Source organism: Rattus norvegicus, chromosome 2 (assembly GCF_036323735.1).
Source record: "Rattus norvegicus strain BN/NHsdMcwi chromosome 2, GRCr8, whole genome shotgun sequence".
NCBI lineage: Eukaryota > Metazoa > Chordata > Mammalia > Rodentia > Muridae > Rattus > Rattus norvegicus.
This window is the reverse complement of record NC_086020.1, coordinates 132,796,586-133,950,018: the sequence shown is the minus strand read 5'-3', so window position 1 is coordinate 133,950,018 and position 1,153,433 is coordinate 132,796,586. Positions and strand designations below refer to the sequence as shown.

At 36.1% G+C, this 1,153,433-nt stretch overlaps 8 protein-coding genes and 3 pseudogenes across 30 annotated transcripts; 5 read left to right on the top strand and 6 right to left on the bottom strand.

Annotated features, from left to right (window-relative positions):
- Positions 1-65,787: 65,787 nt before the first annotated feature.
- On the bottom strand, positions 65,788-76,136 carry Phb1-ps17 (prohibitin 1, pseudogene 17; annotated as a pseudogene).
- Positions 76,137-88,689: 12,553 nt separating this feature from the next.
- Positions 88,690-138,385, bottom strand: LOC134485905 (uncharacterized). Of its 3 annotated transcripts, none has more exons than XM_063282879.1 (24): positions 138,277-138,385; positions 136,280-136,460; positions 133,285-133,434; positions 127,482-127,523; positions 126,838-126,919; positions 121,455-121,532; positions 119,791-119,854; positions 117,921-118,103; positions 115,576-115,754; positions 115,006-115,167; positions 113,934-114,043; positions 113,367-113,556; positions 111,695-111,953; positions 110,619-110,758; positions 109,228-109,386; positions 108,281-108,390; positions 106,805-106,991; positions 102,438-102,675; positions 99,265-99,404; positions 97,932-98,090; positions 96,142-96,251; positions 94,459-94,645; positions 91,016-91,252; positions 88,690-88,940 (listed from the first exon to the last, which is right to left on the bottom strand). In XM_063282879.1, exons 2-23 carry the CDS (start codon positions 136,420-136,422, stop codon positions 91,055-91,057), a joined length of 3,270 nt encoding a protein of 1,089 aa, XP_063138949.1. In that variant the 5' UTR covers positions 136,423-136,460; positions 138,277-138,385; the 3' UTR covers positions 88,690-88,940; positions 91,016-91,054. The 3 variants fall into 3 exon arrangements, with proteins under 3 accessions (XP_063138949.1, XP_063138950.1, XP_063138951.1); XM_063282880.1 differs by having other exon boundaries at positions 88,690-88,937; XM_063282881.1 differs by lacking the exon at positions 117,921-118,103.
- Positions 138,386-151,455: 13,070 nt separating this feature from the next.
- Tgap1l6 (GTPase activating protein testicular GAP1 like 6) lies at positions 151,456-201,034 on the bottom strand. 2 transcript variants are annotated; one of them, XM_063282877.1, is made up of 24 exons: positions 200,917-201,034; positions 198,919-199,099; positions 195,925-196,074; positions 190,115-190,156; positions 189,471-189,552; positions 184,108-184,185; positions 182,444-182,507; positions 180,578-180,760; positions 178,234-178,412; positions 177,664-177,825; positions 176,592-176,701; positions 176,025-176,214; positions 174,353-174,611; positions 173,277-173,416; positions 171,868-172,026; positions 170,923-171,032; positions 169,456-169,642; positions 165,105-165,342; positions 161,933-162,072; positions 160,600-160,758; positions 158,815-158,924; positions 157,146-157,332; positions 153,786-154,019; positions 151,456-151,704 (listed from the first exon to the last, which is right to left on the bottom strand). In XM_063282877.1, the coding sequence occupies exons 2-23, from the start codon at positions 199,059-199,061 to the stop codon at positions 153,822-153,824; spliced, it is 3,270 nt and encodes a 1,089-aa protein (XP_063138947.1). In that variant the 5' UTR covers positions 199,062-199,099; positions 200,917-201,034; the 3' UTR covers positions 151,456-151,704; positions 153,786-153,821. The 2 variants fall into 2 exon arrangements, with proteins under 2 accessions (XP_063138947.1, XP_063138948.1); XM_063282878.1 differs by lacking the exon at positions 180,578-180,760 and having other exon boundaries at positions 151,475-151,704.
- A 13,075-nt stretch (positions 201,035-214,109) lies between these two features.
- Positions 214,110-263,770, bottom strand: LOC134478921 (uncharacterized). 2 transcript variants are annotated; one of them, XM_063282875.1, is made up of 24 exons: positions 263,645-263,764; positions 261,647-261,827; positions 258,653-258,802; positions 252,855-252,896; positions 252,211-252,292; positions 246,811-246,888; positions 245,147-245,210; positions 243,281-243,463; positions 240,935-241,113; positions 240,365-240,526; positions 239,293-239,402; positions 238,726-238,915; positions 237,054-237,312; positions 235,978-236,117; positions 234,570-234,728; positions 233,625-233,734; positions 232,156-232,342; positions 227,805-228,042; positions 224,633-224,772; positions 223,300-223,458; positions 221,514-221,623; positions 219,844-220,030; positions 216,472-216,705; positions 214,116-214,364 (listed from the first exon to the last, which is right to left on the bottom strand). In XM_063282875.1, exons 2-23 carry the CDS (start codon positions 261,787-261,789, stop codon positions 216,508-216,510), a joined length of 3,270 nt encoding a protein of 1,089 aa, XP_063138945.1. In that variant the 5' UTR covers positions 261,790-261,827; positions 263,645-263,764; the 3' UTR covers positions 214,116-214,364; positions 216,472-216,507. The 2 variants fall into 2 exon arrangements, with proteins under 2 accessions (XP_063138946.1, XP_063138945.1); XM_063282876.1 differs by lacking the exon at positions 243,281-243,463 and having other exon boundaries at positions 214,110-214,364; positions 263,645-263,770.
- Positions 263,771-277,520: 13,750 nt separating this feature from the next.
- Positions 277,521-277,651, top strand: LOC120101107 (U2 spliceosomal RNA; annotated as a pseudogene).
- Positions 277,652-277,787: 136 nt separating this feature from the next.
- Tgap1l9 (GTPase activating protein testicular GAP1 like 9) lies at positions 277,788-338,879 on the bottom strand. Of its 2 annotated transcripts, XM_039103654.2 has the most exons (24): positions 322,541-322,965; positions 320,505-320,685; positions 317,427-317,576; positions 316,287-316,328; positions 315,645-315,726; positions 309,433-309,510; positions 307,770-307,833; positions 305,871-306,053; positions 304,531-304,709; positions 303,958-304,119; positions 302,896-303,005; positions 302,329-302,518; positions 300,657-300,915; positions 299,581-299,720; positions 298,191-298,349; positions 297,246-297,355; positions 295,767-295,953; positions 291,426-291,663; positions 288,254-288,393; positions 286,921-287,079; positions 285,131-285,240; positions 283,461-283,647; positions 280,114-280,347; positions 277,788-278,041 (listed from the first exon to the last, which is right to left on the bottom strand). In XM_039103654.2, exons 2-23 carry the CDS (start codon positions 320,645-320,647, stop codon positions 280,150-280,152), a joined length of 3,270 nt encoding a protein of 1,089 aa, XP_038959582.1. In that variant the 5' UTR covers positions 320,648-320,685; positions 322,541-322,965; the 3' UTR covers positions 277,788-278,041; positions 280,114-280,149. The 2 variants fall into 2 exon arrangements, with proteins under 2 accessions (XP_038959582.1, XP_063138944.1); XM_063282874.1 differs by lacking the exons at positions 315,645-315,726; positions 316,287-316,328; positions 317,427-317,576; positions 320,505-320,685; positions 322,541-322,965 and adding an exon at positions 338,802-338,879 and having other exon boundaries at positions 277,790-278,041.
- Positions 338,880-368,214: 29,335 nt separating this feature from the next.
- Positions 368,215-1,065,429, bottom strand: Tgap1l12 (GTPase activating protein testicular GAP1 like 12). 4 transcript variants are annotated; one of them, XM_039103653.2, is made up of 58 exons: positions 1,065,063-1,065,428; positions 1,034,311-1,034,451; positions 941,704-941,809; positions 940,005-940,081; positions 931,100-931,223; positions 929,247-929,386; positions 874,920-875,037; positions 843,816-843,920; positions 842,136-842,212; positions 833,004-833,127; positions 831,146-831,285; positions 785,138-785,255; positions 752,226-752,327; positions 750,482-750,558; positions 741,557-741,680; positions 739,696-739,835; positions 727,647-727,940; positions 719,640-719,794; positions 717,495-717,770; positions 712,400-712,472; positions 702,506-702,592; positions 643,557-643,738; positions 588,032-588,108; positions 586,026-586,089; positions 585,269-585,449; positions 582,945-583,134; positions 580,738-582,552; positions 579,056-579,195; positions 577,975-578,280; positions 528,067-528,121; positions 527,122-527,227; positions 473,668-473,810; positions 447,614-447,737; positions 446,489-446,586; positions 412,715-412,933; positions 410,929-411,109; positions 407,921-408,070; positions 406,776-406,817; positions 406,132-406,213; positions 400,673-400,750; positions 399,010-399,073; positions 397,133-397,315; positions 394,811-394,989; positions 394,239-394,400; positions 393,177-393,286; positions 392,599-392,788; positions 390,849-391,107; positions 389,774-389,913; positions 388,354-388,512; positions 387,388-387,497; positions 385,373-385,559; positions 381,880-382,117; positions 378,715-378,854; positions 377,391-377,549; positions 375,608-375,717; positions 373,952-374,138; positions 370,588-370,824; positions 368,215-368,473 (listed from the first exon to the last, which is right to left on the bottom strand). In XM_039103653.2, the coding sequence occupies exons 36-57, from the start codon at positions 411,069-411,071 to the stop codon at positions 370,627-370,629; spliced, it is 3,270 nt and encodes a 1,089-aa protein (XP_038959581.1). In that variant the 5' UTR covers positions 411,072-411,109; positions 412,715-412,933; positions 446,489-446,586; positions 447,614-447,737; positions 473,668-473,810; positions 527,122-527,227; positions 528,067-528,121; positions 577,975-578,280; positions 579,056-579,195; positions 580,738-582,552; positions 582,945-583,134; positions 585,269-585,449; positions 586,026-586,089; positions 588,032-588,108; positions 643,557-643,738; positions 702,506-702,592; positions 712,400-712,472; positions 717,495-717,770; positions 719,640-719,794; positions 727,647-727,940; positions 739,696-739,835; positions 741,557-741,680; positions 750,482-750,558; positions 752,226-752,327; positions 785,138-785,255; positions 831,146-831,285; positions 833,004-833,127; positions 842,136-842,212; positions 843,816-843,920; positions 874,920-875,037; positions 929,247-929,386; positions 931,100-931,223; positions 940,005-940,081; positions 941,704-941,809; positions 1,034,311-1,034,451; positions 1,065,063-1,065,428; the 3' UTR covers positions 368,215-368,473; positions 370,588-370,626. The 4 variants fall into 4 exon arrangements, 3 of the variants coding, with proteins under 3 accessions (XP_038959581.1, XP_038959580.1, XP_063138943.1); XM_039103652.2 differs by having other exon boundaries at positions 368,215-368,476; positions 1,065,063-1,065,427; XM_063282873.1 differs by lacking the exon at positions 397,133-397,315 and having other exon boundaries at positions 368,215-368,476; positions 1,065,063-1,065,429.
- Positions 569,008-570,368, top strand: LOC134485786 (Golgi apparatus membrane protein TVP23 homolog B-like; annotated as a pseudogene).
- Tgap1l8 (GTPase activating protein testicular GAP1 like 8) lies at positions 734,059-796,869 on the top strand. 9 transcript variants are annotated; one of them, XM_039103646.2, is made up of 31 exons: positions 734,059-734,145; positions 734,263-734,368; positions 738,576-738,632; positions 739,719-739,898; positions 741,511-741,660; positions 742,914-742,955; positions 743,551-743,632; positions 748,094-748,171; positions 749,776-749,839; positions 750,389-750,571; positions 752,737-752,915; positions 753,326-753,487; positions 754,454-754,563; positions 754,952-755,141; positions 756,569-756,827; positions 757,748-757,890; positions 759,078-759,236; positions 761,699-761,808; positions 763,417-763,603; positions 766,906-767,140; positions 772,561-772,703; positions 773,965-774,123; positions 776,495-776,604; positions 777,732-777,918; positions 781,263-781,500; positions 786,971-787,113; positions 788,353-788,511; positions 790,983-791,092; positions 792,168-792,354; positions 795,673-795,889; positions 796,616-796,869. In XM_039103646.2, exons 4-30 carry the CDS (start codon positions 739,756-739,758, stop codon positions 795,871-795,873), a joined length of 4,113 nt encoding a protein of 1,370 aa, XP_038959574.1. In that variant the 5' UTR covers positions 734,059-734,145; positions 734,263-734,368; positions 738,576-738,632; positions 739,719-739,755; the 3' UTR covers positions 795,874-795,889; positions 796,616-796,869. The 9 variants fall into 9 exon arrangements, with proteins under 9 accessions (XP_038959574.1, XP_038959572.1, XP_038959575.1 ...); XM_039103644.2 differs by lacking the exon at positions 734,263-734,368 and having other exon boundaries at positions 734,060-734,195; XM_039103647.2 differs by lacking the exon at positions 734,059-734,145 and having other exon boundaries at positions 734,217-734,368.
- On the top strand, positions 824,985-886,607 carry Tgap1l3 (GTPase activating protein testicular GAP1 like 3). Of its 4 annotated transcripts, none has more exons than XM_039103640.2 (30): positions 824,985-825,137; positions 829,817-829,873; positions 831,169-831,348; positions 832,958-833,107; positions 834,362-834,403; positions 834,977-835,058; positions 839,764-839,841; positions 841,430-841,493; positions 842,043-842,225; positions 844,330-844,508; positions 844,916-845,077; positions 846,043-846,152; positions 846,540-846,729; positions 848,167-848,425; positions 849,352-849,494; positions 850,678-850,836; positions 853,233-853,342; positions 854,962-855,148; positions 856,797-857,031; positions 862,348-862,490; positions 863,752-863,910; positions 866,276-866,385; positions 867,512-867,698; positions 871,043-871,280; positions 876,747-876,889; positions 878,129-878,287; positions 880,741-880,850; positions 881,926-882,112; positions 885,421-885,637; positions 886,357-886,607. In XM_039103640.2, the coding sequence occupies exons 3-29, from the start codon at positions 831,206-831,208 to the stop codon at positions 885,619-885,621; spliced, it is 4,113 nt and encodes a 1,370-aa protein (XP_038959568.1). In that variant the 5' UTR covers positions 824,985-825,137; positions 829,817-829,873; positions 831,169-831,205; the 3' UTR covers positions 885,622-885,637; positions 886,357-886,607. The 4 variants fall into 4 exon arrangements, with proteins under 4 accessions (XP_038959568.1, XP_038959567.1, XP_038959569.2 ...); XM_039103639.2 differs by lacking the exon at positions 824,985-825,137 and adding an exon at positions 828,319-829,183; XM_039103641.2 differs by lacking the exons at positions 824,985-825,137; positions 829,817-829,873 and having other exon boundaries at positions 830,428-831,348; positions 886,360-886,607.
- Tgap1l11 (GTPase activating protein testicular GAP1 like 11) lies at positions 923,051-984,061 on the top strand. Of its 4 annotated transcripts, none has more exons than XM_039103637.2 (30): positions 923,051-923,203; positions 927,917-927,973; positions 929,270-929,449; positions 931,054-931,203; positions 932,454-932,495; positions 933,061-933,142; positions 937,615-937,692; positions 939,280-939,343; positions 939,912-940,094; positions 942,218-942,396; positions 942,804-942,965; positions 943,931-944,040; positions 944,429-944,618; positions 946,057-946,315; positions 947,244-947,386; positions 948,573-948,731; positions 951,126-951,235; positions 952,855-953,041; positions 956,306-956,540; positions 961,943-962,085; positions 963,334-963,492; positions 965,888-965,997; positions 967,124-967,310; positions 970,147-970,384; positions 975,576-975,718; positions 976,960-977,118; positions 979,578-979,687; positions 980,743-980,929; positions 982,287-982,524; positions 983,229-983,480. In XM_039103637.2, exons 3-29 carry the CDS (start codon positions 929,307-929,309, stop codon positions 982,506-982,508), a joined length of 4,134 nt encoding a protein of 1,377 aa, XP_038959565.1. In that variant the 5' UTR covers positions 923,051-923,203; positions 927,917-927,973; positions 929,270-929,306; the 3' UTR covers positions 982,509-982,524; positions 983,229-983,480. The 4 variants fall into 4 exon arrangements, with proteins under 4 accessions (XP_038959565.1, NP_001388896.1, XP_038959566.2 ...); NM_001401967.1 differs by lacking the exon at positions 923,051-923,203 and adding an exon at positions 927,135-927,283 and having other exon boundaries at positions 983,229-984,061; XM_039103638.2 differs by lacking the exons at positions 923,051-923,203; positions 927,917-927,973 and having other exon boundaries at positions 928,549-929,449; positions 983,232-983,480.
- Positions 1,065,430-1,153,433: the final 88,004 nt, after the last annotated feature.

Below are 1,153,433 nucleotides of genomic sequence, written 5' to 3'. Positions count from 1 at the left end.
TATGGTTCTTACTGAAGCCAGAATTAAGGCTATTAGATAATGGCTTTGTGAGAAATGATGGCAGGTTATGTTGTGTTGTAGATTTACTTTATATTTCTGAAGAGTTGAGTATAGCAATCATGCTGAAATTAACTGTGCTCCAGGAATACCCTGTCCTTTCAGATGAACATCCTACTTTTGTAGGTGAGTTTGAGAAGACAGATAATTTAACAGCACAAACTGAGAGTCTTTGAACTGCTGTTATTAATCTCTAGTGATAGGAACCTTCCACCAGTTTTGTAATCTCTAAATGATCATCTACTACTACACATGACATAAATAAGAAAAGTTAAGTAATTGGAAACTGGTTAAATGAAGGCTGAAAGGTGTCAGATTGTATGGAACAGGTAGAAACCTGCTCTGATATTATTCACAGGATAAACTACAGTTAGTCTTGTTCCAGGGTTCTTTGTGTTAAATGTAATCCTTTAACACTACAGATAGTGCTTCCAAGTCGCGAGTGTGTATTTATTAGCTAAGTACCACTTGAATTTTATCAACTTAGCTTACACCATATTTATTCAAAATGAGGTAATAACAAATTCATAAACAATGTAACAACATGATATGATTGCCATTCATTAAGATAGAAAAACAATGTAACAACATGATATGATTGCTATTCATTAAGATAGAATCAGACTAGGTTCCAAAAATGAAGATAGAATCTTTGTTATAGATATTAGTCTACTTGACACTCAATTATCTACTGTGATGTAAAATTAAATATGCATAAAATAACATGATAGTTTCAATTTATTACATGTTTCATCATCACAGGTTAAGAGAGAGAAAATATTTTATGTAAGAAGCATGTAAACTTCAAATGGGGTTATATTAAAATAAACCCCTTTGCTAATTGAAATATAAGTAAAAATGCATTCAGTGCATCTACCAAAGATTACAGAATAGAAACACAATATACTATAATAATTCCCTCCATTTGTAATTATTTGGCCAATTCAGAGTATGTATCCCTGCCACTGAGTAGTATTATAAAAGATTTTATTATCTCAGATTATTAGACTAGAACAAGATTAAATATCAAAATTCAAATTATGTTTCTATTATATATATATATACTTTATCAAATAAAAAGATTGTAGTATAAACCAGAGATCATCTGTATATACAATGAGTGTATAAACTATGTATATATTAATTGGTAAATATATGATCTTTATATACTTATATATTATACAAATATTATAATAATACTCTTAATATATTCAAATACAATGTTGTAATGCAATTTTTTTTATTAACTTGAGTATTTCTTATATACATTTCGAGTGTTATTCCCGGTTTCCGGGCAAACATCCCCCTCCCCCCTCCCCTTTCTTATCAGTGTTCCCCTCCCCATCCCCCCCTTGCCGCCCTCCCCCCAACAATCTAGTTCACTGGGGGTTCAGTCTTAGCAGGACCCAGGGCTTCCCCTTCCACTGCTGCTCTTACTAGGATATTCATTGCTACCTATGAGATCAGAGTCCAGGGTCAGTCCATGTATAGTCTTTAGGTAGTGGCTTAGTCCCTGGAAGCTCTGGTTGCTTGGCATTGTTGTACATATGGGGTCTCGAGCCCCTTCAAGCTCTTCCAGTTCTTTCTCTGATTCCTTCAACAGGGGTCCTATTCTCAATTCAGTGGTTTGCTGCTGGCATATGCCTCTGTGTTTGCTGTATTCTGGCTGTGTCTCTCGGGAGCGATCTACATCCGGCTCCTGTCGGCCCGCACTTCTTTGCTTCATCCATCTTGTCTAATTGGGTGGCTGTATATGTATGGGCCACCTGTGGGGCAGGCTCTGAATGGGTGTTCCTTCTGTGTCTGTTTTAATCTTTACCTCTCTATTCCCTGCCAAGGGTGTTCTTGTTCCCCTTTTAAAGAAGGAGTGAAGCATTCACATTTTGATCATCTGTCTTGAGTTTCATTTGTTCTAGGCATCTAGGGTAATTCAAGCATTTGGGTTAATAGCCACTTATCAATGAGTGCATACCATGTGTGTTTTTCTGTGATTGGGTTACCTCACTCAGGATGATATTTTCCAGTTCCGACCATTTGCTGTTGAAATGCAACTTTAAGAAAACACTTATGACTATTACAATATATATTTTCACAAGCAATCACATGGTTAGAGCAACTTCATATGTCAATTTTCTTTTCTGAATTGTTCATATTTTAGAAAGATTCTTAAAAAGCTCTGGATATTTTCTTTATAGGCCAAGACATACCATTATCTCTGATCTCTTAAGCATGACTTAACTGTGTTTGAATTACATTACTTTAATTTTGCAAGAATTTTAACAAAATTTATGATAGTTATATGTAGTGATATCAAGAGATCTACCAACAGAAATTCTAAACTCCAGACATATTATATATTATCCCCATGTTTGTCAAATGATGCTTCAATTAACTCTGAAGGAAAGGTTAATCACTCTAGCAAATTTAACTTCTTCCACTGTATATGGAGACAGACAGAAGAAGAGTTCCTTAGTTACACTATAACTTAAAATTCAGGGGAATGTTTGCTCTGTTCCACACAGGAAGCATCATGTCCTCTAATGATATGTTTTCTAAGGAATATAGCATATGATTAAGGAAATAGAATGGTATATTTTGGCAACAGAATCTTTAGGGCCAATATCAAATCATGTTTTATTAAATCCCAGGCTTTGTCTACTGATACATGAATTTGCCTGTTTGAAAAAGAGTCCAATAAACTAAAAATGCTTAATCATAGCATGAAATTGCTATTATTGCCTAATATAAAAATTTTTTATGAATGAGCTTGATTGGAATAAAGGATTCTTAGATATAAATCCCAATGCTCCAGTATGTCTGTTATATTATTTCATAGATATAATTACATTAATTAATAGACAGATATCATCAAATTAACTGACAGTCAGAGAAGAAATAAGAACCAAGGAAAGGTTATTTATTACCTGTTACCACCCCCTACTATTCAATAATAGATCCTAAATAATCTTACAATTTTATTAACATATAATATATATTATTCATATAATATATTAAGATTATAATCCTATATAATCTTAGATACCAATGCTCCTTACTGTGTGAGTCTAGTATTCTCCATACCACCTGTGTATGGAGATCAATGGCATTTACATATTTGTCTATTCTGGCTAAGTTCTGTGAGTTTAAATTGATGTATATTGTCAGCAACCTTGAATTGTAAATAGTATATCAAGATATTTATTTGTCTATTTTAAAGCTTTATCAAATTTCCATGTTATTGCTTTTACTCAATTTAATTTTATATGTATCTATATGTATCATCCATTTTGACATCTATATCATCTTGAATTTGTTTCTGTGAAGACCTCTTGTCCAAATCTTCCTGGAGAATTTTATTCTGAGAAGGAAATGAGTCAGAAGTGAAGACAATAGGCATTTAGGAACAAACATAAATATCACTCATGCCCACTTCGAGATGAAGGTTCTTGTGATACTTTGTTCATTATATTTAAGATATGTCTCATGCTATCTTGACCCAAGGGCCAGCATTCCATCTTTAGTAACCGAGTTGTAGATTGATAACTGATAAAATGTTTACTAAATTCAGTAAAATAAAGAAATTACATCTGTCACAATGCTACAATAAAATCACCTGATAATATCTATGATAATCCACTAATATGTCTTAGCAGTCATCTGCCTACTAGGCATAGCAAATATTGCGGATAAAAAAAAAAATAATTCTGTGAATCACATAAAACCCCTGAAATCATTCATATTCTTGAGGATAATTATGATTGTTATTCATAAAACTGATTGGTTGAAGCATGCTAGACGATACATTTTTAGTGTTGTCTGTGAGGATATTTCTGTAGATTCTTAGCTGAACAAAGAACACTGACACTTAGAATGGTCTCATCAGCCCATGGGTTGGGGTCCTTGCCTGAACAGAAAGAACAAAGTCATTAGAGTACAACATTCTGCCTCTTGCTGTAGCCACAAGTTGTGTGCTGGCTCCCTGCTGCTCCACAGTGGGAACACCCAACAGGCCCATGCTTCCTAAGCTTCACCACGACCCATGGAGTGTTTGATTCTCAAGGAACCAGGACCAATTTTGAGCCAAACCCAAGGTTCCTGGAAATTATAAAAATTATTTCAATTCCCCAACACATAGTTACTATGGCAAAATAGGACAGATGATTTGAAAAACCCACTCCCTCATAGAACAGTGAGTCCCAGAGGTCTCTCAAGGGAATCAAGCTTTCAGGAAACTTTGTGTACCCTGAGGTCAGTCAGAGAATGGTTGGCTGCTTCCTATGAGTGTGCTGATAATTCACTTAGACATGTATTAACTGGTCTGGAACTTCACCGATAAGCCACTTCAACAAACAATTTTATTTCATTTCTGTTTCTATGCCTCTACATGTGCTAGGATGCTACTTTGATTCTACTGTAATTATAAGTGCTATTCATGATTGTAGGTGGGAAAGGGCAAAATTGCTGTGCTACAGTCATGCAGGGATTCAGATTCTCTCACACAATTAGGCTTTTCAGATCTCGACACATATATATGTCTCTAAATGATAGTATCCATGTGTTGTTTCTAGATAGATTAAAAGTAACTAACCAATCCCAAATCAATAAATAATTTTAGAATTCTGATTCTTAATAAAATATCCAACTTGTGGAAATGGCACATTATTTATAGTGCTTGTCTTGAGAGGATGCTGGTTTGAATTTGAATGACTTGAAACCACGTTAAAGCATTCTTGGTTCCGTAATCCACAGGGTTCTTAGGTCAAGATGCAAGGTGGAGCATGAGAATTTCCTAAAGCTATTGAAACAGAAGTCTGGACATAAACAGTGGCAAAGAGCAAAGCAAAAACAAAAGCTAAAAGCAAAACAAAACCAAAAGGTACTATCTCAAGCAACATGGCATGTGAGTTCGTACAACTGAGATTGATTTCCATTTGCAGTGTGATATAGAGGTCTGTACTTCCCCATTTGAATATACACATGCACATACACTCACATATACACAAAAAAATTGGCCTTCTTTTCTATTAAAAGTAACTTCCATAATCCTATCTTATTTGGAATTAATCCTGAAATTCAGACACCATAAAGTTAAAAAAAATCACTAAAGCTCTTACATTTTCTTCTGAAAATTACCTTAGATTTTCAGTGTAGAAGGTAAAAAAAGAAAAAACAAAACAAACAAACAAACAAACAAAATACCCCACAAATCCCATAAATTCCTTTTTGCTAAAGACAACAACCACAAGTAAAGATTTTAGCAAAGACCTTAGGGTTGAGAAATCTAGTCTGAACAATAATTGAAATATCAGCATATTTTCTCAAAAAATTCAGGGCTCAGGAGCAAGTTTGAACCTTAGTCTCTTCCTTTGAATATCATACTCACAGAAAATTTTACATACAGAGAATTTAAGTGCATCAGCACAAAACTTACATGCAGCAGCAAATTACTGTTGATAATTACATGCTTTTTTTTTGAAAGGCAGTGTCATGGTGAAATATGCCAATCCCAATAAATAGAATAAAATCCAGAATAATGATATTTATCCATTGTTATCCATTCCACATATTTCCTGCTTAAATTCATGACATTTAATATAAACCATAACAATTAGTTTAATATAAGCTGTGTGTCCGTCAGTTTTATGTAAATTTTAAATTATACCTCCTATTCCGCTGGAGTTTTAAAAGAGCAAAAGAAAAGAGGTGAAAAGAGGACTATTAAAAAAGAGAGAAAGCTCTCTGGTATTTTGTCAGGTTGGCATTCAGAAATCCTTAGGGGAAACCTGCCTTTTGAATTCAACTTAATAGAAAAGCCCCTATGAACTCTGTCATGTGAATAACTATTACAGAATTTGACACTAGAGTAGACAAGCAGGATCATTGCAGCAGAAAATCCTACAGCAATAAACCAAAATTTTTCCTGACATGGAAATGTAAGCTGGGTAATTAGTTAAGCAGCTAGAGTTTAGCTGACGGTATGGTAAGCTCAAAGCACAATTTTCCCTGAGATGGAGAAAATGCAAAACTCTCTTCATTCAAGCTGAACAATTTTAATCACAAACAACAAAATAATAACTAAAGTGTTAAAGTCATTTTAGCCAACTGGAAGTATGTTATACAGGATAAAATAATGAACCAATAGACATATGTCTACTTAAATATAGTTATGGCATTATAAGTGGATAATGCATTACAAATAATTATGAAAGAGTTGCTTTTTAGAGTTTCAGAAACAAATGTAACAGAAACAAATAACCCTTGCGGTTGATATAATTTTGTTCAATTAGTTTCTGTAAGTTCAAAATATTGATTCAAAAAATATTGAGAGACCAAACAGCAATATTCTATTCTATTTAAAACAGAGGGAAATGTGTTGAGGTCTACATTACATTAGACAAATTTCTCTTCTAGCAAGTAAAATTAACTAAAATTGTTCTACTACATGGTTAGAAAACAAATCTGTATACACACAGTTTTACAGTGATTAAGAATTAAAGGGCCTGAGCTTTTATTCTCCAGATACACTGAGTCATTGTGCTGCAGGTGCATGACTGCTGAGGAGGACTCCCTAGTCACAGAAGAACCTTAATGCTCAGAGCAGTGACAGGAGCCATGAGATCAGTAATTTCCTAAATGGCCCCCATTTCCTCAGCCTCTGTATCGAGAGTACCGTTAAAATTTCCAGGTGTCACCTGCAGGAACAGTAGGTTGAAAGAAAAGACAGGGACGCTAAGTTTAGCCAAACTAGAGATTTTATTCCGAATAGGGCGAATCTTCAAAAGAAGACACTTTACGTATTGAGATGATATTCATTTTTATAAACACATGTGAGAAAAAGGAGTGTCCATCTCTGCCTACAAAATACAAAGTGATGGGAAGCCCTATAAAGAAGTGGTACGTTTCTGCCCCCGGTATGTAAGAGCAGGGAGACCTACAGAGAACTTGTCAGCTGATGATTGCGTGGTGGGTACCTTAGATGCTTTAATACAGACACAGGCTTTGATGCATAGTGTAGAACACCGTGTTTTCCATGGATCTTCATGTTATACTAATAGCTCTTGCCCACTTAATAAGTTCTTTCCAAAGTTATTTTTGAAATACTCATTACTACATCTGACTTCATAAAATGTTAACAACAAAGCTGTAATACATATGTGTTAAAATAACATATATACCTATGTATTGGAACACTTTTTATAAAAGTCAGTTTTTCCCATCCGAATTGCATATATCCCTATGTGTAGTGTGATCAATATGGCAAAAGTGTATTGCAGTAAAAAAAAGTTATTTGTGTTGTTTCTACCAAGCATAAGTTAATGAGGATAGTATCATGAGATTCTATGCAATCCCCAGTTAATTATGATATTTCAGTAAATCATTTTATAACTACTTCAGAAGAGCACAATGTTAATAAGTTAAGTGTATAATTTCACTGATGGCTTACAATTAATCCATAAGTGAATATTTTCTCATTATTTAGTGGTTTGAGGAACTGAAGTAAAGAAACTTCCTTATTTTCTAGTTCCTCAACATTAATAAATAGGGGTGGGGCTGGAGAGAAGCTAAGATCTAAACCAGGAAGTCACATTCAATTTCTGCTGTCCCTAAACTAAGCAAGCTGAGTGAATGCTTTCATTTTGACTCTACATCACAAATAGACACCCAAATCTAATCTCAAAATTACAAACCCTTTCTCATTTATATGTGTGTGTGTGTGCTCATGTATGTACATGTGTGGGGTGTGAATATGAGTTGGTGCATGCCTGTAGGTGCATATACCTGTGTGTTTTCATATGAATGCATGTGTGTGTGTGTGTGTGTGTGTGTGTGTGTGTGTGTCTGTGTCTGTGTCTGTGTCTGTGTCTGTGTGGGTGGGTGTGTGTGCGCGTGCATGAAAATGCAGGGACATTTCAGCAAGAATTGAAATTTAGATATCTTTTGCAGGTACTGTCTTCTGTGCTTTCAGAAACAATGCCAATCGCTCTCATGGGACTCATAGATTAGACTGGCTTTCTATGTTGATTATGGGCATCAGCCTCTTGTTGAATACAAGGCAAACTCTTTATTGACTGTTATCTCCCCATGACTGTATAGACCCACCTAATTATCTGTCTGCCTGTCTTTCTCTGTTTCTTGACAATTGAGCCCAGAGCCTTAATACTGGTAAGAATATAGTCTATCACTGAATTTTATCCTTGGTCTTAAAATGATAAATATTCATTTCTTGCCTATTTTGGGTTTTAAATAATTTTTTGAACGTACATAGAAAGAAAAATGTCTATAAAAAGCAAAGCTATTTGTATGAAGTGAGAAACCGGAATTGGAAGTCTTTTACTTCTTCATATTATTTTAAGTAGTTAACATCTATTTCTTATGTCTTAAAAAACATCATCTCTAAGTAAATCTTTTTAATAAAGAAAATCCTTTTGTTTTAAACATTGTTTTGAATATAAACCTCTTTTTGCAAATAGTGGCATAGTTCCTGGAGTAATATCCAATCTGTGTATTTTATTCTGGGAAAAAACATTATCAAATTAGCTTTGTACTATATTCTATGCCAGGAACATCAGCTGGAAAGATTTCAATTTATTAACAAAAATCAATATTTTATCATTTTTGTACAGAGTTCAAAGCCGTCCAGCATCATCATTAGGAAAGATTAATAATAACAACAAAATAACACAGTGTGAACACTGAGAGGGCCATGGAGGTAACTTCTTACCTATAATTATCTGCACACTACAGTGAGTAGGAATCTTCTTGGCATTTTGCAGGTTCATGCTCCTGCTCTCAGCCTCGAGGGGCACAACAGATTTTTGTGTGTGGCTGTTCATTCTGACTTGTATGATTGTAGATTTGATTGTGTTAAGAAATGAAAGAAGTAGAATAAAAGAAACAATTTAAACAAAGTATCAACATAAGAAAAGATGAAAAACAATCTGACAGGACGTCCTGTTAAGGAGTGTTGGAGCTGTCAGAGATGACAGCATGGAGAATCCCCACAGAGCTATGCATCCTCCGGAATGTCTAATGAAGAAGATGCTATTGGTCATATCCAGACTGCAGGGCTTTTCCCTATAGCACAATGCCTAATTATTGTCCCTTCTTAAAATGAGAGCTGATTTCATTTCTCTCAAAATGTAACTGATACCATGTACAAAAAACTCTAATCATTTATATTAAGAAAGAAAGCAAACAGATACAATATATACACCCACCCCACAACTGTAGAAATAAAACATTGCTAATTTCTTAGAAGCCCTGTTAGGTGTTTGACCCCAACCAACACCTAGCAGGAAGTTTACTGTAGGAAAATTATCATGCCATTTACCAATCTAATTCTATCCGATTCTATTAATTGCTTAAAAGCTTCAAATTCACAGGTTTGGAATTTAATTAAATGTTATAAGTAAAATTTTTAAAATGTTGAATACAGCTTCTGAAATACGGAAGGAAATTGTACAAGCTATGAAATGGAGGCTAGCAGATACTGTGGAGCTACTGTTTTATTGAGTAAATATTTCATATCAAATATATATCCTGGCTGTGCAAAGGGACACTGGCTGACATGTTCCTTTTCTATTGCTCTTATAAAACACCATGACCATGGCAACGTAAATGTAAGAAAGCCTCGTTTGGATAGCAGGTCCAGAAGACCACTTTCATGGTAGTGAAGTGAGCCTAGCAGGTAAGGGGGTGGCCAGAGTCACAGGTTATAGGTCACATCCTATCTGTGAATAGAAAACAGAGACAGTGCATCCAGAATGGCATGTGACATTAGAAATCTCAAAAGTGGACCATTGTGATATACATCTTCCAGCAAAACAAAACCCACGAAACCTACCCAAACAATGCCACTAACCGGCCACCAAGTATTCAGGGGCCAAGAATATGAGAAAAATATTTAAACCACATGCCAGGATTGCATCCCAGGAGAGCACCTCTTATGACAATTAATTTGGTAAAGAGGGAAAAGAAAAATGTTTGAGGCCTGTGATGACACATCAGTTTCAAGTGGAGGAAAACAGATACCAGTTTAATTCATAGGGCACTGTAAAGCAGAAAACTTACTTCATAGAGAGAGACTTGCAACCAAAAATAAACTATGGTAATCCATTCCTATTCTGTGAGCAAAGAAATAGTGGATGCTATAAAAGTGAAGGCTGGATTATTTGGCACCTTAGGTATAACATAGAGTTTAGTATTCTAGGTTTAGACAGAATAGACACAAACCAACGAGGAAGAGGTGATGTAGAGCAGCCAGAGATTAAAGAGTATGGCCTACAAGGTAAGTAATGCTGCGAGCTATGATAACTACCCATGCCTCCAGGGGAGTGGACCCTTGCCTGCCCCTTGATTACAGCACATTAATGCTAATATTGAACATTTACCTACAAGAAAAGAGGGGATATTATTCCCTTTGTAAGCCAATGCACTTGGGATTTATTATAACAGCCGCAAAAAGTTCATGCAGATTTTTGACTTACATGCAGAATAGCATATTTCTTCTACTTGGTACATTCACAGCTCAGCAACCTACTAATGGAAAAGGCCCATGGGAGATATTTCTTGTTTCTTTTCCTGATAAAATAGATTTTAATCTACCCTGCAGAAATATATCACCAAAGATGGTGGGTAAACCTTGCTTCGTTTTGCTTTGTTTTTTATTATATAACTCATACATCAAGAGATCCAATGTAGACAGCTGATTTGTATGTAAAATTTCAGTGTATAAATGTAATTTATGAAAAAATTTGACAATGGATGAATTATAACTTACTTGCTTTCAGAAGTGTTTCACAGAAAATGCTGAAAGCTATGTGCCCCTACTTCAGTAAGTAAACTCGTCTAACTCTAATTGATGCCAGCTCCAACTCTAAAGCAATGTGTATTATCAGCTGAGAAGAGTGTTTGCATTAGTGTAGGTGTAAGCTCAATGATGCATCATAAAACAGAATAGCATTACATGTACTTCACAGAGGGAAAGAGAACATATTGGGTAGATATCAGCAGTATTCAACTTCTACAACTTAGAAACTGTTAGAATATTACTGTACCCTATAAAAAGCTTTGAAAAACATTTACAAATGTGTAATACATGACAAGATTGTTCTGTCTTTCTGGTCCAAAGGAGATTCTTCTGGTATAAAAAAATGTTCTTTAGTAAGTATGGACACTTTAAATAGCTTTCAAAGACCAGGAAATTAACATCAGCTAAGTTCCCCAAATTCTGGAGCCAGAAAAGCCTCAGGTCAACCTTCCCTTTAACTATCACGTAGTCCCGTTTTGCTAGCAAACAGATGCCAGCTCTTGTATTCACAATGCTCAGGAACAGAGGGGACTCTGAAAGCTGGTGTTACCCTGTCTGCTAAGGAGGGTTCTAAGTCATGATCTTATGCCTCTACCTTAATGACCTGACTCCAGGACTGTCTACTCTAAATGCTTTTGCATTTGAAATTGGCATATGCTCTGGGTTAGGTCATTTAATATTCAGTCTTTAGTCAGTGTAGTTTACTTTTAGAAGGCTTTTTTTTCTCTGCCTTCCTTTTCATGAATTTGTTGGTTCACGAAAACTTACACCTATTATATCCTGGTCCATATTTAAAAATATATTTTAAAAACACTTGGCTTATGTATGTTTCACTGTAATATTTTGTTTTATTCTGTAGCTAACACTGAAGTTTTGTATTTTTTGATGGAATGGATATAAAGAAATATTTATTTGATCAGTGGGCGACTTCTGCTTAATCAGAGCATTATGTTCTAGCCATTCTATTACAATGTCATTGGGCATGGATTAAACATAAATTACAACTAAATTGTCTACATAAATGGCAAGTGAGAATGAACAGCATGTAATAAAGGAGGCAGGTAAACAGAATTCTTGGGAGAAACCACAGTCTATGAATACTTTGCAGGTTTTAGTTAATTCCAGTAAGATCAGCTATTTGATGGCTTGAGCAGTGGAGTGACTTGCCTTAAACCTAGAGGAGACCACTATGTTTCATTTTTCTTAGAACAGATCTATATAAAAAAAACAACCCTAATACCCACAATTCTAAAAAATAAATATATATGCCAAATAAAGCAGCAATGTATTATTTCTATCACTATCATTCATTCATTCATTCATTCATTCATTCATTCATTCATTCACTCATTTGTTATGAGTTTAAGTATTAAGAAGTATTGAGAAATACTTCTTCTTGTCCTGGCAGTCCTTACTCAAACTAGTCAGCTTGCTATCAAACATCAAGGGTTTCCTTGTGTTTATTTTCCTAGCACTAGAATTCCATGTGTGTGTGTGTGTGTGTGTGTGTGTGTGTGTGTGTGTGTGTGTGTGTGTATGAGTCTTAAATTTTCTTTCATTGGTTCTGGTGATCAAATTGAGATAGTAATGTCCTCAATGCAAACACATCATGGACTGGATTGAGATACTCATTTGGGCTCAACCATAGTTTTGGAGTTCTAGGGAAGCAGTTTATTGGTAGAGCTCTTCAATTCATTTATCATCACCAAATAAACAAAGCAGCAAAAGCACACATTTTTTTGTATTCTACCTTTTTATGTTTTATCAGTTACTGTTACCTTAACACATGGACTGTGGAGTCCTTATTTCATACATTGATAGTTCATATAATGTAAATAGAGTGTAATATAGGTAAGATTTACCTTATATCACTTCAGTATACAAATAAGGACAGCCTCCACAATTTTATGACAAATCACCTTTACGCATACACACATGCACAGACACACATGGAAATATTGTAACTTATAAGTGCATACTATAATACTTTATTACTAATACTACAATATTTAATATTTTTATCATAGTCTCATTTTAAAGGATTTACTACCTATATAGTAAAATAAAAGGGCAAAGGGCCAAGTTCTTTATCAATAACCACAGCACACACACTTCTGTCTTGGTATTACATCTTTTTTTGAGTAGATATTATGTAGAATCAAGGAAATATGGACATGATACACATGAATCACATTCATTTCATGATGAAAACTTCTGAATTCATTCAGAGAAAACAATCATAAAAACAATCAAGCATTGGCTGCATTTTGCATAGAAATCAAGGTTGTTTGAGGTGTTCTGTGATTTTTCTATATTGTAGAATTTATTTCTTATAAATAAACTTTTCTCTGAAAACAAATCCCCAGGCAAAAATAAAACCCAGTGTTCGTTCACTTGTCTGAAAGAATTCCTTTCCTGAGGGGAAAAACTGCTGAATTTTCAATGTGTTTGATTGTAATATTTTCAGATCACACATTGACAAGGATTTTGCCAGGAAGATGGGATGGTCAAGCCTTTTTAAAATTCATAGGTATTTTTCTCCTTAGCTAGATGAAAAGCTCAGTGCTGAACATTCTGTGTAGGCTCAACTATCACTCCTCGAATTTTAAATGTTCCAGGTTCCCTTCTTATCATGCAACTTGAAGAACTTTGACAACGATTTCTCCACTTCCCAGAATCTCATTACAATGGAGCATGCGTGTCACTTCATTTCAGTTTTGCAGAGAGGGCTGTTTCCTTGCATGCAGACCCTCACTTTCCCTGTGAATTTGTGCAGTGGGATGAATCAATTTGAAGTTAATCTTTTGTACTTCCTATAAATGTACACAGAACCTAATGTATGGATGTGGAATGCTGATGTTTCGGTATCCGTTTGTATTGCTATAAAACCCATTCTTCATCATGTGAATAACAGTGCCTTCCAAAATGTATTATGTTAATTTTTAACTTAAAAGCTTAGTATTAAAAATGTGTAAGGAGGTATTCAGTGAGGTAAAATGGTTTTGGGGAGGGGGACAGAATATCTTTGAAGGGGTCACTATTTAAGAATTCTCTCTACCATTTTTCTCTGAAACATTCTGAAGAACAAACACTGCATTTATATTTTAGAAAACACGTTTCGGAGATTAAGTCCTCTGAGTCTTGGACCTGCCCTAACTGCATCTATTTTAAGCCCTCATGACAGCACTGTCTGACGTGTTCCTATTCTTCATTTCTCTCAGCAATATCGCATTGTGTTTACATGGTACCATTTGCTTTTCAGAACAACACCTCTTCTTCATCATATCTACATCTCACTTTAGAGTTTACAATGTTTCTCCTGGAAGCCAACTTAAGCATATATTTACAAGAGTAAAAGGGTAGTCTTATGTACTAGTATATAAGTTTATAAAATTTTTATCCATTTGAAAACAGATATCCATGTGTCACTTTTAATTTTTTCTATATAAATTTGGATATGTTTGGATGTACATTTTCTACATGCGTAACTATAAGCATGAGTCTATTATAAAGTAAGGAGTTGAGTAGAATGATATAAAGGAGGTGAATATAAAAAGCACAGACTAGAAACTATAAAACACTACTACTTGTTCCCTATGAATTCTTGCAATGTTCTGTAATGTCTTACCACTATGTTTTCATTCTACATATCAGGATGAAGAAAAAAGAAAGCATTAAAGGTATTTTTCCCTACTGGAAAGCTCTGCCGAAATCTAATCTTTGTTTCCCTTTTAATTTACAGTATGTCCCATTGAAAGGAAATTCAGGGCACCTAATGTTAATTCATTACAAACGGTCCACCAATCCTCAGAATATTACTGTTAGAAATGGAAGGAGAATGACTGCACATTAGGGAATATCTACAAAGCTTTGCGCTGGTGATTCAAAAAGCTTTATTTGACTATATGTCACATGTTGAGACATATGGAGAAATTATTTCTGTTCTGGCAATTCTAATAACAATCTCTGATCTCATGAGCAAAATCACTGAGTTCGATTTGATGCATATTAGTTCTGTGTGTGCTGAGTGCTTAGTAGGCTGGACAAAACCCAATCTGAGGACAATACTTGAGTGGTGTTGGGCATGCATAATGTAAACACCCACAACATCGGTGGACTCCCAAGTCAGAGGTCCAACATTTTAAATCCTGTTCTTCAGACTGTAGGAAGCGATCCTTTGTACCCTTTCTGCCCACACTTCTAGTATTTTATTCTGGGGTAAAGTCTAAAAACTGTAGTGGCGTGATCATTTTCCCCCCACAGAATTCCTTGAGATAAAGGAGTGTCATGGATAAAAACAAGACATACTGTGTATGTCCTGGTCTTCGGGTTCTAGGTAAAAACATCACAAGCCATTACTACCAAACCTGTATCTATGTTTCTGTTAATTAAATCGCTCTATCTCACTATTCCCCTCCCCTTTCCCATACTTTCCTTGGTTCTCCTAAACGATTTCCCTTCTCTTAATATATGCATATTATATTATCTTTTAATATATGAGACACAATGTTCTGAGTTTAGCTTGATAGATGATGATCTCAAGTGCCATTTGGCACAAAAGATACAACATTATTTTTTTATGGATGAATAAATTCCATCGTGAATACCTGTAAGATTTTCTTTGTTACACCAAGGTTGGCTCCATAACCTTGCTATTGTGAATAAATGCGGGTTTTAAAATATCTATGGTGTTTGTTGATGCAAGATCCTTTAGATAATTGCAAAGGAGTGATGCGGACCATTTGGGACTTCTGGTTCTGGGTTTTGAAAATCCTTCATAAAATTTCAATAAAATTTGAATCTAATTACATCCTAGCCAGCAATGCATATTGATTTCATTTTATCAATACCTTTTCAGAATTTGTGTTGTTTAACTTTTTACTGATTTCTTTCATATTTTTGAGAAATTCATACAAAACACCAAGTTTATATTGTTTCCATTCTTCACCTTTCCCCTCTAACTCTTCCTACAAGTAATATTGTCACAGAAACACCACACACACACACACACACACACACACACACACACACACACACACATACACACACACACCAGATGGCCCACTTTAGTGTTTCTTTCACACATGCATGTGTTTAAGATTGACCACTTGGAATTAAAAAAACAAGCAGGGGCTCATCTCTGGTGAAGACCAATTCTCTTCTCAGTAGCCATTTTTTGCCTATAGCTTTATATAATTTTCATTGTGTTTTAATGGCTATTGTGGCTGAACTTATTTTTTTGATATGCTTTATAACAATTTATACTTGTCTTTTGCAAAATGTATGCTCATTTCATTCCTCTACTTAATGATGGATTATGTACACATTCGAGGAAATATCTTTAAAAGTATTTTAAGTATATTTATTATTTTATTATTTTAAGCATTTTTTTACTTTATTTATTTACATTCCAGTTATTCTCCCCACTCGAGGTCCACCCTCCCACAATTCCTCACCCTTTTCCTCTTCCCCCTGGCTCCTAGAGAATGATTCTACCCTCCCTGCAGCCTAAATTCTCTCGAGGATTAGGCACACCTTCTCTCACTGAGGAAAGATGAGGCAGTCCTCTGCTGTATATGTGTTACAGGCCTTATGCCAGCCCCTGAAAACCATCTGGTTAGTGGCTTAGTCTCTGTGAGCTCCCTGTGGTCCAGATTAGTTGAGACTGCTGGTTTTTCTAGAGGGTGACTCTACTGTTCAATTTCTTCACTCCTTCCCCTAATTTAACTGTAGGGGACCCCCACTTCAGTCCAATGATTTGGTGTGTCAGACTGGTGTTGTTTTGCCCTCTTAGAGAACAGCCATGGCAGGGTCCTGTCTGTGATCATACCAAAGCATCAGTAATAGAGTCAGACTTTGTCCCCCCAACCCCCAGTGAGATGGATCCCAAGTCGGTCACTAGTTGGCCTTTCCCTTAGTCTCTTCTCCATTTTTGTCCCTGCAGTTCTTTTAGACAGGAACAATTCTGGGTCAGAAATTCTGACTGTGGGTTGGTAACCCTCCACTTGATGCCCTGTCTATCTAATGGAGATAGACTCTTCTAGTTCCCCCACCCCACTGTTTGGCACTTCATCTAAGATCACTCACATTGAGTAATAAGAGTTTCTCACCTCCAAGGTCTCTAGTACATTCTAGAGGGCCACACACCCTCCCAGCTCCCAACCCCAGAGGCTACATAATTCCATTAATTTTGCTGGTCCTCTGGGATTCTCTCTGGTACTCCCTCATATCTGATTCTGTTCCCCTTTCCCCTCTCCTCTCCTATGCAGGTCCCTTCCCTCTTCTGCCTCCCATGACTATTTTTGACCCTTTTCTAAGTAGAATTGAGGGATCCTCACTTTGCCTTTCTGATTACTAAATTTCTTGTAGTATGTGGGATGGTTGTATCATAGTCGTTCTGCATTTTTTGGCTAATATCCACTTATTTGTAAGTACATACCATGCTTGTCCTCTTGGTTCTGTGTTACCTCCTTCAGGATGATATAGTTCAGGTTCATCCATTTGCCTGCAAAACTCATGTCTTCCTTTTCAATAGCTGAATATTATTCCATTGTGTAAATGAACCACATTGTCCGTATCCGTTCTTTGTTTGAGGAACATCTGAGTATATTCCCAAAAGTGCTAAAACGGGCTCTTCAGGTAGATCTGTTTCCAGTTTTCTGAGGAACAACCAGATTGATTTCTAGAATGTTTGTACCAATTCGCAATCCCACCATCAGTGGAAGAATGGCACTGTCTCTTCATCTTGTCAGCATGTGCTATCACCTGAATTTTGATGTTAGGCATTCTGATTGTTGTAAGGTGGAACCTCAGAGTCATTTTGATTTGCATTTCCCTGCTGACTAAGGACTTGGAACATTTCTTTAAGTGCTTCTCTGCCAGTCATATAACCCAAAGACTCTGAATCAACATATCAATGAATACCTGCATACCCATGCTTATCTGGTTATGGAAGCAGCCTCAGTGCCTTCCAATAGATAAATGAATAAATTGGTATATGCACAAGGAAGATTTAGTCAGTCATTTAGAGGAGTGAATTCATATCCTTTGTTGGGAAATGGATAAGCTGGAGTTCATCGTATGAAATTAATTAGGTAAGGTGCAAAAGGACAAACCACATATTTACTTTCAAGTTTGCTCTTCAAATTATTTTTGAACATTTATTTTCTACACATGGACTGAAGGTACTGAACGAGGTTTGCAACTCCATAGGAAGAACAACAATATCAACCAACCAGATCTTCCAGAGTTCTCGGGGACTAAACCACCAAACAAAGAGCCAAGGGGCCCATGACTCCAGCCACATATGTAGCAGAGGATGGGCTAGTCAGACATCAGTGGGAGCAGAGGCCCTTGGTCCTGTGAAGGCTCAGTGCCCTAGTATAGGGAACGCCATGGCAGGGAGGTGAGAGTGGCTATGGGGTGGGAAAGCACCCTCATAGAAGCAGGAGAAGGGAAAGTGGGATAGGGGGTTTCCTGAGGGGAACTCAGAAATGGAGATCGCATTTGAAATATAAGTAAATAAAATGTCCATTTAAAAAAAAGAAATTAGAGAGTGGAGCAGAGACGGAAGGAAAGGCTACCTGGGGATCCACCACATTTGCAGAAAAATAAATAAATAAAATAAAATTTATTTTTCTCACATACAAAACATCATGACCATAGTTTCCCCTTCCACCTCTCCTCCCAGTAGTCTCTCATCCACTTCTCTTCTCCCTCAACACCACACCTCCCCATTTCCCTTTAGAAAGCAGCAGGCTTCCCAGGGAAATGACTGAAATATGATATAATAAGAGATAAGACTCAACACAAGCCCTCATATCAAGACTGGGCAAAGCAACTCAGGAGGAGGAAAAGCAAGAGTCAGAGACACCCAACTTCCACTGTTAAGAGTCCCACAAAAACCCCAAACTACACAACCACAACATATAAAAAGACCTGGTGCAGACCCATGCAGGCTCCAAGATTACCACTTCAGTCTCAGTGGCCCCCTAGCAGTCCTGCCTAGTTGACTAAGTGGTCTGTGTTCTCCTGGTATGCTTAACCTCTCTGGCTCCTACCCATCAATAAAAAATATTTTTAATATGTCATCCAAAAAAAGACATAGACACAAGAGAGGAGTTTTGTTTTTCATTGTTTATTTTATTTATTTACATTTCAAATGTTGTCTCCCTTCCCAGTCTCCCCTCCAAAATCCCTCATCCCATCCCCCACCCATTTGCCTGTAAGATGTTGTTCCCTTACACATTCACTCCTGCCTCACAACTCTAGCATCCCCCTATGCTGGGACATCAAGCCTCCACAAGACCAAGTGCCTTTCCCCTCATTCAGAAGATATTATAAACAGTCAAAAATGAAATTTTAATAAATTTAAAGCTTCTGTAGGACAAAGGAATCAGTTAATTGGCTAAATCACAGCCTAAAGTATTGGAGAAAATCTTAGCTCTCTATGTATCTGAAAACAGACTAATATCTATAATACATAAGAATAGCTGAGCAGCACTAAAACAACCAACCACAATAACATTAATGTTCTTCTAATGTCTGAGGAGCTTGAACCTGCCCAGTAGGAAATCATATTACTAAATTCCACCATGTGGAATAAGTGTGACCTGAAATAGGTTTTAAAGTTACCTAGGGCTTGCTGTCCAAGCCTCAGGTATAAGGTGTACCCAGGAGTCTCATGTCACTTCTTTTCTTTCTTTTTTTTTTTTATTAACTTGAGTATTTCTTATATACATTTCGAGTGTTATTCCCTTTCCCGGTTTCCGGGCAAAAATCCCCCTCCCCTTCCTTATGGGTATTCCCCTCCCAACCCTCCCCCCATTGCCGCCCTCCCCACAACAGTCTAGTTCACTGGGGGTTCAGTCTTAGCAGGACCCAATGCTTCCCCTTCCACTGGTGCTCTTACTAGGATATTCATTGCTACCTATGAGGTCAGAGTCCAGGGTCAGTCCATGTATAGTCTTTAGGTAGTGGCTTAGTCCCTGGAAGCTCTGGTTGCTTGGCATTGTTGTACATATGGGGTCTCGAGCCCCTTCAAGCTCTTCCAGTTCTTTCTCTGATTCCTTCAACGGGGGTCCTATTCTCAGTTCAGTGGTTTGCTGCTGGCATTCGCCTCTGTATTTGCTGTATTCTGGCTGTGTCTCTCAGGAGCGATCTACATCCGGCTCCTGTCGGTCTGCACTTCATTGCTTCATCCATCTTGTCTAATTGGGTGGCTGTATATGTATGGGTCACATGTGGGACAGGCTCTGAATGGGTGTTCCTTCTGTGTCTGTTTTAATCTTTGCCTCTCTCTTCCCTGCCAAGGGTATTCTTGTTCCCCTTTTAAAGAAGGCGTGAAACATTCACATTTTGATCATCCGTCTTGAGTTACATTTGTTCTAGGCATCTAGGGTAATTCAAGCATTTGGGCTAATAGCCACTTATCAATGAGTGCATACCATGTATGTCTTTCTGTGATTGGGTTAGCTCACTCAGAATGATAATTTCCAGTTCCAACCATTTGCCTACGAATTTCATAAAGCCGTTGTTTTTGATAGCTGAGTAATATTCCATTGTGTAGATGTACCACATTTTCTGTATCCATTCCTCTGTTGAAGGGCATCTGGGTTCTTTCCAGCTTCTGGTTATTATACATAAGGCTGCGATGAACATAGTGGAGCCGTGTCTTTTTTATATGTTGGGGCATCTTTTGGGAATATGCCCAAGAGAGGTATAGCTGGATCCACAGGCAGTTCAATGTCCAATTTTCTCAGGAACCTCCAGACTGATTTCCAGAATGGTTGTACCAGTCTGCAATCCCACCAACAATGGAGGAGTGTTCCTCTTTCTCCGCATCCTCTCCAGCATCTGCTGTCACCTGAGTTTTTGAACTTAGCCATTCTCACTGGTGAGAGGTGAAATCTCAGGGTTGTTTTGATTTGCATTTCCCTTATGACTAAAGATGTTGAATATTTCTTTAGGTGTTTCTCAGCCATTCGGCATTCCTCAGCTGTGAATTCTTTGTTTAGCTCTGAACCCCATTTTTAATAGGGTTATTTGTCTCCCTGCGGTCTAACTTCTTGAGTTCTTTGTATGTTTTGGATATAAGGCCTCTATCTGTTGTAGGATTGGTAAAGATCTTTTGCCAATCTGTTGGTTGCCGTTTTGTCCTAACAACAGTGTCCTTTGCCTTACAGAAGCTTTGCAGTTTTATGAGATCCCATTTGTTGATTCTTGATCTTAGAGCATAAGCCATTGGTGTTTTGTTCAGGAAATTTTTTCCAGTGCCATGAGTTCCAGATGCTTCCCTAGTTTTTCTTCTATTAGTTTGAGTGTGTCTGGTTTGATGTGGAGGTCCTTGATCCACTTGGACTTAAGCTTTGTACAGGGTGATAAGCATGGATCGATCTGCATTCTTCTGCATATTGACCACCGGTTGAACCAGCACCATTTGCTGAAAATGCTATCTTTTTTCCATTGGACGGTTTTGGCTCCTTTGTCAAAAATCAAGTGACTATAGGTGTGTGGGTTCATTTCTGGGTCTTCAATTCTATTCCATTGGTCTATATGTCTGTCTCTGTACCAATACCATGCAGTTTTTATCACTATTGCTCTGTAATACTGGTTGAGTTCAGGGATAGTGATTCCCCCTGAAGTCCTTTTATTGTTGAGGATAGTTTTAGCTATCCTGGGTTGTTTGTTATTCCAGATGAATTTGCAAATTGTTCTGTCTAACTCTTTGAAGAATTGGATTGGTATTTTGATGGGGATTGCATTGAATATGTAGATCGCTTTTGGTAAAATGGCCATTTTTACTATATTGATCCTGCCAATCCATGAGCATGGGAGATCTTTCCATCTTCTAAGGTCTTCTTCAATTTCTTTCTTCAGTGTCTTGAAGTTCTTATTCTACAGATCTTTTACTTGCTTGGTTAAAGTCACACCGAGATACTTTATATTATTTGGATCTATTATGAAGGGTGTCATTTCCCTAATTTCTTTCTCGGCTTGTTTCTCTTTTGTGTAGAGGAAGGCTACTGATTTATTTGAGTTAATTTTATACCCAGCCACTTTGCTGAAGTTGTTTATCAGCTTTAGTAGTTCTCTGGTGGAACTTTTGGGATCACTTAAATATACTATCATATCATCTGCAAATAGTGATATTTTGACTTCTTCTTTTCCGATCTGTATGCCCTTGACCTCCTTTTGTTGTCTGATTGCTCTGGCTAGAACTTCAAGAACTATATTGAATAAGTAGGGAGAGAGTGGGCAGCCTTGTCTAGTCCCTGATTTTAGTGGGATTGCTTCAAGTTTCTCTCCATTTAGTTTAATGTTAGCAACTGGTTTGCTGTATATGGCTTTTACTATGTTTAGGTATGGGCCTTGAATTCCAATTCTTTCCAGGACTTTTATCATGAAGGGGTGTTGAATTTTGTCAAATGCTTTCTCAGTATCTAATGAAATGATCATGTGAATCTGTTCTTTCAGTTTGTTTATATAATGGATCACGTTGATGGTTTTCCGTATATTAAACCACCCTGCATGCCTGGGATGACACCTACTTGATCATGGTGGATGATTGTTTTGATGTGCTCTTGAATTCGGTTTGCCAGAATTTTATTGAGTATTTTTGCGTCGATATTCATAAGGGAAATTGGTCTGAAGTTCTCTTTCTTTGTTGTGTCTTTGTGTGGTTTAGGTATAAGAGTAATTGTGGCTTCATAGAAGGAATTCGGTAGTGCTCCATCTGTTTCAATTTTGTGGAACAGTTTGGATAATATTGGTATGAGGTCTTCTATGAAGGTCTGATAGAATTCTGCACTAAACCCGTCTGGACCTGGGCTCTTTTTGATTGGGAGACCTTTAATGACTGCTTCTATTTCCTTAGGAGTTATCGGTTGTTTAACTGGTTTATCTGTTCCTGATTTAACTTCGGTACCTGGTATCTGTCTAGGAAATTGTCCATTTCCTGCAGATTTTCAATTTTTTTTGAATATAGGCTTTTATAGTAAGATCTGCTGATTTTTTTGAATTTCCTCTGAATCTGTAGTTATGTCTCCCTTTTCATTTCTGATTTTGTTAATTTGGACACACTCTCTGTGTCCTCTTGTTAGTCTGGCTAAGGGTATATCTATCTTGTTGATTTTCTCAAAGAACCAACTTTTGGTTCTGTTGATTCTTTCTATGGTCCTTTTTGTTTCTACTTGGTTAATTTCAGCTCTGAATTTGATTATTTCCTGCCTTCTACTACTCCTGGGTGTATTTGCTTCTTTTTGTTCTAGAGCTTTTAGGTGTGCTGTCAAGCTGCTGACATATGCTCTCTCCTGTTTCTTTCTGCAGGCACTCAGCGCTATGAATTTTCCTCTTAGAAGAGCTTTCATTGTATCCCATAAGTTTGGGTATGTTGTACCTTCATTTTCATTAAATTCTAAAAAGTCTTTAATTTCTTTCTTTATTTCTCCCTTGACCAGGTTATCATTGAGTAGAGCATTGTTCAATTTCCACGTATATGTGGGCATTCTTCCCTTATTGTTATTGAAGACCAGTTTTAGGCCGTGGTGGTCTGATAGCACGCATGGGATTATTTCTATCTTTCTGTACCGGTTTGAGGCCTGTTTTTTGACCAATTATATGGTCAAATTTGGAGAAAGTACCATGAGGAGCTGAGAAGAAGGTATATCCTTTTGCTTTAGGATAGAATGTTCTATAAATATCTGTTAAGTCCATTTGGCTCATGACTTCTCTTAATCTGTCTACGTCTCTGTTTAATTTCTGTTTCCATGATCTGTCCATTGATGAGAGTGGGGTATTGAAATCTCCCACTATTATTGTGTGAGGTGCAATGTGTATTTTGAGCTTTAGTAAGGTTTCTTTTATGTATGTAGGTGCCCTTGTATTTGGGGCATAGATATTTAGGATTGAGAGTTCATCTTGGTGGATTTTTCCTTTGATGAATATGAAGTGTCCTTCCTTATCTTTTTTGATGACTTTTAGTTGAAAATTGATTTTATCTGATATTAGAATGGCAACTCCAGCTTGCTTCTTCCGAACATTTGCTTGGAAATTTGTTTTCCAGCCTTTCACTCTGAGGTAGTGTCTGTCTTTGTCTCTGACGTGTGTTTCCTGTAGGCAGCAGAATGCAGGGTCCTCATTGTGTATCCAGTTTGTTAATCTATGTCTCTTTATTGGGGAGTTGAGGACATTGATGTTGAGAGATATTAAGGAATAGTGATTATTGCTTCCTGTCGTATTCATATTTGGATGTGAGGTTATGTTTGTGTGCTTTTCTTCTCTTTGTTTTGTTGCCAAGACGATTAGTTTCTTGCTTCTTCTAGGGTATAGCTTGCCTCCTTATGTTGGGCTTTACCATTTATTATCCTTTGTAGTGCTGGATTTGTAGAAAGATATTGTGTAAATTTGGTTTTGTCATGGAATATCTTGGTTTCTCCATCTATGTTAATTGAGAGTTTTGCAGGATACAGTAACCTGGGCTGGCATTTGTGTTCTCTTAGGGTCTGTATGATATCTGTCCAGGATCTTCTGGCCTTCATAGTTTCTGGCGAGAAGTCTGGTGTGATTCTGATAGGTCTGCCTTTATATGTTACTTGACTTTTTCCCTTACTGCTTTTAATATTCTTTCTTAATTTTGTGCGTTTGGTGTTTTGACTATTATGTGACGGGAGGTGTTTCTTTTCTGGTCCAATCTATTTGGAGTTCTGCAGACTTCTTGTATGCCTATGGGTATCTCTTTCTTTAGGTTAGGGAAGTTTTCTTATATGATTTTGTTGAAGATATTTACTGGTCCTTTGGGCTGAGAGTCTTCACTCTCTTCTATACCTATTATCCTTAGGTTTGATCTTCTCATTGAGTCCTGGATTTCCTGTATGTTTTGGACCAGTAGCTTTTTCCGATTTACATTATCTTTGACAGTTGAGTCAATGATTTCTATGGAATCTTCTGCTCCTGAGATTCTCTCTTCCATCTCTTGTATTCTGTTGGTGAAGCTTGTATCTACAGCTCCTTGTCTCTTCTTTTGGTTTTCTATATCCAGGGTTGTTTCCATGTGTTCTTTCTTGATTGCTTCTATTTCCATTTTTAATTCCTTCAACTGTTTGATTGTGTTTTCCTGGAATTCTTTCAGGGATTTTTGTGACTCCTCTCTATGGGCTTCTACTTGTTTATTTTGATTTCCTGGAATTCTTTCAGGGATTTTTGTGACTCCTCTTTATGGGCTTCTACTTGTTTAATTATGTTTTCCTGGAATTCTTTCAGGCATTTTTGTGATTCCTCTCTGTCGGCTTCTACTTGTTCTCTAAGGGAGTTCTTCACGTCTTTCTTGAAGTCCTCCAGCATCATGATCAAATATGATTTTGAAACTAGAATTTGCTTTTCTGGTGGATTTGCATATTCCATGTTTGTTTTGGTGGGAGAATTGGGCTCCGATGTTGCCATATAGTCTTGGTTTCTGTTGCTTGGGTTCCTATGCTTGCCTCTCGCCATCAGATTATCTCTAGTGTTACTTTGTTCTGCTATTTCTGACAGTGGCTAGACTGTTGTATAAGCCTGTGTGTCTGGAGTGCTGTAGACCTGTTTTCCTGTTTTCTTTCAGCCTGTTATGGCGACAGAGTGTTCTGCTTTCGGGCGTGTAGTTTTCCCTCTCTACAGGTCTTCAGCTGTTCCTGTGGGCCTGTGTCTTGAGTTCACCAGACAGGTCACTTGCAGCAGAAAAGTTGGTCTTACCTGTGGTCCCGAGGCTCAAGTTTGCTTGCAGGGTGCTGCCCCAGAGCTCTCCGTGGCAGCAGCTACCAGGAAGTTCTGTGCCGCCGTTTCCGGGAGCTTCAGTGCACCAGGGTTCCAGATGGCGTCTGGTGTTTTCCTCTGGTGTCCGAGATGTGTGTGCAGAGTGCAGTCTCTTCTGGTTTCCCAGGCGAGTCTGCCTCTCTGAGGGTTTAGCTCTCCCTCCCACAGGATTTGGGTGCAGAGAACTGTTTATCTGGTCTGTTTCCTTCAGGTTCCGGTGGTGTCTCAGGCAGTGGTCCTGCCGCTCCTGGGCCCTCCCCCACGGGAACCCAGAGGCCTTATACAGTTTCCTCTTGGTCCAGGGATGTGGGCAGGGGTGGGCAGTGTTGGTGGTCTCTTCCGCTCTGCAGCCTCAGGAGTGCCCACCTGACCAGGCGGTCGGGTCTTTCTCCCATGGTGTCTGGGAGCAGAGAGCTGCTACAGGCCGGGATCCGCGGGTGTGGGACTCCATGTAAACACAGGAGGTGCCTGGTCCTAGAGGAATTCTGCCTCTGTGTGTCCCGAGATCACCAGACAGGTCTCTTGTAGCAGAAAAGTTGGTCTTACCTGTGGTCCCGAGGCTCAAGTTTGCTCTCGGGGTGCTGCCCAAGAGCTCTCTGTGGCAGCAGCAACCAGGAAGATCTGTGCTGCCGTTTCTGGGAGCTTCAGTGCACCAGGGTTCCAGATGGCGTTTGGTGTTTTCCTCTGGAGTCCGAGATGTTTATGCAGAGTGCAGTCTCTTCTGGTTTCCCAGGTGTGTCTGCCTCTCTGAGGGTTTAGCTCTCCCTCCCATGGGATTTGGGTGCAGAGAACCACTTCTTTTCTAATCTGCAGACACTTCACTTAGTACACATGCTAGTAAGTAGTAGGTGTGTAACTTTCAGTAGTGTGTCTGCAACACATATACGTCTCCTTAAAATGACATGCTCATGCTTGTTTAGAAGCAACTTGCCCAGATCAGAGTGCTTCAAGCTGCATGATACACGATTCACTGACTGTGCATTATTCGATTATGTGTATGGAATTAATATTATCTATCTTAAATAAAATTTATAATTATGGCTTTATAAATGATAACTAATATATGGTCTTGTTTCAAAATAATGATAGCATTCAAGAGTTGAATAATTATTTGTTATCAATATAAAATGCTTCAAGAATAGCTCTTTAGTTCCTTTTGTGGTACATTAAATCAAACAAATGTTATTTTCTTTTTCTTTTAAAAGATTAATTTACTTATTACATATTAGTACACTGTAGCTGTCTTCAGACACACCAGAGGGCATCAGACCTTATTACAGATGGTTGTGAGTCACCATGTGGTTGCTGGGATTTGAACTCAGGACCTTTGGAAGAGCAGTCAGTGCTCTTAACCACTGAGCCATCTCTCCAGCCCATCATTTTCTTTAGATTGTTATATTTATACTTAACAAAAGGGACTAAATATTATAAATGCCTACAAATATTTAAACTTTAAAAAACAATGATTTTTAAAAGAAGTCTTTGACATAACAGTTTAAGAAGTTTATTAAATATAACACAATGAACTAAGAAAATTGATTTTAATAAATTAATGTTTTAGCATGTCAGTGATAATTTTGAAGAAATTGCCCAGCATATAGAGATTTAAGTGTGCATCCCCTATGTCCTATATTTTTAGTAGTACTCAATATAGAATGGAACTCAGTTTTTGAAAACAAGATGAATGAATCATAAGAATATATGATTAGAATTCAAAAAAGGATTAATTCGACCACAGAGTTTTGACAGTCTCAGGAAAAAATATCAGTTTACATTTTGAAAAACCATAAATCATAAGGGATTTTCCTGGAGTACAAACATGTCTGATATCAGAAATAATTTTTGATAAAGCTATTGCTATGTGAAAATACAGTTCATATCCACATACAGTATTTCTATGTGAATGGGGAGTAAAAATGGGAAAAGAAAAGCAAAGACAAGGAAATTATAATTGGTTTCTAGGGGACACTGAATTTAGTTTGCAAGGTGGTTGAACATTTTCACCTAAGTAATACTGAGTTAGAGAAAGTTATTAGGAAAGGAATTGTGAAATACGAATCACCTTGGTTTACATTATCATATTCACTGTAGAAGGTGTATTGATTGTGAAAAATGGAGGCTAAGAAGCGGCAACTGACCAAGGCAAAGTGAGTGACCTGAGACCTCATTGAGAGTATGTTACAGCATACGAGAGTTTTCTGGTAAATAAATAGACAATAATTTGCAGTTTTGTATAGCTCCAAGGCTTCTAGGTTCTTGCCCTGTGGGGTGGGTTTTTTTGTTTGTTTGTTTGTTTTTTGTTTTTGTTTTTGTTTTTGGGGATGAACTTACATCCAATGAGAAGCAGCTGTTGCTTCTCTTTGGATACAGAGAACGCTGAGCAGCAGCAACTGGAGAGCCTGAATGGTTTGCTGTCTAGAGATTTCCTCAGCCAAACAAGGTAGCCCCTTTTGAATTCAGTCTCATTCAGGTTTGTAGATTATGAGCAGACTGCACCCGTGATGCTGCTTTTCTATCTAGCAGTAGGATACTCTTGCTCCATTCTCGATAAATTCTACAGTGCTCTGATTCCTCAAGTGCCAGTCTCCACTCTCTTTTTTATTTTATTTTATTTTATTTTTCTTGGTTATTTTTAGGTATTTACATTTCAAATGTTATCTCCTTTTCTCCCTCTCCCATACCCTCTCTCCCTCCCCCTCCCCCTGCTTCTACAAGGATGTTCTTGCTCTTTAATACTTCCTCTGTCATTCCGTTCAGCCTAACTCTTGGCATTCTTTTCTTCCTCACCGCTGACTACCATTTAGTTCTTTTAAACTCTGGGCTGGCATTCTGTTCTTCCAAAATCCCATAGTTAGCAAGTTAAGCTTTCCTTACAGTAGTCTAGACTTTTAATCACCAAGTTAAAATTCTTCAACACTCTTGCTTCAAAACAACTCCAAAGACCTGATAACCAACCACATGATTCAGTTTATGTAATAAAGAGCACACACATGGTGCCAAGTTATTCCATTAGATACCTTCTCACTTATGTAATAAAATACTTCACCAAAGCACATGAAGAAAGGAAGGCTTGTTTTGGGTACATTGTTTGATGGACGAGATAGAGGACAAAGGGATATGAGAGCTGGTGTTATGGTTTGTATATGCATGGCTCAGAGAGTGGCACTATTAGAAGGTGTCTCCCTGTTGGAGTAGGTGTGTCATTGTAGGTGTAGTCTATAAGATGCTCAAGCTTACTAACTGGAATCCAGTATTCTGCTAGCAGCCTTCAGAAGAGATGTAGCCCTCTCAACTCTGCCTGCACCATGCCTGCCTAGATGCTGCCCTATTCCCACCTTAATGATATACCTGTAAGCCAGCCCAATTAATTGTCCTTACTAAGACTTGCTTTGGTCATGGTGTCTGTTCACAGCAGTACAACCCTAATTAATATAGAAATTGGTACCAATATAGTGGGGTATTTCTGTGACTATCTGACCATGGTTTGGAGAGGACGGTGGAAGGACTTTGGAACTTTGGGCTAGAAGAGCCACTGGGGGTCAATAGCTCTGTGGGACGTTCTGTAGGAGCTTGGAAGATAATGTTTTGAACACTGCAAAGGATGGAGGCCTGGCTTGTGAAATTTCAGAGGGAAGATTTAAGGGCAATTGCTGTTTTGATTGTGATGATTCTGTGCTTTTAGTTAGCTGGGACTGAAGAATCAGCTGTGACAAATAGAATTACAGAGCTACTAAAGGGAAACATTCGCATTCCTGGGACTATTGATGCTCATCAGCTGGAACTACGAAATTAGTGGTCATTAAGAAGAGACTAGCATTATTGAGGTGAAATCTTTTGGGAAGTGTTTTCTGAGAGCACAAAGAAGCTGTGTTCCAGAAACAGCCAAGGTAGTAGTACTTCCTGCTGCCGCTGGACTTGGTAATGAGTAACAGCCACCCCAGGTGGTACTGGTTTTGAAGGCACAAAGTGGTCATGCTGAACAGCAAGGGCTTGGCACTCTGAGAGGCCATGGAAGGCCTGTGGTGAAGGTGCAGCCTCAGTTGCAATTGATAGCTGGGGACTGAAGGGGCCATGCAAATGGGTTGAGCTTGGCACCATGAAGAGCACCTATGAGAGGCTATTGGTGAGGCCCAGTTGCAGCACAAGACAGCAATGCTTTGGCGATGCCAGTATCATGATATGACCAACAAGAACAGCAGCAGCAGAGTGGTACAAGCATCTGGAGCCTTGAGGACAAGATGGAGAGACAGAAGTTCCCAGACATTGGACAATTAAGAGTTTGATTTTGATTGTAACTATGCCCTGATATTTTTCCCTTGTGAAGTAAAAAAGTATTTTAGTGGAGCCCACGGTTAAAAGACTTTGAATTGTAAAGAGAATTTGTATTTAAAAAAGAGATTTAATATTTTAAAGGGATTGAAATTTTAATATGCAAGAATTTATGAAGACTATGGGACTTTTAAAGTTATTTAGATCTTGAGGATGAATAAGAATGTAAGGGTCCATGTTTAGCAGTGATGTGTGTGTATGTCAAGTTGACAAGGGGTCAGTTGTACTGGCTGGTTTTCCATGTCAACTTGATACATTCTGGAGTTATCACAGAGAAAGGAGTCTCCCTTGAGGAAATGCCTCCATGACACCCAGCTGTAAGGCATTTTTTCAGTTAGTGATCAAGGGGGGAGGACCAAGCCCATTGTGGGTGGTACCATCCCAGGCTGGTGGTCTTGGGTTCTATAAGAAAGCAAGCTGAGCAAGCCACAGGAAGCAGGCCAGTAAGCAGCATTCCTCTATGGCTTCTGCTTCCACTCCTGCCTTCAAATTCCTACCCTGTGTGAGTTCCTGTCCTTATGTTCTCTGGTGATGAACAACCTGGAAATGTAATCTGAATAAACCCTTTCCTCCCTGACCTGCTTCTTGGCCAGGATGTTTGTCAGGAATAGGAACCCTGATTAAGACAGCTAGCTATTGCACCTACATTTAGGAAGCAGCATGTAGTGAATGCTGTGCCTAATATTAGCCTGCATTGTTGATTCATCTCAGTCCCAGACAGTTTTCTGTAGAATGCACTGCCTATATGTAGTATAACTCTTCAAATCTTTATTAAACCTATCTATATATTACCTACTATAGAGATGCTCAGTTGTTTGAGTCCTGACTAATTCTTGACTTTTTTTTTAAAGCTAACAATCAATGTTGGCTATCACAACATATATGGACAAGTTGGAAAGATTAACATTATTTTTTTCATAAATTTTATAAGTTTTAACATGCTGATGTATTTTCTTAACTTTAAGTATAGAATACATGTCTCCACAAGAATATATGCAGTCTCTCCTTTTAGATTGTTAAGTTTTAAGACTACTTTTCTGAATCAGAATTAACTCCACAGTGAAATATGTAATGTGTAAAGTCTCTCTAAACTTCTATATCAAAAATTATGTCAGTCTTTCAAAGTTACATTTAAAAAACCTACTACAGTTTATAGGGATTGATATCTGTCAAAACAGAAAATTTACAAGTCCCAATCATTTTAAGTTTGATTTTTCTATCATCAAAACATTGAAATTATTTTAGATAATATATATGGATATAATTTTTTAGCTTCTTGGTATAATCTTAATGATATATTTTAATAACTAAACTCCTTGTGCAAATGTATCTTCAGATCTTTGTCAACATTTTGTTAAAACACTTTACTGAGAGATAGTTATTAATGGTGTTTGCAGGACTCATTGGCTCTTCTTCTAATGCATTTATAGGGCAGAGAACAACTAGAAATTCATGAAAATAAAACTTGATTGTGTTGTTTTAAATATGTTTTCCACAGGCCTCTTTCCAAATATAAGATTTTCTCAGAGTAATAATTTACATTTTAACACAGGTTACTATTTTAAATTGTACTAAAGAAAAAATCTATTAATTAGATTATTGAAGACACTAGCTTTTTATTTTTTCATATGAAACTTCGTTCAAAATTTTTAGATGTTATTGCTTATTATATTCATTATCTAAAATATTACTGAGTTAACGATCATTATATGTAACTATGTTAAAGTCTGTGAATCTTCTGAAATCTATGCAAAATACTTTTGTTGGAATTAGGTTTAATTATTAGCAATGAGAAACCAGAAATTTAATAGAAATGTTCATTACTGATAATATTTCTGTCTGTCTGGGAGTGTTAAACTAAGGCAAGAAGATTCCCACATACACACACACACACACACACACACACACACACACACACACAGAGAGAGAGAGAGAGAGAGAGAGAGAGAGAGAGAGAGAGAGAGATATTCTATTTGTTTACATTTGTTTATTGTGTGTGTGTGTGTGTGTGTGTGTGTGTATGTGAGTGTGTTCTTACACATTAGTGGAGGTCAGAGAACAACCCATGGAGGTGACCTCTCTCCTTCTGTTATTTGGCTTCTTGGAGTCAATCTCAGGTTTCTAGGCTTGTTGGCCACAGACTTCATCTACTCAGCCATCTCTTTAAACATTCTTATTTAAGAAAAAAAATCAAAGAATCGAGTGTTAAGTCTTGATTTTGGTGCTCTTGTAAAGAATGGACCAAAGTTCTGAAGTAGAAAATATTCCACAGGAATGTTGAATACACATTAAGCCACATCAATTGCACACAGGTTAGAGTAAATTTTACATTTTTTTCCTATTGATATTTGGAAAAGAGTTACATATATGCTATTGCCTAAAAATCTTTGGTTTTAAATGTGGGGACATTGCCAAGAGTCTTCCAAGTACAAGTTCTTGTCCTCTCTCTCTTTCTCTCTCTTTCTCTCTCTCACGCTCTCTGGAAGGTAGTGGATTGGGAGAAGCATTCATGATTGAGAAATCATGTTGCTAGCAGATAAGGACTATGATAGTGACTTACAGGGTCACAATACTCTTGACTGAACAAAACTTAATTATTTGGGGCTCGCAAGTATGACCAGTGAGAAACTCTAAACTGTTTTAACTCTTAAGTATACGTATGTATGGACAGACACGCAGATATACTCTTTGGTAATTAATTCCTTCTGGGAGCATCAAGGAATTAAATAAACAATTGTTAGAGTTCCTTTCTCTCCTCTTGCTCAGGAGCATCTCTTATAACTGGCCAGGAAAGAGGGAGGTTTGGCACTTTATTTCTTTGTGAACCGGGAAAACAAAAGTTACAGTCGCAGAAAGAACATTTACACAAGCAGATATGCACAGACATACATATATTCATATACATGCACATTCTAATCAGCTGGACAAACTGTCTCATCAACTCTACAAGCATTTATTCATACTTACATAACACACCTATACTTATACCTATGTCTACATCTAATTTATGTATACATCATATAAAACATATTACACAATATATAAGACATAAAAATATATAATATAAAATATATAATATATTTGTGTGTATATATGTATGTGTGTATATGTATTTTTCAAATACTACAGTAAAGTATATTTTAGATTTCTGAAAGAATTGTGGATCCTGGCCCGCAGCAGCTCTCTGCTCCCAGACCCCTTGGGAGAGAGACCTCACCGCCTGGTCAGGTGGGCACTCCTGAGGCTGCAGAACGGAAGAGACCACCAACACTGCCCACTCCTGGCCACATCCCTGGCCCAAGAGGAAACTGTATACGGTCTCTGGGTTCCCGTGGGGGAGGGCGGCAGGACCCCTGCGCCTGAGACACCGCCAGAACCTGAAAGGACAGACCAGATAAACAGTTCTCTGAACCCAAATCCCATGGGAGGGAGAGCTAAACCTACAGAGAGGCAGACACACCTGGGAAACCAGAAGAGACGGCACTCTGCACACATCTCTGACACCAGAGGAAAACACCCCACGAGCAAACTTGAGCCTCGGGACCACAGGTAAGACCAACTTTTCTGCTGCAAGTGAGCTGCCTGGTGTGCTCCAGACACAGGCCCAAAGGAACAGCTGAAGACCTGTAGATAGGAAAAACTACACGCCCGAAAGCAGAACACTCTGTTCCCATAATTGGCTGAAAGAAAACAGGAAAACAGGTTTACAGCACTCCAGACACACAGGCTTATACAACAGTCTAGCCACTGTCAGAAATAGCAGAACAAAGTAACACTAGAGATAATCTGATGGCGAGAGGCAAGCATAGGAACCCAAGCAACAGAAACCAAGACTATATGGCAACATCGGAGCCCAATTCTCCCACCAAAACAAACACGGAATATGCAAATCCACCAGAAAAGCAAATTCTAGTTTCAAAATCATATTTGATCATGATGCTGGAGGACTTCAAGAAAGACATGAAGAACTCCCTTAGAGAACAAGTAGAAGCCTACAGAGAGGTATCACAAAAATCCCTAAAAGAATTCAAGGAAAACACAATCAAACAGTTGAAGGAATTAAAAATAGAAATAGAAGCAATCAAGAAAGAACACATGGAAACAACCCTGGATATAGAAAACCAAAAGAAGAGACAAGGAGCTATAGATACAAGCTTCACCAACAGAATACAAGAGATGGAAGAGAGAATCTCAGGAGCAGAAGATTCCATAGAAATCATTGACTCAACTGTCAAAGATAATGTAAAGCAGAAAAAGCTACTGGTCCAAAACATACAGGAAATCCAGGACTCAATGAGAAGATCAAACCTAAGGATAATAGGTATAGAAGAGAGTGAAGACTCCCAGCTCAAAGGACCAGTAAATATCTTCAACAAAATCATAGAAGAAAACTTCCCTAACCTAAAGAAAGAGATACCCATAGGCATACAAGAAGCCTACAGAACTCCAAATAGATTGGACCAGAAAAGAAACACCTCCCGTCACATAATAGTCAAAACACCAAACGCACAAAATAAAGAAAGAATATTAAAAGCAGTAAGGGAAAAAGGTCAAGTAACATATAAAGGCAGGCCTATGAGAATTACACCAGACTTTTTGCCAGAAACTATGAAAGCCAGATGATCCTGGACTGATGTCATACAGACCCTAAGAGAACACAAATGCCAGCGCAGGTTACTGTATCCTGCAATACTCTCAATTAACATAGATGGAGGAACCACGATATTCCATGACAAAACCGAATTTACACAATATCTTTCTACAAATCCAGCACTACAAAGGATAATAAATGCTAAAGCCCAACATAAGGAGGCAAGCTATACCCTAGAAGAAGCAAGAAACTAATCGTCTTGGCAAAAAAACAAAGAGAATGAAAGCACACAAACATAACCTCACATCCAAATATGAATATAACCGGAAGCAATAATCACTATTCCTTAATATCTCTCAACATCAATGGCCTCAACTCCCCAATAAAAAGACATAGATTAACAAACTGGATACCCAAGGAGGACCCTGCATTCTGCTGCCTACAGGAAACACACCTCAGAGACAAAGACAGACACTACCTCAGAGTGAAAGGCTGGAAAACAACTTTCCAAGAAAATGATGAGAAGAAGCAAGCTGGAGTCGCCATTCTAATATCAAATAAAATCAATTTCCAACTAAAATTCATCAAAAAAGATAAGGAAGGACACTTCATATTCATCAAAGGAAAAATCCACCAAGATGAACTCTCAATCCTAAATATCTATGCCCCAAATACAAGGGCACCTACATACATAAAAGCAACCTTATAGAAGCTCAAAACACACATTGCACCTCACACAATAATAGTAGGAGACTTCAACCCCCCCCTCTCATCAATGGACAGATCATGGAAACAGAAATTAAACAGAGACGTAGACTGACTAAAAGAAGTCATGAGCCAAATGGACTTAACAGATATTTATAGAACATTCTACCCTAAAGCAAAAGGATATACCTTCTTCTCAGGTCCTCATGGTACTTTCTCCAAAATTGACCATATAATTGGTCAAAAAATGGGCCACAACAGGTACAGAAAGATAGAAATAATCCCATGCATGCTATCAGACCACAACGGCCTAAAACTGGTCTTCAATAACAATAAGGGAAGAATGCCCACATATACGTGGAAATTGAACAATGCTCTGCTCAATGATAACCTGGTCAAGGGAGAAATAAAGAAAGAAATTAAAGACTTTTTAGAATTTAATGAAAATGAAGGTACAACATACCCAAACTTATGGGCCAAATGAAAGCTCTGCTAAGAGGAAAATTCATAGTGCTGAGTGCCTGCAGAAAGAAACAGGAGAGAGCATATGTCAGCACCTTGACAGCACACCTAAAAGCACTAGAACAAAAAGAAGCAAATACACCCATGAGGAGTAGAAGGCAGGAAATAATCAAACTCAGAGCTGACATCAACCAAGTAGAAACAAAAAGGACCACAGAAAGAATCAACAGAACCAAAAGTTGGTTCTTTGAGAAAATCAACAAGATAGATAAACCCTTAGCCAGACTAACAAGAGGACACAAAGAATGTGTCCAAATCAACAAAATCAGAAATGAAAAGGTAGACCTAACTACAGATTCAGAGGAAATTCAAAAAAATCATCAGATCTTAGTATAAAAGCCTATATTCAACAAAACTTGAAAATCTGCAGGATATGGACAATTTCCTAGACAGATACCAGGTACCGAAGTTAAATCAGGAACAGATAAACCAGTTAAACAACCCCATAACTCCTAAGGAAATACAATCAGTCATTAATGGTCTTCCAACCAAAAAGAGCCCAGGTCCAGACGGGTTTAGTGCAGAATTCTATCAGACCTTCATAGAAGACCTTGTACCAATATTATCCAAACTATTCCACAAAATTGAAACATATGGAGCACTAACGAATTCCTTCTATGAAGCCACAATTACTCTTATACCTAAACCACACAAAGACACAACAAAGAAAGAGAACTTCAGGCCAATTTTCCTTATGAATATCGACGCAAAAATACTCAATAAAATTCTGGCAAACCGATCCAAGAGCACATCAATACAATCATCCACCATGATCAAGTAGGCTTCATCCCAGGCATGCAAGGATGGTTTAATATACGGAAAACCATCAACGTGATCCATTATATAAACAAACTGAAAGAACAAAACCACATGATCATTTCATTAGATGCTGAGAAAGCATTTGACAAAATTCAACACCCCTTCATGATAAAAGTCCTGGAAAGAATAGGAATTCAAGGCCCATACCTAAACATAGTAAAAGCCATATACAGCAAACCAGTTGCTAACATTAAACTAAATGGAGAGAAACTTGAAGCAATCCCACTAAAATCAGGGACTAGACAAGGCTGCCCACTCTCTCCCTACTTATTCAATATAGTTCTTGAAGTTCTAGCCAGAGCAATCAGACAACAAAAGGAGGTCAAGGGATACAGATCGGAAAAGAAGAAGTCAAAATATCACTATTTGCAGATGATATGATAGTATATTTAAGTGATCCCAAAAGTTCCACCAGAGAACTACTAAAGCTGATAAACAACTTCATCAAAGTGGCTGGGTATAAAATTAACTCAAATAAATCAGTAGCCTTCCTCTACACAAAATAGAAACAAGCCGAGAAAGAAATTAGGGAAACGACACCCTTCATAATAGACCCAAATAATATAAAGTTCCTCGGTGTGACTTTAACCAAGTAAGTAAAAGATTTGTACAATAAGAACTTCAAGACACTGAAGAAAGAAATTGAAGAAGACCTCAGAAGATGGAAAGATCTCCCATGCTCATGGATTGGCAGGATTAATATAGTAAAAATGGCCATTTTACCAAAAGCGATCTACAGATTCAATGCAATCCCCATCAAAATACCAATCCAATTCTTCAAAGAGTTAGACAGAACAATTTGCAAATTCATCTGGAATAACAAAAAACCCAGGATAGCTAAAAGTATCCTCAACAATAAAAGGACTTCAGGGGGAATCACTATCCCTGAACTCATCAGTATTACAGAGCAATAGTGATAAAAACTGCATGGTATTGGTACAGAGACAGACAGAAAGACCAGTGGAACAGAATTGAAGACCCAGAAATGAACCCACACACCTATGGTTACTTGATTTTTGACAAAGGATCCAAAACCATCCAATGGAAAAAAGACAGTATTTTCAGCAAATGGTGCTGGTTCAACTGGAGGTCAACATGCAGAAGAATGCAGATAGATCCATGCTTATCACCCTGTACAAAGCTTAAGTCCAAGTGAATCAAGGACCTCCACATCAAACCAGATACACTCAAACTAATAGAAGAAAAACTAGGGAAGCATGTGGAACACATGGGCACTGGAAAAATTTTCCTGAACAAAACACTAATCGCTTATGCTCTAAGATCAAGAATCGACAAATGGGATCTCATGAAACTTCAAAGCTTCTGTAAGGCAAAGGACACTGTGGTTAGGACAAAACGGCAACCAATATATTGGGAAAAGATCTTTACCAATCCTACAACAGATAGAGGCCTTATATCCAAAATATACAAAGAACTCAAGAAGTTAGACCGCAGGGAGAGAAATAACCCTATTAAAAATGGGGTTCAGAGCTAAACAAAGAATTCACAACTGAGGAATGCCGAATGGCTGAGAAACACCTAAAGAAATGTTCAACATCTTTAGTCATAAGGGAAATGCAAATCAAAACAACCCTGAGATTTCACCTCTCACCAGTGAGAATGGCTAAGATCAAAAACTCAGGTGACAGCAGATGCTGGAGAGGATGCGGAGAAAGAGGAACACTCCTCCATTGTTGGTGGGATTGCAGACTGGTACAACCATTCTGGAAATCAGTCTGGAGGTTCCTCAGAAAATTGGACATTGAACTGCCTGAGGATCCAGCTATACCTCTCTTAGTCATATACCCAAAAGATGCCCCAACATATAAAAAAGTCACGTGCTCCACTATGTTCATCGCAGCCTTATTTATAATAGCCAGAAGCTGGAAAGAACCCAGATGCCCTTCAACAGAGGAATGGATACAGAAAATGTGGTACATCTACACAATGGAGTATTACTCAGCTATCAAAAACAATGACTTTATGAAATTCGTAGGCAAATGGTCAGAACTGGAAAATATCATCCTGAGTGAGGTAACCCATTCACAGAAAAAAACACATGGTATGCACTCATTGATAAGTGGCTATTAGCCCAAATGCTTGAATTACCCTAGATGCCTAGAACAAATGAAACTCAAGACAGATGATCAAAATGTGAATGCTTCACTCCTTCTTTAAAAGGGGAACAGGAATACCCTTGGCAGGGAATAGAGAGGCAAAGAGTAAAACAGACACAGAAGGAACACCCATTCAGAGCCTGCCCCACATATATATGTGGCCCATACATATACAGCCACCCAATTAGACAAGATGGATGAAGCAAAGAAGTGCAGGCCAACAGGAGCCGGATGTAGATCTCTCCTGAGAGACACAGCCAGAATACAGCAAACACAGAGGCGTATGCCAGCAGCAAACCACTGAATTGAGAATAGGACCCCCGTTGAAGGAATCAGAGAAAGAACTGGAAGATCTTGAAGGGGCTCGAGACCCCATATGTACAACAATGCCAAGCAACCAGAGCTTCCAGGGACTAAGCCACTACCTAAAGACTATACATGGACTGACCCTGGACTCTGACCTCATAGGTAGCAATGAATATCCTAGTAAGAGCACCAGTGGAAGGGGAAGCCCTGGGTCCTGCTAAGATTGAACCCCCAGTGAACTAGATTGTTGGGGTGAGGGAAACAAGGGGGGGATGATGGGGAGGGTAACACCCATAAAGAAGGGGAGGTGGGAGGGGGATGATTGCCTGGAAACCGGGAAAGGGAATAACACTGGAAATGTATATAAGAAATACTCAAGTTAATAAAAAAAAAAGAATTACGTGTTAAGTCATATGTATATATAGTGGATGGAGCAAAAGCCCCCACAAACAAGTCCCACTGAGCAAGTACCATTGCAAGAAATACTCACTTATTTTAGATGAAAATTACGTTCCAACCTTTTTTGCTCAAAGAAAGAAAAAGCTTCTTTTTAATTGCTGAATGAAAGATGCCCTGTTTGCTTATTTTCCTCATTCTTACTTTTTATACTTTCTTGGGGGAATAGATCACATGATTTTCCAAATGCCTTTACATTCCAAAATCTCATCATAAATCTGAGGAGAAGTTTCACCAGGAATCTTTACATGAGTTTTTGTTTTGAATATACCAATTATCTAATTAAATATTCAGTATCTGTTACTTGCCCTACAAATTCATAAAGCAATTTTTATGTCATAAAAATTGTCAGTAGGTAAATCCACCTAGTGTCTCATTTGTTTTGACGTTTTGTGTAGATTACATCCAGTATATATTTTATCTTCTGTCCTTGCACCTATAATACATTTCCATTTCCAGTTTCTGACCTTAGTTATCAGATAATGGTTTCACAGTTAGCCTAGAATAAATTTGTTCCCTGATCTTAAATTTGTCCCAAGGCTGCTTTCTATCCTAGTGCAATTAGCCTATGACACAAGAAAGTTTACAGATTCCTAATTGCAGCTTTTTCTATAGAGGGCTCAAAATTACTTCTATAACTTTAGGTATTCTGTAAAATTTTTATTAGGAATTATAAAATCATTAATTCTTCTACAAAGCAGTGCTACAACAGAGTTTATCTTCAGTGATCTGCAGAAAACCTGCCCACTAAGGTGGAAAAATACCCTGGAATTATTAGACTAATTTAATAGTGACAGGAAAGGCAATATTAGTAATAAGAGTCAATCATGACATAAAATTTCTGAAGGTGTGTCATTTCAGAATTTTACCCATTGCAGACCATGCAATATGGTGGGTCCTTTCCAGGAGAGTCGTCTGCTACCCGTAGCCTCTTCTAGATGACTCCTAACAGGTCATATCTATGTAAAAAGAAATGAAAATAACTCCCAGTCTCAGTTGTCTCCCCTCTATGTATATATGTATATATATATATGTATATATGTATATATATGTATATGTATGTATATATGAATATCTCATATTTCATTTATAACAATTCCAAGGTAATCTTGCTCCATTTTATAGTTGCTTCTGCCCTTTGTGGACATCCCAGCATGCAGTAATCCTCAAAATACTGGGGTATCCTCTGCAAATGGACTCTGTACTTTCCAATAACCTCTCCTGGACACTTTTCATGGATTCTGACACATTCCCTAGGCTGCCAAGATTTAACTTCTCTCAATACCACTTCAGTTCTGGGGCTTGACTACAGCTGAAGCTGAAACTTAACCAAAGTCCTCTTCTGACCTCTCAATCTGCCAGTCCTCAGTTTTTCTCTCTGACTCCTTCGTGTTGTCAAAACCAGGATCATGCAGTAAATATTTCCATATTTTACTAAGTTTCTGTGCCAGCATGGGTACAGCCTTGGACCACAATGACCACAACTTGCAGGATCTTGGAGGTAGAAACTAAATCAGAATCCATGAAGTAATGTTGCTTATTGGCTTGATCCCCATGTGTCTCTTTAATTTATGCCTTCCTTCCTTCCTTCCTCCCTTCCTTCCTTCCTCCCTTCCTTCCTTCTTTCCTTCCTTCCTTCCTTCCTTCCTTCCTTCCTTCCTTCCTTCCTTCTTTCCTTCCTTCCTTCCTTCCTTCCTCCCTTCCTTCCTTCCCTTTTTTTCTCTTTCTCTCCTGCTTTCTTTCTTTCTTTTATCCTATTATATTAATTATCATTATTAATTATTTACACCACCAATGTTCTCCCCAGCTCCCTGTCCCCCCTCGATAACTTTTTCTTCAATTCTTCCATGTAGTATTAATATTTTAGTAAACCCTGGGCACAGGGTTGCTTCTTGCCTCAATGGTTTATGTTACCACATGAACGACACACACAGCCTTTATATTAAAATGCCTTTAGCAATACAGTACCTGGGTGATTGCCTAGCCTCCACGCTGTCAGAATCTATTTCCTGCCAAAAATTCCTGCTTTCTAGGTTTATGTTCTATCCTGGCTGCTCTAGACACAGTTAAGCACCCGTCAGGACCTCCAGTACTCCCTGTACTTGACAGTGCTCTCCCAGTTCCTTTACATGACACCTCTGTCACTCTGCCTTGCACTCTCCCAGGCATGGTGTCTCTCCTCCTAATGCATAGCAGATTCTATCTTCCTGCTTCCTCACAGTCTCAAGTCCAGGAAAGGTAACTCCCACTACTCTCTCCTTCCCAGCAATTGACTGCTGGTATCTTTAAATACCAATCAGGATTATCTAGGAGTAGGTGCTCAGAAGCTATGTGTATACTCTCATGCAAACTAATTTTTGGGATACAAATTAACATTAGAATACAAGCAGCTCCACCTTTCCCTATATTCCTTCCTGTTCTTATTCACATGGCCTCTATTTTAATCAATTTTTACTGCGTGCATACATATATTTTAATATAAATATATATTTCTCAGTATAGCCCATTGAGTCCATGTAATGTGGCTTGCATGTGTGACCATTTTGTATTGCAAAACTAATTGTATTCTTCCCTCCAGAGGATTATCCTCCTGCTCCCAGCTTTACTCGGTTGCTTATAGTTCTTTTTATAGAGTTGAATTTGCTTTCTTATACATTGCCAGGGCATATACACAGGTTGGCATTGCCCACAATAGGCTAGTCCTTCCCAACTGGACGTTCCTCTCACATGAATTGTGAATCAAGAAAGTAGTCCAAGTATTTGCCTGTAGGCTAATATTTGTAGGAATTTTCTTAATTGAGGATTCTTTTTCTCAGATATGTCTATGGTTGTATAAAGTTGATAAAAACAAAAGTCAGGACTTTTGCAAACAGGAAGCTGCCACTGTAGAACATGAAAAGGCTATAGAAACAATGAAGTACTCCATGTACTTGGTATGGACTGAACAAAGGCAAAAACAATGGCAGTAGTAAATGTGGGCATTGACATAGCCCAGGATACTGCCCTTGTAGAAGAATTTTAATCCAGCAACATGGCTTCTCTCATCTTATCCATAAAGTTTCTAGTCTGTGTGATCTGACTGCAGTGCAGACAAACCCTCATTATATATTGTTAATTTCTCTAACTGGAATCTTTTAGAACATGCACTTAATCCCAAACAATAATGTGTAATTGGGGAGCAGGCAAAGTGAAGAATTACAAAAGATTTAACAGATGATTCAGGAGAAAAGTTATTTAAGAGCCGCATAAGAAGAAAGATATTTCCTTGAGTCCCTTTGGTCAGTGAACTGGGAGTCAGTGTTTTGAGTGAAGGGCAGTAGAGTTGAGTTCCTTTGTGAGTTCATGCAATTCAGTACAGACACACACAGGTAACTGATGTCAGAGAATAAGAAGGAGGCAGAAGATTACAACAAATTGTCAGAGTTTGTCTGAGGTTCAGCAGAGCAATTCAATGAGAAGACTAGAGAATCCAGATTGAAACAGCTCAGAGAGGAGTTTGAGCCAAACAGCCAGCAAGAGTTCAGAAAGAGCTACAAAGGGTGGGTTAATTCAGCAGTAAGCTTCCACTAAAACAACAGTTCCATCTGGTCAATAGAAGTTACTTTCACATGACCTGATGTTGAGGGCAATTCAAGATGGAACAACAAACAGCTTTAGAACTTATGAAATATCATCCAATGGTTATCACAGCCATGATGTACATATGTATATATGTATATGTATAACTATGTGTCTATATATATGTATGTATGTGTATATATGTATATGTGTATATTTGTAAACATGTTTACATGCATACATGTACCCATTATATATGTGTATATGTATATGAACATATATGTGTATACATGTGTGTGTATATATGTGTGTGTGTGTGTGTGTGTGTGTGTTTGTGTGTGTGTGTGTGTGAAATGCTAGGAAGCTGGTTTTTGGACCTTTACTCAACCCATTAAATAAGTGAATGTATATATGTCTGTATGTATGTAAGTATGAATGTATTTGTTTGTGGGAAGTTTTTGGAAAGTGCTTTGTTTCATCTACTATGGGGCTCTCTCTCTCTCTCTCTCTCTCTCTCTCTCTCTCTCTCTGTGTATGTGTGTGTGTGTGAGTTGTCTCCTTATTTTTCTTCCTCACTAGCTCCTAAAATGTTACAAGAGTTCAGAGTTTCTCACTGCTTGCAGGGAGTGCCTGCCCCAGGGAATAGAGATTTCTTCTCTTAGAGAGAAATCTCCTAAATGTTTACTCTAATAGTTGTCTATCAGTAGCATAGCCCTTCTCAACTTCTATCAGCACCAGATTGATGATACCACATCTCACTGTCTGCCTCAATTTACCTGGTGGTATCAAAGTTGGTCTTTTACATTATTGACAACCTGACGCTCATTGTTCCTCTGCATACATAAAATCATCTAAAAAAGTGTAAGAAGAAATCCATACAATGGATTTAAAAAGGCAATGAAGAAACTTTGAAGGTAGATTAGACATAGAACGGAAGATCACATTTGAGTAGCAGAGCCAGGTTACCCCACTGTAGATCAAAAAATTTCCCCCCACACTGTGCTTCAAGTAGAAGCTATTTCCAGTATCTCTGAAAACATGCTTATTGATAACTTACAAAAGATAAAAATTGCAGAGCCAAGTTCAAACTAAAAAATGCTAAGAGTATGACAGACTGCTTCAGTGAATCTGCTTGAAAGCTCATGGCATGGATGTGCTAGAAACAAAAGACAAAATCCAATTGTGCTCCCTTCATAATTTTAAACACATGGATTAGCAAACAGAACAGATTACTGACTCATCATTGTGAGATGGATAAGATTCTAGATTCCTCAGAAGAAAAACAGGGCAAAGGTAGGGAACATCTTAATGACATCACACAGCATTACTCCTTCTTATCCGCCATGCACCTACACAGTTACTTTCCGCAGAGTGATGGTTGACAATTCTAAACAGCAGAATCAAAATTAAGAGATGAGATAAGCAAAGATTGCAGATCAGAAACCAGTGGAAAAACTGAATCTTAAAATCAGAGCAACAAATTTAGAATTGAACAGGGAAATCAAGGAAATACAAATGGTGATGGTTTAAGATAATGACCCATCCTCAAATAAATTCTGAAGATGGACACTGGGAGATCTCTGAGTCTAACTGTTAACATGTTATTATCTTACACACACACACACACCCACCCACACATACACACACACACACACACACACACACGCAATGCTTTAACAACTATCAACCTCAGTGTTAGACCTAAACGAAGGAGAAAAGGTTACACAGAGATATCTGTAAAAGGAAACATAAACAGAGAAAAAGTAAAATTCAGTAGTGTTTCAATAAATGATCTTATATTCTTAAAATGCTTAATATTTGGATATTGTATTTTATTTTATTGTGCTAGAGTTCAAAGTATGTTGTATATCACTCTGGCTTTTCATGTAGAAGTATTTTTATGTAGTTTTAAGATAAATGTCTTTTCTTTATTTTTACCTTTATCAAATAATATTGATTAAATCTTTTTGATGAAATATCTATCTGTGACAGGCATTGAAGTAGTATTAGTAAAAATCATTTCTGTCTTTTCAGTAAGGAAGAGAAGAGTCCAGAGATTGGTACATATTATTTCATGGAGGTATTGAGATGTAGGATATGAAATATCTTGGAAGACAACAAACATTTTAAGGAACAGTTGTTTGCTGCTCATATTCCATTGGGAAGCCTGCTAGTTTCCTTTGAATGGGAACCAGGAGTGGTTTGAGGAGGTGCTGAGGGATTGAGAGTCTTTCTGAAGAATGGATCAATAGGCAGTTTGTTTTGTTTGATTTGGAATGGTCTTAGGATCTCTGCATTGAAAATTTGGGTGCATGTAACTAAGAGGCATGAGTGATATTTCTTAATATCTATAAACACAATAATGATTAATAGAAAACACAACTATTATTCCATGATACATAATAGTGGAGTACAGATAGAATAACAAGCAGTATATCTGACAGGGTAGTCTATGGTAGAGTGGGAGTCTCAAGATGACTGCCTTCTACTCACGCTAGTAATCACGAAACCTGATTCTCCCAATCCAAAAGCTATGTCACCATGTTTCCATCATACTTTGGTGGAAGATAACTGTGGAAAGTTTTGTCTCCGATAATAGTATGATTTTTCTGACACATGTACAGAAAGAGTTCACGTTTGAGGGATGGTCTATCAGATGGTGGGAGAGACTTATCCAGTAAGTAAGTGAGCAGTAGGTGTTAAACTGAAATGTCATGATCTTAGAAAGCTGTGACAACCGTTGTTCCAGAATCCGATTGTAATAACTGAGCATGAGAAATCTCCCCCAGTGCAAATACTGTACAGCATACTTAGAGGAAGCAAATCACAGCTACATTTCAAACAAACCATCTTCTTTTCAAGACACCTAAATGCTTTCCAAGCATTTAGAGGTATGTGACTTAATGGAATGTGAGTCATTGGTAATCTAGAAATTCTGGAAGTCGAAGTCAAGGCATACCACTTAACTTTATTTTAAAAATGACATTGTTAAGAAGAAACTGTAAAAAATAAATTTCTATTATAGATAACACTCCAAAATAGCCTAAAACTTCAAACCCACATTCAACATGATATGGATAAAATGATCCCTTGTTCTATAAGAAATGTCAGGAAAGTAACAATTGAGAGAGATAGGGCAGGACTCACACACAGAGCATGGTATGAGAAGAGGTGGAGTAGCAGGAAAAGGAGGCAGGCTCGATGATGTAAGTTACTGCTGCCAGAGGAGGCTAATAATGGCACTTGTGTCAATGCAGAAGAGTGCTGCTCAAGTAATGAGTCGAGAGAAAATAAATTTAACATAAATCACGATTATCTCATAAAATAACACAGTGACTTGAAAATGTGCTGCAGCTGGTAGTGAGGAAGTCCTTTAGACACATAGCAAATGCATTTCCTGTGTGAATGAAGAGAAGATTAACTGCAGAAACCAGAACATAAGAAGTCTTGGCCATATCCACAGGATCCAATAATGATGTAATATAAATTCCAAATAGAATGTACACTGTAGATCAAGAAAGCAATGGTCAAAGTAAAGTTTAAAACAAGATAATATTCTGAGAGAAAATAAAGCTCTCACAGAAAAGTGATGGATGAATGCCTATGCTAAGATAATGAGAGCAAATAAAGTTCTTTCTCGTGTCCTAGCATAGATACACATATACAGCACACCAAGACATACTCTTACACACTCACCTTTGCACTCGTACAACCACATGTATGCCCAAGATCCAGAAGCACATACTCTCACAAATGCCACACATACACTCTTCCCAGACACATATTTTTGTACTTACACATACTTATATAAACATCTAGAGGCACAATTGCACAAAGATAAACAGAAAAGCACAACAGGCACGTAAGCATGCACAAATAAACTTAGTGGTTTCCCTCCTATATTTTAGAAAATTCCAATCTTGTATACCATAATTCATGTGATGAAAAGGTCAACTTCTATCTGAACATAAATGGGAAATTTATTGTGACATGCATCTCCATAAAACAAAGAGGAAAGAAAGAGTGCTTTTATGCAATTTTGCTTTTGTTTCTGTGAATTTGGTTTTGTTTTAATTATTGTATATTTGAGGAACTTCAGAAATCTTTAAAATATTGGGACAAAATAATAAAAACAAAAGATTAGGGAGATTCAATATTTCTCTTAAAATCTGACCATATGAAACAGATAGAAACATTGGTTATTCATTTTTATTGCACATATTATTAATTTACATTTCAAATGTTATTCACTTTTTCTGTTTCTCCTCCTGAAACCTATCATGTTCCCCCTCCCCTGGTTCTATGAAGGTGCTACCCAACCCACCTGCTCCCACCTCTCCACCCTGGCATTCTCCTACATTGGGGCATCAAGCTTCCAAGGGCCAAGGGCCTCTTCTCCCACTGATGCCAGATAAAGCCACCCTATTCTACATAGAACTGGAGCCACAGGTCTCTCCATGTGTACTCCTTGGTTTGTGGTTTAGTCCCTGGAAGCTCTGGGGAGTGTGGCTGGTCAATATTGTTGTTCTTCCTTCAGCTTCTTCCGTGCTTGCTCTAACTCCTCCATTGGGGACCCTGTCTCAGTCCAGTGGCTAGCTGTGAACATCTGTCCCTGTATTTATCAGGCTCTGGCAGAGCCTCTCAGGAGACAGCTATGTCTGGCTCCTGTCAGCAAGCACTTCTTGGCATCAGCAAAAGGGTCTGGATTTGGTGACTATATGAGATGGATCCCCAGATGGAACATTCTCTGGAGGGCTTTTCCTTCATTCTCTACTCCACATTTTGTCACTATATTACTTTTATACTCTTCGTTTCTTTTTTTTTATTGGATATTTTTTAATTTACATTTCAAATTTTATTCCCTTTCCTGGTTTCCCAGACATAAGTTCCCTATCACAACCCTCTCCCATTTTTCTATAAAAGTGTTCCCCTCCCCAACCATGCCCCCTTCCCATCCCACCCCACCCTGCCATTCCCCTACACTGGAGGTCTAACCATAGCAGGAACAAGGGCTTCTCCTTCTGTGGGTGCTCAACAAGGCCTTCCTCTGTTACATCTGCAGTTGGAGTCATGGGTCAGTCCATGTATAGTCTTTTGGTAGTGGTTTAGTCCCTGGGAGCTCTAGTTGGTTGGCACTCTTATTCTTAGGGGGTTGCAAGCCCCATCTGCTCTTTCAATCCCTTCTCTAATTCCGCCAACAGGGGTTCCATTCTCGGTTCAGTGGTTTGCTGCTATCATTCACCTCTGTATTTGACATCCTCTGGCTGTGTTTCTCAGGAGACATATATATCCGGTTCCTGTCAGCATGTACTTCTTAGCTTCATCAATCTTACCTAGTTTTGGTGGCTGTATATATAGGAGCCACATGTGGGGCAGGCTCTGAATGGCCATTCCTTCAGTCTCTGCTCTAAACTTTGCCACCGTATCCCCTCCTATGAATATTTTTGTTCCCCCTTTTAAGAAGGAGTGAAGCATCTGCACATTCTTCTTCTTGAGCTTCATGTTGTCTGTGGATTGTATCTTGGGTGATTTGAGCTTTTGGGCTAATATCCACTTATTAATGAGTGCATACCATGTGTGTTTTTCTGTGATTTGGTTACCTCACTCAGGATGATATTTTCTAGTTCCATCCATTTGCCTATGAATTTCATGAAGTCATTGTTTTTGATAGCTGAGTAGTACTCCATTGTGTAGCAAATGAACCATATTTTCTGTATCCATTCCTCTGTTGAAGGGCATCTGGGTTCTTTCCAGCTTCTGGCTATTATAAATAAGGCTGTTATGAACATAGTGGAGCATGTGTCTTTGTTATATGTTGGAGCATCTTTTGGGTATATGCGCAGGAGAGATATAGCTGGGTCCTCAGGTAGTGGAATGTAAAATTTTCTGAGGAACCTCCAGACTGATTTCCAGAGAGGTTGTCCCAGTTTGCAATCCCACCAAAAATGGAGGGGTGTTCCTCTTTCTCCACATCCTTGCTAGCATCTGTTGTCTCCTGAGTTTTTGATCTTACCCCTACTGATTCGTGTGAGGTGTAATCTCAGAGTTGTTTTGATTTGGATTTCCCTGGTGACTAAGGATGTTGAACATTTCTTTTTTTTTTCTATTCTTTTTTTCGGAGCTGGGGATTGAACCCAGGGCCTTGTGCTTGATGTTGAACATTTCTTTAGGTGCTTCTCTGTCATTCGATATTCCTTAGCTAAGAATTCTTTGTTTAGCTCTGTACCCTATTTTTTAATAGGGTTATTTGTCTCCCTGCCGTCTAACTTCTTGAGTTCTTTGTATATTTTGGATATAAGCCCTCTATCAGTTGTAGGATTGGTAAAGATCTTTTCCCAATCTGTGGGTTACCATTTTGTTTTAATGACAGTTTCCTTTGCCTTCCAGAAACTTTGTAGTTTCATGAGATCCCATTTGTTGGTTTTAATCTTACAGCTTAAGCCATTGGTGCTTTGTTCAGGAAATCTTACCCATGTATTCAAGACTCTTCCCTACTTTTTCTTCTATAAGTTTGAGTGTATCTGGTTTGATGTGGAGGTCCTTGATCCACTTGGACTTAAGCTTTGTACAGGGTGATAAGAATGGTTCGATTTGCATTCTTCTACATGATGACCTCCTGTTGAACCAGCACCATTTGTTGAAAATGGTACCATTTTTCCATTGGATGGTTTTAGCTCCTTTGTCAAAGATCAATTGATCATAGGTGTGTGAGTTCATTTCTCGGTCTTCAACTCTATTCCACTGATCTACCTGCCTGTCTCTGTACCAATACCATACAGTTTTTATGACTATTGCTCTGTAAAACTGCAAGGTCAGGGATGGTGAATCTTCCAGAATTTCTTTATTGTTGTGTATAATTTTTGCTATCCTTGGTTTTTTGTTATTTAAAGTGAATTTACACATTGCTTTTACTAAGTCTATGAAGAATTGTGTTGGAATTTTGATGTGATTGCATGGAATCTGTAGATTGCTTTTGGCAAAATGACCATTTTTACTCTATTAACCCTGTTTCCCTTTTCCGCTCCCCTTTCTCTGCTCCTCACAAGTCCCTCTGACCCTCTATCTATTTGTTTCCCCTTCTAAGAAGGAATGAAGCATCCATACTTTTGTCTTTCTTATTCTTGAGCTTCTCATGGTCTGTGAATTATATTTTGGGTATTCAGAGCTTTTGGACTAATATCCACTTATCAATGAGTGCATAAAATGTGTGTTCATTTGGGACTGAGTTACCTCAGTCAGCATGATATTTTCTATTTCCATCCATTTGCCTAAGGATTTCATGACTTCATTGTTTTATTTGAAAACACACTACAAAGTTTAGGTTGTGCTTTCACACTGGTACTGGTCTTAACGCACAACCCTCCTAGAAATTAAATTCTCTTAGCAGGAGAATTTATATTTTAAAAACATACAATTCCTTTTTGTTATATTGTGAAACAAGTACCACTAATGTTAGTCCATTTATATCCTTCAGATAAGACATGTTCTAACTTCAGTAATTACTGCACTCACTACAATAGCTCTAGATAGCAACTCATCTACATTCCACTGCAGGCCTTGTGTGCATTTCAGACAATTATACTTGACTGTTTTGCACTGAGTGTAGGTTTTGTAGTATCTATTCATATCATTCTCTTTTCTTTTGTAAGTACTGTGTTAGCCAGTGTTCATTACAGTGGTGAAATGTCTGAGAAAAAAAAATGTCTGTAAACCAAAAAGTCTGTATTGTTACTTTCAGGTACTGAATTTCATTTCATGCTCAACTGAGTCATAGGAGAGGGAGACCATTGAGGGCTTCGGAGTATTTACGAAAAGAGACTCTTCACTAACTTGAGCCCTGGGAGTGAAGACAGTGGGAGGAAAGGTCTGCAGAATGTTTATCCTCAAGACCACACCAGTAGGAACTCATCCAACTCAGTAGTGCCTGTCTATTTGACCCTAACATGACTGCAACTCAGGATGCAGAGCAGAGCAGTATTGAGGAACATGCAATAATCCTCCTGCCTTTGTTTCTCAAGTGACGGGACTACCAATGTCTACTAAAGGCCCAGTTCAGTTATACACCTCAATGACCTCATCTGTTTTAAATTCATTGATTGATTAAGCTATAATGAAGCACTATCGTGATCCTATTCCTTCTCCATGGTAACATCATAAAGGAGGACCATGCCTTCTTCGACCTATATCTGGTAAGGGCCCCTTCCTATCAAACCTGGAAGAGCAACGAAACAATATCACATTGCATAGCAATTTTTAGTATGCTTATCTGAAAACCTTATTTTTTTCATGGACATACAAATATATTCTATGGACACATGGATAAATTCGGATTTTGGTCTATGATGAACAATGCTCATGTACAGGTGGGATTAAGTCATTGTATGTATTTTCATTCTTCTTGGTATATAACTGGAAGTAGATTACTAGGTGATGTAGTAATTATGTATTTTACTCTTCGAAGAGCTGTGTTTCAGTGTTGAGGTGTCTTACATAATTGCTAGTGCCTGCAGACACTAGGAGAGAACTTTAGTTAAATGTAGTTAACTTTAGTTTAGTTAAGGAAGTTGTGAGCCACTAAACTTTGGTGGAAGTAACTAATTGCTTCTTGTTTGGGATGGTTTCCCCAAAAGTCTTTCCCCATAGTAGCAAAGACATATTTTTATATTCCATTCTAAGTACTTCATAGCCTTAGCTTTTATATTTTATTACAGGATTCATTTTATTAAATTTTTATGTAGTGTAATTTAGTGGCCCCAAATTACTCTTTTGCACATAGATATCCATTTGTTCCAAAACCATCTACTAAAAAGGATATTTTTCCTTACTGAAGTCTTTTGGAACATGGCCAATTATTAATTGACCATAAATGTAAGGATTTATGTTTTAACTCTCCATTCTATGCAGTCTGTCCATATATCTGTTCTTGTGTCATTTATACACTATCCTGGATACTTCTGGCCTATTCAAATTGAAACTGAGAGTGGTCTGCACATTTTTCATGATTTCTTTCTTTGATGCATGAATTAGAGTGTGAATTTTTTGGATATTTTTGGATATTTTAATATTTTTATAATATTTTTCTAGTGGTAGAATTGATGCTAGGAAATTTGAAGAAGTGCTGCTTCCTAACAATATTAACCTTTTGAGCATTTACTCCTTAAAATCATGCCTTATTACATCTAATGTGTATATGTTTTGACTTTTATTAATCAATATTTTTGAGTTCTTTGAGTTTTTATGTAGCCTTGCAAACATTTTACTAGATATGTAGACAAGGCTTGCTTTAACACCCTAATCAATCCCCTCCTCCAGCCACTGAGTACTGGGATTATACCTTTCTTGGTTAAGTATATGTCATTATAAATATTGCACTTTAATAACTTTGGAAAGATTTTAATTCCCTGGTTGACATATCCATTAGATTGTCACATTGTGTTAGTTAATTAATGATGTTCCACACAATACCCTTTATTTTCACTTCAAAAATTAAGTGTTCTAGATAGCCATATCTGGAAAATATATCAATATTTTTATTAATTACTTGCATTTAGTATTAGAAAACTTGTCATTTGTGTTTAGAGGCAGTAATATTATTTTCATAATTTATCTATTAAAAAGGATAGAGTTATCTGTATACGGGAGAGCTGAAAAGACTAAATTGAAGGACTACTTATGACACCCCATGTAGAAATTATTATTTGGTTCCATAATAATAGCTGTATGCCTCTCTTCCTTCATAGAAGTGTTCACCTACTTAAGATGGTTATTAGTATTTTTGACTTAAGTACAACTAATTAATTCTTTTTTCTATGAGCACTAAAGCGTTCTCTTTTGAACGCAGCATAATCAAAGCACAAGACTATTTAAATATATAACATTTTATTGGAACTTTAAGGATTTTCTAAATTATGTGAGAAAAATCACAGCTATATTTTTAAAATATATACACACATATTTTCCAATAAAATCAAGGTACTTATTCCTAATTTCTAATTGCCTAACATCACAAAAGTTATTACCGTTTTCTGAGAGATTGCTTTTTAGAGCTATACCAGTAGTTAACCTGATATTTATCCATTTTGTAAATACTAACTACACTCAAAATCTGTATACTTAAATTTTCTTTGATTTTTGTCTTTGTCTCTTTCCCTCCCTTCGTCCCTCCCTCCTTCCCTCCCTCCCTCCCTCCCTCCCTCCCTCCCTCCTTTTCTCTACCTCCCCCTCCCTCTCCCTCTCTCTCTCTCTCTCTCTCTCTCTCTCAATGACCAGCTCAGATAACTCTCAGGCCCAGATCCAGGGGTTTGAATAGACCCATGGCAATAACTACCCTGTTGATGAACTGCTAGAGAAGAAGAAGGGGCCAGGACTACTGACCCAAAATTACAGGATCTTCATAACACAGGGAAATAACAGGATATCTGTATGAAGTCTTGGGGGAGGTTACAAGGGTGAAATTCGTAACTAATAGAAAGTAACAAAAAAGAAATCATGTTAGTACAGTGGTGGAGAAATGAGGTGTATATGCATTCTCTTGTTGGTCAGTAATGTTTCAATATTAAAGACTGCAGATCATTCATATGCTAATAGCAGTGCTTTCTACAATGCTTTCTGCAATGGTTGCTGACATACACTGCTCTTGCCTAAATATGTAAAAAGTAATCTAAATTGCCATTTACTAATTTGTTTACTAACAAACCTGCAAGTTGTGTTATGAATTTGGATTATGCAGAATGTTGGTTCTCAGAAAGGATCAGATTAAATAAGAACAAAGCTTTTCAAACTCACAGTAGTTATCTTTGATTCCAGATTGTCTATGAATATAACTGAAAAAGTAAACTTGTTTGTTTATCCTGATGTAAATATTTCATTAGAAAAAGGACAGCGATTTCATAATCTGCATCAAATTTCTTGGACTTACAGATTAAGGGCACGATCAGAGCCCTCTTTCACAACTCAACGAACATGCATGTTTCAAAAGTGAGGCAGATGTCTATTCAGATGCACTCTCACTAAAATTAACAGTAATGAGTGAAACATTGTAGTGTAAAGAGAAAAAACAGATTCTCTGCAAAGGAAGAGCCTTAAATGAAGGCTTATAATTCTTTGAGTTCCTGGCAAACCTTCGCATCCAATATATAGTCAATAGTACTGATTACAATTGTAGCAATAGGAAGTACAGCACTAAACACAAATCGATTGTGCTCATAAAGGCTAATCCCAACCTTTATCAACAGATCTGTAAGCCTCTTCTTTTACCAGGACACTCCAACGATAATTTGCTACTAAACAGAATGAGCGTTTTGTCCTTTGTACTTGCATGGTGGATATAATGCCAATTAAGTATAAATGAGACCCTGGTTTATTGCTCTCTTAACTAGTAAAATTAAAACCTAAAATATTCATTAATTATAAAAATTTAAAATTGCAAAAAATCTCCAATTTATATATGAACTAGGGTCCCTTTTACACTTAGAATTTTTTCTTTTTTAAACATAAATGAATATTTAAAGCAGAATAATTAAAATAAGTTCAAAATATAAATTGTATCATAAGAGGTTTAACATTCAGATGCTATCAAGGGAGAAAAATTCTTTCCTAAGTAGACATATTCATGGCAAAATAATTTTGTTAATCTAGTAGTGAATTCTGCATACATAGTGGGATGAATAACATGAGTACCTAGACAAGGGGCACATCTCTGTCTACTTTTCTAATTGCCTCTTTGTTTGCTCTCTCTCTCTCTCTCTCTTTCTCTCTCTCTCTCTCTCTCAGTGTGTGTGTGTGTGTGTGTGTGTGTGTGTGTGTGTGTGTGTGTAAACTGAAACTTTCTGTAACCATGTAGAACGAATGTATGCCAGGTACAGGAAAATCAAAGTTTCTATCCTTGAGGTGTGTTGAGGAGGAAACCTGTCATCCATTTGTACCTAACTTCCTGACAACTTCTTTGAACAAATTGCCATAGAGGTTTTAAAAAGCATCCGAAGAAGAACAAATTCTATTTACATAGGTCATTCCTCACACATACACTAAGATATGTGACATATAGTTATAGAATCTACAGTCATATAGCTATTTTGAAATAAACTAACATATTAAAATCCTTACCCAATTGTGCCATGTTAACAAGGTATGGGCTGTGATGGAGGCAGTTGAATGGCATTTCAGATCATTTTCCTTGAGTCAATTATTTACTAATACGTAGTTGATAGGAAGTGTTAACTTCTTCCATCTCTAAGAAAAAAAAATTTATCATCCAGTCAGGGTATGTTCTCACTTCAGTTGGTTATCACCTGAATAAGTTGTTTCTGTGGATTTGTTTTCTGGGTAAGCCATAATTGAATCAGGTACAGATTTGGAGCGTTTTTATCAGAATATATGTTTTAAAAAAGATAAATATAACTTTCTTGAAAGTTTACTGGAATATTCTGTTTATAATAGTTTTAACTCTAAAGACTGACATAGATATGAACTGGGATTTCAAATGATTATTGATACATTGCAGTGAATCTATGAAACATGTAGTAATATTTTGCTAATCAAGTACTTGAAAGAAGAAGCCAGGACTCACTTCTGACAGATTGAAGCCCCAGAAAAAGAACGTCTGATAGAAATTGTGTAAGTTACAGACTGTCAGTTTGTTCCTGGCTGGTATCCATGTGAAAGGAAGCTTTATTTGCATCTGAGACCTATGTTTTCAAGCCAAACGTTTCAGTTATAAAATGCACCAACATCCAAAAAGCTCCCATGGTTTTATATGATTAAATAGATTGATCTGACACTTGGTATAGACAAAGCATCATTAGTATAATCAATCTAACTGAGCATTACTATAAATTAATTACCAAGACAGTTAGCTGCTGCTTTCAACTTAGGTTCGAAGAACTTGTAAACATTGACAGCCTGTCTTACAGCACCTAGCAGTATCATGATTTCAACCTTCATAAGACTGATGACTGGGTTAAAAGTTTCATTTTTCTTATTAGTGTTAATACAGAATTACTGCAAGTTTGCAGACTAAATAGCATTTTTGTGTTTTGTAGAGATATAGAGTGATTTTATAAACATAAAAATCCCATCTTCATATTTACATTTCTGTTTACCTATAAACCTAGTTAATTTAACACTATATAACATGAATATTAAATCTCTTATAATTTCACTGTAGTCTGCATTTCCCTAATGGATCAACGAACAAGGAGAGAAAATAGCCATATTTTAATGTGGGGATTAAAACTCTTTAACTACACTCTGTTGCTGTTGTGGACAGTTTTATGTTCTGTGCATCATCATATACATCCCTGACCTGCTGATCATTTAAGCTCCCAATTTTGCTCTCTTCCAAATATTATCTGTCCATGTGTTATCTATCCCAACTCCCATTTTTTCATAGATTATTTTACAACCCATTGTAATTAGAGAAGTCTCAATGACATATTATCTTAAGAAAGTAATGTTCCAACTTTATTATCAAGTTATACTTTCAAGCAATAGAGCTTATTTGATTTAGGTGATCTAATTATCTTTAAAGCAAAATAGGCAAATCATCGGAACATATTGATCACAAATTATGAAGTTCTATGTACATCCTTTCTTCACTGGGTGAAGAACATTTGTCATTTGTTTATGCTCAACTGAAAAATACTGAAATGTATTTAATCATCTCGGAAAATAATGGAGTATCCAATAAAAATAAAAATATTCAACAGTGGAAATAAAAAACTATTATTGAAGAAAAAAGAATTGATGGAATGGCAGAAGGACTCATAATTTTTATACTGGTAAGTAAATTAAATTTATCTATAGAAATATCCTTGCCTGGTGATGTGATATACTACAATACTGGCAGTGTAAAACAAGAAGTTTTCTGAAAGAATACAGTTTAAAACATTATACAGTATCCATACTAGTGAAAATGAAAGTGATGATACAATTCAAAGCACTTTTAACAATGTGTCTACATTAGTCAACCTTATGCATTAAGCTCATGGGAATATTTAATATTTGGCGAAGGACTGTAAATTTTTTCCATAGAGATAACCTTTTCACCTAAGACATCTTCCTTGTCCTGCAGTATAGCCCCAGCATCACATGAGAGCACCACAGTTATTCTTTATAAGGCGCAAAGATAGCAATCCCTTAGAATCTAGGACATTTACCCTTCCCAGTCACTGAAAAATCCAACCTCTGAATGGCTACTGCAGTGAAGCAAAGCCTAGGTTGCTTCCCCGCCCACAACTGGCCACAGTAGTCTTATTTCAGAAGCATTGCCACATTGGAAAAATATTGGGGAGAATCTGAGTGTTCTGAAATGTTGCTTGGTGCTGAACGGTGACAACTTTAATCTTTGAGATATATTGAAGATTTTTTGACAGTACAATTTTAAAATTTTATATTATGATAACTCAAATTATGATGATTTATATATTCAAAGCTTCACTATTAAGGAACTACTGATATTTGCTCTGAGGTTTCAGGCTGTCATGACATCAAAGATGGTGGAGCAGAGGAGAACATGTATCCAGAAGGCAGAGAGCTGGCTTACTGCTGCATTTCCCTACTTTATTCCCTCTGGCTGAGCATAATTAAAAAAGTCTTCTCTCCTTACTATGTCCTTTCTGTAAAATCCAGACTTGAGCTTTACCAGTGTCATATGACCTTTTCAAGCCAATAGGTTGACAACCAACAGAACTACTGCAATATTAATTATTAATTCAACTATGATTTCTGACAAAACCAAAATACTAGAATATTAGGCCTTGTTATTCTACAGCTACAGTTCATTTAAAAGAGATATTGACATTGCCTTTCCAATAGTTGAATAACATTTTTTAGTATCTAGAATAAAATTGAAATATATATCTATATCATCCTCATTATTCCTCCCTGTTTCTATTTGATATTTCCATGAATCTATTCATAGATGCAAATATAGATCATTAACTATATATTAATAAATAAATAAAAAGTTTTTTGAAAATACACAATTTAGTACATTATTAAATATGCCTATTAGTGACAATGAATGTGATAAGACAATTTAAGTCACTTTTAATCATGTGTTTACATTGCTCCAGGGATTATGTGGTATTTGGTTAAAAACTGTAAAGTTTTGCCTAGAGATAATTGTTGATATGTAAAATGTCTTGTTTTGTCCTGAAGAATACCCTGACAACAGTTAAGCATCATAGTTATGCTTCATAAAATACAAAAATAGCTATCATGTGTTATTGCATATATTACTTTTATATAGAATTATCTGATCTATATCTTTAGATAGTTATCATTGATAGATAAGCATACCAAACAGGGACATTGAGGAATAGTGAAGAATAAATGGAGAAAATATATTTAGATTAACACATAAATCAACATGTATATATACCTGAATCTGGCCTTACACACATACACACACACACACACACACACACACATGTATTACACATATATATTACATACATATATAATCTTAAAACAAGGCCATTGGGTTGACAGTTGAAGGTACCCTTCACAAGAAGAATAGACTTACAAAAATACCAATACCAGACATGAGACTCTTACTTTTGATGGTCAGGGTCACTGAATAATTTTCAAAACAATATATATTATTAATGCAGCCATTGGTTGCCTCTCATAGTAGGAATCTGCATCTCTAATGGTAAGATACTGTAGTGACATAGGACTTGAAAGATATTATTAAATGGGTTTCAGAGCAAAACAAGATTTCACAGCATAAGAATGTTGAGTGGCTGAGAAGCACTTAAAGAAATGTTCAACATCTTTAGTCATAAGGGAAATGCAAATCAAAACAACCCTGAGATTCCACCTCACACCAGTCAGAATGGCTAAGATCAAAAACTCAGGTGACAACAAATGCTGGCGAGGATGTGGAGAAAGAGGAACACTCCTCCATTGTTGGTGGGATTGCAGACTGGTACAACCATTCTGGAAATCAGTCTGGAGGTTCCTCAGAAAATTGGACATTGAACTGTCTGAGGATCCAGCTATACCTCTCTTGGGCATATACCCAAAAGATGCTCCAACATATAACAAAGACACATGTTCCACTATGTTCATAGCAGCCTTATTTATAATAACCAGAAGCTGGAAAAACCCAGATGCCCTTCAACAGAGGAATGGATACAGAAAATGTGGTACATCTACACAATGGAATATTACTCAGCTATCAAAAATTGATTTTATGAAATTCATAGGCAAATGGATGGAACGGGAAAATATCATCCTGAGTGAGGTAACCCAATCACAGAAAAACACACATAGTATGCACTCATTGATAAATGGATATTAGCCCAAATGCTCGAATTACCCTAGATGCACAGAACACATGAAACTCAAGGAGGATGACCAAAATGCAGATGCTTCACTCCTTCTTTAAAGGGGAACAAGAATACCCTTAGGAGAGGATAGGGAAGCAAAGTTTAGAACAGGGGCTGAAGCAACGCCCCTTCAGTGCCTGCCCCACATGTGGCCCATACATATACAACACCAAACTAGATAAGATGGATGAAGCAAAGAAGTGCAGGCTGATAGGAACTGGATGTAGATCTCTCCTGAGAGACACAGCCAGAATATGGCAAATACATAGGCAAATGCCAGCAGCAAACCACTGAACCTAAAAAGGGACCCCTGTTGAAGGAATCAGGAAAAGGACTGAAAGAGCTGAAGGTGCTTGAGACCCCATATGAACAATAATGCCAACCAACCAGAGCTTCCAGGGACTGAACCACTACCCAAAGACTATACATGGACTGACCCTGGGCTCCAACTGCATAGGTAGCAATGAATCGCCTAGTAGGGGCACCAGTGGAAGGGGAAGTCCTTGGTCCTACCAAGGTGGACCCCCGTTAACAGGATTCTTGGGCAGAGGGCAGTAATGGTGGGAGGATGTGAAGGGGAACACCCACATAGAAGGGGAAGGGAAGGGGTTAGGAGGATGTTGGCCTGGAAATCGGGAAAGGGAATAACAATTGAAAACAAAACAAAACAAAAAACCTTTGCAAGAGGTGATTTAGGGAAGGTATTAAACAGTTCAACCGACCTCAACAATTCTGAGCCACAACAACGGCCAGCATAGCAAGATATGCATTATTTTCTCAAAAGAGGCAGCCACATCTTGATGACAAGGGACAGCTGTCTAACATATGTCTTATAGGTAAAAAAAATCATACCTTGTGCTAGAAACCTAGCCAGTTTCCTACATTTAGTGAGGTCATGGATGTTAGAAATGAATATAACTTCAATAATTTGCTAGTCTATACTAATTCCTTACTACATTCTCAATCTTATCCTTATAACCACTGATTAAAGTTGCCCTCATTACTCATCAAAGAATCCTCTAGTTAGAGCAAATGAAAAGCATCACAGAAAACACATTCGGGTGCATTGGTGAGATTATCAACAGATTTGGGGAACAGTACACTAAGGGATACAACTGCTGGACCTAAAGCACAGAAAAAGATGAGGCAAGAAACTGTAATAATAATAATAATGATGATGATGAAAGTACTATAGAGTCTGCTAAGAAGCAATCTCTCTGAAAAAGGGCTGTGTAAACAAGGCTGGAATAATGACAACATCAATAAGCATGTTAATAAGAAAGGGAAAAAATCATTGATTTTACTCTAGATAAAACATCAAATGTATTTAGTGATTGCCAGAAGTATTAACATTTCCAAAGGATTAGACTCTTACTGCTCATCAATGCTGAGGGGTCAATCTTAAAACCGCATACACACAAACAACAATGGACTCCTTTATATTTCTGTTTGTCTGCACATACAGACTCATACACACATTTGCAGGGAGAGAGAGAGAGAGAGAGAGAGAGAGAGACAGAGAGAGAGACAGAGAGAGAGAGACAGAGACACAGAGACAGAGACACAGAGAGACAGAGACAGACAGACAGACACATAGAGAAATAAAAATAAAAAGAAACAATCATCTTGAAAATGGGGGCTGTAAGAAGTGTATAAGGGAGTGTAGCTGGGAAGCCTGGAAGAAAAGGGGAGAGGACAATGATTTAATTCTTTCTCAATTTGAAACGTAATAAAGAAACAAAGCAAACAAGTCAGTTTCATTCTAGGTGATAAGGGGAAACTAGTCTCTAAAATTTTGGGTTTATTGTCCAGGAATATATATCAGAAGAGAAACAACAGGTTTTATTTCTGTAATTTATTCCAATTATATATGGCTACAACAAAACACCTGTCCAATAGCTATTTGGAAAAGAAAGGGTTTATTTAGCTATATTTCCAAGTTGCTGTTCATCATTAAAAGAAGTCAGGACAAGAACTCAAACAGAATAGGAACCTGGAAACAAGGACTGATGTAGCATCATGGAGAGCTGCTTCTTAGTGATTTGCTTTACTTGATTACCAGCCTAGGAATGGGACCACAAACAATGGAGGAAATTTTTTAACTAAGGGTCTTCATTTGTTAGATGATTTTACCTTGTATCAAGTTGAAATAAAAGTGTACCGTTTCTGAATATTTTGAGTGAGATCAAAGCCTGATTGAATGATAAAAGCATTTGTTTTTAATTACAGTTATTTGGACAGAATTCATGTCATAAATGTTTGCATATAGTGTGTCTTCAGCAAACAATAATGACTTTAGAGGAATCAATACTGTGTGAGACTTGAGTCTGGTATGGTGGTATACACAAAATCCCCTTGAAGAGTGTCTGGGTCTGTGGATCCTAGAAGCAGCGCACCTCAAATAACTTGTAAAATGGTGTTCTTGAAGCCTATTAATTTTGTCACACTTAAAGTTCCACCATGTAATCAGATTAAGTATTTTCCCAGGAGAACAAGCATTTTTTTTTTACTTTTTGCAATACTGGCGAAAAGGTTAAAACTTTCACCAAATATTACAAACCTCATTGTTTTATACCATCAATTCCAATATGAAATGTCTGTGTTTCTATTTTGTTTGTAGCCTTTTTTCTGAATATATTAATAGTAAAGTGTAAAGTGAGTCTTAGTTAAATTATTAGCACTTTATGCTTATGCTAATAATGGAAGCTCATTGGTGATGAAAGCCTTGATAGACTTTATCAGGACTCGTTTACAGGGAAGAAATTATAGTAATGTGTTATTTCTGTAGGCTGGTGACTGCCAGGAGAATAAGTTCCATTAAGTGGCCTGCAGCATAATTTGGAAGTGTAGATGACCCTGGGGTCTTTATAAATTAGCATACAGGAAACACTCTTATCAAGTAGAAAATATCATTAAAAGCTTTATGTTTTACTTTTACTTCAAAACGTATAGTTGTCCAACCCATTTCCTAGCAAGTTTACTTAACTCTCTATAATGGTAGCTTGAAGTCATGCTGAGAGAATTACTCAGTGTGCATAGTTCAGTATTTATATTGTAAAATTTTTAAGGTGCAAGAGAACAGAACCAGCAAAGAATGATGGAGAGCTGTATGTGTTGTTTAATGAAGTAAATTTTACATTGAGTTGTAAATTGCCTCATAATTTTCAGAATAAAAATAAAATAAAATTTCAAATATATTCTTAAGCAAAAGAGACAATAATTCAAGAATTTCAATGCCTTAGTTGAAATGTCAATAGCCTTAAAAATGAAAAGGCACTCTTGCCCTAAAGACATCAGATATGTTCAAAACTAAAAAAGAGCTAGAATAGCTTTTGTATTGTGTCAGAGGCTTAACATAGCATGATACTATGGAAAGATAGGCCTTTGAGAGCACCTGGAGAAAGGGACATTGCACCTACCACCCTGCTCAAACCTCTTACCATTGAGCACAAGGGATTCTAGCATGATTAACATTGTTCCATGTCTTCTTCCCTTGGCATCTATAAACTTGCATTTTTCTTGAACTCTCATGGCAAAGCTCTGTCAAGGGGAAAACATAAAATAACTCCATGTAGAAGAGTAGTAGGTTCTGGTTTCACTGAATTATAAATACACCCACGGCATACACAGCACCTACCTACATTCTCTCTTATTAAATGAAAAATGAAAAGACCACCACAACCTTTTAAATACTAATAATGTGTTGTCTATAACCAATAGCAAATAGTTAATTATTAATCATTGATTAATAATATTTAATTAGTTCTTTTTAGAAGTCCACATGCGGTCATTTGAATATATTCTTACTTCCCTCAACTTTTCTCATATCTACCTTCTTTACTCTGACCCCACTACCTGCCTGACTTTGAATTTTCTTCTTCATTTTGAAAACTACTGAGATAATTTTGTTTCTCCCAACTACTCTAAGAGAGAAGAACCTACCATAATGTGACTTTGCCCTAACAGGGGATAAATCATTAAAGAAAACCAGACCCACCATCTGAAGTGGTAATCAAATACCAATATCTTTGCACTTAGTGGTGGTATTTTATGCCAGCCTTGCCTATCTATGTTGGAATTTTGAAGTGTGTAATAATCTGGAAGCTTCATCCCTATTGACTAACTTCATGGTCTTAGAAGGTGCTGTACACACACACTACTGGAGGAGAAAAATAGCATTACTATCACCCATTTGTGAATCCTGTGAACTAACAAAAAGCTTGGCTTGATAAGATACCACCACTGGTGCAGTAATGGGATTACTGTCATCGAGTAACCAACCACTTCCTGATTCTATCTAAGGCCCATTGCATTAGATGAAATCCATCCCTGAGCATTGTTAATAGGAAGAGAACTTCATATGATTATCCTGCTAAGTTAACACAGTATTAAAATGACTTCTCATTTTGTGCACAGATGGCTTATCTCCACTCTAATTAGGGAAGATTCTTCTTGTAGTAGATAGATTCAACTGGTCAATATACAGAGAATAACTGCCTGGTATGTTCAGACCATAGTAAATGTCGTACCACACATGTCTACATGGTGTTTGAGTGTCTTCACAAAAGAAAGAATGTTTGGGGATGCTGTGAAAGTCAAAGGTATTAGACAACTTTAGGGTTTCTCCTGTACCACTCAGAAATTTTTACAAATAAACACACAGTAGCTGTAATAACAAGTATAAATCTAATGTTTTTTTGAAGTTTAATTTACAGTCGCCCGAATTCTATACCTGGTTAATGATAAGACAATTAATTTCATGACTTCCTTTGAAGAATCATATTTTACACTGGATATATCTTATTTTCCCTGTTCCCATGTGGAAAGCAAATATCTTACTTGTATTAAGCAAACCTTTGGCTTTCATGCTCAAGTCTTAAGTGTCTTTAATAATAGTCTCCATGTCTGCTTCATAAACATGCTAGTCTTGAGTGTGTTTTCATGGTAAAAGTACCAATATTTGTTTATACCCAGCTGACATTCCTAAATGATTCAAGGAATTTCTCAGGAATTCTTTAGTGTTGCACTGCTAAACTAAGTCTCTAGTTCCTCAATGTTTATATAACAACAACAAGAAAAAAACAAAAACAAAACAATAACTAACAGCAAAATTCTGAAAAGAATTATATCTGATAAAAAAGTAAATTAACTTTTTTTAAAACAACAAATAAAAGACCACAAATGATGTAAGTGAAGTCAAGGAACGATAGTCTTTTGGCAAGAAGTATCACCAAGCTTTAAAAGAGAAGGAAGCCATTCCATTTCCACCATGTAGCTGAGCTTGAATAACATGATAAGTGGATTGAATAGACCCAAAAGGGCAAAACTATATAATAACACATACTTAAATATTTAACTCAAGATGAAAAGTGAAGTAGTAATTTTCAGGGCAAGGAGAGGGACAATGGCTGGGTTCCCATCAAAGCACTTGGACTTTTAGTTAGAGCGGAGGAAAAACACCTAAAAGTTCACTATAGAACTTCTTCCCTGTAATGAGTGATCTTTTTTTGTGTGCACTGAAATATAGCCATGATGGCAGAACTCGTACTGATATCGTAAACAATTGTTATTATAACAATGAAAGAAGAAAGTGTGCAAGGAAAATCACGGGTTTTGCCGGATCAGTACATGGAATTGTATGGAGGTTTCTGTGGTATGTACTTGCCTCCAAACTCATGATAAATATTGGTATGTCAGTTATATTTCAATATAGTGGTTCTCAAAACATACAGAGAAACCCATCTAGCTAGCTAGCAAGCTGCACATGTGTTTGTGTGTATGACTATGTGTGTGTGTGTGTGTGTGTGTGTGTGTGTGTATAAATTACTACTGAAAGGAACAATTGATATTTAAAATCAAGGATTATCCACTTTATTTCTGCTTATCAGCCAATGTACCTATTTAGAATAAGAAGTCAGAGAGTACATAGTATATTAAATGTCTTAGAACAAGAAGGGTTCATCCGAAAACATTGTTTCAACTGGAGAGGATTAGAGATTTCCAGCATTGCCAATGTTGAGGTTTATTGGGATATTAAAGAATAGCTGTCATTAGAGGGTAAATATAATTACAGGGAAAAAGCTGAAGAAATGGGTGAAGAATGATATAACATTGAGATGGATATAGTCAACAACTGTAAGGGAGGAAAGGTGCTCTTTTTCTTTTGCAATGTGAAGGTTTATTGTTGCAAATCTTAAATTAATACATTACATATGTAGGTAAATATGGACATACATAAAATATAATAATATATAATCACTCTATTTTACCTTTACTTAAAGTGAAAGAGATATTTTATGTTACAATTGTATACAAATATATATATATATTGGCGTGATGGGGTGGGGCAGAAGGAAGGCGTCATTCAGAGCGATGGAGACCGTGGCCAGGTTGGGCTCACTCGGGGAGCTAGAGGAGCACGGACTGCCCCGCTGGCAGGTGGGTGATGTTCCCAGAGCATGAGAACTGGTAAGCAATGTCCTCTGCAGCTTCCAGCTTTAGCAGCTCGATCAGGCCATCACTGGAGGTGGCCAGCGAGTTGGCGATCAGTTCAGCCACCTTGGAGTCCCCCTCAACAGAGATGATGGCTGCTTTCTTCTGCTGCTCAGCCTTTTCCACTATAAATCTGGCTCTCTCTGCTTCCTGCTGAGTCACCTGTTTGGCTTCTGCCATCTCTGTGAACTCCTTCCCGAAGGTCAGATGTGTCAGGGACCTGTCATCCAGGATGAGCCCAAATCTTGCTGCTCGCTATGTGAGGTCATTGCTCACCTGCCTGGAGACCAGCTCTCGCTGGGTAAACAATTATCCAGCATCGAATCGAGCCACCAACGATTTGAGGATGTCTGTGGTGATAGACGGCAGCACCAGCTCATCATAGTCCTCGCCAATGGTGGTGTAGATACGAGGAAGCTTGCTGGCCACCGGCCAGAAGAGGATGCGTAGTGTGATGTTGTCTTTCTGCAAGTCTTTGCTGCCAGTGATGACCAGCACATTACGTTGTCGAGAGCGGCAGTCAAAGATGATTGGCTTCTGTACCCAAGGGATGAGAAAGTGAATCCCTTCCCCTACCACAATGCCCTATATGCCATGGAATCGGTCAAAGATGACAACTCTGTGTCCGCTATCCACGTTATATAAAGAAGAGTTCACCACGCCTCCTGCAACTGCTAACGCCAGGCCGAACTTTCCAATGGACTCACTTTGGCAGCCATGGCTCCTTCTGTTGTTTCCACTCACACCTGTTTCCACTCTGACCTCCACATGAATTCCCCCTATTTTTATAATTTTAACTAAATATATTGTGTGCCTGTGTGTTTTTGTGTAGAAAGGAAAAGGGTGACGTTAGAAGTTTTTGAATATTTATCTAAAGATGCAGAAAATTCTTCATCCTTATATAGTTAATAAAAATGAAGATTGCTTGGTCAGAAGAAAAGAATTTCTGGACACATGAAATAATAATTACATAGGATAAGAATGCTCAGTTAAAGGGATGGCTTAAACCATCTAATTCTCTCCATCCCTGTCTCTTGAGGGGTAAGAATATATTTTTTAGGTACAGGAAAAGCAAGTCTTTTTGGAAGTAAGGTCAATCTTGAGTCATACATGGGAGCAGATGTGAGAGGCAAGTGGAAATTAATTTGGCTATTTTTATTTTTGAGAGCTAACTTGTCACAATTTAAGATTGAATGCTCTGAATGTTAGCAATCTAGAAAAAAATTAATGAAATGTTATTTCCATTCATATGAACAGTATGGAGTAGTCATTTTTGTAATTTGCAACAGATACATTAGAGGAATGTCTTTGGAAAATATACATCACCGAAAAGGAGAGCTTGTGATTTTTAATACAGTGAGATTAATTTAGGCATATTTGCATAAATAACTTTTTCAAGAGAAAAAATCTTGTAAGCACAAACAGTGGGAGCTATCTGATTTCATAGAAGGTAAATGAATTCCATATTAATATATAGAAAAATTGACTGAGCAGTTAGGGTAAAGAATTTTCACTTCTATAGTCACAAATCAAATTCAAACATACTGTCTTTGAAAGGCTTTCTTTGCATATGAACAAGGCATCATAGATTATTTTCTAGAGCTATCATTATAATTCTGACATATTTGTTGAGGTTTGCTCTGTTGCTATGTGTTGTAATACCAAATATAGGCAACCAGACCTGGTTATCCCAGAGAAAGTGCATGTAGACCCCAGTGATACTATGTGACCTTGTCTTCAAGTTATTTCTGATTTCTTAATAAAGATGCCAACATCTTATAGAGATGACATAGGAAGGGTTTAGGTTTCCTAGGCTTTGCTCAGAGGAGAACCAGGAGGGGAAGAAGATCAATGGAACAGAAAGCAGCCATGGGCTAAGAATCTTAAAATAATAAACATGTGAGTTGGATAAAACATGGGAAATTATATAAGGGGATTATTGGTTGGGAAATAGGCATAGTAGCCTTAGTGCTCAAGATAAATATCTGCCCAGCTCTTAAGCTGATTAAGGCTTCTTATAAACATAAAGGTTGTGGATATCTTTTATCCAGGAACCAAATGGTCAGAGGTAGGGTAGAAGCCCCAAATAGGGATTAAAAATTTCTACAACACATATGTTATTTCCAAGGTGAATGCAAAAAATGTTTTGTTAAATATTATCTGTTCTGTGTATGTACAGATATAACTTATTAATTCAACAAATGAGTACCTGCACATAGATTCAATCAAGAATCAAAGGATCTATCAATATTAATAGTGGATAACAAACATTCGTTCAACCTACCTGATTCTTAATATTAAAACTTTTCCTATTCTAGGATTCAAACATAGCTGAATATACTTTTCCTGCTGATTAATAATTGATTGAAAAATTGTAAGTAGTTTTAGGGTATCCATCAGAGAAGACCACACATACACACACACACACACACACACACACACATACACACACACTTGATTACACTTGATGTTCAAGATGTCACTGTAGGTCAGAGCCTTACTCAGGGTGGGCTGGACATACTTCAGTTAACAAGAAATGGTAGCCAAAGGTATAACTTCCGAAGTAAAGCAACAAGAACAGTTAGACAAAAGCAGGACCACAGATACCAAAATGCAAGAACTATGGGCTTTGATGAACTGGATTTTGTCCTCGGTCTGGTATAGTCTAAGGCCAGAATGACACTTCCTTCATAGCACTAGCTATGCTAAGGTCTGGGAGCCTACTAAGGCCTGTGAGCAGTTACAAGGGAAAATAAGTGGCTTAAAAGATTTGAATCACTGTCTTCAATTAAAAGGCTAGATGAGCATTCTTTTAACCCAGTGTACTACAACTTTATGCTTAATTTTTAACTTGTTCATCCTTGTTTGTTTGTTTGGGATATTAAAGCATGTGGTGACCACACAACTATGTCTCTAGCCCTAGTCTAAACTTGTCTATAAGAACAGGTGGCTATAGTGACCAAATTGTATACCAGACATGCACACCAACTAGTTAGAGAACTTCTGCTACCTGCTAGAGAAAGAGCTGAAGAATTGTAATTTCATTGGTATCCAGTTTCCTCATTGAATAATACAAGTTACTAAGACCTAAATCACAACATTTAACCAGGGGGGAAACTGCACTATCATAGTTACTAGAAGAGTTTCCTATTTTAATACAACACATGCCTATTGCTTACCCCTGACCTCTGTGATTTCCCCAAGTTTGGAAGCAACTCACATGGGTGCCCATATGCCTAGAGCTACAAGAGAGTTTGATCTTATTGTGCTTTTCAATTCTTTTGATTAATTGACCAAAATGTGCTATTAGCCCCCATCTCTGGTTTTATATTGAACTTTGTACAGAAAATGAAAGCTCTGAACTTTGGGACATCACCTCTCCGTGGATGGTGTACACCAAGTCTGGGAAACATAAGTATAATGTGTTTAACATATTTGCAAAGCCTTTTGACTTCCCGATTAAAAGAAAAGCTTTTAAAGTCCCTTTACAATTTCCGTTAAGGACACATTTCACTTTCTTTCCTTGAGGAAAATCTGTGGAGACTTCTGCAATTAAGTTCACTCCACATTAAGGATAAATAACTTGGAAGGACTGGAGCTGCCATCTTATTGAGAAAGCGTTTGCCTATTGTTTGATCCTGAATTCTTTTCTCCTGTCCCACCATGAAAGGTATTTTGTATGGCAACACAAACCTTAAAAATGATTTTATTTCACATACCACTGCTCTCAAATTTAATGGCTCACACTCTTCTCCTTCCCTTTTTGGCAGTATAAGGAAATTAGCTCTGCTTCCTGGCAATTAGTTAGGAGTCCTTCATTTTCACTCTGTTGAAGACTGAAGGACAAATCAGTGATAATAGAATCGAGCACTTGGATAGTCAGCTAAGATTCTTGTCTAGGAGTCATTTATCATGGAAATGGTGCCTGCTCTTTAAAAATAATGCAAATTTGAAAACAGCTTTCCGCATGATTGAAGCCTTTGTCAATAGAATACCACAGCATAAGACAAATGTTAACTTTATTCTGAAATGATAGATAACTTTGGGAATGGTATAATTAGCTGAATGTATGCATTCATATACATTCCAAATATTCTGTTCCCAGTTTACATCATGCATGTGTCTTACAATCATACTCTTGTATGGCTAAGTAGACTGAAAAATTCATTGAAATAGAAAACCTCTGCAAATTGTATGTATTTTGGGGGAGGTTTTAAGAAATTAAGATTCTAAGACAATGTCTATATTAAACATAGTTATTAAGCAAATTACTGTAAAATGCCAGATAAATGGATGCTCTAAAACAGAAAGCAAACATATTATTGTTATTTATTATCATTACTCTGTATAATTTTAAAGTCTTAAAGTCTTTAAAATCTAAGTATATAGTGCATAGTGCATGGGTTTTGATATATACAATATTAAAAATGGGCATACTGCTTGTTGATACTTATTGCTAAGCAATATATATATATTTGTGTATATGAATATATATATACATACATACATACATACAAATATATCAAAGATCTATCAAAAGTACACGGAATTGGTTTACATAGAGGTAATACTCTAAAACTTACTGATTAATTTCAATTAGCCAATATTATTACATTAGCCAACAAAATAAAGTCTATATTATTTAGAACACTGTGATAAAAAATACTTTATTATTTTACTTTGTAGTTACCTTTCTCTTATCAACCAATTTGAGCACTCTACTTTTATAAATCTAAATATAGTCCTGATCCTGTAACCAATATTTTAATTCTCCCAGAAATTCTTATACTTCTAAACCTAAAATATGTTAAAATATTTATGAAACAGTGTCATTGTTTTAACCAAATGACTCCAAATACCCGAATGCAAATGCTTGAGATGTCCTCCCTGGCACTGCACGGCAGCCCGTGCCCCTCTGCACGGCAGCCCGTGCCCCTTTCTGGATGTGTTACTCATTGCTCACATGCCTTTCTCTGCTTCTATCTCTCGCCAGAATAATTGTTACTCTCCTGCTGCGCCATTTGTCAGCTTCGTGCTTTGAGGTGATCCCTGTTCAGGACAACACATCTAATGTGATACTATTCTTTCCATGTCACTGCAGAGACAACCTTTGGAGTTGATTTACTGGTCAGGAACCTCCTTGGCTGTCACAATATTTCATTCAAGGGAATGAAATGCAGAAAACGTCACCGAGTTCCCTTGTGGGTCTAACAACCCCTACTTATAATGATATGAGCCCATAGGTCACTGTGGAGTAATAGGTACACACCACTTCTGAGTATTTATCCAAATAGCTAAAGTGGTCACAGATTTTAAAACAAGTTTGCTCTTTTCCATAAACTGATAATTGGAGAAAATTATTGTCCTTTGCTTACTGGTTGGAAATGGGTGTTCAGCCAATGTAGTGGATGGCCCAGTTTCTTTCTCATTTATTTGGCACCTTTAAATTTAAAGTATCCAAGTATTTGGATACTTTAATATCCAAGTATTGCTGACATGGATATTAGTGATGTGCTATAGGTGTAGGATCCACACATTTTATCTAATCTCACAATGGAATATTCTAGAATACAGAAATGGAACAAAAAAGTACTCATGGCATCGTGAGTTTACTTTCCATGGATGTTATACAAACCGTAAGGGGTTTATGAAGTAGCAATATGAGCTAAGTATGTTGGTCTGTCTTCTGTGAGGCACAGAGAAAACCAAACGAGGTAAAAAATAACTTTGGTCTATAGTGGATCGTTGCGAAGATGCTTTGATGCTGCAGCATTTGGAATGTAACTGACTTCAGGCTGCGCTGAGGAGGTAGGTTGCAGAACTGGAAAGCCTTAGGGCAGGAAAGCCATGCAGCAGTTTTCAGACATTCATTAATTAGCTTACCTACCCACATCCCGCATATAATTTACTCCACAGAAAACAGGGCTGATCCCTCAGTTTAACAGCTGAAGCTCAACAGCTACAGCTCACCATCAGCTCCGCAGGACAGAGTGACAAGCAGCAAAGCTGAGTAGTGTGGACATTTTAATATTCAGTTCACCTCTTTCACCCTTTGCCTCAGGGCAGCTCACGTACTTTGCACAACCTGAACTTTAGCAGAATTTCCAAGACTTCACCTTCGGGAAATTAAAACTGCAGATCTAGTCAAGGGACCTATGATTACAAATAATTCACACTCTTCGGCTATTTGGCAAGAGTTCGCTACAGTGGTGCAAAAGCACGGATTTAATCTACAAGTTTTTCAGAAAGCCACGTGCAGCACTGCAGTCACTTAAAAGTATGTCAACTCCTCAACCGAAATCAAGTTGAATATAGCACAAATAGGTTTGCAACTTGAATATAGCACATTTTAAAATATCCTTTCCTCGAACTCCCTCTTTCCTTCCTTCCTTCTTTCCTTCCTTCCTTCCTCCCTTCCTCCATTTCTTCCTTCCTTTTCTTTCTACTTGCCGGCTTCTTTCCCTTCTTCCCTTCCTTTTTTCTTCCAAGACTAAGTCTCACTATTTTTGCCATGCTGTATTTGACCTTTGATTCCATACTTCAGTCTTTCAAATAGCTATGATTTAGGGTATGCTGTACATACCCATTTGAGAGCATAGTTCTAAGAGAGCATTTGATGTTCACATGGCTCTCTCCACAAACATACGTGTACACACACACACACACACACACACACACACACACCACACACACACACCACACACACACACACACACACACACACACACACACACACACACACACACCCCACATTGGTTGATCTGTCTTCTACAGTTTGAGTGCAAGGTAGATGGATCATGCTCAGAATATATTTCTGCAGGTGCAGGATTCTTCCATGCTGAAGACTCATGGTCCCCTGTCAGGGGACAACAGAACCAACAGGTTTGCTCAACAACCTTGATCTAAACTTTTTGTTCTACTGTCTGCATGCACAAATTGTCCATAAGAATTGATATCTTCTAGGGATCCTGAGCTCAGTTCTGCTGTGTAGGTCTTGAAGAGAAACACACTTATATCCCATTTTCCATCTGTACCCCAGTCCATCCTAGTTCTTACAGGGTTTGGTCCCCAAATTCTTTCCTACAAAAGAGATTAAAAACTTATTTCTAGAAATTGATTTAGAATATAGTTTCCAGAAAGCCTATTTTATGTTAGGTAATCTGAATTCTAATATGAGAACCTCATGGAGGAAGGGGAAAGGCAAATCTATGTCCAGCTCTTGTGTGCAGCTTGTGTGCAGCACTGTGTTCACAATACATTTTGAGAAAAAAGAGCACAGATCTGGAATGAGATACTTGAAGGTTTCCTGAAGACTGGTGCTAACCAAGATTGGTAGCCCACAGCTTCCTATCTGTTCTTTGGCTTCAGTTACCAAATGATACTGGGCTTTATCTCAATTAAAAAATAAAATACAAATCATACATGCAATTGTCTTTTACAACATTTCTTTGCATCCATTGCAGTGCAACTAATTTGCAGATCGTAATGTCTGGCAGAGTTGTAGCCGCTTGAAGTGAGCATGGCTTTATTCACCTAAAGGCCATTACAGGCTGCTCAGCTTTCTGATCCTCAGGACCTTCCAAATCCATACGTCCATGGTGTCACATAGGACTCCACACACTTGCATTCTAAAACTCATTTACCCTTTGTGAGATTTGGATCAAGTGAGGATGACATATTGGTGGCACTTCTTTTCAGGGGAATTTCTAATGCCCTGCTTTTCCTCTCTTCTCTATTCAGTGAAGGTTTAGGTCACAGCTTTTCATCACTCCATGTGCCAACTTTTATCCAAACTTCTCTTCTTAATTTCCTGTCAGAACTACTCTTAAAAAGAGCACATTCGTATAATAGCTAAGAGTATGAACTTTGAAATCAGTCATCCTGCATTTGCATTCCTCTTATGCCATTTGCAAAATTATAATTAACATAAATTTTCTGTGAATTCTAAAAGCCCATATGTTCATCTATATAGTGAAAATAGTGATTTGACCTAGTAGCCAGGACTACTAGGTCAAAGGATTCATAAGTATTTAACTATAAAACCTGTCCAAACCACAAGTTTAATATTTAAGACAGAAACAGAAACAGAAGTATTTAAAAAGCCAACTGCTATAAAATAAAATGATTACCAGGTTTATCAGTTTCCTGACATATTTTAAGTCATTATATTATTTCCTTAGATTTTAGTTATATGTAATATTTCCTTTTCCAGTAGAACCTGTAAAACTTCATAAAATAAGTTTTGTTAATTTAAATTCTTCAAAATTCTAGGTTTGTTTCCCTGCATGTCCTTCATTGTTTCCTTTATTCACTTAGGCCTATTGTTAATTTTCTCGTGTCTCTTCTGTACGTTGCCTCTGCCAAGCCATTCCATATCCCATTTGTACGCACACATTCATTTCAATATGTAATCTGTTACAAACAAATAATAACTTTAGAGGTTGAAAGTCATTTCCCATTGTTTAAACTTGTAATTGGTCACACCTTTGTTAAGGATTAATTATAATTACATAACTGTATTGCACATTTATTTTACACAGTCAAATCATAACAGGGCATCCTATCAGCCTATGTTCTTGTTACTAGTATAACAGCACGTACTTGGTTAAGAATGTGCATGTACCCTTTGAGCAATCCTGTTGATTTCTGTACTTCTGTTGTTATCAGAACATACTAGTACTTTGCTGACCTCCACAATGCTCTCTTCTGCTTACTTGTAAACAGAATCATCTGATCATGGCACATGATTCAGACTTTTACAACATTTCTGAGACACAAATCAGTTTCATTTGCACACTCCCTCAAGTTTGAATATTCTTATTTGGTGTCTTTATCTACAATATGTTGGTGTTATATAAAGATTCTTTTTACTTGGGTAATATGGAGACCTTTTTAAATATGTTTATATATGGTATCCTTCATATTCATGCATCAAATTGCAGTAAACTGAAGAAGCCTAACTTGTTATGAAGGCTGCATGTGGTTTGTGATTCTGTGATCCCATTATCCCTAGAATTATCTAGTGGTAATCTTGTAATGTATGTAGTATTTCAGCAACCTTTACAGATATTTCATGCAATGTCAAAATCCATTCCTCTCCCCTAAATTTGTATTTTTCCACATCAACAACATTGAAAGAAAATTCTAGCAACATTGAGGTAGATCAGTCTCCAAATGCAGTTGCTGAAAATCCTTGAAGTCTGAGTTTGTTCAAGGACCTGTGAGGCAGAGGAACTGGTGAGTGCTGTAAATTTCAACTGAAGCAAATTTTACACATACTCACAAACACACACACACACATGAAAGGAAGAGATAATAAATACATAAATGTAATTTAAAAGTTTTTAGTTAGCTATTTACACATTGATGCTGATAATCAATAAGGTTTAAACCGTAACATCTTTGGAAGAAGAAAAGAACAAAAAAAAAAAAAAAAAAGGAAAAGGCATGATAAGAAATAACTAATGTAATCAGTTACTTTCCATCTCTTATAATAGCACAATAAAATAGATGAAATTAGTATTTTTGGTGAACTCTTTCAACTTGCAGAATTAAAGTGAAGTTTTATGCTTTCAGTGTTATCAGGTCATTTATCAAACACCACACACAAATGAATACACACACACACACACACACATGCACATACACTCACTCACACACACACACACACACACACACTCACATAGCCTTTCTCTTTTATATACTCACACAAAGATATACATACACACATGCAAATAGACACAGACTTACACACACTCAGTCTCTCAAATACACAGATACATAACACAATCTTTCTCTCTCTCTTTCTCTTTCTGTCACATACACACACATACACACACACACACAATTTGTCTAGATAAGTAAGTTACAGTAAATGAAAGAAAAAGTAATAAAGGAAGAAAATGAATTGAAAGAGCAGAACATTTTAATAGACATAAGATGCTCAGGGTTTATTGCTGCTATTAATTTTTAAGATGCTACCCAGGAGTTTTCCCCGTCTTTCTCACAATCATCATGCCATGTATATGCCACAACTGTCATTCTATAGTGGAACACTGTATTTTTGAGATGCATTTTCTGGACAAAGTTAAGCAACTCTCTACTCACCTTAGACGCCAACCTGAAACAATACAAAAGTGACACTATCAACTAAGGCCAACTTGAAGAATCATAGTTTATAGTGCTCACTTGAAAAAGTTTGGATGAAGTCTTACTTACCTATCATAAGTAAGTACATGACTCATGTCAGCCATGTTCCTAAAGCTCCCAAGTTAGGTGATGCCTCATGAGAGCATCCTACACTGGAGTGTCCTGCATAATTTCAGACAGAGAGACAGCTTGAAGAACCTTCTCTCCTTACTGCTTACATAACTTTAGAGAGAAAGGGACCTTGTACATCTGGTACATTTCAAGAACTTTTTGAGAAATGTGAGTTTTATACTTCATGAATCTTATCCAAAATCTTCTTAGAACTTCTGGAGGCTTAGGGAAGACTGTTCAAAGATAGAATGTTTCAGTTTGGAGGAAGATATGGCTATACAACATAGAAATTTAAAAGAAGTCTAAACAATAGACTTTCCATTGATTTTTCTCTGGAAGTTGTTGTTAATAGAAGGAAATTAGACAATAATAAAGGTCTTAATACTTCGAAGTAACTAAATATAAATCAAACTAAATAGGAATTAGCAGCCTAGAGGAAACAACGGCAACAAAGCATAGAAATCTGTAATTGATAAAAAATACATTATACCCTACAAATGACATTTGTTAGGAGAAAATTTGGAAAATAAAGCACATTCAAGGACTGCAGCAGCACTAAATTTGAGATATAGTTTTAAAATGTAAAACCTAATTAAATTTCATTTAATCAAGTTTTTGGAGAGGGTCATTATATAGATGTATATCAGGCCATTCACTTTAATTTTTTTTCACTTTAGTTTTTAAGACTGGATCTCTCATCAAATATCAAGCCTGGCGACTCAGTAAAACCCAAGACTGGCTAATTCTCAGCATTCATCCTGTGTTCGCCAGTATTTAGGTGGTAAGTATTGCCATGGCCTTGCTTTTTACATGTGAATATGCTGTGTCCAAACTCAGGTATTCAAGGTTAGAAGTCAGTCACTGTGATGGCTTATATATGCTTGGTCCAGGGAGTGGCATTATTAGAAGGTGTGGTCTTGTTGAAGGAAGTGTGTTACTGTGGGGGTAAGCTTGGAGGCCTTCCTCCTAGTTGCCTTGGAATGCTCAGTCTGTTCCTGGCTTCCTTATCCTGAAGATGTAGGACTCAGCTCCTCCTGTACTATGGCTGCCTGGAGATGCTGCCATGCTCCCACCTTGATGATAATGAACTGAACCTCTGAACCTGTAAGCCAGCCCCAATTAAATGTTGTCCTTTATAAAACGTACATTGGTCACAGTGTCTGTTCACAGCAATCAAACCCTAACTAAGACAGTCACTTTCCTGACAGAGCCTTCTTTGCAGTCCATCAGAAATAGTTGGATATGAATTTCTGTTTTTTAAAATACAGTTTAAAAGAATTAAAAAAAAATCAAAAATTTTATTTACCCCTGAGGTCTCTGGTAACAAAATGAAATTTAGTTATGATTCAGATTTGATAGGATTTCTTTTAACTTAAAAATAATGATGCAAAAATATGCTCAGATAATTTAATGTTTGTGCCTCAAGCATCATCTCATAGTCCTTTGATTTCATGGTGTCTCCAGAGAAGCTTTTTAGGCAACCGTTTTTATAGTTTAATTAATTAACCTTGCTCATCTTGATAAAAACCCTAGTTGTGAAATACTCAATATATTTTGGAACATTTAATGTTACTGTGAACTTTAACAGGTGCATTAAATACTAAAATTTGTTAGATGAAAACTTTTATCTAGAACTACATGAGAAAACATTCTAGAATCGATTTCTATGTTATAATTCCATTTGAAAGCTAAATAAACTTCTTTTTGTATGATATAGAAAGATGAAAAACATAAACAAAATTCATTTATTGTTTTTAGTCTTTAAATTTATTTTATGTATATTCATTAGACACATACCCTCAATAAAAGAGAGGTATATATGATAGAAATCCTTCCAAAAAAACATAGTGGCAACAGTTGTAATCTCAAAGGCACTTTAGAGAGTAAGCAGATAAGCCAACAGGAAAGGCCTGGAGGAAAATGTAAAAGTCACATTAAAGTATGTCAAATTTTATTAGAAAATAAAGTGCCTGAAGCTTGATTTATTGATATGTCACCATAGCATTTCAACAATATTATCAGTCAGGACATTCTTAGCTATGTTTAAAGGCATTCTTATCCATTATTTTATAATTATTTTGTAGGTACCTCTATAAAATGCATAAGACTACTTATGATTTACTTACAATGACTCATTTAATGATTATAAGTAATTTTAAATAAAAGAATGCATGAAGGAGGGGAATATTTTGGTTTAGAAGAGTAAAATGAGTACCCAAATCCTGTGGAGGAGAGAAGTGCAGACAATCCTGAGAGCTCAAAAGAGACCACCACTTGGAGTCCTGTGGACACAGGAACCTAGGAGCAGTCAGGGACAGGAACCTTCCTGTCTCTGCTGCACCCAGAACTGGAAGTCAGTCACCAAGAGTGCTGATATATCTGAGAGTAGAGGTAAGACCACCACTTCTGCTCCAAGGGACCCGCCTATAGCCATCAGGACACAGAAACCCAGGAGCAGTCTGGGACAGGATCCTTCTCCTTACTGCCTGTGCCAGGAGCTGACCTAGCCCCACAGCTCTTTATACCCAGATCCCCTGGGGGAGAGAGCTAGACTCTCAGAAATGTAGAAAATCCTGAGAACACAGGGCGGGAACAACCACTTCTGCTCAGATTCCTGGCCCAAGAGGAACCTGGGACAAGAACTTAGCAGCATTCTGGGACAGGATCCTACTGGTTTCCTTTGGGCTCATTGCTAACCCTGTGACACAGCTCTTTGTATCCAGACCCCACCTGGAAAAAGCCCTTAGCCAGGAGTGCTGACTCACAGATTTACAGGAGGGTGACGCCACTGTTAGAGCCAGCAAAACCAGCTAATACCAGAGAAAACCAGATGGCCAAAGGCAAGCACAGGAATCTAAGCAAGATAAACCAAGATTACTTGGGATCATCAGAACACAGTTCTCATACTAGAGCAAATACTGGAAAACAAGATTTAGATTTCAAATCACATCACACAATAGTGATAGAGGACTTTAAGAAGGACATAAATAACTCTCTTAAAAAAATACAAGACAACACATATAAACAAGTAGAAGCCCTTAAAGGATTACAGGAAAACAAAACAAAACAGGTAAAGGAATTGAACAAAACCATCCAGAATCAAAAATGGAAGTAGGAAAAAATACAGAAAGAATAAAGGGAGACAATTCTGGAGGTAGAAAACGTAGGAAAGAGATCAGGAATCAAAGATTCCAGCATCACCAAGAAAATAAAAGAGATAAAGAGAGAATCTCAGGGGTAGAAGATACCATTGAAAACATTGACACAATCTTCAAAGATAATATAAAACAGAAAAACCAACCCAAAACATCCCAAAACTAACCCAAAACATCCAGGAAATCCAGGACAAAATGAGAAGATCAAACCTAAGGTTAATGGGTATAGAAGAGAGAAAAGATTCTAACTTAAAAGGCAAGTAAATATCTCTAACAAAATTACAGAAAGAAACTTCCCTAACCTAAAGAAAGAGATGCCCATAAACGTACAAGAAGCCTACAAAACTCCAAGTAGATTGGCCCAGAAAAGAAACTCCTCCCATCACATAATAGTCAAAACACCAAACACACAAAATGGAGAAAAATATATTAAAAGCAGTAAAAAAAAATGTCAAGTAACATATAAAGGAAGACCAATCAGAATTACACCAGATATCTCACTAGAGACTATGGAAGCCAGAATATCCTAGGAAGATGTCATACAGACCCTAAGAGAACACATATGCCAGCCCAGGCTACTATATCCAGCAAATCTCTAAATCAACATAGATGGAGAAACCAAGATATTACATAAAGAAACCAAATTTATAAAATATCTTGCCACAAATCCATCCCTACAAAGGATAATACATGGAAAACTCCAACATATGAGGGAAATTCCACCCTAGAAAAAGCAAGAAAGTAATCTTTTAACAAACCCAAAAGAAAAGAGAAACACAAATATAATTCAACCTCTAACAATAAAAATAACATAAAACAACAATTATTATTCTGTAATATCTCTTAACATAGATGGACTCATATCCCAATAAAAAGACAGAGACTAACAGAATGGATATGTAAGGAGGACCCAGAATTTTGCTGCATATAGGAAACACACCTTAGTGACAAAGACAGACAATACCTCAGAGTAAAAGGCTGGAAACAATTTTCCAAGCAAATGATCCCAAGAAATACATTGGAGTAGCCATTCTAATATTGAATAAAATCGACTTTCAATCAAAAGTTATCAAAAATGATAAGGAAGGACACTACATATTCATCAAAGGGAAAATCCACCAATATGAACTCTTAATCCTGAATAACTATGCTCCAAATGCAAGGGCAACTTCATTCATAAAAGAAACCTTACTAAAGCTCAAAGAACACATTGTATCTCACATAATAATAGTGGGAAATTTCAACACCCCACTCTCATCAATGTAGCATTCTATCAGATCATGGAAGTAGAAACTAAACAAAGACACAGAGAAACTAACAGAAGTTAAGAACCAAATGAATTTAACATATATTTATAGAACATTTCATTGTAAAGCAAAAGAATATAACTTCTTCTCAGCACCACATATTGCCTTCTCTAAAATTAACCATATAATTGTTCACAAAACAGCACTCAACAGATACAAGATTGAAATAATCCCATGCATCCTAACAGATCACCAAGAACCAAGGCTTGTCTTCAATAGCAACATAAGCAACAAAAAGCCCACATATACATGGAAATTAAACAATGCTCTACTCAATGATAACTTGGTCAGGAAAGAAATAGGAAATTAACCACTTTTTAGAATTTAATGAATATGAGGAAACAACTTACCTAAACTCTTTGGACACAAAGGAAACAGTGCTAAGAGGAAAACTCATATCTCTGAGCGACTCCAAAAAGAAACTCGATAGAGCATACACTAGCAGCTTGAGGGCACACCTAAAAGCTGTAGTACATGTAGAAGCAAATAAACCCAAGAGGAGTAGACAGCAGGAAATAATCAAACTCTGGGATGAAATCAAACAAGTAGAAACAAAAAGCACTATACAAAGAATCAACAAAACCAAGAATTCGTTCTTGAGAAAATCAACAAGATAGATAAACCCTTAGCCAGACTAACCAGAGGTCACAGAGAGTATATCCAAATTAACAAAATCAGAAATGAGAAGGGGGACATAACAACAGAATCTGAGGAAATTCAAAGAATCATCAGTTTTTACTACAAAAGCCTATACTCAACAAAACTGGAAAATCTGAATGAAATGGCCAATTTTCGAGACAGATACCAGGTACCAAAATTACATCAGGATCAGATAAACCATCTGATAGCCCAAAACTCCTAAAGAAATAGACACAGTCATTAAAATCTCCCAAACAGAAAAACTCCAGGACCAGATGGGATTAATGTGGCATTCTATCAGATCTCCATAGAAGACCTCATACTAATACTGTACAGTTATTTCAGAGAATAGAAAGAGAAGGAGTACTATCCAATTTCTTCTATGAAGCCACAATTACACTTATACATAAACCACTCAAAAACTCAGCAAAGAGAACTTCAGACTAAGCTCTCTTTGAATATCAATGCAAATATACTGAATTAAATTTGTGCAAACTGAATTCAAGAACACATCAAAATGATCATCCATCATGATTAAGTAGGATTAATCCAAGGGATGCAGGCATGGTTCAATATAAGAAAATGCATCTATGTAATCTATTATATAAACAAACTCAAAGGAAAAAAAAAACACATGACCACCTCATTAGATCTTGAGAAAACATTTGACAAAATTCAAAATCCTTTCATGGTAAAAGTCTTGGAAAGATGAGGAATTCAAGGTCCAACCTAAACATAGTAAAAACAATATATAAGAAACCAGTAACTAACATCAAACTAAATGGAGAGAAACTTGAACAATCTCACTAAAATCAAGGACTAGACAAGACTGCTCACTCTTTGCTACTTACTCATTATAGTACCATAGTCCTAGCAAGAGCAATCAGACATGAAAAGGACTTCAAAGGAATATAAACTGGAAAGGAGGGAGGCAAAACATCACAATTGGCAGATGATATGTAGTATACTTAAGTGACCCCAAAAATTCCACCAGAGAACTACTAAGACTGATAAATGAAAGATCCTAGCTCAAGTCTCAGGATGGCATGCCCCAGGAAACACCGATCCCAGACGAGCCCCCAAATGAAAGATCCCCGAAGAGAGACCCTTACTCAAGTCTTGGGAAATCGCGGACCCCAGACACAGAGAGACCATTTTGGATGTAATAAGCAAAGGCGAGGTTTATTACGGAGATCTATTACGGGGATCTCCGGGCCGACACGTATCCCGCACAGGAGACAGAGGTGTCGACCCGGACTTTTAGAAGCAAGGGGTTTTTATAGGGTGAGGAACAGGGGGTTGGAGAGAGTCGGCACGGCTATAAGTGATTGGCTCATTCAAACATAGCAGTGAGATTACAGCACAGCAGAAGAGTACGTGCTGACTGGGGCGTTCAGGATTTTAGGAGCTAGGGGCTTATCAGGGTTTGAAGGACATCTGGTTAAAGTGTGACTCTGAGTAAGCTGGGGGAGGTGCCCTCCTGCCAAATGGTTTACGAGTCAATCCCGATAACTCAGGCTGGTTCCTGCATTCCTTTTCTTTATCTTTATGGTCTCTTAGTCTGGGCGGGGCTGCCTGGACTTGCTTTTCACTGTGTTTAGCTCTGAGTCTGTGAATTTTGAAACTTATTCTTTTAACTTCATATTTTTAAACCTTAAATCTGAATAATTTTCCTTTCAATAAATATCTTGAGCAAAGTGGTTGGGTATAAAATTAACTCAAACAAATCAGTACCTTTCCTCTACTTAAAGGATCAACAGACTGAGAAAGAAATTAGGAAAATGACACCCATTACAATAGTCATAAGTAACATAAAAGAACTAGGTGTGACTTTAACCAAGCAAGTGAAAGACATGTATAACAAGAACTTCAAGTCTCTGAAGAAAGAGATTGAGGAAGATCTCAGAAGAGGGACCAACATCCCATGCTCATGGATTGAATATAGTAAAAATAGCCATTTCACCAAGAGCAATCTACATATTCAGTGAATTCCCATCAAAATTCCTATTCAATTCTTCATAGAGTTATTAGAAATAGCAATTGGCAAATTCATTTGGAATAACAAGAACCCAGAATGGCTAAAATTTATATTCAACTGTTGTTGTAAAAATATAAAAATAAAAAAGTATAGTCTTTTATCCTGCTAGGTCCGCACCTCGGGGCCCCAAGATATCTGTTAGATATCTTGGCAGAAACACAGCCCAGCCACACACTTTCCTACACTCAAGCCCTCACATAAAAGAACACACAACACAATAATCTTAGATCCAATTAGTAAGATATAATTGCCCACTTAAACATACAAAGCCCGGTACTATCCATCCCTTGAGAACATTAATAACAACCTGTAAATACACAGAGCCGAATCTTAACATCACCTGCCATGGCTTCTCCCCTCTCTCCGTCTCTCTTCTCTCTCCCCTAGTCTCCTCCTCTTCCTTCAAACTTCTCTCCCACCCATCCTTCCTTATCCTCCAATGACAGGCCTCCTTCTATCCTGTACCTGCCCCTCACCAGTACTTTACAAATTCAATGGAGAGGTGGCTCTGGTGAAGTCACCTGAGTTCTGAGTCCTTTACTAGGCAGCTGTCCTTGGGGCAGTGGAATTAGCATCAAAATACAGTAACTTTGGGGCAAACTACAACATTCAACAACAGAAGAATTTCTGGTTGGAATCACCATCCCTGACCTCAAGCAGTATTACAGAGCAATGGTGTTAAAAACTGTATGGTACTCATACAGAGACAGGTAGGTAAATCAATGGAACAGAATTAAAGACCCAGAAATGAACCCACACATCTATGGTCATTTGATCTCTGTCAAAGGAGCTACAAATCACCCAGTGGAAAAAATACAGCACTTTTAACTAACGGTCTTTGTTCAACTGGAGGGGTCAGCATGTAGAAGATTGCAAATCAAATAATTCTTAGTGCCCTGTACAGAGCTTAAGTCCAAGTGGATCAAGGACCTCCACATCAAACCAGATACACTCAAACTAATAGAAGAAAAAGTGGGTAAAAGTCTTGAATATAGGCACTGGGGAAATTTTCCTGAACACAAAACCAATGACTTATGCTCTAAGATCAAGAATCTACAAATTGGACCTCATGAAACTGCAAAGCTTCTGGAAGGCAAAGGACACTGTCATTTGGGCAAAACAGCAATCATAAGATTGAGAAAAGGTCTCTCTTAATCCTACATGTGATAGAGGGCTAATATCCAGTATATACAAGGAACTCAAGAAGTTACACTATAAAGAGCCAAATAATCCTATTAAAATGGGGTACAGAGCTAAAAAAACTTGTCAGTTGAGAAATTCAAGTGGCTGCGAGGTGCCTAAAGAAATGTTCAACATCTTTAGTCATCAGGGAAATGCAAATCAAAACAACCTTGAGATTCTAACCCTTGCCAGTCAGAATGGCTAAGTTCAAAATCATACATGGAGAAAAAGCAACACTCCTCCACTGTTGGTGGGATTGCAAGCTGGTACAACCACTCAGGAAATCCGTTTGTAGGTTTCTCAGAAAATTGTGCGTAGTACTACCTGAGGACCCAGCTATGCTACTTCTCGGCATATACCCAAAAGAGGCTCCAATATATAACAAGGACACATGTTTCACTATGTTCATAGTAGCCTTATAATAGCCAGAAGCTGGAAAGAACCGAAATGTCCTTCAACAAAGGAATACATACAGAAAATGTGGTACATTTACATAATGGAGTACTATTCAACTATTAAAAACAATGATTTCATGAACTTCTTAAGCAAATGGATAAAACTAGAAAATGTTATCCTGAGTGAGGTAACCCTGTCACAAAAACCATGGTGTTTATTCACTGATAAGTGGATATTAGCTCAAAAGCTTGAATTACCCAAGATACAATCCACAGACCACATGAAGCTGAAGAAGAAATACAACCAATGTGCAAATATTTTAGTCCTTCTTAAAAGGTGGAACAAAAATATTCATAGGAGGAGATATGGAGTCAAAGGATGGATCAGAGACTGAAGGATTGGCAATTCACAGCCTGCTCACCTGGATTTCCAGCCCATATATAGGCTAAGTGTGGTGAGACAGGTGTGTGGAGTGTGTGGATGGGTTGGGGAGCTCCCTCATAAATGAATGGTGAAGTGGGAGGGATAGGGACTTTTGGACAGATGAAAATTGGAAGAGAGATAGCATTTGAAATACAAGTACATTATATATATATATATATATATATATATATATATATATATATATATATTATAAAATCCAGTATTTGTATGCAAAATTCAGGACTTGAATAAAGTTCTGACTAGATCTGACTGAAAGCCTGGCTGAACCAAGTTCATCAGGAACCAGCAGCTATTCCTGAAGCTGTTCTGAAAGCAAGTCTCTAGAAACAGCATTAGGAGGCAGAGTCAGTCTGGAAGCTGCAATAGGTCTTTTCAGCGTCCCCAAGAAAGAATCTTGCCAGAGCAGCAATTTGGTGCTTCTTTCTGCAATATAAGAATCTTACAACCAAATTTTTAGTTGCATAAAGATATTCATATGTATTGTTTAAAGTGCACAGATCAGTTAAGTACGAATTTTGAACCCTGTTTGAGCAAATGAAAGACAATTGTCTTTTTATGACTTAATTTGATTGATAATCAAATATAATAGGACGTCATTCATGCCATGTGAAGATGGCATGATGAATCTTAAGGATTCTGTAACCAATAAGATTTACTGGGTAGTTTGATCTGAAATTTTGGCTAGAACTTGTTTTTTTTATATTTCTAGTCAGTATTATAGCTTCTCCCATGTGATATAATCAGCTAATTATTTTACCTGTCCAGTTTGGCTTTCTTGAAATTTTCATTCCTGTTCGTAGCCAAAATCTTTAGGGGTCTCCCCATGACTTATCTAATCAATCTCTGTTTGGGAGAAATTCAAAGCCTTTTCTTTTAACACAAATACAGAGCATCTTTCTAAAATTAGCACCCTCTGTAAGGAAACTCTAGGTGACAGAATGATTATCGTACTTGCAGAAATAAGACTGTCACTGCTAAATGTTCTTCACTTAACTCAGTATGGAAAGCATTCTTTTATTACTTGAAATTTCAATTTTTAACATTTCAGACTACAATCAATTATGGCTAATTTCAGATGTGGAAAGGAGAAAAATAAGTAGCCAAAAATGAAGGAATTGTATATTTATATTTCATTCATAATTTCCTAGGAAAATGAATTTATCTTGTAAAAGAGGAATGAAAATATGTAACTTGGACAAGGCAAAGGACCTAAATGGATGATCCTAAAGAGAAATAACAAGGCATAAAGTGTTGAGCTATAAAGCGGTACTTAGCAATAACATTTTTTTTCTGAGAAAACAAATGAAAGACCCAGAACTTTGGTTAATGCTGTGGTAAAGAAATTACATTTCAGTCTAATCACAGAGAAGTTGTTTATAACTGAGCTGTTAGTGCCCCTTATTGCACCTATCCTGATATCTGATACTGGTTATTGGCATATTTCATAGGTGTTCAATGTGGGTACAATATTCAGTTACTTCCCTAACATTTCAACCTGCATACTGCTTTAGCTACCTTAGAACCTTGACTTAAAGAAAGAGGTTTCTAAGACATATCCAGATAGAATCAGTTGACTGCTGAGACATCCCTGTAAGATTTATTTGTCAACAGGCACTCAAGCCACCATATCTGACAGGAATCCAAGTGCTACCTAAAGCATCCATATTTTGGGAAATGTTCCATGAAATGCTTTAGCAATTGAAAGAATTTCTCTCAAAAGTATTGAAATCATGGCTGGTGCAAGAAATCTAGTCAGATTTATGGAGCTAGTGATGTAATAAACCTTAATATATATCACATAAATTTACTAAGTCACCAGGTTCTTTACAGCATTCAAAATATTAGTCTTATATCCACCAATAGGTGGGGACATCATCCATCATCAAAGAAGTTTCTTAGTACAGAAAATGCAGACCATTACAGAAAACAAAAAATGGACACAATGAAGAGATGAGTGCATACTGGAGTACCTAGCACTTGTGAATGTATGTACATTATAGCTAAACTCTCCATAGCTCAGGGAACATTGTAGAAGAGGGTTTACAAAGACTGTATAAAGGATTCAAAACCACAATGACAGCAGTACCAATGCAACATTGAGGCAATGGCCAAAATTGATGTGTCAGAAATTATTGGCAGCTAAAGATGACTGCCAGAATATTAATTTTTCCAGAAATTATCTGTATGTGGAATGTCTAATGCACACTGAACATTATGGAAACCATGTTCACACACACAAGAAAATGGACTCAAGTTGTATTCATATTTTTAAAGATACATATATATGTGTGTAAATACATATATAAAACAATTTTGAAATGTTTGAGATTTTAGTGACTGAAGGGAAAAAGTCAGCCTACAGTGCTATAATTCAATTTTCAATAAAAATTTAAAAATATTAATAGTAATAAATGAAAACATTTTGAACTTATAATGTGAGTTCAGGATAGATCTATGAAGAGTAATTCTGGAAATAACTACTTTATTCAAGGTTTTTTCTAAGACTTCCATATTTCAAATTTGTATTGCAGACCCTTTTATAATAGACAAATTATGAAAAAATATTTCATGTTGAGGTCACAGATATAACAAATGTAATGTATGCGTCTATGCATTTCTGAGTGTATGTATTGCATGTAGATATGTGTGTGTGTGTCTATAAAACATATACAGAGCAATCACTATTGATATATTTACAGCTTTGTGCTTATTGAAAGTTAAGATCCTCTAGTAATTGCCTATCTCTCTCCTCTCTCTCTCCTCTCTCTCTCTCTCTCTCTATCTCTCTCTCTCTCTCTCTCTCTCTCTCTCTCTCTCTCTCTCTCCCTCTCTCTCTCTCTCTCTCTCTCTCTCTCTCCCTCTCTCCTGCCCCCGTCTCTCCTTCTTACTCTTTTTTCACCACATGTCTTTTTGATCATTACCAAAAATCTGTCAGGAATATCTGGCCAAAAAGATCCTGTTAATTATTATCTCCAAATCAGATTTGCATTGAGGTAGAAGCTTCTGGTCTAGAGATGCTTGTGTTAGAATACCCAGTTTTGTTTGTCTTTACAGTAAGTTTTGCTGACCCAAATTCATGTCACAAAGGCTGTATCTCAATTGCTAAGGCACATATGTTTTCAGGTCATTTTGTATATTCTAAAAACAACGATCCACCTCTAATTTCATCAAGTATGATGATTAATTTTTATTGTAACTGGAATTTTATTTAGAACTTTGTATGGCACTGGATTCTAGGCATAACTCTGAGGGATTTTTAATGACATTAGCTTCTGGCCATATTTTGGTAACTGAGGTGAAAAAACCGTACTAGAAATGGGCTATAAACTGAAAAATGCTATTTTCCAAAGATTATGGAGAATTATGAACAAGGCACATTGCAGTGTAAGCAATAAAACAATTTAATAACATTTATTATAATAGCAAAAAATGTATAATATACAGAATAAAATAAGATTAATGAGGGAATTATTTGTAACTAATATGGTGAAATGTAAAGAAGAAGTTAGATCTTGTAATAATATCTTCTGCTACAATTTAGTGGGTGGTAGACAGGAACATGAAAATAGAGTGATCTTAGAACGTCTCCCATCATCCTCTACCACTTATATATGGGAGCTCTTCTGTTTTCTCCTGCTAAATGAAAGAAAAAATGTCATTGTTAGAAAAATATTCTCAGATGATAGATTCATGTCATTTCAGATAAATGCTAATCAAAACAATACTGAGATTCCACCCCATACCAGTTACAATGGCTAAGATAAGTCTCAGGTGGCAGCATGTGCTGGCAAAGATGTGGAGAAAGAGGAACACTCCTCCATTGTTGGTGGGATTGCAAACTGGTACAACCACTCTGGAAAACAGTCTGGAGGTTTCTCAAAAATTGGACATTCCACTACCTGAGGATCCAGCTATATACCTCTCTGGGCATACACCAAAAAGATGCTCCAACATACAACAAAGACACATGCTGACTATGTTCATAACAGCCATATTTATAATAGCCGGGAGCTGAAAAAACCCAGATGCCATTTATACAGAGGAATGGTTTCAAAAAATGTGGTACATCTACACAATGGAGTACTACTACTCAAGTATCAAAAACAATGACTTCATGAAATTCATAAGCAAATGGAATGAACTAGAAAATATCATCCTGAGTGAGGTAAATGAGTCACAGAAAAACACACTAGGTATTTTCTCACGGATAAGTGGATATTAGTCAAAAAGCTTGAATTACCCAAGATGCAGTCCACAGGAATCTTAAGTAGAAGGATGACTAAAATGTGGATGCTTCTACTCCTTCTTAAAAGGGGTAAAAAAATACCCTTAGGAGGGGATATGAAAGCAAAATTTAGAGCAGCAACTCAAGGAATGGTCATTTAGAGCCTGCCCCACATGTGGCCCATTTATATACAGCCACCAAAACTATATAATACTGGTGAAGCTAAAAAAAATTGCATGCAGAAACGGACTGTATATAGATCTCTCCTGAGAGAAACATCCAGAACACGTCCAATAAAGAGGTCAATGATAGCAGCAAGTCACTGAACTGAGAACAGGACCCCCTTGGGGGGAATTAGAGTAAGTACTGAAAGAGCTGAAGGAGCTTGCAACACCATAAAAACAACAATGTCAACCAAGCAGAGCTTACAAGGACTAAACCACTACCGAAAGACTATACATGAACTGACCCAGGGCTCCAACTGCATATGTAGCAGAGAAGAGCCTTGTTAGTGCACCAGTGGAAGGGAAGCACTTTGTCCTGCCAAGGTTGGACCCCCAGTGCAGGGAGATATGGGTTTGACAGAAAGGGGGATGAGTAGGGGGAATACCTGTATGGTGGAGGGGGAGTGGAGGGGATGGGGAATTATGGACAGGAAATCGGGAAGGGGAATAACATTTGAAATGTCAGTAAAAAAATATATCTAATAAAAAATTAAAAAAAACTTGCAAGACATCCCTTTGTTTGTATATTTAAATAATGAATATTTTGAATTGTGTTTTGGTTTGTAGAATTAAAAAATAGTATAAATAAAAAAAAGAAATTGAAGCACGATTAAAATAAAGGAGTAATATTTCAATATATTTTCTTAAATCTAAACAAAGAATTACTTGAATTATCAATGGATGTGAATTTGTGTATCAATACCTAATGATCAGGTGTGTTTTAGCATCTATCATTCTTCACATATCTCTTTTAGTGGATCCTATGCAATTTAATATTTATAGCAATGCTAAAAATTTGGCAAGATTGTCTCTCATAAGAAATTTAAAAAAATTAATATTTTTCCACTAGGATAACTAAGCTGTTGACAGTGGTACAGGGATTAAACATGGAGAAGGTTTTAATGGATACATGAATCAGTAACTGTTTCTACATGATCTTATCCAAAATAATATTTTCATATGAATGATATTTCCTAAGAGTTAAGGACCATGGGAAGAAGGAAAATACTGTGGGATTCTTACAGGGGCTAAATAGTCTATCATATATAACTGTATGCATATAGATGTATATAAGTATATGAGTATATAAATATATAAAGCATATATTTAAGCACAATTTTATGACATTGTTGTTAAAAACATTTCCCATACTCTAATAGAAGTTTGTGACATCATTGCTGCTTTGAGATTTACAAATATATGAAATCAGAGAATGATATTGTCCTTCCATTCATTTGATGACTAAATAAATTTTTTCATACCTGTAGGACCGTCCTTCTGCAGAACAGCATATGAAATATTTAAATTTCATTATTGTACCAGGTTTTCCTACTGAGTCCATCTATGATTTTTTTCATAATAGTTGATTTGACACCACAATTTATGAAATCTGCAGATGTCTTTAATCCAGCAGACCTTTTTTCAATATGGATACAGTATCTATTATCATTTTCAAATATTTGGATATAGTTGTCAATCATAATTTCCATAAGAGATATCTGTAATATACAAGGCAAATTCAAGAGTGTCATTTGACAGAGTTTACAAAACAAAAATTTGAAAATGAAATCCAAAATTATGAGAAAAATTACAGTTGCCACAAACAGATAGGAACCCATGAAATGAAGTCTCTGAAATGGAGACTCTAAGTTCTTTGCATTTTACTAAAACTTGTTAAAGTTTCATATAGATTGCCAGGAATAGAAGGACTACTCAACCAAAGCAACATTTCAGAACTGACATGGTGCTAAATACTGTGAGTGAATCAAATTGATGACAGTGGTTTGTTGAGTTTTTTGGGGGAGCGGTGTGTGTGGTTTTGTTGTGATGATTTGAAAGGGATGCCACTCTAATTTCAGGCATGGCAATACATAATTTGTGACAAATTTCTGCTGGTTTAAATCCTTTGGCACTACTTATGGAATATGCCACTGCTTAGAATTTGGAGTCACAAAATACAGATGGCCATTCTCAATGTACTTTCCCTGCTACAGGTTTTCTGCCCAAGATAAGAGCCAACAGGTCTCAGCTACCAGTTTGGTTGTTGTTCTTGTCTGCAGCCCTGCTCCTCTGTCATGCCATTGCAGGTCTATACTCCCTCTGCATTCTAAGTCCCATGGAAACACTTACTTCAATAAGTCTCTAAGGTCATGGTGTTTTATTTTTATTGTTTTATTTTTATTTAATTGCATTTCATATATCGTCCCCTTTCCGATTTTCCCCGCCACAAACCTTGTATCTCCTCCCCATGCTTCTATGACTGTACTCCCTCACTCGTCTACCCTCTCCTTCCTCAACACCCAAGCATTTCCATACCCTGGGTTATCAAGACTACACAGGACTAAGGGGCTCCCCTCCCCATGATGCCCAATAAGTCAGTCTTCTAATACTTATCCAGCTGGAGCCATCAGTTCCCCCTTGTGCACTCTTTGGTTGTTGCTTTAGCTCCTGGTGTTTTAAAAGGCAATAGAGAGGTGACTGAGAGAAGAAGTTGTTGAGAAGAGGGAGTCTTAAGAAATTTCTCCATCAGATTGACCTATTGTATGGGGAAGACTAAAGTTTATTGTCCTGATTAACCTTGGAATTCATAGGGCCTAGATCTCCAGGATGGTGCAACCCTTGAGCTATTAATCAGAAAAAGAAAGATAGGAGATACAATGTGCGAGGGAGAACTAGTACTAAGCTTCTACTTCAGTTCTTGCCTCCAGGTTCCTACCCTGCTTCATTTTGGGCCCTGACATTTCTCAGTAGTTAACTGGTAACTGCCAGTCCATCCCAGAGTGTAACCTGTCTTGCATAAGTTGCTTTTCATCAGTGTTTTGTCACAGCATTAGTAGAAAATGATGACACTTCCTAAATTGAACAACACTGATGAGTTACTTTTCTTCTGAGATGATGACTTAGGGTAAGTCAACTCTACTAATCACAAATGTTTCTTTCTAGGATGCACCTACATTTATGATTGAGCGGTCCTGCACAGGATAGCAAAGAAATGATTCTTAGGAAAATCAGAGTCAGTGGATTGTCTTATTTTATATGCACATAGTACAGAAGAGATTTACTTCCTTGTTTTCATATTTGACCATGCAAAAGAACATATTTGAAAAGAATTGTCCATAAAGGAACAATAATTAATAGCTATTAAATGTGACAAAATGTATTTATTGCTTCATTTGGACAGAACATGCAGTTAGATAAAGGCTTGCATTTTAGGTTTCCAGTAGCTTGGTAATTAGAATTTAACTAAAAAGGTATATGTCTCTCTATCCAAGCCAAGTAGTCTCCTGGGTAGAATCTTTTTCAAGCTGTCACTTAGTCTATCCTTCTCCATCGTTTGTAACATTACTGTATTCCTTCCTGTGTACCTAATCCCTGGAAACTACTAGTTAAAATTTACCATTCTTTCTTTCATTTAACTTTTTATTGCCTTTCTTCCTTTTCAAGTTTATTTGTCCTTTATTGAATCTCTGTAAATTATTCATAATGCTATTAAGTAATTCTCATTTCATTTTTCAAGCCTTTTATATCTCCATTGGTATGAACCCCCCTCCATAAACTTCAAAAATTACAAATAAATAAAGTCTTAAATTCAAAACAAATTAAAAAAATCAAACTAAAATTTGGGAACATCTATAAAAATGCACTGTGTGAGATGTGTTTTGACATTAGGTGTTACACATTACACCCTTTTGGTCAAACAGGTTTACTTGCAAATGTACATTGAAATAAGTCACTGGTCTGGTTCAAACCCTCTGGATTTTGCTACACCATCAATACTGGAACTCCCCAGAAATGCCTGTCTTTCTATAATCTGGTGTATTGTTGTTGCCTTTAATTGTTCTGATCCTTCAGCTTTGAATCTGTAGGACCTCCCTGTTTAATATGCTCCAGCAGCAAGATGTAGGCACCCCTACATTTATGTAGCAGATGTGCACTTTGATCTCAGGTAGTTCCCCTAATTATTGTTGCGGGGGCTGGCTGTGACTCTGTTGACTACCACTGGATTGGTTTATTTTAGCTGGGCTGCTTTGTCTGGCATCAGTTGGAGTAGATGCACTTATTCCTGTTGTGAATTGATGTATGAGAGTGAGTTGGTGTCCGTGGAAGTTCTACACTACTGAGATAAAGGAGAATGGAGGGAGGAAAGGGTTGCGAAGATGGCCCTTGGATGAAAGGACTGCAATCAGGATATAGAGTAAATAAATTAGTGAAAAATATTAATGTGTATGGTTTTAAAATAACTTTAACAGCTACAGTAGACCTGGGGAACTTAAAACTGTACCTGAAATATGGTCATGGTAAAATAATGGAAAGCATACATAATAACGTACACCAATTCTTGGACTACCATTGTAAGCGCAGCATATGGTTTGCTAAAACATTAATATCTAAAATCAATATCTAGGAAGAAAGAAGGAAAAAACAAAGAAAGAAAGAAAGAAAGAAAGAAAGAAAGAAAGAAAGAAAGAAAGAAATGATTCAGTTACTTTAATCTGTATCAACAATGTCCCTTCCCAAACTTCCTGACGTAGATCAATATATATATATATATATATATATATATATATATATATATATATATATCCTCTCTAGAAGAATGCAATCCTAGGGTTTCATTTTGCAGTTATGATATTTATAAAGGGTTCTAAATTCCTGTATCACAATTAGAATTCTGTTTCCATAGGTAAAAATCAGATCCCCTTACCTTTCTTGAGACAACTTTCCCAAATAATGAGTCACTAGAAGTCCAACCCCATAAGACATGTGGAGCAAGGCGGATCGATAACCTTTTAGTATCTAGCTTATTCATGGGTGAGTCTTTTATTATTGCTAATAGACAAATGAGATATTTCAGTAGTATAAAGTTTGGATCTGGTATCTGTTGTAGAAGGCTAAACAATGAAAAGGAGAATTTTATGTTACATCATCTTAAGAGTAATGTTAGGTACAAAAGTAGCTACAAAGAAAACACAGAGTAAACATTTTTGCAGAATAAATCAAGTTTAATCAGAAATTAAAGATGTAAGAATATATAACTAGAGTATTACATAAAATATTTTCTCCAAATGATTTTTCTGTATATAATCATGGGAAACTTTTCTAAAAATATGTATGAATTTCTATGTACTAGATGTAAGACTGCTAACTACCTAGAAAAGCCAGAGGAATGTGTCAGGATCCCTGGTATTAAAATGAATGAAGATTTTTGCAAACCTTGTTTGTTCTGTGAATGAAAATATCTAGTGTAATTAAACATTGTATCATCTTTCCAACCACGATGGGGACACATTTAATACTAATGAATTATTAATCCATGTACCACAATTGTGACAATGTAGAACATAATATCACACTAGTAACACTACACAATGCCCCATTATTAGAAGGAATGAAGATTTTGGCAGACCATGTATGTTCTGTGTGTGAAAACATCCAGTGTTATCAAACACTGATTTATCTTTCCAGCCAACATGTGGAACACTCAATATCTAATATAATATGAATCCATGTAACACTCTGTGACACTCTACATCATAAGGAGGAGATATCACACTATTGACCCTATACAATGCACTGGTATTAGAATGAATGAAGTTTGTTGCAGACCATATGAGTGTTTTGTGTGAAAACATCTAGTATTATTGAATAGCAAAACATCTTTCCAGCCACCATGAAGAGAAATTTAATATCTAATGCAGTATGAATCCATGTAACACCCTTCTGACACTCTAGAATATAAGGAGCAGAAAACACTAGGGACCCTACACAATGCAGTTATAAAAGGTTCTACAGAAAAGGCAGAGATGAAGGGGTCCTCGGTAGCAATGGGAGCTCAATGCTCCTATTAAATATGAAAACTTTCTGTGGATTATTGCCCAGGAAAATAATTCAAAGAAGTCAATGATATACCTAACTTAAACTTCTCTAGGTAGTTGTAGTTGAGAAAGAAGAACTCAGTAATAGCTTCATGTTCTAATCAATGACATATATTTAACAAGTGAAATATTCACAATACCATGGCAATAATACTGTGAAGGAAGAAGCCCACAGGTATTATAGGCACATACTTCTTTTAATATGTCTCACACAGGAACTAAACCAATATTCTAGACTGACATGCACACAATGTGCTACATAGGCTGTCTTCTAAACCATAAGAATATTAAAGGAGAGGACTCCTACGTGGGATTACAGACATGATTCAACCCTCTTTCTAGCTTGAGAAATGCACATGTTTAAAAAGTGATAATACATGCCTGACCTAAGGAAACCTCTTGGCATGGGACATCATTCCTGCTTGGAATCCTGTAAACACAAGCCTGTCTACCTTACAAAAGCACTGCTTCTGTATTGGTGTAGTTCCCCACGTGCTTAACTGTATCATTACCTTTGAATGGCAATAATTTGTCCAGCCAGAGTTTCTTCTTCTGGGACGGTAAGCCAATTTTCATATAAATTGTAAGTAAGTAGGCTTCCATCTATATTTGTAATAAAGTCCTTTGTTAATGGAAATAAAAAAAAAGTAATGGTCAATGTACATGTTAGAAAGTACTTGAAAAACTTTTTTGTTTAAATTATCAGTTTAGACCAGTGATTCTCAACTTGTGTGTCATAATCCTTTTGGGGGTCACCTATCATATATCTCCCATATCAGATATTCTATCCATTTTTCTTTATAATTGATATCAGTATCAAAATTTTAATTAGGAACAGCAACAAAATCATGTACTGGTTAGGCATAAACAAATCAAGAGGAAATATATAAGTGTTATGGGAGTAGGATGGCTGAGAATCACTCGTTGAGACCCTACTTCCACAAAAGTTTCCCATACTTTATTCTCCCCAGAATCTTGGCTCAAAAGTGGATCCTGTATGCAGGATCTTGTGTTTTCTTACCTACGACTAGAATCAAAGAATCAGAGTCCTAGTTGCTATAGCAATGAAATAAACCTACTGTCCTTTCAAATTGCCTCTCCTGGCTTCTAGTCCACACATCTACTTGCAATCATAGATCTACACTCCCCTTCCCAGTCCACTGCTCTCACTGCCTTGAAGGAAGTCAGCTCCCATGTGGAACATCCAGTCAGCAGCCTATCATAACTGCCATCTGATGGGCTCCATCCAGCATCTGACTGAAATAGGGTATGAGGAGCCGCAACTAATCATTGGATCTTATGGATCAATCAGGGATTTGTATGGAAGAAATGGGGGAAGGATTCCATGCCATGCCATGAATGAGATAGGAACTCCATAAGAATAGATAAAGATTGAAAAATCCCAGGTGTTCTTGTACCTGTAAATTACTTTGAATGCACATGGCTACATTCAGTCACTGATCTTAATTTTCTACCCATGATGTGATCCCAAGTTTCTGACAATGAGAACCAGAGACACTTGTCAATCTGAAGGGCCAAGGAGCAATCATTCTGTACCTTTGCCTAATGTTATTAAGCATGGTTAATCCCAGATCATTACCTTTTCCTTTGATGTCTGGGCCATAGCTAAATAATCTTCTGAAATGTAAACTCAGATCATGGCCCAAACAAAAATAAAACAATGATATTTGCTCTAGATTCACTGCAGCTCACTGGCAAGTTAAGAGTGTAGACAAGTTAAATGTCGGTTAGGCTAATTCTTGACTATTTGACATGGAAGTAGAATGTCAACATCTGGCAAAAGTGAAAGTGCTTGTGTTTTTTTATTTTGATTGAGAAGGAAAACAACTTCATGTATCTACTGGACATGGGGCAATATCCAAATTCTTTATCCTTTTGTATGTCAGTGGTGGACTAGCCATTTTGAACTGTTAATTGGGAGTGATATGTCTTGGTATCACTTAAAATATGTATATTGTAAAACACCCTTTAATCACTATTATTACTTGTTCAGCTATTACATCACATGGTATGGTTAGAGGTGAAATCAGTTTGAACATTTATAACGCCAAACTAAACCCCCTTTGATATACGAGGAAGTTCACTCTCAACAGAAGCTGTTCACCGGGGTCTTTGTGATGAATCTATGGGTTTCTCAGACTTTTAACTGCCATGCCTCTTACCAGGAGATCATGTGTCCACAGTTCCAGGAAAAGTCATTTTCATGTAAACTCTAGGACAGAAAGCATGTATGCATCTCTAGTGGGATGTGTAATGTTGGAGATGTAAAACCCTTCCCTACCTTTAAGACTGAAGCTACAACCAGCACACATTCGTCATTCCAGTTGATAGGTTGTTCTGTGTCAATCTTGTCCCTCAGGGAACACTGGGAATTTTCAGATATAGTTCTGAATAATTGATCAGAACTTTGTCCTTTTGCTGCAATTATAGATATCATGTCCTGTGTGGGATAATGATAAGTTTGTATTATTAGATATCCACACTTCTGAATCCAAATAAGTCATTTATTGTGAACCTGAGTTATGGTAGTTTTGGATAAAGAGTTATAACTGAGACATTGAACCTATTCTTTTCTACCAAATTGAAACACCATGGTTTAGACTTTGTTCCCCAAAGCATTTGGTGAGTGGTCCTCTATTACATTTTGCTTCCTTCTATTAATATATTTGTCAAGCATTCCATCCTAAGTAACTATTTGGGTATTTCCTTTTCAGAGTTCAAATTACTATTTTACTTCTGTCTGTCATTGCCTCTATTATGAATCCTATGTTTGCATTTTTAAGAAAGATTTTTTCACCATATTTCTGAGATTTTATTTCCTTTTTCTGTGACTTCTTATTTTTCAACATGTCTCCAGTGATGCCACATTGAAGAACCCAAGTATGTGTCAACCATTCTTCCATAATTTTACTCTGTACACATGACTACCTTATAGAGATTTGTTCCATGTAGTGTCTATTTTCAATTGACTACATGATCAAAAACATGGTTACCAGAAAATTCTGTTATTTAATACTTCAGAAATGGGCAGTGATCCTCATGTGTCAGACAAGATAAATTTATTAACATGAAGCATAAATTCCTAGCACAATTATACTGCTAAAGTACATGCTGGAGTATAAATATTTATTTCCTAAGAAGTTTACTAACTCATTTTAAATGGGTTAAGCCATATTAGTGTACATTTATACATAGTCCACTAGGATAAAAGAAGTTAATAGATAGCAAAACCAAAGTGTATATCTAATTCCTTCATAACGTAAAGGTCTATAGATATTTTTCTTATATAAGATTGAGTAATCTCAGAGGCAATGATATTAAGGAGATTACAGAGTAATATGGAGTCATAAAGAAACTGAATGACTTTACAGTTGGGTAATCTGCAGGACACTTCCATAGTCCCATTTCCTTCAACGGGCTTTTAGGTTTGTTTCTTTGATACAGCCAGTGTGAAATGGGAATACTTTTTCTTTCAATTATGTGATTTGAACCTCAGTGCAACTTATTTCCATTTTAAAATGATCTTACCCTCATGGATAAGGTGTCTAAACATTCATTTTGATTGAATAACTTACTTAGAAGAAAGGTGCAGGAGAAACCAAAATGATACTCACTAGTATTGAAGTAGGCAGCTTATTGTCTTCAAAAATACTTGTAAGAGGTTGGCCAAACAAACTTTTCTTCCTAGGTCGTAGTCGATTTGGAGACAGTACTGAGGGAATGGTAGATACAGTGTGTTCATGTTTCTCTGAACCTAAGAAAGAAGGGAAATCATCGTTGTAACTGAACTCACTTACCCTTGCAAATCCTTTTCATTTTATAGCCCCCAATTCAGAAAGAGATGCCTGTTAAAGTACTAGAAGCAGAGAAGCCATCAAGTAGACACAGAATAATCAAAGACTAACGAATAAAGAAATAAAAATACAAAAAGCTATGATGGAACAGACCAAGTCACACATAAAGCTGACCACATTTGACTAACACCTGAATTTTCAATGGATATTCTAAAATATATGTGGGCCTGCACCAACATTCAACATGTTGTCAAAGAATGCAGATAATAGCTTAGAGTTTATTACTGAGCAAAAGTATCATTCATATCAACAAAAGAGGAGAAACTTTCCATAGTATAGTCACCATGAAGACATTTCTCATCAGCAGTCTTGGTCTACAAAAGGGAAACAGCATTCTGAATTTAAGGTCTCTATACTCAAGAAGAGAGAAATGATAAATAACCCTGTAGTCATTCAACAACAGAGGGGGAAAAACTATATGGCAACAACAAAATAACAAAAACCCCTAAATAAATGAAAGCATTAACTGTCTCACAGCAGTAATATACAGACTATGATATCAGTTTGTGTAAGAAAACAGGTTCCATCTTTTGCCTTTAAGCAAAAAAATTCACTTCTTTCAGATACAATTGCATATGCTTGCTTAGGATGCAATTCCCTATATTTCTCTCTGTAGTTTCCGGGTCCCATTCAGTTTTTCATGTTCATTGGTGTCGTCTTTGTTCAGGTAATGTTTTGGAAGTCATGTTGGGGAGACTTTATGGGTGAGGTCAAGGGAACATGGCAGAGGACTGGGAGGAAAGTAGGTAAAACAATCAGTTCTGTAATATTGTTTCTCCTACTAACATCAAAACCTTATAAATTTTATCAAGCTTTAAAAGGATAGAATCAAAATGGTCTTCGAATCAAAAGTCTTTTATATCTTGCTTAAAATTTCCTCAAGTAACTTAATACTTTTGAAATTTACTGTGAATGATGGTGATTCATTGATTTACCTCTCAGTTAGTTTGTGATTTTTACAAGGAGTATTCACCTTGCGTGTTAGTTTTGTGTGTCACTATTTGTTGAGTTTACAAGTTAAATGAGTATTCTTATGGAATATTACTCACTTATGTTTACTACCATATAATGTTCAATAAGAGATACTTTGACTCCTTCATTTCTTATGTGTATCTGTTGGCCTCCCTCAATTGTTATAGTTTCCTACTTATTTACAAATGTATGAAACAGAGGACATTGAGCATGATCAAAGATGAGCACAACAAACCACTGGTTGCATAATAGTTGATAAGTTACTAGATGGGGGGCAGCATACACTAAGGAAATTCTGGGTGATAGAATCATTGTCCTTGTAGAAAGAAGGCCATCACTGCTAAATGTTCTTCATTTAACTAAGTATGAAAAGCATTCTTATTACCTGAAATTTCAACTTTTAACATTTCAGAATATAATCATTTAAGGCTAATTGCAGATGTGGAAAAAAGAAAACAAAAGCAGCCAAAAATGAAGGAATTTTATATTTACATTTCATTTATTTTATTATACTAGGAAAATGAATTAATCTTGTCATAGAGGACTGAAATTGTCTAACTTGGACAAGTCAAAGACCTGTTAGAATGATCCTAAAGAGAAATATCAAGACATACAATGTTGAACTACAAAGAGGTACTTAGGAACAACACTTTTTTTGAGAAACAAAAGACACAGAATTATGTTCAATTCTGTAGTAAAGAAAATACATTAAAGTCTAATTCAAGAACAGTTATTTTGAACTGAGCTTTTAGTGACGCTTAATGCACCTATTCTGATATCTTGCCACATGTTTACTTCATCCTTTATCTGGGTTAGAGTTGGTTACAACTATCAGTTGCTTCCCTAACATGCCAATCTGCATACTGTTTCTTTTAACTTCCATCCTTGACTTAAAGCTAGAGGTTTCTAAGATTTATGGAGATAGAATGACTTTTGAGACATCCCTGAACGATTCATTTGCCACTGGGACTCAAGACCGGAACCTTGACAGAAATATACGGGCTACCTAAAGCATCCATATTTTAGAGAAAGTCACATTAAATACTTTAACAATTGGAAGAATTTTTCTCAAAAATATTGAAATCATGGCCGGGGTTAGAAATCCAGTCAGATTTGTGTAGCTAGTCTCTTAATACACTTTAAATTTTATCACATTAATTTACTAATTCTGCCATGTTCTTTATAGTGCTCTAAATATTAATCTTATCTCCTCAAATAAGTGGGGCCATCATCCCTCATCAAAGAAGCCTTTTTATCCCGAAGATGGAGAGCATTCCAGAAAACAAAAACTGGACACAATGAAGAGATAAGTGCATTGTGGAAAACCCAGTACCAGTAAACGCTTTATAGCTCAGGGAACATTGTAGAAGGGAGGTTACAAATACTGTAAGAGACAGCCTTCTTGAACATCTGTTTTGACATAGCCTCTTATAAAAATAGGTGCAAAACCACAATAATAACAATATCAAGGGTGTATTAAGGCAATGGTCAAAATTTCATATATCAAAAGTTATAGGCAGCTAATGATGACTGAAAGAATATTAATTTGCCAGAAATGGTCTTCATGTGTATTGACTACTACACACTGTACACCATGGAAACCATATTCACAAAACAGAACAAAGTGGACTCAATAATAATTTCATATACAAGAAATCTATTACTTAAGGTCCATGGGAAGAAAGGGAGGAATATAGGAGACAATATTGTAGGATTTTCTAAATAAACCGTGTGTCATTCATACTTGTATGTATCCAGATATATGTAAATAAATGTGTATGTACATATATATATACATATTTAGGTATAGATGAATATATTTAATTAAAGTGTGTTCAAAAAAGTTTTCTCATACTCTATAATCATTATGCAACCCAAAGCTGCTCTGATATTTACAAATTTATGAAATTATGGAATGATATAATTCCCTTCATTTGATGACTGAATAAATCTTGTCTTACCTGTAGGAAATTCTTCCTGCAGAGCAGCATTTGAAATATTTACTTTTTCATCATTACTGCAGGTTGTCCCATTGGGGCCAACTATGACTTTTTTCATAATAGGAGATTTGCCCTTAGAGAAGATTAAATCTATATACATCTTTAGATCATCAGACCTTTCGTCAATATGTTTAGAAAATAGATTATCATTTCCAAATATTTCAAGGTAGTGGTCAATCATCATTTTTATAACAGATATCTGTAAACCAAAAGGCAAAAACAAGATTGTCATTTTACATAGATTACAAAATTGAAATTTAAAAATGAAATCCAAATCTATGAGGAAAACACTTGCCACAAACTGAGAGGAACCCATGAAATGAAGTCTCTGAAATGAAGACACTTATTTCTTTGCCTTTTACTAAAATTTTTATAATGTCATACATATTTCAAATTATAGAAGAACTACTAAACCAAAGCAACTTTTAAGACCTGAAATGCTGCCAAAACCTGTGAGTGAATCAAATTAAGGACTGTTAGTTATTTTTCTGTGTGTGAGTGGGGGGATTAGGTAGTTTTATTGAGATGTTTTGAATGGGATGCCCCTCTAGTTCTATGCATTACAATACCCTATTTTTGACAGCTTCCTGGTGCCTTGGACTTCCTGGTGGAAGGATGCCATTGTTTAGAATTTGTAGTTACAAAAGCTGGTGCCCATTTTCAATGTACATTCTCTGCTTCATGTTTATTTCCCAAGATAAGAGCCATCAGGTCTCAACTTCCTGTTTCCTTGTCTTTCATTTCTGCAGCCATGACACTGAGGGACTGCCCTCCCTCTACATCTTTAAGTGCCAAGTAAACAATTACTTCAATAATTTGCCTTGGTCACGTTGTTTAATTTTTATTGGTTATTTTATTAATTTACATTTCAAATGTTATCTCCCCTCCTAGTTTCCCCTCTGCAATCTCTATCTCCAGCACCTGCTCCTTTGAGTGCTACCTCAAGTGCCTCAACCCCCTAACCTTCCCCTACTCTGGGTCATCAAGACACCACAGGACTATGAGGCCCCCCTCCTAGTGATGACCAATAAGGCACTCCTCTGCTACATATCGAGCTGGAGACATATTTCCCTATTGTGCATTCCTTGGTTGGTGTTTTAGCTCCTGGTGTTTTATTAAGGACAAAGAAAGGTGACTGAGAGAAGAAGTGGATGAGAAGAGGGAGTCTTAACTAGAAAATTCCTCCATCAGATTGACCTATTGTACAAGGAAGTCTAAGGTATATTGTCCTGACTAATGTTGGAACTTTTAGGGCCGAGATCTCCGGGATGGTGTCATGCTTGAGTTATTAGCCAGTAAAACAAAAATATGAGACACAAGGCAGGCAACAGAACTCCTACTAGGCTTCTGCTTCAGTTTTTGCCTCCAGGCTTCATTTTGATCCCTGATATTTCCCAGTATTTAACTGGTAACTGTAAGTATATCATGGAGTGTAATCTGTCTTGCATAAGTTCCTTTTCATCAGTGTTTTGTCACAGCAATAGTAGTAAATTATGACACTTCCTAAATTGAACAACATGGATAAGTTTCTTTTCTTCTCAGATGATGGCTGAGATTAAGTCAACTCTACTGATGCCATGTGTTTCTTCCCAGGATGCACCTAAGTTTGTGTTTGAGCAGTCCTGCACACGATAGGAAAGAAATGTTTCTTAGGAAAATCACAGTCAGAAGATTGTCTAATTTTATGTGCAGATGGTACAAATAGTTTTGTTTCTTTGTTTTACATACTTAACCATGTAAGGAACATACTTGAAAGGAATTTCCATAAAGGAGGAATAATTAATAGATATTAAGAGTGAAAAAATGTATTTATTGCTTCATTTGGACTGAACATGCAGTTTGATATAGGCTTGGATTTTAGGTTTCCAGTAGCTTGGTAATTAGAATTTAACTAAAAATGCTATGTTTCTAGTCCAAGCCCAGTTGAGTCCTGGGCCAGAATCTATTTCAAGCTGTCCCTTGGGCTATCCTCCTCCATCGTGAGTTATATCACTATATCTTCTTTCTTGTGGACCTAATACCTGGAAAATACTAGTTAAAAATATAGGGACTGAACCACTACCCAATCACTATAGATGGACTGACCCAGGGCTCTAAGTGCCTCTATGGCAGAGAATAGCCTTTTTGGGGCACCAGTGGAAGGGGAAGCCTTTGGTCCTGCCCTTAATGTTGGGGTGGGGTGCTATAATGTAAGTGGATAGAGGGGGAACACCTGGATGGGGGATCTGTAAGGATGGGAGTTTATGGACATGAAACCAGGAAGGAAGTAACATTTGAAATGTAAATAAAGAAATATTTCTAATTAAAAAATGAAGAAAATTTCAAAAATAAAAAGACAGAAAGCATCTTCAATAAATGGTGCTGGTTTAACTGGCTATGTGTACACAGAAAAGTTAAAATAAACCCATGAAATAAAATAAAATAAAATAAAATAAAACGTACTTGCTTATTGTCATTTTTTACATTTTCTTTCCTTTTTATCCTTTTCAAAATATATGTCCTTTATTGATTCTTTAAAAATTTACAATCATGCTACCAAGTAACTCATTTCATTTATCAATCCTTCCATGTATACCTTGGAAATAATCCCCTCTCCCAAAATTTCAAAAAATAAATTAAATAAAATTTAAAATTTAAAATTAAAAAAGTCAAACTAAAATTAAACATTTGTAAAAATGGACTGTGTGAGATGTACAGTGCCATACTGTGTCACACATTATACACTTTTGTCCAAACAGATTGCTTGTAAATGTACATCAAAATAGGTCACTGGTCTGATGTTGCTGCACCATCAATACTAGAACCTCCCGAAGATTCATCTCCTTCTCTATCCTAGTACCTTGCTATAGCCTTTGATCATTGTGATCCTTCAGCTTTGCATCTGCTGTGTCTCCCCCTTCATATGCTCCAGCCCAGGATCTAGGCCTCCTACATATATGCAGCAGACGTGCAGCTTGATCTTCAGGCAGGTCTCCTAACAATAGGTGTATGGGCTGGATCTGACTCTAAAATCTACTACTCCATATTTGTTTTCTTTTGTTATTTTTCCATCCTTCTTGATTAGGTTATTTCTTATTTGCATTTCGATTATTATTCCCTTTCCCTGTTTCCTGGCCAACATCAACCTAACCCCTGCCCCTCCCCTTCTTTATAGGTGTTCCCCTCCCCATCTTCCTGCCATTACTGCCCTCCCCCAAACATTCACATTCACTGGGGGTTCAGTCTTGGCAGGACCAAGGGCTTCCCCTTCCAGTGGTGCCCTTACTAGGCTATTTATTGCTAACTATTAGGTTGGAGCCCAGGGTCAGTCCATGTATAGTGTTTGGGGGGTGGCTTAGTCCCTGGAAGCTCTGGTTTGTTTTGTATTGTTGTTCATATGGGTTATCGAGCCCCTTCAAGCTCTTTTAGTCCTTTCTCTGATTCCTGGGCTGCTTTGTATGACTTCAGTGGGAGGAGGTGCACTTATTCCTGTTGTGAATTGATGTATGAGAGTGAGTTGGTGTCCATGGAAGGTCTATACTACTGAGGTAAAAAAGAATGGAGGGAAAAAAACAGGTTGTGAAGATGGGACTTGGAGGAAGAGACGACATTCAGGATATAGAGTAAATAAATTAGTGAAAATTATTAAAGTATGTGTTTATAAGAAAATTAATAGCTATGGTAAACCTGAGGAACATAAAATTGGTCCTGTAATAGGTTAGTGTGAAAATAATGGAAAGTATACAAAATAACATACACCAATGATCCATCATTACATATGTATATACTATACATGTACATACACATACACATACACTTATACATAAACATACACATACACATATACAAATAATGTACACGTGCAAGTACAATTACATGGATATGTACACACAGACACACACACATATTTAATGATATAAAGATGTGAATATTTAGTAATATAATGGTCTCCCTACAATGAAACACAAGTATAAACTTAGGGCTACAGTGGATAAAAAGCAATCAGGTTTCTATATGATCAGGATTTTTGGTGAACTTCAATTTAAACTTCCTGGACTACTATTATACGTGCAGATTGCTGTTGGCTACAACATCAATATCTAAAATCAGTATCTAAAAGGAAAGAGGGAGAAGACAAAAGAAAGACAGAAATTACTCATTTTCTTTAATCTACATTAACTATCTCCCTTCCCAAATCTTCCTAAAAGAGATCAATACTTATTTCCTTCCACTCCAGAACAATGCACTCCTAGTGTTTCCTTTTGCAGAAATGAACTTTCCAAAGTATTCCCAATTACAGGATAATTATTCTAACTTTGTTCCCAAAGGCAAAAGTCAGACCCCCTTACCTTTCTTGAGGCAGAAACCCCATATAGTGCGTCACTTGCAGGCTGACCACATAGCACAGACGGAGCTATGCGGAGAGATAATGTGTGAGAGTCTAAATTATTCATCGAAGAGTCACTTATCATTACTAATACACAAATGACATATTGTAGAAGAAGGAAGTTTTGTTCGGGCATCTGACGTGTAAGTCTAAACAAAGAAAAGGAGAAGTTTATGCTAGATCATCTTAAAAGTAGTGTAGGTTACAAATCTAACCACAAAAAAAAAAAAAAACAAGATAAATGCTTTGTAGACCAACTCATAGCATGATCAGAATTCAAAACAAGTAAGAATATATAGATAGAGTATTACATAAAATATTTTCTGCAACTCACTTTTCTTCAGAGAATCATGGGAAATATTTTTAAAATGCTTTATGAATTTCTGTGTACTAGATGTATGAGTACTACCCTACAGAACCCAGAGGAAGGTGTCTGGATCACTAGTATCAGAATGAATGACGATTGTTGGAAACCATATATGTTTTGTGTATGAAAACATCCAGTGTAATTATCAGCGATCCATCTTTCCAGGCACCACGGGGACATATTTAATATCTAATGTATTATGAATCCATGTAACACTGTTGTGACACTGTAGAACTTAAGGAACAGAAATCACAGTAGTGAATCCACAAAATGCCCTGGTATGAGAATGAATGAAGGTTGTTGCAGACCATGTGTGTTCTGTTCATGAAAACATCCATTGTTATTAAACAGCAACCTATTTATCCAACCACAATGGAGTGGAGACACATTTTATTTCTAATGTAGTATGAATCCACGTAACACTCTTTAGACACACTCGAACATAAGTAGGAGGAAGTACCCTAGTGACCCTACATGATGCAGTTACAAAAGCTTCTGCTACAGGCAAGGCAAAGATGCAGGGCTCCTGGTTAGGAACGGGAGCACAAAGCTCCTGTTAAATACGAAAACATTCTATGAACTTTCACACAGAAAAATGATTCAAAGTCAAAGTGAGAACTGACTCAGACGTCTCTAGATAGCTATAATTGAGGAAGAAGAATCCAGTAATAGCTTCATATTCTAATCAATGACCTATTTAAAACCATGGTAGTAATATTGGGATGCAAATAACCCACAGGTATTATACACACAAACTTCTTTTAATTTGTCTCACACAGGAACTAAACCAATACTCTAGGCTGACCTGCACAAAATTTCTTACATAGGCTGACTTCTTGGCCATGACAGAAATAAAGGAGAAGACTCCCAGGTGAGTTTACAGACATGATTCAACACACTAGCGTGAGAAATGAACATGTTTAAAAAGTGACAATACCTGTCTGAGCTAAGGAAACCACTTGGCATGAGATATCATGCCACCTAATAATCCTGTATTCACAAGCCTCTGTACCTTACAAAAGCACTGCTTCTATATTGGTGTAGTTCCCCACGTGCTTACTCTATCATTACCTTTGGATGGCAGTAATTCTTCCAACCAGAGTTCCTTCATCCATGATGGTAAGCCAATCTTCATATAAATCAGAAGTAAGTAAGCTTCCTTTAATGTTACTAATGAAGTCCTTTTTAATGAAAATAAAGCAAAAAAGTAATGTTCAATGTAATTTTGTTTAAAACTGGCAGTTTAGACCAGTGATTTTCAACTTGAGTGTCATATCATTTATCTTGTATATAAGAAAATCTATCCATTTTCTTTATTATTCATATCAGTAGCAAAATTTTAATTATGAAGAGAAGTCAAATGAAGTAATGGTTAAGAGTCACAAAACCATCAGGAAATAGATGAGTGTTTCTGGATTAGGAAGGTTGAGAATCACTGGTTGAGGGCTTACTTCCACAAAGATTCCCAAAGTGTCATCTCCCCAAAATCTAAGCTCAAAAGTGGAACCTATGTGCACGATCCTGTGTTTTCTTACCTACAAGTAGAATCAAAGAAGCAGAGTCCTAGTTGCTATAGCAATGAAACAAAATTACCGTCCTTTCAAATTGTCTCTCCTGGATTCTAGTCCACACCTGTATCTGCAACTGCAGTTCTATAATGTACTCCCAAACCCAAAGACCTCTGCCTTGAAAAAGGCCATCTCCTATGTGGAACATCCAGACAGGGACCTATCTTAACTGCCCTCTCAAAGGCTCCAGCCAGCATCTGACTGAAATAGGATATGAGGAGCCACAGCCAATCATTGGATCTTATGGATGAATCGAGTACTTGTTTGGAAGAAATGGGGGAAGGATTCCATGCCCTGAAGGAGACAGGAACTCCTTAGGGAAAGCTACAGAGGTCATGTGTCAAGGGTCCATAGTTCCAGGAATCAGTCATCACATAATCTCAAGGACAGAAAGCACATATGCATCTGCAGAGGGATGCTTAATGTTGGTGATATGAAAACCTTCCTTACCATTAATACGGATGCTATAACTAGAACGTCTTCTTCCTGCCAGTTTATGTGTTCGTCATTTTCAATCCTGTCCCTCAGGGACCAGTGTGAAATTTCAGATACCGTATTAAATATATGATCAGAATCTTGTCCCTTCTCTGCAATTATGGAAAACATATCCTGTGTGGGATAAGGATAAGCTTGTTATTATTAGAGGTCCACACATCTGAAGAATATTTATGTCATTTATTGTTAACCTGAGCAATGGCAGTTTTGGATATAGAGCTATAAATGAGAAGAATGAAAAAGTCATTGACCTTTTATTGTTTCTGCTAACATACACATTTGCTTCCCTAATCCATTTTTTCCACAATTTGTAACATTACGGTTTTGTTTGGACCTCTGTTTCACCAACCATTTTGGTGAATGGTCCTCCATTACTTTTTGTTTCCTTCTATGCATATCCTTCTCAAGCATGCCATCTTAAGTAATTGTTGGAATAGTTCCTTTTCTGAGATCAAATCACTTTTTATTTCCTCTCTGTCCTGGCCTCTATTACGAATCTTAACTTTTGTGTTTTTAAGAATTTTTTTTCACTATACATCTACAACTTTTATTTTCTTTTTTTGTGTTCTCTTATTTTTACCTATGTCTAATGATGCTGTCACATCTAAGAACCCAAGCAATGTCATTCATTCTTCCATAATTTTACTCTGTAAAAATGACTACCATACACAGATTTACCCCATATTTTCTGCATTTTCAATAGATTACATGATTAAAAACATGGTTATCAGAAAATTCTGCTCTAAAATACCTAAGAACTGGGCAGTAATGCTTATGTGTCTGACACGTTCAATTTGTTCACACACAGCTTAAATTTCCAGCATAGCTATAGTGCTAAAATAGATGTTGGACAGTAAATATATATATTTCGAAAGAAGTTTAGTAACGAGTTTAAAATAGATTATGGCATATTAGGTGACATTTAAATATACTCTAATAGGATAAAAGATGTTAATACATAGCAAAACTAATCATTTTATAATGTAAAGTAAAAGTCTAGAGATATTTCTAATTATAAAAGAGTGATTGATCTCATAGCAATGAGTGACATGGAGTCATAAAGAAACTGGAAAACAGTTGGGTAATCATTGGGGCATTTCTATAGACCCATTTCTTCCAACAAGCTGGTGGGTTTGTATCTTGGATGCAAAAACTGTAAAACATGGGAAATCTATTTCTTTTTCTTCTTTTAAAATTCTTTTTCATTACATGATTCAAACTTTTGGGGAACTTATTTTACTCGAAACTGATCTTGCTCTCATGGATAAGTTATATAAACATTCATCAGTTTGGTTCAACAACTTAGTGAAAACAAAGGTGCTGTAGAAACCCCAAATGATACTCACAAATATTGGAGTAGGCAGGCTTTTGCCTTCAAAAATTCTCACAAGAGATTTGCCAAACAAACATTTCTTTGGTGCTTGTGGTAGACTAAGCAAAGGTATTGCTTGGTTGGTATATACATTTCCTTTACTTTTCTCTGAATCTAAGAAAGAAGGGAAATCATTGTTTTAACTGAACAGATTTAGCCCTCATTTAGCCTTAGTAGACCCTTTTCAGTGTAAGGCCTGCATGCCTTATGTGATACCACAAACACACAGAAAATAACTAATTAATATTATAACATTTATTATGATCTTGCTTTGTAAATCACTGGATATATAGTTGTATATGTCCCATACTTATGGGATAAACATCAATTTCTTGTGTTTGCATTGAAAGCTATGCATACAAATATTAGAATCAAACAGTCATATAGTACCAGTCTTTTCATCCCCCTGTGTAACACTCTGACTGCCATTGACAACAGTAAATTAATAGCAGTATCTGGATTTCCCAACACAGTTTGACTAAGTACAGTTCTGTTACAGCCCTTGGCTTTCTCCACTGATCTATGAGCTCAAATCTCAGATCATAGTGTCTATGTCAAACATATGGGTATATTATGCTATATATTCAGATTTTCATAAGAGACTAGCATAGTGCCACATGGCTATATTCCCAGACCTCAGGAAGAAGAGCAAGGGGGAGCATAGTGAATTTGAGGTCATTCTGGTACATAAAGCAAGTTTCATGACAACCAGACCTGTTACATAGAGAAAACCCAATTTGCTATTGAGTTGATATTTTCTTTAAGAATCTATGTTAAGACTCAATTTTTCACTGTAAGTATCATTTACTTACATATCCTTAATTATTTAATCTCATTGCTGGGAGTAACCTCTAACATAAAGTAAGGAACAGTGGAAAGAGGTACTTAAATTAGGAGGCAAATAATAACAATGGGATAATACCTATAATGCATAGGCAAAATTTTTCTTCACATGCTTCAGGAAATCCTTCATTGATGTTTGTTACAAATATATTTTCAGTGCTCAATGATTCTACCTTTAAGTTATGGTAGTAGAACAAGTTTACACACCTAGAATGTCTTCACAGGGAAGAGGGGCAGCTGGACTTCCTGGCAGTGCATTATAGTCAGGAGTGCATGTCCTCTCAGTGGGGCAGCTGCTGAGTCCACGATTGGTTTGCTTCACGTTTCTGGTATTTGCTGAAGTGTCAGGGGAACATGAGGACTTTGCTCCGGGAGGATGAGTTAGGGATGTTTCATATGACACTGCAACCACGTCCTCTCCAAAAATTTTTGGAGTGTTTTCGATCATAAATGTTACCAGAGAAATCTGTGGTAAAGGAGGGCAAACACAGAATGTCTCTTTTAGTTTGCCTGGTTGCAAATCACATTTTACTTATTAGTCTTGGAGGCTAAAAATGTGCAGATTAAAATTCTGAGAAAAAGTTAGCTGTTAGAATACAGGGGCTGGCTATGCCAGACATTTCAAAGATTCTTAGATCTAATGTTCAAGTGTGATCATCACAGTGCAATGTTATATAAGAGGATGATTTCCAGTTTTTACATTGTGATGGCCAGTACGTGATGTGTACTGTACACTGAAATAGCTTTGGTTACATTTGATACACCCATGAGTGAGCATGATTGTAAGGATGCTTATAGAAAGGCAGAACTAAGGAGAAAAATGGCTTCTCAATGCAGGCACCATCTGATGAAAAGTTCCCAAGGGTTGTCTAAAAAGCAAGAGACAGGCAAACCCATCTGAGCTCATCATGTCTCAGTACAGTGCAATGGTAACAGCTGCATCAGTATATCACTGTAAGTCATTTCTTCACATATCCTTAATTAATTACTTAATCTTAAAACAGTGATTACTCAGTTCAGAAGCAATGGTAACATCTTGATCTTATGGTTCATTGTATTGGGAGGTATTTGAAATAAGATTTTCTCGGAGGAAATGGGATAATTATTGATCTTCAATGGCAGCTACTTTGGTACCCTGTCTTTTCCTCCTGACCTTTGATTCTACACAATGTGAGGAATATTATTGTTTCTCAATTGGGCTGTTTTATAATATGAGCCTTAGAGGTCCAATGACAATTGGTCAATTAATAATGAATCAGAAACTCAGATACTTATTAATGAAATGAACCATTTGATCAATATACTATGTAAATTTTGGTGTTTCATTATAGTATTTAAAAGGTGGCTAACATAGAAGAGTATACTCAATCACTTTTCTAAATCAATCATAACCAGCACCCAGAGCGCAAGGGTGTACTTACTAACATTAATCAGGAGTTCTAATGACCTTATCTGATTAAAGCAATCCAAATTGCATTGCCTTTGTTTTGTTGGGGAAACCACCCTGAAAACAAGTAGAATTTCCCACATTCTACACTGATTATATCCGTATTAAGTCTGGTTTGCTGACCCAATCAATACCCAGGATTATTACTTTTTGTATCATTTCACAGCATTTGTTTTCACTGCGTGAGTCTAGGACATTCTAAATGACGACTAAAGACTGAGTCACTGAGCTCAAATACACATTTATGTTTTAGTTAAAATTCACCAATGATTCCTTCCCTGCAGAAGAACACCTTTCAAAGCTGTACTTCCTTTACAAAATGAAACAAAACCAAAACCAAAACAATCACCCACAACAACAGAATAACCTGGATTCTCAGGATAATCCTTTTTTCCTGTCTCATTGTAAAGGCGTATCAAAGTTAGGCGTTACCTTTATGGGAATGTCATTTGTCCCTCCGTTATTGCAGTAACTGGGCATGAATAAGAGACATGGAGCTATCCCAACAGATAGATTGTAAGAAGACATCTCATTAACAGAAGAATTACTTTTTATTTCATATAATATTTGAAAAATTTGCCTCAGAAGCACAGCATTTGCAGATGGCAGTTTATCTAAAAGGCTGAATGTAGAGAAAGTTATTTTTAAACAAGTATACTCGATCTGTAAATATGAATGAAGGGAACAGAGTGATTGTATCATTTGCTGGATGCTCTCAAAATAAAATGGAAGAATTTTTCTTCAAATTATTGCTTGAAATATTTATCCAATTCAGAAAAAAAGACAAATCTAATTGGAATGTGAAGGTAAGATAAAAGCTTGGGCCACTGTAACTCACACTTCTCTTTTCAAAGTGTCTTTTGTGTGTGTGAACAAGTGAAACCTTTTGCTGTCTGTCAATGTTTTTAGTAAATATTGCTGTGATATATTATCTCTAATGTGTAAGCAAATACTACTTCTATTTTGTTGATGTTGTTCACAGAGTTTGCCAACAATTACCTCTGCACTGCAGCTAATTTCTCTTCGTCATCGACTTTTTTGGTTACAGCAATCCACTCATCATACAGTTTTGAAGTCATCAGACTTCCTTCAATGTTTTGTAGAAAGTCCTTAAAAAAAAGCAAAAATATTTTATGGAAGAAATTAATCATGGAAATTATTCAAAATGCATTCAACTGTAAATTTCAAGTTAATTCTAACTTTCTTCACAGCTCCCGAAATTTCCCCTACTTAGAATGTTCCACAGTATATTGGTCCAGTAAGTTTCATCTATTCAAAACAGAAACCAAAGAGTAGATTTTCAGATTTACATGGACTATAGAAAAATCTGTCCTCAGCTCAACATTCCTCTAGTGGACAGCTGAGCCAGCTAGCACATATAAGCAAAAAATATTTCAGTTCAAATACTATTTTACATGATAGAAACATAAATTATGGTAGTAACCACAACAAAGACAACCATAGGAAATACTATCTGATTTCTCAGGAGCAGAAAGCTATGTCTGGTACTTCAAGCAGGGAGGAACGTGTCGTCAGGGTTCTTAGTGAATGCCCTGCCCCCATTTCACTAAACAAGTGTGACTCCTAACTCTATTATTAATATTTTACTAATATTCACAGATAACATAGCCCTTACCCGTCAGAAAATTTCTCTTTGCAATGGTTGGAGACTGTTACTTAAAACTACAGCTATTTAAGGCACAAAGAACAAAATATCCTGTGGCTCTGAGCCCCAATTTATGCATATACATACTAACTCCTCAACTGTGGGCTCCATGCATTGGAAAAGAGTGTCACAAAGACTGTATACCAGAGGACAAGGACATTTGCTTTGACATTGGATCTCCTAGAAATGAAGGGAGGGCTCAGTTTTGATAATCCAACAATAGCATTGCTCAAATAATTTCTGAACAAAACATCATCCATATTATTATGACTAACTGAGGAGACTTAGAGCTTACCATATTTCTCTCATGTGTATCTATTGTCAGTCAATGGAATGCAAAAGGAAGGACACTATTCCCATTCACTCAGGAAGCCTGAGGGTGGATGATGGAAGGACTTTCCCTACCTTAAAGATCCACGACACGACATGCACTGATAGCTTGTTCATGTCCACCTCTTCTTCTGAATCCAATTTGTCTTTTATTGTTTGGCACATTGTTATACTCGGATGTATTATAAAGACACCCTCGGTTGTGGGCCCTTCCCTTTTTAGTAGGGACAGCATGTCCTAGAGGAAGAAGGGAAATATCTGTCAGGCTTTCTGCACCACAGAGCACTATTGGCTCCTTGAGAACCAGAACAATGGTGTGCACAGGTGCAGTGCAAGTACTTGCATGGTCACAGAGTCCCTCAGGCTAGTTTTGTGCCTCAATTTTTGTTGTATATAGCCAACGTTAACATTAATCCTTAAAGTTCGTGCAACATTTCTTTTTATCAAATTTTCCAAAATAGTTAAGGGATTAAATCAAACTTTTCCAATAGATCATCCCTGATAACCCTCTCTCATCTTCTTATTTGAAAGCCAATGATTTGAGACACAAATTTTACCCCACACTGTGATAGAAGTGAAGGAATAGGGATTTAAGAAGCAGGATTTTGACTTAGGAGAGCCAGAGAAGAACCATATGAGACATACCAGAATTGCCAAGGGCAGGTTGCCATCCTTACAAATGGAACTGAGTTCTCTTCCAAACAGTTTTCCTCTATTATTAACTTTTGGGGTGGTGCATACTTGGTCTGGGTGGGGCTCACAGCTCCTGTGCCACCACGATGATGTAGAAGTTCTTTGTTTCTTAAGAGTCTTTTCCTTCATATCTGAACAGGAGTTGAGATCATTACATGGGATAGTATAATTTATAAAGATCTTTTACAAAACTAAATTTAAGTAGAATATGTCCCTATTTTAATAGGTTAATAATTCTGTTGTGTTTATACCTCCTTCTTCTCATATAACCTACACTGTTATTAATCTTACTGATGTCTCTAAGACAGGGTCTAAAGTTCTCTAGGTGCCATTCCCACAAGATGATGCTGTCTAACTCCACAGTTCCTCATGAAATACTAGGTACCTTGGTTGAACAAGCTCCCTGAAATATGTACAGGCTGTTGCTTCAGTAGTCACATCCATTTTAATTGACGCCCTTCCTTTATTCACATTTAAAATTTTTCTGTTTACTTCAAATGTTATGATGAAGGTCTTTCTATCCTTAGTTTTTTGTTCAGTATTTTCAAGAACCATTCTCAAGTTTATATTAGCAGCAGCATGTCCCCCTCATGAGAAAATACATGACTATACATTGTAGTGTAAGAACACAGCTGAAATCCTAGTTTCTTTTTCCCTTCTGAGTTTTCCTTTAGAATATTGGACCATAAAAAAATTTAAAAACGATTTTTAAAACAAATAAATTAAAAGTAAACAAATGAGTCATATAACACAGTATAAAATATTCTTCCTCACTGTAGAACACATTATCTGCCTGGCTATCTAATGTAAAATCAGGAGGGCAGAAATCACAAGTAATATTACATAGACTGACAAAGGTCTCTCAGTGAGTGTGTGTGTGTGTTTGTGTGCGTGTGTGTGTGTGTATGTGTGAGTGTGTGTATATGTATGTGTGTGTAGTTATAGATATATATTATACCAAAACCCATTTCAAAATATTGGACTCAGAACTGTTTCTGTCTAAAAGAACTGCAGGGACAAAAATGGGAGCAGAGACTGAAGGAAAGGCCATACAGAACTTGCCTCAACTTCTGGTCCATCCTATCCATAGACACCAAAACATGATAAGATTGTTGTTACAAAGATATACTTGGAGGCAGGAACCTGACATGGCTGTCCTCTGAGAAGATCTACCAGCCTCTGACTGAGACAGATGCAGATACTTACAGGCAACCATCCAACTTAACCCTGGGTCCCCAACAAAAGAATTAGGGGAAGGAATGAAGGAGGAGAAATGAATAGCAGCCCCATAGGAGGGACAATAGTATTAATTTACTTGACCTCAGCGCTCCCTGATCTTAGATAACAACACGAGAGTACACATTGTCAGTCTGTGGCCCCTGCTACATATGTAGCACATGTATGTCTTGTCTGGCCTCAGTGGGAGGGGATGTCCTTGCTCCTGTGAAAGCTTGAGTACCCAGAGAAGGGAAGGATAGATGGATGAGGTGTGAGTAGGAAGATTGGTGGGGTAGCACCGTTTTAGAGACAAAGGAGCAGAGGGATGAGGTTGGTTATTCTTAGGGGGGCAGTAAGGGAACAACATTTCAAATGTAAATATAATAACTATGAAAAAAAGACAAATTTTAAAAGAAATCAAGTTAGTAAATGGGAGGGTTCCAAGAAAACAGAGTAAGGAGAAAGTATAAAAGTATTCTATCCTTTGCAGAATATTTTTTAAAAAATAAAAATGCCCAGTCTATCAATTTTAGGAATATTGTGACTCTAGATTTAGGTCTAAAGTATATGTTTATATAATTTGAAATGAGATGAAAGACTTGGCTATAAGCCTAAGTTAATTTGTATTTGAAGCCTGCAACAGATTATTTTCAATCCCAAAAATCTACTTTTTCTATGTAGTTTTCATTGCAATAGTTTGTCAAAATGTAGTTCTTAAGTCACTTTGTGCTCTAATCATAGAAACACTCGAGGGGCAACATATCAGGATCCATGACTTAGGGCCGCAATTCTAATGGGACAAAAATGTGTTCACACAGTGCTTGGTATACCAATTTATGGTGAATATCTGTCTGGAATAAGCGACATGTTCTCCCTATAACCAAGCCTAGTCTTCACATCAGAATTTAGAGTTCTCTTCTTGTGGACCTGGAACATATTTTTTAGTTTTTTTTTGTTGTTGTTGTTATTTATTACAGTACCTCTCTCCCAAGCAAGGAAATGATAGTATGGTGTGATATTTATTGACAAATTAAAATGGGAACTAAGAAAAGCCACCCTAAAGAAAACAGCGGACTCACTTTTTTGCTGTTGGCTTCTGGCTGAGTTTCTGGGCCTTAAGATGAATTGCCCCTGTGCATCAGAGTTTAGATATTTCATGATCAGCCCAGGTAGGGAAGGGAAAGATGTAAAATGCCTTAAGTCCCGTGAACTGAAGTTCTTTTGAATATTTATCATTATAATGTCATGTGGATACTCATTTCCTATGAGAAAAAAAGAACATGAATTGTAACTGAATATGGGCAAATCTTCTGATACAATTTGTATGCTTTCTATATTTCTCCTCTTCATATTTCTCCTCCTCCTCCTCCTCTTCCCTCTTCTTCTTTGGGATAATGAAGACTGTACACATGAAAACATTAGAACCCTATTCAGATAGTAGAATTAAGTTAGCTGACAACTCTAAAAACAATGAGGAGAAAAATTTCTGTGTGAGACTTTGTTTAGAGAATATAGATCTAACAGTGCAATGTATTAGAGTGACTTTGTTATATTCTGTTCCAACCGTTTGAAGACATGCCTGTTGGAGTATTAATATCAATAATATTTTACATCATAAGAATCCTTATGCACTTGTATAACTTTACATTAAGCAATTTAAATATTTCACACCGCATACATAAAAAAATATGAGCGCTAAATGTCTTCACAAAGATAATAGTCAGAACCTATACTAGCAACTTAAAAGCACAATGAAAAGCCTAGATCAAAAAGGAGAAAGCAAACCAAAGAGAAGCAAACAGCAGGAAAGAATATCAGGTCTGAAATCAATTAGAAATAGAATCCATAAAAGCAAGATCTGTTCTTTGAGAAAATCAACAAGACACATAAACTGAAACTGAATAAAAGTCTCAGAAATAGTATGCAGATTAACAAAATCAGAAATGAAAGGGGAGACAAAACAGAAATTGAGGAAATTAAAAACATCATCAGGTTTTACTACAAAAGACTATACTTGACAAAACTGGAAAATCTGGCCTTAATGGGAGAGCATCTTCAGAGATTTAAGTCACTTGTAGGAAGATCAACTCTATGTGTTAGAGCTTCACAAATTTACCTTTGAAAAGTCCAGCTTTGCAAGCACACTTGGAGATCTCAGATTTTTAATTCTTATTCAAACTTTTCTGATAATTCTATTACCATTATTTATTTGGCAATAATCTAGTGTGGAACTAAAAGAAGGCAAAAAACCAAGTATCTGTGAGTAAGGCAGGCTGTTTCCAGAAATCAGAATATTATCTCACATTCAGTTACAGAGTTACTTGTCATGTGAGATGTGAACTGAATATTTTACATGGATTCAGAGAAATGGCTACATTTATAATATTCATTACGAAACAATCTATATAATTTGGAATAAAGAGAAAAAAACTGAAGATATTGCATTTTAGATTTAAACTTGTTTCTGTGTGTAAGACTTTTGCTCACATAAATGCCTGTTTACTATGTTGCACTTGGTGATTGTGCAGGTCAGATGTGGGAATTAGATGCCCTGAAACTGGAGTTATAGACGGGTGTGAGCTACCATGTGAGTGATGGAAATCCTTGAGATATCTCTCTAGCTAGGAGGATATTCTGTAATCATCACCAAATTTTTTTTTAATTATTTTCTCCAGAAACAAGATGCTTAAAATTTTGTTTTGTTTGCCTTTTCAGGAAAATTCTGTTTTTCAAATAGAAAATCCCAGAAAAATTCCTGTTATTCTCAGACTGTAACTTACGAGATGTTATCTTGAGTCTGAAGGTCATATTAGATATTAATTATGATTTAAATGCATGACATTATGTTTAAATCATTTTGCTTTAGTGTGTAAGTATAAGACAAAGTAATGAAAACATTGGGAATTCACCAAACTCAGCTAGTCTCTCTTTAGATTTCCCTGTTATTACCTTGGAGTGCTCTTGGAGCTTCCCCAGGGCGAGGACAGAACCACAGTTGATAATCTTCAATGTTCTGGAAGGCAAAAAGAACCAACCATCACAAATAAGGTGACATCAGAGTCTTGAAGAGTCTAGAATTTCCTTTACTTATCATATCTAGCTGTATAGCAGGGAAATTATTTAGACCAGTATTAATGATACGTTTTCTGAACACAGATTTGAGCAAACAGGACTGCTTTCAGGAGAAAACCTTTGGGTACTTGCCTTTCCTCTTTGATGGAGCCTTGATCTACTGATCCACAATAAAGTAAGAAGTTGCATTCAGCCATTATCACTAACCAAGACAAATATTATTATAATTTCTTACATCTGTGCATACTGGGTGAGGAATACTGAACTTCAACTTAACATGAGCACACAAACTAGTGCTCACAGATGCACATACACACTGTGACTATGATAAGTTTAGCAAAGTGTCATTTCAAAGATAGGAGAACTTCGACAACAGTGAACAAAATAGTAAAAACAGAGAGTCTACGAGTGTGCCTACAAGTGAAAACAGCTTTTGGCTTTCAATGAGAGATGTCCTGTCTGTGGAGATGAAGCACAAGTGTCTATCCTGGAAAATAGACCCAATGCTGAAAAGAAGTTCTGGAATATATTTACTGCACACAGTGTGATGGATCCATTTGATTCAACCTTCTAAATAGAACATTATGTGGAAATATTGAGCACCCTCCAGGAGTGGCTCTAACTAGAATTATTAATTGTATTTTCTTGTAGACTCTTATTTAAAACCAATGACATTGTCCCATAAAGTTTTTAATTATTAAACTAGACACTAAAAACACACAAGCAGACACACCACCAACTACCCATCCACACCCCAACATACACAGAGAGGTGATAATGATTCAGAAAGAGAAAAAGTGTGAGAGAGAGCGGGAGGAAGGGAGAGGTAGAGGGGCATAGAGACAGAGAGACAGAGTAACATGTAGATTCTCATTTTACAAACTCACAGAAAGTCATAGACATGTACACGCAAACCCATCACAACACTCACACATGCACAGTTAAACAGAGATACACGTGCACATTTCAAAATAGAAAAGCAAAGATATATACAGATATGTATGCAGAAAGGACATAAAAAACAGACACATTCATTCCAGACTTATTAAAAGTAAAAAAATAAATACCAGAATATGTACACTTACACCTCCAAACCGAGAAATTAAAACAAGCAGAAATGGGAAATACGACAGAATTATATCCCAAATAGGGTTTATAGACTCATTTTCATAAAAAAAAAGAAAAGAAGAAAGAAAACTCTTCCCTCCAACATTGGTTTCCTTTAAGTTAGGTGTGAGCATGTGACAAATTAATCACAATTTATTACAATGTATGTTTATTATCCAGTGAAACTAAGCATATAGCTCAAACCACTGTGCTATGAATTCATTTCACATAAAAGTAGACACGAATTCAAGAAAAATATCACTCGCAGGACTATTATTATGTTTTCGATACCTTCACATAAAAACGGAGGCATTTGTAAAGTCTATATGTCAATGTATCATGATCAGATTTCTTCTGTATTTACACATTTCCACGTATGTGAATCTCAAAAGCAAAATTCCATTTTAACTCAAAGTAAACTGAAAGTAACTTACATGTTTTCTCATCATTGGTAGTAACTTGCTCATTATGTCATTCACTGTATCGAAGTTTGTAGCTTTTACATATAGAGGCTATAGAATGTAGAGAGAGAAAAAATGATATAAAATAACCTTAAAGCTCATGATGAAAAAGTTACTATGATGTAATCATTATTTACAAATTATAATCTGTGAGAACTCCTCTAATATATAACATTTTCTTCCCATTAGATAAGTCTGGAAGACACTCTCTCTAACATATTTATCTTAAAATTAATACTTGGGTAATGAGATATCAAACATAACTGTCACAGGTTGTGTATGATAAAGGGTGACTGAGATGCCATATGTGCTAGAGCTAAGCATCCCGATTTTTCGTTAATTATGGCAGAAGGTAGTCATGGAGGGCTCTTAAAAGGAGAGAAGAGACATTTGCTACCTCCCAGTTGGACTTCCAGCATTAGACCCTACTTCCATGTGCTGCATGTGCACAGCTCTAGGGAAATGAGGATGAGAAGCAGCACAATTATTTTTATAACAATTAAAATTAGTGAGCACTCTTCTCATATCAGGGTTTGTAAATATTAAAATGGTATATAGATATAGAGTGTTGAAATCTTTTATGGTGATAGATCTAGGAATCCAAAATGTATATTTACAAACACGACTTCATGTCTTAACACTCCCAGGAAGAAAAAAGTTATTTGTACTATTAGCTCTCTACTGCCTCTCATATTTAGATTCTGCTCCAAAGACCTAAGAAGACAGCAAGAATAAAATAGCATGAAATCAAAGCATAGTAATCAGGGAAGAAACCACTGATGTACTAGAAATCTAATCATAAACAGACAGTGAGTAGATACGTATATTTTTATGAAGTTAGTTTCTATAGTATCATATATCTTTGATAAGGATTTTAAGTTTCTAGGAAACAGTCCCTACAATAAGAAACACAGCACAAGTGCTCTCTCCCTATCCATAACAACACCCTTGAAAAAAGCCATCTCTTTCACTGGTTTTATTCATTGCTTTTTAATTTTTACTTTCTATTAATCAACTGCTAGGCATAACCAATTACTTTGAAAATTATGAGTGTGTGTGTATGTGTATATGTGTGTGTTTGTGTGTATGTGTGTGTGTGTGTGTGTTTGTGTGTGTGTGTGTGTTTGTGAATGTTTGTTAGAGTGGTTCTGAAGATTCATCCAAGACCCTAATGTTATCTGTCAGCTTAGTAGAATTTTATGAAAAGGATAACGTACACTAACTGATTTTGCATCTTGCTATGCAGAGGCTAGCCATAATGCTAAAGCATCTTAGAATATGAAAAAACAACTCTGATCTTGTAGTTGTAATGTAAAAAGAAAGGAAACAATTTACGGTTTTGTTCAGAATATAAAATTAATCATCTGTGGATGAAAATATAGATCAGCCCTCAGAAATCATATGTAATAAAAGGAAGTAAACACCTGTAAGTTTCCTTCTTACATCAACATGGCATATTGAAATATGTACAACCATTCAAATACCACATACACACAGGAACACAGATAAACATACACACTTGCACACAGACACACACACAAACACACACACACACACACAAACAGTGTGAGCTTAGCACATTTAAAGTAAAGCTTCTGATATTTTGTTGAATATCTGAAAACGTCTGTATAACTTCAAGATAACAAACTTTTATTATAAAGAATTCCACAAAAGAAATAGAGTAACTATACACATAGAACTTTAATTCACATTATTGTAAAATATTTTGTTTTCCGGCCATTAGAAACATATTAATGTCTAATTAATGATTGCAAAGATGTGTACGTCTCTTCCTAATGGTGATTTTGTTTATCAATCAGATTTCATGACAAAGAGATTTTAAATATAATATATTTACAAGTAAGGTTTTAAAGCATGGAAACGAAAATATAACGGGTAGTTATATATGTTTAAATACTTCTTGATTCATGATGAACAACAGAAATGTAAGGAATTTTGTGTTTTTTTTCATCTTTATTAAATTGGATATTTCTTATTTACATCTGGATTGTTATTCCCTTTCCCTGTTTCCAGGCCAATATCCCCCTAACCCCATCCCCTTCCCTTCTCTATGAGTGTTCCCCTCCCCATCCTTCCTGTATTACCGCCCTCCCCAAAACAATCACATTCACTGGGGGTTCAGTCTTTGCAGGACAAAGGGCTTCCCCTTCCACTGGTGCTTTTACTAGGCTATTCATTGCTACCTATGCGGTTGGAGCTCAGGATCAGTCCATGTATAGTCTTTGGGTAGTGGCTTAGTCCCTGGAAGCTCTGGTTGGTTGGCATTGTTGTTCATATGGGGTCTCGAGCCCCTTCAAGCTCTTCCAGTTCTTTCTCTGATTCCTTCAACTGGAGTCCCATTCTCAGTTCAGTGGTTTGCTGCTGGCATTCGCCTATGTATTTGCTGTATTCTGGCTGTGTCTCTCAGGAGAGATCTACATCCGGTTCATGTCAGCCTGCACTTCTTTGCTTCATTCATTTTATCTAGTTTGGTGGCTGTATATGTATGGGCCACATGTGGGGCAGGCTCTGAATTGGTGTTCCTTTGCCTCTGTTCCAAACTTTGCCTACCTATTCCCTGCTAAGGGTATTCTTGTTCCCCATTTAAAGAAGGAGTGAAGCATTCGCATTTTGGTCATCCTCCTTGAGTTTCATGTGTTCTGTGCATCTAGGGTAATTCAAGCATTTTGGCTAATATCCACTTATCAAGCAGTGCATACCATGTGTGTTTTTCTGTGGTTTGAACCCCATTTTTAATAGGTCTAACTTCTTGAGTTCTTTGTATATTTTGGACATAAGCCCTCTATCAGTTGTAGGATTGGTAAAGACCTTTTCCCAATCGGTTGGTTGCCGTTTTGTCCAAACAACAGGACCTTTGACTTACAGAAGCTTTGCAGGTTTAAGAGAGAATATCAACCTTGTAATAGCTCACATGTTCCTTCCATGAGGAATAAAATGTTTTAATTGTTCAAAGATAAATAAAAATATACTTAATATAAATATATTTAACTATCTCTAGATAGAAATAATAACTGTAAATATTGAAATTGCATATTAATAGACTAGATCTGAAGCAGTTTGGTGATACTATTATTAACAATGTATGAATTTCAAAACACATTACTTAAAGTCATGTAGGCATGTATTAAAACGTTTTCCCCAGTCCTGGCATGACCATTGACTCATGATGACCATGCAGTTCTTTTCAATTCAATACTAAGACCAAAAGTCAATATTTTATACATTGTTAATTGTTGAAGTCAAGAGAAGAACATTAATTGAGGGAAAGGATTGACGATATCTTGGAATTGTGCATGTGATTTGGCATTTCTGTACTTCTATGAAATTAACAAATAAAGATAATTCTAAAATTGTCTGCACCAATGTACTTTAAAATATAAGCAATGTGGGGATCTACATTCAATATTAAGAGTAAGAAAAAAATTAGGTGGAAAAATTCTAAAATAAAAATCCTGAAAACATTTTCCTAATATATCTATAGAAAACCTTTATAGGTTTATCTTAAGAGTAATCAAATTCATTGATGATTTAAAGAATTTTCAAACTATAAAAGGAAAAGACTGAAGTATAAAGAGAAAATCAAAGAAAACCAATAAGAAATTGACTTATATATTAATATTTAATATATATATATACATATACCTATATACATAAAGATTCATATATTTTGAATACTCACTAGGGAACATGGAGAAAGAAAATAATGGATGATATTTAAGAAAGGTAGAAGAATGTTTTGATGATCTGATAATAACTCTTAAAGGACAAAAAGGAAATAAAAATTATCATAACATGAAAAAAACTAAAAATTATGTATTCCAATCTTCTGAATCACACAAAACGTATTCAGTAATTATAGGAGGATAAAATATTAAAGCACTAGAGTCATGGGAGAAAATTAGTAAAAATGTTCATTTTAAAGGAATTGGATTTAAGTCACAATAGTGTTGAACATCATTAGAAATATTGTTCATCTACAATGCTAAGCGTTTGCCACAGCTGAAGTTAAACAGCAGAGGCAAGAGAACATTTCCCTATGGGATGTTCTGCTCTTTTACTCCTCTCTGTCCTGAGGACACAAATGGTCAAGCAAGTTAGTGATCGTTTCCTGATTCATGTCACTGACTCGAAATTTATTTTATACCATATTTAATTACTGTTTTGTATAACGTAGTCTTGGTAAGAAGAAGAAATTTCTTGGTGATCTAAAATGTCTTCATTATTTTCACAGTATCCACAGTGACATGTAAGAACACTGACTCTAGGTCCATTTCATACACATTATCAATTATGAAAGACAGAGATGCTGATCCCTGAGCCACAGTCTATTCTGCTTTACAGTAGGAAATATCTTCAATGCTTTACATGCTACAAAATAGTTAAATTTTTGATCAGCACTAAACCCAATACTGGAAAGTAGACAATAATATAAGCATTAAAAAATAGACAATTATTCAATAGATAGTTAAGTTTAACTCAATGATAGAATTACTGTATAGTATGTGTGAAGTTGTGAGTTTTATCCTAAACACTGTAACAAAGATGAACACACACACACACGCACACAAACACAAACACACACACACACACACACACACACACACACACACACACCACTGTTAAATTTATAAGGTTGATTTTTGAACAGTAGTTATGTGCAACGATACCCTTATGACTAATTATTCAAATGAATATGAGGATAAAAAGCCATGATTTTGTAGCTGGTGTTCACATGCAGCTGTGAGGCTGCACAGAAAGGGCCATAGAGAAAGAGCACAGGATGGAGATAAAGAGCTAAAACATCACCGAACAGTTAGTATCGAAAGAAACTGTAAATCTTTATGATAACCTCATATAACAAGAATGGTTTACTAGTCATAAATATTTTAAGATTAATAAGGAATAATGCAAACACCACACAAGTCTACATATAAGCAATAAGGCTGCATGACGGGGCAGTTTAATTGTAGTAATAATACTTCATTTGGAATTATAAGCTGTTGGAACTATCTGAATCAATTTTCAGTGATTTAACAAAAATTATTTCCTCTTTTCGGGACTCTAGTACATGAATCAGTCTGTTTCATGTTGTTTTCCCCATATTACATATGAATGTCCTATGTCTGCCTGGAATACAGACAGAATATCCACAAAATACTGCTTAAATTCTCTCCCTCTTTCCCTCACTCAGGCCCTCCCTCTCTCTCTCCCTCTCTCCTTCTCTTCCTCTTTCCCCATCCATGCTCTTCTTAAGTCTCCATCTTCCATTACTTTACAAACTGTCTTTTTCCTAATCATGAACTTTGAGTAGTAGTTTTCGTTTGTATTCACATACAGTGTCACAGCGTGCAATGTCCTCAGTGGATATCTGCAGGGATAAATCTATTTTGTTCTGCTTCTTCGCATCTCGAATGGATCTGTCAAATGAAACATACCATACAATACAGCAAAATGAATTAGTATCTTTTTTCAAGCTAATCCCTTAATGTTTTTTCAGAAACATCTTAGCTTTCTATACAAGAAAATAAGTTCATCAATATTTTTCATTCAACTGGTGAACATTCAGAAATGTTTTAGAAACTAAGACAGAGTCAGGTAATAGCACATTGACCTAAGTAGGATATCCAGTCCTGAAAATGATGTGTCTGAAACAAACAGAATTGCAGAAATCTGCTTGACCTCAAAGGAGGAAGCAGCAGATAGTTTGAATGAGCATGCTAGAGTGACATCTACTTAGTGAAATTTAAAGTTAAGACTTGAGAATATTGTTTACTCCAATACAAAGAGGAAATAATACATGCAAAACTTCCTCAAAATTAACAAAATAAACAATGGACAGGAGAATATAAAGCATTATCCATTAACCATCTAATTAACAGCTGATTTTGAGACAGACTATCAAATAAACATACAGAAACTGAAACACATACTGCCATGCCTACATCACCAAGAATTAAAATATGAATATAAGTAAAATACCTTTGTAGAAAGAAGTTCCACCAAATGGTCTCTTCCATGGAACTGTAAAATTGAAAAAATTAGAGTTGTGATAAATGGTAAGATTTTTAAGGTTATTATGCATAAAAATATCTTAAGTTTGTGGCAATTAATTATGGTATAGTTGTATTTGGTAGTCTACACATGACTCCACTTCTTAAGGGCCTAATATTTTCGACTGGAAAAGCTGTCATATGACACTCTACCATTTATAAATATAATAATTCTCATATTCTATAAGGGAGAAACACTAAGCATTAAATAACCATCTATACAGATTTTACCAGAGGAGTAGATAATATTCAGAGAAAAAGAAAAGGTGTGATCTTCCTGGTTGCTGCCACCGCGGAGAGCTCGTAGGCAGAACCCCAGGAGCAAACTTGAGCTTCAGGACAACTGTAAGACCAACTTTTCTGCTGCAAGAAACCAATGGCCTCAACTACCCAATAAAAAGAAATAGATTAACAAACTGGATAAGCAACGAGGACCCTGCATTCTGCTGCCTACAGGAAACACACCTCAGAGACAAAGACAGACACTACCTCAGAGAGAAAGACTGGAAAACAACTTTCCAAGCAAGTGGTCAGAAGAAGCAAGCTGGAGTAGCCATTCTAATATCAAATAAAATCAATTTTCAACTAAAATACATCAAAAAAAGATAAGGAAGGACACTTCATATTCATCAAAGAAAAAATCCACCAAGATGAACTCTCCATCCTAAATATCTATGCCCCAAATACAAGGGCACCTACATACGTAAAAGAAACCTTACTAAAGCTCAAAACACAAATTGCACCTCACACAATAATAGTAGGAGACTTCAACACGCCACTCTCATCAATGGACAGATCATGGAAACAGAAATTAAACAGAGACGTAGACAGACTAAGAGAAGTCATGAGCCAAATGGACTTAACAGATATTTATAGAACATTCTACCCTAAAGCAAAAGGATATACCTTCTTCTCAGCTCTTCATCATACTTTCTCCAAAATTGACCATATAATTGGTCAAAAAATGGGCCTCAACAGTTACAGAAAGATAGAAATAATCCCATGCGTGCTATAAGACCACCACGGCCTGAAACTGGTCTTCAATAACAATAAGGGAAGAATGCCCACATATGTGTGGAAATTGAACAATGCTCTACTCAATGATAACCTGGTCATGGAAGAAATAAAGAAAGAAATTAAAGACTTTTTATAATTTAATGAAAATGAAGGTACAACATACCCAAATTTATGGGACAAAATGAAAGCTGTGCTAAGAGGAAAACTCATAGCGCTGAGTGCCTGCAGAAAGAAACAGGAAAGAGCTTATGTCAGCAGCTTGACAGCACACCTAAAATCTCTAGAACAAAAAGAAGCATATACACCCAGGAGGTGTAGAAGGCAGTAAATAATCAAACTCAGAGCTGAAATCAACCAAGTAGAAACAAAAAGGACCATAGAAAGAATCAACAGAACCAAAAGTTGATTCTTTGAGAAAATCAACAAGATAGATAAACCCTTAGCCAGACTAACGAGAGGACACAGAGAGTGTATCCAAATTAACAAAATCAGAAATGAAAAGGGAGACATAACTACAGATTCAGAGGAAATTTAAAAAATCATCAGATCTTAGTATAAAAGCCTATATTCAACAAAACATGAAAATCTACAGGAAATGGAAAATTTCCTAGACAGATACCAGGTACCGAAGTTAAATCAGGAACAGATAAACCAGTTAAACAACCCCATAACTCCTAAGGAAATACAAGCAGTCATTAAAGGTCTCCCAACCAAAAAGAGCCCAGGTCCAAACGGGTTTAGTGCAGAATTCTATCAGACCTTCATAGAAGACCTCGTACCAATATTATCCAAACTATTCCACAAAATTGAAACAGATGGAGCACTCCCGAATTCCTTCTATGAAGCCACAATTACTCTTATACCTAAACCACACAACAACACGAAGACCCAACAAAGAAAGAGAACTTCAGACCAATTTCCCTTATGAATATTAACGCAAAAATACTCAATAAAATTCTGGCAAACCGAATCCAAAAGCACATCAAAACAATCATCCACCATGATCAAGTAGGCTTCATCCCAGGCATGCAGGGATGATTTAATATACGGAAAACCATCAACGTGATCCATTATATAAACAAACTGAAAGAACAAAACCACATGATCATTTCATTAGATGCTGACAAAGCATTTGACAAAATTCAACACCCCTTCATGATAAAAGTCCTGGAAAGAATTGGAATTCAAGGCCCATACCTAAACATAGTAAAAGACATACACAGCAAACCAGTTGCTAACATTAAACTAAATGGAGAGAAACTTGAAGCAATCCCACTAAAATCAGGGACTAGACAAGGCTGCCCACTCTCTCCCTACTTATTCAATATAGTTCTTGAAGTTCTAGCCAGAGCAATCAGACAACAAAAGGAGGTCAAGTGGATACAGATCGGAAAAGAAGAAGTCAAAATATCACTATTTGCAGATGATATGGTAGTATATTTAAGTGATCCCAAAAGTTCCACCAGAGACCTACTAAAGCTGATAAACAACTTCAGAAAAGTGGCTGGGTATAAAATTAACTCAAATAAATCAGTAGCCTTCCTCTACACAAAAGAGAAACAAGCCAAGAAAGAAATTAGGGAAACAACACCCTTCATAATAGACACAAATAATATAAAGTACCTCGGTGTGACTTTAATCAAGCAAGTAAAAGATTTGTACAACAAGAAATTCAAGACTCTGAAGAAAGAAACTGAAGAAGTCCTCAGAAGATGGAAACATCTCCCATGGTCATGGATTGGCAGGATTAATATAGTAAAAATGGCCATTTTACCAAAAGCGATCTACAGAATCAATGCAATCCCCATCAAAATACCAATCCAATTCTTCAAAGAGTTAGACAGAACAATTTGCAAATTCATCTGGAATAAAAAAAACACACAGGATAGCTAAAGCTATCCTCAACAATAAAAGGACTTCAGGGGGAATCACTATCCCTGAACTCAAGCAGTATTACAGAGCAATAGCGATAAAAAACTGCATGGTATTGGTACAGAGACAGAAAGATAGACCAATGGAACAGAATTGAAGACCCAGAAATGAACACACACACCTATGGGCACTTGATTTTTGACATAGGAGCCAAAACCATCAAATGGAAAAAAGATAGCATTTTCAGCAAATGGTGCTGGTTCAACTGGAGGTCAACATGTAGTAGAATGCAGATCGATCCATGCTTATCACCCTGTACAAAGCTTAAGTCCAAGTGGATCAAGGACCTCCACATCAAACCAGATACACTCAAACTAATAGAAGAAAACTAGGGAAGCATCTGGAACACATGGGCACTGGAAAAAATTTCCTGAAAAAACACCAATGGCTTATGCTCTAAGATCAAGAATCGACAAATGGGATCTCATAAAACTGCAAAGCTTCTTTCTGTAAGGCAAAGGACACTGTGGTTAGGAAAAAACGGCAACCAACAGATTGGGAAACAATCTTCACCAATCCTACTACAGATAGAGGCCTTTTATCCAAAATATACAAAGAACTCAAGAAGTTAGACCGCAGGGAGACAAATAACCCTATTAAAAATGGGGTTCAGAGCTAAACAAAGAATTCACAGCTGAGGAATGCTGAATGGTTGAGAAACACCTAAAGAAATGTTCAACATCTTTAGTCATAAGGGAAATGCAAATCAAAACAACCCTGAGATTTCACCTCACACCAGTGAGAATGGCTAAGATCAAAAACTCAGGTGACAGCAGATGCTGGCGAGGATGTGGAGAAAAATGAACACTCCTCCACTGTTGGTGGGATTGCAGACTGGTACAACCATTCTGGAAATCAGTCTGTAGGTTCCTCAGAAAATTGGACATTGAACTGCCTGAGGACCCCGCTATGCCTCTCTTGGGCATATACCCAAAAGATGCCGCAACATATAAAAAAGACACGTGCTCCACTATGTTCATTGCAGCCTTATTTATAATAGCCAGAAGCTGGAAAGAACCCAGATGCCCTTCAACAGAGGAATGGATACAGAAAATGTGGTACATCTACACAATGGAATATTACTCAGCTATCAAAAACAATGACTTTATGAAATTCGTAGGCAAATGGTTGGAACCGGAAAATATCATCCTGAGTGAGCTAACCCAATCACAGAAAAACACACATGGTATGCACTCATTGATAAATGGCTATTAGCCCAAATGCTTGAATTACCCTAGATGCCTAGAACAAATGAAACTCAAGACGGATGATCAAAACGTGAATGCTTCACTCCTTCTTTAAAAAGGGAACAAGAATACCTTTGGCAGGGAATAGAGAGGCAAAGATTAAAACAGAGACAGAAGGAACACCCATTCAGAGCCTACCGAACATATATATGTGGCCCATGCATATACAGCCATCCAATTAGACAAGATGGATGAAGCAAAGAAGTGCAGGCCGACAGGAGCCGGATGTAGATCTCTCCCGAGAGACACAACCAGAATACAGCAAACACAGAGGCGTATGCCAGCAGCAAACCACTGAATTGAGAATAGACCCCCGTTGAAGGAATTAGAGAAAAAACTGGAAGAGCTTGAAGGGGCTCGAGACCCTATATGTACAACAATGCCAAACAACCAGAGCTTCTAGGGACTAAGCCACTACCTTAAGACTATACATGGACTGACCCTGGACTCTGACCTCATAGGTAGCAATGAATATCCTAGTAAGAGCACCAGTGGAAGGGGAAGCCCTGGGTCCTGCTAAGACTGAACCCCCAGTGAACTAGATTGTTGGGGGGATGGCGGCAAGGGGGGGAGGAAGGGGAGGGGAACACCCATAAATAAGGGGAGGGGTAAGTGGGATGTTTGCCCGGAACCCAGGAAAGGCAGTAACACTCGAAATGTATATAAGAAATACTCAAGTTAATAATAATAATAATAATAATAATAATAATAATAATAATAATAATAATGATAATAATGATAATGGTAGGGTTGGGGATTTAGCTCAGTGGTAAAGCACCCTGGGTTCGGTCCTCAGCTCCGAAAAAAAAAAGAAAAACAAAAGGTGCTATCTTTTGTCAGTGTCTATGACAAATGCTTTTCCATGTAAAGAGCAAACTTGCAGAGCTTAGAATTCTCATAAAACTTTTGTTTATTTTATTTGAATCAACTATGTGATGACATTAAGAGTTTGGACAGAAGAATGAAAATAGCTCAAATCACAACTGCACTCAAGATAATATCAATATGCCATAAGCACATTTTCTCAGGAAAGATAAGAATGTAAATTTGAAATTTCCCTGATCATTTTGGGGAGAAGAATGTCTAGGATATAATTACACCTTGTCCTGTCAACATTCTTATTAGAAAACAATGCACTTCTGTCCCGCCCCACAGATCTGGTGTAGTCTTGATGAACATAGAAATCAAAACATAAAGAACCTACCTACATGTAGAAATGTATATGGTGAAGAGTAGAGAAAATCTAGGGTCATCATAGAAGGGGGAAAATTGAGTTGTCTTCCTATATACAGACAGAATAAAATTGATTCTAGTTTTGCAAGCATTTTGGGATGATGAAAGTCTTCGGTGAAAGAATTTACTAGAAACACATTCTTCAACGGTCACCAATAGCCAGAGCCTGATTATTGTTTTTTAGTTGGAGAATTTTAGAATGAGTATACTCATTCACTGGGAAGTGAATTATGCACAATTAATTTGACCAACAATTTCTGAAGCTATCCTCTTGTGATTACAGATCAGAAATCTATGTCTTACCGGAAGGTGACAACAGCATTTCCCATTGGCCAATATAGGTAAATGGTCTTGGAAGCAGGGCTGTTGTCTGTCCTGAATATGTCTGTTTCATCTCCAATCCACAGGTAAGTCAATGGAATGACATGCTTTACCTTAAACTTCTTCTTATTTCTAGAAAGAGAATCGAATATCTACATTAGTTTAATTTGCATGGTAGTTGGAGTTGTGGTAAAACCCAGTTCTTCCTGCCCCAGAGCAAAGGAGTACACATTCATTTCTATATCCAAGCAGAGCTTCATTTTTAGAAAATGACCTATTTCAATATTTCTTACCTGGATTTAGTTAATTAATAACCATTTAGCTTTGTTTTTTCCCATAATACACAAAGGAAATTATTTAAATAAATTTATTTTAATTACTTGTAAAAATCTTTCTAGAATAGAAACAAAAATATTGTTTGACTTAAAAAATCTATTTTCTGTTGTCCATCTCCCTGAACTAAATAAATCAATTACCTCATTACAGTAGCTCCTTTAGGAATCCTACAAAATACATATCACACAAATAACCAAAAAGATGATACTTTTTTACAATAATTTAGCCAAATAATTAGAATTATTTCTTCCTATCAATCATGTGATATTATTAGAAGTATTTTTCAGAAACAAAAAAATTAGAAGTATAAATTTTCTTCATTTTCATTCTTTTTATGAGTAATTTGCTCTCCCAGAATTCTACATACAAATACAATTTGTTTAACGATTTTGTAACTTTCTCCTTTCCATTCTACCCCCTGACAGGTCTCCTCCCCACATTCATAGGGTTTTTTTTATTTTTTTAGTGATGCACCTAGTATAATCTAGTGTGTTTGCTGTGTAAACCCAGGTATTAAACTTTCCTTCGAATATTTGTGAGCTAATATGTGGCTACATAACTGAAGATATAAATGACTCCCTTTCTAATTCAGGGGACAGAATATCACAAGAATAAGCCATGATCCAAAAAATCCTGTATATAATCCTTTAATATTGGAAACATGTGAATGACTAATTGCACTACAGAGAAATATTCCTCATGTAATCTAATGTAACATGCTATATTCAAATTATTAGTCATCATGTAAGATTTACTTCAAGATATAACAACACATGTCTCAATAATATGAGACAGTTATATTCACATTTACATTCACCATTGAAAACATCTCAATGTATGTATATGTGCATACAAAAAAATTAAAAATTCCAAAGAATTGCTTGAACCTAAAATCTTTCATTCCAAAGTCTGATAAAAGATAATCTTCCTTGAAAATGGAAATAGATATTTTTTTCTTATAAGCTTGATAACCTTTTTTTATAATATGAATGTGATTCTAAAAATAGTTTTAATTACTATTGCAACATGACAGAAGGGACCATATTAATTGGCTTTAAGAAACCAATCATTTCCATTTCCTTTATTCTCACAACACAAAGTGAAGTTCATTTCCTTCCACCAACTACACTTATATGGCAAATGATCAGTTTGTTTCATTTTACATTTCAGATAAGTTGATTAATACCTTTTAAAGTAAAATGTGAAGATTTCCCAGTGTGGAAAGAAAGGGAGCTGAGTAGAAAAACAAGAAAAATGTACAGATTGATAGTCAGCCAGTTCATTCTCTTACTCGAAGCCTGCTTCCCTTAGACACTAACTACCATTTTCTGTGAATGAGCTTACATGACTGATCAGGGTTGAAAGAAAAATATACCCAGTTGGTGTATTTATAAGGTATAGAAGAACTCTCAACTGAATTTATTATTTTTCTAACAATCTGAAAATGGATTTTTTGGGAAAATAATTCACTGATGATCAGAAAATTTAACCCCCTGCCCCCAAAATGGAATAGACTATTTTATTGATGTCTGTCTGATAATTTTATGTACTTATTAGAACAGCACTTAAAATATCTACTTGATGATGTCAGCAGCAGCATCACACCTTCTAGAATAATAAGAAGGCTATGATCATGACCAGAGGAGATTATATATGATATGATCCTAGAAAACCACTCTATACCATGAATTGTAATATAACCATGTACACAGCTTCATTCAATCAGCTCACTTTTCTCTAGTGTCTGCAGAGTCACCAAGCAAGACTTAGTACTGCAGTTTCCTTGATTAGTGCAGGGATAGGAGTTGCTTCCTGTCTCCTCATGCTAATCTGGAAGCTATGAGGTCAGGAGACTTAAATGGGTAGCCCCTTATGACAAACCATCTTGCTTCTATAATCTGTAAACACCAAGCAAGAAGGCTCCTGCTTATCATGGATTTAATATTTTATTTAGAGAAATGTGTCCCTGTATAGTTCACAAGTCTCTCATTATGAGTTGTAATACTCATAAGTTAGTTTTAACAAAGCTAGAAATGTGGACACATGCTAGCATAACTGTCTGCTTGGTAGCTTGTTGCTAGCATTTTGCCAGATTCAAGAGCAGAGTAGTACCTTAATTCACTTTTTAAATGTGCCCAAGGAATGCGTAAAAACAAATTCGAAATATGTAGGTTTAGTCTACTAAGCATCAACTCTATTCAAAGAAGGAAATGCCACTAAGCAAAATTGAAAGTAAGAGAACCCACCCCCCCGTAGGAATTTCACACGGCTGCTTATCTAATGCCATATATACATTCCTGAAAACACAAATACACCCAGTATTATACTGAGTGAGCAGATTTTATTTAAATACTTAGAAACTATACATACACATGTATACCTGCATATCTATTATATATGTGTATCTTAAGTTAGCTTCCATATAAAATAATATGTAAGAACAAGTAATAAAAAACACAAAGCCATGATTTTAAAAGAGAACAAGGAGGGATATATGAAAGGACATGGAAAAGGAAAACGAAGGAGAGTAGTGAAGTAATTATAATCTCAAAAATAAAAGATAGTTTAAATAGTTTTGTTCATTAAATCCTTTCCAATGTGTGGTCTCTTATAGTAAGGAAGTCATGATGCATATACTTACAGTTTACTGGAGACAACCAAAACATCACTGAGCAGTGTGAGATATCGTTTATTTCTTTTCCATCCTCTTCGGAAAACCACGGCACCTTGGCAAACCATGGCTTGATTTTCTTTTCCCACATCTTCCTCCTCAATCATTTCCATGTTGAAAAAAAAAGAATTCTCTTCATACAGGGCTCCACCTAGCAGAAAAATATTCAGTGGATAAGTTCTAAGACCGATATTCATACTATATTTCAAAGGGTGAATGGTGTTAAAATACAGACTCAATTTTCCAAGCTTGATTCTGTTGAGCTATAGACAGCTTTCAAATGTAACAGAAAATATGTCATGTATAAAGGCAACTATTTGGAACCTATTGAAGAACTGGGATCTTTTCAGAAGTGGGAACACTTTCTGAGGAGTCATGGGAATAGTTTGAAGAAGTGTAATTGGAAGGATCTAGAAAATCGTTCTCAAACTGTATTTACTGAAAGACTTTAATGTGGACCCTAAAGTTTGTTGATACAGTCCAACTAAGCTATTGTACTGCTAATTTATAACCAATAATGTGAAACTGTTTTGAATCTTAATGAAGATATACGTTATGACGATATCAGATGTTACTCTGAGAAAATGCCATAACTAAACCTTTGTAAGCTAACATAGTAGGTGTGAAGAAAATACTCAGATTATCTTGTTGATTTAGTTAGACCTCTGGGAGGGACTCAGAAATGCCAGACTTGGTCCAGCTCAAGGTACAGTAAAGAAAGATTCCTGATGGAAACAAACAAACAAACAAACATACAACAACAACAATAACAAAAATGAAAAAGAAAACAAGCATTCATCAAAAATTTGTGAAATTGGTCATTTTTAACAAAGGTACATATTTCCCTTGTGGCAAAAGGGACATATGACTCTCCATTGACTTGTTCTTATAGGATATCAATTCCCATTCTGATCTTCTTTATACCGGAAGTGGGTAAACATACTAATTATAAATTTCAAATCCCCATCTAGGTTTCTGATCTTTTCCAACATCCCGTCTGCTTCCTCATCATATTAACTCCTAATATGTGCTAGAAACCTCCCACCTCTCTGTGAGTCCATTTTCCTGACCAAGCTATCTCCATTTTTGTCCTCTGATAGTATTCCTTCTCTTTTCCCAGACTTGGTCATATCAAACCTGTTTCTTTTCTCTATATACTGAAATATTCCAGATGTCTCTGAACATTTTTTCTCTCTTCCCCATAATAAAATTGCTACTCTAATAAAGGAGTGGCTTCTGTTTTTGTGGTTCCTTTACTTTCTCTGCTCATTCAGTTTGGATATTTAAAATATATAGTGACTCAAGTGCCTGTAATTCATCCCACAATTCTATTACATCTTTCAAAGAATTTGTGTAGAAATGCCCTAGCTTTCATTTAGAAAGGACTTAAGACTCACATGAATCAAAGCCTCGAAGAGAGAACAGCCATGGTTGCCATCACACACATCAAATAATAATGAAAAGATATCTTTAAACATAGTATTACCACAGTTTCATGTTGAACAATATTGAAAGTAAATTTCCACATCATGAAAGCTGAGCATTTGTAATCTGAGTCAATGTTGAATAAGGAGAATTAGACTCCAATGAACACAAAGCATGTTGGAAAAAAATAACAATTTCTTGAAAACCAGAGAATTCTTAGATTGTGGGTTAGATTAAGCAGTTTCTTAAAAAACATTATCTGCTGTCATGGTGAGTAATGCATATGGAGTGAATATAAAATAATCCTCATTTCTAACTCGTGCAGTTTTTAAAATTTTACAGAAATTAATCTCCTCTGTAGCTCAAATATACCCCTCTACTTTGATTCTGTAGAAGATCGGTACTGAATATTGCTACAATGATTACCTTTTCAAGAAACAACTCTGAGTGGAGAGTTATTTCACATGATCTGGCAGGATCAAGACAGAACACTTCCTGATACCATAAGTCTATCATGAGAATCAAATTATATAAATATATACCTTTCTGGACGAGCCTGCAATGAAGAATTTATCAAACAATGTGAAATTTTCGTTCGCCTTCCTGCCTCTAAACACCAAACTGGTTACTGCAGTGGCTAGAAAGCAACTGAGCTCTGAGGATTCTGTAGTTGTCAGGCTGAAGAACCATTGTGATGTCAATATTCTGAGGCTCATGCCAGCTGGCAGAGTGACATGTGCATTCCATTTCTCTCCCTGTAGCTTTAAAACATGGAATACAAAAGAGGAGCCACAAGTGTTTGTAATGAATAACACTGTCACAACTATAGGTATACATATAGATGTAGACATAGCTGTATGTTATAGATGAGATAGAAGATAAATACATGGATGGATAGGTAAATAGACATGTGTATGGTAAGAGTAATATTGTGAAATGCATATGAATCCTAGATGATTGTCAATTCTTATTTTTTTCAACATAAGGTTCCTTATGAAATAGGTAGCATGGAAACTTCATTAACACTGTGAACTTTAGAGCTGAATAGACATAAAATCACAAGGAACTTTAAATTGGAATGTGCTTTACTGACAGAGAATCAGAACCCTTCACATACTTCTGTGAAGGCAGACGGCTTTGAAGGATACAGAGTAGGACACAATTATTAATATATAGTACATTTTATAGAATATATGCTAGAGACAAAGAATTGTAATTGAAACAATCTGAGAGATACTCTACAAATCTCAGAATTATTCACGAAGTTTAACAGGGAAATGTCACCATTCTAGAAAGATCATATAAAATTAGAATGTCTATATCTTTTAAAAATATAGAATTTTGACAACAGTTTAATTATTCATTCTGCAAACTATATGTAATAATTCAGTACTTATTAAGAGTAAAATTGTATCAAATTAAAGTTCTCTGTAAAAATTTGCTGTTGCTTAATTCTGGTTTCACATGACTGATATATTGAAGTACTGTAAATAAGAGAATATCATAAAGAAATTTATGTATTCAAATGCCATAAATAACCATTTATAAGCTTCCATGAATAGATGTGAAGAAAATTAGTTTTAATTAATTATTTAACTAGTTATGTCTTAATTTTAGATATCCAGATGCCAGACTCAATCTCCTATCTAGATATCCATTCCCTTCCTAACTTTCCTGTCTCCTTCTACAGGATGGAAACTCTCTAAACGTTCTAGAATATTATTCCTTATGAAGGCAAACTTATTTTGGCCCAACTACTTTTAATTTTTCTCATAATGTTCTCCCTTTTTTACTGGACAGGTTCAGTTACATGAAGTTGTTTTTCTCTCTGCCATGAGCTCTGTATATATGCACTCTCTCACCTATAATAAAAGCCTTCCCTCTATTAATATAGTGACTACTCATTTGATGGTTTATCTACTGTGTCCTCCAACACATTTTGAATATTTAAAATATACATTTACTTAAGAGAATGAAATTTTGATTAAATCGTATGTTACCTCCTTTCAAGAAATGTCGAGAGACACCATTACTTTTATTTAAAAAACCTTTGGGGGTTGGGGATTTAGCTCAGTGGTAGAGCGCTTGCCTAGCAAGCGCAAGGCCCTGGGTTCGGTACCCAGCTCCGGAAAAAGAGAGAGAGAGAGAGAGAGAAAGAGAGAGAGAGAGAGAGAGAGAGAATAAAGCCTTTAAGATCCCTGAGAATTAGAGTCAAATACAGATAGCAGCCAATGGCAGTCCTTATGAATACTCAAAATAATGTAAAGATATGGTAAAAAAAATTAGGAAAAATTCATTTCCTCATTAAACAAAATTGAAACCAAATGATTCATGGAGTGTCGTTCCTGTCTATTCAGAATTTTGTTAAATTTTGTTGAAAACAATTTGCAGAAAACCAGAATTCTTCTATTGTGGGTTGAGGTTACAAAAATAATTCTTTGCTATCATGGTGTGTTAACAATTGGATTGAGCATAAAATAATTCTCACTCTTAAACTGGACAGATATTTTTGAAGGTTTACAGAAACCTTCTTCTCCTCACATGATAACTGTCTTTCATTAGGAATTGGTAGAGAACATTCCTAACATAAATAGCTTCTCAAGACACTGGTGAATTGAATTACTTCACATAGTCTGAACAAATCAAGACAGACCACTTCCAAATAATATAGGTCAATCATGAATATCACATTTGTTATTGAAATTACCTTTATGGTGAGAAAATATGGAATGGAGAACTCTCAAACAATGTGAAATTTTCTTCTCGTTTCTGGCACAGAATACCAAACTACATACAGCAGTTAGTTGACCAACTCCTGAAGTCTGAGGACTCTGTGCAGTCAGGCTGACAGAGTGTGATGATATATTAGTAGAGATGGAATATTCTGACAATGTGACACATGTATTCCATTTCCTTTTCCTTCTACACTTTGGTTTTAAAGCACATATATTCATATTTCATATATAGAAAAACAGAGATAGAGAAATATACAGACAGATTGATAGATGGATGGGTAGATGTTAGATATCTGCATTTTTAAGGAATACATTGAAAAACATTTTGCAATATATATTCACCCACAAAGATTCTTACTATTTAGTTTATTGAACCAATCAATGATCGACAAGAAAAATTCAGTATTCAGATACCATAAACTCTGTGGCCCTTAGTATCTAACAGAGACAAAACTTACAAGAGAGTTTAAAGATAAATGTGCTTAAGTGAGATAAATTCAGAATGCTGAAAGTCAGACAACACTGAGGACTACAATAAAAAATACATATGTATGAGTGAATAGTAACGTTTTTGTAGTAAACCCTAGAGACCCAAAGCATGGAGAATGAACCAAACTGGGAGACAATCTGTAAATCTCATAATTAACATAGTATATGCTATGTACATAATCCTCATAAAACAATCATGTAATCTTAGAACGTTTACGACTTTAAAAAAAGGAAATTGGGTGATAGTAACAAATTATGCCTTTTGCAAACTGTATTTCCACTGATACATGTAATTGCACAGAAGTAATAAAGATAGCAAAAGTCTATCAAATTACAACTGATTCATGGAGATTGTCTGCTATCTAATTGGAATTGTAAGTAAATTTGTTGTAGCACAAGTAATAAAAGAAATACAGAATAAAATCTACTTCTAGAATGTCCTCCTCTTTCTGGAGGCAGTGTTTTTCTTCTTGCCACAGGCATCTCTAATTTTCTACTCAGATATTCTCCATTCTGTACCAGACAGACTCATTCATAAAAAGACTTTTTCTTTTTTTTTCTCTGCTCTGAACACTTCTATATGCTGCTGAACATTTTTCCCCAAATAACATACTTTCCAGTAATAATGGAGTGATTAATATTTTTGTAGTTTTTTACTGTGCCCTACTCATGATTCAAAACTTCATGTATATATTTTCTATGTGAATATCACTATCCCCAAATCTTGTTTTTGCTTTCTATGTACAATGACACCCAATTTTACTTAGAAGTACTTTAAGATCCCTAAAATACAAAGTGTCAACGAGAAACAGCAGTCAATGGAGGTCATCACAAACATCAAAAATAACATAAAGATACTTTACAAAATGTACCAACCTAGTTTCATGATACGGAAAATTAGAAGTACATGAACATGTTTTTAGCTTCATTCCTTCCTAATAAAAATCGATGTTAAAACATTGAGAGAACTTTTAAGTAACATAATGTATATAGTGTAAATAATAACACTGTTGAAAATCAGAGCATTCATAGATTTTAGGTTGAAATCTGACAAGTTTCCAACAACATTTTGTGGTCATGGTTTGTAAAACAATTAGATAGGAATATAATCCTTTCTTATTTCTTGGATATTGAAAATTTGCAGAAACCATTGTCCTGGATGCTCAAATCATACCTCTCCTAACGTGACAAATTTGAATTTTTAGGGGTTTGGTATTGAACATTGCTACCATAAGTAACTTTTCATGAACTCACTTTTGAGTTAAAAGTTAGTTCACATGATCTGGAGGAATGAAGACAAAAAAAATGTCTTAATTTCTTTAGACTACTGTGAGAAACATATTACTTATTATAAAAATGCCTTTATACTGGAGCCTGGATTGGAGAATGTATTAATAATTGTAAAATTATCACTTTATTTCCTAGGAAAAAAACAAACTTCTTTTGCAGTTGGTAGACCAAACACTAATGTACTTTTTTTGTCTGAGTGCTCTGCTAAGACTTCGAATACTATATTTGAATAAGTAGGGAGAGAGTGGGCAGCCTTGTCTAGTCCCTGGTTTTAGTGTGATTGCTTCAAGTTTCTGTCCATTTATTTTGAAGGTGGCTACTGGTTTGCTCGATATTGCCATTGATATGCTTAGGACTGTCTCTAGTGGGAGAACTGTGTTCTGATGATTCCAAGTAGCCTTGATTTCTGTTGTTTTTATTCTTGTGCTTGCCTCTTGCCATCTGGTTCTCTCTAGTGCTGCTACCTGTCCCTTGCTGTCTGTGACTGGAACCTGTCTCTAATAGCATCCTGATTGTGTCAGAACTCCCCAGAGTTCAGCTATTTCTGTGATTCTGTGATTCTCGCATCCTGTGGTCCTAAGGTCCTGAGATCCTGGGTGTGTCAGAGCTCCTAGGAATCAAATATTCTCACAGTGTTGGAAGAGAAGGTGAGGAACCAGATCCCTGGGTTTACTCCAGTCAGTGGAGCAACTTGGAAGTAACCCGTTTCTCTGGCTGTGCAGGTTTCTGTGTTTCCTTGATTTCTGTGTAGTCATAGTTATGATGTGTATTGGGAAAATGTGGCCTCAAATGTAATCTTGAGTTTATCAGAGCTCCAGTGGTCCTGGTTGTGTGAGATCTCCTGAGAGTCAAGCTTCTTTGTGATCCTGGGATCGTGAGATTTTGTGAATTTCAGGAGTGGGTTCCCTCTGGGTGTTGTAATAGTGGATGCAGAGCCAGCGTGCCATGAGTGCTTTGTGTCCGGATTCAGGCCATGTTCACCTGTTCCACTGGCTGGGCTGGGGTACCTATGTCTCTAGATCCTGGGGGATCCAATTCCTCTAGGTGCTGGATTACATGTTTTGTCCTCTCCTGTCATCCTGTTCATTTCACAGCACCTGGGAGTCAGGCGTCCTATCGGTTTTGGAGGAGTTGGGGCAGAGTCAGTGTCCCCAGTTCTGCTCTTGTGGCAGGTTCAAACTCTGATCCTGGGCATGTAAGATCACCTTGGCTTCGAGATTAATCTGGTTGGTGTGGGACAGGGTGCGGATCCAGTACCCAAGTTCTGTTCATTGCCAGTTTATTCACAATATTTAGGATATGGAACAGTGTAAATGTTTTTATACTGCTGCATAGACAAAATTGTGATACACACACACACACACACACATACACACACACACACACACACACATATATATATATATATATATATATATATATATATATATATCACAAGCCTATTCAATTGTAAAAAACCTGAAATGACTCTTTAAAGTAAATTGATAGACAGAAAAAAAGCCATTGTTTTAATCTGATATCCCAAACTGATAAAGCAAATACAGAATACTCCCTCTCATCTATGATAGTTAGCTTCAAATTTTATATGCTAAAGAAGGAAAACAGAAGAAGTCAAAAAATAAAAGGGACTATTTCATATTGCGTAGAGATTCTAGATAGGGAAACAGCAAGAGAAGTGATAAGGAGCATAAAAATTATGTTCCTCTTTTATTTACAAAATTACAAATATTACACCTATGTATATATAATTACACACACACACACACACACACACAGACACTCATATGTGTGCTATGACATTTTCACTAAAATGTCCCCCCCAAAACCTCCTAGAATGTCTGCAATAGCACCAGAATTTGTCATAAAAAAATAAACATTCAGTTTTAATTTTTGTGTTGTTTTTGATACTGCTCAAGAGACTCTCAAACAATGTAGGCTCTTGCCCTCAGATTTATTCTAGAGTGTTACAGAGTTTTCCGATTGCTAAAGACAACATGCACCGCAGATATAGGACTCAGAGTGTCCAATATGGATTTGCCCTGAACAACTACTTCATGATTATGATATTTTGTAATCCTGGAAGGTTTTATTCAGGCTTATAATGAAAGCAACCTACAGGATTACAAAGTTGTATCTGAGCTTTGGTCTGAAATATTTTATGGTAAATTATGCATATGTCTACCAGATTCTCTGACTCTATCTATGAGCCAGTGCTGAGGAACCTCGTCAGCATAGGGAGGGCCCTTAGTGGGAACAGGAACAGTGCTGATCAAGAATGACTTGGAGCCAGGAGTAGATGCAAGCTACTATTTCAGGGACTCTGTTTCTTGAAGATTCTCATCATTCTTTATTTTCTTCTCTTTTCTCACCATTCTTTAGACTTTTCCTCAATAATCATTCTTCCTTCTCCCTTCTCATGCTTTTAACTTTCTCCCAACTAGAGAGCCTTAACCCTGTCTTTTATTGAGCAAATATACAACATCAAGGTTTTACTCACTGTTAATAATCACCAAAAATTCGTAAATTTACGTAAAATCTGTGAATCTCAGATCAATAGTCCCAAAACCTGTGTCCTTAGAGCAGAAACTAATCACAAAACAGGAGTATATTTCCTTAAAAGTTTGCACAGCTTGTTCTTCATAGGTAGCTCTTACAATTTCCTGGTACAGCAGACAGCATTTGTATTAAATATTTTTACAGTAAAAACAGAAAAGTGACAGACTACTAAAATTAAAATGATTGCTTACAAAGTTTATTAAGACTGCAAAGACTACTATGTTGATACCTTAGTCTTATGGCACAGGTCATGTTTTACATTTGTGAATTTCCAATTAATTTATAAGAGTGAGTTATCACTTACACATTGAACAACATCTGTTTCTGTACCTAGTAAATACTACTCAAGTGATCCCAAAGCTGAGGGGCTAAGGCATGTTCCTCCTAACCACCCCAATGCTTTACATTCTCAAGTGAAAACACATACAGTCTTTGTTTTTTTTTTTGTTTATTTCTATATTTTTTTTATTAACTTGAGTATTTCTTATATACATTTCAAGTGTTATTCCCTTTCCCGGTATCCGGGCAAACATCCCCCTCCCCCCTCCCCTTCCTTATGGGTGTTCCCCTCCCAACCCTCCCCCCATTGCCGCCCTCCCCCCACCAGTCTAGTTCACTGGGGGTTCAGTCTTAGCAGGACCCAGGGCTTCCCCTTCCACTGTTGTTCTTACTAGGATATGCATTGCTACCTATGGGGTCAGAGTCCAGGGTCAGTCCATGTATAGTCTTTGGGTAGGGGCTTAGTCCCTGGAAGCTCTGGTTGCTTGGCATTGTTGTACATATGGAGTCGCGGGCCCCTTCAAGCTCTTCCAGTTCTTTCTCTGATTCCTTCAACGGGGGTCCTATTCTCAGTTCAGTGGTTTGCTGCTGGCATTCGCCTCTGTATTTGCTGTATTCTGGCTGTGTCTCTTAGGAGCGATCTACCTCCGGCTCCTGTCGGTCTGCACTTCTTTGCTTCATCCATCTTGTCTAATTGGGTGGCTATATATGTATGGGCCACATGTGGGGCAGACTCTGAATGGGTGTTCCTTCAGTCTCTGTTTTAATCATTGCCTCTCTCTTCCCTGCCAAGGGTATTCTTGTTCCCCTTTTAAAGAAGGAGTGAAGCATTCACATTTTGATCATCCGTCTTGAGTTTCATTTGCTCTAGGCATCTAGGGTAATTCAAGCATTTGGGCTAATAGCCACTTATCAATGAGTGCATACCATGTATGTCTTTCTGTGATTGGGTTAGCTCACTCAGGATGATGTTTTCCAGTTCCAACCATTTGCCTACGAATTTCATAAACTCGTTGTTTTTGATAGCTGAGTAATATTCCACTGTGTAGATGTACCACATTTTCTGTATCCATTCCTCTGTTGAAGGGCATCTGGGTTCTTTCCAGGTTCTGGCTATTATAAATAAGGCTGCAATGAACATAGTGGAGCACGTGTCTTTTTTATATGTTGGGGCATCTTTTGGGTATATGCCCAAGAGAGATATAGCTGGATCCTCAGGCAGTTCAATGTCCAATTTTCTGAGGATTCTCCAGACTGATTTCCAGAATGGTTGTACCAGTTTGCAATCCCACCAACAATGGAGGAGTGTTCCTCTTCCTCCACATCCTCGCCAGCATCTGTTGTCCCCTGAGTTTTGATCTTAGCCATTCTTACTGGTGTGAGGTGAAATCTCAGGGTTGTTTTGATTTGCATTTCCCTTATGACTAAAGATGTTGAACATTTCTTTAGGTGTTTCTCAGCCATTTAGCATTCCTCAGCTGTGAATTCTTTGTTTAGCTCTGAACCCCATTTTTAATAGGGTTATTTGTTTCCCTGCGGTCTAACTTCTTGAGTTCTTTGTATATTTTGGATATAAGGCCTCTATCTGTTGTACGATTGGTAAAGATCTTTTCCCAATCTGTTGTCTGCCGTTTTGTCCTAACCACCGTGTCCTTTGCCTTACAGAAGCTTTGTAGTTTTATGAAATCCCATTTGTCGATTCTTGATCTTAGAGCGTAAGCCATTGGTGTTTTGTTTAGGAAATTTTTTCCAGTGCCCATGTGTTCCAGATGCTTCCCTAGTTTTTCTTCTATTAGTTTGAGTGTGTCTGGTTTGATGTGGAGGTCCTTGATCCACTTGGACTTAAGCTTTGTACAGGGTTTGTTTTATATGCCTTTAACATCTCAATGGCGAGACCACTTCCTAACCTCCAAGTGCCTAAACTGGCCCCTCTGATATCCCCACGCTATTACTTGCTAAAGTTTATATTCGTCTTTGTTGCCCTGGACCCCATTGGGCAGCCCCCCCCCCAGGCCAGCATTTTCTCTGCCTCTTACATGTCAGCTGCTCCTCTGTCCTGAACCTCTCTCCACTGCCTCTGTCCTGGTGAATCTCCATGCCTCCTTCCTCCCTGGTCCTTTTTCCAAGCATCCTAAACCTGCTGCCTCTGTGTGCCCTGCCTAGGCACTGTCTATCAACATCTTTATTTACCAATCAGAACCAACTGATACAGGGTTCCTCATGCTTCAGGACACTACAATAAGCATGAGAATAAATCTTCTCCAATAACAATTTGTATAGGGTTTGTCTGAGAACAATTTCCCCAAAATCAGAAAGATAAACGTGTTAAAGAACTAGGAGCATAGAAAACATCAATTAGACACATAATAATCAAAGACTAACTGAAATGAGAATTTAAAATACAATACTTTATGAAGGAAAATGACCAAGTCAAATAAACAGCTGACTGCATTAGAGCAACACCTGACTTTTCAATTGATATTCTAAAATATAGTTTGGACTGGATCAACATCCTCCATGTTGTAAAAGAATACAGATGCTAGTCTAGACTATATTACTCAGCCAAAGTATCATTCCTATCAACCAAAGAGGAGAATCATTACATAGTTTAATCACCAGTAAGTCATTTCTCATCAACAATTTTGTTCTACATAAGGAAAAGACCAATCTGAAGATAAGGTATATACTGAAGAGGACAAAAATGATAAATAACCCTGTAGTCATTCATCAAAATGGGGAAAATTATATGGCAACAAAATAACAAAGACCCATATACTGCTCATTAATAACTCTAGGCATTAACAGTCTGAAAACGCTAATATACACACTATCAGTTTGGATAAAAAAAAAGTTTCCATCTTTCTCTTGCATTCAAAAATACACTTTGTTTAGATCCAATTGCATACACTTGTTATGATGCAATTGTCTACTTTTCTTTGTATAGGTTTCAGGTCCCATTTAGTTTTACATGTTCCTTGGTGTTGTCCTTGTTCAGTTAAAGTTTTGGGAGTCATGTTGGGGAGGCTTTATGGGTGAGATCAAGGGTTCATGTTTGAAGACATCAAGGAAAGTAGGAAAAAAATTCTATAATATATTTTCTCCTAACAACATGAAAAGTATTACAAATTTTATTAAGCTTTAAATGATAGAATCAAAGGGTATTATACATCAGTGTAGGTTTTTCACTTTATAAATCTTATTGATTCATGAGCAGGAGAAAATCTTTCCATCATCTGTTATGTCTTCAATTTTTAAGATATTTTTTGTTCCTTTCAGTTGTATTCTTCGTTTTTTTTCTGTACTTTTTTTGGTTTTGTTTTTTTAATCAAAAAAGTAATTTATTTCTTTGTTAGAATTTCCATAGGACACTTAATAATTTTGAAGTTAACTGTGAATGAGGGGTTTCATTGATTTACATTTTGTCAAGTTAGTGGTTTTTTAAGAAGAAGTGCTCACTCTGTTGGTTAATTATTTATGTAGTTATATGTCGAGTTTATAAGATATATGAATGTTTTTTTGGAATATTTAGGCTCACTTATGTTTACTATCATCTGATCATCAAAAAGAGAACTTTGACTACTTCAATACTAATGTGTGTCCCCCTGGACTCATTCAAGTGTAAGATTGAAACAAGAGTCAATTTTGTATGATCTAAGATGTTTAGGGCAAGACTTTGGTTCCATAATAGTTGATAAATACCTAGAAGATGGGCAGCACACTCTGTAAGGAAACTGTAGGTATTAGAATGATTATCATCCTTGAAGAAATTAGACTGTCACTGCTAAATGTTCTTCACTTAACTCAGTATGGAAAGCATTCTCTTATTACTTGAAATTTCAATTTTTAACATTTCAGACTACAATCAATTATGGCTAATCTCAGATGTGGAAAGAAGAAAAATAAGCCAAAAATGAAGGAATTGCATATTTATATTTCATTCATAATTACCTAGGAAAATGAATTTATCTTGTAAAAGAGGGATGAAAATTTGTAACTTGGACAAGGCAAAGGACCTTTAGGATGGTCCTAAAGAGAAATAACAAGGCATAAAGTGTTGAGCTATAAAGCGGTACTTAGCAATAACATTTTTTTCTGAGATAACAAGTGAAAGACCCAGAACTATGTTCAATGCTGTGGTAAAGAAATTACATCTAAGTCTAATCACAGAGCAGTTGTTTACAACTGAGCTGTTAGTGCCCCTTATTGCGCCTACCCTGATATCTGATACTGGTTATTGGCATATTTCATAGGTGTTCAATGTGGGTACAACTATCAGTTACTTCCCTAACATTTCAACCTGCATACTGCTTTAGCTACCTTAGAACCTTGACTTAAAGAAAGAGGTTTCTAAGACATATCCAGATAGAATCAGTTGACTGCTGAGACATCCCTGTAAGATGTATTTGGTAACAGGCACTCAAGCCCACATATCTGACAGGAATCCAAGTGCTACCTAAAGCATCCATATTTTGGGAAAAGTTCCATGAAATGCTTTAGCAATTGAAAGAATTTCTCTCAAAAGTATTGAAATCATGGCTGGTGCACGAAATCTAGTCAGATTTATGGAGCTACTGATGTAATAAACCTTAATATATATCACATAAATTTACTAAGTCACCAGGTTCTTTACAGCATTCTAAATATTAGTCTTTTATCCACCAATAGGTGGGGCCACCATCTATCATCAAAGAAGCCTCTTAGAACAGAAAATGCAGACCATTAAAGGAAACAAAAAATGTACACAATGTAGAGATAAGTGCATTGTGGAATACCTACCACTAGTGAATGTATGTACATTATAGCTAAACTCTCCATAGCTCAGGGAACATTGTAGAAGAGGGTTTACAAAGACTGTATCAGACACCATACTTGAAAGTCTCTTTTGAAATTGCCTTTCAACACCCATATAGAACGGGAGTGGGACGGGTTAGGGGGATGTTGGCCCGGAAACCGCGAAAGGGAATAACAACCGAAATGTAAATAAGAAATACTCAACTTAATAAAGAAAATAAGAAAAAAAAAGAAAATAAAAAAAAAGGGTGCAAAACCACAATGACTGCGGTACCAATGCAGTATTGAGGCAATGGTCAAAATTGGATGTGTCAAAAATGATCGGAAGCTAAAGATAACTGCCAGAATATTAATTTTTCCAGAAATTATCTGGATGTGGATTGTCTAATACACACTGAACATCATGGAAACCATATTCACACACACAAGAAAATGGAGTCAAATTGTATTCATATTTTTAAAGATACATATATATGTAAATACATATATAAAACAAATTTGAAATGTTTGAGATTGCAGGGACTGAAGGCAGAAAAGTCAGCCTACAGTGCTATAATTCAATTTTCAATAAACATTTAAAAATAATAATAATAAACGAAAACATTATGATCTTATAATAATATGAGTTCAGGAGAGACCTATGTAGAGTAATTATGGAAATAGTCAATTACTTTATTGGAGGTTTTTTTCTAAAACTTCGATATTTCAAATTTGTATTGCAGACCCTTTTATGATAGACACGTTATGAATAAAAAATATTTCATGTTGAGGTCACAGATATAACAAATATACTGTATGCTTCTGTGCATTTCTGAGTGTATGTAATGCATGTAGATATATGTGTGTGTTAGTGCATGTGTGGGTGTGCGTGTATACCTGTGTGTCTGTGTGTGTCTGTGTGTATAAAACATATACAGAACACATCATTAGTGATATATTTACAGCTTTGAGCTTATTGAAAGTTAAGAGCCTCTAGTATTTGCCTTTCTCTCCCCTCTCTCCTCTCTCCCCTCTCCCCTCTCCCCTCTCTCCTTCCCCTCTCCCCTCTCCTCACCTCCCCCCCCGTCTCTCCTTCTTACTCTCTTTTCATCACAGGTCTTTTTGATCATTACTGAAAATCTGTCAGGAATATCTGGCCAAAAAGATCCTGTTAATTATTTTCTCCAATTCCGATTTGCATCGAGGTAGAAGCTTCTGGTCTAGAGATGCTGGTGTTAGAATACCCAGTGTTGTTTGTTTTTTACAGTAAGTTTTGATGACCCAAATTCATGTCACAAAGGCTGTATCTCAATGGCTAAGGCACCTATGTTTTCAGATCATTTTGTATATTCTAAAAACCATGATCCACCTCTAATTTCATCAAGTATGATGATTAATTTTTATTGTTACTGGAATTTTATTTAGAACTTTGTATGGCACTGGATTCTAGGCATAACACTGAGGGATTTTTAATGACATTAGCTTCTGGCCATACTTTGGTAACTGAGGTCGGAAAACTAGTACTAGAAATGGGCTATAAACTGAAAAAATGCTATTTTCCAAAGATTATGAAGAATTATGAACAAGGCACATTGCCGTGTAAGCAATAAAACAATTTAATAACATTTATTATAATAGCAAACAATATATAATAGGGAGAATAAAATAAGTTTAATGAGGGAAAATTATTTGTAGCTAATATAGGGAAATATAAAGCAGAAGTAGGATCTTGTAACAATATCTTCTGCTACAATTTAGTGGGCTGTAGACAGGAACATGAAAATAGAATGACCTTAGAACATCTTCCCGTCATCCTCTACCACTTATATGTGGTAGGAGTTCTGTTTTCTCCTGTTAAAAGAAACAAAAAATGTCATTGTTAGAAAGATATTCTCAGATGATAGATTTATGTCACTTCAGATAAATGCAAATAAAACAACACTGAGATTCCACCCCATACCAGTCAGAATGGCTAAGATAAAAGTCTCAGGTCACAACATGTGCTGACGAAGATGTGGAGAAAGAGGAACAATCCTCCACTTTTGGTGGGATTGCAAACTGGTAAAACCACTCTGGAAAACAGTCTGGAGGTTTCTCAAAAATCGGACATTCCACTACCTGAGGACCCAGCTATACTTCGGTGGGCATATACCCAAAAGATGCTCCAACATACAACAAAGACACATGCTCCACTATGTTCATGACAGCCTTATCTATAATAGCCAGGAGCTGAAAAAAGAAACCCAGATGCCATTTAAACAGGGGAATGGATTCAAAAAATGTGGTACATCAATACAATGGAGTACTACTACTCAGGTATCAAAAACAATGACTTCATGAAATTCATCAGCAAATGGAATGAACTAGAAAATATCATCCTGAGTGAGGTAAATGAATCACAGAAAAACACACTAGGCATATTCTCATGGATGAGTGGATATTAGTCAAAAAGCTTGAATTACCCAAGATGCAATCCACAGACCACGGGAATCTTAAGTAGAAGGATGACTAAAATATGCATGCTTCTACTCCTTCTTAAAATGGGTAAAAATATCCTTAGGAGGGGATATCAAAGCAAAATTTTGAGCAGCGACTCAAGGAATGGTCATTCAGAGCCTGCCCCACATGGTGCCCATATATATATATATATATATATATATATATATCCACCAAAACTAGATAATATTGGTGAAGCTAAAAAAAATTGCATGCAGAAAAGGACCGGATATAGATCTCTCCTGAGAGAAACATCCAGAGCATGTCCAATACAGAGGTCAATGATAGCAGCACACCACTGAACTGAGAATAGGAACCCCTTGGGGGGAATTAGAGTAAGTACTGAAAGAGCTGAAGGAGTTTGCAACACCATAAAAACAACAATGCCAACCAAGCAGAGCTTCCAGGGAGTAAACCACTACCAAAAGACTAGACATGGACTGACCCAGGGCTCCAACTGCATATGTAGCAGAGAAGAGCCTTGTTGGGGCACCAATAGAAGGGAAACGCTTTGTCCTGCCAAGGTTGGAACCCCAGTGCAGGGGAATATGGGGTGGACAGAAAGGGGGATGTGTAGAGGGAATACCTGTATGAGGGAGGGGGAGTGGAGGGGATGGGGAATTATGGACAGGAAATCGGGAAGGCGAATAACATTTGAAATGTCAGTAAATAAATATATCTAATGAAAAATTTAAAAAAAAACTTGCAAGACATACTTTGTTAGTATACTTTAAGTAATGAATATTTTGAATTGTGTTTTGGTTTGTAGAATTAAAAAATAGTATAATAAATAAAAAAGAAAATGAAACACGATTAAAATAAAAGAGTAATATTCAATATATTTTCTTAATTCTATATGGATATGAATTTGAGTGTCACTACCTGATGATTAGGTGTGTTTTAGACTTTATCATTCTTCACATATATTTTAGTGGATCCTATGCAATTTAATATTTATACCAATGCTAAAAATTTGGCAAATTGCCTCTCATAGGAAATTTTTAAAAAATTAGTATTTTTGCCATAGGATAACTAAGCTGTGGTACAGGGATTAAACATTCCAAATGTTTTATTGGATACATGAATCAAATAACTGTTTCTACATTATCTTACCCAAAATAATATTTTCATATGAATGATATTTCCTATCAGTTAAGGATCATGGGAAGAAGGAAAATATTGTAGGATTCTTACAGGGGCTAAATAGTCTATCATACATAACTGTATGTCTATAGATGTACATAAGTATATGACTATATATATATGTGTATATGTATAGCATGTATTTAAGCACAATTTAATGAAATTGTTGTTTAAAATACTTCTCATGCTCTAAGTTTGTGACCTCATTGCTGCTTTGATTATAACAAATATATGGAATCAGAGAATGATATTGTCCTTCCATTCATTTGATGACTAAATAAATCCTTTCATACCTGTAGGACTTTCCTGCAGAGCTGCATATGAAATATTTAAATTTCATTATTGTAACAGGTTTTTCTATTGAGTCCACCTATGATTTTGTTCATAATAGTTGATTTGACATCAGAATTTATGATATCTGCAGATTTATTTATTACAGCAGACCTTTTCTCATTATGGATACAATATCTATTATCATTTTCAAATATTTGAATGTAGTTGTCAATCATGATTTCCATAAGAGATATCTGTAATATACAAGGCAAATTCAAGAGTGTCATATCACAGAGTTAACAAAATGAAAATTTAAAAATGAAATACAAAATTATGAGAAAAAAAAGTTGCCACAAACAGATAGGAACCCATGAAATGAAGTCTCTGAAATGGAGCCTCTAAGATCTTGGCATTTTACTGAAACTTGTTAAAGTTTCATATAGATTGCAAGGAACAGAAGGACTACTCAACCAAAGCAACATTTCAGAACTGAAAAGGCTCTACATACTGTGAGTGATTCAAATTGATGACAGTGCTTTGTTGAGTTTTTGGGGGGAACTGTGTGTGTGGCTTTGTAGTGATGATTTGAAAGGAATGCCTCTCTAATTCCAGGCAAATTTCTGCTGGTTTAAGTCCTTTGGCAATGCTGGTGGAATGTGCCACTGCTTAGAATTTGGAGTCACAAAATACAAGTGACCATTCTCAATGTACTTTCCCTGCTACAGGTTTGCTGCCCAAGATAAGAGCCATCAGGTCTCAGCTTCCTGTTTGGTTGTTGTTCCTGTCTGCAGCCCTGCTCCTCTGTCATGCCATTGCAGGTCTATACTCCCTCTGCATTCTAAGTCCCATGGAAACACTTACTTCAATAAGTTTCTAAGGTCATGTTTTTATTTTTTTGTTTTATTTTTATTTAATTGCATTTCATACATCCTCCCCTTTCCTATTTTCCCTTCCACAAAACTTGTATCTCCTCCCCATGCTTCTATGACTGTAGTCCCTCATTCGTCTATCCTCTCCTGCCTCAACACCCAAGCATTTCCATACCCTGGGTCATCAAGACTACCCAGGACTAAGGAGCTCCCCTCCCCGTGATGCTCAATAAGGCAATCTTCTACTACATATCCAGCTGGAGACATCAGTTCCCCCATGTACACTCTTTGGTTTTTGTTTTAGCTCTTAGTGTTTTAAAAGTCAACAGTGAGGTGACTGAGAGAAGAAGTTGGTGAGAAGAGGGAGTCTTAATTAAGGAATTTCTCCACCAGATTGACCTATTGTATGGGGAAGACTAAAGTATATTATCCTGATTAACCTTGGAATTCATAGATCTCCAGGTGGGTGCAACCTTTGACCTATTAGTCAGAAAACAAAAGATATGAGATACAATGTGGGAGGGAGAACTAGTACTAAGTTTCTACTTCAGTTCTTGCCTCCAGGTTCCTACCCTGCTTCATTTTGGGCCCTGACATTTCTCAGTAGTTAACTGGTAACTGCAAGTCTATCCCAGAGTGTAACCTGTCTTGCATAAGTTGCTTTTCATCAGTGTTTTGTCACAGCATTAGTAGGCAATGATGACACTTCTTAAATTAAGCAACACTGATGAGTTACTTTTCTTCTGAGATGATGACTTAGGTTAAGTCAACTCTACTCATCCCATAGGTTTCTCCCCAGGATGCACCTATGTCTATGATTGAGCAGTCATGCACAGGATAACAAAGAAATGATTCTTAGGGAAATCAGAATCAGTGAATTGTCTTATTTTATATGAACATAGTACAGAAGAGATTTACTTCCTTGTTTTCATATTTGACCATGCAAAAGAACATATTTGAAAAGATTTGTCCATGAACAAACAATAATTAATAGCTATTAAGAGTGACAAAATGTATCTATTGCTTCATTTGGACAGAACATGTAGGTTGATATAGGCTTGCATTTTAGGATTCCAGTATCTTGGTAATTAAAATTTCACTAAAAAGATATGTGTCTGTCTATCCAAGCCAAGTAGTATCCTGGGTAGATTCCTATTCAAGCTGTCACTTAGGCTATCCTCCTCCATCGTGTGTAACATCACTATATTCCTTCCTGTGGACCTAATCCCTGGGAACTACTAGTTAAAATATACTGTGCTTTCTTTCCTTTTTTACTTTTTATTGCCTTTCTTCCTTTTCAAATTTATGTGTCCTTTATTGAATCTCTGTAAATTATTCATAATGTTATTAAGCAATTCTCATTTCATTTTTCAATCCTTTTATATCTCCATTGGTATCAACCCCCCTCCATAATTTCAAAAATTACAATTAAATAAAGTCTTAAATTTAAGTTAAAAATTTAAAAAATCAAACTAATATTTGAGAACATCTCTAAAAATGCACTGTGTGAGATGTGTTTTGCCATTAGGTGTTACACATTACACCCTTTTGGTCAAACAGGTTTACTTGCAGATGTACATTGAAATAAGTCACTGGTCTGGTTCAAACCCTCTGAATTTTGCTACGCCATCAATACTGGAAGTCCCCAGAAATGCCCGTCCTTCTATAATCTGGTATATTGTAGTTGACTTTAATCATTGTGATCCTTCAGCTTTGAGTCTATAGGACCTCTCTGCTTCATATGCTCCAGCAGCAGGATCTAGGTCCCCTACATAGATGTAGTAGATGTGCACTTTGATCTCAGGTAGTTCCCCTAATTATTGTTGGGTGCTGGCTGTGACTCTGTTGTCTAACACTGGATTGGTTTATTTTAGCTGGGCTGCTTTGTCTGGCTTTAGTTGGAGTAGATACACTTATTCCTGTTGTGAATTGATGTATGAGACTGAGTTGGTGTCCATGGAAGTTCTACACTACTGAGATAAAAGAGAATGGAGGGAGGAAAGGGTTGCGAAGATGGGCCTTGGATGAAAGAACTGCAATCAGGATGTAGAGTAAATAAATTAGTGAAAAATATTAATGTGTATGGTTTTAACATAAAATTAACAGCTACAGTAGACCTGGGAAACTTAAAACTGTACCTGAAATATGGTAGTGGTAAAATAATGGAAAGCATACATAATAATGTACACCAATTCTTGGACTACCATTCTAAATGCAGCATATGGTTTGCTAAAACATTAATATCTAAAATCAATATCTAAGAAGAAAAAGGAAAAAGAAAAGAAAGGAAGAAATGATTCACTTACTCTAATCTATATCAACAATGTCCCTTCCCAAACTTCCTGAAATATATATATATATATATATATATATATATATATATATATCCACTCTAGAAGAATGCAATCCTAGGGTTTCCTTTTGCAGTTATGATGATATTTATAAAGGGTTCTAAATTCCTGTATCACAATTAGAATTTTGTTTCCATAGGTATAAATCAGATCCCCTTACCTTTCTTGAGACAACTTTCCCAAATAATGAGTCGCTAGAAGTCCAACCCCATAAGACATGTGGAGCAAGGCGGATCGATAGCCTTTTAGTATCCAGCTTATTCATGGGTGAGTCTTTTATTATTACTAATAGACAAATGAGATATTTCAGTAGTATAAAGTTTGGATCTGGTATCTGTTGTAGAAGGCTAAACAATGAAAAGGAGAATTTTATGTTAAATCATCTTAATAGTAATGTTAGTTACCAAAGTAACTACAAAGAAAACACAGAATAAACATTTTGCAGAATAACTCAAGTTTAATCAGAAATCAAAGATGGAAGAATATATAACTAGAGTATTATATAAAATATTTTCTCCAAATGATTTTTCTGTATATAATCATGGGAAACTTTTCTAAAATTATGTATTTCTGTGTACTAGATACCTCGACTGCTAGCTACCTAGAGAAGCCAGAGAAATGTGTCAGGATCCCTGGTATTAAAGTGAATGAAGATTTTTGCAAACCATGTGTGTTCTCTGTATGAAAATATCTAGTGTTATTAAACAGTGTATCATCTTTCCAACCACGATGGGGACACATTTAATACTAATGTATTATTAATCCATGTAACACAATTGTCACAATGTAGAACATAATATCACACTAGTAACACTACACAATGACCCAGTATTAGAAGGAATGAAGATTTTGGCAGACCATGTATGTTCTGTGTATGAAAACATCCAGTGTTATCAAACACTGGTCATCTTTCCAGCCAACATGTTGAACATATCTAATATAGTATGAATATATCTAATATAGTATGAATCCATATAACACTCTGAGACACTCTACATCATAAGGAGGAGTTATCCCACTAGTGACAATATACAATGCCCTGGTATTAGAATGAATGAAGTTTGTTGCAGACCATATGAGTTCTTTGTGTGAAAACATCTAGTATTATTGAATACTAAAACATCTTTCCAGCAACCATAAAGAGAAATTTAATATCTAATGCAGTATGAATCCATGTAACACCCTTCTGACACTCTAGAATATAAGGAGCAGAAAACACTAGGGACCCTACACAATGCAGTTATAAAAGCTTTTTCTACAGACAAGGCAGAGATGCAGGGGTCCTCAATGCTCCTATTAAATATGAAAACTTTCTATGGATTATTGCCCAGGAAAATAATTCAAAGAAGTCAATGATATACCTGACTTAAACTTCTCTAGGTAGTTGTAGTTGAGAAAGAAGAACTCAGTAATAGCTTCATGTTCTAATCAATGACATATATTTAACAAGTGAAATATTCACAATACCATGGCAATAACACTATGAAGCAAGTATTATAGGCACATACTTCTTTTAATATGTCTCACACAGGAACTAAACCAATACTCTAGACTGACAGGCACACAATGTGTAACATAAGCCATCTTCTAAACCATAAGAATATTAAAGGAGAGGACTCCTACGTGGGATTACAGACATGATTCAACCCTCTTTCTAGCTTGAGAAATGCACATGTTTAAAAAGTGATAATACATGCCTGACCTAAGGAAACCTCTTGGCATGGGACATCATTCCTGCTTGGAATCCTGTAAACACAAGCCTGTCTACCTTTACAAAAGCACTGCTTCTGTATTGGTGTAGTTCCCCACGTGCTTAACTGTATCATTACCTTTGAATGGCAATAATTTGTCCAGCCAGAGTTTCTTCTTCTGGGACGGTAAGCCAATTTTCATATAAATTGTAAGTAAGTAGGCTTCCATCTATATTTGTAATAAAGTCCTTTTTTAATGGAAATAAAAAAAAAAGTAATGGTCAATGTACATGTTAGAAAGTACTTGAAAAACTTTTTTGTTTAAATTAGCAGTTTAGACCAGTGATTCTCAACTTGTGTGTCATAATCTTTTGGGGGTCACCTCTCATAGATCTCCCATATCAGATATTCTATCCATTTTTTTTTATAATTGATATCAGTATCAAATTTTAATTAGAAACAGCAACAAAATCATGTACTGGTTAGGCATAAACAAATCAAGAGGAAATATATAAGTGTTATGGGAGTAGGATGGCTGAGAATCACTCGTTGAGACCCTACTTCCACAAAAGTTTCCCATACTTTATTCTCCCCAGAATCTTGGCTCAAAAGTGGATCCTGTATGCAGGATCTTGTGTTTTCTTACCTACGACTAGAATCAAAGAATCAGAGTCCTAGTTGCTATAGCAATGAAATAAACCTACTGTCCTTTCAAATTGCCTCTCCTGGCTTCTAGTCCACACATCTACTTGCAATCATAGATCTACACTCCCCTTCCCAGTCCACTGCTCTCACTGCCTTGAAGGAAGTCAGCTCCCATGTGGAACATCCAGTCAGCAGCCTATCATAACTGCCATCTGATGGGCTCCATCCAGCATCTGACTGAAATAGGGTATGAGGAGCCGCAACCAATCATTGGATCTTATGGATCAATCAGGGACTTGTATGGAAGAAATGGGGAAAGGATTCCATGCCATGCCATGAATGAGATAGGAACTCCATAAGAATAGATAAAGATTGAAAAATCCCAGGTGTTCTTGTACCTGTAAATTACTTTGAATGCACCTGGCTACATTCAGTCACTGATCTTAATTTTCTACCCATGATTTGATCCCAAGTTTCTGACAATGAGAACCAGAGACACTTGTCAATCTGAAGGGCCAAGGAGCAATCATTCTGTACCTTTGCCTAATGTTATTAAGCATGGTTAATCCCAGAGCATTATCTTTTCCTTTGATGTCTGGGCCATAGCTAAACAATCTTCTGAAATGTAAACTCAGATCATGGCCCAAACAAAAATAAAACAATGATATTTGCTCTAGATTCACTGCAGCTCACTGGCAAGTTAAGAGTGTAGACAAGTTAAATGTCGGTTAGGCTAATTCTTGACTATTTGACATGGAAGTAGAATGTCAACATCTGGCAAAAGTGAAAGTGCTTGTGTTTTTTTTGATTGAGAAGGAAAACAACTTCATGTATCTACTGGACATGGGGCAATATCCAAATTCTTTATCCTTTTGTATGTCAGTGGTGGACTAGCTATTTTGAACTGTTAATTGGGAGTGATATGTCTTGGTATCACTTAAAATATGTATATTGTAAAACACCCTTTAATCACTATTATTACTTGTTCAGCTATTACATCACATGGTATGGTTAGAGGTGAAATCAGTTTGAACATTTATAACGCCAAACTAAACCCCCTTTGATATACGAGGAAGTTCACTCTCAACAGAAGCTGTTCACCGGGGTCTTTGTGATGAATCTATGGGTTTCTCAGACTTTTAACTGCCATGCCTCTTACCAGGAGATCATGTGTCCACAGTTCCAGGAAAAGTCATTTTCATGTAAACTCTAGGACAGAAAGCATGTATGCATCTCTAGTGGGATGTGTAATGTTGGAGATGTAAAACCCTTCCCTACCTTTAAGACTGAAGCTACAACCAGCACACATTCGTCATTCCAGTTGATAGGTTGTTCTGTGTCAATCTTGTCCCTCAGGGAACACTGGGAATTTTCAGATATAGTTCTGAATAATTGATCAGAACTTTGTCCTTTTGCTGCAATTATAGATATCATGTCCTGTGTGGGATAATGATAAGTTTGTATTATTAGATATCCACACTTCTGAATCCAAATAAGTCATTTATTGTGAACCTGAGTTATGGTAGTTTTGGATAAAGAGTTATAACTGAGACATTGAACCTATTCTTTTCTACCAAATTGAAACACCATGGTTTAGACTTTGTTCCCCAAAGCATTTGGTGAGTGGTCCTCTATTACATTTTGCTTCCTTCTATTAATATATTTGTCAAGCATTCCATCCTAAGTAACTATATGGGTATTTCCTTTTCAGAGTTCAAATTACTATTTTACTTCTGTCTGTCATTGCCTCTATTATGAATCCTATGTTTGCATTTTTAAGAAAGATTTTTTCACCATATTTCTGAGATTTTATTTCCTTTTTCTGTGACTTCTTATTTTTCAACATGTCTCCAGTGATGCCACATTGAAGAACCCAAGTATGTGTCAACCATTCTTCCATAATTTTACTCTGTACACATGACTACCTTATAGAGATTTGTTCCATGTAGTGTCTATTTTCAATTGACTACATGATCAAAAACATGGTTACCAGAAAATTCTGTTATTTAATACTTCAGAAATGGGCAGTGATCCTCATGTGTCAGACAAGATAAATTTATTAACATGAAGCATAAATTCCTAGCACAATTATACTGCTAAAGTACATGCTGGAGTATAAATATTTATTTCCTAAGAAGTTTACTAACTCATTTTAAATGGGTTAAGCCATATTAGTGTACATTTATACATAGTCCACTAGGATAAAAGAAGTTAATAGATAGCAAAACCAAAGTGTATATCTAATTCCTTCATAACGTAAAGGTCTATAGATATTTTTCTTATATAAGATTGAGTAATCTCAGAGGCAATGATATTAAGGAGATTACAGAGTAATATGGAGTCATAAAGAAACTGAATGACTTTACAGTTGGGTAATCTGCAGGACACTTCCATAGTCCCATTTCCTTCAACGGGCTTTTAGGTTTGTTTCTTTGATACAGCCAGTGTGAAATGGGAATACTTTTTCTTTCAATTATGTGATTTGAACCTCAGTGCAACTTATTTCCATTTTAAAATGATCTTACCCTCATGGATAAGGTGTCTAAACATTCATTTTGATTGAATAACTTACTTAGAAGAAAGGTGCAGGAGAAACCAAAATGATACTCACTAGTATTGAAGTAGGCAGCTTATTGTCTTCAAAAATACTTGTAAGAGGTTGGCCAAACAAACTTTTCTTCCTAGGTCGTAGTCGATTTGGAGACAGTACTGAGGGAATGGTAGATACATCGTGTTCATGTTTCTCTGAACCTAAGAAAGAAGGGAAATCATTGTTGTAACTGAACTCACTTACCCTTGCAAATCCTTTTCATTTTATAGCCCCCAATTCAGAAAGAGATACCTGTTAAAGTACTAGAAGCAGAGAAGCCATCAAGTAGACACAGAATAATCAAAGACTAACTGAATAAAGAAATAAAAATACAAAAAGCTATGATGGAACAGACCAAGTCACACATAAAGCTGACCACATTTGACTAACAACTGAATTTTCAATGGATATTCTAAAATATGTGTGGGCCTGCACCAACATTCAACATGTTGTCAAAGAATGCAGATAATAGCTTAGAGTTTATTACTGAGCAAAAGTATCATTCATATCAACAAAAGAGGAGAAACTTTCCATAGTATAGTCACCATGAAGACATTTCTCATCAGCAGTCTTGGTCTACAAAAGGGAAACAGCATTCTGAATTTAAGGTCTCTATACTCAAGAAGAGAGAAATGATAAATAACCCTGTAGTCATTCAACAACAGAGGGGGAAAAACTATATGGCAACAACAAAATAACAAAGACCCCTAAATAAATGAAAGCATTAACTGTCTCACAGCAGTAATATACAGACTATGATATCAGTTTGTGTAAGAAAACAGGTTCCATCTTTTGCCTTTAAGCAAAAAAATTCACTTCTTTCAGATACAATTGCATATGCTTGCTTAGGATGCAATTCCCTATATTTCTCTCTGTAGTTTCCGGGTCCCATTCAGTTTTTCATGTTCATTGGTGTCGTCTTTGTTCAGGTAATGTTTTGGAAGTCATGTTGGGGAGACTTTATGGGTGAGGTCAAGGGAACATGGCAGAGGACTGGGAGGAAAGTAGGTAAAACAATCAGTTCTGTAATATTGTTTCTCCTACTAACATCAAAACCTTATAAATTTTATCAAGCTTTAAAAGGATAGAATCAAAATGGTCTTCGAATCAAAAGTCTTTTATATCTTGCTTAAAATTTCCTCAAGTAACTTAATACTTTTGAAATTTACTGTGAATGATGGTGATTCATTGATTTACCTCTCAGTTAGTTTGTGATTTTTACAAGGAGTATTCACCTTGCGTGTTAGTTTTGTGTGTCACTATTTGTTGAGTTTACAAGTTAAATGAGTATTCTTATGGAATATTACTCACTTATGTTTACTACCATATAATGTTCAATAAGAGATACTTTGACTCCTTCATTTCTTATGTGTATCTGTTGGCCTCCCTCGATTGTTATAGTTTCCTACTTATTTACAAATGTATGAAACAGAGGACATTGAGCATGATCAAAGATGAGCACAACAAACCACTGGTTGCATAATAGTTGATAAGTTACTAGATGGGGGGCAGCATACACTAAGGAAATTCTGGGTGATAGAATCATTGTCCTTGTAGAAAGAAGGCCATCACTGCTAAATGTTCTTCATTTAACTAAGTATGAAAAGCATTCTTATTACCTGAAATTTCAACTTTTAACATTTCAGAATATAATCATTTAAGGCTAATTGCAGATGTGGAAAAAAGAAAACAAAAGCAGTCAAAAATGAAGGAATTTTATATTTACATTTCATTTATTTTATTATACTAGGAAAATGAATTAATCTTGTCATAGAGGACTGAAATTGTCTAACTTGGACAAGTCAAAGACCTGTATGAATGATCCTAAAGAGAAATATCAAGACATACAATGTTGAACTACAAAGAGGTACTTAGGAACAACACTTTTTTTGAGAAACAAACGACACAGAATTATGTTCAATTCTGTAGTAAAGAAAATACATTAAAGTCTAATTCAAGAACAGTTATTTTGAACTGAGCTTTTAGTGACGCTTAATGCACCTATTCTGATATCTTGCCACATGTTTACTTCATCCTTTATCTGGGTTAGAGTTGGTTACAACTATCAGTTGCTTCCCTAACATGCCAATCTGCATACTGTTTCTTTTAACTTCCATCCTTGACTTAAAGCTAGAAGTTTCTAAGATTTATGGAGATAGAATGACTTTTGAGACATCCCTGAACGATTCATTTGCCACTGGGACTCAAGACCGGAACCTTGACAGAAATATAAGGGCTACCTAAAGCATCCATATTTTGGAGAAAGTCACATTAAATACTTTAACAATTGGAAGAATTTTTCTCAAAAATATTGAAATCATGGCCGGGGTTAGAAATCCAGTCAGATTTGTGTAGCTAGTCTCTTAATACACTTTAAATTTTATCACATTAATTTACTAATTCTGCCATGTTCTTTATAGTGCTCTAAATATTAATCTTATCTCCTCAAATAAGTGGGGCCATCATCCCTCATCAAAGAAGCCTTTTTATCCCGAAGATGGAGAGCATTCCAGAAAACAAAAACTGGACACAATGAAGAGATAAGTGCATTGTGGAAAACCCAGTACCAGTAAACGCTTTATAGCTCAGGGAACATTGTAGAAGGGAGGTTACAAATACTGTAAGAGACAGCCTTCTTGAACGTCTGTTTTGACATAGCCTCTTATAAAAATAGGTGCAAAACCACAATAATAACAATATCAATGGTGTATTAGGGCAATGGTCAAAATTTCATATATCAAAAGTTATAGGCAGCTAATGATGACTGAAAGAATATTAATTTGCCAGAAATGGTCTTCATGTGTATTGACTACTACACACTGTACACCATGGAAACCATATTCACAAAACAGAACAAAGTGGACTCAATAATAATTTCATATACAAGAAATCTATTACTTAAGGTCCATGGGAAGAAAGGGAGGAATATAGGAGACAATATTGTAGGATTTTCTAAATAAACCGTGTGTCATTCATACTTGTATGTATCCAGATATATGTAAATAAATGTGTATGTACATATATATACATATTTAGGTATAGATGAATATATTTAATTAAAGTGTGTTCAAAAAAGTTTTCTCATACTCTATAATCATTATGCAACCCAAAGCTGCTCTGATATTTACAAATTTATGAAATTATGGAATGATATAATTCCCTTCATTTGATGACTGAATAAATCTTGTCTTACCTGTAGGAAATTCTTCCTGCAGAGCAGCATTTGAAATATTTACTTTTTCATCATTACTGCAGGTTGTCCCATTGGGGCCAACTATGACTTTTTTCATAATAGGAGATTTGCCCTTAGAGAAGATTAAATCTATATACATCTTTAGATCATCAGACCTTTCGTCAATATGTTTAGAAAATAGATTATCATTTCCAAATATTTCAAGGTAGTGGTCAATCATCATTTTTATAACAGATATCTGTAAACCAAAAGGCAAAAACAAGATTGTCATTTTACATAGATTACAAAATTGAAATTTAAAAATGAAATCCAAATCTATGAGGAAAACACTTGCCACAAACAGAGAGGAACCCATATAATGAAGTCTCTGAAATGAAGACACTTATTTCTTTGCCTTTTACTAAAATTTTTATAATGTCATACATATTTCAAATTATAGAAGAACTACTAAACCAAAGCAACTTTTAAGACCTGAAATGCTGCCAAAACCTGTGAGTGAATCAAATTAAGGACTGTTAGTTATTTTTCTGTGTGTGAGTGGGGGGATTAGGTAGTTTTATTGAGATGTTTTGAATGGGATGCCCCTCTAGTTCTATGCATTACAATACCCTATTTTTGACAGCTTCCTGGTGCCTTGGACTTCCTGGTGGAAGGATGCCATTGTTTAGAATTTGTAGTTACAAAAGCTGGTGCCCATTTTCAATGTACATTCTCTGCTTCATGTTTATTTCCCAAGATAAGAGCCATCAGGTCTCAACTTCCTGTTTCCTTGTCTTTCATTTCTGCAGCCATGACACTGAGGGACTGCCCTCCCTCTACATCTTTAAGTGCCAAGTAAACAATTACTTCAATAATTTGCCTTGGTCACGTTGTTTAATTTTTATTGGTTATTTTATTAATTTACATTTCAAATGTTATCTCCCCTCCTAGTTTCCCCTCTGCAATCTCTATCTCCAGCACCTGCTCCTTTGAGTGCTACCTCAAGTGCCTCAACCCCCTAACCTTCCCCTACTCTGGGTCATCAAGACACCACAGGACTATGAGGCTCCCCTCCTAGTGATGACCAATAAGGCACTCCTCTGCTACATATCGAGCTGGAGACATATTTCCCTATTGTGCATTCCTTGGTTGGTGTTTTAGCTCCTGGTGTTTTATTAAGGACAAAGAAAGGTGACTGAGAGAAGAAGTGGATGAGAAGAGGGAGTCTTAACTAGAAAATTCCTCCATCAGATTGACCTATTGTATAAGGAAGTCTAAGGTATATTGTCCTGACTAATGTTGGAACTTTTAGGGCCGAGATCTCCGGGATGGTGTCATGCTTGAGTTATTAGCCAGTAAAACAAAAATATGAGACACAAGGCAGGCAACAGAACTCCTACTAGGCTTCTGCTTCAGTTTTTGCCTCCAGGCTTCATTTTGATCCCTGATATTTCCCAGTATTTAACTGGTAACTGTAAGTATATCATGGAGTGTAATCTGTCTTGCATAAGTTCCTTTTCATCAGTGTTTTGTCACAGCAATAGTAGTAAATTATGACACTTCCTAAATTGAACAACATGGATAAGTTTCTTTTCTTCTCAGATGATGGCTGAGATTAAGTCAACTCTACTGATGCCATGTGTTTCTTCCCAGGATGCACCTAAGTTTGTGTTTGAGCAGTCCTGCACACGATAGGAAAGAAATGTTTCTTAGGAAAATCACAGTCAGAAGATTGTCTAATTTTATGTGCAGATGGTACAAATAGTTTTGTTTCTTTGTTTTACATACTTAACCATGTAAGGAACATACTTGAAAGGAATTTCCATAAAGGAGGAATAATTAATAGATATTAAGAGTGAAAAAATGTATTTATTGCTTCATTTGGACTGAACATGCAGTTTGATATAGGCTTGGATTTTAGGTTTCCAGTAGCTTGGTAATTAGAATTTAACTAAAAATGCTATGTTTCTAGTCCAAGCCCAGTTGAGTCCTGGGCCAGAATCTATTTCAAGCTGTCCCTTGGGCTATCCTCCTCCATCGTGAGTTATATCACTATATCTTCTTTCTTGTGGACCTAATACCTGGAAAATACTAGTTAAAAATATAGGGACTGAACCACTACCCAATCACTATAGATGGACTGACCCAGGGCTCTAAGTGCCTCTATAGCAGAGAATATCCTTTTTGGGGCACCAGTGGAAGGGGAAGCCTTTGGTCCTGCCCTTAATGTTGGGGTGGGGTGCTATAATGTAAGTGGATAGAGGGGGAACACCTGGATGGGGGATCTGTAAGGATGGGAGATTATGGACATGAAACCAGGAAGGAAGTAACATTTGAAATGTAAATAAAGAAATATTTCTAATTAAAAAATGAAGAAAATTTCAAAAATAAAAAGACAGAAAGCATCTTCAATAAATGGTGCTGGTTTAACTGGCTATGTGTACATAGAAAAGTTAAAATAAACCCATGAAATAAAATAAAATAAAATAAAACATACTTGCTTTTTGTCATTTTTTACATTTTCTTTCCCTTTTATCCTTTTCAAAATATATGTCCTTTATTGATTCTTTAAAAATTTACAATCATGCTACCAAGTAACTCATTTCATTTATCAATCCTTCCATGTATATCTTGGAAATAATCCCCTCTCCCAAAATTTCAAAAAATAAATTAAATAAAATTTAAATTAAAATTTAAAAAGTCAAACTAAAATTAAACATTTGTAAAAATGGACTGTGTGAGATGTACAGTGCCATACTGTGTCACACATTATACACTTTTGTCCAAACAGATTGCTTGTAAATGTACATCAAAATAGGTCACTGGTCTGATGTTGCTGCACCATCAATACTAGAACCTCCCGAAGATGCATCTCCTTCTCTATCCTAGTACCTTGCTATAGCCTTTAATCATTGTGATCCTTCAGCTTTGCATCTGCCGGGTCTCCCCCTTCATATGCTCCAGCCCAGGATCTAGGCCTCCTACATATATGCAGCAGACGTGCAGCTTGATCTTCAGGTAGGTCTCCTAACAATAGGTGTATGGGCTGGATCTGACTCTAAAATCTACTACTCCATATTTGTTTTTTTTCCATCCTTCTTGATTAGGTTATTTCTTATTTACATTTCGATTATTATTCCCTTTCCCTGTTTCCTGGCCAACATCAACCTAACCCCTGCCCCTCCCCTTCTTTATAGGTGTTCCCCTCCCCATCTTCCTGCCATTACTGCCCTCCCCCAAACATTCACATTCACTGGGGGTTCAGTCTTGGCAGGACCAAGGGCTTCCCCTTCCAGTGGTGCTCTTACTAGGCTATTTATTGCTAACTATTAGGTTGGAGCCCAGGGTCAGTCCATGTATAGTGTTTGGAGGGTGGCTTAGTCCCTGGAAGCTCTGGTTTGTTTTGTATTGTTGTTCATATGGGTTCTCGAGCCCCTTCAAGCTCTTTTAGTCCTTTCTCTGATTCCTGGGCTGCGCTGTATGACTTCAGTGGGAGGAGGTGGACTTATTCCTGTTGTGAATTGATGTATGAGAGTGAATTGGTGTCCATGGAAGGTCTATACTACTGAGGTAAAAAAGAATGGAGGGAAAAAAACAGGTTGTGAAGATGGGACTTGGAGGAAGAGACCCCATTTAGGATATAGAGTAAATAAATTAGGGAAAACTGTTAATGTATATGTGTTTATAAGATAATTAATAGCTATGGTAAACCTGAGGAACATAAAATTTGTCCTGTAATAGGTTAGTGTGAAAATAATGGAAAGTATACAAAATAACATACACCAATGATTCATCATTACATATGTATGTACTATATATGTACATACACATACACATACACTTATACATAAACATACACATACACATATACAAATAATGTACACGTGCAAGTACAATTACATGGATATGTACACACAGACACACACACATATTTAATGATATAAAGATGTGAATATTTAGTAATATAATGGTCTCCCTACAATGAAACACAAGTATAAACTTAGGGCTACAGTGGATAAAAAGCAATCAGGTTTCTATATGATCAGGAATTTTGTAAACTTCAATTTAAACTTCCTGGACTACTATTATACGTGCAGATTGCTGTTGGCTACAACATCAATATCTAAAATCAGTATCTAAAAGGAAAGAAGGAGAAGACAAAAGAAAGACAGAAATGACTCAACTTCTTTAATCTACATTAACTATCTCCCTTCCCAAATCTTCCTAAAAGAGATCAATACTTATTTCCTTCCACTCCAGAACAATGCAGTCCTAGTGTTTCCTTTTGCAGAAATGAACTTTCCAAAGTATTCCCAATTACAGGATAATTATTCTAACTTTGTTCCCAAAGGCGAAAGTCAGACCCCCTTACCTTTCTTGAGGCAGAATCCCCATATAGTGCGTCACTTGCAGGCTGACCACATAGCACAGACAGAGCTATGCGGAGAGATAATGTGTGAGAGTCTAAATTATTCATCGAAGAGTCACTTATCATTACTAATACACAAATGACATATTGTAGAAGAAGGAAGTTTTGTTCGGGCATCTGACGTGTAAGTCTAAACAAAGAAAAGGAGAAGTTTATGCTAGATCATCTTAAAAGTAATGTAAGTTACAAATCTAACCACAAAGAAAAAACAAGATAAATGCTTTGTAGACCAACTCATAGCATGATCAGAATTCAAAACAAGTAAGAATATATAGATAGAGTATTACATAAAATATTTTCTGCAACTCACTTTTCTTCAGAGAATCATGGGAAATATTTTTAAAATTCTTTATGAATTTCTGTGTACGATGTATGAGTGGTACCCTACAGAAGCCAGAGAAAGGTTCCTGGATCACTAGTATCAGAATGAATGAAGATTGTTGGAAACCATATATGTTTTGTGTATGAAAACATCCAGTGTAATTATCAGCGATCCACCTTTCCAGGCACCACGGGGACATATTTAATATCTAATGTATTATGAATCCATGTAACACTCTTGTGACACTGTAGAACTTAAGGAACAGAAATCACTAGTGAATCCACAAAATGCCCTGGTATGAGAATGAATGAAGGTTGTTGCAGACCATGTGTGTTCTGTTCATGAAAACATCCATTGTTATTAAACAGCAACCTATTTATCCAACCACAATGGAGTGGAGACACATTTTATTTCTAATGTAGTATGAATCCACGTAACACTCTTTAGACACTCTCAAACATAAGTAGGAGGAAGGACCCTAGTGACTCTACATGATGCAGTTACAAAAGCTTCTGCTACAGGCAAGGCAAAGATGCAGGGCTCCTGGGTAGGAACGGGAGCACAAAGCTCCTGTTAAATACGAAAACATTCTATGAACTTTCACACAGAAAAATGATTCAAAGTCAAAGTGAGAACTGACTCAGACGTCTCTAGATAGCTATAATTGAGGAAGAAGAATCCAGTAATAGCTTCATATTCTAATCAATGACCTATTTAAAACCATGGTAGTAATATTGGGATGCAAATAACCCACAGGTATTATACACACAAACTTCTTTTAATTTGTCTCACACAGGAACTAAACCAATACTCTAGGCTGACCTGCACAAAATTTCTTACATAGGCTGACTTCTTGGCCATGACAGAAATAAAGGAGAAGACTCCCAGGTGAGTTTACAGACATGATTCAACACACTAGCGTGAGAAATGAACATGTTTAAAAAGTGACAATACCTGTCTGAGCTAAGGAAACCACTTGGCATGAGATATCATGCCAGCTAATAATCCTGTATTCACAAGCCTCTGTACCTTACAAAAGCACTGCTTCTATATTGGTGTAGTTCCTCACGTGCTTACTCTATCATTACCTTTGGATGGCAGTAATTCTTCCAAACAGAGTTCCTTCATCCATGACGGTAAGCCAATCTTCATATAAATCAGAAGTAAGTAAGCTTCCTTTAATGTTACTAATGAAGTCCTTTTTAATGAAATAAAGCAAAAAAGTAATGTTCAATGTAATTTTGTTTAAAACTGGCAGTTTAGACCAGTGATTTTCAACTTGAGTGTCATATCATTTATCTTGTATATAAGAAAATCTATCCATTTTCTTTATTATTCATATCAGTAGCAAAATTTTAATTATGAAGAGAAGTCAAATGAAGTAATGGTTAAGAGTCACAAAACCATCAGGAAATAGATGAGTGTTTCTGGATTAGGAAGGTTGAGAATCACTGGTTGAGGGCTTACTTCCACAAAGATTCCCAAAGTGTCATCTCCCCAAAATCTAAGCTCAAAAGTGGAACCTATGTGCACGATCCTGTGTTTTCTTACCTACAAGTAGAATCAAAGAAGCAGAGTCCTAGTTGCTATAGCAATGAAACAAAATTACCGTCCTTTCAAATTGTCTCTCCTGGATTCTAGTCCACATCTGTATCTGCAACTGCAGTTCTATAATGTACTCCCAAACCCAAAGACCTCTGCCTTGAAAAAGGCAGCTCCTTTGTGGAACATCCAGACAGGGACCTATCTTAACTGCCCTCTCAAAGGCTCCAGCCAGCATCTGACTGAAATAGGATATGAGGAGCCACAGCCAATCATTGGACCTTATGGATGAATCGAGTACTTGTTTGGAAGAAATGGGGGAAGGATTCGATGCCCTGAAGGAGACAGGAACTCCTTAGGGAAAGCTACAGAGGTCATGTGTCAAGGGTCCATAGTTCCAGGAATCAGTCATCACATAATCTCAAGGACAGAAAGCACATATGCATCTGCAGAGGGATGCTTAATGTTGGTGATATGAAAACCTTCCTTACCATTAATACGGATGCTATAACTAGAACGTCTTCTTCCTGCCAGTTTATGTGTTCGTCATTTTCAATCCTGTCCCTCAGGGACCAGTGTGAAATTTCAGATACCGTATTAAATATATGATCAGAATCTTGTCCCTTCTCTGCAATTATGGAAAACATATCCTGTGTGGGATAAGGATAAGCTTGTTATTATTAGAGGTCCACACATCTGAAGAATATTTATGTCATTTATTGTTAACCTGAGCAATGGCAGTTTTGGATATAGAGCTATAAATGAGAAGAATGAAAAAGTCATTGACCTTTTATTGTTTCTGCTAACATACACATTTGCTTCCCTAATCCATTTTTTCCACAATTTGTAACATTACGGTTTTGTTTGGACCTCTGTTTCACCAACCATTTTGGTGAATGGTCCTCCATTACTTTTTGTTTCCTTCTATGCATATCCTTCTCAAGCATGCCATCTTAAGTAATTGTTGGAATAGTTCCCTTTCTGAGATCAAATCACTTTTATTTCCTCTCTGTCCTGGCCTCTATTACGAATCTTAACTTTTGTGTTTTTAAGAAATTTTTTTCACTATACATCTACAACTTTTATTTTCTTTTTTTGTGTTCTCTTATTTTTACCTATGTCTAATGATGCTGTCACATCTAAGAACCCAAGCAATGTCATTCATTCTTCCATAATTTTACTCTGTAAAAATGACTACCATACACAGATTGACCCCATATTTTCTGCATTTTCAATAGATTACATGATTAAAAACATGGTTATCAGAAAATTCTGCTCTAAAATACCTAAGAACTGGGCAGTAATGCTTATGTGTCTGACACGTTCAATTTGTTCACACACAGCTTAAATTTCCAGCATAGCTATAGTGCTAAAATAGATGTTGGACAGTAAATATATATTTCGAAAGAAGTTTAGTAACGAGTTTAAAATAGATTATGGCATATTAGGTGACATTTAAATATACTCTAATAGGATAAAAGATGTTAATACATAGCAAAACTAATCATTTTATAATGTAAAGTAAAAGTCTAGAGATATTTCTAATTATAAAAGAGTGATTAATCTCATAGCAATGATATTAAGGGATTGACTCCAGAGTGACATGGAGTCATAAAGAAACTGGAAAACAGTTGGGTAATCATTGGGGCATTTCTATAGACCCATTTCTTCCAACAAGATGGTGGGTTTGTATCTTGGATGCAAAAACTGTAAAACATGGGAAATCTATTTCTTTTTCTTCTTTTACAATTCTTTTTCATTACATGATTCAAACTTTTGGGGAACTTATTTTACTCGAAACTGATCTTGCTCTCATGGATAAGTTATATAAACATTCATCAGTTTGGTTCAACAACTTAGTGAAAACAAAGGTGCTGTAGAAACCCCAAATGATACTCACAAATATTGGAGTAGGCAGGCTTTTGCCTTCAAAAATTCTCACAAGAGATTTGCCAAACAAACATTTCTTTGGTGCTTGTGGTAGACTAAGCAAAGGTATTGCTTGGTTGGTATATACATTTCCTTCACTTTTCTCTGAATCTAAGAAAGAAGGGAAATCATTGTTTTAACTGAACAGATTTAGCCCTCATTTAGCCTTAGTAGACCCTTTTCAGTGTAAGGCCTGCATGCCTTATGTGATACCACAAACACACAGAAAATAACTAATTAATATTATAACATTTATTATGATCTTGCTTTGTAAATCACTGGATATATAGTTGTATATGTCCCATACTTATGGGATAAACATCAATTTCTTGTGTTTGCATTGAAAGCTATGCATACAAATATTAGAATCAAACAGTCATATAGTACCAGTCTTTTCATCCCCCTGTGTAACACTCTGACTGCCATTGACAACAGTAAATTAATAGCAGTATCTGGATTTCCCAACACAGTTTGACTAAGTACAGTTCTGTTACAGCCCTTGGCTTTCTCCACTGATCTATGAGCTCAAATCTCAGATCGTAGTGTCTATGTCAAACATATGGGTATATTATGCTATATATTCAGATTTTCATAAGAGACTAGCATAGTGCCACATGGCTATATTCCCAGACCTCAGGAAGAAGAGCAAGGAGGAGCATAGTGAATTTGAGGTCATTCTGGTACATAAAGCAAGTTTCATGACAACCAGACCTGTTACATAGAGAAAACCCAATTTGCTATTGAGTTGATATTTTCTTTAAGAATCTATGTTAAGACTCAATTTTTCACTGTAAGTATCATTTACTTACATATCCTTAATTATTTAATCTCATTGCTGGGAGTAACCTCTAACATAAAGTAAGGAACAGTGGAAAGAGGTACTTAAATTAGGAGGCAAATTCTAACAATGGGATAATACCTATAATGCATAGGCAAAATTTTTCTTCACATGCTTCAGGAAATCCTTCATTGCTGTTTGTTACAAATATATTTTCAGTGCTCAATGATTCTACCTTTAAGTTATGGTAGTAGAACAAGTTTACACACCTAGAATGTCTTCACAGGGAAGAGGGGCAGCTGGACTTCCTGGCAGTGCATTATAGTCAGGAGGGCATGTCCTCTCAGTGGGGCAGCTGCTGAGTCCACGATTGGTTTGCTTCACGTTTCTGGTATTTGCTGAAGTGTCAGGGGAACATGAGGACTTTGCTCCGGGAGGATGAGTTAGGGATGTTTCATATGACACTGCAACCACGTCCTCTCCAAAAATTTTTGGAGTGTTTTCGATCATAAATGTTACCAGAGAAATCTGTGGTAAAGGAGGGCAAACACAGAATGTCTCTTTTAGTTTGCCTGGTTGCAAATCACATTTTACTTATTAGTCTTGGAGGCTAAAAATGTGCAGATTAAAATTCGGAGAAAAAGTTAGCTGTTAGAATACAGGGGCTGGCTATGCCAGAAATTTCAAAGATTCTTAGATCTAATGTTCAAGTGTGATCATCACAGTGCAATGTTATATAAGAGGATGATTTCCAGTTTTTACATTGTGATGGCCAGTACGTGATGTGTACTGTACACTGAAATAGTTTTGGTTACATTTGATACACCCATGAGTGAGCATGATTGTAAGGATGCTTATAGAAAGGCAGAACTAAGGAGAAAAATGGCTTCTCAATGCAGGCACCATCTGATGAAAAGTTCCCAAGGGTTGTCTAAAAAGCAAGAGACAGGCAAACCCATCTGAGCCCATCATGTCTCAGTACAGTGCAATGGTAACAGCTGCATCAGTATATCACTGTAAGTCATTTCTTCACATATCCTTAATTAATTACTTAATCTTAAAACAGTGATTACTCAGTTCAGAAGCAATGGTAACATCTTGATCTTATGGTTCATTGTATTGGGAGGTATTTGAAATAAGATTTTCTTGGAGGAAATGGGATAATTATTGATCTTCAATGGCAGCTACTTTGGTACCCTGTCTTTTCCTCCTGACCTTTGATTCTACACAATGTGAGGAATATTATTGTTTCTCAATAGGGCTGTTTTATAATATGAGCCTTAGAGGTCCAATGACAATTGGTCAATTAATAATGAATCAGAAACTCAGATACTTATTAATGAAATGAACCATTTGATCAATATACTATGTAAATTTTGGTGTTTCATTATAGTATTTAAAAGGTGGCTAACATAGAAGAGTATACTCAATCACTTTTCTAAATCAATCATAACCAGCACCCAGAGCGCAAGGGTGTACTTACTAACATTAATCAGGAGTTCTAATGACCTTATCTGATTAAAGCAATCCAAATTGCATTGCCTTTGTTTTGTTGGGGAAACCACCCTGAAAACAAGTAGAATTTCCCACATTCTACACTGATTATATCCGTATTAAGTCTGGTTTGCTGACCCAATCAATACCCAGGATTATTACTTTTTGTATCATTTCACAGCATTTGTTTTCACTGCGTGAGTCTAGGACATTCTAAATGACGACTAAAGACTGAGTCACTGAGCTCAAATACACATTTATGTTTTAGTTAAAATTCACCAATGATTCCTTCCCTGCAGAAGAACACCTTTCAAAGCTGTACTTCCTTTACAAAATGAAACAAAACCAAAACCAAAACAATCACTCACAACAACAGAATAACCTGGATTCTCAGGATAATCCTTTTTTCCTGTCTCATTGTAAAGGCGTATCAAAGTTAGGCGTTACCTTTATGGGAATGTCATTTGTCCCTCCGTTATTGCAGTAACTGGGCATGAATAAGAGACATGGAGCTATCCCAACAGATAGATTGTAAGAAGACATCTCATTAACAGAAGAATTACTTTTTATTTCATATAATATTTGAAAAATTTGCCTCAGAAGCACAGCATTTGCAGATGGCAGTTTATCTAAAAGGCTGAATGTAGAGAAAGTTATTTTTAAACAAGTATACTCGATCTGTAAATATGAATGAAGGGAACAGAGTGATTGTATCATTTGCTGGATGCTCTCAAAATAAAATGGAAGAATTTTTCTTCAAATTATTGCTTGAAATATTTATCCAATTCAGAAAAAAAGACAAATCTAATTGGAATGTGAATGTAAGATAAAAGCTTGGGCCACTGTAACTCACACTTCTCTTTTCAAAGTGTCTTTTGTGTGTGTAAACAAGTGAAACCTTTTGCTGTCTGTCAATGTTTTTAGTAAATATTGCTGTGATATATTATCTCTAATGTGTAAGCAAATACTGCTTCTATTTTGTTGATGTTGTTCACAGAGTTTGCCAACAATTACCTCTGCACTGCAGCTAATTTCTCTTCGTCATCGACTTTTTTGGTTACAGCAATCCACTCATCATACAGTTTTGAAGTCATCAGACTTCCTTCAATGTTTTGTAGAAAGTCCTTAAAAAAGAGCAAAAATATTTTATGGAAGAAATTAATCATGGAAATTATTCAAAATGCATTCAACTGTAAATTTCAAGTTAATTCTAACTTTCTTCACAGCTCCCCAAATTTCCCCTACTTAGAATGTTCCACAGTATATTGGTCCAGTAAGTTTCATCTATTCAAAACAGAAACCAAAGAGTAGATTTTCAGATTTACATGGACTATAGAAAAATCTGTCCTCAGCTCAACATTCCTCTAGTGGACAGCTGAGCCAGCTAGCACATATAAGCAAAAAATATTTCAGTTCAAATACTATTTTACATGATAGAAACATAAATTATGGTAGTAACCACAACAAAGACAACCATAGGAAATACTATCTGATTTCTCAGGAGCAGAAAGCTATGTCTGGTACTTCAAGCAGGGAGGAACGTGTCGTCAGGGTTCTTAGTGAATGCCCTGCCCCCATTTCACTAAACAAGTGTGACTCCTAACTCTATTATTAATATTTTACTAATATTCACAGATAACATAGCCCTTACCCGTCAGAAAATTTCTCTTTGCAATGGTTGGAGACTGTTACTTAAAACTACAGCTATTTAAGGCACAAAGAACAAAATATCCTGTGGCTCTGAGCCCCAATTTATGCATATACATACTAACTCCTCAACTGTGGGCTCCATGCATTGGAAAAGAGTGTCACAAAGACTGTATACCAGAGGACAAGGACATTTGCTTTGACATTGGATCTCCTAGAAATGAAGGGAGGGCTCAGTTTTGATAATCCAACAATAGCATTGCTCAAATAATTTCTGAACAAAACATCATCCATATTATTATGACTAACTGAGGAGACTTAGAGCTTACCATATTTCTCTCATGTGTATCTATTGTCAGTCAATGGAATGCAAAAGGAAGGACACTATTCCCATTCACTCAGGAAGCCTGAGGGTGGATGATGGAAGGACTTTCCCTACCTTAAAGATCCACGACACGACATGCACTGATAGCTTGTTCATGTCCACCTCTTCTTCTGAATCCAATTTGTCTTTTATTGTTTGGCACATTGTTATACTCGGATGTATTATAAAGACACCCTCGGTTGTGGGCCCTTCCCTTTTTAGTAGGGACAGCATGTCCTAGAGGAAGAATGGAAATATCTGTCAGGCTTTCTGCACAACAGAGCACTATTGGCTCCTTGAGAACCAGAACAATGGTGTGCACAGATGCAGTGCAAGTACCTGCATGGACACAGAGTCCCTCAGGCTAGTTTTGTGCCTCAATTTTTTTTGTATATAGCCAACGTTAACATTAATCCTTAAAGTTCGTGCAACATTTCTTTTTATCAAATTTTCCAAAATAGTTAAGGGATTAAATCAAACTTTTCCAATAGATCATCCCTGATAACCCTCTCTCATCTTCTTATTTGAAAGCCAATGATTTGAGACACAAATTTTACTCCACACTGTGATAGAAGTGAAGGAATAGGGATTTAAGAAGCAGGATTTTGACTTAGGAGAGCCAGAGAAGAACCATATGAGACATACCAGAATTGCCAAGGGCAGGTTGCCATCCTTACAAATGGAACTGAGTTCTCTTCCAAACAGTTTTCCTCTATTATTAACTTTTGGGGTGGTGCATACTTGGTCTGGGTGGGGCTCACAGCTCCTGTGCCACCACGATGATGTAGAAGTTCTTTGTTTCTTAAGAGTCTTTTCCTTCATATCTGAACAGGAGTTGAGATCATTACATGGGATAGTATAATTTATAAAGATCTTTTACAAAACTAAATTTAAGTAGAATATGTCCCTATTTTAATAGGTTAATAATTCTGTTGTGTTTATACCTCCTTCTTCTCATATAACCTACACTGTTATTAATCTTACTGATGTCTCTAAGACAGGGTCTAAAGTTCTCTAGGTGCCATTCCCACAAGATGATGCTGTCTAACTCCACAGTTCCTCATGAAATACTAGGTACCTTGGTTGAACAAGCTCCCTGAAATATGTACAGGCTGTTGCTTCAGTAGTCACATCCATTTTAATTGACGCCCTTCCTTTATTCACATTTAAAATTTTTCTGTTTACTTCAAATGTTATGATGAAGTTCTTTCTATCCTTAGTTTTTTGTTCAGTATTTTCAAGAACCATTCTCAAGTTTATATTAGCAGCAGCATGTCCCCCTCATGAGAAAATACATGACTATACATTGTAGTGTAAGAACACAGCTGAAATCCTAGTTTCTTTTTCCCTTCTGAGTTTTCCTTTAGAATATTGGACCATAAAAAAATTTAAAAACGATTTTTAAAACAAATAAATTAAAAGTAAACAAATGAGTCATATAACACAGTATAAAATATTCTTCCTCACTGTAGAACACATTATCTGCCTGGCTATCTAATGTAAAATCAGGAGGGCAGAAATCACAAGTAATATTACATAGACTGACAAAGGTCTCTCAGTGAGTGTGTGTGTGTGTTTGTGTGCGTGTGTGTGTGTGTATGTGTGAGTGTGTGTATATGTATGTGTGTGTAGTTATAGATATATATTATACCAAAACCCATTTCAAAATATTGGACTCAGAACTGTTTCTGTCTAAAAGAACTGCAGGGACAAAAATGGGCGCAGAGACTGAAGGAAAGGCCATACAGAACTTGCCTCAACTTCTGGTCCATCCTATCCATAGACACCAAAACATGATAAGATTGTTGTTACAAAGATATACTTGGAGGCAGGAACCTGACATGGCTGTCCTCTGAGAAGATCTACCAGCCTCTGACTGAGACAGATGCAGATACTTACAGGCAACCATCCAACTTAACCCTGGGTCCCCAACAAAAGAATTAGGGGAAGGAATGAAGGAGGAGAAATGAATAGCAGCCCCATAGGAGGGACAATAGTATTAATTTACTTGACCTCAGCGCTCCCTGATCTTAGATAACAACACGAGAGTACACATTGTCAGTCTGTGGCCCCTGCTACATATGTAGCACATGTATGTCTTGTCTGGCCTCAGTGGGAGGGGATGTCCTTGCTCCTGTGAAAGCTTGAGTACCCAGAGAAGGGAAGGATAGATGGATGAGGTGGGAGTAGGAAGATTGGTGGGGTAGCACCGTTTTAGAGACAAAGGAGCAGAGGGATGAGGTTGGTTATTCTTAGGGGGGCAGTAAGGGAACAACATTTCAAATGTAAATATAATAACTATGAAAAAAAGACAAATTTTAAAAGAAATCAAGTTAGTAAATGGGAGGGTTCCAAGAAAACAGAGTAAGAAGAAAGTATAAAAGTATTCTATCCTTTGCAGAATATTTTTTAAAAAATAAAAATGCCCAGTCTATCAATTTTAGGAATATTGTGACTCTAGATTTAGGTCTAAAGTATATGTTTATATAATTTGAAATGAGATGAGAGACTTGGCTATAAGCCTAAGTTAATTTGTATTTGAAGCCTGCAACAGATTATTTTCAATCCCAAAAATCTACTTTTTCTATGTAGTTTTCATTGCAATAGTTTGTCAAAATGTAGTTCTTAATCACTTTGTGCTCTAATCATAGAAACACTTGAGGGGCAACATATCAGGATCCATGACTTAGGGCCGCAATTCTAATGGGACAAAAATGTGTTCACACAGTGCTTGGTATACCAATTTATGGTGAATATCTGTCTGGAATAAGCGACATGTTCTCCCTATAACCAAGCCTAGTCTTCACATCAGAATTTAGAGTTCTCTTCTTATGGACCTGGAACATATTTTTTAGTTTTTTTTTTTTGTTGTTGTTATTTATTACAGTACCTCTCTCCCAAGCAATGAAATGATAGTATGCTGCGATATTTATTGACAAATTAAAATGGGAACTAAGAAAAGCCACCCTAAAGAAAACAGCGGACTCACTTTTTTGCTGTTGGCTTCTGGCTGAGTTTCTGGGCCTTAAGATGAATTGCCCCTGTGCATCAGAGTTTAGATATTTCATGATCAGCCCAGGTAGGGAAGGGAAAGATGTAAAATGCCTTAAGTCCCGTGAACTGAAGTTCTTTTGAATATTTATCATTATAATGTCATGTGGATACTCATTTCCTATGAGAAAAAAAGAACATGAATTGTAACTGAATATGGGCAAATCTTCTGATACAATTTGTATGCTTTCTATATTTCTCCTCTTCATATTTCTCCTCCTCCTCCTCCTCTTCCCTCTTCTTCTTTGGGATAATGAAGACTGTACACATGAAAACATTAGAACCCTATTCAGATAGTAGAATTAAGTTAGCTGACAACTCTAAAAACAATGAGGAGAAAAATTTCTGTGTGAGACTTTGTTTAGAGAATATAGATCTAACAGTGCAATGTATTAGAGTGACTTTGTTATATTCTGTTCCAACCGTTTGAAGACATGCCTGTTGGAGTATTAATATCAATAATATTTTACATCATAAGAATCCTTATGCACTTGTATAACTTTACATTAAGCAATTTAAATATTTCACACCGCATACATAAAAAAATATGAGCGCTAAATGTCTTCACAAAGATAATAGTCAGAACCTATACTAGCAACTTAAAAGCACAATGAAAAGCCTAGATCAAAAAGGAGAAAGCAAACCAAAGAGAAGCAAACAGCAGGAAAGAATATCAGGTCTGAAATCAATTAGAAATAGAATCCATAAAAGCAAGATCTGTTCTTTGAGAAAATCAACAAGACACATAAACTGAAACTGAATAAAAGTCTCAGAAATAGTATGCAGATTAACAAAATCAGAAATGAAAGGGGAGACAAAACAGAAATTGAGGAAATTAAAAACATCATCAGGTTTTACTACAAAAGACTATACTTGACAAAACTGGAAAATCTGGCCTTAATGGGAGAGCATCTTCAGAGATTTAAGTCACTTGTAGGAAGATCAACTCTATGTGTTAGAGCTTCACAAATTTACCTTTGAAAAGTCCAGCTTTGCAAGCACACTTGGAGATCTCAGATTTTTAATTCTTATTCAAACTTTTCTGATAATTCTATTACCATTATTTATTTGGCAATAATCTAGTGTGGAACTAAAAGAAGGCAACAAACCAAGTCTCTGTGAGTAAGGCAGGCTGTTTCCAGAAATCAGAATATGATCTCACATTCAGTTACAGAGTTACTTGTCATGAGAGATGTGAACTGAATATTTTACATGGATTCAGAGAAATGGCTACATTTATAATATTCATTACGAAACAATCTATATAATTTGGAATAAAGAGAAAAAACTGAAGATATTGCATTTTAGATTTAAACTTGTTTCTGTGTGTAAGACTTTTGCTCATAAATGCCTGTTTACTATGTTGCACTTGGTGATTGTGCAGGTCAGATGTGGGAATTAGATGCCCTGAAACTGGAGTTATAGACGGGTGTGAGCTACCATGTGAGTGATGGAAATCCTTGAGATATCTCTCTAGCTAGGAGGATATTCTGTAATCATCACCAAATTTTTTTTAATTATTTTCTCCAGAAACAAGATGCTTAAAATTTTGTTTTGTTTGCCTTTTCAGGAAAATTCTGTTTTTCAAATAGAAAATCCCAGAAAAATTCCTGTTATTCTCAGACTGTAACTTACGAGATGTTATCTTGAGTCTGAAGGTCATATTAGATATTAATTATGATTTAAATGCATGACATTATGTTTAAATCATTTTGCTTTAGTGTGTAAGTATAAGACAAAGTAATGAAAACATTGGGAATTCACCAAACTCAGCTAGTCTCTCTTTAGATTTCCCTGTTATTACCTTGGAGTGCTCTTGGAGCTTCCCCAGGGCGAGGACAGAACCACAGTTGATAATCTTCAATGTTCTGGAAGGCAAAAAGAACCAACCATCACAAATAAGGTGACATCAGAGTCTTGAAGAGTCTAGAATTTCCTTTACTTATCATATCTAGCTGTATAGCAGGGAAATTATTTAGACCAGTATTAATGATACGTTTTCTGAACACAGGTTTGAGCAAACAGGACTGATTTCAGGAGAAAACCTTTGGGTACTTGCCTTTCCTCTTTGATGGAGCCTTGATCTACTGATCCACAATAAAGTAAGAAGTTGCATTCAGCCATTATCACTAACCAAGACAAAAATTATTATAATTTCTTACATCTGTGCATACTGGGTGAGGAATACTGAACTTCAACTTAACATGAGCACACAAACTAGTGCTCACAGATGCACATACACACTGTGACTATGATAAGTTTAGCAAAGTGTCATTTCAAAGATAGGAGAACTTCGACAACAGTGAACAAAATAGTAAAAACAGAGAGTCTACGAGTGTGCCTACAAGTGAAAACAGCTTTTGGCTTTCAATGAGAGATGTCCTGTCTGTGGAGATGAAGCACAAGTGTCTATCCTGGAAAATAGACCCAATGTTGAAAAGAAGTTCTGGAATATATTTACTGCACACAGTGTGATGGATCCATTTGATTCAACCTTCTAAATAGAACATTATGTGGAAATATTGAGCACCCTCCAGGAGTGGCTCTAACTAGAATTATTAATTGTATTTTCTTGTAGACTCTTATTTAAAACCAATGACATTGTCCCATAAAGTTTTTAATTATTAAACTAGACACTAAAAACACACAAGCAGACACACCACCAACTACCCATCCACACCCCAACATACACAGAGAGGTGATAATGATTCAGAAAGAGAAAAAGTGTGAGAGAGAGCGGGAGGAAGGGAGAGGTAGAGGGGCATAGAGACAGAGAGACAGAGTAACATGTAGATTCTCATTTTACAAACTCACAGAAAGTCATAGACATGTACACGCAAACCCATCACAACACTCACACATGCACAGTTAAACAGAGATACACGTGCACATTTCAAAATAGAAAAGCAAAGATATATACAGATATGTATGCAGAAAGGACATAAAAAACAGACACATTCATTCGAGACTTATTAAAAGTAAAAAAATAAATACCAGAATATGTACACTTACACCTCCAATCTGAGAAATTAAAACAAGCAGAAATGGGAAAGACGACAGAATTATATCCCAAATAGGGTTTATAGACTCATTTTCATAAAAAAAAAGAAAAGAAGAAAGAAAACTCTTCCCTCCAACATTGGTTTCCTTTAAGTTAGGTGTGAGCATGTGACAAATTAATCACAATTTATTTCAATGTATGTTTATTATCCAGTGAAACTAAGCATATAGCTCAAACCACTGTGCTATGAATTCATTTCACATAAAAGTAGACACGAATTCAAGAAAAATATCACTCGCAGGACTATTATTATGTTTTCGATACCTTCACATAAAAACGGAGGCATTTGTAAAGTCTATATGTCAATGTATCATGATCAGATTTCTTCTGTATTTACACATTTCCACGTATGTGAATCTCAAAAGCAAAATTCCATTTTAACTCAAAGTAAACTGAAAGTAACTTACATGTTTTCTCATCATTGGTAGTAACTTGCTCATTATGTCATTCACTGTATCGAAGTTTGTAGCTTTTACATATAGAGGCTATAGAATGTAGAGAGAGAAAAAATGATATAAAATAACCTTAAAGCTCATGATGAAAAAGATACTATGATGTAATCATTATTTACAAATTATAATCTGTGACAACTCCTCTAATATATAACATTTTCTTCCCATTAGATAAGTCTGGAAGACACTCTCTCTAACATATTTATCTTAAAATTAATACTTGGGTAATGAGATATCAAACATAACTGTCACAGGTTGTGTATGATAAAGGGTAACTGAGATGCCATATGTGCTAGAGCTAAGCATCCTGATTTTTCGTTAATTATGGCAGAAGGTAGTCATGGAGGGCTCTTAAAAGGAGAGAAGAGACATTTGCTACCTCCCAGTTGGACTTCCAGCATTAGACCCTACTTCCATGTGCTGCATGTGCACAGCTCTAGGGAAATGAGGATGAGAAGCAGCACAATTATTTTTATAACAATTAAAATTAGTGAGCACTCTTCTCATATCAGGGTTTGTAAATATTAAAATGGTATATAGATATAGAGTGTTGAAATCTTTTATGGTGATAGATCTAGGAATCCAAAATGTATATTTACAAACACGACTTCATGTCTTAACACTCCCAGGAAGAAAAAAGTTATTTGTACTATTAGCTCTCTACTGCCTCTCATATTTAGATTCTGCTCCAAAGACCTAAGAAGACAGCAAGAATAAAATAGCATGAAATCAAAGCATAGTAATCAGGGAAGAAACCACTGATGTACTAGAAATCTAATCATAAACAGACAGTGAGTAGATACGTATATTTTTATGAAGTTAGTTTCTATAGTATCATATATCTTTGATAAGGATTTTAAGTTTCTAGGAAACAGTCCCTACAATAAGAAACACAGCACAAGTGCTCTCTCCCTATCCATAACAACACCCTTGAAAAAAGCCATCTCTTTCACTGGTTTTATTCATTGCTTTTTAATTTTTACTTTCTATTAATCAACTGCTAGGCATAACCAATTACTTTGAAAATTATGAGTGTGTGTGTATGTGTATATGTGTGTGTTTGTGTGTATGTGTGTGTGTGTGTGTGTGTGTTTGTGAATGTTTGTTAGAGTGGTTCTGAAGATTCATCCAAGACCCTAATGTTATCTGTCAGCTTAGTAGAATTTTATGAAAAGGATAACGTACACTAACTGATTTTGCATCTTGCTATGCAGAGGCTAGCCATAATGCTAAAGCATCTTAGAATATGAAAAAACAACTCTGATCTTGTAGTTGTAATGTAAAAAGAAAGGAAACAATTTACGGTTTTGTTCAGAATATAAAATTAATCATCTGTGGATGAAAATATAGATCAGCCCTCAGAAATCATATGTAATAAAAGGAAGTAAACACCTGTAAGTTTCCTTCTTACATCAACATGGCATATTGAAATATGTACAACCATTCAAATACCACATACACACAGGAACACAGATAAACATACACACTTGCACACAGACACACACACAAACACACACACACACACACAAACAGTGTGAGCTTAGCACATTTAAAGTAAAGCTTCTGATATTTTGTTGAATATCTGAAAACGTCTGTATAACTTCAAGATAACAAACTTTTATTATAAAGAATTCCACAAAAGAAATAGAGTAACTATACACATAGAACTTTAATTCACATTATTGTAAAATATTTTGTTTTCCGGCCATTAGAAACATATTAATGTCTAATTAATGATTGCAAAGATGTGTACGTCTCTTCCTAATGGTGATTTTGTTTATCAATCAGATTTCATGACAAAGAGATTTTAAATATAATATATTTACAAGTAAGGTTTTAAAGCATGGAAACGAAAATATAACGGGTAGTTATATATGTTTAAATACTTCTTGATTCATGATGAACAACAGAAATGTAAGGAATTTTGTGTTTTTTTTCATCTTTATTAAATTGGATATTTCTTATTTACATCTGGATTGTTATTCCCTTTCCCTGTTTCCAGGCCAATATCCCCCTAACCCCATCCCCTTCCCTTCTCTATGAGTGTTCCCCTCCCCATCCTTCCTGTATTACCGCCCTCCCCAAAACAATCACATTCACTGGGGGTTCAGTCTTTGCAGGACAAAGGGCTTCCCCTTCCACTGGTGCTTTTACTAGGCTATTCATTGCTACCTATGCGGTTGGAGCTCAGGATCAGTCCATGTATAGTCTTTGGGTAGTGGCTTAGTCCCTGGAAGCTCTGGTTGGTTGGCATTGTTGTTCATATGGGGTCTCGAGCCCCTTCAAGCTCTTCCAGTTCTTTCTCTGATTCCTTCAACTGGAGTCCCATTCTCAGTTCAGTGGTTTGCTGCTGGCATTCGCCTATGTATTTGCTGTATTCTGGCTGTGTCTCTCAGGAGAGATCTACATCCGGTTCATGTCAGCCTGCACTTCTTTGCTTCATTCATTTTATCTAGTTTGGTGGCTGTATATGTATGGGCCACATGTGGGGCAGGCTCTGAATTGGTGTTCCTTTGCCTCTGTTCCAAACTTTGCCTACCTATTCCCTGCTAAGGGTATTCTTGTTCCCCATTTAAAGAAGGAGTGAAGCATTCGCATTTTGGTCATCCTCCTTGAGTTTCATGTGTTCTGTGCATCTAGGGTAATTCAAGCATTTTGGCTAATATCCACTTATCAAGCAGTGCATACCATGTGTGTTTTTCTGTGGTTTGAACCCCATTTTTAATAGGTCTAACTTCTTGAGTTCTTTGTATATTTTGGACATAAGCCCTCTATCAGTTGTAGGATTGGTAAAGACCTTTTCCCAATCGGTTGGTTGCCGTTTTGTCCAAACAACAGGACCTTTGACTTACAGAAGCTTTGCAGGTTTAAGAGAGAATATCAACCTTGTAATAGCTCACATGTTCCTTCCATGAGGAATAAAATGTTTTAATTGTTCAAAGATAAATAAAAATATACTTAATATAAATATATTTAACTATCTCTAGATAGAAATAATAACTGTAAATATTGAAATTGCATATTAATAGACTAGATCTGAAGCAGTTTGGTGATACTATTATTAACAATGTATGAATTTCAAAACACATTACTTAAAGTCATGTAGGCATGTATTAAAACGTTTTCCCCAGTCCTGGCATGACCATTGACTCATGATGACCATGCAGTTCTTTTCAATTCAATACTAAGACCAAAAGTCAATATTTTATACATTGTTAATTGTTGAAGTCAAGAGAAGAACATTAATTGAGGGAAAGGATTGACGATATCTTGGAATTGTGCATGTGATTTGGCATTTCTGTACTTCTATGAAATTAACAAATAAAGATAATTCTAAAATTGTCTGCACCAATGTACTTTAAAATATAAGCAATGTGGGGATCTACATTCAATATTAAGAGTAAGAAAAAAATTAGGTGGAAAAATTCTAAAATAAAAATCCTGAAAACATTTTCCTAATATATCTATAGAAAACCTTTATAGGTTTATCTTAAGAGTAATCAAATTCATTGATGATTTAAAGAATTTTCAAACTATAAAAGGAAAAGACTGAAGTATAAAGAGAAAATCAAAGAAAACCAATAAGAAATTGACTTATATATTAATATTTAATATATATATATATATACATATACCTATATACATAAAGATTCATATATTTTGAATACTCACTAGGGAACATGGAGAAAGAAAATAATGGATGATATTTAAGAAAGGTAGAAGAATGTTTTGATGATCTGATAATAACTCTTAAAGGACAAAAAGGAAATAAAAATTATCATAACATGAAAAAAACTAAAAATTATGTATTCCAATCTTCTGAATCACACAAAACGTATTCAGTAATTATAGGAGGATAAAATATTAAAGCACTAGAGTCATGGGAGAAAATTAGTAAAAATGTTCATTTTAAAGGAATTGGATTTAAGTCACAATAGTGTTGAACATCATTAGAAATATTGTTCATCTACAATGCTAAGCGTTTGCCACAGCTGAAGTTAAACAGCAGAGGCAAGAGAACATTTCCCTATGGGATGTTCTGCTCTTTTACTCCTCTCTGTCCTGAGGACACAAATGGTCAAGCAAGTTAGTGATTGTTTCCTGATTCATGTCACTGACTCGAAATTTATTTTATACCATATTTAATTACTGTTTTGTATAACGTAGTCTTGGTAAGAAGAAGAAATTTCTTGGTGATCTAAAATGTCTTCATTATTTTCACAGTATCCACAGTGACATGTAAGAACACTGACTCTAGGTCCATTTCATACACATTATCAATTATGAAAGACAGAGATGCTGATCCCTGAGCCACAGTCTATTCTGCTTTACAGTAGGAAATATCTTCAATGCTTTACATGCTACAAAATAGTTAAATTTTTGATCAGCACTAAACCCAATACTGGAAAGTAGACAATAATATAAGCATTAAAAAATAGACAATTATTCAATAGATAGTTAAGTTTAACTCAATGATAGAATTACTGTATAGTATGTGTGAAGTTGTGAGTTTTATCCTAAACACTGTAACAAAGATGAACACACACACACACGCACACAAACACAAACACACACACACACACACACACACACACACCACTGTTAAATTTATAAGGTTGATTTTTGAACAGTAGTTATGTGCAACGATACCCTTATGACTAATTATTCAAATGAATATGAGGATAAAAAGCCATGATTTTGTAGCTGGTGTTCACATGCAGCTGTGAGGCTGCACAGAAAGGGCCATAGAGAAAGAGCACAGGATGGAGATAAAGAGCTAAAACATCACCGAACAGTTAGTATCGAAAGAAACTGTAAATCTTTATGATAACCTCATATAACAAGAATGGTTTACTAGTCATAAATATTTTAAGATTAATAAGGAATAATGCAAACACCACACAAGTCTACATATAAGCAATAAGGCTGCATGACGGGGCAGTTTAATTGTAGTAATAATACTTCATTTGGAATTATAAGCTGTTGGAACTATCTGAGTCAATTTTCAGTGATTTAACAAAAATTATTTCCTCTTTTCGGGACTCTAGTACATGAATCAGTCTGTTTCATGTTGTTTTCCCCATATTACATATGAATGTCCTATGTCTGCCTGGAATACAGACAGAATATCCACAAAATACTGCTTAAATTCTCTCCCTCTTTCCCTCACTCAGGCCCTCCCTCTCTCTCTCCCTCTCTCCTTCTCTTCCTCTTTCCCCATCCATGCTCTTCTTAAGTCTCCATCTTCCATTACTTTACAAACTGTCTTTTTCCTAATCATGAACTTTGAGTAGTAGTTTTCGTTTGTATTCACATACAGTGTCACAGCGTGCAATGTCCTCAGTGGATATCTGCAGGGATAAATCTATTTTGTTCTGCTTCTTCGCATCTCGAATGGATCTGTCAAATGAAACATACCATACAATACAGCAAAATGAATTAGTATCTTTTTTCAAGCTAATCCCTTAATGTTTTTTCAGAAACATCTTAGCTTTCTATACAAGAAAATAAGTTCATCAATATTTTTCATTCAACTGGTGAACATTCAGAAATGTTTTAGAAACTAAGACAGAGTCAGGTAATAGCACATTGACCTAAGTAGGATATCCAGTCCTGAAAATGATGTGTCTGAAACAAACAGAATTGCAGAAATCTGCTTGACCTCAAAGGAGGAAGCAGCAGATAGTTTGAATGAGCATGCTAGAGTGACATCTACTTAGTGAAATTTAAAGTTAAGACTTGAGAATATTGTTTACTCCAATACAAAGAGGAAATAATACATGCAAAACTTCCTCAAAATTAACAAAATAAACAATGGACAGGAGAATATAAAGCATTATCCATTAACCATCTAATTAACAGCTGATTTTGAGACAGACTATCAAATAAACATACAGAAACTGAAACACATACTGCCATGCCTACATCACCAAGAATTAAAATATGAATATAAGTAAAATACCTTTGTAGAAAGAAGTTCCACCAAATGGTCTCTTCCATGGAACTGTAAAATTGAAAAAATTAGAGTTGTGATAAATGGTAAGATTTTTAAGGTTATTATGCATAAAAATATCTTAAGTTTGTGGCAATTAATTATGGTATAGTTGTATTTGGTAGTCTACACATGACTCCACTTCTTAAGGGCCTAATATTTTCGACTGGAAAAGCTGTCATATGACACTCTACCATTTATAAATATAATAATTCTCATATTCTATAAGGGAGAAACACTAAGCATTAAATAACCATCTATACAGATTTTACCAGAGGAGTAGATAATATTCAGAGAAAAAGAAAAGGTGTGATCTTCCTGGTTGCTGCCACCGCGGAGAGCTCGTAGGCAGAACCCCAGGAGCAAACTTGAGCTTCAGGACAACTGTAAGACCAACTTTTCTGCTGCAAGAAACCAATGGCCTCAACTACCCAATAAAAAGAAATAGATTAACAAACTGGATAAGCAACGAGGACCCTGCATTCTGCTGCCTACAGGAAACACACCTCAGAGACAAAGACAGACACTACCTCAGAGAGAAAGACTGGAAAACAACTTTCCAAGCAAGTGGTCAGAAGAAGCAAGCTGGAGTAGCCATTCTAATATCAAATAAAATCAATTTTCAACTAAAATACATCAAAAAAAGATAAGGAAGGACACTTCATATTCATCAAAGAAAAAATCCACCAAGATGAACTCTCCATCCTAAATATCTATGCCCCAAATACAAGGGCACCTACATACGTAAAAGAAACCTTACTAAAGCTCAAAACACAAATTGCACCTCACACAATAATAGTAGGAGACTTCAACACGCCACTCTCATCAATGGACAGATCATGGAAACAGAAATTAAACAGAGACGTAGACAGACTAAGAGAAGTCATGAGCCAAATGGACTTAACAGATATTTATAGAACATTCTACCCTAAAGCAAAAGGATATACCTTCTTCTCAGCTCTTCATCGTACTTTCTCCAAAATTGACCATATAATTGGTCAAAAAATGGGCCTCAACAGTTACAGAAAGATAGAAATAATCCCATGCGTGCTATAAGACCACCACGGCCTGAAACTGGTCTTCAATAACAATAAGGGAAGAATGCCCACATATGTGTGGAAATTGAACAATGCTCTACTCAATGATAACCTGGTCATGGAAGAAATAAAGAAAGAAATTAAAGACTTTTTATAATTTAATGAAAATGAAGGTACAACATACCCAAATTTATGGGACAAAATGAAAGCTGTGCTAAGAGGAAAACTCATAGCGCTGAGTGCCTGCAGAAAGAAACAGGAAAGAGCTTATGTCAGCAGCTTGACAGCACACCTAAAATCTCTAGAACAAAAAGAAGCATATACACCCAGGAGGTGTAGAAGGCAGTAAATAATCAAACTCAGAGCTGAAATCAACCAAGTAGAAACAAAAAGGACCATAGAAAGAATCAACAGAACCAAAAGTTGATTCTTTGAGAAAATCAACAAGATAGATAAACCCTTAGCCAGACTAACGAGAGGACACAGAGAGTGTATCCAAATTAACAAAATCAGAAATGAAAAGGGAGACATAACTACAGATTCAGAGGAAATTTAAAAAATCATCAGATCTTAGTATAAAAGCCTATATTCAACAAAACATGAAAATCTACAGGAAATGGAAAATTTCCTAGACAGATACCAGGTACCGAAGTTAAATCAGGAACAGATAAACCAGTTAAACAACCCCATAACTCCTAAGGAAATACAAGCAGTCATTAAAGGTCTCCCAACCAAAAAGAGCCCAGGTCCAAACGGGTTTAGTGCAGAATTCTATCAGACCTTCATAGAAGACCTCGTACCAATATTATCCAAACTATTCCACAAAATTGAAACAGATGGAGCACTCCCGAATTCCTTCTATGAAGCCACAATTACTCTTATACCTAAACCACACAACAACACGAAGACCCAACAAAGAAAGAGAACTTCAGACCAATTTCCCTTATGAATATTAACGCAAAAATACTCAATAAAATTCTGGCAAACCGAATCCAAAAGCACATCAAAACAATCATCCACCATGATCAAGTAGGCTTCATCCCAGGCATGCAGGGATGGTTTAATATACGGAAAACCATCAACGTGATCCATTATATAAACAAACTGAAAGAACAAAACCACATGATCATTTCATTAGATGCTGACAAAGCATTTGACAAAATTCAACACCCCTTCATGATAAAAGTCCTGGAAAGAATTGGAATTCAAGGCCCATACCTAAACATAGTAAAAGACATACACAGCAAACCAGTTGCTAACATTAAACTAAATGGAGAGAAACTTGAAGCAATCCCCCTAAAATCAGGGACTAGACAAGGCTGCCCACTCTCTCCCTACTTATTCAATATAGTTCTTGAAGTTCTAGCCAGAGCAATCAGACAACAAAAGGAGGTCAAGTGGATACAGATCGGAAAAGAAGAAGTCAAAATATCACTATTTGCAGATGATATGGTAGTATATTTAAGTGATCCCAAAAGTTCCACCAGAGAACTACTAAAGCTGATAAACAACTTCAGAAAAGTGGCTGGGTATAAAATTAACTCAAATAAATCAGTAGCCTTCCTCTACACAAAAGAGAAACAAGCCAAGAAAGAAATTAGGGAAACAACACCCTTCATAATAGACACAAATAATATAAAGTACCTCGGTGTGACTTTAACCAAGCAAGTAAAAGATTTGTACAACAAGAAATTCAAGACTCTGAAGAAAGAAACTGAAGAAGTCCTCAGAAGATGGAAACATCTCCCATGGTCATGGATTGGCAGGATTAATATAGTAAAAATGGCCATTTTACCAAAAGCGATCTACAGAATCAATGCAATCCCCATCAAAATACCAATCCAATTCTTCATAGAGTTAGACAGAACAATTTGCAAATTCATCTGGAATAAAAAAAACACACAGGATAGCTAAAGCTATCCTCAACAATAAAAGGACTTCAGGGGGAATCACTATCCCTGAACTCAAGCAGTATTACAGAGCAATAGCGATAAAAAACTGCATGGTATTGGTACAGAGACAGAAAGATAGACCAATGGAACAGAATTGAAGACCCAGAAATGAACACACACACCTATGGGCACTTGATTTTTGACATAGGAGCCAAAACCATCAAATGGAAAAAAGATAGCATTTTCAGCAAATGGTGCTGGTTCAACTGGAGGTCAACATGTAGAAGAATGCAGATCGATCCATGCTTATCACCCTGTACAAAGCTTAAGTCCAAGTGGATCAAGGACCTCCACATCAAACCAGATACACTCAAACTAATAGAAGAAAACTAGGGAAGCATCTGGAACACATGGGCACTGGAAAAAATTTCCTGAACAAAACACCAATGGCTTATGCTCTAAGATCAAGAATCGACAAATGGGATCTCATAAAACTGCAAAGCTTCTTTCTGTAAGGCAAAGGACACTGTGGTTAGGAAAAAACGGCAACCAACAGATTGGGAAACAATCTTCACCAATCCTACTACAGATAGAGGCCTTTTATCCAAAATATACAAAGAACTCAAGAAGTTAGACCGCAGGGAGACAAATAACCCTATTAAAAATGGGGTTCAGAGCTAAACAAAGAATTCACAGCTGAGGAATGCTGAATGGTTGAGAAACACCTAAAGAAATGTTCAACATCTTTAGTCATAAGGGAAATGCAAATCAAAACAACCCTGAGATTTCACCTCACACCAGTGAGAATGGCTAAGATCAAAAACTCAGGTGACAGCAGATGCTGGCGAGGATGTGGAGAAAAATGAACACTCCTCCACTGTTGGTGGGATTGCAGACTGGTACAACCATTCTGGAAATCAGTCTGTAGGTTCCTCAGAAAATTGGACATTGAACTGCCTGAGGACCCCGCTATGCCTCTCTTGGGCATATACCCAAAAGATGCCCCAACATATAAAAAAGACACGTGCTCCACTATGTTCATTGCAGCCTTATTTATAATAGCCAGAAGCTGGAAAGAACCCAGATGCCCTTCAACAGAGGAATGGATACAGAAAATGTGGTACATCTACACAATGGAATATTACTCAGCTATCAAAAACAATGACTTTATGAAATTCGTAGGCAAATGGTTGGAACCGGAAAATATCATCCTGAGTGAGCTAACCGAATCACAGAAAAACACACATGGTATGCACTCATTGATAAATGGCTATTAGCCCAAATGCTTGAATTACCCTAGATGCCTAGAACAAATGAAACTCAAGACGGATGATCAAAACGTGAATGCTTCACTCCTTCTTTAAAAAGGGAACAAGAATACCCTTGGCAGGGAATAGAGAGGCAAAGATTAAAACAGAGACAGAAGGAACACCCATTCAGAGCCTACCGAACATATATATGTGGCCCATGCATATACAGCCATCCAATTAGACAAGATGGATGAAGCAAAGAAGTGCAGGCCGACAGGAGCCGGATGTAGATCTCTCCCGAGAGACACAACCAGAATACAGCAAACACAGAGGCGTATGCCAGCAGCAAACCACTGAATTGAGAATAGACCCCCGTTGAAGGAATTAGAGAAAAAACTGGAAGAGCTTGAAGGGGCTCGAGACCCTATATGTACAACAATGCCAAACAACCAGAGCTTCTAGGGACTAAGCCACTACCTTAAGACTATACATGGACTGACCCTGGACTCTGACCTCATAGGTAGCAATGAATATCCTAGTAAGAGCACCAGTGGAAGGGGAAGCCCTGGGTCCTGCTAAGACTGAACCCCCAGTGAACTAGATTGTTGGGGGGATGGCGGCAAGGGGGGGAGGAAGGGGAGGGGAACACCCATAAATAAGGGGAGGGGTAAGTGGGATGTTTGCCCGGAACCCAGGAAAGGCAGTAACACTCGAAATGTATATAAGAAATACTCAAGTTAATAATAATAATAATAATAATAATAATAATAATAATAATAATGATAATAATAATGATAATAATGATAATGGTAGGGTTGGGGATTTAGCTCAGTGGTAAAGCACCCTGGGTTCGGTCCTCAGCTCCGAAAAAAAAAAGAAAAACAAAAGGTGCTATCTTTTGTCAGTGTCTATGACAAATGCTTTTCCATGTAAAGAGCAAACTTGCAGAGCTTAGAATTCTCATAAAACTTTTGTTTATTTTATTTGAATCAACTATGTGATGCCATTAAGAGTTTGGACAGAAGAATGAAAATAGCTCAAATCACAACTGCACTCAAGATAATATCAATATGCCATAAGCACATTTTCTCAGGAAAGATAAGAATGTAAATTTGAAATTTCCCTGATCATTTTGGGGAGAAGAATGTCTAGGATATAATTACACCTTGTCCTGTCAACATTCTTATTAGAAAACAATGCACTTCTGTCCCGCCCCACAGATCTGGTGTAGTCTTGATGAACATAGAAATCAAAACATAAAGAACCTACCTACATGTAGAAATGTATATGGTGAAGAGTAGAGAAAATCTAGGGTCATCATAGAAGGGGGAAAATTGAGTTGTCTTCCTATATACAGACAGAATAAAATTGATTCTAGTTTTGCAAGCATTTTGGGATGATGAAAGTCTTCGGTGAAAGAATTTACTAGAAACACATTCTTCAACGGTCACCAATAGCCAGAGCCTGATTATTGTTTTTTAGTTGGAGAATTTTAGAATGAGTATACTCATTCACTGGGAAGTGAATTATGCACAATTAATTTGACCAACAATTTCTGAAGCTATCCTCTTGTGATTACAGATCAGAAATCTATGTCTTACCGGAAGGTGACAACAGCATTTCCCATTGGCCAATATAGGTAAATGGTCTTGGAAGCAGGGCTGTTGTCTGTCCTGAATATGTCTGTTTCATCTCCAATCCACAGGTAAGTCAATGGAATGACATGCTTTACCTTAAACTTCTTCTTATTTCTAGAAAGAGAATCGAATATCTACATTAGTTTAATTTGCATGGTAGTTGGAGTTGTGGTAAAACCCAGTTCTTCCTGCCCCAGAGCAAAGGAGTACACATTCATTTCTATATCCAAGCAGAGCTTCATTTTTAGAAAATGACCTATTTCAATATTTCTTACCTTATTTAGTTAATTAATAACCATTTAGCTTTGTTTTTTCCCATAATACACAAAGGAAATTATTTAAATAAATTTATTTTAATTACTTGTAAAAATCTTTCTAGAATAGAAACAAAAATATTGTTTGACTTAAAAAATCTATTTTCTGTTGTCCATCTCCCTGAACTAAATAAATCAATTACCTCATTACAGTAGCTCCTTTAGGAATCCTACAAAATACATATCACACAAATAACCAAAAAGATGATACTTTTTTACAATAATTTAGCCAAATAATTAGAATTATTTCTTCCTATCAATCATGTGATATTATTAGAAGTATTTTTCAGAAACAAAAAAATTAGAAGTATAAATTTTCTTCATTTTCATTCTTTTTATGAGTAATTTGCTCTCCCAGAATTCTACATACAAATACAATTTGTTTAACGATTTTGTAACTTTCTCCTTTCCATTCTACCCCCTGACAGGTCTCCTCCCCACATTCATAGGTTTTTTTTTATTTTTTTAGTGATGCACCTAGTATAATCTAGTGTGTTTGCTGTGTAAACCCAGGTATTAAACTTTCCTTCGAATATTTGTGAGCTAATATGTGGCTACATAACTGAAGATATAAATGACTCCCTTTCTAATTCAGGGGACAGAATATCACAAGAATAAGCCATGATCCAAAAAATCCTGTATATAATCCTTTAATATTGGAAACATGTGAATGACTAATTGCACTACAGAGAAATATTCCTCATGTAATCTAATGTAACATGCTATATTGAAATTATTAGTCATCATGTAAGATTTACTTCAAGATATAACAACACATGTCTCAATAATATGAGACAGTTATATTCACATTTACATTCACCATTGAAAACATCTCAATGTATGTATATGTGCATACAAAAAAATTAAAAATTCCAAAGAATTGCTTGAACCTAAAATCTTTCATTCCAAAGTCTGATAAAAGATAATCTTCCTTGAAAATGGAAATAGATATTTTTTTCTTATAAGCTTGATAACCTTTTTTTATAATATGAATGTGATTCTAAAAATAGTTTTAATTACTATTGCAACATGACAGAAGGGACCATATTAATTGGCTTTAAGAAACCAATCATTTCCATTTCCTTTATTCTCACAACACAAAGTGAAGTTCATTTCCTTCCACCAACTACACTTATATGGCAAATGATCAGTTTGTTTCATTTTACATTTCAGATAAGTTGATTAATACCTTTTAAAGTAAAATGTGAAGATTTCCCAGTGTGGAAAGAAAGGGAGCTGAGTAGAAAAACAAGAAAAATGTACAGATTGATAGTCAGCCAGTTCATTCTCTTACTCGAAGCCTGCTTCCCTTAGACACTAACTACCATTTTCTGTGAATGAGCTTACATGACTGATCAGGGTTGAAAGAAAAATATACCCAGTTGGTGTATTTATAAGGTATAGAAGAACTCTCAACTGAATTTATTATTTTTCTAACAATCTGAAAATGGATTTTTTGGGAAAATAATTCACTGATGATCAGAAAATTTAACCCCCTGCCCCCAAAATGGAATAGACTATTTTATTGATGTCTGTCTGATAATTTTATGTACTTATTAGAACAGCACTTAAAATATCTACTTGATGATGTCAGCAGCAGCATCACACCTTCTAGAATAATAAGAAGGCTATGATCATGACCAGAGGAGATTATATATGATATGATCCTAGAAAACCACTCTATACCATGAATTGTAATATAACCATGTACACAGCTTCATTCAATCAGCTCACTTTTCTCTAGTGTCTGCAGAGTCACCAAGCAAGACTTAGTACTGCAGTTTCCTTGATTAGTGCAGGGATAGGAGTTGCTTCCTGTCTCCTCATGCTAATCTGGAAGCTATGAGGTCAGGAGACTTAAATGGGTAGCCCCTTATGACAAACCATCTTGCTTCTATAATCTGTAAACACCAAGCAAGAAGGCTCCTGCTTATCATGGATTTAATATTTTATTTAGAGAAATGTGTCCCTGTATAGTTCACAAGTCTCTCATTATGAGTTGTAATACTCATAAGTTAGTTTTAACAAAGCTAGAAATGTGGACACATGCTAGCATAACTGTCTGCTTGGTAGCTTGTTGCTAGCATTTTGCCAGATTCAAGAGCAGAGTAGTACCTTAATTCACTTTTTAAATGTGCCCAAGGAATGCGTAAAAACAAATTCGAAATATGTAGGTTTAGTCTACTAAGCATCAACTCTATTCAAAGAAGGAAATGCCACTAAGCAAAATTGAAAGTAAGAGAACCCACCCCCCTGTAGGAATTTCACACGGCTGCTTATCTAATGCCATATATACATTCCTGAAAACACAAATACACCCAGTATTATACTGAGTGAGCAGATTTTATTTAAATACTTAGAAACTATACATATATATGTATACCTGCATATCTATTATATATGTGTATCTTAAGTTAGCTTCCATATAAAATAATATGTAAGAACAAGTAATAAAAAACACAAAGCCATGATTTTAAAAGAGAACAAGGAGGGATATATGAAAGGACATGGAAAAGGAAAACGAAGGAGAGTAGTGAAGTAATTATAATCTCAAAAATAAAAGATAGTTTAAATAGTTTTGTTCATTAAATCCTTTCCAATGTGTGGTCTCTTATAGTAAGGAAGTCATGATGCATATACTTACAGTTTACTGGAGACAACCAAAACATCACTGAGCAGTGTGAGATATCGTTTATTTCTTTTCCATCCTCTTCGGAAAACCACGGCACCTTGGCAAACCATGGCTTGATTTTCTTTTCCCACATCTTCCTCCTCAATCATTTCCATGTTGAAAAAAAAAGAATTCTCTTCATACAGGGCTCCACCTAGCAGAAAAATATTCAGTGGATAAGTTCTAAGACCGATATTCATACTATATTTCAAAGGGTGAATGGTGTTAAAATACAGACTCAATTTTCCAAGCTTGATTCTGTTGAGCTATAGACAGCTTTCAAATGTAACTGAAAATATGTCATGTATAAAGGCAACTATTTGGAACCTATTGAAGAACTGGGATCTTTTCAGAAGTGGGAACACTTTCTGAGGAGTCATGGGAATAGTTTGAAGAAGTGTAATTGGAAGGATCTAGAAAATCGTTCTCAAACTGTATTTACTGAAAGACTTTAATGTGGACCCTAAAGTTTGTTGATACAGTCCAACTAAGCTATTGTACTGCTAATTTATAACCAATAATGCGAAACTGTTTTGAATCTTAATGAAGATATACGTTATGACAGATATCAGATGTTACTCTGAGAAAATGCCATAACTAAACCTTTGTAAGCTAACATAGTAGGTGTGAAGAAAATACTCAGATTATCTTGTTGATTTAGTTAGACCTCTGGGAGGGACTCAGAAATGCCAGACTTGGTCCAGCTCAAGGTACAGTAAAGAAAGATTCCTGATGGAAGCAAACAAACAAACAAACATACAACAACAACAATAACAAAAATGAAAAAGAAAACAAGCATTCATCAAAAATTTGTGAAATTGGTCATTTTTAACAAAGGTACATATTTCCCTTTTGGCAAAAGGGACATATGACTCTCCATTGACTTGTTCTTATAGGATATCAATTCCCATTCTGATCTTCTTTATACCGGAAGTGGGTAAACATACTAATTATAAATTTCAAATCCCCATCTAGGTTTCTGATCTTTTCCAACATCCCTTCTGCTTCCTCATCATATTAACTCCTAATATGTGCTAGAAACCTCCCACCTCTCTGTGAGTCCATTTTCCTGACCAAGCTATCTCCATTTTTGTCCTCTGATAGTATTCCTTCTCTTTTCCCAGACTTGGTCATATCAAACCTGTTTCTTTTCTCTATATACTGAAATATTCCAGATGTCTCTGAACATTTTTTCTCTCTTCCCCATAATAAAATTGCTACTCTAATAAAGGAGTGGCTTCTGTTTTTGTGGTTCCTTTACTTTCTCTGCTCATTCAGTTTGGATATTTAAAATGTATAGTTACTCAAGTGCCTGTAATTCATCCCACAATTCTATTACATCTTTCAAAGAATTTGTGTAGAAATGCCCTAGCTTTCATTTAGAAAGGACTTAAGACTCACATGAATCAAAGCCTCGAAGAGAGAACAGCCATGGTTGCCATCACACACATCAAATAATAATGAAAAGATATCTTTAAACATAGTATTACCACAGTTTCATGTTGAACAATATTGAAAGTAAATTTCCACATCATGAAAGCTGAGCATTTGTAATCTGAGTCAATGTTGAATAAGGAGAATTAGACTCCAATGAACACAAAGCATGTTGGAAAAAAATAACAATTTCTTGAAAACCAGAGAATTCTTAGATTGTGGGTTAGATTAAGCAGTTTCTTAAAAAACATTATCTGCTGTCATGGTGAGTAATGCATATGGAGTGAATATAAAATAATCCTCATTTCTAACTCGTGCAGTTTTTAAAAATTTACAGAAATTAATCTCCTCTGTAGCTCAAATATACCCCTCTACTTTGATTCTGTTGAAGATCGGTACTGAATATTGCTACAATGATTACCTTTTCAAGAAACAACTCTGAGTGGAGAGTTATTTCACATGATCTGGCAGGATCAAGACAGAACACTTCCTGATACCATAAGTCTATCATGAGAATCAAATTATATAAATATATACCTTTCTGGACGAGCCTGCAATGAAGAATTTATCAAACAATGTGAAATTTTCGTTCGCCTTCCTGCCTCTAAACACCGAACTGGTTACTGCAGTGGCTAGAAAGCAACTGAGCTCTGAGGATTCTGTAGTTGTCAGGCTGAAGAACCATTGTGATGTCAATATTCTGAGGCTCATGCCAGCTGGCAGAGTGACATGTGCATTCCATTTCTCTCTCTGTAGCTTTAAAACATGGAATACAAAAGAGGAGCCACAAGTGTTTGTAATGAATAACACTGTCACAACTATAGGTATACATATAGATGTAGACATAGCTGTATGTTATAGATGAGATAGAAGATAAATACATGGATGGATAGGTAAATAGACATGTGTATGGTAAGAGTAATATTGTGAAATGCATATGAATCCTAGATGATTGTCAATTCTTATTTTTTTCAACATAAGGTTCCTTATGAAATAGGTAGCATGGAAACTTCATTAACACTGTGAACTTTAGAGCTGAATAGACATAAAATCACAAGGAACTTTAAATTGGAATGTGCTTTACTGACAGAGAATCAGAACCCTTCACATACTTCTGTGAAGGCAGACGGCTTTGAAGGATACAGAGTAGGACACAATTATTAATATATAGTACATTTTATAGAATATATGCTAGAGACAAAGAATTGTAATTGAAACAATCTGAGAGATACTCTACAAATCTCAGAATTATTCACGAAGTTTAACAGGGAAATGTCACCATTCTAGAAAGATCATATAAAATTAGAATGTCTATATCTTTTAAAAATATAGAATTTTGACAACAGTTTAATTATTCATTCTGCAAACTATATGTAATAATTCAGTACTTATTAAGAGTAAAATTGTATCAAATTAAAGTTCTCTTTAAAAATTTGCTGTTGCTTAATTCTGGTTTCACATGACTGATATATTGAAGTACTGTAAATAAGAGAATATCATAAAGAAATTTATGTATTCAAATGCCATAAATAACCATTTATAAGCTTCCATGAATAGATGTGAAGAAAATTAGTTTTAATTAATTATTTAACTAGTTATGTCTTAATTTTAGATATCCAGATGCCAGACTCAATCTCCTATCTAGATATCCATTCCCTTCCTAACTTTCCTGTCTCCTTCTACAGGATGGAAACTCTCTAAACGTTCTAGAATATTATTCCTTATGAAGGCAAACTTATTTTGGCCCAACTACTTTTAATTTTTCTCATAATGTTCTCCCTTTTTTACTGGACAGGTTCAGTTACATGAAGTTGTTTTTCTCTCTGCCATGAGCTCTGTATATATGCACTCTCTCACCTATAATAAAAGCCTTCCCTCTATTAATATAGTGACTACTCATTTGATGGTTTATCTACTGTGTCCTCCAACACATTTTGAATATTTAAAATATACATTTACTTAAGAGAATGAAATTTTGATTAAATCGTATGTTACCTCCTTTCAAGAAATGTCGAGAGACACCATTACTTTTATTTAAAAAACCTTTGGGGGTTGGGGATTTAGCTCAGTGGTAGAGCGCTTGCCTAGCAAGCGCAAGGCCCTGGGTTCGGTACCCAGCTCCGGAAAAAGAGAGAGAGAGAGAGAGAGAAAGAGAGAGAGAGAGAGAGAGAGAGAGAGAGAGAGAGAGAGAGAGAGAATAAAGCCTTTAAGATCCCTGAGAATTAGAGTCAAATACAGATAGCAGCCAATGGCAGTCCTTATGAATACTCAAAATAATGTAAAGATATGGTAAAAAAAATTAGGAAAAATTCATTTCCTCATTAAACAAAATTGAAACCAAATGATTCATGGAGTGTCGTTCCTGTCTATTCAGAATTTTGTTAAATTTTGTTGAAAACAATTTGCAGAAAACCAGAATTCTTCTATTGTGGGTTGAGGTTACAAAAATAATTCTTTGCTATCATGGTGTGTTAACAATTGGATTGAGCATAAAATAATTCTCACTCTTAAACTGGACAGATATTTTTGAAGGTTTACAGAAACCTTCTTCTCCTCACATGATAACTGTCTTTCATTAGGAATTGGTAGAGAACATTCCTAACATAAATAGCTTCTCAAGACACTGGTGAATTGAATTACTTCACATAGTCTGAACAAATCAAGACAGACCACTTCCAAATAATATAGGTCAATCATGAATATCACATTTGTTATTGAAATTACCTTTATGGTGAGAAAATATGGAATGGAGAACTCTCAAACAATGTGAAATTTTCTTCTCGTTTCTGGCACAGAATACCAAACTACATACAGCAGTTAGTTGACCAACTCCTGAAGTCTGAGGACTCTGTGCAGTCAGGCTGACAGAGTGTGATGATATATTAGTAGAGATGGAATATTCTGACAATGTGACACATGTATTCCATTTCCTTTTCCTTCTACACTTTGGTTTTAAAGCACATATATTCATATTTCATATATAGAAAAACAGAGATAGAGAAATATACAGACAGATTGATAGATGGATGGGTAGATGTTAGATATCTGCATTTTTAAGGAATACATTGAAAAACATTTTGCAATATATATTCACCCACAAAGATTCTTACTATTTAGTTTATTGAACCAATCAATGATCGACAAGAAAAATTCAGTATTCAGATACCATAAACTCTGTGGCCCTTAGTATCTAACAGAGACAAAACTTACAAGAGAGTTTAAAGATAAATGTGCTTAAGTGAGATAAATTCAGAATGCTGAAAGTCAGACAACACTGAGGACTACAATAAAAAATACATATGTATGAGTGAATAGTAACGTTTTTGTAGTAAACCCTAGAGACCCAAAGCATGGAGAATGAACCAAACTGGGAGACAATCTGTAAATCTCATAATTAACATAGTATATGCTATGTACATAATCCTCATAAAACAATCATGTAATCTTAGAACGTTTACGACTTTAAAAAAAGGAAATTGGGTGATAGTAACAAATTATGCCTTTTGCAAACTGTATTTCCACTGATACATGTAATTGCACAGAAGTAATAAAGATAGCAAAAGTCTATCAAATTACAACTGATTCATGGAGATTGTCTGCTATCTAATTGGAATTGTAAGTAAATTTGTTGTAGCACAAGTAATAAAAGAAATACAGAATAAAATCTACTTCTAGAATGTCCTCCTCTTTCTGGAGGCAGTGTTTTTCTTCTTGCCACAGGCATCTCTAATTTTCTACTCAGATATTCTCCATTCTGTACCAGACAGACTCATTCATAAAAAGACTTTTTCTTTTTTTTTCTCTGCTCTGAACACTTCTATATGCTGCTGAACATTTTTCCCCAAATAACATACTTTCCAGTAATAATGGAGTGATTAATATTTTTGTAGTTTTTTACTGTGCCCTACTCATGATTCAAAACTTCATGTATATATTTTCTATGTGAATATCACTATCCCCAAATCTTGTTTTTGCTTTCTATGTACAATGACACCCAATTTTACTTAGAAGTACTTTAAGATCCCTAAAATACAAAGTGTCAACGAGAAACAGCAGTCAATGGAGGTCATCACAAACATCAAAAATAACATAAAGATACTTTACAAAATGTACCAACCTAGTTTCATGATACGGAAAATTAGAAGTACATGAACATGTTTTTAGCTTCATTCCTTCCTAATAAAAATCGATGTTAAAACATTGAGAGAACTTTTAAGTAACATAATGTATATAGTGTAAATAATAACACTGTTGAAAATCAGAGCATTCATAGATTTTAGGTTGAAATCTGACAAGTTTCCAACAACATTTTGTGGTCATGGTTTGTAAAACAATTAGATAGGAATATAATCCTTTCTTATTTCTTGGATATTGAAAATTTGCAGAAACCATTGTCCTGGATGCTCAAATCATACCTCTCCTAACGTGACAAATTTGAATTTTTAGGGGTTTGGTATTGAACATTGCTACCATAAGTAACTTTTCATGAACTCACTTTTGAGTTAAAAGTTAGTTCACATGATCTGGAGGAATGAAGACAAAAAAAATGTCTTAATTTCTTTAGACTACTGTGAGAAACATATTACTTATTATAAAAATGCCTTTATACTGGAGCCTGGATTGGAGAATGTATTAATAATTGTAAAATTATCACTTTATTTCCTAGGAAAAAAACAAACTTCTTTTGCAGTTGGTAGACCAAACACTAATGTACTTTTTTTGTCTGAGTGCTCTGCTAAGACTTCGAATACTATATTTGAATAAGTAGGGAGAGAGTGGGCAGCCTTGTCTAGTCCCTGGTTTTAGTGTGATTGCTTCAAGTTTCTGTCCATTTATTTTGAAGGTGGTTACTGGTTTGCTCGATATTGCCATTGATATGCTTAGGACTGTCTCTAGTGGGAGAACTGTGTTCTGATGATTCCAAGTAGCCTTGATTTCTGTTGTTTTTATTCTTGTGCTTGCCTCTTGCCATCTGGTTCTCTCTAGTGCTGCTACCTGTCCCTTGCTGTCTGTGACTGGAACCTGTCTCTAATAGCATCCTGATTGTGTCAGAACTCCCCAGAGTTCAGCTATTTCTGTGATTCTGTGATTCTCGCATCCTGTGGTCCTAAGGTCCTGAGATCCTGGGTGTGTCAGAGCTCCTAGGAATCAAATATTCTCACAGTGTTGGAAGAGAAGGTGAGGAACCAGATCCCTGGGTTTACTCCAGTCAGTGGAGCAACTTGGAAGTAACCCGTTTCTCTGGCTGTGCAGGTTTCTGTGTTTCCTTGATTTCTGTGTAGTCATAGTTATGATGTGTATTGGGAAAATGTGGCCTCAAATGTAATCTTGAGTTTATCAGAGCTCCAGTGGTCCTGGTTGTGTGAGATCTCCTGAGAGTCAAGCTTCTTTGTGATCCTGGGATCGTGAGATTTTGTGAATTTCAGGAGTGGGTTCCCTCTGGGTGTTGTAATAGTGGATGCAGAGCCAGCGTGCCATGAGTGCTTTGTGTCCGGATTCAGGCCATGTTCACCTGTTCCACTGGCTGGGCTGGGGTACCTATGTCTCTAGATCCTGGGGGATCCAATTCCTCTAGGTGCTGGATTACATGTTTTGTCCTCTCCTGTCATCCTGTTCATTTCACAGCACCTGGGAGTCAGGCGTCCTATCGGTTTTGGAGGAGTTGGGGCAGAGTCAGTGTCCCCAGTTCTGCTCTTGTGGCAGGTTCAAACTCTGATCCTGGGCATGTAAGATCACCTTGGCTTCGAGATTAATCTGGTTGGTGTGGGACAGGGTGCGGATCCAGTACCCAAGTTCTGTTCATTGCCAGTTTATTCACAATATTTAGGATATGGAACAGTGTAAATGTTTTTATACTGCTGCATAGACAAAATTGTGATACACACACACACACACACACATACACACACACACACACACATATATATATATATATATATATATATATATATATATATCACAAGCCTATTCAATTGTAAAAAACCTGAAATGACTCTTTAAAGTAAATTGATAGACAGAAAAAAAGCCATTGTTTTAATCTGATATCCCAAACTGATAAAGCAAATACAGAATACTCCCTCTCATCTATGATAGTTAGCTTCAAATTTTATATGCTAAAGAAGGAAAACAGAAGAAGTCAAAAAATAAAAGGGACTATTTCATATTGCGTAGAGATTCTAGATAGGGAAACAGCAAGAGAAGTGATAAGGAGCATAAAAATTATGTTCCTCTTTTATTTACAAAATTACAAATATTACACCTATGTATATATAATTACACACACACACACACACACAGACACTCATATGTGTGCTATGACATTTTCACTAAAATGTCCCCCCCAAAACCTCCTAGAATGTCTGCAATAGCACCAGAATTTGTCATAAAAAAATAAACATTCAGTTTTAATTTTTGTGTTGTTTTTGATACTGCTCAAGAGACTCTCAAACAATGTAGGCTCTTGCCCTCAGATTTATTCTAGAGTGTTACAGAGTTTTCCGATTGCTAAAGACAACATGCACCGCAGATATAGGACTCAGAGCGTCCAATATGGATTTGCCCTGAACAACTACTTCATGATTATGATATTTTGTAATCCTGGAAGTTTTTATTCAGGCTTATAATGAAAGCAACCTACAGGATTACAAAGTTGTATCTGAGCTTTGGTCTGAAATATTTTATGGTAAATTATGCATATGTCTACCAGATTCTCTGACTCTATCTATGAGCCAGTGCTGAGGAACCTCGTCAGCATAGGGAGGGCCCTTAGTGGGAACAGGAACAGTGCTGATCACGAATGACTTGGAGCCAGGAGTAGATGCAAGCTACTATTTCAGGGACTCTGTTTCTTGAAGATTCTCATCATTCTTTATTTTCTTCTCTTTTCTCACCATTCTTTAGACTTCTCCTCAATAATCATTCTTCCTTCTCCCTTCTCATGCTTTTAACTTTCTCCCAACTAGAGAGCCTTAACCCTGTCTTTTATTGAGCAAATATACAACATCAAGGTTTTACTCACTGTTAATAATCACCAAAAATTCGTAAATTTACGTAAAATCTGTGAATCTCAGATCAATAGTCCCAAAACCTGTGTCCTTAGAGCAGAAACTAATCACAAAACAGGAGTATATTTCCTTAAAAGTTTGCACAGCTTGTTCTTCATAGGTAGCTCTTACAATTTCCTGGTACAGCAGACAGCATTTGTATTAAATATTTTTACAGTAAAAACAGAAAAAGTGACAGACTACTAAAATTAAAATGATTGCTTACAAAGTTTATTAAGACTGCAAAGACTACTATGTTGATACCTTAGTCTTATGGCACAGGTCATGTTTTACATTTGTGAATTTCCAATTAATTTATAAGAGTGAGTTATCACTTACACATTGAACAACATCTGTTTCTGTACCTAGTAAATACTACTCAAGTGATCCCAAAGCTGAGGGGCTAAGGCATGTTCCTCCTAACCACCCCAATGCTTTACATTCTCAAGTGAAAACACATACAGTCTTTGTTGTTTTTTTTTTGTTTATTTCTATATTTTTTTTATTAACTTGAGTATTTCTTATATACATTTCAAGTGTTATTCCCTTTCTCGGTATCCGGGCAAACATCCCCCTCCCCCCTCCCCTTCCTTATGGGTGTTCCCCTCCCAACCCTCCCCCCATTGCCGCCCTCCCCCCACCAGTCTAGTTCACTGGGGGTTCAGTCTTAGCAGGACCCAGGGCTTCCCCTTCCACTGGTGTTCTTACTAGGATATGCATTGCTACCTATGGGGTCAGAGTCCAGGGTCAGTCCATGTATAGTCTTTGGGTAGGGGCTTAGTCCCTGGAAGCTCTGGTTGCTTGGCATTGTTGTACATATGGAGTCCTGGGCCCCTTCAAGCTCTTCCAGTTCTTTCTCTGATTCCTTCAACGGGGGTCCTATTCTCAGTTCAGTGGTTTGCTGCTGGCATTCGCCTCTGTATTTGCTGTATTCTGGCTGTGTCTCTTAGGAGCGATCTACATCCGGCTCCTGTCGGTCTGCACTTCTTTGCTTCATCCATCTTGTCTAATTGGGTGGCTATATATGTATGGGCCACATGTGGGGCAGACTCTGAATGGGTGTTCCTTCAGTCTCTGTTTTAATCTTTGCCTCTCTCTTCCCTGCCAAGGGTATTCTTGTTCCCCTTTTAAAGAAGGAGTGAAGCATTCACATTTTGATCATCCGTCTTGAGTTTCATTTGCTCTAGGCATCTAGGGTAATTCAAGCATTTGGGCTAATAGCCACTTATCAATGAGTGCATACCATGTATGTCTTTCTGTGATTGGGTTAGCTCACTCAGGATGATGTTTTCCAGTTCCAACCATTTGCCTACGAATTTCATAAAGTCGTTGTTTTTGATAGCTGAGTAATATTCCATTGTGTAGATGTACCACATTTTCTGTATCCATTCCTCTGTTGAAGGGCATCTGGGTTCTTTCCAGGTTCTGGCTATTATAAATAAGGCTGCAATGAACATAGTGGAGCACGTGTCTTTTTTATATGTTGGGGCATCTTTTGGGTATATGCCCAAGAGAGATATAGCTGGATCCTCAGGCAGTTCAATGTCCAATTTTCTAGAGGATTCTCCAGACTGATTTCCAGAATGGTTGTACCAGTTTGCAATCCCACCAACAATGGAGGAGTGTTCCTCTTCCTCCACATCCTCGCCAGCATCTGTTGTCCCCTGAGTTTTGATCTTAGCCATTCTCACTGGTGTGAGGTGAAATCTCAGGGTTGTTTTGATTTGCATTTCCCTTATGACTAAAGATGTTGAACATTTCTTTAGGTGTTTCTCAGCCATTTGGCATTCCTCAGCTGTGAATTCTTTGTTTAGCTCTGAACCCCATTTTTAATAGGGTTATTTGTTTCCCTGCGGTCTAACTTCTTGAGTTCTTTGTATATTTTGGATATAAGGCCTCTATCTGTTGTACGATTGGTAAAGATCTTTTCCCAATCTGTTGGCTGCCGTTTTGTCCTAACCACCGTGTCCTTTGCCTTACAGAAGCTTTGTAGTTTTATGAAATCCCATTTGTCGATTCTTGATCTTAGAGCGTAAGCCATTGGTGTTTTGTTTAGGAAATTTTTTCCAGTGCCCATGTGTTCCAGATGCTTCCCTAGTTTTTCTTCTATTAGTTTGAGTGTGTCTGGTTTGATGTGGAGGTCCTTGATCCACTTGGACTTAAGCTTTGTACAGGGTTTGTTTTATATGCCTTTAACATCTCAATGGCGAGACCACTTCCTAACCTCCAAGTGCCTAAACTGGCCCCTCTGATATCCCCACGCTATTACTTGCTAAAGTTTATATTCGTCTTTGTTGCCCTGGACCCCATTGGGCAGCCCCCCCCCAGGCCAGCTTTTTCTCTGCCTCTTACATGTCAGCTGCTCCTCTGTCCTGAACCTCTCTCCACTGCCTCTGTCCTGGTGAATCTCCATGCCTCCTTCCTCCCTGGTCCTTTTTCCAAGCATCCTAAACCTGCTGCCTCTGTGTGCCCTGCCTAGGCACTGTCTATCAACATCTTTATTTACCAATCAGAACCAACTGATACAGGGTTCCTCATGCTTCAGGACACTACAATAAGCATGAGAATAAATCTTCTCCAATAACAATTTGTATAGGGTTTGTCTGAGAACAATTTCCCCAAAATCAGAAAGATAAACGTGTTAAAGAACTAGGAGCATAGAAAACATCAATTAGACACATAATAATCAAAGACTAACTGAAATGAGAATTTAAAATACAATACTTTATGAAGGAAAATGACCAAGTCAAATAAACAGCTGACTGCATTAGAGCAACACCTGACTTTTCAATTGATATTCTAAAATATAGTTTGGACTGGATCAACATCCTCCATGTTGTAAAAGAATACAGATGCTAGTCTAGACTATATTACTCAGCCAAAGTATCATTCCTATCAACCAAAGAGGAGAATCATTACATAGTTTAATCACCAGTAAGTCATTTCTCATCAACAATTTTGTTCTACATAAGGAAAAGACCAATCTGAAGATAAGGTATATACTGAAGAGGACAAAAATGATAAATAACCCTGTAGTCATTCATCAAAATGGGGAAAATTATATGGCAACAAAATAACAAAGACCCATATACTGCTCATTAATAACTCTAGGCATTAACAGTCTGAAAACGCTAATATACACACTATCAGTTTGGATAAAAAAAAGTTTCCATCTTTCTCTTGCATTCAAAAATACACTTTGTTTAGATCCAATTGCATACACTTGTTATGATGCAATTGTCTACTTTTCTTTGTGTAGGTTTCAGGTCCCATTTAGTTTTACATGTTCCTTGGTGTTGTCCTTGTTCAGTTAAAGTTTTGGGAGTCATGTTGGGGAGGCTTTATGGGTGAGATCAAGGGCTCATGTTTGAAGACATCAAGGAAAGTAGGAAAAAAATTCTATAATATATTTTCTCCTAACAACATGAAAAGTATTACAAATTTTATTAAGCTTTAAATGATAGAATCAAAGGGTATTATACATCAGTGTAGGTTTTTCACTTTATAAATCTTATTGATTCATGAGCAGGAGAAAATCTTTCCATCATCTGTTATGTCTTCAATTTTTAAGATATTTTTTGTTCCTTTCAGTTGTATTCTTCGTTTTTTTTCTGTACTTTTTTTGGTTTTGTTTTTTTAATCAAAAAAGTAATTTATTTCTTTGTTAGAATTTCCATAGAACACTTAATAATTTTGAAGTTAGCTGTGAATGAGGGGTTTCATTGATTTACATTTTGTCAAGTTAGTGGTTTTTTAAGAAGAAGTGCTCACTCTGTTGGTTAATTATTTATGTAGTTATATGTCGAGTTTATAAGATATATGAATGTTTTTTTTGGAATATTTAGGCTCACTTATGTTTACTATCATCTGATCATCAAAAAGAGAACTTTGACTACTTCAATACTAATGTGTGTCCCCCTGGTCTCATTCAAGTGTAAGATTGAAACAAGAGTCAATTTTGTATGATCTAAGATGTTCAGGGCAAGACTTTGGTTCCATAATAGTTGATAAGTACCTAGAAGATGGGCAGCACACTCTGTAAGGAAACTGTAGGTGATAGAATGATTATCATCCTTGAAGAAATTAGACTGTCACTGCTAAATGTTCTTCACTTAACTCAGTATGGAAAGCATTCTCTTATTACTTGAAATTTCAATTTTTAACATTTCAGACTACAATCAATTATGGCTAATCTCAGATGTGGAAAGAAGAAAAATAAGCCAAAAATGAAGGAATTGCATATTTATATTTCATTCATAATTACCTAGGAAAATGAATTTATCTTGTAAAAGAGGGATGAAAATTTGTAACTTGGACAAGGCAAAGGACCTTTAGGATGGTCCTAAAGAGAAATAACAAGGCATAAAGTGTTGAGCTATAAAGCGGTACTTAGCAATAACATTTTTTTCTGAGAAAACAAGTGAAAGACCCAGAACTATGTTCAATGCTGTGGTAAAGAAATTACATCTAAGTCTAATCACAGAGCAGTTGTTTACAACTGAGCTGTTAGTGCCCCTTATTGCGCCTACCCTGATATCTGATACTGGTTATTGGCATATTTCATAGGTGTTCAATGTGGGTACAACTATCAGTTACTTCCCTAACATTTCAACCTGCATACTGCTTTAGCTACCTTAGAACCTTGACTTAAAGAAAGAGGTTTCTAAGACATATCCAGATAGAATCAGTTGACTGCTGAGACATCCCTGTAAGATGTATTTGGTAACAGGCACTCAAGCCCACATATCTGACAGGAATCCAAGTGCTACCTAAAGCATCCATATTTTGGGAAAAGTTCCCTGAAATGCTTTAGCAATTGAAAGAATTTCTCTCAAAAGTATTGAAATCATGGCTGGTGCACGAAATCTAGTCAGATTTATGGAGCTACTGATGTAATAAACCTTAATATATATCACATAAATTTACTAAGTCACCAGGTTCTTTACAGCATTCTAAATATTAGTCTTTTATCCACCAATAGGTGGGGCCACCATCTATCATCAAAGAAGCCTCTTAGAACAGAAAATGCAGACCATTAAAGGAAACAAAAAATGTACACAATGTAGAGATAAGTGCATTGTGGAATACCTACCACTAGTGAATGTATGTACATTATAGCTAAACTCTCCATAGCTCAGGGAACATTGTAGAAGAGGGTTTACAAAGACTGTATCAGACACCATACTTGAAAGTCTCTTTTGAAATTGCCTTTCAACACCCATATAGAACGAGAGTGGGACGGGTTAGGGGGATGTTGGCCCGGAAACCGCGAAAGGGAATAACAACCGAAATGTAAATAAGAAATACTCAACTTAATAAAGAAAATAAGAAAAAAAAAGAAAATAAAAAAAAAGGGTGCAAAACCACAATGACTGCGGTACCAATGCAGTATTGAGGCAATGGTCAAAATTGGATGTGTCAAAAATGATCGGCAGCTAAAGATAACTGCCAGAATATTAATTTTTCCAGAAATTATCTGGATGTGGATTGTCTAATACACACTGAACATCATGGAAACCATATTCACACACACAAGAAAATGGAGTCAAATTGTATTCATATTTTTAAAGATACATATATATGTAAATACATATATAAAACAAATTTGAAATGTTTGAGATTGCAGGGACTGAAGGGAGAAAAGTCAGCCTACAGTGCTATAATTCAATTTTCAATAAACATTTAAAAATAATAATAATAAACGAAAACATTATGATCTTATAATAATATGAGTTCAGGAGAGACCTATGTAGAGTAATTATGGAAATAGTCAATTACTTTATTGGAGGTTTTTTTCTAAAACTTCGATATTTCAAATTTGTATTGCAGACCCTTTTATGATAGACACGTTATGAATAAAAAATATTTCATGTTGAGGTCACAGATATAACAAATATACTGTATGCTTCTGTGCATTTCTGAGTGTATGTAATGCATGTAGATATATGTGTGTGTTAGTGCATGTGTGGGTGTGTGTGTATACCTATGTGTGTCTGTGTGTGTCTGTGTGTATAAAACATATACAGAACACATCATTAGTGATATATTTACAGCTTTGAGCTTATTGAAAGTTAAGAGCCTCTAGTATTTGCCTTTCTCTCCCCTCTCTCCTCTCTCCCCTCTCCCCTCTCCCCTCTCTCCTTCCCCTCTCCCCTCTCCTCACCTCCCCCCCCCCCGTCTCTCCTTCTTACTCTCTTTTCATCACAGGTCTTTTTGATCATTACTGAAAATCTGTCAGGAATATCTGGCCAAAAAGATCCTGTTAATTATTTTCTCCAATTCCGATTTGCATCGAGGTAGAAGCTTCTGGTCTAGAGATGCTGGTGTTAGAATACCCAGTGTTGTTTGTTTTTTACAGTAAGTTTTGATGACCCAAATTCATGTCACAAAGGCTGTATCTCAATGGCTAAGGCACCTATGTTTTCAGATCATTTTGTATATTCTAAAAACCATGATCCACCTCTAATTTCATCAAGTATGATGATTAATTTTTATTGTTACTGGAATTTTATTTAGAACTTTGTATGGCACTGGATTCTAGGCATAACACTGAGGGATTTTTAATGACATTAGCTTCTGGCCATACTTTGGTAACTGAGGTCGGAAAACTAGTACTAGAAATGGGCTATAAACTGAAAAAATGCTATTTTCCAAAGATTATGAAGAATTATGAACAAGGCACATTGCCGTGTAAGCAATAAAACAATTTAATAACATTTATTATAATAGCAAACAATATATAATAGGGAGAATAAAATAAGTTTAATGAGGGAAAATTATTTGTAGCTAATATAGGGAAATATAAAGCAGAAGTAGGATCTTGTAACAATATCTTCTGCTACAATTTAGTGGGCTGTAGACAGGAACATGAAAATAGAATGACCTTAGAACATCTTCCCGTCATCCTCTACCACTTATATGTGGTAGGAGTTCTGTTTTCTCCTGTTAAAAGAAACAAAAAATGTCATTGTTAGAAAGATATTCTCAGATGATAGATTTATGTCACTTCAGATAAATGCAAATAAAACAACACTGAGATTCCACCCCATACCAGTCAGAATGGCTAAGATAAAAGTCTCAGGTCACAACATGTGCTGACGAAGATGTGGAGAAAGAGGAACAATCCTCCACTTTTGGTGGGATTGCAAACTGGTAAAACCACTCTGGAAAACAGTCTGGAGGTTTCTCAAAAATCGGACATTCCACTACCTGAGGACCCAGCTATACTTCGGTGGGCATATACCCAAAAGATGCTCCAACATACAACAAAGACACATGCTCCACTATGTTCATGACAGCCTTATCTATAATAGCCAGGAGCTGAAAAAAGAAACCCAGATGCCATTTAAACAGGGGAATGGATTCAAAAAATGTGGTACATCAATACAATGGAGTACTACTACTCAGGTATCAAAAACAATGACTTCATGAAATTCATCAGCAAATGGAATGAACTAGAAAATATCATCCTGAGTGAGGTAAATGAATCACAGAAAAACACACTAGGCATATTCTCATGGATGAGTGGATATTAGTCAAAAAGCTTGAATTACCCAAGATGCAATCCACAGACCACGGGAATCTTAAGTAGAAGGATGACTAAAATATGCATGCTTCTACTCCTTCTTAAAATGGGTAAAAATATCCTTAGGAGGGGATATCAAAGCAAAATTTTGAGCAGCGACTCAAGGAATGGTCATTCAGAGCCTGCCCCACATGGTGCCCATATATATATATATATATATATATATATATATATATATATATATATATATATATATATCCACCAAAACTAGATAATATTGGTGAAGCTAAAAAAAATTGCATGCAGAAAAGGACCGGATATAGATCTCTCCTGAGAGAAACATCCAGAGCATGTCCAATACAGAGGTCAATGATAGCAGCACACCACTGAACTGAGAATAGGAACCCCTTGGGGGGAATTAGAGTAAGTACTGAAAGAGCTGAAGGAGTTTGCAACACCATAAAAACAACAATGCCAACCAAGCAGAGCTTCCAGGGAGTAAACCACTACCAAAAGACTAGACATGGACTGACCCAGGGCTCCAACTGCATATGTAGCAGAGAAGAGCCTTGTTGGGGCACCAATAGAAGGGAAACGCTTTGTCCTGCCAAGGTTGGAACCCCAGTGCAGGGGAATATGGGGTGGACAGAAAGGGGGATGTGTAGAGGGAATACCTGTATGAGGGAGGGGGAGTGGAGGGGATGGGGAATTATGGACAGGAAATCGGGAAGGCGAATAACATTTGAAATGTCAGTAAATAAATATATCTAATGAAAAATTAAAAAAAAAACTTGCAAGACATACTTTGTTAGTATACTTTAAGTAATGAATATTTTGAATTGTGTTTTGGTTTGTAGAATTAAAAAATAGTATAATAAATAAAAAAGAAAATGAAACACGATTAAAATAAAAGAGTAATATTCAATATATTTTCTTAATTCTATATGGATATGAATTTGAGTGTCACTACCTGATGATTAGGTGTGTTTTAGACTTTATCATTCTTCACATATATTTTAGTGGATCCTATGCAATTTAATATTTATACCAATGCTAAAAATTTGGCAAATTGCCTCTCATAGGAAATTTTAAAAAAATTAGTATTTTTGCCATAGGATAACTAAGCTGTGGTACAGGGATTAAACATTCCAAATGTTTTATTGGATACATGAATCAAATAACTGTTTCTACATTATCTTACCCAAAATAATATTTTCATATGAATGATATTTCCTATCAGTTAAGGATCATGGGAAGAAGGAAAATATTGTAGGATTCTTACAGGGGCTAAATAGTCTATCATACATAACTGTATGTCTATAGATGTACATAAGTATATGACTATATATATATGTGTATATGTATAGCATGTATTTAAGCACAATTTAATGAAATTGTTGTTTAAAATACTTCTCATGCTCTAAGTTTGTGACCTCATTGCTGCTTTGATTATAACAAATATATGGAATCAGAGAATGATATTGTCCTTCCATTCATTTGATGACTAAATAAATCCTTTCATACCTGTAGGACTTTCCTGCAGAGCTGCATATGAAATATTTAAATTTCATTATTGTAACAGGTTTTTCTATTGAGTCCACCTATGATTTTGTTCATAATAGTTGATTTGACATCAGAATTTATGATATCTGCAGATTTATTTATTACAGCAGACATTTTCTCATTATGGATACAATATCTATTATCATTTTCAAATATTTGAATGTAGTTGTCAATCATAATTTCCATAAGAGATATCTGTAATATACAAGGCAAATTCAAGAGTGTCATATCACAGAGTTAACAAAATGAAAATTTAAAAATGAAATACAAAATTATGAGAAAAAAAAAGTTGCCACAAACAGATAGGAACCCATGAAATGAAGTCTCTGAAATGGAGCCTCTAAGATCTTGGCATTTTACTGAAACTTGTTAAAGTTTCATATAGATTGCAAGGAACAGAAGGACTACTCAACCAAAGCAACATTTCAGAACTGAAAAGGCTCTACATACTGTGAGTGATTCAAATTGATGACAGTGCTTTGTTGAGTTTTTGGGGGGAACTGTGTGTGTGGCTTTGTAGTGATGATTTGAAAGGAATGCCTCTCTAATTCCAGGCAAATTTCTGCTGGTTTAAGTCCTTTGGCAATGCTGGTGGAATGTGCCACTGCTTAGAATTTGGAGTCACAAAATACAAGTGACCATTCTCAATGTACTTTCCCTGCTACAGGTTTGCTGCCCAAGATAAGAGTCATCAGGTCTCAGCTTCCTGTTTGGTTGTTGTTCCTGTCTGCAGCCCTGCTCCTCTGTCATGCCATTGCAGGTCTATACTCCCTCTGCATTCTAAGTCCCATGGAAACACTTACTTCAATAAGTTTCTAAGGTCATGTTTTTATTTTTTTGTTTTATTTTTATTTAATTGCATTTCATACATCCTCCCCTTTCCTATTTTCCCTTCCACAAAACTTGTATCTCCTCCCCATGCTTCTATGACTGTAGTCCCTCATTCGTCTATCCTCTCCTGCCTCAACACCCAAGCATTTCCATACCCTGGGTCATCAAGACTACCCAGGACTAAGGAGCTCCCCTCCCCGTGATGCTCAATAAGGCAATCTTCTACTACATATCCAGCTGGAGACATCAGTTCCCCCATGTACACTCTTTGGTTTTTGTTTTAGCTCTTTGTGTTTTAAAAGTCAACAGTGAGGTGACTGAGAGAAGAATTTGGTGAGAAGAGGGAGTCTTAATTAAGGAATTTCTCCACCAGATTGACCTATTGTATGGGGAAGACTAAAGTATATTATCCTGATTAACCTTGGAATTCATAGATCTCCAGGTGGGTGCAACCTTTGACCTATTAGTCAGAAAACAAAAGATATGAGATACAATGTGGGAGGGAGAACTAGTACTAAGTTTCTACTTCAGTTCTTGCCTCCAGGTTCCTACCCTGCTTCATTTTGGGCCCTGACATTTCTCAGTAGTTAACTGGTAACTGCAAGTCTATCCCAGAGTGTAACCTGTCTTGCATAAGTTGCTTTTCATCAGTGTTTTGTCACAGCATTAGTAGACAATGATGACACTTCTTAAATTGAGCAACACTGATGAGTTACTTTTCTTCTGAGATGATGACTTAGGTTAAGTCAACTCTACTCATCCCATAGGTTTCTCCCCAGGATGCACCTATGTCTATGATTGAGCAGTCATGCACAGGATAACAAAGAAATGATTCTTAGGGAAATCAGAATCAGTGAATTGTCTTATTTTATATGAACATAGTACAGAAGAGATTTACTTCCTTGTTTTCATATTTGACCATGCAAAAGAACATATTTGAAAAGATTTGTCCATGAACAAACAATAATTAATAGCTATTAAGAGTGACAAAATATATCTATTGCTTCATTTGGACAGAACATGTAGGTTGATACAGGCTTGCATTTTAGGATTCCAGTATCTTGGTAATTAAAATTTCACTAAAAAGATATGTGTCTGTCTATCCAAGCCAAGTAGTATCCTGGGTAGATTCCTATTCAAGCTGTCACTTAGGCTATCCTCCTCCATCGTGTGTAACATCACTATATTCCTTCCTGTGGACCTAATCCCTGGGAACTACTAGTTAAAATATACTGTGCTTTCTTTCCATTTTTTACTTTTTATTGCCTTTCTTCCTTTTCAAATTTATGTGTCCTTTATTGAATCTCTGTAAATTATTCATAATGTTATTAAGCAATTCTCATTTCATTTTTCAATCCTTTTATATCTCCATTGGTATCAACCCCCCTCCATAATTTCAAAAATTACAATTAAATAAAGTCTTAAATTTAAGTTAAAAATTTAAAAAATCAAACTAATATTTGAGAACATCTCTAAAAATGCACTGTGTGAGATGTGTTTTGCCATTAGGTGTTATACATTACACCCTTTTGGTCAAACAGGTTTACTTGCAGATGTACATTGAAATAAGTCACTGGTCTGGTTCAAACCCTCTGAATTTTGCTACGCCATCAATACTGGAAGTCCCCAGAAATGCCCGTCCTTCTATAATCTGGTATATTGTAGTTGACTTTAATCATTGTGATCCTTCAGCTTTGAGTCTATAGGACCTCTCTGCTTCATATGCTCCAGCAGCAGGATCTAGGTCCCCTACATATATGTAGTAGATGTGCACTTTGATCTCAGGTAGTTCCCCTAATTATTGTTGGGTGCTGGCTGTGACTCTGTTGTCTAACACTGGATTGGTTTATTTTAGCTGGGCTGCTTTGTCTGGCTTTAGTTGGAGTAGATACACTTATTCCTGTTGTGAATTGATGTATGAGACTGAGTTGGTGTCCATGGAAGTTCTACACTACTGAGATAAAAGAGAATGGAGGGAGGAAAGTGTTGCGAAGATGGGCCTTGGAAGAAAGAACTGCAATCAGGATGTAGAGTAAATAAATTAGTGAAAAATATTAATGTGTATGGTTTTAACATAAAATTAACAGCTACAGTAGACCTGGGAAACTTAAAACTGTACCTGAAATATGGTAGTGGTAAAATAATGGAAAGCATACATAATAATGTACACCAATTCTTGGACTACCATTCTAAATGCAGCATATGGTTTGCTAAAACATTAATATCTAAAATCAATATCTAAGAAGAAAGAAGGAAAAAGAAAAGAAAGGAAGAAATGATTCACTTACTCTAATCTATATCAACAATGTCCCTTCCCAAACTTCCTGAAATAGATCAATATATATATATATATATATATATATATATATATATATATATATCCACTCTAGAAGAATGCAATCCTAGGGTTTCCTTTTGCAGTTATGATATTTATAAAGGGTTCTAAATTCCTGTATCACAATTAGAATTTTGTTTCCATAGGTATAAATCAGATCCCCTTACCTTTCTTGAGACAACTTTCCCAAATAATGAGTCACTAGAAGTCCAACCCCATAAGACATGTGGAGCAAGGCGGATCGATAGCCTTTTAGTATCCAGCTTATTCATGGGTGAGTCTTTTATTATTACTAATAGACAAATGAGATATTTCAGTAGTATAAAGTTTGGATCTGGTATCTGTTGTAGAAGGCTAAACAATGAAAAGGAGAATTTTATGTTAAATCATCTTAATAGTAATGTTAGTTACCAAAGTAACTACAAAGAAAACACAGAATAAACATTTTGCAGAATAACTCAAGTTTAATCAGAAATCAAAGATGTAAGAATATATAACTAGAGTATTATATAAAATATTTTCTCCAAATGATTTTTCTGTATATAATCATGGGAAACTTTTCTAAAAATATGTATTTCTGTGTACTAGATACCTCGACTGCTAGCTACCTAGAGAAGCCAGAGAAATGTGTCAGGATCCCTGGTATTAAAATGAATGAAGATTTTTGCAAACCATGTGTGTTCTCTGTATGAAAATATCTAGTGTTATTAAACAGTGTATCATCTTTCCAACCACGATGGGGACACATTTAATACTAATGTATTATTAATCCATGTAACACAATTGTGACAATGTAGAACATAATATCACACTAGTAACACTACACAATGCCCCAGTATTAGAAGGAATGAAGATTTTGGCAGACCATGTATGTTCTGTGTATGAAAACATCCAGTGTTATCAAACACTGGTCATCTTTCCAGCCAACATGTTGAACATATCTAATATAGTATGAATATATCTAATATAGTATGAATCCATATAACACTCTGAGACACTCTACATCATAAGGAGGAGTTATCCCACTAGTGACACTATACAATGCCCTGGTATTAGAATGAATGAAGTTTGTTGCAGACCATATGAGTTCTTTGTGTGAAAACATCTAGTATTATTGAATACTAAAACATCTTTCCAGCAACCATAAAGAGAAATTTAATATCTAATGCAGTATGAATCCATGTAACACCCTTCTGACACTCTAGAATATAAGGAGCAGAAAACACTAGGGACCCTACACAATGCAGTTATAAAAGCTTTTTCTACAGACAAGGCAGAGATGCAGGGGTCCTCAATGCTCCTATTAAATATGAAAACTTTCTATGGATTATTGCCCAGGAAAATAATTCAAAGAAGTCAATGATATACCTGACTTAAACTTCTCTAGGTAGTTGTAGTTGAGAAAGAAGAACTCAGTAATTAGCTTCATGTTCTAATCAATGACATATATTTAACAAGTGAAATATTCACAATACCATGGCAATAACACTATGAAGCAAGTATTATAGGCACATACTTCTTTTAATATGTCTCACACAGGAACTAAACCAATACTCTAGACTGACAGGCACACAATGTGTAACATAAGCCATCTTCTAAACCATAAGAATATTAAAGGAGAGGACTCCTACGTGGGATTACAGACATGATTCAACCCTCTTTCTAGCTTGAGAAATGCACATGTTTAAAAAGTGATAATACATGCCTGACCTAAGGAAACCTCTTGGCATGGGACATCATTCCTGCTTGGAATCCTGTAAACACAAGCCTGGCTACCTTTACAAAAGCACTGCTTCTGTATTGGTGTAGTTCCCCACGTGCTTAACTGTATCATTACCTTTGAATGGCAATAATTTGTCCAGCCAGAGTTTCTTCTTCTGGGACGGTAAGCCAATTTTCATATAAATTGTAAGTAAGTAGGCTTCCATCTATATTTGTAATAAAGTCCTTTGTTAATGGAAATAAAAAAAAAAGTAATGGTCAATGTACATGTTAGAAAGTACTTGAAAAACTTTTTTGTTTAAATTAGCAGTTTAGACCAGTGATTCTCAACTTGTGTGTCATAATCCTTTTGGGGGTCACCTATCATATATCTCCCATATCAGATATTCTATCCATTTTTCTTTATAATTGATATCAGTATCAAAATTTTAATTAGGAACAGCAACAAAATCATGTACTGGTTAGGCATAACAAATCAAGAGGAAATATATAAGTGTTATGGGAGTAGGATGGCTGAGAATCACTCGTTGAGACCCTACTTCCACAAAAGTTTCCCATACTTTATTCTCCCCAGAATCTTGGCTCAAAAGTGGAACCTGTATGCAGGATCTTGTGTTTTCTTACCTACGACTAGAATCAAAGAATCAGAGTCCTAGTTGCTATAGCAATGAAATAAACCTACTGTCCTTTCAAATTGCCTCTCCTGGCTTCTAGTCCACACATCTACTTGCAATCATAGATCTACACTCCCCTTCCCAGTCCACTGCTCTCACTGCCTTGAAGGAAGTCAGCTCCCATGTGGAACATCCAGTCAGCAGCCTATCATAACTGCCATCTGATGGGCTCCATCCAGCATCTGACTGAAATAGGGTATGAGGAGCCGCAACCAATCATTGGATCTTATGGATCAATCAGGGACTTGTATGGAAGAAATGGGGAAAGGATTCCATGCCATGCCATGAATGAGATAGGAACTCCATAAGAATAGATAAAGATTGAAAAATCCCAGGTGTTCTTGTACCTGTAAATTACTTTGAATGCACCTGGCTACATTCAGTCACTGATCTTAATTTTCTACCCATGATTTGATCCCAAGTTTCTGACAATGAGAACCAGAGACACTTGTCAATCTGAAGGGCCAAGGAGCAATCATTCTGTACCTTTGCCTAATGTTATTAAGCATGGTTAATCCCAGAGCATTATCTTTTCCTTTGATGTCTGGGCCATAGCTAAACAATCTTCTGAAATGTAAACTCAGATCATGGCCCAAACAAAAATAAAACAATGATATTTGCTCTAGATTCACTGCAGCTCACTGGCAAGTTAAGAGTGTAGACAAGTTAAATGTCGGTTAGGCTAATTCTTGACTATTTGACATGGAAGTAGAATGTCAACATCTGGCAAAAGTGAAAGTGCTTGTGTTTTTTTTGATTGAGAAGGAAAACAACTTCATGTATCTACTGGACATGGGGCAATATCCAAATTCTTTATCCTTTTGTATGTCAGTGGTGGACTAGCTATTTTGAACTGTTAATTGGGAGTGATATGTCTTGGTATCACTTAAAATATGTATATTGTAAAACACCCTTTAATCACTATTATTACTTGTTCAGCTATTACATCACATGGTATGGTTAGAGGTGAAATCAGTTTGAACATTTATAACGCCAAACTAAACCCCCTTTGATATACGAGGAAGTTCACTCTCAACAGAAGCTGTTCACCGGGGTCTTTGTGATGAATCTATGGGTTTCTCAGACTTTTAACTGCCATGCCTCTTACCAGGAGATCATGTGTCCACAGTTCCAGGAAAAGTCATTTTCATGTAAACTCTAGGACAGAAAGCATGTATGCATCTCTAGTGGGATGTGTAATGTTGGAGATGTAAAACCCTTCCCTACCTTTAAGACTGAAGCTACAACCAGCACACATTCGTCATTCCAGTTGATAGGTTGTTCTGTGTCAATCTTGTCCCTCAGGGAACACTGGGAATTTTCAGATATAGTTCTGAATAATTGATCAGAACTTTGTCCTTTTGCTGCAATTATAGATATCATGTCCTGTGTGGGATAATGATAAGTTTGTATTATTAGATATCCACACTTCTGAATCCAAATAAGTCATTTATTGTGAACCTGAGTTATGGTAGTTTTGGATAAAGAGTTATAACTGAGACATTGAACCTATTCTTTTCTACCAATTTGAAACACCATGGTTTAGACTTTGTTCCCCAAAGCATTTGGTGAGTGGTCCTCTATTACATTTTGCTTCCTTCTATTAATATATTTGTCAAGCATTCCATCCTAAGTAACTATATGGGTATTTCCTTTTCAGAGTTCAAATTACTATTTTACTTCTGTCTGTCATTGCCTCTATTATGAATCCTATGTTTGCATTTTTAAGAAAGATTTTTTCACCATATTTCTGAGATTTTATTTCCTTTTTCTGTGACTTCTTATTTTTCAACATGTCTCCAGTGATGCCACATTGAAGAACCCAAGTATGTGTCAACCATTCTTCCATAATTTTACTCTGTACACATGACTACCTTATAGAGATTTGTTCCATGTAGTGTCTATTTTCAATTGACTACATGATCAAAAACATGGTTACCAGAAAATTCTGTTATTTAATACTTCAGAAATGGGCAGTGATCCTCATGTGTCAGACAAGATAAATTTATTAACATGAAGCATAAATTCCTAGCACAATTATACTGCTAAAGTACATGCTGGAGTATAAATATTTATTTCCTAAGAAGTTTACTAACTCATTTTAAATGGGTTAAGCCATATTAGTGTACATTTATACATAGTCCCCTAGGATAAAACAAGTTAATAGATAGCAAAACCAAAGTGTATATCTAATTCCTTCATAACGTAAAGGTCTATAGATATTTTTCTTATATAAGATTGAGTAATCTCAGAGGCAATGATATTAAGGAGATTACAGAGTAATATGGAGTCATAAAGAAACTGAATGACTTTACAGTTGGGTAATCTGCAGGACACTTCCATAGTCCCATTTCCTTCAACGGGCTTTTAGGTTTGTTTCTTTGATACAGCCAGTGTGAAATGGGAATACTTTTTCTTTCAATTATGTGATTTGAACCTCAGTGCAACTTATTTCCATTTTAAAATGATCTTACCCTCATGGATAAGGTGTCTAAACATTCATTTTGATTGAATAACTTACTTAGAAGAAAGGTGCAGGAGAAACCAAAATGATACTCACTAGTATTGAAGTAGGCAGCTTATTGTCTTCAAAAATACTTGTAAGAGGTTGGCCAAACAAACTTTTCTTCCTAGGTCGTAGTCGATTTGGAGACAGTACTGAGGGAATGGTAGATACATCGTGTTCATGTTTCTCTGAACCTAAGAAAGAAGGGAAATCATTGTTGTAACTGAACTCACTTACCCTTGCAAATCCTTTTCATTTTATAGCCCCCAATTCAGAAAGAGATACCTGTTAAAGTACTAGAAGCAGAGAAGCCATCAAGTAGACACAGAATAATCAAAGACTAACTGAATAAAGAAATAAAAATACAAAAAGCTATGATGGAACAGACCAAGTCACACATAAAGCTGACCACATTTGACTAACAACTGAATTTTCAATGGATATTCTAAAATATGTGTGGGCCTGCACCAACATTCAACATGTTGTCAAAGAATGCAGATAATAGCTTAGAGTTTATTACTGAGCAAAAGTATCATTCATATCAACAAAAGAGGAGAAACTTTCCATAGTATAGTCACCATGAAGACATTTCTCATCAGCAGTCTTGGTCTACAAAAGGGAAACAGCATTCTGAATTTAAGGTCTCTATACTCAAGAAGAGAGAAATGATAAATAACCCTGTAGTCATTCAACAACAGAGGGGGAAAAACTATATGGCAACAACAAAATAACAAAGACCCCTAAATAAATGAAAGCATTAACTGTCTCACAGCAGTAATATACAGACTATGATATCAGTTTGTGTAAGAAAACAGGTTCCATCTTTTGCCTTTAAGCAAAAAAATTCACTTCTTTCAGATACAATTGCATATGCTTGCTTAGGATGCAATTCCCTATATTTCTCTCTGTAGTTTCCGGGTCCCATTCAGTTTTTCATGTTCATTGGTGTCGTCTTTGTTCAGGTAATGTTTTGGAAGTCATGTTGGGGAGACTTTATGGGTGAGGTCAAGGGAACATGGCAGAGGACTGGGAGGAAAGTAGGTAAAACAATCAGTTCTGTAATATTGTTTCTCCTACTAACATCAAAACCTTATAAATTTTATCAAGCTTTAAAAGGATAGAATCAAAATGGTCTTCGAATCAAAAGTCTTTTATATCTTGCTTAAAATTTCCTCAAGTAACTTAATACTTTTGAAATTTACTGTGAATGATGGTGATTCATTGATTTACCTCTCAGTTAGTTTGTGATTTTTACAAGGAGTATTCACCTTGCGTGTTAGTTTTGTGTGTCACTATTTGTTGAGTTTACAAGTTAAATGAGTATTCTTATGGAATATTACTCACTTATGTTTACTACCATATAATGTTCAATAAGAGATACTTTGACTCCTTCATTTCTTATGTGTATCTGTTGGCCTCCCTCGATTGTTATAGTTTCCTACTTATTTACAAATGTATGAAACAGAGGACATTGAGCATGATCAAAGATGAGCACAACAAACCACTGGTTGCATAATAGTTGATAAGTTACTAGATGGGGGGCAGCATACACTAAGGAAATTCTGGGTGATAGAATCATTGTCCTTGTAGAAAGAAGGCCATCACTGCTAAATGTTCTTCATTTAACTAAGTATGAAAAGCATTCTTATTACCTGAAATTTCAACTTTTAACATTTCAGAATATAATCATTTAAGGCTAATTGCAGATGTGGAAAAAAGAAAACAAAAGCAGTCAAAAATGAAGGAATTTTATATTTACATTTCATTTATTTTATTATACTAGGAAAATGAATTAATCTTGTCATAGAGGACTGAAATTGTCTAACTTGGACAAGTCAAAGACCTGTATGAATGATCCTAAAGAGAAATATCAAGACATACAATGTTGAACTACAAAGAGGTACTTAGGAACAACACTTTTTTTGAGAAACAAACGACACAGAATTATGTTCAATTCTGTAGTAAAGAAAATACATTAAAGTCTAATTCAAGAACAGTTATTTTGAACTGAGCTTTTAGTGACGCTTAATGCACCTATTCTGATATCTTGCCACATGTTTACTTCATCCTTTATCTGGGTTAGAGTTGGTTACAACTATCAGTTGCTTCCCTAACATGCCAATCTGCATACTGTTTCTTTTAACTTCCATCCTTGACTTAAAGCTAGAAGTTTCTAAGATTTATGGAGATAGAATGACTTTTGAGACATCCCTGAACGATTCATTTGCCACTGGGACTCAAGACCGGAACCTTGACAGAAATATAAGGGCTACCTAAAGCATCCATATTTTGGAGAAAGTCACATTAAATACTTTAACAATTGGAAGAATTTTTCTCAAAAATATTGAAATCATGGCCGGGGTTAGAAATCCAGTCAGATTTGTGTAGCTAGTCTCTTAATACACTTTAAATTTTATCACATTAATTTACTAATTCTGCCATGTTCTTTATAGTGCTCTAAATATTAATCTTATCTCCTCAAATAAGTGGGGCCATCATCCCTCATCAAAGAAGCCTTTTTATCCCGAAGATGGAGAGCATTCCAGAAAACAAAAACTGGACACAATGAAGAGATAAGTGCATTGTGGAAAACCCAGTACCAGTAAACGCTTTATAGCTCAGGGAACATTGTAGAAGGGAGGTTACAAATACTGTAAGAGACAGCCTTCTTGAACGTCTGTTTTGACATAGCCTCTTATAAAAATAGGTGCAAAACCACAATAATAACAATATCAATGGTGTATTAGGGCAATGGTCAAAATTTCATATATCAAAAGTTATAGGCAGCTAATGATGACTGAAAGAATATTAATTTGCCAGAAATGGTCTTCATGTGTATTGACTACTACACACTGTACACCATGGAAACCATATTCACAAAACAGAACAAAGTGGACTCAATAATAATTTCATATACAAGAAATCTATTACTTAAGGTCCATGGGAAGAAAGGGAGGAATATAGGAGACAATATTGTAGGATTTTCTAAATAAACCGTGTGTCATTCATACTTGTATGTATCCAGATATATGTAAATAAATGTGTATGTACATATATATACATATTTAGGTATAGATGAATATATTTAATTAAAGTGTGTTCAAAAAAGTTTTCTCATACTCTATAATCATTATGCAACCCAAAGCTGCTCTGATATTTACAAATTTATGAAATTATGGAATGATATAATTCCCTTCATTTGATGACTGAATAAATCTTGTCTTACCTGTAGGAAATTCTTCCTGCAGAGCAGCATTTGAAATATTTACTTTTTCATCATTACTGCAGGTTGTCCCATTGGGGCCAACTATGACTTTTTTCATAATAGGAGATTTGCCCTTAGAGAAGATTAAATCTATATACATCTTTAGATCATCAGACCTTTCGTCAATATGTTTAGAAAATAGATTATCATTTCCAAATATTTCAAGGTAGTGGTCAATCATCATTTTTATAACAGATATCTGTAAACCAAAAGGCAAAAACAAGATTGTCATTTTACATAGATTACAAAATTGAAATTTAAAAATGAAATCCAAATCTATGAGGAAAACACTTGCCACAAACAGAGAGGAACCCATATAATGAAGTCTCTGAAATGAAGACACTTATTTCTTTGCCTTTTACTAAAATTTTTATAATGTCATACATATTTCAAATTATAGAAGAACTACTAAACCAAAGCAACTTTTAAGACCTGAAATGCTGCCAAAACCTGTGAGTGAATCAAATTAAGGACTGTTAGTTATTTTTCTGTGTGTGAGTGGGGGGATTAGGTAGTTTTATTGAGATGTTTTGAATGGGATGCCCCTCTAGTTCTATGCATTACAATACCCTATTTTTGACAGCTTCCTGGTGCCTTGGACTTCCTGGTGGAAGGATGCCATTGTTTAGAATTTGTAGTTACAAAAGCTGGTGCCCATTTTCAATGTACATTCTCTGCTTCATGTTTATTTCCCAAGATAAGAGCCATCAGGTCTCAACTTCCTGTTTCCTTGTCTTTCATTTCTGCAGCCATGACACTGAGGGACTGCCCTCCCTCTACATCTTTAAGTGCCAAGTAAACAATTACTTCAATAATTTGCCTTGGTCACGTTGTTTAATTTTTATTGGTTATTTTATTAATTTACATTTCAAATGTTATCTCCCCTCCTAGTTTCCCCTCTGCAATCTCTATCTCCAGCACCTGCTCCTTTGAGTGCTACCTCAAGTGCCTCAACCCCCTAACCTTCCCCTACTCTGGGTCATCAAGACACCACAGGACTATGAGGCCCCCCTCCTAGTGATGACCAATAAGGCACTCCTCTGCTACATATCGAGCTGGAGACATATTTCCCTATTGTGCATTCCTTGGTTGGTGTTTTAGCTCCTGGTGTTTTATTAAGGACAAAGAAAGGTGACTGAGAGAAGAAGTGGATGAGAAGAGGGAGTCTTAACTAGAAAATTCCTCCATCAGATTGACCTATTGTACAAGGAAGTCTAAGGTATATTGTCCTGACTAATGTTGGAACTTTTAGGGCCGAGATCTCCGGGATGGTGTCATGCTTGAGTTATTAGCCAGTAAAACAAAAATATGAGACACAAGGCAGGCAACAGAACTCCTACTAGGCTTCTGCTTCAGTTTTTGCCTCCAGGCTTCATTTTGATCCCTGATATTTCCCAGTATTTAACTGGTAACTGTAAGTATATCATGGAGTGTAATCTGTCTTGCATAAGTTCCTTTTCATCAGTGTTTTGTCACAGCAATAGTAGTAAATTATGACACTTCCTAAATTGAACAACATGGATAAGTTTCTTTTCTTCTCAGATGATGGCTGAGATTAAGTCAACTCTACTGATGCCATGTGTTTCTTCCCAGGATGCACCTAAGTTTGTGTTTGAGCAGTCCTGCACACGATAGGAAAGAAATGTTTCTTAGGAAAATCACAGTCAGAAGATTGTCTAATTTTATGTGCAGATGGTACAAATAGTTTTGTTTCTTTGTTTTACATACTTAACCATGTAAGGAACATACTTGAAAGGAATTTCCATAAAGGAGGAATAATTAATAGATATTAAGAGTGAAAAAATGTATTTATTGCTTCATTTGGACTGAACATGCAGTTTGATATAGGCTTGGATTTTAGGTTTCCAGTAGCTTGGTAATTAGAATTTAACTAAAAATGCTATGTTTCTAGTCCAAGCCCAGTTGAGTCCTGGGCCAGAATCTATTTCAAGCTGTCCCTTGGGCTATCCTCCTCCATCGTGAGTTATATCACTATATCTTCTTTCTTGTGGACCTAATACCTGGAAAATACTAGTTAAAAATATAGGGACTGAACCACTACCCAATCACTATAGATGGACTGACCCAGGGCTCTAAGTGCCTCTATAGCAGAGAATATCCTTTTTGGGGCACCAGTGGAAGGGGAAGCCTTTGGTCCTGCCCTTAATGTTGGGGTGGGGTGCTATAATGTAAGTGGATAGAGGGGGAACACCTGGATGGGGGATCTGTAAGGATGGGAGATTATGGACATGAAACCAGGAAGGAAGTAACATTTGAAATGTAAATAAAGAAATATTTCTAATTAAAAAATGAAGAAAATTTCAAAAATAAAAAGACAGAAAGCATCTTCAATAAATGGTGCTGGTTTAACTGGCTATGTGTACATAGAAAAGTTAAAATAAACCCATGAAATAAAATAAAATAAAATAAAACATACTTGCTTTTTGTCATTTTTTACATTTTCTTTCCCTTTTATCCTTTTCAAAATATATGTCCTTTATTGATTCTTTAAAAATTTACAATCATGCTACCAAGTAACTCATTTCATTTATCAATCCTTCCATGTATATCTTGGAAATAATCCCCTCTCCCAAAATTTCAAAAAATAAATTAAATAAAATTTAAATTAAAATTTAAAAAGTCAAACTAAAATTAAACATTTGTAAAAATGGACTGTGTGAGATGTACAGTGCCATACTGTGTCACACATTATACACTTTTGTCCAAACAGATTGCTTGTAAATGTACATCAAAATAGGTCACTGGTCTGATGTTGCTGCACCATCAATACTAGAACCTCCCGAAGATGCATCTCCTTCTCTATCCTAGTACCTTGCTATAGCCTTTAATCATTGTGATCCTTCAGCTTTGCATCTGCCGGGTCTCCCCCTTCATATGCTCCAGCCCAGGATCTAGGCCTCCTACATATATGCAGCAGACGTGCAGCTTGATCTTCAGGTAGGTCTCCTAACAATAGGTGTATGGGCTGGATCTGACTCTAAAATCTACTACTCCATATTTGTTTTTTTTCCATCCTTCTTGATTAGGTTGTTTCTTATTTACATTTCGATTATTATTCCCTTTCCCTGTTTCCTGGCCAACATCAACCTAACCCCTGCCCCTCCCCTTCTTTATAGGTGTTCCCCTCCCCATCTTCCTGCCATTACTGCCCTCCCCCAAACATTCACATTCACTGGGGGTTCAGTCTTGGCAGGACCAAGGGCTTCCCCTTCCAGTGGTGCTCTTACTAGGCTATTTATTGCTAACTATTAGGTTGGAGCCCAGGGTCAGTCCATGTATAGTGTTTGGAGGGTGGCTTAGTCCCTGGAAGCTCTGGTTTGTTTTGTATTGTTGTTCATATGTGTTCTCGAGCCCCTTCAAGCTCTTTTAGTCCTTTCTCTGATTCCTGGGCTGCGCTGTATGACTTCAGTGGGAGGAGGTGGACTTATTCCTGTTGTGAATTGATGTATGAGAGTGAATTGGTGTCCATGGAAGGTCTATACTACTGAGGTAAAAAAGAATGGAGGGAAAAAAACAGGTTGTGAAGATGGGACTTGGAGGAAGAGACCCCATTTAGGATATAGAGTAAATAAATTAGGGAAAACTGTTAATGTATATGTGTTTATAAGATAATTAATAGCTATGGTAAACCTGAGGAACATAAAATTTGTCCTGTAATAGGTTAGTGTGAAAATAATGGAAAGTATACAAAATAACATACACCAATGATTCATCATTACATATGTATGTACTATATATGTACATACACATACACATACACTTATACATAAACATACACATACACATATACAAATAATGTACACGTGCAAGTACAATTACATGGATATGTACACACAGACACACACACATATTTAATGATATAAAGATGTGAATATTTAGTAATATAATGGTCTCCCTACAATGAAACACAAGTATAAACTTAGGGCTACAGTGGATAAAAAGCAATCAGGTTTCTATATGATCAGGAATTTTGTAAACTTCAATTTAAACTTCCTGGACTACTATTATACGTGCAGATTGCTGTTGGCTACAACATCAATATCTAAAATCAGTATCTAAAAGGAAAGAAGGAGAAGACAAAAGAAAGACAGAAATGACTCAACTTCTTTAATCTACATTAACTATCTCCCTTCCCAAATCTTCCTAAAAGAGATCAATACTTATTTCCTTCCACTCCAGAACAATGCAGTCCTAGTGTTTCCTTTTGCAGAAATGAACTTTCCAAAGTATTCCCAATTACAGGATAATTATTCTAACTTTGTTCCCAAAGGCGAAAGTCAGACCCCCTTACCTTTCTTGAGGCAGAATCCCCATATAGTGCGTCACTTGCAGGCTGACCACATAGCACAGACGGAGCTATGCGGAGAGATAATGTGTGAGAGTCTAAATTATTCATCGAAGAGTCACTTATCATTACTAATACACAAATGACATATTGTAGAAGAAGGAAGTTTTGTTCGGGCATCTGACGTGTAAGTCTAAACAAAGAAAAGGAGAAGTTTATGCTAGATCATCTTAAAAGTAATGTAAGTTACAAATCTAACCACAAAGAAAAAACAAGATAAATGCTTTGTAGACCAACTCATAGCATGATCAGAATTCAAAACAAGTAAGAATATATAGATAGAGTATTACATAAAATATTTTCTGCAACTCACTTTTCTTCAGAGAATCATGGGAAATATTTTTAAAATTCTTTATGAATTTCTGTGTACGATGTATGAGTGGTACCCTACAGAAGCCAGAGAAAGGTTCCTGGATCACTAGTATCAGAATGAATGAAGATTGTTGGAAACCATATATGTTTTGTGTATGAAAACATCCAGTGTAATTATCAGCGATCCACCTTTCCAGGCACCACGGGGACATATTTAATATCTAATGTATTATGAATCCATGTAACACTCTTGTGACACTGTAGAACTTAAGGAACAGAAATCACACTAGTGAATCCACAAAATGCCCTGGTATGAGAATGAATGAAGGTTGTTGCAGACCATGTGTGTTCTGTTCATGAAAACATCCATTGTTATTAAACAGCAACCTATTTATCCAACCACAATGGAGTGGAGACACATTTTATTTCTAATGTAGTATGAATCCACGTAACACTCTTTAGACACTCTCAAACATAAGTAGGAGGAAGGACCCTAGTGACTCTACATGATGCAGTTACAAAAGCTTCTGCTACAGGCAAGGCAAAGATGCAGGGCTCCTGGGTAGGAACGGGAGCACAAAGCTCCTGTTAAATACGAAAACATTCTATGAACTTTCACACAGAAAAATGATTCAAAGTCAAAGTGAGAACTGACTCAGACGTCTCTAGATAGCTATAATTGAGGAAGAAGAATCCAGTAATAGCTTCATATTCTAATCAATGACCTATTTAAAACCATGGTAGTAATATTGGGATGCAAATAACCCACAGGTATTATACACACAAACTTCTTTTAATTTGTCTCACACAGGAACTAAACCAATACTCTAGGCTGACCTGCACAAAATTTCTTACATAGGCTGACTTCTTGGCCATGACAGAAATAAAGGAGAAGACTCCCAGGTGAGTTTACAGACATGATTCAACACACTAGCGTGAGAAATGAACATGTTTAAAAAGTGACAATACCTGTCTGAGCTAAGGAAACCACTTGGCATGAGATATCATGCCAGCTAATAATCCTGTATTCACAAGCCTCTGTACCTTACAAAAGCACTGCTTCTATATTGGTGTAGTTCCCCACGTGCTTACTCTATCATTACCTTTGGATGGCAGTAATTCTTCCAAACAGAGTTCCTTCATCCATGACGGTAAGCCAATCTTCATATAAATCAGAAGTAAGTAAGCTTCCTTTAATGTTACTAATGAAGTCCTTTTTAATGAAATAAAGCAAAAAAGTAATGTTCAATGTAATTTTGTTTAAAACTGGCAGTTTAGACCAGTGATTTTCAACTTGAGTGTCATATCATTTATCTTGTATATAAGAAAATCTATCCATTTTCTTTATTATTCATATCAGTAGCAAAATTTTAATTATGAAGAGAAGTCAAATGAAGTAATGGTTAAGAGTCACAAAACCATCAGGAAATAGATGAGTGTTTCTGGATTAGGAAGGTTGAGAATCACTGGTTGAGGGCTTACTTCCACAAAGATTCCCAAAGTGTCATCTCCCCAAAATCTAAGCTCAAAAGTGGAACCTATGTGCACGATCCTGTGTTTTCTTACCTACAAGTAGAATCAAAGAAGCAGAGTCCTAGTTGCTATAGCAATGAAACAAAATTACCGTCCTTTCAAATTGTCTCTCCTGGATTCTAGTCCACATCTGTATCTGCAACTGCAGTTCTATAATGTACTCCCAAACCCAAAGACCTCTGCCTTGAAAAAGGCAGCTCCTTTGTGGAACATCCAGACAGGGACCTATCTTAACTGCCCTCTCAAAGGCTCCAGCCAGCATCTGACTGAAATAGGATATGAGGAGCCACAGCCAATCATTGGATCTTATGGATGAATCGAGTACTTGTTTGGAAGAAATGGGGGAAGGATTCGATGCCCTGAAGGAGACAGGAACTCCTTAGGGAAAGCTACAGAGGTCATGTGTCAAGGGTCCATAGTTCCAGGAATCAGTCATCACATAATCTCAAGGACAGAAAGCACATATGCATCTGCAGAGGGATGCTTAATGTTGGTGATATGAAAACCTTCCTTACCATTAATACGGATGCTATAACTAGAACGTCTTCTTCCTGCCAGTTTATGTGTTCGTCATTTTCAATCCTGTCCCTCAGGGACCAGTGTGAAATTTCAGATACCGTATTAAATATATGATCAGAATCTTGTCCCTTCTCTGCAATTATGGAAAACATATCCTGTGTGGGATAAGGATAAGCTTGTTATTATTAGAGGTCCACACATCTGAAGAATATTTATGTCATTTATTGTTAACCTGAGCAATGGCAGTTTTGGATATAGAGCTATAAATGAGAAGAATGAAAAAGTCATTGACCTTTTATTGTTTCTGCTAACATACACATTTGCTTCCCTAATCCATTTTTTCCACAATTTGTAACATTACGGTTTTGTTTGGACCTCTGTTTCACCAACCATTTTGGTGAATGGTCCTCCATTACTTTTTGTTTCCTTCTATGCATATCCTTCTCAAGCATGCCATCTTAAGTAATTGTTGGAATAGTTCCCTTTCTGAGATCAAATCACTTTTATTTCCTCTCTGTCCTGGCCTCTATTACGAATCTTAACTTTTGTGTTTTTAAGAATTTTTTTTCACTATACATCTACAACTTTTATTTTCTTTTTTTGTGTTCTCTTATTTTTACCTATGTCTAATGATGCTGTCACATCTAAGAACCCAAGCAATGTCATTCATTCTTCCATAATTTTACTCTGTAAAAATGACTACCATACACAGATTGACCCCATATTTTCTGCATTTTCAATAGATTACATGATTAAAAACATGGTTATCAGAAAATTCTGCTCTAAAATACCTAAGAACTGGGCAGTAATGCTTATGTGTCTGACACGTTCAATTTGTTCACACACAGCTTAAATTTCCAGCATAGCTATAGTGCTAAAATAGATGTTGGACAGTAAATATATATTTCGAAAGAAGTTTAGTAACGAGTTTAAAATAGATTATGGCATATTAGGTGACATTTAAATATACTCTAATAGGATAAAAATGTTAATACATAGCAAAACTAATCATTTTATAATGTAAAGTAAAAGTCTAGAGATATTTCTAATTATAAAAGAGTGATTAATCTCATAGCAATGATATTAAGGGATTGACTCCAGAGTGACATGGAGTCATAAAGAAACTGGAAAACAGTTGGGTAATCATTGGGGCATTTCTATAGACCCATTTCTTCCAACAAGATGGTGGGTTTGTATCTTGGATGCAAAAACTGTAAAACATGGGAAATCTATTTCTTTTTCTTCTTTTACAATTCTTTTTCATTACATGATTCAAACTTTTGGGGAACTTATTTTACTCGAAACTGATCTTGCTCTCATGGATAAGTTATATAAACATTCATCAGTTTGGTTCAACAACTTAGTGAAAACAAAGGTGCTGTAGAAACCCCAAATGATACTCACAAATATTGGAGTAGGCAGGCTTTTGCCTTCAAAAATTCTCACAAGAGATTTGCCAAACAAACATTTCTTTGGTGCTTGTGGTAGACTAAGCAAAGGTATTGCTTGGTTGGTATATACATTTCCTTCACTTTTCTCTGAATCTAAGAAAGAAGGGAAATCATTGTTTTAACTGAACAGATTTAGCCCTCATTTAGCCTTAGTAGACCCTTTTCAGTGTAAGGCCTGCATGCCTTATGTGATACCACAAACACACAGAAAATAACTAATTAATATTATAACATTTATTATGATCTTGCTTTGTAAATCACTGGATATATAGTTGTATATGTCCCATACTTATGGGATAAACATCAATTTCTTGTGTTTGCATTGAAAGCTATGCATACAAATATTAGAATCAAACAGTCATATAGTACCAGTCTTTTCATCCCCCTGTGTAACACTCTGACTGCCATTGACAACAGTAAATTAATAGCAGTATCTGGATTTCCCAACACAGTTTGACTAAGTACAGTTCTGTTACAGCCCTTGGCTTTCTCCACTGATCTATGAGCTCAAATCTCAGATCATAGTGTCTATGTCAAACATATGGGTATATTATGCTATATATTCAGATTTTCATAAGAGACTACCATAGTGCCACATGGCTATATTCCCAGACCTCAGGAAGAAGAGCAAGGAGGAGCATAGTGAATTTGAGGTCATTCTGGTACATAAAGCAAGTTTCATGACAACCAGACCTGTTACATAGAGAAAACCCAATTTGCTATTGAGTTGATATTTTCTTTAAGAATCTATGTTAAGACTCAATTTTTCACTGTAAGTATCATTTACTTACATATCCTTAATTATTTAATCTCATTGCTGGGAGTAACCTCTAACATAAAGTAAGGAACAGTGGAAAGAGGTACTTAAATTAGGAGGCAAATTCTAACAATGGGATAATACCTATAATGCATAGGCAAAATTTTTCTTCACATGCTTCAGGAAATCCTTCATTGCTGTTTGTTACAAATATATTTTCAGTGCTCAATGATTCTACCTTTAAGTTATGGTAGTAGAACAAGATTACACACCTAGAATGTCTTCACAGGGAAGAGGGGCAGCTGGACTTCCTGGCAGTGCATTATAGTCAGGAGGGCATGTCCTCTCAGTGGGGCAGCTGCTGAGTCCACGATTGGTTTGCTTCACGTTTCTGGTATTTGCTGAAGTGTCAGGGGAACATGAGGACTTTGCTCCGGGAGGATGAGTTAGGGATGTTTCATATGACACTGCAACCACGTCCTCTCCAAAAATTTTTGGAGTGTTTTCGATCATAAATGTTACCAGAGAAATCTGTGGTAAAGGAGGGCAAACACAGAATGTCTCTTTTAGTTTGCCTGGTTGCAAATCACATTTTACTTATTAGTCTTGGAGGCTAAAAATGTGCAGATTAAAATTCGGAGAAAAAGTTAGCTGTTAGAATACAGGGGCTGGCTATGCCAGAAATTTCAAAGATTCTTAGATCTAATGTTCAAGTGTGATCATCACAGTGCAATGTTATATAAGAGGATGATTTCCAGTTTTTACATTGTGATGGCCAGTACGTGATGTGTACTGTACACTGAAATAGTTTTGGTTACATTTGATACACCCATGAGTGAGCATGATTGTAAGGATGCTTATAGAAAGGCAGAACTAAGGAGAAAAATGGCTTCTCAATGCAGGCACCATCTGATGAAAAGTTCCCAAGGGTTGTCTAAAAAGCAAGAGACAGGCAAACCCATCTGAGCCCATCATGTCTCAGTACAGTGCAATGGTAACAGCTGCATCAGTATATCACTGTAAGTCATTTCTTCACATATCCTTAATTAATTACTTAATCTTAAAACAGTGATTACTCAGTTCAGAAGCAATGGTAACATCTTGATCTTATGGTTCATTGTATTGGGAGGTATTTGAAATAAGATTTTCTTGGAGGAAATGGGATAATTATTGATCTTCAATGGCAGCTACTTTGGTACCCTGTCTTTTCCTCCTGACCTTTGATTCTACACAATGTGAGGAATATTATTGTTTCTCAATAGGGCTGTTTTATAATATGAGCCTTAGAGGTCCAATGACAATTGGTCAATTAATAATGAATCAGAAACTCAGATACTTATTAATGAAATGAACCATTTGATCAATATACTATGTAAATTTTGGTGTTTCATTATAGTATTTAAAAGGTGGCTAACATAGAAGAGTATACTCAATCACTTTTCTAAATCAATCATAACCAGCACCCAGAGCGCAAGGGTGTACTTACTAACATTAATCAGGAGTTCTAATGACCTTATCTGATTAAAGCAATCCAAATTGCATTGCCTTTGTTTTGTTGGGGAAACCACCCTGAAAACAAGTAGAATTTCCCACATTCTACACTGATTATATCCGTATTAAGTCTGGTTTGCTGACCCAATCAATACCCAGGATTATTACTTTTTGTATCATTTCACAGCATTTGTTTTCACTGCGTGAGTCTAGGACATTCTAAATGACGACTAAAGACTGAGTCACTGAGCTCAAATACACATTTATGTTTTAGTTAAAATTCACCAATGATTCCTTCCCTGCAGAAGAACACCTTTCAAAGCTGTACTTCCTTTACAAAATGAAACAAAACCAAAACCAAAACAATCACCCACAACAACAGAATAACCTGGATTCTCAGGATAATCCTTTTTTCCTGTCTCATTGTAAAGGCGTATCAAAGTTAGGCGTTACCTTTATGGGAATGTCATTTGTCCCTCCGTTATTGCAGTAACTGGGCATGAATAAGAGACATGGAGCTATCCCAACAGATAGATTGTAAGAAGACATCTCATTAACAGAAGAATTACTTTTTATTTCATATAATATTTGAAAAATTTGCCTCAGAAGCACAGCATTTGCAGATGGCAGTTTATCTAAAAGGCTGAATGTAGAGAAAGTTATTTTTAAACAAGTATACTCGATCTGTAAATATGAATGAAGGGAACAGAGTGATTGTATCATTTGCTGGATGCTCTCAAAATAAAATGGAAGAATTTTTCTTCAAATTATTGCTTGAAATATTTATCCAATTCAGAAAAAAAGACAAATCTAATTGGAATGTGAAGGTAAGATAAAAGCTTGGGCCACTGTAACTCACACTTCTCTTTTCAAAGTGTCTTTTGTGTGTGTGAACAAGTGAAACCTTTTGCTGTCTGTCAATGTTTTTAGTAAATATTGCTGTGATATATTATCTCTAATGTGTAAGCAAATACTGCTTCTATTTTGTTGATGTTGTTCACAGAGTTTGCCAACAATTACCTCTGCACTGCAGCTAATTTCTCTTCGTCATCGACTTTTTTGGTTACAGCAATCCACTCATCATACAGTTTTGAAGTCATCAGACTTCCTTCAATGTTTTGTAGAAAGTCCTTAAAAAAGAGCAAAAATATTTTATGGAAGAAATTAATCATGGAAATTATTCAAAATGCATTCAACTGTAAATTTCAAGTTAATTCTAACTTTCTTCACAGCTCCCCAAATTTCCCCTACTTAGAATGTTCCACAGTATATTGGTCCAGTAAGTTTCATCTATTCAAAACAGAAACCAAAGAGTAGATTTTCAGATTTACATGGACTATAGAAAAATCTGTCCTCAGCTCAACATTCCTCTAGTGGACAGCTGAGCCAGCTAGCACATATAAGCAAAAAATATTTCAGTTCAAATACTATTTTACATGATAGAAACATAAATTATGGTAGTAACCACAACAAAGACAACCATAGGAAATACTATCTGATTTCTCAGGAGCAGAAAGCTATGTCTGGTACTTCAAGCAGGGAGGAACGTGTCGTCAGGGTTCTTAGTGAATGCCCTGCCCCCATTTCACTAAACAAGTGTGACTCCTAACTCTATTATTAATATTTTACTAATATTCACAGATAACATAGCCCTTACCCGTCAGAAAATTTCTCTTTGCAATGGTTGGAGACTGTTACTTAAAACTACAGCTATTTAAGGCACAAAGAACAAAATATCCTGTGGCTCTGAGCCCCAATTTATGCATATACATACTAACTCCTCAACTGTGGGCTCCATGCATTGGAAAAGAGTGTCACAAAGACTGTATACCAGAGGACAAGGACATTTGCTTTGACATTGGATCTCCTAGAAATGAAGGGAGGGCTCAGTTTTGATAATCCAACAATAGCATTGCTCAAATAATTTCTGAACAAAACATCATCCATATTATTATGACTAACTGAGGAGACTTAGAGCTTACCATATTTCTCTCATGTGTATCTATTGTCAGTCAATGGAATGCAAAAGGAAGGACACTATTCCCATTCACTCAGGAAGCCTGAGGGTGGATGATGGAAGGACTTTCCCTACCTTAAAGATCCACGACACGACATGCACTGATAGCTTGTTCATGTCCACCTCTTCTTCTGAATCCAATTTGTCTTTTATTGTTTGGCACATTGTTATACTCGGATGTATTATAAAGACACCCTCGGTTGTGGGCCCTTCCCTTTTTAGTAGGGACAGCATGTCCTAGAGGAAGAATGGAAATATCTGTCAGGCTTTCTGCACAACAGAGCACTATTGGCTCCTTGAGAACCAGAACAATGGTGTGCACAGATGCAGTTCAAGTACCTGCATGGACACAGAGACCCTCAGGCTAGTTTTGTGCCTCAATTTTTTTTGTATATAGCCAACGTTAACATTAATCCTTAAAGTTCGTGCAACATTTCTTTTTATCAAATTTTCCAAAATAGTTAAGGGATTAAATCAAACTTTTCCAATAGATCATCCCTGATAACCCTCTCTCATCTTCTTATTTGAAAGCCAATGATTTGAGACACAAATTTTACTCCACACTGTGATAGAAGTGAAGGAATAGGGATTTAAGAAGCAGGATTTTGACTTAGGAGAGCCAGAGAAGAACCATATGAGACATACCAGAATTGCCAAGGGCAGGTTGCCATCCTTACAAATGGAACTGAGTTCTCTTCCAAACAGTTTTCCTCTATTATTAACTTTTGGGGTGGTGCATACTTGGTCTGGGTGGGGCTCACAGCTCCTGTGCCACCACGATGATGTAGAAGTTCTTTGTTTCTTAAGAGTCTTTTCCTTCATATCTGAACAGGAGTTGAGATCATTACATGGGATAGTATAATTTATAAAGATCTTTTACAAAACTAAATTTAAGTAGAATATGTCCCTATTTTAATAGGTTAATAATTCTGTTGTGTTTATACCTCCTTCTTCTCATATAACCTACACTGTTATTAATCTTACTGATGTCTCTAAGACAGGGTCTAAAGTTCTCTAGGTGCCATTCCCACAAGATGATGCTGTCTAACTCCACAGTTCCTCATGAAATACTAGGTACCTTGGTTGAACAAGCTCCCTGAAATATGTACAGGCTGTTGCTTCAGTAGTCACATCCATTTTAATTGACGCCCTTCCTTTATTCACATTTAAAATTTTTCTGTTTACTTCAAATGTTATGATGAAGTTCTTTCTATCCTTAGTTTTTTGTTCAGTATTTTCAAGAACCATTCTCAAGTTTATATTAGCAGCAGCATGTCCCCCTCATGAGAAAATACATGACTATACATTGTAGTGTAAGAACACAGCTGAAATCCTAGTTTCTTTTTCCCTTCTGAGTTTTCCTTTAGAATATTGGACCATAAAAAAATTTAAAAACGATTTTTAAAACAAATAAATTAAAAGTAAACAAATGAGTCATATAACACAGTATAAAATATTCTTCCTCACTGTAGAACACATTATCTGCCTGGCTATCTAATGTAAAATCAGGAGGGCAGAAATCACAAGTAATATTACATAGACTGACAAAGGTCTCTCAGTGAGTGTGTGTGTGTGTTTGTGTGCGTGTGTGTGTGTGTATGTGTGAGTGTGTGTATATGTATGTGTGTGTAGTTATAGATATATATTATACCAAAACCCATTTCAAAATATTGGACTCAGAACTGTTTCTGTCTAAAAGAACTGCAGGGACAAAAATGGGCGCAGAGACTGAAGGAAAGGCCATACAGAACTTGCCTCAACTTCTGGTCCATCCTATCCATAGACACCAAAACATGATAAGATTGTTGTTACAAAGATATACTTGGAGGCAGGAACCTGACATGGCTGTCCTCTGAGAAGATCTACCAGCCTCTGACTGAGACAGATGCAGATACTTACAGGCAACCATCCAACTTAACCCTGGGTCCCCAACAAAAGAATTAGGGGAAGGAATGAAGGAGGAGAAATGAATAGCAGCCCCATAGGAGGGACAATAGTATTAATTTACTTGACCTCAGCGCTCCCTGATCTTAGATAACAACACGAGAGTACACATTGTCAGTCTGTGGCCCCTGCTACATATGTAGCACATGTATGTCTTGTCTGGCCTCAGTGGGAGGGGATGTCCTTGCTCCTGTGAAAGCTTGAGTACCCAGAGAAGGGAAGGATAGATGGATGAGGTGGGAGTAGGAAGATTGGTGGGGTAGCACCGTTTTAGAGACAAAGGAGCAGAGGGATGAGGTTGGTTATTCTTAGGGGGGCAGTAAGGGAACAACATTTCAAATGTAAATATAATAACTATGAAAAAAAGACAAATTTTAAAAGAAATCAAGTTAGTAAATGGGAGGGTTCCAAGAAAACAGAGTAAGAAGAAAGTATAAAAGTATTCTATCCTTTGCAGAATATTTTTTAAAAAATAAAAATGCCCAGTCTATCAATTTTAGGAATATTGTGACTCTAGATTTAGGTCTAAAGTATATGTTTATATAATTTGAAATGAGATGAGAGACTTGGCTATAAGCCTAAGTTAATTTGTATTTGAAGCCTGCAACAGATTATTTTCAATCCCAAAAATCTACTTTTTCTATGTAGTTTTCATTGCAATAGTTTGTCAAAATGTAGTTCTTAAGTCACTTTGTGCTCTAATCATAGAAACACTTGAGGGGCAACATATCAGGATCCATGACTTAGGGCCGCAATTCTAATGGGACAAAAATGTGTTCACACAGTGCTTGGTATACCAATTTATGGTGAATATCTGTCTGGAATAAGCGACATGTTCTCCCTATAACCAAGCCTAGTCTTCACATCAGAATTTAGAGTTCTCTTCTTATGGACCTGGAACATATTTTTTAGTTTTTTTTTTGTTGTTGTTGTTATTTATTACAGTACCTCTCTCCCAAGCAAGGAAATGATAGTATGGTGTGATATTTATTGACAAATTAAAATGGGAACTAAGAAAAGCCACCCTAAAGAAAACAGCGGACGCACTTTTTTGCTGTTGGCTTCTGGCTGAGTTTCTGGGCCTTAAGATGAATTGCCCCTGTGCATCAGAGTTTAGATATTTCATGATCAGCCCAGGTAGGGAAGGGAAAGATGTAAAATGCCTTAAGTCCCGTGAACTGAAGTTCTTTTGAATATTTATCATTATAATGTCATGTGGATACTCATTTCCTATGAGAAAAAAAGAACATGAATTGTAACTGAATATGGGCAAATCTTCTGATACAATTTGTATGCTTTCTATATTTCTCCTCTTCATATTTCTCCTCCTCCTCCTCCTCTTCCCTCTTCTTCTTTGGGATAATGAAGACTGTACACATGAAAACATTAGAACCCTATTCAGATAGTAGAATTAAGTTAGCTGACAACTCTAAAAACAATGAGGAGAAAAATTTCTGTGTGAGACTTTGTTTAGAGAATATAGATCTAACAGTGCAATGTATTAGAGTGACTTTGTTATATTCTGTTCCAACCGTTTGAAGACATGCCTGTTGGAGTATTAATATCAATAATATTTTACATCATAAGAATCCTTATGCACTTGTATAACTTTACATTAAGCAATTTAAATATTTCACACCGCATACATAAAAAAATATGAGCGCTAAATGTCTTCACAAAGATAATAGTCAGAACCTATACTAGCAACTTAAAAGCACAATGAAAAGCCTAGATCAAAAAGGAGAAAGCAAACCAAAGAGAAGCAAACAGCAGGAAAGAATATCAGGTCTGAAATCAATTAGAAATAGAATCCATAAAAGCAAGATCTGTTCTTTGAGAAAATCAACAAGACACATAAACTGAAACTGAATAAAAGTCTCAGAAATAGTATGCAGATTAACAAAATCAGAAATGAAAGGGGAGACAAAACAGAAATTGAGGAAATTAAAAACATCATCAGGTTTTACTACAAAAGACTATACTTGACAAAACTGGAAAATCTGGCCTTAATGGGAGAGCATCTTCAGAGATTTAAGTCACTTGTAGGAAGATCAACTCTATGTGTTAGAGCTTCACAAATTTACCTTTGAAAAGTCCAGCTTTGCAAGCACACTTGGAGATCTCAGATTTTTAATTCTTATTCAAACTTTTCTGATAATTCTATTACCATTATTTATTTGGCAATAATCTAGTGTGGAACTAAAAGAAGGCAACAAACCAAGTATCTGTGAGTAAGGCAGGCTGTTTCCAGAAATCAGAATATGATCTCACATTCAGTTACAGAGTTACTTGTCATGAGAGATGTGAACTGAATATTTTACATGGATTCAGAGAAATGGCTACATTTATAATATTCATTACGAAACAATCTATATAATTTGGAATAAAGAGAAAAAACTGAAGATATTGCATTTTAGATTTAAACTTGTTTCTGTGTGTAAGACTTTTGCTCATAAATGCCTGTTTACTATGTTGCACTTGGTGATTGTGCAGGTCAGATGTGGGAATTAGATGCCCTGAAACTGGAGTTATAGACGGGTGTGAGCTACCATGTGAGTGATGGAAATCCTTGAGATATCTCTCTAGCTAGGAGGATATTCTGTAATCATCACCAAATTTTTTTTAATTATTTTCTCCAGAAACAAGATGCTTAAAATTTTGTTTTGTTTGCCTTTTCAGGAAAATTCTGTTTTTCAAATAGAAAATCCCAGAAAAATTCCTGTTATTCTCAGACTGTAACTTACGAGATGTTATCTTGAGTCTGAAGGTCATATTAGATATTAATTATGATTTAAATGCATGACATTATGTTTAAATCATTTTGCTTTAGTGTGTAAGTATAAGACAAAGTAATGAAAACATTGGGAATTCACCAAACTCAGCTAGTCTCTCTTTAGATTTCCCTGTTATTACCTTGGAGTGCTCTTGGAGCTTCCCCAGGGCGAGGACAGAACCACAGTTGATAATCTTCAATGTTCTGGAAGGCAAAAAGAACCAACCATCACAAATAAGGTGACATCAGAGTCTTGAAGAGTCTAGAATTTCCTTTACTTATCATATCTAGCTGTATAGCAGGGAAATTATTTAGACCAGTATTAATGATACGTTTTCTGAACACAGGTTTGAGCAAACAGGACTGATTTCAGGAGAAAACCTTTGGGTACTTGCCTTTCCTCTTTGATGGAGCCTTGATCTACTGATCCACAATAAAGTAAGAAGTTGCATTCAGCCATTATCACTAACCAAGACAAATATTATTATAATTTCTTACATCTGTGCATACTGGGTGAGGAATACTGAACTTCAACTTAACATGAGCACACAAACTAGTGCTCACAGATGCACATACACACTGTGACTATGATAAGTTTAGCAAAGTGTCATTCCAAAGATAGGAGAACTTCGACAACAGTGAACAAAATAGTAAAAACAGAGAGTCTACGAGTGTGCCTACAAGTGAAAACAGCTTTTGGCTTTCAATGAGAGATGTCCTGTCTGTGGAGATGAAGCACAAGTGTCTATCCTGGAAAATAGACCCAATGTTGAAAAGAAGTTCTGGAATATATTTACTGCACACAGTGTGATGGATCCATTTGATTCAACCTTCTAAATAGAACATTATGTGGAAATATTGAGCACCCTCCAGGAGTGGCTCTAACTAGAATTATTAATTGTATTTTCTTGTAGACTCTTATTTAAAACCAATGACATTGTCCCATAAAGTTTTTAATTATTAAACTAGACACTAAAAACACACAAGCAGACACACCACCAACTACCCATCCACACCCCAACATACACAGAGAGGTGATAATGAAACAGAAAGAGAAAAAGTGTGAGAGAGAGCGGGAGGAAGGGAGAGGTAGAGGGGCATAGAGACAGAGAGACAGAGTAACATGTAGATTCTCATTTTACAAACTCACAGAAAGTCATAGACATGTACACGCAAACCCATCACAACACTCACACATGCACAGTTAAACAGAGATACACGTGCACATTTCAAAATAGAAAAGCAAAGATATATACAGATATGTATGCAGAAAGGACATAAAAAACAGACACATTCATTCGAGACTTATTAAAAGTAAAAAAATAAATACCAGAATATGTACACTTACACCTCCAAACCGAGAAATTAAAACAAGCAGAAATGGGAAAGACGACAGAATTATATCCCAAATAGGGTTTATAGACTCATTTTCATAAAAAAAAAGAAAAGAAGAAAGAAAACTCTTCCCTCCAACATTGGTTTCCTTTAAGTTAGGTGTGAGCATGTGACAAATTAATCACAATTTATTACAATGTATGTTTATTATCCAGTGAAACTAAGCATATAGCTCAAACCACTGTGCTATGAATTCATTTCACATAAAAGTAGACACGAATTCAAGAAAAATATCACTCGCAGGACTATTATTATGTTTTCGATACCTTCACATAAAAACGGAGGCATTTGTAAAGTCTATATGTCAATGTATCATGATCAGATTTCTTCTGTATTTACACATTTCCACGTATGTGAATCTCAAAAGCAAAATTCCATTTTAACTCAAAGTAAACTGAAAGTAACTTACATGTTTTCTCATCATTGGTAGTAACTTGCTCATTATGTCATTCACTGTATCGAAGTTTGTAGCTTTTACATATAGAGGCTATAGAATGTAGAGAGAGAAAAAATGATATAAAATAACCTTAAAGCTCATGATGAAAAAGTTACTATGATGTAATCATTATTTACAAATTATAATCTGTGACAACTCCTCTAATATATAACATTTTCTTCCCATTAGATAAGTCTGGAAGACACTCTCTCTAACATATTTATCTTAAAATTAATACTTGGGTAATGAGATATCAAACATAACTGTCACAGGTTGTGTATGATAAAGGGTGACTGAGATGCCATATGTGCTAGAGCTAAGCATCCTGATTTTTCGTTAATTATGGCAGAAGGTAGTCATGGAGGGCTCTTAAAAGGAGAGAAGAGACATTTGCTACCTCCCAGTTGGACTTCCAGCATTAGACCCTACTTCCATGTGCTGCATGTGCACAGCTCTAGGGAAATGGGGATGAGAAGCAGCACAATTATTTTTATAATAATTTTAATTACTGAGCATTCTTATCATATCAGGGTTTGTAAATATTAAAATGGTATATAGATATAGAGTGTTGAAATCTTTTATGGTGATAGATCTAGGAATCCAAAATGTATATTTACAAACACGACTTCATGTCTTAACACTCCCAGGAAGAAAAAAGTTATTTGTACTATTAGCTCTCTACTGCCTCTCATATTTAGATTCTGCTCCAAAGACCTAAGAAGACAGCAAGAATAAAATAGCATGAAATCAAAGCATAGTAATCAGGGAAGAAACCACTGATGTACTAGAAATCTAATCATAAACAGACAGTGAGTAGATACGTATATTTTTATGAAGTTAGTTTCTATAGTATCATATATCTTTGATAAGGATTTTAAGTTTCTAGGAAACAGTCCCTACAATAAGAAACACAGCACAAGTGCTCTCTCCCTATCCATAACAACACCCTTGAAAAAAGCCATCTCTTTCACTGGTTTTATTCATTGCTTTTTAATTTTTACTTTCTATTAATCAACTGCTAGGCATAACCTATTACTTTGAAAATTATGAGTGTGTGTGTATGTGTATATGTGTGTGTTTGTGTGTATGTGTGTGTGTGTGTGTGTGTTTGTGTGTGTGTGTGTGTGTTTGTGAATGTTTGTTAGAGTGGTTCTGAAGATTCATCCAAGACCCTAATGTTATCTGTCAGCTTAGTAGAATTTTATGAAAAGGATAACGTACACTAACTGATTTTGCATCTTGCTATGCAGAGGCTAGCCATAATGCTAAAGCATCTTAGAATATGAAAAAACAACTCTGATCTTGTAGTTGTAATGTAAAAAGAAAGGAAACAATTTACGGTTTTGTTCAGAATATAAAATTAATCATCTGTGGATGAAAATATAGATCAGCCCTCAGAAATCATATGCAATAAAAGGAAGTAAACACCTGTAAGTTTCCTTCTTACATCAACATGGCATATTGAAATATGTACAACCATTCAAATACCACATACACACAGGAACACAGATAAACATACACACTTGCACACAGACACACACACAAACACACACAAACACACACACACACACACACAAACAGTGTGAGCTTAGCACATTTAAAGTAAAGCTTCTGATATTTTGTTGAATATCTGAAAACGTCTGTATAACTTCAAGATAACAAACTTTTATTATAAAGAATTCCACAAAAGAAATAGAGTAACTATACACATAGAACTTTAATTCACATTATTGTAAAATATTTTGTTTTCCGGCCATTAGAAACATATTAATGTCTAATTAATGATTGCAAAGATGTTTACGTCTCTTCCTAATGGTGATTTTGTTTATCAATCAGATTTCATGACAAAGAGATTTTAAATATAATATATTTACAAGTAAGGTTTTAAAGCATGGAAACGAAAATATAACGGGTAGTTATATATGTTTAAATACTTCTTGATTCATGATGAACAACAGAAATGTAAGGAATTTTGTGTTTTTTTTTCATCTTTATTAAATTGGATATTTCTTATTTACATCTGGATTGTTATTCCCTTTCCCTGTTTCCAGGCCAATATCCCCCTAACCCCATCCCCTTCCCTTCTCTATGAGTGTTCCCCTCCCCATCCTTCCTGTATTACCGCCCTCCCCAAAACAATCACATTCACTGGGGGTTCAGTCTTTGCAGGACAAAGGGCTTCCCCTTCCACTGGTGCTTTTACTAGGCTATTCATTGCTACCTATGCGGTTGGAGCTCAGGATCAGTCCATGTATAGTCTTTGGGTAGTGGCTTAGTCCCTGGAAGCTCTGGTTGGTTGGCATTGTTGTTCATATGGGGTCTCGAGCCCCTTCAAGCTCTTCCAGTTCTTTCTCTGATTCCTTCAACTGGAGTCCCATTCTCAGTTCAGTGGTTTGCTGCTGGCATTCGCCTATGTATTTGCTGTATTCTGGCTGTGTCTCTCAGGAGAGATCTACATCCGGTTCATGTCAGCCTGCACTTCTTTGCTTCATTCATTTTATCTAGTTTGGTGGCTGTATATGTATGGGCCACATGTGGGGCAGGCTCTGAATTGGTGTTCCTTTGCCTCTGTTCCAAACTTTGCCTACCTATTCCCTGCTAAGGGTATTCTTGTTCCCCATTTAAAGAAGGAGTGAAGCATTCGCATTTTGGTCATCCTCCTTGAGTTTCATGTGTTCTGTGCATCTAGGGTAATTCAAGCATTTTGGCTAATATCCACTTATCAAGCAGTGCATACCATGTGTGTTTTTCTGTGGTTTGAACCCCATTTTTAATAGGTCTAACTTCTTGAGTTCTTTGTATATTTTGGACATAAGCCCTCTATCAGTTGTAGGATTGGTAAAGACCTTTTCCCAATCGGTTGGTTGCCGTTTTGTCCAAACAACAGGACCTTTGACTTACAGAAGCTTTGCAGGTTTAAGAGAGAATATCAACCTTGTAATAGCTCACATGTTCCTCCCATGAGGAATAAAATGTTTTAATTGTTCAAAGATAAATAAAAATATACTTAATATAAACATATTTAACTATCTCTAGATAGAAATAATAACTGTAAATATTGAAATTGCATATTAATAGACTAGATCTGAAGCAGTTTGGTGATACTATTATTAACAATGTATGAATTTCAAAACACATTACTTAAAGTCATGTAGGCATGTATTAAAACGTTTTCCCCAGTCCTGGCATGACCATTGACTCATGATGACCATGCAGTTCTTTTCAATTCAATACTAAGACCAAAAGTCAATATTTTATACATTGTTAATTGTTGAAGTCAAGAGAAGAACATTAATTGAGGGAAAGGATTGACGATATCTTGGAATTGTGCATGTGATTTGGCATTTCTGTACTTCTATGAAATTAACAAATAAAGATAATTCTAAAATTGTCTGCACCAATGTACTTTAAAATATAAGCAATGTGGGGATCTACATTCAATATTAAGAGTAAGAAAAAAATTAGGTGGAAAAATTCTAAAATAAAAATCCTGAAAACATTTTCCTAATATATCTATAGAAAACCTTTATAGGTTTATCTTAAGAGTAATCAAATTCATTGATGATTTAAAGAATTTTCAAACTATAAAAGGAAAAGACTGAAGTATAAAGAGAAAATCAAAGAAAACCAATAAGAAATTGACTTATATATTAATATTTAATATATATATATACATATACCTATATACATAAAGATTCATATATTTTGAATACTCACTAGGGAACATGGAGAAAGAAAATAATGGATGATATTTAAGAAAGGTAGAAGAATGTTTTGATGATCTGATAATAACTCTTAAAGGACAAAAAGGAAATAAAAATTATCATAACATGAAAAAAACTAAAAATTATGTATTCCAATCTTCTGAATCACACAAAACGTATTCAGTAATTATAGGAGGATAAAATATTAAAGCACTAGAGTCATGGGAGAAAATTAGTAAAAATGTTCATTTTAAAGGAATTGGATTTAAGTCACAATAGTGTAGAACATCATTAGAAATATTGTTCATCTACAATGCTAAGCGTTTGCCACAGCTGAAGTTAAACAGCAGAGGCAAGAGAACATTTCCCTATGGGATGTTCTGCTCTTTTACTCCTCTCTGTCCTGAGGACACAAATGGTCAAGCAAGTTAGTGATCGTTTCCTGATTCATGTCACTGACTCAAAATTTATTTTATACCATATTTAATTACTGTTTTGTATAACGTAGTCTTGGTAAGAAGAAGAAATTTCTTGGTGATCTAAAATGTCTTCATTATTTTCACAGTATCCACAGTGACATGTAAGAACACTGACTCTAGGTCCATTTCATACACATTATCAATTATGAAAGACAGAGATGCTGATCCCTGAGCCACAGTCTATTCTGCTTTACAGTAGGAAATATCTTCAATGCTTTACATGCTACAAAATAGTTAAATTTTTGATCAGCACTAAACCCAATACTGGAAAGTAGACAATAATATAAGCATTAAAAAATAGACAATTATTCAATAGATAGTTAAGTTTAACTCAATGATAGAATTACTGTATAGTATGTGTGAAGTTGTGAGTTTTATCCTAAACACTGTAACAAAGATGAACACACACACACACGCACACAAACACAAACACACACACACACACACACACACACACACACACACACACCACTGTTAAATTTATAAGGTTGATTTTTGAACAGTAGTTATGTGCAACGATACCCTTATGACTAATTATTCAAATGAATATGAGGATAAAAAGCCATGATTTTGTAGCTGGTGTTCACATGCAGCTGTGAGGCTGCACAGAAAGGGCCATAGAGAAAGAGCACAGGATGGAGATAAAGAGCTAAAACATCACCGAACAGTTAGTATCGAAAGAAACTGTAAATCTTTATGATAACCTCATATAACAAGAATGGTTTACTAGTCATAAATATTTTAAGATTAATAAGGAATAATGCAAACACCACACAAGTCTACATATAAGCAATAAGGCTGCATGACGGGGCAGTTTAATTGTAGTAATAATACTTCATTTGGAATTATAAGCTGTTGGAACTATCTGAGTCAATTTTCAGTGATTTAACAAAAATTATTTCCTCTTTTCGGGACTCTAGTACATGAATCAGTCTGTTTCATGTTGTTTTCCCCATATTACATATGAATGTCCTATGTCTGCCTGGAATACAGACAGAATATCCACAAAATACTGCTTAAATTCTCTCCCTCTTTCCCTCACTCAGGCCCTCCCTCTCTCTCTCCCTCTCTCCTTCTCTTCCTCTTTCCCCATCCATGCTCTTCTTAAGTCTCCATCTTCCATTACTTTACAAACTGTCTTTTTCCTAATCATGAACTTTGAGTAGTAGTTTTCGTTTGTATTCACATACAGTGTCACAGCGTGCAATGTCCTCAGTGGATATCTGCAGGGATAAATCTATTTTGTTCTGCTTCTTCGCATCTCGAATGGATCTGTCAAATGAAACATACCATACAATACAGCAAAATGAATTAGTATCTTTTTTCAAGCTAATCCCTTAATGTTTTTTCAGAAACATCTTAGCTTTCTATACAAGAAAATAAGTTCATCAATATTTTTCATTCAACTGGTGAACATTCAGAAATGTTTTAGAAACTAAGACAGAGTCAGGTAATAGCACATTGACCTAAGTAGGATATCCAGTCCTGAAAATGATGTGTCTGAAACAAACAGAATTGCAGAAATCTGCTTGACCTCAAAGGAGGAAGCAGCAGATAGTTTGAATGAGCATGCTAGAGTGACATCTACTTAGTGAAATTTAAAGTTAAGACTTGAGAATATTGTTTACTCCAATACAAAGAGGAAATAATACATGCAAAACTTCCTCAAAATTAACAAAATAAACAATGGACAGGAGAATATAAAGCATTATCCATTAACCATCTAATTAACAGCTGATTTTGAGACAGACTATCAAATAAACATACAGAAACTGAAACACATACTGCCATGCCTACATCACCAAGAATTAAAATATGAATATAAGTAAAATACCTTTGTAGAAAGAAGTTCCACCAAATGGTCTCTTCCATGGAACTGTAAAATTGAAAAAATTAGAGTTGTGATAAATGGTAAGATTTTTAAGGTTATTATGCATAAAAATATCTTAAGTTTGTGGCAATTAATTATGGTATAGTTGTATTTGGTAGTCTACACATGACTCCACTTCTTAAGGGCCTAATATTTTCGACTGGAAAAGCTGTCATATGACACTCTACCATTTATAAATATAATAATTCTCATATTCTATAAGGGAGAAACACTAAGCATTAAATAACCATCTATACAGATTTTACCAGAGGAGTAGATAATATTCAGAGAAAAAGAAAAGGTGTGATCTTCCTGGTTGCTGCCACCGCGGAGAGCTCGTAGGCAGAACCCCAGGAGCAAACTTGAGCTTCAGGACAACTGTAAGACCAACTTTTCTGCTGCAAGAAACCAATGGCCTCAACTACCCAATAAAAAGAAATAGATTAACAAACTGGATAAGCAACGAGGACCCTGTATTCTGCTGCCTACAGGAAACACACCTCAGAGACAAAGACAGACACTACCTCAGAGAGAAAGACTGGAAAACAACTTTCCAAGCAAATGGTCAGAAGAAGCAAGCTGGAGTAGCCATTCTAATATCAAATAAAATCAATTTTCAACTAAAATACATCAAAAAAGATAAGGAAGGACACTTCATATTCATCAAAGAAAAAATCCACCAAGATGAACGCTCCATCCTAAATATCTATGCCCCAAATACAAGGGCACCTACATACGTAAAAGAAACCTTACTAAAGCTCAAAACACAAATTGCACCTCACACAATAATAGTAGGAGACTTCAACACGCCACTCTCATCAATGGACAGATCATGGAAACAGAAATTAAACAGAGACGTAGACAGACTAAGAGAAGTCATGAGCCAAATGGACTTAACAGATATTTATAGAACATTCTACCCTAAAGCAAAAGGATATACCTTCTTCTCAGCTCCTCATCGTACTTTCTCCAAAATTGACCATATAATTGGTCAAAAAATGGGCCTCAAGAGGTACAGAAAGATAGAAATAATCCCATGCGTGCTATAAGACCACCACGGCCTGAAACTGGTCTTCAATAACAATAAGGGAAGAATGCCCACACATATATGTGGAAATTGAACAATGCTCTACTCAATGATAACCTGGTCATGGAAGAAATAAAGAAAGAAATTAAAGACTTTTTATAATTTAATGAAAATGAAGGTACAACATACCCAAATTTATGGGACAAAATGAAAGCTGTGCTAAGAGGAAAACTCATAGCGCTGAGTGCCTGCAGAAAGAAACAGGAAAGAGCTTATGTCAGCAGCTTGACAGCACACCTAAAATCTCTAGAACAAAAAGAAGCATATACACCCAGGAGGTGTAGAAGGCAGTAAATAACCAAACTCAGAGCTGAAATCAACCAAGTAGAAACAAAAAGGACCATAGAAAGAATCAACAGAACCAAAAGTTGATACTTTGAGAAAATCAACAAGATAGATAAACCCTTAGCCAGACTAACGAGAGGACACAGAGAGTGTATCCAAATTAACAAAATCAGAAATGAAAAGGGAGACATAACTACAGATTCAGAGGAAATTTAAAAAATCATCAGATCTTACTATAAAAGCCTATATTCAACAAAACATGAAAATCTACAGGAAATGGAAAATTTCCTAGACAGATACCAGGTACCGAAGTTAAATCAGGAACAGATAAACCAGTTAAACAACCCCATAACTCCTAAGGAAATACAAGCAGTCATTAAAGGTCTCCCAACCAAAAAGAGCCCAGGTCCAAACGGGTTTAGTGCAGAATTCTATCAGACCTTCATAGAAGACCTCGTACCAATATTATCCAAACTATTCCACAAAATTGAAACAGATGGAGCACTCCCGAATTCCTTCTATGAAGCCACAATTACTCTTATACCTAAACCACACAACAACACGAAGACCCAACAAAGAAAGAGAACTTCAGACCAATTTCCCTTATGAATATTAACGCAAAAATACTCAATAAAATTCTGGCAAACCGAATCCAAAAGCACATCAAAACAATCATCCACCATGATCAAGTAGGCTTCATCCCAGGCATGCAGGGATGGTTTAATATACGGAAAACCATCAACGTGATCCATTATATAAACAAACTGAAAGAACAAAACCACATGATCATTTCATTAGATGCTGACAAAGCATTTGACAAAATTCAACACCCCTTCATGATAAAAGTCCTGGAAAGAATTGGAATTCAAGGCCCATACCTAAACATAGTAAAAGACATACACAGCAAACCAGTTGCTAACATTAAACTAAATGGAGAGAAACTTGAAGCAATCCCCCTAAAATCAGGGACTAGACAAGGCTGCCCACTCTCTCCCTACTTATTCAATATAGTTCTTGAAGTTCTAGCCAGAGCAATCAGACAACAAAAGGAGGTCAAGTGGATACAGATCGGAAAAGAAGAAGTCAAAATATCACTATTTGCAGATGATATGGTAGTATATTTAAGTGATCCCAAAAGTTCCACCAGAGAACTACTAAAGCTGATAAACAACTTCAGAAAAGTGGCTGGGTATAAAATTAACTCAAATAAATCAGTAGCCTTCCTCTACATAAAAGAGAAACAAGCCGAGAAAGAAATTAGGGAAACAACACCCTTCATAATAGACACAAATAATATAAAGTACCTCGGTGTGACTTTAACCAAGCAAGTAAAAGATTTGTACAACAAGAAATTCAAGACTCTGAAGAAAGAAACTGAAGAAGTCCTCAGAAGATGGAAACATCTCCCATGGTCATGGATTGGCAGGATTAATATAGTAAAAATGGCCATTTTACCAAAAGCGATCTACAGAATCAATGCAATCCCCATCAAAATACCAATCCAATTCTTCAAAGAGTTAGACAGAACAATTTGCAAATTCATCTGGAATAAAAAAAACACACAGGATAGCTAAAGCTATCCTCAACAATAAAAGGACTTCAGGGGGAATCACTATCCCTGAACTCAAGCAGTATTACAGAGCAATAGCGATAAAAAACTGCATGGTATTGGTACAGAGACAGAAAGATAGACCAATGGAACAGAATTGAAGACCCAGAAATGAACACACACACCTATGGGCACTTGATTTTTGACATAGGAGCCAAAACCATCAAATGGAAAAAAGATAGCATTTTCAGCAAATGGTGCTGGTTCAACTGGAGGGCAACATGTAGAAGAATGCAGATCGATCCATGCTTATCACCCTGTACAAAGCTTAAGTCCAAGTGGATCAAGGACCTCCACATCAAACCAGATACACTCAAACTAATAGAAGAAAACTAGGGAAGCATCTGGAACACATGGGCACTGGAAAAAATTTCCTGAAAAAACACCAATGGCTTATGCTCTAAGATCAAGAATCGACAAATGGGATCTCATAAAACTGCAAAGCTTCTTTCTGTAAGGCAAAGGACACTGTGGTTAGGAAAAAACGGCAACCAACAGATTGGGAAATGATCTTCACCAATCCTACTACAGATAGAGGCCTTTTATCCAAAATATACAAAGAACTCAAGAAGTTAGACCGCAGGGAGACAAATAACCCTATTAAAAATGGGGTTCAGAGCTAAACAAAGAATTCACAGCTGAGGAATGCTGAATGGTTGAGAAACACCTAAAGAAATGTTCAACATCTTTAGTCATAAGGGAAATGCAAATCAAAACAACCCTGAGATTTCACCTCACACCAGTGAGAATGGCTAAGATCAAAAACTCAGGTGACAGCAGATGCTGGCGAGGATGTGGAGAAAAATGAACACTCCTCCACTGTTGGTGGGATTGCAGACTGGTACAACCATTCTGGAAATCAGTCTGTAGATTCCTCAGAAAATTGGACATTGAACTGCCTGAGGACCCCGCTATGCCTCTCTTGGGCATATACCCAAAAGATGCCGCAACATATAAAAAAGACACGTGCTCCACTATGTTCATTGCAGCCTTATTTATAATAGCCAGAAGCTGGAAAGAACCCAGATGCCCTTCAACAGAGGAATGGATACAGAAAATGTGGTACATCTACACAATGGAATATTACTCAGCTATCAAAAACAATGACTTTATGAAATTCGTAGGCAAATGGTTGGAACCGGAAAATATCATCCTGAGTGAGCTAACCCAATCACAGAAAAACACACATGGTATGCACTCATTGATAAATGGCTATTAGCCCAAATGCTTGAATTACCCTAGATGCCTAGAACAAATGAAACTCAAGACGGATGATCAAAACGTGAATGCTTCACTCCTTCTTTAAAAAGGGAACAAGAATACCCTTGGCAGGGAATAGAGAGGCAAAGATTAAAACAGAGACAGAAGGAACACCCATTCAGAGCCTACCGAACATATATATGTGGCCCATGCATATACAGCCATCCAATTAGACAAGATGGATGAAGCAAAGAAGTGCAGGCCGACAGGAGCCGGATGTAGATCTCTCCCGAGAGACACAACCAGAATACAGCAAACACAGAGGCGTATGCCAGCAGCAAACCACTGAATTGAGAATAGACCCCCGTTGAAGGAATTAGAGAAAAAACTGGAAGAGCTTGAAGGGGCTCGAGACCCTATATGTACAACAATGCCAAACAACCAGAGCTTCTAGGGACTAAGCCACTACCTTAAGACTATACATGGACTGACCCTGGACTCTGACCTCAAAGGTAGCAATGAATATCCTAGTAAGAGCACCAGTGGAAGGGGAAGCCCTGGGTCCTGCTAAGACTGAACCCCCAGTGAACTAGATTGTTGGCGGGATGGCGGCAAGGGGGGGAGGAAGGGGAGGGGAACACCCATAAATAAGGGGAGGGGTAAGTGGGATGTTTGCCCGGAACCCAGGAAAGGCAGTAACACTCGAAATGTATATAAGAAATACTCAAGTTAATAATAATAATAATAATAATAATAATAATAATAATAATAATGATAATAATGATAATGGTAGGGTTGGGGATTTAGCTCAGTGGTAAAGCACCCTGGGTTCGGTCCTCAGCTCCGAAAAAAAAAAGAAAAACAAAAGGTGCTATCTTTTGTCAGTGTCTATGACAAATGCTTTTCCATGTAAAGAGCAAACTTGCAGAGCTTAGAATTCTCATAAAACTTTTGTTTATTTTATTTGAATCAACTATGTGATGACATTAAGAGTTTGGACAGAAGAATGAAAATAGCTCAAATCACAACTGCACTCAAGATAATATCAATATGCCATAAGCACATTTTATCAGGAAAGATAAGAATGTAAATTTGAAATTTCCCTGATCATTTTGGGGAGAAGAATGTCTAGGATATAATTACACCTTGTCCTGTCAACATTCTTATTAGAAAACAATGCACTTCTGTCCCGCCCCACAGATCTGGTGTAGTCTTGATGAACATAGAAATCAAAACATAAAGAACCTACCTACATGTAGAAATGTATATGGTGAAGAGTAGAGAAAATCTAGGGTCATCATAGAAGGGGGAAAATTGAGTTGTCTTCCTATATACAGACAGAATAAAATTGATTCTAGTTTTGCAAGCATTTTGGGATGATGAAAGTCTTCGGTGAAAGAATTTACTAGAAACACATTCTTCAACGGTCACCAATAGCCAGAGCCTGATTATTGTTTTTTAGTTGGAGAATTTTAGAATGAGTATACTCATTCACTGGGAAGTGAATTATGCACAATTAATTTGACCAACAATTTCTGAAGCTATCCTCTTGTGATTACAGATCAGAAATCTATGTCTTACCGGAAGGTGACAACAGCATTTCCCATTGGCCAATATAGGTAAATGGTCTTGGAAGCAGGGCTGTTGTCTGTCCTGAATATGTCTGTTTCATCTCCAATCCACAGGTAAGTCAATGGAATGACATGCTTTACCTTAAACTTCTTCTTATTTCTAGAAAGAGAATCGAATATCTACATTAGTTTAATTTGCATGGTAGTTGGAGTTGTGGTAAATCCCAGTTCTTCCTGCCCCAGAGCAAAGGAGTACACATTCATTTCTATATCCAAGCAGAGCTTCATTTTTAGAAAATGACCTATTTCAATATTTCTTACCTGGATTTAGTTAATTAATAACCATTTAGCTTTGTTTTTTCCCATAATACACAAAGGAAATTATTTAAATAAATTTATTTTAATTACTTGTAAAAATCTTTCTAGAATAGAAACAAAAATATTGTTTGACTTAAAAAATCTATTTTCTGTTGTCCATCTCCCTGAACTAAATAAATCAATTACCTCATTACAGTAGCTCCTTTAGGAATCCTACAAAATACATATCACACAAATAACCAAAAAGATGATACTTTTTTACAATAATTTAGCCAAATAATTAGAATTATTTCTTCCTATCAATCATGTGATATTATTAGAAGTATTTTTCAGAAACAAAAAAATTAGAAGTATAAATTTTCTTCATTTTCATTCTTTTTATGAGTAATTTGCTCTCCCAGAATTCTACATACAAATACAATTTGTTTAACGATTTTGTAACTTTCTCCTTTCCATTCTACCCCCTGACAGGTCTCCTCCCCACATTCATAGGGTTTTTTTTATTTTTTTAGTGATGCACCTAGTATAATCTAGTGTGTTTGCTGTGTAAACCCAGGTATTAAACTTTCCTTCGAATATTTGTGAGCTAATATGTGGCTACATAACTGAAGATATAAATGACTCCCTTTCTAATTCAGGGGACAGAATATCACAAGAATAAGCCATGATCCAAAAAATCCTGTATATAATCCTTTAATATTGGAAACATGTGAATGACTAATTGCACTACAGAGAAATATTCCTCATGTAATCTAATGTAACATGCTATATTCAAATTATTAGTCATCATGTAAGATTTACTTCAAGATATAACAACACATGTCTCAATAATATGAGACAGTTATATTCACATTTACATTCACCATTGAAAACATCTCAATGTATGTATATGTGCATACAAAAAAATTAAAAATTCCAAAGAATTGCTTGAACCTAAAATCTTTCATTCCAAAGTCTGATAAAAGATAATCTTCCTTGAAAATGGAAATAGATATTTTTTCTTATAAGCTTGATAACCTTTTTTTATAATATGAATGTGATTCTAAAAATAGTTTTAATTACTATTGCAACATGACAGAAGGGACCATATTAATTGGCTTTAAGAAACCAATCATTTCCATTTCCTTTATTCTCACAACACAAAGTGAAGTTCATTTCCTTCCACCAACTACACTTATATGGCAAATGATCAGTTTGTTTCATTTTACATTTCAGATAAGTTGATTAATACCTTTTAAAGTAAAATGTGAAGATTTCCCAGTGTGGAAAGAAAGGGAGCTGAGTAGAAAAACAAGAAAAATGTACAGATTGATAGTCAGCCAGTTCATTCTCTTACTCGAAGCCTGCTTCCCTTAGACACTAACTACCATTTTCTGTGAATGAGCTTACATGACTGATCAGGGTTGAAAGAAAAATATACCCAGTTGGTGTATTTATAATGTATAGAAGAACTCTCAACTGAATTTATTATTTTTCTAACAATCTGAAAATGGATTTTTTGGGAAAATAATTCACTGATGATCAGAAAATTTAACCCCCTGCCCCCAAAATGGAATAGACTATTTTATTGATGTCTGTCTGATAATTTTATGTACTTATTAGAACAGCACTTAAAATATCTACTTGATGATGTCAGCAGCAGCATCACACCTTCTAGAATAATAAGAAGGCTATGATCATGACCAGAGGAGATTATATATGATATGATCCTAGAAAACCACTCTATACCATGAATTGTAATATAACCATGTACACAGCTTCATTCAATCAGCTCACTTTTCTCTAGTGTCTGCAGAGTCACCAAGCAAGACTTAGTACTGCAGTTTCCTTGATTAGTGCAGGGATAGGAGTTGCTTCCTGTCTCCTCATGCTAATCTGGAAGCTATGAGGTCAGGAGACTTAAATGGGTAGCCCCTTATGACAAACCATCTTGCTTCTATAATCTGTAAACACCAAGCAAGAAGGCTCCTGCTTATCATGGATTTAATATTTTATTTAGAGAAATGTGTCCCTGTATAGTTCACAAGTCTCTCATTATGAGTTGTAATACTCATAAGTTAGTTTTAACAAAGCTAGAAATGTGGACACATGCTAGCATAACTGTCTGCTTGGTAGCTTGTTGCTAGCATTTTGCCAGATTCAAGAGCAGAGTAGTACCTTAATTCACTTTTTAAATGTGCCCAAGGAATGCGTAAAAACAAATTCGAAATATGTAGGTTTAGTCTACTAAGCATCAACTCTATTCAAAGAAGGAAATGCCACTAAGCAAAATTGAAAGTAAGAGAACCCACCCCCCCGTAGGAATTTCACACGGCTGCTTATCTAATGCCATATATACATTCCTGAAAACACAAATACACCCAGTATTATACTGAGTGAGCAGATTTTATTTAAATACTTAGAAACTATACATATATATGTATACCTGCATATCTATTATATATGTGTATCTTAAGTTAGCTTCCATATAAAATAATATGTAAGAACAAGTAATAAAAAACACAAAGCCATGATTTTAAAAGAGAACAAGGAGGGATATATGAAAGGACATGGAAAAGGAAAACGAAGGAGAGTAGTGAAGTAATTATAATCTCAAAAATAAAAGATAGTTTAAATAGTTTTGTTCATTAAATCCTTTCCAATGTGTGGTCTCTTATAGTAAGGAAGTCATGATGCATATACTTACAGTTTACTGGAGACAACCAAAACATCACTGAGCAGTGTGAGATATCGTTTATTTCTTTTCCATCCTCTTCGGAAAACCACGGCACCTTGGCAAACCATGGCTTGATTTTCTTTTCCCACATCTTCCTCCTCAATCATTTCCATGTTGAAAAAAAAAGAATTCTCTTCATACAGGGCTCCACCTAGCAGAAAAATATTCAGTGGATAAGTTCTAAGACCGATATTCATACTATATTTCAAAGGGTGAATGGTGTTAAAATACAGACTCAATTTTCCAAGCTTGATTCTGTTGAGCTATAGACAGCTTTCAAATGTAACTGAAAATATGTCATGTATAAAGGCAACTATTTGGAACCTATTGAAGAACTGGGATCTTTTCAGAAGTGGGAACACTTTCTGAGGAGTCATGGGAATAGTTTGAAGAAGTGTAATTGGAAGGATCTAGAAAATCGTTCTCAAACTGTATTTACTGAAAGACTTTAATGTGGACCCTAAAGTTTGTTGATACAGTCCAACTAAGCTATTGTACTGCTAATTTATAACCAATAATGTGAAACTGTTTTGAATCTTAATGAAGATATACGTTATGACAGATATCAGATGTTACTCTGAGAAAATGCCATAACTAAACCTTTGTAAGCTAACATAGTAGGTGTGAAGAAAATACTCAGATTATCTTGTTGATTTAGTTAGACCTCTGGGAGGGACTCAGAAATGCCAGACTTGGTCCAGCTCAAGGTACAGTAAAGAAAGATTCCTGATGGAAACAAACAAACAAACAAACATACAACAACAACAATAACAAAAATGAAAAAGAAAACAAGCATTCATCAAAAATTTGTGAAATTGGTCATTTTTAACAAAGGTACATATTTCCCTTTTGGCAAAAGGGACATATGACTCTCCATTGACTTGTTCTTATAGGATATCAATTCCCATTCTGATCTTCTTTATACCGGAAGTGGGTAAACATACTAATTATAAATTTCAAATCCCCATCTAGGTTTCTGATCTTTTCCAACATCCCTTCTGCTTCCTCATCATATTAACTCCTAATATGTGCTAGAAACCTCCCACCTCTCTGTGAGTCCATTTTCCTGACCAAGCTATCTCCATTTTTGTCCTCTGATAGTATTCCTTCTCTTTTCCCAGACTTGGTCATATCAAACCTGTTTCTTTTCTCTATATACTGAAATATTCCAGATGTCTCTGAACATTTTTTCTCTCTTCCCCATAATAAAATTGCTACTCTAATAAAGGAGTGGCTTCTGTTTTTGTGGTTCCTTTACTTTCTCTGCTCATTCAGTTTGGATATTTAAAATGTATAGTTACTCAAGTGCCTGTAATTCATCCCACAATTCTATTACATCTTTCAAAGAATTTGTGTAGAAATGCCCTAGCTTTCATTTAGAAAGGACTTAAGACTCACATGAATCAAAGCCTCGAAGAGAGAACAGCCATGGTTGCCATCACACACATCAAATAATAATGAAAAGATATCTTTAAACATAGTATTACCACAGTTTCATGTTGAACAATATTGAAAGTAAATTTCCACATCATGAAAGCTGAGCATTTGTAATCTGAGTCAATGTTGAATAAGGAGAATTAGACTCCAATGAACACAAAGCATTGTGGAAAAAAATAACAATTTCTTGAAAACCAGAGAATTCTTAGATTGTGGGTTAGATTAAGCAGTTTCTTAAAAAACATTATCTGCTGTCATGGTGAGTAATGCATATGGAGTGAATATAAAATAATCCTCATTTCTAACTCGTGCAGTTTTTAAAAATTTACAGAAATTAATCTCCTCTGTAGCTCAAATATACCCCTCTACTTTGATTCTGTAGAAGATTGGTACTGAATATTGCTACAATGATTACCTTTTCAAGAAACAACTCTGAGTGGAGAGTTATTTCACATGATCTGGCAGGATCAAGACAGAACACTTCCTGATACCATAAGTCTATCATGAGAATCAAATTATATAAATATATACCTTTCTGGACGAGCCTGCAATGAAGAATTTATCAAACAATGTGAAATTTTCGTTCGCCTTCCTGCCTCTAAACACCAAACTGGTTACTGCAGTGGCTAGAAAGCAACTGAGCTCTGAGGATTCTGTAGTTGTCAGGCTGAAGAACCATTGTGATGTCAATATTCTGAGGCTCATGCCAGCTGGCAGAGTGACATGTGCATTCCATTTCTCTCCCTGTAGCTTTAAAACATGGAATACAAAAGAGGAGCCACAAGTGTTTGTAATGAATAACACTGTCACAACTATAGGTATACATATAGATGTAGACATAGCTGTATGTTATAGATGAGATAGAAGATAAATACATGGATGGATAGGTAAATAGACATGTGTATGGTAAGAGTAATATTGTGAAATGCATATGAATCCTAGATGATTGTCAATTCTTATTTTTTTCAACATAAGGTTCCTTATGAAATAGGTAGCATGGAAACTTCATTAACACTGTGAACTTTAGAGCTGAATAGACATAAAATCACAAGGAACTTTAAATTGGAATGTGCTTTACTGACAGAGAATCAGAACCCTTCACATACTTCTGTGAAGGCAGACGGCTTTGAAGGATACAGAGTAGGACACAATTATTAATATATAGTACATTTTATAGAATATATGCTAGAGACAAAGAATTGTAATTGAAACAATCTGAGAGATACTCTACAAATCTCAGAATTATTCACGAAGTTTAACAGGGAAATGTCACCATTCTAGAAAGATCATATAAAATTAGAATGTCTATATCTTTTAAAAATATAGAATTTTGACAACAGTTTAATTATTCATTCTGCAAACTATATGTAATAATTCAGTACTTATTAAGAGTAAAATTGTATCAAATTAAAGTTCTCTTTAAAAATTTGCTGTTGCTTAATTCTGGTTTCACATGACTGATATATTGAAGTACTGTAAATAAGAGAATATCATAAAGAAATTTATGTATTCAAATGCCATAAATAACCATTTATAAGCTTCCATGAATAGATGTGAAGAAAATTAGTTTTAATTAATTATTTAACTAGTTATGTCTTAATTTTAGATATCCAGATGCCAGACTCAATCTCCTATCTAGATATCCATTCCCTTCCTAACTTTCCTGTCTCCTTCTACAGGATGGAAACTCTCTAAACGTTCTAGAATATTATTCCTTATGAAGGCAAACTTATTTTGGCCCAACTACTTTTAATTTTTCTCATAATGTTCTCCCTTTTTTACTGGACAGGTTCAGTTACATGAAGTTGTTTTTCTCTCTGCCATGAGCTCTGTATATATGCACTCTCTCACCTATAATAAAAGCCTTCCCTCTATTAATATAGTGACTACTCATTTGATGGTTTATCTACTGTGTCCTCCAACACATTTTGAATATTTAAAATATACATTTACTTAAGAGAATGAAATTTTGATTAAATCGTATGTTACCTCCTTTCAAGAAATGTCGAGAGACACCATTACTTTTATTTAAAAAACCTTTGGGGGTTGGGGATTTAGCTCAGTGGTAGAGCGCTTGCCTAGCAAGCACAAGGCCCTGGGTTCGGTACCCAGCTCCGGAAAAAGAGAGAGAGAGAGAGAAAGAGAGAGAGAGAGAGAGAGAGAGAGAGAGAGAGAGAGAGAGAGAGAGAATAAAGCCTTTAAGATCCCTGAGAATTAGAGTCAAATACAGATAGCAGCCAATGGCAGTCCTTATGAATACTCAAAATAATGTAAAGATATGGTAAAAAAAATTAGGAAAAATTCATTTCCTCATTAAACAAAATTGAAACCAAATGATTCATGGAGTGTCGTTCCTGTCTATTCAGAATTTTGTTAAATTTTGTTGAAAACAATTTGCAGAAAACCAGAATTCTTCTATTGTGGGTTGAGGTTACAAAAATAATTCTTTGCTATCATGGTGTGTTAACAACTGGATTGAGCATAAAATAATTCTCACTCTTAAACTGGACAGATATTTTTGAAGGTTTACAGAAACCTTCTTCTCCTCACATGATAACTGTCTTTCATTAGGAATTGGTAGAGAACATTCCTAACATAAATAGCTTCTCAAGACACTGGTGAATTGAATTACTTCACATAGTCTGAACAAATCAAGACAGACCACTTCCAAATAATATAGGTCAATCATGAATATCACATTTGTTATTGAAATTACCTTTATGGTGAGAAAATATGGAATGGAGAACTCTCAAACAATGTGAAATTTTCTTCTCGTTTCTGGCACAGAATACCAAACTACATACAGCAGTTAGTTGACCAACTCCTGAAGTCTGAGGACTCTGTGCAGTCAGGCTGACAGAGTGTGATGATATATTAGTAGAGATGGAATATTCTGACAATGTGACACATGTATTCCATTTCCTTTTCCTTCTACACTTTGGTTTTAAAGCACATATATTCATATTTCATATATAGAAAAACAGAGATAGAGAAATATACAGACAGATTGATAGATGGATGGGTAGATGTTAGATATCTGCATTTTTAAGGAATACATTGAAAAACATTTTGCAATATATATTCACCCACAAAGATTCTTACTATTTAGTTTATTGAACCAATCAATGATCGACAAGAAAAATTCAGTATTCAGATACCATAAACTCTGTGGCCCTTAGTATCTAACAGAGACAAAACTTACAAGAGAGTTTAAAGATAAATGTGCTTAAGTGAGATAAATTCAGAATGCTGAAAGTCAGACAACACTGAGGACTACAATAAAGAATACATATGTATGAGTGAATAGTAACGTTTTTGTAGTAAACCCTAGAGACCCAAAGCATGGAGAATGAACCAAACTGGGAGACAATCTGTAAATCTCATAATTAACATAGTATATGCTATGTACATAATCCTCATAAAACAATCATGTAATCTTAGAACGTTTACGACTTTAAAAAAAGGAAATTGGGTGATAGTAACAAATTATGCCTTTTGCAAACTGTATTTCCACTGATACATGTAATTGCACAGAAGTAATAAAGATAGCAAAAGTCTATCAAATTACAACTGATTCATGGAGATTGTCTGCTATCTAATTGGAATTGTAAGTAAATTTGTTGTAGCACAAGTAATAAAAGAAATACAGAATAAAATCTATATTCTAGAATGGCCTCCTCTTTCTGGAGGCAGTGTTTTTCTTCTTGCCACAGGCATCTCTAATTTTCTACTCAGATATTCTCCATTCTGTACCAGACAGACTCATTCATAAAAAGACTTTTTCTTTTTTTTTCTCTGCTCTGAACACTTCTATATGCTGCTGAACATTTTTCCCCAAATAACATACTTTCCAGTAATAATGGAGTGATTAATATTTTTGTAGTTTTTTTACTGTGCCCTACTCATGATTCAAAACTTCATGTATATATTTTCTATGTGAATATCACTATCCCCAAATCTTGTTTTTGCTTTCTATGTACAATGACACCCAATTTTACTTAGAAGTACTTTAAGATCCCTAAAATACAAAGTGTCAACGAGAAACAGCAGTCAATGGAGGTCATCACAAACATCAAAAATAACATAAAGATACTTTACAAAATGTACCAACCTAGTTTCATGATACGGAAAATTAGAAGTATATGAACATGTTTTTAGCTTCATTCCTTCCTAATAAAAATCGATGTTAAAACATTGAGAGAACTTTTAAGTAACATAATGTATATAGTGTAAATAATAACACTGTTGAAAATCAGAGCATTCATAGATTTTAGGTTGAAATCTGACAAGTTTCCAACAACATTTTGTGGTCATGGTTTGTAAAACAATTAGATAGGAATATAATCCTTTCTTATTTCTTGGATATTGAAAATTTGCAGAAACCATTGTCCTGGATGCTCAAATCATACCTCTCCTAACGTGACAAATTTGAATTTTTAGGGGTTTGGTATTGAACATTGCTACCATAAGTAACTTTTCATGAACTCACTTTTGAGTTAAAAGTTAGTTCACATGATCTGGAGGAATGAAGACAAAAAAAATGTCTTAATTTCTTTAGACTACTATGAGAAACATATTACTTATTATAAAAATGCCTTTATACTGGAGCCTGGATTGGAGAATGTATTAATAATTGTAAAATTATCACTTTATTTCCTAGGAAAAAAACAAACTTCTTTTGCAGTTGGTAGACCAAACACTAATGTACTTTTTTTGTCTGATTGCTCTGCTAAGACTTCGAATACTATATTTGAATACGTAGGGAGAGAGTGGGCAGCCTTGTCTAATCCCTGGTTTTAGTGTGATTGCTTCAAGTTTCTGTCCATTTATTTTGAAGGTGGCTACTGGTTTGCTCGATATTGCCATTGATATGCTTAGGACTGTCTCTAGTGGGAGAACTGTGTTCTGATGATTCCAAGTAGCCTTGATTTCTGTTGTTTTTATTCTTGTGCTTGCCTCTTGCCATCTGGTTCTCTCTAGTGCTGCTACCTGTCCCTTGCTGTCTGTGACTGGAACCTGTCTCTAATATCATCCTGATTGTGTCAGAACTCCCCAGAGTTCAGCTATTTCTGTGATTCTGTGATTCTCGCATCCTGTGGTCCTAAGGTCCTGAGATCCTGGGTGTGTCAGAGATCCTAGGAATCAAATATTCTCACAGTGTTGAAGAGAAGGTGAGGAACCAGATCCCTGGGTTTACTCCAGTCAGTGGAGCAACTTGGAAGTAACCCGTTTCTCTGGCTGTGCAGGTTTCTGTGTTTCCTTGATTTCTGTGTAGTCATAGTTATGATGTGTATTGGGAAAATGTGGCCTCAAATGTAATCTTGAGTTTATCAGAGCTCCAGTGTTCCTGGTTGTGTGAGATCTCCTGAGAGTCAAGCTTCCTTTGTGATCCTGGGATCGTGAGATTTTGTGAATTTCAGGAGTGGGTTCCCTCTGGGTGTTGTAATAGTGGATGCAGAGCCAGCGTGCCATGAGTGCTTTGTGTCCGGATTCAGGCCATGTTCACCTGTTCCACTGGCTGGGCTGGGGTACCTATGTCTCTAGATCCTGGGGGATCCAATTCCTCTAGGTGCTGGATTACATGTTTTGTCCTCTCCTGTCATCCTGTTCATTTCACAGCACCTGGGAGTCAGGCGTCCTATCGGTTTTGGAGGAGTTGGGGCAGAGTCAGTGTCCCCAGGTCTGCTCTTGTGGCAGGTTCAAATTCTGATCCTGGGCATGTAAGATCACCTTGGCTTCGAGATTAATGTGGGACAGGGTGCGGATCCAGTACCCAAGTTCTGTTCATTGCCAGTTTATTCACAATATTTAGGATATGGAACAGTGTAAATGTTTTTATACTGCTGCATAGACAAAATTGTGATACACACACACACACACACACACACACACACACATATATATATATATATATATATATATATCACAAGCCTATTCAATTGTAAAAAACCTGAAATGACTCTTTAAAGTAAATTGATAGACAGAAAAAAAGCCATTGTTTTAATTTGATATCCCAAACTGATAAAGCAAATACAGAATACTCCCTCTCATCTATGATAGTTAGCTTCAAATTTTATATGCTAAAGAAGGAAAACAGAAGAAGTCAAAAAATAAAAGGGACTATTTCATATTGCGTAGAGATTCTAGATAGGGAAACAGCAAGAGAAGTGATAAGGAGCATAAAAATTATGTTCCCCTTTTATTTACAAAATTACAAATATTACACCTATGTATATATAATTACACACACACACACACACACACACACAGACACTCATATGTGTGCTATGACATTTTCACTAAAATGTCCCCCCCAAAACCTCCTAGAATGTCTGCAATAGCACCAGAATTTGTCATAAAAAAATAAACATTCAGTTTTAATTTTTGTGTTGTTTTTGATACTGCTCAAGAGACTCTCAAACAATGTAGGCTCTTGCCCTCAGATTTATTCTAGAGTGTTACAGAGTTTTCCGATTGCTAAAGACAACATGCACCGCAGATATAGGACTCAGAGCGTCCAATATGGATTTGCCCTGAACAACTACTTCATGATTATGATATTTTGTAATCCTGGAAGTTTTTATTCAGGCTTATAATGAAAGCAACCTACAGGATTACAAAGTTGTATCTGAGCTTTGGTCTGAAATATTTTATGGTAAATTATGCATATGTCTACCAGATTCTCTGACTCTATCTATGAGCCAGTGCTGAGGAACCTCGTCAGCATAGGGAGGGCCCTTAGTGGGAACAGGAACAGTGCTGATCAAGAATGACTTGGAGCCAGGAGTAGATGCAAGCTACTATTTCAGGGACTCTGTTTCTTGAAGATTCTCATCATTCTTTATTTTCTTCTCTTTTCTCACCATTCTTTAGACTTCTCCTCAATAATCATTCTTCCTTCTCCCTTCTCATGCTTTTAACTTTCTCCCAACTAGAGAGCCTTAACCCTGTCTTTTATTGAGCAAATATACAACATCAAGGTTTTACTCACTGTTAATAATCACCAAAAATTCGTAAATTTACGTAAAATCTGTGAATCTCAGATCAATAGTCCCAAAACCTGTGTCCTTAGAGCAGAAACTAATCACAAAACAGGAGTATATTTCCTTAAAAGTTTGCACAGCTTGTTCTTCATAGGTAGCTCTTACAATTTCCTGGTACAGCAGACAGCATTTGTATTAAATATTTTTACAGTAAAAACAGAAAAGTGACAGACTACTAAAATTAAAATGATTGCTTACAAAGTTTATTAAGACTGCAAAGACTACTATGTTGATACCTTAGTCTTATGGCACAGGTCATGTTTTACATTTGTGAATTTCCAATTAATTTATAAGAGTGAGTTATCACTTACACATTGAACAACATCTGTTTCTGTACCTAGTAAATACTACTCAAGTGATCCCAAAGCTGAGGGGCTAAGGCATGTTCCTCCTAACCACCCCAATGCTTTACATTCTCAAGTGAAAACACATACAGTCTTTGTTTTTTTTTTTGTTTATTTCTATATTTTTTTTATTAACTTGAGTATTTCTTATATACATTTCAAGTGTTATTCCCTTTCCCGGTATCCGGGCAAACATCCCCCTCCCCCCTCCCCTTCCTTATGGGTGTTCCCCTCCCAACCCTCCCCCCATTGCCGCCCTCCCCCCACCAGTCTAGTTCACTGGGGGTTCAGTCTTAGCAGGACCCAGGGCTTCCCCTTCCACTGGTGTTCTTACTAGGATATGCATTGCTACCTATGGGGTCAGAGTCCAGGGTCAGTCCATGTATAGTCTTTGGGTAGGGGCTTAGTCCCTGGAAGCTCTGGTTGCTTGGCATTGTTGTACATATGGAGTCGCGGGCCCCTTCAAGCTCTTCCAGTTCTTTCTCTGATTCCTTCAACGGGGGTCCTATTCTCAGTTCAGTGGTTTACTGCTGGCATTCGCCTCTGTATTTGCTGTATTCTGGCTGTGTCTCTTAGGAGCGATCTACATCCGGCTCCTGTCGGTCTGCACTTCTTTGCTTCATCCATCTTGTCTAATTGGGTGGCTATATATGTATGGGCCATATGTGGGGCAGACTCTGAATGGGTGTTCCTTCAGTCTCTGTTTTAATCTTTGCCTCTCTCTTCCCTGCCAAGGGTATTCTTGTTCCCCTTTTAAAGAAGGAGTGAAGCATTCACATTTTGATCATCCGTCTTGAGTTTCATTTGCTCTAGGCATCTAGGGTAATTCAAGCATTTGGGCTAATAGCCACTTATCAATGAGTGCATACCATGTATGTCTTTCTGTGATTGGGTTAGCTCACTCAGGATGATGTTTTCCAGTTCCAACCATTTGCCTACGAATTTCATAAAGTCGTTGTTTTTGATAGCTGAGTAATATTCCATTGTGTAGATGTACCACATTTTCTGTATCCATTCCTCTGTTGAAGGGCATCTGGGTTCTTTCCAGGTTCTGGCTATTATAAATAAGGCTGCAATGAACATAGTGGAGCACGTGTCTTTTTTATATGTTGGGGCATCTTTTGGGTATATGCCCAAGAGAGATATAGCTGGATCCTCAGGCAGTTCAATGTCCAATTTTCTGAGGATTCTCCAGACTGATTTCCAGAATGGTTGTACCAGTTTGCAATCCCACCAACAATGGAGGAGTGTTCCTCTTCCTCCACATCCTCGCCAGCATCTGTTGTCCCCTGAGTTTTGATCTTAGCCATTCTCACTGGTGTGAGGTGAAATCTCAGGGTTGTTTTGATTTGCATTTCCCTTATGACTAAAGATGTTGAACATTTCTTTAGGTGTTTCTCAGCCATTTGGCATTCCTCAGCTGTGAATTCTTTGTTTAGCTCTGAACCCCATTTTTAATAGGGTTATTTGTTTCCCTGCGGTCTAACTTCTTGAGTTCTTTGTATATTTTGGATATAAGGCCTCTATCTGTTGTACGATTGGTAAAGATCTTTTCCCAATCTGTTGGCTGCCGTTTTGCCCTAACCACCGTGTCCTTTGCCTTACAGAAGCTTTGTAGTTTTATGAAACCCCATTTGTCGATTCTTGATCTTAGAGCGTAAGCCATTGGTGTTTTGTTTAGGAAATTTTTTCCAGTGCCCATGTGTTCCAGATGCTTCCCTAGTTTTTCTTCTATTAGTTTGAGTGTGTCTGGTTTGATGTGGAGGTCCTTGATCCACTTGGACTTAAGCTTTGTACAGGGTTTGTTTTATATGCCTTTAACATCTCAATGGCGAGACCACTTCCTAACCTCCAAGTGCCTAAACTGGCCCCTCTGATATCCCCACGCTATTACTTGCTAAAGTTTATATTCGTCTTTGTTGCCCTGGACCCCATTGGGCAGCCCCCCCCAGGCCAGCTTTTTCTCTGCCTCTTACATGTCAGCTGCTCCTCTGTCCTGAACCTCTCTCCACTGCCTCTGTCCTGGTGAATCTCCATGCCTCCTTCCTCCCTGGTCCTTTTTCCAAGCATCCTAAACCTGCTGCCTCTGTGTGCCCTGCCTAGGCACTGTCTATCAACATCTTTATTTACCAATCAGAACCAACTGATACAGGGTTCCTCATGCTTCAGGACACTACAATAAGCATGAGAATAAATCTTCTCCAATAACAATTTGTATAGGGTTTGTCTGAGAACAATTTCCCCAAAATCAGAAAGATAAACGTGTTAAAGAACTAGGAGCATAGAAAACATCAATTAGACACATAATAATCAAAGACTAACTGAAATGAGAATTTAAAATACAATACTTTATGAAGGAAAATGACCAAGTCAAATAAACAGCTGACTGCATTAGAGCAACACCTGACTTTTCAATTGATATTCTAAAATATAGTTTGGACTGGATCAACATCCTCCATGTTGTAAAAGAATACAGATGCTAGTCTAGACTATATTACTCAGCCAAAGTATCATTCCTATCAACCAAAGAGGAGAATCATTACATAGTTTAATCACCAGTAAGTCATTTCTCATCAACAATTTTGTTCTACATAAGGAAAAGACCAATCTGAAGATAAGGTATATACTGAAGAGGACAAAAATGATAAATAACCCTGTAGTCATTCATCAAAATGGGGAAAATTATATGGCAACAAAATAACAGAGACCCATATACTGCTCATTAATAACTCTAGGCATTAACAGTCTGAAAACGCTAATATACACACTATCAGTTTGGATAAAAAAAAAGTTTCCATCTTTCTCTTGCATTCAAAAATACACTTTGTTTAGATACAATTGCATACACTTGTTATGATGCAATTGTCTACTTTTCTTTGTGTAGGTTTCAGGTCCCATTTAGTTTTACATGTTCCTTGGTGTTGTCCTTGTTCAGTTAAAGTTTTGGGAGTCATGTTGGGGAGGCTTTATGGGTGAGATCAAGGGTTCATGTTTGAAGACGTCAAGGAAAGTAGAAAAAAATTCTATAATATATTTTCTCCTAACAACATGAAAAGTATTACAAATTTTATTAAGCTTTAAATGATAGAATCAAAGAATATTATACATCAGTGTAGTTTTTTTCACTTTATAAATCTTATTGATTCATGAGCAGGAGAAAATCTTTCCATCATCTGTTATGTCTTCAATTTTTAAGATATTTTTTGTTCCTTTCAGTTGTATTCTTCGTTTTTTTTTCTGTACTTTTTTTGGTTTTGTTTTTTTAATCAAAAAAGTAATTTATTTCTTTGTTAGAATTTCCACAGGACACTTAATAATTTTGAAGTTAACTGTGAATGAGGGGTTTCATTGATTTACATTTTGTCAAGTTTGTGGTTTTTTAAGAAGAAGTGCTCACTCTGTTGGTTAATTATTTATGTAGTTATATGTCGAGTTTATAAGATATATGAATGTTTTTTGGAATATTTAGGCTCACTTATGTTTACTATCATCTGATCATCAAAAAGAGAACTTTGACTACTTCAATACTAATGTGTGTCCCCCTGGTCTCATTCAAGTGTAAGATTGAAACAGGAGTCAATTTTGTATGATCTAAGATGTTCAGGGCAAGACTTTGGTTCCATAATAGTTGATAAGTACCTAGAAGATGGGCAGCACACTCTGTAAGGAAACTGTAGGTATTAGAATGATTATCATCCTTGAAGAAATAAGACTGTCACTGCTAAATGTTCCTCACTTAACTCAGTATGGAAAGCATTCTCTTATTACTTGAAATTTTAATTTTTAACATTTCAGACTACAATCAATTATGGCTAATTTCAGATGTGGAAAGAAGAAAAATAAGCCAAAAATGAAGGAATTGCATATTTATATTTCATTCATAATTACCTAGGAAAATGAATTTATCTTGTAAAAGAGGGATGAAAATTTGTAACTTGGACAAGGCAAAGGACCTTTAGGATGGTCCTAAAGAGAAGTAACAAGGCATAAAGTGTTGAGCTATAAAGCAGTACTTAGCAATAACATTTTTTTCTGAGAAAACAAGTGAAAGACCCAGAACTATGTTCAATGCTGTGGTAAAGAAATTACATCTAAGTCTAATCACAGAGCAGTTGTTTACAACTGAGCTGTTAGTGCCCCTTATTGCACCTACCCTGATATCTGATACTGGTTATTGGCATATTTCATAGGTGTTCAATGTGGGTACAACTATCAGTTACTTCCCTAACATTTCAACCTGCATACTGCTTTAGCTACCTTAGAACCTTGACTTAAAGAAAGAGGTTTCTAAGACATATCCAGATAGAATCAGTTGACTGCTGAGACATCCCTGTAAGATGTATTTGGTAACAGGCACTCAAGCCCATATATCTGACAGGAATCCAAGTGCTACCTAAAGCATCCATATTTTGGGAAAAGTTCCATGAAATGCTTTAGCAATTGAAAGAATTTCTCTCAAAAGTATTGAAATCATGGCTGGTGCACGAAATCTAGTCAGATTTATGGAGCTACTGATGTAATAAACCTTAATATATATCACATAAATTTACTAAGTCACCAGGTTCTTTACAGCATTCTAAATATTAGTCTTTTATCCACCAATAGGTGGGGCCACCATCTATCATCAAAGAAGCCTCTTAGAACAGAAAATGCAGACCATTAAAGGAAACAAAAAATGTACACAATGTAGAGATAAGTGCATTGTGGAATACCTACCACTAGTGAATGTATGTACATTATAGCTAAACTCTCCATAGCTCAGGGAACATTGTAGAAGAGGGTTTACAAAGACTGTATCAGACACCATACTTGAAAGTCTCTTTTGAAATTGCCTTTCAACACCCATATAGAACGGGAGTGGGACGGGTTAGGGGGATGTTGGCCCGGAAACCGCGAAAGGGAATAACAACCGAAATGTAAATAAAAAATACTCAACTTAATAAAGAAAATAAGAAAAAAAAAGAAAATAAAAAAAAGGGTGCAAAACCACAATGACAGCGGTACCAATGCAGTATTGAGGCAATGGTCAAAATTGGATGTGTCAAAAATGATCGGCAGCTAAAGATAACTGCCAGAATATTAATTTTTCCAGAAATTATCTGGATGTGGATTGTCTAATACACACTGAACATCATGGAAACCATATTCACACACACAAGAAAATGGAGTCAAATTGTATTCATATATTTAAAGATACATATATATGTAAAAACATATATAAAACAAATTTGAAATGTTTGAGATTGCAGGGACTGAAGGGAGAAAAGTCAGCCTACAGTGCTATAATTCAATTTTCAATAAACATTTAAAAATAATAATAATAAACGAAAACATTATGATCTTATAATAATATGAGTTCAGGAGAGACCTATGTAGAGTAATTATGGAAATAGTCAATTACTTTATTTGAGGTTTTTTTCTAAAACTTCGATATTTCAAATTTGTATTGCAGACCCTTTTATGATAGACACGTTATGAATAAAAAATATTTCATGTTGAGGTCACAGATATAACAAATATACTGTATGCTTCTGTGCATTTCTGAGTGTATGTAATGCATGTAGATATATGTGTGTGTTAGTGCATGTGTGGGTGTGTGTGTATACCTATGTGTGTCTGTGTGTGTCTGTGTGTATAAAACATATACAGAACACATCATTAGTGATATATTTACAGCTTTGAGCTTATTGAAAGTTAAGAGCCTCTAGTATTTGCCTTTCTCTCCCCTCTCTCCCCTCTCCCCTCTCCCCTCTCCTCTTTTCCCTCTCCTCTTTCCCCTCTCCCCTCTCCTCACCTCCCCCCCGTCTCTCCTTCTTACTCTCTTTTCATCACAGGTCTTTTTGATCATTACTGAAAATCTGTCAGGAATATCTGGCCAAAAATCCTGTTAATTATTTTCTCCAATTCTGATTTGCATCGAGGTAGAAGCTTCTGGTCTAGAGATGCTGGTGTTAGAATACCCAGTGTTGTTTGTTTTTTACAGTAAGTTTTGATGACCCAAATTCATGTCACAAAGGCTGTATCTCAATGGCTAAGGCACCTATGTTTTCAGATCATTTTGTATATTCTAAAAACCATGATCCACCTCTAATTTCATCAAGTATGATGATTAATTTTTTTTTTCTGTTTGCTTGTTTTTTTTTTTTTAAGTAGTTCTCTTTTTTTTTTTTTTATTAACTTGAGTATTTCTTATATACATTTCGAGTGTTATTCCCTTTCCCGGTTTCCGGGCAAACATCCCCCTCCCCCCTCCCCTTCCTTATGGGTGTTCCCCTCCCAACCCTCCCACCATTGCCGCCCTCCCCCCATAGACTAGTTCACTGGGGGTTCAGTCTTAGCAGGACCCAGGGCTTCCCCTTCCACTGGTGCTCTTACTAGGATATTCATTGCTACCTATGGGGTCAGAGTCCAGGGTCAGTCCATGTATAGTCTTTAGGTAGTGGCTTAGTCCCTGGAAGCTCTGGTTGCTTGGCATTGTTGTACTTTTGGGGTCTCGAGCCCCTTCAAGCTCTTCCAGTTCTTTCTCTGATTCCTTCAATAGGGGACCTATTCTCAGTTCAGTGGTTTGCTGCTGGCATTCGCCTCTGTATTTGCTGTATTCTGGCTGTGTCTCTCAGGAGCGATCTACATCCGGCTCCTGTCGGTCTGCACTTCTTTGCTTCATCCATTTAGTCCAATTGGGTGGCTGTATATGTATGGGCCAAATGTGGGACAGGCTCTGAATGGGTGTTCCTTCAGTCTCTGTTTTAATCTTTGCCTCTCCCTTCCCTGCCAAGGGTATTCTTTTTCCTCATTTAAAGAAGGAGTGAAGCATTCACATTTTGATCATCCGTCTTGAGTTTCGTTTGTTCTAGGGATCTAGGGTAATTCAAGCATTTGGGCTAATAGCCACTTATCAATGAGTGCATACCATGTATGTCTTTCTGTGATTGGGTTAGTTCACTCAGGATGATATTTTCCAGTTCCAACCATTTGCCTACGAATTTCATAAACTCGTTGTTTTTGATAGCTGAGTAGTATTCCATTGTGTAGGCCTTTTGGCTAAGATCAAGTGTAGTATCTGTTCTTATCAGTTTATGATGATTAATTTTTATTGTTACTGGAATTTTATTTAGAACTTTGTATGGCACTGGATTCTAGGCATAACACTGAGGGATTTTTAATGACATTAGCTTCTGGCCATACTTTGGTAACTGAGGTCGGAAAACTAGTACCAGAAATGGGCTATAAACTGAAAAAATGCTATTTTCCAAAGATTATGAAGAATTATGAACAAGGCACATTGCAGTGTAAGCAATAAAACAATTTAATAACATTTATTATAATAGCAAACAATATATAATAGGGAGAATAAAGTAAGTTTAATGAGGGAAAATTATTTGTAGCTAATATAGGGAAATATAAAGCAGAAGTAGGATCTTGTAACAATATCTTCTGCTACAATTTAGTGGGCTGTAGACAGGAACATGAAAATAGAATGACCTTAGAACATCTTCCCGTCATCCTCTACCACTTATATGTGGTAGGAGTTCTGTTTTCTCCTGTTAAAAGAAACAAAAAATGTCATTGTTAGAAAGATATTCTCAGATGATAGATTTATGTCACTTCAGATAAATGCAAATAAAACAACACTGAGATTCCACCCCATACCAGTCAGAATGGCTAAGATAAAAGTCTCAGGTCACAACATGTGCTGACGAAGATGTGGAGAAAGAGGAACAATCCTCCACTTTTGGTGGGATTGCAAACTGGTAAAACCACTCTGGAAAACAGTCTGGAGGTTTCTCAAAAATCGTACATTCCACTACCTGAGGACCCAGCTATACCTCGGTGGGCATATACCCAAAAGATGCTCCAACATACAACAAAGACACATGCTCCACTATGTTCATGACAGCCTTATCTATAATAGCCAGGAGCTGAAAAAAAAACCCAGATGCCATTTAAACCGGGGAATGGATTCAAAAAATGTGGTACATCAATACAATGGAGTACTACTACTCAGGTATCAAAAACAATGACTTCATGAAATTCATCAGCAAATGGAATGATCTAGAAAATATCATCCTGAGTGAGGTAAATGAATCACAGAAAAACACACTAGGCATATTCTCATGGATGAGTGGATATTAGTCAAAAAGCTTGAATTACCCAAGATGCAATCCACAGACCACAGGAATCTTAAGTAGAAGGATGACTAAAATATGCATGCTTCTACTCCTTCTTAAAATGGGTAAAAATATCCTTAGGAGGGGATATCAAAGCAAAATTTTGAGCAGCGACTCAAGGAATGGTCATTCAGAGCCTGCCCCACATGGTGCCCATATATATATATATATATATATCCACCAAAACTAGATAATATTGGTGAAGCTAAAAAAAATTGCATGCAGAAAAGGACCGGATATAGATCTTTCCTGAGAGAAACATCCAGAGCATGTCCAATACAGTGGTCAATGATAGCAGCACACCACTGAACTGAGAATAGGAACCCCTTGGGGGGAATTAGAGTAAGTACTGAAAGAGCTGAAGGAGTTTGCAACACCATAAAAACAACAATGCCAACCAAGCAGAGCTTACAGGGAGTAAACCACTACCAAAAGACTAGACATGGACTGACCCAGGGCTCCAACTGCATATGTAGCAGAGAAGAGCCTTGTTGGGGCACCAATAGAAGGGAAGCGGTTTGTCCTGCCAAGGTTGGAACCCCAGTGCAGGGGAATAAGGGGTGGACAGAAAGGGGGATGTGTAGAGGGAATACCTGTATGAGGGAGGGGGAGTGGAGGGGATGGGGAATTATGGACAGGAAATCGGGAAGGCGAATAACATTTGAAATGTCAGTAAATAAATATATCTAATGAAAAATTTAAAAAAAAAACTTGCAAGACATTCCTTTCTTAGTATACTTTAAGTAATGAATATTTTGAATTGTGTTTTGGTTTGTAGAATTAAAAAATAGTATAATAAATAAAAAAGAAAATGAAACACGATTAAAATAAAAGAGTAATATTCAATATATTTTCTTAATTCTATATGGATATGAATTTGAGTGTCACTACCTGATGATTAGGTGTGTTTTAGACTTTATCATTCTTCCCATATATTTTAGTGGATCCTATGCAATTTAATATTTATACCAATTCTAAAAATTTGGCAAATTGCCTCTCATAGGAAATTTTTAAAAAATTAGTATTTTTGCCATAGGATAACTAAGCTGTGGTACAGGGATTAAACATTCCAAATGTTTTATTGGATACATGAATCAAATAACTGTTTCTACATTATCTTACCCAAAATAATATTTTCATATGAATGATATTTCCTATCAGTTAAGGACCATGGGAAGAAGGAAAATATTGTAGGATTCTTACAGGGGCTAAATAGTCTATCATACATAACTGTATGTCTATAGATGTACATAAGTATATGACTATATATATATGTGTATATGTATAGCATGTATTTAAGCACAATTTAATGAAATTGTTGTTTAAAATACTTCTCATGCTCTAAGTTTGTGACCTCATTGCTGCTTTGATTATAACAAATATATGGAATCAGAGAATGATATTGTCCTTCCATTCATTTGATGACTAAATAAATCCTTTCATACCTGTAGGACTTTTCTGCAGAGCTGCATATGAAATATTTAAATTTCATTATTGTAACAGGTTTTTCTATTGAGTCCACCTATGATTTTGTTCATAATAGTTGATTTGACATCAGAATTTATGATATCTGCAGATTTATTTATTACAGCAGACCTTTTCTCATTATGGATACAATATCTATTATCATTTTCAAATATTTGAATGTAGTTGTCAATCATAATTTCCATAAGAGATATCTGTAATATACAAGGCAAATTCAAGAGTGTCATATCACAGAGTTTACAAAATGAAAATTTAAAAATGAAATACAAAATTATGAGAAAAAAAAAGTTGCCACAAACAGATAGGAACCCATGAAATGAAGTCTCTGAAATGGAGCCTCTAAGATCTTGGCATTTTACTGAAACTTGTTAAAGTTTCATATAGATTGCAAGGAACAGAAGGACTACTCAACCAAAGCAACATTTCAGAACTGAAAAGGCTCTACATACTGTGAGTGATTCAAATTGATGACAGTGCTTTGTTGAGTTTTTGGGGGGAACTGTGTGTGTGGCTTTGTAGTGATGATTTGAAAGGAATGCCTCTCTAATTCCAGGCAAATTTCTGCTGGTTTAAGTCCTTTGGCAATGCTGGTGGAATGTGCCACTGCTTAGAATTTGGAGTCACAAAATACAAGTGACCATTCTCAATGTACTTTCCCTACTACAGGTTTGCTGCCCAAGATAAGAGCCATCAGGTCTCAGCTTCCTGTTTGGTTGTTGTTCCTGTCTGCAGCCCTGCTCCTCTGTCATGCCATTGCAGGTCTATACTCCCTCTGCATTCTAAGTCCCATGGAAACACTTACTTCAATAAGTTTCTAAGGTCATGTTTTTATTTTTTTTTGTTTTATTTTTATTTAATTGCATTTCATACATCCTCCCCATTCCTATTTTCCCCTCCACAAAACTTGTATCTCCTCCCCATGCTTCTAAGACTGTAGTCCCTCATTCGTCTATCCTCTCCTGCCTCAACATCCAAGCATTTCCATACACTGGGTCATCAAGACTACCCAGGACTAAGGAGCTCCCCTCCCCGTGATGCTCAATAAGGCAATCTTCTACTACATATCTAGCTGGAGACATCAGTTCCCCCATGTACACTCTTTGGTTGTTGTTTTAGCTCTTAGTGTTTTAAAAGTCAACAGTGAGGTGACTGAGAGAAGAAGTTGGTGAGAAGAGGGAGTCTTAATTAAGGAATTTCTCCACCAGATTGACCTATTGTATGGGGAAGACTAAAGTATATTATCCTGATTAACTTTGGAATTCATAGATCTCCAGGTGGGTGCAACCTTTGACCTATTAGTCAGAAAACAAAAGATATGAGATACAGTGTGGGAGGGAGAACTAGTACTAAGTTTCTACTTCAGTTCTTGCCTCCAGGTTCCTACCCTGCTTCATTTTGGGCCCTGACATTTCTCAGTAGTTAACTGGTAACTGCAAGTCTATCCCAGAGTGTAACCTGTCTTGCATAAGTTGCTTTTCATCAGTGTTTTGTCACAGCATTAGTAGACAATGATGACACTTCTTAAATTGAGCAACACTGATGAGTTACTTTTCTTCTGAGATGATGACTTAGGTTAAGTCAACTCTACTCATCCCATAGGTTTCTCCCCAGGATGCACCTATGTCTATGATTGAGCAGTCATGCACAGGATAACAAAGAAATGATTCTTAGGGAAATCAGAATCAGTGAATTGTCTTATTTTATATGAACATAGTACAGAAGAGATTTACTTCCTTGTTTTCATATTTGACCATGCAAAAGAACATATTTGAAAAGATTTGTCCATGAACAAACAATAATTAATAGCTATTAAGAGTGACAAAATGTATCTATTGCTTCATTTGGACAGAACATGTAGGTTGATACAGGCTTGCATTTTAGGATTCCAGTATCTTGGTAATTAAAATTTCACTAAAAAGATATGTGTCTGTCTATCCAAGCCAAGTAGTATCCTGGGTAGATTCCTATTCAAGCTGTCACTTAGGCTATCCTCCTCCATCGTGTGTAACATCACTATATTCCTTCCTGTGGACCTAATCCCTGGGAACTACTAGTTAAAATATACTGTGCTTTCTTTCCATTTTTTACTTTTTATTGCCTTTCTTCCTTTTCAAATTTATGTGTCCTTTATTGAATCTCTGTAAATTATTCATAATGTTATTAAGCAATTCTCATTTCATTTTATAATCCTTTTATATCTCCATTGGTATCAACCCCCCTCCATAATTTCAAAAATTACAATTAAATAAAGTCTTAAATTTAAGTTAAAAATTTAAAAAATCAAACTAATATTTGAGAACATCTCTAAAAATGCACTGTGTGAGATGTGTTTTGCCATTAGGTGTTACACATTACACCCTTTTGGTCAAACAGGTTTACTTGCAGATGTACATTGAAATAAGTCACTGGTCTGGTTCAAACCCTCTGAATTTTGCTATGCCATCAATACTGGAAGTCCCCAGAAATGCCCGTCCTTCTATAATCTGGTATATTGTAGTTGACTTTAATCATTGTGATCCTTCAGCTTTGAGTCTATAGGACCTCTCTGCTTCATATGCTCCAGCAGCAGGATCTAGGTCCCCTACATAGATGTAGTAGATGTGCACTTTGATCTCAGGTAGTTCCCCTAATTATTGTTGGGTGCTGGCTGTGACTCTGTTGTCTAACACTGGATTGGTTTATTTTAGCTGGGCTGCTTTGTCTGGCTTTAGTTGGAGTAGATACACTTATTCCTGTTGTGAATTGATGTATGAGACTGAGTTGGTGTCCATGGAAGTTCTACACTACTGAGATAAAAGAGAATGGAGGGAGGAAAGGGTTGCGAAGATGGGCCTTGGATGAAAGAACTGCAATCAGGATGTAGAGTAAATAAATTAGTGAAAAATATTAATGTGTATGGTTTTAACATAAAATTAACAGCTACAGTAGACCTGGGAAACTTAAAACTGTACCTGAAATATGGTAGTGGTAAAATAATGGAAAGCATACATAATAATGTACACCAATTATTGGACTACCATTCTAAATGCAGCATATGGTTAGCTAAAACATTAATATCTAAAATCAATATCTAAGAAGAAAGAAGGAAAAAGAAAAGAAAGGAAGAAATGATTCACTTACTCTAATCTATATCAACAATGTCCCTTCCCAAACTTCCTGAAATAGATCAATATATATATATATATATCCACTCTAGAAGAATGCAATCCTAGGGTTTCTTTTGCAGTTATGATATTTATAAAGGGTTCTAAATTACTGTATCACAATTAGAATTTTGTTTCCATAGGTATAAATCAGATCCCCTTACCTTTCTTGAGACAACTTTCCCAAATAAAGAGTCACTAGAAGTCCAACCCCATAAGACATGTGGAGCAAGGCGGATCGATAGCCTTTTAGTATCCAGCTTATTCATGGGTGAGTCTTTTATTATTACTAATAGACAAATGAGATATTTCAGTAGTATAAAGTTTGGATCTGGTATCTGTTGTAGAAGGCTAAACAATGAAAAGGAGAATTTTATGTTAAATCATCTTAATAGTAATGTTAGTTACCAAAGTAACTACAAAGAAAACACAGAATAAACATTTTGCAGAATAACTCAAGTTTAATCAGAAATCAAAGATGTAAGAATATATAACTAGAGTATTATATAAAATATTTTCTCCAAATGATTTTTCTGTATATAATCATGGGAAACTTTTCTAAAAATATGTATTTCTGTGTACTAGATACCTCGACTGCTAGCTACCTAGAGAAGCCAAAGAAATGTGTCAGGATCCCTGGTATTAAAATGAATGAAGATTTTTGCAAACCATGTGTGTTCTCTGTATGAAAATATCTAGTGTTATTAAACAGTGTATCATCTTTCCAACCACGATGGGGACACATTTAATACTAATGTATTATTAATCCATGTAACACAATTGTGACAATGTAGAACATAATATCACACTAGTAACACTACACAATGCCCCAGTATTAGAAGGAATGAAGATTTTGGCAGACCATGTATGTTCTGTGTATGAAAACATCCAGTGTTATCAAACACTGGTCATCTTTCCAGCCAACATGTTGAACATATCTAATATAGTATGAATATATCTAATATAGTATGAATCCATATAACACTCTGAGACACTCTACATCATAAGGAGGAGTTATCCCACTAGTGACACTATACAATGCCCTGGTATTAGAATGAATGAAGTTTGTTGCAGACCATATGAGTTCTTTGTGTGAAAACATCTAGTATTATTGAATACTAAAACATCTTTCCAGCAACCATAAAGAGAAATTTAATATCTAATGCAGTATGAATCCATGTAACACCCTTCTGACACTCTAGAATATAAGGAGCAGAAAACACTAGGGACCCTACACAATGCAGTTATAAAAGCTTTTTCTACAGACAAGGCAGAGATGCAGGGGTCCTCAATGCTCCTATTAAATATGAAAACTTTCTATGGATTATTGCCCAGGAAAATAATTCAAAGAAGTCAATGATATACCTGACTTAAACTTCTCTAGGTAGTTGTAGTTGAGAAAGAAGAACTCAGTAATTAGCTTCATGTTCTAATCAATGACATATATTTAACAAGTGAAATATTCACAATACCATGGCAATAACACTATGAAGCAAGTATTATAGGCACATACTTCTTTTAATATGTCTCACACAGGAACTAAACCAATACTCTAGACTGACAGGCACACAATGTGTAACATAAGCCATCTTCTAAACCATAAGAATATTAAAGGAGAGGACTCCTACGTGGGATTACAGACATGATTCAACCCTCTTTCTAGCTTGAGAAATGCACATGTTTAAAAAGTGATAATACATGCCTGACCTAAGGAAACCTCTTGGCATGGGACATCATTCCTGCTTGGAATCCTGTAAACACAAGCCTGGCTACCTTTACAAAAGCACTGCTTCTGTATTGGTGTAGTTCCCCACGTGCTTAACTGTATCATTACCTTTGAATGGCAATAATTTGTCCAGCCAGAGTTTCTTCTTCTGGGACGGTAAGCCAATTTTCATATAAATTGTAAGTAAGTAGGCTTCCATCTATATTTGTAATAAAGTCCTTTGTTAATGGAAATAAAAAAAAAAGTAATGGTCAATGTACATGTTAGAAAGTACTTGAAAAACTTTTTTGTTTAAATTAGCAGTTTAGACCAGTGATTCTCAACTTGTGTGTCATAATCCTTTTGGGGGTCACCTATCATATATCTCCCATATCAGATATTCTATCCATTTTTCTTTATAATTGATATCAGTATCAAAATTTTAATTAGGAACAGCAACAAAATCATGTACTGGTTAGGCATAACAAATCAAGAGGAAATATATAAGTGTTATGGGAGTAGGATGGCTGAGAATCACTCGTTGAGACCCTACTTCCACAAAAGTTTCCCATACTTTATTCTCCCCAGAATCTTGGCTCAAAAGTGGAACCTGTATGCAGGATCTTGTGTTTTCTTACCTACGACTAGAATCAAAGAATCAGAGTCCTAGTTGCTATAGCAATGAAATAAACCTACTGTCCTTTCAAATTGCCTCTCCTGGCTTCTAGTCCACACATCTACTTGCAATCATAGATCTACACTCCCCTTCCCAGTCCACTGCTCTCACTGCCTTGAAGGAAGTCAGCTCCCATGTGGAACATCCAGTCAGCAGCCTATCATAACTGCCATCTGATGGGCTCCATCCAGCATCTGACTGAAATAGGGTATGAGGAGCCGCAACCAAACATTGGATCTTATGGATCAATCAGGGACTTGTATGGAAGAAATGGGGAAAGGATTCCATGCCATGCCATGAATGAGATAGGAACTCCATAAGAATAGATAAAGATTGAAAAATCCCAGGTGTTCTTGTACCTGTAAATTACTTTGAATGCACATGGCTACATTCAGTCACTGATCTTAATTTTCTACCCATGATGTGATCCCAAGTTTCTGACAATGAGAACCAGAGACACTTGTCAATCTGAAGGGCCAAGGAGCAATCATTCTGTACCTTTGCCTAATGTTATTAAGCATGGTTAATCCCAGAGCATTATCTTTTCCTTTGATGTCTGGGCCATAGCTAAACAATCTTCTGAAATGTAAACTCAGATCATGGCCCAAACAAAAATAAAACAATGATATTTGCTCTAGATTCACTGCAGCTCACTGGCAAGTTAAGAGTGTAGACAAGTTAAATGTCGGTTAGGCTAATTCTTGACTATTTGACATGGAAGTAGAATGTCAACATCTGGCAAAAGTGAAAGTGCTTGTGTTTTTTTATTTTGATTGAGAAGGAAAACAACTTCATGTATCTACTGGACATGGGGCAATATCCAAATTCTTTATCCTTTTGTATGTCAGTGGTGGACTAGCCATTTTGAACTGTTAATTGGGAGTGATATGTCTTGGTATCACTTAAAATATGTATATTGTAAAACACCCTTTAATCACTATTATTACTTGTTCAGCTATTACATCACATGGTATGGTTAGAGGTGAAATCAGTTTGAACATTTATAACGCCAAACTAAACCCCCTTTGATATACGAGGAAGTTCACTCTCAACAGAAGCTGTTCACCGGGGTCTTTGTGATGAATCTATGGGTTTCTCAGACTTTTAACTGCCATGCCTCTTACCAGGAGATCATGTGTCCACAGTTCCAGGAAAAGTCATTTTCATGTAAACTCTAGGACAGAAAGCATGTATGCATCTCTAGTGGGATGTGTAATGTTGGAGATGTAAAACCCTTCCCTACCTTTAAGACTGAAGCTACAACCAGCACACATTCGTCATTCCAGTTGATAGGTTGTTCTGTGTCAATCTTGTCCCTCAGGGAACACTGGGAATTTTCAGATATAGTTCTGAATAATTGATCAGAACTTTGTCCTTTTGCTGCAATTATAGATATCATGTCCTGTGTGGGATAATGATAAGTTTGTATTATTAGATATCCACACTTCTGAATCCAAATAAGTCATTTATTGTGAACCTGAGTTATGGTAGTTTTGGATAAAGAGTTATAACTGAGACATTGAACCTATTCTTTTCTACCAAATTGAAACACCATGGTTTAGACTTTGTTCCCCAAAGCATTTGGTGAGTGGTCCTCTATTACATTTTGCTTCCTTCTATTAATATATTTGTCAAGCATTCCATCCTAAGTAACTATATGGGTATTTCCTTTTCAGAGTTCAAATTACTATTTTACTTCTGTCTGTCATTGCCTCTATTATGAATCCTATGTTTGCATTTTTAAGAAAGATTTTTTCACCATATTTCTGAGATTTTATTTCCTTTTTCTGTGACTTCTTATTTTTCAACATGTCTCCAGTGATGCCACATTGAAGAACCCAAGTATGTGTCAACCATTCTTCCATAATTTTACTCTGTACACATGACTACCTTATAGAGATTTGTTCCATGTAGTGTCTATTTTCAATTGACTACATGATCAAAAACATGGTTACCAGAAAATTCTGTTATTTAATACTTCAGAAATGGGCAGTGATCCTCATGTGTCAGACAAGATAAATTTATTAACATGAAGCATAAATTCCTAGCACAATTATACTGCTAAAGTACATGCTGGAGTATAAATATTTATTTCCTAAGAAGTTTACTAACTCATTTTAAATGGGTTAAGCCATATTAGTGTACATTTATACATAGTCCCCTAGGATAAAACAAGTTAATAGATAGCAAAACCAAAGTGTATATCTAATTCCTTCATAACGTAAAGGTCTATAGATATTTTTCTTATATAAGATTGAGTAATCTCAGAGGCAATGATATTAAGGAGATTACAGAGTAATATGGAGTCATAAAGAAACTGAATGACTTTACAGTTGGGTAATCTGCAGGACACTTCCATAGTCCCATTTCCTTCAACGGGCTTTTAGGTTTGTTTCTTTGATACAGCCAGTGTGAAATGGGAATACTTTTTCTTTCAATTATGTGATTTGAACCTCAGTGCAACTTATTTCCATTTTAAAATGATCTTACCCTCATGGATAAGGTGTCTAAACATTCATTTTGATTGAATAACTTACTTAGAAGAAAGGTGCAGGAGAAACCAAAATGATACTCACTAGTATTGAAGTAGGCAGCTTATTGTCTTCAAAAATACTTGTAAGAGGTTGGCCAAACAAACTTTTCTTCCTAGGTCGTAGTCGATTTGGAGACAGTACTGAGGGAATGGTAGATACATCGTGTTCATGTTTCTCTGAACCTAAGAAAGAAGGGAAATCATTGTTGTAACTGAACTCACTTACCCTTGCAAATCCTTTTCATTTTATAGCCCCCAATTCAGAAAGAGATACCTGTTAAAGTACTAGAAGCAGAGAAGCCATCAAGTAGACACAGAATAATCAAAGACTAACTGAATAAAGAAATAAAAATACAAAAAGCTATGATGGAACAGACCAAGTCACACATAAAGCTGACCACATTTGACTAACAACTGAATTTTCAATGGATATTCTAAAATATGTGTGGGCCTGCACCAACATTCAACATGTTGTCAAAGAATGCAGATAATAGCTTAGAGTTTATTACTGAGCAAAAGTATCATTCATATCAACAAAAGAGGAGAAACTTTCCATAGTATAGTCACCATGAAGACATTTCTCATCAGCAGTCTTGGTCTACAAAAGGGAAACAGCATTCTGAATTTAAGGTCTCTATACTCAAGAAGAGAGAAATGATAAATAACCCTGTAGTCATTCAACAACAGAGGGGGAAAAACTATATGGCAACAACAAAATAACAAAGACCCCTAAATAAATGAAAGCATTAACTGTCTCACAGCAGTAATATACAGACTATGATATCAGTTTGTGTAAGAAAACAGGTTCCATCTTTTGCCTTTAAGCAAAAAAATTCACTTCTTTCAGATACAATTGCATATGCTTGCTTAGGATGCAATTCCCTATATTTCTCTCTGTAGTTTCCGGGTCCCATTCAGTTTTTCATGTTCATTGGTGTCGTCTTTGTTCAGGTAATGTTTTGGAAGTCATGTTGGGGAGACTTTATGGGTGAGGTCAAGGGAACATGGCAGAGGACTGGGAGGAAAGTAGGTAAAACAATCAGTTCTGTAATATTGTTTCTCCTACTAACATCAAAACCTTATAAATTTTATCAAGCTTTAAAAGGATAGAATCAAAATGGTCTTCGAATCAAAAGTCTTTTATATCTTGCTTAAAATTTCCTCAAGTAACTTAATACTTTTGAAATTTACTGTGAATGATGGTGATTCATTGATTTACCTCTCAGTTAGTTTGTGATTTTTACAAGGAGTATTCACCTTGCGTGTTAGTTTTGTGTGTCACTATTTGTTGAGTTTACAAGTTAAATGAGTATTCTTATGGAATATTACTCACTTATGTTTACTACCATATAATGTTCAATAAGAGATACTTTGACTCCTTCATTTCTTATGTGTATCTGTTGGCCTCCCTCGATTGTTATAGTTTCCTACTTATTTACAAATGTATGAAACAGAGGACATTGAGCATGATCAAAGATGAGCACAACAAACCACTGGTTGCATAATAGTTGATAAGTTACTAGATGGGGGGCAGCATACACTAAGGAAATTCTGGGTGATAGAATCATTGTCCTTGTAGAAAGAAGGCCATCACTGCTAAATGTTCTTCATTTAACTAAGTATGAAAAGCATTCTTATTACCTGAAATTTCAACTTTTAACATTTCAGAATATAATCATTTAAGGCTAATTGCAGATGTGGAAAAAAGAAAACAAAAGCAGTCAAAAATGAAGGAATTTTATATTTACATTTCATTTATTTTATTATACTAGGAAAATGAATTAATCTTGTCATAGAGGACTGAAATTGTCTAACTTGGACAAGTCAAAGACCTGTATGAATGATCCTAAAGAGAAATATCAAGACATACAATGTTGAACTACAAAGAGGTACTTAGGAACAACACTTTTTTTGAGAAACAAACGACACAGAATTATGTTCAATTCTGTAGTAAAGAAAATACATTAAAGTCTAATTCAAGAACAGTTATTTTGAACTGAGCTTTTAGTGACGCTTAATGCACCTATTCTGATATCTTGCCACATGTTTACTTCATCCTTTATCTGGGTTAGAGTTGGTTACAACTATCAGTTGCTTCCCTAACATGCCAATCTGCATACTGTTTCTTTTAACTTCCATCCTTGACTTAAAGCTAGAAGTTTCTAAGATTTATGGAGATAGAATGACTTTTGAGACATCCCTGAACGATTCATTTGCCACTGGGACTCAAGACCGGAACCTTGACAGAAATATAAGGGCTACCTAAAGCATCCATATTTTGGAGAAAGTCACATTAAATACTTTAACAATTGGAAGAATTTTTCTCAAAAATATTGAAATCATGGCCGGGGTTAGAAATCCAGTCAGATTTGTGTAGCTAGTCTCTTAATACACTTTAAATTTTATCACATTAATTTACTAATTCTGCCATGTTCTTTATAGTGCTCTAAATATTAATCTTATCTCCTCAAATAAGTGGGGCCATCATCCCTCATCAAAGAAGCCTTTTTATCCCGAAGATGGAGAGCATTCCAGAAAACAAAAACTGGACACAATGAAGAGATAAGTGCATTGTGGAAAACCCAGTACCAGTAAACGCTTTATAGCTCAGGGAACATTGTAGAAGGGAGGTTACAAATACTGTAAGAGACAGCCTTCTTGAACGTCTGTTTTGACATAGCCTCTTATAAAAATAGGTGCAAAACCACAATAATAACAATATCAATGGTGTATTAGGGCAATGGTCAAAATTTCATATATCAAAAGTTATAGGCAGCTAATGATGACTGAAAGAATATTAATTTGCCAGAAATGGTCTTCATGTGTATTGACTACTACACACTGTACACCATGGAAACCATATTCACAAAACAGAACAAAGTGGACTCAATAATAATTTCATATACAAGAAATCTATTACTTAAGGTCCATGGGAAGAAAGGGAGGAATATAGGAGACAATATTGTAGGATTTTCTAAATAAACCGTGTGTCATTCATACTTGTATGTATCCAGATATATGTAAATAAATGTGTATGTACATATATATACATATTTAGGTATAGATGAATATATTTAATTAAAGTGTGTTCAAAAAAGTTTTCTCATACTCTATAATCATTATGCAACCCAAAGCTGCTCTGATATTTACAAATTTATGAAATTATGGAATGATATAATTCCCTTCATTTGATGACTGAATAAATCTTGTCTTACCTGTAGGAAATTCTTCCTGCAGAGCAGCATTTGAAATATTTACTTTTTCATCATTACTGCAGGTTGTCCCATTGGGGCCAACTATGACTTTTTTCATAATAGGAGATTTGCCCTTAGAGAAGATTAAATCTATATACATCTTTAGATCATCAGACCTTTCGTCAATATGTTTAGAAAATAGATTATCATTTCCAAATATTTCAAGGTAGTGGTCAATCATCATTTTTATAACAGATATCTGTAAACCAAAAGGCAAAAACAAGATTGTCATTTTACATAGATTACAAAATTGAAATTTAAAAATGAAATCCAAATCTATGAGGAAAACACTTGCCACAAACAGAGAGGAACCCATATAATGAAGTCTCTGAAATGAAGACACTTATTTCTTTGCCTTTTACTAAAATTTTTATAATGTCATACATATTTCAAATTATAGAAGAACTACTAAACCAAAGCAACTTTTAAGACCTGAAATGCTGCCAAAACCTGTGAGTGAATCAAATTAAGGACTGTTAGTTATTTTTCTGTGTGTGAGTGGGGGGATTAGGTAGTTTTATTGAGATGTTTTGAATGGGATGCCCCTCTAGTTCTATGCATTACAATACCCTATTTTTGACAGCTTCCTGGTGCCTTGGACTTCCTGGTGGAAGGATGCCATTGTTTAGAATTTGTAGTTACAAAAGCTGGTGCCCATTTTCAATGTACATTCTCTGCTTCATGTTTATTTCCCAAGATAAGAGCCATCAGGTCTCAACTTCCTGTTTCCTTGTCTTTCATTTCTGCAGCCATGACACTGAGGGACTGCCCTCCCTCTACATCTTTAAGTGCCAAGTAAACAATTACTTCAATAATTTGCCTTGGTCACGTTGTTTAATTTTTATTGGTTATTTTATTAATTTACATTTCAAATGTTATCTCCCCTCCTAGTTTCCCCTCTGCAATCTCTATCTCCAGCACCTGCTCCTTTGAGTGCTACCTCAAGTGCCTCAACCCCCTAACCTTCCCCTACTCTGGGTCATCAAGACACCACAGGACTATGAGGCTCCCCTCCTAGTGATGACCAATAAGGCACTCCTCTGCTACATATCGAGCTGGAGACATATTTCCCTATTGTGCATTCCTTGGTTGGTGTTTTAGCTCCTGGTGTTTTATTAAGGACAAAGAAAGGTGACTGAGAGAAGAAGTGGATGAGAAGAGGGAGTCTTAACTAGAAAATTCCTCCATCAGATTGACCTATTGTACAAGGAAGTCTAAGGTATATTGTCCTGACTAATGTTGGAACTTTTAGGGCCGAGATCTCCGGGATGGTGTCATGCTTGAGTTATTAGCCAGTAAAACAAAAATATGAGACACAAGGCAGGCAACAGAACTCCTACTAGGCTTCTGCTTCAGTTTTTGCCTCCAGGCTTCATTTTGATCCCTGATATTTCCCAGTATTTAACTGGTAACTGTAAGTATATCATGGAGTGTAATCTGTCTTGCATAAGTTCCTTTTCATCAGTGTTTTGTCACAGCAATAGTAGTAAATTATGACACTTCCTAAATTGAACAACATGGATAAGTTTCTTTTCTTCTCAGATGATGGCTGAGATTAAGTCAACTCTACTGATGCCATGTGTTTCTTCCCAGGATGCACCTAAGTTTGTGTTTGAGCAGTCCTGCACACGATAGGAAAGAAATGTTTCTTAGGAAAATCACAGTCAGAAGATTGTCTAATTTTATGTGCAGATGGTACAAATAGTTTTGTTTCTTTGTTTTACGTACTTAACCATGTAAGGAACATACTTGAAAGGAATTTCCATAAAGGAGGAATAATTAATAGATATTAAGAGTGAAAAAATGTATTTATTGCTTCATTTGGACTGAACATGCAGTTTGATATAGGCTTGGATTTTAGGTTTCCAGTAGCTTGGTAATTAGAATTTAACTAAAAATGCTATGTTTCTAGTCCAAGCCCAGTTGAGTCCTGGGCCAGAATCTATTTCAAGCTGTCCCTTGGGCTATCCTCCTCCATCGTGAGTTATATCACTATATCTTCTTTCTTGTGGACCTAATACCTGGAAAATACTAGTTAAAAATATAGGGACTGAACCACTACCCAATCACTATAGATGGACTGACCCAGGGCTCTAAGTGCCTCTATAGCAGAGAATATCCTTTTTGGGGCACCAGTGGAAGGGGAAGCCTTTGGTCCTGCCCTTAATGTTGGGGTGGGGTGCTATAATGTAAGTGGATAGAGGGGGAACACCTGGATGGGGGATCTGTAAGGATGGGAGATTATGGACATGAAACCAGGAAGGAAGTAACATTTGAAATGTAAATAAAGAAATATTTCTAATTAAAAAATGAAGAAAATTTCAAAAATAAAAAGACAGAAAGCATCTTCAATAAATGGTGCTGGTTTAACTGGCTATGTGTACATAGAAAAGTTAAAATAAACCCATGAAATAAAATAAAATAAAATAAAACATACTTGCTTTTTGTCATTTTTTACATTTTCTTTCCCTTTTATCCTTTTCAAAATATATGTCCTTTATTGATTCTTTAAAAATTTACAATCATGCTACCAAGTAACTCATTTCATTTATCAATCCTTCCATGTATATCTTGGAAATAATCCCCTCTCCCAAAATTTCAAAAAATAAATTAAATAAAATTTAAATTAAAATTTAAAAAGTCAAACTAAAATTAAACATTTGTAAAAATGGACTGTGTGAGATGTACAGTGCCATACTGTGTCACACATTATACACTTTTGTCCAAACAGATTGCTTGTAAATGTACATCAAAATAGGTCACTGGTCTGATGTTGCTGCACCATCAATACTAGAACCTCCCGAAGATGCATCTCCTTCTCTATCCTAGTACCTTGCTATAGCCTTTAATCATTGTGATCCTTCAGCTTTGCATCTGCCGGGTCTCCCCCTTCATATGCTCCAGCCCAGGATCTAGGCCTCCTACATATATGCAGCAGACGTGCAGCTTGATCTTCAGGTAGGTCTCCTAACAATAGGTGTATGGGCTGGATCTGACTCTAAAATCTACTACTCCATATTTGTTTTTTTTCCATCCTTCTTGATTAGGTTGTTTCTTATTTACATTTCGATTATTATTCCCTTTCCCTGTTTCCTGGCCAACATCAACCTAACCCCTGCCCCTCCCCTTCTTTATAGGTGTTCCCCTCCCCATCTTCCTGCCATTACTGCCCTCCCCCAAACATTCACATTCACTGGGGGTTCAGTCTTGGCAGGACCAAGGGCTTCCCCTTCCAGTGGTGCTCTTACTAGGCTATTTATTGCTAACTATTAGGTTGGAGCCCAGGGTCAGTCCATGTATAGTGTTTGGAGGGTGGCTTAGTCCCTGGAAGCTCTGGTTTGTTTTGTATTGTTGTTCATATGGGTTCTCGAGCCCCTTCAAGCTCTTTTAGTCCTTTCTCTGATTCCTGGGCTGCGCTGTATGACTTCAGTGGGAGGAGGTGGACTTATTCCTGTTGTGAATTGATGTATGAGAGTGAATTGGTGTCCATGGAAGGTCTATACTACTGAGGTAAAAAAGAATGGAGGGAAAAAAACAGGTTGTGAAGATGGGACTTGGAGGAAGAGACGACATTCAGGATATAGAGTAAATAAATTAGTGAAAATTATTAAAGTATGTGTTTATAAGAAAATTAATAGCTATGGTAAACCTGAGGAACATAAAATTTGTCCTGTAATAGGTTAGTGTGAAAATAATGGAAAGTATACAAAATAACATACACCAATGATCCATCATTACATATGTATATACTATACATGTACATACACATACACATACACTTATACATAAACATACACATACACATATACAAATAATGTACACGTGCAAGTACAATTACATGGATATGTACACACAGACACACACACATATTTAATGACATAAAGATGTGAATATTTAGTAATATAATGGTCTCCCTACAATGAAACACAAGTATAAACTTAGTTTATAAAAGCAATCAGGTTTCTATATGATCAGGATTTTTGGTGAACTTCAATTTAAACTTCCTGGACTACTATTATACGTGCAGATTGCTGTTGGCTACAACATCAATATCTAAAATCAGTATCTAAAAGGAAAGAAGGAGAAGACAAAAGAAAGACAGAAATTACTCATTTTCTTTAATCTACATTAACTATCTCCCTTCCCAAATCTTCCTAAAAGAGATCAATACTTATTTCCTTCCACTCCAGAACAATGCACTCCTAGTGTTTCCTTTTGCAGAAATGAACTTTCCAAAGTATTCCCAATTACAGGATAATTATTCTAACTTTGTTCCCAAAGGCAAAAGTCAGACCCCCTTACCTTTCTTGAGGCAGAATCCCCATATAGTGCGTCACTTGCAGGCTGACCACATAGCACAGACGGAGCTATGCGGAGAGATAATGTGTGAGAGTCTAAATTATTCATCGAAGAGTCACTTATCATTACTAATACACAAATGACATATTGTAGAAGAAGGAAGTTTTGTTCGGGCATCTGACGTGTAAGTCTAAACAAAGAAAAGGAGAAGTTTATGCTAGATCATCTTAAAAGTAGTGTAGGTTACAAATCTAACCACAAAAAAAAAAAAAAAAAACAAGATAAATGCTTTGTAGACCAACTCATAGCATGATCAGAATTCAAAACAAGTAAGAATATATAGATAGAGTATTACATAAAATATTTTCTGCAACTCACTTTTCTTCAGAGAATCATGGGAAATATTTTTAAAATGCTTTATGAATTTCTGTGTACTAGATGTATGAGTACTACCCTACAGAACCCAGAGGAAGGTGTCTGGATCACTAGTATCAGAATGAATGACGATTGTTGGAAACCATATATGTTTTGTGTATGAAAACATCCAGTGTAATTATCAGCGATCCATCTTTCCAGGCACCACGGGGACATATTTAATATCTAATATATTATGAATCCATGTAACACTGTTGTGACACTGTAGAACTTAAGGAACAGAAATCACAGTAGTGAATCCACAAAATGCCCTGGTATGAGAATGAATGAAGGTTGTTGCAGACCATGTGTGTTCTGTTCATGAAAACATCCATTGTTATTAAACAGCAACCTATTTATCCAACCACAATGGAGTGGAGACACATTTTATTTCTAATGTAGTATGAATCCACGTAACACTCTTTAGACACTCTCAAACATAAGTAGGAGGAAGGACCCTAGTGACTCTACATGATGCAGTTACAAAAGCTTCTGCTACAGGCAAGGCAAAGATGCAGGGTTCCTGGGTAGGAACGGGAGCACAAAGCTCCTGTTAAATACGAAAACCTTCTATGAACTTTCACACAGAAAAATGATTCAAAGTCAAAGTGAGAACTGACTCAGACGTCTCTAGATAGCTATAATTGAGGAAGAAGAATCCAGTAATAGCTTCATATTCTAATCAATGACCTATTTAAAACCATGGTAGTAAAATTGGGATGCAAATAACCCACAGGTATTATACACACAAACTTCTTTTAATTTGTCTCACACAGGAACTAAACCAATACTCTAGGCTGACCTGCACAAAATTTCTTACATAGGCTGACTTCTTGGCCATGACAGAAATAAAGGAGAAGACTCCCAGGTGAGTTTACAGACATGATTCAACACACTAGCGTGAGAAATGAACATGTTTAAAAAGTGACAATACCTGTCTGAGCTAAGGAAACCACATGGCATGAGAGATCATGCCAGCTAATAATCCTGTATTCACAAGCCTCTGTACCTTACAAAAGCACTGCTTCTATATTGGTGCAGTTCCCCACGTGCTTACTCTATCATTACCTTTGGATGGCAGTAATTCTTCGAAACAGAGTTCCTTCATCCATGATGGTAAGCCAATCTTCATATAAATCAGAAGTAAGTAAGCTTCCTTTAATGTTACTAATGAAGTCCTTTTTAATGAAAATAAAGCAAAAAAGTAATGTTCAATGTAATTTTGTTTAAAACTGGCAGTTTAGACCAGTGATTTTCAACTTGAGTGTCATATCATTTATCTTGTATATAAGAAAATCTATCCATTTTCTTTATTATTCATATCAGTAGCAATTTTTAATTATGAAGAGAAGTAAAATGAAGTAATAGTTTAAAGTCACAAAACCATCAGGAAATAGATGAGTGTTTCTGGATTAGGAAGGTTGAGAATCACTGGTTGAGGGCTTACTTCCACAAAGATTCCCAAAGTGTCATCTCCCCAAAATCTAAGCTCAAAAGTGGAAACTATATGCACGAATTTGTGTTTTCTTACCTACAAGTAGAATCAAAGAAGCAGAGTCCTAGTTGCTATAGCAATGAAACAAAATTACCGTCCTTTCAAATTGTCTCTCCTGGATTCTAGTCCACACCTGTATCTGCAACTGCAGTTCTATAATGTACTCCCAAACCCAAAGACCTCTGCCTTGAAAAAGGCAGCTCCTATGTGGAACATCCAGACAGGGACCTATCTTAACTGCCCTCTCAAAGGCTCCAGCCAGCATCTGACTGAAATAGGATATGAGGAGCCACAGCCAATCATTGGATCTTATGGATGAATCAAGTACTTGTTTGGAAGAAATGGGGGAAGGATTCGATGCCCTGAAGGAGACAGGAACTCCTTAGGGAAAGCTACAGAGGTCATGTGTCAAGGGTCCATAGTTCCAGGAATCAGTCATCACATAATCTCAAGGACAGAAAGCACATATGCATCTGCAGAGGGATGCTTAATGTTGGTGATATGAAAACCTTCCTTACCATTAATACGGATGCTATAACTAGAACGTCTTCTTCCTGCCAGTTTATGTGTTCGTCATTTTCAATCCTGTCCCTCAGGGACCAGTGTGAAATTTCAGATACCGTATTAAATATATGATCAGAATCTTGTCCCTTCTCTGCAATTATGGAAAACATATCCTGTGTGGGATAAGGATAAGCTTGTTATTATTAGAGGTCCACACATCTGAAGAATATTTATGTCATTTATTGTTAACCTGAGCAATGGCAGTTTTGGATATAGAGCTATAAATGAGAAGAATGAAAAAGTCATTGACCTTTTATTGTTTCTGCTAACATACACATTTGCTTCCCTAATCCATTTTTTCCACAATTTGTAACATTACGGTTTTGTTTGGACCTCTGTTTCACCAACCATTTTGGTGAATGGTCCTCCATTACTTTTTGTTTCCTTCTATGCATATCCTTCTCAAGCATGCCATCTTAAGTAATTGTTGGAATAGTTCCTTTTCTGAGATCAAATCACTTTTTATTTCCTCTCTGTCCTGGCCTCTATTACGAATCTTAACTTTTGTGTTTTTAAGAATTTTTTTTCACTATACATCTACAACTTTTATTTTCTTTTTTTGTGTTCTCTTATTTTTACCTATGTCTAATGATGCTGTCACATCTAAGAACCCAGCAATGTCATTCATTCTTCCATAATTTTACTCTGTAAAAATGACTACCATACACAGATTTACCCCATATTTTCTGCATTTTCAATAGATTACATGATTAAAAACATGGTTATCAGAAAATTCTGCTCTAAAATACCTAAGAACTGGGCAGTAATGCTTATGTGTCTGACACGTTCAATTTGTTCACACACAGCTTAAATTTCCAGCATAGCTATAGTGCTAAAATAGATGTTGGACAGTAAATATATATATTTCGAAAGAAGTTTAGTAACGAGTTTAAAATAGATTATGGCATATTAGGTGACATTTAAATATACTCTAATAGGATAAAAGATGTTAATACATAGCAAAACTAATCATTTTATAATGTAAAGTAAAAGTCTAGAGATATTTCTAATTATAAAAGAGTGATTAATCTCATAGCAATGAGTGACATGGAGTCATAAAGAAACTGGAAAACAGTTGGGTAATCATTGGGGCATTTCTATAGACCCATTTCTTCCAACAAGCTGGTGGGTTTGTATCTTGGATGCAAAAACTGTAAAACATGGGAAATCTATTTCTTTTTCTTCTTTTAAAATTCTTTTTCATTACATGATTCAAACTTTTGGGGAACTTATTTTACTCGAAACTGATCTTGCTCTCATGGATAAGTTATATAAACATTCATCAGTTTGGTTCAACAACTTAGTGAAAACAAAGGTGCTGTAGAAACCCCAAATGATACTCACAAATATTGGAGTAGGCAGGCTTTTGCCTTCAAAAATTCTCACAAGAGATTTGCCAAACAAACATTTCTTTGGTGCTTGTGGTAGACTAAGCAAAGGTATTGCTTGGTTGGTATATACATTTCCTTTACTTTTCTCTGAATCTAAGAAAGAAGGGAAATCATTGTTTTAACTGAACAGATTTAGCCCTCATTTAGCCTTAGTAGACCCTTTTCAGTGTAAGGCCTGCATGCCTTATGTGATACCACAAACACACAGAAAATAACTAATTAATATTATAACATTTATTATGATCTTGCTTTGTAAATCACTGGATATATAGTTGTATATGTCCCATACTTATGGGATAAACATCAATTTCTTGTGTTTGCATTGAAAGCTATGCATACAAATATTAGAATCAAACAGTCATATAGTACCAGTCTTTTCATCCCCCTGTGTAACACTCTGACTGCCATTGACAACAGTAAATTAATAGCAGTATCTGGATTTCCCAACACAGTTTGACTAAATACAGTTCTGTTACAGCCCTTGGCTTTCTCCACTGATCTATGAGCTCAAATCTCAGATCATAGTGTCTATGTCAAACATATGGGTATATTATGCTATATATTCAGATTTTCATAAGAGACTAGCATAGTGCCACATGGCTATATTCCCAGACCTCAGGAAGAAGAGCAAGGAGGAGCATAGTGAATTTGAGGTCATTCTGGTACATAAAGCAAGTTTCATGACAACCAGACCTGTTACATAGAGAAAACCCAATTTGCTATTGAGTTGATATTTTCTTTAAGAATCTATGTTAAGACTCAATTTTTCACTGTAAGTATCATTTACTTACATATCCTTAATTATTTAATCTCATTGCTGGGAGTAACCTCTAACATAAAGTAAGGAACAGTGGAAAGAGGTACTTAAATTAGGAGGCAAATAATAACAATGGGATAATACCTATAATGCATAGGCAAAATTTTTCTTCACATGCTTCAGGAAATCCTTCATTGATGTTTGTTACAAATATATTTTCAGTGCTCAATGATTCTACCTTTAAGTTATGGTAGTAGAACAAGTTTACACACCTAGAATGTCTTCACAGGGAAGAGGGGCAGCTGGACTTCCTGGCAGTGCATTATAGTCAGGAGTGCATGTCCTCTCAGTGGGGCAGCTGCTGAGTCCACGATTGGTTTGCTTCACGTTTCTGGTATTTGCTGAAGTGTCAGGGGAACATGAGGACTTTGCTCCGGGAGGATGAGTTAGGGATGTTTCATATGACACTGCAACCACGTCCTCTCCAAAAATTTTTGGAGTGTTTTCGATCATAAATGTTACCAGAGAAATCTGTGGTAAAGGAGGGCAAACACAGAATGTCTCTTTTAGTTTGCCTGGTTGCAAATCACATTTTACTTATTAGTCTTGGAGGCTAAAAATGTGCAGATTAAAATTCTGAGAAAAAGTTAGCTGTTAGAATACAGGGGCTGGCTATGCCAGACATTTCAAAGATTCTTAGATCTAATGTTCAAGTGTGATCATCACAGTGCAATGTTATATAAGAGGATGATTTCCAGTTTTTACATTGTGATGGCCAGTACGTGATGTGTACTGTACACTGAAATAGCTTTGGTTACATTTGATACACCCATGAGTGAGCATGATTGTAAGGATGCTTATAGAAAGGCAGAACTAAGGAGAAAAATGGCTTCTCAATGCAGGCACCATCTGATGAAAAGTTCCCAAGGGTTGTCTAAAAAGCAAGAGACAGGCAAACCCATCTGAGCCCATCATGTCTCAGTACAGTGCAATGGTAACAGCTGCATCAGTATATCACTGTAAGTCATTTCTTCACATATCCTTAATTAATTACTTAATCTTAAAACAGTGATTACTCAGTTCAGAAGCAATGGTAACATCTTGATCTTATGGTTCATTGTATTGGGAGGTATTTGAAATAAGATTTTCTCGGAGGAAATGGGATAATTATTGATCTTCAATGGCAGCTACTTTGGTACCCTGTCTTTTCCTCCTGACCTTTGATTCTACACAATGTGAGGAATATTATTGTTTCTCAATTGGGCTGTTTTATAATATGAGCCTTAGAGGTCCAATGACAATTGGTCAATTAATAATGAATCAGAAACTCAGATACTTATTAATGAAATGAACCATTTGATCAATATACTATGTAAATTTTGGTGTTTCATTATAGTATTTAAAAGGTGGCTAACATAGAAGAGTATACTCAATCACTTTTCTAAATCAATCATAACCAGCACCCAGAGCGCAAGGGTGTACTTACTAACATTAATCAGGAGTTCTAATGACCTTATCTGATTAAAGCAATCCAAATTGCATTGCCTTTGTTTTGTTGGGGAAACCACCCTGAAAACAAGTAGAATTTCCCACATTCTACACTGATTATATCCGTATTAAGTCTGGTTTGCTGACCCAATCAATACCCAGGATTATTACTTTTTGTATCATTTCACAGCATTTGTTTTCACTGCGTGAGTCTAGGACATTCTAAATGACGACTAAAGACTGAGTCACTGAGCTCAAATACACATTTATGTTTTAGTTAAAATTCACCAATGATTCCTTCCCTGCAGAAGAACACCTTTCAAAGCTGTACTTCCTTTACAAAATGAAACAAAACCAAAACCAAAACAATCACCCACAACAACAGAATAACCTGGATTCTCAGGATAATCCTTTTTTCCTGTCTCATTGTAAAGGCGTATCAAAGTTAGGCGTTACCTTTATGGGAATGTCATTTGTCCCTCCGTTATTGCAGTAACTGGGCATGAATAAGAGACATGGAGCTATCCCAACAGATAGATTGTAAGAAGACATCTCATTAACAGAAGAATTACTTTTTATTTCATATAATATTTGAAAAATTTGCCTCAGAAGCACAGCATTTGCAGATGGCAGTTTATCTAAAAGGCTGAATGTAGAGAAAGTTATTTTTAAACGAGTATACTCGATCTGTAAATATGAATGAAGGGAACAGAGTGATTGTATCATTTGCTGGATGCTCTCAAAATAAAATGGAAGAATTTTTCTTCAAATTATTGCTTGAAATATTTATCCAATTCAGAAAAAAAGACAAATCTAATTGGAATGTGAAGGTAAGATAAAAGCTTGGGCCACTGTAACTCACACTTCTCTTTTCAAAGTGTCTTTTGTGTGTGTGAACAAGTGAAACCTTTTGCTGTCTGTCAATGTTTTTAGTAAATATTGCTGTGATATATTATCTCTAATGTGTAAGCAAATACTACTTCTATTTTGTTGATGTTGTTCACAGAGTTTGCCTACAATTACCTCTGCACTGCAGCTAATTTCTCTTCGTCATCGACTTTTTTGGTTACAGCAATCCACTCATCATACAGTTTTGAAGTCATCAGACTTCCTTCAATGTTTTGTAGAAAGTCCTTAAAAAAGAGCAAAAATATTTTATGGAAGAAATTAATCATGGAAATTATTCAAAATGCATTCAACTGTAAATTTCAAGTTAATTCTAACTTTCTTCACAGCTCCCCAAATTTCCCCTACTTAGAATGTTCCACAGTATATTGGTCCAATAAGTTTCATCTATTCAAAACAGAAACCAAAGAGTAGATTTTCAGATTTACATGGATTATAGAAAAATCTGTCCTCAGCTCAACATTCCTCTAGTGGACAGCTGAGCCAGCTAGCACATATAAGCAATCAATATTTCAGTTCAAATACTATTTTACATGATAGAAATATAAATTATGGTAGTAACCACAACAAAGACAATTGTAGGAAATACTATCTGATTTCTCAGGAGCAGAAAGCCATGTCTGGTACTTGAAGCATGGAGGAACGTGTGGTCAGGGTTCTTAGTGAATGTCCTGCCCCTATTTCACTAAACAAGTGTGACTCCTAACTCTATTATTAATATTTTACTAAAATTCACAGATAACATAGCCCTTACCCATCAGTAAAGATCTCTTTGCAGTGGTTGGAGACTGTGACTTAAAACTACAGCTGTTTAAGGCACAGGGAACAAAATATCCTGTGGCTTTGATCCCCAGTTTATGCTAACTCCTGAACTGTGGTCTCTGAGCATTGGGTAAGAGAGTCACAAATATTGTATACCAGAGGACAAGGACATTTGCTTTGACATTGGATCTCCTAGAAATGAAGGGAGGGCTCAGTTTTGATAATCCAACAATAGCATTGCTCAAATAATTTCTGAACAAAACATCATCCATGTTATTAAGACTAACAGAGGAGACTTAGAGCTTCTCATATTTCTCTCATGTGTATCTATTGTCACTCAATAGAATGCAAAAGGAAGGACACTATTCCCATTCACTCAGGAAGCTTGAGGGTGGATGATGGAAGGACTTTCCCTACCTTAAAGATCCACGACACGACATGCACTGATAGCTTGTTCATATCCACCTCTTCCTCTGAATCCAATTTGTCCTTTATTGTTTGGCACATTGTTATACTCGGACGTATTATAAAGACACCCTCGGTTGTGGGCCCTTCCCTTTTTAGTAGGGACAGCATGTCCTGAGAGGAAGAATGGAAATATCTGTCAGGCTTTCTGGAGCACAGAGCATTATTGGCTCCTTGATAACCAGACCAATGGTGTGCACAGGTGCAGTGCAAGTACTTGCATGGACACAGAGGCCCTCAGGCTGGTTTTGTGCCTCAATCTTCTGTTGTATAGAGCCCATGTTAACATTAATGTTTAAAGTTCATGCAACATTACTTTTTATCAAATTTTCCAAAATAGTTAAGGGAGTAAATCAAACTTTTCCAATAGATCGTCCCTGAATAACCCTCTCTCATCTTCTTATTTGAAAGCCAATGATTTGAGACACACTTTTTACTCCACATGGTGATAGAAGAAAAGGGTCATGTATTTAAGAAGCAGGATTTTGTCTTAGGAGAGCCAGAGAAGAACCATATGAGACATACCAGAATTGCCAAGGGCAGGTTGCCATCCTTACAAATGGAACTGAGTTCTCTTCCAAACAGTTTTCCTCCATTATTAACTTTTGGGGTGTTGCATACTTGGTCTGGGTGGGGCTCATAGCTCCTGTGCCACCACGATGATTTAGAAGTTCTTTGTTTCTTAAGAGTCTTTTCCTTCATATCTGATCAGGAGTTGAGATCATTACATGGGATAGTATAATTTATAAAGATCTTTTACAAAACTAAATTTCAATTGGAAAATGTCCCTATTTTAATAGGTTAATAATTCTGTTGTGTTTATACCTCCTTCTTCCCATATAATCTACACTGTTATTAATCTTACTGATGTCTCTAAGATATGGTCTAAATTTCTCTAGGTAGCATTCCCACAAGATGATGCTGTCTAACTCCACAGTGCATCATGAAATACTAGATGCCTTGGTTGAACAAGCTCCCTGAAATATGTACAGGCTGTTGCTTCAGTAAAAGACCCAGAAAAGGGAAGGATAGATGGGTGAGGTGGGAATAGGGGGGTTGGGGGCATAGCACCCTCTTAGAGGCAGAGGCGCAGAGGGATGAAGTTGGTTATTCTTAGGTGGGGACCAGGAAGGGAACAACATTTCAAATGTAAATTTAATAATTATGAAAAAAGACAAAATTTAAAAGAAATCAAGTGAGTAAGTGGGAGGTTTCCAAGAAAAGAGAGTAAGGAGAAAGTATAAAAGTATTCTATCCTTTGCAAAATATTTTTAACAAATTAAAAATGCCCAGTCTTTCAATTTTAGGAACATTTCGACTCTAGATATAGGTATAAAGGATATGTTTATATAATTTTAAATGAGATTAGAGACTTGGCTATAAGCTTAAGTTAATTTGTATTGAAGTCTGCAACAGATTATCTTCAATCCCATAAGTCTACTTTTTCTATGTAGCTTTCATTGCAATAGTTTGTCAAAATGTAGTTCGTAAGTCACTTTGTGCTCTAATCATACAAACACTTGAGGGGCAATTTATCAGGATCCATGACTTAGGGCTGCAATTCTAATGGGACAAAAATGTGTGCACACAGTGCTTGGGAAACCAATTTATGGTGAATATCTGTCTGGAATAAATGAAAAGTTCTCCCTATAACCAAGCCTAGTCTTCACATCAGAATTTAGAGTTCTCTTCATATGGACCTGGAACATATTTTTTAGCTTTTGTTGTTGTTGTTGTTGTTGTTGTTGTTGTTGTTTATTACAGTGCCCCTCTCCCAAGCAATGAAATGATAGTATGCTGCGATATTTTATGACAAATTAAAATGGGAACTAAGAAAAGCCACCTTAAAAAGACGGTGGACTCACTTTTTTGCTGTTGGCTTCTGGCTGTGTTTCTGGGCCTTAAGATGAATTGCCCTTGTGCATCAGAGTTTAGATATTTCATGATCAGCCCAGGTAGGGAAGGGAAAGATGTAAAATGCCTTAAGTCCCGTGAACTGAAGTTCTTTTGAATATTTATCATTATAATGTCATGTGGATACTCATTTCCTATGAGAAAAAAAGAACATGAATTGTAACTAATGTAACTGAATATGGGCAAATCTTCTGATCCAATTTCGAATGCTTTGCTATATTTCTACTCTTCATATTTCTCCTCCTACTCCTCCTCCTCTTCCTTTTTCTTCTTTGGGATAATGAAGACTGTACACATGAGAACATTAGAACCCTATTCAGATAGTAGAATTAAGTTAGCTGAGAACTCTAAAAACAATGAGAAGAAAAATTTCCGTTTGCGACTTTGTTTAGAGAATATAGACCTAATGGTGCAATGTATTAGAGGGATTTTGGCTATATTCTGTTCTAACCGTTTGAAGACATGGCTGTTGGAGTGTTAATATCAATAAACATTTTACATCATTAGAATCCTACTTCACTTGTCTAACTTTATAGTAAGCAATTTAAATATTTCACACTGCATACATAAAATATGAGCACTAAATGTCTTCACAAAAAAATTTGATATCCTATACTAGCAACAAAAAAGAACAATGAAAAGTCTAGATGAAAAAGGAGAAAACCAACCAAAGAGAAGCAAACAGCAGGAAGAATATCAGGTCTGAAATCAATTATAAATAGAATCCATAAAACCAAGATCTTGTTCTTTGAGAAAGTCAACAACACGCATAAATTGAAACTGACAAAAACTCTCAGAAATAGTATGCATATTAACAAAATCAGAAATGAAAAGGGAGACAAAACAGAAATTGAGGAAATTAAAAAAATCATCAGGTTTTACAACAAAAGACTATACTTTACAAAACTGGAAAATCTGGCCTTAATGGGAGATCATGCTCCTAAACCTTCAGAGATTTAAGTCACCTGTAGGAACATCAACTCTATGTGTTAGAGCTTCACACAGTTACCTTTGAAAAGACCAGCTTTGCAAGCACACTTGGTGATCTCAGATTTTTAATTCTTATACAAACTTTTCTGATAATTCTATTATCATTATTCATTTGGCAATAATCTAGTGTTGAAATAAAAGAAGGCAACACACCAAGTACCTGTGAGTAAGTCAGGTTGTCTCCAGAAATCAGAATATGATCTGTAACATTCAGTAACAGAATTACTTGTCATATGAGATGTGAACTGAATATTTAACATGGATTCAGAGAAATGGCTAGATTCATAAAATTCATTACAAAAAAATCTATATAATTTGGAATAAAGAGAAAAAACTGAAGATATTACATTTTAGATTTAAACTTGTTCCTGTGTGTAAGACTTTTGCTCACATAAATGCCTGTTTACTATGTTGCACTTGGTGATTGTGTAGGTCAGATGTGGGAATTAGATTCCCTGAAACTGGAGTTATAGATGGTTGTGAGCTACCATGTGAGTGATGGAAATTCTTGAGATATCTCTCTAGCCAAGAGGATATTCTGTATTGATCACCAAATGATTTTTTAAATTGTTTTCTCCAGAAACAAGATGCCTAAAGCTTTGTTTTTTTTTTTTTGCCTTTTCAGGAAAACTCTGTTTTTTCAAATAGAAAAGCACAGAAAAATTCCTGTCATTCTCAGACCGTTGCTTATGAGATGTTATCTTGTGTCTGAAGATCATATTAGTTATTAATTATGATTTAAATGAATGACATCATGTTTAAGTCATTTTGCTTTAGTGTTTAAGTATAAGACAAAGTAATGAAAACATTGGGAATACACCAAACTCAGCTAGTCCCTCTTTAGATTACCCTGTTATTACCTTGGAGTGCTCTTGGAGTTTCCCCAGGGCGAGGACAGAACCACAGTTGAAAATCTTCAATGTTCTGGAAGGCAAAAAGAACCAACCATCACAAATAAGCTGACACCAGAGTCTTGAAGAGTCTAGCAATTTCCTTTACTTATCATATCTAGCTCTCTAACAGGGAAACTATTTAGAGCACTATTAATGATATGTCTTCTGAACAGAGGATTGAGCAAACAGGACTGATTTCAGGAGAAAACCTTTGGGTACTTGCCTTTCCTCTTTGATGGAGCCTTGATCTACTGATCCACAATAAAATAAGAAGTTGCATTCAGCCATTAGCACTAACCAAGACAAATATTATTATGTAATTTCTTACATCTGTGCATAGTGGGTGAGGAATATTGAACTTCAACTAAACATGAGCATAAAACCTAGTGCTCACAGATGCACATACTCATGGTGACTATGATAAGTTTAGCAAAGTATCATTTGAAAGATATGATAACTTCAACAACAGTGAACAAAATAGTCAAAAACAGAGAGTCTTTGAGTGTGCTTACAAGTGAAAACCGCTTTTGGCTTTCAATGAGAGATGTCCTGTCTGTGGAGATTAAGGATATGTGTCTATCCTGGAAAATAGACCCAATGCTGAAAAGAAGTTCTGGAATATATTTACTGCACACAGCGTGGTGGATCCATTTGAAACAACCATCTAATTAGAACATTATGTGGAAATATTGAGCACCCTCCAGGAGTGGCTCTAACTAGAATTATTAATTGTATTTTCTTGTAGACTCTTATTTAAAACCAATGACATTGTCCCATAAAGTTTTTAATTATTAAACTAGACACTAAAAACACACAAGCAGACACACCACCAACTACCCATCCACACCCCAACATACACAGAGAGGTGATAATGAAACAGAAAGAGAAAAAGTGTGAGAGAGAGCGGGAGGAAGGGAGAGGTAGAGGGGCATAGAGACAGAGAGACAGAGTAACGTGTAGATTCTCATTTTACAAACTCACAGAAAGTCATAGACATGTACACGCAAACCCATCACAACACTCACACATGCACAGTTAAACAGAGATACACGTGCACATTTCAAAATAGAAAAGCAAACATATATACAGATATGTATGCAGAAAGGACATTAAAAAACAGATACATTCATTAAAGATTTATTAAAGTTAAAAATAAATACCAGAATATGTACACTTACACCTCCAATCTGAGAAATTAAAACAAGAAGAAATGGGAAAGACGACAGAATTATATCCCAAATAGGGAGTATAGTCTAATTTTCATAAAAAATGAAAAGATGAAAAAACTCTTCCCTCCAACATTGGTTTCCTTTAAATTAGGTGTGAGCATGTAACAATTAATCACAATTTATTACAATGTATGTTTATTATCCAGTGAAACTAAACATATACCTCAAACCACTGGGGTATGAGTTCATTTCACATAAAAGTAGACATGAATTCAAGAAAAATATCACTCGCAGGACTATTACTATGTCTTCGATACCTTCACATTAAAAATGGATGCATTTGTAAGGTCTATTTGTCAATGTATCATGATCAAATTTCTTCTTTATTTACACATTTCCACATATGTGAATCTCAAAGGCAAAATTCCACTTTAAATCAAAGTAGACTGAAAGTAACTTACATGTTTTCTCATCATTGGTAGTAACTTGCTCATTATGTCATTCACTGTATCAAAGTTTGTAGCTTTTACATATAGAGGCTATAGAATGTAGAGAGAGAAAAAATGATATAAAATAACCTTAAAGCTCATGATGAAAAAGTTACTATGATGTAATCATTATTTACAACTTATAATCTGTGACAACTCCTGTAATATATAACATTTTCATCCCATAAGATAAGTCTGGAAGACACTCTCTCTAACATATTTATCTTAAAATTAATACTTGATTACTGAGATATCAAACATAACTGTCAGAGGTTGTGTATGATAAACGGTGACTTAGACACCATGGGTGCTAGAGCTCAGCATCCTGATTTTTCTTTAATTATGGCAGAAGTTAGTCAATGAGGGCCCTTAAAAAGAGAGAAGACACATTTGCTTCCTCCCAAGTGGACTTGCATCATTAGATCCTTACTCCATGGCTAGAGGGCACAGTTCTAAGGAAATGAGTATGAGAAGCAGAACAATTATTTTTATAATAATCAAAATCGGTGAGCCCTCTTATCATATTAGGGTTTTTATATACTAAAATTGTATACAGATATAGAGTGCTGAAATCCTTTAGGTGATAGATCTAGGAATCCATAATGATTATTTACAAACAAGACTCCATATCTTAACAATCCCAGGAAAAAAACAAGATATTTGTACTATTAGCTCTCTACTGCCTCTCATATTTAGATTCTGCTCCCAGACCTAAGAATACAGCATGAAATCAAAGCATAGTAATCAGAGAAGAAACCACTGATGTACTAGAAATCTAATACATAAACAGACAGTGAGTAGACAAATATGTTTTATGAAGTTAGTTTCTATAGTATCATATATCTTTGATAAGGATTTTAAGTGTCTAGGAAACATTTTCTACAGTAAGAAACACAGCGTAAGTGCTCCCTCCCTAACCATAGCAACACCCTTGAAACAAGCCATCTCTTTCACAGGTTTTATTCATTGTTTTTTTTTTAATTTTTTTGTATTAATCAACTGCTAGGCATAACCTATTACTTTGAAAATTATGAGTGTGTGTGTGTGTGTGTGTTTCTGAAGATTCATCCAAGACCCTAATGTTATATATCAGCTTAGTAGAATTTTATGAAAAGGACAACTTATACTAACTGATTTTGCATCTTGCTATGCAGAGGCTAACCATTATGAAAAAGCATCTTAGAATATGAAAAAAAAAACAACTCTGATCTTGTAGTTGTAATGTAACTAGAAAGGAACCAATTTAAGGTTTGTTCAGAATGTAAATTTAATCATCAATAGATGAAATTATAGATCAGCCCTCAGAAATCATACATAATAGAAGGAAATAAACACCTGCAAGTTTACTTCTTACATAAACATGGCACAATGAAATATGTACAACCATTCAAATACCACATACACACAGGAACAGAGATACACATACACACATGCACACAGACACACACACACACAAACACACACACACAAACAGTGTGAGCTTAGCACATTTAAAGTAAAGCTTCTGATATTTTGTTGAATATCTGAAAACATCTGTACAATTTTAAGTTAACATACTTTTATTATAAAGAATTCCACAAAAGAAAGAGAGTAACTATTCATATAGGACTTTAATTCCATTATTGTAAAATATTTTGTTTTCAGACCATTAGAAACATATTAATGTCTAATTAATGATTGCAAAGATGTGTACATCTCTTCTTAATGGTGATTTTGTTTATAAAACAGATTTCAAGTCAAAGAGATTTTAAATATAATATTTTTGCCAGTAAGGTTTTAAAGCATGAAATCGAAAATATGGGGTTGGGGGTTTGGCTCAGTGGTAGAATGCTTGCCTAGCAAGTGCAAGGTCCTGGGCTCAGTCCCCAGCTCCGAAAAAAAAAAAAAGGAAAAAAAAAACCCGAAAATATAACGGGTAGTTTTATTATATATGTTTAAATATTTCTTGATTCATGATGAACCACAGAAATGAAAGGAATACTTTTTATTTTTTCATCTTTATTAAATTGAGTATTTCTTATTTACATTCCGATTGTTATTCCCTTTCCCTGTTTCCGGGCCAAAATCCCCCTAACACCTACCCCTTCCCTTCTATATGAGTGTTCCCATCCCCATCACCCCCACATTACCGCCCTCCCCCCAACAATCACAGTCACTGGGGGTTCAGCCTTGGCAGGACCAAGGGCTTCTCCTGCCACTGGTGCTCTAACTAGGCTATTCATTGCTCTCTATGAGGTTGGAGCCCAGATTGAGTCCATGTATAGTCTGTGGGTAGTGGCTTAGTCCCTGGAAGCTCTGGTTGGTTGGCATTGTTGTTCATTTGGGGTCTCGAGCCCCTTCAAGCTCTTTCAGTCCTTTCTAAGATTCCTTCAACGGGAGTTCCATTCTGAGCTCAGTGGTTTGCTGCTGGCATTTGCCTCTGTATTTGCTGCATTCTGGCTGTGTCTCTCTGGACAGATCTACATCCTGTTCCTGTCAGCCTACACTTCTTTGCTTCATCCATCTTATTTAGTTTGGTGGCTGTATATGTATGGGCCACATGTGGGGCAGGCTCTGAATGGGTGTTCCTTTTGCCTCTGTTCTAAACTTTGCCTACCTATTCCCTGCCAAGGGTATTCTTGTTCCCCATTTAAAGAAGGAGTGAAGCATTCGCATTTTGGTCATCCTCCTTGAGTTTCATGTGTTCTGTGCATCTAGGGTAATTCAAGCATTTTGGCTAATAGCCACTTATCAAGGAGTGAATACCATGTGTGTTTTTCTGTGATTTGAACACCATTTTTTATTAGGGTTATTTGTCTCTCTGAGGTCTAACTTCTTGGGTTCTTTGTATATTTTGGATATAAGCCCTCTATCAGTTGTTGGATTGGTAAAGATGTTTTCTAAATCTGTTGGTTGCCGTTTTGTCAAGGAACTCCACATCAACCAGATACACTCAAACTAATAGAAGAAAAACTAGGGCAGCATCTCAAACATATGGGCACAGGAAAAAATTTCCTGAACAAAACACCAATGGCTTATGCTCTAAGATCAAGAATCGACTAATGGGATCTCATTAAACTGCAAAGCTTCTGTAAGGCAAAGGACACTGTGGTTAGGACAAAATGGCAACCAACAGATTGGGAAAAGATCTTTACCAATCCCACAACAGGTAGAGGCCTTATATCCAAAATATACAAAGAACTCAAGAAGTTAGACCTCAGGGAGACAAATAACCCTATTAAAAAATGGGATTCAGAGCTAAACAAACAATTCACAGCTGAGGAATGCCGAGTGGCTGAGAAACCCCATAAAGAAATGTTCAACATCTTTAGTCATAAGGGAAATGCAAATCAAAACAACCCTGAGATTTCACCTCACACCAGTGCGATTGGCTAAGATCAAAAACTCAGGTGACAGCAGATGCTGGCGAGGATGTGGAGAAAGAGGAACACTCCTCCATTGTTGGTGGGATTGCAGACTGGTAAAACCATTCTGGAAATCAGTCTGGAGGTTCCTCAGAAAATTGGACATTGAACTGCCTGAGGATCCAGCTATACCTCTCTTGGGCACATACCCAAAAGATGCCTCAACATATAAAAGAGACACGTGCTCCACTATGTTCATCGCAGCCTTATTTATAATAGCCAGAAGCTGGAAAGAACCCAGATGCCCTTCAACAGAGGAATGGATACAGAAAATGTGGTACATCTACACAATGGAATATTACTCAGCTATCAAAAACAACGAGTTTATGAAATTCGTAGGCAAATGGTTGGAACTGGAAAATATCATCCTGAGTGAGCTAACCCAATCACAGAAAGACATACATGGTATGCACTCATTGATAAGTGGCTATTAGCCCAAATGCTTGAATTAGCCTAGATGCGTAGAACACATGAAACTCAAGACAGATGATCAAATTGTGAATACGTCACTCCTTCTTTAAAAGGGGGAACAAGAATACCCTTGGCAGGGAATAGAGAGGCAAAGATTAAAACAGAGACAGAAGGAACACCAATTCAGAGCCTGGCCCACATGTGGCCCATACATATACAGCCACCCAATTTTACAAGGTGGATGAAGCAAAGAAGTGCAGGCAGACATGAGCCGGATGTAGATCTCTCCTGAGAGACAGAGCCAGAGTACAGCAAATACAGAGGCGAATGCCAGCAGCAAACCACTGAACTGAGAACAGGAATCAGAGAAATAACTGGAAAGCTTGAAGGGGCTCGAGACCCCATATGAACAACAATGCCAAGCAACCAGAGCTTCCAGTGACTAAGCCACTACCTAAATACTATACATGTACTGACCCTGGACTCTGACCTCATAGGAAGCAATTAATATCCTAGTAAGAGCACCAGTGGAAGAGGAAGCCCTGGGTCCTTCTAAGACTGAACCACCAGTGAACGTGATTGTTGGGGGGAGGGCGACAATGGCGGGAGGATGGGGAGGGGAACACCCATAAAGAAGGGGAGGGGGAGGGATTAGGGGGATGTTTGCCAGGAAACCGGGAAAGGGAATAACACTCGAAATGTAAATAAGAAATACTCAAGTTAATAATAAAAAAAAGAAAGGTAGAATAATGTTTTGATGATCTGATAATATCTCTTAAAGTACAAAAGGAAAAAAAAGTTATCATAACATGAATAAAAACTAAAGATTATGTATTCCAATCTTCTGAACCACACCAAAGTTATTCAGTAATAATGGGAGGATAAAATATTAAAGCACTAGAGTCATGGGAGAAAATTAGTAAAAATGTTCATTTTAAAGGAATTGGATCTAAGTCACAATAGTGTTGAACATCTAATGAAATATTGTTCATATACAATGCTAAGCGTTTGCCACAGCTGAAGTTAAACAGCAGAGGCAAGAGGACATTTCCCTATGGGACGCTGTGGTCTTCTGCTCTTCTCTGTCCTGAGGGCACAAATGGTCAGCCAAGTTAGTGATTATTACCTGATTTATGACACTGACTCGAAATTTATTTTATACTATATTTAATTACTGTTTTGTATAACATAGACTTGGTAAGAAGAAGAAATTGCTTGGTGATCTAAAATGCCTTCATTATTTTCACAGTATCCACAGTGATGTGTAAGAACACTGACTCTAGGTCCATTTCATACCCATTAGTAATTTTGAAAGACAGAGTGATGGTGATTCCTGAGCCACAGTCTATTCTGCTTTATAGTAGGAAATGTCTTCAATGCTCTACATGCTACATAATAGTTAAATTTTTGATCAGCACTAAACCCAATACTGGAAAGTAGACAATAATATAAGCATTAAAAAATAGACAATTATTCAGTAGATAGTTAAGTTTAACTCAATCATAGAAAGACTGTATAGTATGTGTGAAGTTGTTAGTTTTATCCTAAACACTGTACACAAAGATGAACACACACACACACACACACACACACACACACACACACGCACACACACACACACGCACACACACACACACACACACCACTGTTAAATTTATAAGGTTGATTTTTGAACAGTAGTTACGTGCAACAAACCCTTATGACTAATTATTCAAATGAATATGAGGATAAAATGCCATGATTTTGTAGCTGGTGTTCAAGTGCAGCTGTGAGGCTGCACAGAAAGGGCCATAGAGAAAGAGCACAGGATGGAGATAAAGAGCTAAAATATCACTGACCAGTTAGGTATCGAGAGAAACTGTAAATCTTTATGATAACCTCATATAACAAGAATGGTTTACTAGTCACAAATATTTTAAGATTAATAAGGAATAATGCAAACACACACAAGTCTACATATAAGCAATAAGGCTGCATGACGGGGCAGTTTAATTGTAGTAATAATACTTCATTTGGAATTATAAGCTGTTGGAACTATCTGAGTCAATTTTCAGTGATTTAACAAAAATTATTTCCTCTTTTCGGGACTCTAGTACATGAATCAGTCTTGTTTCATGTTGTTTTCCCCATATTACATATGAATGTCCTATGTCTGCCTGGAATACAGACAGAATATCCACATAATACTGCTTAAATTCTCTCCCTCTTTCCCTCACTCAGGCCCTCCCTCTCTTTCCCTCTCTCCCTCTCTCCTTCTCTTCCTCTCTCCCCATCTATGCCCTTATTAAGTCTCCATCTTCCATTACTTTACAAACTGTCTTTCTCCTAGTCATGAACTTTGAGTAGTAGTTTTCGTTTTTATTCACATACAGTGTCACAGTGTGCAATGTCCTCAGTGGATATCTGCAGGGATAAATCTATTTTGTTCTGCTTCTTCGCATCTCGTATGGATCTGTCAAATGAAAAATAGCATACAATACAGCAAAATGAATTAGTCCCTTTTTTCAAGCTAATCCCTTAATGTTTTTTCAGAATCATCTTAGCTTTCCATACAAGAAAATAAGTTCATCAATATTTTTCATTCGACTGGTGACACTCAAAAATGTTTTAGAAACTAAGACAGAGTCAGGTAATAGCACATTGACCTAAGTAAGATATCCAGTCCTGAAAATGATGTGTCTGAAACAAACAGAATTGCAGAAATCTGCTTGACCTCAAAGGAGGAAGCAGCAGATGGTTTGAATGTGCATGGTGGAGTGACATCTACTTAGTGAAATTTAAAGTTAAGACTTGAGAGAATTGTTTATTCCAATACAAAGAGGAAATAATACATGCAAAACTTCCTCAAAATTAATAAAATAAGCAATGGACAGGAGAATATAAAGCATTATCCATCACCATCTAATTAACAGCTGATTTTGAGACAGACTATCAAATAAACATACAGAAACTGAAACACATACTGCCATTCCTACATCACCAAGAATTAAAATATGAACGTAAGTAAAATACCTTTGTAGAAAGAAGTTCCACCAAATGGTCTCTTCCATGGAACTGTAAAATTGAAAAAAAAGAGTTGTGATAAATGGTAAGATTTTTAAGGTTATTATGCATAAAAATATCTTAAGTTTATGGCCATTAATTATGGTATAGTTGTATTTGGTAGTCTACACATGACTCCATTTCTTAAGGGCCTAATATTTTGGACTGGAAAAGCTTTCATATGACACTTTACCATTTCTAAATATAATAATTCTCATATTCGATAAGGGTGAAATACTAAGCATTAAATAATCATCTTTAGAGATTTTACGAAAGGAGTAGAAAATATTCGAAGAACAACAAAAGGTGATCTCTTCTCTCAGCGTCTATGACAAATGCTTTTCCATGTAAAGAGCAAACTCACAGAGCTTAGAATTCTCATAAAACTTTTGTTTATGTTATTTGAATCAACTATGTAATGACACTAAGAGTTTGGGAAGAAGAATGAAAAGAGCTCTAATTAGAGGTATGCATGAATTTTCCATGTAGAAAAGAAATTTGAATTTTGGTGTATGCTTGTCTAGAGCAGAATGTATATGCTACACAATCCCTTTGATTCTCACAACTGCACTCAAGATAATATCAATATGTCCATAGCACATCTTCTCAGGAAAGATAAGAATGCAAATTTGAAATTTTCCTGATCATTTTGGGGAGAAGAATGTATAGGATATAGTAACATCTTGTCCTGTTAAGATTCTTATTAGAAGACTTCTGTCCTACCCCAGAGATCTGGTGTAGTCTTGATGAACATAAGAAATCAAAACAAAGAACCTACCTACATGTAGAAATGCATATGGTGAAGAGTATAGAAAATCTAGGCTCATCATAGATGGGGGAAAATTGAGTTGTCCTCCTATATACCGACAGAATAAAATTGATTCTAGTTTTTCAACCATTTTGGGATGATGAAAGTTTTTGGTGAAAGAAGTTACTGGAAACACACTCTTCAACGGTCACCAATAGCCATAGCCTGATTATTGTTTTTTAATTGAAGAATTTTAGAATGAGTGTACTCATTCACTGGGAAGTGAATTATGCACAATTAGTTTAACCCACAATTTCTGAAACTATCCTCTTGTGATCACAGATCAGAAATCAATGTCTTACCGAAAGGTGACAACAGCATTTCCCATTGGCCAATATAGGTAAATGGTTTTGGAAGCAGGGCTGTTGTCTGTCCTGAATATGTCTGTTTCATCTCCAATCCACAGGTAAGTCAATGGAATGACATGCTTTACTTTAAACTTCTTCTTATTTCTAGAAAGAGAATTGAATATCTCTGTTAGTTTAATTTGCATGGTAGTTGGAGTTGTGCTAAGACCCAGTTCTTCCTGCCCCAGAGCAAAGGAGCACACATTCATTTCTATATTCAAGCAGAGCTTCATTTTTAGAAAGTGACCTATTTCAATATTTCTTACCTGGATTTAGTTAAGTAATAACCATTTTGCTTTGTTTTTTCTCATAATACACAAAGAAAATTATTTCAACATTTTTATTTTTTCAGTTCATTTCAACATTTTTATTTTAATTAATTACATGTAACAATCTTTCTAGAATAAAAACAAAAATATCGTTTGACTTAAAAAATCCATTTTCTGTTGTCCATCTCCCTGAACTAAATAAATCAATTACCTCATTCCAGTAGCTACTTTAGGAAACCTACAAAGTACATATCACACAAGTAACCAAAAAGATGATACTTTTTTACAATAATTTAGCCAAATAATTAGAATTATGTCTTCCTATCAAGCATGTGATATTATTACATTTATTTTTAAGAAACAACATTCTTTGAAGTATTAATTTCCTTCATTTTCATTCTTTTTATGAGTAATTTGCTCTCCCAGAATTCTACATACAAATACAATTTGTTTAATGATTTTTTGTAACTTTCTCCTTTCCATTCTACCCCCTGACAGGTCTCCTTCCCACATTCATGTTTTTTTTTATTTTTTTTATAGTGATGGACCTAATATAATCTAGTGTGTTTTCTGTGTAAACCCAGGTATTAAACTTTCCTTCGAATATTTGTGAGCTAATATGTGGCTACAAAACTGAAGACATAAATGACTCCCTCTCTACTTCAAGGGACATAATATCACAAGAATAAGCCATGATCCAAAAAATCCTTATATAATCCTTTAATATTGGAAACATGTGAAGACTAATTACACTACAGAGAAATATTCCTCATATAATCTAATGAACATGCTATATTCAAATTACAAGCCATCATGTAAGATTTAGTTCACGATATAAATACACATGTCTCAATAATATGAGACAGTTATATTTACATTTAAATTCACCATTGGGCACATCTGAATGTATATATATACATATATATACATATATATACATATACATACATATATATTATATATATGCATACATAAGAATAAAAAATCCCAAGAATTGCTTGAATCTAAAATTTCTCATTCCAAGGTCTAATAAAAGATAATCTTCCTTGAAAATGGAAATAGATAATCTTTTCTTATAATCTTGATAACCTTTTTATAATATGAATATGATTCTAAAAATAGTTTTAATTACTATTGCAACATGACAGAAGGGACCATATTAACTGGCTTAGGAAACCAACCATTTCCGTTTCCTTTATTCTCACAACACAAAATGAAGTTCACTTCCTTCCACCAACTATACTTATAGGGTAAATAAATGATCAGTTTGTTTTGGTTTACATTTCACATAAGTTGCTTAATATCTTTTAAAATAAAATGTAAAGATCTCCCAGTGTGGAAAGAAATGTAGCTGAGTAGAAAAACAAGAAAAATGGACAGATTGATAGTCAGCCAGTCCATTCTCTTACTATTAGCCTGCTTCCTTTAGACACTAACTACCATTTTCTATGAATGAGCTCACATGACTGATCAAGGTTGAAAGAAAAATATACCCAGTTGGAGTATTTATAATGTATAGAAGAACTCTCAACTGAATATATTATTTTTCTCACAATCTGTGAAATGGATTTCTTGGGAAAATAATTCACTGATGATCAGAAAATTTAACCCGATGCCCCCAAAATGGAATAGACTATTTTATTGATGTCTGTCTGATAATTTTATGTACTTATTAGAAAAGCACTTAAAATATCTACTTGATGATGTCAGCACCAACAACACACGTTCTAGAATAATAAGAAGGCTATTATCATGACCAGTGGGCATTAGGTATGATATGGTCCAAAAAACCCCTCTATGGCCATAAATTGCAATATAACCATGCACATAGCTTCATTCAATTACATCAGTTTATTCTAGTGTCTACAGAGTCAACAAGCAAGACTTAGTGCCAGCAGTTTCCTTGATTAGTGCAGGGATAGGAGTTGCTTCCTGTCTCTTCATGCTAATCTAGAAGCTATGAGGTCAGGAGACTTTCATGGGTAGCCCCTTATGACCAACCATCTTGCTTCTATAATCTATCTATAAACACCAAGCAAGAAGGCTCCTGCTTATCATGGATTTAATATTTTATTTAGAGAAATGTGTCCCTGTATAGTTCACAAGTCTCTCATTATGAGTTGTAATACCCATAAGTTAGTTTTAACAAAGCTAGAAATGTGGACACGTGCTAGCATAACTGTCTGCTTGGTAGCTTGTTGCTAGCATTTTGCCAGATTCAAGAGCAGAGTAGTACCTTAATTCATTTTTTAAATGTGCCCAAGGAATGCTTCAAAAAATTGGAAATATGTAGGTTTAGTCTACTAAGCATCAACTCTATTTAAAGAAGGAAATGCCACTAAGGAAAATTGAGAGTAAGAGAACCCACCCCCCCCGTAGGAATTTCACACGGCTGCTTATCTAATGCCAAATATACATTCCTGAAAACACAAATACACCCAGTATTATACTGAGTGAACAGATTTTATTTAAATACTTAGAAACTATACATATATATGTATACCTGCATATCTATTATATATGAGTATCTTAACTTAGCTTCCATATAAAATAATGTGTAAGAACAAGTAATAAAAAACACAAAGCCATGACTTTAAAAGAGAACAAGGAGGAATATATGAAAGGACATGGAAGATGAAAATGAAGGAGAGTAGTGAAGTAATTATAATCTCAACAATAAAAGATAGTTTAAATAGTTTCGTACATTCAGTCCTTTCCATTGTGTGGCCTCTTATAGTAAGGAATGCATGATGTGTATACTTACAGTTTAGTGGAGACAACCAAAACATCACTGAGCAGTGTGAGATATCGTTTATTTCTTTTCCATCCTCTTCGGAAAACCACGGCTCCTTGGCAAACCATGGCTTGATTTTTTTCTCCCACATCTTCCTCCTCAATCATTTCCATGTTGAAAAAAAAAGAATTATCTTCATACAGGGCTCCACCTAGCAGAAAAAGTATTCAGTGGATAAGTTCTAAGACCGATATTCATACTATAATTCAAAGGGAGAATGGTGTTAAAATACAGACTCAATTTTCCAAGCATGATTCTCTTGAGCTATAGACAGCTTTCAAATGTAACAGAAAATATGTCATGTATGAAGGAAACTATTGGGAACATATTGAAGAACTAGCATCTTTTCAGAAGTGGGAACCTTTTCCAAAGAGTCATGGGAATAGTTTGAAGAAGTGTAATTGGAAGGATCTAGAGAAATCGTTCTCAAACTGTATTTGCTGCAACACTTTAATGTGGACTCTAAAGTTGTGGTGATACCATCCAACTAAGCTATTGCACTGCTAATGTATAATTAAAAATGTGAAACTGTTTTGAATCTTAATGTAGATATACGTTATGACAGATATCAGATATGTTACTCTGAGAAAATGCCATAACTAAACCTTTGTAAGCTAACAGAGTAGATGTGAAGAAAATAATCAGGTTATCTTATTGATTTAGTTAGACTTCTGGGAGGGACTCAGAAATGCCAGGCTTGGTCCAGCTCAAGATACAGTAAAGAAAGATTCCTGATGGTAACAAACAAATAAACAAACAAACAACAACAACAACAATAACAAAAATGAAAAAGAAAACAAGCATTCATAAAATTTGTGAAATTGGTCTTTTCTAACAAAGGTACATATTTCCCTTGTGGCAAAAGGGACATATGACTCTCCATTGACTTGTTCTTATAGGATATCAATTCCCATTCTGATCTTCTTTATTCCGGAAGTGGGTAAACATACTAGTTATAAATTTAAAATCCCCATCTAGGTTTCTGATCTTTTCCAACATCCCGTCTGCTACCTCACCATATTAACTCCTAATATGTACTAGAAAACTCCCACCTCTCTGTGATTCCATTTTCCTGACCAAGCTATCTCCATTTTTCTCTTCTGATAGTATTCCTTTTTTCTCAGACTTGGTCATATCAAACCTGTTTCTTTTCTCTATATCCTGAAATATTCCAGATGCCTCTGAACATTTGTTCTCTCTTATCCATAATAAAATTGTTACTCTAATAAATGAGTGGCTTCTGTTTTCATGGTTCCTTTACTTTCCCTGCTCATTCAGTTTGGATATTTAAAATATATAGTTACTCAAGTGCCTGTAATTCATCCCACAAATTTATTACATCTTTCAAAGAATTTGTACAGAAATATCCTAGCTTTCATTTAGAAAGGACTTAAGACTCACATGAATCAAAGCGTCAAAGAGAGAACAGCCATGGTTGCCATCACACACATCAAGCAATAATGAAAAGATATCTTTAAACATAGTATTACCACAGTTTCATGATGAACATTATTGAAAGTAAATGACCACGCCGTGAAAGGTGTGCATTTGTAATCTGAGTCAATGTTGAATAATGAGAATTAGAATCCAATGAACACAAAACATGTTGGAAAAAATAACAATTTCTTGAAAACCAGAGAATTCTTACATTGTGGGTTAGATTAACCAGTTTCTTAAAAAAAAAAACAAAAAACAAAAAACAAAAAAAAACATTATCTGCTGTTATGGTGGGTAATCCATAGGGAATAAGCATAAAATAATCCTGACTTCTAATTTGTGCAGTTTTTAAAAATTTACAGAAATTAATCTCCTCTGTAGCTCAAATATACCCCTCTCCATGTGATAACTTTGATTCTGTTGAAGATTGGTATTGAATTTGCTACAATGATTACCTTTCAAGAAACAACTCTGAGTGGAGAGTTATTTCACATGATCTGGAAGGATCAAGACAGAACATTTCCTGATACCATAAGTCTATCATAGAATCAAATTATATAAATACATACCTTTTCAGACGAGCCTGCAATGAAGAATTTATCAAACAATGTGAAATTTTCGTTCGCCTTCCTGCTGCTAAACACCAAACTGGTTACTGCAGTGGCTAGAAAGCAACTGAAGTCTGAGGATTCTGTAGTTGTCAGGCTGAAGAACCATTGTGATGTCAATATTCTAAGGCTCATGCCAGCTGGCAGAGTGACATGTGCATTCCATTTCTCTCCCTGTAGCTTTAAAACATGGAATACTCAAGTGGAACCACGAGTGTTTGTAATGAATAACACTGTCACAACTATAGGTATACATATAGATGTAGACATAGCTGTATGTTGTAGATGAGATAGAAGACAAATACATGGATGGATAGGTAGATAGACATGTGTATGATAAGAGTAATATTGTGAGATGCATATGAATCCTAGAAGATTGTCAATTCTTATTTTTTTCAACATAAGGTTCCTTATGAAAAAGGTAGCATGGAGACTTCATTAACACTGTGAACTTAGAGCTGAAGAGACATAAAATCACAAGGAACTGTAAATTGGAATGTGCTAAATTTACTGACAGAGAATCAGAAACCTTCACATAATTCTATGAAGCCAGACAGCTTTGAAGGATACAGAGGAGGATACACAATTATTAATATATAGTAAATTTTATAGAATTTATCCTAGAGAAAAACAATTGTAATTGAAACAACCTGAGAGATACTCTATAAATCTCAGAATTATTCATGAAGTGTAACAGGGAAATGTCATCATTCTAGAAAGGTCATATGAAATTCGAATGTCTATATCTTTAAATAGATAGAATTTTGGCAATAGTTTAATTATTCTTCTGCAAACTATATGTAATAATTCAGTACTTATTAAGAGTAAAATTGTATCAAATTAAAGTTCTCTGTAAAAATTTGCTGTTGCTTAATTCTGGTTTCACATGACTGATATATTGAAGTACTGTAAATAAGAGAATATAATAAAGAAATTTATGTATTCAAATGCCACAAATAACCCTTTATAATCTTCCATGAATAGATGTGAAGAAAATTAGTTTTAATTAATTATTTAATTAGGTATGCCTCCAAAATTTTAGATATCCAGATGCCAGACTCAATCTCCTATCTAGATGTCCATTCCCTTCCTAATTTTCCTGTCTCGTTCTACAGGATGGAAACTCTCTAAAAGTTCTAGAATATTATTCCTTATGAAGGCGAATTTATTCTGGCCCAACTACTTTTAATTTTTCTCATGACTTTCTCCCTTTTCTACTGGAAAGGCTTGGTTACATGAAGTTGTTTTTCTCTCTGCCATGAGCTCTCTCTATATGCACTCTCTCATCTATAATAAAAGCCTTCCCTCTATTAATATAGTGACTACTAATTTGATGGTTTATCTACTGTGTCCTCCAACACATTTTGAATATTTAAGATATACTTTTACTTGAGAATGAAATTTTGATTAAATCGTATGTTACCTCTTTCAAGAAATGTCGAGAGACACCATTACTTTTATTTAAAAAACCGTTGGTGATTGGGGATTTAGCTCAGTTGTAGAGCGTTTGCCTAGAAAGCCAAAGGCCCTGGGTTCCTACCCAGCTCAGAAGAAAAAAAAAAGAGAGAAAAGAGAGAAAAAAATAAAACCTTTAAGATCCCTGAGATTTATAGTCAAATACAGATAGCAGCCAATGGCAGTTCTTATAATTATTCAAAATAATGTAAAGATATGGTTAAAAAAAATTAGGAAAAATTCAGTTCCTCATTAAACAAAATTGAAACCAAATGATTCATGGAGTGTCGTTCCTGTCTAATCAGAATTTTGTTAAATTTTGTTGAAAACAATTTGCAGAAAACAAGAATTCTTCTATTGTGGGTTGAGGTTACAAAATAATTGTTTACAATCATGGTGTGTTAACAACTGGATTGAGCATAAAATAATTCTCACTCTTAGACTGGACAGATATTTTTGAAGGTTTACAGAAACCTTCTTCTCCTCACATGATAACTGTCTTTCATTAGGAATTGGTAGAGAATAATCCTAATATAAATAGCTTCTCAAGACACTGGTGAATTGAATTACTTCACATAGTCTGAACAAATCAAGACAGACCACTTCCAAATAATATTAGTCAATCATGTGTATCACATTTGTTATTGAAATTACCTTTATGGTGAGAAAATATGGAATGGAGAACTCAATCAATGTGAAATTTTCTTCTCGTTTCTGGCACAGAATACCAAACTATATACAGCAGTTAGTTGACCAACTACTGAAGTCTGAGGACTCCTTAGAAGTCAGGCTGACAGAATGTGATGATATATTAGTCGAGATGGCATGTTCTGACAATGTGACACATGTATTTCATTTCCTTTTCCTTCTACCATTTGGTTTTAAAGCACATATATTGATATATAGAAACACAGAGATGGAGAGATATACAGACAGATTGGTAGAAGGATGTGTAGATGTTAGATATCTGCATTTTTAAGGAATACATTGAAAAACATTTTGCAATATATATTCACCCACAAAGATTCTTAATACCTAGTTCATTGAACCAATCAATGGTCAACAAGAAAATTCAGCATTCAGATACCATGAACTCTGTTGCCCTTATTATCTAACAGAGACAAAACTCACAGGAGACTTTAAAGATAAATGTGCTTAAGTGAGATAAATTCAGAATGCTGAAAGTCAGACAACACTGAGGACTACAATAAAGAATACATATGTATGAGTGAATAGTAACATTTTTGTAGTAAACCCTAGAGACCCAAAGCATGGAAAATGAACCAACCTGGGAGACAATCTGTAAATCTCATAATTAACATAGTATATGCTATGTACATAATCCTCACAAAACAATCATGTAATCTTAGAAGATTTATGACTTTAAAAAAAGGAAATTGGGTGATAGTAACAAATTATGCTTTTGCAAACTATTTCCACTGATACGTGTAATTACACAGAACTAATGAAGATAGCACAAGTCTATCAAATTACAACTGATTTCATGGAGATTGTCTGCTATCTAATTGGAATTGTAAGTAAATTTGTTGTAGCACAAGTAATAAAAGAAATACAGAATAAAATCTATATTCTAGAATGGCCTCCTCTTTCTGGAGGCAGTGTTTTTCTTCCTGCCACAGGCAGCTCTAATTTTCTACTCAGATATTCCCATTCTGTACCAGACAGCCTCATTCATAAAAGTCTTTTTTCTTTTTCTCTGCTCTGAACACTTCTATATGCTGCTGAACATTTTTTCCTCAAATAACATACTTTTCAGTAATAATGGAGTAATTAATATTTTTGTAGTTTTTTTTTTACTGTGCTCTACTCATGATTCAAAACTTCATGTAGTGTCTGTCTTTGTCTCTGAGGTGTGTTTCCTGTAGGCAGCAGAATGCAGGGTCCTCGTTGCGTATCCAGTTTGTTAATCTATGTCTTTTTATTGGGGAGTTGAGGCCATTGATATTGAGAGATATTAAGGAATAGTGATTATTGCTTCCCGTTATATTCATATTTGGATGTAAGGTTATGTTTGTGTGCTTTCATTCTCTTTGTTTTGTTGCCAAGATGATTAGTTTCTTGCTTCTTCTAGGGTATAGCTTGCCTCCTTATATTGGGCTTTACCATTTATTATCCTTTGTAGTGCTGGATTTGTAGAAAGATATTGTGTAAATTTGGTTTTGTCATGGAATATCTTGGTTTCTCCATCAATGTTAATTGAGAGTTTTGCTGGATACAGTAACCTGGACTGGCATTTGTGTCCTCTTAGGGTCTGTATGACATCAGTCCAGGATCTTCTGGCCTTCATAGTTTCTGGCGAGAAGTCTGGTGTGATTCTGATAGGTCTCCCTTTATATGTTACTTGACTTTTTCCCTTACTGCTTTTAATATTCTTTCTTTATTTTGTGCGTTTGGTGTTTTGACTATTATGTGACGGGAGGTGTTTCTTTTCTGGTCCAATCTATTTGGAGTTCTGTAGGCTTCATGTATATATTTCCTATGTGAGTATCACTATGCCCAAATCTTGCTTTAGCTCTCTATGTACAGTGACACCAAATTTTACTTAGAAGTACTTTAAGATCCCTAAAATACTAAGTGTCAACGAGAAACAGCAGTCAATGGAGGTCATCACAAACATCAAAAATAACATAAAGATTCTTTACAAAATGAACCAAACTAGTTTCATGATAAAGTAAATTAGGAGTAAATAAGCATGTTTTTAGCTTCCTTCCTCCCTAATCAAAATTGATGTTAAAATATTGAGAGAAGTTTTAAGGAACATAATGTATATATTGGAAATAATAACACTGTTGAAAATCAGAGCGTTCATAGATTTTAGGTTGAAGTAAGACAAATTTACAACAAAATTTTGTGGTCATGTTTTGTAAAACAATAAGATAGTCAGGAATATAATCCTTTCCTATGTCTTGGATGTTGAAAATTTGCAGAAAACATTGCCCTGGATGGTCAAATCATACCTCTCCTATGTGACCACTTTGAATTTTAAGGGGTTTAGTATTGAACATTGCTACCATGAATAACTTTTCATGAACTCACTTTTGAGTTAAAAGTTAGTTCACATGTTCTGGAGGAATCAAGACAAAAAATGTCTTAATTTCATTAGACTACTGTGAGAATCATATTACTTATTATAAAAATGCCTTTACACTGGAGCCTGGATTGGAGAACGTATTAATAATTGTAAAATTATCACTTTATTTCCTAGGAAAAAACCAAACTGCTTTTGCAGTTGGTAGACCAAACACTAATGTACATTTTTTGTCTGATTGCTCTGCTAAGACTTCGAATACTATATTTGAATACGTAGGGAGAGAGTGGGCAGCCTTGTCTAGTCCCTGGTTTTAGTGTGATTGCTTCAAGTTTCTGTCCATTTATTTTGAAGGTGGCTACTGGTTTGCTCGATATTGCCATTGATATGCTTAGGACTGTCTCTAGTGGGAGAACTGTGTTCTGATGATTCCAAGTAGCCTTGATTTCTGTTGTTTTTATTCTTGTGCTTGCCTCTTGCCATCTGGTTCTCTCTAGTGCTGCTACCTGTCCCTTGCTGTCTGTGACTGGAACCTGTCTCTAATATCATCCTGATTGTGTCAGAACTCCCCAGAGTTCAGCTATTTCTGTGATTCTGTGATTCTCGCATCCTGTGGTCCTAAGGTCCTGAGATCCTGGGTGTGTCAGAGCTCCTAGGAATCAAATATTCTCACAGTGTTGGAAGAGAAGGTGAGGAACCAGATCCCTGGGTTTACTCCAGTCAGTGGAGCAACTTGGAAATAACCCGTTTCTCTGGCTGTGCAGGTTTCTGTGTTTCCTTGATTTCTGTGTAGTCATAGTTATGATGTGTATTGGGAAAATGTGGCCTCAAATGTAATCTTGAGTTTATCAGAGCTCCAGTGGTCCTGGTTGTGTGAGATCTCCTGAGAGTCAAGCTTCTTTGTGATCCTGGGATCGTGAGATTTTGTGAATTTCAGGAGTGGGTTCCCTCTGGGTGTTGTAATAGTGGATGCAGAGCCAGCGTGCCATGAGTGCTTTGTGTCCGGATTCAGGCCATGTTCAGCTGTTCCACTGGCTGGGCTGGGGTACCTATGTCTCTAGATCCTGGGGGATCCAATTCCTCTAGGTGCTGGATTACATGTTTTGTCCTCTCCTGTCATCCTGTTCATTTCACAGCACCTGGGAGTCAGGCGTCCTATCGGTTTTGGAGGAGTTGGGGCAGAGTCAGTGTCCCAAGGTCTGCTCTTGTGGCACGTTCAAACACTGATCCTGGGCATGTAAGATCACCTTGGCTTCGAGATTAATCTGGGTGGTGTGGGACAGGGTGCGGAGCCAGCACCCAATTTCTGTTCATTGCCAGTTTATTCACAATATTTAGGATATCTAACAGTGTAAATGTTTTTATACAGATGCATAGACAAAATTGTGATACATATACATACATACATATACACACATATACATACATACACACATATATATATATATATATATGTATATATATAACAAACCTATTCAAATGTAAAAACCTGAAATGACACTTGAAAGTGAATTGATATACCTAAAAAAAGCCATTGTTTTAAGTTGATATCCCAAACTGATAAAGGCAAATACAGAATACTCCATCTCATCTATGATAGTTAGCTTCAAATTTTACATGCAAACATAAAAGAAGAGAAAACTGAAAAAGTTTCCTATTTCATATTGCATAGAGATTCTAGAGAGGGAAATAGCAAAGAAGTGATAAGGAGCATAAAAATTATGTTCCTCTTTCATTTACAGAAATTACAAATATTACACCTATGTATATATAATTACACACACACACAAACACACACACACACACACAAACACACACACACACACACACACATACTCATATGTGTTCTATGACGCTTTCACTAAAAATGTTCCCCCAAACCTCCTAGAATGTCTGCAATAGCACCAGAGTTTGGCATAAAAAAAATAAACATTCAGTTTTAATTTTTGTGTTGTTTTTGATACTGCTCAAGAGACTCTCAAACAATGTAGGCTATTGCCCTCAGATTTATTCTAGAGTGTTACAGAGTTTTCCGATTGCTGAAGACAACATGCACCACAGATATAGGACTCAGAGCGTCCAATATGGATTTGCCCTGAACAACTACTTCATGATTATGATATTTTATAATCCTGGAAGTTTTTATTCAGGCTTATAACAAAAGCAACCTACAGGTTTACAAAGTTGTATCTAAGCTTTGGTCTGATATTTTATGGTAAATTATGCATATGTCTACTAGATTCTCTGATTGTATCTTAGACCCAGTGCTGAAGAACCTCATCAGCATAGGGAGGGTCCTTAGTGGGAACAGGAACAGTGCTGATCAAGAATGACTTGGGGCCAGCAGTACATTCAAGCTACTATTTCAGGGACTCTGTTTCTTGAAGATTCTCATTATTCTTTATTTTCTTCTCCTTCCTCCCCATTCTTTACCCTTCTCCTAAATAATCATTCTTCCTTCTCCCCTCTCATGCTTTTAACTTTCTCCCAACTAGAGAACCTTAACCCTGTCTTTTATTGAGCAAATTTACATCATCAAGACTTTACTCACTGTTGATAATCATCAAAAATTCGTATATTTACGTAAAATCTGTGAATCTCAGATCAATAGTCCCAAAACCTGTGTCCTTAGAGCAGAAACTAATCACAAAACAGGAGTATATTTCCTTAAAAGTTTGCACAGTTTGTTCTTCATAGGTAGCTCTTACAATTTCCTGGTACAGCAGACAGCATTCGTATTAAATATTTTTACAGTAAAAACAGAAAAGTGACAGACTACTAAAATTAAAATGATTGCTTACAAAGTTTATTAAGACTGCAAAGACTACTATGTTGACCACTTAATCTTATGGCACAGGTCACGTTTTACATTCGTGAATTTCCAATTATTTTTTAAGAGTAAGTTATCACTTACACATTGAACAACATCTGTTTCTGTACCTAGTAAATACTACTCAAGTGATCCCAAAGTTGAGGGGCTGAGTCATGTTCCTCTTAACCACCCCAATGCTTTACATTCTCAAGTGAAAACACATACAAACAGTCTTTGTTTTATATGCCTTTAACATCTCAATGGCGAGACCACTTCCTAACCTCCAAGTGCCTAAACTGGCCCCTCTGATATCCCCACGCTATTACTTGCTAAAGTCTATATTCATCTTTGTTGCTCTGGACCCCATTGGGCAGCCCGCCCTGGGCCAGCATTTTCTCTGCCTCTTACATGTCAGCTGCTTCTCTGTCCTGAACCTCTCTCCACTGCCTCTGTCCTGGTGAGTCTCCATGCCTCCTTCCTCCCTGGTCCTTTTTCCAAGCATCCTAAACCTGCTGCCTCTGTGTGCCCTGCCTAGATAGACAGTGGTCTATCAACATCTTTATTTACCAATCAGAACCAACTGAGACAGGGTTCCTCATGCATAATTTCAGGACACTACAATAAGCATGAGAATAAATCTGCTCCAGTAACAATTTGCATATGGTTTTTCTGAAAACAATTTCCCCAAAATCAGAAAGATAAACGTGTTAAAGAACTAGTAGCATAGAAAACAATAAGTAGACACATAATAATCAAAGACTAAGTGAAGTGAGAATTTACAATACAATTCTTTATGAAGGAGAATGACCAAGTCACATATAAAGCTGACTCCATTAGAGCAACACCTGACTTTTCAATTGATTTCTAAAATATAGTTGAGCCTGGCTCAACCTCCTCCATATTGTCTGAGAATACAGATGCTAGTCTAGACTATATTACTCAGCCAAAGTATCATTCCTATCAACAAAAGAGGAGAATCATTACATAGTGTAGTCACCGGTAAGCCATTTCTCATCAACAATTTTGTTCTACATAAGGAAAAGAGCAGTCATAAGGTATATACTGAAGAGGACAAAAATGATAAATAACCCTGTGGTCATTCATCAAAAAGGGGGAAAAGTATATGGCAACAAAGTAACAAAGACCCTTATATACTGCTCATTAATAACTCTACACATTAACTGTCTCAAAAGGCTAATATACACACTATCAGTTGGGATACAGAAAAAAGTTTCCATCTTTTTCCTGCATTCAAAAGATACACTTGGTTTAGATCCAATTGCATACACTTGTTATGATGCAATTGCCTACATTTCTTTGTATAGGTTTCAGGTCCCATTTAGTTTTACATGTTCCTTGGTGTTGTAGTTGTTCAGTTAAAGTTTTGGGAGTCATGTCGGGGTGGCTTTATGGGTGAGGTCAAGGGGTCCTTGAAGACTGCAAGGAAAGTGGGAAAAAAATCAATTCTATAATATTTTTTCTCCTAACAACATGAAAACTGTTATAAATGTTATTAAACTTTAAATGATAGAATCAAAGGGTATTATACATCAGTGTAGGTTTTTCACTTTATAAATCTTACTGATTCATGAGCAGGGGAAATCTTTAAATTATCTTTTATCTCTTCAATTTGCAAGATATTTTTGTTGTTGTTTTAGATTGTATTATTTGTTTTTCTGATGTTTTTTTGATTTTATTTTTTAAACAAAAAAGTAATTTATTTCTTAGTTAGAATTTCCATAGGACACTTAATACTTTTAAAATTAACTGTGAATAATGGGGTTTCATTGATTTACATTTCATCGAGATTGTGATTTTTTAAAAAGAAGTACTCACTCTGTGGGTAAATTATTTATGTTGTTACATGTCATTTATAAGATATAAGAGTGTATTTGTGAATTATTTGGACTCACGTATGTTTACTATCATCTGATCATCAAAAAGAGAACTTTGACTACTTCAATACTAATGTGTGTCTCCCTGGCCTCATTCAAGTGTAAGATTTTCCTACTTGTTCACAAACGCGGTATGAAACAAGAGTCAATTTTGTATGATCTAAGATGAGATGTGCAGGGCAAGACATTGGTTCCATAATAGTTGATAAGTACCTAGAGGATGGGCAGCACACTGTAAGAAAACTCTAGGTGATAGAATGATTATCATCCTTGCAGAAATAATACCGTCACTGCTAAATGTTCTTCACTTAACTGAGTATGGAAAGCATTTTCTTATTACTTGAAATTTTAACTTTTATCATTTCAGATTACAGTCATTTATGGCTAATTTCAAATGTGGTAAGAAGAAAAATAAGTAGCCAAAAATGAAGGAATTGCATATTTATATTTCATTCATAATTTCCTATTAAAATGAAATTATCTTGTAAAACAGGAATGAAAATGCGTAACATGGACAAGGCAAATGACTGGAATGGATCATCCTAAAGAGAAATAACAAGGTATAAAGTGTTGATCTTTAAAGCGGTACTTAGGAATAACATTTTTTTCTGAGAAAAAAAATGAAGGACCCAGAACTATATTCAATTATGTGGTAAAGAACTTACATTTAAGTCTAATCAAAGAGCGTTGTTTACAACTGAGCTCTCAGTGCCCTTTTTGCACCTATCCTGATATCTGATGCTGGTTTAGAGCTAAACAAAGAATTCACAGCTGAGGAATTCTGAATGGCTGAGCAACACCAAAAGAAATGTTCAACATCTTTACTCTAAGGGAAATGCAAATCAAAATAACCATGAGATTTAACCTCACACTAGTGAGAATGGCTAAGATCAAAAACTCAGGTGACAGCAATTGCCTGGGAGGATGTGGAGAAAGAGGAACACTCCTCCATTGTTGGTGGGATTGCAGACTGGTACAACCATTCTGGAAATCAGTCTGGAGGTTAGTCAGAAAATTGGACATTGAACTACCTGAGGACCCAGCTATACCTCTCTTGAGCACACAGCCAAACGATGCCCCAACATATAACAATGACACGTGCTCCACTATGTTCACAGCAGCTTTATTTATAATAGCCCAAAGCTGGAAAGAACCTAGATGCCTTTCAGCAGAGGAATGGATACAGAAAATGTGGTACATCTACTAAATAGAATATTACTCAGCTATCAAAAACAATGACTTTATGGAATTCATAAGCAAATGGGTGGAACTGGAAAATATCAACCAGAGTGAGGTAACCCAATCACAGAAAAACACACATGGCATGCAGTGATTGTTAAATGGATATTAGTCCAAATGCTTGAATGAGCCTAGATGCACAGAACACATGGAACTCAAGAAGGATGGCCAAAATGCAATTGCTTCACTCCTTCTTTAAAAGGGGAATAAGAATAACCTTGGGAGGGAATAGGGAGGCCAAGTTTAGAACAGAGCCAGAAGGAACATCCATCCAGAGCCTGTCCCACATGTCACCATACATATACAGCCACCCAACTGGATAAGATGGATGAAGCAAAGAAGTGCAGGCTGACAGGAATCAGATGTAGATCTCCCGTTAGAGACACAGCCAAAATATAGCAAATCCATAGGCGAATGCCAGCAGCAAACCATTGAAGTGAGATCGGGACCCCCGTTGAAGGAATCAGAGAAAGGACTGAAAGAGGTTGAAGTGGCTCGGGACCCCATATGAAAAACAATGCCAACCAACTAGAGCTTCCAGGGACTAAGCCACTACCCAAAGACTATACATGGACTGACCCTGGGCTCCAACCACATAGGTAGCAATGAATATCCTAGTAAGAGAACCAGTGGAAGGGGAAGCGCTCGGTCCTGCCAAGACTGAAACCCCAGTGAACGGGATTGTTGAGGGGACGGTGGTAATGTGGGGAGGGTGGGGAGGGGAACACTCATAGAGAAGGCAAGCAGGAAGGGTTAGGGTGATGTTGACCCAGAAACCAGGAAGGGGAATAACAATCGAAATATAAATAAGAACACATTCATTAAAAACTTACTAAAAGTTAAAAATAAACACAACAGAACCTGAACACTTACACATCCAGACAGAGAAATAAAAACAGGAAGAAATGGGCAAGACGACAGAATTATATACCAAATAGGGAGTATAGTCTAATTTTCATAAAAACAAAAAAAGGAAAAGAAGAGACGAAAGAAAACTCTTCCCTCTAACATTGGTATCATTCAAATTAGGTGTGAGCATGTGACAAATTAATCACAATTTATCACAAAGTTTATTTATTATCTAGTGAATCTAAACATATAGCTCAAACCATTGGCCTAGGAGTCATTAAATCACATAAAACTAGACACGAATTCAAGAAAAAATGTCTCAGAGGAGTATGATTAAGTCTTTTATACCTTCAGGTTAAATAGGAGGCATATGCAAAATAAGGTATATGAATGTATCGTGATCAAATTTCTTCTGTATATACATATTTCCCACATATGTGAATCTCAAAAGCAAAATTCCATTTCAACTCAAAGTAGACTGAAAGTAACTTACATGTTTTCTCATCATTGGTAGTAACTTGCTCATTATGTCATTCACTGTATCGAAGTTTGTTGCTGTTACATATAGAGGCTATAGAATGTACAGAGAGAAAAAAAATTTAACATGAAAGCTCATGAATACAAATTACTATGATCTAATCCTTATTTATAGCTTATAATCTGTAACAACTCCTCTAATATGTAACTTATTTTCTTCCCATAAGTCTGGAAGACACTCAGTATAACATATTTATCTTAAAATTTAGTGCTTGCGCACTGAGAAATCAAACATAAATGTCACAGGTTGTGTATGACAAAGGGCAACTGAGATGCCATGCGTGCTAGTGCTAAGCATCCTGATTTTTCGTTAATTATGGCAGAAGGTAGTCAGGGAGGGCTCTTAAAAGGAGAGAAGAGACATTTGCTACCTCCCAGTTGGACTTCCAGCATTAGACCCTACTTCCATGAGCTGCATGTGCACAGCTCTAGGGAAATGGGGATGAGAAGCAGCACAATTATTTTTATAACAATTAAAATTAGTGAGCACTCTTCTCATACCAGGGTTGTAAATACTAAAGCAGCATACAGATATAGAGTTTTGAAATCTTTTATGATGATAGATCTAGAAATCCTTTTCTTAACACTCCTTGGTAAAACCAAAGGTCTTGTACTATTAGCTTTCTACTGCCTCTCATATTTAGAATCTGTTCCAGAGACCTAGGAAGACAGCAAGAAGAAAATAGCATAAAATCAAAGCATAGTAGTCTGAGAAGAAACCACTGATGTACTGGAAATCTAATACATAACAAGACAGTGAATAGATAAGTACATTTTTATGAAGTTAGTTTCTATAGTATCAGATATCTGTAATAAGGATTTTAAGTGTCTAGGAAAGAGTCCCTTCAATAACAAACACAGCGCAAGTGCTCTCTCCCTATCCACAACAACAACCTTGAACCAAGACTGAAGTCACAAGCCATCTCTTTCACAGAGTTTTTACACATTATTTTTATTTTTTTTTATTTATCAACTGCTTGGCATAACCTATTACTTGGAAAATTATGAGTGTTTGTGTATGTGTGTGTGTGTGTGTGTGTGTGTGTGTGTGTGTGTGTGTATGCCTTTGCATTTGCGTGTGCCTGTGTGTATGTGTTTGTTTGTTTGTTTGTGTATGTGTTTCTTTGTGTGGTTCTGAAGATTCATCGAAGACCCTAATGTTACATGTCAACTTAGTAGAATTTTTTGTAAAGGACATCTTATACTAATTGATTTTGCATCTAGTTATGCAGAAGCTAACAAATATGCAAAAGCATCTTAGAATATGAAAAAACAGCTCTGATCTTGTAGTGTAATGTAACAAGAAAGGAACCAATTTAAGGTTTTGTTCAGAATGTAAAATTAATCATCTATGGATGAAAATATACATCAGGTCTCAGAAATCATACATAATAGAAGGAATGAACACCTGTAATTTTCCTTTTTACACCAACATGGCTCAATGAAATATGTGCATCCATTCAAATACCACATACACACAGGAACACAGACGCATATACACACATGCACACAGTTAGACCCAAACACAGACCCAAACATACACACACACACACACACACACACACACACACACACTCACACACACACATAATGTGAGCATAGCACATTTAAGGAAAAGTAAAGATTCTGATATTTTGCTTAATATCTGAAAATATCTGTATAATTTTAAGATAACAAAGTTTTATTATAATGAATTCCAGACAAGACATATAGTAACTATTCATATAGAACTTTAATTCATATTATGGTTAAATATTTTGTTTTCAGATCATTAGAAACATACTAATGTTTAATAATGATTGCAAAAATGTGCACATCTCTTCCTGATGGTGATTTTGTTTATAAAACAGACTTCAAGACAAAAAACTTTTAAATATAATATTTTTACAAGTAACATTTTAAGAGCATGAAAATAAAAATATAATGGGTAGTTTTATTATATATGTTTAAATATTTCTTGACTCATGATAAACCACAGAAATGTAAGGAATTCTTAAGAGAGAGGATCAACCTTACAATAGCTGATATGTTCCTTCTATGAGTAATAAAATGTTTTAATTGTTCAAAGATAAATAAAAATATAGTTAATATAAATATATTTAAATATATCTGCAGATAGAAATAACTGTAAATATTGAAATTACATATTCATAGACTAAATGTTCAACAGTTTGGTGACACTATTATTAAAAAGATATGAAATTCAAAGCACATTACTTAAAGTCATGTAGGCATGTAGTAAAATACTGACTCCAGGTCCTGGCATAAGTATCGGCTCATGAGGACAGTGCAGTTCTTTCTATACAACACTAAGACCAAGAGACAATATTTCATACATTGATGATTATTGAATTCAAGAGAAGGAAAAAAACATGACTAGGGAAAGTTTTGAGGATATCTTGGGATTGTGCATGTGATTGGGCACTTCTATATTTATATGAAATTATCAAATAAAGATAATTCTAAAATCATCTGCATCGATATACATTAAAATATAAGCAGTGTGGAAGACTACATTCAATATTAAGATTAAGGAAAAAGGAAAATTTGGGCAGAAAAATCCTAACAAAAATAGTAAAAACATTTTCCTAATTTATCCATAGAAAATCTTTACAGGTTTATCTTAAGTATAATTAAATACATTGATTATTCAAAGAATTTCAAACTACTAAAAGAAAAGGCTGAACTATAAACGGAAAATCAAAGAAAACCAATAAGAAATTGGCATATATAATAATATTTATAATATATATATATACATATATACATGAGGGATTATATATTTCTGAATACTCACTAGAGAGAAAGAAAATAATGGAGGATATTTAAGAAAGGTAGAAGAGTGTTTTGATGATCTGATAATGTCTCTTCAACGACAAAAAGGAAATATCATAACATGAATGCAAGCTAAAATTAAATATTACCAATATTCTGAACTACATAAAAGGTTTTCAATAATTATGGTAGGATAAAATATTAAAGCACTAGAGTCATAGGAGAAAATTAGTAAAAATCTTCATTTTAAAGGAATTGTATCTAAGTCACAAAAGTGTTGAAAGACATTAGGAATATTGTTCATGTACAATGCTGAGTGTTTGCAACAGCTTAAGTCAAACAGCAGAGACAAGAGAACATTTCCCTATGCGACGTTCTGCTCTTCGGCTCTTCTCTGTCCTGAGAACACAAATGGTCAGCCAAATTAGTGCTTTTACCCTGATTTATGTCACTGAATCGAAATTTATTTTATACTATATTTAATTACTGTTTTGTATAACATAGACCTGGTAAGGAGAGGAAATTTCTTGGTGATCTAAAATATCGTCATTATTTTCACAGTATCCACAGTGACATGTTAGAACACTGACTCTAAGTCCATTATATACCCGTTAGCATTTATGAAAGACAGAGATGGTGATCCCTGAGCCACAGTCTATTCCGCTTTACAGTAGAAAATATCTTCAATGCTCTACATGCTACATTATAGTTAAATTTTGGTCTGCACTAAACCCAATACTGAAAAGAAGATAATAATATAAGCATTAAAAAATAGACAATTATTCAATATATAGTTAAGTTTAACTCAATGATAGAACTACTGTATAGTATATGTGAAGTTGTAAGTGTAATCATAAACACTGTACACAAAGATGAACACATGCACACATACACACCACTGTTAAATATATAAGGGTAATTTTTGAAGAAGTAATGTGCAAAGATACCCACATGACTAATTATTCAAATGAATATGAGGATAAAAAGCCATGATTTTGTAGCTGGTGTTCAAGTGCAGCTGTGAGGCTGCACAGAAAGGGCCATAGAGAAAGAGCACAGGATGGAGATAAAGAGCTAGAATATCACTGACCAGTTAGGTATCGAGAGAAACTGTAAATCTTTATGATAATCTCATATAACAAGAATGGTTTACTAGTCATAAATATTTTAAAATGAATAAGGAATAGTGGAAAAATACACAAGTCTTTTTATAAGCAATAAGGCCTCAGGAGGGGGCACTTTAATTGTAGTAATAATACCTCACTTGGAATTAAATGCTGTTGGAACTATTTTATTCAATTTTCAGTGATTAAGAAAAATTATTTCCTCTTTTCACACCTCTAGTACATGAATCAGTGTTGTTTCATGTTGTTTTGTACATGTCACATATGAGAGTCCTATGTCTGCATGGAATACAGATAGAATATCCACATACTACTGCATAAATTCTCTCCCTCTCTCCCTTCCTCTTTTCCTCTGTCTCTCCCTCTCTCCATCTCTTCCTCTCTCCCCGTCCATGCTCTTCTTAAGTCGCCATCTTCCATTACTTTACAAACTGTCTCTCTCCTAATCATGAATCTGGAGTAGTAGTTTTCGTTTTTATTCACATACAGTGTCACAGCATGCAATGTCCTCAGTGGATATCTGCAGGGATAAATCTATTTTGTTCTGCTTCTTCGCATCTCGAATGGATCTGTCAAATGAAAAATAGCATACAATACAGCAAAATGAATTAGTACCTTTTTTCAGGCTAATCCCTTAATGTTTTTTCAGAATCATCTTAGCTTTCAATACAAGAAAATAAGTTCATCAATATTTATAATTCGACTGGTGAATTCTTAAAAATGTTTCAGAAACAATGACATAGTCAGGTAATAGCACATTGACCTAAGTAGTATATCCAGTCCTGAAAATGATGTGTCTGAAACAAACAAAAAGGTAGAAATCTGCTTGACTTCAAAGGAGGAAGCAGCAGATGGTTTGAATGTGCATGGTGGAGTGACATCTACTTAGTGAAATTTAAAGTTAAGACTTGAGAATAGTGTTTACTCCAATACATAGAGGAAATAATACATGCAGAACTTCCTCAAAATTAAATAAAATAAGCAATGGACAGGAGAATATGAAACATTATCCATTCATCATCTAATTAACAGCTGATTTTGAGACAGACTATCAAATATACATACAGAAACTGAAACACATACTACCATTCCTATATCACCAAGGATTTAAAATATGAACATATGTAAAATACCTTTGTAGAAAGAAGTACCACCAAATGGTCTCTTCCATGGAACTGTAAAATTGAAAAAATTAGAGTTGTGATAAATTGTAAGATTTTTAAGATTATCGTGCATAAAAATATCTTAAGTTTGTGGCCATTAATTATGGTATAGTTGTATTTGGTAGTCTACACATGACTCCACTTCTTAAGGGCCGAATATTTTGGAATGAAAATGCCGTCATATGACACTTTACCGTTTCTAAATATAATACTTCTCATATTCGATAATGGAGAAACACTAAGCATTAAATAACCATCTTTAGAGATTTTACCAGAGGAGTAGAAACAAAACAACAAAAGGTGATCTTCTCTTTTATCAGAATCTATGACAAATGCTTTTCCATGTAAAGAGCAAATTCACAGAGCTTAGAATTCTCATAAAACTTTTGTTTATGTTATTTGAGTCAATTGTGTGATGACACTAAGAGTTTGGACAGAAGAATGAAAAGAGCTCAAATTTGGGGTATGCATGAACTTTCCACGTAGAAAATAAATTTGAATTTTGGTGTATTCTTGTCTACAGCAGAAGGTATATGCTACACAATCCCTTTGATTCCCACAACTGCCCTCAAGATAATATCAATATGACATGAACACATCTTCTCATGAAAGTTAAGAATGCAAATGTGAAATTTTCCTGAACTCTGCAAATTATACCTAACTCTGATGGTCTAATGACACTAGTCCTTTTTAATTAACTATAGACAATTATGCTACATGGAAATTTAATTGGGTATTGCATGAGTAATTTTTCATCATTCAATTTAATACAAATTTTAAGAAAATGTGTGAGGGTAGAAAGTATTTGTCAAATTTATTTATACTATACAATATTATTGGAAAGAGATACATGTGTGCACTTTTAAAGCACAGACAAAATCAAATCATTTTGGGGAGAAGGATGGCTAGGATATAGAAACCCCTTATCCTGTCAACATTCTTATTAGAAGACAATGCACTTCCGTCCTGCCCCACAGATCTTGTGGAGTCTTGATGAACATCAGAAATCAAAACATAAATCAACTACCTACATGTATATGGTGAAATGTATATGGTGAATAGTATAGAAAATCTAGGGTCATCATTGAAGTGGGAAAGTTAAATTGGCCTCCTATATACAGAAAGAATAAAATTGATTCTATTTTTGCAAACATTTTGGGATGATGAAAGTCTTTGGTGAAAGATGTTACTAGAAACATTCTTCAACTGTCACCAATAGCCATAGCCAGATTATTGTTTTTTAATTGGAGAATTTTAGAATGAGTGTACTCATTCACTGGTAAGTGAATTACGTACCATTAATTTGACCCAGAAATTCTGAAGCAATCCTCTTGTGATCTCAGGTCAGAAATCTAGGTCTTACCAAAAGGTGACAACAGCATTTCCCATAGGCCAATATTGGTAAATGGACTTGGAAGCAGAGCTCTTGTCTGTCCTGAATATGTCCACTTCATCAACAAGCCGCAGGTAAGTCAATGGAATGACATGCTTTACTTTAAACTTCTTCCTATTTCTAGAAAGAGAATCCAATATCTCCATTCGTTTAATTTGCATGGTAGTTGGAATTGTGGTAAGACCCAGTTCTTCCTGCCCCAGAGCAAAGGAGCACACATTCATTTCTATATCCAATCAGAGCTTCATTTTTAGAAAGTGACCTATTTCAATATTTCTAACCTGGATTTAGTAAAGTAATAACCATTTCGTTTTGTTTTTTTCTCATAATACACAAAGGAAATTATTTCAAGAATTTTATTTTAATTAATTACTTGTAAAAATCTTTCTAGAAAAAAATAAAAAATATAGTTTGGCATAAAAAAAACATTTTCTGTTGTCCATCTCCCTGTACTCAATGAATCAATTACCTGATTCCAGTTGCTCCTTTAGCAAACCCACAAAGTACATATCACACAAGTAACCAATTTGTTACCTCTTTGAGGTATATATTTTCTTCATTTTTCATTCATTTTAAGAGTAATTTGCTCTTGAGAATTCTACATAAAAATACAGTGTGTTTAATGATTCTTTGGTCACTTTCTCCTTTCCATTCTATCTCCTGACAGATCTCCAACCCACATTTAAGGATTTTTTTGTATTTTTTTAATGATGGACCTAATGTAATTTGGTGTGTTTGCTGTGTAAACCCTGGTATTAAACTTTCATTAGAATACTCGTGAGCTAATATGTGGCTAAGTAACTGAAGATTTCAATGACTTTCTCTTTATTCAGGGTACAAAATATCACAAGAATAAGCCATGATCCAAAAAATCCTGTATTTAATCCTTTAATATTGGAAACATGTGAAGACTAATTGCACTACAGAGAAAGATTCCTCATGCAATCTGATGTAACACACTATAATGAAAATACAAGCTATTTTCACTTCAAGATAAGTAAAATTTACTTCAAGATATACATACACACATGTATCAATAATATGAGACAGTTATATCTCCATTTACATTCACCATTGAAAACATCTAAAAGTATATATATGCATAAATAAAAATCAAAATTACCAAGAAATGCTCGAAACTAAAACTTCTCATTTCAAGGTCTGATAAGAGATAATCTTCCTTGAAAATGGAAATAATAACAATCATTTCTTATAAGCTTGATAACCTTCTTTCTATAATATGAATGTTAATCTAAAGATAGTTTTAATTACCATTGCAACACGACAGAAGGGACCATATCAACTGCCTTTAAGAAACAAACAATTGCCATTTCCTTTATTCTGACAACACAAAATGAAGTTGACTTCCTTCCACAAACTACACTTATATGGCCAATGAACATTTTTTTCCTTTTCACATTTCAGATAAGTTGATTGCTATCTTTCAAATAAAATGTGAAGATTTCCCAGTGTAGAAAGTAAGGGAGCTGATTAGAAAAACAAGAAAGATGGACAGATTGATAGGCAGCCAGTCCATTCTCTTATTTTTCAGATGCCTCAATAAGTCACGAATGACCATTTTCTTTGAAAGAGCTTACATGACTGATCAGGATTGCAAGGAAAATGTACCCAGTTGGTGTATTTATAATGTATAGAAGAACTCTCACCTGAATATTTTATTTTTCTCACAATCTGTGCAATGGATCTTCTGGAAAATAATTCACTGATGATCAGAAAATTTAACCTCCTGCCCCCTCAAATGGAATAGACTGTTTTATTGATGTCTGTGTATTTTATATATTTATGGGAACAGCACTTAAAATACTTACTTGATAATATCAGCAGCAACATCACACCTTCTAGAATAACAAGAAGGCTATGATCATGACCAGTGGAGATTATGTATGATGTAGTCCAAAAAACACCTCTATGGCCATAAATTGCAATATAACCATGTACACAGCTTCATTCAATCACATCAGTTTACTCTAGTGTCTGCAGAGTCACCAAGCAAGACTTAGTGCCAGCAGTTTCCTTTATTAGTGCAGGGATAGGAGTTGCTTCCTGTCTCTCCATGTTAATCTGGAAGCTATGAGGTCAGGAGACTTTCATGGGTATCCCCTTATGACCAACCATCTTGCTTCTATAACCTATCTGTAAACACCAAGCAAGAAGGCTTCTGCTTATCATGGATTTAATATTTTATTTAGAAAAATGTGTCCCTGTATAGTTCACAAGTCTCTCATTATGAGTTGTAATACTCATAAGTTAGTTTTAAAAATGCTAGAAATGTGGACACATGCTAGCATCACTGTCTCCTTGGTAGTTTGTTGCTAATCTTTTGCCAGATTCAAACAACAGAGTAATACCTTAATTCATTTTCTAAATATGCCTAAGAATTTGTCAAACAAATTGGAAATATGTAAGGTTAGGCGACTAAGCATCAACCCTACTCAAAGAAGTAAATGCCACCAAGGAAATTTGAGAGTAAGAGAACCCTTCCCCAGGAAATTCACAGTTGCTTATCTAATGCCAGATATACATTCCTTAAAACACAAATACATGCAGCATTAAACTGACCAAGCATGTTATATTTAAATATTTAGCAACTATACATATATATGTATACATACATATGTATTACATATGTATCTTAAGCCTGCTTCCGTATGAAATAATGTGTAAGAACAAATAATAAAAAGCACAAAGTCATGATCTTAAAAGAGAACAAGGAGGGTTATATGAAAGGACATGAAAGAGGAAAATGAAGGAGAGTAGTGAAGTAATTATAGTCTCAAAAATAAAGGATATTTCAAATAGTTTTATACATTAAGTCCTTTCCAATGTGTGGCCTCTTATACTAAGGAATGCATGATGCATATACTTACAGTTTACTGGAGACAACCAAAATATCATCGAACAGGGTGAGATATTATTTATTTCTTTTCCAGCCTCTTGAGAGAATCGCAGCACCTTGGCAAACCACAGCTTGATTTTATTCTCCCACATCTTTCTCCTCAATCATTTCCGTGTAGAAAAAAAAATAATTCTCCTCATACAGGGCTCCACCTAGCAGGAAAAATATTCAGTGGATATGTTATAATACCGATATTCATACTATATTTCAAAGCGTGAATGGTGCTAAAATTCAGACTTCATTTTCCAACTATAAGTTGGAACATTTTCACAACTATAAGTATGCATATAGATGTAGACATAGCTGTATGATATAGATGAGATATAAGACAGATACATTGATGGATAGATAGACATATATATGATAAGAGTAATATTGTGAGATGCATATGAATCCTAGGAGATTGTCAATTTTTATTTTTTTCAACATAAGGTTCCTTATGAAAAAGGTAGCATGGAGACTTCATTAACACTGTGAACCTTAGAGCTGAATAGACATAAAACACAAGGAACTTTAAATTGGAATGTGATTTCCTGACAGAGAATCAGAACCCTTCACATACTTCTGTGAAATGGGAAATGTCACCATTCTAGAAAGATCATATGAAATTAGAATGTCTATATCTTTAAAAAGATAGAATTTTGACAATAGTTTAATTATTCATTCTGCAAACTATATGTAATAATTCAGTACTTATAAAGAGTAAAATTCTACCAAATTAAAGTTCTTTGTAAAGATTTGTTGTTGCTTAATTCTGATTTCAAATGACTGATATATTGAAATACAGTAAATAAGAGAAAATAAGAAAGAAATGTATGTATTCAAATGCCACAAATAAACATTTGTAAGCTTCCATGAATAGATGTGAAGAAAATAATTAGGTTTAATTGTTTATTTAACTAGTTATGTCTCCAAAATATTAGATATCCAGATGCCAGACTCAATCTCCCAACTGGATAGCCATCCCTTTCCAAACCTTCCTGTCTTGTTCTCCAGGAAAGAACCTCTCTAAACGTTCTAGAATAGTATTCCTTATGAAGGCGAACTTTATTCTGGCCCAATTACTTTGAATTTTTCTCATGATTTTCTCCCTTTCCTACCAGACAGGCTCGGTTGCACAGTTGTTTTTCTCTCTGCCCTGAGCTCTGTATATCTGCACACTCTGATCTATAATAAAAGCCTTCCCTCTATTAATATAGTGACTACTCATTTGATGGTTTCTCTATTGTGTCCCGCAACACAGTTTGAATATTTAAAATATATATTTACTTAACAGAATGAAATTTGATTAAATTGTTTGTTACCTCTTTCAAGAAATGTGGAGAGACACCATTACTTTTACTTAGAAAGCCTTTAAGATCCCTGAGAATTAGATTCAAAGAGAGACAGCAGCCAATGGCAGTCCTTACATTTACTCACCAATAATGTAAAGATATGGTAAAAAAAAATTAGGAAAAGTTCAGTTCATAGTTAAATAAAATTGAAAGCAAATGATGCATGGAGTGTCATTCCTGTCTAATTGGGATTCTGTTAAATTTTGTTGAAAACAATTTGCAGACAATCAGAATTCTTCTATTGTGGGTTGAGGTTACAAAAAAAAACTTTGCAATCGTGGTGTGTTAACAACTGATTGAGCATAAAATAATATTCACTCATAAACTGGACAGATATTTTTGAAGGTTTACAGAAACCTTTCTCCTGTTTAGGTTAATGCATTCTTCTCATCACATGATAAAGGTCTTTTGTTAAGGAATTGGTAGAGAACATTCCTTACATAAATAGTTTCTCAAGACCCTGGTGAATTGAATTACTTCACATAGTCTGAACAAATCAAGACAGACCAATTCTAAATAATATTAGTCAGTCATGAGTATGACATTTGTTATTGACATTACCTTTATGGTGAGAAAATATGGAATGGAGAACTCTCAATCAATGTGAAATTTTCTTCTCATTTCTGGCACAGAATACCAAACTACATACAGCAGTTAGTTGACCAACTACTGAAGTCTGAGGACTCTGTAGCAGTCAGGCTGACAGAGTGTGATGATATATTAGTAGAGATGGAATTTTTTGACAATGTGACACATGAATTTAATTTCCTTTTCCTTCTACCCTTTGGTTTTAGAGCATATATATATATATATATATATATATATTTCATTAATAGAAACAGAGATAGAGATACAGACAGATTGATAGACGGATGGGTAGATGGTAGATATCTGCATTTTGAAGGAATACTTTGAAAAACACTTTGTAATATATATTCACCCCAAAGACTCTTACTACCTAGTTCATTGGACAAATCAATGGTCAAGATGGCAAATTTAGTATTCAGATACCATGAACTCTGTGACCTTCAATATGTAAGAGACACAAAACTCACAAGTTACTTTATAGAAAAATGTGCTTAATTGAGATAAATTCATAATGCTGAAAGTCAGACAAAAACCGAGGACTACAATAAAGAACACATATTTATAGGTGTATAATAACATTTATGTAGTAAACCCTAGAGACACAAAACATGGAGAATGAACCAACCGGGGAGATAATCTGTAAATTTTATAATTAACACAGTATATGTTATGTACATTATTCTTATAAAATGATCATGTAATATTAGAAGGTTTATGACTTTAAAAAAAGGAATTTGAGTGATAGTAAACAATTATGCCTTTTGCAAACTGTATTTCTACTGATATGTTTACGCAGAACTAATGAAAATAGTACAAATCTATCAATCTACAACTTTTTTCATGGATATTGTCTGCTATGTAATCCTAATTGTAAGTAAATACACTGTAGTGCAAGTAATAAAAGAAATACAGAATAAAATCTATGTTCTAGAATGTCCTCCTCTTTATGGAGGTGGTGTTTTTCTTCCTACCACGGGCGTCTTCAATTTTCTTTTTTTTTTCCTGTGTTTGTGTGGCGTATGAGTGTGTGCCTTTGATTGTGCATATTTGTGGAAGTCAGAGGTTAATGCTGGAATTTTTTTTTTTTATTAACTTGAGTATTTCTTATATACATTTCGAGTGTTATTCCCTTTCCCGGTTTCCGGGCAAACATCCCCCTCCCCCCTCCCCTTCCTTATGGGTGTTCCCCTCCCAACCCTCCCCCCATTGCCGCCCTCCCCCCATAGACTAGTTCACTGGGGGTTCAGTCTTAGCAGGACCCAGGGCTTCCCCTTCCACCGGTCCTCTAACTAGGATATTCATTGCTACCTATGGGGTCAGAGTCCAGGGTCAGTCCATGTATAGTCTTTAGGTAGTGGCCTAGTCACTGGAAGCTCTGGTTGCTTGGCATTGCTGTACTTTTGGGGTCTCGAGCCCCTTCAAGCTCTTCCAGTTCTTTCTCTGATTCCTTCAATAGGGGACCTATTCTCAGTTCAGTGGTTTGCTGCTGGCATTCGCCTCTGTATTTGCTGTATTCTGGCTGTGTCTCTCAGGAGCGATCTACATCCGGCTCCTGTCGGTCTGCACTTCTTTGCTTCATCCATCTTGTCTAATTGGGTGGCTGTATATGTATGGGCCACATGTGGGGCAGGCTCTGAATGGGTGTTCCTTCAGTCTCTGTTTTAATCTTTGCCTCTCCCTTCCCTGCCAAGGGTATTCTTTTTCCTCATTTAAAGAAGGAGTGAAGCATTCACATTTTGATCATCCGTCTTGAGTTTCGTTTGTTCTAGGGATCTAGGGTAATTCAAGCATTTGGGCTAATAGCCACTTATCAATGAGTGCATACCATGTATGTCTTTCTGTGATTGGGTTAGCTCACTCAGGATGATATTTTCCAGTTCCAACCATTTCCAACGAATTTCATAAACTCGTTGTTTTTGATAGCTGAGTAATATTCCATTGTGTAGATGTACCACATTTTCTGTATCCATTCCTCTGTTGAAGGGCATCTGGGTTCTTTCCATTTTCTGGCTATTATAAATAAGGCTGCGATGAACATAGTGGAGCACGTGTCTCTTTTATATGTTGAGGCATCTTTTGGGTATATGCCCAAGAGAGGTATAGCTGGATCCTCAGGCAGTTCAATGTCCAATTTTCTGAGGAACCTCCAGACTGATTTCCAGAATGGTTTTACCAGTCTGCAATCCCACCAACAATGGAGGAGTGTTCCTCTTTCTCCACATCCTCGCCAGCATCTGCTGTCACCTGAGTTTTTGATCATAGCCAATCGCACTGGTGTGAGGTGAAATCTCAGGGTTGTTTTGATTTGCATTTCCCTTATGACTAAAGATGTTGAACATTTCTTTAGGTGTTTCTCAGCCATTCGGCATTCCTCAGCTGTGAATTCTTTGTTTAGCTCTGAACCCCATTTTTTAATAGGGTTATTTGTTTCCCTGCGGTCTAACTTCTTGAGTTCTTTGTATATTTTGGATATAAGGCCTCTATCTGTTGTAGGGTTGGTAAAGATCTTTTCCCAATCTGTTGGTTGCCGTTTTGTCCTAACCACAGTGTCCTTTGCCTTACAGAAGCTTTGCAGTTTTATGAGATCCCATTTGTCGATTCTTGATCTTAGAGCATAAGCCATTGGTGTTTTGTTCAGGAAATTTTTTCCAGTGCCCATGTGTTCCAGATGCTTCCGTAGTTTTTCTTCTATTAGTTTGAGTGTGTCTGGTTTGATGTGGAGGTCCTTGATCCACTTGGACTTAAGCTTTGTACAGGGTGATAAGCATGGATCGATCTGCATTCTTCTACATGTTGCCCTCCAGTTGAACCAGCACCATTTGCTGAAAATGCTATCTTTTTTCCATTGGATGGTTTTGGCTCCTTTGTCAAAAATCAAGTGACCATAGGTGTGTGGGTTCATTTCTGGGTCTTCAATTCTATTCCATTGGTCTATCTGTCTGTCTCTGTACCAATACCATGCAGTTTTTATCACTATTGCTCTGTAATACTGCTTGAGTTCAGGGATAGTGATTCCCCCTGAAGTCCTTTTATTGTTGAGGATAGCTTTAGCCATCCATCCTGGGTTTTTTGTTATTCCAGATGAATTTGCAAATTGTTCTGTCTAACTCTTTGAAGAATTGGATTGGTATTTTGATGGGGATTGCATTGAATCTGTAGATTGCTTTTGGTAAAATGGCCATTTTTACTATATTAATCCTGCCAATCCATGACCATGGGAGATCTTTCCATCTTCTGAGGTCTTCTTCAATTTCTTTCCTCAGTGTCTTGAAGTTCTTATTGTACAGATCTTTTACTTGCTTGGTTAAAGTCACACCGAGGTACTTTATATTATTTGGGTCTACTATAAAGGGTGTCGTTTCCCTAATTTCTTTCTTGGCTTGTTTCTCTTTTGTATAGAGGAAGGCAACTGATTTATTTGAGTTAATTTTATACCCAGCCACTTTGCTGAAGGTGTTTATCAGCTTTAGTAGTTCTCTGGTGGAACTTTTGGGATCACTTAAATATACTATCATGTCATCTGCAAATAGTGATATTTTGACCTCTTCTTTTCCGATCTGTATTCCTTTGATCTCCTTTTGTTGTCTGATTGCTCTGGCTAGAACTTCAAGAACTATATTGAATAAGTAGGGAGAGAGTGGGCAGCCTTGTCTAGTCCCTGATTTTAGTGGGATTGCTTCAAGTTTCTCTCCATTTAGTTTAATGTTAGCAACTGGTTTGCTGTATATGGCTTTTACTATGTTTAGGTATGGGCCTTGAATTCCTATTCTTTCCAGGAATTTAATCATGAAGGGATGTTGAATTTTGTCAAATGCTTTCTCAGCATCTAATGAAATGATCATGTGGTTCTGTTCTTTCAGTTTGTTTATATAATGGATCACGTTGATGGTTTTCCGTATATTAAACCATCCCTGCATGCCTGGGATGAAGCCTACTTGATCATGGTGGATGATTGTTTTGATGTGCTCTTGAATTCGGTTTGCCAGAATTTTATTGAGTATTTTTGCGTCGATATTCATAAGGGAAATTGGTCTGAAGTTCTCTTTCTTTGTTGTGTCTTTGTGTGGTTTAGGTATAAGAGTAATTGTGGGAGAGAGAGACCCAACCGCCTGGTCAGGTGGGCACTCCTGAGGCTGCAGAGCGGAAGAGACCACCAACACTGCTCACCCCTGCCCACATCCCTGGCCCAAGAGGAAACTGTATAAGGCCTCTGGGCTCCCGTGGGGGAGGGCCCAGGAGCGGCAGGACTTCTGCCCCTGAGACACCGCCGGAACCTGAAAGAAACGGACCGGATAAACAGTTCTCTGCACCCAAATCCCGTGGGAGGGAGAGCTAACCTTCAGAGAGGCAGACAAGCCTGGGAAACCAGAGGAGACTGCTCCCTGCACACACATCTCGGACGCCAGAGGAAAAAGCCAAAGACCATCTGGAACCCTGGTGCACTGAAGCTCCCGGAAGGGGCGGCACAGGTCTCCCTGGTTGCTGCCGCTGCAGAGAGCCCCTGGGCAGCACCCCACGAGCGAACCTGAGCCTCGGGACCACAGGTAAGTCCAAATTTTCTGCTGCAAGAAAGCTGCCTGGTGAACTCAAGACACAGGCCCACAAGAACAGCTGAAGACCTGTAGAGAGGAAAAACTACACGCCGGAAAGCAGAACACACTGTCCCCATAACTGACTGAAAGAGAGGAAAACAGGTCTACAGCACTCCTGACACACAGGCTTATAGGTCAGTCTAGCCACTGTCAGAAATAGCAGAACAAAGTAACACTAGAGATAATCTGATGGCGAGAGGCAAGCGCAGGAACCCAAGCAACAGAAACCAAGACTGCATGCCATCATCGGAGCCCAATTCTCCCGCCAAAACAAACATGGAATATCCAAACACACCAGAAAAGCAAGATCTAGTTTCAAAATCATATTTGATCATGATGCTGGAGGACTTCAAGAAAGACATGAACACACTTAGGGAAACACAGGAAATCATTAATAAACAAGTAGAGGCCTACAGAGAGGAATGGCAAAAATCCCTGAAAGAATTCCAGGAAAACACAATCAAACAGATGAAGGAATTAAAAATGGAAATAGAAGCAATCAAGAAAGAACACATGGAAACAACCCTGGATATAGAAAACCAAAAGAAGAGACAAGGAGCTGTAGATACAAGCTTCACCAACAGAATACAAGAGATGGAAGAGAGAATCTCAGGAGCAGAAGATTCCATAGAAATCATTGACTCAACTGTCAAAGATAATGTAAAGCGGAAAAAGCTACTGGTCCAAAACATGCAGGAAATCCAGGACTCAATGAGAAGATCAAACCTAAGGATAATAGGTATAGAAGAGAGTGAAGACTCCCAGCTCAAAGGACCAGTAAATATCTTCAACAAAATCATAGAAGAAAACTTCCCTAACCTAAAAAAAGAGATACCCATAGGCATACAAGAAGCCTACAGAACTCCAAATAGATTGGACCAGAAAAGAAACACCTCCCGTCACATAATTGTCAAAACACCAAACGCACAAAATAAAGAAAGAATATTAAAAGCAGTAAGGGAAAAAGTTCAAGTAACATATAAAGGGAGACCTATCAGAATCACACCAGACTTCTCGCCAGAAACTATGAAGGCCAGAAGATCCTGGACTGATGTCATACAGACCCTAAGAGAACACAAATGCCAGCCCAGGTTACTGTATCCAGCAAAACTCTCAATTAACATTGATGGAGAAACCAAGATATTCCATGACAAAACCAAATTTACACAATATCTTTCTACAAATCCAGCACTACAAAGGATAATAAATGGTAAAGCCCAACATAAGGAGGCAAGCTATACCCTAGAAGAAGCAAGAAACTAATCGTCTTGGCAACAAAACAAAGAGAATGAAAGCACACAAACATAACCTCACATCCAAATATGAATATAAAGGGAAAAAATAATCACTATTCCTTAATATCTCTCAATATCAATGGCCTCAACTCCCCAATAAAAAGACATAGATTAACAAACTGGATACGCAATGAGGACCCTGCATTCTGCTGCCTACAGGAAACACACCTCAGAGACAAAGACAGACACTACCTCAGAGTGAAAGGCTGGAAAACAACTTTCCAAGCAAATGGTCAGAAGAAGCAAGCTGGAGTAGCCATTCTAATATCAAATAAAATCAATTTCCAACTAAAAGTCATCAAAAAAGATAAGGAAGGACACTTCATATTCATCAAAGGAAAAACCCACGAAGATGAACTCTCAATCCTAAATATCTATGCCCCAAATACAAGGGCACCTACATACGTAAAAGAAACCTTACTAAAGCTCAAAACACACATTGCACCTCACACAATAATAGTGGGAGATTTCAACACCCCACTCTCATCAATGGACAGATCATGGAAACAGAAATTAAACAGTGATGTCGACAGACTAAGAGAAGTCATGAGCCAAATGGACTTAACGGATATTTATAGAACATTCTATCCTAAAGCAAAAGGATATACCTTCTTCTCAGCTCCTCATGGTACTTTCTCCAAAATTGACCATATAATTGGTCAAAAAACGGGCCTCAACAGGTACAGAAAGATAGAAATAATCCCATGCGTGCTATCGGACCACCACGGCCTAAAACTGGTCTTCAATAACAATAAGGGAAGAATGCCCACATATACGTGGAAATTGAACAATGCTCTACTCAATGATAACCTGGTCAAGGAAGAAATAAAGAAAGAAATTAAAAACTTTTTAGAATTTAATGAAAATGAAGATACAACATACTCAAACTTATGGGACACAATGAAAGCTGTGCTAAGAGGAAAACTCATAGCGCTGAGTGCCTGCAGAAAGAAACAGGAAAGAGCATATGTCAGCAGCTTGACAGCACACCTAAAAGCTCTAGAACAAAAAGAAGCAAATACACCCAGGAGGAGTAGAAGGCAGGAAATAATCAAACTCAGAGCTGAAATCAACCAAGTAGAAACTAAAAGGACCATAGAAAGAATCAACAGGACCAAAAGTTGGTTCTTTGAGAAAATCAACAAGATAGATAAACCCTTAGCCAGACTAACGAGAGGACACAGAGAGTGCGTCCAAATTAACAAAATCAGAAATGAAAAGGGAGACATAACTACAGATTCAGAGGAAATTCAAAATCATCAGATCTTACTATAAAAACCTATATTCAACAAAATTTGAAAATCTTCAGGAAATGGACTATTTCCTAGACAGATACCAGGTATCAAAGTTAAATCATGAACAGATAAACCAGTTAAACAACCCCATAACTCCTAAGGAATTAGAAGCAGTCATTAAAGGTCTCCCAACCAAAAAGAGCCCAGGTCCAGATGGGTTTAGTGCAGAATTCTATCAAACCTTCATAGAAGACCTCATACCAATATTATCCAAACTATTCCACAAAATTGAAACAGATGGAGCCCTACCGAATTCCTTCTACGAATCTACAATTACTCTTATACCTAAACCACACAAAGACACAACAAAGAAAGAGAACTTCAGACCAATTTCCCTTATGAATATCGACGCAAAAATACTCAATAAAATTCTGGCAAACCGAATTCAAGAGCACATCAAAACAATCATCCACCATGATCAAGTAGGCTTCATCCCAGGCATGCAGGGATGGTTTAATATACGGAAAACCATCAACGTGATCCATTATATAAACAAACTGAAAGAACAGAACAACATGATCATTTCATTAGATGCTGAGAAAGCATTTGACAAAATTCAACACCCCTTCATGATAAAAGTCCTGGAAAGAATAGGAATTCAAGGCCCATACCTAAACATAGTAAAAGCCATATACAGCAAACCAGTTGCTAACATTAAACTAAATGGAGAGAAACTTGAAGCAATCCCACTAAAATCAGGGACTAGACAAGGCTGCCCACTCTCTCCCTACTTATTCAATATAGTTCTTGAAGTTCTAGCCAGAGCAATCAGACAACAAAAGGAGATCAAAGGGATACAGATCGGAAAAGAAGAGGTCAAAATATCACTATTTGCAGATGATATGATAGTATATTTAAGTGATCCCAAAAGTTCCACCAGAGAACTACTAAAGCTGATAAACAACTTCAGCAAAGTGGCTGGGTATAAAATTAACTCAAATAAATCAGTTGCCTTCCTCTATACAAAAGAGAAACAAGCCGAGAAAGAAATTAGGGAAACGACACCCTTCATAATAGAACCAAATAATATAAAGTACCTCGGTGTGACTTTAACCGAGCAAGTAAAAGATCTGTACAATAAGAACTTCAAGACACTGAAGAAAGAAATTGAAGAAGACCTCAGAAGATGGAAAGATCTCCCATGCTCATGGATTGGCAGGATTAATATAGTAAAAATGGCCATTTTACCAAAAGCAATCTACAGATTCAATGCAATCCCCATCAAAATACCAATCCAATTCTTCAAAGAGTTAGACAGAACAATTTGCAAATTCATCTGGAATAACAAAAAACCCAGGATAGCTAAAGCTATCCTCAACAATAAAAGGACTTCAGGGGGAATCACTATCCCTGAACTCAAGCAGTATTACAGAGCAATAGTGATAAAAACTGCATGGTATTGGTACAGAGACAGACAGATAGACCAATGGAATAGAATTGAAGACCCAGAAATGAACCCACACACCTATGGTCACTTGATTTTTGACAAAGGAGCCAAAACCATCCAATGGAAAAAAGATAGCATTTTCAGCAAATGGTGCTGGTTCAACTGGAGGGCAACATGTAGAAGAATGCAGATCGATCCATGCTTATCACCCTGTACAAAGCTTAAGTCCAAGTGGATCAAGGACCTCCACATCAAACCAGACACACTCAAACTAATAGAAGAAAAACTAGGGAAGCATCTGGAACACATGGGCACTGGAAAAAATTTCCTGAACAAAACACCAATGGCTTATGCTCTAAGATCAAGAATTGACAAATGGGATCTCATAAAACTGCAAAGCTTCTGTAAGGCAAAGGACACTGTGGTTAGGACAAAACGGCAACCAACAGATTGGGAAAAGATCTTTACCAACCCTACAACAGATAGAGGCCTTATATCCAAAATATACAAAGAACTCAAGAAGTTAGACCGCAGGGAAACAAATAACCCTATTAAAAAATGGGGTTCAGAGCTAAACAAAGAATTCACAGCTGAGGAATGCCGAATGGCTGAGAAACACCTAAAGAAATGTTCAACATCTTTAGTCATAAGGGAAATGCAAATCAAAACAACCCTGAGATTTCACCTCACACCAGTGCGATTGGCTAAGATCAAAAACTCAGGTGACAGCAGATGCTGGCGAGGTTGTGGAGAAAGAGGAACACTCCTCCATTGTTGGTGGGATTGCAGACTGGTAAAACGATTCTGGAAATCAGTCTGGAGGTTCCTCAGAAAATTGGACATTGAACTGCCTGAGGATCCAGCTATACCTCTCTTGGGCATATACCCAAAAGATGCCTCAACATATAAAAGAGACACGTGCTCCACTATGTTCATCGCAGCCTTATTTATAATAGCCAGAAAATGGAAAGAACCCAGATGCCCTTCAACAGAGGAATGGATACAGAAAATGTGGTACATCTACACAATGGAATATTACTCAGCTATCAAAAACAACGAGTTTATGAAATTCGTAGGCAAATGGTTGGAACTGGAAAATATCATCCTGAGTGAACTAACCCAATCACAGAAAGACATACATGGTATGCACTCATTGATAAGTGGCTATTAGCCCAAATGCTTGAATTACCCTAGATCCCTAGAACAAACGAAACTCAAGACAGATGATCAAAATGTGAATGCTTCACTCCTTCTTTAAATGAGGAAAAAGAATACCCTTGGCAGGGAAGGGAGAGGCAAAGATTAAAACAGAGACTGAAGGAACACCCATTCAGAGCCTGTCCCACATTTGGCCCATACATATACAGCCACCCAATTGGACTAGATGGATGAAGCAAAGAAGTGCAGACCGACAGGAGCCGGATGTAGATCGCTCCTGAGAGACACAGCCAGAATACAGCAAATACAGAGGTGAATGCCAGCAGCAAACCACTGAACTGAGAATAGGTCCCCTATTGAAGGAATCAGAGAAAGAACTGGAAGAGCTTGAAGGGGCTCGAGACCCCAAAAGTACAACAATGCCAAGCAACCAGAGCTTCCAGGGACTAAGCCACTACCTAAAGACTATACATGGACTGACCCTGGACTCTGACCCCATAGGTAGCAATGAATATCCTAGTAAGAGCACCAGTGGAAGGGGAAGCCCTGGGTCCTGCTAAGACTGAACCCCCAGTGAACTAGTCTATGGGGGGAGGGCGGCAATGGTGGGAGGGTTGGGAGGGGAACACCCATAAGGAAGGGGAGGGGGGAGGGGGATGTTTGCCCGGAAACCGGGAAAGGGAATAACACTCGAAATGTATATAAGAAATACTCAAGTTAATAAAAAAAAAAAAAAAAAAAGAGTAATTGTGGCTTCGTAGAAGGAATTCGGTAGGGCTCCATCTGTTTCAATTTTGTGGAATAGTTTGGATAATATTGGTATGAGGTCTTCTATGAAGGTTTGATAGAATTCTGCACTAAACCCGTCTGGACCTGGGCTCTTTTTGGTTGGGAGACCTTTAATGACTGCTTCTATTTCCTTAGAAGTTATGGAGTTGTTTAAGTGGTTTATCTGTTCCTGATTTAACTTCGATACCTGGTATCTGTCTAGGGAATTGTCCATTTCTTGAAGATTTTCAAATTTTGTTGAATATAGGTTTTTATAGTAAGATCTGGTTATTTTTTGAATTTCCTCTGAATCTGTAGTTATGTCTCCCTTTTCATTTCTGATTTTGTTAATTTGGACGTACTCTCTGTGTCCTCTCGTTAGTCTGGCTAACGGTTTATCTATCTTGTTGATTTTCTCAAAGAACCAACTTTTGGTTCTGTTGATTCTTTCTATGGTCCTTTTTGTTTCTACTTGGTTGATTTCAGCTCTGAGTTTGATTATTTCCTGCCTTCTACTCCTCCTGGGTGTATTTGCTTCTTTTTGTTCTAGAGCTTTTAGGTGTGCTGTCAAGCTCCTGACATATGCTCTTTCCTGTTTCTTTCTGCAGGCGCTCAGCGCTATGAGTTTTCCTCTTAGCACAGCTTTCATTGTGTCCCATAAGTTTTGGTATGTTGTACCTTCATTTTCATTAAATTCTAAAAAGTTTTTAATTTCTTTCTTTATTTCTTCCTTGACCAGGTTATCATTGAGTAGAGCATTGTTCAATTTCCACGTATATGTGGGCATTCTTCCCTTATTGTTATTGAAGACCAGTTTTAGGCCGTGGTGGTCCGATAGCACGCATGGGATTATTTCTATCTTTCTGTACCTGTTGAGGCCCGTTTTTTGACCAATTATATGGTCAATTTTGGAGAAAATACCATGAGGAGCTGAGAAGAAGGTATATCCTTTTGCTTTAGGATAGAATGTTCTATAAATATCCGTTAAGTCCATTTGGCTCATGACTTCTCTTAGTCTGTCGACATCACTGTTTAATTTCTGTTTCCATGATCTGTCCATTGATGAGAGTGGGGTGTTGAAATCTCCCACTATTATTGTGTGAGGTGCAATGTGTGTTTTGCGCTTTAGTAAGGTTTCTTTTACGTATGTAGGTGCCCTTGTATTTGGGGCATAGATATTTAGGATTGAGAGTTCATCTTCGTGGGTTTTTCCTTTGATGAATATGAAGTGTCCTTCCTTATCTTTTTTGATGACTTTTAGTTGGAAATTGATTTTATTTGTTATTAGAATGGCTACTCCAGCTTGCTTCTTCTGACCATTTACTTGGAAAGTTGTTTTCCAGTCTTTCACTCTGAGGTATTGTCTGTCTTTCTCTCTGAGGTGTGTTTCCTGTAGGCAGCAGAATGCAGGGTCCTCGTTGCGTATCCAGTTTGTTAATCTATGTCTTTTTATTGGGGAGTTGAGGCCATTGATGTTGAGAGATATTAAGGAATAGTGATTATTGCTTCCTGTTATATTCATATTTGGATGTGAGGTTATGTTTGTGCGCATTTCTTCCCTTTTTTTTTTTTTTTGTTGCCAAGACGATTAGTTTCTAGGGTATAGCTTGCCTCCTTATGTTGGGCTTTATCATTTATTATCCTTTGTAGTGCTGGATTTGTAGAAAGGTATTGTGTAAAGTTGGTTTTGTCATGGAATATCTTGGTTTCTCCATCTATGTTAATTGAGAGTTTTGCTGGATACAGTAACCTGGGCTGGCATTTGTGTTCTCTTAGGGTCTGTATGACATCAGTCCAGGATCTTCTGGCCTTCATAGTTTCTGGCGAGAAGTCTGGTGTGATTCTGATAGGTCTGCCTTTATATTTTTCTTGACCTTTTTCCCTTACTGCTTTTAATATTCTTTCTTTATTTTGTGCGTTTGGTGTTTTGATAATTATATGATGGGAGGTGTTTCTTTTCTGGTCCAATCTATTTGGAGTTCTGTAGGCTTCTTGTATGTCTATGGGTATCTCTTTTTTTAGGTTAGGGAAGTTTTCTTCTATGATTTTGTTGAAGATATTTACTGGTCCTTTGAGCTGGGAGTCTTCACTCTCTTCTATACCTATTATCCTTAGGTTTGATCTTCTCACTGAGTCCTGGATTTCCTGTATGTTTTGGACCAGTAGCTTTTTCCGCTTTACATTATCTTTGACAGTTGAGTCAATGATTTCTATGGAATCTTCTGCTCCTGAGATTCTCTCTTCCATCTCTTGTATTCTGTTGGTGAAGCTTGTATCTACAGCTCCTTGTCTCTTCTTTTGGTTTTCTATATCCAGGGTTGTTTCCATGTGTTCTTTCTTGATTGCTTCTATTTCCATTTTTAATTCCTTCAACTGTTTGATTGTGTTTTCCTGGAATTCTTTCAGGGATTTTTGTGATTCCTCTCTGTAGGCTTCTACTTGTTTATTAATGTTTTCCTGTGTTTCCCTAAGTGTGTTCATGTCTTTCTTGAAGTCCTCCAGCATCATGATCAAATATGATTTTGAAACTAGATCTTGCTTTTCTGGTGTGTTTGGATATTCCATGTTTGTTTTGGTGGGAGAATTGGGCTCCGATGATGGCATGTAGTCTTGGTTTCTGTTGCTTGGGTTCCTGCGCTTGCCTCTCGCCATCAGATTATGTCTAGTGTTACTTTGTTCTGCTATTTCTGACAGTGGCTAGACTGTCCTATAAGCCTGTGTGTCAGGAGTGCTGTAGACCTGTTTTCCTCTCTTTCAGTCAGTTATGGGGACAGAGTGTTCTGCTTTCGGGCGTGTAGTTTTTCCTCTCTACAGGTCTTCAGCTGTTCCTGTGGGCCTGTGTCTTGAGTTCACCAGGCAGCTTTCTTGCAGCAGAAAATTTGGTCTTACCTGTGGTCCCGAGGCTCAGGTTCGCTCGTGGTGTGCTGCCCAGGGGCTCTCTGCAGAGGCAGCAACCAGGAAGACTTGTGCCGCCCCTTCCGGGAGCTTCAGTGCACCAGGGTTCCAGATGGTCTTTGGCTTTTTTCCTCTGGTGTCTGAGATGTGTGTGCAGGGAGCAGTCTCTTCTGGTTTCCCAAGCTTGTCTGCCTCTCTGAAGGTTTAGCTCTCCCTCCCACGGGATTTGGGTGCAGAGAACTGTTTATCAGGTCTGTTTCTTTCAGGTTCTGGTGGTGTCTCAGGCAGGTGTCCTGCTGCTCCTGGGCCCTCCCCCACGGGAGCCCAGAGGCCTTATACAGTTTCCTCTTGTGCCAGGGATGTGGGCAGGGGTGAGCAGTGTTGGTGGTCTCTTCTGCTCTGCAGCCTCAGGAGTGCCCACCTGACCAGGCGGTTGGGTCTCTCTCTCACCGGGTCTGGGAGCAGAGAGCTGCTGCGGGCCGGGATCCGCGGGTGTGGGCGAATTTTTTTTTTTTTTTACAATGTGGGTTTTTCTTCTTTTTTTTTTATTAACTTGAGTATTTCTTATTTACATATCGAGTGTTATTCCCTTTCTCAGTTTCCGGGCCAACATCCCCCTAGCCCCTGCCTCCCCTTCTTTATGGGTGTTCCCCTCCCCTTCCTCCCCCCATTGCCGCCCTCCCCCAAACAATCACTTTCACTGGGGGTTCAGTCTTATCAGGACCAAGGGCTTCCCCTTCCACTGGTGATCTTACTAGGATATTCATCTCCATTCTGTACTAGACAGCCTCATTCATACAAAGTCTTTTTCTTTTTTTTTCTCTGCTCTGAGCACTTCCAAATGCTGCTGAACATTTTTTCTCCGAATAACATACTTTCCAGTAATAATGGAGTGATTACTATTTTTGAAGTTTTTTTTTACTGTGCCCTACTCATATGATTCAAAATTTCATGTATATATTTCCTTTGTGAATATCACTCTGCACAACTCATGTTTTATCTTTCAAGGACTATGTAAAATGATATCAAATTTTACTAAGAAATACTTTAAGTCACTAAAAACCAAAATGTCAACGAGAAACAGCAATTCATGGTAGTCATCACAAACTTCAAAAATAACATAAAGATACTTTACAAAATGTACCAAACTAGTTTCATGATACGGAAAATTGGAAGTACATGAGCATGTTTTTAGCTTCATTCCTTCCTAATAAAAATCGATGTTAAAACATTGAGAGAAGTTTTAAGTAACATAATGTATATTTTGTAAATAATAACACTGTTGAAAATCAGAGCATTCATATATTTTAGGTTGAAGTCTGACAAGTTTCCAACAACATTTTGTGGTCATGGTTTGCAAAACAATTAGATAGTCAGGAATATAGCCCTTTCTTATTTCTTGGCTATTGAAAATTTGCAGAAAACATTGTCCTGGATGCTCAAATCATACCTCTCCTAACGTGACAAATTTGAATTTTTAGGAGATTGGTATTGAGCATTGCTACCATGAGTAACTTTTCATGAACTCACTTTTGAGCTAAAAGTTAGTTATTTGAATAAGTAGGGAGAGAGTGGGAAGCCTTTCTAGTCCCTAGTTTTATTGTGATTGCTTCAAGTTTCTGTCCATTTTGTTTGATGTTGGCTACTGATTTGCTCTATATTGCCTTTGTTACGTTTAGGACTTTCTGTACTGGGAGAACTGTGTTGTGATGATACCAAGTAGCCTTGGTTTCTGTTGCTTATATTCTTCTGCTTGCCTCTTGCGGTCTGGTTATCTCTAGTGCGACCTGCACCTTGCTGTCGGTGACTGGAGCCTGTCTCTCCTATGATCCTGGTTGTGTCAGAACTCCCCAGAGTTCAGGTGTTTCTGTGATTCTGTGATTCTCGCGTCCTGTGGTCCTAAGGTCCTGAGATCCTGGGTGTGTCAGAGCTCCTAGGAATCAAATATTCTTACAGTGTTTCAAGAGAAGGTGAGGAACCAGATCCGTGGGTTAACACCAGTCACTGGGGCAACTTGGAAGTAACCCGTTTCTCTGGCTGAGCAGGGTTCTGTGTTTCCTTGACTTCTGAATGGTCGTAGTTATTCTGTGTATTCAGAAAATTGTTGTGACCTCAAATGTAATCTTGAGTTTATCAGAGCTCCAGTGGTCCTGGTTTTGTGAGATCTCCTGGAAGTCAAGCTTCCTTTGTGATCCTGGGATCCTGGGAAACTGTGAATTTCAAGCCTCTTGGAGTTTGGCTCCCTCTGGATGTTGTAATAGTGGATGCAGAGCCAGCATGCCAGGTGTGCTCTGTGTCCAGGTTCAGGCCATGTTCAGCTGTTCCACTGGCTGGACGGGGGTTGCTATGTCTCAAGATTCTGGGGGATCCAGTTCCTCCAGTTGTTGGATTACATGTTTTGGCCTCTCCTGTAATACTGTTCATTTCACAGCACCTGGGAGTCAGGCTTCCTCTGGGTGTTGTAGGAGTTGGGGCAGAGTTAGTGTTCCCAGGTCAGCTCTTGTGGCAGGTCTTGTGAGCCTGGGCATGGCAGAACAACTGAGCTTCGAAATTCCTCTGGGTATTGTGGGACAGGGTGCAGAGCCAGCACACAAGGTCTGCTCATTGCCAGTTTTTTCACAATATTTAGGATATAGAACAATGTAAATGTTTCTAAACTGATGCATCAAAAAAATTGTGATACACAGACAAACACACACACATATATATATACATATATACATACATATAAATATATATATACATATATATATATATATGTATATATATACTGTACAAGTCCGTTCAATTGTAAAAAACCTGAAATGACACTTGAAAGTGAATTGATAGACCTAAAAAAAGCCATTGTTTTAAGTTAGTATCCCAAACTGATAAAGGCATATACAGAATACTCCCTCTCATCTATGATAGTTAGCTTCAAATTTTACATGCAAACATAAAAGATGGAAAACTGAAGAAGTCAAAAATAAAAGGGACTATTTCATATTGCATAGAGATTCTAGAGAGTGAAACAGCAAGAGAAGTGATAAGGAGCATAAAAATTATGTTCCTCTTTCATTTACCGAAATTACAAATATTATACCTTTGTATATATAATTACACACACACACACACACACACACACACACTTACACACTCACATGTTTGCTATGACACTTTTACTAAAAATATCTGCCTAAAGCTCATAGACTGTCTGCAATAGCACCAGAACTTGGCATAAAAAATCGTGGTAATGGGAGGAGGATGTGGAGGGGGAGCCCATGTAGAAGGGCAGGGGGAGCAGTTAAAGGGATGTTGGCCTGGAAACTGGGAAGGGGAATAAAAATCAAATGTAAATAAGAAATACTCAATTTAATAAAGATAAAAATAAATATTCAGTTTTATTTTTTCTGTTGTTTTTGATACTGCTCAAGAGACTCTCAAAACAATATAGGCTATTTCCGTTGGATGTATTCTAGAGTGTTAAAGTGTTTACCTATTGCTGAAGACGCCATGCTCCTCAGATATAGGACTCAGAGGATCCAACATGGATTTGACCTGAACACCACCTTCATGATTATGATATTTTATAATCCTGGAAGGTTTTATTCAGGTTTGTAATGAAAGCAACCAACAGTTTTACAAAGTTGTAACTGAATTTTGGTCTGAAATATTTTATGTTGAATTATGCATGTCTACAAGATTCTCTGATTCTATCTATGACCCAGTGCTGAGGAACCTCGTCAGCATAGGGAGGGCCCTTAGTGGGAACAGGAACAGTGCTGATTCAGGAATGACTTGGGGCCAGCAGTAGATTCAAGCCACTATTTCAGGTACTCGGTTTCTTGAAGATTCTCATCATTCTTTATTTTCTTCTCCTTTCTCGCCATTCTTTAAGCTTCTCCTCAATAATCATTCTTCCTTCTCCCCTCTCATGTTTTTAACTTTCTCCCAACTAGAGTGCCTTAACCCTGTATTTATTGAGCAAACTTACATCATCAAGGCTTTGCTCACTGTTAGTAATCACCAAAAATTCTTAAATTTACATAAATTCTATTAATCTCAGATCAATAGTCCCTTAGAGCAGAAAGTGTCCTTAGAGCAGAAAGTAATCACAAAACAGGAAAATATTTCCTTATAGGTTTGCACAGCTTGTTCTTCATACGTAACTGGGTATAGCCCTTACAGTTTCCTGGTACAGCAGACAGCATTGGTAGTAACTATTTTCACTGGAAGAACAGAAAGTGACAGACTACTAAAATTAAAATGGTTGCTTACAAAATTTTGACTATTACGTTGACCCCTTAATCTTATGGCTCAGGTCATGTTTTACATTCATGATTTTCCAATTAATTTTTAAGAGTAAGTTATCATTACACATTGAACAACATATGTTTCTGTACCCAGTAAATCCTACTCAAGTGATCCCAAAGCTGAAGGGCTGAGGCACATTCCTCTTCCCCACCCCAATGTTTTATATTCTCAAGTGAAAACACATACAAAGAGTCTTTGTTTTATATGCCTTTAACATCTCAAAGCGAGACCACTTCCTAACCTCCACTTGCCTAAACTGGCCCCTCTGATATTCTCATGCTATTACTTGCTAAAGTCTATATTCCTCTTTGTTGCCCTGGACCCCATTGGGCAGCCCCCCACCCCCCCGGGCCAGCATTTTCTCTGCCTCTTACATGTCAGCTGCCACTCTGTCCTGAACCTCTCTCCACTGCCTCTGTCCTGGTGAGTCTCCATGCCTCCTTCCTCCCTGGTCCTTTTTCCAAGCATCCTAAACCTGCTGCCTCTGTGTGCCCTGCCTAGACACTGTCTATCAACATCTTTATTTACCAATCAGAACCAAGTGAGACAGGGTTCCTCATTCCTAAGTTCAGGACACTACAATAAGCATGAGAATAAAACAGCTACTATAACAATTTGTATAGGGTTTGTTCTAGAACAATTTCTCCAAAATCAGAAAGATAAACGTGTTAAAGTACTAGGAGCGTAGAAAACATCAATTAGACACATAATAATCAAAGACTAACTGAAGTGAGAATTTAAAATACTTTATGAAGGAAAATGACCAAGTCACATATACCGCTGACTGCATTAGAGCAACACCTGAGTTTTCAATTGATATTCTAAAATATAGTTGAGCCTGGATCAACATCCTCCATGTTGTAAAAGAATACAGATGCTAGTCTAGACTATATTACTCAGCCAAAGTATCATTCCTATCAACCAAAGAGGAGAATCATTACATAGTGTAGTCACCGGTAAGCCATTTCTCATCAACAATTTTGTTCTACAAAAGGAAAAGAGCAGTATGAAGATAAGTTATATACTGAAGAGGACAAAAATGATAAATAACCCCATAGTCATTCATCAAAAAGGGGGAAAAGTATATGGCAACAAAATAACAAAGTCCCATATATACTGCTCATTAATTACTCTAAGCCTTAACACTCTCAAAACGCTAATATACACACTATCAGTTTGGATACAAAAAAAAAGTTTTCATCTTTCTCCTGCATCCAAAAAATATACTTGGTTTAGATACAATTGCATACACTTGTTATGATGCAATTGCCAACATTTTTTTGTGTAGGTTTCAGGTCCCATTTAGTTTTACATGTTCCTACGTGCTGTAGTTGTTCAGTTAAAGTTTTGGGAGTCATGTTGCGGAGACTTTATGGGTGAGGTCAAGGGGTCCTGTTTGAAGACTGCGAGGAAAGTAGATAAAATCAATTCTATAATATTTTTTCTCCTAACATCAAAATTGTTATAAATTTTATTTAGTTTTAAATGATAGAATCAAAAAGGTATTATATGTCAGTGTAGGTTTTTCACTTTATAAATCTTACTGATTCATAAGCAGGAGGAAATCTTTCCATCATCTGTTATGTCTTCAATTTTTAAGACTTTTTTTTCTTCCTTTCAGTTGTATTCTTTGTTTTTTTTTCTGTTTTTTTTTTTGGTTTTGTTTTTTAATCATAAAAGTAATTTATTTCTTGGTTAGAATTTCCACAGGACACTTAATACTTTTGAAGTTAACTGTGAATGAGGGGTTTCATTGATTTACATTTTGTCAAGTTTGTGGTTTTTTAAGCAGTACTCACTCTGTGGGTTAATTATGTTGTTACATGTTGAAAACTCATTCATAAGATATATGAATGTTTTTTTGGAATATTTAGGCTCACTTATGTTTACTATCATCTGATCATCAAAAAGAGAACTTTGACTACTTCAATACTAATGTGTGTCCCCCTGGACTCATTCAAGTGTAAGATTGAAACAGGAGTCAATTTTGTATGATCTAAGATGTTCAGGGCAAGACTTTGGTTCCATAATAGTTGATAAGTACCTAGAAGATGGGCAGCACACTCTGTAAGGAAACTGTAGGTGATAGAATGATTATCATCCTTGAAGAAATAAGACTGTCACTGCTAAATGTTCTTCACTTAACTCAGTATGGAAATCATTCTCTTATTACTTGAAATTTCAATTTTTAACATTTCAGACTACAGTCAATTATGGCTAATTTGAGATGTGGAAAGAAGAAAAATAAGTAGCCCAAAATGAAGGAATTGCATATTTCTATTTCATTCATAATTTCCTAGGAAAATGAATTTATCTTGTAAAAGAGGAGTTAAAATATGTGACTTGGACAAGGCAAAGGACCTGAACGGATGGGCCTAAAGAGAAATAACAAGGCATAAAGTGTTGATCTATAAAGCAGTACTTAGCAATAACATTTTTTTCTGAGAAAACAAATGAAAGACCCAGAACTATGTTCAATGCTGTGGTATAAAGAAATTACATCTAAGTCTAATCACAGAGCAGTTGTTTACAACTGAGCTGTTAGTGCCCCTTATTGCACCTATCCTGATATCTGATACTAGTTATTGACATATTTCATAGGTGTTCAATGTGTGTACAACTATCAGTTACTTCCCTAACATTTCAACCTACATACTGCTTTAGCTACCTTAGAACCTTGACTTAAAGAAAGAGGTTTCTAAGACATATCCAGATAGAATCAGTTGACTGCTGAGACATCCCTGTAAGATTTATTTGTCAACAGGCACTCAAGCCACCATATCTGACAGGAATCCAAGTGCTACCTAAAGCATCCATATTTTGGGAAAAGTTCCATGAAATGCTTTAGCAATTGAAAGAATTTCTCTCAAAAGTATTGAAATCATGGCTGGTGCACGAAATCTAGTCAGATTTATGGAGCTAGTGATGTAATAAACCTTAATATATATATATATCACATAAATTTACTAAGTCACCAGGTTCTTTACAGCATTCTAAATATTAGTCTTATATCCACCAATAGGTGGGGCCATCTTATCATCACAGAAGCCTCTTAGAACAGAAAATGCAGACCATTACAGAAAACAAAAAATGGATACAATGAAGAGATAAGTGCATTGTGGAATACCTACCACTAGTGAATGTATGTACATTATAGCTAAACTCTCCATAGCTCACGAACATTGTAGAAGAGGGTTTACAAAGACTGTATCAGACACCATACTTGAAAGTCTGTTTTGAAATTGCCTATCAACACCCATATAGAAGGGGAAGGGGAAGGGTCTGGGATGTTGGCCCAGAAACCGGGAAAGGAACAACAACCGAAATGTAAATAAGAAATACTCAAGTTAATAAAGAAAAGAAGAAAAAAAAAGAAAAGAAAAAAAGGTGCAAAACCACAATGACAGCAGTACCTATGCAGTATTGAAGCAATGGTCAAAATTTGATGTGTCAAAAATGATCGGCAGCTAAAGATGACTGCCAGAATATTAATTTTTACAGAAATTATCTGGATGTGGATTGTCTAATACACACTGAACATCATGGAAACCATATTCACACACAAAGAAAATGAACTCAAGTTGTATTCGTATTTTTAAAGATACATATATATATGTAAATACACATATAAAACAATTTTGAAATGTTTGAGATTGCAGGGACTGAAGGGAGAAAAGTCAGCCTACAGTGCTATAATTAAATTTTCAATAAACTTTAAAAAATAATAATAGTAATAAATGAAAACATTTTGAACTTATACTTATGTGAGTTCAGGAGAGACCTATGTAGAGTAATTATGGAAATAATCAATTACTTTATTTGAGGTTTTTTCTAAGACTTCGATATTTCAAATTTGTATTGCAGACACTTTTATGATAGAGAAGGTATGAATAAAAATATTTCATGTTTAGGTCACAGATATAACAAATGTACTGTATGCTTCTGTGCATTTCTGAGTGTATGTAATGCATGTAGATATATGTGTGTGTGAGTGCATGTGTGGGTGTGTGCCTATGTGTGTGTGTGTTTGTAAAACATATACAGAGCACATCACTAGTGATATATTTACAGCTTTGTGCTTATTGAATGTTAAGAGCCTCTAGAATTTGCCTTTCTCTCTCCTTTCTACTCTCTCTCCTCTCTCCTCTCCTCTCTCTCTCTCTGTGTCTCTCTCTCTGTCTCTGTCTCTCTCTCTGTCTCTCTCTGTCTGTCTCTGTCTCTGTCTCTCTGTCTCTCTGTCTCTCTGTCTCTGTCTCTCTGTCTCTGTCTCTGTCTCTCTCTCTCTCTCTCTCTCTCTCTCTCTCTCTCTCTCTCTCTCTCCACCCCGTCTCTCCCTTTTACTCTCTTTTCGTCACAGGTCTTTTTGATCATTACTGAAAACCTGTCAGGAATACCTGGCCAAAAAGATCCTATCTCCAATTCCAATTTGCATCGAGGTAGAAGCTTCTGGTCTAGAGATGCTGGTGTTAGAATACTTAGTTTTGTTTGTTTTTTACAGTAAGTTTTGATGACCCAAATTCATGTCACAAAGGTTGTGTCTCAATTGCTAAGGCACCTATGTTTTCAGTTCATTTTGTATATTCTAAAAACCATGATCCACCTCTAATTTCATCAAGTATGATGATTAATTTTTATTGTTACTGGAATTTTATTTAGAACTTTGTATGGCACTGGATTCTAGGCATAATTCTGAGGGATTTTGAATGGCATTAGCTTCTGGCCATACTTTGGTAACTGAGGTGGGAAAACTAGTACTAGAAATGGGCTTTAAACTGAAAAATGCTATTTTCCAAAGATTATGGAGAATTATGAACAAGGCACATTGCAGTGTAAGCAATAAAACAATTTAATAACATTTATTATAATAGAAAACAATATATAATATGCAGAATAAAATAAGTTTAATGAGGGAAAATTATTTGTAAATAATATGGTGAAATATAAAGCAGAAGTAGGATCTTGTAATAATATCTTCTGCTACAATTAAGTGGGCGGTAGACAGGAACATGAAAATAGAATGACCTTAGAACATCTTCCCATCATCCTCTATAACTTATATGTGGTAGTTCTTCTGTTTTCTCCTGCTAAGTGAAACAAAAAATGCCATTGTTAGAAATATATTCTCAGATGATAGATTCATGTCACTTCAGATGAATGCAAATCAAACCAACACTGAGATTCCACCCCATACCAGACAGAATGGCTAATATAAAAGTCTCAGGTGACAACATGTGCTGGTGAAGATGTGGAGAAAGAGGAACACTCCTCCACTTTTGGTGGGATTGCAAACTGGTAAAACCACTCAGGAAAACAGTCTGGAGGTTTCTCAAAAATCGGACAATCCACTACCTGAGGACCCAGATATACCTCTCTGGGCATATACCCAAAAGATGCTGCAACATACAACAGAGACACCTGCTCCACTATGTTCATGACGGCCTATTTATAATAGCCAGGAGCTGGAAAAAACCCAAATGCCATTTAAACGGAGGAATGGGTTCAAAAAAATATTGTACATCTACACAATGGAGTACTACTAATCAGGTATCAAAAACAATGACTTCGTGAAATTCATAAGCAAATGGAATGAACTAGAAAATATCATCCTGAGTGATCCTAAATGAATCACAGAAAAACACACTAGGTATGTTCTCATGGATAAGTGGATATTAGTCAAAAAGCTTGAATTACCCATGATGCAATCCACAGACCAGAGGAATATTAAGTAGAAGGATGACTAAAATGTGGATGCTTCTACTACTTCTTAAAAGGGGAAAAATATCTTTAGGAGGGATATGAAAGCAAAATTTTTGAGCAGCAACTCGAGGAATGGTTAATCAGAGCCTGCCACACATGTGGCATATATATATATATATATATATATATATATATATATATATACATCTCCACCAAAACTAGATAATACTGCTAAAGCTAAAAAAAATGCATGCAGAAAAGGACCGGATATAGATCTCTCCTGAGAGAAACATCCAGATCATGTCCAATACAGAGGTCAATGATAGCAGCACACTACTCAATTGAGAACAGGACCCCCTTGGCTGGAATTAGAGGGAGTACTGAAAGAGTTGAAGGAACTTAAAACACCATAAAAACAACAAGGCCAACCATGCAGAGCTTACAGTGACTAAACCACTACCAAAAGACTATACATGGACTGACCCAGGGCTCCAACTGCATATGTAGCAGAGAAGAGCCTTGTTGGGGCACCAGTGGAAGGGAAGCACTTTGTCCTCCAAGGTTGGAACCCAGGTGCAGGGGAATATAGGGTTGACAGAAAGGGGGATGTGTAGGGGGAATACCTGTATGATGGAGGGGGAGTGGAGGGGATGGGGGATTATGGACAGGAAATCGTGAAGGGGAATTACATTTGAAATGTCAGTAAAGAAATATATCTAATAAAAAATTTTTTAAAAAACTTGAAAGACATTACTTTTTTGTATAGTTTAAGTAATGAATATTTTGAATTGTGTTTTGGTTTGTAGAATTAAAAAATAGTATAAATAAAAGAAGAAAATGAAGCACTATTAAAATAATAGAGTAATATTTCAATATATTTTCTTAAATCTATATGGATATGATTTTGAGTGTCACTAACTGATGATCAGGTGTGTTTTATCCTCCATCATTCTTCACATATCTTTTTTAATGGATCCTATGCAATTTAATATTTATACCAATGCTAAAAATTTGGCAAGATTGTCTCTCATAGGAAACTAAAATAAATTAGTATTTTTGCAGTAGGATAACTAAGCTGTGGTACAGGGATTAAACATTCCGAATGTTTTAATGGACACATCAATCAAATAACTGTTTCTACATTATCTTATCCAAAATAATATTTTCAAATGAATGATATTTCTGTGAGTTAAGGACCATGGGAAGAAGGACAATATTGTAGGATTCGTTCAGGGGCTAATTGTCTATCATACTTAACTGTATGTATATAGATGTACATGAGTATATGAGTATATATATATATATATATATATACATATATATATATACCTATATATATAGCATATATTTAAGCACAATTTAATGAAATTGTTGTTTAAAAGTTTTCCCATACTCTAAGTTTGTGAGCTCACTGCTGCTTTGAGATTTACAAATATATGAAATCAGAGAATGATATTGTCCTTCCATTCATTTGATGACTAAATAAATGTTTTCATACCTATAGGACCTTCCTCCTGCAGAGCTGTATATGAAATATTTAAATTTCATTATTGTAACAGGTTTTCCTATTGAGTCCACCGATGATTTTTTCCATAATAGTTGATTTCACACCAGAATTTATGAAATGATCAGATTTCTTTATCACAGCAGACCTTTTCTCAATATGGATACAATATCTATTATCATTTTCAAATATTTGAATGTAGTTGTCAATCATAATTTCCATAAGAGATATCTGTAATATACAAGGCAAATTCAAGAGTGTCATTTCACAATTTGCAAAATGAAAATTTAAAAATGAAATCCAAAATTATGAGAAAAATAACAGTTGTCACAAACAGATAGGAATCCATGAAATGAAGTCTCTAAAATGGAGACTCTAAGTTCTTTGCATTTTACTAAAACTTGTTAAAGTTTCATATAGATTGCAAGGAACAGAAGGACTAATCAACCAAAGCAACATTTCAGAACTGACATGGTGATAATTACTGTGAGCAAATCAAATTGGTGACAGTGGTTTGTTGAGTTTTTGGGGGCAGTGGTGTGTGTTGTTTTGTTGTGATGATTTGAAAGGGATGCCACTCTAATCCAGGCATGGCAATACACACTTTGTGATAAATTTCTGCTGGATTAAGTCCTTTGGCACTGCTGATGGAATGTGCCAGTGCTTAGAATTTGGAGTCACAAAATACAAGTGTCCATTCTCAATGTGCTTTGCCTGGTACAGTTTTGCTGCCCAAGATAAGAGCCAAGAGGACTCAGCTTCCTGTTTGGTTTTTGTTCCTATCTGCAGCCATGCTCCTCTGTCATACCATTGCAGGTCTATACTCCCTCTGCATTCTAAGTCCCAAGGAAACACTTACTTCAATAAATTTCTAAGGTCGTGTTGTTTTATTTTTATTGTTTTATTTTTATTTAATTGCATTTCATACATCCTCCCCTTTCCTATTTTCCCCACCACAAACCTTGTATCTCCTCCCCATGCTTCTATGACTGTACTCCCTCACTCTTCTACCCTCTCCTGCCTCAACACCCAATCATTTCCATACCCTGGGTCATCAAGACTACACAGGACTAAGGGGCTCCCCGCCCCGCGATGCCCAATAAGTCAGTCTTCTAATACTTATCCACCTGGAGCCATGGGTTCCCCCATGTGCACTCTTTGGTTGTTGTTTTAGCTCTTGGTGTTTTACAAGGCAATAGAGAGGTGACTGAGAGAAGAAGTTGGTGAGAAGAGGGAGTCTTAATTAGAAAATTCCTCCACCACACTGACCTATTGTATGGGGAAGACTAAAGTATATTGTCCTGATTAACCTTGGAATTCATAGGGCTGAGATCTCCAGGATGGTGCAACCCTTGTGCTATTAGTGAGAAAAGAAAGATATGAGATACAATGTGGGAGGGAGAACTAGTACTAATCTTCTACTTCAGTTCTTGCCTCCAGGTTCCTACCCTGTTTCATTTTGGGCCCTGATATTTCTCAGTAGTTAACTGGTAACTGCAAGTCTATCCCAGAGAGTAACCTGTCTTGCATAAGTTGCTTTTCATCAGTGTTTTGTCACAGCATTAGTAGACAATGATGACACTTCCTTAATTGAGCAACACTGATGAGTTACTTTTCTTCTGAGATGATGACTCAGGTTAAGTCAACTCTACTCATCACATAGGTCCCTCCCAGGATGCACCTACATTTATGATTGAGCAGTCCTGTATAGGATAGCAAAGAAATGATTCTTAGGAAAATCAGAGTTAGTGGATTGTCTTATTTTATATGCAGATAGTACAGAAAAGATTAACTTCCTTGTTTCCATATTTGACCATGCAAAAGAATATATTTGAAAAGAATTGTCCATGAAGGAACAATAATTAATAGCTATTAAGAGTAACAAAATATATTTATTGCTTCATTTGGACAGAACATGCAGTTTGATACAGGCTTGCATTTTAGGTTTACAGTATCTTGGTAATTAGAATTTCACTAAAAAAGGTATGTGTCTGTCTATCCAAGCCAAGTAGTATCCTGGGTAGAATCCTATTCAAGCTGTCAATTAGGCTATCCTCCTCCATCGTGTGTAACATCACTATATTCCTTCCTGTGGACCTATTCCCTGGGTCCTACTAGTTAAAATATACTGTGCTTTCTTTCCTTTTTTACTTTTTATTGCCTTTCTTCCTTTTCAAATTTATGTGTCCTTTATTGAATCTCGGTAAATTATTCATAATGCTATTAAGTAATTCTCATTTCATTTTTCAATCCTTTTATATCTCCATTGGTATCAACCCCCCTCCATAATTTCAAAAATTACAATTAAATAAAGTCTTAAATTTAAGTTAAAAATTTAAAAAATCAAACTAAAATTTGAGAACATCTGCAAAAATTCACTGTGTGAGATGTGGTTTGCCATTAGGTGTTACACATTACACCCTTTTGGCCAAACAGGTTTACTTGAAATGTACATTGAAGTAAGTCATGGTCTGGTTTAAATCCTCTGGATTTTGCACCATCAATACTGGAAGTCCCCAGAAATGCCTGTCCTTCTATAATCTGGTATACTGTAGTTGACTTTAATCGTTGTGATCCTTCAGCATTGAATCTGTAGGACCTCTGCTACATATGCTCCAGCAGCAGGATCTAGGCACCCCTACATTTATGTAGCAGAAGTGCAGTTTGATCTCAGGTAGTTCCCCTAATTAGTGTTGCGGGGACTGACTGTGAGTCTGTTGTCTACCACTGGATTGGTTTATTTTAGCTGGGCTGCTTTGTCTGGCTTCAGTTGGAGTAGATGCACTTATTCCTGTTGTGAATTGATATATGAGAGTGAGTTGGTGTCCGTGGAAGTTCTACACTACTGAGATAAAGGAGAATGGAGGGAGGAAAGGGTTGTGAAGATGGGCCTTGGATGAAAGGACTGCAATCAGGATATAGGGTAAATAAATTAGTGAAAAATATTAATCTGTATGGTTTTAACATAAAATTAACAGCTACAGTAGACCTGGGAAACTTAAAACTCTACCTGAAATATGGTAGTGGTAAAATCATGGAAAGCATACATAATAATGTACACCAATTCTTGGACACCATTCTAAATGCAGCATATGGTTTGCTAAAACATTAATATCTAAAATCAATATCTAAGAAGAAAGAAGGAAAAAACCAAGAAAGAAATAATTCACTTACTTTAATCTATATCAACAATGTCCCTTCCCAAACTTCCTGAAATAGATCTATATATATACCTCTCTACTCTAGAAGAATGCAATCCTAGGGTTTCTTTTTGTAGTTATGATCTTTATAAAGGGGTCTAAATTCATGATTCACAATTAGAATTTTGTTTCCATAGGTATAAATCAGATACCCTTACCTTTCTTGAGACAACTTTCCCAAATAATGAGTCGCTAGAAGTCCAACCCCATAAGACATGTGGAGCAAGGCGGATCGATAACCTTTTAGTATCTAGCTTATTCAAGGGTGAGTCTTTTATTATTACTAATAGACAAATGAGATATTTCAGTAGTATAAAGTTTGGATCTGGTATCTGTTGTAGAAGGCTGAACAATGAAAAGGAGAATTTTATGTTACATCATCATAAGAGTAATGTTAGTTACAAAAGTAACTACAAAGAAAACATAGAGTAAACATTTTGTAGAATAACTCAAATTTAATCAGAAATCAAAGATGTAAGAATATATAACTAGAGTATTACATAAAATATTTTCTGCAAATGATTTTTCTGTATATAATCATGGGAAACTTTTCTAAAAATATGTATGAACTTCTGTGTACTAGATGTAAGACTGCTAGCTACCAAGAGAAGTCAGAGGAATGTGTCAGGATCCCTGGTATTAAAATGAATGAAGATTTTTGCAAACCATGTGTGTTCTGTGTATGAAAATATCTAATGTTATTAAACAGTGTATCATCTTTCCAACCACGATTGGGACACACTTAATACTAATGTATTATTAATCCATTTAACACAATTGTGACAATGTAGAACATAATTTCACACTAGTAACACTACACAATGCCCCAGTATAGAAGGAACGAAGATTTTGGCAGAGCATCTATGTTCTGTGTGAAAACATCCAGTGTTATAAAACACTGATTCATCTTTCCAGCCAACATGTTGAACATTCAATATCTAATATAGTATGAATCCATGTAACACTCTCTGACACTCTACATCATAAGGAGGAGATATCACACTAGAGACTCTATACAATGCCCTGGTATTAGAATGAATGAAGTTTGTTGCAGATCATATGAGTTCTTTGTGTGAAAACATCTAGTATTATTGAATAGCAAAACATCTTTCCAGCCACCATGAAGAGAAATTTAATATCTAATGCAGTATTAATCCATGTAACAGCCTTCTGACAATATAGAATATAAGGAGCAGAAACACTAGGGACCCTACACAATGCAGTTATAAAAGCTTTTTCTACAGACAAGGCAGAGATGCAGGGGTCCTCAATGCTCCTATTAAATATGAAAACTTTCTATGGATTATTGCCCAGGAAAATAATTCAAAGAAGTCAATGATATACCTGACTTAAACTTCTCTAGGTAGTTGTAGTTGAGAAAGAAGAACTCAGTAATAGCTTCATGTTCTAATCAATGACATATATTTAACATGTGAAATATTCACAATACCATGGCAATAATACTGTGAAGGAAGAAGCCCACAGGTATTATAGGCACATACTTCTTTTAATATGTCTCACACAGGAATTAAACCAATATTCTAGACTGACATGCACACAATGTGCTACATAGGCTGTCTTCTAAACCTTAGGAGTATTAAAGGACCTCCCACGTGGGATTCCAGACATGATTCAACACTCTAGCTTGAAAAATGCACATGTGTAAAAAGTGACAATACATGTCTGACCTAAGGAAACCTCTTGGCATGGGACATCATTCCAGCTTAGAATCCTGTAAACACAAGCCTGTCTACCTTACAAAGGCACTGCTTCTGTATTGGTGTAGCTCCCCACGTGCTTAACTGTATCATTACCTTTGAATGGCACTAATTTGTCCAGCCAGAGTTTCTTCTTCTGGGACGGTAAGCCAATTTTCATATAAATTGTAAGTAAGTAGGCTTCCATCTATATTTGTAATAAAGTCCTTTGTTAATGGAAATAAAAAAAGTAATGGTCAATGTACATGTTAGAAAGTATTTGAAAAAAATTTTTTGGTTAAAATTAGCAGTTTAGACCAGTGATTCTCAACTTGTGTGTCATAATCTTTTGGGGGGCACATATCATATATCTCCCATATCAGATATTTTATCCATTTTTCTTTATAATTGATATCAGTATCAAAATTTTAATTAGGGACAGTAACAAAATTATGTACTGGTTAGGCATAATCAAATCGTGAGGAAATATATTAGTGTTGTAGGAGTAGGATGGCTGAGAATCACTTGTTGAGACCCTTCCACAAAATTTTACCTTACTTTCATCTCCCCAGAATCTTGGCTCAAAATGGAACCTCTATGCAGGATCTTGTGTTTTCTTACCTACGACTAGAATCAAAGAAGCAGAGTCCTAGTTGCTATAGCAATGAAATTAACCTACTGTCCTTTCAAATTGCCTCTCCTGGCTTATGGTCCACACTTCCACTTGCAATCATAGATCTACACTCCACTTCCCAGTCCAATGCTCTCACTGCCTTGAGGGAAGTCAGCTCCCATGTGGAACATCCAGACAGCAGCCTATCATAACTGCCCTCTGATAGGCTCCATCCAGCATCTGACTGAAATAGGGTATGAGGAAGCACAGCCAATCATTGGAACTTATGAATCAATCAGGGACTTGTATGGAAGAAATGGGGGAAGGATTCCATGCCATGCCATGAATGAGATAGGAACTCCATAAGAATAGATAAAGATTGAAAAATCCCAGGTGTTCTTGTACCTGTAAATTACTTTGAATGCACATGGCTACATTCAGTCACTGATCTTAATTTTCTACCCATGATGTGATCCCAATTTTCTGACAATGAGAACCAGAGACACTTGTCAATCTCAAGGGCCAAGGAGCAATCATTCTGTACCTTTGCCTAATGTTATTAAGCATGGTTAATCCCAGAGCATTATCTTTTCCTTTGATGTCTGGGACATAGCTACACATTCTTCTGAGAAGTGAACTCAGATCATGGCACAAAGAAAAATAAAACAATGATATTTGCTCTAGAATTACTACAGCTCACTGGCAAGTTAAGAGTGTAGAAAAGTTAAGTGTCAGTTAGGCTAATTCTTGACTATTTGACATGGAAGTAGAATGTCAATATCCGGCAAAAGTGAAAGTGCTCATATTTTTTTATTTTGATTGAGAAGGAAAACAACTTCATGTATCTACTGGACATGGGGCAATATTCAAATTCTTTATCCTTTTGTATGTCAGTGGTGGACTAGTCATTTTGAACTGTTAATTGTCAGTGATATGTCTTGTTATTACTTAAGACATGTATATTGTAAAACACACTTATCACTATTATTACTTTTTCAGCTATTACATCACATGGTATGGTCAGAGGTGAAATCAGTTTGAACATTTGTAACGCAAAACTAAACCCCCTTTGATATATGAGGAAGTTCACTCTCAACAGAAGCTATTCACCGGGGTCTTTGTAATGAATCTTTGAGTTTGTCAGATTTTAACTGCCATGCCTCTTATCAGGAGGTCATGTGTCCACAGTTCCAGGAAATAATCATTGCTGTGTAATCTCAAGGACAGAAAGCATGTATGCATCTCTAGTGGGATGTGTAATGTTGGAGATGTAAAACCCTTCCCTACCTTTAAGACTGAAGCTACAACCAGCACACATTCGTCATTCCAGTTGATAGGTTGTTCTGTGTCAATCTTGTCCCTCAGGGAACAGTGTGAATTTTCAGATATAGTTCTGAATAAATAATCAGAACTCTGTCCTTTTTCTGCAATTATAGATATCATATCCTGTGTGGGATAATGATAAGTTTGTATTATTAGATATCTACACTTCTGAATCCAAATAAGTCATTTATTGTGAACCTGAGTTATGGTAGTTTTGGATAAAGAGTTATAACTGAGACATTGAATATTTTCTCTTCTCCCAATTTGAAACATCATGGTTTAGAGTTTGTTCCCCAAAGCATTTGTTGAATGGTCCTCTATTACATTTTTTTCCTTATATTAATATATTTCTCAAGCATTCCATCCCAAGAAACTATATGGATATTTCCTTTTCAGAGTTCAAATTACTATTTTACATCCTGTCTGTCATGGCCTCTATCATGAATCCTAAGTTTTGCATTTTTAGGAAAGATTTTTTCACCATATTTTTGATACACTTAATTCCTTTTTCTGTGACTTCTTATTTTTCAACATGTCTCAAGTGCTGCCACATTGAAGAACCCAAGTATGTGTCGACCGTTCTTCCTTAATTTGACTCTGTACACATGACTACCATGTAGAGATTTGTTCCATATAGTTTCTATTTTCAATTGATTACAAGAACATAAACATGGTTACCAGAAAATTCTGTTCTTTAATACTTGAGAAAGGGGCATTCATCTTCATGTGTCTAAGATAAATTTATTCACATGAAGCATAAATTCCTAGCACAATTATACTGATAAAATAGATGCTGGACTGTAAATATTTATTTCCTAAGAAGTATACTAACTCATTTAAATAGGTTAAGCCATATACTTTGCATTTACACATAATCTAGTAGGATAAAAGATGTTAATAGATAGCAAAACCAATGTATATATCAAATTCCTTCATAATATGAAGGTCTATAGATATTCTTCTTAATATATGATTGAGTAAACTCAGAGGCAATGATATTACAGAATAATATGGAGTCGTAAAGAAGCTGAATGAAACTACAGTTGGGTAATCTGCAGGACACTTCCATAGACCCACTTCCTTCAACGGGCTTATTTAGGTTTGTGTCTTTGATATAGTCAGTGTGAAATGGGAATGTTTTTTCTTTCAATTATGTGATTCGAACCTCAGTGGAACTTATTTCTATTTTAAAATGATCTTACCCTCATGGATAAGGTGTCTAAACATTCATCAGTTTGAATAACTTACTTAGAAGAAAAGTGCAGTAGAAACCCAAAATGATACTCACTAGTATTGGAGTAGGCAGCTTATTGTCTTCAAAAATACTTGTAAGAGGTTGGCCAAACAAACTTTTCTTCCTAGATCGTAGTCGATTTGGAGACAGTATTGAGGGAATAGTAGATACAGTGTGTTCATGTTTCTCTGAACCTAAGAAAGAAGGGAAATCATCGTTGTAACTGAACTCACTTACCCTTGCAAATCCTTTTCATTTTATAGCCCCCAATTCAGAAAGAGATACCTGCTAAAATACTAGAAACATAGAAGCCATCAAGTAGACACAGAATAATTAAAGAGTAACTGAATAAAAAAATAAAAATACAAAAAGCTATGAAGGAACAGCCCAAGTCACACATAAAGCTGACCGCATTTGACTAACACCTGAATTTTCAATGGATATTCTAAAATATATGTGGGCCTGCATCAACATTCAACATGTTGTCAAAGAATACAGATAACAGCTTAGTTTATTACTGAGCAAAAGTATCATTCATATCAACAGAAGAGGAGAAACTTTACATAGTATAGTCACCATGAAGACAGTAATCAGTAATTTTGGTCTACAAAAGGGAAACAGCAGTCTGAATTTAAGGTCTATATACTCAAGAAGAGAGAAATTATAAATAACCCTGTAATCATTCAACAAAAGAGGGGGAAAAACTATATGGCAACAACAAAATAACAAAGACCCATAAATAAATGAAAGCATTAACTGTCTCACAGCAGTAATATACAGACTATGATATCAGTTTGGATAAGAAAACAGGTTCCATCTTTTGCCTTTTTGCAATAAAATACACATCTCTCAGATACAATTGCATATGCTTGCTTAGGATGCAATTGCCTATATTTCTCTCTGTAGTTTCCGGGTCCCATTCAGTTTTTCATGTTCATTGGTATTGTCATTGTTAGTCAATGTTTTGGAAGTCGTGTTGGGGAGACTTTATGGGTGAGGTTAAGGGAACATGTCAGAAGTCTAAGAGAAAAGTAGGTAAAACAATCAGTTCTGTAATATTGTTTCTCCTACTAACATTAAAATCTTATAAATTTTATCAAGCTTTAAAACGATAGAATCAAAATAGTCTTAGAACCAAAAGTCTTTTATATATTGCTTAAAATTTCCTCATGTAACTTAATACTTTTGAAATTTACTGTGAATGATGGTGATTCATTGATTTACCTCTCAGTTAGTTTGTGATTTTTATAAAGAAGGAGTATTCACCTTGTGTGTTAATTTTGTTTGTTACTATTTGTTGAGTTTACAAGTTATATGAGTATTCTTATGGAATATTACTCACTTATGTTTACTAACATATAATCTTCAATAAGAGATACTTTGATTCCTTCATTTCTTATGTGTGTCCACTTTACCTCCCTCGATTGTAGTAGTTTCCTACTTATTTACAAATGTATGAAACAGAGGACATTGAGCATGATCAAAGATGAGCACAACAGACCACTGGTTGCGTAATATTTGATAAGTTACTAGATGGGGGGCAGCACACACTAACGAAATTCTGGGTGATAGAATCATTGTCCTTGCAGAAAGAAGGCCATCACTGCTAAATGTTCTTCATTTAACTCAGTATGAAATGCATTTTCTTATTACTTGAATTTTCAACTTTTAACATTTCAGAATATAATCAATTAAGGCTAATTGCAGATGTGGAAAAAAGAAAACAAAAGTAGTCAAAAATGAAGGAATTTTATATTTATATTTCATTTATTTTATATTATACTAGGAAAATGAATTAATCTTGTCAAAGAGGACTGAAATTGTGTGACTTGGACAAGTCAAAGACCTGCATGAATGATCCTAAAGGGAAATATCACGACATACAATGTTGAACTACAAAGAGGTACTTAGGAACAACACTTTTTTCTAGAAACCATACAAAAGACCCGGAACTATGTCCAATTCTGTAGTAAAGAAAATAGAGTAAAGTCTAATCAAAGAACAGTTATTTTGAACTAAGATATCAGTGACGCTTATTGCACCTACTCTGATATCAGGCCACATGTATATTTTTAACTATCAATTGCTTCCCTAACATGCCAATCTGCATACTGTTTCTTTTACCTTCCAACCTTGATTTAAAGCTAGAGGTTTCTATGATATATTGAGATTGAATGACTTTGAGACAACCCTGTAAGGTTTATTTGCAACTGGCACTCAAGCCCCGAACCTTGACAGAAATATAAGTGCTACCTAAAGCATCCATATTTTGGAGAAAGTCACATTAAATACTTTAACAATTGGAAGAATTTCTCTCAAAAGGATTGAAATCATGGCTGGTGTTAGAAATCCAGTAATATTTGTGTAGCTAGTCTCTTTATGAACTTTAAATTTTATCACATTAATTTACTAATTTAGCCTTATTCTTTACAGTGTTCTAAATATTAATCTTATCTCCTCAAATAAGTGGGGCCGTCATCCCTCATCAAAGAAGTCTCTTTATACAGAAGATGGAGAGCATTCCAGAAAACAAAAACTGGGCACAATGAAGAGATAAGTGCATGTGGAAAACCCAGTACCAGTAAACGCTTTATAGCTCAGGGAACACTGTAGAAGGGAGGTTACAAATACTGTAAGAGACAGCCTTCTTGAACGTCTGTTTTGACATAGCCTCTCATAAAAATAGGTTCAAAACCACAATAATAACAATATCAATGGGGTATTAAGGCAATGGTCAAAATTTCATATATGAAAAGTTATAGGCAGCTAATGATGACTGAGAGAATATTAATTTTCCAGAAATGATCTACATATGTATTGTGTAATAAACAATGTACAACATGGAAACCATATTCACAAAACAGAACAAAATGGACTCAATAATAAATTCATATACAAGAAATCTGTGACTTAAGGACCATGGGAAGAAAGGAAGGAATAGAGGAGACAATATTGTAGGATTCTCTAAATAAAGCGTGTGTCATTCATACTTGTATGTATCCAGATACATGTAAATAAGTGTGTATGTACATATATATACATATTTAGGTATAGATGAATATATTTAATTCTAATTTAAGTAAAGTGTGTACACAAAAGTGTTCCCATACTCTGTAATCATTATGCAGCCCAAAGCTGCTCTGATATTTACAAATATATGAAATTATGGAATGATATCATCCTTCCCTTCATTTGATGACTGAATAAATCTTGTCTTACCTGTAGGACTTTCTTCCTGCAGAGCAGCATTTGAAATATTTACTTTTTCATCATTACTGCAGGTTGTCCCATTGGGGCCAACAATGACTTTTTTCATAATAGGAGATTTGCCCTTAGAGAAGATTAAATCTATATACATCTTTAGATCATCAGACCTTTCGTCAATATGTTTAGAAAATAGATTATCATTTCCAAATATTTCAAGGTAGTGGTCAATCATCATTTTTATAACAGATATCTGTAAACCAAAAGGCAAAAACAAGATTGTCATTTTACATAGATTACAAAATTGAAATTTAAAAATGAAATACAAATATGAGGAAAATAACACTTGCCACAAACAGATAGGAACCCATGAAATGAAGTCTCTGAAATGAAGACACTTATTTCTTTGCATTTTACTAAAATTTTTATAATGTCATACATATTTCAAATTATAGAAGAACTACTAAACCCAAGCAACTTTTAAGACCTGAAATGCTGTCAAAACCTGTGAGTGCATCTAATTAAGGACAGTTTGTTATTTGTGTGTGTGTGTGTGAGTGTGGATTAGGTAGTTTTATTGAGATGTTTTGAATGGGATGCCCCTCTAGTTCTATGCATTACTATACCCTCTTTTTGACACCTTCCTGGTGCCTTGGTCTTCCTGGTGGAAGGATGCCATTGTTTAGAATTTGTAGTTACAAAAGCTGGTGCCCATTTTCAATGTACATTCTCTGCTTCATGTTTATTTCCTAAGATAAGAGCCATCAGGTCTCAACTCCCTGTTTCCTTGTCTTTCATTTCTGCAGCCATGACACTGAGGGACTGCCCTCCCTCTACATCTTTAAGTGCCAAGTAAACAATTACTTCAATAATTTGCCTTGGTCACGTTGTTTAATTTTTATTTGTTATTTTATTAATTTACATTTGAATGTTGTCTCCCCTCACAGTTTCCCCTCCTCAATCTCCATCTCTAGCACCTGCTCCTCTTAGTGCTACCTCAAGTGCCCACCCATTCCTGCCTCAACCCCCTAACCTTGCCCTACCCTGGGTCATCAAGACACCACAGGACTATGAGGCTCCCCTCCTAATGATGCACTCCTTTGCTAGACATTGAGCTGGAGACATGGTTCCTCTATGTGCATTTCTTTGTTGGTGTTTTACCTCCTGTTGTTTTATTAAGAACAAAGGAAAGTGAGTGAGAGAAGTGGATGAGAAGAGGGAGTCTTAATTAGAAAATTCCTCCATCAGATTGACCTATTGTATAAGGAAGTCTAAGGTATATTGTCCTGATTAATGTTGGAATTTGTAGGACCGAGATCTCCAGCATGGTGTCATGCTTGAGTTATTAGCCAGAAAAACAAAGATATGAGATACAAGGCAGGTGGCAGAACTCCTACTAGGCTTCTGCTTCAGTTTTTGCCTCCAGGCTTCATTTTGATCCCTGATATTTCCCAGTATTTAACTGGTAACTGTAAGTATATCATGGAGTGTAATCTGTCTTGCATAAGTTCCTTTTCATCAGTGTTTTGTCACAGCAATAGTAGTAAATTATGACACTTCCTAAATTGAACAACATGGATAAGTTTCTTTTCTTCTCAGATGATGGCTTAGATTAAGTCAACTCTACTGATGCCATGTGTTTCTTCCCAGGATGCACCTAAGTTTGTGTTTGAGCAGTCCTGCACACGATAGGAAAGAAATGTTTCTTAGGAAAATCACAGTCAGAAGATTGTCTTATTTTATGTGCAGATGGTACAAATAGTTTTGTTTCTTTGTTTTATGTACTTAACCATGCAAAATAATATACCTGAAATGAATTTCCATAAAGGAAGAATAATTAATAGATATAAAGAGTGAAAAAATTTATTTATTGCTTCATTTGGGCTGAACATGCAGTTTGATATAGGCTTGGATTTTAGGTTTCCAGTACCTTGGTAATTAGAAATTAACTAAAAATGGTATGTTTCTAGTCCAAGCCCAGATGAGTACTGGGCCAGAATCCTATTCAAGCTGTCCCTTGGGCTATCCTCCTCCATTGTGAGTAATAACACATATCTTCCTTCTTGTGGACCTAATACCTGGAAAATACTAGTTAAAATATAGGGACTGAACCACTACCCAATCACTAGAGATGGACTGACCCAGGGCTCTAAGTGCCTATATAGAAGAGAATAGCCTTTTTGGGGCAGCAGAGGAAGGGGAAGCCTTTGGTCCTGCCCTGTAATGTTGGGGTGGGGTGCTATAATGTAAGTGGATAGAGGGGGAACACCTGGATGGGGGATCAGTAAGGGATGGGAGTTTATGGACATGAAAACAGGAAGGAAGTAACATTTGAAATGTAAACAAAGAAATATTTCTAATTAAAAAATGAAGAAAATTTCAAAAACAAAAAGAAAGATAGAAAGAAAGGAAGAAAGAAAGAAAGAAAGAAAGAAAGAAAGAGAGAGAGAAAGAAAGAAAGGAAGAAAGGAAGAAAGAAAGAAAGGAAGAGGTTGGAGCCCAGATTCAGTCCATGTATAGTCTTTGGGTGTTGGCTTAGTCCCTGGAAGCTCTGGTTTGTTTCGTATTGTTGTTCATATGAGTTCTCACGCCCATTCAAGCTCTTTTAGTCCTTTCCCTGATTCCTGGGCTGTGCTGTATGACTCAGTGGGAGGAGATGCACTTATTCCTATTGTGAATTGATGTATGAGAGTGAGTTGGTGTCCATAAGGATCTACACTACTGAGGTAAAAAAGAATGGAGGGAAAAAAACCAGTTGTGAAGATGGGACTTGGAGGAAGAGACTGCTTTCAGGATATAGAGTAAACAAATTAGTGAAAAATATTAATGTATATGTGTTTTTATAAGAAAATTAATAGCTATAGTAAACCTGAGGAACATAAAACTGTACCTGTAATAGGTTAGTGCTAAAATAATGGAAAGTATACAAAATAACATACACCAATGATTCATCATTACATATGTATATACTATACATGTACATACACATACACATACATATATACATAAACATAGATATACACATAAACATACAAATACATGCACACGTGCAAGTACAATTACATGGATATGTACACACATTTAATAATATGATGATAGGAATATTTAATAATATAATGGTCTCTCTACAATGAAACACAAATATATACTTAGGGCAACAATGAAAAAAAGCAAAGAAAACCTATGTAATCAGGAATTTTGTAAACTTCAATTTAAACTTCTTGGACTACTATTATACGTGCTGTTGGCTACAACATCAATATCTAAAATCAGTATCTAAAAGGAAAGAAGGAGAAGACGAAAGGCAGAAATTACTCATTTTCTTTAATCTACATTAACTATCTCTCTTCCCAAATCTTCCTAAAAGCGATCAATACTTATTTCCTTCCACTCCAGCAAAATGCAGTCCTAGGATTTCCTTTTGCAGAAATGAACTTTCCAAAGTATTCACAATTACAGGATAATTATTCTAACTTTGTTCCCAAAGGCAAAAGTCAGACCCCCTTACCTTTCTTGAGGCAGAATCCCCATATAGTGTGTCACTTGCAGGCTGACCACATAGCACAGACGGAGCTATGCGGAGAGATAATGTGTGAGAGTCTAAATTATTCATCGAAGAGTCACTTATCATTACTAATACACAAATGACATATTGTAGTAAAAGAAAGTTTGGTTCGGGCATCTGTCGTGTAAGTCTAAACAAAGAAAAGGAGAAGTTTATGCTAGATCATCTTAAAAGTAATGTAAGTTACAAATCTAACCACAAAGAAAAAACAAGATAAATGCTTTGTAGACCAACTCATAGCATGATCAGAATTCAAAACAAGTAAGAATATATAGATAGAGTATTACATAAAATATTTTCTGCAACTCACTTTTCTTCAGAGAATCATGGGAAATATTTTTAAAATTCTTTATGAATTTCTGTGTACTAGATGTATGAGTGCTACACTACAGTAGCCAGAGGAAGGTTCCTGGATCACTGGTATCAGAATGAATGATGATTGTCGCAAATCATGTATGTTGTGTGTTTGAAAACATCCAGTGTAATTATCAGTGATCCATCTTCCCAGGCAACACGGGGAAATATTTAATATCTAATATATTATGAATCCATGTAACACTCTTGTGACACTGTAGAACATAAGTAGCAGAAATCACACTAGTGAATTTAGAAAATGCCCTGGTATGAGAATGAATGAAGGTTGTTGCAGACCATGTGTGTTCTGTTCATGAAAACATCCATTGTTATTAAACAGCAACCTATTTGTCCAACCACAATGGAGTGGAGACACATTTTATTTCTAATGTAGTATGAATCCACGTAACACACTTTAGACACTCTCAAACATAAGTAGGAGGAAGTACCCTAGTGACTCTACATGATGCAGTTACAAAAGCTTCTGCTACAGGCAAGGCAAAGATGCAGGGTTCCTGGCTAGCACAAAGCTCCTGTTAAATACGAAAACATTCTATGAACTTTCACACAGAAAGTCAAAGCGAGAACTGACTCAGACGTCTCTAGATAGCTATAATTGAGGAAGAAGAATTCAGTAATAGCTTCATATTCTAATCAATGACATTTAAACCATGGTAGTAGTATTGGGATGTAAATAACCCACAGGTATTATACACACATACTTCTTTTAATTTGTCTCAAACAGGAACTGAACCAATACTCTAGGCTGACCTGCACAAAATTTCTTACATAGGCTGACTTCTTAACCATGACAGAAATAAAGGAGAAGACTCCCAGGTGAGTTTACAGACATGACTCAACACACTAGCATTAGAAATGAACATGTTTAAAAAGTGACAATACCTGTCTGAGCTAAGGTATTCTCTTGGCCTGTGAGATCATTCCAGCTTATAACCCTGTAAACACAAGCCTATGTACCTTACAAAAGCACTGCTTCTATATTAGTGCAGTTCCCTGTAGAGAGCTGTGACATGCCGAGCCTCAAAGATGGTGCTGGTTTCCACCTTCCACCCTCCCAAGGGTGAGTGCTCCTTGCAGTAAACAAGTCCTTATTTGGCTATGTCTGCCTGGCCAGCTAGCTTCCGCATAGTGACAGCCTATCTACATGACCCACATGGCTTGCTAGGACTGGCCAGTGCTAGCTATTTAAGTGTGGTGGACAGAGAAAGAAGAGAGAGAGAGAGAGAGAGAGAGAGAGAGAGAGAGAGAGAGAGAGAGAGAGAGAGAGAGAGAGAGAGAGACAGAGAGAGACAGAGAGAGAGAGAGAGAGAGAGAGAGAGAGAGACTCAGAAGAGAGAGACTCAGAAGAGAGAGACTCAGAAGAGAGAGAGAGAGTCAGAAGGGAGAGAGTCAGAAGAGAGACAGTCAGAAGAGAGACAGTCAGAAGAGAGTGTCAGAGGAGAGAGAGTCAGAAGAGATAGAGGTCAGAAGATTGTATCAAGGTTCCTGAGTAAAACTGCTTGAAGAAGATCTCCTGTGGTCATGTCTTCCTTGCTGGTCGAGGTTGGGCACGACAGTTCCCCACGTGCTTACTCTATCATTACCTTTGGATGGCAGTAATTCTTCCAACCAGAGTTCCTTCTTCCATGATGGTAAGCCAATCTTCATATAAATCAGAAGTAAGTAAGCTTCCTTTAATGTTCCTAATGAAGTCCTTTTTAATGAAAATAAATCAAAAAAGTAATGTTCAATGTAATTTTGTTTAAAGCTAGCATAGACTGACCAGTGATTTTCAACTTGGGTGTCATAAACATTTTGAGGCAACATATCATGTATCTTTTATATAAGATAATCTATCCATTTCATTTATTATTCATATCAGTAGCAATTTTTAATTATGAAGAGAAGTCAAATGAAGCAATGGTTAAAAGTCACAAAACCATCAGGAAATAGATGAGTGTTTCTGGATTAGGAAGGTTGAGAATCACTGGTTGAGGGCTTACTTCCACAAAGATTCCCAAAGTGTCATCTCCCCAGAATGTAAGCTCAAAAGTGGAACCTATATGCACGAATTTGTGTTTTCTTACCTACAAGTAGAATCAAAGAAGCAGAGTCCTAGTTGCTATGGCAATGAAACAAAACTACCGTCCTTTCAAATTGTCTTTCCTCGCTTCTAGTCCACACTTCTACTTGCAACCTCAGTTCTATACTGTACTCCCAAACCCAAAGACCTCTGCCTTGAAAAAGGCCATCTCCTATGTGGAACATCCAGACAGGGACCTATCTTAACTGCCCTCTCAAAGGCTCCAGCCAGCATCTGACTGAAATAGGATATGAGGAGCCACAGCCAATCATTGGATCTTATGGATCAATCGAGTACTTGTATGGAAGAAATGGGGGAAGGATTCCATGCCCTGAAGGAGACAGGAACTCCTTAGGGAAAGCTACAGAGGTCATGTGTCAAGGGTCCATAGTTCCAGGAATCAGTCATCACGTAATCTCAAGGACAGAAAGCACATATGCATCTGCAGAGGGATGCTTAATGTTGGTGATATGAAAACCTTCCTTACCATTAATACGGATGCTATAACTAGAACGTCTTCTTCGTGCCAGTTTATGTGTTCGTCATTTTCAATCCTGTCCCTCAGGGACCAGTGTGAAATTTCAGATACCGTATTAAATATGTGATCGGAATCTTGTCCCTTCTCTGCAATTATGGATAACATATCCTGTGTGGGATAAGGATAAGCTTGTTATTATTAGAGGTCCACCCATCTGAAGAACAGATAGGTCTTTTATTGTGAACCTGAGCAATGGCAGTTTTGGATGCAGAGATATAAATGAGAAGAATGAACAAGTCATTGACCTTTTTTTTTTCGTTTTAGCTAACATACACATTTTCTTCCCTAATCCATTTTTCCACAATATGAAATATTACGGTTTTTATTGGACTTCTGTTCCCCGAATCATTTTGGTGAATTGTCCTCCATTACTTTTTGTTTCCTTCTATGTATATCCTTCTCAAGCATGCCATCCTAAGTAACTATTGGAATATTTCCCTGTCAGACATCAAACCACTTTTATTTCCTTTCTGACATGGCCTCTATTACAAATCTTAACTTTTGTGTTTTTAAGAAATTATTTTTCACTATACATCTATAACTTTTATTTTCTTTTTCTGTTACCTCTTATTTTTACCTATGTTTAAAGATGCTGTCACATCTAAGAACCCAAGCAATGTCATTCATTCTTCCATAATTTTACTCTGTAAAAATGACTACCATACATAGATTTACCCCATATTTTCTCTATCTTCAATAGATTACATGATTAAAAACATGGTCATTAGAAAATTCTGCTCTAAAATACATAAGAACTTGGCAGTAATGCTCAAGTATCTGACATGCTAAATTTATTCACACACAGCTTAAATTTCTAGCATAGCTATAGTGCTAAAATAGATGTTGGACAGTAAATATATATTTCAAAAGAAGTTTAGTAACTACTTTAAAATAGATTAGGGCATATTAGGCAACATTTAAATATACTCTATTAGGATAAAAGATGTTAATACATAGCAAAAGTAATCCATTGATAATGTAAAGTAAAAGTCTAGAGATATTTGTAATTATAAAAGATTGAGTAATCTCATAGCAATGTTATTAAGGGATTGACTTCAGAGTGACATGGAGTCATAAAGAAACTGTAAGACTTTACAGTTGGGTAGTCAGTTGGGGCACTTCCATAGACCCACTTCTTCCAACAAGCTGGTGGAGTTAGATCTTGGATGCAAAACTGTAAAACATAGGAATACTATTTCTTTTTCTTTTTTTTTTACGTTTCTTTTCATTACATGATTCAAACTTTTAGGGAACTTATTTTACTTGAAACTGATCTTGCCCTCATGGATAAGTTATATAAACATTTGTCAGTTTGGTAGAAGAACTTAGTGAGAACAAAGGTGCTATAGAAACCCAAAATGATACTCACAAATATTGGAGTAGGCAGGCTTTTGCCTTCAAAAATTCTCACAAGAGATTTGCCAAACAAACATTTCTTTGGTGCTTGTGGTAGACTAAGCAAAGGTATTGTTTGGTTGGTATATGCATTGCCTTCATTTTTCTCTGAATCTAAGAAAGAAGGGAAATAATTGTTTTAACTGAACAGATTTAGCCCTCATTTAGCCTTAGCAGACTCTTTCAGTGTAAGGCCTGCATGCCTTATGTGATACCACAAACACACAGAAAATAACTAATTAATATTATAACATTTAATATGACGTTGTTTTGTACGTCACTGGATATATAGTTGTATATGACCCATACTTATGGGATAAACATCAATTTCTTGTGTTTGCATTGAAAGATATGCATACAAATATTAGAATCAAACAGTCATATAGTACCAGACTTTTCATCCCCCTGTGTAACACTCTGACTGCCATTGACAACAGTAAATTAATAGCGGTATCTGTACTTCCCAACACAATTTGCCTAAGTACAGTTCTGTTACAGCCCTTGGCTTTCTCCACCGATCTATGAGCTCAAATCTCAGATCATAGTGTCTATGTCAACCATATGGGTATATTGTGCTCTATATTCAGATTTTCATAAGAGACTAGCACAGTGCCACATGCCTATATTCCCAGACCTCAGGAAGAAGAGCCAAGAGGATCTCTGTGAATTTGAGGTCATTCTGGTATATAAAGCAAGTTCCATTACAACCAGAGCTGTTACACAGAGAACACCCAATTTGCTATTGAGTTGCTACATCCTTTAAGAATCTATGTTAAGACTCAATTTTTCACTGTACGTGTCATTTATTTACATATTCTTAATTATTTAATCTCATTGCTGGATTAACGTCTAATATAAACTAAGGAACAGTGGAAAGAGGTACTTAATTTAGGAGGCAACTTCTTACAATGGGATAATACCTATAATGCATAGGTGAAATTTTCCTACACATGCTTCAGGAAATCCTTCATTGCTGTTTGTAACAAATCATATTTTCAGTGCTCAATGATTCTACCTTTAAGTTATGGTAGTAGAACAAGTTTACACACCTAGAATGTCTTCACAGGGAAGAGGGGCAGCTGGACTTCCTGGCAGTGCATTATAGTCAGGAGGGCATGTCCTCTCAGTGGGGCAGCTGCTGAGTCCATGTTTGGTTTTCTTCACGTTTCTGGTATTTGCTGAAGTGTCCTGGGAACATGAGGACTTTGCTCCGGGAGGATGAGTTAGGGATGTTTCATATGACACTGCAACCACGTCCTCTCCAAAAATTTTTGGAGTGTTTTCGATCATAAATGTTACCAGAGAAATCTGTGGTAAAGGAGGGAAAACACAGAATGTCTCTTTTAGTTTGCCTGGTTGCAAATCACATTTTACTTATTAGTCTTGGAGGCTAAAAATGTGCAGTTTAAAGTTCTGAGAAAAAGTTAGCTGTTAGAATATAGGGGCTGGCTATGACATGAAATTACAAAGATTCTGAGATCTAATGTTCAAGTGTGATCATCACAGTGCAATGTTATATAAGCAGATGATTTCCAGTTTTTACATTGTGATGGCCAGTATGTGATGCGTACTGTACACTGAAATAGCTTTGGTTACATTAGATACGCCCATCAGTGAGCATGATTGTCAGGATGCTTATAGAGAGTGAGAACTAAGGAGAGAAATGGCTTCTCAATGCAGGCACCATCTGATGAAAAGTTCCCAAGGGTTGTCTAAAAAGCAAGAGACAGGCAAACCCATCTGAGCCATTACATTCCCATGTCAGTACAGTGCAATGGTAACATCTGCACCAGTATATCACTGTAAGAGTCATTTCTTCACATATCCTTAATTAATTACTTATTCTTAAAACAGTGATTACTCAGTGCAGAAGCAATGGTAACATCTTGATCTTATGGTTCATTATATTGGAAGGTATTTGAAATAAGTTCTTCTTGGAGGAAATGGGATAATTATGGATCTTCAATGGCAGGTACTTTGGGACCCTATCTTTTTCTCCTGAACTTTGATTCTACACAATGTGAGGAATATTATTGTTTCTCAGTTGGGCTGTTTTACAATATGATCCTTATAGGTCCAAGGACAATTGTTCAACTAATAATGAATCATAAACTCAAATACTTAGGAATGAAAAGAACCATTTTATAACTATACTATGTAAATTTTGGTGTTTCATAATAGTATTTAAAAGGTGGCTAACATAGAAGAGTATACTCAATCACTTTTCTAAATCAATCATAACCAGCACCCAGAGAGCAAGGGTGTATTTACAAACATTAATCAGGAGTTCTTTTTTTTTATTAACTTGAGTATTTCTTATATACATTTCGAGTGTTATTCCCTTTCCCGGTTTCCGGGTAATCAGGAGTTCTAATGACCGTATCTGATTAAAGCAATCCAAATTGCATTGCCTTTGTTTTGTTGGGGAATCCACCCTGAAAACAAGTAGAATTTCACACATTCTACACTGATTATATCAGTATTAAGTCTGGTTTGCTGACCCAAAATCCAAGACTATTTTGTATCATTTCACAGCATTTGTTTTCACTGCATGAGTCTAGACATTCTAAATGACGACTAAAGACTGAGTCACTGAGCTCAAATACCCATTTATGATTTAGTTAAAATTCACCAATGATTCCTTCCCTGCAGAAGAACACCTTTCAAAGCTGTACTTCCTTTACAAAATGAAACAAAACCAACCCAAAACAATCACCCACAACAACAGAATAACCTGGATTCTCAGGATAATCCTTTTTTCCTGTCTCATTGTAAAGGCTTATCAAAGTTAGGCATTACCTTTTTGGGAATATCATTTGTCCCTCCGTTATTGCAGTAACTGGGCATGAATAAGAGACATGGAGCTATCCCAACAGATAGATGGTATGAAGACATTTCATTAACAGAAGAATTACTTTTTATTTCATATAATATTTGAAAAAGTTGCCTCAGAAGCACAGCATTTGCAGGTGGCAGTTTATCTAAAAGACTGAACATAGTGAGAGTTATTTTTAAACAAGTATACTCGATTTATAAATATGAATGTAGGGAACAGAGTGATTGTATCATTTGCTGGATGCTATGAAAGTAAAATGGAAGAATTTTTCCTCAAATTATTGCTTGAAATATTTCTCCAATTCAGAAAAAAAGACAAAACTAATTGGAATGTGAAGTAAGATAAAAGCTTGTGCTACTTTAATTGCCCCAGTAACTCACACTTCTCTGTTAAAAGTGTCTTTTGTGTGTGTGAACAATTGAATCCTTTTGCTGTCTGTCAATGTTCTTAATAAATATTTCTGTGATATATTATTTCTAATGTGTAAGCAAATATTACTTCTAGTTTGTTGATGTTGTTCACAGAGTTTTCCAACAATTACCTCTGCACTTCAGCTAATTTCTCCTCGTCATCGACTTTTTTGGTTACAGCAATCCACTCATCATACAGTTTTGAAGTCATCAGACTTCCTTCAATGTTTTGTAGGAAGTCCTTAAAAAGAGAGGAAAAATATTTTATGGAAAAAAGATTAATCATGGAAATTATTCAAAATGCATTCAACTGTAAATTTCAAGTTAATTCTGACTTTCTTCAAAGCTCCCCAAATTTCCCCTACTTAGAACGTTCCACATTATATTGGTCCAGTAAGTTTCATCTATTCAAACTAGAAACCAAAGAGTAGATTTTCAGATTTACTTGGACTATAGAAAAATCTGTCCTCAGCTAAACATTCCTCTAGTGGACAGCTGAGCCAGCTAGCACATATAAGCAAAAAATATTTCAGTTCGAATACTATCTTAAATGAGAGAAACATACAATTATGGTAACCACACCAAAGACAACCGTAGGAAATATTATCTGATTTCTTAGGAGCAGAAAACTATGTCTGGTCCTGGAAGCATGGAGGGACATGTGGTCAGGGTTCTTAGTGAATGCCCTGCCCCTATTTCACTAAACAAGTGTGACTCTTAACTCTATTTTAAATATTTTACTAATATTCACAGATAATATAGCCCTTACCCATTAGAAAAGTTCTCTTTGCAATGGTTGGAGACTCTGACTTATAACTACAGCTGTTTAAGGCACAGGGAACAAAATATCCTGTGGCTTTGATCCCCAGTTTATGCTAACTCCTGAACTGTGGTTCTGAGCATTGGGTAAGAGAGTCACAAATATTGTATACCAGAGGACAAGGACATTTGCTTTGACATTGGATCTCCTAGAAATGAAGGGAGGGCTCAGTTTTGATAATCCAACAATAGCATTGCTCAAATAATTTCTGAACAAAACATCATCCATATTATTAAGATTAACAGAGGAGACTTAGAGCTTCTCATATTTCTCTCATGTGTATCTATTGTCACTCAATAGAATGCAAAAGGAAGGACACTATTCCCATTCACTCAGGAAGCTTGAGGGTGGATGATGGAAGGACTTTCCCTACCTTAAAGATCCACGACACGACATGCACTGATAGCTTGTTCATGTCCACCTCTTCTTCTGAATCCAATTTGTCTTTTATTGTTTGGCACATTGTTATACTCGGACGTATTATAAAAACACCCTCGGTTGTGTGCCCTTTCCTTTTTAGTAGGGACAGCATGTCCTAGAGGAAGAAGGGAAATATCTATCAGGCTTTCTGCAGCACAGAGCATTATTGGCTCCTTGAGAACAAGAACAATGGTGTGCACAGATGCAGTGCAAGTACCTGCATGGACACAGAGGCCCTCAGGCTGGTTTTGTGCCTCAATCTTCTGTTGTATAGAGCCCATGTTAACATTAATCCTTAAGTTCGTGCAACATTTCTTTTTATCAAATTTTCCAAAATAGTTAAGGGATTAAATCAAACTTTTCCAAGAGATCGTCCCTGAATAACCCTCTCTCATCTTCTTATTTGAAAGCCAATGATTTGAGACACAATTTTTATTCCATATGGTTATAGAAGTAAAGGGGTCATGTATTTAAGAAGCAGGATTTTGTCTTAGGAGAGCCAGAGAAGAACCATATGAGACATACCAGAATTGCCAAGGGCAGGTTGCCATCCTTACAAATTGAACTGAGTTCTCTTCCAAACAGTTTTCCTCCATTATTAACTTTTGGGGTGGTGCATACTTGGTCAGGGTGGGGCTCACAGCTCCTGTGCCACCACGATGATTTAGAAGTTCTTTGTTTCTTAAGAGTCTTTTCCTTCATATCTGATCAGGAGTTGAGATCATTACATGAGATAGTATAATTTATAAAGATCTTTTACAAAACTAAATTTCAATTGCAAAATGTCCCTATTTTAATAGGTTAATAATTCTGTTGTGTTTATACCTCCTTCTTCCCATATAACCTACACTGTTATTAATCTTACTGATGTTTCTAAGACATGGTCTAAAGTGTTCTAGGTGGCATTCCCACAAGATGATGCTGTCTAGCTCCACAGTGCATCATGAAATACTAAGTACCTTGTTTGAACAAGCTCCCTGAAATATGTACAGACTGTTGCTTCAGTCGTCACATCCATTTTAATTGGCGCCCTTCCTTATTCACATTTAAAATTTTTCTAGTTACTACAAATGTCATTGTGAAGGTCTTTTTATCCTTAATTTTTTGTTCAGCATTTTCAAGAACCATTGTCAAGTTTATTTTAGCAGCAGCATGTTCCCCTCATGAGAAAATATACATGACTATACATTTTAGTATAAGAACACAGCTGAAATCCTAGTTTCTTTTTCCCTTCTGAGTTTTCCTTTAGAATATTGGACCATAATAAAACTTTAAAAATGTTTCTTAAAACAAATTAAAAGTAAGCAAATGAGTCATATAACACAGTATAAAACATTCTTCCTCACTGTAGAACATATTCTGCTTGGCTGTCTAATGCAAAAGCAGGAGCACAGAAATCACAATTAATATTACATAGACTGACAAAGGTATCTCAGTGAGTGTGTGTGAGTGTGAGTGAGTGTGTGTGTGTGTGTGTGTGTGTGTGTGTGTGTGTGTGTGTGTAGTTATATATATGTATACCAAAACCCATTTCAAAATTTTGGACTCAGAATTGTTTCTGTCTAAAAGAACTGCAGGGATAAAAATGGGAGCAGAGACTGAAGGAAAGGCCATACAGAACTTGCTTCAACTTCTGGTCCATCCTATGCATAGACACCAAAACATGATAACGTTGTTGATACAAAGATATACTTGGAGGCAGGAACCTGACCTGGCTGTCCTCTGAGAGGATCTACAGCAACTGACTGAGACAGATGCAGATACTTACAGGCAACCACCCGACTTTACCCTAGGTCCCCAACGGAGGAATTAGGGGAAGCAATGAAGGAGGAGAAAGGAATAGCAACCCCATAAGAGGGACAATAGTATTAATTTACTTGATGCCAGAGCTCCCTGGTCTTAGATAACAAGCCAAGAGCATACATTGTCAGTCTGTGGCCCCTGCTACATATGTAGCACATGCGTTTCTTGTCTGGCCTCAGTGGGAGGGGATGTCCTTGCTCCTGTGAAAACTTGATGACCCAGAGAAGGGAAGGATAGATGGGTAAGGTGGGAGTAGGAAGGTTGGGGGGGTAGCAGCCTCTTAGAGACAAAGGTGCAGACAGATGACGTTGGTTATTCTTAGGTGGGGACCAGGAAGGGCCAACATTTCAAATGTAAATATAATAATTATGAAAATAAAAGACAAAATTTAAAAGAAATCAAGTGAGTGAGTGGGAGGTTTCCAAGAAAAGATAATAAGGAGAAAGTATAAAAGTATTCTATCCTTTGGAAAATATTTTTAAAAAATTCAAAATGCCCAGTCTATCAATTTTAGGAACAATTCAATTCTAGATATAGGTATAAAGGATATGTTTATATAATTTTAAATGAGATTAGAGACTTGGCTATAAGCCTAAGGTAATTTGTATTGAAGCCTGCAACAGATTATCTTCAATCCCATAAGTCTACTTTTTCTATGTAGCTTTCATTGCAATAGTTTGTCAAAATGTAGTTTGTAAGACATTTTGTGCTCTAAGCATGCAACCACTTGAGGGGCAACATATCAGGATCCATGACTTAGGGCTGCAATTCTAATGGGACAAAAATATGTGCACACAGTGCTCGGTATACCAATTTATGGTGAATATCTGTCTGGAATAAATGAAACTTTCTCCCTATAACCAAGCCTAGTCTTTACATCAGAATTTAGAGTTCTCTTCATATGGACCTGGAACATATTTTTATTTTTTTGTTGTTGTTGTTTATTCCTCTCCCAATAAAGGAAATGATAGTATGCTGCGATATTTTATGACAAATTAGAATGGGAACTAAGAAAATCCACCCGAAGGAACACGGCGGACTAACTTTTGTGCTGTTGACTTCTGGCTGAGTTTCTGGGCCTTAAGATGAATTGCCCCTGTGCATCAGAGTTTAGATATTTCATGATCAGCCCAGGTAGGGAAGGGAAAGATGTAAAATTCCTTAAGTCCCGTGAACTGAAGTTCTTTTGAATATTTATCATTATAATGTCATGTGGATACTCATTTCCTATGAGAAAAAAAGAACATGAATTGTAACTAATGTAACTGAATATGGGCAAATCTTCTGATACAATTTCAAATGCTTTGCTATATCTACATTTCACATTTCTCTTCCTACTCCTCCACCTCTTCCTTCTTCTTTGGGATAATGTAGACTGTACACATGAGAATACTAGAACCCTCATTCAGATAGCATAATTAGGTTAGCTGAGAACTCTAAAAACAACCAGGAGAAAAATTTCAGTGTGCAACTTTGTTTAGAGAATATAAACCTAACAGTGCAATGTATAAGAGGAACTTTTGCTATATTCAGTTCTGACTTTTTGAAGAGATGCCTGTTGAAGTATTAATATCAATAATCTTTTTCATCATAAGAATCCTTCTTCACTTGTATAACTTTATATTAAGCAATTTAAATATTTCACACTGCATACATAAAATAAAATATGAGCACTGAATGTCTTCACAAAGATAATTGTCATATCCTATACTAGCAACTTAAAAGCACAATAAAAAGCCTAGATCAAAAAGAGAAAAGAGAAGCAAAGAGAAGCAAACAGCAGGAAAGAATATCAGGTCTGAAATCAATTAGAAATAGAATCCATAAAACCAAGATCTTGTTCTTTGAGAAAATCAACAAAACGCATAAACTGAAAATAACTAAAAGTCTCAGAAATAGTATGCAGATTAACAAAATCAGAAATGAAAAGTGAAACAAAACAGAAATTGAGGAAATTAAAAAAATCATCAGGTTTTACTACAAAAGAGTATACTTGACAAAACTGGAAAATCTGGCCTTAATGGGAGATCATGCTCTTAAATCTTCAGAGATTTAAGTCACCTGTAGGAACATCAACTCGATGTGTTAGAGCTTCACACAGTTACCTTTGAAAAGACCAGATTTGCAAGCACTCTTGGTGATCTCAGATTTTTAATACTTATTCAAACTTTTCTGATAAGTCTATTATCATTATTCATTTGGCAATAATCTAGTGTTGAAATAAAAGAAGGCAACAAACCAAGAATCTGTAAGGCAGGTTGTGTCCAGAAATCAGAATATGATCTGTAACATTCAGTTACAGAATTACTTGTCATATGAGATGTGAACTGAATATTTAACATGGATTCAGAGAAATGGCTACCTTTATAATATTCATTACAAATCTCTATATAATTTGGAATTAATAGAAAAAAACTGAAGATATTACATTTTAGATTTAAACTTGTTTCTGTGTGTAAGACTTTTGCTCACATAAATGCCTGTTTACTATGTTGCACTCGGTGATTGTACAGGTCAGATGTGGGAATTAGATGCCCTGAAACTGGAGTTATAGACGGTTGTGAGCTGATGGAAATCCTTGAGATATCTCTCTAGCTTGGAGAATTTTCTCCAATGATCACCGAATTATTTTTTTGATTGTTATCTCCAGAAACAAGATGCCTAAGTTTTGTTTTGTTTGCCTTTTCAGGAAAATTCTGTTTTTCAAGTAGAAAAGCACAGAAAAATTCCTGTCATTCTCAGACTATTGCTTATGAGATGTTATATTGTGTCTGAAGGTCATTATTTATTAATTATAATTTAAATGAATGACATTATGTTTATGTCACTTTGCTTTAGTGTTTAAGCATAAGAAAAAGTAATGAAAACATTGGGAATACACCAAACTCAGGTAGTCCCTCTTTAGATTACCCTGTTATTACCTTGGAGTGCTCTTGGAGCTTCCCCAGGGTGAGGACAGAACCACAGTTGATGATCTTCAATGTTCTGGAGGGCAAAAAGAACCAACCATCACAAATAAGCTGACACCAGAGTCTTGAAGAGTCTAGCAATTTCCTTTACTTATCATATCTAGCTCTCTAGCAGGGAAATTATTTAGACCAGTGTTAATGATATGTCTTCTGAACAGAGATTTGAGCAAACAGGACTAAATTCAGGATAAAACCATTGTGTACTTGCCTTTCCTCTTTGATGGAGCCTTGATCTACTGATCCACAATAAAGTAAGAAGTTGCATTCAGCCATTAGCACTAACCAAGACAAATATTATTATGTAATTTCTTACATCTGTGCATACTGGGTGAGGAATATTGAACATCAACTTAACATGAGCACACAACCTAGTGCTCACAGATGTACATACTCACGGTGACTATGATAAGTATAGCAAATTATCATTTGAAAGATATGATACCTTCAACAACAGTGAACAAAATAGCCAAAAACAGAGAGTCTTTGAGTGTGCTTACAAGTGAAAACCGCTTTTGGCTTTCAATGAGAGATGTCCTGTCTGTGGAGATTAAGGATATGTATCTATCCTGGAAAATAGACCCAATGCTGAAAAGAAGTTCTGGAATAGATTTACTGCACACAGTGTGATGGATCCATTTGAAACAACCATCTAAATAGAACATTATATGGAAATATTGAGCACCCTCCAGGAGTGGCTTTAACTAGAATTATTAATTATATTTTCTTATAGACTCCTATTTAAAACTAATGACATTGCACATAAAGTTTTTAGTTATTAAACTAGACACTAAAAACACACAAGCAGACACACCACCAACTACCCATCCACACCCCAACATACAAAGAGAGGTGATAATGATTCAGAAAGCGAAAAAGTGTGAGAGAGAGCGGGAGGAAGGGAGAGGTAGAGGGGCATAGAGACAGAGAGACAGAATAACATGTAGATTCTCATTTAACAAGCTCACAGAAAGTGATAGACATGTACACACAAACCCATCACAACACTCACACATGCACAGTTAAACAGAGATACACGTGCACATTTCAAAATAGAAAAGCAAAGATATATACAGATATGTATGCAGAAAGGACATAAAAAACAGATACATTCATTAAAGATTTATTAAAGTTAAAAATAAATATACCAGAATATACACTTACACCTCCAAACCGAGAAATTAAAACAAGAAGAAATGGGAAAGACGACACAATTATATACCAAATAGGGAGTATAGTCTAATTTTCATAAAAAAAGAAATGATGAAAGAAAACTCTTCCCTCTAACACTGGTTTCCTTTAAGTGAGGTGTGAGCATGTGACAAATTAACACAATTTATTACAATGTATGTTTATTATCCTGTGAAACTAAGCATATAGCTCAAACCACTGTGCTATGAGTTCATTTCACATAAAAGTAGAAACAAATTCAAGAAAAATATCACTCACAAGACTCTTATTATGCCCTCAATACCTTCACATTAAAAATGGAGGCATTTGTAAAGTCTATATGTCAATGTATCATGATCAAATTTCTTCTGTATTTACACATTTCCACATATGTGAATCTCAAAAGCAAAATTCCATTTTAAATCAAAGTAGACTGAAAGTAACTTACATGTTTTCTCATCATTGGTAGTAACTTGCTCATTATGTCATTCACTGTATCGAAGTTTGTAGCTTTTACATATAGAGGCTATAGAATGTACAGAGAGAAAAAATGCTATAAAATAACCTGAAAGCTCATGATTAAAAAGTTACTATGATCTAATCATAATTTATAATATATAATCTGTGACAACTCCTCTAATATATAACATTTTCTTCCCATAAGATAAGTCTGGAAGATACTCTCTCTAACATATTTATCTTAAAATTATTACTTGGGTACTGAGATATCAAACATAACTGTCACAGGTTGTGTATGATAAAGGGTGACTTAGACAGCATGGGTGCTGGAGCTCAGCATCCTGATTTTTCTTTAATTATGGTAGAAGTTAGTCAGGGAGGGCCCTTAAATAGGGAGAAGACATATTTCCTTCCTCTCAAGTGGACTTCTATCATTAGATCCTTACTCCTTGGCTACGTGTGCACAGTTCTAGGGAAATGAGGATGAGAAGCAGCATAATTATTTTTATAATAATTATAATTACTGAGCACTCTTATCATATCAGGGTTTGTAAATATTAAAATGGTATATAGATATAGAGTGTTGAAATCTTTAATGGTGATAGATCTAGGAATCCAAAATGAATATTTACAAACAAGACTCCCTATCTTAACACTCCCAGGAAAAACAAGATATTCGTACTATTAGCTCTCTACTGCCTCTCATATTTAGAATCTGCTCCAAAGCCCTAAGAAGACAGCAAGAAGAAAATAGCATGAAATCAAAGCATAGTAATCAGAGAATAAACCACTTATATACTAGAAATCTACTACATAAACAGACAGTGAGTAGATAAGTATATTTTTATGAAGTTAGTTTCTATAGTATCATATGCCTTTGATAAGGATTTTAAGTTTCTAGGAAATAGTCCCTACAATAAGAAACACAGCACAAGTGCTCTCTCCCTATCCATAACAACACCCTTGAAAGAAGCCATCTCTTTCACTGGTTTTATTCATTGCTTTTTTAATTTTTATTTTTTGATAATCAACTGCTAGGCATAACCTATTACTTTGAAAATTATGAGTGTGTGTGTGTGTGTGTGTGTGTGTGTGTGTGTGTGTGTGTGTGTTTGAGTGGTTCTGAAGATTCATCCAAGACCCTAATGTTATATGTCACTTTAGTAGAATTTTATAAAAAGGACAACTTACACTAATTGATTTTGCATCTTGCTATGCAGAGGCTAACCATTATGCAAAAGCATCTTAGAAAATGAAAAAACAACTCTGATATTGTTGTTGTAATGTAACAAGAAAGGAACCAATTGAAGGTTTTGTTCAGAATGGAAAATTAATCATCTGTGGATGAAATATAGATCAGCCCTCAGAAATCATATGTAATAAAAGGAAGGAAACACCTGTAAGTTTCCTTCTTACATCAACATGGCGTATTGAAATATGTACAACCATTCAAATACCACATACACACAGGAACAAAGAAAAACATACACACATGCAGACAGACACACACACACATACACACACACACACACACACACACAGTGAGAGCTTTCACATTTAAAGTAAAGCTTCTGATATTTTGTTGAATATCTGAAAATATCTGAATAGTTTTAAGATAACAAACTTTTATTATAAAGAATTCCACAAAAGTAATAGAGTAACTATTCATATAGGACTTTATTTCACTTTGTTGTAAAATATTTTGTTTTCAGACCATTAGAAACATATTAATGTCTAATTAATGATTGCAAAGATGTGTACATCTCTTCCTAATGGTGATTTTGTTTATAAATCAGATTTCAAGACAAAGAGATTTTAAATGTAATATTTTTACAAGTAAGGTTTTAAAGCATGAAAACGAAAATATGGGGTTGGGGATTTGGCTCAGTGAGAGAGTGCTTGCCTAGCAAGTGCAAGGTCCTGAGTTTGGTCCCCAGCTCCAAAAAAAAAAAAATGAAAATATAACGGGTAGTTTTATTATATATGTTTAAATATTTCTTGATTCAAGATGAACAACAGAAATGTAAGGAATTCTTTTTTTCATCTTCATTAAATTGGGTATTTCTTATTTACATTTCGATTGTTATTCCCTTTCCCTATTTCCGGGCCAACATCCCCCTAAGCCCTCCCCCTTCCTTTCTCTATGAGTGTTCCCCTCCCCATCCTTCCTTCATTACTGCCTTCCTCCCTTCCCCCCAACAATCACATTCACTCTGGGTTCAGTCTTGGCAGGACCAAGGGCTTCCCCTTCTACTGGCGCTCTTACTAGTCTATTCATTGCAAAGTATGAGGTTGGAGCTCAGGGTCAGTCCATGTATAGTCTTTGGGTAGTGGCTTAGTCTCTGGAAGCTCTGGTTAGTTGGCATTGTTGTTCATTCGGGGTCTTTGGCCCCTTCAAGCTCTTTCAGTCCTTTCTAAGATTCCTTCAACGGGGGGGTGGGGGTCCCATTCTCAGTTCAGTGGTTTGCTGCTGGCATTCGCCTATGTATTTGCTGTATTCTGAATGTGTCTCTCAGGAGAGATCTACATCCGGTTCCTGTCAGCCTGCACTTCTTTGCTTCATCCATCTTATCTAGTTTGGTGGCTGTATATGTATGGGCCACATGTGGGGCAGGCTCTGAATGGGTGGTCCTTTGCCTCTGTTCCAAACTTTGCCTCCCTATTCCCTGCCAAGGGTATTCTTGTTGCCCATTTAAAGAGTGAAGCATTTGCATTTTGGTCATCCTCCTTGAGTTTCATGTGTTCTGTGCATCTAGGGTAATTCAAGCATTTTGGCTAATAGCCACTTATCAAGCAGTGCATACCATGTGTGTTTTTCTTTGATTTGAACCCCATTTTTATAGGGTTATATGTCTCCCTGAGGTCTAACTTCTTAAGTTCTTTGTATATTTTGGATATAAGCCCTCTATCAGTTGTTGGATTGGTAAAGATCTTTTCCCAATCTGTTGTTTGCTGTTTAGTCCTAACAACAGCACCTTTGCCTTACAGAAGTTTTGCAGGTTTAAGAGAGTATATCAACCTTATAATAGCTCACATGTTCCTTCCATGAGGAATAAAATGTTTTAATTGTTCAAAGATAAATTAAAATATAGTTAATATAAATATATTTAATTTATATCTAGATAGTAATAATAACTGTAAATATTGATATTCCATATTTTTAGACTAGATTTGAAGCAGTTTGGTGATACTATTATTAACAATGTATGAATTGCAAAACATTACTTAAAGTCATGTAGGCATGTATTAAAATGCTGTCCCCCAGTTCTGGCATGAGTATTGACTCATGATGACCATACAGTTCTTTTCTATACAATACTAAGACCAAAAGTCAATATTTTATACATTGGTAATTAGTGAAGTCAAGAGAAGGGAAGAACATTAATTTAGGGAAAGGTTTGACAATATCTTGGAACTGTGCATGTGATTTGGCATTTCTATACTTTCATGAAATTACCAAATAAAGATAATTCTAAAATCATCTGCACCAATGTGCTTTAAAATATAAGCAATATGGGGAGCTACATTCAACCTTAAGAGTAAGAAAAAAATTAGGTGGAAAAATTCTAACATAAAAATTGTGAAAACATTTTCCTAAGTTATCTGTAGAAAACCTTTACAGGTTTATCTTAAGAGTAATGAAATTCCTTGATGATTCAAAGAATTTTCAAACTATAAAAGGAAAAGGCTGAACTATAAATAGAAAATCAAAGAAAACCAATAATAAATTGGCATATATATTAATACTTATAATATATACATATATATATAAAGATCCATTATTTGTGAATACTCACTAGAGAACATGGAGAAAGAAAATATTAGAGGATATTTAAGAAAGGTAGAAGAATGTTTTGATGATCTGATAATATCTCTTAAAGGACAAAAAGGAAATAAAAATTATCATAACATGAATGAAAACTAAAAATTATGTATTCCAATCTTCTGAACCACACAAAAGGTATTCAGTAATAATGGGAGGATAAAATATTAAAGCACTAGAGTCATGGGAGAAAATTAGTAAAAATGTTCATTTTAAAGCATTTGGATCTAAGTCACAATATTGTTGAAAGTCATTAGAAATATTGTTCATGTACAATGCTGAGCGTTTGCCACAACTGAAGTTAAACAACAGAGGCAAGAGGACATTTCCCTATGGGACGCTGTGGTCTTCTGCTCTTCTCTGTCCTGAGGGCACAAATGGTCAGCCAAGTTAGTGATTGTTACCTGATTTATGACACTGACTCGAAATTTATTTTATACTATATTTAATTACTGTTTTGTATAACATAGACTTGGTAAGAAGATGAAATTGCTTGGTGATCTAAAATGTCTTCATTATTTTCACAGTATCCACAGTGACATGTTAAAACACTGACTCTAGGTCTATTTCATACCCATTAGCAATTATGAAAGACAGAGATGCTGATCCCTGAGCCACAGTCTATTCTGCTTTACAGTAGGAAATATCTTCAATGCTCTACATGCTACAAAATAGTTAAATTTTTGATCATATTTAAACCCAATACTGGAAAGAAGACAATAATATAAGCATTAAAAAATAGACAATTATTCAATAGATAGTTAAGTTTAACTCAATCATAGAAATACTGTATAGTATGTGTGAAGTTGTGAGTTTTATCCTAAACACTGTACACAAAGATGAACACACACACACACACACACACACACGCACACACACACACACGCACACACACACACACACCACTGTTAAATTTATAAGGTTGATTTTTGAACAGTAGTTACGTGCAACAAACCCTTATGACTAATTATTCAAATGAATATGAGGATAAAATGCCATGATTTTGTAGCTGGTGTTCAAGTGCAGCTGTGAGGCTGCACAGAAAGGGCCATAGAGAAAGAGCACAGGATGGAGATAAAGAGCTAAAATATCACCGAACAGTTAGGTATGGAGAGAAACTGTAAATCTTTATGATAATCTCATATAACAAGAATGGTTTACTAGTCATAAATATTTTAAAATTAATAAGGAATAATGGAAACAACACACAAGTCTACATATAAGCAATAAGTCTGCAGGACAGGGCAGTTTAATTGTAGTAATAATACTTCATTTGGAATTATATGCTGTTGGAACTATCTGAGTCAATTTTCAGTGATTTAACAAAAATTATTTCCTCTTTTCGGGACTCTAGTACATGAATCAGTCTTGTTTCATGTTGTTTTCCCCATATTACATATGAATGTCCTATGTCTGCCTGGAATACAGACAGAATATCCACATAATACTGCTTAAATTCTCTCCCTCTTTCCCTCACTCAGGCCCTCCCTCTCTCTCTCCCTCTCTCCTCCTCTTCCTCTCTCCCCATCTATGCTCTTCTTAAGTCTCCATCTTCCATTACTTTACAAACTGTCTTTCTCCTAGTCATGAACTTGGAATAGTAGTTTTCGTTTTTATTCACATACAGTGTCACAGCCTGCAATGTCTTCAGTGGATATCTGCAGGGATAAATCTATTTTGTTCTGCTTCTTCGCATCTCGTATGGATCTGTCAAATGAAACAAAGCATACAATACAGCAAAATGAATTAGTATCTTTTTTCAAGCTAATCCCTTAATGTTTTTTTCAGAATCATTTTAGCCTTCGATACAAGAAAATAAGTTCATCAATGTTTATTATTCGATTGGTGAACACTCAAAAATGTTTCAGAAACAAAGACAAAGTCAGGTAATAGCACATTGACCTAAGTAGTATATCCAGTCCTGAAAATGATATGTCTGAAACAAACAGAATTGCAGAAATCTGCTTGACCTCAAAGGAGGAAGCAGCAGATGGTTTGAATGTCCATGCTAGAGTGACATCTACTTAGTGAAATTTAAAGTTAAGACTTGAGAGTAGTGTTTACTCCAATACAAAGAGGAAATATTACATGCAGAACTTCCTCAAAATTAATAAACTAAGCAATGGACAGGAGAATATAAAGCATTATCCATTCACCACCTAATTAACAGCTGATTTTGAGACAGACTATCAAATAAACATACAGAAACTAAACACATACTGCCATTCCTACATCACCAAGAATTAAAATATGAACGTAAGTAAAATACCTTTGTAGAAAGAAGTTCCACCAAATGGTCTCTTCCATGGAACTGTAAAATTGAAAAAAAAGAGTTGTGATAAATGGTAAGATTTTTAAGGTTATTATGCAAAAATATCTTTAGCTTGTGGCCATTAATTATGGTATAGTTGTATTTGGTAGTCTACACATGACTCCACTTCTTAAGGGCCTAACTTTTTGGACTGGAAATGATGTCATATGACACTTTACCATTTCTAAATATAATAATTCTCATATTCAATAAGGGAGAAACACTAAGCATTAAATAACCATCTTTAGAGATTTTACCAGAGGAGTAGAAAATATTCAGAGGACAACAAAATGTGGTCTTCTCTTTTGTCAGCGTCTATGACAAATGCTTTTCCATGTAAAGAGCAAATTCACAGAGCTTAGAATTCTCAGAAAACTTGTGTTTATGTTATTTGAGTCAACTGTGTGATGCCACTAAGTGTTTGGACAGAAGAATGAAAAGAGCTCAAATGTGAGGTAAGCATGAACTTTCCATGTAAAAAATAAATTTGAATTTTGGTGTATGCTTGTCTAGAGCAGAAAGTATATGCTACACAATCCTTTGATTCCCACAACCGCACTCAAGGTAATATCAATATGCCCAGAGCACATCTTCTGAGGAAAGAAGAGTGCAAATTTGAAAATTTCCTGATCATTTTGGGGAGAAGAATGTCTAGGATATAGTAACACCTTGTCAGCTCAACATTCTTATTAGAAGACAATGCACTTCTGTCCTGCCCCACAGATCTGGTGTAGTCTTGATGAACATAAGAATTCAAAACATAAAGAACCTACCTACATGTAGAAATGTATATGGTGAAGAGTATAGAAAATCTAGGGTCATCATAGAAGGGAAAACTGAGTTGTCTTCCTATATACAGACAGAATACAATTGATTCTAGTTTTGCAAACATTTTGGGATGATTAAAGTCTTTGGTGAAAGAAGTTACCAGAAACATATTCTTCAAAGGTCACCAATAGCCATAGCCTGATTATTGTTTTTTAATTGGAGAATTTTAGAATGAGTATACTCAATCACTGGGAAGTGAATTATGCACAGTCAGTTTAACCCACAATTTCTGAAACTATCCTCTTGTGATCACAGGTCAGAAATCTATGTCTTACCGAAAGGTGCCAACAGCATTTCCCATTGGCCAATATAGGTAAATGGTCTTGGAAGCAGGGCTGTTGTCTGTCCTGAATATGTCTGTTTCATCACCAAGCCACAGGTAAGTCAATGGAATGATATGTTTTACCTTAAACTTCTTCTTGTTTCTAGAGAGAGAATCAAATATCTCTGTTAGTTTAATTTGCATGGTAGTTGGAATTATGGTAAGACCCAGTTCTTCCTGCCCCAGAGCAAAGGAGCACACATTCATTTCTATATTCAAGCAGAGCTTCATTTTTAGAAAGTGACCTATTTCAATTATTTCTTACCTGGATTTAGTTAAGTAATAAACATTTTGCTTTGTTTTTTCTCATAATACACAAAGGAAATTATTTCAACATTTTTATTTTAATTAATTACATGTAACAATCTTTCTAGAATAAAAACAAAAATATCGTTTGACTTAAAAAATCCATTTTCTGTTGTCCATCTCCCTGAACTAAATAAATCAATTACCTCATTCCAGTAGCTCCTTTAGGAAACCTACAAAGTACATATCAGACAAATAACCAAAAAGATGATAATTTTTACAATAATTTAGCCAAATATTTAGAATTATGTCTTCCTATCAAGCATGTGATATTATTAGAAGTATTTTTAAGAAACAAAAATCTTTGAAGTATAAATTTTCTTCTTTTTCATTCTTTTTATGAGTAATTTGCTCTCCTAGAATTCTACATACAAATACAATTTGTTTAATGATTTTTTGTAACTTTCTCCTTTCCATTTTACCCTCTGACAGATCTCCTCCCCACATTCATGGGTTGTTTTTTTATTTTTCTAATGACGGAACTAGTATAACCTAGTATATTGGCTGTGTATACCCAGGTATTACACTTACCTTCGAATATTCGTGAGCTAATATGTGGCTACATAACTGAAGATAAAAATGACTCCCTTTCTAATTCAGGGGACAGAATATCACAAGAATAAGCCATGATCCAAAAAAAATCCTGTATATAATCCTTTAATATTGGAAACATGTGAAGACTAATTGCACTACAGAGAAATATTCCTCATATAATCTAATGTAACATGCTATATTCAAATTATAAACCATCATGTAAGATTTACTTCAAGATATAAATACACATGTCTTAATAATAAGAGACAATTATATTTACATTTACATTCACCATTGAAAACATCTGAATGTATATATATGTACATACATAAAAAACAAAATTCCCAAGAATTGCTTGAACCTAATATCTCTCATTCCAAGGTCTGATAAAAGATAATCTTCCTTGAAAAAGGAAATAGAAAATCTTTTCTTATAAGCTTGATAATCTTCTTTCTATAATATGAATGTGATTCTAAAAATAATTTTAATTAATATTGCAACATGACAAAAGGGACCATATCAACTGCCTTTAAGAAACCAACCATTTCTGTTTCTTTTATTCTCACAACACAAAGTGAAGTTCATTTCCTTCTACCAACTACAATTATATGGCAAATGATCAGTTTGTTTTGGTTTACATTTTAGATAAGGTGATTAATATCTTTTAATATAAAATGTGAAGATTTCCCAGTGTGGAAAGAAAGGGAACAGAGTAGAAAAACAAGAAAAATGGACAGATTGATAGTCAGCCAGTCCATTCTCTTACTTGAAGCCTGCTTCCTTTAGACACTAACTACCATTTTCTGTGAAGGAGCTTACATGACTGATCAGGGTTGAAAGAAAAATATACCCAGTTGGTGTATTTATAATGTACAGAAGAACTCTCAACTGAATATATTATTTTTCTCACATTCTGTGAAATGGATTTTTTTGGGAAAATAATTCACTGATGATCACAAAATTTAACCGCCTGCCCCCAAAATGGAATGGACTATTTTATTGATGTCTGTCTGAAACTTTTATGTACTTATTAGAACAGCACTTAAAATATCTACTTGATGATGTCAGCACCAACATCACACCTTCTAGAATAATAAGAAGGCTATGATCATGACCAGTGGAGATTATATCTGATGTGGTCCCAGAAAACACCTCTATGGCCATAAATTGCAATATAACCAGGTACACAGCTTCATTCAATCACATCAGTTTACTCTAGTGTCTGCAGAGTCACCAAGCAAGACTTAGTGCCAGCAGTTTCCTTGATTAGTGCAGGGATAGGAATTGCTTCCTCTCTCTTCTTGCTAATGTGGAAGCTATGAGGTCAGGAGACTTTCGTGGGTAGCCCCTTATGACCAACCATCTTGCTTCTATAATCTATCTATAGACACCAAGCAACAAGGCTCCTGCTTATCATGGATTTAATATTTTATTTAGAGAAATGTGTCCCTGTATAGTTCACACATCTCTCATGAGTTGTAATACTCATAAGTTAGTTTTAACAATGCTAGAAATGTGGACACATGCTAGCATAACTGTCTCCTTGGTGGCTTGTTGCTAGCATTTTGTCAGATTCTAAGAACAGAATAGAACCTTAATTCATTTTTTTAAATATGCCCAAAGAATGGGTCAAAACAAATTGGAAATATGTAGATTTAGTCTACTCAGCATCAACTCTACTCAAAGAAGGAAATGCCAGTTTGGAAATTTGAGAGTAAGAGAACTCCCCACCCCAGGAATTTCACACAGTTGCTTATCTAATGCCAAATATACATTCCTGAAATCACAAATACACCCAGTATTATACTGACTGTGCAAGTTATATTTAAATACTTAGAAACTATACATATATATGTATACATGCATATCTATTATATATGTGTATCTTAAGTTAGCTTCCATATAAAATAATGTGTAAGAACAAGTTATAAAAAACACAAAGCCATGAATTTAAAAGAGAACAAGGAGGGATATATGAAAGGACATGGAAAAGGAAAACAAAGGAGAGTAGTGAAGCAAGTATAATCTCAAAAATAAAAGATAGTTTAAATAGTTTTGTTCATTAAATCCTTTCCAATGTGTGGCCTCTTATAGTAAGGAAGTCATGATGCATATACTTACAGTTTACTGGAGACAACCAAAACATCACTGAGCAGTGTGAGATATCGTTTATTTCTTTTCCATCCTCTTCGGAAAACCACGGCACCTTGGCAAACCATGGCTTGATTTTCTTCTCCCACATCTTCCTCCTCAATCATTTCCATGTTGAAAAAAAAAGAATTCTCTTCATACAGGACTCCACCTAGCAGAAAAATATTCAGTGGATAAGTTCTAAGACCGATATTCATACTATATTTCAAAGGGTGAATGGTGTTAAAAATTCAACTAAGTTATTACACTGCTAATTTATAACCAATAATTTGAAACTGTTTTGAATCTTAATGTAGATATATGTTATGACAGATATCAGTTAAGTTACTCTGAGAAAATGCCATAACTAAACCTTTGTAAGCTAACACAGTAGATGTGAAGAAAATAATCAGGTTATCTTGTTGATTTAGTTAGACCTCTGGGAGTGACTCAGAAATGCCATGCTTGGTCCAGCTCAAGGTACAGTAAAGAAAGATTCCTGATGGAAACAAACAAACAAACAAACAAACAAACAACAACAATAACAAAAATGAAAAAGAAAACAAGCATTCATCAAAAATTTGTGAAATTGGTCTTTTCTAACAAAGGTACATACTTCCCTTGTGCAAAAGGGACAAATGACTCTCCATTGACTTGTTCTTATAGGATATCAATTCCCATTCTGAACTTCTTTATACCGGAAGTAGGTAAACATACTAATTATAAATTTCAAATCCCCATCTAGGTTTCTGATCTTTTCCAACATCCCATCTGCTTCCTCATCATATTAACTCCTAATATGTGCTAGAACTCCCCCACCTCACTGTGAGTCCATTTTCCTGACAAAGATATCTCCATTTTTGTCCTCTGATAGTATTCCTTCTCTTTTCCCAGACTTGGTCTTATCAAACCTGTTTCTTTTCTCTATATCCTGAAATATTCCAGATGCCTCTGAACATTTTTTCTTTCTTATCCATAATAAAATTGTTACTCTAATAATGGAGTGGCTTCTGTTTTTGTGCTTCCTTTACTTTCCCTGCTCATTCAGTTTGGATATTTAAAATATATAGTTACTCAAGTGCCTGTAATTCATCCCAAAAATCTATTACATCTTTCAAAGAATTTGTATAGAAATGTCCTAGCTTTCATTTAGAAAGGACTTAAGACTCACATGAATCAAAGCCTCAAAGAGAGAACAGCCATGGTTACCATCACACACATCAAGCAATAATGGAAAGATATCTTTAAACATAGTATTACCACAGTTTCGTGATGAACAGTATGGAAAGTAAATGACCATGTCATGAAAGCTGTGCATTTGTATCTGAGTCAGTGTTAAATAATGAGAATTAGATTCCAATGAACAGAAAGTGTGTTGGAAAAAGTAACAATTTCTTGAAAACCAGAGAATTCTTAGATTGTGTGTTAGATTAACCGTTTCTTAAAAAAAAAAAAAAAAGAAAGAAAGAAAAAAAAAACATTATCTCCTGTCATGGTGGGTAATACATATGGAATGAGCATAAAATAATCCTCATTTCTAACTCACGCAGTTTTTAAAAATTTACAGAAATTAATCTCCTCTGTAGCTCAAATATACCCCTCTCCATGTGATAACTTTGATTCTGTTGAAGATCGGTACTGAATATTTCTACAATGATTACCTTTTCAAGAAACAACTCTGAGTGGAGAGTTATTTCACATGATCTGGAAGGATCAAGACAGAACACTTCCTGATACCATAAGTCTATCATGAGAATCAAATTATATAAATACATACCTTTTTAGACGAGCCTGCTATGAAGAATTTATCGAACAATGTGAAATTTCCGTTCGCCTTCCTGCCGCTAAACACCAAACTGGTTACTGCAGTGTCTAGAAAGCAACTGAAGTCTGAGGATTCTGTAGTTGTCAGGCTGAAGAACCATTGTGATGTCAATATTCTAAGGCTCATGCCAGCTGGCAGAGTGACATGTGCATTCTATTTCTCTCCCTGTAGCTTTAAAACATGGAATACACAAGTGGAACCACGAGTGTTTGTAATGAATAACACTGTCACAACTATAGGTATACATATAGATGTAGACATAGCTGTATGTTGTAGATGAGATAGAAGACAAATACATGGATGGATAGGTAGATAGACATGTGTATGATAAGAGTAATATTGTGAGATGCATATGAATCCTAGAAGATTGTCAATTCTTATTTTTTTCAACATAAGGTTCCTTATGAAAGAGGTAGCATGGATACTTCATTAATGCTGTGAAACTTAGTGCTGAATAGACACAAAATCACAAGGAACTTTAAGTTGTAATGTGCTAAATTTACTGACAGAGAATCAGAAACCTTCACACACTTCTGTGAAGCTGGACAGCTTTGAAGGATGCAGAGGAAGATACACAATTATTAATATATAGTAAATTTTATAGAATATATCCTAGAGACAAAGAATTGTAATTGAAACAACCTGAGAGATACTCTATAAATCTCAGAATTATTCATGAAGTGTAACAGGGAAATGTCACCATTCTAGAAAGGTCATATGAAATTAGAATGTCTATATCTTTAAAAAGATAGAATTTTGACAATAGTTTAATTATTCATTCTGCAAACTATATGTAATAATTCAGTACTTACTAAGAGTAATATTCTATCAAATTAAAGTTCTCTGTAAAAATTTGCTGTTGCATAATTCTGATTTCAAATGACTGATATATTGATGTACTGTAAATAAGAGAATATCATAAAGAAATTTATGTATTCAAATGCCATAAATAACCATCTATAAGCTTCCATGAATAGATGTGAAGAAAATTAGTTTTAATTAATTATTTAACTAGTTATGTCTTAATTTTAGATATCCAGATGCCAGACTCAATCTCCCATCTAGATATCCATTCCCTTCCTAACTTTCCTGTCTCGTTCTACAGGATGGAAACTCTCTAAACGTTCTAGAATATTATTCTTTATGTAAGTGAACTTTATTCTGTCCCAACTACTTTTAATTTTTCTCATGTTGTCCTCCCTTTTCTACTGGACAGACTCGGTTACATAAAGTTGTTTTTCTCTCTGCCATGAGCTCTACATAAATGAACTCTTTCATCTATAATAAAAGCCTTCCCTCTATTAATACAGTGACTACACATTTGACTGTTTCTCTACTTTGTCCTCCAACATATTTTGAATATTTAAAATATACATTTACTTAAGATAATGAAATTTTGATTAAATCGGTGTTACCTCTTTCAAGAAATGACGAGAGACACCATTACTTTTATTTAAACACCTTTAAGATCCCTGAGAATTAAAGTCAAATAGAGATGACAGCCAATGGGAGTCTTTATATTTATTGAAAATTATGTAAAGATATGGTAAAAAATTAGGAAAAATTCACTTCCTCGTTAAACAAAATTGAAAGCAAATGATTTATGGAGTGTCGTTCCTGTCTATTCGGAATTTTGTTAAATTTTGTTGAAATCAATTTTCAGAAAACCAGAATTATTCTATTGTGGGTTGAGGTTACAAAAATAATTCTTTACAATCATGGTGTGTTAACAACTGGATTGAGCATAAAATAATTCTCACTCTTAAACTGGACAGATAGTTTTGAAGGTTTACAGATACCTTCTTCACGTCTCATGATAACTGTCTTTCATTAGGAATTGGTAGAGAACATTCCTAACATAAATAGCTTCTCAAGACACTGGTGAATTGAATTACTTCACATAGTCTGAACAAATCAAGACAGACCACTTCCAAAATGAACACCACATTTGTTATTGAAATTACCTTTATGGTGAGAAAATATGGAATGGAGAACTCTCAAACAATGTGAAATTTTCTTCTCGTTTCTGGCACAGAATACCAAACTATATACAGCAGTTAGTTGACCAACTACAGAAGTCAGAGGACTCTGTAGCTGTCAGGCTGTTGGAATGTTATGATGTATTAGTCGAGATGGCATGTTCTGACAATGGGACACATGTATTTCATTTCCTTTTCCTTCTACCATTTGGTTTTAAAGCATATACATTCATATTTCATAAATAGAATCACAGCAATAGAGAGATATACAGACAGATTGATAGATGGATGGGTAGGTAGTAGATATCTGCATTTTTAAGGAATACATTGAAAAACATTTTGCAAAATATACTCACCCACAAAGATTCTTTTTTTTTAATTTTTTTACTTATTCTTTCCAGCTTCTGGCTATTATAAATAAGGCTGCGATGAACATAGTGGAGCACGTGCCTTTTGTATATGTTGGGGCATCTTTTGGGTATATGCCCAAGAGAGGTATAGCTGGATCCTCAGGCAGTTCAATGTCCAATTTTCTGAGGAACCTCCAGACTGATTTCCAGAATGGTTGTACCAGTCTGCAATCCCACCAACAATGGAGGAGTGTTCCTCTTTCTCCGCATCCTCGCCAGCATCTGCTGTCACCTGAGTTTTTGATCTTAGCCATTCTCACTGGTGTGAGGTGAAATCTCAGGGTTGTTTTGATTTGCATTTCCCTTATGACTAAAGATGTTGAACATTTTTTTAGGTGTTTTGACCTCTTCTTTTCCGATCTGTATCCCCTTGATCTCCTTTTGTTGTCTGATTACTCTGGCTAGAAGTTCAAGAACTATATTGAATAAGTAGGGAGAGAGTGGGCAGCCTTGTCTAGTCCCTGATTTTAGTGGGATTGCTTCAAGTTTCTCTCCATTTAGTTTAATGTTAGCAACTGGATTGCTGTATATGGCTTTTACTATGTTTAGGAATGGGCCTTGAATTCCCATTCTTTCCAGGACTTTTATCATGAAGGGGTGTTGAATTTTGTCAAATGCTTTCTCAGCATCTAATGAAATGATCATGTGGTTCTGTTCTTTCAGTTTGTTTATATAATGGATCATGTTGATGGTTTTCCGTATATTAAACCATCCCTGCATGCCTGGGATGAAGCCTACTTGATCATGGTGGATGATTGTTTTGATGTGCTCTTGAATTTGGTTTGCCAGAATTTTATTGAGTATTTTTGCATCGATATTCATAAGGGAAATTGGTCTGAAGTTCTCTTTCTTTGTTGTGTCTTTGTGTGGTTTAGGTATAAGAGTAATTGTGGCTTCGTAGAAGGAATTCGGTAGTGCTCCATCTGTTTCAATTTTGTGGAATAGTTTGATAATATTGGTATGAGGTCTTCTATGAAGATTTGGTAGATTTCTGCACTAAACCCATCTGGACCTGGGCTCTTTTTGGTTGGGTGACCTTTAATGACTGCTTCTATTTCCTTAGGAGTTATGGGGTTGTTTAACTGGTTTATCTGTTCCTGATTTAACTTCGGTACCTGGTATCTTTCTAGGAAATTGTCCATTTCCTGAAGATTTTCAAGTTTTGTTGAATATAGTTTTTTATAGTAAGATCTGATGATTTTTTGAATTTCCTCTGAATCTGTAGTTATGTCTGCCTTTTCATTTCTGATTTTGTTAATTTGGACGCACTCTCTGTGTCCTCTCGTTAGTCTGGCTAAGGGTTTAATCTATCTTGTTGATTTTCTCAAAGAACAAACTTTTGGTTCTGTTGATTCTTTCTATGGTCCTTTTTGTTTCTACTTGGTTGATTTCAGCTCTGAGTTTGATTATTTCCTGCCTTCTACTCCTCCTGGGTGTATTTGCTTCTTTTTGTTCTAGAGCTTTTAGGTGTGCTGTCAAGCTGCTGACATATGCTCTTTCCTGTTTCTTTCTGCAGGCACTCAGCGCTATGAGTTTTCCTCTTAGCACAGCTATCATTGTGTCCCATAAGTTTGGGTATGTTGTACCTTCATTTTCATTAAATTCTAAAAAGTTTTTAATTTCTTTCTTTATTTCTTCCTTGGCCAGGTTATCATTGAGTAGAGCATTGTTCAATTTCCACGTATATGTGGGCATTCTTCCCTTATTGTTAATGAAGACCAGTTTTAGGCCGTGGTGGTCCGATAGCACGCATGGGATTATTTCTACCTTTCTGTACCTGTTGAGGCCCGTTTTTTGACCAATTATATGGTCAATTTTGGAGAAAGTACCATGAGGAGCTGAGAAGAAGGTATATCCTTTTGCTTTAGGATAGAATGTTCTATAAATATCCGTTAAGTCCATTTGGCTCATGACTTCTCTTAGTCTGTCGACATCACCGTTTAATTTCTGTTTCCATGATCTGTCCATTGATGAGAGTGGTGTGTTGAAATCTCCCACTATTATTGTGTGAGGTGCAATGTGTGCTTTGAGCTTTAGTAAGGTTTCTTTTACGTATGTAGGTGCCCTTGTATTTGGGGCATAGATATTTAGGATTGAGAGTTCATCTTGGTGGATTTTTCCTTTGATGAATATGAAGTGTCCTTCCTTATCTTTTTTGATGACTTTTAGTTGGAAATTGATTTTATTTGATATTAGAATGGCTACTCCAGCTTTCTTCTTCTGACCATTTGCTTGGAACCTTGTTTTCCAGCCTTTCACTCTGAGGTAGTGTCTGTCTTTGTCTCTGAGGTGTGTTTCCTGTAGGCAGCAGAATGCAGGGTCCTCGTTGTGTATCCAGTTTGTTAATCTATGTCTTTTTATTGGGGAGTTGAGGCCATTGATATTGAGAGATATTAAGGAATAGTGATTATTGCTTCCCGTTATATTCATATTTGGATGTGAAGTTATGTTTGTGTGCTTTCATTCTCTTTGTTTTGTTGCCAAGACGATTAGTTTCTTGCTTCTTCTAGGGTATAGCTTGCCTCCTTATGTTGGGCTTTACCATTTATTATCCTTTGTAGTGCTGGATTTGTGGAAAGATATTGTGTAAATTTGGTTTTGTCATGGAATATCTTGGTTTCTCCATCAATGTTAATTGAGAGTTTTGCTGGATACAGTAACCTGGGCTGGCATTTGTGTTCTCTTAGGGTCTGTATGACATCAGTCCAGGATCTTCTGGCCTTCATAGTTTCTGGCAAGAAGTCTGGTGTGATTCTGATAGGTCTGCCTTTATATGTTACTTGACCTTTTTCCCTTACTGCTTTTAATATTCTTTCTTTATTTTGTGCGTTTGGTGTTTTGACAATTATGTGACGGGAGGTGTTTCTTTTCTGGTCCAATCTATTTGGAGTTCTGTTGGCTTCTTGTATGTCTATGGGTATCTCTTTTTTTAGGTTAGGGAAGTTTTCTTCTATGATTTTGTTGAAGATATTTACTGGTCCTTTGAGCTGGGAGTCTTCACTCTCTTCTATACCTATTATCCTTAGGTTTGATCTTCTCATTGAGTCCTGGATTTCCTGTATGTTTTGGACCAGTAGCTTTTTCCGCTTTACATTATCTTTGACAGTTGAGTCAATGATTTCTATGGAATCTTCTGCTCCTGAGATTCTCTCTTCCATCTCTTGTATTCTGTTGGTGAAGCTTGTATCTACAGCTCCTTGTCTCTTCTTTTGGTTTTCTATATCCAGGGTTGTTTCCATGTGTTCTTTCTTGATTGCTTCTATTTCCATTTTTAATTCCTTCAACTGTTTGATAGTGTTTTCCTGGAATTCTTTCAGGGATTTTTGTGTCTCCTCTCTATGGGCTTCTACTTGTTTATTTATGTTTTCCTGGAATTCTTTCAGGGATTTTTGTGTCTCCTCTCTATGGGCTTCTACTTGTTTATTTATGTTTTCCTGGAATTCTTTCAGGGATTTTTGCGATTCTTTCAGGCATTTTTGCGATTCCTCTCTGTAGGCTTCTACTTATTCTCTAAGGGAGTTCTTCACGTCTTTCTTGAAGTCCTCCAGCATCATGATTAAAAATGATTTTGGAACTAGATCTTGCTTTTCTGGTGTGTTTGGATATTCCATGTTTGTTTTGATGGGAGAATTGGGCTCCGATGGTGCCATGTAGTCTTGGTTTCTGTTGCTTGGGTTCCTGCGCTTGCCTCTCGTCATCAGATTATCTCTAGTGTTACTTTGTTCTGCTATTTCTGACAGTGGCTAGACTGTCCTATAAGCCTGTGTGTCAGGAGTGCTGTAGACCTGTTTTCCTCTCTTTGAGTCAGTTATGGGGACAGAGTGTTCTGCTTTCCGGCCTGTGGTTTTTCCTCTCTACAGGTCTTCAGCTGTTCCTGTGGGCCTGTGTCTTGAGTTCACCAGGCAGCTTTCTTGCAGCAGAAAAGTTGGTCTTACCTGTGGTCCCGAGGCTCAAGTTTGCTCGTGGGGTGCTACCCACGGGCTCTCTGCAGCGGCAGCAACCAGGAAGACCTGTGCCGCCGTTTCCGGGAGCTTCAGTGCACCAGGGTTCCAGATGGTCTTTGGCTTTTTCCTCTGGCGTCCGAGATGTGTGTGCAGAGAGCAGTCTCTTCTGGTTTCCCAGGCTTGTCTGCCTCTCTGAAGGTTCAGCTCTCCCTCCCACGGGATTTGGGTGCAGAGAACTGTTTATCCGGTCTGTTTCCTTCTGGTTCTGGTGGTGTCTCAGGCACAGGGGTCCTGCCACTCCTGGGCCCTCCCCCACGGGAGCCCAGAGGCCTTATACAGTTTCCTCTTGGGCCAGGGATGTGGGCAGGGGTGAGCAGTGTTGGTGGTCTCTTCCGCTCTGCAGCCTCAGGAGTGCCCACCTGACCAGGCGGTTGGGTCTCTCTCTCACAGGGTCTGGGGGCAGAGAGCTGCTGCGGGCTGGGATCCGCGGGTGTGGGACTTCCGGTAAACACAGAACATGCCCGGTCCTAGAGGAATTCTGCTTCCGTGTATCCCAAGCTCACCAGGCAGCTTTCTTGCAGCCGAAAAGTTGGTCTTACCTGTGGTCCGAGGCTCAAGTTCGCTCGTGGGGTGCTGTCCACGGCCTCTCTGCAGCGGCAGCAACCAGGAAGACCTGTGCCGCCCCTTCCGGGAGCTTCAGTGCACCAGGGTTCCAGATGGTCTTTGGCTTTTTTCTCTGGCGTCTGAGATGTGTGTGCAGAGAGCAGTCTCTTGTGGTTTCCCAGGCTCGTCTGCCTCTCTGAAGGTTCAGCTCTCCCTCCCACGGGATTTGGGTGCAGAGAACTGTTTATCCGGTCTGTTTCCTTCTGGTTCTGGTGGTGTCTCAGGCACAGGGGTCCTGCCGCTCCTGGGCCCTCCCCCACAGGAGCCCAGAGGCCTTATACAGTTTCCTCTTGGGCCAGGGATGTGGGCAGGGGTGAGCAGTGTTGGTGTTCTCTTCCACTCTGCAGCCTCAGGAGTGCCCACCTGACCAGGCGGTTGGGTCTCTCTCTCACAGGGTCTGGGAGCAGGGAGCTCCTGTTTTCTTTTTTAATGATAGGTTTTCTTTTTTGATATGAAGTAAGATGCACGAATTGAAAGAATTTTTAAAATTATGACAGAAATTTAACTTCAATGCATTTTAAGATATTTTGTTTGCTTTTCTTTATGCCAAGGAATACAAGTCAAAGAATTCCTCTGATTTGCTGTAAATCTGCCAATTTCTGGTTCTTCTAGGCATGGCCTACTCCAGGGCTGGGAGCTCCCAGCTGTTCACCCATTTGGCCCATACTAAAAAACAGGTAGGAATTCATACCTCAACTCAGCCAAAACATTTCCCACTGCCAAGTCTACTTAGCCAACGATGCTGGGGAAAGCATACTTTTATTATTTACCTCAAATCTATATTTATTAAGATATCAGATAATAACTACTGTTTATTAATTCTATTAAATGCAATTATCCTTTGCTTTTTGGAAGTATACTTTTGCCAAGCATGGTGGCACATTTTTGTAATCCAAGCAACGAAGCAGCAGAACTGAATCTCAAGCAAGAGGACTGGCATGGGTTCAAGGCCACCACCTGTGATGCAGAAGGAATGGGTGGAGGGGCAAAGGGAAAAGCAAAGAAAATGGAAAGAAGAAAAGACATAATTCTGAATATGCTCCTTTTTCTGGTGTGTATGCTCACACTTCACATAGGAAGAAAAGTGTGCCTAAGAGAAAAAAGATGTCAGAAGACACAGCCAGAATACAGCAAATACATAGGCGAATGCCAGCAGCAAACCACTGAACTGAGAATAGGACCCCCGTTGAAGGAATCAGAGAAAGAACTGGAAGAGCTTGAAGGGGCTCGAGACCCCATATGTACAACAATGCCAAGCAACCAGAGCTTCCAGGGACTAAGCCACTACCTAAAGACTATACATGGACTGACCCTGGACTCTGACCTCATAGGTAGCAATGAATATCCTAGTAAGAGCACCAGTGGAAGGGGAAGCCCTGGGTCCTGCTAAGACTGAACCCCCAGTGAACTAGACTGTTGGGGGTAGGGGGACAATGGGGGGAGGGTGGGGAGGGGAACACCGATAAGAAAGGGGAGGGGGGAGGGGGATGTTTGCCCGGAAACTGGGAAAGGGAATAACACTCGAAATGTATATAAGAAATACTCAAGTTAATAATAAAAAAAAATAAAATAAAAAAAAAGAAGTGAGGTTTTCATGTGGCATTTAATTTCCAAGGCCTTTAAAAATCCATTTTATGTAGCAGATACCCAGAGAGAGACTATCTGGACCCTAGTGAGGAAAATAAATATAAACTATACTACACTGAGTTTTTAAAAACTTTTTATACATAGTAAGTTTTAATAGAAAGTGACTCCCCATTGAAAAATGTAAAAATGTGGAAGCAATCCTTCCCAAGCATTTTAGAAACCCCAACTGAGAGTGGTTTGTGAAACTAGAGTAGTTCTGCTGAAAGCATTCTTCACAGTGTTGAGAAGTGAGATCCAGGACACTTATGGCAAAGCTGTATAGGTGCTCAACTGAGGAGACTAAAACATTAGCGGGGAGCATTGATTTATCTAGCAAGCCCATTCTTCACTGCAAACCAGACACACTGAGCTTCCTGTGATATTCCAAACATATTGTAATTTATAGATCTATCTACTCTCTTCCCTTTCCTGAAATTCTGTTCTAATCTATCGATTACAGTCTACTTCCTTCTTGTAATTTTGCTCATAGCTCTGCTTCACAAAGAGTCGTCAACTAATTTCTCTGTATAATAGTTTACACTGCCTCACTATCCATTCCTATGTGAATGAGAACTTTTTAAAAATGAAGCGGTATCTTCACAGACTAACTGATTAGAATTTCAGGACAAAGGAGAGTGCAATTTGCATGTTACCTTATCTTGGACTAACTTCTGGTTCTCCTAAATAGCCATTCCTTGCTACCTATGTTTGGGAACTAACACCCTATGATTAACAGGTATAAAACCTTTGTGAATTTATAAACTTAGCAGACCACTTGCTTTTATAGAATCAAACCCTAAAATGCCATCAGATGAGTCCTCATCTTATAGAATTCCTTCTGCCATCTTCATATAGCTAATTCTCTCATGTACACACTAGTGTGTTTTTTATGACTCTATTTGTCCTGTAAAAGTTTGAAACTACTTCTACATTGAAACATGGAATTTGGAGAAAACGAAATCTGTGTTCCTGGTTTATGGTCACTCAAAATGGATAAAGAATGAACTGTTGCTTTTAAGATGAGATGAGATTAGGTAAAGCACAAGAAACACAGTGGAAGATGGTGATGAAAGATTGTAGGAGCCAAAATAAAGGAATACCATGAGAAGACAGCCCACAGAATCAATTAAGCAGGGTCATAGAGGCTCAGACAGACTGAAGTGGCAATCAGGGTGCCTGGTTGAATCGCTTGAGGTGTTTAGATGGCTCCTAAGAGTGGAAGTATGGTAATCTCTGATTGTTCAACTTGCTCTTGGGATGCATTTCCTTTTATTCAATTGCCTCATCCTGCTTTGATATAGAGATTTGTACCTATTCTTAATGCATATTGTAATGTCATGTTTGGTTGATATCACCAGGTAGCCTGCTCTTTTCTGAAAGAAAATAAAGGAGGAGTGAATCTGAGAGAGGAGAACGAAGGGAAGACACATGGCATGACACTGGGAGCAGTGGTGGACAAAAAACTTTGGATGGGGATGTATTTTATGCATAAGGAAACAGTGAGAGTAGTGGTTTTGCATTGACCTTGTAATAGTATTAACTGCACCCAACATCTCATTCAGGATGTACAGTACTTCTCTTATCAAATACCTGTCTTCTAAATAAATAGTGTATCTATTTGGAATCTGAACCTGGTACCACCTAAGTTTTATTGTATTAAGAATTCAACATAAAACAATAGCTGATAATAAGTAATTTATAACTACTGGTCAGGGGACTAAAATTCCTGTTGTATAGAATGATTTATCTGATTTAATGGAAACCTCTTCAATTTAATGAGCTTTCTCTCTGGGGATTAGTGTAAGCAACTTAATTCATCATGTTTATTTTTTCCCTCTGTTTGAATGGGTGGAAATGACCAAAATCATCTTTTCCATGTATCTAAACAGCATAATAAACTATCAAAATTATACTTATCTAAAATAACAGACCTATATAGTTAAATATCTCTAACTTACTGTAGATTATAACCGTTCAGTTATTGTTAAATAGTCTAAAATAATCTTTAAATTGGACTCCAATTATAGGTCATTCTCTCTCCCTTCTTAATTTTCTCCTGTTATATTTCCTTTAAACATTTTATATCCTTACATTTTTTGTATGCTTTCATGCTTCTGATGTTATTACTCTGAAGACTTTTCTCTGATATATTTGCAAATAATTAAAATATGTTTACTTGTAGGCACACTCACTGGATTTATTAGTTGGTTACTTGTGTGATATTATTAAGCTTCTCACTTATATAGGCATGATTATTTGCCAATATTATAATGAGAAAACATACTCTAATATAAGGACAGACAAAGGTATATTTCACAATTATAGTGTAAGGGCTTTATTGATGTCATTAAGACAAAAGTGATTTGTGCAGATCAATAGCTGTGCAAATTTCTACCATATTAATTTAATCTTGAAAGCACAATTGTCCTTTTGACAGTATCTACAATATTAGAAAGTAATTTGTTTCTACCCTCATTATATCCCTTCTTTCTACTATGGTATCTCAGACTAAACACAGGGATACTGCTCATTTGTTTACATAGATGTCAATGTAGATGTTACTAGGTCTATAAAGTATTTTAGATGACTTGATGTTGTATAAAACAGTTAACAAGATTAAGTGCAAACTTTGCTTCAATTTGATCTGCATTCTCTCTGGAACTTTGTGTAAAGTACTTACTTCAACATTTTGTTGAATTTCTTCTCTCTGAACTGGACTGATTTAACTTAAAATATCTTTCTTTCCAACAAGAGAACTTCTGCAGCTGATAAACTTCAGCAAAGTAGCTGGGAATAAAATTTTCTCAACCAAATAATTAGCCTTCTTTTGTACAAATGATAAACAGGCTGAGAGAGTAATCAGGGAAACAACACCTATCACTATAGCCAAAAAATAATTTAAAATATCTTTGTGTAACTCTAACCAAACAAGTGAAAGATCTCTATGACAAAAATTTCAAATCTCTGAAGAAAAAATCGAAGAAGACCTCAGAAGTTAGAAAGATCTCCCATGCTCATGGATAAGTAGGATGAACATAGTGAAAATGGCTATTTTACCAAAAGCAATCTATTGATTCAATGCAATCCCGATCAAAATTCTAAGACAATTCTTCACAAACATGGGAGAACAATTATCAACCTCATATGGAAAGACAAAGCACATGGGATATCAAAAAGAAATCTCAACAACAAAAATCTTCTGGGGGAATCACCATTTCTGACCTCAATCTATAATATACCACAGTAGTAATAAAAACAGGATGTCATGTATTGGTACAGAGACAGATAGATAAAATAGAATTGAACACCCAGAAATAAAACCACGCCCTTATACACACTTGATCTTTGACCAAAAAAAAAAAAAAAAGCCAAAAATATACAATGGAAAAAGGAAAGCATCTTCAATAAATGGAGCAGGTCTAACTGGCAGTTGGTATGTAGAAAAATAGATCTGTATTTGTCACCTTGCACAAACCTGGAGTCCAAGAAAAATCAATGACCTCAACAAAAAAAAAAAAAAACAGATACACTGAATCTAATAGAATAGAAAGTGTGGAAGAACCTCAAATTCATTGACACAGAGGGAAATTTTCCGAGAACACTAAAGGCTTAGTTTCTAATATCACCAATCAATAAATGGGAATCTCATGAAACCGAATACTTTCTGTATGGCAAAAGATACTATCAATAGACACACTGGCCACCTACATATTGGAAAAAATCTTCACTGAGCCTATATCTGACAGGAGGATAATATCTAAAATATATAAAGCACTTAAGAAGCTAACCTCCAAAAAAACCAAACAATACAATCAAAGAATGATATATAGAACTGTATTAGTAAGAGTTCTCTAGAGTCATAGAACTTATTCCTGGTCTCTATATAGTAAGGCAATTTTTGATGACTTTCATTCTGCAATCCAACTGCCCAACAATGATCAGCAGCAGTGGCTCAGTCCCATAAGGCAGGCAGGTGAAGAAGAGAGAGCCTTCCTTCCTCCAATGTTCTCATGTAGATCTCCAGCAGAAGGTGTGTCTCAGATCAAAGGTGTATACCACCGCCATACTTGAGTCTGAGACTTGCGTTGTCCCAGATGATCTTGAACTCAGAGATCTCCTTAGCTTAGTCTCCTGGGATTCACAGCCATTATACTTCCAGATCTCCATTCCAAGATCCAAGTCAGAAATTTGTATCTCCCAGCCTCAAGATCAGGATCAAAGGTGAGCTTTCCAATTGTGGATTGTAGTTATTCCAGATATAGTCAAGTTGACAACCAGGAATAGCCACTACAATCCACCCCTTGTCAACTTGACACAAATAATATCTCATGTTCGCATGAAATAATTGCAAGGTCACAAATATGCCTAACATGGTGTAACTATTTTGTACTTCCTCTACCCCCTGAAAGCACTACAGCATGTTTTGGTTATTTTCCTGGAGGAATGAACCATACCTTCATTCCTGATGGGTCTGCATCCTTTGTTATTGGGCTTGAATTAGGCTGTTGTAGTTCCCCATTTACTTTAATCACAGGAAGTGGTAGTACTAAGAGATGCCCTAAGGGATCTCCTGAACTTTAGACATAATTATTCTTACCTCCATTGTGAAGAGGCAATCCAATTTCCCCATGGTAATCTGGATCTAGCACTCCTCCTTACACTGTTATTCCTTTCTTAGCCTGTTGGTTTAAGGGCATTAAAAACCCCAAATGACCAGGGGTAAGTCTGAGATTCCAGTTCAATGGAATGTTTGTTGTGGCTCCTGGTAGGAACACTCCCTCCTTGGGAACCAAAACTTTATAGCCAGCAGAACATAGAGTTGTGGAGACAAGAAGCAAACATTTTCCTAGAGGGTTACTAGGAGTGATTCCCTTTTACATTCCCTGATTCCTGTACCCATGGATCCTGGCTATATGAGAAACTGTACCATATATCAGATGTGATTCAAAGCATATACTGCTTTCTGAAGAATTTTGCTCCAGTCCTCCATGCTGTTGCTACCTAATTAGTGCTCTAATTGTGTCTTCAAATGACCATTCCATCTTTCTGTCAGACCAAATGCTTCCGGATAATAGGGAACATGGTAAGACCAGTGGATTCCATGATTGTGGGTCCACTGTTGCATTTCTCTGGCTGTGAAATGAGTTCCTTCGTCAGCAATACTGTGTGGAATACCATGATGATAGATAAAGAATTCTGTAAGTCCACAGATGGTGGTTTTGGCAGAAGCAGTATGTGCAGGAAAGGGAAATCCATAACCAGAATCAGTATCTACTCCAGTAAGAAAAAAACGTTGTCCTTTCCATGGAGGAAGTGGTCCAATGTACTCAAACTGCCATCAGGTTGCTGGCTGGTTACCTCAAAGAATGGTGCCATATCTGGTGCTAACTATTGCTTTCTACTGTAGGCAGATCTGGCATTCAGCAGCAGCTATAGCCACCTCAGCCTTGGTGAGTGGAAGTCTGTGTTGTTGAGCCCAAGCATTACTTCCATCTTGGCTGCCATGACCACTTTGTTCATGTGCTCATTGAGCAATGACAGGGATATCTGGGAAAAGAGGGTGACTGTCCACAGAATGGGTCAACTTACCCACTTGATTATTGAACTGCTCAGCTGAAGTCACCTTTTGGTGATCATTTACATGGGACACAAATATCTTCATATCCTCTGCCCACCTGGAGAGAGCTATCCACATACTTCTTCCCCAGATGTCATTCTCAACAACTTTCCAATCATGTTCTTTTCAAGTCCCTGACCATCTGGGCAATCCATTGGCTAGAGCCCATGAGTCAGTGAACACTTGTACATCTGGCCATTTCTTATTCCAAACTAACTGTAATACCATGTGTACTGCCCAAATTTCTGCCCACTGTGAAGATTTCCCTTCACCCGTATCTTTCAGGATTGTCTTAGAAAGGGGTTGTAATGCTGTAGCTGTCTAATTCTGGATGGTGCTTGCATAACTTGCAGTGCGATCAGTAAACCAGGTATTAGTCTTCTTCAGTCAGGTGATCATTGAAACATCCCATGAGGCTATAGGTGCGTGCTTGACACTGTAACAGGTGTAAAAACTATAGGCATTTGAACAACTTCTTCATGTACCTTGCCTGTACCTTCAGGACCTGCTCAGGCCAGATCACATATATACCTCTTCCATATGATAATAGACTGCTGCTGTGCACATTTTACTTTTTGAGGTGGAGATTCTGATAAGACTCACTTCATTATGGGCAGTTGAGGTTGCACAGTATCTTGATGTCCTATTGCCAAACATTTAGTTTCCACTATGGCTCAATATCAGGCCAACAGCTGTTTTTCAAAGGGAGAATAGTTGTCTGCAGCTTTTCTCTAAAATCCCAAAGGTCTCTTCTGTGATTCACCTACAGGGGCCTGTCAGAGGCTTCAAACAGCATCTGACTGTACTAACATCTCTATCTGTACTGATACCTCAAGTACCATTGGGTTTGCTGTATTGGATGGTCCAACTGGTAGAGCAGCCTGGACAGCAGCCTGATCTGTTGAAGAGCCTTCTCCTGCTCCAGGTGCCACACAAAGCTAGCAAATTTCCTAGTCACTTGGTAACTGGGCCTGAGTAACACACCCAAGTGAGGAATGTGCAATCTTCAGAATTCAAATAGAACCACTAAACATGGTACTTCTTTCTTGGTGATGGGATGGGTCAGGTGCAATAACCTATCTTTCACTTTAGAAGAAATATATCTGCATGTCACACACCGCTGGACCCCTAAGAATATCCCTTAGGGGTTGGGGATTTAGCTCAGTGGTACAGCGCTTGCCTAGCAAGCACAAGGCCCTGGGTTCGGTCCCCAGCTCCGAAAAAAAGAAAAGAAAAGAAAAAAGAATATCCCTTAGGTGGTCCTTGGATTTTGGGTAGATTTATTTCCCATCCTCAGACACGCATATATCTTACCAATGAATCCAAAGTAGTTGCTACTTCCTGCTCACCTGGTTTAATCAGCATAATGTCATCAGTATAGTGTACCAATATGATATTTTGCAGAATAGACAATCAAGATACTGTCTAACTAAGTTATGACACAGTACAGGAGAGTTAATATAGCCTTAAGTCAAAACTGTAAAGGTACATTGCTAACCTTGCCAACTGAAAGCAAATGGCTTCTGCTGGTCCTTATGGACAGGCTCTGAAAAGAAGGCATTTGCTAGATCAGTAGCTGAATACTAGGTAACAGGTGATATGTTAATTTGCTCAAGTTAAAAACTACACATGGTACAGCAGCTGCAATCGGGATTACTACCTGATTTAGTTTTTGATAGTCAACCATCATTCTCCATGATCCATCTGTCTTCTGGCCAGATAGGAGAGTTAAAGAAAGATGTGGTGGGAATCACCACTCCTGCATCTTTTAAGTCTTGATAGTGGCTGTAATTTCTGCCAATTTTCTTGATAGTAGGCAATTCTTCCAGGAATATGATACTGTTTTTAATTCACTATTTTCTTTGGCAAAGGCTACTCTAAACACTTCCATTTAGCCTTTCCAACCATAATAACCCTCACTCCACAGGTCAGGGAACCAATGTGAAAATTCTGCCAATTTCTAAGTATATCTATCTCAATTATATATTCTGGAACTTGGGAAATGAGCCCAGGATGTGTTTGGGGCCTACTGGACCTACTGTGAGTCAAATATCAGCCAAAGCTCCATTAATTAATCACCTATCCTCCATAGGCCCCTACTTACCTGGAGGACCACAAGGTTTCTTGGAATCTTCAGATATCAGCCTCACCACAGAACCAGTATTCAGTAGACCCTGGATTGTTTCCTTTCCCCCAGTGTATAATAAAAGGCCCCTTGTAAAAAGTTGTAGGTTCCTCTGGGGAATAACTGGAAAAAGGCTAACAGCAAAACTTTTAGGTGTTTTATCAAGATCCTTCTTCAGGGGAACCTGGTTACTCCTTCATTCAAGAGGTTCTGGGTGTGCAAAGTAGCTCAAGTCTGGAAGCTGTTTGACTGACTGAGACTGCCTTTTGCTATGATCCAATGTAGCCTTTTTTTCATTTGTTTGAGAATTTTTCTGCTTATACAGATCAAACACATATGCAGTAGGCTTCTTATTTCATGCCTGGATACACTAATACTGATTATCCAGTACCAAAGTTCTGAACAAGTTATTATAAATACAAATTATAAATGTCTTCTTTCCTATGCTGACCATTATGAACTATGTTATTATAAACGTTTTGTCTATGTTGTCCATTATAAATAACTAAGACCACCTTTTCTCCTTTTCTCTGGAGATTCAGTTCTGCCACCTGGCCCCTGTTACCTTGGAGCCCAATTAAACCCATTGCATTTATCTCATCTAATTGAGCAGCAGCATCTCCAACCCTAAGGTCTGGTACAAGGAAAAGGGCAAAAAACAAAATTTCAAATGTGCTGGTGGCCCTCTCTCCAGTCTGACTCTTATAGGATTCATGAAGGACACATTTTCTGGGCTAAGCTTTACACAACATATCCACTTTAGCATTGCAATTTCCCTGAGCCTTGAAATCCCTTCATCAACACTAAGCCAAGGGATATCAGGCATCTCCAACTTCCTTTCAGCAAGCCATCTTGAGATAAATGCTTTACCCAAACATTCAAACAAATTTCTGACACATTTTTAAAACTGAGCAAGCTTCCATATTAAACCTAGAATCTCCACTCAGAGGGCCCATATCCCACACTCTTAAAATCTATTCCTACACATATTCTCCAGACTTCTGATTGAATGAATTAGCAAACTCATTAAGCTAGTAGTGTAGCACATTTCCTCATGGACAACACGTTCTACCTCCCTTCTAGGGGCTTGTTTTGCTTTGAGTCTGGTTATGGGCTTTGAGAAACATCATTATTGTCTGTCATTTTCTTTACAGAAAGTCACTGCTGGTTTATCAGATTCTGAGGAATTAATTTCCGCACTTGAAAAGGGCATTATTTCAAGGGATTGGGTTGAGGGTACTACTTCTTCAAGTGGGATAAACCCTTGAGAATATGAAAGTTCAAAGTTCTCAGCTTCAATAGGATCCTTCCGCACATCCCCATTTCCAGTTATAGGATCCCGTTCTTTGCAAATTAATGCCCTTACTTTAACTGCTGACACCCTCTGAGGCTAAATCTTGAATTTTCACTGTAATTCAGCCAACATTATAATGAGGGCTTCAGTTTGTTTTTCCACAACTCCAGCTCTAGGGCTACTGGAGAGAAGACTCTCTTCAAGGGCACACTTAGATTATTTACATGCATCACCAGCCATTCGATTTTATCATCATACAGCTCATTCTTTTCTTTCATCAATTTTTCCACAGACACTAAGAGCAACAAAGCAGTAAAATCATTTTCGGATTTTTCCCCCAACATGTAGAAAGTTTTGTTCTCTGAATTATCTAATTCATGAAGATAATCAAAAGTATTAACTTCTTTAAGTTTGGAATATAGTTTCAAACACAGATCTTCAATATTTTTCAAGTTCCCAGGAGAGAAAGTAACTCGACAGGCTTCAGTAGTTGAAGGTTCTGGTGAATTATTAAACCAACGCTAGATACTTAAAAGATTCATCCTTAAACTTTTGCTCCTCTACAACCACTCAGGGTGCTAACTTCTGTATTAGTCAGGTTCTCTAGAGTCACAGAACTTACGTATGGTCTCTATATAGTAAGGGGATTTTTTGATGACTTATAGTCTGTAGTCCAACTTCCTAACAATGGTAAGCAGCAGTTGGCTCGGTCCCACAAGGCAGGCAGGTGAAGAAGAGAGAACCTTTCTTCTTCCAATGTCCTTATATAGGTCTCCAGCAGAAGGTGAGTCTCAGATCAAAGGTGGGTACTTTGTCCCAGGACTTGTTTTGTCTCAGATGACCTGGAAGTCAGAGATCTCCTTGCCTTAGTCTCCTGGGATTCATAGTCACTATGATCAAGACCTCCTTGCCAAGATTCAGTTCAGAAACTTATATCTCCTAGCATTGAGATCAGGATCAAAAGTGAGCCTTCGAATTTTTGTTATTCATTCCAGATATTTTCAAGTTGTCAACCAGGAATAGCAAATACAAGAACTAACAGAGAATTCACAACAGAGGAATCTCTATTGGTTGAGAAGCACTTAACATAATGTTCAAAGTCCTTCCTCATTAGCAAAATGCAAATCAAAATGACCTTGACCAATAAGAACGACTAAGATCAAAAACTTAAGTGACAGCATATATTGGTGAGAATACAGAGAAAAAGGAACACTCCTCTATTACTGGTTGGATTGCAAACTGGTACAATCCCTCAAGAAATCAATATGGAGGTGCCTCCTTGGAAAATTGGAAATAGATCTACCGGAAGACACAATTGTATCACTTCTGGGCATATACCAAAAGATGCCCCACCATGCCACAAGAGTACTCTACTATGTTTATAGCAGTCTTATTGTGATAACCAGAAACTGGAAACAACACAAATGTTGGACAACGGAACAACAGAAGAATGGATACGGAAGATATGGTTCATTTACACAATGAAATATTATTCAGCTATTAAGAAGGAGGAGATAGTGAGTTTTGCAGGAAAATGAATAGAATTGGGAAAATATCTTCCTGAGTGAGGTTACTCAGATATAAAAGGACATGCATGGTATATATTCACTAATAATTGGATATAGCCAAAAAGGCACAGAATACCCAGGATACAATCCACATACCTCAAGAAGGTTAACAAGCCAAAGAGCCCAAGTAAAGGTGCTTCAATCCCACTTGGGAGGAAGAAGAAATCAGATAGCAGAGGAAGGAAGGGAACTGGGTGGGAAAGGGGAGGGGGAGGGGAGGGGAAAAAGGGAACAAGTTCAGTTATTGAGGAATGAACCGGGAGTTAAATTCCAAGGGCCAACAGGATGAATGGAAATATACAATCTTGGAGGTGGGATGTAGGAGACCTTTTAGAATGTACCAGAGACCTTGGAGGTAAGAGAATTTCAAGACTCAAGGGGATGGACCATAGATGAAATGCCCAACAGTAGGGAGAATCTCCATAGAAAGACAGGACATCAACTGGAGGGATGTTGTTGCCATCCCATAGTAAAAAACTGACTCAGAACTGTTCCTTTAAAAAAAAACTTCAAAGACAAAATTCAAAAACAAAATTCAAAGACAAGATTAGGGGAAAGAAGGTCCATTCCAGTGACCCGTCCAAATTGGGACCTATCTCATGCGAGGCTCCAAGGCTTGACATTATTACTGATGCTATGATGTATGAACAGACTGGAGCTTAGCATGGGCACCCTCTACCAGCCCACCAAACAGCTGACTGCGACAGAAGCAGATACTTAATCCCAGCCAATGATCTGATTTCAGGGAGCCCTGTGGTTGAATTAGGTAAAGTCTGGAAGAAGCTGAAGAGCAGTATGATGCCATAGGAAGACCAGAAGTCTTAACAAAAATGGAACTCCAAGATCTCTTAGACTGATCTGTCAAGCAGGCAGCATACACTAGCTGATCTAGGCCTGCATGGTCTGGCCTCAATGAGAGAAAACATATGTAACCCTTGAGAGACCTGAGGCCCCATGAATGGGGAGGTCTGGTTGGGTACTGTGGTATGTGGGGTTGTGGGGACATCCTCTTGGAGATAGGAGAGGAGGAATGGGATGAAAATCTGTTGGAGGGTACAATGGGAGGGGAATAACCACTGAACTGTAAAAAAGATTAAATATAATAAAAAAGAAGAAAGTCAGATAAAAGTATTTATTTAAATAAAGTTAATAGCTGAAAGATAAAAAAAATAGATGAAAAAAACAACATTGTATTGGTACAGGGAAAGACAGGTTGATTAATCGAATAGAAACAAAGACCCAGAAATGATCCCATGTACCAACGGACACTTGATCTTTGACAAAGAAACCAAAAGCACACAGTGGAAAAAAGAAAGCATCTTCCATAAATGATGCTTATCTAACTAGCAGTCTGCATGTAGAAGAATGAAAACAGATCCACACTTGCCACTTTTCACAAACCCAAGTACAAGTATATCAGCAACCTCAACATAAATCCGTATACACTGAACCTAGTAGAGATGAAGGTATGAAAGAGCCTCGAGGCTATTGGCCCATGAAAAATTTCCTGAACAGAATGCCAATGTGTCAGGCTCTAAGATTGACAAATGATAAATGTGACCTCATGAATCTGAACAGCTTCTGTAAGGCAGAGGACACTGTCAATAAGACAAAATGGCAATCTGATATGATTAGGAAAAGATCTTTACTAACCCTGCATTCTATAGAGGGCTAACACCCCAAATGTATAAAGAACTCAAAATGGTAGACTCCGCAAAACCAAATATCCCAATTAAAAAATGGGGTACCGATCTAAACAGAGGATTCTCATCAAAGGAATCTAGAATGGCCAAGAAGCATGAAAAAATGTTTAGCATCCTTACTCATCAGGGAAATGCAAATTAAAATCATCATCTAAAGTTTATCCACTTATCTAATATCCCTCATTCCAAGCATTTATTTTTTTTTAATTTTTATTGAAAATAGATGTATTATCAATACATATATCAGATAATGCCCTGATTGGCCTGTTTTCCTCCAAGTTCTTCCAAACTTTCTCATCATTCAATCCATTCCCTTTCTTTCTCCCATAAAGAGGCTTTTAATAATAATTAAATTAATGTGTGTGTGTACATGTGTGTATGCACTTGTACATATGTATAGATTTCTGAGCTATTAGTTTCAGCTCTTGGTCATACAAACTGCTTTAGGTACAAGTTCCATCTTTATGAGTGGTTCCTAAGTCACTTGATAAGATTATTTTATATTTCCATCCATTTGACTGTGAATTTCATTATTTGATTATTGTTAATAACTAAGTAATACTCAATTGCATAAATGTATAACAATTTCTTAATCCATTTATTTGTTGAGGTCCATTTTGATGTTTATAATTTCTGGCTATTAGAGTCAAAATAAACATGGTTGTGCAAGTGTTATAGTAGTGGGAAGAGTGGTCTTTTGGTATATGCCCAAGAGTGGTATAGTTGCATCTCAATGTATATCTATCTCATCTCCTGGAGGAGCTACCACACTGAATTCTATTGTGTTTAGAAGAGTTTATAATCCAACCATGAATGGATGAGTGACCTTCTTTCTCTACGTCCTAGGCAGCAAGCGCTCTTTCTTATTTTATTGATTACAAAAATTCTGACAGTGATAAGATAATATCCAAATTTGTTTTGATTTGCATTTCCCTGATGACTAAGGATATTTTTGGAAATTTCCTTAAGTGTTTCAGTGCCATTTAGGATTTGCATTTTGAGAACTCTCGGTTTTATTTGTAAACAAGATAAAACCATTTTTATTTGTGCTATTTGTGTTTTTGATCTAGTTACTTTTTTTTTTCTACCTTATAAGTCTATCGGACTTGTATTTGCTAAAAATAGTTTCCTCTTCTATACACTTTGTCTGAATGATGGTATCCTTGACTATAGAGAAGCTTTTCAGTTTTGAGAAGTTCTATTTTTTAATTGTTTATCTAAGTGACTGATGATAGAATGCTCTTCAGAAAATCTATTTGTGTGCCAATGTGTGCAAGTTTATTCCTCACTTTTTTCTATTATCTAAAGCACGTCTAGATTTATGTTGACATCTTTGTTCCATTGGTCTTGAGTTTTTTCTTGATACTTTTGTAAGTGTAGATCTATTTGGATTCTTGTATATACACTTGTTCAGGTGATAAGTGTTATTGCTTGAAGATACCATTTTTTCCAAGAATGTGTTTTTTACTTCTTGACTAAAAACAAGGTGTCCATGAATTTGTGGATAGAAGCATAGGTATTTGATTACACTGATCAATATGTCTCTTCTTGTGCCAGTGTTATATTGTTTTTATTATTTATTATAGTTCTTCACCACAAATTTAAATCAGATATAGTGATACCTTCAGAAATTCTTTTATTATTCAAGGTTATTTTATTTATTTATTTTTAGTGTTGGATGTCAGGGAGATGGGGTTTCCATCTGAAGCAGAGTACTGTTCATTTATGACCTATGAAGAATTTTGGTGGATGGCCATTCTTATCATATTAATTATGTCAATCCTTGGAAATTGTCTTACTTAGGATTTACTGCTGTTAAAAGTTACCATTACCAAAGCAACTTTTATAAGGATAATGTTTAATTTTTACCGGCTTACAGATTCAGATGTACAGTTCATTATCATCAAGTTGCGAGCATGGCAGCTTCTTGTAGGCATGGTTCAGGAGAAGCTGAAAGTTCTACCTCTTCATCTGAGGTCACTGGAAGAAGACAGGCCTTCAAATTGATAGGATGAGAATCTTAAAACTCATGCCCACAGAGTCATACTTACTGCAATAAGACCACATCTACTTCAATGGGCCCCCACCTCCAAATAATGCCATTCCCTGGGCCAAGCATATTCATATCACCACAGAAATGGAAGATCAATTTTTCAATACTTGCTTCAGTTTATTTCTTGAAGTGTTTATCACACAAGTCTTCACTTGCTTGGTTAGAGTTAACGTAAGATCTCTTATATTATTTGAGGCTTCTGTTGAAAGCTGCTAATTCCATGAATTCTTTCAAAGTCTGTTTGTAGCCTGAATACAAGATGGTTACTTATTTTTGTGAGTTAATTTTGTACTCAGATACTTTGCTGAAAGAGTTTATCAGTTTTAGTAGTTTCCCTGTGTAATTATAATGGTCTCGTGTGTGTGTGTGTGTGTGTGTGTGTGTGTGTATACAATCTGCAAATAAATATAATTTTATTTCCTCTTTTCTATTTTTATTCACTTGAAATCCTGAAGCTATCTTACTGCTCTAGTTGATATCTCAAGTATTATATTTATTAAGGTCTACAAATCATTGAAGAATGATAGATCTAAGTCTCAAATAACATACAAAGCAGAGTCTTTATTGAACAAATTCCTGCATGCAGGGGGCCAATTTCATCAGCATGGAGGAACCACAATTAAATTTGCAGAACTATTTTTAAAGCCTCAAAAAAGAATATTTGGGAGGGGTAGGAGATCTATATCTTGACTAATGGACTCTATCTCTGGGTTTCTGGGTGATGCTATGATTTAGACTAACTATTCTTACTCTATGCCCAGGAGGGTTAGCTCTTGACTTTGTGCTTACAAGCTTGGTTGAATATCCTTTTGCCAGCTGGGGATGGGTATCTATTGACATAAACCTGCTTTTATTCCAGTTACTGACTTACATCGCTCTGGGAAATACTAACTTGGGTTGGTCTCCGGAACTGCTAGTTTGAAGCCTGTCATGGAATCAGCCTGGCTCTGGCCTATTTATTCCATTCAGATTGCATAGGTATGGAGAGAACAGAAAACTAGACTTCTTGATTTTAGTGAAATTGGTTTGAGTTTCTCTTCATTTTAGTTGAGGTTCGGTATTTGCTTTTTGAAAACTGCATCCATTATGTTGAAGCCTTTTCCTATTTTCCCAAAACTCTTTAGTACTTGTACTATGTAGGAGTTTTAGATGCTTTCTGCATCTAATATGTCTAATAGTTTTTAATATTGTTTATATGATGAATTGAACCATAGCTTTATCTCCAATATGAAGTCCACATGATCATGATGGATGATCTTTTTGATGTCTTCTTGAAATTTGTTTGCATATATTTGATTGGTAATTCTCCCATCTATGATCATAAAAGAAATTGGTCTATAACTTTCTTTCTTTCTTGGATTTTTATATGGTTTAAGTCAGAGGATAACTTTGGAATAATGAAATAAAATGTGTCATGTTCATTTTGCTTCTGTTTTATTCAATAATTTCAGGAACACTGGCATTAACTTTTTTGAAAATCGGGTTAAAATATGCACTAAATCAATCAGGCCTCAGACATTTTACTTTAGAGACTTTTAATTATGTTTTCTATATCACTATATTTTGTTGGTATGTAGTATATACGAAAATATACCAACATAATTATCCAATTATTTTGGTTTCTCATTTTGGTAGAGTGCAGCTTTATTAAGTATATTCTTATAATTCTCTAGACTTCTTCCACATTAGCTGTTATGTCCCACTTTTTAATTTCTAGCTTTTTACATTTTGATATTTTTCTCTACTTTTTAAGTTAATTTGGATATGGACTTATAAATTTTACTGATTATCAAAAAGAACCAATTTTTTCTTTCATTGAGTTTCTTTATATACATATTTTTATTAGTTGATATTATATCAATTTCAGCACTGAGTTTAATTGTGTCCTCCAATGGTTTCCTTTATGTTCTGAGTCTTCTTTTTCTTCTAGGGCTTTCAGATCTGCTGTGAAATGGTGTGTACTTATTTTAGGACAATATAAAATATCTTACTTTTCTTTATTTTATTTTCAAGAACCAAAAAGAAAGCTTAACAGTGCTAAGCCACCCAAATTTAGTAATTAGAAGAGCAAATGACCAATGACTTACACATCAAAAATAGTCAAAGTTTTTAACTAAATTATTTAGAGGAATCTTCTTCATATTTCAAAACAATATATTTTAATCCCATCTTATAATTAATATAAAATTTTCATAGTGATGTTTTAACTTTCTTTTAAGATTTAGTATACTTGAAAGAAAATAGAAAAGTATGAAAAATAAACATACTCAAATGTATAGAAAGTCAAAAATGAGTCAAGCATGAAGTTTCAAAGATGAGATTTAAATTGTAAGCAAATGCTCATTTAAAAAAATACAAATAGATGTGTATAGAAGTTGTCACTATGGACTGTATGGGGATTGCAATTATGAAAATATATATTTTTGTGAAAAGAATTTATCATACTCTTCATCTTTCTTTATTTCTTTCATTTGTTCCTTTCTTTTTCCTCATACCTTTCTTCTTAACGTTCTTTACTTCCTTTATTTTTGAGACTGGGTTTCATTATTAACCATCCAGGCTGCAAGAGATCTGCCTGTCTCAGCCCCTGAAGCTCTGGGACCAAAGCCAGTACGCAGCACACCTGGCCTTGTCAGCTTGCAAATAGGACAAGTTACTACTGTTTATTTTCCTTCTCCAGTTGCAAAACCAGATAACATTAAATCGACAGTTGAATTTCTCTTCCCGTTACAATACTGCCTTGCATGTGTGAGAAAATGGAGACACATCAGTTTAAAAATAAACCGCACAGTGAACTTTTACTTTCTGCTCCAAGATGTAAAATATCTTGCACATTAACATAGTAAAATGTTAGACAGACTCAAAATCAGTGTTTTTCTTGACATCATCCAGAATTTGAGGTTGCATGGCAATCTGCCACTCTACTATTTGGCCACCTTAGGCACACACAGAAGCACAGCAGCCAAGATCTGCTTTCCTGGAACTGGCAGTGATATTTCTGATAACCTTCTGTACTCCTTGTTGGCTGAAATATCTGTCTAGAATGTAAACGCTGCTTCATTTTCTTTACCCAATCAAGATAGTCATGCTTTCAAGCTACTTCAGAAGAAGCAGGCAGGATTAATACCCTTTCTGCTGCATGCTGCATTTTAAAAATGGTCTTACGATCATCAAAAATCTAACAAATATTGAAATCTTTATATCAGCGATTATTCTTATGTAGGTGTATTTCATCTTTTGTTTGGAGAAAATAGGCTCATGGGTTTATGAAAACAAAGATAGTTAACCACAATGAACTAAACTCTTATTGCTAAGGGTGAGACAGACTCCCAGTCATTCTTCTCAACCTAAATTCCTCAAAATGCATCATAGTTAGTGAGGAGTTATTGATATGCCAAGACAGAAACAAGACAACAGTGTGGTCATGGCTAAGCCCATATAAAATGAAAGATTCTTATCACAGCCAGATCCAAAGAACTGAAGTCAGCTAAAGCATGCTAAGCCTGAGAAATATAGATATCCCCACTGAAGACCAAACTGATTGATTATCCAATAACAAATGATCAGCCCTGAAGACATCAATACAAGTAATATCATACAGTCTAAGCAGGATACATACATATATATATATATATATATATATATATATATATATATATAACAACACTTAATGAAAGGAAAGGAAAACATCCTGAACCTTGCTGAGAACAAGCAGAGATATATGAGAGGAATGTAGGAAAAAAAGGGTAGGATGATATATTTATAATCTCATATTTTTAAAGGTAAAAATAATTTCAAATGTAAACAAATGCCTTATATCTGCTCTAAATATCAACAATGTATTCTTGTTTTCATTGGAGTGTGTGTGTGTGTGTGTCTGTCTGTCTGTCTGTCTGTCTGTCTTATTTTGTAAGATGGACTTCTGATATACAGCTGAAGGTTGTCTACACTAAATGTAATAATCATCTAGCCTCAAGTTTCTAAGTTTGGATTTAGGAGTGGTTCAGATTACAAGGTCTTCTTCCCCAGTTTGTTCTAGATCTACCAGTAAAGATACCATGGGGCAATTGCTCGGTGAAAGGACTAGGCAGGACGTCTGGTTCTCAGCAGGCAAGCTAGCAGGTGTAGGGGAGAGAAAAAAGGAGTTTTCACCAAGCTTCAGAGGGACAAAAGGCCATTTGAGTTCTCAAGCAGAGCACCTTTAGGCTGATCATCCAGGTGGGAGGTTAAAATGTTGAGGTGTGAATAAAGGTAATTGAGCAATTGAAGCTGTGCCAGGTTGAGAGGTGCTGAGCCAAGAATATTGGGAGGGGCACACGAGCAGTGGGAGATTAGTAGAGCCCAGCTAATAAGGAAGGTAGAAGTTGAGCAACATGTGTATATCTGTGTTTTTCATCCCTGGATCCAATATTCTCTGGGTTAGGAGCTAGTAGCACAGCCCATTCTCAAAACATTAAAGCAGGGCAGTGAAAGCTCCATGCTACACTTGTGTACCAGGCATGAACTTCCATTTCCAGCAATCACTATTTTCTTACCAATTAATGAAAGAATTTCAAATAGTTTAGACTTATATATGTAGTTTATTACCCTTTTTAGACACCAGTTTTGTAGTTAGCATTTATGAAGATAATCAACTGTAGAATTACCATCAACATCTGAGCCAAGTATATATATATTGAAAGTACACTCTTCCCTGTCTCCAGATTCCAATTATATTCATCCTGATAATCCCAGTTTTCCACTAGGCTTTTACTTACCATCCCATCTCTTATGGGGTGTTTAACTAAATATACATGTTACTGATATTCAGATGAGATGGAAATGAGATCTGTTATAGGACTTAACATGTGTATTGAACAATGATAGGAATAAACCTACTCCTATTGTACATCTGCAAAGTTGATTTCCTGATTATTATTCTTTTATTATTTTATGTCACATACTCAAGAAATGTACACCACCAGTTTATGATTGCTATGTCATGTTTTAAATAGATATAGTTGGAGTTATAATTTACACTTCAAATACATTCTTTTCTGTGAGTACCATAAACCTTTATTTTTTAGATTTATTTATCTTTGTTTTTAGCCTCCCTCCTTCCTCTCTGTCTCTGTCTCTCTACGACTCTCTGTCTCTCTGTCTCTCTCTATGTTTGTGTGTGTGTGTGTGTGTGTGTGTGTGTGTGTGTGTGTTTCCGTGTGTGTGGTCAGCCTTGGGGCCTATGCAGGCAAATGTTTCAATGTTTCACCACCTAGTGAACACCTAGTTGTTCCAAAATGCAAAGTAAAAAAAACAACAAATTAATGCTTATTCTACCATCCATTTCTTCTCCCAGGTCTTATGCAGATATATTTATAGCAGCTTTTGTTTGTATTCCACATGTGAAGTGGTTATGTGCATGAAACCACACAGAGGAATAAGGAAATACTAGAGTGTAGATGTGGTTAAAAATAAATATTGAAAATTTAATCCCTGGAAGTTTTCTATCTAGTGTTGAGGAAATTAAGCCAGAAGGCACCACCACTGGGGAGAAGTTATACTATTTTCATTCTCAGAGTTCCTTATAAAGTGAAGTCACCCTTGTATACATGGTCAGTTTCTTTCTGTTCTTTTGTCCTTCTAAAAAGTGGACATTCAGAATTTCAACCACTCAAGGCCCTGGGTTTGGTCCTCAGTTCCGGAAAAAAAAAGACAAAATAACAGAATTTCAACCACCAACATTGTGAAGGGAACTTCTGTTAGATAAGTTGCTGAAACTTGGGTATTTTGTTATAATAAAACAATATAATAAAGAATAAGATATCTCTTCTCATTGTCTGTACAGTTTATCGTACATCTAACTATTTTATTAGGTAATGTTCCTATTAATGTAATGATAGTACATTTAGTAACATATTATTGAAAAGAACACTTATTGTGTTTTCTACAAAGGCCTAAAGTTAATGAAATTGTGACTAAGTAATCAAGAACAAAACACTAAGTTGTCCTGTGCACATTATTTGATGATAATGTTGCAAAAGTATTTGAAGGACAAATATTTGACATAATGTTTGTCAAATGTTGTAGGAGAGCATGTGAACTGTTTTGTGGCATAGTTGGATAGCTCCTTCCCACATCTGTCCGTGCTTAATTTAGTTTCCTTTCCATGTATTTACACATTCTTTTCTCACAATACCCATCTTTTGCTCCCTTATGCTCAATACACCACATGTTGTCTTTGTTATTATTTTGACTATTTTTCTTCTCAACTAAAAATAACAGTCTGGTACAGAGAAGTCTATTTGTTCAATGCCGTATTTCAAAGTTTACAAAGGGTACTATTGATAACCAGACAATGTTCATCAGACATTCCATTGACACTTCCACTTAAGATCTATATTTGTCTATAGCTTAATATCTTAGTTTCCTACATATCTTTCTTTAAATAAAATTAGATAATTAGCTGCTCCATTTGAAAAGAGTTTAAATAGGTTCAAAGACTACTAAAGATGAGACGATTGCTGTTGGTGGTGAATATTGCAGGGTTTATTACTTAACATTATCATAGAGAAGGCTGAAAAATAGCAAAGGTTGCTCAGTGCTAATGCTCTGAGACATATATATGCGTCAACATCTTCCAATATTAATATAGTATATACTACTACCAGACAGACATTATACATGAACAACCTTTGACCAAAAGTTGAAGTATGAAAGGAACGTTATACAAAGTAATTGTCATAAGGTGACAATTTGAAGCAAGACTTCTGGCTCCATGATTAATGTTGTCATATGTAGTCAATGAAATTTACAGAAATGTTAATTTGAATTGTATTTAAAATAATAATTTCTCCTTAATATTAGTAGGTCTTAATAATTTAAATAAATAGTTTATTCATGTGCTGGTAACATGGTTCTCATTATAATCACATGAAAACAACTGAGGTCTTTAAGAGTAAAATGTGTCGCTTAGGATTTGATTCAATGATTAAGAGCACTGTTCTTCCAGAGTGCCTAAGTTGAGTTCTCAGCACCTTATTTGGTTTACAAGTGACTGTAAGTGCAGCTCAATGGTTTTCAATCCTCTTATCTATCCTCTATTATCTGCATAGACATATTATACACTCTCATGGACACATATTCATGTATATAAATAAAAATAAAATACAGGTTAAATGGAAAAGAAAAATAAAAGATAACCAGAAAGGATTCATATTTCTACCATAGGACCCTGATTTAACAGTAGCGACTTTGAATCACTAGCTGGCCTTCTTGTGATATCATCTCCTCCTCCTGTAAGCATTAATGTCCTCGTTAAACAAGTTCTTTCCAGAGTTATCCTCAATGGTGATTTAATGTATTTCAGTCTTCAGAACCTTGAGGTAGATAAATCTTTCACTTTTATAAAACCACCTAGCTTTCGTGATTTGTGTTTAGTGTAACAAAATTCTGATAAATATGCACTATGAAGCAATTCATATTTGTAATTATGATAAATTATGAGAAATGATAGTGGTCTAGTCCTAATGCACATGCATATATCTGTTATAGGTGAATATTGAAATATTCATTTTAGGGAGAAGATGAGGCAATATAATCTATGGGCATGAATGTGTCAACTATCAATTAGCTCTTTGGAAAGAATATGATTGGTACATAGAGTAACCTCAAATTCTAAGGAAAAAAATATCAAATTCATAATCAAAGGCCAAGAAGAGGATTTTGTTGCTGTTATTCATTCTCTATATCCAAATATGCTTTAACACAATGGTTTATAAATTGATGAGATACATAGATGCCACTAATTTGTGTCTATGTTAAGTTCTAGAGCAGTGTTTCTTAAAAATTTCATTTTCAGCCTCTTGCAGGACTGGGAGTACTGTTCATTCCTTGGGTATAATCCTCTCTGGCTTATGTCTTAGATACTCCTCTGCCAAGATTTCAGTGAAATTATGACCCTGACCATTCACTTGTTATGGGGCTCTATGGAATAATTACAAAAAAGTTCTTCTATACATTTTAGAAAAGTATGCTAACATATTGATTGTTCATTTGTATTAATTCTTAGAGGAAAGGGAGATTAGCAAAACCCTTTAAACAAATTAAAGTGTTTATTAACAGTAAGTATCTCCCAATCTGTGATCTTCCTGCTAGTCCCTCTTAGGTATATCATTTGGTGTGTGTGTGTGTGTGTGTGTGTGAGAGAGAGAGAGAGAGAGAGAGAGAGAGAGAGAGAGAGAGAGAGAGAGATTGAGAGAGAGAGACCACAGACAGCTAGACAGACACTATGGATATTAGTTCAAGAATTTTTTTTAAAAGGAAATTAGAAAAAGGTAAAAATATTTCTACAACAAAATATATCATTCCTTGGCATTGGTTCAAGGGTTTAAACTTTTGATTTACAGATATTTGCTTAGCATGTTTATTGATGCCTTAATCACAATAACTAGGAAATAAAAACAACCTAAATAACCTATGACCAAATCACGAATAATAAAAATGTGATATATATATATATATATATGAATACTATTCAGTTATAAATAAAAAATCATAAAATCATAAATATTTGCAGGTAAATTGATGGAAATAGAAAGCATTATATTGAGTGAGTAATCTCAGACGCTTAAGTCAAACATGTCAAGTTTTTCCTCATCTCGGGATCCTTGCTCCAAATCTTTGGATGTGAATAACTACCTTGGAGTAACTGCAGTAAGATAAACAGTGATTGTTGTTGAGGTTAGGTGTAGAGGAGAAAAGAAAAGAGAAATAGCATTCTGTAATTCAAAATGGAAAAGGAGGGCATATAATTAAGGGGAGAAAGAGCAGGGAGGGGGAGGGGGAAGAAGAGGTAGAAGGAGAAATTTAGAAAGAAGTGTAATATTAAGATGTCTTAAAAATACTAAAGAATCATGATATTAACCATCTATTTAAAACAATCATACAATACATGTAATTATGAATATAATTATAAATTTACAGTTTAAGTGATTTTTTTTCCAATCTGGAATAATAATGCTTTCACCAAAAGTTAAAGATCCTTATAAAAATATCAACACAAGCCATAAGACATTTTCTGAGATGGTGGTCAGGGCTGCCGCTGAGGCTCACAAAATATTACAGAGTATTATAGAGCTTGGTTGACCACAGAGTCAGAAAATTAGTTCTGGTTGTTGAAAGCACCATGAGCCTGAGAACTCAGGGCAGTAAGATGGAATGTCCTGGGTTGGCCCTCCTTAGGACTAACTTTCAGAGTATGAAAGGTACCATTCAAGCTTTCATTTCAATTTTACATGATTGGTGTACCTCTCTTCCTTTGGCTCTCAAGCCTGGATCTTATTCCTCTTTCTGCATATCGATCCTGCTTTCTCTTAGGTCTCGTTGCCTGAAAATCCAAAAGCCCTGTTTCTGCTTATCTTCCCAACCATTGGTCGCTGGCAAATTTATTTACCAGTCAGAAACAGCTGGGTCAGGGTTCTGTGGTGTCTCACACGCGGGATTCATGTGCAATTTGGGGAACCTAAATAACACACTGAAAGTATTAAATCAAATCCACAACACAGGGAAGCAAGCAACAGTCCTACTGAACTATGATTCCTATGAAGTGCAACAGCAGCATGGCATAATAACCTTATGGGTATAGCAGTGACACACATCTATTGTGGTAACCAACATCTCCTATTAAACAACACAGAAGTCATATATGGTACTGGAAATATAACTACCTAGACTAGTGAGGTATTGCATTCTGGAGAAACATTATAACCACCAGTTTAAAAACCAGCATGAGACCTAACAGCATCATTGATATCTGTCATAATATCCACACATAAATGAAATCCTCACTCCTCCTCAAAGAAATATCAATTTGCAGCAGATACAAAAACAATTGTTGCAGATTTGAAGTGTCTAGTTCTGATGTAGACACCAAGACTCAGGCAACATTCAGAAGTCAAGTGGAAAGTTTGTAAGAGAGGGTTAGGAAGTTTGCTGTGAGATTGTGTTTTGTAGTAATTTTATAAAATAAACACACACACACACACACACACACACACAATATCACCATCATGATTGCTGAAACTTGAGCTGAGGAAGGAAAGAATAACAATAGACATTTAAATTAGTAGAGAAGAGATCACAGAACTCAGTGTTTCTCTCTCTCACTCATTCATTCACACACACACACTCAACTCTATCTATCTATCTATCTATCTATCTATCTATCTATCTATCTATCGATATAGATAGAGTTGATGTGTGTGCGTGTGTGTGCGTGCGTGTGTGTGTGTGTGCACTCACCCACATGTGTGACTAAAGGAAACTGAAATTGTTGACCACTGGAGAAGTAATCTCAAGGGAAAAGCATATCAACTGGTCATCCAATATCAAATAGTAAGCACTTAAAACATACATACAAATAATATTAAACTGAGGAGATTATATTTAGCAATATATAATGCTTGATTGCAACACCTGCTCATCCACTTCACAAGCTAAGAAAACCTGTTTGCTCCTCTTCCCCGAATCAGACCACTAGGCAAATCACTCCCCACTTTCCATGTTTCTGGCTACCCTCCCACAAATGCCCTCCAGAGCCTCAGATTTTTACCTTATATGGGCATCGTCCCAGTTTCTAGCTCACACATCATCACTCAACACCCCAAACCCATAGAACATTCTTGGTCTAGCACAGGCATGTGGCTTTCCTGATCTCCCCCTGTGAGATATGTGAACTTATCCTTGATCTGACTCTAAATAAGCTTACTTTTATACTCCTGATTTGGATTCAGTTGGCTCATTTTTTCAGTGAAGAAACCTATTTCATATATGTATTTCCATAGTTTCCAGCATTTGTCTCCAAACCTGACAATATGAGAAAGTCATATTTTACAAGTTGTCTTCTGATGACTTGTGACACAGCACAGAAACTTCACACTCACATGCAAACATATGTACACATAACGTAAGTTAAGAAAAATGAAAAAAAAATAACTTAAAATTTTCTGAGTAGTTTGTTTCAAATATTCTCCCAGTATCAGAAATACATCATTATGAAAAGTCAATAAAGAAACAAGTAAAAGTAAATAGGTAGATATTTAGATAGGTAGAACATAAGAATCCTGCTTTGTAGGAGTTTGCATATTCATAACAATGAAGGATTGATGAATGGTAAATGCTATAAATTAATTAGTGGCTTATTTTAAAAGAAGTAATAAAATGAATTTAAGAAAAGCTAAATGAAAATTCTTTTGGTATGAAAGAATTATAGCAGACAAACTCAGATTGACTTGAAGTTTACAGGATTGCAATAGAGAAAATAGAATTTACTCGATCATGCTTAAGAAAAAGTAGGACAGTTATAAGTCCTCCAATAACCTTGAAGGAAAATTCCCAGCAGTGATCAGTGTGAGTATGATCCAGTGGTGTGGTCCTGCCTTCTTTGTAGAATATTCTTAGTGAAGTTTTAGGGGTTTTCCTTCTCAAGTCTACTGGAGATAGGTGTTGTGGCAGATCATTTCATTTCAAAATGATTTCCCCCAGGCCTTTCAGAAAGACATCCTTGAGTGTAAAACTAATTAGACACTTGAAGAAACTTCATGTCACAAGACAACAGAGAAAGAAGAAACTCGCAATTGCATATTTTGTAAAAAATAAATGCTCCAAAAATGGCCCGAAGTCAGGAAGAAGCTGTCTGATTTAATACAGCTGATAGGAAAGTTAAGACGCCTTGGTGGGTGTTATGGAAGTGGGATGCATTTCGTAATATTAACTGTGGTGTTTGAGGTAGTTCACATGAGAAGACGTATCAAATAAATGAAACAGTGGGGCAAGGAGAAAGGCAGTGTAGTGGGAGGGGAGAAAGAGAGGAGTTTGTAAGATAACATTTCACCTGTCATTTCAGAAAAGCACAGGAGCTTAATGACGGCAGCAGACTGTGAAGCAGAAAAGTATTTGGAAAATTTAATCATGAACATTTTGGGACTTCTCAGGTTCTGCAAACACATCAATTTTATCTGAAAATGGACAGAAATTTATAAAATATCCTATTTGCTGGGGAAAACACATTCAGTATGTAAAACAATACTGGTTATAATACTTAACCAAACCACTCAATTAATAAAGAGGAGTAAATGGATAATATATGTATGAGTAAGAACAATGAACTCTAGAATTCAAGAGGGAAGTGTCCTGAATTCAGGAAATACAAAGACAGTCTTAAATACGTAGCAAGACTTTTCTCCAAAGAACAACTATGATATGTACAGTGTTAATTTTAGATGGCAGGTCATTGTGTTCTGTTCTGAGTAAAATCTGCCCCCAAGTATAAGAGGAATAAAATGTGAAAGAAGGAAGTTCAGGTCATAAAACTGACAAGAACTTATCTTTTAATTTTGTTCACCTTCTTGAATAGCCAAGTAAAAATTATCTTTCCATTGACAACGTTTAATTATTTACCATTACATTGACAACGTTTAATTATTTACCTTTACACAGAAAAGTAATGAACGTCATGATACACTCTTTTAAAGGGGTTTTAGTCATTTTCTTTTGGCACATATGAAGATTTGACCACATATATGTTTATACATTATGCCTATTATCTATTATGTGGAAGGCAGAACACATAATATCCTGAGTAATATTCCAGAAGTGAACCAATGCATACATCAAATGAACCAATTCATACATCTTATATTTCTCTAAGTTAATGCCAATTTATGAGCTTTTTCAAATAATGTAGTGTTACTCTCTGGCTAACAGAAAAATTAAACACCTTATTTCTGGGAGAAGATCCAGAAACATGGGACATTTTTATTGATATGAAGGCAAAAGTTTGTACACATTGGCCAAAGAAGAAGACATATACCTGCAATAGTTAATCATATGCATCTTCTTTATTATTGACTGAATAGATAATTATAAAATAATTGTATATGCAAAAAGAGTTGTCCTCTGTCACTTACAATCATATAATTTTGACATAATGTTTATTATAATTTATTTATTATAAGTGTAAGTTTTTGCCTGCAATTATGTGTATTCTTACAGAGAACAGAAGAGGACACCAAGTCTTCTATAAATTAGAACATGTGAACTGCCATGTAGGTGCTTTGAGCTTAATCCAGGTCCTCTTAAACATCATACTCATGATCAATCTGAATGTGTTGGCTAAATTCTTAATTAAAAAATCTCCAGGATTAATACATTAATGTGTCCTTTGTTTTATTAATAAACATTTGGACTTGTAAGTCTAATACTTCTTAGCAAATATGGGTTGATTACCTGTGAATTACAAGCAATATATAAGCAATTATAAAAAGGAATAAAAACTTTCCATTATTTTAAATTTAAATTATTTTAATTAACTGATAGATAATAAATTAAGAACGGTATATGTTTATGATGCACATAACTCTTGCCCTGGAAACTCTCAATCCTCCTGCCAAATATTTCTGGGTACTATGTTTTCAATGTTCCCTCTAATGACTGCCAAAGCATGTTATTCAGAAGCAATTTTTATCAGGGAAATCAATACTTTTTTCTTTCCTTAAACCAGGAGTAACTCAACTACTTCTGATCCACAGAAGAGCATTAGCATTTTTAGTGAACAGTATGAATATGTTATACATTTGGAGTATCTTTTTAAGATGCCAAAATTATCCCATTTTCTCACCCTCACCCTTTCACCATGATTTCAAGGGAGCACTTTCCTTTTTTTTTTTTTTTTTTTTTTTATTATTAACTTGAGTATTTCTTATATACATTTCGAGTATTATTCCCTTTCCCGGTTTCCGGGCAAACATCCCCCTCCCCCCTCCCCTTCCTTATGGGTGTTCCCCTCCCAACCCTCCCCCCATTGCCGCCCTCCCCCCATAGACTAGTTCACTGGGGGTTCAGTCTTAGCAGGACCCAGGGCTTCCCCTTCCACTGGTGCTCTTACTAGGATATTCATTGCTACCTATGGGGTCAGAGTCCAGGGTCAGTCCATGTATAGTCTTTAGGTAGTGGCTTAGTCCCTGGAAGCTCTGGTTGCTTTGCATTGTTGTACTTTTGGGGTCTCGAGCCCCTTCAAGCTCTTCCAGTTCTTTCTCTGATTCCTTCAACAGGGGACCTATTCTCAGTTCAGTGGTTTGCTGCTGGCATTCGCCTCTGTATTTGCTGTATTCTGGCTGTGTCTCTCAGGAGCGATCTACATCCGGCTCCTGTCGGTCTGCACTTCTTTGCTTCATCCATCTTGTCTAATTGGGTGGCTGTATATGTATGGGCCACATGTGGGGCAGGCTCTGAATGGGTGTTCCTTCAGTCTCTGTTTTAATCTTTGCCTCTCCCTTCCCTGCCAAGGGTATTCTTTTTCCTCATTTAAAGAAGGAGTGAAGCATTCACATTTTGATCATCTGTCTTGAGTTTCATTTGTTCTAGGCATCTAGGGTAATTCAAGCATTTGGGCTAATAGCCACTTATCAATGAGTGCATACCATGTATGTCTTTCTGTGATTGGGTTAGCTCACTCAGGATGATATTTTCCAGTTCCAACCATTTGCCTACGAATTTCATAAACTCGTTGTTTTTGATAGCTGAGTAATATTCCATCGTGTAGATGCACTTTCCTTTTGTATGGAGGGACTTATCATCTTAAATTCTTTTTATCATTTCAGGACCTTAATTGTTGTTTAGCTTTAATTTTTTTTAATACTACCAGCATGCATTTTCTATATTGTTATCTTTATCCACGTGAATCATTATCCCAGGGCCTTGCACTTCCTAGGCAAGTGCTCTACCCCTGAGCTAAATCCCCAACCCCTTCTATTCTTTATCTACAACATTACTTTCTTTTCTTTCTTATTCTCCTATTTTGTTTCCAGGAATTGCAAATTTTTATTAAATTATTTTATGTAATTACATTCCAAATGTTGTCACCCTTCCTGGTCTACCTCCCAGAGTTCTCCATCCTATCCTTCTCCCCTTTGCCTAAGACAAGGTTCTCCCTGACCTCCCTGCCCATACCTGCTTCACCTCACGCAGAGTCTTCTTTCCCAATATACATGCATTCTCTCCCACTGAGGCCAGTCAAGGCAGTCCTCTACCACATATGTGGCAGGGCCATGAACCAGCCCATGTATGGTCTTTGGTTGGTGGCTTAGTCTCATGGAACTCTGAGGGGTCCAGGTTGGTTGATACTGTTGTTCTTCCTATGGGTTTGCCATCTCCTTCAGCTCCTTCAATCCATCTCCTTAGGGATCCACAACTTCAGTCCAATGACTAACTGTTAAGTTTCTTCATCTGCCTAGTGAGGTGCTGATAGAGCCTCTCAGAGGGCAGCCATGCTAGGCTCTTGTCCACAAGAACAACATATTATCAGTAATAGTGTCAGAGTTTGGCGCATGCACGTGGCATGATCCCAAATTGAGATGGCCTTTCCTGCTCCAATTTTAAAAATCTTATTAAGTTAAAAGTTTCATACAATGTTTTTTGAGCACAGACCATCATCCCATACCTCTTCTCATAATCACAACTCCTCCCCTGAAATCCAACTTTGCATCATATTTTTTTCCTTAATCAAGACCAATTTGTGCTACTCAAGTATTCCTAGAGACTGATCAGTTTTCAAGTGGCTTGTTACTGCTTTAGAAAACATTCTTTCTATTCCAACAACTAACAATTGCCAAGATCTCCATAGCCAAGAATATAACCGTGTGTCTAACTCCTCTGTTCTTGCTGGGATGTGGTCTGACTCAGACACACCATGGCTCTTTTGCATACTGTCCAGCTGCTGTAAGTCCACATACGCAGCTTTCCGGATATGTCCAGAACAGACAGCTTCCTTGCAATAATCCACTGCTTCTGGCTCATCCACTCTTTCCAACCATTGCCTGCCATGATCTGTAAGCCTGGGGAGAAGAGATTCTGAGCTAGAAAGGGTATAATTGCATTTCAGGCTGAGAATTTTGTGGCCCCTTCTTCTCTACACTTTAGCTAGTTATTCTCTGCTTTAACCATCATCTACTGCAAACTGAAGCTTCCCAATGAGAGCTAAGAGATGCTTCTGATCTGTGAGTATAAGGAGCAGTCATTAGGATTTACCTAATTTTACTGTGCTTGACAGACTAATAATAAAGACTATGGTCTCTGTAGTTATAAGTGATTGACTAGGCAGTATTGCCACTTACAGGTTTCATCTTGTGGGGCAGTATTTCAATGCAATCAGAACATGGTTTGTTATACCCACGATGTTCATGGAAAGTCAGCATTAACAGAACCGTCTTAGTTGGCAGTGTTTGTACCTAGGTAGCTATAGAAGTAGAATGAAGTTTCCAGTTAAGTACCAACCTGGTTTCTCAATTTTCAGTGACTCAAGTTTGTAATGGTTTTAAAAGTCTTATACTTAAGTTCTTGAATATAGCCAAGAAAGATTGATATCACCTGTAATATTTAGGGGTATAGAGAATTCTGTATCTCTTCCCTCAAAAGCCCCTCCTCGTGGCCTTTTAGACATTTTTTGTCTTCATTTTTCCCTACAAATGAAGCACACTTTCTGATATTGTTTTTTATTTTTTATTTTTTTGGAGCTGAGGACCAAACCCATGGAGTTGTACTTGCTAGGCAAGTGCTCTATCACTGAGCTAAGTCCCCAAAGCACACTTTCTAAAGACTAAAATCTAATATCCAAATATGAAAAAAGTAGGTATGTGATGATTATCTTTTTAGGCAATGCTGTCCTGTGAGGTACAGAAATTTTTTATTTCATGAGGTCCTTTTTATTAACTGTGGGTCCTTTATTTTTGGTAGAGAATTGAGTTTATTCAGGGCATGGGTAGGTATGAGGGTATTTGGGTTCGAGAAAGGCAAAGATAAAGATGAGGGGGGAGAAAGGAGAGAGAGGGGAGGGAGAGGAGAGGAGAGAGAGGAGTAAGAGAGAGGGAAAGAGAGGAGAGAGAAGAGAGAGAGGAGAGAGGAGAGAGAGGGAGAGGAGAGAGAGGAGAGAGAGGGATAAAGAGAGAGGGAGAAGGAGAGAGGAAGAGAGAGAGGGAGAGGGAGTGGGAGAGGGAGAAAGAGAGGGAGTTAGAAAAATAGAGGCTGGCTATTAGCACATGGAGAGAAGGGGGAGGGGAGTGGAGAGAGAAGGGGAAAGAGGGTAAGAGAGTAAGAGCAAAAGGGAACAAGCCTAACTCTAGGTCTTAATGCCTTAATCTTTTGGGTTATAAAAGTACTTCCATATACCAATGAGCTTAAACATATCTGCTTCTTCCATATTCAGAGTGTTAGATTTTTATTGAGTGCTTGATTCATTTGATTTTGGGTTGTAAAAGATGAGAGATAAGGTTAGAGGGTTATTTTTCAATATGGAGCTATCCAGTGTGACAGCTGTATTTCTGAAAATACCGTCTTCTCCAATTTGGATTGTTTCATTTTTTGTCTAACCAGGTGGCTGTAGGATTCTAAAATCCAGATATTGGTCTTCAGTTCTACTTTATTGTCCAGTGAGTTTGCTTCTCTGCTAGTACCTTACTGCCTCCACTGCTACAGTGATATACTTTGACTGGAAATCTGGGATTGTGATAACTTCTGCAGTCATTTTGTTTTTCAGTATTATTTTGGCTACCTTGGGTCTTTCATATTTCAAAATAGAATTTGATAGTATGTCTTGAAGTTCTGTGAAGAACTCGGTTGGAAATTCTGGGGAGATTGGGTAAAATAAGTAAATTGCTTTTGGTAAATGGCTTTTTTTTTCACAATATTAATCATGCCAAGCCTTTATCATGGAAGGTCTCTGTATCTTATTTTGAACATATGTTGTATATGTTCTTCAGTTTTGTTTTGTTGGTTTTTAGTTTTTTTCCCTCAATATTTTAAAGTTTTCAGTGCAGTAGCATGAGTAATTTTTGTTACATTCATTCCAAGCTATTTCATTTTTGAGGCCTTTGCAGGTTGTCTTCTCTCCTTGATTTTACTTGTTGTCGTATTACATTTTGTCATTTGTGTAGAGGAAGGCTACTGTTTTGTGTGCTGTTTTTGCATCCTGCTATTTTGCTAGATTAGCAGGTCTGAGAGCATGTGTTCAGAGACTCTGACGCATAGAGTGGTACCATTTGCATATGAATATACTTTGAACTCTTTTCCAATTTGTATCCCATTTATCTACTTGACTTTTTTCTTAATAATATTAGGTCTGATTAAATCAGTGGGTTGAACAGTTGTGGGAAGAGTGAGTATCCTTTGTTCCTAAATGTAATGGAAATGCTGAGTATATTTTCAGTTTCTCTCACTTAAGTGTTCTGATCAAGATGCTGCAAAATTTATTTTCTTACTCAACAAATATTTACTGACATTTGCCATTGTACTAAACATCGGATACTCATATGCAAAAGGATTAAATTATACCCTAAACCCCACAAGTTACTTATATTCTAAAAGACAGAACTGCAAAGTTATGAAAGTAAATACATATTTCAAACACAATAACTTTTCTATCACATTTATTTTAATACTTTATATGTGTTGGTGGTAGGAGAACATGTGTTACAACAGATATACATATATATATATATATATATATATATATATATATAGAGAGAGAGAGAGAGAGATACAGATATAGATATCAAAGGACAACTTGCTGAATTCAGTATTTCACTATCACCAAATGGGTGCTAAGAATTCAAACCAGGTCATTAGGCTAAGGCATGCCCCTATCCCCACTGATCCATCTTCTGCACAACCAGAAAATGTTTTATTTTCGTAATAATATTAGCTACATTTTACAAAAGGACAGGTAAAGATTATTTTTTGAGAGGGAGATTATGTTTACATAAAATTGTCAGTGAAGAGTCCTTCATGGGGTTATGTATGTGTACACACAGGAACTGAGAATCAGAGAAGTCCAGGGAGTTTTAGCTACTTAGTAATGCATTTAGTCATGTTTCTTATGGTCGGTGACAGTATACGGAGATGCAGTTAGTGTCTCTATTCAGTCTATTTGCCGGACAGGGAGAAAGATACGCATGTATCTGGAGAAGAGAGCTCAGCATAGGACCAAAATTTAAATTATTTGAGTTAAGTGTCTTAGATGCTTGATTCCATCACAGAGGCTAGTCCATATAAGGTATGTTCTCAAAAGAGAAATATTGACCGGTGAACACTATTCACTGAGCACAATATGTTTTCCTTCCTTTTTACATCTGAGGGTTAAAAACAATTGCACTTACCATGTAAAAAGTTTTCTCCTACCTGGTGAATACATGTTGTGTAATGTAAAATAGAATTTTCTTTAAAGAAAAACACAGATAAAAAGATTTATTAAGATAGACTTGCTAAGATAGCCTAAGAACACATCACTTGCAAATAACTGTAACTTGTTTCCCTTTACTTAGATTGTGAGGCAGCCTATTAAAATGTGTCCGCAGTGTGTACAGGGACAGCCATCCTCAGAAGAAATTCAAACACATCTGTGTAGTGATTGAAAATAAATAGAGCTGAGGTTTCTTTTGAGTTGCTGTATTTTTTTTCTTTTCTTTACATCTGGGACTTTTAGCTCAATCAAAACAGAAGGGATGTTTTGGACAGAGAATTAAAAGAGCCTTCTGAGCTGTCTCAGACACACTGTCTGATTTTAACCCTTTTTAAATTTCAAGTTTTAGCCTTCCATCACCTCAAAACTGTTCTAGCCTTTTTTCCCCTCTTCCAACATATCTGTTTTTCTAAAAAGGTGCTTTAAATGTCAACAACCTCAACTAAGCCACCAATTTTCAGGCAAGAATAACAACAGGTTTTCTTCTGCCTGCACTTTGGGGTGTTAGCGACTAAGTGTATTGTGAGTAGCTCGTTTCAGCAACCAATTACTGGTTCAAAGACACAAGGAAGACTAAGTAAGAAGGCATCCTTCTCCTCATATTCTGAAGTGCGTGTACTCTGTGTGGAGTCAAGCCCCATGAAGCGTTGAAGCAGACAACCACAGCAGGCTCCTGTCCTCTTGGTTATTCTGCATTAATTTCTTAATGCTTGGTTGGGCTTCTTGATGAGTGGCCTGTATCTCTCAGGTATTCTGGAACATTGATTTCCAGCCTAGGAGTGAATTATTTGTTCATTTACTCTTTGCATGATTTAACACAGTTGAGGTGTTATGAAGGGAGGGTGAGCATTGAATATATTTGCCCTGTTTAAAATTTCCTATTTAGTTATACTTCTGTGAATGGGCATGTTCTAGAGAAAAAAATTACATGTCCTAAGTTTTATAACTCATTCTGGAATATTTATAGTTAATGAAGTTCATTCCTATCACCAGCTGTTCAGGAGATTAGAATAACGTTAAAAAGATATTTTATATTTTTAATGAATATATAGTCTGTCTGGCCAAATAAAATTTTCTCAAAGGAAAAAAAACTCTAATCACAGTAACTCAAACAACTCTGGTGCATTTTTCAAGAGGATTTCCCAAGAGATATAGAATTTCACATGCATGTTTGCTGCCTTATACCTCAATGTATTTCCTGGAAACTAAAGTATCATCTTTTAAGTTCCTTCTGTGTTCTTAAGAAACACATCAATGAATGTGTGCTCTATACTTCTGCTTACCAGGCCAGAATAGAATGAAAAATGTATTTTAATATCTGCAAAATGATTATCACACTATTCAGAAATAAGTTCACCTTTTACAGAACACAGTTTCTACTGACAAGTTGCTGAACATTTTCAAGGAAGTATCTTTTTTCATCTAGTCACTACGTACAAAAACCTGAAACTTATTTTCCTGAAATCATCAATTTATAAATTATACCTTAAATATGTTCACTCTTGAATTTGAGATCACTGCCAAATGGTATATAGCATATACCTATAAATACCTCCAATATTTTAAAATGCAATTTGCTTTTTAAATAATTTTTCTGAAGTATATAAACAATTTTGCATCACTATTCAATCTGTATTAGTCTCTTTCTTTATCTTCAAATGTAGCATGTCTTGCGAACATTAAATAGGGACTTAAATCCTTACACACATATCAAAATACCAAGAATGGTGTGATAAATCTTACTCTATATTTCATATTTAGACGAAACACTTTTTTTTAGTTTCAGAATAAAAAAAGGAAACACATCAAGTAACGTAAGTGGTTTAGCTGGAGTTTTCCTCTATCTGAACATTTTTGAAATGCAATTTTCTTCTTGTCAGTGTCAAAATATCTCATCTGAATAAAATTTCAAGACTTTTCTGACATCCCCTCCCAAAACTAACAAATTCATATCTTGTAAAATAGATTCAGAAATCAAATAAAGTTACATATTATGGTTAAAATATAAGAGTCCCTGATGTCTAATTGGGTCAGGTGGATGGGATGGTATTAGGTCAACTTGAAACAAGCTAAAGACAATGAGACAGGGGAACCTCACTTGGAAAACTTCCTCCATAAGGATCAGGCCGCACGGAAGCCATCAGGCATTTTCTTAGTTAGTGATAATTTTGGGTGGACCCAGCCTATTGTGAGTGGTACCATCCCTGTGTCTATAAAAGGCAGGCTGAGCAAGCCATAGAGAGGAAGCCAGTAAGAAGCACTTCTTCATGGCTTCTGCATAAGCTCCTGTCTCTAGGTTCCAACCTTGTTTGAGTTGCTAGCCTGACTCCCTTCAATGCTGAAGGGATGATTATACTTCAGTGTGAAAATGGAATTCAGGTAAACTCTTTCCTGTCCAAATTGCTTTGTTCATAGTGGTTCATCAGAGCAATAGGAACCCTAAATGAGACATTAGTTAATTTATTTCCATTTTATAGAATACAGTCGAATGGAGAAAAAATGGAAGAAATACTTTATCTTATGGTAAATGCCTTAAACATAGGTAATTTATCCTAAAGAACAATATTACTGCAACCTTTCCTTTTTCATGCTCAACAAAACTAAGCTAATAAATAAAATGACCAAGGTTTTAAAACATTTGAATTTTTTCCCAGTCTCCGTCAAATATTTCTGTCATTTGAAAGAAACTTATGCAAGATGGAATGTTTACAGTTACTATCTTTAATTAGCCAACTGATAATATGAATTTATTTTGGTTTGTAAAATATTAGTAAATATTATTTCAGATCATGCCTTAAGTTTTCACACAACAGTGAGGCCATACCTATCCATGACAACTGTTTTACTTGCCAGAGGAGCACCTGTGCGTTCTGCTCTCTGTGAAGGACATGGGTGAATGGATATGGAGATGAAAAAGAGGATGCTCATAAACAAATCTATCATAGCACAGTTTTATAATCATAGATTTATTAGAATGAATTTAGTTTTTAATGGCCAGTCAATATGCCAAAGAGTATTTCTAATTATCTTGTAAATTGTCTGCATCTGTGACTAATTCTACTGCAATATATCTTTGCCAATCAACTCGTCATTTCAGACCGAGGCTTGTTTACATTTTTTTTGTCAGCTTCTACTGACATTTACCACACACAGTCACCTTTCCTCCTTTGGGATTATTTTTTCTAGTACCCTACCTGTACAACAGTTGCATCCTTCTAAAAAGTAATACATTATTTTAATCACATTTTATAACAGCAGAAGAGGGATTATAAGGTATCAGTCTCTGTAATAATATATGTTCTCATTAACAATCTAATAATAAATGTGTACACTGGGTGTTCAATTTCTGAGGCCTCGTAAGGAGAAAGAAGTCTGACCTTCAATAGAGGATACTTTTTCTCCCCTCTCATATTTAGGGGTTGCCTCCTTCCATTTGGTATTTGAGATGTCTGCCAGGAGAAAAAAGCAGGCTGTGTCCCTTTTACAGGCATGGTGTGAGGGACCTGAGACTGAGAAAATCGTTGCAAGCATGTACGACACATTTTACTTCAGCAGTCTCTTTTCCTTGAATTACTCACCCAAGGTGTGGCTAGTTATCTTTCTAGAGAGACAGGTTATCTCAGCGCACATCCCTATCTTGGGTAACCAGGTTCAGAGGTTCAGTCCGTTATCATCAAGTCAAGAGCCTGGCAGCTTTCCACGCAGGCATGGAATAGGAGTATCTGAGAATTCTACACCTTCATCCAAAGAAAGCCAGGAGTGGACTGACTCTTTCACACTGGACAGAGCGTCAGAGCCCACCCCTCACAGTGACATGCTTACTTCAACAAGGCCACACCTCCTAACAGTATCACTCCCTATGGGCCAAGCATATACAAGCAACCATACAATGTAAAGGATTTTACGTGGCCTAGGATAAAGGGGATGAAGAAACAAATGGAGATGCAGGATGAGGATGTTTGTGTTAATCACCATCTGCTCAAAAACGGAGGTTCTTTTGATCAAGGTTGAAAAATCCATCCATCTAAGGGTATAATTTAAGTCTTCGGGAATCTGTTTAATACTATATCCAGTAAACAAAATAATAATATTAGTAAGTAGTCTACTGGGTCTAGAGACCTTTCTAGTTATAGGTTCTTAGCTAGATAATGATAAAAGGTACAGACTTTTAAAATAAGGGACTAAAATTCAATTTTAAAGTAGATGGCTCCTATCATGTCTGTTGCCAGTATTTAATTTGTATGTATGCCTTATCTGGGCAATATGCATTGAATTTGCAGTAATCATAAAAGGATAAGAATGATAATTCATTTTCTCCACTTGAATCATGCATGAGACTTTGCTACAGGTTATAACATAATTTCCTATAATTTGTGAAATGCCTGCCTGAAAATACTTTCACTATTTCCTAAAATGTGTTTATTATAAGAATTATTCTTAGTACTTATCATTTTAAAGTCAAAATATTGATCACCTCTGAAATGCATTAAATATTATTTTATGTAGAATCAAATATTTATTCATTTAATGTAATAATGAAGTATGCCTATTTTACTATATTAATATGAGTCTGTTTTAATTTGTACTAAGTGCTCAAATTATGCACAACAAAGCAATTTTTCAAAATAAATCCACTTACTATTTGTTTTTATAACTGCCTACATATATATATATATATATTTGAGTAAATGAGCAAGATTTCTCAGGGAAAATATTTGAATCATTATAGGATAATGAAAGAGAAAAAAGGAAAAAGAAAAGCAAAATTCTTACTAGGTAAGTTGGTAATATCTATTCCCATGAAATAAGTCAATTACTTAAACAAGTGAATAGCCAAAGCAGACAGCAAAACGAGTTGGTTAAAAATGCTTGTATTGCAGAAATAGAGCCTGGAAACATTTCACAAGTAACAGCAAATATGTCATGAATGCTATTTAAAGTATTCTTTTTGTTTTTGGATTTAAACTTACTCTTGCAATAAAAAGTAGTGTGCCAACTATCTGTAGAAAGACAGTTCATATAATATATATACAAAAACAATAAAGCTGGCTTTATATAAGATACTACAGGAAAAGAACAATGTTTAGCTTCATAAATGTATGTAAACAATCAAATATGAATGTCCTTTTTGGTGTACCATAGAACTTGAGAAATTTTAACCTTAGAAATGAATAATATTTTTAAACTTGTGAATTATCCCAATGGTCTCAAGAAAGAAAATATTTTCGGTAATAATTATAGTTATTGATGAAAATAATATAGAAAATATGCAAAGTAGAAGTAAGGCATAAGATCCTCTGATTAGGCATAGAATACATAAAAATCCCACACAGTATTTTGTGTGACATCTTTATTACTCTGCAGTTCATTCTGTAAAACCATCTTTAATTTCAGCCTTTTCTTCTGTTCATGGATCCATGGAAAGACCTCCATCTGACAGGAACTATCTTTCTAGAATCTTTGTAAATGTTGGGCGTTCTACTTTCTCTTTTAAAGACGTCTTGAACAAAGTGAGAGACCATTTGGCCATTGGAGAAATAAATGTCAGAAATGAGAGGTAATTATGATTTAGATTTGAACAATTCTGATGTCAAGTATTACTTTTCAATGGTACTAGAGGAAATGAGTCTTTATTATCTGCATAGCCAAGTTGACAACTGCAACATTATATGAAATTTTCATCTGTTTTTTTTTGTTCTTGTTTATAATTATTTCCTGAGGACACACTCCATATTTTTGGCTGAGAGTAAGACCAATGATAAATCAGAGAATATAAGAGTCATTCGGATAAACAGATGCCTTCTTGTGGTAAAAATGTTCATTTCTCAAATGCATTTATTTCTAGTATCTATATCAAATTTTTATAATAGTGAGAACCTACAAATTATTTCTTTTTAAGTATATTTCACTGAAATATATTAAATAAGAGTTGAAGATGTTGAAATTATATTATCTTTTCTTCCTTCTCTCATATTAGCTATCCATTTCCTCTCTTCCATAACAATAAAATTGTTATAGGCATTTATCTAAAAATTTCTAGAACTCTTAATCAGAAAATGAATGGATACAGATGATAAGGAAATATGTCTAGGTGTCCATTTCAGTAAGTAATACTACAAATTGTCAACAAGAAAACAAAGTTTTTCAATTTAGATTCTATAAATCTATAACTGTTGGTTATTGGCCAAGTTCTTACTTTGATCACAGGCAAAGAAGATGGAAAATACTTTAAACACACATACGATATACTACATTATGAGTCATTGACCTTATATATACTCCTCATTCTGCTTGTACTCATTGTATAAGGTTGAGTGAAATGACGAGAACATTGGTCTTGTCTTATGTATATTTATTACATGTTACTTTCTTAGTTACACTAATAAATCACCAGATTAAACATCTCAGGGAAGGAAAGACATTGGCTCATTATTTGAAGACACCATGACAAGGAAGGTATGGCAGAAAAATGAGGTGATTTGTCCTTCTGAGTTCACAGTTAGGAAGCTTGAACAGGTAGCTGTTGGTGCTAACTTGTCTTTCTACTCTTTTGTTCAAACCAGGTCTCCATCAGATCTGCTTTTGAAGAAACCAATAAATTTGTAAGTCAAGATTCATATTTTCCCATTTAATGACTGAAGACAATTTATTAATTATGATTGGGAGAGGACCCTTTCCGTCTCCATCTGTGTCCCGGAGCTAAGACAGAGCAAGAACTCTCCGTACACAAATTCCATCCTTTCAGACCTTGTATCCCAGGAATGCTGTCACTGCTAAATTCACAGGTATGATCACCACTGTTGCTCCAATAACTGGCTAAAGTGGGACCCGGAAGAGGCCACAAACACAAGAACTGCAAAGCACCCAGGGACAGGATCCTTCCAGTTTCCATCAGTGCCACAGAACTAACCATATAACACAGCTCTCTACACCCAAATTCAGCTTGAAGATAATTGGTCTCCCAGGAGTGATGAAACACCTAAGATCACAGGCTCATAGGCTAACGGCTCAAAGGAAGGACAAGCTCTAGTCAGAGACTGTAAGAACAACTAACACCAGAGATAACTAGACGATGAGAGGCAAGAAACAATAAAAAGAAAGGCTGTTGGCATCATCAGAACCCAGTTCTCTCAACATAACAAGTCATGCATAATACAACAGATCAGTAAAACAAGATACAGATTAAAAATCACATCTCATGATGATGAAAGAAAGGACTTTAAGAAGGTCATAAATAATTACCTTTAGGAAATACAGGAGAACACGGGTAAACAGGTAGAAGCCCTTAAAGAGGAAACAAAAATCCCTTAAATAATTACCGAAAAATACAAAAAAACAGGTCAAGGAATTGAAGGAAAGCATCTATGATCTATAATTGGAAGTAGGAACAATAAAACAAACAGAAAGGAGACAACCCTGGAGATAGAAAACCTAGGAAAGAGATCAGGAGTCATAGATGCAAGCATCACCAACATAATACAAGAGATTGAAGAGAAAATCTCAGCAGCAAAAGATACCATAGAAAACATTGACACATCAGACAAAGAAAATGGAAAATGCAAAAATCTCCTAACCCAAAACATCCAGGAAATCCAGGATACAATGAGAAGCCAAACCTAAGGATAATGGGTTTAGAAGAGAGAGAAAAATCCAACTTGAAGGGCCAGTAAATATCTTCAACAAAATTAGAGAATAAAAGTTCTCTAACCTAAAGTCAGAAGCCTATAGAACTCCAAATAGAATGAACAAGAAAAGAAATTTCTCCTGACACATCATGGTCAAAACACCAAATACAGAAAGCAAAGAAAGAATATTAAAAACAGAAAGCAGAAAAGGACAAGTAACATATAAAGGCAGATCTATCAGAATTATACCAGACTTTTCACTACAGACAATAAAAGCCAGAAAATACTGTGCAGATGTCATATAGACACTAAGAGAACACAAATTCCAGCCCAGACTACTATACCCTGAAAAACTCTCAATTAACATAGATGAAGACACCAAGGTACTCCATGATAAAACCAAATTTACACAATATTTTTCAACAAATCTAGTCATACAAAGGATAATAGATGGAAAACTCCAACACTAGGAGGGAAACTACATCCTAGAAAAAGCAAGAAAATGATCTCCTTGCAACAAATCCAAAACAAGAGTCACACAAACAAAATTTTACCTCTAACAACAAAAATAACGGAAAAAACGCTGACATTTCTTTAATTTCTCTTAATATCAATGGATTCAATTCCCCAGTAAAAAGACATAGACTAACAGACTGGACAGGTAAAGAGGACCCAGCATTCTGCTGTATACAGGAAACAAACCTCAGTGGCAAAGACGGATACTTCCTTGGAGTAAAGCATGGAAAAAAATTCCAAGCATATGGTCCAGGAAACAAGCTGAAGTAGCCATTCTAATATTGAATGAAATCGATTTTCAACCAAATGTTATCAATAAAGATAAGGAAGGACACTTCATACTCCTTAAAGAAAAATCTACCAAGAAAAAAATCTCAATTCTGAATATCTGTTCTCCAAATGCAAGGGCACTGACATTTTAGAAAAAAGAAAAACTTTACAAAAGATCAAAGAACACATTGCACCTCACACAATAATAGTGGGAGACTTGAACTCCACACTCTCATCAAGGGACAGATCATGGAAACAAAAACTAAAGAGAGACACAGTGAAACTAAGAGAAGTTATGAAAAAGTGGATTTAACAAACATCTATGGAACATGTTTTCCTTAAACAAAGAATATACCTTCTTTTCAGCACCTCATAATACCGTCTCCAACATTGACCATATAATTGATCAAAAACAGGCCGCAGCAGATACAAGAAGATTGAAATAGTCCCATGCATCCTATCAATTCACCGTGGACTAAGGCTGGTATTCAATAACAATAAAAGCAACAGAAAATTCACATGTACATGGAAGCTGAACCATGGTCTTCTCAATGATAATGTGTTCAAAGCAGAAATAAAGAAAGATTGAAGACTTTTTAGAATTTAATGAAAATGAAGCCACAATATAACAAAACTTATGGGACACAAAGAAAACAATACAAACATATAAATCTGAGTGCCTCCAAACAGAAATTGGAAAGAGCACACAATTACAGCTTGACAGCACACCTGAAAACTCTAAAACAAAAAGAAGCAAATACACCCAAGAGCAATGGATGGCAGGAAATAATCACTCAGAGCTATAATCAACCAAGTAGAAATAAAAAGAACTAAACAAAGAATCAACAAAATCAAGAGTTGGTACTTGGAGGAAATCAACAAGATAGATAATTCCTTAGCAAGAGGGCAAAAAGACAGTATTCAAATTAACAAACTCAGAAATGAAAAGGGAGACATAACAACAGAAACTGAAGAAATTCAAAAATCATCAGATCCTACTACAGAAGTTTATAGTCAACACAACTGGAAAATCTGGATTAAATTGACAATTTTTTTAGACAGAAACCAAAGTTAAAAGCAAGATCTGATAAACCATGTACACTCCTAAAGAAATAGAAGCATTCATTCCAATCTTCCAACCAAATAAAGCTCAGGTCCAGATGGGTTTAGTGCAGAATTCTATAAGACCTTCAAATAAGACCTAAAACCAATACTCTTTAGATTATTACACAAAATAGAAACAGAAGAAACACTACCCAATTCATTCTATGAAGCCACAATTATGCTTATATCTAAACCACACAAAGGACCAACAAAGAAAAAGAACTTCAGACCACTTTTCCTTATATATATCGATGAAAAGTACTCAATAAAATTCTCACAAACTGATTCCAAAAACACATTAAAATGATCGATCATCTATCATAATCAAGTAGGCTTCATTCCAGGGATGCAGGGCTAGTTCAATATGTGGAAATCCACCAACATAATCCAATATACAAACAAATTCAAAGAAAAAAACCACATGCTCTTCTCATTAGATGCTTTAACAATATTCAACATACTTTTATGGTAAAAGTCTTGGAATGATCAGGACTTCAAGGCCCATATCAAAGCAATCTAAAAGCAATATACAGCAAACCAGTAGTCAACATCAACTAAAAGAAGAGAAACTTGAACCAATCCCACTAAAATCAGGGACTAAACAAGGCTGCCTACTCTTGTCCCACCTATTCAATATGCTACTTGAAGTCCTAACCAGAGCAATCAGACAATAAACGGAGGTCACAGGGATACAAACTGGAAAGCAAGAAGACAAAATATCACTATCTGCAAATAATATGATAGTATACTTAAGTGAACCCAAAAATTCCACCAGAGAATTCCTTAACCTGATTTCAAAAAACTTCAGCAATGTGGCTGAATATAAATTTAACTCAAACACATCAGTAGCCTTCCTTTATTCAAAGGATAAACAGACTAAGAAAGATATTAAGAAAATGACACCCTTCACAAGAGTTATAAATAAAATAAAATACCTTGCTGTGACTCTAGCCAATCAAGTGAAAAATTTATATGAAAAAAACCTCAAGTCTCTGGAGAAAGAAATCAAAGATCTCAGAAGGTGGAAAGATCTTCCATGGTCATGGATTGACAGGATTAATATAGTAAAAATGGCCATCTTGCCCAAAACAATCTCTAAATTCAATGTAATTCACTCACAATTCCAACTCAATTCTTCATAGAGTTAGAAAGAGCAATTTGCAAATTCAAAACACCCAGGATAGCAAAAACTATTCTTAACAATAAAATAACTTCTGTGGGAATCTGCATCCTTGACCTCAAACTTTATTGCAAAGCAATGGTGATTAAAAAAAACAAAAAAACAAAAAACTGGGTGGAATTGGTAAAGAGACAGGCAGGTGGATCAATGGAATAGAATTGAAGCCCCAGTAATGAACCCACAGACCTATGGTCACTTGATCTTTGACAAAGGAGCTAAAACCATGCAGTGGAAAAAATAGAGCATTTTCAACAAATTATTCTGGTTCAACTGGAGGTTAAACATGTAGAGGCCAGCATGTAGAAAAATGCAAGTCAATAATTCTTATCTCCTTGTACAAAGCTCAAGTCCAAGTGGATCATATAAAATCAGATACACTGAAACTAAATGATGAGCAAGTGGGGAAGGGTCTAGAACACATTGTACAGGGGAAACTTTCCTTAACAGAGCACCAATGGTTTATGCTCTAAGATTAAGATTCTACAAGGCAAAGAACATTGTCAGTACAACAAAAATGACAACCAACAGATTAGGAAAAGATCTTTACCAATCCTACATTTGATAGAGGGCTAATATCCATTGTATACAAAGAACTCAAGGTAGACTCCACATAACCAAATAACTCTATTAAAAAAAGGAGTACAGTGCTAAACCAAGAGTTCTCAACTGAGGAATCTTGAATGGCTGGGAAGCACCCAAAGAAATGTTCAAGATCCTATGTCATCAGGGAAGTGCAAATCAAAACTATCCTGAGATTCCACCTCACACCAGGCAGAATGGCTAAGATCAAGCCCTCAGGTGACAACAGATATACTGGTGATTATGTGGTGAAAAAGGAACACTGTTCTATTGTTGCTGGGATTGTAAGCTGGTACAACCACTCTGAAAATCAGTCTGGTGATTCCTCAGAAAAATTGGAGATAGTACTATTTGAGGACCCAGTTGTGCCTCTCCTGGGGATTTAACCAAAAGATGCTAAAACATATGAGAAGGACACATGTTTCCCTATGTTCATAGCATCCTTAATTACAATGACCAGAAGCTGGGAAAAAAAGGATGAAGCAAAGAAGTGCAGGCCGACAGGAGCCGGATGTAGATCTCTCCTGAGAGACACAGCCAGAATACAGCAAATATAGAGGCAAATGCCAGCAGCAAACCACTGAACTGAGAATAGGTCCCCTATTGAAGGAATCAGAGAAAGAACTGGAAGAGCTTGAAGGTGCTCGAGACCCCTTATGAACAACAATGCCAAGCAACCAGAGCATCCAGGGACTAAGCCATTACCTAAGGACTATACATGGACTGACCCTGGACTCTGACCTCATAGGTAGCAATGAATATCCTAGTAAGAGCACCAGTGGAAGGGGAAGCCCTGGGTCCTGCTAACGTGAACGTGATTGTTGGGGGGAGGGCGGCAATGGGGGGAGGATGGGGAGGGAAACACCCATAAAGAAGGGGAGGGGGGAGGGGGATGTTTGCCCGGAAACCGGGAAAGGGAATAACACTAGAAATGTATATAAGAAATACTCAAGTTAATAAAAAAAAGGGAGATATCTTCAACAGAGGAATGAATTCAGAAAATATGGTACATCTACACAATGGAATACTACTCGCCTATTAAAAACAATGACTTCATGAAATTCTTAGGCAAATGTATGGAGCTAGAAAATATTATCCTGAGTGAGGTAATCCAGTTTCAAAAGAACATATATGGTATGCACTCATTGATAAGTGGATTTTAGCACAAAAGCTTGAAATACCCAAGATAAAGCTCACAGACCATATGAAGCTCAAAAAGTAAGAAGACCAAAATATGGATGCTTCACTCCTCAAAAGGAGAAAAAAAATACAGGAGGTAGGGGTTGGTAAGATTTGGGAGGAATTGAGGAAGTAAGGGGGGAAGGAGGAAAGGATCAAGTATGGGAGGAGAAGGGAATGATATACAGAAGGTCAGGAAATTGAACAGAGGTGTGTAGCAATGGGGAATGGGGAATTGAGTGTAGCCACCAATATGTCCCAGACACCTGAAAAGCAAGAGGCTCCCAGGACCCAATAGGGATGAGTTTAGCTGAAATGACCAACAAAGGGGAAGGAGAACCTGTAGAGACCATATCTTGAGGTTAGGCAAGGCCCACGGTTGGGGGATGCAGCCACCCACTTGTCTCAAAATTTTTAACCAAGAATTGCTCTTTCTAAAGGAAATACAGCATGTGGAACAGAGACTGAAGGAAAGGCCATCCAGAGACTACCCCACCTTGGGATTCATCCCATATAGAGACACCAAGCGCAGTTACTGTTGCAGATGCCAAGAAGTGCTTGCTGACAGGAGCCTGATATAACTCTTTACTGAGCTACTCTGCCAGAGCCTGACTTATGTAGCCAAGGATGGCGTGTAGGCCATCAATGGGTGGAGATGCCCTTGGTCCTGTGAAGACTAGTGGCCCCAGCGTAGGGGAATGCCAATGTGGGGAGGCAGGAGTGGGTAGATGTGTGGGGAAGCACCTTCATAGAAGCAGGGAAAGGACGAATGGGAGAGTGGGGTTCCAGAGCCGTAACCTAGAAAGGGGTTAACATTTGAAATGTAAATAAATAAAATATCCAATTAAAAAATATTAAAAAGAAATAACTATGATTAGATTTCTCCCTCTGACAGTTATTATTTCTGGGGCTTTTCTTCAGATGATTAATGTGCTGAGACATCCTTCAGATGACCATCCTTCTGAGACTCTTAACTTAGATGATTACTGCTCGAATTCTCTTCCCAAATCATCCAAGTGTTGCTCAGAATTTCTCCACTGCCTGAGCATCTTACTAGACAAACTCTTCTCTTTCAACAGTGCCTGACCTACATTGATTCTTGAAAGTAACACCTCCTTCCTTTCCCTTTATCTACAAACGAATGTCTCTCAAACAGTTTTATCTATCTTGGCATCTCTTTGGAGGACCTGAGCTCTTCTATTTTTTTCTCTTCCTGTTTCCAGTGACTGTATTTTATCTCACAGTTAGGCAAACAAAATAAATTGAAGCAAAAGAGAAATTATAAGCAAATTCAAGAAAAACATATGTGTATAACGATGGGGTAATTTATCAAATTAATTCGATAAATTTACAAAATATGGAAATTATTGGGAACTAATTTTCAATGAATCTTGGGTTACTTTAACATTAGTATGCAATGTATTTATATCCTTAAAGGATAGTAATAATTTGTGGAAAATATATTATTTTAATTGGAGAAAATGGAAGATTTAATTCAATCACCAGTGACTAGAGAGAATCTTTGTGATGTAAACATTGATAATTTCTCCTCCATTCATATGAAGAGATTTTTGTTCCCCTAAATTCAAATTGCAATAGTTATGAAAAAAATCATGTTGTATATGGTAATCCATTTTTGTGAAAGCAATGATTTAAATATGCTTTTAAATGATTTTAAAAATAATCCATTATGACAAGCACCCATAGTTCTAGAACTTGGAAATCAGGAGAATCAGGAGTCAAAGCCACTGTCTACCATATAGGAAGTTTGGAACCACGATGCTTTCTAGAAAAACAAATAAATAAAAGTTACAAAATTAAACCTAGAAAAGTATTCAGATGGCTTTTGTTCCCTTGATGAAACATTTCCTATTGTACTGTTAATCCTGAGATTTACAAAATAGTAACCAATTTCCAAATTTTTTAGCCAGGTTTGAAACAAGCTTTAAATACTTAAGAGGATGGACTTCATCAGGCCCACTCTCTGAGATGTCAGTGAGTGGCAACAAGATACCTGTTGTATGGGCCATTTTTTTTTTGACAGAACTTTATTTCCCATATGGCATTTTTCATTTTCCAAGAACTGCAACTCCCATCATTCCAGAAAGTTAACTGGTTTCTCTGTAGGTGGGACTTACAAGTTGACATTTACCCCTACAATACTTCACAGTTGAAGTAAATATATTAAATGCAAGTTATTTTTTCTATTCCACTTCAATTACCCAATGGTAGTTTTGGTTGCTTCATTTTGATCAATGTCAGGTCCAAATTCTGACCATTGGATAAATGCCACCTTTATAACTTGTGAAGCCAGTTTCACTTCACCATAGAATGAAATCCCTTATCAATAGTAGAAAGGATAAATGGCTATCTGTGTTTTATATTAGCACACCAAACTGCATGATGGCCTCCAGGATTCTGCCGTAGCAAAAGTACACGTTCATACATTTCTGAGTCTACTCTGCCATACCTGGGTCTTCTCACTCTGCCCCTTACCCTAAACTTTTCCAGTCTGTGGGCTTTCATCCTGAAGTGGGTTTGGCCTAATGTTCTTTGTATCCTAATGTTAATTTGAGTGCCCAAAACTGCTACAACAGCACTTAGCTTCTAGGAACTTGTCCTCAGTTGGTTTTGATTAGCCCGCAGCCAATGGCTGGACAGGACAGACAGAGGCTGGACTTTAGGATTCCAGGGCTTCTGACTGAGGGAAAGGAGAGAAAAATGAAATTCACTATGAGGGAGAGTGTAGAGGAGAAGGGACACCATGCCTGAGAAGAATAGAGTACAGGGAGGCGTAACAGCCAGGTGAAAGAGCTAGGAGAGTGTGTTGCAGAGGGCTGCCCAACTGGGTCTAGGGCAGCTAAAGTAGACTATCCAATTTAGTAAGTGATAACTCGAGATTATTGGCAGGAGGTGGATTAATCCAGTAGAGGTTAGGAAGTGACCCAGGGATATCAATATTTAAAGGCTATGTTTGTGTGTTTCATTCAGCAACATAAAATATTTAGGCGGTTAGAGACACCACCTACCGGCTGGAATTGTTTTAATAATTTGATTTGAAATCCTCCCCACAGCTTCCCATTATCTTTACAACCTTGCTCTTTTGGCTAGGCTGCCATCTTTGCCTCTCTCTTGGTCTTCTATCATTCTTTCACACGCCCTCCTCTAATGGTCCTGTCCATGAGCAATGTTCAATCTACTGCTTTCTCTCTGTTCTGGGCACTGCCAGATGCCTCTTGCTATATTCTCCCTCATATCCACAACAAACAGCTCCTCTCGATCATATCTTGGAGTGGTCATATCCTCAGTTTATAATCTGCTTCTGGAACCACCACTTTACAAATGTGAGACTCAAATCCTTAGTTTACACAATCGGCAAACATAATCATTGTTTAGCAGTGCTAGATATCGTAATTTATTTTTGTTACATAGCTTCTAGGGTTTTTTTCTTTTTGCTTTAACAAATTCATAGATTTATATACTGAATTCCCACACCATCCTTTGTGCCTTCTCATCCTCCTTTCTTTCCTGCTGAAATCCTTCGCCTTCCCAGCAATCTGGTCCTTCAAAGTCTTTCTTTCTGACCCAGTGGGTTCAATTGTGGTTGCTTGCAGTAGCAGGAGTGGGGGTTCATTTCTCTGTCTGTTTCCACCATGGTTCTTGAGCTTTCTGGAGGGTGATCAAGGTTGTCCATTGTGATGCCTAGTATGTATATTGCTTATTCTCTGTAAATTTGCCTGTGGTAAGCTCTCAACTCTCAACCACTGTGAAAAGAAGCTTCTTTAAAGATGGTGACAGCTGACTAAATTACAGTATAAACACATATATTTTGATGGTTTGTATGTGCTTGGCCCAGGGACACTATGAAGAGGTGTGGCCTTGTTGGAATAGGTGTGCCACTGTGGATGTGGGCTTAATTCTCTCACCCCAGCTGCCTGGAAGTCTGTCTTCTACCAGCAGCCTTCAAGTGGAGATGTAGAACTCTCAGCTCCTCCTGTACCATGTCTGCCTGGATGCTGCCATGTTCCCGCCTTGATAACAATGGACTGAAACTCTGTATCTGTAAACCAGCTCCAATTAAATGTTGTCCTTATAAGACTTGCCTTGGTTATGGTGTCTGTTCACAGCAGCAAAACCCTAAGACAGCAGAACTCAAGCAAACTCAATCTGTGCAGGTATATAGTTCCCAGCATGAGTTCTGTGCTGTGGTGCAGTCTTCAAATCCAATCACAAATTAGTTGATTACCCCCTATAATAGTCATGCTTCTTTGAATTGGTTGGCATGTTTAGACAAATATTTACCATGGTTGCTCCTGCCATCATAACTGGATAAGTCTCACAATGACTTTTGACCACAAATAGCAGTAAACTCCTATCTCACAATAGAAAACTTGTATCTCACATCTACCTGACTTCTCAATGCCTCTGGTCACTCCTTTACTAACAGTTCATTGGGAGGCTTCCTACAGCTGCTAGGGAGATTTTTGCTTAATAATTTTATCTTCTATGAAACAGCATTATCTAACCATGTAGAATGCCTCTGTTCACAATTTTTTCTAACCTATGCTTTCAAAAGAACTCCAGAGATTTTATAGGACTTTTGCACTACTTACTTTAAGTTAACCCTTTCAGTTTATGTTTTCAAAACATTTTGATCAGTTAGTGATTTAAATAAACATATCGTTTATGTTTCTTCACACATTTAAGCCCCATGCCCATACTTTAGAAAGATGCAGATTTGTAGTTCAAATTATGGTTGTATCATAAACTACAGAATTGAGTGACTGGATTTAGTACCTCATCTAGGAATTTCTGCCATTACCCTTCACCACTTTCACTATCTGTGTGTTCAGCCCGTGTTCAGTATGATGACTGTTTATGCTAATATAGTAATATAATGTACTTTGCAGCAAAGCAGGAAACAGCAAAATGAGCCTGGAGAGGGCTCTACAACTGTGTGGATTGACTCTATATGGTCCTTGGGGGATGCGATTATCAGACAACTGAACCATCATTAGGATAATTAGTGTACTAGGCAACTGCATTAGTGGAATTATTGTCATTGCTCACAGCTTGTCAGGGTTTTTTTTTTTTTCTTTTTGATTTGGAAAGACTTGCTTTTACAAATGCAGCTGCCTGTGTGGATGAAATCTAGAGAAACAAACATTCCTCCTCTCTTAAAGAACTAATCAATGACACGTGAATGCTGTCGCACATGAAGGAGCATTTTCTGCAAGTAAGTGGTTAAAGCGGAACTGTCTTAGAAGTAAATTTAGAGAAATGGAACAAAATCTTTTATGAGCAAATTAATTACTATGAGTCATTTTCCCTCCTGAGTAAGTTCTTAGCACAGAGATACAAAGGCCTCCTGGATTTCTTTTTCTAGGTACTGTGACCTGTCAGTGTTCCTGTAGTGATAAGTGACAAACGGTCCTCATTCCCCAGATTTCTATTTATAAAAGAGTTGTGCCTTCCAAAATACAACACACATTAACATGTGCTGCTAATGCCCAGCAAGGCATTTCGTTTGCTTTGTAAAGTTGAGGCCCTGATTGGGGTCAGGCGATCTTTGCTGACTCTTCTAACAGTGGCACTGGAACCAAAGCTATCCTACTCTGAAAAAAACACACCATGAAAGTCCTGGGAGAAAACAGCCTTGATCTCGATGGCATTCACCATTGTTCTTGGCAAAATAAGCCTTGAAGTAAAGCATTCTCCTATTTATTTATAGTTTCGCTTCTTTGTAGGAGTGAACTGGACTCAGGTGTGGGATACAGAATTTTTGACTCCCAGTCAGATCTTACTATCTTTGTTCTATGAAAAGTATGTGTTTTCCCCTCGAAACTATTTGGCATGTTTGTGGGTATTTAATTATTTTATGTCAAACATTGTTTCTCACAAGATTGCTTTTAATTTCCCTTCCTTTTTAATTTTGCTCCTGCTGTTCTTGAAAGTCAGTGAGCCATGGCAAAGGTGTGTGACAAGTGCCCAAGAATTAGCGTGGTTTCAGCAGAAAATGGCTATGGTACACGTTATTCTTCAACGTGACAAGATTTAGAATCCCTCAGGAAACTCACCTTTGTGTATGTCTGGGACACTGTCTCCAGGGGTTTTTCTATAGCAAGGAATCACACTGTGAACACGAGCAGGGGCAGCTTATTACTATGATCTCAGCATAGATAAACAGGGAAAACGTGACTAACCTGACTTCTGACTGAGTGCAGAGCAGTGTGACCAGCTGCCTCGTGTTCCCCGTCATGCCTTCCCACCACGATGGGCTCTATGTATGATCCAATTGTGAGCCAGAACTAGCCACAGGTTTATTAAATCATTTGAACACATCTCTCTAGTAAGGTAAAAAGAAAAACACAAAGTTATGAAGAAAAAAATTCCATGGCTTCTCACATTTGAAATATCCTCCAATAGTTTACAATACACACACACACACACACACACACACACACACACACACACACACACACACACACATTAAAATCACAACCAACTAATTCATAGAAGGTAACATGTTTATGCTTTACAAATTTTGACATCTTTACAAGCTTGTGATATGACTGCTTTTATAATTTGAATAACAAACACCAGAAATGAAAGATTATAAGACTATCCAAAATATAACTCATAGCGGGCAAATACTATGCTTCACAACAGCAATTCAGCAATAGGACTGAAGGAGCACATTGTGTAATTCTGCAGACTCAGGGATATTCTCTTTGAATATTATTAAAAAGGAGAGTATTTTCTGCATCTTTACACATGCCCAACTTTTCCACTCTTTATAAAATAAAGTTTCTGCCAAAAGCATGTATAACAGATGATGTATAACATACCTAGAAAGAGCTCACTAAACATGAGGAAAAGCAAGTGACATTCAATCTCTAGACACATGTAATTAACTCTCAGTTTTATGTAGCATAATTGATAAGCTTGGAAAGCAGAAGCATTTTTTCTTGGTAAAAATTATTTTACCAGAAGCATCAATATTAAATGTTAAATAATTTGAAAATTATACGGTCTGAGTCTCTGCAGCCTCGCAAATATTATTCTGAGATTGTCTCTACATTTTATTGTAAACCATTCATACTTTTAGAGTCATACTTTAAACCATTAAGAGTCTGCGGAAATGCAGTTTCTGATGACTGTGTTCCATGGTGTTGTAGAAAAAAAATTGTATTTTTCTAAATTACAGAACCTTCTTAAACTTCAATTGTTCAAGTAACAAAGTGACAATCTTCATATGAATCAAATAAAGTTTGTGGCATTACAAAAAAAAAAGAGTCTGCTTTATAAGAAAAGTGTTTTTGGTTTTCTTCATTAGCGAGAATTAATCCTCTTGATAAATTAATTTCTCCCATGCTCAAGTACTTAGTCAATGCAAATTTTATTCCACACAATCTTTCCTTCATTATAATTGCTATAAACAATGGATGAGGTAGATTTCTTCTTTCACTTTAACCTAAGTCCAGGTGAATTCAGGTACAAACCCACAGTGACTACAAAAGGCTTTTTTAAAATGATTTGAAATCTGAAAAATTCTGGACTAACTACATAATAAAATTAAGAGTATCCATATACTATGAGCTTAGTTTATCAATCCATATTACTAATTGTTGATATTTTCAGCCTGTGTAATCTCTGTCTCTATCTCTGTTTCTCTATCTCTGTCTTTCTCTGTCTTGATGCTGTTTTGTTTTTTTCCAAACAAAATCAAGTTCTGGATTAGAATCTAGTCTGTTATTCAATTTGTACTATAATATGAAGAACTTTAATGTAGGAACTCCAAAGTAACTTTACAATTCACTAAACATTCATCACCTTGCCAATCTATGCGTTATCTTAACTTCCATGTCTTTTCATAGCCAATATGTTTTCTTACTACATATTTAAGGTCCCCAACACACACACACACACACACACACACACACACACACACACACACACACACACACACACACGTAAGTTTTCTTCCTGTTTGAAATGTAAAATAAGGATTTCAGTATTAATTTTTAGTAGTGTGGCACACAGAATCTCAACTGTTCATAACCTCAAGCTTTGTCCTACATACTGACTCAGTCTTAGAGCTATTATTGTTGATTTCCTATTCTGAGCTCAAAAAACAAACAAACAAACAAACAAACAAAAAGACCAGAGAATGCAATTATACTACATAAACATGTGGCTCAGCTTCCTCTTGAATTCCGGGGATTCCAATAGCATTTGTCTCAGTTTTTCTGTGGAGATGGAATGTCTTTTTATGCCACCTGAGAGGACAGGAAAAGTTTAAGAGTGTTGGACACATTACATACTGTGGGGATGTGTGCAAGGCAGAAGTGGATAGTGGCTGTATTCTAGCCACTGTCAGGAAGTGTCGTTATAGGGGAGAAGAAAGATACGTCCAGGATGCAGATTTAGAGAGCATGTCTTGTATATAGTGGATGCATCATGTGTCAATTTGCTATCGTGTAAAGCACAGAGTAGAATAGCAGGTAGAACATCTGGGAGGCGGAAGTAATTCTGGGATAGAAGCAGACACTGGAAATTTGCCCAGAAAGATGTTATAAGATGGATACATGATATCTGAGAACAGATAACCAGGTATGTGGTAGAATGTAGTTTAGAGTAAATGGGTTATAATATGTTATGATCTAGTCAGAGAATAGCTTAGCTATATCAGCAAGACATTAGTAAATATATCTTGAGTCTGAATATTATTTCTGGGAGCATGGGGCCAGGAAGATGAACCAGGACCTAACTTCTACAAGTAGGTCAATGAAATACATATTTACTAATCACACATATTTTGTGGAAGGAAAAATAGGTTAACATATGAAAGCACACTTGGCCGAGCTCAGTGGACTATCCCTAACTTCGGAAATAGGAGAACTGAAGAAGTGACATAACTGCATACAAGGTGTTAGTGATAGGGAACAGAGATGCTTGTATGGGCACAAAGCAGACATATGTGACATTCCATGTAAGCCCTGATTTAGAAAATATGCACCAAACAAGAAATGATAACCTCCATGAAGAAGTTTACAATATACAAGTTCATGTTATATTACAGTTAATGTTACCATTAACAGTGATTATGTTAACAGACACAATGCTTTCTGTGGCTCTTACAAAACAGATCCTCATTTAGAAAGGTCTACTTACTGACCCAGTCTATACAAATATTACCTAAGGATAGTAACAGATCCCAGATTGCTGACTATGAGATATCATACTTGTCTTAGAAGGGCGAGCATCTGATCTGGCTTTGTCATTGTTTTCTGTCATATACCCTTTCTTTCTTCTCTTTTTTTATTGGTTATTTTATTTTCATATCAAATGTTTTCCCCATTCTCAGTTTTCCCTCCACACCCTCTGTCACACTTCCTATCCCCTGCTTTTATGAAGGTGATTTCCAATCCTTTCTGAGTGCCCTAGCATTCCCCTAACCTGGGTCACTAAGCCACAACAGGAACAAGGGGCATGAGATGCCAGCCTCTGTAATATTCAGCTGGAGCTATGGGTCCTGCCATGTTTATTCTTCCGTTGGTGGATTAGTACCTGGGAGCTTTGGATGGTCTGGTTAGTTGATATTGTTGTTCTTCCTATGGAGTCGCAAACCCCTTCAGCTCCTTCAGTCCTTACCCTAACTTCTCCATTGGGGTCCCCATGCTCAGTTAGATATTTGGCTGCATGCATGCACACCTGTGTTTGTCATGCTCTGGCAGAGCCTCTCAGGGGACAGCTATACCAGGCTCCTTGGCATCAGAAATAGTGTCTGAGTTTGATGTCTACAGATGGGATGGATGCTTAGGCGGGGCAATCTCTGGATGGTCTTTCCTTCAGTCTCTGTTCCACACTGTTTCCTGTCCAGTACTGTGATTCCACAATGCAAGGTCTACGTGACTAGGAAAAGGATGGAAACAGTGTTGCTCACTTGAATTCTCTCCTACTGACTCATCAGTGTTTTGACTTTCATTTGTGTGTGGAAGACCTTGATTCCCATGAAAGACTGATTCCTACCATAACATAGAAATAAATACTGTTGAAGTATAATTTATGAATTTCACCAAAGTGCTTTATATCTTGAATCCAAAAACCAGTAGGAGAACAACTGACACTCAAGATAACCAGTCTGGCCCAGTTTAGAGGCTAGACCTCCGAAGACATGGTGGTGTCAGAGAAGATTGGGTGCCTATCCTTGTTGGTCCACTTTTGTATATCCTGGTATTTTTCATAACCCCTGTTTTTAAGTGAATATATGCAGGTCAACTCTCCCCAAAATAACTAAGAAATTATTATCAATACTTCACCCTTAGATACATAGATAAATGAAAGATTGATATGTAAATGGCAGGTAGAATGCACAAGTATGTATCTAAATAAATAAATAATTACATAAATAAATGAACAGACAGAAAAGGAGACCAAAGAGGATTTCTATTTGAATGAGTTATTTTCTCTAAAGCACAGGATGGTGTTTATTAACTAGTATATTAATATTCAGAGTAATTTTCAATTATTAATGTAAATTATATAACCAGAATAAGTCAGAGAAAGTTTAAAAATTATAATACTACATCTCTTTAACCTCATGAGAATTTCCAAAAGTATGCTTTTAAACTTCAATATCACTTTACAAATGTTTAAATGTATGTGTCTTCTTTGACTAATATTGTCTAGTTAATGGACGAATAATTATTTTTTATTTTTTGAGATATAATATATTTACATTTTCACTGCCCCTCTCTTTTCCTCTCTCCAAACTTTCCCACTTACAAAACAACTGTGCCTCCTGATTATGAGGCTCACAGAACATCTGGAAGAGGAGACAGAAAGATTGTAAGAGCCAGAGAATCAAAGAGATTTCTTTGACACTGTTTGCTAGTAACATCAAAGGCTACTCCAATAAATGTTCATCAATATGACTGCCTAAACATGAGCTGAATATGGAGTATACCCATAGACATGTCAAAGTGAATGGGATCTGGGAGGGGACAAAAAGGTCTCAACACAACTAAGGAATGTTGAGAGTGAGAGGCCATAAGCAACAGAAGCTAATATACTTTGACAGCATCAGTACCATGTTCTCCTACCAAAGCAAGCCCTGGATACCCCAACACACATGGAAACCAGGATGGTGACCTAAAATCCTGTTCCATGAAGATAATGGAGTCCATTAAGGAGGATATAAATAACTCACTGAAAGAAATACAGGAAGAAACAGGTAAACAAGTAGAAGCCCTTAAAGAGAAAACAAATAAATCCATTTTTAAAAAATACAGGAAAATATAATCAAACAGGTAAAGGAATTGAACAAAGTACTCTAAGACCTAAAAATGGAAGTAAAACAATAAAGAAATCATAAATGGAGGCAACCCCGTAAATGGAAAGCCTAAGCAAGGGCTCAGGAACTACAGACACAAGAAGAAAACAACAGAAAACAAGAAATATAACAGAGATTCTCAGGCATAGAAGATATCTTAGAAGATACTGACACAATTGTCAAAGAAAATAGTAAACATAAAAACTCATAACCCAAACATTCAGGAAATCCAGGATGTAATGAAAAGATCAAACCTAATAATAATAGGAATAGAAGGAAGACAGTGAAGATTCCCAGCTCAAAGGAACAGAAAACATCAACATAAACAAAATTATAGAAGAAAATTTCCCCAACCTAATGAAAGAGATAGCCAAGAGTGTACATGAATACGAAATAGATTGGGCCAGAAGAGAAAATCCTCTCATAATATAGTAATCAAAACATTAATGCACAGAATAAAGAAAGAGTATTAAAAGCTCTAAGGGAAAAAGGCCAAGTAACATATAAAGGCAGACCTATTGTAATTACACCAGATTTCTCAACAGAAACTGAAAAGCCAGAAGAGCCTGGTCAGAGGTCATGCAGACCCTAAGAAAATACAAATGCTAGCATAGGCTACATACTTTGCAGTACTCTCAATCATCATAGATAGAGAAACCAAAATATTTCTTGACAAAACCAAATTTAAACAATATTTAACGAATCTAGCCATACAGAGGATTCTAGAAAGAAAACTTCAACATAAGGAGGGTATCCACACCAAAAACAAACAAACAAACAAAATCCCAAAAGATATTAATCATCTCATCATCACACAACAAAACCAACAGGAGAGAATCACATGCACATAATGCCACCTACAAAAACAAATGTAACAGAAACTAACAATCACCTTTCTTTAATATCTCTCAATATCAAAGTACTCAATTCACCGATAAAAAGACATTAACTAACAGACTGGATATACAAGCAGGATTCAGCATTTTGCTGCATACAAGAAACATCTAAATGACAAAGACACTGCTAAATAGAGTATTCACAGAAGAATTTCAAATGGCCGAGAAGCACTTAAATGTGCAAATTCCTTACTCACCAGAGAAATGCAAATCAAAATGACCCTGAGATTTCAACTTATACCAATGAGAATGCTTAAGATCAAAAACTCAGGTGACAGCAGTTGCTGTCAAGGATGTGGAGAAAGAGGAACACCCCTCCATTGCTGGTGGGATTGCAAACAGATACAACCACTCTGGAGTCAATCTGGCACTTCCTCAGAAAATTGGAAATAGTTCTACCAGAAAACCCAGTCATACCTCTTTTGAGCATAAACCCAAAAGATGTTTCACACATGTTTCACCATGTTCATAGAAACCTTATTTGTAATAGCCAGAAGCTAGAAACAACCCAGAAGTCTCACAATGGAAGAATGGATACAGAAAATGTGTTTCATTTTACACAGTGAAATACTACTCCGCTATTAAAAATGAGGACATCATGAATTTTGCAGACAAATGAATGCAAGTAGAGAATATCATCCTGAGTGAAGTAACTCGGACCCTTTGGACATGCATGGTATATGTTTACCATGTGGATATTAGCCAAAAAAGTACAGAATATCTACGATACAACCTACAGACCTTTAGAAGTATAACAAGTAGAAATGCCCAAATGAGGAAGTTTCAATCCCACTCAGAAGAGAGAAGGAAATAATCAATGGAGGTGGAGGTAGAGAGAGGGAGGAAATTGAGTGGGAAAGGGGAGAAAGAGTGGAAAAGGAAAACAGGATCATATATGGGGGTGGGATAGGAGAGAAGTCCAGAGGGCCAAGTGAATAAATGGAAGTAAATAGCCTTTTGAGTGGGAAGTGGGAGGACCCTCTAGACAGTAGCAGAAACCCAGGAGGTGAGACACTCTCAGGACTTGTTGGAGGTGACCTTAGCCAAAATGTCCAACATTGGGGAAAAGGAACTCAAAGAGTCAACCTCCAGTAGGTAGACAGGGCCTCAAGTGGAGGAACAGAGTTTCTTATCCACAGTCAAAATTACTGACCCAAAATTGTTCCTGTCTAAAAGAACTGCAGGAAGAAAAATATGGAGAAGAGACTGAGAAAGGAGATCTAGTGACTGGCCCAACTTGTGATATAGGTCAAGCGAAGCTCTAAGACCTGACACTATTTCTGATTCTATGATGTGCCTACAGACAGGAGCTCAGCATGGTTTTCCCTCATAGAGACCCAACAAACAGCTGACTGAGACAGATGCAGATACCTACACCCAACTATTGGACTGAAGTCAGTTTAATTAATGAAAGGCTGAAAGAAGCTGATGAGGAGGGCGACCCCATAGGAAGACCAGCAGTCTCACCTAAGTTGGACCCCTAAGATATCCCAGACATTGAAGCTCCAACAGGCAGCATACAGGAACTTGTCAGATGCCCTGACACACATATGATAGAGGACTACCTGGTCAGGCCTCAGTATGAGAAGACTTGCCTAACCCTCCAGAGACTTGAGAACCAAGGGAAGGTGGAGGCTTGGCAGAGGGGTAGACATCCTCTTGGAGATAGAGAGGAAGAAAGAATGGGTTGAGGAACTGTGGGAGCGTAGACTGGGAGGGCGGCACTGGCTGAATTGTAAGGAAATACAAATACACTACTACTACTACTACTACTACTACTACTACTACTACTACTACTACTCTTACTATACTACTACTAATAATAATAAATTGAAATGTAACTCCGTCATCTGTAACAAAAAAATCTGAATTTATCCATTGATAAGTTTTAACATATATGAATTATTGCTTATAATATTGAAAGTAAAGCATGGTTTTATTCTTTATAAAAATAGCTAAAGAGCTTCAGAGATGTTTTCAAATAGTAATTTAGAAAATTTCATTCATAATTCCAACTCAATAATCAAGATTTTTTAAAAATTGTAGGCTTTTAATCACAAGTGATTTTATTAGTGAATTTGATTTTGTAGTAATGATTTTATTAAAACAATGCTATAGACAATGGCCACAGGATACTTTGGTGTCTTTCTTTGGTGTATTTAAGTGCCAGGCCATTATCCAGAGAGTTGATATAATGTTAATTCTAAGAATTTAGCTGAGAGAATACCACTTTTTTTTCCATATACACTAGAATATTAAGGAGGGACTTCTTCAAAGTCTAATCCTCTGTTCTAATGTACAAATAGCAGTAATATGATGATAGTATATTACTATATGGCAAAGTATTTCAATGTGTAAAATAGATCAATATTTGGCATTCCTTACATTCTCATTGATTCTTATGGTGGCAGTTATTTCCCTTATGTTTACTTAAAGATGAAAGTGTCAGTAAACTCCGTCAATGGTGACTGAATTCAATGAAATTTAAACACTCCTGCTTTCTTATTTCAGGTGACGAAGCAGGTTCCTACTCTAGACTGCACTTGAGCAATCATGTGGTATTAAGTTCTTTACACATCTTTGTATATAGATGCTTTCAGAATGATGTTAAAAATTACAATGAATTCTCTACAACATGAGCATGAGGTAGACACACTGAACGTTATTATTAAAATGAACCTTTTAATTACTATTATTGATTTTAACATGTTTCCTTCTGTGCCACTAGAGGCCATCATATGCTTTCTTAAAATAGTAACAGAATATGTAAATGAAAACCTTAACTCTACAACACTTACAAAAATCTGAAAGATACCATCTATTCCATGAAGAGCAGGCACTATAGGGAGTCAGAGTACAGTGATCTTTCCTCAACCATTCCACATGCTTGACTAGACTGTTACAACCAAAGTCAAGTTGATTTTTATTACACTTATTCTTATTATACCTAATCAAGATGTTCAAGAAAAGAAATTGAAAATAACAGTCAACCAATATTATGTCATGGAAATGACAGTTACTTTATAGCATGTAGGAAGACAAGACTTTGATTAAGAAATTGACCACTTGATTTGGGAAGTAGCTTAGGCTTTCTGATTATGATGGATTGTTACACAACAGGGTGCCTGTTCTTTCTCCTACCCTTTGGCACAGAAACAGCTTCATGGTATATTTTTAAAGATATACACAGTAACTCTGTGTATGAAAACTATAGGAAATATTTCAAACTAGAAAAAATGAATTATTTTAATACTAAAAGTTAGAACCAGTCAAGATCGCAGGAAATACATCTTTTAATCAACTCCTTTAGTAAGCTTAGCTTTTTATGGCTTGTGGAATAGTCTTCTAAGATGAGCTTCTGCCATGACTTCGTGTCTAAATATTTTGCTTTTATGTCTTTGTTATTCTGAGTTTTCACTACCTAACCTTACAGGAATTTTCATAAGTATGTTATCATATTTCATAATATTGTTTGTATTATGATGTCAGATAGACCCACACACTCTAATGGAAAATTACATCATTAAAAGCAGTATCCATTATAATAAAATGAATATGGAGAATATTTTGAAGGTCAGGCTTAAAGACAATATAAAATGATATAATAATGATTATCTCGATTGTGCTTAAAGTGTTGCCAAATATGAACTTTACTTTGAAATACTGTAATCATTCTATAAATTTCTAAGGAATGATATATTATAATGTATCCAATTAATGCTGAAAAAATAGTTATCTCCATCATAATAATTTTATATTTCAGGTGCTTTGGAATGATGGATGGCAACTATAATTGGGCCCGCTTAGATAATTGGAGAGGCAGGTACTTCGATAGCCCCAAGGCTTGTTCTTTTATTTAGGAAAAGATACCTAAACTATTTAAAAAGAAACGATGAATCAAATGAAAGAAAGAGGTACCTTTCTTAGGCTGTTTTGTAAGCCAATCTCACAAGAAGTTGAAAATATAACTGTTCTATATGTAATCATGAATCCATCAGAATTGATCTTTATACATGAAAACAGAACTAAGGGACTAGTTAAATCATAGAGCTCTTGCCTAGCCTATTCTGGATTATATATTAAATATTTTGCCCCACAAAAAGTAAAAAGTAAATAAGGAATTGAAAGAGAATACGTGTGTGTGTGTGTGTGTGTGTGTGTGTGTGTGTGTGTGTGTGCCTTTATTTCTCTGTGTAGGTTTGAGGCCACGGAGCTTTTCTTTTTCTGATTTGATATGCTAATTGGTGTCATACTTGTCCATCGCACATTTAGAAGGACATGTTTGTGAAACTAAGATATAGCTACTGATGTTAATAGGGGAAGCAATTTCACAGCAAATTTCCTGTTCCTTTAGCTCCTACAATCGTTCTGCTTACTTTCTGAATGTTTTCTGAGCCTTACGTGTAGGACTGTTTTATAAATGTATCCATTGGGACTGGATCCAATATCTTACATTTTGATTAATTGTGATTTTCTGTAGTTATATCTCCATTTGGTTCTTAAAAGGAAAACATAGACACAAGTAACATTGTCTGAACCCATCAGGGTATATACCTATATACACATATACATGACCACATATGCATGTAGCAGTAACTACTGGAATGAGAGGACATGAATTTGTAATATACATAAAGCACAAGCCGAGAATTTCAAAATATCAATTGTTTATTTTCAAGGATCCTTGAATAAATCCCTTAGTGAAGTCTGCTAATATGGAAACAGTGGGATGAAATGATAAAAACAATCCAAGACATGAAAGTAGAAATAGTTTAGTAGAAATACTAAATAATTTGTAATTGATACAAAGCTGGATATTATTAAATTGAAAATCATACAAAGATTAAACACCAACAGAATGCAAAGCATAAATGAGAGAATATCTGGTCAAAGAAAATATATTTAAAATACAGCATATAGTAAATCTATGAAATTATGAAAAGACCAAATCTATGTATATAGTAGGAGGTATAAAGCCAGGAGAGCAAACCTAGATCAAAGGCACATAAAATATTTGCTATATCTTCATAGAACCCAATTTCTTTAACCTAAAGAAGGAATGTATGTCAATGCATAAGAAGCATGCAGAACACCAAATATATTGGACCAGAAAAGAAATCCTCCTTAGCAAATAATACTAAAACAGTAAAGGCACAGAACAAAGAGATAATATTAAATGTCTCAAGGGGAAACGACCAAGTTACATTATAAAGGTAGAAACAATAGAATAACACCTGATTTCTCAATGGAGACTCTAGAAATCAGAATGACATAAACAGAGGCTCTACAAACTCAAAGAGACAATAAATACTTAAACAGACTCATATTCCCAGGAAAACTATCTATCACTATTGACAGATGAGGGGTGGGTATCCCTAGATAAAGCCAAATTTAAGTAATTTCAATCTACAAATCCATTTCTACAGAAAGCACTATATCAGAAGATGTCAACCATACCCAAGAAATCACAAGAAAAAGATAATCCAGAAATAGTAAAACAAAAGAGAAAAATTCCCCTAGTATAAAAAAAAAAGTAACTGGAAACAATAAACATGGCTCACTGACAACTCTCACTACTAATAGTATCAGTTCCCGAATAAAATGACACCACCTGTTAAGGTTTAGAAAATAGGATCCATCTTTCCACTGTATCCATGAAGCACAATTACTGTTAAAGAAAGACATCACATCAGAGATGAGCAAAGATATTACCAATAAACTGAACTGAGAATCAAGCAGATGTAGCCATTTTAATATCTCACACAATATACTACAAACCAATAATAATAACAAAGGGGAATGGATATCATGTAATCACCAAAGGAAAAGATTCAATATGAGGATATTGTAATTCTAAATATTTATGTTCCAAAGGACAAAGGCAGCCAAATTTTTTATTGAGTATTACTACAGCAAAAATCACATATTGACCATTAAACAGTGATAGTGTGTGACTTCATTACCCCATGGTTTCATCTAAACTCAAACTAAATAGAGAAATTATAGAGTTATATGATGTCATAAATTTAATGAAAATAGCAGATATCGTTGACCCAAACAGAAAAGCATATATGCCTTTTCTCAGAAGTACATTAAATTTTCACAAAAATTGGCTGCATACATAGACATAAACCAACTATCAATACATATAATATAAATTAGAAATATAAATATAATACCTTGTATTCTGTCTAAAGTCCATAAGTTAAATAAAACTTATACATATATGGAAAGTGAACCAAGTCACAGCTGACTAAAAAAATATCAAGAGAGAAACTAAGAAGGCAAAATAAAACCTTTGAGAAATCATTGAAAATGGAAACACAAATTATTGAATTCTATGGGGCACAGTAAAAGCAGTTCTAAGAGGCAAATTTATAATAAAACATACATACATAAAAAGATACAACTCATTAAAAACTTGTCTGACTTCTCTATAAAAATATCTCAAGGCTGAAATTAATTAAATAGAAACAAACAATAAAAATATAAAGAATTAATGAAATAGTTGGTTTGTGAGAAAAAATAGTATTGATATGGATAGACACTTAACCAAGTTAACTAAAATATGCACTCAGAAAGAATACAAACATTAATAACATATTGAAAAAAGGGGGCACATCCCATCAGATACAATGGAAAACTAGAAAATCAGAAGGAGTTACATTAAAATTCTTTACTTCAACAACCTGGAAACTAAAAGAAACTACTAAACTCCTTGATATATTTAACTTACCAAAGTCAAATATAAAATATATAAGTAGTAATTAAAATTTTTCAAGCAAAAGCAAACTAATGAACAACATCAAATCACTAATACTTGATTATCACATTTATTTAGCTTAGAGTTTTACCATACTAACAAAAAGGAATGAACCCCATGTACCATACCTCTTGCATTATGCCACAATGAATATTGCCTAATTCTTCTATAAGGCAACATTGCTATGACATCTGAAGTACATAAAAACGCAACAAAGGAAGAAAATTATAGACTAACTTCGCTTATGAAAATGATATAAAAATAAGAAATTCCTCCTGTCACATAATAGTCAAAACACCAAATGCACAAAACAAAGAAAGAATATTAAAAGCAGTAGGGAAAAAGGCCAAGTAACATATAAAGGCAGACCTATCAGAATCACACCAGACATCTCACCAGAGACTATGAAAGTCAGAAGATCCTGGACAGATGTCATACAGACCCTAAGAGAACACAAATGCCAGCCCAGGTTACTGTATGCAGCAAAACTCTCAATTAACATAGATGGAAAAATCGAGATATTCCATGACAAAACCAAATTTACACAGTATCTTTCTACAAATCCAGTGCTACAAAAGATAATAAATGGTAAAGTCCAACATAAGGAGGCAAGCTACACCCTAGAAAAAGTAAGAAACTAATTGTCTTGGCAACAACAACAACAAAGAGAGAGAGAGAGAGAGAGAGAGAGAGAGAGAGAGACAGAGAGACAAAGAGAGACAGAGACAGAGACAGAGAGAGAGAGACAGAGAGAGAGAGAGACAGAGAGAGACAGAGAGACAGAGAGAGACAGAGAGAGAGGCACACAAACATAAACTCACATCCAAATATGAATATAACAGGAAGCAACAATCCCTATTCCTTAATATCTCTCAACATCAATGGACTCAACTCCCCACTAAAAAGACATAGATTAACAAACTGGATATGCAATGAGGACCCAGCATTCTGCTGCCCACAGCAAACACACCTCAGAGAAAAAAACAGAAGCTACCTCACAGTGAAAGGTTGGAAAACCAATTTCCAAGCAAATGGTCTGAAGAAGCAAGCTGGAGTAGCCATTAAAACAGATTAAATCATCAAAAAAGATAAGAAAGGACACTTCATATACATCAAAGGAAAAATCCACCAATGTGAACTCTCAATCCTAAATATTTGTGCTCCAAATACAAGGGCACCTACATACATAAAAGAAACCTTACTCAAGTTCAAAGCACACACTGTACCTCACACAATAATAGTAGGAGATTTCAACACCCCACTCTCATCAATGGACAGATAATGGAAACAGAAATTAAACAGAGACATAAACAGACTAACAGAAGTCATGAACCAAATGGACTTAACAGATATTTATAGAACATTCTATCCTAAAACAAAAGGATACACCTTGTTCTCACAACCGCATGGTACTTTCTCCAAAATTAACCTTATAATTGGTCATAAAGCAGGCCTCAATAGATAAAGAAAGATAGAAATAATCCCATGTGTCCTATCCGAACACCACGGGTTAAAGCTGGTTTTCAAAATCAATAAGGGAAGAATGCCCACATATACATGGAAATTGAAGGATGCTCTACTCAATGGTAACCTGGTCAAGGAAGAAATAAAGACAGTAATTAAAGACTTCTTAGAATTTAATGAAAGTGAAGGTACAACATTCCCAAACTTATGAGACACAAAGAAAGATGTGCTAAGAGGAAAACTCAGAGCTCAGGAGGTGTAGAAGGCATGAAATATTCAAACTCAGAGCTGAAATCAACCAAGTAGAAAGAAAAAGGACCATGGAAAGAATCAAAAGAAGCAAAAATTGGTTCTTTGAGAAAATCAACAGGATAGATACCCTTAGCCAGACTAATGATAGGACAGAGAGTGTGTCCAAATTAACAAAATCAGAAATGAAAAGGGGGACATAACTACAGAATCAGAGGAAATTCAAAATCATCAGATCCTACTACAAAAGCCTATATTCAACAAAACTTGAAACTCTGCAGGAAATGGACAATTTCCTAGACAGATACCAGGTACCGAAGTTAAATCAGGAACAGATAAACCATTTAAACAACCCCATAACTACTAACGAAATAGAAGCAGTCATTAAAGGACTCCCAACCAAAAAGAGCCCAGGTCCAGACGGGTTTAGTGCAGAATTCTATCAGACCTTCATAGAAGACCTCATACCAATATTATCCAAACTATTCCACAAAATTAAAACAGATAGAACACTACCGAATTCCTTCTAGGAAGCCACAATTACTCTTATACCTAAACCACACAAAGACACAACAAAGAAAGAGAACTTCAGACCAATTTCCCTTATGAATATCGTTGAAAAATACTCAAGAAAATTCTGGGAAACTGAATCCAAGAGCACATCAAAACAATCATCCACCATGATCAAGTAGGCTTCATCCCAGGCATGCAGGGATGGTTTAATATACGGAAAACCATCAACGTGATCCATTATATAAACAAACTGAAAGAACAAAAACATATGATCATTTCATTACATGAAACCACTTCACAAAATTCAACACCCCTTCATGTTAAAAGTCCTGGAAACAATAGGAATTCAAGGCCCATACCTAAACATAGTAAAAGCCATATACAACAAACCAGTCGCTAACATTAAAATAACTAGAGAGAAACTTGAAGCAATCCCACTGAAATCAGGGATTAATCAAGGCTGCCCACTCTCTCCCTACTTATTCAATATAGTTCTTGAAGTTCTAGCCAGAGCAATCAGAAAACAGAAGGAGATCAAGGGGATATAGATTGGAAAAGAAGTCAAAATATCACTATTTGCAGATGATATGATAGTATATTTAAGTGATCCCAAAAGTTCCAACAGAGACTATTAAGCTGATAAACATCTTCAGCAAAGTGGCTGGGTATAAAATTAACTCAAATAAATCAGTAGCCTTCCTCTACACAAAAGAGAAACAAGCCGAGAAAGAAATTAGGGAAATGACACCCTTCATAATAGTCCCAAGTAATATAAAGTACCTCGGTGTGATTTTAACCAAGCAAGTAAAAGATTTGTACAATATAAACTTCAAGCCTCTGAAGAAAGAAATTGAAGAAGACCTCAGAAGATGGAAAGATCTCCCATGCTCATGCTTGGCAGGATTAATATAGTAAAAATGGCCATTCTACCAAAAGCAATCTACAGATTCAATGCAATCCCCATCAAAATACCAATCCAGTTCTTTAAAGAGCAAGACAGAACAATTTGCAAATTCATCTGGAATAACAAAAAACCCAGGATAGCTAAAACTATCCTCAACAATAAAAGGATTTCTGGGGGAATCACTATCCCTGAACTCAAGCAGTATTACAGAGCAATAGTGATAAAAACTGCATGGTATTGGTACAGAGACAGACAGATAGACCAATGGAATAGAATTGAAGACCCAGAAATGAACCCACACACCTATGGTCACTAGATTTTTGACAAAGGAGCCAAAACCATCCAATGGAAAAAAGATAGCATTTTCAGCAAATGGTGCTGGTTCAACTGGAGGTCAACATGTAGAAGAATGCAGATCGATCCATGCTTATCACCTTGTACTAAGCTTAAGTTCAAGTGGATCAAGTACTTGCACATCAATCCAGATACACTCAAACGAATAGAAGAAAAAGTGGGCAGGCTTCTCCAACACATGGGCACTGGAGAAAATTTCCTGAACAAAACACCAATGGCTTATGCTCTAAGGTCAAGAATCGACAAATGGGATCTCATAAAACTGCAAAGCTACTGTAAGGCAAAGGACACTGTGGTTAGGAAAATCGGCAACCAACAGATTGGGAAAAGATCTTTACCAATCCTACAACTGATAGAGGGGTTATATCCAAAATATACAAAGAACTCAAGAAGTTAGACTGCAGGGAGACAAATAACCCTATTAAAAATGGGGTTCAGAGCTAAACAAAGAATTCACAGCTGAGGAATGCCGAATGGCTGAGAAACACCTAAAGAAATGTTCAACATCTTTAGTCATAAGGGAAATGCAAATCAAAACAACCCTGAGATTTCACCTCACACCAGTGAGAATGGTTAAGATAAAAAAACTCAGGTGACCCCAAATGCTGACAAGGATGTTGAGAAAGAGGAACACTCCTCCATTGTTGGTGGGATTGCAGAGTGGTACAACCATTCTGGAAATCTCTCTGGAGGTTCCTCAGAAAATTGGACATTGAACTACCTGAGGACCGAGCTATACCTCTCTTTGGCATATACACAAAAATGCCCTAACATATAACAAAGACACATGCTCCACTATGTTCATTGCAGCCTTAGTTATAATAGCCAGAAGCTGGAAAGAATCCAGATGCCCTTCATCAGAGGAATGGATACAGAAAATATGGTACATCTACACTATGGAATACTAATCAGCTATCAAAAACAATTTCTTTATGAAATTCATAGGCAAATGGATGGAACTGGAAAGTATCATTCTGAGTGAGGTAACTCAATCACAGAAAAACACACATGGTTTGTACTCATTGATAAGTGGATATTAGCTCAAATGCTTGAATTTCCCTAGATGAACAGAACACATGAAACTGAAGAAGTATGATCAAAATGCAGATGCTTCACTCCTTTAAACAGGGAACATGAATACCTTTAGGAGGGCATAGGAAGGCAAAGTTTAGAACAGAGGCAGGAGGAACACCCATGCAGAGCCTGCCCCACATGTGGCCCATATATATACAGCCACCAAACTACATAAGATGGATGAAGCAAAGAAGTGCAGGCTGACAGGAACTGGATATAGATCTCTCCTGAGAGACACAGCCAGAATACAGCAAATACATAGGCGAATGCCACCATTAAACACCTGTTGAAGGAATCTTAGAAATGACTGAAAGAAATTGAAGGGGCTTGATACTCCATATGAACAACAATGCCAACTAACCAGAGCTTCCAGGGATTAAGCCACTACCCAAAGACTATACATGGACTGACCCTGGGCTCCAACCTCATTAAGTAGCAATGAATAACCTAGTAAGAGCACCAGTGAAAGGGGAAGCCCTTTGTCCTGCCAAGACTGAACCCCCAGTGAATGTGATTATTGGGGGGAGGGTGGTAATGGGGCGTGAATGGGGGTGAACACCCATAAAGAAGAGGAGATGGAGGGGTTAGAGGGATGTTGCCAGGAAACCGGGAAAGGAAATAACAATTGAAGTGTAAATAAGAAATACTCAAATTAAGAAAGATGAAAAAAAGTAGTTGCAAACTAATCCAGAAACACATCAAGAAGATTATATACATCATTCTAGATATAAATATGGTTCATCACATGTCATATAGTCAATATATTTCACCATGTAAACAAGCTGAAAAATATAAACAAAAGAAGTCGTGCATAATTATTTTACTAGATATTTAAAAGGTCTTTGATAAAATCTAGAGACAAGGATGAATGACACCAAGAAAAAAGTGTTTTCCAGAATATACATACAGACATATACATAATATAACAGAATATACATAACGGTAGGCCCAATATTCACCAATATATGGTTAAGTGAGCTGATCTCTGGGTGTCTGCAAGAGAAATGCACTCTCTTAGACACTGAGACATTGAACTCAAACTTGATTACTTCAAAAAAATCTGAAAAAAATAACATAGGAATGAACACTAATCAAAGACATGAATACTTGCATAATATTTTTTGATTGACATCAGTTCTGCCCCTGTGGTACAATGGAACATAAGTTTTGGCAGTCGACTTACATTGACTGTCTTTGAGTGTGTCAACATTCCTCTGAAGAACGTATTTCTAGAAAAATTAAGATGACACACAGAAGGACAAGGACTGCACTAGTATATTGCTTTATCAGTGATGAAAATACAGTATTTAAGCACAATCATGAGAGTGTATTCATTATCTTGAATTCTTATCCTACTATAAGTGTCTTTTGTAGTATTGTAGACCTACTCTACAGATGCATTATTATTTGAAAAGAAACTGAGTTTTACTAAGTAGAGTCCTGTCAGATGACTTTATTTAATGTCAACTAAGATTTAATCATGATGTGAACACAATGAGATTCAGTCTTTGTAAAAGTAACTTTGAATTTGCCTGCATGAAGTAATTGTCTCAGAGGCTTACAGCTGAATTATCTTACCCTTTCTTGTTCTTTCTGAAATCTGGCTGGCTGTTTCAACTCAGCTGTTCTGATAGAAACCCCTCTCCACGCTGACAGATTCAATCTACTTTGTGTAAGCTTCCTAATGAATTTCTCTACTTAACTTAAAGCTAACTCTGGCAATTGGTTCTATCTTCTGGCTTCTTATTCTCTGACTTCAACTGCCTCCTTTGACCTCAGAGTGAGCACATGAAGAAACTGAACTCTACTGCAAGGACTGCCAAATGACTGACAGCTCTGACTGAACTGCTTTCACTCTCCTTGCAGTTCTCATAGATTTTCTCCATACAGTTGGATATATACGATCATTGATTCATCCAATCCAATCTTTCTTAGATTTGTCACTTCGTCTGTCCCTCAACTAGACTTCATTGTTTGGGATCAAAGGTGTGTACTAAAAGATTCTGTCCAGAAGAATGATTGATGTGTATTAAGTGAGCATGTGCATTCAGGCAGAACACAGAGACCTAGAGCATATTTGGATGTGATCAAAGAGCAGCCATGTTGCTAGGTTAAAATTTTTCAGATACCAACCATTGGACTGAGGTTGGGAACCTCTATAGAATAGTTAAAGAAAGGACTGAAGGAGCTGAACAGAATGGCAACCCTATAGGAAGACCAACAATATCAACTAACACGCTCCCCTGGGTGCTCTCAGAGACTAAACCACCAACCCAAGAGCATATATGGATTGGATCATGGTCTTGTTGCACATGTAACAGTGGACTGCCTTGACTGGCCTCAGTGGGAGAGGATATGACTAATACTGTAGATACTTGATCACCCAGGGAAGGGATATGGGGGAGGTATTATGAGCTAGTGATGGGTGGGTGAGTGGGGTGGGCAGGTAGGGGGTAGGGTTTGGGGAACACCCTCTTGGAGGCAAAGAGAAAGGGATAAAGGATGAACTCTTGGAGGGGGGACCAGGAAGAGGGGGTAACATTTGAAATATAAGTAAACAAAACTAATTAAATAACTAAAAAACTAAATAAATAAAATGTCTCTTCCAGTCTTCTGTTCTTGAATCTCAGAAGAACACACACCACACACACACAAACACACACACACACACACACACACACACACACACACACACATTTTTCCTTGCTATGAGATTATGGTAAAAGTTTCCAATCCATCCCATATACACTGTTTTGAGAACTTTAGCTTCCTATGTGATATAGTAATGAGGTTTAGAGTTTACAGATGTTTGGTTCAAATAAGAAGTGACTGAAAATGCTGATTTTAAAATTGAGATCTAGATATTCAGGATATGATCTAGAATTGAGGAAAATCAGCCTTCCTAATAATAGGTAAATAATCTGTATTTTAAAGTCCCTAGTGTTTTGCAATGTGTAAAAAATAAGAAAGTTTGTTTGATGAGAACCTAATCATACCCTGTTAAATTCATCTCCTTTATTCATGTTGGGTAATTATAGTAATACAAGATTAATGTTGTTGCACATTTTAAACAACTTTCTTTTGCTGTGATAGGGAAACCTTTGCTTTTTTTCAATTACAAAGGATTTATTCGATATCCACCATGTCCCTTTTTTTGAGTCTGTGGCAGTATAATATATCACCTCACATCAGAAGGATGTGATAGAGAAAGCTGTTCACCAAAAAGTAATAAGTACAAGTAGACTTGCCATTCCTCCCCAAAAAGCCAAACCTAGCAGTCACTCCCTATGGACAGACAAGCCACTACAGCCAGCTAAACAGGTAGGCTAACTACACACTTTCAATTTCCTTCTGTTTGTTTTTTCAATTTAAACCCTCCAACCCCAACCCCAGCTCTGCAATGGAACACCTGATGTAGCCTTTCTTCACCGACTGACTTCTTCTCCAGAGGATCCCTTAGATCTTCCCCTTCTAAACTCTCTTCTCTCCCTGGTTAAATTATCTTAGCCCTAAACTCCAGCAGACACCCAGTGGGAAGACTTAGACTACTCCTTCTGGGGAAGTAAGTGGAGTGACTGTAGACCTTTAATTTTTCCCTCCATGCCTCTAAATCCACTCTCAGTCTCATGTCCAAAATTGCAGCAGACAACATAAGGCAGAAGTACATATCTAGGGGAATTCCACAGAATTCTCCCTAACCTCCTCCCTCCAACTCACTGTATTATCCCATTTACTATCTCCAGTAACACATTTGCTAGAAAACTGCTAACTGCAATTTAATTAATCTCTCCTTCCACTCCCTCAAGTTCAATATTTCAGTTTCCACTCCAGCTCTGTAGCAGATCTTCTGCTGGGGCTTCACCACAATTTTACCCCATTTGCAGAGGGCAGACTAAGCTGATCTTGGTTGAATATCATGCCTTGAGAAGGTCTTCCACTGTGGACTCCTTAAAAAGAAAGGAAACAGAAAACAAAGAACCCAACCAATAAGTACATATCAGCACCAAGAAATAAAACCTTCCCAATCCCTGATGTCTAGATGCCAGGGAAAAAATAATAACATCTATAGCAATATGCTTTCATTACAGTTCCACATTCCTAGCACAGCAGGTCCTTAATATTTCAATGTACCTGAAGTAAAGAAAAAAAAAGAAGACATTAAAATACATGTTAATATGATCAAATAAAGTCTATTCTTGCTCCCTGTTATTTTTGTTGTTAGAGGAGGAGTTATGGTTATGTGGGTACTTCTTTTGGGTTTGTTGAAAGAAGATTATTTTCTTGCTTTTTCCAGGGTGTAATTTCTCTCCTTGTATTGGAGTTGTCCATCTATTATCCTCTGTAGGGCTAGATTTGTGTAAAGATATTGTGTAAATTTGGTTTTGTCACAGAATATCTTGGTTTCTCCATCTATTTTAACAGAGTTTTTTGGGTATTTTAGCCTGGGCGGGCATTTGTGTTTTCTTAGTGTCTGTATGACATATGCCCAGGATCTTCAGACTTTTAGAGTCTCTGATGAGAAGTCTGTTGTAATTCTGATTGATTTGTCTTTATATGTTACGTGACCTTTATGCCTTACTGCTTTTAATGTCCTTTCTTTGTTTTGTCCATTTGATGTTTTGATTATTATATGATGGGAGGAATTTCTTTTCTGGGCCAGTCTATTTGGTGTTCTATAGGTTTCTTGTATGTTCATGGGCATCTATTTTTTTAGGTTAGAGAAGTTTTCTTCTCTAATTTTGTTGAACATATTTACTGGCCCTTTAAGTTGGGGGTCTTCTCTCTCTTCTATACGTATTATCCTTTGGTTTGGTCTTCTCATTGAACCTGGATCCTGGATGTTTTGGGTTAGGAGCTTTTTGCTTTTTGCTTTTTCTTTAACTGGTGTGTCAATGTTTTCTTGGTATCTTCTGCCCCTGAGATTTTGTCTTCAATCTCTTGTATTCTGTTGGTGATGTTAGCATCTATGCTTCCTGATCTGTTTCCTAGAGTTTCTGTCCCCAGGATTGTCTCTCTTTGTGTTTTCTTTATTGTTTCTATTTTCATTTTTAGATCCTGCATGATGCTGTTCAATTGCTTCTTCTGTTTTGTTGTGTTTCCCTGTAGTTCTTTAAGGGATTTTTGCATTTCCTATTTAAGTGCTTCTACCTGTTTACAAGTGTTCTCCAGTATTTCTTTAAGGGAGTTACTTATGTCCTTCTTTAAAGTACTCTATCATCATCACGATCTCTGCTTTTAAATCCTAATCTTGCTTTTCTGATGTTTTGGGATACATAGGACTTGTTATAGTGTGAGAACTGGGTTCTGATGATGGCAAAGAGTCCTTGTTTCTGTTGCTCAGGTTCTTTCACTAACCTTCTGCCATCTGGATGTCTCTGGTGCTACTTGTCTTGCTGTCTCTGACGATCTCTTCTATGAGCATGTGAGGCTGTGACAGCACTCCAGGGAGACCAGCTCTCTCCAGGCTGGATTTGTGTTCAGAAAACTATGCCACAGGGCTCAGATGGAGACCAGAAGCTGAACAACTCTTTATTTAATGAAACAAACAAACAAACAAACAAAAACAAACAAAAAAAGAGGCAAGAATGTACTAAGAAAGAAATTAAAGACTTACTAGCTGCATATTTAGCAGAGGATGGCCTTGTTGGGCACCAATGGGAGAAGCCCTTCATCCTGCCAAGGCTGATTCCCCAGTGTAGGGGAATGTCAGGGTGGGGAGGCAGGAAGGGATGGTGGTTGGGCAGGGGAACACCCTCATAGAAGAAGGGGAAAGGGAAAAGGATTTGGGGTTTATGGTTGGGAAACCAGGAAAGGGGATAACATTTGAAATGTAAATTTTTAAAAAATCCTATAAAAATGCATCAATACAAAAATAAAAATAAAATAAATATACAACATAACAAAATTTATTGAATATAATCAGAAGAGTTCTGAAACACATTCACAACACAAACAAGACAAGTATCTATTTTATGCTAGCAACTTAAAAGCACAGCTTAACGCTCTAGAACAAAAGAAAGAAATTTTGAAAATGAGTAAATTTGAAGAAATATTGAAACATTGGTCTGAAATCAATAAAATAGAAACAAAACAAGCAAACAAACAAGTACCAAGAATTCATTCTTTGAAAAAATCAGATAAAGAAACCATCACCCTAATTAACTTAAAGGTAGAGAGAGAATATAAAAATTAGCAAAATTAAAAATCCGCATCCTGGCCTTCCTTCTTGAGTTTCATATGGTATGTGAATCGTATATTGGGTATTATGACCATTTGGGCTAATACCCACTTATCAGTGAATGCATAATATATGTGGTCTTTTGTGTCTGGCTCAGCTCACTCAGGATGATATTTTCTAATTCCATACATTACACTAAGAATTTTATGAACTCATTATTTTTAATAACTGTACCACACTTGCTGTATCCATTCCTCTGTTGAGGGACATCTGGGTTCTTTCCAGCTTCTGTCTATTATACATAAGGGTGCTATGAACATATGAGCATGTGTCCTTGTTATGTTGGAGCATCTTCAGTCCTTAGAAGTGGGAACAAAACAGGGAGGAAATATAGGGATAAGGAGAGGAGCAGAGGCTAAAACAGAGGCCATCCAGAGACTGCCCAACTTGGGCATCCATCCCATGTGCAGACACCAAACCCAGACATTTTTGCTGATGGCAAGATGTACTTGCTGACAGCAACCTGATACGGTTGTTTCCTGACAGGCTTTGCCAGAGCTTTAGTGATACAGATGAGGATGCTTGCAGCTAACCATTGGACTGAGCATGGGGACCCTAATGAAGGAGTTAGAGAAAGGACTGAAGAAGCTTAAGAGGTTTGCAACCCCACAACAAGAACAAGAATATCAACCAAACCGACCCCTCAAAGCTCCCAGGGACTAAACCACCAAACCAAGAGTACACACAGATTGACAATGGCCAATGGCTCCAGCCACATGTGTAGTAGAGGAAGGCCTTGTCTGGCATCAATGGGAGGAGAAGCCAAGTCCTTGTGAAGGTTCATTTCCGCAGTGTAGCAGAATGCCAGGGTGTTGAGATGGGAGTGGGTAGGTGGGAGGGGAGAGCATCTTCTTAGAAACAAGGGGTGAGGCAGGGGTAGGAGAGGGAGGAACCTGGAAAGGGGATAATATTTGAAATGTAAATACATAACATATCAAATAAAAATGCAAAGGGGTCATCTCCTGAGAGGCATAGCCAAAGCATGTCAAATACAGAGTGCTAGCAGCAAGCCATTTAACTGAGAACTGGACCCCCATTGGAGGAATTAGAGAAAGGACTGAAAGAGTTCAAGGGGTTTCCAGCCCCATAAGAACAACATTGCCAACCAAACAGAGCTCCTAGGGACTAAACTGCTACCCAAAGATTATACATGGACTGACCTATGGCTCCAACTACATGGTTAGCAAAGGATACCTTGCTGGGCACCAATGAAAGGAGAAGTCCTTAGTCCTGCCAAGGCTGGACCCTTCAGTGTAGGGGAATGTGAGGGGGGGCAGGAAGGGGGGTTGCTGGGGAGGGGAACACCCTTATAGAAGAAGGTAGGGGGATGGGATAGGGGGTTTATGTCTGGGAAACTGGGAAAGTGAATAACATTTGAAATGTAAATTGAAAAACCCAATAAAAGAAAAAAATGCAAAGGGAGTTAAAACAACAGATACGAAGAAAATACAGAGAATCAAAGGACAAACCTTAAAATTCTGTAGTTTACCATATTAGAAAACTAAAAGAAATAAATTAAGTTTGTTGATACCACTTAACAACGCTACATCAAGATCAGAGAAGCAATTTAATCAGAAATATAACCCCTAGTGAAATAGAAGCTATAATTAAACATTTCTCAGCTGATAAACAAACACACAAACACAAATAATAACAAGAACAAAAAACCCTGTCCAGATCATTTGGGGACATAATTCTGCAACATTTTCAAAGACAGCATTCCTAAATTTTCTCACAAAATAGAAGTAGAAAGATAATTGCCAAATTTATTATACAAAGTCACAATTACCTTGATACCCAAAGCCTATAAAGATTCAATAATAAAAGAGAATTACAAAACATTTCCCACTTAAAGGTTAGTGCAAATTAGTCAATAAAATATATACAAATCAAATACAAGAACACATCAAAAATGTCATCTGCCATGACCACATAAGTTTCAACTCAGAGATGTATGGACATTTCAACATACATTCAGTGACCAATATAATCCACCATATAAACAAGCTGAAAATTAAAAGCCATGTTATCATCCCATTAGATTTAGAATTTGCCTTATAAGTCCAACAATACACTAGGATCAAATCCTGGAGCTATTATGGAAACAAGGGACATTATCTCAACACAAGAAAAAATTTACAAGAATATTCTTGCAAACATCAATCTAAAGGGAGAAAAACTCATCACAGTTCCACTAAAATCAGGAACAAGACCTTATATGTTCATTAAAGTACTTGCACTTTACAATAGAGCAATAAGAAGAAGCAGTTCAAAAGGATACAAACAGGAAAGGAAGAAGTCACAATATATTTATTTGAATATGGTTATGACAGTATATATGTGTGATCCTAAATCTTACATTAGGAAACTCCTAGAGCTGACAAACACTTTTAGCCAAATGGGTAAATTAAAAAAAAAAAAACTCACAAAAATCAGTAGCCTTCCTGTACACAAACGACAAATGACCTGAAAAAGAAATCAGGAATATAACACTTTTCACAGTACCCCCAAATAATGTAAAATATATTGGGTTAACTTTAATAAAGCAAATGAAATACTTTGGTGATAAAACTTCAAGTTTTGAAAGAAGAAATTAAAAAAGATATCAGGAGCTGGAAAGATAATGATGATTGATAGGATTAATGTAGTAAAAATTCCCATCCTGCCAAAGGCAATCTACAGGCTATATGTACTCTTCATCAAAATTCCAACACAATTCTTCTGATCTTGAAAGGACAATTTCAGCTTCATACTGAAATACACACACACACACACACACACACACACACACACACACACACACACAACCACACCCCACTAACAACAACAAAACCAACCCTAACCAAAATCAAAATAAAAAAAAAACAACAACAGCAAAACAAAGAAAACCAAACAAGAGGACTAAAACATTTCTGAATAATAAAAGTGTTGGACATATTGTCTCTGACTTTAAATTGGACCCGAAAGCTATAGCAATATAAACAGCAGGCTTTGGTAAAAAAAAAAAAAAAGCAGACTCATTCATTAATCAACAGCATAAAATTAAAGGCAAGACATAAATCTACACACTTATGGACACCCGAAGTTTGACGAATCCAGAATCCAGAAATGCACACTGCAATAATCAATGCCACAATGACAGCAACAAACTCTGCTGCTGGGATTGGATATCTGCAGGTAGAAGAATCCAAACAAATCCATAGTAATCACCCTGCACACAACCTCATTCCAAATGGATCAGACCTCAACACAAAACCAGATATACTGAACCCGATAGAAGAGAATGTGGAGAATAACCTTGAACATATTGGGACAGGGGAAGACTTTATGAACAGAAAAGCTTTAGCATAGACACTAAGACCACCAATTTATGAAATAGAACATCATAAAAAGGAAAAGCTTCTGTATAGGAATATATTTATTATTTAGACAAAACAGTAACCTACATAACTGGAAATCAATTTTACCAACTGCATATTTAGTTGAGAGATAATAGCCAATATATATAAAGAACTCAAGGAATAGATACCAAAAACAAAACCAAATAAATAAATAAATAAATAAATAAATAAATAAATAAATAAATAAATACCAACCACCACCACCACAACAACAAAACACCAAATAATCTATCTAAAATTTGGTTACAGATCTAAACAGAATTAGCAATAGAGAAAGTTCAAAAATGAGAATACTTTTAAAATATTTAACATTACTATCCATCAAGGAAAATCAAGTCAAAATACTTTTGAGGTTTCATCTAACAGCTGTCAGAATGGCTAAGATCAATGAAAGAAGTGACAGCTCATGCTGGCTAGGAAACACTCATTGCCTGTGGGAACTCAAACTTGTACAGTCCCATGGAGATCAGTGTGGCAGTTCCTCAGGAAGACGGAAACAAAAACACCTGAATATCTAGGTAACCCTCTCTTGTGCATATACTCAAAAAACTCTTCATCCTACCAGAAAAACACTTGCTCAAACATGTTCATTGCTGCTCTACTGATAGTAGCCATCTGGATGACTATCAGAAAATGAATGGACTTAAAAAAAAAAGGTGAAATATTTACACAATGGTAGATGGATCAGCTTTTTAAAAAGAAGTAACATTGTGATATTTCAGGCTAATAGACAGAACTGGAAAAAAGTAAACCTGAGTTAGGAATCACAGATCCAGAAGAAAAATATGGATTATATTGGCTTATATGTGGATATTAGCCCTTACGGCAATGAAAACCAGGCCACAATTCATACAACCACAGAGAATCTGTGTGAGAAAGTAGAGGGACAGAGGTAGCACCTTCACCTTAGGAAAGGGACATAAAAGAGAGGATTCTGGATTGGGGAGGCTGGACTGAGAGTACGAGGTGACAGGAAATATGTGGGAAAAAAGCTAAATTTAAGGTACATTTTTTGAAGAATAATATGAAAACTAAATTCAGCAGAAATTTTTTAAAATAGATATATCATGAAGGCTATCTAAATGATATTGCCAAAACAAGGGAGGAGACAGAGTCCTAACTGCCCGTCTCTTTTCAACAAATGAAGTTGCCAGTACCAGAAGTGGCTTACATCTAATTGAGTTGTTGGCCAAAGGAGCCCAGTGGAAATCCCCAAATAATCCATCTTGTTGTCAATACTGTATCTTGTTCTCCATACACTGAGAGTAAGGTGCCATTGCTGACAACAGAACCTACATATCTCATTGAATATAAATATATGAAATGGGTGACTTCCTAGTGTCCGCAACCCTATATTCTAGGGTTGTTGGTATAGGAAGATATTCTGCAGAATACCAAAAAAATCACCATGAACACTAACCCAGACCCAATCCCTTGGATCTACAATGGTACCCTACATGCAGAGTATACTACAGTAATGGTGGCATAAAAGTAGTGGGAGCAATCAGCTAATAACAGATTTGACTTAAGCCCACTATACAAGATGGATGCCATGCCTGGCATTGTTTGAGTGATCAAGAACCTGAGACTGGAAGGTGCAGAGTTCTAGTTTAAAACAAAAACAGAATAATACTGATCTAGAAAACAAACAAAACTTTATTTTCTAATGATATTCTTCTACACTTAGAGTTCAGTGCCTTGATCAGCCATCATCAGAGAAACTTCCTCCTATGACAGATGGGAAAAAAAAAAAAAACACAAGAAACACACATCTAAACATTATGCAGGCAGAGAGAGGCCTTGGAACACTCAGGCCAAAATGAGGAATCTCCATCAAGTCTCTCCTGTTTTCAATGCAATCCACAGAAGAAGCAGACAAACGTAAGAGCCACAGGGGTTTGAGGATACCTAGAAAGCAAGACTCGCAAAAGCAGCATAATCAAAGCTCAAAGGAACTTACGGAGACTTGAGTATCACACACAAGACTTGCATGGATTAGCACAAGGTTCTCTCCATACCTATGGCTTTCTGTGTAGAGTTTTATGGGATTCCTGTGACCAAGAATGAGTCAATCTCTGATTCTTATGCTACACTTGGACTCTTCTATGTCAGTTAGTTTGTGTTGTTCAATTTTGATGTGGTAGGAATTTTTTATAGATTTTGTTACAATTTTCAAAATACAAACAAACAAAAGACATGAAAGGCAGCAATCACCAAAATCCTTTCAGTGATATAACCTTATTAACGTAACTTCCTTGACTAGGTGGTGCTTACAAAGATTGCTGGTAGCTTTCAACAATGGCACACAGTAGGGAATGAACAACCTATGGGGCTTTAAAAGATGGTTATGGGTCTTCCTGGTTGCTGCCGCTGCAGAGAACCCGTGGGCAGCACCCCACAAGCAAACTTGAGCCTCGGGACCACAGGTAAGACCAACTTTTCTGCTGCAAGAAAGCTGCCTGGTGACCTTGGGACACACGGAAGCAGAATTCCTCTAGAACCGGGCACGATCTGTGTTTACCGGAAGTCCCACACCGGCGGATCCCGGCCCGCAGCAGCTCTCTGCTCCCAGACGCCGTGAGAGAGAGACCCAACCGCCTGGTCAGGTGGGCACTCCTGAGGCTGGGGAGCAGAAGAGACCACCAACACTGCTCACCCCTGCCCACATCCCTGGCCCAAGAGGAAACCATATAAGGCCTCTGGGCTCCCGTGGGGGAGGGCCCAGGAGCGGCAGGACCCCTGCCTGAGACACCACAGGAACCTGAAGGAAACAGACCAGATAAACAGTTCTCTGCACCCAAATCCCATGGGAAGGAGAGCTAAACCTTCAGAGTGGCAGACAAGCCTGGGAAACCAGAAGAGACTGCTCTCTGCACACACATCTCGGATGCCAGAGAAAAAGCCAAAGACCATCTGGAAACCTGGTGCACTGAAGCTCCCGGAAGGGGCGGCACAGGTCTTCCTGGTTGCTGCCCCTGCAGAGAGCCCGTGGGCAGCACCCCACGAGCGAACTTGAGCCTCGGGACCACAGGTAAGACCAAATTTTCTGCTGCAAGAAAGCTGCCTGGTGAACTCAAGACACAGGCCCACAGGAACAGCTGAAGACCTGTAGAGAGGAAAAACTACACGCCCGAAAGCAGAACACTCTGTCCCCATAACTGACTGAAAGAGAGGAAAACAGGTCTACAGCACTCCTGACACACAGGCTTATAGGACAGTCTAGCCACTGTCAGAAATAGCAGAACAAAGTAACACTAGAGATAATCTGATGGCAAGAGGCAAGTGCAGGAACCCAAGCAACAGAAACCAAGACTACATGGCACCATCGGAGCCCAATTCTCCCATCAAAACAAACATGGAATATCCAAACACACAAGAAAAGCAAGATCTAGTTTCATAATCATTTTTGATCATGATGCTGGAGGACTTCAAGAAAGACGTGAAGAACTACCTTAGGGAAACACAGGAAAACATTAATAAACAAGTAGAAGCCCATAGAGAGGAGACACAAAAATCCCTGAAAGAATTCCTGGAAAACACAATCAAACAGTTGAAGGAATTAAAAATGGAAATAGAAGCAATCAAGAAAGAACACATGGAAACAACCCTTGATATAGAATACCAAAAGAAGAGACAAGGAGCTGTAGATACAAGCTTCACCAACAGAATACAAGAGATGGAAGAGAGAATCTCAGGAGCAGAAGATTCCATAGAAATCATTGACTCAACTGTCAAAGATAATGTAAAGCAGAAAAAGCTACTGTTCCAAAACTTACAGGAAATCCAGGACTCAATGAGAAGATCAAACCTAAGGATAATAGGTCTAGAAGAGAGTGAAGACTCCCAGCTCAAAGGACCAGTAAATATCTTCAACAAAATCATAGAAGAAAACTTCCCTAACCTAAAAAAAGAGATACCCATAGGCATACAAGAAGCCTACAGAACTCCAAATAGATTGGACCAGAAAAGAAACACCTCCCGTCACATAATTGTCAAAACACCAAACGCACAAAATAAAGAAAGAATATTAAAAGCAGTAAGGGAAAAAGGTCAAGTAACATATAAAGGCAGACCTATCAGAATCACACCAGACTTCTCGCCAGAAACTATGAAAGTCAGAAGATCCTGGACAGATGTCATACAGACCATAAGAGAACACAAATGCCAACCCAGGTTACTGTATCCTGCAAAACTCTCAATTAACATAGATGGAGAAACCAAGATATTCCATGACAAAACCAAATTTACACAATACCTTTCTACAACTCCAGCACTACAAAGGATAATAAATGGTAAAGCCCAACATAAGGAGGCAAGCTATACCCTAGAAACTAATCGTCTTGGCAACAAAAAAAGGGAAGAAAAGCACACAAACATAACCTCACATCCAAATATGAATGTAACAGGAAGCAATAATCACTATTCCTTAATATCTCTCAACATCAATGGCCTCAACTCCCCAATAAAAAGACATAGATTAACAAACTGGATACGCAACGAGGACCCTGCATTCTGCTGCCTACAGGAAACACACCTCAGAGAGAAAGACAGACAATACCTCAGAGTAAGAGACTGGAAAACAACTTTCCAAGTAAATGGTCAGAAGAAGCAAGCTGGAGTAGCCATTCTAATATCAAATAAAATCAATTTTCAACTAAAAGTCATCAAAAAAGAAAAGGAAGGACACTTCATATTCATCAAAGGAAAAACCCACGAAGATGAACTCTCAATCCTAAATATCTATGCCCCAAATACAAGGGCACCTACATACGTAAAAGAAACCTTACTAAAGCTCAAAACACACATTGCACCTCACACAATAATAGTAGGAGATTTCAACACCCCACTCTCATCAATGGACAGATCATGGAAACAAAAATTAAACAGAGACTTAGGCAGACTAAGAGAAGTCATGAGCCAAATGCACTTAACGGATATTTATAGAACATTCTATCCTAAAGCAAAAGGATATACCTTCTTCTCAGCTCCTCATGGTACTTTCTCAAAATTGACCATATAATTGGTCAAAAAACGGGCCTCAACAGGTACAGAAAGATAGAAATAATACCATGCATACTATCAGACCACCACGGCCTAAAACTGGTCTTCAATAACAATAAGGGAAAAATGCCCACATATACGTGGAAATTGAACAATGCTCTACTCAATGATAACCTGGTCAAGGAATAAATAAAGAAAGAAATTAAAGACTGTTCAGAATTTAATGAAAATGAAGGTATAATATACCCAAACTTATGGGACACAATGAAAGCTGTGCTAAGAGGAAAACACATAGCGCTGAGTGCCTGCAGAAAGAAACAGGAAAGAGCATATGTCAGCAGCTTGACAGCACACCTAAAATCTCTAGAACAAAAAGAAGCAAAAGCACCCAGGAGGAGTTGAAGGAAGGAAATAATCAAAGACAGAGCTGAAATCAACCAAGTAGAAACAAAAAGGACCATAGAAAGAATCAACAGAACCAAAAGTTGGTTCTTTGAGAAAATCAACAAGATAGATAAACCCTTTGCCAGACTAACAAGAGGACACAGAGAGTGTGTTCGAATTAACAAAATCAGAAATGAAAAGGGAGACATAACTACAGATTCAGAGGAAATTCAAAAAATCATCAGATCTTACTATAAAAGCCTATATTCAACAAAACTTGAAAATCTACAGGAAATGGACAATTTCCTAGACAAATACCAGGTACCGAAGTTAAATCAGGAACAGATAAACCAGTTAAACAACCCCATAACTCCTAAGGAAATAGAAGCAGTCAATAAAGGTCTCCCAACCAAAAAGAGCCCAGGTCCAGACGGGTTTAGTGCAGAATTCTATCAAACCTTCATAGAAGACCTCATACCAATATTATCCAAACTATTCCACAAAATTGAAACAGATGGAGCACTACTGAATTCCTTCTACGAAGCCACAATTACTCTTATACCTAAATGACACGAAGACACAACAAAGAAAGAGAACTTCAGACCAATTTCCCTTATGAATATCGACGCAAAAATACTCAATAAAATTCTGGCAAACCGAATTCAAGAGCACATCAAAACAATCATCCACCATGATCAAGTAGGCTTCATCCCAGGCATGCAGGGATGGTTTAATATACGGAAAACCATCAACGTGATCCATTATATAAACAAACTGAAAGAACAGAACCACATGATCATTTCATTAGATGCTGAGAAAGCATTTGACAAAATTCAACACCCCTTCATGATAAAAGTCCTGGAAAGAATAGGAATTCAAGGCCCATACCTAAACATAGTAAAAGCCATATACAGCAAACCAGTTGCTAACATTAAACTAAATGGAGAGAAACTTGAAGCAATCCCACTAAAATCAGGGACTAGACAAGGCTGCCCACTCTCTCCCTACTTATTCAATATAGTTCTTGAAGTTCTAGCCAGAGCAATCAGACAACAAAAGGAGATCAAAGGGATACAGATCGGAAAAGAAGAGGTCAAAATATCACTATTTGCAGATGACATGATAGTATATTTAAGTGATCCCAAAAGTTCCACCAGAGAACTACTAAAGCTGATAAACAACTTCAGCAAAGTGGCTGGGTATAAAATTAACTCAAATAAATCAGTTGCCTTCCTCTATACAAAAGAGAAACAAGCCGAGAAAGAAATTAGGGAAACGACACCCTTCATAATAGACCCAAATAATATAAAGTACCTCGGTGTGACTTTAACCAAGCAAGTAAAAGATCTGTACAATAAGAACTTCAAGACACTGAGGAAAGAAATTGAAGAAGACCTCAGAAGATGGAAAGATCTCCCATGCTCATGGATTGGCAGGATTAATATAGTAAAAATGGCCATTTTACCAAAAGCAATCTACAGATTCAATGCAATCCCCATCAAAATACCAATCCAATTCTTCAAAGAGTTAGACAGAACAATTTGCAAATTCATCTGGAATAACAAAAAACCCAGGATAGCTAAAGCTATCCTCAACAATAAAAGGACTTCAGGGGGAATCACTATCCCTGAACTCAAGCAGTATTACAGAGCAATAGTGATAAAAACTGCATGGTATTGGTACAGAGACAGACAGATAGACCAATGGAATAGAATTGAAGACCCAGAAATGAACCCACACTCCTATGGTCACTTGATTTTTGACAAAGGAGCCAAAACCATCCAATGGAAAAAAGATAGCATTTTCAGCAAATGGTGCTGGTTCAACTGGAGGGCAACATGTAGAAGAATGCAGATCGATCCATGCTTATCACCCTGTACAAAGCTTAAGTCCAAGTGGATCAAGGACCTCCACATCAAACCAGACACACTCAAACTAATAGAAGAAAAACTAGGGAAGCATGGAACACATGGGCACTGGAAAAAATTTCCTGAACAAAACACCAATGGCTTATGCTCTAAGATCAAGAATCGACAAATGGGATCTCATAAAACTGCAAAGCTTCTGTAAGGCAAAGGACACTGTGGTTAGGACAAAACGACAACCAACAGATTGGGAAAAGATCTTTACCAATCCTACAACAGATAGAGGCCTTATATCCAAAATATACAAAGAACTGAAGAAGTTAGACCGCAGGGAAACAAATAACCCTATTAAAAAATGGGGTTCAGAGCTAAACAAAGAATTCACAGCTGAGGAATGCCGAATGGCCGAGAAACTCCTAAAGAAATGTTCAACATCTTTAGTCATAAGGGAAATGCAAATCAAAACAACCCTGAGATTTCACCTCACACCAGTGCGATTGGCTAAGATCAAAAACACAGGTGACAGCAGATGCTGGCGAGGATGTGGAGAAAGAGGAACACTCCTCCATTGTTGGTGGGATTGCAGACTGGTAAAACCATTCTGGAAATCAGTCTGAAGGTTCCTCAGAAAATTGGACATTGAACTGCCTGAGGATCCAGCTATACTTCTCTTGAGCATATATCCAAAAGATGCCCCAACATATAAAAAAGACACGTGCTCCACTATGTTCATCGCAGCCTTATTTATAATAGCCAGAAGCTGGAAAGAACCCAGATGCCCTTCAACAGAGGAATGGATACAGAATGTGGTACATCTACACAATGGAATATTACTCAGCTATCAAAAACAACGGCTTTATGAAATTCGTAGGCAAATGGTTGGGACTGGAAAATATCATCCTGAGTCAGCTAACCCAATCACAGAAAAACACACATGGTATGCACTCATTGATAAGTGGCTATTACCCCAAATGCTTGAATTACCCTAGATGTCTAGAACAAATGAAACTCAAGACGGATGATCAAAATGTGAATGCTTCACTCCTTCTTTAAAAGTGGAACAAGAATACCCTTGGCAGGGAGTAGAGAGGCAAAGATTAAAACAGACACAGAAGGAACACCCATTCAGAGCCTGCCCCACATGTGGCCAATACATAAACAGCCATCCAATTAGACAAGATGGATGAAGCAAAGTAGTGCAGGCTGACAGGAGCCGATGTAGCTCTCTCCTGAGAGACACAGCCAGAATACAGCAAATACAGAGGTGAATGCCAGCAGCAAACCACTGAACTGAGAATAGGACTCCCATTGAAGGAATCAGAGAAAGAACTGGAAGAGCTTGAAGGGGCTCGAGACCCCTTATGAACAACAATGCCAAGCAACCAGAGCTTCCAGGGACTAAGCCACTGCCTAAAGAGTATACATGGACTGACCCTGGACTCTGACCTCACAGGTAGCAATGAATATCCTAGTAAGAGCACCAGTGGAAGGGGAAGCCCTGGGTCCTGCTAAGACTGAACCCCCAGTGAACTAGATTGTTGGGTGGAGGGCGGCAATGGGGGGAGGATGGGGAGGAGAACACCCATAAAGAAGGGGAGGGGGGAGGGGGATGTTTGCCCGGAATCCGGGAAAGGGAATAACACTCGAAATGTATATAAGAAATACTCAAGTTAATAATAATAATAAAAAAGAAATATATGTAATAAAAATTTTTAAACAATCCCGAAGGCTAAATAATTATACTCACATTTTAAAATGTGTTTCTGTCTGAGGTTAATAACAAAGCAAGGATCACTGCCCAACAAGTAAATTAAGAGATGACTAAATGTGTTCAAAAGAACATATGCACAAAAGGTTGTCCGGAGTTTTTATTTATTTATTTTTTTTGGTATTTTTTAGTAAAACTATAAGTCAGAATACTGATTTTAAAGATCTATTAGAAATGATTTATCTCTCATTAAAAAGATCCTCAAACAATATGTACAACAACTAAGCTTGTAAGCAAATTACTATTTAAGTGAAAAAATGTAAGACAAAGCAACTGACATGAGACAGGTATTAAGTAATTCTTATAATATCAATTTTAAAATTGCTATGGTACAATGAAAGGCTTTCCACAAAACATTTACATACAAGTGTCAACACAAGAGAGTTGGACACACACTTCTCTTCTTGTAAATAATTCAGGAAGTCCACATTTCAAGGAAACAATTTCCAGATAATTGTTTTATCACTGAGTGTCTAGGAGAAATAAATACAAATAAAAATTTCTACCGAAGACCATAGCTCAGAGAACACATTTCTAAAATTTTACAAACAAATATTTGTATACACGAACCTTAAATAAAAAAAACCTACAACAAAAGTCACACAGTAAAAACAGTAAAGAATGAAAGAATAATAAAATCATCAGGTACTACAAGAAATAATTTTATTACATATATGGCTAAGATACTGAAGAGATGAATCAGTGATCACGAACACTGGTTCTTCTTCCAGATGACCCAGTCTCAATTTACAGAACTCATCTGATAGCACAAAACTCTCCCTGGTTACAGTTCCAGGCGATTCAGTTGCCTATTCTGGCTTACCTGAGTACCAGGCACATAAATGGTGAAGGAAAAACACCTGTACACATGAAATAATAATGATAATGATGATGATGATGATGATGATGATGATGATGATGATGATAATAATAATAATAATGAGTTAAGACGTCCTATCTAAAATATATGAGTCTATACATAAAACAGAATCAAAAATATGAGGATAAGAAATTGAGAGTGCAGGCCTAGGGATGTAGCTCAGTTTGTAAAACACCTATCATATAAGTAAGGGACATGAATTATAGAACCCTTAAAGAACATATACAAACAAACAGACACAGGCACAGACACACACACACACACACACACACACACACACACACACACAAACTGAGATGGGAAGGAGGAGGGAGAGGGAGAGATATATATGGGTGTGGTATACCCCTTACAACCCCAGTTGTAGAAAAGTATTGTGCAAAGACAAAACAGATTCTTACAACTTCCTGACAAGCTTGACTGATCCTCATTGGTGATCTCAAAGGCAAAGAGAAATCCTGTTTTAAAACAAAACAAAACAGAAGCACACAAACAAAAATGTTAGACAGCATCGAAGGAGCAACACTCATATTATACTTTGAACTTTTGAGGTACAAGTGCATACACATGCATGCAATACGCTCACACAAAACTAAATGCAAAATCAAGCACTGAAAATGATCTATTGACTCTTTAGAACAACAATAAAATTAGGAATAGTGATGAATAGGTTATTTAGCAAATTATACACTCTAATTTAATTATTCAGAATGTAATAAAGATGACTAAGTGATGGAGCAAGCAAGGAGAACAGGGAGGCAAGATTAAAAGCATTAATGAGTGTCTTGGTGGCCTTCAGAAGGACATTAAGAATGCACATCCAAAAGGAAAGAAAGAACTTCATGATATCAGTAGCATCCATGAAGTCTTAGAATCAAGTAGTAACATATATATATATATGTATATGTATATATATATATATATATATATATATATATCTTGATAGGAAAATACTATTATTTACTGTTATTACAGAAGAGTAGGGCCAGGTCATACTGTGTCACAAGGGTTGGCTGTCAAATGTTCAGAAATCATAAGAACTGGCCATGAAGAAATATTTTGTATAATGAATTCAGATGACTAGCACAAGTAGAGTTTTGCTTAGTTAACTACAATACCACTAAGAAAAGTGAACACGCATGATCACAGGTAGCTGCCAAATGGTGAAGGGAGTATAAGACAGCCAAATTGGACAGACAGTTTTCAAGAAAGTTCATTTGTTTGAGAGTGAGACAAGAATGAAGCATCAGCATAAAACACTGAGACAATGGGTTGTCTTTCACAGTGCTGCAGAATAGGGTTTGATGGATGGCAATCGGATGTTCTAAGATACAGTGATGTTCAAGAATTCAAGGTAGGTTCCAACAATAAAGTTTCACCAAGTGACCTAATTGGATACATTTCAAGATGATAAGCCATGGTCATAAAGGATTTTCTGGACTGCAGGTGAGAATATGAAGGAAATAAAACCTGAAAACTCTTGACAAAATAAAAAAATATTTACTAAGTGAAGGCAAAGCTATCTACAAATGTGGAAAATAAAAACAAGTAAGAGTATTATACATTGTTGTGATTGATGGAAGAAGAGAACTACATCAAATTTTTTTATCAAACATTTTATTTAGAAATGGCATGTTACAGAAAAAATTTTGACTTATTTATATATGTATACAAATATATGTGTTAGTATATAGTATTAGAGGCATATATATAGGCTAGAGAAGAAGTTAAGATAGAAGCAGAAATATTCATGAATTTGGCAATATTTTTTAAGATGCATATGAAAATTTAAACATAACAATGTCTTTAAATTGAAAACATAATCAACATAACAACATAACAACATAATTAACATAACATAATTAACATATCAAAATAACTTAAAAAATGCATAAAACTCATATTTTAAAATTATGTTCATAAAGTGATTTTATGTAATTATAAATACATGTAAAATTAATAATTATGGTTCTGATGACAAAAACCTCAAAATGGAAAAGAAGTGTATTTATATATATACTATAAATCAATATTTAAACAAATTTAAGGGGTAGAAGATAAACTTACCTCACCTCATTTGAAATTAATGTCCAAATATATGAACTTATTTTCTGTGAATTTTCCACAGTTAAATATCAAAAATAAATATATTTTAAGAGATTATTTAAATAATGGCAATGTAGTGACAGCTTTTGAATCAAAACATTAGTGTTATATTCAAAACCAGATGCAAATATAGATCTAAAAGACGTAGTAAAATAAAGAGATGAAGAAACAGATTTGATTATGTCAAATATATGAAAAAAGAAGTAATTGACGCAAAAATAGGACAATTAAGCATTTTACAGCTTTCTGAAAAACAGAAAATATAAACTTAAATAGCAAAAGTCTGATATTTGGTGTTTCCCTTCTATGCTACAAAGAAACATTTTCTTTGGCAATGGATGATGAGCTGTCAATGTTGATAAAAGTGCCTTTCCTAAGGGTAAATGAATGAAAGAAACATGCACACTCACTAAGGCTGCAATGTATAACTACAGTAATGCCAAAGAGTGTTAGGTTATTGATCAGATAAGTGAATTATGGACAGGAAAAAAAACATGTTGGAATGAATCAATTTGCATCAATTTTCTCTTCTTCCCGTATATCATTTCATCTTTGTGGACTAAAGCAATATTCATTAGTTATCTGACAAGGTGTTGAGGTCAGAAAAGCAACATGAGATGCCATTTTTTTTTAATCTGAAAGCCTCAAAGGGCTAAAATGGAAACACTCTTGGTACTATAGTTCACCACCTTTCCAAGGTACTCTCCAAGCTGAGGAAATTGGTGATATCTATTTATTTTCTTCTTGAGAATTTTATACAGCATGCCTATGTTGCTGATATTGGGCTCCGATGATGCCATGTAGTCTTGGTTTCTGTTGCTTGGGTTCCTGCCCTTGCCTCTCGCCATCATATTATCTCTGGTGTTACTTTGTTCTGCTATTTCTGACAGTGTCTTGACTGTCCTATAAGCCTGTGTGTCAGGAGTGCTGTAGACCTGTTTTCCTGTTTTCTTTCAGCCAGTTATGGGAACAGAGTGTTCTGCTTTCTGGCGTGTAGTCTTTCCTGTCTACTGGTCTTCAGCTGTTCCTGTGGGCCTGTGTCCTGAGTCCACCAGGCAGGTCGCTTTGAGCAGAAAAGTTGGTCTTACCTCTGGTCTCAGGCCTGAAATCGCACCTAAGGGCTGCATTTCAGCTTTCTGTGAGGGCAGAACCAGAAGAGTCTGGCCTTCCTTTTCTTAGGTCCCTGTGCACAGGGGCCCTAGATGGTGCTAGGTGTTTTCCTCTAGAGTCAGAAATGTGGGCAGAGTGTAGTCTCTCTGACTTCCCAGGCGTTTCTGCCCCCTCTGAAGGTTTAGCTCTCCCTCCCATGGGATTTTGGTGCACGGAGTTATTTGACTGGGTTGCTTCAGATGTGGGTGGTGTCTGGCCCGCCAAGGGAGCTGCAGCTTGAGGGCCCCTATCTTCCTGTTCCCAGAGGCCCTATACAGTTTCTTCTTGGGCCAGGGATGTGGACGAAGGTGGACAGTTCTGGAGGTCTCTCCTGCCATGCAGTCTCAGGAGTGTCCACCTTCTGGGTGATGAGCTCTCTCTCCCACGGGGTTTGGGAACAGGAAGCTGTGGCTTGGAATCAGTGAGGTTCGGGCTCTACTTAGAAACTGGAAGTATAAAATGATTTTCTGCATATAGTCAACTCTATTCAATCTATACAATCCAATGATGTATCAAAGAGGGGGTGTAGGGGAAGAAGTTTTTTTATGTGGTTATATCCTCACTAAAATGCTACAAGAATGCAGCGATCAAGATTTACCATTTATTTTCTAATCCGTATTCATTTTTTATTTATTTCTTCTGTTTTCATTATTTTTGAATATATGTATAATTCCCATTTAAATATATGTTACTGATATCGAATCTTGAAGAAGTAGAAACATTAGAATTTTATGTCATCTACATGTAAAATTAGGAGAATTAGTATATACTGGAAATATTGACTAAAGACAATAAATTATGTGAATGCTTTTTAGATTTGAAGAGAAAATTTAAAAGAATATTAAAGAATAAATTGGGTTTATATGAAACTATGGTAGTTATGTAACTCAGAAGGCTGTTGGGAGTCATAATTTACTATATGAAAAAAGGTCTCAAGAGACAGCTAAATCAGGCTCCTGTCAGCATGCACTTTTTGGCATCAGCAATATTGTTTGGGTTTTGTGGCTCTCTATATATGGGCTGAATCCCCAGCTGTCCCCGGAGAGACTCTGCCAGAGTCTGACAAATACAGAGGTAAATGCTTGTGGCCAACCATTCAACTGAGAAAAAGGTCCTCATTGGAAGAGTTAGAGAAAGGATTGAAGGAGTTGAAGGGGTTTGCAACCCCATAACAACAATACCAACCAATTATTTCCCAAGTACTAAACCACCACAAAGAGTATATGTGGACAGACCCATGGCTTCAGCTGCACATAAAGCAGAAGATGGCCTTATTGGGCACCAGAGGGAGGAGAAGGCCATGGTCCTGCCAAGGCTGGACCTGCAGTGTAAAGGAATGTTAGAGTGGGGAGACAAGAAGAGGTGGATGGTTGGGTAATAGAAAGAAGATACCATTTGAAATGAAAATAAAAAAATCAATAAAAAAATATTTTTTTTAAAAGATATTTCCAACAAAAGAAAAAATTCTAAACATAAGTTTTCTCAATAAATAGCATTGTTTAAGATAAGAAAAGAAAAAAAAACTATTGGTCAATATGATTTTATTTCAGGAATGAAGTATGAGTTTATTATAGAAGATATTCATATTAAATAATGATGCATTCATGGTGTTTCACCACACAATATGGATGCCTGTACTCAGAAAAGATGCCCTGGTTATTAGTTTGTCACACCAGGTCCCTGATGTAAAATGAAGACATTATCAATGTCACTTCCAAGCTGAATTGCTAGGGGTATGTTATTTTTATATAATTTATGAATGAAGAACTATACTTAAGTTAATATTTTGTTTTACTTTAATGATCATAAACATAAAAAAATAATCATATGAACCCATTTGTTTGAAAAATAACAAACAATAGAAATTATTGGGCCAACTACTCATTGAAAATAACTATTAGCACAGGGCCTGAAACTAAATAACAAATGGAATTAACAATATGTTAAACAAATGACTTCAGAAGCATGAAGTTAAATGCTTCAGAACAAGTATAGTGATTTATACTCACTATCAACTGATATTTACTGTCAAAGTATTTTCAGATTTAGAGTATAAAAGAAAATATTAACATTTATCCTTTAGTTCTTGAGTTGAAATGTAGTAACATTATTACAAACTAAAATAAATAAATAAATGAATAAATTAATTAATAAAATTTCAAATCTTTGTTCCTGAAATTTCAGCATTTTGATCTGAAAGACTCAGTTGCAACAAAATGGCAGGCATAACCACAAACTGTTACAAACTTGGAAAATTCAATATATACAGATTTCATGAGATGAAAATTTAAAGATACATTTTCATTAGCTTTTTCTGTGTGGCATTTATTAAGAGAAGACATAATGAGTGTAAATAGTATACCAGTAGTGTATGTGGCTGTACATTTAAAACTTAAATTATAAATCATAACATTTATGGTACAAAATTTTCAGAATTGTGTGAATATACTTTTCTATAACTGACAACAGTGAAATCTTTCACAAGGACGTCTGCTACAGTTTCCCTCTGAATATGGGCATTTCCTTAACAAGGAGAGTTTCTTCATTTCTTTAACATGAGTCCACCAGAGGGAAGGCCTTGGTTGACTAATTGTGTGTGGAAAGTCAAGTGTCTTTGCATGCTGTCTATCATGGATCACATATTTCTATATGCCTGAGAGGATAACTGGAATCTCAACAATAAGAAACAGTCAATGCTGATAATCTACCTCAGAAGAGATAGAGACAGACCACACCAGACACTGATCTTCTACTTATGACAATCAAGTATCGGATTCCAAATGTTCATGAACTTTCAGGCCAGGCTAGAAACGAGCTAAATAGAGTGTTCCAAGCTCTTGCTATGTGAAATATCATTTTCATGCTAGGCTTTCTATTTTCTAACACACATAACATATTTTCTCAATTAAGAACATTTGTGTGTTGCTTTAATATATAAATTAGTACCACAAATTGTTAAATTTAATAAAAATTAATGGACATTCAAATTAATAATCTTTGTCTTATATGCACTTCAGTCTAACTGACTTAACCTGTTTGAACACAAGTCTGTATAATCTCTTTACAAGCAATTGTATTTTAATAATCAGCTTATAGTCTGATAAAACTATTTCCATTGATACATATTAATTATGTACATATACTGATTGAGGCTAAAAGCATTAATGCGTCACAATAATTTTACATTATAACAATTTTAAAAATGCATTCTATGAGACTAAGCTCCATGATGGAAAACTGACAAAGAATCAATAAAAAGTTAAAGAAGGCTCTGCCAGAGCATTACAGATACAAATGTGAATTCTGGCAGCCAACCATTGGACTGAGCATGGACTCTTTTCTCTTAAGCTCCCACAGGACGACTTAGAGAAAGGACTGAAGAAACTGAAGAGGTTTGCATGGCCCACCTGCATATATAGCAGAAGATGGCCTTATCTGGCATCAATGGAAGGGGCGGCCATTGATCCTGTGAAAGATTGATGCCCTATGTAGGGGAATGTCCGGACAATGTGATGGAAGTTGGTTGGGGGGGAGCACCCACATAGAACCAGGGGGAGGGCTGGTGGGGTGGGGGTTTGAGGAGTAAATGGGTGAAATGGGATAATATTTGAGATGTAAATAAATAAAATATCCAATAAAAATGTTAAAGAAGATTATTTTGAAAATTTTCTAAATTTTGGTACATCCTAAATAAATATCTGTTACATTAGAGCCTTTCAGAAAGTTCCATGAAACAGTTATACTTTGATATTGTTCACATTTTTGTTTCATTTAAAATAGTAGCTGGATATGTATTTTTCATACTTGCATGGAAAAAATCCAATCATTCTCTGAGACAGTTTGTAGATTATTTTGTAGATTAAAAAACAAATGCTCTCACTCTTCTTCCTCACACTCACTCTTCCTTCCTCTCTCTCTCTCTCTCTCTCTCTCTCTCTCTCTCTCTCTCTCTCTCTCTCTCTCTCTCTCTCTCTCTCTCTTCCTCTCTTCCTCTCTTCCTCTCCTGGCTTGACACGATAAAAAAAAAAAAAACAAAAAGATGCTGAATTTTGCAGGCAAATGGATGGAACTAGAAAATGTCATCCTGAGTGAAGTAACTCAGCCACCAAAGGACATGCACAGTATGTTCTCACTAATGAGTGGATAGTAGCAAACAACAAAAAATGTACATAAAATACAAGGTACAGTCCATAAAACTCACAAAGTCCAACAAGCTGAAGGGCCCACATGAGGACACCTCAGTCACACTTGAGAGGGAGAAGAAAGCAACCACGGGGGTCGGAAGGGCCTAGGAGGGAAAGGTGATGGGAGTTGGGGGGAGAGGGGAACATGATCTGGTATTGGGTGGGGGAAAAGAATATAGCCCAGAGGGTCAGCAGAAAGAATGTAAACAGGCAACCTCAAGAGGAAGGAGGTTGATAGGACCTCCCAGAAAGTACCAGAGACCCGGGAGATGAGAGAACCTCAGGACTCAAAAGCAGTGACCCTAGATAAAATGTTCTACAGTGGCACAAGGGAACTTATTGAACCCACATCCATCAGAAAGACAGGCCAACAAGTGAGGAATGGGATTGCTATCCCACAGTTAAGTTAATTGTTCCTGTCTGAAAGAACTTCAGGGATGGAAATGCAAAAGAGCCTGAGGAAAAGAATGTCCAGTGAAAGCCCAAAGTGGGGTCCAGCTCAAGGGAAGAGTCCAAGGCCTGACACTATTACTGGGGGCTCTGGAGAACTCACAAAAGAGACCCATCACAACTGCCCTCTGAAAGACCCAATAAGCAGCTTAAACAGTCAGATGCAGATATTTATACCCAACCAATGAACAGAAGATCTTGACCCCTGTGGTTGAATTTGGGAAAATCTGGAGGAAGTTGAGGAGGAGGGCAACCCTGTAGGAGGACCAGATGTCTCAATTAGCCTGGACCCCTGAGATCTCTCAGACACTGGATTATCAACTAAGCAGCATATACCAGTAGATATGAGGCTCCCAACATATATGCAGCAGAGGATTTCCAGGTCTGCATTCAGTCAGTGAAGATGGACCTAACCCCTCAAGAGACTGGATGCCTCAGGGAGATTAGAGGGCGGGTGGGGCGGGTGGAGTGGAGACTTCCTTGTGGAGATGAGGGGGCAGTGGAGATGATGTATGGGATGTGGAAAAGTAGCAGGGAGGGTTGGGAAGAGAATAAAATATGGAGCATTAAAAAAATAATTTTTGAGATTATTTATCCAGTATTCTTGAACATCCTGTTGCCTACTAGAAGAGTCTTCTTGGGCTCAAAATTAAAATTTCCCTGAATTTTAAAGGTCCTAATTCTTATAGCCATAGCTTTAAATCTTCAAAGTTAATGACCAATTTAAGAGTACTGGATCGGGGTTGGGGATTTAGCTCAGTGGTAGAGTGCTTGCCTAGGAAGCACAAGGCCCTCGGTTCGGTCCCCAGCTCAGAAAAAAAGAACCAAAAAAAAAAAAAAAAAAAGAGTACTGGATCTTTTCCCGATGGACCCTGATTCAATTCCAGCACCAACATCAGATAGATCACAGAACATCTGACACTTTTGGTGTCTGCAGACACATGCACTGACATGCACATGTCCACACACATCTATGTGTATTTCAAAAATAAAAAAAAAAACTTAAAAGTTAAAAAAAAGAAAAATGTACTCTAGAGTGTTAATGAATGTACATGTTTGTAATATAATTTTTGATTCCCATGTTTTTATTTATTTCCTAATGCTGCTCTGTATTTGTTTAAGGTTTCATAAAACTTAAGATAGTTAGAATACAAAGGTTCCATTTCTTTATTTTATAAATGATGACATACTTATGGGAAGAAACGACATTTGTTCTTTCTTACTTGATGCAGAGATGCAGTTTGGGAAATGTGCTAGAGTAGTTTATGATAGTACAAACTGTTATTATTAGCATACAGTATAATATTTTATAAGTTCAGAATGAAGAAATTATATCAGAATCAAATTGAAAACACTAAGGTGAGGAACAGCAAAACATTTACAGAAAGGTGAATTCAACAGGAAGAATGCTCACTACCCACACTGTGCTATGACTCCTACTCAGGGTCTTCAATCAGTTTTTTTTCTTTCATAAAGAGAAGTCAATGTGTTTCAAAATAATATAAAGATATACTAGTTGTAAGAATCTCCATTCTAAAGTAGTGTCAAAATATATTGCCAGGAAAATAATTGTAAATTAGAAATGTAAAATTACATTCACAAATTTTACTGAATATGTTCAGAGTGTAAGGATATAATAATGAAGAACACACTTCAGAAATAGTAAATTATAATGCTGAATTTTTTTAGTTCTTGAGTCAATGTAATGTTTAAAGCTATAAATCCTGCTGTAGAGAATTGTCATATTAAAACCAAGTACCACATGAGTCACCCTCTTGTCAGTCAAAATTAATTCAAGGAACATAAAATGATAAAGAATATTTGTTGCATTAAAATGTTTATGGAGTGTAGAAAATGTTTTAGAGGACACTAAACCTCAAAACACATGTAAGATAGAAAACATGTAAATGAGACGGGAAATCATGGATATATCACATCATATCAGAAGATTATCAACTGGTCTATGAAAGAGAAGTCATTTAGTCATACTCCTCTAATAAAGTCTTATAAGTTTTAAATAAAGGAGAGTACAGAGAATAGATTAATTATTAGGAACCAGAATGTGATATTTTTGAATGGTTTTTTGGTGGATAATTTCCATTCTGATGATATAGCATCAGACAGAAAACATGAAATAAACAAAATTCCTGAGCTGAAGGGCTTAATATGAATTTGTGGATATAAAACTCTTAACTTGCAGCCTACACTATATATATATATATATATATATATATATATATATATATATATATATATATATATATATATATATAGAGAGAGAGAGAGAGAGAGAGAGAACATTGAGTTGAGGCTCGCTGGTTTCCAGTCTCAGAGACTCAGTCCATTATCACGTAGTGGGAAGAAGCATGTCAGCATCCAGGCACACTTGGTGCTGGAGAAGCTGGAAGCTCTACATCTTAATCCAAAGACACCGAGACTGGTTATGTTTCACACAGGGTATAACTCGAGCATTTGAGACCTCAAAGCCCTACCTGCACAATGATGGATTTCCTCTAACAAGGCCACACCTCTCCCAATAGTGCCACTACTTTATGGGCCAAGCGTTCAAATACATGAGTCTATGGAGCCAAACCTATTCAAATCACATTCCACTCCCTGGCCCCATGGCCTTGTAGCCAGAACATAATGAAAAATACATTTCATTCAACTTCAGAAGTCCTCATATGCTATCACAGTCTCGGAGTTTAAAAGTCCAAAAGTTCAGTCCTTTCTGAGATTCATGCAATCTCTTACTATAATCCCCGATAAAATCAAAATCAAAATCAAAAAATAGATCACATACACCCACAAGGAATACATTACCATTCAAAAATGTAGGGAAGGGAGCACAGTGAAGAACCAATACTGAACCAAAACAAGACTGAAAACTCCAAACTCTGCATCTCCATATTTGATGTCAAAGCTCTCTTCAGATCTCCAACTCCTTTGTTGGCTGCACCACACTTTTTTTTCTTGTACTGGTTTCACTCTCTGTTAGCAGCTTTCCTTGGGAGGTATTCCATGGCTCTGGCATCTCTAACCTCTTTGAGTCTCCATGGCCATCCAGGCTTCACCTTCACAGATTCTGGAACACAGCTTCTGCCACTGCTGTTCTTGTTTGTATTGAAATCACCAAAACAATGGGGTCTGCTGCAACTAGGATGCACTTTCACACATAGCCTCTCATAGTTCCTTTTCATGGTGCCAAACCTCAACTTCTCTGCATGACTCCTCCAGTCCTAGACTTTCTACTGACACTGAGGCTGTGCTTTCACCAACGGCCTCTCCTGGTGCCAAGTCTCAGATTTCTCCATGACCCGTTCATGCCTTCAAAATCAGTACCACAGGGTGACTCTTACACATTGCCAAGTCTGGCTGCCAGGGAAAGGTACAACTTTGGCTACGTCAAACAATGGCCTTTAAAATGGATATATTTAACCTCAAAGAAGGTACTCAGTGTCCTTCCTTGCTCCTTCCTTTATTTCCATCATTTTTTATATTTAAATAAATTTTAAAATTGAACTAGTTATTATATTCTTCCCTCCCCTCAGGTACTTCCACATCCTCTTCCCCTCACTCCTCACCTACCCTTAAGTACTTTCTCAAAAAACTAATGAAAGTGTAGTATAACAAAAATCCCAAATCATGAAAACAATGTAAGGATTACCAATACAAAACTGTAATGAAATCAAAGCACAGAAATAAACCACGGGGCCCATTATTTGTTGATCAATTACTTCTGAACATGAGACCTACCCTGAAGAAGTTGATATATCAAGTGTCACTCCATTGAAGAAAACTAATTTTCTCTCTCCTACCAGGAATAAGTGACGGTTTAGTTGTTAGTCTTTACCTTATTGCCCAGGTTCTTACACATTTCTCTTAAAAATACATAATAAAATAAAATACAATGAGATAAAGCAAAACCTATCACATCAAAGTTGGGAATTGAGCCATCAGAAGAAGAGGCCAAGAGAAAAGACAAAAATCAAAGAATCACTGCTTCACGTACATAAGAGCCCCATAAAAACATTAAACTGGAAAGCCATAATACATATATATATATGTATTATGTAAATATCTTTAACAATTCTGATCAAATTCTTGGTAGAATTATATCCATATATATATTTATTTATGTATGTAATATATATATATGTGTAATATATATGTGTCATATATACGTGTAATATATATGTAATATATGATATATATATATCATGCTGCATAAGTCTCTGTGGGTATAAATGAGCTTTGCTCATATTGATTTAATTAGTTCTGTTTCTTGGTGTCCTCTATCCCCTCTGGATCTTTGAGATTCTTTCTGCTTCATGGAGTTCACTGAGTCCTTAGGGGAGGGATTTGATAGAGATATCCCATTTAGTGCTTAGTATTCCAAGGTCTCTCACTCTCTGAATAATGTCTGGCTGTGGGTCTCTGTATCTGGTCCCATTTGCTGTAGGAAGATGCATCTCTTATAATAGTTGGAGAAGCCCTGAACTATGAGGGTAGTGGAATATCATTAGGAGTCATATTTTATTTTCACTACTTGTTTTGTTTGTTTGTTTTATATTATTTTGTTTTTTATTAGGTCTATGGACTATCTCGTCTTAAGTTCTTGACCAGCCAAACAGCTGTGTTTTGGATATAGCCTACCCAATACCTATCTTTTGCTTTAATTAACTCGCTTACTCTTTAACAATTCTGATCAAATTCTTGGTAGAATTATATCCCTTCTGAAGTCTCTGATAACAATATAATTTCCTGATATTTTCTAATCCACCCACCACTGGCATCCTCTCAGATGCCAATTATATCACTGAGTTGTATGTCAGGTTGCTTTCCATTCCATTTCTAAAACCGCTGCCTCGTGAGGGGGACCTCATGGTACCTATTGTACCAGGACTTATGATTGCTCTGGTCTACTTGGATTCTCCTTACATAATTACAGGCTAATCTCCTCTCTCTCTCTCTCTCTCTCTCTCTCTCTCTCTCTCTCTCTCTTCAGTAAGTATTATAGAAGGAGAAATCATATACTTGAGAGGGAGAAGGGGCAAAAGAAGAATTGGACAGAATTTTTTGAGAAAATAAACACCTAATCATCCTGCTAGTACAGCCAAAGTTTGTAGGTAACCAAGGGAATCTTCTAATTAAGACAAATCTTCATGGCCTTTCTCTGTAGCAGAAGATAAAATACCCCATACCAAAGTCTGCCCTAAGCTACAGAAGGTGGCAGGGTGGCGTCCACAGACAAAGCTGTGGTTATTGTTCAGAATAATTGTCTAATTTTTTGGTTTAGAGTTGGTATACGCTTTGAACCTTGAAGTTGTCTTATCCAGAAGCAGAAAAGCACAACAGCACAAATTTTCTATAAGACCTCCCATCCCTTTGGTGATGGAAATGGCTTACAACAGTGGGAAGGCAGTAAGATGGGATAGAAGTGTTGTCCTCAAAAGCAAAGCAATAAATAATTCCATGCTGAACAAAAGTTGTCAGTATTACCCTAATGCTGAAAAGATGTGCTGGGAACTCAGAATTGTAGACAGAAATGATTTTATAGAAAACATGTCCACTGCTAAATTATTTAGGTTGCTTTTAACTTATTTTCAAAACTACAGAACCTTAAAGTCTGAAGTAGATAACTTTAATGTATCAGCTCATGAGAGCTCAGTTATATTTCTGCTTATTCTTAGGGAACAGAGGCTAAGCCGGAGCTCTATGATGCAGTTAACTAATTTTATGCTAATTGTGCATCATATAAAACTCAGTTAATATAAAAAGGTACAATTTGTTCAAGGAACATTGACTATCGCTTTTTGAGTCTGTGTACCATAAAAAATAAAAATACTCCTTTGAAATCAGTACTAAAAATGTAACTAGGAATGGTACTATCTGGTTTTTAATAGAAAATTGATATAAACAAAAAAGTCTATACTGTAATATGAATATAGATAGAACTGTGATTTCATATGACTATGTAATTCAATGCATTCTGAAACACACCATAAATGATATCAGAGGTTTAATTTTTCCCATGGTATGACAGAATTATATTTTATTCTAACCATAAAGTAGAATTATACTAAGTTAAAATTTAATAATAAAATTGCAGACAATATAGAAATTATGCATAATAATGTAGGCACTCCATTTGTCAGGAAATAAATCTACATATAAACTATGATTTATTGTGGAAATACCATTTTACATCTGTAATATGATATATGGCTTAATTCTGAATTTAACATTCGTAGAATCATCACACTACCAATGAATTAAAATTAAACTGAGTTATAAGGTGCATGGTTAAAAGAGATATTATTTTATATATGGTTTTATACTGAATGCATCTATCACCATATAGTTGCAAATCTTGTAAATCATATAAATCATTTTCAAAATATATTTTAGAAGCTTTATCTTTTATGAGAGTGAAATAATTTAGTGAGTAATACATTTAACTGAAAGTGTTGTTCATATCTCATAAGAACTTCTCTTATTTCAGTATCATGTAAGTTCTCTGTGCCCAGCCTTAAGACTGATTTTTTATTTTGCTCTCTCTTCTTGAATTATATTTATATGCTTAAATGTTGGAAGGTTCTTTTCCAAATTGATAGCTTATAGCCTTAGCCAGTATTTCTAAGGGATTTTGTAAACATTACTGTTATAATGGTAGTGATAAAATCCATAGTTTTGATAAAAGAGTAATGAGCACTTTGATTAAAACAGAAATAGAAATCATTTGTATCCACTAATTAACTGAAACATATTCCTATTAAAATAAGTGCCAAAAGAAATTCTTAAATATTCTATATATTATAAAAACTAAAATCTTTTTCAAAAATATATTTCATTATTTTTGTATGTGTTTTGATGACTCTTAATGTATTATTGGACTGAGGTAGGGGACCTTTATGGAAGAGTTAGTGGAAAAATTGAAAAAGCTAAATGGGATGCCAATCAGGAAAACCAACAATATCAACTAACCCAGAACCCTGGAAGTTCCCAGGGACTAAGCCACCAACCATAGAGCATATGTAGGCTGGTCTGTGACCTGAGGCATATATGTAGCAGAGGACTGTCTTGTCTGGCCTAAGTGGGTAAGGATGAGACTAATCTTGCATAGACTTGTTGCCCAGGGAAGGAGGATGTGGGGAAGGGGTGAGGTGGGGGTGGGGAGATGAAAGAGGGGGTGGTCGTGGGAGCACCCTCTCAGAGGAAAAGGTGGTAAAGGGGATGGGGTAAATAACTCTTGGTTTGGGACCTGGAAGGGGAGCAACCTTTGGAATGTAAATAAATAAAATAATTTAAAAAAATTAAATTAAAAATGACAAAAAGAAAGTTAAAAGAAAAAAACAATTTAGAAAGGCATCACTGCATATTAATTTTGGAATTTTGATCTTTTCCTAAAATATTAAATCTTGTACCCCAAATGTTGTATGCATAAACATTATCATTTAGTTATCTTACTGGTTTGGTGGGAAAAGTTAAAATATTCCATATCAGAAAAGATCTGCAAAGATTTTATATCTCAATGAGACACCAAGGATATTGTTGATCATGAATTTCCTATTGTTTTCAAATTTTACTGGTTTTCAAAATTTTTTTAAATTAATTTATTTTTACACTCCAGATTTTATTCCCCTCCTGGTCTACCTCCTGAGGGTTCTACATCCCTTTCCTCCTCCCAACCTGCCCCACTTCCCCAATCCCTGTCTCCACAAGGATGTCCCTACCTCACCCACCCCACCAGACTTCTAAACATCCTGTGTCCTCCAGTCTCTTGAGGATTAGGTGCATCTTCTCTGACTGAACCCAGATATGGGAGTCCTTTGTTGTTCATGTGCTGGAGGCCTCATCTCAGCTGGTGTATGCTGCCTGTTTGGTGTATCAGTATCTAAGAGATTTCAGGGGTCCAGGTTAATTGAGACTGCTGGTCTTCCTATAGGGTTGCTTTCCTCTTTAGCTTCCTCCAGCTTTTCTCAAATTCAACCAGAGGGGTCAGCAGCTTCTGCTCATTGGTTGGGTGCATATATCTGCATCTGACTCTTTCAGCTGCTTGTTGGGTTTTTTGAGAGCAGTCATGGTGAGGTCCTTTTTTATGATAGCCCCATAGCTTCAGTAATGCTGTCAGTTCTTAGGACCTCCCCTTGAGCTGGACCCTACTTTGGGCCTGTCACTTGACCTTTTTTTTCCTCAGGCTCTTCTCCATTTCATCCCTGAATTTCTTCAGACAGGAAGATTGTGGGTTGCAGCTTTGGCTGTGGGATAGCAACCCCATACCTCACTTTATGACCTGTCTTTCTGCTGGTGGTAAATTCAAGTTCCCTCTCCTCACTGTAGGGCCTTTCACCTAGGGCTCCCTCCTTCTCTCCCCTCTCCCTCCCTCCCTCCTTGTGATTGCTTTCTTCTCCCTTCCAAGTGGAACTGAGGTATCCTCACTTGCGCACTTCAGTTTGTTGACCTTTCTGAGTTCTGTGAACCGTATCTTGTGTATTCCGTACTTCTTTTGGCTAATATCCACTTACTAGTGAGAACATACCATGCATGTCCTTTTGGGTCTGAGTTACCTCACACAGGATGACATTTTCGTTCCATTCAGTATTTGGATTTGCTTTTCATGAACATGATCTTAAGATTATTTTTATTCAAGAACATCTCATACAGTTTGTTGGCTCATACCTTTAGGTAAACATACAGATAAGCTTCCCCAAAGTCCTCTGTGTATGTTACTAAATCTATGTGCCTTTGAATGTTGGGGATTCAGGGAAACATTGCCTCTTGGAATCTGTTAGAATCAAAGAATAAAACATAAAATATGATTAATAGACAATATATTTATTTCATGGTTGCCTACTACCCCAATGAAGTTGACCCATTAGGCATTCATTTTTATCCCGTATTGGTTTATCCAGGTAAAAGCAATATTGTACTAAACCAATATTGTATTCCTTTTTCTAAATTGCCCTCTCTTTTAATGAACTATTCTATCAAAGAAAAATCATTTTTAGGTTTAATTCTTTTTTCCTTTTTTGAGTATGAAAATATTAGCTCTTTTTGATGTTAATTGTATGAAGTTAAGCCACTCATATGAGAACATGCATGACAGGAGAGGAAATTTGGGATATCAAATAATACTGAAGATGCTTAACTGTTTCTCAGCGAAAGTGATTCTGTTTTGTGCTGAGAGGAAAGAAAGCAGGGACCATGTCTCTTGCTCTGAGGATTTGATGACACAGTAGTAGTTTGAGAGGGTAATTTACAAAGGTTAGAGGAGTCACTTCTCATTTGGGTAAAAAACTGATGGTCAGGCATGTTTCAGTTCTTACAGCATATGTGTGTAACCAGGTGGAAAGATAGCTTATTTCCTTCTCTTTAGTTATCCTAACTTAATTTGTGACATAGAGAACTTATACACAGGTCCTGGACTAAAGAAGGAGATGCCATCCATATTTGAAGCCCATGGTATTTTGAATGTCAGATATCACTGTACATTTCTGATTAGTTTATACCGAGACTGATGACATAACCCTAGTGGCAGTATATTATGTTGCATCAGACATGACTCAGAGTTTGGCAAACAATAGTATCAACCCAAGTTTTGATATGAATCAATATGTTGCTCACCTATCTGAAATCAAATGAACATTGAAGCCTCTTTCGTATGCATTCAGACACTACACTGAAAGATAGAAAATGTAATAAATACTGTTGGGTATTCCATGTACATTTCTTTAATTATGAACAGAAAGAATTAATATATCAATATGATTTTAATCATAGATTATGATGGGATTTGCTCTAATTTTTATTCCAGGAATCATGGTAGTGGTTGCCTCAACAGGCTGATCACATCTATTAAAGTTAATAAAGGATCTAATACATTTTCCCATTAGAATTTTAGTGAGAATAACACTACAGTGATTGTGCTCCTGAAGCATAATTTTTTGACTCAAATTTTAATAGTTGAAGAAAATAGAGCCATGGAGTCTCAATTTGCCAAAGGAGTCTTGCATAAGTTAGTGAGATAAAAAAGACATCAATTTTTCCAGGAGAGTGACTTCTGAATGTACCCGCAGAGTATCCACAACATTAGATTTCCTCAGTTCTAAGGCATTGACACAGGACTAAGAAGTGAGGGACACCTAGGTTTCCTTGGGCACCTCAGAAGCTTCATACCTCAAGTTCCAGCAATGTCTGTTGATACCAGAGAGTTCCTATGAACTAACACACACACACACACACACACACACACACACACACACACACAAACACACACAATACATGTTCTCAGCAGGCAGATACCTTGAGCATGTGAGATCCCTTTCGTGGAATAAAGCCACAGGTTGGAATGGGCACAGAACTATTGATGCAGTGACTATCTACTGTAGGGGTTATATGAGTCTCTAATTCCTTAAGTAAGTATTTGTAAGCTGTTATTACTTCGATAACATCTTCCTTACATTATATAGTGAAATTTTCTAGAAGTGTTCCTGACCATACCACAAATGACCAGCAGCTATGAAAAAATCAAAATAATAAAACAAAATAAAATCCGCCAGTACAAGCATTTATAATTCTCACTAATGATGGATTTCCTCAGAGTTTCTGAATTCCTATTTCAGACAAAGCATTTTGCATATTCCTATTTGGAGAACCTGTCTTTGCAGCACTGCATCTGTTAGGCCTTATTTTAAAAATAGGAGGAATTTAGAAATGAAGAAAAATTTAAATAGTTAATCCTGCAGATCATAGTGTTCATTTTATAAAAGTGTTTATTACTGTCAATGACCCTAAAGATAACGAGGTTTCATGGAAGACATTTTGGTTCAGGGTCAAAATGAACTAGGCCATAAGATGAAAAAATTTATTGCTAGAAATAATGTGACCCTGAATTCAAAGTGTTACCTGCCCCTTCTCTTTTTGCATAATTTTTTCTTTGAATTGTTTCTTTTTACTCCTTTCCTTTCCTCACTCTCTCTCTCCCTCTCCATCTCCCTCTTGCTCTCTCTTTCCATCCATGTGTTTTCATTTACTGCTTATAGTCTTAGAAATGATAGGCTTCATTAATAGTCATTTTCTCATAAGAAATTAGGTATTTAGATGATAAGATCATATGACCTTATTATATTCCCACGGATTTTTTTAAATTTTGAGTCATGTATTTAAAGCCATTGTCACACACTTTCAAAGTGTAATTTTATGGATACAATTTTTAAATGAAGAGTTTGAGTTAATTTAAAGATGGGATAAAACTCCTGTAATTGAGTAGGAATATTCTTCACTTCCAGGGGTGGCCACAGTGGGTTTTTTTGTGAATGACAGTGACACAGTTGTCTCAGCTGAAAACATTGTGATCTAGTCCTGATAACCATATATCAGTTTCTCATTTGGACCCTATAGACACATCTTTCAGTATTTTTTGGTATCACATATACTCCCAAAAGGGATAGTACAAAGACTTCATCTGAAGATTGCATGTAGCTCCTCCAAGTGAATAGCAGTAAATGTTGTGTGAAGCCCACTGGTTTATGGGACAGGTAGAATTCCCACTGATAATTTATAATAGAGAGTTCTTCACAGTTTTTTTCATAGAATTTACAATCACACTAAGAAAAGTAATAATTATTTCCAAGTACTGTTAATATTTAAACTACATTTAGTAAACAATTACTGAAATTGAATTATTCTCATGGTAATATCACAAATCACCTCTTAATATGCAGAAATATCCAATTAAACATAAGGACTACAAATAGAAACTATTGTTAGAATATTTTGAAAGTAATTATTATTGTTACATACTGACATAGGGAAAATTTTTAATTAATTTTAAAAACTATTTTTAAAATAACAAAGTAAAATATAGCTATAAAATTATAGGGTTTTTGTGTTTACTCTAAGAATTATATAAACAGTAATAAACCACATAGTCACTAATTTCAGTTTCTATGACTTGACAATAAGATTGGAGGTGGTATAGACAGAAATGTAGTCAGAGATATTTTAATGTCACAATAAAACTAAAAGTAAAATAGTTTCACAATATAATTCATTATCATATTCCAAGTGGAGATTTCTTTGGGGGGGTTGCTTTATATATTACAGATAGTTAAGGAGAATGGAGAGTGTGAAAAACAAATTATTTAAGTGCTCTGTATTAGTCGGGATTTTCTAGAGTATCAAATATATACATATACATATACATATATGTGTATATATATATATGTCACGTGCAGGTGATGGTCCAATTATATAACAATGGCAGGTTATTAATGGAAAGTTCAGGAATCCAGAAGTTGATCATTGTACAAGGCTGGTGTTTCAGGAGGTCTTCAATAAATACTGAATTCAGACCAAACAGGTTCTAATGTCAGTGAAGGAATGGACTCGTTAGCAAGGCAGGGGCAAGCTGGCAAAGAAAATAAAAACTCTCTTACATTAATATCTATCTTTTTAAATAAAAATTGCCAAAGTAGATTTAACTTAATAAATGAGTAAAGCAACAAATAGTGATTCTAACTACAAATATTTCATTTAGAAAATATATTAAAATCACTCATATTCTTTGTGAATCTCCCACAGGATGTTCAACTTTTTGATAAAAGACATATGTTTTAATAATCTGCTTTAATATTTAATTGTCAGCAACATTTCCTAGTTAAAGATAATATGGCCTTTGAATAATGACATGCTTCCTATCAGGCTATAATATCAAGTATTTGAGGAGGAGGAACTAAAGTCATTAATTAGGTTAAGTATTAAGCATGCACATTTATATCCCAAGATAATACTGGGGTAAAAAAGACATTAGCTGCAATAATTTAAGATGTTAAAATGCTTCTTAATACTGCTTGTTTGTAAAACACAAAATGTCTATTTATATGAATTGAAAATAGTTGCAGAATATGTAACTATATTTATACAATGTTTTACATGAAGATGATATAAATAAAAATCTAATAGGCATATATTATCAAATCTAGCATAATGTTTTTGTTTATATTATTTCTAAAACTTAGTAATTGAAAATCAGTCAATGATTTGATTCATAAACATCTTTTTTTTATTAACTTGAGTATTTCTTATATACATTTCAAGTGTTATTCCCTTTCACGGTTTCCGGGCAAACATCCCCCTCCCCCCTCCCCTTCCTTATGGGTGTTCCCCTCCCAACCCTCCCCCCATTGCCGCCCTCCCCCCATAGTCTAGTTCACTGGGGGTTCAGTCTTAGCAGGACCCAGGGCTTCCCCTTCCACTGGTGCTCTTACTAGGATATTCATTGCTACCTATGGGGTCAGAGTCCAGGGTCAGTCCATGTATAGTCTTTAGGTAGTGGCTTAGTCCCTGGAAGCTCTGGTTGCTAGACATTGTTGTACTTTTGGGGTCTCGAGACCCTTCAAGCTCTTCCAGTTCTTTCTCTGATTCCTTCAACGGGGGACCTATTCTCAGTTCAGTGGTTTGCTGCTGGCATTCGCCTCTGTATTTGCTGTATTCTGGCTGTGTCTCTCAGGAGCGATCTACATCCGGCTCCTGTCGGTCTGCACTTCTTTGCTTCATCCATCTTGTCTAATTGGGTGGCTGTATATGTATGGGCCACATGTGGGGCAGGCTCTGAATGGGTGTTCCTTCAGTCTCTGTTTTAATCTTTGCCACTCCCTTCCCTGCCAAGGCTATTCTTTTTCCTCATTTAAAGAAGGAGTGAAGCATTGACATTTTGATCATCCGTCTTGAGTTTCGTTTGTTCTAGGGATCTAGGGTAATTCAAGCATTTGGGCTAATAGCCACTTATCAATGAGTGCATACCATGTATGTCTTTCTGTGATAGGGTTAGCTCACTCAGGATGATATTTTCCAGTCCCAACCACTTGCCTAGGAATTTCATAAACTCGTTGTTTTTGATAGCTGAGTAATATTCCATTGTGTAGATGTACCACATTTTCTGTATCCATTCCTCTGTTGAAGGGCATCTGGGTTCTTTCCAGCTTCTGGCTATTATAAATAAGGCTGCGATGAACATAGTGGAGCACGTGTCTTTTTTATATGTTGGGGCATCTTTTGGATATATGCTCAAGAGAAGTATAGCTGGATCCTCAGGCAGTTCAATGTCCAATTTTCTGAGGAACCTTCAGACTGATTTCCAGAATGGTTTTACCAGTCTGCAATCACACCAACAATGGAGGAGTGTTCCTCTTTCTCCACATCCTCGCCAGCATCTGCTGTCACCTGTGTTTTTGATCTTAGCCAATCGCACTGGTGTGAGGTGAAATCTCAGGGTTGTTTTGATTTGCATTTCCCTTATGACTAAAGATGTTGAACATTTCTTTAGGTGTTTCTCGGCCATTCGGCATTCCTCAGCTGTGAATTCTTTGTTTAGCTCTGAACCCCATTTTTTAATAGGGTTATTTGTTTCCCTGCGGTCTAACTTCTTCAGTTCTTTGTATATTTTGGATATAAGGCCTCTATCTGTTGTAGGATTGGTAAAGATCTTTTCCCAATCTGTTGGTTGCCGTTTTGTCCTAACCACAGTGTCCTTTGCCTTACAGAAGCTTTGCAGTTTTATGAGATCCCATTTGTCGATTCTTGATCTTAGAACATAAGCCATTGGTGTTTGGTTCAGGAAATTTTTTCCAGTGCCCATGTGTTCCAGATGCTTCCCTAGTTTTTCTTCTATTAGTTTGAGTGTGTCTGGTTTGATGTGGAGGTCCTTGATCCACTTGGACTTAAGCTTTGTACAGGGTGATAAGCATGGATCGATCTGCATTCTTCTACATGTTGCCCTCCAGTTGAACCAGCACCATTTGCTGAAAATGCTATCTTTTTTCAATTGGATGGTTTTGGATCCTTTGTCAAAAATCAAGTGACCATAGGTGTGTGGGTTCATTTCTGGGTCTTCAATTCTATTCCATTGGTCTATCTGTCTGTCTCTGTACCAATACCATGCAGTTTTTATCACTATTGCTCTGTAATACTGCTTGAGTTCAGGGATAGTGATTCCCCCTGAAGTCCTTTTATTGTTGAGGATAGCTTTAGCTATCCTGGGTTTTTTGTTATTCCAGATGAATTTGCAAATTGTTCTGTCTAACTCTTTGAAGAATTGGATTGGTATTTTGATGGGGATTGCATTGAATCTGTAGATTGCTTTTGGTAAAATGGCCATTTTTACTATATTAATCCTGCCAATCCATGAGCATGGGAGATCTTTCCATCTTCTGAGGTCTTCTTCAATTTCTTTCCTCAGTGTCTTGAAGTTCTTATTGTACAGATCTTTTACTTGCTTGGTTAAAGTCACACCGAGGTACTTTATATTATTTGGGTCTATTATGAAGGGTGTCGTTTCCCTAATTTCTTTCTCGGCTTGTTTCTCTTTTGTATAGAGGAAGGCAACTGATTTATTTGAGTTAATTTTATACCCAGCCACTTTGCTGAAGTTGTTTATCAGCTTTAGTAGTTCTCTGGTGGAACTTTTGGGATCACTTAAATATACTATCATGTCATCTGCAAATAGTGATATTTTGACCTCTTCTTTTCCGATCTGTATCCCTTTGATCTCCTTTTGTTGTCTGATTGCTCTGGCTAGAACTTCAAGAACTATATTGAATAAGTAGGGAGAGAGTGGGCAGCCTTGTCTAGTCCCTGATTTTAGTGGGATTGCTTCAAGTTTCTCTCCATTTAGTTTAATGTTAGCAACTGGTTTGCTGTATATGGCTTTTACTATGTTTAGGTATGGGCCTTGAATTCCTATTCTTTCCAGGACTTTTATCATGAAGGGGTGTTGAATTTTGTCAAATGCTTTCTCAGCATCTAATGAAATGATCATGTGGTTCTGTTCTTTCAGTTTGTTTATATAATGGATCACGTTGATGGTTTTCCGTATATTAAACCATCCCTGCATGCCTGGGATGAAGCCTACTTGATCATGGTGGATGATTGTTTTGATGTGCTCTTGAATTCGGTTTGCCAGAATTTTATTGAGTATTTTTGCGTCGATATTCATAAGGGAAATTGGTCTGAAGTTCTCTTTCTTTGTTGTGTCTTTGTGTCATTTAGGTATAAGAGTAATTGTGGCTTCGTAGAAGGAATTCGGTAGTGCTCCATCTGTTTCAATTTTGTGGAATAGTTTGGATAATATTGGTATGAGGTCTTCTATGAAGGTTTGATAGAATTCTGCACTAAACCCGTCTGGACCTGGGCTCTTTTTGGTTGGGAGACCTTTATTGACTGCTTCTATTTCCTTAGGAGTTATGGGGTTGTTTAACTGGTTTATCTGTTCCTGATTTAACTTCGGTACCTGGTATTTGTCTAGGAAATTGTCCATTTCCTGTAGATTTTCAAGTTTTGTTGAATATAGGCTTTTATAGTAAGATCTGATGATTTTTTGAATTTCCTCTGAATCTGTAGTTATGTCTCCCTTTTCATTTCTGATTTTGTTAATTTGAACACACTCTCTGTGTCCTCTTGTTAGTCTGGCTAAGGGTTTATCTATCTTGTTGATTTTCTCAAAGAACCAACTTTTGGTTCTGTTGATTCTTTCTATGGTCCTTTTTGTTTCTACTTGGTTGATTTCAGCTCTGTCTTTGATTATTTCCTTCCTTCAACTCCTCCTGGGTGCTTTTGCTTCTTTTTGTTCTAGAGATTTTAGGTGTGCTGTCAAGCTGCTGACATATGCTCTTTCCTGTTTCTTTCTGCAGGCACTCAGCGCTATGCGTTTTCCTCTTAGCACAGCTTTCATTGTGTCCCATAAGTTTGGGTACATTATACCTTCATTTTCATTAAATTCTGAACAGTCTTTAATTTCTTTCTTTATTTATTCCTTGACCAGGTTATCATTGAGTAGAGCATTGTTCAATTTCCACGTATATGTGGGCATTTTTCCCTTATTGTTATTGAAGACCAGTTTTAGGCCGTGGTGGTCTGATAGTATGCATGGTATTATTTCTATCTTTCTGTACCTGTTGAGGCCCGTTTTTTGACCAATTATATGGTCAATTTTGAGAAAGTACCATGAGGAGCTGAGAAGAAGGTATATCCTTTTGCTTTAGGATAGAATGTTCTATAAATATCCGTTAAGTGCATTTGGCTCATGACTTCTCTTAGTCTGCCTAAGTCTCTGTTTAATTTTTGTTTCCATGATCTGTCCATTGATGAGAGTGGGGTGTTGAAATCTCCTACTATTATTGTGTGAGGTGCAATGTGTGTTTTGAGCTTTAGTAAGGTTTCTTTTACGTATGTAGGTGCCCTTGTATTTGGGGCATAGATATTTAGGATTGAGAGTTCATCTTCGTGGGTTTTTCCTTTGATGAATATGAAGTGTCCTTCCTTTTCTTTTTTGATGACTTTTAGTTGAAAATTGATTTTATTTGATATTAGAATGGCTACTCCAGCTTGCTTCTTCTGACCATTTACTTGGAAAGTTGTTTTCCAGTCTCTTACTCTGAGGTATTGTCTGTCTTTCTCTCTGAGGTGTGTTTCCTGTAGGCAGCAGAATGCAGGGTCCTTGTTGCGTATCCAGTTTGTTAATCTATGTCTTTTTATTGGGGAGTTGAGGCCATTGATGTTGAGAGATATTAAGGAATAGTGATTATTGCTTCCTGTTACATTCATATTTGGATGTGAGGTTATGTTTGTGTGCTTTTCTTCCCTTTTTTTGTTGCCAAGACGATTAGTTTCTAGGGTATAGCTTGCCTCCTTATGTTGGGCTTTACCATTTATTATCCTTTGTAGTGCTGGAGTTGTAGAAAGGTATTGTGTAAATTTGGTTTTGTCATGGAATATCTTGGTTTCTCCATCTATGTTAATTGAGAGTTTTGCAGGATACAGTAACCTGGGTTGGCATTTGTGTTCTCTTATGGTCTGTATGACATCTGTCCAGGATCTTCTGACTTTCATAGTTTCTGGCGAGAAGTCTGGTGTGATTCTGATAGGTCAGCCTTTATATGTTACTTGACCTTTTTCCCTTACTTCTTTTAGTATTCTTTCTTTATTTTGTGTGTTTGGTGTTTTGACTATTATGTGACGGGAGGTGTTTCTTTTCTGGTCCAATCTATTTGGAGTTCTGTAGGCTTCTTGTATGCCTATGGGTATCCCTTTTTTTAGGTTAGGGAAGTTTTCTTCTATGATTTTGTTGAAGATATTGACTTGTCCTTTGAGCTGGTAGTCTTCACTCTCTTCTATACCTATTATTCTTAGGTTTGATCTTCTCATTGAGTCCTGGATTTCCTGAATGTTTTGGACCAGTAGCTTTTTCTGCTTTACATTATCTTTGACAGTTGAGTCAATGATTTCTATGGAATCTTCTGCTCCTGATATTCTCTCTTCCATCTCTTGTATTCTGTTGGTGAAGCTTGTATCTACAGCTCCTTGTCTCTTCTTTTGGTTTTCTATATCCAGGGTTGTTTCCATGTGTTCTTTCTTGATTGCTTCTATTTCCATTTTTAATTCCTTCAACTGTTTGATTGTGTTTTCCTGGAATTTTTTCAGGGAATTTTGTGATTCCTCTCTGTAGGCTTCTACATGTTTATTTATGTTTTCCTGTGTTTCTCTAAGGGAGTTCTTCATGTCTTTCTTGAAGTCCTCCAGCATCATGATCAAATATGATTTCGAAACTAGATCTTGCTTTTCTGGTGTGTTTGGATATTCCGTGTTTGCTTTGGTGGGAGATTTGGGCTCCGATGATGCCATGTACTCTTGGTTTCTGTTGCTTGGGTTCCTGCGCTTGCCTCTCGCCATCAGATTATCTCTAGTGTTACTTTGTTCTGCTATTTCTGACAGTGGCTAGACTGTCCTATAAGCCTGTGTGTCAGGAGTGCTGTAGACCTGTTTTCCTCTCTTTCAGTCAGTTATGGGGACAGTGTGTTCTGCTTTCAGGCGTGTAGTTTTTCCTCTCTACAGGTCTTCAGCTGTTCCAGTGGGCCTGTGTCTGGAGGTGTGTCTGCCTCTCTGAAGTTTTAGCTCTCCCTCCCACGGGATTTGGGTGCAGAGAACTGTTTATCTAGTAGGTCCCCTCAGGTTCTGACGGTGTCTCAGATGCAGAGGTCCTGCTGCTCCTGGGCCCTCCTCTATGGGAACCCAGAGGCTGTATACAGTTTCCTCTTGGGCCAGGGATGTGGACAGGGGTAGGCAGTGTTGGTGGTCTCTTCTGCTCTGCAGCCTCAGGAGTGCCCACCTGAACAGGTGGTGATGTCTCTCTCCCAAGGGGTTTGGGAGCAGAGGGCTGCTGCAGGCCAGGATCCGTGAGTTTGGGACTCCCGGTAAACACAGGAAGTGCCCAGTCCTGGAGGAATTTTGCCTCTGTTTGTCCTGAGTTCACCAGCCAGGTCTCTTGCAGCAGAAAAGTTGGTCTTACCTGTGGCCCCGAGGCTCAAGTTTGCTCGTGGGGTGCTGCCTATGAGCTCTCCGTGTTGGCAGCAACCAGGAATATCTGCGTCGCCCTTTCCGGGAGATTCCATGCACCAGGGTTCCAGATGGCGTTTGGTGTTTTCCTCTGGAGTCAGAGATGTGTGCAGATTGCAGTCTCTTCTGGTTTCCCAGGCGTGTCTGCCTCTCTGAAGTTTTAGCTCTCCCTCCCACGGGATTTGGGTGCAGAGAACTGTTTATCTGGTAGGTTCTTCAGGTTCTGGTGGTGTCTCCATTACATATATTTCCTTACCTACATTTCAAATGTTATTCTGCTTCCTGGTTTCCTGTCCATAAGTCCCCATTCCCTCCCCTCCCCCTCCCCCATACAGGTATTCTCTCTATATTAATCAGACAAGCTTCTGTATGTGAGACCAGATGCAGATCAATGAGTGCTGAAATGACTGAGAACTGCACAGACAGCCAGAATGTAATGGTGGTGACATGATATAAGGAATGGGAAGGTAGAAACTGTTGATTTCAGCTGATCATGTCCTTGCAATGTAGGTAGAGCTTTGAAATGTTGCTTGGATTCAGGCTACATTTATTTATTCAGAATACAATAACCAAATTACTCTCCATGTCAAAATGCTTCTGATACTGTCCTCAGGAGTCAAGATTCAATAGTCAATTTTAGATATAAAAAACCTTGTTTAATATAAACAGATTAATTTTGTAGTAAAGGAAAAAATTAATTTAGTTTTTACTTAGATTTAATTACTGTATATGTTTCATCGTGAAAATGGTTCTTTTTAAAAACAGTTATGTAGTTCTCAGTTTTTCTATATTTTGAGTTAACTTTGCTAAATTTTCTTTTCTGAAAATTTGAATTCTTTACATTTTACTTTAATTTTATATCAAGACCCCAAACAACATTGAATAAAAACTATAGCAATGTAAAATAGTGGTATTTTAGTAAAATAATGATATTTTAAACAGTATAATATAAAGTAGGAACTAGACTATTAGGTGACACTTTAAAACAAATGCATATTTTTTTCATCTGGTAATATCTTGTTATGTATCTCAAGACTAACATTTAAAGAGATGATCCAATGAGACAGTCTTTTATTTTTGCATTCTTACCTATTTCTATTTTATATTTTATTGGATTTTTTAATTTACATCTCAAATGTTATCCCCTTTCCTGGCTTCCTCTGTGGAAACTATCTATTCCATCCTTTCTCCCCCTGCTTCTATGAGGGACCTAACCCACCTACCCACCTACCCAGCCACTCCCTCCCACCTCCCTGCCCTGGCATGCCCCACTTTCTTTTTTTTCTTTTCTTTTCTTTTCTTCTCTTTTCTTCTCTTTTCTTTATCTTTCCTGTCTATAAATGACACACCCGAGCCAAACAATGACACAATTTTTAAATTAACTTAACGTTTGATGAGCTTTCAGTGAATGCTACTTGAAGATTATTTAATGTTAATTTAAAAGTCATCTACCAGGACACTACTTTGTCATATTAGTGTGGACTACAGAGCAGTTGAAGATAAATATTCTCAAAAATTTCAAAAAATTGTTATATTGTTAATTATTGCTCTGTTAAATATTTTTCCTACTGTCTTGATATCATATCAATTATAATTTCATGTGCAAAATAAAAATAAAATGCAGTACCCTAAGACCAAGTAAAAACTATATATCAGATAATTGTTAAAACAATAGTACTTGAATTCCACTGTACATAGTGGAATGTATTGGAAAACAATTATTTTATAATTATACAAATGATTTACCTGAAATAGAATAGTATCAATTTTGTCCTTTCTTTCCACAACCTCTCCCTGTTCCCTCAAGTCCCCCCAGTACACCAGAATATCTCAATGAGATTGCTTCTTTTCTTCTTATTGTATATGTATGTATGTATATGCACACAGAAAAACACAAATACATACATATAATCTGAATTAATTTTTGTTGTTTCTTTGCACATGGTTTAAAACCATGACCTCTTACAGGGAATCATTCAGTTGACCTAATACGGCTGCATTGAGAGAACTGTGTCAGAGTACAATAAAGTGTGCTATTAAACAGACTATTCTAAAAATAGTTGCATAAAAGGGCTGAAAAATGTAAAACTAATAGACATGAAAATACAGAAGGGACAAAAATTCATTAGTTCTACCTCTAAACAAGAGCTAAATCCATCTTTTGTTAACTTGTAGGCCTTTTACTTCTTTTTGTTTTTGACAATTTCCTAATAAAAGCAGCAAGCAGGGATTAACAGAGTCAAGTCATTGTTTATGAAAGAATGCTCCTAGTGTTTCACAATGGGTATTAATCGAGGCATAGTTGTATATAAATGCCATTTATCATATGATGAGAATTTCCTCTGTTCTCAATGTGCTGGCAATTTTCACCATAGATAGCAGTATTAATAATCAACGTTCTACAGTGCTGTTTTATATTTATTCAGACAGTCATGTTTTGTATTCTTCCAATTTTATTGTTATAGGTCATTATTACCTTGATTCATTTTGTGTTTTCAAATTCTAGGGTATACCTGTAAAATCCCTATGTTCATAGCAGGCTTACTGATAATAGCCAGAAGTTGGAAACAACCCAGACGTCCCACAACACAACAGTTGATACAGAAAATATGGTTCATTTACACAATAGAAAACTACTCAGCTTTTAAAAACAAGGATATCCTGAGTTTTGCAGCAAAATGGATGGAACTAGAAAATATCATCCTGAGTGAGGTAACTCAGAACCAAAAAAATGGATATGATATGTACTCACTAATAAGTAGATATTAGCCAAAAAAAAATGTAGAATACCAGGAAATGATCCACAGAACTCAAAAAGTTAACAAGCCAAAATGCCCAAGTGAGGTCATCTCAATCCCAGGAAAGCAATCACAGGAGAGAGGAAGAAGAGAAAGTACTCAGTGAGAAAGGAGATAGAATGAGAGGAGAGGAACAGGATCAGGTATTGGGTGGAGGCAAAGGACTGAAGCCCTATGGGCCAACAGCAAGAACAGAAACAGGCAACCTCAGGAGGTAGGGAAACCCTCTAGTTGTACTAGGGACCTGGGTGGTGAGAAGGGTGGTGACAAACTCTAGAAAGGGAACTTGTAGAGCCCACCTCCTCCAGAAAGACGGGGTATCAACTGAGGGATGGGGTTGCCATCCCACAGTCAAATCTCTGACCCATAATTGGTCCTGTCTGAAAGAACTTCAGGTACAAAATTGGAGAGAAGCCCAAGGAAAAGGAAATATAGAATCAGCCTGAAGTGAGAGTCAGTTCACGGGAAGACCCAAAGCCTGACACTATTACTGAGGCTATGGAATGCTCATAAAAAGGGGCCTATCATGCCTGGCCTCCAAAGGACCCACCAGCTAAAAGAGCCAGATGCAGGTATGTCCACCCAACCAATGGATAGAAGCTGCTGGTGCCTGTGGGTGAATTAGGGAATTGCTGGAAGACGCTGAGGAGGAGGGCAACTGTGTAGACCAGCAGTCTCAACTAACCTGGACCCTCCAGATCTCTCAGATACTCTACCACCAACCAGGCAGCATACCCCAGCTGACATGAGACCCTCAAAACATACAGCAGAGGACTGCTGGTTGTGGTTCATTTAGAGAAAATGTACCCAACTCTCAGGAGACTGGAGGCACAGGGAATGGGTTGGTAGGGGCTGGTGGGATGGGGACATCTTTGTGGAGACAAGAGACTGAAGAAGGTAAGAAGTGTTGAACAGCCAGAGGGTAGACCAGGAGGGGTGATAAAATTTGGAATGTTAAAAAGAAGAAATTAAATAAATTCATAAAAAAAGAAAAGGAAAATTAAAACATCAGTTTTCTAATACATGTATTAAAACTACATCAATATTGGAAAGAAAAAAAATACTTGAGAACAGGAAGAGAACTTATTGGATAAAGAAATGTTACAGACGGACTGGGAAAGGGACAAGAGAAGGGGATGGGGATGAAAGAATAAGATCAAAATATGTTATAAACTTCTATGAAATTGTTAAATAATAAATCGGAATTATACATAAAGAGAAAAATAATTTAAAAATCCTAATTGAATCACTAAATATTTCTGATAAATTTTAAAATTTAGTTTATTAGTACTTTAGTATCTAGTACTTCACACTTTTATGTTGCAACAGATTGTATAATTAAAATTGTATGTATTTAATAGAATGCATGTATTCTGTAACATCTCATCCCACAATTGACCAAGATACATAGAATGAGAGAGTACAAAACTCAGCTGAAATAGAAAAAATAGATACTTCAAGGCTCTTTCATAGACTTTGGAGTATTGAGGAAAATGCGATCAGATTGATTGTAAGAAGCAGAGATGGTGATGCCTATAAGGAAACGGTTTTCTGAACATATTGCAAGTGTACACATGGGGCAAAGTGGTGGTGACAGCATGCAAAAGGACTCTGCAAGTCTAAGCCAGCCCTAATCCAATTATGCAAAGTTGACTTGGAATGAAATTCTAACAGTACATTAATAAGGGTTGGGGAACTGGCTCAGTTACTACAGCATTTGGCTAAAAGCATGATGTCTAGATATGCTGTGATCTTGTAATCAATCATCCACCATGATCAAGTAGCCTTCATCCCAGGCATGCAGAGATGGTTTAATATACAGAAAACCATCAACCTGATCCATTATAAAAACAAACTGAAAGAACAAAACCACATGATCATTTCAGTAGATGCTGAGAAAGCATTTGACAAAATTCAACACCCGTTCATGGTAAAAGTCCTGGAAAGAATAGGAATTCAAGGCCCATACCTAAACATAGTAAAAGCCATATACAGCAAAACAGTAGCTAACATTAAACTAAATGGAGAGAAACTTGAAGCAATCCCACTAAAATCAGGGACTAGACAAGGCTGCCCACTCTCTTGCTACTTATTCAATATAGTTCTTGAAGTTCTAGCCAGAGCAATCAGACAACAAAAGGAGGTCAAGGGGATACAGATCGGAAAAGAAGAATCAAAATATCACTATTTGCAGATGACATGATAGTATATTTAAGTGATCCCAAAAGTTCCACCAGAGAACTACTAAAGCTGATAAACAACTTCAGCAAAGTTGTTGGGTATAAAATTAACTCAAATAAATCAGTAGCCATCCTCTACACTAAAGAGAAATAAGCCGAGAAAGAAAGTAGGGAAACGACACCCTTCATAATAGTCCCAAATAATATAAATACCTCGGTGTGACTTTAACCAAGCAAGTGAAAGATCTGTATGATAAGAACTTCAAGCCTCTGAAGAGAGAAATTGAAGATGTCAGAAGATGGAAAGATCTCCTATGCTCATGGATTGGCAGGATTAATATGGTAAAAATGGCCAAAAGCGATTAAATGCAATCCCCAAAGAAATACCAATCCAATTCTTCAGAGAGTTAGACAGAACAATTTGCAAATTCATCTGGAATAACAAAAAAAAAAAAAACCAGGATAACTAAAACTATCCTCAACAATAAAAGGACTTCTGGGGCAATCACTATCCCTGAACTCAGGCAGTATTACAGAAAAATAGTCATAAAAACTGCATGGTATTGGTACAGAGACAGACAGATAGACCAGTGGAATACAATTGAAGCCCCAGAAATGAACCCACAAACCTATGGTCACTTGATTTTTGACAAAAGAGCCAAAATCATCCAATGGAAAAAAGAACATTTTCAGCAAATGCTGCTGGTCAACATGTAGAAGAATGCAGATTGATTCATGTTTATCACCCTGTACAAAGCTTAAGTCCAAGTGGATCAAGGACCTCCGCATCAAACCAGATACATTCAAACTAATAGAAGAAAAGTGTGGAAGCATCTTGAACACATGGGCACTGGAGAAAATTTCCTGTACAAAACACTAATGGCTTATGCTCTAAGATCAAGAATCGACAAATGGGATCTCATAAAACTGCAAAGCTTCTCTGTAAGGCAAAGGACACTGTGGTTAGGACAAAATGACAACCAACTGATTGGGAAAGGATCTTCACCAATCCCACAACTAATAGGGGGCTTATATCCAAAATATAAAAAGAATTCAAGAAGTTATACTGCAGGGAGACAAATAACCCTATTAAAAATGGGGTTCAGAGCTAAACAAAGAATTCACAGGTGAGGAATGCAGAATGACTGAGAAACACCTAAAGAAATGTTCAACATCTTTAGTCATAAGGGAAATGCAAATCAAAACAACCCTGAGATTTTACCTCACACCAGTGAGAATGGCTAAGTTCATAAACTTAGGTAACAGCAAATGCTGCAAGGATGTGGAGAAAGAGGAACACTCCTCCATTGTTGGTGGGATTGCAGACTTGTACAACCATTCTGGAAATCAGCCTTATTTATAATATCCAGAAGCTAGAAAGAACCCAGATGCCCTTCAACATAGGAATGGATACAGAAAATGTGGTACATCTGCACAATGGAGTACTACTCAGTTATCAAAAACAATGACTTCATGAAATTCATAGGCAAATGGATGGATCTGGATAATATCTTCCTGAGTGAGGTAACCCAATCACAGAAAAACACATGGTATGCACTCACTGATAAGTGGATATTAACCCAAATGCTCGAATTACCCCAGATGAACAGAACACATGAAACTCAAGAAGGATGACCAAAATGCGAATGCTTCACTCCTTCTTTAAAAGGGGAACAAGAATACCGTTAGGAGGGAATAGAGAGGCAAAGTTTAGAACAGAGGCAGAAGGAACACCCATTCAGAGCCTGCCCCACATGTGGCCCATACATATACAGCCACCAAACTAGATAAGATGGATGAAGCAAAGAAGTGCAGGCTGACAGGAACCGGATGTAGCTCTCTCCTGAGAGACACAGCCAGAATACAGCAAATACATAGGCAAGTGCCATCATTAAACCACTGAATCGAAAATGAGACCCCCGTTGAACGAATCTTAGAAAGGACTGAAATAGTTTGAAGGGGCTGGAGACCCCATATGAACAACAATGCCAACCAACCAGAGCTTCCAGGGACTAAGCCACTACTCAAAGACTGTACATGGACTGACCCTGGACTCCAACCTCATAGGTAGCAATGAATAGCCTAGAAAGGGCACCAGTGGAAGGGGAAGCCCTTGGTCCTGCCAAGACTGAACCCCCAGTGAACATGTTTTCTGCGGGGATGGTGGTAATGGGGGGAGGGTGGGGAAGGGTACTCCCAAAGAGAAGGGGAGGGAGACGGGTTATGGTGATGTTTGTCCGGAAATCAGGAAGGGGAATAACAATTGAAATGTAAGTAAGAAATACTCAAGTTAATAAAGATGAAAAAAAAAAAGAAAGAAAGTTGAGGTAGTTGGCTAAGAAAAGTGGATTACTGGCCTGGTATCCTATACACAAAGTAAAGTTTCAAGTCCGTAAACGATCCTGTTTTTAACAATAACAAAAGAATGATATTTCCTAAACAAGGTAAACTGAAGGTCTCCTGTGACACATGCACAAGCACATCTGCACACACATAAAGGAAACACCTGAAATATAAAGAAACACACATACACTTTCTATAAATTAAAAAGAATAGCAATGAATTACTATATCTGCATTTACAAAGCAGAAGCATGGTGGATTTTTAGAAGATAGCTTTTAATTCTATTCTCTGATTTATCCTTTTACTAGGGATGCTGATTTGCATCGGCATTAAAAATGTTAAAATTATAAAGAATAGATAATAAATATGACTTGTAATCTATTAGAAAATAGTATATCATTTCCTCCTGTACAAGAAATCAAATTGTTCAAAATACAATCAATAACATGTGAATTTATTATATTACTTAACTACTCATTGAAAATATTCATTGTAAATAAAGTTTTGAGGCAGACTAACATAATTAACACTAAGTTATAGGGACTTTGCATGTAATTAATTTATTATCAATACATTTTAACTGGAAGGATCACGTATTTGACATTTTGCATCTAAGCTACCATGGTATTTATATCAATTAAAACACTTATCAAGTGTCAATTAGCAGATAAGGATTAATTGCTGTGAAATTGATTCATCACAGACTTCTTTTTAAATGTTAAAATATTAAAATTCATTAAAAGTACAAGCCAAGAATAAAATTATTCATGTATACATTTGTTATGTTATTTGTGACATAATCAATATTAATTTTTAAGGCAATGACTAGGCAACAGAAATTGTATTAAATAAAATATATTATCAGAATAACATACTTAAGAACTCAGTAGCTAATTAATATTAAAATTTACAGCTATTTGTTCTACTATATGTATAAATTACTATAATCCTGTAAGAATACAAAGAGCAAAATTTTAAAAATCAAAGATGGAACCACATATTGATAAACAATGGAGAGGGTTTCACTTTCAATTTTTAATGCTGCCATTTCATTTTTCCTACCAGATGAGTAAGTTTTATTGAAAGTATCTGTTTGCAACAAGAACCATATTCAAAATAGAACTTGGCCATACAACTGTGTCTGTTCATCCTGTTCACAATCAGTGTTCCCTTTATTCCTCTGACATCCAGAGAGCCTCATGCTGCTGGATTTTCTTTTCCTTCTATTTCTATTTCCCTGTCATCTTCCTCCATACATGTTTCTCCTTTCTCCACCTTTCATACAGATTTTGCTTTATGTTAGATGACTACCACAACTAGGAAGTCAATTTCTGATTCTAATTCATGCCTGCTTAGAATTCAAGTATTTGACTTTGTCTAAAAAGAAGCTAATATTCTATGAGCTGTGTACCAAGAGCATGAATAAGTGTTCTTACTCTTGATGATGGAGTCAGAGGCTCATTTGGCCACCTCTGAAAAGAATACCACAATTGTACACAAACCTGAAGTACAGAAAAGGAGTCCAGGAAAAGAAGCAGCTAACAGCAACAACTACAATCTCATCTACAGATTTACCTCCCCATTATTTCTTTGTTCTCAACCATAAATTGGTTAATAATTCACACCATAAATACCAATACCAGGGCAGACTTGTATTGAAGTCTTTTTCTGAACACTTTTCTTGAATAGGAAATCTACAGCAAGGAAACAAAAATAATTCCTACTGAGACAAAAATAGGTCATACTGAGACATGTCTAAAGCCATAATCCAGGAACAATAAAAGATTCTTCAAGATACAATATTATAAAAGATACCCTGTGGACTGTAAGACATAGCTACAGCCTAAAAGCAGCATATTGCCTGCCAGTTTAAACTATGTCATGAGCACTCCAAAGGAGCAGTGGTCATGCATGGACTTTTAAAATGGTCCGGGATATCTCTTGAGAACTATTACAATGTGAACGGTGAACTTTGCCGCTGGCATCATCAGGCATAATTGACTGGCAGCATCCTTCAGAAAGGACACCCATTCATTTAGCTTGCTCTGCTTCAAGTACTTATTACTACTCTTTTGTTCTGTTTATGTAGCTATCCACAGTCGAATTTTTAGTTTTATAAACAACAAATATGCTTATAAATGTTTGTTTCTGTCTAAAGAATAGATCTGGGGAGACAAAGAGCTTAGCAATGAGGGAACTTGCTGTACTTTGATTCTTTGAAACCAATTTAGCTTCTTGTAACTCCATTGAAAGATACTTGCACACACTCAGACATGTTGTACACACACCCAGATACATCCATATACACCTGTTTAAAATGAAAATAAAAATAAAGATAAGGGTAGGGGATTTAGCTCAGTGGTAGAGCACTTGCCTAGGAAGCACAAGGCCCTGGGTTCGGTCCCCAGCTCCGAAAAAAAGAACCAAAAAAAAAAATAAAAAAAATAAAAAAAAATAAAGATAATAGGGCTAAGCATCTAACAATAACTGTCTCCGCCTCATAAAAAAAAATAAAAAAAATAAAGATAATAGGGCTAAGCATCTAACAATAACTGTCTCCGCGCTAGGAAACCAGGTTTGGACCCCTTCCCACCAACACTCATTTTCAAACTTTTACATCAAACTGTGTTTGAAGCGGGGCTTCAGAAGAAGGAACTGGGTTCAATGAGGTCATTAAGAGTGGGATAAGTAAGAGCACCAGTGGAAGGGGAAGCCCTGGGTCCTGCTAAGACTGAACCCCCAGTGAACTAGAATGTTGCGGGGAGGGCGGCAATGGGGGGAGGGTTGGGAGGGGAACACCCATAAGGAAGGGGAGGGGGAAGGGGGATGTTTGCCCGGAAACCGGGAAAGGGAATAACACTCGAAATGTATATAAGAAATACTCAAGTTAATAAAAAAAAAAAAAAGAAAGAAAAAAGAGTGGGATTTTCCTGGGGTTGGGGATTTGGCTCAGTGCTAGAGCGCTTGCCTAGCAACCGCAAGGCCCTGGGTTCGGTCCCCAGCTCAGGAAAAAAAAAAAAAGAGTGGGATTTTGCAAATGGATTGGTATGCCACAGAGTATAAGTGGCACTGAGTCAATCCTTCCTGACAGGGAGGAGAAAAAGCAGGACACACAAAGGTGATTCTATTTACAACGTAAAGAGAGTAATCAACAAGGACACTTCTTGAACTTTAGCTTCCAAAATTGTGTGACATACAGTATTTAAGCTATGCAGACAACAAACATTGGGTTTCTTTATTTTGCCTGAGAGTGAGTTGTAACACTATGTGTGGAGCCAGAGGGTTTTTTTCTCCATTTTTATTAAATTGGATATTTCTTATTTACATTTCAAATGTTATTCCCTTTCCTGTTAAAAGGGGAACAAAAATATCCATAGGAAGTGATAGGGAGACAAATTTTCTTTCAATCTTTTTTTTTTTTTTAAAAAGTCCTGCTTAAAACTACTCTGTGGTTTCAATTGTTGGTTGTTTAAGTATTGGTACGAAGACTTCTTAATTGTTTGAGGGTGAGTTTCTGGACCCCATTCTTTGATGTCATTTGCCTTTCTGTTCATTTTTTGACTGAGCTTCTGCCTTACATATCTTTGGATATGTTTAAGATTTTGTTATAGAGAATCTGATTTTGTATATTCATGGAAGAAACCATTTTCAGTTCAACAATCATTTTTCACATGTATCTTACTTTGAAATCATGAAATGCATGCTGTTTCTATAGTTTATTTTGTTCCTCAACTCAGAGTATAAATTCCTTTTCATCATTTTATGTTTTTTAAATGAGATTCCATATGAATTTTTCAATTTAAATTTTTAAATTTTTCTCTTTTACCATGGTTTGAAGTTTATATAAAGATAAAAGAATTGGAGACACCACAGGAACCTGAAGGAAACAGACCGGATAAACAGTTCTCTGCACCCAAATCCAGTGGGAGGGAGAGCTAAACCTTCAGAGAGGCAGACACGCCTGGGAAACCAGAAGAGACTGCACTCTGCACACACATCTCAGACGCCAGAGGAAAACACCAAACGCCATCTGGAACCCTGGTGCACTGAAGCTCCCGGAAACAGCAGGGCAGATCTTCCTGGTTGCTGCCACTGCAGAGAGCTCGTGGGCAGCACCCCGCGAGCGAACTTGAGCCTCGGGACCACAGGTAAGACCAACTTTACTGCTGCAAGTGACCTGCCTGGTGAACTCAAGACACAGGCCCACAGGAACAGCTGAAAACCTGTAGAGAGGAAAAACTACACGCCCAAAAGCAGAACACTCTGTCTCCATAACAGGCTGAAAGAAAACAGGAAAACAGGTCTACAGCACTCCTGACACACAGGCTTATAGGACAGTCTAGCCACTGTCAGAAATAGCAGAACAAAGTAACACTAGAGATTATCTGATGGCGAGAGGCAAGCGCAGGAACACAAGCAACAGAAACCAAGACTACATGGCACCATCGGAGCCCAATTCTCCCATCAAAACAAACATGGAATATCCAAACACACCAAGAAAGCAAGATCTAGTTTCAAAATCATATTTGGTCATGATGCTGGAGGACTTCAGGAAAGACGTGAAGAACTCCCTTAGAGAACAAGTAGAAGCCTACAGAGAGGAATGGCAAAAATGCCTGAAAGAATTCCAGAAAAACATAAATAAACAAGTAGAAGCCCATAGAGAGGAGACACAAAAATCCCTGAAAGAATTCCAGGAAAACATAAATAAACAAGTAGAAGCCCATAGAGAGGAGACACAAAAATCCCTGAAAGAATTCCAGGAAAACACAATCAAACAGTTGAAGGAATTAAAAAGGGAAATAGAAGCAATCAAGAAAGAACACATGGAAACAACCCTGGATAGAGAAAACCAAAAGAAGAGACAAAGAGCTGTAGATAAAAGCTTCACTAAAAGAATACAAGAGATGGAAGAGAGAATCTCAGGAGCAGAAGATTCCATAGAAATCATTGACTCAACTGTCAAAGATAATGTAAACCGGAAAAAGCTACTGGTACAAAACATACAGGAAATCCAGGACTCAATGAGAAGATCAAACCTAAGAATAATAGATATAGAAGAGAGTGAAGACTCCCAGCTCAAAGAACCAGTAAATATCTTCAACAAAATCATAGAAGAAAACTTCCCTAACCTAAAAAAAGAGATACCCATAGGCATACAAGAAGCCTACAGAACTCCAAATAGATTGGACCAGAAAAGAAACACCTCCCGTCACATAATAGTCAAAACACCAAACACACAAAATAAAGAAAGAATACTAAAAGCAGTAAGGGAAAAAGGTCAAGTAACATATAAAGGCAGACCTATCAGAATCACACCAGACTTTTCGCCAGAAACTATGAAAGTCAGAAGATCCTTGACTAATGTCATACAAACCCTAAGAGAACACAAATGCCAGCCCAGGTTAGTGTATCCTGCAAAACTCTCAATTAACATAGATGGAGAAACCAAGATATTCCATGACAAAACCATATTTACACAATATCTTTCTACAAATCCAGCACAACAATGATAATAAATGATAAAGCCCAACATAAGGAGGCAAGCTATACCCTAGAAGAAACAAGAAACTAATCGTCTTGGCAACAAAAAAAAAAAAAAAGGGAAGAAAAGCACACAAACATAACCTCACATCCAAATATGAATATAACAGGAAGCAATAATCACTATTACTTAATATCTCTCAACATCAATGGCCTCAACTCCCCAATAAAAAGACATATATTAACAAAATGGATACGCAACGAGGACCCTGCATTCTGCTGCCTACAGGAAACACACCTCTCAGACACTACCTCAGAGTGGAAGGCTGGAAATCAACTTTCCAAGCAAATGGTCAGAAGAAGCAAGCTGGAGTAGCCATTCTAATATCAAATAAAATCAATTTTCAACTAAAATTCATCTAAAAAGATAAGGAAAGACACTTCATATTCATCAAAGGAAAAATCCACAAAGAAGAACTCTCAATCCTAAATATATATGCCCCAAATACAAGGGCACCTACATACATAAAAGAAACCTTACTAAAGCTCAATACACAAATTGCACCTCACACAATAATAGTAGGAGACTTCAACACCCCACTCTCATCAATGGACAGATCATGGAAACAGAAATTAAACAGAGACGTAGACAGACTAAGAGAAGTCATGAGCCAAATGGACTTAACGGATATTTATAGAACATTCTACCCTAAAGCAAAAGGATATAACTTCTTCTCAGCTCCTCATGGTATTTTCTCCAAAATTGACCATATAATTGGTCAAAAAACGGGCCTCAACAGGTACAGAAAGATAGAAATAATCCCATGCATGCTATCGGACCACCACGGCCTAAAACTGTTCTTCAATTACAATAAGGGAAGAATGCCCACATACACGTGGAAATTGAACAATGCTCTACTAAATGATAACCTGGAATAGGTCCCCTATTGAAGGAATCAGAGAAAGAACTGGAAGAGCTTGAAGGGGCTCGAGACCCCAAAAGTACAACAATGCCAAGCAACCAGAGCTTCCAGGGACTAAGCCACTACCTAAAGACTATACATGGACTGACCCTGGACTCTGACCCCATAGGTAGCAATGAATATCCTAGTAAGAGCACCAGTGGAAGGGGAAGCCCTGGGTCCTGCTAAGACTGAACCCCCAGTGAACTAGTCTATGGGGGGAGGGCGGCAATGGTGGGAGGGTTGGGAGGGGAACACCCATAAGGAAGGGGAGGGGGGAGGGGGATGTTTGCCCGGAAACCGGGAAAGGGAATAACACTCGAAATGTATATAAGAAATACTCAAGTTAATAAAAAAAAAATAATTTGGTACAAAAAAAAAATGATAACCTGGTCAAGGAAGTAATAACGAAAGAAATTAAAGACTTTTTAGAAGTTAATGAAAATGAAGGTACAACATACCCAAACTTATGGGACACAATGAAAGCTGTGCTAAGAGGAAAACTCATAGTGCTGAGTGCCTGCAGAAAGAAACAGGAAAGAGCATATGTCAGCAGCTCGACAGCACACCTAAAAGCTCTAGAACAAAAAGAAGCAAATACACCCAGGAGGAGTAGAAGGCAGGAAATAATCAAACTCAGAGCTGAAATCAACCAAGTAGAAACAAAAAGGACCATAGAAAGAATCAACAGAACCAAAAGTTGGTTCTTTGAGAAAATCAACAAGATAGATAAACCCTTAGCCAGACTAACAGAGAGAGGACACAGAGAGTGTGTCCAAATTAACAAAAATCAGAAATGAAAAGGGAGACATAACTACAGATTCAGAGGAAATTCAAAAAATCATCAGATCTTACTATAAAAGCCTATATTCAACAAAACTTGAAAATCTGCAGGAAATGGACAATTTCCTAGACAGATACCAGGTATCGAAGTTAAATCAGGAACAGATAAACCAGTTAAACAACCCCATAACTACTAACGAAATAGAAGCAGTCATTAAAGGTCTCCCAACCAAAAAGAGCGCAGGTCCAGACGGGTTTAGTGCAGAATTATATCAAACCTTCATAGAAGACCTCATACCAATATTATCCAAACTATTCCACAAAATTGAAACAGATGGATCACTACCGAATTCATTCTATGAAGCCACAATAACTCCTATACCTAAAACACACAAAGACCCAACAAAGAAAGACAACTTCAGACCAATTTCTCTTATGAATATCGACGCAAAAATACTCAACAAAATTCTGGCAAACCGAATCCAATTGCACATCAAAACAATCATCCACCATGATCAAGTAGGCTTCATCCCAGGCATGCAGGGATGGTTTAACATACGGAAAACCATCAACGTGATCCATTATATAAACAAACATGATAGAACAAAACCACATGATCATTTCATTAGTTGCTGAGAAAGCATTTGACAAAATTCAACACCCCTTCATGATAAAAGTCCTGGAAAGAATAGGAATTCAAGGCCCATACCTGAACATAGTAAAAGCCATATACAGAAAACCAGTTGCTAACATTAAACTAAACGGAAAGAAACTTGAAGCAATCACACTAAAATCAGGGACTAGACAAGGCTGCCCACTTTCTCCCTACTTATTCAATATAGTTATTGAAGTTCTAGCCAGAGCAATCAGACAACAAAAGGAGGTCAAGGGGATACAGATTGGAAAAGAAGAAGTCAAAATATCACTATTTGCAGATGATATGATAGTATATTTAAGTGATCCCAAAAGTTCCACCAGAGAACTTCTAAAGCTGATAAACAACTTCAGCAAAGTGGCTGGGTATAAAATTAACTCAAATAAATCAGTAGCCTTCCTCTACACAAAAGAGAAACAAGCCGAGAAAGAAGTTAGGGAAATGACACCCTTCATAATAGTCCCAAATAATGTAAAATACCTCAGTGTGACTTTAACAAAGCAAGTAAAAGATCTGTACAATAAGAACTTCAAGACACTGAAGAAAGAAATTGAAGAAGACCTCAGAAGATGGAAAGATCTCCCATGCTCATGGATTGGCAGGATTAATATAGTAAAAATGGCCATTTTACCAAAAGCGATCTACAGATTCAATGCAATCCACATTGAAATACCAATCCAATTCTTCAAAGAGTTAGACAGAACAATTTGCAAATTCATCTGGTATAACAAAAAACCCAGGATAGCTAGAACTATCCTCAACAATAAAAGGACTTCAGGGGGAATCAATGTCCCTGAACTCAAGCAGTATTACAGAGCAATAGTGATAAAAACTGCATGGTATTGGTACAGAGACAGACAGATAGACCAATGGAAAATAATTGAAGACCCAGAAATGAACCCACACATCTATGGTCACTTGATTTTTGACAAAGGAGCCAAAACCATCCAATGGAAAAAAGATAGCATTTTCAGCAAATGGTGCTGGTACAACTGGAGGTCAACATGTAGAAGAATGCAGATCAATCCATGCTTATCACCCTGTACAAAGCTTAAGTCCAAGTGGATCAAGGACCTCCATATCAAACCAGACACACTCAAACTAATAGAAGAAAACCTAGGGAAGCATCTGGAACACATGGGCACTGGAAAAAATTTCCTGAACAAAACACCAATGGCTTATGCTCTAAGATCAAGAATCGACAAATGGGATCTCATAAAACTGCAAAGCTTCTGTAAGGCAAAGGACACTGTGGTTAGGACAAAACGGCAACCAACAGATTGGGAAAAGATCTTTACCAATCCTACAACAGATAGAGGCCTTATATCCAAAATATACAAAGAACTCAAGAAGTTAGACCGCGGGGAGACAAATAACCCTATTAAAAAATGGGGTTCAGAGCTAAACAAAGAATTCACAGCTGAGGAATGCCGAATGGCTGAGAAACACCTAAAGAAATGTTCAACATCTTTAGTCATAAGGGAAATGCAAATCAAAACAACCCTGAGATTTCACCTCACAGCAGTGCGATTGGCTAAGATCAAAAACTCAGGTGACAGCAGATGCTGGCGAGGATGTGGAGAAAGAGGAACACTCCTCCATTGTTGGTGGGATTGCAGACTGGTAAAACCATTCTGGAAATCAGTCTGGAGGTTCCTCAGAAAATTGGACATTGAACTGCCTGAGGATCCAGCTATACCTCTCTTGGGCATATACCCAAAAGATGCCTCAACATCTAAAAGAGACACGTGCTCCACTATGTTCATCGCAGCCTTATTTATAATAGCCAGAAACTGGAAAGAGCCCAGATGCCCTTCAACAGAGGAATGGATACAGAAAATGTGGTACCTCTACACAATGGAATATTACTCAGCTATCAAAAACAACGATTTTATGAAATTCGTAGGCAAATGGTTGGAACTGGAAAATATCATCCTGAGTGAGCTAACCCAATCACAGAAAGACATACATGGCATGCACTCATTGATAAGTGGCTATTAGCCCAAATGCTTGAATTACCCTAGATGCCTAGAACAAATGAAACTCAAGACAGATGATCAAAATGTCAATGCTTCACTCCTTCTTTAAAAGGGGGAACAAGAATACCCTTGGGAGGGAATAGAGAGGCAAAGATTAAAATGGAGACAGAAGGAACACCCATTCAGAGCCTGCCCCACATGTGGTCCATACATATACAGCCACCCAATTACACAAGACGGATGAAGCAAAGAAGTGCAGGCCGACAGGAGCCGGATGTAGATCGCTCCTGAGAGACACAGCCAGAATACAGCAAACACAGAGGCGAATGCCAGCAGCAAACCACTGAACTGAGAATAGGACCCCCGTTGAAGGAATCAGAAAAAGAACTGGAAGAGCTTGAAGGGGCTCGAGACCCCATATGTACAACAATGCCAAGCAACCAGAGCTTCCAGGGACTAAGCCACTACCTAAAGACTATACATGGACTGACCCTGGACTCTGACCTCATAGGTAGCAATGAATATCCTAGTAAGAGCACCAGTGGAAGGGGAAGCCCTGGGTCCTGCTAAGACTGAACCCCCAGTGAACTATAATGTTGCGGGGAGGGCGGCAATGGGGCGAGGGTTGGGAGGGGAACACCCATAAGGAAGGGGAGGGGGGAGGGGGATGTTTGCCCGGAAACCGGGAAAGGGAATAACACTCGAAATGTATATAAGAAATACTCAAGTTAATAAAAAAAAAAGAAAGAAAAAAAATTCCGATCCATTGGGTCAAGAGCTCTAAGAAAAGAGAATACATGTTTTGTCACAGATCAAGTATGTCTTTTTTAGATTTTTATTTAGCATTGCCTGGAAGAATGAAAGATTTGAGGACCATCCATGTTACAAACACACAGATATACACAACACGTATGACACACACTCAAGGCACTTCACAGTATATATAAAGGGAAAGTAACATCTAGCGTACGTTGTTTAACATGAAATTTTAAAACTTTAAAGGTGACAAGCTTGAACATTAACCAATTATCATGGTTAGTTTTATTTAGCCAACATGTATTTCGATCACTACAGCATTAGGATTATAGAATATTCACTGGGAAACACCATATACCCTGGAAATCAGAAACAAAGTGGAGGCCACAAGCAGGAAATTGTAGGTTTTAATTTAGATGGGGTAATTTTCACATATCCAATTCTTCATTTACTGCCTCATTCAGCCCCACACACTGTGACATGTTATTATTTCAACTAACATGTCTTAGCTTCTTAATGTTCAGTAACATTTTTATAGAATGAAATTAAAAATTAACCTTGCCTGGAAAAGCAGTTTAAATTTTAACTTTATAATAATATATTTACATATAGAAAGAAAACAAACATATTTATAATCAAATTTATGAAATTATTTTTATTATACATTTTAATTGATTAAATTTTTTGCTTATTCTACATCTCAATTGCAGCTTCCCCTTTCTCCTTTACTCTTAGTCCCTCTTCATGTCCTACCATCCTCGCCTACTTCTCTTTTCCTCACCAAAGGGGAAAGCTCTCATGGATAGCAACCAGTCATGGCATAGCAAATTGCAGTAATATTAAGTGAATCCTTTTCTATTAAGGTTGGGCAAGTGGAATGGTATCCAACAGCACACAATGTAGTCAGATTCAGGCCTGTATCCACTGGAGTCATCTCACATGAAGACCCAGCTGTTCAACTGTTACATGTGTGCAGAGAGCCTAGCTCTGTTCTATTCATGTTTGCAGGTTTGTAGTTCAGTCTCCCAGGGTAGTTGATTCTGTAGGTTGTTTTGTAGTCTTCTTGACAACTGTTTCCTTCAATAACAACCCCTAACCCCCTTCTACCACCAGATTCCTCAAACTCCATTTAATGTTTGGCTGTGGGTCTCTGCATCAGTTTCCATCACTTGCTGGGGGAAATCTCTCTTTCCCCAGCACTTATGGTAGGCTCTTGTCTGCAAGTATAGGAAAAATATCATTAATACTGTTAGGAATGGGCTCCCTCCCATGGCTTGTGTTTTATTCTGTGCCTTTCATTGGTTTGCTCTTCCCTCAAACTCTTCTCCATCCTTTACCCCTGTATGTCTTATAGGGAGGCCAAAGTGTGGGTCTAAGGTGTTGTGGCTGAGTTGGTGACCCAGTTTCCTCCATTGAAAGATGTGTCTGGTTACTGGAGATGATCATTTCAGGTTTCAAATCCCCTGTTGCTAGGACTATTAACTAGGGCCACCCTTATATATTCTTGAGAATCCCATTGTTATAGGTTTCTAGTTTATTCCAGAGCTGCCCCTATCTGGTTGTCTTTCACAGTCTCTCTTTATCTATCATCCCCATTTCTCTTGTTCCTAATCCCATCCAACCCCTACCAACCCCCTCCTACTATTCAACTTTGATGTATAAACTATTCCCCCTTCTCAGAGAGATTCATGTGCCTGTCTACCCTTGGATCCTCCCTGATAATTATCTTCTTTGGGTCTGTGGGTTGTGATATGATTATCCTTTATTTTATAGCTAATATCCACTTATAAGGGCATATATATACCATGTTTGGTTTTCTGGGCTGGGTTACCTTAATTGAGGTGATTTTGTTTTTGTAGTCAATCCATTTGCCTGCAAAATTCATGATGTTACTTTTCTTTATCATCTGAATAATGCTCCATTGTATAAATGTACAATATATTCATTAAGCATTCTACAGTTTAGTGCCATTTAGGTGGTTTCCAGTTTCTGGCCAATATAAATAAAGCTACTGTGAACATAGCTGAGGAAGCATCCTTGTGTATGATGAAAAATCATTTTGGTATATGCCCAGGAGTAGTATAGCTGGGTCTTGGGATAGGTCGATTCCCAATTTTCTGAGAAACTGCCAACTTGATTTCCAACATGGAGGCACAAGGTTAGACTCCCTCTAGAAATGGAGGAGTGTTCTTCTTGCTCTACATCCTTCCCAGCATGAGATTTTTCTTGAATTTTTGAGCTTAGACATTTTGTTTTGTATAAGATGAAATCTTAGAGATGCTTTGGTTTGAATTTCCTTGATGACTAAGGATATTTAACATTTTTTTAAATGTTTGTCAGCCATTAGACATTTCTCTGCAGAGAATTCGCTGCTTAGATCTATAACCCATTTTCATTTGGGTTATTGGTTTATTGATATTTATTTGTGTTCTTTTTTTTTTAGTATAAAATCAGTCTTTTATTTTCCAGAATGAAAGGTGAATTCAATGTTTATAAGTATGCATTTCTTTTTTTTTCCTTTATTTTTTTTATTAACTTGAGTATTTCTTATATACATTTCGAGTGTTATTCCCTTTCCCGGATTCCGGACAAACATCCCCCTCCCCCCTCCCCTTCCTTATGGGTGTTACCCTCCCAACCCTCCCCCCATTGCCGCCCTCCCCCCATAGACTAGTTCACTGGGGGTTCAGTCTTAGCAGGACCCAGGGCTTCCCCTTCCACTGGTGCTCTTACTAGGATATTCATTGCTACCTATGGGGTCAGAGTCCAGGGTCAGTCCATGTATAGTCTTTAGGTAGTGGCTTAGTCCCTGGAAGCTCTGGTTGCTTGGCATTGTTGTACTTTTGGGGTCTCGAGCCCCTTCAAGCTCTTCCAGTTCTTTCTCTGATTCCTTCAATAGGGGACCTATTCTCAGTTCAGTGGTTTGCTGCTGGCATTCGCCTCTGTATTTGCTGTATTCTGGCTGTGTCTCTCAGGAGAGATCTACATCCGGCTCTTGTCGGTCTGCACTACTTTGCTTCATCCATCTTGTCTAATTGGGTGGCTGTATATGTATGGGCCACATGTGGGGCAGGCTCTGAATGGGTGTTCCTTCAGTCTCTGTTTTAATCTTTGCCTCTCCCTTCCCTGCCAAGGGTATTCTTTTTCCTCATTTAAAGAAGGAGTGAAGCATTCACATTTTGATCATCTGTCTTGAGTTTCTTTTGTTCTAGGGATCTAGGGTAATTCAAGCATTTGGGCTAATAGCCACTTATCAATGAGTGCATACCATGTATGTCTTTCTGTGATTGGGTTAGCTCACTCAGGATGATATTTTCCAGTTCCAACCATTTGCCTACGAATTTCATAAACTCGTTGTTTTTGATAGCTGAGTAATATTCCATTGTGTAGATGTACCACATTTTCTGTATCCATTCCTCTGTTGAAGGGCATCTGGGGTCTTTCCATTTTCTGGCTATTATAAATAAGGCTGCGATGAACATAGTGGAGCACGTGTCTCTTTTATATGTTGAGGCATCTTTTGGGTATATGCCCAAGAGAGGTATAGCTGGATCCTCAGGCAGTTCAATGTCCAATTTTTTGAGGAACCTCCAGACTGATTTCCAGAATGGTTTTACCAGTCTGCAATCCCACCAACAATGGAGGAGTGTTCCTCTTTCTCCACATCCTCGCCAGCATCTGTTGTCACCTGTGTTTTTGATCTTAGCCAATCGCACTGGTGTGAGGTGAAATCTCAGGGTTGTTTTGATTTGCATTTCCCTTATGACTAAAGATGTTGAACATTTCTTTAGGTGTTTCTCAGCCATTCGGCATTCCTCAGCTGTGAATTCTTTGTTTAGCTCTGAACCCCATTTTTTAATAGGGTTATTTGTTTCCCTGCGGTCTAACTTCTTGAGTTCTTTGTATATTTTGGATATAAGGCCTCTATCTGTTGTAGGATTGGTAAAGATCTTTTCCCAATCTGTTGGTTGCCGTTTTGTCCTAACCACAGTGTCCTTTGCCTTACAGAAGCTTTGCAGTTTTATGAGATCCCATTTGTCGATTCTTGATCTTAGAGCATAAGCCATTGGTGTTTTATTCAGGAAATTTTTTCCAGTGCCCATGTGTTCCAGATGCTTCCCTAGTTTTTCTTCTATTAGTTTGAGTGTGTCTGGTTTGATGTGGAGGTCCTTGATCCACTTGGACTTAAGCTTTGTACAGGGTGATAAGCATGGATCGATCTGCATTCTTCTACATGTTGCCCTCCAGTTGAACCAGCACCATTTGCTGAAAATGCTATCTTTTTTCCATTGGATGGTTTTGGCTCCTTTGTCAAAAATCAAAAGACCATAGGTGTGTGGGTTCATTTCTGGGTCTTCAATTCTATTCCATTGGTCTATCTGTCTGTCTCTGTACCAATAACATGCAGTTTTTATCACTATTGCTCTGTAATACTGCTTGAGTTCAGGGATAGTGATTCCCCCTGAAGTCCTTTTATTGTTGAGGATAGTTCTAGCTATCCTGGGTTTTTTGTTATTCCAGATGAATTTGCAAATTGTTCTGTCTAACTCTTTGAAGAATTGGATTGGTATTTTGATGGGGATTGCATTGACTCTGTAGATTGCTTTTGGTAAAATGGCCATTTTTACTATATTAATCCTGCCAATCCATGAGCATGGGAGATCTTTCCATCTTCTGAGGTCTTCTTCAATTTCTTTCCTCAGTGTCTTGAAGTTCTTATTGTACAGATCTTTTACTTGCTTGGTTAAAGTCACACCGAGGTACTTTATATTATTTGGGTCTATTATGAAGGGTGTCGTTTCCCTAATTTCTTTCTCGGTTTGTTTCTCTTTTGTATAGAGGAAGGCAACTGATTTATTTGAGTTAATTTTATACCCAGCCACTTTGCTGAAGTTGTTTATCAGCTTTAGTAGTTCTCTGGTGGAACTTTTGGGATCACTTAAATATACTATCATGTCATCTGCAAATAGTGATATTTTGACCTCTTCTTTTCCGATCTGTATCCCTTTGATCTCCTTTTGTTGTCTGATTGCTCTGGCTAGAACTTCAAGAACTATATTGAATAAGTAGGGAGAGAGTGTGCAGCCTTGTCTAGTCCCTGATTTTAGTGGGATTGCTTCAAGTTTCTCTCCATTTAGTTTAATGTTAGCAACTGGTTTGCTGTATATGGCTTTTACTATGTTTAGGTATGGGCCTTGAATTCCTATTCTTTCCAGGACTTTTATCATGAAGGGGTGTTGAATTTTATCAAATGCTTTCTCAGCATCTAATGAAATGATCATGTGGTTCTGTTCTTTCAGTTTGTTTATATAATGGATCACGTTGATGGTTTTCCGTATATTAAACCATCCCTGAATGCCTGGGATGAAGCCTACTTGATCATGGTGGATGATTGTTTTGATGTGCTCTTGAATTCGGTTTGCCAGAATTTTATTGAGTATTTTTGCGTCGATATTCATAAGGGAAATTGGTCTGAAGTTCTCTTTCTTTGTTGTGTCTTTGTGTCATTTAGGTATAAGAGTAATTGTGGCTTCGTAGAATGAATTCGGTAGTGATCCATCTGTTTCAATTTTGTGGAATAGTTTGGATAATATTGATATGAGGTCTTCTATGAAGGTTTGATAGAATTCTGCACTAAACCCGTCTGGACCTGGGCTCTTTTTGGTTGGGAGACCTTTAATGACTGCTTCTATTTCCTTAGGAGTTATGGGGTTGTTTAACTGGTTTATCTGTTCCTGGTTTAACTTCGATACCTGGTATCTGTCTAGGAAATTGTCCATTTCCTGAAGATTTTCAAATTTTGTTGAATATAGGTTTTTATAGTAAGATCTGATGATTTTTTGAATTTCCTCTGAATCTGTAGTTATGTCTCCCTTTTCATTTCTGATTTTGTTAATTTGGACGCACTCTCTGTGTCCTCTCGTTAGTCTGGCTAAGGGGTTATCTCTCTTGTTGATTTTCTCAAAGAACCAACTTTTGGTTCTGTTGATTCTTTCTATGATCCTTTTTGTTTCTACTTGGTTGATTTCAGCTCTGAGTTTGATTATTTCCTGCCTTCTACTCCTCCTGGGTGTATTTGCTTCTTTTTGTTCTAGAGCTTTTAGGTGTGCTGTCAAGCTGCTGACATATGCTCTTTCCTGTTTCTTTCTGCAGGCACTCAGTGCTATGAGTTTTCCTCTTAGCACAGCTTTCATTGTGTCCCATAAGTTTGAGTATGTTGTATCTTCATTTTCATTAAATTCTAAAAAGTTTTTAATTTCTTTCTTTATTTCTTCCTTGACCAGGTTATCATTGAGTAGAGCATTGTTCAATTTCCACGTATATGTGGGCATTCTTCCCTTATTGTTATTGAAGACCAGTTTTAGGCCATGGTGGTCCGATAGCACGCATGGGATTATTTCTATCTTTCTGTACCTGTTGAGGCCCGTTTTTTGACCAATTATATGGTCAATTTTGGAGAAAGTACCATGAGGAGCTGAGAAGAAGGTATATCCTTTTGCTTTAGGATAGAATGTTCTATAAATATCCGTTAAGTCCATTTGGCTCATGACTTCTCTTAGTCTGTCGACATCACTGTTTAATTTCTGTTTCCATGATCTGTCCATTGTTGAGAGTGGGGTGTTGAAATCTCCCCCTATTATTGTGTGAGGTGCAATGTGTGTTTTGAGCTTTAGTAAGGTTTCTTTTACGTATGTAGGTGCCCTTGTATTTGGGGCATAGATATTTAGGATTGAGAGTTCATCTTGGTGGATTTTTCCTTTGATGAATATGAAGTGTCCTTCCTTATCTTTTTTGATGACTTTTAGTTGGAAATTGATTTTATTTGATATTAGAATGGCTACTCCAGCTTGCTTCTTCTGACCATTTGCTTGGAAAGTTGTTTTCCAGCCTTTCACTCTGAGGTAATGTCTGTCTTTGTCTCTGAGGTGTGTTTCCTGTAGGCAGCAGAATGCAGGGTCCTCGTTGCGTATCCAGTTTGTTAATCTATGTCTTTTTATTGGGGAGTTGAGGCCATTGATATTGAGAGATATTAAGGAATAGTGATTATTGTTTCCCTTTATATTCATATTTGGATGTGAGGTTATGTTTGTGTGCTTTCATTCTCTTTGTTTTGTTGCCAAGACAATTAGTTTCTTGCTTCTTCTAGGGTATAGCTTGCCTCCTTATGTTGGGCTTTACCATTTATTATCCTTTGTAGTGCTGGATTTGTAGAAAGATATTGTGTAAATTTGGTTTTGTCATGGAATATCTTGGTTTCTCCATCAATGTTAATTGAGAGTTTTGCTGGATACAGTAACCTGGGCTGGCATTTGTGTTCTCTTAGGGTCTGTATGACATCAGTCCAGGATCTTCTGGCCTTCATAGTTTCTGGCGAGAAGTCTGGTGTGATTCTGATAGGTCTCCCTTTATATGTTACTTGACCTTTTTCCCTTACTGCTTTTAATATTCTTTCTTTATTTTGTGCGTTTGGTGTTTTGACAATTATGTGACGGGAGGTGTTTCTTTTCTGGTCCAATCTATTTGGAGTTCTGTAGGCTTCTTGTATTTCTATGGGTATCTCTTTTTTTAGGTTAGGGAAATTTTCTTCTATGATTTTGTTGAAGATATTTACTGGTCCTTTGAGCTGGGAGTCTTCACTCTCTTCTATACCTATTATCCTTAGGTTTGATCTTCTCATTGAGTCCTGGATTTCCTGTATGTTTTGGACCAGTAGCTTTTTCCGCTTTACATTATCTTTGACAGTTATTCAATGATTTCTATGGAATCTTCTGCTCCTGAGATTCTCTCTTCCATCTCTTGTATTCTGTTGGTGAAGCTTGTATCTACAGCTCCTTGTCTCTTCTTTTAGTTTTCTAGATCCAGGGTTGTTTCCATGTGTTCTTTCTTGATTGCTTCTATTTCCATTTTTAATTCCTTCAACTGTTTGATTGTGTTTTCCTGGAATTCTTTCAGGGATTTTTGCGATTCCTCTCTGTAGGCTTCTACTTGTTTATTAATGTTTTCCTGTGTTTCCCTAAGTGTGTTCATGTCTTTCTTGAAGTCCTCCAGCATCATGATCAAATATGATTTTGAAACTAGATCTTGCTTTTCTGGTGTGTTTGGATATTCCATGTTTGTTTTGGTGGGAGAATTGGGCTCCGATGATGGCATGTAGTCTTGGTTTCTGTTGCTTGGGTTCCTGCGCTTGCCTCTCGCCATCAGATTATCTCTAGTGTTACTTTGTTCTGCTATTTCTGACAGTGGCTAGACTGTCCTATAAGCCTGTGTGTCAGGAGTGCTGTAGACCTGTTTTCCTCTCTTTCAGTCAGTTATGGGGACAGTGTGTTCTGCTTTCGGGCGTGTAGTTTTTCCTCTCTACAGGTCTTCAGCTGTTCCTGTGGGCCTGTGTCTTGAGTTCACCAGGCAGCTTTCTTGCAGCAGAAAATTTTGTCTTACCTGTGGTCCCGAGGCTCAGGTTCGCTCGTGGGGTGCTGCCCAGGGGCTCTCTGCAGAGGCAGCAACCAGGAAGACCTGTGCTGCCCCTTCGCGGAGCTTCAGTGCACCAGGGTTCCAGATGGTCTTTGGCTTTTTCCTCTGGCGTCCGAGATGTGTGTGCAGGGAGCAGTCTCTTCTGGTTTCCCAGGCTTGTCTGCCTCTCTGAAGGTTTAGCTCTCCCTCCCATGGGATTTGGGTGCAGAGAACTGTTTATCCGGTCTGTTTCTTTCAGGTTCCGGGGGTGTCTCAGGCGCAGGGGTCCTGCCGCTCCTGGGCCCTCCCCCACGGGAGCCCAGAGGCCTTATACAATTTCCTCTTGGGCCAGGGATGTGGGCAGGGGTGAGCAGTGTTGGTGGTCTCTTCCGCTCTGCAGCCTCAGGAGTGCCCACCTGACCAGGCGGTTGGGTCTCTCTCTCTGACCAGGCGGTTGGGTCTCTCTCTCCTATTTGTGTTCTTTATAATGTAGATGTATGACCTCCGTCAGATTTTGAGATGGTGAATATCGGGACAACCCTAATCTGAATAATTTTATTTTTATAAATTTCTATTCAAGTTATTTAAACTATTTGAAATTAATTTTTAATATTATTATAAAAATATTTTCAAAATCTGAACTTACCCATCAAACGCCAACACCAATTAATATGATAGAGTGAAATACTTAGCACTAAAGTGCAAAGTTAATATATTTTTCATTAATTGATGATTAAAATTATTTCAATTATATCACTGTGCCAGACAAGTTTTAAAGGAAATAAAAGTAGGAAATATTAGTGACATAGTGAATGTTCCCATGAATTTTTTAGCATCATACCAGATTTTAACAAAACATTTTAGAACAATATGTTAAAATCTTCAGTTTATAATATTTCAGGTAAGGTTTTTAAAACAAAATGTTTTCTTAACAAAATGTATTAGCTTAAGAATAGTCAGGGACATGTTGCTACACAGGTTCAGGCCACACAAAATTCAAGAGGTGAAATAGTGGAAAGGAGCTAGGGAGAGTGGGAGATGGGACATTGTTGTGATAAAAATATGTAGTATAAAAATTATGCTTAAAATGTTACCAGAGACCATGTACTCTATCTTAATAATTAATACAACCTTATATACTTGTACATATTTGATACGACGTGAACACTCTTTGATCTTTAACTTAAATATTTGCAACAAACCCCCATGATGTCTAATTTTGACAGCCCTCACAGCTCCATGGCCTCCCAAAAATGTCCAAATATTTAATAACACGGAAGGTTCATTTTTCATTTTGTCTTAAACACACAGTAAGAATGATGTGAAGATAGAGAAGGAGATGAGCAAGGGGCAGACACAGATGGCCTGAAGACGGCGCACATGCAGATGGGGACGCAGATACGCACACTAGGTGAACCTCTTGTTTGACTTCCCACCTTCTCAGGAGAAACACTGACCTCATAGAATTATTCATCCAATATTTATTGGTTTCTACTGGTTCCTAACTGCCAACCTAAACTTCTTTGTACTTTGTCCATGTAAATATTATCTAACTCAGTGCTGCATTAAATCAAATTGCTACAACCTACAAATCCAATATAATGTTACAATTAAGAACCAACTGTATATATATATATATATATATATATATATATATATATATATATAATATTATATGCATGCTGACATGCTGATATTAAGTGTGTGTGTGTGTATGTGTGTGTGTAAATCTTTCACTAAACAATTGAATCTAGTAATTGGAAAAGGATAGGCACTAGAATAAATAGTTTGGTTCTAGGAGCAGTTAACTTAACGGACATCTCAGATGTGTGCTACAATCACTGATTAATAAATAACACATCCTACCAAAGCTGAAATATCTTCCTTCTTCCAGGAACGACCTCTGTTTTATTACTGTCAGAGTCATCCTCACCTCTCATAAATACCCACAAAAGAAATAAAACATATTCATTTTCTCACTTTTATATCTGTGTATTCCTGGAAACAGACACTCAACTTCTGTTTCCAGGCAGTGCCTCCACCTCTTGGCCATTTGTCATTTCCTTTTTGTCAAAAAGCGCCTGATTATCTGTGCCAAACCACTGAGGCATCTAATGCAAGTGTCTCCAAATTTCTTTGAACATTTTCTATCCTAAAAAAAGTTGATCATACTGTGCCAATATGTTTGCATTTATTTTAATTTTAGAGATGTTTAGGATAATAGGAATATAAAATTTCATTTACAAACTAAGATAAAATTAAACTAACATTTTAAATGTTTTCAAATTATGATATTAAAACATATATTCCTTAGTATAAAATAAGCTTAGAATAAAATGTTCTTTGATAATAGTGAATATAAATTGAAACATCATTGCTGTTAACTTTGTTTTTTTTTTTTTTTCACTGTCAACCCAACTTTTATTCCATGCAGTTTTAGGACAGTTACACGTACCCTGCATCCTCAACAGAAATATCAGTCTATGTTCTCGTGGCACTGAGAACATATTTTAGACTAAATGCAGTCACGAGGCAGGCAGCTAGTGACTTAGAGCAGGCAGGAAAAGTAAAAGGAGCTGCTAGACTGCGAGTCTGCCTCGGTGCTGGCTTGTCCTAAGTGCCTGTGAGAGACTGCAGAAAGCAGTCAATAATGGGGTTCGTCAGTCCATTTTTCACAGATGAGAAACAGCAGCCTCTGGGATTATTGCTGTAGCTCCCAGTCTCTTGTGTACATGAGATCTCAGATCCATGCTTCCCCTAAGGGCATCCAAGCACCAAGGACACTGAAGGTGGAAGGGGAAGTCAGAGCCCAGCACAGGCACGAAAGAAACCCTGTTTGGTTCCGAGTAAGTGCTGTGCTGTTAACTTTGTATAGATCGCTACATACTCTTCTTTTCGGTGTAGAAATGTCAGTTCTTATGTTATTTAATCTGACTTACATATCACTGGACTGACTCACCAGTTAAATAGAAGAGGCTTAAAATCATTCCTGAATTTTCCGGATATGGAGGATTTTAAGTTCAAATAAATGTTATAATGCAGACTAAAAGTGAAGAGGTCACTATTGCCATAAACCTATGGTCCACATCACCCAATTAGCTGCAATACCTGTTGTTAAGGCATGACTCTCTGCCCAGACTTTTGAGGACAAGAGAGACAGTTTATATATTAAGTATTGAAAAGTTTACACATCTTTTAATATGGAAATTATAACAGTTACAGAGAACATGTTTCTACACACCCCCAAAAGCATTCTTGTTCATATAGAAAATGTGGTATAATCAGGTTGTTTCGGTATAAAGAAAGTGTTCACATCTGAGTCTTTGTATGTTACACCTTAGTGACCAAATTTTTCCCACTGACCTTCTGTGTTTTGCATTCTTTTATCTAGCTATAAATTCTTCACGTAGGAATTGGTCTGTTTGAGAATCTAAAGCTTAACTGAAGGGTCAGATGATAGATAACTTTCTAATGCAATATTCAATAGAAATATAATAACCAAACTCTTAAATTTATTATTATATACTTATTGTATAAACCATGAATTTCTTTTTTCCGTTTTTCAAATAAAATATTTATCTACTCTGATCACATTTATTCTCTATTTCTCTCTTCTATTCTGAAATGTGCAACCTTAGCGTTTTAATACTTCTCTGTCCTATTTCTATATTATATTTTTCCTAGGTGAATTTTCATCTTAGTTTTCCACCACACCTTGGCTACTGTGAGCAGCATCTAATTGTCTTAGATTTTTAGATATGTACCCCAGAATGGAATAGATGGGTTTTATGAAACTCTATAGTATTGCATTCATCAGAAAATATAATTATTAATTTAAGTTAGCATTAAGTTGATGAATTAAATTATGGCATGTTCATGCATAGTTTTCATTGTACTTTTACTTAAAGGATTATTTAAATTATTCCTTTTTTCACTGGTGTATCTATTTTCCTCTGGTCTTTAATATACATCACCATCTTTCCCAAATAACCATTCTTCCTCCCTGGTCTCTTTTGGATATGCACACTATAAATGTATTTATTTAAATCTGGATTTCATATATAAAGAATAGCATGTGTTTATTTGACTTTCTGAGTCTAGCTTATATTGATTAAAATAGTGATTTCTGGCTTTATTCAATTTCCTGCAAATATCATGAATTCATTTCTGCTGTGTCTGTTAAGTATCCATGTTTCCTTTATTCATCAATTGTTGTAAACATATACTGCTTATGAATATGGAAAGTCTTGGTATATTCTAGTAATTCATTCAATGTCTTCCTTCAATATTTTAATTTTTTCAGTTTCAGATTCTTTAAACTATCTTTCTAGGCTTACTAACAGTTGCTATTTTATACTACTATGAATAGAAATGCTCTCCTTACCTTTTTCTGTGTTTAGACTTCTCTACAAAGAAATTACTGACTTTTAAAGAATGATTTTATATCTGGCCACTCGGCTATAATTAAGTATCCGATCTAGTTTTCTGGTAATATCTTTAAGTCCTTCTAAGCACAGACTCACAGAAGCATCTACATCTAATGATTTTATTTTATACCAATGGTTCATAAAAAAGTCTTGAAATTGTTAAAAATTAACTGTTATTTATTTATTTTATTACATTCTTTGATAATGCTGAAGAATGTTGTTAAGAAACAGATCAGTTTTTTATACTTTGTGAATATTTCTCATGGATGCTTTATAAAAACATTGATATCTCATAATAAATTCACAAACATGATCCTACAAATCTAGGGCAAGAATAACTATCATTAAATGAAGCACAGAGATGTTGTCGCAGGACAGTAATAACAACGCTGAAGATGTCTCACTGTTTGATGCAGAAGAGGAGACAACCAGTAGACCAAGAAAATCCAAAATCAGACACCCCGTGGCGTCCTTCTTCCACCTTTCTTCCGAGTCAGTGCAGTTGTGGTCTATCTCCTCTGCGAGCTGCTCAGCAGGAGCTTTATTGACTGCATGGTGACAATTATCTTTCTGCTGTCATATGACTTTTGGGCAGTGAAGAATGTCACCGGTAGACTAATGGTTGACCTACGTTGGTGGAATCGACAAGGATGGAAAGAGCCACTGGGTGTTTGAGTTCAGAAAGTCAACTCCTCAAGACAACAAAACCATTTCTGAGGCCAAGTCGAGAATCTTTTGGTTAGGACCCATCGCCTACCCAGTCCTGTGGGTGATCTTTGCCTTTGAGCTAAATCCCCAACCCCGATGTGTTTATTTATTTAGATGTGTTTACATTTGTATTTTGTATATATTAGTATATAAATTTTACCTGATCAGTAAATTTATCTTATTAACACCAGATGAAAATGAGAAGGTATTAAGTTATATGCATAAACGAATGTTTACAGACAGAGAAAAACTAGAGAAAAGTACCCGGGTTGCTGATATTTGCTGGTGTCTTTTTCACTACCTCACTACAGATCATCAGCAGATATTAACAAATCAGTCTTCAGGTTCATGTGTGGAAGAAGTCTTGCTACCCTTAATATACTAAGCCCAATGGTTTATCCTGATTTTTAAAAATGTATGAGAAGCCGCTGTTCCAGGAGAAAATATCTAAGATTAAAGTCAGGGGTGCAAAAGGACGGATTTTCTCCACAATCTCTTTGGACCAGGATAAAGTCTCATGCTCTTTTATGCAGAAGCATTAGATTTAGAGGAAGATTAACTCGTCAAACATGGAGAGAGCTACAAAGTACTTTTCTAAAGGGCAATGTGGATGAACAAAGACTTTGGGAAGGAGAACTTGGCTTATCATTCTCTTACCAAGCATTTATCCTTTCTTTTTGACTTTATTCTTTCATTTTCTCAGGAATTCCTGCATCTGCCCTGTGTTTACTAATTAGAACCTTTTGTATTTCTTAGTTTGCAAAAGATCTATCAGGGGACAACATTTTCTTCCATCAAGATTTTTAACTAATATTACTGAACAAGAGTTTATTTCATAACTAAAAGTCTGAATTTACCATCACCAATTGTGAGTTCATTATTATCTTTCACACTTGATAAAAGTTGCTATGGCGAATCCCTTTCACAAAGTAACTATGATTTAAGACTTTTTCATGTCCAAATTGTGGTTCATTGTAACTATGTCTTTATCTTTTTAGTTGTTCATTAGGGTAAGTTTTACGTATGTCTAATTTGTAATTTCAAGAATTCTGTTTACATTGTAGAAGGCTTATGATTCATAGCTCAGTGTTGATGGAAGTAAAAGAAAGCATATAGTATTTGAAGAAAGGTAAAAGGAAAAGAATTAGAGAGTATGTCCCTTCTCCAATGACAGCAGGGGTCCAGGAATCTTTGTTGATTTTAGAATGCTTGAAATTGTTTCAAGTTGATATACACTAATTACAGTGCATTTCTAAATATTAATAACATTTAAAGGATATCACAAAGCCAAGGATTACCTCTAGTTGGTTGTCAAATGGAGAGTTATCAATTCTGAGTCCATATGCTCACAAACAACAAAAAAAATTGCTTTGTGAAAGATAGGAAATCTGGTAGGGACTGGATTTTGGGAATTAGGAAGGGAAAATGATGTAGTTCTATTTTGATTAAAAACATATTATAAAATAAAAAATAATAAAGAAATAATGAAAAAATATTACTTTTAGGAAATGTGTGTGTGTGTGTGTGTGTGTGTGTGTGTATGCTGTGTTCCTGACAATTGTCACAGGCAATTAGCATACATATAGCTATTTCACAGAAAGTATAATTTACTTAGAAAATATGCTTCAAAATTGTAAATCAATTTTAATTGACAGTTGCATAGTCAATGAAAAATCTCTATTAACTTAAAGAGTATTTAAATTTATTTGATTTAGGTGTTTGTATTTTTTGACAAAATTACACTAATGGATAATTTTAGTCTTCTAGCAGAAGAAATGACAGAGAAATTTGTTTAACCTGAATCAGTTCTGTAATTGTTCTGTCTCTTTAATTTACCTATGTAGAAAATGTTTAGTTCCTCTGTGCAAGAATCTGTGGATTAAACTAATGCTTCTTCTAACTTCTGAAATCTCTAGACAGACATAAAATCTCTATACATAGTATTTGACTGAAAGTTTTGTCATTATATTTATATCAAAGTCATGAATAGGATACACTTTGCATGTATAAAGATAAAAATGAAAACATAAAATCTATAAAGTTTTTGGTAGAGCAAGATAGAAATGTTTTATCTGGACTCTCGATTAATTTTGGAGGGAATAATATGAGTATGTGCTTGTGTGTGTGTCTGTATGTGTGTGTTTGTGTACATACTGGCATGTATTGGCAGGTATATGGAGATCTGAGCATAAATAAAAGGAATTATTTTTCACTTTCTGACTTACTGCTTCTGGGAATCAACCCCAGGATGTTAAGTGTGATTTATTCTCACCACTGAATCATACTGCCAGCACTAATTTTTTATCTTGTAAATATGAATAAAATTAGGACACTGACCACAGCAAACTATTAAAAAAGAAAAAAAAAAACAGAAAAAGCCTGAATTTTCTTACATTCAAATGGTGGTAACACTAGCTACAAATATTTAATATTCAGAAAAAAATCAACTGTCTCATTGAAGAGATGGACTATAGATCTGAACCCTGAAGTGATTCTGGGAATCAGTGAAGGTAACCCTAAAATATACTAAAACATAAATATACCGTGTAATTACTATCACTTCCTTGACATATAACCCAGAGTAACTACAGAAAGTGAGAGAGGATAAAGGTCCCATGAATTGGATGAGAGCCGCAGGACTGGGCAATGGCAGGCTCTAAGTGATGTGAAGGTGGGAAGGAAAAATGGGAGAGGGAGTCTTAATTGTGGAGGAAAAAGAAAAAGAGATACTAAGGTTTAAAGGTTTTTTTTTGAGAGGATATAAAGTTGTTTTTAGTTTTTATTTGCCTAAAATAGATGTAACTGTGTTTACAGAACACATAGAAGAACATATGTGTTATATAATACATATAACTGATTGTACATTCACAGACATCTTAAATGAAGTTCTAAATGTTAGGCTCACTCTCCTCCCATAAGAGACACAAATTATCTAGGAAAAAAATTCAGGCATAAAGTATACCCTTTCTAATAGTTCTTCAGGGTAGTTGAGAACTACCTGAAGCACTTTGCATTTCTTGTCAGGTTAAACTTTAATAACTCCTACAGGATATTTAGTATGTAAATATTTAAATCCAAATATCTTGTTGACGTTTCCACTTGAGATACTAATATGAGATTTAAGTAAGAACATGTGTTTCCTTAAGCCTAATAAAGCTTTTTGTCTTTTTATAAAAATATTAGAAAAGCCCTTGGTCCTATGAAGGCTTGTTTCCCCCAATGTAGGGTAATGCCAGGGCACTGAGGTTGGAGTGGGTGGGTGGGAATGGGAGCATGCTCATAGAAGCAAGGGGAGGGAGGAGGAAGTATAGTAGAGGGGGAGAAAGGGGATAACCTTGGAAATATAAATACATAAAAATTACAAGAAAAATAAAATTATAAAAAAGAAAGAAAATAAATTCCTAGTGAAATATATGCAATACATTCTGTAACATTTTTCATTAAATACCTTTCAATTGTTAAATTTACTCCAATGTTAACTGTAACATGCACAGTAAAGATACAATATACAAAGTCAATTAATATTCTTACTTTGGCCTATGGACAAGTAAGGTCAGATTAGTGAGGATTTCATTTTGAACTAGGTATCACTTTTAAAAGCTCATTTTCTATAAAAACCATTCATAAGCAATGCAAATTATCTTTCTTCGTGTTGTGCATTGAGCTAGGTTGATCATTTTTTTCTACTCTAAATAGTTTTGAAAATTCCACAATTATATTCTCAGGCATAAATGATACTGCTAATGTTACTCATCACAATGTCACAAATACTATAGGCTGAACATACATCTAATTTTCTCTTAAAATTGTATCGGGTACTATCCTGTAATTGTTCAATCCTGAGTTTCCCTGCTTTGTATCCCCTCTCCTCCTGATAGATGCAACCAGAGGAGATTACACCCACACCGATAACTTGGAATTCCAAGAGATCACTTTCATATTACTGATTGTTATTATGCACGTTTATTTGTGCTGGTCTTCTTGAAAGAAACCACCACACTCTTCAAGTTCAGTAGAGACTATTGAGAACACGAACCACGTTCCCTCTGTTATATTCCTGTTCCCTCTCAGCACCCTTTAGCTCTCAGGTAGAGGTGCCTCTGCTTCCACTTGTTCCTATTCACTCTATTCACATGCAAGAAAAAGATGAATTATATAAATATTTGTGAAAACATATTTAAAGTCACCTATCACTACACACGAAATTCCAATAGTGATGGTAAAACCATGCAAAATCCAACTGGAAATATGCTCAGGGAAATCTGGATAGTGTGAAAAATTCAAACAAGAATTGGTTTGCCACTACATAAAGTTCTTAAATGCCTTTTTTTGTATATCTGATTTAAAGGATACACTCCTTGAATATGGGACAATTGTTAAATAGTTGTATAGCTTCACAAATGAAACATGATGATAAGTCCTTAAAAAATATAAATCTGATTTTAAATAATATGAAAGGAAATGTTTAACTTTTTATTTTTCCATAAAAATATTATTGCAAAATCTTGCTCATATTAGAAACTCTTAATGTCTTGTTCCTATAATCCTAGGACATAGGAGATAGAGCAAGGTGAACTCTGTGTAGAAAACATCTTTGTCTACATAACAAATTGAGAGAAAGACTTGCCTGTCTGATACTGTCTCAACAACACAAAACAAAACAAAACAAGAATGAAGTGAATTGTCAGAGAATATACAAGACACCTAAATATTGATGGAGAGGTCATATTGTGGGTTCTTATAATATTTCAGCCGACATAACATAATACTTTTGGAATAGTAACTTCTAAACAACAACACAACTAAAAATACTGCTCTTGGTCGAAACATTGGAAATACTAAGGTCATATATTCTGTGAACATGACTTGTCATGAGCATGGATCTTTTATGACCTATGCACATCTCTTAAATCATTCAAACTGAAAATATTTTTTCTATTTTTGTTGTATTTATTTAAATTTACATTTCAAACGTTATCCCCTTTCCTGGTTTCCCCTCAGGAAACCCCCCATCCCATTTCCTCACTGTCTTCCTCTATGAGGGTGCTCCCTCATCCACTCACCCACTTACCCACTCACCCACTTACCCACTCACCCACTCACCCACTCCCTCCTGCCTCCCGGTCATGATATTCCCCTATCGTGGGACATCGAGCCTTCTTGGGACCAACGGCCTTTCCTACCACTGATGCCCAACAGGCCATCCTCTGCTACATATGCAACTGGAGCCATTGGTCCCTCCATTGTACTCTTTGGTTGGGGGTTTAGTCCTTGGGACACTGAGGGGTCTGGTTGGTTGATATTGTTCTTCCTAAGGGGTAGCAAACCCCTTCAACTCCTTCAGTTCTTGCCTTCCCTCCTCCATTGGGGTACCCATGCTCAGTCCAATGGTTGGCTGCAAACATCTGCCTCTGTATTTGTCAGAATCTGGCAGAGTCTTTCAGGAGACCGCTTCCTGTCGGAATGCATTTCTTGGCATCCCCAATAGTGTCTGGGTTTGGTGTCTGTACATGGGATGGATTCCTAGGTAGAACAGTCTCTGGATGACCTTTCCTTCAGTTCCTGCTTCATACTTTGTCTCCATATTTCCTCCCTTGACTATTTTGTTCCCTCTTCTAAGAGTGACTGAAACACCCACAGTATCATCTTCCTTCTTTTTGAGTTTCATGTGATCTGTGAATTGTATCTTGAATATTCTGAGCTTTTGGGCTAATATCCACTTATCAGTGAGTGCATACCATGTGTATTCATTTGGTGCATTTATATAACAGCATTGACCAATGTATCATTTTGACTATACTGTCTGTTCTGACTCTTACTAAATCATAGATATCATATATCGTATTTATGTGCATTGTGTTAATAGGAAACTAATTCACATAATTTTTGTGAATGACATAACTCAATAATGAAGAAAATAGAATTGATATGTATACAAGTACACGTGAGGATTAAGAAGAGAATATTCGATGTTCAATATTTCTCATTTGTTATGTCTTAGAATTATGAAGCTTGGTTATCCTCTTAGAAATGTGTTATTATGTTTATATGAATGTTTTTGTTTGTTTGTTATCCAAATATATTCGTGTCTGTCTGTCTGTCTGTCTGTCTCTCTCTCTCTCTCTCTCTCTCTCTCTCTGTCTCTCTCTCTCTCTGTGTGTTTGTGTGTGTGTGTGTGTGTGTGTGTGTGTGTGTGTGTGTAGGCACAAGCTTGGCATTGGTTATCTTCATAAATCACTTCCAGTTTACTTTGTAAGATAGATTTCCTCCCAGAGCCAAAAGGTCACTGAGAAGACTATGTTGGTTGGTACATGATCTATAGGGATATGCCTGTTCTATATTCAACCCCTTACACAATTCTTGGTGGCAGACAGGAATTATTATACATTGATTTCATACATTGTGGATCTATACTAAAGTCCTTATGATGACCAATATCATGAGTTCTTATGTTGACTAGAGAAAACAGATAACTAGTTAGTCCTGATTTTTAAGCACTTGGTAGACTATTTAAAAGAAACTCTTTTTCATTCTTGCCCTAGTCTGAATTGTTATTATCCAAGATACTTGCTACAAGAATTTTAACATGACTCATAAGGAATTAGCCAAGTGTTAAAAGCATACAAAACTGTCCTGATAGAATATGCAGAAGGGTTGCAGCTTCTAAGGTATAGAAATTCCACAGGAAGACCAGCAGAATGAACTTAAAGCCATGGTGTTTTCAGAGTCTGAACTACCAACCAAAGAACATACGTAGGCTTGATGTAGGCCTCTCTGCACATACGTAGCAGATATGCTACTTGATCTTCAAATGGGTCACAAATAACTGGAATGGGCTGTTGCCTTTAAGTGCAATATATGCTTCTAGCCTGCCTGCCTTTGTCTGACCTTAGTGGGAGATGAAGTGCCTAGTCTGGAAGAGACTGGAAGGCTCCCACCCACTTAGAGGAAAAGGGGAGAAGGATTGAAGGAATGATTGTGGAAGGGGGTGATCTGGAGGCAGGCAGTGATGAGGTTAACATTAATATGTAAAAAAAAGAATTAAAAATTACGACAGGTAAAATTAGAGAATGAAAATGGAAGCATTAGTGTCAACTATGTCCTTACTATTTAAATATCCTTCACAATCTACAATCTATCAGCATCTACAATCTATCAGCAATCTAATATGGACTGTAAAACTACACAATTGACATTGAAAAATATCCTGCTACAAATGCTCAAACATACACCCTTTTTTGGCTATCACGAGTAACACAATTTAGTATAAAAATAAAAATAATTACAATACTATTTGTAAAATATTCTAAAAAAATATATTTTTACTGAAACAGGAGGGAAGGAAAAAAGGAAAAAAGGAAGGAAGGAGGGAAGGAAGGAAGGAAGGAAACAAAAAACAGAGTTCACGTAGACAAATTCCTCCTGGTTCTTATCGTATTTCTGTGTTATATAATTTTTTAAAAGTTACTAATGGGAAAAAAACAATATAGTGTAGTTTTCCAAATGTGAAATAGAAAAGTTTAGTCATTACATTTATTTATTCATGAGTATGTAATCATTCACTAATCCTTTTGATCAAATAGTATTTTGTCATTGTTCTTCTCTTTTGGATAATTAAACAAACACTGACTAAGATGCAGATTTTGCTCATACTAAGAAGAGGATATTTCCAGGTCAATTAAGCAATTAGAATTAGGCACAGAAAGTAAATGGTGACAAAATGTTATGAAATATCACTCCATTTCAATGCGATTTTTTAATCTGTAGTGCCCTAATGGAGCAAAACTGCAAGTTTCGATAATTTGCTTCAAAGAAAGTGAAATTAAGAGAAAGAAAAAACCTTTATTCCTGGGAGTTCTTTTGAGGTATATCAAATCTAGTATCTTTTACAATGACATCAGCAACAAGAAATAATGTCACAGTAGTTGATGATACACAGGTAGATAAATAAGTAGATGTCAAATAAGTGGGTGGATGGATAGATAGATAGATAGATAGATAGATAGATAGATAGATAAATATTATGTAGATAGTATGATGGTAGATAGATAGATGATACATAGATTATACTTAGATCATAGATAATAGATAATAGATAAGCAGATAAATGATTAACAGGTGATGATAAAAGAAAGATGGAAAAATTGACAATAGATACATATAGATTGATACATGATAAATGATGATAGGTAATAGATAAGTTAGATACCTAGTTAAATAATAGATAGATGAATAGATACATAAATAGGTTGATATATTGACAGATTTAATTAGAATAGAAAGATAGGTGGCATATGCTTTATTTAAAGGTTATTTAACTATTTATTTAATCCTAAAATTATTAATGAAATGTATTAATAAATTTCATTCTTGTAAAAAATGGTTAGAAATGCAGAACCATGTGTCTCATGAACAAAAGCCTAAGTTGTACTTAGAACAACTTAACGAATACAGCAAAGCTTCACATAGGCTCATGGGAGAGTAAATAACTAATTTCTTTATTCCACTTTTAAATGTTTATAAACTCTTATGTGCAATGGTAAGCCAATAAGTCTTTGAATCAATATATATATATATATATATATATATATATATATATATATATATATATGGGTCGTACCTCTGTTCTCAGGTGTGTCAGCGATATTCTGGAGATGTCGTCAATGGGTCCTGCCCCTGATTGCTCCTAGGTCCTTGCACCCAGCGGGCACAGTTGGCACTATGCAGTTCCCTCTTGGGTCTGCACTGTGAGTAGAGGGTAGTCTCCTCTGACTTCTCAGGAGTGTCCACGCTTCTGAGGGTCCAGCTTTCTCTTCCACTGGATTCGGGTGCAGGGAGCTGTTTGGCCGGTTCAGTTCGGTCCTGGGCACGGTCCAGAATCATGGATACTGGCGGCTGTCTGTCCACTTCTTATTTTTAACTTTTTCTAAAGATGTTGTCATAAGAACCCACGCATATTTAAATCGTTCTCCTATAATTTTACTCTGTAAAAATGACTACCATACACAGATTTATTTCATATTTTCTCTATTTTCATTTGATTACATGATCACAAACATGGTTACCAGAAAATTCTGCTCTAAAATACCTAAGAAATGGGCAGTTCTGCTCATGTGTCTGACATGATAAAGTTGTTCACTCAGCATAAATTCCTAGCATAGTGACAATGCTAAAATAGATGCTGGACACAAAAAAGACGTTTAGTAACTAATGAAAATAGATTAAGCCATATTAGGTGGCATTTAAATATAGTCCTCTGTGACAAAAGATGTTAATATATAGCAAAAAACAATATGTATATCTAATTTATTGATGACATAAACTCTACAGATATGTTTAATTATAATAGATGGAGAAATCTCAGAAGCAATGATATTAAGGGATTGAATCCAGAGTGACATGGAGCCATAATGAACCTGGAAGAGTTTACAGTTGTGTCATCAGTGGGGCACTTCCATAGACCCATTTCTTCCAATAGGTTGGTGGGTTAGGATCTTTGATACAATCAGCGTAAAACATGAGAATACTATTTCTTTTTCTTATTTTCAATTTCTTTCAATTAAGTGATTCATACTTCAATGGAACATATTTCTATTTAAAATTGATCTTAACCTCATGGATAGATTATCTAAACCTTCATCAGTTTGATTAAATAACTTTCTTAGAACAAAGGTGCTGCAGAAACCCAAAATGATACTCACAAATATTGAACCAGGCAACTTTTTGTCTTCAAAAATACTCATAAGAGATTTCCCAAACAAACATTTCTTTGTTGGTTGTGGTGGATTTTGAGAAGGTACTGGTGGGTTGGTATATACATTGCCTTCATGTTTCTCTGAATCTAAGAAGGGAAAACATTGGTGTAACTGAACTCACTCAACCTGAACACACCCTTTTCATTTATAGTGTGCATGACTTTTGCAATAACACAAACACACAGAAAATAACTAATTAATACTGTAACATTTATAACAATTTTGCTTCATAAGGCCCTGGATATATAGTTCTATATGGCCCATACTACTGTATAAAGAATAAGTTCTTGTGTTTGCCTTGAAAGCTATGCATAAAGGTATCAGAATCAAGCAGTCATATAGTACCAGTCTCTTAGTCCCCCTGGGTGACTTTCTAACTGTCATGGGAAACAGTGAATTTAACAACTGTGTCTGTCCTTCACAGAACAATTTGCCTGACCAAATTACTGTTATAGTCCTTGTCGTTCTCCACTGATCTGTGAGCTCAAATCTGAGATCGTAGTGTCATTGTGAGCTCAAATCTGAGATCACAGTGACTCTGATAACCTATGTGTACATTATGTTATATTTTCAGATTTTCCTAAGAGCCTAGCATGGTGGCACATGCCATTATTCCCAGATCACAGGGAGCAGAGCCAAGAGGATCTCTCTAAACTTGATGTCAGCTAGGTACACAAAGCAAGATCCATGACAACCAGAGCTGTTACATAGACAAAATCCAATTTGCTATTGAGTTGATATTCTCTTTATTTTAAGAATCTATGTTAAGACTCAATATATCGCTGTAATTATCATTTCTTCACATATTCTTAATTAATTGCTTAGTCTCATTTCTGGGATTAACCTCTAACATAACTAAGGACCAGTGGAAAGAGGTTCTAAAATTTGGAGGCAAATTCTAACAATAGGATAATACCTAGCCCATGTTCAGTTTCCTTCATGTTTCTGATGTTTGTTGGCATATTCTGGGAATATGAAGACTTTACTCTGGGAGTATAAAAGAATGATGTTTCATACCAAACTAAAACCAAGTTCTCTCTGAATATTTTTGGAGAGTTTTCAATTATAAATTTTACCAGAGAAATCTGCGACGAAATAGGACAAACACAGAAGGTCTCTGTCATTTTGCCTTGTTGCAAACCCCATTTCACTTATTAGTCTTGAAGGCTAAAAATATGACCATATCTGATAAAAACAATCCAAATTTGCAATGACTTTGTTTTGTTGGGAAAACCCACTTGAAAACAAGTAGAATTTCACACATTCTGTATTGATTATATCAGAATTAAGTCTTGATTGCTGAACCCAGTACCCAGGATTATTAATAATTTTTATATCATTTCACAGTATTTGTTCTCATCGGTGAGTCTAAGGATAATCTAAAAGACAATGATATTAACTGAATCCATGCACTCAAATACCCATTTATATTTTACTTGAAATGCACCAATGATTCCTCCTCTCCAGAGGAACACATTTCAAAGCTGTACTTAATTTACACAATGAAACAAAAACAAAACAATCAACAATAACAACAACAAAATAACCCATTTTCTCAGGATATTCCTGTTTTCCTGTCTCATTGTAAAGGCTTATCAAAGCTAGGCATGAAGTTCGTATCTAATTACCTTTTTGGCAATATCATTTGTCCCTCCATTATTGGAAGAGCTGGGCATGAATGAGAGACATGGGGCTATCCAAACAGATAGATGGTAAGAAGACATTTCATTAACAGAAGAATTACTTTTAATTTCATATAATATTCGAAAAGGTTGCCTCAGAATAGCAGCATTTGCAGTTGACAGTTTTTCTAAAAGACTGAACACAGAGACAGTTATTTTGAAACAAGTATACTCAATTTCTAAATATGAATGAAAGGAACAGAGTAATTGGATCGATTGCTGGATGCTCTGAAAATAAAATGAAAGAATTTTTACTCAAATTATTACTTGAAATATTTATCCAATTCAGAAAAAAAGACAAATCTAATTGGAATGTGGCAGTAGGATAATAAGCCAGGGCTACTCTAATTCCCACTGTAACTCACACTTCTCTTTTGAAAGTGTCTTGTGTGTTTGTGAACAATTGAAACCTTTTGCTACCTGTCAATGTTTTTAGTAAATATTTCTGTGATATATTATTTCTAGTGTGTGTAAGCAAATACTACTTCTATTTTGTTGATGTTGTTCACACAGTTTGCCAACAATTACCTCTGCACTGTGTCTAATTTCTCGTAGTCATTGACCTTTTTGGTTACAACAATCCACTCATCATAGAGTTCTGAAGTCATCAGAATTCCTTCAATGTTTTGTAGGAAGTTCTTATAAAGGGAGGAAAAATATTTTGTGGAAAAATTTAATCATGAAAATTGTTCAAAGTACATTCTTCTGTAAATTTCAGTTTAGTTCCAATTTTCTTCACAGCTCCCAAAATTTCCCCTAAGTAGAACATTCCCTGAAATATATGTCCAGTAAGTTTCATCAATTTAAACCAGAAATCAAAGCGTAGATTTTCAGATTTATTTTGACTATAGAAAAACCTTTTCTTAGATCAGCATTCCGCTAGTGGACGGCTGAGCAAACTAACACATATACGTGATCAATACTTCAGCTTAAATACGCTTTTTAAATGATAGAAACATACCATTATGGTAACCACAACAAAGACAACCATAGGAACTCTTATCTGATTTCTCAGGAGCACAAAGCCATGTCTGGTACTGGAAGCATGGAGGCACATGTGGTCTGGTTCTTAGAGAACGTCCTGCCCCTATTTCACTAAACAAGTGTGACTCCTAACTCTATTATAAATATTTAACTTAATATTCACAGATAATATAGCCCTGACCCATCAAAAATGTTCTCTTTGCAATGGATGGAGACTACTATTAAAAACTACAGCTATTCAAGTTCCAAAGAAAAAAATACCTTGTGACACTGAGCCTCAGTTTGTACATACACATACTAAGTCCCGAACTGTGGTCTCCAAACAGGTGTAAAGAGAATCAGAAAGATTGTACACCGGAGTATAGTAACATTTGCTTTGAGATTGGGTCTCCGAGAAATGAGGGTAGGGTTCACCTTTGATAGCCCAAGAATAGCATTGCTTAAAAAATTCCTAAGCAAAACATCATTCAAGTTATTAACACTAACAGTGGAGATTTGAGCTTACCAGATTTATCTCATACCTATTTACTGTCACTCAAGGGAATGCAAAAGGAAGAACACTACTCCCATAGACTCAGAGAAATCCTGAGGATGGATGATGGAAGGACTTTCCCTACCTTAAAGATGCATGCCACTACATAAACAGATTGTTTGGTTATCTCTTCTTCTGAATCCAATTTGTCCTTTTCTGTTTGGCACAAGGTTACACTCAGAGATACTGTAAACGTACCCTTGATTGTGGGTATACCCTTTCCTTTTTAGTAGGAACAGCATGTCCTGAGAAGAAGATAGGGAAACACCTGTCAGGCTTCATGCAGCACCGGGCATGATTGTCTCCTTGAGAAAAAGACCAATGGTGGGCACAGGTGCCGTGCAAAGACTGGCATGAACACAGAGGACCTCAAGCTAGTTTTGTGCCTCAGTCTATTTTTGTACAAATCCTACCCTAATGGTAACCCTTTAAGATCAGGTAACATTTCTTTTTATCAGATTAAATCCAACTTTTCCAATAGACAGTTCCTGAATAGCCCACTCTCATCTTCCTATTGAAAAACCAATGATTTGAGACACAGTTTTTACTCCACATTGTGATAGAAGTGAAGGGGTCAGGTATTTGTGAAGCAGGAATTTGTCTTAAGAGAGCCAGAGAAGAACCATGTGATACATACCAGAATTGCCGAGAACCTGCCGATGGCAGGTTGCCATCATGATAAATGGAAATAAGTTCTCTTCCAAACAGTTTTTCTCCCTCATTAACTCTTGGGATGGTGCATACTTTGTCCGGGTGGGGCACAGAGACCCTGTACCACCACGATGTTATAGAAGTTCTTTGTTTCTTAAGACGTTTTCTCTTTATATCTGAGGAGGAGATAGGATCATTACGTGGTATAGTATATACCTTTATGAAACCAAATTTCAATTGCAAAATGTCCGTTATAATGAGTTGATCATCCTGTTGTGCTTATATAGCCTTCTTCCCATATAACCTACATTGTTTTTAATCTTATTGATGTCTCTAAGACATGGTCTAGTGTTCTCCAATGGGAATTCTTGCAAGATGATGCTCTCTACCTCCACACTGTATCATGAAATACTAGATACATAGGTTTAATAAGCTCCCTGAACTACATACAGGCTGTTGCTTCAGTAGTCATATCCATTTTCATAACCTCTCTCCCTTCATTCACATTAAGAAATTTTCTATTTTTTCAAATGTCATGGTGAAGCTCTTTTCTTCCTATGTTTTCTTGTTCAACATTTTGAAGAACCATTGTTAAGTTTATTACAATAACAGCATGTCCCCCTCATGAGAAAATACACATGACTATTTTTGTCCAACATGGGACTCATCTTCCTGTAGTCTACATTCAAAACTGAAATCTAAGTTTCTTTTTCCCTTCTACATTTTCTTTTAGAATATTGGACCAGAATAAAAATTTTAATATATGTTATTTAAAACAAATAAATTAAAATAAACAAATTAGTCATATAATACAATAAAAATACTCTTCCTCATTGTTGAACATATTGTCTGTCTGGCTATCTAATGCAAAATCATGAGGGCTTAAATCACAAGTAAAATTATATAGGCTGACAAAGATGTCAGTGTTTGTGTGTATATTTGTGAATATATATATATATATATATATATATATATATATATATACCAAAACACATTTCAAAACTTTTACTCAGAATTGTTTCTGTCTAAAGAAAATGCAGAAACAAAAACTGGAGCAGAGACAGAAGGAAAGGCCATCCAGAGATTGCCATAATATCTGATCAATCCCATGTATAGACACCAAACTATGACAATTGCTGATGCAAAGATATGTGTGCAGACAGGATCTATCAGCTGTCTTTTGTGAGGATCTACCAGCATCTGACTGAGACAGATGCAGATACTTGCAGCCAACCATCCGACTGAACCCTGGGTCCCCAATGGAAGACTTAGGGGAAGGAATAAAGAAGGAAAAGGGCTAACAACCCTATAGGAAGATCAACAGTATTGATTAAATGGACCCCTCAGAGTTGCCAGGATACCAGGATATTCGCCAACAAACCAAGAGCATATATTGCCAGTTTGCAGCCCCTGCTAGATATGATGCAGATGCCTGTCTTTTCTGGCCTCAGTAGGAGGGGACGTACTTGTTTCTGTGGAGCCTTGATGATGCAGAGAAGGGGGATGCCAGAGGGGTGAGATAGGAGAAGAACAGTTGGCTGGGGAGCACCCTCTTAGAGGCAAAGTGGAAGGGCAATGAGGTGGGGTATTCTTGGTGTGAGACCAGGAATGGGACATTTCAAATGTAAATAAAATAATTAATAAAACATAAAAAGAAAAAATTTAAAAGAAATCAAGAGGTGTAAGAGGGAGGTTTTCAAAAGGAGAGTAAGGAAAGATTATATATAAAAGTATTGTATCATTTGATTAAGAATTTTAGAAAACTTCAGAAGCTCCAGGATATCTATGTTAAGTGACAATTCAACTCTAGATATAGGTCTAAAAAATATTTGTTATATGATTTGAAATGAGATTAGAGACTGGGCTACAAGTTTAAGGTGATTTCTATTCAAGTCTATAACAGATTATCTTCAGTCCCATACATACAATTTTTCTATGTAGCTTTCATTGTAATAGTTTATCAAAATGCAGTTCATAAGTTATTTTGTGTTCTAATCATGAAATCACTTGTCTTGTCTTAGGCCTGCTATTCTAATGGGACAAAAATCTGTGTACACAATGTCTTGGCATACCAGTTTATGTTGAATATCTGCCTGGAAAAAATGAAATGTTCTCCCTATAAACAAGACTAGTCTTCACATTAGAATTTAGAGTTCTCTTAAAGTGGACCTGGAATATATTGTTTAATTCTTCTTTTGTTTTTTATAGTGCCCCTCTCCCTAGCAAGAGAATGATAGTATATTACAATATTTTATGATAAATTAAAATGGGAACTATGAAAAGCCACCTGAAGGAAGATGTTAGACTCACTTTTTGCTGCTGGCTTCCTGCTAAGTCTCTGGACTTTAAGATGAATTGCCCCTGCGCATCAGATTTTAGATATATCTTGAACAGATGAAGTAGGGAATTATCATTGTAAGATGTCTTAATTCTTGTGGACTGAAGTTCTTTGGAACATTTATCATCAGAATATCATGTGGACACTCATGCCCTATAAGAAAAATACATGAATTGTAACTAATGTTACTGAATATGGGCAACCCTTCTGATACAATTTAGAATACTTTGTTGTACTTCTCCTCTTCCTCCTATTTCTCCTCTTCTTCTTCCTACTTCACCTCTTCCTCCTCCTCCTCCTCCTAATCCTCCTCTCTCCTTTACCTTCTCTATCTCTCCTCTTCTATCCTCCGCTTCCTCTTCCTTCTTCTTCGAGCTAAGAGGATTTTCTGTAATTATCACCAAATAATTTTTTGAAATTGTTTTTACAGACACAAGATGTCTAGAGTTTTATTTTGTTTGCTTTTCAGGAAAATTCTGTTTCTCAAATAGAATAAATTTCAATCATTCTTTTTCTCAGACCACAGATTATTGCATGTGACCTGTTATCTTGTATCTGAAGGTTATAAAAGTTATTGATTATGATTTAAATAAATAAAATGATTTAAATAAATAAAAGTATGTTTAAGTCATTTTTCTTTAGGTGTTTGAGTATAAGATGAAATCATAAAAAATTGAGAATTCACACAAGTCAGCTAGTCCCTCCTTAGATTTCCTTGGTATTTATTACCTTGGAGTGCTCTTGGAACTTTCCCATGGCCAGGACAGAACCACAGCTGATAATCTTCAATGTTCTAGAAGATAAAAAGTACCAACCATCACAAATAAACTGACATCAGAGACTTGAAGAGTCTAGCAATTTCCTTTACTTAACATTTGTAGCTCTCTAGAAAAGAAATTATTTAGACCAGTATTAATGATATGTCTTCTGATCACAGGTTTGAGTAAACGGAACTGATTTCAGGAGAAAACATTTGGGAACTTGTCTTTCCTCTCTGAGGGAGCATTGATCTATTGATCCACAATAAAATAAAAAGTTACATTCAGCCATTAATACTACCCAAGACAAATATTATTAGGAAATTTCTTTTTTTTTTCAACTTAAATTCTTTTTTTTTTATTAACTTGAGTATTTCTTATATACATTTCAAGTGTTATTCCCTTTCCCGGTTTCCGGGCAAAATCCCCCTCCCCCCTCCCCTTCCTTATGGGTGTTCCCCTCCCAACCCTCCCCCCATTGCCGCCCTCCCCCCATAGTCTAGTTCACTGGGGGTTCAGTCTTAGCAGGACCCAGGGCTTCCCCTTCCACTGGTGCTCTTACTAGGATATTCATTGCTACCTATGGGGTCAGAGTCCAGGGTCAGTCCATATATAGTCTTTAGGTAGTGGCTTAGTCCCTGGAAGCTCTGGTTGCTTGACATTGTTGTACTTTTGGGGTCTCGAGCCCCTTCAAGCTCTTCCAGTTCTTTCTCTGATTCCTTCAATGGGGGACCTATTCTATTTCTTACATCCGTGCAGAATCTGTCTGGAATATTTAAAATCGACTTAACATGAGCACACAACCTAGTGCTCACAGATGCACATACTCACGATGACTATGATAAGTTTAGCAAAGAAACATTTGAAAGATATGATAACTTCAGCCACAGTGAAAAAAATAGTCAAAAAAAGAGTTTTTGAGGGTACATAGGAGTCAAAACAGCCTTTCACTTTCATTAAGGGATGTCCAGTCTGTGGAGATGAAGGACATGTGTCTATCCTGAAAAATAGGCCCAATGCTAAAAGGAAGTTCTAGAACGTATTTGCTGCACACAGTGTTATGGATCCATTTTAAATGATCATCTAAATAGAACATTCTGTTGAAATATTGAGCACTATCCAGGAGTGGCTCAAACTGGAATTATTAATTTTATTTTCTTGTAGACAAATATTTAAAACCAATGACATTGACCTCTAGAGTTTTAAGTATTAAGCTATCAGACAAAAAGGACTCAAGGGGACTCACCGGCTAAACACCCGTCCATATCCCAAGATACAAAAAAAGGAGCTAATAAGACAGAAAGAAAAAAACACAGATAGAGGGAAAGACAGAGAAGCATAGAGACAGAGAGACAGACTGACATGCAGATTCTAAATGTACAAACTCACAGAAAGTGATAGACAGGGATACACACACAGAGGAAGATACACACAGTTACACAGAGGTACACATTCACATTTAAAAGTAGAAAGACAAAGATACACACAGATATGTATTCAGAAAGAGCATAGAAATATAGACACTTTTATTAAAGGTTTATTAAAAGTTAAAAATAAACACACCAGAACATGTACTCCATACAGAGAAATAGGTAATATAGTCTAATTTTCAAGAAAAGAAAGGAAGAAAATATTCCATCTAAGATTAGCATCTGTTAAATTAGGTGTGGGCATATGACAAATTAATCACAATTTATTACAATGTATGTCTATTATCTAGTGAAACTAAACATATAGCTCAAACCATTGGGCTATCAGTTTCATTTCACATAAAACTAGGCAAGAATTTAAGAAAAAGCATCACCCTGAGGACTATTATTATGTCTTTGATGCCTTTAGTTTCGAAAGGAGGCATTTGCAAAATATGATTTGTAAATGTATCATGATCAAATTTCTTCTGTATTTACACATTTCCACATATGTGAATCTCAAAAGAAAAACTCAATTTTAACTCAAAGTAGACTGAAAGTAACTTACATGTTTTCTCACCACTGGTAGGAACTTCTGATTATGTCATTCACCGTATCGATGTTTGTTACTGTCAAATACAGAGACTATAGAACATACAGAGAAAAAAATCCTATTAAAAAAACTGGAAAGCTCATGAATACAAAATTAGTATGGTCTAATCGTTATTTATAATTAACAATCTGTAACAATGCCTCTTAATTTCTTCCTATAAGATATGTCTGGAAGACACTTAGTGTAACATATTTATCTTAAAATTTAGTACTTTGGTACTGAGAAATCAAACATGAATATAACAAGTTGTGTATGTTAAAGGGAGACTGAGAAGCCTGGGTGGTAAGGCTCAAAATCCTGATTTTTCTTTCATTATGGCAGAAGGCAGTCTGGGAGGGCACTAAAAATGAGAGCAGAGACGTTTGCTTCCTCCCCAACTAGACTTCCATCATTACAGCCTAACTTTCATGGGCTACATGTTCACAGTTCTAGGGAAATGAGGATGAGAAGCAACTAAAATTATTTTTATAAAAATTAAAATTAGTGACCACACTCATCATATCAGAGTTAATAAATACTTAGATAATAAACAGATATAGAGTGTAGAAAACTTTTATGATGATAGATCTAGGAATCCAAAATGAATATTTTAGAATCAAGACCCTATTCCTTAACACTCCCAGGTAAAAATAAGGTACTTGTACTATTAGCTCTCTACTGCCACTCACATTTAGAAACTGCTCCAGAGACCTAGGAAGACAGCAAGAAGAAAATAGCATGAAATCAAAGCATAGTAGTCTGAGAAGAAACCACTGATGTCCTGGAAGTCTAATACATAACCTGACAGAGAGTAGATAAGTATATTTTTAGGAAGTTATTTTCTATAGTATCAGATATCTGTGATGAGGATTGTTAAGTGTGTAGGAAACAGTTCCTTACATAAGACACACAGCACAACTGTGTACCGTCACTATCTGGAACAACAACCTTAAATCAAGACCAAAGGAAACCACTTCACAAATCCCAACATCTCAGAAAGAATCAATTATAAAAAATGCCTTCACCAAGAGCAACCTGGAGAGAATAGTGCTTATTCAGCATACAGTTCCATATCATTGAAGAAATTCAGCTAGGTTCTCTAACAGGGCAGGAACTTGGAAGTAGGAGATGATGCTGTGGCCATGTGGAATGCTGTTTACTGGCTTGCTGCCTGGGTTTTTTTTAAACTACTCTTTTTTTTATTTTTATTTTTTTAGACACATTTCTTTACTTACATTTCAAATGTCATTCCCCTTCCCAGTTTCCTGTCCATAAGCCCCCATCCCCTCCCCTAACGCTTCCCCGTATAGGGGAAAATTGTTATTGAATGATCAGTGTTACTCCATTATTGAATATGAGAAGTATTATATTTAGAGATGGTATAAAGTGTCACATGACAGCATTTCAAATGCAAAGAATTAGGTAATTCTATATCAGGGAGAATGAATGGTCATCAATAGTTAGAGGTCCTTTTATTGTTCTTATATATAACATCAGAATAAAAATATGCTATAGGCAATAAAAGAACAACAAAATGAAAAAACTATACATCCTTTCGATTTGGCTTAAAAGTTGATTCATAATAGATTATAATTTTTTCATTTTGCCAATTGATTTCATAATTGCAAATTACTAACATAAAATTGTTTTGATCTCTTCAACAATAAATGTCCAGTACAGACACAAATCCCATGGGGGAGAAAGCTGAACTCCCAGAAATACAAACAATCTTGAGAATGCCAGGAGACCACCACTTCTGCTCACATTGCTGACCCAAGAGGAACCTGCACAGTGTCCTCTAGGTAGAGGAATATCAGCTGCAGGAATCTGCTTACTGCCTGTGCTTGGAACTGAACAGAACCGGTGCCACAGCTGCCTGCATACCAATCCAGTGGGGGAGAGAGCTAGACCCTGAAAAGTGCAGACACTCCTTAGAACTTAGAGGAGACAACTACTTTCTGCCCACATTCCTGACACAAGAGGAAACTGCCTAGTACCCACTGTGCCCTCTGGACACAAGGACCTAGGAGCAGTCAGGGGCACAGAGAGCTGAAAGCCATTCATGAGGAACACCTACACATCTGAGAGTAGAGGTAAACCAACTCTTCTGTGCCAAACAAGCCTGGAGGCGTCAGGTCACAAAACCCAGGAGCAGCTCTCTGTTCCCAGATCCAGCTGAAAGAAAATAGGTCTACATGAGTGCTGACAAACTGAACTACAGAGGGGTTAAGTCACTGTCAGAGACAGCAAGACAAGCTAACAACAGAGACAACCTGATGGCTAGAGGCAAGCACAGGAACCTAAGCAACAGAAACCAAGACTTCTTGGAAACATTAGATCCCAATTCTCCCACCAAAGGAAATACATGATGTCCAAACACACAGAAAAAGCAAGATTTAGATTGCAATCACATCTTAGGATAATAATAGAGGACTTTAAGAAAGACATAAAAATCTTCCTTAAAGAATTACAGGAAAACCCAACCAAACAGATGAAGGAATTGAACAAAACCATCCAGGATCTAAAAATGGAAATACAAACAATAAAGCACAAAGAGAGACAAACCTGATGATAGAAAACCTAGGGAAGATCAGGAGTCATAGATGCAAGCATCACCAACAGAATACAAGAGATAGAAGAGAGAATCTCAGGGGAAGAAGATACCATAGAAAACATTGACTGAACTGTCGATGAAATTGTGAAATGCAAAAAGCTCCTAGCTCAAAACATCCCGTAAATCCAGGACACAATGAGAAGATCAAACCTAAAGGTAATAGATAAAAAATAATAGGTATAGAAGAGAGTGAAGATTCCTAACCTAATGGGCCAGTACATATCCTCAACAAAATTATAGAAGAAAACTTCACTAACCAAAGAGATGCCCATAAACATACAAGAAGCATACAGAACTCCAAATAGATTGGACCAGAAAAGAAATTCCTCCAATTACATAAAATGAAAAACACTAAACACACAAACTAAAGAAAGACTATTAAAAGCAGTAAGTGGAAAAGATCAAGTAACACATAAACGCAGACCTATAAGAATTGCACCAGACTTCTCACCAGAGACTATAAAAGCCAGAAGATACTGGACAAATGCCTTGCATACGAAGAGAACACAAAAGCCATCCAAGGCTACTATATCCAACAAAAATCTCAATTAACATAAATGGAGAAACCAAGATATTCTATGACAAAACCAAATTTACACAATATCTTTGTACAAATCAGGGCCTACAAAAGATAATAAATGGAAAACTCCAGCATAAAGAGGGAAACTACACTCTAGAAAAAGCAAGAAAATAATTTCCTTGCAACTAAAGCAAGAAAGAGACATAAACACAATTCCACCTATGACAACAAAATTAAAAAGAAGCAAAAATCACTATTCGTTAATATTTCTTGACATCAATGAACTTAATTACCAAAAAAAAAAAAAAAAGAGAGAGTATACATTAGCAGTTTGACAGCAGACCTAAAGGCTCTAGAACAAAAAGTAGCAAATACACCCAAGAGGAGTAAAAAGAATTAAATTATCAAACTCAGGTCTGAAATCAAACAAGTAGAAACAAAAAAAGGACTATACAAAGAATCAAGAAAACCAAGAACTAGTTCTTTGAGAAAATTAGCAAGATAGATAAACCCTTAGCCAGACTAACCAGAGGCTCATAGAGTGCAACGAAGTTAACAAAATGAGAAATGAAAAGGGAGAAATAACAACAGAATCTGGGGAAATTCAAAAATTATCAACTACTACTCTAAAAGCCTATATTCAAAAAAAACTGAAAAATCTGGTAGAAATGGACAATTTTCTAGACAAATACCAGGTACCAGGGTTAAATTAGGATCACATAAATCATATAAACAATACCATAACTCCAAAAGAAATATAAGCATTTATTAAGTCCCCAAGCAAAAAGAGTCCAAGACCAGATGGGATTATTGCAGAATTCTCAGACCTTCATAGAAGATCTAATACCAATACTGTCCAAACTATTCTACAAGGTAGAAAGAGAAGGAATATACCCATTTCCTTCTATGAAGCCATAATTATGCTTATACCTAAACCACACAACGACCCAACAAAGAGGACGTCAGACCAATTTCACTTATGAATATCAACCCAAAAATACTCAATAAAATTCTGGCAAACAGAATCTAAGGACACATCAAAATAATCATTCATAATCATGAAGTAGGCTTCATTTCAGGGATGCAGGGATGATCCAATATATGGAAAAACCATCAACATAATCCACTATATAAACATTCTCAAAGAAAAATCCCCATGATCATTTCATTAGATGCTGAGAAAGCATATGGCAAAATTCAAAACCCTTCTGAATAAAAGTCCTGGGAAAGATCAGGAATTCAAGGCCCATAGCTAAACATGGTAAAAGCAATATATGGCAAACCAGTAGCTAACATCAAACTAAATGGAGAGAAACTAGAAGCAATCCCACTAAAATCAGGGACTTGACAAGGCTGGACACTCTCTCCCTACTAACTCTAAGTCCTAACCAGATCAGTCAGACAACAAAAGGAGGTCAAAAGGAAACAATTTGGAAAGGAAGAAGTCGAAATATCACTAGTAGCAAATGATATGATAGTATATTTAAGTGACCCCAAAAGTTCCACCAGAGAAATACTAAGCCTGATAAACAACGTCAGCAAAGTGGCTGCATATAAAATTAACTCAACCAAATCAGGAGACTTCCTCTACTCAAAGGATTAACAGGCTGAGAAAGAAAATAGGGAAATGATACTCTTCACAATAGTCACAAATAACATAAAACACCCCATCCAGTGTTACTCTAACCAAGTAAATGAAAGATCTGTATGATGAGAATTCTAAATCTCTGAAGAAAGAAATTGAAGAAGATCTCAGAAGATGGAAAAATTTCCCAGGTTCATGAATTGGCAGGATTAACATAGTAAAAATGCTCATTTTGCCAAAAGCAATATTCAAATTCAATGCAATCCCCATCAAAATTCCAACTCAATTCCTCATGGAGTTAGAAAGAGCAATTTGCAAATTCATTGGGAATAACAAAAACCCCAGGATATTGAAAATTATACTCAACAATAAAAGAATTTCTGCGGAATGACCATCCCTGACCTCAAGGAGTATTACAGTGCAATAGTGATAGACACTGTATGGTGTTGGTACAGAGACAGGCAGGTAGATCAGTGGAATAGAATGAAGACTCAGAAATGAACCCACATACCTATGGTCACTTGATCTGTGACAGAAAAGTTAAAAACCATCCAATGGAAAAAAGATAGCATCTTCAACAAATGGTGCTTGTTCAACTGGAGGCCAGCATGTAGAAGAATGCAAATTGATCATTTTATTACCCTGTACAAAGCATAAGTCCAAGTGGATCAAGGACCTCTACATAAAATGAGATACACTGAAACTAATAGAAGAAAAATTGGGGAAGGTTCTCAATTACATTGGAACTGGTGATAATTTCCTGAACAAAACACCAATGGCTTATGCTCTAAGATCAAGAATCAACAAATGGGACCTCAGAAAACTGCAAAGCTTCTGTAATCCAAGGAATCCTATCATTAGGACAAGACTACAACCAACAGATTGGGAAAAGATCTTTACCAATCCTGCATCTGAGAGATGGCTAATATCCAAAATATACAAAGAACTCAAGAAGTTAGACTCCAGAGAGCCAAATAACCCTACTAAAAATGGGGTACAGAGCTAAACAAAACATTCTCAGCTGAGGATTATTGAACGGCCAAAAAACACCTAAAGAAAAGTTCAACATCCTTAGCCATCAGGGAAACACAAATCAAAACAACCCTGAGATTCTACCTCACTCCAGTCACAAAGGCTAAGATCAAAAACTCAGCTGACAGCAGATGCTGATGAGGAGGTGGAGAAAGAGAAACACTCCTCCATTTTTGGTAGTATTGCAAACTGTTACAACGTCTCTGGAAATCAGTCTGGGGGTCATCAGAAAACTGTACATTGCAGTACCCAGCTGTACCCCTCCTGGGCCTATACTCAAAGGATTCTTCAACATACAACAAAGACACATGCTCCACTATGTTCATAGCAGCCTTATTTATAATAGCCAGAAGCTGGAAAGAACCCAGATGCCCTTCAACAGAGGAATGGATACAGAAAATGTGGTACATCTACACAATGGAGTACTACTCGGTTATCAAAAACAATGACTTCATGAAATCATAGGCAAATGGAATGAACTAGAGAATATAATCATAGAGAATATAATCATATATTCTAATCATAATATATACATATATATATACATATATATATTGCATGCTGACAGGAGCCTGATATGGCTGTCTCTTGAGAGACACAGCCAGAACATGTCATGTCAAACACATAGGCCAATGCTAGCAGTAACCATTGAACTGAGAACATGGTCTTCATTGGAGGAATTACAGAAAGGACTGAACGAGCTACAGGGCTTGCAACCCCATAAGAACAACAGTGCTAAACAACTGGAGCTTCCAGGGACTAAACCACTACCCAAAGACTATTCATGGATTGACCCATGTCTCCAGCTTCATATGTAGCAGAGAAATGCTTTGTTTGGCACCAGTGAAGGAGAAGCCCTTGGTTCTGCCCAGGCTGGAACCCCCAGTGTAGGGGAATGTCGGGCATGTGGCAAGAGAGGTCATTGTAGAGGGAAGACCATTATAGAAGAAGGGAAGAGGTAGGTGGCTTATGGCTGGGAACCAAGAAAGGAAATAACATTTTAAATGTAATTAAAAATATCCAATAGAAAATGTTCAGTATATTTTATAACTGCAGTTTATAATCATAATTAGAATTAAGAAAATTGTTATCTATACATTATGGGAATAATGGCAACACTATTTTTGGCATTGATTGAAGTATATTTTTAAAGATAGTTTTAGTTTGTGTCCTTACAGTATCCATTTTTTTGCCTTGATACAGGAGAAACATATATGACCCACTCTGACCTTCAATTAATAACCTTCCTGCCTTCACTCCCTGGGTTCAAGCATAATATATATATATATATATATATATATATATATATATATATATATATATATTCCCATTCCCTAATCAAATAAAATAAACTTTAGAAGGTATAGCTATTGTGATTCATGCTCATAACTCTGGCATTGAAAATGATAACCTGGAAGGAGGATTATTCTGAATTTGAGGCAAGCATCTTCCACATAGTGAGGAATAGAATAACAGGGCTAAACTATAAGACCCATTTTAATACAAACTTTTCACTGGTCACTGCTCAACAATGTCAATGTGGTATATGCACGATTTCTCAATTCATTCTTGAACTGCATTTGGAATTTTAAAATACTTTCCTTTTTTCTTCAGAGCAAATGGAATTAATGGTGAATTCTACAAGAGTAGTGTCACAAAATGAAAGTATACAGTTATTTATTTTTGCATGTCTTAAGGTTCTCCTTCCCCACAATTTGAATTCCCTATTCAATCTTTATCATCCTTTTCTTTAGTGGTGTGCCAACACAACACCTCCATAGTCTCACTTTAGGATATCCAAACACTTAGTGACAATGAAAGCACAGACCCAAGTGTCATTTCTTGTAGCTTTGCACCAGCATGGACTTCTCTTCAACCTCAAGTTTTGGGGGGCTTTGCTTGGTCTGAGAACAAGGGCAGCACATAAAGAACTTGGAAAATTTTAGAACTTATACATGCATTGTGCTCATTAACCCTTTCAACATTCCTTGGATGAATAGTATTATTTTAATTACTCAGTTCTTAGATGAGGAAACTATACAGTTGAACTTACAGACTTGCAAAGATCATGTTTCAGAGGCTAACATAAGTACTACCCATGTTTGCAGCAACTCTGGACAGGAGGAGCTTTCTAGGTGGACAGTTGGTTGTAACATAACGTCTGCTCCCTGACCAGAGAAGAGAGGAATGAACTTCTCTGGTTGGTGCAGCACATCAGCTGGAATGAATTTCAGTAAAGTCTTCAGTGATGACAGCAGAGGTTACTGTGTGCCCTATGACCCAGATACCAGAACTCACCACGGAATGGTAGTAAAATCTGTTCTATAGACTATTGATGTGACAGTGGATATGAACATCTAAGAAGGTGTCTTGTTTACTTTTCTGTTGCTATAATAAAACAAGACCTTACAACTTACAGAAGAAAGGGTTTATTTAGGGCCTAAACTTCTAAAGGAATAGGAATATAATATTGTCGTGCTAGGAAGGCCTGGCCTTTGAGTTGTTGCTGAGAATGTACACCTCAGTATTCAACAAGGTAGCAGAGAGCAAACTTAAAATTGTTCTGAGAATATTTAAATCTCGGTGCCTATCCTCAGCAACATGATTCTCCTAGCAAGGCCACATTTCCTAATCTTCCCCAAACAGCCGCCAACTGAAGATCCATGTTAAAATGTCTGAGATTTATAGTGAGGGTGGCATGGGGTTACCATGTTCAGAAAATACGTTTGAGAGGAACACTTGATTATAATAACATTTAGGTAGAGGGTTTTTTCTAATTCAAAGAGCTGTGGTAATGTGCATTTAGGCTCTGTTGCTATCTCAAGGAGCAGTGTTCAGTCCTTGGGAAGACCCAGAAATTTCATCATTTCTCTGATTTTCATAAAATAAATTCTGTATATTTATTTATAGTTGTCTGACAGCAATACTCATAGTTATGTTCTAAGTTGAATGTAGGTTTAAATAGAAGCCAGAATGTCATTCCAGAAAATGTGCTATGACTGTTTGTGGAGCAGGGAAATATCTACACAAAGATATATAATACCACAGAATAATCAAGAACATATTCAAGCGAAATCATCTTGAAGTGCAAATGAAGTGCAAGACATCCCATCAAGGAATGTGCAAACTAAATATTCATAAATGCTAAGGAAATCCAGGGTGTTAACAGTGATGGACAACATAGTCAGAATTCAATCTGAACACCACCAGGGAAAGATCGCTTATGTATATGAGCAAACACAAATGAAGATTTCTAAGTGCATTCGGATGCTTAACTTGAAGAAGAGGGGGAATCTAGTGTGTTATCAGAAACACTGCTCGATTTGGATTGTTTTGAATTAAACCTAAGACATTTTCATGCTGTATCAAAGATGCATATCAACATTAATGAACTAAAAGAAACTAGCAAAACTTTATAACAATAATTTGAAAATGCTACATACTATTGCTCTTGCCTTTTGTTCCACACAGAAGTAGAAGGTAAGTCCATATTGCTGAAGACACTATGAATGTCAGATCCATGAGAGAGAGTGTCATGTTCTGGAACTAATGTGAATGGCCTCCCTGAGGACAAACTTTCATCCTGTGTTGGCACCATTCCAATTTCCAAAGGAGGGAAACAACAAACAGCCCTATTCTGCAATCCAAGGATTGTAGTTGCACACTTATGTTTGGTAACCAAAAATCTCACTAATTGGACTTATGGCTGCTCAACAAGAGGAGAATTGTACCTGCTCTGGGAAAACTGGCCAACTGACTACCTGAGGTAGTGAAATCATGTTTCATGCAGGAGAACCTACAGCTGCACCTTCCTAACTCAACATAGTACCTAATAGCATTCTCAATATCTGTCCTGACACCGAAAGAAAAGTGTAGCCTCCCTATCAATTGAACTTCTCTTTGCAGCATTTGAAGCTCACTGAATGATGAAGTTTTAAGGTGAAAACAACTGTGCTAGTACAGTTTATTCAAAACTTAAAGCACAAATACATGTAAAACATTATTAGATTTAAGATGATGTGTCTTCCCTTTGAAAATATTAATATAGAATTAACCTTATTTAATGAAAGCATTGCTTTGTCATACAAAGGCTAATAACAATAATATTATAAGGTGTGGATTTGATGGCTTGTTATTATGTATGTTAAAAGCAAATTAACATAGGAAGTTATGAAGATGGAATGTTTTAAATTATTAATAGTTCTTTCATTTTCATATATCAACCTTATTTTCCTTTGCCCTTTCCTTTCTAATATTTTTATTCTGACCAGAATTCTTCCAAAGGTGACTGTCTGCTCAAGTGATTTAATAAGTGAATATATTTAAACGTTTAAAAAATCATTTTATGTTGCTTTTCCATCTAGCTTTCTAATTATGGAAGTACTGTGGATATTTATAGCTATTGAGCTTAAAACATTGTTGGAATCATTATATATTTTGAGGCATTTTTTTAACATTGTGCCAGCCACTCCGCATTTCAAGGTAGCCATATGTTCCTTCCTCAGATTTTTTTAAACTGATATAAATTTAAAGTAAATGCTATGTCTAATCAGAATTTTACTTTCTAAAATTTAGTAAGGTAAAGTTAATTTAGTTGTACTTAAATTTGAAAGTAACCGATATATACATTATACATATCCTCTCTCATCCTCTCTCTCTCTCTCTCTCTCTCTCTCTCTCTCTCTCTCTCTCTCTGTCTCTCTCATACACATAGACACACACACACACACACACACACACACACACACAATTCCTATCAGCTAAGATTTTTTTTCTTCAAATGTAGTATACTATGCGTGATGGATTTAACTATTAGAGACAAATAAAAGCAAGCACTCCCTGCAAGCTTTACTTTATGGTGAAATTGGTAGGAAAATAAACAGATTAGAATTTGAAAAGTATAATAAAAGATAAAACTCAATAAGGATGACAAAAACTGTATGCTCTGTTATACACATACATATTCACAGATGTGTGCAAGCATGCACATACAAATCCAAATATGGGTAATCCTAAAAACAAGAAATGAACTATAATAGTGTAGAAATACATGGCATTTGAATTTACTCTATAAATTTTGCACTGCATTTCCTTACAGTTGAATATTAGGAAAATGCATTTAGAGTACCCTTCAAATTGTCAATAGAAAAAGAAAATCAAAATTTGTACCTAAATATTTAAAGCATTCAATTATCACTGGTATAAAATACCAAAAACATTTAACTTATGAGACAAAAACATAAGTAACCTATGTGGATGTGGGCTTTATTATCCCATGAGCTTTTCACTTTTCACCTGTGGTAAAATGGAAGGATGTCCATGGTGAAGGAGGTTGTTTCATTCACTGTACAGGAGTAGCAAAGAGAAAAGGGACAAGGCTCCTCACTCCTTCCACTTAGAACATGTAGTGGTGATTTAACTTTATTTACTCATCCTCATCTCTAAAAGATTTAACTAATGCATGGCCGTGCTGTCAAGTGGGAACTAATCTTTTGCAACACAAATGACTTCGGGAGTACATTCCAGTTTCAATCTAGAAAGGCAGAATGATACGTTAATGGTTTGTATTTCACGCCCTCTTTTCAGCATTTCATATGTCTTATGCATTTGTTTAACAGAAATAAAGAAAAAATTCATAGATTAGAAAAGGAGTGGAGAAGTTAGAGGAAAATTTAGTGGTAGGAGAGCTAGAATAAAATGATGCAGTGCAGTATTCACATATAATCTCCCCCAAAATTATCAATCAATTTAAACTATAAAACATCTGGAAAGAAAATAGTCAACTGAATAAATTATATGTATATGTATATGTATATGTATATGTATATGTATATGTATATGTATATGTATATGTATATGTATATGTATATGTATATGTATATGTATATGTATATGTATATGTATATGTATATGTATATGTATATGTATATGTATATGTATATGTATATGTATATGTATATGTATATGTATATGTATGTACGTTCTATACACGTACATGTACATATATACATACATATATATATACATACATATATATACATATATATATATATAACAATGGCTAAAACCATGACAGAAATGCAAACTAAAATGAATATTAGCTCATAAATAAAATCATTAAGGAAAATGTTTAGTTTTCTAATGTTTCAAGACCCTGATCTGAGGAACAAAACTTGATCACCTCCATAAATGTATGTCACACAGAGCATCAGGCCTAACAGAACCTTTGACAGGCACATTGCATCCCTCTGCTGCTAACATTCCATGGCAGTAACAACACTTTCTGCACACTCAAATGGCATGACACTGAAAAGGAAAACATGGAAGCTGGCGATGTTGAGATTATAACATCGAGAAAGGTAATTTTCACATGTACTTTTCAGTTAAGTAAGACTGGTAACCATTGGAAGGAATCCATTAAAGAGTGAAATTTCCTGAAAGATTAGAATACTGACAAATTACCACCTTAACCTTGTACTCACCCACAGACATTGCTTAGCTGTTTCATCCTCATTTGTAAATGAATTAAAGAAAAATAGTAAAATAGAATGGTTAGCATTGGAATGGCCTATTTATCTGGTTTTGTCTCATATGTAATGGATATCACTTCCACAATGCTGCAGCCATACCCATGGGCAAAGCCTAATTCAGGTGACCTGGGTATAATCTGAGTACACTGATCAGCCTGTCTACTGAAGGACAACAAGTACAAAAGGTAGAAGGGAGGAGGGAGTACATAGTGCAACTATGTCAACGTTATTCAATTCCAACAGGCAACTATGCAGTTACAGGAAACTATGCCATCACATGAGGTGTGTAGAATTCATATATCTGTCATGCTGAAGACAAATGATTATAACTCAAATACTGAGTATCTTCAAAGGGGCATGTATGAGAAATTTGGTATCTGGCCTATGACATTATTGGAGAGTATAGAAATTGATGCACATCAGATGATGTGTTTGTAAGATGTCTGCTCTAGAGATATGTACAGGGACCTGTATCTTTCTCTATGTTCATCTAGGTTATAACACTGAAACAAAGGTGTCTAGTCATTCCCTCTCACCACACTACACAAACCTAATGCCACTGGCTGAAATAACCATGCACTGCATACAACCTCTAAAGATGAAACATTGTAAACTCTTATTTAAGTCAATTCACTCAGTGCACTGTCGCAGCGTCAAAAGATAGTAACTGTATTAAGTCTACCTATACTTGAACAAATAACAATAAAATAAACAATAAAATAAAACACTGAATTTTGTTCTTAAAAGTATAGTCAAGGTAGCTAAACAGTAAACATCTGTCAAAACGTAAAGGACTTAGTAGTGCATCAAGACAGCCAATAGGTACCAACTCACCCTCTCATTAGTCCAAGTCTTGAAGAGAAGAAGAAAATATTCATTTCTATTTGTTTTTAATAATACTCAAATTGGAAAATTATATGCCTCACAACAACCAAAACAAAAAAGTTCATTAAAAAGTTACAGTAAGTTGAAAACAATCTCCCTTTTACTTAACCTAGACACTCTATCCCATTACAAACACAAACACATTGTCAAAGTAAACAGTAACAGGTCCTCAAGTAAGAGACAACAGCCACAGGGAAATTGGGACAGTAATTGGTATTAACTATTTGCTTATTCCAAATAAAATCTAAATTTAACCTATTTTGAGGTGGAAGATTCTTTGCAATATTAAGAGAAGGCTTACCCCCTAAATTCTTATTGATTTTTTTGTGTTTCACATCATGTACCCCAGTCCCTCTCATCTCCCTGTCCCTCTCCTATCTGTCCTTCACCTTTGCAACCTTCCCCTCAAAAGGAAAATCAAACAAAACAAAACAAAACAAAACAAAAGGAAACATAGAAAATACTTCTCATCGTGGAAATTGTATTGTGTCACAGTGTGTCCAAAAGTATTCCCTTCTGTTCACACATCTCCACTTGCAAATAATCATTTCAATGAATCTTTGGATTAGTCCAAGGACTCTGGTTTTTGTCACACTATCAAAATTGCATCCTCACTGGAATGTCACTTAGCTATCCTGCTGTTTCTCTTTGTCACAGAGATTCTGAAACATTGGATCAGCAGGATTAGCCCTTTGGTACAATACAACAATTCATCACTGGTGTAGATTTTGAGGACAACCAATTCAAACCCCTGGATATGGGACTGAATGATAGCTGAGCTGCTCGCCTTATTGGCTCTCCGTCATTCTCACCATTATGGTGAGCCCTCCAGGCCCCCATTCGGCTGGTGACAGAATGCTAACATGATCAGGAGGCAGGGACGGCTTTCCCACTCTCAAGTTTTCTAGGTGAGTTGACCCACACTCACTCCACCAGTCAGCTGAACTGCACTGCCCAATCAAGGAACAGGGCCTACTCTTCCAATTTCTAATGGTTTAAAATGAGGCCAGCTCTCCAGAGTACCCCAGCCATTGATGGACGAGGCAAGATCTGCAGAGTCCTTGGACATTTACTTTGTCCTACTCAGTTGCCCACACAAGGGATATCCTTATGATCTCTCGTAATAATATGAGCCATGGACAACAACACTGACCCCATCAGTGCATGGCTATTGACCCAGACATGGCCTCCAATGGCAGTATGGGCTAGAACTTTACCATGGCTTCAGGTGGTAAGGCTGGCTACTAATACTTCTTCATCCTCCTCTATACCCTCACATCTTCCGTTCTATCAATTTTCATAATGGAAATGGCATACTTTCATAGAGAACATGATTCTACCAGTTTAAATTGGTGTAATGTTTTAGAACTGAATACAATAGAAATATATGAAATATTGTCAAAGTATCTCTAAGGATAAATAAATGAAAATTTTGAAAAATATTCCCAAATGTAGATATTTGACCACACAAAACTGCATCATGTTACTTTCTTGCCAAGGTTAGACTGTTAAATAATAAATTGTCTACCCAGGGAAGCAATAAAAATAATTAATAGTAATGTAGACAATTGTGAAGAGAAAAAAGTAAGATACCAGGAAACTCGCAAACTAAATTTGAAAAATCCAGGATCTACATGACCACTGCACAGAGCTCTGCTTTTTGGTTGTCAGGTATATAGTTTTGGAAATGAAGCCACAGACAATAACTTCTGGGGAGAAGTAAGAATGTGCAGAGAACTAGGATAAGCAAAGGAGGTATTTAATAGAGACTATGACATGAAAGTAAAATTTGTGTAGACAATAGTTATCTGGTTATTTCCTCTGAACTAAACCTTCCATCCAGGAATGAAGATAAGAAAACTCACAAGGCTGACAGTGGCTCAAGAGGTCAGCAGATTTCCTTCTATTTTTTCCTACACAGTAATTGGCAGTAAGTCAACAAATCACTGGGTGAGTAAACTCTCTTTTCACAGAAATGCCTACAAGTTGGACATGGAAATGCTGGCATGCTGTTTTCTTGAGTGCAACTTAAAATAGGGTGGGCATTTGGTGAAGTAGCTGTACTTGAATCGTTCCTACTCCTGTAAGTTAACCCAGTGAACTCTGTGCATATACCATAACTTTAAATATGATTGATTTGGTTTCTATTAACTCAAAATTAATTAGAGTTGCACATTTTAAACACTAGAAGTTGCGCTCCCATATTTTTTCAGATACAAATAAGTTATTTAACTCTGGTTATCTTACAAAATTATCCAAACCTGATGAAACAAAAAGGCAATTATTGTAGCTGTGGGTCACTGAATTATAACTATCAAAAAAGGAATTTGCGAGACACCACCAGAACCTGAAAGGACAGACCAGATAAACAATTCTCTGCACCCAAATCCCGTGGGAGGGAGAGCTAAACCTACAGAGAGGCATACACGCCTGGGAAACCAGACGAGACTGCACTCTACACACATCTCTGACGCCAGAGGAAAACACCAAACGCCATCTGGAACCCTGGTGCAAAGAGGCTCCCAGAAATGGCAGTGCAGATCTTCCTGGTTGCTGCCGCCTCAGAGAGCTCGTAGGCAGCACCCTACGAGCAAACTTGAGCCTCGGGACCACAGGTAAGACCCACTATTCTGCTGCAAGAGACCTACCTGGTGAACTCAGGACACACAGAGGCAAAATTCCTCTAGGACCTGGCACCTACTGTGTTTACCAAGAGTCCCACACCCAAGAATCCTGGCCCACAGCAGCTCTCTGCTCCCAGACCCCGTGGGAGAGAGACCTCACTGCCTGGTCAGGTGGGCACTCATGAGGCTGCAGAGCAGAAGAGACCACCAACACTGCCCACCCCTGCCCACATCCCTGGCCCAAGAAGAAACTGTATACGGCCTCTGGGTTCCCGTGGGTGAGGGTCCAGGAGCTGCACGACCCCTGTGCCTGAGACACCGCCGGAACCTGAAAGGACAGACCAGATAAACAGTTCTCTGCACCCAAATCCTGTGGGAGGGAAAGCGAAACCTACAGAGAGGCAGACACGCCTGGGAAACCGGAAGAGATAGCACTCTGCACACATCTCTGACGTCAGAGGAAAACACCCCATGAGCAAACTTGAGCCTCAGGACCACAGGTAAGATCAACTTTTCTGCTGCAAGTGAGCTGCTTGGTGAACTCCAGACACAGGCCCACAGGAACAGCTGAAGACCTGTACATAGGAAAAACTACACGCCCGAAAGCAAAACACTCTGTCCCCATAACTGGCTGAAAGAAAACAGGAAAACAGGTCTACAGCACTCCTGACACGCAGGCTTATAGGACAGTCTAGACACTGTCAGAAATAGCAGAACAAAGTAACACTAGAGATAATCTGATGGCGAGAGGCAAGCGCAGGAACCCAAGCAACAGAAACCAAGACTACATGGCATCATCGGAGCCCAATTCTCCCACCAAAGCAAACACGGAATATCCAAACACACCAGAAAAGCAAGATCTAGTTTCAAAATCATATTTGATCATGGTGCTGGAGGACTTCAAGAAAGACGTGAAGAACTCCCTTAGAGAACAAGTAGAAGCCTACAGAGAGGAATCGCAAAAATCCCTGAAAGAATTCCAGGAAAACACAATCAAACAGTTGAAGGAATTAAAAATGGAAATAGAAGCAATCAAGAAAGAACACATGGAAACAACCCTGGATATAGAAAACCAAAAGAAGAGACAAGGAGCTGTAGATACAAGCTTCACCAACAGAATACAAGAGATGGAAGAGAGAATATCAGGAGCAGAAGATTCCATAGAAATCATTGACTCAACTGTCAAAGATAATGTAAAGCGGAAAAAGCTACTGGTACAAAACATACAGGAAATCCAGGACACAATGAGAAGATCAAACCTAAGGATAATAGGTATAGAAGAGCGTGAAGACTCCCAGCTCAAAGGACCAGTAAATATCTTCAACAAAATCATAGAAGAAAACTTCCCTAACCTAAAAAAAGAGATACCCATAGGCATACAAGAAGCCTACAGAACTCCAAATAGATTGGACCAGAAAAGAAACACCTCCTGTCACATAATAGTCAAAACACCAAACGCACAAAATAAAGAAAGAATATTAAAAGCAGTAAGGGAAAAAGGTCAAGTAACATATAAAGGCAGACCTATCAGAATCACACCAGACTTCTCGCCAGAAACTATGAAGGCCAGAAGATCCTGGACTGATGTCATACAGACCCTAAGAGAACACAAATGCCAGCCGAGGTTACTGTATCCTGCAAAATTCTCAATTAACATAGATAGAGAAACCAAGATATTCCATGACAAAACCAAATTTACACAATATCTTTCTACAAAGCCAGCACTACAAAGGATAATAAATGGTAAAGCCCAACATAAGGAGGCAAGCTATACCCTAGAAGAAGCAAGAAACTAATCGTCTTGGCAACAAAACAAAGAGAAGAAAAGCACACAAACATAACCTCACATCCAAATATGAATATAACAGGAAGCAATAATCACTATTCCTTAAAATCTCTCAACATCAATGGCCTCAACTCCCCAAGAAAAAGACATAGATTAACAAACTGGATACACAATTAGGACCCTGCATTCTGCTGCCTACAGGAAACACACCTCAGAGACAAAGACAGACACTACCTCAGAGTGAAAGGCTGGAAAACAACTTTCCCAGCAAATGGTCGGAAGAAGCAAGCTGGAGTAGCCATTCTAATATCAAATAAAATCAATTTTCAACTAAAATTCATCTAAAAAGATAAGGAAGGACACTTCATATTCATTAAAGGAAAAATTCACCAAAATGAACTCTCAATCCTAAATATCTATGCCCCAAATACAACGGCACCTACATACATAAAAGAAACCTTACTAAAGCTCAAAACACACATTGCACCTCACACAATAATAGTAGGAGGCTTCAACACCCCACTCTCATCAATGGCCAGATCATGGAAACAGAAATTAAACACAGACGTAGACAGACTAAGAGAAGTCATGAGCAAAATGGACTTAACAGATATTTACAGAACATTCTACCCTAAAGCAAACGGATATACGTTCTTCTCAGCTCCTCATGGTACTTTCTCCAAAATTGCCCATATAATTGGTCAAAAAACGGGCCTCAACAGGTAGAGAAAGATAGAAATAATCCCATGCGTGCTATTGGACCACCACAGCCTAAAACTGGTCTTCAATAACGATAAGGGAAGAATGCCCACATATATGTGGAAAATGAACAATGCTCGACGCAATGATAACCTGGTCAAGGAAGTTATAACGAAAGAAATTAAAGACTTTTTAGAAGTTAATGAAAATGAAGGTACAACATACCCAAACTTATGGGGCACAATGAAAGCTGCGCTAAGAGGAAAACTCATAGCTCTGAGTGCCTGCAGAAAGAAACAGGAAAGAGCATATGTCAGCAGCTTGACAGCACACCTAAAAGTTCTAGAACAAAAAGAAGCAAATACACCCAGGAGGAGTAGAAGGCAGGAAATAATCAAACTCAGAGCTGAAAGCAACCAAGTAGAAACAAAGGACCATAGAAAGAATCAACCGAACCAAAAGTTGGTTTGAGAAAATCAACAAGATAGATAAACCCTTAGCCAGACTAACAAGAGAACACAGAGAGTGTGTCCAAATTAACAAAATCAGAAATGAAAAGGGAAACATAACTACAGATTCCGAGGAAATTCAAAAAATCATCAGATCTTACTATAAAAGCCTATATTCAACAAAACTGGAAAATCTTCAGGAAATGGACAATTTCCTAGACAAATACTAGGTACCGAAGTTAAATAAGGAACAGATAAAACAGTTAAACAACCCCATAACTCCTAAGGAAATAGAAGCAGTCATTAAAGGTCTCCCAACCAAAAAGAGCCCAGGTCCAGACGGGTTTAGTGCAGAATTCTATCAGACCTTCATAGAAGACTTCATACCAATATTATCCAAACTATTCCACAAAATTGAAACAGATGGAGCACTACCGAATTCCTTCTATGAAGCCACAATTACTCTTATACCTAAACCACACAAAGACCCAACAAAGAAAGAGAACTTCAGACCAATTTCCCTTATGAATATCGATGCAAAAATACTCAATGAAATTCTGGCAAACCGAATCCAAGAGCACATCAAAACAATCATCCACCATGATCAAGTAGGCTTCATCCCAGGCATGCAGGGATGGTTTAATATACGGAAAACCATCAACGTGATCCATTATATAAACAAACTGAAAGAACAAAACCACATGATCATTTCATTAGGTGCTGAGAAAGCATTTGACAAAATTCAACACCCCTTCATGATAAAAGTCCTGGAAAGAATAGGAATTCAAGGCCCATACCTAAACATAGTAAAAGCCATATACAGCAAACCAGTTGCTAACATTAAACTAAATGGAGAGAAACTTGAAGCAATCCCACTAAAATCAGGGACTAGACAAAGCTGTCCACTTTCTCCCGACTTGTTCAATATAATTCTTGAAGTTGTAGCCAGAGCAATCAGACAACAAAAGGAGGTCAAGCAGATACAGATCGGAAAAGAAGAAGTCAAAATATCACTATTTGCAGATGATATGATAGTTTATTTAAGTGATCCCAAAAGTTCCACCAGAGAACTACTAAAGCTGATAAACAACTTCAGCAATTTGGCTGGGTATAAAATTAACTCAAATAAATCAGTAGCCTTCCTCTACACAAAAGAGAAACAAGCCGAGAAACAAATTAGGGAAACGACACCCTTCATAATAGACCCAAATAATATAAAGTACCTCGGTGTGACTTTAACCAAGCAAGTAAAAGATCTGTACAATAAGAACTTCAAGACTCTGAAGAAAGAAATTGAAGAAGTCCTCAGAAGATGGAAAGATCTCCCATGCTCATGGATTGGCAGGATTAATATAGTAAAAATGGCCATTTTACCAAAGGCGATCTACAGATTCAATGCAATCCCCATCAAATTACCAGTGCAATTCTTCAAAGAGTTAGACAGAACAATTTGCAAATTCATCTGGAATAACAAAAAACCCAGGATATGTAAAACTATCCTCAACAATAAAAGGACATCAGGGGGAATCACTATCCCTGAACTCAAGCAGTATTACAGAGCAATAGTGATAAAAACTGCATGGTATTGGTACAGAGACAGACAGATAGACCAATGGAACAGAATTGAAGACCTAGAAATGAACCCACACACCTATGGTCACTTGATTTTTGACAAAGGAGCCAAAACCATCCAATGGAAAAAAGACTGCATTTTCAGATAATGGTGCTGGTTCAACTGGAAGTCAACATGTAGAAGAATGCAGATCGATCCATCCTTATCACCCTGTACAAAGCTTAAGCCCAAGTGGATCAAGGATCTCCACATCAAACCAGATACACTCGAACTAATAGAAGAAAAACTAGGAAAGCATCTGGAACACGGGCACTGGAAAAAATTTCCTGAACAAAACACCAATGGCTTATGCTCTAAGATCAAGAATCGACAAATGGGAGCTCATAAAACTACAAAGCTTCTGTAAGGTAAAGGACACTGTGGTTAGGACAAATCGGCAACCAACAGATTGGGAAAAGATCTTTACCAATCCTACAACAGATAGAGGCCTTATATCCAAAATATACAAAGAACTCAAGAAGTTAGACCGCAGGGAGACAAATAACCCTATTAAAAAATGGGGTTCAGAGCTAAACAAAGAATTCACAGCTGAGGAATGCCGAATGGCTGAGAAACACCTAAAGAAATGTTCAAAATCTTTAGTCATAAGGGAAATGCAAATCAAAACAATCCTGAGATTTCACCTTACACTAGTGAGAATGGCTAAGATCAAAAACTCAGTTGACAGCAGATGCTGGCGAGGATGCGGAGAAAGAGGAACACTCCTCCATTGTTGGTGGGATTGCAGACTGGTAAAACCATTCTGGAAATCTGTCTGGAGGTTCCTCAGAAAATTGGACATTGAACTGCCTAAGGATCCAGCTATACCTCTCTTGGGCATATACCCAAAATATGCCTCAACATATAAAAAAGTCACGTGCTCCACTATGTTCATCGCAGCCTTTTTTAAAATAGCCAGAAACTGGAAAGAACCCAGATGCCCTTCAACAGAGGAATGTATACAGAAAATGTGGTACATCTACACAATGGAATTTTACTCAGCTATCAAAAACAATGACTTTATGAAATTCGTAGGCAAATGGTTGGAACTGGAAATTATCATCCTGAGTGAGGTAACCCAATCACAGAAAAACACACATGGTATGCACTCATTGATAAGTGGCTATTAGCCCAAATGCTTGAATTACCCTAGATGCCTAGAACAAATGAAACTCAAGACGGATGATCAAAATGTGAATGCTTCACTCCTTCTTTAAAAGGGGAGCAAGAATACCCTTGGCAGGGAATAGAGAGGCAAAGATTAAAACAGAAACAGAAGGAACACCCATTCAGAGTCTGCCCCACATGTGGCCCATGCATATACAGCCATCCAATTAGACAAGATGGATGAAGCAAAGAAGTGCAGGCTGACAGGAGACGGATGTAGATCTCTCCCGAGAAACACAGCCAGAATATAGCAAACACAGAGGCGTATCCCAGCAGGAAACTAGTGAATTGAGAATAGGACCCCCGTTGAAGGAATCAGAGAAAGAACTGGAAGAGCTTGAATGGGCTCGAGACCCCATATGTACAACAATGCCAAGCAACCAGAGCTTCCAAGGACTAAGCCACTACCTAAAGACTATACATGGACTGACCCTAGACTCTGACCTCATAGGTATCAATGAATATCCTAGTAAGAGCACCAGTGGAAGGGGAAGCCCTGGGTCCTGCTAAGACTGAACCCCAGTGAACTAGATTTTTGTGGGGAGGGCAACAATGGGGGTAGGATGGGGAGGGGAACACCCATAAAAAAGGGGAGGGGGGTATATTTGCCCGGAAACCGGGAAAGGGAATAACACTCGAAATGTATATAAGAAATACTCAAGTTAATAATAATAAAAAAAAAACAACGAATTTGCTATATTTTTTTAATTCTATTTTAACACATCTCTTTTTTATGGTAACTGAGAAAGACTCTCAGAGAATGAATCATGGAAATAAAATCTTTTGATGACATTTACGTCACAATCTATATGTATGCCTTTCTGTCCAACAACTTTAGGCTGTTTCACTCTATGTTGTGAATAAGACATGGGTCTTCTATATGATGTTTGTATTTTCTCTTGTTTTATTGGATATTTTTATTTACATTTCAAATGTTATCCCCTTTTCTGGTTTCCCATCCATAAATCCCCTGTCCCATCTCCCTCCCACTTCTTGTATGATTGTGTTCCCCCACCCAAACACCTATCCCTTCCTGCCTCCCTGTTCTGACATTTCCCTACACTGGGATGTCTAGTCTTGGCAGGACCAAGGGCTTCTCTTCCCACTGGTGCACAGTAAGGACATCCTCTGCTACATATGCAGCTAGGGCTATGAGTCTGTTCATGAGTACTCTTTGGATGGTGGTTTTGTCCCTGGGAGATCTGTTTCACTGGTATTGTTGTTCTTATGGGGTTGCGAGCCCCTTCAGCTCCTTGAATCATTTCTCTAACTTCTCCAATGGGGACCCCATTCTCAGTTCAATGGTTGGCTGCTAGCATTCACCTCTGTAATTGTCACTAAACTATCTCTCCATATCCCAGTGTCTGGTGTCTAAATATGTCTTCTTTTTATGGAACTGGCTCAATTAAAATGATATTGTAATAAAACAAAAGAAAACAGTATAGCATATGCACACATACATTGTAGATATAGTTACCATTAGAATGGATAAAAATCATGTTAAAATCTACATGAGTCACCCACCTTGTTCTTATCTTATGATATAAAACAGTCTGAGAAATTATATACTTAAAATGTTAAAAAATTTATATTTGAATACTACTTATGAAAGCGTAAAAATAATCACATGACCAAATATTCAGATGGAAGTTAATTATATATTTGCTTTTAATCGATATCTAAAATCTAGCTGTGGATATTTTATTGATCAAAGTGATTCACTAAAAAACATTATAATTTTGGAAACTGCACAAAACATTATAAATATGTATGTAGTAATTTGTCTCACAACAAGTATACATTAACCTAATATCAATGTATGGAAATGTATGACAGTAATGATATACATTAAAATTCAATAACATCTGTTCTTCTGTTAGCCTGGCAGATAACATATTTGGAATAGGAGCAAATAAATTTTAATCAATTCACTCATGATACATAAGGCCATGGTCTCATAATTTCAGCTGAGATGGACAATGAAATTGCTGAAGATGATTATTGGTGTAATCATCCTTTAGGAAACATGAATAATGTGACTAAGGTCTGATCATATGCAACACTTAGCAAATCATTATGCTTACAAATTGATGTATGTTCAATCTAATATTTCAGAATATAAATTACTACCCTGTTAAGTATAAATATAATTTGAAACATTATTCTTACTGGAAAAATATGATTAGGACCTACTGAATGAAAGCAAAGACACCAGAGTTGGAAAATATTTCAAACACTCTGGATCTGGGTCTACTGGTTGAGGAAGAAATAACACTGAAAGATAAAAAAGAACTTGTGCTTTCTGGAAGGGAAACTGGAAAAAGGGATAACATTTAAAATGTAAATTAAAAATACAATAAAAGAAAAAATAGGAAAAAAACCTCCTGTTTTGATCTTTGTTTCCCTCTCATTTTAAGGAGATATGTATTTTGTTTCTCAAATGCTATTGAGAAATTTGCCTCTCAAATTAGTAGAAATAATTCTTTTTAATTTAAAAGTCAGCATTGCTCAATTCTGGCTGGATTCTGATAGTCAGTGGGTGACTCTGGATTATTTTCTAGGTGTACTGTCAGATTCTCGGAAGATTTGATGTGACCCTGCCTTGTGCAAAGCTCACCTTTGGTGCAAAATCTGTTTGAGAAGAATCTTACCAATATGGAGTTAGAAGAAAAGCGCCCAATGAAAACAGGGCTCTGGTTTTGAAAGACTGTACTCTGAAGGGGTTTTTATTACTTTCAGTCATCTATTAACCTCCTCTGAAGGCAACCAATGTTTGAAAAATCACAAATATTATATCAATAAACCACCTGAGTACTGAAGGAAACCACTATAACACATACACAACTATAAACACATGCATTGTAAATCATGCTTAAATTTTTACACAACTTTTTTCATAAAATAAAAAAAAACATTATGTTATTGGCATCATTACGAAATTCTCAGATGGCTCTGCTTTCCTGTGCAGGTTTCTAAGTAGTGTGAACATATTGGCTTGATATCACTGCAGTGCTTATTAATATGATGGACTATAAATGGATTAGTTTATATACTTCTCCCATTTTTCGTTTTGGTTTGGTTTTTGTTTTGGCTTTTCAAATAACTCCATGTTTCTGACTGCTTTCCATGTCATTATTGAGAAGGAGATTTTTCTGAGTGAATCTAACCTAATCAGATGGACTTTAGGAGAAATTGGACATACTGGAAGGAGAGTTTAATGCAATTCTATTCACAGAAGCTGTCATGCTGCTCAAAGCTCTGCGTGCCTGTCACTGGGAAGACTTATAGACACTGACAGTTTTCCTAAGCTACCAGTGCAGTCTCTTAACCTTTCAACCACAAGGCACTCAATTCTGTGTCACCTTATAGTCTTACATGGGATTGTGAGTCTCAGATGGGAATGCAAGCAATTCCATACCCTCACTGCACCTGTGAGCTCATAAAAAAGGCACCGAGTTAATTCTCACTAACATTTAACAAGGACTGAGAAATAATTGAATGGGAACTGAAATAATCAATGAAGTGCTAAAATTTCTCACACCAAAAGAAGAGAATTGATACTGCTATTTTAAGGCCTGTGTATTTTCAATAATATTTATAGAAGATATAAAAGCAATTTCAAATGTACCTATTTTGAAGAATAGCATTATTTTCAACATTCATGAATTTAGAGTAAGCTAGGAGAGCATGTCTGTAAGGGAAAATTACATAACGGACCAAAGTAAAGAGTAATGATACATCACAATGTAGTAGAATGGATGGAGCATTAAATTGCCTGGAGTCCCTAGATAGTTAGTTAGACATAGATAGATAGATAGATAGATAGATAGATAGATAGATAGATAGATAGATAGATAGATAGAAGGATGGATGATGGATGGACAGATGGATGGATGGACAGACAGACCGATGGATAGATATAGATAGGCAGATATAGTATAGATATAGATGATAAAGATAAAAATAGATAGATAGATAGATAGATAGATAGATAGATAGATAGATAGATAGATAGATAGATATGAGAGCATCTTAATCAAACAATGAACAGACAATTCAAGAAAACAGTCTATGAAGCTGGATGCCTCATTTGGTCTTTAGAATATGCTGGAATCCCAAAGAAGTAGGCTAACATACTAGGGAAGGACTGATTTTGCTAGCAAGGTGAGATCAAGCAGGCAAAGAGCAAACCTTCCTTGTTTCATGAAGACTAGGTTAGAGGTTGGTTTTCCCAGCTAAAAAGATGTGCATTAAAGGAATGTCCCCCCACCTCAAAAAATCAGATTACAATGGATCTTCCTTTTCAAATTATGGAAAATCTGTTCACAAGTGTGCTCTTCACTCTGGAATTTCCAGATGTAGTCAAGATGACAATCAAGAATAGCTATCATAACACTAAGTGCGGGCAGCCTGGTTTATATGAGATTCTGTCTTACAAAGCAAAAATTGAGAGAGAAAGAGAGAGAGAGAGAGAGAGAGAGAGAGAGAGAGAGAGAGAGAGAGAGAGAGAGATTGTATATATACAACTTTCAAGTGTACCCAGAAACCCATATTCTAGACATATTTCCTGACCATGGAGCTACCATAAAATAATTTTCTCTTAAGTTGCTTCTCCCCAAGTACATAGGCACGGTCATAAGATGATAAACTCATCATCCCATTAGTGCCTCTGTATGACACTGAACTTTCATCAGGCTTCAAACAAACCTACCACTGTAAAACTAGAAACCATGAAAGAAGTGATGATTATTTTCTGGACTAAAATAAATCCTGCCTGTGAACTAGAGAGCAATAGCTATATTTAGTAACAACAAATTGAAAAGAAGTTGCTGACATCTTAAGTAAAATGTAAAGCGCCTGTGAAGTGGAGAACAATAGCCTATGACTTTATTTTACTAACACCTTCAATAGGTTTATGCATATTTATTCCTTTACTCTTAAGTTTGTGATTATTTAACATTTATTTTTAAAGTTGTAAAATAATACAGCTACTTAATTTTTTCAATGTTCAATAAAGGAACACAGACTAGAGGAAAACCAGGAATTCACTTTTTTATTAATTATGTATCAATAACTTACATATAATTAAGAGTAGTCAATACCAACATTGTCACATACAAACATACAAACTACATTCTGCTTTCTTCTAAAGAGGAGAAGGATAGACTGGTTAGCAATCAAACCAGACATAGAAATCAATCAATGAATCATTCAATGAATCAATCAAATCATATTTATTTGTTTTTCCCCCACAATGAAAAACTAAGAGAGCCAATATTCTAAGCAAGATAATGACTCCTAAGAACTACTGAAAGTAGATAAAGAGACAAACAAATTCATTAATTTATATACTATGCTTTTCTGCAAAAATATGTGGAAAGAAAATTTGCCTGTTTTTGTGACATTGAAGAACACCACAGAATTTTTTAAAACATATAATTTCATATAAATAATTTATTAATTGAGTATTTGTACAATCTCCAGTATAAAAAGACAGAAAACAAGAATAAGAAATAACAGAACTACAAACATCAAGAGAAACAAATTTACTAATTTTGTCCTTTGATTTGCTTTTAATATAACCACTTTTGTCCACCTATCGCATCAGGATGTTTATTATCATCAATGAATGCTTCTTTTATAATATTGTGTAAGGTTATTTTTAGAAGATTTTTTTATAACTTATGTTATACAATCTTCAGTTTATGTAGTCTATCCATAATAGTCCATAGCTATCCTATACTTATCAACCTAAAAAATGAACAGGAATAACAATATCTTTTCATGTGTGTCATAGTAAATTTATATCAAAATATTCTACCTAATGGGGGCTGGCAAAAGGCTCAACAGTCAGTAGATTTGCTTCATAATCTCCAGAAATCAGCATGATTGATGGTTGGGCTTGGAGAAACCTGAAATTCCAACAAGGCAAGGCAGAGACTAAGGATCCCTAGAGGAAACTGACAAGCAAACAAGATGATCCATATGCAGAAGCTCTGGGCTTGATTGGGAGACAGTAACTCAATGAAGAAGAAGATTGTCAGTGAGGATGGATCATAATGTGAATATTAAGGGGGCATACAGCCCTACCCCAATACATGCACACACACAAACATACACAAACATACACATCACACACAAGAAAAATGGGGAAAGAAAATGTAATGATTTATTTGGTGAGTAAAACCAATATATAACTTTATTTATGATTTTAATTATCCCTAATGATATGCCAGTTAAAGTTTTATTTGAAATAAATAAAAACCTACAATAGATAATTCCATGTCTGTTGGGGCTATGGGTCAATATATAAGACAGATTACATTTATAAAGTAACATATTTAAATAATTAATATATATTAAAAAGAGAAAAATGAAAAATATATTACAGAAAATTATTTACAATTTGTTGTTATTTTTGAAAATTTCAATGTACTGTAATTGATTAAAGTTGCCTATTTAGGATATGAAAAATATGTTAAGTCTAACTGTATATAAAATAGAAGTACTGAATTTCATGAAAGGAAGAGGTGATTGAGAACAAAAAATAAGCTCAATGTTCCAACTCAGATTTAAAATTATATATATTATGAACAAAATTTTTATTATAAACATGCTCTTTAATGTTTGGTGGTTAATGGTACATCATTACTCTGATTTTAAAAGCAAATATGTTTAAAATTCATGATTTCTGTTAAATATCCTAATATTATTAAAATAAGTTCTTTGTAAGTGAAATTTATTTGTATGCTCGAGCACAATGATTTCATGTAAAATAATCTGCTATTGACAGTGTCCTTTGTCTTACAGAAGTTTTACAATTTTATGAGGTCCCATTTGTCCATTGTTTATCTTAGATCATAAGCCATTGATATTCTGTTCAGAAAATTTTCCTCTGTGCCCATGTGTTCAAGGCTCTTGCCCACTTTCCCTTCTATTAGTTTCAGTGTATCTGGTTTTATGTGGAGGTCCATGGTCCACTTTGACTTGATCTTTGTGCAAGGTGATAAGCATAGATCGATTTGCATTCTTCAACATCATGACTTCCAGTTGAAAACAGCACCTTTTGTTGAAACTGCTGTCTTTTTGACATGGGATGGTTTTAGCTCCTTTGTCCAAGATCAAGTGACCATAGGTTTGCGGGTTCATTTCTGGTTCTTCAATTCTATTCCATTGATCTACCAGCCCGTACTGGTACTGGTACCAGCCCAGTACTGTCTTAGTCAGGGTTTCTATTCCTGCACAAAATGTCATGACAGAGAAGCAAGTTGGGGAGGAAAGGGTTTATTCAGCTTACACCTCCAACTTGCTGTTCATCACCAAAGGAAATAAGGATTGGAACTCAATTAGGTCAGGAAGCAGGAGCTGATGCAGAGGCCACGGAGGGATGTTACTTACTGGCTTGCTTCCCCTGGCTTGCTCAGCTTGCTTTCTTATAGAACCCAAGACCACCAGTCCAGGGATGGTACCACCCACAAGGGCTGGGTCCTCCTCCCTTGATCACTAGTTGAGAAAATGCCTTACAGCTGGGTCTCATGGAATCATTTCCTCAACTGAGGCCCCTTTCTCTTTGATAACTTCAGCTCGGGTCAAGTTGACATATAAAACGAGCCAGTATGAATAACTTGCAGGTTTTTTTCACTATTGCTCTGTAATAAAGCTTAAGATTAGGTATGAAGCAACAGAATGGGAGAAGATCTTTACCAATCCTACATCTGATAGAGTGCTAATATTCAATGTATACAAAGAACTTAAGAAGTTAGACTCCAGAGAATAAAATAACCCTTTAAAAATGGGCAACAGAGCTAAACAAAGAATTCTCAACTGAGGAATATTGAATGACTGAGAAGCACCTAAAAAATGTTCAACATCCTTAGTAATCAGGGAAATGCAAATCAAAACAATTCTGAGATTCCACCTCACATCAGTCAGAATAGCTAAGATAAAAAACTCAGGCGACAGCAGGTGCTGGCAAGGATGTGGAGAAAGAGGAACACTTCTCCACTGTTGGTGGAATTGCAAGCTGGTACAACAACTCTGGAATCTGTCTGGAGGTTCTTCAGAAGATTGGACATAGTACTATCTGAGGACCCAGCTGTAGCATTCCTAGGCATGTACCCAAAAGGTGCTCCAACATATAACAAGGAAACATGCTCCACTATGTTCAGAGAAGCCTGATTTTTTAATATACAGAAGCTGAAAAGAACCCAGATGTACTTCAACAGAAGAATGGATACAGAAAATGTGGTACATTTACACAATGGAGTAGTACTCAGCTATTAAAAACAATGACTTCATGAAATTCTTAGGCAAATGGATGGAAAGTGAAAATATCCTGAGTGAGGTAACCCAGTCACAAAAGAACACTCATAGTATGCACTGATAAGTGGATATTAGTCCAAAAGTTTGAATTACCAAAGATACAATTCACCGACTACATGAAGCTCAAGAAAAAGGAAAACGAAAGTGTCCATGGTTCATACCTTCTTAGAAGGGGGAACAAAAACAATTACAGGAGGAAATACAGATTCAAAGTGTGGAGCAGAGACTGGATGGCCATCCTGAAACTACCTCACACAGGGATGCATCCCATATAAAACTCCCAAACCCAGATAATATTGTAGATGCCAAGAAGTGAACAATGATAGGAGCCTGATATAGTTGTCTGCTAAGTGACTCTAACAGTCTTACAAGTACAGAGACAGATGTGTGCAGCCAACCATGGAACTAAGAACAGGGTCCCCAATGGAGGAGTTTAAGAAAGGACTGAAGTAACTAAAGGGGTTTGCAACCCCATAAGAAGAACACAGTATCAACTAGCCAGACCCCTCCAGGGCTCCCAGGGATGAAATAACCCTCACAAGAGAACACAAGAATGAACCGATGACTCCAACCACGTATGTAGCAGAGGATGACCTTGTGGGGCATCAATGGGAGGAGAGGACCTTTATCATGTCAAGGCTCGATGTCCCAGCATAGGAAAATGTCATGGCGGGGAGGTGGGAGGGAGTACGTGTGTGGGTGAGGCGGCAGCCTCACAGACAAGGGGGTGAGGGGGCTTTGGGGGTGGGATAGGGGGTTTCTGGAGAGGAAACCGGGAAATAGAATACTATTTAAATTGTAAATAAAAAGTGGAATTTTTAAAAACATATGTGCTACCGCAGAATTTTGCGTAAGATTTAAGAATTTTCTAACCTTTTTTAGATACTCTGTATGAATTACAATGTTAGGTTTTATATGTTTTACTTTAATTTCTCAATCATAATGAGTAAAAGATTTGAAGACTAGGACTAGAAATCACCTTCATGTTATTTTGAACATGGAAGATGGCCTATGTAATGCCTGAGTGCTTTTAAACTGTTATAAATGCTTGGAAATAGGTAAGAGACATTCAAATTACCTCAGTAACACAAAAGGTATTCAATGATAATGATATATTCTAGGGGTAACACACACACACACACACACACACACACACACACGCGCGCGCGTAGTTAGGGAACAACAGCTAATGTTGTAGATACAGAAACATCATTCTTCTAATCTCTACTTCATTCTATGTTAATTACATCTTAATATATTGGGTTTATGGATTATTTTCCTTATCCTTTTAAAGGAGCTTAGGGTATAATTGGAAACCCTATTTTGAGCATTTATTACTAGACTAAAACCTAATTATACCTGTGAGCTTAAACTAGACATATGCACAGGTACTCAATTGTCTCTATAATTCCTCATTTTTGAAGTTAGATGATTATTTATCATTATTTTGGGGTAATTAGTTTAGCATTGCTTTACAAAAAAAACTACTATAATTTTATTATACTTTTTATTATGAGATGGAAAAAAATCAAAGAACATAAAAAAGTATAATAGTTTTAGTAATTTGCTATTACATCTAAGTTGTTGTCTCTGTGGTGGAATGTTTCTCAAAGGGACCTCCATACATTTAATCCTCTAGATGTTTTATCAATAGGCCCATTGTCAAGCGCATCCTTCCTTAGAATTTACTCTCATGAATGCCTGACAAGGCCCACCCTCTGCTACACATGCAGGTGTAGCCACAGGTCACTACACGTTTACTCTTTAGTTTCTGATTTAGTCCCTGGGAGCTCTGGCGTGTCTGGTTGGTTGATATTGTTGTTCTTCCTATGGGGTTGCAAACCCCCTCAGTTACCTCGGTCCTTTCTCTAACTCTTCCACTGGGGACCCTGTTCTCAGTCCAATGGCTGGCTGCAAACATCTGTCAGGCTCTGACAGAGCCTCCCAGGAGACTGCTATACTAGGCTCCTGTCAACATGCACCTTTGAGGGGGGAGGGAGTGAGTGGGTGGGCAAAGGAGCACCCTCATGGAGACAGGGGGTAGGGGGACTGGGTGGTGGTTTCCGGAGGTGAAATCGAGAAAGAGGATAACATTTAAAATGTAAATAAAGAAAATATTCAATAAAAAGGAAAGAATTTACTCTAATGTGAATGAAGAAGTCATTTAAAAATTACAAATTTCATGCAAAATTTTTTTATTTTTAAAATTCTAGTATTTTTAAATGTTCTTCAGTTATTTAGCATTTTAAAATACATTTTGTGTGTGTGTCTGATTTTGTTTATCTATGTTCATGTCTGTGTTTGCATGTACAAGGTTCCATATCTGTGTTCTTATGAACATTGATGCCTTTGGAGGCCTGAAGAGGCCATCAGATCCCTTGAGGAAGAACTAGAGGCTTTTAACAGCCCATGCTTGTGGGGGCTTGGCCTGCCCTCTGTTCCTCATGACTGAAGAAGATCTTTTTTTTTTACATGATATCCCTTATTTTTTCCAGCTAAAATTAATCTTTTCACGACTTGAACAAAAGGGAAACCAACAGTCATGCTAATATGACAGAGGGAAGTCTCACCAGGCTTGTCTATGTAAACAACTACAGGCAACTAAGGAACATTGAGAACAGGAGAAAATAATCATCTGAGGAAAGAGTTCCTGAATTTATTATCTAATACCAAATTGTTATCTGTGATTTGATATTGGACTAAGAAATATATACTGAGTTGTTATCCCTGTATAATATTGACTGACTAATATATATGAATTTGTAACAATGATTAAAGAAAAACAGACCTTACCTTATACATTTGACATTCACATCTCTTTTATTTCATGACAGGTCTGAATTTAGAGTCACATAAAGAAGCAAAGTGGCTTCTTTAACTCAAATAAATCAGTTGCCTTCCTCTATACAAAAGAGAAACAAGCCGAGAAAGAAATTAGGGAAACAACACCCTTCATAATAGACCCAAATAATATAAAGTACCTCGGTGTGACTTTAACCAAGCAAGTAAAAGATCTGTACAATAAGAACTTCAAGACACTGAGGAAAGAAATTGAAGAAGACCTCAGAAGATGGAAAGATCTCCCATGCTCATGGATTGGCAGGATTAATATAGTAAAAATGGCCATTTTACCAAAAGCAATCTACAGATTCAATGCAATCCCCATCAAAATACCAATCCAATTCTTCAAAGAGTTAGACAGAACAATTTGCAAATTCATCTGGAATAACAAAAAACCCAGGATAGCTAAAGCTATCCTCAACAATAAAAGGACTTCAGGGGGAATCACTATCCCTGAACTCAAGCAGTATTACAGAGCAATAGTGATAAAAACTGCATGGTATTGGTACAGAGACAGACAGATAGACAAATGGAATAGAATTGAAGACCCAGAAATGAACGCACACACCTATGGTCACTTGATTTTTGACAAAGGAGCCAAAACCATCCAATGGAAAAAAGATAGCATTTTCAGCAAATGGTGCTGGTTCAACTGGAGGGCAACATGTAGAAGAATGCAGATCGATCCATGCTTATCACCCTGTACAAAGCTTAAGTCCAAGTGGATCAAGGACCTCCACATCAAACCAGACACACTCAAACTAATAGAAGAAAAACTAGGGAAGCATCTGGAACACATGGGCACTGGAAAAAATTTCCTGAACAAAACACCAATGGCTTATGCTCTAAGATCAAGAATCGACAAATGGGAGCTCATAAAACTACAAAGCTTCTGTAAGGTAAAGGACACTGTGGTTAGGACAAATCGGCAACCAACAGATTGGGAAAAGATCTTTACCAATCCTACAACAGATAGAGGCCTTATATCCAAAATATACAAAGAACTCAAGAAGTTAGACCGCAGGGAGACAAATAACCCTATTAAAAAATGGGGTTCAGAGCTAAACAAAGAATTCACAGCTGAGGAATGCCGAATGGCTGAGAAACACCTAAAGAAATGTTCAACATCTTTAGTCATAAGGGAAATGCAAATCAAAACAACCCTGAGATTTCACCTCACAGCAGTGAGAATGGCTAAGATCAAAAACTCAGGTGACAGCAGATGCTGGCGAGGATGTGGAGAAAGAGGAACACTCCTCCATTGTTGTTGGGATTGCAGACTGGTACAACCATTCTGGAAATCAGTCTGGAGGTTCCTCAGAAAATTGGACATTGAACTGCCTGAGGATCCAGCTATACCTCTCTTGGGCATATACCCAAAAGATGCCTCAACATATAAAAGAGACACGTGCTCCACTATGTTCATCGCAGCCTTATTTAAAATAGCCAGAAAATGGAAAGAACCCAGATGCCCTTCAACAGAGGAATGGATACAGAAAATGTGGTACATCTACACAATGGAATATTACTCAGCTATCAAAAACAACGAGTTTATGAAATTCGTAGGCAAATGGTTGGAACTGGAAAATATCATCCTGAGTGAGCTAACCCAATCACAGAAATACATACATGGTATGCACTCATTGATAAGTGGCTATTAGCCCAAATGCTTGAATTACCCTAGATCCCTAGAACAAACGAAACTCAAGACGGATGATCAAAATGTGAATGCTTCACTCCTTCTTTAAATGAGGAGAAAGAATACCCTTGGCTGGGAAGGGAGAGGCAAAGATTAAAACAGAGACTGAAGGAACACCCATTCCGAGCCTGCCCCACATGTGGCCCATACATATACAGCCACCCAATTGGACAAGATGGATGAAGCAAAGAAGTGCAGACCGACAGGAGCCGGATGTAGATTGCTCCTGAGAGACACAGCCAGAATACAGCAAATACAGAGGCGAATGCCAGCAGCAAACCACTGAACTGAGAATAGGTCCCCCGTTGAAGGAATCAGAGAAAGAACTGGAAGAGCTTGAAGGGGCTCGAGACCCCAAAAGTACAACAATGTCAAGCAACCAGAGCTTCCAGGGACTAAGCCACTACCTAAATACTATACATGGACTGACCCTGGACTCTGACCCCATAGGTAGCAATGAATATCCTAGTAAGAGCACCAGTGGAAGGGGAAGCCCTGGGTCCTGCTAAGACTGAACGCCCAGTGAACTAGACTATGGGGGGAGGGCGGCCATGGGGGGAGGGTTGGGAGGGGGACACCCATAAGGAAGGGGAGGGGGGAGGGGGATGTTTGCCCGGAAACCGGGAAAGGGAATAACACTTGAAATGTATATAAGAAATACTCAAGTTAATAAAAAAAAAGTAAATTAAAAAAAACACAAAAAAAAAAACAAAAAAAAGTAGTTTTGTGCATCATTTCACGAGTTGCTTTGTTGTTGGCAGGTCATTGCAATAAACAAATCACAAATATCGCAGGACGCTGAAAATATATCAAACAAGAATAGGGATGTGGGTCTTTTGATATTTAATCAAAGGTGAAGATCTGCAAAAAGAGAAATTCATCTACAATGTTGGCAAATTAAAGGCATGCCAGCAGTCAGGACGCATGATATGCATGACAAAAACATTCGTTTTTCCAGAAAAAATACGAAAATGTTGAATGTTTCAGCTTCCAATTATTTCTGAATTTGTTTCCTATAGCATAGCATGTAATTTCTAATTTAGTAGATAATTTGATGCTATTGTAGTTCTTTAAGAGTACAAAACTATTTTTATAATGTGTGTAAAACTATGATATGTGTTTGTCTGTTTCTGTCTCTCTGTCTCTGTCTCTGTCTCTCTCTCCCTCTCCCTTCCTTTCTTCTTCTCTTCCTCCTTCCCTTTCTCTCTGTCTCTCTGTCTCTCTGTCTCTCTGCCTCTCTGCCTCTCTGTCTCTCCCTGTCTCTGTCTCTCTCTGTCTCTGTCTCTCTCCCTCTCTCCCTCTCTCTCTCTCTCTCTCTCTCTCTCTGTCTCTGTCTCTCTCCCTCTCTCTCTCCCTCTCTCTCTCTCTCTCTCTCTCTCTCTCTCTGTGTGTGTGTGTAAATATATTGGCTTAATCATTTCAGTTGACACAAAACCCTTTGTGTACCTAGGCAGCAAATAGAAAAACCAAACAATGCATTATTTAACCAACTCCGAAAGAGGATATTTAATTCTAATCAAAATACATAGGAATAAGCAATGGCTCTTTGGCTTCAAATGGGGGATGGTTAGCCAATAGCTGTAGCTTATAATTTTAACTATTTACATAATAGTTATAATTGCATTAATTAATATAAAAATGCTTACTAAGCAATAGCTCTTTTAGGCAATATTCTACTCTGGGGACTGGGCACTTGTGAAAAATAGGTCAAAAGCATATTTCTTACAGAATTTTTAATAAATCTGTGTATCACAGCAGGAAAGAAGTTCACCCAATGTCATGTGGTTGACAATTGTCATCAAAAGCAATGCTCTGAAATAACACATGTAGAACACAGACAGAAGGCAAGCAAACTAGAAAGTCCAGATCATGAACACAAGCATGGAAGTCATGGGGCTCCACCAGCTGCAGGGTATGTTTCCAACCTGGTCTTATATATGAGTTTGAAAACAACAGAAAATGGTTAAACATGAAGTTCAGTTTTGATTCGACAGTCTTTAGCAGAAAACATGGTATGAGGGCTAAAATTGGGAAGAGCTATGCAAAAGAGCAGAGTGTTCAGTCTGCATGGCTGCTGTTGTGGTGGGATACCCAACAATTTAAGGTTATAAATAAGAGGACCCCTGATTGTCTGGCTATAGGACTGAAGAAGGACATATCAGTTATTGACATCTTCCAATAAATAATGATTATGTATATGATTTTATGTTGACAACAAATTTTTAATAAAAAATTTTATTGAAAGAAATATTTCTTTTTGAGTTATGTTAAATCAAGTGATTTCAGGCAGCTTGGTATTCTAAATTATGATGCCATTGACAAATGTTTTCCACATCTTAATTGTATCATAAGAAGGGGACATTCTTACAGGATTAGTATACTAGTTAAGAATGCTTTAAAAACATGCAGAAACACAGTCTTTAATGAGTATCCCATCTTTAGGAAGACTTCTAGCTTCTAATTCTGTAGAAAAGAATGGATGGAGACTTCACATGTCTTTTTTCTTTAAAGTTTTGTTTTACTTGTATCAAATAGTTTATCTCTAACACAGAGGAATATGCTCTTATGCCATACAAAATACAAATGCCTTCATATTAAGTACTCTTTGTGGAATGAATAACATCTGATTCAAGAATAAAGTAAATGTAAGTAAGCAAGGGGTAGGCGTACATACACATATATACTCCATCTCTGTCTCGCTGTGTGTGTCTGTGTTTATTTAGTGCTGTAATTAAGACTAGCAATACCATAGATACATAATTACATAAACTGAGGTTACCAGAAAAAGAGCTATACCTTGTCAACTATTCTAAAATGTGAAGGGCCTCATTTACACTCTCTGATTGTGGATTAGGTTGTAAGAAGTTGACATATCCAGAGTCAATTATCCTGCCTCAGTATTATTCCTGGAAATTCTTTTAGTTTTCTTTGGAGGCAGTGAGAGCATGCTTTTGTGTTTGATGTAAACTCTAGGGATGTATTAATAGACCAAAAATAGATTATACTGACCAAAATTTAAGAATGTATAAGATAACATAAAGAACTTTAACTATGTTTGCAAGCTTTCCTATCTTCCAATTACATGATTCCCAGCTGATTTATTGCAAGTGATTTCATTTCTGACTTTGGTTCTGTGATTTCGAAAGTTCTTATAACTACTTCCACACTGGAACATTACTCAGACTAACCTGAATCTTTGTTCCTAGGCCAGTCAGTCATATCTATATCAGAATAAAATCTGCCTTTGCCTTTGAAACCAGAGGTGTATTTTCTATTAATTGTTTTATTTATTTACATTTCAAATGTTGTTCCACCTTCCAATAACCCCTCCACGAGCCCCCCAATCAATCCTTTCCCCTTTCTCTCTAAGAGGGTGCTCCCCCACCCACTCCCACCTCACCTTTCTAGGATCTCCCTTCTCTGATTCATCAAGCTTCTACAAGTCCAAGCAACTCCCCTCCCACTGAGGTCAGACAAGGCAGTCGTCTGCTACATATATAGCATGGACTAGGCACTGCCCCATATGCTTTTTGGGTGGCTTAGTCCCTGGGAGCTCTGAGGGGTCTGATTAGTTGATACTGTTGTTCTTCCTATGGAATTGCAATTCCCTTCAGCTCCTTTAGGCCTTCCCCTAGCCCGTCCACCAGACTCCCTGGGCTCAGTCAAATGGTTGGCTGTAAGTCTCAGTTAGGTGCTGGTAGACCCTCTCAAAGGACAGCCATTTCAAGCTCTTGTCGATAAGTATATCTTGGCATCAGCAATTCTATCAGGATTTGGTTTTGTGCATGTATCCCAAGGTGGGGTGGTTCTGTTTTTTTTTTTTTTTTTTTTTTTTTTTTTTGTCCTTGCATTTCATTCAAACAGGAACAATTCTGGGTTAAAAAATTTTGGGATGAGTGGGTGGCCCCATTCCACAACTGGGTCCTATGTGTATCTATTGGAGGTGGTCTCTTCAGGTTTTATGTCACCGCTGGTGGGCATTTTGTCTAAAATCATCCCCACTGGGCCCTGGGAGACTCCCACATCCCTGATGACTTGGGCTTTCCAGTGATTATCCCTGTTCCCCATCCCACACTGCTACATATTTCTACTCATTGTCCTGGTATTCTGGGCTTCTCTCCTGTCTCTCTGTTTACCTGATCCTGCCCAGCCTCCCTGTCCCCTCCCTCACCAAGATCCTTTGCTCCCTCCCTCTGCTAGGGTATATTTTATACAGACATAGCTGTGTATAATGATTTAACGCATTGCTGTAGTAAATTGAGTTATAAAGATGAAGCAAATACTAACTATCAAATGTTCTCATGTTTGAAATTGAGAAAATAAAGTTTAAATTGCCAAATCAATGAATATCCGGCCCAAATGCAAAAACAGAGGTTTAGGATAGCCCAGAAACAAGATTTCAAAGAAAATAAGATAGTTAATATTTAAAAAGTAGTTAATAATAATAAAATAGATGAAAACACAGAAAGCCAAGCATTTGATACAACAGTCTAGAATTTATGGGAAACCTTGCTAGAGTCCCTTTCAGTGGTCTGTTGTTTTTATAAAATTCCTGTTAAGAGCAAACTTCTCCATAAAAAGGCTGATTTGAAGTTATTGGCACAGGTCCCCCTGTGAAGAAATATTAGAATCAGAAAGGTCAAGTTGTTTCTGTTGCTCCTGTTATTGTTATTACTTTTACAAACATGGGAAAACTTACAATTTTTTATCCAAAAGAAACTGGGCAAATGAACAGTAGGCTAACTGGTTGTCTCTTAGCATATCAAGACGCTTGCTGGCCTCCTTGTTCTCTCAAATCAGCCTTTTTATGGAGAAGTTTGCTCTTAACAGGAATTTTATAAACTACAGGCAGTGTGCTCTCTCAGCAACACATCCTACTTCTTCAGCTCATGGGCTTTCATTCTCCAAGCTTCCCATTTCTACAACCCTGCCATTTAGGCCATGTGCTCTCTTGGTCCCATCTCTTTTGGGCCCTTTCTCTCTTGGCCTTGCTCCCCCCTTTCCTTCTCTGGCTGTCTCTGGTTCTCTCTCTCTCTCTCTCTCTCTCTCTCTCTCTCTCTCTCTCTCTCTCTCTCAACTCCCATTACCATGCCCTGAATAAATTCTGTTCTTTACTATAACGTTATGTGGCTTATTCCTTAGGGGGACAGGATTCCTCAGCATGGGCCCACAGAGGCACCTCCTTTTCACGCACCTGACTACACATCCACAAAACATATTCCTCCTTTCCTTACCCTTCTATAAAAGACAACACAAATAAACAATAACAAAGATAAACATGGCTCCAGATAGAAAGTGCCAGCATTGGGAGGGGAAGCAGAGCCTCCTTCAAAAGAGAAGATAGTCTTAGTGACCTGTGACTGCTGCTACAGGACAAGCTCATAGCTTTCACAAACCTCAAATTTAGATGAGGGTTTTGCTTCTAGTAAAAGGGGTCTCTTATCTTTGTTAATGTTCTTATTGCTATTATAAAATATCATAATTTGAAAAAAATTTGGAGAGGAATGAGTTTCTTTCTTCTTACAACTCCCATAACATAGTCCAAAACTGAAATCCGTCGGCCCAGGGAAGGAAGGTGAGAACCTAGAGGTCCAAACACTTAACAAAATGGTACTTACTTCCTTGCTCTCATGGAATACTCAGACATTCTTGAACAAGTCAGAACCACTCTCTCAGAGGTAGCAAAATCTATAGTTAGCTAGCCCCTCCCACATAATCATCAATCAACTATACACCCAAAGGATGGTAAGGCAGTTTTCAGACCTGTTTTCTAGATTGACAAGGTAGCTTTTATATGACTGACAGAAAACTAACCAACAAATCATGAATGGAAAGAAGTTTTCCAGGCTCCGAAAGCTTTGTACAGGCACTATATTTGGATGAAGTGTAAATCTGAGCTATACAGAAGACCAGAGAATGGTGAATAATCATGAATTGGGGAATAACCATGGATTTAACTTGCCATGGGTTAAGTTCTCAATGAAGAAAGTTCTAGAGTGTCAGAAAAATAATCGATCAGTTGAGATGTTTGTTGGCAAGATACCACTTGAAGTGAAATGTTTTCCTTGAGTTCCTTAAAGGAAGAATCATCAGCTGAAAAGCATTGTAGATGAAGGCCTAAGGACAGAAAACAATAGGTGGATTAGCCTCTTGCAACAACTATGTGCCATAATACTCAACAGTAGGACCTGAGTAACACAGATCCTCCAGTGGAATACTTTACACCCATAGGTGCTTGATTCTGACAGAGTGGTTCATAAATAATGTTTTTGAAATGCAAAGACAGGAACACCTGGATAGATCTGAGTACTGTTATGCTTCCCTTCTGTCCAGTGGACATGAAAGACACCGAGGCCTAGACCATTAACCTCCAGCAAGTACCACCTTAGGAATCTAGAGAGTTCAGGAACTTTAAAACTGCAGAGGTAAGTGTGGGGAACAGAGACTGTATACACAAATCAGAAGATACATAAGTAAAACAAACTCCCATAGACATCTGATCCCTGCTGAATAAAGACGATTTCAATGACAAAACAGAAATGAAACCATCCAACTCACTACATAAATCTCCCCTAAACCTTCCAGTATATAATCCTCTGTCCCTAACTTTTGAGATACAGAAGGAAGTTAATATGACCTTTCTTGTGCATGATTTATATTCCTTTTTAATTTTTTGTTTCTACAAAAATTTTTTCATAGTGAATTTACTTTAATATACATATAGTCATTATTAAGCAATCTGCTTTCTTTTGCTTTTTGTTTTCATGATTTTTATACTTTATGGTTTTTCAAGAAAAAAAAATATATATACATATATATGTATATATATATATATATATATAAGCACTACATCTATATCATTTACACTTCCCATCACTGTCACCTTCTAACACTTAGTAGGCCCCTCAGAAATTTATAAACTCTTTTTTATTATGACTCTTGTACGTATACACCTATGTCAATGTGAACATAAAGAATTCCACGTGGCTGAACTATTAAATGAAGAGCTATGAGAAAATAGTGGCTGCTGAGAGGGAAAAATAATCTCTTCATCAAATACATTGGATATTTACTGTCCAATTTCAGGTGGTCTTCCCTGTACACATGCAATGCTGTATGGACTCAATAGAATGTATAATAGAAATAATAATGAATTGTGGAATAATTATGATTTTAACATGCCATGGGATAAATTCTTTTTGGAGAGATGGATTTCCCCCTCTCTAAGAAGCCACTGTCTACTTGTAGCTCTTCATTTAATAATCGAGCCATGTGGAATTCTTTATGTTTACATTGACACTAGTATATACATATAAAATCATCATGAAAAGTTTTAAGATCTAGAGAGTAGGAAGAAAAAGAAGCATCTCTGTATGTTCTGAAACATATCAGAGAAACAAATAAAACCCAGAAAAATATATAACAGAAACTGTCCAATTATATTTGGGGGAAAAAGATATTTTATATCCTTAACCATCTGGGGCATGAAATTGCAACTACATGTAATCTATCTTTGCATAGTGAAGGTGATTGGTATCGATAAAACAGACAACAAAATCTGATGAACATTTTAATGATTATTGGGGGAAAAGACAAAGGCATGCTATTTATGTTATTGTAGAGAAAAATCACTAGCAATCACACCATTCCAGAGACCTCACATACACAAAACTGAATGCCTAATAAGAGGTGCCCACAGAGTCAGTAATGGCTTGAGTGCCCTTGAGGTAACTACACTTTTAAGATTGGATCTGAGTCCCACAGCATGGAAGAGTGGACTTGGGCTTCTATAAACCTGGTCAAAGCTTATAGTTATTGGAATCATAAACACTATAATGTCATTTATTCATGGTAATTTATCAAGTGGACATATACTTAAACCACCATCTAAATATTTATTTTTATAGTTTTAGACATAGATAGTTCTCTATCTTGGTTAGAAGAATCATGTTTTGCAAGGGGCAATGGTCAAAGAAGATCTCATGATTGTTTGTAGGAAAAATTAAAAATGAGTGCTGATCTGTGAGCAGGACATCAGTATCATCCACAAGGTCCAGAGAATTTTGCAGAAGAGGAACACGAGGACATGAAAGCCAGAGCTTTTTACTACAAAATGGCATCTTATTATGTGACCAGTGTAATTATGAAGATAACATAGCTCTGACAATCTAAAAATGTACTGTAAAAATGATAGAGAAAGAGAGAATAAATTAAGGAAATGAGGTGTGAAACAAGAAAGCAGGAATCAGCATAAGAGTGAAGAGCTAAGAGAAGGTGATAAATTTGGGAGCTGAATATGATTATAATACATCAAGTATAGATATTACATGGTCAAATTATATATGTATATACATATATATGTCTATATGTATAAATATATCATAATATAAAATAAATGTTTTATAGTTAGAAGCAAGGGTTTTCAGTAATTAAAAAATAAAAATGAAAGAATTGTGATATACCAACAAACTTGTAATCTTATGCTGTATTTAATTTACATGCCTGACACTAATACTATGGTGTGCTTGCAAACAGGAGAATAGCATAACTGCCCTCCGAATGAGCCAACAAGCATCTGAAAGAGTCAGATGCAGATATTTACGCCAAACCAATGGGCAGAAGCTGGTGACCCCTGTGGTTGATTATAGAAAAAATGGAAGAAGCTGAGGAGGAGGGTGAGCCTATAGGAAGACCAGTAGTCTCAACTAACCTGAACCCCTGAGATCTCTCAGACACTGAGCCACCAACCAGGCAACATGCACCATCTGATATGAGGCCTCCAACACATATCTAACAGAGCACTGCCTGGTCTGGCCTCAGTGCGAGAAGACGCACCTAACACTCTGGAGACTTGAGGCCTCAGGTAGTCGGGACGGCTGCTGGGGTGGGGGTGGAGAGATTGTGAAATCCTAGTGTAGACAAGGAGTGTCTGTGTCGGGTTGAAGAAGTATGGAATATGGACAGTTAGAGGGAAACCTGGAGGAGGATAAAGACCGGACTATAAAAAAATTAAAGAAGAAAAGAATAAAAAGACTGGTAAATTGCTTTTACCGAGCCAGAAAATATGTGACCCTCCAATCTCATTCCTCTGCCGCATCTACCCCGTAGTCAACCTCTCAGTTCCTCTCATTTATGCTGTGATTTTACCACAGTCCTCTGCATCTCCTTCCCATTCCTGCTTTTGTTAGTGTGAAAATACAGTTATGAAAACATGATATTGTTTTCTTTAAACCTAAATTTTGCTTTAAAGTATAGGATTTATTTTTCTTACCTTCTTTGTTTCTAAGTCATCCAGCTTCAAGTGTTTGCAGGTATCCAAACGAGGTTTCAGTGTCTATGAAGTGACTAATTCCATACTAGTTTTAATTATTAAATATTAATTATTTGAATGTACATCATTATTTGATATTTGTACAGTAAGGCAGAGTACTGATCTGTGGCTATGAATAATAAAAGGCCAAGGCATTTTAAATATCTTGTGTGGTAAGTCACTACAAACCCAGCAGGATTACTTTACATCACAACATACAGATATTTTTATGACAAAAGAGAAGGAATGTCTGGTTGGAAGATGCAGCTTCATGTTCCTTTTGATGTAAACAAGTTCTCCAAACTATTTGAACTATCTCTAAAGATATCTTAATGTTTCATATTCTTTCCTAAAGAATGAAACTGTTTTGATATAAAATGGAGTTCATAACACAATGCATTATCATGAAGCTCAGAAAGCATTTAAAAAATAATGTATACTGACCTCACAAATACAAATAATAATGCTTAGCTTTACTCTTCCCGGGAATTCAGAAGATTTCTACTTTGTTTTAATAGGTTGTAGGGTTTTTTTTATTCTTATGATATGCAAATTAGATTTTAATGAGAATACTGCCTAATTTATAGTCACAATTTTGAGATTGAAAGTTTTCAAAACCCATTGTTTCACAATCTAAAACATGCATATATATATATATGCATGAAATCATCCAGATGATCCAGATGTTTAGTTGATCTAAATATTTTACTTGTACCCAATAAATGGCATGTATAACTTGGAAATTTTTCTATGCAGAAGTATAAGAATGTGATTTCTACTTTTTATCAAACTAATCATCATTCTGCAAAATGTCAAGCTATGTATTGAGAGTTTTATAATATCATATTGTATCCAATATATTTTATATTCAGACTTCATATTTATTTAGCAATATTAGCTCTATCCACTTGGCAATTCTGTGAAAATCTGTGGAGAAGTGAAATAATCACAAAAATAGAATCCCATTCTCATATCTAGATCCAAGCACACCTAAATTCCTGCCCAAAGTTGCTTAGACCAGCATTCCTTCTGATACATCAGGGCTTATTAAATCTGTTGTATTTAATAATTGTTGTATTGTTGCCAACAATGGAGAGTAAGGCAAGGTGACAGGTATGAAAACAGTGGTTCTCTAGAATCTACCTGTCTTTAAACCTTGTCTCCATCTGTCCTGGAAAAAATGCCCCCAAATCTGTTACTTTATATGACTTTCTCCTATAGTATGTACAAAAATATAGTGTTTAGTTATACTGGTCGATATCACAAAATTTGATAACACAAATGACAATGAGAAAGTTCTTTGTAGGATAAATACTGAAGAGACGCTGATGATATTCTTATATTTGTTGTTGATTGAAATATAGTCATGTAGGTGAATCTGGTTGGGTGCCTGGGAAACTTACGATACTTAGGATTGGAGAGTATACTAGCAACTTGAATCACAAAGTTGGAACAGAGACACATGTCTTTTATATAATTTTGTAGAGACCATAATCACTTAATTTTATGTTAATTATTCTATTATTAATCAACAGAATTCCAACTGATGAGACAGAACCATGTCTTTGAGACATAAGAAATTTATTCTGGAATCCTTTTACAAGGAAACTAACCACAAAGATCAGCCAAACTATAAGTTGAAACCTAAGAATTTGCTAAGGACTTTTTTTGTGTGTGCCAGGTGTGAAAATGTTAAATTAACCATAAGTCAATTTACAATTGACTATGCTAAATATGCTTAAATCTTATAGATCTAGTCAACTCTTAAAGATTATCATAGTTTGACGAGAATTTATGTTATAACCTGCCTAAGAATGATGCCATAGCTTAAGGTTCAGTCAGTGTTCATGAGACTTGTGTGATTTCACAAGCAGTATGCAATATTTTCATATTTAAAAGAGACCTAGGGCTCCAACTGCATGTGTAGCAGAGAATACACTTGTTGGGGCACCAGTGGAAAGGGAAGCCCTTGGTCTTGCCAAGGTTGGACCCCCAGTGCAGGGGAATGTGGGGATGGGGCAGTAAAGGGGATGGATGTGGTAATACCTGTATTGGGGAGAGGGAGGGGATGGGGGCTTATGAACAAGAAACCGGGAAAGGGAATAACATTTGAAATGTAAGTAAATAATTATATGTAATAAAAAAAAGAGAGAAAGAGAGGTCCAGAGTGTTGGTGTGTGTGTGTGTGTGTGTATGTGTGTGTGTGTGTGTGTGTGTGTATGTTAATAATATTAAAATAAAAGAGCCCATACATTTGAGAGGAAACAGGCAGGGAAAGATCTCCAAGAGGAGATAAAAGAAAGAAATGGAAGGGGCAATTATGTACTTATATTTTAAATTAAAAAATAAAAGTAAACATGCATTGAATTTATCTAAGTAAATCCATTCTTCCTCACAATCTTTTCAATTGTCAATCTCCTTGTGTCTTGTCAGCTTTAATATCAATATGAAAGTTTGAAATTATAATTTGTAAAATTATTATACTTTCTTCAACACTTGACTTATATTTAAACATTACAGTTTTGGTAGACACTTTCCTAAACCCATTGCTACTGAAAATTTGTTCATCTGTTTCTTTATAACTTGTAATTTGAAGACTGAGTCCTGCTTTCAATACTAGCATGGAGTTTTCTTTGCTCTTGCAGATGAAATATGGAAAGAGAAGTAAGAGGTGTTTTTTGTTTTTGTTTTTGTTTTTTTTGTTTGGTTTAGGAGATATCACAAATGTTTAAATGAATCCTATCTTGTTCTTTAACTTCCTCATTTATGGCTTTCTTGTCTCTGCACTTAGTGCAAGATTCAAACCACAAACCAATGAGCATGGCCACTAAACACTGATTATAAGTTCTTAGCCAAACCTTTTCAAGGTGCCTCTAAACATATGAGATACGAGGATAGCATTTGTTTATATTTTCTATCTCAATTTATGAACTGACACAAATAATAATATTACTACAACTGATTCAACACTTTAGGCTCAGGATTGTTGTACCAGTAAATGCAATAAGAACATGTCAGACCATTTCCTCCTCTTCTTGCCAATCGTTTATGTATTTAGTTGGTATTTTGTACTTCTTGAGAACTGTGATCAAGACTTCACATATATAAGAAAAGTATATTAACATTAAAGCTTCATCTCAAGCCCCGTTCTAGATTTTTGTATTTATATCTTGTGACTTTACTTGTAATCATTGAAATGATGTTTGCTATATGTTAGTAGAAAATTTATATTTTTTGTGGAAAATATTCTCAGCATCTGTATTAACCTGACCATAATGAAACATTATATAATTTAAAGAATCTATAAATTTGTTTGTAAAAATATTCTTGGAATATTGTACTGATTAACTAGTAACTAGTTTACTAATTCTTGAGAAACTTCTATCACTTTCCAATGATTTAAATCTTAAAATATTACATAATTGATTTACAAGGATTATCATTGACATAATAATGGATCTATGCTTGAAAATTTCAAGTATATTATGCTTTATACACGGACACACAGACACACAGACACAGACACACACACACACACACACGCAAACACACACACACACACACACACAAACACAAACACAAACACAAACACAAGCTAGTAGCTTTTTTTATTCCTTAATCTTGAGTCCAGCCACTAAAGGTGTTATCAGCTTTGGAGTTTCCTGTTAGCATTGTTGGGAGTGCTTATGTATATGTCATCTTCAAGCAATTTATTTGATTTCTTCCTTTCAAATTTGTATCCTCTGACCTACTTCAGTTGCCTTATTGCTACAGCTAGAATATCAATTACTATATTAAATAAATGTGGAGAGAATAGACCACCTTGTCTTGTTCCTAATTTTAATGGAATGGCTTGGGGTGTCCATTTAGATTGATGTTGTCTATAGGCTTGCTGCAAATTGCCTTTATCATGTTCAGGTATGCCCCATTTGAATAAAAGGGGTGCTGAATTTTGAAAGACATTTATGCAATTTATTAAAATGATCATGTGTATTTTGTCTCTCAGTTTGTCTCAGAATGAGTTACGATTTGTTTGCTTATTTGGGAGAACTTTAATAACTGCTTACATTTTCTTTGAGGTTATAGGTGGATTTAAATTTGTTATTTAATCATGATTTTACATGGGTAAGTTGACTTTACTGCAAAAATTATCTATTTCTTTTAATGTGACCTCTGACCTTATAGCCTTCACTTGAGACACTTCTCCCACTGGGCTGCCTCACCTATCATTGATATAGGGGTTATGCTTGGTTTATTGTAACTTGCTATGCCATGTTCAGTTGATACCCTTGGAATACCTTTTTTTTCTTAAGTTGGTAAATGGAGGAAAAGTGGATCTGGGGAAAAGGGGTGGTGCGGAAGGGGAATGAGAGGAGTGGAGGTAGGGAAACTGTGGTCTGGGTAATTTATGACAGAAAAATGTTTAAAATTAAAGGGAAAAATTCTATAAATTTTAAAGAAATTTGTAAAGATATTTTAGTAGAACCATAGCATTAATAATCCTGGAACTTTGAAGACAGAGTAAAGCAGAGCTCTGTAAGTTTGGGGATAACATAGTTTACATAGGAGTTTGCAGATCAGTCAGGATTAAACAGTGAGACCCTGTCTCAAACCATGAAAAATGAACAAAAGCAGAAAAGATTGCTAGAGCATTAATAATAAATTCTATGCAAAATAAAAAGCATATAATTACTTATGGAACAGATACAAATTTAGAAAGTCCAATTAAATTTAGGACTCAAAAGGAATAACTTTGGAAACTTAAGCTTGGAATAAATTTTAAATGTGTAAAAGAATTTAAAAAAAGAAGAAGTTAGTAATTTTCTTCATTGGTTACTTGTCATTCATGTGCTTAAATTTTATAATAATTATGTATTAAATCAATTGTTAAAATACAGTTAATGATCATGAACACAAAATATGTTCCCTTATAATTTCATATATGTTGTCATGAAAAGAGATAAATCAGTGGTTATAATTTAAGTAAAATCAACCAGATCAAGCGGAACCCAATGATAGTGTGAGAATCAATTTGTCATAACTGTCTATGGTATATTTTTGAGGAAATTTTCTATTTAACCGAAACACAATGACATAAAGAAGAAACTCATCACAAAAGTGGTGTCCTGAGAACAAGAGTGGAAGTTGTTAGCCTGATGTGTTCCAAAGACATTGCATGCCAGTTGGGAAAACATTGGTGAACTGGGGCTGATGGTGGCAATGGTAAGCATTAGATATCAGAAGAGAGGGGAATTCAAGGCTCAAAATTATGTGTGCTTGTGAATGAGTTTTCATATAATTCTTTTAAAAGGTACTCTTGCACAATATACAGAAACGCAACTGCCCTGAGCATGAAAAGTACTGTTTTTCTATTATAATTCCTCATTGGTTAAGTATCTGAACAATATTTTTCTAATTTATTCTTCTTTTATATAATCCATTCAGACTACAGGCTCCCTTCCTTCTTCTTCTTTCTTTCCTTCTTTATTTTAGAGGTTTGGATTATAAAAGTTGCCATCCAGAGACTGCTCCACCTGGCGATCCACAGTCACTAAACCCAGACATCATTGCAGTTGCCAAGAAGTACATGCAGACAGAAACCTGATATAACTGTCTCCTGAGAGACTCTACAAGAGCATGACAAATACAGAGGCAGATGCTCGCAGCCAACCATTGGACTGAGAATAAGGTCCCTAATGGAGGAGTTAGAGAAAGGACTTAAGCAGCTGAAGGGGTTTGCAACCCCATAGGAAGAACAACAATGTTAACCAGCGAGACCACCCCAGAGCTCCCAGAGACTAAATCACCAACCAAAGAGTACACATGGAGTGGCCCATGATTCCAGTCACATATGTAGCAGAAGACAGCCTGTTTGGCATCAATATAAGGAGAGACCCTTGATCTTGTGATGGCTCTATGACCCAGTGTAGGGGAATGCCAGAGCAGGTAGACGGGCGGAAGTTGGTGGGTGGGTAGGAGAGTACCCTCATAGAAGCAGGGGGAGGGAGATCGAATAGGGAGTTTGCAGAGGGAAAACCTGGAATGCAGAAAACCTTTGAAATGTAAATAAAGAAAGTATGCAATAAAAGAAAAAATAATCATAATAATAAAAAATGAACTTGCACATACTTTAGTCATTTTGTACAAAGAGAAAAATATTGAAACATGTTGCAAAGAATGGCATCATAGATATTCATCATAACAGTTTCATTCTTTTCATTTCATTATTCAAATTAGAAAATGTGTTCTCGAATAGTCTAACTCACTGCCCTGCAAACCCCAAGCATATGTTCATGTCTTTTTCAGCACTGAGATTCCAAGTGGATCCTACCACTACACCTTTTACATGTGGATAGTAGATATCAAACATATTTCCTCATGCTTCCTTAGTCAATTTTATACAGTGAACTACCTACCTCCCATTTTATTTTCCAAATCCCCTTCTGCCAAACCTATCCATTATGTCTAGGCTCAGTAAAAAAAGGACAAAAAGTGATAGCCATTTGAGAACATGATAGGGCTCTTATTATTGTTGTTGTTAGCTAGTTAGTTACTTTGTTAGTTCCTTTTCTGATTCCTAACTTTTGAAATGTGCTCAATTTCTTAGCATTCTCCTAGCCTGGTATCTCCATATCATTCATTTTAGAGACTGTGCCAACATTCAATTTTATTCCATTGTTTCCTAAGATATATTTAACTAGTTTATTACACATTTTCATAATGTGTGAAGTTATCTTTCTAACACATTTATTGATATTTCAAATCTCTTGTTCATATATGTTGATATTTTAGATGTTTCTCATTCTATATGAATTTCTCTGTTTTTAATGGATAAAATATTTGTATATTTCCTTTTTATTAATTATTTGTTTTATTTATTTATATTGCAAATGTTGCCCTTCATTCCAGTAAGCCCTCCCAGAGTTCTTCATTCCATTTCCCCTCTACTTCACTCCTGAGAGTATGTCTCGCTATAGGTTTCCCTCAATCTTTGGGCATCAATTCTCTCCACAATTAGGTACATCCTCTCCCATTGAGCCCAGATAAGCACTCCTCTGCTACATATGTGCTGGGGAGCCTGGGACCAGCTTGTGTATGCTATTTGATTGGTGACTCAGTCTCTGGGAGCTCCCAAGATCTAGGTTAGTTAACAATGTTGGTCTTCCCTTGGGGTTGCCATCCATTTAGAGGGAGGAACAAAATAATCATGGAAGACAGAGGGAAGGAGAGATCTGGTTGGGAGAGGGAGCAAATGGGGGTGTGTGTTCAGGATCAGATGTGGGGGTGGGAGGCTGGAGAGAAGCCGAGAGGGACAGCATAATGAATGGTGATGTGCAACTACTGGGAATGGGAGGTAGAAGAGCCTCTACAAAATCCCAGACACCTGGAATGGAGGAGGCTCCCAGGACTCAATTTAGGTGACCTTAGGTGAAACAACTATACAACCTGAAAAGACCACCTCCTGTAGTCAGACAGGACTCCCACAACCCACCTACAAAAATCTTGACCCAAAATTGGTCCCATCTGAAAGGAATGAAGGGACAAAAATGTAGGAGCGACTGAAAGAAAGGCTGACCCATGATGGGGCCAACTTGGGACCCATCTCATTGGTGGGCATCAATCCCTCACACTTTCATTAATGCATGTTGTCCTTACAGATAAGAACTTAATATGACTGTCCTCTGAGAAGTTCTGCTAACAGCTGACTGAGACAAATGCAGATATAATCACAGCCAAGCATTGAGTGAAGTTCAGGGACTTCTATGAACGAGTTAGGGGAAGGACTGAAGGATTCCTACATGTTCAATCAAAGTAACTGTAGAAAGTTTGAAGAACTATAAATCCATTCTATATTTTAATAAAGTATAGAATATTTGACAATTACTATTGAATTTCTTTCATCAATACTCATTTTGACTCTGGGATTTCATAAAATAGGATAATATAAGATCTAGCATTCTTAAGGAGCTGGCCTATTTAATTAATTATAATATACGTGATATTCATTTTTATTTCTGTATGCAACCACATTTTACTTTTACTTTTGTGTCCTATTTGATTTTATAAAAACAACATGGTCTGACACTGACATCACTCGACAAGAATGCTGAATGTTTGACAACAAAATGAAACAATTTCATCTGAGAGATTAGAACATCAATTGTGGGATTGCCTCCAGCAGATTGTCTTCTGAACCTATCTGTGAGTAATTTCTTTAATCAATGATTGATGTTGGATATGCCTTTCCATTATGTACAGTGTCACTTCTCTATAAGTGGTCATGGCAAGGGAAGCAGCCAGTAAGCAGCATTTCTTCATTATCTCCATCTCAGTTCCTCCCTTGATTCTCTCAATGGCAAATTGTAGTGGAGAAATGTAAGCTACTAAACTGTTTCTTCCCCAACTTGGCTTTTTTTAAGTCAGTGTTCTATCACTGCAACAGAGAAAAAACTAGACAGAAAAGTGTTCAGGATACCTAGTCAATACTGCTGGGATAGACCTGACCGTGTTGTGCCCTTTGGTGGGATGTTCTTTTTAGATCTATGGGTTGGAAAAGCAGTTGAATGCCTGGACACTAGGTAGCTGTTCTGTAGAAAGGAGGAGTCAAGATGGGAAGCCTGACTCATAACATTTTAGAGTTATGTTTACAAATTTCTTGGAGAATTTGACAGGGAAATTTTTGTGGTATTTTGAACTAAGATCTCTGGAAGTTAATCCTGTCCTTATGGGACAACCAGTATTAATTCCAGTTATCTGTTGGTGCTGAAGAATCAGCTATGGTTAAGAAGTAACTATCAAGAGGTGAAATCTAGGAAGTACCTTCCTTTTTCAGCACATAAAATTCAGGTCCAGAAGGTACAGGACTGAATCTTGAGTTATATATAGAAATCTTTATTCGGCACTGAATTTTACCATATATAGAAATTTGGCCATATATAGAAATCTTTATTCGGCACTGAATTTTAGGGTATGAAGTGGCCATGGATTTGCATTATGAGAGAAACACTGGTGAAGGTGCAGCCTCCTTTACAAAGGATAATCTTAAAATGATCAAGTCATGGAGGGAATGTGAGGATTGACTTTAACAGAGACCATGAGAAGCCATTGGTGAAGGTGAATCCTCGGTTATGTTAGATGCCAAGATATTTGGATAACCACTTACAAAAGCAGGTATGGAATGGAGCTGTCCATAATACCATGGGAACCCAGAAGATCATTAGTGACTATAAGATGACATATACTGAGTTACGGAATTTTATTTGTAATAGTGAATTTTGATTTGAACTAAGTGTAAGTGCACCCCGATTCTTTACTCTGGTAGTAACAACATATTTAATTTGCTTTTAATATTACAAGAGTCAACAAAAATGGTGTTTTGGACATTTTAGACAGAATTATAAGAACTGAACTGCTTAAATGTTTAAGTACTGTGGTACTGCTAAAGATGCCATATGTTTTATATTGTGCTATTATTATAAGATTTGGGGATAAACAGAAAACTGTAAGGTTCTAGTGTAATTGAGAAGTATTTCTGGGTCAAGGTGACAAGAGCACAATTTTACTGGTTAGTCCCTTTTAATGCAAAACAATCTGGAATCCCATGGCAAGAGGTGATCTAACTGAGGAACAGCCTTTATCTACTTGCTCTGTAGGTCAGTATGTGGGAGATTTTCTTGATCATTAATGGTACCTTTAGTACCATTACCTTTAGTTGATATCTCTGTGGACATGAGGTCCTGTTCTGTGTGAAAAGAAATTAAGATCAGGAAACCATGAAAGGAGAGTCAAGGAGTAGCATTCTTCTGAATTCTCTGCTTGAGTTCTATCTTGGCTTCTCTGAATGTTATACTATATAAGTCAATTGAACCATTTCTTCGCAAAGAAGTCTCTTCACTGGTTCATCACAACAACAGAGAAGTAAATAGGAAAGACTGAGGACTTCTGACCAAAGGGAAAAACAAACAAACAAACAGCAACAACAACAAACAGGAAAAAAGTAACAAGAAACAAAGAAAAACACAGAATATTTTTCTTCTGTTTATATTGATACAACAGCTTCCAAATAATTGATAAAATATCTTTCCAAATAATTTTACTTATCGCATAACACGAAATGTATATAGTGTAACATACTTAAAAAAGAACTATTGAGTTTCTAGTAATATGTTTTTAGTATCCCTGAATGGATTTTAAACTTGTGAAAATAAGGATATGCCATTGAGATTAAAAAATATCTTCATAATAGCTTCGGACCATTCTTGAGGACTTTTCTGCTGTGGAATTCCTACATAGTGCTTGACTAATGGCTAATTTTCAGATTTTTCAAGTCACATAGGAAAGCTCACAATAACAAAAGCCTCAAGTAACATAGAACTATACACACATACATACACATATTATGCATGTACACACAAACACACATGTTCACAGATATTTTTGTAGATACACACATTCTCTTAATTATATCTGTATTGTATGTTATCATGAAAAGTTACTATGTTTTAAAATAATGCTCCATGTTGTGTTACTTTTACCTCTGAATTCTCTCTCTCTCTCTCTCTCTCTCTCTCTCTTTCTCTCTCTCTCTGTCACACACATACACACACACACACCCCATACATACACACACATATATATTTATTATTACCCAGTCATGAAAATTTAATTTTATGAGTATTGTAATTAATATATACAAACTTTTTCATGTAAAATGTTAAATTAAGATAAAGAACATCTTCTGAAACTCTTAAAAATTAAATTGTCACTTATTAATTCATACAATTTGCAGGTTGCATACATTTTTCCAAATCATTAATGTGATATTAATGTGATATGTTAAATCAAAGTCTCACTTTAGCATAATTCATTAAAACTGAGAAAAAATTGCCTGAAAGATATTAATATGAATTTACATAATACTGAAAAGAAATTCAACTTCTTAAATTTTGTTTCCACAGCAAAATTGCTGGACATCATTAATTTTGCAGGCAAATGGATGGAACTAGAAAATATCATCCAAACCTAGGTAACTCAAACCCAAAAGAATAAGCCTTGTATGTGCTCACTGATAAGTGGAAAATAGGCAAGAAGTACAAAATACTCATGATACAACCCACAGACCTTAGAAGTTTAACAAGAAGGAAGGTTCAAGTAAGGATGCTTCAATCCCACTTAGAAGGAGAAATAAAATTATCTCAGGAGGCACATGGAGGGACCTAAGTGGGAGAGGGGAGAGGGAGCAGAAAAGGGGAGCAGATTCAGGTATGGAGAGAAAACGGGGTAGAAGCCCTGAGAATGAATGGGAAGATGCAATTTCTGGGGGTGGGGGGATCCTACCAGAGACCTGGGTTGTAGAGATTCCCAGAATTTAATGTGGGTGACCTTAGGAGAAATGTCCAACAATGGGGAGAGGGAACCTGAATAGACCACCTCTAGGAGATAGACAGGGCCCCAAGTTGAGGGAACCATCCTCAAAATTTCCAACCCAGAATTGTTCCTGTCTAAAAGAACTGTATGGACAAAAATGTAGCAAAAACTGAAGGAAAGTGAGGGCTCAACTTGGGAACCATTTCATGGATTCTTTTGGGACAAACCTGACACTACTACTGATGCTATGCTGTCCTTACAATCAGGAGCATAGCATGGCTGTGCTCTGAAGAGGCCCTACCAGCTGCTGACTGAGACACATACATATATTTAGAGAAAAACATTAGACTGTGGATGGACACAGAGACTTCTATGGAAGAGAAAGGGGGAAGAATTATCTATCAGCACATAGTTATCTGTGTATATGTCTGTGTGTGTCTTTATACTTGTGTGCCATACCTGGAAATGTCAGGAGCAAGAGAACTTCAGATTGAAGCAACAGGGTTTTGACCTAATTTGGCTGCTAGGGAATTTGATGCAAGAGCAGGATTATTATCCAAGGTCCATGTCCTTAGTCCAAAACAATGACATCTTCTGGTTTTCACATATATACACAGGATCATCACATTTGGTAAAATATGCTGTAAAGCAAATAATAAAGTATTTTAAAAATTACAGACTGCAATCACTGGAAACCATAATGAAACATTTAAGATTTTAGTGTCCTTTGCTAATGATGGAAATGGTAAGCTTACTCATAATGCAATGTATTGTTTGAACATTTTATGCAAAATGACTGTTTGGGTGAGAGCTGATTAGCATGTCTGCAAATATATGTGAATATTATTTATCTATTTTCTAATTTTATACACTATCTTTGTTTGGTTGGTTTTGTTTGGTTCTGCTAATGTTTTTCCCTACAATCGTGTCTGTCTTAGAGCTGATCTTGTAGCTCAGGGTCATCTCAAATTTGCAATTTTAAATCTCAAGAGCTGGGATTGCAAATATACACCAAGGCCAAGCTGCTATAGACATAAGGCTTTCTTGCCAGCAGATCACTAAGGAAATGAGGGATGTTGTTCATAACGAGGTGTTTACTCAAAAGAGGAGATACCTGTTTTCTGCCCAGAAGTCAGGGAGTGGATATTACTAATGACCTGGTGACCTTTTTGGTACCTATGGAGGTTGACCTCACAACTTTGTGCTATAGAGGCTGACCTTACTCAGAATATTTATCCCAGACTCTTCCCTCCCTAGACCTTTATTTTCAGTTCTAGCTAGTAGACCTCATTCTTAGGGAAGATGGCATGGATTTTATAGCTTGCTGATTTTTATGCTATTGGTCAGAAACCTACACTCAAGGACTTTTAGCTATAGAATCCATGCATAAGGTCATATATAATTGTAAAGGAGTTTCTAAACAATAACACCGAAGCTGTATTGTGCATCTGGAATTGGAATGATTGTTGCCTAGAAACTTTTTCCTACATTTATTGTGTTTTAAATATGTTGACAATGAATTGTACAGCATCAGATTCCCCAGGTCTGATCCAGATTGACTAGTCATGCTGGATCCAGTTTTCATTCTGACCTCTTCACAGTTTACTTTCCTGCCTGGAGACCTGCAGGGTTCTCTCACTAAGTTGCATATTCTTTTGTATCATGAAACTATTTATCCTCTTTAAGTCTGAATATAGATGACATAAACAAAGAATGAGAAAAGTAACCCGTGTGATGTTGTTTGAGGAAGCATAGTTGGATATGTTCAATTTAATACAATAGCCTTTTAACTACTGTCATCAAAAATCAAAAATTTTAATAATCAAGTTTATTATTAAGTCATATAAATTAATTGGTAATAGCTTAGAAAATAATAGCACAAGCTCCAGTTTTAAAATGTATGCTGAGATTCAGATAGTATGTAATTGAGAAAGTTGCTGGTTTTGAAAATTGAGGAGGTATGAAGGACAGGGTCTGAAGGCAGTTGTAAAAGAACAGGAAGTTAGATCAAACCGAAGAAAACATGGCAGATTTTCTCAATTTGATGCATACTTTTAGGGACATGAGTTGAAAGCACTCAAAGCAGCTGGGTGCTTTTTAACATGCTATTGACACCATGTCTAAGATGTCTAGTAGACTCTGACCTTAAGTTAACATATATCATTAGATCCAAACACTATGGGAAATGCAAGAATGAATTTACTTGTAAATAAGGAACGCTGAACTGATAAACGGTGCCCCAAATAGAATAAGTAAATGATAAATGTTCCGTTTCATATATTACTTTTAAATACTAATCTTTCTTCCTGAAGCAATATTAATTCAATTTATGAAAAATATTTTTCTAAAATCATCCTCTTCTTCTGGTAAAGGTTAAACAGTTTCTTGTCAAATAAAAGCATGCTATTTCTTAAATAAAAGGGCAGGTATGTTAATATAACTCGGATTTACTTGCATATATGTCTTAAGTCTTACGGGATGATTGGATGAGATGACCTTTATGACCATCAGACTTGAGATTTATGATTGTGTGATTAAATAGCTTTATGTATTCTTACTGTATATAAAAGCAAATGTCATATACCACCTCTTATTCTAATTAGTATTTTTTATTTATACAGGAGGTATTCGGTAAACAAGAATAATCCCTTTTAAAAGGGCTACATTGACTGTAATGTCTAATATAATTTGCATGTAACTTATAGGGGTCTGAAGTTTCAAACTGATTAGAAACAGACTTGAAAGTCTTACAATAGATGGGTTGATATGGATCAACACCCTACCATTCTTTACCAATTATTAGTATGTATAAAATGATTTCACTATTGCCTATCTGCAAATGATAATCACTACAGAGGACCATAATTGGTCAAAGTCTAGAGAATAAGACACTATGGAATGCTCAGAACATGTTGTCTTTATCACATCCATTCTTCAAAGGCTCAGAGATTGATGCTGAGGAAAGGATAGAGTTGAGGGGTCAGTGTCTTCTGGACACAGCAGGCCAGCTGCACATAGAAGCTCATAATGGCTGTGATAGTGTGAATGACACTAGTGCAACCTCAAGCCACAAACAAATCCCAGCATGGTGTTAGAGAGGTAAACACACATGCGAACTCCTACCATTAATTGAGGACTGTTAACTATTGCTAGTTGCTGTGAACCAGAGAGTCAGTTTTCTTTAAGAAAGTGGCCCCTGAAGCAAAGAAGTGCAGGCCAACAGGAGCCGGATGTAGATCGCTCCTGAGAGACACAGCCAGAATACAGCAAATACAGAGGCGAATGCCAGCAGCAAACCACTGAACTGAGAATAGGTCCCCCGTTGAAGGAATCAGAGAAAGAACTGGAAGAGCTTGAAGGGGCTCGAGACCCCAAAAGTACAACAATGTCAAGCAACCAGAGCTTCCAGGGACTAAGCCACTACCTAAATACTATACATGGACTGACCCTGGACTCTGACCCCATAGGTAGCAATGAATATCCTAGTAAGAGCACCAGTGGAAGGGGAAGCCCTGGGTCCTGCTAAGACTGAACCTCCAGTGAACGTGATTGTTGGGGGGGAGGGTGATAATGGGGGGAGGATGGGGAGAGGAATACTGAATAAAAGGGGAGGGGGAGGGGCTAGGGGATGCTGGCCTGGAAACCGGGAAAGGGAATAACAATCGAAATGGAAATAAGAAATACCCAAGTTAATAAAGATGAAAAAAAAAGAGAGAGAGAGAGAGAAAGTGGTCCCTGTTCCAGGGGAAATTCTCATATCCAAGAGTTGAAGGGTAAGTGCAAACTGGGTTGGATAGATTTTGAATAAGAATGGAGATGAAGAGGAAGAGGAAAAGGAGGAGGAAAAGTAATAATGAATGATGAGGAAAGTGGGTTCATCTGAGAGGAGGTGGCAGAGATATAAATATAATTATAATACATTGTATACAATTCTCAACTAATAAAAACAGTACTCCAATAGAAAGAAGTCTTCCTGTCCTTTAACACATAATGTTATGAATATTGAATAAAGCATAATATATTAAAATATGTCTCCAACTAAGAATTTAAAATTTTAGACATCCATTAATAAGATTAATTATATTTCTATTTTAATTTCCTAGAAGAAAACAGAGCCGGGAGCAAGTGCATGTCAGGGGAGGAGTAGAGAGATTTACTCTTTGTTTCAACTTCCTTTTCATATTAAATTTTAATTTATTCTTATCTTATTTTATTTATATTTGTGTAGGTTTTATCCTGTATGTATGTCTATGTGACACTTGCATCCCTGGTATCCAGGTGGGCCAGATGTCATTAGGTATCCTGGACTGGAATCAAAGAAGTTTGTAAGCTGCCATATAGATGCTGGGAATTGCCCCTAGGACGCCTGGTAACAGTAGCAATTGCTCTTAATTTGCTGTGTGATCTCTTCAACCATTTCATGTTGTCTCTACTTTTACAGCCTCTTCACCCAACACTGCAAGAATAATAGACGAGGAAAGGTAAATCAAGCCGCCTCAGACCTGTAATTCCAGCACCAGAAGTACTCCAGCAACAAAAGACTGTTATGGTGTTTGAGATCAAAGTACACTCCATCGTTGGCATTAAAAAAAACCTTAAAGGATATCAGAAGCTTTGTTTGTTCCAGAGATTGACATATTGCAATTATGCATAGTATAGATTCGATCTATATGTTTAAAATAACATATTGATTTCTACATACCACCACAGTATTTATATCCCATCCTTAGACTGCCTTTATAGAGTATAATTTTCACACGATGGTGAGTCACATTATTTAAAAAACTTAAATGTATTTTGTACATACATGTGGAATAACTATTTTATAGGATAGGTATATAAATAACAATGACTAAGGAAGTTATTGCTTAATACCTTTGTCTTATCTTTAATCTGCTATAATGAATTATCTTAGATTTAATACATAAATATTTTCTTTATATCATTTGTGAAACTAGAAGTTCACATCAAAACACTGGAATAATTCATTTTCATGTACTATTCGTGTAAAAGTGAGGTCACTTTCACATAGTAGAACCCTATTCCTGAAGGCATCATTCTCTTTGGTTATAAGACACAGAGACATAAACTTCAAACTGAACAAAAGGACTCTTTTCTTACATATTAGCTTACACTGTGTTATACAAACCAGAATGGGAGAAAATTTCTGTAAGCAGGTGTTCGCTAATGGAAATCTGAGTACAAATTCATAGAGGTCGGAGGGGTCTGCTGACTTCAAGGTGAAGAGCAACAGAAACTGTTGGTAATGCTGAGTGAGTCTCAAAGACTGACAAAGTCTCCAGCTGTTATTCTGAGAACTTGGAGTTCACACATCTGTGGGTACAAACTATGGCAAAGGTAAGCTTCAAAAGTGAAAGTGATTTCATGTCGACATCCTATACCCTGTGCAGGTCTCTGCCTGACTCATTAAAGGCCATTCACTCATGTTGTAAGTACAGCTCTTTCACACGTAGTTGACATGTAGATTTCAGACTAACTAAAAGCACCCATATTGAATTTTTAAAATATATATGTATGCATTATCCATTATCTGGCTATTAACAAAGTCATGGACTTAACATCTGGCCTGTAACTTGATCATATTGGTATCTAAGAACAACCTTTAGGGGGCTGGAGAGATGGCTCAGCAGTTAAGGACACTGACTGTTCTTCCATAGTTCCTGAGTTCAATCTCCAGCCACCACATGGTGGCTCATAACAATCTGTAATGGGATCTGATGCCCTCTTCTGGTGTGTCTGAGGCTACAGTGTATTTGCATACATAAAATAAATAAATATATCTTTTAAAATAAATAAAACCAACCAGTAGAGAGACTGTCTTCCATAGAAATCACAAATAGTCATAATACCTATCATTAATCAATGCAATAATTAGGAAAGCATTTTGTGTAATCATCCTCAGATGGACTTTCCTACATATAACAACAAAATTCAAAGGCAGTTAATGTCTATGTTACAGCTTTGGTATAAATTATACTAATTACCAAAGTCCTGAAATTCTTCTATTGCAGCTTAGATTTAAAAACTACTGAATATTTGATTAGCCCAGGTATGTTTCATTTTCAAAATTTCCCTATTTATAGTTGCACTTTACCCCAAATCCATCTGTTCCTCATTTTAGAATTTCACACTAATGTTTATTATAATCTAAACATACTGTTGTTTGCTGTCCCCTGTAAGCACTGCTACAGATTATGTGTAAGCGTTACATATGGCTGTGTCCCAGGTCCTTGTCCTAGAAGTATCATCCAATAAACGTCTGCTGTGTGAGAATGAAACTAGTATTACTTTTTAATAAAACATTTTATTGATATTTTACATCCGTATGTGAGTTCATTGTTCATCATACTATATAGTAAGTGATAGTTCCCTTATGTATTATAAAACTGAACAGACCCTCAGAAATGTGACATTATTGTCATTGAAAGGAGTTAGAAGGAAAGTCTGGATAAAATTCTCTTCGTGAGAAATGTATATATGCTCTGAATATCATCACAACAAATAACTCAGTAGGAAACTCATTATATACAGTTATTTTCTGAGTAGTAGCATGGAGCAAATAAAGCTAGCTTCAGTTAAATTTTTGCAAATAAGTTTTACTTTAATAACCAAGAGAATTAAGCAAACTCATTTTTCGTAAGTTTTAGAGAAAATCTAAGTTTGTAAGTTGTTGGGAATTATGCTATGTAATTAATATATGACATTGTTCTAAACATTTAATGAAATAATAATTTGTATTTTTTACAGGTATTGCATTGTAAAATCCTTAGTAAATACTTGCATTCTGATGACCAACCTTAATTAACACTAACCAGCACTTTTATCTGTAAGTTACTAGTTTAATGGTCTAGCGAAAAGTATATATTTATGATTAAGATTATATTAAAAGTAAGCTAATTATGTTGCTTCTTTTACACAGTACTTTAGGATGGTCAGTCTGGCCTAGTAGTAATCTATATATAGTCATACAAAGTGCAAGACATTGATAACCATGACTAATATTAATTACCAAATAATGAAAGGTTACATACATAATGCTTTCAGTTTAAATTTCAATTAATGTAAATTCTTCTCTCAGTCAAGTATTTGATGAACTCTAACAAGTGTCAACTACTATTCTAGGCCATAAAAACTTAGCAATTTGAATGTGTAATTTCATAAAAAATATGAGCAAGCAATAAAATGTGCTGCATCTGATTATTGTGAGTGCTATGAATATGTACTATGAGAGTTTATTGATCATGTATTGACTGAAGGGGGACAGTGTTTAAGCAAAATAACATGCAATAATGAAGAAGCCATTTAAAGTTTATTTATGTCTTGTAGCACAGCTATTAGAGAATATATATAAGCAAGGAGAGAAGCAGTATGAAACACCAGATTTCTTTTCAGTGTTGTCTAAGACAGATAAAGAAACACATAAAGTAACCACTTGTCCATGATGTATCTGTGATCACCTTAATGGTATAGAGTATACATAACCTTTTCCCATTTAATAAAAATAAGATAGTTACATATGAATTATAAACAAATAACATAAAATGATGTCTTTATTTACAATCAAAATAATTCTAAGTGATTCACAGAATAAGATGGGACTTTGCAGGATAGAAATGTTAGTCTCTGTACCACATAATTATTAAAAACAATCCATGCTAATGCTAGCTATGCACTAGCAATGCAGTCTTCTTTCCCCCATTGGGCAATGCAATTGAGGTCCTCTGATTAGTCTGCTGCCAAACTGCCAAGCCATCAGTCCCCTGTAGCTAGCCTATACCACTGAGTCTAAAATCCTAGCCCCATAAAATGAAAACTCCAGAGGCTTGAAATTTATCAGCCAGATATATAACAGTAAAATTTCAACCCCCAAAATGCCCACACAAAGAACTCAAAACTCAATTGTTACAGATACAAGCTGCACACCTAGCCTGGACAGATGTGCCCTACATTATTTAATTATCTATCTCAGGAATCCCCAAATACTTATGGCTCTTAGGACCACATAGTTCTGGTTTATCTTCTTCCTCCAATTTCTCTCTGTTCCTACCCCTTTGTTTCTCTCTCCCCTATCTAAAACTTTCAGACTTGCCCCCTCCTTCCACCACTCAATCACAGGCTCTCGTTTTATCTGAATAAGATTTTACCTGACCTCACCTGAGTATGGGCACCCCTTTTTGATGAGGCAGATAAAACAGACAGCAATCTACAAGTCTCTTCATATTTCAAGATATTAACAAAACTTGCTATTAAAATTATTCAATAGGTTAGGCTTCTTAAAGGTTGTTTCAGCATAGTCTCCCCTTTTCTAGAGAAATATGGACATGATACAATGTTACTCTCTGTGAAAAAGAATAGCATGCATGCAAACCCACACCCATAAAACACGCATGCCACACCATTTACTGGCATTGACTTTGAATGTAGGGAAATTCATATGTTCGTGACAGTTTGCAGTTTTACCTGTGAGGTTGGACTGGGAGGTGGGAATCTACTGTCTATTTCTATTCAAGCCCATGTGACTGCAGATAAAATACATTGGACTACCTTAAGCAGGGCAGCTACAGGACCTCCATTTGTACTATAAGAGTACAAAAGAAGCCACCTCTGTTCTTTGGTTTTCCTAGAGGCATTCTGCCAGTTGATGATGTACACAGATAACAGCAGTACCTGAGACTAGAAGGATGGATGAGAGGAATAGGTCATAACAGTGTCCTACAGCTGACACAGGGAGACCCAGCTATTATACTAGAGAGTGCTCTTGAAAGCACCATCCTGTCCTGCACGTGCCTTGTCCTTGTGCAGACCACATCAATGGCTAATATTAAAAGCTGTTTTGTCCCTACTGCTTCCCAGTAGGATCTGCTCCTTTGGAGAGAAGCAAAGCAGGTAGCAGTTGGTAACACATAAACAAGCTTGAAATAAAACCTTGCATTGAAATAACATGATCATGAAATATTTGACAGGAGCCAGGATTTTAATTAAAAGTTATATTTTGCAGTCACTGATCTGGACTGAAAAAAAAGTTAGTTTGTTTTCTCAAAGTAGAAACCAAGAGAAATTTCTCCTATAGATTGGAATGGAAGTTTAGGAGTGTGGGGTGTAGGAGAAAGGGTTTTGAAACAGTTGGCCATATACATTATTGTGGTCTAATATCACTGATGAGAATAATGGGGACAGATCACATCAGAATTGTTTTATCAGTAGAAAGAAAATTGGGTTACTTATAAATTAATATGAATTAGTCTCTCTCTCTCTCTCTGCATGTGTGTGTGTGTGTGTGTGTGTGTGTGTGTGTGTGTGTGTTTGTGTGTTTCCATCTGGGTCCTTAAGAAATGTTAATTTTGTAGCAAATATATCCTGCTACATGAGTGCTAAAATACTACAGATAATCAGGAGAGCCCACAAAACATTAATGCATGGGACACTTGGAGGTAAATTTGGTTTTCAGTCTGTCTGTCACTGTCATCAAATAGAATAAGAACAGGTCATTGAAAAAGTGACTTCACCAGGTAAACACCAATTGATTCCTCAAGATATGAGACCAAATCCACAAAATATAATGAGTAGTTTTCATATAATTGAATATACATGTTCTGCCTATTTTGATGCCTAACCATTTCTACTTGGGATTGGCTTATATAGAATTTATGACTTATCAGGAGTCAAATATGTACAAAGAACACCAAGTTCCTTACAGTTATTTCATTATAATGCTTAAGGCCTTGTTAGTACTGTAAGAGAAAACAGTGAGTCATACAAAACCAGTTTCTAATTAATGTATATAAGAATAACATTTAATATTAAATTCCCAGCAGCATCTGTTGATAGACTTAGAAAAGGTTAATTAATAAATACGTGATATGTATTATATGTTCAATAGCCAAGAATGAAAATTTTAAAGTATAAAATGACGAGCAGTGGTGCCATGATCCGAAACAGTCTGGCTTCCACAGAATCAACACACGTCAGCAGAAGCAACCAGAACTAGCCTGGAAGTCAAGAGTTCTCTGCAGTGCTCTCAACAAAGTGAAGCTCAGTGAAGACACAGACCAAGGAAGCATTGCAAGTCTAGCTATGCAAGCATACTAGAACTGCCTGTTGAATCCTACTTATAATTTCTCCAAACATCATGTGTCCTACCATGGACCTTGCCTCATCAAAACACCATGTGATTCTGCATCACATAACACTACCAGAAAATTCTACTTTAGCCCTGGCTTTCTACACTCTCTTTAGGCTAGCCTCAAATTCAGGGACCCATTTGGCTCTTCCTCCCAAGTGATTGGATTAGAGACAAGAGCCAACTACCAGGCTCCATTTACTATGATTTATGGCATTAGAGCACTGAATGGCAAATATTACATAGACTATGACTATGTTGAGATGATTTAGCAAGGCATGGGTAGAAATGAGAATACCAATTATATACTGATGCATTTTGGACCTAAAATTTCTCAAATGTATTCTGTGTGCCAGTTATTGTATGACATATTTATATAAGATTCAGCTAATTTAGTCTTTGAAAAAAGTTCAGAATTATGAAATCTTATCCTCACAAATTATCAATAGAGTACAAAAACCTTACAGCCTTTAAGTAAACATACCATCAATATGTTAGTGAAAGGTAATAGGAAAATTACTTCAAAGAATAAATTTTAAGTTTGGTACATAAATCATATATAGACATGAAGTACTGGGTATTTTATATCTTATATATAATCTATAATTAGAAATCAGAAACAGTCACATAAAACTGTAACCAGGAGAATATCCTTTGCTAACCGTCTACCAAGATTCAGGTATTTGGGTATATTGGATAAATTTCACTCATCTAAAGTGAAACCTTGGAATGTGTTAATCACAAAGCTTCCAAGGTGCAGTTAAAGCTCTGGTCACATTAAAGAGTACCATTAGCTCTTATAAAATTTGAGTAATGAAAGAGTGTCTTGTTCTCGTCTTCTTGACTACATAAACTAGATAATAGATGGGAAATGTCTTCAAAACCTGTTTGATTCTATAAAACTATATGAACACTAACTGACAATGGGGTTTTATTTTTTTCAATAATAAAGCAATAATTAATCAAGGATGACAATTATAACATCATATGTCAGACTGGCAAAGATTCAATAAATAATGTAAGAAGAAAAACTGTGCAAATCAATAATTTTTAATAGAACGATGGAATGACAGGAGAGGAAAGTAAGAAAATAAAATTAAAGAAGTGATATCAAAAATTATTTTGAAGTAGAAAATAGTAGTGCAATAATATGAAGAAAGACATTTCAATTCAGAAGTTATCTAAATTTTATTGGCATCTTATTTTATCAAAGAATATAATACTGTATACTATTTGACTGTACTACATATAAAAAGGTAAATCAAATGGTAATGGAATAAATGGTTTTCAGAATGTAAAAGAAATTGTTAATTTAATGCCATAGAAATCTATGTATAGAAGCCATTAGTAGGAAAGCCTGGCTATCTATATTATACAGTTTATCAAATATAATATGAACATTTTCTAATTTAAAAATTAATAAATTGTAATAAATACCATGAACTAAAAGCTGCAAAATCCAAGCTATAATTTGGTAATATGTAAATCTAAATTTAATACACCCATGCATACATATACACACATGCATACATACATACAAGCTTACATACATACACACATGGATACATACATATGCATGCATGTATACATATATATGCATACATTCATATGAATGCATATGTACATAAAACAAGTTCTATAGCTTGGGGTAGCAGAGGAGAAACCCTTAATGGGATCTTGAATTGGTTAACAAAGGACTCTCTGACCACCAAAGATTGATTGCTGTGTGTTGAGAATGTGTTAGCCTTCCTGCCCTGTTGATTCTTTGTAGAAGTTGTACACAGGTTTCTCTGTCTGTGATACACACTTTTGAAGCACATTCTGGCCTATACAGCACAATAGATAACAACAGCGAGGGCAGATAGGTGACCTAATTCATAATCTAGTCAAGCTTTAAGAGTTTTGTTATCTATCACATACTTTGGGGGCTTGAATACACTCTATTGCCAACAGAGCCTTTTATACTAATGACAGCTTCAAAGCTTAAACAGTCTGATCCCTTTAACTAATCTTTATTTTTATAGTCCCAGAGTATAATATTTCTAGTAAGGAAAAATTTAAAAAAATTTTTGATTAGTTATTTGCTCAACATCTGCAACAGTTTGCCTGAAAAAAATATTACATATAGTGTCTATTTGTAGTGCTTTAATTTGCAGCAACTTGTATTTTTAATCCCTTCACATTTTCAAATTTAGATCTGTATTTTCCTATTAACATTTTTAAATTTAGGGTTATATTTGCACTGGTATTTATGAATCCTCACAGAAAATAAATGACTTGCTGATATTTAAAACTTGTGAAAACTCTCATATCCAGTCCTTTTCAATCCAATATACTTATTTTAATTCATGGAATATATATATATACATATATATGTGTGTATATATGTATATATATATATAAAAACATAAAAGTATTAAGCATAATCAAGATTTAGATTATAGCAATGTGTATTGATTTGCTAACTCTGAAGTGTTTTACACCCAGTGGACTTACTTCGTATTGAGGACAGTCATAAATAACTTTAACATATTCCAATGTGATAAGAAGGAACTGTGGATTGGGTCATTGTGGAATTACAGTCCCCTGCTTAATGATTGCAGAAAATTGCCTGGCAGTAGAACAAAGAGAAAGAGGGCGATGTGGTGAATGCTGGCTAATTAAACCAGTAATTGCTTCTTGTTGTGCACCCAGATAATGTGCCCCTGATAATTTTAAATGGAGTCTTGGAGCAGCGCTCCTGAATGGGAGGCTGTGCCAGTTACAGCTCTTCTACATACGACTCTCCTTGTGCTTAGAAGGTGGCCTACTTCTCAAACTCCTGTGTCCTGCATGATTAAAAACAAAAACACAACAACAAAACCAGCAGCAGGAAGAGTTCTATTCTTAGCTATGTAGTTATCAGACAGTAATTTTGTTATGCCTATTTTTTATCCCTCAAATTTAGTCATGCTATTCATTTGAAGTTGAAAATTAAATGCTCTAACAGGAGAGATCACACACATATTTTTCTGTGGACATTTACAATATTAAAATGTATTTATTTCAAATATGTTTTCACAGCACCAAACTTATTTCATATGCATGTTCTCCTGGTACTGGGCTTTTAATATCACAATTAACATTCAATTTCACTTATGTGCACTTTAAAATTATTCATCCTATTTCTCAGAATACATATATTTAATAATGTATCATAAACTAGAGTCAAGTAATTTTATATTTTTGAGTTTTAATATTTGTTTTATATACATATATATGTATATATAACATACACATATATGTATACATACATATTATACATATACATATATGTATACACACATTATATATATATATATAATCTTATAAAGCTTCTGACTTAATTCACCTTTATATGTTTTCCAGAAACTCTAAATTTTACTCTCTATGGTATAATCCTAATAATGGACTTACGTTACTTAAGAAAAAATTCAGTTTTGAATGCTGTATTGGACAAAAAAATAAAATGCTTTCTTCTTGAGGTTTCCCATATTTCATGAGGCGTTATAAACTCTGTTTTCTCTTAATATCTTATTACTTTCTGATAGATTTCAGTCATTTTTCTATAGTGAAATATATAAGGTTAATTATGATGTAGGGAAAACCAGTATGTTTTATTTATTTGCCATTTCTATAAATGAAATTACCAGTTAAGTAAAATTAAATGTTACAGTATATCATTATATTTATATGTCGCTATTGTAATCAAATATTGGATTCTCAAATAATATTCTTTACGTATCATTGCCACATCAAATAAAAGAGTATGCTGTATTTGAAGGTGCAATTTTCTCAAGAGTCAGGCATAATTACTAAGAAAATATCTCACGTGACTAAAAGGCATTGACATTTAAAATCTCCTAGTCTACATTACAATTTTATCATATATAATACTTATGAATTATATATATAATTTTTCACTCTTTGTTTACTTACTTTTAAAGATAAGATCTCATTACGTGTGATATGTAAGACTCAAAATTGTGGTCTAGAAACTCATGTATAGGATTACAGATATTTGCTGCTACAAATGTTCATTCTCTCTCCCTGAAGTAAATGGCATTTAAGATTTGCAAATATTTAATATTCTCCCTTTCCCCATAATTAATCCTGAAATTAAATGCATTCTTAATGTTGACATGAAAATATATCCATGATATGTTCCTGGAACCATATGATAATCATGTTTTGGAAAACAGGAAGAAAGGACCAGTATCTTATTGGTACTTTACAGATCTGCATTTTACAGCACAATCCATAGCATGTATTTTAATTTAAAAAAAATGATCTGGAGACATATCATTCATGTTGACCATAAGTTCAGATGAATTTTATTATGTGTTCTGTTATATGTAAAGAATGCAGAAAATATCTTCTGAAGAAAGTAGAAACTGTAAATTTCATATATCTGAATATGCAATTTTATGCAGAATTCATATAAACTCGGGTGAAGAGAAAATCCCATTAATGTACAAAGGCAAATTTTAATGGTATTAATAAATAATACATATTAATAACAAATTAAATGTGTTTTGTGTTTATGAAAACTCGTTGAAAACCTAATTGATTAGAAATATTAGAAAATACAGTGATAAAAGGAACAGAGTCAAGTTTGAATACAAGGAAATTCTACATGATTTGACAGTTTAGAATACATCATTAAGGACTTCGAGGCCATGTACAAAACTTAAACTACATATGCTGTTACTCTATTTCTGTGCCTTTCAACCTTTCTAATGCTGCAACTTTTTAATACAGCTCCCTCATTGTACAATGACCCCTAACCATAAAATTACTTCTGCTTCTACATCATAAATGTAATTTTGCTATTCTAATGAATTGTAAATATCTGGAAAACAGGACGGTCTTAGGCAATTGCTGTGACGAAGCTTTGAACACCCAAGGGAGTCACAAACACAGAGTGAGAATCACTGTTCCATATGGATTAATATATAAATATAATGGCCTGGGGACCATACCATTCAGATGGCCTGAAGTTTAATCTATTAAGGTCTGCCATGTATAAAAAAATGCAAAACAATATCTTCTAAGGAATTAAAAAACTATAATAAACAGCATATACTATAATAAGCAAGATATTCATATATATACTGTTCTATCAATCTATACATATATATATGTATACATGTTTGTATATAATTGCAGATGTTGACATTGATCTAAAATAGCCAATATATACTGTATATAAAATCAAGATGTATGCATTTTCCTGTTTATGAGTATTTTCCTTTCAATGGTTTTTCCCAAATTAACATTTTAAAATTATATTTCTCTGAGAAGAGGAGAAAAACTTATATCTCTCACATGATATGTGCTTTGTATTACTCTTTCCTGTTCTACAGCATTCAGCACTTGGAGACTCGTTTTATTGTTACTGCCTTTTATTATGAGAAGTCGGACCATCAGATTACACTGCAAGTGTACTTGTGTGAGAAGACTATTTTATACCATCCTTTGTTTGAAACATTTCATCAATAGGTATTTTAACAAAAACAACAACAAAAAAAATCAATGAAGCACTTTATTAAGTAGAACAAGGGTGTTCTCAGCAACAAACCATAATTTTTCTGTTCACATGAATGTTCGTTAGAAAGCATTTGCCAGTAAGAATGGAATGTTATTTAATAAAATTCAAACTTTGTTTTTATATTTTTATAATGAAGACCATTTCAGTTTTCTAGGAGTCTGTGTTTAACAATAACATGAGCATGACGAAATTTCCTAGCTCACAGAATGATTACTAATCCATATTCCTCTAAAGATACTTTAGTCTTCCTATTTTATGTCAGCATTTCTCGTGTATAAGTTGATTCCATTTTAAGTCAAGTTGCTGTTCACTCAAATGGAATTTAGCTCAGTGTTCCTAATCATCCATTTTCCTAGGTTCACAATTCAGACTATGAAAATAGCCTTTCAGACAGATTTCTGTCAAGAAAAGTTATGGCAATATTTTTTAAGAAACAATCATTATCTTAACATTCATGCAAAAGTGTTATTACATAGGTTGTTATAAAAAATCAACATTTTAAATTGTGCAATACAACTCCAGGATTTGAAAAAATACACATACACATTTATGTATTATGAGATATAATTTCAGAGATGAACACGGTCAATATGTTTGAGTTGTCAGAGTTATGTACAATGTAAGGCAATCTGGCCATGAAAATAAAAGTACTTATATTTCTTCTCTGTCTTTATAAAAATCTTGGGTGTAAACCATCTGTTTAAAAATTGGAAAAATCGTCTGCCAATACATGTAATTCTTAACGCTGTAAAGTATTTTAGTCCTCAGATTCTGCATTATTCCGGTGATGTGTATGATTCTAGACGATGAATGAACACACAGAAAGACACAGCATGCCTGTGTTCCACATACCAGTCATTCCACACTCTCATTTCAGTCTGATTTATACTGCAAACATCCGAGTTTATTGCAGAATACTCATCTCTGCCTAAAAAATGGTGGTATTTTCCCTATTGCAACATAAAATATTAGTATCTTGGAATTTTAAGTGACTGTCAGGAGAGGTGGATACAACAATCTTCCTAAGAATTGTGAATCTTAATATTGTTTGACTTCTTTTCCACACTATTTAACAGAACAATACATAGCATATTAATGATGTGGTCACAACAAACAAGACAATGATCATAAGTCAGTAGTTAAGGAAGATTTTCTGTATTGTGCACCAGAAGTGGTAAAGGGTTTAAAATAAAACTCTTTAAAAGGGTCAAGTGAACATACATTTAGCAGCTCCCTCAGACTAATATCAGAAGGCTGACCTAAACTTTACCCCAAACCTCAACAAGATAAGAGGGATAATTAAGGCTTTAAGAAGCTCCAGTGCCTACCCTGGTGTTCATGATAGAAGTTTATGCAGATTATTTCAGACAAAATGCATGCCTCTGTGCCCTGTGAACCATCACTGGGAAGCTTCAGTGCCCTGTAGGTGTCCTCAGGAAACGTGGCTCTCCCAACCGGATGATCTATGCCCTTCACAGACTACCAGTAATCTAGCAGTAATGCAGAGATCAGATTCCACTATTGTCCGAGGACTATTTTCTGAATGAAATGAGCATATAAAATATTTTAAGCTTAAAGTTTTTGTCCATACATGTAAATTTTAACTGTATTCTTTTCATTGATTGACTCTTTTATTAATTAATTTATCTGTTTATAAAAGTATAACATCATAAAGTATTGGTTTTTCCCCAATTTTAATGGAAACCCACTTCAAACACTGGATTTTCAGTATGTAACATTTTTCTAACAAAGAAATTGATAGTGTTGATATATCTGTCAAATATTCTAAAACACAACATGGTACATCAGGTATTACACAATGAATGTGAAATTTGAGAATTCCAACACTTTACCTAAACCTCGATATATTAATAATTTGTTTAAAATTAAAATGCAATAATGATGCACATGGGCTATCTATGTAAAACAAGGAACATTATTAACTTGAATGAGTGCAAAAAAAGACAAAGGAGAAAAATACTTGAGAGTCATCATACAATGTTGTGGCTGCTAAGCACATGGGATAAACTAAATATTAGTGGAAATTCTTGAATAGACTTACAAAACTTAATTTCTGCCATGTTAAACAATAACTAGAAAAGGCATATCAGTCCCCATGCTTCCCTGACATAAGCACACTTCTGCACTTTGTCTTTGCAAGGGAGATTCGTGAGAGATTGTTGTAGCTCACAGTAGCTTAGTAGAAGAAGTTTGGAGTTCCTGTTATGACCTTGAGAAGCTGGCTTTAGATTAGTGAGGACCACACTGCTCTACTCATAGCTGAACTGTCATCTCATCCCAGAAGGTCTCACAGTAACATGACACACTGAACTATACTCACTGCCTTTACAAAGAGGGGCTCCAGCCAACAGCATAATTTACCACTAAACCTGGGTTTGCACGTAAGTCTCCAGAATATTCCATCTAATTCATAAGCCACAAAATTTGCAATTATAAAAATTTTAGCTATCTGTGGTAAGCAATCCAGAATTCATTCTTTGTGGATGTTGGTATAGACATGGTTGTAATGACTGATTCCCTCCAAATTTATTTCTTGAAGTTAGTTTTTATATTGTTTTATTTTTGTTAATATATTAATTCTTAGCTCCTTGAATATCTAAATGTACTACATCAAGAGCTTGTTTTAATTTTTCATTTATAATACTGGCAAACAGAAAGCAGTGGTTTGGAGGGTTTTATAGTTTAGTAGTCTGCATTTGTATAAGAAAAGTTTGATATGAGGTTTACTAACTTGCAAAGAAAGAGACTTGATAAATTGTGAGGAAGCTCACTGTGAACTTCTATTCTCTCCATACTAACCTGCAAGTCTTAGTCCTTGCCTGCTTCCCAAGCTACTGTGTCCCACAAGTTAACAGGGCCAACATGTATTTTCTCTCAATATAAGGGTTTTATGATTATGTTTGTACTTCTATAAAAACACTACTTAGCTGAATATAATTTGGCAGTTAGCATCCTTTAATTAAAGAGCACAATCTCTTATAATTGATTAAAAAATAGCCCTCTTAATTTTGCTAATAAGGTTCTCTGCCATCTTATTTGCTCTTTTTTTTTTTTTTTTGCTTCCTTAGAATTGAATACCAGACATTTAGCTTAGTTATACTGCAATATACTTACTTTGCATTTGTGGGTTTAGATACCACAATACACAGTGCATCCTGGGCCAATAATCCAGATAAAACTTCTTTCAGCCCCTTTAGGCTGCTTTAACCACATCAAAGCAAGCAGTCTCCATCCTCCTGCTGGGAGAGACCTCTGCATTCCTGTCATTCTGAGGAATAATCCCCGGTGTTACTTCACACTGAGTTAATCAGCGCTGATTTTGAGTGACTGCAGATCCCTCACTTGTATAGTCAACAGAACTTTCTTTTTAATCCATCAAAGCTAGAGTAACCTGAGTGACTCTGCTTAGCTTCTTAAGAGTGTAAGGAATTTGGCTGCAGCAGATCACCTCATCTCTTACAGACATTAAAACTGCAAGAGCAATGGCAAATTCCTCCTGTTATTTTAATCATTTGAACATTTCCAAGGTATCAGTTGCTAAGAGAGATCTCATTTGCAAAGTTTTTATTTTCATTGTTTTTAGAGTAACATTTCTCAGCTCTTTACAGTTATGAAAGTCTAATGTGTTCCCTTCTTTCAGGGACTCAGGAGTAGTTTTCCAGATCATCAAGGGCCACTGCCTAAGAAGTGTCTACAAAAGAAGTCCCAAGATCTCCATTGATTCAAGTCACCAATTATCATTTGAACTAAAGGCTTCCACTGTATAGAAACTTGGGCAAATGGAAAACAACTAAAATGTTGGCACCTTCAACTTTATCTGTTAAATAATGGAACATCATGTGTGTCCTTTTCAATTCATTTTATCAGTGTTCTTACTCTTCATTCGTCAGCTCATTCATATCCTTAAGTAATTAAATCCATATGTATAAGTTTGATAATGTGATTTATTTTTCTATTTTTTGTAAATTGTGAATGTAGATGAATTATTCATATTTTTTTACTCTTCATAAGAGAACTATTAACTCTTTAATTGAAATATATTTTGTAATTCCCACTTTTTCCTGTCTTCCCTCCAAACCCTCCCTCTCTTCATCCAAATTCCTGATGTCCTCCCTTTTCTTTTTATGATATTGATGGTACGTTTTTATTATATGTAAGGTATATAGTTACATATAGTTATATATATCTTATAGCTATATATATATATATAGTTATATATATATATATCTTATAGCTATATATAATATATATATATGAGTGTACAGTGCTGTTAGTACTGCTCATATGTCTATATTTTCACACCTGATCGGTTGCATTTAAATAACCAATTAGAAGGTTCATTTCTGGGAAAAACTAATTCGCTTCCTCTCAGCAGTCATTAGTTGCCTATCCTTCTTTACATAGAGGTGTCCAAAATACCTTTCGTTCACACAGCAGTTTGTCTATTGACACTGTTACTGGTATAGGGTTATAGGCTTGCGTCTGCCCTGTCACAGGGCATGGCCTTTTGGGAGGCAGAACACACAGTGTTTCACTGTGCTTGTTGCAAGCCACCACCATGGCGGGCGCCTGGCTGAAGGAAAGCAGGGAGGCACTGCTCTAGGGATGTGAAAACACAGTGCAGTCTTAGGTGTGGGAAAGCAGGAGCTGGTCCAGGGGTCCCCAGCCCTGCGATGAGGCTGGGACTGTGGGGTTCTCAGGCTCTTGGACATCCAAACACTGCTGGGAGTCACAGAAGAGATGAGAACACAGAAGAATTTGAAGCCTGCCTGCTAGCTGAGGTTGGGATGGGGGACCACGGGGCCTGAGGAGGTAGGAGCTCTGGCATTTCCCATCTGGAATGATTGTCCTTAGCTCCCATAGGCAGGCTAGGTGGAGTTTGTGGCTGGGAGCACAGAGAGGCCTTTACCAGAGATTAGGCTGAGGCTCTCTAAGCAAAAGCCTTCTTCATGGCTCCCCACTGTGCATCTTGATGAAGAGAGGCAGTCCATGGTTCCAAACAATTTATTGTCATGGCAGAAAATGGAAGTGTAAAATCATACCCCACTTCTCAGGGTGGGTCTGCGATTAAATTCTTTTATCAGGGAGGAATGTCTAGAAAGGGAAACTTGTTGGCTAAGCCCTCCAAGCTTCTAGGTACCTCATAAGCATGGAGAAGTCTGTTTTGGGTCTATAAGACTGTGGTAACTTTTCTTTTCCTATTGCCTTGGTCTGAGATGTTATGGATGCCTCATCTATAAGCCGAAGGGCTTGGGGGCATTGCCCCTATGCTATTGTTAGCCACAAATCTCTTAATGGGGGAGGGGGAGTCTGTGGTTACATGACAGGGTCCTGGTACAGGAGCAGGCAAAGTTCCTACTGTCCCTTCACTGTCCCCTGGGCTTCTAACCTTTATCTAGACCTTACCAGGCTTTCTCTCATGGTCCACTGCCCTGAAGCTTGGGTCTTGTTTAAGCAGCCAAATAATTGAATAAACAGTATAGCTTCCCTTTCCCTTCCAGGAGACAATCTCATTGAAAATTCCTGATCCTTTGGCTCTCACAGTCCTTTACCACTATCTTCCTTGATCTTCCACGAATCATTAATATAGATATTGTGTTCATACTGATGTAGTGCCACCACCGAAAGCTAAATGTAATTTTTTAATTTTAAATTTCTGCTAATTTACATGGGCCTTTTAACATCACATACTAATTTACTTATCACCCCTAACATGTTTCTGTTAGATAGAATTCTCTGTGCATGAAATAGCATTGTTTGCAAATGCAGATAATTTCCTTCATTTTCATTTCCATATTTTCTCTCCTTTTTGAAACAATCTGCTACAGAGACTTTCAGGAAAAAATTCCGATGACGGTATCTATATCTTATCTTAGATCTGAAGATAATTTTAAGTTCTCTACATTCAGAATAATATTAACTGTGACAGTGATGAAGTGTGTGCATCCTACATGGAGTATGCTGTTTTAACATGAGTTTTATTTTATACCAATTTTCTTTTCTCCATCTCTTGAGATAACATGCATTGACCCTTCACTTTGGTGGAATGAATTACACATTTATAGATCTGTGCATATTAAGCCATCTTGCCATCCCTCTGATAAGCCATACTTTATCACGATGCACCACCTTCTTGACATGAGGTTTGATTGGCTTTGTGAGTCTTGTAAGGAATTGTCTACAACTATGCTCATTGGGGATACAGTATTTTATTCTCCCTTTAATATAAAAACTCATAATAACATTTTTCCTCTAAAATTTTAATTTATTGTGCCTCTATATTTACATGACTCAAGAATTTTAAAAAAAGGATGTGATTTATTCAGTGACTTACTTATTTAATTGTTTATTCCTTAAGAGGATATGAGATATCTCAGTGCTTAAGGCACTGTAAGTCTGATGGCTTGAGTTCAATATACCAAACCTACATGATAAAAAGAAAGAATTTTTTTTCAAGCAAGGAGTCTTCTGACTTTCACATGTTTGTTATATTAAACATGCACACACAGAGTCACACATACATACTGAAACTCACAGAAAAAGCAATACATTCAAAACATGGAGAGTTATATTTTTCAGTACTTCTTTATTTATATATTTCTTTTAGCTTTCGTTGCTATTAATTTTTTTCTTTTATTCCACTGTAATCTGATAGCATAAAGGCATGATTTTGGTTATTTTTTGTTTTATAAGCTTTATAGCTTTGTGTTCTATATTAGAGAATACATGCATGCTGAGGAGAATACGTATTCAATTTTTTTTTAAAAAATAGGAGAGTGTGGAGGTATCTGTTAATTATATGTGATGGATGGTAAAGTTTAACTATAAATTTCTTTTGTACATATTTTAGTATAGATGGGTTATCCATTAATAAGAGTGGACCATCGATGTCACACAATGTTATTACATTTTGATCTATCTGGTTCTTTTTGTCCAAAGTGTTTCTTTATAACTTTTTCATGGATTGTTCTCTTTAGTAACATATACTGATATTCTTACATCTATCCCAGTTCATGTTAATTATCCTGCTTATAATGTAAAGATCAGTTATCAGTCCCTGTGGTAGTCCTGCTCATAGCATTTATGTCGATGAGAGTAGGTTCTTAGACTGATGATTAGCTAAATACAGTATGAAACCACTATCATCAGCAGATGCTAACCTCCTAGCCATTAATGATGGCTTTCACTCAACACCAGCACTTTCACTTTCAAGTCAAGCATTCTGCCACTTGCTCTATCCTTGTTCCTTCTCTTCTGAACAGCTTCCTGCAGTGATCCCTTACTCTTAAGCTGTGGCTTGTTGATTGTAGGGTACACGAATTGTCAAAATTCCTTTTAGGAAGACCTCTGTGTAATGTCTCTTAACATTAGGTTCACTTTCAAGATGGAGTTTGACCACAATCTTTGAAGAATAACAAAGTGAATGTCATTGTACTGTTAAATATCAGACTGTGAATCAGATTATGATTATTGATTTTCTGGAATTGGAGGCTGTCTTTGTATGTAGTCTGTGTTTTTTAGCATGGCCAAGTGGGTAACTTTTGTCTGGATTCTCCTTTTTTTCCACCTACATAGAACTACAATTCTGTGACATCTCCTGCATGTTCCTGTACTCTGTATCATTCTTTTTTCTGATCATTTCTCAGGTCTCCTGACATCATTTGTATGGCATTTTTCCAGTCTAACTACATAGTGGAAGAGACCATCTGTGTATTTCTGACTTGCTTGTTTATAATATTACACAGCTACTAAGTAACTGTTTTTTTAATATAATATATTCTTTCCTTCTACAACAGCCCATTATCTCCACCATCATATATTTTTGTCTTTTTAGAAAACCGAGAGGTCAAAAAAAATCAAAAGTAAAACTTTGTCTCTGCCTCTCTACACACACACACACACACACACACACACAGAGAGAGAGAGAGAGAGAGAGAGAGAGAGAGAGAGAGAAAGAGAGAGAGAGAAAGAGAGAGAGAGAACCACAAGAACACTCAATCAGAAAATATAATACCAAAGCAAAAAGGAAGACATACATGTATAAACAAAAATACAAAACTTGTGTACAAAATGAATCCACAATCTAGCATCTGTTGTTCTCCTAATACCGTTTCTACTATTAAATATATATATATATATATATATATATATATATATATATATATTGCCAGAGCAATCAGACAACAAAAGGAGATCAAAGGGATACAAATTGGAAAGGAAGAAGTCAAAATATCACTATTTGCAGATGATATGATAATATATTTAAGTGATCCCAAAAGTTCCACCAGAGAACTACTAAAGCTGATAAACAACTTCAGCAAAGTGACGGGGTATAAAATTAACTCAAATAAATAAGTAGCCTTCCTCTACACAAAAGAGAAACAAGCTGAGAAAGAAATTAGGGAAATGACACCCTTCATAATAGTCCCAAATAATATAAAATACCTCGGTGTAACTCTAACGAAGCAAGTGAAAGTGCTTTATGATAAGAACTTCAAGTGTCTGAAGAAAGAAATTGAATAAGATCTCAGAAGATGGGAAGATCTCTCATGCTTGTGGATTGACAGGAATCATATAGTAAAAATGGCCATTTTATCAAAAGAGATCTACAGATTCAATGCAATCCCCATCAAAATACCAATCCAATTCTTCAGAGAGTTAGAACAATTTGCAAATTCATCTGGAATAACAAAAAACACAGAATAGCTAAAACTATCCTGAAAAATAAAAGGACTTCTGGGGGAATCACTATCCCTGAACTCAAGCAGTATTAAAGAGCAATAGTGATTTACAAAAGGTGCATGGTATTGCTACAGGGACCGGCAGATAAACCAATGGAACATAATTGAAAACCCAGAAATGAACCCACACACCTATAGTCACTTGATTTTTGACAAAGGAGCCAAAACCATCCAATGGAAAAAAGATAGCATTTTCAGCAAATGGTGCTGGTTCAACTGGAGGTCAACATGTAGAAGAATGCAAATCGATCCATGCTTATCACCCTGTACAAACCTTAAGTCCAAGTGGATCAAGGACCTCCACATCAAACCAGATACACTCAAACTTATAGAAGAAATAGTAGGGAAGAGTCTTGAATACATGGGCCCTGGAGAAAATTTCCTGAACAAAACATCAATGGATTATGCTCTAAGATCAAGAATCAACAAATGGGATCTCATAAACCGCAAAGCTTCTGTAAGGCAAAGGAAACTGTGGTTAGGACAAAACGGCAACCAACAGATTGGAAAAACATCTTTACCAATCATACAACAGATAGAGAGAGGCCTTATATCCAAAATATACAAAGAACTCAAGAAGTTAGACTGCAGGGAGACAAATAACCCTATTAAAAATGGGGTTCAGCCCCAGTTAACTAGATTGTTGGGGGGAGGGAGGCAATAGGGGGAGGATGGGGAGGGGAACACCCATAAGGGAGGGGCGGGGGGGATGTTTGCCCTGGAAACCGGGAAAGGGAATAACACTCGAAATGTATATAAGAAATACTCAAGTTAATAAAAAAAAATGGGGTTCAGAGCTAAACAAAGAATTCACAGCTGAGGAATGCCAAATTACCGAGAAACACCTAAAGAAATGTTCAACATCTTTAGTCATAAGGGAAATGCAAATCAAAACAACCCTGAGATTTCACCTCACACCAGTGAGAATGGCTAAGATCAAGAACTCAGGGGACAGCAGATGCTGGCGAGAATGTGGAGAAAGAGGAACACTCCTCCATTGTTGGGAGTGCAGACTGGTACAACCATTCTGGAAATCAGTCTGGAGGTTCCTCAGAAAATTGGACATTGAACTACCTGAGGACACAGCTATACCTCTCTTGGGCATATACCCAAAAGATGCCCCAACATATAACAAAGACACATGCTCCACTATGTTCATAGCAGCCTTATTTATAATAGCTAGAAGCTGGAAAGAAACCAGATGTCCTTCAACAAACGAATGGATACAGAAAATGTGGTACATCTACACAATGGAATATTACTCAGCTATCAAATATAATGACTTTATGAAATCGATAGGCAAATAGATGGAACTGGAAAATATAATCCTGAGTGAGGTAACCCAATCACAGAAAAACAGTATGTTGGTTTATTTCAGTTAGATTCTATTGATAAACCTATCTGTTCCAATATCAATACCGTGATATTTTTATTAGTATTTTCTATAGTACAATTTGAGATTAGAGATAGTGATACCTTCAGAGGCAAACTGAGGGAGGGAAGTGGATGGGAGAGGGATGGGGAAGGCATGACAGTTGGGTGGGTTTCAGGATGAGTTATGGAGAGCAACAGGAGAAATGACTTGATGATAATTTGAATGAATGGAATCTACAAGTTTGTGACAGAGAACTGGAATAGAGGAGGCTCGCAAGAATCAATGGATGCAAACTTAAGTGAGATACAGGAGTGGAAATATAGAACCTGAAGAGTCTACCTTCTGTAGCCAGATAGGAATCCCAGTAGAGCGATAGGGACCCCAACACCCCTGTTCCCCCTGCAGAAAACTTTCAACCCAAAATTTATTCTGCCTACATGAGATAGAGGGAAAGGAGATGGATCAGAGACTGAAGGAATGGCCAAGCAATAACTAAAGACCTATCCCTTGAGCAATCACCAATCCCTAACACTGTTATGCTTGCAGACAGGATCTATGATTTGAGAGGCTCTACCCAGGAGCTAACTCACATAGATTTAGAGCAGTACACCCAAACATTGGATGGAGCTTGGGGAATCTTATGTAAGAGTTCAGGGAAGAATTGAAGGCCCCAAAGGAATGGGAATGACACAGGAGGATCAGGAGAGTCAACTAATTTGGTCCCTTGCTGGACCTCAGAGACTGAACCACCAATGAAGGAGCATATGTGAGCTCGGACCTAGGACCCCTGCACATATGTAGCAGTTGTGTGTCTAGCTTTTTATGTGGCTTTGAAACAACCAGAGTGGGTTGCTCTCCCTAAAGCTATTGCCTATCTTTGGAATCAGTTCAACTATCTCAGCTGTCTTGAGTGGCCTCAATGGGAGAAGAAGCCCCTACCCCAGCAGAAAATTGATATTCCAGGGTTGGGGCATACCTAGGGGTTGGGGCCTCCACTCTCTCAGAGGAGATGGGGGTTACAAAGAATGACAAAGAAGTGGGGGACAGTGATTGCGATATGAAGTGAATAAAATAAAGCACTTTAACAAAAAATATTAGCTATTATACCCAAGACTTGACTTATGGTATAGCTTATTATATGCTAATGCATTTATATCTAGCTCTATAGTCATATACATTATCAAAATGCCCTAAATTCTATCCCTTCATCTAAGAAGGAAGTCAGGCAAGAGGGAATAATTAGCAATTTTTATGTGTAGAGCATTAAGGGTTTTGTAAACTAATGCAAAATTTCCTGTGAAGGAAAAGCAGAATGAACGTTAGAGGCATTTAAATCTAATCAATAATTTGTTTCCAGTGATGTGATGCTGAAATCCATTTCCCATGACTACTTAATCATGGCCTCACACATGGAAGAGTGGTGTTTGGCTAAGACTTGTAATGAGTAAGTATCATCAGTGCCATACCATTCCTCCTACAACAACATGGCAATTTAATAAAGTGGATTGTTACTTTAAAATCTCTAAGGTCAGACAGCTCTGCATTTGGCTGTCAGTACACTAGTTAATACTTAGCATCTTGATGCTCTTTGTCCCACTAAAATTTGGTTTGGATATTCTTAAAGTGTGGAAAATGATACTTAGTTCTGCATTTTGATTCTAAAATAAAATTTACTCTGTAAGATACTTGGCATTTAGTAGTTGTTTAGCAATTGCCCTTCTTCTATCTCCTTTTATATATTAAGTCTGCATCAGTTTGAACAGAGAGAAGGATTTCATGTTGTTGTTATTATTTTTGATACCATTTACACCTTTCATTCTTTATTGGTTTGATAGTTTTCCATCAGCATGCATTGATTTAATTTTCTAGTGATTTGGTAAATGGTTGGATAAAAGCAACTTCAGGGAGAAGGGGCTGGTTTTAACTCAGAATTCCAGTTTATAGTCTACCAATGAGAGAGAGAGAGAGAGAGAGAGAGAGAGAGAGAGAGAGAGAGAGAAACATTTATTGGACAAAGAGGTGTGCTGTGATTTAAATTCTTAGCACACTGTTGTGTTTAAAATCTCTAATGCGCAAGGCCCTGGGCTTGGTTCCCAGCTCCGAAAAAAAGAAAAAAGAAAAAAAAATCCTCTAATGTTGTGATTTGTACATACAGATCCATAGTTGTTGAGAGATAATACTTTTTTATGCATGCTTACATTTAGTTTGCTCTCTCTCTCTCTCTCTCTCTCTCTCTCTCTCTCTCTCTCTCTCTCTCTCTCTCTCTCCAAAAGCCAGACTCAAAGAATAATAACACTCTTCAGCTGGATCTTCTTCATGCCTATAGACCATAAACCAACTTAATCTACCCCTTGATGGTTCTCCCTTCCCAAGTGATTTTAGACTCATGCCAATTACAAATAACCATCTCACAGAGTCTCACATATCTAAACTAGGCAAAATTTGCACATGAAAGCCAAAATGATCTTGAATTTATACTCCACAAGATTTGGTTTCTGAATGATTTTTGTGTGCTAAGGAGTATTGGATTAACCAAACTTCTCAGATTTTCTTTTACATTACATTTTCCTTTAATAATAATAATAATATTTTTTGTGAGACATGCTTTTTTTCTATTTAAGGAAGAGTGAAATGGGTGTGTTTATCATTTGAGAATATAGGTAAGCAGAGGTGCAGAATTTTCAGGGGAAAGTTGTGAAAAATGTTGTGAGGAAGCTGGGGTGGATAAATTCAATGAGGGCATGTTTTAATAAAATGCTTGCATACCCTCCATTGCTCAGACATTAATTATTCAAGGGCATTATGAAGCAAAAATGCTAAATTGACAAATCACAACATTTGTGGTCTGAAATAAAACAGTGAGCTAAAATTTTCAATTAGAGCACTCCTTTATGTTTATTATGTCCATAACGTTTAGCTTCTCCTAGTTTATCTTAAGTACATAATGTTTGAAGAAAATAAGATCTATAAGAAGTCAAAAGCCTCAGGAGACATGACATGAAGAAATGGCCATTAATGACAACAATGGATCAGATGCTTCAAATGGCTTCACTGTGAAGTGGATGCAACTATTACCCTCGCTTTAATAACAAGCAAGAGATGGCTTAGGGAGGTTTGGTGACTTCCTGAACACTGTGTAGTCAGTACATGATATGACATAAGCATAAAGATCATAACTTGCATGCCTGATTTGATATCTCTTCATTCAACGTAAATGAACTTTTTAGTTGCCTGTGAAAACTGTAGGTCTTGTGATAAAACATGCAGGAAGACATTACCTATGTAATGAAGATGACTTCATTCTCAGTAGATAACAACCAAAACGATGATACGATATGCTAATTTTGTAACTATATAAAAAGGAAGAACATGATATATTCAGCCATGATCTTAAGTGGAAGAGATCTATTACTGTACTTTTTTTTTCATTTTTTTCTACTAATAAATGTCTCAACAGCCTTTGTGATGACTGTTTAACTTTTTGTTTAGTATTTCTAATTGGACATTTAATAAAGTAAAACAATCAATTTATATATTTGAAAATCAAATTTTCTCAGGCATTTTCATACTCTATATAGTCCACTATCATTTACCTAAGAACTGATATTAACTACGATGTACTTTGTATTTCCTGAACAATGCCATGAGGTTATTCTGACTGTCAATAATGTAATTGAAAATGCATCTGATTAGTCAACTTTGAACACTTGAGTGAATGACTGCATTATGTTTTGCTTGGGACTGAATAGTCAAATCACTCTTAGCCATCATTAATAATACCACACCTGCCACAAGCAGTATATCATTGGCCTCTCAGCATTCATATTGAATTGAATCTCATGGTAGCACCTTAAATAGCCTTGATAGCACCTTGGGTATATAAATAAGTTAAGATTCTTTTAATTCATTTTTGGTGATGGTACAGGGTATGGTTTGAGACAGGGTTTCTCTGTATTCCTGGCCCTCCTCGAACTTTCTCTTATAGACCAGGCTGGCCTTGAACTTAGTTACCTTCCTGCCTTTACATTCTGAGTGCTGAAATTAAAAGTGAGTTTCTCCCATGCCATAAAGAGATACAATTAGGAAGATGATGTTTTTGGATAGAAAGTAGCCCTATTTTCAGTGATGTCTATAGAAGAAATAAAACAGGTAAGAAAACCTGAACAAGCAAAGATAATGTGGGAGCAGTGGCAGAGGCTGGAGCAAGGGGCCTGTGAATCAAGGAAGTTCAAATTGCACCAGAAATCCCCAGCACTTAGAAAAGTCATGATGACAGGATTTCCTTCAGAATATCAGGAAAATCCACCCTTCTGATATCTTGATTTTGAACTTCAATCTTCCTGAACTATAAAAACAAATGTGTTTTGCATTATTTGTCAAAATTATGAAATGTATTATCCAGGTCCAGAAATGAGAGAACCCTTGCTTCCTCTGCACTCATTTCTCTAAAGAATAAGGGAGAGAGAGAATACTTCTCTAGCTGTCCCATTGGAGGAAAACTATCTGGTTTATAGAATATGCATATTGTTGATAAGGGCCAGGGTTCCCTAATGGGTCTCACTCCTTACTCCTAATTGCTGATTAATTACTGCAATCATTCTCTCTAAGCACTTTATTTTCTTGGTTCTAAGAGTGTTCAATGTTTCTTTCTGTCTCGCAGCTATTAACTTTGCTCTTCTCTCTTAAATATTCATTCATCTATATTGTTACCTCTGCTTCATTCTTATCAAGGACTCATAGATCACAAAGAGTTTGATTATTTTTTCTAAAAGTGTCCATAGCTACATCAATATTATAACTATTTATTTATTTATTTTTTGAGCTGGGGACCGAACCCAGGGCTTTGCGCTTCCTAGGTAAGCGCTCTACCACTGAGCTAAATCCCCAGCCCCATAACTCTTTATTTTTAATAAACACTTGATATCACGTTACTTATTTTTAGAGAAAATTTGTAAACACCTTAATTTTAATTTTATCCAAATGAACTTTGAGGTAGTAAAATGTTCTATGGTACAGGGGTGCTTGCTGCCAGATGTGATGACCTGAGTTCATATACATGGTGGAATGAGAGACCTAAGACCAGCAAGTTCTCTGAATGCCACACATAGGCAATGCTATTCTCTCTCTCTCTCTCTCTCTCTCTCTCTCTCTCTCTCTCTCTCCTTCTCTGTTGTTCTCTTGATTTCTGTTTCTACCTCTCTATCTCAATAAAATTTAAAAATAAAGAATTATATAAAAGAATGGGCTTTTGGTTTTTAAATGCTGATATGTAGCTACAATGCAAGCACATTGGACTCAGGGGCTTCTTTTTGAGCACATCATGGATAAAAAGTAAGTTTGAGTACATTATAGCTTATAAACTAAACCTTCACCTCAAATAAACAAACACAAGAACAAAACCAAACAAGAACAAAACCTACTAGAAACAGTACAAAATAATGAAAATAAAAATAGACATCAATCAAGTGTTCAATAAAAATGAGTGAAATGCCTGACGATTGTTTCTCAATTAAGGTTCAATGACATACCTAAGAGGTATGCCATCAGCACTCTGAAAACTTGTTACAATTGCTATGGATGAATGGAGCAAGAGGTAAAGTGTTAAGTTTTATAAAAAATAAAGAGAGGAGAATAATATGTTTGTCAGGTGTAGGTGAAGGGGGCGCCTCTGTAGGCCCTTGCTGAGGCATCCCTTACACTGGAGGACCAGCCGCACAAAGACATTATAGTATAGAATAGAGTTTATTCAGGGCATAGGGATGGGAGTTGAAGGAGTAGAGACAGAGAAGGGCAGAGAGAGAGAGAGAGAGAGAGAGAGAGAGAGAGAGAGAGACAGAGAGAGACAGAGAGAGACAGAGAGAGACAGAGAGAGACAGAGAGAGACAGAGAGAGACAGAGAGAGACAGAGAGAGACAGAGAGAGAGAAGGAGGAGGAGGAGCAGGAGGAGGAGGAGCAGGAGGAGGAGGAGGAGCAGGAGAAGCAGGAGGAGAGGAGAGGAGAGGAGAGGAGAGGAGAGGAGAGGAGAGGAGAGGAGAGGAGAGGAGAGGAGACTGATCATGAGCATGTGGAGAGAGAGGAAGGAGGGGAATGGGGAGAGAAGGAGAGCAGGAGCAAGAGGACAGAAAGAGCAAGAAAACAAGAGATAGAGGACAGGACAAGCAGCCCCTTTTATAGTGAGTCAGGCATTCCTGGCTGTTGCCAGGTAACTGAAGGGTAGAGCCTCGACAAAATGCCGACATAAAGAATTCTGCTTCTTATTCATTCTTGATTCCTTTCTCTTACACTCTTAATTTTGTCATTCATATACTTAGTCTGTAATAATGTACTCAAAGATTAAAAATAAAAACATTATATGGTATAGGTAAGTATTCTACAAAATACACAGATTCACAGACATTAACTACATTCAGTGAACATGGTAATAATCAGCTGTGTGTTAAGTCACCCGTTGTGCTCTATAGATAAATATCTAAAGGATCATGCAGCGAAGTTGAAACCATTTGAAGACTTCTCTAAAATCAAGAGGACAATTAGGCTAGTAGATCACCCTGAAATATTCCCAGTGTGATTTTTTTTAAAAAAATGATGTAATAACACAATATTTCCTTCTATTCTATAAGACATAACATTTTCAATTTAAAATAATCTATATCTGCATGAAAAACTAACACTATAAGCCAAAGATGTTTGTTTAGATTATGATAAGACTAGGTTTTTCATTAAATCATTTACATATATTTAAATTATTGCATGCTTAGCTTTATATCTGTGCACAATGTTAAACTCTACATCACATTTGGAATATAGAAAGAAGAAGAAACTAATATGCTTACAGTAGTGCATATTAATGTGCTTTAAAAATCATAGAGGAAACATTGATACCATCTGAAAACTAGATAATAAAAAGTTCTGTTATTTAACTAAAATTTTTCTTTTAAAGAACAAATGACATTGGGCTTTTGCATAACTAAAACATTATCTATAGGCAATGTGTATCCCTTTCCCTGGAGAATAAAGGAATGAATTACATACTTCTACTGAGTTCCCACATAGACTTTTATCGAAAGCATCTCTTATGATGGTATGTTAAGATTCATGAGGAGCTTGGTGTAGTAAAACCTGTAGTTGTTTTTTTAGGACTTATCTACCAAGAAGAAAGATATTCTGTAGGCGGAAGTGGTTCACATATACTCTTTCATATACATAGAAAGGACAGAAGCCCTGAGGGCCAATGGAAAGAATAGGAACAGGCAACCTCAGAAGGTGGGGGAACCCTCTAGAATGTACCAGAGGCCTGGGAGGTGAGAGATTCTCAGGACTCAAAGAAAGGGACCTTGGATGAACTTCTCTACAGTGCAAAGGGGGAACTTGAAGAGTCTGCCGCCAGTGGACGAACAAGACATCAAGTGGAGGGATGGGGTTGCCATCTAACAGTCAAAAGCTCTGATCCCGAATTGTTCCTGTCTGAAGAAACTGCAGGTACAAAAAATGGAGAAGACCATGAAAGAAAGGTGGTTCTGTGACAGGCCCAAATAGGGATCCAGCTCAAAGGGGAGCCTGAGGACCCTGACACTGTTACTGGTGCTATGATATGCTTGCAGACAAGAGCCTAATATGGCTGCCCTCTGAGAGGCCCAGTAGCTGAGTCCAATGCAGATACTAGTACCTATCCAATGGAAAGAAGACAGAGACCCCTGTAGTTGAACTGCGAAAAGCTGGAAGAACCTGAGGAGGATGGCAGCCTAATGGGAACATCAGAGTCTCAACTGATCCGAAACGGGAGATCTCTCAGAAACTGAGCCACCAACCAGTCACTATACACCAACTTATATGAGGGCCCCATCACATATACAGCAGTAGACTGCCTGGTCTGGCCTTAGTGAGAGAAGATGCACCTAACTTGTAAGTGACTTGAGACACCAGGAAGTGGGGAGGCCTTGTCGGTTGGTGATTGCAAGTGGGGGCAAGGAGGTATGGGATGGGAAGCGGTCAATGGACAGACTATGAGGGTGGTGAAGTCTGGACTGTAAAAATGGATTAAAGTATAAAAACAATAAATTAAAAAAAAAAGAAAAAGAAAGGATAAACAAATACATGTTCCTTGCCAGCACAAAGCCAGCAACAGCAAAAGGTCCCCAATAGCATGTGGAATCCAGGGAAGGTAGAAAAGCTAATGCTTTGGTAATAGTCCCTCAGAAGACCCCCACTCAATAAGGCCACAGAGTCGGAAAGCGCTGCAATTCGCAAGAGGTTTATTGTTCCAATGTACATTGGGGTCCCCCAGCACACAGGCAAGAGAAGACCCCGAGCTCACAAAGCACACACTTTTTATAAACATTTTGGTGGGGAATTTAGGGGTCGCCTGAGTTGGACGACTGTGATTGGTTACCCTGAGCAACCTTTAAAATTATTGGTCAACTTGAATGGGAAGGTTGTCTTCTTCATTTGGCCCTGTCCTGCCTGTTTTGGGGGAATTTGTGGTATTTTCTGACATTGTCTTTTTTCCCAGTCACATCCCACTCTGTCAACACCCTAGGTTCTTCGCAGTTTAGGCCATTTCCTTATCTGTCCTTCCCCCAGGCAGGGTGGTGACCTGCTATTTCTGACAGGTTTCTCACACACTAACTCCTGAATTCTCTGGTCTCCCAAAGTCTCTTATATAATATGGAGGCTGCATCTGCTCAACAGTCATATCATAACTTGGGTCCTGAATATGTTTCAGCACACTCTTTACAACATGTCCCTTGTCTTCTTGCTGACAAAATACCTGTTGAAATCAACTTAAATAAGGAGGAAAGAGTTCGCTTTAATTCAAAGTTCTAAGTCATATATGTTCTATCATGGCAGGAAAGGTGTAGCCATAAAGCAGGATGCTAATTACATAGCTCCTGCAATAAAGAAGATTGATTTTGCTTCACCCCCGAATAGGCTTTCCCTTTGAATACAGTCCCCAATAGTTAGGACGAGTCATTACACCTTAATTCAATCAAGAAATTTCCTCTGAGTATACCCAGAGATTTATGTATGAGTTAACATTAACAGTAAGATAAGAATTTCACTCTCCTTTAACATTTTGAATATTTCAAAAAAATTTCAGTTAATTATCCCTTTAATTTATATTCATAAATCCATCCAATTGAACATTTAAGTTAGGTTTTTTTTTTTTGTCGTTTGTTTTTTTGTTTGTTTGTTTGTTTGTTTTGTTTTTTTGGTTTTTTATTTGTTTTTTGTTTTTTGTTTGTTGTTGTTTTTACTTCCTAGTAAGAGAGTCTTTTGGTAGTACTTGCTTCTACACTCTTGGCAGGAATCGGACCTTATCAGGACAAAATAAAGAAGAAGCCCAGGGCAGAAATCTGGCTTTGGGCTTGGCTCAGGAAATTAGCCTTGATAAAGGATATTTACATTTGAGTTAATGCAAAGCTCAGAGCAGGCTCAGCAGAACTGAAGCACAAGCACATGTGGCAGTCATTTGTCTGGGTCATCCTGTCCAGCCCCCAGAAAGGTGTTTACAGGATCTTGATTATCAACTTGCTTGTTCCTCAACTCAGAACTGACCTTATCTTTCTCCATGAAGGTAAAGTATTATAAAAGCAGATTGTAAAATAAAACATCTGCTTCAGCCTCAGAACTGGCTGGAGTCATGTTATAGTTATGTCTAACTGTCTTTTTTTTTTTTCTTTTCAATCCTCACTCTTGGCCTGGAGAACCTGTTCACTGATGGAGCTGGCTTGGTCAATTCCTGTTCATCAATTATCTTTTAATTGCACAGGTAAGCTGTAGGTTGACGTTTATATCCAGGTGAGAGCTGGTACAAGTTAAGGCGAGGCCTGTGATTAGACAGTGAGAAAGAGGACACAGAGTTTTGGTAAGGGGAGAAGCAGGAGAAAGGGAGAAACAAAGATGGAGACGGAGAAGGATGACCTAGGTCAAATGGCCACATGTAGTTACGAATATTTCTTAAGGAATAGATTCTATAGATCAAGTTATCTTATCTACATGGGCAGCTTTTATGAATATCAATGGGCTCTGAGTTTATTGTGCAGACATTTTGTAGGATTTAAATTTACTGTTATAAATCAGATTTCTAAATTACAAGCACCTGGAGTTTTGATTATAATTGGTTGTTGGGAGTTGATACTATAACCATTAGAGGGTGGATGCTGGGAATGTATACAGAGCAGAGTCTGTGGCAGAGAGCTGTGAGAGGGTAGCAATTGCTGGGGCCAGGTGCCTTTGCAGGAAACATGAGCAGTCTCCAGTAAGAGAGTCGTGATATAGGCAGTCTCTGTATGAAATTGGCATGTCCGACACCGCCTCGGGATCTACATGGATAGAGAGATTGCTGCCGGGCTCAGAAAGTAGCCATCAACAGCATAAAATGGGATGGAGCTTAGCTGGTGAGAGGCTTGTTGACTGAGGTGAAAATACCCGGGTGAAAATGCCATATGGCCCAAAGGTGCTAGTGCCGGTGCTGGCCAGGGAAGGTCAGAAGACACACTAATATTTACAGCAACAGTAAGCTTTCAAATTCTTGCCATTTTCAATTTCTATTTGCTTCATTGTCCCTATAGCAAACTTCCTTGAACATTCTTAAATTGTTTGATTTAGTCTTATGTTTCTAGCAGTTGATAAATATTTTTTCTACCTTATGATAAATTTTTCATTAGCCTAAATTTGTTATTATCTTTTCTTTGTTTTTAAATATTTGTTCTATCATATATTCATGACTTAAATTCAAAGGATCATATTTTTCAGCAGAACTTTAAAGACACTGATTAATTATAAATATTTGCCCTTAGTGGTATTTCTGACGATTTTGTGGCTAGGTCGATGAGCCATACATAAACAAAAATTATAAATTCTTTGTTGAATGACTATCTTTAATATTTTTATTTTTAATCTATCCAAGTGTTTCAGGTAATGTTTGATTATAATTTATATAACAACATTGACAAAAATTGACAAACACATACAAAAAAGCTATGATTTGAATCAATATTCATGTAAGGTATTCATATACATAGTTCTTCATTATTCTTGCATTATTTTCACATAGAAAAATTAATCAATTGCAAAGAAGAATCTGGAGTTGAGAATGCATGTAATTAGTTAATTGAGATTTAAAAATCATAGAAATTATAGATTCTCACTGAGTAACAAAGAAACAATGCTACCAAAATTGAGTTTGATAAATTTGTAAATGAAATAGTCAGTGGTTTTCTTTTATGTGAATTAAATTGCAATTTTGTTTTTATTTAAAATATGGTTTCCTACACATAATATATCCTAATGAACAATTTTCTTCCCTCTACTTTTCTCATTTCCTACCCATTTCCTCATCCACCTCTTTTCTTTCCCTTTTTAGAAAACAAGTAAGCTTCTAAGGAATAATAATAAAATAAAATAAAATTTTAAATTTTGAACAACAACCAACAAATAGAATAGAACAAAACAAACAGAACCAAAAAAACTGCCACAGATAAGGTATAAGAAATCGATATAGAGACAAAGTCTCACTAGTTCACATATTGAAAAATCACATTAAGAACCATAAACTAGAAGTTCTAATTTATACACAAAGCATTTTTAGGCTATACACATGTACAGTTTTTCACCATATATAATGAAAATATATAAAACCGTGCCATGACATTATGAGAGAAGTAACCTTCAAAGGTACCACAGAGTCTGTTTTGTGTAGGCCATCTCCTACTGTGCATGCTTACGTTCGTTTCCCTAGTGCAGTGTAGATTTTTTAAAAAATATGAAAGTTTTTCTAATGAAGTCTTTAAATAATGGAGGAGACACATACCAATTGGGCATCACTTGTCACAAAACTTCCAATTATGGGGACTGGGTTACATCCAATTGCGTTGCTAACGAAAGGGGTTCTACAAATATCCCCAATCAAGCCAGCACTGCCCAGATAATAGGTTGTTGCTCACAAACTGACAGCAAACCCAGATTGCTGAAGACAATATCCACCCAACTCTTTGAACGTGGAACATTATATATGGCACCTACACTGAACTCTTGCCCATGTGTTATTATGCCGGATGATACTCTTCAGGTTACCAAAAGAGAAATGTAAACGATAACCCAGCCACAATAAACCCTTAAATCTGAAGTACTCTGCTGCTACCAAATATGCTAGGACATTGGTGGCACAAAGTTATTGGGAGTAAACAACCAATGTCTGATTTGATTTGAGTTCCACTCCAAAAGATGGAGTCTATTCCTGATAGTATTTGAATTACATAGATCCAGAGACTAGATAGTCTGGAGGCAATGGGTAAACACCCTGCTCTTAAACAAACAAACAAACAAAAACAAAAAACAAAAAAAACAACAGAGAAAATAGTGTCATGATACAATGACTCTTAATTTCTGATTCCTAATGATGTTCTGACATATTCATAGATTAGTGCCTCATTCAGCTATGATTAGAGAAGCTTCCTCATGTAGCTGATAAAAATAATAAGAAATCCACAGCAAGACATTACAGAGAGAGAGAGAGAGAGAGAGAGAGAGAGAGAGAGAGAGAGAGATCAGAAAACAAAGCCCTAAATGTGTATTCTCCATAAATCCAATTCCTCAGAGCTCAGGGAAATCAGCAGAAGAGGAGGCAGATTGTAATAGCCAGAAAGGGTAGAGAAGGCTAGAACATGACTCTCTTAAATCAACTGAGCAAAGCTCATATGAACTCAGAAACAAAAACAGGAGAACAGGTCTTCTCTATATCCTCTGTGTGTATGTTATTCCTTTCAGTTTACTTTTTTATGGGACTCTTGAATTTGTGAGGAAGTAGGTCTCTGATTCTTGTTCCTGTTCTTGGGCTCTTTTTCTTCTGTGTTGTTTTTTTACCAATTCAATGTGATTGTTTTTGTTTAACCTTACTAGATTTTATTTTATGTTTTGTTGTTGATTCTTTAGAAGCCTATTCCTTTCCAATGAGAGACAGAGATGGAGTGGATCCTCATGGGTGGGGAGATGGAGAAGAAATAAGTAACTTTCAGGAAGGAGAAACCACATTCAGGGCATATTGTTAGGAAAGAATCTATTTTCAAAAAAAGAGAAGGGTGGGGGGGACTAAAAATATAGCATATGTTGGTGAGGATATGGAGAAAAATGTGTTACTTTTAGAAATATAAATTTGTTTATCCAGGATAGAAATCACTATTAAAATTCTTCAAAAGGCTAATAATAGAAATAAATATATCTGATGACACAGGTTTGTTTGTTTGTTTCTTGTCCTTGTCACTTATCCACGGGAATCTATAGTGTACTGCAAAGATACTGTGTGGGCTATTCGATGCTTTCAACTTTACTTCATCTGGAATTAACAAAAATTCAGAATTGGAGGGGCAAGATCCACTTCTCAACTATGTGTTTTAGGAGAGAAGATACACCTTTAACCCCATCTTTTGAGGCAAAATGCCTCACCTCTATTCTAATATTCTGTTAGAAGCCTAGAAAAGACCTAGAAGAAGGAAGTTTTTGCTGTTTGTTCTCTGTGTGCTTGCTACTGCCTAGCAAGCAAGTTCATATCTTCCCTGGCGTTAGAGCCTACTTCAGCAGGATTCTGAAGATCAGCTGAGCCATCCACTTTAATATATGGAGCAACTTCTGGAGTCTAATACTTTCTTTTCATACCCAGCCATTGTCGCACTAATTGGACCACGCCTTGTTAGTAATCCTAATATATCCCATATACATATACACATATACACAAATATATGGGATATGAATGTGTGATATTGATACATATATGATATAATATGTATATAAATATATTATATTTATGGAGAGAAAGGCAGAGAGAGAAAGACAGAAAGAGAGCAAGCGCGAGAGAGAGAGAGAGAGAGAGAGCGAGAGAGAGAGAGAGAAGGGAGAGACAGAGAATAATTCTACCCTAGAGTACACTGACTAATGCACTTACTAATCTGTTTTTATTGCTAGGAAATAAAATGAGCCTAGATGTTTATAATAACAATGTGCAGAGAGGGAAAACTGAGGTCACGATACAATGTATGAGAGAAAAACAAACATTTATTTTGAACAAATAATGTGGTACGTTTACACAATTATTGAGCAGAGAAAAACAAATTCCTAAGGTAAATGGCTAAAAGATAAGTGTTTCATTTCATTGTGGAGAATAGCTATGAATTTTCGTGTGTGTGTGTGTCTCTGTGTGTGTCTGTGTGTGTGTCTGTGTGTGTGTGAAGAAGATAGGAAAGAGGCCATAGGGGAATTTCAATAGACGGACTCTAGGATAGAATGATATGAAGGGTCAAATGGAAATAATGGCATCATAAATTAAATGTTTTTCCGAGTTTTACTAGATTCTGTTTTTTTTTTTTGGGGGGGGGACTTCTTTAGCCTTATTTTCATTTTTTTCTAGATTATTTTCAGTCTTTAGACATATTATTTCAGTTACATATATATATATATATATACTTATATTTATACTAACTGCAGTGTATATTAAATGTTTATTAAATATTACCTACTACTTTGAAATTCAGAAGGTAATTGGTTTCCCCAGTAAGACTCCCTTGAAGAAAGCACCATTTTCATTTGCAAGTGCTTATCACTTGGATGTCACTTCTGGATTAAGAATGCAGGTCTTGATCTATCTCTCCTTTCAGCTCCAGGACCCTGTCTAGTCCAGAGCCCTAATGGGCTACACGTGCTGCCCAAGTGTTTGTGATCTATGTGTGCGGATCCTATTATTTAGAAGCCTGTTTACTTGGTGTCCCCCATTCACTCTGGTCCATACACTCTGCCTCAGCTACCTCAGCAATGTTCCCTGATGCCTGAGGGGAGGAATTTGAAAAGGATAACCTGTTTAGGGCTGAGTATTCCAAAGTCTCTTATTCCCGGTCCCATATTTGTAGGTCTCTATATTTGCTTGGTCATTTGCTGTAGGAGAAAGCTTTCCTGATGGCGGCTGAGCATGACAGGGCTTTGCTTAGTGATTAGTATTGTTCAATGTGACATAGCTCACTGAATAATTAAGACTGAAAAGTACTCAATAGAATGTGATAAAAATTAGGAATTATACTCTGAGCTGAAATAGTGGCAGGAGACAGTCTGCGTGACCATGGTCTGTTCTTAATACCCTGCTACCCAAGATAGGGCTCACAATAAATAAACACCTTGTTTTCAGAGATGTGGTCAGCATAGATTAATGAGCTATGCAAATAGAAAACTATACTGACTTGTATAGTGTTATATGGCAATATGAAGAAAGAATAGCCTTTATCATTCAATAAGCCTCAGATGGACTGTTATGCAAAGAGTTTACTTGAGGTCTAAGCATTTAAAATGCAAAGTAGAAAGATGAATAGAAGTCATAATTTATTTCATTAAAAACTATCTTAGAAGGTACTTTGAAAAGGGACATGTAATTCCCTACACTGGTTTCCACAAATTATCATTAGTGATCAAATGCATGCCTCTAGCTTACTACTTCAGGACACTATCTCAGACTACCTCACTTTAGTGTGAAGAGTTTTGTTTTTAATTATATACAAAATACTTCAAATCAATAACTTTCACCATTCACAGAATTATCATAGCAAAATAGTCTGGGTCACAAAGAACCATGGGTGTTTTCAGCTTTCTCACACAATTTAAAAATAGCTAAATTAATCAACCTATTTTTTAGCAAATACTAATTTATTCTCTTCCTATTTGCATTTATGAATGTGTCTCCTATCATAGTTTAGCAGGTTTGGTAATGAAAAATTAGACTGTTCTGCAGGTCTATGAATTACCACAACAATTCACTTTCTAGAAGAAGGCACTGTAAACTGGATGAAGAACCTTTTGTAAGCGCATATAACTTGGTATTGGTGATTTGGTTAAAAGAAAGCAAAAATAAAATATCCTATGTTTCAAGAAAACGTTTAATTACAGAGCTTTATCTCTCCGGTGTGAGAATGTTTCAAACAAAGTTAAATATTATTTTAAATATTTATAAACAGTGGAGTTCAGTTACCACGTTTTGGGTCATGGGGATACGTTTTGTTTGCCTTCATTGTCTCATTAGTTCATTTTAGAAAATTTGCTGTGCTATGGATTCTAAATTAGTATTTGTACATTGAGATCAGAAAAATACAAACTCACTGAGGAAGAAAAAAATGACTGACCTCAAGTGGGAAGGGAAAATCGGAGCTGGCTAATAACATTTTCTGTATTAATGCGCTGACCTGAATTTATATCTTTTATGTAGTGGATACATTTGCTATGCCTGCAGGAACAGCTATTATGTACCTTAGCAATGCCATTCACCCATGCAAAATTTCAGAGACCCCAAATCCTACTGCTTGCTCTATATTTAACCAGCATCTCAGGGACAAGATCCTCAGTCTCCTATGAAAGAACCTGATTTCTACCTTTCTGGCTACAAGAAGGTGTTTTGCTATATCCTGCTTAAATCATTAAAACTAAATCAAAACCATAAGGCAAAAATAATAAAACCGCATAATTGAAAATGTGATTTATCTGAAGTGAATAGAAAATATTTATAATGTAGGCTGTCATTCACTTCTGTTTATGCAAAATTGTAGCCTGTAAATTAGTGATTTTGCTTACAAATTGATTCAGTTTTGTGTGTATAGAATATAAACAAGCAAAAAATATTTAAACAAAAAATACACAACATCCTTTAGCTTCCAGAATTGACCATTAGTTCATAGTTGCCAATATAAATTCATAGAATCAAATTTCTGAGCACTTTTGTCTATTTTCATTTGTATTTTACATTCAATATTCATTTTTCATATTCTTTATTGTAAAATATTTCACGTGCAGTGCTGTTATTCATGGGAAGAAATAAAGAAACAAGTAATCCCCCAGGAGATTTCTCCTCATGATTTAGTACCAAATCCATGAAAAATTTTCAGTGCAAGAAGAATCTCATTGGAATTTCAGTTTGAAATGTAAGTCACTCCCTCTACCATTAACTAGGTCACTTGTAAGTAGCCATCTTTATTTTGAAGTGGGTACTTTAGGGAATTTATTTCCTCTAAGGCTGGGGGGAAATTCACTCATATGCTATACTAATTCAATCAAGTGATTAAAAGGATTTATTAAAATATTTAGTCAGTTAGTTAATTGTTCATTTGGTGCTAATGGTTGTTATACTAATACTAATGCTGATGTGATGATGTCATAGGTATCATCATTATCTGTTGTTGATTCAGTAAAATCAAAGCCACAATAGAGGTGTCATTTTTCTACACATTCCCTTGCAGAGAATGGGGTAGCTTGATTTTCAAATATAGAATACTTGTTAGCAAGTTATTAGTATTTAGAAAGCAATGTCTTCATTAGGCAAAGACAACATATTTTTTGCTTTTTTACAAAATCATAACAAATAAGATATCTCCTAAAAAGTACATAGGGAGAGGGTCTCACTATTTCAACGAAATAAATAAATAAATAAATAAATAAATAAATAAATAAATAAATAAATCTATCTATCTATCTTGGTATTTCTTAAGAGTTCCAGGAAACAATGTAATCTTTCTATGTTCAATTAAAATGACCAAGTTTAAGTTATAGGAATTTACAGGTATGAATGATTTAAAAGTTAACCCAAATATACCAGTGATATTTTTAAATTTTGATTTCTCTTATAAACAGAGGGGGGGAGTGATTGGGAGAGAGAGAGAAAATGCAAACAAAACAAAACACATGCTACTAAAATTCCTCTTCTGAGTATTTGTTACATGGGAAGGAGAGGGTAGGGGCAGAGAAGGTGACTTTGGAGCAGAGAGAAGAAGCCAAAATGTTAGAAACAGCACACTTAGGGGCTGTCCAACATTCGAAAGAGAGAGACAGAAAGTGAAATAATAGAACTCAAAGAACAGAACTGACCAAGTTCTGGGAAGTTCACAGCAACTCCATGATAGCCTGGAGGGGACTTACAGGAATTCTGGGGGAAAATGAATGTAGTGCCTGCCTAGAAGAATAATAATTCTGCCTATTTTTTTTTAGCATGGCACTAGGTGAACCTGCATTCCTGGAGGTGTTTTCTTGGCTGGATATTTATCAGGTCCAGAAGGAATGTTAGGTCTCCACTGAGCACAGCATCTCTGTCCACCTGATCAGTTCTCCTTAATGACCCTTTATTACTAGTCTAACAAAATACAGTATGATCCTCCACACTTCCTTCCCAGAAACTGGAGCTAAGCATCATCATCGGGCTTACTCAATGATTTGCTAATTGTTATTCTGCTTAAAAAATGAAACACATATTCAAGAATATTGATGTCCTTTCTCAAACTTAACTTTAGTTACAAAAAATTGCCCAGATAACAATGAATGGTTTTAACTTCAAGTGATTCAATAAGCATCCCTTGCCATTATTCAGTCACTAACTTGTGATCAGTTTATACAGGATCACAAGATAAACAATATCAATGTTTATATGTTATATATGTAGAAAATGATCTGAAGATTTTATCAGTTATATTTAAAGGATTGGATGAGACCTTTGGTATAAAAAACTGATTATAATTGATACAACATGATACCTCAAAAAATGTTTTTCATAGAAAGAAATTAGGGAAACCATACCCTTTCCACTAGTCACAAATAATATGAAATATCTTGCTGCGATGCTAACCAAGCAAGTGAAAACCTGTATGACAAGAACTTCAAGTCTCTGAAGAAAAATTGAAAAAAATCAGAAGATGGAAAGATGTTCAATGCTCATGGATCAGCTAGATTAACATAGTAGAAAAGGCCATCTGACCTAAAGTCATCTACAGATTCAATGCCATCCCTACCAAAATTCCAACTCAATTCTTCATGAGATAGAAAGAGAAATTCTCAAATTTATCTGAAAAAAAGCAAAAACCAAAACTATTCCCAACAATAAAAGAACTTCTAGGGAAATCACCATCCCTGATCTTAAGCTGTACTCCTGTGCAACGGTGATAGAAACTGAATGCTGGACAGACAGACAGGTAGACCAATGGAATAGAATGCAAGACCAAGAAATAAAATTTTTCAGTTTTTGAATTGGTGTATATTGGAGTTGATCCAGGAAGTCAGACATAAATCACAATTAAGAACACATATAGTAATATTTATGTACTACAATGTGCTAACTCTGTATATGAACACATTTAACATATTCGTTGAGATTGTGGGCAATGTACTATAATACTTAGCAAAGAGAATAAATGTATTACATTTCATAAACATTTTAAATATATTTCAGATAAGATTTAACTTTTTTTAATTTTATTTTTTTTATTAACTTGAGTATTTCTTATTTACATTTTGAATGTTATTCCCTTTCCCGGTTTCCGGGCAAACATCCCCCTAATCCCTCCCCCTCCCCTTCTTTAGGGGTGTTCCCCTCCCCACCCTACCCCCATTACTGCCCTCCCCCCAACAATCACGTTCACAGGGATTCAGTCTTAGCAGGACCCAGGGCTTCCACTTCCACTGGTGATCTTACTAGAATATTCAATGCTAACTATGAGGTCAGAGTCCAGGGTCAGTCCATGTATAGTCTTTAGGTAGTGGCTTAGTCCCTGGAAGCTCTAGTTGCTTAGCGTTGTTGTTCATAAGGGGTCTCGAGCCCCTTCAAGCTCTTCCAGTTCTTTCTCTGATTCCTTCAACGGGGGTCCTATTCTCAGTTCAGTGGTTTGCTGCTGGCATTTGCCTCTGTATTTGCTGTATTCTGGCTGTGTCTCTCAGGAGAGGTCTACATCCGGCTCCTGTCGGCCTGCACTTCTTTGCTTCATCCATCTTGTCTAACTGGGTGGCTGTATATGTATGGGCCACATGTGGGGCAGGCTCTGAATGGGTGTTCCTTCTGTGTCTGTTTTAATCTTTGCCTCTCTATTCCCTGCCAAGGGTATTCTTGTTCCCCCTTTTAAAGAAGGAGTGAAGCATTCACATTTTGATCATCCGTCTTGAGTTTCATGTGTTCTATGCATCTAGGGTAATTCAAGCATTTGGGCTAATAGCCACTTATCAATGAGTGCATACCATGTGTGTTTTTCTGTGATTGGGTTACCTCACTCAGGATGATATTTTCCAGTTCCAACCATTTGTCTATGAATTTCATAAAGGCATTGTTTTTGATAGCTGAGTAATATTCCATTGTGTAGATGTACCACATTTTCTGTATCCATTCCTCTGTTGAAGGGCATCTGGGTTCTTTCCAGCTTCTGCTATTATAAATAAGGCTGCTATGAACATAGTGGAGCACGTGTCTTTTTTATGTGTTGGGGCATCTTGTGGGTATATACCCAAGAGAGGTATAGCTGGATCCTCAGGTAGTTCAGTGTCCAATTTTCTGAGGAACCTCCAGACTGTTTTCCAGAATGGTTTTACCAGTCTGCAATCCCACCAACAATGGAGGAGTGTTCCTCTTTCTCCACATCCTTACCAGCATTTGTTGTCACCTGAGTTTTTGATCTTAGCCATTCTCACTGGTGTGAGGTGAAATCTCAGGGTTGTTTGATTTGCATTTCCCTTATGACTAAAGATGTTGAACATTTCTTTAGGTGTTTCTCAGCCATTTGGCATTCCTCAGCTGTGAATTCTTTGTTTAGTTCTGAACCCCATTTTTTAATAGGGTTAAGATTTAACTTTTATGTAGAATTTAATGTAGATATTAGATTTATTTCAAGTTCCTTGATAGTTTGCCAATCTGAAATATATTCCTCTATTTCAGTAAAATTTTCATCACAGTTAGTCAAAATCCCTAATAATTCAGTCATACTTTGAAATAAGTAATTTAAAATGTTTTGTTCACAATATTTCTAAATTTTGTACTTAAATTGAAATATTGTAGATGAATTATAATTTACGTACAATTAATGTGTTTATTTTTATTTTTCCCTACACATAGAATTTATTAAATATGCAAAATATATATCTATATTTTAGATAAGTTGTTTTAATAAAATATTCAGAAGTTTTGAAAGACATTATTGCAAGCCTTGTTAATTTGTATACATTATAATCTGTGTTATTTTTGCATACACACAGACCTACTTGCATGGAATCATTTCCCTATTTACCATATCTTTGAAAGATGATAGTCTTCATTTTGAATTATTCATAAAATCCTAAGGCTAATTTATACATGAAAGAAAAGAAAAAAGTACTCTTGCTTATATATCTTTATTTATGAACAGAAGTCTCAAAGATTTATAATCACTCCATTATGGCAAGTTTCTGTCCTATATTATATTAACATGGGAACATATCCTTAAGTCAAAAGGCAATGATATCAAAGATAAATCTTAGAATATTTGGTTTTTAAAAGTTCAGAGTAATGGTATGAGAACCACTTAGATGGAGTGCAGTGTCTCACGGTCAAGCTTCATGACAAGCCTAATGAGTTTGTTGTTGCTGAGAGGGAATGGCAATCCTTCCTCTATTGCAACATCCAGGCTCCACAATCCTTGTGTACAGTTAAGAAAATTAGACATATGAAAACTGTTATCTAGTCTTCATTGATAATGTTCATAAATGGGAGAATTCTCTATGACTATCAAATCAAAGAAAAACAGGCCTTCATCATTCTAATAAACTTACCTTTTTTTGGCTAGTTATACATAAATTCCATTGTACGCTAGTATGAATATGGTATTCACATGTCATTAAGGTGAACTGCAAAAGACCTTGCTGTTCTGGGTTTACCAATTTAAATGAAAGTCCTTACTATGTAACTTAGGCATTACCTCTTTTGTGATTTTGGTCAAATGGTGTCACCTCTTTTTTCCTCATTCCATAATTATACAAAGATAGCAGTAAAAATTTTTAACATATATATATATATATATATATATATATATATATATATAACTTAATGTAGGGAGTCCATTGCTACTTTTGCTCACAAATAAAGAAGGAATGTTTCTTTACTTGCTCTAGCCATTTTAGCTCCTGATTGAATGATTCAGAGAACTGGTATTTTTAATAAGCTACAAGCACTAATATTAGGCTGGACAGGTTCTGAGCTACTCTCACCTTCTTATGCTGCCTATTACCCAGCCAAAGGGCCCAACACTTGCCATTAGGTCTTGCTTCGGTTCACTGTGGTCCATGTGTGTCCTCATGCATACTCTCTCAAGACCTCAAGGCAAATCCTCCTGGTCTATCATCACGGTGTCTTCATAGCTCTTTTCTCATGGTCTTTATTTGCTCATCTCCTTTGAGTCCCATTGCAAAGACTGGAAGCCCTTCACTATTTCTTCTTCCCATCTAATTGGCTGTCAGTTCCTTTATTAACCAATCATAGGTAGTAAAAAAAGAATTTTTACTTAACATTCAGGTCTGAGATGCTTGACCATGCCATTGTCTGAATTGCAACCAGATGTCTGTGCATAGAAATAAGCACCTGAATAAAATGCACAAAGGCATCCTCCAACAGAACTTAGTTCACTAGCTTCCTTTAATGGGTAACTATAGCTACCTTTCTCAAAGAAGCCTCTTTCCAGCAGATGGGGAACATCACAGAAAGTCACAGCCAGACATACGGCAGACAGGCAAACATTTCATGGGGAGCTCAGTGCCTAGGGACACTATAGCTCCTGCACAAGTATACAGTTCCTGCACTATGGCTCAAGAATACAACTCCTGCATCTGTGGCACACAGATCGTCACTGAAAAGGATAGAACACACTGAAGCTTTCTATGAATGTCTTTCTTACAAAGTCCTGAAAAAACAGCAGTGGACATGTTGACATGGAAGGGGACATCTTTCACCTAGTTCCACCCCTAAGACAAAGAGCTATGGGTAACTAATAGATGCTGGAAGGAGTAACAAAAGAAACCCTAAAAGAGAACACACACAACTCTTCATATTTATAAAAGGAGATAAGCCATGAACCCAGGAAAAAAATACCTTCCTAGCAAGAGTGTCAGTTCATCCTCAAAAGAGATAATGCGTGTACCATGTCAAGTGTGAGGAAGGTAATTCAAGGAGAAAAAAGATAATTAATTATACTGGTGATAGATGATATTTTAAGGAATTTGTTTTACTTGCCTCTTTTAGAGGCAAGAAAGATTTATTTCTTTCTCTCTGTATGTTCCAGTCTGCTTAATAAGATGAATAGGAGAAAGGGATACTAATGATTAGTATTCAAAGTCATGTGCAATGTAGAGGTAAATGGTTAGCCATAAACTAATAAGATCAGAATGGTATGAACACCACCTTACAGATGACCAGATAAAGAAGGGAGTAAGCCAGGTACCAAGATAAATATTATTTCTTGTACAGATCTTCCACGTGCTTGGTTAAAGTCACACCCAGGTATTTTATGTTCTTTGTGACTATTGTGAAGGGTGTCATTTCCCTAATTTCTTTCTCAGCCTGTTTATTCTTGAAGTAGAGGAAGGCTACTGATTTGTTAAGTTTTTACCCAGCCACTTTGCTGAAATTGTTTATTAGGCTTAGTAGTTGTCTGGTGGAACTTTTTTTTTATCTTATCATACCATCTGCAAATAGTGAAATTTTGACTTCTTCCTTTCCAATTTTTATCCCTTTGACCTCTTTTGTTGTCTGATTGCAACAAACAGTGCTGGTTCAATTGGGTAGTGCTCCTTCTGTTTCTATTTTGTGGGGTAATTGGACAGTGTTGGTATGATGCCTTCTATGAATGTCTGATAGAATTCTGCATTAAACTCATCTGGTCTTGGGCTTTTTTTTTTGGGTGGAAGACTTAATAACTGCTTCTATTTCTTTAGGAGTTATGGGGATGTTAAGTGGCTTATCTGATCTTGATTTAATTTTGGTACCTGGTATCTGTCTAGAAAATTGTCCATTTCATCCAGATTTTCCAGTTGTGTTTAGTATAGGCTTTTATAGTAGGATCTGATGGTTTTTGTTCAATCGCCTCAGAACAATAATACCAACCAACCAGAACTCTCAGGGATTAAACCACAACCCAAAGACTACAAATAGACAGACCCATGGCTCCAGCTGCATATGTAGCAGAGGATGGCCTTGTTGAGCGCCAATGGGAGGAGAAGCCCTTGGTCCTGCCAAGGCTGGAACCCCCAGTGCAGAGGAATGTCATGGGGGGGAGGTAGGAAGGGGGTGTGGTTGGGGAAGGGGAACACCCTATAGAAGAAGGGAGGGATGGGATAGGGGGCTTATGGCCAGGAAACTGGGAAAGAAAATAACATTTGAAATGTAAATAAAAATATCCAATAAAAATAAAAATATTTTAAAAGAATAATTTCTACAGAATATCCATAGACTCAAAAAAAAAAAAAAAGAAAAAAAAAAAAAGGACAAGCATTTGGTTTAGTTTCCTCTTGGCTACGAAAAGATAGGGACTGATTGTTCTGATAACCCATATTCTTTTCCTGTGAAGTGCTTCTGCTAGTGTGATTTTCATAGTAGCAGGTGTGAAACATTCTATGTAGGCATAGTGGCACCTTTCAGGATCATCTTGCCTCAGCAAGAAGCTGCCCTGTGTGAAGAAAAATCTAGGGAATGGTCTGTTGATAGCTGATTCTGCCTTGGAGGAATCCCTGTTAGTAAGATCATGGAGATGAGAGAAAGAAAAGTAACCACACCATTATTATAGTTGCACAGATCAAAAAGGCTCAAAGACATGGGAGGTTGAACATGATGCAGGTACACTATGTAGTATGATCCAGGTATTCAAACTTGATGCAATATGAGGAAGCCAGTCATTTCTTGTAGTTCATGAACTCTAGCAGAAAGTAAAACAAAACAAAATCACACACACACATACACAAACACACACAGACAAAGCAATGAATGATCTAGACATAGGCCTGAAAGATCAGAGAATTTTCAGCACAGTTTTGTGTTGTATTTTATTTATGTCTGAGCTTCACACAGTGTGACACAAGATCATAAAAGTTATTCTGACATTTTCACAATCTTCTAATATCTTATTCATTTTACTTTACTGTCAAAACATACCTACTTGCTATTTGTTCACTTTATTCTCTTAGTATTTATTTTGAAATTGATAGTTATTTGTTAGTGTTTTCTTTCTGAGGATGCAGATAGTCTGCAACTTTCATTAAATTCATAAGAAAGAAAATAATTTCATGTTGTTTTTATGTATTTTAAATACACAGATGGTGGAAGATCCTGCTATTTAAGATGATAGTCTACCATGTCCACACAATTCCCCTGAGCTCAGAACAAAAGGAAGGTTCCCTTCTTTCCCATACTTTTTCTGGGGAACCCAACCCCACATTTTCTACCTGATTAATATTATATAGTTCTTGGAGCAGAATGTGCTGTTTGTTGAGTGTTTAATTTTAGCTATTTTAGTGGGTTTATAATGGAATCTCAGAGTTGGCATGACTTGGATTTCCTCAATGACTAAAAGCCTTAAACATTTCATTAAGAGCTTCTTGGGCAATCAAGATCTTTCTGTTGAAAGATCTTTTTAGGCCTGTACTCCACTTCTTAGTTGAGTTATTTGTATTGTCAGTATCTAACTTCCTGATTTCTTTAAATATTTTGAATATTAGTATTCCATCAGATGTATGATTAATAAAGAGCTTTTTGCAGTCTGTACTTTGTCATTTTGTCCTGATAGCAGTGTCCTTTGACTTACAGAAACTTTTTAGTTTCATGAGGTCCCATTTATTAATTCTTGACCTTTGTACCTGAGCCATTCTGGCACAAGAATGTGTTCTGTTCAGGAAGTTACCTCCTGTACTGACAAGTTCAAGAGTATTTGGCAATTTCTGATCTATTACATTAAGAGTGGTTAGTTTTATGTTCAGGTGTTTAATATTTGCACTATTTCTATATTAACATCATGCAGTTTTTATAAATATTGCTCTGCAGAATAGCCTAAAATCAGGGATAGTGAAATCTCTAGAAGTTCTTTTATTGTTCATAATCATTGTGGCTATCCTGCATTTTTTCCCATATGAAACTGCAAATTGTTCTTTTAAGATCCATGAAGAATTGTCTTGGCATTCTGGATGGGGACTGCATTGAATTTGTAGATTGCTTTTGGTATGATGACCATTTTTACTAGGTTAATACTATCAACCTATGAACAAAGGAGATATTTCCACCTTCTGGTATCTTTCTCATATACTTTCTTCATTGATTTGAATTTCTGATCATATAGATCTTTCACTTGCTTGGGTAGAGTTACTCTAAGGCATTTCATGTTATTTGTAGCTAATGTGAAGGACACTGTTTTTCTCAGTTCTTTCTCAGCCTGGCAATTGTATAGAGGAAGTCTACTGATTTCCTTGAGTAAATTTTTTTTGTCCAGCAACATTGCTGAAAGTATTTAGCAGCTATAGAAATTATCTGGTATAATATTGGAGGTCACTTATGTATTCGATCATATAATCTGCAAATACTGATACTTTTTCTTCTCCATTTCTAATTTGTATCCTAATCTCCATTAGTCATTTTATTGATCTAACTAGAACTTTAAGTATTATATTGAATAAATGTGCAGAGAATGTTAATTTCAATCTGTAACAATGATATAAACTAAAAACAAACATATTTAGAAAACTATATTAGGACAATTTATTTGACAATATCTAAAAGAAATAAATAAAACATCAATTAAAATGTATATTCATGGCCTGCGCCCAGAGCTGACCCTCTGACACCGCTCTCTGTACCCAAATTCCATGGGGAGAGAGCAAGACTCTCAGAAGTGCAGACAATCCTGAGAGCACACTTCTCCTCACATTCCTGGTCCAAGAAAAACCTGCCTGGAGACCTCTGGACATAGGAAAAAACAGCAGTCAGGGAGAAGATTCCTTTGGTTTCTGCCTTGAGCTGACCCTGTGACAGAGATATCTATACCCAGATGCTGCTGGGAAAAAGCCATACTCCAGGAATGCTGACACATATCGTACAGGTAGATCAAGCCACTGTCAGAGGCAATGAGACAATCTAACACTAGAGATAAGTAGATGGCAAGAGGAAAGGGCAAGAACCTAAGCGACAGACACCAAGATCATGTAGCATTATCAGAACACAGTCCTCCTACCAAAGCAGGCTCTGGATACTTCAATGCCTGGAAAAGCAAGATTTGTTTTCAAAATCATAACTCATGTTTATGTTATAGAACTTTAGAAAGGACATAAATAACTCCCTTAAAGAAGTATAGAACATCACAGGTAAACAGGTAGAAGCCCTTAAAGAGGAAACACAAATATCCCTTAAAGAAGTACAAGAAAACACAACCAAACAGATGAAGGAATTGAACAAAACCATCAGGGATCTAACAATAGAAATAGAAACAATAAAGAAATCACAAAGGGAGACAACCCTGAAAAAAGAAAACCTAGGAAAGAGATCATGAGTCATAGACATAAGCATTACCAACAGAATACAAGAGATAGAAGAGAGAATCTCAGTGGCAGAAGATACCATTTTAAACATTGACACAATCTTCAAAGAAAATGCAAAATGCACAAAGCTCCTAACCCAGAACATCCAGGAAATCCAGCATACAATGAGAAAATCGAAGCTAAAGATAATAGATATAGAAGAGAGAGAAGATTCCTAACTTAAAGAGACAGTAAATATCATCAACAAAATTATAGAAGAAAACTTCTCTAACCTAAAGAAAGAGAAGTCCATAAACATAAAAGAAGCCTAAAGAACTCCAAACAGATTGGACCAGAAAAGAAATTCCTCCTGACACATAATATTCAAAGTACCAAAAGAACAAAACAAAGAAAAAATATTAAAAGCAGTAAGGGAAAAAGGTCAAACATCATGTAAAGGCAAACCTATCACAATCACACTGGTCTACACACCAGAGAATATGAAAGGCTGAAGATCCTGGGCAAATGTCATATAGACCCTAAGAGAACACAAATGCCAGACCAGGCTACTATATCCAACAAAATTCTCAATTACCATAGATGGACAAACCATGATATTCCATGACAAAACCAAATTTATATAAAATCTCTCTACAAATCCAGATATAAACAGGATAATAAATGGAAAACTCCAACACATGGAGAGAAGCTAAACCCTGGAAAAAGCAAGAAAGTAATCTAATTTCAACTAAGCCAAAAGAAGATAGCCACACAAACATAATTCCACCTATAACAACAAAAATAAGAGAAAACAACAATCATTATTCCCTAATATCTCTCAACAACAATCTAGTCAAAACATAGATTAACAGACTGGATACCTGAAGAAGACCCAGCATTTTGCTGCATATAGGAAACACACTTCAGTGACAAAGACAGACAATACCTCAGAGTAAAAGATTAGGAAATAATTCTCTAAGCTAATAGTCCCAAAACACGAGCTGGAGTAGACATTCTATATCGAATAAAATCAACTTTCAACTAAAAGTTATCAAAATAGATAAGGAAGGACACTTCATATTCATCACAGGAAAAATTCACCAAGATGAACTCTCAGTCCTAAATCTCTATGTTCCAAATGTGGGCCTACCTATATTAATAAAAGAAACCATCCTAAAGCTCAAAGCACAGATTGTGCCTCCCACAACAGTACCCCACTCTCAACAACGGACAGATAATAGAAAATAAAAAGGGAGAAAAAGAAAAACTAACAGACATTCTGAATTAAATGGATTTAATAGATATCTATAGACCATTTCATTATAAACCAAAAGAATATACCTTCTTCTCAGAACCTCATGTTACGTTCTCCACAACTGACCATATAATTGGTCACAAAACAGTCTTCAACAGGTACATGAAGATTCAAATAATCCCATGCATCCTCCCAGATCACTATGGACTAAGACTGGTCTTCAATAAATATATAGCGACAGAAAGCCCACGTAAACATGGAAGCTGAATAATGTTCTACTCAATTATAACTTGGTCAAGGATGAAATAAAGAAAGATATTAAAGACATTTTAGAATTTATTGAAAATGAAAGTGCAATATACCCAAATTTATGGGACACAATGTAAACAGTGCTAAGAAGAAATCTTATTGTACTGAGTGCCTCCAAAAAGAAACTACAGAGAGTATGCACTAGCAGCTGGAAAGCACACTCAAAGTTCTAGAAAAAAAAGAAGCAAATACACCCAAGAGGAGTAGATAGCATGAAATAATCAAACTCGTCTGAAGTCAACCAAGTACAAACAAAAAGAACTATACAAAGAACCATCAAAACCAGAAGCTGGTTCTTTGAGAAAATTAACAAGATAACCCTTCACCAGAATAACCAGAGGGCACAGAAAAAGTACCCAAATTAACAAAATGAGAAATGTAAAGGGAGACATAAGAGAAACCTGGGAAATTCAAAGAATCATCAGATCCTACTACACAAGCTCATGATCAACAAAACTGGAAAATCTGGATGAAATGGACAAGTTTCTAGACAGTTGCCAGGTGCCAACATTAAATCAGGATCAGATGAACCATCTAAGCAATCTCATTAATCCTAAAGAAATAGAAGCAGTCAATAACAGCCTCCCAAACACAAAAAGCCCAGGACCAGATGGGTTTAATGGAACATTTTATCAAATTCTCATAGAAGACCTCTAATATCAATACTGTCCAAACTATTCCAGAAAATGGAAATAGAAAGAACAGGGGACTTTCCTGAATATACCCAAGACCTTGGAGGTAAGAGACTCAGAGGCCTCAAAGGGAGGAACCTTAGATGAAATGCCCCACAGTGAAGATAGAGAATTTGTAAAGCCCACCTCGAAGAAAGACAGGGAATTGAGTGAGGGATGGGATTGCTGTCCCACAGTCAAAACCTTGACCCATAATTTTTCCTTTCTGAAATGGAGGAGAATTTTATGAAAAGGAAGTCCAGTGACAGGTCCAAATTGGGATTCTACTCAAGGGGAGGCCCTAAAGCCTGATATTACTGAGGTCATGGAGTGCTCACAAAAAGGAACCTATCATGACTACCCTCACAAAGACTCAACAAGCAGCTGAAAATGTCAGATTCGATATTTGCACCCAACCAATGTACAGAAGCTGTTGTCCCCTTTGGTCAAATTAGGGAAATGCATGAAGAAGCTGAGGAGAAGGGTGACCCTGTAGGAGGACCAGCAGTCTCAATTACCCTGAACATCTGACATCTGTCAGACACTAGATCATCAGCCAGGCAGCATACACCAGCTGAGATGAGGCCCCCAACACATACACATCAGAGGACTGCCGAGTCTGGGTTCATTCAGAGAAGATGCACCTGAGTTTTTGATTTTAGCCAGAAGATACATATGTCAATGTTCACATAGTATGTATATCTCACAGTCCTTTTGCTGTGTGTATTTTATTATTCAAAGATAAAATAATACAGAAAATTCCTGACAAACCTGCCATAGGATAAAGATCTCCCTTCAGTTTATTTTGGCCTCTGATATATTTGTAAGAAGCACTTTCTCCTTCCTTTGAACTACTTTTTTTTTTTATTTTTATTAACTTGAGTATTTCTTTTTTTTTTTTTTTTGTTCTTTTTTTTTCGGAGCTGGGGACCGAACCCAGGGCCTTGCGCTTCCTAGGTAAGCGCTCTACCACTGAGCTAAATCCTTAGCCCCAACTTGAGTATTTCTTATATATATTTCGAGTGTTATTCCCTTTCCCGGTTTCCGGGCAAACATCCCCCTCCCCCCTCCCCTTCCTTATGGGTGTTCCCCTCCCAACCCTCCCCCCATTGCCGCCCTCCCCCCAACAGTCTAGTTCACTGGGGGTTCAGTCTTAGCAGGACCCAGGGCTTCCCCTTCCACTGGTGCTCTTACTAGGATATTCATTGCTACCTATGAGGTCAGAGTCCAGGGTCAGTCCATGTATAGTCTTTAGGTAGTGGCTTAGTCCCTGGAAGCTCTGGTTGCTTGGCATTGTTGTACATATGGGGTCTCGAGCCCCTTCAAGCTCTTCCAGTTCTTTCTCTGATTCCTTCAACGGGGGTCCTATTCTCAGTTCAGTGGTTTGCTGCTGGCATTCACCTCTGTATTTGCTGTATTCTGGCTGTGTCTCTCAGGAGCGATCTACATCCGGCTCCTGTCGGTCTGCACTTCTTTGCTTCATCCATCTTGTCTAATTGGGTGGCTGTATATGTATGGGCCACATGTGGGGCAGCTCTGAATGGGTGTTACTTCAGTCTCTGTTTTAATCTTTGCCTCTCTCTTCCCTGCCAAGGGTATTCTTGTTCCCCTTTTAAAGAAGGCGTGAAACATTCACATTTTGATCATCCGTCTTGCCTTTGAACTACTTCTATTCCACCTAAGAGAACGTACACAAATCTGTTTTCCTAGAGTCTCTATGAGGTTTTAGCTTTATTCTTGTAACACTGAGCTCTCAACACAAATACATGTCTGAAATGCAAACTTCTAGTTTCTTTGGAAATTTAGTTACATCAAATGGTGTTTTGCTTGGGCGTACAGGTAAAAGGTTGTCTTGCTAAAACAGGTGAAAGGCTGTTTTTCTGTCATCAGACACAAGTGAAAGGATGTTTCGAAATAGCAAACATGTGAAAGGATGCTGATGAAGGAGTATAAATATAACCACACAGACAGACAGGGATGAGTACTGAGCTTTGTTTTTCTGTGTTCCACCTTGCCATTCTTTGCTAAAGATGTGCGTGTGTAACAGTTTGCCTTATATTGGTTAGTTGTTGAACTCAACTTGTGGTAATGCCACCATTGAAACTCTCCCAAGAATTGCTCATGAGATTCCTGTGGGAGCTTGCTTCCTCTGTGGACTTACCTAGGCCATTTGGTGAGCATGGTGGTTTCTTCAGGATTGAACTACAGTTGCTGGTTTGTGTCAGGTGTCAGCCTGCCAAAAGGACTGGCCTGTAGCTGCTGGCCCTTACCTGGTGTCTGCCTGCCTAGAGGACTTGTTTGCAGCTTCTCAGTCATATTCACTGTGTGCCACTGGACTGAACTGCCGCCAAAGTCAATCAAGCTCACCCTCAAAGAACTATTGCTGAACAGACCTACTTCCTGTGTATCCTAATAACATTTCTACTTCCTGTGCTGGATGATGGGCTAGAGGAGAGGATGAAAAGGTTGCAAAAAATGTATGTTTATATATGTCTATTTTGAATATTTCTAAATACAGAGTTTTAATGTACCAAGAGGTAGTAAATAAATAATAAAAATAACAGAATTTGAATAGAGAGATTATGAAGTCTAGGTGTAAATAAGTGTTTTGATTTGCATAAATATATTTTTGGTGAAAAGGCAATTTATGATACCTCATATCAACAAACATCAATGAATTTACTGAGTATATTACCCTATCTCAATTTTTGAAAAATTTTTGTAAATAAGCAATTTTGAATTTATCTATAATACCATGTGCTCAGGATAAAAATGAATATTAACAGTAAGTGTGTTAACCTATAAACAAATTGTCATGTTTTAGAATAACATAAGTCTTTCAATTCCAATGATTTCATGGGCTTCCACTATTTTAATGGAAGATTTTACATCTATTTATTGAAAATAAATGATATTCTACATATCATAAATAGTGTATTTCATTTTTGCTTATGATTTTTGTAAGTAATCTTCAAGGTGAATATTTTATTATGCCTTGTATAACGTGATTTGATCAATAGAATGTAGACATGCTTTCACGTGTAAATTACTTCATCTGGGTAAAACTTGCTTTCAAATATTTGTGATTGATTTTACTGAATTGCAGAAGTACCTATATATGATATGTTTGATTGTAGACATGCATTATCTTTGTTGAAAACATTGGTATTATAACTATTACTTACTGTTTTTCCAAGAACAGGCATTGTCATTTATATGATTTATATGTTATAATATCAGCTAAAGTTACAAACCTTAAGTTATTGTAGACATTTTACTCCCCTCAAGACAACTTGTTTTTGATTCACTGTTTTCATTAAGTTTTCTCTCCAGCAATAGTGTTTAACTTTAATACCATTTATTATTTTACTTTGTCTCCATTGAAGGGATTCAATTCTATTTGGTATCTGGCATCTAGTCCTCTGACAGCTTTTCTTTGTTTTGCTTCAACTCCACAGAATATCTTTCTTTTCCCTTCAGTTTTACTCTGATGAAACGTTTCCATTAATGTATTTTATTACCCATTGCACAGAACTACTAAAGTATAATAACTGTGACATAAAGAAATTTCAATGGAAAATTTGATTCTATATGAAATTATTAGAACAAACTTTTCAATTTATGAGCAGATTTTTTTCTACTTCTAAAGCAAGATAGGCAAAATAGATAATGTTTTTCAATAGTTCTATTGAATAATGGGATGAAATTATTTTATGTTTCTATGTATATTTTTGTAATATTTGTTTCTATGTGTATTTAAACAAGTGAATTTGTTTTAGTCTAAAAAAAGGAGTCACAGAAAATTAAGTTGTAAGGAAAACTATAAAATATATGAAAACTATTTAGACAAATATGCTATTTTGTAATTAATAGTAATTGAGACTTCCTGTGATATGATATTTTAAAAACTCTATAATTTAAAATATGATTAGAAAATTATATTACTTATTGAGTTAAATCAAAACCAGATAATTAAATTTAAACAGAACTATAACCTCTAGTAAAATAGAAGTAATACTTAAATGTCTCCTTACCCCCAAAAATCTCATGGGCCACGTGGATTAGACACAGAATTTTACCATATTTTCAAAGAAGATTTAGCACAATACTCCTCAAATATTCTGCAAAGTAGAAACAGATATAACAACTGTTAATTCCGTTTGTGAGGCCAAAGTCACCCGATACCCAAACAATTTCAGATCCAAAAGTGAAAATTACAAATTTCGCTTATGAGTTCAGATGCAATTATTCTTAATGTAATACATGAAAGCAGAATTCAATAACACATCACATAAATAGTCTACCATCATCACACATGCTTCATGCAAATGCTCATCATACTTAAAATATGTTAATCAATAAAATAAACCACCTAGAAACAGATGGATAGCCAAAACCACGCGAACTTCTCATTAGATGCAAAAAAGTCCTTTGACATAATCCAACATCCCTTCATGATAAAAGTCAGTGGGATACAAGGAAGACACTGGTCATACTTCCCCTTAATAAAAGTAGTATGCATTAACCTACCTGCAAAGAAAATTGAAATATTTTCACTAAAATGAGGAATAAGACAAGGTTGTTTTCTCTTTATATAACTATATACCTGAAATCTTAGCTAGAGCAACCAGACAAGGGAAGGAGTTTAAGGGAACACTAAATGAAGAGGTCAACATATCTTTATTTTCAGCTGATATGATTTTATACATAAATGATCCTAAAACCTAAATGTGGAAACACATTTTAAACACATTCAACAATGTATTAGGATGTAAAATTAACACACACACACACACACACACACACACATTTATTTTTCTAGATACAAAGGAAATATACATTGAGAAAGAAATCAAGGAAACATCCCAATTCACAATAGTCTCAAAAATATATTTCTTGGGGTAATATTAAGCAAGCAAAAACTTGTACAATAAGTACTTAAGACATTAAATAAGTAAATAAGTAATTTGAAGTAATATCAAAGAATGAAAACTCTATGCTCATGGAGAATGATGGAATGCGGCCATAAGATGAGAAGTAGACACAAAGACACACAGAAAGCTCAGAATCTATTTCCTATTGATGACTAATCCCAAAAGAAAAAACTAATTTGCTCCAATGGAGTACATGCGAAAACCACATTAGGGCATAAGCCATTTTCTCAGCAGCAGATGATCAACCACAAATGAACTTTGGAACTCACAGTCCTTTTGCTGGGAGTTTGGTTGTTTATCTATTTTTTCTTTACAGGTCTTTTGGTTAAATGTTTCATGTTATTTTATGATTATGATGATGATGATGATGGTGGTGGTGGTGGTGGCGGTGGTGGTGATGATGATATGATTATGATGACGGGACTTGCTGTGTGTGTGTTATATGTGAGTGTGGTTGTGTGTGTGTGTATGTGCACAGCTGTTTCTTTTTTGTGGATATTTAAGTCTGTGGTTTTGTACTATTCTAATTTGTTTTTTTTTAATTCCTTTTCATTTTACTTTTTACAATTAAAGAAAAAATTGGATTTGGGTAGGTGGTGAGAGGAGGAGAATATAAGAGAGTAGGGGCAATATTGTATATATTGTAAGATGGCTATTGTTTCAATAAAAAGTGGGTTTTTTAAAAAGTTAATTTAAAGAATAAAAATTCCTTTCATAACATTTGGGAATGGAAAAATTTCCACAGTCATGTAGAAGAACTGGTATAATTGAAGATAAATTTGTACAAATTCTTACTTCTGAACTTTAAGAATTAAAATAACTATCAAGGAGTCTTAATCATGTACTTGGTCTAGCTATGTTTGTAATTAACTTCATAGTACAATATTGCGCTGGCAAATTTTATGCCAACTTGACACAGGACAGAGTTACTGAGAGGAGGGAATCTCTCAATGGAGAACATATCCCGATAAGATCTGGATGCAAAGTGTTTTATTATTTAATGATTGATGGTGGAGGATTCAGCTGATTGAGGGTGGTACCATCTCTGGAATGGTGGTGGTTTGAATTCTATAAGAAAGCAGGCTGAGCAAGCCGTGAAAAACAAGACAGTAAGCAGCATTCTATGGCCTCTTCCTCAGCTACTAACTCCAGGTTTCAGCCCTGCTTGAGTTCCTGTCCTAAATTCATTCAGTGGTAGACCACACTGTAGAAGTATAAGGCAAATAAATTCTTTCATCCGCTATTTGCTTTTGGTCATGGTGTTTCATCATAGAAATAGTAATCCAAGTGAAGTGAGGATGGTATCAGGATAGTGGGACATTGCTTCAAAAACCTAACAACATCGTGTTGGTAGGATTGTGGAAGGATTTTGTAGCATTGAACTACAAAAATACATTGAGTGTTGAAAGCTCAGTAAGCTGCTATGTACCTCAGAAAATAAGAATGTTGAGAGCAGAAAATGGAGATTTGGTTTGTGACGTTTCAAAGGGAATCAAAGACCCTACCAGATATTTTGTGTAAAGAATATGTGGTGCTTGGTCAAAGGGAACTGAAGAATCAGCTGTGATGACAACAAATAAACAAATAAAACAGAAGTACTTAAGTAAAATGTTGCTTTCTGGGACACTGGATATTCGTCTACTGGGGCAGAAGAATCAGCTGCAGATAAGAAAAAAACAGAATCATTGTGGGAAAATCTTCTAAAGTGTTTCCTGAGAGTCAGCACCCAGTTGTGTAATAGAAGCAGTCAAGGTTGTAGCTCATGGTGAGAGTCCAATTTAGTGGTGTAAGAGCCTAACACACGGTACTGGGTTGAAAGGCATAATGAGATAAATGGTAAATAGCAGCGGCTTGGCAAGGTGCAGTATTAGCGTATGAAACGTAGCAGAGAAGTTGTGGCTTGACAGCAAAATGATAGCCTGGTACAGATTGTTGGTGAAAGTACAGCCCAGTTGCAGCGGAAGATACTGGTACCAAGAGGTGATGCCAAGGATGGCAGCAAATGTGAAATAGAGATGGTTTGAGCTTTTGATATAATCGCTCTCTCTCTCTGTCTCTCTGTCTCTGTCTCTGTCTCTGTCTCTGTCTCTGTCTCTCTCTGTGTGTGTGTGTGTGTGTGTGTGTGTGTGTGTGTGTGTGTGTGTGTAAGAAGAGGACAGATCTAGAAAAGTGACCTACGCCCTTTGGGGAAGTCCAGAAGGTCATTGTCAAATTGACAAGAAGTCCATTGCACTGCCTAATTTTTTGTCAACTTGATATAGTTACCTGAAAGGAGGGAACCTCAAATGAGATAAAAGTCCCAATAAGATCTGGTAATAAGGCATTTTCTTAACTGATAATAGATAGGGGAGGGCCTAGCCCAGTACCAGGGGCACCAGTCCTGAACTCATGGACTTGAGTTCTATGAGAAAGCAAGCAGAACATGCCATGAGGATTAAACCAAAAAGTAGTATTCCTTGATGTCCTCTGCGGGCTCCTGGCTCCAGAATCCTGTCCTGTCTTAGTTTTTGTTCTGAATTCCTTTAATGGTGGACTGCAAAATGGAAATGTAATCCAAACAAAACCTTTCCTCCACAAACTAGCTTTTAGTAATAGTGCTCCACTATAGTGAAACTATACTACCCAAACTAAAATTATATGAACATTTTTCTTTACTAGATCATAATTATTCTACCATGAATAAAAGCGATACTTTTCTTCAGATGAAATAGCTATTCTGAGTCTAATAACTATACATATGTACTTCATTTTTCCTTGAATTAGCTTATTGTATAAATGTGGTCAAACACAAGAAAGAACTTGGGCTTCCTAACCACTCTAAAAGAATCATGCTTTCCAACAGTTCTTCTTTCAGATTAGGACATTTCACATTTCAAGGCTTCTTCTAAGTGAGTCTGAAATTATTTTACACTCAAGATAGAAGAAATGAATACTCTCTTCTCCATTCTTGCTTCATTTTTTACTTCCTTAGAAGAGTTGCTATGGTTACAATGCTGTGGAGTAACATACCAAATAATAATAATAATAATAATAATAATAATAATAATAATAATGTGAGTCACAGAAGTCAATATACTTATGTACTTATGAATGGCGTTAAGAGAGAATGAGGCAGAGTATTCAATGAAGGCATCACAGTTTTAATTAAATAAAAACGGAACAACCTTCTTCATTACTGTCATAAAATTTGGGGGAAACTCCAGTGTAATGAGATAAGCAATCCTTGTTAGAGTTTAATTCAGTCTAGTAAGCTGATATAACAACCACAATCTGACATAACTTCAGAAATGATGACATAGAAATTTCATTTAGCATCATCAAAGATGTAATCTATTTTAAAATGAGGTCAATAGTTAATCTAATATAATATAAGCTATGCCCTTTAATATGGGAGAAAATTTAAATACACAGGTGTGTATACAGACTGATACAAAATATTAGGATTAATTACTGCAGGCCAAGAAACTTCCAGAAGCTCAGCAATACTAAAAGCAGATAGTTTTCTGTCATTTTTAGATGGACAAAAAATGGACTGGTCCAGTCTTCCTCAATTTCCAGGCTCCTGAGTGTAAGACAATGAGTTTGTTTTGTTCTGATCACACAATCTTTGCTACTTTATTTCAGCAGCAAAGTGCTTTTCATAGTCATGTATAGAATTTTAAATATAATTAATTATTAAGTTGGAAGCATAGCTAGTTTTGCAAAGAAAGCATACTAATAAAATTGGTGTAGCTCATCAAATCACTGCATGTATAAGGACAATAAATGCACTAGATTCTCTTAAATGGGGCCCACATAAATTCTCAGTTGTGAATAAAGTCTGTGATAGAAAATCACCATTTGCTCATTAGATTCCCATAGAAACAGGTAGCAAAGACATATGTTCAAAATTTAGCCCATTCACAGTACACCCTTCAGTTTAGTTTACTTTGATATTTTTATAATGCAATCATCTAATCTATTCGAAATCCATGCTTTCTCCTCCATTCAGCATAACAATGACACATGATTTATCTTTTGGAATAGGGTGATTCATTCTCCACACTATATATGATTCACAAATTACTTTATTCAGTAGAAGAAAATGTGGGAACATACCCTGTCAAAGTAAGTACATTGAGAGAGGGAGGGAAGGAGGGAGAGAGAGAGAGGGGGAGAGGGGGAGAGAGAGAGAGAGAGAGAGAGAGAGAGAGAGAGAGAGAGAGAGAGAGAGAGAGAGAGAGAGAGCGCACATAAGTAGAAGCTGGCAACTGTTTTAACAGAAAGAATATGACTTTGAATCATTTTGAAGGTAGAAAAGAAAGGGCTACTGTTCTGCTCCTCAGGACTGGCTAACAGTTAAACATTGAAATAAGGGCAGCATTGTGTTCAATACCATTCTGACTAGAATAATATGAAAGAATTTAACAAATCATATTATTTTATATGAATCAAAATCATACAAATTGATTATTATGATAAGGAAACAAACAAAACAAACTATATCATACTTGGATGTGCAACATATTAAATGCTCAGAATCCATTGGATGATGAATTACTATGCAAATCCAAAAAGAGGGCATGACAACAAAACCAAGGGGCAGTATAGGACAGAATCCTTCCAGTTTCCTCCTACATCCAGGAATTTCATCTCTGTACCCAGATCCAGCAAGGAGAAAGCAAGTCTCCAGGAGTGCAGATACACTTGAGAGCACAGGTAAGACCAAGTCTTCTGCTCCAAAGGACCTGCCTGAATACTTCAGAACACAGGAGACAAGGAGAGTGTGGGACAGAATCCTTCTAGTATACCCCTGCACCCTGAGCTGACCCTGTGCCACAGATCTCTGGACACATATCCTGTGAGGAGAGAGCTGGACTCTCAGAAGTGGAGACCATCCTAAGAGCACTGGTGAGACCACCACTTCTGTTCACATTCCTGACCCAAGAGGAACCCGCATGGAGCCATCTGGATACAGGATCCTAGGAGCAGTCAGTGACAGGATCCTTCCAGTTTCTGCCTGCAGCTGGAGCTGAAAATCAGTCTTCAGGAGCACTGATCAATGTGAGAGCAGAGGTAAAACCCAATTCTTCTCCGAGGGACCAACCTGAAGCCCTCAGGACACAGGAATCCAGGAGCAGTCTGGGACAGGTTCCTTCCAGCTTTTGCCTATGCCAAAACCTGAACCTGTACTCAGATCCCACCAGGAAAAAGCCTTTCAACAGGAGTGCTGACACATAGGCTTATAGGAGGGTAAAGCCACAAGACACCAAGACATCCTAACACCAGAGATAAGCAGAGGGCAAGAGGAAAGGCCAAGAACCTAAGCAACAGAAACCAAGTCATGTAGCATCATCAGGACACAGACCCACCACCACAGCTAGCTCTGGATACCCCAACACCCTGGAAAAGCAAGATTTGATTTCAAAATCACAACTCATGTTGATGTTACAGGATTTTAAGAAGGACATAAATAACTCCCTTAAAGAAATATAGGACATCACTGGTAAACAAGTAGAAGCCCTTAAAGAAGAAACAAATATCCCTTAAAGAAATACAGGAAAACACAACCAAACAGATGAAGGAATTAAACAAAACCATCAGGAATCTAAAAGTAGAAATAAAAACAATAAAGAAATCACAAAGGGAGACAACTCTGAAGATAGAAAAGCTAGGAAAGAAATGAGGAGTCATAGACATAAGCATTACCATCAGAATACAAGAGACAGAGAGAATCTCAGTGGTAGAAGATACCATTTTTAAACACTGACACAGCATTCCAAGAAAATGCAAAATGGAAAAAGCTCCTAACCCAGAACACCCAGAAAATCCAGGACACAAGGAGAAGATCAAAGCTAAGGATAGTAGGTATAGAAGAGAGAGAAGATTCCCAACTTAATGGGACAGTAAATATCATCAACAAAATTATAGAAGAAAACTTTCCTAACCTAAGGAAAGAGATGCCCATAAACAGAACTCCAAATTGATTGGACCAGAAAAGAAATTCCTCCTGACACATAATAGTCAAAATACCAAATGAACAAAACAAAGAAAGAATATTAAAAGCAGTAAGGGAAAAAGATCAAGTAACATGTACAGGCAGACCTATCACATCACACTGGTCTACTCATCAGACTATACGAAAGGCAGAAGATCCTGGGCAAATGTCATCTATATGCAAAATGCCACAAATGCCAGCCCAGGCTACTATATCCAACAAAATTCTCAATTACCATAGATGGACAAACCATGATATTCCATGACAAAACCAAATTTATACAAAATCTCTCTACAAATCCAGACATAAACAGGATAATAAATGGAAAACTCCAACACATGGAGAGAAGCTAAACCCTGGAAAAAGCAAGAAAGTAATCTAATTTCAACTAAGCCAAAAGAAGATAGCCACACAAACATAATTCCACCTCTAACAACAAAAATAAGAGAAAACAACAATCATTTTTCCTTAATATCTCTCAACATCAATCAAGTCAAGACGTAGACTAACAGACAGGGTACCTGAAGAGGACCCAGCATTTTGCTGCATATAGGAAACACACCTCAGTGACAAAGACAGCGCTACCTCAGAGTAAAAGGCTGGGAAACAATTTTCTAAGCTAATAGTCCCAAGAGAAAAGCTGGAGTAGAAAATCTACTATTGAATAAAAATGACTTTCAACCAAACATTATCAGAATAGGTAAGGAAGGACACTTCATATTCATCACAGGCAAAATCCATCACGATGAACTCTCAATCCTAAATATCTATTCACCAAATGCAAGGGCACCTATATTCATAAAAGAAACCTTAGTAAAGCTCAAAGCATACATTGAACCTCACACAATATTAGCACACAACACCACACTCTCATCAATGCAAAGATCATGGAAACAGAAATTAAACAGAGACAACAGAGAAACTAACAGAAGTTATGAACCAAATGGATTTAACAGATATTTATAAAACATTCCATCCTAAATCAAAAGGTTATAGCTTCTTCTTAGCACCTCATGAATATTCTCCAAAATTGACAATAAAATCAGTCACAAAATATGCCTCAACTGATACAGGAAGATAGAAATAATCCCATGCAATCTATCAGGTCACCTCACACTAAGACAGGTCTTCAATAACAACAATAATGACAGAAAGCCCACATATACATGGAAGTTGAACAATGCTCTACTCAATGACAACTTGGTCAAAGAAGAAATTAAGGAAGACATTAAAGACTTCTCAGAATTTAATGAAAATGAAGATAGAACACTCCCAAACTTATGGGATACAATGAAAGTGGTACTAAGAGGAAAACTCATAGCTCTGATTGCCCACAAAAAGAAACAGGAGAGAACATATGTCAGCAGCTTGATAGAACACCTAAAAGCTCTAGTTCCCATTTTAATTTTTTATAAAATATTCCATTATGATATCATCCTCTTGCTTGGCAGAGGGGCACTTTAAAAAACAAAACAAAAATTAAAACAATATATTCGACGTCCATTTTAAGAGAACTCTAAATTATAATGAAAAGTTTAGTCTTGTTTATAGGGAGAGCATTTCATTTTTTTCCAGGCAGATATTCACCATAAACTGGTATGCCAAGACATTGTGTAAACACATTTTTGTCCCATTAGAATAACAGGCCTAGACATGAATCCAGATATGTTTTTCATCAAGTGGTTTCATGATCAGAGCACGAAATATCTTACAAACTGCATTTTGACAACCTATTACAATGAAGGCTACATAGAAAACTAAATGTATGGGATGGAAGATAATCGGTTGCAGGCTTGAATAGAAATCACCTTAAACTTGTAGCCCAGTCTCTAATCTCATTTCAGATTATTTAACAAATATCTTTTAGACCTATATCAAGAGTTGAATTGCCCTTAAGATATATATCCTGGAGCTTCTGAAGTTTTTTTTTAAAACATATTTTCAAATGATAGAATACTTTTATAATTTCTCCTTACTCCCTTTCTTGAAAACCTCCCACTTACACCTCTTGATTTCTTTTAATTTTTTTCTTTTTCTATTTTATTAATTATTTTATTTACATTTGAAATGTCCCATTCCTGGAATGGGACCAAGAATAAACTACCTCATGACCCTTCCCTTTTGCCTCTAAAAGGGTGTTCCCCAGCCAACCTACCTACTCCCATCTCACCCATCTGGCATCTCCCTTCTCTGCTACATCAAGCTTCCACAGAAACAAGAACATCCCTTATATTGAGGTCAGAAACAAGCATCTGCATCATATCTAGCAGGAGCTGCAGACTGGCTGTGTCTGCTCTTGGGTGTTGGCTAATGTTCTGGCAATACTGAGGGTTTCAGTTAACCAATACTATTGACCTTCCTATAGGGTTGATATCCCTTTGCCTTCTTCATTCCTTCCCCTAACTCTTCCATTGGGGACCCAGGGTTCAGTCGGATGATTTACTGTAAGTATCTGCATCTGTCTCAGTCAGAGGCTGGTAGATCCTCTCAGAGGACAGCCATGTCAGGTTTCTGTCTGCAAGCATATCTTTGCATCAGCAACATTGTCATGTTTGGTGTCTATGCATGGGATGGAACAGAAGTTGAGGCAATCACTGGATGGCCTTTCCTTCAGTCTCTGCTCCAGTTTTTGTTTCTGCATTTCCTTTAGACAGAAACAGTACTGAGTCAAAAATTTTGAAAAGTGTTTTGGAATATATACATATATATATATATATATATATATATATATATATATATATATATATATATATATATGCAGACATATACACACAAACACACACTCAGACATCTTTGTCAATCTATATAATGTTACTTGGAATTTCTGCCATCTTGATTTTGTATTAGATAGCAGGCAGATAATATGTTCTACAGCGAGGAAGCAAGGAAGACTATATGACTCATTTGTTTACTTTTAATTTGTTTTAAGTAACTACATAAAATGTTTATTATGTGTAAATATTATAAAAGAAAACTCAGAAGTGAAAAAGAAACTTAGATTTCAGCTTTAAACTTACACTACAGGAAGACGAGTCCAGCGTGGGAGAAAAATAGTCATGCCTATTTTCTCATGAGGGCGACATACTGCTGCTGAAAAAAATTGACAATGGTTCTTCAAAATGCTGAACAAGAAAACATAGGATGAAAAGAGTTTCAACATGACAGTTGAAGAAAATAGAAAATTATTTAATGTGAATAAAGTGATGGTGGTTATGAAAATGGATGTGACTACTGAAGCAGCAGCCTGTACACAATTCAGGGAGCTTGTTCAACCTATGTATCTAGTATTTCATGATGCAGTGTGGAGTTAGACAGCATCATCTTGCGAGAATTCCCACTGGAGAACACTAGACCATGTGTTAGAGACATAACTAAGATTAATAACAGTGTAGGGTATATGGGAAGAAGGCTATATAAACACAACAGGAAGATTAACCCATAATAACAGGGAAATTTTGCAATTGAAATTTGGTTTTATAAAAGGTCTGTATAAGTTATAGTATCCCACCTCCTCCTCAGATATAAAGAGAAAAACTCTTAAGAAACAAAGATCCTCTATAACATCATGGTAGCACAGGGGCTCTGTGTCCCACCAGTACCAAGTATGCACTGTCCCAAGAGTAAATGAGGGAGAATACTGTTTGGAAGAGAACTCAATTACATTTGTCACGATGGCAATTCTGGTATATCTCACATGGTTCTTCTCTGGCTCTCCTAAGACAAAATCCTGCTTTTTAAATAACTGACCCCTTAATTTCTATCACCATGTAGAGTAAAAATTGAGTCTCAAATCATTGGCTTCCCAATAGGAGGATGAGAGAGGGCTATTCAGGAACCATTTATTTAATCTCTTAACTATTTTGGAAAATCTGATAAAATGACATGTTGACTGATATTAAAGGGTTAACAGTAGGGTAGGATGTGTATATCAAAAAAATGAGGCTGAAAACCAGCTTGAAGTACTCTGTGTCCATGCAAGCACTTACACTGTACCTGTGCACACTATTTATCTGGTTATCAAGGAACCAAAAGTGTTGTGTGCTGCAGAAAGCCTGAGAGATATGTCCTTATCTTCTTCTCAGGACATGTTGTCCCTACTAAAAAGGAAAGGGCCCACAACTAAGCATGTCTTTACAGTATCTTCACATGTAACATTGTGTCAAACAGTAAAGGGCAAATTGGAATCAGAAGAAGAGATGGATATAACCAAGCAATCTGTTCATGTAGTGGCATGGATCCTTAAGGTAGGGAAAGTCCTTCCATCATCCACCCTCATGATTCCTCTGAGTCTGTGGGAGTAGTTTTCTTCATTTTTGCATTCCCTTGAGTGACAGTAAATAGGTATGAGTGAAATCTGGTAAGCTCAAATCTCCTCTTTTAGTGTTAATAATGTGGATGATGTTTTGCTCAGAAATTGTTTAAGCAATGCTATTGTTAGATATCAAAAGTGATCCCTCCCCTCATATCTAGGAGACAAAATCTCAAAGCAAATGTTACTATCCTCTGCTGTAAAATATTTTTGACTCTCTTTATACATGTTTGGAGCCCACAGTTTAGGACTTATTATGTATTTGTATAAACTGGGACTCAAAGCCACAGGATATTTTGTTCTTTGTGCCTTGACTAGCTGTGGTTTTCAGTAATAGTTTCTATCCATTGTAAAGAGAATCTTTTTTTGATGGGTAAGGTTTATATTATCAGTGAATATTGACTTAAATATTTATAGTAGAGTTCGGAGTCACACTTGTTTAGTGAAATAGGGACTGGGCATTCTCTAAGAACCATGACCACATGTGCCTCCATGCTTCCAATACCAGATATGGCTTTGTGCTCCTGAGAAATCAGATAATAATTCCTATGTTTGTCTTTGTTGTGGTTACCATAATTGTATGATTCTATCATTTAAAATAGTATTCAAGCTGAAGTATTGCTCAATTATATGTACTAGTTTGCTCAGTGGTCCACTAGAGGAGCTGAGCTAAGGAAAGATTTTTCTGTAGTCAAAATAAATCTGAGAATCTATGTTTTGATTTCTAGTTTGAATAAACAAAACTTACTGGACCTATATATCAAGGAATATTTTACTGAGGGGAAACTTTGGGAGTTCTGAAGAAAGTTGGAACTGAAATTGAAAGGTGAATGTACCTTGAATAAATTCCATGATTAATTTTTTCAACAAATTACATTTCTTCTCTTTATAAGGACTTTCTACAAAATTTTGAAGGAAATCTGATGACGTCAAAACTCTATGATGACCACTAAAAACAGGGACTAGACAAGGCTGCCTACTCTCTCCCTACTTATTCAATAGAGTTCTTGAAGTTCTAGCCAGAGCAATCACACAACAAAAGAAGATCAAAGGGATACAGCTCGTAAAGAAGAAGTCAAAATATCACTATTTGCAGATGATACGATAGTATATTTAAGTGATCCCAAAAGTTCCACCAGATAAACAACTTCAGCAAAGTGGCTGGGTATGAAATTAACTCAAATAAATCAGTAGCCTTCCTCTACACAAAAGAGAAACAAGCCGAGAAAGAAATTAGGGAAATGACACCCTTCATAATAGACCCAAATAATATAAAGTACCTCAGTGTGACTTTAACCAAGCAAGTGAAAGATCTGTACAATAAGAACTTCAAGACTCTGAAGAAAGAAATTGAAGAAGACCTCAGAAGATGGAAAGATCTCCCATGCTCATGGATTGGCAGGATTAATATAGTAAAAATGGCCATTTTACCAAAAGCAATCTACAGATTCAATGCAATCCCCATCAAAATACCAATCCAATTCTTCAAAGAGTCAGACAGAACAATTTGCAAATTCATCTGGAATAACAAAAAACCCAGGATAGCTAAAACTATTCTCAACAATAAAAGGACTTCAGGGGGAATCACTATCCCTGAACTCAAGCAGTATTACAGAGCAATAGTGATAAAAACTGCATGGTATTGGTACAAAGACAGACAGATAGACCAATGGAACAGAATTGAAGACCCAGAAATGAACCCACACAGTTATGGGCACTTGATTTTTGACAAAGGAGTCAAAACCATCCAATGGAAAAAAGATAGCATTTTCAGCAAATGGTGCTGGTTCAACTGGAGGTCAACATATAGAAGAATGCAAATCGATCCATGCTTATCACCCTGCACAAAGCTTAAGTCCAAGTGGATCAAGGACCTCCACATCAAACCAGATACAGTGAAACTAATAGAAGAAAAACTAGGGCAGCATCTCGAACACATGGGCACTGGAAAAAATTTCCTGAACAAAACACCAATGGCTTATGCTCTAAGATCAAGAATCGACAAATGGGATCTCATAAAACTGCAAAGCTTCTGTAAGGCAAAGGACACTGTGGTTAGGACAAAACGGCAACCAACAGATTGGGAAAAGATCTTTACCAATCCTACGACAGATAGAGGGCTTATATCCAAAATATACAAAGAACTCAAGAAGTTAGACTGCAGGGAGACAAATAACCCTATTAAAAATGGGGTTCAGAGCTAAACAAAGAATTCACAGCTGAGGAATGCCAAATGGCTGAGAAACACCTAAAGCAATGTTCAACATCTTTAGTCATAAGGGAAATGCAAGTCAAAACAACCCTGAGATTTCACCTCACACCAGTGAGAATGGCTAAGATCAAAAATTGAGGTGACAGCAGATGCTGGTGAGGATGTGAAGAAAGAGGAACACTCCTCCATTGTTGGTGGGATTGCAGACTGGTACAACCATTCTGGAAATCAGTCTGGAGGTTCCTCAGAAAATTGGACATTGAACTGCCTGAGGATCCAGCTATATCTCTCTTGGGCATATACCCAAAAGATGCCCCAACATATAAAAAAGACATGTGCTCCACTATGTTCATCGCAGCCTTATTTATAATAGCCAGAAGCTGGAAAGAACCCAGATGCCCTTCAACAGAGGAATGGATACAGAAAATGTGGTACATCTACACAATGGAATATTACTCAGCTATCAAAAACAACGACTTTATGAAATTCATAGGCAAATGGTTGGAACTGGAAAATATCATCCTGAGTGAGCTAACCCAATCACAGAAAAACACACATGGTATGCACTCATTGTTAATAGCTATTAGCCCAAATGCTTGAATTACCCTACATGCCTAGAACACATGATACTCAAGACGGATGATTAAAATGTGAATAATTCACTCCTTCTTTAAAAGTGGAACAAGAATACCTGTGGCAGGGAATAGAGAGGCAAAAATTAAAACATAAATAGAAGGAACACTCATTCAGAGCCTGCCCCACATGTGGCCCCATACATATACAGCCACCCAATTGGACAGGATGGATGAAGCAGGTAAGTGCAGGCAGACGGGAGCTGGATGTGGATCTCTCCTGAGAGACACAGCCAGAATACAGCAAATACAGAGGCTATTGCCCGTAGTAAACCACTGAACTGAGAATAGGACTCCCATTGCATGAATCAGAGAAAGAACTGGAAGAGCTTGAAGGGGCTCGAGACTCCATATGAACGACAATGCCAAGAAACCAGAGCTTCCACGGACTAAGCCACTACCTAAAGACTATACATGGACTGACCCTGGATTCTGACCTCATAGTTAGCATTGAATATCCTAGTAAGATCACCAGTGTAAGGGGAAGCCCTTGGTCCTTCTAAGACTGAACCCCCAGTGAACGTGATTGTTGGGGGGACGGCTGCAATGGGGGGAGGATGGGGAGGGGAACACCCATAAAGAAGGAGAGGGGGAGGGGCTAGGGAGATGTTGGCCTGGAAACCACGAAAGGGAATAGCACTCGAAATGTAAATAAGAAATACTCAAGTTAATAAAAAAAAAAAAAAACTCTATGATGAGTGTATTGCTGTAAACAAAATGGTCAATGATGAAAAGAAATTAGCCGTAGTGCAGAGGTATTTGTTGGCAAACTGTGAAGAACATCATCAAAATAAAAGTAATATTTGCTTATACATTAGAGATTATATATCACGAAAATATTTATTAAAAACACTGACAGATAGCAAAAGGTTTCAAATGTTCACAAACACGAAAGGCACTTTCAAAAGAGAAGTGTGAGTTACAGTGGGGATCACAATAGCCCAGAATTATAATCTTACCTTCATATTCAATTTAGATTTATCTTTTTTTCTGACTTGGGTAAATATTTCAAGCAATAATTTCAGTACACATTCTTTCATTTTATTTTCAGAGCATCCTACATACGACACAATTACTCTTTTCCTTCCTTCATATTTACAATTGAGTATATTTGTTTTAGAATAACTGCCTCTCTGTTCAGTCTTTTAAAAAGCTGCAAACTGCAAATGCTGCTCTTCTGAGGCAACTTTATGATCAAGAATCAAAAAATTGGACGTCAAAAAACTGCAAAGTTTCTGTAAGGTAAAGGACACTGTCATTAGGACAAAAAGGCAACCAACAGATTATGAAAAGATCTTTATCAATCCTACATCTGATAGAGGGCTAATATCTAAAATATACAAAGAACTTAATAAGTTACCCTCAAGAGAGAAAAAGAACCCTATTAAAAATGCAGAACAGAGCTAAATAAACCATTCTCCCCTGAGGATCATTGAATGGCCCAAAAGCACCTAAAGAAATATTCCTTAGTCATCAGGTAAATGCAAATCAAAACAACCCTGAGATTCCACCTCATATCAGCCAGAATGGCTAAGATAAAAATCTCAGGTGACAGCAGATGCTGGTAAGGATGTGGATAAAAAGGAACACTCCTCCATTGTTGATTGGACTGCAAACTGGTACAACCACTCTGGAAATCTGTCTAGAGGTTCCCCAGAATATTGGACATAGTATTACCTGAGGACCCAACTATACCTCTCCTAGGTATATACCCAGAAGTTGCTCCAACATACAACAGAGAAACATGCTCCTCTATGTTCTTAACACCATTGTTTATAATAGCAAGAAGCTGGAAAGAACCCAGATGCCCTTCAACAGAGGAATAGATTTTAAAAATGTGGTACATCTATACAATAGATTATTTCTCTGCAGTAAAAAACAATGACTTTATGACATTTATAGGCAAATGGAATGAACTAAAAATATCATCCTGAATGAGGTAACCCAATCACAGAAAAACACTCATAGTGTGTGCTTATTAATATGTTAATATTAGCCCAAAAGCTCAATTTACCCAAGATTTAATTCACAGAGCACAGGAAGCTCTAGAGTAGGCATGACCAAAATGCCAATGTTTCACTACTTCTTAAAAGGGGTAACAAAAATATCAATATGAAGTGATATGGATGCTAAGTTAAAAGCAGAGACTAAAGAAACAGCCATTCAGTTCTTGCCTCACGTGTTTGTCGATATATATATATATATATCCACAAACACTAGATAAGATTCATGAAGCTAAGAACTGCATGCTGACAGGAACTGGATATAAATCTTCCCTGAGAGACACATCCAGGGCACGTCAAATACAGAGATGAATGGTAGCAGCAATTCACTAAATTGAGAACAGGACCCACTTTGGGGGTATTTGAGGGAGGTTTGAGAGAGCTGAAAGTGCTTGTACACCATAAGAACAACAATGCCAACCAACCTGAAGTTCCAGGGACTAAACCACTACCCATATATTATTCATGGGCCACCCAGGGCCCAAGCTGCATGTGTACCATTTAATAGCTCGGTTATGGTACCAATGGAATGGGTAGCTCCTGTTCCTGTCAAAGTTGGACCCCCAGTACAGGGGAATGTCTGGGGGTGTGTTAGCAGTGTGTGAATGTGGGGAACACCCTTATGGGGGAGGGGGGATGGGATGGTGGCTTATGGACAGGAAACCAGGAATGGGAATAATATTTGAACTGTAAATAAAGAATATTTCCAATACTAATTAAATATATAAAATTTAAAAAGTAATTGGTTTGCTTCTGTTTTATTTTGTTAAGAACACATTTGTCTTTCTTCCGATTTCTTTAACATCTATTAGTATTTAAGTTTTGATAGTAAATGAATGTTCTCAAGGGATACTGCACCATTTTAAATTTAGAAATATGTTTTCAATTGTACGAGCAATAGTTCTACTATATTAGGCATATTTGAGACAGTGTTATTGTTTCACCTGAACATGAGATATTATTTGTGTCAAGTTGACAAAGGGTGAGTTGTAGTGGTGATTCCTGGTTGTCAACTCGACTATATCTGGAATAAACTACAATACAAAATGAAAGGCTCAGCTTTGATCCTGATCTTGAGGCTGAGATATAAAAGTTTCTGACCTGGATCTTGGCATGAAGACATTGTGGCATTGTGGCTATGAATCCCAGGAGACTAAGGAAAGGAGATCTCTGCATTCAAGATCATCTGGCACAAAGCAAGTCTCTGATCCAGGTATGATGGTGGTACATACCTTTGATCTGGGACACACCTCCTGCTGGAGACATACATAAGGTCGTTGGAAGAAGGAAGACTCTTTCTCTTCGCCTGCCTGCCTTGTGGGACTGCGCCACTGCTGCTGGTCATTGGTGAGGAGTTGAGTTACAGAATTAAGTCATCAAAAATTCCCTTAGTATATAGAGTATACCTATAAGTTCTGTGTCTCTTGGGAAGTTCCATACATCCTACTTTGCCTTTTTTTTTTTGGAGGTCAACATCTTAAGTGTTTTATGTATTTTTGATATTATCCTCTTGTCTGACATAGGCTTAGTGAAGATTCTTTTCCAATATGTATGTTTTCCAATATGTCTATTGATACTCTCTTTTGCCATACTGAAAGTTTTCAGTTTCATGATATTCCCATTTATTGATTGTTGATATTAGAACACAAGCCTTTAGTGTTCTCAGAAAATTTCCCCCTGTGCCAATGAATGTGAGTTTCTTTTCCACTTTCTAGTCTATTAGATTCAGTGTATCTGGGGTTGTTGTTGTTGTTGTTGTTGTTGTTGTTGTTGTTGTTGAGTTCAGGTTTGTGCAAGGTGACAAATCAAGTGCCAATTAGACCTGTCCTATTTATGGAAGATGCTTTTTTTTAATTGTATATTTTTGACCTCTGTGTCAATGGTCAAGTGTGCATAAGGGTGTGGTTTTATTTACAGGTCTTCAGTTCTATTTTATCTGTCTGACTCTGTACCAATACATATCATGCTGTTTTTATTACTACTGCTATATATTATAGATTGTGGTCAGAGATGGTGATTCCCCCAAAGTTTTTGTGTTGTTGAGATTTCTTTTTGCTATTCTATGTGTTTGGTCTTTCCATATGAAGTTGATAACTATTCTCCTCAAATCTGTGAAGAATTGTCTTGGAATTTTGGGGGGGATTGCATTGAATCAAAACATTACTTTTGGTAAAAAACCATTTTCGCTATGTTCATCCTACGTATCCCTGAGCATGGTAGATCTTTCTTTCTTCTGGGGTCTAATTCCCAGAGAGAAAGTTCATTAAATTGAAGAGGTTTCCATTAATCAGATTAGTCATTCTGTACAACAGGCATTTTAGTCCATTGACCAGCATTTATGAATAACTAATTATCATGTATTAATATATGTTGATTTTTTTACACAATAAAACTTAGGTGGTTTCAGGATCAGATTCTAAATAGATATACTATTTATTCAGAAGAGAGGTAATTGATAAGAAAGGTACTATACATACTGAATGAGATGTTGGATGCAGTGATAGGAATACCAGGTCAATGCAAAACCACTACTCTCATTTCTTTCTTATGCATACAATACATCTTATCCACAGATTTCTGTCCCTCCACTGCTTCCTTGTCATATGTCTTTCCTTGACTCACCTCTCTCAGATTCACCACTCCTCTCTTTTCCTTCAGAAAATAGAATGCCATCTGGTGATATCAACCAAACATGACATTACAAGATGCATTAAGAATAGGTACAAACCACCATATCAAAGCTGGATGAGGCAACTGAATAGAAGGAAAATCATCCTAAAAGCAGGTTAAATGGTCAGACATTACCCTACTTCCACTGTTAGGAACCCTCTAAATACCTCAAGCTATCCAAGCACAGATGTATGTGAAGGACCCAGTGAATACCCATACAGGCTTCCTGATTGCCACTTCAGTCACTCTGAGCCTCTCCTACCCTGGTTAATGACTCCTTGGGCTGTGTTCAAATGATCATCCTGAACCTTCTGGCTCCTACAATTTTTCTTTCCCCTCGTCCACTGGGTTTCTTGTGCTTTACCTAATCTTCTCTCATCTTTTTTTTTTTTATTTTTTATTAACTTGAGTATTTCTTATATACATTTCGAGTGTTATTCCCTTTCCTGGTTTCCGGGCAAACATCCCCCTCCCCCCTCCCCTTCCTTATGGGTGTTCCCCTCCCAACCCTCCCCCCATTGCCGCCCTCCCCCCATAGACTAGTTCACTGGGGGTTCAGTCTTAGCAGGACCCAGGGCTTCCCCTTCCACTGGTGCTCTTACTAGGATATTCATTGCTACCTATGGGGTCAGACTCCAGGGTCAGTCCATGTATAGTTGTTAGGTAGTGGCTTAGTCCCTGGAAGCTCTGGTTGCTTGGCATTGTTGTACTTTTGGGGTCTCGAGCCCCTTCAAGCTCTTCCAGTTCTTTCTCTGATTCCTTCAACAGGGGACCTATTCTCAGTTCAGTGGTTTGCTGCTGGCATTCGCCTCTGTATTTGCTGTATTCTGGCTGTGTCTCTCAGGAGCGATCTACATCCGGCTCCTGTCGGTCTGCACTTCTTTGCTTCATCCATCTTGTCTAATTGGGTGGCTGTATATGTATGGGCCACATGTGGGGAAGGCTATGAAAGGGTGTTCCTTCAATCTCTGTTTTAATCTTTGCCTCTCCCTTCCCTGCCAAGGGTATTCTTTTTCCTCATTTAAAGAAGGAGTGAAGCAATCAGATTTTGATCATCCGTCTTGAGTTTCGTTTGTTCTAGGGATCTAGGGTAATTCAAGCATTTGGGCTAATAGCCACTTATCAATGAGTGCATACCATGTATGTCTTTCTGTGATTGGGTTAGCTCACTCAGGATGATATTTTCCAGTTCCAACCATTTGCCTACGAATTTCATAAAGTCGTTGTTTTTGATAGCTGAGTAATATTCCATTGTGTAGATGTACCACATTTTCTGTATCCATTCCTCTGTTGAAGGGCATCTGGGTTCTTTCCATTTTCTGGCTATTATAAATAAGGCTGCGATGAACATAGTGGAGCAAATGTCTCTTTTATATGTTGAGGCATCTTTTGGGTATATGCCCAAGAGAGGTATAGCTGGATCCTCAGGCAGTTCAATGTCCAATTTTCTGAGGAACCTCCAAACTGATTTCCAGAATGGTTTTACCAGTCTGCAATCCCACCAACAATGGAGGAGTGTTCCTCTTTCTCCACATCCTCGCCAGCATCTGCTGTCCCCTGAGTTTTTGATCTTAGCCAATCGCACTGGTGTGAGGTGAAATCTCAGGGTTGTTTTGATTTGCATTTCCCTTATGACTAAAGATGTTGAACATTTCTTTAGGTGTTTCTCAGCCATTCGGCATTCCTCAGCTGTGAATTCTTTGTTTAGCTCTGAACCCCATTTTTTAATAGGGTTATTTGTTTCCCTGCGGTCTAACTTCTTGAGTTCTTTGTATATTTTGGATATAAGGCCTCTATCTGTTGTAGGATTGGTAAAGATCTTTTCCCAATCTGTTGGTTGCCGTTTTGTCCTAACCACAGTGTCCTTTGCCTTATAGAAGCTTTGCAGTTTTATGAGATCCCATTTGTTGATTCTTGATCTTAGAGCATAAGCCATTGGTGTTTTGTTCAGGAAATTTTTTCCAGTGCCCATGTGTTCCAGATGCTTCCCTAGTTTTTCTTCTATTAGTTTGAGTGTGTCTGGTTTGATGTGGAGGTCCTTGATCCACTTGGACTTAAGCTTTGTACAGGGTGATAAGCATGGATCGATCTGCATTCTTCTACATGTTGCGCTCCAGTTGAACCAGCACCATTTGCTGAAAATGCTATCTTTTTTCCATTGGATGGTTTTGGCTCCTTTGTCAAAAATCAAGTGACCATAGGTGTGTGCGTTCATTTCTGGGTCTTCAATTCTATTCCATTGGTCTATCTGTCTGTCTCTGTACCAATACCATGCAGTTTTTATCACTATTGCTCTGTTATACTGCTTGAGTTCAGGGATAGTGATTCCCCCTGAAGTCCTTTTATTGTTGAGGATAGCTTTAGCTATCCTGGGTTTTTTGTTATTCCAGATGAATTTGCAAATTTTTCTGTCTAACTCTTTGAAGAATTGGATTGGTATTTTGATGGGGATTGAATTGAATCTGTAGATCGCCTTTGGTAAAATGGCCATTTTTACTATATTAATCCTGCCAATCCATGAGCATAGGAGATCTTTCCATCTTCTGAGGTCTTCTTCAATTTCTTTCCTCAGTGTCTTGAAGTTCTTATTGTACAGATCTTTTACTTGCTTGGTTAAACTCACACTGAGGTACTTTATATTATTTGGGTCTATTATGAAGGGTGTCGTTTCCCTAATTTCTTTCTCGGCTTGTTTCTCTTTTGTATAGAGGAAGGCAACTGATTTATTTGAGTTAATTTTATACCCAGCCACTTTGCTGAAGTTGTTTATCAGCTTTAGTAGTTCTCTGGTGGAACTTTTGGGATCACTTAAATATACTATCATGTCATCTGCAAATAGTGATATTTTGACCTCTTCTTTTCCGATCTGTATCCCCTTGATCTCCTTTTGTTGTCTGATTGCTCTGGCTAGAACTTCAAGAACTATATTGAATAAGTAGGGAGAGAGTGGGCAGCCTTGTCTAGTCCCTGATTTTAGTGGGATTGCTTCAAGTTTCTCTCCATTTAGTTTAATGTTATCAACTGGTTTGCTGTATATGGCTTTTACTATGTTTAGGTATGGGCCTTGAATTCCTATTCTTTCCAGGACTTTTATCATGAAGGGGTGTTGAATTTTGTCAAATGCTTTCTCAGCATCTAATGAAATGATCATGTGGTTTTGTTCTTTCAGTTTGTTTATATAATGGATCACGTTGATGGTTTTCCGTATATTAAACCATCCCTGCATGCCTGGGATGAAGCCTACTTGATCATGGTGGATGATTGTTTTGATGTGCTCTTGAATTCGGTTTGCCAGAATTTTATTGAGTATTTTTGCATCGATATTCATAAGGGAAATTGGTCTGAAGTTCTCTTTCTTTGTTGTGTCTTTGTGTGGTTTAGGTATAAGAGTAATTGTGGCTTCGTAGAAGGAATTCTGTAGTGCTCCATCTGTTTCAATTTTGTGGAATAGTTTGGATAATATTGGTATGAGGTCTTCTATGAAGGTTTGATAGAATTCTGCACTAAACCCGTCTGGACCTGGGCTCTTTTTGGTTGGGAGACCTTTAATGACTGCTTCTATTTCCTTAGGAGTTATGGGGTTGTTTAACTGGTTTATCTGTTCCTGATTTAACTTCGATACCTGGTATCTGTCTAGGAAATTGTCCATTTCCTGAAGATTTTCAAATTTTGTTGAATATAGGTTTTTATAGTAAGATCTTATGATTTTTTGAATTTCCTCTGAATCTGTAGTTATGTCTCCCTTTTCATTTCTGATTTTGTTAATTTGGACGCACTCTCTGTGTCCTCTCGTTAGTCTGGCTAAGGGTTTATCTATCTTGTTGATTTTCTCAAAGAACCAACTTTTGGTTCTGTTGATTCTTTCTATGGTCCTTTTTGTTTCTACTTGGTTGATTTCAGCTCTGAGTTTGATTATTTCCTGCCTTCTACTCCTCCTGGGTGTATTTGCTTCTTTTTGTTCTAGAGCTTTTAGGTGTGCTGTCAAGCTGCTGACATATGCTCTTTCCTGTTTCTTTCTGCAGGCACTCAGCGCTATGAGTTTTCCTCTTAGCACAGCTTTCATTGTGTCCCATAAGTTTGGGTATGTTGTATCTTCATTTTCATTAAATTCTAAAAAGTTTTTAATTTCTTTCTTTATTTCTTCCTTGACCAGGTTATCATTGAGTAGAGCATTGTTCAATTTCCACGTATATGTGGGCATTCTTCCCTTATTGTTATTGAAGATCAGTTTTAGGCCGTGGTGGTCCGATAGCACGCATGGGATTATTTCTATCTTTCTGTACCTGTTGAGGCCCGTTTTTTGACCAATTATATGGTCAATTTTGGAGAAAGTACCATGAGGAGCTGAGAAGAAGGTATATCCTTTTGCTTTAGGATAGAATGTTCTATAAATATCCGTTAAGTCCATTTGGCTCATGACTTCTCTTAGTCTGTCGACATCACTTTTTAATTTCTGTTTCCATGATCTGTCCATTGATGAGAGTGGCGTGTTGAAATCTCCCACTATTATTGTGTGAGGTGCAATGTGTGTTTTGAGCTTTAGTAAGGTTTCTTTTACGTATGTAGGTGCCCTTGTATTTGGGGCATAGATATTTAGGATTGAGAGTTCATCTTGGTGGATTTTTCCTTTCATGAATATGAAGTGTCCTTCCTTATCTTTTTTGATGACTTTTAGTTGGAAATTGATTTTATTTGATATTAGAATGGCTACTCCAGCTTGCTTCTTCTGACCATTTGCTTGGAAAGTTGTTTTCCAGCCTTTCACTCTGAGGTAGTGTCTATCTTTGTCTCTGAGGTGTGTTTCCTGTAGGCAGCAGAATGCAGGGTCCTCGTTGCGTATCCAGTTTGTTAATCTATGTCTTTTTATTGGGGAGTTGAGGCCATTGATATTGAGAGATATTAAGGAATAGTGATTATTGCTTCCCTTTATTTTCATATTTGGATGTGAGGTTATGTTTGTGTGCTTTCATTCTCTTTGTTTTGTTGCCAAGACGATTAGTTTCTTGCTTTTTGTAGGGTATAGCTTGCCTCCTTATGTTGGGCTTTACCATTTATTATCCTTTGTAGTGCTGGATTTGTAGAAAGATATTGTGTAAATTTGGTTTTGTCATGGAATATCTTGGTTTCTCCATCTATGTTAATTGAGAGTTTTGCTGGATACAGTAACCTGGGCTGGCATTTCTGTTCTCTTAGGGTCTGTATGACATCAGTCCAGGATCTTCTGGCCTTTATAGTTTCTGGCGAGAAGTCTGGTGTGATTCTGATAGGTCTCCCTTTATATGTTACTTGACCTTTTTCCCTTACTGCTTTTAATATTCTTTCTTTATTTTGTGCGTTTGGTGTTTTGACAATTATGTGACAGGAGGTGTTTCTTTTCTGGTCCAATCTATTTGGAGTTCTGTAGGCTTCTTGTATGTCTATGGGTATCTCTTTTTTTAGGTTAGGGAAGTTTTCTTCTATGATTTTGTTGAAGATATTTACTGGTCCTTTGAGCTGGGAGTCTTCACTCTCTTCTATACCTATTATCCTTAGGTTTGATCTTCTCATTGAGTCTTGGATTTCCTGTATGTTTTGGACCAGTAGCTTTTTCTGCTTTACATTATCTTTGACAGTTGTGTCAATGATTTCTATGGAATCTTCTGCTCCTGAGATTCTCTCTTCCATTTCTTGTATTCTGTTGGTGAAGCTTGTTTCTACAGCTCCTTGTCTGTTCTTTTGGTTTTCTATATCCAGGGTTGTTTCCATGTGTTCTTTCTTGATTGCTTCTATTTCCATTTTTAATTCCTTCAACTGTTTGATTGTGTTTTCCTGGAATTCTTTCAGGGATTTTTGTGTCTCCTCTCTATGGGCTTCTACTTGTTTATTTATGTTTTCCTGGAATTCTTTCAGGGATTTTTGTGTCTCCTCTCTATGGGCTTCTACTTGTTTATTTATGTTTTCCTGGAATTCTTTCAGGAATTTTTGCGATTCTTTCAGGCGTTTTTGCGATTCCTCTCTGTAGGCTTCTACTTCTTCTCTAAGGGAGTTCTTCATGTCTTTCTTGAAGTCCTCCAGCATCATGATCAAATATGATTTTGAAAATAGATCTTGCTTTTCTGGTGTGTTTGGATATTCCATGTTTTTGATGGGAGAATTGGCCTCCGATGGTGCCATGTAGTCTTGGTTTCTGTTGCTTGGGTTCCTGCGCTTGCCTCTCGCCATCAGATTATCTCTAGTGTAACTTTATTCTGCTATTTCTGACAGTGGCTAGACTGTCCTATAAGCCTGTGTGTCAGGAGTGCTGTAGACCTGTTTTCCTCTCTTTCAGTCAGTTATGGGGACAGAGTGTTCTGCTTTTGGGCGTGTAGTTTTTCCTCTCTACAGGTCTTCAGCTGTTCCTGTGGGCCTGTGTCTTGAGTTCACCAGGCAGCTTTCTTGCAGCAGAAAATTTGGTCTTACCTGTGGTCCCGAGGCTCAAGTTCGCTCGTGGGGTGCTGCCCACGGGCTCTCTGCAGCGGCAGCAACCAGGAAGACTTGTGCCGCCCCTTCCGGGAGCTTCAGTGCACCAGGGTTCCAGATGGTCTTTGGCTTTTTCCTCTGGCGTCCGAGATGTGTGTGCAGGGAGCAGTCTCTTCTGGTTTCCCAGGCTTGTCTGCCTCTCTGAAGGTTTAGCTCTCCCTCCCACGGGATTTGGGTGCAGAGAACTGTTTATCCGGTCTGTTTCTTTCAGGTTCCGGCGGTCTCTTCTCTCATCTTAAAGGCAAAAAAATACAGCTAATTTGTTTTATCATTTTTGAGGTACCATAAGCCAGGAACGCAGATTTCATTTACTCTGAATTCCATGTTTCAGTACAGAAGTAGTTTCAAACCTTTACTGTACAAATAGTGTCCTAAAATATATGTCAGTGTGTACATATTAAGCTATATGAAGATGGCAGGAGGAATTTTATAAGGTGTAAACTCATCTGATGACATTCTTAGGTTTTGATTTCATAAAAGTTAGTGGTCTGCTAAGTTAGTAAATTCACAAAAGCTTTCTATCTGTTAATCACAGGGTGTTAGTTAGCAAACATTGTTAGCAAGGAATGGCTATTTAGGAGAACCAGAACTTACCCCAAGGTAAGTTAATTGGGCTCTGGCATGCAACATTGCACTCTCCCCTGTCGTGAAATTCTAATCAGTTAGTCTGTGAAGGAACCGCTTCATTTTAAAGAGTTCTCATTCACATAGGAATGGATAGTGATGCAGTTCAAGCTATTATACAGAGAAAAGAGTTGACAACTATTTGTGAAGCAGAACTATGAGTAAAATGAAAGGAAGTAAACTGTAATCGATAGATTAGAACAGAATTTCAGGCAAGGGAAGAGAGTAGATAGATCTATAAATTACAATATGTTTGGAATATCACAGGAAGCTCAGTGTGTCTGGTTTGCAGTGAAGAATGGGCTTACTAGATAAATCAATGCTCCCCACTAATGTTTTAGTCTCCTCAGTTGAGCACCTATACAGCTTTGTCATAAGTGTCCTGGATCTCACTTCTGAGCACTGTGGAGAAAGCTTTCAGCAGAGCTACTCTAGTTTTACAAACCACTCTCAGCTGGGGTTTCTAAAATGCTTGGGAAGGATTGCTTCCACATTTTTACATTTTTCAATGAGAAGTCACTTTCTATTAAAACTTACTATGTATAAAAAGTTTTGAAAAACTCAGTGTACTATAGTTTATATTTGTTTTCCTCACTAGTGTACAGAGAGTTTCTCTCTGGGTATCTGCTACATATAATGGATTTTTTAAGGCCTTGGAAATTAAATGCCACATGAAAACCTCACTTCTGGCATCTTTTCTCTCTCACACACTTTACATCCTATGTGAAGTATGAGCATACACACCAGAAAAAGGAGCATCATGACTAAGTAGAACTGTCAGTTGGAAATGTTTGACAGAGTTGAGGTATGAATTCCTTCTTGCATTTTAGTATGGGCCGAATGGGTGAAGAGCTGGGAGCTCCCAGCCCTGGAGAAGGCCATGCCTCGGAGAAAGAGTCATGGGCACAGTTACTGCAAATCCGAGGAATTCTTTGACTTGGATTCCTTGGCATGGAGAAAAGCAAACAAATTATCTTAAAATGCATTAAAGTTAAAGTTTTGTCATAATTTTAAAAATTCTTTCAATTTGTGTATCTTACTTGATGCAGTAAACCTATGATCAAAATAAAAAAAAGAAAACAGATACTTAAAACCTGTGTTTGAGACATAGTATTTGAGTATGTCTTATGATTATTATAATTTACATTAAATTAAAGTTTATAGAACAAAATAAAACTAAGGAATGTCTACTTTAGTATTTATAGAAATCTTTGTAAGCTCTCAACTGGATATTTATATCGGACAAATTGTTGATACCTGTACATGTACTTCAAATACACAAAAATCGTGTACCTGTTTTGTGTAATTGATTATATTTTCATATCTGTATAGTTTTCATTTATATGTGTATTCAATTTAAATCATTAAATATTTTAACAGGTGTCTTAATTGTGTTATAAATTAATTCACATAATTTCTATGTATTCTATACTGTAAAAAAGTTCTTTAGCATTCTAATACCTCATTGTTTTACTGTATAATTATATTTACTAAAAATTGGTATGTATTTATTTTTCAATATAAATATGCTGATAGCAAGAGAAGGAGTTTTGATAGTAAATATGTTAAACACAAAAATTTTAATATTAATTTCTCTTTTGCTTTGCAATGTAAACAACTGTGCTGTTTTCAAATGTAATTGTAAGACTATGAAGTGTAATTATAAATATATAAGATATTTGGATTCATTGATCAAGTTCTTAAAAAGAACGTACATATAATCAAGACAGGTAACGTCTTTTGAGTGAAATTACTGACTATCTCACAATATCAAGAATGGGATCTGAGAACATATGTGTTTTATATATAAGTGTTCTTTATTCAGTTTTTTGGTGTTATATTTACTATATGAAGATAGATATACAAATTGAAAGAATTTTTTTAAGTATTCTGATCTATTGGATCACTTTACACTGAATATCATTGGTTTGATTTTCTAGTGTCAGTTTAGTAACAAGTTATTGTATGGAAGACTTCCTTTCTTATTTTGGACAAGGTTATATTTTCATAATATAACAATTATTTGAAGTAATACATGAATAGAAATTAATTTTTCTCTCTTCAGTAATGAAGCCATTGAAGTGAAACAAGGAGTAAAAAGCACTGAGGTACTGTCAATAGAAATGAACTTCAAAGGCTATCAGTTAAAAATAAAAGATAACAAAGAAAGAATATTAAAAGTGGTAAAGGAAAAGACCATATAACATATAAAGGCAGACCTATCAGACTTACAAGTGAAGTCTCTACAGAAACTCTAAAAACTGCATGGGTCTAGACAGACATTTTGCAAGCTCTAAACACCACAGACATTAACCTAGACTACTATGCCTAGGAAAACTCTCAACTACCACAGATGGAAAAAACAAGATTTTCAAGACAAATCTCAAATTAAAAAATATCTATCCACAAATCCAGTCATGCAGAAAACACTAGATTTCTAAGATAATGGACTGAAGAAGTAAATTACAGTAGCCATTCTAACATCTAATAAAAGAAACCTTCAAGTAAAGTTAACCAAAAGACGCAGTTTCCTTCATACTCGTCAAAGGGAAAATCTATCAAAAGTAATTCTGAACATCTATGCAGCAAATACACAAGATAGCTACATTTATCCAAGAAACATCACTAAATCTCAAGTGCATATCAAGCCCCACACATCAATAGTGGGTGACTTCACATCGCCACCTTTGTTGCAGTTTTTCTTTACTTCTTGGGTGTTCAAGCATCCCCATGCCACTCCCAATAGCCAACCAGAATTCCATACTCCTCTCCTGTTTCTTGCTCCAACCCAGCTCTCTCCCACCGTCTGCCTTCCCCTGCCATTCCATTCTCCGTTTCAAGCCAGGCTCAAGCATGCATGCTTTTGCTTTCCTTCCAGTCCAGCACTTTGGGTATATGGAGTGTAGCATGGGTAGCCTGTATTTTATGGCTAATATCCACTTTCAAGAGGTGTATGCTAAGCTGAACCCCCAGTGAACTAGATTGTTGGGGGGAGGGCGGCAATGGGGGGAGGATGGGGAGGGGAACACCCATAAAGAAGGGGAGGGGGAGGGATTAGGGGGATGTTTGCCCGGAAACCGGGAAAGGTAATAACACTCGAAATGTAAATAAGAAATACTCAAGTTAATAAAAAAAAAGAGGTGTATGTTCTTTTGGGACTGGGTTGCCACACTCAGGATGATATTCTCAAGTCCATCCATAGAATTATTATATCCTGAACCTTAAATGCTAACATAATAAAATACTAAGAGATGATGTTTACCTAGATAGATGTTCAATCTTGCTGATTTTTCATAAACACTACTTCTTAAATACTATACGAAAATAAGTAATAACAAAACTTATAAAATTAGACACCATTAAAATTAAAATCTTTTGTTTCAAAAGACAATATGGAAAAAAATAAAAAAATGAAGTTCAGAATAAAGAGCTTTAAGTAATTTATCCAAAGAAAAATGTATACCTGAGTATTGAATGAAAGGTTTAGCTCAAAATAACAAATGGTCAAGTTAAATATTGGCAATTTTGAGAATGGCCAAAAATAAATTGAAAATATTCAAAAACCAATATATTTTAACCAATGTAACTGTTAATTATACATTGTTATTCTTAGACCTCATCATAAAATGCTAATTTGGCATTAATATTTGAAAACAACAAAGGATGGAAAATTATAGACAACCTTAATATTCATATTTTTCAATAATTTCAAAAATGCTAGACCACACTGTAACATAGGCAGATTTCCTCACTAATTGAAAGCCCCAAATCACTGTTATTAACTCATACATTTTTCTCTAGGCATTGAATTTTCTACCATTAATATTGTTTTCTATACTGAGGAACTAAGCTGTTTACTTTGCATAGTACTTTGAACTTATGATTTATGATAACGATATTTATACCCCAGTCCTTCCCTTTTGCTCTGCCTTCTCTTGTGTCAATTTTTGCATTGTGTTATTTTTTTTGTAAATTATCTAATGTCAAATTTTGAAGTAATTTGAAAAGTTGAAATACTGAAAACTATATTTTACTATATTTTATTCTATGAATTTATTTGGAAAGTGATTATGGAAGCATGCCTGTGCACACAGTACATGTGGAGGTCACAGCACAACTCATGGGAGACAGTTACTTTCTTCATATAGTTGCTAGGAATTGACAAGAGACCTGTACTCAGTGAGTCAACCTGAAATTACTCCTGAAATAAACTTTAAAGAAATTTATTACAAATCCCATAGTCTCAGATTTTTGTAACATCACATTCAGTTTATTCTGTTTCAGAGTTGTAAGCTGAATTTTCCTAACTCATATTTAGTACTTTTGAAAACTAAATCACTTGACCTGATACACAGTCATCTGATAAGCATAAGGAAAAGCATACCATCATTTTATCCATTTAACACAGAAAATCGAGTGGGGCCATTTTCATTATTTCCATTTATATTTTTATTAGATATTTTTTATTTACATTTCCAATGTTATCCCCTTTCCCCAACCAACCACCACACCTTCCCACCTCCCTGAATTGACATTCCTCTACACTGGGAGTCCACCCTTGGCAGGACCAAGGGTTTCTCCTCCCTGTGGTGCCTAACAAGGCAATCCTTTTCTACATATGCAGCTGGAGCCATGGCTCTACCCAAGTGTACACTGTGGGTAGTGGTTAAGCTCTGGGAGCTGTGGTTGGTTGGTACTGTTATTCTTATGGGTTGCAAACTCCTTCTGCTCCTTTAATCTTTTCTATAACTGCTTCTATGGGGACCCCTTTCTTGGTTCCATGGTTGGCTGTATTTGTCAATTTGTCATGTTAGGTCATTGCCTCTCAGGAGACAATTATATCAGGCTCCTGTCAGCCTGTACTTCTAGACATCAGCAATACTGTCTGGATTTCACACCTGTATGTGTGTGTGTGTGTGTGTGTGTGTGTGTGTGTGTGTGTGTGTGTGTGTGTTTGTGTGTGTGTGTGTGTGTGTGTATGGACTGGATTCCCAGGTAGGGCAGGGTCTGAATGGCCATTCCTTCAGACTCTGCTTCAAACTTTGCCTCCATATCTCCTCTTATTAATACTTTTGTTCCTCCTGTTTTGGTTGTATATGATTGGACATTATGAGCTTATCTGCTGTAAGTGTAGCTCCAAGTACGTCAGTAATGGTAGGTAGTGTCACTTTTAAGAGACTAGGTCTACAAGCAATATCGTCTGTCATTGGAAGTGCTGTCTTTTGAAGATATTAATCCTCCACTGAAAGTTTTAGTACGTAAGCCACGGGGCCTTTTGCTGTGATGTGACAAAGTCAGACTGTCATGAAGAAAGGATGAATGGAGGAGATTATGGGCTATTTCTCATTACAAAACAGTAAGCAAAAGAAAATAGTCTTGTATTTCTAAATTGTGGGGTATAGTAGTTTACATAAATATATTTCTATTGATTTTAAGCAATATCTATCTATCCATGAATGTATGTATATAGGTATGCATGTACCTATCATCTATCTATACCTCTACTATGTATAATACCTACCATATCTATATCTATATCTATATTATTTATATCTATCTATTGATCTATTTACCTGTTATATGGTTAGAAAAATCTGTTATTCATTACAAAAAATTGTGGTTCACAATTGTTAAAAGTAATTTTTTAAGCCAAAAGTAGAAGGTAATGAAGTATATGTGTCACTTTGTCAGATATAACATAAGCATTGACATCACAGTGGCCTGTCACCGTGGTTACTACAGAACCCTCAGATATCAGTGGTTGATCTACCAACTGCAATAATCAGTTTGGTTTTTAGTCAAGGGAAATATAGAGGTAATAGTACAACGATTACTGCATTCTCCACTCCAGGCTCCACTGTAAAGGTATGTTTTCAATAACTGATTTGATTCTCAAATGAAATGAGGACATGTTTTGTCTTGATTCCTCCAGATCATGTGAAGTAATTTTAACTCAACAGTGGGGTCATGAAGAGTTACTCATGGAACAGTTTTCAGTACCAATCTTCTAAAAAATCAAAGTAATCATGTGAGGAAAGGTATGCATTGAGCTTCCAAGGGAATGTTTTCTGGAATTCTTCTATAACTAAGTAATGAGAGAAGATTATATTCTGGACTATCTAATTGCTTTACCTACTATAACCACAGAATTTTATTGTAATCTTGTAAGACTTCAACCTAAAATCTATGAAATCTCTGATTTTCAGCAAATTGTTATTATTTCCAATATATACATTGTATTCTTTAAAACATCACTCAATAATTTATATCAATTTTGATTAGAAAAGAATAAAGTTCCAAACATGATTATTTACTTCTAATATTCCTTACCATGAAACTACATTGGTACTATTTTGAAAACTATTTTTATATTATTTTTAATGTGTGTGATGACTAACATTGATGGATGTTTCTTTTTGATTTTTTTTGATGGTTAGGAATCTTAAAGTATTTCTATGTATATGCTGGTGTCTTTGTACATATTTCTTGAAAGATAAAACATGCTTTGGGCATAGTGATATTCACATACCAAATATATACATGAAATATTCAAATCATATGAGTAGGGAAGGAACAGTAAAAAAAATTTAAAAAGAGAATTTACTCCATTATTATCAGAAAGAATGTTATTTGGAGAAAAAAATGTTCAGAGACATCTGGAAGTGTTCAGAGAGAAAAAGAAACAGACTTGGTATGACCAAGACTGTTGGGTACAGAATAGAGAATATCAGAGTGGAAAAATGGTAATGCCAGAAGAAAAACACTGCCTCCATAAAGAGGAGGAAATTCTAGAATTTTCTTCTGCATTGCTTTACTTTACAACACTGTAATGTATTTATGCAAAATCAGAGTTATACAGCACACAATGTCCATGAAAAACGTTTTTGATTGATAGAGTTGTGCTATCTTAATTACTTCTGTGTAATTACACATATCAGTGAAAATACAGTTTGCAAAAGGCATAATTTATTACTTTCAGTCAAATTCCTTCACTTTAAACCATAAGCCTTCTAAGTTTACATTATCTTTCTATGAATATAATGTATAAAATGCATACTATGTTAATTATGAGGAGTACAGATTAAATACCAGGTTGTTTCATTCTGCATGTTTTATGTCTCTAGGGTTTACTATAAAAATTTTACGGTATACTCATAAGCGTGTATCCTTTATTGTAGGCCTCAGAGTTAGGATATGTGTATATATATATATCCAAAGGGTAGAAGGAGATGATATGCATGTGTCACATTGTCAGATAGACCATGAGATCTCTACTCTTATATCATAAAATACTGTCAGCCTGACTGGTACAGAGTCCTCAGACTTCAGTACTTGGTCTACTAAGTGCTGTAAGTAGTTTGTTATTCAGTGTCTGAAATGAAAAGAAAAATTCACATCCATTGAACATTCTCCATTCCACATCTCATTGTAAAGTTAATTTCGATAACAAATTTGATTCTCATGATTGACTAATAAATAGTATTAGGAAGTGGTCTGTCTTGATTTGTTCAGATCATGTGAAGTAACTCTCAATTCACTCGTGTCTTGAGAAGCTATTTATGTTAGGAATATTCCCTAACAATTCCTTACAGAAAGAGAGTTATCATGTTGGGAGAAGAATGAGTTGACCTAAACAGGAAAAAGGTTTCTGTAAACATTCAAAAATATCTGTCCAGGTTAGAAGTGAGAATTTTTTATGCTCAATCCAGTTTTTTGTGCACCATGATTACAAGGATTTTTTTGTAACAGCTCAGACTGCAACCTAAAATATAAGAACTCCCTTGATTTCTGCATATTGTTTTCCTCAAAATTTAACATTATCATGATTAGACAGGAACAACACTCCATGCATCATTTGCTTCCATATTTGTTAAACATGGAACTGAATTGTTCCTATTTTTTTTTACCATAACTTTACATTATTGTTGTGTGCATATGAGGACTGCAATTGGCTGCTGTCTCTCTTTGACTCTGATACTTGGGGAGACTAAGGGCTTTCTAACTAAAACACATGGTGTCTCTCGACATTTCTTGAAAGAAGTAACATACGATTCAATTAAAATTTTATTCACTTAAGTAAATGTACATTTAAGTATTCAAATAGTGTGTGTAAGACACAGTAGAGAAACTGTCAAATGAGTAGTCAATATATTAATAGAAGGAAAGCTATGATAATTGACGAGAGAGCACAAATATACAGAGCTCAGGGCAGAGAGAAAAACAACTTTATGTGACCGAGTCTGTCTAGTAGAGAAGGGAGAAAATCATGAGAAAAATTGAAAGTAGCTGGGCCAGAATAAAGTTCGCCTTCATGAGGAATAATGTTCTAGAACGTTTTGAGAGTTTCCATGCTGTAGAATAGACAGGAAGGTATGGAAAGGGAAAGATATCTAGATGGAAGATTGAGTCTAGCATTTAGACATCTAAAATCTTTGAGAAATAACTAGTTAAATAATTAACTAAAAACTATATTCCCCACATTTATTTATGTAATGTATAAATGGTAATTTGTGGCATGTAAATACATAGATTTCTTTGTGATATTCTCTTATGTAACATACTTCAAATTATCAGTCATTTAAAATCAGAATTAAGTAGCAGCAAATCTTTACAAAGAAATTTAATTTGATAGAATTTTGCTCTTAATAAGTACTGAATTATTACAAATACCAGTTAAACCATATAGTTTGCAGATTGAATAATTTATTGCTATCATCACAATTTTAACTATTTAAAAGGATGGTTACAGTTCCTTGGTACACTAATTACACAATTAATTCTGAGATTTATAGAATATGTCCCAGGTTGTTTCAATCACATTTCTTTGTCTCTAGGCTTTACTCTATAAAGTTTACTTTATAATAATAACTGGGTGTCCTCAAAGCTGTCTGGCTTTGGTGTGTGATGATTTCTGAGTCTATGTCAGTAAAGCCCATTCTATGTTAAAGTTCCTTGTGAGTTTGTTTCTATTCAGCTCTGAGTTTTACAGTGTTAATGAAGTTTCCATAGTACCTTTTTCACATGGAACCTTGACAGACTGAAAAAATAAGAATTCACAATCTTTGTGGTAGCATATGCATTTCACAATATTTACACCAATATTCCTCTTATTATACATATATCTTCATCTATCTATCTATCTATCTATCTATCTATCTATCTATCTATCTATCTATCTATCTATCTATCGATCTATGTATCTGTCTTCTATCTCATTTATATCACACAGCTATATCTACATCTTCATGTATACTGATAGTTGTGAAAATGTCATTCATTACAAACAATTGTGCTTCCACCTATGTTCAAAAATAATGTTTTAAAGCCACAGGGAGAGAAAATAAACTGCACATGCCACTCTTGCCCAATGGCATGAGCCTTAGAATCTTGACATCACAATGTCCTTCAGCCTGACAACTACAGAATCCTCCGACTTCAGTAGCTTACTGGCCACTGAAGGCACCAGTTCGGTGTTTAGAGGCAGGAAGGCGAACGAAAATTTCACTTTCTTTGATAAGTTCTTCACTGCAGGCTCTACGAAAAAGGTATAATTTTATATTTAATTTGATTCTCATGGTAGACTAATAGTATCAGGAAGTGTTCTGTCTTGATTCTTCCAGATCATGTGAAATAACCCTCAACTCAGAGTAGTTTCTTGTAAAGGTAATCATTATAGCAATATTCAAAACCAATCTTCTATAGAAACAAGGTTATCACATGAAGAGAGGTATATTTTGAGCTACACAGGAGATTGATTTCTATAAACTGAAAAAAAAACATACAAGTTAAGCCTGAGGATTATTTTACTCAATCCAATTGTTTTATCCACTATGACTGCAGATTTTTTTTAAAAGAAACTGGTAAATCTAATCTACAGTCTAAGAATTTTCTGGTTTTCAGGAAATTGTTATTGTTTCCAACACACCTAGTGTTCATTGGAATCTAATTCTCAGAATTTAACATTAAGTCAGATTTGATATGCACAACTTTCATGACATGATCATTTACTTTCAATTTTGTTCATCATGAAACTGAGGTAGTACTATTTTTTAAACATATCTTTACATTATGCTTAATGTTGTATGATGGCAACTATTGGCTGTTCCCTGTTTGACTCATGTGAGTCAAGTATCTTTCTAAGTGAAAGCTATGACATTTCTGTGGCTATTCTTTGAAATATGTAACATAGGTTGTGGGTTGAACTGTTGTCACTTAAATAATTATGTATTTTACTTATCCAAACAGAATGAGCAGGGCCCAGTAAAGAAAACAACAAAACAGAAAGCCACTGCATTATTACAGGTACAAATTTTTTTATGTATAAGAGAGAAAAAATGTTCAGATTACTCTTGAATGTTTCAGAATATAGAGAAAGAACAGGGTTGATATGACCAAGTCTGGGAAAAGAGAAGGAAGACTATCAGAAGAGAAAAATGGAGATAGCTTTTTCATGATAAAGCGCTGATGAAGAGAGGTGGAGTGTTCTAGCACATGTTAGGAGTTAGTATAGTGAAGAAAGGGACGGAGATGTTTGAAAAAAGACAGTAACCTGGCAGGGGTTAATTATAAAACAGGAATGTTTACCCCCTTCAGGAATAAAGAAGGTCAGAATGGGTATTGATATCCTAATATGAACAACTTAATGGAGAGCCACATATCCCTTTTGCCACAGCCAAGATAAATGTCTACCTTTGCTAGACAAGACCAATTTCACAAATTTTGATGAATGCTTTCTTTTTCATTTTTGTTATTTTTGTTGTTGTTGTTCTTTTTTGTTGTTTATTTGTTTATTTATTTGTAACCATAAGGAATTTTTCTATACTGTATCTTGAGCTGGACCAAGCTTGGCATTTCTGAGACCCTCCCAGAGGCCTAACTAAAACATCAAGATAACCTGATTATTTCCTTCACATCTACTATGTTAGCTTACAAAGGTTTAGTTATGGCATTTTCTCAGAGTAGCATATCTCATATCTGGTATAACATATATCTACATTAGGATTCAAAAATATTTCAAATTATCGGTTTTAAAATAGCAGCAAAATAATTTAATTGGACAGTATCACCACAACTTTTGGAAGTGCATTAAAGTCTTGCAGCATTTACTGTTTGAGAACCATTTCTCTAGATCCATCCAGCTACACTTCTTCAAACTATTCCCCTTGACCATTCTAGAAACGGTCCCACTTCTGAAAAGATTCCAGTTCTTCAATATGCTTAAATAGTTTCCTTCATACATGATATATTTTCTGTTACATTTTAAAGTTGTCTATAGCCCAGCCGAATCATGCTTGGATAATTGAGTCTGTATTTTAACACCGTGCACCCTTTGAAACTCAGTATGAATATCGGTTTTATAACTTACCCACTGACTATTTGTTCTTCTAGGTGGTGATCTTTATCAGGAGAATTCATTTTTTTCAACATGGAAACTATTGAGTCAGAAGAGGTGGGAGGAGTACAGCAACACGTGGTTTGCCAAGGCCCCGTGATACTTAAAAGAGGCTGGAAAAGTAATAAACGATATCTTATCTTGCTCAATAATCTTTTGATTGTGTCTAATAGACAGTAAGTATATGTGTCTTACCTTCCTTGTTATAAGAGTCCACACTGTGGAAAGGTCTTAATGTACAAAGCTATTTATAATTTCCTTTATTTTTTAAGATTATAAGTACTTTACTATTCTCCTTCGTTTCCTCATACATGTCTTTCCATATAACCTCCTTGTTCTGTTTTAAATCATGGCTATGTGTTTTTTATTACTTGTTCTTACATATTATTTTATATGGAAGCTAATAAAAGATACACATATATATTAGATATGTGTATACATATATATGTATAGTTTCTAAGTACTTAAATATATCTTGCCCAGTCAGTATAATATTGCTTGTATTTGTGTTTTCAGAGATGTACATTTGGAATTAGATAAACAATCTGTGCAATAGTCCTAGGGGAGAATTTTTCTTATTCTCAAATTTCCTTTGTGGCATATACCTCGCCAAGTAGAATTGATGTTTATTGGACCAACCTTATTTCCAATTTGTTTTGACACCATATTTTATCGCACTTAAAAATGAATTAATTTAAGATATTATTCTGCTGTTCAAATCTGGCAAAAGTATATCAAGGAAGCTACCATGGACAGCGATATGTTAGCCTATGCCCATATTTCTAGCATTTTAAAACTAACTTATTAGTATTGCAACTCATAATGAGATCCCTGTGAACTATGCAGTGACCCATTTCTCTAAATAAAATATTACATTTATCAAAAGAAGAGCCATCTTTTCTTTGGTTACAGAAATATTATAGAAACAAGAAGGCTGGACATAAGGGGCCACACATGTCAGTCTCCTGCTCTCATAGCTTCTAAATTACTATGAAGAGATGAGAAGAAGCTGCTCTCCTCCACTAACCAGAGGAAACTGCTGCCACTAGGTCTTGCTTGGTGATTTTTGCAGACACCTGAGAAAACTGATGTGATTAAATGAAACTGTGTACATGGTTAAACTAATACAAAATTTATGAATGTTGGGGGGAGATCTGTCAGTAAATAGAATGAAAAGGAGAAAGTGACAAAAAGTTATTAAACACATTGTATTTGTATGTAGAATTCTCAGGGAGCAAATTACTTATAAAAAGAATCACAAAAGAAGGAAATTTAGGTTTCAAAGATTATTGTTTGTTAAAAACTAATAATAACATCGGAATGTTTGATAGAAAGACATAGTTCTAATTATTTGGCTAAATTATTGGAATAAAGTATCATCATTTTAGTTACTTGTGTGATAAGTACTTTGTGACTTTTCTAAAGGATCTACTGGAATGAGCTAATGTGAAATTTTTAGTACATGGAGATGGATAACAGACATGAAATTTTATTAAGTGAAGCAATATTTTGTTTTTATGCTGGAAAGAATGTTACATGTAATTGATTAAAATAAAAAATCATTAACTAATTTCCTTTGTATATTATGGGGAAAAAACAAACTAAAATAGTTACTCCTTAACTAAATCTAGGTAAGAAATACTGAAATCATTCAATTTCTAAAAATGCATCTGTGATTGGAGAGAGAAATGGATGTATTCTTTGCTCTGAGGCAGGAAGAACTGGGTCTTACCACAATTCCAACTACAATACAATTAAACTAACATAGATACTTGATTCTCTTTCTAGGAAAAGGAAAAAGTTTAAGATAAAACATGTCATTCCATTGACTCACCTGTGGCTTGGTGATGAAGTGGACATATTCAGGACAGACAACAGCTCTGCTTCCAGGTCCATTTACCTATACTGGCCAATGGGAAATGCTGTGGCAACCTTTCGGTAAGACCTAGAGTTCAGACCTGTGATCACAGGAGGATAGCTTCAGAAATTGTGGGCCAACTTAATGGTGTGTAATTTACTTCCCGGTGTAAGAGTATACTCATTCTAAAATTCTCCAATTAAAAAATGATAAACCTGATGGCTGTTGGTGACCACGGAAGAGTGCATATCTAGTAACTTCTTTCACAAAAAGTTTTCATCATTCCAAAATGTTTGCAAAAATAGAATCAATTTTAATCTATCTGTATATAGCATACCAACTCAACTTTTGCCCTTCTATGATGTCCCTAGATTTTCTATACTCTTCACTCTACATATTTATACATGTAGCTAGGTTCCTCTGGTTTTGATCTGTGATGTTCACTAAGACTCCACAAAATTCATGGGGCAGAACTCAGGTGCACTGTCTTCTAAGAATAATGTGAAGAGTATAAAGTCTTACTCTATCCTAGACATTCTTCTCCCCAAAATGATCTGCTTTTATATGTGTTATAAAAGTGCACACAGGAATCACTTTCCAATAATATTGTGTAGTATACTTAAATTTGACCAATACTTTCTACACTCCCACATTTTCTTCAAGATTAGCATTCAATTGTATTATAAAATATTACTTATGCAAAACCCAAATATTTGAATGTCTGTGTAGTAGAATATCACTCTTGTCTGTAGTCAATGAAGAAGGACTAGTGTCAGAAAATCATCAGAATCAGATGTAATTTATAGAGTACAGATTTGCATTCTTATCTTCCATGATTACATGTGCTCATGGCATATTGATACTTCTTTTCCACATGAAATATTCATGCACAGCCCAAATTTGAATGCTTTCCATTCCTCTGTCCAAAGTCTTAGCATCATCACACAGTTGACTTGTATAACACAAACCCACATTTTATAAGCTTTCTAGCCTTTATGACTTTCCTTTTTCCTGTAAAAACATTTGTCATAGACCCTGAGCAAGATCAGCTTTTGTTGTTCCCTGAATATTTTCTTCTGCTCTGGTAAAATCTCTAATGATTGTTCTTGAATGCTCCCTTATCGAATATGAAAAGTATTATATTGAGAGATGGTAATGTGTCACATGACAGTATTTCCAGTGAAAAGAATTAGGACATTTAGAAGTGGAGTCAGTGGAGGCTACCCAGTACATCTATACTATAATTGATGGCCACAGAGATAAGATATTTTTATGCATAATAACCTTAAAAATCTTACCATTTATCTCAACTCTTTTTTTTCCAATTTTACAGTTCCATGGAACAGACTATTTGGTGGTACTTCTTTTTACAAAGGTATTTTATTATGTTCATATATTAATTCCTTTGTGATACAGGAATGGTAGTGTGTGTTTTAGTTTAATACACACACACACACACACACACACACACACACACACACACATATAATACTCTGTCATGAAATCAGTTGTTAATTTGGTGTTCAATGGATAATACTTTAAATTATCATTTGTATTGCTTTTTTAATTTTGAGGAATTTCTGTATTTATTATTACTTCTTTGTATTGGAGTAAACACTACTCTCAACTCTTATTTTAAATTCCACTAATTAGATGTCACTCTAGCAAGACATTCAAACTTCTGCTGCTTCCTCCTTTGAGGTCAAACAGATTTATACCCTTCTGTTGGATTCAGACACATCATTTTGAGGACTGACTATACTACTTAGGTCAATGTGTTATTCCCTGATCATGTCCTTGTCTCTGAAATATTTTTGAGTATTTGCCAGTCGAATAATATATATTGCTTTATTTATTTTCATGTATTGAATGCTAAGATGATTCTGAAAAAATATTAACAAGGATTAGCTTGAAATAAGCTACTAATAAATTAATTTTGCTGTGTTGTATGCCTTTATTGCATTTGGCAGATCCATTCGTGAAGTCAAGAAGCAGAACAAAATAGATCTGTCCATGCAGATACTCACCGAAGACATTGCATGCTCTGACACTGTATGTGAATACAAAACCAAAACTATTATTCCAAGTTCATGACAAGGAGAGGGACAGTTTGTAAAGTAATGGCAGATGCAGACCTAAGAAGAGCATGGATTGGAAGAGGGAGAGGGGGAGAGAGGAAGAAAGGGAAAGAGAGGGAGACAGAGAGAGACAGAGAATTTAGGCACTATTATATGGAAAAGGTATATCTGTGTTCCATGCAGATACAGGTCTTTCATGTGTGTTATGGAGAAAGCAACATAAATCAAGTCTGATCCAATTAGTAGAGATATGAAAAGGGGAAGTACTTTTTGTTAAATCACTGAAAATTTAGTCAGATAATTCCAACAGCATATATTTCCAAGTGAAGTATTATTATTACCATTAAACTGACCCCTTTTGAGTCTTTATTGGTTATATATAGACTTGTGTGTTGTTTCTACAATTCTTTATTCATTTTAAAATATTTGTGTCTAATAATTCTAAATATATGAGATTATCATAAAGAATTAGTTTCTTTCCATACCTAACTGTTATGTAGTATGTAGAGAGCATTGAAGAAATTTCCTACTGTAATGCAGAATAGACTGTAGTTTAGAGGATCACCATCTTTCTGTCTTTGATAAATGATAATTGGTATAAAATGGACCTAGGGTCAATATTTTAACATGTCATTGTTGATACTGCACTAGATGTACAAAGGTGTATAAAATGAAGAAATTATAGATCACCAAGCAATTTCTTATTTATAGCAGGTCTATGCCATACAAAACAGTAATTAAAAATAATATAAAAGAAACTTCAAGCCAGTGACATAAATCAGGAGAACACTCACTAGATTGACTGAACCATTTGTGTCCTCAGGACGGAGAAGAGTAGAAGAGCAGAACATCCCTTAGGGAAATACTCTCCTGCCTCTGCAGTTTGACTTCAGCTGTGGCAAATGCTCAGCATTGTACATAATCAGTCTTCTAGATGTCTTTCAATACCATTGTGACTTAGATCCAATTCCTTAAAAATGCCAAGCAACCAGAGCTTCCAGGGACTAAGGCACTACCTAAAGACTATACATGGACTGACCCTGGACTCTGACCCCATAGGTAGCAATGAATATCCTAGTAAGAGCACCAGTGGAAGGGGAAGCCCTGGGTCCTGCTAAGACTGAACCCCCAGTGAACTAGTCTATGGGGGGAGGGCGGCAATGGGGGGAGGGTTGGGAGGGGAATACCCATAAGGAAGGGGAGGGGGGAGGGGGATGTTTGCCCGGAAACCGGGAAAGGGAATAACACTCGAAATGTATATAAGAAATACTCAAGTTAATAAAAAAAAAAGAAAAAAGAAAAAAAATGAACATTATTACTGATGTTTCCCATGACTCTAGTGCTTTAGCATTTTATCCTTCCATAATTATTGAAAACCTTTTGTTTAGTTTAGAAGATTGGTAACAGGTAATTTTTACCTTTTAGTCGGCTTATGATATGTTTATTTCCTTGTTGTCTTTGAAGAGATATTATCAGAACATCAAAACTTTCTTCCAACTTACATTAATATCCTCCATTATTTTCTTTTCTCCTTGTTTTCAAGTGAATATTCAGAAATAATGCATATATATATATATATATACATTTTCCTCATATATATACATTTTCTTGTATATACGTATATATATATATACATTTCTTATTGGTTTTCTTTGATTTTGTTTATTGTTTAGCTTTTTTTTATATTTTAAAATTCTTTGAATCATCAGTGTATTTCATTATACTTAAGATAAACCTGTAAAGATTTTCTGTAGATAAATTGGAAAATGTTTTAGCTATTTTTACTTTAGGACATTTCCACCTAATTTCACTTTTTTCCTTACATACACTTAAGCTTAAACGTATGTCACTCAGACACTGCTTTTATTTTAAAATACATCAACAAAGATGATTTTAGAATTATCTTTATTTGATAGTTTCTCAGAAGTGTAGAAATCCACTGCCAAATCACCTACATAATCCCTAGATTTCCCAAAACCTTCCCTAAATTCATATTCTTTTCTTCTCTTAAGTTCAATAATTACCAATATTAAAAATGTTGACATATTGGTTTTATATTGTATAGATAACAACTGCACAGTCTTCATGAGTCAATGCTTATGCCATGTTGGAGTAGCATTTTACTCCATGCCTACATGGCTTTAAGTGATCTGTTTTGAAATTCATACTCTGTTAGTTATAGCAACAACTCACTAGCTCCATTTAGTTTATTAATATGAATTTTCGATATTTATAGTTTTTATTTCTACTTGATGGTATAGTTAAATATTTTTTACATTAAACATATTTCTTATGTACCTTTGAACAATTATTAAAACATTTTATCCCTCATAAAAGGAACATGTAAGCTACTAGAAGATTTATCTCTCCTAAGTGTTCCTTACATTTCTGTGGTTCATCATGAGTTAAGAAATAATTTAACATATGTAATAAAACTACCAGTTACATTTTCATTTTCATGCTTTAAAAACATTATTTTTTAGAAATATTCTGTTTAAAATTCTCTATATTAAAATCTGTCTGCTTTATTAACAAAATCAACATCAGATAGAGATAATACACATCTTTGCAATCATTAATTAGACCTTAATATATTTCTAATGCTCTGAACACAAAATATTTTATAATACTGTAAATTAAAGTCCAATATGAATTATTACACTTTCATGTGTGGAATTCTATATAATAAAACTTTGCTGTCCTAAAATTATCTAGATATTTTCAGATATTCAACAAAATGTCAGATGTTTTACTTTTCTTTAATTGTGCTATGCTCACTCTCTGTGTGTGTATGTGTTTGTGTATTTGTCCATGGGTGTATGTGTTTTTGTGCATGCATGTGTGTGTGTTTGTGTATGTGTGCCCATGTGTTTGTGTGTGTGTGTGTGTGTGTGTGTGTGTCTGTGCGTGTGTGTATCTGTGCATGTGTGTATGGGTTCCTGTGCATGTGTGTGTGTCTTTGTGTTTGTGTTAATATGTATGTGTGTGTGTATGTGTGTGTGTGTGTGTGTATGTGTGTGTGCACGTGTATTAGAGTATGTGTTATTTGATTGGATGCATTTATTTCAATGTGTCATTTTTGTGTAAGAAGCAAACTTACAGGTGTTTATTTCCTTCTGTTATGTATGATTTCTGAGCCCTGATCTATATTTTCATCCATAGATGATTAATTTTACATTCTGAACAAAACCTCACATTGGTTCCTTCCTTGTTACATTATAACCACAAGACCAGAGCTTTTATATCTTTTTATATTGTAAGATAATTTTGAATAATTGTTAACCTTTGCATAGCAAGATATAAAATCAGTTAGTATAAGTTCTCCCTTGTTCATAAAATTCAACTAATCTGACATGAAACATTAGGGTCTGGATGTATCTTCAGGCACACACACACACACACACACACACATACATACACACACAATCATTTTTAAGGTATTAGATTATGCCTCTCAGTTGATTAATAAAAAATAACTGTAAAAATAATGAAACCTGTGAAAGAAATGGCTTGTGTATTGGTATCCTTCGATCTTGATTCAAAGTTGTTTTTCTGGATAGTGACAGGGCACACAGTTGTGTTGTGTGTCTTATATAAGGAACTGTTTCCTAGACACTTAACAATCCTCATCACAGATATCTGATAATATAGAAACTAACTTCCTAAAAATATTCTTATCTACTCTCTGTCTGGTTATGTATTAGATTTCCAGGACATCAGTGGTTTCTTTTCAGATTACTATGCTTTGATTTCATGCTATTTTTCTTCTTGCTGTCTTCCTAGGCTTCTGGAGCAGATTCTAAATGTGGGAGGCAGTAGAGAACTAATAGTACAAATACCTCGTTTTTTCCTGGCAGTGCTAAGAAATGGGATCTTGTTTCTAAAATATTCATTTTGGATTTTTAGATCTATCACTATAAAGATCTCAACATTCAATATCTGTATATCATCTAAATATTTACAAAGCCTCATATGATGGGAGTGCTCACTAATTTTAACTTTTATAGAAATCATAGCTGCTTCTCATCCTCATTTCCATAGAACTGTGCACATGTAGCCCATGGAAGTAAGTTCTAACGATGGAAGTCCAGTAGGGAGGAAGCAAACGTGGTTGCTCTCTTTTTAAGTTCCCTCCACAACTGCCTTCTGCCATAATGAAAGAAAAATCAAGATTCTGAGCTCTATCACCCGTGGCAACTCAGTCACCCTTTAACATACAAAACTTGTTGTAGTTCTGTTTGTTTTCTCAAGTCCCAAGTACTAAATTTTACGAGAAATATGTTAGACTGGGTGTCTTCCAGACATATCTTATGGGAAGAAAATAAAAGGTGTTGTTAGAGATTATAAATTCTAAATAATGATTAAATCATATTAATTTTGTATTTATGAGCTTTCCAGGATTTTTATGACATTTTTCTCTCTGTTCATTCTATAGCCTCTATATGTACCAGCAACAAACTTCGATACGGGGAATGACATAATCAGCAAGTTACTACCAATGATGACAAAACATGTAAGTTACTTTTAATCTACTTTGAGTTAAAAATTGAGATGTTCTTCTGAGATTCACATAGGTGGAAATGTGAAAATACAGAAGAAATTTGATCACAATACTTTTACAAATCATATTGTACAAATAGATCCTTTTGAAACTGAAGGCACCAAAGACATAACAACAGTCCTTAGGGTGACATTTTTTCTTAAATTCTGGTCTACTTTATGTGAAATGAAACTCATAGCCCAATATTTTAAACTACATGTTTAGTTTCACTAGATAATAGAGATACACTCTAATAAATTGTGATTCATTTGTGATATGCTCACACCTAATTTAAAGGATGCCAATGTTAGAGGGAATAGTTTTCTTCGTTTCTTTTCTTGAAAATTAGACTATATTCTCCATTTGGTATGTAATTATGTCAGCTTTCCAATTTCTACTTGTTTTTATGTCTCTGTGTAGAGTACATGTTCTGGTGTGTTTATTTTTAACTTTTAATAAATCTTTAATAAATGTGTCAATATTCCTATGTTCTTTCTGTGTACATATCTTTGTATATATTTTTCTTTCTATTTTTAAATGTGCATGTGTATCTCTGTGTAACTGTGAGTGTGTGTTTATATGTTTATGTGTATGTGTGTGTGTTTCTCTCTGTGTGTGTCCTTGTCTATCACATTCTGTGTGTGTGTACAATGCGAATCTGTATGTCAGTCTTCCTCTCCATCTCTATGCCCTTCTGTCTCTCCCTCTCTCACTCTGAGTCGTCCTATTTCCCTCGCATTATCTCCTCTCTTTGTATGTTGGGGGTATAGATGGGTGTTGGTGGTGTTTCTGCTGGAGTGCTTTTTGTCTGATAGCTTAATACTTAACACTCTTGGGGACAATGTCACTGGCTTTAATATGAATCTACAAGAAAATTAAATTAATAAGAATTCTAGTTAGAGCTACTTATGGATGGTGCTCAAATTTTTTAAAGAATGTTCAGTTTAGATGATTGCTTGAAATGGATCCATAACACTATGTACAGTAAATATGTTCTAGAACTTCTTTTCAGCATTGGGCGTATGTTTCAGGATAGACACATGTCCTTCATCTCCACAGACTGAACATCTCTGAATGAAAACCAAAGGTTGTTTTGACTCCTAGTTAACCTCAAAGACTCTGTTCTGACTATTTTCTTCACTGTAGCTGAAGTTATCATATCTTTCAAATGTTACTTTGCTAAAGTCATCATAGTCACCATGAATATATGCATCTGAGGGCAATAGGTTGTGTGCTCTTGTTAAGTCCATTTTCAGTATTTCGCACAGAGTCTGCGCAAATGATAGAAATTTCATTATAATATATGTCTTAGGTAGTAATAGTGGTTGGGTGCAATTTCTCATTTTGTTGTTGATCAGTAGATTAAGGCTTCCTCACAGAGGTAAGGCAAGTACCCTAATTCTTTCTCCTGAAATCAGTCCTGTTTACTCAAGTCTGTGGTAAGAAGACATATGATTAACAATGGTCTAAATAATTTCCCATCCAGAGAGCTAGAAATGTTAAGTAAAGGAGATGGATAGACTCTTCAAGACTCTGATGTCAGTTTATTTGTGACAGTTGGTTCTTTTACCTTCTAGAACATTGAAGATTATCAGCTGTGGTTCTGCCCTGGCCATGGGAAAGCTCCAAGACCACTCCAAGGTAATAATAAAAGGAAAATCTAAGGAGGCAGTAGCTGAGTTTGGTGAATTCTCAATGTATTTCTTATTTAGTCTTATACTCAAACATTAATGCAAAATGACATGAACATAATTTTATTCACTTAAATCATAATTAATAACTAGTATAAACTTCAGACACAAGATAATGAACATAAGCATCAATCTGAAGTCTGAGAAAAAAATGACTGGAAATTTTCAGTGCTTTTTTATTTGATAAACAGAATTTTGCCTGAAAGGCAAAAAACCCCCCCAAAACTCTAGGCATCTTGTTTCTGATAAAAATTTTTTAAAAATTATTTGCTGATAATTAGAGAAAATCCTCTTAGCTAAAAGAAGAAGAAAAAGAAGGAAGAGAATAGTGGAGGAGGAAGAGGAGGAGGAAGAGGAGGAGGAGTAAGGGGAAGAGGAGGAGCAGAAAGAGGGGGAGAATGAGTAGGAGGAGAAATACAGAAAAGCTTTCTAAATTGTATCAGAAGGCTTGTCCATATTCAGTAACTTAAGTTACAATTCATGTTTTTTTTGCTCATAGGGCATGAGTATCCACATGACATTATGATGATAAATGTTCAAAAGAACTTCCGTCCACAAGAATTAAGAAATTTTACAAGTATAAATTCCTTACCTCAGCTGTTCAAGAAATATCTAACATCTGATGCACAGGGGCAATTCATCTTAAAGCCCAGAGACTCAGAAAGAATCCTGCAGGAAAAAAGTGAGTTTGCCATCTTCTTTCAGGTGGATTTCTTACTTCCCATTTTAATTTGTCATAAAATATCATAATATTCTATCATTCTCTTGCCTGGGAGAGGGGCACTCTAAAAAACAATATGAAAATTAAAACACTATATTCCAGGTCCATCTTAGGAGAACTCTAAATTCTGATGTGAAGTCTAGTCTTGTTTATAGGGAGAACATTTCATTTTGTCCAGGCAGATATTTACCATAAACTGGTATGCCAAGACATTGTGTACACACGTTTGTCCCATTATAATTACAAGTCTAGGACATGGATCCTGATAAGTTTTTCATCAAGTGGTTTCATGACCAGAGCACAAAATGACTTATGAACTGCATATTGGCATCCTATTGCAATGAAAGCTACATAGAAAAATTATATGCATTTATATGAAGATAATCTGTTGCAGGGTTGAATAGAAATCACCTTAACCTTGAATCCCAGGCTCTAATCTCATTTCAAATCACTTAACAAATATTGTTTAGACCTATATCTAGAGTTGACTTGCCCCTAACATTGATATCCTGGAGCTTTTGAATTTTTTTAAAATATTTTTTGAAATGATAAAATACTTTTATAATTGCTCCTTACTCTCCTTTCTTGAAAACCTCCCGCTTACATGTCTTGATTTCTTTTAATTTTTTCCTTTTATATTAATTATTATATTTAGATTTGAAGTGCTGTCCCTTTACTGGTCCCACACCAAGAATATCCCACCTCATTGCCCTCCCTCGTAGCCACTAAGAGGGTGCTCCCCATCAACCTACCTAATCCCATCTCAACCCTCTGGCAACCCCCTTCCCTGGTGCATCAAGCCTCCGCAGACACAAATACATCCCCTCCTCCTGAGGCCAGAACAGGCAGGCATCTGTATCATATCTAGCAGAGCCTGTGGACTGGCTATGTGTACTCTTGGGTTTTTGGCTAAGGCCTGACAACTCTGAGGGGTCTGGTTAATCCCCTGATGGGGTTGATATCACTTTTTCCTAATTCATTCCTTCCCCTAACTCTTCGATTTGGGACCCAGGGTTCAGTCGGGTGGTTGGCTGTAAGTATCTGCATCTGTCTCTGTCAGATGCTGGTAGAACTTCTCAGAGGACAGCGATGTCAGCTCCCTGTCGGCAACTATGTCTTTGAATCAGCCACATTGTCATGTTTAGAGTCTATGGATGGTTTGGACCAGAAGTTAAGGCAATCTCTGGATGACTTTTCCTTTAGTCTCTGCTCCAGTTTTGGACCCTGCATTTCCTCATTTCCTTTAGACAGAAACAATTCTGAGTCAAATATTTTGAAATTGGTTTTGAGATATATATATATATATATATATATATATATATATATATATACATACATACAAACACACACACACACACACACACACACACTTAAACATCTTTCTCAGTCTATATTCTATTACTTGTGATCTCAGCCCTCATGATTTTGCATTAGATACCCAGGCAGACAATATGTTCTACAGTGAAGAATACTATATTATATTGTATTGTATGACTCATTTGTTTACTTTTAATTTATTTGTTTTAAGGAACATATTTAAAATTTTATTTTTCTGCCAATATTCTAAAGAAAACTCAAAATGAAAAAGAAACTTAGATTTCAGCTTTGAACTTACACTACAGGAAGACAGGTCCAGTGTCGGTCACAGTCATGTATATTTTCTCATGAGGGAGACATGCCGATGCTGAAATAAACTTGACAATGGTTCTCCAAAATGCTGAACAAGAAAACATAGGATGAAAAGAGTTTCACCATGATAGTTGAAGAAAATAGAAAATTTCTTAATATGAATAAAGTGAGGGTATCTAGGAAAATGAATGTGACTACATAAGCAGCAGCCTGTACAGAGCTCAGGGAGCTTGTTCAACCTATGTATCTAGTATTTAATGATACAGTGTGGAGTTAGACAGCATCATCTTGTGAGAATTCCCACTGGAGAACACTAGACCTTGGCTTGGAGACATAACTAAGATTAATAACAGTGTAGGGTATATGGGAAGAAGGCTATATAAACACAACAGGATGATTAACCCATTATAACAAGGACATTTAACAATTGAAATTCGTTTTGTAAAAGGTCTGTATAAATTATACTATCCCATGTGATGATCACATCTCCTCCTCAGATATAAATGGAAAAACTCTTAAGAAACCAAAAACTTCTATAACATCGTGGTGGCACAGGTACTCTGTGCGCCACCAGGACCAAGTATGCAGTAGCCCACGAGTTAATAAGGGAGGAAAACTGTTTGGAAGAGAACTCAGTTCCATTTGTCATGATAACAAACTGCCCTCAGCAATTCTGGTATGTATCACATGGTTCTTCTCTGGCTTGCCTAAGACAAAATCCTATTTCTTATATACCTGATCCCTTCACTTCTATCAACATGTGGAGTAAAAAAATTGTGTCTCAAATCATTGGTTTTCCAATAGAAAGATGAGACAGTGCTATTCAGGTACTGTCTATTGGAAAACTTTGATTTAATCTCAAGTATTTTGGAAAATCTGACAAAAAGAAACGTTGTCTGATCTTAAAGGGTAAATATTAGGGTAGGATGTGCACAACAAAAGATTGAGGCACAAAACCAGCTTAAGGTCCGCTGTGTTCATGCCAGTCCTTGAACTACACTTTTGTACATTGGTCTGCTTCTCAAGGAGACAATCGTGCCCTGTGCTGCATGAAGCCTGACAGGTGTTTCTCAATCTTCTTCTCAGGACATGCTGTCCCTACTAAAAAGGAAAGGGCCCACAACCAAGGGTGTCTTTACAGTATCTCCAAGTGTAACCCTGCGCCAAACAGTAAAGGACAAATTGGATTCAGACGAAGAGGTGGATATGAACAAGCAATCTGTGCATGTAGTGGCCTGGATCTTTAAGGTAGGGAGAGTACTTCCTTCATCTATGCTCAGGATTCCCCTGAGTATGGGAATAGTTTTCTTCATTTTGCATTCCCTTGATTGATAGTAGATATGTATGAGAGAAACCTGATAAGCTCCAAGTCTCCTCTGTCAGTGTTAATAACATGGATGATGTTTTGCTCAGAAATTGTTTAAGCAGTAATGCTTAATGTTGGATTATCAAAAGTAAACTCTGCCTTCCTTTCTAGGAGCCCAAATCTCATAGCAAATGTTACTGTCCTATTCTCAGGTGTACAATATTCCTGACTCTCTTTACACATGTTTGGAGCCCACAGTTCAGGACTTGTATATATATGTATAATCTGGAGCTCAGAGTCACGGGATATTTTGTTCTTTGTACCTTGACTAGATGTGGTTTTCAGTAATAGTCTCCATCCATTGCAAAGAGAACTTTTTTGATGGGTAAGGGCTATATTTTCTGTGAATATTGAGTTAAATATTTATAATACAGGTAGGAGTCACACTAGTTTAGTGAAATAGGGGCAGGATATTCCCTAAGAACCATGACCACATGTGCATCCATGCTTTTAATAACGGACATGTTTTTGCTCTGGAGAAATCATATAATAGTTCCTATGGTTGCCTTTGTTGTGGTTACAATAATTGTATGATTCTATCATTTAACATAGTGTTCAAGCTGAAGTATTGATCCCTTATATGTGCTAGTTTTCTCAGCCATCCACTAGATGCATGTTGAGCTAAAGAAAGATTTTTCTCTAGTCAAAGTAAATCTGAAAATCTGTCCTTTGATTTCTAGTTTGAATAGATGAAACTTACTGGACCTATATATCAAGGAATGTTCTAACTAGGGGAAATTTTGGGAGCTGTGAAGAAAGTTGGAACTAAACTGAAATTGATCGGTGAATGTATTTTGAATAATTTCCATGATTAATATTTTCACAAAATATTTTTTCCTCTTTATAAGGACTTCCTACAAAACATTGAAGGAAGTCTGATGACTTCAAAGCTCTATGATGAATGGATTTCTGTAACCGAAAAGATCAACGAGGAAGAGAAATTAGCAGCAGTGCAGAGGTAATTGTTGGCCAACTCTGTGAACAACATCATCACAATAGAAGTAATAGAAGTAATTACATGCATTAGAGATTATATATCATGAAAAAATTTACTAAAAACAATGTCAGACAACAAAAGGTTTCAATTGCTCACAAACATGAGACACTTTCAACAGAAATGTGAGTTAGAGTGGGAATTACAGTAGCCCAGGCTTACAATCTTAACTTCATATTCCAATAATATTTGTCTTTTATTCTGAGTTGGGTAAATACTGTAAGCAACAATTTGAGTACAAATTCTTTCATTTTATTTTGAGAGCTTCTGAACTTGCTACAATTAATCTTTCCCTTCCTTCATTTTTACACATTGAGTATACTTGTTTTAAAATAACTGTCTCTGTGTTCAGTCTTTTAGAAAAACTGCCAACTGCAAATGCTGCTCTGCTGGGGCAACTTTTTCAAATTTTATTTGAAGTTAAAAGTAATTCTTCGGTTAATGGAATGTCTTCTTACCAACTATCTTGTGGGATAGCCCCATGTCTCTTATTCATGCCCAGCTCCTGTAATAATGGGGGGACAAATGACATTGCTAAAAAGGTAATTAGAAAAGAACTTTATGCCTAGCTTTGCTACGCCTTTACAATGAAACCAGAAAATAGGAATATCTCAATATATTCTCAAGAATTTGTTGGTGCTTGTTGTGATTATTGCTTTGTTTTATTTTTGTTACAATTCATAAATTAAATACAGCTTTGAAAGGGTTCTTCGGGAAGGGAGGAAACACTGATGCATTTTAAATAAAATAGAAATGGGTATTTGAGACCAATGACTTAGTCTTTTTTATTGTCATTTTGAAAATCCTTAGACTAACTCATTTAGAAAAAATGCTGTGAAATGATACAAACAATAATAATAATTCTAGGTACTGGGTTCAGTAATCAAAAATTAATTTTGGTATAATCAGTGTAGAATGTGTGAAATTGTACCTATTTTCAAGGTGGTTTCCACAACAAAGCAAAGGAAATGCAATTTGAATTTTTTTATCAGATATGCTCATTAGGACCCTGATTAGTATGATTAAATATACCATTGGCCTCTGGATGCTGGTTATGATTGGTTATGAGATCGGTTATAGAGTACATGTTTCTATGTTAGCCATCTTTCAAATACTATAATAAAATACCAAAGTCTATACAGTATAGCAATCAAATGTTTATTTTGACTCTAAGTACTTGAGTTTCTGATTCATTATTAATTGAGCAATTGCCCTCGGATCTGTAAGGATCACATTGTAAAACAGCCCAACTGAGAAACAACAATATTTCTCACATTTTGTTGAAACAAAGATCAGGAGGAAAAGATGGGGTTCCAAAGTACATGCCATTGGAGATCCATAATTATCCCGTTTCCTCCATGTAGACCTAATTTCATACCTCCCAATATAATGAACCATTAGATCAAGATGTTACGATTGCATCTGCACTGAGTGATCACTGTATTAAGATTAAGTAATTAAGGATATGTGAAGAAATGACACATTGATATATTGATGTAGCTGTTAAAATTGTACTGCACTAAGACATGTGAATTTGACTGCTCAGATAGGCTTGCTTGTCACTTGCATTTTAGACAGCCCATGGGAACTTTCAGTGAGATGATACCCACATACAGAGGCCATCCTCCCTCCTTAGCTCTGCCTTTCTATAGGCATCCTTACAATGATGCTCATACATGTATGTATCAAATGTAACCAAAGCTATTTCAGTGGACAGTATGTATCACATAGTGGCCATCACAATGTAAAAGCTGGAAATCATACTCTTATATAGCACTGCACTCTGGTGATGACACTTGAACCTTTGATCACGCAATCCTTTAAATTTCTGACAGAAGCCTGCCCCTATATATTTTAACAGATAACTTTTCCTCAGAATTTTGAACTGCATATTTTAGCCTCCAAGACTAATAAATAAAATGTGGTTTACAACCATTCAAAATGACAGAGACCCCGTCATTTGTTGCAGATATCTCTGACAACATTTATGATTGAAAATGCTCGAAAACTATTCGGGGAGGACTTGGTTGAGGTTTGGTATGAAACATCTCTATTTCATCCTCCCGGAGAGAAGTCCTCACGTTCCCAGAATACTGCAACAAACACCAGCACCATGAAGGAAGTAGAACGTGGACACAGCAGCTGCCCCAGTGGCAAGACATGTACTCATGGCTATGATGCACTGCCGAGAAGTGCAGCTGATCATCATCCCTATGAGGGCATTACGGGTATGGATAGTTATTCTACTACCATAACTTCATTTTGTAATCCTTGAGCACTGAAAATATGAATTATAGCAAACAACAATGAAGAATTTGCTAAACCATGTTAAGGGAAACCTCATCTGTGAGTTATAGGTATCATCCTAATTGCCTCCAAATTTTAGAACGTCTTTCCACTGGTCCAGTGTTATGTTATAGGTTAATCCCAGAAATGAGATTAAGTAACAAATTAAGGATATGTAAGAAATGATACTTACAGTGATAATATCGAGTCTTAACATAGATTCGTAAAATAAAGGGAATAGGAACTCAATAGCGAATTGGATTTTGTCTATGTAAAAGTTCTGGCTGTCATTGAACTTGCTTTATGTACCTAGCTGACATCAAATTTACAGAGATCTTCTTGGCTCTGCTTCCTGAGATCTGAGAATAAAGGCATGTGCCACCATGCTAGTCTCTTATGAATATCTGAAAGTACAGCATAATATACCCATATGATTGACATAGACGGTATGATCTCAGATTTGAACTCACAGATCAGTGGAGAAAGCCAAGGTGTGTAAAAGAAATGCAGTCAAACAAGTTGTCTTGTGAGCTACAGATACTGTTGTTAATATATTGTTGCCCATGTAAGACAGAAAGTCACAGAGGGGGATGAAGAGATTGTCGCTATATGACTGCTTGATTCTATTACGTATATGCATGGCTTTCAGTGCAAACACAAGAACTTACTTTTTATACTGAAGTATGGGTCACATATAAGTATATACACAGTGCCTTATGAAGGAAGGTCATTATAAATGTTATAATGTTAATTATTTTCTGTGTGTTTGTGTTATTGAATAAGGCATGCAGGCTGTAGAATGAAGAGAGTATGCTAGGGCTCAGTGAGTTCATTTACAACAATGATTTACCTTCTTTCTTAGATTCAGAGAAACACAAAGGCAGTAGTATATATGCCAGCCCACCAGTACCTTATCAAAATCTACCACATCCAAAAAAGAAATGTTATTTTGGGAAATCTCTTACCAGTATTTTTGAAGACAAAAAGATGTCTGGTCTAATAATCGTGAGTATCATTTTGGGTCTCTACAGCACCTTTGTTCTAAGTAAGTTATTAAGCAAACTGATTAAGGTTTAGATAAACTGTCTTGAAGGTAAGATCATTTTAAAATAGAAATAAGTTCCACTTAAATATGACCATCATGTACTTGAAAGAAATTGAAAAATAAAAGGAAAAAGAAATAGTATTCTCATATTTTACACTGATTGTTTAGAAGATCCAAACCCACCAGCTTTTTGGAGGAAATGGATCTGTGGATGTGCCCTGCTGACAACCCAACTGTAAGGTCTTCCAGCTTCTTCTTGACTCCATGTTACTTTGGAGTAAATCCCTTAATATCATTGCTATGAGATTACTCAATCTTTTATAATTAAAAATACTCATAGACTCTAATTTATGTTATCAACACATTAGATATACACATTGTTTTTATGATACATTAACAAATGTAATCCTATTAGACTATATTTAAATGCCACTTAATCTATTTTAAATTAGGAATTTATGCTGAGTGAACAAATTTATCGTGTCAGACACATGAGCATTACTGCCCATTTCTTAGGTATTTTACTACAGAAATTTCTGGTAACCATGTATGTAAACATGTAATCAATTTGAAATAGAGAAAATGTGGAGTAAATCTGAGTATAGTCATCTTTTTCACAGAGGAAAATTAAGGAAGAAGGATTGAGATATATTTGGGTTCTTAAATATGATGGAATCTTTAGACATATTTAAAACTAAAAAGTCACAGAAAAGGAGAATAAAAGTCTTTGAAGCATAGTGAAAAAATCTTATTTAAAAATACAAAACTTATGATTTGTAATACACTCATGACAGGTAGGAAGTAAAATAGTGATTTGATCTCTGAAAAGGAAATATCTCAATAGTTATTTAGAATAGCATGCATGAGAAAGTTATTCATAGAAGGAAACAAAAAGTAATAGAGGACCATTCACCAAAATGCTTTGGGGAACAAACAAAACCACAATGTTTCAAATTGGAGAAAAAATGGATTACAGAAAATAATGTATTTGGAAGTTAAAACAGAAAGAAGTTCAATGTCTTCTTCATTCCTCTCAGTTTGACCTCTGCTTCCAAAACTGCTTCTGCTCATATTCACAATAAAAGACAGTTTTGGGCTTCAGTCGTGTGGATCTCTAATAATGCAAGCTTATCCTTATCCTACACAGGATATGCTGTCCATAATTGCCGAAAAAGGGCAAGACTCAGATGACATTTTCAAAATTATACCTGAAAATTCACACTATTCCTTGAGGAATAGGATTGACAATAAACAATACATAAATTGGAATCAAGAAAACGTGATAATTATAGCATCCGTTTTAACGGTAAGGAAGGTTTTGGCGTCAACAACATTAAGTTTCTCTCCGTAGATGCATATATTCTCTCTGTCCTTGAGACTACATGATGATGAGTGGTCCCTGGAACTACGGACACATGACTTCTTGATAAGAGTCATTGTAGGTAAAAGTCTGACAAACGCAAAGATTCAGCACAAAGACAGTGGTGAACAGCTTCTCTTGGAGGTTAACTTCCTTATAGGTCAGAAGGGATTTAGTGTGGCATTGCAAAAGTTCCCACTGATTTCAACTCTGACCATTCCTTTTGAAGCACTAGCTGAACAAGTAATAATAGCGGTAAAAGTGTGTTCTACAAAAATCATGTCTTAAGTAATAGCAAAAATATCCTAACATAATAACATTTAAAATGGCTACTCCACCACTGACCTACAAAAGGATAGAGAATTTGGAAGTTGCCCCATGTCCAGTAAATACACGAAGTTGTTTTCCCTCTCAATCAAAAAATAAACAAGCACTTTCACTTTTGCCAGATACTGCGATTCTGATTCCATGTCAAATAGTCAAGAGTTAGCCTAACCTACTTTTAACTTGTCTACCAGTCTTAACTTGCCAGTGAGTTGCAGACTCTAATAATGTTAATGACTCTAGAGCCATTAACTAGACTCTAGAGTTGCAGACTTAAATAATGTTAATGACTCTAGAGCCATTAACATTATTTTATTTTTGTTTGGGCAATGATCTGAGTTTGCCTCTCTGAAGATAGTGGAGTTATGGCCCAGACAAAAAGAGAAATGATAATGCTCTGGGATTAACTATGCTTAATAACATTAGGCAAAGGTACCTATTGATCCCTCCTTTGCCCTGAACTTGCCAAGTGTGTCTAGTTCTCATTGCCAGAAACCTGGGACCACATCATGGGGAGAAAGTTAAAGTCAGTGACTGAAGTTTGCAGTGTGTATTCAAAGCAATTTACAGGTACAAGAATACCTGGAATTCTTCCATTTTCATTACTTCTTTTTCTTAGTACAACACAAACCTCATTGTGCTATATCATTAACAAAGTTACTTTCCGTTCTTCAAACGAGCTAAAGTCTCCATCTTAATTCAAATAGTTGAATATTTCCAAACTTTAAGAAAAAGATATGAAACTGTGACCTTCTCACATGGAACAAAAATAAGAAACTTGACCACTAGCAGAGGTGTGTGTGTATTTTACAGCTTTACTCTCTGAGAGCTAAAAGTACAGACTCACCAACTATACAATCAGGATGAGGTAACTTCTGATGCTGCCATTGTTTGATAGTTTCCTATTTCCAAGAAGAGGACTTTGGTTTTGTTTTGTTTTGATTTAATAGTTGCTATCATTTTATTATATTTTATACTAATTTATTTGTTCATTGTCTATCTTGTATTCTGCCCCACACCACTTCTCCCTTGCAGAGTTTCTATCTTTCTCCAAGCAGGTTGGGGCCCCTGTGTTAACTTCCCTTCCTGGTACATAACTCTCTTCAGGGTGAGCACAACTTCTCTCCCTGTGACCAGTTGGGGAAGGATTTTCACAGTCATCAGCTTATGGATAGCTTCTCCTCCACACGTTGGGGGATCCACAAGGAGACCAAGCTTTACATTTGCTATAAATTAGCTGTTGGTCATGGTGCAGTTCCTGCAGTGTTTTTGGTGGGTATTTCAGTGTTTGATAGCTCCCAGGGTTCACGGTCATTTGACTCCCTATCTCTTAGGGTAGAGATCCTATCTCCTTCATTGTTTGGAATCCTTCCTCCATTTCTTTCACACAAATCCATGATTGATCCATGAGATTCACAGATTGGCAGTGGCTCTTTACATCCTATTTCAGAGAAGCATCTTGATGGAGCTTTTCAGAGGGCAGTTAAGATAGGCTCCTGACTCGTTCCACAAAGGAGTTGACTTTCTTCAAGGCAGACACCTTTGGGCTTTGAAGTAGAGTTTACATCTATGATTGCAAGAGTGGTATGATGAGAACCAGGAGAGCCAAATTGAACATAGAGTATGTTTATTTCATTGCTACAGCAACTAGGATGTTTAGATTTTATTCTAGTATTCGGTAAGAAAACACAAGATCCTTCATATAGGTTCCATGTTTGAGCCAAGTTTCTGGCCAGATGACAGTTTGGGAAAATTTTGTGGAAGTCCAGTCACAACCACTGTTTCTAAGCTACCCTAATACTGTAACACTATATATTTCCTTATGGTTTGGTGATTCTTAGCCACCACACCATTTTGCTGCTCTTTTCATAATTAAAATTTTTCTAATGATATGAACTATATTGAAAAATGGATATAATATCTAATATGGAGTATATATAATATGTGAACCCCCAAAAGTATTATGACACACAAGTTGCGAATCACTGGACCTAACTGTCAGTCTTAAACAAAAATGTTTATCAAGTACTTTCAACAATGTACATTGACCTTTACCTTTTTTGGTTTTATTTTCATTAAAAAAGGACTTTATTAGAAGCATTGATGGAAGCTTGCTGACATCTGATTTATATGAAAATTGGCTTAGCGTCCTAGATGAAGGAACTGTGATTGAAAAAGTTATTGCCATCCAAAGGTAATGATAGAGGAAGCACGTGGGGAACTGCACCAAAATAGAAGCAGTGCTTTTGTAAGGTACATAGGCTTGTGATTACAGGATTATTAGCTGGAATGATCTCCCAGGCCAAGAGGATACCTTAGCTCAGATTTGTATTGCCACTTTATCAACATGTTCATTTCACAAATTAGAGGGTTGAACCATGTCTGTTCTCCCTCCCAGAGTCCTCCTTATTTATAAATGTCATGGTTTAGAAGACAGCCTATGTAACACATTGTGTGCAGGTCAACTTAGACTATTGGTTTAGTTCATGTAAGAGACAAATTAATAAAACTATGTGTGCATAATGCCTCTCAGTTATTTGTATCTTAGTATTATTACCACGATTATGTGAATATTTCACATATTAAATATATGTCATTGATTAGAGCATGAAGTTATTATTGAATTCTTCTTTCTCAACTATAACTCCCTAGAGAAGTCTAGGTCAGGTATAGCTTTGACTTCTTTGAATCATTTTCTTGTCTGTTTCTCCATAGAATGATATTGTTTGTAACAGGAGCTTTGAGCTCCACTTGCTAATCAGTTACACTGCATCTCTGCCTTGTCTGACGCAGAAGCTTTCATAACTGCATTGTGTAGTGTCACTAGTGTTATTTCTTCTCCTTATTTTCTAGAGTGTTACATGGATTCATAATACATTAGATATTAAGTGTGTCTCCATGGTGGCTGGAAAGATAGTTTGGCATTTAGTAACATTGGATGTTCTCATACACAGAATACACATGGTTTGCTACAATCTTCATTCACTCTATCTTTTTTTTCTCATTGTTTCTTTTTTTTTATCTTTATTAACTTGAGTATTTCTCATTTACATTTCGATTGTTATTCCTTTTCCCGGGTTCCAGGCCAACATCCCCCTAACCCCTCCCCCTTCCCTTTTGTATGGGTGTTCCCCTCCCCATCCTCCCCCCATTACCGCCCTCCCCCCAACAACCTAGTTCACTGGGGGTTCAGTCTTGGCAGGACCAAGGCAGCACCTTCCACTGGTGCTCTTACTAGGCTATTCATTGCTACCTATGGGGTCAGAGTCCAGGGTCAGTCCATGTATAGTCTTTAGGTAGTGGCTTAGTCCCTGGAAGCTCTGGTTGCTTGGCATTGTTGTACATATGGGGTCTCGAGCCCCTTCAAGCTCTTCCAGTTCTTTCTCTGATTCCTTCAACGGGGGTCCTATTCACAGTTCAGTGGTTTGCTGCTGGCATTCGCCTCTGTGTTTGCTGTATTCTGGCTGTGTCTCTCAGGAGCGATCTACATCCGGCTCCTGTCGGCCTGCACTCCTACTACTGATCCTAACACCTTCCTTTTGTTTCTGTAGGTAGTAGTCTTACATCTAGTACACAGATATCCAAACTTAGTTTTAAAATATTTTCCAATGATTTCATGCAGAAAAATGATTTCAGAAAATATTTAAATCTAGTACTCTAGCTATATATTCTTTTTTTCTTTTGGATTCTGATTATACTATGAGTTTGTCTACAAAATATCTAACTTCTTTTTCTGTAGTTAGTTTTGTAAGTAACATGACATTTCAGATGATCTAACATAAAATTCTTTTTCTTTGTTTAGCCTTTTACTAAAGATTCCAACAGAAAACCTTATACTACTAAACCATCTCATTTCTGTATTAGCAATAATAAAAGATTCATCCATGAATAATTTAGACAGTGACAAATTAGCTCTCCGCATAGCTCCTTATCTGCTAAGGGATGAGACTACAAGGAACTCACCGTTTTTGCAGGACATCTCAAGAAAGGTAAGGGGATCTGATTTTTTGCCTTTGGAAACAAAATACTCAGTGTTAAGCAAGGTTTAGGAACTTCGGAAAGATCATTTCTGTAAAAAGAACACCTAGGACTGCATTCTTCTAGACTGGAGTGGAATATGTATTATCTATATCAGGAAGATTTGGGAAAATAGATTGTTAACTTACTTTAATATATGTGAATAATTTCATTTTTTTGTTCTTTCTTTCCTTTGAGATATTGATTGTTGACAATACTAGGTTTCACGTATAATGGTAGTCAAAGAAGACTATAGAGAAGTTTAAAAAAACCCTGTTTACCTAGGTTTTGATTGCTTTTTTCCACTGTAGCACTATTTGTGGAGTATATAATAATTGTGTTGAATATTAATGAGACTATTATATTATAAAATATTCATATTAAGTGAATTGATGGTCATATGAAAGCACATTTTATATAAATATATATTTATACATTTAAGTGTACATATGTATATTTGTATACATATATATATATATATATATATATATATGTATGAAGAATTGATGTACATGTTGTATATGTTTCATTATTTTAGAACTATCCTATTTTAGGTAAAGTTTTGTGTTTCTCAGGTTTAATGTAGTTAGTAATTTTATTGTAAACTCATAGAAAGTAATATTTTTCACTAATTATTTACTCAATATTTTGATTACATTCCCTTCCTCCATGTCCCATCTTCACAACACTTTCCTTCTTTCATTCTTCCTTATCTCAGTAGGATACAACTTTTATGGACACCAACTCACTCTCATACTTCAATTCAGAATGGGAATAAGTGCATCTCCTCCCTCTAAAGCCAAGCATGGCAGCCCAGCTATAAGAAGAAAATCCATGCTAAAAAACAGAGTCAGAGCCAGTGCCCACACCAACAGTTAGGCAACCTACCTGAGGTCTAGCTGTACATCTGCTACGTATGTGTAGGGACCTAGATCCTGCAACTGGAGTTTATGAAAGGGTGGTTCTGCAGATTCAGTCCTGAAGGATCACAATTATTAAAGGAAACAACAAGATACGAGGATATAAAAGGAGAGGCATGTCTGGGAAGTTCCAGTATTGGGGATGTAGAAAAACCCAGAGGGCTTGAACCAGACCAGTGACTTATTTCAATGTACATTTCAAGTAAAGCTGTTTGAACAAAAGCTTATGGGCCAATACCTCCCATACTACATTTTTAAAAATGCTTTTTAATTTTAGTTTGATATTTACTTTTAACTTAAAAAGTTATTTAATTTTAAATTTTGGAATTTAGGGTATGGGTATGGGGGACTTTAGCAAATGATATAATGAAGGACTGAAAAATGAAATGAGAGTTACTTGAAAGCACATTGATAAATTTACAGAGAATCAATAAAGGACATAGACTTTGAATAGGGTAAAAGACCATATAGGTAAAAAAATGAAAGAAAGCAAGGTATATTTTAACTAGTAGTTTCCAGGGATTAGGTCAACAGGAAGAAAGACATAGTGATGTTCCATAAGACGGAGGACGATATTCTAAGGGACAGCTTGAATAGGCTTCTCATCCAGGGATCTACTTGGCTTGTACTAAAATCATACGTTTTTAAGTTACTTTCTATTACCAAGCTACTGGAAACCTAAAATGCAAGCCTGTATCAAATTGCATGTTAGCTCCAAGTGAAGCAATAAATACATTTTTCACTCTTAATAGCTATCAATGATTCTTCCTTTATTGGTAATTCTTTTTGAATATATTCCTTTGCATGGTCTAGTATGAAAACAATGAAGTAAAACTATTCAGTCCAATCTACATATAAAATAAGACAATCGTTTGACTGTGATATTCCTAAGAATCATTTCTTTCCTATCCTGTGCAGGACAGCTCAAACATAAACTTAGGTGCATGTTGGGAAGAAACATATGTGATGAGTAGAATTGACTTAACCTAAGCCATCATCTCAGAAGAAAAGTAACTCATCATTGTTACTCAATTTATGAAGTGTCATAATTTTCTATTATTGCTGTGATGAAACACTGATGAAAACAAATTATGCAAGACAGGTTACACTCTGGGATAGACTTGCAGTTACCAGTTAACTACTGGGAAATGTCAGGGCCCAAAATGAAGCAGGGTAGGAACCTGGAGGCAAGAACTGAAGTAGAAGCTGAGAAGGAGTTCTGCCTACTGCCTTGTACATCACATCTTTATTTTTCTGGCTAATAGCTCAAGGGTGGCACCATCCTGGATATCTGGGCCCCATGAAATCCAAGGTTAATCAGGACAATATAATTTAAACTTCCTTACACAATAAGTCAATCAGATGGACACATTTTCTCAATTCAGATTCTCTCTTCTCCTCAACTTCTTCTCTCAGTCTCCCTTGTATTGCCTTGATAAAATACCAGGAGCTAAAACACCAAATAAAAGTGCACATGGAGGAACCCATGACACCAGCTGGATATGTAGCAGAAGATTGTCTTGTTGGGCATCCCTGGGAGGGGAGCCCCTTAGTCCTGTGGAATCTTGAAGACCCATGTTACGGAAAAGCTTGGGTGTTGAGGCAGGAGTGGGTGGGTGAGTGAGGGAGCACAGTCATGGAGGCAGGGGGAGGAGATACAGAGTTTGAGGAGGGGAAAATAGGAAGGAGTCTAATGCATGAAATGTAATGAATTAAATAAACAATAAAAAATAAAGCAACATGACCAAAGAAACTTATTGAAGTAAGTGTATATTTGGGACTTAGAAATACAGAGGGAGTATAGTCCTCTACTGGCATTACAGAGGAGCATGGCTGCAGAAAGGAAGGACAACAAAATGGGAAGTAAGTCCTGATAGCTCTCTTCTTCAGAAGCAAATGCGTAGCAGGAAATGTACTTTGAAAATAGGCGCCCGTAATTTGTGTTTTGTGAAGTGGCATTCTTTCACCAGGAGGGACAAGGACTTAGACCAGCAGAAATTTTGTCACAAAGAGGATATTACCATGCCTGGAAGTAGAATAACACCTCATACAAAACATCACAAAACCACTCCCCCAAAAGTCAACAAACATCAGTCATTAATTTGATTCATTCACAGTTTTTGTCAGCATATCATTTCTGAAATGTTCTTCTATTCCTTGCAATCTATATAATATTTTAACAACTTTTGATAAATTTAAAGACCTTAAAGTTGTCATTTCAGACACTATATTTCATGGGTTCCTATCTCTTTGTGGCAACTGTTATTTTTCTCATATTTATGGATTTTAATTTAAATGTCTATTTTGTAACCTATGTGAAATGAATCTCTTGTTTTTGCCTTGTCGTATTACAGACGTTGCTTATACAAGTCATGATTGACAACTATCTGCTAATATTTGGAAATGATAAAACGTATTTAAAAAAAACTGACAAAAGAGTAGATGGACTAAAAACCTCTACACATTCTATAAAGTCTGCAGAGAAATCACCTATTATGAAAGAAGCCATAGGTGGACACAATGAGAAATCCTGGAATGATGAAAAATTAAATATTTCACATGCTCCTCTGAAAAAGGGAGGTTCTACAGGTATGAAAAAATTTATTTAGTCATCAAATGTATGGAAGGATGATATCATCCCATGTTTTCATAAATTTGTAAATATCAGAGTAGCATTGAGAAACAATAATATTTGAATATGGGTAAAGCTTTTAAACAGGACTTTAATTAAATTATACTTAAATATGTGCTTCTATAGACAGACAAATATGTATATGTACATAAATGTTCACATATATACATATATAAACATATATTTATATACATCTCAATACAAAAAGGCATGTTTGGCAAACTATTTAGAGGATCCAACGATATTTTCTGCTTATTTGCCTTTTCCTTCCCATGGTCCTTAAGTAACAGAGGAGTTTTTGCATATGAAATTTTTATTTTTAATATGATCATTTAGAAATAACGATTTGACTTAAAGTCCATTTAACATTCTGCAATATTAAACTCTGCACCAATGTCAAGAAACTTTGTTATCCTAGTAAATATCTACTAATATTTATTTAATTTCCTATGAGAGACAACCTTGCCAAGTGCTTAGCATTAGTATAAATATTAAATTGGACAGGATCTGCTACAAAACCTATGTGAAGAATGATAAAGAGGTTAAAACTCTCCTGATTAACAGGTAGTAACTATTATATTGAAATACATTGTCAACTCAGCCAATTCTTTGCATAATGCTGAGAAAATATACAAAGACCAAAATTCCATGGGGAAGAGAGTTGAACACCCAGAAGTGCAGTCATCCGGATACCTCAGGACAGACTGCCACTTCTGCAGACCTCTGCCCACATCCCTGGTCCAAGAGGAAACTGCATAGTGCCTCTGGACACAGGAATATAGGAGCAATTAGTTGCCAGTACCTGCGGTTTTCTTCTGTGTCCACGACTGTTCTGAATCAAGCAAACATTCTAATCGGGGAGGGGAGTAGATGGGGGGCTCATGGACAGGAAACCGGGAAAGGTAATACCATTTGAATTGTAAGTAAAGAAATATATCTAACAAAATAAATAAATACATTAATTAAAAAAGAAAATATACTGAAATATTATTCTAATCTGAGGTGAGGTGAATCGATCATCTAAGAATGTTTCTCTAACTATGAAATTATGTTTCATTTAGCATGACGAAACAGAATAACTGCCCCACATAAGTAGTAGAGCGTGACTTAACAATGTCTAAAGTCATTCTATTTTAGTATTCCCTTCTTACTCCCACTTTATCATAGCTGAGGAAATTATTACAAGTTATTACTTCAGTTTTATTTTACACAGTATTAGTTACAAACAGTTTTCAATCATTTTACTTATTTTATGCTGTAAATACACATTGTTTGCTATTATAAAAAATGTTATTAAAATGGGTCCTGCTTACACTCCAATGTGCCTTGCTCATGGTTCTCCATAGTCTTTGGAAATTGGCATTTTTCAGTCTCTACCTCTACAGCCAAGTTACAGTACTAGTTTTCCCACCTCAGTTCCTAAATTATAGCCAGAAGCTAATGACATTGAATAGTCCCTCAGAGTTTTGCCTCGATTCCCATACAGTACAAAGTTCTCAATAAAATTTCATTAACAATCAAAATTAAGCATCATGCATATTAAAATCAGAGGTGGGTCATGGTTTTTAGACTATACAAAATTACTTGAAATGATAGTCCAGTGTCTAAAGCTATTAAGATGCTGGCTTTGTGACATGAATTTAGGTCATCAAAACTTACTTTAAGAAACAAACAGAACTAGGTATTGATGTATAAGCATCTCTAGACCAAAGCTTCTATCTGAAAGCAGATGGCAGTTGGAGACAGTAATGAACAGAAGCTTTTTGGACATATATTCCTTACATATTGTTCAGTAATGATAAAAACAGACCTTGTGGCAGAGAGAGAGAGAGAGAGAGAGAGAGAGAGGGGGGGGGGAGAGCGCAATACTGGATGCTCTCCTCTAATGTAAATAAGTTTAAAGCTCTAAATATACTGCGAATGATGTGATCTGCACGTGTTTTAAACACAAACACACACACACACACACACAAACCCACAAAGCTGCATGTATTACATGCACTCAGAAATGCACAGAAGTATACAGAATACTTGTTTTATCTCTCTTCATATCCTGAGATCTTAACATGAAATAGTCTTTGTTCATGGTTTGTCTATCTCAAAAGTGTCCCTAATGCAAATTTGACATATGGAAATATTAGAAAAATCCTTAAAGTAAATGGTAATTTCCATAATTACTGTTTCTTGTTCCCTCTGAACTACTGTAGGTATAAATCCAAAAGTTTTTATTATTATTTTAAAATTTTATTTCAAATTGAATTATAGTACTGTAGTCTGACTTTTCTTATTTCATTTCATCACATTCACTACACTCTCAAACTCATGTCAATATCTTTTTACGTGTGTATTTATATATTTTTATCTGTGAAAGTATGAATACTACTTGAATCCATTTTCTTGTTTCTTAATATGGCTTCCAAGAAGTAGAGTGTGTATTAGGCAATCTATATTCAGATTATTGCTATTAAATTTAATATTCTGTCAGTCATCATTAGCTGCCTATATGAAATTTGACCTATGAAATGTGACATATGAAATTTGACCATAGCTTTACTATCTGCATTGTTATTGCTATCATTGTGGTTTTGCCATTATTTTTGTGAGAGGCAACATCAAAACAGACTTTCCAGTATGCTGTCTCCTACAGTTTTTGTAACGCCTCTCCCACAATCTTCCCTGAGCCATATAGAATTTAGCGATAAAGTACATGTATTCACTGATGCTGCCTTTTCCACAGTGCACTTATCTCTTCACTGTATCCAGGTTTGTTTTCCAGAATGTTATTATTTTATGTACAAAGAGGCTACTCTGGTGAAGAACAGTGGCTCCACTTACTTGTGGATATAAGACTAATATTTAGAATGCTTTACGGAACTTGGCTGATATAGTAAAATAATGTAATAAGTTTTAAAGTTTATGGCTAGTCTAGCTCCATAAATCTGGCAAGATTTCTAGCACCACCCATTATTTCAATCCTGTTGAGAGAAATTCTTCCAATTGTTAAAATATTTGATATGACTTTCCACAAAATATGGATGCTTTAGGTAGCACTTGGATTCCTGTCAAGGTGGGAGCTTGAGAGCCTTTTGCCAAAATTCTTCAAGATGTCTCAGCAGTCAACTGATTGAAGCTGGGTATGTCTTAGAAGATTTTAGATTTAAGTCAAGTTTCAAAGGTAGATAAAATAGTAGGCAGGTTGAGATGTTAGGGAAGTAATGATAGCTGTACCCATCTTTAACCTCAATAAAGTATGACAATAACCAATATGGAAAGATATTAGTATAGGTGGCATACGTGATACTAACAGGTCAGTTGTAAACAACTGTTCTTTGACTAGACTTAAATGTATTTTCATTACCACATAATTGAACATAGTTCTGTGTCTTTCATTTGTTTTCTCAGACAAAAACTTATTATTTATACATCTTCATACAACATTTTATGCCTTCTTATTTCTCTCTAGAATTTTCTGTACAGGTCCTTTGACTTGTCCAAGTCACCCAATTTCACTCTTCTCTGACAAGATAAATTCATTTTCCTAGTATAATATAAAATAAATGAAATATAAATATACAATACCTTCATTTTTGGCTATGTATTTTTCTTCTTTCCACATCTGAAATTAGCCTTTATTGGCTATACTGTGCAATGTTAAAAGTTGAAATTTCAGGGGTTTGGGGATTTAGCTCAGTGGTAGAGCGCTTGCCTAGGAAGCACAAGGCCCTGGGTTCGGTCCCCAGCTCCGGAAAAAAAAGAACCAAAAAAAAAGTTGAAATTTCAAGTAAAAAGAGAATGCTTTCTATACTAAGTTAAAAACATTTAATAGTGACTGCCTTAATTATGCAGTGTTGATGATCATTCTATCACGTAGACCTTCCTTACAGTTTGTGCTGTCCATCATCAAGATACTTATGAACTATTTTGGAATTAATGGCTTGCTGTGCTCATGTTTGGTCATACTCAATGGACTCATTTGTAATATAGTGGGAAAATCTTAAAATTGAAGGAGGAGGAAGGGACACACATTAGAATTGCAGAAGACAAAGTATCTCCTTTTGAAGATTATGTGATAGTAAACATAAGTGAGTCTAAATATTCCATATGAATACTCTTATTTCTTTAAACTATTTCAGAAACTGTCAACATACAAAATTATCACACAAAGTGAGTACTCTTTATAAAAGACACAAATTTGCTGAAAGTGAAATTAATGGAATGCCATCATACACAGTAAATTTCAAAAGTATTATGTTACTTGGGGGAAACTCTAACCATTAAGTAACAGACTTTTATGATTTGAAATAAAAGCAAAAAAGAAAAAATAAAAGAAAAAAGAAGCAACTCAAAAAAAACACTACAAAAATATTACGAATTGAAGTGATATCAAAATGGAAATATTTCCCCATGCTCATGAATCAGTAAGATTTATATAGTAAAAACTAGACTGTCCTATAACACCATCCCTTTAAAGACTGGTAAAACTGTAACACTCTTTACTTTATTAGGAGTAAAAATGTTATGGAACTGATTTTTTTTACACACTTTCCTCCCAGTCTTCTGTTATGTTCCATCACCACACCCACAAAGCCTCATCACATGACTTTGAAAACATTAAATGAAAAAGGACAACACCAATGAACATGAAAAACTAAATGGGACCTCATACTATACAAAGAAATATAGGCAATTTTCTCCTGAACAAGTGTATGCAATTTTATCTAAAACAAGTGTAATTTTTGGGTGCAGGAGAAAAATAGAACCTGTTTTCTTTTCCAAACTGATAGTCTGTATATTATTGTTTGGAGACGGTTAATGCTTAGTGTTATAAATTAGCAGTATTTATGGGTCTTTGTTATTTTGTTGTTGCCATATATTTTCCCCTTGTTTAATGAATGACTACACGGTTATTTATCATTTCTGTCCTCTTGGGTGTATGCCTTATCTTCACTCTGCTATTTCCCATTTGTAGACCAAGATCATTGAAGAGAAAAGGATTACTGATATTTAAACTATGTAATGTTTTTCCTCTTTTGTTGTTATGAATGATACATTTGCTCAGTAATAAAGTGTAGGCTAGAATCTGTATTCTGTGACAACATGTTGAACATTGATCCAGTCCACCTAAATGTTAGATTATCCATTGAAATTCAGGTGTTAGTCTAATGCGGTCAGCTTTATATGTGACTTAGCATTTTTCCTTCATAGTTTTTATTTTTCTCTTTTTTGTTAGTATTCAATTATTATGTGACTACTTGATGTTGTCTATGCTTCTAGTACGTTAACAGGTATCTCTTTCTGATTTGGAGGCTATACAATGAAAACGGTGTGCTAGGACTCAGTGAGTTCAGTTACAACAATGATTTCCCTTCTTTCTTAGATTCAGAGAAACAACAAGGCAGTAGTGTATATGCCAGCCCACCAGGACCTTCCATAAATCCACCACAAACAACAAAGAAATGCTTGTTTGGAAAAACTCTTAGGAGTATTTTTGAAGACGAAAAGGTGTCTGGTCTAATATTTGTGAGTATCATTTTGGGTTTCTACATCAAACAAATAACATTGTTCTGAGAAAGTTATTCAATCAAACTGTTGAAGGTTTAGATAACCTATCCATGAGTGTAAGATCATGTTAAAATAGATATGTTTCACTGTATTTTGAATTATGTAATTGTAAGAAAAAAGGAAATAGTCTTCCCATGATTTGCACAGATGGTATCAAAGAACCACAACCTTCAGGTTGTGGGAGGAAATGGGTTTATGGAAGTGTCCCACTGCTTGCCCAAATGTAACGTCTTCCAGCTTCTTTAAGACTCCATATTTCTCTGGAGTCTCCCATAATATCATAGCCTCTGAGATTACTCAATCTTTTAAATTAAAAATATCTATAGATTTTTACTTTACATTATCAATGAATTAGATATACACACATTACGTGATATGTATTAACATCTTTGAACCTAGTGGACTACATTTAAATGCCACCTAATATGGCTTAATCTATTTTCAATGAGGTATTAATGTTCTCTGGAAATATATCTTTACTTTCCAGCATCTATTTTAGCACTATAGCTGTACTAGTAATTTATGATGTTTGTGATAAAATTTATCTGATAAGAAACATGAACATTACTGTCTATTTCTTAGGAACTCTAGAGCACAATTTTCTGGTAAACATATTTGTAATCATAAAATTAATTGAAAATGAAGTAAATCTTGAATGGTATTCATTTTTATAGAATAAAATTATTGAAGGACGATTTAAGTATGTTTGGGTTAGTGTATGTGACAGTATCTTTAGACATAGTTGAAAATAAGAACTGACAAAAAGGAAATGAAAGTCTCAGAAATGTACTGAAGAAAATCTTTATTAAAAACACAAGAGTAAGGATTCAAATAGAGGTCAGGAAAGACAGGAAGTAAAATAGCTGTTTGATCTCTATAATGGAAATATCCCAATATTGACTTTGAATGGCAAGCCTGAGAAAGTTATCATAGAGGGAAACAAAGAGCAATTGAGGACCATTCACAAAAATGTTTTGTGGAACAGAAGTCCAAAACAAAAAAAAAAAAACCCATGATTTTTCAAATTGTGGAAACAAATGATTAGGGAAGAAAAGATATTTGGAAGTTAAAACAGAAAAAAGTATAATGTCCTCTTCATTCCTCTCTGTTATAGTTCTCTGCATCCAACTTTCCTTTGCTCAGGTTTATAATACAAGACTTATTTGTGCTTCAGATGTGTTCATCTCTAATAATGCAAGTTTATCCTTATCCTACACAGGATATGATGTCCATAATTGCCGAAAAAGGGCAAGACTCAGATGACATTTTCAAGATTATACCTGAAAATTCACACTGGTCCTTGAGGAATAAGATTGACAGTGAACAATACATAAATTGGAATCAAGAAAGTGTGATAATTATAGCATCCGTTTTAATGGTAAGGAAGGTTTGCCATCAACAGCATTAAGCATCCCTCTACGATGCATATGTGCTTTCTGTCCTTGAGATTGCATGATGATGACTGGTTCCTGGAACTATGGACACATGACATCTTGATAAGGGTCCTGGTAGGTAAAAGTCTGACAAACGCAAAGATTCAGCACAAAGACACTAGTAAACAGCTTCTCTTGGAGGTTAACTTCCGTATAGGTCAGAAGGGATTTAGTGTGGCATTGCAAAAGTTCCCACTGATTTCAACTCTGACCATTCCTTTTGAAGTAATAGGTGAACAAAATACATGTCTTAAGTAATACCAAAAATATCCTAACATAATAACAGTTAAAAATAACTAGTCAATCACTGATGCACAAAAGGATATAGAATTTGCATATTACCCCATGACCAGTAGATACATGAAGTTGTTTTCCTTCTCAATCAAAAATAAACCAGCACATTCACCTTTGCCAGATACTGCGATTCTGACTCCATGTCAAATAGTCAAGAGTTAGCCTAACCTACTTTTAACTTGTCTACCAGTCTTAACTTGCCAGTGAGTTCCAGTGACTCTAGAACCATTAACATTATTTTATTTTTGTTTGGGCAATGATCTGAGTTTGCCTCTCAGAAGATAGTGGAGCTATGGACCATACATCAAGAGAAAAGATAATGCTCTGGGATTAACTATGCTTAATAACATTAGGCAAAGGTACCTATTGATCCCTCCTTTGCCCTGAACTTGCCAAGTGTGTATAGTTCTCATTGCCAGAAACCTGGGACCACATCATGGGCAGAAAGTTATGATCAGTGACTGAAGGTTGCAATGTGTATTCAAAGCAATTTACAGGTACAAGAATACCTGGAATTCTTCCATTTTCATTACTTCTTTTTCTTAGTACAACACAAACCTCATTGTGCTCTATCATGAACAAAGTTACTTTCCGTTCTTCAAACGAGCTAAAGTCTCCATCTTAATTCAAATAGTTGAATATTTCCAAATTTTAAGAAAAAGATATGAAACTGTCACCTTCTCACATGGAACAAAAATAAGAAACTTGACCACTAGCAGAGGTGTGTGTGTATTTTACAGCTTTACTCTCTGAGAGCTAAAAGTACAGACTCACCAACTATACAATCAGGATGAGGTAACTTCTCATGCTGCCATTTTTTGATAGTTTCCTATTTCCAAGAAGAGGACTTTGGTTTTGTTTTGTTTTGATTTAATAGTTGCTATCATTTTATTATATTTTATACTAATTTATTTATTCATTGTCTATCTTGTATTCTGCCCCACACCACTTCTCCCCTGCAGAGTTTCTATCTTTCTCCAAGCAGGTTGGGGCCCCTGTGTTATCTTCCCTTTCTGGTACATCAACTCTCTTCAGGGTTAGCACAACTTCTCTCCCTGAGGCCAGTTGGGGAAGGGTTTTCACAGTCAACAGCTTATGGATATCCTCTTTTCAACATGTTGGGGAAATCCACATAGAGACTAAGCTTTACATTTGCTATAAATTTGCCATAGTTCATGCTGTAACTCGTGTAGGGTTTTTGGTCGGTAGTTCAGGCTTTGATAGCTCCCAGCGTTCCTGGTTACTTGATTCTGTAGCTCTTCGTACTGAGTTCCTATCTCCGTCATAGCATGCAATCCTTCCTGCATTCCTTTCACACAAGTCCATATTGATCCATCAGATTCAAATATTGGATGTGGCTCTTCCCATCCTACTGCTGTCAGCTGCTGGGAGGAGCTTCTCAGAGGGCGGGTATGATAGGCTCCTGATCGGAAGTTCCACATAGGAGCAGGACCTATTCAAGGCAGACAGACCTTTGGAATGGGGAAGTGAAGTGTAGATCTATGATTGCAAGTAGTGGTGTTGACGATAAGCCAGGAAAGCAAAAATGAACATAGACTAGGTTTATTCCATTGCTGCAGCAACTAGGATTCTGTTTTTTGATTCTAGTCTTAGGTAAGAAAACACAAAATGCTGCATATAGGTTCCAGGTTTGAGCCAAGATTCTGTCCAGATGACAGATTGGGAAACTTTTATGGAAGTCCAGTCACAACCAATGATTCTAAGCCATCCTAATACTGTAACACTAACATATTTCCTCATGGTTTGGTGATTCTTAGCCGCCACACCATTTTGATGCTCGTTTTATAATTAAAACATTTCTAATGATATGAAATATATTGAAAAATGGATATAATATCTAATATGGAGTATTTATAATATGTGAACCCCCAAATGGATTTATGACACACAAGTTGAGAATCACTGGACCTAACTTTTAGTCTTAAACAAAAATGTTTATCAAGTACTTTCAACAATCTACATTGACCATTACTTTTTTTGTTTTTATTTTCATTAAAAAAGAACTTTATTAGAAGCATTGATGGAAGCTTGCTGACATCTGATTTATATGAAAATTGGTTTAGCGTCCTAGATGAAGGAACTGTGATTGAAAAAGTTATTGCCATCCAAAGGTAATGATAGAGTAAGCGTGTGGGGAACTGCACCAATATAGAAGCAGTGCTTTTGTAAGGTACATAGGCTTGTGATTACAGGATTATTAGCTGGAATGATCTCCCAGGACAAGAGGATACCTTAGTTCAGACTTGTATTGCCAGCTTTTAAACATTTTCATTTCACAAACTAGAGGGTTGAACCATGTCTGTAATCCCTCCCAGAGTCGTCCTTGTTTATAACTGTCATGGTTTAGAAGTCAGCTTATGTAACACATATGTGAAGGTCAATCTAGAGTATTGATTTAATCCCTGTGTAAGGCAAATTAATAGAACTCTGTGTGTAGACTACCTGTAGGCTATTTGTATCCTAGTTTTATTACCATAATTTTGTGAATATTTCACATGTTAAATATATGTCATTGATTAGAACATGAAACTATTACTGAATTCTTCTTTCTGAACTATAACTCCCCAGGGAAGTATAGCTATACTTATAGTTCCCAGGGAACTAAAGCTCCCCTAGGTCAGGGATAGCCTTGACTTCTTGGAATCATTTTCCTGTGTGATTCTCCATAGAATGATATAGTTTGTAACAGGAACTTTGAGCTCTACTTGCTAACCAGTTACACTGCATCTCTGCCTTGCCTGTAGTAGAATCTTTTATAACTGCATTGTGTCTTGTCACTAGTGTTATTTCTTCTTCTCATTTTCTAGAGTGTCACAAGACTGTTACATGGATTCATAGTACATTAGATATTAAGTGTGTCTCCATGGTGGCTGGAAAGATGGCTTGGCATTTAGTAACACTGGATGTTTTCATACATAGAATACACATTGTTTGCAACAATCTTCATTCACTCTAATACAAGTGATCCTAACACCTTCCTCTTGTTACTGTAGGTCGCAGTCATACATCTAGTATACAGATATTCAAAATCAATTTTAAAATATTTTCCAGTGATTTCACGCAGAAAAGTAATTTCAGAAAATATTAAAATAATACTCTAGCTATATATTCTTTACTCTTTTGAATTCTGATTATACTATGAATTGATCTGCATAACATCTACTTTTTCTTCTGTAGTGTGTTATATAAATAACATTTCATTTCAGATGGTCTAACATAAAATTCTTTCTTTGTTTAGTCTTTTAGTAAAGATCCCACCAGAAAACCTTACACTACTATACCATCTCATTTCTGTATTAGCAATAATAAAAGATTCATCCATGAATAATTTAGACAGTGACAGATTAGCTCTCCGCATAGCTCCTTACCTGCTAAGGGATGAGACTACAAGGAACTCACCGTTTTTGCAGGATATCTCAAGAAAGGTAAGGGGATCTGATTTTTTGCCTTTGGAAACAAAATACTCATTGTGAAGCAAGATTTAGGAACACTTCGGAAAGCTTATTTCTGTAAAAGGAAAACCTAGGACTGCATTCTTCTAGACTGGAGTGGAATATGTATTGATCTATATCAGGAAGATTTGGGAAGGGAGATGTAGTTCAAAGTAAGTGGATAATTTCATTTTCTTTGTTCTTTCTTTCTTATTTCTTTCTTTTTCTTTATTTCATTATTTCATAGATATTGATTGTGGCCAACAATAAGTTTCACGTATAATGGTAGTCAAAGAAGACTAGAGTGAAGTTTAAAAAATCATAATTACCTATGTTTTGACTTTTTTTTCAGTCTAGCCCTATTTTTGGAGTATATAATAGTTGTGTTTCATATTGGTGAGACAATCATATTATTAAATATTCACATAAAGTGAATTGCTGGTCATATGAAAGAACATTTCATATATATACATTAGTTATGTACATATATACACATATGCATATACATGTACACATAAATATATATATATATACACATATATATACGTGTGTGTGAAGAATTGGTGTATGTTATTTTGTATACTTTCCATTATTTTATAACTAACCTATTTTAAGTACAACTTTGTGTTCCTCAGGTTTAATGAAGCTATTAGTTTTATTATAACCCCACATACATTAATATTTTCTACTAATTATTTACTCTATATTCTGATTGCATTCCCTTCCTCTACTTTCCATCCTCACAATGACTTCTTTCCTCCATTCTCCTTTATCTCAGTAGCATATATCTTCCATGCACACCAACTCACTCTCATACATAAACTCACAACATGAATAAGTGCATCTCCTCCCTGTGAAGCCTGACAAAGCAGCCCAGCTACAAGAAAGCAATCCATTGCTAGACAACAGACTCAGTGCCAGTGCCCACACCAATAGTCAGATAACGTATCTGAGATCAAGCTTTGCATCTGCTACATGTGTGAAGGGGATCTAGATCCTGCAACTAGAGCTGAAAAAGGGGTGATCCTGCAGATTCAAAGCTGAAGCAGCACAATGATTAAAGAAACAAAAAGATACTACGATATAGAAGGAGAGGAATGTCTGGGGAGTTCCAGTATTGAGGATGTAGAAAAATCCAGAGGATTTGAAGCAGACCAGTGACTTATTTCAATGTACAGTTCAAGTAAAGCTGTTTGGACAAAAGAGTATAATGTATTAAAACTTATGCGCCAATAAATACCTCAAACAATGAATTATTTTAAAACGCATTTAAATTTTAGTTTGATTTTTACTTTTAATTTAAAACATTATTTAATTTTAATTTTTGAAATTTGAGTATGGGGGACTTTAGCAAAGGATATAATTAAGGACTGAAAAATGAAATGAGGGTTACTTGGTACCACACTGAGAAATTTACAGAGAATCAATATAATAGTCCTATATGTTGAACAGGGTAAAAGGCAATAAACAGGTAAAAAGTAAGAAAGAAAGCATCGTTTATTTTAACTATTAGTTTCCAGGAATTAGGTCCAGAGGAAAGAATATATAGTGATATTACACCAGATGGAGGAGGATAGCGTAAGTGACAGGTTGAATAGGCTTCTCATCAGGAATCTACTTGGCTTAGACTAGAAACATACCTTTTTAAGTTACTTTCTAATTACCAAGTTACTGGAAACCTAAAATCCAAGCCTATATCAAATTGCATGTTAGGTCCAAGTGAAGCAATAAATACATTTTTTTCACTCATAATGGCTATTAATGATTCTTCCTTTATGGACAATTCTTTTCAAATATATTCTTTTGCATGATCAAGTATGAAAACAATGAAGTAAAACTATTTGGTACAATCTGCATACAAAATAAGACAATCATGTGACTGTGATTTTTCGAAGAATCATTTCTTTCCTATCCTGTGCAGCACAGTTCAAACATAAACTTAGGTGCATGTTGGGAAGAAACATATGGCATGTGTAGGGTTGACTTAACCTAAGCCATCATCTCAGAAGAAAAGCAACTTATCAGTGTTACTCAATTTAGAAGGGTCATAATTTTCTACTTCTGCTGTGACCAAACACTGATAACAACAAATGATGCAAGACAGGTTACTCTGTGTGATAGACTTGCAGTTACCAGTTAACTTCAGAGAAATATCAGGGCCCAAAATGAAGCAGTGCAGGAAACTAGAGGCAAGAACGGAAATAGAAGCTGAGGAGTTCTGCCTCTTGCCTTGGACCTCATATCTTTATTTTTCTGATTAATAGCTCAGGGGTGATACCATCCTGGAGATCTGGGCCCTATGAATTCCAAGGTTAATCAGGACAATATATTTTAGACTTCCCTATACAACAGGTCAATCTGATGGAGGAATTTTCTCAATTAAGATTCCCTCTTCTCACCAACTTCTTCTCTCAGTCACCTCTCTATTGCCTCGATAAAATATCAGGAGATAAAACACCAACTAAAGCCTGAACGTGGGGGAACCCCATGTTCAAGCTGGATATGTAGCAGAAGTTTGCCTTATTGGGCATCCCTGGGAGGGGAGCCCCTTAGTCCTTGATCACCCAGGGTACAGAAATGCTTGGGTGTTGATGCAGGAGTGGGTGGACAAGTGAGGGAGCACAGTCATAGAGAGAGGGATAGAGATACAGAGTTTGTGGAGGGGAAAATAGGGGGATAATGTATGAAATGTAATTAAATAAAAAACAATAAAAAGGAAAACATCATGAACAGGGAAACTATTTCAAGTAAGTGTTTATTTGGGACTTAGAAATACAGAGGGATTATAGTCCTTTACTGGCATCACAGAGGAGCATGGCTTCGGAAAGGAAGGACAACAAAATGAGAAGTAAGTCCTGGCTCTTAACTTTGGAAGCAAACATGAAGCAGAGACATTGAAAATAGGCACCTATATTTTGTGACTCCAAACTCTAAGCAGTGACATACTTTCACAAGGAGGGCCAAGGACTTATAGCAGCAGAAATTTGTCACGAAGTTTGGATTGCCATGCCTGGAACTAGAATGGCATCCCATTCAAACCATCACAGCAAAACAATGCCCGCAAAGAAATTCAACAAACATCAGTAATTAAATTGATTCATTCACAGTTTTTGTCAGCATATCACTTTTCAAATTTTGTTCTCAATTCCTTGCGATCTATTTGATATTTTAACATTTTTCATAATCAAGACTTAGAGTCTATTTCAGACACTTCATTTTATCGGTACCTATCTGTTTGTGGTAACTGTTATTTTTCTCATATTTTTGGACCTCACTTTAATTTCTCTTTTGTAACCCATGTGAAATGACAATCTTGTTTTTGCCTCATGATATTACAGATGTCTATTATACAAATTATGATTGACAACTATCTGCTAATATTTGGAAATTATCCAACATATGGTAAACACATTGACAAAAGGTCTGATGGATTAAAGACCTCTACAGATTCCATAAAGTTTGCCGACAAATCACCTATTATTGAAGAATTCATAGTTGGAATCAATGGGAAATCCTGTGATAATGATGAAAATTTCAATATTTCATATGCTGCTCTGAAAAAGGAAGGTCCTACAGGTATGAAAAGATTTATTTAGTCATCAAATGCATGGAAGTATGATATCATTCCCTATTTTCATAAATCTGTAAATATCAGAGGAGCATTGAGACACACAATAATATTCTAATATGGGGTTGGGGATTTAGCTCAGTGGTAGAGCACTTGCTTAACAATCGCAAGGCCCTGGGTTAGGTCCCCAGCTCAGAAAAAAAGAAAGAAAAAAATGTTCCTATATGGGCAAAGCTTTGAAATAGTACTTTAGTTAAATTATACTTAAAGATATGCTTCTATAGACATACAAATATATATACCTAAATATATATTATATCTATAATCATATATTTACATGCATTTCTATAATACAGGAATGTATGACCCTCTCTTTATTTAGAGAATCCAATAATATTTTCTGTTTAATTCCCATTTTTCTTCCCATGGTCCTTAAGTCACAGAGGAGTTTTTGTATATGAAATTATTATTTTTGATAAGGTCATTTAGAAATAATGATTTGACTTAAAATCCATTAAACATTCTGCAATATTAAACCCTGCACCACTGTAAATTATCTTTATTATCCTTGTAATATATGTTTAATATCCTATGAGAGACAACCTTGCCAAGTTCGTAGCATTGGTATAAATATTAAATTGGACAGGATCTGCTACAAAACCTATGTGAAGAATGATAAAGAGATTAAAACACACCTGATTAAGAGGTAGTAACACTTATATTCACATACATTGTTAACTCAAGTAATTCTTTGTATAGTGTTAGAAAATATACCAAGACACAAATTCCATGGGGAAGAGAGCTGAACACCCAGAAGTGCAGACATCCTGAGACTGCAGGACAGACTGCCACTTGTGCAGACCTCGCCCCTATCCCTGATCCCAGAGGAAACTGCACGGCGCCTCTGGACACAGGGATATAGGAACAATCATTTGCAGGAACCTGAGGTTCTGTTCTGTGGCAAGGACTGTACTGAACCAACCAAAAACCCTCTCAATGGGGAGTGGGAGGGGGATGTGGGCTTACGGACAGGAGACTGGGAAAGGGAATATCATTTGAAATATAAGCAAAGAAATATATCTAATAAAATAAATAAATTAATTAAAAGAAGAAACTATACCAAAATATTATTCTTATCTGAGGTGAGGGAAACCTATAATCTGAGAATACTTGTCTAACTATGACATTTTGTGTTACATTTAGCATGACAAAACAGAACAACTACCAAATATAAATGGTAGAGGATGACTTAAGAATGTCTAAAGTCATTCAATTTTAATGTTCCCTTCTTCCTCCCTCTTTATCACAGCTGAGGAAATTATTACAAGTTATTAATTCAGTTTTATGTTTCAACATATTAGTTACAAATATTTTCAAATTTTACACTTATTTTATGCTGTATATTACATTGCTTGCTATTATAAAAATGTTATTAAAATGGGTTACTGCTTACACTCCAGTGTGCCTTGTTCATGGTTCTCCATAGGCTTTGGAAATTGGCATTTTTTAGTCTCTACCTCTACACCCCTGTATTATAGTATTAGTTTTCCTACCTCAGTTACCAAAGTATGGCCAGAAGCTAATGACGTTGATTAACACCTCAGAGTTTTGCCTTGAGTCCAATACAGTACAAAGTTCTCAATAAAATTTCATTAACAATCAAAATTAATCATCATGCATATTAAAATCAGAGGTGGGTCATGGTTTTTAGATTATACAAAATGACTTGAAATGATAGTCCGCTGTCTAAAGCTATTAAGATGCTGGCTTTGTGACATGAATTTGGGTCATCAAAACTTACTTTAAGAAACAATCAAAACTAGATATTGACTTAAAAGCATCTCTAGACCAAAGCTTCTATCTGAAAGCAGATGGCAGTTGGAGACAGTAATTAATGGAAACATTATGGTAATATAATCCTGAAATATTGTCCAGTAATGATAAAAAGAGACCTTGTGGCAGAGTGGGAGGGAGGGAGGGAGAGGGGGAGAGAGAGAGAGAGAGAGAGAGAGAGAGAGAGAGAGAGAGAGAGGGAGAGAGAGAGAGACCTATACTGGAGGCCCTCCTCTAATGTAAATAAGTTTAAAGCTCTAAATATACTGCGAGTGATGTGATCTGCAGGTGTTTTAAACACACACACACCCTAACACACACACACACACCCTAACACACACACACACACACACATGCACACAAACCCACAAAGCTACATGTATTACATATACTCAGCAATGCACAACACAGAAACATACAGTGTACTTGTTTTATCTCTCTTCATAACCTGAGACCTTAACGTGAATGGTCTTTATTCATGGTTTTTGTATCTCAAAACAGTCCCTAATAGAAATCTGAGATATGGAAATATTAGAAAAAAAATTAAAGTAAAATAATTGGTAATTTTCAAAATGACTGGTTCTTTCTCCCTTCTGAACTCCCATAAGTATAAGTTCAAAAAGTTTTAATTTATTATTTTTTTAAAATTTTATTGAAAATGGAATTATAGCAATGTTGCCTGACTTTTCTCCATTCATTCCATCACATTCATATCATTCTCAAACTCACTTAGATATATTTCATGTGTTTATTTATATATTTTTATCTTTAAAAATATGAATACAACTTGATTCCACTTTCTTGTGTTTGTTAATATTGCTTCCAAGAGGTACAGTGTGTATTAGACAAACAATATGCAGATCATTTCTGGAAAATTTAATATTCTGCCAGTCATCATTAGCTGCCTATATGAAATTTGACCTATGAAATTTGTCATAAGAATTGACCATAGATTTAATATCTGCATTGATATTGCTATCATTGTGGTATTGCCATTATTTTTGTGAGAGGCAATTTCAAAACAGACTTTCTACTATGCTGTCTCTTACAGTCTTTGTAATCCCTCTCTTACAATGTTCCCTGAGCTATAGAGAATTTAGCTGTAATGTACATGTATTCACTGGTGTTGCCTTTTCTACAATTCACTGTGTCCAGGTGTGTTTTCTATAATGTTATTATTTTATGTACAAAGAGGCTTCTCTGATGAAGAAAGGTGGCTCAACTTATTTGTGGACATAAGTCTAGTATTTAGAATGCTGTAAAGAACTTGGCTGATTTAGTAAATTAATGTAATAAATTTTAAGGTTTATGGGTAGTCTAGCCTCCATAAATTTGGCAAGATTTCTAGCACCACACATGATTTCAATCCTGTTGAGGGAAATTGTTCTAATTGTTAAAATATTTGATATGACTTTCCACAAAATATGGATGGTTTAGGTAGCACTTGGATTCCTGTCATGTTTGAGGGCTTGAGTGCCCGTTGCCAAATAAATCTTACAGAGATGTCTCAGCAACAACTGATTGTAGCTGGATATGTCTTAGAAGATTTTTAGTTTTAAGTCATGTTTCAAAGTTAGATAAAATAGTAGGCAGGTTGATATGTTAGGGAAATAATGAAAGTTGTATCTTCCTGTAGCCCCTGACAATAACCAGTATGGAAAGATATCAGTATAGGTGTAATACGTGACACTAACAGGTCGGTTGTAAACAACTGCTTTTTGATTAGATTTAAAGGTATTTTCATTACCACATAATTGCCCATTGTCCTGGATCTTTCATTTGTTTTCTCACACACAATGCTATTCCACATACCTCTTTGTAGTTCAAAATTTTATTCCTTGTTCTTTCTCTTTAGAATTATCTGTACAGGTCCTTTGACTTGTCCAAGTCACAAAATTTCACTCCTCTCTGACAAGATAAATTCATTTTCCTAGTATAAGAGAATATAAATGCAATACAAATATACAATTCCTTCATTTTTGTCTACTTATTTTTCTTCTTTCCACATCTGAAATTAGTCTTTATCGACTATAGTGTGAAACGTTAAAAGTTGAAATTTCAAGTAATAAGAGAATGCTTTCCATACTGAGTTAAGAACATTTAACAATGGCTGCCTTAATTCTACAATGTTGATAATCATTCTATCACCTAGACTTTCCTTCCAGTGTGTGTTGCCCATCCTCTAGGTACTTTTGAACTATTTTGGAACCAATGGCTTGCTGTGCTCATATTTGTTCATACTCAATGGACTCAGGTTTTGTACTGCATTGTAATATTATGGGAAAATATTGCAATTGATTGAGGGCAAGGGGACACACATTAGAAATGCAGAAGACAAAATATCTCGTTTTGAAGATTATGGGATAGTAAACATAAGTGAATCTAAATATTAAATACAAATAATCATATTTCTTGTAAACTATTTCAAAAAATATCAACATATGAATTATCACACAAAGTGAGTACTATTTCTTTATAAAAGTCACAAATTTGTTGAAAGTTAAATCAATGATACACCATCATACACAGTAAACTTCAGAAGTATTATGTTACTTTGGGGAAACACTAACCAACAAGTAAAAGATTTTTACGAAAATAAAAAAAAAAGGCAAAAGAAAAAAAGAAAAAAGGTGCAACCAAAAAGATAATTTAAATATATCCCCATGCTCATGAAACAGCAGATTTATATAGTAAAAAGCCTAAAATAACATTATGATTCTCTCCATTTTATAGATTGGTAAAACTGATAAGATTTTTGATGTTATTAAGAGAACAAATATTATACAATGGAGTTTTTTTTACCCACATTCCTGTGAGTCTTCTGCCATGTTCCCTTGACCTCACCCCCACAGCTCAAAAACTTTACCTTGAAAACATTAAGTGAACAAGGACAACACCAATGAACATGAAAAACTAAGTAAATGGGACCTCAAAACTATGCAAAAAAAATATAGGCAATTTCTTCCTGGACAAGGGTATGCAATTTTCTCTAAAACAAGTGTAATTTTTGGATGCAGGAGAAAAATAGAAACTGTTTTCTTATCCAAACTGATAGTCAGTATATTATTGGCTTGAAGCAGTTAATGCTTAGAGTTATTAATTAGCAGTATTTATCGGTCTTCGTTATTTTGTTGTTGCCATATATTTTTCCCCTTGTTTGATGAATGACCATGGGGTTATTTATCATTTCTCTCCTCTTGGGTGAATGCCTTATCTTCAGTTTGCTATATCCCATTTGTAGACCAAGATCACTGAAGAGAGATGGCGTACTGGTGATTACACTATGTAATTTTTCTCCTCCTTTGTAGATATGATACTTCTGCTCAGTAATAAAGTGTAAACTAATATCTGCATTTTGTGACATGTTGAACATTGATCCAGGCCCACCTAAATGTTAGAATATCCATTGAAATTCAGGTGTTTGTCTAATGTGGTCAGATTTATATGTGACTTGATCTTTTTCCTTCATAGTTTGTATTTCCTCCTTTTTGGTAGTTTTGATTATTACATGACTACTTGATGTTGTCTATGCTTCTAGTACATTAACAGGTATCTCTTTGTATTTCATTATATTTCTATGCAATGAAAACTGTAAGCTAGGGGTAAGTGAATTCAGTTACAACAATGATTTCCCTTCTTTCTTAGATTCAGAGAAACAACAAGGCAGTAGTGTATGTGCAAGCCCACCAGGACCGCCCATAAATCCACCACAAACAACAAAGAAATGCTTGTTTGGCAAAACTCTTAGGAGTATTTTTGAAGACAAAAAGGTGTCTGGTCTAATACTTGTGAGTATCATTTTGGGTTTCTACATCACCATTGTTCTGAGAAAGTTATTCAGTCAAACTGTTGAAGGTTTAAATAACCTATCCATGAGTGTAAGATCATGTTAAAATAGAAATAAATTCCACTGCATTTTGAATCATGTAATTGTAAGAAAAAAAGAAATAGTCTTCCCATATTTTGCACAGTTTTCATAAGAGATCCAAATTGACCAGCTTCTGAGAGGAAATGGGTCCATGGAAGTGCCCTGCTGATTGACCAAATGAAAAGTCTTTCAGCTTTTTTATGACTCCATATTTCTCTGGAGTCAATAACTTAGTATCATTTCCCATGAGATTACTCAATCTTTTAAATTAATAATATCTACAGATTTTTATTTTACATTAACAATTTCTTATGTATACATACTGTATTTGATAAGTATGAACATCTTTGATGATAGCAGACTATATTTAAATGCAACCTAATATGGCTTAATCTTTTTTAAATGAGGTAGTAAACTTCTTTGGAAACTTATTTTTTCTCTCCAGCATCTATTTTAGAACTATAGCTGTGCTACTAATTTATGCTCCTTGTGAACAAATTTATCTTCCAGAAACATGAGCATTACTGCCAATTTCTTAGGTATTCTACAGCAGAATTTTCTGGTAACCATATTTTTAACAAATAATTGACAATGAAGTAGGTCTTGAATGTTATTCATTTTTATAGAGTAAATTTGTGGAAGAATGTTTGAAGTATGCTTGGGTTATAAAATGTGACAGTATCTTTAGACATAGTTGAAAATAAGAACTGATAAAAACGAAATGAAAATCTCAGAAATGTACTGAAAAAATCATTCTTAAAAACACAAAAGTTAGGATTCATAATAGAGGCCAGGACAGACAGGAAGTAATATAGTGGTTTGATCTCTGTAAAGGAAATATCCCAATAGTAACTTAGTATCGCAAGCATGAGAAAGTTATCATAGGGGGAAACAAAATGCAATAGAGGACCATTCACCAAAATGTTTTGTGGAATAAAAGTCCAAAAAAATCCATGATATTTCAAATTGTGGAAACAAAGGAATAGGCAAGAAAAAAATATTTGGAAGCTAAAACAGAAAAAAGTTCAATATCTTCTTCATTCCACTCTGTTATAGTTCTGCATCCAACTTTCCTTTGTTCAGGTTCACAATACAAGACATAGTTGTGCTTCAGATGTGTGGATCTCTAATAATGCAAGCTTATCCTTATCCTACACAGGATATGTTGTCCATAATTGCCAAAAAAGGGCAAGAATCGGATGATTTATTCAAAATTGTACATGAAAATTCACACTTTTCCTTAAGGAACAGGATTGACAGTGAACAATGCATTGACTGGAATGTAGAAAGCGTCCTAGATATAGCATCCGTTTTCAAGGTAAGGCAGCTTTTTGAATCAACAACATTAAGCATCCCTCAAGAGATGCATATGTGCTTTCTGTCCGTGAGATTAAATGAAATGACTGGTTCCTGGAACTTTGGACCCATTCCCTCTTGATAAGAAGTATGGTAGGTAAAATCTGACAAACACAAAGATTCACCACAAGGGCACTTTTGAACAGCTTCTGTTGAGAGAGAACTTCCTCATATATGAGAAGGGCTTTAGTTTGCCGTTAACAAATGTTCAAACTTATTTCACCTCTGACTATACCACGTCAAGTAATAGCTAAGTTATAATAGTGATAAAGTGTGTTTTACAAAATGCCTTCCGTAAATAATACTTTCCAAAAATATCCCTCACAAATAACTGTTCAAAATGGCTAGTCTACCATTGACCTACAATAGGCTATCCAGGTTGGATATTGATCTCTGTCCAGTAGATATATGAAATTGTTTTCCTTCTCAATCAGAAAATAATCCAGCACTTTCACGTTTGCCAGATATTGCCATCCCAATTCCATGTCAAACAGTCAAGAATTAACCTAACCTACTTTTAACTTGTCTACCATTCTTAATTTGTCAGGGAGCTGCAGTGACTCTAGAGCAAATATCTTTGTTTTATTCTTGTTTGGGCCATGATCTGAGTTAGCCTCTCAGAAGACTGTGGATCTATGGCCTAGACATCAAGAGAAAAGATAATGCTCTGGGATTAACTATGCTTATTAACATTAGGCAAAGGTACAAAATGATTGCTCCTTGGTCCTTGAGTTTGCCAAGTGTGTCTGGTCTTCATTGCCAGAAACCTGGGACCATATCATGGGGAGAAAAGTTATGATCAGTGACTGAACGTAGCCATGTGCATTCAAAGCAATTTCCAGGTACAAGAGGACCTGGGATTCTTCCATTTTTATGACTTGCTAGCCTAAGAACAATGAGAAAGTTCATTGTGGTATTTGAGAAACAAAGACACTTCCTGTTCTTCAAACAAGCTGAAGCTTACAACTTAATTTAAATAGATGAATATTTACAGATTTTAAGAAAAAGGTATGAAACTCTGAGACCTTCTCTCATGGAAAGCAAGGAAGAAACTTAATCACTATTCCTGCTGGGTCTGTAAGCATAGGTGTACACATATATTACAGCTTTACTCTGTGTGAGCTATAATACAGATTCATAAATTATACAATCATGATGAAGTAATTTCTGGTGCTGCCATTTTTTGATACTTGCCTCTTTCAAAGAATAGGATTTTGGTTTGTTTGTTTTGGTGATTTTATTATTAGTTACTACCAAAATCATCATCATCATCATCATCATCATCATCATCATCATCATCATCATCATCATTATCATCATCATCTACAATTATTTGTTTTTTCACTTTAATTCTTGTATGCTGCCCTCTACCTCTTCTCCCCTCACAGAGTTTCTCTCCCTCTCTGAGCCTATTAGGGCCCCATGGATTATACTCCCACCTTGGCACTCCAACTCTTTTCAGGGTTAGCACATCTTCTCCCCTTGATGCCAGTTTGGGGAAGGTTTTTCACACTCAACAGCTTACAGAGACTCCCTGTGCCACATGTTGGGGGCCTCACATGGAGATTAAGCTTTACATTTGATATAAATGTGCTGTATGTCATGGTGCAGCTTCTGTGGTGTTTTTCGTTGGTAGTTCAGCCTTTGATACCTCCCAGTGGTCCTGGTTATTTGATTCTATAGCTCTTTCTATGGAGTGCCTATCTCCTTCATCGCATGGAATCCTTCCCGCATTTCTTCCACTCAAGTTCTTGATTGATCTATAGGATCCAATGATTGACTGTGGCTCTTCATATCCTATTTCATTCAGCCTCTGTGTAAAGCCTCTCAGAGGGCAGATATGATAGAATCCTGTCTAGATGTTCCATATAGGTTCTGGCTTCCTTCCAGGCAGAGAGAGATTTGGGCTGGGGAGTGGAGTGCAGATCTATGGTTGCAAGTTGTGGTATGGACTTCAATCCAGGAGAGGCAATTTGAACAAAGAGTAGGTTTATTTCTTTGCTACAGGACTCTGTTTCTTTGCTTCTAGTCTTAGGTAAGAAAACACAAGATCCTGCATATAGGTTCCATGTTTGAGCCAAGATTCTGGCTAGATGATAGTTTGGGAAATTTCTATGGAAATACATTCTCAACCAGTGATTCTTAGCCACCCTAATACTGTAACACTAATATATTTCCTCATGGCTTGGTGAGTCTTAACAATTACATAATTTTCTGCTCTTCACAATTAAAATTTTGCTGATATGAGTTATAATGATAAATGGATAGAATATCTGATAAGGATGATACATGAAATGTGACCCCCAAAAAAGATTATGACACACAAGTTGGGAATCACTGGCCTTAACTGCTCATTTTAAACAAAAATGTTTATCAAGTACTTTCAACAATGTACATCGCCCATTACTTTTCTATTTTATTTTCATTAAAAAGGACTTTATTAAAAACATAGATGGAAGCTTGCTGACATCTGATTTATATGAAAATTGGCTTAGCGTCATGGATGAAGGGACTGTGGCTGGAAGAATTACTGCCATCCAAAGGTAATGATAGAGCAAGCAAGTAAGAAACTGCACCAATATAGAAGCAGTGCTTTTGTAATGTACATAGGCTTGTGTTTACAGGATTATAAGCTGAAATGATATCTCATGCCAAGAGATTTCCTTAGCCCAGACATGCATTGCCACTTTTTAAACATGTTCATTTGTCAAGCTAGATGATAGAATCATGGATGTAATCCTACCTGGCAGTTTTCTCCTTTATAACTGTCATGGTTTAAAAGACAGTCTACGTAACACATTGAGTGCATGTCATCCTAGAGTGAGATAAATTAAAACTATGTGCATATAATACCAGTGGATTCTTTGCATACCAGTATCATTGCCATTGTATTGTGAATATTTCACCTGTTAAATATATGTAATTGATTAGAACATGAAGCTATTACTGAATTCTTCTTTCTCAACTATAACTACCTAGAGAAGTCTGAGACAGGTATAGCTTGACTTCTTTGAATTACTTTCCTGTGTGATACTCCATAGACTGATTTCATATGTAACAAGAGCTTTGAGTTCCCACTGCTACCCAGGAGCCCTGCATCTGCCTTGCTTGAAGCAGAAGCTTTTACAACTGAATTGTGTAGGTTCACCAGTTTTATTTCTGCTCCATATGTTCTAGATTGTCACAAGTGTGTTACATGGATTCATACTACTTTAGATATAAAATGTATATCCATGGAGGCTAGAAAGATGGTTGGCTGTTTAATAACACTGGATGTTTTCATACACAGAACACACATGATTTACAATAATCTTCATTCAGTCTAGTACCAGTGATCCTAACACCTTCCTCTGGCTTTTGCCATTTGCAGTCATACAACTATTATTTAGAAATTCATACATAGTTTTAAAATATTTTCCAAGATCCTCCACAGAAATATGATTTCAGAAAATATTTTATGTAATACTCTAGCTATATATTCTTACTTCTTTTGAATTCTGATTATATTATGATATGGTCTACACAATATTTACCATGTTTTTTTCTTTGCAGTTAGTTTTGTAACTAACATTAGTTTTCAGACTGTCTAACATAAAATTCTCCTTTTTCTTTTTTTAGACTTTTACTAAGGATCCCACAAGAAAATTTTAGTGTACTAAACCATCTCATTTCTGTATTAGTAATAATCAAAGACTCATCCATGAATAATTTAAACAGTAAGAGATTATCTATCCGCATAGCTCCTTATGCGCTTTGGGATCGGACTAGAAGGGGATCATTGTTTGGGAGTGATATGTCAATAAAGGTAAGAGGATCTGATTTTTGCCTTTGGGAACAAAATTCTCATTGTGATGCAAGAATTAGGAACACTTTGGAAAGATCATTTCTGTAAAAGGAAAACCTAGGGTTGTATTTTTTTCTGGAGTGGGGTGGAATATATATTGATCTATTTCAGGAAGATTTGAAAAGGGAGATTGATAATGTATTTCAAAGTAAGTTAATAATTTCATTATTTCTTTGTTCTTTCTTTTTTCTTTTTATATATTGATTGTGGCCAATATTATGTTTCACGTATAATGGTTGTCAAAGAAGACCAGAGTGAAGATTATGAAAATCCGTATTTCCTAATTATTTTTTCCAGTGTATCCCTATTTTGGAGATTAGAATAGTTGTATTTCATAGTTGTGAGAATATTATATCATTTCATATTCACATCAAGTGAATTGCTGGTCGTGTGTGTGTGTGTGTGTGTGTGTGTGTGTGTGTGTTTGTGTGTCTCTGTGTGTGTGTAAATGAAGAACTGGTGTGTGTATGTTATTTTGTGTAATTTCCATTATTTTAGAACTAACCTATTTTAAGTACAGTTTTAAACACTCAGGTTTTATGTACCTATTAATTTATGATAAACAGATACATTAACATTTTCACTAATTTACTCTATATCGAGATTTCAGGCCCTTCCACTAAGTCCCTTCTTCACAACCACTTCCTACCTCCATTCTCCTTTACTGCAAGAATTTAGACGTGACATTCTTACTCTTATATATAAATTCGCAAGAGGAATAAATTCACCTCCCCTGGAAGCTAGACAGAGAAGCCCAGCTAAAAGAAAGTAATCCAGTGGTAGACATCAAAGTCAGAGCCAGTGCACACACCAAAATTTATGGAACCTACCTGAGATCAAGCTGCACATCTGCTACATATTTAGGGGACCTAGATCCTGCCGCTAGTGCAGATGAAGGGGACGTCCTACAGATTCAAAGCTGAAGGATCACAATGATTAAAGGCTACAGCAAGTTACCTGGATATAGACGAAGAGGCATCTCTAAGGATTGCAAGTATTGAGGGAGTGAAAATCCAGAGGGATTGAACCAGACCAGTGATTTAATTCAATGTACATCTGCAAGTAAACTGTTTGGACAAAAGGCTATAATGTCTGACACCTTATGGCACATCATGTCTCACACAATGCATTTTTGAAAATGTTTTCTAATTTTAGTTTTTTTAATTTTTAATTTAAACCTAAAATTTAATTTTAATCTGTGAAATTAGGGATGGAGTATTATTACCAAGGGATATATGGTAGGATTGAAAATGGAATGTGATTACTTAATAGTATAATGTGAAATTTACAGAGAATAAATAATGGACATATATTTTGAAAAGGATAAAAGGCAATAAACAGATAAAAATGAAAGAAAGCACGGTACATGTTAACTAATACTTCCCAGGGATTAGGTCCAGAGGAAGGAAGACATAGTGATGTTACACAAGATGGATGAGGAGAGCCTGAGTGACAGCATGAATAGGATTCACATCCAGCAATCTACTTGGCTTGGACTAGAAACATACCATTTTAAGTTACTTTTTAATTACCAAGCTACTGGAAACCTAAAATCCAAGCCTATATCAAATTGCATGTTAGGTCTAAATTAAGCAATAAATACATTTTTCACTTTTAATAACTTTTATGGACAATTCTTTCAAATATATACTGTTGCATGATCAAGTGTGAAAACAAAGAAATAAAGCTATTCTCTAAAATATGCATATAATATAAGACAATCCTCTGACTGTGATTTTCCTAAGAATCATTTCTTTCCTGTCCTGTGCAGAACTGCTCAAACATAAACTTAGGTGCATCTTTGGAAGAAACATATGTGATGAGTAGAGTTGACTTAACCTATGCCATCATCTCAGAACAAAAGTTACTTATCAGTGTTGTCAATTTAAGAAGCGTCATAATTTTCTCTTATTGCTGAGACAAAACATTGATGAAAAGCAACTTATAGAAGACAGTTTACACTGTGTGATATACTTGCAGTTACCAGTTAACTACAGAGAAATGTCAGGGCCCAAAATGAAACAAGATAGGAACCTGAAGGCAAGAACAGAAGTAGAAGCTGAGAAGGAGTTCTCTCTCCTGTCTTGTATCTCACATCTTTCTTTTTCTGACTAAGAGCTAAAGGGTGGCACCATCCTGGAGATCTGGGCCCTACAAATTGCAAGTTTAATCAGGACAATATACCTTAGAGTTTTATAAAATACATCAATCTGATGGAGGCATTTTCTGAATTAAGACTCCTTCTCACCAAGTTATTCTTTCAGTCCCTTTCTATTGCCTTACTAAAGTACCAGGAGCAAAAACACCAGCAAAAGAGTGCACATAGGGGAACCCATAGGTCCAGCTTGATAGAAAATTATGATACTTCTTATATTGAACAACACTGATATGTTACTTTTGATAAGGCACAGGATTGCCTTATTGGGCATCACTGGGAGGGTAGCCCCTTAGTCCTGTGGAGTCTTGATGACGCAGGGTATGGAAATGCTTGGTGTTGAGGCAGGAGTAGGTGGGCCAGTGAGGGAGAACAGTCATAGAGACGGGGTGGAGAGACAGGGTTTGTGGAAGGGAAACTGGGAAGGGGGATAATGTCCAAAGTGTAAATAAATAAAATAACAAGTAAAAAATAAAACAACAATGACCAGAAAATCTCATTGAAGTGTTTCTTAGAGACTTAGAAATGTTGAGGGAATATAGTCCTTCAATGTCATGACAGAGGAGCATGCCTATAGAAAGGCAGAACAATCAAACAGGATGCTGAGACCTGATGGCCCTTATCATGGGAAGTAAACCTGTAGCAGGGAAAGTACATTGAAATTGGGCACCTGTATTTTGTAACCCTAATCTAAGCATTGTCATATGTCCATCAGGGGGGCCAAGGGACTTAAACCACCAGAAATCTGTCAAAAAGTGTGTATTGCCATGCCTGGAATTAGAGTGGCATCCCTTTCAATCCATCACAACGAAACCACATACAGCCCCAAAAATTCAACAAACCACTGTCATCAATTTGATTCACTCACAGTTTTTGGCAGCATGTCAGTTCTGAAATTTTGTTTGGTTGATTAGTCCTTCTATTCCTTGCAATCTATATGAAACTTTAGCAAGTTTTAGTAAAATGCAAAGAACTTAGAGTCTCCATTTCTGAGACTTCATTTCATGGGTTCCTATCTGTTTGTGGCAACCGTTATTTTTCTCATAATTTTGGATTTCATTTTTAAATTTCCATTTTGTAAACTATGTGAAATGACACTCTTGAATTTGCCTTGTGTATTACAGATATCTCTTATGCAAATCATGATTGACAACTATATTCCAATATTTGAAAATTATAATAAATATTGCTCTGATGGACTAAAGACATCTGCTGATTTCATAAATTCTTCAGGAAAATCACCTATTATGAAAGAAGTCATAGGTGACCACAATGGGAAAACCTGTGATGATGAAGAATTTGATATTTCATATACTATCCTGTAGGAGGAAAGTCCTATAGGTAAGCCAAGATTTAGTTAATCAACAAATGAATGGAATGATAATATCATTACCTGATTTCATAAATTTGTAAATCTCATAGCAGCATTGGGGCACAAAATTTTATTAGAGTACAGAAATTTTTTAAAAAGTTTCATTAAAATATGCTTAAATATATATATATATTTAATAAATATATATTGAAGCACATATATATACTCACATGCTTAAATATATCTATATACACAGAGTTATGTATGGCTGAGTATTTAGCACCTATAAGAATCCCACAATATTGTATTTCTTCTCATGGTCCTTAAGTCATAGGGAATATCATCCATATGAAATTATTATTTTTGATAAGATCATTTGGAAACAATTATTTGATTTATATATCCATTACTCATTCTGCATACTTAAGCCCTGCACCACCGTCAACATGCTCAATTAGCCTAGTGCAAAAATACTAATGTTTTTTAATTTCCTATGAGAGACACACTTGTCAAAGATTAGCTCTGGTACAAATATTAAATTGCATGGGATCAAGTACAAAACATATGTGAAGAATGATAGAGGCTAAAACACACGTGATCATTAGGTAGTAACACACATACATATCCATTGATAACTAAAGTAATTCTTTGTATAGACTTAAGAAAATATATTGAAATATTACCAGTATCTGAAGTAACATGAATCTATCATCTGAGAATATTTGTCTAACAATGACGTTTTTTGTTTCGTTTAGCAGGACAGAACAGAACAACCACCACATATAAGTGGTAGAGTATGACTGAAGACGTTCTAAGGTCATTCTATTCTTATGTTCCTGTCTACCTCCCACTAAATCATAGCAGAAGATATTATTACAAGATCCTACTTCTGCTTTATATTTCACCATATTAGTTACAAATAGTTTCCCTAATTATTCTTATTATATGCTGTAGTTTATATATTTGCTATTATAATAAATTTTATTAAATTGTGTTATTGCTTACACTACAATGTGCCTTGTTCATGATTCTCCATAGTCTTTGGAAAATGGCATTTTTCAGTCTCTGCCTCTACAGCCCACTTCTAGTACTAGTTTTCCCACCTCAGTTACCAAAGTATGGCCAGAAGCTAATGACATTAAAAATCTCTCAGAGTTATGCCTCGAATCCAGTGCCATAAAAAACTAAATAAAATTCCATTAACAAAATTAATCATCACACTTGTTGAAATTAGAGGTGGATTATGGTTTTTAGAATACACAAAATGACCTGAAAACATATGTGCCTTAGCAATTGAGATGTGAAATGAATTTGGGTTATAAAAACATACATTAAGAAACAAGCAAAACTGGGTATTGTAGCACCAGCATCTCTAGACCAGAAGCTTCTACCTGGATGGAGAGTAGAGTTGGAGACATTAAGAAGTTAAGACAAGGCATTTGGCCAGATTTTCCTGACATGTTGTTCAGTAATGATTAAAAAGAGATCTTGTGACAGAAAGAGAGAGAGAGAGAGAGAGAGAGAGAGAGAGAGAGAGAGAGAGAGAAGAGAAGAGAAGAGAAGAGAAGAGAAGAGAAGAGAAGAGAAGAGAAGAGAAGAGAAGAAGAGAAGAGAGAGAAAAACGCTGGAGGCTCTTAAATTTCAATAAGCTGAAAGCTGCATTACATACACTCAGAAGTGCACAGAAGCATACAGCATATTTGTTGTATCTCTCTTCATAACCAGAGACCTCAACATGAAATATTCTTTATTCATGGTTTGTCTATCTCAAAAGGGTCTTAAATACATTGGAGATATGGAAATCTTAGAGAAAACCTCCAGTAAAATAATTCATAATTTCCATAATTACTGCTTCTTGGTCCCTCCTGATCTCCTATTATTTTAAGTTCAAAATGTTTTCATTTATTACTATTATTTTTTCACTTTTATTGAAAATTGATTTATAGCGCTGTAGGCTGAATTTTTCTCTTCCTTCCCTGCAATCTCTAATTCATTTGAATATTGTTTTATATATGTGTTTATTTATATATATATATCTGCATCTAAAAATATGATTACGAGTTGAGACCATTTTCCTGTGTTTGTGAATATGGTTTTCATGAAGTTAAGTGTGTATTAGACAATCAATATGCAGATATTTGCTGGAAAAATTAATATTCTGGCAGTCACCTTTAGCTGCACATAACTTTTGAAACATGAAATTTTAACTATTGCCTTAATACTACATTGATACTGCTGTTATTGTGGTTTTCCACCTAATTTTATGAAAGGCAATTTCAAAACAGACTTTCAAGTATGCTGACTTTTACACTAACCCCCCTTCTACAATGTTCCCTGAGCTCCAGAGAGTTTAGCCATAATGTACATAAATTCACTAGTGGTAGATTTTCCACAATTTACTTATTTCTTCATCGTTTTCTGGAATGCTCTCTGATTTCGGTACAAAGAAGCTTCTTTGATGATGGATGATGACCCCACTTATTGATGAAAATAAGACTAATATGTAGAATGCTGTAAGGAACTTGGTGACTTAGTAAATTTATGTGATAAATATTAAGGTTTATGACCTCAATAGCTCCTTAAATCTGACTAGATTTTTTTGTACTAGCCATGATTTCAATCATTTTGAGAGAAATTCTTCCAATTGTTCAATATTTCAAGTGATTTTTCCCAAAATATGATGCTTTCGTTAGCACTTGGATTCCTGTCAAGTTTCGGGGCTTGAGTGCCTGTTGCCAAATAAAACTTACAGGGATGTCTTAGCAGGCAACTGATTCTAGATGGATATGTATAGAAACCTCTATCTTTAAGTCAAGTTTCTAAGGTAGGTAAAACAGTATGTAGGTTGGCATGTTAGGAAAGCAATTGATAGTTGTACCCACCTTGAACACCTATGAAATATGACAATAACTAGTATGGTACGATATCAGTATAGGTGCAATGAGTGACAGTAACAAATCAATTGTAACCAACTGCTCTTTGAATAGACTTAAATGTATTTTCCTTTCCACAGAATTGAACTTTGTTCTGGGTCTTCCATTTGCTTTCTCAGAAAAAAATGTTATTCCAAAGTACCCCTTTAAATTTCAACATTTTATGTCTTGATATTTCTCTTTAAGACTATTCATGTAAGTCCTTTCACTTGTCCAAGTCACACAATTTCACTCCTCTATGACAAGATAAATTCATTTTCCTAGTATAATATAAAATAAATATATGATTCCTTCATTTTTGGCTACTTATTTTTCTTCTTTCCACATCTGCAATTAGCTTTCATTGACTGTAGTCTGAAATGTGAAAAGTTGATATTGCAAGTAATAAGAGAATGCTTTCCATCCTGAGTTAAGTGAGGAACGTTTAGCAGTGATGGCCTTATTTTTGCAAGGATGGTAATCATTCTATTTCCTAGAGTTTCCTTAAAGTGTGTGCTGCCCATCCCTAGGTACTTATCAACTATTATGGAACCAATGGCTTGCTGTGCACATCTTAGGTCATACTCAATGGAGTCTTGTTTCGTATAGCATTTGTAAACAAGTGGGAAAATATTACACATGAATGAGGCCAGGGGACACACATTAGTAGTTAAGTAGTCAAAGTTCTCTTTCTGAAGATTCTTTGACAGTAAACAAAAGTGACCCTAAATGTTCCCTTAAAAACATTAACTAAACAAGAACAACACAAATGAACATGTAAAACTAAGAGGGACCTGAAACTTACACAAAGAAATGTAGGCAATTACATAGTGAGCAAGTGTATACAATTGTATCTAAAACAAGTGTATTTTTTGGATGTAGGAGAAAGATGAAACCCCTTTTGGAATCCAAACTGATAGTCTGTTTATTATTGATTTGAGACAGTTAATTCTTAGTGTTATTAATGAGCAGTATATATGAGTCTTTGATATTTTGTTGCCATACTTTTCCCCCTTTTTTAATGAATGGGTACAGGGTTATTTATCACTTTGTTCTCTTCAGTATATACCTTTTCTTCAGACTGCTGTTTTCCTTTTGTAGACCAAGATTGTTAATGAGAAATGGCGTTCTGTTAATTACATTATGTAATGTTTCAAGAGCTGGGTATTTAGCTCAGTGGTAGAGCGCTTACCTAGGAAGCACAAGGCCCTGGGTTAGGTCCCCAGCTCCGAAAAAAAAAAAAGAAAGAAACAAAAACATTATGTAATGTTTCTCCCTTTTGGTTTATATGAATTATACTTTGGCTCAAAGTCTAGGCTAGTATCTGTATTCTTTGACAATATGGAGGAGGTTGATCCAGGCCCAACTATATTTTACAATGTCAATTGAAATTTCAGGTGTTGTTCTAATGCAGTCAGCTTTATATGTGACTTGGATTTTTTTCTTTCACAAATTTTTCCAATTTTCATTCCCTCTTCAGTTAGTCTTTTATTATTATGTGTCTACTTGATGTTGTCTATGCTTCTAATAGTTTACAATGTATGTATTTCTTTCTGATTTGGGGGAAATAGTTCTCAGACAAACCCTACACAAATTGTTATAGTAGCTGTTTTATTCTCATGATTATTGTAGTGTCCTGAACTTAGGAATGAGGAACCCTGTCTTACTTGGTTCTGATTGGTAAATAAAGATGTTGATAGCCAGGGTCTAGGCAGATTTAGGATGCTTGGAAAAAGGACCAGGGAGAAGGAGGCATGGAGATTCACCAGGACAAATGCAGTGGAGAGAGGTTCAGGACAGAGAAGCAGCTGACATGTAACAGGCAGAGAAAATGCTGGCCCAGGGGGGGCTGCCCAATGGGGTCCAGGGCAACAAAGACGAATATAGACTTTAGCAAGTAATAACGTGGGGATATCAGAGGGGACAGTTTAGGAACTTGTAGGTTAGAAAGTCCTCTCGCCATTGAGATGTTAAAGGCATATAAAAACAAAGACTCTTTGTATCTGTCTTTCACTTGAGAATAGGAAGCATTGGGGTTGGTAGGAAGAATGTGCATCAGCCCATTAGCTTTTGGGATCACTTGAGTAGGATTTGCTGGGTACAGAAACAGATATTGTTCAATGTGTAAATGATAACTCACTCTTATAAATTAATTGGATATTCCTGAATGTAAAACATGACCTATTCCTTAAGGTTAAGTGGTGGGAAGATTTGGATTCCTAGCAGAGCTGCATGATTTTTGCCCTAGCTCCATGGGTTTTGGACTAGGACTAAAGACTGTGCTAGCTTGGCATGAATAATTCTGGGGTTCATGCCTTAAGACTGGGACACACCCAGGTCAACCTAGAGATATGAGCAGTGGGCTATTGATTCATCCACTCTCAGGTTCTGCAAAAGCTTATGTTGTGAATGCTAAGAGCTCCTGCTGTGAGAAGGCAGGCAGCAAATATCAGGCAGTTGCTGCTGAGGAGAGGGCAGGACACTGAGAACAAATCTAAATATAATAGAGAAATAGAGGAATTGATGGATATTTAAGACTTCATCCTTAGCAAGAACTTGGGTTCTTTAAATGAGAGTCCTACAGGAATCCTAGGCTTGCTTATCATTGCATATGACACTGTCAGCTTGAGAATAGTCTTATAAAGTTAATAGAAAACACTTAATTGAAATTAAGTAGGAAAAGGTATTAATTCAATTCATGTAAAGAGGAAGATGATAAAATATATATTTATACCTCTACAAAAATATTAATCCCCAAAGGGGAGAATGAATGAAAATTCCTTGTTTTTAACTATGTATGCATAAATAAAACAACTCAGGCCTTTGATCTACAAATAAGTTAGGGGTGGAACAGCAAGAAATTTGGAGGCCTGCTTTCTCAACAGATATTATTATTTGTTTAGGATTGCTTTAAATTGTTTTGATTTCTAAAACCAAGATAATTATAAGTTTGGTGGTTATGGTATTACAAATCTACTGTGACAGAAGTCATGATAGAGGAAGCCTAAAAAACAGGTGGCTGCTAATATGAATCAATCTATATTTTTAATGATTTTGTGTGACTGGGCCAAGGACATGCTATTTAGAGAAAGAGGTTTCATATTTGTGTTAACTGAAAATAAGAAAAGGTTTTGGATCTCTCCCAAAGAGATACGATTAGATAAGATATAGCAAGACCCCCTGAAGATTTTGACTACAAACAGGAAAGAAAAATTCAAGAAGACCAAACAGGATAGGTAAGATGATATCCTGATTCCTTCACATGAGCAGCAATAAAACTGTTTACACATAAAAAAAAGTTTCTAGGGGCTGGGGATTTAGCTCAGTGGTAGAGCGCTTACCTAGGAAGCGCAAGACCCTTGGTTCGGTCCCCAGCCCCGAAAAAAAGAACCAACCAAAAAAAAAAAAAGTTTCTAGCCAAAATTCAGCTAAAACTATCCAATAAATCTCATTGGTTACAGAATCCTTAAGAATTAGCATGCTGTATTTCACATAGTATGAATGGTGATCTATTACATTTGGTTAGTGTTCAAATTAATTCATAAAAAGACAGTTGTCTTTCATCTTCTCAAACAGGGAGCAAAAATTCACACTTAACCGACCTGCGTACTTTGCACAATCCATATGAATATCTTTATATTACTAAAAATTTTGTTGTAAGATCCTTATATTGCAGTAAGAAACACCAAGTTGCTGCTCTGGCAAGACACATCCTTGGGGATGCTGAAAAGACCTACTCTTGAGTTTTCCTGACTGACTCTGCCTCCTGATGCTGTTTCTAGAGACTTGCTTCAGGAATAGCTACTGATTTCTGATGAACTTGTTTCAGCCAGGATTTCAGAAAGATCATCAGAACTTTATTCAAGCCCTAGATTTTCTATGCATGAAAATACAGCATAAAATATATGTATTATTTTATATACTTACATTTCAAATGCTATCTCCCTTCCCAGTATCATCTCTGCAAACGCCCCTATCCCTACCCCTCTGCCCTGTATCTGTGATGGAGCTTCCCAACCCATCCACACACTACTGTCTCACCACACTTAGCTCTGCCAAGACAGGGTAAATTAGCCATTCATAATTTTGGCTTCACTTGATATCTATCAGATTGTTCTGGACCAGAAGGCTAAAGACAGATGCTCCAACTTTATAAGAAATACAGACCATGGTCAAGGCAGTTAGCTATTTGTACTAATTATATAAGTTTTGGAAGCAACATATATGTGCTACTTACATATTCAGGCAATATTTAACTCAATCTCATAGCTCTGATGAGGTTAAAGAAGAGTTATAGTCTCATAATCCAATTTAAGGTGTTAAGCATTAAGGAAGATATTCTAGATTAGACAGGATGATTTTCTGGTGATAAAGCATGTTAAAATCAAAATATAATTTAGGTAGAGAATTATAAACTTTTTTATTGGATATTGTTATTTACACTTGCTCCACTTTTCTATAAGGGTTTTCCCTTCCCCAAACAACCCACCCCATACCATCTCCCTGCCCTGAAATTCCCCTATACTGCAGGGTCCAGCTGTAGAAGGAAAACCATCTTTTCCTCCCGTTGGTGCCCAACATGGCCATTTTTCTGTTACAAATGTAAATGGAGCCATAAGTCTGTCCATGTGTATTTTTTGGGTAGTGATTTAGTCCCTGAGAGCTCGGGTTGATTGGTATTGTTGTTCTTATATGGTTACAAGGCACTTCACCTCCTTCAATACTTTCTATAACTCCTCAATTGGGGACCCTCTTCTGAGTTCAATGGTTTACAGCTAGGATTCGCCTCTGTATTTGTCATGCTTTGGCTCTCAGGTGACAGCTACATCAGATTCTTGTCTGCATGTACTTCTTGGCTTCAATATTGTCTACTTTTGTGACTGTATATGTATGGGCTAGATCCTATAGGACAGGATATGAATGGCCATTCCTTCAGTTTCTGCTCCAATCTTTGTCTCCATAGCTCCTCCTATGAATACTTTTGTCTCGACTTTTAAGAAGGACTGAAGCATTTTCACTTGGGTTGTTCTATTTCTTGTTCTTCATGTACTCTGTGGATTTTATTTTGTATAATTGGATTTTTTGGAGGCTAATATCCAGTTATCATTGAGTATAAACCATGTGTGCATTTTTGTGATTGAGTTATCTCACTAAGTATGATATTTTCTAGTTTCTGTCACGTGCTTATGAATTTCAAGTTGAACATTTCATTAGGTACTTCTCAGACATTCAATATTTCTCATCAGAGAATTTTGTTTAGCTCTATACCCATTTCCAGTATGGGTATTGGATTTTTAGAGTCTAAGTTCTTGAGTTCTTTGTATATATTGGATATTAGCCCTCTATCAGATGGAGGACTGGTAAGGATCTTTTCCCAATCTAATGGTTGCCATTTAGTTCTAATCACAGTGTTTTTTGTTTGTTTGTTTGTTTGTTTGTTTGTTTTTGTTTGCCTTACAGAACCTTTGCAGTTTAATAAAGTCCCGTTTATTGATTCTTGATCTTAGAGTATAAGTCATTGATTTTTTGTTCAGGAAATTTTTCCAGTACTCATATCCTCGGAGACCTTCCCCATTTTTTCTTCTATTACTTTCAGTGTATCTGATTTGATGTGGAGATCCTTGATCCACTTGGACTTGAGCTTTACATATGGCAATAAGAATGGATTTATTTGCAATCTTCTATATGGTGACCTCCAGTTGAACCAGCACCATTTGTTGAAAATGCTATCTTTTTCCATTGGATGATTTTGGCTCATTTGTCAAAGATCAAGTGAACTTAGGTGTGTGGGTTCCTTTCTGGGTCTTCAGTTATATTACATTGATCTACCTGGCTGTCTATGTGCCAATAAAATTTAGTTTTCATGACTATTGCTCTGTAATACTGCATTAGGTCAGGGATGGTGATTCCCCTAGGAGCTCCTTTATTGTTGAGGTTACTTTTCACTATCTTGGGACTTTTTTTATTCCAAATGAGTTTGAAAATTGTTCTTTCTAATAGCTCTAGGAAGCAATGAATTGGGATTTTGATGGGGATTGCATTGAATCTATAGATTGCTTTTGGCAAAATGGCCATTTTTACTATATTCAATCCATGAGCATGGGTGATTTTTCCATCTTCTGCGATCTTCTTCAGTTCTTTCTTCAGAGACTTGAAGTTCTTGTCATCCAGACTTTCACTTGCTTGGTTAGTGTAACACAGAAGTAATTCATGTAATTTGTGGCTATTTTGAAGAGTGTAATTTCCCTAATTTCTTTCCCAGCCTATTTATCCTTTGAGCAGAGGAAGACTATTGATTTGTTTGAGTTAATTTTACACCCAGGCACTTTGCTGAAGTTGTTTATTATAATATTTTGAATTTTTCGTTTCCAACTTGCATCCCTTTGACCTCATATTGTTGTCTGACAGCTCTAGCTAGGACTTTGAGTACTATATTGAATAAGTAGTGAGAGAGAGGGAAACCTTGTCTAGTCCCTGGTTTTAGTGAAATTGCTTCAAGTCTCTCTCCACTTAGTTTGATGTTAGGTACTGGTTTGCTGTCTATTGCCTTTACTATGTTTAGGTATGGGGCTTGTATTCCTGATCTTTCCAAGGCTTTTATCATGAAGGGGTGTTGAATTTTGTCAAATGTTATCTCAGCAATTAATGAGATGTTCATGTTTGTTTTTTCCTTTGAATTTGTTTATATAGTAGATAAAGTTGATAGATTTCCCTATATTGTACCATCCCTGCATCCATGGAATGAATCCTACTTAGTCATTATGGATGATCATTTTCATGTGTCCTTGGATTTAGTTTGATAGAATTTTATTGAGTTTTTTGCATTGATATTAAGAGGGAAATTGGTCTAAAGTTCTCTTTGTTGAGTCCTTGTGTGGTTTACATATAAACATAATTGTGATTTCATAGAAGGAATTGGGTAATGCTCCTTCTGTTTCTATTTTGTGGAATAATTGGACAGTTTTGGTATGAGGTCTCCTATGAATGTCTGATAGAATTCTACATTAACTTATGTTGTCCTGATATTTTTTTTGACTGTCACTTTTAATGACTGCTTCTATGAGGTTAGGAGTTGTGGGACTGTTTAGGTGGCTTGTCTGATCCCAATTTAATTTTGGTACCTGGTATCTGTCTAGAATAATTGTCCATTTCATCCAAATTTTCCAGTTTTTTTTTTTTTTGGTTCTTTTTTTTTTTTTTCGGAGCTGGGGATCGAACCCAGGGCCTTGCGCTTCCTAGGCAAGCGCTCTACCACTGAGCTAAATCCCCAACCCTCCAGTTTTTTTAATATAGGTTTTTGTAGTAGGATCTAGTAATTTTTTTTTTGGAATTTCATCAGATTCTGTTGTTTTATCTCTCTTTTGATTTATGATTTTTTTAAATTTGGATACACTCTCTATGCCCTCTGGTTAGTCTGGTTAAGGGTTTATCTATCTTGCTCATTTTCTTAAAGAACCAGTTCCAGGTTTTGTTGATTCTTTGTATAGTTCTTTTTGTTTCTACTTTGTTGATTTCAGGCCTGACTTTGAGGTTTTTTCCTGCCTTTTACTGCTCTTGTGTGTATTTGCTTCTTTTTGTTCTAGAGCTTTTAGGCGTGCTCTCAACCTGGTAGTGTATGCTCTCTCTAGTTTCTTTTTGGAGACACTCTAATCTTTTAGTATTCCTCTTAGCATTGCTTCCATTGTGTCCCATAAGTTTGGGTATGTTGTGTCTTCATTTTCATCAAATTCTAAATAGTCTTTAGTTTCTTTCTAATTTCTTCCTTGTCCAAATCACCATTGAGTAGAATATTGTTCCATTTTCATGTATAAGTGGGATTTCTGTTGTTTATATTGTTATTGAAGACAATTCTCATTCTGTGGTTATCTGATAGGATGCATGGGATTATTTCAATCTTCTTGTATCTATTGAGGACTAATTTGTGACTGATTCTATGGTCAATTTTCTAGAAGGTACAATGAGGGGCTGAGAAAAAGGTATATTCTTTCATGTTAGGATGAAATGTTATATAAATATCTGTTAAATCCATTGGCTTCATAACTTCTGTTAGTTTCTCTATGTGTCTGTTTATGTATGTGAGTATGTGTGTGTGTAATTATATATATATACATAATTATGTATAATATATGTAATTTCTGCAAATAAAAGACAAATATGATTTTTATGCTTCTTATCACTTCTCTTGCTGTTTCCCTCTATAGAATCTCTACACCATATGAAATAGTCTCTCTTTTTTTTTGACTTCTCCAGTTTTCCTTCTTTTATGTTTACATGTAAGATTTGGAGCTAACAATCATAGATGAGAGGGAATATTCAGTATTTGCCATTATGTGTTTGGGATACCAACTTTACCAACTTAAAACAATGGCTTTTTTGTAGGTCTATCAATTTATTTTCAAGTGTCGTTTCAGGTTTTTCCAATTGAATGGACTTCTACAGTATATGTGTATCACAATTTTGTCTAAGAAATAGTCTAAAAACAATTACACTGTTTCCATTTCCTAAATATTGTGAATAAACTGGCAATGAGCAGACATTGTGTGCTGGCTCTGCACCCTGTTCCACAACACCCAGAGGAAGCCTGACTCCAAGGTGCTTTGAAACCAACAGGATGACAGGAGAGGCCAAAACATGTAATCCAACACCTGGAGGAATAGGATCCCCCGGGATCTAGAGACAGAGGAACCCCGGCCGAACCAGTGGAACAGCTGAACATGGCCTGATCCTGGACACAGAGCTCACCAGGTGTGCTGGCTCTGAATCCACTATTACAACACCCAGAGGGAACCCTACTCCCAGAGGCTCTGAAATTCACAGGATCCCAGGATCCCTGGATCAGAAAGGAAGCTTGACGGCCAGGAGATCTCACACAACCAGGACCACTGGAGCTCTGATAAATTCAAGATTACATTTGAGGCCATAACATTTTTCCCAATACACAGCATAACTAGGACTACATAGTAATCAAGGAAACACAGAACCCTGCCCAGCCAGAGAAATGGGTTAATTCCAAGTTGCTCCACTGACTGAAATAAACCCAGGGATCTGGTTCCTCACCTACTCTTGCAACACTGTGAGAATACTTGACTCCAAGGACCTCTACATACCCAGGATCTCAGGACCTCAGGATCACAGGATATGAGAATCACAGAATCACAGAGACAGCTGAACTCTGGGGAGTTCTGACAAAACCAGGATCATAGGAGAGCCAGGCTCCAGTCATACTCAGCAATGGGCTGGTAGCAGTACTGATAACCAGATGGCAATAGGCAAGCACAAGAATAGAAGCAACAGAAACCAAGGGTACTTGGTATCATCAGAACACAGTTCTCCCACTACAAAAAGTCCTAAACCTAATGAAGGCAATAGAGCAAACCAGTAGCCAACATCAAAATGAATGGACAGAAACTTGAAGCAATCCCACCAAAACCAGGGACTAGACAAGGCTGCCCATTTTCTCCCTACTTATTCAAATATACTACTCAAAGTCTTAGACAGAGCAATCAGACAACAAAAGGAGGTCAAAGGGATACAGATTTGAAAGGAAGGAGTCAAAATATCACTATGTTTAGATAATATAATGCTTTACTTAAATGACCCAATATGTTCACCAGAGAATTACCAAGCCTGATAACCAACTTCAACAATGTGGCTGGGTATAAAATTAAATCAAACAAATCAGTAACCTTCCTCTACTCAAAGGATAAACAGGCTGAAACAGAAATTAAGGAGATAACGCCCCTCAAAATAGTCCCAAATAATATAAAATACGTCAGTGTGACTCTAACAATGCATGTGAAAGATCTGTATTAGAAGAACTTCAAGTCTCTGAAGAAAGAATTTGAAGATGATCTCAGAAGATGGAAAGAATTCCCATGCTCATGGATTGGCAGAATTAATATAGTAAAAGTGGCCATTTTGCCAAAAGCAATCTACCAATTTAATGCAATCCCTATTAAAATTCCAACTCGATTATTCATAGAGTTAGGAAGAACAAATTGAAAATTCATTTGGAATACCAAAAGACCCAGCATAGCTAAAAGGATCCTGAGCAATTAAAAAAAAAAAAAAACTTCTGGGAGAATCACCATCTCTGACCTGAAGCAATATTTCAGAGCAATAGCGATAAAAACTACATATTACTTTACAGAGACAGGTATGTAGATCAGTGGAATATAGTTAAATACCCAGAATTGAACCTATGGTCACTTGATCTTTGACAAAGGAGCAAAAACCATCCTGTAGAACAACAAATGGTGCTGGTTCAACTGGAGGTCAGCATGTAGAAGAATGAAAAATTGATACTTTTTTCTCTTTTTTCTTTTGTTTTCTTTTTTTTTTCAGAGCTGGGGACCGAACCCAGGGCCTTGCACTTGCTAGGCAAGCGCTCTAACACTGAGCTAAATCCCCAACACAAATCAATACAGTTTTATAGCCCTGTACAAAGCTTAAGTCTAAGTGCATCAAGGACCTCCACATAAAACCAGATACACTCAAACTAATAGAAGAAAAAGTGGGGAAGAGCCTCAAGCACATAGGCACTGGAGAAAATTTCCTAAACAAAAAAGTGACTTATGCTCTAAGGTCAAGAATCTACAAATGGGACATCGGGAAACTGCAAAGCTAATGTACGGCAAAGGACACAGTCATTAGGACAAAATGGCAGCCAAGAGATTGGAAAAATATCTTTACCAATCCTATATTTTAAAGAGCACTAATATCAAAAATATCCAAAGAATCTAAGAAGTTAGACTCTAGAGAGCCAAATAATCCTATTAAAAAATGACATAGAGAGCTAAGTAAAACATTTTCAGCTGAGGAGTATCAAATGGCTGAGAAGCACCCAAAGAAATGTTCAATATTTTTAGTCATCAGGTTAATGCAAATCAAAACAACCATGTGATTCCTCCACACATCAATTAGAAGGACTAAGATCAAAAATCCAGGAGACAAAAGATGTGGAGATAGAGGAGCACTCCTCTGTTATTGGTGGGATTGCAAGCTGGTACAGCCACTCTGGAAATCAATCTAGAGTTTCCTCAGAAAATTGGATATTGTATTAACTGAATACCCAGCTATACCCCTTTTGGGTATGTGCCTGAAATGATGCTCTAACATACAACAAGGACACATGCTCCACTATGTTCATAGCAGCCTTAGGTATAAGTGCCAAAACAAGAAAGAAACTAGATTCCCTTCAACAGTGAAATGTATATAGAAAATGTGGAACATCTAAACAATTTAGTAATATTCAGCACTCATAAACAATGACTCCATGAAATTCATAGGCAAATGGATGCAACTAGAAAATATCATCCTGGGCAACGTAACCAAATCACCAAAAATCACACATGGTTTGTACTCACTGATAAATTGATAATATCTGAAAATTTCAAATTACCCAAGATATAATCCACAGACCACAGGAAGCTCAAGAAGAAGAACGACAAAGTACAGATGCTTTAGTACTTCTTAAACTTGAGATCAAAAATATTCACAGGATGGGATATGGAACCAAAATTTGTAGCAGAGACTGAAGGCTCCCCATTCAAATCCTGCTCCACCTGGGTATATAACCCATGTATATGTGTGTGTGTTTTTTTTTTTTTTTGTGTGTATATATATATATATATATATATATATATATATATATATCCAAGAATGCATGCTGAGAAGAGGCTGGTATAGCTTTCTTCTGAGAGGCTCAGCTGAAACCGGTCAAATACAGAGCTTAATGCTAGACGCCAAACATTGGAGTGAGAAAAGGATCCGTTTTGGAGGAATTAGAGAAAGGGTTGAGGCAGCTGAAGGGGCTAGGAAACCCTATAACAACAATTCCAATAAACCAGAGCTCCCAGGGACTAATTCTTTACTTAAAGACTACACATGAACAGGCCCATGGCTCCAGCTTCATATGTACCAGAAAATGGACTTGTTGGACACCAATGGGAGGAGAAGACCTTGGTCCTGCCAAGGCTGAACTCTCCCCCCCCCCCAGTGAAGGTGAATGTTAGGGGGGAGATAAGAGGGTAGCTGGGGAGGGAGAGCACCCTAATAGAAGAAGGGGATGGGAGGTAAGATAGGTGGCTTATGGACAGGGACCCAGGAAAGGGAATAATTGTTGAAATGTAAGTAAAAAATATTCGATAAAAATAAAAGAAAGAAAATTCTAAATACCCAATCACAAAAAAGCAAGAATTGAATTTAAAAATCCCGTCTCATGATGATGATAGAGGAATTGAGTACAAACATAAATATCTGCCTTAAAGATATACTGGAGAACACCTGTAAGCAATAGTAGAAGCCCTTAAAGAGGAAACACACAAGTCCCTTAGAGAATTACAGGAAAGCACCAGCAAACAAGATAAAGAATTTAATAAAACCATCCAAGATCTAAAAATCTAAATAGCAACAATAAAGAAATCACAAAGGGAGACAGTCCTGGAGTTAGAACAACTAGGAAAAAGATCAGAACTTACAGACCCTGCACCCAAAAACCATGGGGATGAGAGTAGCACATACAGAGCTGCAGACGGCAGGACAGACTGACACTTCTGCCCACCTCTAGCCACATCACTGGTCCAATGGAAACTGCATAGTGCTTCTGAACTCAGGATTATAGGAACAGTCAACTACTTCCTACCAGTACTATTCTGGCCTGCACCCATAGCTGAACTCAACTGAAACAGTCAAACAGTTCCCTGCACCCAAATCCTGTGGTGGAGAGAGCTGGACCTTCAGAGGTGCAGACATTCCTGAGAAATCTAAGGAGACAATCCTCTGCCCACATTCCTGACCCAAGAAGGAAGTGCCTAGTGCCAGCTGTTCCCCCTGGGTGCAAGGGATAAAGAGTAGTCAGGGGCAATACACACCTAATTCATGCCTGTCCCAAGAGCTGAAAGACAATCACAAGGAATGCCTACACACCTGAGAGCAGAGCACCTATTCCCAGAAAGGGCAGAAAGAAGACAGGAAAACAGTTCTACAGGAGTGCTAACACAGAGGCCTACAGGAGGGTCAAGCCACTGTCAGAGACAGCAAGAGAAGCTAACACCAGAGAAAACCGGATGGCAAGAGGCAAGCATAGGATCCTAAGCAACAGAAACCAAGACTACTTGGCATCATCAGAGCATAGTTTTCCAACCAAAGAAAGTACTGAATATCCAAACACACCAGGAAAGCAAGATTTAGATTTAAAATCACATTTTATGATAATGATGGAAGACTTTAAGAGAGACGTAAATAATTCCCTTAAAGAAATGCAGGACAACACAAATAAAGAAGTAGAAACGCTTAAAGAAAATATACAAAAATTCATGAAAGAATGATAGGAAAATACAACCAAACTGGCAAAGGATTTGAAAAAATAACCCATGATTTAAAAATGGAAATTGAAACAATAAAGAAACCACAAAGAGAGACAACCTTGAAGATAGAAAACCTAAAGAGACCAGGAGTCAGATAGACAAGCATCACCAACAGAATGCAAGTGATAGAAGGGAGAATCTCAGGGGAAGAAGGTACCAAGGAATACATCAATACAACTGTCAAAGATAATGTAAATAGCAAATAGCTGTTTGCCAAAAACATCCAGGAAATCCAGGACATAAAGAGAAGATCAAACGTAAGGATAATAGGTATGGAAGGGAGTGAAGGCCTGGAGAGATGGCTCAGAGGTTAAGAGCACGGACTGCTCTTCCATAGTTCCTGAGTTCAAGTCCCAGCCACCACATGGTGGCTCACAAGCATCTGTAATGGGATCCAACGCCCTCTTCTGGTGTGTCATAAGATAGTGACAACATACTCACAAAAATAAAATAATTAAATCTTTTTAAAAAAAGAAAAAAAGAAGAGAATAAATACTCCCAACTTGAAGGGCCAATAATATATTCAACAAAATTATAGAAGAAAACTTCCCTAACCTAAGAAAGGCATGACCATAAACATGTAAGAAGCATACAAAACTCCAAATAGATTGGATCAGAAGAGAAATTCCTCCTGTCACATAATAGTAAAATCACCAAAAAGCACAAAATAAAGAAAGAATATTAAAAGCAGTAAGGAAAAAAGGTTAAGTGACTTATAAGCAGACCTATAAGAATTACAAAAGATGTCTTGCCAGAGACTATGAAACAGACTTGGACAGATGTCATACAGACCCTAAGAGAACACAAATTCCAACCCATGCTACTGTATGCAACAAAACTCTCAAACTAACATTCAGGGAGAAACCAAGATATTACATTACAAAACCAAATTTTTACAAAATCTTTCTACAATTCCAGCCCTAAAAAGGATAATAGATGGAAAACTCCAACATAAGGAGAGAAACTTTGCCATACAAAAAGCAAGATTATAATCTCATTGTAATAAAACCAAAAGAGAAACACAAACATGATTCCGCATCTAACAATGAAAATAATAGGAAGTGGCAATCAGTATTCCTTAATAGCTCTCAATATCAACAGACTCAATTCCCCAATAAAATACATAGATTAACAGAATGGATATGTAAAGGGGACCCAGCATTTTGCTGCATAAAGGAAACACACCTCAGTGATAAAGGCAGACACTACCTCAGAGTAAAAGGCTGGAAAACAACTTTCCAAGGAATTGTTCTGAAGAAACAGTCTGGAGTTGCCATTCTAATACTGAATATAACTGGCTTTCAACCAAAGGTCATCAAATAAGTTAGGCAAGGATACTTTATATCCATCAACGAAAAATCCACCCAGATGAACTCTCAATCCTACGTATCTATGCTCCAAATGTAAGGACACCTACATTCCTAAAAGAAACCTTAAAGCTCAAAGAACACATTGCACCTCACAGGATGATAGTCAGTGATTTCAACATCCCACGTTCATCAATGAGCCTATCCAGGGCTCAAACTGCATATGTAGCAGATAATAGCCCGGTTGTGGCACCAGTGGTAGGGGTAGCCCTTGTTCCTGCCAAAGGTGGACCCCCAGTACAGTGTGTTGAGGGTCGGTGAATGTGAGGGAACACCCTTATGGGGAAGGAAGAATGGTATGGTAGCTTATCGACAGGAAACCGGGAATGGGAATAATCTTTGAAATTTAAAAAAGAATATATACTAAATAAATATTAAAAATTTAAAAAGTAATAGGTATGCTTCTGTTTATTTTGTTAAGAACACATTTTTCTTCCTTCCAATTTCTTTAACATCTACTAGCATTTAAATTTTGATAGTAAATGGATGTTGCCAAGGGATAGTGCACCATTGTAAATTTACAAATATGTTTGCAATTGTAGGAGCAATAGTTATACCACATTAGGCATATTTGAGACAGTGTTATTGTTTCATCTGAACATGAGATATTATTTATGTCACATTTACAAGGGAATTGTAGTGGCGATTCCTAGTTGTCAATTTGACTATATCTGGAATAAACTACAATCCACAATGGAAGGCTCAGCTTTGATCCTGATCTTGAGGCTAAGATATAAAAGTTTCTGACCTGAATCTTGGCATGAAGAACTTGTGGCATTGTGGCTATGAGTCCCAGGAGACTAAGGAAAGGAGATCTCTGCGTTCAAGATCATCTGGCACAAAGCAAGTCTCTGATCCAGGTATAATGGTGGTACATACCTTTGATCTGCAGACACACCTCCTGCTGGAGACATACATAAGGTCATTGGAAGAAGGAAGACTCTTTCTCTTCGCCTGCCTGCCTTGTGGGACTGCGCCACTGCTGCTGATCATTGGCGAGGAGTTGGAGTACAGAATTAAGTCATCAAAAATTCTCTTACTATATATAAGTATACCCATAAGTTTTGTGACTCTAGAGAAGTTTTATACATCATTCTTTGTCTTTTTTGAAGGTCAGTTTCTTAAGTGTTTTAGGTAGTTTAGATATTATCCCCTTGTCTGATAAAGGCTTAGTGATGATTCTTTTTCAATATGTGTGTTGCCAATATGTCTATTGATAGTGTTTTTTGCTATACCGAAAGTTTTCAGATTCATGATATTCCCATTTGTTGATTGTTGATATTAGAACACAAGCCTTTAGTGTTGGCCCGAAAATTTCCTCCTGTGCCAATGATTTTGAGATTCTTTCCCACTTTCTAGTCTATTAGATTCAGTGTATCTGTTTTTTGTTGAGGTCATTGATTCTCTTGGACTTCAGGTTTGTGCAAGGTAACAAGTATAGATTTATTTTCATTTTTATACAAATAAACTGCCAGTTAGACCTGCCCTATTTATAGAAGGTGCCTTTTTTTTCCACTGTATATTTTTGACCTCTGTGTCAATGGTCAAATGTGCATAAGGATGTGGTTTTATTTACAGGTCTTCAGTTCCATTTTATCACTCTGTCTGTCTCTGTACCAATACATATCATGCTGTTTTTATTACTATGGCTATATATTATAGATTGTGGTCAGAGATGGTGATTCCCCCAAAGTTTTTGTGTTGCTGAGATTTCTTTTTGCTATCCCATGTGTTTTGTCTTTCCATATATAAGTTGTTAATTATTCACCCCAAGTCTCTGAAGAATTGTCTTGGAATTTTGAGGGGGATTACATTAAATTAATATATTACTTTTGGTAAGATAACCATTTTCACTATGTTCATCCTAACTATCCATGAGCATGGGAGATCTTTCTATCTTCAGGGATCTTCTTTGATTTCTTTCTTCAGGGATTTGAAATTTTTGTCATACAGATATTTCACTTGTTTGATTAGAGTTATACCAAGATATTTAATATTATTTTGGCTATTGTGATAGGTGTTCTTTGCCTGATTTCTTTCTCAGAATGTTTTAGTGAAAGCTAATTATTTGTTTGAGCTAATTTTATTTCCAGCTACTGTGATGAAATTTATCATATGTAGGAGGTCTCTGGTTGGAAAGAGATATTTTAAGTTATGTTGGTCCAGTTCAGAGAGAAGAAATTCAACAAAATGATGAAGTAAATACTTGACATAAAGTTCCAGAGAGAATACAGATCAAAATCAAAGAAACATTTGCACTTAATCTTAACCATTTTATCCAGCATCAAGTTATCTAAAATACTTTCTAGCATCTAGTATCATTTACATCAACATCTCTGTAAACAAATGAACAGTATCACTGTGCTAAATCTGAGATACCATAGTAGAAAGAAGAGTTGTGACCAAGATAGAAAGAAATTACTTTGTAATATTGTAGATACTGTCAAAAAAAGAGCTGTGCATTCAAGATTAAATTAATATGGTAGAAATTTACACAGCTATTGATCTGCAAAAATCACTTTTGTCCTAATGACACAGACATTGATATCCTTGTACTGTAGTTATGAAATATACATTTGTCTCTCCTTATATTGGAATATGTTTTCTCATTTATAATTTTGGAAGATAATCATGACTTTATAAGTGAGAAGCTTAAGAATATCAAGCTAGTAACCAACTAATAAACCCAGTGGGTGTTCCTACAAGTAAAAGTATTTTAATTATTAGAAAATACATCCGAGAAAAGTTCCCAGAGTAATAACATCAGAAACATGAGAGGAAACAAAAATCTTAAGGATATAAAATGTCTAAAGGAAATATAACAGGAGGAAAGTTATAATAAGTGGGAATTCTTGACCAATACTTGGAGTCCTACTTAAGCAATTATTTTAGACTATTATTTTTAACAATAATTGAAAGATTATAAACTACATTAAGAGATATTTGAATATATAAGTCTGTTGTTTTAGATAAATATATTTCTGAAAACTTAATGTGCTGTTTAGATAAATGAAAAAGATGGTTTGGGTAATATCCACTCATTCAAACAGAGGAAAAAGAATAAACATGATAAATTAGTGTGCTTAAACTAATCCTTAGAGAGAAAGCTCATTAAATTGAAGTTGTTTCCATTAAATCAGATAAGTCATTCTATGCAACAGGCATTTTAGTCCCTTGACCAGCATTTATGAATAACTTATTATCAGGTATAAATTTATGTTGAGTATTTTATACAATAAAACTTACGTAGTTTCAGGATCAGATTCTAAATGGATAGACTTTTTCTTTAGAAGACAAGTATTTGATAAGAAAGGTCCTATACATCCTGAATCAGATGGTGGATGCTTTATTATGGTCAATGCAAAACCACGACTCTCATTTTTCCTTATGTATAAAATAAATCTCATTCACAGTTTTCTGTGCTTCCACTGATTCCATGGCATGTGTTTTCCCGTGACTCTCCTCTCTCAGATTCACCCTTCCTCTCATTAAATAGAATGCCACCTGGTGATATCAACCAAACATGACATTACAAGATGCATTAAGAATAGGTACAAGCAAAGAACACTGTTGTTAGGACAAAACGGCAACCAACAGATTGGGAAAAGATCTTTACCAATCCCACAACTGATAAAGGGTTTATATCCAAAATATACAAAGAACTCAAGAACTTAGACCACAGAGAGACAAATAACCCTATTAAAAATGGGTTTCAGGGTTAAACAAAGAATTCACAGCTGAGGAATGCCTAACGGCTGAGAAACACCTAAAGATTTGTTCAACATCTTTAGTCATAAGGGAAATGCAAATCAAAACAACACTGAGTTTCCACCTCACACCAGTGAGAATGGCTAAGATCAAAAACTCAGGTGACAGCAGATGCTGGCGAGGATGTGGAGAAAGAGGAACACTCCTCCATTGTTTGTGGGATTGGAGAGTGGTACAACCATTCTGGAAATCAGTCTGGAGGTTCCTCAGAAAAGTGGACATTGAACTACCTGAGGATCCAGCTATAGCTCTCTTGGGCATATACCCAAAAGATGCCCCAACATATAACAAAGATACATGCTCCACTATGTTCATAGCAGCCTTATTTATAATAGCCAGAAGCTGGAAAGAACCCTGATGCCCTTCAACAGAGGAATGGATACAGAAAATGTGGTACATCTACACAATGGAATATTACTCAGCTACCAAAAACAATGACTTTATGAAATTTGTAGGCAAATGGTTGGAACTGGAAAATATGATCCTGAGTGAGGTAACCCAATCACAGAAAAACATACATGGTATGCACTCATTGATAAGTGGCTATTAACGCAAATGCTTGAATTACCCTAGATGCATAGAACACATGAAACTCAAGAAGGATGACCAAAATGCGAATGCTTCACTCTTTTTAAAAGGGAACAAGAATACCCTTGGCAGGGAATAGGGAGGCAAAGTTTAGAACAGAGGCAGAAGGAACGCCTATCCAGAGCCTGCCCCACATGTGGCCCATTCATATACAGCTACCAAACTAGATAAGAAGGATGAAGCAAAGAAAGGAAGGCCTACAGGAACCGGATGTAGATCTCTCCTGAGAGACACAGCCAGAGTACAGCAAATACAGAGGCGAATGCCAGCAGCAAACCACTGAACTGAGAACAGGATCCCCATTGAAGGAAACAGAGAAAGGACTGGAAGTGCTTGAAGGGGCTCGAGACTCGATATGAACAACAATGCCTAGCAACCAGAGCTTCCAGGGACTTAGCCACTTCCCCAAGACTATACATGGACTAACCCTGGGCTCCAACCGCATAGGTAGCAATGAACAGCCTAGTAAGAGCACCAGTGGAAGGGGAAGCCCTGGGTCCTGCTAAGACTGAACCCCCAGTGAACGTGATTTTTTGGGCGAGGGCGGTAATGGGGGGGAGGAAGGGGAGGGGAATAACCATAGAGAAGGGGAGGTGGAGGGGTTAGGTGGATGTTGGCCTAGAAATCAGGAGAGGGAATAACAATCAAAATGTAAATAAGGAATAACCAAGTTAATGAAGATGAAAAAAAGAAATACCCAATTTAATAAAGATGTAGAGAAAAGAAAAAATGCATATTAAATAAATATTGGTGTTTACTAAATGAAAAAATAAAAGAATCGGTACAAGCTTCCATATCAAATCTGGACGAGGCAACTGAATAGAAGGAAAATCATCCCAAGAGCAGGTTAAACTTAGATTACCCTACTTCCTCTGTTAGGAGCCCTCTAAATACTCAAGCTATCCAAGCACAGTTGTATGTGGGGGACCCAGTGAATACCCACGCAGGCTCCCTGACTGCCACTTGAGTCTGTCTGAGCCTCTCCTACCCTGGTTAATGACTCTGTGGGCTGTGTTCTCATGATATTCTTGTGCCTTGTGGCTCCTACAATCTTTCATTCTCCTCTTCCACTGGGTTTCTTGTGCTTTACCTTATCTTCTCTCATCTTAAAGGCAATAAATTACAGTAATTTTTATCCATTTTGAGTGACCATAAGCCGGGAACACAGATTTGGTTTACTGTACATTCAATGTTTCTATATAAAAGTAGTTTCAAACATTTACAGGACACATAGAGTCCTAAAATACACATTACTGTGTATATGAGAGAAACAGCTATATGAAGATGGCAGGAGGAATTTTATAAGGGGAAAACTCATCTGATGACATTCTTAGATTTCCTTTCATAAAAGCTAGTGGTCTGCTAAGTTAATAAGTTCACAGAAGCTTTCTATCTGTTAATCACAGGGTGTTAGTTCCCAAATATAGTTAGCAGGGAATGGTTATTTAGGAGAACCAGAACTTACCCCAAGGTAAGTTAATTGGGCTCTGGCATGCAACATTGCACTCTCCCCTGTCGTGAAATTCTAATCAGTTAGTCTGTGAAGGTACCGCTTCATTTTAAAGAGTTCTCATTCACATAGGAATGGATAGTGATGCAGTTCAAGCTATTATACAGAGAAAAGAGTTGACAACTATTTGTGAAGCAGAACTATGAGCAAAATGAAAGGAAGTAAACTGTAATCGATAGATTAGAACAGAATTTCAGGCAAGGGAAGAGAGTAGATAGATCTATAAATTACAATATGTTTGGAATATCACAGGAAGCTCAGTGTGTCTGCTTTGCAGTGAAGAATGGGCTTGCTAGATAAATTAATGCTCCCCACTCATGTTTTAGTCTCCTCAGTTGAGCACCTATACAGCTTGTCATAAGTGTCCTGGATCTCACTTCTGAGCACTGTGGAGAAAGCTTTCAGCAGAACTACTCTAGTTTCACAAACCACTCTCAGCTGGGGTTTCTAAAATGCTTAGGAAGGATTGCTTCCACTTTTTTACATTTTTCAATGGGAAGTCACTTTCTATTCAAGCTTACTATGTATTAAAAAGTTTTGAAAAACACAACGTACTATAGTTTATATTTGTTTTCCTCACTAGTGTTCAGAGAGTCTCTCTGGGTATCTGCTACATATAATAGATTATTAAAATCCTTGGAAATTAAACTCCACATGTAAACCTCACTTCTTACATCTTTTCTCTCTCACACACACTTTTCTTCTTATGAGAAGTATGAGCATACACACCAGAAAATAGAGCATATTCTGTATCATGTCTTCCAAAAGCACTGTTTGCTTTTTCCAGCATCATGACTAAGTAGACTTGGCAGTGGGAAATATTTTGGCAAAGTTGAGGTATGAATTCCTTCTTGCATTTTAGTATGGGCCAAATGGATGAATAGGTAGGAGCTCCCAGCCCTGCAGTAGGCCATGCCTAGAAGAACTAGTCATTGGCACAGTTACAGTAAATCTGAGGAATTCTTTGACTTGTATTCCTTGGCATAAAGAAAAGCAGACAAATCACCTTAAAATGCATTAACGTTAAATTATTGTTATAATTTAAAAAATTCTTTCAATTTGTGTATCTTCATATATGAAGATAAACCTATCATGAAAAAAAGAAAACATATACTTAAAACCTATGTTTGAGACATAGTACTCGACTATGTCATATCTTTATTACAATTTACATTAACTTAAATTTACAGAATAAAACTAAGGAATGTCTACTTTAGGATTTAATAGAAATCCTTGTAAGTTCTCAACTGAATATTTATATATGACAAATTGTTGATACCTGTACATGTACTTTAAATACCCAAAATCTTGTAACTATTTTGTGTTATTGATTATATTTATCATATCTACATAATTTTAATTTATATGTGTATCCAATTTAAATATTAAATATTTTAAAAGGTGTTTTATTTATGTTATAAATTTAATCCCATAATTCCAATGTATTCTATACTGTAGAAACTTCTTTAACATTCAAAAACCTCATTGTTTTACTATATAGTTATTTTCCTAAAAGTTGATATGTATTTATTTTTCAGGTAAATGTACTGACAGCAACTGAAGGAGTTTTGGTAGTTAATATGTTAAACACATCTCTTTTAATACTTAACTTCTCTTTTGCTTTGAAATGTAACTAATTGTGCAGTTTTCAAATGTAATTCTAAGACTATGCTGTTTAATTATAATAATATATGATAGCAGGATTCATAGATCAAGGTCTTAGTAAGAACATACATGTAATCAAGGTGAGTAGTACCTTTTGAGTGAAATTACTGACTGTCTCACAAAAATCAAGAATGGGACCTGAGATCTTATGTGTTATATGTGAGTGTTCTTTATTCAGTTTTTTTGTTGTTATGTTTACTATATGAAGATAGACAAATTGAAAGAATTTTTTAAATATTCATGTCCTAATGGATCACTTTAAACTGAAATTCTATTATCAGCTCCACATTCTAATACCAGTTCAGTAACAAATAATTGTATGGGAGACTTCCTTTCCAGTTTTAGATAAGGTTATATTTTCATAATATAACAATTATTTAAAGTAATACATGAATATAAATTAATTTTTCTCTCTTCAATAATGAAACCATTGAAGTGAACCAAGGAGTAAAATTTACTGATGTACTCTCAATGGAAATGAACTTCAAAGGCTATCAGTTAAAAATAAGAGACAACAAAGAATGTTAAAAGTGGCAAAGGAAAAGACCATACAACATACAAAGGTAGACCTATCAGACTTAAAAATGATATCTCAACAGAGTCTCTAAACCGGGAAGAGCCTGGACAAACATATTGCTAACTCTAAACATCACAGATATTAACCTAGACTACTATTCCTAGGAAAACTCTCAATTACACAGATAGAAAAAAAAGATATCCAAGACAAATCTCAAATTAAAAAGTATCTATCCACAAATCCAGTCATGCAGAAAATACTAGAGTTCTCAGATAATGGACCCATGAAGCCAATTACAGTAGCCACTCTAACATCTAATAAAAGAGACATTCAACTAAAATTAAACAAAAGACACAGGTTCCTTCATCCTCGTCAAAGGAAAAACCTATCAACAGTAATTCTGAACATCTCTGTCCAAAATACACGGGATTGCTACATTTGTCAAAGAAACATTACTAAATCTTAAATTGAACATCAAGCCCCACACATCGATGGTAGGCAACCTCACATCCCCACCTTTGTTGCAGATTTTTCTTTACTTTCTTGGGTGTTCAAGCATCCCCATGCCACTCCCAATAGCCAACCAGAATTCCATACTCCTCTCCTGTTTCTTGCTCCAACCCAGCTCTCTCGCACCATCTGCCTTCCCCTGCCATTCCATTCCCCCTTTCAACCCAGGCTCAAGCATGCTTGCTTTTGCCTTCCTTCCTGTCCAGCACTTTGGGTGTGTGGAGTGTAGCATGGGTAGCCTGTATTTTATGGCTAATACCCATTTGCAAGGGGTGTATGTCCTTTTGGGACTGGGTTACCACACTCAAGATGATATTCTCAAGTCCATCCATAGAATTATCGTATCCTTAAGCATAAATGCTAACATAATATAATACTAAAAGGTGTTGTTTACCTAGATAGATGTTCTATCTTGCTGATTTTTTTCATAAACACTATTTCTTAAATTCTATATAAAAAGTGATAATAGAACTTATAAAATCAGGCATCATCAAAATTAAATTATTTTCTTTCAAAAGACAATATGGAGAAAATAAAAAAAAATGAAGTTCAGAATAAAGAACTTGAAGTAGTTTATCCGAAGAAAAATGTATACCTGAATATCGAACAAAATGTTATAGCTAAAAATACCAAATTGTAAAGTTAAAAACTGGCAATTTTGATTAATTATCTTACTAAACACAAAACATGAATGGCCAAAAATAAATTGAAAATATTCAAACACCAATATATTTTAAACAATATAATTGTTTATTATACTTTGTTATTCTTAGACCTCATCATAATATGTTAATTTTACATTAACATTTGAAAACAACAAAGGAGGGAAAATTAAAGACAACCTTAATATTCATATTTTTTCAATAATATCAAAAATGTTAGACCACACTGTTATATAGGCAGATATCCTCACTAATTGAAAGCCCCAAATGACAGTTATTATACATTTTTCTCTAGGCATTGAATTTTCTACCTTAGTATTGTTTTCTATACTGCTGAACTAAACTGTTTACTTTGCATACCATTTTGAATATATAACTTATGATGAAGTTATTTATCCCCTCCATTCCTTCCCCTCTTGCTCTGCCTTCACTTGTGTCAATTTTGCATTTTGTTATGTTTTTACAAATTACCTAATTTCAAATTTTGGAGTAATTTGAGAAGTTGAAATACTGAAAACTGTATTTTACTCTATTTAATTTCTATGTATTTATTTGGAAAAATGAGCATGGAATCATACCTGTGCTCATAGGACATGTGGAGGTCACAGCACAACTCAAGGGAGACAGTTACTTTCTTCATATCATTGCTAGGAACTGAACTCAGTACAAGAGATCTGTACTCAGTGAGTCAACTTGAAATTACTCCTGAAATAAACTTTAAAGAAATTTATTACAAATCCCATAGTCTCAGACTTTTTAGTGTCACATTCAGTTTATTCTGTTTCAGAGTTATAAGCTGGATTTTCCTAACTCACATTATGTACATTTGAAATCTAAATCACTTGTCATGGCACAAAGTCTTCTGATAAGCATATGGAAGTTTACATACAACCATTTTATCCATTTCAACACTGGAAATCCAGTGGGGACATTTTCATTTTTTACATTTATATTTTCATTAGATTTTTTTATTTACATTTTCAATGTTATCCCCTTCCACAACCACCCACCCACCCACCCCTTCACATCTCCCTGTGTTGATATTCCTCTACACTGGGAGTCCATCTGTGGCAGGACCAAGGGTTTCTCCTCCCTGTGCTGCCCCACAAGACTATCCTGTTCTACATATGCAGCTGGAGCCATAGGTCTATCCCTGTGTACACTTTGGGTAGTGGTTAATCTCTGTGAGCTCTGGTTGGTTGGTACTCTTATTCTTATGGGGTTGTAAACTTCTTTAGCTCCTTCAATCCTTTCTATAACTGCTCCAGACCCCTTTCTTGGTTCGGAGGATGGCTGCGAGCCTCTGCCTCTGTATTTGTCATGCTATGGCAGAGCCTCTCAAGAGACAGCTGTATCAGGCTTCTGTCAGCATGTTCTTCTAGACATCAGCAATACTGTCTGGATTTGGTACGTGTATATATCTGGGCTGGATCCCCAGTTAGTGTTGGCTCTGAATGGTCATTCCTTTAGTCTCTGCTTCAAAATTTGCCTCCATAGCTCCTCTTATTAATACTTTGGTTCCCCCTGTTTTTATTATATATGATTGGACACTATGAGCTAATCTGCTGTAAGTGTAGTTCTAAGTATGTCAGTGTTGGTAGGTAGTGTCACTTTTAAGGGACTAGGTTTACAAGAAATATCCGTCATTGAACGTGCTGTCTTTTGAAGAGATTAATGTTTAACTGAAAGTTTTAGTACTATCTTCAATACCATTTTCAGAGAGTAAAGCCCTTTCTTCCTGTCTGGGTTCCTTTCATAGCAGGTAATTGCTTGTAATGACCCAGTTATGGGGCCATTTGCTGTGATATGACATAGTCAGAGTGGCATGAATAGAGGATGTATGGAGATTATAGAATATTTCTCATTACAAAACAGTAAGCAAAATAAAATAAACTTGCATGTCTAGTTTGGGAGTATAATAATTTACATAAGTATATTTCTATTGGTTTTGATCAATATGTATCATCTATCCATTTATGTATGCATATATGTATGCAAGTACCTATCATATGTCTATACCTCTATTATATAGCATATCATATCTACATCTATATTCATATCTCTATCTAGATTCATCTATATCTACCTATCAATCATCTATCTATCCATTTATCTACCTTATTATATGGTTTTAAAAATCTGTTATTCATTACAAAAATATGGTGGTTCAAAATTGTTAAAAGTAATTTTTTAAAGCCAAAAGTAGAAGGTCAGGAAGTATATGTGTCACTTTGTCAGATATGACATAAGCATTGACTTCACAGAGGTCTGTCACCGTGGTTACTATAGAATCCTCAGATATCAGTGGTTGGTCTACCAACTGCAATAACCAGTTTGGTTTTAGTCCAGGGAAATATAGAGATAATATTACAACGATTACTACATTCTCCACTCCAGGCTCCATTGTAAAGGTATGTTTTCAATAACTAATTTGATTCTTACAGTAGTCTAATGGAATCAGTACATGATTTGTCTTGATTCCTCCAGATCATGTGAACTAATTTTACCTCAACAGTGGGGTCATGAAAAGTTACTCATGGTACAGTTTTCAGTATCCTCTAAAAAATCAAAGTAATCATGTGAGAAAAGGTATGCTTTGAGTTTCCAAAAGAATGTTTTTCTGGAATTCTTCTATAACTAAGTAATGAGAAAGGATTATATTCTGGACTATCTAATTGCTTTACCTACTATAAGCACAGAATTTTATTGTAATCTTGTAAGACTTCAACCTAAAATCTATGAAATCTCTGATTTTCAGCAAATTGTTATTATTTCCAATATATACATTGTATTCTTTAAAACATTTCTCAGTAATATGTATCAATTCTGATTAGAAAGGAATAAAGTTCCAAACATGATGATTTACTTCTTATATTCTTTACCATGAAACTATATTGGTACTATTTTGTAAAGTATTTTTATATTATTTTTGATGTGTGGGATGACCACCATTGACGGATGTTTCTTTTTGACTTTTTGATGGTTAGGAATCTTCAAGTATTTCTATGTATGTTTTGGTGTGTTTGTACATATTTCTTGATAGATAAAACATGCTTTGGGCATAGTGATATTCACATACCAAATATATACATGAAATAGTTGAATAATATGTGTAGGGAAGGAACAGTAAAAACAATTTAAAAAGAGTATTTACTCCATTATTATCAGAAAGAATGTTATTTGGGGAAAAATGTTCAGAGGCATCTGGAAGTGTTCAGAGTGAAAAAGAAACAGACTTGGTATGACCAAGACTGTCTGGTACAGAATGAAGAATATCAGAGTAGAAAAATGATAATGCCCTGTGGCCAGAAGAAAAACACTGCCTCCATAAAGAGGAGAAAATTCTAGAATTTTCTTCTGTATTGCTTTATTTTATAACACTGTAATGTATTTATGTAAAATCAGAGTTATACAGCACACAAAGTCCATGAAAAATGTTTTTGATTGATAGAATTGTGCTATCTTAATTACTTCTGTGTAATTACACATATCAGTGAAAATACAGTTTGCAAAAGGCATAATTTAGTATATCAGTCAAATTCCTTCATTTTAAAGCCATAAGCCTTCTAAGTTTACATGATCTTTCTATGAATATAATGTATACAATATATACTATGTTAATTATGAGGATTACAGATTAAATACCAGGTTGTTTCATTCTGCATGATTTATGTCTCTAGGGTTTACTATAAAAATGTTACTGTATACTCATAAGCATGTATCCTTTGTTGTAAGCCTCAGAGTTGTCTGACCATCCTGTGCAGGAAGCATTCTGAGATTTTCTCACTTAAGCACATGTTTCTTTAAAGAGTCTAGGGAGCTTTGTCTCTGTTAGATATTAAGGGCCACAGTGTTAATGGCACCTGAATACTGACATTTTCATGTTGACTTTTCCCAGGTTCAATGAATTAGGTAGTGAGAAACATTGGATATGAATATATATTATACAGTATTTTCAAATATTCCTTCAAAATGCAGATACCTACATCTACACATCAATCTATCAACGTGTCTATTTCTCTCTATATCTATGTATCAATGTATGAATGTATTTCTATTTAACACACACACACACACACACACACACACACACACACACACACACACACACATATATGCTTTAAATCCAAAGGGTAGAAGGTGATGATATGCATGTGTCACATTGTCAGATAGACCATGAGATCTCTACTCTTATATCATAAAATACTGTCAGCCTGACTGGTACAGAGTTCTCAGACTTCAGTACTTGGGTCTACTAAGTGCTGTAAGTAGTTTGTTATTCAGTGTCTGAAATGAAAAGAAAAATTCACATTCATTGAACATTCTCCATTCCACATCTCATTGTAAAGTTAATTTCTATAACAAATTTGATTCTCATGATTGACTAATAAATAGTATTAGGAAGTGGTCTGTCTTGATTTGTTCAGATCATGTGAAGTAACTCTCAATTCACTAGTGTCTTGAGAAACTATTTATGTTAGGAATATTACCTAACAATTCCTTACAGAAAGAGAGTTATCATGTTAGGACAAGAATGAATTGACCTAAACAGGAAAAAAGGTTTCTGTAAATGTTCAAAAAATATCAGTCCAAGTTAGAAGTGAGAATTATTTTATTCTCAATCCAGTTTTTTGTGCACCATGATTACAAGGACTTTTTTGTAACAGCTCAGACTACAACCTAAAATATAAGACCTCTCTGGATTTCTGCATATTGTTTTCCTCAAAATTTAACATTATCACGATTAGACAGGAACAACACTCCATGCATCATTTGCTTCCAAATTTGTTAAACGTGGAACTGAATTGTTCCTATTTTTTTTACCATAACTTTACATTGTTGTTGGATGCATTTGAGGACTGCATTTGGCTGCTGTATCTCTTTGACTCTGATACTTGGGGAGACTAAGGGCTTTCTAACTAAATCACATGGTGTCTCTCGACATTTCTTGAAAGAGGTAACATACGATTTAATTAAAATTTTATTCACTTAAGTAAATGTATATTTAAATATTCAAAGAGTGTGTGCAAGACACAGTAGAGAAACCGTCAAATGAGTAGTCACTATATTAATAGAGGGAAAGCTATGATTATTGAGAGAGAGCACAAATATACAGAGCTCAGGGCAGAGAGAAAAAAACTTTATGTGACCGAGTCTGTCTAGTAGAGAAGGGAAAAAAAATCACGAGAAACATTGAAAGTAGCTGGGCCAGAATAAAGTTCACCTTCATGAGGAATAATGTTCTAGAACGTTTTGAGAGTTTCCATGCTGTAGAATAGACAGGAAGGTTTGGAAAGGGAAAGATATCTAGATGGAAGATTGAGTCTGATATCTATACATCTAAAATCTTTGAGACTTACCTAGTTAAATATTAATTAAAAACTATTTTCTCCACATTTATTCATGTAATGTATAAATGGTAATTTTTGGCGTGTAAATACATAAATTTCTTTATGATTTTCTCTTTTTTACTATACTTCAATTTATCAGTCATTTAAAATCAGAATTAAGCAGCAGCAAGTCTTTACAAAGAAATTTAATTTGATAAAATTTTGCTCCTAGTAAGTACTGAATTATTACAAATACCAGTTAAACCATATAGTTTGCAGAATGAGTAATTTATTACTATCATCAAAATTCCAATTTTTTAAAGATATAGGCATTCAAATTTTACTTGATCTTACTAGGATGGTCACAATTCCCTGGTATATTAATTACATAATTAATTCTGAGATTTATAGAGTATGTCCCAGGTTGTTTCAATCACGTTATTTTGCCTCTAGGCTTTACTCTATAAATTTACTATACAATAATAACTGGTGTCCTCCTCTGTATCCTTCAAAGCTGTCTGGCTTCAGTGTGTGGTGATTTCTGAGTCTGTCAGAAAAGCACATTCTATGTTAAAGTCCCTTGTGAGTTTGTGTGTATTCAAATCTGAGTTTTACAGTGTTAATGAAGTTTCCATACTACCTTTTTCACATGGAACCTTGACAGCCAATCTTTGGGGCAGCATATGCATTTCACAATGTTTTAAATCAATATTCCTCTTATTATACACATATCTACATCTATCTATCTATCTATCTATCTATCTATCTATCTATCCATGTATCTGTCTTCTATCTCATTTATATCATACAGTTATACCTACATCTTCATGTATACTGATAGTTGTGACAATGTCATTCATTACAAACAATTGTGCTTCCACCTATGTTCAAAAATAATGTTTTAAAGCCACAGGGAGAGAAAATAAACTGCACATGCCACTCTTGCCCAATGGCATGAGCCTTAGAATCTTGACATCACAATGTCCTTCAGCCTGACAACTACAGAATCCTCCGACTTCAGTAGCTTACTGGCCACTGAAGGCACCAGTTCGGTGTTTAGAGGCAGGAAGGCGAACGAAAATTTCACTTTCTTTGATAAGTTCTTCACTGCAGGCTCTACTAAAAAGGTATATTTTAATATTTAATTTGATTCTCATGGTAGACTAATAGTATCAGGAAGTGTTCTGTCGTGATTCTTCCAGATCATGTGAAATAACCCTCAACTCAGAGTAGTTTCTTGTAAAGGTAATCATTGTAGCAATATTAAAAACCAATCTTCTATAGAAACAAGGTTATAACATGAAGAGAGGTATATTTTGAGGAGATTGATTTCTATAAACTGAAAAAAACATACAAGTTAAGCCTGAGGATTATTTTACTCAACCCAATTGTTTTATCCACTATGACAGCAGATTTTTTTAAAAGAAACTGGTAAATCTAATCTACAGTCTAAGAATTCTCTGGTTTTCAGGAAATTGTTATTGTTTCCAAGACACCTTGTGTTCCTTGACATGATCATTTACTTTCAATTTTGTTCATCATGAAACTGAGGTAGTACTATTTTTTAAACATATCTTTACATTATGCTTAATGTTGTATGATGGCAACTATTGGCTGTTCTCTCTTTGACTCATGTGAGTCAAGTATCTTTCTAAGTGAAAGCTATGACATTTCTGTGGCTATTCTTTGAAAGGTGTAACATAGGTTGTGGGTTAAACTGTTGTCACTTAAATAATTATGTATTTTACTTATCCAAACAGAATGAGCAGGGCCCAGTAAAGAAAACAACAAAACAGAAAGCCACTCCAGTATTACAGGTACAAATTTTATTATGTATAAAAGAGAAAAAATGTTCAGATTACTCTTGAATGTTTCAGAATATAGAGAAAGAACAGGGTTGATATGACCAAGTCTGGGAAAAGAGAAGGAAGACTATCAGAAGAGAAAAATGGAGATAGCTTTTTCATGATAAAGCGCTGATGAAGACAGGTGGAGTGTTCTAGCACATGTTAGGAGTTAGTATAGTGAAGAAAGGGACGGAGATGTTTGAAAAAAGACAGTAACCTGGCAAGGGTTAAATGTAAAACAGGAATTTTTACCTCCTTCAGGAATAAAGAAGGTCAGAATGGGTATTGATATCCTAATATGAACAACTTAATGGAGAGCCACATATCCCTTTTCGACAGCCAAGATAAATGTCTACCTTTGCTAGACAAGACCAATTTCACAATTTTTTTTATTAACTTGAGTATTTCTTATATACATTTCGAGTGTTATTCCCTTTCCCGGTTTCCGGGCAAACATCCCCCTCCCCCCTCCCCTTCTTTATGGGTGTTCCCCTCCCAACCCTCCCCCCATTGCCGCCCTCCCCCCAACAGTCTAGTGGCTGGAGAGATGGCTCAGCCGTTAAAGGCTAGGCTCACAACCAAAATTTCACAAATTTTGATGAATGCTTTCTTTTTCATTTTTGTTATTTTTGTTGTTGTTCGTTTTTGTTGTTTGTTTATTTGTTTATTAACTTGTAACCATCAGAAACTTTTCTATACTGTATCTTGAGCTGGACCAAGCTTGGCATTTCTGAGACCCTCCCAGAGGCCTAACTAAAACATCAAGATAACCTGATTATTTCCTTCACGTCTACTATGTTAGCTTACAAAGGTTAAGTTATGGCATTTTCTCAGAGTAGTATATCTCATATCTGGTATAACATATATTTACATTAGGATTCAAAAATATTTCAAATTATCAGTTATAAAATAGCGGCACAATAATTGAATTGGACAGTATCACCACAACTTTTGGAAGTTCATTAAAGTATTGCAGCATCTACTGTTTGAGAACCATTTCTCTAGATCCTTCCAACTACACTTCTTCAAACTATTCCCCTTGACCCTTCTAAAAAGGGTCCCACTTCTGAAAAGATCCCAGTTCTTCAATATGTTTAAATAGTTTCCTTCATACATGATATATTTTCTGTTACATTTTAAAGTTGTCTATAGCCCAGCCGAATCATGCTTGGATAATTGAGTATGTATTTTAACAGCGTGCACCCATTGAAACTCAGTATGAATATCGGTTTTATAACTTACCCACTGAATATTTGTTCTTCTAGGTGGCGATCTTTATCAGGAGAATTCATTTTTTTCAACATGGAAACTATTGAGTCAGAAGAGGTGGGAGGAGTACAGCAACACGTGGTTTGCCAAGGCCCCGTGATACTCAAAAGAGGCTGGAAAAGTAATAAACGATATCTCATCTTGCTCAATAATCTTTTGATTGTATCTAATAGACAGTAAGTATATGCATCTTACTTCCTTGTTATAAGAGTCCACACTGTGGAAAGGTCTTAATGTACAAAGCTATTTATAATTTCCTTTATTTTTTGAGATTATAATTATTTTACTATTCTCCTTCGTTTTCCCCATATATGTCTTTCCATATACCATCCTTGTTCTGTTTTAAATCATGGCTATGTACTTTTTATTACTTGTTCTTTCATATTATTTTATATGGAAGCTAATAAAAGATACACATATATAATAGATATATGTATACATATATATGTATAGTTTCTAAGTACTTAATTATATCTTGCCCAGTCTGTATAATATTGCTTGTATTTGTGTTTTCACATTTGGAATTAGATAAGCAATCTGTGTGCTAGTCCTAGGGAAGAATTTTTCTTATTCTCAAATTTCATTTGTGGCATATACCTTGCCAAGTAGGACTGATGTTTATTGGACCAACCTACTTATTTCCAATTTGTTTTGACACAATATTTTAGCACATTTAAAAAATTAATTAATTTAAGTTATAATTCTGCTGTTTGAATTTGGCAAAAGAATAGCAAGGAAGCTACCAAGGACAGAGATATGCTAGCCTATGCCCACATTTCTAGCATTTTTAAAACTAACTTAATAGTATTGCAACTCATAATGAGATCCCTGTGAACTATACAGTGACCCATTTCTCTAAATAAAATATTAAATTCATGAAAAGAAGAGCCATCTTTTTTTTGGTTACAGAAATATTATAGAAACAAAATGGCTGGACATAAGGGGCCACACATGTTAGCCCCCTGCTCTCATAGCTTCCAAATTACTATGAAGAGATGAGAAGAAGCTGCTCTCCTCCACTAACCAAAGGAAACTGCTGGCACTAGGTCTTGCTTGGTGATTTTTGCAGACACCTGAGAAAACTGATGTGACTAAATGAAGCTGTGTACATGGTTAAACTAATACAAAATTTATGAATGTTGGGGGGAGATCTGTCAGTAAATAGAATGAAAAGGAGAAAGTGACAAAAAATTATTAAACACATTGTATTTGTATGTAGAATTCTCAGAGAGCAAATTAATTATAAAAAGAATCACAAAAGAGGGAAATTTAGGTTTCAAAGATTATTGTTTGTTAAAAACACTAATAATATCAGAATGCTTGATAGAAAGACATATTTCTAATTATTTGGATAAATTATTGGAAAAAAGAAACATCATTTTAGTTACTTGTGTGATAAGTACTTTGTGGCTTTTCTAAAGAGCTACTGGAATGAGCTAATGTGAAATTTTTAGTACATGGAGATGGATAACAAAAATGAAATTTTATTATTGAAGCAATATTTTGTTTTTTATGCTGGAAACAATGTTACATGTAATTGATTAAAATAAAAAAATCATTAACTAATGTCCTTCATATATTATGTGGAAAAACCAAACTAAAATAGTTACTCCTTAACTAAATCCAGGTAAGAAATACTGAAATCATTCAATTTCTAAAAATGCATCTGTGATTGGAGAGAGAAATGGATGTATTCTTTGCTCTGAGGCAGGAAGAACTGGGTCTTACCACAATTCCAACTACAATACAATTAAACTAACATAGATTACTTGATTCTCTTTCTAGGAAAAGGAAAAAGTTTAAGATAAAACATGTCATTCCATTGACTCACCTGTGGCTTGGTGATGAAGTGGACATATTCAGGACAGACAACAGCTCTGCTTCCAGGTCCATTTACCTATACTGGCCAATGGGAAATGCTGTGGCAACCTTTCGGTAAGACCTAGAGTTCAGACCTGTGATCACAGGAGGATAGCTTCAGAAATTGTGGGCCAACTTAATGGTGTGTAATTTACTTCCCGGTGTAAGAGTATACTCATTCTAAAATTCTCCAATTAAAAAATGATAAACCTGATGGCTATTGGTGATCACGGAAGAGTGCATATCTAGTAACTTCTTTCACAAAAAGTTTTAATCATCCCAAAATGTTTGCAAAAATAGAATGAATTTTAATTTGTCTGTATATAGCATGCCAACTGAACTTTCGCCCTTCTATGATGTCCCTAGGTTTTCTAGACTCTTCACCCTATATATGTATACATGTAGCTAGGTTCCTCTGGTTTTGATCTGTGATATTGATTAAGACTCCAAAAAATTCATGGGGCAGAACACAGGTGCACTGTCTTCTATGAGTAATGTGTACAGAATAAAGTCTTACTCTATCCTAGACATTCTTCTCCCCAAAATGATCTAATTTTATATGTGTTTTAAAAGTGCACTCAGGAATCTCTTTCCAATAATATTGTGTAGTATACTTAAATTTTACAAATAATTTCTACACTCCCACATTTTCTTAAAGATTGACATTTAATTGTATTATAAAATATTACTTATGCAAAACCCAAATATTTGAATGTTGGTGTAGTAGAATATCACTGTTGTCTGTAGTCAATGAAGAAGGACTAGTGTCATAAGACCATCAGAGTCAGGTGTAATTTACAGAGTTCAAATTTGCATTCTTATCTTTAATGAGAACATGTGCTCATGGCATAATTGATACTTCTTTTCCACATGAAATATTCATGCACAGCCCAAATTTGAATGCTTTCCATTCCTCTGTCCAAAGTCTTAGCATCATCACACAGTTGACTGGTATAACACAAACCCACGTTTTATAAGCTTTCTAGCCTTTATGACTTTCCTTTTTCCGTTAAAAGCATTTGTCATAGACCCTGAGCAGGATCGCCTTTTGCTGTTCCCTGAATATTTTCTGCCCCTCTGGTAAAATCTCTAATGATTGTTATTGAATGCTCCCTTATCTAATATGAAAAGTATTATATTGAGAGATAGTAATATGTCACATGACAGTATTTTCAGTGCAAAGAATTAGGACATTTAGAAGTAGAGTCATGTGGAGGCTACCCAGTACATCTATACTATAATTGATGGCCACAGAGATAAGATATTTTTATGCATAATACCCTTAAAAATCTTACCATTTATCTCAACTCAATTTTTCCAATTTTACAGTTCCATGGAACAGACTATTTGGTGGTACTTCTTTCTACAAAGGTATTTTATTATGTTCATATTAGTGATATAAGAATGGCAGTGTGTTTTAGTTTAATATATATGTATATATATATACATACATATACATATATATGATGGTCACGAAATTATTTGTTAATTGGATGTACAATGGATAATACTTTAAATTATCATGTGTATTGCTTTTTTAATTTTGAGCTATTTCTGTATTTATTGTTTCTTCTTTGTATTGGAGTAAACACTACTCTCAACTCTTATTTTAAATTCCACTAATTAGATGTCACCCTAGCAAGCACATTCAAACTTCTGCTGCTTCCTCCTTTGAGGTCAAGCATATTTATACCCTTCTGTTGGTTTCAGACACATCATTTTGAGGACTGACTATACTACTTAGGTCAATATGCTATTCCCTTATCATGTCCTTGTCTCTGAAATATTTTTGAGTGTTTGCCAGTCGAATAATGTATATTGCTTTATTATTTTCATGTATTGAATGCTAAGATGATTCTGAAAAAATAGTAACAGGGATTAGCTTGAAATAAGCCACTAATAAATTAATTTTGCTGTGTTGTATGCCTTTATTGCATTTGGCAGATCCATTCGTGAAGTCAAGAAGCAGAACAAAATAGATCTGTCCATGCAGATACTCACCGAGGACATTGCATGCTCTGACAGTGTATGTGAATACAAAACCAAAACTATTATTCCAAGTTCATGACGAGGAGAGGGACAGTTTGTAAAGTAATAGCAGATGCACACCTAAGAAGAGCATGGGTTGGAAGAGGGAGAGGGGGAGAGAGGAAGAATGGGAAAGAGAGGGAGACAGAGAGATAGAGAATTTAGGCACTATTATATGGAAAAGGTATATCTGTGTTCGGTGCAGATACAGATCTTTCATGTGTGATATGGAGAAAGCAACATAAAATAAGTCTGATCAATTTAGTAGAGATCTGAAAAGGGGAAGTACTTTTTGTTTAATCACTGAAATTTAGTCAGATAATTCCAACAGCATATATTTCCAAGTGAAGTATTATTATTACAATTAAACTGACCTCTTTTGAGTCTTTATTGCTTATATATAGACTTGTGTGTTGTTTCTACAATTCTTTATTTAAAATGCAGATAATGTCTCTTCACAGACATTTTAAAATGTTTAAAATGTTTTATGTCTAATTTTAAAATGTTTATGTCTAATAAACGATTCTAAATATATGAGATTATCGTAAAGTATTAGTTTCTTTCCATATCTAGCTGATCAGTGATATTTGAGCTCTTTATCATTATCCTGTCCTCTTTCTCTATGTCTCTTACTGTGCATCCTCATACTTGCATTTGAACACCAGTTAAAAAATCATGGCTTTTTATCCTCATGCTCATTTGAATAATCTAGTCATAAGGGTATCTTTGCATATAACTTCTGTTCAGAAATTACCCCTATAAATTTAAGAATGCGCTGTGTGTGTGTTTGTATGTGTATGTGTGTGTGTGTGTGTGTGTGTGTGTGTGTGTGTGTGTGTGTGTGTGTGTGTCTGTGGTCATCTTTGTTTACAGTGCTGCTCAGGACAAAACTCACAAACACACATGTATTATACAGTAGTTCTATCATTGAGTTAAACACAAATATCTATTAAATAATTGTCTATTTTTCTAATGGTTTTATTACTGTGCCCTTTCCAGTATTTGGTTTATTGCAGATCAAAAATATAACTGTTATGTAGTATGTAGAGAGCATTGAAGACATTTCCTACTGTAATGCAGAATAGACTGTAGTTTAGAGGATTACCATGTCTCTGTCTTTGATAAATGATAATTGGTTGAAAATGGACCTTGAGTCAATATTTTAACATATCACTGTTGATACTGCACTAGATGTACAAAGGTTTATAAAATGAAGAAATTATAGATCACCAAGCAATTTCCTATGTATAGCAGGTCTATGCCATACAAAACTAATTACAAATAATATAAAAGAAACTTCGAGCCAGTGACATAAATCAGGAGAACACTCACTAGATTGACTGAACCACATGTGTCCTCAGGACAGAGAAGAGTAGAAGAGCCGAACATCCCTTAGGGAAATACTCTCCTGCCTCTGCAGTTGGACTACAGCTGTGGCAAATACTCAGCGTTCTACATAATCAATCTTCTAGATGTCTTTCAACACCATTGTGACTTAGATCCAATTCCATTAAAATGAACATTTTTACTGATGTTTTCCCACGACTCTATGCTTTAATATTTCATCCTTCCATAATTATTGAAAATCTTTTGTGTATTTCAGAAGATTGGTAGTAGATTATTTTTAGCTTTTAGTCATCTTATGATATGTTTATTTCCTTGTTGTCTGTGAAGAGACATTATCAGCACATCAAAACATTCTTTCAACTTACATAAATATCCTCCATTATTTTCTTTCCTCCTTGTTTTCTAGTGAATATTCAGAAATAATTCATATATATAAGTATATATATACACATATATATATAATTTCTTATTGGTTTCCTTTGATTTTGTTTATTGCTTAGCCTTTTCTTTTTATAATTTAACATTCTTTGAATAATCAGTGTATTTCATTATACTTAAGATAAACCTGTAAAGATTTTCTGTAGATAAATTGGAAAATGTTTTAGCTATTTTTACTTTAGGACTTTTCCTCCTAATGTCACTTTTTTCCTTACATACACTTAAGCTTAAACGTATGTCACTCAGACACTGCTTTTATTTTAAAATACATCAATGAAGATGATTTTAGAATTATCTTTATTTGATAGTTTCTCAGAAGTGTAGAAATCCACTGCCAAATCACCTACACAACCCCTAGATTTCACACAACCTTTCCGTAAGTTCATATACTTTTTTAAATTACCAATATTTAAAATATTGACTTTTTGGTTTTATGTTGTACAGATAACAACTGCACTGTCTTCATGAGTCAATGCTTATGCCATGGCTGGGGACAGCATTTTACTCCATGCCTACATGGCTTTAAGTGATCTGTTTTGAAATTCATACTCTGTTAGTTATAGCATCACCTCACTATTACCATTTAGTTTATTAATATGAAATTTCAATATTTATATTTTTATTTCTACTTGATGGTATAGTTAAATATTTTTTACATTAAACACATTTCTTATGTACCTTTGAACAATTATTAAAACCTTTTATCCCTCATAAAAGGAACATGTAAGCTACTATAAGATTTAACTCTCCTCCAGTGAACTAGTCTATGGGGGGAGGGCGGCAATGGGGGGAGGGTTGGGAAGGGAACACCCATAAGGAAGGGGAGGGGGGAGGGGGATGTTTGCCCGGAAACCGGGAAAGGGAATAACACTCGAAATGTATATAAGAAATACTCAAGTTAATAAAAAAAAATAAAAAAAAGATTAAAAAAAAAAAGATTTAACTCTCCTAAGTGTTCCTTATATTTCTGTGGTTCATCATGAGTTAAGAAATAATTTAACATACATAATACAACTACCAGTTACATTTTCATTTTCATGCTTTAAAACATTATTTTTAGAAATATTTTGTTTAAAATTCTCTCTATATTAAAATCTGCTTTATTAACAAAACCAACATCAGGTAGAGATATACACATCTTTGCAATCATTAATTAGACCTTAATATATTTCTAATGCCCTGAAAAATATTTTACAATAATGTGAATTAAATTCCAATGTGAATTATTACACTTTCATGTGTGGAATTCTATATAATAAAACTTTGCTGTCTTAAAATTATATAGACATTTTCAGATATTCAACAAAATGTCAGAATCTTTAGTTTTCTTTAATTGTGCTATGCACACTCTCCATGTGTGTATTTGTTTGTGTGTGTGTCCATGGGTGTATGTGTTCTTGTGCATACATGTGCGTGTTTGTGTGTGTGTGTGTGTGTGTGTGTGTCTGTATATGGGTTCCTCTGCATGTGTGTGTATGTGTGTGTGCATGTGTTAATATGTATGTGTGTGTGTATGTGTGTGTGTGCATGTGTATGAGTTCCTGGGAGTATGTGGTATTTGAATAGATGCATTTATTTCAATGTGCATTTTTGTGTAAGAAGCAAACTTCCTTCTATTACGTATGATTTCTGAGCCCTGATCTATATTTTCATCCGTAGATGATTAATTTTACGTTCTGAACAAAACCTCACATTGATTCCTTCCTTGTTACATTATAACCACAAGACCAGAGCTTTTATATCTTTTTATATTGTAAGATGACTTTGCATAATTGTTAACCTCTGCATAGCAAGATATAAAATAAGTTAGTATAAGTTCTCCTTGTTCATAAAATTCTACTAATCTGACATGTAACATTAGGGTCTGGATGTATCTTCAGCCACACACACACACACACACACACACACACACACACAATCATTTTTAAGGTGTTAGATTATGCCTCTCAGTTGATTAATAAAAAATAACTGTAAAAATAATGAAACCTCTGTGAAAGAAATGGCTCGTGAATTGGTTTCCTTCGATATTGATTCAAAGTTGTTTTTCTGGATAGTGACAGGGCACACAGTTGTGCTGTGTGTCTTTTGTAAGGAACTGTTTCCTAGACACTTAACAATCCTCATCACAGATATCTGATAATATAGAAACTAACTTCATAAAAATATTCTTATCTTCTCTCTGTCTGGTTATGTATTAGATTTCCAGGACATCAGTGGTTTCTTCTCAGATTACTATGCTTTGATTTCATGCTATTTTTCTTCTTGCTGTCTTCCTAGGCCTCTGGAGCAGATTCTATACGTGGGAGGCAGTAGAGAGCTAATAGTACAAATACCTTGTTTTTTCTTGGGAGTGCTAAGAAATGGGATCTTGTTTCTATTTTGGATTCCTAGAACTATCACTATAAAAGATCTCAACATTCAATATCTGTATATCATCTAAATATTTACAAAGCCTCATATGATGAGAGTGCCCACTAAATTTAACTTTTATAGAAATCATAGCTGCTTCTCATCCTCATTTCCATAGAACTGTGCACATGTAGCCCATGGAAGTAATTTCTAACGATGGAAGTCCAGTAGGGAGGAAGCAAACATTGCTGCTCTCTTTTTAAGTTCCCTCCATGACTGCCTTCTGCCATAATGAAAGAAAAATTATGATTCTGAGCTCTAGTACCCGTGGCAACTCAGTCACCCTTTAACTACAAAACTTATTGTAGTTCTGTTTGTTTTCTCAAGTCCCAAGTACTAAATTTTACGATAAATATGTTAGACTGGGTGTCTTCCAGATATATCTTACGGGAAGAAAATAAAAAGTTGTTACAGATTATAAATTCTAAATAATGATTATATCATATTAATTTTGTTGTCATGAGCTTTCCTGTTTTTTATGACATTTTTGCTCTCTGTACATTCTATAGCCTCTATATGTACCAGCAACAAACTTCGATACGGGGAATGACATAATCAGCAAGTTACTACCAATGATGACAAAACATGTAAGTTACTTTTAATCTACTTTGAGTTAAAATTTGAGTTATTCTTTTGAGATTCACATATGTGGAAATGTGAAAATACAGAAGAAATTTGATCACAATACTTTTACAAATCGTATAGGACAAATAGATCCTTTTGAAACTGAAGGTATCAAAGACATAACAACAGTCCTTAGGGTGACATTTTTCTTAAATTCTTGTCTACTTTTCTGTGAAATGAAACTCATAACCCAATATTTTAAACTACATGTTTAGTTTCACCAGATAATAGAGATACACTGTAATAAATTGTGATTCATTTGTGATATGCTCACACCTAATTTAAAGGATGCCAATGTTAGAGGGAATAATTTTCTTCCTTTCTTTTCTTGAAAATTAGAATATATTCCCCATTTGGTATGTAATTATTTCCAATTTCTACTTGTTTTTATGTCTCTGTGTGGAGTACATGTTCTGGTGTGTTTATTTTTAACTTTTAATAAATCTTTAATAAATGTGTCTATATTCCTATGTTCTTTCTGTGTACATATCTGTGTATATCTTTGTCTTTCTATTTTCAAATGTGCATGTGTATCTCTGTGTAACTGTGAGTGTGTGTGTGTGTATATGTATGTGTGTTTCTCTGTGTGTGTGTCCCTCTCTATCACTCTCTGTGAGTTTGTACAATGAGAATTTGTATGTCAGTCTTTCTCTTGTCTCTATGCCCCTCTGTCTCTCCCTCTCTCACTCTGAGTCTTTCTATTTCTGTCTCATTATCTCTTCTCTTTGTATGTTGGGGTATAGATGGATGGTTGGTGGTGTGTCTGCCTGAGTGCTTTTTGTCTGACAGCTTAATACTTAAAACTCTAGGAGACAATGTCATTGGCTTTAGTATAAGTCTGCAAGAAAATGAAATTAATAAGAATTCCAGTTAGAGCTACTTCTGGAGGGTGCTCAAAATTTCAACAGAATGTTCAGTTTAGATGATTGCTTCAAATGGAGCCGTAACACAATGTACAGTAAATATGTTCTAGAACTTCTTTTCAGCATTGTGCCTATTTTTCAGGATAGACACATGTCCTTCATCTCCACAGACTGAATATCTCTGAATGAAAGCCAAAGGTTGTTTTGACTCCTAGGTAACCTCAAAGACTCTGTTTTGACTATTTTGTTCACTGTTACTGAAGTTCTCATATCTTTCACATGTTTCTTTGATAAAGTCATCATAGTCACCATGAATATATGCATCTGTGAGCACTAGGTTGTGTCCATTGTTAAGTCCATTTTCAGTATTTCACACAGAGTCAGCACAAATGATAGAAATTTCATAATAATCTTTGTATTGGTTAGTAAAAATGGCTGGATGCAATTTCTTATTTCATTGTGGATCAGTAAATTAAGGCTTCCTCACAGAGGTAAGGCAAGTACCCTAATGTTTTCTCCTGAAATCAGTCATGTTTACTCAAATCTGTGGTAAGAAGACATATGATTAATAATGGTCTAAATAATTTCCCATCCAGAGAGCTAGAAATGTTAAGTAAAGGAAATTGCTAGACTCTTCAAGACTCTTATGACAGTTTATTTGTGACAGTTGTTTCTTTTTACCTTCTAGAACATTGAAGATTATCAGCTGTGGTTCTGCCCTGGCCATGGGAAACCTCCAAGACCACTCCAAGGTAATAAATAAAAGGGAAATCTAAGGAGACACTAGCTGAGTTTGGCGAATTCTCAATGTATTTCTTATTTAGCCTTATACTCAAACATTAATGCAAAATGACATAAACATAATTTTATTCATTTAAATCATAATTAATAACTAGTATAAACTTCAGACAGAAGATAATAGATCATAAGCATCAATCTGAAGTCTGACAAAAAATGACTGGAATTTTTCAGTGCTTTTCTATTTGATAAACAGAATTTTCCTGAAAGGCAAACAAAGCAAAACCCTAGACATCATGTTTCTGTTAAAAAAAATTAAAAATTATTTGGTGATAATTAGAGAAAATCCTCTTAGCTTAAAGAATAAGAAAGAGAAGGAAGAAAATAGAGGAGGAGGAAAAGGAGGAAGAAGAGGAGGAAGAAGAGGAGAAGGAGGAGGAGGAGGAGGAGATAGAGGGGGAGAATGAGTAGGAGGAGAAATACAGAAAAGCATTCCAAATTGTATCAGAAGGGTTGTCCATATTCAGTAACTTAAGTTTCAATTCATGTTTTTTTGCTCATAGGGCATGAGTATCCACATGACATTATGATGATAAATGTTCAAAAGAACTTCAGTCCACAAGAATTAAGAAATTTTACAAGTATAAATTCCTTACCTCAGCTGTTCAAGAAATATCTAACATCTGATGCACAGGGGCAATTCATCTTAAAGCCCAGAGACTCAGAAAGAATCCTGCAGGAAAAAAGTGAGTTTGCCATCTTCTTTCAGGTGGATTTCTTACTTCCCATTTTAGTTTGTCATAAACTTTAAGTTCTGATGTGAAGTCTAGTCTTGTTTATAGGGAGGACATTTCATTTTGTCCAGGCAGATATTTACCATAAACTGGTATGCCAAGATATTGTGTACACAAATGTTTGTCCCATTATAATTGCAGGTCTAGGATATGGATCCTTCATCAAGTGGTTTCATGATTAGATCACAAAATGAGTTATGAACTGCATTTTGACAACCTATTTCAATGAAAGCTACATAGAAAAATTATATGTATGGGATTGAAGATATCTGTTGCAGGCTTGAATAAAAATCACCTTAACCTTGAATCCCAGGCTCTAATCTCATTTCAAATCACTTAACAAATATTGTTTAGACCTATATCTAGAGTTGACTTGCCCCTAACATTGATATCCTGGAGCTTTTGAATTTTTTTAAAATATTTTTGAAATGATAAAATACTTTTATAATTGCTCCTTACTCTCCTTTCTTGAAAACCTCCCGCTAACATGTCATGATTTCTTTTAATTTTTTCCTTTTATATTAATTATTATATTTAGATTTGAAGTGCTGTCCCTTTACTGGTCCCACACCAAGAATATCCCACCTCATTGCCCTGCCTCGTAGCCACTAAGAGGGTGCTCCCCATCAACCTACCTACTCCCATCTCAACCCTCTGGCAACCCCCTTCCCTGGTGCATCAAGCCTCCGCAGACACAAATACATCCCCTCCTCCTGAGGCCAGAACAGGCAGGCATCTGTATCATATCTAGCAGAGCCTGCGGACTGGCTATGTTTGCTCTTGGGGTTTGGCTAAGGCCTGACAACTCTGAGGGGTCTGGTTAATCCTCTGATGGGGTTGATATCACTTTTTCCTAATTCATTCCTTCCCCTAACTCTTCGATTTGGGACCCAAGGTTCAGTCGGATGGTTGGCTGTAAGTATCTGCATCTGTCTCTGTCAGATGCTGGTAGAACTTCTCAGAGGACAGCGATGTCAGCTCCCTGTCGGCAACTATGTCTTTGAATCAGCCACATTGTCATGTTTAGAGTCTATGGATGGTTTGGACCAGAAGTTAAGGCAATCTCTGGATGACTTTTCCTTTAGCCTCTGCTCCAGTTTTGGACCCTGCATTTCCTCATTTCCTTTAGACAGAAACAATTCTGAGTCAAATATTTTGAAATTGGTTTTGATATATATATATATATATCAATTTATATATATATGTATACATATGCATATATATATGTATATATACATACACACAAACACAAAAATACTTGTAAACACACAGGCGCGCGTGTGCACACACACACACACACACACACACACACACACAAACACAAACACACTTAGACATCTTTCTCAGCCCTCATGATTTTGCATTAGATACCCAGCAGACAATATGTTCTACGGTGAACGATACTATATTGTATTGTGTGACTCATTTGTTTGCTTTTAATTTATTTGTTTTAAGTAACATATTTAATTTTTTATTTTTCTGCCAATATTCTAAAGAAAACTCAAAATGAAAAAGAAACTTAGATTTCAGCTTTGAACTTACACTACAGGAAGACAGGTCCAGTGTCTGTCAAAAATAGTAATGTATTTTTCTCATGAGGGAGACATGCTGATGCTGAAATAAACTTGACAATGGTTCTTCAAAATGCTGAGCAAGAAAACATAGGATGAAAAGAGTTTCACCATGAGAGTTGAAGAAAATAGAAAATTTCTTAATATGAATAAAGTGAGGGTGGCTATGAAAATGGATGTGACTACAGAAGCAACAGCCTGTACATAGCTCAGGGAGCTTGTTCAACCTATGTATCTAGTATTTCATGATACAGTGTGGAGTTAGACAGCATCATCTTGTGAGAATTCCCACTGGAGAACACTAGACCATGGCTTGGAGACATAACTAAGATTAATAACAGTGTAGGGTATATGGTAAGAAGGCTATATAAACACAACAGGATGATTAACCCATTAAAACAAGTACATTTTACAATTGAAATTCGTTTTGTAAAAGGTCTGTATAAATTATACTATCCCATGTGATGATCACATCTCCTCCTCAGATATAAATGGAAAAAATCTTAAGAAACCAAAAACTTCTATAATATCGTGGTGGCACAGGTGCTCTGTGCGCCACCAGGACCAAGTATGCACTAGCCCACGAGTTAATAAGGGAGGAAAACTGTTTGGAAGAGAACTCAGTTCCATTTGTCATGATAACAAACTGCCCTCAGCAATTCTGGTATGTATCACATGATTCTTCTCTGGCTCGCCTAAGACAAAATCCTATTTCTTATATACCTGATCCCTTCACTTCTATCAACATGTGGAGTAAAAGAATTGTGTCTCAAATCTTTGGCTTTCCAATAGAAAGATGAGAGAGGGCTATTTAGGTACTGTCTATTGGAAAAGTTGGATTTAATCTCAAGTATTTTGGAAAATGTGATAAAAAGAAATGTCCGATCTTAAAGGGTAAATATTAGGGTAGGATGTGCACAACAAAAGATTGAGGCACAAAATCAGCTTAAGGTCCGCTGTGTTCATGCCATTTCTTAAACTACACTTATGTACATTGGTCTGCTTCTCAAGGAGACAATCGTGCCCTGTGCTGCATGAAGCCTGACAGGTGTTTCTCAATCTTCTTCTCAGGACATGCTGTCCCTACTAAAAAGGAAAGGGCCCACAACCAAGGGTGTCTTTACAGTATCTCCGAGTGTAACCCTGTGCCAAACAGTAAAGGACAAATTGGATTCAGACGAAGAGGTGGATATAAACAAGCAATCTGTGCATGTAGTGGCCTGGATCTTTAAGGTAGGGAGAGTACTTCCTTCATCTATGCTCAGGATTCCCCTGAGTATGGGAATAGTTTTCTTCATTTTGCATTCCCTTGAGTGACAGTAGATATGTATGAGAGAAACCTGATAAGCTCCAAGTCTCCTCTGTCAAGGTTAATAACATGGATGATGTTTTGATTGGAAATTGTTTAAGCAGCATTATTGTTGGATTATCAAAAGTAAACTCTGCCTTCCTTCCTAGGAGCCTAAATCTCATAGCAAATGTTACTGTCCTATTCTCAGGTGTACAATATTCCTGACTCTCTTTACACATGTTTGGAGCCCACAGTTCAGACTTGTATATATATGTATAATCTGGAGCTCAGAGTCACAGGATATTTTGTTCTTTGTACCTTGACTAGATGTGGTTTTCAGTAATAGTCTCCATCCATTGCAAAGAGAACTTTTTTGATGGGTAAGGGCTATATTTTCTGTGAATATTGAGGTAAATATTTATAATACAGGTAGGAGTCACACTAGTTTAGTGAAATAGTGGCATGACATTCCCTAAGAACCATGACCACATGTGCATCCATGCTTCCAATACCGGACATGGTTTTGTGCTTTGGAGAAATCAGATAATAGTTCCTATGGTTGCCTTTGTTGTTGTTAAAATAATTGTATGATTCTATCATTTAAAATAGTGTTCAAGCTGAAGTATTGATCCCTTATATGTGATCGTTTACTCAGCCATCCACTAGAGGCATGTTGAGCTACAGAAAGATTTTTCTCTAGTCAAAGTAAATCTGAAAATCTGTCCTTTGATTTCTAGTTTGAATAGATGAAACTTACTGGACCTATATATCAAGGAATGTTCTAACTAGGGGAAATTTTGGGAGCTGTGAAGAAAGTTGGAACTAAACTGAAATTGATCGGTGAATGTATTTTGAATAATTCCCATGATTAATATTTTCACAAAATATGTTTTCCTCTCTTTATAAGGACTTCCTACAAAACATTGAAGGAAGTCTGATGACTTCAAAGCTCTATGATGAATGGATTGCTGTAACCGAAAAGATCAACGAGGAAGAGAAATTAGCAGCAGTACAGAGGTAATTGTTGGCCAACTCTGTGAACAACATCATCACAATAGAAGTAATATTTGCTTACATGCATTAGAGATTATATATCACGAAAAAATTTACTATAAACAATGTCAGACAACAAAAGGTTTCAATTGCTCACAAACATTAGACACTTTCAACAGAAATGTGAGTTAGAGTGGGAATTACAGTAGCCCATGCTGACAATCTTAACTTCATATTCCAGTAATATTTGTCTTTTATTCTGAATTAGGTAAATACTGTAAGCAACAATATGAGTACAAATTCTTTCATTTTATTTTGAGAGCATCCTGCACGTGCTACAATTACTCTTTCCCTTCCTTAATTTTTACACATTGAGTACACTTGTTTTAAAATAATTGTCTCTGTGTTCAGTCTTTTAGAAAAACTGCCAACTGCAAATGCTGCACTGCTGGGGCAAATTTTTCAAATTTTATTTGAAGTTAAAAGTAACTCTTCGGTTAATGGAATGTCTTCTTACCATCTGTCTTGTGGGATAGCCTCATGTCTCTTATTCATACCCAGCTCCTGCAATAATGGGGGGACAAATGACATTGCCAAAAAGGTAATTAGATAAGCGCTTTATGCCTAGCTTTCCTACGCCTTTACAATGAGACCAGAAAAGAGGAGTATCTCAAGATATTCTCAAGAATTTGTTGTTGTTGGTGGTGATTATTGTTTTGTTTTATTTTTGTTTCAATTCAAAAATTAACTACAGCTTTGAAAGTTGTTCTTCTGAAGGGAGGTATCATTGATGCATTTTAAATAAAATATAAATGGGTATTTGAGATCAATGACTTAGTCTTTTGTCATTGTCATTTAGAATATCCTTAGACTAACTCATTGAGAACAAATGTTATGAAATGATACTAACAATAATAATAATCCTGGGTACTGGGTTGAGCAATCAAGACTTAATTCTGGTATAATCAGTGTAGAATGTGTGAAATTGTACCTGTTTTCAAGGTGGTTTCCACAACAAAGCAAAGGAAATGCAATTTGGATTTTTTTATCAGATATGCTCATTAGGACCCTGATTAGTATGATTAAATATACTATTGGCCTCTGGATGCTGGTTATGATCAGTTTAGAGAAATTATAGAGTACATGTTTCTATGTTAGCCATCTTTCAAATACTATAATAAAATACCAAAGTCTATACAGTATAGCAATCAAATGTTCATTTTGACTCTAAGTATTTGAGTTTCTGATTCATTATTAATTGAGCAATTGCCCTCGGATCTGTAAGGATCACATTGTAAAACAGCCCAACTGAGAAACAACAATATTTCTCACATTGTGTTGAATCAAAGATCAGGAGGAAAAGATGGGGTTCCAAAGTACATGCCATTGGAGATCCATAATTATCCTGTTTCTTCCATGTAGACCTAATTTCATACCTCCCAATATAATGAACCATTAGATCAAGATGTTACGATTGCATCTGCACTGAGTGATCACTGTATTAAGATTAAGTAATTAAGGATATGTGAAGGAATGACACATTGATATATTGATGTAGTTGTTACCATTGTGCTGCACTGAGACATGTGAATTTGACTGCTCAGATAGGTTTGTCTGTCACTTGCATTTTAGACAGCCCATGGGAACTTTCAGAGAGATGGGCCCACATTCAGAGGTCATCTTCCCTCCTTACCTCTGCCTTTCTATAGGCATCCTTACAATCATGCTCATACATGTATGTATCAAATGTAACCCAAGCCATTTCAGTGGACAGTATGTATCACATACTCATTATCACAATGTAAAAGCTGGAAATCATACACTTATATAGCATTGCACTCTGGTGATGACACTTGAAACTTTGATCATGCAATCCTTTAAATTTCTGACCGAAGCCTGCCTCTATATATTTTAACAGCTAATTTTTCCTCAGAATTTTGAACTGCATATTTTTAGCCTCCAAGACTAATAAGTAAAATGTTGTTTGCATCCATACAAAATGACAGAGATCCTCTGTGTTTGCCATATTTTTTCAAAGATATCTCTGACAACATTTATGATTGAAAATGCTCGAAAACTATTCGGGGAGGACTTGGTTGAGGTTTGGTATGAAACATCTCTATTTCATCCTCCCGGAGAGATGTCCTCACATTCCCAGAATACTGCAACAAACACCAGCACCATGAAGGAAATAGAACGTGGACTCAGCAGCTGCCCCAGTGGCAAGACATGCACTCCTGGCTATGATGCACTGCCGAGAAGTGCAGTTGATTATCCTTCCTATGAGGGCATTATAGGTATGGATAGTTATTCTACAATCGTAACTTAAAGTTGTAATCCTTGAGCACTGAAAATATGAATTATAGCAAACAACAATGAAGAATTTGCTAAACCATGTTAAGGGAAACCTCAGCTGTAAGTTATAGGTGTCATCTTATAGTTAGAATTTGCCTCCAAATTTTAGAATCTCTTTCCACTGGTCCTGTGTTGTTATAGGTTAATCCCAGAAATGAGATTAATTAATTAAGGATATGTAAGAAATGACACTTACAGTGATAATATGGAGTCTTAACATAGATTCTTAAATAAAGGGAATAGCAACTCAATAGCCAATTGGATTTTGTCTATGTAACAGTTCTGGCTGTCATTGAACTTGCTTTGTGTACCTAGCTGACATCAAATTCACAGAGATCTTCTTGGCTCTGCTTCCTGAGATCTGGGAATAAAGGCATGTGCCACCATGCTAGTCTCTTATGAATATCTGAAAGTACAGCATAATATACCCATATGGTTGACATAGACGATATGATCTCAGATTTGAACTCACAGATCAGTGGAGAAAGCCAAGGAGTGTAACAGAAATGCAGTCAGACAAGTTGTCTTGTGAGCTATAGATACTGTTGTTCATATATTGTTGCCCATGTCAGACAGAAAGTCACAGAGGGGGATGAAGTGATTGTTGCTATATGACTGCTTGATTCTATTACGTATATGCATGGCTTTCAGTGCAAACACAAGAACTTATTTTTTATACTGAAGTATGGGTCCCATATAAGTATATACAAAGTGCCTTATGAAGGAAGGTCATTATAAATGTTATAATGTTAATTAGTTATTTTATGTGTGTTTGTGTTATTGAATAAGGCATGCAGGCTGTAGAATGAAGAGAGTATGCTAGGGCTCAGTGAGTTCATTTACAACAATGATTTACCTTCTTTCTTAGATTCAGAGAAACACAAAGGCAGTAGTATATATGCCAGCCCACCAGTACCTTATCTAAATCTACCACATCCAAAAAAGAAATGTTATTTTGGGAAATCTCTTACCAGTATTTTTGAAGACAAAAAGATGTCTGGTCTAATAATCGTGAGTATCATTTTGGGCCTCTACAGCACCTTTGTTCTAAGTAAGTTATTTAATCAAACTGATTAAGGTTTAGATAAACTGTCTTGAAGGTAAGATCATTTTAAAATAGAAATAAGTTCCACTGAAATAGGAATAATGTACTTGAAAGAAATTGAAAAATAAAAGGAAAAAGAAATAGTATTCTCATATTTTACACTGATTGTTTAGAAGATCCAAACCCACCAGCTTTTTGGAGGAAATGGATCTGTGGATGTGCCCTGCTGACAACCCAACTGTAAGGTCTTCCAGCTTCTTCTTGACTCCATGTTACTTTGGAGTAAATCCCTTAATATCATTGCTATGAGATTACTCAATCTTTTATAATTAAAAATACTCATAGACTAATTTATGTTATCAACACATTAGATATACACATTGTTTTTACAATATATTAACAAATGTAATCCTATTAGACTATATTTAAATGCCACTTAATCTATTTTAAATTAGGAATTTATGCTGAGTGAACAAATTTATCGTGTCAGACACATGAGCATTACTACCCATTTCTTCTGTATTTTACAACAGAAATTTCTGGTAACCATGTTTGTAAACATGTAATCAATTTGAAATAGAGAAAATGTGGAGTAAATCTGAGTATAGTCATCATTTTCACAGAGGAAAATTAAGGAAGAAGGATTGAGATATATTTGGGTTCTTAAATATGATGGAATCTTTAGACATATTTAAAACTAAAAAGTCACAGAAAAGGAGAATAAAAGTCTTTGAAGCATAGTGAAAAAAACCTTATTTAAAAATGCAAAACTTATGATTCATAATACTCTCAGGACAGGCAGGAAGTAAAATAGTGATTTGATCTCTGAAAGGGAAATATCCCAATAGTTACTTACAATAGCATGCATGAGAAAGTTATTCATAGAAGGAAACAAAATAATAGAGGACCATTCACCAAAATGCTTTGGGGGACAAACAAAACCATGATGTTTCAAATTGGAAAAAAAATGGATTACAGAAAATAATGTATTTGGAAGTTAAAACAGAAAGAAGTTTAATGTCTTCTTCATTCCTCTCAGTTTGACCTCTGCTTCCAAAACTGCTTCTGCTCATATTCACAATAAAAGACAGTTTTGTGCTGCAGACATTTGGATCTCTAATAATACAAGCTTATCCTTATCCTACACAGGATATGCTGTCCATAATTGCCGAAAAAGGGCAAGACTCAGATGACATTTTCAAAATTATACCTGAAAATTCACACTATTCCTTGAGGAATAGGATTGACAATGAACAATACATAAATTGGAATCAAGAAAGCGTGATAATTATAGCATCCGTTTTAACGGTAAGGAAGGTTTTGGCGTCAACAACATTAAGTTTCTCTCCGTAGATGCATATATTCTCTCTGTCCTTGAGACTACATGATGATGAGTGGTCCCTGGAACTACGGACACATGACTTCTTGATAAGAGTCATTGTAGGTAAAAGTATGACAAACACAATGATTCAGCACAAAGACAGTGGTGAACAGCTTCTCTTGGAGGTTAACTTCCTTATAGGTCAGAAGGGATTTAGTGTGGCATTGCAAAAGTTCCCACTGATTTCAACTCTGACCATTCCTTTTGAAGCACTAGCTGAACAAGTAATAATAGCGGTAAAAGTGTGTTCTACAAAAAACATGTCTTAAGTAATACCAAAAATATCCTAACATAATAACAGTTAAAAATAACTAGTCAATCACTGATGCACAAAAGGATATAGAATTTAGAAGTTGTCCCATGTCCAGTAGATACATGAAGTTGTTTTCCCTCTCAATCAAAAAATATACCAGCATTTTCACTTTTGCCAGACACTGCTATTCTAATTCCATGTCAAATAGTCAAGAGTTAGCCTAACCTACTTTTAACTTGTCTACCAGTCTTAACTTGCCAGTGAGTTGCAGTGACTCTAGAGTCATTAACATTATTTTATTATTGTTTGGGCAATGATCTGAGTTTGCCTTTCTGAAGATAGTGGAGCTATGGCCCACACAAAAAGGGAAATGATTATGCTCTAGGATTAACTATGCTTAATAACATTAGGCAAAGGTACCTAATGATCCCTCCTTGGCCCTTGGACTTGCCAAGTGTGTCTAGTTCTCATTGCCAGAAACCTTGGACCACATCATGGGGAGAAAGTTAGGATCAGTGACTGAAGGTTGCAATGTGTATTCAAAGCAATTTACAGGTCCAAAATCCCTGGAATTCTCCCATTTTCAGTACTTTCTTTTCTTAGTACAACACAAACCTCATTGTGCTATATCATGAACAAAGTTACTTTCCGTTCTTCAAACAAGCTAAAGTCTCCAAAAATTCAAGTAGTTGAATATTTCCAAATTTTAAGAAAAAGATATGAAACTGTGACCTTCACACATGGAAAACAAATAAGAAACTTGACCACTAGCAGAGGTGTGTGTGTATTTTACAGCTTTACTCTGTGAGCGCTAAAAGTACAGACTCACCAACTATACAATCAGGATGAGGTAACGTCTGATGCTTCCACTGTTTGATAGTTTCCTATTTCCAAGAAGAGGACTTTGGTTTTGTTTTGTTTTGATTTAATAGCTGCTATCATTTCATTATATTTTATACTAATTTACTCGTTCATTGTCTATCTTGTATTCTGCCCCGCACCACTTCTCCCTTGCAGAGTTTCTATCTTTCTCCAAGCAGGTTGGGGCCCCTGTGTTATCTTCCCTTCCTGGCACATCAACTCTCTTCAGGGTGAGCACAACTTCTCCCTGTGGCCAGTTGGGGAAGGGTTTTCACAGTCATCAGCTTATGGATAGCTTCTCCTCCACATGTTGAGGGATCTACAAGGAGACCAAGCTTTACATTTGCTATAAATTAGCTGTTGGTCATGCTGCAGTTCCTGTAGTGTTTTTGGTGGGTATTTCAGTCTTTGATAGCCCCCACGGTTCACAGTCATTTGATTCCCTATCTCTTAGTTTGGAGTTCCTATCTCCTTCATTGCTTGGAATTCTTCCTACATTTCTTTCACACAAGTCCATGATTGATCCATAAGATTCACAGATTGGCAGTGGCTCTTTACATCCTCTTTCAGTGAAGCATCTTGATGGACCTTTTCAGAGGGCAGTTAAGATAGGCCCCTGACTCGTTGTTCCACAAAGGAGTTGACTTTCTTCAAGGCAGACAACTTTGGGCTTTGAAGTAGAGTTCACATCTATGATTGCAAGTAGTGGTATGATGAGAACCCGGAGAGCCAAATTGAACATAGAGTATGTTTATTTCATTGCTACAGCAACTAGGAGGCAGAGTTTTTATTCTAGTCTTCGGTAAGAAAACACAAGATCTTTCATATAGGTTCCATGTTTGAGCCAAGTTTCTGGCCAGATGACAGTTTGCGAAAATTTTATGGAAGTCCAGTCACAACCACTGTTTCTAAGCTATCCTAATACTGTAACACTAATATATTTCCTCATGGTTTGGTGATTCTTAGCCGCCACACCATTTTGATGCTCATTTTATAATTAAAATTTTTCTAATGATATGAAGTATATTGAAAAATGGATATAATATCTAATATGGAGTATATATAATATGTGAACCCCCAAAAGGATTATGGCACACAAGTTGAGAATCACTGGACCTAACTTTTAGTCTTAAACAAAAATGTTTATCAAGTACTTTCAACAATATACATTGACCATTACCTTTTTTGGTTTTATTTTCATTAAAAAAGGACTTTATTAGAAGTATTGATGGAAGCTTGCTGACATCTGATTTATATGAAAAATGGCTTAGCGTCCTAGATGAAGAAACTGTGATTGAAAAGCTTATTGCCATCCAAAGGTAATGATAGAGTAAGCATGTGGGGAACTGCACCAATATAGAAGCAGTGCTTTTGTAAGGTACATAGGCTTGTGATTACAGGATTATTAGCTGGAATGATCTCCCAGGCCAAGAGGATACCTTAGCTCAGATTTGTATTGCCACTTTATCAACATGTTCCTTTCACAAACTAGAGGGTTGAACCATGTCTGTTATCCCTCCTAGAGTCCTCCTTATTTATAACTGTCATGGTTTAGAAGTCAGCCTATGTAACACATTGTGTGCAGGTCAACTTAGACTATTGGTTTAGTTCCTGTATAGAGAATTAATAGAACTATGTGTCCATAATGCCTGCCAGTTATTTGTATCTTAGTATTATTACCACGATTTTGTGAATATTTCACATGTTAAGTATATATCATTGATAAGAACATGAAGCTATTATTGAATTCTTCTTTCTCAACTATAACTACCTAGGGAAGTCTAGGTCAGGTATAGCTTTGACTTCTTTGAATCATTTTCTTGTCTGTTTCTCCATAGAATGATATGGTTTGTAACAGGAGCTTTGAGCTCCACTTGCTAACCAGTTACACTGCATCTCTGCCTTGTCTGTCGCAGAAGCTTTCATAACTGCATTGTGTGGTGTCACTAGTGTTATTTCTTCTCCTTATTTTCTAGAGTCTCACACGAGTGTTACAGGGATTCATAATACATTAGATATTAAGTGTGTCTCCATGGTGGCTGGAAAGATGGTTTGGCATTTAGTAACACTGGATGTTTTCATACACAGAATACACATGATTTACAACAATCTTCATTCACTCTATCTTTTTTTCTCATTTTTTTTCTTTTTTTATCTTTTTTATTTTATTAACTTGAGTATTTCTTATTCACATTTCGAGTGTTTTTCCCTTTCCTGGTTTCCGGGCCACCATCCCCCTGCCCCTCCAATTATTTATGGGTGTTCCCCTTCCCATCCTCCCCCCAATACTGCCCTCCCCCAACAATCACGTTCACTGGTGGTTCAGTCTTAGCAGGACCATGGGCTTCCCCTTCCACTGGTGATCTTACTAGGATATCCATTGCTACCTATGAGGTCAGAGTCCAGGGTCAGTCCATGTCTAGTCTTTGTGTAGTGGCTTAGTCCCTGGAAGCTCTGGTTGCTTGGCATTGTTGTTCATATGAGGTCTTGAGTCCCTTCAAGCTCTTCCACTCCTTTCTCTGATTCCTTCAACGGGGGTCTCATTCTCAGTTCAGTGGTTTGCTGCTGCCATTCGCCTTTGTATTTGCTGTATTCTGGCTATGTCTCTCAGGACAGATCTACATCCAATTCCTGTCGGCCTGCATTTCTACCACTGATCCTAACACCTTCCTCTTTTTTTTCTGTAGGTAGTAGTCATACATCTAGTACACAGATATCCAAACTTAGTTTTAAAGTATTTTCCAATGATTTCATACAGAAAAATGATTTCAGAAAATATTTAAATCTAATACAGTAGCTATATATTCCTTTTTCTTTTGAATTCTGATTATACTATGAGTTGGTCTACAAAATATCTAACTTCTTTTTTCTATTGTTAGTTTTGTAACTAACACGACATTTCAGATGATCTAACATAAAATTCTTTTTCTTTGTTTAGCCTTTTACTAAAGATCCCACCAGAAAACCTTATACTACTAAACCATCTCATTTCTGTATTAGCAATAATAAAAGATTCATCCATGAATAATTTAGACAGTGACAAGTTAGCTCTCCGCATAGCTCCTTATCTGCTAAGGGATGAGACTACAAGGAACTCACCGTTTTTGCAGGACATCTCAAGAAAGGTAAGGGGATCTGATTTTTTGCCTTTGGAAACAAAATACTCATTGTGAAGCAAGGTTTAGGAACACTTTGAAAGGTCATTTCTGTAAAAGGAAAACCTAGGACTGCATTCTTCTAGACTGGAGTGGAATATGTATTGATCTATATCAGGAAGATTTGGGAAGGGAGATGTAGTTCAAAGTAAGTGGATAATTTCATTCTTTCTTTGTTCTTTCTTTCCTTTGAGATATTGATTGTTGACAATACTAGGTTTCCTGTATAATGGTAGTCAAAGAATACTATAGAGAAGTTTAAAAAAATCTCGATTGCCTAGGTTTTGATTGCTTTTTTCCAGTGTAGCACTATTTCTGGAATATATAATTGTGTTTAATATTAGTGAGAATATTATATTATTAAATATTCATATTAAGTGAATTGATGGTCATATGAAAGCACATTTTATATAAATATATTTGTACATTTAAGTGTACATATATATTTGTGTACATATATATGTATATATATATACATATATATATATGAAGCATTGATGTATATGTTGTATATGTTTCAATATTTTAGAACTATCCTATTTTAGTCCATTTTTGTGTTTCTCAGGTTTAATGTAGTTAGTGATTTTATTGTAAACTCATATAAAGTAATATTTTTCACTACTTTTTTACTCTATATTTTGATTGCATTCCCTTCCTCCAAGTCCCATCTTCACAACACTTTCCTTCCTTCATTCTTTTTTATCTCAGTAGGATACAACTTTTATGGACACCAACTCACTCTCATACTTCAATTCAGAATGGGAATAAGTACATCTCCTCCCGCTAAAGCCAAGCATGGCAACCCAGCTATAAGAAGAAAATCCATGCTAAAAAACAGAGTCAGAGCCAGTGCCCACACCAACAGTTAGGCAACCTACCTGAGGTCTAGCTGTACATCTGCTACATAAGTGTAGGGACCTAGATCCTGCAACTGGAGTTTATGAAGGGGTGATTCTGCAGATTCAATCCTGAAAGATCACAATTATTAAAGGAAACAACAAGATACGAGGATATAAAAGGAGAAGCATGTCTGGGAAGTTCCAGTATTGGGGATGTAGAAAAACCCAGAGGGCTTGAACCAGACCAGTGACTTACTTCAATGTACATTTGAAGTAAAGCTGTTTGAACAAAAGCTTATGGGCCAATACCTCCCATACTACATTTTTAAAAATGCTTTTTAATTTTAGTTTGATTTTGTAATTTGTGTTTTGTGAAAGTGGCATTCTTTCACCAAGAGGGACAAGGACTTAGACCCGCAGAAATTTTGTCACAAAGAGGATATTGCCATGCCTGGAAGTAGAATAACACCTCATACAAAACATCACAAAACCACTCCCCCAAAAGTCAACAAACATCAGTCATTAATTTGATTCATTCACAGTTTTTGTCAGCATATCATTTCTGAAATGTTCTTCTATTCCTTGCAATCTATATAATATTTTAACAACTTTTGATAAATTTAAAGACCTTAAAGTTGTCATTTCAGACACTATATTTCATGGGTTCCTATCTCTTTGTGGCAACTGTTATTTTTCTCATATTTATGGATTTTAATTTAAATTTCTATTTTGTAACCTATGTGAAATGAATCTCTTGTTTTTGCCTTGTCGTATTACAGACGTTGCTTATACAAGTCATGATTGACAACTATCTGCTAATATTTGGAAATGATAAAACGTATTTAAAAAAAACTGACAGAAGAGTAGATGGACTAAAAACCTCTACACATTCTATAAAGTCTGCAGAGAAATCACCTATTATGAAAGAAGCCATAGGTGGACACAATGAGAAATCCTGGAATGATGAAAAATTAAATATTTCACATGCTCCTCTGAAAAAGTGTGGTTCTACAGGTATGAAAAAATTTATTTAGTCATCAAATGTATGGAAGGATGATATCATCCCATGTTTTCATAAATTTGTAAATATCAGAGTAGCATTGAGAAACAATAATATTTGAGTATGGGTAAAGCTTTTAAACAGGACTTTAATTAAATTATACTTAAATATGTGCTTCTATAGACAGACAAATATGTATATGTACATAAATGTTCACATATATACATATATAAACATATATTTATATACATCTCAATACAAAAAGACATGTTTGACCAACTATTTAGAGGATCCAACGATATTTTCTGCTTATTTGCCTTTTCCTTCCCATGGTCCTTAAGTAAGAGAGGAGCTTTTGCATATGAAATTTTTATTTTTAATATGATCCTTTAGAAATAACGATTTGACTTAAAGTCCATTTAACATTCTGCAATATTAAACTCTGCACCAATGTCAAGAAACGTTGTTATCCTAGTAAAAATCTACTAATATTTATTTAATTTCCTATGAGAGACAACCTTGCCAAGTGCTTAGCATTAGTATAAATATTAAATTGGACAGGATCTGCTACAAAACCTATGTGAAGAATGATAAAGAGGTTAAAACTCTCCTGATTAACAGGTAGTAACTATTATATTGAAATACATTGTCAACTCAGCCAATTCTTTGCATAATGCTGAGAAAATATACAAAGACCAAAATTCCATGGGGAAGAGAGTTGAACATCCAGAAGTCCAGTCATCCCGAGACCTCACGACAGACTGCCACTTCTGCAGACCTCTGCCCACATTCCTGGTCCAAGAGGAAACTGCACAGTGCCTCTGGACACAGGAATATAGGAACAATTCATTGCCAGTACCTGCGGTTTGTTCTGTGTCCACGACTGTTCTGAATCAACCAAACATTCTAATCGGGGAGGGGAGTAGATGGGGGGCTCATGGACAGGAAACTGGGAAAGGTAATACCATTTGAATTGTAAGTAAAGAAATATATCTAACAAAATAAATAAATACGTTAATTAAAAAAGAAAATATACTGAAATATTATTCTAATCTGAGGTGAGGTGAATCGATCATCTAAGAATGTTTCTCTAACTATGAAATTATGTTTCATTTAGCATGATGAAACAGAATAACTGCTCCACATAAGTGGTAGAACATGACTTAAGAATGTCTAAAGTCATTTTATTTTAGTATTCCCTTCTTACTCCCACTTTATCATAGCTGAGGAAATTATTACAAGTTATTACTTCAGTTTTATTTTACACAGTATTAGTTACAAACAGTTTTCAATCATTATACTTATTTTATGCTATATATACACATTGTTTGCCATTATAAAAAATGTTATTAAAATGGGTCCTGCTTCCACTCCAATGTGCCTTGCCCATGGTTCTCCATAGTCTTTGGAAATTGGCATTTTTGAGTCTCTACCTCTACAGCCAAGTTACAGTACTAGTTTTCCCACCTCAGTTCCTAAATTATAGCCAGAAGCTAATGACATTGAATAATCCCTCAGAGTTTTGCCTCGATTCCCATACAATACAAAGTTCTCAATAAAATTCCATTAACAATCAAAATTAATCATCATGCATATTAAAATCAGAGGTGGGTCATGGTTTTTAGATTATACAAAATGACTTGAAATGATAGTCCAGTGTCTAAAGCTATTATGATGCTGGCTTTGTGACATGAATTTGGGTCATCAAAACTTACTTTAAGAAACAAACAAAACTAGGTATTGACGTATAAGCATCTCTAGACCAAAGCTTCTAACTGAAAGCATATTGCAATTGGAGACAGTAATGAACAGAAGATTTTTGGACATATATTCCTTACATATTGTTCAGTAATGATAAAAACAGACCTTGTGGCAGAGAGAGAGAGAGAGAGAGAGAGAGAGAGAGAGAGAGAGAGAGAGAGAGAGAGAGAGCACAATACTGGATACTCTCCTCTAATGTAAATAAGTTTAAAGCTCTAAATATACTGCTAGTGATGTGATCTGCACGTGTTTTAAACACACACACACACACACAAACCCACAAAGCTGTATGTATTACATGCACTCAGAAATGCACAGAAGTATACAGCATACTTGTTTTATCTCTCTTCATATCCTGAGACCTTAATATGAAATAGTCTTTGTTCATGGTTTGTCTATCTCAAAAGTGTCCCTAATGCAAATTTGACATATGGAAATATTAGAAAAATCGTTAAAGTAAATGGTAATTTCCATAATTACTGTTTCTTGTTCCCTCTGAACTACTGTAGGTATAAATCCAAAAGTTTTTATTATTATTTTAAAATTTTATTTCAAATTGAATTATAGTACTGTAGTCTGACTTTTCTTATTTCATTTCATCACATTCACTACACTCTCAAACTCATGTCAATATCTTTTTACGTGTGTATTTATATATTTTTATCTGTGAAAGTATGAATACTACTTGAATCCACTTTCTTGTTTCTTAATATGGCTTCCAAGAAGTAGAGTGTGTATTAGGCAATCTATATCCAGATCATTGCTGTTAAATTTAATATTCTGTCAGTCATCATTAGCTGCCTATATGAAATTTGACCTATGAAATGTGACATATGAAATTTGACCATAGCTTTAATATCTGCATTGTTATTGCTATCATTGTGGTTTTGCCATTATTTTTGTGAGAGGCAACATCAAAACAGACTTTCCAGTATGCTGTCTCTTACAGTCTTTGTAACCCCTCTCCCACAATGTTCCCTGAGCCATATAGAATTTAGCGATAATGCACATGTGTTCACTGATGCTGCCTTTTCCACAGTGCATTTATCTCTTCACTGTATCCGGGTTTGTTTTCCAGAATGATATTATTTTATGTACAAAGAGGCTTCTCTGGTGAAGAACAGTGGCTCCACTTACTTGTGGATATAAGACTAATATTTAGAATGCTTTAAGGAACTTGGCTGATATAGTAAAATAATGTAATAAGTTTTAAGGTTTATGGCTAGTCTAGCTCCATAAATCTGGCAAGATTTCTAGCACCACCCATTATTTCAATCCTGTTGAGAGAAATTCTTCCAATTGTTAAAATATTTGATATGACTTTCCACAAAATATTGATGCTTTATGTAGCACTTGGATTCCTGTCAAGGTGGGAGCTTGAGAGCCTTTTGCCAAAATTCTTCGAGATGTCTCAGCAGTCAACTGATTGTAGCTGGGTATGTCTTAGAAGATTTTAGATTTAAGTCAAGTTTCAAAGGTAGATAAAATAGTAGGCAGGTTGACATGTTAGGGAAGTAATGATAGTTGTACCCATCTTTAACCTCAATAAAGTATGACAATAACCAATATGGAAAGATATTAGTATAGGTGGTATACGTGACACTAACAGGTCAGTTGTAAACAACTGTTCTTTGATTAGACTTATATGTATTTTCATTACCACATAATTGAACATAGTTCTGTGTCTTTCATTTGTTTTCTCAGACAAAAACTTATTGTTTATACATCTTCATACAACATTTTATGCCTTCTTATTTCTCTCTAGAATTTTCTGTACAGGTCCTTTGCCTTGTCCAAGTCACCCAATTTCACTCTTCTCTGACAAGATAAATTCATTTTCCTAGTATAATATAAAATAAATGAAATATAAATATACAATACCTTCATTTTTGGCTATGTATTTTTCTTCTTTCCACATCTGAAATTAGCCTTTATTGACTATAGTGTGCAATGTTAAAAGTTGAAATTTCAAGTAAAAAGAGAATGCTTTCTATACTAAGTTAAGAACATTTAATAGTGACTGCCTTAATTATGCAATGTTGATGATCATTTTATCACGTAGACCTTCCTTACAGTTTGTGCTGTCCATCATCAAGATACTTATGAACTATTTTGGAATTAATGGCTTGCTGTGCTCATATTTGGTCATACTCAATGGTCTCATTTGTAATATAGTGGGAAAATATTAAAATTGAATGAGGAGGAGGGGACACACATTAGAAATGCAGAAGACAAAGTATCTCCTTTTGAAGATTATGTGATAGTAAACATAAGTGAGTCTAAATATTCCATATGAATACTCTTATTTCTTTAAACTATTTCAAAAACTGTCAACATACAAAATTATCACACAAAGTGAGTACTCTTTCTTTATAAAAGACACAAATTTGCTGAAAGTGAAATTAATGGAATGCCATCATACACAGTAAATTTCAAAAGTATTATGTTACTTGGGGGAGACTCTAACCATTAAGTAACAGACTTTTATGATTTGAAATAAAAGCAAAAAAGAAAAAAATGAAAGAAAAAAGAAGCAACTCAAAAAAAAAAACACTACAAAAATATTACGAATTGAAGTGATATCAAAATGGAAATATTTCTCCATGCTCATGAATCAGTAAGATTTATATAGTAAAAACTAGACTGTCCTATAACACCATCCCTTTAAAGACTGGTAAAATGTAACACTCTTTACTTTATTAGGAGTAAAAATGTTATGGAACTGATTTTTTTAATCACTTTCCTCCCAGTCTTCTGTTATGTTCCTTCACCACACCCACAAAGCCTCATCACATGACTTTGAAAACATTAAATGAAAAAGGACAACACCAATGAACATGAAAAACTAAATGGGACCTCAAACTATACAAAGAAATATAGGCAATTTTCTCCCTAACAAGTGTATGCAATTTTATCTAAAACAAGTGTAATTTTTGGGTGCAGGAGAAAAATAGAACCTGTTTTCTTTTCCAAACTGATAGTCTGTATATTATTGTTTGGAGACGGTTAATGCTTAGAGTTATTAATTAGCAGTATTTATGGGTCTTTGTTATTTTGTTGTTGCCATATATTTTCCCCTTGTTTAATGAATGACTACACGGTTATTTATCATTTATATCCTCTTGGGTGTATGCCTTATCTTCACTCTGCTATTTCCCATTTGTAGACCAAGATCACTAAAGATATGAATTACTGCTATTTAAACTATGTAATGTTTTTCCTCTTTTGTTGTTATGAATGATACATTTGCTCAGAAATGAAGTGTAGGGTAGTATCTATTCTGTGACTACATGTTGAACATTGATCCAGTCCACCTAAATGTTAGAATATCCATTGAAATTCAGGTGTTGTCTAATGCGGTCAGCTTTATATGTGACTTAGCATTTTTCCTTCATAGTTTTTATTTTTCTCTTTTTTGTTAGTATTCGATTATTACGTGACTACTTGATGTTGTCTATGCTTCTAGTACGTTAACAGGTATCTCTTTCTGATTTGGAGGCTATACAATGAAAACGGTGTGCGAGGACTCAGTGACTTCAGTTACAACAATGATTTCCCTTCTTTCTTAGATTCAGAGAAACAACAAGGCAGTAGTGTATATGCCAGCCCACCAGGACCTTCCATAAATCCACCACAAACAACAAAGAAATGCTTGTTTGGAAAAACTCTTAGGAGTATTTTTGAAGACGAAAAGGTGTCTGGTCTAATATTTGTGAGTATCATTTCGGGTTTCTACATCAAACAAATAACATTGTTCTGAGAAAGTTATTCAATCAAACTGTTGAAGGTTTAGATAACCTATCCATGAGTGTAAGATCATGTTAAAATAGAAATGTTTCACTGTATTTTGAATTATGTAATTGTAAGAAAAAAGGAAATAGTCTTCCCATGATTTGCACAGATTGTATCAAAGAACCACAACCTTCAGCTTGTGGGAGGAAATGGGTTTATGGAAGTGTCCCACTGCTTGCCCAAATGTAACGTCTTCCAGCTTCTTTAAGACTCCATATTTCTCTGGAGTCTCCCATAATATCAAAGCCTCTGAGATTACTCAATCTTTTAAATTAAAAATATCTATAGATTTTTACTTTACATTATCAATGAATTAGATATACACACAGTACTTGATATGTATTAACATCTTTGAACCTAGTGGACTATATTTAAATGCCACCTAATATGGCTTAATCTATTTTCAATGAGGTATTAAACTTCTCTGGAAATATATCTTTACTTTCCAGCATCTATTTTAGCACTATAGCTGTACTAGTAATTTATGATGTTTGTGATAAAATTTATCTGATAAGAAACATGAACATTACTGTCTATTTCTTAGGAACTCTAAAGCACAATTTTCTGGTAAACATATTTGTAATCATATTATTAATTGAAAATGAAGTAAATCTTGAATGGTATTCATTTTTATAGAATAAAATTATTGAAGGATTATTTAAGTATGTTTGGGTTAGTGTATGTGACAGTATCTTTAGACATAATTGAAAATAAGAACTGACAAAAAGGAAATGAAAGTCTCAGAAATGTACTGAGGAAAATCTTTATTAAAAACACAAAAGTAAGGATTCAAATAGAGGTCAGGACAGACAGGAAGTAAAATAGTTGTTTGATCTCTGTAATGGAAATATCCCAAAATTGACTTTGAATGGCAAGCCTGAGAAAGTTATCATAGAGGGAAACAAAGAGCAATTGAGGACCATACACAAAAATGTTTTGTGGAACAGAAGTCCAAAACAAAAAAAAAAAAAAACATGATTTTTCAAATTGTGGAAACAAAGTATTAGGGAAGAAAAGATATTTGGAAATTAAAACAGAAAAAAGTTCAATGTCCTCTTCATTCCTCTCTGTTATAGTTCTCTGCATCCAACTTTCCTTTGCTCAGGTTTATAATACAAGACATATCTGTGCTTCAGATGTGTTGATCTCTAATAATGCAAGTTTATCCTTATCCTACACAGGATATGTTGTCCATAATTGCCGAAAAAGGGCAAGACTCAGATGACATTTTCAAGATTATACCTGAAAATTCACACTGGTCCTTGAGGAATATGATTGACAGTGAACAATGCATAAATTGGAATCAAGAAAGTGTGATAATTATAGCATCCGTTTTAATGGTAAGGAAGGTTTGCCATCAACAGCATTAAGCATCCCTCTACGATGCATATGTGCTTTCTGTCCTTGAGACTACATGATGATGACTGGTTCCTGGAACTATGGACACATGACATCTTGATAAGAGTCCTGGTTGGTAAAAACTGACAAACGCAAAGATTCAGCACAAAGACACTAGTAAACAGCATCTCTTGGAGGTTAACTTCCTTATAGGGCAGAAGGGATTTAGTGTGGCATTGCAAAAGTTCCCACTGATTTCAACACTGACCATTCCTTTTGAAGTAATAGGTGAACAAAATACATGTCTTAAGTAATACCAAAAATATCCTAACATAATAACAGTTAAAAATAACTAGTCAATCACTGATGCACAAAAGGATATAGAATTTGCATATTACCCCATGTCCAGTAGATACATGAAGTTGTTTTCCTTCTCAATCAAAAATAAACCAGCACATTCACCTTTGCCAGATACTGCGATTCTGACTCCATGTCAAATAGTCAAGAGTTAGCCTAACCTACTTTTAACTTGTCTACCAGTCTTAACTTGCCAGTGAGTTCCAGTGACTCTAGAACCATTAACATTATTTTATTTTTGTTTGGGCAATGATCTGAGTTTGCCTCTCAGAAGATAGTGGAGCTATGGACCATACATCAAGAGAAAAGATAATGCTCTGGGATTAACTATCCTTAATAACATTAGGCAAAGGTACCTATTGATCCCTCCTTTGCCCTGAACTTGCCAAGTGTGTCTAGTTCTCATTGCCAGAAACCTGGGACCACATCATGGGCAGAAAGTTATGATCAGTGACTGAAGGTTGCAATGTGTATTCAAAGCAATTTACAGGTACAAGAATACCTGGAATTCTTCCATTTTCATTACTTTCTTTTCTTAGTACAACACAAACCTCATTGTGCTCTATCATGAACAAAGTAACTTTCCGTTCTTCAAACGAGCTAAAGTCTCCATCTTAATTCAAATAGTTGAATATTTCCAAATTTTAAGAAAAAGATATGAAACTGTCACCTTCTCACATGGCACAAAAATAAGAAACTTAACCACTAGCAGAGGTGTGTGTGTATTTTACAGCTTTACTCTCTGAGAGCTAAAAGTACAGACTCACCAACTATACAATCAGGATGAGGTAACTTCTGATGCTGCCATTGTTTGATAGTTTCCTATTTCCAAGAAGAGGACTTTGGTTTTGTTTTGTTTTGATTTAATAGTTGCTATCATTTTATTATATTTTATACTAATTTATTTGTTCATTGTCTATCTTGTATTCTGCCCCACACCACTTCTCCCTTGCAGAGTTTCTATCTTTCTCCAAGCAGGTTGCGGCCCCTGTGTTATCTTCCCTTTCTGGTACATCAACTCTCTTCAGGGTTAGCACAACTTCTCTCCCTGAGGCCAGTTGGGGAAGGGTTTTCACAGTCAACAGCTTATGGATATCCTCTTTTCAACATGTTGGGGGAATCCACATAGAGACTAAGCTTTACATTTGCTATAAATTTGCCATAGTTCATGCTGTAACTCGGGTTTTTGGTTGGTAGTTCAGGCTTTGATAGCTCCCAGCATTCCTGGTTACTTGATTCTGTAGCTCTTCGTACTGAGTTCCTATCTCTGTCATAGCATGCAATCCTTCCTGCATTCCTTTCACACAAGTCCATGATTGATCCATCAGATTCAAATATTGGATGTGGCTCTTCCCATCCTACTGCTGTCAGCTGCTGGGGGGAGCTTCTCAGAGGGCGGGTATGATAGGCTCCTGATCAGAAGTTCCACAAGGAGCAGGACCTATTCAAGGCAGACAGACCTTTGGAATGGGGAAGTGGAGTGTAGATCTATGATTGCAAGTAGTGGTGTTGACGATAAGCCAGGAAAGCAAAAATGAACATAGACTAGGTTTATTCCATTGCTGCAGCAACTAGGATTCTGTTTTTTGATTCTAGTCTTAGGTAAGAAAACACAACTTGCTGCACATAGGTTCCAGGTTTGAGTCAAGATTCTGTCCAGATGAGAGATTGGGAAACTTTTATGGAAGTCTAGTCACAACCAATGATTCTAATCCATCCTAATACTGTAACACTAACATATTTCCTCATGGTTTGGTGATTATTAGCCGCCACACCATTTTGATGCTCTTTTTATAATTAAAACATTTCTAATGATATGAAATATATTGAAAAATGGATATAATATCTAATATGGAGTATTTGTAATATGTGAACCCCCAAATGGATTTATGACACACAAGTTGAGAATCACTGGACCTAACTTTTAGTCTTAAACAAAAATGTTTATCAAGTACTTTCAACAATCTACATTGACCATTACTTTTTTTGTTTTTATTTTCATTAAAAAAGAACTTTATTAGAAGCATTGATGGAAGCTTGCTGACATCTGATTTATATGAAAAATGGTTTAGCGTCCTAGATGAAGGAACTGTGATTGAAAAATTTATTGCCATCCAAAGGTAATGATAGAGTAAACATGTGGGGAACTGCACCAATATAGAAGCAGTGTTTTGTAAGGTACATAGGCTTGTGATTACAGGATTATTAGCTGGAATGATCTCCCAGGACAAGAGGATACCTTAGTTCAGACTTGTATTGCCAGCTTTTAAACATTTTCATTTCACAAACTAGAGGGTTGAACCATGTCTGTAATCCCTCCCAGAGTCGTCCTTGTTTATAACTGTCATGGTTTAGAAGTCAGCTTATGTAACACATATGTGAAGGTCAATCTAGAGTATTGATTTAATCCCTGTGTAAGGCAAATTAATAGAACTCTGTGTGTAGACTACCTGTAGGCTATTTGTATCCTAGTTTTATTACCATAATTTTGTGAATATTTCACATGTTAAATATATGTCATTGATTAGAACATGAAACTATTACTGAATTCTTCTTTCTGAACTATAACTCCCCAGGGAAGTATAGCTATACTTATAGTTCCCAGGGAACTAAAGCTCCCCTAGATCAGGGATAGCCTTGACTTCTTGGAATCATTTTCCTGTGTGATTCTCCATAGAATGATATAGTTTGTAACAGGAACTTTGAGCTCTACTTGCTAACCAGTTACACTGCATCTCTGCCTTGCCTGTAGTAGAATCTTTTATAACTGCATTGTGTCTTGTCACTAGTTTTATTTCTTCTTCTCATTTTCTAGAGTGTCACAAGACTGTTACATGGATTCATAGTACATTAGATATTAAGTGTGTCTCCATGGTGCCTGGAAAGATGGCTTGGCATTTAGTAACAATGGATGTTTTCATACATAGAATACACACTGTTTGCAACAATCTTCATTCACTCTAATACAAGTGATCCTAACACCTTCCTCTTGTTTCTGTAGGTCGCAGTCATACATCTAGTATACAGATATTCAAAATCAATTTTAAAATATTTTCCAGTGATTTCACGCAGAAAAGTAATTTCAGAAAATATTAAAATAATACTCTAGCTATATATTCTTTACTCTTTTGAATTCTGATTATACTATGAATTGATCTGCATAATATCTACTTTTTCTTCTGTAGTGTGTTATATAAATAACATTTCATTTCAGATGGTCTAACATAAAATTCTTTCTTTGTTTAGTCTTTTAGTAAAGATCCCACCAGAAAACCTTACACTACTATACCATCTCATTTCTGTATTAGCAATAATAAAAGATTCATCCATGAATAATTTAGACAGTGACAGATTAGCTCTCCGCATAGCTCCTTACCTGCTAAGGGATGAGACTACAAGGAACTCACCGTTTTTGCAGGATATCTCAAGAAAGGTAAGGGGATCTGATTTTTTGCCTTTGGAAACAAAATACTCATTGTGAAGCAAGATTTAGGAACACTTTGGAAAGCTTATTTCTGTAAAAGGAAAACCTAGGACTGCATTCTTCTAGACTGGAGTGGAATATGTATTGATCTATATCAGGAAGATTTGGGAAGGGAGATGTAGTTCAAAGTAAGTGGATAATTTCATTTTCTTTGTTTTTTCTTTCTTATTTCTTTCTTTTTCTTTCTTTCATTATTTCATAGATATTGATCGTGGCCAACAATATGTTTCACGTATAATGGTAGTCAAAGAAGACTAGAGTGAAGTTTAAAAAATCATAATTACCTATGTTTTGACTTTTTTTTCAGTCTAGCCCTATTTTTGGAGTATATAATAGTTGTGTTTCATATTGGTGAGACAATCATATTATTAAATATTCACATAAAGTGAATTGCTGGTCATATGAAAGAACATTTCATATATATACATTAGTTATGTACATATATACACATATGCATATACATGTACACATAAATATATATATATATACACATATATATACGTGTGTGTGAAGAATTGGTGTATGTTATTTTGTATACTTTCCATTATTTTATAACTAACCTATTTTAAGTACAACTTTGTGTTCCTCAGGTTTAATGAAGCTATTAGTTTTATTATAACCCCACATACATTAATATTTTCTACTAATTATTTACTCTATATTCTGATTGCATTCCCTTCCTCTACTTTCCATCCTCACAATGACTTCTTTCCTCCATTCTCCTTTATCTCAGTAGCATATATCTTCCATGCACACCAACTCACTCTCATACATAAACTCACAACATGAATAAGTGCATCTCCTCCCTGTGAAGCCTGACAAAGCAGCCCAGCTACAAGAAAGCAATCCATTGCTAGACAACAGACTCAGTGCCAGTGCCCACACCAATAGTCAGATAACGTATCTGAGATCAAGCTTTGCATCTGCTACATGTGTGAAGGGGATCTAGATCCTGCAACTAGAGCTGAAAAAGGGGTGATCCTGCAGATTCAAAGCTGAAGCAGCACAATGATTAAAGAAACAAAAAGATACTACGATATAGAAGGAGAGGAATGTCTGGGGAGTTCCAGTATTGAGGATGTAGAAAAATCCAGAGGATTTGAAGCAGACCAGTGACTTATTTCAATGTACAGTTCAAGTAAAGCTGTTTGGACAAAAGAGTATAATGTATTAAAACTTATGCACCAATAAATACCTCAAACAATGAATTATTTTAAAACGCATTTAAATTTTAGTTTGATTTTTACTTTTAATTTAAAACATTATTTAATTTTAATTTTTGAAATTTGAGTATGGGGGACTTTAGCAAAGGATATAATTAAGGACTGAAAAATGAAATGAGGGTTACTTGGTACCACACTGAGAAATTTACAGAGAATCAATATAATAGTCCTATATGTTGAACAGGGTAAAAGGCAATAAACAGGTAAAAAGTAAGAAAGAAAGCATCGTTTATTTTAACTATTAGTTTCCAGGAATTAGGGCCAGAGGAAAGAATATATAGTGATATTACACCAGATGGAGGAGGATAGCGTAAGTGACAGGTTGAATAGGCTTCTCATCAGGAATCTACTTGGCTTAGACTAGAAACATACCTTTTTAAGTTACTTTCTAATTACCAAGTTACTGGAAACCTAAAATCCAAGCCTATATCAAATTGCATGTTAGGTCCAAGTGAAGCAATAAATACATTTTTTTCACTCATAATGGCTATTAATGATTCTTCCTTTATGGACAATTCTTTTCAAATATATTCTTTTGCATGATCAAGTATGAAAACAATGAAGTAAAACTATTTGGTACAATCTGCATACAAAATAAGACAATCATGTGACTGTGATTTTTCGAAGAATCATTTCTTTCCTATCCTGTGCAGCACAGTTCAAACATAAACTTAGGTGCATGTTGGGAAGAAACATATGGCATGTGTAGGGTTGACTTAACCTAAGCCATCATCTCAGAAGAAAAGCAACTTATCAGTGTTACTCAATTTAGAAGGGTCATAATTTTCTACTTCTGCTGTGACCAAACACTGATAACAACAAATGATGCAAGACAGGTTACTCTGTGTGATAGACTTGCAGTTACCAGTTAACTTCAGAGAAATATCAGGGCCCAAAATGAAGCAGTGCAGGAAACTAGAGGCAAGAACTGAAGTAGAAGCTGAGGAGTTCTGCCTCTTGCCTTGGACCTCATATCTTTATTTTTCTGATTAATAGCTCAGGGGTGATACCATCCTGGAGATCTGGGCCCTATGAATTCCAAGGTTAATCAGGACAATATATTTTAGACTTCCCTATACAACAGGTCAATCTGATGGAGGAATTTTCTCAATTAAGATTCCCTCTTCTCACCAACTTCTTCTCTCAGTCACCTCTCTATTGCCTCGATAAAATATCAGGAGATAAAACACCAACTAAAGCCTGAACGTGGGGGAACCCCATGTTCAAGCTGGATATGTAGCAGAAGTTTGCCTTATTGGGCATCCCTGGGAGGGGAGCCCCTTAGTCCTTGATGACCCAGGGTACAGAAATGCTTGGGTGTTGATGCAGGAGTGGGTGGACAAGTGAGGGAGCACAGTCATAGAGAGAGGGATAGAGATACAGAGTTTGTGGAGGGGAAAATAGGGGGATAATGTATGAAATGTAATTAAATAAAAAACAATAAAAAGGAAAACATCATGAACAGGGAAACTATTTCAAGTAAGTGTTTATTTGGGACTTAGAAATGCAGAGGGATTATAGTCCTTTACTGGCATCACAGAGGAGCATGGCTTCGGAAAGGAAGGACAACAAAATGAGAAGTAAGTCCTGGCTCTTAACTTTGGAAGCAAACATGAAGCAGAGACATTGAAAATAGGCACCTATATTTTGTGACTCCAAACTCTAAGCAGTGACATACTTTCACAAGGAGGGCCAAGGACTTATAGCAGCAGAAATTTGTCACGAAGTTTGGATTGCCATGCCTGGAACTAGAATGGCATCCCATTCAAACCATCACAGCAAAACAATGCCCGCAAAGAAATTCAACAAACATCAGTAATTAAATTGATTCATTCACAGTTTTTGTCAGCATATCACTTTTCAAATTTTGTTCTCAATTCCTTGCGATCTATTTGATATTTTAACATTTTTCATAATCAAGACTTAGAGTCTATTTCAGACACTTCATTTTATCGGTACCTATCTGTTTGTGGTAACTGTTATTTTTCTCATATTTTTGGACCTCACTTTAATTTCTCTTTTGTAACCCATGTGAAATGACAATCTTGTTTTTGCCTCATGATATTACAGATGTCTATTATACAAATTATGATTGACAACTATCTGCTAATATTTGGAAATTATCCAACATATGGTAAACACATTGACAAAAGGTCTGATGGATTAAAGACCTCTACAGATTCCATAAAGTTTGCCGACAAATCACCTATTATTGAAGAATTCATAGTTGGAATCAATGGGAAATCCTGTGATAATGATGAAAATTTCAATATTTCATATGCTGCTCTGAAAAAGGAAGGTCCTACAGGTATGAAAAGATTTATTTAGTCATCAAATGCATGGAAGTATGATATCATTCCCTATTTTCATAAATCTGTAAATATCAGAGGAGCATTGAGACACACAATAATATTCTAATATGGGGTTGGGGATTTAGCTCAGTGGTAGAGCACTTGCTTAACAATCGCAAGGCCCTGGGTTAGGTCCCCAGCTCAGAAAGAAAGAAAGAAAAAAATGTTCCTATATGGGCAAAGCTTTGAAATAGTACTTTAGTTAAATTATACTTAAAGATATGCTTCTATAGACATACAAATATATATACCTAAATATATATTATATCTATAATCATATATTTACATGCATTTCTATACATACAGGAATGTATGACCCTCTCTTTATTTAGAGAATCCAATAATATTTTCTGTTTAATTCCCATTTTTCTTCCCATGGTCCTTAAGTCACAGAGGAGTTTTTGTATATGAAATTATTATTTTTGATAAGGTCATTTAGAAATAATGATTTGACTTAAAATCCATTAAACATTCTGCAATATTAAACCCTGCACCACTGTAAATTATCTTTATTATCCTTGTAATATATGTTTAATATCCTATGAGAGACAACCTTGCCAAGTTCGTAGCATTGGTATAAATATTAAATTGGACAGGATCTGCTACAAAACCTATGTGAAGAATGATAAAGAGATTAAAACACACCTGATTAAGAGGTAGTAACACTTATATTCACATACATTGTTAACTCAAGTAATTCTTTGTATAGTGTTAGAAAATATACCAAGACACAAATTCCATGGGGAAGAGAGCTGAACACCCAGAAGTGCAGACATCCTGAGACTGCAGGACAGACTGCCACTTGTGCAGACCTCGCCCCTATCCCTGATCCCAGAGGAAACTGCACGGCGCCTCTGGACACAGGGATATAGGAACAATCATTTGCAGGAACCTGAGGTTCTGTTCTGTGGCAAGGACTGTACTGAACCAACCAAAAACCCTCTCAATGGGGAGTGGGAGGGGGATGTGGGCTTATGGACAGGAGACTGGGAAAGGGAATATCATTTGAAATATAAGCAAAGAAATATATCTAATAAAATAAATAAATTAATTAAAAGAAGAAACTATACCAAAATATTATTCTTATCTGAGGTGAGGGAAACCTATAATCTGAGAATACTTGTCTAACTATGACATTTTGTGTTACATTTAGCATGACAAAACAGAACAACTACCAAATATAAATGGTAGAGGATGACTTAAGAATGTCTAAAGTCATTCAATTTTAATGTTCCCTTCTTCCTCCCTCTTTATCACAGCTGAGGAAATTATTACAAGTTATTAATTCAGTTTTATGTTTCACCATATTAGTTACAAATATTTTCAAATTTTACACTTATTTTATGCTGTATATTACATTGCTTGCTATTATAAAAATGTTATTAAAATGGGTTACTGCTTACACTCCAGTGTGCCTTGTTCATGGTTCTCCATAGGCTTTGGAAATTGGCATTTTTTAGTCTCTACCTCTACACCCCTGTATTATAGTATTAGTTTTCCTACCTCAGTTACCAAAGTATGGCCAGAAGCTAATGACGTTGATTAACACCTCAGAGTTTTGCCTTGAGTCCAATACAGTACAAAGTTCTCAATAAAATTTCATTAACAATCAAAATTAATCATCATGCATATTAAAATCAGAGGTGGGTCATGGTTTTTAGATTATACAAAATGACTTGAAATGATAGTCCGCTGTCTAAAGCTATTAAGATGCTGGCTTTGTGACATGAATTTGGGTCATCAAAACTTACTTTAAGAAACAATCAAAACTAGATATTGACTTAAAAGCATCTCTAGACCAAAGCTTCTATCTGAAAGCAGATGGCAGTTGGAGACAGTAATTAATGGAAACATTATGGTAATATAATCCTGAAATATTGTCCAGTAATGATAAAAAGAGACCTTGTGGCAGAGTGGGAGGGAGGGAGGGAGAGGGAGAGAGAGAGAGAGAGAGAGAGAGAGAGAGAGAGAGAGAGAGAGAGAGAGAGAGAGAGACCTATACTGGAGGCCCTCCTCTAATGTAAATAAGTTTAAAGCTCTAAATATACTGCGAGTGATGTGATCTGCAGGTGTTTTAAACACACACACACACAAACACACACACACACCCTAACACACACACACACACACACACACATGCACACAAACCCACAAAGCTACATGTATTACATATACTCAGCAATGCACAACACAGAAACATACAGTGTACTTGTTTTATCTCTCTTCATAACCTGAGACCTTAACGTGAATGGTCTTTATTCATGGTTTTTGTATCTCAAAACAGTCCCTAATAGAAATCTGAGATATGGAAATATTAGAAAAAAAATTAAAGTAAAATAATTGGTAATTTTCAAAATGACTGGTTCTTTCTCCCTTCTGAACTCCCATAAGTATAAGTTCAAAAAGTTTTAATTTATTATTTTTTTAAAATTTTATTGAAAATGGAATTATAGCAATGTTGCCTGACTTTTCTCCATTCATTCCATCACATTCATATCATTCTCAAACTCACTTAGATATATTTCATGTGTTTATTTATATATTTTTATCTTTAAAAATATGAATACAACTTGATTCCACTTTCTTGTGTTTGTTAATATTGCTTCCAAGAGGTACAGTGTGTATTAGACAAACAATATGCAGATCATTTCTGGAAAATTTAATATTCTGCCAGTCATCATTAGCTGCCTATATGAAATTTGACCTATGAAATTTGTCATAAGAATTGACCATAGATTTAATATCTGCATTGATATTGCTATCATTGTGGTATTGCCATTATTTTTGTGAGAGGCAATTTCAAAACAGACTTTCTACTATGCTGTCTCTTACAGTCTTTGTAATCCCTCTCTTACAATGTTCCCTGAGCTATAGAGAATTTAGCTGTAATGTACATGTATTCACTGGTGTTGCCTTTTCTACAATTCACTGTGTCCAGGTGTGTTTTCTATAATGTTATTATTTTATGTACAAAGAGGCTTCTCTGATGAAGAAAGGTGGCTCAACTTATTTGTGGACATAAGTCTAGTATTTAGAATGCTGTAAAGAACTTGGCTGATTTAGTAAATTAATGTAATAAATTTTAAGGTTTATGGGTAGTCTAGCCTCCATAAATTTGGCAAGATTTCTAGCACCACACATGATTTCAATCCTGTTGAGGGAAATTGTTCTAATTGTTAAAATATTTGATATGACTTTCCACAAAATATGGATGCTTTAGGTAGCACTTGGATTCCTGTCATGTTTGAGGGCTTGAGTGCCTGTTGCCAAATAAATCTTACAGAGATGTCTCAGCAGTCAACTGATTGTAGCTGGATATGTCTTAGAAGATTTTTAGCTTTAAGTCATGTTTCAAAGTTAGATAAAATAGTAGGCAGGTTGATATGTTAGGGAAATAATGAAAGTTGTATCTTCCTGTAGCCCCTGACAATAACCAGTATGGAAAGATATCAGTATAGGTGTAATAAGTGACACTAACAGGTCGGTTGTAAACAACTGCTTTTTGATTAGATTTAAAGGTATTTTCATTACCACATAATTGCCCATTGTCCTGGATCTTTCATTTGTTTTCTCACACACAATGCTATTCCACATACCTCTTTGTAGTTCAAAATTTTATTCCTTGTTCTTTCTCTTTAGAATTATCTGTACAGGTCCTTTGACTTGTCCAAGTCACAAAATTTCACTCCTCTCTGACAAGATAAATTCATTTTCCTAGTATAAGAGAATATAAATGCAATACAAATATACAATTCCTTCATTTTTGTCTACTTATTTTCTTCTTTCCACATCTGAAATTAGTCTTTATCGACTATAGTGTGAAACGTTAAAAGTTGAAATTTCAAGTAGTAAAAGAATGCTTTCCATACTGAGTTAAGAACATTTAACAATGGCTGCCTTAATTCTACAATGTTGATAATCATTCTATCACCTAGACTTTCCTTCCAGTGTGTGTTGCCCATCCTCTACGTACTTTTGAACTATTTTGGAACCAATGGCTTGCTGTGCTCATATTTGTTCATACTCAATGGACTCAGGTTTTGTACTGCGTTGTAATATTATGGGAAAATATTGCAATTGATTGAGGGCAAGGAGACACACATTAGAAATGCAGAAGACAAAATATCTCTTTTTGAAGATTATGGGATAGTAAACATAAGTGAATCTAAATATTAAATACAAATAATCATATTTCTTGTAAACTATTTCAAAAAATATCAACATATGAATTATCACACAAAGTGAGTACTATTTCTTTATAAAAGTCACAAATTTGTTGAAAGTTAAATCAATGATACACCGTCATACACAGTAAACTTCAGAAGTATTATGTTACTTTGGTGAAACACTAACCAACAAGTAAAAGATTTTTACGAAAATAAAAAAAAAGGCAAAAGAAAAAAAGAAAAAAGGTGCAACCAAAAAGATAATTTAAATATATCCCCATGCTCATGAACCAGAAGATTTATATAGTAAAAAGCCTAAAATAACATTATGATTCTCTCCATTTTAAAGATTGGTAAAACTGATAAGATTTTTGATGTTATTAAGAGAACAAATATTATACAATGGAGTTTTTTTTTGCCCACATTCCTCTGAGTCTTCTGCCATGTTCCCTTGACCTCACACCACACCTCAAAAACGTAACCTTGAAAACATTAAATGAACAAGGACAACACCAATGAACATGAAAAACTAAGTAAATGGGACCTCAAAACTATGCAAAAAAAATGTAGACAATTTCTTCCTGGACAAGGGTATGCAATTTTTTCTAAAACAAGTGTAATTTTTGGATGCAGGAGAAAAATAGAAACTGTTTTCTTATCCAAACTGATAGTCAGTATATTATTGGCTTGAAGCAGTTAAAACTTTAATTAGCAGTATTTATCGATCTTTGTTATTTTGTTGTTGCCATATATTTTTCCCCTTGTTTGATGAATGACCATGGGGTTATTTATCATTTCTCTCCTCTTGGGTGTATGCCTTATCTTCAGGTTGCTATTTCCCATTTGTAGACCAAGATCACTGAAGAGAGATGGCTTACTGGTGATTACACTATGTAATTTTTCTCCTCCTTTGTTGATATAAATGATACTTTTGCTCAGTAATAAAGTGTAAGCTAATATCCGTATTCTGTGACATGTTGAACATTGATCCAGGCCCACCTAAATGTTAGAATATCCATTGAAATTCAGGTGTTTGTCTAATGTGGTCAGATTTATATGTGACTTGATCTTTTTCCTTCATAGTTTGTATTTCCTCCTTTTTGGTAGTTTTGATTATTACATGACTACTTGATGTTGTCTATGCTTCTAGTACATTAACAGGTATCTCTTTGTATTTCATTATATTTCTATACAATGAAAACTGTAAGCTAGGGGTAAGTGAATTCAGTTACAACAATGACTTCCCTTCTTTCTTAGATTCAGAGAAACAACAAGGCAGTAGTGTATGTGCAAGCCCACCAGGACCTCCCATAAATCCACCACAAACAACAAAGAAATGCTTGTTTGGCAAAACTCTTAGGAGTATTTTTGAAGACAAAAAGGTGTCTGGTCTAATATTTGTGAGTATCATTTTGGGTTTCTACATCACCATTGTTCTGAGAAAGTTATTCAGTCAAACTGTTGAAGGTTTAAATAACCTATCCATGAGTGTAAGATCATGTTAAAATAGAAATAAATTCCACTGTATTTTGAATCATGTAATTGTAAGAAAAAAAGAAATAGTCTTCTCATATTTTGCACAGTTTGAATAAGAGATCCAAATTGACCAGCTTCTGAGAGGAAATGGGTCCATGGAAGTGCCCTGCTGATTGACCAAATGAAAAGTCTTTCACCATTTTTATGACCCCATATTTCTCTGGAGTCAATAACTTAGTATCATTTCCCATGAGATTACTCAATCTTTTAAATTAATAATATCTACAGACTTTTATTTTACGTTAACCATTTCTTATGTATACATACTGTATTTGATAAGTATGAACATCTTTGATGATAGCAGACTATATTTAAATGCAACCTAATATGGCTTAATCTTTTTTACATGAGGTAGTAAACTTTTTTGGAAACTTATATTTTCTCTCCAGCATCTATTTTAGAACTATAGCTGTGCTACTAATTTATGCTACTTGTGAACAAATTTATCTTCCAGAAACATGAGCATTACTGCCAATTTCTTAGGTATTCTACAGCAGAATTTTCTGGTAACCATATTTTTAACAAATAATTGACAATGAAGTAGGTCTTGAATGTTATTCATTTTTATAGAGTAAATTTGTGGAAGAATGTTTGAAGTATGCTTGGGTTATAAAATGTGACAGTATCTTTAGACATAGTTGAAAATAAGAACTGATAAAAACGAAATGAAAATCTCAGAAATGTACTGAAAAAATCGTTCTTAAAAACACAAAAGTTAGGATTCATAATAGAGGCCAGGACAGACAGGAAGTAATGTAGTGGTTTGATCTCTGTAAAGGAAATATCCCAATAGTAACTTAGTATTGCAAGCATGAGAAAGTTATCATAGGGGGAAACAAAATGCAATAGAGGACCATTCACCAAAATGTTTTGTGGAATAAAAGTCCAAAAAAATCCATGATATTTCAAATTGTGGAAACAAAGGAATAGGCAAGAAAAAAATATTTGGAAGCTAAAACAGAAAAAAGTTCAATATCTTCTTCATTCCACTCTGTTATAGTTCTGCATCCAAATTTCCTTTGTTCAGGTTCACAATACAAGACATAGTTGTGCTTCAGATGTGTGGATCTCTAATAATGCAAGCTTATCCTTATCCTACACAGGATATGTTGTCCATAATTGCCAAAAAAGGGCAAGAATCGGATGATTTATTCAAAATTGTACATGAAAATTCACACTTTTCCTTAAGGAACAGGATTGACAGTGAACAATGCATTGACTGGAATGTAGAAAGCGTCCTAGATATAGCATCCGTTTTCAAGGTAAGGCAGCTTTTTGAATCAACAACATTAAGCATCCCTCAAGAGATGCATATGTGCTTTCTGTCCGTGAGATTAAATGAAATGACTGGTTCCTGGAACTTTGGACCCATTCCCTCTTGATAAGAAGTATGGTAGGTAAAATCTGACAAACACAAAGATTCACCACAAGGGCACTTTTGAACAGCTTCTGTTGAGAGAGAACTTCCTCATATATGAGAAGGGCTTTAGTTTGCCGTTAACAAATGTTCAAACTGATTTCACCTCTGACTATACCACGTCAAGTAATAGCTAAGTTATAATATTGATAGTGTGTTTTACAAAATGCCTTCCTTAAATAATACTTTCCAAAAATATCCCTCACAAATAACTGTTCAAAATGGCTAGTCTACCACTGACCTACAATAGGCTATCCAGGTTGGATATTGATCTCTGTCCAGTAGATATATGAAATTGTTTTCCTTCTCAATCAGAAAATAATCCAGCACTTTCACGTTTGCCAGATATTGCCATCCCAATTCCATGTCAAACAGTCAAGTATTAACCTAACCTACTTTTAACTAGTCTACCATTCTTAATTTGTCAGGGAGCTGCAGTGACTCTAGAGCAAATATCTTTGTTTTATTCTTGTTTGGGCCATGATCTGAGTTAGCCTCTCAGAAGACTGTGGATCTATGGCCTAGACATCAAGAGAAAAGATAATGCTCTGGGATTAACTATGCTTATTAACATTAGGCAAAGGTACAAAATGATTGCTCCTTGGTCCTTGAGTTTGCCAAGTGTGTCTGGTCTTCATTGCCAGAAACCTGGGACCATATCATGGGGAGAAAAGTTATGATCAGTGACTGAACGTAGCCATGTGCATTCAAAGCAATTTCCAGGTACAAGAGGACCTGGGATTCTTCCATTTTTATGACTTGCTAGCCTTAGAACAATAAGAAAGTTCATTGTGGTATCTGAGAAACAAAGACACTTCCTGTTCTTCAAACAAGCTGAAGCTTACAACTTAATTTAAATAGATGAATATTTACAGATTTTAAGAAAAAGATATGAAACTCTGAGACCTTCTCTCATGGAAAGCAAGGAAGAAACTTAATCACTATTCCTGCTGGGTCTGTAAGCATAGGTGTACACATATATTACAGCTTTACTCTGTGTGACCTAAAATACAGATTCCTAAATTATACAATCACGATGAAGTAATTTCTGGTGCTGCCATTTTTTGATACTTGCCTCTTTCAAAGAATAGGATTTTGGATTGTTTGTTTTGGTGATTTTATTATTAGTTACTACCAAAATCATCATCATCATCATCATCATCATCATCATCATCATCATCATCATCATCTACAATTATTTTTTTTTCACTTTAATTCTTGTATGCTGCCCTCTACCTCTTCTCCCCTCACAGAGTTTCTCTCCCTCTCTGAGCCTATTAGGACCCCCTGGGTTACACTCCCACCTTGGCACTCCAACTCTTTTCAGGGTTAGCACATCTTCTCCCCTTGATGCCAGTTTGGGGAAGGTTTTTCACACTCAACAGCTTACAGAGACTCCCTGTGCCACATGTTGGGGGCCTCACATGGAGATTAAGCTTTACATTTGATATAAATGTGCTGTATGTCATGGTGCAGCTTCTGTTGTGTTTTTCGTTGGTAGTTCAGTCTTTGATACCTCCCAGTGGTCCTGGTTATTTGATTCTATAGCTCTTTCTATGGAGTGCCTATCTCCTTCATCGCATGGAATCCTTCCCGCATTTCTTCCACTCAAGTTCTTGATTGATCTATAGGATCCAATGATTGACTGTGGCTCTTCATATCCTATTTCATTCAGCCTCTGTGTAAAGCCTCTCAGAGGGCAGATATGATAGAATCCTGTCTAGATGTTCCATATAGGTTCTGGCTTCCTTCCAGGCAGAGAGAGATTTGGGCTGGGGAGTGGAGTGCAGATCTATGGTTGCAAGTTGTGGTATGGACTTCAATCCAGGAGAGGCAATTTGAACAAAGAGTAGGTTTATTTCTTTGCTACAGGACTCTGTTTCTTTGCTTCTAGTCTTAGGTAAGAAAACACAAGATCCTGCATATAGGTTCCATGTTTGAGCCAAGATTCTGGCTAGATGATAGTTTGGGAAATTTCTATGGAAATACATTCTCAACCAGTGATTCTTAGCCACCCTAATACTGTAACACTAATATATTTCCTCATGGCTTGGTGACTCTTAACAATTACATCATTTTCTGCTCTTCACAATTAAAATTTTGCTGATATGAGTTATAATGATAAATGGATAGAATATCTGATAAGGATGATACATGATATGTGACCCCCAAAAAAGATTATGACACACAAGTTGGGAATCACTGGCCTTAACTGCTCATTTTAAACAAAAATGTTTATCAAGTACTTTCAACAATGTACATCGCCCATTACTTTTCTATTTTATTTTCATTAAAAAGGACTTCATTAAAAACATAGATGGAAGCTTGCTGACATCTGATTTATATGAAAATTGGCTTAGCGTCATGGATGAAGGGACTGTGGCTGGAAGAATTACTGCCATCCAAAGGTAATGATAGAGCAAGCAAGTAAGAAACTGCACCAATATAGAAGCAGTGCTTTTGTAATGTACATAGGCTTGTGTTTACAGGATTATAAGCTGAAATGATATCTCATGCCAAGAGATTTCCTTAGCCCAGACATGCATTGCCACTTTTTAAACATGTTCATTTGTCAAGCTAGATGATAGAATCATCGATGTAATCCTACCTGGCAGTTTTCTCCTTTATAACTGTCATGGTTTAAAAGACAGTCTACGTAACACATTGAGTGCATGTCATCCTAGAGTGAGATAAATTAAAACTATGTGCATATAATACCAGTGGATTCTTTGCATACCAGTATCATTGCCATTGTATTGTGAATATTTCACCTGTTAAATATATGTAATTGATTAGAACATGAAGCTATTACTGAATTCTTCTTTCTCAACTATAACTACCTAGAGAAGTCTGGGACAGGTATAGCTTGACTTCTTTGAATTACTTTCCTGTGTGATACTCCATAGACTGATTTCATATGTAACAAGAGCTTTGAGTTCCCACTGCTACCCAGGAGCCCTGCATCTGCCTTGCTTGAAGCAGAAGCTTTTACAACTGAATTGTGTAGGTTCACCAGTTTTATTTCTGCTCCATATGTTCTAGATTGTCACAAGTGTGTTACATGGATTCATACTACTTTAGATATAAAATGTATATCCATGGAGGCTAGAAAGATGGTTGGCTGTTTAATAACACTGGATGTTTTCATACACAGAACACACATGATTTACAATAATCTTCATTCAGTCTAGTACCAGTGATCCTAACACCTTCCTCTGGCTTTTGCCATTTGCAGTCATACAACTATTATTTAGAAATTCATACATAGTTTTAAAATATTTTCCAAGATCCTCCACAGAAATATGATTTCAGAAAATATTTTATGTAATACTCTAGCTATATATTCTTACTTCTTTTGAATTCTGATTATATTATGATATGGTCTACACAATATTTACCATGTTTTTTTCTTTGCAGTTAGTTTTGTAACTAACATTAGTTTTCAGACTGTCTAACATAAAATTCTCCTTTTTCTTTGTTTAGACTTTTACTAAGGATCCCACAAGAAAATTTTAGTGTACTAAACCATCTCATTTCTGTATTAGTAATAATCAAAGACTCATCCATGAATAATTTAAACAGTAAGAGATTATCTATCCGCATAGCTCCTTATGCGCTTTGGGATCGGACTAGAAGGGGATCATTGTTTGGGAGTGATATGTCAATAAAGGTAAGAGGATCTGATTTTTGCCTTTGGGAACAAAATTCTCATTGTGATGCAAGAATTAGGAACACTTTGGAAAGATCATTTCTGTAAAAGGAAAACCTAGGGTTGTATTTTTTTCTGGAGTGGGGTGGAATATATATTGATCTATTTCAGGAAGATTTGAAAAGGGAGATTGATAATGTATTTCAAAGTAAGTTAATAATTTCATTATTTCTTTGTTCTTTCTTTTTTCTTTTTATATATTGATTGTGGCCAATATTATGTTTCACGTATAATGGTTGTCAAAGAAGACCAGAGTGAAGATTATAAAAATCCGTATTTCCTAATTATTTTTTCCAGTGTATCCCTATTTTGGAGATTAGAATAGTTGTATTTCATAGTTGTGAGAATATTATATCATTTCATATTCACATCAAGTGAATTGCTGGTCGTGTGTGTGTGTGTGTGTGTGTGTGTTTGTGTGTCTCTGTGTGTGTGTAAATGAAGAACTGGTGTGTGTATGTTATTTTGTGTAATTTCCATTATTTTAGAACTAACCTATTTTAAGTACAGTTTTAAACACTCAGGTTTTATGTACCTATTAATTTATGATAAACAGATACATTAACATTTTCACTAATTTACTCTATATCGAGATTTCAGGCCCTTCCACTAAGTCCCTTCTTCACAACCACTTCCTACCTCCATTCTCCTTTACTGCAAGAATTTAGACGTGACATTCTTACTCTTATATATAAATTCGCAAGAGGAATAAATTCACCTCCCCTGGAAGCTAGACAGAGAAGCCCAGCTAAAAGAAAGTAATCCAGTGGTAGACAACAAAGTCAGAGCCAGTGCACACACCAAAATTTAGGGAACCTACCTGAGATCAAGCTGCACATCTGCTACATATTTAGGGGACCTAGATCCTGCCGCTAGTGCAGATGAAGGGGACGTCCTACAGATTCAAAGCTGAAGGATCACAATGATTAAAGGCTACAGCAAGGTACCTGAATATAGACGAAGAGGCATCTCTAAGGATTGCAAGTATTGAGGGAGTGAAAATCCAGAGGGATTGAACCAGACCAGTGATTTAATTCAATGTACATCTGCAAGTAAACTGTTTGGACAAAAGGCTATAATGTCTGACACCTTATGGCACATCATGTCTCACACAGTGCATTTTTGAAAATGTTTTCTAATTTTAGTTTTTTTAATTTTTAATTTAAACCTACAATTTAATTTTAATCTGTGAAATTAGGGATGGAGTATTATTACCAAGGGATATATGGTAGGACTGAAAATGGAATGTGATTACTTAATAGTATAATGTGAAATTTACAGAGAATAAATAATGGACATATATTTTGAAAAGGATAAAAGGCAATAAACAGATAAAAATGAAAGAAAGCACGGTACATGTTAACTAATACTTCCCAGGGATTAGGTCCAGAGGAAGGAAGACATAGTGATGTTACACAAGATGGATGAGGAGAGCCTGAGTGACAGCATGAATAGGATTCACATCCAGCAATCTACTTGGCTTGGACTAGAAACATACCATTTTAAGTTACTTTTTAATTACCAAGCTACTGGAAACCTAAAATCCAAGCCTATATCAAATTGCATGTTAGGTCTAAATTAAGCAATAAATACATTTTTCACTTTTAATAACTTTTATGGACAATTCTTTCAAATATATACTGTTGCATGATCAAGTGTGAAAACAAAGAAATAAAGCTATTCTCTAAAATATGCATATAATATAAGACAATCCTCTGACTGTGATTTTCCTAAGAATCATTTCTTTCCTGTCCTGTGCAGAACTGCTCAAAAATAAACTTAGGTGCATCTTTGGAAGAAACATATGTGATGAGTAGAGTTGACTTAACCTATGCCATCATCTCAGAACAAAAGTAACTTATCAGTGTTGTCAATTTAAGAAGCGTCATAATTTTCTCTTATTGCTGAGACAAAACATTGATGAAAAGCAACTTATAGAAGACAGTTTACACTGCGTGATATACTTGCAGTTACCAGTTAACTACAGAGAAATGTCAGGGCCCAAAATGAAACAAGATAGGAACCTGAAGGCAAGAACAGAAGTAGAAGCTGAGAAGGAGTTCTCTCTCCTGTCTTGTATCTCACATCTTTCTTTTTCTGACTAAGAGCTAAAGGGTGGCACCATCCTGGAGATCTGGGCCCTACAAATTGCAAGTTTAATCAGGACAATATACCTTAGAGTTTTATAAAATACATCAATCTGATGGAGGCATTTTCTGAATTAAGACTCCTTCTCACCAAGTTATTCTTTCAGTCCCTTTCTATTGCCTTACTAAAGTACCAGGAGCAAAAACACCAGCAAAAGAGTGCACATAGGGGAACCCATAGGTCCAGCTTGATAGAAAATTATGACACTTCTTATATTGAACAACACTGATATGTTACTTTTGATAAGGCACAGGATTGCCTTATTGGGCATCACTGGGAGGGTAGCCCCTTAGTCCTGTGGAGTCTTGATGACGCAGGGTATGGAAATGCTTGGTGTTGAGGCAGGAGTAGGTGGGCCAGTGAGGGAGAACAGTCATAGAGACGGGGTGGAGAGACAGGGTTTGTGGAAGGGAAACTGGGAAGGGGGATAATGTCCAAAGTGTAAATAAATAAAATAACAAGTAAAAAATAAAACAACAATGACCAGAAAATCTCATTGAAGTGTTTCTTAGAGACTTAGAAATGTTGAGGGAGTATAGTCCTTCAATGTCATGACAGAGGAGCATGGCTGTGGAAAGGCAGGACAATCAAACAGGATGCTGAGACCTGATGGCCCGTATTATGGGAAGTAAACCTGTAGCAGGGAAAGTACATTGAAATTGGGCACCTGTATTTTGTAACCCTAATCTAAGCATTGTCATATGTCCATCAGGGGGGCCAAGGGACTTAAACCACCAGAAATCTGTCAAAAAGTGTGTATTGCCATGCCTGGAATTAGAGTGGCATCCCTTTCAATCCATCACAACGAAACCACATACAGCCCCAAAAATTCAACAAACCACTGTCATCAATTTGATTCACTCACAGTTTTTGGCAGCATGTCAGTTCTGAAATTTTGTTTGGTTGATTAGTCCTTCTATTCCTTGCAATCTATATGAAACTTTAACAAGTTTTAGTAAAATGCAAAGAACTTAGAGTCTCCATTTCTGAGACTTCATTTCATGGGTTCCTATCTGTTTGTGGCAACCGTTATTTTTCTCATAATTTTGGATTTCATTTTTAAATTTCCATTTTGTAAACTATGTGAAATGACACTCTTGAATTTGCCTTGTGTATTACAGATATCTCTTATGCAAATCATGATTGACAACTATATTCCAATATTTGAAAATGATAATAAATATTGCTCTGATGGACTAAAGACATCTGCTGATTTCATAAATTCTTCAGGAAAATCACCTATTATGAAAGAAGTCATAGGTGACCACAATGGGAAAACCTGTGATGATGAAGAATTTGATATTTCATATACTATCCTGTAGGAGGAAAGTCCTATAGGTAAGCCAAGATTTAGTTAATCAACAAATGAATGGAATGATAATATCATTACCTGATTTCATAAATTTGTAAATCTCATAGCAGCATTGGGGCACAAAATTTTATTAGAGTACAGAAATTTTTTAAAATGTTTCATTAAATATGCTTATATATATATTTAATAAATATATATTGAAGCACATATATATACTCACATGCTTATATATATCTATATACACAGAGTTATGTATGGCTGAGTATTTAGCACCTATAAAAATCCCACAATATTGTATTTCTTCTCATGGTCCTTAAGTCATAGGGAATATCATCCATATGAAATTATTATTTTTGATAAGATCATTTGGAAACAATTATTTGATTTATATATCCATTACACATTCTGCATACTTAAGCCCTGCACCACCGTCAACATGCTCAATTAGCCTAGTGCAAAAATACTAATGTTTTTTAATTTCCTATGAGAGACACACTTGTCAAAGATTAGCTCTGGTACAAATATTAAATTGCATGGGATCAAGTACAAAACATATGTGAAGAATGATAGAGGCTAAAACACACATGATCATTAGGTAGTAACACACATACATATCCATTGATAACTAAAGTAATTCTTTGTATAGACTTAAGAAAATATATTGAAATATTACCAGTATCTGAAGTAACATGAATCTATCATCTGAGAATATTTGTCTAACAATGACATTTTTTGTTTCGTTTAGCAGGACAGAACAAAACAACCACCACATATAAGTGGTAGAGTATGACTGAAGACGTTCTAAGGTCATTCTATTCTTATGTTCCTGTCTACCTCCCACTAAATCATAGCAGAAGATATTATTACAAGATCCTACTTCTGCTTTATATTTCACCATATTAGTTACAAATAGTTTCCCTAATTATTCTTATTTTATGCTGTAGTTTATATATTTGCTATTATAATAAATTTTATTAAATTGTGTTATTGCTTACACTACAGTGTGCCTTGTTCATGATTCTCCATAGTCTTTGGAAAATGGCATTTTTCAGTCTCTGCCTCTACAGCCCACTTCTAGTACTAGTTTTCCCACCTCAGTTACCAAAGTATGGCCAGAAACTAATGACATTAAAAATCTCTCAGAGTTATGCCTCGAATCCAGTGCCATAAAAAACTAAATAAAATTCCATTAACAAAATTAATCATCACACTTGTTGAAATTAGAGGTGGATTATGGTTTTTAGAATACACAAAATGACCTGAAAACATAAGTGCCTTAGCAATTGAAATGTGAAATTAATTTGGGTTATAAAAACATACATTAAGAAACAAGCAAAACTGGGTATTGTAGCACCAGCATCTCTAGACCAGAAGCTTCTACCTGGATGGAGAGTAGAGTTGGAGACATTAAGAAGTTAAGAGAAGGCATTTGGCCAGAATTTCCTGACATGTTGTTCAGTAATGATTAAAAAGAGATCTTGTGACAGAAAGAGAGAGAGAGAGAGAGAGAGAGAGAGAGAGAGAGAGAGAGAGAGAGAGAGAGAGGAGAAGAGAGAAGAGAAGAGAAGAGAAGAGAACAGAAGAGAACAGAAGAGAAGAGAAGAGAAGAGAAGAGAAGAGAAGAGAAGAGAAGAGAAGAAGAGAAGAGAGAGTAAAACGCTGGAGGCTCTTAAATTTCAATAAGCTGAAAGCTGCATTACATACACTCAGAAGTGCACAGAAGCATACAGCATATTTGTTGTATCTCTCTTCATAACCAGAGACCTCAACATGAAATATTCTTTATTCATGGTTTGTCTATCTCAAAAGGGTCTTAAATACATTGGAGATATGGAAATCTTAGAGAAAACCTCCAGTAAAATAATTCATAATTTCCATAATTACTGCTTCTTGGTCCCTCCTGATAGGAGTATTATTTTAAGTTCAAAATGTTTTCATTTATTACTATTATTTTTTCACTTTTATTGAAAATTGATTTATAGCGCTGTAGGCTGAATTTTTGTCTTCCTTCCCTGCAATCTCTAATTCATTTGAATATTGTTTTATATATGTATTTATTTATATATATATCTGCATCTAAAAATATGATTACGAGTTGAGAACATTTTCCTGTGTTTGTGAATATGGTTTTCATGAAGTTAAGTGTGTATTAGACAATCAATATGCAGATATTTGCTGAAAAAATTAATATTCTGGTAGTCACCTTTAGCTGCACATAACTTTTGAAACATGAAATTTTAACTATTGCCTTAATACTACATTGATACTGCTGTTATTGTGGTTTTCCACCTAATTTTATGAAAGGAAATTTCCAAACAGACTTTCAAGTATGCTGACTTTTACACTAACCCCCCTTCTACAATGTTCCCTGAGCTCCAGAGAGTTTAGCCATAATGTACATAAATTCACTAGTGGTAGATTTTCCACAATTTCCTTATTTCTTCATCGTTTTCTGGAATGCTCTCCGTTTTCGGTACAAAGAAGCTTCTTTGATGATGGATGATGACCCCACTTATTGATGGAAATAATATTAATATGTAGAATGCTGTAAGGAACTTGATGACTTAGTAAATTTATGTGATAAATATTAAGGTTTATGACCTCAATAGCTCCTTAAATCTGACTAGATTTTTTTGTACTAGCCATGATTTCAATCATTTTGAGAGAAATTCTTCCAATTGTTCAATATTTCAAGTGATTTTTCCCAAAATATGATGCTTTCGTTAGCACTTGGATTCCTGTCAAGTTTCGGGGCTTGAGTGCCTGTTGCCAAATAAAACTTACAGGGATGTCTCAGCAGGCAACTGATTCTAGATGGATATGTCTAGAAACCTCTATCTTTAAGTCAAGTTTCTAAGGTAGGTAAAACAGTATGTAGGTTGGCATGTTAGGAAAGCAACTGATAGTTGTACCCACCTTGAACACCTATGAAATATGACAATAACTAGTATGGTAGGATATCAGTATAGGTGCAATGAGTGACACTAACAAATCAATTGTAACCAACTGCTCTTTGAATAGACTTAAATGTATTTTCCTTTCCACAGAATTGAACTTTGTTCTGGGTCTTCCATTTGCTTTCTCAGAAAAAAATGTTATTCCAAAGTACCCCTTTAAATTTCAACATTTTATGTCTTGATATTTCTCTTTAAGACTATTCATGTAAGTCCTTTCACTTGTCCAAATCACACAATTTCACTCCTCTATGACAAGATAAATTCATTTTCCTAGTATAATATAAAATAAATATATGATTCCTTCATTTTTGGCTACTTATTTTTCTTCTTTCCACATCTGCAATTAGCTTTCATTGACTGTAGTCTGAAATGTGAAAAGTTGATATTGCAAGTAATAAGAGAATGCTTTCCATCCTGAGTTAAGTGAAGAACGTTTAGCAGTGATGGCCTTATTTTTGCAAGGATGGTAATCATTCTATTTCCTAGAGTTTCCTTAAAGTGTGTGCTGCCCATCCCTAGGTACTTATCAACTATTATGGAACCAATGGCTTGCTGTGCACATCTTAGGTCATACTCAATGGAGTCTTGTTTCGTATAGCATTTGTAAACAAGTGGGAAAATATTACACATGAATGAGGCCAGGGGACACACATTAGTAGTTAAGTAGTCAAAGTTCTCTTTCTGAAGATTCTTTGACAGTAAACAAAAGTGACCCTAAATGTTCCCTTAAAACATTAACTGAACAAGAACAACACAAATGAACATGTAAAACTAAGAGGGACCTGAAACTTACACAAAGAAATGTAGGCAATTACATAGTGAGCAAGTGTATACAATTGTATCTAAAACAAGTGTATTTTTTGGATGTAGGAGAAAGATGAAACCCCTTTTGGAATCCAAACTGATAGTCTGTTTATTATTGATTTGAGACAGTTAATGCTTAGCGTTATTAATGAGCAGTATATATGAGTCTTTGATATTTTGTTGCCATACTTTTCCCCCTTTTTTAATGAATGGGTACAGGGTTATTTATCATTTTTGTTCTCTTCAGTATATACCTTTTCTTCAGACTGCTGTTTTCCTTTTGTAGACCAAGATTGTTAATGAGAAACGGCGTTCTGTTAATTACATTATGTAATGTTTCAAGAGCTGGGTATTTAGCTCAGTGGTAGAGCGCTTACCTAGGAAGCACAAGGCCCTGGGTTAGGTCCACAGCTCCGAAAAAAAAAAAAAGAAAGAAACAAAAACATTATGTAATGTTTCTCCCTTTTGGTTTATATGAATTATACTTTGGCTCAAAGTCTAGGCTAGTATCTGTATTCTTTGACAATATGGAGGAGGTTGATCCAGGCCCAACTATATTTTACAATGTCAATTGAAATTTCAGGTGTTGTTCTAATGCAGTCAGCTTTATATGTGACTTGGATTTTTTTCTTTCACAAATTTTTCCAATTTTCATTCCCTCTTCAGTTAGTCTTTTATTATTATGTGTCTACTTGATGTTGTCTATGCTTCTAATAGTTTACAATGTATGTATCTCTTTCTGATTTGGGGGAAATTGTTCTCAGACAAACCCTATACAAATTGTTATAGTAGCTGTTTTATTCTCATGATTATTGTAGTGTCCTGAACTTAGGAATTAGGAACCCTGTCTTACTTGGTTCTGATTGGTAAATAAAGATGTTGATAGCCAGGGTCTAGGCAGATTTAGGATGCTTGGAAAAAGGACCAGGGAGAAGGAGGCATGGAGATTCACCAGGACAAATGCAGTGGAGAGAGGTTCAGGACAGAGAAGCAGCTGACATGTAACAGGCAGAGAAAATGCTGGCCCAGGGGGGGCTGCCCAATGGGGTCCAGGGCAACAAAGACGAATATAGACTTTAGCAAGTAATAACGTGGGGATATCAGAGGGGACAGTTTAGGCACTTGTAGGTTAGAAAGTCCTCTCGCCATTGAGATGTTAAAGGCATATAAAAACAAAGACTCTTTGTATCTGTCTTTCACTTGAGAATAGGAAGCATTGGGGTTGGTAGGAAGAATGTGCATCAGCCCATTAGCTTTTGGGATCACTTGAGTAGGATTTGCTGGGTACAGAAACAGATATTGTTCAATGTGTAAGTGATAACTCACTCTTATAAATTAATTGGATATTCCTGAATGTAAAACATGACCTATTCCTTAAGGTTAAGTGGTGGGAAGATCTGGATTCCTAGCAGAGCTGCATGATTTTTGCCCTAGCTGCATGGGTTTTGGACTAGGACTAAAGACTGTGCTAGCTTGGCATGAATAATTCTGGGGTTCATGCCTTAAGACTGGGACACACCCAGGTCAACCATATGAGCAGTGGGCTATTGATTCATCCACTCTCTCAGGTTCTGCAAAAGCTTATGTTGTGAATGCTAAGAGCTCCTGCTGTGAGAAGGCAGGCAGCAAATATCAGGCAGTTGCTGCTGAGGAGAGGGCAGGACACTGAGAACAAATCTAAATATAATAGAGAAATGGAGGAATTGATGGATATTTAAGACTTTATCCTTAGCAAGAACTTGGGTTCTTTAAATGAGAGTCCTACAGGAATCCTAGGCTTGCTTATCATTGCATATGACACTGTCAGCTTGAGAATAGTCTTATAAAGTTAATAGAAAACACTTAATTGAAATTAAGTAGGAAAAGGTATTAATTCAATTCATGTAAAGAGGAAGATGATAAAATATATATTTATACCTCTACAAAAATATTAATCCCCAAAGGGGAGAATGAATGAAAATTCCTTGTTTTTAACTATGTATGCATAAATAAAACAACTCAGGCCTTTGATCTACAAATAAGTTAGGGGTGGAACAGCAAGAAATTTGGAGGCCTGCTTTCTCAACAGATATTATTATTTGTTTAGAATTGCTTTAAATTGTTTTGATTTCTAAAACCAAGATAATTATAAGTTTGGTGGTTATGGTATTACAAATCTACTGTGACAGAAGTCATGATAGAGGAAGCCTAAAAAACAGGTGGCTGCTAATATGAATCAATCTATATTTTTAATGATTTTGTGTGGCTGGGCCAAGGACATGCTATTTAGAGAAAGAGGTTTCATATTTGTGTTAACTGAAAATAAGAAAAGGTTTTGGATCTCTCCCAAAGAGATACAATTAGATAAGATATAGCAAGACCCCCTGAAGATTTTGACTACAAACAGGAAAGAAAAATTCAAGAAGACCAAACAGGATAGGTAAGATGATATCCTGATTCCTTCACATGAGCAGCAATAAAACTGTTTACACATAAAAAAAAAGTTTCTAGGGGCTGAGGATTTAGCTCAGTGGTAGAGCGCTTACCTAGGAAGCGCAAGGCCCTGGGTTCGGTCCCCAGCCCCGAAAAAAAGAACCAAAAAAAAAAGTTTCTAGCCAAAATTCAGCTAAAACTATCCAATAAATCTCATTGGTTACAGAATCCTTAAGAATTAGCATGCTGTATTTCACATAGTATGAATGGTGATCTATTACATTTGGTTAGTGTTCAAATTAATTCATAAAAAGACAGTTGTCTTTCATCTTCTCAAACAGGGAGCAAAAATTCACACTTAACTGATCTGCGTACTTTGCACAATCCATATGAATATCTTTATATTACTAAAAATTTTGTTGTAAGATCCTTATATTGCAGAAAGAAACACCAAGTTGCTGCTCTGGCAAGACACATCCTTGGGGATGCTGAAAAGACCTACTCTTGAGTTTTCCTGACTGACTCTGCCTCCTGATGCTGTTTCTAGAGACTTGCTTCAGGAATAGCTACTGATTTCTGATGAACTTGTTTCAGCCAGGATTTCAGAAAGATCATCAGAACTTTATTCAAGCCCTAGATTTTCTATGCATGAAAATACAGCATAAAATATATGTATTATTTTATATACTTACATTTCAAATGCTATCTCCCTTCCCAGTATCATCTCTGCAAACGCCCCTGTCCCTACCCCTCTGCCCTGTATCTGTGATGGAGCTTCCCAACCCATCCACACACTACTGTCTCACCACACTTAGCTCTGCCAAGACAGGGTAAATTAGCCATTCATAATTTTGGCTTCACTTGATATCTATCATATTGTTCTGGACCAGAAGGCTAAAGACAGATGCTCCAACTTTATAAGAAATACAGACCATGGTCAAGGCAGTTAGCTATTTGTACTAATTATATAAGTTTTGGAAGCAACATATATGTGCTACTTACATATTCAGGCAATATTTAACTCAATCTCATAGCTCTGATGAGGTTAAAGAAGAGTTATAGTCTCATAATCCAATTTAAGGTGTTAAGCATTAAGGAAGATATTCTAGATTAGACAGGATGATTTTCTGGTGATAAAGCATGTTAAAATCAAAATATAATTTAGGTAGAGAATTATAAATTTTTAATTGGATATTGTTATTTACACTTGCTCCACTTTTCTATAAGGGTTTTCCCTTCCCCAAACAACCCACCCCATACCATCTCCCTGCCCTGAAATTCCCCTATACTGCAGGGTCCAGCTGTAGAAGGAAAACCATCTTTTCCTCCCGTTGTTGCCCAACATGGCCATTTTTCTGTTACAAATGTAAATGGAGCCATAAGTCTGTCCATGTGTATTTTTTGGGTAGTGATTTAGTCCCTGAGAGCTCGGGTTGATTGGTATTGTTGTTCTTATATGGTTACAAGGCACTTCACCTCCTTCAATACTTTCTATAACTCCTCAATTGGGGACCCTCTTCCGAGTTCAATGGTTTACAGCTAGGATTCGCCTCTGTATTTGTCATGCTTTGGCTCTCAGGTGACAGCTACATCAGATTCTTGTCTGCATGTACTTCTTGGCTTCAATATTGTCTACTTTTGTGACTGTATATGTATGGGCTAGATCCTGTAGGACAGGATATGAATGGCCATTCCTTCAGTTTCTGCTCCAATCTTTGTCTCCATAGCTCCTCCTATGAATACTTTTGTCTCGACTTTTAAGAAGGACTGAAGCATTTTCACTTGGGTTGTTCTATTTCTTGTTCTTCATGTACTCTGTGGATTTTATTTTGTATAATTTGATTTTTTTGGAGGCTAATATCCAGTTATCATTGAGTATAAACCATGTGTGCATTTTTGTGATTGAGTTATCTCACTAAGTATGATATTTTCTAGTTTCTGTCACGTGCTTATGAATTTCAAGTTGAACATTTCATTAGGTACTTCTCAGACATTCAATATTTCTCATCAGAGAATTTTGTTTAGCTCTATACCCATTTCCAGTATGGGTATTGGATTTTTAGAGTCTAAGTTCTTGAGTTCTTTGTATATATTGGATATTAGCCCTCTATCAGATGGAGGACTGGTAAGGATCTTTTCCCAATCTAATGGTTGCCATTTAGTTCTAATCACAGTGTTTTTTGTTTGTTTGTTTGTTTGTTTGTTTTTGTTTGCCTTACAGAACCTTTGCAGTTTAATAAAGTCCCGTTTATTGATTCTTGATCTTAGAGTATAAGTCATTGATTTTTTGTTCAGGAAATTTTTCCAGTACTCATATCCTCGGAGACCTTCCCCATTTTTTCTTCTATTACTTTCAGTGTATCTGATTTGATGTGGAGATCCTTGATTCACTTGGACTTGAGCTTTACATATGGCAATAAGAATGGATTTATTTGCAATCTTCTATATGGTGACCTCCAGTTGAACCAGCACCATTTGTTGAAAATGCTATCTTTTTCCATTGGATGATTTTGGCTCATTTGTCAAAGATAAGTGAACTTAGGTGTGTGGGTTCCTTTCTGGGTCTTCAGTTATATTACATTGATCTACCTGGCTGTCTATGTGCCAATAAAATTTAGTTTTCATGACTATTGCTCTGTAATACTGCATTAGGTCAGGGATGGTGATTCCCCTAGGAGCTCCTTTATTGTTGAGGTTACTTTTCACTATCTTGGGACTTTTTTTATTCCAAATGAGTTTGAAAATTGTTCTATCTAATAGCTCTAGGAAGCAATGAATTGGAATTTTGATGGGGATTGCATTGAATCTATAGATTGCTTTTGGCAAAATGGCCATTTTTACTATATTCAATCCATGAGCATGGGTGATTTTTCCATCTTCTGCGATCTTCTTCAGTTCTTTCTTCAGAGACTTGAAGTTCTTGTCATCCAGACTTTCACTTGCTTGGTTAGTGTAACACAGAAGTAATTCATGTAATTTGTGGCTATTTTGAAGAGTGTAATTTCCCTAATTTCTTTCCCAGCCTATTTATCCTTTGAGCAGAGGAAGACTACTGATTTGTTTGAGTTAATTTTACACCCAGGCACTTTGCTGAAGTTGTTAATTAGGCATAGTTCTTCTCTGGTGGAACTTTCAGAGTCACTTAAATATACTCTTAATCTTTTGCAAATAATATTTTGAATTTTTCGTTTCCAACTTGCATCCCTTTGACCTCATATTGTTGTCTGACAGCTCTAGCTAGGACTTTGAGTACTATATTGAATAAGTAGTGAGAGAGAGGGAAACCTTGTCTAGTCCCTGGTTTTAGTGAAATTGCTTCAAGTCTCTCTCCACTTAGTTTGATGTTAGGTACTGGTTTGCTGTCTATTGCCTTTACTATGTTTAGGTATGGGGCTTGTATTCCTGATCTTTCCAAGGCTTTTATCATGAAGGGGTGTTGAATTTTGTCAAATGTTATCTCAGCAATTAATGAGATGTTCATGTTTGTTTTTTCCTTTGAATTTGTTTATATAGTAGATAAAGTTGATAGATTTCCCTATATTGTACCATCCCTGCATCCATGGAATGAATCCTACTTAGTCATTATGGATGATCATTTTCATGTGTCCTTGGATTTAGTTTGATAGAATTTTATTGAGTTTTTTGCATTGATATTAAGAGGGAAATTGGTCTAAAGTTCTCTTTGTTGAGTCCTTATGTGGTTTACATATAAACATAATTGTGATTTCATAGAAGGAATTGGGTAATGCTCCTTCTGTTTCTATTTTGTGGAATAATTGGACAGTTTTGGTATGAGGTCTCCTATGAATGTTTGATAGAATTCTACATTAACTTATGTTGTCCTGATATTTTTTTTGACTGTCACTTTTAATGACTGCTTCTATGTGGTTAGGAGTTGTGGGACTGTTTAGGTGGCTTGTCTGATCCCAATTTAATTTTGGTACCTGGTATCTGTCTAGAATAATTGTCCATTTCATCCAAATTTTCCAGTTTTTTTAATATAGGTTTTTGTAGTAGGATCTAGTAATTTTTTTTGGAATTTCATCAGATTCTGTTGTTTTGTCTCTCTTTTGATTTATGATTTTTTTAAATTTGGATACACTCTATGCCCTCTGGTTAGTCTGGTTAAGGGTTTATCTATCTTGCTCATTTTCTTAAAGAACCAGTTCCAGGTTTTGTTGATTCTTTGTATAGTTCTTTTTGTTTCTACTTTGTTGATTTCAGGCCTGACTTTGAGGTTTTTTTCCTGCCTTTTACTGCTCTTGTGTGTATTTGCTTCTTTTTGTTCTAGAGCCTTTAGGCGTGCTCTCAACCTGGTAGTGTATGCTCTCTCTAGTTTCTTTTTGGAGACACTCTAATCTTTTAGTATTCCTCTTAGCATTGCTTCCATTGTGTCCCATAAGTTTGGGTATGTTGTGTCTTCATTTTCATCAAATTCTAAATAGTCTTTAATTTCTTTCTAATTTCTTCCTTGTCCAAATCACCATTGAGTAGAATATTGTTCCATTTTCATGTATAAGTGGGATTTCTGTTGTTTATATTGTTATTGAAGACAATTCTCATTCTGTGGTTATCTGATAGGATGCATGGGATTATTTCAATCTTCTTGTATCTATTGAGGACTAATTTGTGACTGATTCTATGGTCAATTTTCTAGAAGGTACAATGAGGGGCTGAGAAAAAGGTATATTCTTTCATGTTAGGATGAAATGTTATATAAATATCTGTTAAATCCATTGGCTTCATAACTTCTGTTAGTTTCTCTATGTGTCTGTTTGTGTATGTGAGTATGTGTGTGTGTGTGTTTATATATATATATATATATATATATATATATATATATATATACATAATTATGTATAATATATGTAATTTCTGCAAATAAAAGACAAATATGATTTTTATGCTTCTTATCACTTCTCTTGCTGTTTCCCTCTATAGAATCTCTACACCATATGAAATAGTCTCTCTTTTTTTTTGACTTCTCCAGTTTTCCTTCTTTTATGTTTACATGTAAGATTTGGAGCTAACAATCATAGATGAGAGGGAATATTCAGTATTTGCCATTATGTGTTTGGGATACCAACTTTACCAACTTAAAACAATGGCTTTTTTGTAGGTCTATCAATTTATTTTCAAGTGTCGTTTCAGGTTTTTCCAATTGAATGGACTTCTACAGTATATGTGTATCACAATTTTGTCTAAGAAATAGTCTAAAAACAATTACACTGTTTCCATTTCCTAAATATTGTGAATAAACTGGCAATGAGCAGACATTGTGTGCTGGCTCTGCACCCTGTTCCACAACACCCAGAGGAAGCCTGACTCCAAGGTGCTTTGAAACCAACAGGATGACAGGAGAGGCCAAAACATGTAATCCAACACCTGGAGGAATAGGATCCCCCGGGATCTAGAGACAGAGGAACCCCGGCCGAACCAGTGGAACAGCTGAACATGGCCTGATCCTGGACACAGAGCTCACCAGGTGTGCTGGCTCTGAATCCACTATTACAACAGCCAGAGGGAACCCAACTCCCAGAGGCTCTGAAATTCACAGGATCTCAGGATCCCAGGATCACAAAGGAAGCTTGACGGCCAGGAGATCTCACACAACCAGGACCACTGGAGCTCTGATAAATTCAAGATTACATTTGAGGCCATAACATTTTTCCCAATACACAGCATAACTAGGACTACATAGTAATCAAGGAAACACAGAACCCTGCCCAGCCAGAGAAATGGGTTAATTCCAAGTTGCTCCACTGACTGAAATAAACCCAGGAATCTGGTTCCTCACCTACTCTTGCAACACTGTGAGAATACTTGACTCCAAGGACCTCTACATACCCAGGATCTCAGGACCTCAGGATCACAGGATATGAGAATCACAGAATCACAGAGACAGCTGAACTCTGGGGAGTTCTGACAAAACCAGGATCATAGGAGAGCCAGGCTCCAGTCATACTCAGCAATGGGCTGGTAGCAGTACTGATAACCAGATGGCAATAGGCAAGCACAAGAATAGAAGCAACAGAAACCAAGGGTACTTGGTATCATCAGAACACAGTTCTCCCACTACAAAAAGTCCTAAACCTAATGAAGGCAATAGAGCAAACCAGTAGCCAACATCAAAATGAATGGACAGAAACTTGAAGCAATCCCACCAAAACCAGGGACTAGACAAGGCTGCCCATTTTCTCCCTACTTATTCAAATATACTACTCAAAGTCTTAGACAGAGCAATCAGACAACAAAAGGAGGTCAAAGGGATACAGATTTGAAAGGAAGGAGTCAAAATATCACTATGTTTAGATGATATAATGCTTTACTTAAATGACCCAATATGTTCACCAGAGAATTACCAAGCCTGATAACCAACTTCAACAATGTGGCTGGGTATAAAATTAAATCAAACAAATCAGTAACCTTCCTCTACTCAAAGGATAAACAGGCTGAAACAGAAATTAAGGAGATAACGCCCCTCAAAATAGTCCCAAATAATATAAAATACGTCAGTGTGACTCTAACAATGCATGTGAAAGATCTGTATTAGAAGAACTTCAAGTCTCTGAAGAAAGAATTTGAAGATGATCTCAGAAGATGGAAAGAATTCCCATGCTCATGGATTGGCAGAATTAATATAGTAAAAGTGGCCATTTTGCCAAAAGCAATCTACCAATTTAATGCAATCCCTATTAAAATTCCAACTCGATTATTCATAGAGTTAGGAAGAACAAATTGAAAATTCATTTGGAATACCAAAAGACCCAGCATAGCTAAAAGGATCCTGAGCAATTAAAAAAAAAAAAAACTTCTGGGAGAATCACCATCTCTGACCTGAAGCAATATTTCAGAGCAATAGCGATAAAAACTACATATTACTTTACAGAGACAGGTATGTAGATCAGTGGAATATAGTTAAATACCCAGAATTGAACCTATGGTCACTTGATCTTTGACAAAGGAGCAAAAACCATCCTGTAGAACAACAAATGGTGCTGGTTCAACTGGAGGTCAGCATGTAGAAGAATGAAAAATTGATACTTTTTTCTCTTTTTTCTTTTTTTTTCTTTTTTTTTTTTCAGAGCTGGGGACCGAACCCAGGGCCTTGCACTTGCTAGGCAAGCGCTCTAACACTGAGCTAAATCCCCAACACAAATCAATACAGTTTTATAGCCCTGTACAAAGCTTAAGTCTAAGTGCATCAAGGACCTCCACATAAAACCAGATACACTCAAACTAATAGAAGAAAAAGTGGGGAAGAGCCTCAAGCACATAGGCACTGGAGAAAATTTCCTAAACAAAACAATGACCTATGCTCTAAGGTCAAGAATCTACAAATGGGACCTCGGGAAACTGCAAAGCTAATGTACGGCAAAGGACACAGTCATTAGGACAAAATGGCAGCCAAGAGATTGGAAAAATATCTTTACCAATCCTATATTTTAAAGAGCACTAATATCAAAAATATCCAAAGAATCTAAGAAGTTAGACTCTAGAGAGCCAAATAATCCTATTAAAAAATGACATAGAGAGCTAAGTAAAACATTTTCAGCTGAGGAGTATCAAATGGCTGAGAAGCACCCAAAGAAATGTTCAATATTTTTAGTCATCAGGTTAATGCAAATCAAAACAACCATGTGATTCCTCCACACATCAATTAGAAGGACTAAGATCAAAAATCCAGGAGACAAAAGATGTGGAGATAGAGGAGCACTCCTCTGTTGTTGGTGGGATTGCAAGCTGGTACAGCCACTCTGGAAATCAATCTAGAGTTTCCTCAGAAAATTGGATATTGTATTAACTGAATACCCAGCTATACCCCTTTTGGGTATGTGCCTGAAATGATGCTCTAACATACAACAAGGACACATGCTCCACTATGTTCATAGCAGCCTTAGGTATAAGTGCAAAAACAAGAAAGAAACTAGATTCCCTTCAACAGTGAAATGTATATAGAAAATGTGGAACATCTAAACAATTTAGTAATATTCAGCACTCATAAACAATGACTCCATGAAATTCATAGGCAAATGGATGCAACTAGAAAATATCATCCTGGGCAACGTAACCAAATCACCAAAAATCACACATGGTTTGTACTCACTGATAAATTGATAATATCTGAAAATTTCAAATTACCCAAGATATAATCCACAGACCACAGGAAGCTCAAGAAGAAGAACGACCAAAGTACAGATGCTTTAGTACTTCTTAAACTTGAGAACAAAAATATTCACAGGATGGGATATGGAACCAAAATTTGTAGCAGAGACTGAAGGAATCGCCATTCAAATCCTGCTCCACCTGGGTATATAACCCATGTATATGTGTGTGTGTTTTTGCGTGTGTGTGTGTGTGTGTGGGTGTGTGTGTGTGTGTGTGTGTGTGTGTATATATATATGTATATATAGCCAAGAATGCATGCTGAGAAGAGGCTGGTATAGCTTTCTTCTGAGAGGCTCAGCTGAAGCTGGTCAAATACAGAGCTTAATGCTAGAAGCCAAACATTGGAGTGAGAAAAGGATCCGTTTTGGAGGAATTAGAGAAAGGGTTGAGGCAGCTGAAGGGGCTAGGAAACCCTATAACAACAATTCCAATAAACCAGAGCTCTCAGGGACTAATTCTTTACTTAAAGACTACACATGGACAGGCCCATGGCTCCAGCTTCATATGTACCAGAAAATGGACTTGTTGGACACCAATGGGAGGAGAAGACCTTGGTCCTGCCAAGGCTGAACTCTTCCCCCACCCCCAGTGAAGGTGAATGTTAGGGGGGAGATAAGAGTGTAGCTGGGGAGGGAGAGCACCCTAATAGAAGAAGGGGATGGGAGGTAAGATAGGTGGCTTATGGACAGGGACCCAGGAAAGGGAATAATTGTTGATATGTAAGTAAAAAATATTCGATAAAAATAAAAGAAAAGAAAGAAAATTCTAAATACCCAATCACAAAAAAGCAAGATTTGAATTTAAAAATCACGTCTCATGATGATGATAGAGGAATTGAGTACAAACATAAATATCTGCCTTAAAGATATACTGGAGAACACCTGTAAGCAATAGTAGAAGCCCTTAAAGAGGAAACACACAAGTCCCTTAGAGAATTACAGGAAAGCACCAGCAAACAAGATAAAGAATTTAATAAAACCATCCAAGATCTAAAAATCTAAATAGCAACAATAAAGAAATCACAAAGGGAGACAGTCCTGGAGTTAGAACAACTAGGAAAAAGATCAGAACTTACAGACCCTGCACCCAAATACCATGGGGATGAGAGTAGCACATATAGAGCTGCAGACAGCAGGACAGACTGACACTTCTGCCCACCTCTAGCCACATCACTGGTCCAATGGAAACTGCATAGTGCTTCTGAACGCAGGATTATAGGAACAGTCAACTACTTCCTACCAGTACTATTCTGGCCTGCACCCATAGCTGAACTCAACTGAAACAGTCAAACAGTTCCCTGCACCCAAATCCTGTGGTGGAGAGAGCTGGACCTTCAGAGGTGCAGACATTCCTGAGAAATCTAAGGAGACAATCCTCTGCCCACATTCCTGACCCAAGAAGGAAGTGCCTAGTGCCAGCTGTTCCCCCTGGGTGCAAGGGATAAAGAGTAGTCAGGGGCAATACACACCTGATTCATGCCTGTCCCAAGAGCTGAAAGACAATCACAAGGAATGCCTACACACCTGAGAGCAGAGCACCTATTCCCAGAAAGGGCAGAAAGAAGACAGGAAAACAGTTCTACAGGAGTGCTAACACAGAGGCCTACAGGAGGGTCAAGCCACTGTCAGAGACAGCAAGAGAAGCTAACACCAGAGAAAACCGGATGGCAAGAGGCAAGCATAGGATCCTAAGCAACAGAAACCAAGACTACTTGGCATCATCAGAGCATAGTTTTCCAACCAAAGAAAGTACTGAATATCCAAACACACCAGGAAAGCAAGATTTAGATTTAAAATCACATTTTATGATAATGATGGAAGACTTTAAGAGAGACGTAAATAATTCCCTTAAAGAAATGCAGGACAACACAAATAAAGAAGTAGAAACGCTTAAAGAAAATATACAAAAATTCATGGAAGAATAATAGGAAAATACAACCAAACTGGCAAAGGATTTGAAAAAATAACCCATGATTTAAAAATGGAAATTGAAACAATAAAGAAACCACAAAGAGAGACAAACTTGAAGATAGAAAACCTAAAGAGACCAGGAGTCAGATAGACAAGCATCACCAACAGAATGCAAGTGATAGAAGGGAGAATCTCAGGGGAAGAAGGTACCAAGGAATACATCAATACAACTGTCAAAGATAATGTAAATAGCAAATAGCTGTTTGCCAAAAACATCCAGGAAATCCAGGACATAAAGAGAAGATCAAACGTAAGGATAATAGGTATGGAAGGGAGTGAAGGCCTGGAGAGATGGCTCAGAGGTTAAGAGCACGGACTGCTCTTCCATAGTTCCTGAGTTCAAGTCCCAGCCACCACATGGTGGCTCACAAGCATCTGTAATGGGATCCAACGCCCTCTTCTGGTGTGTCATAAGATAGTGACAACATACTCACAAAAATAAAATAATTAAATCTTTTTAAAAAAAGAAAAAAAGAAAAGAATAAATACTCCCAACTTGAAGGGCCAATAATATATTCAACAAAATTATAGAAGAAAACTTCCCTAACCTAAGAAAGGCATGACCATAAACATGTAAGAAGCATACAAAACTCCAAATAGATTGGATCAGAAGAGAAATTCCTCCTGTCACATAATAGTAAAATCACCAAAAAGCACAAAATAAAGAATATTAAAAGCAGTAAGGAAAAAAGGTTAAGTGACTTATAAGCAGACCTATAAGAATTACAAAAGATGTCTTGCCAGAGACTATGAAACAGACTTGGACAGATGTCATACAGACCCTAAGAGAACACAAATTCCAACCCATGCTACTGTATGCAACAAAACTCTCAAACTAACATTCAGGGAGAAACCAAGATATTACATTACAAAACCAAATTTTTACAAAATCTTTCTACAATTCCAGCCCTAAAAAGGATAATAGATGGAAAACTCCAACATAAGGAGAGAAACTTTGCCATACAAAAAGCAAGATTATAATCTCATTGTAATAAAACCAAAAGAGAAACACAAACATGATTCCGCATCTAACAATGAAAATAATAGGAAGCGGCAATCAGTATTCCTTAATAGCTCTCAATATCAACAGACTCAATTCCCCAATAAAATACATAGATTAACAGAATGGATATGTAAAGGGGACCCAGCATTTTGCTGCATAAAGGAAACACACCTCAGTGATAAAGGCAGACACTACCTCAGAGTAAAAGGCTGGAAAACAACTTTCCAAGGAATTGTTCCGAAGAAACAGTCTGGAGTTGCCATTCTAATACTGAATATAACTGGCTTTCAACCAAAGGTCATCAAATAAGTTAGGCAAGGATACTTTATATCCATCAACGAAAAATCCACCCAGATGAACTCTCAATCCTACGTATCTATGCTCCAAATGTAAGGACACCTACATTCCTAAAAGAAACCTTAAAGCTCAAAGAACACATTGCACCTCACAGGATAATAGTCAGTGATTTCAACATCCCACATTCATCAATGAGCCTATCCAGGGCTCAAACTGCATATGTAGCAGATAATAGCCCGGTTGTGGCACCAGTGGTAGGGGTAGCCCTTGTTCCTGCCAAAGGTGGACCCCCAGTACAGTGTGTTGAGGGTCGGTGAATGTGAGGGAACACCCTTATGGGGAAGGAAGAATGGTATGGTAGCTTATGGACAGGAAACCGGGAATGGGAATAATCTTTGAAATTTAAAAAAGAATATATACTAAATAAATATTAAAAATTTAAAAAGTAATAGGTATGCTTCTGTTTATTTTGTTAAGAACACATTTTTCTTCCTTCCAATTTCTTTAACATCTACTAGCATTTAAATTTTGATAGTAAATGGATGTTGCCAAGGGATAGTGCACCATTGTAAATTTACAAATATGTTTGCAATTGTAGGAGCAGTAGTTATACCACATTAGGCATATTTGAGACAGTGTTATTGTTTCATCTGAACATGAGATATTATTTATGTCACATTTACAAGGGAATTGTAGTGGCGATTCCTAGTTGTCAATTTGACTATATCTGGAATAAACTACAATCCACAATGGAAGGCTCAGCTTTGATCCTGATCTTGAGGCTAAGATATAAAAGTTTCTGACCTGAATCTTGGCATGAAGAACTTGTGGCATTGTGGCTATGAGTCCCAGGAGACTAAGGAAAGGAGATCTCTGCGTTCAAGATCATCTGGCACAAAGCAAGTCTCTGATCCAGGTATAATGGTGGTACATACCTTTGATCTGGAGACACACCTCCTGCTGGAGACATACATAAGGTCATTGGAAGAAGGAAGACTCTTTCTCTTCGCCTGCCTGCCTTGTGGGACTGTGCCACTGCTGCTGATCATTGGCGAGGAGTTGGAGTACAGAATTAAGTCATCAAAAATTCTCTTACTATATATAAGTATACCCATAAGTTTTGTGACTCTAGAGAAGTTTTATACATCATTCTTTGTCTTTTTTGAAGGTTAGTTTCTTAAGTGTTTTAGGTAGTTTAGATATTATCCCCTTGTCTGATAAAGGCTTAGTGATGATTCTTTTTCAATATGTGTGTTGCCAATATGTCTATTGATAGTGTTTTTTGCTATACCGAAAGTTTTCAGATTCATGATATTCCCATTTGTTGATTGTTGATATTAGAACACAAGCCTTTAGTGTTGGCCCGAAAATTTCCTCCTGTGCCAATGATTTTGAGATTCTTTCCCACTTTCTAGTCTATTAGATTCAGTGTATCTGTTTTTTGTTGAGGTCATTGATTCTCTTGGACTTCAGGTTTGTGCAAGGTAACAAGTATAGATTTATTTTCGTTTTTATACAAATCAACTGCCAGTTAGACCTGCCCTATTTATAGAAGGTGCCTTTTTTTCCACTGTATATTTTTGACCTCTGTGTCAATGGTCAAATGTGCATAAGGATGTGGTTTTATTTACAGGTCTTCAGTTCTATTTTATCACTCTATCTGTCTCTGTACCAATACATATCATGCTGTTTTTATTATTATGGCTATATATTATAGATTGTGGTCAGAGATGGTGATTCCCCCAAAGTTTTTGTGTTGCTGAGATTTCTTTTTGCTATCCCATGTGTTTTGTCTTTCCATATATAAGTTGATAATTATCCACCCCAAGTCTCTGAAGAATTGTCTTGGAATTTTGAGGGGGATTACATTAAATTAATATATTACTTTTGGTAAGATAACCATTTTCACTATGTTCATCCTAACTATCCATGAGCATGGGAGATCTTTCTATCTTCAGGGATCTTCTTTGATTTCTTTCTTCAGGGATTTGAAATTTTTGTCATACAGATATTTCACTTGTTTGATTAGAGTTATACCAAGATATTTAAGATTATTTTGGCTATTGTGATAGGTGTTGTTTGCCTGATTTCTTTCTCAGAATGTTTTAGTGAAAGCTAATTATTTGTTTGAGCTAATTTTATTTCCAGCTACTGTGATGAAATTTATCATATGTAGGAGGTCTCTGGTTGGAAAGAGATATTTTAAGTTATGTTGGTCCAGTTCAGAGAGAAGAAATTCAACAAAATGATGAAGTAAATACTTGACATAAAGTTCCAGAGAGAATACAGATCAAAATCAAAGAAACATTTGCACTTAATCTTAACCATTTTATCCAGCATCAAGTTATCTAAAATACTTTATAGCATCTAGTATCATTTACATCAACATCTCTGTAAACAAATGAACAGTATCACTGTGCTAAATCTGAGATACCATAGTAGAAAGAAGAGTTGTGACCAAGATAGAAAGAAATTACTTTGTAATATTGTAGATACTGTCAAAAGGAGAGCTGTGCATTCAAGATTAAATTAATATGGTAGAAATTTACACAGCTATTGATCTGCAAAAATCACTTTTGTCCTAATGACACAGACATTGACATCCTTGTACTGTAGTTATGAAATATACATTTGTCTCTCCTTATATTGGAATATGTTTTCTCATTTATAATTTTGGAAGATAATCATGACTTTATAAGTGAGAAGCTTAAGAATATCAAGCTAGTAACCAACTAATAAACCCAGTGGATGTTCCTACAAGTAAAAGTATTTTAATTATTAGAAAATGCATCCGAGAAAAGTTCCCAGAGTAATAACATCAGAAACGTGAGAGGAAACAAAAATCTTAAGGATATAAAATGTCTAAAGGAAATATAACAGGAGGAAAGTTATAATAAGTGGGAATTATTGACCAATACTTGGAGTCCTACTTAAGCAATTATTTTAGACTATTATTTTTAACAATAATTGAAAGATTATAAACTACATTAAGAGATATTTGAATATATAAGTCTGTTGTTTTAGATAAATATATTTCTGAAAACTTAATGTGCTGTTTAAATAAATGAAAAAGATGGTTTGGGTAATATCCACTCATTCAAACAGAGGAAAAAGAATAAACATGATAAATTAGTGTGCTTAAACTAATCCTTAGAGAGAAAGCTCATTAAATTGAAGTTGTTTCCATTAAATCAGATAAGTCATTCTATGCAACAGGCATTTTAGTCCCTTGACCAGCATTTATGAATAACTTACTATTAGGTATAAATTTATGTTGAGTATTTTATACAATAAAACTTAGGTAGTTTCAGGATCAGATTCTAAATGGATAGACTATTTCTTTAGAAGACAAGTATTTGATAAGAAAGGTCCTATACATCCTGAATCAGATGGTGGATGCTTTATTGTGGTCAATGCAAAACCACGACTCTCATTTTTCCTTATGTATAAAATAAATCTCATCCACAGTTTTCTGTGCTTCCACTGATTCCATGGCATGTGTTTTCCCGTGACTCTCCTCTCTCAGATTCACCCTTCCTCTCATTAAATAGAATGCCACCTGGTGATATCAACCAAACATGACATTACAAGATGCATTAAGAATAGGTACAACCTCCAGACTGATTTCCAGAATGGTTGTACCAGTTTGCAATCCCACCAACAATGGAGGAGTGTTCCTCTTTCTCCACATCCTCGCCTGCATCTGTTGTCCCCTGAGTTTTTGATCATAGCCATTCTCGCTGGTGTGAGGTGAAATCTCAGGGTTGTTTTGATTTGCATTCCCCTTATGACTAAAGATGTTGAACATTTCTTTAGGTGTTTCTCAGCCATTTGGCATTCCTCAGCTGTGAATTCTTTGTTTAGCTCTGAACCCCATTTTTTAATAGGGTTATTTGTTTCCCTGCGGTCTAACTTCTTGAGTTCTTTGTATATTTTGGATGTAAGGCCTCTATCTGTTGTAGGATTGGTAAAGATCTTTTCCCAATCTGTTGGTTGCCGTTTTGTCCTAACCACAGTGTCCTTTGCCTTACAGGAGCTTTGCAGTTTTATGAGATCCCATTTGTTGATTCTTGATCTTAGAGCATAAGACATTGGTGTTTTGTTTAGGAAATTTTTTCCAGTGCCCATGTGTTCCAGATGCTTCCCTAGTTTTTCTTCTATTAGTTTGAGTGTATCTGGTTTGATGTGGAGGTTCCTCAGAAAATTGGACATTGAACTGCCTGAGGATCCAGCTATACCTCTCTTGGGCATATACCCAAAAGATGCCCCAACATATAAAAAAGACACGTGCTCCACTATGTTCATTGCAGCCTTATTTATAATAGCCAGAAGCTGGAAAGAACCCAGATGCCCTTCTACAGAGGAATGGATACAGAAAATGTGGTACATCTAAACAATGGAATATTACTCAGCTATCAAAAACAACGACTTTATGAAATTCGTAGGCAAATGGTTGGAACTGGAAAATATCATCCTGAGTGAGCTAACCCAATCACAGAAAGACATACATGGTATGCACTCATTGATAAGTGGCTATCAGCCCAAATGCTTGAATTACCCTAGATACCTAGAACCAATGAAACTCAAGACGGATGATCAAAATGTGAATGCTTCACTCCTTCTTTAAAAGGGGAACAAGAATACCCTTGGCAGGGAAGAGAGAGGCAAAGATTAAAACAGAGACTGAAGGAACACCCATTCAGAGCCTGCCCCACATATGGCCCATACATATACAGCCACCCAATTAGACAAGACGGATGAAGCAAAGAAGTGCAGACCGACAGGAGCCGGATATAGATCGCTCCTGAGAGACACAGCCAGAATACAGCAAATACAGAGGCGAATGCCAGCAGCAAACCACTGAACTGAGAATAGGACCCCCGTTGAAGGAATCAGAGAAAGAACTGGAAGATCTTGAAGGGGCTCGAGACCCCATATGTACAACAATGCTAAGCAACCAGAGCTTCAAGGGACTAAGCCACTACCTAAAGACTATACATGGACTGACCCTGGACTCTGACCTCATAGGTAGCAATGAATATCCTAGTAAGAGCACCAGTGGAAGGGGAAGCCCTGGGTCCTGCTAAGACTGAACCCCCAGTGAACTAGACTGGTGGGGGGAGGGCGGCAATGGGGGGAGGTTTGGGAGGGGAACACCCATAAGGAAATGGAGGGGGGAGCGGGATGTTTGCCCGGATACCGGGAAAGGGAATAACACTCGAAATGTATATAAGAAATACTCAAGTTAATAAAAATAATAATAATAATAATAAAACTACTCTTGGGTAAAAAAAAAAAAGAATAGGTACAAGCAAAGAACACTGTTGTTAGGACAAAATGGCAACCAACAGATTGGGAAAAGATCTTTACCAATCCCACAACTGATAAAGGGTTTATATCCAAAATATACAAAGAACTCAAGAAGTTAGACCGCAGGGAGACAAATAACCCTATTAAAAATGGGTTTCAGAGAGAGCCCGTGGGCAGCACCCCACGAGCGAACCTGAGCCTCGGGACCACAGGTAAGACCAAAATTTCTGCTGCACGAAAGCTGCCTGGTGAGCTTGGGACACACGGAAGCAGAATTTCTCTAGGACCGGCACGTTCTGTGTTTAGCGGAAGTCCCACACCCGCGGATCCCGGCCCGCAGCAGCTCTCTGCTCCCAGACCGGGTGAGAGAGAGACCCAATCACCTGGTCAGGTGGGGACTCTGGAGGCTGCAGAAGGAAGAGACCACCAACACTGCTCACCCCTGCCCACATCCCTGGCCCAAGAGGAAACTGTATAAGGCCTCTGGGCTCCCGTGGGGGAGGGCCCAGGAGCGGCAGGACCCCTGCGCCTGAGACACCGCCGGAACCTGAAAGAAACAGACCGGATAAACAGTTCTCTGCACCCAAATCCCGTGGGAGGGAGAGCTAAACCTTCAGAGAGGCAGACAAGCCTGGGAAACCAGAAGAGACTGCTCCCTGCACACACATCTCGGACGCCAGAGGAAAAAGCCAAAGACCAACTGGAACCCTGGTGCACTGAAGCTCCCGGAAGGGGCAGCACAGGTCTTCCTGGTTGCTGCCGCTGCAGAGAGCCCGTGGGCAGCACCCCATGAGCGAACCTGAGCCTCAGGACCACAGGTAAGACCAAATTTTCTGCTGCAAGAAAGCTGCCTGGTGAACTCAAGACACAGGCCCACAGGAACAGCTGAAGACCTGTAGAGAGGAAAAACTACACGCCCGAAAGCAGAACACTCTGTCCCCATAACTGACTGAAAGAGAGGAAAACAGGTCTACAGCACTCCTGACACACAGGCTTATAGGACAGTCTAGCCACTGTCAGAAATAGCAGAACAAAGTAACACTAGAGATAATCTGATGGCGAGAGGCAAGCGCAGGAACCCAAGCAACAGAAACCAAGACTACATGGCATCATCGGACCCCAATTCTCCCACCAAAGCAAACACGGAATATCCAAACACACCAGAAAAGCAAGATCTAGTTTCAAAATCATATTTGATCATGATGCTGGAGGACTTCAAGAAAGACATGAACACACTTAGGGAAGCACAGGAAAACATTAATAAACAAGTAAAAGCCTACAGAGAGGAATCGCAAAAATCCCTGAAAGAATTCCAGGAAAACACAAACAAACAGTTGAAGGAATTAAAAATGGAAATAGAAGCAATCAAGAAAGAACACATGGAAACAACCCTGGATATAGAAAACCAAAAGAAGAGACAAGGAGCTGTAGATACAAGCTTCACCAACAGAATACAAGAGATGGAAGAGAGAATCTCAGGAGCAGAAGATTCCATAGAAATCATTGACTCAACTGTCAAAGATAATGTAAAGCGGAAAAAGCTACTGGTCCAAAACATACAGGAAATCCAGGACTCAATGAGAAGATCAAACCTAAGGATAATAGGTATAGAAGAGAGTGAAGACTCCCAGCTCAAAGGACCAGTAAATATCTTCAACAAAATCATAGAAGAAAACTTCCCTAACCTAAAAAAAGAGATACCCATAGGCATACAAGAAGCCTACAGAACTCCAAATAGATTGGACCAGAAAAGAAACACCTCCCGTCACATAATTGTCAAAACACCAAACGCACAAAATAAAGAAAGAATATTAAAAGCAGTAAGGGAAAAAGGTCAAGTAACATATAAAGGGAGACCTATCAGAATCACACCAGACTTCTCGCCAGAAATTATGAAGGCCAGAAGATCCTGGACTGATGTTATACAGACCCTAAGAGAACACAAATGCCAGCCCAGGTTACTGTATCCAGCAAAACTCTCAATTAACATTGATGGAGAAACCAAGATATTCCATGACAAAACCAAATTTACACAATATCTTTCTACAAATCCAGCACTACAAAGGATAATAAATGGTAAAGCCCAACATAAGGAGGCAAGATATACCCTAGAAGAAGCAAGAAACTAATCGTCTTGGCAACAAAACAAAGAGAATGAAAGCACACAAACATAACCTCACATCCAAATATGAATATAAAGGGAAACAATAATCACTATTCCTTAATATCTCTCAATATCAATGGCCTCAACTCCCCAATAAAAAGACATAGATTAACAAACTGGATACGCAACGAGGACCCTGCATTCTGCTGCCTACAGGAAACACACCTCAGAGACAAAGACAGACACTACCTCAGAGTGAAAGGCTGGAAAACAACTTTCCAAGCAAATGGTCAGAAGAAGCAAGCTGGAGTAGCCATTCTAATATCAAATAAAATCAATTTCCAACTAAAAGTCATCAAAAAAGATAAGGAAGGACACTTCATATTCATCAAAGGAAAAATCCACCAAGATGAACTCTCAATCCTAAATATCTATGCCCCAAATACAAGGGCACCTACATACGTAAAAGAAACCTTACTAAAGCTCAAAACACACATTGCACCTCACACAATAATAGTGGGAGACTTCAACACCCCACTCTCATCAATGGACAGATCATGGAAACAGAAATTAAACAGTGATGTCGACAGACTAAGAGAAGTCATGAGCCAAATGGACTTAACGGATATTTATAGAACATTCTATCCTAAAGCAAAAGGATATACCTTCTTCTCAGCTCCTCATGGTACTTTCTCCAAAATTGACCATATAATTGGTCAAAAAACGGGCCTCAACAGGTACAGAAAGATAGAAATAATCCCATGCGTGCTATCGGACCACCCCTTCCTAAAACTGGTCTTCAATAACAATAAGGGAAGAATGCCCACATATACGTGGAAATTGAACAATGCTCTACTCAATGATAACCTGGTCAAGGAAGAAATAAAGAAAGAAATTAAAAACTTTTTAGAATTTAATGAAAATGAAGATACAACATACTCAAACTTATGGGACACAATGAAAGCTGTGCTAAGAGGAAAACTCATAGCGCTGAGTGCCTGCAGAAAGAAACAGGAAAGAGCATATGTCAGCAGCTTGACAGCACACCTAAAAGCTCTAGAACAAAAAGAAGCAAATACACCCAGGAGGAGTAGAAGGCAGGAAATAATCAAACTCAGAGCTGAAATCAACCAAGTAGAAACAAAAAGGACCATAGAAAGAATCAACAGAACCAAAAGTTGGTTCTTTGAGAAAATCAACAAGATAGATAAACCCTTAGCCAGACTAACGAGAGGACACAGAGAGTGCGTCCAAATTAACAAAATCAGAAATGAAAAGGGAGACATAACTACGGATTCAGAGGAAATTCAAAAAATCATCAGATATTACTATAAAAACCTATATTCAACAAAATTTGAAAATCTTCAGGAAATGGACAATTTCCTAGACAGATACCAGGTATCGAAGTTAAATCAGGAACAGATAAACCAGTTAAACAACCCCATAACTCCTAAGGAAATAGAAGCAGTCATTAAAGGTCTCCCAACCAAAAAGAGCCCAGGTCCAGACGGGTTTAGTGCAGAATTCTATCAGACCTTCATAGAAGACCTCATACCAATATTATCCAAACTGTTCCACAAAATTGAAACAGATGGAGCCCTACCGAATTCCTTCTACGAAGCCACAATTACTCTTATACCTAAACCACACAAAGACACAACAAAGAAAGAGAACTTCAGACCAATTTCCCTTATGAATATCGACGCAAAAATACTCAATAAAATTCTGGCAAACCGAATTCAAGAGCACATCAAAACAATCATCCACCATGATCAAGTAGGCTTCATCCCAGGCATGCAGGGATGGTTTAATATACGGAAAACCATCAACGTGATCCATTATATAAACAAACTGAAAGAACAGAACCACATGATCATTTCATTAGATGCTGAGAAAGCATTTGACAAAATTCAACACCCCTTCATTATAAAAGTCCTGGAAAGAATAGGAATTCAAGGCCCATACCTAAACATAGTAAAAGCCATATACATCAAACCAGTTGCTAACATTTAACTAAATGGAGAGAAACTTGAAGCAATCCCACTAAAATCAGGGACTAGACAAGGCTGCCCACTCTCTCCCTACTTATTCAATATAGTTCTTGAAGTTCTAGCCAGAGCAATCAGACAACAAAAGGAGATCAAAGGGATACAGATCGGAAAATAAGAGGTCAAAATATCACTATTTGCAGATGACATGATAGTATATTTAAGTGATCCCAAAAGTTCCACCAGAGAACTACTAAAGCTGATAAACAACTTCAGCAAAGTGGCTGGGTATAAAATTAACTCAAATAAATCAGTTGCCTTCCTCTATACAAAAGAGAAACAAGCCGAGAAAGAAATTAGGGAAACGACACCCTTCATAATAGACCCAAATAATATAAAGTACCTCGGTGTGACTTTAACCAAGCAAGTAAAAGATCTGTACAATAAGAACTTCAAGACACTGAGGAAAGAAATTGAAGAAGACCTCAGAAGATGGAAAGATCTCCCATGCTCATGGATTGGCAGGATTAATATAGTAAAAATGGCCATTTTACCAAAAGCAATCTACAGATTCAATGCAATCCCCATCAAAATACCAATCCAATTCTTCAAAGAGTTAGACAGAACAATTTGCAAATTCATCTGGAATAACAAAAAACCCAGGATAGCTAAAGCTATCCTCAACAATAAAAGGACTTCAGGGGGAATCACTATCCCTGAACTCAAGCAGTATTACAGAGCAATAGTGATAAAAACTGCATGGTATTGGTACAGAGACAGAAAGATAGACCAATGGAATAGAATTGAAGACCCAGAAATGAACCCACACACCTATGGTCACTTGATTTTTGACAAAGGAGCCAAAACCATCCAATGGAAAAAAGATAGCATTTTCAGCAAATGGTGCTGGTTCAACTGGAGGGCAACATGTAGAAGAATGCAGATCGATCCATGCTTATCACCCTGTACAAAGCTTAAGTCCAAGTGGATCAAGGACCTCCACATCAAACCAGACACACTCAAACTAATAGAAGAAAAACTAGGGAAGCATCTGGAACACATGGGCACTGGAAAAAATTTCCTTAACAAAACACCAATGGCTTATGCTCTAAGATCAAGAATCGACAAATGGGATCTCATAAAACTGCAAAGCTTCTGTAAGGCAAAGGACACTGTGGTTAGGACAAAACGGCAACCAACAGATTGGGAAAAGATCTTTACCAATCCTACAACAGATAGAGGCCTTATATCCAAAATATACAAAGAACTCAAGAAGTTAGACCGCAGGGAAACAAATAACCCTATTAAAAAATGGGGTTCAGAACTAAACAAAGAATTCACAGCTGAGGAATGCCGAATGGCCGAGAAACACCTAAAGAAATGTTCAACATCTTTAGTCATAAGGGAAATGCAAATCAAAACAACCCTGAGATTTCACCTCACACCAGTGAGAATGGCTAAGATCAAAAACTCAGGTGACAGCAGATGCTGGCGAGGATGTGGAGAAAGAGGAACACTCCTCCATTGTTGGTGGGATTGCAGACTGGTAAAACCATTCTGGAAATCAGTCTGGAGGTTCCTCAGAAAATTGGACATTGAACTGCCTGAGGATCCAGCTATACCTCTCTTGGGCATATACCCAAAAGATGCCTCAACATATAAAAGAGACACGTGCTCCACTATGTTCATCGCAGCCTTATTTATAATAGCCAGAAACTGGAAAGAACCCAGATGCCCTTCAACAGAGGAATGGATACAGAAAATGTGGTACATCTACACAATGGAATATTACTCAGCTATCAAAAACAACGAGTTCATGAAATTCGTAGGCAAATGGTTGGAACTGGAAAATATCATCCTGAGTGAGCCAACCCAATCACAGAAAGACATACATGGTATGCACTCATTGATAAGTGGCTATTAGCCCAAATGCTTGAATTACCCTAGATCCCTAGAACAAACGAAACTCAAAACGGATGATCAAAATGTGAATGCTTCACTCCTTCTTTAAATGAGGAAAAAGAATACCCTTGGCAGGGAAGGGAGAGGCAAAGATTAAAACAGAGACTGAAGGAACACCCATTCAGAGCCTGCCCCACATGTGGCCCATACATATACAGACACCCAATTAGACAAGATGGATGAAGCAAAGAAGTGCAGACCGACAGGAGCCGGATGTAGATCTCTCCTGAGAGACACAGCCAGAATACAGCAAATACAGAGGTGAATGCCAGCAGCAAACCACTGAACTGAGAATAGGTCCCCTATTGAAGGAATCAGAGAAAGAACTGGAAGAGCTTGAAGGGGCTCGAGACCCCAAAAGTACAACAATGCCAAGCAATCAGAGCTTCCAGGGACTAAGCCACTACCTAAAGACTATACATGGACTGACCCTGGACTCTGACCCCATAGGTAGCAATGAATATCCTAGTAAGAGCACCAGTGGAAGGGGAAGCCCTGGGTCCTGCTAAGACTGAACCCCCAGTGAACTAGTCTATGGGAGGAGGGCGGCAATGGGGGGAGGGTTGGGAGGGGAACACCCATAAGGAAGGGGAGGGGGGAGGGGGATGTTTGCCCGGAAACTGGGAAAGGGAATAACACTCAAAATGTATATAAGAAATACTCAAGTTAATAAAAAAAAAATGGGTTTCAGAGTTAAACAAAGAATTCACAGCTGAGGAATGCCTAACGGCTGAGAAACACCTAAAGATTTGTTCAACATCTTTAGTCATAAGGGAAATGCAAATCAAAACAACACTGAGTTTCCACCTCACACCAGTGAGAATGGCTAAGATCAAAAACTCAGGTGACAGCAGATGCTGGCGAGGATGTGGAGAAAGAGGAACACTCCTCCATTGTTTGTGGGATTGGAGAGTGGTACAACCATTCTGGAAATCAGTCTGGAGGTTCCTCAGAAAAGTGGACATTGAACTACCTGAGGATCCAGCTATAGCTCTCTTGGGCATATACCCAAAAGATGCCCCAACATATAACAAAGACACATGCTCCACTATGTTCATAGCAGCCTTATTTATAATAGCCAGAAGCTGGAAAGAACCCTGATGCCCTTCAAGAGAGGAATGGATACAGAAAATGTGGTACATCTACACAATGGAATATTACTCAGCTACCAAAAACAATGACTTTATGAAATTTGTAGGCAAATGGTTCGAACTGGAAAATATGATCCTGAGTGAGGTAACCCAAGCACAGAAAAACACACATGGTATGCACTTATTGATAAGTGGCTATTAACGCAAATGCTTGAGTTACCCTAGATGCATAGAACACATGAAACTCAAGAAGGATGACCAAAATGCGAATGCTTCACTCTTTTTAAAGGGGAACAAGAATACCCTTGGCAGGGAATAGGGAGGCAAAGTTTAGAACAGAGGCAGAAGGAACGCCTATCCAGAGCCTGCCCCACATGTGGCCCATTCATATACAGCTACCAAACTAGATAAGAAGGATGAAGCAAAGAAAGGAAGGCCTATAGGAACCGGATGTAGATCTCTCCTGAGAGACACAGCCAGAGTACAGCAAATACAGAGGCAAATGCCAGCAGCAAACCACTGAACTGAGAACAGGATCCCCGTTGAAGGAAACAGAGAAAGGACTGGAAGAGCTTGAAGGGGCTCGAGACCCCATATGAACAACAATGCCAAGCAACCTGAGCTTCCAGGGACTAAGCCACTTCCCCAAGACTATACATGGACTGACCCTGGGCTCCAACCGCATAGGTAGCAATGAACAGCCTAGTAAGAGCACCAGTGGAAGGGTAAGCCCTGGGTCCTTCCAAGACTGAACCCCCAGTGAACGTGATTTTTTGGGCGAGGGCGGTAATGGGGGGGGAGGAAGGTTAGGTGAATAACCATAGAGAAGGGGAGGTGGAGGGGTTAGGTGGATGTTGGCCTAGAAATCAGGAGAGGGAATAACAATCAAAATGTAAATAAGGATTAACCAAGTTAATAAAGATTAAAAAAAATAAATACCCAATTTAATAAAGATGGAGTGAAAAGAAAAAATGCATATTAAATAAATATTGGTGTTTACTAAATGAAAAAATAAAAGAATAGGTACAAGCTTCCATATCAAATCTGGACGAGGCAACTGAATAGAAGGAAAATCATCCCAAGAGCAGGTTAAACGTAGATTACCCTACTTCCTCTGTTAGGAGCCCTCTGAATATCTCAAGCTATCCAAGCACAGTTGTATGTGGGGGACCCAGTGAATACCCACGCAGGCTCCCTGACTGCCACTTGAGTCTGTCTGAGCCTCTCCTACCCTGGTTAATGACTCTGTGGGCTGTGTTCTCATGATATTCTTGTGCCTTGTGGCTCCTACAATCTTTCATTCTCCTCTTCCACTGGGTTTCTTGTGCTTTACCTTATCTTCTCTCATCTTAAAGGCAATAAATTACAGTAATTTTTATCCATTTTGAGTGACCATAAGCCGGGAACACAGATTTGGTTTACTGTACATTCAATGTTTCTATATAAAAGTAGTTTCAAACATTTACAGGACACATAGAGTCCTAAAATACACATTACTGTGTATATGAGAGAAACAGCTATATGAAGATGGCAGGAGGAATTTTATAAGGGGAAAACTCATCTGATGACATTCTTAGATTTCCTTTCATAAAAGCTAGTGGTCTGCTAAGTTAATAAGTTCACAGAAGCTTTCTATCTGTTAATCACAGGGTGTTAGTTCCCAAATATAGTTAGCAGGGAATGGTTATTTAGGAGAACCAGAACTTACCCCAAGGTAAGTTAATTGGGCTCTGGCATGCAACATTGCACTCTCCCCTGTCGTGAAATTCTAATCAGTTAGTCTGTGAAGGTACCGCTTCATTTTAAAGAGTTCTCATTCACATAGGAACGGATAGTGAGACAGTTTAAGCTATGATACAGAGAAATTAATTGACAGCTATTTGTGAAGCAGAACTATGAGCAAAATGAAGGGAAGGAAGTAAACTGTAATCAATAGATTAGAACAGAATTCCAGGCAAGGGGAAAGAGTAAATGAATCTATAACTTACAACATGCTTAGAATATCACAGGAAGCTCAGTGAGGCTGGTTTGCAGTGAAGAATGGGCTTGCTAGATAAATTAATGCTCCCCGCTCATGTTTTAGTCTCCTCAGTTGAGCACCTATACAGCTTGTCATAAGTGTCCTGGATCTCACTTCTGAGCACTGTGGAGAAAGCTTTCAGCAGAACTACTCTAGTTTCACAAACCACTCTCAGCTGGGGTTTCTAAAATGCTTAGGAAGGATTGCTTCCACTTTTTTACATTTTTCAATGGGAAGTCACTTTCTATTAAAACTTACTATGTATAAAAAGTTTTTAAAAATACAATGTACTATAGTTTATATTTGTTTTCCTCACTAGTGTTCAGAGAGTCTCTCTGGGTATCTGCTACATATAATGGATTATTAAAATCCTTGGAAATTAAACTCCACATGTAAACCTCACTTCTTACATCTTTTCTCTCTCACACACTTTTCTTCTTATGAGAAGTATGAGCATACACACCAGAAAATAGAGCATATTCTGTATCATGTCTTCCAAAAGCACTGTTTGCTTTTTCCAGCATCATGACTAAGTAGACTTGGCAGTGGGAAATATTTTGGCAAAGTTGAGGTATGAATTCCTTCTTGCATTTTAGTATGGGCCAAATGGATGAATAGATAGGAGCTCCCAGCCCTGAAGTAGGCCATGCCTAGAAGAACTAGTCATTGGCACAGTTACAGTAAATCTGAGGAATTCTTTGACTTGTATTCCTTGGCATAAAGAAAAGCAGACAAATCACCTTAAAATGCATTAACGTTAAATTATTGTTATAATTTAAAAAATTCTTTCAATTTGTGTATCTTCATATATGAAGATAAACCTATCATGAAAAAAAGAAAACATATACTTAAAACCTATGTTTGAGACATAGTACTCGACTATGTCATATCTTTATTACAATTTACATTAACTTAAATTTACAGAATAAAACTAAGGAATGTCTACTTTAGGATTTAATAGAAATCCTTGTAAGTTCTCAACTGAATATTTATATATGACAAATTGTTGATACCTGTACATGTACTTTAAATACCCAAAATCTTGTAACTATTTTGTGTTATTGATTATATTTATCATATCTACATAATTTTAATTTATATGTGTATCCAATTTAAATATTAAATATTTTAAAAGGTGTTTTATTTATGTTATAAATTTAATCCCATAATTCCAATGTATTCTATACTGTAGAAACTTCTTTAACATTCAAAAACCTCATTGTTTTACTATATAGTTATTTTCCTAAAAGTTGATATGTATTTATTTTTCAGGGTAAATGTACTGACAGCAAGTGAAGGAGTTTTGGTAGTTAATATGTTAAACACATCTCTTTTAATATTTAACTTCTCTTTTGCTTTGAAATGTAACTAATTGTGCAGTTTTCAAATGTAATTCTAAGACTATGCTGTGTAATTATAATAATATATGATAGCAGGATTCATAGATCAAGGTTTTAATAAGATCATACATGTAATCAAGGTGAGTAGTGCCTTTTGAGTGAAATTACTGACTGTCTTACAAAAATCAAGAATGGGACCTGAGATCTTATGTGTTATACATGAATGTTCTTTATTCAGTTTTTTTGTTGTTATGTTTACTATATGAAGATAGACAAATTGAAAGAATTTTTTAAATATTCATGTCCTAATGGATCACTGTAAACTGAAATTCTATTATCAGCTCCACATTTTAATACCAGTTCAGTAACAAATAATTGTATGGGAGACTTCCTTTCCTGTTTTAGATAAGGTTATATTTTCATAATATAACAATTATTTAAAGTAATATATGAATAGAAATTAATTTTTCTCTCTTCAATAATGGAACCATTGAAGTGAACCAAGGAGTAAAATTTACTGATGTACTCTCAATGGAAATGAACTTCAAAGGCTATCAGTTAAAAATAAGAGACAACAAAGAATGTTAAAAGTGGCAAAGGAAAAGACCATACAACATACAAAGGTAGACCTATCAGACTTAAAAATGATATCTCAACAGAGTCTCTAAACCAGGAAGAGCCTGGACAAACATATTGCAAGCTCTAAACATCACAGATATTAACCTAGACTACTATTCCTAGAAAACTCTCAATTACATAGATGGAAAAAAAGATATCCAAGACAAATCTCAAATTAAAAAATATCTATCCACAAATCCAGTCATGCAGAAAATACTAGAGTTCTAAGATAATGGACCCATGAAGCCAATTACAGTAGCCACTCTAACATCTAATAAAAGAGACATTCAACTAAAATTAAACAAAAGACACAGGTTCCTTCATACTCGTCAAAGGAAAAACCTATCAACACTAATTCTGAACATCTCTGCCCAAAATACACGGGATTGCTACATTTGTCAAAGAAACATTACTAAATCTTAAATTGAACATCAAGCCCCACACATCGATGGTAGGCAACTTCACATCCCCACCTTTGTTGCAGATTTTTCTTTACTTTCTTGGGTGTTCAAGCATCCCCATGCCACTCCCAATAGCCAACCAGAATTCCATACTCCTATCCTGTTTCTTGCTCCAACCCAGCTCTCTCGCACCATCTGCCTTCCCCTGCCATTCCATTCCCCCTTTCAACCCAGGCTCAAGCATGCTTGCTTTTGCCTTCCTTCTTGTCCAGCACTTTGGGTGTGTGGAGTGTAGCATGGGTAGCCTGTATTTTATGGCTAATACCCATTTGCAAGGGGTGTATGTCCTTTTGGGACTGGGTTACCACACTCAAGATGATATTCTCAAGTCCATCCATAGAATTATCGTATCCTTCAGCATAAATGCTAACATAATAAAATACTAAAAGGTGTTGTTTACCTAGATAGATGTTCTATCTTGCTGATTTTTTTCATAAACACTATTTCTTAAATTCTATATAAAAAAGTGATAATAGAACTTATAAAATCAGGCATCATCAAAATTAAATTATTTTCTTTCAAAAGACAATATGGAGAAAATAAAAAAAAAATGAAGTTCAGAATAAAGAACTTGAAGTAGTTTATCCGAAGAAAAATGTATACCTGAGTATCGAACAAAATGTTATAGCTAAAAATACCAAATTGTAAAGTTAAAAACTGGCAATTGTGATTAATTATCTTACTAAACCAAAACATGAATGGCCAAAAATAAATTGAAAATATTCAAACACCAATATATTTTAACCAATATAATTGTTTATTATACTTTGTTATTCTTAGACCTCATCATAATATGTTAATTTTACATTAACATTTGAAAACAACAAAGGAGGGAAAATTAAAGACAACCTTAATATTCATATTTTTTCAATAATATCAAAAATGCTAGACCACACTGTTATACAGGCAGATATCCTCACTAATTAAAGGCCCCAAATGACAGTTATTAACTCATACATTTTTCTCTAGGCATTGAATTTTCTACCTTAGAATTGTTTTCTATACTGCTGAACTAAGCTGTTTACTTTGCATACCATTTTGAATTTATAACTTACGATGAAGTTATTTATCCCCTCCATTCCTTCCCCTCTTGCTCTGCCTTCACTTGTATCAATTTTGCATTTTGTTATGTTTTTACAAATTACCTAATTTCAAATTTTGGAGTAATTTGAGAAGTTGAAATACTGAAAACTGTATTTTACTCTATTTAATTTCTATGTATTTATTTGGAAAAATGAGCATGGAACCATACCTGTGCTCATAGGACATGTGGAGATCACAGCACAAGTCAAGGGAGACAGTTACTTTCTTCATATCATTGCTAGGAACTGAACTCAGTACAAGAGATCTGAACTCAGTGAGACAACTTGAAATTACTCCTGAAATAAACTTTAAAGAAATTTATTACAAATCCCATAGTCTCAGACTTTTTAGTGTCACATTCAGTTTATTCTGTTTCAGAGTTATAAGCTGGATTTTCTTAACTCACATTATGTACATTTGAAATCTAAATCACTTGTCATGGCACAAAGTCTTCTGATAAGCATATGGATGTTTACATACAACCATTTTATCCATTTCAACACTGGAAATCCAGTGGGGCCATTTTCATTTTTTACATATATATTTTCATTAGATTTTTTTATTTACATTTCCAATGTTATCCCCTTCCACAACCACCCACACACCCACCCCTTCACATCTCCCTGTGTTGATATTCCTCTACACTGGGAGTCCATCTATGGCAGGATCAAGGGTTTCTCCTCCCTGTGCTGCCCCACAAGACTATCCTGTTCTACATATGCAGCTGGAGCCATAGTTCTATCCCTGTGTACACTTTGGGTAGTGGTTAATCTCTGTGAGCTCTGGTTGGTTGGTACTGTTATTCTTATGGGGTTGTAAACTTCTTTAGCTCCTTCAATCCTTTCTATAACTGCTCCAGACCCCTTTCTTGGTTCGGAGGATGGCTGCGAGCCTCTGCCTCTGTATTTGTCATGCTATGGCAGAGCCTCTCAGGAGACAGCTGTATCAGGCTTCTGTCAGCATGTTCTTCTAGACATCAGCAATACTGTCTGGATTTGGTGCGTGTATATATCTGGGCTGGATCCCCAGTTAGTGTTGGCTCTGAATGGTCATTCCTTTAGTCTCTGCTTCAAACTTTGCCTCCATAGCTCCTCTTATTAATACTTTGGTTCCCCCTGTTTTTATTGTATATGATTGGACACTATGAGCTAATCTGCTGTAAGTGTAGTTCTAAGTATGTCAGTGTTGGTAGGTAGTGTCACTTTTAAGGGACTAGGTTTACAAGAAATATCCGTCATTGAACGTGCTGTCTTTTGAAGAGATTAATGTTTAACTGAAAGTTTTAGTACTTTCTTCAATACCATTTTCAGAGAGTAAAGCCCTTTCTTCCTGTCTGGGTTCCTTTCATAGCAGGTAATTGCTTGTAATGACCCAGATATGGGGCTATTTGCTGTGATATGACATAGTCAGAGTGGCATGAATAGAGGATGAATGGAGATTATAGAATATATCTCATTACAAAACAGTAAGCAAAATAAAATAAACTTGTATGTCTAGTTTGGGGAGTATAATAATTTACATAAGTATATTTCTATTGGTTTTGATCAATATATATCATCTATCCATGTATGTATGCATATATGTATGCAAGTACCTATCATATGTCTACACCTCTATTATATATCATATCATATCAATATCTATATCCATATCTATATCTAGATTCATCTATATCTACCTATCTATCATCTATCTATCCATTTATCTACCTTATTATATGGTTTTAAAAATCTGTTATTCATTACAAAAATATGGTGGTTCAAAATTGTTAAAAGTAATTTTTTAAAGCCAAAAGTAGAAGGTCAGGAAGTATATGTGTCACTTTGTCAGATATGACATAAGCATTGACTTCACAGTGGTCTGTCACCGTGGTTACTATAGAATCCTCAGATATCAGTGGTTGGTCTACCAACTGCAATAACCAGTTTGGTTTTAGTCCAGGGAAATATAGAGATAATATTACAACGATTACTACATTCTCCACTCCAGGCTCCATTGTAAAGGTATGTTTTCAATAACTAATTTGATTCTTACAGTAGTCTAATGGAATCAGTACATGATTTGTCTTGATTCCTCCAGATCATGTGAACTAATTTTACCTCAACAGTGGGGTCATGAAAAGTTACTCATGGTACAGTTTTCAGTATCCTCTAAAAAATCAAAGTAATCATGTGAGGAAAGGTATGCTTTGAGTTTCCAAAAGAATGTTTTTCTGGAATTCTTCTATCACTAATTAATGAGAAAGGATTATATTCTGGACTATCTAATTGCTTTACCTACTATAAGCACAGAATTTTATTGTAATCTTGTAAGACTTCAACCTAAAATCTATGAAATCTCTGATTTTCAGCAAATTGTTATTATTTCCAATATATACATTGTATTTTTTAAAACATTTCTCAGTAATATGTATCAATTCTGATTAGAAAGGAATAAAGTTCCAAACATGATGATTTACTTCTAATATTCTTTACCATGAAACTATATTGGTACTATTTTGTAAAGTATTTTTATATTATTTTTGATGTGTGGGATGACCACCATTGACAGATGTTTCTTTTTGACTTTTTGATGGTTAGGAATCTTCAAATATTTCTATGTATGTTTTGGTGTGTTTGTACATATTTCTTGAGAGATAAAACATGCTTTGGGCATAGTGATATTCCCATACCAAATATATACATAAAATAGTTGAATAATATGAGTAGGGAAGGAACAGTAAAAACAATTTAAAAAGAGTATTTACTCCATTATTATCAGAAAGAATGTTCTTTGGAGAAAAAATATTCGGAGGCATCTGGAAGTGTTCAGAGTGAAAAAGAAACAGACTTGGTATGACCAAGACTGTCTGGTACAGAATGAAGAATATCAGAGTAGAAAAATGATAATGCCCTGTGACCAGAAGAAAAACACTGCCTCCATAAAGAGGAGAAAATTCTAGAATTTTCTTCTGTATTGCTTTATTTTATAACACTGTAATGTATTTATGTAAAATCAGAGTTATACAGCACACAATGTCCATGAAAAATGTTTTTGATTGATAGAATTGTGCTATCTTAATTACTTCTGTGTAATTACACATATCAGTGAAAATACAGTTTGCAAAAGGCATAATTTAGTATATCAGTCAAATTCCTTCATTTTAAAGCCATAAGCCTTCTAAGTTTACATGATCTTTCTATGAATATAATGTATACAACATATACTATGTTAATTATGAGGATTACAGATTAAATACCAGGTTGTTTCATTCTGCATGTTTTATGTCTCTAGGGTTTACTATAAAAATGTTACTGTATACTCATAAGCATGTATCCTTTGTTGTAAGCCTCAGAGTTGTCTGACCATCCTGTGCAGGAAGCATTCTGAGATTTTCTCACTTAAGCACATGTTTCTTTAAAGAGTCTAGGGAGCTTTGTCTCTGTTAGATATTAAGGGCCACAGTGTTAATGGCACCTGAATACTGACATTTTCATGTTGACTTTTCCCAGGTTCAATGAATTAGGTAGTGAGAAACATTGGATATGAATATATATTATACAGTATTTTCAAATATTCCTTCAAAATGCAGATACCTACCATCTACACATCAATCTATCAACGTGTCTATTTCTCTCTATATCTATGTATCAATGTATGAATGTATCTTTCTATTTAACACACACACACACACACACACATATATATATATGTATGTATATATATATATATGCTTTAAATTCAAAGGGTAGAAGGAGATGATATGCATGTGTCACATTGTCAGATAGACCATGAGATCTCTACTCTTATATCATAAAATACTGTCAGCCTGACTGGTACAGAGTCCTCAGACTTCAGTACTTGGGTCTACTAAGTACTGTAAGTAGTTTGTTATTCAGTGTCTGAAATGAAAAGAAAAATTCACATTCATTGAACATTCTCCATTCCACATCTCATTGTAAAGTTAATTTCTATAACAAATTTGATTCTCATGATTGACTAATAAATAGTATTAGGAAGTGGTCTGTCTTGATTTGTTCAGATCATGTGAAGTAACTCTCAATTCACTAGTGTCTTGAGAAACTATTTATGTTAGGAATATTCCCTAACAATTCCTTACAGAAAGAGAGTTATCATGTTAGGACAAGAATGAATTGACCTAAACAGGAAAAAAGGTTTCTGTAAACGTTCAAAAAATATCAGTCCAAGTTAGAAGTGAGAATTATTTTATGCTCAATCCAGTTTTTTGTGCACCATGATTACAAGGATTTTTTTGTAACAGCTCAGACTACAACCTAAAATATAAGACCTCTCTGGATTTCTGCATATTGTTTTCCTCAAAATTTAACATTATCACTATTAGACAGGAACAACACTCCATGCATTATTTGCTTCCAAATTTGTTAAACGTGGAACTGAATTGTTCCTATTTTTTTTACCATAACTTTACATTGTTGTTGGATGCATTTGAGGACTGCAATTGGCTGCTGTATCTCTTTGACTCTGATACTTGGGGAGACTAAGGGCTTTCTAACTAAAACACATGGTGTCTCTCGACATTTCTTGAAAGAGGTAACATACGATTTAATTAAAATTTTATTCACTTAAGTAAATGTATATTTAAATATTCAAAGAGTGTGTGCAAGACACAGTAGAGAAACCATCAAATGAGTAGTCACTATATTAATAGAGGGAAAGCTATGATTATTGAAGAGAGAGCACAAATATACAGAGCTCAGGGCAGAGAGAAAAAAACTTTGTGACCGAGTCTGTCTAGTAGAGAAGGGAAAAAAATCACGAGAAACATTGAAAGTAGCTGGGCCAGAATAAAGTTCACCTTCATGAGGAATAATGTTCTAGAATGTTTTGAGAGTTTCCATGCAGTAGAATAGAAAGGAAGGTTTGGAAAGGGAAAGATATCTAGATGGAAGATTGAGTCTGATATCTAGACATCTAAAATCTTTGAGACCTACCTAGTTAAATAATTAATTAAAAACTATTTTCTCCACATTTATTCATGTAATGTATAAATGGTAATTTTTGGCGTGTAAATACATAAATTTCTTTATGATTTTCTCTTATTTACCATACTTCAATTTATCAGTCATTTAAAATCAGAATTAAGCAGCAGCAAGTCGTTACAAAGAAATTTAATTTGATAAAATTTTGCTCTTAGTAAGTACTGAATTATTACAAATACCAGTTAAACCATATAGTTTGCAGAATGAGTAATTTATTACTATCATCAAAATTCCAATTTTTTAAAGATATAGGCATTCAAAGTTTACTTGATCTTACTAGGATGGTCACAATTCCCTGGTATATTAATTACATAATTAATTCTGAGATTTATAGAGTATGTCCCAGGTTGTTTCAATCACGTTATTTTGCCTCTAGGCTTTACTCTATAAAGTTTACTATACAATAATAACTGGTGTCCTCCTCTGTATCCTTCAAAGCTGTCTGGCTTCAGTGTGTGGTGATTTCTGAGTCTATTTCAGTAAAGCACATTCTACGTTAACGTCCCTTGTGAGTTTGTGTGTATTCAAATCTGAGTTTTATAGTGTTAATGAAGTTTCCATACTACCTTTTTCACATGGAACCTTGACAGCCAATCTTTGGGGTAGCATATGCATTTCACAATGTTTTACATCAATATTCCTCTTATTATACACATATCTACATCTATCTATCTATCTATCTATCTATCTATCTAATCTATCTATCTAATCTATCTATCTATCTATCTATCCATGTATCTGTCTTCTATCTCATTTATATCATACAGTTATACCTACATCTTCATGTATACTGATAGTTGTGAAAATGTCATTCATTACAAACAATTGTGCTTCCACCTATGTTCAGAAATAATGTTTTAAAGCCACAGGGAGAGAAAATAAACTGCACATGCCACTCTTGCCCAATGGCATGAGCCTTAGAATCTTGACATCACAATGTCCTTCAGCCTGACAACTACAGAATCCTCCGACTTCAGTAGCTTACTGACCACTGAAGGCACCAGGTCGGTGTTTAGAGGCAGGAAGGCGAACGAAAATTTCACTTTCTTTGATAAGTTCTTCACTGCAGGCTCTACTAAAAAGGTATATTTTAATATTTAATTTGATTCTCATGGTAGACTAATAGTATCAGGAAGTGTTCTGTCGTGATTCTTCCAGATCATGTGAAATAACCCTCAACTCAGAGTAGTTTCTTGTAAAGGTAATCATTGTAGCAATATTAAAAACCAATCTTCTATAGAAACAAGGTTATAACATGAAGAGAGGTATATTTTGAGGAGATTGATTTCTATAAACTGAAAAAAACATACAAGTTAAGCCTGAGGATTATTTTACTCAACCCAATTGTTTTATCCACTATGACTGCAGATTTTTTTAAAAGAAACTGGTAAATCTAATCTAGAGTCTAAGAATTCTCTGGTTTTCAGGAAATTGTTATTGTTTCCAAGACACCTTGTGTTCCTTGACATGATCATTTACTTTCAATTTTGTTCATCATGAAACTGAGGTAGTACTATTTTTTAAACATATCTTTACATTATGCTTAATGTTGTATGATGGCAACTATTGGCTGTTCTCTCTTTGACTCATGTGAGTCAAGTATCTTTCTAAGTGAAAGCTATGGCATTTCTGTGGCTATTCTTTGAAAGGTGTAACATAGGTTGTGGGTTGAACTGTTGTCACTTAAATAATTATGTATTTTACTTATCCAAACAGAATGAGCAGGGCCCAGTAAAGAAAACAACAAAACAGAAAGCCACTCCAGTATTACAGGTACAAATTTTATTATGTATAAAAGAGAAAAAATGTTCAGATTACTCTTGAATGTTTCAGAATATAGAGAAAGAACAGGGTTGATATGACCAAGTCTGGGAAAAGAGAAGGAAGACTATCAGAAGAGAAAAATGGAGATAGCTTTTCATGATAAAGCGCTGATGAAGAGAGGTGGAGTGTTCTAGCACATGTTAGGAGTTAGTATAGTGAAGAAAGGGACGGAGATGTTTGAAAAAAGACAGTAACCTGGCAGGGGTTAATTATAAAACAGGAATTTTTACCTCCTTCAGGAATAAAGAAGGTCAGAATGGGTATTGATATCCTAATATGAACAACTTAATGGAGAGCCACATATCCCTTTTCGACAGCCAAGATAAATGTCTACCTTTGCTAGACAAGACCAATTTCACAAATTTTTTTTTATTAACTTGAGTATTTCTTATATACATTTCGAGTGTTATTCCCTTTCCTGGTATCCGGGCAAACATCCCCCTCCCCCCTCCCCTTCTTTATGAGTATTCCCCTCCCAACCCTCCCCCCATTGCCGCCCTCCCCCCAACAGTCTAGTGGCTGGAGAGATGGCTCAGCCGTTAAAGGCTAGGCTCACAACCAAAATTTCACAAATTTTGATGAATGCTTTCTTTTTCATTTTTGTTATTTTTGTTGTTGTTCGTTTTTGTTGTTTGTTTATTTGTTTATTAACTTGTAACCATCAGAAACTTTTCTATACTGTATCTTGAGCTGGACCAAGCTTGGCATTTCTGAGACCCTCCCAGAGGCCTAACTAAAACATCAAGATAACCTGATTATTTCCTTCACGTCTACTATGTTAGCTTACAAAAGTTTAGTTATGGCATTTTCTCAGAGTAGTATATCTCATATCTGGTATAACATATATTTACATTAGGATTCAAAAATATTTCAAATTATCAGTTATAAAATAGCGGCACAATAATTGAATTGGACAGTATCACCACAACTTTTGGAAGTTCATTAAAGTATTGCAGCATCTGTTGTTTGAGAACCATTTCTCTAGATCCTTCCAACTACACTTCTTCAAACTATTCCCCTTGACCCTTCTAAAAAGGGTCCCACTTCTGAAAAGATCCCAGTTCTTCAATATGTTTAAATAGTTTCCTTCATACATGATATATTTTCTGTTACATTTTAAAGTTGTCTATAGCCCAGCCGAATCATGCTTGGATAATTGAGTCTGTATTTTAACAGCGTGCACCCTTTGAAACTCAGTATGAATATCGGCTTTATAACTTACCCACTGAATATTTGTTCTTCTAGGTGGCGATCTTTATCAGGAGAATTCATTTTTTTCAACATGGAAACTATTGAGTCAGAAGAGGTGGGAGGAGTACAGCAACACGTGGTTTGCCAAGGCCCCGTGATACTCAAAAGAGGCTGGAAAAGTAATAAACGATATCTCATCTTGCTCAATAATCTCTTGATTGTATCTAATAGACAGTAAGTATATGCATCTTACTTCCTTGTTATAAGAGTCCACACTGTGGAAAGGTCTTAATGTACAAAGCTATTTATAATTTCCTTTATTTTTTTGAGATTATAATTACTTTACTATTCTCCTTCGTTTTCCCCATACATGTCTTTCCATATACCATCCTTGTTCTGTTTTAAATCATGGCTATGTACTTTTTATTACTTGTTCTTGCATATTATTTTATATGGAAGCTAATAAAAGATACACATATATAATAGATATATGTATACATATATATGTATAGTTTCTAAGTACTTAATTATATCTTGCCCAGTCTGTATAATATTGCTTGTATTTGTGTTTTCACATTTGGAATTAGATAACCAATCTGTGTGATAGTCCTAGGGAAGAATTTTTCTTATTCTTAAATTTCCTTTGTGGCATATACCTTGCCAATTAGGATTGATGTTTATTGAACCAACCTACTTATTTCCAATTTGTTTTGACACAATATTTTAGCACATTTAAAAAATTAATTTAAGTTATAATTCTGCTGTTTGAATTTGGCAAAAGAATAGCAAGGAAGCTACCAAGGACAGAGATATGCTAGCCTATGCCCACATTTCTAGCATTTTTAAAACTAACTTAATAGTATTGCAACTCATAATGAGATCCCTGTGAACTATACAGTGACCCATTTCTCTAAATAAAATATTAAATTCATGAAAAGAAGAGCCATCTTTTTTTTGGTTACAGAAATATTATAGAAACAAAATGGCTGGACATAAGGGGCCACACATGTTAGCACCCTGCTCTCATAGCTTCCAAATTACTATGAAGAGATGAGAAGAAGGTGCTCTCCTCCACTAACCAGAGGAAACTGCTGGCACTAGGTCTTGCTTGGTGATTTTTGCAGACACCTGAGAAAACTGATGTGACTAAATGAAGCTGTGTACATGGTTAAACTAATACAAAATTTATGAATGTTGGGGGGAGATCTGTCAGTAAATAGAATGAAAAGGAGAAAGTGACAAAAAATTATTAAACACATTGTATTTGTATGTAGAATTCTCAGAAAGCAAATTAATTATAAAAAGAATCACAAAAGAAGGAAATTTAGGTTTCAAAGATTATTGTTTGTTAAAAACACTAATAATATCAGAATGCTTGATAGAAAGACATATTTCTAATTATTTGGATAAATTATTGGAAAAAAGAAACATCATTTTAGTTACTTGTGTGATAAGTACTTTGTGGCTTTTCTAAAGAGCTACTGGAATGAGCTGATGTGAAATTTTTAGTACATGGAGATGGATAACAAAAATGAAATTTTATTATTGAAGCAATATTTTGTTTTTTATGCTGGAAACAATGTTACATGTAATTGATTAAAATAAAAAATCATTAACTAATTTCCTTCATATATTATGTGGAAAAACCAAACTAAAATAGTTACTCCTTAACTAAATCCAGGTAAGAAATACTGAAATCATTCAATTTCTAAAAATGCATCTGTGATTGGAGAGAGAAATGGATGTATTCTTTGCTCTGAGGCAGGAAGAACTGGGTCTTACCACAATTCCAACTACAATACAATTAAACTAACATAGATACTTGATTCTCTTTCTAGGAAAAGGAAAAAGTTTAAGATAAAACATGTCATTCCATTGACTCACCTGTGGCTTGGTGATGAAGTGGACATATTCAGGACAGACAACAGCTCTGCTTCCAGGTCCATTTACCTATACTGGCCAATGGGAAATGCTGTGGCAACCTTTCGGTAAGACCTAGAGTTCAGACCTGTGATCACAGGAGGATAGCTTCAGAAATTGTGGGCCAACTTAATGGTGTGTAATTTACTTCCCGGTGTAAGAGTATACTCATTCTAAAATTCTCCAATTAAAAAATGATAAACCTGATGGCTATTGGTGACCACGGAAGAGTGCATATCTAGTAACTTCTTTCACAAAAAGTTTTAATCATCCCAAAATGTTTGCAAAAAAGAATGAATTTTAATATGTCTGTATATAGCATGCCAACTGAACTTTCGCCCTTCTATGATGTCCCTCGGTTTTCTAGACTCTTCACCCTATATATGTATACATGTAGCTAGGTTCCTCTGGTTTTGATCTGTGATATTGATTAAGACTCCACAAAATTATGGGGCAGAACACAGGTGCACTGTCTTCTATGAGTAATGTGTACAGTATAAAGTCTTACTCTATCCTAGACATTCTTCTCCCCAAAATGATCTAATTTTATATGTGTTTTAAAAGTGCACTCAGGAATCTCTTTCCAATAATATTGTGTAGTATACTTAAATTTTACAAATACTTTCTACACTCCCACATTTTCTTAAAGATTGACATTTAATTGTATTATAAAATATTACTTATGCAAAACCCAAATATTTGTATGTTGGTGTAGTAGAATATCACTGTTGTCTGTAGTCAATGAAGAAGGACTAGTGTCATAAGACCATCAGAGTCAGGTGTAATTTACAGAGTTCAAATTTGCATTCTTATCTTTAATGAGAACATGTGCTCATGGCAATTGATACTTCTTTTCCACATGAAATATTCATGCACAGCCCAAATTTGAATGCTTTCCATTCCTCTGTCCAAAGTCTTAGCATCATCACACAGTTGACTGGTATAACACAAACCCACGTTTTATAAGCTTTCTAGCCTTTATGACTTTCCTTTTTCCGTTAAAAGCATTTGTCATAGACCCTGAGCAGGATCGCCTTTTGTTGTTCCCTGAATATTTTCTGCCCCTCTGGTAAAATCTCTAATGATTGTTATTGAATGCTCCCTTATCTAATATGAAAAGTATTATATTGAGAGATGGTAATATGTCACATGACAGTATTTCCAGTACAAAGAATTAGGACATTTAGAAGTAGAGTCATGTGGAGGCTACCCAGTACATCTATACTATAATTGATGGCCACAGAGATAAGATATTTTTATGCATAATACCCTTAAAAATCTTACCATTTATCTCAACTCAATTCTTCCAATTTTACAGTTCCATGGAACAGACTATTTGGTGGTACTTCTTTCTACAAAGGTATTTTATTATGTTCATATTAGTGATATAAGAATGGCAGTGTGTTTTAGTTTAATATATATATATACATACATATACATATATATGATGGTCATGAAATTATTTGTTAATTGGATGTACAATGGATAATACTTTAAATTATCATGTGTATTGCTTTTTTAATTTTGAGGAATTTCTGTATTTATTATTTCTTCTTTGTATTGGAGTAAACACTACTCTCAACTCTTATTTTAAATTCCACTAATTAGATGTCACCCTAGCAAGCACATTCAAACTTCTGCTGCTTCCTCCTTTGAGGTCAAGCAGATTTATACCCTTCTGTTGGTTTCAGACACATCATTTTGAGGACTGACTATACTACTTAGGTCAATATGCTATTCCCTTATCATGTCCTTGTCTCTGAAATATTTTTGAGTGTTTGCCAGTCGAATAATGTATATTGCTTTATTATTTTCATGTATTGAATGCTAAGATGATTCTGAAAAAATAGTAACAGGGATTAGCTTGAAATAAGCCACTAATAAATTAATTTTGCTGTGTTGTATGCCTTTATTGCATTTGGCAGATCCATTCGTGAAGTCAAGAAGCAGAACAAAATAGATCTGTCCATGCAGATACTCACCGAGGACATTGCATGCTCTGACAGTGTATGTGAATACAAAACCAAAACTATTATTCCAAGTTCATGACGAGGAGAGGGACAGTTTGTAAAGTAATAGCAGATGCAGACCTAAGAAGAGCATGGATTGGAAGAGGGAGAGGGAGAGAGAAGAAGAATGGGAAAGAGAGGGAGACAGAGAGATAGAGAATTTAGACACTATTATATGGAAAAGGTATATCTGTGTTCGGTGCAGATACAGATCTTTCATGTGTGATATGGAGAAAGCAACATAAAATAAGTCTGATCAATTTAGTAGAGATCTGAAAAGGGGAAGTACTTTTTGTTTAATCACTGAAATTTAGTCAGATAATTCCAACAGCATATATTTCCAAGTGAAGTATTATTATTACAATTAAACTGACCTCTTTTGAGTCTTTATTGCTTATATATAGACTTGTGTGTTGTTTCTACAATTCTTTATTTAAAATGCAGATAATGTCTCTTCACAGACATTTTAAAATGTTTAAAATTTTTTATGTCTAATTTTAAAATGTTTATGTCTAATAAACAATTGTAAATATATGAGATTATCGTAAAGTATTAGTTTCTTTCCATATCTAACTGATCAGTGATATTTGAGCTCTTTATCATTATCCTGTCCTCTTTCTCTACGTCTCTTACTGTGCATCCTCATACTTGCATTTGAACACCAGTTACAAAATCATTGCTTTTTATCCTCATGCTCATTTGAATAATCTAGTCATAAGGGTATCTTTGCATATAACTTCTGTTCAGAAATTACCCCTATAAATTTAAGAATGCTCTGTGTGTGTGTTTGTGTGTGTTTGTGTGTGTGTGTGTGTGTGTGTGTGTGTGTGGTCATCATTGTTTACAGTGCTGCTCAGGACAAAACTCACAAACACACATGTATTATACAGTAGTTCTATCATTGAGTTAAACACAAATATCTATTAAATAATTGTCTATTTTTCTAATGTTTTTATTAATGTGCCCTTCCCAGTATTTGGTTTATTGCAGATCAAAAATATAACTGTTATGTAGTATGTAGAGAGCATTGAACATTTCCTACTGTAATGCAGAGTAGACTGTAGTTTAGAGGATTACCATGTCTCTGTCTTTGATAAATGATAATTGTTTGAAAATGGACCTAGAGTCAATATTTTAACATATCACTGTTGATACTGCACTAGATGTACAAAGGTTTATAAAATGAAGAAATTATAGATCACCAAGCAATTTCCTATGTATAGCAGGTCTATGCCATACAAAACTAATTACAAATAATATAAAAGAAACTTCGAGCCAGTGACATAAATCAGGAGAACACTCACTAGATTGACTGAACCACATGTGTCCTCAGGACAGAGAAGAGTAGAAGAGCAGAACATCCCTTAGGGAAATACTCTCCTGCCTCTGCAGTTGGACTACAGCTGTGGCAAATACTCAGCGTTCTACATAATCAATCTTCTAGATGTCTTTCAACACCATTGTGACTTAGATCCAATTCCATTAAAATGGACATTTTTACTGATGTTTTCCCACGACTCTATGCTTTAATATTTCATCCTTCCATAATTATTGAAAATCTTTTGTGTATTTCAGAAGATTGGTAGTAGATTATTTTTAGCTTTTAGTCATCTTATGCTATGTTTATTTCTTTGTTGTCTGTGAAGAGACATTATTAGCACATCAAAACATTCTTTCAACTTACATAAATAATCTCCATTATTTTCTTTCCTCCTTGTTTTCTAGTGAATATTCAGAAATAATTTATATATATAAGTATATATACATATATATATATAATTTCTTATTGGTTTCCTTTGATTTTGTTTATTGCTTAGCCTTTTCTTTTTATAATTTAACATTCTTTGAATAATCAGTGTATTTCATTATACTTAAGATAAACCTGTAAAGATTTTCTGTAGATAAATTGGAAAATGTTTGAGCTATTTTTACTTTAGGACTTTTCCTCCTAATGTCACTTTTTTCCTTACATACAGTTAAGCTTAAACGTAGGTCACTCAGACACTGCTTTTATTTTAAAATACATCAACGAAGATGATTTTAGAATTATCTTTATTTGATAGTTTCTCAGAAGTGTAGAAATCCACTGCCAAATCACCTACACAACCCCTAGATTTCACACAACCTTTCCCTAAGTTCATATACTTTTTAAAATTACCAATATTTAAAATATTGACTTTTTGGTTTTATGTTGTACAGATAACAACTGCACTGTCTTCATGAGTCAATGCTTATGCCATGGCTGGGGACAGCATTTTACTCCATGCCTACATGGCTTTAAGTGATCTGTTTTGAAATTCATACTCTGTTAGTTATAGCATCACCTCACTAATACCATTTAGTTTATTAATATGAAATTTCAATATTTATATTTTTATTTCTACTTGAGGGTATAGTTAAATATTTTTTACATTAAACACATTTCTTATGTACCTTTGAACAATTATTAAAACCTTTTATCCCTCATAAAAGGAACATGTAAGCTACTATAAGATTTAACTCTCCTAAGTGTTCCTTATATTTCCGTGGTTCATCATGAGTTAAGAAATAATTTAACATACATAATACAACTACCAGTTACATTTTCATTTTCATGCTTTAAAACATTTTTAGAAATATTTTGTTTAAAATTCTCTCTATATTAAAATCTGCTTTATTAACAAAATCAACATCAGGTAGAGATATACACATCTTTGCAATCATTAATTAGACCTTAATATATTTCTAATGCTCTGAAAAATATTTTACAATAATGTGAATTAAATTCCAATGTGAATTATTACACTTTCATGTGTGGAATTCTATATAATAAAACTTTGCTGTCTTAAAATTATATAGACATTTTCAGATATTCAACAAAATGTCAGATTCTTTAGTTTTCTTTAATTGTGCTACGCACACTCTCCATGTGTGTATTTGTTTGTGTGTGTGTCCATGGGTGTATGTGTTCTTGTGCATACATGTGCGTGTTTGTGTGTGTGTGTGTTTGTGTATATGGGTTCCTCTGCATGTGTGTGTATGTGTGTGTGCGTGTGTTAATATGTATGTGTGTGTGTGTATGTGTGTGTGTGCATGTGTATGAGTTCCTGGGAGTATGTGGTATTTGAATGGATGCATTTATTTCAATGTGCATTTTTGTGTAAGAAGCAAACTTCCTTCTATTATGTATGATTTCTGAGCCCTGATCTATATTTTCATCCATAGATGATTAATTTTACGTTCTGAACAAAACCTCACATTGATTCCTTCCTTGTTACATTATAACCACAAGACCAGAGCTTTTATATCTTTTTATATTGTAAGATGACTTTCATAATTGTTAACCTCTGCATAGCAAGATATAAAATAAGTTAGTATAAGTTCTCCTTGTTCATAAAATTCTACTAATCTGACATGTAACATTAGGGTCTGGATGTATCTTCAGCCACACACACACACACACACACACACACACACACACACACACACAATCATTTTTAAGGTATTAGATTATGCCTCTCAGTTGATTAATAAAAAATAACTGTAAAAATAATGAAACCTCTGTGAAAGAAAAGGCTCGTGAATTGGTTTCCTTCGATATTGATTCAAAGTTGTTTTTCTGGATAGTGACAGGGCACACAGTTGTGCTGTGTGTCTTTTGTAAGGAACTGTTTCCTAGACACTTAACAATCCTCATCACAGATATCTGATAATATAGAAACTAACTTCATAAAAATATTCTTATCTTCTCTCTGTCTGGTTATGTATTAGATTTCCAGGACATCAGTGGTTTCTTCTCAGAGTACTATGCTTTGATTTCATGCTATTTTTCTTCTTGCTGTCTTCCTAGGCCTCTGGAGCAGATTCTATACGTGGGAGGCAGGAGAGAGCTAATAGTACAAATACCTTGTTTTTTCTTGGGAGTGCTAAGAAATGGGATCTTGTTTCTATTTTGGATTCCTAGAACTATCACTATAAAAGATCTCAACATTCAATATCTGTATATCATCTAAATATTTACAAAGCCTCATATGATGAGAGTGCCCACTAAATTTAACTTTTATAGAAATCATAGCTGCTTCTCATCCTCATTTCCATAGAACTGTGCACATGTAGCCCTTGGAAGTAATTTCGAACGATGGAAGTCCAGTAGCGAGGAAGCAAACATTGCTGCTCTCTTTTTAAGTTCCCTCCATGACTGCCTTCTGCCATAATGAAAGAAAAATTATGATTCTGAGCTCTAGTACCCGTGGCAACTCAGTCACCCTTTAACTACAAAACTTATTGTAGTTCTGTTTGTTTTCTCAAGTCCCAAGTACTAAATTTTACGATAAATATGTTAGACTGGGTGTCTTCCAGATATATCTTACGGGAAGAAAATGAAAAGTTGTTACAGATTATAAATTCTAAATAATGATTATATCATATTAATTTTGTTGTCATGAGCTTTCCTGTTTTTTATGACATTTTTGCTCTCTGTACATTCTATAGCCTCTATATGTACCAGCAACAAACTTCGATACGGGGAATGACATAATCAGCAAGTTACTACCAATGATGACAAAACATGTAAGTTACTTTTAATCTACTTTGAGTTAAAATTTGAGTTATTCTTTTGAGATTCACATATGTGGAAATGTGAAAATACAGAAGAAATTTGATCACAATACTTTTACAAATCGTATAGGACAAATAGATCCTTTTGAAACTGAAGGTATCAAAGACATAACAACAGTCCTTAGGGTGATATTTTTCTTAAATTCTTGTCTACTTTTCTGTGAAATGAAACTCATAACCCAATATTTTAAACTACATGTTTAGTTTCACCAGATAATAGAGATACACTGTAATAAATTGTGATTCATTTGTGATATGCTCACACCTAATTTAAAGGATGCCAATGTTAGAGGGAATAATTTTCTTCCTTTCTTTTCTTGAAAATTAGACTATATTCCCCATTTGGTATGTAATTATTTCCAATTTCTACTTGTTTTTATGTCTCTGTGTGGAGTACATGTTCTGGTGTGTTTATTTTTAACTTTTAATAAATCTTTAATAAATGTGTCTATATTCCTATGTTTTTCTGTGTACATATCTGTGTATATCTTTGTCTTTCTATTTTCAAATGTGCATGTGTATCTCTGTGTAACTGTGAGTGTGTGTGTGTGTATATGTATGTGTGTTTCTCTCTGTGTGTATCCCTCTCTATCACTCTCTGTGAGTTTGTACAATGAGAATTTGTATGTCAGTCTTTCTCTTGTCTCTATGCCCCTCTGTCTCTCCCTCTCTCACTCTGAGTCTTTCTATTTCTGTCTCATTATCTCTTCTCTTTGTATGTTGGGGTATAGATGGATGGTTGGTGGTGTGTCTGCCTGAGTGCTTTTTGTCTGACAGCTTAATACTTAAAACTCTAGGAGACAATGTCATTGGCTTTAGTATAAGTCTGCAAGAAAATGAAATTAATAAGAATTCCAGTTAGAGCTACTTCTGGAGGGTGCTCAAAATTTCAACAGAATGTTCAGTTTAGATGATTGCTTCAAATGGAGCCATAACACAATGTACAGTAAATATGTTCTAGAACTTCTTTTCAGCATTGTGCCTATTTTTCAGGATAGACACATGTCCTTCATCTCCACAGACTGAATATCTCTGAATGAAAGCCAAAGGTTGTTTTGACTCCTAGGTAACCTCAAAGACTCTGTTTTGACTATTTTGTTCACTGTTACTGAAGTTCTCATATCTTTCACATGTTTCTTTGATAAAGTCATCATAGTCACCATGAATATATGCATCTGTGAGCACTAGGTTGTGTCCATTGTTAAGTCCATTTTCAGTATTTCACACAGAGTCAGCACAAATGATAGAAATTTCATAATAATCTTTGTATTGGGTAGTAATAATGGCTGGATGCAATTTCTTATTTCATTGTGGATCAGTAAATTAAGGCTTCCTCACAGAGGTAAGGCAAGTACCCTAATGTTTTCTCCTGAAATCAGTCCTGTTTACTCAAATCTGTGGTAAGAAGACATATGATTAATAATGGTCTAAATAATTTCCCATCCAGAGAGCTAGAAATGTTAAGTAAAGGAAATTGCTAGACTCTTCAAGACTCTTATGACAGTTTATTTGTGACAGTTGTTTCTTTTTACCTTCTAGAACATTGAAGATTATCAGCTGTGGTTCTGCCCTGGCCATGGGAAAGCTCCAAGACCACTCCAAGGTAATAAATAAAAGGGAAATCTAAGGAGAGACTAGCTGAGTTTGGCGAATTCTCAATGTATTTCTTATTTAGTCTTACACTCAAACATTAATGCAAAATGACATAAACATAATTTTATTCATTTAAATCATAATTAATAACTAGTATAAACTTCAGACAGAGGATAATAGATCATAAGCATCAATCTGAAGTCTGACAAAAAATGACTGGAATTTTTCAGTGCTTTTCTATTTGATAAACAGAATTTTCCTGAAAGGCAAACAAAGCAAAACCCTAGACATCATGTTTCTGTTAAAAAAATTAAAAAATTATTTGGTGATAATTAGAGAAAATCCTCTTAGCTTAAAGAATAAGAAAGAGAAGGAAGAAGATAGAGGAGGAGGAAAAGGAGGAAGAAGAGGAGGAGGAAGAGGAGAAGGAGGAGGAGGAGGAGAAGGAGGAGGAGGAGGAGGAGATAGAGGGGGAGAATGAGTAGGAGGAGAAATACAGAAAAGCATTCCAAATTGTATCACAAGGGTTGTCCATATTCAATAACTTAAGTTTCAATTCATGTTTTTTTTGCTCATAGGGCATGAGTATCCACATGACATTATGATGATAAATGTTCAAAAGAACTTCAGTCCACAAGAATTAAGAAATTTTACAAGTATAAATTCCTTACCTCAGCTGTTAAAGAAATATCTAACATCTGATGCACAGGGGCAATTCATCTTAAAGCCCAGAGACTCAGAAAGAATCCTGCAGGAAAAAAGTGAGTTTGCCATCTTCTTTCAGGTGGATTTCTTACTTCCCATTTCAGTTTGTCATAAACTTTAAGTTCTGATGTGAAGTCTAGTCTTGTTTATAGGGAGAACATTTCATTTTGTCCAAGCAGATATTTACCATAAACTGGTATGCCAAGATATTGTGTACACAAATGTTTGTCCCATTATAATTGCAGGTCTAGGATATGGATCCTTCATCAAGTGGTTTCAAGATTAGATCACAAAATGAGTTATGAACTGCATTTTGACAACCTATTTCAATGAAAGCTACATAGAAAAATTATATGTATGGGATTGAAGATATCTGTTGCAGGCTTGAATAAAAATCACCTTAACCTTGAATCCCAGGCTCTAATCTCATTTCAAATCACTTAACAAATATTGTTTAGACCTATATCTAGAGTTGACTTGCCCCTAACATTGATATCCTGGAGCTTTTGAATTTTTTTAAAATATTTTTTGAAATGATAAAATACTTTTATAATTGCTCCTTACTCTCCTTTCTTGAAAACCTCCCGCTAACATGTCTTGATTTCTTTTAAATTTTTCCTTTTATATTAATTATTATATTTAGATTTGAAGTGCTGTCCCTTTACTGGTCCCACCTCAAGAATATCCCACCTCATTGCCCTGCCTCGTAGCCACTAAAAGGGTGCTCCCCATCAACCTACCTACTCCCATCTCAACCCTCTGGCAACCCCCTTCCCTGGTGCATCAAGCCTCCGCAGACACAAATACATCCCCTCCTCCTGAGGCCAGAACAGGCAGGCATCTGTATCATATCTAGCAGAGCCTGCAGACTGGCTATGTTTGCTCTTGGGGTTTGGCTAAGGCCTGACAACTCTGAGGGGTCTGGTTAATCCTCTGATGGGGTTGATATCACTTTTTCCTAATTCATTCCTTCCCCTAACTCTTCGATTTGGGACCCAGGGTTCAGTCGGATGGTTGGCTGTAAGTATCTGCATCTGTCTCTGTCAGATGCTGGTAGAACTTCTCAGAGGACAGCGATGTATGCTCCCTGTCGGCAACTATGTCTTGGAATCAGCCACATTGTCATGTTTAGAGTCTATGGATGGTTTGGACCAGAAGTTAAGGCAATCTCTGGATGACTTTTCCTTTAGTCTCTGCTCCAGTTTTGGACCCTGCATTTCCTCATTTCCTTTAGACAGAAACAATTCTGAGTCAAATATTTTGAAATTGGTTACATATATATATATATATATATATATATATATATATATATATATCAATGTATATATATATGTATACATATGCATATATATGTATATATACATACACACAAACACAAAAACACTTGTAAACACACATGTGCGTGCGCGCGCACACAAACACACACACACACACACACACACACACACTTAGACATCTTTCTCAGCCCTCATGATTTTGCATTAGATACCCAGCAGACAATATGTTCTACGGTGAACGATACTATATTATATTGTATTGTGTGACTCATTTGTTTGCTTTTAATTTATTTGTTTTAAGTAACATATTTAATTTTTTATTTTTCTGCCAATATTCTGAAGAAAATTCAAAATGAAAAAGAAACTTAGATTTCAGCTTTGAACTTACACTACAGGAAGACAGGTCCAGTGTCTGTCAAAAATAGTCATGTATATTTTCTCATGAGGGAGACATGCTGATGCTGAAATAAACTTGACAATGGTTCTTCAAAATGCTGAACAAGAAAACATAGGATGAAAAGAGTTTCACCATGAGAGTTGAAGAAAATAGAAAATTTCTTAATATGAATAAAGTGAGGGTGGCTATGAAAATGGATGTGACTACAGAAGCAACAGCCTGTACATAGCTCAGGGAGCTTGTTCAACCTATGTATCTAGTATTTCATGATACAGTGTGGAGTTAGACAGCATCATCTTGTGAGATTCCCACTGGAGAACACTAGACCATGGCTTGGAGACATAACTAAGATTAATAACAGTGTAGGGTATATGGTAAGAAGGCTATATAAACACAACAGGATGATTAACCCATTATAACAAGGACATTTTACAATTGAAATTCGTTTTGTAAAAGGTCTGTATAAATTATACTATCCCATGTGATGATCACATCTCCTCCTCAGATATAAATGGAAAAACTCTTAAGAAACCAAAAACTTCTATAATATCGTGGTGGCGCAGGTGCTCTGTGCGCCACCAGGACCAAGTATGCACTAGCCCACGAGTTAATAAGGGAGGAAAACTGTTTGGAAGAGAACTCAGTTCCATTTGTCATGATAACAAACTGCCCTCAGCAATTCTGGTATGTATCACATGATTCTTCTCTGGCTCGCCTAAGACAAAATCCTATTTCTTATATACCTGATCCCTTCACTTCTATCAACATGTGGAGTAAAAGAATTGTGTCTCAAATCTTTGGCTTTCCAATAGAAAGATGAGAGAGGGCTATTTAGGTACTGTCTATTGGAAAAGTTGGATTTAATCTCAAGTATTTTGGAAAATGTGATAAAAAGAAATGTCCGATCTTAAAGGGTAAATATTAGGGTAGGATGTGCACAACAAAAGATTGAGGCACAAAATCAGCTTAAGGTCCTCTGTGTTCATGCCATTCCTTAAACTACACTTATGTACATTGGTCTGCTTCTCAAGGAGACAATCGTGCCCTGTGCTACATGAAGCCTGACAGGTGTTTCTCAATCTTCTTCTCAGGACATGCTGTCCCTACTAAAAAGGAAAGGGCCCACAACCAAGGGTGTCTTTACAGTATCTCCGAGTGTAACCCTTTGCCAAACAGTAAAGGACAAATTGGATTCAGACGAAGAGGTGGATATAAACAAGCAATCTGTGCATGTAGTGGCCTGGATCTTTAAGGTAGGGAGAGTACTTCCTTCATCTATGCTCAGGATTCCCCTGAGTATGGGAATAGTTTTCTTCATTTTGCATTCCCTTGAGTGACAGTAGATATGTATGAGAGAAACCTGATAAGCTCCAAGTCTCCTCTGTCAAGGTTAATAACATGGATGATGTTTTGATTGGAATTTGTTTAAGCAGCATTATTGTTGGATTATCAAAAGTAAACTCTGCCTTCCTTCCTAGGAGCCGAAATCTCATAGCAAATGTTACTGTCCTATTCTCAGGTGTACAATATTCCTGACTCTCTTTACACATGTTTGGAGCCCTCAGTTCAGACTTGTATATATATGTATAATCTGGAGCTCAGAGTCACAGGATATTTTGTTCTTTGTACCTTGACTAGATGTGGTTTTCAGTAATAGTCTCCATCCATTTCAAAGAGAACTTTTTTGATGGGTAAGGGCTATATTTTCTGTGAATATTGAGTTAAATATTTATAATACAGGTAGGAGTCACACTAGTTTAGTGAAATAGTGGCATGACATTCCCTAAGAACCATGACCACATGTGCATCCATGCTTCCAATACCGGACATGGTTTTGTGCTTTGGAGAAATCAGATAATAGTTCCTATGGTTGCCTTTGTTGTTGTTAAAATAATTGTATGATTCTATCATTTAAAATAGTGTTCAAGCTGAAGTATTGATCCCTTATATGTGATCGTTTACTCAGCCATCCACTAGAGGCATGTTGAGCTACAGAAAGATTTTTCTCTAGTCAAAGTAAATCTGAAAATCTGTCCTTTGATTTCTAGTTTGAATAGATGAAACTTACTGGACCTATATATCAAGGAATGTTCTAACTAGGGGAAATTTTGGGAGCTGTGAAGAAAGTTGGAACTAAACTGAAATTGATCGGTGAATGTATTTTGAATAATTCCCATGATTAATATTTTCACAAAATATGTTTTCCTCTCTTTATAAGGACTTCCTAAAAAACATTGAAGGAAGTCTGATGACTTCAAAGCTCTATGATGAATGGATTTCTGTAACCGAAAAGATCAACGAGGAAGAGAAATTAGCAGCAGTGCAGAGGTAATTGTTGGCCAACTCTGTGAACAACATCATCACAATAGAAGTAATATTTTGCTTACATGCATTAGAGATTATATATCACGAAAAAATTTACTATAAACAATGTCAGACAACAAAAGGTTTCAACTGCTCACAAACATTAGACACTTTCAACAGAAATGTGAGTTAGAGTGGGAATTACAGTAGCCCAGGCTGACAATCTTAACTTCATATTCCAGTAATATTTGTCTTTTATTCTGAATTAGGTAAATACTGTAAGCAACAATATGAGTACAAATTCTTTCATTTTATTTTGAGAGCATCCTGCACGTGCTACGATTACTCTTTCCCTTCCTTAATTTTTACACATTGATTACACTTGTTTTAAAATAATTGTCTCTATGTTCAGTCTTTTAGAAAAACTGCCAACTGCAAATGCTGCACTGCTGGGGCAACTTTTTCAAATTTTATTTGAAGTTAAAAGTAATTCTTCGGTTAATGGAATGTCTTCTTACCAACTATCTTGTGGGATAGCCCCATGTCTCTTATTCATACCCAGCTCCTGCAATATTGGGGGGACAAATGACATTGCCAAAAAGGTAATTAGATAAGCACTTTATGCCTAGCTTTCCTACGCCTTTACAATGAGACCAGAAAACAGGAGTATCTCAAGATATTCTCAAGAATTTGTTGTTGTTGGTGGTGATTATTGTTTTGTTTTATTTTTGTTTCAATTCAAAAATTAACTACAGCTTTGAAAGTTGTTCTTCTGAAGGGAGGAATCATTGATGCATTTTAAATAAAATATATATGGGTATTTGAGATCAATGACTTAAACTTTTGTCATTGTCATTTAGAATATCCTTAGACTAACTCATTGAGAACAAATGTTATGAAATGCTACTAACAATAATAATAATCCTGGGTACTGGGTTGAGCAATCAAGACTTAATTTTGGTATAATCAGTGTAGAATGTGTGAAATTGTACCTGTTTTCAAGGTGGTTTCCACAACACAGCAAAGGAAATGCAATTTGGATTTTTTTTATCAGATATGCTCATTAGGACCCTGATTAGTATGATTAAATATACTATTGGCCTCTGGATGCTGGTTATGATCAGTTTATAGAAATTATAGAGTACATGTTTCTATGTTAGCCATCTTTCAAATACTATAATAAAATACCAAAGTTTATACAGTATAGCAATCAAATGTTCATTTTGACTCTAAGTATTTGACTTTCTGATTCATTATTAATTGAGCAATTGCCCTCGGATCTGTAAGGATCACATTATAAAACAGCCCAACTGAGAAACAACAATATTTCTCACATTGTGTTGAATCAAAGATCAGGAGGAAAAGATGGGGTTCCAAAGTACATGCCATTGGAGATCCATAATTATCCTGTTTCTTCCATGTAGACCTAATTTCATACCTCCCAATATAATGAACCATTAGATCAAGAAGTTATGATTGCATCTGCACTGAGTGATCACTGTATTAAGATTAAGTAATTAAGGATATGTGAAGAAATGACACATTGATATATTGATGTAGTTGTTACCATTGTGCTAAACTGAGACATGTGAATTTGACTGCTCAGATAGGTTTGTCTGTCACTTGCATTTTAGACAGCCCATGGGAACTTTCAGAGAGATGGGCCCACATTCAGAGGTCATCTTCCCTCCTTACCTCTGCCTTTCTATAGGCATCCTTACAATCATGCTCATACATGTATGTATCAAATGTAACCCAAGCCATTTCAGTGGACAGTATGTATCACATACTCATTATCACAATGTAAAAGCTGGAAATCATACACTTATATAGCATTGCACTGTGGTGATGACACTTGAAACTTTGATCATGCAATCCTTTAAATTTCTGACCGAAGCCTGCCTCTATATATTTTAACAGCTAACTTTTCCTCAGAATTTTGAACTGCATATTTTTAGCCTCCAAGACTAATAAGTAAAATGTTGTTTGCATCCATACAAAATGACAGAGATCCTCTGTGTTTGCCATATTTTTTCAAAGATATCTCTGACAACATTTATGATTGAAAATGCTCGAAAACTATTCGGGGAGGACTTGGTTGAGGTTTGGTATGAAACATCTCTATTTCATCCTCCCGGAGAGATGTCCTCACATTCCCAGAATACTGCAACAAACACCAGCACCATGAAGGAAATAGAACGTGGACTCAGCAGCTGCCCCAGTGGCAAGACATGCACTCCTGGCTATGATGCACTGCCGAGAAGTGCAGTTGATTATCCTCCCTATGAGGGCATTATAGGTATGGATAGTTATTCTACAATCGTAACTTAAAGTTGTAATCCTTGAGCACTGAAAATATGAATTATAGCAAACAACAATGAAGAATTTGCTAAACCATGTTAAGGGAAACCTCAGCTGTAAGTTATAGGTATCATCTTATAGTTAGAATTTGCCTCCAAATTTTAGAATCTCTTTCCACTGGTCCTGTGTTGTTACAGGTTAATCCCAGAAATGAGATTAATTAATTAAGGATATGTAAGAAATGACACTTACACAGTGATAATATCGAGTCTTAACATAGATTCTTAAATAAAGGGAATAGCAACTCAATAGCCAATTGGATTTTGTCTATGTAACAGTTCTGGCTGTCATTGAACTTGCTTTGTGTACCTAGCTGACATCAAATTCACAGAGATCTTCTTGGCTCTGCTTCCTGAGATCTGGGAATAAAGGCATGTGCCACCATGCTAGTCTCTTATGAACATCTGAAAGTACAGCATAATATACCCATATGGTTGACATAGACGATATGATCTCAGATTTGAACTCACAGATCAGTGGAGAAAGCCAAGGAGTGTAACAGAAATGCAGTCAGACAAGTTGTCTTGTGAGCTACAGATACTGTTGTTCATATATTGTTGCCCATGTCAGACAGAAAGTCACAGAGGGGGATGAAGAGATTGTTGCTATATGACTGCTTGATTCTATTACGTATATGCATGGCTTTCAGTGCAAACACAAGAACTTATTTTTTATACTGAAGTATGGGTCACATATAAGTATATACAAAGTGCCTTATGAAGGAAGGTCATTATAAATGTTATAATGTTAATTAGTTATTTTATGTGTGTTTGTGTTATTGAATAAGGCATGCAGGCTGTAGAATGAAGAGAGTATGCTAGGGCTCAGTGAGTTCATTTACAACAATGATTTACCTTCTTTCTTAGATTCAGAGAAACACAAAAGCAGTAGTGTATATGCCAGCCCACCAGTACCTTATCTAAATCTACCACATCCAAAAAAGAAATGTTATTTTGGGAAATCTCTTACCAGTATTTTTGAAGACAAAAAGATGTCTGGTCTAATAATCGTGAGTATCATTTTGGGCCTCTACAGCACCTTTGTTCTAAGTAAGTTATTTAATCAAACTGATTAAGGTTTAGATAAACTGTCTTGAAGGTAAGATCATTTTAAAATAGAAATAAGTTCCACTGAAATAGGAATAATGTACTTGAAAGAAATTGAAAAATAAAAGGAAAAAGAAATAGTATTCTCATATTTTACACTGATTGTTTAGAAGATCCAAACCCACCAGCTTTTTGGAGGAAATGGATCTGTGGATGTGCCCTGCTGACGACACAACTGTAAGGTCTTCCAGCTTCTTCTTGACTCCATGTTACTTTGGAGTAAATCCCTTAATATCATTGTTATGAGATTACTCAATCTTTTATAATTAAAAATACTCATAGACTCTAATTTATGTTATCAACACATTAGACATACACATTGTTTTTACAATATATTAACAAATGTAATCCTATTAGACTATATTTAAATGCCACTTAATCTATTTTAAATTAGGAATTTATGCTGAGTGAACAAATTTATCGTGTCAGACACATGAGCATTACTGCCCATTTCTTAGGTATTTTACTACAGAAATTTCTGGTAACCATGTTTGTAAACATGTAATCAATTTGAAATAGAGGAAATGTGGAGTAAATCTGAGTATAGTCATCATTTTCACAGAGGAAAATTAAGGAAGAAGGATTGAGATATATTTGGGTTCTTAAATATGATGGAATCTTTAGACATATTTAAAACTAAAAAGTCACAGAAAAGGAGAATAAAAGTCTTTGAAGCATAGTGAAAAAAACCTTATTTAAAAATGCAAAACTTATGATTCATAATACTCTCAGGACAGGCAGGAAGTAAAATAGTGATTTGATCTCTGAAAGGGAAATATCCCAATAGTTACTTACAATAGCATGCATGAGAAAGTTATTCATAGAAGGAAACAAAGTAATAGAGGACCATTCAACAAAATGCTTTGGGGGACAAACAAAACCATGATGTTTGAAATCGGAAAAAAAAATGGATTACAGAAAATAATGTATTTGGAAGTTAAAACAGAAAGAAGTTTAATGTCTTCTTCATTCCTCTCAGTTTGACCTCTGCTTCCAAAACTGCTTCTGCTCATATTCACAATAAAAGACAGTTTTGGGCTTCAGTCGTGTGGATCTCTAATAATACAAGCTTATCCTTATCCTACACAGGATATGCTGTCCATAATTGCCGAAAAAGGGCAAGACTCAGATGACATTTTCAAAATTATACCTGAAAATTCACACTATTCCTTGAGGAATAGGATTGACAATGAACAATACATAAATTGGAATCAAGAAAGCGTGATAATTATAGCATCCGTTTTAACGGTAAGGAAGGTTTTGGCGTCAACAACATTAAGTTTCTCTCCGTAGATGCATATATTCTCTCTGTCCTTGAGACTACATGATGATGAGTGGTCCCTGGAACTACGGACACATGACTTCTTGATAAAAGTCATTGTAGGTAAAAGTATGACAAACACAATGATTCAGCACAAAGACAGTGGTGAACAGCTTCTCTTGGAGGTTAACTTCCTTATAGGTCAGAAGGGATTTAGTGTGGCATTGCAAAAGTTCCCACTGATTTCAACACTGACCATTCCTTTTGAAGCACTAGCTGAACAAGTAATAATAGCGGTAAAAGTGTGTTCTACAAAAAACATGTCTTAAGTAATACCAAAAATATCCTAACATAATAACAGTTAAAAATAACTAGTCAATCACTGATGCACAAAAGGATATAGAATTTAGAAGTTGTCCCATGTCCAGTAGATACATGAAGTTGTTTTCCCTCTCAATCAAAAAATATACCAGCATTTTCACTTTTGCCAGACACTGCTATTCTAATTCCATGTCAAATAGTCAAGAGTTAGCCTAACCTACTTTTAACTTGTCTACCAGTCTTAACTTGCCAGTGAGTTGCAGTGACTCTAGAGCCATTAACATTATTTTATTATTGTTTGGGCAATGATCTGAGTTTGCCTCTCAGAAGATAGTGGAGCTATGGCCCAGACAAAAAGGGAAATGATTATGCTCTGGGATTAACTATGCTTAATAACATTAGGCAAAGGTACCTAATGATCCCTCCTTGGCCCTTGGACTTGCCAAGTGTGTCTAGTTCTCATTGCCAGAAACCTGGGACCACATCATGGGGAGAAAGTTAGGATCAGTGACTGAAGGTTGCAATGTGTATTCAAAGCAATTTACAGGTACAAGAATACCTGGAATTCTTCCATTTTCATTATTTTCTTAGTACAACACAAACCTCATTGTGCTATATCATGAACAAAGTAACTTTCCGTTCTTCAAACGATCTAAAGTCTCCAACTTAATTCAAATAGTTGAATATTTCCAAATTTTAAGAAAAAGATATGAAACTGGGACCTTCTCACATGGAAAACAAATAAGAAACTTGACCACTAGCAGAGGTGTGTGTGTATTTTACAGCTTTACTCTGTGAGCGCTAAAAGTACAGACTCACCAACTATACAATCAGGATGAGGTAACGTCTGATGCTTCCACTGTTTGATAGTTTCCTATTTCCAAGAAGAGGACTTTGGTTTTGTTTTGTTTTGATTTAATAGCTGCTATCATTTCATTATATTTTATACTAATTTACTCGTTCACTGTCTATCTTGTATTCTGCCCCGCACCACTTCTCCCTTGCAGTGTTTCTATCTTTCTCCAAGCAGGTTGGGGCCCCTGTGTTATCTTCCCTTCCTGGCACATCAACTCTCTTCAGGGTGAGCACAACAACTCCCTGTGGCCAGTTGGGGAAGGGTTTTCACAGTCATCAGCTTATGGATAGCTTCTCCTCCACATGTTGAGGGATCTACAAGGAGACCAAGCTTTACATTTGCTATAAATTAGCTGTTGGTCATGCTGCAGTTCCTGTAGTGTTTTTGGTGGGTATTTCAGTCTTTGATAGCCCCCACGGTTCACAGTCATTTGATTCCCTATCTCTTAGTTTGGAGTTCCTATCTCCTTAATTGCTTGGAATTCTTCCTACATTTCTTTCACACAAGTCCATGATTGATCCATAAGATTCATAGATTGGCAGTGGCTCTTTACATCCTATTTCAGTGAAGCATCTTGATGGACCTTTTCAGAGGGCAGTTAAGATAGGCCCCTGACTCGTTGTTCCACAAAGGAGTTGACTTTCTTCAAGGCAGACAACTTTGGGCTTTGAAGTAGAGTTTACATCTATGATTGTAAGTAGTGGTATGATGAGAACCAGGAGAGCCAAATTGAACATAGAGTATGCTTATTTCATTGCTACAGCAACTAGGAGGCAGAATTTTTATTCTAGTGTTCGGTAAGAAAACACAAGATCTTTCATATAGGTTCCATGTTTGAGCCAAGTTTCTGGCCAGATGACAGTTTGCGAAAATTTTATGGAAGTCCAGTCACAACCACTGTTTCTAAGCCATCCTAATACTGTAACACTAATATATTTCCTCATGGTTTGGTGATTCTTAGCCGCCACACCATTTTGATGATCTTTTTATAATTAAAATTTTTCTAATGATATGAAGTATATTGAAAAATGGATATAATATCTAATATGGAGTATATATAATATGTGAACCCCCAAAAGGATTATGACACACAAGTTAAGAATCACTGGACCTAACTTTTAGTCTTAAACAAAAATGTTTATCAAGTACTTTCAACAATATACATTGACCATTACCTTTTTTGGTTTTATTTTCATTAAAAAAGGACTTTATTAGAAGCATTGATGGAAGCTTGCTGACATCTGATTTATATGAAAAATGGCTTAGCGTCCTAGATGAAGAAACTGTGATTGAAAAGCTTATTGCCATCCAAAGGTAATGATAGAGTAAGCATGTGGGGAACTGCACCAATGTAGAAGCAGTGCTTTTGTAAGGTACATAGGCTTGTGAATACAGGATTATTAGCTGGAATGACCTCCCAGGCCAAGAGGATACCTTAGCTCAGATTTGTATTGCCACTTTATCAACATGTTCCTTTCACAAACTAGAGGGTTGAACCATGTCTGTTATCCCTCCCAGAGTCCTCCTTATTTATAACTGTCATGGTTTAGAAGTCAGCCTATGTAACACATTGTGTGCAGGTCAACTTAGACTATTGGTTTAGTTCCTGTATAGACAAATTAATAGAACTATGTGTCCATAATGCCTGTCAGTTATTTGTATCTTAGTATTATTACCACGATTTTGTGAATATTTCACATGTTAAATATATATCATTGATAAGAACATGAAGCTATTATTGAATTCTTCTTTCTCAACTATAACTACCTAGGGAAGTCTAAGTCAGGTATAGCTTTGACTTCTTTGAATCATTTTCTTGTCTGTTTCTCCATAGAATGATATGGTTTGTAACAGGAGCTTTGAGCTCCACTTGCTAACCAGTTACACTGCATCTCTGCCTTGTCTGTTGCAGAAGCTTTCATAACTGCATTGTGTGGTGTCACTAGTGTTATTTCTTCTCCTTATTTTCTAGAGTCTCACACGAGTGTTACAGGGATTCATAATACATTAGATATTAAGTGTGTCTCCATGGTGGCTGGAAAGATGGTTTGGCATTTAGTGACACTGGATGTTTTCATACACAGAATACACATGATTTGCAAATATCTTCATTCACTCTATCTTTTTTTCTCATTTTTTTCTTTTTTTATCTTTTTTATTTTATTAACTTGACTATTTCTTATTCACATTTCGAGTGTTATTCCCTTTCCTGGTTTCCGGACCAACATCCCCCTGCCCCTCCAATTATTTATGGGTGTTCCCCTTCCCATCCTCCCCCCATTACTGCCCTCCCCCAACAATCATGTTCACTGGGGGTTCAGTCTTAGCAGGACCATGGGCTTCCCCTTCCACTGGTGATCTTACTAGGATATCCATTGCTACCTATGAGGTCAGAGTCCAGGGTCAGTCCATGTCTAATGTTTGTGTAGTGGCTTAGTCCCTGGAAGCTCTGGTTGCTTGGCATTGTTGTTCATATGAGGTCTTGAGTCCCTTCAAGCTCTTCCACTCCTTTCTCTGATTCCTTCAACGGGGGTCTCATTCTCAGTTCAGTGGTTTGCTGCTGGCATTCGCCTTTGTATTTGCTGTATTCTGGCTATGTCTCTCAGGAGAGATCTACATCCAGTTCCTGTTGGCCTGCATTTCTACCACTGATCCTAACACCTCCTCTTTTTTTTCTGTAGGTAGTAGTCATACATCTAGTACACAGATATCCAAACTTAGTTTTAAAATATTTTCCAATGATTTCATACAGAAAAATGATTTCAGAAAATATTTAAATCTAATACTGTAGCTATATATTCTTTTTTCTTTTGAATTCTGATTATACTATGAGTTGGTCTACAAAATATCTAACTTCTTTTGTCTATAGTTAGTTTTGTAACTAACATGACATTTTAGATGATCTAACATAAAATTCTTTTTTCTATGTTTAGCCTTTTACTAAAGATTCCAACAGAAAACCTTATACTAGTAAACCATCTCATTTCTGTATTAGCAATAATAAAAGATTCATCCATGAATAATTTAGACAGTGACAAATTAGCTCTCCGCATAGCTCCTTATCTGCTAAGGGATGAGACTACAAGGAACTCACCGTTTTTGCAGGATATCTCAAGAAAGGTAAGAGGATCTGATTTTTGCCTTTGGAAACAAAATACTCATTGTGAAGCAAGATTTAGGAACACTTTGAAAAGTCATTTCTGTAAAAGGAAAACCTAGGACTGCATCTTCTAGACTGGAGTGGAATATGTATTGATCTATATCAGGAAGATTTGGGAAGGGAGATGTAGTTCAAAGTAAGTGGATAATTTCATTCTTTCTTTGTTCTTTCTTTCCTTTGAGATATTGATTGTTGACAATACTAGGTTTCTCGTATAATGGTAGTCAAAGAAGACTATAGAGAAGTTTAAAAAAATCTGATTGCCTAGGTTTTGATTGCTTTTTTCCAGTGTAGCACTATTTCTGGAATATATAATTGTGTTTAATATTAGTGAGACTATTATATTATTAAATATTCATATTAAGTGAATTGATGGTCATATGAAAGCACATTTTATATAAATATATTTATACATTTAAGTGTACATATATATTTGTGTACATATATATGTATATATATACATATATATATATGAAGCATTGATGTATATGTTGTATATGTTTCAATATTTTAGAACTATCCTATTTTAGGACCATTTTTGTGTTTCTCAGGTTTAATGTAGTTAGTAATTTTATTGTAAACTCATATAAAGTAATATTTTTCACTACTTTTTTACTCTATATTTTGATTGCATTCCCTTCCTCCAAGTCCCATCTTCACAACACTTTCCTTCCTTCATTCTTTTTTCTCTCAGTAGGATACAACTTTTATGGACACCAACTCATTCTCATACTTCAATTCAGAATGGGAATAAGTGCATCTCCTCCCTCTAAAGCCAAGCATGGCAGCCCAGCTATAAGAAGAAAATCCATGCTAAAAAACAGAGTCAGAGCCAGTGCCCACACCAACAGTTAGGCAACCTACGTGAGGTCTAGCTGTACATCTGCTACATATGTGTAGGGACCTAGATCCTGCAACTGGAGTTTATGAAGGGGTGATTCTGCAGATTCAATCCTGAAGGATCACAATTATTAAAGGAAACAACAAGATACCAGGATATAAAAGGAGAGGCATGTCTGGGAAGTTCCAGTATTGGGGATATAGAAAAACCCAGAGGGCTTGAACCAGACCAGTGACTTATTTCAATGTACATTTCAAGTAAAGCTGTTTGAACAAAAGCTTATGGGCCAATACCTCCCATACTACATTTTTAAAAATGCTTTTTATTTTTAGTTTGATATTTATTTTTAACTTAAATGTTATTTAATTTTTAATTTTGGAAATTACATATGGAGTACAGAGTATGGAGGACTTTAGCAAAGGATATAATGAAGGACTGAAAAATGAAATGAGAGTTACTTGAAAGCACATTGAGAAATTTACAGCGAATCAATAAAGGATATATACTTTGAATAGGGTAAAAGACCATATAGGTAAAAAAATGAAAGAAAGCAAGGTATATTTTAACTAGTAGTTTCCAGGGATTAGGTCAACAGGAAGGAAGACATAGTGATGTTCCATAAGACAGAGGAGGATATTCTAAGGGACAGCTTGAATAGGCTTCTCATCCAGGGCTCTACTTGGCTTGTACTAAAATCATACATTTTTAAGTTACTTTCTATTACCAAGCTACTGGAAACCTAAAATGCAAGCCTGTATCAAATTGCATGTTAGCTCCAAGTGAAGCAATAAATACATTTTTCACTCTTAATAGCTATCAATGATTCTTCCTTTATTGGTAATTCTTTTCGAATATATTCCTTTGCATGGTCTAGTATGAAAACAATGAAGTAAAACTATTCAGTCCAATCTGCATATAAAATAAGGCAACTGTTCCTAAGAATCATTTCTTTCCTATCCTGTGCAGGACAGCTCAAACATAAACTTAGGTGCCTGTTGGGAAGAAACATGTGATGAGTAGAATTGACTTAACCTAAGCCATCATCTCAGAAGAAAAATAACTCATCAGTGTTACTCAATTTAAGACGTGTCATAATTTTCTATTATTGCCGTGATGAAACACTGATGAAAACAAAGTATGCAAGACAAGTTACATTCTGGGATAGACTTGCAGTTACCAGTTAACTGCCCAAAATGAAGCAGGGTAGGAACCTGGAGGCAAGAACTGAAGTAGAAGCTGAGAAGGAGTTCTGCCTACTGCCTTGTACATCACATCTTTATTTTTCTGGCTAATAGCTCAAGGGTGGCACCATCCTGGATATCTGGGCCCCATGAAATCCAAGGTTAATCAGGACAATATAATTTAAACTTCTTTACACAATAAGTCAATCAGATGGAGGCATTTTCTCAATTCAGAGTCTCTCTTCTCCTCAACTTCTTCTCTCAGTCTCCCTTGTATTGCCTTGATAAAATACCAGGAGCTAAAACACCAATTAAAAGTGCACATGGAGGAACCCATGACTCCAGCTGGATATGTAGCAGAAGATTGTCTTGTTGGGCATCCCTGGGAGGGGAGCCCCTTAGTCCTGTGGAGTCTTGAAGACCCATGTTACGGAAAAGCTTGGGTGTTGAGGCAGGAGTGGGTGGGTGAGTGAGGGAGCACAGTCATGGAGGCAGGGGGAGGAGATACAGAGTTTGAGGAGGGGAAAATAGGAAGGAGTCTAATGCATGAAATGTAATGAATTAAATAAACAATAAAAAATAAAGCAACATGACCAAAGAAACTTATTGAAGTAAGTGTATATTTGGGACTTAGAAATACAGAGGGAGTATAGTCCTCTACTGGCATTACAGAGGAGCATGGCTGCAGAAAGGAAGGACAACAAAATGGGAAGTAAGTCCTGATAGCTCTCTTCTTCAGAAGCAAATGTGTAGCAGGAAAAGTACTTTGGAAATAGCCGCCTGTAATTTGTGATTTGTGAAAGTGGCATACTTTCACCAGGAGGGACAAGGACTTAGACCAACAGAAATTTTGTCACAAAGAGGATATTGCCATGCCTGGAAGTAGAATAACACCCCATACAAAACATCACAAAACCACCCCCCCAAAAGTCAAAAAACATCAGTCATTAATTTGATTCATTCACAGTTTTTGTCAGCATATCATTTCTGAAAGTTCTTCTATTCCTTGCAGTCTATATGATATTTTAACAATTTTGATAAATTTAAAAACCTTAAAGTTGTCATTTCAGACACTATATTTCATGGGTTCCTATCTCTTTGTGGCAACTGTTATTATTCTCATATTTATGGATTTTAATTTAAATTTCTATTTTGTAACCTATGTGAAATGAATCTCTTGTTTTTGCCTTGTCGTATTACAGACATCTCTTATAAAAATCATGATTGACAACTATCTGTTAATATTTGGAAGTAATAAAACATATTTTAAACAAATTGACAAAAGAGTGGATGGACTAAAAGCCTCTACAGATTCTATAAAGTCTGCTGACAAATCACCTATTATAAAAGAAGCCATAGGTGGACACAATGAGAAATCCTGGAATGATGAAAAATTAAATATTTCATATGCTGCTCTGAAAAAGGAAGATTCTACAGGTATGAAAAACTTTATTTAGTAATAAAATGTATGGTAGGATGATATCATTCCATGTTTTCATAAATTTGTAAATATCAGAGTAGCATTGAGAAATAAAAATATTAGAATATGTGTAAAGCTTTTAAACAAGACTTTAATTAAATTATACTTAAATATGTGCTTCTATAAACATACAAATATGTACATATACATAAATGTTCATATATATATAAACATATATTTATATACATCTCGATACAAAAAGGAATGTTTGACAAACTATTTAGAGGATCCAACGATATTTTCTGCTTATTTCCCCCTTTTTCTTCCCATGGTCCTTCAGTAACAGAGGAGTTTTTGCATATGAAATTTTATTTTTAATACGATCATTTAGAAATAATGATTAGACTTAAAAGTCCATTTAACATTCTGCAACATTAAACCCTGCACCAATGTCAAGATACTTTGTTATCCTAGTAAAAAAAACTACTAATATTTGTTTAATTTCCTATGAGAGACAACCTTGCCAAGTGCTTAGCATTAGTATAAATATTAAATTGGATAGGATCTGCTACAAGACCTATGTGAAGAATGATAAAGAGGTTAAAACTCTCCTGATTAACAGGTATTAGCTATTATATTGAAATACATTGTTAACTCAGCCAATTCTTTGCACAATGTTAAGAAAATATACAAAGACCCAAATTCCATGGGAAGAGAGCTGAACACCCAGAAGTGCAGACATCCCGAGACCTCAGGACAGACTGCCACTTCTGCAGACCTCTGCCCACATCCCTGGTCCAAGAGGAAACTGCACAGTGCCTCTGGACACAGGAATATAGGAACAATTCGTTGCCAGTACCTGCGGTTTTCTTCTGTGTCCACGACTGTTCTGAATTAACCAAACATTCTAATCGGGGAGGGGGAGTAGATGGGGTGCTCATGGACAGGAAACCGGGAAAGGTAATACCATTTGAATTGTAAGTAAAGAAATATATCTAATAAAATAAATAAATACATTAATTAAAAAAGAAAATATACTGAAATATTATTCTAATCTGAGTTGAGGTGAATCTATCATCTAAGAATGTTTGTCTAACTATGAAATTATATGTTTCATTTAGCATGACGAAACAGAATAACTGCCCCACATAAGTGGTAGAGCATGACTTGAGAATATCTAAAGTCGGGCTGGAGAGATGGCTCAGCCGTTAAAGGCTAGGCTCACAACCAAAAATATAAGAATATCTAAAGTCATTCGATTTTAATATTCCCTTCTTACTCCCACTTTATCATAGCTGAGGAAATTATTACAAGTTATTACTTCAGTTTTATATTTCACAGTATTAGTTACAGTTTTCAATCATTATACGTATTTTATGCTGTATATACACATTGTTTGCTACTATAAAAAATGTTATTAAAGTGGGTCCTGCTTCCACTCCAATGTGCCTTGCTCATGGTTCTCCATAGTCTTTGGAAATTGGCATTTTTCAGTCTCTACCTCTACAGCCAAGTTACAGTACTAGTTTTCCCACCTCAGTTCCTAAATTATAGCCAGAAGCTAATGACATTGAATAGTCCCTCAGAGTTTTGCCTCGATTCCCATACAGTACAAAGTTCTCAATAAAATTTCATTAACAATCAAAATTAAGCATCATGCATATTAAAATCAGAGGTGGGTCATGGTTTTTAGACTATACAAAATTACTTGAAATGATAGTCCAGTGTCTAAAGCTATTAAGATGCTGGCTTTGTGACATGAATTTAGGTCATCAAAACTTACTTTAAGAAACAAACAGAACTAGGTATTGATGTATAAGCATCTCTAGACCAAAGCTTCTATCTGAAAGCAGATGGCAGTTGGAGACAGTAATGAACAGAAGCTTTTTGGACATATATTCCTTACATATTGTTCAGTAATGATAAAAACAGACCTTGTGGCAGAGAGAGAGAGAGAGAGAGAGAGAGAGAGAGAGAGAGAGAGAGGAAGAGAGAGCGCGCAATACTGGATGCTCTCCTCTAAAGTAAATAAGTTTAAAGCTCTAAATATACTGCGAATGATGTGATCTGCACGTGTTTTAAACACACACACACACACACACACACACACAAACCCACAAAGCTGCATGTATTACATGCACTCAGAAATGCACAGAAGTATACAGCATACTTGTTTTATCTCTCTTCATATCCTGAGATCTTAACATGAAATAGTCTTTGTTCATGGTTTGTCTATCTCAAAAGTGTCCCTAATGCAAATTTGACATATGAAAATATTAGAGAAAACCTTAGATTAAAGTAAATGGTAATTTCCACAATTACTGTTTCTTGTTCCCTCTGAACTACTGTAGGTATAAATCCAAAAGTTTTTATTATTATTTTAAAATTTTATTTCAACTTGAATTATAGTACTGTAGTCTGACTTTTCTTATTTCATTTCATCACATTCACTACACTCTCAAACTCATGTCAATATCTTTTTACGTGTGTATTTATATATTTTTATCTGTGAAAGTATGAATACTACTTGAATCCATTTTCTTGTTTCTTAATATGGCTTCCAAGAAGTAGAGTGTGTATTAGACAATCTATATCCAGATCATTGCTGTTAAATTTAATATTCTGTCAGTCATCATTAGCTGCCTATATGAAATTTGACCTATGAAATGTGACATATGAAATTTGACCATAGCTTTAATATCTGCATTGTTATTGCTATCATTGTGGTTTTGCCATTATTTTTGTGAGAGGCAACATCAAAACAGACTTTCCAGTATGCTGGCTCTTACAGTCTTTGTAACGCCTCTCCCACAATGTTCCCTGAGCCATATAGAATTTAGTGATAAAGTACATATATTCACTGATGCTACCTTTTCGACAGTGCACTTATCTCTTCACTGTATCCAGGTTTGTTTTCTAGAATGTTACTATTTTATGTACAAAGAGGCTTCTCTGATGAAGAACAGAGGCTCCACTTATTTGTGGATATAAGACTAATATTTAGAATGCCGTAAGGAACTTGGCTGATATAGTAAATTAATGTAATAAATTTTAAGATTTATGGCTAGTCTAGCTCCATAAATCTGGTAAGATTTCTAGCACCACCCATGATTTCAATCCTGCTGAGATAAATTCTTCCAATTGTTAAAATATTTGATATGACTTTCCACAAAATATGGATGCTTTAGGTAGCACTTGGATTCCTGTCAAGGTGGGAGCTTGAGAGCCTGTTGCCAAAATTCTTTGAGATGTCTCAGCAGTCAACTGATTGTAGCTGGATATGTCTTAGAAGATTTTAGATTTAAGTCAAGTTTCAAAGGTAAATAAAATAGTAGGCAGGTTGAGATGTTAGGGAAGTAATGATACTTGTACCTATCTATAACCTCAATAAAGTATGACAATAACCAATATAGAAAGATATAGGTATAGGTGGAATACTTGAAACTAACAGGTCAGTTGTAAACAACTGTTCTTTGATTAGACTTAAATGTATTTTCATTACCACATAATTGAACATAGTTCTGTGTATTTCATTTGTTTTCTCAGACAAAAACTTATTATTTATACATCTTCATAGTATTACATTTTATGCCTTGGTATTTCTCTTTAGAATTTTCTGTACAGGTCCTTTGACTTGTCCAAGTCACACAATTTCACTCTTCTCTGACAAGATAAATTCATATTCCTAGTATAATATAAAATAAATGAAATATAAATATACAATACCTTCATTTTTGGCTACGTATTTTTCTTCTTTCTACATCTGAAATTAGCCATTATTGACTATAGTGTGAAATGTTAAAAGTTGAAATTTCAAGTAAAAAGAAAAAGCTTTCTATACCACGTTAAGAACATTTAATAGTGACTGCCTTAATTATGCAATGTTGATGATCATTCTATCAACTAGAACTTCCTTACAGTTTTTGCTGTCCATCATCTAGATACTTATGAACTATTTTGGGACTAATGGCTTCCTGTGCTCATATTTGGTCATGCTCAATGGACTCATTTGTAATATAGTGGGAAAATATTAAAATTGAATGAGGAGGAGGGGGCACACATTAGAAATGCAGAAGACAAAGTATCTCCTTTTGAAGATTATATGATAGTAAACATAAGTGAGTCTAAATATTCCATATGAATTCTCTTATTTCTTGTAAACTATTTCAGAAACTGTCAACATACAAAATTATCACACAAAGTGAGTACTCTTTCTTTATAAAAGACACAAATTTGCTGAAAGTGAAATTAATGGAATGCCATCATACACAGTAAATTTCAAAAGTATTATGTTACTTGGGGGAAACTCTAACCATTAAGTAACAGACTTTTATGATTTGAAAAAAAAGCAAAAAAGAAAAAAAATGAAAGAAGAAAAAAGAAGCAACTCAAAAAAACACTACAAAAATATTACGAATTGAAGTGATATCAAAATGGAAATATTTCCCCATGCTCATGAATCAGTAAGATTTATATAGTAAAAACTAGACTGTCCTATAACACCATCCCTTTAAAGACTGGTAAAATTGTAACACTCTTTATTAGGAGTAAAAATGTTATAGAACTGATATTTTTTTTTACTCACTTTCTTCCCAGTCTTCTGTTATGTTCCTTCACCACACCCACAAAGCCTCATCACATGACTTTGAAAACATTAAATGAAAAAGGACAACACCAATGAACATGAAAAACTAAATGGGACCTCAAACCTATACAAAGAAATATAGGGAAATTTTTCCTGAACAAGTGTATGCAATTTTATCTAAAACAAGTGTAATTTTTGGGTGCAGGAGAAAAATAGAACCTGTTTTCTTTTCCAAACTGATAGTCTGTATATTATTGTTTGGAGACGGTTAATGCTTAGAGTTTTTAATTAGCAGTATTTATGGGTCTTTGTTATTTTGTTGTTGCCATATATTTACCCCTTGTTTGATGAATGACTACACAGTTTTATCATTTCTGTCCTCTTGGGTGTATACCTTATCTTCACTCTGCTATTTCCCATTTGTAGACCAAGATCACTGAAGAGAAATGAATTACTGATATTTAAACTATGTAATGTTTTTCCTCTTTTGTTGTTATGAATGATACATTTGCTCAGTAATAAAGTGTAGGCTAGTATCTGTATTCTGTGACAACATGTTGAACATTGATCCAGTCCACCTAAATGTTAGAATATCCATTGAAATTCAGGTGTTAGTCTAATGCGGTCAGCTTTATGTGTGAAATAGCATTTTTCCTTCATAGTTTTTATTTTTCTCCTTTTTGTTAGTCTTTGATTATTATGTGACTACCTGATGTTGTCTATGCTTCTAGTACGTTAACAGGTATCTCTTTCTGATTTGGAGGCTATACAATGAAAACGGTGTGCTAGGACTCAGTGAGTTCAGTTACAACAATGATTTCCCTTCTTTCTTAGATTCAGAGAAACAACAAGGCAGTAGTGTATGTGCCAGCCCACCAGGACCTTCCATAAATCCACCACAAACGACAAAGAAATGCTTGTTTGGCAAAGCTCTTAGAAGTATTTTTGAAGACGAAAAGGTGTCTGGTCTAATATTTGTGAGTATCATTTTGGGTTTCTACATCAAACAAAAACATTGTTCTGAGAAAGTTATTCAATCAAACTGTTGAAGGCTTAGATAACTTATCCATGAGTGTAAGATCATGTTAAAATTGAAAGAAGTTTCACTGTATTTTGAATCATGTACTTGTAAGAAAAAAGGAAATAGTCTTCCCATGTTTTGCACAGATTGTATCAAAGATCCACAACCTTCAGCTTGTGGGAGGAAATGGGTTTATGGAAGTGTCCCACTGCTTGCCCAAATGTAACGTCTTCCAGCTTCTTTAAGACTCCATATTTCTCTGGAGTCTCGCATAATATAGCCTCTGAGATTACTCAATCTTTTAAATTAAAAATATCTATAGATTTTTACTTTACATTATCAGCGAATTAGATATACACACTGTACTTGATATGTATTAACATCTTTGGACCTAGTGGACTATATTTAAATGCCACCTAATATGGCTTAATATATTTTCAATGAGGTATTATTCTTCTTTGGAAACATATCTTTACTTTCCAGCATCTATTTTAGCACTATAGCTGTACTAGTAATTTATGATGTTTGTGATCAAATTTATCTGATAAGAAACATGAACATTACTGTCTATTTCTTAGGTACCCTAGAGCACAATTTTCTAGTAAGCATAATTGTAATCATATAATTAATTGAAAATGAAGTAAATCTTGAATGGTATTCATTTTTATAGAATAAAATTATAGAAGAACGATTAAAGTATGCTTAGGTTAGTGTATGTGACAGTATCTTTAGACATAGTTGAAAATAAGAACTGACAAAAAGGAAATGAAAGTCTCAGAAATGTACTGAAGAAAAGCTTTGTTAAAAACACAAGTTAGGATTCATAATAGAGGTCAGGACAGACAGGAAGTAAAATATTTGTTTGATCTCTGTAATGGAAATATCCCAAGATTGACTTCGAATGGCAAACCTGAGAAAGTTATCTTAGAGGGAAACAAAGAGTAATTGAGGAACATTCACAAAAATGTTTTGTGGAACAGACGTCCAAAAAAAAAAAACAACCATGATTTTTCAAATTGTGGAAACAAAGGATTAGGGAAGAAAAGATAGTTGGAAGCTAAAACAGAAAAACGTACAATGTCCTCTTCATTCCTCTCTGTTATAGCTCTCCAACGATCCTTTGCTCAGGTTTACAATACAAGACATATTTGTGCTTCAGATGTGTTGATCTCTAATAATGCAAGTTTATCCTTATCCTACACAGGATATGTTGTCCATAATTGCCGAAAAAGGGCAAGACTCAGATGACATCTTCAAGATTATACCTGAAAATTCACACTGGTCCTTGAGGAATAAGATTGACAGTGAACAATACATAAATTGGAATCAAGAAAGTGTAATAATTATAGCATCCGTTTTAATGGTAAGGAAGGTTTGCCATCAACAGCATTAAGCATCCCTCTAGGATGCCTATGTGCTTTCTGTCCTTGACACTACATGATGATGACTGGTTCCTGGAATTATGGACACATGACATCTTGATAAGAGTCCTGGTTGGTAAAAGTCTGACAAACGCAATGATTCAGCACAAAGACACTGGTGAACAGCTTCTCTTGGAGGTTAACTTCCTTATAGGTCAGAAGGGATTTAGTGTGGCATTGCAAAAGTTCCCACTGATTTCAACACTGACCATTCCTTTTGAAGTAATAGCTGAACAAGTAATAATAGCGGTAAAAGTGTGTTCTACAAAATACATGTCAAGTAATACCAAAAATATCCTAACATAATAACAGTTAAAAATAACTAGTCAATCACTGATGCACAAAAGGATATAGAATTTGGATATTACTCCGTGTCCAGTAGATACATGAAGTTGTTTTCCTTCTCAATCAAAAATAAACCTGCACTTTCACTTTTGCCAGATACTGCGATTCTGATTCCATGTCAAATAGTCAAGAGTTAGCCTAACCTACTTTTAACTTGTCTACCAGTCTTAACTTGCCAGTGAGTTGCAGTGACTATAGAGCCATTAACATTATTTTATTATTGTTTGGGCAATGATCTGAGTTTGCCTCTCAGAAGATAGTGGAGCTATGGACCATACATCAAGAGAAAAGATAATGCTCTAGGATTAACTATGCTTAATAACATTAGGCAAAGGTACCTAATGATCCCTCCTTTGCCCTGAACTTGCCAAGTGTGTCTAGTTCTCATTGCCAGAAACCTGGGACCACATCATGGGGAGAAAGTTAGGATCAGTGACTGAAGGTTGCAATGTGTATTCAAAGCAATTTACAGGTACAAGAATACCTGGAATTCTTCCATTTTCATTATTTTCTTAGTACAACACAAACCTCATTGTGCTATATCATGAACAAAGTAACTTTCCGTTCTTCAAACGATCTAAAGTCTCCAACTTAATTCAAATAGTTGAATATTTCCAAATTTTAAGAAAAAGATATGAAACTGGGACCTTCTCACATGGAAAACAAATAAGAAACTTGACCACTAGCAGAGGTGTGTGTGTATTTTACAGCTTTACTCTGTGAGAGCTAAAAGTACAGACTCACCAACTATACAATCAGGATGAGGTAACTTCTGATGCTTCCACTGTTTGATAGTTTCCTATTTCCAAGAAGAGGACTTTGGTTTTGTTTTGTTTTGATTTATTAGTTGCTATCATTTTATTATATTTTATACTAATTTATTTGTTCATTGTCTATCTTGTATTCTGCCCCGCACCACTTCTCCCCCGCAGAGTTTCTATCTTTCTCCAAGCAGGTTGGGGCCCCTGTGTTATCTTCCCTTTCTGGTACATCAACTCTCTTCAGGGTTAGCACAACTTCTCTCCCTGAGGCCAGTTGGGGAAGGGTTTTCACAGTCAACAGCTTATGGATATCCTCTTTTCAACATGTTGGGGGAATCCACATAGAGACTAAGCTTTACATTTGCTATAAATTTGCCATACTTCATGCTGTAACTCGTGTAGGGTTTTTGGTTGGTAGTTTAGGCTTTGATAGCTCCCAGGGTTCCTGGTTACTTGATTTTGTAGCTCTTCGTACTGAGTTCCTATCTCTGTCATAGCATGCAATCCTTCCTGCATTCCTTTCACACAAGTCCATGATTGATCCATGAGATTCAAATATTGGATGTGGCTCTTCCCATCCTACTGCTGTCAGCTGCTGGGTGGAGCTTCTCAGAGGGCAGGTATGATAGGCTCCTGATCGGAAGTTCCACATAGGAGCAGGACCTATTCAAGGCAGACAGACCTTTGGAATGGGGAAGTGTAGTGTAGATCTATGATTGCAGGTAGTGGTGTTGACGATAAGCCAGGAAAGCAAAAATGAACATAGACTAGGTTTATTCTATTACTTCAGCAATTAGGACTCTAATTTTTGATTCTAGTCTTAGGTAAGAAAACACAAAATGCTGCATATAGGTTCCATGTTTGAACCAAGATTCGGCCCAGATGACAGATTGGGAAACTTTTATGGAAGTCCAGTCACAACCAATGATTCTAAGCCATCCTAATACTGTAACACTAATATATTTCCTCATGGTTTGGTGATTCTTAGCTGCCACACCATTTTGATGCTCGTTTTATAATTAAAATTTTTCTAATGATATGAAATATATTGAAAAATGGATATAATATCTAATATGGAGTATTTATAATATGTGAACCCCCAAATGGATTATGACACACAAGTTGAGGATCACTGGACCTAACTGCTAGTCTTAAACAAAAATGTTTATCAAGTACTTTCAACAATCTACATTGACCATTACTTTTTTTGGTTTTATTTTCATTAAAAAAGGACTTTATTAGAAGCATTGATGGAAGCTTGCTGACATCTGATTTATATGTAAATTGGCTTAGCGTCCTAGATGAAGGAACTGTGATTGAAAAGCTTATTGCCATCCAAAGGTAATGATAGAGTAAGCGTGTGGGGAACTGCACCAATATAGAAGCAGTGCTTTTGTAAGGTACATAGGCTTGTGAATACAGGATTATTAGCTGGAATGATCTCCCAGGCCAAGAGGATACCTTAGCTCAGATTTGTATTGCCACTTTATCAACATGTTCATTTCACAAACTAGAGGGTTGAACCATGTCTGTAATCCCTCCCAGAGTCGTCCTTGTTTGTAACTGTCATGGTTTAGAAGTCAGCTTATGTAACACATATGAGAAGGTCAATCTAGAGTATTGATTTAATCCCTGTGTAAGGCAAATTAATAGAACTCTGTGTGTAGAATACCTGTAGGCTATTTGTATCCTAGTATTATTACCATAATTTTGTGAATATTTCACATGTTAAATATATGTCATTGATTAGAACATGAAACTATTACTGAATTCTTCTTTCTGAACTATAACTCCCCAGGGAAGTATAGCTATACTTATAGTTCCCAGGGAACTAAAGCTCCCCTAGGTCAGGGATAGCCTTGACTTCTTGGAATCATTTTCCTGTGTGATTCTCCATAGAATGATATAGTTTGTAACAGGAACTTTGAGTTCCACTTGCTAACCAGTTACACTGCATCTCTGCCTTGCCTGTAGCAGAAGCTTTCATAACTGCACTGTGTCTTGTCACTAGTGTTATTTCTTCTCCTTATTTTCTAGAGTGTCACAAGACTGTTACATGGATTCATAATACATTAGATATTAAGTGGGTCTCCATGGTGGCTGGAAAGATGGCTTGGCATTTAGTAACACTGGATGTTTTCATACATAGAATACACATTGTTTGCAACAATCTTCATTCACTCTAATACCAGTGATCCTAACACCTTCCTCTTGTTTCTGTAGGTAGCAGTCATACATCTAGTACACAGATATTCAAACTCAATTTTAAACTATTTTCCAGTGATTTCACACAGAAAAGTGATTTCAGAAAATATTAAAATAATACTCTAGCTATATACTCTTTCTTTTGAATTCTGATTATACTATGAATTGATCTGCAAAATATCTACTTTTTCTTCTGTAGTGTGTTATGTAACTAACATTTCATTTCAGATGGTCTAACATAAAATTCTTTTTCTTTGTTTAGTCTTTTACTAAAGATCCCAACAGAAAACCTTATACTACTAAACCATCTCATTTCTGTATTAGCAATAATAAAAGATTCATCCATGAATAATTTAGACAGTGACAGATTAGCTCTCCGCATAGCTCCTTATCTGCTAAGGGATGAGACTACAAGGAACTCATCGTTTTTGCAGGACATCTCAAGAAAGGTAAGGGGATCTGATTTTTTACCTTTGGAAACAAAATACTCATTGTGAAGCAAGATTTAGGAACACTTTGAAAGGTCATTTCTGTAAAAGGAAAACCTAGGACTGCATTCTTCTAGACTGGAGTGGAATATATATTGATCTATATCAGGAAGATTTGGGAAGGGAGATGTAGTTCAAAGTAAGTGGATAATTTCATTTTCTTTGTTCTTTCATTCTTATTTCTTTCTTTCTTTCTTGTTTCTTTCATTATTTCTTAGATATTGATTGTGGCCAACAATATGTTTCACGTATAATGGTAGTCAAAGAAGACAAGAGTGAAGTTAAAAAAAATCATAATTACCTATGGTTCGATTTTTTTTCAGTCTAGCCCTATTTTTGGAGTATATAATAGTTGTGTTTCATATTGATGAGACAATCATATTATTAAATATTCACATAAAGTGAATTGCTGGTCATATGAAAGAACATTTCATATATATACATTATTTATTTACATATATATATACACATATGCACATACGTGTACACATAAATAAGTATATATATATATATATACACATATATATACGTGTGTGTGAAGAATTGGTGTATGTTATTTTGTATACTTTCCATTATTTTATAACTAACCTATTTTAAGTACAACTTTGTGTTCCTCAGGTTTAATGAAGCTATTTGTTTTATTATAACCCCACATACATTAATATTTTCTACTAATTATTTACTCTATATTCTGATTGCATTCCCTTCCTCTACTTTCCATCCTCACAATGACTTCTTTCCTCCATTCTCCTTTATCTCAGTAGCATATATCTTCCATGCACACCAACTCACTCTCATACATAAACTCACAACATGAATAAGTGCATCTCCTCCCTGTGAAGCCTGACAAAGCAGCCCAGCTACAAGAAAGCAATCCATTGCTAGACAACAGACTCAGTGCCAGTGCCCACACCAATAGTCAGATAACATATCTGAGATCAAGCTTTGCATCAGCTACATGTGTGAAGGGGATCTAGATCCTGCAAATAGAGCTGAAAAAGGGGTGATCCTGCAGATTCAAAGCTGAAGCAGCACAATGATTAAAGAAACAAAAAGATACTACGATATAGAAGGAGAGGAATGTCTGGGGAGTTCCAGTATTGAGGATGTAGAAAAGTCCAGAGGATTTGAAGCAGACCAGTGACTTATTTCAATGTACAGATCAAGTAAAGCTGTTTGGACAAAAGGGTATAATGTATGAAATGGCTATTAATGATTCTTCCTTTATGGACAATTCTTTTCAAATATATTCTTTTGCATGATCAAGTATGAAAACAATGAAGTAAAACTATTCGGTACAATCTGCATATAAAATAAGACAATCATGTGACTGTGATTTTCCGAAGAATCATTTCTTTCCTATCCTGTGCAGCACAGTTCAAACATAAACTTAGGTGCATGTTGGGAAGAAACATATGGCATGTGTAGGGTTGACATAACCTAAGCCATCATCTCAGAAGAAAAGTAACTCATCACTGTTACACAATTTAGAAGGAATATAATTTTCTACTTCTGCTGTGACCAAACACTGATGAAAACAAATTATGCAAGACAGGTTAGACTGTGTGATAGACTTGCAGATACCAGTTAACTACAAGAAATATCAGGGCCCAAAATGAAGCAGTGCAGGAAACTAGAGGCAAGAACTGAAGTAGAAGCTGAGAAGGAGTTCTGCCTCTTGCCTTGTACCTCGTATCTTTATTTTTCTGATTAATAGCTCAGGGGTGGTACCATCCTGGAGATCTGGGCCCTATGAATTCCAAGGTTAATCAGGACAATATATTTTAGACTTCCCTATACAACAGGTCAATCTGATGGAGGAATTTTCTCAATTAAGATTCCCTCTTCTCACCAACTTCTTCTCTCAGTCACCTCTCTATTGCCTCGATAAAATATCAGGAGATAAAACACCAACTGAAGACTGCACATAGGGGAACCCAATGTTCGAGCTGGATATGTAGCAGAAGTTTGCCTTATTGGGCATCCCTGGGAGGGGAGTCCCTTATTCCTTGATGACCCAGGGTACAGAAATGCTTGGGTGTTGATGCAGGAGTGGGTGGACAAGTGAGGGAGCACAGTCATAGAGGGAGGGATAGAGATACAGAGTTTGTGGAGGGGAAAATAGGGGGATAATGTATGAAATGTAATTACATAAAAAAACAATAAAAAGTAAAACATCATGAACAGGGAAACTTATTGAAGTAAGTGTTTATTTGGGACTTAGAAATACAGAGGGATTATAGTTCTTTACTGACATCACAGAGGAGCATGGCTTCAGAAAGGAAGGACAACAAAATGAGAAGTAAGTCCTGGCTCTTAACTTTGGAAGCAAACATGAAGCAGAGACAGTATATTGAAAATAGGCACCTATATTTTGTGACTCCAAATTCTAAGCAGTGGCATACTTTCACAAGGAGGGCCAAGGACTTACACCAGCAGAAATTTGTCACAAAGTTTGTATTGCCATGCCTGGAACTAGAATGGCATCCCATTCAAACCATCACAACAAAACCACCACCCCAAATAATTCAACAAACATCAGTAATTAAATTGATTCATTCATAGTTTTTGTCAGCATATCATTTTTGAAATGTTGTTCTCAATTCCTTGCAATATATTTGATATTTTAACACTTTTCATAATCAAGAACTTAGAGTCTATTTCAGACACTTCATTTCATCAGTTCCTATCTGTTTGTGGTAACTGTTATTTTTCTCATATTTTTGGACTTCGCTTTAATTTCTATTTTGTTACCTATGTGAAATGACAATCTTGTTTTTGCCTCATGATATTACAGATGTCTATTATACAAATTATGATTGACAAACATCTGCTAATATTTGGAAATTATCCAACATATTGTAAACACGTTGACAAAAGACCTGATGGATTAAAGACCTCTACATATTCCATAAAGTCTTCTGACAAATCACCTATTAAGGAAGAATTCAAAGTTGGAAACAATTGGAAATCCTGTGATAATGATGAAAATTTCAATATTTCATATGCTGCTCTGAAAAAGAAAGGTCCTACAGGTATGGAAAGATTTATTTTGTCATCAAATGTATGGAAGTATGATATCATTCCCTGTTTTCATAAATTTGTAAATATCAGAGGAGCATTGAGACACACAATAATACACACAATAATATTTTAATATGGGGTTGTGAATTTAGCTCAGTGGTAGAGCGCTTGCCTAGCAAGTGCAAGGCCCTGGGTTCGGTCACCAGCTCAGAAAAAAAAGAAAGAAAAAAATAATAAATATTTTAATATGGGTAAAGCTTCTAAATTGCACCTTCATTAAATTATACTGAAAGATATTCTTCTATAGACATACAAATATATATATATATACATAAATATACATAATATATATAAACTTACATTTACATAAATCATGATACATACAGGAATGTATGACACTCTCTTTATTTAGAGAATCCAACAATATTTTCTGTTTAATTCCCATTTTTCTTTCCATGGTCCTTAAGTCACAGAGGAGTATTTGTATATGAAATTATTATTTTTTATAACGTCATTTAGAAATTCTTATTTGACTTAAAAGCCCATTAAACATTCTGCAATATTAAAGCCCGCACCAATGTAAACCATCCTTATTATACTTGTAAAAAACTACTAATATATGTTTAATATCCTATGAGAGACAATCTTGCCAAGTTCTTAGCATTGGTATAAATATTAAATTGGACAGGAAATGCTACAAAACCTATGTGAAGAATGATAGAGATTAAAACACACCTGATTAAGAGGTAGCAACACTTATATTCAAATACATTGTTAACTCAAGTAATAACAAGTGGTAGGGGATGTGGGCTTATGGACAGGAACTGGGAAAGGGAATACCATTTGTAATATATAAGCAAAAATATATCTAATAATGTAAATAAATTAATTAAAAGAAGAAACTATACCAAAAATATTATTCTTATCTGAGGTGAGGTGAACCTATAATCTGAGAATATTTATCTAACAATGACATTTTGTGTTACATTTAGCATGACAAAACAGAACAACTACCAAATATAAATGATAGAGGATGACTTAAGAATGTCTAACGTCATTCAATTTTAATGTTCCTTTCTTCCTCCCACTTTATCACAGCTGAGGAAATTATTACAAGTTATTAATTCAGTTTTATGTTTCACCATATTAGTTACAAATAGTTTTCAAACATTACACTTATTTTATGCTGTATATTACATTGTTTGCTATTATAAAAATGTTATTAAAATGGGTTACTGCTCACACTCCAATGTGCCTTGTTCATGGTTCTCCATAGTCTTTGGAAAATGTCATATTTTAGTCTCTACCTCTACAGCCCAGTATTATCGTATTAGTTTTCCTACCTCAGTTACCAAAGTATGGCCAGAAGATAATGACATTGATTAATACCATAGAGTTTTGCCTTGAGTCCAATACAGTACAAAGTTCCCAATATAATTTCATTAACAATCAAAATTAATCATCACACATAATGAAATTAGAGGTGGGTCATGGTTTTTAGATTATACAAGATGACTTGAAATGATAGTCCAGTGTCTTAAGCTATTAAGATGCTGGCTTTGTGACATGAATTTGGGTCATCAAAACTTACTTTAAGAAACAAACAAGACTAGATATTGACTTATAAGCATTGAGACCAAAGCTTCTATCTGAAAGCAGATGGCAGTTGGAGACAGTAAATAACAGAAGCTTTTTGGTCAGATATTCCAGACATATTGTTCAGTAATGATAAAAAGATGTTGTAACAGAGAGAGAGAGAGAGAGAGAGAGAGAGAGAGAGAGAGAGAGAGAGAGAGAGGGACAGAGACAGAGAAAGAGAGAGACAGAGACAGAGAGAGACAGAGAGAGACAGAGAGAGACAGAGAGAGACAGAGAGAGACAGAGACAGAGAGACAGAGACAGACAGAGAGAGAGAGACAGAGACAGAGAGAGTGCACAATACTGGAGGCTCTCCTCAAATGTAAATAAGTTTAAGGCTCTAAATATACTGCGAGTGATGTGATCTGCATGTGTTTTACACACACACACACACACACGCACACAAACCCACAAAGCTACATGTATTACATACACTCAGTAATGCACAACACAGAAACATACAGTATACTTGTTTTATCTTTCTTCATAACCTGAGACCTTAACGTGAATGGTCTTTATTCATGGTTTTTGTATCTCAAAAGGATCCCTAATACAAATCTGAGATATGGAAATATTAGCGAAAAACCTTAGAGTAAAGTAATTGGTAATTTCCAAAATGACTGGTTCTTTCTCCCTTCTGAACTCCCATAAGTATAAGTTCAAAAAGTTTTAATTTATTATTATTTTAAAATTTTATTGAAAATTGAATTATAACAATGTAGCCTGACTTTTCTCCATTCATTCCATCACATTCATATCACTCTCAAACTCACTTAAATATATTTTATGTGTTTATTTATATATTTTTATCTTTAAAAATATGGATGCATCAAGAGTCCACTTTCTTGTATTTGTTAATATTGCTTCCAAGAGAAACAGTGTGTGCTAGATAATCTATATGCAGATCATTGCTGGAAAATTTGATATTCTGCTACCCATTAGCTGCCCGTATGAAATTTGACATAAGGATTGACCATAACTTTAATATCTGCATTGATATTGCTATCATCGTGGTTTTTCCATTATATTTCTGAGAGGCAATTTCAAAACAGACTTTCCACTATGCTGTCTCTTACAGACTTTGTAATCCCTCTCTTACAATGTTCCCTGAGCTATAGAGAATTAGCTATAATGTACATGTACTTATTTGTGGACATAAGACTAGTATTTAGAATGCTGTAAAGAACTTGGCTGATTTAGTAAATTAATGTAGTAAATTTTAAGGTTTATGGCTAGTCTAGCCTCCATAAATTTGGCAAGATTTCTAGCACCACCCTTGATTTTAATCCTGTTGAGGGAAATTCTTCTAATTGTTAAAATATTTGATATGAGTTTCCACAAAATATGGATGCTTTAGGTAGCACTTGGATTCATGTCAAGTTTGGATTTCCTGTCTGAGAGCATGTTGCCAAATAAATCTTACAGAGGTGTCTCAGCGGTCAAATGATTGTAGCAGGATATGTCTTAGAAGATTTTAACTTTAAGTCATGTTTCAAAGGTAGATAAAATAGTAGGCAGGTTGATATGTTAGGGAAATAATGAAAGTTGTATCTACATATAGCCTCTCTAAAGTATGAAAATAACCAGTATGGAAAGATATCAGTATAGGTGTAATACGTGATACTAACAAGTCAGTTGTAAACAACTGCTCTTTGATTAGATTTAAATGTATTTTCATTACCACATAATTGAATATTGTCCTGGGTCTTTCATTTGTTTTCTCACACACAATGCAATTCCACATACCTCTTTATAGTTCAATATTTTATTCCTAGTTATTTCTCTTTAGAATTATCTGTACAGGACTTTGACTTGTCCAAGTCACAAAATTTCACTCCTCTCTCACAAGATAAATTCATTTTCCTAGTATAATAGAAAATAAATGAAATATAAAGATATAATTCCTTCATTTTTGTCTACTTATTTTTCTTCTTTCCACATCTGAAATTAGTCTTTATTGACTATAGTATGAAATGTTAGCAGTTGAAATTTCAAGTAATAAGAGAATGCTTTCCATACTGAGTTAAGAACATTTAACAATGGCTGCCTTAATTCTGCAATGTTGATAATCATTCTATCACCTAGACTTTCCTTCCAGTGTGTGCTGCCCATCATCTCGGTACTTATGAACTATTTTGGAACCAATGGCTTGCTGTGCTCATATTTGTTCATACTCACTGGACTTATGTTTTGTACTGGATTGTGGGAAAACATTGCAATTGATTAAGGGCAAGGGGATACACATTAGAAATGCAGAAGTCAAAGTATCTCCTTTTGAAGATTATGGTATAGTAAACATAAGTGAGTCAAATATTAAATACAAATAAGCATATTTCATGTAAACTCTTTCAAAAACTATCAACATATGAATTATCACACAAAGTGAGTACTATTTCTTTGTAAAAGTCACAAACTTGTTGAAAGTTAAATCAATGATACACCATCATACACAGTAAACTTCTGAAGTATTATGTTACTTTGGGGAAACTCTAACCACTGAGTAAAAGACTTTTATGAACATAAAACGAAGGGCAAAAGAAAAAAAGAAAAAAGATGCAACCAAAAAGATAATTTAAATATATCCCCATGCTCATGAAACAGCAGACTTATATAGGAAAAAGCCTAAAATAACATTATGATTCTCTCCTTTTAAAGATTGGTAAAACTTGTAAGATTTTTTATGTTATGAAGAGAACAAATATTATAGAATGGAGTTTTTTTACTAACATTCCTCCCAGTCTTCTACCATGTTCCCTTGACCTCACCCCCACAGCTCAAAATCTTGACTTTGAAAACATTAAGTGAACAAGGACAACACCATGAACATGAAAAACTAAGTAAATAGGACCTCAAAACTATGCAAAAAATGTAGGTAATTACTTCCTGGACAAGAGTATGCAATTTTCTCTAAAACAAGTGTAATTTTTGGATGCAGGAGAAAGATGGAAACTGTTTTCTTATCCAAACTGATACTCAGTATATTATTGGCTTGAGACAGTTAATGCTTAGAATTATTAATTAGCATTATTTATGGGTCTTTGTTATTTTGTTGTTGCCATATATTTCCCCCTTGTTTGATGAATGACTACAGGATTATTTATCATTTCTCTCCTCTTGGGTGTATGCCTTATCTTCAGTTTGCTATTTCCCTTTTGTAGACCAAGATCACTGAAGAGAAATGGCTTACTGGTGATTACACTATAAAATGTTTCTCTTCTTTTGTTGTTATAAATGATACTTTTGCTCAGTAGTAAAGTGTAGGCAAGTGTCTGTATTCTATGAGAACATGTTGAACATTGATCCAGGCCCACCTAAATGTTAGAATTTCCATTGAAATTCAGGTGTTTGTCTAATGTGGTCAGCTTTATGTGTGACTTGATCTTTTTCCTTCATAGTTTGTATTTCCTCCTTTTTGTTAGTTTTGACTATTACGTGACTACTTGATGTTTTCTATGCTTCTAGTACATTAACAGGTATCTCTTTCTGGTTTGGAGTCTATACAATGAAACAGTATGCTAGGGCTCAGTGAGTTCAGCTACAATAATGATTTCCCTTCTTTCTTAGATTCAGAGAAACAACAAGGCAGTAGTGTATGTGCCAGCCCACCAGGACCTTCCATAAATCCACCACAAACAACAAAGAAATTCTTGTTTGGAAAAACTCTTAGGAGTATTTTTGAAGACAAAAAGGTGTCTGGTCTAATATTTGTGAGTATCATTTTGGGTTTCTACATCGCCATTGTTCAGAGAAAGTTATTCAATCAAACTGTTGAAGGTTTAGATAACCTATCCATGAGTGTAAGATCATGTTAAAATAGAAATAAGTTCCACAGTATTTTGAATCATGTAATTGTAAGAAAAAAGAAAATAGTCTTCCCATGTTTTGCACAGTTTGCATAAGAGATCCAAACTGACTAGCTTCTGGGAGGAAATGGGTCCTGGAAGTGCCCTGCTGATTGCCCAAATGTCAAGTCTTCCAGCTTTTTTTATGACTCCATATTTCTCTGGAGTCAATAACTTAGTATCATTTCCTATGAGATTACTCAAACTTTTAAATTAATATTATCTACAGACTTATTTTACATTATCAATGTATTATGTATACATACTGTATTTGATAAGTATTAACATCTTTGATCATGGCAGACTATATTTAAATGCCTCCTAATATGGCTTAATCTTTTTTAAATGAGGTAGTAAACTTCTTTGGAAACTTATATTTTCTCTCCAGCATCTATTTTAGAACTATAGCTTGCTAGGAATTTATGCTCTTTGTGAGAAAATTTAACTTCCAGAAATATGAGCATTACTGCCAATTTATTAGGTATTCTAGAGCAGAATTTTCTGGTAACCATATTTTTAACAAATAATTAATTGACAATGAAGTAAGTCTTGAATGTTATTCATTTTTATAGAGAAAATTTGTGGAAGAACGTTTGAAGTATGCTTGGGTTATAAAATGTGACAGTATCTTTAGACATACTAGAAAATAAGAACTGACAAAAACGGAAATGAAAATCTCAGAAATGTACTGAAAAAAATCTCTTAAAAACACAAAAGTTGGGATTCATAATAGAGGCCAGGACAGACAGGAAGTAAAATAGTGGTTTGATCTCTGTAAAGGAAATGTCCCAATAGTAACTTAGAATGGCAAGCATGAGAAAATTATCTTAGGGGGAAACAAAATGCAATAGAGGACCATTCACCAAAATGTTTTGTGGACCAAAAGTCCAAAAAGAAAAACATGATATTTCAAATTGTGGAAACAAAGGAATAGGCAAGAAAATATATTTGGAAGCTAAAACAGAAAAAAGTTCAATGTCTTCTTTGTTCCTCTCTGTTATAGTTCTGCATCCAACTTTCCTTTGTTCAGGTTCACAATACAAGACATAGTTGTGCTTCAGATGTGTGGATCTCTAATAATGAAAGCTTATCCTTATCTTACACAGGATATGTTGTCCATAATTGCCAAAAAAGGGCAAGAATCAGATGATTTATTCAAAATTATACATGAAAATTCACACTTGTCCTTAAGGAATAGGATTGACAGTGAACAATGCATTGACTGGAATGTAGAAAGCGTCCTAGATATAGCATCCGTTTTCAAGGTAAGGCAGGTTTTTGAATCAACAGCATTAAGCATCCCTCAAGAAATGCATATGTGCTTTCTGTCCTTGAGATTAAATGAAATGACTGGTTCCTGGAACTTTGGACCCACTCCCTCTTGATAAGAAGTATTGTAGGTAAAAGTCTGACAAACCCAAAGATTCATCACAAGGACACTTGTGAACAACTTCTGTTGGAAGCTAACTTCCTCATATATGAGAAGGGCTTTAGTTTGCCGTTAACAAATGTTCAAACTGATTTCACCTCTGACTATACCACGTCAAGTAAAAGCTAAGTTATAATAATGATAAAAGTGTGTTTTACACAATGCCTTCCTTAAATAATACTTTCCAAAAATATCCCTCACAAATAACTGTTCAAAATGGCTAGTCTCCCACTGACCTACAATAGGCTATCCAGGTTGGATATTGATCTCTATCCAGTAGATATATGAAATTGTTTTCCTTCTCAATCAGAAAATAATCCAGCACTTTCACGTTTGCCAGATATTGCCATCCCAATTCCATGTTAAACAGTCAAGAATTAACCTAACCTACTTTTAACTTGTCTAGCATTCTTAATTTGTCAGGGAGCTGCAGTGACTCTAGAGCAAATATCTTTGTTTTATTCTTGTTTGGGCCATGATCTGAGTTAGCCTCTCAGAAGACTGTGGATCTATGGCCTAGACATCAAGAGAAAAGATAATGCTCTGGGATTAACTATGCTTATTAACATTAGGCAAAGGTACAAAATGATTGCTCCTTGGTCCTTGAGTTTGCCAAGTGTGTCTGGTCTTCATTGCCAGAAACCTGGGACCATATCATGGGGAGAAAAGTTATGATCAGTGACTGAACTGAGCCATGTGCATTCAAAACAATTTCCAGGTACAAGAGGACCTGGGATTCTTCCATTTTTATGACTTGCTAGCCTAAGAACAATAAGAAAGTTCATTGTGGTATTTGAGAAACAAAGACACTTCCTGTTCTTCAAACAAGCTGAAACTTACAACTTAATTTAAATAGATGAATATTTACAGATTTTAAGAAAAAGATATGAAACTCTGAGACCTTCTCTCATGGAAAACAAGGAAGAAACTTAACCACTATTCCTGCTGGGTCTGTAAGCATAGGTGTACACATATATTACAGCTTTACTCTGTGTGAGCTAAAATACAGATTCATAAATTATACAATCACGATGAGGTTATTTCTGGTGCTGCCATTTTTTGATACTTGCCTCTTTCAAAGAATAGGACTTTGGTTTATTTGGTTTGTGATTTTATTATTAGTTACTACCACCATCATCATCATCATCATCATCATCATCATCATCATCATCATCATCATCTACAATTATTTGTTTTTTCACTTTAATTCTTGTATGCTGCCCTCTACCTCTTCTCCCCTCACAGAGTTTCTCTCCTTCTCTGAGCCGATTAGGGCCCCCTGGGTTATACTCCCACGTTGGCACTCCAACCCTCTTCAGGGTTAGCACATCTTCTCCCCTTGAGGCCAGTTGGGGAAGGTTTTTCACAGTCAACAGCTTACAGAGAGCACCTGTGACACATGTTGGGGGCCTCACATGGAGATTAAGCTTTACATTTGATATAAATGTGATGTATGTCATGGTGCAGCTTCTGTGGTGTTTTTGGTTGGTAGTTCAGCCTTTGATACCTCCCAGTGGTCCTGGTTATTTGATTCTATACCTCTTTCTATGGAGTGCCTATCTCCTTCATCGCATGGAATCCTTCCCGCATTCCTTCCACACAAGTTCTTGATTGATCTATAGGATCCAATGATTGACTGTGTCTCTTCATATCCTATTTCATTCAGCCTCTGTGTAAAGCCTCTCAGAGGGCAGATATGATAGTCTCCTGTCTGGATGTTCCACATAGGTGCTGGCTTCCTTCCAGGCAGAGAGAGTTTTGGGATGGGGAGTGGAGTGCAGATCTATGGTTGCAAGTTGTGGTATGGAATTTAATCCAGGAGAGGCAATTTGAACAAAGAGTAGGTTTATTTTTTTTTTTTTGCTACAGGACTTTGTTTCTTTGCTTCTAGTCTTAGGTAAGAAAACACATGATCCTGCATATAGGTTCCATGTTTGAGCCAAGATTCTAGCTAGATGACAGTTTGGGAAATTTCTATGGAATAACATTCTCAACCAGTGATTCTCAGCCACCCTAATAGTGTAACACTAAAATATTTCCTCATGGTTTGGTGACTCTTAACAATTACATCATTTTCTGCTCTTCACAATTAAAATTTTGCTGATATGAGTTATAATGATAAATGGATAGAATATCTGATAAGGATGATACATGATATGTGACCCCCAAAAAAGATTATGACACACAAGTTGGGAATCACTGGCCTTAACTGCTCATATTAAACAAAAATGTTTATCAAGTACTTTCAACAATGTACATTGCCCATTACTTTTCTGTTTTATTTTCATTAAAAAGGACTTTATTAAAAACATAGATGGAAGCTTGCTGACATCTGATTTATATGAAAAGTGGCTTAGCGTCATGGATGAAGGGACTGTGGCTGGAAGAATTACTGTCATCCAAAGGTAATGATAGAGCAAGTATGTGGGGAACTGCACCAATATAGAAGCAGTGCTTTTGTAAGGTACATAGGCTTGTGTTTACAGGATTATTGGCTGGAATGATCTCTCATGCCAAGAGGTTTCCTTAGCCCAGACATGCATTGCCACTTTTTAAACATGTTCATTTCTCAAGCTAGATGATAGAATCATGGATGTAATCCTACTTGGCAGTCTTCTCCCTTATAACTGTCATGGTTTAAAAGACAGCCTACGTAACACATTGAGTGCATGTCAGCCTAGAGTGAGATAAATTAAAAGTATGTGCATATACTACCAGTGGATTCTTGGCATGCCAGTATCATTGCCATGGTATTGTGAATATTCCACCTGTTAAAAATATGTAATTGATTAGAACATGAAGCTATTACTGAATTCTTCTTTCTCAACTATAACTACCTAGAGAAGTCTGGGACAGGTATAGCTTGACTTCTTTGAATTACTTTCCTGTGTGATACTCCATAGACTGATTTCATATGTAACAAGAGCTTTGAGCTCCCACTGCTACCCAGGAGCCCTGCATCTGCCTTGCTTGAAGCAGAAGCTTTTACAACTGAATTGTGTAGGTTCACCGGTTTTATTTCAGCTCCATAGGTTCTAGATTGTCACAAGTGTGTTACATGGATTCATACTACTTTAGATATAAAATGTATCTCCATGGGCGCTAGAAAGATGGTTGGCTGTTTAATAACACTGGATGTTTTCATACACAGAACACACATGATTTACAATAATCTTCATTCATTCTAGTACCAGTGATCCTAACACCTTCCTCTGGCTTTTGCCATTTGCAGTCATACAACTATTATTCAGAAATTCATACATAGTTTTAAAATAAAAATATATGATTTCAGAAAATATTTTATGTAATACTCTAGCTATATATCCTTACTTTTGAATTCTGATTGTATTATGATATGGTCTACACAATATTTACCATGTTTTTTTCTGTGCAGTTAGTTTTGTAACTAACATTAGTTTTCAGACTGTCTAACATAAAATTCTCCTTTTTCTTTGTTTAGACTTTTACTAAGGATCCCACAAGAAAATTTTAGTGTACTAAACCATCTCATTTCTGTATTAGTAATAATCAAAGACTCATCCATGAATAATTTAAACAGTAAGAGATTATCTATCCGCATAGCTCCTTATGCGTTTTGGGATCGGACTAGAAGGGGTTCATTGTTTGGGAGTGATATGTCAAAAAAGGTAAGAGGATCTGATTTTTGCCTTTGGGAACAAAACTCTCATTGTGATGCAAGAATTAGGAACACTTTGGAAAGATCATTTATGTAAAAGGAAAACCTAGGGTTGCATTTTTTCTGGAGTGGGGTGGAATATGTATTGATCTATTTCAGAACGATTTGGAAAGGGAGATTGTTAATGTAGTTCAAAGTAAGTGAATAATTTCATTATTTCTTTGTTCTTTCTTTTTTTCTTCTTAGATATTGATTGTGGCCAACAATATGTTTCACGTATAATGGTAGTCACAAAAGACTAGAATGAAGTTCATAAAAATCTTGATTTCCTTTTTTTGTTTGTTTGTTTGTTTTTTCCAGTGTAGTCCTATTTTGGAGTTTAGAATAGTTATATTTCATAGTAGTGAGAATAGTATATTATTTAATATTCACATCAAGTGACTTGCTGGTCATATCACAGCTATATAAATTAATTGAACAACACTCATAATTTACTTTTGATAAGGCAGAGGATTGCCTTATTGGGCATCACTGGGAGGGGAGCCCCTTAGTCCTATGGAGTCTTGATGACCCAGGGTATGGAAATGCTTGGGTGTTGAGGGACGTATAGGTGGGCCAGTATGGGAACACAGTTATAGAGACCAGAGTGGAGAGACAGGGTTTGTGGAAGGAAACTTGAAGGGGGATAATTTCTGAAATATAAATAAATAAAATAGCAAATAAAAAATAAAACAACAATGACCAGAAAATCTCATTGAAGTGTTTCTTAGAGACTTAGAAATGTTGAGGGAGTATAGTCCTTCAATGTCATGACAGAGGAGCATGGCTGTGGAAAGGCAGGACAATCAAACAGGAAGCTGAGACCTGATGGCCCTTATCATGGGAAGTAAACCTGTAGCAGGGAAAGTACATTGAAATTGGGCACCTGTATTTTGTAACCCTAATCTAAGCATTGTCATATGTCCATCAGGGGGGCCAAGGGACTTAAACCACCAGAAATCTGTCAAAAAGTGTGTATTGCCATGCCTGGAATTAGAGTGGCATCCCTTTCAATTCATCACAACGAAACCACATACAGCCCCAAAAATTCAACAAACCACTCTCATCAATTTGATTCACTCACAGTTTTTGGCAGCATGTCAGTTCTGAAATGTTGCTTTGGTTGAGTAGTCCTTCTACGCCTTGCAATCTGTATGAAACTTTAACAAGTTTTGGTAAAATGTAAAGAACTTAGAGTCTCCATTTCAGAGTCTTCATTTCATGGATTCCTGTTTATGGCAATTGTTATTTTTCTCATAATTTTGATTTAATTTTTAAATTTCAAACTATGTGAAATGACACTCTTGAATTTGCCTTGTGTATTACAGATATCTCTTATGCAAGTCATGATTGACATTTATAATCAAATATTTGAAAATGATAATAAATATTGTATCGACATTGACAAAAGGTCTGATGGACTAAAGACATATGCAGATTTCATAAATTCTGAAGGAAAATCGCCTATTATGAAACAAGTCATAGGTGACCACAATGGGAAAACCTGTGATGTTGATGAAGAATTAGATATCTCCTATACTATCCTGTAAGAGGAAGGTCCTATAGGTAAGCCAAGATTTAGTTAATCAACAAATGAATGGAAGGATGATATCATTCCCTGATTTCATAAATTTGTAAATCTCATAGCAGCATTGGGGAACAAAATTAGAGTATGGGAAATTTTTTAAAAACAATTTCATTAAATTATGCATATATATGTATATATATATATATATACTCACATACTTATGTACATCTACATACATACAGTTATGTATGACTGAGTATTTAGCACCTATAAGAATCCCACAATATTGTCTTTCTTCTCATGGTCCTTAAGTCATAGGGGATATCATCCATATGAAATTATTATTTTTTATAAGATCATTTAGAAACATTATTTGATTTATATATTCATTACGCATTCTACATACTTAAGCCCTGCACCACTGTCAACATGCTCAATTAACCTAGTGCAAAAATACTAATTTTTTTAATTTCCTATGACAGACAAACTTGCCAAACGATTAGCTAGCTTTAGTACAAATATTAAATTGCACTGGATGCACTACAAAACATATGTGAAGAATGATAGAGGCTAAAACACACGTGATCATTATGTAGTAACACACATAAATATCCATTGATAACTCAAGTAATTCTTTGTATAGAGTTAAGAAAATATATTGAAATATTACCAGTATCTGAAGTAACATGAATCTATCATCTGAGAATATTTGTCTAACAATGACATTTTTTGTTTCGTTCAGCAGGACAGAGCAGAACAACCACCACATATAAGTGGTAGAGGATGACTGAAGACATTCTAAGGTCATTCTATTTTCATGTTCCTGTCTACCGCCCACTAAATCATAACAGAAGATATTATTACAAGATCCTACTTCTGCTTTATATTTCACCATATTAGTTACAAATAGTTTCCCTAATTATTCTTATTATGCTGTAGTTTATATATTGTTTGATATTATAATAAATTTTATTAAATTGTGTTATTGCTTACACTACAATGTGCCTTGTTCATGATTCTCTATAGTCTTTGGAAAATGGCATTTTTCAGTCTCAGCCTCTATAGCCCACTTCTAGTACTAGTTTTCACACCTCAGTTACCAAAGTATGGCCAGAAGCTAATGACATTAAAAATCTCTTAGAGTTATGCCTCGAATTCTGTGCCATAAAAAACTAAATAATATTCCAGTAACAATAAAAATTAATCATAACACTTGATAGAACTAGATGTGGATCATGGTTTTTAGAATACACAAAATGACCTGAAAGCATAAGTGCTTTAGGAATTGAGATACAGCCTTTGTGACATGAATTTGGGTCATAAAAACATACATTAAAAAAACAAGCAAAACTGGGTATTGTAGCACCAGCATCTCTAGACCAGAAGCTTCTACCTGGATGGAAATCAGAGTTGGCGACAGAAATTAACAGAAGGTATTTGACCAGATTTTCCTGACATGTTGTTCAGTAATGATAAAAAGAGACATTGTGACCAAGGGGCGGGGGAATGAGAGAGCGAGAGCGAGAGCGAGAGCGAGAGCGAGAGCGAGAGCGAGAGCGAGAGCGAGAGCGAGAGCGAGAGCGAGAGCGAGAGCGAGAGCGAGAGCGAGAGCGAGAGCGAGAGCGAGAGCGAGAGCGAGAGCGAGAGCGAGAGCGAGAGCGAGAGCGAGAGCGAGAGCGAGAGCGAGAGCGAGAGCGAGAGCGAGAGCGAGAGCGAGAGCGAGAGCGAGAGCGAGAGCGAGAGCGAGAGCGAGAGCGAGAGCGAGAGCGAGAGCGAGAGCGAGAGCGAGAGCGAGAGCGAGAGCGAGAGCGAGAGCGAGAGCGAGAGCGAGAGCGAGAGCGAGAGCGAGAGCGAGAGCGAGAGCGAAATATGCTGGAGACTCTTAAACTTCAATAAGCTCAAAGCTGCATTACATACACAGATATTCACAGAAGCATACAGCATATTTGTTGTATCTTCATAATCTGAGACCTCAACGTGAAATATTCTTTATTCATGGTTTGTCTATCTCAGAAGGGTCTTTAATACATTGGAGATATGGAAATCTTAGAGAAAACCTCCAGTAAAGTAATTGATAATTTCCAAAATTATTTTTTCTTTGTCCCTCCTGAACTCCCATTATTACTAGTTCAAAATGTTTTCATTTATTACTACTAATTTTTCATTTTTATTGAAAATTGAATTATAGTACTGCAGGCTGAATTTTCTCCCTTCAGTCCCTGCAATCTCAAATTCATTTGAATATTGTTTTATATATATATATATATATATATATATATATATATATATATATATATATATAAATGTGTGTGTCTTTAAAAATATGAATACAAGTTGAGACTGTTTTCTGTGTTTGTAAATATGGTTTTCATGATGTTCAGTGTATATTAGACAACCCATGTGCAGATATTTGCTGGAAAAATAAATATTCTGGCAGTAACCTTTAGCTGCACATAACTTTGAAACATGAAATTTTAACCATTGTCTTAATACTTCATTGACACTCCTGTCGTGGTTTTCCACCCATTTTTATGAAAGGCAATTTCAAAACAGACTTTCAAATATGCTGGCTTTTACAGTAACCACTCTTCTACAATGTTCCCTGAGCTACAGAGAGTTTAGCCATAATGTACATAAATTCACTGGTGCTAGACTTTCCACAGTGCACTTATTTCTTCATTGTGTCCAGATTTTGTTTTCTGGAATGGTCCCCATTTTCTGTACAAAGAAGCTTCTTTGACGATGGATGATGGCCCCACTTATTGGTGGATATAAGACTAATATTTAGAATGCTGTAAGGAACTTGGTGACTTAATAAATTTATGTGATAAACATGTTTATGACCTCAGTAGCTCCATACATCTGACTAGATTTTTTCGTACTAGTCATGATTTCAATCCTTTTGAGAGAAATTCTTCTAATTGTTAAAGTATTTCAAGTGACTTTTCCCAAAATATGATGCTTTAGTTAGCACTTGGATTCCTGACAAGGTTGGGGGCTTGAGTGCCTGTTGCCAAATAAATCTTACAGGGATGTCTCAGCAGTTAGCTGATTCTAGCTGGATATGTCTATCTTTAAGTCAAGTTTCTAAGGTAGATAAAACATTATGCAGGTTGGCATGTTAGGGAAACAATTGATAGTTGTACCCACCTTGAGCACCTATGAAATATGACAATAACTAGTATGGCAAGATAACAATATAGGTGCAATGAGTGACACTAACAGTTCAATTGTATACAACTGCTTTTTGAATATACTTAAATGTATTTTTTTCCACAGAATTAAACATTGTTCTGGGTCTTTTGTTTGCTTTCTCAGAAAAATGTTATTCCAAAGTACCCCTTTAAAGTTCATTTTATGCCTTGTCATTTCTCTTCAGGACCATCCATGGAGGTCCTTTCACTTTTCTAAGTCACACAATTTCACTCCTCTATGACAAGATAAATTCATTTTCCTAGTATAATATAAATGAAATATAAATATACAATTCCTTCATTTTTGGCTACGCATTTTTCTTCTTTCCACATCTGAAATTAGCCTTTATTGACTATAGTGTGCAATGTTAAAAGTTGAAATTTCAAGTAATAAGAGAATGCTTTCCAACCTGATTTAAGTGAAGAACATTAGCAATGATGGTATTATTTCTGCAAGGATGATAATCATTCTATCACATAGAGTTTCCTTACAGAGGGTCTTGCCCTTCCTCTAGGTACTTATCAACTATTATGAAACCAATGGCTTGCTGTGCACATCTTAGTTCATACTCAATGGACTCTTGTTTCATACAGCACTTGTAAAAAAGTAGGAAAATATTACACCTGAATGAGGCCGGGGGGGGACACACATTAGTACTGAAGTAGCCAAAGTTCTCTTTTTGAAGATTCTTTGATAGTAAACTTAAGTGACCCTAAATATTCCGTAAAATGCTCATATATCTTGTAAACTCAACATGTAGCAACATACAAAATTATCACACAAAGTGAGTATTCTTTCTTTATAAAAATCACAGACTTGCTGAAAGGTAAATCAATGAAACACCATCATTCACAGTAAACTTCAAAAGTATTAAGTGTCTTGGGGAAATTCTAACCAAGAAGTAAAATAGCTTTTGATTAAAAAAAAAAAAAAGAAACTGGGGCGTGGGGAAAAAAAAAAGAAACCAAAAACGAAAGAACAAAAAGAGAGAGAAAATACAACCCAAGACAACAACAAAAAATCTTATAAATTGAAGAGTTATCACATATTGGAAAGATTCCCCCATTCACATAAATCAGTAAGATTTATATAGTGAAAAATCTAGACCACCCTATAATACCATTATGATTCCATCCTTTTAAAGCTTGATAAAATGAACCGACATGCCCTTCAACAGAGTAATGGATACAGAAAATGTGGTACATCTACACAATGGAATATTACTCAGCTATCAAAAACAACGAGTCTATGAAATTCGTAGGCAAATGGTTGGAACTGGAAAATATCATCCTGAGTGAGCTAACCCAATCACAGAAAGACATACATGGTATGCACTCATTGATAAGTGGCTATTAGCCCAAATGCTTGAATTACCCTAGATCCCTAGAACAAACGAAACTCAAGACGGATGATCAAAATGTGAATGCTTCACTCCTTCTTTAAATGAGGAAAAAGAATACCCTTGGCTGGGAAGGGAGAGGCAAAGATTAAAACAGAGACTGAAGGAACACCCATTCAGAGCCTGCCCCACAGGTGGCCCATACATATACAGCCACCCAATTGGACAAGATGGATGAAGCAAAGAAGTGCAGACCGAGAGGAGCCGGATGTAGATCGCTCCTGAGAGACACAGCCAGAATACAGCAAATACAGAGGCGAATGCCAGCAGCAAACCACTGAGCTGAGAATAGGTCCCCCGTTGAAGGAATCAGAGAAAGAACTGGAAGAGCTTGAAGGGGCTCGAGACCCCAAAAGTACAACAATGTCAAGCAACCAGAGCTTCCAGGGACTAAGCCACTACCTAAAGACTATATATGGACTGACCCTGGACTCTGACCCCATAGGTAGCAATGAATATCCTAGTAAGAGCACCAGTGGAAGGGGAAGCCCTGGGTCCTGCTAAGACTGAACCCCCAGTGAACTAGACTGTTGGGGGGAGGGCGGCAATGGGGGGAGGGTTGGGAGGGGAACACCCATAAGGAAGGGGAGTGGGGAGGGGGATTTTGCCCGGAAACCGGGAAAGGGAATAACACTTGAAATGTATATAAGAAATACTCAAGTTAATAAAAAAAAAATAAAAAAAAATAAAAAAAAAGCTTGATAAAATTTATCACACTTTTGATGTTGTTAGGAGAAAAAAATACTAAAGAATTGATTTTTTTTTTACTCACTTTCCTCCCAGTCTTCTAACATGATCCTGTGACCTCACATATAAACTCTCACCAACACGACTTCCAAAACATTAACTGAACAACGACAACACCAAGGAACATGTAAAACTAAATGGGACCTGAAACCTACACAAAGAAATGTAGGCAATTGCATCATAACAAGTATATGCAATTGTATCTAAAACAAGTGTAATTTTTTGATGCAAGAGAAAGATGGAACCCCTTTTTGTATCCAAACTGATAGTGTGAATATTATTTGTTTGAGACAGTTAATGCTTAGAGGTATTAATGAGCAGTATATATGAGTCTTTTTTTATTTTGTTGCCATATACTTTCCCCCTTTTTGATGAGTGACTACAAGGTCATTTATCATTTTTTCCTCTTCCAGATGTACCTTATCTTCAGACTGCTGTTTTCCTTTTATAGGACAAGATTCTTGATGAGAAATGGCTTACTGGTGACTACACTATGTAATGTTCCTCCTCTTTGGTTGATATGAATGATACTTTGGCTCAGTAATAAAGTCAAGAATAGCATCTGTATTCTTTGACAACATAGAGAATGTTGATCCAGGCCCAACTATATTTTAGAATGTCAATTGAAAATTCAGGTGATGTTCTAATGTGGTCAGCCTTATATGTGACTTGGACTTTTTCTTTCATAAATGCTTGTATTTTCAATTCTCTCTTCAGTTTCTCTTTGATTATTATGTGCCTACTTGTTGTTTTCTATGATTCTAATGCTTTAACATGTATCTCTTTCTGATTTCCGGAAAATTGTTCTCAGACAAACTCTATACAAATTGTTATAGTAGCTGTTTTATTCTCATCCTTATTGTAGTGTCCTGAAATTATGCATGAGGAACCCTGTCTCAGTTGCTTCTGATTGGTAAATAAAGATGTTGATAGCCAGGGTCTAGGCAGGGCACACAGAGGCAGCAGGTTTAGGATGCTTAGAAAAAGGACCAGGGAGGAAGGAGGCATGGAGACTCACCAGGACAGAGGCAGTGGAGAGAGGTTCAGGACAGAGAAGCAGCTGACATGGAAGAGACAGTGGAAAAGCCGGCCCAGGAGGGGCTGCCCAATGTGGTCCAGGGCAACAAAGACAAATATAGACTTTAGCAAGTAATAACGTGGGGATATCACAGAGGGACAGTTTAGGCACTTGGAGGTTAGGAAGTGGTCTCGCCATTGAGATGTTAAAGGCATATAAAAATATAGGCTGTTTGTATGTATCTTTCATTTCAGAATATAAAGCATTGGAGTGGGTAGGAGGAATGTGCCTCAGCCCCTCAACTTTTGGGATCACTTGGGCAGGATTTACTGGGTACAGCAACAGATGGTGTTCAATGTGTAAGTAATAACTCACTCTTAGAAATTAATTGGATATACCCGAATGTAAAACACGACCTGTGCCTTGAGATTAAGGGGTGGGAAGAATTGGATTCCTAGCAGAGCTGCAGGAGTTTTGCCCTAGCAGCACGAGTTTTGGACTGGGACCACAAAGACTGTGCTAGGTTGGCGTGAATAATTCTGGGGTTCATGCCTTAAGGCTGGGACACACCCAGGTCGACCCAGAGATATGAGCAGTGGGCTAGTGATTTAACCACTCTCAGCTTCTGCAAAAGCTTATGTTGTGCAACTTAAAAGCTCCTGCTGGGAGAAGGCAGGCAGCAAATATCAGGTAGTTCCTGCTGAGGAGAAGGCAGGACACTGAGAACAAGTCTAAATAAAATACAGGAATGGAAGAATTGATGGAAATTTACGACTTTATCATATAGCAAAAACTTGGGTTCTTTAAAAAAGAGTCCCACAGGAATCCAAGGCTTGCTTATCACTGCATAGGACTCTGTCAGCTTCAGAATAGGCTTACATTGTTAATAGAAGACACTTAATTGAAATTAAGTAGAAAAAGATATTAATTCAATTCATATAAAGAGGAAGGTGATATAATATATATTTATATCTCCACAAAAATATTAATTCCCAAAGGGGAGAATGAATGAAAATTTCTTGTTTTTAACTATGTATGGCTATATAAAAACAATTCAGGCCTTTGATCTACAAATAAGCTCAGGGGGAAACATTAAGTAATTTGGAGGACTGCTTTCTCAACAGATAATAATTTGTTTAGGATTGCTTTAAATTGTTTTAATTTCCAAAACACAGATGGTTTTAAGTTTGGTGGTTATGGTATTACAAATCTTCTATGAGATAGGTGATAATAGAGCAAGCCTAAAATACAGGAGGCTGTAATATGAATCAGTCTATACTTTTGAAGATTTTGTGTTGCTGGGCCAAGTGCATGCTATTTTGAGAAAGAGGTTCAGTATTTGTGTTAACAGAAAATAAGACAAGGCTTTGGATCTCTCCCAAAAATAGATTAGATTAGATAAGATATGGCAAGACTCCCTGAAGGTTTTGACTACAAACAGGAAAGAAAAATTCAAGAAGACCAAACAGGACAGGTAACATATTTTCCTGATTCCTTCACAGAAAAGCAGCCATAAAACTGGCTTGGACACACAAAAAATGTTTCTAGCCAAAACTTCAGCAAAAACTATGCAATAAATTATACTGGTTACAGAATCCTTATGATTTATTATGCCGTCTTTCACATAGCATGAATGGTGATCTACTACATTTGGTTAGTGATCAAATTAACTTATAGAGAGACGGTTGTCTTTCATCTTCTCAAACAGGGAGCAAAAATTCATACTTAACTGCTCTGTGTACTTTGTATAATCCATAGGAATATCTTTATATAACTAAAATTTTGGTTGTAAGATTTTTATATTGCAGAAAGAAGCACCAAGTTGCTACTCTGGCAAGACACATCCTTGGGGATGCTGAAAAGACCTACTGTTGAGACTTCCTGCCTGACTCTGTCTCCTGATGCTGTTTCTAGAGACTTGTTTCATAACAGCCTCAGGAATAGCTGCTGATTCCTGATGAACTTGTTTCAGCCAGGCTTTCAGACATATCCAGTCAGAACTTCATTCAAGCACTGAGTTTTTGATGCATGCAAATACAGGATAAAATATATATATTATTTTATATACTTAAATTTCAAATGCTATCTCCCTTCCCAGTTTCATCTCTGCAAAAGCCCCCTATCCCTACATCTCTACCCTGCATCTATGAGGGAGCTACCCAATCCATCCACACATTCCTTCCTCACCACACTTAGCTCTGCCAAGACAAGGTAAATTAACCAGTCATAAGTTATGCTTCACTTAATATCTGTTAGGTGGTTCTGGGCCAGAAGGCTAAAGACAGATGCTCCAACTTTATGAGAATTAAGGACCACTATCAAGGCAGTAGTTGTCTGTACCAATTATATAATTTTTGGAGGATACATACTTGGGCTACTTATATATTCAGATAATATATAATTCAATTTCATAGTTCTGATGTGGTTAAAGAAGTGTTATAGGCTCATAATCCAATTTAAGATGTTAAGCATTAAGGAAGATGTTCTAGATTTGATAGGATGATTTTCAGATGGTAATGCAAGTTAAAATCAAAATATAATTTAGGGAGAGAATTATAAACTTTTTTTTATTAACTTTTTATTAACATCCCCCTCCCCCCTCCCCTTCCTTATGGGTGTTCCCCTCCCAACCCTCCCCCCCATTGCCGCCCTCCCCCCAACAGTCTAGTTCACTGGGGGTTCAGTCTTAGCAGGACCCAGGGCTTCCCCTTCCACTGGTGCTCTTACTAGGGTGAGAATTATAAACTTTTTTATTGGATATTTTTTATTTACATTTCAACTGTTATACCCTTTCCCAGTTTGTGTCCTTAAGCCACCTATCCCATCTCGCTCCACTAAATCTATAAGGATTTCCCCCTCCCCAACCATCCCCCCATATCATCTCCCTGCCCTGAAATTCCCCTATACTGCAGGGTCCAGCTGTGGCAGGAAAAAGGTCTTTTCCTCCCATTGGTGCCCCACAAGGCCATCATCTGCTACATATGCAATGGAGCCATGGGTCCGTATAGTCTCTGGGTAGTGATTTAGTCGCTGTAAGCTCTGGTTCATTGGTATTGTTGCTCTTACAGGTTTGCACGGCACTTCACCTCCTTCAGTACTTTCTATAACTCCTCCAATGTGGACCCTGTTCTCAGTTCAATGGTTTACAGCTAGGATTCACCTCTGTATTTGTTATGCTTTGGCTGAGCCTCTCAGAGACAGCAATATCAGGTTCCTGTCAGCATGTACTCCTTGGCTTCAATATTGTCTAGTTTTGATGACTGTGTATATATGGGCTACATCCCAGGTAGGACAGGATCTGAATGGTCTTTCCTTCAGTTTCTGCTCCAATCTTTGTCTCCATATATCCTCCTATGAATACTTTTGTCCCACGTTTTAAGAAGGACTAAAGCATTTTCACTTGTGTTGTTCTACTTCTTCATCTTCATGTTACTGTATGTGGACATAATGTGGATTGAATTTTGCGTAATTTGATTTTTTTGGATAATATCCACTTATCATTGAGTATAAACTATGTGTGTATTTTTGTTATTGAGTTACCTTACTCACTATGATATTTTCTAGTTTTTTCTTTTGCCTATGAATTTCATGTTGAACATTTCATTAGGTACTTCTCAGAAATTCGATATTCCTAATTAGAGAATTCTGTTTAGTTCTATACCAATTTTCAGTATGGTTATTTGGATCTTTAGAGTACAAGTTCTTTATATATATTGAATATTAATCCTCTATCAGATGTAGGATTGGTAAAGATCTTTTCCCAATCTGATGGTTGCCATTTAGTCCTAATAACAGTGTCTTTTGCCTTACAGAAGCTTTGCAGTTTTATGAGGTCTCATTTGTCGATTATTGATCTTAGAGCATAAGCCATTGGTGTTTTGTTCAGGAAATTTTTCCAGTACTCATATCCACGGAGACCTTCCCCATTTTTTCTTCTATTACTTTGAGTGTATCTGGTTTGATGTGGAGATCTTTGATCCACTTGAACTTGAGCTTTATATATATATCAATAAGAATGTATTGATTTGCAATCTTCCATATGCTGATCTCCAGTTGAACCAGTACCATTTGTTGAAAATGCTATCATTTTTCTACTGGATGGTTTTGGCTCAATTGTCAAAAATCAAGTGACGATGGGTGTGCAGGTTCCTTCCTGGGTCTTCAGTTCTATTGCACTGATCTACCTGCCTGTCTCTGTACCAATACCATTTATTTTTTATCACTATTGCTCTGTAATACTGCTTGAATTCAGGGATGGTGATTCCCCAGAAGCTCTTTTATTATTGAGGATACTTTTCACTATCCTGAGGCTTTTGTTATTCCAAATGAATTTGCAAATTGCTCTTTCTAATAACTCTATTAAGAAATGAATTGGAATTTTGATGGGGATTGCATTGAATCTGTAGATTGCATTTGGCAAAATGGCCATTGTTACTATACTCAATCCATGAGCATAGACAGTCTTTCCATCTTCTGAGATCTTCTTCAATTTCTTTCTTCAGAGACTTGAAATTCTTGTTATCCAGACTTTCACTTGCTTGGTTAGTGTAACACAGAGGTAATTTGTGTACTTTGTGGCTATTTTGATGGGTGTAATTTCCCTAATTTCTTTCTCAGCCTGTTTATTCTTTGAGCAGAAGAAGGCTACTGATCTGTTTGAGTTCATTTTATACACAGGCACTTTACTGAAGTTTATTATCAGGCTTAGTTCTTCTCAGGTGGAACTTTCAGAGTCACTTAAGTATATTATTAATCTTTTGCAAATAATGATATTTTGAATTTTTCCTTTCCAATTTGTATTCATTTGACCTCCTACTGTTGTCTGACTGCTCTGGCTAGGACTTCAAGTACTATATTGAATAAGTAGGGAGAGAGAGAGGGCAACCTTTTCTCGTCCTTGGTATTATGGGGATTGCTTCAAGTTTCTCTCCATTTAGTTTGATGTTAGGTACTGGTTGGTGTATATTGTCTTTACTATGTTTATGCATGGGGCTTGTATTCCTGATGTTTCCAATACTTTTATCATGCAGATGTATTGAAATTTGTCAAATTTCTGAGCAACTAGTAAGATGATCATATTGTTTGTTTTTTCTTTGCATTTGTTTATAGTAGATTAAGTTAATAGGTTTCCCTATATTGAACCATCCCTGCATCCATGGAATGAATCCTACTTAGTCATTATGGGTGATCATTTTCATGTGTTCTTGGATTTAGTTTGCTAGAATTTTTATTGAGTATTTTTGCATCGATATTCAGAGGAAAATTGGTCTAAAGATCTGTTTGTTGAGTCCTTGTGTGGTTTAGGTATAAGCGTAACTGGGTTTCATAGAAAGAATTGGGTAATGTTCCTTCTGTTTGTGGAATAGTTGGACAGTATTGGTATGAGGTCTCCTATGAATGTCTCATAGAATTCTACATTAACTTATGTGGTCCTGAACTTTTTTTGACTGTCACTTTTAATGACTGCTTCTATGTGGTTAGGAGTTGTGGGACTGTTTAGATGGCCTGTCTGATCCCAATTTAATTTTGGTACCTGGTATCTGTCTAGAATAATTGTCCATTTCATCCAAATTTTCCAGTTATTTTGAATATAGGCTTTTGTAGTAGGATCTAGTAATTTTTTGGAATTTCATCAGATTCTGTTGCTTTGTCTCTCTTTTGATTTATAGATTTGTTAATTTGGATACACTCTCTGTGCCCTCTGGTTAGTCTGGCTAAGGGTTTATCTATCTTGTTCATTTTCTTAAAGAATCAGTCCAGGATTTGTTGATTCTTTGAATAGTTCTTTTTGTTTCTGCTTTGTTGATTTCAGCCCTGAAATTGATTTTTTCCTGCCTTCTACTTCTCTTGTGTATATTTGCTTCTTTTTGTTCTAGAGCCATTAGGTGTGCTCTCAACCTGGTAGGGTATGCTTTCTCTAGTTTCTTTTTGGAGATACTCTGATCTATTAGTATTCCTCTTAGCATTGCTTCCATTTTGTCCCATAAGTTTGGGTATGTTGTGCCTTCATTTTCATTAAATTTTAAATAGTCTTTAATTTGTTTCTAATTTCTTCCTTGTCCAAATTATTAGAATGTAGAGTAGAATGTTGTTCAACTGTCATGTATAAGTGGGATTTCTGTTGTTTATATTGTTATTGAAGACAAGCCTCATTCTGTGGTTATCTGATAGGATGCATGGGATTATTTCAATCTTCTTGTATCTATTGAGGACTAATTTGTGACTGATTCTATGGTCAATTTTCTAGAAGATACCATGAGGGACTGAGAAAAAGGTATATTCTTTCATGTTAGGATGAAATGTTATATAAATATCTGTTAAATCCATTTGCTTCATAACTTCTGTTAGTTTCTCTATGTGTCTCTTTGTGTATGTGAGTAGGTTTGTGTGTGTGTGTAATTATATATATATATAATTATGTATAATATATGTAATTTCTGTAAATAAAAGACGAACATGATGTTTATGCTTCTTATCACTTCTCTTGCTGTTTCCCTCTCTAGAATCTCTACACCATATGAAATAGTCTCTTATTTTTTTGACTCCTCCAGTTTTCCTTCTTTTATGTTTACATGTAAGATTTGGAGCTAACAATCATAGATGAGAGGGAATATTCAGTATTTGCCTTTATGTGTTTGGGATACCAATTTTACCAACTTAAAACAATGGCTATTCTGTTGGTCTATCAATTTACTTTCAAGTGTCGTTTCAGGTTTTTTACAATTGAATGGACTTCTACAGTATATATGTATCACAATTTTGTCTGTGCATCAGTTTAAAAACAATTACACTGTTTCCATATCCTAAATATTGGGAATAAGCTGGCAATGAGCAGACATAGTGTGCTGGCTCTGCACCCTGTCCCTCAACACCCAGAGGAATCTCAAAGCCCAGGTGATCTGACATGGCTAGACTCACAGTTTGACCTGCCACAAGAGCAGACCTGGGAACATTGACTCTGCTCCAACCCTTACAATGGCCAGAGGAAGCCTGACTCCCAGGTGCTGTGAAATGAACAGGATGACAAGAGAGGCCCAAACATGTAATCCAACACCCCGAGGAACTGGATCCCCCAGGACCTACAGACATAGGAACTCCTGCCCAGCCAATGGAACAGCTGAACATGGCCTGAACCTGGACACAGAGGACATCTGGCCTGCTGGCTCTGCGTCCATTATTACAACTCCCAGAGGGAACCCAACTCCCAGAGCCTCTGAAGTTTACAGGATCCCAGGATCCCAGGATCACAAAGGAAGCTTGACGCACAGGAGATCTCACACAACCAGGAACACTGGAGCTCTTATAAACTCAAGATTACATTTGAGGCCACAACATTTTTCCCAATATCCAGCATAACTTGAACCACACAGAAATCAGGGAAACACAAAACCCTGCTCAGCCAGAGGAACAAGTTACTTCTATGTTGCTCCAGTGACTGGAGTAAACCCAGGGATCTGGCTCCTTATCTATTCTTCCAGCACTTGAGGATACTTGATTCCAAGGAGCTCTGACACACCCAGGATCTCAGGACCACAGAATCACAGAAACAACTGAACTCTGGGGAGTTCTGACACAACCAGGATCATAGGAGAGACAGGCTCCAGTCACAGACAGCAAGGTGCAGGTCGCACTACAGATAACCAGACGGCAAGAGGCAAGCAGAAGAATATAAGCAACAGAAACCAAGGCTACTTGGAATCATCAGAAAACAGTTCTCCCACTACAAAAAGTCCTAAACATATTAAAGGCAATATAGAGCAAACCAGTAGTCAACATCAAAATGAATGGACAGAAACTTAAAGCAATCCCACCAAAACCAGGGACTAGACAAGGCTGCCCATTTTCCATTTTCTCCCTACTTATTCGAATATACTACTCAAAGTCTTAGCCAGAGCAATCAGACAACAAAAGGAGATCAAAAGGATACAAATTTGAAAGGAAGGAGTCAAAATATCACTATGTTTAGATGATATAATACTATACTTAAATCACTCCAAATGTTCACCTTAGAATTACCAAGACTGATAACCAACTTCAACAAAGTGGCTGGGTATAAAATTAAATCAAACAAATCAGTAACTTTCCTCTACAAAAAGGATAAATAGGCTGAGACAGAAATTAAGGAAATATCACACCTCAAAATAGTCCTAAATAATATAAAATACCTCAGTGTAACTCTAACAAAGCATGTGAAAGATCTGTATGAGAAGAACTTCAAGTCTCTGAAGAAAGAATTTGAAGAAGATCTCAGAAATTGGAAAGAATTCCCATGCTCATGGATTGGCAGGATTAATATAGTAAAAATGGCCATTTTGACAAAAGCAATATACGGATTTAATGTGATCCCTATCAAAATTCCAACTCAATTATTCATAGAGTTAGGAAGAGCAAATTGAAAATTCATTTGGAATACCAAAATACCCAGTATAGCTAAAACTATCCTGAATAATAAAAAACACTTCTGGGAAAATCACCATCTCTGACCTGAAGCAATATTACAGAGCGATAGCGATAAAAACTATATATTACTTTACAGAGACAGATACGTAGATCAGTGGAACAAAATTAAAGACCCAGAATTGAACCCATACACCTATGGTCACTTGATCTTTGACAAAGGATCAAAAGCACCTGGTTGAACAACAAATAGTACTGGTTCAACTGGAGGTCAGCATGTAGAAGAATGAAAAATCGAGAAATTCTTATAGCCCTATACAAAGCTTAAGTCTAAGTGGATCAAGGACATAAAACCAGATATACTCAAACTAATAGAAGAAAAATTGTGGAAGAGACTCAAACACATAGGCACTGGAGAAAATTTCCTGAACAAAACAATGGCTTATGCTCTAAGATCAGGAATCGACAAATGGGACCTCGGGAAACTGCAAAGCTTCTGTTAAGGCAAAGGACACTGTCATTAGGATAAAATGACAACAAACAGTTCAGAAAAAGATCTTTACCAATCCTATATTTGAAATAACACTAATATCCAAAGAATCTAAGAAGTTAGACTCCAGAGAGCCAAATAACCCTATTAAAAAATAGGTACAGAGCTAAGTAAAACATTTTCAGCTGAGCAATATCAAATGGCTGAGAAGTACCCAAATGAATGTTCAATGTTTTTAGTCATCAGGTTAATGCAAATCAAAACAACCCTGTGATTCCTCCTCATACCAATTAGAGTGACTGAGATAAAAAACCCAGGAGACAAAAGATGTTGACAATGATGTGGAGATAGAGGAACACTCCTCTGTTGTTGGTGGGATTGCAAGCTGGTACAACCACTCTGAAAATCAGTCTAGAGATTCCTCAGAAAATTAGATATTGTATTAACTGAATACCCAACTATACCCATTTTGGGCATGTCCCTGAAATGATGCTCTAACATACAACAAGGACACATGGTCCACTATGTTTATAGCAGCCTTAGATATAAGTGCCAAAAGCAGGAAGGAAACTAGATGCCCATCAACAGTGCAATGTATATAGAAAATGTGGAACATCTACACAATGTGATAATATTCAGCTCTCATAAACAATGACTTCATGAAATTCATAGGCAAATGGATGTAACTAGAAAATATCATCCTGGGTGAGGTAACTGAATCACCAAAAATCACACATGATATTTACTCACTGATAAATTGATAATATCTGAAAATTTCAAATTACCCAAAATATAATGTACAGACCACATGAAGCTCAAGAAGAATAACGACCAAAGTATAGACTGTTTAGTACTTCTTTTTTCTTTTTTCTTTTTTCTTTTTTTTTCCTTCCGGAGCTGGGGACTGAACCCAGGGCCTTGCGCTTGCTAGGCAAGCGCTCTACCACTGAGCTAAATCCCCAACCCTCTGTTTAGTACTTCTTAAAAGTGAGAACAAAAACATTCACAGGATGGGATATGGAACCAAAATTTGTAGCAGAGACTGAAGGAATAGCCATTCAGATCCTGCTTCACCTGGGTATATATGTTTAGCCACCAAAACTACATAATATTGATGAAGCCAAGAAGTGCATGCTGACAGGAGTCTGATATAGCTGTGTACTGAGAGGCTCAGCTGAAGTCTGTCAAATACAGAGCTGAATGCTAGCAGCCAAACGTTGGAATGAGAAAAGGATCCTCTTTGGAGGAATTAGAGAAAGGAGTGAGGCAACTGAAGTGGCTTTCAACCCTATAAGAACAACAATTCAAATAAACCAGAGTTTCTAGGGACTAAACCTTTACTCAAAGACTACAGATGGACAGGCCCATGGCTCCAGCTTCATATTTAGAAGAGAATGGTCTTGTTGGACACCAATGGGAGGAGAAGACCTTGGTCCTGCCAAGGCTGGACTCCCCCATCCCCAGTGAAGGTAAATGTTAGTGGGGATATAAAGGGGTAGATGGGCAGGGGGACCACCCTAATAGAAGAAGGGGATGGGAGGTAAGATAGGTGGCTTATGGACAGGGACCCAGGAGAGGGAACAACCCTTGAAATATAAATTAAAAAAATTTGATTTTTTGATTGATTTTTGATTATTCTGGCCTGCACCCAGAGCTGAACTCAACTGAACCAGTCAAAGAGCTCCCTGCACCCAAATTCTATGGTGGAGAGAGCTGGACCTTCAGAGGTATAAACACTCCTGAGAAATCAAAGGAGACAATCCTCTGCCCACATTCCTGACCCAAGAGGAAAGTGCCTAATGCCAGCTGTTCCCCCTGGGTGCAAGGGACAAAGAGTAGTCAGGGGCAATACCCACCTGATTCATGCCTGCCCCAAGAGCTGAAAGACAATCACAAGGAATGCCTACACACCTGAGAGCAGAGCACCTATTCCCAGAAAGGGCTGAAAGAAGACAGGAAAACAGTTCTATAGGAGTGCTAACACAGAGGCCTACAGGAGGGTCAAGCCACTGTCAGAGACAGCAAGAGACGTTGACACCAGAGACAACCCAATGGCAAGAGGCAAGCATAGGATCCTAAGCAACAGAAACCAAGGCTACTAGGCATCATCAGAGCCCAGTTTTCCAACCAAAGAAAGTACTGGATATCCAAACACACCAGGAAAGCAAGATTTAGATTTAAAATCACATTTTATGATAATGACGGAAGACTTTAAGAGAGACATAAATAATTCCCTTAAAGAAATGCATGACAACACAAATATGAAGTAGAAACCCTTAAAGAGGATACATAAAAATTCCTGAAAGAATTATGAGAAATACAACCAAATGGGTGATATAGTTGAACAAAACAGTCCAGGATTTAAAAATGGAAATGGAAACAATAAAGAAAGCACAAAGGGAAATAACCCTGAAGATAGAAAACTAAAGAGATCATGAGTCAGAGGTATAAGCATCACCAACAGAATGCATGTAATAGAATAGATAATGTCAGTGGAAGAAGATACCATAGAAAACACCATTACAACTGTCAAAGATAGTGTAAAACACAGAAAGTTCTTAACTGAATATATCCAGGAAATCTAGGACATAATAGGAAGATCAAATGTAAGGATAATAGGTACAGAAGAGAGTGAAGGCCTGGAGAGATGGCTCAGAGGTTAAGAGCACTGACTGCTCTTCCAGAGTTCCTGAGTTCAAGACCCAGCAACCACATGGTGGCTCACAACCATTTGTTATGGGATCCAACGCCCTCTTCTGGTGTTTCAGAAGGTAGTGACAGCATATTCATATAAATAAAATAAATAAATCTTTAAAAAATGAAAAAGAGAAAAGAAGAGAATAAAGACTCCCACCTTAAAGGGCCAATAAATATATTCAACAGAATTATAGATGAAAACTTCCCTAACCTAAAGAAAGAGATGCCTATAAACATATAAGAAGCATAGAGAGCTCCAAATAGATTGGACCAGAAGAGAAATTTCTCCTGTCACTTAATAGTCAAAACACCAAAAAGCACAAAACAAAGAAAGAATATTAAAAGCACTAAGGAAAAAAGATCAAGTGACATATAAGGCAAATCTATAAGAATTTCAATAGATGTCTCACCGGAGACTATGAAAGCCAGAAAATCTTGGACAGATGTCATACAGACCCTAAGAGAACAGAAATGCAAGCCCATGCTAGTATATGCAGAAAAATTCTCAAACTAACGTTCAGCGAGAAACCAAGATATTACATTACAAAACCAAATTTTTACAATATCTTTCTACAAAACCAGCCCTACAATGGATAATAGATGGAAAACTCCAACACAAAGAGAGAAACTATGCCATACAACAGGCAAGATTATAATCTCATTGTAATAAACTAAAAGAGAAAAACACAAGCATGATTCCACATCTCACAATGAAAATAATAGGAAGTGACAATCAGTATTCCTTAATAACTCTCAATATCAATGGGCTCAATTCCCCAATAAAAAGACATAGAGTAACAGAATGGATATGTAAAGAGGACCCAGCATTTTGCTGCATAAAGAAACACACATCAGTGACAAAGGCAGACACTACCTCAGAGTAAAAGGCTGGAAAACAACTTTCCATCAAATGATCCAAAGAAACAATCTGGAGTTGCCTTTCTGATATTGAATAAAATTGACTTTCAACCAAAAGTCAGCAAAAAAGGAAGGACACTTTATATTCATCAAAGGAAAAATCCACCATAATGAACTCTCAATCCTAAATATCTATACTCCAAATGCACAGATACCTACATTCATAAAAGACACCTTATTAAAGCTCAAAACACACATTGCACCTCACAAATAATAGTGGTTCATTACAACACCCCACTTTCATTAATGGAGAGATTATGGAAACAGAAATTAAACAAAGACATAGAGAAGCTAACAGAAATTATGAAACAAATGGATACAACAGATATGTATAGAACATTCTATCCTAAAACAAAAGGATATACTTTCTTCTTAGCACCTCATGGAACCTTCAGTCCACAGTGATCTGATAGGAAGCATAGGATTATTTCTATTTTCCTGCATCTGTTCAGGCCTGTTTTGTGACTGATTAGGCCCATTTGAGAGTCTTCCCCTCTTTCTCTTCTATTAGTTTGAGGTTATATGATTTGATGAGAAGGTCCTTGATTCACTTGAACCTATGCTTTGTACAGGGTGTTAAGAATTACTAAAGCTGATAAATAACTTCAGCAAAGTGGCTGGGTATAAAATTAACTCAAATAAATAAGTAGCCTTCCTCTACACAAAAGAGAAACAAGCCGAAAAGAAATTAGGGAAACGACACCCTTCATAATAGACCCAAATAATATAAAGTACCTCGGTGTGACTTTAACCAAGCAAGTAAAAGATCTGTACAATAAGAACTTCAAGACACTGAAGAAGGAAATTGAAGAAGACCTCAGAAATTGGAAAGATCTCCCATGCTCATGGATTGGCAGGATTAATATAGTAAAAATGGCCATTTTACCAAAAGAGATCTACAGATTCAATGCAATCCCCATCAAAATACCAATCCAATTCTTCAAAGAGTTAGACAGAACAATTTGCAAATTCATCTGGAATAACAAAAAACCCAGGATAGCTAAAACTATCCTCAACAATAAAAGGACTTCAGGGGGAATCACTATCCCTGAACTCAAGCAGTATTACAGAGCAATAGTGATAAAAACTGCATGGTATTGGTACAGAGACAGACAGATAGAACAATGGAATAGAATTGAAGACCCAGAAATGAACCCACACACCAATGGTCTCTTGATTTTTGACAAAGGAGCCAAAACCATCCAATGGAAAAAAGATAGCATTTTCAGCAAAAGGTGCTGGTTCAACTGGAGGTCAACATGTAGAAGAATGCAGATCGATCCATGCTTAGCACCCTGTACAAAGCTTAAGTCCAAGTGGATCAAGGACCTCCACATCAAACCAGACACACTCAAACTAATAGAAGAAAAACTAGGGAAGCATCTGGAACACATGGGCACTGGAAAAAATTTCCTGAACAAAACACCAATGGCTTATGCTCTAAGATCAAGAATCGACAAATGGGATCTCATAAAACTGCAAAGCTTCTGTAAGGCAAAGGATACTGTGGTTAGGACAAAACAGCAACCAACAGATTGGGAAAAGATCTTTACCAATCCTACAATAGATAGAGGGCTTATATCCAAAATATACAAAGAACTCAAAAAGTTAGACCGCAGGGAGACAAATAACCCTATTAAAAAATGGGGTTCAGAGCTAAACAAAGAATTCACAGCTGAGGAATGCCGAATGGCTGAGAAACACCTACAGAAATGTTCAACATCTTTAGTCATAAGGGAAATGCAAATCAAAACAAACCTGAGATTTCACCTCACACCAGTGAGAATGGCTAAGATCAAAAACTCAGGTGACAACAAATGCTTGCTTGGATGAGGAGAAAGAGGAACACTACTCCATTGTTGGTGGGGTTACAGACTGGTACAACCATTCTGGAAATCAGTCTGGAGGTTCGTCAGAAAATTGGACATTGAACTGCCTGAGGATCCAGCTATACCTCTCTTGGGCATATACCCAAAAGATGCCCCAACATATAAAAAAGACACGTGCTCCATTATGTTCATCGCAGCCTTATTTATAATAGCTAGAAGCTGGAAAGAACCCAGATGCCCTTCAACAGAGTAATGGATACAGAAAATGTGGTACATCTACACACTGGAATATTACTCAGTTATCAAAAACGACTTTATGAAATTCGTACGCAAATGGTTGGAACTGGAAAATATCATCCTGAGTGAGCTAACCCAATCACAGAAAGACATACATGGTATGCATTCATTGATAAGTGGCTATTAGCCCAAATGCTTGAATTACCCTAGATGCCTAGAACAAATGAAACTCAAGATGGATGATCAAAATGTGAATGCTTCACGCCTTCTTTAAAAGGGGAACAAGAATACCCTTGGCAGGGAAGAGAGAGGCAAAGATTAAAACAGAGACTGAAGGAACACCCATTCAGAGCCTGCCCCACATGTGGCCCATACATATACAGCCACCCAATTAGACAAGATGGATGAAGCAAAGAAGTACAGACCGACAGGAGCCAGATGTAGATCGCTCCTGAGAGACACAGCCAGAATACAGCAATACCGAGGCGAAAGCCAGCAGCAAACCACTGAACTGAGAATAGGACCCCTGTTGAAGGAATCAGAGAAAGAACTGGAAGAGCTTGAAGGGGCTCGAGACCCCATATGTACAACAATGCCAAGCAACCAGAGCTTCCAGGGATTAAGCCACTACCTAAAGACTATACATGGACTGACCCTGGACTCTGACCTCATAGGTAGCAATGAATATCCTAGTAAGAGCACCAGTGGAAGGGGAAGCCCTGGGTCCTGCTAAGACTGAACCCCCAGTGAACTAGACTGGTGGGGGGAGGGCGGCAATGGGGGGAGGGTTGGGAGGGGAACACCCATAAGGAAGGGGAGGGGGAGGGGGATGTTTGCTCGGGGAAAGGGAATAACACTCGAAATGTATATAAGAAATACTCAAGTTAATAATAAAAAAAACCACAATTAAGCAAAACAAGAACAAAAAAAAAAGGATTGATTTGTATTCTTCTACTTGCTAACCCCCACTTGAATCAGCACAATTTTTTGAAAATGCTATCTTTTTTCCATTCGATGGTTTTGGCTCCTTTATCAAAAATCAAGTGTGTGGTTCATTTCTCGGTCTTCAATTTTCTTCTACTGATCTGCCTGTCTCCGTACTAATGCCATAAAGTTTTTATCAGTATTTCTCTGTAATACTGCTTGATGTTAGGGACGGTGATTCCCCCAGAAGTCCTTTTATTGTTGAGGATAGTTTTAGCTATCCTGTGTTTTTGTTATTCCCTATGAATTTGCAAATTTTTCTTTCTATATCTATGAAGATTTGGATTGAAATTTTGATGGGGATTGCATTAAATCTGTACATCGCTTTTGGTAACACGGCTATTTTTACTATATTAATGCTGCCAATCCATTAACATAGGAGATCTTTCCACCTCCTGAGATCTTCAATTTATTTCTTCAAAGACTTGAATTTCGTATCATACAGATCTTTCACTTCCTTGTTTAAAGTCACACTAAGATATTTTATATTATTTGGGACTATTAGGAATGGTGTTGTTCCCCTAATTTCTTTCTCAGCCTGTTTATCCTTGAATTAGGCGAAGGTTAACTGATTTGTTTGAGTTAATTTTACACCAAGCCACTTTGCTGAAGTTTTTTCTCAGGCATAGTAGTTCTTTGGTGGAACTTTTGGGGTCACTGAAATATACTATCATATCATCTGCAAATAGTGATATTTTGACTTTTCTTTCCAATTTGTATCCCTTTGACCTCCTTTTGTTGTCTGGTTTCTCTGGCTAGAACTTCAAGAACTATATTGAATAAGTAGGGAGAGAGTGGGCAGCCTTGTCTTGTCTAGTCCCTGATTTTAGTGGGATTGCTTCAAGTTTCTCTCCATTTAGTTTAATGTTAGCAACTGGTTTGCTGTATATGGCTTTTACTATGTTTAGGTATGGGCCTTGAATTCCTATTCTTTCCAGGACTTTTATCATGAAGGGGTGTTGAATTTTGTCAAATGCTTTCTCAGCCCAATCAATAAAATGTTCTTTCTTATGATATTCATACATTGTGTGTGTGCATGCAGATTCCCACACTTGAGGTTAGAGATTGATATAAGGTTTCTTCTTCTGTCATCTTCCATATTATTTATTTATTAATCCTTTTTGCTGTTGTTGCTTTAAGATTATAATTAAAATCTTACTTCCTTCACTATCCTTCTTCCAGCCCTTATGTATACCCCTACTCAAATGCATGGACTCCTTTTACACTAATTGTTGTGTGTGTGTGTGTGTGTGTGTGTGTGTGTGTGTGTGTGTGTATTTAACCAGTTCAGAGATCTTATGTTACTTGTGTGAATGCTTTCAGGGCTGAATGACCTTTAGTATTGGCAATCAATTGGTGTGCTCTTTTTTGAGCAAGACCACTTCTCCTACTCCCAATATTCCTAGGTTGCCTATAGTTCTTTGTGTATTATTGAAGCTTCTTGTGCTGTCCTCAAACATTGTAATGTTCATTGTTGTGCTCCTTGGTTAGCTCACATCTGTCCAGTAATGTTTGTGAGATTTTCTTTGGTATCTGTAGGAGACACAGTCTCAAAGAAATCTCACTGATTCTCTGGCTCTTGTCATCTTTCCATTCCCCTTTCACAATGTTCCATGCATTTCCATAAATGATCTCTCATTGAATAAGCTCTCAGTTTGTGTTTAGACTGGATAGCTAAGAAGTTCCATGTATTTACCTGCCTCCATGTTCTTCCAGTGAGTGGGTTAAAGTCAGTTGGCTTTTTATTTTATATATATTTTTTTTCTTTTCTTTTCTTTTTTTCGGAGCTGGGGACCGAACCCAGGGCCTTGTGCTTGCTAGGCAAGCGCTCTACCACTGAGCTAAATCCCCAACCCCGGCTTTTTATTTTTTTATTTTTTATTTCTATTTTTATGTTTTTTTTTGTTTTTGAGTACTTGAATCTGAACTGAAGATGCTCATTATCCTTTGTGAGGACTGTACCATTGAGCTATCCTCTTCACTTATACAGTTTAGGTTTCTAAACCTAAACCACAATGTTGGTGTATCACATTCAAACATCTGTTTCCTTTGTTGATTCATTTTAGATGACACTATTCACCCAGTATCCAAATAGAAAACCTTATGATCTTTTACAAGAACATGTTGTGGTTTCAGAGCTAATTCATCACCGACAGCTGAAAAGGAAGAGTAACCCTCTAACTTCACATGCACAAAAACAAAAAGGAGTACAAAAGGAACAAATTAGAATGCATGTGGACACAAACCGATATTCTCTGTGCATCATGATAAGTTCAGGTGGCATAGGACAGAAAGTATGAGCTCTTGAGGAAGGGTAGATATTGAAGAACTGATACTTAAAATAGTAGCATTATGTGTGTGGGACTTTAATAAAACAAATGTAATTTATAAGGTGGTAAAATGTTTTAATCTTATTTATTTTTCCCCTGATTTACTTTTTCATTATCATCTATTATAAAAAAAATTCAGCAAGGAAAGCTACTAAAACATCTTTGTGCAATTTTTAATCTTAAAGTCTATCATACACAAAAGTTAAGAACATCAGAATATGAGTTAATTATTAAAAACCATTCTAATTTTCTTATTTTGAATTATAATACCATTCTATTTTAATATTTCCTTTATCCAAAGTAATTTTCTTATTATACAGTCTTATGTGTATACTGGTATGTTCATTTAAGCCAAAAGGGAATTAAATCAATTTGTGCTTAGCTTAGGTAATTATTTCATTTACTTTATAATTATTATTCTGAATATGAAATAGTCATCGTCCAAGAAAAAGTTAAAGCCCATGAAATTCAATTATCATTTGAATTCAGACATGCAGCTTCAAGGTGTTCTCTATCTGAAGTGTGTATATGTTTAACTTTGAATTTTATAGACAGTAAGAACTAGCTTACTGCACATGGATAATTCTCTTTGTCTCATGTTCCTAATGATAGACAATTAATTCCTGCAAAAAAACGTATTGAAAATACTATAATTTTAAAATAAAGAGAAATAAAACAGAGTGAACACTGGGACACAAAATCAAATCAAAATAGATTAACATAAACCCATATTTGTAGTAAAGAATTGCAAATATCTGTGAGATATTTTATAATACTAAGAAGTCATTTGAAATCGCACTCTATCAATAGCATTGCAGTCATGTTATATAAAGCTTTTAAAGAGAATTTATATCAATGAATTCATACTTTATAATATGAAAATTAGAAGTTTGATTTCTAAATGGTAGAAAATTAAAAGTTTATAGAAAATAGCCAACTTTGCAAATAGAAAAATAGACAATAGTACACACAACTAAATTAAATAGTATTTTGAAAAGTCTTGTTATAATAATATAGTGTAGTTATGTATGTACCCAAAAACTTGTTATACAAGAGAAATAATTTTAAACAAAAAAGAGAAAATCAATTATAATAGAACAAACATCAAACAAGCAAGCAGGTTGACCTTTTTATAAAACATACTAAGGGTCTCAGATATGCAAATATATTTTGTAGTTCTAGAACAGCACTTATTTTTTATTGTTTATAGTTTATTTGGTTGAGAATCCAATGTTAAAGATGCTCAAAGCAATGAACATACAATACTTCACCTTTTAGAAAAAAATGTCATATAAATTAAAACAATGGTTTTAACTATGTTTTTGCATCACATTCAGGAAGCTTACAATATAGCCATTTTCCCCAGAAACAATCTAGGAAGATAGAAATGAAAACAACCACTTTTTGGGTAGAGTGATCTGGCTAGTAAGTTTTATTTCCTGGGATTGCATTTGCCAGTCTAATTTTTTATGAGATTTGTTTTCTTTCCTTCAACCGGGAGGAGGAACGTCTTAAGAGAAATATCCTGAAAGACAAAGCATACCAACATAATTACAAGGTCTCTGACTAGCACTTGTAATGGGATTAGAATTGAAATTTAAGGTCATTATGAAGTATTGTATTTCTTTCCACAGAACTAGTGCATACCATTTTATAACTGGTGTGTGTTTAATGTTGTGTGCCTGAAAATAATAAAGAATTAGATAATAATAACTGGTATAATAATAACTGAGGTAAATTAGTAGGTAAATTGCATATAAGAGTAGGCTTTCCTTCTAAAACCCATTGTGAACACAGACTGGATTAACTGGGGAAAAAATAAAAAAATAAATCTTCAAATTAGGTGTCATGGATGGGACAGAAGAAAGTGGTCATGAGAGGCATTAGAAAAGGAAGATTAAATGTTCAAATTATATAATATATTCAACTAATAAATTCAATATTAAAATTAAAATTATGACTTTTTAGAATTTTTAAACCATTAAATATTAAGAAGGAATAAACTGTAGAAGCTGAGTTATTCTATCAAAAGTACAGAATGTACACGAATATGGTGTTATATATAATCTAGTGTCTATCATATTTATATAACACAGAGCTGACTGCTGATGAAGTGTTTTCTGTAGTACTCATACATACAACCTACATAGAAATAAGAGCTAGTTGGATCCTAGCATTCCCTGGATAGTATCGTCCTTTGTGAAAAGGAATGGAACTTTCCCTTGTTTATCTGGAAATGTTTTGCAGGAAAACCATACTAATGAGAAAGGACAGAAAATGATGGGCAGCAATCATCACCAGGTTAGAAACTCTAGCCTGAAAAAAGGCATACACTTAGAAAAATAAAATAAAATAAAATAAAATAAAATAAAATACCACAAAAACAAAACCATTGATGACATCCTTTACTGAGTATGCTTGAAACGGCTGTCTTTTCACTTTGCAGATATGGATTTTCTATATGGAACTCCATACAAAACCTTCACCACCAAAAGCAAGATATTTATCAACTGCTGCCATATCGAAATGCCAGTGTGCTTAAAACATGGGGCCCAGATTTTCATTTTGAACTGGCCCTGGATATAATGTAAAGCCACTTTTCCCTAGACTTGATATTTTCTGTTTATGTATGTATGTATGTATGTATGTATGTATGTATGTATGTATGTTATGTGTAAGATACTAATTCTACAAGTGCAAGTCTGGAGGTCAAAACATAGCCTGCTAAAACAGTTATTTACTCTACTGTAGGTCCTGGGGATAGAATAGAAGTGGCTGGGCATGGTAGAATGTATATTCATGTGATAAACTATCATTGGTCCAGATTTTGCTTTTACAATGTTTTATCATGAACAAACATTGGAACTCAAGAGGATTAGAAGCTGGTACTGTGCATTGTCTAAGATGGATATTTATGGTGTCATACAATGAGCAAAATGAACCTCATTGAAACATTTCAAGTGCCTCGGTCTCATTTTGAGTAATTGGAATTACATCTTTAGAAACATATTCTGATTTTGTTTTCCTGTATTTTCAGTAATATTTGCCTTAATTTTAATTTTTAACTCTTATTGTTATGCTGTGTATGTTTGTGTGTGTGTGTGTGTGTGTGTGGTGTGTAACATTGTGTTGTGTGTACACTCATACTATGATATGATAGGTTAGAGGACAATTATTTGGTCAGTTCTCTTCTTCCACCTTTCTTTGGGTCCCAAGAATCAAACTCAAATGTAGTTGGGCTTATGGAGTAGGCGTCATTCCTAATCCACCATTTCAGGTGCTGGTTGTCAATTCTCAGTAAAAGGTAATTCTCTCCTGTCATGTAGGAACTGATACAACAACAGCAACAAAATACAAACTAACAAGTAAAATTTATTAGGAGCTGTTCAGTCCAGTTTTTCTGCTTAACATTCATTAGTCTATCAGATCTGTTTAACAAACACCTTGAAACCGAGACTTAATCAGCTGAGAGTATTCCATTCTGGACAGTACAAGTTCAACTTATCTGTGTATTTCTGAATTCTTTATACTTGGCTTGCAGATATTAATATTGTCACTGTTCTCACATAATCTTTTGTCCAAAAGTACTCCTAATGTTTCATTCTCAGTATCCCAAATCTCTCCTCCATGAGCTCACAGTTGATTGTATTTAATTTTTCAGATAATATGTTTTATCTTGAAAATAGGATCTCCAAACACAAAGAGTCTAAATGGGGGGCTAATTCTTTAATAATTGTATATGAGATAATTTTTGTTTTTATATTAATTGTTTGTTTATTTATTTTTACACTCCAGTTCTTATTCCCCTCCCAGTTCACCCTCCAACTATTCCAGATCCCACACCTCCACCCCAACCGCCTGTCTCCATGAGGATGTACCCACCCCATGCACCCTACCAGACCTATAAACTCCCAGGGATCTCCAGTCTCTTGAGGGTTAGGTGAATCTTTTCTGACTGAATGCAAATCAAGGAGTCCTCTGCTGTATATGTGTTGGAGGCCTTGTCTCAGCTGGTGTATGCTGCCTGGTTGGTTATGAGTTTTTGAGAGATCTCAGAGGGATGTCCAGATCAGTTGAGACAATAGGGTCACCCTCCTTCTCAAAGGAGTCAGCAGCTTTTGTTCATTGGTTGGGTGCCTATATCTGCCTCTGACTCTTTCAGCTGCTTGTTGGGTCTTTTGGAGGGCAGTCATGATAGGCCCTTTTGTGAGCACCCTATAGCCTCAGTAACGGTGTCAGGCCTTGGGGACTTCCCTTGAGCTAGATCCCACTTTGGGCCTGTTGCTGGACCTTCTTTTCTTCAGGTTTTTTTCTCCATTTCCATCCATGAAGTACTTTCAGACAGGAAAAGTTATGCATCAGAGCTTTGGCTATAGGGTAGCAACCTCATCCCTTACTTTATGCCCTGTCTTTCTGCTGGAGGTGGGCTTTACCAGTTCCCTCTCCCCACTGTACAGCATTTCATCTAGGGTTCCCCTCTATGAATCTGGAGAGATTCTTACCTCCAGAGTCTCATACATTCTGGAGGGTCCTCCCAACATCTTTCCTCCTAAGGTTACCTGTTTGCATTCAATCTGCTGGCCTTCAGGGCTTCATTCCTCCTCCCCCCCCCACATACACACACACAATACCAGATCATGTTCCCTTCTCCCCCTCTCCTGTCTCTCACTCCCTCCCCCCTTGTGTTTGTTTTCATCTCCCCAGCAAGTGGGACCGAGGCATCCTTACTTGGGCCCTTCAGCTTGTTGATCTTGTATGTTCTGAGGACTGTATACAAACACACACACACACACACACACACACACACACACACATATATATATATATACATATATACATATATATGTATATATATATATATATATATATATATATATATATATATATATATATATATATATATATATATATGCCACAAGTGCAGCAGGCTCTGAATGGCCATTCCTTCAGTCTCTGCCCCAAACTTTGCTTGCATATCCCCTCCTGTGAATATTTTTTGTTCTCTCTTCTAAGAAGGACTGAAGAATCTGCACTTTGGTCATCCTTCTTCTTGAGCTTCATGTGGTTTGTGGATTGTATCTTGGGTAATTAGAGCTTTTGGGCTAATAAACACTTATCAGTGAGTACATGCCACGTGTGCTTTTCTGTGATTACGTTACCTCACTCAGGATGATATTTTCTAGTTCAATTTATTTGCCTATGAATTCCATGAAGTCATTGTTTTTGATAGCTGAGTAGTACAACTTTGTGTAGATTTACCACATTTTCTCTATCCATTCCTCTGTTGAAGGGCATCTGGTTTGTTTCTAGCTTCTGGCTATTATAAATGGCTGCTATTAACTTAGTGGAGCATGTGCCTTTTTTGTATGTTGGAGCATCTTTGGGGTATATGCTCAGGAGTGGTATAGCTATGTCTTCAGGTAATTCAATGTCCAATTTTCTGAGGAACCTCCAGACTGATTTCAAGAGTGGTTGTATCAGTTTGCAATCCCAATAATGGAGGAGTGTTCCTCTTTCTCTAAATCCTTGGCAGCATCTACTGTCACCTGAACTTTTTATCTTAGCCATTCTGACTGGTGTAAGGTGAAATCTCAGGGTTGTTTTGATTTGTATTTCCTTGAAGACTAAGGATGTTGAGCATTTCTTTATGTACTTTTCAGCCATTCAGTAAGTTGTTCATGTAAGATCTCTCTAGTTTCTTTAACAGTACACTTAGAGGTATGAATTTTCCTCTTAGCGCTGCTTTCATTGTGGCCTATAGGTTTGGGTATGATGTGTCAACATGTTCATTAAATTCCACGAATTTTTTAATTTCTTTCTTCATGTCATCCTCGACCAAATTAGTACTGAGTAGAAAGTTGTTCATTTTCCACATATATGTGTGGTTTTCTGTTGCTTTTGCTGTTGTTGGAGAACAGCTTTAGGCTATGGAGTCTGATAGGAAGCATGGCATTATTTCAATCTTCTTGTATCGGTTGAGGGTTGTTTTGTGACTAATTGTATGGTCAACTTTGGAGAAGGTAAATGAGGTGCTGAAAAGAAGGTATATACTTTTGTTTTAGGGTAAAATGTTCTTTAGGTATCTGTTAAACACATTGGGTTCATAAACTCTATTAGTTTCACTGTGTCTCTGTTTAGTTTCTGTTTCAATGACGTCCATTGGAGTGAGCGAAGTGTTGAAATCTCCCACTATTATTGTGTGGTATTTAATGTGTGTTTTGAGCTTTAGTAAAGTTTCTTCTATGAATGTGAATGTCCTTGTCTTTAGGACAAGGATGTTCAGAATTTAGACTTTCTTCTGGTGGATTTTCACTTTGACAAATGTGAAGTGTCCTTCCTCATTCCACTTGATAATTTTTGGTTGAAATTCTATTTTATTGGATATTGAGATGGCAATGCCAGCTTCTTGGAACTAATTGCTTGTAAGACCTTTTTTCCATCCTTTTACTCTCTGATAGTTGCTGTCTTTGTTCTTGAAGTATCTTCCTTTTATTCAGCAATGATCTTGTTTCATATCCTGTCTGTTAGTTTATGTCTTTTAATAGGTGAGTTGAGTCAATTAATATTGAGAGACATTAAAGACAGATGACTGCGTGTTCCTGTTATATTTGTTTTTTTTTTTAGGTGACTTTATGTACTTGTGGTTCTCTCCTTTTGGCTTTGTTGTGAGATCCTTAATTTCTTGTCTTTTCTTTGGTGTCTGTATCTTTCTTGTGTTGGAGTTTTCCTTCCAAGATCCTCTGTAGGGCTGGATTGGTTGATAGATACTGTTTTTCAAAACAGTTTCTTTGTCTAGCCTATGTTTTCCTTGAACTAATAGGCTGACCTTGAATACACAGAGATCTGCCCACTTCTTTCTCCTGAGTGCTCAGATTTGATGTGTGGGTCCCATTAATATCCATTTCATTTGACATTAATAGCCCCCATGTGACAAGTTCTATTCTATTCTATTCTATTCTATTCTATTCTATTCTATTCTATTCTATTCTATTCTATTCTATTCTACTCTATTCTATTCTATTCTTATCTGAAGGATAAATGCTAGTATAAATAGTTACAAAATAATAATACCCGCAAAACATTGTAAATGTCACAATCTTTTAATATATGATCAAGTCATGTTGTTTCCATGCTTCGAGTATTGTTACCTGTACTTACTAAAATGATGACCACACTAAATGGGGAAATCACCTTACATACAAGTATTTCTGAAGAATATTCACAGGATGTAGACATTGGACTCTTTGTTTTCTTTTGCTATTGTTGTGCTTTTTAAGAATGACAGAAATCACCTGTGATCAAAATTGTTCTCTGAAAGGAAAGTCGGTGAAGAGTGAAGTAGATAAGCTAGAGTCATAATTTATTCACAATGCAGCTGAAAAAGAGAAAGCATACTGCAGAAAAGAATAACCTATACTGTCAGATCGCCCATAATCCCAAGGGAATCAGAGTGCTTACTCATGTGCACTGCACAAATCTATAAACACCATAAACTTTGGTTTCTTTTCTTGAGTAAAGAAAAACAAGACTGTAAAAGATGGACTGATAATTTTTACCATATCCTTTATCCAGAAGAAAAAAGCTTTGTTTCTTTTTAAATTTAAATATATTCCAGGAGGAGCAGTAGTCCTTTACCATATCATTTTCTGTGGTGACTCTTTCTCTCTATTAATCTTTACTCTTCCTTTGGATTGTGTTCTATGCTTACTCTTGGAAGCGAATACGTATCAATGACATACTGTGAACATCATATATTAACACTAGATATTCCACACACTATGAATAAGAAAGGCTCTTGTATTGTTAAGGAACAAACCAGGATCCTGGGATGTGACTCAGTTGTTGGTGGCTCAAGATAGGCATTTTGGGGCATGACTGTGATCTCAGCATAGTGGATTTACATGGGAGGATAGGAAATTCAAAACCATAATATTTTAGTAAATAGGTAGAAGGAAGGTCAGAATGAAAGAATGACTGAACAGAATAGAAGACAAAAAGAGATGAAAAAAGGAAAGAAATAAAAGGGGGAAGAGATAAATGTCAGAGGCAGGAGAATAGCAGAATTTGCATGGACCAAAGAAAGATATTATCCAGATGACATCAACCAGAATAGAAGGGAGAACAGGAAGAAATAAGCAGATGAGAAGAATCAACAATGGGCATATTTGTTTGAATTTAAAAATTTCTGAGTTTATGTTAAGTTAGATTATTTTTCATATTTAATGAATGACAAATATTTTTGTATGGCTCCAGTAAACTAGAGTTTGAAATATTTATCATATCTTTACTTTCAGGTAAAATACTTCCTTTGGAGATTCTACTCTTCTGGAAGCTGTATAATTAACTTCCCAGTTATTTCCATATGAAAAAAAAACCCTCCATTTTAAAAACTTCAATTGTAATTCCATGCTGAATTATCATTTAATATAACTTTATGTAGATTCTCTTGTAATGTTTGCTAATATGTTATCTTTTAGTGGACATCAGAGTGTGAGACCTTCAATTAACAACTCACAAAATAAGCAGGAAAATGGAACTACTTACTGAACTATAAACCAGCAAGGCAAAGTAAAGTGTGAATACTATCATCTCCTTGGCTCTCTGATATACCATTCTCTCCATTGTATCATCGGACAACTGAGTTTGTTGACTGTTTGTTATTGTCAAATGTTACTACATGCTCATTAAAATTACATGAAATATTGATACACCATGCAAATATTATGAAAAATTAGAAATGTTTGATAAACTTTATTATATATATAAATAAATTATAATCATATGTTAAAATATTATGATGTTTAACACACACTCATAACCATATATATCCTGCACTAAGGAGCACTGATTAGTCCAATTCATGGCATTGCTTTACTTAATTTGATGATTGAAAATATTAATGAAAAATGGCACCAGATTTTTGTTGCAGGTGGATGGAATAAAACCTTGGAATAAAGATGGGATTTTTCTGACATTATGAGGCAACTACTACTTAATGTTTCTACAAATTTAGATGCACTTAGCACAGAATTATTTGCAAATCAGTAGTAGGTATTAGGACTTAACTATGTAATGGCAGTATTCCATTAAAATATTTCACTATCATAAGTCTTATTAAGTACTTTTGCATTAGTACTAACTATGTAATGGGCACATTCCATCAAAATGTTTTACCATCATAAGTCTATTGAAGACTGAAAAGGAAAATGACAAAATATTTGTCATTAGTAATAAATATTAAAAATCAACACTGTGCATAGTATTAATAAGTACAAGTTCCTAATTTTCTGATAATATCAAACCTTTTATTCACCGGACATCAATACAATTATGAAGTACTGCAATTCAAATAAGCACATTAAAGAAAATTCAACACTTGAAAATTATTCTCAATTCACATATTTGAGGAATGTTTTTCTTAAAATTAAATGAGTGACTGAACCCAACATAATTCTGACAGAAGTCATTTCTTGTGTGACTGACCAATTGAATAGGAAAAAAGTTATGACATATGTTTATTCTATGTTCTTTGTGTTCGTCACTAGAGAAAACAACAATTTCAAGTGAGGGTGTTGAAATTTTTCTTGTCAGTTCACAGACTAAAAGGAATGACTTGACTCTAAGATGGTATGGTTTCCAGCTATGTAATGTGGATTGCCTAGGGAAAGACAAGTAATTAAAGTAACTCTGTGTGTGTGTGTGTGTGTGTGTGTGTGTGTGTATGTCTACGTATATACAGATATATATTTTTTCCTAGAATTAACAGTCCTGAAACTTAAGTAGCATGAATTTTGAAATGACTCATAGAATGGCCCAACATAGATAAATTTCAATCATGTCTAAAGAAGGGAAAAATGACTTCACAATTAAAAGCATTTCCTGCTCTTTCAGAGAACCACTTGAGTTTCCAGAACCCATATCTTGCAACTCACAACTACCTAACATTCAGCTCCAAGGGACCTGACATCCTCCTCTGGCCTCCACAGCTCCTGCATCCATGTATACACATGTATACACCAATGTACACACCAACGTTCACACAAGGGTAAGTAAGAATATTACATAGACTATTTAACTGAGAACTCTCTGATTTCAGTGCTTTAGTTTAAATAGTTCAACTCCTTGACACTTGCATTTGTATTACAATATGATGAATTCAGTCTCATTTTTCTCCTTTCAATTGAAGAAGAGCTGCTTCTAGGTGTCTGACACCCTGAACATTGATGTGGTTATATATTCTTAAATCAGTATACTAGAGGTCTTTTCAAATCTTGGCACCCATGGTGACAGGCCCAGAAAAAAAGAGTCAAAACTAATCTACCAAGTTAGATATTTTCAAGGTTCCAAGTGAAAAGGCTTTGTCCCTTTATTTCATAGTGCTAGGAGATTTCTCTTCTCAAAAAGCACAACAGGGGTCCCATTATGTGGACTTAGGCCTTTTACAGAAATGCCCTAGGCATTGGGTAATTGCTCATAAGATAAAGGGCTACATTATGAATGCTACATAAATCTTTTGTGTCATATTTTACAAATTATATTTTGGCACTGTATTACCTTTGAGCACCCTACAGATGTTTTTCAAAACATTTACCTCCCCTTATATTTTCTGGGACCTAAAGCCATAAAGGCTTCTCTGTTGGATTTCCACTGCACAATTCTCATTTAAAAATATTTTCCAATTCTTGTTTTGATTTATTTCAAGTCACCTGTGTATCAAATGACAAGCCAGCTGGTTGCTGACCTTTAAAAATTCCCAGAACTTTAAGAGAAAACCATGGGAAACCTGTTCAACACATTGCTCATTTCATAATTAGACTAACACTTTTACTCTACAAAACCTAAATATATTTATATTGTGAGAATTTTAATGCTATTATGTAAATGGAGCATGCAGTATTTTGTTAAGATATATACTCTATGATCACAACAATGATTTCTTTTTAAGATAATTCTTTATTATTTTATCAATATATAGTTGAGATAGAGAAGTCAAAAGAAAGCCATTTTAAAATTCTGTAGGTATTAATTTTGCTGGATTTTGATTTTTATGTTAAGATTTGTTTTTCTCTTAATTACATTTTTGCACGTCTTTCTGTCACTCTATAAACTAGGTACAGCTATGTATGGATACAAGAAAAATGAACTGTGATAGATGTCCTACAGATGGGATTTCAGGCAGTTGTGAGCCATTTAACACAGGTTCTGGAGCTGAATTTTGGTCCTCTTCAAAGCTGTATGAAGTACTGATTATCTAGTATTATCTTATTTATTAAATACTATTAAATACCTAATCTATTACTAGTCCTTCTTTCCAGTCATAAATTTTTTTTCAATATAAAATACCAAATCCAGAACATTGTAAGAGCTGTCCTCGGAGGTTAAACTTCAAACTCGATGCTTGCAATATTGACAAATCAATTTAATTACTTTCAGGTGCTCAGGTATGAACTTTAATAGATTACCCTTAAATAGTCAAAATAACCAAATATTGTCAAAACAACGAACAGTATACATGTTTGAAATAATGAAATTAAATCATAGAGTACATGAGAGTTGTAAATTGCCACTCCTGTAGAAAGACATCTTTCCGAGAGAGCAGGATTTCATTGGGAATCATTGGCATCTCTATTTTCCCACTGTGATGTGTTAGGAATGATACCTACCAGTCTCAGAGGTAAAAAAGAAAAATGACCTATTTTGAACTCTATAAGGTATATTTCTCATATCAGTATTTTACATTCATTTTATGCGTCACTGAAAGTATTTATTGTGACTTTCAGGTAACAGATTTTATTCAGAACTCAACTTAGAAACTGCAGTAGCAGTGAAGTTCTACTCTCAAGGTGATATACTACTGAGACAGCCAACCAGTAACAGAAGTGGCCTTGTTTTGGTGTAGCCAAGCAAGAACTGTACTGAGGAGCTTAAAAGACAATTTTGATCATAGAAGACATTTATAATCTCTGAGATGTTCCTGTGAAATTTCTAAGTCTGAGTGCATAGACCAAACTATGTTCATTCCAAGGAAGAGCAGGAAAAAGAGAGGAGACAAATTGCTCTGCTTGATCTTGCACTGCTGAGGAAACAAGAACCAAGGGGGTTGAACAACTGCTTGATCTTATTCTTTACTGATGGTAAATTCTAGAATTTTGTAGAATAGTTTTAAAATTACAGTTAGATAGCTATATGAAACTGTGAACAAAATGTGTTTAGCAATGGTTTTATCCCTGTGTCCATCCCCCTCAATCCCCTCTTCATTCCTGTCTTGCTTCAGGTACTTTTCTTTCTGCCCATCCCTTATAAACTGCTTGAGTAGGAAGACATCTTTACCAACAAAGATTTTATTTTAAGTTATACAAGTCTCTTATGAAAATGTACCCTGTATATATATATATATATATATATATATATATATATATATATATATATATATAACATGTATATAACAAGGCCACTTCTGTTCTGTTACTAGTTGTCTGTCTCAGTAGTGTACCACCTTGAGAGCAGAATTTTATATATATATATTTATATTCTAATATGTATTTGAAAATGCTGTACTATAGAGGAAAATAAACATACAAAAGTAAGAGTAAAAGGTAGGCCCTACATTTAAGCAATTAAAGAGATGCCAAATATGAGTGGCAATAAAATCACAAATTCTGGAAACCACAGCCCTAGCAAATGTCATTTATTTTGTTTCAACATATTATCTACAATGGTGCATAATTTCCTGTTTTTAAATCTTATTTTTCTAGGGAGACAAATGTTTATATTTTTTGTTGATCATATGCATTTTTTATTTGTTTCCAGCAAGTAAACTCTCCTTAGATCTTTCTTTTTTTTTCCTTTTTTCCTTATTTGAATATTTATTTATACAAAATGTGGAATGCAGATGACTTCCCCATCTAAAATGCTTTCTCTGTGTGCTCAATATTTTGCATTTATTCTTTTTTATTGGATTTTTTAATGTACATTTCAAATGTTATTCCCTTTCGCAGTTTCCCTCCATAAAGCCCCTATCCCATGTGCTCTCCCATTTCTTCTATGAGGATGTTCTCCCATCCAACCCACCCCTTCCCAACTCTGTGCCCTGACATTTCACTACAACAGGGGGTCTAGCATTGGCAGGACCAAGGGCTTCTCCTCCCATTGCTGCTCAACAAGGCCAATCCTCTGCTACATATGTAGCAGAAGCTATCGATCTGTCCATGTGTATTCTTTTGGGTGGTGGTTTTGTCCCTGGGAGCTCCAGGTGGTTGGTATTTTTGCAGTTATGGGTTTGCAACCCCCTTCAGCTCCTTCAATCCTTCCTCTAACACCTCTAATGGGGACTCCATTCTCAGTTCAATCGTTGACTGCTAGCATTCCCCTCAATATTTGTCATGCTCTGACTGAGCCTTTCAGGAGACAGCCATATCAGGCTCTGGTCAGCATGCACTTCTTGGCTTAATCAATATTGTAGTTTTGATGACTGTTATGTATATGGGCTGGATCCCCAGGTTGGGCAGGCTCTGAATGGCCATTCCTTCATTCTCTGCAGCAAAAATTGTCTCCATATTTTCTCCTGCAAATATTTTTGTTCCCCCTTCTAAGAAGAACTGAAGAATCTGCACTTTTGTCATTCTTTTTGAGCTTCATGTGTTCTGTGGATTGTATGTTGGGTTATCTGAACTTTTGAGCTACTATCCACTTATCAATGAGTGCATACTATTTGTGGGTTTTTTTGTGATTGGGTTACCTCATTCAGCATGATATTGTCTAATTCTACCCATTTGACTATGAATTTTATGAAATCATTGTTTTAATAGCTGAGTAGTACTCCATTGTGTGGTTATACCACTTTTTCTGTATCCATTCCTCTATTGAAGGACATTTGAGTTCTTTCCAGCTTCTGGCTATTATAAATAAGGCTTCTATGAACATTGTGGATCTGTGTCTTTTTTGTACGTTGGAGCAACTTTTGGGTATATGCCAGGAGTGGTATATAGATGGGTCCTCAGGTAGTGCAATGTCCAATTTTCTGAGGAACCTCTAGACTGATTTCCAGAGTGGTTGTACCAGTTTGCAATCCTACCAACAATGGAGAAGTGTTCTTCTTTCTCTACATCCTTGCCAGCATCTGTTTTCACCTGAGTTTTTGATCTTAGCCAATCTTTTTGCAGTGAGGTGGAATCTCAGGGTTGTTTTGATTTGCATTTCCCAGATGACTAAGGATGTTGAACATTTCTTTACTTACTCCTCATGATAATGAAAATATTTATTTATTGAAGTAAGCCAATTAAGATTACAAAATGATATAATCCTGGGTTACTAATGATTAAATTACTCTAAGGAGACTTACTTTATCAGTCTTTTTTATTGATGTGAAACAATTACTTGTGGTGGAAAATACAATGAGTATTTTATATGTATATATACATGTATATGTATATTATATAATTATATATGTATATGTGTGAAAAATTATTTAAATGTATGTATATACTAACCTGTATGTTGCTAAATTGCATACATCTTATATTTTTTGCTCATGCAAGTTAGCATACATAGATATATGTGTAGGTATGTTGATCATAAGTCCATGTCATCTTCTTCCTCAGCTGTTCTCTATATTACACTTAAGATACGATTACTAAACACTGGAGCCCACCAGTTAAGTTTTCTTGTTCAAGAACAGAGATTAGTGTTCTCCTTTGTCCCCCTGGAGAGTGTAGGTATCACAGTCAGACACAGCCATACCTGTCTTTTTTATGTGCATATTAGGGACCTGAAGTTAAGTCCTTTTGCTCTCACTGAAAGCACCATATAACCTAGATACAGCCCTTGATATTAAAGTGTTTTAGAATATAATTATATCATAGTATATAATGTATTATATATTACATAATATAATGATAGTCTTTGTTGTGTACACTTTATAATACATCTACAAGGAGTCTTGCTATGAGGAATAGATTCAACAATATATCTTACTTGATACTAAATCTCTTAAGTAGGAACATTTTCACATCATGTTTTCTTCTCTCAGTAGCTATGGTAAAAGGTGTCATTAATGTAACTTTATTTCAATTTTTTTCTTTCTGTCTGAAACTTTCAAAGTTACTAACACAGCTTCTCTATGTCCACACTTGCTTATTTATCTCCTAAGTTTCTTTTAAATTGCTCTGAGTTAATACTCTAGTGACAGAAAAAAGTATACTGTTTCTGCTACCTAGGAAGACATAACAGGCACAAAGAACTGATTCATGTACTAATTATAATTAAACATGAAAAATCATTCTAGTTTTACATTTATTTATAAGAACATGCTTCAAATGAAATTGGGATACTTTAAAACACACACTTTTCAAAATATCTAAATACATTATTATTATAGTGAATGCTAACTCTCAGGAAAGTGAGCAGCTATTTCCCAAATATCTTCATAGAGGGACTCAAAGAGAGGGACCCCAGATGATATGCCCAGCAGTGGGCTGAGTGAAATCAAAGAGTCTACCTCCAGTAGAACGACAGGGACATCAAGTGGAGCGATGTTGTTGCCATCTCACACTCAAAAAATGTCACCCAAAATTGTTCCTGTCTGAAAGAACTACAGGGACATAAATAGAGAAGAGTCTTAAGGAAAGGAGGTCCAGTGACTGGCCCAACTTGGGATTCATCTCAAGGGGAGACTCCAATGCCTGATATTATTACTGATGCTATAATGTGCTTACAGACAGGAGCCTAGCATAGCTGTCGTCCAAGAGAGGCCTGACAAAAAGCTGACTCAAACATATGCAGATACTCACACCCAACTGATGGACTGAAGTCAGGGGACCCAGTGGTTAAATTTGGGGAAAGCTGGAAGAAGCTGTGAAGAATGGCATCCCCATAGAAAGACCAGCAGTCTCATCTAACCCAGACCCGTGAGATCTCTCAGACACCGTGTCACCAACCAGGCAGCATACACTGGCTGATATGAGACATATGCTGCAGAGGACTGCCTGGTTTACCCTCAGTGGGAGAAGACTTCCCTAACCACAGAGACTTGAGGGAGGCCTTGAAGGGTGAGGTGGAATGGGATGGGACATCGTTTTGAAGACATGGGTGGAGCAGAAATGGGGGAAGGCAGACTAGGATGGGGGACTGTAACAAAAAGTTAGGTTCCTTAGAAATTTCAAAAACACATCCATTCTTTCTCAGAGGTGAGGGAAAGCCTACAACTACTTACTGTCTTCATTCTGTTTAAATTCAAATTTCTTAGAGATATGGTGTAAGCTTACACAGCTCTTCCCCTGCATAGAGTGCTATGTGTGCTGAATGCTATAAGTCACTGCATCACTTTAAATGCCTGGCCTCTCTCATTTCCCAGTGACCATCCAGATTTATTCCTATTTTCCAAATTCCTGTAGTCACAATATTATGGTGTTGCAACTGCCATTTATGGCAATGTCCCATAATAAAATAAAACTTTATTTGTATTTTTCTTCCTTTATTTCTTTTACTGAAAATGAAATTTTTAGGTGATATATTCTGATTAATGTTTTGCTTCTTCCTTACTCCGCCAATTTATTCCCTCCCCATTCCCATCTGGATTCACATCCTTTCTGTCTCATTAGAAACAAACAGACATCAAAGAAACGATCAAATGAAATAAAATATAATGCAATAAATCAATGTCAAACAAAGAGAAATAGAACAAAATAATGAAACAAGAAAAAAAAGACAAAGAAACATACATAGATGCAGAACACACTTTTGTGTACATCGGATTCTCGTAAAAACCCAAACCCTAAAGGCATATTTCATCTTGTTCCTTTCTTTCTTTCCTTTTTTTTATTTTGCCAGAACTGCACTAATAGTTGTGTGTGTGTGTGTGTGTGTGTGTACACATATGCACTCATGTGTTTGTTTTGCTGTGTCTGCTGTCTATTCTAATTAATCATTATTTTTTATATTTAAAATGTCTAACCTGAGCTGAAACTTTTTCTCAGTGTGTTCAAACACCAAGTCATCTCTACTTTCCTATCCAATTGTCGACTTAAATGCCAGTTTTAGTAAGCATTTTCTCTGACTTGCAAGTGGTGACAGATACTGGTTTAAAATTTTTCAATATAAATATAAAAATAACTATTTTTGTTAGGTCTATTTTTTGGATCCTATTAAAAATATCCTTTATCAAGGGCACTTCACAGAGATTTTTTTTTCAGTGTGAGCTTTACATGATATGGGAGCCCCAACTGGGAAAGGAAAACCTTAAGAAAAATAAACAAACATGACTTTATACAATGGCTACCACCATTGTGTTGTGTAAAAGCCAGTTTAAGACTTTCAAGGAGTAGACTCAGGAAAACTGAGCAAGCTGTGTCTTTTCCATCCCCAGCTGCAGTTTTTCTATATTTTATAGGAGATGACCATTTGGTTTCTGTGTAGCAGGGCATCTCACACATGTAGCTCTTATGGCATTGAGGGAATGAAAATCTTAGAGAAGATAGGGAGTTTCAGAGGTTTCCATGCTGGAGTTTTGTACAATTGTGTTACAAATTGTGCTAGAGTCTGGGGCAATAACTGCAAATGTCTGAAATCATCAGAAATGGAAGGATTGTATATAAAACAATAGATGCTTATCATAGAGCACTATGGTCCTTGGAGATACTGCACTTTTCTCTTTCTTTCCTTGTTTCTTTCTTTGTTTCTTTCTTCCTTCCTTCCTTCCTTGTCTTCCTTCCTTCCTTTCTTTTTTTCTTTTCCTTTTCTTTCTTTTCTTTTTTTTGGAAGGTAGTCCTGACAGAGTGGAGCTACATGCCAGGGAGTCATTGAGAGGTACTCAAGTAATTTTATATAAAAATGTAAGAAAATGTTATGCTAACACTTGGGAAATTTCAGTTTTGATATTTATTTAGTAAATCACACAAAAATATAATAATGTAAGGTTTTCTAAATTTCTTCTAGTGACCTTAAAAATAAAAGAAAATGGAGTTAAGCACTGAGGAGAGCTGGAGGCTCTTTCAGTGGGTCAGTGTTCTGTTTTACACCTGCTTTTGCTCACAAACTGTGGTAGTTGACAAACTAGGGTGCCTGATACCACCATCGCGCTTTCACAGGCACTGCATGCATGCAGTGCACAAGCAGACTAGAAGGTAGACACATACACAATGAATAAAAACAGATGATTTTCAGTGTACAAAAATTTCAACTTAAATGAAAAAAATTCACCTTTTTAACAAAGATAAAATATGTTGAATTTGAGGTTTCAAGGGATCAATTAATGCTGGACACAAGGGTACACATAAGCAATGATTCGTTAAGGAGCAACCACAAAGATCCAGGCACAGCACTGGATTCTGTCAAGCTGAGTTGCATATGGTTGTGTGTGATTGTAGTGCACGGAGCTGAACTCTGCATCACCAGAGCATCTCCTTTACTCACACACCCATATCTCCAGCCCTAATATTTTGAAATTGACATCACTCTTAGAAAACTGTTTTTTATGAATTCACTAAAATATAAAATAACTGTACACAAATACTATGAGAACCCTAATCCCAACATTATGGGAATCATGCTTCCAAAGTACAGTGGCTGGCTTCTCAGGTTTACCATCCATGGCAATTTCAATACAACAAGACTAAGAAAACCTTTCATTCTCATTATTTACATTATCAACCTTTACAACATGTGCTAATAGTTTTACCTTCTCTTCCTTCATTATTCATTTGTGGCAGGTCACCAAAAATTAAAGACCCCTCGATTGCTGTCAAATTAGTAACTCCTACCATACCTGTCTGCACCTTAATTCCAAATATGTTTTGGAGGATCAATATGAGTGAGTCATATTTCTGCTACATACTTTACTGCCTTTTATGTTCAAGGAAAGTTTATTTGCATATTATAACATCAAAATCTCTTTATGTTCTCACATAAAATAACATTTTAAACTTTATTTTCTATCTTCTCCTCGCCCACCATCCAATACAGCTGATCAAACACATCCTATAAAACCCGTTGTAGTAAATTACCGAGAGATATTCAAATGACAACTCTTTGAACTCTACTACTTTACCAGAGGGGGAAAAGAAGACTCTCTTTCCATTAGACAGATGCTAAAAGCTAATAGTTCTAAAAAGCTTATAAAGTACTGTTCTTATTTATAAGTATTTAATAAGACATATTACTATTACTGTTTTTAATGGTAAAAATAAAATGGTCTCATTGTGTCCAGTAAATACTGTTTTTTAATGGATTTTTTTTATTTACACTGCAACTGTTATTTCCTTTCCTGGTTTCACATTTGTAAACCCCCTATTCCATCCCCCTCTTTCTTCTATAAGTGTGTTTCCCCCTCTCGAACCACACTCCTCCCTGCCTCCCGACCTTGACATTTCACTACACTGGGGGTTCCAGCTTTGGCAGGACCAAGGGTTTCTTCTCACATTGGTGTCCAACAAGACCATACTCTGCTATATATGCAGCTGGTGCCATGGATCTGTCCATGTGTAGTCTTTGGGTAGTGGTTTAGTCCCAGGGAGCTCTGGTTCATTGGTATGGTTGGACTTATGGGGTTGCGAGTCCTTCAGCTTCTTCAATCTTTTCTCTAATTCCTCCAATGGGGACCCTTTCTCAGTTCAATGGTTTGCTACTAACATTCACCTCTGTATTTGACATGCTCTGACTGATCCTCTCAGGAGATAGCTGTATCAGGCTCCTGTTAGCATGCACTTTCTGGCTTCATCAATATTGTCTAGTTTTGGTGGCTGTATATATATGGGCTTGATACCCAGGTGGGACAGGCTCTGAATGACCATTCCTCAATCTCTGCTCCAAACTTTGTCTCCATTTCCTCTCCTATGGATATTTTTGTTCCCCCTTTTAAGGAGGACTGAAGCATCATGAGCTTTATGTTGTCTATGGATTGTATCTTGGGTAATCGAGCTTTTGGGCTAATATCCACTTATCAGTACTGTTATTTTAATTATTTTTTGGGGGGGAATGGAGTAGCAGGGAAGAGAAGAAAAGAAAAGGAAGGGAAGAGAAGGGACTGGAAAAGAAGGGTAGAGGAATGACAGGAAAGCAAGAAGGAAGAGAAGGAAGAAGGGAGGGAGGGAGAAAAGAAAGGGAAAGAAGGAAGAGGGAATGAAGGAGGAAAGGAGGGAGGAAGGGAAGGACGGGAGAAAGCGAGAAAAGTTATATTAGTTACTGCTAATTTATAGTATTTCTTTTATTTTTGCAATTATAATTACATCATTTTCCATTTCAGTTACTTATCCCCAAAACTACTGTACATGAATCCTTTTTCTATTAAATTCATGGCCTGTGTTTGTTCTCATTTTTCCTATAAGCATACATGTATATGTAATATGATATGTATGTGTAATATATATGTATACAATATATAATGCATATGCTTATGTACCTACACACATATTCCAAACATATTGTGCTCAGTCTGACCTGTACCACTTCTGTATATGCCTTATGTCTGAGCGTTTGGTATATGACAACCAATTGCTATACTCTTTCTTGGAGAACACTATTCTCTCACACTCAGGATTCCTTAGTTGCCTGAAATTCTTTGTGTAAGGCTAAAGCTTTGTGGGTTTTGCATTCACTTTGGCATGTCTATTGTTGCTGGCTTTGTTGAACTCATAATATTGAGCTTGCAATTTTTACCCTACACACTGAGCTGAGGGCCTGACTTAGCCTTTAGAATGAATGGCATTAGGTGGGACACAGCACTTGAGCAAGGTCAAAGACTGATAATCTCTGGCTTTGTAACTCTATCTTATTGTGAGGTCCAGAAGCTGATGGTCTCTGGAAACTACTGTTTATTCTAGTAAGTGCAGGTTCACTTTTCTTACTATATTGTATTAATAAGCACTGGTTATTTTTCTCACTATATTGTGCTAATAAACACTTGTTACTTACTATTCTGTAGCTAAATGCTACTGGTTCCTAGTAATGAGTTCCTGCTGACAACAGCAGGGAATTAAGATGAAAAAAAAAGACTTAATTGCCAGGACTTTTATCTCTCTGGCTCAGGGACCTCTTGCTGCCAGGTGAGATGTTCCTTAACTTTTCCTGAACTGGAGAGGAAAGGTAAGGGGAGCGGAAAGAATGGAAAAGAAAGAAAATCATTTACACAGACATCACGCACAGACACACACACACACACACACACAAACACATATACACACTTATACACCTAACACATGCTTGTTGGGCATGACCACTTGTCTCATCTCCATAAGTGTACATGCATAGGTGAATACATTCACATATATATTTATATACATATACATGTTCATACATATAGCCAAACAGATATTTTCATATATATGTTGATAGATGGGGCAGTGGCCCCAATTTGTGACCAATTTATTTCTCTTCATTGGCCTTTTATATATCCTCTTAGACAAAAAGTTCTTTAGCAGATTTCCTTATAGATAAGATGTTACATAAAAGGGGAGTTACAGAAGGGTGTTCATAGTAAGTTCAAAGCAGTGATTCATTCTATAAGCATATTATAATTTCAAAGTAACATTTTCACATGGTTTTATTTTATCATAGTGCACACCTGTGAATTCATACTTGGACTTGACCTAGAATCATTTTCCTTGATCACAAATTTGTCACAAGTCTAATTCTTTCATTAGTGTAATTCTGAAGACTTATTGTTTTCCTTATTATGCAACTTTTACCTAGTAATTGACAAGAAGGGGGCACATTCCACCCTTTTTTTTAAAAGCACTGTGCAGTTTATTAACCATTCAAGTTCAGTAGCGTCTGGCGAGATTGGGAACAGAATTGGGATCGCAAAGTGAACGAATATTCAGCATCTAACAGGTTGGACGAAGCCACTACATACTCTTCACAAACGTCTTCCACAGTCAATACAGTACTAGCCATTAACCCAGCACACCGAGTGCACCAGAGTGGAAAAGATGCAACGAGAAAAATAGCTATGTTAGAAAGACCAACACTTATTTTTAAAAAGAGCAAAACACTTTCAGTTTATCCCCTTGAGCCTTTAAAACATCTCATAGTCTGATCTACTTATATGGTGCAATATCAGCTTTCAAAACATTTGTCAGGAGGGAAAAAGTAAACGACACTAGCCAGTACAGTCTTTGGATATTTAGGACGGAGTCAGGGAGAAAGTCAGTTCTCGGAACAACTTAGCCTCCCAGGCTCCGTCTTGTCTGCAGGATCTTTGGATTCTTTGTTCTAGTGCACCTCTTCCATGTTCTTGTCCTTCTCTTGCAAAGGCTCCAGCTTGTCTGCCGTTTGCACCTCCCAGTTCTCTTTGTGAGCCTCCATTTTGTGGGTCAGTTTCTTGTCTGCCATTTTGCTGAAGTTGTTGTTCTTCTCCATGGCTTTCTAGAGCACTTCTTTCTCATGCTCCTACTTATCAGCAAGCTGCTTCAAGAAGTCTGCTTCAAGAGACTTGCATCTTTTTTTCTGAAGCTTGACTCAGTGGTTAAGAGCACTTACTGACTGATCTTCAGAGGTTCTGGATTCAATTCCCAATAACCACATGGTAGCTTACATTCTACTCTTCGTCCCAACATTGTTACATCTTTCTCGCAAAATGATTGAAACTATCTCATGAGATTTTCTTCTTAAAATTATTTGAATCAAATAAGAAACTGTATGAAGTCATTAATTCATCTAAACAGCATTTATTTACAAAAGTTCACCATCATGTTGATCTGCAGGGGATTTGCCCAATATGGTGCCCAGGAATCATTAAGCTATGTAACACCGAAGAGAAAGACATTTGTGCAGGAAGAACAGTACTTGGATGAAGACACCAAGCACTCTGCATCTTAGAACTCAGCAACTACAACCAATGCAAAAGGGTGGGCCATCTCTAGAAAATGTATTTGGATGCAGTAGTCTTTCCTAGATTGCTTCTGATAACACAGGAAAAAAACAAAACAAAACAAAAAAAAACCACATAACTTTTTCTCGTGACTTATGTCACCACAATTATATTCTCTCTGTTCTGTCTCCACTATATTATGTAAAATGCTAGCAAATCCATTTTCTCTAGATTTAAAGCATATTTATAGAATTATTAAACTTTATTTATGGACTAAATTGCAAAGTGTAATTTTTCTTATTTGATAACAATTTTCTATTATTTTCTTATGCTTCTTGATCATTCTAAGAGCAATAACTGACAGACATTCAATTTGTCAGTATTCTCCATTGTTAGAGGGCTGGTTCTGAAGGTACTCAGGGCATTCCTAAGCACTGAGTTTAATTCAATATTCAGCTCTTCCATTTACCTAGTAGCTTGTCTCTGAAATTTATTCCATTCCTTTTTGTATCTATGTCATCGTTTTAAAGAATAATATACTAAAGTGTAATATATATTTATTTAGTGTAGTATCTGTGTTTGTGTGTTTGTAAAGAGACATAAATTAATTTTTAATGTTGCATTAAATAATAAAAATATGCACACAGTTCACTGGTAGTAAATATAGAAAGAAAAAAAAGTGTAACAAAGGTATTTAAACAGTAAAATCTAGGTCAATGAGCTGGCTTAGTGGGTAAGGACACTTGCAACCAAGCCTAACAATTTATGTCATTCTGTTGAATGCACACAACAAAACTATACAAGTTGTCATCTATACTCCTTATGTACTCCACTACAGTTCCTAACATGGATAAATATAGAAACTTGAAGAAAGCATATAGAAATTGTTTCTCATTCATTGTTTTTATCTATAGGATAAAAAAAGGAAAAAAATACTAAATTCTGAAGCAAAACACATACCTAGGAGAAATCTCAATCTTTAGCTATCGATGCTCTGAATGTGAATACTGTATCTGAGAATGTTTTCTTATTTATCACAGCCTAGCTTTGAATGGCTGAGCTATCTCTCCAGCACATGTACACACTTATCTTTAAACAAGATTTACTGACCAGGTTTTTCTGTATGAACTTTGAAACATTGGGCTCATGAGTTCAAATAAAGAATATGTTTGAGGTGGGATAGAGAGGTGACTGGGTAATTAGAACATTCTCTTCTTGCAGGAGATCCCTCTTTAGCTCCCAGCATTGACATCAGGAGTCTTACAGTGGCTTAGAACTACAGCTCCAGAAAAGCAACAACTTTTGGCCTAAGCAGGTACCTGCATTCTTGTGGACACACACATGCACACACACATAATCTAAAACGTAAAAAAAAAGTATTAAAATACATTTGATTGTTTTTCTCATAAAGTTGAAGTGACTAGGGAATATAAAAACCTGAAGTGAACTTCTTTTATATTAAAACAAAAGAACTAAGAAAACTGCACTAGGTCCATTATAAATGAAATTCAAATGTTAATGAAATTATATGAATGTGAATATCTGATTTTCCCATTTAGTCTTTACTATGCCCATCTTATTCTAATTCTGGTTCAGTGTAATGGCTTCTTTTCTCTGTTCACTTTCATGCATATTCAATTGCATTAAAAATCTGTAATAGATTTGGAAAGTAGTAATTTTGCACTTGATCTTAGCCCAAAGGCCGAGAGCAATGGAAAGAAGTAATTTTTAAAGAGTTAAAATGAAAAGATTTTATAGACCTCCCCAAATACTATGCATTTGCAAATTGTAAAATAATTTAGTTTGGATGTATATCTTATATGGGATCTGCTTCTTTTCTAAAGATAAAGAATATAGTAAGACATGACTGCATAATATTAGGATGAAACTTTAATGAGAATATTGTTATATGAATTTGATATGTTGATAATAGGGGTAGAAATGAGTCTTTTAACATAATCTTAGAGATAAATAAAAATAACATTTTGAAAATCATAAAGCTAGGAAAAGTTTCTGCTCTATCCATGTTTATGTTGATGTTATTCTAATATCACCATTATGAATTCAACTGGGAAAGAAGGAACAGATGAAAAAGCAAAAGGAAAATGTGTCTCTGTCTTTCTCCTTTGTCTTTGTTTCTCTTTCATACACATACAAACACAAACACACACAAATATGATGGAGTTCATTAGTCATAAGGCAAATGTAATTATATGTTTGTATAAAAATGTATATATATTGAGATTATGAGGCTAAATAAGCAAAAATCAGAGACATCTTTCCTATAATATGTAATATAGTTATGTCCTAAAACTATAAATTTGTGTAGAAAGAAGACAACTGTGGAAGATTATCCAATGTTTGAGAGTGGGAAATAGGGTAAGACAGAAAAATAAAGAAAAAATATGGTCCAATGAATTATATACAAGAATGAAGGTGATAGTCACTTAGTATAATACATTTAAGAACAATTAATATGTGGACTTTTGAATGTGAACCTTTGGGTGTCCAAAGTAAACCTCTCCTGCCATATAATGCCAAGCATGTGAGTAGTAATAGGAAAGACATGAAACCACCCTTTTCAGTTTATTATGGGGAAGCCATGTTCCAACTAAGCTCTTGGTCACTGCTGTCCACTGTACTCAGGTTGCAGAACTGTAAAGAAGTTATGTCCTTACAGTATTCATCAGTACAATATCCTGGTCAGAGCATCGTTGAATCACAGAAGTAAAGATGGCTTTGGTCTTTAAAGAAAAGAGTTTAGAATGTACAAAAACTGGACAAATCTCCTCTTTTGGTTAACTGGGCTTTTAAGGTTTATTAAAATGAGTTAACTTGATGTAAGAGCAATCTCATAATAATGCAAATAAAACCCTGAGGTTTCTCAAGTTCTAACACCTCTTAAAGATTTAGATCCCATTCATGGTTAAAAAGAAATTAGCAAAAATCTGTCTTCCTCTACAAATTGATTCACATTTTAGTAGGAACAGAATCACCAGGGGCCAAGCATCATAATTCTGCACTATGCCTTGTGACTTGTCCTTATAACACGAGATTTGGCAATTAACAGAGTTATTTTGAATAAGTATGAAATTGATGTTAAAGGATTCATATTTAAACAGAAAAATGAAATATGCAATCCAATATACATAAATAAAATATATATTTCTGATTAAGGATTTTAGGGTTTTCCTTGCCTGCATTTTATGTCAGGTAATGGTCCTGTAGCATTTTCCTGTGGATATTTATTAGAATATAATAAGTGAAATTTTCAATATTTAATTTCAAGTCAGTTTTCAACAATGAACTTTTCTTCAGTAATCAACACACACACACATATATATATATATATGTATATATACATAAAATCTACAATTTACTAGTAAAAACCTATTTTCAGAAATTTCCAGAGTTTTATAATTCAATATACATATTAAATATCTTAAACATATAACATAAGTTTATTAAATTTAAAAATAAATCTACATTTTGTATTTCTAAATGTTTTAATGAACCAATTTTTTCCTGTTTAAATTATAAAATAGAAGAATATATGTCAGTAGTTAAATTATTTTTTAATTATAAGACTGGAATTTAAACATATGCTTTCCACCTTTTTAATGCATTCTAACTTATCACTCTGAACTCTCTTTGCCTGGTTTCATCTTCTTTCCAAAATGATTGTAAATGGTGGAAGATAGAACTTTGAGAATGGCCACACTGCATTTCCTTCTTTTTAAAACTGTCTTGTATACACTTGCTGTCGTTATGGTTATTAGTTCTATTAGTCAATGTACCCAAGAAAACTGCTGGTTACAAACACATACACACATATAATGAGCAGTGATTTTCCACTCAAAGCAATTGAGCTGATATTTTGTATTCAAAATAACACTGCTGACAATGTTCCCATATGTTTTCACAGGAGTACAATTAGGGACAAAAGTAGTTATATATAAACTTTAGTTCTTTCTTAAGTACACTGTTCTTCATTGGCAAGAAACATAAAATGATGACGATAATAATAAAAATAATGACATATATGAAGAATAGCTATAAACAAGGATAATGCAGGAGTGGCCAGAATTGACCAACGCAAAGTCTCCAAATGGGGAAAAGTCACAGGCAGTGACTTTTCTGTGCTTAGAGCTTAGTGATGAGATGGGAAGGAAAACAGAGATTTTTCTTAACAGGGTAGCACCAGAACAAGAAATAGCACTGTGAAAACTGTAGATAGATGACAGTGTGGGCACACTAGGAAATATGCTGAAAAGAACAAACATAAAATGCTTTTTATGATATCCACCTAGAGAACTATGTATTTGCAACATACTGATGATTGGCTTAAGCTCAGGAAGTCTAAAATTCTGATAACCAAAGATATTTTAAAAACATACATTTTGAAAAAATTAATGAATAATAAATGATATCACATTTAATCCAAAAATAATTATTTAAATGGCTTGCTAATATGGGTATTTTACCAAATTAAACTATGGTTTAAAGTATGAAGCTAAAGTATGCAATGGTGTGGTGATACATACTTGTGACCCTGGTACTTGTGAAGTACAAGCAAGAAAAATGGATATTCAATGTCCGTTTCTAACTGTCCAGTGATTTGGAGGTCAGTCTTGAGACTGTATGTTGTCAAACAAAAGAAAAGCAAGCAACCAAACATTCAAACAAAAAAATAAAAGCCAACTAAAACTCTGCTATTAATAACTTCTCAGCATTAATTTTCACCAAAGTCTTGTTCATTCTCATTTCTAGTCTGGTTCTTACCCCACAATCTGTACCATTCTGTCAAGCAAGTGACATTGTTTTCTTATGCTTTGATGAATTGTGATGCTGGATGTTGAATATTGGATTATGGCCACCGCTGTCACTGCTGCTGCTGCTGCTGCTGCCACCAAGTCAAGCCAACTGAAAGTGAAGTCAAATTTTGAACATTTTGAGTATGTACATTCATTTTATGTTTGGTGCTATTTCTTTGAAAGAGTGTTGATGAAAGAAAAATTATTATTGATATTTTAAAATATAAATATTAGTCAATCCAGTACATTTATAAATCATTAAAAATCATGGATTCTGCTTTCTTATAATCTCTGTTTTAATTGGCTCATTATTAGGAACAACAAATTAGCATGTATAGCATTCTCCAGCTGTCTCTGGTTTCATTCCCATTTTTCTTAATAGTATTCTTGAAATGCGCGCCAAACATATAACTTAAATTCTGACTTATATTCAATAATGCATTTTGGTGCCATCTTTGATTTTCATCTCATTGAATTTAAGGGCACAGATTATTTCTCATTCCCTGATAGTAGGTAATTCTAGTACCCCACTTTGTCCAACAAGAATGTCATCTCAAGAGAAATACAGAAAAACTTGAAAATCAAATGATTTCAATCATCCGATGGTCTAATGAATATTTTACACTATTCCATCCAAACATAAGGAATATTCTTTGTACTTAATAGAGCATGCAATAGTCTCTAAAGTACACCATGTCCTGGACCACAAAGAAATCTAAACAAATTCCAGAAATTAAAATAACTCCATGTATCCTGTCTGAAGATAAGCAATAAAACTTAATATTATCATCAATCATACCTATTGTAAGATCACTTTCATGGATATTAAACAACATATTACAAATGGACAAATGATTCCAAGAGGGCACTGAAAAGGAAAGCAAAGAATTCTTGAGACTGTATGAAATTCGAACTACAACACAATAAAAATTCTTGTAGACAATGAGCAAGCCCAAGTGAGAATTTTATAGTGCTGCACCAACATCAAAAATGAGAAAGAGCACAACTAGATTATTTAATAATGCAGCTCAAGAATTTGGAAAACAAGAAACCCAAGCTCCCCCCACAACTGCAATTTATAATAAAAGTCAGAGTAGAAGTTAATGGAATAGAGTCAAAGGGGGAAAAAATCAGCAGGTCAAAGAGGTTGTTCTTTGAAGAAGCACATACCAGGTTTTTGATCTAGATAATCAAAAGAAAGAAATACCCGACCCAAATTAATAGATTCAGAGTTGAATAGGGAAGAATTACAACACACACCACAGATGTATATTCCTTCAAATTACAAATTTGTCTTAAACAAATGAATAAATTTCTAGGTTCACCCAAACATCAGGGTGACAGAGAGGGGTAAAATTAGCACAAAATTGGGTAAAGAAGACTTAACAATTGATGAAAGAATGGGTATCACACAAAGAGAGAGAAAATGATGAGGGATGAATAACACTAAAGATATACAAAGGGATAAGGATATATATGTAATATATATATATATATATTATAGTTTAATTGTATAATTGAAGTAAGCAATTCTGATGATAATACTTTTCCCTCAAACATATAGACAAATCTCCATGGCAGGAATGGGAGACTGGACTTTGAATTACTGATCAGTTGAGTGTAGGAGACCCCAGAAACAGTATAGGTTAATGCCCTACCCTTACACTCTATTTCTGAGGACATTACATAGTTTTATAGTGCTGCACCAACATCAACAAAGGACTTGGTGCAACTGAGTTGAAAATGACAGAAAGCCTCTACACTGAGAGATAGATTCCAAGATATTTGTAGGAGCTCTGAAAGCTTTCAATGGCAAAGAACAATGTATAGTTCTAGGCTGCAATAAAGCCTACAGACCACAGCAATGACAAGCAAGTCAAACCATTTTAAAAAGTACTTTTAAAATACTTATATTTCTACCTGATGATGGCCTGCTTGTTAGGAGGGAATTCAAAATTGGTGTAATAACTTTATCCAATTGTCTATACCTTGTTTGGTTGTTGAATGTAGGAAAAAAATTGCTGCCTATTTCTTTAACCTGTAAAAATCTCTAACTGCATTCTTACTATACACAGATAATATTGTTTTTAACTCTCATCCAAGAATCTTATTGTAGAAAGAAATCATTTAAAAAAATCACAATTGGTCAAAATGTACACATCATCTGATCATAGATTTTCATCTCAAATTAATATACTACAATGCAATGCCTTCTTCTGAGGCTCCGAGAATAGCAAAGAACATAGGCATAATAATATTTTAAGAGCCAGAACACTAAGAAATATGTTTCCAGGCAGCTGACAGTCTCTTTAAAATGAAGCAGTAATAAAGAAAAATGGAAATAAATAAAAGAATATGAAGTTAGAAATTAAGAGTACTGTGAGGGACAAGGTAAGGCTGGTGAGAGGAACTGGAGGTAGATGTGGGCTCTTCATATCATCATGATACATTGTATGACACTCTTGAAGAGTTAATAAAACTTTGTTACTTAAAAAACACAGTTGTCACATTCAGTCTCCATCTGCACCCAGAGCTGGGATCATCCCACAGCCCTCAGACACAAAATCTGACTGCAGAGGGCTGGTCTGCCAGAAGCACTCTCACTGCAAAGTACACAGGCTCACAGGCTCACAGGCCCACAGGCTCACAGGCTCACAGGCTCACAGGCTCACAGGCCCACAGGCCCACAGGAGGTAAAATCTCCAGTCAGAGACAGCAAGAGCAACTAACATCAGAGATAACCAGATGGCAAGAGGCAAGCTCAAGAACATAAGCAACAGAAACCAAGACAACTTGGCATCATCAGAAACCAGTTCTCCAACCACAGCAAATTCTGGATATCTCAACACACTAGAAAAACAAGATTTGAATTTAAAATCACATCTCATGGTGATGATAGAGGACTTTAAGAAAGATATAAATAACTCCCTTAAAGAAATGCAGGAGAATACAAGTAGATAAGTAGAAGTTCTTAAAGAGGAAACACAAAAATCACTTAAAGAATTACAGGAAAACACAACCAAACAGGTGAAAGAATTGAAGAAAACATCCAGGGTCTAAAAATGGAAATAGAAACAATAAAGAAATCACAAATCGAGATAATCCTGGAGATAGAAAACCTAGGAATAAGATCAGGAGTTATAGACACAAGCGTCACCAACAAAATACAAGAGATTGAAGAGAGAATCTTAGAGGCAGAAGACACCATATAAAACATTTACACCATAGTCAAAGAAAATTCAAAAAGCATAAAGCTCCTAACCGAACACATCCAGGAAATCCAGGACACAATGAGAAGACCAATTCTAAGAATAATAGGTGTAGAAGAAAACAAAGCTTCCCAAATTAAAGGGACAGTAAATATCTTCAACAAAATTATAGAGGAAAAATTCCATAACCTAAAGATATACCCATGCCCATGAACATACTAAAAGCCTATAGAACTACAAACAGATTGGACCAGAAAAGAAATTCCTCCCATCACATAACAGTCAAAATACTGAATACACACACACATACACACACACACACACACACACACACACACACACACACACACACACACACATGAAAGAATATTAAAAGCTGTAAGGGAAAATGGTTAAATAACATATAAAGGCAGACTTATCAGAATTACACTGAACTCCTCACCAGAATCTATGAAAGCCAGAAGATCCTGGACAGATGTCATACAGACCCTAAAAGAATACAAATACATTCCAAGCTACTATAGCCAGCAAACTCTCAATTTCCATAGATGAGCAACCAAGATATTCCATGACAAAACCAAATTTACACAATACCTTTCCACAAATGCAGACTCACAGAGGATAATAGATGCAAAACTCCAACAGACAGGGGGAAACAAACCCTAGAAAAGGCAAGAAAAAGATCTTGCAACCAAAGTGAAAGAAGCGAGTCACACAAACATAATTTCACCTCTAACAAAAAACAAACAAACAAAAAAACAAAAATAAAAAACAGCAAACAAACAAAAACCGCAGGAAACAGCAATCACTATTCCTTAAAAACTCTTAATATGAAGAGACTGAATTCCTCAATTAAAAAAAATAGGTTAACAGACTGGAAACAAAAACAGGACCAAGCATTTTGCTTCATACAGGAAATGCACCTCAGTGACAAAAACAGCACTACCTCAGAGAAAAAGGCTGGGTAAAAATTTCCAAGCAAATGGCCTCAAGAACAAACTGAAGTAGCCATTCTAATATCAAATAAAATCGACTTTCAACCAAAAGTTATCAAAGAAAATAAGAAAGGACACTTCAAATACATCAAATGAAATAGGTAACAAGATGAAATCTCAATTCTGAGCATCTGTGCACCAAATGTACACTTACAAAAGAAACTTTACTAAAGCTCAAAGCATACATTGCACAATAGACAGTAATATTAGGAGACTTTAACACCCCACTCTCATCAATAGGCAGACCATGGAAACAGAAACTAACCAGAGACACAGTGAAACTAACAGAAGTTATGAACCAAATGGATTTAACAAATATCTATAGAACATATCATCCTAAAACAAAAGAATATTTCTTTTTTGCAATACCTCATGTTACTGTCTCAAAAATTTACCATATATTTAGGCACAGAACAGTCATCAATAGATACAAGGAGATTGAAATAATTGCATGCATCCTATCAGTTCACCACGGACAAGGCTAGTCTTCAAAAACAACTAAAACAACAAATAGCCCGAGTACACATAGAAGCTGAACAACACTACTCAATGACAATGTGGTCAATGAAGAAATAAAAAAGAAATTAAAGACTTTTTAGACTTTTTAGTATTTAATAAAATAAAGGCATACCATACTTGAACTTACAGAATACAAAAACCCCCCAAAACAAACAAACAAACAAAAAAACAAAACAAAAAACAATGCTAAGGGAAAACTCATAGTTCTGAGTGCCACCAAAAAGAAATTGGAGAGAGCATACATTAAGAGCTTGACAGCACACCTAAAACCTCTAGAACAAACAGAAGCAAATTCTCTCAAGAGGAGTAGACAGCAGGAAATAATCAAACTCAGAGCTGAAATAAACCCAGTAGAAACAAAAAATCCATACAAAGATTCAACAAACCCAGTAGTTGGTTCTCTGAGAAAATCAACAAGACAGATAATCCCTTAGTCAGATCCACCAAGGGGCACAGAAACATTAACAAAATTAAGAAAATCAGAAACGAAAGAGGCATAACAACACAAAGTGAGGAAATTCAAAGAAATTACCAGATCCTACTAAGAAAGCCTATATATAACCATACTGCAAAATGTGGAGGAAATGGACAATTTTCTAGACAGTTACTAATACCAATCTTGAATTAGGACTGGATAAACAATGTAAACACTCCCACAACTGCTTAAGTAATAGATGCAGTCATTGAAAGTCTCCCAATCAAAAAAAAAAAAAAAAAAAAAAGCCAGAAACAGATGGGTTTAGTGCAGAATTCTATCAGACCTTCAAAGAAGAACTAAGACCAATACTCTTCAAACTATTCCACAAAATGGAAACAGAAGGAACACTACCCAATTCATTCTTCGAGGCCACAATTACACGTAAACCTAAACTACACAAAGACCCTATAAAGAAAGAGGACTTCAGACCAATTTCCCTCATGAATATTGATACAAAAGTACTCAATGAAATAAATTCTTCCAAACTGAATCCAGGAACATATCAAAATAATCATTTGCCCTGATCAAGTAAGCTTCATCTGAGAGATGCATGATGGTTCAATATATGAAAATACATCAATGCAATTCACTATATAAACAAATTCAAGGAGAAAAGAAACTCAACATCATTACATGCTGAGAAGGCATTTGACAAAAATTTAATACCCCTTCAAGATAAAAGCCTTGGAAAGATCAGGAAATCATGGCCATACCTAAATATAGTAATGGCAATATACCACAATCCAGTAGCCAACATCAAATCAAATGGAGAGAAATGTGAAACAATCTCACTAAAATCAGGCTAGACAAGGCTGCCAACTCTCCCCCTACCTATTCCGTATAGTACTTGACATCCTCAGAGCAATTAGACAACAAAAAGAGGTCAAAGTGATACAATTTGGAAAGGAAGAAGTCAAAATATTACTATTTGCAGATGTTATGATAATGTATTTAAATGACCCCCAAAATTCCACCAGAGAACTCTGACAGCTGATAAACAACTTCAGCAAAGTGGCTAGATATAAAATTACCTCAAGCAAATCAATAGCCTTCATCTACTTAAAGGCTAAACAGGCTGAGGAAGAAATTAAGGAAATAGCACCCTTCACAATATCCACAAATAGTGCAAAATATCTTGGTGTGACTCTACCAAGCAGTTGGAAGAGTTGTATGACAGGGACTTAAGTCTCTGAAGAAAGAACCAAGAAAATCACAGAAAATGGAAAGTTTTCCCATATTCATGGATTGGCAGGATGAATATAGCAGAAATGGCCATCTTGCCAAAAGCAATCTACTTGTTCAATGCAATCTACATCTAAATTCCAAATCAATTCTTAGAATTAGAAAGATCAATTTGCAAATTCATTTGGAAATTCAAAGCAAAAGTGCCAGATAGCTTAACTACTCTCAACAATAAAAGAACTTCAGGAGGAATCACCATCCCTGACTTCAAGCTGTATTACAGAGCAATTATGTTTAAAAACTTGCATGGTTTTGGTACAGAGACAGGCAGATAGATCAATGGAATAGAATGGAAGACCCAGATTTGAACCCACACACCTATGGTCACTTGATCTCTCACAATGGAGCTAAAATCTTCCAATATCAAAGAACTGCACATCAAAAGAGACACACTGAAACTAATAGAAGAGAAGGTGGGGAAGAGCCTCGAACACAGAGGCACAAGAGAAAATTTTCTGAAAAGAAAACTAAAAGTTTATGCTATAAGGTCAAGAATTGACAAATGAGACCTCATAAAATTGCAAAAGGCAAAGGACAAAAGGGCGACTAACAAATTCGGAAAAGATCTTTACTATATCATACATATATGAGAGGGAGAGAGGGAGGGAGGGAGGGAGGGAGGGAGAGAGAGAGAGAGAGAGAGAGAGAGAGAGAGAGAGAGAGAGAGAACTCAAGAGGTTAAACTCCAGAGAATCAAACAATAGTATTAAAAAATGGGGTACAGAGCTAAACAAAGAATTCTCAACTGAGGAATGCTGGAATACGAAATGGCTGAGAAGCACCTATAGAAAAGTTCAACATCCTTAGTCATCAAGGAAATGCAAATCAAAACAACCCTGAGATACCACCTTATACCAGTCAGAATGGCTAAGATAAAAAAAAAAAAACTCAGATTACAATAGATCCCGGTGATGATATGGAGAAAAAGAAACACTCCCTATTTTGGGTGGAATTGCAAGCTGGTACTACCACTCTGGAAATCAGTCTAGAGGCTGCTCAGAAAATTGGACATTGCATTACCTGAGGACTCAGCTATACCACTCTTGGACATATTCTCAAACGATGCTCCAACGTAAAACAAGGACATATTCTTCACTATGTCTATAGGAGCCATATGTATAATAGCCAGAAGCTGGAAAGAGCCTAGATGCCCTTCAACAGAGGAATGAATTCAGATCATGTGGTACATCTACACAATAGAGTACCACTCAACAATTAATAACAATGACTTCATGAAATTCTTAGGCAAATGGATAGAACTAGAAAATATCATCCTGAGTAAGGTACCCAGTCATAAAACACAACACATGGTATACACTCATTGATAAGTGGATAATAGCCCCAAAGCTTGGAATACCTAAGAAAAACTTCACAGATCATATGAAGCGCAAGAAGATGGAAGACAAAAATATGGACATTTCATTCCTTCTTAAACGACATAACAAAATAATCATGGGAGGAAATACAGGGACAAAGAGTGGAGTAGGGACTGAAGAAAAGATCATCCAGAGATTACCATACCTGGTAATCCATCCTATATGCAGCCACCAAAACTTCTCACTATTGCTGATACCAAGAAGCGCTTGCTGACAGGAGCCAGATATGGGTGTCTTTAGAGAGGCCCTGCAAGAGCCTTACTGATACAGACGAGCGTGGTTGCAGCTATCCTTTGGACTGAACGAGGGTATCCCAATGCAGGAGATAGAGAAAAGACTAAAGGACTTGAAGGAATTTGCAACACCATAGGAAGAACAACAACCAACCAGACACTACCAGAGCTCCCAGGAACTAAACCACTAACCACTGAGTACACATGGAGGGACCCATGATTCCAGTCACAAATGTAGCAGAGAATGGCACTGTCCAACATCAATATGAGGAAATGTCCTTGGTCTGTGAAGGCTCATTTCCCCAATGTAGGTTAATGCCATAGTGTTCAGGGTGGAGTGGGCGGGGGGCGGGGGGAGTTAGAGCATCCTCATAGAAGCAAAGGGAGATGGGAATGTATATGGGAGATGGGGAAAAGGGGATAACATTTGAAATGTAAATGCATAAAATATCCAAGAAAAATAAAATTTACAATTACCACCACACCAAAAACCCCACAATTTCATGTTTTGAATATGCTTGTCCCAGGGAGTGGCACTATTAGAAGGTTTAGCCTTGTTAGAGGAAGTGTGTCACTCTGCAGGTATGTTTTGAGACCTTTCTCCTAGCTGTCTGAGGATGTTCTTGGCTCCTTCAGGTCAAGATGTAGAACTCTCAGCTCTTCCTGCACCATGCCTGCCTGGATGCTGACATGTGCCCACCTTGATGATACTGGATTAAACCTTTGAACCTGTAAGCCAGGCCCAATTAAATGTCCTTTGTAAGAATTGCCTTGTACATGGTGTCTGTTCACAGCAGTAATATCCTAAGGAAGACATGGTGTTGTAAATTTTCCAAATTTCTAATTTAAAATTTAAGAACATTTAAAATCCAAGCACTTACTAATGTCCATCCACTACAGTCAATGTAGCTAACCTCATTACTAATTCAAACACCCAGGTGTTACCCCAGTGGAAAACAAACAAGCAAAATATTATTTCTTGTACTTTTATTTGAATATTAGGTTTATATTGTATTTATCTCTGATAAGAATCATGCTGATATTTGTTTAATTTTTCTTTGAAAGTCGTGTCCTGATTGCAATGGCTAAACCCACTTTCAAAAAATTGAAAATCATTCTAAAGTTTTTATTTTCTTTCAGATGTCTATATGAAAACTAAACTAAAAAAGAAGAAAAAAATCTACCAGCAGTCACACCACTTCTCCAGCAGATCAGCTGCACATTTTATGAGAGAGCTTGCTCTCAACTCTGTGAAAATGCCACATTAGGTGTAATCTTTGCTCTGCTGACTGGGAAAAAAGGAGAAAGCTTTTTTTCTATGATTTTACAGCTTGGCAATAATTATGCACATATAGATGTCAGACAAAATAACCCTTGTAGGTAACAATACATGTCTGTGAATCATTTTATTAACCTTTTTTATTTGCCATTTATTGGAAAAGTGACCTTTGAAAGCTGGTTAATTCATTTAAGTTATTAAAACTTTGAACAATACTCAGGAAATAGAATCATTTCGTACAATGAGATGCTCCTGGTAATAGTGTGCAAAGTTCTCAGGAGAGGCAGTGTAGGAATCTAACTTCAGTTCTTCCCAGTTTTAGCTCTATTAAGCCACAAAGATGATTTATAAAGGTGATCAGAAAATTTCATACCATAGTTTCAGTAAATGACAAAATCATGATTCCAAAAGTAATCCAAGCAGCATGCTTTAGTTTTCAATATTTTAAAAATGATCTCTGAAAAACACACATTAATAGGTTGATGCCAAAAAATTGAGAAATTATTTCAAAAGGTATCATAACCAGAATATGAGTTGTCCAATTTGTCACGTGTGTCCTCATTATGTACTTCCCCATTGTAAAATTGAACTCTGGGAAACGTTTGTAGTTTCTAAGAGAATTACAGTAGGGAACTCAAAACGTTTCTAGATCTTGCGATCTGTGAAACATCTGGGGAGTTACATTAATATTTCACAACACAATTTATTTATTAGAAAAGGAGACAATCGTGAAATGTATTGCACTTTCACTTTAAAAGAACAATCTAAACCAAATTTATTTCTTATAGATCGCCTAAGAGGCCATGTAACACAGAGTCTATGCCTTCCCTTTAACTCACAATCCTGGATAGTGTGTGTGTGTGAGAGAGAGAGAGAGAGAGAGAGAGAGAGAGAGAGAGAGAGAGAGAGAGAGAGAGAGAGAGAGGGAGGGAGGGAGGGAGGGAGGGAGGGAGGGAGAGAGAGTCTGCAAAACTGAAATTTTAGCATTTTTTTTACAGGTTGTCTTTGTTAGATTTCTCAGTTGTGTATAAAACTTTTGCCTGGATGTATATGTGTGTGTGTGCACCATGTGTGAATCTGGTGCCTACAGATGTCAGCATAGAGATTTTAATCTCCTGGGCTGGAGTTATAGAAGTCTGTAAAATGATATGTGGTGCTGGGGAATGTACTCATGTTCTCAGATGATAGCTGTGGTATCTCTACAGCTCGTTGCCTTAATCTTTGAGACAAACACTAAGACAAAATACTAATTATTCTCAAGTACAGCAAATGAGTCATAAACTACTCATTGTTTTACAGATAATTTATTCATTTTATTATTTATGTCTGTTTTGTTGTAGTCCATTCATGCTATATCCGATAAAGTTCTAATTTGTTCAGAGTCCTTCTGCTTTAGCACTCTTTGTACCTTGTTTGGTTCACTGTACATTTGGTGCATAGATTTTTAGTGTCTCGTGCTTTGTCTTTTTAATCTTATGTTTGTAACTCTTTCTCTTAAGCTGATAATCTAAATCAAATCCCTCACTCTCAATTTTACTGGTATAAAATATTGTGTCATTGCTATTGAAAATCATTTCTCTTTGCACTGTGTTTTCATGATAATATTTGAGATATCTTTATTCATTTTTATTTTGAGTTATATGTGATAGGTGATTTACACACCACTGGAAGAATAGCATAACATTTATTTCACTGTATATTTACCACTAGAACAACTTTTTTTTTCTTTACCTTTCCGCTGCTCTTTAGAACCTTGCAATTTCCACTTGAAAGGCTTCTTCAGTCATTTTCTCAGTGTCACTTTAGTACTGATAAGTTTTGGCTCTCTTGGGATGTGTCAAGTTTTGATTCATATAGGATTACACAGTATTAATGCTCAGGCCTTGAAAAGTTGCTCGTTGCTGGGTTTTCTTAATTGTCTGATCAAATTATTCACTCCCTTTTCACCTAAAACATCTTTTCTGAGAAATAAATCATTATATCCTAATAGAAATTACTATATAAACATATATAAACATTGCTTTTCTCTTTCTACTTCAAAGATCTGCCTTTACCTTTCACCTAATTGTCCATAATATCTATATATGTGGATTTATTAAAATTATTCTGAGTTATTTAATCAGAATCACAAAGATTCCTCACATATCTGACGATTTTATAGTCATAGATCCTTTAAATAAGACTTGTCTTTTGCCACTTCTTGTCTTTAGGTGCTCATTGCACCCATCATACCTATTACATCCCTCATACCCCTCACACCATCACACCCATCATACCTATTACATCCCTCATACCCCTCATACCCACCACACCCATCTTCTCACTTATCACACTCCTTACACCTCTCCCACATGTCACATCCGTCACAAGTCTCTCTCCCATTGAACCCATCATTTCCATCACACACTTCACACCCATCACACACATGTCTACCCTCACACCCATCACAACCCTCAAACACATTACACCCATCAAACACACACACACACACACACGCACACACACGCACACACACATATCTCACCGCTCAAACGCATCACATACACCTCACCCCTCACACCGCTCATACCCATCACACACATCTCACCCCTCACACCTATCTCATCTCTCACACCCATCTTACCCTCATAAGCATTACACCCATCTTCTCACTTATCACAGCCCTTACACCCCTCACACCTGTCACACCCATCCAACCCATCATATCCCTCATACCCTTCTCACCCACCACACTGAATTCACCCCTCATACCCTTCCCACCTATCACATATCTCACACTTACCACACTTATCTCACCCATCACACCCATCATACCCCTCATACACCTCATACCCATCACACCCGTCACACGCCTCACATATATCACACCTTCACACTCATCACACACACATTCCCACCTATATCTCCCATCAAACTCATCACACAAGCACACCTATCATAACGATATCACGCACAACACACATACCACACTGATTGTACCTCTCATGAGTACATTGTCTTGGTTCAGGTTGTCTTAGAAGGTACATAGGATTTCTGCTTTCTCCCATTTTTCTTTTCATGGTGCTTCTTGGGGTGTGTGAAGTGGCCTGTTTCCACCTGTACTAAATGTTATTTATGCATCTTTAGGTCTCTATTACTCTAGGGAATTTTTCAGTGCCCAAATTCCTTAACTTCTCTAGGATTTTTTTGTCAGGGAAACTTTATTATGTGTATTTACCTACTCACCATTTTAGTGAAATCACTTAGCATCTGTTATGATGGTTATAAATTAATTTGGGTATCAGTTTGTTAAGATTCAGTTTGATGTTTTATTAGGATTCTATGGTTAAGTAAGTCTTTTTTGTTTCTTCAAGTTGTTTCTCATGTCTTTTTTTTCAGTGTGTGACTGCATTAGGAAGACACACACACACACACACACAGAGGGAGAGAGAGAGACAGAGACAGAGACAGAGACAGAGACAGAGACAGATTAGGGCAACATGCCTTCTAGATTTTCAAAATCAATTGATATAGAAAACAAACAAACAAACAAAAAAAAAAAAAACTCCACTCCAAGTACCATGGCAAGTTGTTCATGAAGACTTTTTTTTTTTTTATTAACTTGAGTATTTCTTATATACATTTCGAGTGTTATTCCCTTTCCTGGTTTCCGGGCAAACATCCCCCTCCCCCCTCCCCTTCTTTATGGGTGTTCCCCTCCCAACCCTCCCACCATCGCCGCCCTCCCCCCAAAAGTCTAGTTCACTGGGGGTTCAGTCTAAGCAGGACACAGGGCTTCCACTTCCACTGGTGCTCTTACTAGGACATTCATTGCTACCTATGAGGTCAGAGTCCACGGTCAGTCCATGCATAGTCTTTAGGTAGTGGCTTAGTCCCTGGAAGCTCTGGTTGCTTGGCATTGTTGTACATATGGGGTCTCGAGCCCCTTCAAGCTCTTCCAGTTCTTTCTCTGATTCCTTCAACGGGGGACCTATTCTCAGTTCAGTGGTTTGCTGCTGGCATTCGCCTCTGTATTTGCTGTATTCTGGCTGTGTCTCTCAGGAGAGATCTACATCCGGCTCCTGTCGGTCTGCACTTCTTTGCTTCATCCATCTTGTCTAATTGGGTGGCTGTATATCTATGGGCCACATGTGGGGCAGGCTCTGAATGGGTGTTACTTCAGTCTCTGTTTTAATCTTTGCCTCTCTCTTCCCTGCCAAGGGTATTCTTGTTCCCCTTTTAAAGAAGGCGTGAAACATTCACATTTTGATCATCCATCTTGAGTTTCTTTTGTTCTAGGCATCTAGGGTAATTCAAGCATTTGGGCTAATAGCCACTTATCAATGAATGCATACCATGTATGTCTTTCTGTGATTGGGTTAGCTCACTCAGAATGTTATTTTCCAGTTCCAACCATTTGCCTACGAATTTCATAAAGCCGTTGTTTTTGATAGCTGAGTAATATTCCATTGTGTAGATGTACCACATTTTCTGTATCCATTCCTCTGTTGAAGGGCACCTGGGTTCTTTCTAGCTTCTGGCTATTATAAATAAGGCTGCGATGAACATAGTGGAGCACGTGTCTTTTTTATATGTTGGGGCATCATGTGGGTATATGCCCAAAAGAGGTATAGCTGGATCCTCAGGCAGTTCAATGTCCAATTTTCTGAGGAACCTCCAGACTGATTTCCAGAATGGTTGTACCAGTCTGCAATCCCACCAACAATGGAGGAGTATTCCTGTTTCTCCGCATCCTCGCCAGCATCTGCTGTCACCTGAGTTTTTGATCTTAGCCATTCTCACTGGTGTGAGGTGAAATCTCAGGGTTGTTTTGATTTGCATTTCCCTTATGACTAAAGATGTTGAACATTTCTTTAGGTGTTTCTCAGCCATTCGGCATTCCTCAGCTGTGAATTCTTTGTTTAGCTCTGAACCCCATTTTTTAATAGGGTTATTTGTTTCCCTGCAGTCTAACTTCTTGAGTTTTTTTGTATATTTTGGATATAAGGCCTCTATCTGTTGTAGAATTGGTAAAGATCTTTTCCCAATCTGTTGGTTGCCGTTTTGTCCTAACCACAGTGTCCTTTGCCTTACAGAAGCTTTGCAGTTTTATGAGATCCCATTTGTCGATTCTTGATCTTAGAGCATAAGCCATTGGTGTTTTGTTCAGGAAATTTTTTCCAGTGCCCATGTGTTCCAGATGCTTCCCTAGTTTTTCTTCTATTAGTTTGAGTGTGTCTGGTTTGATGTGGAGGTCCTTGATCCACTTGGACTTAAGCTTTGTACAGGGTGCTAAGCATGGATCGATCTGCATTCTTCTACATGTTGCCCTCCAGTTGAACCAGCACCATTTGCTGAAAATGCTATCTTTTTTCCATTGGATGGTTTTGGCTCCTTTGTCAAAAATCAAGTGACCATAGGTGTGTGGGTTCATTTCTGGGTCTTCAATTCTATTCCATTGTTCTATCTGTCTGTCTCTGTACCAATACCATGCAGTTTTTATCACTATTGCTCTGTAATACTGCTTGAGTTCAGGGATAGTGATTCCCCCTGAAGTCCTTTTATTGTTGAGGATAGTTTTAGCTATCCTGGGTTTTTTGTTATTCCAGATGAATTTGCAAATTGTTCTGTCTAACTCTTTGAAGAATTGGATTCATATTTTGATGGGGATTGCATTGAATCTGTAGATCGCTTTTGGTAAAATGACCATTTTTACTATATTAATCCTGCCAATACATGAGCATGGGAGATCTTTCCATATTCTGAGGTCTTCTTCCATTTCTTTCTTCAGTGTCTTGAAGTTCTTATTGTATAGATCTTTTACTTGCTTGGTTAAAGTCACACCGAGGTACTTTATATTATTTGGGTCTATTATGAAGGGTGTCGTTTCCCTAATTTCTTTCTTGGCTTGTTCTCTTTTGTGTAGAGGAAGGCTACTGATTTATTTGAGTTAATTTTAAACCCAGCCAGTTTGCTGAAGTTGTTTATCAGCTTTAGTAGTTCTCTGGTGGAACTTTTGGGATCACTTAAATATACTATCATATCATCTGCAAATAGTGATATTTTGACTTCTTCTTTTCCGATCTGTATCCCCTTGACCTCCTTTGTTGTCTGATTGCTCTGGCTAGAACTTCAAGAACTATATTGAATAAGTAGGGAGAGAGTGGGCAGCCTGGTCTAGTCCCTGATTTTAGTGGGATTGCTTCAAGTTTCTCTCCATTTAGTTTAATGTTAGCAACTGGTTTGCTGTATATGGCTTTTACTATGTTTAGGTATGGGTCTTGAATTCCGATTCTTTCCAGGACTTTTATCATGAAGGGGTGTTGAATTTTGTCAAATGCTTTCTCAGCATCTAATGAAATGATCATGTGGTTTTGTTCTTTCAGTTTGTTTATATAATGGATCACGTTGATGGTTTTCCGTATATTAAACCATCCCTGCATGCCTGGGATGAAGCCTACTTGATCATGGTGGATGATTGTTTTGATGTGCTCTTGGATTTGGATTGCCAGAATTTTATTGAGTATTTTTGCATCGATATTCATGAGGGAAATTGGTCTGAAGTTCTCTTTTTTTGTTGGGTCTTTGTGTGGTTTAGGTATAAGAGTAATTGTGACTTCGTAGAAGGAATTTGGTAGTGCTCCATCTGTTTCAATTTTGTGGAATAGTTTGGATAATATTGGTATGAGGCCTTCTATGAAGGTTTGATAAAATTCTGCACTAAACCCGTCTGGACCTGGGCTCTTTTTGGTTGGGAGACCTTTAATAACTGCTTCTATTTCCTTAGGAGTTATGGGGTTGTTTAACTGGTTTATCTGTTCCTGATTTAACTTCGGTACCTGGTATTTGTCTAGGAAATTGTCCATTTCCTGTAGATTTTCAAGTTTTGTTGAATAGAGGCTTTTATAGTAAGATCTGATGATTTTTTGAATTTCCTCTGAATCTGTAGTTATGTCTCCCTTTTCATTTCTGATTTTGTTAAATTGGACACACTCTCTGTTTCCTCTCGTTAGTCTGGCTAAGGGTTTATCTATCTTGTTGATTTTCTCAAAGAACCAACTTTTGGTTCTGTTGATTCTTTCTATGGTCCTTTTTGTTTCTACTTGGTTGATTTCAGCTCTGAGTTTGATTATTCCCTGCCTCTATTCCTCCTGGGTTATTTGCTTCTTTTTGTTCTAGAGCTTTTAGGTGTGCTGTCAAGCTGCTGACATATGCTCTTTCCTGTTTCTTTCTGCAGGAACTCAGCGCTATGAGTTTTCCTCTTAGCACAGCTTTCATTGTGTCCCATAAGTTTGGGTATGTTGTATCTTCATTTTCTTTAAATTCTAAAAAGTCTTTAATTTCTTTCTTTATTTCTTCCTTGACCAGGTTATCATTGAGTAGAGCATTGTTCAATTTCCACGTATATGTGGGCATTCTTCCCTTATTGTTATTGAAGACCAGTTTTAGGCCGTGGTGGTCCTATAGTACGCATGGGATTATTTCTATCTTTCTGTACCTGTTGAGGCCCGTTTTTTGACCAATTATATTGGGTCTCTCTCCCATTGGGTCTGGGAGCAGAGAGCTGCTGCGGGCCGGGATCCGCGGGTGTGGGACTCCCGGTAAACACAGGAGGTGCTTGGTCCTAGAGGAATTCTGCCTCTGTGTGTCCTGAGTTCACCAGGCAGGTCTCTTGCAGCAGAAAAGTTGGTCTTACCTGTGGTCTGGAGACTCAAGTTCGCTCGCGGGGTGCTGTCCATGAGCTCTCTGCGGCGGCAGCCGATTCACATTTTCATATGATATCTGTTACATGTTTAACAGGTATCTTATTTTCCTGGTTTTGTTTGATTAAAAACAAATATTATTCAATACATCACTATACTATGGAGTTCTTAAATATTATTGTTTAACAGGATTGTAAAAATTGATGTTATAAATGTTCAAGAGATTGGCTGAAATTATCTCTGACTAATTTAGGTCAGATTATCTCATGAACTCTTTGTCATTTTCGTTTTTTCTATGAAGTATCTTAGAATACCTGAACACCTTAATTGAAAGCCTGAGTGCCACTTAAGTTCCCAGAGTGGTGTAACGCTTAGGTTTTCCAAGCATTTTGGAAGTGAATCTTCATAAGATGGTTTTAAGTTATTGAGGTACATCATTGAAGGGAAATGTATGACTCTAAACCATCATTTCTCTGCTTCCTGGGATTGAAATGAGCAGTTGACTCTGTCATGTGCTGCCCTCCCCCATCTTGTACTTGTACAAAAGACTCAAACAGTCTCTCTCTCTCTCTCTCTCTCTCTGTCTCTGAGACAGATCAGAGTTTGGAGCTAAGTAGCAATTTGATGAGGTACAAACACAGATATTACCTTACAATGATGAAATTCTAACTAATATCTGGCAAAATGAAGGAGAAATGAAAATGGTTACTTAGAGAGAACAGTTTCTCCCACAATGCTGTAAACTTATAATTTCCCAAATTAACTCTTTATTATTTTCAGGCATGCTAACAGAACATAAGTAAAAATGCATTCTATCCACTCATGGACAACATTGTCATATGATCTCACCTCTACCTACATTGTCCCCTTCTATTATCTGTATGTCTATTATCTATATATTTATCATTTTATATCAATTGATATATCTCTTATTTATTAAAAGGTTATCTATGTGTATATGCATAAATACATGAAACCTGTGTTATATAATATTTGACATGTAAAAATAATGGAAGATATTGGATAATTAGGTCTTAAGTTGATATGAATAAAATCTATTAGTTTTAAGTTTAAAAACTAAACATACATACATGAAACATGTACTCCAGAAGATTTCTTATGAAAACCTTTCCTAGATTTAGTTTTACAGCTTATTTTCATCTGGTGAACTGTTTTTTTTTCTACTAACATTTTTCTTCCCCCTTCTAAGGACTGAACCATCCACACTTTGGTTATCCTTCTTCTTGAGCTTCTTCTTTTTCATTGTATATTTTTATTTGCATTTCAATTGTTATCTCCTTTCCTAGTATTCTATCCATAAACCTTCTATCACATCCCCTCTTCCTCTTCTTTTATGAGGGTGTTCCTCCACCCAACCACCCATCTCTTCTGCCTCACTGGCCTGACATTTCCCTATGCTGGGGGTCCAACCTTGGCAGGACCAAGGGCTTAAATGATGCCCCAACATATAACAAGGACACATGCTCTGCTATGTTCCTACCAGCCTTATTTATAATAGCCTAATGCTGAAAAGAACCCAAATGTCCCTCAACAGAGGAATGGATACAGAAAATGTGGTACATCTACACAATGGAATACTACTCATCTACTGAATTTGAATTCCTTTCTCTGCTTCCAATATTCTTTTCATAATATTGAATTTGTATTCTTTTTACTGCTTTTACTTAAGGCTTTTGACATTTCAGCTACCATACTAAGCAATTACCAAACGAGAATCCCTAGAAACATCACATATTTTTGTGTCAGGAGTACCTCCTAAATTTTAATCCCATAATGAATGAAACTAAATCCAACATTCGTAAATTAGTTCAATAGAATAGTGAGTCATTGGTATATATTGCTTCATAGATCTAAGTTTATATTACTGTATTTGGCATGTGCATTTATAAGGCAGTTGCTAAAATATTTTCAGAAAAAATATAACTATAAAATCAAAAAATGTGTTTATAATATTTCTGTGTGTGCAAGTGTTTGTACTGAATGTATGAGTAAACACCATGTTTTTGAAAAATTTGTGGAGGTCAGAAGAAAGCAACACATCCCCTGGAACTAGTGTTGACAGTGTTGTGTGTTGCCATATGTGTCCTGGACAATGATGAAAATCCTGGATCCTCTGGAATATCAGAGGATGCTCTTAACCACTGTGCCATCTCTCATTGTTTAATTGTTAAACACTTCCCTCTACAACTATTAAGTAATCATAAGATGCACCATAACAAAATACAAAAGAATATTCATAAAGCTTTTTGGAGACCAATATAAAGAAAAATTAAATTGGAGATAAGTTTCTAGATGTTTACATAGACTTGGAAATGAAAATATGAATATAATACAGAGTTGCTTTCTATATACAAATAAAAATTATTTTTAAGTATAAACTTAGCATTATATATATATCCTAATAAAAATAATTTCACATAGTAAATGCAAATAAGCTAACAATTTCTTAAAATTGTGAAAAACTTCTTGAGTTATTCTGAAATTAGAAGAAACTGTTGATTTCTCTTTATTATTATTTGAATGAAAATCAAGAAAAAGATGTCTATATCTTATTGCTCAGTCAGCAGAGACTTCATTAAGTCATTAGATAAACAGACTCAATTATGAGATTCATGTTCATCTCTTTTTTCTCTTTATATTTTTATTTACATTTCAAATGTTATTCCCTTTCCCAGTTTCCCATCCATAAGCCACATAGTCCATTCCTGCTATCCCTTCTTCTATGAGGGTGTTCCCTCTCCCCAACCAATCCAGCTTCATGTTCTGACATTCGCCTACACTGGAGAGTCCAACCTTGGCAGACCAAAGGCTTCTCTTCCCATTGGTACCCAACAAGGCCATCCTCTGCTACATGTGCAGCTGGAGCGATGGGTCTGTCTATGTGTACTCTTTAGTAGTTTACTCCCTGGAGCTCTGACTGGTTGGTATTGTTGTTCGTATAGAGCATTCACAATCATCTTGATCGTGGGATTTTAATTTGTCAAAGTGCCTATCTGAAGCATTGACTAATTTTAGGAATTTTATAAAGTAGGATATCTTGTCTATATTAGGGTAGAGATTCATTCTCTCAAGTAAGACAATGAGTAGTTTCTAAATATTTGTGTATTTCTTCTTGTCTAGAAAACTTATGGCTTTTATTAAAACTTAAGAGGTACTTCCACATCAAAATAAAGTCTTAGGCATTATATAATTAAATGTAATATTTAAAAGAACACTTATTTTGCCTGTGATGTTTTCCCCTTGAATCTGTGAGATAAACAGGAAAAAGGTTATAATTAAAGCTGCTTTTATTGAATACCATCATATGCTAATTCCAAATTTATTCCCATTGCATCCTAATTAAAATGCCTCTTTTATCTTCAAAGGAAGAAGCAATCAGGGAGAAGGAAAGAGTAATAAAATATTGAAAACATCATATTGGCATTCGATTGAATTAATTTTAATGTAAAGAGGAATGGTTTATGATAATGAGTGTTTAAGAAGAAATCATCAGATGTTTTGGATTATCTTTTTTCTTCATGCATTAGTTCCTGTTCTTTGAAAGGTAATGATTGTTTATATTCTTTCAATTATGTCTCAGATGGACCTGATATCTTACTACATATCACTCTCCACTATCCTTTTACAACAGCCTAGAAAGGCATAGTTTGTTAAATGAACAAAATATACCATAAGAATTTGAACTATATTTAAGACACATCCTTGATATTTAGGCATGGGTGTAAGTAGCCATGCCCTAGTAGTGACGAATATTCAATTCAACATAACCACGGTGATAGTAAAGAAAAAATGCTAAAACTTATGATAAACTATAGAATGACTAGACAAGTAGGTAATCCAAAGCTGTATACTTTATGAATCAAAATTTTGACATCCTTTAAATTTGCCATTTTTCATATTTAGACCAATTTTCTTATAGTAACAGCAAGTAACTCTTTTCTAACTATGTTCATATGTTCGATTGTTTGAAATATCTTTACAATAAATGGAAAACTTAGATTAATGAATCGAGAAGAATAATATAGCATATTGTGATGACAGATGTTTTTAGTTAATATAAATATATATGCTCCAATCTTTTGATGCTCACCGCATTTAAAATTACTTCTTCAGTTACCATGTATAGGCCACATGAATAACTCAATCCCTTGAAGTTTTGGCAATAATTAATTGCAATTTTTTCTTATTTAGAGGATGTTATCTACCAATCCCATTGTGCATGGCATCATACATGTCAGTTTAGATTTTTCCCTGACAAATTATTGTAAAAGGTAACTGATAATTTTCCCTCTGGTCCCTGTCATGGATACAGGCAATACTGTTCAATACCTACAAAATGATTTTAATTTTTAATGAGGCTGATGAGAGTCTCATTATTTACAAAATTACACTGTAATAAGATGGCGCTTTATCAGTCCATGCCTCCTCTATCTTCATTTCCTCAGCTGGAATCTGATGTCATTCCTCCATACAAATCAGCTCTGAATGGCAGGGTGATTACATAATGGAGTGCTTTGGTTGCTATGTTTCCTCAGTTAATTGCTTTGAAATACTGCTAATGTATTCAGCATTTTCCACATTTAAAAACATACTCTATTAAAATATTTGATGATGTCAATTTCTATGATAAAAATACCCAAGAAAAATTGTTAAGAGTCTGCAGCATATAATTTTCTTTATTTTAAAACACAGAAACAAAAGCCAAACAAAACAAAAATAAGATATATGAAGTTTGTAGTATATATGAAGTGTAAGTTGGTCTATTTAAAATAATGTCTAAAGAAAATTAGCAAAGGTTAAGAGTTTTTGAATAATAGGAGGTGTAACAAATATAAATTACCTACCGGTATTGAGGATCTTAAGAGAACAGTGGCCCTATTCCTTTTGAAGCTGAATTTAAATGTTTCAGATATCCTTGCAGAGCTCAGTAGAATTAATTGGCTGATATACTAGAATATATTGCATAAACAAATCTTTGAAACTTTTACACACAAAAATCCTTAAAATTTTCAGATGGAAAAGTTCAATCCAAAGTTTCAAGAGAAAATGTAATAATTCTACAGATCAGTGACTGAGAAATTATAGCAATTTTTGCAGAAACAAAGAAAACTTTACCAAAGATGTAAATAATATTATCAATCACCTAAAGAACCATAAACAGAAAGTATTTAAGGTAAGCCATTTGGATGGTATTAGAGTTATTGCTTTTAGTTTTTTATAATTCTTTTATGAATAAAATACATCTATTTTAAGGGCATGGGAGAAATAAAGCTTTTTCCTATTTATAACAAGTAAGAGTACAAATGTCTCTATTTCATCTGTTCACAAGTAGGCACACCCAGAAATGCCACTAAGTTTACAAGAACTCATCCTTTGAGGGTATATTTGATGCATAAATTATTTTCTCTATTTCAATCTCACATCAGAAGTCTCATTGTATATATTGCACATTAGCATAATTTTCACTTGAGATTCCATGTTGTTTATTATTCTTATTTTTTTTACAGTCAATTATCTGTATTTGGTTTTTCTTTTCTTTTTTTTTCATAATTGGTTTTTCATTGAGAATATTTTCTTTTTCCAAGTATTATTTGAACAACATTGTAATTTTCAACATATTAACCTTTTCTTACAGTTCTTGAATTTTTGGGATTAAAAAATCAAATCACTATTAATTTCAAACATTCGGTAATAGTTTAAACTTTTGAGACACTCAAGAAATAGTCTATTTTTAATAGTCTATTTTCATAATCATTTAAGGAGTCAGTTAGTGTTTGCTATCTGTATCAGGAAGGTAAGTGGCTTGTTTAAACATCACTAGATCTCAGTGTTTACAAAACGTGTGGGATTTTCAGTAAGGCTGAAATAATGTGTTATGAGGTACAAAAATAGGAATTACTTGTCTAAGAGAGGGTAAATTAACTCATTAAAGTGACACTTCATCGGAAATTTTGGAAATGATCTAACCTGAGATAAGTATTATTTCATGATATTTTGAAAAAGATTTAGATATCTTTAAATTTATCATTAATTTAATAATAAGTCCAGCAGATGGCTTTATTTTCCCTATTTATTTTCTTTCATAACTATAATGAACAGTAATTTCATGCTACACCATTCACATTCAAGCAATTCACTGTGTCATAGTACACTAAAAATTACAGGTAGGTGAATGTATACACACACACACACACATGATTGATGCAAAAATCTGTTCATGAAGACATTAAGAACCTTCATCCATTTTATACTGAGTTTTGTTTACTAATTTCATCTACTTATTTTCTGTATACCCTAATAAAAATAAGGCATTACCTTTAATACAATAAATAGAGGCCAGGCTGTCCTGTTCAGCTTCAGTATGTTGCAGGGGTCCTCTCAGCCTTTGGCAAGATAAAAAGGCAACAGTTTCCTGCTGCCCTAAAGATTATGCAACTGAAAACATACCAAAATCTTGTCTCAGGAATTTGTCTAGAGGAAAAATTGTTCTGACAGCTACTGTCTAGAGAAGATATGGGAGAACACCCTTCACAAGTAACATAATCAGGGACTCATAGACTTAAAATGTGGGTAGAAAAATCCTAGCAAGTTCATATATGCCCTCAAGGACAACGAATTGGAGTATGAAAACAGAAAAGGATGTGTGTAATTCATCCTTGCCTGGCTTCCCATTCTTCTATCACTACCCTAAAGAGTGGAAATAGAAGATGAGTTAGTCACAATTCCCATAGAAGAATGGCACTTAGAACATCTTGTAGAGCTGTGCAAATTTCGCTTTTAAATGGCTTGTTCTTGAGTTATATTAAAAAGGTAACAATCAGTTTTATTGCGTTTAGTAATTAAACTATAAGCTGGAATATGGTGTTAGGGACACCCTGTCCTATTGTCTCAATGCCTTTTCCTTCAGCAGTGAGAATCAGCAACATATCCTGGCTGTGCTGGGTACACACTTTGATATAGGAGCCAAATTCATAAGACACTGTTTTGGATCGTTTCCAACATTGTGATAGTTATCTATATCTATGTCTATATCTCTGTCATCTGTATTGATAGGTATCACTAAGTACTAAAAGAAAAATGTAATTGAAAAGTAGAGACTACACAGGCTTATATATTTGAATGCTTTATTTCTAATTTGGAGAACATTTTGGAAAGGACTTGTGTTATTATCTTGCAGAGGAAGTTTGTCACTGGGGGCAAGCTTTGACTGTTGAAAAGTCCATGCCACTCCCATTTTTCTTTAGCTTTCGCTATCTGTCCATCCATCCATCTATACATACATACATACATACATACATACATACATACATACATACATCTACCCACTCATCCGTCCATCCTTCCATCCATCCATCCATCCATCCATCCATCCATCCATCCATTAAATCTAAGTCCTACATGTACCTATCCATATCCATGCCCCTCTCTTTCTACAACAACCTGTATCTCTCTACCTCTACCCCTACCTCTATCTCTGCCTACTGCTTTTAGATACGTGTAATCCCTCAGCTATTGCACCAATATCATGCTGCCTCCCTGTTATTGTTATATGTCTGGCTATAAAAGACATGGGATCACGTTTTGAAACTGAAAGTGACAGTAAAATCTTTCGTCTCTAAATGTCCAAGGTTATGCTGAAACTCCTCCATAAAAGCAGACTAACTAAATACTATTTTACTTTTAAAAATTATAATAGAGATAAGGTCTTATGATGACATGTGAAAATCAACAAATAATTTCTACTGTTCATCTCCGACTAAGAAGAATTAATATAATCATTGGTTGAAGAAAGTAAAATGACATACCACAAAGACACATACACCACTATGTTCATAGCAGCCTTATTTATAATAGCCAGAAGCTGGGAAGAACCCAGATGCCCTTCAACAGAGGAATGGATACAGAAAATGTGATACATTTACACAATGGAATATTACTCAGCTATCAAAAACAATGACTTCATGAAACTCATAGGCAAATGGATGGAACTGGAAAATATCATCCTGAGTGACTTAAGCAAACACAGAAAAACACACATTGCATGCACTCACTGATAAGTGGGTATTAGCTCTACAGCTTGAATCACCCAAGGTACAATACACAGACCATGCAAAGCAAGGATGACCAAAGTGAGGAAGCATCAGTCTGTAAAAGGAAGAACAAAAATATCCATAGGAGGAAATACGCAGACAAAGTTTGGAGCAGAGACTGAAGGAACGACTATTCAGAGCCTGCCCCACATACGGTCCATATATGTTCAGCCACCAAACTACATAAAATTGATGATGCTAAGAAAGACATGCTGACAGGAACTGGATATGGATGTCTCCTGAGAAACAGAGCCAAAGCATGTCAAATACAGAGGCAAATGCTTAGCAGCAAACCATTGAACTGAGAACGGGACCCCTTTGGAGGAATTAAAGAAAAGATTGAAAGAGCTGGAGGGGCTTGCAACCCTATAAGAACAACAATGCCAACCAACCAGAGCTCCCAGGGACTAAACCACTACCCAAATCACAGAAAAACACACATGGTATGCACTCATTGATAAGTGGGTATTAGCCCAAATGCTCGAATTATCCTAGATGCACAGAACACTTGAAACTCAAGAAGGATGACCAAAATGCGAAGGCTTCACTCCTTCTTTAAAAGGGAAACAAGAATAGCCTTGGGAGGGAATAGGGAGGCAAAGTTTAGAACAGAGGCTAAAGGAACACCCACTCAGAGCCTGCCCCACATATGGTCCACACATATACAGTCACCAAACTAGATAAGATGGATGAAGCAAAGAAGTGCAGGCCGACAGGAACCGGATGTAGATCTCTCCTGAGAGACACAGCCAGAATAAGGCAAATACAGAGGCGAATGCCAGCAGCAAACCACTGAACTGAGAACAGGAACCCTGTTGAAGGAATCAGAGAAAGGACTGGAAGAGCTTGAAGGGGCTGGAGACCCGATATGAACAACAATGCCAAGCAACCAGAGCTTCCAGGGACTAAGCCACTACCCAAAGACTATACATGGACTGACCCTGGGCTCCAACTGCATAGGTAGCAATGAATATCCTAGTAAGAGCACCAGTGGAAGGGGAAGCCCTTGGTCCTGCCAAAACTGAACCCCCAGTGAATGTGATTGTTGGGGGGAGGGTGGTAATGGGGGGAGGCTGGGGGGGGAACACCCATATAGAAGGGGAGGGGGAGGAGTTAGGGGGATGTTTGCCTGGAAACCGGGAAATGTAATAACAATTGAAATGTGAGTAAGAAATACCCAATTTAATAAAGATCGAGAAAAAAAAGCAAGTAGTTTGTAGTTTTAAAGTTATTTTAAGTTATTTGCATTAGAAAACTTTTTTCATGCTGTATATTTTGATAACATTTAACTGTCTGACAATTTCCAGATTTTCTCCCCCCAGAACCACCTTTGTAGGTCCCTAAAACCCCAAAGCACTCTCTCTAACTCTCTCTGCCTCTGCCTCTGTCTCTCTCTGACTCTCTCTCTGTCTCTCTCTGTCTCTCTCTCCTCTCTCTCTCTCTCTGTCTCTCTCTCTCTCTTTCGATACAACTCTCTCTTGCTCTCGCTCGTTCTCCCTTTCTTGCTCTTGCTCGCTCTCCCTTTCTTGCTCTAGCTCAATCTCGCTCTCTTGCACTTGCTCTTTTCAAAAACAAAAATGAATATAGTAAAAGACAATCCAAAAAATTACCAAAACAAACAAACAAAAAGCCCTCATCTCCTACAATCACACACAAATATGTAGAATCTTCTTTGTGCTGACCAACTGCTTCTGGATATGAAGACGCTGCTGAAGTTTAATTGGCAATTTTCCAGAGTCACTGCCATAGAGAAGCATTATTTTTTCCTTCTCCCAATGTGTATCAATTGTACATAGCTTCATGGTTACGGGCAGGACCCCATATCCACTCTGTCCTCTCAGTATTGAACAGTATGTGTCTTGAAGCTGTGCAGGTATAAACCTCTGTAGTTCACATGTCCATCAGTGCTATTGTGTCTTGAAGATACTGTTTCCTTGGACTTATCCATCATCTTTGACTCTTACAGTCTTTTTAATTGTTTTCCACATGGATCCCTGAGCCCCAAAGGGAGGGGATTGATCAGTGAAGGCAATCTATATAGGACTGAGATCTTCAAAATCTCTTCCTGTCTGCACATTTTCCAGTTGTGGGTGTCTGTGTTAATCTCTGTATAATGCAAGAAATTTATATTAGGGCACCACCAAGTGCTGGTGTAAAAATGAATATATCTGAAAAGTGTCTATTATAATGATGTTACATGTAGTGATGTCTATTATTAATTAACTATAATTCAGCCAAATATGTTAAATTTTCTTTTAATCTTCATACCATGTGATGAGTATATCTTGAATATGTATCAAATATTTAGAGAGCAATTATGGAATTGTGTTCAGGGAAAAACCACAATGAAAAAAGGTAGTGAAATTCACTAAACCATTGTTTACTTTGAAAATAGCCAATTACTATTGCCTGACTGACAGTCATTTTCATATAATTAGCTGCTCAATTAAGCACAATGTGTTTTTATGTAAATTGGCTTTCTGTACCAGAACCAGGAAAAGCAATACATTTCAGTATGGCAGAAAACAGCCCTAACAAAACATAAAACTCTGAGTGAGGCCAATAATTGGAATTATTATTTATTCTGATTCAAGTGACTTTCTCCTTAATACTGTCTAGTTCCATCACTTTGCATTTTAAAGAAATGCATAAAGCTGTTTTGCAGCCCCTATATTCAGTGAGAAGCATATTTCATAGACCAATTACAGTAAATATGAGAATTTACTCAGCATATTTGGAGAAAAATTTCTATTTGATTTCATATTTTCACTAGATTTTTCTAATTTACCAATGAATGAGTTTTAAATACTTTTTTGGGAGCACTAACATTTAAATACATTCTGATTTGTTTAAACACCCCAATACTTTCTGCAGTGTGCTGTTATTTTGGCCCCGGCTTCATCAGTTGCTGTCTGTCTCCTTGATTACAAGTGCAACGATAAATGGAGTAAAATGCAATAAACATGGAAGACGAGCAATTGCTGTTTGCTTCCAACTATGTGCTTAAAGATGTTTCCATTTATTATCAAATTATTACATCCTGCCAACATCCAAAATGAGATGAAACGATACACAAAATCGCAGCACTTATCACTGAGAGCCGAGCGGCTGCCTTCACTGCCTAGAGTGTGCTCGTATACATTAGAAAACCGTGTGATGGGTGAACTTAAGCTGCTTCAAGAGGGAGAATTTGCCTTCTTATCATTTCCTCCATCTGTGCTTCCTGCACTGTGATTCAAAAATCATAAAGTTTTCAAATAACGGTGCAATTGTAACAGTTCGTATGAGATTTTCCAGGTGGTACATCCTAATATACTTCATCTTGCCAGTTTTCCAGTTTCAGAGCTTTTCAACAGTGTCTGTAAACCACGAGTCATATCTAAAACTGTCTTAATTTTAGTAGTTGATTCTATGATCTGATGCTCGTCATCTTCCTATTAAAGAGTCCTTTTATGGTTTTGAAGATTTTTAAATAGAATGGTGTACATTTACTTGGATAATTCTATGCTTTAAGGTAATTCTACGCTTGCACATCATAGATTGTTCAGCTAAAAAAAAAAAAGGTACCTGAGGTTTAATGTTAATTTTGTGATAAGGCTTATCTGACTAAATATATTCAATGTTATCTCATGGACACATTGGTAATGGTCTCAGATCTTTGAAATCTACTTCCGTTTATAATATATATTGCTTTCCTCATAAGCTGACTCACAGTCATTCTAACTATTGTTGTGAAATCATCAGTCTTACAATGTTCTCTACGGAATATACAGCAGTTCATAGGTATGAAGATTAGTAAATGCTAGTAGCTTTAATTCCCAGAACACTTTATACTTTGAAATCTCTATTATTGTTTTCTTGTCCAATTAAGCATGTTAAATTAATTTTCCTGTCCTGTGAAATCTATTTCCCACATCATGCTGAGAAGCAAACTGCTTTCTACCCAGGCATGCCTTTAATACCAACACAAGGGAGAGTTTCAGTTTGAGTTTCAGGCCAGCCTGATCTCCAGAGCAATATTCAGGACAACCAGGGGTACACAAAGAATCCTGTCTTTTAAAAAATGGAAGAGGAAAAGAAGCAAGTGAAGAGGAGGAGGAAGAGGAAAAGAAGCAAGTGAAGAGCAGGAGGAAGAGGAAAAGAAGCAAGTGAAGAGGAGGAGGAAGAGGAAGAGAAGCAAGTGAAGAGGAGGAGGAAGAGGAAACGAGGCAGAACCGTAAAGAGCTTTCTCATTCCATGCTTAGAGGAATCATTTTTTTGTGCAATTGATTCATTTACATATATTTATATTTAAGTAGTGAAACAACACTTGTAAACATCAGGAAAAGAATATTGAAATAAGGTTTATTGAAGAAATTATGTCGATATTTAATATTTATATGCTTACTCATAAACAAAGTTAATACTAAAATAGCAGATAACACTCTGGCAGTTTACCTTTGGAAATCGTTCACAATATATAGTAAGGGTATTATATGCAACTGGCTAACTTCAATAAAACACTGATATAAATCAGTACTCTGTGTAGCTCGAATGTCAACATATCAATGCATCATGCAATAAATAGTAAGAAAAGTAATTAACAGTCATAGCACATGCTATATTTCATAGAGATCAAGAGAGAGAGAGAATTTAGTTTGCAGATTTTGTGATATTAATATTTTATATCTGTATATTATGTATACATAAATCAACAAAAGTATCTTATGTAGAGGAAATAATTTATCATATTAAAAATAACATAGTTTTCTTTATGTTCCCTTCATTCCTAGACAGTTAAAACGGCTACTCTTGGAAGAGGTCACTTTAAACACAGATTTTTTTTTTCTAACCAGATTACTACAAATGCATTAGATGTCTGCTCACTACTAAGAATTAATTAACTAAGTATATTTTAAATATTTGTCATTGCTAAGAAATTTAGTACTGATTTCCATACACTATGATACATATCATTTTAACAATCTCAGTAATTAAATGTTTTAGTTTTCATCAATGCAAGAAGAAATTAATTTCAATGTTTTTCAAAGCAGCTACACTTTGATGGACCTGCTTCTATGAAACATTTGGTAATCATGCATGGCATGCAAAGAAGTAACAAGCTTTTAGATCATCTTCTATCAAATGGAATATTTGCTAAATATTTTAAGCAATTATGTTTGGGAATGACATGCATTTGGCCAATTTTCATCACATTATTGTTTAACATTCTTCTTACTCATGCCAAATAAATAAATAGAGAATAAAATTAAATTTGGTCTGTAAAAAGTAATGAGGATTCTTGATTTCTGTCTTAATGGCTTGATGCATGCATGCACTTCCTCTTACATTCTTTTGGGCTTCCCTCATATTATAAACATATCATTAAATGTATGCAATTGATATTAAGGTAACTAGATGTTAGATAGCCTCCAATCCAATTTCTAATAACTAAATCAGAATTACTTAACCTAGACTAATATTAAGATATTGAACTAATCCATCAACATCATGGCCTTCTCTCTCAGAGACATTCAAACACATTCAGATCTGCAGGATCTGCTTGGAGCCCATATTTTCAGATTCTATAACGAAGTAAGGAAGTAGTTGGACTTACAGGTCTTGGTGTCTTTCCTAGGCATCAGGGATTGCCACGAAGGGTTTAAAGACGATGCAACTCTTATGAGGATGATTGTTGAGACAGCAAGGCCGTCTGGGAAACTGGAGCCTCATATCGGGGGAATGTGAGCTTTGATTTTGTTTATCAAGGAGGATTTCACCAAAGTTAGGAAAACAATGCTGGCCGGTAGAGAGCCAACTGTCACTAGTGCTGGTGCCGTTGCTCCATATGATGTCACTCCGCCAGCCCAGAGCACTGGTCTAAGGGCCTGAGAAAACCTTTCTCTCTAAGCTTTAGACATCACGATTATAATCTCCAGGGAAACCGCTGAATGATATCCATGAGATAAAATCTGGAGAAAAACTGGAAGCCAGTAAAGTCACATTGATGAATATCCCTTGCCCTTTCAATTTTGGGCCAATAACCTAATGTTAGGCAAAAGCAATTCTAACACAGAAGACATCGCACTTTTCACTCTCACTTCATAGAGAGTGTCCTATTTTCTCGCCAGCGTTTTTCACCCAATTGTTTGCTCGGCTATTCCCTCAGTATCATACTCTATCATCAGCGGACACAAAAAGGTCCAGGCATTGTTTGTAGCGACTGAGAAACCCTTCCCACTTGCTGAAAAAGTCAAGGCCTTCTTGAATGTTCAACCTGTATTTGAGGCTGTTCCTCTGTGGTGACTGCCACCACTTCTGTTACTGCTTTCCCAGCCAAGGTTGAAGCCAAAGACAGGTCATAAAAATCAAATAAAGATATGAAATTTATTCTCTTTGACGTTCCCCTCAACGTTACCAGTTTAGTCAGTTTAATCAGAGACACAAGTTAGGAAATAAAGGCTACAACTCTTAAAACCAAAGATGTTAGCCTTGAAAAGTAAGTCGCAGAAAACACACTTAAATTCATATACGTATATTTTCTGCATAATTTGCTACAAATGTCAATAATGCAATCACATGCCACATATGAAAGATTTATGTCAAGGTCAGACTGTACATACTTGTATGGTTGGGTCATCTGATTAGGCTCAGATAAGAACATTTGTGTCTCCCTGTGACACCTTCCCTGTGCAAAATCTAAAGTCTGTTGTGTTCTTCACATGCATATGGTGCTGCTCATACTGACTGGTGCATTCTGCTTCCAGTCAGTTTAAGGGACCAGATACTACCACTTAACATGTAGAATAATAATGACAGTTTCATTCTCATGGTTGGACATGTATTGATTTCAGTGAACAGCTTCAGGTCTATGTAAGTTAATTCTATGACAACAGCAGACTGGATATATAGCCAAATTATCTCACTCTGAAGGAAGGTTGTTACAAAAATCCCTGTTTTCTAAAATGGCATGTGTATGGTTGAAATTTATATTTTAGTATTCTGAAGGCAAAATAACAATTTTGTGGTATCAAATATTTAATAATCCCGTATATTGACTTACATGGAACTAAATAAGGCACAGTCCTTCAGTAGTCCTGGAGTGCTTACTTCTAAAACACTTAGAAGTAGGGTAAGACAAAGTGATCAATTACAAAATATTGCCCACATTGTGATTTTGGCAAACAAATGCAGTTTTCAACGATACTATATCAGAACACTTAGTACTTTTCCAAGCAATTATCCCTATTACCAAGAGCTGCTAATGAAATACACTAAATACTTGGATTCTAAATTTTTCTAATGTGTCTCATTACTATTTTGGGTGTTCATTCAGTTGCTGTCATTAGAAAATACACAGAACCTGAATAGGAACATGCTTTTAGCTGTATTCTCTGGATTATACTATTTTCTCTCTCAGTCTCTCTTTTTCCCTTATATTTTTCTTTTCTCTGTGTATCTCTTTTTCCCAACCTTTTCCTCTCTGAAAATCTCTCTCTTTCCCTATGTCTCTGACACACAGATGTACGTATGCACACACACACACACACACACACACACACACTCACACACACAATGACTTCACCACATGAGACATTCACAGCAATTTAGCAATAGTTAAAATTTCAAACATTTGATAAGTAGGCTGGAAAATTTAATTTAGCTTGTTCTTCATAATTGAATGAAGTAGGTCTTAATAGCATGCAAGATTGAACACTGAGATTTGGGAAAGAAATAGGTCTCACCCTTTGATGGAGAGCCTGCAAAAGATGGAGGGCTATGGTGGTCAGGTTTTATGCTTTAAAAAAAAAAAAAACTAGCTGTTATTGCAATGATATTTCATTTGGGATTTTAAATTGTTTATATATTTACGTGTCAGAACCTCTACAAGTTTGTCTCATTGCTAAGAAAGTGAGAGTGATATTAGTGAGTTAATAAGTGATTTTATCTCAGTATTTCTACCATTCAGCTGTATTGAATGAACAAGTTTCTTCTGAGTTCCCCCAGTGGAATGAATTAGAATAATGCATGAATTGCTCCAGTATCTGAGTTCCTTACTTTACAAATGTTCATTATATTTTGCTGTATTTTATTTTAATTTTTGTATCCTCCTGTGTCTATAAAAATGAGAATCACAAAATACATTGTATGAGCTGTGCCATTTACTTGGTGTGGAAAATTAAGATCTGCTCTTGAAATAAAAGCTATTTTAAGTGCTATGTTTAATTTTATTAATACTTAAATGTTTTTATTAGAATAACATGACACTTAATTGCTGAATAATGCTGAAGAATATTGAACATTTTCTGTAAATAAGTACTTCATTTACTTACAAATTCTAAATATGAATTTAACTGAATGTTTGCAGCATATCAGTGTTCTCTTCAGAGCAGTAGCTGTAAGTTCATCTATAGGCTCAGCTGTATTCTACAGCACATCTTTTCTGTGAACTCTAACATTGAAAAAAAATCAAGGTGTTAAAATTTTAATGAGTCCTGAGCCATTTCCTTCCTGGCTCAGGGTTAATTATCATCTCTGTGGTTAAGTCTGACTAAATTCTCTCAAAGTTTATTATGGGTTTAGTTCCCAGTGATGAAGACCTTAAGTTTATTCAAACTTTCAGTAATTTTCTCAGGTTATTTTCTCATCTCAAGGAGTTATTTTTCTAGGAAAATTCATGTTATTACCTAACACATATGCATATATAAGTGTTTTTATATCTCAGTCATTCTAATTGGCAACCCCACAGGAACACCAACAGTGTCAACCAACCTGGACTCGTTGGAGTTACCAGGGACTGAGACACCAACCAAAGAGCATACATATGCTGTTCCGAGACCTACAACACATATGTAACACAGGGCTGCCATATATGGCCTCAGCAGAAGATGATGTGCCTAATCATGCCCAAACTTGATTGGCAGAATGGAGAAGTAAGGGGAGTGTCTACCCCATCAAATGTGAGGCAGAGTGTGGGTGAAATGGGATAAGTAGTCTAAGACGGGGGACAGGGAGAAACATTTGGGATGTTAATTAATTAATCAATTTAAAATTGATATTGGGACAATTGATGGCATTAATTATGTTTTTGCACATGAAAATGTAATAAGAGGATGCAAGACTCATTAGGAAAATCCAAATCCATAGAAACCTTCCTATTTTTCCAGAGCAAAGATAAATTCATTTACCCTGTTGAGCTTAAAATGACATGTCAGCCAAGCAGATGTATTTTCTTTTTATCATATTATATGAGACCAGAGAGTCTAGATAATTCTATAATTCTCAGATTCAGACACCCTAAAAGCTTTTTGCTAGTATTTTAACGTAAGTTTATGCTCTCGGCAACCTTCAATGCGGCAGCAATGGACAACTAATCATATCTGACATTGAAGATGGATGTCTTGTCAGCAGTGTTCAATTTCTTATCTATTCTACTTATAAAGATTCTTTGTACATCTCATAAGAATATTGTCATTGTTGTTGCTGCAGACATTTTCATCAGGATATTGAATTTCTTTAGAAAATCATGCTATGGAGTATTGCCAAACATAATAAACTACGAAGAGTACTTGAACTGCTTGCAAATGATACGTTTTAGAAACTGATTAGCATTCAGTCATAAGCATGCAACATTTTAAAGCAGAACTGCAGAACCAAAAATGTAATTTTTGTCCATAGTAAATATCATGCAAAAATTTCCAGATTAAGTATAATGATATTTCATGTTTACATAAAGCTTCATTCTTTCATAAATTTCTGGCTGAAATAGTTTCTGAAAATGATTTTTAGGTTTTTCACATATTTCTGAGAAATTCTTAAAAGAATGAAGGATATTAAATACTTTCTTCATCATTTATGTGTGTTCCTGTGTGTGTTGTATATACATATTTAATTGTCTATATTTATACATATTTAAATGCATATATAATGAAACTGTGTAAGCACCTGTGTTTATGTCCCATCACTTTTATTTTGTTAAAAACACTCTTACTGAACTTGGAGCATGACAATTTGGGTAGACTGGATGGTAAGAAAATCTCAGGCATTCTTGTACATAAATTCTTATTTGTCGACAGGAGACTTACAGATGGATTACCAGCTTAGATTTGTTTTTTGTGTAAATATAAAATTTGATCTTATGTGTTCATTCTTGAACAGTAAGCACTTGACTGAAGTATCTCTCTTTCCTGTAATCATTTCTTTTAAATAAAATATCACTGTTTTCTTTCATATTTCTTTCTGTTCCTATGTTGCATCTGAATCATGACTAATAATATTCTTATATGACTGGCCGTTTTACTAGGTTCTAATCGTGTCATATGTGACCTACTCTTTGATGCAATTGTCTCTATACAGAAATAAATATCATTTATCTGAATTATAATAAATACTAAACGTGAATGTGTCAAAAGAATAACACCTAGCTACATATTGTGTCTTGAGTACTACAGTGGTCACCCCTGTGAACACCTAAAATGCTTGTGCTATTAGCCTCTCAGTTAAGTGTACGTGTGGATTAGAAGAAGGGAGAGGTTTTGCCCTATGTTTATTTCTCAATTGGTTTCTTTACCATCATCTTGGGAATAAACAAAATTTTCCAGTCTAAATATTGACAGCATTTCTGGTCAAAGGTGATTCTTTTTTGTTTACCTAGACAATGCTTTTTGTTTGTTTGTATGTTTGATTGTTTTTTTGGTTGTGGTTTGTTTTTATATAATCTACAATTTTATTTCCTGTTTATGTTGGGGAAGGGTAAGTCATTTCAGTGGACTGATATCAAGTCAATGTTTTAAAAATGTACAAAAATTAATGCTTCTTTTCTTCTCTCTCGCAGATCTTTCTTAAGATTCTTCTGAATACTCTACAATTTTCCGAGATTTCAATTTTCTGGGAAAATATTTAACCATAACAGAAGTTTGAATACCATATTTGCAACAATACTGGAGACTCCTTTAGAGATCCAGATTCTGAAATACACTACTATATGTCTTTGCAATTAAGAAACATTTGCTATTGTTTTCTCTTGATACTAAATAAAGATTTCCATCTGAATGCCAGGTTAGGCAGAGGTTTGTAAACATAATGTAATTAGGACAGCTTTCATTTTACCAATTAGGCTAGTAAGAGGAACAGAATTCTCTGTATAGGAAGCAATTAAAATGATTTGCATTATCTATTTGCTTAGGAAAAAGAGTCTTTTCACCTAAGGGAAATATTAAACAGATACTCAGATATATGATAGGATTATGTATCAATAAACTCAGTGTAAATTGAAAAGACCTTTAATATTGCTCACCTACTGAGTATCATAATTTAACAAAGCAATGCACTGGAATCTGCAGTGTAAAAATAGTACTGTTTATTTAACTTGATGCAACAGTGATTGACGTGGACCTGCAGGAGGCTGCCGCTCTACCCAGGTCTTAAGAGAATACCATACCACCTGGGAAGAAATGCATTTTGAAAATTTGAAGAATAGTTCTAATTTAGTCTCAGCCCAGATTGCAAGTAAAAGCATAGAATAGTGAAGCTGGAATATACGTGTTGGGTTCAAAGAGTGAAATAAAGTGGTACTTGCAACAAGTATATTTAATACTAAGAGAGGAGTATGCTTGAAATAATTATATAAAAATCACCAAAGGGAAACATCAAGACTACATAAAGTTTAAACTGGTAATTTGTTTAAATTAAAAAATAAGATTTAAGTACTATTTAAAATAATGAAGCAATGTTATTTTTCAAGACACATTTGATGGATTTATGACATACTGGTAGTTATAATATTTTAGCTAACACGTAAAAATTAATATTTACTTAGAAACTTCAGTTATTCCTAAAAACTACTTATACTCCTGAATGCATCACATGAAAACACCTAATCTGCAACCTAACTCAGGATCATATTAAAATTTATATCAGTATTTTAACTAATTGGCAAAATATAAATATAGTTAGGTCCTTGATGTTCTTTCTCATTAATAATTTCAGTCGTAATCCTGTATCTATTACTATGTTTGACCACTTGGTATTGGTTTCAAAGATTGTTATTCAGAGACTTGGAAAATGGTTCGTTTCCCTGACCAAGAATGAAACCAAACTTGACCTTCAGAACACTTGTTAAAATCATACATAGAAGACAGCCAAGTGCAATCCCAGCACTCCAGACCCTGGGTAAGCTGCATCTCTCAACTCTTTCTAAATGTTGAACTCTTATTTTCAAGACATGGTGTATCTATGAACAAGGTAGAGAGTAATCAAGTAAGAAATCCAAAGTGAAATGACTCTCACATGCATACACATAAACACACACACACACACACATACACACACACCCCCACACACACATGTATATACAATTACACCAAACATGCCTGTATGCATTTCACATGTACAAATACATGCCCATAACATATACAAATGCAACTATATACACATATGTGCATCTATACGTTCATTTGAACAAATACATGTCAATATCATACAAATAAATGAATCTGCACACACATGCACACACAAATGTCATACAAGCATGTGCACACACATATATTTGAACACACGTATACATATAAATGCACAACAAGCACTCACACACACTAAAGTAAATTTTTAACAAAATAAAGGTAGTATTATCTTGGTTATCTGCCACTGTATAAAAGAAGTTTAATAGTGAATTCGAGACACTATTCGAGACAGTTGTATATTTTGATACCAACAATTTTAGTTCTAACCACAAATTGAATAGATTAACCAAAACACATAATTAGTTGGCCATAGACTAAGAATAACACAATAGTTTGTTCTTCCTGTTGAGTTTCCATAGTATTGCATTGCTTTTATTCTATTAATCAGTAATTATTCAGCCTGAAATTTGGCAGACATGAATGTATTATAGCTCTGACCTTCTGTATTTTGTTGTTGAAACGTAGCATTGATTGATAGGTAAACTACAAATTTTTTAATTATTCCTCAACTTGACTACCTTACGTATATTTGATTTCCTAATTCATTTTGTAATCACTTAATTACAGTGTATTATTGAAGGTGAAGTGAGTGAATCAACTGCCTCCTATCAGAAATTTCTAATTTCAACAACTGATTCAAGTAAATAATGGTGATCTGGTAAGGATCCAACACTTGGTGGTATAATTCACTTTGGGAAGACAATGCTGGCATACTCTTCTGGTCCAGCAACGAGGAATCCCTCCACAATGCAAATATTTTTGTATAAATATTGAAAATCTTTATAATATGAATCCCAAAATGAGTTTGTTTTGATTAGTAGATTTTGAAATCAGCTCTATTACCTATTGCATTAGTACACTTTCTTGGAAAATATCATCGTGAGTGAGGTAATCCAATCACAGAAAAACACACATGGTATGCACTCATTGATAAGTGGCTATTAGCCCAAATGCTTGAATTACCCTAGAAGCCTAGAACAAATGAAACTCAAGACGGATGATCAAAATGTGAATGCTTCACTCCTTCTTTAAAAGGGGAACAAGAATACCCTTGGCAGGGAATAGAGAGGCAAAGATTAAAACAGACACAGAAGGAACAACCATTCAGAGCCTGCCCCATATGTGGCCCATACATATACAGCCATCCAATTAGACAAGATGGATGAAGCAAAGAAGTGCAGACCGACAGGAGCCGGATGTAGATCGCTCCTGAGAGACACAGCCAGAATACAGCAAATACAGAGGCGAATGCCAGCAGCAAACCACTGAACTGAGAATAGGACCCCCGTTGAAGGAATCAGAGAAAGAACTGGAAGAGCTTGAAGGGGCTCGAGACCCCATATGTACAACAATGTCAAGCAACCAGAGCTTCCAGGGACTAAGCCACTACCTAAAGACTGACCCTGGACTCTGACCTCATAGGTAGCAATGAATATCCTAGTAAGAGCACCAGTGGAAGGGGAAGCCCTGGGTCCTGCTAAGACTGAACCCCCAGTGAACTAGACTGTTGGGGGGAGGGCGGCAATGGGGGGAGGATGGGGAGGGGAACACCCATAACGAAGGGGAGGGGGAGGGATTAGGGGGAAGTTTGCCCGGAAACCGGGAAAGGGAATAACACTCGAAATGTATATAAGAAATACTCAAGTTAATAAAAAAAAAAAAAAAAAAAAAAAAAAAAAAAGAACCAGGCTTAGATCCTGAAAAGTTCCAGGTGGAAGGCATATCAAGCACTCCTCAGAAACAGAGCAGGTTCCTAAAGTGTATTTCCCAGGTGCAGCTCCTTTAAGAGAAACCTACCACTTTACAAACAAATCTGCAGAGGGGCAGCATGTAGAGGCTGAAGTTCAGTCTCTTTGGAATTTTGGTGGGAATTGCACTGAATCTGTTGATTGCTTTTGGTAAGATGGCTGTTTTCACTATGTTAATCCTGCTGATCCATGAGCATAGGAGATCTTTCTATCTTCTGAAGTCTTCAATTTCTTTCTTCAGAGACTTGAAGTTTTTGTCATACAGATCTTTCACTTGCTTGCTTAGCATCACACCAATATATTGAATATAATTTATGACTATTGTGAAATGTCATTTCCCCTAATTTCTTTTTTTAAATTTTTTATTAGATATATCCCTTTACTTACATTTCAAATATTATTATTACCCTTCCTGGTTTCCTGTCCATAAGCCCCCATTCTCTCCCCTCCCCCTCCCCATACGGTATTGCCCCTATACATCACCCTTACTTCACCCCATATTCCCCTGCACTGGGGGTTCAACCTTGGCAGGACCCAGGGCTTCCCCTTCCACTGGTGCCCCTAATTTCTTTCTCAGCCTGTTTATACTTTGAGTAAAGGAAGGCTACTGATTTGTTTGAGTTAATTTTGTATCCAGCCACTTTGCTGAAGTTGTTTATCTCTCATGAATTTTTTGGGTCACTATTGTATCATCTGCAATGAGTGATATCTTGACTTTCTCCTTTCTAATTGGTATGCCTTTGATTTCCTTTTGTTGCCTAATTGCTCTGGCTAGAACTTCCAGTACTATCAACCAGAGCCCGAAGTTTCAGTAGCTACAGTTTCTTCTAAGTAGTGCAGGGTTCCAGAGAAAAGTTAAGAAAAAACATGATAGAGAAAGACCAAACTTGGGTCCATGCAGGACAAGTCTACAACTACCTAGAGTCAGAACTGAGAAGACCAGAGCAAGGAGATAGCAGCCAGGACAATGTGCTAGCTGAGTGGAAGAGAGATGCCAACTACTGACAGTAGAAAGATCTATAGGTAAAGTAGGCCAAGTCCTGAAAGCCCCAAATGTCTGAGCTTGTAAGTTATTAAAAAGAAAAACAATAATAGAGAAAAGAAACTATATAAATAGTCATAGAAACTGGTTTAAATTGGTAAAATTAAGTCCTCAGAGAGATAAATACATTTAAAGAAATAAGAAATATAGACATAAGAGGCATAGTGATGCAGAGCTGTTGGGTACTATACAGTGCCTTTTGAAATGGCTTAAAGATAGAAACCAAAGAGAAAGACACATTACTACTTAGGGCTACAATTACATTGATAATCCTTGTTTTAATCTCGAGACTCTGATGACTTCTTATGCCTTCTCAAGGAAATGCATTTTCGAGAGACAAGAAAAAGGAAAAAAAAATCCAGAAAATACCTTAGAAGAAAATGTATAAAAGTTTTTAAATTAGAATGAAAATACTAAAATGGTAGAGATACATAAAAGGAAAAAAGATCAAATTGGAGAGAAGCCTTGGAATAAAATTGGAAAAAGTATAAATAAAAGGGAGGAAGATAATTAGAGACAGAGGAAAAAAGACCAGAAGTCATACTAGCACCTTGCTAGTATGGCTAACAAGACTGCAAAATGGTAGTCTATAGCTGATATACAATAACCAAAATATAAGAGCCAAAGATATTAAACAAGACATTTAAAGATATGAAGAAAAACAAGCAAACAAAAATAAAATAAAACAACAATGAAAACGGATGTTTTGGCAAACTGCTGTAAAGGAGAGCAAAATTAAATTTATAAATATATGAGATTAAAAGTAAATGCTTAATGAATACAGAGGCAAATATAACAATTTCTCAAGATTCCTGGGATCCAACTTGGCCACTTCAAATTGTATTTATACAGCACCTAGGAAATGAACATAATCTTGAGTAAAATAAATTCTAAAATGTATTAAATAGAACCAAAATGTCAAATAGAAAAATTATTGCCTGACTGAGACATGAAAGTGTCTCCAGCCTTGAATTCAGGTAAGCATAACCAATAAATATTGTCGGCTACAGAATTCTCAAGACTTATGCTATCCTCTCAAAAGGCATAAATAGAAATTTATATTGCAGTTTGTTTATATATTCCAAACTAACTTATAAAGACATAACTTGTCTCCTTAAGCAGAAAGCAGAGAATCATCTTGGCTAAATTGTTTATACTACACATTCTATACATATATTAATTTAACATTGAGTATTACCTGAATGTTGACAGAGAAAAATAACCAGAAAAGGAGCCTTAAAAAGTCTTGAGAATGGTAGAAGTATACTGATACTCTGAGACATATTTATTCTAGCATCTTGCTTCATCCAACTTCATACTACCTCATTAGGTCTTTTAACAAATCTTGCTTTCAGGACAGCTTCAAAACAGCTAGCTAGGTCATCTGGCTTCATAGGCTGTCTCAGTTAAGCCTTTAACTTTCTCATACAGAGCATATAGAAACTGACAGCAAGTGCTACAGTTAGCTTTCTTAAGACTGACCAGCATCTCAATTGTTTGTAGGCACCCCAAAGGCGAATGTTGCCCCAAATCAGGAAGAAGCATTTGTAAAAGAGTGATACCCCTATTCCCAAGAGATGGGATGGATGGTTTTTGGTTGTTCAATGAATGATGGAGGCTTGTCATCATTTAAAGAGGGTGGTTACAAGTTACTATGGTCTTGATCAAGGAGGGAGAAAAATAAGGAAGTTAGTTTCAGGGATTTACTTTTCTCCTTTTTCTTTCCTCTATCCTGCTTTCTCTGCTTTCTAGTGTTAGGGAAAAGGAAAGGGAGTAAAGGGATGAAAAGGGAAAGGTATATAGCAATAATATAAGAATAAAGGTTACTGAATCTACTCTTAAATGGTAAAGCTATTATTACTAGCCAAAAAACTTAAATTGGTAAAGAGCATTGTAAACTTATACAAAACTAAGATTATAACTGGATACATTGGTATGTATCCTTGTCTACTGATACAAAGCAAGGTTACACTTAGTTACAATATACTATGTATCAACTCTTTTTAAGGTATTGTATCTTTATCTTAAAAATTCAATATTATGCTCTAGTCCCTTTGAAAGCTGCTGGTTTCTCAGAAGTTGCCAAATTAATATGGACTGGACATTGTGAAAGTAAGGTTTCCTTGATAGTTTTCATAATTGTCATTATTGTATATAGTTTATTATTGTAAAAGAAAGAGGCTTTCATTGAACTAAAAGGGGAAATTTAATATATCTCTTGTGCACTGTGTAAAACCATTCACCTGTCAATACAAGCCTAGGGCCAACAAGCTGAGGAGGGAGGATTGGAATGTGGGATATCTGGCACAGAGATAGAATTCTGGAATTGAATCAGGCACTGTGAAATTTGCCTTGACAGAGAGGAAGATGGTAACATGAAACTGAGGACAAGGTAGCCAGCCATGTGGTGGGACATAGGATAGAATAAACAGGACAATTAAGTTATGAACTAGTCCAAGTTTATGACATAAGCATGTATTCATAAATATCATTATTTTTAAGACTTATCATTTCAAGGAACTTATGAGTGGGTGGGAAAGCCTGTAGTCACAGGCACTTCATGTTATTCAATTTGTATGCATGGAACCTATCTTAGTTAAAGTTTTATTGCTGTGAAAAGACACCATGACCAAGGCAATTCTTTTTTTTTTTTTATTAACTTGAGTATTTTTTATATACATTTCGAGTGTTATTCCCTTTCCCGGTTTCCTGGCAAGCATCCCCCTCCCCCCTCCCCTTCTTTATGGGTGTTCCCCTCCCCATCCTCCCCCCCCTTGCCACCCTCCCCCCAACAATCTAGTTCACTGGGGGTTCAGTCTTAGCAGGACCCAGGGCTTCCCCTTCCACTGGTGCTCTTACTAGGATATTCATTGCTACCTATGAGGTCAGAGTTCAGGGTCAGACCAAGGCAATTCTTAAAAGAACAACATTTAATTGGACTTGACTTACAGGTTCAGAGGTTCACTTTTCATCAAGGCAGGAACAGGACAGCATCCAGACAGGCATAGTGCAGGAGGAGCTGAGAGCTGTATATCTTAAACTTAAGGCTGCTAGCAGAATACTTGCTTCCAGGAGCAAGGATGAGGGTCTTAAAGCTGACATGCACAGTGACATACCTACTCCAACAGGGCCCACCTTCTTATTCTGCCACTCCCTGGGCCAAGTATATACAAAGCATCACAGCACCATATAAGAGAAGTGTATAATTAATGGTTAACTTACTCATCTCTCTCTCTGTTTTTCTTTCCGGAGCTGTTCTTTCTTCCAATCGCTTAAATTCTAAAATTACAAGTCTTATAAATGATCATTCTATAAAGGAAATAAAGACATTCCCACCAGACTGTGACACCTGCTTTGGGAGTAGTAATATGCTGTGTACTCTCATTCCTTGACTTTTTACTTCTCCCATGTAAACACAAGCCTCCTATTTCTATTCTGAAAGAAGTTTTGTAGTGTAGCTGATGGCATTCTAGTAATTCAAGTAATTCCTTATTCACCATCAACTCCCCTGACTACTTTTCTAATGGAACAAGAGACCACAGGACATTAGGATCTTCAGAGTCTGGCTTCTGCCCTGGAAATGCACTTACATACCATAACAGAAAATCTTTGAGAGAGCTAAACAGGAGTTGCCATTTTTATAATAAAATGTATAATTAAGTGTAAGTATCATGGCATACAATAATAATCAGTACTTTAAACATAAATGACAAACTAGTTAGTGATTAATAACTATATGCTTTAATTTTCTTGTTAAGTGTTATTAAGTGGCTAAAAAGATGTTCAGTGTTTAACAACCTTTACTTCTCCTGTAAAAGAACTGAAATAAGTCCCTAGATTATCCGATGGCTTACAGTCATCCGTAACTCCAAATCCTGAGGTCCAATAACAAGAGGAGCCTCCAAGGATATGCACACTAATGTTCAATGTCTACATAGATGTATACACATATCTATAACTAAAATTAATATAATGTCATTAGAAATCTTTCCAAAAAATTCTGTTCTTATGTTTGAGTGTCAACCACTGTAACACACGTTTTTGAAGCAAAATTTTGTACTAAAATTGAATGAATACTCTCTAAATTTCAAGGAAGTAGGTTGGCTATAAAGTAGTTGGCTTTATAGTATGATCTGCTATGATATAATATTTCAAATCTATACATACATTCCCATTCAAATAAATCATTAAATAACTTAAAGTGAAGGCATAGTGAAATGCCTCACTTAATAAGATGAATATGGCCACATGCGGGGCTTTAATCAAAGGGGGCAGCGGTATTTCCCACTGACTCTTTTAATGACCTGCAGATTCTATACCTCGGAGCAATATGACAGGGTAAGATTCCAAAGAGGTGAGGTGTATTAAATTCTCTTTTAAGGTGGATAAGAGGAAATTAAGTAACTGGACTAATTTTAGGTATGAGTACTTCAAGGGGAGTCAGTATCAGGAAATTGTTTCCTGGCTGTGTTTCCCTTCTATTGCCTTCATGCTTCCTTCAGGGTTACCCAGTGTGAAGATTACTATTATAAGAACCTCAATTACTTAGGTGAGGAAACATAAAAAAAAATAGGAACATTTTCCAAGGCCACAAAACATTTGAGCACCAGAGCCAACACTTAAATTGAGGTCAATGTGGCCCCATCCTTGAACCAAGCTGCTAAAATACAAGAATACAGGCTTATTTTACAGAACTAATAAGGCTAATGTAACACAGATCCATTGTTAAAAGTGTTAAAGGTTCTTTAACACCACAGAAACAATTTGACAAATGACACTTGCTTAGAAAAGAAAATAGAGAAACAGAAGCAACATTTAATTTTATTTTTCTTGGATATTTTATGTATTTACATTTCAAATGTTATCCTCTTTTCTCCCTCTCCCACACACCCTCTGCCCTCACCCTGCTTCCTTGAGAATGCTCCATTACCACCACCCACCCACTACAAGCTCAGTGCTCTGACATTCCCCTACATTGAAGAAATGAGCCTTCACAGGACCGAGGGCTTTCTTTCCTATTGATGATGGACAATGCCATCCTCTGCTACATATGTGGCTGGAGTCATAGGTGCCTACATGTGTACTCATTGGTTGGTGGTTTAGTCCATGGGAGCTCTGGCAGGGTGTGGTTGGTTGGTATTGCTGTTCTTCCTATGGGGATGCAAACTCTTTCAGCTCCTTCAGTCTTTTCTTTAACTCCTGCTTGGAGTCCGTTTGTTCAGTCCAATGGTTAGCTGCAACCATCCTCATCTGTATCAGTAAGGCTCTTTCAGAGCCTCTCAGGAGACACCCATAACTAGCTCCTATCAGCAAGCACTTCCTAGCATCAGCAATAGTGACTGGGTTTGGTGGCTGCATATGGGATGGATCCCCAGGTGGGGCAGTCTCTGGATGACCTTTTCTTCAGTCCCCACTTCATTCTTTGTCCTTGTATATCCTGCCATGATTATTTTGTTCTCCTGATTGGGAAAAGGTTTTTACCTATCCTACATCCGATAGAGGTCTAATATCTAACAAAGAACTTAAGAATTGAGACCCCCAGAGAATCAAATAATCGTATAAAAAACTGGGGTATAAAGCTAAACAAAGAATTCTCAACTGAGAAATACCTAATGGCTGAGAAGCACCTAAAGAAATGTTCAACATCCTTAGTCATCAGGGCAATGCAAATCAAAACAACCCTGAGATTCCACCTCACACCAGTCAGAATGCCTAAGACCAAAATCTCATGTGACAACAGATGCTGGCAAGGATCTGGAGAAAGAGGAACAGTCCTCCATTGTTGGTAGCATAGCAAGCTGGTACAACTACTCTGGAAGACAGTCTGGAGGTTGCAGAGAAAATTGGACATTACACTACCTGAGGATCCAGCTATACCATTCCTGGGCATATACCCAAATGTTACTCCAACATACAACAAAGATACATGCTCCACGATGTTCATAGTAGCCTTATTTATAATAACCAGAAGCTGGAAAGAAACCAGATGTCCTTCAACTTTGGAAGGGATACGGAAAATGTGGTACATTTTCACAATGGTGTACTACTCAGCTATTAAAATCAATGACTATATGAAATTCTTAGGAAAATGGATGAAACTAGAAAATATCATCCTGAGTATGGTAACAGAGTCCCAAAAGAATCAACATGGTACACACTTACTGATAAACTTGGAATACCTAAGAAAAAATTCACAGATCATATGAAGTCAAGAAGATAGAAGACCAAAATGTGGATGCTTCATTTCCTCTAAGAAAGGAGAACAGAAACAACATTTAATAGAGATAAGACAGCATTACCTTTCCTCAGAACCTGGTTCTTCTTGTCCTCAAACAATGATTTTTACCGCAAAAAACAACCTAGAAAACAACAACAACAAAACATATGCACAAACACACACATACAAGAATAGGCACGTGTGTGTGTGCCTGCGCATGTGCGCGCACACACACACACACACATACACACACATGTTGCAGTATTTATTCACTGACAATGCAACACAGTAAGAAAGTGTGCATGTGTGAATGCATTTGCATGCATATAAGTACACATTTTAGTTTCCAAATAGAGAAATTAGAATGGGAAGTTGTCTAATCTTTCTCTCTATAACCACATTTAGTGTGATATTTTATTTTATTGTCATAAAATATAGAGTGACTACATGTTGATTACTTATCAGGGCAGCCACAGAGTTCTGTAAATCTACTTAATGTATACAAACTGAAAAGTGCGCAACCTTGTAGCACTCTGGTCAGTGAGCACTCCCTGGAAGACCATTAATGTGAAGAGTGAGGTAATTAAATCTGTGGTTCTATGCCAAAGGTTAAATTCCACAAAGCTCTGGGAATTATTAATGAGCAGTTGGAAAAATTTACAGTACAACATTGAGACAAGCAGACATAGGGTGATGTATCAGTCTACCCACAGGGAAGCCAGTTGCAAGCAGTTGGATGTCTGGGCAAACAGTGCAAAATAATAACCAGTTAAGCTGCAAACACAGGTACAGACAGGGAGGAATGATGAGATGGGATGGCATAATTCATACAGTCAACCAATATAAATTTACTGAGATACAGTTTATAAATGATCATATGCAGGGAAGACCTGAATCATAGTCTTCCTGGTGTGAGAGATGAAGTCATACGTAACATACTAGCTACTGCAGCATCCTTACATCACGATTCAAATGGGCTACAAGAGTGTTCATCCTCAAATAGAAAGTTGGGGTTGCTTTTCTTTTGTCCCTTCATGTATATTAGCATAGCCAGTTTTAAAAATGACAAGAAATCTTTATTATAAGAAAATTTGTCTGAATGCTCAAAAAATGCTCAAAAACACCATGCATGATGTGGATGCAAAATCCCAAACCTTTTAATGTAGGTAACATAGAAATTAATTTCACTGAATAGTGAATGTTGTTTAACAAATGAACTAAGTAAAGATGGATTTTACTTGTAGTTTTTATTGTTTCTGCTTCATTTCCCAGTTTTAAAAATCTATTCTCTCTTATCTTGTACCCCAACATCAGTTTATACTCCCTCCGTGGAACCCAATCTGACCTCAGATCCTTTCCCTTCATAATACAGAGGCCTCCCAGGGGTATAAACTTAACATGGTATAACAAGTTACAGTAAGATTAGACATCTACTCTCACATTAAGGCTAGAGGACTAGGAGGAAATGGGTTCCCAAAGCAGACTAAAGAGTCAGAGAAACCCCCTTGCACCCTCTGTTAATAGTCTCACACCACCACCAAGCTATACAACCATAAAACACACACACACAAACGCACACACACAAACACACAAACACACACACATGCACATACTACACCATACCACACACACCACACAACACATACACACACATACATACACACACACACACCATACCACATACATACACATGCACATTCACACATACCACACACACAAACATACTACATATACCACATACAAACACATACTACATATATATACACACAAATATAAACACATACACACACATACAAAAATACACACATACACAACACACACACACATACACACACACACCAGATATAGAAAAACACACATATGAAGAGGACCTATCTCATATCCTCAGTGGTCTCCCTGATTTTTGGTTCAGTCTCTGTGAGCTCCTATGAGCACTGTTTGATTAATAATTGTGAGGACCTTGTTCTTATGATGTCCTTGACTGTCATATGATGTTCTTATGATGTCACTTGGCTGTGAGTCTCTACATCTACTTCTATCAGTTGCTGGACAAAAGTTCTCTGCTGATGATTGATCATGCTTCGCTCTGGTGTATGAGTGGAGCATAATACCATTTCATAGATTTTGTGTGTGTGTGTGTGTGTGTGTGTGTGTGTGTGTGTGTGTGTGTGTTTCTATCTTAGGTCTCAGGGCTATCGAGACTTAGTTTGTGAATCATCTACTGAAGCATAGGATCTGATGAAATTTGTCTTCAGTGTAACTGAAGTGAAATTGTTTGTATCAGCAAAAACTGCCTATCCCCACAATGCTTAAATGTTTGCAGGATTCAGGAATATGAATGGCAATGGAACACATATACAATTGGTTATAACATCACAGGCAATTTTTTGGTATGTGTGCTGGTTTAGTTGACTGAAATTATTTCAAGTAGGTCTGAATAATTTATCTGCCTCTACTGTACTTTCCTTTCCTTGTTTTCTCAGTTATAACGAAGGTCAAGAAAAGAAACATTTTAATTTACAGTCTTCAATATTATTTTCTATCCTCATGCTTTTGCACAAAAATAAAATAAACAGAAAACTTCACATAGAAAGCCTTGTAATTCCTTTATTGGAATCAAATAGAAGCAAGCATAGTAGAACTGTCAAATGAGCAATGTTTCTCTCTACATAACCCTTGAGAAGGACATAGATACTGCCAAAGAAAATGTTTACTACAGCTAAGAACATAGATTAGGACTGCCTGATCTGTCATCAGTAAGAGAAGATGAGCCTAACCCTGAAAGGCTTGAGGCCCCAGGGAGTAGGGAGACCTTCCAGGGGTGGGGGAGTCAGGGGGAGAAGGGATGGGATGAGGAACTGTGGGAGGGAGGACTTGGGAATAATGTCTAGACTGTAAAAAATAAAAGTAATAGTAGTAGTAGTAGTAGTAGTAGTAGTAGTAGTAGTAGTAATAGAAGAACAGAACATGATGGATACAGAAGTTTCATAGGTATTTGAAAAAACTTTTAATCCTATACCAAAGTTGGAAAAAAAAATATATATATACATACATACATCTTGGCCATGAAACCTGGATGCCGAAGAGATTATCAAGATGTGAATAAATGACTTTTAAGAGAAAAAGATTTTTATATACAATTATATTTCTGGTAAGATTAAAACATATTATTATAACAGTATACCAATGAACACCAGATTTTTTCATTATAATTCTTTAATATATATGTGTGTACTGCTTGCATATGTGATGTTCACAAAGGCTATAAATGATGCATGTGCCAGATACCCTAGAACTGAAGATAAAGATGGCTGCTCTGTACAATGTGGACAAGAAATAACTTGAAATTTTTAGAAGGGCAGCTAAAGTTCTTAGTCGTTGACCCATCTCTCCAGCCACTCAAAGAAGGTTTTAAAAATAAAAATGACCATCAAAGGAAAAAATCATATTTATTCTGTCTGCTCTTCTATTTATTTTATTCTCTAAACTCCACAGACAGAGAATATTTGTAAAAAGTATTTATAAAACAAAATGCATTTAGTATGTGTCTTAATGTTGAATATGCATTTTCTGCTTTTTGTAAAATAGTAGAAAGGAAATATTATACACACTAAGCTGTGAGGAAGTTCCATAAAGATGAATTCATGGTGGTCATGGAATATTGTTTGACTAAAGAAGAAATTGATGCTCCATGACTATTTTCTCTTTCTTGTATCCTTTATTTATTCATTTGTATCATTGGCAATGCAATTTATATTAATATGTTTAATATTTCTTCCTGTGCTTTAACCTACTTTAAAATATTATTCAACCCCATAGGAGGAACAATAATGTCAAACAACCAGACACCCCAGAGCTCTCAGGGACTAGACCAACAACCAAAGAATACACATGGAGGGACCCATGGCTCCAGACCCATATGTAGCAGAGGATGGGCCTTGTCTGGCATCAATGGGAGGAGAGGTCCTTGGTCCTGTGAAGGCTCCTCGATGCCCCAGCATAGAAGAATGCCAGGGCAGGGAGGCAGGATGGAGTATGTGGGTGGGGGGCACCCTCATAGAAGCAGGGGGAGGAGTGATGGGACAAGGGGTTTCTGGAGGGGATACTTGGAAAGGGGATAACATTTTAAATGTAAATAAAGAAAATATCCAATAAAAGAAAAAAAAGAAAAATATTGACTGTGTTTATTTATACAAAACTTCACTAAGAATTTACTTATAGTTTTAAACCTTCAGTGAACCTGTGGAACTGAGACAGGTGATGGATGTTTAGCCAGATAATTATGCTAATGGATATGCATATAAGCATTCTCTGTTGTAAACTTCTATTTCAACTTCTGATTTGGTATTTTTGTATGAACTTGTGATGAACTTTGTAACATGTAATCATGTATTCTGAAAGATCTATAAGTACTGAGGACAAAGAGAAGAGTAGAATTTTTCCCTTACTAAAATCTTTGTTTTTCTGCACTTAGAGAAGAATTTGTCCCTTTCCGCATTTATGATCTTTCCACTTTTCTCCTTAGATAGCTTTCATAGGAAACTTTTCACAACTTAATAATACATGCTATAATCACTTTTCAAAAAATATGTTATGGGCTCTAAGCTCAGATTAATTGACAAATGTTTGAATTACAGGACTTCTGGAAACAGATATCAGAAAGACAAGAAAATATCTCCTCACTAATATATTTCTGTAAAAAGTGAAAAATGTTATTCATCAAAATACAGAAGTGTAGAGGACATATTTTGAATTCAATGCCTGAAAGCCTCTAAACCATTGAATAATTAAAATATGCTTTGGAACCGAGAAACTCCAGGGATATTCACAAAGAAATTGCCTTTTCAGAGATGCAAATACACAATGCTGCCATGTATCAACCATACTACCAGTGATGTTAAGTTCCTCAGCTTAAAGGAAGATCAGGAATCATTGACCAAGAGGAAAGTGATCACAAGTAGCAAAGAGAAAAAGATACTAAAAGAACCACACGTGACTAGAGATATGAGAATATCATGGCTTCACAATGCACTTAGTGATCTCATATTAATTTACATTGCAATTTAATCTTACTTATTATTCAAGAAAGAAAGGGCATAATTATCTACCTCAATCAGGTAGAATCCTCTTGAAAAATGCATGCTTCTTACCCGAGTGTACTAACACAATAACATAATTATGGAAAGTCAGAAAAAATGTTTTCAATTTTCCCTTGAAGCAACTTTTGTTTCAAACTGTTAGCTACAAATAAATTCAAAAGCAACACTTTGTATTTTCTAATTTCAGAATTGAATTTTTGCTCTTAAACCACATTTCTAGTAACCTTAATGTTTAATGATCTATAAAATACCTGCACATATTTTTGAACTTGTAAGCAAAAGAATTGAGAGCTGTCATTCAGAAATGTCATATTGGTTGTCAGAAGTTCATGAATAATTGACATTGAGATTACCTAGGGAAATTTGCAATTAGCCTCCTCATTAACATAAGAACGAACAGTAGGCTGCTCAGTGAATGTTAGATTTTCACTTAGGTATTTGCTCAGGAGATAAAACGTTTATAATAGGATCTCTAATGAAAAATTCATTAGTTCAGTGTGATATCCCAGGGGTTCCAAAGCTGCCTCATGAATCAGTCATTGAGAAAAGGAATACATCTTCAGTTATCAATTTATGCATTCAAATAGCTGTGAATGTCCATTTAACAAAGAGAGCCACCAAGATGCAGCATGGTGAAATTATTTCAGCTACAGAGAAGAAAATCATCTCCAAAGGCATTACTAATCTACTATTGATTAGCAGATTTGAAAATTAATCTCTAAAAATGTGATCAATATTATAACAATAAGTTTAGTAATAACTATTTTGGAATCATTTATACATGATGAAACACCGAAATGATGACAAACATCATTACAATCCAACGTATAAAATTTCTTTTCAAAGTTGGTACTTGATCCTCAAGTGTTCATGTGTACACATAGAAACAAGATGCGATCTTTAACCAAGTATAGTTATAAAATAGGTACAATAAAGCATGTGATGTTTAACAGTATTTCTTCCTATTTAGTTTTACTTTGATATGAATATATAGGTCAGATTAGTTGTACTTCCTTTGAAGGCACTATAACGAAACCATATATGTGCAGTTTGGATATAAGCTGATGACATAAATAAATATTCATTTGTTTTAACCCAATTATATATCTGAATTATAATCATGGTAAAATAAACATTAGGCATTAGAAAAAAGAGAGACTAGCATGAGAAGAGAAAGTAATTCAGTGTTTCTAGAAAAAGACACATGGTCTTGTGAGCATCAGTAACCCAGAGCATCACAGGAGAAAGACACAGTGGTTAATGCACAGAGGTAGCTGTCTTGCATTAACTTTTTGAGCCAAAGAACCTCCAGAGATTCAGTAGAGTTCATTTTGTTTTGACCATCTACTACTAGAAGTGTAACCTACGATGGGAAAATGGGAGAATTTGTGGATAAGTCATAAGTGCTTAACTACTACTGCTTCAGTGCCATGCCTGCCTGCATGCAGCCATGTTTACTCCTGTGGTGGTCATGTGCTCGCCCTCTAGCTTTGACAAAGCCCCCAATTAAATACTTCCTTTATAAGTTACCTTGGTCACGGTGTCTCTTCATAGCAATAGAACAGTAAGTAATACAGAGGTTGATACTAGAGAGTGGTGTATTTCTGTGACAGGCATGACCATGTTGCTTTTGGGGGACTTTAGGACTTTGGACTAGAAAATTGATTGAAAGCTGTGAGGCTTAATAGTTCATCCTTGCAGGAGCTTGGAAGACAGTAGTGCTGAGAGCAGTGGGGACTGTGGAGAGCCAACCCAAAAGGTTTCAGAAGGACAAATGTTAGTAACTCTGCTAGAGACCACTCTTCTTTTATTTTGGTGCAGAATGTACTTTTTGCTCTCATCCTAAGAATCTGTCTGAGTCAAAATTTCAGAGAATTGGACTTATTTCATTCATTAGCAGAAGTTGTTTCAAGACAGTCAAATGTTGACTACACCTTGTGATTATTAGTGATTCCGCTTATGTGCATTTACCATGAAAAAGAGCAATGGGGGAAGGTAGGGAGAAAATACAAACTTTATAGTTTGAAGAGAAAAAGAATACCAAGAAACTTAATGCTGGGCCAAGGCTTGTGCTCAAAGAGATAATATGTTTAAAGAAAGACATGATGGTTCTTGTATTGTTCTTTTTATTTACACAATGGAATATTATTCAGATATGAAGAACAAAGATATCATGAAATTTTTAGTATGTATGTAATTAGAAAATACCGTATTGAGGTAACCTAGACCCAGAAAGACAGGAGCCTAGTATAACAGCCATCTCAGAGGCTTTATCCAGCAGCTGATGGAAACAGACACAGAGCTCAGGGAGTCTTGGGAATGATTGAGGGAGCAGAAAGGGTCAAGAACACCATATGAAGATCTACAGAGTCAACAAGCCTGGGCCCATGGGGGCTGACAGACCCTGGACCACCAACCAAAGAACATGCATGATCTGGACCTAGACCCCCTACACAAATGTGCAGCTTGATCTTCATGTGGGTTCCCTTAAAATTGGAGGAGGAACCGTCTATGACTCACACTCTGTTGCCAGGCTTCGGCTCCCTTTCCTCTAGCTGGGCTGCCTTGTCTGGCAACAGTAAGGATGCACTTAGTCCTAATGTGACTTGAGGTGCCAGGGCAGGTTGGTATGGGTGTTATTCCCTTCCCTGAGAAGGGGAGGGGTGAATCGAAAGAGAGGGATGATAGAATGGAATTGGGAGGAGAGGAGGGGGCTATGATCAAGATGTAAATTAAATGAATGATGAATAGATAGATAGATAGATAGATAAATGATAGGGAGAATGTGTGGATTCAAACCACTTTTTGTGTCTCAAAACCATAGAACTACCTAAATATCACTAATAACCTTGTGATCCTGAATTTCTCAATGAAAGTTTGGTAGTTTCATTAACAAAACTGATGAGATTATCATCAATTTAATAATTTTATATTAAGAAGAAAAATAAGCAAACCACTGAACTGAGAATAGGACCCCTTTGGGGGGAATTAGAGGAAGTATTGAAAGAGTGGAAGGATCTTACAATCCCATAAAAACAACAATGCCAACCAACCAGAGCTTCCAGGGACTAAACCACTACCGAAAAACTATACATGGACTGACCCGAGGCTCCAATTGCATATGTAGCAGAGAATAGACTTGTTGGGGCACCAGTGGAAGGGAAAGCCCTTGGTCTTGCCAAGGTTGGACCCCCAGTGCAGGGGAATAAGGGGGGCAGTAAAGGGGATGTATGGGGGTAAGAACCGTATGGGGGAGGAGAAAGGGAGGGGATGGGTACTTATGGACAGGAAACCAGGAAGGAGAATAACATCTGAAATGTAAGTAAAGAAATACATCTAATAAAACTTTTAAAAAGAATAAAGTAAACAAATACAAACAATAAAGGCACTTTAAAATGAAAAAAGAATAAAAATAAAATATTTCAGACTCTGGGGGAAATTTATGTAGCTCTTTACAAACAAAGAAAGTCATTGTTTTTGTCAGTATATAAGAAGGCTCAGGTTCACAGGAAAGTATATTTTTATTAATAGCATATACATTTTCATGTGTTTCCAAGAAATAAGTATGAAATTTAAATTAGATTAATCATGCTGAAAAAAATGAATGTGTACACATCCATCTGTCAAAATTGCTAATAGAGATACTCTAAACTGCTTAGCTAGATAATATACCTTACTCACTTCCCTATTATGAAATTCAGTGTGATAGGGACTCAAATGCCATTTCATGGGAATATAGTCTAAGCAATTTATTTTAATCTCCTGGTTGAGATTGACTCTACATTTCCCTCCTTTACGGGAACAGCCAACCCCTGAGGGTTTACTTTCATACTAAGTTGAATCACTTGCACCTGTAGGAAATAACCTGAACTTTAAGCAAAGTGAACTATGAGATTCTGCTGAATGTCTTTGGATAAAGTCTCTGAACTGAGGTCCTTAACACTCTGTAACTTGGGACTAATTCAATTATTTTACTGTACTGAATAAAGTTTATTGTTATATAATAGTCTAGATATGATGTGTACTTTAGGATGTCTTACTTTATTGCAGACACTAGCATTTCATCTGCTTATTTCTCAATCCAGGGACAAAACTATTGCTTATGCTTTGGTAATAAATGTTCCTTCTGATAGAGTTAATGGTAATTTTATTTCTATATTCTAAAGTTAGTTTTGCAAATATAATCAGTGTATGCAACTACATGTTTAGCTAATAATAATTATAAAGTATAATAATCAGTAAACCAATATATTTATGTGAATGCATATAACATAACACCGGTGTGAAGCTGATAAATTGTGTTAACAATACCTTTCATCAATGTATGTTTTGATTAACTTCAGAAATACAAGTTTTGGGGAATTCTTCCAAATATATCTAAAGTGTGATTTGTATTATAATTTTTTTGTACCCAGTTCAAATTTATTATTTAAATTCTAATACTTAACATTTTAAACGTGTGTGTGTGTGTGTGTGTGTGTGTGTGTGTGTGTGTGTGCGTGCGTGCTCGCATGCATGTGTGTCTACAGAAAGAATGGTTGTCACAGTGTGTATGTGAATCCTATGGCAGTTCGCTCGCTCCTTCCACTTTGTGGAGCTGAGAAAATGAATTCCTGTTATTAAATAGTTAAAGTTAAAATTGTGGGAAAGAACATTAAAACTAAAGATATGTGGATATTAGCCATAAAGTACAGGATATGCATATACAATGAAACTAAAGCAGGAAAGCCCAAGCAAGACTGCTTGAATTTCACTTAGAAGAAGGAATAAAATAGTTATAGAAAGCAGACAGAGAGAAGGAACTAGTGGTTGAGGGGATAGGGAGGAGTATGGGAAGGATACATTTACTCCGAGTTAAACAGTCTGTCACATGATAGAATTCAGAGCTCTTCATATTTCTTCAAACTCTTCACCGTTTGTGCTGAGCCGAACTGAATATGGACAGTAAACACAATAAAGCTTAGCAATGTGCCACCTGCCTGTGTCATTGCAAGACCAAGATGCGAACCCTCAGATGTTAGAAGCATTAAGTTTTAGTTTATCTTTTAATTGGTTCACTCTTGCTCTGTAAGGAGTAAGTGTTGCTATTGTTTATTACATCAAATATATTATAATGTTCAAAATTAAAAAAAAACAAAGCCAACAACAAAACAACAACAAAAAGATTTCTCCATTGCGATTTTATTTCAGCGACACTTTATGAATTAGATGTTCCCTCAGTCTTGGTTGCTCATCACTGGCTGGTGATCTGGGTGATCAGAGTTCTTCCTCTCCTGCTCTATTTCAACCATTTACCACCAGAGAAAACATAAAGGTTTTAGAGTAAATAAAATAATCGAATTTTCTCATTTTATAGTCTTCAGTTTATTTCCATTGCACCTGTAATGAATCTCAGATCATGACATGGGCTTCTATGACCTAACCCCTGTGTCATTATTCTGGACTTACCTCAGGATAGGCATTTGCTCAGTATTTAAGTCTCAACACTTTATTGGGTGGTAGTCAAATGTGTGTGCACTCCTCTTTCTCCCTGTAGAGGACACGGCTCTTTTAAGATTTTTTTTTTTACTTTTTCCTGTGTTAAAATGTCACATCTTATATCAGCCAGCCTAATCCTGTCCATGTACATGCCTTTTCTCCAAGATTGTTTTGAAGGATATTTAACTATTTATAAAAAATAGCATTATTACTTATTCATTATCAAAACTTCCTTTTATTTTTTTTACAGAGAAGCACAATTCCAAATTAGTGTTGTACAAAATTTTATACATTTCAGTTGTGGTAAAGCACTTGAAACATTCTCAGCCCTTTAATATGATTAAAAATGATCAAACTCTGGTTATTAATAAAACATTATTTAAGGTGAAGGATTCTAATCTTGATTATTTTTAAATATTTTGCTGGGTCAACACTTTTGCAGCCTACAATTTAAAAGAATATTTTAATAGGGATTAGTTTTTTTATATATTTATTAACATTATAAATTTAGAATTTCTCAACAGTAAATTATGTCAAGACAAAGCCAGAAATTTTTTTTTTAATTCATGGATAAAATTGCTACCATTTGTTACAAAATAATTGCCTGTTTTCATTCAATCAAGAATTGAAAAGAAGTGTCGTATAAGAATAGTATAAGTTAACACAAAAGTATTCAACACAATTCTATAAGCAATGAACACATAGTAGCACTAAATCTTGAAGAGACAAATAAAATCACCTCAGTAGGTCTTCAAGAGGAACAGAGATAAAAGGAAGTGAGCACTCATTTAGTGTATGTTTTTCCTTATTAAATGGATATTTACTGTTACCAGTTCAGACCACAAAACGACAAATATTTTTGTTCTGTTTTGTTTTGTTTTCTTTGTGGGTTATACAAGGATAGACAGATTTAGACCAAAATAAGTATGTAACTGGCTCAGCAGTTAGGAGCACTGGCTGCTCTTCCAGAGAACCCCAGTTCATTTCCCAGCAACCATTTAACAACTCTCACAACTGTCTGTAACTCAAATTCCAGGGCTTATGATAGATAATCTTACACCTGCAAGATGTAAGTTGCTATTAAATCTTCTTGAAATGAAAATATACTTTCCATCTGTGACCATATTTAATTTCTTTGAAACACTCTGAATTTTTGCTTAATTTTATTTATTTATCTTTAAATATTCATTTTATATCCTGCTCATTGCCCCTCCCAGTCACTCCCTCCTACAACCCTTCCCTTGTCCACCTTCCTCTTTTCTTCCTCTCCTCATCCCCTGTTTATCCCCCTCTCCCCCATCACTTCAGGTTTCTGAGAAGCTAAGTAGTTCCTCTTTCTTTGAGGCCAGACAACGCATCCCAGCTAGAACATATCCCATGGATAGGTAACAAATTTTGGGATAGCCCCCGTTTCAGTAGTTTTGGAGCCACATGAAGACCAAACTGCACATCTGCTATATATGTGCAGAAAGGCATAGGTCCTGCCCATGTATATTCTTTTGTTGGTAGTTCAATCTCAGAGAGTCCCAAGGATCCAGGTTAGTCGACACCATTGGTCTTCCTGTGGAGTTCCTATCCCCTTCCAGACCAACATCCTTCCTCGTATTCTTTCATAAGAATCCACTAACACCACTCACTGTTCAGCTGTAGGTATTTGTTTATGTCTGAGTCAGTTGCTGGGTGTAGCCTTTCAGAGGACAACTTGTTCCAATATCAAGCATCATGGAATTTTGCTTGCCCATGAGATGGCTGTCAGGTTGTTGGTTGGCCATTCCCTTAGTCTCTGCTCCAACCCTCTTGCCTACATTACATGTAGACAAGATGAATTTGGGGTAGAAAGTTTTGTGGGTTGGTTGGTGTTTGATGTCTCTATTACTCCACGAGGGTTCCTGTCTGTCTACAGGAGGTGGCCCCTTGAGGTTCCATATTGTCAATATTGAGTAACAGCTAAAGTCACTCACATTAATTCTGGGGTGCATCCCTGATTTCAGATTCCTTATCTCAAGAGATGCCCCCACCTCCGCATGCCCCTCAGGCACAGATTTCCATTTATTCCACCACCATCTACCCATTTTTCCTTCCTTCCCCACACCTGAACCTGAACCTTCCATTCTCCTTCTCACCTCCTGGCCCTGGCCCCAGTTCCCTCCTTCCACATAGCTCTTATGACTATTTCATTTCATTTCCTCTCTCTCTCCCTCCCTCCCTCCTCCCTCCCTCCTCCCTCTCCCTCTCCCCCTCCCTCTCTCTCTCTCTCTCTCTCTCTCTCTCTCTCTCTCTCTCTCTCTCCTTTCTCTCAGTATGGTATTCCTGATGTTCATTTGGTCTAAGTCTGCTTCACCCTTGTTTGGCTCAGTTTCTTTTCTTGTTTTCTCAAATAGTATGGCAGATGGATTGCAGAGGGCATGGCTATTATCATGCCAAGGACACTGGCAGATGTGACAAGCCAAGCATCAGCTCTTAATTATTCAAGGGCCTATTTGGCCAAATCTGTCCCTAGTCCAAAGGCCATAACAATCTGGAAGAAAAAAGGAGCATATATGTGAAAATATGACTCAAACCACCATGAAATGTATTGGCCTGGATAACTGAATGGCCCAAGTATTTAAGTGTTTAAATATTTAAGTTAACATATTGTGTTTTGTTACAGTTTCTATTTTGCAAATAATCTTTGAAACTATACTGTGGTCATACAGCCTAAATAACTCTCCAACAACAATCAATAAAAATAATTTATTACTTTGTGCAGTCATTTGATTATAAGATGTTGAATTAACATACAGCCCTAAGAACTCATAATCAAAAAGTTTGTATGCTTTCATTAAGCTTTGTTCAAGAGTAATATCATCTAAGAAAGGTGTAACACATTATCACACTAGGGTAGCCGAGAATTTCTGATGACTAGTCATAAATAAATGTTTGAGCAACTGTCTGCATCTTCATGTATGTTAATTATATGAAATTTTAAGTGTAAATGAAATTGAATATTCCTATAACACAACTCATAATGCTGTTTCATCAGAGTTGCAACTATCTGCTTAACAGTACTCATCCCTGGGAGGTTATAATCTCTGTAACATAATCAATTTGAAAGTCTCATATAAATATAGTCATATGTTTTATGAGCTTATAGATTGGCTTTTTCTACTTCTTCAAGACATCTTTCACGAAGACATATGTTAACTGAACCCTGATGAAATGTCCTCCATGGTGTAAATACAGCAAACACATGGTGACTTCTCACTGGCGAAAGGTCCTCCATGGTGTGAGTAAGCAGGGTTGCAGTTTTTTTCCTCGTACACCTGCCAAAGATGTTTATTTTATTTCATTTTTAAGCTTTTATGGCAATCAATCTAAAGACTATACTTGAACACTGGTTCTAATTCTTTAAGGATAAATATCATAGGTATAATTGCTAGTTCATATATCCTGCTTCTTTGTGATGGAGTACATCATTTGGTCAATTTCAGATTAAAGATGTTCTTAGCAGTCTTATAACGTTCAGAATGTTTGTCCTGGAAGCAGTGTTACAAGAGAGACACCAAGAAAGAAAAAGCATGAGACAAATATGTTTAGAAGGCAGAGTGTCACTTCAAGGAAAATGCCCTATAGATATTGAAAGCCAGGATCAGAATGTTCCAATTATTTTGTGTGCATTGCAAAGGGAGTTTCCATCTGTAGCCATTAGATGGCTTTACTTCCTCTTCTTCTTCCCCTCTTCCTCTTCCTCTTCCTCTTCCTCTTCCTCCTCCTCCTCCTCTTCTTCTTCTCTTCCTCCTCCTCCTCCTCCTCTTCCTCCTCCTCCTCTTCTTCCTCCTCCTCCTCCTCCTCCTCCTCCTCCTCCTCCTCCTCCTCCTCCTTCTTCTTCTTCTTCTTCTTCTTCTTCTTCTTCTTCTTCTTCTTCTTCTTCTTCTTGTCCCTCTGTCTATTCTAGACCAACTTGTATTTCTTAGATTAAATGAGTTATAGACAACCTTATAAATATTATTTATACTGTAGCATCTATGGAAATACTCTCAGAACCTGGGTAGTCTTTCCTGTTTAACACAAAAATTTCTAGGTACTGCTGTCAAACTCAGAAATCCTTAGATCATCTTATGTCGTATTGTTTGCTAACAAAATATGTAGCACTGGATAATGTATAAGGTGTGTACATGCTAATTATTAATGCTATCATCATAATAGATATCTATGTTATATATAGAAATAAATAAAATAAATAAATAGGGATAAATTAGATGCCGAATGATACTAAAACTAACAGTTTAGTGGTATTGTTTTTAAAATGTAATAATAGAAAAAATGAACCCTAAGGAAAATATACACAATTTTTGGTCTAGTGAAATCAAGTTTCTAAATACATATTTAGAAGTGATTTCAGATATTTTATTAATAATTGCAGTTTTAGCTGACATAAACATGTATAGAATCTGATCACATAAAAAAAGAAGAAAAGTAAATATCTTAAAATTTATAAAATGAAAGATAGAGAATTTGTATGTGCAATTAGCTTAAGGATCCAATTTACATTTCATATTGTTTCAGAATTTACTTTGGGCATCACATCTGCTGTTTCTTTTACCTCTTATTTGTTTTCTCTTTGTTTGTTTGTTTTTCTCAGGTTCATATGTTTTATGAGCTAATCATTATTTTTTAACTAAAATATAATCATATCCTTTTCTCCCTCTGTTTCATCCTCCACTGATCTTAAATGTTTGAATTTGAGCTAAGACTGAGTGAATTGACTAACCTCTATGAGCCCTTGAATAGCAAATCTTAATTCGGCAATGTTTCAATGGATTTAAGATTCTTTGATAAACAGTTCTGTGAAATCACATGTTAACTGTATAATTGCAATTTAAACTTACCTTAATGGAGAGCCTGGAGAAATAGCTCAGTGATTAAGAGGACATGCTATATTGCAGAGGAACTGGGCTCAGTTCCAACACTTATAACAGGCAGTTCACAAAGCCTGGAACTTAGGTCCAAGGAATTGGGATGCCCTATTATTACCTCAGCAGCTAGGAGGTATACATTTGATACATATAAATTCATTCAGGCAAACAAACAAAATAAAAACATCTTGATGGTATTTATAAAAGATACTTTCTTTGCATGAAGGAAAATAGTGAAAGAGACACACAAAATTAATAATAAATTCATTTTTTTTAGAAAACTTCAAAAATGTTATCTAAAACTTCGTCATCATTTGAAAAGCAAAACAAATCAGCAAACAATGAATGTACAACCTAAACTGAAATCCATAAAAAGCTTACTCATAGAAATTCTGGAGGTGTTTTTTAGTCAGGGAACAGTTGTCAAATATCAAACAACATGATGGGAGCTTCATCTGTTGTCCATTCCTTCTACCCAAGAATTTGAGAAAATGCCAATGCCAAAATGCAAATCATCAAACACTTGGATATTTTCATATTGGGTCTATTTTCAAAAAGGGTTTATGCTATTACAACCGTAAAATGTTACAGTCACAGAGGGATCTGTCATTCTTGACATATAGGAAGGTGTTTCTTCAGTACTCAGACTCTAGATGGTTTAATTCATGATTGAGATATCTTATACTTTTTCAGACCTAAGGACAGTGCTATGATCTCCTCAGTCTAAGGTCAAGTCTTACCTACAATAATAATCTAGAACATACTTTTCAGACTCTCGCAGCATATACTCAGCAAATTGTTGGAACTAAAATCACTCATTGGTATAGGAGTAGTTTTAAGTAAGAGAGCTATAGGATAATAGAAAAATTAGCTTTCTTCTTCACCACTTGTTAGTAATGTCAAATCACAGGTATTGACAAGGTACTCTTTCCAGAAACAAGAATGAATTCAATCATGCCTCTTATTGACAAGGTGAAGGCTGAAAAGCATGGAGGAGACAAAGCAATGAAGCAGTGTTGGTTTCATATGGACAGTGATGAGAGTGTTGAAGATAATTTTAAAAGCAACGCCTCCCTTTCCAAACAAAGCAATTGAGAGTGTTGTATTGAGCTAATATATGTATGGGAGTTTCATTATTATATGCAATAGGTCTCCTTTCTGGATCTATTCACTTGAGAACAAGTATCATTAGAGGAAATAAACATGCGGGAATAATTCTTGAGAAAATGGATTAAGAAAAAGTAGTGCAAAACAAAGAGAGAGAAAGAGAGGACACAGAGAGAGAGAGAGAGAGAGAGAGAGAGAGAGAGAGAGAGAGAGAATAAGAGACTAAATAAATGTTTTGTGACTATATTTTTACCCAGTCTGTTAGTGTTTATACTAGTTTATACTGTATATCTACCTTTAATGGAATTATTTGGATTTCGTAAGAGATATCCGCAATGTTAAAGAGGCAAGAATTAGTTTGTAAAACTGTGTGTGTGTCTGTCTGTCAGTCTGTCTGTCAGTCTGTCTGTCTGTCTGTCTGTGTGTGTTTTCTTCTTTATCACCTTTGGTTGATGATACTGGTTCAAAATATAATAGCTACCTTTGACAATAGCAGAATCAAGCTTACAGGGAAGTTAAACTTCACCTGAACAAATGACTTAAGAAGACAAGCCTTGTCATGGCTGTCTCCTGAGAGGCTCTGCCAGAACCTGACCAATACAGAGGCAGATGGATATTTAAGGCAACCATCATGCTTAGCACGGGGACCCAAAGGGAGGATTTATGGGAAGAAGTGAAGGAGCTGAAGGAATTGGCAACTTCATGAGAAGAAAAACAATATCAACCCACAATAACCCCCCGAGCTCCCAAGGATTAATCATAAGCAAAGAGTACATATAGAGAGATCCCTGGCTTTAGCTCCATATGTAGCAGAGAATTGACTGCTTTAACTGGCATCAATGGGAGGGGAGGCCTTTGGTCTGGTGGAGGTTCAATGCCCCAGTGTAGCGAATGCTAGGGCAGTAAAACTGGACTGGGTAGGTGAGTGGGTGGGTGGGTGGGTGAGCACCCTCATAGAAACAGTGAGGAAGGAGGCAGGAGGAGGAGGGATGGGGTTTGTGGAGGTGGAAACCAGGAAGGGCAATAATATTTGAAATATAAATAAATGAAACAGCCAATAAAAAAATAAAATAAAGTAAAAACCATAGTATTCACTGAAGCTCTCAGTTTCAAAACTTGCAAAGGAGTACCATGAGAGTTCGTAAAGACATTTTGATTACATACTAAATTAGGATGACTTAAAGAATTATATGTCAAATTTTAACAATATTGCAAAGCTCATTTCCAGGTTGTTACTATACTGTTATGTGAAAGCATGGTTGATTTGAATATGACAATATCTCTACTGTTTGTCATTCAATTATTCATAAAACCATGTGCGTGTTGTAAGAAAATCACATTAGTGCCTTAAGAAACTGTGTATCTCTGAAGCTACAAAACCAGTGTTTTTCTCATTGATTACTCATTTTCTGAATACTTGGGCTAGTCAGTAGCTCACCTTTCCTGACCACATTTATGTCTGTGTTTTCCTCTCTGAAACTTGCTTGTCAGGTTCTGGGTTAAAGGGGACATAGAGAGACATGGTAAAGTCCTTCAAATCTTGCCTGGGCACTATTATCTGTGCCGACCATCAAGTGTCCATTGTTCAGTGTTGAAACTCAAGTTCTGCCTTTAGAACTGAATTCTAAAGAAAAATGAAGCTCTGCCGGGCAAGCATATTAGTAGGCTGTTTAAAACCCAGTCCTTAAGAGGATAATGGAGGCAGGGCGAGCAAAACGGTTAACCTAGCGATTGGAGGGAGACCCGACTCCTACTTTCATACTTTGTAACAGAAAAATAACTTTTAAAAACTGATTTTTAAAGTGGTGTTTTTAGAAGACTAATCAAAATAACATTCTCATACTGACCTATGTTTACAAGAAGGTGACAAATTGGTTGTTTTTCTACTGGAAAGTAAAATTTCTCTCACCCTTTGTGGGAAAAAGAAGCAAATAATGTTGACTCGGTGTTATATAAAAGAGTACAAAAGACAAGTTCTGAGGAATCAAGTGCATTATAAGAATTGAAATAGAATGCCAGGGGAAGTTGACTGTACCTAGCATTAAAATATTCAATCAAAAAAGAAAAATAAATGTCGGCCATGTACACTGATCCATACCTGTAATAATCTTTGTTAATGTTGTCACTTATAAGGTGTATATTGATAAAAATGGGAAAATTAACTGTCTACTTCTGTAGAATTAGAGTTATTCTCTGTAGTTAAAAATAGTACATGTGCATCCACATTTATGTGAAATTATCAGTTTAGGATAATTTTCAAACTAAAATTACATGTTAAAATGAATGACTGCAAAACAATACTTTGCCAACTCTTTTCTTACCAAGAAAAACTCTGACTTTTATTCTTCTGGCTAATATAGGCACATTTGAAAAGAAAGGAAGTTCCTACTCAACAAGAAAAAGTCAGAGGCTGTTAGCCCTAACCAACTACAGGAGTTATGTATCATATGATACATATAAGTATTGATGTACTTTATCTTCTACTTAGAACTCTTCCCATCATTAGACAACAAATTAAGAGAAGAATCTGATTATTGGTCATTTTGAGAGCAGCTTATGACTTTATCTTTCAACAGTTTGACTGCACAAAATAATAAATATCCCTTCATTTTTTAAAACTTAAAGAATGTCTGCTATATTCAAATAAGAAAATCTGTTACCAAGTATAGTTGTTTCCTTATTTCTAAGATCAGTTGATATCTCTCTCTTTCTGATATTTTTTCATGTATGTAATTACTTAATCATTCAGTTGGTTACTTACTTTGAAGCATGGTCTTCTATAGCCCAGATTGTACTTACATGTTTTTGTTTAATATAGTGAAGAAAATATAAAGTATCCTGGGCTATTTTCCAGGTTGTGTAGACCGTCACGCTGTATGTTTTCCATATTATCCTTAACAATGTAGAACATTAATGCATGTCTATGCTTTTTCTTATTAAATTAGTACTAAGTGGCAATGTTTTTAAAACATGTTATATACTTTTCAAATATTTTAAAATAAAGAACATATATTTCACAATCTTCATGTGAGGTGTAGTAAAAATTTTTAAATAGATTATGAGTTAGGTTTATAGTGATATTTAATATAAAAATGAAATATTTTTTGCTGCTGAATGGAGATTCTGTCAAGGCAATGCAGAAGTATTGCAATGAGTAAAACGTATAAAATTTTAAACTGTTTTTAAAGATTAACTTGATACCATTTCCTAAACCCTTTTTCAGATGGACAATGCACACTTAGTTCAGAAGAATAACCATGACTATTATGATATGTCATTAAAGTACACAAGAAAATACTATGATAGTAAATTTAGCTGATTACATTATTTTCTTAAGGAAAAGTACATTACACAAATACTGAGAATGACCAATATTATTGGTAATTGCCTAGAGTTATCCGTGACTATCCTTGGTACATTTATCAAAATAACCATTATATTACTTTTACAAGTCTTTCATCAAATGAAGCAGTATTACTTGGACCATATAAGTTATCTTCCCAGCATCCACAAATTATCTGATTTCATTGTCCACAGATTTCTGAGGAAAATGCTCTTCCACCCACTCTCAAGTACACAGAAGGACTTTCTCAGAATGAATGAATACTTCCTGGCTTGAATAAAGTGCAGATTTTCCCACATGTAAATTTGAGTTTGTAATTTGATCAAATTATTTTAAAGTGTCTTCTCTGGATTACAATTCAGATGGTGGCTTAAATCAAAGTAACTTAGTCTATCAACTTCTGTTATCAAAATCAAGGTAACATAACTTATCTTTCTCCAGAGACAAACAAATTACCTGCTAAGATAAAAAAGTATATAAATTAGAATGTGAAGAGCGTGTGTGTGTGTGTGTGTGTGTGTGTGTGTGTGTGTGTGTGTGTGTGTGTGTGTGTGATTCTAAGTCAAGAAGATAAAACCAAGGATCAGGACTTTGCAAATTAGATGAGAAAGAAAGAACCTCTTAATCAAAACTGAAATTACAAGAAAACAAGGATAAATTTAATATGAAGAAAGCCTGTTAATGCTATAATACAGGGAGGAAAACTATGAACCTGCTGCTGGGTCCCTCTTTAGTAGAAAAAGTCAGCAATGAAATGAAAAGATGTAGATACAAAAATTAGGGTGCTCTCAGGCTTTGTGTACACAGTTTTCAATAAAAGTGAAAGAAATCCTGCTGTTAATTTAATCTTCTCCACAGATTACTATAATTCAATTTCAGACTTCACATTTCAATTGCCTTAAAAAGTGCCTTTGTGTAAATGTGACACAGATATTTTACTTTCATTGTCAAGTTTCTGTCAATTACTGTGAAATGTTTGCTAGTGGAGCTAGTGTCCCTTATACTTGGATACCCAGGCAGCTTTCCATAATATGACATATATGACATATGTTCCAAATCTATTTGGTTTATTCAATTTATTTTATTTAATTCATGCATTAAAAGACAGTGACATCTTAAAAAATGAATGGAGAGAGTTAGAGAGAAATACTTTGCTAAATATGTTAGATAGGTTTGACATATGGGCATCAAGAATCATTCTCATTTTTCAATTAGTTTTTAAGACATTCCCCTCCAAATTTCTCCAAGAACTTTTGCTTATCCAGTAAAAATATGGTATGATTTGTTTTTAAGAGTGGTACATTATGCACAAACACATGGACACCTTTCTCATGTGAAAGTTTCTTTCTTTTAAAGTAGAGAAATTAGCAGACACCAAAGAATTTATTTCAGGATTAGATGGAAAAAAATATATAGCCTCATGCATATGATTATTTCCATAATTATGAAATCTAGAGAGGCTGGATTATTTTGATATCTGTGAAGAGTATCTGAATGAATAAGAGAAAGGAGAGCTGGCCTTGACTATGTCTCTGAAAGAAAATATATGAGTGGCTTGAAATGTGCTCCGTATCAGAGACCCATGCAGATGTTAAGACCCAAGATGACTAGAAGAAACTTAGAGACATGAAGAATCAGTTAGTTCTATCCTTGAATAAGAAATGAATTTACCCAAATTCAGTAAAAGAAAAATAGAATTAGTTAAAAAACACTTCTAGTCAGAAAGTCTTACAGTATTTGAAAGAATAACAGACCATGTAAATAATGTTGAAGGACACAAAGTTAGCTGAACCTGTTTAGATCAGTATTCATTCTCTATACAAAAAGATACCAGTGATCTTGAAATATCCACCATGAAGTACATATTGTACTCATTTCAATTTTGCTTACAGAAGTAAGCATTTTTCATTTTTCCCCTGGGAACTGCTTGTTGTGAAAATTAGTTACAAAATTTAGAAAAGGACAGTAAAGACACTTAATGTTAAACACATCTAAGAATATAGTGCTTTAATACTCTTAAAATAGAATGATGTTTCAATAAGATGGTAATTATTTTCTCTATATGTGCATGTACTCAATAATAAATAAATAAATAAAATAATAACAAAAGTTAAATGTTGTAAAAAATGTATTAAAGGCTTATTATGAATATACATATACATATATACATACATATATACATACATATACATATATACATACATATATACATATATATATACATACATATATATAAGTAAATATATATATATTTACTTATGGAGGACCAATTTTGGGTCAAAAGTTTTATAGGTGGATTGGTGTCACCACTCCTCCACTGGAGGTACTGTTTGCTTATTGGAAGTGTTTTTTTTTTTTAGGTTCCATATCCCCACTTCTGGCCATTCTAAATAGAGTCATGCTCATTGATTCCAGAGAGTCTCCCGCATCCCATGTACCTGAAGCTTCCTAAGAATTCCCCCACTCCCAACCCTTGCAACTACATTTCCATTCAATCACAGAGGTCTCCAACTTCAGTCCAATGGTTGAGTGCAAGTATCTGCTTCTGTCTCAGTCAGTTGCTGGTAGGGCATGTTAGAGGACAGCCATGCTAGGCTCTTGTCTGTAAACATATCATAGCATAGTAGTCAGTCCGTGGGGCCACTTGTCCCCATATTGTGGCTCCCAAGTTGGGCCGGTCATTGGACTTCCTTTCCTTCAATCTATTCTCCATTTTTGACCCTGCTGTTCTTTTAGATGGTAACAATTCTGGGTCAGGAATATTGACAGCGGGTTAGTAACCCAGTCCCTCCATTTGAGGTTCTGTCTAACTACTAGAGGTCAATTCTTGCAGATCCCTTTCCCCAATGTTGGGAATTTTGGCTAAGATCACCCAACCCAGTGAGTCTTGGGAGTGTCTCACTTCCAAGGTTTCTGGTACTTTCTAGAGGGCCACCCCATTTCCCACTGCCCAAGACTCCTTATTTCCATTCATTCTCTTGGCCCTCTAGGCTTCCCTCCTGTCTGCTACCCCCTGCATCTGATCCTGTTCTCCTTTTCCCTCCTCTCCCCTTTCCCACCCAGATACATCCATTACTCTGCCTCCCATAATTATTTCATTCCCCCTTATAAGTGGGATTGAAGCCTGCTCACTTAGGTATTTCTGTTTGTTACAGCTGTTACAGTCTGTAGGTCATATCCTAGGAAATCTGTATTTTATAATTTTTGGCATACCATGCATGTCCTTTTTGGTCTGAGTTACCTCACTCAGGATGATATTTTCTAGTTCCATCCATTTGCCAGTAGCCCTTTGAGATTAAGAAATTACTACTTAGTTATTGGGCACCCACATGAAGATCAAACTTCTTGTCTGCTACATTTATTTGTGAAAGTCTAGGTCCAGCCTGTATACGTTCTTAGATTGGTGGTTCAGACACTGAGAGCCCCAAGAATCCAGGTTAGTTGGTTCTGTTGGTTTTCCTCTGGGGTTTCGATTCTGTTTGGGGCCTGAAACCCTCTTATTCTTCCATAAGAGAAGAAGAGAGGGGTATGATTGATGGTTTGTGGGAGGGGTTGAACACAGGGGAGGGAGGATGCTGGATGAAAAGTGAATAAGTAAAAAATAAATCAACAGCTCCAGTCTGAAACAGTGCCCTGAGCGGAACTTTGGTGCTGGCTCCCCACCTAATCCCACAACTCTCAGAGGAAACCTGACTCCCAGGTGCTCTGAAACCAGCATAGGAGAGGCCACAACATCTGCCCAACACCCAGAGTAACTGGGTCCCCCAGGATCCCGGGACCCTGGAACTTCTGCCCAACCAGTGGCATGGGTTCTTTCTGGTCTGCACCTGGACTCAGAGCAGACCTTCGGTGCTGGATCTGCATCTACTCTTAAAATACAGAAAATTAGCCTGACTCCCAGGCACTCTGGAACACCCAGGGTCACAGGAATACAAAGGAATCTTGACCCCCAAGAGACAGGACATAATCAGGAGCACTGGAGCTCTGACACACTCAAGATCACAGTTGAGGCCACATCTTTCCCAACACCTAGCATAACTGGAAATCTAACAGGAATCAGGGAAACAGAATCCCCCGCTCAGACAGAGGCATGGGTTCCTTCCAGCTTGCACAAGTGCCCAGAGAAAACCCAAGGCTCTGACACCCCACCTATTCCTTAAACACTCTAAAAAAGCTTGACTTCCAGGAGCTCTGACATACCCAGGATCTCAGGATCACAGGATCCCAGAATCACAGAGGCAGCTGGACTCTGAAGAGTTCTGACACAACCAGGATAACAGGAGCAACAAGTTCCAGTCAGAGACAGGAAGATCAGGTAGCACTAGAGTCAACCAGATGGCAGGAGGCAAGGAGAAGAACATTAGCAAAAGAAACTAAGGAAACTTGGCATTATCAGAACACAGTTCTCCCACAACAGCAATTCCTGGACAGCATTTCACATTGGAAAAAGCAAGTTTGGGACTTTAAATCACATCTACTAATGATGATAGGGGACATTAGGAAGACAAATATAATGCCCTCATAGAAATACAGGAGAACATAGGCAAGCAGGTAGAAGTTCTTAAAGAAGAAACACAAAAATCCCTTAAAGAATTATAGAAAAATACAAAAAAAAAGGTTAAGGAAATAAAAAAATCCAGGATCTAAAAATGGAAATAGAAACAAATAGAAACCACAAAAGGAGACAAGCATGGAGAGAGAAAAGCAAGAAAAGAGATCAGAATTCATAGATGCAAGCATCGCCAACAGAACACAAGACAAAGAAGAATTTCAGTGGTAGAAGATACCACAGAAAACATTGAAACAACAGACAAAGAAAATCCAAAATGGACAAGGCTCCTAACTCAAAATATCCAGGAAATCCAGGGCAAAATGAAAAGACAAAACCTACAGACAATAGGAATAGAAGAGAGTAAAGATTCCCAAATTAAAGGGCCAGTAAATATCTTCAACAAAATTATAGAAGAAAACTTCCCTAGCCTAGAGAAAAAGATGCCCATAAAAATACAAGAAGCCTACAGAACTCCAAATAGATTGGACCAGAAGAGAAATTCCTCCTGTCACATAATAAACACCGAATGCACAAAAAAAAAGAATATTAAAAGCAGAAAGGGAAAAAAGTCAAATAACATATGAAGGCAGATCTGTCAGAACCACACCAGACTTCTCACCTAGTAAAAACAATATTCAGCAAACCAGTAGTTAATATCAAACTAAAGGGAGAGAAACTTGAAGCAATCCCACTAAAATTAAGGACTAGACAAGGCTGTCCTCTCTCTCCATACCTATTCAATGTAGTATTCGAAGTCCAAGCCCGAACAATACAGAGCAAAAGGAGGTCAAAGGAATACATTGGAAAGAAAGAGGACAAAATATCACTACTTGCAGATGATATGAGAGTATACTTAAGTGACCCCAAAATTCCACCAGAGAAATTCTAAACCTGATAAACAATTTCAATGAAGTGGCTGGTTATAAAATTAACTCAATCAATAGCCTTCCTCTACTCAAAGGATAAACAGGCTGAGAAAGAATTTAGGGAAATGACACCCTTCACCATAATCACAAATAATATAAAATAATTTGGTTTGATTTTAAAAAAGGAAGTGAAAGAACTTTATGGCAAGGTTGAAAATGCTGAAGGGATTTGCAATCCCATATGAAGAGCAAAAATATAAACCAACCAGACACTCCCTACATTTTCCAGTGTCTAAACCACCAACAAAAGAATATACCTGAAGAGACTGGTGGCTCCAGCTGCACATGGAGCAGAGTATGGCCTTGTTGGGCATCAGTGGAAGGAGAGGTCCTTTGTCCTGTGAAGGCTTGATGCCTCAGTATAGGGGAATGCCAAGGTGGGAGAAAAGAGGGAATGAGTTGGTGAGTGGTTGGGAGAGCACACTTAAAGAAGTAGGTTGAGGTTGGGTGCTATAGGGGATTATTGGAGGGGAAACTGTGAAAGGGGGTAGCATTTCAAATGTAAATAAAGAAAATATCCAATAAAAGATAAAAGGAAAAAATAAATAAACTAAAAGAAATTACTATTTAAAGGAGATCTTTATGATAACACAGCTTGTGCATGCAAATATATTCTCTTGATGTAAGAGAGAAACTTACTCAGTTTTATGGTTCTGAATTTGCTTATTCTTCTAGAAATCTTTCTAAGCTTTGACAATGTACACATTTCACTGTAGACTTATACTTTGATTAAAATGTCTAGCTATTTCCAAGTCAATACAAACCAAAATTCTTTATTTCTTTAATAAAAAACAGAGGTTGTAGTTCTGGTTTTTCTTTTGTGATATATTTGTGTCCATACAATGCTATTTTTAGGTAACTTTTCCAATCAATATCAGAAAACTAAAACTGAGTCTGAAGAAGATGTTCAGAATTACCTAGAGTGAGAAATGAGAGATAGAATAGTAGTTGGGCAAAGCCATTTTTTTCTTTTGAATACTTTCTCTGTACCCCATATTGGTTCATTCTCAAACCTATTTCTCACCTGAATGGATTGAATATAGAAGAGGGCATCTGCTGAAGCTAAGCAAATCCTGCTTTCTTCTTGGTGATGAAGGGAAACAGCTACGTATAAGAACAATTTAACTGTTGTTTCCATGTTTGTGAAACTCTTGGAGTTTTTAGAAGCCTTCTGCCTTACATATTAAAATGTGTGCAACAGCAGATAATTCAAAGACCTTTTGGAACACACAGTTTAAAGTTCAAATGTTCAGAGATAATGTTTAGAGTCAATGAATGTGTGCACAAACACACAAACACACACACACACACACACACACAGACAGACAAACAAACACATACATAGAGAGGGGGGGGGAGAGAGAGATATGGAAGAGAGATGGCCAAGAAGAATTGTATAAATCTCAGCTAGATGAAACTTTATTAAGTAAGGATAACATATTTCAAATTATCCTGTTAGTTTCTGGGCCATTTTCACAAATTATCAAACACTAATTTTAATATCTTTAAAAAGTAAAATGTGTATTAAGACTTTATATCAGGTATGGTTTAGTCATGCTCATTTTAATCAGTTACAGAAAAAAATTTTAATTGTACTACAAACTCCCAATGAGCTTGAAAAACACAAACCACTTAAAATATTCATTACAATGGGGAAGTATTAAGAAAATGTCTCAGGAACCTAAAAATACATTGTTAAGTGTATCCTGCCTAGACCCTGTTGTGCAAAGAATGAAAACATGAAGGTAGGGACAGCTCCGATGAACATCAGATGTAATTTCCACTATGTCATAGCATAAGCAGAAGAAAAGAGAGTCCATCAGTTCAATAGGTACCCATACCCTACACATATTCATATAAAACTAAGGCAACTACATGGAAGAAACAATCTGCTACAGATTTAAATATGCTCATTCTTTAAATATGTATTTCTTTCTACTCTATTGCCAACATTTACACTTCATTGTAAATGAATGAAATTTTAAAACATAACTCAAAAAAATAGGCCTCAACAGATCCAAGAACATTGAAATAATTCCATCAATCCTATCAGATCACCACACACTAAGGAAGGCATTCAAATTTAACAAAAACAAAAGTAAGCCCAAATAAACATAGAAGCTGAACAATGCTCCAATAAACGATAATTTGGTCAAGGAAAAAATAAATAATTTTTTTAGAATTTAGTGAAAATGAAGGCACAACATACTGAAACTTATGGGACATAATTAAAAAGGTGCTAAGAGTAAAACTCATATCTCTGAGTGCCTGCCAAAAGAAACAGGAGAGTCCATATATCAGCGGTTTTACAGCACACCTAAAAACTCTAGAACATAAAGAAGCAAATACAATCAAGAGGAGTAGAAGGCAGGAAATAATCAAACTCAGGGCTAAAATCAACCAAGTAGAAACAAAAAGGACTATACAAAGAATCAACAAAACCAAAAGCTGGTTCTTTGAGAAAATCAACGAGAGATAAACCCTTAGCCAGACTAATCAGAAGGCACAGAGAGAATATTCAAATTAACAAAATAAGAAATGAAAAGGGAAACATAACAACAGAATCTGAGGAAATTCGAAAAATCATCAGATCCTATTACAAAAGCCTATATTCAACCAAACTTGAAAATCTGGAGGAAATGGACAATTTTCAGACAAACAAAATGTACCAAAGTTAAATCAGGAAAAGATAAACCATCTAAATACCCCCATAACTCCTAAAAAATAGAAACAGTTATTAAAAGTCTTCCAACCAAAAAGAGCCCAGGACCAGGAGGGTTTAGTGCAGAATTCTATCAGACCTTCATAGAAGACCTAATACCAATACTGTCCCAAGTATTCCACAAAATAGAAACAGATGGAGCACTAATAAATTCAATCTATGAATTACAATCACACCTAAACCACACAAAGGCCCAACAAAGAAAGAGAACTTCAGACAAATTTCTCTTATGAATATCAATGCAAAAATACTCAATAAAATTCTTGCAAACTGAATCAAAGAACACATCATAATGATCATCCATCATGATCACGTAGGCTTCATCCCAGTTATGCAAGGATGGTTCAATATATGGATATTCATTAACATAAACCACAATATAAACAATCTCAAAACCACGTGATCATTTCATTAGATGCAGAGAAAGCATTTGACAAAATTCAACACACCTTCATGATCATTGTCCTGGAAAGAACAGGAATTCAAGGCCCGTACCTAAACGTAGTAAAAGCCATATACAGCAAACCAGTAGCTGACATCAAAATAAATGGAGAAAACTTGAAGAAACCCCACAAAAATCAGGTACTAGACAAGACTGCCCACTCTCTCCCTACTTATTCAATATAGTTCTTGAAGTTCTAGCTAGAGCAATAGATCCAATAGTGTGCTAATATCCAAAATGTACAAAGAACTCAAGAAGTTAGACTCCAAAAATCCAAATAACCATATAAAAAATGGGGGCACAGAGCTAAACAAAAAATTCACAGCTGAAGAATATCAAATGGCTAAGAAGCACCTAAAGAAATGTTCAACATCCTTAGTCATCAGGGAAATGCAAATCAAAACAACCCTGAGATTCTACGTCACACCAGTCAGAATGGCTAAGATAAAAAACTCAGTTGGAGCCCTCTGTCTGTCAGTCCATGCATAGTCTTTCGGTAGTGGTTTAGTCCCAGGAAGCTCTGTCTGGTTGGCATTGTTGCATATGTAGCAGAGAATAGCCTTGTTGGGGCACCAGGGGAAGGGGAAGCCCTTGGTTCTGACAGGATTGGATCCCCCCAGTGCAGGGGAATATAGGGGGGCAATAAGGGGGATGTATAGGGGGACACTGATATGGAGGAGGGGAAGGGGAGGGAATTCCTTATTATGGACAGGAGCCAGGAAGGGGAATAACATTTGAAATGTAACTAAAGAAATATATCTAACAAAAAATTTTAAAAAATACTGAGGTGACAGCAGATGCTGGCAAGGATGTGAAGAAAGAGGAACACTCCTCCATTGTTGGTGGGATTGCAAACTGGTAGAGCCATTCTGAAAATCAGTCTGGAGGTTCCTCAGAAAATTGGACATTGAACTACCTGAGGACCCAGCTATACCTCTCTTGGGCATATACCCAAAAGATGCCGCAACATATAACAAAGACACATGCTCCACTAAATTCATAGCAGCCTTATTTATGAAGCTGGAAAGAACCCAGATGCCCTTCAAGAGAGGAATAGATACAGAAAATGTGGTACATCGACATAATGTACTCAGCTATCAAAAACAATGACTTTATATAATTCATAGGCAAGTGGAATGAACTAGAAAATATCATCCTGAGTGAGGAAAAACACACATGGTATGTACTCACTGAAAAGTGGATTAGCCCAAAAGCTTAAATTGCCCAATATGCAATCCATGTTCCACATGAAGCTCAAGTAGAAGGATGACAAAAATGCGCATGCTTCACTCCTTAAAGGGGAACAAAAATATCCATAGGAGGAGATAGGGAGGCAAAGTTTAGAGTAGAGACTGAAGGAACAGCCATTAAGTTCCTGCCCCACATTTGACCCATATATATACAGCCATCAAAACTAGATAAGCCGGATGAAGCAAAGAAGTGCATGCTGACAGGAACGGGATATAGATCTCTCCTCAGAGACACAGCTAGAACATGTCAAGTACAGATGCAAATGCTAGCAGCAAACAACTGAACTTCGAATAGGACCACCTCCTCATGCCCTGAATAAACACTATTCTATAATGTCCCATCGTATGGCTGGTCCCTCAGGGGGAAAATATGCCTCAACATGGGCCCACATAGGCACCCCTTGACTCATACCTCATTATACCTCTATAGAACATCCCCCCCACTCTTTATCTTTTCATAATCACAACAATAACCATCATCCATAATATGCCAGTGATACTGGTAATGATATACTTGAAGTATACTACTATATATGCTTTGGACCAACATAGCCTAAAGCCCTATTTATTGTAATATATAATTATTTTTGGGTGACGTGACTACAATAGCACCTGTATTTATTCATATGTCATTAATTACAATAGAAAATTTCATTCTGTTAATACAAATATTCTATTTGACAATAATAATTCAAATTTCACTTTCATGCCATCTGTTCACAGCAGAATCTTTGCATAGCATAGATTTATGTCACTCACAGGACAGAAAGTGTGCCATGACCTAATTAGATTTTACAAACTATGAAATAATAGGCTGGCTACTGTTTGGGGGTAGATTATGTTTTATACATGTCTTCTGTCCTTGACAATTTAATTTAATCACTTGATTATTTTTATCAATGATGTTGACATATTTTCATGTCAATATATTTCCATAACAATTATAAAAAAATCTAAGAAAGGTTATTTTTTGCTTGTGTTATGTATTACAATAGTTTGTAATAAAGAATTGGCAAAAAAGGTTATGTTATAAAAGATGTTTTTGCCATAACTGTACAATAACAACCAGCTTGAAATTTGTCAGATTTAAATAGCCCACTGTGGCTAAGACATAGTTATTTTAGCCCACAAATTAATGTATATTTTCATTAGTGTTCCGTTTTTAATTTCTTCAAACTACAGAAGACAAAATTACTGTTTTTCTGTGTCAAAAATTGAACTTAATCTTGTAACTGTGTCAAAAGAAGAAAAGAACCTTTCAAGATCATTATTTTTAAGAAGTGACACAAAATATAAGATGTATACTAGCCAGAGACTTTCACTAATAAAATTCTTCGTATTTTCTTCCTGTACTGAAAACCATTTATAGTAACTTCTTGTAAGTCATTTCATTATGTTGCCAGTTTTATAATATCCCTAAGATTTATTTAGCCTTAGATGGCTTTATGAATTATAATACATTGATAATAAGCTCATAGGAGTCTACATGATATAATGCTTCTCTCAAAAGAGTAGGTGGCCTTATGTCATCCCACAGATGGACGATAATTACTGCAAGAAGTTATCACAGTAGGAATTTATCAATTAAACATTGTATATTATATTTCTATCATAGATCTATTATCCCACTCTTCTCTGTGTCTTTCAGCATAGAATTTTGATTTTATCATCTTCTAAAATGCCTAAACAAGTCTACATGACTCTCCTGACTATGTATCTTTTGGTTGCTTATCCCTGATCAAGACATCTGTATCATTCCTTCAAATACTGAAGGAACATCATGGAGGTGAAATAGAGTCACTGAATAGAAAGGAATTTTGTAAAAAGGGACTGTCGGATATGGACTGAATGTTGAATGTGATCTTATATTAGCTATGGCAATCTACACAAGTACTGCATCTGCATGTATAAACACCTGTACATGTGCATGTATGTGTGTGTCTATACACACACTACACACACACAAACACAGAGAGAGAGAGACAGAGAGAAACAGAGACAGAGACAAGAAAAAGAGACAGTAACAAAAGAGACAGAGAGACATGCAGAGACAGTGACAGAGAAATGGAGAGAGACAGAGATAGGCTAAAAAACAAAATGACAGTGAAAGGGAGACACACAGAAAGAGACAAAGACAGAGAGACAAAGAGAGAAGAGAGAGGATAGACACAAATATTAAAGACATGAATCATCAAAAGTGCATGGATGTGAAAGCTGGATGGTTGGCTCAGTGGCTAAGTAAACTGATTGCTCTTGAGAAGAGTGAGGATTGATCTCCAATAGCCACATGGTGGCCTAAAACATTCTATAGCAAAAGTCCTAGGGTATTTAGCACTCTTTTCTGACATCCATGGGAAGTAGAATATCTGCATTACATAGACACAAATGCAAGCAGAATGCTCATAACAAAAATTAAAAATCAATCTTTCTTGAAAGGAAAGTGGAGAAGTAATGCTAAGAGTTATATTGCAATACATTAATATGTATCTCTCTATAATTATGAAACTGGAACACACATGTTTGATTTTTTGAAAGTAACAAAGTCTGACCTTGCTTTATAGAACTACCTTCATTGTGTCCTGCATGCTTTCTTATGTTTCATATTCATTTCATTCAACTCCAAATCTTAATTTCTTTCTTAACTTGTTCTTATTTGGAAAGAGTTGTTCAGCTTCCATGAATTTGGATGCATTGTGTTGTCTCTGTTCTTGCTGATATCTTGCTATAAATCATGGTGGTCAGATAAGATACCAGTTGAAATTTTCAGTTTTTTAAGTCTGTGGAGTCTTGATTTATGTCTAGTAGGTGGCCAGTTTTCGTGAAAGTAGCATGCCTACTGAGAAGATAGCATATTCCTTAGTGTTTAGGTGGAATATACTATAGACGTATACTATGTCTTTCTGATTTAAGATTTTAATTAAATTCATCATATTGGTGTTTACTTTTTGATTTTATGATTTGAGAATTGGTGAGTATGTGATAATAAAATCATCCATTTTGTGAGGTACACTATGTAATTTTAGCTAGTGTAGTAGTTTTTTTTTTATCTTTTGTGGCCTTGTATTTGAAACATTAATGTTTAGGATTATAACACCTTTTGGTAGATTTTTCCTTTAGTGTTGTTTGCTGGCTTTACCAATAATTTTGGTTTGAAGACTATTCTGACAGATATTCAAATATTTATACTTGCTTCCTTCGTGGTTTCACTGGAAAAGCTTTTTCTATCCATGTAATTTAAGGTGACATCTGTTCTTGACTATGATATGTGTTCCATGTTTCTTGACTGCCCCAGATATGCAGATCCTGTTTTGTAATCTGCTATGCCAGTCTTGTGTTTTCATTAGGGAATTGAGAATATTAATATTGAAAGTTAAGTGAACACTGTTTAGTGATTCCTACACTTTGTTGCTATGTGTATTTGCACACCTCCTTTGATTTACTGTTCTACAATTATTTATAGCTTGTGCACTTTTGGTTGTTTTCCAAAGAAAACTATACTAGCTTCCTAGTATACAATGGTTTTGTCAGTCCTGTAGGAGTCATAAAGGAATGAGATGGCCTGAGAGGAAAGACTGAAATTGATAGTAGGAAAGATTCGCCCCAAGTACTGGAGGTCCAGATGGATGGAGATGAAGTGGGAGAAAGGGCTCAGGCTTACAGAAATCAGCATGTCTAATAGTGGTCTGCAGAGACTTGAATCAACAGAGGGATTTTAATAACTAAAATTTATGTTCTGGGTTAGCTCTTACTATTTAAACATTATTTCTTTGTGCTAAATCTGAATACTTTTTCCTTCTATTGGCCACAGTCCAGAGTGGATAATCCTGTTCACCTAAATTTTTAATGTAGTTTCAATTGGATGCAACTACTTCTTTGCTTTCTATCATGTACACTTGTGTAGTGTTAAGCATATTTATTTTGAATGTGTTATAGTAATCCCTTTGTTTGCTTTGCCATTTAGAGTATGCTTGAGAAACATTGCCAAGCTTGTTGGAATCTTCAGGAAGAGAGGTTATGAGACCACGAATGTCAATGTCAGAAGCTATTATCAAGCAACTTAAGAGGATTATGTTCATTGTTGATACGTTTAGTTTTTATTGAACCGTACAAGAATCAGTGTTTGAATAAACACACTTGCTTTGCTATCAGTTTGTCAATAAGCAAGCATACTTTTGTTGACATTGGACTGTACTGAATTTGTAGTTTTACTTACATTATTGGCAGGATAAGGAATAGGTCTCCTTCTTTCTCTAATGATTAGAGATAAGTGGAAAGAATACTGAAATTAACAAACATGTGCTTAGTTGATTTTACTGTTGAATATAGTCAGTTTAAACTTCCGTAGAAATATAAAAAATGATTCATCCCTGAAGATTTTGAGTATGCACACCCACATTTATATGACCGAGTATGGTATTGAGGCTTATGGAGTAAGTTCAATTTTCCTGAATCTGGGCTTTCCCCGTGGACACACCCATAATACTTCTACCTCAAGAAAGAAAGAAAAAAAATTCCACTGGAATATAAAAGAATAAATAGATATCCTTGAATGTAGTTACTAGGAAGTCAAAGAAATTAAGGTAGTTAATGCAAGTTTCCTTGAGAGTTAGAAAAGAAAGTCAAAAGTTTTTTAAGTTCACACTAGATCACTTCTTTGCCCTAAGCAGATAAAGCAGTTGTTACTATACTCTGAGTCCATACAACAAGAACAGGGCTCCAACTTCTGCATTCCTAGCATTGTTCATGTTACTTTTAATGATTGAACAAACTTTTCACATACTAGTGGATCACATACAATTTAACAAACATTTATATGCTACTGTTTAACTTTCATTTGCTTACTAAATGGATTTTTCATAGTTCATTGCAAGATACTAAGACAATAGGGAATAAATATAAAATCTCTTGATTTTCATTGGTCTACTTTTTAAATTTATTTTTGACACAAGGTATTTAGAGCACAGGTTTGCCCTGTGACCCTCATGTAGCCCAGGCTGATGTTGAACTTCTAATGTTGTTGCCTCTGCATTCCCTGTGGTTTGATCATAGATATGTGCACTCATAAAAGATTACATATAAAATGGTGATAAGGGAATAAAATGACTGGTCAATATATGTATGGCAATTCTCAAAAAATATTACCTGAAAATGTGAATATAAAAATAATATATTAATAAAATAAAACTTGACATACATTATTGAATTTTCCATTTTTCATGATCATATATATATATATATGTGTGTGTGTGTGTGTGTGTGTGTGTGTGTGTGTGTGTGTGTGTTAGGTGCATCATTTCTAAATGAGTACAATTTAAAAAAACATTAACTTGTATTGGTCCCTGATTGACCTATATAATGACTTATTAACAAATATTGACAAGACTATGAGAAAAAATATCTTGTGATACAGTTGCTCAGATTTCAAAATGTTACAATTCTTTCAGTAGAAATTAACAGAAGTAATTAAAGGTAATTAGTTTTGACTTGCCACACAGTATCAAAGTTGATAGACATGTATATGCTAAGATCAGATTTTAATTTTACTCTATATTTTTAATACAATCTTGAGTGTTTGCTGGTATTCTCTTCTGGATACTTAAGTAATTGAAACAAAACCTACATTAATAATGACTTATAGCCTAAAACTCAGTTCAAAGATGACATTTTGAGGAATTGTTTGCTGTTATCAATGTTCCAAGGCACATTGACAAAGAAAACACGAGAGTTATTCATTGTTTCTAAGTTAATATTAACATTATTGGAAAATTCGACATCTTTTATTTTTATGGGAAAAATTTAATTGCCTGTGCATGCACATAATTATGTATGAGTTCATGTGTGTGTTACAGTTTAAATGTACATATATGTAAAAGTGTTGCTGGTAGTGTGTGCATATGTTACAGGGGGTCTGTATGCATGTGTGTGCTTGTGTGTACTTATTTTGTGTGGCTGCCGGTATGAGCATGTTCATTTGTGATTTCTTTTGCTTTGTATAATAGTGGAAGTCATCATTTGAACCAATATCTCTTTTTCTTTCCCTGAAAACATCATTTAAGAAAAGATGGAATTTTCAAAACTCTGTCAATTTAAGTAAGCCTTCTCATGAATAATACACATGAAAAGCATTTCATTCTCCCTTTATAGTATATTAGGAAGCCTGTGAAATGAGTGGGAAAAGCACACTGTTCGGGAAAAAAAATCTTTGCTGATTAGAAATGTTGCCCAAACTTCAGAACAGTTTAAAAGAAGCTTAAGATCTATCAAGAAGAAGGTGCATGTATAACTTCAAAGGGTGGCTTGTAAGCCCAAATGCCAAGTACAAAGCAGAAATGAAGAAATGACCTTGGTAGGATTAAGGAGTACCTGATTTACCTGTCAAACAGGCTCAAACCAAGGTATGGCATAACCTGCTTCTTTCTAATTCCCAAATATTTTATTCCCAAAAACTTTACATCACTCAAAAAATGATTTTTTTATATTTGCTAGAAAATCATGTGTTCAAATAAAACATATACAAATCGTGAGTGATTGTTTTAGCAATAAAGACTTTATAAATATTCCAATTTAAAAAATTGTTGTTCGCCCAAATGTAGACTGAATCTTATTGCATATATCTTACTAGTAGCAGAGCAGTTTCTACATGACTTGAATTCATTACCTTCTTTAAGTATTATAGATCAATTACAAAGACAATATTATCATTACCTTACAAATGAGGATACTAGGTTTAAGATAAATTAAGCAGTTATCTAAAGTTCAAAGAATACTCATTGCACTGCCCAAATTGAAATAGATCCTTCCCTTCATAACTCTATAGTTAGAATGTGATTTTATCATATGGAAAACTTCCATGGCTTGTTGCATGCTAAGAACTATAAATAGCATCCTCTTTCTACAATCTTCTGTGTAGAAAATGATTTGTATTGAAAACTACTTAGATTACTTCCTTTCTTCTACCATCCTGAGAAATAGTGGTGAGTGTCAGGCAAGATTAATCAATAGGTAAGAGTGCTTCAGTGCAAGCCTGAGACATTGAATCATTTAAAACAAATAAAAAAAAATAAGTGTATTGATACTCATCTATTTTCAGGTTTTCTAAGGCAAAATGGGATCAGATGTAGAACATTCCCTCAGAATGTCCTGAAGTGGATAGGAACCCCACAGGAAGACCAACTGAATCAACCCCTGAAATCTCTCAGAGACAGAGCCACCAACCAAAGAGCATATACTAGCTAGGCCCAGGCCTCACTGCATATGTAGTGGACATAAAGCTCAATCTCCACGTGGGTCCCCCCATAGTAATGGCTATGATTAAAGTTGTAGTCTGGACTGTGGAATCTGTTCCGCAACATTGATGCCTTGATGGACTCAGTGGAAGATGTCGTGTCTAAATTAGACTTGATGTACCAAGGTGGGGGAATAACCTGGGGTCCCCATACTTTCAGTGAAGAAGAGAAGGGTGATGGGGGAGGGACTTTGTGAGGGGTACTGGGAGAGGGCATGTATATAACTAAGTAAATAAGCCTGGATAACACAATAGGGCAAAAATAAAAGTGACATTTTCTTGTTAAGATAAAAGAACAAATTCACAGAATTCACAAAAGTTGTTCTCCAATAACCATATTCTCACTAAGACATGAAAATTCATTCTCTCTCTCTCTCTCTCTCTCTCTCTCTCTCTCTCTCTCTCTCTCGTGCTGTACATGTACCCAGTGTACTAATACACATACAATGAAAAGTAAATATGTTCTTTGAAGAGATAGCATTGAACATGCTTTAATCAGTGTGTTTGGAAAAGCAAGACAAAATATACATAGCACTTATATTCACCATTGAAGTGTTACTTTATATTCATAGAGATGATCATGTGGTTTTTCTTCTTAAACCTTGAAATATATTCTATTGGCATTTTTTTTGTTTTGGAAACATGACCTGAATGAATGTTTCATCTGTGTTGTGTTTCCTGTGAAATACATATTCTCATACTTTAACACAGAGAACAATAACATCATTTAAATAAGATTCATTTGTGTTCATGATGAAAAATGAGAATTCCTGATCCCAGGGACACCTTTCACAGCTCAGGGATACTATGGATGCCAGTACTAACCTATCATGTGCCTGCAAGCATGGAAATATACCCTAAAATGGTGAGATTTGACCAGCTTTATGCCTGGTCCTTTTAGGTAATGTTATTAAACAACTCTGTAATAACACTAACAGATATGAGTTGAAAGAGTCAGAAATATCCACACAGAACAATATTCAATGAAAGTTATAAAATATTGAGGCTCTAGAGATGTGGTATGCAATACAGCCATCTGTGGTAAAAATATTTGTTCAGTTCACAATCAGTAAGAATATGTGGCATAATTAAGGATGGTGTGTCGAACAATTATTTTATTACTTGATTAATTTTAATTGATATACATCAAATAACCCTCTTAGCTACTGGCTATGGTATTAGAAAGCACCACACTTTCATATTTACACATTACATGTTTCTGTCAGGTTTAAAACATTGTACGTTTTCACTCAAAATGATTCTCAATATACTCACAATTATGTAAACTTAGTTTGAAATAGTCATTATAGACATAACAGAAGTCTTCATAGATGTTTCAAATAAGACCAGTAAAATACAACACAATATATAAACTAATGTTTTTCTTATAAAAGGAAAAAATGACAAAGACAAAAGGAAGTTGAGATTATTATCAATAATATTTAAAATCAGCTTCAAGACAAAATTTCTATATCTCATCAAAATGACCATGAGAATGAATTAAAATCTGCAGCTGATATATTTGAGGAGGTCGAGTGAATCTCCAGGAAGTGTCAAAGATATGGGATATGAGAAACACCCAAGAATCAATGAAGGTGTCCTTAGCTCTGACTCACTACTTTGAAAATATGGTATTTGTAAAGGCCACCTCCTATAGCAAGTCAGGAACTCCAGGGTAGTAAGAGAAATACCAACCTATCACAAAACTTTCAACCCCAAATTTATGTGTCTACAAGAAAAGCAAGCACGGGGAATGGAGCAGACAATGAGGGAATGGCCAATCAATAACGTGTCCAAATTGAAACCCGTCCCACAGGCAAGCATAAATCCCTAACACTATTAGAGATACTCTGTCATGCTTGCAGACAGGAACATGTCCTCTGAGAGGCTCCACCCAGCAGCTGACAGATAGAGACCCAAACCCAAATAGTGGATGGAGCTTGGGGACTCTTATGGAAGACTAGGAAGAAGGATTGCCATCTCTGAAGGGATAGAAACTCCACGGGAAGATCAAGAGAGTCAACTAACTTGGACTCTTTAGGCTCTCAGAATCTGAACCACCAACCATAGAGCATACACAGGCTGGACTTAGGCTTCCCTGAACATATATAGCATATGTACACCTTGGTCTTAAAGTGGACTCCAAAAATTGGAGCAGGGACTATTAGAAGCTATTCCCTATACGTGGGATATATTCTTTTAGCTGGGTTTCCTTGTCTGGTCTCAGTGGGAGAGGAAGTAACTAGCCTCATAAAGAATTGAAGTGCCGGGTGAGAGGTTACCCATGGGACACACCATCCTCTAAGGAAGAGAAGGTGTGGGTGATAGGGGATGGGGGAATGTATTATGGGAGGGAATGACGAGGAAGGGCGCAATGAGCAGAATATAAAGTGAGACGGAGGCTCCCGGAAAGAGCGGCGCAGATCTTCTCGGTTGCTGTCGCCGCGGAGAGGACTTAGGCAGTACCCCACGAGCACACTTGAGCCTCGGAACCTCAGGTAGGACCAACTTTTCCCCTGCAAGAAACCTGCCTGGTGAACTCAGGACACACAGAGGCAAAATTCCTCTAGGACCAGGCACTTCCTGTGTTTACCAGAAGTCCCACACCCGCGGAACCCAGCCCGCAGCAGCTTTCTGCCCCCAAACCCCGTGGGAGAGAGACCTCACCGCCTGGTCAGGTGGGCACTCCTGAGGCTACAGAGCGGAGGAGACCACCAACACTGCCCACCCCTGCCCACATCCCTGGCCCAAGAGGAAACTGTATAAGGCCACTGGGATCTGGGTTCCCGTAGGGGAGGGCCCAGGAGCTGCAGGAACCCTGCGCCTGAGACACCGCCAGAACCTGAAGGAAACAGACCGGATAAACAGTCCTCTGCACCCAAATCCCGTGGAAGGGAGAGCTAAACCTACAGAGAGGCAGACACGCCTGGGAAACCATAAGAGACTGCACTCTGCGCACATCCAGACGCCAGAGGAAAACACCAAACGCCATCTGGAACCCTGGTGCACGGAGGCTCCTGGAAAGAGCGGCGCAGATCTTCTCGGTTGCTGCCGCCTCGGATAGGACTTAGGCAGTACCCCACGAGCACACTTGAGCCTCGGAACCTCAGGTAGGACCAACTTTTCCCCTGCAAGTGACCTGCCTGGTGAACTCAAGACACAGGCCCACAGGAACAGCTGAAGACCTGTAGATAGGAAAAACTACACGACCGAAAGCAGAACACTCTGTCCCCATAACTGGCTGAAAGAAAACAGGAAAACAGGTCTACAGCACTCCTGACACACAGGCTTATAGGACAGTCTAGCCACTGTCAGAAATAGCAGAACAAAGTAACACTAGAGATAATCTGATGGCGAGAGGCAAGCGCAGGAACCCAAGCAACAGAAACCAAGACTACATGGCATCATTGGAGCCCAATTCTCCCACCAAAATAAGCATGGAATATCCAAACACACCAGAAAAGCAAGATCTAGTTTCAAAATCATATTTGATCATGATGCTGGAGGACTTCAAGAAAGACGTGAAGAACTCCCTTAGAGAACAAGTAGAAGCCTACAGAGAGGAATCACAAAAATGCCTGAAAGAATTCCAGGAAAACATAAATAAACAAGTAGAAACCCATAGAGAGGAGACAAAAAAATCCCTGAAAGAATTCCAGGAAAACACAATCAAACAATTGAAGGAATTAAAAATGGAAATAGAAGCAATCAAGAAAGAACACATGGAAACAACCCTGGATATAGAAAATCAAAGAAGAGACAAGGAGCTGTAGATAGAAGCTTCACCAACAGAATACAAGAGATGGAAGAGAGAATATCAGGAGCAGAAGATTCCTTAGAAATCATTGACTCAACTGTCAAAGATAATGTAAAGCAGAAAAAGCTACTGGTCCAAAACATACAGGAAATCCAGGACTCAATGAGAAAATCAAACCTAAGGATAATAGGTATAGAAGAGAGTGAAGACTCCCAGCTCAAAGTACCAGTAAATATCTTCAACAAAATCATAGAAGAAAACTTCCCTAACCTAAAAAAAGAGATACCCATAGGCATACAAGAAGCCTACAGAACTCCAAATAGATTGGACCAGAAAAGAAACACCTCCCGTCACATAATTGTCAAAACACCAAACGCACAAAATAAAGAAAGAATATTAAAAGCAGTAAGGGAAAAAGGTCAAGTAACATATAAAGGCAGACCTATCAGAATCACACCAGACTTTTCGCCAGAAACTATGAAGGCCAGAAGATCCTGGACTGATGTCATACAGACCCTAAGAGAACACAAGTGCCAGCCCAGGTTACTGTATCCTGCAAAACTCTCAATTAACATAGATGGAGAAACCAAGATATTCCATGACAAAACCAAATTTACACAATATCTTTCTACAAATCCAGCACTACAAAGGATAATAAAGGGTAAAGCCCAACATAAGGAGGCAAGCTATACCCTAGAAGAAGCAAGAAACTAATCGTCTTGGCAACAAAACAAAGAGAAGAAAAGCACACAAACATAACCTCACATCCAAATATGAATATAACAGGAAGCAATAATCACTATTCCTTAATATCTCTCAACATCAATGGCCTCAACTCCCCAATAAAAAGACATAGATTAACAAACTGGATACGCAACGACGACCCTGCTTTCTGCTGCTACAGGAAACACACCTCAGAGACAAAGACAGACACTACCTCAGAGTGAAAGGCTGGAAAACAACTTTCCAAGCAAATGGTCAGAAGAAGCAAGCTGGAGTAGCCATTCTAATATCAAATAAAATCAATTTCCAACTAAAAGTCATCAAAAAAGATAAGGAAGGACACTTCATATTCATCAAAGGAAAAATCCACCAAGATGAACTCTCAATCTTAAATATCTATGCCCCAAAAAAAAGGGCACCGACATACGTAAAAGAAACCTTACTAAAGCTCAAAACACACATTGCACCTCACACAATAATAGGGGGAGATTTCAACACCCCACTCTCATCAATGGACAGATCATGGAAACAGAAATTACACAGAGACGTAGACAGACTAAGAGAAGTCATGAGCCAAATGGACTTAACAGATATTTATAGAACATTCTATCCTAAAGCAAAAGGATTTACTTTCTTCTCAGCTGCTCATGGTACTTTCTCCAAAATTGACCATATAGTTGGTCAAATACGGGCCTCAACAGGTACAGAAAGATAGAAATAATCCCATGCGTGCTATCAGACCACCACGGCCTAAAACTGGTCTTCAATAACAATAAGGGAAGAATGCCCACATATACGTGGAAGTTGAACAATGCTCTCCTCAACGATAACCTGGTCAAGGAAGACATAAAGAAAGAAACTAAAGACTCCTTAGAATTTAATGAAAATGAAGGTACAACATACCCAAACTTATGGGACACAATGAAAGCTGTGCTAAGAGGAAAACTCATAGTGCTGTGTGCCTGCAGAAAGAAACAGGAAAGAGCATATGTCAGCAGCTTGACAGCACACCTAAAAGCTCTAGAACAAAAAGAAGCAAATACACCCAGGAGGAGTAGAAGGCAGGAAATAATCAAACTCAGAGCTGAAATCAACCAAGTAGAAACAAAAAGGACCATAGAAAGAATCAACAGAACCAAAAGTTGGTTCTTTGAGAAAATCAACAAGATAGATAAACCCTTAGCCAGACTAACAAGAGGACATAGAGAGTGCCTCCAAATTAACAAAATCAGAAATGAAAAGGGAGACATAACTACAGATTCAGAGGAAATTCAAAAAATTATCAGATCTTACTATAAAAGCCTATATACAACAAAACTTGAAAATCTACAGCAAATGGACAATTACCTAGACAAATATCAGGTACCGAAGATAAATCAGGAATAGATAAACCAGTTAAACAACCCCATAACTCCTAAGGAAATAGAAGCAGTCATTAAAGGTCTCCCAACCAAAAAGAGCGCAGGTCCAGACGGGTTTAGTGCAGAATTCTATCAAACCTTCATAGAAGACCTCATACCAATATTATCCAAACTATTCCACAAAATTGAAACAGATGGAGCCTTACCGAATTCCTTCTATGAAGTCACAATTACTCTTATACCTAAACCACACAAAGACACAACAAAGAAAGAGAACTTCAGACCAATTTCCCTTATGAATATCGACGCAAAAATAATCAATAAAATTCTGGCAAACCGAATTCAAGAGCACATCAAAACAATCATCCACCATGATCAAGTAGGCTTCATCCCAGGCATGCAGGGATGGTTTAATATACGGAAAACCATCAACGTGATCCATTATATAAACAAACTGAAAGAACAGAACCACATGATCATTTCATTAGATGCTGAGAAAGCATTTGACAAAATTCAACACCCCTTCATGATAAAAGTCCTGGAAAGAATAGGAATTCAAGGCCCATACCTAAACATAGTAAAAGCCATATACAGCAAACCAGTGGCTAACATTAAACTAAATGGAGAGAAACTTGAAGCAATCCCACTAAAATCAGGGACTAGACAAGGCTGCCCACTCTCTCCCTACTTATTCAATATAGTTCTTGAAGTTCTAGCCAGAGCAATCAGACAACAAAAGGAGATCAAAGGGATACAGATCGGAAAAGAAGAGGTCAAAATATCACTATTTGCAGATGACATGATAGTATATTTAAGTGATCCCAAAAGTTCCACCAGAGAACTACTAAAGCTGATAAACAACTTCAGCAAAGTGGCTGGGTATAAAATTAACTCAAATAAATCAGTTGCCTTCCTCTATACAAAAGAGAAACAAGCCGAGAAAGAAATTAGGGAAACGACACCGTTCATAATAGACCCAAATAATATAAAGTACCTCGGTGTGACTTTAACCAAGCAAGTAAAAGATCTGTACAATAAGAACTTCAAGACACTGAAGAAAGAAATTGAAGAAGACCTCAGAAGATGGAAAGATCTCCCATGCTCATGGATTGGCAGGATTAATATAGTAAAAATGGCCATTTTACGAAAAGCAATCTACAGATTCAATGCAATCCCCATCAAAATACCAATCCAATTCTTCAAAGAGTTAGACAGAACAATTTGCAAATTCATCTGGAATAACAAAAACCCCAGGATAGCTAAAGCTATCCTCAACAATAAAAGGACTTCAGGGGGACTCACTATCCCTGAATTCAAGCAGTATTACAGAGCAATAGTGATAAAAACTGCATGGTATTGGTACAGAGACAGACAGATAGACCAATGGAATAGAATTGAAGACCCAGAAATGAACCCACACGCCTATGGTCACTTGATTTTTGACAAAGGAGCCAAAACCATCCAATGGAAAAAAGATAGCATTTTCAGCAAATGGTGCTGGTTCAACTGGAGGGCAACATGTAGAAGAATGCAGATCGATCCATGCTTATCACCCTGTACAAAGCTTAAGTCGAAGTGGATCAAGGACCTCCACATCAAACCAGACACACTCAAACTAATAGAAGAAAAACTAGGGAAGCATCTGGAACACATGGGCACTGGAAAAAATTTCCTGAACAAAACACCAATGGCTTATGCTCTAAGATCAAGAATTGACAAATGGGATCTCATAAAACTGCAAAGCTTCTGTAAGGCAAAGGACACTGTGGTTAGGACAAAACGGCAACCAACAGATTGGGAAAAGATCTTTACCAACCCTACAACAGATAGAGGCCTTATATCCAAAATATACAAAGAACTCAAGAAGTTAGACCGCAGGGAAACAAATAACCCTATTAAAAAATGGGGTTCAGAGCTAAACAAAGAATTCACAGCTGAGGAATGCCGAATGGCTGAGAAACACCTAAAGAAATGTTCAACATCTTTAGTCATAAGGGAAATGCAAATCAAAACAACCCTGAGATTTCACCTCACACCAGTGCGATTGGCTAAGATCAAAAACTCAGGTGACAGCAGATGCTGGCGAGGTTGTGGAGAAAGAGGAACACTCCTCCATTGTTGGTGGGATTGCAGACTGGTAAAACCATTCTGGAAATCAGTCTGGAGGTTCCTCAGAAAATTGGACATTGAACTGCATGAGGATCCAGCTATACCTCTCTTGGGCATATACCCAAAAGATGCCTCAACATATAAAAGAGACACGTGCTCCACTATGTTCATCGCAGCCTTATTTATAATGGCCAGAAACTGGAAAGAACCCAGATGCCCTTCAACAGAGGAATGGATACAGAAAATGTGGTACATCTACACAATGGAATACTACTCAGCTATCAAAAACAACGAGTTTATGAAATTCGTAGGCAAATGGTTGGAACTGGAAAATATCATCCTGAGTGAACTAACCCAATCACAGAAAGACATACATGGTATGCACTCATTGATAAGTGGCTATTAGCCCAAATGCTTGAATTACCCTAGATCCCTAGAACAAACGAAACTCAAGACGGATGATCAAAATGTGAATGCTTCACTCCTTCTTTAAATGAGGAAAAAGAATACCCTTGGCAGGGAAGGGAGAGGCAAAGATTAAAACAGAGACTGAAGGAACACCCATTCAGAGCCTGTCCCACATTTGGCCCATACATATACAGCCACCCAATTGGACTAGATGGATGAAGCAAAGAAGTGCAGACCGACAGGAGCCGGATGTAGATCGCTCCTGAGAGACACAGCCAGAATACAGCAAATACAGAGGCGAATGCCAGCAGCAAACCACTGAACTGAGAATAGGTCCCCTATTGAAGGAATCAGAGAAAGAACTGGAAGAGCTTGAAGGGGCTCGAGACCCCAAAAGTACAACAATGCCAAGCAACCAGAGCTTCCAGGGACTAAGCCACTACCTAAAGACTATACATGGACTGACCCTGGACTCTGACCCCATAGGTAGCAATGAATATCCTAGTAAGAGCACCAGTGGAAGGGGAAGCCCTGGGTCCTGCTAAGACTGAACCCCCAGTGAACTAGTCTATGGGGGGAGGGCGGCAATGGTGGGAGGGTTGGGAGGGGAACACCCATAAGGAAGGGGAGGGGGGAGGGGGATGTTTGCCAGGAAACCGGGAAAGGGAATAACACTCGAAATGTATATAAGAAATACTCAAGTTAATAAAAAAAAAAAAAAAAAACAATCATCCACCATGATCAAGTAGGCTTCATCCCAGGCATGCAGGGATGGTTTAATATACGGAAAACCATCAACGTGATCCATTATATAAACAAACTGAAAGAACAGAACCACATGATCATTTCATTAGATGCTGAGAAAGCATTTGACAAAATTCAACACCCCTTCATGATAAAAGTCCTGGAAAGAATAGGAATTCAAGGCCCATACCTAAACATAGTAAAAGCCATATACAGCAAACCAGTTGCTAACATTAAACTAAATGGAGAGAAACTTGAAGCAATCCCACTAAAATCAGGGACTAGACAAGGCTGCCCACTCTCTCCTTACTTATTCAATATAGTTCTTGAAGTTCTAGCCAGAGCAATCAGACAACAAAAGGAGATCAAGGGGATACAGATCGGAAAATAAGAGGTCAAAATATCACTATTTGCAGATGACATGATAGTATATTTAAGTGATCCCAAAAGGTCCACCAGAGAACTACTAAAGTTGATAAACAACTTCAGCAAAGTGACTGGGTATAAAATTAACTCAAATAAATCAGTTGCCTTCCTCTATACAAAAGAGAAACAAGCCGAGAAATAAATTAGGGAAACGACACCCTTCATAATAGACCCAAATAATATAAAGTACCTCGGTGTGACTTTAACCAAGCAAGTAAAAGATCTGTACAATAAGAACTTCAAGACACTGAGGAAAGAAATTGAAGAAGACCTCAGAAGATGGAAAGATCTCCCATGCTCATGGATTGGCAGGATTAATATAGTAAAAATGGCCATTTTACCAAAAGCAATCTACAGATTCAATGCAATCTCCATCAAAATACCAATCCAATTCTTCAAAGAGTTAGACAGAACAATTTGCAAATTCATCTGGAATAACAAAAAACCCAGGATAGCTAAAGCTATCCTCAACAATAAAAGGACTTCAGGGGGAATCACTATCCCTGAACTGAAGAAGTATTACAGAGCAATAGTGGTAAAAACTGCATGGTATTGTTACAGAGACAGACAGATAGACCAATGTAATAGAATTGAAGACCCAGAAATGAACCCACACACCTATGGTCACTTGATTTTTGACAAAGGAGCCAAAACCATCCAATGGAAAAAAGATAGCATTTTCAGCAAATGGTGCTGGTTCAACTGGAGGTCAACATGTAGAAGAATGCAGATCGATCCATGCTTATCACCCTATTCAAAGCTTAAGTCCAAGTGGATCAAGGACCTCCACATGAAACCTGATACACTCAAACTAATAGAAGAAAAACTAGGGAAGCATCTGGAAAACATGGGCACTGGAAAAAATTTCCTGAACAAAACACCAAGGGCTTATGCTCTAAGATCCAGAATCGACAAATGGGATCTCATAAAACTGCAAAGCTTCTGTAAGGCAAAGGACACTGTGGTTAGGACAAATCGGCAACCAACAGATTGGGAAAAGATCTTTACCAATCCTACAACAGATAGAGGCCTTATATCCAAAATATACAAAGAACTCAAGAAGTTAGACCGCAGGGAGACAAATAACCCTATTAAAAAATGGGGTTCAGAGCTAAACAAAGAATTCACAGCTGAGGAATGCCGAATGGCTGAGAATCACCTAAAGAAATGTTCAACATCTTTAGTCATAAGGGAAATGCAAATCAAAACAACCCTGATATTTCACCTCACACCAGTGAGAATGGCTAAGATCCAAAACTCAGGTGACAGCAGATGTTGGCGAGGATGCGGAGAAAGAGGAGCACTCCTCCATTGTTGGTGGGATTGCAGACTGGTACAACCATTCTGGAAATCAGTTTGGAGGTTCCTCAGAAAATTGGACATTGAACTGCCTGAGGATCCAGCTATACCTCTCTTGGGCATATACCCAAAAGATGCCCCACCATATAAAAAAGACACATGCTCCACTATGTTCATAGCAGCCTCATTTATAATAGCCAGAAGCTGGAAAGTACCCAGATGCCCTTCAACAGAGGAATGGATACAGAAAATGTGGTACATCTACACAATGGAATATTACTCAGCTATCAAAAACAACGGCTTTATGAAATTCGTAGGCAAATGGTTGGAACTGGAAAATATCATCCTGAGTGAGCTAACCCAATCACAGAAAGACATACATGGTATGCACTCATTGATAAGTGGCTATTAGCCCAAATGCTTGAATTACCCTAGATGCCTAGAACAAATGAAACTCAAGACGGATGATCAAAATGTGAATGCTTCACTCCTTCTCTAAAAGGGGAACAAGAATACCCTTGGCAGGGAAGAGAGAGGCAAAGATTAAAACAGACACAGAAGGAACACCCATTCAGACCCTGCCCCACATGTGGCCCATACATATACAGCCACCCAATTAGACAAGATGGATGAAGCAAAGAAGTGTAGGCCAACAGGAGCCGGATGTAGATCTCTCCCGAGAGACACAGCCAGAATACAGCAAATACAGAGGCGAATGCCAGCAGCAAACCACTGAACTGAGAATAGGACCCCCGTTGAAGGAATCAGAGAAAGAACTGGAAGAGCTTGAAGGGGCTTGAGACCCCATATGTACAACAATGCCAAGCAACCAGAGCTTCCAGGGACTAAGCCACTACCTAAAGACTATACATGGACTGACCCTGGACTCTGACCTCTGACCTAGGTAGCAATGAATATCCTAGTAAGAGCACCAGTGGAAGGGGAAGCTCTGGGTCCCGCTAAGACTGAACCCCCAGTGAACTAGACTGTTTGGGGGAGTGCGGCAATGGGGGGAGGTTTGGGAGGGGAACACCCATAAGGAAGGGGAGGGGGGAGGGGGATGTTTTCCCGGAATCCAAAGAATTATTATTAAGTATTAAATAATTTAAAAAAACTGAAAATAAGTGAATAAATAAAAAACCAAACCACAACCAAAAAAAGACAAAGATTGAATAAATATTAGAAATAAAAGAAATGAGTAAATGGAGGGATTCTAGTAGCCATAATCAGGAATCTTATTATATTTTAATATTCACATTTCTCATATTGCTTACTAATAATTTCTGAAATTTAGTTGTAGTCTAAATTAAAGAAAATGCTGTTTCCTTGGGAACCTCTTTCAGTCTCTGACTCCTGTCCTTGCCAGGTATCACACAACAGGAAGAAATATTACTAATTCCTCACTTGTACATAATCTTAATGTGCTGAGCAATGGCCTTTACATGAGGGAGTCATGTGGAGTTCCTTCAGCCATTATTTTATTTTGTTCATTCATTTTTTGAAACAATAGGTCTATCACTTTGATTACTTCCTTCAAACCAAATTTCTCATTTCCTGAAATTATACATTAAAATATATTGTCACTATAGTTCTTGATTCCTAAACCACAACTCTAAACAATATATATCTATTTTATGAAAAATGTAATTTTACCTTTCACTCAAAGAATGTTCAAGGAACAGTAATGAATATTGATAAAGCAAATGATTAAATTTTTCTTTCTGCCTAACATCAACTTTGGATATTATGCTGTTAATTTTCAATTTATTTTTACAGAGGAAATATCCTTCTCATATTGAATCAAGTATATTTGACTTAATCTTAACAATTCATGGCTAGAGAGCAAGTGACTTCATATTGAAATGATGAGAAATGTTCTCACCCCGGGGGAAACAAGAGACTATGAAAACAGGCAGAAAAGACTTTGAGACTTTCTAGAAAGCATGCAAGGCAGGCACTGTCTTTATGTAGCCAGTAAAATATATATCATATTGACTAATACAGCTCTATTAAGATAATATGAAGTCAATATTGCTAAAGGTAATTTTGAGTACATTTTAAGTACAAGAACAATATATTAGATAACAGTATAGTTTTAGGTAGAAAAAATATGGAAACACATACACATACACACAAACGCACACTGTCATGTCAACCCTGATACGTAGACACAAATAATCCATAGAGTGAGTTGGCTTAAAGAGCTAAAGAGCGAACTCTGAGTTAATTTGATTTTTTCCTCAAAGAAAGGACTGAAAGAGAAATTAAAGAAAGTTCTTGATGTCAACCTTTAGCCTCCACTTACTCCACATGCACCAAATATTTATAAACATACATACACAGGTGTACGAATACCATATTCTCACACATTTGATGATGGAGAAAAAAATTGTTTGCTTCGTTTAAAATTAAGCTGTGGATAAATGGTTCATCTTTCATGTAACAATGACTAAATCCTCACAAACCTTATTTTTACTATTTCCACAAATTTATTTGCACTATTATTAATGCACCCTGAAGACATATTTTTTGCACAGTTTATAAAACTGTCCCTACACAATATCATTGCAATCATTTTCTTGTTCTTTTAACTGATACCAGTGAAAGTCTTTCTGACATCCCTCACTGTGACCTTAATTTTCCCCCTTTATTAGCCCAAATTGACTCTTGGTAACACTTATTCTAATAACCTTTCCTGAAACTTCCTTCTTCCTTCCTCCAAAGCTTTACTCTGTTTTTACATAATTCATATGGCTCTTCATCTCTACAGCTTTGCAATACATTTAAATGTCATTTCCACCTTTCAGTTACAAATGTGAGTAGTGAAACCAAGTTCGTAATTTCAATAGTCATATGCTGGGGATCATAGGCTTATTAAAATACACAAAAAGATCCATCCTTTAAAATCATGGGGGGTTTGTAGTGTTTTCCTTATAGTTAGTTCAATTGTGATAAAATACTGTGCCCAAAGTAACTTGGGGTACAAAGGAAACATTTCACTTTATAACTCTCAGATCATATTACATAACTAAGGGGGTCAGGAGAGGAACTCAAAAAAGGCAGGGATCTGGAGGCAACTCTTGAAAAAGAAGCCATGGTGAAGTGTTGCTCATGGGCTCGCTCTCCATGTTTTGCTCAGCCTGTTTCCTTATTCCATCTAGAACGACTTTCCCAGGAGTAGCACTACCACAAATGAGCTGTCCCACCAACAGGATCCATGATCAAGAAAATGCCGCACATGCTTTCCCACAGGTCAATTTTGTCGAGAGTATTTTCTCAATTGCGTTTCCTTCTTTCTAAATGATTTCAGCTTATGCTACCTTTACGAAACTAGTATTTTCCAGCATGGCTTAACCATTTCCAACTTAAAACAAAAACAGATCACTCTTTAACTATAATCGTTTCTTTCTCATTTGCCTCCAAAGTTGTATATTAATATTACATGTAAAATCCTCTAAATTTAAAAGCCCTCATTGGAGAAGATGTAGATCTGGGAGAGGAAGTGTTATGGGTGGATGTTGGACTTGGAGGGAAACTGTTTTTCGGATGAAATATATGAAAAATTAATAAAACAAAAAGCAAATAAGGCCCTTTTAAAAGGAAAAATAAACTCACTAAAAAGAACATTTGAAATGTAAATAAAAATATCCAATAAAAAATTCCATTTCTTTAGAATATCCAGAATCTTTTTCAAAGAACTGTGCATTTGAATTTACCAAAATTTCTCAAATATACAATCATTGTAAAAGTTAAGTCTTAAAACTGTGGGCTTTTATAAAACCAAATATAATTTAAGTATTTTCTTACATTAAGAAGTAGACACAGGACATAGTCCAATCACTTGGAAGGACACCCAAAGTCCAAAAGGGTAAAAGCTCAGTGCCTAGCTTCCAGGACTCAGGATCTTCCAGGCCCCAGAGGAACTGCCACAGCATATGGATATATCTGATTGCCCAGGCAAGCTCAGTCTCTGAAGTCACTGCTGTCCTTAGCTGTATCTCGTGATTATAGCACTGCCAATATGCCAAGATTCACCTCTGAAACAATGGGGACTCTCTGAACAGTAGCTTTCGGTAAGCAGCCCTTCAGGGTCTTTGGTCTTCCACATGGTGACAATTTTCAATATCTCTCCGTGAACCCTTCAATTATGTGGCACATCTGAGGTCCCAGTGCCTTTCACTGGCCTGTCCCGGTGCCAGCCTCATCTGCTTTCCATTCATGCCTTCACCACCTTGAGATGATAAGTCATTACCAAGTTCAGCTGCCAGTACGAGGCACAGCACTACTACGTCTGGACTACAGCTTCACTGTACTGACCTGATGAAATGCGTTCAGTGTTTTACCTCAATTCTGTGGGTTTCATGTTAGTCCTTATCATACCTTCTACCCTAGCTGACCATAGTTTCTAAGTTCAAAATATCAAACATACCTGACAAAGTCATTTTAAGGGAATCACAAGCATTTTTTTTTCTGAAACCTCACAATTTCTACTGCTCTCAGCATTATTTGGGTATTTCTCAGTAGAGTACACTAGGCTTTGAACACTCTGTGGTTTTCCATATCCAAAGTTCTTAATTCTTGCACAGTGCTCCCCAAACCAACAGTCATCTGCGAGTTATTGTGATATCAAAATTTTGGTATCAATGTCTTTCTTCAAACAGTTGCTTATGCTGTGGTGACCTCTAAGTATAAAATCATTCATTCCCTTGCTACTTTCCAACTGTGTTTTCTAGTGTTATGAATTGCATTGTAAATGCCTGATATGCAAGATAAATGATATGTGACCTCAAAGAGACTATGACTCATGGGTTGGCAACCATTTAATTAAACATTCTTTTTTACTTTTAAAAAATTGCATTTATAGTTTAATAATATCTCTTCATTCTGTCCCTGCAAATGCTCACATATACCATATACTCTTTTCCTTCATATGGATGGCCTCTCTCTTTCATTAACTGTTATCACATGTACATGCATTTGAATATATTTATATATACACACATATATGCATACATAAAACCTGAGGTGTACATAATGCTACTGGAATGTAATATTTACTTTCAGGTCCGACCATTTTGCATTGAAGAATTAATTGGTAGACACTTCCTTGAAAAAGCCAAACTCTCCCACTCCTAGTTTTCTTTAGTTGCCTATAGTTCTTTGAAGGGTTAAGGCCTTGTTGACATTCCCATTATTTTCAAATACTCACGTGTATTGCTCACAGTTCAGATTCAGATAGTCAGATTAGTGAGACTTTATAACTTTTGCCATTACTAAGAAAAATCTCACAGCAAACTACCTGATCATGTGTTTCTTAATCTTTCTATCCTCTTTTTCCCAATGTTTTGGGAGATTTAGGTGTTGAAAATTTCTGTAGATATATCCATTGGCACTGGGCTCCACAACTCTCCATTTTGATTTTGTGCTTTTCTGTAGTATTCTGCATTTGCTCTGCAAAGGAAGTTTCCATTTTAAGGGGCAACAGCTACACTTATCTGTGAGTATAAGGGCAGATGTTCATAAAAAATCCTAGGAAATGTGCTGATTTAGTAGCTCAATGGATGCAGATTCTCCTTTAATAGCCATGACTTCACTATGCTGAGTGATTATTTTGTCTTCCAGTAACAACTATGGTTTCCATCTAATTGAGAATATTGCATAACTTACTTAGTAATTTAAATTCTAAATTACATTTGAAATTCAAAACTCTTGAAAATTAACTTAGGTTTCTTTATCTGAGACATCTCCAAACAGAGTTTTCATTTCTTTAAATGTCAGTATTTAGTCCACACAATATATTGCATACTCTCTGTTGTTGGAAATGCCAATTATGTAAAAAGAGTATAACACAAAAGAACCAGACACTATACGGAATAAGCATTCATGCTGAATACCTTACCTTAGGTAAACTTAACACAGGGAAATACATGTTAGAGATCAAGTTCGTAAACAAAAGGCACGTGGAGACCTAAAAGCCATTTCACATTGAGTTCTCTAATGCAAGGGGTTAACCTACCAGTTACTGATCTTTGGGTTACATAATTGCTTTCTTCAGAGGAGAGACACCTTCACCTAAGTATGTATAAATATAAGGCCATTCAGAAGCTAGTTAGATCCAGGAACTTCAGACTGCTCCTGCTGCTTTCTTGGTGGTTAATGAAGTATAAAAACAAAGCAAGAAGACCGCCATTTATTGGATAGCACCATCTTTTATATGGTAAACAGTTAGCAGTAGGGTTCTAAAGGTGGAGAAAGCAAAAACCAACAGGGCCAAGCAGGTTGACTTTAAAATAATCTCACACAGAAAAAGCTACATACAGTACTTCTGCTACTATTTATGCAGTGAAAAATTAATAGAATATATACTACTAGAGAAGGTAACTGGGGGAGCCGAAAAAGTTAAATTAACTTTCAAGGTGTAAATCTTTTAATGTTGGATAAATCACATAGAACAGTATCAAAAATTTTAAAAGTAAATTGTGGTCAGAATTACTTTTCATTCAGTTGTTGTGCAAGTTGTTAAAGCTATTGGTTATCCTTTGTTTTAAATCAACAAGCATTGACATTAAGGCTATTATTATGGCACAAAAGATGTCTTAATTTTGAATGAACAATCTAGTTTTCTTGTTTAAACTTCAAAAATGTATGAAGATGTACCATTTAGAGCAGTATTTACCATCTGATTTTTCCTAATTTCCCAAATTACTAGACATTATTATTTTCTCAGTTATTTGTCCTCCCTGAAAAAGTTACATTTTAATCTAACTGAGGCTATTCTGTGCCTTTTTAGAATAATTGATGCAGCTGTGGAAAGATTGACATTCACATGCTAGGCTGAAGGTATCTTTATTATTATTGTTATTATTATTATTATTATTTATTTTGTAGAAAGTGTTTAATTCTTCACCCTTGTTTTAGTTACAGTTTCCATTGCTACAAGGACACATCATGACCAAGGCAACTTTTACAGAGCCACACATTTAATCCAGGCTGGTTTACAAGTTCAGAGGTTCAGTCTATTTTCATCAAGGCTGGAAATTTGGCAGCATCCAAGCAAGCAAGGAGCTGGGAAAGCTGAGAATTTGAAATATCTTTTAAATTAGAGCAAAGTTTTAAAATTAGTGGCTACTGCTTTATTGAGTTGTTTCCTGTAATAGATAAGGCAATTTCTCTTTCTTGTTTGCTACCACTAAATAATGGGAAGTCCCCAGATCAGTACTCTTTGGAACTTCCTCTGCACACACATATGACCGGGGATAATTCTTACACCCTAAATGACCTTACTTGTTCAGATGTGCCCTTAAGACTCTCTATCTTCCCTGTTCCCCCTTTACAGTTAACAGAGCATCCCCTCTGTTATCCTAAGAAACAGTGTGAGAAACCTGTAAAAATGCCAGTGTTAGGAAGCCAAGGGTTTTTCTTTGAGTTACAAGTCATTATACAGTTTGGTCCTAGTATATTTTTGAGATCATCTACTGTACCACCATACATCATGCTCTCTACTATGGACCTATCAGAGCATCCTCAGGTCTCACTACCTTCAACAAAAGGAGAGTTCTGCTGTTAGTCACTCTAGTCTGCAATTTATTTTCCTCTTTTCTTTAATCTTTTTGGTTTTTTATAGTCCAGACCTTATCCCCATCCCGGTCCAACCTCTAATTGTTCCACGTCCCATACCTCCCTCCTGCCCACTCCTACTTCCAGGAGGATGACCTCACCTCTCTACCCCTACCCTACCAGACCACATTCCCTTGAAACTAAAGAGTTTCAAGACTCTTTAGTATTAGGAGCATCTTCTTTGACTGAGCCCAGACCCAGAAGCCCTCTGATGTACATGTGTTGGGAGTGGCGTATCAGCTGGTGTATGCTACCTGGTTGGTGATCCAGTATTTGAGAAAACTCAGGGGTGAAGATTAGTTGAGATTGTTGGTCCTCCTACAGGGTTGCCCTTCTCCTCAGCTTCTTCCAGCTTTTCCCTAATTCAACCACAGGAGTTACTAGCTTCTGTCCATTGGTTGGGTATAAATATCTGCCTCTGACTCTTTCAGCTGCTTGTTGCATCTTTCAGAGGGCAGTCATTATAGCCTCCTTTTGGTGAGTGCTCCATGGCCTCAGTAATTGTCAGGCCTTGGGACCTCCTCTTGAGCTGGATCTCAATTTGGGCCTGTACTGGACCTCCTCACGCACATCTCCATTTTTTCCCTGCAAATCTTTCAGACAGGAAAATTCTGGGTCAGCGTTTTGGACTGTGACATACCAACCACAGCCCACCACTGATGCCCTGTCTTTCTACAGGAAAGGACTCTATAAGTTCCCTCTTCCCACTCTAGGTCATTTCATCAAGGTCTTTCCCTTTAAGTTCTGAGATTCTTACCTTACAAGTCTCTGGTACATTTTGGAGGGTCCACCTATCTCTTACCTCCTGAGTTTGCCTGTTTCCATTCATTCTGCTGCTGGCCCTCAGGTCTTCAGTCCTGTTATCCCTACTGAATACCTGATCATGTTTCCCTCTTCTCCTCCTTGTCCCCTTTCCCACCAGGTCCTTCCCTCCTTTGCCTCTCCGGTGATTGGTGTTTGCATTCCCAAGTGGGATTGAGGAATCCTCACATGGACCATCTGGCTTTTTAAGCTTCTTGAGTTTTGTTTAATGTATCTTGGGTTTTATGTACTTTTTTTATTTTTTGATAATATTCACTTACTAGTGAGTACATACCATGCATGTACTCTTGAATTTGAGTTTCCTCACTCAGGATGATATTTGCTAGTTCCTTCCATTTGCCTGCAAAACTCATGCTGTGCTCATACTTAAGAGTTGAGTAATATTCCATTTAGTAAATGAACAACATTTTCTGTATCCATTCTTGTGTTGTGGGATATCTCAGTTGTTTCTACCTTCTGGATATCACAAATAAGGCTGCTATGAACATAGTGGAAAACAGACCCTTCTGGCATGGTGGAACATCTTTTGGGTATATACACAAGAGTGGTTATCTGGGTCTTCAGGTTGATCTATATCAAATTTTATAAGGAACATCCTGATTGATTTCCAGAGTGGTTGTACCAGTTTGCAATCCCACCAGCAATGGAAGAGTGTTCCTCTTTTTCCACATCCTCACCAGCATGTGCTGTCAGCTGAGGTTTTGATCTTAGCCATTCTCACTGGTATAAGGTGGAATCTCAGGGTCATTTTGATTTGAATTTTGCTGATCACTAAGGACTTAGAAAGATTCTTTAGGCGCTTCTCAGTCATTCAAGTTTCCTCTCCTGTGAATTCTCTGTTTAGTTCTACACCCATTTTTTGACTGGTTTGTTTGCATTTTTGGTGCTTAGCTTCTTGAGTTCTTTATATATTTTGGATATTAGTCTTCCATAGAATGTGGGGTTAGTGAAGAATTTTTCTCAATCTGTAGGTTGCCCATTTGTCCTATTGACTATGTCCTTTGCCTTACAGAACTTTTCCAGTTTCATAAGGTCCCATTTATCAGGGTGTGAACCATTGGAGTTCTGTTTAGGAAATTTCCCCGTGCCAATGAGTTCAAGGCTCTTTCCTACTTTCTCTTCTATTAGATGAAATCTATCTGTTTTTGTGTTGAGGTCACTGATCTGCTGGGACTTGAGCTTGTGTAAGGTGATAAATATGGTTCTATTTTCATTTATCTACATACAGACTGTCAGTTAGAACAGCACCATTTATTGAAGATGCTTTCTTTTTTTCCATTGCATATTTTTGGCCTCTTTGTTAAAAATTAAGTGTTTGTTAAGTATGTGGTATTAATTCTGGCTCTTCAATTCAATTCCATTGGTCAACTTGTCTTTCTCTGTATGAATATGCTGGAGTTTTTATTACTATTTTTCTGTAGTATGGATTGAGGTCAGGGATGGTGATTCCCCCAGAAGTTTTTTTTATTGTTAAGAATTGGTTTTGCTAGTTTGGGATTTTTGCTCTTCCAGATGAATTTGAGAATTCCTCTTTTGATATCTTTGAAGAATCATATTGGGATTTCGATAGGGATTGCACTGAAATTGTTTTTAAACTTAACAAAGGTCAATGTTGAAATTGTAAAAAATTCAATCTGTATATAAAATATGCCACATATAAAATGCTGAGATATTAAAATCCAAAGAAAATGAAGAAAAGAACATTATATAAACACAAATAAAATACACATATGAAAGTATATAAGTGTGTATTTGTATATAAGAATTATTGTATTCAGGTATAACTCTTTTGGTCTTCAAATGAAAGTAGTTTTGTATGAGTTGAAGTTTATGTCATTTTCTTTTCCATAATACAATAATTCTCAGATAAAGTGAGTATCTCTGAGTTGGCAGATATTCAAAATTTACAGGATTCCTGTTTTTAGAATTTTGTAGGAATATATTTTGTAAGTATGTGAAATATCCAGGTATTTTATAATTTGCCAGCAAGATAATATTACATTGCTCTCTTAAAAACATATCAAGATAATTCATCTTGCCTTGATACAAATTTATTAAAAAATACTATTTTGGAAACATTACTTCCAAAATTATACTATAAAAATTTATATCTTCATGTCTGTAGGATTCAAGGACAGCGTATAACCCATCAAAGACAAAAGTTATAGCAGCTGACCCCAGGGCTTCGACAGAATGCTGCTGTTATTCTGTAAATGTAATTAGCATTTCACATAATAAAAAATCATGAGAAAAGTTTATATTAAAAAATATCATGTATAAAATGCAGAAGAAATAATACTTCTTTCCTTTAATCATTTATCAAAAATAGCCTCCAACAATGACCTTTTGTTGTTTATTCTTTATGTCTGTGTAGAAATGGTTTAGGAAACACTGACAGAGAAGACTGTTGAAAAGGTCAGCGAGGCACACCAACACCATTGCTGCAGAATTAGCAGAAGGTTCACGTTGCATCTTGTTGACATGCCATGGCTAGTAGTTGGTAATTACAGCATAACAAGATTAGAAAATTATTTTAAAAATTTCCATCCAAGACACAATAGATCATTTTGCTCTGTTAACCTGACTGCATTAATTAGAAGCTGACAACGGTTTGATTGTACATAGATGTTAACATCTACAAAACAGGAGTGAAAAATCACACTAATTAAATAATAAATTGGGGGATACAAGTTTCTAGATGATTTCAGCTACGATATAAATGCTGTGAGCTTTTTATCATGAAGCCAGAGAGTAATCTTTCCTTCAGGAATTTTTCTTTGAAATAATAATAATTATTATCATCATCATGATTATTAAATATTTGTATAGTATGTAAATTATATATAATTTATATATAATATATATATGATCATGCACACACACACACACACATATATGACCAAGGTTATGGCTGTAGATTAATATATCAATGACAGCATTTATAGAAACCTGGGGTTGGTCCAAAGCATCCCATAAAACAGTGTGTGGTGGCACAGACTACTAATCTTTATAGGAGAATCAAGTGATCAACTCATCCTCAGGTACATGGTAGGAGGAAGCCTGGCTTTCAGGGTTCCCAGTTGGATAGGTTGATTATGTTTTCTTACAGCAGTGTATACTGCATTTATTAGTTCTATCAATTCTAGCCACTAGAGGTGAAGCTTCCAGGTTCCCCTTCTGACTCAAGCATCTAGTGTGCAATTTTATATTCAAGATCTGGTTTCTGACAAGAGTGATGACAACAGATTATAACATTTAAGGGAATTTGGGGGGGAAAACTGATAAACAATTCGAGGAGTACTGATTCATTAGCCAAACTAAAGACAAAACTGGAAATCAATAAGACTGTAGCCTTCTTGAGCAAACATACAACTTGGTGTGGCTTCATTTACATATATGGGTAATCATATGCAAAAACAAAATTACAATTTTTTCTAATAGTATTTTTATGACCTGCATAGCAGTTTTATCTGTCAGGAATCAAGAGTAGAATAAGCCCAATGCCAATGGATAATGTCGTTTATTGAAACATGAAGTATTTTCCTTAAATATCCATGTGAATGGATAGTCACATAAAAATTTGATGCAGGAATGGATATGTAGAACTTAGAATTATTAAAGATTATTTTGTATAAGAGTAATTTTAAGAACAGATGCATTACTGTATAGAAATAAATTCCTTTCTTGAAAATATGAGCAGTCAAAAGTAAAGGGTCGATCTATTCCTTTCCTTTGTGAATGAAGAAAGTAAATTCAGCTTTTCTATAATATTGCAGTCTGTCTGTTTATCTCATCAAAACACTAATTGGAAGCCTTTAGAATAAGGACTTGGTAAATAGAAAAAGGATCAGAAATAGCTTGGGAGAAAAACCAGGTCGGAGCTAGTGTTTAAGTGCATTGAATCCATAATATTATAATTACTTTGGCAGCCATTCTAATTAAATATTCCTGAAATTTTGCCAATTTAATATACTTATCACAACCCCCATAGCACCATAGCAATGTTTTTTGCTTGATACATTTTTATAGAAACTTTGTATTGTCTATGAATTGTCTTCAATATTCCATTTTGGCATTATAAGACTTATTAGTTCCTGGATACATAATATCCCAGATAAAGAATACATTATTGGTAAGACATATGTTCAACAATGTTCTAATTTCTTTACTATTTTCTGCAAGTAGGACACGGAAAATAAAGTAAATGGATCTTTTTTGAACAATTAATAATCATTTATTTGTATCCCTTCAATAGCTCCTATTTATTTAGGGTGAAGCTATTTTAAGCTGTATGAAGCTGTGTTAGCTACAGTATAAAAGATAAATTTCAGGATAGATATCATTTATGTTGCAAATAACTCTTTATTAACATAAAATGTTCGTTAAGTTTATGTTAAGAAAAACAGAATAGAAGATAGTCTATAATCAAATGGCTTATGTAGGAATGAGGAAATGACATCTTGCAAAATGCAACTGAAATTGATATTTTATATGTATCCCCTGGGCAAAGGTATGTGGAATAAATTGTAAGATATGTGATATACTATGTATAGGTATTGACAGACTCTCAGCAAAAGCTAATAGTATTATTTTTTCCAATTTCTACTCTGGCTTATAGACAATTCCTCCCTTCCTTGCTTCTTTCACTTCCTTCTTATTTTTCTTTATTTCTTGAATAATATTTCTAGAAAATTTTATTTTTGGAGATTAAAAAATCAAATAAATGATTTAAAAAATTGCTTTTACTTACAAACTGCCCCTTTTGGATCACAAAACAAATTTTAAGGCCTTAATGCCTCTGTCTTAAAATACCTTACTTCCTGAGTTCTTTGTATATTTTGGATATAAGCCCTCTATCAGTAGTAGGATTGGAAAAAATCTTTTCCCAATCTGATGGTTGCCGTTTGGTCCTAACAACAGTGTCCTTTGACTTACAGAAGCTTTGCAGTTTTATGAGAACCCATTTGTCAATTCTTGATCTTAGAGCATAAGACATTGGTGTTTTGTTCAGGAAATTTTCTCCAGTGCCCATGTGTTCAAGATTCTTCCCCACTTGTTCTTCTATTAGTTTCAGTGTATCTGGTTTGTTGTGGAGGTCCTTGATCCACTTGGACTTAAGCTTTGTACAGGGTGATAAGCATGGATCAATATGCATTCTTCTACATGCTGACCTCCAGTTGAACAAGCACCATTTGCTGAAAATGCTATTTTTTTCCATTGGATGGTTTTTGGCTCCTTTGTCAAAAATCAAGTGACCATAGGTGTGTGGGTTCATTTCTGGGTCTTCAATTCTATTCCATTGGTCTATCTGTCTGTCTCTGTACCAATACCATGCAGTTTTTATCACTAATGCTCTTTAATACTGCTTGAGGTCAGGGATAGTGATTCCCCCGGAAGCCCTTTTATTGCTGAGGATATTTTTTAGCTATCCTGGGTTTTTTGTTAGTTCAGATGAATTTGCAAATTGTTCTGTCTAACTCTTTGAAGAATTGGATTGGTATTTTGATGGGGATTGCATTGAATCTGTAGATCTCTTTTGGTAAAATGGCCATTTTTACTATATTAATCCTGCCAATCCATGAGCATGGGAGATCTTTCCATCTTCTGAGATCTTCTTCAAATTCTTTCTTCAGCAGATTGAAGTTCACTACAGGGAAACAAATAACCCTATTAAAAATTGGGTTCAGAGCTAAACAAAGAATTCACAGCTGAGGAATGCCAAATGGCTGAGAAACACCTAAAGAAATGTTCAACATCTTTAGTCATAAAGGAAATGCAAATCAAAACAACCCTGAGATTTCAACTCACACCAATGAGAATGGCTAAGATCAAAAACTCAGGTGACAGTAAATGCTGGCAAGGATGTGGAGAAAGAGGAACAATCCTCCATTTTTGGTGGGATTGCAGACTGGTACAACCATTCTGGAAATCAGTCTGGAGGATCCTCAGAAAATTGGACATTGAACTGCCTGAGGATCCAGCTATACCTCTTTTGGGCATATATCCAAAAATGCTCCACTATATAAAAAAGACACATGCTCCACTATGTTCATAGCAGCCTTATTTATAATAGCCAGAAGCTGGAAAGAACCCAGATGCCCTTCAACAGAGGGATGGACACAGAAAATATGGTACATCTACACAATGGAATACTACTCAGCTATCAAAAACAATGACTTTACAAAATTCATAGACCAATGGGTGGAACTGGAAAATATCATCCTGAGTGAGGAACCCAATCCCAGGAAAACACACATGGTATGCACTCATTGATAAGTGGATATTAGTCCAAATGCTCAAATTACCCTAGATGCACAGAACACATGAAACTCAAGAAAAATGACTAAAATGTGAAAGCTTCACTCCTTCTTTAAAAGGGGAACAAGAATACCCTTGGCAGGCATAGGGAGGCAAAGTTTAGAACAGAGGCAGAAGCAACACCCATTCAGAGCCTGCCCCACATGTGGCCCAAACTAGATAAGAAGGATGAAGCAAAGAAGTGCATGCTGACAGGAACCAGATGTAGATCTTTCCTGAGAGACACAGCCAGAATACAGGAAATACATAGGCAAATGCCATTATTAAACCACTGAACTGAGAATGGGACCCCCGTTGAAGGAATCTTAGAAAGGACTGGAAGAGCTTGAAGGGGCTTGAGACCCTATCAGAACAACAATGCCAACCAACCAGAGCTTCCAGGGACTAAGCAACTACCCAAAGACTACACATGGACTGACCCTGGGCTCCAACCACATAGGTAGCAATGAATAGCCTAGTAAGAGCACCAGTGGAAGGGGAAGCCCTTGGTCCTGCCAAGACTGAACCCTCAGCTAACGTGATTGTTGGGGGGAGGGTGGTAATGGGGGAAGGACGGGGAGGGGAACATCGATATAGAAGGGGAGGTGGAGGGGTTAGAGTGATGTTGGCCTGGAAACAGTGAAAGGGAATAACAACCGAAATGTAAATAAGAAATACCCAAGTGAAAAAGATGAAAAAAAAAAAAACCTTACGAACAACTGAGTGTAGTGGGATCAACATTTAATCCAAGGACTGGGGAGACAGAGTTAGGGGATCTGGTGTACATTGTGAGCTGTAGGCCATCAGGGGCTACAAATATAACCATTTTCTACAATAACAGAAAAAATAAATTATTGATTAATTTTAAAATTTACTCAAAACTTATTTTTGATCTATTAAATTTTATTGGCTTTATACGAATTCCGAATTATTTGTGTTTTTCTAGAAAAGTATATATTTTTGATAATTGTATCCAACATATAAGTATAATAAAACAAAAACTCGTAATAGACTTACTACTTTTATAAGTGTATGAAATGGCCTATATAATCCCATTTTTCTTTTTTTAAAGTTATTCAATATTCCTGCATGGGCTTTGTGCTTATTAGGTTAAAATTTACAAGTCTTAAAAAAATTGGGAAATTCCTTTTAAAAAATTTATCTATTTATTCTCCTTTGTTATTTGTTTATTGCTACAACCTGAGTTATAGATCAAAGGACTGAGTTTGCTACTAAATGTCTGAAAATGCCAATGGCCCTAAAATTAAAAGATGAAAACTTATAATGAATGACAAAAAGTATTTAAAAGAAATGACCACAGAGGAAAGCAGCATATCTTAGACCATTTGAACTTTACTGACACGAGCTTTACAAAACAGCTTGCTTACTTGTTTACTTCCTTGTTTGCAATATGCTTGCTCACTCTCTCTCTCCCTCCCTCCCTCTCTCTCTCTGTATGTCTTCCTTTCTTCCTTCCTTCTTCCTTCTTTCTCTTTCTTTTTCCTTCCTTCTCTTTCTTCCTTTCTTTCTTTCATTCCTTCTTTCCTTTTCCTTCTTTCCTTCTTCCTTCCTTTCTTCTTTATATTTCTTTCTTCTTTCCTTTTTTACTTCCCTCCTCTTTCTTTCTTCCTTTTCTTTTTTCTATTTCCTTTCCTTCTTTCTTTTTTCTATTTCTTTTTTCTCTCTTCCTTCCTTGCTTCTTCCTTCCTTTTTCCTTTCCCCTTCTTCTTTCCTTCTATCCTTCTTTCCTGTTTCTTTCTTTTTTCCTTTTTTCCTTCCTGCCTTCCTTCTTCTTTCCTTTTACTTTCTCTTTTTTCCTTTCTTTCAGCCTCCCTTACTCTTTCTTTCTCTTTCTTTCTTTCTTTCTTTCTTTCTTTCTTTCTTCCTTTCTTCTCTCCTTCCTTTCCTCCCTTCCTTCCCTTCCTTTCTTTCCTTCCTTCTTTCCTTCATTCCTAACTTCTTTCTTTCCTTCCTTCATTTCTTCCTTTTTTCTTTATTAAACTAGAATCAGTATTTACCTGCATGTTTGTATATGTATCACATATATGGCTTGTGAAAAGAGAAGCTAGAAAAGGCTATTTGCTGTTCTGAAACTGGTGTTTTATTGTAGACATAATGTCAGTGCTGGGAACTTAATCAGAGTTCTATTAAAGATCAATAAGTGCTCTTAACTACTCCTCTTGGTTTACATGTTAATTTTTACTAAAAGAAATGGGTAGGCTTCATCCCATTCTCAGAAATAAGGATGTCAAGCTTGCTCTGAAGAGAACACTGAAGAGACTCGCATTAAGTGAACCAATGGGTTTATGATAATCACTTGATTCTTTCTCTCCACTTCATTTTATTCCCACCTTCTTTTTTGATATTATCCTTTTTTTCATTCAGCTTTTGTTTTATAGTCTTGCAAGATTTCCACATTATTATTTCGTCACTTTCCTCCACAAAAATTCTTGACGTTCATATATGAGGTTAAGGAAATATTTATGATCAGGGACTCATCCTGAATGTGGATCCAGCTACATCTTTATATATGGGATGTCATGTTTTTGAATATAGAGACAATTCTATTTACCATTTATCTCTGTATTTCTACAACTAAGGGAAGCCATGGAGTTGAATATTTTCTAATAAATTTACTTGTTTTGTAGTTTACAGAGAGGATTTTGTAAAACTTTTCCAGTTTCAGATCTTTATAAACATGTGTGAATTACAAAAAATGAGAGAATATATGAAAAAATTCTAGCCACAATTAAGTTGTCAGTTTCTAGTATTGAAAAAAAAGAAAAAATGGGTAGTTGGATAGAAATATACTGACTTAAGCTATCAAGGGTAAGAGAGTATCTAGTTTGTATTATCTGAGTCCTAAGTTTGCAAAATGGTACAGAATATTTTGTTGTTTAAGGGGACTGTTTAGTTCTCAGAGCATTTTTGTTTGGTACATATGTACAAACATGTGGCTGATTACATTAATTAGCACGTGTGTGATTATCATGGAGCTTTTAGGTGTGCTGTCAAGCTGCTGACATATGCTCTCTCCTGTTTCTTTCTGCAGGCACTCAGCGCTATGAATTTTCCTCTTAGCGCAGCTTTCATTGTGTCCCATAAGTTTGGGTATGTTGTACCTTCATTTTCATTAAATTCTAAACAGTCTTTAATTTCTTTCTTTATTTCTTCCTTGACTAGTTTATCATTGAGTAGAGAATTATTCAACTTCCATGTATATGTGGTCATTCTTTCCTTACTGTTATTGAAGACCAGCTTTAGCCTGTGGTGGTCTGATAGGACAAATAGGATTATTTTTATCTTTCTCTACCTTTTGAGGCCTGTTTTATGATCAATTATATGGTCAATTTTGGAGAAAGTACCATGAGGTGGTGAGAAGGTATATCTTTTTTGTTTTAGGATAGAATGTTCTATAAATATATGTTAAATCCATTTGTTTGATGACTTCGCTTAGTCTGTCTATGTCTCTGTTTAATTTCTTTTTCCATGATCTGTCCACTGATGAGAGTGGGGTGTTGAAATCTCCTACTATTATTGTGTGAGGTGCAATGGGTGCTTTGATCTTTAGTAAGGTTTGTTTTATATATGTAGGTGATTGTGTTTCCTTGTATTTGGAGCATAGATATTTAGGATTGAGAGTTCATCTTGGTCGATTTTTCCTTTGATGAATGTGAACGGTCCTTTGTTATCTTTTTTGATGACTTTTGGTTGAAAATCGATTTTATTCGATATTAGAATGGCTACTCCAGCTTGCTTCTTCAGACCATATGCTTTGAAAGTTGTTTCCCAGCCTTTTACTCTGAGGTAGTGTCTTTGTCTCTGAGGTGTGTTTTCGGTAGCAACAAAATGTTGGGTCCTCATTGCGCATCCAGTTTGTTAATCTGTGACTTTTTATTGGGGAATTGAGTCCATTGATGTAAAGAGATATTAAGGAATAGTGATTGGTGTTTCCTGTTATATTCGTGTTTGGATGTGAGATTATGTTTGTGCTTGTCTTCTCTTTGTTTTGTTGCAAAACGATTAGTTTCTTGCTTTTTCTAGGTTGTACATTGCCTCCTTGTGTTGGGCTTGACCATTTATTATCCTTTGTAGTGCTGGATTTGTAGAAAGATATTGTGTAAATTTGGTTTTGTCATGGAATATCTTGGTTTCTCCATCAATGTTAATTGAGAGCTTTGCTGGATACAGTAACCTGGGCTGGCATTTGTGTTCTATTAGAGTCTGTACGACATCAGTCCAGGATCTTCTAACTTTCATATTCTCTTGTGAGAAGTCGGGTGTAATTCTGATAGGTCTGCCTTTATATGTTCCTTGACCTTTTTCCCTTATTGATTTAATATTCTTTCTTTGTTTTGTGCATTTTGTGTTTTGACTATTATGTGACGGGGGGAGTTTCTTTTCTGGTCCAATCTATTTGGAGTTCTGTAGGCTTCTTGTATGTTTATGGGCATCTCTTTCTTTAGGTTAGGGAAGTTTTCTTCTATGATTTTGTTGAAGATATTTACTGGTCCTTTGAGTTGGAGTCTTCACCCTTTTCTATAAGTATTATCCTTAGGTTTGATCTTCTCATTGTGTCCTGGATTTCCTGTATGTTTTGGGCCAGTATCTTTTTCTGTTTTACATTATCTTTGACAGTTGTGTCAATGATTTCTATGGACTCTTCTGCTCCTGAGATATTCTCTATCTCTTGCATTCTGTTGGTGATGCTTCTATCTACGGCTCCTTGTCTCTTCCTTTGGTTTTCTGTATCCAGCGTTGTCTCCCTTTGTGCCTTCTTTATTGCTTCTATTTCCATTTTTAATTCCTTCACCTGTTTGATTGTTTTTTCCTGTAATTCTTTCGGGGATTTTTGCATTTCCTCTCCATAGGCTTCTGCTTGTTTATTTGTGTTTTACTGCATTTCTGTAAAGGAGTTCTTTATGTCTTTCTTTAAGTCCTCCATCATCATGATCAACTGTGATTTTAAATCTAGATTTTGCTTTTCTGGTGTGTTTGGATATTCAGTGTTTGCTTTGGTGGGAGAATTGGTCTCCAATGATGCCATGTAGCCTTGGTTCCTGTTGCTTGGGCTCCTGCACTTGCCTCTTGTCATCACATTGTCTCTGGTATTAACCTTGTTCTGCTATTTCTGACAGTGGTTAGGCCTTTGTGTCAGGAGTGTTGTAGACCTGTTTTCCTGTTCTCTTTCAGCCAGTTATGGGAACAGAGTGTTCTGCTTTCAGGCGTGTAGTCGTTCCTGTCTTCTGGTCTTCAGGTGCTCCTGTGTGAGTGTGTACTGAGTGCACCAGGCAGGTCACCTGGAGCAGAAAAGTTGGTCTTGCCTCTGGTCTCAGGACTGGAGTCGCTTCTCAGATCCGGGTTTCAGCTTTCCATGAGGGCAGCAAGGGGAAGGGCCTGTCCCGCCTTCACTCGGGACCCTGTGCACAGGGGTCCCAGATGGTGCTAGGCTTTTTCCTCTAGAGTCAGGAATGTGGCAGAGAGTGGTCTCCTCTGGCTTCCCAGACATGTCTGCTCCTCTGAAGGTATAGCTTTTCCTCCCATCTGATTTGGGTGCAGGGAGCTCTTTGACTGTGTCCCTTCAGATCTTGGCGGTGTCTGGACTGCAGAGATTAGTGCCCCTATCTTCCTGTTCCTAGAGGCCTTATAAGGTTTCTTACTGGGCCAGGTATGTGTGCAGGGGTGGGGAGTAGTGGGCAGTACTAGTGGTCTGTCCTGCCCTGCAGTCTCAGGAATGCCTACCTGTCTGGGTGGTGAGCTCTCTCTCCCACAGGGTTTGGGAGCAAGGAGCTATGGGCCAGGATCAGTAAGGTTGGGGCTCAAGATAGAAACCAGAAGTGCCAGGTCCCAGAGCAATTTTGCCTTTGTGAGTCCTGAGTCCACCAGGCAGTTCTTTGGAGCAAAAAAGTTGGTCTTCCCTCTGTTCTCAGTCCTTGAGTCGCTTCTCAGATCTGGGTTTCATGAATGTAATTTTAAACAATCACTGGACAGATTCACATAGCTTGCCATAATTCAGTGAAATGGAATTTAAATGAACAGAAAGCAGCATCATTTGCTTTTACTCTTCTGTACTTAATCTTGAAATCTTATGTATCATCTGCTTTTAGGAAGTCAGACTGAATGATTGACATGTTCATGTGCAATTAAGCTTAGTCTGGCTTAAAGCAAAGGAGGAACATGAGAGGAGTCTGTGCTTTTCAACACAGAAGTTCCAAAGTACCTGACATATTGGTGGATAGCTTTCTCTCTGTATTTGCTTGGCTTTAACCACATGTCAGGTTCTACATTAATACATTTGACTTTGGGAAGAAATTTTATGATAATCTTAACGTGCAGCCCTAAGCCTCTCAAACTATCTTATCTCTTCAGTTTTCATAAGAAATAGAAAGCAAGGGTAAGATAATCAGATTTTCTGTCTTTTAAGTGTTCTTTTATTCACTTTAACAAACCCTTTCCAGAACCTGGGGGAGTGGCTGACACAGGGTCATTACTGTGGAAATATCTCTTCAATGAATGAACATTTTGCTGTTCTTAGAGATTTTTGTGTCTTTCAATTTCAATTTTGATAACCAGTTCTCAATGTGTGGGTGTGATTTCCAGCAAGTCCTTATTGTCCCTATTTATTAACACTAACCAGGGCATTTGGTGTGTTAAGTCTTATAAAGAAACCTGCAACTACTCTTTGTGCTATTGTTTCTGCACAAAATGTTTTTTTATTTTTTTTACTATTCATATAATGTGACATTTTCATTTCTCCTTGATAATACTTTTGTCTTTCTAAATGGCAATTCATGATTGATTTCTTTTATTTGATAATATGTTTGTATTTTGAATTGTTATGGATTTCTATGTGAAACAAAATTCCTTAAATTATTCCAAAAAATTCTTATATATTATTTGTTTAAATAATAAGTACTAAGTTCTTCTAGTTTGATGCTTTCAAATATATGTATTTTGAAGTTCAAAAATTGTATATTTACATAAATATTTAAATGTAAGCATAAATATTTATAATTTATGAAAATGTATATATAATATTATATATAATTATGTTACTATATATATCATACATTATATATAGACTCTGGTCAAGTTTTCAATAATTATTTGAGTGGAAAATAAATAAAAATTTATTTTTGTTTCTCAGTGCTTAGACTGGAATAAAACTTAGAGTGTAAAGCATAATAAATATTTTATTTTTAACATTTGTTACAATTGTTGATATGTAACATCTGTGTTTGCTTAGATTTTCCACAACCTTTTCTAATTTTGGTTCTTTAATGCTTCAACCTTTCTTCTAGCCCACCATCACCAGAGATATAGCAAAAGAAAGGTTAATAGGACACAGGATTTGTATACTGTTTAGAAATAGTTCTTTGGGGAGATTATAATCTTCATTGTCAGCAATCCAGTCTACCGGAAAATACCAAACACAAGTCAGCAGTGGGAATCCAGTCCACTCAGCAAACACCAAACACGAATGAACAGCAGTGGCTTGATCCGGAAGAACTTGTGAGGATCCACCTAAGCAGCCAGAATACAAAATGAAGTTCTTTGGTGTGTTTCTATCTAAAAAAAAAAATCATAAAAATCAAAGATCACCAAAGACCAGTCAATGCTGCAAGGTGAACCATTGTAAGAACATTGTCCATTTTCTGTTACATGGCACTTATACTCTTTCCGAACATCACATGTCCTTTCAAGCATCACCTCCAGTAAAACATTACATGCCCTTTTTCACCAGGGAGGCTCTAGAAAAACATCATGTCTCTGTTCTCACCATAACATCTCATAAGACATTTCCCCCCCCCAAAAAAAATAAAGAAAGAAAGAAAGAAAGAAAGAAAGAAAGAAAGAAAGAAAGGAGAGAAAAACCTCAAATGACACAACTGGATCTCCAACAGGGCCAGAAATTTCCACTTCGCACCTGCCAGAATGTGTATGATGTACCAACTCTGGGACAACATAATACAGTTAAAGACTACCAATGACTGGTAGGGGTCCAAAAAGCCACAAAACCAGTCCTCTGAAAATTTTCACCTGAGGAATTCTTGCTGTCCTATAACTTAAGGAAAACTTTCGGAAAGATAGGTCACTGTGAAGTCTAATGGTCATGATGGTTCAGCTGTATTCCTAATAATTAGAACAGTTGTGAATCAAAAGCTTACATTAATCTATTTTTGTGTCACTATCAAAGTTAGTACTGCTCTCTCTGGAACCTATTTTTGTTCCGTGGAGACATTTTCAGAAGAAAAGTCAGGAAAGAAGACTCCATTCTATATTCTCAAATTAGAAATTATACTAAATACATGTCTGTGGAGAATAGTAAAAGAAATTGAGTTTTTATCATAAGTCAAACATACTTGTATCTGAGCCTTCATTATCATAGTTATCCTTTGTACATTTGGGGTAGTCGATCTCCAGTGTGTCTTTATATCTTTAATATTGCAGACTTCATTTTGTTTAATCTTCTTTTATCATTGAAAAAGTTATTGTTTTTAGACTATAGTTATTGTTTTAAATCCAACTAATTTTCAAATATGTCATCATTCATGTTAATTCAATAATGCAAATCTAGTAATTATTCTTCTTACCAGTCAAAAGTATATTTTCCTTGTCAGAACTTCTAATATAGAAGTTTCCCTATCTATACTAAGTTTAATAATAAATATGAAGGCTTAATTTTATTAAACTTTCTTTTAATAAGGGTTCTTAAATGATTCCAACCCCCTTCTAGCCCGCCATCCAAAGGTAGGGGAGAAAGGATGATAAATAGGACAGTGGATGTGGGCTGTTTAGAAGTAGTTCCTTAGGGTGATTCCAACTTCCATTTGTCAGAATAGCAGCAGTCCAGTTCATTAGTGTCAGGATACCAAACAAAAATCAGCAGCAGTGGCACAATCCAGCAGAAACAACTAGGCCTCTGCAGAAGTCAATGGGAGCAACTAGAACCAGCCAAGGTACCTAGGGAAATTCTGTGTCTCACCTCTTTCAACGATGTGAAGATCAGTGAAGATGTCAGATCCATTAAGTATGCAAGTCTAACTATGAAAGTATACTATCACTGTTCACTGAATCCTATTTATCCTCTCTCCAAATATTACCTTAGGTGAGATTCTATGAAAAAATAATCATTTTTCTCTTCACATAGAGTAAAAAAAAATTAGATAATGGTAGATTTCAAAAGTTAAAAAACTTTATGCCAAATTTAGAAATACTGAAATTCAACAATAGCAGAATTGTCAGGCATTAGTTAAAAAAAAAAAAAAAAACTCTTGATTCTTTCTCATCAATAGATGAATCGTAAGTATAAAATGATAATGTTCTTATATAAAAATATTATACTGCAAATATTAATAGCCACATGACTTTTAAAATTACCAAGAAGATACTTGGACATACTGTCATGACCAAGTTTTTCTGTTAAAGCCTTAAGTTCGCTATTACTGTCATGTACAGAAAGCATCTTAGCTGCTTGTACTCATCTGTTATTCAGCAACGCAAAGTGTTTTCTTCACACTGGTATGGTGATGGGAAGTCATTATGTTAACGATACAAATTAACAGGATATAGGAAGGATGCGAGAGAAGAACTCTTATCCTGCTAGAAATAGCATTCTCATAAAAGGGCAAGTGGAAACCTTGTAGGACTTTGTTTAACTCTAATTTTCTTTGCTCAGATTCCACTAGATTTAAGTTGCAAAACATATGATTGAGAAAAGAATGAACATTCCTGTTGTAGAACTCAGTTTTCGAAGAAGCAAATAAAGCAAAAGAAAAATTGTCTTACCAAATGGGAACATTTTGACAGGTTGTAAATATCAGAAAGCCTCATATCATCTTCAGGAAAGATAGAAGA

Excerpts from the sequence above, each read along its gene's own strand:
- LOC134485905 (XM_063282879.1), bottom strand. The coding sequence starts at position 136,422 with ATGGAAATGATTGAGGAGGAAGATGTGGGAAAAGAAAATCAAGCCATG. Across the intron at positions 121,533-126,837 it reads ACATTGCACGCTGTGACACT|CCTCTATATGTAAAAGCTAC; the intron begins GTATGTGAATAC and ends TACATTCTATAG. Across the intron at positions 115,755-117,920 it reads CAGAAGCCAACAGCAAAAAA|ATATGAAGGAAAAGACTCTT; the intron begins GTGAGTCCGCTG and ends ACTCCTGTTCAG.
- Tgap1l6 (XM_063282877.1), bottom strand. The coding sequence starts at position 199,061 with ATGGAAATGATTGAGGAGGAAGATGTGGGAAAAGAAAATCAAGCCATG. Across the intron at positions 176,702-177,663 it reads TCGTGTCGTGGATCTTTAAG|GACTTTCTACAAAACATTGA; the intron begins GTAGGGAAAGTC and ends CTCTTTTTTAAG. Across the intron at positions 160,759-161,932 it reads AGCTGCCTACTTCAATACTA|GACATGATATCTATAATTGC; the intron begins GTGAGTATCATT and ends TATCCCACACAG.
- LOC134478921 (XM_063282875.1), bottom strand. The coding sequence starts at position 261,789 with ATGGAAATGATTGAGGAGGAAGATGTGGGAAAAGAAAATCAAGCCATG. Across the intron at positions 243,464-245,146 it reads AGCTCCAAGAGCACTCCAAG|GAAATGAGTATCCACATGAC; the intron begins GTAATAACAGGG and ends TTTTTCTCATAG. Across the intron at positions 233,735-234,569 it reads TTATAGCATCCGTATTAATG|GACTTCATTAGTAACATTAA; the intron begins GTAAGGAAGGTT and ends TTCATTAAAAAG.
- Tgap1l9 (XM_039103654.2), bottom strand. The coding sequence starts at position 320,647 with ATGGAAATGATTGAGGAGGAAGATGTGGGAGAAAAAAATCAAGCCATG. Across the intron at positions 316,329-317,426 it reads AATGCTGTTGTCACCTTTCG|TTCCATGGAAGAGACCATTT; the intron begins GTAAGACATTGA and ends TCAATTTTACAG. Across the intron at positions 291,664-295,766 it reads GGGATTCTGCCTCAAGAAAG|ATATCTGTTATAAAAATGAT; the intron begins GTAAGGGGGTCT and ends TTTGGTTTACAG.
- Tgap1l12 (XM_039103653.2), bottom strand. The coding sequence starts at position 411,071 with ATGGAAATGATTGAGGAGGAAGATGTGGGAGAAGAAAATCAAGCCATG. Across the intron at positions 393,287-394,238 it reads TCGTGTCGTGGATCTTTAAG|GACTTCCTACAAAACATTGA; the intron begins GTAGGGAAAGTC and ends TCTCTTTTTAAG. Across the intron at positions 382,118-385,372 it reads GGGATTCTGCCTCAAGAAAG|ATATCTGTTATAAAAATGAT; the intron begins GTAAGGGGGTCT and ends TTTGGTTTACAG.
- Tgap1l8 (XM_039103646.2), top strand. The coding sequence starts at position 739,756 with ATGGAAACTATTGAGTCAGAAGAGGTGGGAGGAGTACAGCAACACGTG. Across the intron at positions 743,633-748,093 it reads ACATTGCATGCTCTGACACT|CCTCTATATGTACCAGCAAC; the intron begins GTATGTGAATAC and ends TTCATTCTATAG. Across the intron at positions 788,512-790,982 it reads ATATAGCATCCGTTTTCAAG|GACTTTATTAAAAACATAGA; the intron begins GTAAGGCAGCTT and ends TTCATTAAAAAG.
- Tgap1l3 (XM_039103641.2), top strand. The coding sequence starts at position 831,086 with ATGTATTTTAACAGCGTGCACCCATTGAAACTCAGTATGAATATCGGT. Across the intron at positions 831,349-832,957 it reads TTGATTGTATCTAATAGACA|GAAAAGGAAAAAGTTTAAGA; the intron begins GTAAGTATATGC and ends TTCTCTTTCTAG. Across the intron at positions 857,032-862,347 it reads GAAAAAGTGTGGTTCTACAG|ATTCAGAGAAACAACAAGGC; the intron begins GTATGAAAAAAT and ends CTTCTTTCTTAG.
- Tgap1l11 (XM_039103638.2), top strand. The coding sequence starts at position 929,223 with ATGAATATCGGCTTTATAACTTACCCACTGAATATTTGTTCTTCTAGG. Across the intron at positions 944,041-944,428 it reads AAATTAGCAGCAGTGCAGAG|TCTTTTAGAAAAACTGCCAA; the intron begins GTAATTGTTGGC and ends CTCTATGTTCAG. Across the intron at positions 951,236-952,854 it reads AAGCTTATTGCCATCCAAAG|CCTTTTACTAAAGATTCCAA; the intron begins GTAATGATAGAG and ends TTCTATGTTTAG.